Source organism: Poecile atricapillus, chromosome 1, assembly GCF_030490865.1.
Source record: "Poecile atricapillus isolate bPoeAtr1 chromosome 1, bPoeAtr1.hap1, whole genome shotgun sequence".
NCBI lineage: Eukaryota > Metazoa > Chordata > Aves > Passeriformes > Paridae > Poecile > Poecile atricapillus.
This window is the reverse complement of record NC_081249.1, coordinates 92,292,043-93,389,908: the sequence shown is the minus strand read 5'-3', so window position 1 is coordinate 93,389,908 and position 1,097,866 is coordinate 92,292,043. Positions and strand designations below refer to the sequence as shown.

The following is a 1,097,866-nucleotide window of genomic DNA, read 5'->3' as shown; positions in this document are numbered from 1 at the left end:
CTATCTGCAACAGGGCTTCGCAAAGTCTGCATGAAATGTGCCAGGGCTTATTTTTAGCCAGTCACAGAGATTTAAGTCTCTAAAAAGTGTTTGCAAGAGGTAGCTGTACCCCAAAACACACCATAACAGGGGGGTTCAGCTGGGTCTGCTTCCTTTTTCTGTGAAGATTTCACTTTGCATTTGACTCAGACTTTTGTGACAGCTATTTCATGACATATTCACTGTGCGATCGTCCCTGGTATTTCATGCATTAATGTGAAATCCCATCCTTTTTCTCTGGACTTTGGAGATTGGCTTCTTTCCCCCACCACCATTAGTCTGACGAGCGAAGGTTAAATCAAGAAGGACAAAAATCTTCCAAAAATACATCCAGGCCGTGTTCCCTGCCGCCTTTTACCCAGCAGCTGAGTGGGAAAAAGCCAAGTCAAGAGGCTGCCATCTGTGGGAGGAACGAGGGAGGACAGCAGAGTCTCCAGCCCTGCCAGCACCTGAGGGGAGTTGGGCAATGTTGGGCTAATTGTTGGTGTAAATGACATCAGCACTTGGCCTAGGATCAGTAGTTTCTCTCCGAATAATTTAGTAAGTACAAATATTAAAAATATTTGAAGTTAGACATTAACCAGATGAAATGTTTAGACAGCAATAGTAAAATGCATTTGATCAAGCTTTATGGACTGAAACTCAAACAGAGTTTTATTTAGCAAAAATAATGGGGATGCTGATGCAATTCCTACTTAATCGAAAAGGAAAAATTCCGAAGAAGCTGTCTTTTGAAATTAAAAATGTAATTTCCAGGACAGCTTTGGACTTGTTCACAAGAGATTTCCTAATCCACAAATCCATTCTGATGGCTCTTTTCCCACAGGCATTCTCTCTAAGCACCAAGGCCACTGATATTTTCTTCTTCTTCTGTTCATTTTGAAGCCATGGAGCAGGATACTCTGCAGCAGGGTTTCTGCTCTGTCTTGCCTGCTTGGCCCTGCACTGACTCAGTTGTCTGCTACACTGAATATGAGAGACTCAGATCCAGCATTAGCAGGAAAAGTCTGGATTACATAGGCCCCAAAAGATGCCTACACTGAATAGGATGCATTCAGGGATCCTCTAGATTGTCAGCCTTACGTCCATATGTTTTCCAATTATCTAATTGGAGCATAGTTAAACCAACATTATTGGCATAAACCTTCCCCTCACCTGCTTTCTTCCAAGAAGTATGGTGTTTAGGCAAAGTGCAGGGACACCAGGACAGTCAGCCTGCCTGTTGGGTGATAGCCTGGGTGCAGGAATCCTGCAGTAAGCTGGAGGAAGGGTGAGACCTTCAAGAAGCCACAGTGGATTTTAGGTGCTGGAGCCTTCCATGAGGCCTGCAGCCCTGGTCATCTCCAAGAGCATGGAACTCCAGCCCAAAGCTGCTTGCTGGTGTCTAAGGAGTGGGTCACATCTGGCTTGAATTTAGCATTTGCTCTTTGTTAGCGCTCTAAAGGCTGTTTAATTTATGCTCAGGCTGTGTGTGTGTGCATGTGTGTATGTATGTATTAAGCAAGAGACAGCTGGTCCTACACAGGCAAGGTTGACTGTTACCCCTGAGGCAAGAGGCCCATGGAAAGCAGGGTGGCCAGTGTTTTATTATTGCCCTCTACTATTCTTTGACCTCCACTTGATATATTTTTCCATAACCCTAGGCAGCGAGCTCTCGGTGGGTGGGAACTATCCATTTGTTATTGTCTGCTAAATGAGGACCTCACTGTGGAATACAGCTTCTGAACACAGACAAATGTTACCAACAGGCAGTGTGGCCAGCATCTGTACTAACTGGTCCATCACCACAGGCAAGGTGGGTATCACCTGAGCCAGGGGAAGCCTGCAATGAGAGTAAAATGCCGTTCCCTTACAATTGTGCCAACCGGTGAAATATGAAAGCCATGTTACACATGAAAGCATGAATGATGCACATCTCAAGAAGCAATAACTAGATAGCAGCATGCAAAGGTGACCTGCAAACCTCTTGAGAAGGACAGTGGGGAAACAAGAGCAATTACAGTCAAAAGTTACAGTGTGAGAAAATGGTGCTTCCAGGCATACCAGAGGCACAAACTAGGCACTGGTGTTGCCCTTCAGTTGCATTTGTTGCTGAAAAGTGAGTGATGTCAGCACATCAAGGGAACTTCCAGGAGACTTGTAGGTGCATTTCTGACCCTCTAATATTCCTTTGTCATGCAGAACAAAGGACATTTTGCCTTGCCTATGGTATCTGATATGTGACAATGCTCACAGGATATTGAAGGAGCCACAGTTAGAGTGGTTGCAATTGCACCATTAGGGATAAATGAAACAAAGCTGTACCAAAATGAAGTTGAGAGGCCATTAGCTCAAAGTAAACATAACCTGAAGGGCCCAGGGTATTCCCTGGGAATAGCATCCATCATTTTGCCATGAAACTGCTTCAGAATGCAAGTCTTTCTGAGGGAAGCACTGACAGCATGAGCTGAACATACCTGATGCAGTATTGCCTAACTGTGTCAGTGGCCTTGGAGGCTTTAGCTTGGGGGGAATTACAAGCGTTCAGTTCCTCTCCAGGGGACATTAACTCTGGAACATAATGCTAAGCATTAAATTACAAAGCATATAATCATTGCACTGCTAATCAATTCATGTTCATACTAGAAATCTTACTTATCCCTTACACCTTCCCAGATCCCACAAGCTCGTGTTGCTTTCTACTCAACTGTCCAGTTTGGGCTGGCAACACATGAACCCTGTCTGAGTGGTGTCAGGACAAAAATTTTTGGCATTCTGAAAACTGAAAGTAAAGAGATTAAACAAACCTGACTGTAAAAATACACTACATGACCTAGTGACCTCAAGATTGTATTTATTTTCACATGTAATTTTGGTAAAAATGTATCTTTAAGATTAAAGTCAACACAATCAATGTCTAGTCTGCTGCACTGTCAAGATAAAAATCCAAGAGGCTTTTTAAAGAGACTGTGTCTAGCTGTCTGTGAATTTCATGGTGATGGAGGGCCCTGATAGTGCAGAACATTGTTCAAGAGGCTGGGAACCAGAATTGCTTGTCCAGAATCCAGGTACTGCTTGTTTGTGCTATGTACTTGCTCAGGGTTTTTGGACAAATTATTTATTTGTTGTGTCTTTCACACACACCTCCACCCCCAAGAGAAAGTAGTAATAACAATATTCCTAATTTCTACACAAAAAATTATAAAGGAAGAAGGGCAGAGTTATTACTCATAATATCTACTATCATTATTCTAGGATATTAAGTACAATTAGTGATATAGTGGACATTACTGTACTAGCAGTAATAGAGTGAGACTGTAATGTGTTAAGGTTAGAAATCTATAAAAATGTTAACTTTCTTACAGCCTCCAAAAATAAGCTTGTCTCTCTCTGCACTGCTGACAGCACTTGCTGTATCTAGTGACAATGCTGAAATGACAAGTCTCAACCCTGGCTTGCTCCCTCATTTCTGTTCACATTAGGTTAGGACCTGGAGGGTTGCAGGACACCCTGTTGCCTGATCTCTGAATGATGTCATCCCCAATCACTTATGTATCATGTTTCTGGGGCACTGAATCATTTCCCCTTTTGTGCTCTTTCTGATGAAGAGGAACTGGACCTAAACACTTTTGCCTTTCATAGCCCCTGGCTAGTGGGAGCCAGTTATATTGAGCAGGCTGTGCTGGAACTTCACATTTCAACCAGAAATGTTTAGAAATTATGGTGCTTGCATCCCATCTAGTGGAGGGATCAGATGAATTCATCAGCTGCTTGCTGCTAAGTAAGCACATACTTCTGCTGTGAGTGTAGGAGCAGAGCTATCAGCCTCGTCAGGATGTAAGCAGTTCACACAGCACGCTCACAGTGGTGATTCACCCCACACAGAATGAATTGGGTGCATTTCCTGACATAAAATTAAGTCTGAAAGTTTACCCTGGTGTCAGGCATTTGCACTAGGAAGGAACAACTGGCTACCTTTAACTGCGGGCAACAGCTTTGCTGCTTCAGGGCATCAGCATGAGAGCCAGCTGTAATTTCTGAGTTGCTGCCAATGATTAAAACTAATTAGCCATTTTGAAGATAACAAACACTTTGCAATTCCCTCTGAATCCCCCTACAGCCTCATAAGGATCATGATCCAACTTGAAAGAACTTTCATCTACTTCATAGAATGGAGAATGAGATATCCTTTCTTCCTCCATGGAAGAGGCTGCAGAGCCAAAACCTGTTCAGTTGTCCTTACCTGAAAGAAGGCAGTGTTCACCAACAGATCAGGTGAGCAGGGCATGTCACAAATGACCCTAGTGACAGTAAACTGAGCCATCTGTACAGATTTGTACAGATTATTTTCACTTGCACTGAAGTAATTGGGGGGTTGTTTCTGATAGGTTTGAAAATGAGCTTGAGTGGCTCCTTCTTGAGAGGAGTTCATTCTGCCAGCCCCTGAGCCTCATTCCCCACTGGCCCCCTGCAGCTGCACAGTGCAGAGCTCAGCTGTCTGCCACCAGGCAGACATCTGCTGTTGGTGCCACATGCAGGCATTTCCTACCCTGCATTTCAGCATCTGGGAATCTCAAAGGCAAAAGATTATTCCCAAAGAGGGGAAGGGCTGCCACTTTCTGCTCTGCTACTGTTTTAATAGAGCCTATCAGGCCACCTCTCATAAAAAAAAAACAAACCAAAACTAAACAAAACAAAAACCAACCAGTGATCCAGTTTTACAACCAGCAGTTTCTTACAACCATGAGTCTTGCTGGTACACAGAGAAAGCCTTTGGACATGGAACAGTCTGGGTGCAAGTGAGCACACAAGATGAGTGGGCATGCCACCCTCCTGACACATTACCCACTGCCAGCTGGTGAAAGCTTATTTCATAGATCATAGCATAGATTTCAGCTAAAAGAATTACTTATGCATAATGTGAGTATTAGAAGGGGGTTGTTCATTCCTTCTCATCTTCATACTTAGTGACCACCTGTAAGTTAAAATGTTTTTTTCTCTATACAACAAAAATACAATGCCTTATCTTGCCTGGCAGTACCTCCTGCCTTTGCACAAACAGATGCAAATCATTTTATAGTATGAAAATTCTCTGATCGAAGTGCACTAGATGGCAGTGTTCCTTTTGAATCAATGCAGAGCCATGGCTCCACCATGATCACCTCATTCAGAAAGCAAGGCCATAACAAGTGTTGACATTGTCATTCTCAAGGTATTCTTCCAAATTTTGGGTTCCAAACTTGGTGTCTTTCCAAGGTGAAAAACTGCATCCTGTCTCTTTGAGTCCCTTCTGCCATTGGCTCTTACAACATTTTTATGTTCAGTTGTGCACTGTTGCTTCTTTCTGTTGAGCCCTCAGAGCTCGCACTGGACCCAAAGGGTAGTTGTGTTCCTGCACACAAGAGCTATAGCTCATATATTCCTTAATCTCATCCAGACTCATTTTAAACAGTAAGTTTTGCAGCAATTTCCCAGTACAAACTTTGATCTGTTGTTTGTATTGCTCTTTGGATTCTTTACAAGAGAAGGTGCTTTGTTGATGTATTAATACGAATTTGAAACTTTCGTGTAACACATGGCTTTCCAATGTGAAGCCAAGGAGATATTAACTCTGGGAGATGCTGGGAATGCTTTGAATCAGTACACCTTACCAAGGGAAAACTACACATAAATTCAGACTGGGAGAGGAGTAAGTAATTTTGGCAGCCTTGTGTTTAAGATTGCTCACAAGTGGACAAGAAATACATTAGGATTGCTCCCATCTAGTGATAAATTTAACTTCAGCCAACTCTCTCAACTATGCTGGTCTGTCCCCTTTTGTCCTCAAAGCAAGGTTCTAACTGATTTAGCAACTGTGCTTTTGCAGAGAAAGCAACTGTAAAGGGAGCTGGACTCTTCAGCTGAGGCTGAAGGGATGGTGAGGGTTGAGAGCAGCTCAGACAGAGAAAAGAGGTGAAAAGCAAAGTATTGCTCAGACTCTGTTAGTTGACTTCTAACTCCTCGTAATGCAGGAATGCAAGAAGGCATTTAGAAGGAAAGTCTGATTGTAGGGTTAAACAAATCCCAAATGGCCGAAGAACAGAAATCCTGTCATCATAGACTGCTGTAAAGTGGAAGGTAGAGCAGCTTCCCGGGTGGTGAATCCCTGGGAAGCCCCAGCACTGCGCTGGTATGCATGGCAGAGCGACATCTCCCATTCAGTGCCTGCACTCGGCCCCTTGCACTGGAGGAAGACAAAGGAAATTAACCCAGTCCTCATCCCTGAACACCCAGTCTGTGGAGACAACGCAAGCATTTCCTTTCTGGTAGACCTGAGCTGAATCTCAGACCCTTTCACCTATAGGAGGAAAACTGATCTGGTGTAGCTTTCACCCTGGCTCTAGGCTCAGAGTTCAGTCCAGGAAATTATGTGTAAGTGGAGGTTATGAAGACTTATTTTTTTGTTAAGAAATAAAAATAGTGTTTTCTATTTAAATGCAGCTCCACTGACCACTTAGATGGAAACCCACCAAAGCTTTTTGGGTACCATACCCTGCCACCAACTGTGTACAACACATCAGATGACCTGCCTGGACTGCAACACTTGGGAGCTTGTAATCTACATCCTGATGCCACACCTTGGCAGCAAGATATGGTGTCCTTCTGGTGGCAGAAACACCAGCCCCTGTGGGGTAGTTTGGTGGCAAACATGGCTTTGTGTCCAAGAGAGGGCAGCATTCTTCCTCTGCTGGGAAGGCACGGGAGGTGGGAGCTGCCTGACCACACGTCTCTTTCTAGGAAAAGACATGCTTTGTCAGATGGCATTTCAGAACAGACTTTCAGTTTAAGACTTCGTGCATCTGTTTAGGGAGATAACAACTGATTTTACACCTTGGAGTTGCTAGGGACAATTTATCACACGCACCTGTAAGTAAAATCCAAGCCAATTCTTGGTGTGCCATCCTCAGCTGCCATTCCTGCCTCTATTCCAGCAAGAAGGCGTGGCAGTCTCCTGGTAACTAGCATCCATCCACAGGTGCTAGCACAGTGGGAAAAGCAACCGTATCTCTATTTCAGAACATACAGCTTTATACTGCAAGGTGGTAGTGGAGGAGGGCAGGCAAAAGAGAGGAACAAATAGGCATCTGCCTACACTTTTGTTACTGCTTTATATTCAGGTTTTATATTTAGGTTATACTAAAACTGGACCTCAGAAAGAGCAGCCAGTAAACATAACAGGAGACTCCAGCACTTATCAGTAGCTTGCATCCCAAATGGGGCCCTCTGTTTCTTAGAGCTGCATCTCCTCCAATTACCCACATACTCCACCCAGGTGGATGCCTGTGTAAGCCCACACTGATGCTCGTACTGTCTGTATATCTGGCAAGTGCTCAGCTCCTGATGATCTCAGTGGCGTTGTGGTGCAGCTAAGAAAAATCCAGCCTGTGCTGCAGCAAGGGAGAAAAATACACAAAAGCCTTTCCTTTCCCGGCTTCCTTCTGCAACAGGTTAGAAGAAAAGAGAAAATGTAAGTAGCTACACTGCTGCACCACTCCCTGAAGTAAAGGGGACTGATCACAGAAGGGTTCTCCATCACTGGCATACTTGGGAAAAGAAATGTTCCACCAGCATTTAATTTCAGAGCTGCGTTTCAGAGCTCCTGTGGTATGCTTCTTATTGGCCTAATTAACAAGCTTGAAAGACTAGGAGTCACAAGGTTCATATGTAAAACAGATGGAAGACAGGACATCAATAAAGCTCTTTTAGATAATGCTGGAAAAAAAAAAGCAGAAGCTTTTCCTTGAAATAGTTTCAAGGAAATGGAATTTGATTTACAACCCTAATATGGCATATTATTTATACTGTTGCAAACCTTTATGAATGCGAGCTTCTCAGTGAAGATGAGTTTAACGGCAGCAGTGGATGAGGGTGGCTTGGATGTAGTGCTTAGAACATTGAGTCAAGAGAAGAAAGTCTTACTGCAATCTCTGCTATTGACCTGACACGCAGCACTTCACCCCACCCTGCTGCCAGCCTTATTTTAAAAATAGGAATACCTCATTTATATTATGATTTGAGATACTTTTAAGCTACACATGATTAATTATCCTAACAGAAGAAAATGGAGGGTTGTTAGAAGTTCAAATCCTTCAGTTTCTGAGTACTGCTATATTTAAGTTGGCAAGTGTTTTCCCTTCCATTTTGATTAGAATAATTTCAAAGAAAAGGCAGGATGAGCCATTCTGCACCAATGCACTCAAACACTGCACAGTTCACAAAATCATCTCTGACTCAGTCCAATCATTCCATGGAGCCACATGGAAGGACTTAAGCCCTGAATATACACGAGAGCCAACAAAATTGTCATTTTTCAGACTGTACTGAGCACATACAGTTCCCAGTACAATCCTACAATTCAGTTCATAAATTTAAGGTTAGCAGAACTCATACCACCATGCCATAAATAGAAGGAGGGATCCAAAGAGCAATGAAAATATATGATTATGGATAAAAATGCCCTAGCCATTAGACTGTGCCCAAAGGCCAGGCACCAGTTTGTTCCATCTACTAGCTCTTACTGTCACATCTCCACCACAACCAGACATTTACACTCCCAACAGCAGGCAAGTACTAGGATGTGAGCATGTGCTACACTTCCACTTTTATTTACTGGAACAGGCATGGCTCTCAGCTTCACTGTCACTGTGACATTGGATGCTGGATTCAAGCACGAAGAGGAAATCTCTCTGGGACAACTGCAGTCACTGTATAACAAAGCCAGTGTGGAAACCATGAAATGTGAGTTTAGCAAAAGCTCGGTCTGATCTACTGACCAGGCCTATTGAAGGAACAACTGATAGTTGAAAAGCAACCAGGAGCATTCAGAGCCTGGTCTCATGAAAAACTCAGTTTGAGCAAAATAGTGCTCTTTCTGCAGCCTGTGCATGCTGGGGTCGCAGAGGATGCTGGATGTGCTCTCTGTTCTGGGGGAGGAAAAGATCCCACAGTCACCTGTCTGTCTACCTGAAGCCCTGACCCTGACTGATTTTCAAGGAAAGATGAAAGAAGCACACCACACGCAATAATTAATTTTTGTACCAGTTGTGCCAATGGTCAGGACAGAGGTCATCTGATATGCTTGTCTCCTGTGAAACATTGAGATGTGAGGATTTGCAGCTCTCAGACCTGTTTCAGTGGGAAGCAAAGATGTCTGGTCGCTGAAAGCAAATGGGATCAGTTGTTTTCCTGTATTTCTTAAATGTGCTAAAGGGACCCAGCTCGTTCAAGCCACAGGAAGGCCCATTAAGCTTTTGGCAGAATACAGAGCAGCAGTGAAACACTTGCCAGAAGGATTGAAATGCAGACTTGGGACTAAGCAGATTCAGTAATAGGCTGGAGCACCTATAATGGCAATTAGACAGAAGTGCATGGATCTAAAGACTCGATTCAATACCCATAATCTCCTTTCCCACCCCACACACACCCTCCCCCATTCACCAAGACTGTAGGTCTCTTCACATCCCTCCTAGGGATCACTAGATCCCTTTAGCCTGGAGGATGTTCACAAAGCTACAAAGTTCACAAAGGCTTGATAAACCCCTCCACAGACAAGTCCATCCTACTGCTTTCTTCACAGAGGGAATGAACAATGGGAACACATCTACATTCCTGTGTAGGTGACACCTGCACATCATGGATTCCCAAACTTAGTTTTGCTTCTCTGTGTGCCTGATGGGAGTACCTCTGTGCTGAGCTCCTACCTCTCCCTGACTGGAGCTGAGGTAGTAGATACAAACCACTTAAACCTGGATTCCCCCACATCACGCACAACTACTGACCATGGTCCTGTTCTAGAGAGGCTCCCATTGGATGCATTAAGGGACAAGAGTTGCTTGCTTATTCCTTTGACAGGCACAGCAATACACACCTGCAAACAGCAGAGGATCCGAGAGCTATGCACATGTAAGATGGGCCCTGCCCTCTGCCATGACTTACTTGTCTCTCAGAAAAACAGAGGGATTGCCTTCTTTGGGGCCATGGAGGAACTGTTTGCATCTCTCTTAAACTCTTCCCTACCCTTGTCTTTTTGTTTCCTGACATGAGACAAACCAGTCCAACTCTTAAACCAAAGCACCTGCAGAAGCTCCACACTCAGTACTGAGGGAGCAGCAAGCTCCACAACACAGTATTCCTGCTGTTACTCCCACACAGTCAAATCCTACTCTCAGAGCAGCAAGTCCTAGACAAGCAGATGGGCCTCACTGTGTGCAATGACTGTGTGGGCAGGGACAAGGACTTGCTCAGCCCAGAACTTCCCAGTTGCCTGGGTTTTGCCAGTTGCCAGCTGACCCTGAGCTATGCCCTTGCTTAATGAGCAGCTTTCTGCAGGTCTCTTTCTGTGCCATTTATCTTCCCCCAGACCCTGCGCAGGGAGCCTAAGCCAGGAGCCTGGGCTCCAAGGACCACAACAGCTAAGCACTGCAGCACCCACATCCTTATGGGATGTCATGGGCAGAATGGAAGCTTCAGAGAAAATTTACCAGGGAGACCATTCTGTTGAATCATGGGCTTCAAAAAAGATCCTCTTTCTTTCCAAACTCCTTCTCAGGGATGAGTCTATGATGCAGCTGAATACAATCTTAGTCCAAGGCTTGGTCAACATTTTCTCTCTAAAGCATTAGGGAGGTGTAATTGATCCTGTCTATGACTTTGTCCTGCAGAAATAAGGACAGCAACCCAAATATATTTACAGAAATAAAATTAATTATTGATTTAAATTCATTATAATGACTAGATCAAAAGATAGTAATCAGAATTATTTGCTACAAAGTATAGAACAGCTAAAACTGTAGTATAGTGCACTATTTCTGGAAGCAAAATAATTATTAGAGATTGATGTCACTCACCCATACCAATGACAGTGGGAAAATCTCATCGAGGAGTGACCTTGAGCTCCATGTAATGCAGGAACCCCCACATGCACTCCAAGAAGGGATATATTAGAAGACTCTACTGTTAAAAAGTGGGACTGAGCTTTTATAGTGCAAAGTGATTATCAGTTATGTCTTCAGGCCAGCTATGGTGCTATGTCAGCTCAACAGTTTTCGATAAATTATCAATACTATCAATACTTGAGCAAGTTTGCCGTACTCTCACCAGAGCCAGTGCCAGTTCCTGTCAAAAAACGTTGTTCTCCCTTCAGAGTGTTTAACTTTGGGATTGATGAGCCAGGCTGGTATCAGCATTCTTCAACACTAAAAGCAGCATGAACCCCATTCTCCCTGTACAGCTAACTTTTGCAAATAGGGTAAACTTGGAGCTGTTTTACCCACACCTAGGCAGAGCATCCTCCTACACAGGATCCAGATCTGCTCAGTGGTGAGCCACATGGTCTGGCGACTAAAGCACAGACTCAGGCATCAGTTTTGCCTGCCAGTTCCAATATTGACATCTTGTGTTGTTAGCTAATACTTCCAGACAAAAAGGACATCGATGGCTTATTGCTCGAGCATGCATAGCACTTAGGGGAAGGCTATTCTCTCTCTGGGTACTCCCAGCCTCTAACATATCAGCCCAGGCAGTTCCTGGTTTAGTAACTTTTCTTCACATGTTTTCACTTCCACTCACCTTTCATTATAATTACAGAAGTTTTTCTTAAAATAAGGTCTCTGGTTTAGTGGCGGTTCATCAGTTGTAAGTAGCAGTACCCCTTCTATTCCTCAGAAGATATTTGTAGCACCTAATTCTTGTCTCGGGAATGCCATCTTTCCCCAGTCCAAAATTCTTCATGAGGTTCTGTAGGAAGCCATGTTGCTCACCTTGCAGCATGGGTACTTCCAAAGCAGAACTCTTACTCAACAGTTTTAACACTATAAAACTTCAGATAAAAGCTGACAAATAACTTCATAACAGATTGAAGTGAAAGGAAAGGTGTGGATTTATAGTGCCAGTGCTTTATAGGAGTCCTACAGGAATCAATGACTGTACATGGTCAGAAACTCCATTTTAGGTTTCATGCAAGAGATGGCACTGTTAGCACCAGCAATTTATTTAGAATCAAGAGGAAGTGTATGTGGGAGGGCACTGATGTATTTTTAAAGGTAGATTACAAACACTAATATTAGAGAGATATTTTTGTTTCTGTTTTGATTAACAGAAGGTTATTAATTTTTCTCTGAAGAAAGACTCATGCATTCCATGGCAAGCATATTGATATTTCACTAAGACATAGGAAACAGAAAAAAGAGTGAGCTAGAAAAGAAAACCTAGAAATCCAATGCCAACCAAGCTAGCTATGTTTCTTGTTTAATTAAGATTTTATTTTTCTCTCACCCAATGCACAAGATCTATGCATACATGCATGCCAAAACTAGAATTATAAAATTGTAATAGGTGAGGAATTTAGATCTTTCTTGGCATGCATCATATTAATCTTCAGTTGCTAGATCTGCACATATTAGCAAAACATGTATAGATTTAAAAAACAAAAGTAGAATTAAATAATCAAAAGAATCTCAGCAGAACAAGCAGACTATCAACACCTAGACACACTATTCACAGCCTACAGAGGTTTCTCACTAACCTTACACTCACCATAGTTGTGGAGGTATCAGTAAAACATCAAACCTCTGCTGTTCACTACAGCACCTCAAAGCCAATGGGTTTCTCAGTGCCTTCCAAACCTTGTCCCTGTAATGGCACTGCAGGTGATCAAGAAGAGCTGCCTCCTTGGTGGGGCCTGACCTGGCAGGGGTGCCTAAATCACACAGGGGTATCACAGCACAGCTGAATGAGGCCATACCTGTGCTCTCATAGACAGATGTACCCAATACTTAAGATATTCAGTATGATGTGAGGCATGCAGACTCCCTTTTCAGGTAAGAAACACAGCAGAGGCTACTCTTGAGATATGCTTTTAATCATTTGATAAAAGCCCTCTTTTCTTCCTTCTGCTTTCGTGCTAAAGCCCAGTAAAAAGCCTTTAATCACAGCATTTTCTATTAGTCCTTTGGGAGGTTTTCTGCAGCATTTCCTATTAGTTCCTTTGAGTGGTTTCCTGTCAGGTGTCCTAATTGGTGAAGCTGACCAAAGTAGAGTCTGGAAGCCTTTCCTCCCTTCACTAGCACCCCGGCAGCATGTTTCAGTTCCTGCTCTGTGCCAATGCAAGCACCTAAACAGCCAGCTTTTGTGTCTGGTCAGGTTGATTTTCAGCTGGGTCAGCCCTGTGATCCAGTTTCCTTATGCCCCATAAACACATGTACAGAACAAGGGATGGGGTTGGGGAAAAAAATAAATAAGGTTAAGGCTGCTCTTTTCGTCAGCAGCTTGCCTGTGAGGCAACTGAAACCAAGACAGCGCTCCTGTGTTGCCTTCTCTAAAAGGCTCTGAATGCACCTTGCCACAGAGAGTCTGAACTATCTCAGCATTTATTTCAGTTCTTTAGAACAAAATGCTGCTGGAGTCTCTGTCAATGTGTCCTAAGCAGTGAATGTATTCATTGTACAAGGAGGAGAATACTTCATGAGAGAAATACAAGCAGACCTTGTTGACCAATTAAGTTATTGGAAAGTGGTAGTTTCAGCAGTCTGATGATGCCTCAGTGTTTGGAAGCCAGAAAAGTACAGTAAGAATATTGGTATGTGATGTACATTTAGATCACTTACTTGTAATGAAGGAAGTAAGGAGAGTTTGAAGTTTCCTGCTCCTAGCCCAGCAGAAGATACTTTCATTGCTGAAATCCAGATGAGTCCAGATCTGCCATAAAGCAGCTTTCCTTGGGATGTTGGGCAATTTCCTAGAGTAAGAGATCCCATAACTAGGATAGTACTAGATAACTCAAAGTACACACTGTAAGGCACTTGAAACATCTTTCAGGTAAGAACCCCTAAAACTGATATAGGTGAAGTCACAGCAGGTTGATATTGTGCTTTTTCAGCCAGGGAACAAGAGGACAGGGAAAACATTTAGTGCCTGGAGGTTTCCTCCAATGCCATCCACAGACTGGGGAGTGGAACCATGACGCTTGCATGCGTACCAGAACCACAAAGTTCCCCAAATCTCTGGGGAGAATGGGAGTATTGCACATGACTTAGAAAAAGCAAAATCAGATGCTGATGGGATGCTGGCCAACCTGAACAGACAGCCTGAGGGCCTGCATTTGTCCAGAGATGCTTTCGGGAAGTGATAAGGCAAGCTTGTTCCCACCAAAGATGGGATAGCTGTGCTAGAAGGACTCAATGTTGTGAGTGTAAGGTAACTGAGAATCTGCTCAGATATGAAAGAGTAAGGCTCTGTGCTAAACTTGTGGACAGAGGCAAGTTAAATGCTGATTATTTGGCTGAAAAAAGTTATGTGAGGATTGTGGTGCATCCCCATTACAGAAGCTCGATTAAATAAGCAGTGCAAAGTTGTTGGCTCAGTGTGCTAAGATGGACAAATTTCTGCAGACAGTAACGCCAAGGGACATATTTGTCTAGTATTAGACCTGCCTGCTTTAAAAATGCATTCTGAATGTTGAGGTACTTTACTATTGGGTGTGTGGGCATGACACTACCCTGGAGAAAGAGTCAAACATTGTCTGTGGGAGCAGGAAACTCAAATGACTGCCATCACACCTCTAAGGGACTCGGTGTTTGTCAAAGGCACAAATGTGTGATAGATCCTAATGGACTACTTCACTCTGTGAGCTGTCCACAACACAGAAGGGATAAATAGGGATGCCTTGGCATCCTGTTCTATCATCTCTTTCCAAGGTTCCTATAGTTCTGAAGTCATCACAATTCAGGTAGAAGGCTTTGCACCGATCCTTCAGACAAGTTGAGCGAGACCTTTGGGTTGAGGTGCTGCATATCAAGCATTTTTCACCCATGTGAAAACCCTTACTTCACTAAAGAATGGAGACACAGTCTTTCCACTTCCATATGCTCAGGTCAGCTGTGTAGGAAAACACTGCCTTTTCCATGCCAAAGCAATGCTCTTTGCAATATTCTTTGCTTCTTCACTAGAGCATTTCCAAAAGGACTGGAGAAGAATTGGAAGGCAACCAGAGCTTGATGCTGTGACTTATTAAACAGAAAAAAAAAAAGGTTGACTGGATAGCCAAATGTTTCTCCCAAAAAAAAGCCATCATTTTTTGCTTCCCCAGCACAGGACCCAGATGGGACCAAAATAACAATCTTCCTGCTTTGCTTCTGGTACATGTCATTAATTTAACACAAGGGATGTTGTTGATAGACACCAGTTTCTCAGCCTTCCAATGTTATTAGCGACATGGAATCTGCTGCGGAGTCTGGTACAATGCCTTGTTTGTAGTAGCTTTGCTGCATGAGAAGAGAAAGTCCAGCCACCACAGTTACAGGGATGTATGAATGCTTGTTCTTTAGCATGATTCTTAACACAGAGCATGTGTTCACAGGTTAAGATATATCTTTATTATGAAGCAACATTTATTCAGCATAGTGGGTTTTGCGCAGCAGAAAATCTTCACAATCTTCAATGTTCGGTGTTTTGCTGGTGATCTCTCCTGCTTTTGAGGGTGTAGAACATCCATGTAGTTTAAATATGTAAGTCATCCACCATCAAAATGCTAAAATAAATCTGGGACCTTCTTCCTGTGAGCCTGGTTTGAGGCAGTGACAGAAAAAAACCACATCATTTCTTCTCTGGCTGTGGATGTAAAAGCAGATCTCAAACCTAGCATGAAAGAATTTTTCTTTCACCAATGAATAATGGACCTCCCCTGTTTTCTGAGACTAAAACTCTGGTACTATACTTGATTCTGACTCCCTGTATGTCTCATGCCCTACCTGGCAGGCAGCAACCTGACACTGCACCATGGACAGGCTTCAGCAGCAGCCTTACCATGCCCATGTGTCAGACTTCACTGCTCCCCACCTCCTGTTTGCCTCCCAAAGCGATATAAATGGATTGCTATCGCTCGGTGCCGATGCCCTTTCTGCTAATGTTTGTTTCATGCATGCTAATGAGAAGACTGGTAAGAACAGATTTATGTTTGGCTCAGCCCAGAGGTAACACGCATGAAAACGCTGACACAAATGCTGAATAAAAGGGATTTGAAAATCAACATCCCCTACTGTTACCAGCTACAGTGTAATCCTTTTCTAGGCCTGTTGGGAAATGTCCTCGGAGAAGCTCTGACATCAGTGCAGCTGCTTCTCTCCTCAGCAGTTCAAGCTGGTTTTCACATCTTTGACTGAGGCAAAAAAGAAATAGCAGGGAGTGAACACATGAGAGAGGAAGATATTATCTTCACTTCTTAAACTTAGTTGTGGCGATAACCTTCTTTGTATTTCTGGGGATTGAATGGGCAACTGAAGAGGATAGTGGATGGAAGTAGCTAACTCCTAGGTACTGCTTTTGCCTTTTTGCATGCTAAACCCTTCACCACTGAACCTTTTGTCTAATCTGGTGTGGTTGTTGGTACAGTTATTCACACAGTCACAGCTCTGCTTTATTGTAGTCAAGCCTCTCAGTCTTTCAGGCCACGTGCAGAAACACAGCTGGAAAGATACGAGGATATGCATGATCATAAATTCTTTTTCCCACTGTGTCTGCTTTTAATCCCCTTAGGTATCTACTTACTGCACCTAGCACATGGCTCCATGACACATGGCTCCAGCCTTCCCCTTGAGCAAAGAAGGAAAATCTGGGAATGTCAGTGCTGGCCTTCAGCCGAGGAAGGCAGTGCAGCTCCGTGTGAGTCTGAGCAGCTTCACATTTGCACTCTCTCTCAAAGTGGCAGCCCATGGGATTAGATGAGCACAGGCTAAAAGCATTCAAAAATGTGGAGAGGACTGGAAGAATGTGCAAAAGCCCAGTTCCAGGGCTGCAGTCCTTTGTCTAAATCAGCCCAACTTGCACATTGTCTGAAGTGAGACAGGGAAGCCTGGGAGTTTTAGTATCTCTGGATAAATTCCATCCCAGTAACTCATCCCCAGCATGTAGATATTTGGAGGCCTTGTGTATTGTAGTTCTTCTGCATTTGTCTTTGCTAAGAATATCACTTAGACTGGGATATAAATGATCAAATCTTTCCTAAAAAACCTGAGGGGAAAATAAATGAGGTGTCCAGGCTTTCCTTGCAGTCAACAGAAGGAGATGGGAGGGCATTGCATCTCCATGTCATCCCCTCAGCCCCAAATAATTTAACCTGTTTCTCCTCAGATGGCTCTAATCTCAGAAGATGCTTTGTTCACCTCTTTTGACTGTAGCAGGCACCTAGGGGGTAGCTTAGACTTATCTTGCTTTCAGGTTGCATTCCCCTCCAAATGGAAAGGGTGCAATTGTTGTAAGAAGCACTGTGCCTTCGTTACAGTGATGGCCAGTGGGAGCCTGGATGCTTGGAAGACCCTGGCTACAGTCAGATTTATTCCTTTGCCCCACTGGAAGTCTCACTAACTGTACACACAGCAAGTATGTTTTGGACACTGAAAAATAAGTGTTAGGTAATAACTCTTAGCAGATTGCTTAAAATTTATAAGTGGTGATAAATAATGAATGATTATTATTCACTTCAGCTTTTAAAGCTCTCTATGCACTTTGAAATTTAAAGCTTCCATTCAACAAATGTGTTTGTTTAGTTTTGGAGAATTGCACCCCCCCCTTTTTTTTTTTAACAGATAAGCTATTTAAAAATGAATGAATATTTTAGGAGCTGTAACAGCCCTACAATTACATTGGAAACCTGACTCTCTACTACTGCACCTGAAGTTGTTCTTGCTGTCTGTCACTATGACATTGGTGATCAATCCTGCCACTCTTGCCAACAGGAGGATAAGGAGGCATTTGTGCCCATGGAGAAGGCCTCTCTTGTCCATTCAGATGATACACATGTGATAATACATGTGATTCAGATGACCTTGGAAAAGTCACCTGAAAAACAAATAAATTACTCTCTGCATGTCATAGTGGATCTAGAGCCCAAATCTGTAAGATACCTCTGGAGATACTGACTACTATCATGTCAATGAGAACTGAAGGTACTCAGAATTAGTTGAAACTTCATAGAATTGATCCTGTGGGTCTTGCTTGAAAGCCCATTAAAGCCCAGTGGAAGGTCTGACCATCTTCACTGGACTCTTGATCACTTTGCTTGAAAGGAGCCCGTAGATACAGGATAACAAAACCAGCCAAAGAAAGGACCTTAACACAGCTTTGTCATTGTCAAAGTCCTGTGCAGTAATTTCTCTACATGCCAGTGTGAAAAAAGATCCCAAAAGGAACTACCCATCCCAACCATGTCTCTTGCTTGTGCAGCCTTTTTCTGCATGTCTTTAGGGATTGCACTTCAAACTGGAAATAGTCTGTACCTAAGGCGTCTGTACCAGTCCCCAATGCCTGGGGATTTGATGTAATTCAGAACTGACTTGTGCAAGCTGAGCCTGCATGATCTCTTCCTGGGATCAGCTGGGGTTCAGAACCACTCACATTATGCTAGTGAGCCATAGCCTGAGATCAACACCCACACAGACTGAGAAAGAATGAGGATGTGTTTATACATAGTATGTTATTGCTAGCGTGTTTTGAGGTAAATATTGACTCACTCTACTAAGTTGGATATTAGGGATTAGTTTCTTTTCTATTTCTTTTGTTTTCCTTGTTTGAAGTTTTTTGGTTTACTTTGGTTTCTCTCTCCCCTTTTTTTTTTTTTTTTTTAAGGAACTTTCTGGATTCTCTAATTTGCAAAAGAATTACTGAAGTAAAAATGAATTCATTAAGTTATCCTTAACTAGCTGTAATTTTCACTCCCTGTCTGGCTTGCTTTGCACAATAAAGGATGTTCAGAAGTTGTGAAGGATTTTTTTTAGACCTGTAAATAATGCTGTTACATAATTGTCTCCTTCCCTCCATCTCCATCGGTGTCCTTAAGCAGAGGGACTGGCACCACTTACATAACCCACTCCCATTTCCCTCTCCCTTCTGGCTGCAGTCTTAGGACACAGCCTCTTCCTTCTACCCTTCCTATTTCTCCAGCCCTGGCCATGTCCTAGCAGAGGTAACCCTTCCCTTGGGGCTTGCTACCAGCTGTGGCCTGGTGGATGAAGGCTTTGGCATGTGTTTTGGGGTGGCAGGAGAGACTGGGGCTCTTCCTGCTTTGGCAAGTGCAGTGCATTGTCCTGGACCTGATCAGGGATGGGTCATCTATCCAACTCCACCTGGAGCCCATGTCTTGTCCAGCTTGGGCATCACTGCCATGCTAGTTCAGGAGGGCTGGTCTGCCTCCTGGGGCCAACACTGAAATCCATGGAATTTGGATTCCATGAACCCAGTGGTGGATCTGCCCCAGCTCCAATGGTACAGGTCTTAAGGTAAAGCCCAGCTCCTATGGACAATAACCTTATGGTAAAGATAAGGGCTGCCCTATGCTGAAAGCCTGAGATATCACATGTTGGCTGCTCTTTCCTTGGAGCAAAAATACAAACCACCATTTTCTTCCAGATCTTTTTTGATGTTAAGCTCCACTAAGGAAGACACCTTGGTTTGTAGCATTTTATGTAAACAGCTTGGATGGCTCCTGGTGTATGTCTTAACAGGTGTGGTGGCGATTGGGTGGGATCTGCAGGACCCCTGATCCCAGTGGGATCCCAGACCCCAAGGATCTGGGCAGGAAGCATGGAGCTTGTGCTGCCACACTCAGTCCTGGCTCAGGGGAGGTTCTGGCAGGCATCCTCCAGGCTCTGCTCCTCTGAAAGGGAAGTCAGACATCTAGAGGGAATACAACCACAGGATATTACAAGCCACTCACACAGGCTCTGGTAGAAGCAGAGTATTGTAGTAAAATGATCCTTTATGGTCTCAAAGGTATTAAAAAAAATCTGTCAGGGAGAGTATTTTGACAAATACCTCATTAAAACCCCCAGAATCTCACACTGCACCAGTTTATGTAAATCCCAAGGACAAAGGAATATTTAACTTTTCACGTACCATAAATAAACCTGTTAAACTAATACATCTCCAAGGAATAATAAAATAGGCAAATACAGTAAATACATTAGTTCTGCTCCACTTTTATGTGAGAGGTGCTTTCCTTTGTTTGCCAGAGAGGCAATTCTTCCTGGAGAAGAAAAAATGAAAATTGTTATTGATGAAAGGTGGCAGCTTGTTTGAATCTCAGGAAGCAAAGTCACAGCCTTCAACTGAAGGAATGACCAGAGCAGGCAGAATACTTGGGAGATAATGGGAAAATCAAAGGAAAAGGAGGGAATTCTAGTGGTGGAAAAGAGGCATGAGGTGGATGCCAAATATAGCTCCAGGACTGGCAGTTGTGATTGTTTAGAAGAAATTGCAAAGTTAGGGTACACTGCCTCTCTTCTCAGCTAACGGGGGAAAAGACTTGGACTTTGTAGTTTTAAAACTATCTATTTCTTCTGCATTTCTGGTTATAGCTGTCTTAGTTATCACAGAAGAAGGTTTTGAGATGTCACAAATGGCAGGATGTGGATGGATGTGAGAAGGGTGTCTGTACTCCCAGAAATACACCTGGGGAAGAATCACCATGCCTTAGAGGTCTGGTTCAGGAGATTTTACAAAACATTTTATAGAACACTTTAAGGCAAATTTGGATGGGGGTCTGAGCAACCCAGTCTAGTGGAAGATTTCCCTGCCCATGGAGGGGGGTTGGAATGAGATAATCTTAAAGTTTCCTTCCAACCCAGCCCATTCTAGGATTCTGTGATTCTGTAATTCTATTATCTGCTCTGCTCACAACAATCACATGAATCCCTATACCCTTACAATAAACTCACAGTCTATTATAAGATAAAAATCACAGTAAAATATTCCATGGAAGAGGATGGAGAGACAGGTCACCACCATTAATATGTTAGATTGCTGATACAGTAAGGTATTTATTAAAAACCAAATAACCTCTTAACCAAAACAAGAACATGGAAAGAAAACTTATGGGGTAACAACCAAATGCCCCACACCAGGTGGTTCTAAGTAGTCTGACCAGTGGAATACATCCCCTCTTCCTGAATCCAGAGATCAGTTTAACCTTGAGTATGTGTGTGGAAAACACACCAGCCAGGTAACAGAAAATTTAGTGCAGGTAGGCATGACAACATGTCCTGCCTGCATTGTGCCACTGGTTACAGGTGGTGGTAATTCTTCTCTCACTCTATACACAATTAAGGTATGAAAAGTGGAGAGAGAATTCCTGTATTTTGCCCAGACAGGCCACCAGAGGAAGACAGACGCGTGAAATTAATACAATGCAAATATGATGCAAACGCTATTGATCCAGTCTCCCTTCAGCCCCTCCAAAGTACTAAAACATGGGACACCCAAGGGTTTTATCACAGGCTGGCTTTCCCAGCTGCAGGGATTCTTCTATCGAGCTGTAGATTTGTTTCCATAGGCGTCCAGGTCTCAGTTTCTCCTATGGAGCTGTAACTAAGATTGGTCCAACTAAAAACATGTGCTTTTCTGTGATATGGATGCTTATCCTCTTCCTTTCCAGCAAAAACAAGCTTCATTTTTTTTTTTTATTTTTTTTTTTTGGGGGGGGTGGGTTTCTTTTGTTTTTAAAGTCTTGTGGAGGTGGATAGTGATGGCTGCAAGGTCTTGCTCGGTGCTGCTTGTTTATGTCTTTTCCTGTATGAGCCGTATCTCAAGCAATATTTTGGTTTCTTCATACTGCCTTGCATTGTATGAGGTGGCCATTCACTTCACCTTCTTTTTTGCTTCTGAAAAGGGTGCCTTTAACTCCTTCAGGCTCTTTCTCACATACTGCCTGAGGCAGGGAAAGGTGCTGGTGTCCCTTTAGGAGGCCCATATATGACAGAGGAATATAAGAGCAACAGTACTGGCTTAGAGCAATGTTGTCCAAAAGCAGATAGCTGAATAAACATGTCAGAATAGAGAAAGTATGTCTAGATCTACCTCTTGACTATACCTTCAGCTCTGTTTGCAACTCAGGGACTTCCCGAACAAAGTCTCATTTCTGTCCACATGAATTTTATTATCCACCAGTTTGTCCAGTCACTCTCCAGATGTTGACCACAGTCACTGCAGACCTTGTGGTAAGGAGTTCCCTAGTTCAATTGTGTGTTTGAAGGGAAGTACCTCCTTTGGAATTGTTTTATTTGAACCATCTACTTACCAGCTTAATTTGGTGTTCAAGGTTCTTGTTTCAAAAAGACAGGTCACAGTTAGTGTGTTCTACCATCTTCATGCCACTTGCTGCTCTACAGTCCTATCAGATGTCTCATTTCTAGGCTAAAGATGACTTAGTCATCCCTTATATGTAAGCTTTTCCATACAAACTTGCTGTCTCTGAACCCCTTCCTGCTCTGCTATGTCCCCTCCTGAGACGGGTAAGGCCAGAGCAGCAGATAGTCTCCAACATGGGAACAAAATGTGGATTTCTACAATAGACTGCAGATAGTCTGTACTTTCTGCTTAGTTCATCTCTAGGAAGTGCTAACATTTTCAGCCACTGCAGGCTGCCATTCTTTGAAGGAAAACTTTCAGAAGAAACATACACTAATAGATCAACTTTGGAAAGCAAGGACCATGTGTAAATATTTGATCCAATGTGTTCACTGACTTTTGTCTTGAGTCTTGCTGTAAGGATCACTTGGCCACAGCTGCTAGCTGATATGATAAACAGCTTGCAAATGAAGGCAATGTGGTGATCCAGAAAGGTTAACAGGTACAAAAGCAGATAAAAATTTGTGGATTTCCTAGAGAAAGTCTCAGGTAGGTGGTGGCCAGAAAGCACAGGGTCTTTAGACAATGCCAAAGCATTCCACGGTCTTGGTATCAGAGCTCCCCTTCCTATTTTAGCCCCATAAGACCAAAGCAAGATAATCACTCAGTAGAAAGCACAAGCCTGCTGCTTTAATACTTTTTTCATTTCACCATTGGAACACTTCTTTTTCAGCCATCCCATGATCCCAGACAATTCGAGGACTTTTCTCTCTCTATGCTTTCTGAACAAGCTCTTTCATTCCTGGTTTCTCAAAGAGGGAGCAGGTGCAGTCCTGCTATCCACCTGAGCCACAGGGACACTGTCCAAAGGTGTTAATCCAAAAAAGATGTGGTAAACCATCAGAAATTAATCTTCAGAGGCCAGGCTCCATTGCCCACAAGCCGGAGTTTTTGTTTTCTTGGAAAGATTGATCAGTGTAAGTGCAGGTCAAAAGAGGCTTTGGTGATGGCCTTTAAATGTTAATCAGTCACATTTGATTAGAAGTTTAGAGGGATTGATCGTGTGTGTATGTCAGTGTGTGTGTGTGGAGCAGGTGGACAGTAAAATCTGGCCATGTCAGATCAGGCAGCAAGGTGGGCTGTCCTGCTGCTGCACAGTAGAATTTCAGTGCCACAGCAAAGCAAAATGGTGCTTTTTAGACTTACACAGAGCAGAGACAGCAGAGCCCTGTGGGACAGCTGAGAAACAAAGCCTAGCTGTGCATTTGAGCTCTGTGGTTATGCACTGACTACCTCCATGGCTGGTAGCAGGAGGGTCAAAGTTAGGACAGGGGGATATGCCTTGAAGCACATGCCAGCACATGGTGAGTCTGCTGCAGTCACCTCCACTTGCACTGCTAGCCTCCACCTACCCCAGGGGCCTGGGATGACATCAAATGACTGACCTTTTAAGTAAAGAAAGAGAGTGAGATGCTTCCCTGCAGGCCTCCGATATCATGGCCAGCTCAGGTCCATGGTGCTTATCACCAAAATGTGAACAAGAGGTCCCAGGCTGTGTGGGAGGGCTTTTGGGAGCACCTCAGAGACTCAGCCATACAGATGTGGCCAGTGTTTTCTATCCCAGTACTGGGCAGGTAGGACATGGAGCAGCTCTCAAAGGCTTTGTTTCTCTTAACTGAGCTACAAACTCTATAGCCGGGAACGTGATAAAAGGCAATCCAGATTTAAAATGTCTGTAAGAGATTTGGAAACCAGGACTACAAAAGGTTATTTTCCTGGTTGTCATATTCCCTGCTACTCCCTGAGAGGCGATGCCTGACTGTTCACTATGTTTTGAAGCCGCTGAGTAAATGGGGCTGGGTATCAGACAGCCACTTGCTCACTCCCTGTTCCCCTGAAATGGGATGGGGACAAGAATAAAAAAAAAAGTAAAACTCGTGGGCTAAGAGCATTTTAATAATTTAAACAAAGTAAAATATAAAACTACTACTAATGATGATAATAATAATGGTAATTAAAAGGAGGGGGTGGGAAATAAAACCCAAAAGAAACAAGTGAAGCACAATGCATTTTCTCACCACCTGCTCACCACTGCCCAGGCTATCCCTGACCAGCCATCAGTTCCTCCTGACCAACACCCCCTAGTTTATATTCTGAGAATGATGTTGCATGGTGTGGAATATCCCTTTGTCCAGTTTGGATCATTTGTCCCAGCAATGCTCCCTCACAGACTCCAGAAGCACAGGATCACAGAATCAAACACAGAGTCAGTAAGGTTGGAAAAGACATCTGAAATTGAGTCCAACCTATGACCAAACACTACCATGTCAACTAGGCCCTGGCACTGAAAGCCACATCCAGTCTTTCCTTAAACACCTCCAGGGACGGTGACTCCACCACCCTGGGCAGCCCATTCCAACATCTAACCACCCTTTCTGTGATGAATTTATTCCTAATGTCCAACCTAAACCTTCTCTAGCACAGCCTGGGTTCTCTCATCCTGTCACTGGTTGCCTGGGAGAAGGGGCCAACCCCCACCTGGCTACACCCTTCTTTCAGGGAGTCAGAGTGAGAAGGTCCCCCTGAGCCTCTTCTTCTCCTGGCCAAACACCCACTGTTCCCTCAACTACTCCTTGTAGGAAATGCACTCCAGACCCTTCACCAGCTCCACTGCACTTCTCTGGACTTACTCCAGCACCTCAGTGTCCTTCTTGCAGTGAGGGGCCCAGAACTGGACACAGGATTCAAGGTGCGGCCAGGGGGATATCAAGTGTGATACAGGGGGACAGGGGGGACAGTCACTGACCTTGGTGGTCCTGCTGGCCACACTCTTTCTGACACAGGACAGGATGCCATTGACCTTGGCCATCTGGGCACATGCTGGATCGTGTTCAGCAGCTGTTGGCCAGCACCACCAGGTCCTTTTCCACCCATCAGTTTTCCAGCCACTCTGCTCCAAGTCCATAATGTTCCGTGGGGCTGTTGTGGCCAAAAATGCAGGACCCAGAACTGGGTCTTGTTGAACCTCGTACTGTTGGTCCTGTCCCATCAATTCAGCCTGTCCAGATGCCTCTGCAGAGCCTTCCTGCTCCCCAGATCTACAGATCATCACATCAACACTCTCACCCAAACTGGTGTTGGTGTTGTCTCTGAGTTTACTAAGAGTAGACTCAACCCCTTCATCCAGATCATCAATAAAGATCTCAGCGTGGATCCCTGGGGAACACCACTAGTGACCAGATGGCCAACTGGATGCAGCACCATTTCCCACTACTCTCTGGGCCTGGCCATCCAAACACTTTTTAATTCAGTGCAGAGTGCACCTGTCCAAGTCATGGGTGCCAGCTTTTCCAGAAGAGTGCTATGGGAGATGATGTCAAAGGCTTTGCTGAAATCCAGGCAGACAAAACCCACAGCCTTTCACTCATCAACCAGGTGGGTCACCTGATCACAAAAGGAGATCAGGTGGGTCAAGCAGGACCTGCCTTCTAAGCCCACTATGGCTGGGGCTTTGGTTTTCCTGTATGTGCTCTGTGATCACACTTAAAATTCTTGTGCACCTGCTCGCTGGCAGAGCAAGGGAAACTGAAAAGTCCTTGACTTAGGGTAAGCACTGCTTAGCAACAGCTGAAACATCCATGTGTTATTAACATTATTCTCATACCTAATCCAAATCACAGCGCTGTACCAGCTACTAGGAGGAAAATTAACTCTATGCCAGGCAAAACCAGGACAGGCTGTAAGATGCATCAACTAAATGTGCTCAGTATTAAGGGATGGGGCAGATTTTGTAGCTCCCAAATGCCTCTGCTGATCAATGCCAGAGTGAAAGCTGAAGCAGAAACAGATGAATCAAAGCAGCATTTTAGGAGGTAGAAATCTGAGGAAGTAGGTACATGATAGCTTGAACAAAGTGATAGAAGATAGAAACCCAGGAGAGGCAGAGAAGAAGGCAGAGTATAAATCCAGGGCCCCAGAGAGGGACTGTGGATTTGAAGAAAAATTCTGGAGTATATATAAAAGAGGCCTTTTACTGGGACTTCCAGTGACATCTGGAACAATGAATGTCCGAACCGAACAGAGATAAAAATCTCTAGAATGAAAAGTATGCATCCTTCCCTCTATTGAGATGTAAAAGCCATCTTGGAAACCTGTGTTGAACTGTTGTTCTCCTGTAACAGCACAGAAAAATTATCACTGGGAAAGGGCAAGGCTCTATTTCAGGATTATATTTCCCAAAGAAAACGAGAGTGAAATATAACTCTGGATGTAATTTTACTGCCTTATGCAAGAAGTCAGACATATGCTCATGATTATTTTAATTGTAAAAGGATGGCTGTCTTTCTTGTGTTGAGGAGAAAGGAAATTCCTCTTTCTCCTGATTGTTTGCAAGTCTGGGTCTATGTCAGTAAAGGTTCTTAGGACTTCCAAAAATTAGATTATATGTTCTGTGTTGGGCAGCTGGCTTGGCCACCAATTTCCCTAAAAGCTGGAGTGACAGCTCTGGTTGAAGGGCACACTCATGCTCCCAGGAAGCCTCTTCCAGGAGCTTTAGCTGCCACTACAAAAGGCTCATACCTTAGATCTGGCTTCTCCTGGAGATCAGCCTTAAGCTGGCAGCTGTCAGAGCACAGTACAGGGATCAAATCTGAAGGAAAACATCTTCCAAGTTAGGGAAAACCACCACGCCTTCATTTGTCATATTCTTAAGATAATTCTAGCTGCCTGCTGTAGAAACTGTGCTGGATATGTGCAGTATCTGTGCATACTGCTGACAGCTCTAATCAAACCATCTTTCCTGTCTTTGATAACACCTGTAAGCAGCTCTGGATACTATGATGGTTGGTATTTTGTGTGCCCAACAAAGAAGGAAAACAAATTGCGGGATAATAAGGGTGAACAATACCTTCTTGATTACTTTCAAAATAATGTGCAGTTTGTCCCATGGGATATTTCAGTGGGCATCAGGACCCAGAAGCCTCTGAGATTTCCTGAGCCTTTTTTTTTTCACTCTGTAGCCTTGTTTTAAGCCACAAATGTGGCCAAGTTTAATTATTATCACTGAATGTTCCTAAACTGTACAGGCTCACCTGAAACTGAAGTTCACAGAGAGACCTAGAGATGCAAAACTTTGCAGAACTAACAGGTGCAACATGCTTGCTCATCCTCTTCACTGAATTGAAGAATGGTTTTGACTCTCAAATAGGGTGCTGGACCATGTTGTCCCATTCCTTTCCAATATTCTCTCTATACTTGTTATGCAGCCTTGGGGAAAATGCTGATTATCTCTATGCCTTTAGTTTCCGAAAACATTAATTAAAATAAGGGTTAGCCACATTGTGGTGAGGTCCTGACTCTTCATCCATTAACGTTTTTAAAGTACTTTGGGATCCTGCATAGAAAGCATTAGAGGACACCACTGTGGTTGTTTATATGCAGGTAAAAGAGTCTGATTTAGCCAAGATGGGAGGTGTAGGTGGAATAAGGCCAGATGCAGATGAAATGACTCAGACCCTTAGAACTGAAAAGTCATTTGTCTATCTGAGGACCTGATATCAACTGATAAATGCCTTGGCTGTGTCCTTATAAAGACCATCTCTCTGATAAAGACAAGATTCATCAACTGACCCTAAAATGGGGCTCCCGCTAGGTTGGAGCACTCAGAAGCCCAGGATGCCATCAAGATATCAGTGTGTCACAGGCAGGTGGCTGGATTTCATGAGCTGAGGTTCAGGCATGCTGCCCATCGCAGTGTTTGAATCCTGCACACCAAAGAGCAGATGTAAGCAATGCAGGGATCTAACACAGAACAGCTTGGGTGACTTCAGAGCGACTGTGTGCTTCTGATGGGAAATGGTAGTATCAGGGCAGAGCAGGTGTGAGTCATCTCCCAGGAGAGAGAGGCAGGAAAAGGGAGATGGGGAGGGGAGGAGGAAAGCAAGAGAAACAGATTAGCTCATACAGATATATTCCCCTTGCCTAGCTGCCCCACCCTTTGTGCACCCCCCTCTCCCCCCACAACACGCATACATAAGCACGGAGACTTGGCTGTTGCGGCTCCACTCCAAAGCCCTGTCAGATAGATCATTTGCTGCTTTGTTTTCTTGCCTTGCCCATCTCTGCCCCAAATTCAAGATCATTTAATATGTGGCTAGATACAACTTGAGCAGTTCTTCAATAAGCATTTACTTTCTGCTGTGCATTAGTCCAGTTCAATACTTCCCGTGGCAGGGACTCAAATAAAAGCGGGATGGGCATCGAGACAGCGTTGGCTGCAGAATGATTGCTGCATTTCTTGTATGATCAGCTTTCACCACAGCCCCAGTGTGCGCCAAGTGCCTGGCTCTAATGACTTAAATATGCAAGGCCATGATCAGGGCAGGAGGTGCCTCGAGTTTATTAGCTGGGTATGACAGATGAGCAGTGCAGGAGGTGAATGGGTAGGAGGAAGAGTCTGTGTGTTATCAAGACAGGGGAAAGGACACCCCAGTGCAAAACGACTGATGTTGCAAATGTTTCTCACCTCCATTAAGCCCACAAAGAGCTGGACGTGCTCTCTCTAACAGGCAAGAAATGCAGCTTGCAAATGAAAGCACAGTCCCACTCACCAGCACTACAAGTTCTTCTGAGGCTGTAGCACAAATAATTAGGGCAATGAAGAAAATCATCTATCCAGAAAAGGAATGGTACTCAAAATATTTGTTAGATTAAAAGCTAAAATGGCAAAAGAGATCCTGGGAGGAATAGATTAATAACAGACAAGACAGCCACAGATCCCCATGGATTCCCTGCTTTACCAAATGACCTCACCCCTGTGCAGTGTGCCAACTTCTGCCAGATTGTTACCAAATACAGAATCAGTGATCTTAGACTGCATTTAGAGATGACAACTGTGCACCCAGAGTAACAATGGGGAAAATAAATAGGGTGACACTTTCTCATTCAAGTCCCAAAAGGCCAGAGAAGGGAGATGAGTATTTCTTTTAATTATGAGGAGAAACACAAAATGTTTTATTAAAGACAATAATGGAAAAGCACCTAATAGTAAAGAAAGAGGCACTACAGAGTAAGCAGTGTATGAGTGAATATATAGAAGAGATCAAACTCTAAATACACTGGAAAGCCTTGATCAGAGAAGATGCTTAATGTGTTAATGTACATACCCATAACAAATCCCAAAGGCTTTTCTCCTGCTCTATCTTAACAACATTTTCTCATCTGTAACACAAGTAGAAAATTTTATGTTTAAGTGCAAGTTTGTGTGTATGTATGGCAGGGAGTAAGAATTAATAAATCAAATGAGAAGCCTGGGGAAATACGACCATTCTCCACAGTCCTGAGAGCCCCTTTTTTTTCTGCAAGCATTGAATGCATTCCTTCCTTTCACACCATCTGAAATGATGGGGTGAAGCAATTAAGACAAAAATAAAGAGAATCAAACCACTGAGGAAGTCTTACAATGCCAAAGGTTTAGTGTTCCATAACCGACCAGGATGACTCATATCTGTAAGGACTCTGAAATCCTCCTACATGTTGACACAACTCCATTGTCCTGCTGTGCACTGTCTGTATTCCAGTTGTCACAGAAAATGAAAGGACAACAGTTATTGTTATGTTGCAGCTGGGTATTGTGACTGATTCATAGTTTCCCTTTTGGGGAGGAACACAAGCTTGCATGTTCCCAGGCATTTGCAGCACACACATGCAATTCTCACATATCTGAAATGGTGAATACTAGATCCCACTTGCTGCTAATAAACCGTCATTAGTGAATAGCTGATATAAGCTGTTACAGAAGTGGTATGAATGTTTCAAGGTGTGAGGTGAGGTTTTTAGGTGGGAAAGTCTCTTTTATTAGATGAACTGACATGTTTGAAGGGGAATAACCCACAGCAGAAAAGCTTTTGGGAATCCAAAACCTTCTCCAAGCTGAATGTTTTCCAGCAGAACCTGAAAAAAGAGCTTTGTTGCCAAATGAATTTTTTTTTTAATACAAGTTTTCATTTGTTGTTCAAACCAAACCAAAACAAAACCACACAAACAAAAAAACCCCAAAAAACAACAAACAAAAAAACCTCAAACCAAACCAAAACAAAAAGCTTGTCTGGTTTTTCATGTCAGGAAGCCCTAATATTTCAAAACAAACATGAAACCTGTCTGTGGAGAAAACAATCCTTTCTAACATTGGAGAGCATGCGCTCTCTCATTTACATAAATACATCTTTTGTTAAAATCTCAGTACAGGACAAATTAATCATGTAAGACATTAAGCAGCTGATAAGTAAACAAGTTGGATCCTTCATTGGCATAACTCAGCAGACCCACCTGAGTTTAATGGGTCTCCATCAGTTTATATCTTCTTGAGTTCAGACATGGGTAGGAACACAGGACATGTACTAACCAATTCTCCACTTTGTTTTCCCCAGTTGTAGATGACAGACAGCAGAAAATAAGAGGGAGTGAGCTCATGCACAGAGGCAATGCATGTGAGACTGTGTACATTAACAATCTCTTTTATTAAGCCACTAATAAACACGGATACAAATCAAAGACAGGCACCTGGGCTGAAAGACAGACAACCATAGATGCTGCTCCTCTGACTTCCTCTCTCATTGTTTCATCTGTGTTTGCTCGGGTGGCAGCCACATGGTTGCCTTTCAATAATTCAGGATCTGGTTTGCTCGCATGGCCAGTCCTGCTTGTCGCATTTTTTTTCACCTGATCACGAGTTCATCTCTCTGTGAATGAAGCAAGGCGTGTAAGGAGTTGCAATATCTTTTATTAGACTGGCTGATACTGCGGGCAGGAGAAGGGATGACAATACAAAGAGTTTGTGTGCCTGAAAGCTCTATCATTTTCTTAATTGTATCAACTGCTCTAAGAAAATATATTACTTTCCCTAACAGCTTGTCTTGCTGATTTCCTTAGATTGTTGTAACCATCTTTTCTGTTGCTTCAATAGTCCTGTATTAAATTTGTGTGGACCAAGAGCTGCATTCCTTCTAAGTGCACACCTCCACTGACACCCCTTTTAACTACCTCTCATGCACACCACATTTCATAAGGATAAGAGAACAAACAAGATTTATTAACATTTGAGTAAAGACAGTTTAAATAATTTCTGGTCACTTCATCATTCAAACCATCGATTTGACCTTTTATACATGAAGATGTTAGTGCTAGAACTATTAAAAAGTAAAAATGAACTGAATAGTAAAATAACTCAGTCTGAGTCTCAAGCACATTTTTCTAGTGTAATATGCAATGCACCACTAATGGCCACTGTTCTTTGCAGTTTGAAGTAGGAGAGCTTGCACTAGGAAGCTCAATAGCTGCATCACTTTTAATCTGCTTTTGTTTAAAAATTATTATCCTTTGCTTTTTCGTATGCCACTCTTTAAATGAGAATTTCAACAATTTCACAATCAGCAAAGTTGAGGTATTATCTTTGCCAATGTGGTTGTAGGATTGGCATGGAAGTGAATATAATGCATATAGAAGCTTCTGAAGAGTGATCTGAACTCACACATAGGTACAAGCTACTACCGATCTTCTGGGTAGTATGACTCCCTTTGGGGATTGTAGATTGCTGTGTAGAAGAGACTGAAAAGAGCCAAAACAAATATTAAGGTTGTTGTAAATGTCACAGTCACCTGTATTTAACAAGACAAAGGTCTCTTTCCCCTGTCTCTCACCTGCGTCTTCTCCTTTTCTCCTTACCTGGTCTAAGTGCTGTGCAGAAGGAAGTGTCCCTGTTCCCACATCCAAGCACCTCTTTCTAAATTCTAAGTACTCACAAAACAAGAGACTGTGACTGTCCCCACAGAGATCAGTCCTCAGAGTTTAAGCTTATAGTGTATTTTGAAATAACAAGGTTTGAGTTCATTTCACTTGCCCTTAGGGTGCAACTGCTTTGTGTTTCCAAATTTTAATCTGCAAACATGAAGAACAAATGCTTTTTCAATTTTTTTTTTATTAAAAAAAAAAAAGAAACATGAGGGTCTCCTCTAATGTCTCAGTAGTTTAAGCAGTGTGAGGCAGCAGAGACATCTCTGATTTCTGATGTCTTGGCTCCCACTCCTTGCTTTACTCATTACACTGATGTTCAGCAGAAGCTAAGATGCCAGTACAAATTTACCTGTCTCTCCCATTAGCAACACCAAGACATCTCTTGGGTTGTCCTTTAGGTCTGTTAAGACCTATTCTTTTGTTCCAATCCCATCTCTTATTATGTATGAATATTTATACATATATTTAATCTGTTTTGCTCTCCTGTCTTGCCTTGGGTTATATTTTTTTGCCTGGTGCTTTCCATTTTGATTGAGGTGGTGAGTAGATGGGCTCATCTTCCTCTTGGTTTAAAAAACAATTCATTATTTGCCCATGTCTGGTGAATGAATGCCTCTGTATGATATGTTGGGAGACAGGGATAAACATCCCTCGTGGCTGATTGATAGTCTTATTAAAGATTGCAGTGGGTGAAATAATCCCCTGTAGCTCCATACGGGTAAGTTCCCTTTCTCTTTTCCCTTCAGACTGGCTTTAGGGCATGCTTGGGACTTGGCATATGCTCTGTCCAATCTTAGAGCATAATTTAATTAGCCTTTATTGAAAGCCATTAGCATTGATCAATGGTAGCATACTTTTTTTTTTTTTTACTGAGAAAGATGACCAAGGTGTTTATCCACTAAAAACTTGCAAATAGAAGTTGAGTTTGATAATTTGTTCCTATCCTTGCTGTTGTTTTATAGTAAGCTTAATCAATACACAAAGATTTTTAGCTTTGAGTTGTTAGCTGCAACATGCAGGAGGAGGAAGAAACAGCAATGGTAGCTTGATTCCCCAGTTATGTATTCCTTGAGTTTTGCATTTTGCTTCTGTATTGATCTTCTCTTAAGGGTCTTCTTTGCACATTTTCCCACCCTGTGGTCCATTGCAGGTTGCATCCTTGGCACTGTCAATGCATTCAGCCTTGTCCTCTCCTTCCTTCCAGCCCTCTTACCCTCTCCCACACCACCCTGACTACAGGAGACAACCTCCTGGACTCTATCCCTCTCATTCCATAAATCCATTCTTGCTCGTTTTTCCCAGACAGCTCTCAGGGACATTTCTCATCCAGTCCCCTCCCTGACTGAATGACCTTTCTAAATTAATAATTAGAGAGAAAAAAAAAAAGTGTATATAGCCTGCAATAAGTTCAGCTATTGTAGGCTGCTGATCCAAAGCATGTGAAAATCAGTGTGGACCCCTCCCTTCTTGATCAGGGTTTGATGCTACATTCCTGATCTTTCCTATAAAATGAACGTTTTTTTTTTTTTCTTGTAGTGTGCTGCTTCAATCCATATAATAAATTAGATTATATCCCCTCATGGGCAAGGACCTGTCTTTTTGATATGCCTGTGCATTGTTGATCTCACAGCGCATACATGTCTTTGCACATTCTCACCTCCCACTTTTATCCAGCACACCAGGATATCAGAATGAAACGAGAATAGAAGTGGACAATATTTTTCTAATTATTAGCATGCAGATAAGCCACTTTAATTAAAGAAATTATATACTCTGTAAAAAAGAAAGCTTCTCTGTCAGACCGGAGTCTCGTAATGGCTTTGTGTTTGTGCAATTAGGACCAAATCTTGAAGCCACCGAAGCCAACAGTGGCCCTTAATGGGATTAAATCTTCATTTGCGGGGTGATGGGCTAGATGATCTAAGAGGCCTTTTGCGTCTTGCGCTTCTCTAATCTCTCTCGGGGTGAATGACATATAATGGAGAAGACAGCTTGTTTTGAATAAACTGCATTAAGTGTCCACATATATTTCCTAATGCAGGTTAAAAAAAGCCCCACCCCTGTGTCTGTGCTGCTGTGCGTGCCCCTGCTACAGAGCAGGTCTCTCCGGTGCTGCAGACAGCGTAGGAGCTCGTCGATACCCTGCAGCTTTCTCCGGGGTATGTATCTCTGTGCTTCCCGAGATCCTCTGGGAAAACTCCCCAGCCAGCGCTAATCAAATCGAACCACTGTCAAGACTTCCTGCAAAGCTTCGAGGAAACATTGCTGAATATTAGAGGTGCAGAAGAGGACAGTAGAGGTTGGGGGAGGGAGGCAGGACAGTTTTAGAGCTTAAGTGGATTACATAGCTGCATAACCCAGTTATGGGTCCGTGGACTCAAGTGTGCTGGTTTTGCCCCTCCTCTGGCTGTCTGCCTGTCAGATAGTTCCCCTGACATGCAGGCTTTATTAACCTCCCCCAGCTGGCTCTCTCAGCATTTCTTATTTTCCAGTGTCTGCATCCCCTAGCAGCTCCTCTCAGCCCTTCTTGTATCTCTCAGCTCCCCAGGGTCCTTCCTTTAGCTGCACCAGCTGTCGGCACCCATTGAAGTGTCCTCACCAGCCTGCTCCACCAACATCTACCAAACCTGGTGGCATGTCTCTGCCCACACAAACCCCAGGCAGACAGCAATGGGTGCGTGATTTGCCTCAGATCAGGAGACCTTGAAAAGTAACCTGCTCCCTGGCTGTCTTATATTTTAAATTGCTGAAAGGGCCGTGTTAAAAATAAACACTGTTGGCTGGTATGAAGGAGCAGCAAGTGCCTGGTACATCTGGATGCATTCATGTTTCCCCACTTTGCAGGAAAGTTGGGTGTTGATGAGTTAACATGAGCCTGGTTGTTCAGCCCCAGCCCTGAAATGTCCCCACAAGACTGAGTGTGAGCCTGACATCTGCTGGGGACAGCACTGCTGCTACAGAAAACACCAGGCTGTGCTTCCTCAGGGGTGCTTTGTCAGGAGAGGTTGCTGCCCGAGGGACTCTGGATGGGATACATCCAGCTGGAAGGAGGCAACATAGACAAAGGACAGGGTGACCCAACTACAACCCAGTAGGAGGCAAGAGCTGAAATCCCAGTTTATGCTGAAGGGCTCCAGTCCCCCTCTCTTACAGATGTAAGAGAGAAGCTAGCCAGCATGTGTATTCAGGGTTTCAAATGTCTGCATGGGTGTCCACAGCCTCATGAGAGACAGAGCCCCATGTCTGACGGCAAGCTGAAATCTGCTTTCCCTCTTTCCTTTTGAGGCATTCACCACTGTCACTATGTTTTTGTTTTGCTGGCACAGCTGGTGGCTTGTCTGAGTTTTATTCAGCCCTCTGGACTTTGCAGCTAAAAATGCTGCAGGTAAACTCAAAAAGTCACTACTTGGTGTCCACCATCTGTGTGTCTCTGCTGTTCCTATCTGTCCTCAGCTACAGCCTCCTTCCCTTCCCTCCCTGCCCCTATGATGCATCTGTATGGGACTTGTGTCCACTCTTACAGGAAAGGATGGTTTCCAGGGCTGGTTGTAAGAAAGTCACATTTGAGTAGCTCAAGGCCACGAGGAGTGATGGAGAGCAGAGGCAAGTGCCGCTTGATCTGATTAAATACCCATCTGATGCCTTGAATCTGTGTTGCTGTAGTGGCTCTGGCGAGGGGTGCCACAAAGGAGGGTGCTTGGCTGCTGGTGGCGAGGCAGCATCCCTGGGCATTGCTTTGTCAGTGAGGGGCTTTGAGCAGTCCTGGAAGGGCTGTGGGAGGTGCCCCTTCCCACAGCAGAGAAGCAGCGTTGCCCATAGCAACATCCCTGCTCATGGCAGGGAGGTTGGAACTACGTGATCTTTAAGGTCCTTTCCAACCCAAGGCATTCTGTGATTCTGCCATGAGAGGCTGTGCTGCTTCTGGGTCTGGACACAGCTCACCCAGTACCAACATAGGCACTTCAGGCTCTGATCCTTTGGGTCTATTAAAAAGAGGGATCCTAAGCAGTGTGCAAACAATATGGTAACTTGGAGATTTGCTGATAGCAGGGCTACCAGCAGCGTCTTTGGGCTCTCTGCCAGCACCTAAATAATTGGAAGTGTTACTTTCTTCTAGAAGTAAACCTGGCCTTTGTGCTGCTTTGTCACAGCATTGTATTTTTTGCTGTCAGACATGAGCAGATAAAACATATATTTTAAACCCTTGAAGAGAAGAAAGAGGTTGGCAGTTCTCATGGCTTTAGCAGGATTCTTATGACAATATATGTTGCTTTTTTTTCACAAAGATCATCTTTTAGCAAAAAGTGACTCTGAGGATCTCAGAGGGTTTATTAATATTTTTTCAGTGTTCTTAGAGCTTCAGACATGGAAGAACACAAAGAACTTGATGCCAGTTTAACCTAATGATTCAGAAACCATAATTCAAATAATAATAAGCTAACACATCTATTTTTAAACTCATGATTTAAGCCACTGTCATGATTTTGATAGGGCCTGACATGATATTCCAGCATTGGGACTGGTAATAAAGCTTTTGTGTACTGATTTGAATGGAAAAGCCTTTGAAAATCCTCCAGCTTGCTTGCCTTAGTCAATACTTAACAAGGACTCAGCCACAACAGCAAAAATATCCACCAATCAGTACTTTTATTTGACCCTCTCTTTCTCTTCCCTCCTAGAAAAAATCTGACATCTGACAAGAGTCATGATTCATTGTAGTCCCAGAGTCCATTCTGAGAAACTGTGGTGCAGGGATCCTTGTACATGGGGATCCTGGAGCCAACAATAGGAGTCTGAACGGAGGGCAAGAGCATCCCATGTCAGAGTTTTCCATAGGGCTAAGCCTGGACTGAAGAGAGAAGAGGGTCAGATCTACACAGATGGCTTGTGCTCATGCTACAATTATTCCATGTCCCTGTAACATCCTTCTGGGATGAACAGGAATCAAAGGCAGGGTGAGCTTCAAAGATGCAGAGAGGGCCAGGCCATGGCACAGAGCCTCTGTGCAGCCTCCTTCAGTCCTGGCGTGGGCACATGAAATAAATTGCTTGTCTAGTGGCTGTGTCCATGGAGGAGTGGGAGAATGCCAGCTGGTCCCTGTGGTATTTAATTTCTTCTCAGGAGCTGAGTGAGGCAAACATTTTTGGGATGAAGCAGATGAAAGCAGGAAAGACAAAGTACCATGCCTACTGCCCCCAGCCCTCTGTGTTGTTGTAAGCTGGATCCAGATACCAAACTGGTGGGAGACAGCTGCACTGCTTTTTTATACCCCTAGATGTTTCACGGTGTTTTCCAGCTCATCAAAGGTATCTGGGAACAACTGAAGGAGCAGCCAGACCCATCTCAGTGCTATTTTGAGGCACTTGGCTTTCTGGCCAATGGGTATGCTGTTATTCCTCCAATACAAGAAAACAAACATGTGGGGATATATACATGAAAAAGAAGGTGACTCATAAGTGAGAATAGCCTCATTTTGTCATTAGAGGAGAATAATTTGCCACATATTTGTATCAATATTGCAAAATGTCTGCACAAAGCTACACTGCCCCGTGACACACTTCGGCCTGCATGTGTGGCCACAGCCACCTGCAGCAGGGGAACAGGAGAGGTGCTACACTCAGTTGCTGTTTGAACCTGATTTCTTTTTCTTGTCTGAAGAGTGGAAGAAGCCTGCTGCTTGGCTTTGAATCTCCCAGGAAGTGATCTGACACTTTGAGTAGAGCTTGGCCTTTTCTTTTTCGCATTAAAATGGAAGAAGATGATGTTTTATAGGTCTGTTACGTCAGCATGTATGCACCGATCTGCAGAGAATGATGTGAATAGCTTTTTGTATTACTGCTGGACACAGAACTGTCAGGAAAAAGATTACCTGAAATGGAATCTCAGACAAAAAGTGAATGGCCTTGGATCAACTAAATAGGTGTGTTGACTCTCAGGATTAATGGTAACACAAGTAATTGTATTGAGTTTGTGTAGCAAGGTTTTGTAAGAGGGTCTGCAGGAGTGGCTTCTGTGAGAAGATGGTAGAAGCTTCCTCTGTGTCCACTGGAGCCAATGCCAGCCAGCACCAAGATGGACCCACCACCTGTCAAAGCTGAGCTCAAAAATGATGGTGGTCAAAGCTCTGGGATAACATCTTTAAGTGGGGGAAAACTGCTGTGCAATAGCAGCTGTGAAGGAGTGAGAAGATGTGAGAGAAACAACTCTGTGAGAGAGACACCAGGATGAGTAAAGGAGATGGGGGAGGAGGTGCTGCAGGTGCTGGAACAGAGACTCCCCTGAGGCCCATGGACATCCCTGGTGGAGCAGATATTCACCTGCAGCCCTGGAGGACCCGGCAGTGGAGCAGGTGGGTGCCCAGAGGAGGCTGTGACCTCATGGGGAGCCCACGCTGGAGCAGGTTTTCTGGCTGGAATTGTGATGCCATGGGAACTCAGACTGGAGCTGCCTGTTCCTGAAGGACTGCACCCCGTGGGCAGGGACCCACACTGGAGCAGTTCATGAAGAACTCCAGCCCATGGGAGGGACTCCACACTCAGGGGATGAGAGTGTGACGGGTCCTCCCCGTGAGCAGGAAGGAGCAACAGAGACAACGTGTGACAAACCGACTGGAAACCCTATTCCTGTGCCCCTGCACCACTGTGAGGAGGAGGGAGAAAAAATTGGGAGTGAACTTAAGGTGTTTTAAGGTTCTAAGGTTTTATTACCCGCTCCCCTACTCTGATTTGTTAGGTAATAAATTAAATTCATTTTCTCCAAGCTGAGCCTGTTTTGCCTGTGACAGTAATTAGTGAGTGACCTCTCCTTGTCCTTAACCCGTGAGCCTTTTGGTGTATTTTTCTCCTCCTGTCCAGCTGAGGAAGGGTGTGACACAGCAGCTTTGGTGGGTGTCAGCTGTTCAGCCAAGGTCAACTCACCACACTGTTAAAAGAAAAAGAAAAATCTTTCTTACCCTGAAAACGTCTTTCACCTCTGCCCTACTGAAGGAAAAGTGATTTGTGATGAAATAAAATTTCCTTCAGTGACTTAGGAGCCTCAGATCCATTTGTTAAATCTCCTGACCTATTTACTTAGAAAAATCTCATCATAAGGCTATATTTTATCTTGGCTTTTTGAGGCAGAGATTTTGGTGGGGGCTTTTTTAAAAACAGAACTAAAGCCAACTATCTTCACATATCTGGAACTCATCAGCTCTAGTGCCAGTGATGTGCACACCATCTATTAACGACAAAATTAATGAATTAATGTGAAAAAGCTGGATGAAGAAGGACTGTAAACTCCGGATCCAAGCCTAGAGCACTGCCAGGATGATTACAGAAATAGAAGGGATGGCGCAGTTCCCTGCTCATTCCCTGGCAGTGCTGCTGGGGGCAAAACCAGGGCATTACCTTTCCATTAGGACTCTTCTTCCCTTCTCATAAGAGAAAAAGAAACACCAGTCACACACACACAAAAAAAAAAAAACAAAACAAAAAACCAACCAACTTCATGAAAAATCAGAAAATGTGAAGGAGTGGGAGCTAAGCATCTCTTTGGAGACAGCAGAGCAAGGCAAGATTTACACTGGCATTTCTTTCCCAGAACAAATTCCCATTATTTCAGGGAAGAGCAGTTGGCAGCTCGGTCTGGCTCATAGCACTGAAGAAACAAGCAGACAAACCGTGTTGAAGATGGGAATCCCCTGGTGCCCTTGCTAGCCCCACCCCCACCTTGCCTCCTCCCGTATCTTGTTTTGAGGAAAGCAGGTGGCAGTCGTTCAAGGACCTTTAAGATCCGCTTCATTTCAGGTGCCAACTGTGAGATCAACTGCTCCCTGCTCACCCATTTGCAAAGTCCCAAGTGGAAGAAGAGTCTTTGCTGCAGGAGAGTGTTTGCTACTGATTCTTCCTACCAGTGCTCTGATCTACAGCAGCTATGGCTTTGCCAGTGTCCTGTTAATTTAGTTACCACAGTAGGAAAATATCTCAAAAGATAGCTCGCTCTAATTGCAATAGCTGCAGGCAAGAGGGCTGCCAGCAGGGAGCTGCCTTACAACTGGGCTTGAAAGAGCTCAAAGGTAAAGGCAGGTTCAATAGTGACAAACAGGGAGCAACAAGCGCCTCACTCTGCCTCCTGTTTCCTGGAACATAATGTTTTCACAAGGAAAAAAGAAAAAAAGGTACCTTTCTATTGGAGCAGGTGTGTCTCGGCCTGTTAGGGCTCAGTGGTGTGCCAGAGCAACCGGCAGGGTAGTACACCAAAACTCAGAGAGGTAGGATGATGCAAGGAGGAGGAAGTGGGACAGTACTGCCTGCTCTTTTCTGGCAGCAGCAGATGATTCAATGATCTCTTCATTGAATCAGCCAGAGCTGTGAAGACATGGGAAACACTGACAGCAGGAGTGCCAGGGTCACAAAACCTGGTCCTGAAAGAAGCAGCATTCTATGTCCTGTGCTGTGTTTGTCCCCCCTAGCTCAGAACAGAGTGAGAGATGACTGGGCACTGTCACAGCTGTTAGGCACCCACTGCCACATCTGGCTCTGACACATCTGGTTTCCAAAGGATGCAGGCTGATCTTCAGCAGACCTTATCAATAGACATCTGTCATCGACACAGGCTAGAGGGAATGTGCAGGCATTCCTACCGGCCTAATGGTCCAGTAGGAGACCCCATACCCCTGGGGAGCTCTTGTCATGTAAAACTGTGCCTTCTCTGCCTTCTTGTTGGTCTATTCCAAAAAGAGCACATTTTACAAAAGGCGTGTGTGGGGTTTGTGGGGAGGGTAGAGCAGAGACTGAGCATTGAGAAAGAAAGGCAGAGCAGGAAAAGCCCAGATACTTGAATGTGCTTAATGCCTTGCATGGCCTACGAAACGAGATTTTCATGTCTTATCTGTCAGAGCTGTGTTGCCAGCATCTCAGATGGCCTTACAGAGTGGTGAGAACCTCTTTGGGCACAGTAAGGAAGAGAACTGCTCATGAACCGTCTCGGGAATACTTCCTTTTCTTATCTGCAGGCCAGAGAGTCTGTGCTCCTCTCACCTAACTTCTCACAGGGATTCACGGCGGTGCTAAAAGCTCTGCGTGCATTTCCAGGGTACCATTCTCAGGGTAGCAGCCGGTGCAGCAGTGCCAGCCCGGCCATCCATCCTCGGCTCTCCGCAGCCCTGCCCAGCGCACGGCGCCTGCCTTCAGACAGCGCACAGGCAGCGCCCGCTCCCTCCCCTCCGAGCAGGAGAGAAAGGAGCAGTTTCAGGCTCTGCAGTGAGTGGATGACTAGTGCACATATTGGTAATAGCACCGTGCCGGGGTCTCGCTGTGATCTTCCTGTTGCTCATTTGCTGGCAAGTGTGAAATGCAAATCCCTCCGGGCTTCTGTCTCCGCTCAATATTCACAGGAGCATGAAGGCTCCTGCGCGAAGGGGAGGGTGAGAGCCGGCAGACAGCAGCAGGGAGCTTTGTTCCCTCCTTTGTCTGGAGTTTACGGGTTAAAAAATCTGCTTATCCGCGAGGCTTTGCAGGGGATGTCAGCTCGCCGCACCCGCCCCGAGCCCTGTGTCTGCCTTATCTTGGGGGCTGGCGTGGGGCAGGACAGCAGCAGGTTCCGATCTGAGCGCAGAGGCCGCTGCGGCAGCGCTGTGGCTCCACCGAACACGGCCATGGCGGGGCAGGGGTCTCGGCATGTAGGAGGGAGGTGCCCCCGAGCTCGGAGCAATCACCCTCGCCCAGGACCCGCCGGGCGATGGCTCCCACCCTGGCCCTCTCCTGTGGTGTGATGGTTCCAGTCCAAACCCAGACAGACCTCTGGAAATGGCAACTGAGACACTTGTTGCCATGGTGATCCTTAATAGTTCTGACTCAGATGTAGCGTTGCTACGGCAACCGCATCCGCAGCCCTTGGGAGGCAATGCCTGCACATTTTTTCTCTCGTAGCGGAAAAGGGCTCCGAATCCCCATTTTTCTCACCCCTTGCTGCAGTACAGTGACGAAACTTTGGGCTGTTTTATTATTCCCCTAATGAACGACGATCCTGATCCTTCACCAAAGGATCTGCTTCTATTCTGATGGGTAAAAGTTCACTGGACCGCCTCAGCACGGGCACGGTGTCTGCACCATAAGGCGACCCGAGCCTCTGCCCTTCCGTGGCTCATCCGAAAAGATAAACAAAAACAAACCAAACAAACAAACAAACAAAATTGAAATTTATTTTTTTTAAAAGGAGCAGTAAGCTTTCTTTGTAGGTAGGATAAGCTCCTTTCATCTCGGGAGCTGGAGAGCTGCTGGGGGGTGGGGGCGGTGGAGTGGGGTGTGGTAGTTGTGAGATGAAGAGCGGCTGTGGCGGTGAAAGGCAAGACAAAGGCAGAGCGCCTGTGAGGCGGTGGGTGTGCCCGAGAGGGGAGGAGAGGAGAGCATCCCTGCGCAGGGAGCGTGTCCGTGGGCATGGCTACCAGTGGGAATGGGAAAGGGAATGGGAATGGGAGAGGAGCCGCGGAGCGGAGCGTGGGTGTGCCCGCTCTGGGACGAGAGAGGGGATGCTCGGCTGCCCGAGCTTTTGTTTCCCAGAGAGCTCCTGCACAGGCACGGGCAGAGCAGGTTCACATCATGCAGAGCTGCGTGAAGACACTTGCTCACATTCTGTCCTGTCATCTGTGCAAAGACAGCCGGTGACAGACGTAATACCTCAGAGGCACTGGCGTCCCAAAGGGGTGGATAAATGTAGGGAAGGGGGAGTGTATATTAAGTTTGCCGTTGCAAACCTGGGAGAAAGGACTTCTGCAGCACTAAATCCAGCCAAAGTCATTTCATGGTATCCTTTTCTGGTAGGAGCAGGTGGGAATGAGGAGGCATGCAAATTCTACATGTGGGTACCTTTGGACCGGCTGAGCCAAGTCCCTGTACTGAGATACCTGGGCATGGATCCCAAGGGAATTGGTCAGTGCTTTTCCTGAGTCAAATGTCTGACTGCTCAGTAAAGCAGGAGGGGTCACGGGAGAGATGCTAAAAGCTCCCAAGGCTTCTTAGGGGTTTCATAAACTTTCCCTGTGGTTTTTCCCACTTGTCAGAGAACCCCACCAGACTTTCTCCTGACAGACTTTCCTGTTATTCTAGACACCATTTGCACTGGTAGGACATGGTTCTGTGTCCTGGAGAAGACCTTCAGAGAAACTGGAATGATTGAAGGAAGGAAAAACTTACAAATTCCCCATGAAGATGGGTGATAATTTTAGTGCAAGTAACAGTGGAGCTGGGAAGGACTTTAAAGTAGCAAATGCAAAGGACAAAGGATGTTGCTAAAGAAATTGGCCACATTCTGCAATGGGAGAGTGTCCAGGGTGACTCTTGTGTGTCTGGCTTAGACGAGGTGAGGACAGAAGCATTATTGACAAGGGTAAGTTAGTAACAGAAGACGTGGAGAAAATTTTGGCATGGAGCGTGATGAATATAAACCAACCTTAAAGAGCTGGTGGGGGATACAGACATGAAAATAAAAACTTTGGAGAGATTCAGAATGGAGGAAGATATCTCAAAGTCCCTAAAGTATAAGCATGAAAGTCTCCTGCAGGTTAAGTTAAAAGGGAATAAAAGAGCTGAATTAAGGTAAAAGCTGTGAGGGCTGCAGCAGAGAGAGGCTCTCAGAAAGTGGATGAACCTGTGCTATCTGCAAAGTTTCAGGAAAAGAAGTCTTGGGACTTGGTAAATAGCAAGTGCAGGGTTTCTGCATGAGCAGTTTGTGAGGCTGGAAAGTGCTAAAAGCCAGATGAAGGGGCTCCAGGAACAAGTCTGAGACTCTTCAGAGGTTAATATGGCCCATCCAAGGAGTTTAGGGAGATGGGGAGTTGTGAAGAGACTTAACTGAAGAGACTAAGTCAAAGGAAACTTTTAAATACGTACAATGACTTGCTTGGCATGCAGAGAGAAACTCATCCCTGGATTAAGTCTAATGAAGTCATTAGCTTTGGCTTTAGCTGTGTCTGTTAATTCCTCTTGGTGGAGGCAGAATGAGGGGAAGTGGCCCTTTTGCCTGCCTCCCTAGAAGGAATTGCCCATCTTTGGGGTGATGCTTATCAGAGGCCACAGCTGTGCCTGCGCTGTCACACATGGACCTTTGTCACCTGTGATGGGCAGAGCAGTACCTGTGCCATGCCACTGGTTCAGAGGTGGGGCACTGCGTGGTAACTTGCCTCCATCTTGCAGCCATCCCCGAGGAACAAACTGGACCTGGATTTGAGTTCTTCACCCCACTGGGAAATCACAGGTCCCTCCTTCCCCGTGCAACTGGTGCTCATTGCAGTGACCATGTCAGGGTAGCACCTTTTGACTATGACACCTGCTGGCATCGAAGTGAGAGGAGGACCACACCAGGGGCAGCAAAGGCTGTTGGAAGGGTCCCTTGGATCTAAGACTAAATGAAGCATAGGACTAAATACTGTAAAATTTTCATCTCTATTTTTGGCATGATCATTACAGAATTTCCTGGATGTGATTTATTGCCTGGAACCTGTAATGAAGCATAAAAATAGGGCTGAATTACTGCTTGGAGTTTTGTTTGTTTATTTGGTTATTTTGTTTGTTTGGTTTTTTTTAACAGGAAAACTGGAGAGGACAATGCAAGTAATTTCTTGTTTATTTATCCAGACAGAATCTAACCTGCTAGCCCTTGCTCTCTTTGCTCACACCTAAAAGAAAGTGATGAAGCCTTTGTAAGGATATCGGTGGCAGTAAATACTTGCCTTTCTTGTATGTCTTTGGGACAGCTCAGTCTCACAGAGCAGCAATTTTAATAAACAAGAGTTAGTGTAAAGCATGGAAAAACAAGATAATTATTGTTGAGCTATTAGTCTCAGGATCCAGCAATTACCAGGTGCATCAAGATTGTTTCGAAGAGGAAATCATGCCTGCACAGGGAGAGGGTTTAGGGGCTGGTTGGGAAAGAAAGGAGAATGGGCTGAAATACCGCAGCTGTCTTCTTTGTTGTGTCTTGTTCCTAAAAGCAATAAGTTGTTGCTCAGATGTGCAGGTTCAGCCTGACCTGAGCTGCAGACCTTTTAGTAGGATTTGAAATAACCACCTAGGAAAAATAGCTGATGGTGGCTGAGGCATGGTATTGGGGAGACACATGTGCTGGGGCAGCGGAAGGAATGAGGGGCTCGTAAGGCAAGGAGGAATGGAGTGAGGGCTGCAAAGAACAAAAGAGGATGGTCTGGTGGCTTGGATGCTTAATAGGGTTTTGGGATGATGTCTACTTGCTCTTGTTGATGGAGATTTTGTTTAACAGAACTCCTGTCTACACAATAAATCTCCCTTAGAGCAAACGATAAAAAAAGAAACATAAACAGGCAGTCAGAAAACTTGATGCCTCCCATCCCACATACATTTTGAATCACACTGTAGCGAGGGTCAAAGCACAAGAGCCATGAAAATTTTGTTATTTTTTCTTCCTGTGCTTCTTAAGCAGTGATGTCCATGAGATTAGTGCTTACCTTGATTTAATGTCTCATCAGAAGCATGACTTCCCCAGCAGCCCTGCTGCAGTGCTACTAAATGAAGCATGCCCTGTTTTCTCAGCTGGGACTTAAACCTCTGCCCTTAGAGACCTGAGGGGTGAGGAAGAAAGATGGGGACAGAGTGATAGATATTGACCCACCTATCATGTCTGCTAAATTAAATAACCAGGCTTTATTTTTTAACCTATTTAAAACAGTTACTGTTCTCGGCACAATTGATGTTTGTGGAGGTTGCCAACGTAGCAGCACCACAGCATGAGCCTCCCTTGCTCCCTCCCTCTGTACCTTCCCCCTGACTCACATTCTGTGGGTGACCTTCAAGTGTTAAGGACAGGCACTGTCTTCAGGAAATAGGAGGGAGCAGGGGAGAGAGAGAACATTTTCTCTGCCAGTTAATTGAATTCAGGCCTTCCCTTCAAGTTACATTGGAAAAGCCTTATTGCGCTTTCACGGTGAGGAAACGTTTGCTCATGGGGGAGCAGAACAGATGAAACTCTCCAAAGCCCCTTCGCTGAAGATGTCAAACTAAATTTGGATTACATCTGCTCTTAAACCAGAACTGACCACGGTCTATAGGAGAACATCACTGATTTTAGTGCTGCTTTACAGTAGGCAGAAATACAGCTCAGTGAATTATCCAGCTTGATGACCAATTTCTCAGTGTATCCTACGTTTTCCTTTTTCCTTTTCTCCTCAGCAAATCTGCCCCATACTGAGTCCCTAAGAAATCCCACTCATTAAAAAGCCGCTCCTTTGAGGGCCTGTTGTGACAGCCCTTTGAACTTCTGTGCTGGGAGAGCACAATGCAGAGGACATAGAACTACAGGCAGCTAAATTGCCTCATTAAGAGAATATTAGGTCCTATTTGGTCTTTTTCTATCAAGCACTTTTGAATACTTTATCCAAGCCAGTTTTATGTCACAGGATCCCTGCCATTTCCCCTGAGAGATTTTGCTTTACTCTGTTCTCTTGCATCTGAGTCCTGACAGGGGCTGAATGTGACGTGTGACATGGAGAGGGAGCAACATCACAGCCATTCACAGTGCTCCCAAGAAGGGTGTCTGGGGAGGACACTCTCCTTTCTGCACTAGTACATTTACTACCTGCACATCACAGAAAACATCTCCACTTTGTAGCTAAAGTTGCCTTTTTTTTTTTTTTTTAAATCCCACAAGGGTGTGTGCATTCCCCCTCCCTGGCCCCACTTGGGTGCTGAGTTTGGTTTAGCACTACACCTCCAGCGAGGAACCACAGGAACTCCATAACCCCACTCATTTGTCCTTTGCTGCAGGGATTTACCACACTGAAAACTTTCTTCTTTCTTACCTGACGATTGCACATTTCTGTTTCACAGAGTCCCAAACATGTGGACTTCCTAGGCACAACATGCTAACACTTTACTCATATCCTGACATCTTCTCTCATTTCCTAATAATCTTTGTCACAGTTCAGAATTGCTCCTGTAATTTCAAGAGCCTTTGCCATTATATTTCTGTCTTTTTCTGTCTCTGGCCTCTTCCTTGGCCCTTACTCATGGCTTTCTACAGCTGGCAGTGCCATACAAGCACCTGCTGCTTCATCCACTGCTCTGTCCTTTGCTGTCTCCTGTGTGCTGCTTTGCCTTTTAACATTACTGTAACCTGTAGAAGAGCAGCTTACCCCAGATCAGCAATCTATGTGTGCTTGTGTGCTTCTGACTGCTTTCTAATTAGGAAGACCTTAATTTACAACCTCCCATGTTCCCTGCAGTGTGCCCTGCAGTACTGTTTATCATCTCTCTGCCACAGCCAGGCTCTGTGCTGGCTTGCCCTCACTGAGGGAGCTGCCTGCTGTGCTGGTTGGAAAGGTGCCTCAGCTGCTGGTGCTGGGCTGGGAGATGGGGGATGTTTTACACATGAGGTTACACAGGCTTTGCTTTTCCCCCTGTTTCTCACAGCACATGGAAATGCTACTTCCTGGATTAGTCTCTGCTGCTTCCCTCCATCCAAAGAGCCATGTTTGATGCCTGGCCAACTTGAAAAATGATGCTTTTGTGCTATATGCTGAAACACCTGAAGTAACTGATGGCCAGGATAAGAGTCAGATGCTCAACAAGGGTAAATTGCCATGGCTTCAGTCAAGGCAGTAAAGCTAATCCATTTTCTTCCAGCTGAGATTCAGGGAGCATAGATTAACTGTGCTGTCTGGAATCAGCCTTGATTGCAAACCCAGACATAACGAAAGATGTGGCTTCAGTGACCCCCTTGTCCTGCAACACCTGGAGCTTCTCCTCTGCATGGAGGGGCTCACTGGCTCCTGTCCCCTGCCTTCCTGCAGTTGTAGGAGAACAACTCATTCACAACGAGGATGAGTGATGAAAGGGGAAGGAACTTGCTGTTCTTGTGCTGAGATGCATGGCAAGGCAGCCTGGGTCCACAGAGACTCTGATTGATGTGACAGGGAGGGAGTGACAAGCCTGCTGATGTGCTAACAGCATTTTACTCCAGCAGTTCTTGCCAAAAAAAATAAAACACCTGTGACAAAAACTAAACCAGCTCACTTGCTCAGGGGGTAGATGTACAGGACCTGAGAGCCACCACCTGATGTGAGTTATGAAGCCAGGCCTTTCTCCAGGAAGATGAGTGTGATAACACTTGACAGGTCAGGCTCAGGGTGCTCTGTGCTCTGGTTTAATGCAGCTTGGCTTGGCCTGTCTCTGAAGGGCTGCCACCCCTGACTGCCACCCGTGACTTTTAATTCAGTCTTTACTGCAGGTCAGGAGAGGAGGAGTATGCACGTGAGCCTGCACATATAAAAATATAACACAAAGCAGCAGGGATTGGGGTTTTCCTCAGGAAATACTAATTTTCATTGTCACTCTTATCAAAAAAGCACTTTACATGGACTGGGGGGTCACACTGAATTTTGGTAGAAGGCTGCAGAAGCTGAAAGGAGGCCAGAGCATTTGCTCAGCTGTAAGAGGAATATAAATGTGTAATATCTAATTGCTTGCGATGTCCATCACCCTTTTTCAGCAACAGCCCACCTCATCAGGGCTCCTGGTGTGAGGGGACATTGTCTTCTTTTTTTATACCTGCCTGCTGGACCGTACACTTTTCTGTCATCATGTTTCCTGGATTCCTATAACTTTTCCTTATAATTCCCATGGTTAAACTTCATTTTCTGAGAGGTGAAACAGCAATACGTCTTCCCCCATATCTTTGGTAGAATCTTATCTTTATCTTCTGTCATCTTTTTTCCCCTGTTCCTGTTTGTGATGACACAGGTCTCTGGGCAGTTGGGTTAGGGAGCACATTGAAAAAAATCTGTGGGGCTTTAAAAACACAGCTTATGTTCTGGCAGGGAATTTTTAAGCAAAGTCTCTCCTTCCCTGCCCTGGTTCACAGTGTGATGGTGCAAGTACAAGTGCCAGCTGTGAGAAAGCAAGAATACTTAATGTTCTCATTGCTGCTGAGGACTTTGTCACATGAGGGCCAAGTGACAAAAATGTTTCTTTTTCTCCTCCTCTGCGTGTCAGTGCAAAGTGGGACAGCCTCTACCAGAAGGACCAGCAGTAGCCTAATTCAGGGCAGCTCAGCCTGGTGACTCAGCCCTTCTCTTTGGGAGTGGAAGCAATGGGGGTTCAAGCTGGAGGTTGTGCCAGTGCCAAGAGGGTGCTGGTGGGGAAGGAGGGTGGCTGGCTGTTCCTGCCATAGCACTTCAGTGCATCTGGGCTTTCCTTACTGTCCCATTTAGGAGTTGAGCTTACAAGTGAAAACTGGAAACTCATCCCCCTACTGACACGGCCTCTTTCCCCCCAGTCTTATTTCAGGTGAAATTAGTCAGAAAATTCAGCTTGAATTTGCTGATCATTTTGGCATCCCAGAAAATGCGCCTCACAGGAAATAAATGATTCAGCAAAAACAAAGAAAAAAATTCACCTGTCTTCTTGCTGTCACATTTGCTCTACTCAGCTGCTGATGTATCAGTAGCAAATTCTTCTTGTCTGTGACAAGGTTAGACATAACACAAAAGCTGCCATCTGCCTTAGGAGGTTTTCTGTCTTGTGAGGCAATTTTCTTTGGGTTTTCCCTAATTCTTCCAAAGTCAGAAGAGGGATTCTTGCTCATGTCTTGGGGCTACAGATAAGTCTCCTTCCTTACCATGACACCCCAAAAAACTTATTGCATGAACTCCCCATCAGCTGGGCTGAAGACATAGTAGGGAGGTCTTTCTGTTGAAATACACATAATCTGTACATTTTCTTCTTTGAAAACAGGAATGGTAGACCCAAGAGAAAATGATCCAGCCCTAATTGCCCCAGTGACCTTTCCTTTCCTGTCCACTGACTCGTTATTTTGTCCAGTCTGGCTTCAAATGCTCTGAATGGTAAAGTTTCTGTCACCTTTTCTGGATATTATCCACTGACTAGAAAATCCTACTCTCACAGGTTACTCTGAAGTGTTATTTTCATTAATTTCATGTCAATGCATTCTCTTATGACCATCTGCTTGCTGTCCTTTAATACTCTAAATCATTGCATTGCTCATGTTTCCATCTTTAAGGCTTGTGTAAGCCTTTAATCCTCTCCTGAAATTATCACTTGATTAAATTATAGGGAATGACTTTCTTTTTAATTTTTCTCTCTTAACCATTTTTATTGTTCATTAATGAGCTTCTCTCTAATGTTGTCAATCTCTCCCTGGTTTTCAGCATCCAAAATACAATGCAGTGTTTAAAACACCACACAATGTTTTCTATTTATGCCAGAAAATTGTACAAGGAGATAATTATTTCCTGAGATCAAGAAATAAATCTCCAAGCTCTGTCTTTCTTTCTACTTGGTCTTTATACTTTGTCACCTCTTCCTCTTAAAATATGAAGCATTTATCCCATCCAGTAAGATCTGAAGATCCTTATGAATATTCTGTAAATGCCATAATGCAAAAAAAAAAAAAAAAAGGGCAGACACCAGACATCATTTCAGGCTATAAAAAAGAGACCATGGTCTGCTCTGTGGTGGTACAGCCTTACTAAAGCACTGGAAAGCCAGCATGCAAAGACACAGGTTATTTGGTGGGAACAGCAGAGGAGAGGAATAAAAATGGTCTGAGGTCTAGAAAACACAACCTGTGAGGGAAGACACAAAAGATTTGTGGTTGTTTGGGCTAAAGAAGATTGCCTTCAGAGGGAAGCAGTAGGAAAGCAAGTCTTTAAATATATAGGAAATTGCTACTAAGACAAAGGAAATTAAATAGGCTTTTTTTCCACTGAGGGTATAAAAAGGAATATTGAGTTTAAATTGCAGTAGACTTAGGCTAAACACCAGGACAAGATTTTAGGCTAATGAAAATGTATGTGAGGTCAGGAATATATGGCCTAGGAACTTCCAGCATCAGAGATTTTTCAGACTAGTCAGACAATCATTAGTGAAAGTTTGTGCAAACACTGACCCTGCTCTGGGGCAGGGGGAGCACTCAATGAACTTTTTTTTCATATGGTCCTGAGGGCAGAAAATGAGTACAGATTGCTGACCTTTTCACAGTGCTCCCTCCTTTTAAGCAGATGCTCTGTGTGTGTATGTGTGTGTGTGGATGCAGCTGATATTTGTGTGAGAGAATGCTATCTTTTCCCCATTTTCAACAATTGCCTTATCCTGACTTTAATTTACCCTTAGGTCAATGGGGCAGAAGTGGCATCAGGAAGAATAAGACGAGCTTCATAGGCTAAGATTTGTTCTGCTTCTACAGCACGTCTGATTATAACTCCTTCCTACACCACACCTGAAATTAGGCTTTGAATTGTTCCAGAACTGTAGGTACTGGATCCTCTTGTGCTGATCTGTGAATAGAGATGGGGAGAGAGAGGGGTTCACTGCTCAGCCCTCACCTCAGTTTACTCAGCCTTGGAGCCAGCTGAAGCATTTGCACCACCCTTCTCTTTATTTACTAACATGAGATGTGTCCTTCTTCCGCTTTGTTTTCCACTAACACGCCTGCCTGGTGCATCCTCCCACCAGGCTCTGAGTGAATATCCTTCAGCACAAACAAAGAGCGTGCTGGAGCTGATAGGAGACAAGGGACAAGGCAAATATATTTGGGGCCTTTGATTTTGAAGCATATGATGGAGTTTAAGGCACATTTGTAACCTCATAGGGTATCACAGACAGTGGCTGGCACCAGGATCCCTTGTGGTAATGGGCTTGGGCCCTGGGATGCTGCCAGGTTTGGGCAGGGTGTCAAAGGGGGTTAAAGAGGCAGTGTCAGTCCACAAGGATGGTCAAGAATTGCCATGAGCTATTCCAGCAGTCAGGACTCAGATATGCTGACTCTATCCTTTCATCATGTCCACACCTCTTGGACTTGGATGTGACTCAGAATTTAAGCAAGCTCCTGTTTTTAGGATATGTGTGGATGGTTTAGAGGCTTTCTGTACCTACTGGAGAGCTGCGCCCAGAGGTGAGCCAGGGCCCTTTCTGTGTTCTTACTAATGGCATGGAGAATTGTTGCTCACTGGTGGGAGAAGCAGGGACACTGAATTAAACTAACAGCTGAAACAGAGCCATGAAAATGATGTGATTCTTTGAATATGTGGTTCATGTGTGAAAATCTTTGCTGCAAGTGTTGTAGGTGCTAGATGTTTGCTCATGTAGGCTTCAGAAGGTTCTGGACTCTGAGATTTATGGAAGGAAAACCCACGGAGTTATGAAAACATCAACAATGGGTCATAAAAATCCAGTTGCAGTGTGTTGGAGGGAATTTTAGAGGTTTTCTGGATATTTCAGATATACATTTTATATTTGGTCTCTTAAGAGCAAGCACCTTCTTCCCTTCATTGGTGGACTAAAGGGTCCTGGCTAGATGGACCTTTGATGTAACTAAGGATAGCTGACCCTAAGTTCTTATGTCAGCTTGATCTTTAATTATCACATCAGAATTGTTGGCATGAGCTGATCTTTAGCGCAAAAAAAATGACACTGTTGGGTTTATCTGGGTGAAAGCTCCAACTGCCATTTCTGAATAGGGACCACAAAAATCTGCTCCAAATATAAAATCACACCTTTAAAATGCATTAAAATTCTGAGCCAGAACTCAGCTTGTCTTTGGTGATTTTCACTGTTTCACAGCTATTGCAGGCAGCAGTTTATAAAAGGGGCCTTCACATGACATTGTAAATCCCACAGTGAGCTATTGCAAGAGTGGGGGAAAAAATACGTTAATCCGTAGTAGTAAATTCTGGATCACACAACGAGCACATGCTTCCTTCTTGGGGCTGCCAGTTGTACATGGAGCTGCAAGTGACTCACTGTGAGCCATTTTGCACTCTGCATTGCTTCCTCCCTTGGCTGATGGTGTTGTTAAAGACCTTTGCACTTGCTAGTGACAGTCACGTGTGAACAGAACTGACAGAGCACTTGGGTTGTGCCTGACCCTCCTCTCAAGTGTGATTAGACAAAATGCAGCCAAAATGCATAATTTTTCATATCTATAGGGAAGATTAATCTGCTTTTGAACTCTCAAAAGTGCCTTAGAGAGCTATGTAAAAATATCTAGCTCTCTTAAAATTTGAGCCTGACATATGAGTTTTCATATGTCTTTGCTACCACTTAAGGGAAATGGTCTGCAAACCCTCATGCTCCACACAAAGTTGTGTGCTGTATGAAGCAGGTATGACTTGTCTTCATAGGAGGAATGTCTGTGGATTGGGATTTACCCTCTTTGGAAGGTTCTTTTCACACACAGTTTTGTTACCTTAGGTAAATAGGTAGTGCTGTGTTGTTTGTCACAAGCTGAGAATCAAGCTGTCACCTTTGTGATCTCTTCAGCTATTCCTGGACAAGTCAAGGATGACTGCTCCCATTAGCAGTTTTTCAAACGTTAGGTCCATGCTGTGCAATAATGCTGCAGATTGATTGAGGCTTTTCTTTCTCTGCTGCTCAATTTTTTTATTATTATTTAATTTTGATTTGCTATTATTTGCTTCTTTTCTTTGTATTTGATCGCCTGTACTTTATAAATGCAGGTAATCAAAGTTAGGTTAGAGCACAGATTTATGGCGTGTGATCCTAAGGCATGCTCCTGTAGACAAAGGCATTTTGCTGTTAATCTTGCACAGAGCACTTCTGGGAACTGAAGGAGTACAGGCTGCTCCTTAGCTGATCTGATTGTTTGCTATTCTGCAGGAACACTGGAGAGCTGTAATAACCTGTTTATTGTGCTAGAAGATCAAGGATCTCTTAGGGTGATGGAGGCTGCCAGCGTGATTTTCTGTAGTGGCCAAGGCCACAATATAGCTAAGGACACCTGATTACCAAGCTCCTTTGTTTGTGGTGTGACACTAGCTACCTTTAGGATTTTTTAATTTTTTTTTTTCACTTTTATGAGAAGAACACATAAAATTCCCAGTCATAATTGAAGTGTCTGACTGAGAGGGGTATCTGCATTTATCTCTATGTGTTGTAGTCCAAAATCTTGCTCTCCTTGAACCTTTTTAAAGGCAACACAGGTTCCCAAAATAGTTCTTACATTCACAAGTCAACGACTTTAAAAATCAAAGATATGTGTACCAAGTTCAAGATCAGAATGAAATCTGAATGTCCCAATAGATATGTCAAGTGAGATAGTTTATTTGAAAATGGGATAAGTGGCTCGACATGGGGAAAGAATGTACACATGGGGCCATTGCACCGGAGTGGGTGATGCTCTCCTCAGGATCAAACCATAGCTTTTTTTGGGCTAACTTCTCTGTGTGCTGGTACTCACAGGTACCAGGGGTAGGATAGTTCAGTATGGATGATTAGAAATCTATGGAAAAAATACAGAAATGGAGGGAAAAATTAATGTCCTTACAAACAACGCAGTCATCTCTGAAGAGGGAGGACCAGGGAGTTATATGGGGACAGCACTGAGTGAAACCACTGTTGTCTTGGAAACTCAATGGGAAAAATTAGCATACAGAAGAGTTTTAGAGTGTTTTTCAGAGACACTCCACACACACACACACACACACACACACACACACACACACATGATAGATAGATAGATAGATAGATAGATAGATAGATAGATAGATAGATAGATAGATAGATAGTCACACTCCGCTGCTTCTTTGCTGATGACTTTCTTGCCCAAAGCCAGTCATTATAGGAATTCTTTGTCTGATTTTAAAAGTGAGAATAGGAATGAACCCCTACATTTTTTCTTTGGTATAATGAGAACTGATCTTGTGTTAGCAATTCAAAGATACAGCTGTTACTGAATTAAAGAACATATAGGGATAAAAGAACAGATCAGCTTTCTGATCCACCCCAAAGAAGCAAGGGAGGAGACCTGTCTTAGATTATGAAGAAGGAGAGCTGTGGGCATAGCTTAAAGGCTCCTTCATGCATCTCACTGAAATCTGAAACAGCCAAGACCACTCAAGTGCCTCAGGTAGCTGTGATCACAGGAACCTGAGGCATTAAATGATGAAGAAGGCTTGCAAGCATAGCTATTCCTACAGAGTACTTCCTGGCCAGTAAAGCAATTTTCCATGTGCTGGAGGTGGAATGGCAGGAGGGACATGCAGAAGATTGGCATCCTCTGACACACACTGAGAGCGCAGCCCTTGCCAGGAGGGACGGGCTTGTGGCCTCCTGAGGCTGGGGGTGGTGACAGCATGTTTGTGTGTCTACCTGTGCATGCACAGAGTGCGAGATACCACTCAACTTCTGTGGCTGAAGGCAGCTCCAGCTCAGATACCTCCTGTTCCTCTCTTGCACAGATGAAATGAGGTGCTATCAAGAAGAAGCAGTGGAGCATTTGGTCCCTCAGCTCCGATGAGGCTCTAAACCTCAGCATGACAGAGGCAGGCATTGGCAGTGAAAGGAAGAAGAGACTCTGTCCAAGGGAGAAGACTGCTGTCTTTCCTGGTTCTGTGGCTTACTGAACAGGTAGAAAAAGCTTGCTGGACTTTCCCTTCTGAGGAAAAAATTGTTTCCCTTTCCAGAATCTCAGGGAAATAGATTTTGTCGTTTCCCTCTTGCTGTGTTGTGCATTGGTTTAGGAAAGCAGCCAGCAGCACAGATCCAGGCTCTGATATATGCATACACTCTGGCATGGGCAATGAACTCCTTTAATATGGATTTATTTTACTCCTCCCCATGACACCAAAGGCCCATGGTGATATAGTACCACAGTGCCCATGACATCTAGCTCCTTAATACTCTGCAATTACTACAGCTGTTATTAATGGCCTGGAGTTTGCTCCCCCATCTTTAATGTGCCCATCACCTCTTCCAATATCAGCAAGAAGCTTTGGTTTTAAGGCTGAATTAAGTCTTTTAATATCCTGCACTGTACTCTGTGTGGGCCTGCATCTGCCTTGGTCTATACCAGCCTTGGTCTGTTAGGTCTGTGACAGTCCACTGCAGCTCCAGAGCTTGGCATACCATTTAGCTGGAATCCCCTGGCTGAGTCCACAGAAAGCTCTTGTTGTCTTTTCAGAGACATAGATTTTCTCAAACTGCAGGCCTTATAAAAGGTCTTGGCTTGCTGGCTGAAGCAACTCCCAGCATTATGTCTCCTTCTGCTCTCCAAGCTTTCGATTGTGGTTTGCTCTCCTGAGTGGCCTGGCTGTGGGAGATGACTGACACAGACAGCTTGAGACCAGGTAGCCTGTTATCAGAGGCCAACATGCAGTCCACTTGGAGTCTAATCTACCCTTAGAAAGTTGTCTGATGGACATGATAGGTTTGCTTGTAAGGAGACTATACACTGCGTGTGTCATGAGAACTACAGTCCTTGTGGCTGCCTCACACCAGCTCATGGGAACAGAGGCTGTCCTGCTATTAATTCAGAACAGCAGCATCCAGCTACCCCTAAACAACTGCTGATATCTTTCTGACACTGTCCTTATCTTGGGAGAAAGGTGCTGATGAAGGCCACGTTAGTCAGCCATCAAACAGAACAGTCCTGGCCATCAAACAGAACCATCACTGTCAGCCAAAGCCAAAGCCTGACCTCCTCGTGGTGGTTTATGAAGGTGCATTGGCTGCACTGTGTGACCACAGTGCTTCTAGTAGCACTTTGGGCATGGCTCATCCCTTCCAGGAAAGGTGCCTAAACACATGTTCTGTGCCTCGCCTGGGGTGGTGCTGCCCTAAGGCATCCCATCAGTTGGGTAGCAGGGCTGACCCCCCAAACTACTGCTCCTTCCCTCCAGCTGCTGCTTCTTGAACAGCTTAAGGAACAGCCTTCAGTGCCCTCCACAGTGTCAAGTGTGTGTAAATTAAACAACACATTTCATAGCTTACCTAATGCCACACTTGGCCATGCTCTCTCCCAGTGTAAAACTGGGACAGAGACATTGGACCCATGGTACTAAGTCAGCTTCTGCTGTCAAGTGCCTTGCCTGTGCCTTCTGCCTGATCCATGTCAGCAAGTGGATCTTGTAGTCTTTACCCTGGGAAGAGGGAGCTGCATGGCAGAGGAAAAACCCCAAGAGGAACCCAAGAGAAAGCAGAGCTTGGGGCTGACACATGATTTCTGCTGTGTGCTGGGTTTACTGAGTTTCCTACGATGCATGTATGGTAAGGTGAGTCAGAGTATTAACTCATCCCCTGTGCTTTGCCATGGATGGCAAAGTGCTCAGCCCAGGCACTCATGTAAAACTTGTGTTTGTTTACCTGAGGATCCTTTCCTATGTGACCTCCCTTCTGGGTGCACCAGGGGAAGGAGGGGCTCTCACTTCAACCACAATAAGACCCAACCCATTCTCACAGAGCATCCCTGGGGACTGCAGCTGGGCAGGGTTCCTGGAAACCGGCTTGGAGTCCCTCCTCAAATGTGATGGTTTGAGCCTACGTTCCAGATGTAACCTTTGTGTAAGGGACAAAAGAAGGTCTCCTTTGTAAATCTAATGGCATCCCTTATCCAGCCTGCATATTTCCAGAGTTCAGAGATAGATCTTTGTGCATCAAGAAACAGAGAGCTATGCTTTCTTCCTGTGCTTTTTTCTATTTTGTACCTTTTTATCCCCGACTATTTTATATCAAGGGCTGTTCATCATAAAGACTACAAAATGAATCCTCACAGGAGACAGAGAAATGTCTTGGCATCAACAGTTTAGTAATGGGTTAGACAGCCTTTTCATGTGGAGTTTGCCAATATGAATCCAGCCCCCACGCCAGCAGGGACTGCAAATTTCTATCACGTGCTGACTGGCTGTCAGCCGATAGGAAATGAACTTAGTCCCAGTCCAGTTCCTACTTCATCAGTGCACGTCAGAAATACCATCACTGCTGGAAACTGTCTCCCTCTTTCACTGGCAAGCCTGGCAGAGAGGCTAGAAAGTGAAAGCAAGTCTCTCATCTCTGGGAATAATATTGGAGACACATTAGCATCAGAATCTGTAAGGAAAAAGCTTGTTCAAGCAGTGCTAGTACTCAGCCTGCTCTGTGTTGAGGCCTTTTGCTGTTAATATAAAACTTTTCATCAGCTTGGCATTTAACACAAGCAGAAAGTGATTCTCAGGAAGAAATAAAAAATTGCAGGTGGTGCCTTGACTGTAAAGGCACTAAATAAGTAATCTAGACAGACTTTTAACAGGTGAATGTGCCTTCACACAAGAGCTTGAAGATATCCCAAGTGCAACAGTTTTGCATTCTGAAGCTGTGCCAGGGGGAGGCAGAACTGCTCATAGGTCAGAGCCACGCCTGCTTGGGAATTCTCCAGATGCACTGATTTTATTGAAAAAAAATTGGCAGGTTGCTAAAATCTAAAACTTCTCTGTAGTTTACATTCAGTTGGGAGCTTTGTCCTCCAGATTAATGATTGAATTCCGACCAAGTATGACTTTCTGTCTTGCCCTGAATGGAGACCACTAGCCGAATGCCTTCTGGTGCTAGACAGAAGCATCTTCACATCAAAGAAATTCACCCAGGGACCTGCAGCGGAAAAGGAGAAAAAAGAGCCAGATGAAGGTGTTGACACCATGCCACCCCACTGGTACAAAGAAGGTTTGCTTCTCTTCACACCTGCACCACTGCAACAGCCCTAACACAATCATCTTTCATGTGCCTTTTCTCACCACATCCCAGACTATAGGAACAGGTATGGGAGAGACATCCAAAGTTGTCACGTTGTTTGAACTTCTGTGTTGGGAACTCTTCAAAACAAGGCAGAACAAAGCGTGTCTCTGTGGAGGCACGGAGCACGTGTGCCACTGTGTGCCTGCCTGTACAAAAGTGTGTGTGCACCATCTGCCACTGGGATTCTGCTCTCAACACCACAAGCACAGGATGCTCTCACCTGTGGTTTTGGTACGTGCTCAGGGCTCTTTTTTTCCCCCCCCCCAAAAGAACTTCTCATTGTATTCATTGTTTTGTTGAGTGGAAATGGCAAGAAAGGTGCTGGATTCGTCACTTGAGATTGCATTTATGGCACATAATGCTTCAGAGGCTTGGTAAGCATCACCACATCAGTCCTGTGGCTGAGGGAGCCAGGAGCCAAGGTCCTGCCTGCAGCCATCAGAGACAGTAGCAGAACCAGGACCAGATTCAGACCTGGTACCTGTCTCCCTGTGCTGACTGCTCAAATGCTGCTTACTCACCGTGCTTACAGCCAGGATCCTGCTTTCATTGCTGCTTTCACATTCTTGTTGATCTGAGCTCTCCCTTTAGCTATGCCTTTCAAGTCTTAGAAGCTGCAATGAATATGTATCAACATTTCAAAGCCATAGATTCTGTGGTGGGGAAACAGAAAGGGGACGGGAGAGACAGACACACATACAGTCTAATTCATTTTTAAATGTCTGTAATTCATCCAAGAGCATTATCAATAATTACTAGAAGAAAGCAGTAACTCACATCACGAGAAATCAGCGCTTTGACAAAAAGTTGGCAGCAGGCCTTACAGATATCTCACACAGGCAAAACCTTCCTGGAGCATGATAATCAGCTGGGGGGCGGTGTGGGGGGAGACCTTTCTGTCTGTTCACAGCTCCAGTGGCCTCACCAGGGAACCCTGCTGTTCTGTCATCCCTGTGCCTGCATCAGGCATACTGTAGCTCTTGCAGGCAAACTCAGTGGGTGCATGCTAGATCTCATCCCTGCAGGAGGTGTGGGTTTTCAGAGGAGGTTTATGGGAGCTGGATGCATTGTAATCTTAAGCATCCCTTGAAAAATCCAGCCTGGATGCTCACTAAATATCCTCTCAGGGTCTCAGCACTGCCTTCCCTCCGCTGTGGCCATTGCTGTCCTGTGCTCATGGCAGGGCATCTCCAATTATCTCTGTTACAACAACTTCAAACTCTTTCCTCTTAAAACTCTGACTACAACATAGATGGTGGCCTGGGATGTAGGATTAGGAACAGATCCTGAACTTCCAGTCTGGAGTACCCAGCAGCTACCTCCCAGCTACAGACCAGAACCCCCACCATAAACAAAACCAAGGCAAGACAGAGAGGGGAAAGGGAAAGAGGGCCTCAGAGGAGGGAGGCTGTTTGTGTTAAAACTTGGATATTTTTTTCACCTGAAGTCAGTCCTGGCTGCTCATTTTCAGGACATGAAGCTACAAGGTCTGTAGCATTTAGATCCACTGACAGTCACTCAGTCATTCACTTTTGTGGGCTGCCAAGACCTGTGTCAAATGTATGGTCCTGGCAGGGCTGGGGATGAGATGTGGGGATGCTTTGTCATCTTTCAGACTTTTGTGTTAGTTTGTGGGGTATGAGTGATCTTCCTTCTCCTTTTCCCCACCACAATATAACCCATGTGTTGCACCCCTGATTTTGGGTCTGGTGCAGCTGGGAGCTGTGACCTTTGCTGCTGCCACACACTGCCAGTCATGCTGCTTTCTTGGCTGCTTCTCCCTGGGTTTACCAGCACCGTGGGAGCAGAGACACTGGCACAAGTACCATGGAGCATCTCTGCTGTCATGTCAGACCTCAGGCAGAAACACAGCTGGGACCACAGCATCCTGAATCCAATGGCTAGATCTGCTGGGACTCATCAGTCTGAGACTTGAGCCTCCTCTACAGCTAAAGCTGACCAAAATCTCATTGCAGCACAGAGAGTCACAGCATTTGGGTCACTCCTGGTACAGTTCTCTGTGCTGGGCTACAAGTGAGGAACATTTGGCAGTTTCAGGTAATACAACAGCAGCTGCTGCCTCTGTGGTGTGTGTCTCATGAAACTGCCAAACACCTGTACTCTCCAGTTGGCATCTAGTTAATTAACGGATAAAATTCAAGAGATTAGCTTCCTGCACAAAGGAATATATGCTTTAAATCCTGCAGGTGCAGCTGGCACTTTAACAGCTACAGAGAAGGCCTGGAACCACCTGTCCCAGTGGCCTGAGGGGGCAAGGACAACCCATGGTCCACAGATCGACAAGCAGCCTTCAAAGGATGCCTAGAGAAGCTGGAGTTCTTTTTCTTTTGCCAAATGTTGCTGCTGAAATCTTGTTTGAAACCCGCCAGTGTGTTAGAAGATGGACTTCTTATATACTTGGCACAATTTCTTATTTTTATATGCACCTCACTGGCTTGATAAACACATTTTATTTAATCTCATAAATCAAATGTTTCTGGTGGCCCTTGCTGTTTCCCATGGAATGTCTGCTGCTCTGTGTTATAAATGGGCCATGCTGCACTGGCCTGTAGCTTAGGAGGCCATACACCATAAAGACACTCAAAGCAGGAGCATTTCCTCATTGAATAATACCCATGTTTCCTATGGAGAACCAAATTGGGACATTTTCTGGGTCTTTTAGGGTTTTTTTATTCCTTTAAATCAGGCCTAGTTTAGAACTTCAGCACTTTACCAGCCCATGCCACAGCCTGATGTTTGCTGCTCAGAGCACCTGGTCTTGTGATGTCCTCACTGTGCTGGCTAACAGGAGGTGACAACACCTGTGGGGCAAGTCTGGCTCCCAGGACAGGGACCAGAAAGGGCCCAATGCTTTGCAGATGTGCAGCTGCTTGGACAGACTGGACATGAAGCTCTACCCTGATGCACTGGACAGGAAATTGGAAATCGAGCATTTGTTATTCCATCCCTCCCTGAAACTGTGGCACCAATGCCACAATGAAGGCAGTGAAATGCTGTGTGGAAATTTAACACTGTCTAACTTTGTTATTACAGCTCAGTGAAAAAGCCAGGCCAGAGCTGTGCTTTGTGAGTAATGATCTGAGCTATAGATTAACAAGAAAATGAATCCTCAACTGGTATACAATGATACTGTCATTTCTGAATTCATTCCACACAGCAGCATATGTAAAGCCATAATACTGACTGCATAATCAGTGGGTGGTGTTGCTATTTTTTCCCTTAAGCATATGATGGACAAACAGCTTCTCCACTGTACATTTAAACCACTTCCATCATTTCTATTCATCAGTCCAGGATAAATTATATAGGAAAAAATGTGTAGGTGATGAAATTGCCCTCCATTTTTATCTGCTGGTTTTTGTTTTTTTTTAAACTGACAAAGGAGAGACAACCGACAAAGTGCATGTTGAGAGGTGGGTGGAAATCACAAATAACTTGTGTCTTCAGAAACAAACCCTCGAAGCCAGATTGACTGTTTGGGGAATAGGGCTAGGGGCAGTCTGTGTGATAAGGTGTTGGCGTTCTTGCCTTCTTAAAGATTTCTATCTAGCTCTGCGATCTCTCAGCTATTTTTTTGTGGGTTTCTTAAAACAAAAACAAACTAGGATCCCATTTCATAGGGATTAGAGTTTCCATGGAGAGTTGTAGCCCTTGGCGCCTGTGGTAGGTTGTGGCGTGGCTGTAATGACAGTCCCAGCCCGGTCCCACCAGTCCTGAGACATTAAGTGTACGCACGAATGCGCACATGGAGAAACACACGCACTTCATCTCTAATGGGGCTTTAATTCTGTGTGTGTGGGGAGCACCAGATAACCACCCTGGAAGCAGAAGCTGATTGATCACAGAACTGGTATGGGATCTGGGTAGCACCAACAAGGCGCTTGTGACGTCTCAGTCTCAAGAAAATGACCTTTGAGAACCAACAGCAGCCGTGGTTTTTCTGATGTGGAGGTTGACCACTGAAACTAGAAAACCACCCTCTTCCAGCTTCCTGGTGTTTCTTGCCTTTCTGTGTCCTAGTCTCCAAGGCTTCTGGCCAAAATCAGCCTGTAGCCGAAGGGTCAGCAGCTAAATGAAATTGTGAAGCTTTTAGAGAGCCCATCTGCCTGGGCAAAGGCTTAGTTTGAAGGAGAAGTGGAACAAATGGGGTAGAGATGAAGAGATGGATCTCTCAGTTTGCATGGAACTGGGAGCTGGCAGAGGAGAGGAGGGAAAGGGGAGGCTGAGGTCAGGCCAGCAGGAAGGAGTGAGGATGGAAACACAGGAGGGGTTCATGCTGAAGCTCAGTATTGGGTCTGAGGCACCAGAAAGGTGCCACAGGAGGGAATCTGCTCTTTGCTCTTCGCTAACCCTGGTTCATCACACACAGGAGGTGCACAGGGTTCAGAGAAAACCGCCTCCAAGTCAAATATCAGCTGGGCAGCCTTTGCTAGGTTTGGCAGCACATACCTGCTAGAATATCATGTGTGGTTATGTGCTTACCTATGATTGTATGCACAGGCTGGGCTCTGCCATGCAGCCTGCCAAGCACACCTTGCTGCCTGTGCAAGCTTCACTGGTGGTGAACACCCAGGGCTGTCAGCAGCTGGATTCTGCTGCAGCAGCAGTGTTGCCTGCTCACATGAGAAGGCACTAGAGTGAGAGGAAAGCTTCCCTGCATTATTGTGCCAGCCCTATTGCTCTAGCACGTTTCAAGGCTCAGAAAAATACTCCAAGTCTGGAAATCAATTTCTGTTTTCTTAAGTCACACTGGCTGCACTCCTTGGAGGGAGGGAGCCTGTGTGAGCAGCTGCGGATCAGGAGCTCTGCTGTGCTGGGGCAGCTGGAGGGGATGTTAAAGGGAGAGGGTTGCAACCTTCTACATATCAAGGCAGGGTGTCCAAAACCAGAACATGGAAACATGCCTGGGGAGGGAAGAAAAACATGATTTTACCCAGCCTAAGCTGAAATGGAAGTCTGTGAGACCAAGTGACTGAACCCATAAATAACTTACTAGTGACCAAAATAGATGGTCTGGGCTATGCTGTGCCATGCTATGCTACTCATTCCTTCTTTTCTCAGCATTGGACTTTCACAGCTGCCCCGTTGCTTAATTTATTAATTTTAGAAGATGTACTTGCTAACAGCAGAACACCTGTAGTCCACAGCCCTGCTGCATTTTCTTTCTGCACACAGGAATACCTAGCTCCTGGTAGGAGGCAATGAGGACTCTGGCAGAAGGCACCAAAGTCAACCTGAGGTTCATTCCAATGAGTATCAGGGACCATTATTTGCAGCACAATACTACATAATTCTTCCAGTGTAGCTTGGCACACATGCTTGGTGGCTGGAGCAGCAGGAGAACTAAGACTTGATCTGTGTTTGTTGAAAGCAAAGAGGATTTTTGTAATTTACTTCAGACAGACCGGGATTGGGACCCAAGAACAGAATCAGTTTGCCAGTTTGTTGCTTGCCTGCTGATGTCATGCCAATATTGTCTGCGTTGGTGCAGGGGAACGCAAATGCCTGCTCATGGGCGGGGGGGAATAATTAGCAGCGCTTATTAAAAGCTGTGGTGATTATTCATTACAGCTGCTGTAGGCCACCCTGCTTCAACAGCACGGGCTCTAGTGTCAGAGGCAGGGGGAGGAGGAGGAAGGACAAGCAAATGGGGGCCTCCTTCACTCTGGTGTTGCAGTGGCCGTCTCTTTTCCAGAAGACGGATGTTGTGCTCTAAGTACCTCTCCAGAGAGCTAATGGCCGACATGGCATTATTACCAGCCTGCGATCAGCTCTATCTTTTTTTTTTTATGATAGTAATTTGTTACACTGGTTTGCCACATGCCCGCTGCTTCCTTGTTAATCCAATAATCTATATGAGAAAAGCAATTTGACATTCCTCCTTCCCATCTGCCACCCATCACCCAATCTATATCTTAACTATCAGTGATTTATTAATGGTGTCTGCATTAAGTACATCTCCGCTTCATTGGCGCCCTCCATTCCCTCTCTCCTGGAGACACTCTCTGGATACATTTAGAGAGCAGAGTCAGCACAAAGAGGAAAAGCAACAGTAAAAGCAACCAAGTTGGGTTGGGATTTTAGGTGCTTTGGTCAGATACTCCACACATACAACAGCCTGAAGCCCACTCAGCTGAGACTCAAGTGCGTGCTCGGCCCCTGTGATCCTTGCAAAACATAATGCACTTACAATGCAGGGCTTTACCAAGTTTGTGCCTGTAGTCCCTTTGCCAGCATCACTTTGCATCCAGCGTGGGCCAGTGTTCAGTGGCTCCTAGGAGGGGCTTTTGATGGAGCTTAATCCAGTGTTTGTTGGGTAATGCTTCAAGGGAAAACAACCAGATTCATGATCTGTGGGAATAATGAAGTGCAGTATCCAGTATCCTGGATTTCTTGAAGTCTGGAAAGAGTGGGTCTGTTAGCCTTTCTGTCAGTGGCAGAATGAACAGCACAGCCTTTATGCAATCACCTATTTTCAGGATTCTTGTAAGAATACTGTACCTTCAATAGCTTCAGCAAAGTTGGTTTGAAATCAGCCAAGGAGCTCAAAAGCTTTTGGAGGTGAAGGGCATCCAAGAAGCTCGCATACATTCACACACACACAGGCACACACTCCTGTGTGCTTACAAAGGCCTTGTTTCCTTAGAAACCAAGCTAAAAATCTACTGGCAGTATTTCAGCCTGCTTGCCAGTATCAGGGAAGAGCTCGGGGACTACTTGAGTCCTGCAAAATGAAATTCTCTTTTCCTTTTGAAGGAATTCGCTGTTTGAAATTAGATTTGGGAAGCACTGATCCTTGCACAGCTCAAAGCTCGCACTGTTCCACCCACACAGGTCACAGGCATTCCTGGTCATTCACCTTTCCTTCTCAAAACTGGGGCAGTGTCCTTGCACGTGCCACGTGCTGGCCAGGCACTGCAAATGGGTTTCATTGATTCAATTACTCCCCACACAGCCATTGCATACTGCACTGGCAATATAGCTCAGCACCCTGCTGCATTTGTGTGTATGCTGAAACACAGCTTAACGACTTTTAGTTTAACTCACATGGGGAAAGCAAAAAAGGGCATCTGACTTTACATTAAAGTTCATTACACACATCTTTCCTGTCACACTCCTGGGGATCTAAGGATTCAGAGTGCAGAAAAATCCCATGGATTACATCATTTGACATGGCCAGATTCAGTCATGTTAAAGTCCCTTCTATACAGAAAGCTAATACTGCAGGTTGGCTAAAATACCTTTAGAAAGCACGGGGTGTGGACAGCAAGGCAAATGATATTTTTATTTCATTTTCACAACAGCTCTTTTTAAAGGGCCTTCATTTATTTAGAATAGCCTAACGGAACCTTTCCTGTAATTACTGGTTTTTTTAAGATCTAGAAAGAAGTCATTAAAGAACAAAGTGCAGTGAGACAAACCAGATTCCCAGGAAACAGGGACAATGTGGAAATGAAACAGTTACAAGCGAAACTGCAATGATTTCATTGCTTTTTGAAGTCCAGTGCAAAGAATGGTCACACAGCATGCACATCTCTAGATGTGCAGGGGCAGAGGATGATCTGTGCCAGGGGTGGGGGAGCACACTGTTGGTGCTGCTGAAGTGCCTTCTGAGATAGTTGGCACTGCCTGGACAGCTCCCACCCGGCTTTTTTCCTGGTACAGCAAGGGTAGCTGGAGAACATTTGGATTCACCAGGGTCTGTGGTGACTGACTTGGTGGTCTCACAAAGTGGTTCTCACATAGCCTTGCAGTCTTGCTACACTGAGCAGTGCTTGGTTTCCTTCTGAATTTTTGCCTCTTGGTGCTGGTGAGCTGTGGTTGAGATGCTGCTCTTGCCAGTGCTTGGCTCCCCAGCCATTTTCAGTGCCTCAGGATGCCAGTCTTGATATTGTTTAAGGCTCCAAAGGTGATCTTTTATTGATGTTGGCTGAGATTTTCATTTGAGAATATTAGTTAACCCACATTTATCAAAGGTTGGTATCATTTAGATTAATAACTCTTCTATGCATAATGAAAAAATCTTGGGATAAACAGACTGGGAAGAATGTAGATATAGAGTCATCATTAGGAACTAAGTGATTAGTTTTGGGCAGAGAAATGTGAAGATGTACTTTAAATTACACGTGAACCTCTTATAGCAGAGGAGGTAGACCTGAAATGGATAAACATGAATATTTCACAGTCCCATCAGATGGAGGAAGCTGCCCCTCTGTGCTCTGTGTTTTTTAACACTTCTCTGCTGAATAAAGCAGTGTCTGCCTTCAGTCTTTTATTCCCATTGTTTGTTTCTGTTAAACTTACTGAAAATGGAAAGGGAGCATTCCTTTTGAATTGAATGACATGTTTTCTCGGAGCCAAAATAGGGGAAAAAAAAGAGTTTGTTTATTTGTTTGTTCACTGATTTGGCAAGGAAAGTCCCCCAAGCATTTGAATTTTGGCTGAGATCAGGACTACTACAACATTTTGTCTTTCTTCTTTTTCATGCTTATCTGCCAAAGAGCAACAATAGCTCCCTACGCAGTCCTGCTGGAAATGAGATGCAGAGGCACAGAGTACCAAATGACTGGGTAAGGGAGGGTGTGACTGCATGATAGGACAGTTCTGACCATGCAGATCGGGGGGTGTGGCACAGTGATGGCACTTCAGCTGGACAGAGGAAGGCTGAGGTGTGTGGAAACAAAGTGTAGGAGAAAAGCCACTGCTCTCCCTCCTTCTCCTCAGAGACAGTGCTTGTAGTCCCCCCACACGCCCTTCTGACTGCCTGATGCCAGCTTCTCCAGCTGACTTACTCCTCATGAAAAGGACAAAACCCCAGAAAAAAACAAACCAAAACAAAACAGGAATAATGCTGGCAGCTGTTTCCATAAAGCACTGTATAGGCAAAGATGGGAAGCACGTCTTTGGTATATGATACTGCAAAACTGTGAGAAGAACCTGTATATTTGCTCTGGGCATTCCCTTAGGCTCCTGTGTTTTAATAGCATAATCTTAAATCAAGCTAATGTTAGAGGTAGAGCAGAGAATAGGGAGTGAAGGCAGGAAACTCTGGCTGAAGCTAGATCCTAATTTCATGTATTCCCTCCTAATCCACATAACACATTTGCTTGACCAATAACCATGGCAAGTTGTGGCATTTGATAAGCCAGTCTTCTGGGACCTGGGGTTTCCCAAGATTTTCTGTTTCACAGGATAGCTCTTTTGCAAATAGTCCAGAGGAACTGATTCAATATTTATATCATTACCTGTATCTATAGCCTTACATTAGGAAAAATGTAAAAGTCAGCATTTTGTATTGTAAAACTGCCTGGTGCTCATGATATCAAGAGCTGCAGATGGGCACACTGATGGATTATTTGCCCTGTCTGCTGTGTATAGAAGAGCTCATTTGGGGGTTTAGTAGAGACAAATTTCATGAATGACTGCAGAAGACAGAAGTGAAAGCTGGGAATTATTTGGAGTGGAGGAAAAGAACAGAAGGAAGAATGGTAATTTCTCATTTGTAGTTTTGGAGATCTCTGCAATTACCTTTTGAGATATGAAGTTATTTCACCCTAATAATTTGCTCATGGTGTGGTTTTTCTCCCAAGGAATATGATGGATGTGTAAAATTCTTACAATCAAATGTGAGATACCAGTGCTGGAAAGATAATGATTTGACGGCAGCCAAGCTGTCCCAGGCTGCCACCACCTTGCATATTACTCCATGAGGTGTCTGAATTTTTCTCCATGCAAGATTCAATGGAAGTTGTAATTACAATTATATAATTAATATTTTCCTTTGTATTTTCTTAAAAGAAAAAAAAAAAAGAAAAATCTTAAAAGGTATTTTTCCTGTTTGTAGTGAAAACACTTTTGTGTTTGATGAAAGCTCTTTTTTCTTTTTTTTTTATAGCATGCCTCTAGGGAAGAAAACCAAACCCAAACCCTAGCAATTCATATTGTAAAATTTTTTTCCAGAGAAAAATACAATTGCTTCTGACTAGCTTTAGTTATCATGTTTTTTTTATTAAAATCTCCATCTCTTTGCATTCCTGCTGCTTATTTGACAGTCTCTGCTTGTCTTTCTTATACTCGCTTGCCACCATTTCACAATCTCTCTTTGTACTCCACACTTCCTATTTTTAATTGGAATTTTCTTCTTTCCAATTCCTTCGCCTTTTCTGTAGCAGACCTCTTAGGTAGTAGATGATCCTAATAATATCTGAGTTGGAGCTGAACTTCAGACCCACAGTATATCTGAGCTGTTTTGAAGTAGCTAAAAAGTATTAGAAAGAAAAAAAGGTACACATGAGACACTGCTGAATATTTTTAACAGATTTGTATAAGTGGAAAGGGGATGCAACACCACCAGCTAAAATAGAGCTCACATTCTCTTCTCTAATAAGGAGCAGAGGTTATTATATACATATATACCCACATATATATGTGAGTAGATGTTGTTATATGTTATATCTATTTTTAATACATTTATATATATTTATATGTTTATAATGAGTAATTTGCATTCCACTTCTATTTTTTCTGCCCAAAAATGTGCTGGTGAAACAAGCTGAAAGATCACTGAATGGGAGAATAAAGGATGTTCCAATTGATCTCTGGAGGTCTTTAGACCCACATCCACAGCAAGGCAGGGCCAGGCAGAGCAGGACGCTCAGCACCTCATCCAGGCAAGCTGTCAGTATGTCCCTGGTCAAAGATCACACCACATCTTTTTGGGCACCTACAGCAGCCTGTTGGGACAGAGTGGAACCCAGCTTGGTTTGCACATGGGGTCTGGACAGGAGGACTGAATCACAGAATGGCTTGGGTGCAAAGGATCCTTAAAGATACCCTAGTTCTGACCCCACTGCCATGGACAGGGACACCTTCCACTAGACCAGGGTGCTCAAAACCATGTCCAACCTTGCCATGAACACTTCCATGAAAGGGGCACTGGCCATGAAGCTGTGCTGGGCTAAGCCTTGGCCTTCCATCCCTCATCTTGAAGCATATCAGAGAAGCATTACTGATTTCTACCTCTATATCATGTCATTCTGGTTTAAACTAAACAGATGCAGCTCACATGACCCCATGCAATACTCTTCAGAAAGAAAGGAGATGAAGAAAAACCCTAGCTGATCCTGTCAAGGTGGTGTAAGGTGAAGTAGAAACAGGGAAGGAAAGCAGCCTTGGGGCTTTTGTTGCTTTCTCTAGGTCAGGCAGAAGGACAGCACCCAGGAAGGGTGGATGCTTAGAACCCTACTGGCATCGGGCAACCACTGGCCTCTCACAGTGTGATTGCTAGTCTCCCATTTAGGTGGTCACAGAAAAATGAGGTCAGACTCTCCTATCACCCATTCAGGCAGAGCTCTGTAGCTCCACAGGCTCTCAGAGGGTGGACGTGCTGCTGCCCAAAAAGCAGCACATTTTCTGCATGGGGCAGAAGACGTGAGAAGCAGTGAGGACAAGGTCTCGCCCTTCAGGTGGCCCTAGCTCTTGTGGACACCTACAGCAACCTGCATGAAGCCACGGGCCCTCCATTCAGGGTGGCTGAAACAGATCTACCATGTGGACATCTGTGACTTTACATCCAACTGAAAGAACCTCAGCACACTGTGGAAAAAAATGGACTTGTCAAAGTTCAGTATCAGAGGAGAGATTTATTGGTCTGGCCACCTTCTTCTCTTCAGATATAATTTATATCTACTCTCCAAATCAGGAGTAATAACCAAATTATATATGTTGAAAATGATAAGGTTTAGAAATGCATAAAACATCTGAAATGAAACCTGAAATGGAGGAAATTTGACTAGTTTCAGCTGTCGGTACAAGCCTAAAACTCAGGTAGGGCTCATTAGGAAGTTCATCTGACCTTTCTGACTGAACCCAAGGCTGATTTTATGTCTGATCCATAGAGAATATCTTTTTTATTTCTTTTCTTCCTTTTCTTTTCGCCTACATGAAATCTCACTGATTATGACTGGAAGCTCCTAAGTTTGTTCAAATCCAAAGCTCAAAGCGAGTTCAAAGTACAGGAAGCATGTAGCCATGAAAATGGAAATAGTTGAGGTTTAAATCCATGAGAGCAGAGCAGCTGGAATTTGCACTTTGCTGAAACTGCCTGAGCCAGAATGCTCTGAAAAGATGAGAGTTAAATCCTGATGAATAGAAAAGAATGAAGGAGGCCCTGGTTTTGCCCTTGATCTTTGGTGAAGGTATCCATCTTTCCTAAATGGTTTTCCAATACAGATGAAACTCACCCACTAAATATTTGGGTAGAGCCTGCCATGCAATACACTAGAAATAGATAAATCTGTGCATACTAGAAGAGAAATAACATCTTGCCTTTCTGGCCTTTAAGAAGTGTGGTAGGTCTAGGAGAGGTCTAGCTCCATGGAATTAGGTTACTCAGTAATCGTTTTCTCAGTAGAAGTCTAAGCAACAGTTTACAATCTGCTGTATGAAGGAGGCTCACTAAGGAGTGGTGAAGAAATCAAGCCTTGCTAAGCTCTGAAGATAAAAGCAGAAAAAATACACCAGTTTTGCTAGAGGAAGTGAGTAAAACAGCCATGTGTTTGGGTGTAAGACTGCTTCTGTTTGGGGAAATTATAAGTACAAACAACAGGAGAAAGACAAGTCTTATGATTCCTTTTCCTCCTTTCCTGAGATAATTTTGTGTTTATACATGATCTAGGAGTGAGAAAGAAATGGAGAAATGGACGTGGGGAAGATACAGCTTTGAAGGACAGAAAGATCCATCTGTATCATCTTGCCTGAAGTCAATCCCAATATCAGGCATGGAGCCACATCCACCAACTACCCTGCATCATCCAGAGTCACATAGCTGAACAAAACTGCAGGATTTTGGAAGTCCTCATCATGCAGTTTAGCACAGGCTTGGAGCTGATTACCTTCAGCCATAGCTTTGTCATCACAGATACGGAACAGGACTGTAAGAGCTCATGTGACAGACTGCATTAGATTGCCTTGACTTCTTGGGACTAGTGCCATCAGAACTTCAGTGAAAATGACAAATCAAAACTGCAGGAGGAGACCTTTCTTACTAAAAATTTTGTACATTTTGGTGGTTAAATCAGGGTGTTTAATCCACAAGTTTCTCAGGCCCTCTTCTGCCTGACTGGATTGCTCTCATCATAATGTAATTCATGCAAGCAATTAGGCAGTGCTGCCTACAGCAATACCTCATCCTCTCAAGGGATTAGAGGCAAAGAGGAAGTCACCATGGTCTCCTAGCACGCTTCAGTATATATTTCTGTGTCTCTGCAGGTCTCTCCAGCCCCTTGCAACTCATACAGAAATCAACAGCCTCTCATGCTTTGATGTAACACACTTGCTTTGTATTTGGCTGTAACATGGAAAGCTTTGGGTGCTTTGAGGATTGTACAACAGAGATATGAACACAAGTGAAAGAAAAGTTGTTTTCAGTATCCCTGGGGCAAAGGTTTGCTGACTGTAAGGTGGTGTTACTGCCAGTGTGAGCAACATGTATGTCTGCTAAATGGTATGGGTGTCAGCCATCCAGCATTTCCTTATTTTTCTAGTCCTGCTGGTAATTCAATCAGAGGTGTGCTCTTTCTTCTGCCCCAGGAGCAGAGCATTCACTCTGGAATGAAGAAGAATAATGTTGGCTCTTCTGCTGCTTGTACCCTGCCTCCATTCCTTTCCTGCTGCTTCTGAACCCCCTGACCCTTTCAAAGGCAACTCAGCAGCCTGCTCCATCTTCTTTTGAATTGAATTGCAAATCTGGAGACGCTGCAGTAGGAGCAAGCCATCCATTTCAATTCTGTGCCCCTGTTGTCTCTCCCATGGGACCAGGGCAGATCCTGAGGAAATGCAGTCTGCATTTGTTGATTGAGCCTTCTGATGAGATTAACTTCTGGTTTAGCAAGAAGTCAGTCATATGATCCCAGCTGTGTTTGAGCCAGCCCAGCTAAGTCACAAGACTGAACAAAATTTCTCGAGCTCATGGACAGTGACTCTCCCTTCCAGCAGCACTGGAGAAGCAAACTTGCAAAGCTGAGTTGCCCATTAGGAAAAGTGAGGCAAGAGCAGGCAGCCAGTTTTGGACAACTTACCTACTTACCTACCCACCCACCTCCACATGACAAGAACTCTTTTGACAGGAGCACCCTTCACCAAACTGGCTTTCAGCTGAGGAACCGTGGAAGATGGATGGCCAATGGGAAGAGCACCATGTGCTGCAGCATGTGCTGCAGGGGATTACAGTGCCCTGATCCTAAGGAAACCAACATGGATCAGACCCATGGTCTGTGTCCTTACTTGGAGTGACTAATTTTCCACTGACTGCCAGAGGTGAGGGGTCAGAGGGAGAGGTCAGAGTGGGTCACAGATCAGTGGAGACAATACAAATCAAAAAGGAACTCTTGGCCTTTCACGTTAGTTTGTATTAGCAGTTGTATCTATCTTTTTTTAGCTCCAGCCCTGCTTATCCTTTGGAGTAAACTGCTTTCCCTCGAGCACCTACAGAAAAACAGGTCAGAAGATGGCAGACACACTCACAAGGTTTATGTCTGACATCCCTCTGTGTTGACCCTGTAACAACAGGATTTCACTGCTGTGTCTCCCCAGAGCTGTTCTCATTCCTAGTGACTTCAATAACAAAAGTTTTAGCCTTTTTAAGCCATGCAAGATGTGCAATAAATTGCAACATGTTATTATGTTGGGTATCTCTGGCAGAGCTCTGCTCTGTGGTGTGCTGGGTGGCACATCAGTCCTGGTGTGGAGACTGATGTCTGCTGGGCACCACACATTCACCTTGTGTGAGCCACCAATGCCCCCTTCAGCACACTTTGGTTACAGTGTCACTTGAAAACATTCCCTTTCACTGTTGCTGCATCCCAAGGGTGCTTGTTGCTGACTCTCAAGGACTAGGTGTGGAGAATACAGGGAAAAGGACTTCTCACTGTCAGCTCTGGTGTGCATATGTGCGTTTACGTCTCTCTCTCTTTCAGTGAAGCTTAACCAACTCACAGTCCCGTTCCAAAATTAAGAGTTACATGGTTACTTCTGTGCCATGCCTGCAGCCCTCATAGTGGCTGTCTTGAAAGCAATAGCTCAGATTTGCAGTCTTTAAAATTAGGTTTGATTCCAAAACTGAGAAACAAAAAAAAGTCTTCTGGCTATTTCTTGTGAGAGTGTTTTAGTCTCCAGCTGACCACTAGCTCAGTGAGACTAGCATGTCCTGATGGCATGGGAATATCCAGGAATGCAGAGCGTGACCCTGAGCCCACTTCTTTGTGTGGGTGGCTGCTCCTTGTCATGGCACTCGTGACATGCTCTGTTTGGAAGCTGCAGGAAGGCAATGTGCTTCCTTGCTTTCCTTTTCTGGTTAGTGGTTCTTTCTGAGGAGATGGTAGCTCTTACTCCCATTCCATTCTTTCTGAGGAGATTGTAGCTCTTTGTCCCCTTCCCTCCTTTCTGATGTGCTTGATTTGGGATTTCCGTAAGTGCTGTTTGCTGTTTTCAAGTCCCTTGGCCAAAGATCTCTAGCCTCAGGAACAAAATTGTCACAGGGCTGAACATTCAGGGACTTTGATAGGGACCAGAAGTTGCAAGGTTTGGCTTAGTGGGGGAATGTGTTCTAGCTGTGGAGAAGATAATTGGTTGTAAAAAACATATGGCACATCTCTGTGTGAGCAAGGCAGTTGTTATGTTGACAAACTCAGCCTTGCTGACAGAGCAGCTATGGAGCCTTTTACTGTACAGTGAATTCTTTATCATGTTGTATGTTTCCCTATAGCTACTATTAGAAGTTATCATCTTCAATATCCCTCTTGTCTCACATCTGGTGAGAAATAGTAAGGTCAATATTGCACAAGCCATCAATGCCTCAGCAAGCCCACTCTCTTTCTTTTTTTCTTTTTTTTGTCTTGGCAACAACCAATAAATCTCAGAATGCTTCCTTGAAATACAGGAGACAAGAATCTGGTTATAATCTGTATGCTGTTACTTAGATTATTCATAGACTCATGGAATAGTTTAGGTTGAAAGGGACCTTTAAAGGTCATCTAGTCCAAGCCTCTTGCAATGAGCAGAGACCTCTTCAACCAGATCAGGTTGCTCAGAGTCCTGTCAAACCAGCCCTTAAAGGTTTCCAGAAATGGGGCATCTGCCACAGCTCTGGGCAACCTGTTCCAGTGTTTCACCACTAATACCTGGTTTTTTTTGTTAGAATAACTGCTTCTACTTGAGCTGGAAAAAACCCAGAGTGTCCCAGGAAAAGGTGGCCTTGTGCCCAGGAATGTGATGGTTTCCATGGCAATAGATTAAGATGGGCTGTCCAAGGCCAAATCAGATCTCAGCAAGCTCGGAGAAAATCTGGGGTGTTGGTGCCCATTACAGTCTGCAAGCACAGCACCATGGTTTCTGAGTCCCTTTGATGAGATGTGAAATAGAAATGGACTCTGAAGCTTCCTAGTGATTTACATTCAAAAGGTCCTGCAGCACTGACTGATTTTGTTAATATTGCTGGAAAAAAGAGTAAACCAGTGGTGAATTTACTGCTCAGAGTTGTGCTTTCACAAGGAAAAGTAGGGTAGAACTAGTCCTTGACAGCTCCTCTCTGTCCTCTCTTTATAGTCTGGTCATGACCCTCAGCATGGGAATGTGGGAAAAGGAGTTTTGGGATTATTTAGTCCCATATGCTTTGATACAGGGATTGAAAATTTAATCCTCTTACTGCATGTAGTTTTCTGCATGAGACTTAACAGAAACTTGAGACAGAGGCATCAGTTTGGGAATGTCAGTCTGTTTGCTTTAGACTTCTCTGCTTTGGCCATCTGCAAATTGAAGTGGCTCCAATAATGGGCAGCTTCCAGCAAAATATCTGTGTGTTTTTTTGAGGAGCCTAACAGTAGGAATTGCTTATTTGGAGATATTTTAGCATGCTTGATGTAACCTATCTTCTTTTCTGACTGTAGGTTGTTGAGAGGAGTGATTCTCTGCATAGAAAGAGAACTATTTTTTGAGAAGAAATCTGGTTCTAGCTTGACTACATAATTCAGTATCTAAGTGGGTATTTCTTTCTTATTTGCACAGCTTCCATCAGAAAAAGGTAACAAATCTGCTGCAATCTCTGGTGTAAGTCTTTCTTACTCATGACTTTACTAATGAAAGTATGAGCTTAGAATCCCTTCCTAGACAGGCTGTTTCAGTTGTTGCCCAGAAAGTCACTCCAAACTATGTATTAGCAGCTTGGACTATTTTTGAACAACAACAACATCTTTTTTTATATTAATAATTTATGTGCCTAAAAATTTCTCTGTCATTCTTCCCCTCAGAATTGGTTGGTTTTTGGGTTTTTTTTATTAGCTCCCTGTTGAGCAGACTATGTTTTGATTTGGGGAGAAATGATAGTTACTGCTTGATGACAGTTGAGACAGACAGTATTGGGAACATCCCTGCATGTCTTACCAGCAGTTGGATATATTTGGCTGAGCTGATGCTGGATGACATTTTCACTCCAGTGTAAGACAGTCCATGTGGCTGAGTGCTGGTATCCTGCTGTGTGGCAGGACATAACCTAAAATCTGACGCCTCAACATTGGTAAGATTGCCTTGTCCATTTTTGCGTTTTTAGCACAGCCAGTTAAAAGCAGTAAGCAAGCAGCGAGCAATCTTTTCTACATCTACCTTCCAAAGTCTCAACCATTAGCAGATAAGGAAATTTAAAAGCCAAAGAAAAAAAAAAAAAGATAAAGTTGCATTGTTACCAGCAGTGAAACTCTCAGAATCCTTTCTGAATGCATTTCTACTTTTTACCTGAACAACTGATTCTAAGATATAAATGTATTTAAACACTACATGAAAGAACTACTTCTACCTAACCCTGTCAGTTCTGATGATTCTCTATTGGTGAAGTAACAACTAATTGTTCCTTCAGTACCCCTGGCTTGTAAAGTTTGTTGATAGTCATATTGTTTAATCTTTAATTACTTAATTCATAAGCTATTATTCAGGCTTTTGGTTAAAACTGTGCTCTTTTCACAGACTTGTTGATGGTCCCAGTTTAGCAGAGCCAGTATTTGCAAACTCACCCCTCAGTGGATCTGTGTGTAAGTCTCAAGCTTGACATCCTCTCAAGGATCTTTCCATGCCTCTTGCTACCAGTGTGTATCTGCACCTGTCTTTTCCATTTGCTTTTCTTTTTGTGAGGAAGCAGGAGGCTGTCTCATTTCCCTGAAGAGCCTAGCACCCCTGTCAGCCTCCATTACTCATGGTGACTGTGGCACACAGCTGCGACGGCGATGGAATCTCTCGGATTGACACCGCTGTGTCTCATGGGATAGGAAGCCCTCCTGAGGACCCCAGGAGATAACATGAAATAGGAGCATAACACATTTCATATTGTTATTCCCATAAACCACTTCAAGCTCAAAAATAGAATAAATTCTAATTCAGAATTATTATTTTATTGCCAATTAGACCATTTTGCATAAAATTGTTTGGTTTGCAATAATCAGTAAGGAAACTCAAAGTTTTTCACTGAAACTTTTGATGATATTATTCTTCCATTTTTCTCTTTCCATTGAGATCGTCTATTCAAACACCTGACAGTAAATTTCTGATGTTGCTAAACAGAATCTCCAAGCAGGTGCTTCCACCTTCCCAGATCAGTTTCTTGGGTATTGAATCAAAACTTTTGGGCAACTTCAGTGATAATGTTTTTATTTGTTTCCTTACCTCACTGTCTGTCACAGCTGAAAATAAAATACAGGTTAACAATGTCCAAAGCAGCCAAGTGCCTCTGCCTAAGCTTTGTCAAGGCCAGCATGATTAGTGCCAGCTTTAAGCACAGCTAATGCAGGCAGTTGCCCAGGGCAGCAGACTGATGGTGGCAGCAGAGCAGTCACAGCTCCTCTGCCTTCTTTTCTGTGTCAGAGCCACTGAGACGGGGCTGCTGCCAGGCACATGGGCCGAGGTGTGCGAGCCAGTGGCTGTGCCTGGGTGTGCTCTGTCTCCCTGGGAGCAGTGACTGCTGCCCATCTTCCTCCTACTCCCATGGCATCACCCTGAGGGTGGAGCTCTCCCAGCTCCAGTTCTGCCCTCTGCTTGCCATCCCCAGGCAGAGAGAGCCCGTCCGTGCCGCTTCTCCATGAGGTGGCAAAGTTGAACTTCATTTACACCAACAAAGGGCTTTGAACTGACATTGCAAGATGTTCTGAATTATATTTGTAAATGAGGATCAGGTTCTTCAGTCTCTCATATTCTTTGGAAAACATTATTACACAAAATATTCCTACCACTGGGTTTTCTGTATCGACACATAAGTAATTTGAATGGTTGTCAGGCATAGCCTTGGTACCTTCAGGAAACAGTTATTTGCCTCTGCACTTTTTTTCCACTTGGATCCACGTGCACATTTGAGTGCTGTGTGTGTGGCTGATGGGAGGAATATATATTGTACACATGTATTTGTGCGTGAGCGTGATTTTGACCAAGTCTGTGCTGATTTAATTGAGTCTGATGATGGCTTACATAGAAAGTTTAAAACATAGATGCTGGGTATATATTCTGAAGTTTATGAATAGACACATCTGTGTAGACAAAGGAGAGGAGGAGGCTCAGGAGTGACATTATCACTCTCTCCAACTGCCTGAAAAGAGGTTGGCACCAGGTGGGAGTTTCCCTATTCTAAGAAGCCACTAGTGACAGGATGAGAGGACATATTCAGGGGAAGTTCAGTCTGGACATTAGGAGGAATTTCTCCACAAAAGGGGTTATTGGACATTAGAATGGACTACCCAGGGAAGTGGTGGAGTCACCATCCCTGGAGGCATTTAAGGAAAGACTAGAGATGGCCATGGTCCCCATGGCATGGTGGTGTTCAGTGATAGGCTGGACTTGAGGATCTCAGAGGTGTTTTTCTACCAAACTGATTGTGTGATTTTGTAGCTGAGTTTTGCTTAGTTCAGAGAACTGAGGTGCAACTCTGGGTCCTGTGTTGCCTGGTCCCACCTAACAGAGATGCACCTCCAGTTCCTGACAAGGGCTGTGAGGTATCACACGCCAGGTGAAGAGGTGTCCACTATGGTCAAACACTGCAGTACCTCTGGTGCATTGTCTGAGCTGGTTCTAATAGAGATTATGCTGGTATATGATGCAGCTACAAAGTGTTCTCCAGACAAAGAGCCTCCCTCTTCCAAGAGACACTTGAGGTGGACATTTCTAGCCAGAGTAATAATACTGTCATGGTGGGCAGTGGCTGCAGAAGTGGTGTGTGCAGTCACACATCATGAGCTCTGTTCAGTGGCTGTGAATGACAAGTGATGCTGCAGCTCAGTGGCAGCATTTCAGTGCTGCACAAAAGATGCTCTCATGCTTCTGTGCTGCACTAGTGAGGACCATGACTGTGGATGTGATGGGCAGAACATGCGTGGGGAGAAACACAGGGCAGCTTTTTATTTTGGTTTCTTTGTGGGGCAGGCCATACTCTGTGTGCATGCTGATATGGCTCCTGCAAGTTGCTAATCTGGGCAGTAAGAGGGTTACATGTTTGGTGTTGTTTGGGTGGCAGGCACTGTTCTGTGTGTTGGACCTCCACAAAGGACAATAGGAAATCTAATGGAAATGCAGTTGTTGTGGACACAGCACAAAGCAGGGCTGCATCTTTGCTTAGTCCTTCATGTTTTTCCCCGTGGCTTTTTCCCTTTCATCATTTTCAGGGCAGGGAGATCTTCACTTTATCTGTGGAGTGACCTTCCCATCCCCTGCCTGCAGCACTGGAAAGAGATTAGCACAGATGAGAAAACACAGAAGAAACCTGCTGGAGCCAGTATGGGAAAACCTGTGACAGGAGGAGTGAGCAGCAAGGTGTCTGAGCATGGCCGGGTTGTCTCTAGGGGACACAGACACAGGATGGTTTCAGGCCCTGGTGCCACTGTTCCAGTGGGGAATAGCAACCACTTTAATAGGAGCTACCTTTAGCATTTCCCCAGAGCAGCAGGAGAGGGGGAGATGAGAAGTCCCTGGAGAGGAGAGGCAACGAACACAAACTAGAACAGATTTTCTAAAGGAGGTACCAGACACCTGGAGATCTTCAAGGAGGGCATCAAGAAAAAAATAGGAGTGGTTGCAATTAATCCAGAGAAAAGCTGGTGGGGAAAGATTTTCTTGCTCCAAATATTAGGAATTCCCAAGTCTGTGTATCTTCACGTGCTTACAGTGCAGTGCCTGAGAAACTGCTCAAGGCCCAACTTGATCTAGTGTCAGGCTGAGGTAAAAAGCAGAGCTGGGGGTTGGGGAAGCCAGCATGTTATCAACACAAGCAATGAGAGGCTGGCTGTGAGGATTAGGAACACACTTTCTAGGCTTGCAGAATATAACAGCAGGTGTGGGGAGCAGCAAACAGGAGGGCTGGGTAAGCAGACAAAGAGAGATCTCAGGCAGAATGGGCAGGATATGACTAACCTTCTCTCTGCAGCCAAATCTCGTCTTCCTATGGCTGGACATAACTTGCATGGAAATGGCAATTCCCTGGGCCCTAGCTAATATAGGAAGGGTTAATGCATTGCACAGTGGCAATAAATTTTGCATGTATGACAGAGAAGTGGGCCGGAAATGTTTGCTGAGGAGAAGCTGCTGTCAGCATTGTGCCTTTTATTAGTCTGTACTTTTCTTCCTTCCCTCTAATGAAATGCCTGTTGACATTTATGGTCTTGTCACCTGGTGAGAAAGCCATTGTCACCTCCACTGACACTTCTCCCATCACAGCGGGTCCCATTCCAACTCTTCAAAGTAATTTTCATCTTCTTTTTCATGGACAAACCTCTCCTGGATGGATTTACCTGCCCATTGAACTGGCAAAGATTACTTTAAGACAGCAGCAGAGTGGACCTCTATGGCTTTGGCTGTCTGTGAACTGCACCTGCACTCTTCTAGGGACACCTGAGGAGCTTGTGTCACAGGCAGTCTGCAGTTTACACCCTTCAGCCAAACACACCCTGCTCTCCAGTGACTTATTCTTAGCTGTTCTTGCTCCTGTCTTTGCCTTGCTGTATCTTTCAGATAGCTCTTGGTCCCATTGGCTCTTTCATGGGGATGGCAGGTCTCAAAGACAAACTCTGTTCACTTTGTTCACTCAAAGACCATCTCGGTGCCTCAACAAGGTAAGGACAACAATGGGAGCTGAACCCTTATTAGCCATCAGAAGCTCTACACTAGAGAGAGCCCTGAAATGCATTCAAGATGTGAAAAAAATTCTTAGTTTCCATGAGATACAGGATTAAGATGGCTAGGAATCTGTGCTTCAGTAGTAGCAGAATTTATGGAGCTACTTGCTTTACTGCAAAACAACAGTTATTTTACTGTGAAGGTGCATGGCTGCACTGACAAACAGCTACACATTCCTTCATAACATGTCTTGGTCAGGCATGCACTCAAAAGGGATTTTAAGATAAAATCTACCCACATACTACCTGCCAGGAAAAGGTAAATAATTAGTCTTTGCTCAGCTGTCTTTGGTGTCTTTCATGCTCTTTTTTGTTTGTTTGTTTGTTTGTTTTCACTTGTTTTGTTGGAGTTTGATTTTTATTTTTTTTTTTTGGTGAGGGAGGATCTTGGCTTTTTCTTCAATGCTTTTTTCAACATTGTAAAACCCCTTAGCAGAACTGGCTATCTACTTCCACAGCTGGTAGGGTGAGATCACAGAAAACTTTAGTGGTCTCTCAGAGGAACTCCCAGGTTGTTGGGAGAAGTCTGTGAGCAAAGAAGAAGGCTTGATGCCAGTACCATCCTCTCCTGCATGCACAGCTCTAAGCATCAAATTTTTTCACAGTCATGGGGGAAGATGTTTGATTCTTAGGTCCACGTGTACTTTCCAGGCAGCTGTTTCCTACCTCCTCAGAGGAGACACAGTGGGCTTGAAGAAAGGATGGTTCTGGTCTTCATACTTCCAGCTGGACCTCCCTGGTATGGTGTTGGCATCTGGACAAAGTGCAATTCCTGTATGTTTTCTTCTGATGGTTAATTTCTGAGTATGAAAACAAGCAAGAACAACTCCTAAGTCTCGAGGTGCACAGGTCTTACGACATCACATGGGAACTGGAAAAAAAAAAAAAAAAAAAAAAAAATCTTTACTCCTTCATATCACAGAATCAGACTGGGTGGGTTGCAAGGAACCACAGCGGGTCATCTGCTCCAACCTCACTGCTCAAGCAGGGTCATCCCAGAAAACATGACACAGGAGTGTGTCCAGGTGGTCTGGAATATCTCCAGTGAGGGACACTCCACAGCTTGTCTGGGCAGCCTGTTCCAGTGCTTGGTCACCTCCACAGTAAAGAAGTTGTTTCTCATGTTCAGGTGGAACTTCCTGTGCATCAGTTTCTGCCCCTTGTCTCTTGTCCTATTGCTCAGCACCACCGAGAAGAGCCTGGGAACATCTCCTGACACGTTGCCTTCAGATACTGACAGACATTGATGAGATCCCCTCTCAGTCACCTCTTCTGGAGATTGATCCAGCCCAGCTCCCTCAGCCTTTCCTAAGAGGGATGCTCCAGCCCCCTAATCATCTTTGTCATTCTCTGCTGCACTGGCTCCAGGATTCTATATCCCTCCTGTACTAAAGAGCCCAGAGCTGGACAGAGCACTGCAGATGTGCCTCACTAGGGCTGAGCAGAGGGGCAGGATCACCTCCCTTGACCTGCTGGAAATGCTCTTCCTAATGCACCCTAGGACACCACTGGCCTTCTTGTCCCCCAGGGCACTGCTGGCCCACAGACAGCTTGTTGTCCACCAGCACCCCCAGATCCTGCTCCACAGAGCTCTTTCCAGCAGGTCAGGCCCCAGCCTGTGCTGGTGCAGGGGGGTTATTGTTCCACACGTGCAGGACCCTGCATTTGCCTTTGCTGAATTTCAGGAGATTCCTCTCTCCTCATCTCTCCACCATGTCGAGCTCCTTCTGAAGGGCTGCACAGACCTCTGGGGAATTGGCCACTCCTCCCAGCTTTGTGTCATCAGTGAACTTGCTGAGGAGGCCTCTGCCCCTTCACCCAAGTCATTGATGAAAAGTAAAACACAACTCTTACACTAAACAATATTACTCCCTGCATCAAAGGCGAGAACTTTCCTGTGAATTAAAAGGCATAATATGCAAGAGAGTTGCTTCATCTTGACACATGAATATCAACATGAATATGCTGCACTTATGAAAACTGTCTTTTTTTTATTTAATCTTCCAGCAGATAATTTTTATTATAAAATAGTCATAGTGGTTATATAAAATATAATATATATATATTATATAAAATAGTTATAAAATAGTTATATTTATTATGAAACAGTTATAAAACTGTTTTCTGGAAAGGACTGTTCCTCATCACTATCGTGAATCTGGCTTGAAGAGTGACATATTCACACACATCTTCCTTAGGCCAGTAAAATGGAGAATAATATTTTTTTTTTTTCCCAGTAACTCAGGCATTTTCCCCTCTCTGAACCTTTGTCTTATAACAGCTGAACCATAGGTCATCATTATTTTTCTTTCAGCCTTTTCTAGGTATGCCTCTATCCCCTTTGACTCCTTCTTTTCCTCCTCTTTCTCTCTTTTATTATTTCATAACCTACTGTCTGGTCTAGACATAAAATCCTAGGAGACACATATTGTTTATTTACTCTATAGAATTTTTTTCTCTCAGCTCTTTTGATAAATCCTATCCAAGTAAATAAAAATTAATCTGTAAAATAGTTGTTTAAAAATAATGTAGTCAAAGTTTTCTCTAGGGTCAATAGCAGCAGAAACTTGTGAGACAGTACAATTAAAAACGACTACTGAAAGACCATCCTTACGTGTTTGTTACTGGCCTCTCTGAAGGACTTCCACAAAACTTGATGTTAGTCAATCTAATGCTAGGAGAAAAGCAGGCAGTGTACAGCTGAATTTACTTGAAGAATAGTTGGAAATTTCTCAGAACAACAATGGAGAGCTGCTGGCAGAGGCATTTTTAACCTCACCGTTCTGAAGTTCAAGGCATAATTCCCATTGGCCAAAATGTTACCCATACTATACAGTCAGGCCATAGGTAAAATACCATATTCCCTACAACACCATTTCATACAAGGGTTATTTGATTTTGTGTTTGGTTGGGGTTTTTTGTTTGGTTTTTGTTTTTCAATATGTCTTTACAGTCAAACAATAAAGGACATCTTTTACATTTACAGGATTAAGTAAAGATTTCTTCACTCACACCCTTACAGTTTAAGGGACAGAAGGGAATAACATACTATCATCTAATCTGACACATGCCAGACATTTATCCAGCTGTTTCAGTAATGAGTCCAATAACTTGTGTGTGCTTAAAATAATGTATCATCCAGTAAGGCATCTGATCTTGATTTGAGGATTCAAAAAATGTGCCAAAGTCAGCCTACTTTTGTACTCCATTCTTAGATTTGTTAAAAAAAAAACAACAAAAAACCTCAACAAAACGAACAGGTCTCATTTCTTGTCTGAATTTGTCTGTGTCTAGCTTAATGCTAAGATTTGTTGGTTCATTTTTCTGTGCCATACTAAGGACCCCATAAGCAATGGACAATTCTCCTGAAGTGCTTACAAAAAGTTAGTCATCTCTTGGTCCCCTCCTTGATAAGGTGAGGAGGCTGAACTATCGATACATTAATCTCCTCATCTTTGAGATGTGTGAACTGCCCTCTGTCATGTTCTCTTCTGAGTCCAGTTTTCACCCCATAGCTGTGAACAGAAACAATTGAGCAACATGGAGCCTCTGTGCTTTGCTGATGCCATCTTTGGTGCCTGTGCTTTCTCCAGCTGGTACAGAGCCTCCTGTCTTACCCATAAGATGTGCTCTCTGGAGCTGTTTAATTTTGGCTCTTGTTCACAGCTTTTTTGGGGGAATTCCGTCATACAACTGAGCCCAGCAATCTCTGTATGTTCCTATTTCCTTATGTGAACAATCTGCAACTTTTTCTTAGAGGAGGATTCTACACAGCAGCAAATTCTGGAAAGCTCTTTCATTCAGCTATAAATCTGAAGAGATTTCTTTTATTTTTTTGAATCCCCAAACTTTGAAAACAGCTGTTGTCTCCATTTGAAAGAACACAGCATAAATAAGCCATCTATGAAGCTGCATAAGTGTGAGAAATTGAATAATGTTTCCAGACATTAAGAAACAGACGTTTGGACTGGGCTTGGTGTGAAGTTCTTTGAGGGATGAGAAGCTTGTTTATTTTGTTTAGACCAAAGTCAGTTCAAAAATACTGCCATCAGCTTATCCAGTTTCAGAGGACATTCCTCTGGAGAGGAATGTAGCCTTCCTCTGTATTGCAACTGAAGACTATTTGACGCTGATCATGGATTCTGTTCCATTTGGAGGACTTTCACAACCTTTAATCTATTGACATCTCTAAAACCCTCTCCTCTTTGCAAGTCCTAGTCTGCAATCTCCTTCTGTGATTCACCTCATAGGAATTCCTGAATAAGTTTAGTCTTCAGTTTTACCAATAAGTGATGCTCTTTGTGATCCCCTGTGGAGCTGTGAAGCTCAGGGTAGGTATTTGCTAGAGAAATACAGGAGCAAAGGATATTGGGAAGAGGGCCAAAGCAATTCAGATGTGATGCATTTGTTATTATGGGGCTGTAGGAAAAGCCCTCTTTCCTTTACCCATCCCAATTTTCTTTTTCATTAGCCTCCTGACGCTAACCGCTGAATAACTTCTAAAGTAAACCACCCATAAATATTGCACGAGTCTCCAATACTAAAAGCTGATAAAGTTTATAGCACTTATAAAATAAATAGAAGGAAATGCTTTTCAGTTTCCTATTTATAGGTCTCAGGAGAGATCTCAGGTATGATTTATCACTTCAATTTTAACTGTATTAGTCTCCCCCTATCACATACACACAACTCTTTTCCTTGGTCATTCTTTTTTTTCTCACACACAGCTGCTTCCTCTTTTCCCTGTAGACGTGCTCACACCCACACAGCCATTTGCCCTCCACATCCTTTGCTAACAGGCAGGAGACTGTGCTCTTTTAGAGTGTTGAGTGCCATCAGTTTTCACCAGAGTCAGCAGGCGTTGAGGGTTTTCAGCATTTAGTGAGGGTCTCTCAACCACACATAATTCAAATGAAAAAGCTACTTTTTTCAAGTGAACGTGGCACGCGGCCAAAGAAGGATTAAAAAAGAGGGAGGCAACATTTGGACGTGGGTGGATCATTAAAGCACAGAGAGTATAGTTAACATAGGGTATGTTTCTTTTTAGGGCATTCCTATATGCTTTCCAAGTGTTAATGTTTCTAAGCATGCAGCATTCATCCTCAATTGCCAGTACATTGCACTTGAGCAGATAAATGGACTGTGGCTAATAATACCCTTTTTCTCAGAGGAAATGAACATCACTCCTTCTGTTTTATAAAAGTGGAGGCACACTTCTGGCCACGTATCGTGAGTCTGAATTAGCATTTTATTTTACTGCAAAGGTGCACTTCTGAAGTAAATATCCTCATTGACCCCATTTAGTTTATTTTCCCATTTAAATGGAAACTCTTGCTCTGGAAATACATCTGCTAACAGGCATTCAACCCATGAGGCCAGACTACAGCTAAACAAACTTAAACTCCCCAGAACATGTAAATGTGGACATCAGATTGTCAGTGCCAGCTGTTTTGCTTTAGAGTTCCATTCCTATTACACTGCAGCACTAGCTAATGTGTCAAGCCACATCACTACCACAGCATTTGACACCACTGCATCCTAACTGCATTTTCCTATTCTGGTTCTACATTAAAAACCAACCAAACAAGAATGCCTTTCATGATTGAAATAAATACATGTATGGTTGAATTCCCACAGACTTTACTTCCAGGGTTTTCCTTCCCAAAACCTTTGATTGATACTGGAATACGAAGAACAGCAAAAAAGAGACCACAAAAGCCAGAAGTCCTCAAAACTGAAGTCTATTTTGCTCCAAGTAAATAAAGGAATAAAAACTGCTGCTTGTGATACTGCTGATGTTAAGCTTTCCATCTACTCATCACAGGAGGGAAACTGAAGTTTAGATGATGTGAACCTGCTTGCTAGAAGAACCCATGTTAAATGGATAGGTAAGGGGGTACAGGTAATGGAAGAAAAGTTCAACACAGGAGAAAAAAAAAAATGACAGCTGAAAATATCTGCATGCAGTGAAAGGGGAATCCTTTAAAAGCAAGTGCTTCTCTTACTAAAAACAAATCCAAGCAAACTGATGTGGGGGAAAGTGTACTGTGTAGACATACAGAATTCCTCTTCCTGGGTGTCAAGAAGTAGCATTTCTGTTTGAAATTTGCAAAGCCCTGCTTACAATTTCTTCATATATCCTCTGATATCAGTCTCTGCACATGAAAGGCCACCGAGAAAATGTTACTTCCAATGAATTATGCTCAATTGTTTGGCTGAGGCTCTGCCTCGCTGATCCTCCCTGTCACAAAATATTGCCTTGTCAGCACTGGCATTCTGGAGGGCCTGTCCAGTTCCTCTCCAGTTGGCATTGCTTTGGCTAAGGCTTAGCTCTTATTGATGCAGGAACTCTCACCTCTACAACATCTGATCAAAACATTGCCCTTTTGTTATTCTGTCTGTTAGGTAGCACAAAAAAAATGTTTCACCATTTACTACTTTATACCCCCCTGACCATGCTGTTGTCTCATATTGACAGCAACCCCAGCTGCACTCTTCCACCTCAGGACAAAGACAACTGGTCAATTAGTTTCAACTCTGTGTCTTTCCACTTCAAAGCTTACTCAATCTCTGTGGTCAAAGAGAACCACTTCTGGACACAAAAAGAAGTGTTGTAGTTTAGTTCATCATTTATCATATCTGACAAAATTGACCTGCTGGCTAATACTGGGATCTGTTCATTATCTTCAGGAAACATTGAAACTGTAAGAAGAAAACTGTAACTTCAAATTACTTATAATTCCATCATTTTACCCCTCTGTTGTTATCTTGAGACCATCAAGCACAAGGTTTGTTTCAGCTGAGTTCAGCCACCTAAAACCCAGACATGTAAGTGCGAAGTCAGAGTCCCTCTATAATCACTGGGGAGACACAAGTCTCACAAGTCATCACAAACATGTGATGTTGCTTCCATCTAATAGACACCTCTTAGGATGAGATGAATGCTTCCTAGGTTAGGAAACCTGTTCGTCCACGTGGCCTGTATTGTTAATAAAATGAGAAGACTCATTCAGAGCGGTGATTCAAAGACAGATTTTGCTGCTTTGTGATGCAGGAAGAGGCTGGAGAATGCACAGAGAAGGCCAGTGTGTAGTCAAGGGATGCAGCTACCTCCATGAAAATGCTTCTCCTTCTAAAAGGTACCACTGGAAGTCAGAAGGGTGGTTGTCTTTTGGCTGTCATCCAGCCCCTGGTGAATAAGTTATTGAGGATTTTCATAGCAGAAAGGGAATTCCCGAGCTTCTCACACAGTAGCTCCCCAGCAATTCCTCCTTCTCAGCCTTCTCACCATGTCTCACCCCGTGTCTTTGCAAGGCCTTTCTGCAGTGCATATGTCCTATGGCAGCAAAGAGGTTAATGAACAAGCCACCCACCACAGTCTGCTTAGGAAAACAACAGACTCAGGTGCTGCACTGCCTGGCAGATACTGCAAGGCCAAGTGCCAGTGAATATAGGAGAAAAGCAGAAGTGCCTGGTTGCTGAGGGAAATGAACAAGGCCTGGAGATGGCTAGGGGAAGCATCCTGACCAACATCCATCCAAAACCAGGTGGATTTATCAGCCTGCCAAGAAGCAGCTTGGTGAAAGCAATATGTAAAACATAAATGTCAGTAAGCAAGATGAGCTATGGAGCTCTGTGAATAGCCTCTAAAGACCAAGCCTGATGTGCCAAAGCCTTTATTTGCAGAAATCAGTTCTCTCACCTGTCACTGAGTAGGGAGGATGGACTGAGCTTTCCAAGTGCAGAAAATGACATGGTTCCTATCAAACCATTTTATTCTGCTCATCCTTAAGGTAGATTGTGCCTCTCAAGAGCGTACCACTGGTCACAAAGAACTGCAAGCACCACAGAAGAGCCCAGTCAATGTCCTTTGGTCCTGCTGAGAAGATTGATAAGGATCACAACAAACAGAATTTTTCTTCCTGAAGCCTGAAAAATTTGGAACAAGATACCAAGCACTAATGTAGGGCTTAAATACTCCCTGGTTCCTGTCCTGGAAGAATGGGTTTTTGCAAGCTCAGTAATCTTCCTTTATCACTCTTGGTCCAAAAACTGAAAGAATTCCCTTGCTCTGACAAATAGATAGGAACAGCAGGCCACTGAGCCCTATATTTTCCTTACTATGCCTCAGTACAGGACTGGCAGAAAAGAAATATCAGCATGGAGACTGCTCCATGCTCCATTCAGCCGTGAGCCTCTCTCTCCACTGAGATTGCCAATGAGAGTGAATGTAACAAGCTCCAAAGAGCTGTGGTTTTAGTGGTATGGGCACCTGTCCACTAGGAAGTGCGCTGAAACCTCCGACGCATTTCACAGGTTCCACCAGAGACCCATCAAACACTAATAACATTCAATCACTGCTAACCAAGGCTGATTTTGGACCAAATGCTTGGAAGTGAAATACTACCTATCCCACCACCCACCCCTGCCATAAGTCAATTATACATTGCAGTATTTGAAATCAATAAAACTGAGCTTTTCACTATATGTCATGGCTTTCTTTGGAAGATATTGTAACCACAGTTGAGTTTGGAAACTCTGCACATAGCTTATTCTATTTTCTTTAATGACTTTATCCATATATATCTTGTTACCTACCGTTTTATCCCCATGATGTTGCTAACTTTTTTTTTTAATTGCAAAGAATATTTTGTTTCCTTGTTTCAGTTTGGCAATGAACTATATAATCTTGTTTCTTATTTAGATGCATTTATTCAGACAGCTTTCATACTGCCCACAATTAGAATCCACCCTAATTCAAACACCATCACTTATCACATTCCAACCCACTCAATACAGTGCAGTGGCAGAGACATCGAGGCATCTCTTGAGAGGACCTAATGCCAGCGTCTGAGCTGTGGTTTGGTCCCATGCAGAGACACTCTAGTGGTGTCCAGTCACTTCAGTGGGCAGTCAAATGCCATCAGATGCAGATTTCTTACATATGACCTATGAGTCAGCAGGGATTTTGTAGTGATATTGCCTTATCCAAGGTTAGTTTCACATGGGGACAACCTTCTGCTGGGTTCAGCTGGCTTTGAAAGAGGCCCTTAGATAAATAAGGCAGATCTTAACTGGAGGATAGGTAGCTCTGTGTGGTGAATAACTTTATAACCCTGATGTTTCCCAGAGAGAGAACATCTGTCAGCACCCTATTAACTCCAGGAAGAAGGAAAATTTCAAGACAAAAGATGAAAACTGTTGTTTTAGTTTCAGCTCCATTTATCAGATGAGGTCTATCTACAATTTCAATGCTTCAGAGGAAAAGAGCAACAGTCCTTAAAAGTGAAAGAAAGCAAAAATAAGAGTGGAAATTTTTTTATTAAAAGAGGAAAGGGATGAAGAGTGAGGTGATTATTAAGTATACAGAACAGTATCATGTGAAAGCACCCTAAATAAAAAGATACTCTATCTCTGTCCTAGAAATCTTAAAAACTAACACACAAACACACAAACACAAAAACAAACACACAAACAAAATCAAGGCAAGCTATTTAGTGATTATAAGAAAACACAGTCCTTGAGGGACAGGGAATTGCTTCTCTGTAGCACGATGAGGACCAATTCCCACTCCAGACTCTTCAGTCCTTCCTTTTTCTTGACCCTCTCGCCTCCCTTCCCCCTTCACCTCCCCCTTCACCAGCTGCGGCCTGCCATCCCTCTGCTGCTGCTCTCCCCTCATCCTTTGCTGTCTTTTTGACTTTTCGCAGTTCCCTAGCAACAGCTGTTTGCAGCTGACAGGAAGAGCTGTGGACATTTTGCAGGCAGAGCGATGGGCAGGGCTTGGCCTCAGCTCATGGGTGATGGCTGACCCCAGGATCAGGGGACATGCAGCAGCCCCAGGGCAACAATTTCTGCACCAATATCTGGTTATGACCTGAAACAGGGGGGCATCACTTAATTCTTAAGCTTCAATTGTTCTTCTTACTGGTTAACAAAAGGTTACTCATTCTGCTTCACTGGAAACACTAATTTCCCCTTGCCAAACACTGGGCTTTGCCCAATGGAAAAGCCTGTCAGACATCATCAGTGTGGCGATCCTAGGTAGGGACATACGTATTCAAACATGGCACAGGCATGCTTATTCCTCTCATTAAAAACAACAGCTCTGATTTTCATGTGCTGGGCACTGCCCTGACAGCCCTGCTGTCCAGCCCACCTTGCTGCTGGAGGCTGTTGCCTCTGGAGCAGCACTGGAAAATGTGTGCTAAAGCTCAGCTCTGCATGTGTCAGCCAGAGCCACCATGGGCTGCATGTGGGGACAGACAAGCACCCGGACACTCATCTCCTTCCGCTGGCTCTGCTTCTGTGACAGCAAGGCTCTGTCACAGGGAGGATGGGCAGCTGAGGGCAGCAGCATCACTGCAGTAGTTAATTGGAACTCAGCTAAAAGAGTGCTACCCTATCATTATTATTGATGATGTTGTTACTATTATTATTGCTATTATTGTTGTAATCCTCTTATAATTTGCCCCAAAGAAATCAAACTGGTGTTACTTTATATAGCAGCCGTTCCTCACCACTCACATCTCCTGTCAGAAGTGCTGGAGGTACTCTGGAAAGTATGATGCAAGTTTTTAAACCACTTCATAAGGGCTTTTGAAAACTGGATTCCAAGTCATTACACTGCAATAATTTAGTTACTCTGGAATGAACAAGTACACCAGCTGAATTTGTAAGGTGGGCACATACATCAGCTTATAATGCCAAGTGATCAAGACATCTGAAAGATCACACAGAGAAGTTATTTCAGTTTAAAGCAGAAGAAGAAAAGATAAGAGACAAGGTTTTCTCCATTACCCAACAAAACAAGTGGCAATATTTTTATCAGGCAGCCGTGGATGTTTGAATTCTGTGATAGTGCCTTGATCACAGGTTTTTTTCCTCATGGTTATTTACAAGATTTTAACTATCATGCTGAATAAAGGTTCAGAACCATCTTGCATGATGGAAATTATATGTCTGGCTATTGTGAATCAAACCTCATTCTCAGCCTAGTTTTCTTCCAGAGTGGTGCTTTGTCTGTGCCTTGTTCATCCCTGGATGGGCAGGGGCTTGGCAGCCCTGCCAGCTGGTGCACCTTATCCATGAGACACACCGGTCTCTACCACCTGGCACAGTGTCCATGTCTCTTACTTTCCCTGTTCAGTAGCCCTTGCCATGTCCCTCTCTGGCACCTGTCTGCCAGCTGTGTCTGGGGTTGGAGGTCCCATGGCAGGAGGGAGGCTGCAGCCTCCACAGCTGCTACAGGATATGTGACTTCCAATGTCCACGTGTGTTTTGGATAGGAGCAGACCTGCCCTTGACCATCCCCAACTGACTTGGCACACTACAGCCACTTTAACCGCTCTAAGACATGCAGCAGTATCAAGACTAAGCTTCATAAAAGATAACCAGGTGCCTTTTCTCTCCAAGCTGGAGAGGCCCAATCTGCACACTGCCTTTCTTGCCTTCTACATCAACAGCAATCATCATCTGTACTTGGATCATCTTCTCCTTCCTCTACCATTTCCACCTTCCTAGCTCTGCCCCTGTGCCTCCATTTCTAATGACAGCAATCTCTGCTGCCTGGAGGAGCTGTTTTGAAGAGTGGGATAGAATACAGCTGGATGATAGATGGGACGGAGGACGTATGTGTAGGCAGAAGACTGCTCAGGTAGAGAGAAGGGATTGTGGGGTTTAGAGAAGGTAGCAAATTGGAAATGGAGTGCACGTACTCCAGGGAGTAAGAAAGGAATGAAGGGCATCAGGGGAGAAGTGGCAAGAGAAATGGAGGAAAGGTGACAGACCCTATCACCTATCTGTCATCTCTTATAAATCTGAAAATCTCACTGCCAACCTCTCCTGTTCACACACCTCCTGAAATCTACTATCCTTTCCATCAGACTGATGACACCCAGAGTGCCAATGATCCTTCACACTCTCCCCCACTTTTCAGCCTTTGGAACTGCCTTTCTTGCTTTTTTTCCACTGCTGCAGAAAATTACTTTTCTTATCCAAAATGTGCTGGCAGAAGGAAAATTCTCTGAGGCTGAAAAACCCTGAGATGTTGGGGTTGTGACCTGATGCTTGAGAGCTTACCTCCCAGCTTTTCATTTCTTTTTACACCAACCTCACAAGAGCTGAGCTGTACCTGCTCTCACACCTCTGCAAACAGCACCTTCCTCTTTGGTCCTACCACCAGCCATAGCTGAGACCTTTATGTTGGGGTGAAAACAAACCCATGTCCTATGCACATTTTTGCTTTTTTTTTCTCCTACTGGTCCCTGTTCTTCTGTAAAGCTCTGCTCTTTTTGTTCTTTAAGCTTCTTTTTTATTTTCTTTTTCTTTTTTGGCATTAATTTTTTGTCTTATCTTTAGTCGTAAGCCTGTCTCTGTCAATTATCCTGGTTTAGCAGCAAACTAGTTAAGTCTAAGTGCCCTCATTAGATTTGAAATTAGATTCTTGGTAGAGGACAGGAGTTTGCACTTCTCAAGTAACTTTTTAGGCTATACCTTGTCTCAGGTAAAGAAAACTGCTTTATTTATACAAGCTCATATTTTATAGCTTCTCCCCCAAGTCAGAGGGAAAACTACTTTTGTTTCCAAATAAGTTCTTATATTCTTAGAATTTGAATATGCCATTTGGGCCACATAAATGTATGTTGGCCAGATGTTTAATATCCTTGTTTCAATGTGTTTTGCTGACAATAAAAGAATAATGAATGTTCCTTCAGGACAGCTTGATGTAGATTAGGATACAACAAATGCATTTTGATTTTTGAAAGTGCAGAAACAGCAGACATGAAAAAATGAATGAACTGTTAATTCTGTTCTTATTTTTCCTCTGTGAACTTCATATTTTATCCATAGATTTGAGTACAACATGCATTATGAGTTGACCAGCCATATACTGTAAAAACAAGGCAAATATACACCTCAAGCCCAGTCATAATGAATGTCACATAAATCATCCCATATAATGGGTTTATGAAATCTGCCCCTCCTATCCATACTCCGTGGATATCTTCAGCTGCCTTGCAGCAAGGCTGAATTTGGTGAGGTAAGTGACAATCTCAAGTGTTTATGTGTTCCACCTATTGAAAAGATGAGAGTTAAAAAAATACTGACACTACAAGGGATCAAATTTTGCCGTAATTTATATATCTTAAAATTCTCCAGGAGTTACTGGATGTGTGTTGGTGTACCTGAAAGCAGCATTAAGCCTACAATTTATGGAAGCAGTTTAGTACAGTGATAAGCCTATCACAGATTAACACACACACACAGTTTCTGCATTTTGTAAACTGCCATCAATCCCCCATACTGCCACCAGAGCAGATAATATCTTCTTGTCTGCAATAAAATACACTCTTTCTAAATCTGGTAACAGAGATATTTATTCCTTGCACAGCTCAACCATATGAATAAAGAAGTCAGAATGACTAGATCAAGTCCAACACAAATCTGTTGGTATGCTGCGTATTTTATGTCATACGGCGTTATTCAAGTTCCATGCTCAAATATGACACGAGACAACATATTGGGAAGTTGGAATATGAAATCCTGCTAAAATCATGGTGGTCTACTCGTGTCACTGCTTCCAACAGAGTTTGTGTCTGGGCAAGCCTCAGTTGTATCAGTGCTGGTACCCTTTTACAGAGCATGGACTACAGGTGAAACTGGGAGGTGAACATCGGTGTACTTGAAATGTATTGTGCTGATCCCTAATGGTGTATTATCCTCTAACTATTCTCCTCCTTCAGACCTTAATGGCATTGCAGAAGGGAAGAAAATGGTCACAGTAATACAGAGCAATAACCCCCACCAAAAGCCGAGCTGTTGTTCTGTGTCAGACAGCACTGCTTTTCACCAGAGGAAAGGGCACTCAGCTATAAAATCAGGAAGCACTTTTAAATAAAATAGAAAAAAACAGCATTCTGAGGTAGGGCTTAAAATGAGCCTGGGACTGAACTAAGTGGCATGATATGTGAGGTTTGTGTGACATCATTTGGGAGTTGAGAGATGTGAACGGATTTTTTAGCAGTTCTAATGGGACCAACTTTTCCTCAACTTGTGCTCCCTCTCTGTTTTGTTGTGCTTTGCTTCTGTTTATCTTCTTTTATTTTGGCAACTTCTGAAGTTCTTCTGAAGAACAACTCCTCTTTTTTTCTAATAAGATACTGTAGTATACATTATAATGAAGACCTGATCTCTGGTATGACACAAAGATCATCCAGCAAATCATATAAAGGATAAATGGGTGAAGATGGAAGTCCTGTCTCTGGAATGAGATATAGGGATCCAGTGTCATTAAAAGCTGATGTCATTAACAGTCTCTTTAGGAAAAGCCTCTGTTTCCTGAAGGTGGGATTTCTCTGTGTGGAAGTATGTAAACCTAGAAGACTCTAGTCACCTCCTGCATTAAATGAGATTATGTAAAACCAGCAACAGCAGATGCATCCATTCTGTGTAGCCCAGAATCCTCTCTCTGACAGTGGCCAACAGTGGTACAGAGTAGAGAACAGGGCCAGCACATAGCAACCCCTGCCCTGTATATTCTTCCAGTCTCCAGCAAGTTTTGGCTTAAGAACTCCCTGTACAATACAGCAGCAGAGCTGCATCAGGTAGCTTCTTACGTTTGCTTCCTCCAGGATTGTACTGGATTAGTTCTGAAGCTCACATGAAGTTTCAGCATGCATTAAACCCTGAGAAAAGGTACTCTAGAGCTTAACTGTGCATTACATTAAGGAGCTGTTTCTTCACTCCACTTTGAACCTGCCACCTGCCTGCCTTGAACATGTGCTGTGTGATTCCAACACAGTATTTCTGGGCTCTCCTGCAAGCTGAGGCAGAGGAAAATGTGTTTGCAGACTCAACAGTGTTAGGTAGCACACAGCAGCATCAGAGAGCCACATAGGAGATGCTGTTATTTTCATACCACTCCTCTTGGGCTTTCAAGAATTCAAAGATTCCTGGGTCTTCTGGTCCACCTTATTGTCTGGATCTGGCTTTCTGGGCTTTGTGGATGGATATACATGATGGCAAACCTTCCTGGCAAAAGGAATGGCCTGGCTATCCAAAAGAAATTAGAAGAGTCTGTAAGTATTTTCTTCTTTCCTCTGATGCACAGTCATGTTTCATTTCACCAGCAAGAAGCCCTGATGTGACACAGGAGGTTATTCAAGGCCATCCCATGGCAGTGCAGCTGAGTAAAAAGTATGGTTTACAACCCCACTAGCAGCTGAGCATGTTAAATACACAACACTCTTGCCAGCATGAAGAAAGCATGTGGCTCCAACAGTGATTTCACTGTAACGATGGAATAGATTTTCCAAGCTGTGCACAAAACTGTGCAGTACAACCCCCTTCCTCCCTCTGAATTGCTCTGCAATGGGTGTAAACTAATGCAACAAGCACATTTAGAGCCATGTTAAAGCCCTTCTGATTTTATGATAAAAGTTGTTGGTATAAAACCTCCCACCCATTACATGCTTTTTCAGCCAAGTACTTGTATTGCACAAGGGCAAATGCAAGCTTAGGTGCCAACACTGTGCCAGGCTTAAGAAGATGAGAACCTTGGGTTGTGCCCTCCCATGTCCTCTCATGCTCTTTTCCCCACTACAGGCAGTCTCCTGCAGGGAAAAAACATCAGGCAACAGAAATACCAGCAAAAACTGTGTATCCATATAGCATTATACTCTTACTGGGCTTTGTTGACTCTCTCCCAAAACAATCTCTGTTCCTCTCTGAGAGAAATGAGGTCTCTTCCCTTTTTCTTCCTAAACATCACCAAAAGGGGAAAAGCATGCGTGGTAGTAAAAAAGTGTTGCTAAAGCAGACCAGAGGTTCTAATTGTTCTGGAATATTGGGGAAATGTGTGAATATAGAACTAAAAATGACATTCTACAGGTTTCAAATATCACACACAGGATTGCTGCACAGAGAATGATTAAGAAAGGGTTGTATATTTGATGGCTGAAATACTGCCAGTCTCTCCCCTGCCACGAAATATGTTCATGATGCCTAGACATAAAGTTCAGTGTTTCATTCCATCTCAATAGGGATTTTATGACTAAAGTGTCGAGGATAAGAAAAGACCAATTTGTAGTTTTATTGATCAGGCTAAAGGTCAGGGGCAGACGTGTAGGTCACAGTGCTTCCTCTGAATAGACACAGGACCAAGCGCCTACCTTCTGAAAGCTTAAGAATGAGGCAGGGAGGGGGAACTTACACTGATGAAACATCTCAGCTGAGATGTCAATCATGACCAAATTGGACAGGCTGAGAGATGGGAGGTCTCACAACAACCGCAGCTTTGCCCCCATGCCTGCATGTTCTGGCAGAGGGGCCTGTATGTGTGTTTGCTGAGCTGTGATGTGGTGTATGGGCAAGCACCAGGATGCCATTTAATATAATAAAAACATAATTCATGCTGACAAAGTTTATGAGATCAGGTTTCCCAGTCCTAGCTGAACCACATAAAGCATATACTGTCACTACAGGCATTTTGTCTGAAACAGTAGGGGCTTCTGCTTCACAGAGATAGCCTGGAAGGGATTTGTCACCATGGCCCACTCTGGGCTGGCTGCAATAGTAGAATGACACCAAACTACATTGATTCATTGTCTGGAATTTAGTTTAGACTTAAAATGCCATGAAGTGAAATGGTTTCCACAGCAATGTCAGTTTTTCTCCCCTACTTACATTAATTTTGTCCTCGTTTGCCCCTGTGAATCACCACTGAAAGTGAGACTTGGTCTCTGTAGTATGTGCTGTTTCTGGTCTCTGTGTGTTATGCTTGCAGTGTAAAGCTGCTTATGGCTGAGACTGTGCTTACTGTGCACAGCTTTCATTAAAGATGGTTTAAGCTGACTTTTGTTCCTTCTGCTTCTGAACCATGCCAAGAAGTCATCTTCATGCCTCTGGAATGTCCCATGCCTGTCCTCCCTGTGTACCCCACCAAGAGTAGTAAAACAAGGAGGCTGTCATACTTTCCTACCATTTAGGATAGACATATGTACGGCAGGCCAGCATTATCGTAAGTGGCTTCATTTAGGTGTTGCTTTTCCTGACCTTATTTCTTCAGGTGTAGTCGGTACAAGGCAAAAAACGGGGTTTGTTTTATGGCAAATCCAATCTTTATGTACAAAGAAGAAGGATTCCTAAGTCACAAGTGACAGGCTAACATAGCTAAGCTCTTTGAAGAGAAAACCGAGAGCTAACACCTTCCCTTTTGCTTCTTTTCCCCACATTACATTGAAGGTAAACTAAGGCTGAAAATGGGCAATGGTACAAGTCCCTGGAGATGGTTTATCATCGCATGTTCAAAACATCTCTTAGATGTTGGTCCCATCATCCAGACCATAAGATGCCTAGATTAATATCTCTACTATCACTACTTCACTACATTTGTAATGAAGGAAATAGTAGTGGTCATTTCTTGGTATCTGATCAGTCTTGTGGTAGGGAAGGTAGGTTACAGTTTGTCTGTGTACTAGTATCCATTTGAGCCCTGTTTTCTCTGAATTTGGAATTAACAGAGCCAGTTAAAGACCCTGAGAAGTATAAATTTAGGAATTTTGGTGTGTCAGGAACTAAGATGGTCTAGCATACACACGTGCACATGCTGAACTGGAGAAAAGACTCACTTTCATTCATTCTTATTCCAGATCTCAAATTAGCTGATTTTTTCTCTGCCTATATCATCTTCATCCTGTTGGTTTTTGAACTCCAGACAGAATCTGGCTTTATCACACATACACCTTCTAATTCCTCACCCTTCTTTTCATGCTATTTTTCTCTCTTCTACCTGTTGATCAGCTGAGTAATGAAGTTCCATCATAGGTTCTGGCTATTTTGAGACCTGAGTTCTCCTGTCTTGAGGCAGACATCAGCATAACTAGTTCCATACATAACTGCTACACAGCTTTGTGGCTTCTAGGTGTCTGCTGCACTATCAGTCAGTCGGAGCTTCTTCTGGCCACAGCGATTTCATGACTGTGGTCAGCTGCAAGAGTCATAAAAACATGGATGTCTTATCTAAGAGCTCATTCTAAAGAAAAAGGTGCAGTAATGTGATAACACAGAATCAAATAGTAGTTACCAATACCTCAGTTGCAATCTTTATGCCTGGTAGACTTAAGAATCTGATGTAACTCTTAGCACTCATCTCCCCCAGTCCATACCTCTTCTCTGGACTACAGAGCTGGAGAACTTGTCTACCCTCCCATAACAAGGATTGAATAGCCCAGGCTCTGTGTGCATTCAAATTATAGCCTCACTGCTCCATTAGTGTGCATTTCTATCACTTTCACTACTTACATATTTGAATGTCTGCTAAATAGGTTGTTCTAGGAAAAAAGAAGAAAGGGTCATATTTACTTAGTGTAATAAGAAAATAGAAGAGGACCAGAAAATTGAGAGCTGCCAGCAAGTCTACCCAGTATTTTACAGCTGAGAGGGTTTGCATTTAACAGCCAAGGCTATTAGACCACATCAGATCTTCTAATTTGCCAACAACAGTTGGGGAGAGACGTTCCCTGGGTGAAGCCAAACAGCAGCTACAGTGTCTGTGCTGTTTCATATCAGGGAGTGACCCATCAATGTGAGGGTTTGGGAGGACAATATCAAAGAAGGAGATCCTACACTGCAAATTGTTCAGACTATGGAGGAGATTGAGTAAGAGTCAAAGATCATTAGAGGAAAAACATGAGGAAGGAAAGCTGGGGGGCAACGGATATCTGTTTGATTTAGAAGAGCAGGGACAATAAAGTACACAGGCAAAATTTTAGTCTCAGAAGCATCTCATTGGTATGAAGAAAGGCTCCTTTTGATCTCTGATGTATAATTGCTGGTTAAAGACACAATGAAATATTACAGAGAAATTGAGCAGAAAGATTTCAGCAGCCACATAATGAGGGACACAAGATCAGGATGAGATTTGGGAAAGTTGAAGATGAGGGCAGAAGATAGTTTTGGAGCTAGAAGAAAAGAGCATTAGAAAAGAGAGTCAAATTCTAAATTGGGGCCCTACTTTGACCTTATAGACAGAAGAAGTGTAAAGAGTGTCTCAGAGCTGAAAATGGAGATAATATTCTGCTAGCCAGGACAGTGCACTTGAGATAAGGGTGGTGAAAAAAAGGACATGTATCCCTACAGAAAATCAGTCAACACAGCTGAATTTCCTGTTTTCAACCTACTTTTAGGACATCCTTTGGCATATGTTTCCAGCACCAGGCCAACTCTCCAAGCTGGCACACAGATGAAAGCAAAGCCTAACCTGTTCCCACAGGATCTGCAATGTCACCTGCTCTGTCACCTGTGCATTTTGCCAGGGCTTCTGGAGCCTTTCCCTACTCTTGCTGAACAGTTCAACTCTTCCCCAGGAAGCTGTGAACAAATTTGCCTGTGTGGGCACACATGGGAACAGTGCAAAAGGATCTTCAGTGCAAAGAGGCTTGGCTGGGCTAGTGACAACTTTTGCCACAGAGAGGATGCATTACAACCTCAAGTGAAAAAAACTTTCATATTTTGGTCTGTATCTCGGGGTAGGAAAGTGCCATCTCATATAAAAAAAGAAAACCCAATCAACAAATATGTGTAGAATATTTTTTTTTTCAGTGGATGTAGGACAATTTTGTCACCTGAGGACAAGCCTGGTTCATCTCCCCAGAGAAGTCCTCACCAGAACATAAACCTAGGTAGGGGAGCCAGGGAGCCATAAGGGTTGTCAATTATTGCCAAGTGTTTGTTGCAGGGGCTATGGTAGCAATGTGTTACATTTCTGGTGCATTTTACATCTGAGAATCAACTTGGAGGTGAACAGAGAGAAGAAGAAAGCCCTGACCTCAGCTCAGGGCCAGCAGATGACTCACCTACACCTCTATTTTAAAATTATAGAATTCTTAGTGTTGGAAAAGACCTTCAAGATCATCAAGTTCAACCATTAGCCCAGCACCACCACGGTCCATGTTCCCCACTAAAACATGTTCCCAAGTGCCACATCCACACATTTTTTTAACACTTGCAGAGATGGTCACTCAACCACTTCCCTCAGCAGTTGCACTCTTCACAGTTCCAATATCTGTCCCTCCTTTCAGTCAATTTTTTTCCTAATATCCAATCTAGACCTCCCCTAGTGTAACTTGAGGCCATTTCCTTTTCTACCACTGGTTGCCAGGGAGAACAGGACATCCCACACCTGGCTGCAGCCTCCTTTCAGGGAGTTGTGGAGAGTGATACGGTCCCCCGAGCCCCCTCTTCTCCAGGCTCAACACCCCCAGTTCCCTCAGCCACTCCTCATAGCACTCACTGTCTAGACAGTTCCCCAGTTCTGTTGCCCTTCTCTGGACAAGTTCCAGCACCTCCATGTCCTTGCTGTCCTGAGGGGCCCACAGCTGGACACGGGACTCGAGGTGCGGCACCACCAGTACAGGGGGTACCATCACTGCCCGAGTCCCGCTGGCCACGCTATTGCTGATCCAGGCCAGGATATCGCTGGCCTTCGTAGCCACCTGAGCAATTTCAGGGCATGTCCCGGCCACTGCTCCCCCCTGCAGCGGCGGGACGCGCCCGCTTCCCGAGGAAGCACAAGGGCTCCCGGGGCCGGGCCGCGGCCGCCTCAGCCGCCGCCTTTCCCGGCAGCTGCAGGGCCGGTTTCCATGGAGACCGCGGGGGAGCCCTGGCGGAGGGGCCATGTCTGCGGGGACTGCGGGGGGAGCCATGGCGGCGAGGGGCGGCGGCCTTAACCCTTCGCTCGGGAGCCTGAGGCTTCCCCGCGGGCCCCGCGGGCGGCGGAGGGAGCCCGGGGCGCTGGGGCGGCTCCGGATCCGGCTCCGTCCGGCACAGGTCGGCGGGACGCAGCCCCTAAGGCAGGGCAGTGACACGGCGTGCAGGGGAGAAAGGGGAGGATGAGGAGCGAGTGGGGGAACTGCTGTGCCCGGCTGTCACTTCCATGGACGCCTGGCCGGGTGACTGCTCAACACAACCATCCTCCGCGGAGATCTCCCGCAGCAGGTTTAGGGAAGGCACCGGCCAGTCTCTCCCTTAAATATTTAGCAGTTTAACCCAGCTGCATCCTCCGGTGGGAGTGCCGGTGGCGCCTGTGGTCATGCTCCAGTGTTGGAATACCGGGTGGCGGGGCTTGGAGTAGTGAGCAAAGCCCCAGCAGGGCTGCGCAGGCAAAGGGAACTGCCCGTGTGTGAGTACACGGGCCGGGCTTCACACAGGAGAGAGGTGCACAGGTAACAGGTGGTTACCTACGGAAAAGTGCTTGTCACCATGGTGACCAAGCAATGCCGCATCTTCCTGGGAGTGGAAAGCAACAGCCCCAGAGCTTTGCTGTGTGAGACCAGTGGGTTAAATGCAGCTGGCTTCACCTTTTGAAGCCAGGGATCACATTTGGGTTCCATTTGTGTATATGCCTGTGATACAAATTGTTTGGAATCAGCCTGACTGGTCACCAAGCCAGTGACTATATATATACAAGAAGGACGCCAGGAACGTCCTGCTGCAAGGCTGTGTCTTCCTAAAAGAACCCTACAAAACTCTTTGCAGCAGCTGGGAGTGCACCAGGGCATGAGGGTGGAGGTGGCAAAGCTATTGTCTGTCTCGTACTTTAAATAGTAAAGCTTTATCTGAAGATTAAGATGTGTTGGTGTCATTGGGGCTGGGACTCACCAAGTTTTAGCTAAAGGCCTTCAGGACTACAAAATGTTCAAATTTATGGTTTTGGTAGTTATGAATAAATCAGTGTATATTTACATATTGTTTTAATGTAAATCTGTTGAATGTTAAGCCAAAAGTATCTGATGAAACTTTTTTGGTTGGATGTCAGGTTTTTTTAATTTGTTTGGTGATGCATTCAAGTTACACTTCTAGCTGTCCATCTTCAGGTATACCAAGAGCTTTCCTGGTATTTTGGAACTTGGGGATTGTTTTTTTGTTTGTTTGGTGGTTTTGTTTGTTTTTTGTTGTTAGGATTTCTTGGTTTTGTTTGTTTTAGTGTTGGGTTTTTTTGTTTGTTTGGGGTTTTTTGTAGAGTTTTTAATTGTTGTTTGGGGTTTTCGGGTGGGTTTTTTTTATTTCTTTGTTTGTTTTTTATTTTTTTAGTTTTGCTACCAGCATCCCATAATTTGATAAGAAGTTATTACTGCTCCATGCAAACTTTGATCCTTTTCAGGAAGTCCTAAATATTCATTCCAAAAGAAAAGTCTCTAAAAGCCCTCATCATTGGTGGCTTTCAGGAAGATTTACAGCAAACTCCCCTGACCCTCTTGCATGTCTCTCTAAGAAGAGGACAGCTCCTAAACATAATCCAAGAGACTTGTCTGGTTATTTACTGGTTCTCATATGTGGGAACTCAAAGGCTTTTAACCAGAAGGAGGGAAACAAAAGAAAACAAGCAAAAAGATCCAAGAAAGGAAGGAGAGAAGGAGGGAAGGAAGGAGGGCGGGTGGAATGGACTTATCTGAGTCTCCTTAGGATCATGGAGGATGAAGTTTGGCTGACGGAAGTAGTAGCAGCATTCAGGGAGAATTCTGTTGCAGGTGAGAAAGAGTTCTGAGTCCAAGAACTGCTTGCACTTCAGAAGAAAATGCCCATTAGGGAGGTGAAAAACACCACTCCCGTATGAACTCCTCACAGTGTGTCCAGCTGCGTGAGGCAGTGCTCACACAACAAGTGAGCACCTGAGCATGCCCCAGATGTGCTGGGGTATCTGTGCATATCCAGGCAGAGGCATGATCCCCAGAAGGAAATTAGCCATATTAGCATAGGGTGACATGGAGCATAGGGTGACACTGAGGTTAATCTCCCCCATTTCTGAGCAGAATTTGCTAGGTCTCCAAGCACATGTGGTTATATTGTTTCAAGCTCTGTAGTTATTTGGGACACAACTGCCCATGACCACCTCCAGAAAAGTAGGCAGTAGCTGCATGAGGTACTGAAGCACTACCAACCCTGCTGTCAGCTCTGCCAAAGCTGGGTTGGCAACACCCCTTAGAGCAGGGCTGAGTTGGGTACAACATCTGTGGCTGAGAATGGTCTCTCAGAAACATCCTTGTTGCTGCTATTTCCTTACTTCTGGATTCTTGAGAGATACAATTCCAGTTCCTTTCTGCCTCCTTTCCTTTCCCAGGCCTTTTTCTTTCTTTCTCTCTATTCTTGCACAGGAATAGTGGAGCAGAAATCTCCACATCAAAACTGAATTTTGCCTACACTGCTCAGAATCCACTGGCTGCCTCTGGCACTGCCTTGGGGGAATCTCTGCTTGATCCTTTGAGACCACCCAGCTCAGGTATGTTCGCTGTAGCTAAACCTGGCAGAAAGCCCTACTCCCTGTCACCCTTCCTCCCTTCCCCTTCCCAGTACACTGAGGGAATGGCAGCTGCAGCAGAATTACCTGGCTGCTTTTCAGAGGAATGTATCCCAGAGCAAAGTGAGGCAGTGGCCTCAGCCACTCAGTATAATTAAACTCAAGCATCATTTTTGTGTAGCCTGTGCCGTGGCAACCGCAGCAGTTATTCCCATTCAGCTGGAAGGTTTAGAAGGCAGAGCCATGGTATTTCACAAAAGATCCTCCTTGCAGGCAGGGCCTTAAACCATTTCATTGAAAGAAATATGCTCAAGAAGTGATGTGTTCCAGAAGGGGGAAAAATACACAGGGTAGGATCACACTATTTCTGGCTGTAGTTCAATAACAGTTCTTGAGGCAGCACCTGATATACTGTTAGGGTGAAAAAGGCTTTTTATACCTAGTGCTTTGGCATCCTGATAGCATCTCTGTTTTTTCTCTCATTCTCTCTTGGGTTCTCTGGAGAGACAATATATTGTCTTCCCTCTGTTTAAGGTGAGTAGGGGCTAATTGCATAGACAGGTCACTCTGTTTCTGCTGAAGGTGAAAAGCAAAGGGCTTGCTAATTCATGCACACAGACAGGAGGATATAGCAGTGTACTGTCAGCCATTCCAGGTGCCATCACTAAGGCAGGGTGAAGCAGCTTGGCACAGTGCATGCAGCACTTGCCAGAGGAAACCTCTGGGGCAGGGCAGCAGAAAAAGTAATGCTGATAAAGAAACCCAGTCAGAAAGGAAAGGAAAATCAGAATAAAAGACAGGGTCAGATTGCTTACTTGTGGTATATGACCCTAAATTCTTCTAGCACCATTATGAGGAAAGAAATTGTATGGCCACAATACTTTTGTATCCCAGCTATTCTGGACTCACGATACACACACTCAATATACAAACCAGGTAGTGAAATTGCCAAGAGCAGAGCAGCAAGAGCAATCTGGGATGTGCCAAAGGAACTATGAGATCCTTTGCTACTCAGGATGGGCTCTATCTATTTTATGTTGGAGGTCCTGAGACAGGCAGCCAGAGCCTGGGTCATGATTTGCTGAAGGGATCAGCAGAATTGGAGAGCTTAGAGTTGGAGCTCCTGCAGTGCAGGCTTGGACTTCTATAAGGGCTTACGGTTTGAGTACTGCTGCCAGTGAATGCAAAGGAAATTTGACGATCACCCTCAACTAGTGCAGAAGACTAATATCATGTGAGTCTGACACAGTGCTTTCCAACAAGAGACCTCATATCTGTGTCATTACTGATAGTTTTTTGTCTTAGGAAACAGATATGTGGAGAAGGCAAGTGAAGTTGTCCAAAATTGCCTGGTAAACTGGTGGCAAAACAAATAGGAAACCTGCTGCCTCACACTGCCAAACTGAGCTCACTTGTCACACACAAGGGAACAAAACATAAGGCTGCTGTCTTCCTCTCAGTCCTTCTGAGCTAAAGGAGAAAGCTCTGTCTGAGGCTATGGATACTGAGGTGTCCTATGCCAGGATGGCAGATGCCTGCACTGTGTGGGTCCCATGCCCTGTGAGGATCATTGTCCAGACAGCATGTCTCACTTTGCAACTGGTCTGCAGTATTCTTTCCTCACATGGAATGGCAAATAGTGGGGAGGTAACTAGATTGATCTCCCTTGTAGGCCTTTCCCTGGGACTTGGTACACAGGTTCCAGATGGTACAAAGCCCCTGCTGCTTGGATCTGCACAAAAACCTGTGTCTTCTTCAACCTATTTCACAACAGATTTGGCTCACTCTTGGTCGATTGCTATTTGTACAAATCAAGCTGAGCTGCCAGGAACGTTTGCAAACAGTGAAAAGCAAAGTGGGATGTACAAAACAAGTCAAAATAGGTCTCAAATCTGGCAAAATGCCTGCAGGTGCTTATAACATTTGACTTACTCTAGCCCATGTATTACCCTCCCACACACTCATTCATCCAGCTTTCTCCTGCCCCCACACCCACACACACTCACCCTTCACAGATTCATTCACCTTCTTTTCTCCCCATATTTTCTCTTCCAAACACAGTCATTCCCACACACAAATATACCCCAGACACACTCTTTTGTTCCCCACATACAAGGACACACACATTTTTGAGTGCTGAGTGCAGTGACTGTAGGTGGTGTGTAGCAGACGGTGCTGTAATCTTATACCTATGCTGTGAAAAAGCCTTTGGGATTAGTGAGCTGAGAGCTCTGATTCTTCTCACTTTCACATAAAATACAACTAATCCAGTTTATGGGGCTGTTTCTATCCTTCCCTGAACTCTGCCATTGTTTTCCAGGGGTTCTCTCTTTCTGCTTGTCTTCCTTCTTTGCTCCACTTTGCCTCTTTCTCCCTATGCTTTCCCTTTTCTACATTGCTGCCCTAGACCACAGTGTTTCAGAGAGCTTGGCCATCCCTGAATCTCTCCATGACCTAACACTGGCCTTGATTACCTCACTGAGAGGATGAGCAGGGATGAGCAATGAGCCTGACATGCAGTGTGGGGCACAGGGCAAGAAATCCTGCAAGCTATGGTGAGATCAGAGGCAGAGACGGTAAATGGTGGGGTGGATCTTGCTGCCATCCGAGCAGCGCTGAGTCTGCCTGGCATTGAGCCTGCTTCTAATGGAATGTGACCCACCGCTGGGAATGAGCTCATCTGTAATCCACTTAATTGAGTTTTATGAGCAGGATTCTCACATCAGGGAGCCAGCCTGCCTTCTTCCTAGCACTCACCCTCCTTTGCTTGCTGCCTGGGGAGAAGGGGAGCGGGGGGTTTGTGCACTACTCCACTGAGCTGGTGATAGTCTGGCTTCTGCCTGCCGTGGAGAACGTGCAGGGAGCTGGACAGACATGCTCTTCAAGACACCCACTGCCTCATGGTGTAATGTTGTTTGCTTCTGCTGCAGGATGCTCAAATTTCCATGTGACTATTGGTAATGCTGTCAGGACTGCAGAGCCTTAAGTTTTCCCAGCATTTTGGTCTCTGTGCAAGTGCTGGGTACTCAGAGGAGATGCTCTTATGTATGCATGAACCATCTTACCAGTGAGTCCAAGTGTGATGGACAGAGTCACTCTGAACTCACTCCTACTTTCAGTGTGCTGTGATTTAAATGGTCGAGCTGTCAGGATCCCGTAAGAGCCTTTGTTTACACTGTAATGTCTTGCCATCTTTAGCATTTGCATCATCATTTGTTTGTACTATGTGAATTGGTCACATAAGAATCAGCTAACAGAGAAATCTGGCTGCTGTCTGCCAAGGGATTTGCAGGCTTGATTCTGTCCGGTGAAAGATGCAGCCTTTTCTCTTGGTGAAGAACAAAGGGAGAAAGAGAAAGTGAGGGAGGGAGGCTTCTACCCAAGGGACTGTTACTTTCTGGGGAAAAGGCTAGTAGAGACCCTCTGGCATGCAAAATTTGGGATATATTCCCTTCAGTGCTGGCATAAATGTCTATATTTGAAATAAGTACTGTCTGTCACTTCTGGTCTACTTTGTAGAGGAAAACTTTTCATGGTTTCAGATCAAATGTTGCATACACATTGCAGAGCAGTAGCTCAGCAGTTCCACAAATCCATAACTTTAAGGAAAGTTCATGGCATATGGAAAGGGAAGTGTACTGACATGTTAACACAAAGTCTGTAACAGACCTGTGCTGGGAACAGCAGGGTCACCACTCTGTATTGAATGATTCCTCAGGGGTTTCTTAAAATCCCCAGACACTGGATTCATGTAAATACATTATAACAAAAGATCTCATTTTTGTAAATGTGTGCTTTTTGTCTTCACAGTTGCAGATAATACTGAAAAATTGGACAAGAGGAAATCTGAGGATTCAAAACCCAGAGAAGAAATAAAATGAATCTATATGGATTCTTACATATATGGGAGTTTTTGGGTTGGTTGGTTTTATTAGGGTTGGTTTTGTTTTTATTTTTTTTTTAATGACGTGTATTTTTAACCATTCTGAACACAGAGGTGAAATGACTTTCTATTGACATCCCAATGCTGAGCTACTATAATGACTGTTCAGGATGGTTCATTGTAACTGTACTGCAGATGAAGTGCCTGTTCTCTTCTGCTTTCTAAATTCAGGACTACCTCAATTATAAAATCATAGAATTATAGAATAGTTTATGTTGGAAGGGACCTTTAAAGGTTGTCTAGTGCAATGAGAAGGGACCTCTTCAACTGGATCAATCTATTCAGAACCCAGTTCACCCTGAACTTGAGTGTGAGTTCACCCTAAGCTCACCCTGAACCTTGGATATTTCCAAGGATGATGCATCTATCACCTTTCTGGGCAACCTGTTCCACTATTTTACCACCCTCATGGTTAAAAATCTCTTCCTTGTATCTAGTCTAGGATCTTGTAGTTTATATCCAATACCCCTTGTCCTGTCACAACAGGGCCTGCTAAAAATTCTGTTCCATTTTCTTTCTTTTCTTTCTTCTTTCTATAAGTACCTCTTCAGGTACTGAAAAGTCTCATTAAAATCTTCCTTCAGCCATCTCTTCTCCAGACTGAACAGCTCCAACTCTCTGAGTGTTTCCTTACAGGAGAAGTGTTTCAGCTCTTGGATTGTTTTTTTGACCATCATCTGGATCTGCTCCATCAGTCCATGTTTTTCCTATGCCTTGGACCCCATAGCTGGGTGCAGTGCTCCAGGTGGAGTCTCATGAAAGCAGATCAGGGCAGTAGAATCGCCTCCCTTGATTTGCTGGTCATGCTGCTTTTGAAGCAGCCCAGGATGTTCGTGGCTCTCTGGGCTGAAAGCACACAGTTCTGGCTCAGGTCCAGCCTCTGATTCACTACTACCTCCTTCTCAGCAGGGTTGCTCTCAATCCCTTCATTGCCCAACCTGTATTGATACTGGGTTGTCCCGCCCTAGGTGCTGGATGATGTACAGGTCTTTGTTGAACCTCCAGAGGTTCACATGGGCCCACTTCTCAAGCTAATCCAGGTCCTCTGGATGGGCATCCCATCCTTCAGGCATGGCAACCACACCACTGGGCTTGCAGTCATCAGTATACTTGCTGAGAGTGTGCTTGATTCCCTGGTTGCATTGATGAGGACATTATACAGTGCCAGTCCCAGTACAGACCCCTGAGGGACACCACTTGTCACTGGTCTCCGTCTGGATAATGTGCTTGTGTTATCTGACTGCTACCCTCTGGATGGGATTGCCCAACCAGTTCCTCATCAGCTGTTTTTCAAAGAAGGTCTTTTTGTCTCACAGTCACCTACAGTGTGAATCCAGCTGGGTCAGCAATTCCAGTGTCTTTCTTTTTTTTTTTTCCAGACTTTGCAAAATAAGCATTGCAGGAATGAAATATTCTTCCAATACCCAGCATCTCACTCACACATTTCCCCTCTGTCCCAGCTCCACGTACACATATGTGTGAGGAAGGGCTTTACTCACACACAAGGACTCTACTACTCTACTGCTACCAACGCAACAGATAAATTTGTTGCAAATCTCTGAAAGACTGGTATTCAGTTGGACAAACTTAGACAGAGACTGCCTTGGAGTCAACAAAGATACTTTTTTTTTTCTTTCACACCATTTACTTTAAAATCTGCAAACAGTCATCCCAGCATTACATGAAGTCCCCAAATGGCCATGCAATCTGGATAGAGGTAACACTGTTCCAATGAATCCAATCCTGGAAATATATTGTCCCACTTAAATACATTCTTCTGCCATGTCCTTTCATGGTGAAACTCTTGATGTGATGTTTAATGCTATTTTATCCCTTGAGTAACGCTTAGCTTCAAAAATGGGAGAAGACCCTTGGTATTGCCTCCGACTCTCTCTGTTTGTAGGATCTGCACAAAACATATGGTACATGGAGAAAGGAAGAGCTGTTAAAAGGATGAAAGCTGTTCCAGTAAATGTGGTTGTTAGGAGCCAGTGCAATATCTGTCATCGATTAAAGCAAAATATTTTAGGGTATTTGTACTTTATGGCACACACATTTTTTTAGAGAAGTTTGGTAAAAATAATTTTTTTGCGAAGTACACTGTCCAGGAAATTTCTGCTGTCATGTTTTGTACCACTAGAAATGTCAAAGTTTTTGCAAAGATCTGCACAGTGTTTCACTCCACTTCCAATTCAATCCCAAAGAGAAATTTGTGTATCATTTCTTACCTGTCCATAATAGCTGGCCTAAGAGAAGACCCTCTCCACAGAATTTGCCTCATGTTTAGATGTTCAGGCAACAGCAGGAGATACCTTGTTTATCTAGGACAGAAGCAATCTTGAAGTAGCTGAGACTGAAATAATTGCTGCTCTTTCCTCTTTCTTCTCCCAGTAAATATCTCCTTTCCATGGTGATTTCCCAGATTTGCTGGTGTGGCTGAGCTAAAAGCAGGAGACAAAGTGCTGGCAGAGGCTGTGCTGTGGATATCCATAACGCATCAGCTGTGGAAGGTCATGCATCTCTCCACTCTCCATAATAAATACACAGCTTGGCTCCTCAGCCTCATCCTCCCACAGTGAGCTCTGCACATACCTCTACAAAACACCCACTGGCATGTATGCCTGTAAACAAGCAAACAAATAATGCCACCTAAAAAAAACTAATTGAACAATTCCTTCTACAGCCTGGGAAGGAAAAGAAGACAAGACTATGCTGTTTGCTTTTATTTCTGAAATATTGAAGAGCTACTTATCTACTACTGTGACAGAAAGGTAGATAACTAAGTTGAGTACACAGTAAGGAAGGGGATACTGTGGAAGACAGAGAGAGAAAGAAGCTTTGTGTTGTGTCTCTGCCAGCTTGATTAGTGGCTTTCTCCTGAATCCTCAGTGGAGTGGCCTTCATGGGTCAATCTCATTAGAGATAAAAATGAAAGAGCTGCAGGAGTCCACACTGAGCTTTACCTAGAAAGTCTGACAGCAGGACCACTGCTCAGGCTTGGAGGAACAAGGCTGAGGTGGAGTTGGCTGTGACAGAGCAGCAACCACTGACCGAGTGACCTGTGGAAACTTATTTGTTCAGGAAGGCACCAAAACCCTAGACCCAAAAGGTCTGTATCCTACAACAAATTAGTGGCAAGACACCATGACAAGTAGATGCTGAGCAGACAATTTTCCACATTAGCTGACTAACCCACGGGTGACATTTTCCTACAGGTTCTTGGAGAGTGCATCAAAGGTGATTCTAAGAAATGAATCTGTTTCACAACCAGCAAGTAAGGTTTTAAGGTCAGCAGCCCTCATGGGGCAGCATGAGGCCTACAAAATTTTCTCAAGGAAAGACATCTAAATAGCATTCAAAATCATCAGGATCATTAATGTCACGGTATTTGATATCTAAAAGAAATTGTCAAGAAGGAGGAAGAAGTGTGGAGTTCCTGAGGGGAGCTGAACTAGTATCCCAATCTGTTTTCTAGGGAATATTTTCGATGCAGAAGATTACCAGGTGGCTATCACAGATATCAGGAAAGGAGTCAGGAAACTCATGTGGTGTATTCAGTCTGCAGTTGCTACGTGCTACTGCCCTGGGTTTCTCACTGTAGAAGGGGGCTGAGTGATACTTTCCTACCTCAGGGCTAGAGTGACATTGGGTCCTGCTTGTGAAATGCTCTTCCATCCTCCAGTGCAACACAGCATGCCAGTGCTGTGAACAGGGTTACAGATGGAGTTGTGAACACTTTGCTTCTGTTCCAGGGGGCAAGAGGGGAAGAGGCACATGGGGGTATGTGGTGTGTGGGAGAAGTTTGTAGTGGATCTGCTCCTGCTCTATCAATCCTGTGGAGAGAAAGAATAGGACATTGACTTTTACTGCATGGATTTTGCAAGGTCTGTGTTGATATGAGCTTCCTGCAGTAGATTAGGGTCAATTTCTGTACTGTCAGAAGTGGCCATGTGCTTTGGTTTAGGTATTTTTGTGGTAGCTGAAGGCTGGTTGGCAGTGTCAGAAAGCCACTGCTACACACTTCCAGTGGGATTATAACTTAAAAAGGGACAAAACACTGCAGGGCATGGGAGTTTCCCATGACTTCTTCAGTGCTGCTTACAATACACCTGTTCTATCTATAGCTGTCATAGCCAGGGGTACCACACTTCCACCCTCAAACCCACTGAGACACTCCTGAAATGGGATCCTGTGTCTATCCTGTTCTTTGCCTGCATCCCACCTCTCCAGTTGCCTGTGATCCCAATTGGTTTTGGCTCAGCAGTCCTTTTGTTTGGAGCTGTGTGGCCCTGTGCTAATACAGGCAGTCAGACAATGTTCTCAAAGCAAGGTATGGTTAATCAAAGCAGTATTGTAGGCCATTAAAGGAAAACCTTTCTTTTAGTCCCTTCTGGTAGTAGGACAGCTGCTCTTGTTTTTCCAGTCCTTCAGTGGATCAGGTTTTTTAGTGGGTTTGGGCTCCACAAAAGTATTTGCTTTCTCCCGTCTCCAAGGAAATTGTCGTAAAGCCATATAGATGCTTTGGTCTAAATTCTTAGGCAAAATTCCCCTTGGGATGTAGAAGTAACATTTTTCCAGGAATTACATCAAGTTACTCTCTGTTAGGGACCCTAGTTGTGTTAAGGTGCTTATTTAGTGCTAAGACAATACTCTGAAGTTGGTTTTCTAGTATTTTTTTTTAATAACTCTTTCCTCTGCAGTTTTTCTTTAAAGCTTGCTCTATGGAGGTAATAAAAACCCTTGCAGTCCATCAAGACCCTGTGAAAAAATTCCTGTTTACGTGCTCTATAATATCACTGATCAACTCCAGATCCTTCATTACATATTCATTTTAATATTTAGTTCTGTTATGAGGTAATCTGGAGAAATCAAATGAGGATATGAAATTTAATTTTACAGAGGTCCCCCCAAAATTGCCAGGCAATTACCCTGGGTCTGAATCAATGGCATGCAAGAGAAGTGCTCTGTGTTGCATCCTCTAATTCTCACTGTAGGCAATCTCCATTGTGCAGAGAAGCTCACAGAGGCAGACATTCATTTTAATATTCCCATTAGAACAATCCTGCTAATACAAGTGATTTAAGCACAGACTTTTGTTGTAGAAATAATAGCTTAAGTGGAGGTGGAACCTCCTCTATACATCTTTTTTTTTTTTTCTTTTGAAATCTCAGGGCCTACAGCATATTATATGTCACAGGAAATATCGGTGTAACTGCATATTGTAATTTGCTTGCAGCACGTATTGTGGAACGTATCAATGAAGTGTTTGACAATGATAGCAATACAGGAAAAATCTTTTTTATGATCTAGCATATTTTTTTATCAGGCTGTTTAAGTCTCTTACTATTTGTTGGTGGTATAATATCATAACAACAGCACTGTGTAACTAACACTGCATCCGAAGTGAAAACATTGCTTATAATGTCTCCTGGCTTGTAAAATAAAATCTTGCCAGGAAAGGCCTCTTTACCTAAGAGACAGGCATTTACGTGATCAAGGACTTCCCTCCACATCCTCCCATCTCTGCCACCAATTGTGTAGTTGTGAATGATGGAGTCTACAAATGGAAATGTCAGGCAGAAAGTGTTTATGCAATTTTGAAAATAATGTAGATACTGTAGTTGAATCTCAGAGAGATAAGATTACACTGTATGTGTCTGTTTTTGTGTCTGTGTGTATGAAAGAAAGAGCAAGAGGGAGATTACATTGCGTTAGAAAAAAGGAATGACAGTGTCTATAAGAGAGAGATAAAATTGTGTTTTCAGGGCCTCTGCATCAGAAAGATTTCATTGTGCAGGTGTGTGTGTAGCTGTCCGTATGCTAAAGAGAAGGTCTGTATGTGTTTAGAGGGAGAGATGGTGGTGTATTTGCATTGAAGGCATGCAGTGTGTTAGAGAATGTATGCATGTGTGTGCATGCATGTGAGTAAGGAAAGAGCCTATACTGTGCATGAAGCATTTAGGAAACTCATACCATGTAACTCTGTTGCAGTTTTGTTTACAAAGGAAACTACTGTCAGAGTTTTAGAAACATTTTTCTGAAATTCTGGATTTCCTAGAGCATCTTATACTTTTTCATTCAAAGCAAATTTAGTAGTTCCTATTAAACTATTTGTTGAAGAGGCAAAGCTGTATCTAGGGAAATATGAATTATAAATTTCTGCCTGAAAAAAAAGCCAGTTGGAATAAATGTTCATTTCATTGATGAACAGCACTTGGAGTAAACAGAAAAAGCCAAAATTATCAGAACTTGCATTTTGCCCAGAGCAAATTTTAATGTCACTTGTTGGGTATTTCATGATAAATTCATTCAAAAGAGTAAGCTACCAAAAAACATCTTTCCTTCCAGGAAACGTGAGCATTTAGTGGTGATTCAGAAGCTGGGAGTTGTGATATATACCTACACTTTTAAACAGAATGCATTATATCCTTTTTCACAAGTAATTTGTAAATCTAAACTACCTGATAAATGCACTTCTTTTTTTCAATACAGAAAGTAGTCATGTGAATGGTGCATTCATCTTCATTGAGAAGAGGTAACATTTTGCATAGGCTAGAAAAAAAGTATGGCCGAGACATATGATGGGGAATTAAGATGTGCGTAAAGAGGATATGGACTTCTTCCCTCTTCTACTTTACTTGGACTTCCCCTGCATCCTGACAGCAATGCCTCTGCTCCCCTGTGTCTGAATCATGGGCAGCTCTCAGCACCAGACACTCTATCTGTACAGCTCTGCTGGGGCACATGGCCCCTTTGGATGTGCCCACACTGTGTTCTGCTTCCATGGACACAGGCTGAGTCTGTGAGGCACTGTGGCACTGGGACACACAAAGCTGAGCCCACTTTCTGTGGCCTGCAGTTTAGGCACTTTAGCTATTTTCACCTTACTCAGGAATAAAGTTGAAGTGGACCACTGCTAAATGCTTAAAATGCTTTAATCTGACCTTGGCTTTGTCTTTTAGCTGATTTAGGCTGCTTGGATTGCTGTGGTTTTCCTGCTTACAATCCCCACGGGAACTGGATACTCCAAACTACCTCACATAGTAAGTAGGGGAAAGCTGAGTGGTCAGAACTTGCTTCTGCTGATCTGAATGCAGCATCTGCATGTAGGCTGGTGTTCTTCACAACTGTGATTCATGTGCCCATCACTTCCATGTCATGGAAACCTTAGAAAAAGCTGTTGGACTGCCAGGACTGTCACCACACAGGTTTTTAGACAAGCAATTGGCATCCTTTGCATCTCCTTCTAACAAGAGGAAGAAAATCTGCCTTGGAAGTGTATAGAGACCTTTCAGCCCTGCAAAGACCTTTACGAAAAGCAGGAGGAAGGTGCTAGAGGGCACAAAGGGATATTTGTGTTCAGTCACCAGTGGTTCCTTGTCTCCCTGGGATGGAGTCCAAACCTTACTGCCAGCAGCCTTTTACTATCAATAGCCATAAATCCATGAACTCCTTGTCATTCTGTAGGACCCTTATCGCAATTCACCAATGGTTAACTTCTGTCTGTAAGTTTTCCTTCTTGGTCTACAGCAATCTCACTTCTGGCTGCAAGTTTGATGGCAGGGTAAAGGCATGAAGAAGGGTGAGACTGAATATTGAAGAGAAGGATGCAAAGACAGAGACCTTTCATGTGTTTCAGCACTAACCCAAGTGGAAACCATCCTGCAGCCATGCAGGTTAGCCATTAAACATCTGCACCACTATGTGCTATCACATGTTGAAACTTTCCCTATCTCTCATGCTCAAGTAAGATGATATGCAGACATCTACTCAAACAGTTAACCCTCTCTGTGCTCCTTCCCCAAGAGAACTAGGCTGTCTAACTCGGGACCGTGCAGGTTTCAGTGGTTGTGGAATGTGGCTTTGCTATGCTAAGACAACACCTGCACATCTTCTCTTGGTGGCCGTGTGTCTCTGCACAGTAACACCCAACACATCCTCCCCTTCACACTGTCATACACTTTGCTGGCTTTCTTGTGTGCTCTCGTGTTCATGTGCACTGCCAGGTTTGCCACCTGTCAGCACTTCTTGTGATTCTTCTTACATTTTCTCCTTTTTTGCAAAGCCACAGCTCCTAGTCACGTGGTTGCATGAAAGTTCTGGCTGTCATTTAAAAAGAGGTGCGGATTTGTAGCTTTCTTGGTTGTGGAAAAAGCTTGTAAATGTAGTGTAATAATGGATTAAAAGAAACAAAATGAAAAGACACTCTTTCATGTTTAGTTGCTTGATTTCTATGTCAACTTAATGTCAACTTTTTGGGGGGTGCACAGCTCAGGTTTTTATTTATGCAATGTAGATTTTAGTACACCTTTGTATGCATGTGTATTTTCTCAGCTGTATATATAAAAATACACATGCATTTGGTGTAGATATACATGTGTACACCCACACCTGCCAACTGCACATATTCCCTTCTCACAGAAACCTTCTCTCCTACTCTGCCTTTCTTCCACACATTTCCCTTTCTGCAGCTTATGTCCACCACCTTCCTCTGAGTTATGGAATCTCCACTATTGCTTGTACCGAGTAACCTTCTCCCCCACTCTCCCTCCCTCCTCTCCTTCACTCCAGGAAAGCTCTTTCTGATTCTCTTTTCACTGGTGTCTGGCATTCATACCTCCGTAGACAGAGAATGGCAAGAAGACAGTGACGTGAGCAGACAGAATAACCGGGGAATAAAAAGGAGTTGGTTGAGAATCTGTAATTAGAAGCCCAATTTCCATTTCCTTCTCAGGCACTTTAGAATCCCTTTCAGGGGTTTCTTGACTGTCTCAAAATTGAATGTCATTGAGATTTTTCTTTTTATTATTCTTTTAATTTTTTTTTTTTTTATTTTGCATCCTCCTGTTTCCTTGGCAACAAGTTGGTGATGCAGGAGCTAGAAATGTGCTATGTCTCCGTGGAGATGTTGGCGTGGGTGTGCCATGGTGACATCTACGATGGACGCACAGCTCTGCCAGTCCTACCCCACCCCTTGTAATAAGCACCATGGGCCCAACCTCAGAGGTGACTCTTTTATTTTTAGCTTCATAGGTGTTAATCTGCTCTCTTTTCATGACTTTGGGTCCAGACGTCTCATTAGTTACATCAGCACAAATTGACTGACTTGAAGAGGGCTGTTAGGGCCAAGACTTTAGGTTTCTTTTCAGGAACTTAACTCAGAAGAAATTACACTCCTGTCATGGACTGTACCCATTGCAATGATTTGAATCCTTTTCATTCTCTTGGGGAAGAAAGTTACCAGTCATTAATGAATAGGACTGTGAATCAGAGCTCCTATGTTTTATTTTATTGTAAATGATGTTGTTTCACTCTTTCATACCTCAAGGGCTGCTCATTTGGAATGCAAGGAAGCTGCTGTCACTCTTGGCCTGGGACATGGGAGATTAAATTTCACTGAGATGTTTAGTTGGGAGGTTCCAAAGCAACTTACTTGTATACTTCCATAAGACAAAACTGTATCATCCGAAGAGTCTGTTGTTCAGATGGCTTAGCCCTCGTCTGGGTGTGCCCGAATGACTCACTATGATGTTCTCGCCCCCTCTGGTCCAGCACACTCAACATCTTTACAATATATTTTATACTGTGTGTGTAGCCTGTTCAATCTTCTTGTTCTGCATTTTGTCTTCATCAATGCTCTGGCTGCAAGCCAAGACCCAAACTCTCCTTTGACATAACTTTTGATAACGTACAGTAGTGGAGTAAGGGCTAGCCTCAATCTCATCAAATATCCAGAGGTTCTGCTGCTTTTTTTGCCTTGTTTCGTTTTCTAGGAGGCTTTATGACATCACACAAAGACTGTGATGTCAACAAGGAACCCTCTGGATAGGCTTTTGAGAGGTTGCTATGGATCTCCTTACTGCCAAATGACTGTAACTTTATCCCAATGGGATTTGCAACAGGGCTCATCCATGCAGCAATAAAGCCAAGTATCGAATTCTTCTTGCCAGAAAGACCAATTAAAGGATTAAATGTGAAAAGCTAAAACCCATAACAACCACAGTGACAGGGGTTTCTTTTCCTTTTTAGACTGTAATCATCTTTGCAGCATATTGTTCTGGGGTCAGCATCCTCAGGGATACATTGGTGTAGCAAATGACAGAAAGAAGCTGGAGAGGAACACCAAAGTGAATCCAGCCAAGGCAAGATAAGCTTCTCTTCCAGCCATGCTGGCAGATTTCTTTTGCCTTCTTTCCTACACTTCTTATATGTTTCGAGCACAGGCTGAGTTTATTCAGCTTCCAAGATGTGTTCTTGTTCAAAAGGTGTTTTATTGTGTGGAGCCAGAGGAAACATGAGGAGCAACCAGGCACCAATGGCACATTAAGAAGATGTGTCATTGACACAACATATCAATGAGAAGTAAATCCAGATTCTGTTTTTAAGGACATTATGTTTGAAGAGATGTACATAAATCTGACTAAAATGGATTAATTGGATCTGAATCTAGCATTTAGTCCTGACTGCCATTGAAATCCAGGTCAGATTTGTCTTTTTATTTGCACTTGTGTTAACAGATGAGAGGAGCTGACACATCTGTCTCACACCAGCATTGCATCTGATGTTGTCTAAAGGAGGTCTCCTGCCTCAAGGAACCAGCAGCCCTTAGGTGTGATCTGATAAGATGCAGCACACTGTAATGGAGACATTTCCACTAAGTTTGGTGGGGGAAAAGGCTGCATGCTTGCCGGCATGTTTGCTGGGAATGGAAGTGATATGGCAGTGCCCACAGCCTAAAACCTATTATGTGAGGAATTACCTGGAATAAACAGTAAAGGTAGTGGAAGCTGCTGTCGGAATACTCGGTAGAGGGGCTGTGTCTAAATCATATGACTAAAACTAAATAGAGAGAAAGATGAGCTCAAAAACCTAGGCAGAACTGTCCTGTGGGACTTCCTTTTTTATTTAGTCTTTTTTTTTTTTTCCTAAATTCACTAGCAGAAAGTATCTGAAGTCTGCAGAAAAATTTAAATAAAACACTGTAATGTTTATGTTTCCAGTCCAATAACTGTTACTGATTTTGCAGGAACAATCAGGTTTTTCCCCAAAGTAAAAGCCCTGTTCTTCCTCCCCATTTCCCATCTCTGGAGCTGGAAATGAACTCTACACTTACCAGGAACACTGCAAGGAAGATACTGCCAGCTAAGATTCTTTTCCATTTTGAGTAGTTACAGGGAAATTTCAGAGTAGTTTTACCAGCAAGAGATTCCCCATGTCTTTTGAAAAGAGGGTATGACATTAAATAAAGTTCAGTCCAGATTCTTCTGACACCTTTTTTTCCTGTGTCCTTTTTACACTTGTTAGCACCCCTTAGTGCTAGGGACTGTGTGCACAGAATACATGAGAGACCTCACCCTATCTCTTGTCCCCCAGAGATTAGACAAGTATGCACCAAGTATGGGATCACTTTTGATTTCTCTGCTGTTCCCCTTCTTCCCCTGACTTGAGATTCAGCTGCTTCTGCAATGTGACAAGCTCCTGTCAGCTGTCAGGGCATTAAAATAAAGCTTTATCTTGTCTCCACAGCCCTGAATGACAGGGCTGGCAATAGGTGCACTTCAGCCAGGCAGCCACTCCTGCCATATGCTCTTCCAACCTCACTGCATGCTAACACAGCAATCTGTAGCCTGGCAGATTTGCTGTTTTTCCTTGCAAAGACCTACAAAAGGAAGCAACCCTGGTTCTGATCTCTTCCCATTGCAGTATCTTACTATGTTGGTTTGCAATCCTATTTTTTTACCTTCTTCCTCCAGCATTGGGTGAGAGTCAGAATCAGACTACCAGTCTAACACTGGAGAATGAGAATCCTGCTAATGCTTTTAACTAGAATTGACTGAAAAAATGGCCTTGGGGCACACATCGTAAATTGAGTTGAAGCCATGCACCATGAAGTTGGAGGGGAAAAAAACCCAACCTATCTTCCTTTAGGGAGGGAGGACATTAGGTATTCACACTTCAAGCATGCCAACTAATCCTCCTTATTCCACAAGACTAATTTCAAAATAACATTTATATGGCATGGTTTGCTGGGGAGGGCACTGATGAATCAGTTAGCTGCCCTTTATAATAAGCACAACTGCTTCCTAGACTGCTCTTTTCTACTGACTTGTCTGCCAGTCATCTTTGTGCCACATGCTCCTTATTCAAAGGGCACCTGTTGAATAACCATGAAGCAAAGTGACAGAGCAGGGGCAATAAAAAAGGTGAAGCACAAATACATAGTGCAGTTTTAACCACTATATTTCTGTGGTATTGCTGTAGGGAAATGGGGTTCTGCTGAATGACTGTGCTGATGCTTGAATGAGGAATGATAAGCCTGTAATTTACTTGCGTGGCTGTGTGACTGCTTCCTGCTGAGTAGGAAAGCCTAGATGGGTGTTTTGAGCCCTAACAGTGCTGCAGCTCAGAGCAGTTCTTTGCTACCACAGGCATCACAACATCATTGTCTGAATGAGCCCTACACCACAGGTTTGGGTTAAATATCTCTGCCCAGTAACAGCTGGGAAGTCCAGAAATTGCAGAAGGAATATGTTTGCAGACAGCTGCCGTGGGAGTAGCTTCTGATGGGTCTGAAATGCTATTCATTGATTTGGAAACTCATCCGTGGAGAAACTTATATTAAAAGTGCACTACATTAGCAAAGAAACCTACCCAACATGCTGGTGATTGTGCTGACTCAGAGTGTCAGTCTGTCCCTGTCATGAGGAAACCTCAATCACTATCTCATCCCACCCATGTCTGACAAGAAGACAGCAGTCACAAAGATAGCTCACCCTCCAAGAGTTTCATAAATATAATCTCTGGGTAGATAGCAGAGAAAGATTCAAATTAGTGAGGGAGAGGTAGGGAAAATGTAGTATTACTCACACTCTTTAGCAGCTTGAGAATAACCATCTCTGAGTAGACCAAAGGTCCATCTACTTCACTGTCTTTATTCAGGAGCCAAAACTAGGGATGGAGAGAAGCAACAAAAGAAACAGCAAAGATGATTCTCCCAGACACTCTTCCAGCCTGTAAGAGTTTTCATCTCTGATACTTTCTGGGGTAAAGAATGTCTGACCAATCAGCAGGCAATTCTGAAACAGCAATAGCAAGTTCTGTTTCTTCCCAATGGATAGGCCAAAAGAAGTTATTTGGGGTTACATGAGTCAAATGAGGGAACCATGCAGGTTCAAGGAAATGGCTGTGTCAGGGAGAGTTTATGGAAAGTACAGTAGAGGGGGAATATTAAGAGCATGGGGTAGATGGGGGATACTGTGTACCATAGGGTCGGCAAATAAGAGTTTTTCCACATATGATTTCAAAAGAATCAGATTTGAGACATTTCAAAAAGTGTCTTCATCACATGCAGTAATGTTAATTACCTTAACCGTGGATATGTTTGTCAGACTACTACAAAGATGAACTATGATATATTTCAAAGGGACTTAAAGATCAGTGAGGATTTTGTTTTCTCTTTTAGGAATGTGGTAATTGAGAAACTGAAGTAAATTTATCAAAGTCCCAAAGCATGTTAGGAGCAGTAAATACATTGCTGCTGTGAAAAACAGATATGGAGCTATTTGAAATTTTAAAAGAAAGGAGTGTGTCCTTTCTAAACACTGCAGTGAAAGTATATAGCTTTTAAATAATATGAACTCTGGGCTAAACATTAGAAAAATAGATAGTGCTGTTGCCAAGGCATAAATGTGCATACACTGAGAAAAGGTTGTTGTTGCTCAGCTTTATACATGTTCCTGTTAAAGAATTGTAACTTGAAGGCTATGAAAATGTCTATTTGTTTCAGGAGATAATGTTGATTTACTTTAAGCTTCACTTAAGAGCAACAGACCATCAGGACCAGAAGAAGGCAGTAGAGTCTATTAGGTCCTTGACTGGACCTAATAGAGAGGAGAGAACAAAGTGTGGCTGAAGTCAGCGATAGTGTAACTGAATTGGGTTCATTTGGATATTGCAAAGAAATTTGAAAAACTGAAAGCAAGTGGTTCTGTATCCAAATTTGAAATCCACTTATAAACTAACATTTATCAAGGCATATTTTGGACTGTCTGAGGACCTCTAACTTTGATACTTCTATGGATTTACCTCCTAGAAAGAAGATACAAGGATCTTAGAAAGATAGAATCCACATCAGATCAAAAAATTTCCAGTGAATCAAAACAAACAAACAAATAAACCCAAACCAAAGCAAGCAAAAAAAGCCACAACAAAACAAAGCAAACAAAACCCTCATGGGTTTTTGATTGGAATGCTTGGATGGATTTTACAGAAATGCACGATTGCATTGGATATAATGAGAGAATTTTAAATCTTCAGTACTGTTACTGAATTTTGCTTTTGGGGGTTGAAAAGTGGAGTGTGACTACCAAGTGGAATTTCTGTCTATACTTAATAGTATTTCAGGAGAGGGTAGAAAGATTTACCATCTCCATTTGTAGAAACTGTGGTGAAATTCTCAGTATTAGGTGAAATTACATGTCCAGCACAAACAACTATGATATGTAGATTATCTCACTGCTACAAGAAAGACAGAAAGTATTATAGAATAGAATGTTGGAGGAAGTGAAAGTAAAATAGGATTTAAGATCAGTTTTAAATCAATGGAGATAAAACAAATGCTTCCTAAATTTGTTGTGTGTAGAGGAATAGGGCTTTAATGCTGAGCATGACATAATTTTTCGAAGTACAAAATTGTCCTTTAGTTTTCCTGGGATGTAATACCTGTGTACTTACACAGACAGGATCTGTTGATGTCCCAGGAAATAATGAGACAAAATTTGGGCCAGTGAGGTTGCACTGTGTGTGAAGAAGGTCTAATAAGAGCCTGCAGGAGTTTGATGAGATGGTAAAAAGGGAGATCCAGCAAATTCCCATTTTCAGTGGGCACAGTATAATCAAAATTAAGTCAGACCTAGTAGCTCAGCATCCTTTGGGAGACCATTTTGACTTCTTGGATGACTAAACATACAAAGGATGCAGCTTTTGCCAAAGATCTAAGAATTAATAACCTTCACTGGCTTCCAAACAACAATATTAAATGAGCTTTGTGTTTCAGCAGCTTTACTCTCCCTGTTGGACTGGTTTAGCCTATTAGGTCCCAAGGGTTTCAGGAAATGCTGGAAAATCTTGAGGGAATTACCATGCCTGAAGCCATGGCTTGGTAACTACTGAGCTTAATGCAAGAATGAAAATGGCCATGCTGTCATTTAAACATTTAACATTTTAATATTCTTGTTAATGGCTGACAGCTAAGCAGGGAAGGGCCTGGCCTGTGTCATGTGCAACATGGAGAATATCTGACACTGTCGGGTTTTTACGTTTTTGTGTTTCATGTTGCCTGAGGACTGAGTGTTTTGTTTTCTCTGATTTATTCTGCTTTTAATCTTTTAGCTTTAAGAGGAAATGAATGACATATAAAGTTTTAGGCAGAGTTCAGTGCTGTTCTTGAACAGAATCATAGATTGGTTTGGATTGGAAGGGATCTTAAAGATCGTCTAGTTCCAAATCCCTGGCATGGGCAGAGGCACCTTCTACTAGACCAGGTTGCTCCAAGATCCATCCAACCTGCCACTGAACACTTCCAGGGCTGGAATGTCCCAAAATGTCTTTGGCCAATATCTTCCAGTGCCTCACCACCCACACAGTAAAGAATTTCTTCCTAGTACCCAAGATAAACCTACTCTCAATTTGAAGCCATTCCCCCTTGTCCTGATATTATTTCATGCCCTTGTTGAAAGTCCCTCTCCATCTTTCTTGCAGGCTCCCTTCAGGTACTAGAAGGCCACAATTAGGTCACCCTGAAGTATTTTCTCTTCCTGGCTGAGCAATCCCAACTCTCTCAGCCTGCCTTGTACAAGAGGTGTTTTGTTGCTCCAGCAATCTTGGTGACCCTCTCTGGGCTTGTTCCAACAGGCCAATGTCCCTCCTGTGCTGGGGACCCCAGAGCTGGGGGCAGCACTGCAGCTGGGCTCTAACAGAGAGACAGAATCCCCTCCCTTGCCCTGCTTTGGATACAACCCAGGCAGTGCCAGCGTTATTTCTGAACTGTGACTAACTTTGAGAAAGCTGGACATATATAATTTGCTTTTCTAACTTTATAAAGACCTAACACAGATCCCTGACTTGAAAAGAACTCTGAAATGAGAAAGCTCAGTATTACACTTCCTGAAGCAGATAAAATTGTATTCTCTTGTAGGTATTCTTAACAATAGAACCTTTCAATATATGATGATATGATACAGATAAGATTGTCAAACTCTCCATCATTTACTGTGGAACATTGTTCATATTTGAGCTTAGCTTTCATAACAAACAGAGAATGAACTTCTTTTTCCTCCTCTCTAGCAGAATAGATTAGGGCAACACAGAAGTATTACCCTTCAAATTTTATAGCGCATGTTAATAAAATAAATTTAAACTTGACCCCACTGGGATGAACACACATGAGAAGACCATCAAGTTCAGCATGCTTGTCCTCTCTGATGTAGGTGGTAAACGAATGCCTTTTTCCTCCTTTCTCCCTCAAGCTGAAGGAGACCTTTCCTCCTCCACTGAGCCCTGCATCTTCTGTGTCATTACCAGAGCAGGCATAAAGGTCTCTGTGCTTGACGTTGGGTCCTCATCACCTCCCTTGCTGCCTCCTGCTGCCTTCTTCAGGCTCAGAAACCCTCTCTGACCTCTACTTGTATCAGGTTGTGCCTCAGATACTGGACAGAGGGGACTGGCAGTTCTGGGTGGCAGCTACACCAGGGACAAGCAGAGTGAATAGTGCATGCAGGTTGTAGGGAAAAGAAAGGGGTGCAGCAGGTGGGAAACAGGAGTGGCAGCATGTCACATGCTTCTCTAGCATGTCACAGTGCCAGGCATACATGGGATGTGGCACTTTGTTGTACAGAACAGTTCTGTCAGGCAGTGAGTAGGACTGCTTTGAGAAATTAGGCTGCCCCTCTCCACAAAGTTTCTTGTTCCCTTTTTCACCAGAATTGCTTGGGGAAGGAGCTAATCCCTCAGATTTACACAGAAAATTCACCATTATGCTTGGAGTAGCTCCTAAACCTCCAGAAAATCACAGTCCAGAAACATAGCTCGGTATCCTGTAGAGCAGAGCTAAAATAGGGCCTTTTGTGGTAATGCAGTTTTCCATGCACGGGGCAGCAGATTTGGATTCCCGCCTGCACGGACCTGGACTCTTAATAAAATTCCATCTGTGTTTCCTGCCCTCTGGGGTGAATTCTTTTGGCTAGCAGTGAAGTCTTGGAAAAGAAATAATAGTCACTGTACCAGGGCACTCTTAAGAAGGTTGGTTATGGTGTGGATCTGGTAATGTAGAACTCTTTTAATGCATGCACACAAAGCACAGCTCTGATACTGCTAGATGATAATCCACAGGAATTTTAGCTATGAATTTCCATTCTCCACTATTGGTGTTTTTATGGATTAAATGGAGCACTTTAATTTAAATGGAGCAAGTGTTTCAGTCCCAGCCTGAAATTCTTATAGGTTTGATACAGAATTGCATCAAAATCACTATGGGTGTATCTTCCACTTCTAGCAGCAGTCTATTTAAATGGAATTGTAACAAAAATTTATCTGCGGTGAGACTGAAATGTGACCAAGCCCTGTGCTCTGCTTTTTGGATTGGGGAGCTCTTCCACTTTAATCATATGCAGTGAGTTTTGCGTTGAGGTTCCTACTGCAAGGGAACAATACTCTGCATATACCATGTCTTCCTGGCAGACTGAGAGTTCTGGACTTCCCTCTCAGTGGGTATCTTGTGGCTAAACTAAATGAAGTCAAGGCAAGGAGAGAGTCTTTTTAGAGCCTTAAAGGCAAGTGTATTTTTACAGTTTTCCTGCTTATTTACTTCTTGGTAGATCTTTGCTGTTCTAACTCCCCCATGTACAGCTGTGGGTAAGTGAAAGGGTCCTGTCAGCTCACTCTATTACTTCACCAATACAAATACTTCCTACATCCATTAATAATCTGTATTTTGGAGTGTGCTTCTATCTCCTATCATTGATCCTGATCAATATGTGGCCTGGTCACCATGTGCCTGTGAGTGAAGCATGACCATGGTTAGAATTTCTTAATCTTTTTCCTGAAAGGCTGAAGGCTAAGGCAGATTTGGCCTGTTGGGTGTCCTTCATCTCTGGAAACATCACTCCACAGCTGATACTGTTGCCAGTGCCTGTTAAGGGCCAGTTAAGGGCATAGGAAGGTCTTCAGTTGTTTTTTCTCTCATTCATTTCTTGTTTGGGTACAGGGTACCCCATGTACCTTCCCTCATGCAGGCTGCTTCAGCTGAAGTCAGCTCTTGTGCTGGAGAGAAGGAGTCTGGTCAGCTGAGGGCACTGCATAGGAGGATGAACCTGTCTCTGCCCACTCTTCCTCCCAGTGCTGAAGCATCCAGGTCATCATCCCCACTCAGGCATCAATGGGGGCCACTGTGAGCATGTGCAGTGCAGGACCAGGTGCTCCAAAGAAGGCTCAGAAACTGTGCCTCACACCATAATACTGTCGTGTCATCATACTGGTATCACTGGGCAGCTCACCTATTCAGCACTGCAGTACCAGGGGAATGGCAATATATCACCAGAGGAAGCCAGGAGTGGAGTAAAACAGAACTGAGGGTGGACTTTTCTACTCCAGTCGTGTGTGGGACTCACAGCGTTTGTCTCCATCTCAGCCCCATCACACCCCGCAGCACGGAACAGCGCAGACATCCCACGTGGCACTGTGAGCTGTGAGCCTGGATACTGACAGCAACTTGTCATGGCACTGCAGGACTTAGCATGAAGCGTGGAGCCAGCCTGAGAAGCAGGGTAAATTGGCCCATGCTGAGCTCCTGGCTGATACTGATTCTCGTTCAAAGCTTGCTTTTCTGAGCCTGTGCTACAGCAGGAGGGACTGTGTACAACAACACATATTGGAGGGTCCCTGGAGAAGAAGAAAGGGGCTTCCTGGGTCATCCTGTCTCACATTTGGTTTGGCTTGTAAAGTATCACATTCCCCCATGGCAAACTACAACTGCACTGAGAATAATAGCTGATAGGTTGACTGCTTTCTGTGATGACATTTTTCTTTTTGACAGACAAGCAGATGAGATTTCATTTTATTGAAGAGTTAGAGTTTCAGCAGTAAGCTGTGTTGGGATTGAACTGTTATGTTTGCATTTTTGATGATTCTGAAGCTCAATAATAATAAACATTGACCCAGGGGTTGTACAGATCATTCTTTGTGTGTGTTAAAATTACTCTACCCTTGCTTTTACCCAGGTATTCCAGTTTGTATATATCACACAATTTAGAGAAAACACATTTTTTTTCCTAAAATGATGAAAACAGGGAAATTATTGAGACCATTTCTTATCATGTATGATATTGTAAAGTTAGGTGTCTTCAGTGCTCTGGGCCCAGCTGTGCAGGCATGGGAAAAAAAATGGAAATCACAGGGAATAAATGCAGAGCACCTGTGCACATCTTTGTGACTAGCTTGATGGCAACAGGTACAAATGTCATGTGAGTTGAGTATGGTGCAGGATAAGTAACTCAGCAGTCATTAAAGACACTGAATGAATAGGAGCATTCCTGGACTGCAAGAATAAGTGGCATTGTGGCTTTTGAAAATCACGGCTTTAATAGCCACTCTTATTTCAGTCTTAGGTCAAAATAAGCTAGGCACCCCTTTTCTAATATTAATAATTCAGGATTAACTGAAATCCAACATAAATTGACATAAGTGATCCTTATACTGAAAAATGGGTGCTCCTCCAAGGAGATTCATGATTATGTCTAAATCATTTAGAAAAGGAGTTTGGTTGTAGTGTTGCACTGCACTGTTTTGTGTCACTAAGACACAGATGACTTAAAGTGAGGCCAAATGAGACCATAGCTGCAAAGCTACTGAGGAGCTACTGAGGGAAATTGCAAGTGGTCCCACAGTGGGATTTTCAGGAATACCTATTCAAATGAGGATACAAAAATTCTTTATAAAATTGGCTTTTTTCCCTCAAGCATGAAAGTTGGCTAACAAAAGGCGAGGCTACCACTATATGTGGAACATATGAATAGAGAGAAAACCCAGTCTATCTCCCAATGAAAGCAAGTCACTCATTTCAGAGCTGTTTTTACTGAAGCTTTAAATATCCCTAGTAACGGGACTTTCACAGTACTTCTCTCAAAGAGACGCCTCTTCAGTTTAGTATGGTTACGACTGGGACAGCTCTTACAGGCAAACTGTTTTCTTCTTGGTTTCATTTAGTTTTGTTTTGCCAGGGAATCAACCTGATTACAGTCCCAGGAGCAGGTTGGAACTATGAGCTTCTTCAAAATTAAACTGAATCTGATACCTTGCTATTGAACCTAGATTAGCAGCTGGACTGAAGATGCTTTTTCTTCCAGTGTATAGGGACCTCAAGCTGCTGGGGTAACCTTGCAGCAGAACTGAACAGGCTTTAAAAGCACCGTTTTGTGTCTCTTACTCCACCCACCTTATTTTGTAATAACCACTAATATGTCTTGCTACTTTGAAATGATCTTTGTCCTTTTAAATTAAAGATATGACTTTGAATTAAAGGACTCACCACAATCATTACTTTTTATGAACCATATCCGCCTTCATGGTGAAGCAACTTGCAGCATACACCAAACAGTGGACATATATCACTCCAAATTATTCCCTTTTAGATGCATATACCTTTTGAAAATATCACACTTCTCCACCTCATTAGCTGTCATTCAGTCAAGTCTCACAGATGAAGCTTTTAAGATCTATGGTCATTGTTCACCCCCTTCTTCTAGCTCACTTCCCTGGTCCCCCTTCCCAACCATGTTATTCTTTGGAACTGCTCTTCCTTTTAGCTGTGTAGATTCAAAAGCCAAGGCCAAAGGGACCTTTCAGGGCATGTCTACACTGCGTGATGCAGTGTTACCCTGTGACTCCAAAGGAGTGCTGAATGAGCCAGAATGAGCTGTGCTCTGGAGACACAAAGATGTCATTTGGATGAAAGCATCCCATCTTGACTTGGGCACTTAAAGAGAGGGAGATTCACCTGTGCTTCCTCCCTTGGTTTTTGCTTCTGATTTTCATTAACTCCGTGGCTGAAGTTCGTGCCTTTATTTCCCTCTCATTCTCTTTGGCCTTTTCATTGCTGTGGACTTTTCCTTTCTTCCTACTGTGTTATGAAGTAATTTACTTTACAGTTTGAAGTGAAAACAGCCAAAATGGCAAGGCAAGGGATGCTGGGATGTGATTTCCAGAACCATATAATTCGCTGAGGAATTTCAGGTCCGACTTTTAAATATACTTAAAAGGTCTTGATTTGAAAGATAGTGGTTTAGGAACTGACATGCCCTGAAAATTTGGGTTTCAACAAATGGCTCTTCTCTGTAATGAGATTAATGCAGAGGAAACACGGATGTGGCCACTCACCACTAAGTCTGTATGTTTGGGGAACATATTAAGGAGGTTTTGTCTATGTGCCAAAAGTTACTTGCAATAAACTGGAGCGTACAGTGCTCACGGGGGTGGGCATGAAGAGACCTGGCTCTGCCTTTGGCTGTGACTGATGGGGGTGAGCAACTGCTGTGGGTGAGCACAGGAAAATGGCCTGACCTTCCCTGACTGCACCAGCACAGTTGTGCTGCCAGCCTGCTCCCCCTCCACGTGGGTGTCTGAGAAAGGTGGAGGCTGGGAAGGCTTTCCTCGTCAGGGCTCCCTAGCACAGGGAGGTTCCCTAAAAAGGCCTTGTCAGTGGGAAGAAAATAAGCTTCAAAAACACTTCTGAAGCATGATTTGTCTGACCTAGTTTAGGCTCCTGCTTTAAGATGATCTGAGTTACACCCTCCAGGTTCCCGTTTCTCTTCATTGTCACCAAAGGGAGACCCGGTTGAAGTTCTCAGATGTGTTTAACCAGGGGACTCCCATCTCCCAAGGGCACAGGAAACAGCCGTGTGGGTTGGCAAACTGCCCACAAGCTCATAACACTCTCTCTTCATCATGGACATGAGCCCCCAGCAACTCCAGAGGCCAGGGCAGAGGCCATGAGTCCCACAGGTGTAATCCAAAATGCCACTGCACTGCTCCTCAGTGCCTTGGCATGGTGTCACCAGCAGTGACGTACATCACAGAGATCTCCTCCTCAAAGGTGATGTCCACTGCTTTCTACTACTCCAGTTCTTAGCTGTCTTCTTTTGTGATTGCACTTCTGTTGTGATTCTTTTTCTCTGAATGCATTTTATGAAGCTGAATCTGATTTTTGTTACTTAATCCTTTGGTCTACTTCTGTGTCAGCAGGTACTTGCAACTCTTCCCAGTTTAGTATCTTCTCTGAATGTCATTACCATATCATTATTTTCTTTTTCTAGTCTGTAACCCAGGACTAACGCTGATACCTTCTTGACCCCAAAGGACACTTTATTAAATTGCATACAGATGTAGATAGCTAGCTAGATTTTCTTTGAAATGCTGTTTGCTTTTCTTAAAATAAATGGTGTACTGGGAACTGCAATGATATCATAGCAACAGGATATGATTATGTAGGAGTCTGTACTGAGGGGTATTCCAGAAACTATATCTAGATACGTGTGCATTTATTTGTATAAGCGTGCACGCATGCGTGAATATTTGTGTTAATAATGTATTTAGATGTAATTAAAGAGCAAAGACCTTTGTAATAACCTAAGACTTTTTTTTTTCTCTTTTGCAGGCAGTTTTATATTAAAAATAAACTAGAAGTAACTCCATTGTGTGGCAGAGAAGTTGATGTAGTGACATTAGTGCTAAATAGAGAACAGCATCTGACTGTGACTCCCAGACTCAATAAGTGAAATAAGCAAAATTTGAATTTTGGTAGATGAAATCCTAAAAATCCAGCAATTAAAAAAATATATATATATATTTTTTAACATGCTCAACATTGTCACACTCCGGTTTAACTGTTGTCTGGGATATTTTTTCACAATGACAGATAGAGCTATCCAGCTCATGTATATTCTGAAGAAACACGACGCTATAACTTTCCAGACGTGTGCTTGGGAGCGAGTGCATGTGCGCATTAATGTTCTCTGGGGCTCCTGCATCGCCATGATCTCCTGTGCATGCAGACCCATGCACTCCTGCTTCCCACACGTGCATGGGGGGTGCCTCCGTGTGTGAACATGCACATCTGCCTCGCAATAGTTCACAGCAATTTGCAGGCAGAGATCAATAGGTGTAGAAATGACTCCGGCACGGAAATTAATTGAGCTCTATAGGGAAGGAAAAGGGATGATTTCTGTGGGTTCACAAGCTATTCCGTTAAAAAAAAAAAAAAAAAAAAAAAAAAAAAAGGAAGTACTGAGGGAGTATCGTTTTCTGTACCTGCAGAAGATCTGTGGGATGGACTGAGGGAACAAGGGAGAAAGTTGTCCCGTTCAGTGGTGCAGGACATCATTATTCAGGGTTTATGCCTGCACATACGGAGAAGGCAGCACGTATATATATGTTCGCGAGTGTGCTGGGGAGAGGGATTTTTAACAGCCATTTTAACATATTTTCCCGTTCCCGTTTAGCTCGCAGCTCCCACCTACGGTACATCACCTGTGCATGGCACATAGTGCCTGCCGTGGCCGTACCTCCATTCCCTCTTCTCCCCTCCGTGCTCACCCCACCCCACCCAAGCAAAGATTTATGCTTTCTTCACGCACAAATGCCACTCCTGGCCGTGGCTCCGGTGGGAGCAGGGCTGGGGGCTCCCCAGCCGCCCGGTCCCCTCCTCGCCCGGTTCCTCCCAGACACACCCCAGCCCACCCCACCCCTCCGCAGCCCGCAGTGTCCCCTCTCCCCTGTCGCCTCTGTACAGTGGGAAAGTCGTTGGGTAATTGGGTCCAGATTGAAGATTTTAATTATTCATGAGGCTGGCGAGGGACTGGGGGGGGGTGGGGGGGTGGGGGTGGCTGCCGGGTGGGGGTGGGGTGGGGAGGTGACGAGTCGGGGAGAGCTGGTGAACAATTCTGGGAAGGGTAGGGAGGGAGGCAGGGAGAGGCAGCGTGTGCATGTGTGATGAGCAATAGCTGTGGACCTTCCAGTTGCTGCTAACTGCCCTGGTGTGTGTGTGTGTGCGCGTGTGCTCGTGTGTGTATGTGTGTGTGAGCGAGAGAGAGAGGGAGAGAGAGAGGGAGGGAGGGAGGGAGGGAGTGGAGAGGGTGGGGGGGAGAGATAAGAGAGAGAAGAGGAAAAGGAGAGAGGAGAAGGAAGGAAGAAGAAGGAAGGAAGGGGACAATACGATCATGCTGTGCTGTATGAGAAGAACAAAACAGGTAGAGCTTGAGATTTTTATATTTCTTTCTGTTGAGAAATCTCCCAGGCTGCTGGATGTCCGTGGGGTGCGTGTCAGCCTGAGTGTGTGAGGGGCTGGGGTAGGGGTTGGGGTAAGGGGGGAGGAAATTTCAGCTGCTTTCAGCAGACGTCTATTTTGCAATTCTTTAGCATCTTGCGAGTGAAGGTTCTTTTCACACCCTGCAACGTGACTGTTTTGCCTTTCCGGGGCTGGTGATGTGGGGAAGGGGGGTGGCCTACATCCACATTTGGGGGACCTACCAGAATCCCCCCCTATTTTTTTTTTTTTTTTTTTTTTTTTTTTTTTTTTAATAGGGGCAGTTATATTGCCTAGGATTTTCTGTCTGTGGTTCTGAGGGTGTGGATGGGGCGGGGGGGGGGAGGTGGAGGGGAGTGTTGCGGCTGGCAGGAAACGTGATGAGATCTGGCTCTACCTTGGAGATAAAGGAAGCAATTCTTCATCCTATGCCAAAAAAGAACGGATGCCCAGTGAGCCTTGATCCCTGGTCAGAACACTCTCAATTGCTCCTGTTTCTGATGAATGGGAGATGCTTTATGTGCCTGTGCTCTGAGGTGGCGCGGAAGACAGGTGTATTCATTTTTTTTGTGTTACAACAATCTGAGCAAGAATTAACCCGAAGGAATTTTTTATTTTTTTGTAACCTATGCTATAATGAAAAATCCAATTAAATAATAACAAAAGCATTAGCCTAAGGAGGGGGAGAGTCACCCTCTTTGCAGTATCCTTCATAGTACAACCAGTTAGACAACTGTGCACCAGCTGGTGAAGAGACAGAGGACCACGCCTCTGTCAGCTCTGAACTCGGGTGGGATAAGAGAAGCTCGTGGTGTGAACCTGTTGGAAACCCTCTCATTTTCTTTCCTGGTACTGCCTGGCTTTTGCTATAAGGGAATTGAGATGATGAGAAGGTTTGGGTGGGGACTAGTTTTCAGTGTCAAAATTTTTGTGTTCAAAATGATAATGAAATTAGGGGAAAAAAAAAGCACTACTTAGATCATTTCCCCCTCACCCTTCCCCCTTTTATTTTGTGTGAAAGCCCAAACCTGCTCTTGATTAAGAGAGCCTTTTTGGCTGAGCCTCTTGGATTTCCTTGAGAGGATGCTGGATTTATGCAGTTGGAACTTTGAGGCAGGAACTGACCCTAGATATCTTTGCAAGGCATTTTAGAAACTTACAAGAATTACGAATTTGTGGGTAGTGACAAAGAGCTTTGGTCCTCGTTCTGAGCACAAAACTCAACTCAGGCACAGCACCATACTGGTTACTTTCTTTATATATGCGTAAAATTCAGTGTCTCTTACAGTGTAGAACTGCAGTATTCTGTTCACACACTGATGTGAGTAACTACAGTTCCTGTGAACAGCACAGTGGTGAAAGAAGATTCAGGTTAAAGTGTGTCTCTGAATGGAGGTGTGTGTGTTAGCAAACGAAGGAGAAATTTGTAGAATAATGGGGAGGGGCAAGTGATTGGGATAGAAAGAGACCCTGCGTCATCCCGTGTTTTTCCTCATGCAGGTTTCTCAAATGCTTTGCAATTAATGATATGCTCACTAAAATCTGGAAGGAGGGGGTGAAGGCTGATTGGGGCGGGGGGGGGAACATGTTGCAGTCAGCCAGCAGAGCACGTTCTGATGGCAAATACGGGATGAAAAGAGCAGAGGAGGAGAAGGAAGGCAGACAGGGAGGCAAAGTGACAGAGCAGTGGGCGGAGGTGCACGGCAAATTTTAAAATAAAGTGGGAGCTCTGGGGCTCTTTGGAGCCAGAAGAGAGCTACAGGGGAATAGGGATCATTCTGCCCATACCATGGCAGCTTGGGCACTAAAGCTCCCCGAACGACACTCTGTCGCACCTGTTCCTTACACCTCCCCGGGCTCAGCCCTGCCTTTGGGTGTTTCCGTGGCGTTTCTGGGCGCGCAGGTGCCGCGCTCGCCCCGCACGAAGGCGCCGCATGGCGCCCGCCCCTTTGCGCGTACCCGGGCAGAGCTCGGCCCCGCTCTGCGAGCGCTCGCCCAGCTACTACGGCACAGGCACACTCGCCACATGCTCCTGTGCTGAGCCTCACGCAGCCACGCCGCACGGCTGTGGCCGCCTGAGCGTGCTGCTGGATGGCGGTGGGCTCGGAGCCCGGCTGCCGCTCCTCCACCTGAGCGCACACCGCGAAATGTGGCAGCTCGCTCGGGAAAGCTGATGGTACGCTGATGGAGAAAGCTCTGGCTGGGAGGAGAAAAAGACCTCGGTTTTCTCAGCGTGTGCTCTTCCTCTGTCCCCACCCAGACCTTTCACTGAGAGAAAAAGATGGAATGGGTTCTTCAGCACGGGCAGGAGTTTCCTTCCCAAAATAAAGATAGCTCTCCTCAAATTATTTTTCAGGGGAAGTCCCTGGTGTCCCGCCTTTTTGGCAGCTAAAGAGCAAAACGTTGAAATTACAGGCTTGGGCGTGGAAGAAATCTCTTCACGTTTGTGTCTAGGTGTGCCTGTGTGTGTCTGTCCTCCCACCCCTCAGAGACAAATATGTTCACACGCTCATACCTTGCAGATTATTCTTTCTTGTGGGTGCAATGCCAGTGTGAAGAGTGAAGTATTTGACTGACTGACTGACTGTGCCCGCCCATGAGAGATGTAGATAGCTAAGTGTTGTCATTTCTGCCTACAGTTGACTGCAGCTCTGAATCTGAGCCCACAAAATATTCAGCTGAGAGGTAGCATAGCTGAAAGGCTGGGTCGAGCTATAGCTGAAAACCTGAACTCAACCTTTCCTGCCAGCGAGAGATGCAGTCAGTAACACGCAGGGCTGGGCAGTGAGATAGCTGGCTAGAAATGCAAGTGTTGCATGCACTGCATGCTAGAACAGATGGACATGATGGGGGTATGTGCTCAGTATTGGATTGCATGAGTGATTAAACAATAACCCGCAAGCAGGTTTCCCACTTGTGGGTGAGATGAGTCTCATTCATCACCAGCCACAGACGACGGCTTCCCTCCCGTTCCATCCTCTCCTCCTCACCCCAGCGCCAGAGAGCCAGCGGCTGCAAAGGTTTAAACCTGCCACACCCATCAAATCAAAGGAGGGAGAGGGGAGAAGAGGCAGTCTGCGTTTCTTCCCCCCTCCACACGAGCAGCATGAATAAACAGGGCTGTACCTCTAAAGATGCAGTTTAATGCAATTGGAGAAGGCAAAAGCATTAGGGAACAGTTCCAGCAATTACAGCCAGCCGGTGAGGTGGCTTGTCATTCCAGGAACTGCAGAGGTGTACAAGAAGGAGGAAATGGAGAAAGAGAGAGAGGAAGATGCCCGCAGAGTTGAGGTTTCCTTGCCTCAGGATATTAAAATGTCTCAGGCTTCATTTAGGATAACTTAATTATACTGCACGATCCAGATGCTTAAAAACTTTCAAGGTGTGGTCTTACCTTTAAACACCACTGTGGACAGAGGAAAAGGGGTATTTTAAAGGAAAGATATCTATCCACACCCCTCCTCCCACCATTTGCCAGCATGGTGTAAATCACCACAGACTGCTGACTTCAGGGCAGAGGCACTTCATCTGCACCTTGGGAAGAGTCTAGCCACTGCCTCTGCCTTTCTGAGAGACACTGAGAAGCTTCTGTGCTTCTTCCAGTAAACAATTGTTCCATGGAAGTTTAATTATGCCAGGTCCTTGCTATTTCTCTTCCTGGGGCAATACCTCTGGGAATTCTTCTGAGAAAGGTGTCTCCAGAGAAACAGCCCTCCCATCACCCTCTCCTCCACTGCCTTTGCTGACTATTAAAGACATTGATTTCTCCTAGATCATGTAATGTAACTGTTCTTAATGGCACAGACAAGCCCCCTCCTAGGGAACTAATTGCGGGCAGAGATTCCAGTGGGAGAAGGACAGTGGTAGTGCTTAGTGGGAAAAACCAATCTGCAGATCCGAATTGTCTTTGGCCACTTGCTCCTGAATCGGAGTCCCAGCAAAAGCCAGTCAGGCAGTACCCACTGCTATGCAGAGGCATCCCTGCCTAGAGGGCTGCACTGAACCTTCTATGTGACCATGCCAGGCTGGGGACATGTGTTCAGCCCAAGGAACCATTGTGTATTATCTGAGGACTTGTCCTGGCCTAATGCTGGGGTTGCCCGAGTGATCTCAGAGCTGCTCCTGCCTCAGGATAAGAAAATGAGCTGTAGCTCCAGGCTCTGTCCATGCCATGCTGAGAGGGTGGGCAACACTTGGATGTGAGGATGAGAGGGATCCCTCCTTCAGTCATGTGGCTTTGACTGACTAGAAGGAGAAAGTGCAAAGAATTTTCACCTCAAATCCACTCTCACTTCAGGCCAGCTGTGCTGGACCCTGAGATTAGCTCAGTTGGTTAGAGCATGGCGCTGTTAACAAGGCTGTGAGATCAACCCCTGGGTGGGCCATTCACTTAAGTGCTGGACTTGATGATCCTTGTGGATCCCTTTGAACTCAGAATATGATCTGTTTTGGATTCTGCGATGCCATCCCAGGATCATCCTGCATAGATATTTTATTTCCCTCTCCCCATTTCCCAGAGAGCAGGAATTTCTCACTACTGGCAGCTGCCAAGTTGCAATACCTTCTTGTGCTAGTGGGAAGGTGTCGTGGTTTTAACGAGGCCCGTTGGCTCTTGCAAGATGAAGGCAGGCTGACAGTCTTGAATGGTGCAAATAAAGGATACGTATTCCTGCTTGGATTTGCAGTGCTTGTGCTGTGAGGCAGGCGCTCCCCATAGTGACTCGTGTGCTCCATGCGCTGTCCATGGTAGAGGACATGGGGCAGAGGTAGGTTCTGCCTAATCTCTACCAAGCAGGCAGGTATCTGCTGAGGGATTGGTGTGTTGGCAAGTAAAACAGCAGCTCTAGCATGAGGGTTGCTTCTGCTTTTGGCTGAGATAATTTGAAGGAAGAGCACCAGAATCACAGAATATTCTGAAATGGATGGGACCCACAAAGATCACTGAGTACAGCTTTTAAGTGAAGAGTCCATATGGGACGAAACCCACAACCTTGGTGTAATTAGCACCATGCTGTAAAAGCTGAAGCATCCGCATGCTTGTGGAAGGCTGGTGGTGCCTTGCTGGCTGTAATTTGCTCAGTGCATGCACTGCTGGCCCATGCATCCTTCCTTCTGTACAACCCTCCCGTTGTCCTCTTCCTGAACATAAACGACTTGTGATTGCTTAGCTTTGGGCTTCCTCCTTACACAAAGAGGGCCATCTTTTGATTTGAGAATGAACAATATCTCTGGTGATAGTGCTCTAAAGACACCTGAGGATGAGAAGCCTTTTGATGGCTGCTCTCTGTTTTGATGCCCTTTGGCAGTCACTGTAACAGGAATCCCCTGTTTGCTGTGAGTCTGACAGGTATCAGGGGAAGGTTTGGCAGCAGTCCTTACCTGTCTGCATCTAAGTTTTGAAATCCCAGTGTTCAGTGTTGTAAAGAAACAACTGCAGCCCAGTAGCTCTACACAGAGGAATGTTGGGCTGATAAGAAGAGGTTGGTCATCCAGAAAGGCATGGTGGAAGGTGCAAATGCTTGCTGGTAGAGTATCTTGCTGTGGGAGTACCAGAGCAGGTACCCAGATGAAATACCTTTCAACATCTGAAGTCCAAAATCAAAGTCAGGAATCCATCCACATTCATTTAATCTATAATTCCAAGATCCTCCTGAGCACACCGGGAGGTGATATGTAACCTCAGAGCTCTGATGGCCTCATGTGGAGAAGGTGTTTATATTTCCTTAGGGCTCTTTCTATCACCTGCTGAGTGTGTGTGTAAAACTCAATGGCTTTTCATGGTTGTGAGCACCACAGGCCAGTAGAGAGGAATTGGTTTAGGGAGAGCTGGTTTCTCTTTCTGGCAGTGCTATTAACCTGCTTTCTTGATCTAAGCATACATTCTCTGACTGTGATAGCCATCTCTGCAAGATGCTTCTTTAATTTCGAAGCTAAACAATTAGAGTGGGGAAAAAAGAAAAAGGGATTCAGAAGCCCTCAAGTGAGAGATACTTTAGACAGGCAAAGCTCTGCTTTATCCATCTTCAGTCACTCCTGCAGTGCTAGGATGCTTATTTAGTCCCTTGAGTTCCTCTAACACAAACCATTGATTTTCTTCTCAGACCCAGGCTTTATTACAATGGACCAGAGCCTGAGAGTAGGGCTAGAACTTAGTTTTCTCCCTGCTATTCGCCACAGTGGTAGCTCCTCCCTGACCACCAGTGATCCAGCCTACAGTATGTGTATGGGGTGAAGGAATAGTGTAATGAAAATAGTGATTTGTTTTTAATACAGCAAAAGGAATTTGTTCTTTTGGAGTTACACTGCTCCTGCTGTCTCCGCCTGTTACTCATTCTGTCTCCTCTCCCCATCTGTTCTGCTCCTTGCCTTCTCCCTGCTCCCTTGACCATGCAGTCCTCCTGCTGCTCCTTCTCTCCCCTAGCTGGGTCCCAGCCCTGCATAAAGCTGTGCTTCTTGGGAGCTCCTGCTGGCAGCATCAGCCACTACTGCCAGGGTCTGGCTCCCTTCACCTTTCCTGGCACCAGCATCCAAAGGAAAATTGGGTTCCTTCTTTGTGCTCCAGCTGCTATTGTATGTGCCCCGGTTCTCCACTTGGGCAGAGTTGCAGCTGACACAAATGAGCATCCCTAGACAGAGGCAGAAAAGTGGTGCATCTTCAGTTCTCACCTTGCTGTTGGCTTAGATACAAGGTTGCCCAGCCACAGCAGTGGCTGGGAAAGGTATGGCTGCAAGAGGGGCAATGCATGCAGTACAAACTAATGCCAGCTTTCCTGATGGTTCCTGCTCCTTCCAGGCTTGTCCCTTGGCTTCTAATGCTACTGTTGGGTGGCAGGCTGTGCTACAGCTCTCTTGTTGGCCCAAGACAGGATGTCCTGAACCTGCCAACCAGGGATGGTTGCCATTTACGTCCCAAAAGGGAAGCCAGGATGTACTTACAGTCTCTTAAATTATGACCAATAAGTGTCAGTCCCCTTCATTACTCATCTTGCATCTGAAATTTCTTGAATTAATTCCAGCCATAATCACAGTATATCTCTATTTATAGAAAGCTGGGACATCTCACAGTATTTAGGCATTCTCTCTGGAGAATACACCTTTCTGTAAGAGCTGGTAATTAGTAAAGCTAAAAGGCTCCAAAAGAATCTCACTTACTTGGTTTGAATGCCCCTGAAATTCAGGGGTTCAGGGGAGTGTGCTTGGATCTGAACCCCACTCAGCAGGTAGTTTTATTCCACCCTTCCCATAATTGCCTAGGAGTCCTACTGTGCTTTCAGGAACTTCAGGGTATTTTATGAATTGGGATGATTTATAATAATTGGTAATAAACAAAATAATTTACAGTTCTGATTATTCTTATAACTTAAGACATCAATTAGCATTCAGTTCATCAGTCTGTTGAGTGGAGTCTAATCCATTTATTTTATTAACAGCATCCAATGACCTTATAAATCTGCAATGTTAAGTACTCCAGGGTGTGCAGGTTGGGCACCATGGTATTATGCTATGCTCTTTTGCAGAAGAGGCCAGTCATTTATATTAATTCAGATTGAAACCAGCAGGATGTAAATCACAATGGTTTTGAGCTGACCATTGTTCTCCTTGTATCATTCCACCTTCTGTCTGCTTACAGCTGTAAGAGTAAGGCATTCAGTGGTGGATTTATAAATAATTTAACAAAAAATCATCTAGGTTTGAAAGGGTAGACATAAAGAAACAGGTGTCAGTTGCTGATTTGCTGACAGTAAAATTGCAGCCCTTTGGTTTCATGTAAGAGTGAAATCCACTGCTGGAAATCAGCCCCTGAGCAAATGCAAGGAGGGCATCGCCTGCTCAGCTGTGCCTGAGAAGCTGGGAGACAGTACTGGAATGATGGGGAACTGAAGCAAAGGGGCTTTTAGAAGCTGAACCAAAAGTTTACCCCCAGCAGGGACACTTCACTGTGTTCCTTATAACTGTGAACTTTCACTTTACCTAGCGCTAACATTTTAATTCTTAGCTTGTTATGTTGGGGAATTCAGACTGGCAGCTTGCAACAATCTGGATTGCACAGGCTGAGATGATTCTGTCAGAATGGAGACTTTGCCTGATCAAAGATGAAACACTGTGGGTTTAACCCTTCCTGCTATTTTCATTTCCCATTTAAAACCCAAGAGAATTTGAAGTCCTACATAGAGTTCTGAGGACTGACAACTCCAACAGAAAATTGATGTTTAATGTTGACTGTTAAAATTGCAGTCAGAACTGTGATAGGGATGTGACCAGTCCTGCCTAAAGCACAGCACTGGAAAATGGTCTTTCCCTTGTATCCTAAATTCCACTCAGAATATCAGCTAGAAGAGATAAAACCCTAAGGAAAGGACAAATGGAGCAAGGAAAAAAAGATCTTCCCCCAAAATAACTTTAAAACTGAAGCCAGCTGAAATCTCCATGAAGTAAACAGAAGTTGGGTAACTTCCAGATAATAGTTAGCAAAGACAATACATGAAACAATACTTGAAGCTCACTCTTTTATGATAAAGCTGGATATGCAGCAAAAAGAACCATCCATTATGATGATGCCAGTGTACAAAACTCTGTAGGAGATGAAAAAAAAACCAACAAAACACAAATTAGTGAAAAATTACCCCAATGGCTCATAGGAGCTCTTATCAAATCTTCTTCTAAAGTTCAGTTAATTCTTACCTATGTTCATTGTTTTGTTACTTTGAGTGGTATGATTCCACAAATCAGGAAGAGATACCATGAGACAATGTCTTATCTTGTAGAATTTAATTACTTTTTAATCAGGGTGTGACTGTCAAGAGGAGTCTGAAACATCTCACAGTATTTTACCATTGTTCTGAACTGAGAAATAAGGGATTGTTCTAAACTGAAGTATGTTCTTAGAGGTATCTGTCATAGGCTGTAGAACTTTAGAGCTTCCTTCCTTTCTAAGTGTGGAGGCGCCTAAAGCCCTCAGACAATTACACTTGGAGCTGTAAAGTTCCCCTAACATTCATAGGCATGTTTACTGACATGCCTAGATGATCCTCAGTTCAATACACAGACAAAATAATAATTGAGCCAGAGCAAGACAGTGAAATAATATCATGCTGACTCTCTCTGTTTATGGTACTCATGGAGAGGAGGGGAGAGCTGTGGTTGAAGCTTTACATCAAGCATTGTCAATAAGGCCAAAGGATTTTATGCCCATTTTGCATATCATCAATAATGTGATCAGCTGCAAGTTGATGGCTAAAAGAAGTAAGAGGAGCCACAAAGGATCAAGATCAGGATCTAGGAAAAGAGCAGAACAAATCAGGATGTACTGATGTAAGATGATTCTTTCAAGTCATCCTAACTCATTTACAAAGGTGAGGGAAGCAATCTCTGAACCATAAGCTTTGGATGCTTTGAAGACTCATGAGGGCTGGATGAGGTGTCAGAAGGCTGAAAACAAGCAGAAGATAAGAAATTGCAGACTACTCAGTTTAACTTCATTCCTGCAGAAAAAAAAAATGGTGGAAATAATCAAATAAAGGAGATTATTAGGAGCCAGCACAGATCTGTCAAGAACAGATCACGTCAAGCTAATTTAGCTTTCTTCTGTAACAAGCCTTGTGGATACAGAGGAAGCAGTTGTCATACCTTGTCATTTGTAAGGATCTTGACATTATCTCACAGTCTTTTATCATAAATGAAGCAAAGAAACATGTTCCAAAGGAAGGCATTACAGCAGGGATGCAGAATTGGTGTAGATAATTTTACTCAATGAGCAATTCTCACTGATTTCCTGTTGAAACGGAAGACTATTGAGCTGGCTGCCACAAGCTTGTGGCCTGCTAGTGCCTCATATTTTCTTTAAACAGATTGTACTTTATATTATAATTTTAACCTGGATAACTGTCTAGAGGAAGTGTTTTATAAAATCTGCAGATGGTATAAACCAGCTGTGGTGAGCTGGGGGAAACCGCTGTAATTCAAGAAAAGCTTGTCAAACCAGGGACCTGGTTTGAACAGCCTCAGAGTGAGTATGAAGTGCTCTACACGGGAATGATTAATGAATTGCAGCCACTTCTGCATGGGAGACCACAGGCTGTCCTCCAGGAGGGGAGACAGGGTCTCTAGAGGACCACAACTTCAGTGTTGGGCTAGAACATCATCCTGTTGCCAAGAGGGGGAACACCATTTTACCAGGCTGTGCAAGTGGGAGCACAGGCTGTCAGACACATCTCATGAGCCTTCAGCTCTGATGTGTTCAGCTGAAATGTCCTGCCTTAGTTTTGTACTGCACTCTGAGGAGGTGTGGTCCAGTCAGAGGATGTAGACTGGGATACTGAGAATTGCTTGAGGTCAAAGGAGAAAAGTGTGAAATAATTAGAGTTCTTTAACCTAAAAGGAATAAGGCCAAGAGTAGTCCAGATGCTAGTCTGGCAAGTGAAAGAAAATAGGAGTAATCTGTTCCTGCTGCCCATGATGTACAAAACTAGGAGTAATGGTCTTTAGTGGGATGTCCAAAAGGACTGTGATGCACTGTGATATATTGAGTAAACTATGGCAGCTTCAATCACTGGAGGGCTGCAGGAAGTATCTCTGGACCAGAGGATGGACTAAATGGTCTCTTGTGCTCCTTAAACACTATTACATATGATTATTATCATATTCACTGAAGCAGAAACTGGACCCAGTCTGTCCACTTGCAGGACTGTGCTTAACCAGTAGGATATAAAGTGATATTTACTTCTGGATGCTCTCTGTCTCTGGCCTGATGATTATTTAATTCTTCCATGGAAAAAGCTAAGGAGCTTAAGCAGGAAAAGATAGGAGCAACTTGCTTTTGTAAGTCTTTTGTAAGAGGGAGGTAAGACTTGAGGTCTTTTCACATACAGTAGAGATCGAATCAACATCTTCCATAATTTAGGGAAGCTCGTGTGTCCACTGAGATACTGAATAAATACCTATTTACTACATGCTGTCAGAGAGGAACTAGAGTTGTTCCTTTCAGTGCAGGGGTTCAGGGCTTGGATCCAAACCAGAAGATGCCTCCCCAATAAGATCCCAGAGCAAGATGCCTAAACCCAGACTGTTTAGATGTCACTTTGTCTTCAGTATTTGTTACAGGCAGGTTCAAAAGGCATTCACTTGGTGTTTTATGGTACCGAGGTGCCCAGTTTTACCCATATTTTCTAGTGGGCTTAAGGCTATGGTTTCAGCAAGACATCTCACCTTCTTCCTAGACTTAGCTCCAACATCTGTTTCCTGAACACAAACATCTGCTGGAACTACACACCGAGGTTCCCTGTTCATCATCTTCACAGGAGAATTATTACAAGAGATTTATCAATTGGTGGCTTCTTCTACCTGCCTGACATGAATTGTCTCAAAGCATTTGTATGGCAGTCACTCAGAAATTCCCAACCAGAGTGCTGCACTCCTACCAGAAGTCACCTTCAGTGCTTAATCCCCTCTGCTGCCATTATGATGTGTCCTAGTGGCTGCTGGGAATACAGAATAAAACATACTGAGATATAATTCACCTTCTCTGGATGTATTCTCATGCAGCAGAAGGTGTATTCTCATGCTGCATGGGAATATAGAAGAACTGAAGCTGATCTGTGATATCTTCCAGTATCTCATGCTAACTCCATATAACCCTTAGGAGGATATCCTTTGTTTATTCCTGAATCTTTTCATAGCACAAGAGGGGGAACAAGACACCCTGCCTATAGTCAGGATTACCCAGCTTCTGGAAGATGAGATAAATTGCAATAGTCAAAGACAATCTTTTCATCTACATCAAACTTTGGTGGGCTTTTCCTGTTTGGACAAGAATTTTCTTGGTAGGGGTCTTCTTCAAATAGACACTGTGGTTTTCTAAATGTGTTTGTCTGTTGAGATTAGAGGAATAAAGCTTTGAAAGTGCAAAGAATTTTTCAACCATTTAATTACAGTAACAGTTAACACCTTTAGTAACAGTTGCACCTTTATAATACAAAGGAGGAGAATGTTATGATTTCAAATGATGAAATTTCCTATTTTCTCCCTTTTTAGTTTACATTTAAAAGAAAAGATTAAACACCTTTATTAAGCACACATTTAGTTTTCAAAGTCAAACACTTAGAATACAGAAAGTTAATTAAAAGGGTTGCCTATCCATCTTTAATTTGTCTTCTCTCATGAATAGACTTAAAAATGTGGTTCTTAATTATGCGATCAAACACTGGTACCTTTTTTTTTTCAATAGGATCCCTGTCTCATTCAGTGCACAGAATGGAATATACTTAGAGGCTGAATGAGTTTTGCCATAAACGAAGTTGATTTCTATAGGTCTCCTGTTTCCTTTACTGCCAATGATGAAGGTTATGTATTGAACTGGGCAGGGAGCTGTTCAAAAACAGAAGAATGGTCTCATATTTTGACAATTGAATACTGCCCTGAAGAATTAGGCTTTTTCCTGCCTTTTGTCACGAGTTCCTATGTGATATGAAAAGGCCACGTAAATGAGGTTTTCCATGGGTGGCCACTAATTGGTGTGTTCTCATTTTCTGGGTTCTCAGCTTGAGACACCTGGGGTCTGACTTGCAGAAGTGCAGAGCTGGCATTGTATGGAGGTTTGCTGTCAACACACACAGAGCTGGGGAAATACTAATCTGAGCCATCACAAATTGGGGACCCTAAATTTGTCGTTGCTCTGGCCATTTTGACCTTAGCCTCTTTTTGTTTGATTTTAGTGTCTGTAAAATAGAGATAACAACCCCACCTGTCTCCCTGGGAGAATAGCCATTAAGGTTCATGAAGCAATGAGATATCATGGCAAAATAGCAACATGGAAAAAGACCATGAAGAAATCAGCATTCTGAATTCAGTGATGGGTTTGAATGGTGTGTGGTAAATAAGGCACTTTGCTGTGCTTGAAATTAGGATAACAGGAAAATACTGAATTGCTATCCACTCTGTGAGCTCTGTCCTTTGTAGTAGCTGAGGTGGGGGACACTTGCAAGGAAAAAAAGGATACAATAAGAACTATTAAAAGGCATCTGCAGGAGGAAGTCAAAGTGAGTTTTAGAGGTAGTCTCCATTTTAGATTTTCTGTTTCCAACTTTAACATGTGCCCAGAAAGATGCCTGTAAGACAGGCTTTCTATGTAGTACATGAGTCACATTGCTTTTAACTTGTGCCTGTGAATGATAGGTTGCAAAATGATTGGGGAAAAAATGGGCCAAAGCTGTTATCACTGAAACTAGTACTACACTTTTCATTGATATTGGAGGGTTTCAGCTTGGATCCTTAACAAATCAATCCTGGAACACTCTTGTTATTACTCCATTTGTATGTGAGGATACTGAGGCACAGAAGAAAGTGGAATAATCTGCTGCAGTAACTTTGTCTTTTTTCCCTGTATGCAACCAGTAGCTTTTAAACTAGCATTCACATTCCTTCTGAATGAATTAATCTAGAAAGAACAGAAAAAGGAAAGGTTTGTTCCTCTCTTCTTCCCCTCCCTTCTCCTCACCTGGAATAAACCGAGTAGTGAAAATAATTTGTTTGCTTTATTTGCCAGTAGTGGTTTTTTTTGTCTGTGGGGTGGAACGTGTATCTGCCTAGGGGACTCCATGGGAGGACCTCATAAGGAAGAACTGACCCTGAAGTACTGGAAACAAGCAGGTCCATGCCGTTGTAGGTCCTGTATTCTGAGCTTGTGGTGTGTTCATGAAGCTCTGGGTTGTTGCCCCAGAGGATCTCCAGGTGGGGAGGGTCTGGATCATAAGCTCCACACCAGGGTGTGCTTAAGAATGAGATCAGAGCCTTCAAACTGCACTTAGCAGGGAGCCTGAGAAGAGACAAGAACCTTGGTGGTACACTGTCATACACTTTTATTGATGAGAGCCGTCTCCAAATCTGAATATGCTGTTGCTGAGACCAGGAATATTTGTATTGCCTTTCTCAAATCTCTGGTGTATAAGATGAGACACAATTTTCTGGTCAGGCAGCAGTGGGGAATTTTTCCTACTGTGGCTACATATGCTAGCTGCTGCTGAACTGTTGTTTTGCCTCCTAAGCCTCTGTGTCCATAAATTATCTCCAGAAGAAAGTTACTTCTCCAAGGGGTGCACAAAGCCCTGGTGCAGAGCTGACAGTCAAGCCAGAGATCAGAAGAGATTATTTCATGGAAGCAATGTAGCTGGCCAAAACAGAAGGTGTCGTTCTCAGGTCTGGAGGAAGGACACTGTCCCTCTGCCACTTAAGAATGGAAGTGGAGAGGCTGTCAGTATAGGGAAGAAATAGACCTTGTTGCTGAGTGAAAGTGTGGCTGTCTCTCTGGGCCAAACCTGATGCATGTGTGCCAGGAAGGCAGTGGAAATGTAGAGCTTGTGTTAGCTTTTGGGAGATGGTGGGGATTTTATAGTCCCTACTATTCCCAAAGCAGATGGGATTTTAAGATAATCTTGCTGCAGCTCTTGTGGAAAAGCGCACTGCTACAGCACAGAAATGGAGGGGTGGCAGAAAAGGCAGCAGACTACATCAGGAGAATTTTATTGGAAGTATCTGTGATTGTGGGACTTCACTGGCTTCTTATCCCTCTAGAAGGAGAAGCACTGGCTACAGCAGATATTACTGTAACTTGTACGTTCAGCCTAGGGCTGAAGGGGCCTTCCAAAGCTAAGGTCAGCCTTCCCATCTCACAAAGTGCAGTAAGTGGCCCCACTGGCAGGGCTTGCTTGCTTCTCTTCCAGGTTCTGAAGTATCCCTGCAGAGAGCAAAATGTGCTTCTTGTTACTCTGCCTCATTATATCCACCCAGTTCCATCTTTCACATATGATTCATTTTCTCTCAGCTTCATGCTCTGTGGTTTCATCCATGCTGATATCCCCAACCTGTAATTTTTTGACTTCTCTTGGGTACTTGCTTCTAAACTCTTCTTGCTGTCAGGTGCAGAAGACAGCAGAGGATGCTGAGTTCCTCTGAGGGGTACCATACAAAGCAGTTCTGCTGTTTGGAAATCCATTTGTGAAAGCTGAGCAGCACAGAAATGACTGGAGAAGTTAATCAGAATTGGAGATAAGCAAAGTTTTTTAACAAACCACAAATTCAAGTACTGTGGTATAAACAGGAGGTCCTTTTACAGCCAGTGGCAGTGAAATAGTGCTCAGTTATACAGAGCATGGAAAGTGCTAAACAGGATTTCTGCCATTCCTTTGCTCCACTTTTATCAATGCCCTGTGCTTCTGCCCTGCAGCAGCCCTGCTATTTGAGCTCTGATATTCCAGGGTAGCTACAGAGCTGACAAAACTAGGCAAGGGTATAGCTGATCCTTTGAACAAAGTAATTCTCTGTTCAGTAGCTTTTTTGCACATATTAAAAGATTAAATCTTTAGGGGGCTTTTCCCTGATGCAGTAATTGTGCATTCATTAAATTGCCAGATAAGATGTACTTTCTATTAATTTTTTTTTTTTTTTTTTTTTTTTTTTTTTTTTTTTTTTTTTTTTTTTTTTTTTTTTTTGCTAAGAAACACACTTCATTTTCCACTGATAATTCTGCCTCACCTAATTCAAAGATGGAAAACTTGTGGCTTTGGAGCCAGAGGCAGATACTGAGTGATTGACGTGTAACTCCCACAATGGAATCACAGAATCATTTAGGTTGGAAAAGACCTTTAAGATCATTGAGTTCAACCTTTGTCCGATCAGCACCTTGTCAACTACCCCATGGCACTGAGTGCCACATCCAGTCACTTCCTGAATGCATCCAGGGGTGGTGACTCCACCACCTCTCTCGACTACCCAGTCCAATGCATGGCATTTTTTTCTGTGAAGAAACTCCTCCTCCTGTCAAACCTGGACCTTCCCTGGTGCAGCTTGGGGTTAGGGAGAGATGTTGTATTACGGCCAGCACATTGCTGATGTTATGAGCGCTTTTTTATCTGTATCTCCATGTGGGAGGAAGCTCCCAGGGGCTCCTGTGGCCACCTGGGAAGTGAGTCCTACAAGCTTTGGGAAGCAGCTGGGCACCCAGCCTTGTCTCCCATCCCACACTGGATGCTGGCACCCTGGCGATCCATTGCTTGTTTCTGCCTGGGAGCTGCTTGTTGAAAAATCCCACACCTTGCCCAAGTATACTGGATAGGGGCTTGACACCTCTTGGACATTGAAAGTTGCTTTGGGTTTTTGTAAGATGCTGATGAAACCGAGAGGTTTGAGCTCCCATGATGTATTTACTTGCATTTTAGAAATCTGGGTAAAAGTTGAATTATACCACATTATTGGGAGTGGAAATGGATTTAGACTTCAGGTGCAATATGAACTAATATATGTGTGGTGAAGACCACAGAGAAACTATGTTAGAAGAAAGTTATTAAAGATGCTAAGGCAAATATAAAAAAAATAAGACAACACTGGGAATGTAGTTGTCTGTGCAACCTCCGTATGGTCTCCTCCTGTGAATGCATTTCAGTACACTTCTGATAACAGGAACACATTTTTCTTTTCAGGGATTCTGACCTCATTCAGGTCACAGAATGGACAGTGCTCACTTAATGAGCAGTTAGTCAGTATTTTGAATGATCATAAGTCAGTCTGTGACCCCCCACAACTTTGCTTAATAGTATTCAAACCTTGCTCTGAAATCAGAAATACTCATTTTCTCCTTAGCTGTCTTGTGATTCTGAGCACATCCCTAATATCACTTAGTAAATCTTTGCAAAACCCGTGTGAGATAACTGAGTATTTTTACTCCATTTTTGCAGGTGGACAGCTGAGGCACAAAGAGTTTGGTCAGCAGGATGCCCTAGTTCTATGTCCTGAATTTCAGAAACAGAGGGCCTGACCTTTATTCATAGTTTTTGTTTTCAGTTGCTCATATCTGAAAACATCTCCCATTACTGTCAGCTGCAGCTCTGAGTGCTCGGCACTGCTCCAAGTGAGACTCAAGGTGTCTGAAGTCAGCTACTCAGAGATGCAGAACTTGTCACTTGGAATGACCCCATGAAAAGCACGGGCCACGATAACAGAGGAATCAGCAGCCAAGGTGGGGCAGGGGTGTAGGACAGCCATCTGTCAGCTGCCTTAACACTGGAAACCTCTGTTCTCCTATGCCAAACTTTTCCCTCCTGCATTTTAACTTTTAACTTCCAACTGCAAAAACTGGGACCAAGATTTTAGTGTAATCCCTTTATACCCCTGAGTTTCCTGAGCTCCAAATATCCAGATTTCCTACTAGCGCTTTAAGTCTTCTTTAAGCTACTTTGTTTTACTTTGCAATCTTGCAGCAGATATTTACAAGCCTTTTTCCAAACACTGGCAGGGTGGTATTAGGTAATTTATAGAACTGCCCTAACAAATAAGATTTATATAGGCAAGAGCCTAGCAGGATTTTCAGAGAGCCTTGGTGCCTAATTCGCACTGGTTTCAATAGGATTAAGGCAATGAGACATTTGTTAAGATCCTACCATTCATTCCTTAAAACCTGGCCCTTTAATTCTTCTTTGAGTCAAGTTTATAAGGAACCACTAGAGCTAAAACATAGGAATGTATACTAAAATGTTAATAATTCATGGTAAAGTCCTGTGAGAGTACAATCTGTAATACAGGTGTCTTGGGGGAATGTGTTATATTTTCTTCAGGCTTCAAAAGAATTGCTTCTGCAGCCAAAAGAAATTACATGCCAAAACTTTTTTTCTCTGCTTTGCACTGAAATCAAAATGTTAGTCACCTGAAAGCCGCAGCAGGTGCAATTCTACATGAGTATCCTCAGATATTCTAAGGATCAGGCAGATTCTGAAAATTTAGTGGATGGTTTGAGAGAGTAGAGAAAGTGTTTGTACATTGATAACTCATTCTTTCTTGAAAGGATCAAATGAGTCTTGTTGAATTTAATCTGTTGAAAAGTATTCTCTATCTAGGGTTAATTTCTGATGTAATTTCAATAGTGAATTTTAGTGAATTCATTATGCAAACTGACTTCAGGCAGTGTATTCCTTGCAATTTGTTCACTTACTCCACTATGTTTATACATATGTGTGTGTTTGTGACATGCAGTTGGTGATAGTTGTACAATATGGTTTCTTCTCCCAGTATGATTTCTTCTCCCTGACTGGGAAGGATGGAAAAGAGTTACCAAAAAAGGAAAAAAAAAAAAAAAAAAAGGAAAGGAAAGGAAAAAAAGAAACCACCACACTCCTGGGCTAAAATTTTAGATAGATAATAATTCACTGTGATGGAGATTGCATGATTCATGTATTGTTTCTATTTTCCTGACAGAAGGACCAGTTAATATGAAAAGTATAGTACAATAAGTGACATGACCTGACCACATAATGTAGACATTTGCATACCATAATCTGGGTTGTTTGAGGAGACCTATGGTTTGCTTGACTCCAAAGATGTGTCTTACGAACAATTTGATATTTTTATTGTTAATGGGTCAATAAATTGATCTGGCACGAACCAACCTTGTCCTGTGACTTCCTGAAGAAGCAGAATCATGACTTTCTACCAAAAAATAACACTATATTTAGATGGTGCTAGGGGAAAACAAGCTGGCTGCTGCAGTATCTGAATTGCTTTTCCTTTGTAAACCAGTGTGCTCCCTATGCCCTTTCAACACACTCCCATTATCTTGTCTCCCATTGCTTGTTTCTTTGCTTCCTTTCTGACACCACAAAGGAGACCTGGCCAAAGGATGTAGAAATAATAATGGTTGTCAGTGTTAAAAATCCTTATACATTTGGTTTTTTCTTAGAGTGAGCACCTCTTCCTTCATCTGGAAGGAAGGACGATAGGAGCCCTGATGGAAACTCTTGGAATACTGCTGATGAGGGTTTGACTTTCTTCTATTTTTTCTTACTTTTCTTGGCTGCTCCAGCTGCTTGACATCCTCAGAAAACTCCTAAATGTGATGAATAGTATTTGAGGGGAACTGACAGGAAATGGAGCAGTCAGACTCAGGACAGTGTTAGCAATCTAACCTGTGTGGATTGCTAATTATCTATAGGACATGGTCATTCATAAGTTCCTTTAAGCATTTTTCCCCTTTCTTTATCCCCAAGTGCTTAGCTATTTTCGGCTCCACCTATTTTAATGGCTGCAGCTTTTCCTCCTGCCTTTGGGAGTCTGATCCACACATTGATTTATTTCGAGCTATATTGCTAATTACTATTTTTGTAAGTATAGTGTTTCATTATTCATTAAAGCTGGGGAGACATTTTAGTAATTTCTCAGTAGAACAAATGTAAATTCAGTAATCAAGTAAGATCTCTGGTTAGGGTTTAAGAGGACTAGGAGGAGCAATCTGACAAAGAAGCTGGTATGAAAACTGAGAGCTATCGATATATGAAGGAGTGTTACTAAGAAAGCAGAAACAAACTAATGTCAGCATGGACAAGATGCAGGGGCCAGCTGAAATGCTGGAAGGAATTCTTTAGTTCACCAAGGGAATAAATTGCCATAGGAACTCAGAGAGTCAGTTTTTGGGGCAAATGTCCAGAGACTGGTACAAACCACTCCTGCAGAATGGATGAAAAAAATCAGCCATGCTGCACTGTGCAGGGAAGGTCTAGCAGACCCTGGAGATTTTCCATTGTATCCTCTTTACTGTGTGACAAAGCTGCTCAGTGTGAACTGGCCCTTACTAAGAGAAGTGGAAACACTGTCCATTTTCTGTTGTTAGATCAACTGTGCAAGCTTCACAATGCTTTCTGTTTGGCTTTGCATGGGTTCCTGAGAGAGGAAGGTTCCTATTCCAGAAACCCATAAGTCCTTCTCAGGATGAAATCCCTATTTCCATAACATCAGAGTAGAAAGAAGTGGAAGTAGCTTTGTGCACTCAGCCACCCTAGGAGTCCTTACCAGGGTCCCTTTTCCCTCAGCTTCTCTGCCAGGGGGCCTCTGAGTAAAGCCCCCCACACAGGGGTTTCTGGATGTAGAGTACAGTTCTGCTACAGGTGCACCAGTTGCAGTGTCATCTAAACTGTGTGCCCGGGAAAAAACATTGCAATATGCAGTGCTTTGAGGCTACTCATATGCTTCCTGGCTGAAGGATGGAAAAAAAACTAGAAGACTTTATGAACAAGATACTAAATACTTATTGAAGCCCTTTTTTAGTAACAGCTTTAAAATGGGAAGACTGGGTGGTGAAAAATTGAAATAAGTAACAGTTTTTCTGCAGCAGGAAGACTGGGAGAAGATCTGGATGACTATTTAAATGTGGCTGTGATACACTAGCCATTAGAAGTGGAGGATCCAAAGACCTGTGGCTTTTTCCCTATCTCATCTATTCGACATGTTCCCTTTGGCCAGGGGTCTTTATAGCACTAAAATAACAGTGTTCACAAAGGGGTTTTTGCAGCAGGCACTGCAGGATTGCCTCCCCTTCCCCCCTTTTCAATAGGGTTGAATACAGTAAAGGAGCTAAGGAGGAAACAAAATGATGTGGCTCAAAGCCACATGTGCATTTCCCATAGCTCAGTGCCAGACTCTAGGAAAAGGGATTAATCCCTGGGGTTACTGAGTCTGGTGTTCAGGATCTTCCCAGTCAAAACCATGCCCTTACTCTGGTGATGATCCACCTGAAGAGGGAAGAGGGGAGAGGGGAATGGCACAACATTATGCCCTCGGGACTGTGCTGCTCAAGAGTGACAGCTGCAATCACAGGCCTCAATGATCAGTTTTATAGACCTTGGGAAGCATTGGAGGTACATCAGCCAGGCATGGTCTCAGGCAGTCAAGCACAGCTTCTTGGGTGAAAGAAGCTGTGTCATACATGTCCCCTCTGGAGACCTTTTCAGGTTCTGTCAGACACTTAAGCCCCCTTTTAGGATGTCCTTGTCCTGCAGTGACAGGAGGAAGAATATAAGAGCATGGCATAAATATTGCACAGTGCTTTGCTGAGCTACAGCCTGCACATTTGAGGTTCTTGCAGCACTACAAATACTAATTTAATTATGTTCAGAGTCCTTCTGGAACTTAATAGTGTCTCCATTTGTAAGTTTGGAGCAGTGGACAACAGAAGTCTTGTTAAAATTATCCCTAGCAAAATGTCATTGGAATCAATGAAATGAAGCTCCACTTTCTTCATATGACATTGCTTTTGGCACTGGACTTCTGTGGTGGTTTCAGGTTTGTGTTGACCTACAACTCTGGTTTTTTGGGTTTTGCTAAGAGCAGCTCTGATGACTTGAAAGACTGTATGGTGCTCCTCGGGGAATGGGGAAGCTGTTGGCTAAAGGTGATGCTTGGGGCTAGGCTCTCTTTCAAGACTGGAAAAACAAAAGACAGAGGTCTGACCAGTAGGTTAATGGAACAGTAAGAAAGGCAGTGCTTACTTTACTGGCCTTGTCAGATCCCAATCAAAAATCCTGGTTTCTGCTTTCTTCAGCTCACCCTGTTAATTTCAGCTGGGATACACACCTTTGTCCCTCCTGAAGTTTAATTGCTGTGTATGACTGAAGGCACAGGTGACAGCCACTGGGTTTCACCCCAGCTACAGCTGTAGTTTGGGAGAAGAAACACCTTTTCTCCTTTGTGCAGGTGCTAGGTATAAAGCAGTGGTGGTGCCACAAAGGGCAAGTCCCGCCTGACTAACCTAGTGGTTTTCTGTGATGGAGTGACCACTCCAGTGAACAGGGGAAGGGCTACAGATGTCACCATTTGGACTTCTGCAAGGCCTTTAACATGGTCCCCAGTGGCATCCTTCTCTAAACTGGAGAGATAGATTTGATGGGAGGATTCTTTGGAGGGTGAGGAATTTGTTGGACAGTTACTTCCAGAGGATAGCGGTCAACAACTTGGAGCCCCTGTAGACACTGATGACAAGTGGTGGCCTTTAGGGATCCATATGGGGACCAGTGCTATTTAATGACTTCCTCAGTGACAGTGACATCAGCATTTTTGCAGAGAACACCAATCTGAGTGCTGTTGACAGGCCTGAAGGATGGGATGCCCTGTATTTCCATGGAGGGAATGGGGTAGGAGAGGGACATAAGGTTCTGCTTCCTGTGGAATTCTTTCTGGAGACCCTGCATAAGCCTGGACTCCGGGGAATCTCAGCAGCTGTCTGCTCAAGATCCCAGGGGAGCAAGTGTGAGCAGGAAATTAGCCTCTGTGCCCTGGGTGCAGCTAGATCAGAAGCAAATTTGTCCAGCTCTCATGAGGGCAGGCACTCTGAGCCACCAGAGGTTAATAACAATTCCCTAAAAAATTTTGTGGAGTCCAAACCTGAGCAAATAACAATTCCCTGAAAAATTCTGTGGACTCCAAAACTAAGCAAGCAAGGAAAAAAAAAGAGACTGGTAAAGAAAAGGTAGGAAGAGAGCGTCATTGATAATTCTGGGTTTCATTACCTGCTCATGGTCAGCAGACCATGGATTCAGTCTGAAGGTGTTAATTTGAAAAAGTACACACAGCAGCAACCATCCTTGCCCAAACTGCCCCAAACACAGCCAAGAAAATCACATAGTTTGAGCTTAAGAAGACAAAATTTCTCTTTAGTCCAGTGACTTCCAAGCTTGCATTTCTATCTAAGCATATCTGAGTAAAAAAATCACCCATTCTTTGAATGGACTTTTCTAATCAAAGCATAGTTCAAGTGAAATTTTTCACCTGGTCCTTTTGCTGGATTTCTTCAATATGGGCTATTTAGGGAGTAGATTTACACTGTCAGTTTGGATACCTTCCTGCTTCCTTTCTAGGCTTTGATCCCTTGATTTGAATGCCTGCTGACTGGTTCCTTCTGGAGTGACACAAGTATTTCCCTCCCAAAAGGAGACTAGACACAACTGACAGTACAGTACGCACCAGGATCCAGCCTCAAGCAAGAGCATAGATGTTGATTGTGCCAAACACTCAAGAGCTTTGACACAGTCCCCACAGTCCTTGTTCCCTGGAGCACCCTCATACACTTAGGCCACAGCCCAGGGTATACACACACCCTTGGCATGAGCTATAAAAGCACTACCTTCTCAAGTTCCAACCCAGTCCTGTCTCTGAGACTCTGGGAGCTTTGTATTGAAATATGAGTGAGTCCAGCCTGTGCCCCAGAACCACCAAAGTGCTCCACAGAGCCCAGACCAGACCCAAGTCAAGTGTTTTCCCCTGCGAGCTTCTGTGCTCCAGAAACATGAACATCATCCTGAACATCATCCACTTTGTGTCCCCTTCAGGGAACTCACTTCAGGCTCTACTTTCTGTCACCCAGCCTGCAAAGGCAACATAAGCAGTAGTGAGTGCCTTTTTCCATTTAACTGCTGGAGCTGCTGGAGCTTCAGGGTGGTAGAGGACATTGTGGTTGACCACCAGATTAAGAGAAACAAGGTGACAAACAGAAGGGAGAATCACAAAACAGGTGAGGAGAGTATGGATTTACTAAGAAGGCTCACTAGAAGTATCTACATAGTCCTAGCTTAGATTGTCTTCTACCTCTCTTTGCAGCCACTGTACACGAGTGAGTAACATTCATCCATCTGCCTGAGTGTCATCTTATTTTAATCTAGGCACCATAAAATAGAGGGAAATTTTCCTACATATGAGAGGCTCTTGTAGAAGAAAGGGTGGAAGCTCTGTTGTTAGAGGATTTGAAACTGGAGAGCTGAAACCCTGCTAGTTATACCCTGGGGAACAATCCTGCACAGGCCTTCAGAGGGATGAATTAACCTTTTCTTTCTCGAGGGTGTTTTACCCACCATCACCATAGTCATCCTGGGAAAATAAAGGAACTCTGTTTCCTCGCCTTGAAGACAGGTTGTGCTGACAGGTGCCATCCTCTAGCCAGGTGTCTTCACACCATTTAACTGGGTTAAAAAAAGCTGTTCTGTGTGCTAAATTGCTTCCTCACTTCCCAAAGCGTGAAAGCCTTTTCTCTCTTTTCACGTGTCCGTGCTTCACTCCTTCTGGGGAGGCAGCTGGTCTTTTTTTTTAATACATTCTGCTCCTTAAATGCTGCCTCTGAGACAAATCAGGTCGTGTGGAGCCAGGCCCATGAAAAACACTGAGGTAACTCTATCCTGGGAAATCACTGGGAGTTGGATGCCTAAATTTCCTTGTGAGTCTAGGCCCAAGTAGCCTTGAGTAACATCAGTAAGAACATACATTGTGTTCTAGTCAAGAACAGAGCATGGGCTGAGATGCATCTTAACCCCACAAATAGCACAGTTGTTTGGGTGATTCAACACTAGTTCACCTAAATATCGGAAGGAAAGGTTTCCACACATACTTTTGCGCAGGTGTTTTGAGAGAGGAATGACTTTGGGTCCATATTTCTTTGCATGAGGAACACAGTTGTTTGTTTTGTGTTTTTTTTCCCCAATAACAATAATATATCATATTCCCCTTGAGTGAAATGGGTGGGTTTTTGATAAGTGTCAATGGTTCTATGGATGTTCAGGCTCTGGCCAGTATTGATGCCTTTTCTGGAGAAAGGTGTATAAGTCCTAAATCTGGGCTCCCAGCACGCAGTTTCCAGAATACTGGGAGATGGCCATGTGCATCAAAGGGCTCTGGGATTTGGTGTCATGTTTAAGAAGAGCTCATAACTAAGGATAGAAAAGAGCAGGATACCAGGGTGATGGCTAAGCATATAGCATGGCTATAGAATACAGCAGCCCGTTCCTAGGATGAACATTGAGGAATTTGATCCATGCTATATATTGGAGGGCAGAGAAACACCAGGAAAAGGAGAGCTAGAGAGAGAAGCAGAGTGAGCTGTGTAATATTCAAACACCTTTCAGTGAAACAGTAAGTTCTTTCTTGGTCTCTCCACCCCAGCATTCAGAACACAGAACAATGTGATTATTTTTCCAAGGAAAGGCAATGAGATACAGCATGAGAGACAAGTGGACTAACAGCAAGCAAAGACCAAAGCACTCAGCTCTCTCCTTTCTTTGCCTATATGTGGCTGCAAACACATGGAACATCTAGAAAACACCTAGGTTCTCCATTTCTCCTTTCCTGAAATACCAGCACAGGAGACATTTAAAGGTTATAGTAATACTTCCTTAATGTTTTGACATAATTTAACCCCCTCCCTCCCCCACCCCATAAGCTGTGAGTTTGGAGATGGAAGGTGTAAAAGCGGCCCAGAATTAGAAATCTTCTAGTCATGGCTCCAGGAAATTTCTACATTCCTGGTACCTAAGAACTAACCTCTGCCCTATCTGTGATTTAACATTAATTTATTATCTCCTGCTCTCTCAGCTACGTGATAGCAAGATGATTCTCACTTCCAGGAACAGTCTGCCTGGGAAGGGATGTCCTAGAAACCTGGAGGTGTGGCAGACAAGCAGATGGGGATGGTGAGAGGATCAGCCCTCTAGGACTGGAAAAATGCTGTGGGCTGTGTAGGTAGGGACGTAAATGTGTGTTTTAAAGAGGCAGAGATTTGCATACTGGCTTCATTGGGTATGTGAGAATGGTCTGAATAAAAAAATGGACATTTTTGACTATGTCCTTTTATAGATGTTTGGTTCTTCATCCACCTGCCTCAGTGGATGACCTTTTTGACATTACAGGATCCACAATTTGTTTAAAACTAAATGAAACAGAGGACATTTTCTCTGTGTAAATGGCAATACATTGCATGTACCCCAACAGTATCATGAGTAAGTCAGTATTAAGTATTAGTGTGAGTTTACCTTACACATAAATATGTAAATGAAGGGGAGGAGGGTGATGGAATACTAATATCTGAAACCTATCCCTACCAGAGCTGATTTCTGGCTGGGAACTCTAGATTCCATGCAAACACTAGTAATAATAGTCACTTTATTCTAGCCACAATACTACAGCCAAGATGTCATGAACGCTTGAGAGATAAAGACAGACAGATTTCTTGTTTTCCACTGAGATGGTTTTGAATGCATCCTGGCAGGGCTGACTCACCCTTTTAGTTTTCCAAGGAAGACAAATTGCTTTCCAGGAGCTTCTGCTGTATACAGGTTATTTTTGAGCACTTCTTTAATTAAGGTTTATCTGCTGTTCACATAATCCACAGATGAAAAGCCCTTGGGGCTTTTTTTTGTGTGAACAGAAGTTTTCCCCTGAACAGCCTGTTTCTCGCCCAACCCATTGTTATACAACATGGCACAAATACTTTACGGATACCGTGTCCTACCCCAGAAGTAGCTGCAGGCCAGTAGCCTGAAAATAAAGTAATTTCAAATGCCTGGGATGCTTTACGGGGAAGGAACTGAATAGAAACAGAATTCCTGAGGGCCACAGTTGGCACAGACAAACTATTAGCACATTTCTTTCATCCACAATCTTGAATTCCACCTCTGCCCCCGGTCACGTTTCTTATCTTTTGTATCTGAAATTATGCTGAAAGCACCCTACTGGAAATACATTTTGCAGTTGCACAACTTGGGATCTGGCAAGGACTCAAATGGATGTCATCCCAACTGGGAGAAGAGAACAATGATGTCACTGGAATAGAAAAGGAGCCTTTTAGCTCTGCTATGCTGTAGGTGCAGGTGAGAGGTTTTGTTCTGACCTCCCTGGGGAGAAGCGCTCTCCCATGCCCTGCCAGGTCAGGGGCTGACAGGGACACAGGGCCAACCCTGTGGCTCACTGTGCCCAGGGCTCTGGCTAGCAGGGGAAGGAGATAAACCTTTTCAGAGCTGCATAGCCTGGGTAACAGGTCAGCTCTGGAGTCAGAGTCAGGCATGCAGCCGTCCACGACCTGTAATAGCTGTCTTGGCTGGTGTAGGAAGTATGTGGGATGTGAGAGCAGCAAGGCCAGTGGAAAGAGGGATCTCCCTTCAGTCAAGGTTTTTCTTGTTTGTCCAGGGATTAACAATTTTGTCACATTCACTAATGGTTTTGCAGGAATCAGGCATGGTGACTGGACCCTTAAGGGCTTGTAGTTATGTCTAAATTCTCTTTCCCATCTCCCAGTCTTGCTGCTGTTTGAGACTAGCCTCAGTCCTTGGGGAGAAGGAGTCAAAGCTACAGCATCTAAGTGTTATATAGTTCTCTGAAGGAGTACCAGTCTATTTTCATGTTGCTGGGGCTACGGTGTAATGCTGGCATATCCAAGCTCTCCTTAAACCAGCTAGTTCAGGTATTAGCAGTCAGGTTGCCACAGCAACACAGGACTTACTGCATGCTGCAAAACTTGTCTAAGGAACAGGATGGATGAGCCTGTGGGGAGCTCTGCACTATCTGGCTAGTTTAAACGTACTTCCAATTTGTTTCCACCTCCTTGTGCTGAAGTAGGCTGAAAAGCTTACCCAGAATCTGAATAACAGTGTTGAGCTAGCTATGCAAGGCACATGAGTGGTTGCAGGCTGCTGGTGCCTGTATCATCTTTGCACACAACCATCACCTGCTCTCTGACAAGCTGAGACAAACACAAAAAGCCCACTTTCCATACTGTGTCATTTAATGCACTTGGTGATGTGTAGACATAATGCTCACCCTGTGATTAGTGCACCAACCATTTTGTCCCTGGGCATGGTCAGGAGCACAAAAACTTCTTGTGCAGAATTCTGTCTATTAATTCCATTTACATATTAATTCACAGCCTTTTTCTCCCCCTGCATAAGCATCCTGTGCCCTTCCTATCGCACTTCCTGCTGTATCCAGACCCATCCACATCCCTGCACAGCTGTGGGTGGAGTGGCTCTTTTCCTTGGTGATTTGGGGCTGCTCACTCCTTGGCCACCATACCCACTTAAGGAGAGATGGGCACCAATGCTAGGGTGAGGCATCTGTGCTCACTGGGGACCCAGTGGGACATAGGGGGTACCACCTCTGGCATGGCAGTGGACACCAGATTTGTTCCCTGGCTGAGCATCACTCCCACATGTGCTTCACCTTGTCCTGTGCTGTGGAAATGATCGCTTCCAGTCTTTTCCCAGGAATTGCTGCTGCTGTGGCCACTCTTCTCTCCCCTTCTCCACAGGCATGATGTTTCCAGTGGCACATCTGCAGTGGCTTCTTCTCCCTTCTTCCTGCCTCACTTTTATTGAACGTGTTTGTAGGTTGTCCCCTCTCTCTGCTCTTCTGGTCCAGAGCCTTTCCCCAGATGACACATCCCAGTTCCAGTGGCCAAAGGAGTGGTTCCCTCTTCCCATGCAGGAGTAAATGCTCCTATCTTTCCCAGTCAGCTTGTTTTCTTTGTTTTGTGGCCTGAGCCAGTGATGGAAACCAGGTGCAGACAGCAAAGAGACCAGTGGCTCTGCTATTAATTCCATTGGGGAATTAATAGTTCCCCAATGGGATTATTAATAGAACAGTGTCCTTTCATCAATATGCAGCTGAGCTGCTACTTGCCCAAGGGCTGCTAAATTATTGGGGTGAAGCGTGGTCTGTCCTGTAGATTCAGTGAAGGTTTATAAGCTGAGCATTATCTCTCTGCAGCAGACCAGCGTGAGGCACAGGCTCTGTCCTGGTCCCATTTAAGACTTTAATGCACGATTTAAGCCTAAAAAAACGCGGGGAATGCCTGTTCTTTGTTGTAAGGCTGAATTCCCCCCAATAGTCAGAGAAATAATAATAGTCAGCTGAAATTGGAAAGAGTGATATTAATCTGCCTATTAATCCTTCAGTGAAACCATAGTGGAGAGCTAAGGCAAAGCGCTTGGAGCGCTCTCAGGCAGGGTGATTGTGAGGAGCACACCCTCCTCACAATATCTGTGTGTGTCTGACAGCACGGAACTGCGGCGGGGAGGGCAGCAATCCTATCCTCTGTTGGCAATCCAGAGCTAAAAAGCTATAAAAGACAAAGCACTTGCTGTCATTAGAGTCACACACCTGTGAAACAAGGTGTCATTAAAAAGAAACACCGACTTGAAAGCAGAGGTGGATTTGGAAGGGCTGTGAAAATCTCCCTCAGGAGGGTGTTTTGAGAATGAGTAGGGGAAAAAAATTGGTATATTTCAAAATGAATGGAAAAATAAATCATGGGAATAGAGACAACCCAGCTGCTGAAAGCCTTTCCACACAGCCAAGATGCTCTCAGCATTGCTGACAGAGATGATGAGGTGTTTTAAATTTCTTTTACAAATCTCTGGCTGGAGGTTTGGCTGGAGATGTAAGTCTGTCCAGCCTCAGGATGAAATTAGGGCCACCTGCCTCCAAACCCATACCAAATGGAAAGGCTGTTTTGAAACTTTTCACTCGTTAGCAGGAGGGGAAAGTGGGATATTCTCAATAAAATTAGAACATCTGCTACACCTGGAGAAGTCTTAACTTATCTCCCTCTTTTCTCCTCTGCCTTTCTCCCTTGTTCGTCTTCAAAGGTTGAAAAAAATGAGGACGGAGACCAAAAGATCGAGCAAGATGGCATCAAACCAGAAGATAAAGCTCATAAGGCAGCCACCAAAATCCAGGCCAGCTTCCGCGGACACATAACAAGGAAAAAGCTCAAGGGGGAGAAGAAGGGAGATGCTCCAGCATCTGAGACTGATGTCGCCGACAAGAAGGAGGAAGGCCCTGCCGGCGGAGCGGCCGAGAACAAAGAAAGCGAGGCTCCTGCTGCCACAGAAGCGGCCGCCGCTGACAGTGCCCAGCAGGAGGAGGGCAGCAAAGACAGCAGCGCTCCAGCGGAGGAGAAAAAGGGAGACGGAGCCGCCGACACGGGCTCAGAGCAGCCAGCCCCACAGGCTGCCACTCCTGCCGCCTCCTCGGAGGAAAAGCCCGCTGCTGCCGCTGCCCCCGAAAGGGAAAGTGCCACTAAAGCTTCCACTGATAACTCGCCGTCCTTGAAGGCTGACGAAGCCCAAGACAAAGAGGAGCCTAAACAAGCCGACGTGCCTGCTGCTGACACCACTGCCACCACCACCCCTGCCGCAGAGGATGCTACTGCCAAGGCAACAGCGCAACCCCAAATGGAGACAGTGGAGAGCAGCCAAACCGAAGAGAAGACAGGTGAGTGAGTGCCTCCCCAGGGAACTGGCCTCTCCAGAAATGGATACCACCCTCGGTCTCCTGGGAGCGACAGCTGGTGTGGGGATCAGCTCGAGTTAACAAGGGAATCCCCTTGCCGGTTTTTATTGGTGGGGGAGATTAATTTCTTGCTGCTTGCAATCAGCTTTTGGAAATACTGCAGCTCCTGCTGAGGTTCCTGTTCCTCTAGATGGAGGCACTGTCAGCCCTTTTTCCATGGTGGCAGGAGAGTGTCTGCCAGCTGGGAAGCTTGGAGGGAGAGCTCCCCAAGCTCTGTGTGTGCTAAAGAGAGCGATGAACCTTCTCAATCATACTAGCACAGGCAGCTCCAGTGGGGCAACCTGGCCAGGTCACTGGAAGCATTCAGCTTTAGTTGAGAATCTCACAAAACAAAAACTCTCTCATACTGCAGGAGACCTTGCTGGTGGGATGGTCCTGGAGACAAAAGTGTCCTTCTTCCATCTGCTTGCGTATGGATGAGATTCTTAGTACAACCACATCCTAGTCAGGAACATTTTATTATCAGCAGTGCTTATAGTTTCATCCATACCCACAGTTGTATGGTCTCTACTTGGAGTACCCCATTCCAGGCAAGCTTGCATGAAGCTTTTAGGTGTGTCAGCTAATTCAGACTGAGAATCAGATAGGGGGAGGAATGATTAAAGGCCCTGGGAGCTCTGACTGAGGACAGAAGAGAGGGTTGAATACCAAAAATCACTCTAGGAGGTGGTTTCAATTCCTCACTGTTGACCGAGTGCAGGTCTGCTTAACCAGTTCCCTTGGAAGGGGTGAAGAGTTTTGAGAGGCAAAAGTGGACATTTTTTGACAAACATATAATGTTTACAAACCATAAAGAAGAGTTGATTATAAATTCTGACACTGAGCTGACTAGAAGATGCATCAAAGATCTGAGGATATTTTTCTCCCTTGTTCTTGACCTTTCTTACTTTATCAAAGAAATAGAACATAAACAAAAAAGGAAAAGGTAACATAAGGAGGTAGGCTCCACATGAAACTCAATTAAGAGGCAGTACCAAGCAAAACAGGTACTCCACATTCATGAAATACTCTCTTGTACAGGGCAGCCTGCTTTCATTAGCTTGTTGGGGGAAAATGTTGCATATCACCTTGATGTTCATAAACAGCCTGATGTAAATTTTAGAGTGCCTCAGCACTCAGTCTTGTACTTAGAGATGTTTCTCCATGATTTCATTTTGCCCACTACTTCTCCTCCACAAATTGCAGCTCCCACTCTCCAATTAGGCTTCCTAGCTAACTTGGGCCTTCAGGCAGCTAACTCTATTCCTGCTCAACAGAAGGGGACAGACAGGGAAGAGCAGATATCCAAAAGGACAGATTAAATACTGGGAGAGGAACTCATGCAGGAAATTTGTGATTTAAGGGATGAGCAAGGGGAGCAGCCTTCAAGACTGTGAGTCTGAACTGATTGTAGACAACTATTTCTGCTTATTTAGAAGTGTCTAGAAATAAGCCTTGAAATTGAATTGTTCATGTTTGCTTTTTGTTGTCCAGGTCTCCAGCCATTTGTTCTTACTTTATATGATGAGTTAAACTTAAATGTTTTGTGGCAAGTGAAATATTATTTACTATGTTGCATACTGTACTTGTGTTGGTTTTATACTTGGGCAAAGGTATAAGCATCAATGGCAAGAATAGGGCAGGGTGAATCTGTGTTTTGGGGTCCTCTGTACACAGGATAATGAATGCTAATTCCCTATTATTTAAGACCTGGGATGCCTTATTCCTGAGCAAGAATGATTCTGCTTTGACTTGACATTCCATTTTTATTCAGATTAATCTGCTCTAATGGATAGAGGTAAGACATTTATAGTTGCAAGCTATTTGATTTTAATTTTAATTTATTTTTCCTGTTTTGAGTTGTAACTCATGAAAAAATGGTTTATTTCTACACAATATTCTGAATAATTTTCAGATATCCTCTCCATGCTCTTGTTGGTTTTAACATCATTTGAAGTGGCCAACCATACATGGACACATCATTTGAAGTGGCCATTTAAAATGCACCATTTAATATGCATTTGCACATGATACTATTACTTACGTAAACATCTAGCCAACAGAGGAAGCTGGAAAATCTACAATCAAATACATATTTAGAAATGAGTTCTCAGTGATCAAGTGTTCAAGACCAATATGTGCATCCATTTATACCTACTCAGTATGCATGCAGTGACACTCAAGCTTAGCAATGTTTGCAAAAAGCAAACATGGAAGGTGCGTGGCCAGAGTCAAGCTGATAGCCTCTTTAAAATGTTAATGAATATAGATTTTTCTTTAATTCCTATTCCACTATGATATCAGCCTTCCAGTCACAAACCTGAACAGCTGGCTAAGTGACCCCAGTGTCAACCAAGAAAGAAATGCAAAAAAGATTAAATAGGTCTCCTTGTACATCTCTCTGAGGATTCCAGGCTGTGCTCTGCAATACACTCTGTAGCACAGTGTCCACAACAGTAGGAAGCTGCTTCCTTCTTAAAGAATATTGTTCTGAAGAGCATCATTACACTACAAAAGTACCCACAGACAGGAAATATTTCCTGACAAAAAGCCCCTGTTTTCTTTTTACCATCTTCATCCTATTACTCTCTCATATCTTTAAACCTCTCTGTCTCTCTTGTTACTTACTCTTTCCATAGACCTAAACACATTTGCCAGGTCTCCTCCTTTCTACCAGTCTTCCCCCAGCAAACACAGCACTGGTGGTTGCTGGTGTGACTGTGATGGTCATTCATGTAAGTGGGGACATCTGCCACTTCAGTGCTCCTCCAGCCCAGGGACAGATCCTCTTTCAGCTTCATCTGTCCCCTTGGCCTCCAAAGGTCACCTCTTATCGTTTCTGTGATCGAAGACTGGCACAGTACTGTGCAGTGTCAGGCTGCCAAAAATAAATCAAACTGGCTCCTGGCCAGTGTCATTGGTTGGCTGGTTGCCATGGCATGCTTGGCTGCTACTACCCTGAGGCGTGCCGACCGTGCTGCTTCGGGGTGGTGGTGTTCATCTGCCTTGAATTTCACTACAATGGCTCTATCTTGCTATCTGCAGATACCTTCCCTGGTGCAAGCACAAGCAAAAGGCATTTAATTCATACCCAGGAGAGATTTTTGCCTTTATCAATGGGCAGGACAGAAAAAAGGTAGAGTGTGGGGAAAGGAATAACTAACCAGATAAAGAAAAGTGCATAGTTTTAAATGGTCAGTATTTCTGGAGTGGGGAACAGAGTGTTTTTTTTGTACCAGTCAGTAGTTCCCCTGACAGCCCTCACCTCTCTCCTTGTTACTCAGTTCTACATACTCTGTCTTTTGGTAGTGGCCTAGGAAACAGCTTCAAACAACTGTCCTGTACCCAATAGTAGTTGGTCTGGAACGCCAGGCATTCCCAGTTGTACAGCAGGACAGCTCCTAAGCAATCCTCAGTGTATCTAAAAGTAAAAAGGAGATGGATTCCAACCTGCGTAAGGCATGAAATGAGTCAGTGGGCTTTGTTCAGTGGCAATGAAGGATTGATGTAAGAAGGACAGTCTCTCAAACCTCTTCATGTCTTTTGGTGGATGACGGGAATGCCAAGAAGTTGTCTTGCCATCTGAGCATCCTTGTCAAGACTTAGGTTTATAGGTTTTCTTCTTATGATCCAGCTTTTGGCTCTCTAGTGTTAGTATTATGCTTAGAAAGACTCCCTTAGATGTCAACCTACTCAACAGAACAAAATCCAAAAGTGATGGGGAAAATTTATACATTACATATGGATGAGGAAGTGAGACTTGTTCTAATCATGGTTGCATTGGCTTAAATCCAAGGAATCTCCATGAAGGTTACTGAAAAGAGTCTGGTAGCACAACTTTGAAATGAGATCAGCATCCAGCACAGCAGACTATGGAAGAAGATGGGCTATGATGCCCTTCTTGGGAGGAGAGGAGGTGAATGTCACACAGTGTTAGATTCGATTTCTGCTTTCACAAGTTTTTAAAGTCTCACCTCCAAATTTGGTTGGCTCTCACATCAAAGCACTCTCAGATTATCAGGTAAGAATACAAAGCCCAGAAATGTGAAAGAGTAAATTGTGCCCAAGGAAACAAATGGATCTTCTTTTGCTGGGAAACGAAGAATGCTTTTCCTGCTTCATGAAATAGCTTTGACAATGGAGCAGCTTCACAGCTGAAATGAAAAAATCAGCCAGGTGACAAGTGCTTTGGATGTAAGTGGGCTAGAAGTTCCCCCAGGACCCTGTATCCTGCAAGCAAGGAGCACTGGGAGGCACCATCTTCCCTCCACTTCCTCAGAGGGAACAAATCCCTGTGGATCCTTTTTCATGGTTTACAGTTGAATCAGTTCTTTGTTTTCAGTTCAGTCCCCCTAGTGATGGAAGGACAATGCTTGCTGCACTTTGGGAGCACTGGCTGTATAAAGATTTGGAAAGGGAGACTTGTCTATTGTCTTGTGCCAGCCAGAACGTGCAGCCTGCACTATGCAAGAGGATTGCAGCTGTGTGACTTGGAATTTCAGTCTTGGCCCACGAGTAGCTGGCATGAGGCAGAACAACCTCACTGCCATTCCTGTTTCAAGGGAGCTTATCTCTGCTGCTACACCTGGCAGCCACGGAAAGCAAGGCAAACAGAGTAGTCTTCCCATGGCTGCCCCAGAGGGAACAACTCTAAGCAAGCATGGCAGCATTTTCTTGTCTGCAGAACTACTCCAGCAACAAAGACTACATAAATGCAGTTTAGGTTTCCTGACACATTCTGATGTATGAAGTCTAGTTCTCAGTTACTCTGAAATTTTAATCTTTGAATTGTGTCTACATGGGTATAAATTGCCTATTTCAGAGCTGGGCTCACATTGGTACAAATAACCTTGTGAGGAGCAGGGTGAGAAAAGTGGAATGTCACAATTTTCCTACACACAACCTGGAACAGCTGCAGGATTTCCTCCTCTATTGCAGTGCAATACTCTTGTCTCTTGTCCCACAGTGTGCCTCAGGTCTGCTGTTTCCTAATGAGATACAGCTTGCCTTCAGGAGTGGAAACTGCACTAGGGGTTGATGGAGAAGCAGTATGTCGTGGTTTTAAACTAGTAACAAAAAATTACAGAGCCTGGCTACCTTCTCAAAGCCGGAAACCAAAAAGAGAGCAAGAGAACTCTGTCTGTACTTCTTAAGGAGGTGTTTACAAGTTGAATTCACTTTTTAATGGTCAGAACGGCTGTCAATTCTTGGAAATGACTGATAATTGGTCTGGAGGAAAAACTCCCATCAGCCACCAGAAGCTTCAACTTCCCCTCTTTCCAATATGTCTTAAAGGTGAAGCTACCCCATGACACAGTGCTTCTCCATCTCTCTTTTAATAAAATCATAGGTGACATTAAACATATTTGCTGATGAAAAGGTGTGGGCCAGTTCTGGAAAAGGCCTCTTGAGGAGAGCAGGGTAACCACTCCTTCGTACCTAAGAGGTACCAATTCTTCTGGAACCTCAGTAAGAAATGCATGGACACTCCAGGCTGGTTGCCTGACTTATTTTGTGAAGGCTGCAAATTATAGGAAAGGTGGCAGCAATCTTTCACCCCTTCTGGTGTTGGCAACTACAGCTCTTGCTCTTCCAAACCACATGTACGGGTGACATTGTCTAGGGCAGTGCCTGCCAGTGTCACAGTGTGTGTCACGTTGTACAGTAGTTGCTCACGCTAACACACAGCTCTCTACAGCCAAGACCTGTGGTTGAACTCCTCCTATATTTTGCTCTAAATCACTCTCATTACAGTGTTTTCCACAGTGGCCCGCTGCATCTGCATTCAGATCATATTCAGAAAATGCTCCCTGGGAGGAAGACTTTCTGTCATAGACGATAAACAGAATTTCTGCTGAGAAGGGCTCAAATAACAGATGTGTGGACAGTCTGGACAGACAGACAATGAAATTTAAGTGATGGCTGTTTGCTGTAGCTGCCAGAAGTGCTCTGCACCACTGCCAGTGTCAGTTCTTTACACTAGGATCAAGTAGACTGGACTTTTCAGATAGATATGAGCTTGCAGAGTATCAGCTGGGATTTACAGTTCCAGGAAGCTGAAATTCAAAAGTAGAAATACTGATTCTGTGGTACAGATGACTGCCACATGCGGTGGAAAAGGATTTGGAAAGTTCACTAGGTCAGCACAGTCAGATTAGTTAGACATTCCTCAAGAGCTATTTAATAGGTGCATTAATACTGGATTATCAATGTCAGTGCAGTGATCACTTCCAATCTCTGTGGAAATTTCATGGACTCTGGCAAGGTGAAGTTGCACTCACAAGGATCCATACAAATAACTAGTAGAGGAACACAGAAATTGCCAAGCTAGATCAGAACTAATATCCATGTATTGTACTTCTCACTGTGGCTAGCACAAAGCATTGCTATGGGCAGATCTAGGGTAAATGCTTCTCTGCTAATGGTACTTATCCCTCTCTTCTACTGCCTAAGATTTGGTTTAACAGGTAAAGCATGATGTATTCTCTCTTTTGATGCTAATATAACTGTGGTGTTATATGGCACATGCGTATATATGTGTGTGTGTGTATGCACACAAAATATCTAAGTATCAACAGCTTTCCCAACTTCAACCAACTGCACAATGGCCATAAAGTTTGGTGATAAATTTGCCACCATTGCTTTCAATATCTTTCTGTACTTGTGCTATGTCACAGAAACAGCAAAATCTTGTGATAGCCCTACTTCATGCCTTTGATTATGGTATATAGCATCATACAGTATGCATTTATGCACAGAGGGCATAGTATCATAGCCCTTGCTGTTCATCTCCTTCCTGAAAATAACACAAGCTATGCTTTCAACTGCTTTTTATATGAAATTATTCCCATGCTTCTTAGGAACTCTCTTGCTTTTCTCTGCACTCCCTTCAAATCTGCAAATCTATTTTATGAGATGGAATGACAGATACTCTTCACATTAGTCCAAAAAAAGCTGTAACTTCTTACATGTTTCCAGAAAGGCATTATTTCTTCTGTTTTGCTCCTCATCCCAGTCCTTATGCACACCAATCTCTTTCCTTTCTGCAGACAGCTACTGAATGAGCACTGATGACTGCAATGACTCTTTTTCTAAAGACACTATAGAAATATTTTATTTAGCCTTATAATGATCTGTGAGACTGGGCAGTGGCCAAGGGAACCAAGGGAAATATAAGCAGTGACAGAAGGCTTACAAGTCAAGCCATTGGCATCAGCTCTGTGGGAGAGTTTCCACCTCCAGTTCTGGACCTCCAATAGACCTGTGAAAAACCATATTACACAAGCTCAATTTGATCACGTTTCTAGGCACAATATTTCTCAATAAATTAATTCTGCAAGCTCGATTCAAAGGAGGGCTTCCTCATTTCCTAGCTTCCATCTCTGGGTATCTTTCAGGCAGATAATAGACAACATATTAGAAATAATATGTGTAGGAAACCCAAATAATGGGTTTCCTAAGTATTTCCCAACTACTGCTATTGTGTGCTTTGTTGCCCTTTGAAGAAGAGTCTGGTCTGGTTTTGCAGGTTACTAGAACTGTGACTTCTTTCCTACATCTGTATTCCCTGCCAAAGCTTCCCTTTACATATCCTTCAGTTCTAATGGCCTGTATCACGTAAAGAGCCTGGGTTATATCATCAGCAAATGTGAATTTGATCTGTGCAAATATTTCTTTTTTATTTTCTGCATCCTTAGCTACATCAATGTCAGCATGGGACACTGGAACAGAGTGGAAAATCTCAGCTGAAGTCCTGGCAGTCACCAGGTCCACCTTGGACACCTGCCCTTTGCTAGGCTGTAGTGTAGTCAGGAAAAGAACTATGGAAAGATGGACAGGGTCCAGGGATGTAAAGGAAAATGCTGTTCCCCTAATGACCAGAAAAGTGAGACTCAAAGCTTCATGCAAATAAGTCTTAGATAAAGGTCATAAGGTCCCAATTATCTGGTGTTCAAAGAACGACAGGCTTCCCAGCTGTACCTTGAGGCAATAGCAAATGAGTCCTCTTTTCATTATGAAGGAAAGCAGAAGCTGGAAGACACTATTCAACCTTTCCATCTTCCTTCAGCAAAACACAGTAATTGGTAATGGTAGTAATGATAACCGGACATTACCTGTAACCTACAGGGCTTAATGAAGAAGAAAATCTCTCTGACATTTGGAAGAGCATTTAAATCCCAGTGCTGAAGTGGGTGCAGTGGTACAGAACCATAGCTGATAATGCATTGCAGGTACAGGGAAAGGGATAGGAGAGCAGGAACAGCTGTGACCATTATGCAGGAGCATTCTCCAGTGCAGTTGACTTTGACAAAACTGTCTTATCAGCTGAAAAATGTTTCAAAGACTTTACTTGATAACCACTTGAAGAGGTGGAAGTAAAAATAATTTAATGTTGCGGTAGTGACAAGTACTTTTAAAAACATCTTTGATGTTCTTAAAAGCTTGGGGCACACATTGATTTGGAAATGACACAAGCCTATAACAGGGAGGTGTGAATGCAAGCTTGTGTGGACTAAGTCCATAACTGTCTAGTTTTCAAATGAATATGGCACTCCATTCCCTTACTGGGTGTGGGCTTAGGGGGGAAAACCAAAAAATAGAGTATGTTTTCCAGTTTAGACATCCCATGCTACCTATCCTGCTTATATACAGCTAGGATTTCACCCATGATTTCAGCCTCAGTGTCACAAGCAGTTCAGAATAGCCTCCAGTCGCTGGTGATGAAACAAGGGATATGTCACAGAGGACCAAACCCTGGGACTGGGTTTACCCTCCTTCAGAAATATTTGTGAGTTGAAATAGTCTATCTTAATCTTACACCTGCCCACAAATGGTCTCTATGTTTCTTCCTCTGGAAGGCACTCATTGAAATCTTTTAACAATGGTCCTCTGCTTTCCCTTGTTGTCAGAAGGGATGAAAATCCCCTACATTCATGGGATCTGATCAGAGGGCTACTGTGAGTTTAACTTTGGTAGGGCTGCTACAGTTCATAGGAGCAGCAATTCTGTCTGGGCCTTTGTCTGCCTTCACAGTCCCTTACTCAACTGGTACACCAGGGATCCAGGTGGTGAAAGGAGGTAGCCTCTTTATTGCCAAACAGTGAAGAGGCATGAGTGTCCCCTTGATCTTGCAACTCTGTTCAAACACTGCAAACAGATTTGGCACATGCCGAACTTAAACACAAGGGTAAGCTTATCTTTGGGGTTGAAGATACATTTCCACAAAGCTATCCCAGTCCTATTGCCAAGTCTTTGTTGGGAGACTGTTTGCCTAACAGGCAAACTAAACCTGAGTTTGTCCATGACACAACCTGTCCCAAACACAGCTGAGGCCCACCAGGAAGGAACAGGGAAGAAATGCACAGCAGTGCTGCTGAGCAGAAGATTTTGGTCTCCAGAGACACTAAGCCAGCACTGTTCACTGCACGTAATACAGAACATGAGAAAGAAAATGATTTTTTGTGCCTCAAGATAGAAAACTTTCTCATTGCTGAAGGCACATGGCTACGAGAAAGATGGATAGAGTCACTGATTTTTACATCAGGCAAGAAGAAGAAAATTCCAGATGCTCCTAACTGATGTAGCATGCAACTACTTCTGGGCCTCATTTATAGCAAAACACATAGATAGGGTTCTACCAAACAGAGGAGTTAAGCCTGATGGCAGCTCAAACCACAGCCATGCAGGGCATCTGAGTCCTGACGGACTGGAAATATTCTGTGATAATTTTTTTTCATTAAAAAAGATATATTTTTTTTTATTATTATTTTTTTTTACAAACCCAAACATAATATATACCATTGCCAGGAATGATGGGGTTTGTAGAATAAAATAGTAAGAAAATCTTTGCCTGCTTTTAGAGTAGCTGGCATGTGAGGGTCAGGTCCCCCCTGAATGGGACAGAAGACAGGGTGGGCCTCATGCTAGGAAGCTGAAATACAGTGAGCTTTGCAAGCATTGGGATGCTGGACACATTTTCCCCTGATCCCTCCTGCTGGAGCTATTCCACTTTGTATAAATTATTTATTGTTTGCTGGAGCCAGGATGTGGCATTTGGTCTCCCCTATTCCAGATGAGTGCCCCCACCACTGGTCTACAGAGTCAATGTTTTCCTCTGGCCCAATAAATATTTAATGGTTTATGGAATTGGAACAGCTCCAGCAGGAGAGGAAGAGTAAGAGAGACGTGTTCATTCACATGGATACCTCACAACATCGCTCTGTGACCAGCAGGCAAGACCCGAGCCAAGGACCTTTATAGCAAATAAAATCAGCAGGAGGAGACAATAAGAGCACAAAATGGTGGGGTGCCACTTCCTGTGCCTCAGTGCAATTTCAGAGCAGTGTCAGAGCAGCTCAGGCCTGATGAGTCCATGCCTCATATCAGGCCCTCTTCTTGTGACCATCGATGTCAAAAAGACGGTGCTCAAAACAATACTGTGGGCTGCTCCACCTTGGCCAAAAGCGTACAAACTGTGCACGGGAAGCTGTGGTAACTGGCAGCATTGCTGGACCTGTGCAGAGCTGGGCTTCGTGGCAGACTCTGGCTGCACAGGAGGTGGTGGAGGAGCAGCTACTGCTTGGTCCCACAGCTGAGTCAGGGCCAAAGAAAATGTCCTTTGATGGAGAAGAGAAGCCTTGTCGTTGCAGACCAGCTCAGCAAAGGGCTGTGCTAGCTCCCTGTAAGGGTGCTTTTTTCCACCATAGTGGACGGTACTGAGGAGCTGTTGACCACCCAAACATTCCTGCTGCTCCAGAGAGATGGTGCAACCTGGCTATGGCACAGCTGGCTGTGCACAGGGCATGGGGCTGCCTGGCTGTGCCCCTAGGTGGTCTCCCCAGCATTTGCAGCTGTCCCACTGAGTGCCCTCATGTCACGGCCGAATTCATTATCTGCCTGATGGAATTGTTGTTGTGAAAAGCCAATTAAACCGAGATGGCTACTGTGGGACAGCTGCATCGGTTCGCTTGGCACAGCACTCAGTTCAGAGACTCGATAGTCCCTCTCCAACTGGGAGAAATGGCTCTCAGAACTGGTCAAAAAATAAAATAAAACAGAGCTTGCCAAATTTGAATTAAAATCAGAATTACTGATGCAAGCTGCTGCCACCTTCACAGAGAAGGCTGATGCTGGCAATAAAAGCACTGATGAGAGGTTTTCCAGGCAGCTCCTTCCTTCCTTCCTTCCTGCTGTACAGCTTGGCTCTTTGCAAATAGCCAGTGCCAGCTCAGGGCTGCCCTACACCTCCTTTGCTCTGGAGCTGGCCACTTACTGGGCAAGCATCACACGCCTCTGGTCACAGAGACTCCTTGGGGCAGAAGGGATGACTACACAGCCCAGCCTCTCACCTTAAGTCAAACCAGGAGGGTCTGGCCTTTATATGATCTGGGGAAAGTGTCCAGCTGCCCACCCAGTTTTGCAGAACAGATGCTGTGACTCCTGATCTTTCCATCCTTTGGAAAGCAGTTGTTAAGCAGTCCCAGACAAGGGATTTTAAGAAGAGGGGAGAATTGCTCTGCATCAGCAATGCCGCTGTGATGTCTAGAAATGGGGTTTTTCCCACAAGTGTTTGTAGTTCAAAATGCCTCTCCCTGTTTCTGGGCTCTCAAGCCTCCTCCTGATGAAATGAGAAGCAAAGACTCCCAGGAGTTTCCCTGGGTAGAACAGGAAGCCTAAACTGCCTTCTGGAGAGCAGTGCCTGTGTTGCATCCTGCACAAAACATTCTATGGATTCTATGGGTGTGCACCAGCCGTGCATTTGGGAAATATTAGCAATTTCTTTGATGCAAAGAGCTGGTGATGTTGATGTTGCAGCTACTGGAGACAGTTATCAAGAAGATGTCTGTGGAAAGCCTGACAACAGGCATTTAATTAATTTTAGCATCCAATTTGCAGAGCCTTGGTGTACGATGATGGACGGAAACAAACTAATGATCTCTAAATGAAATTTCTCCTTCATTTATACTCGAAATGGGAGGATGGCAAAGGGAAGAAAAAGAGACATTTTACATCCTCCCCTTGATTGTAATTCTCTGCCTTCAGCTAGATCAATATCATTTCTGCTGGAGATGGAGGCTGCCTCTGGTTTCCATGGCAATGTGGTTGTTGGAGGCTTGCAGGCTCCATGAATCCCCAATTTATCAGTCTTCTAGGCTTTAATAATGGAGACCAGCAGCCAGGCAGCTTATGAATGGCACATGTCTTTTGGGCTGGGGGAAGGGAGGCGGGAGCATGGTTTGTAGTAAGGGCTGCAGCAATTTGTTTTCCTGCCACCGACAGCTGAAGGGGGAGGAGTACAAGGGGAGGAGCAGCACATTAATTCTGGATGCACTGAAGGAATTTCTAGACCGTTTTGCTGCAATTACAGAAGATTTCCTCCCTTAGTTTCTTTTCCCTAGCCAGTTTCACCAGAGAAGGGGAGGAGAAGAGCTTCACAGTCAGTCCTGTGTGGGGAGGTGGGAGCTGTAGATGGAGGACCCAAAGGCTCTACCACTCTGCATGTTTCCTTCCTCTTCTTAACCCTCTTTATTTCAGGATCAGCAGTGTGTGAATGCCAGCAGTCTGCCACAGTTTCAGGTTAATTTTTTTCCCCCTGCTGATCCTACCACCATTGCCAGGCTGCTCAGCAGAGCTGTGAGATGGGCAGACCTCTGAGGACCTGATCTGTCTGTCAAACTTCTGTCACTTGCTGTGCTATTCTCTGTGCATCTGCTTGGCCTCTCCAAATTCCAACCTTCATCCCCAAAGTGCTGTAAGCTTCATTCCCTGAATTAATTACTTTGCTAGGAATGTCCTGGCTGTAGAACAATCACTGTCTCACTTCAATAAGGTTCAAATGGCCTTTATCTATTTAGGGTGTTTCCATTTCTTCTTATCTTTCCTCTGATTTCTCCCCCATAATCTCATAGGGCAGCTGCTCTAAAGAAGCTGAAGAATAAATGGAAGTGTCTTAGAAAGACCTTGTTCTTCTGTCCCCTCACTTGCCCTCTCTTTCTAAACCATCCTCCAGAACTTAAACCAGCAAGGGAGGAAAGATGGGTCAGATCCTGTTTCCCAATACATGTGCCAAGAGCAGCTGTCAACTGCTATATTCAAGCTCTTTGAATCATAAGGTATTTAAGGAATTAAAGAGTACCCTTTCTGGTCTGCAGGACCTGTGTGAAATCAACAGGGGCAGGGGAAAAGAGGAGTAAAGAACAACTTATGGGTAATTTTTTCTAAAGTTTTCCTCAGGTGAAGTAATGAACACAGGAGATAGAGGGGCTGGTAGCTTGGAACCACTCCTGGAGGGAGCCCTTCTGGTTCATCAGGACAGCTGAGCACCTGATTGTTCATCAGATCAACTCTGATCCCAGCTGGTGGCTGGGGACACCCTGCACAAGTCAATTCCTATTTCTCCCCACAAGCATGGCTGTGAAGACCATGGACCCTTGGTAGAGGTCTGTTGAGGTGACAGCACCTTTGGTGCTGTTTGGTAGGAGGCCACTCAATGCCAGTGTAAAAAACCTGCCTCCAGGGCACTCTCATCCTGAAAGAGTTCTTTTACCTTGCCTTTGGCCACTGTACTACGCAGCCTCCCACACGCCCACCACTTTCTGGTGTGACAGAACATCCCCACAGAAGCACCGTGACAGATGACACTGCTGCCAGGAGGGAGCACCCTGTCCTCCCTGGAGCTGCCTTTGCTTGTGACAGTGGCCAAGGGACTGGCCTTGCTAAAGGAGTTCTTACTGTCTGAAAACCTAACCACTCTGGTAGGGCTTCTTCCAGTTGTAGCTGAATTGAAATTACCCAGGTATGGATACAGTGGGCAGGAAGTTTGGGACAAAAGTGCTGGTAATAGGCAGCAATAAATGAACAGTCAGCAGCAGGCATGTCGTTTATCTCAGCTTCCATGTCTGGCTGCATCCATGGATGTGGGAAAGAAACAGCAGTGGAAGAAAGAAAGAGAGCTGCTTCTTTCCTGCTCTCCGGGATGGAAGAATATTTGCAAACGTAGCTGTAACAGGGTTAACACCTCACATTCACAAGGAACATCCTCCCTTTTCTCTCCCCACCCTCTTCCTCCATCACTCCCATTTCTCTGGAGACCTCAATGCTCCCTCTCTCAGCCAAAGTTGGGGAGTTTCCGTGGCAACCTGGCAGCTGGTGTCTAGACACTGTGAAAGATGCTTTGCAGTGGAGCTGTGAGCCTGACTCCCCTCAGCACCCCCTCCCCACTGCCGCACACCCTGAGCATCTCTCCCACCATTCCCTCCCTTTCCATCTACTGCGCACATGGATGCCAATGCAGGCTTGGATTTCCATGGTGGTGCTGGAGGAAGAAAGACATGGGGTGGGATGAGAAGGAGTGGAAATCCCTAAGCCACTGGCTCTTCAGCCTGACAAAGCGCAAAGGCAGCTGGGGTGACAGAACTGTGTCTGGCTATCCTCTGAGGATTTAGCACAATCAGAAAAAGAGGCAGCTGTCCAAGCTTGGACTGAAGTTGCCAGCCATAGGACTTGCAGAAGTTGTGGCTTTTGGGTTTTTTTTTCTCACTGCTGGGGCAACTGAACCATTTTTACATGTCATGAGGTGGTACAGGAATAGGAGGCCCAAGCTACCACGTATTGGGGCCATATTAACATTTTTGCTTCAGCCTTAACAGGCTGACTTGCTTGCTTCTTTCCAGTAATTACTGGGTGACTTCCCTGGACCTCCTGCCTGCTACTTGCACTGGGGACATTCCTCCCCAGCACCTTGTTGCACCAAGGGCTTGCAGATCTCCCAGGTGTCATGTGCTCACCAGGACCCCCAGGGCTCACAGGAATCAGTGCCATGGGTCTGTGTCTACTGAGTGAGGGATTCACCAGGGATTTGGGAGATATCATACAACTCAATACCCTGAACCAGACATTTACCTGAAGTACCCAATTCCTTCATTTCTCAGTGTTTAGCTGGTGCAGCATAAGTCTACCAGTTTTCAGAAGCAGCAAGTCGGGAGAGTGGAGGATTTTAGCTCTGCATATGATGCATCAAAGGGCTGACTGCAATGGGCTAACATGGATCAGAAAGAGAGCTGTATAAGCAACAGCTCTGAACCTGAAGTGTGTCTTGTTTCAGCAGTCTCAGACCTACCATCGTCTGCCTGGAATAGACTTCTGGCTGGCTAGAAGGACAGATGGATCGGGACAGATGAATCAAGCTGTGAAGCCTGGATCCAAATCTGGATCCAAATGTCATTAAAACTAGGAGATGCTCAGAGCAGGGATTTTAAATGAGGCTTTCCAGTACTCCTTAGCCTCAAAAAAAAAAAAAAAAAAAAAAAAAAAAATTAAGTAGAGTTATTCCTGGGTCATGTGAGATCTGCTTATAAAAGGACAGGAAAGCCCAGTTTAATATTTGGGAGCAGAGTGACGACCGGATGAGGAACAGGTTTTCAGTTCCATCTCTGCCCAAGCCGTAGCTGGCAAAGGACAGAGAAAGGAGGAAGCACAACAAATGCTAGAGAGAGCAGTGTCTGAGTAGATTTGGGCAGTACTTCAGCGTGAATGCACAGGAGAGTTCTAGCTGCACAATCAATATCAGCAATAATTATGCAAACACTGAGAAAGCAGCAAAAGCAAAATCTCTGCATCTGTGTTAGAATCCCAGAGTGTTGTACAATTTCTCATCTCTTGGCGTTGGCTGTGGTAATTTAAAGATCTGCAGTGGAACAGAGACAAAAAGGAAAACAAAACCCAAGCCACCAGTCACAAAAGAAATGATCATCAGAGAGGTTGCTGCTACTGTGGTCATAAGCTGATGTCTGCTCTGATTTAATTAATCTTGGCAAGTCAGACGGGAGCTGGGCAGGTCCCAAGAGACAGTGTTTTACCCGGAAATCCACTCAACCTAATTTCACTAATGTAGGGCAGTGGAGAGACTTGGAGAGGAGCCTGCATGCTCAGCCATTAGAGCACAGCATCAGCAAAGGCAGCTGGAAGCACCACCATCCAGCAGAACTGCTGCTTGCGTGCCTGCCTCAGCTTCACAGCAACCAGAGCTGCATATGTTACAGCGTTTGCTCCCCAGCAGGGCTCGCAGACATGACTCTCACCCTTTCCAGGAAATAAGTGGAGTGCTGAGGAGCAGCAGCTCTTTAAGACCCTTTTGCAGCAAGGCTCTGTATCTCACTCCCATCTTGTTACTCTCCCACGAGTAACGTTGTTCCCCAGCAGGTGCTGGTTGGAGCTGCAGGTATGAAGCCTCTCTTTGACACAGGCCCTTCAGCTTGTGGGAAGCAAACACACATCAGCCTCTCCCACCGTGCAGCTCTACCTTTAAACAATTCTGCAGTAACGGCTTAAGGTTTGTCCAAGGCTGCCCAAAAGGTTTCTCAACTTGACTTCACCATCCAGAGTGCTAAATGGAAGTGAGAACAGTGGCAGCTCAGCTCACAGATGAGCAAAATTTCTCTTTGGCAAAATTATCCTGTGCTATAAGATGATCTGGACTGCAGCATAGATTTTCAAAAATTGAAATAAAAATCAAAAGTCTCAAAGCTAGAAGGGTGGGACCACAGGACTAGAGTAACCACGAACAGTGCAAGTGATGACTGATGTGCATTAAGAGAACTGGAAGGGTGGTGATTGCAAGCACAAACTAGGTCGGTTTTGTTGTTAGTTTGAAGTGATTTTTTTTAGCTTTCTGACCAAGCTATTCTTGCTTTTCCCTTCAGGACTGAATTTGCTTTTTTCCATCCCTCAAGTTTGGCTTTTTTTTTTGTTTTTCTTTATATTACAGTTCTGTCTCACCTCCTTCTCTCTCTCCTCTGCTCTCATTTTGTGCATTTGGGTCTTTCTTTTTGCTTTGTAGCTGGGGTGCTCTAGAACAAATGTGAATATCTCCACCTTGGCTTGCTGTGGGTGTAGATATTCCCAGGCTTCAACTTGTCCTAAAGTAGGCCTCCAAATAAGACAGGTTAATAGAGTCTTAGAAATGTCCTATTTATTTCCACTATTTAGAAAGGAAGGAGGGGATGAGAAGATCATCTGCAGATGTCTCTCTGTAGATGTCTGGAGTTAGGTGAGATGTCCATCCACTCCAACTTCAGCTTTCTCATTTCATGATGTCACCATGTGCACATTGATGCTCCCCCAGTCCAGGCCCACCTGAAGAAAGGGCTCATTGCTTCCTTCTTGTTCTGTCCCTTGCAAAGTGGACACAGGGGGCTCTGATTGTGCAGGCAGGAGGAGATCTCACGGTGCTGGCATGTTCAGAAGGGAGACAACTTTAGACAGGTGGAAGTTTGGCTACCCAGGCTTTTGTTCCTCAAGCAGGGGATGGCCTGAATTCTCAACCACCTTTTTGTCACCTTTGCAACAAAGGGCAAAGTGAATGAAAAATACCCAAACTGTGCAGCTCTGGCTGCATAATGGTATTTATCCACTGCAAACCCACAGGTATGATATCCCAGAGTTCAAAAAAGTGGAAAATCAAGACTAGTATTCGGTAAAAGGCAGTGTAAGAGCTATCCTCTCTGATGTATGGAATTCCCAGGACAGCTATCTACTAATCTCCCTGGGGATACCTTGTCCCCCTTTGCTGGGGCACTGAAAACAAGGCTGGAGAAAGCCCAGAAAACATACTGCAGAAATAGCCTGCATCAAACAAACTGGTGAGTCAGATAAACTGTCTCACCTCTCCTTGTGAATCAGAAACTGCTGTTAACTGGCCCTGATGTCACTGGGGTTGTGATGCATTGCTCCCATTGTGCGGAGCGAATCCTTTTCTTTTTACGGCTGTGGCTTAGCAGTGCCACAGCTTGAAATTTTCTTGTATATTTTTGTGCTGAATTTTTTTTTTCCTTCATGATATTTCTCCTTGCTAAAAGTTCATTAGTACATAATAACACCAGGTTGCTTCTTTTCCCTCATCCCAAAGATCAATGAAGCGCTGGTAAGGCTGGTAGGAAATAAGACATAGCTTAGCAGGGTGTAGCAGTACACAGAGTGTTTCCCCTTACTGCTTCAGTATCATGCAAGAGAAAAGACAGTGATTCACAGAATTTTATGCAATAATTCTTATTGAAAAATCCAGAGTTCTTGTTTATATTTGGGATATGCACAGTCCGGCATTTGAATTGTATGACCCCTCTCTGTTGACCTGAATGTGTGATGAAGTGACCTTAAATTGTACCTGCTGCTCCATGATCCCAGTTAGTCCAGTCTATTTCATCCATGGCAGAAATCAGTGCAGTCTCTGGCCTTCTTCAGCAGAGAGTCATCAGCCTGTCACTATCTACTCTCCAGAGAACATTAATGGGGACAGTGAGGCACCTCTGTGCGGTTCCTCTGCCAGCCAGGGATCTCTAGGCGCCATGGGCACTCTCTGGAAATTAGATTTGCCACTGTGGTGAGCTAACAGGGAATAGAACATGGCAGAAAATTGTGTTTCAACTTGCCTGCTCATCCTAAGAGCAAGCACAGCATGGGAGCACTGTGAGCTAACCAACATCACTGCCAGCTCCTCCACCTTGAGTGTGAGCAGGTTTCCTGTCCATCCCTTCTGTCAAGAGCCCACCACTGTAGGAGCTGGACTCCACTTTCAGCTGCTGATTAACAGGGCATCTGCGTAACTTGGTAGCACAGCAGATGTGTATGACCCTCCCCAGTGTCTGTCTGTCCCTGTGCTTGCTGTTGTGCTGTCTGTTGTGCTGTCCTGAAGAGGCTGTGGGACTGCTGGCTAAAACCTGTGCATATTTTTGGTAGGAAGACACAAAATGTTTTAAGCACAATGAAAAGCAGTGTCAGCACTTGTGCTTCTGAAGCCACGTTACATCTTTTGTTGCTCTTTCACTCATCATCCATTTATGTGAGGAGAAAACTCCAGAAGTTCTGCCTTACTAGGATCTCTCAGAGCCTTGTAAGAAATCAGACTTTGCTGCTGGCTAACAATAGTCTTTTTTGCTCAGATTTAGGGGTAGATGGTTGCACACTGGGATTCTACTCTCAGCTTCGTAATTCAATGTGTCTCCTGCTATGAATGCCCTGAAGAGCAGCTTTAAAGAGACTCTCCTCCCTCACAGTGATCAAGTCATTCAGGAAAATTAAAAAAGTAGGCCAGGCTTTACCTCCCAATGATACTTGTTATGATCCTATTTTAATCAGTAGCCTAGTTTGTCTTTGGTCTGTGGTGGTAGCTGTACCAGATATAGATGGAGTCCTTGAATAGCATCCTGCTTATCTGTCCTGTATCAAGGGAAGGAAAGTCCACAGTTGTTTTTGCTGACAGGGGGTTTGCAGATGCAGTGGCTGAGGCCATGGGGATGTTCCCACAGAAATTTTTCCTTCTGGAAAATCAGCAGTCAGAATTTACCAAGATAAAAAGTATTTGAAGGTCCAGAAGCAGAGCCTTTAATGAAGATGATTCAGAATGGAAAGTTGCACACAACTTAAAGGTGATTCATAAGGAAGTGGTGCTTAGTAATATGTTTAAAACCTAGGCTAAAAGAGCTGAAGGGAAGAGGGAAGCAGGAATGTAGCACCTACTGCCAGGATTGGAAGCAAATACAAGTCTGCCATCTGATGGCATCAAATGGACCAGGCCAAAATGCGTGAATGGTGTCAGTAAAGAAAGTTTTACATCCCAGTTAGCATTCTCATGAAACATGGGTATGAGTATGCCAATCCTCACAAACTAAACACTGGCAGCTGAATATCCTCATTGTTAGGCTGACAGCACAGGCCCTGGTGTGATTTTTGTGTACATCAAGTAGCTTTGCATCAGTCAGGTGCCAGACACAGCTATCCTGTTCTGCAGAACAAGAGAGTTTAGCCATATGGACATAAGTTGTGCGGTGCCAGTTGGCCTCAGGGCCAGGGAGCAGCCCCTGGCCCATTTTATTTACTGGTACAATTTAGTTTGATAGCACATCAGAGAAGCCAGAACTGTGCAGGGAACCCACAGTGCTCTCTGAATAAGATGGGTACAGGTATGTGTCATTGCAATGACATGTAGTCTGTCCCACACCACCCAGTCCTTCAGTGCTTGTTTCTTTTCCCAGTTCTTTTTATCCCAAGTATTTATTTTCCCTGTTCTTTATCCCAGTTCTGGACTTCTGCTTGCTTGACCTCTCCATTGACTGTGTATGTGTGGGACTGGTACCCAGTGAGGAAAAGGGACAGATGGCAATGGACCAGTCACTACAGTGCTCTAAGACCCTTGTTCATTACGCTCTCTGACAGCCCTGCAGCCCTGGGTCCACCCCCACTTTGTCCTGTAAAAAGCAATCCACACAGTACATGCACTGTTTCTGAACAAGGCTGGGAACGTGTTAGTGTACCCTGATGAGAGCTGGGCAGTAGAAACTCTGAGACAATTAAATTTATCCTGCTGCAAGGAAGGAGGCTTGGGCTAGATGAACCCAGGAGTGAGCTTACTCCAGCTTGAGGGGCATTCCTTTCATTTGTCTTGTTCCTCCTGGCTGCCTCTGTCTTCCCCTGGGTTCTTATCCTCTGTCTAGTTCATTGTGGGATAGCTCCTAGCACTAGTTTTAACTTCTCATGTGAATGGTGCGCCAGAATAAGGTGTCTGACTGACAGGCAGACCCAACTTCCAGTTATACTCACTGCTTCCCTCCAGGGCAGCTTTGCTTTTGAAAGGAGAGACCAGAAAACTGGAGAGATGTGGCAACCTCTGGATGAAGGCTCAAATTCTTGAAGGCTAGAGACATTTCTCTAGATCTCTATTCAGTGTGAGAGAAGTCTGAGTTACAGGGCATAAAATTCTCCCCTCTAGGTCTCGCAGGCTTCAGGTGTGTATAGAATTTTTTCTTTGAGACTCTCTTTAAGTCTTGGCTGGGAGTATGCATATTGTAACTGGGAGACAATGGTTCAACAGTGGTTGGCACAGCCAGTGGGTTCTGTGAAAGGGTGTGTGATCTAGCTGATAAGCCAGGAGTCTAACCAGTGCCCCTAATGAAATGAACAGTGGCTGTATGTCACATCAGCAGCAAGCAAGGCAGCTCCTTCCAGTGGCACATGCTTTCTGGCTGAAGGTGGTTTGTGAGAGTTACATATTTGCCTGCTGGGCTGAACCTTGGCATGTTCTGTCCATGCTGCAGGAATTCCAGGGACTTTGAGACCTGGGTGACTTTGGAGACAGAGAAGCCTGGAGCCATGCAGTCCATCAGGCTGTGTGCATATGCAGGATGCTCTAGATCATGGCTGACTAACACTGGACCATCTCTTTCTCCACTAGATGCTGTAGAAGAAACCAAACCTACTGAAAGTGCCCAGCAGGAAGAGGTGAAAGAAGAAGAGAGCAAGGCGGACCAAGAAAATGCCTGAACATTAAGAAATGACTCCCCATTGCCCCTCCCTCCCTCCCCCTATCCTCTATCCTTCCTTCCCACCCCAATCTCGATTTCCCCCCTTCCTGCTCGCATCTGTGAGCCTGTCTGTCCCTCTCCCATTACCACTTAAACCCTTTTTCTCTCTGTGTGGCAAACATTTAAAGAAAAAAAAAAAAAGCAGGAAAAATCCCAGTCAAACAGTGTGGCTTAAACATTTCTTTGTTTCTTGGTGTTGTTATGGCAAGTTTTTGGTAATGATGATCCAATCATTTTGGGAAAATTCTTGCACTGTATCAGAGTTCTTTGACCTGGCGCGTGCGTGTGTCTGTCTGCCCACTGCGAGCGCGCTCTCTCTCTCTCTCTCTCCTCTCTCTCTTCTCCAAGTGTGTGTGTGTGCAATGTTACGTTCATCTGAGGAGTCCAGACTTACCGAGTGAGTTAAAAACAAAAGAGGGGGGGAAAAAAAAGGTTCTTTTCTTCCTTTTTCAATGTGATGGAATGAACGAAAGAAAAAACAAACAAAAGACCAAATGCAACAAACAAATGAACAAAAAAAACTACTAAACCCCAGTTTGTTTTCAGAACTAAAACAACAACTAGAAAATGTGCCAATTAGCATAATGCTTGGCTCCAGGCTCCTTTTTCAAACTGAACAATAATTATAATAAATGAGAATAATTATCATTAACACCACCGTGTCGCATTTCTATGCTGCCGTACATCCTGCTGGCCCGTGATCTTTGGTGGGCCACTTGTTGCATGGCCCAGCTGTGCTCCTTGGCCACCAGTCAGTGACTGACTGCTCTCCCTGGCACTACTGAGGGGATTTTTAAGGGGAGCAGGCTCGGATTTTGAGCAAGGTGTTAGCACTGACTAACATAAATAATGAAAGTAGAAAAATCAGTTTTAGGAAAGATCATTGAAAGCGTCCCTCTAGGAGACCTCTAGGCCCTGATTTGGAGAACTGTGGTGGCCTTGGAGGTATGAGCCTGCAGAGGGACCAGCTTTGAGCCACACCCAAGGTCTAACCCCTGCCAAGGGCTGTGAGGTGACAGAGCCCTAGGATCTGAGCTTCTCGCCACAGTAGGATGATGCTCATCCCACTGGGCTGGAGTTGAAGTCCCTGAGTAGCATAGCATGCCCCCCAAATATGTTCAGTTTGGCAAAACAAATTGGGCCAATTACTATTCAATATTTATTGAATAAATAAATGGGCAGGACGAGGCCTGGTGGCCTAGGAGCCAGTTGGTGGCACTTGGAGAAGTACCTCATTCCTGCTCCTGCCAAACCTAGGGTGCTTCACCCAGATCTAATGAGGGCAAGGTTTTCAGCTGTCATTTATGGCTGTGGGCAGAGCCCCACCTCCTAAATCTCCATCACTGCTTCCCACAGGTTGCAGCCTGTTCCTGGTGCCACCCAGCCTGTCCTGGCAGAGGACAGACAGACACCAAACCCTGAGCCTGTACAGCCATCTGGGTCTGCTGCTGTCTTTATGAGCTATGAGAGCAAACAGTTAAAATGCATTTAGTAGTATCTGGGCTTTCATAAAAGCTAATTACTGCTCTTTCACTGCCCTGATTAATTTCATGTGCTTTCCCAGCAGCTCCTGCATGGTTTCCTGGCCTCGCTGGCAATGACAGCCAGAGTACCCTGCAGCATAACTGTGTGATGCTGCAGGACCAGGATAAAATTGTCCTCACAGCAGGAAGACCAAAGGATGGGAATGTTGACAGCTCCAGCATCCTTTGATGGCCGATGCTTCTTGGAGTGGCAGCCCCATGGCCTTTGGAGGGATGGCTGGCACTTCTTGCCCTACTCCTTTGTTCTTCTCCATCTCTTTGTTGGAAATAGGGAGAAAAGATGAACGGTGTCTCCTCAGAAATGATCGCTTTGAACGTAGACCGCTCACTGGAAGTGCCATCAAAACATGTCGGGATTCATTTCCATGTGCTTCCTGGCATTCTGTAGAAATAAGAGAGAGAGAGACAGGGAGGGTTTTTTTTCTAAAGAGAGGGAAAGAGAGAGTGGGAGATAGATTGGACAAAGATTTTTAAAAACAGGGATTAGAGAGATGAGGGGGGGAAAGATTTTTGAGTGGATAGATGGATGATAGGGAGAGAGAGGGGAGTATAGCTAGAGAAAGAAAGATTAGAGTGCAAAAGATGAGAGAGAGACAGGAAGAAATTAGATAATACGGAGCAATAGATGATTGATAGAGATAGTGAAACGTAGATAGCTAAAGTAGATTAGACAGACTAAATAGGTAGAAAGATGGGCTGACTGACAGATAGGTATTGTGTCATACTTCATAAATGATATATATGCTAATATTCCCATGTCATGATGGGTGGTAAACCCTGAGACACCTTCCAGCCTGACCTCAATTCAGCAAATGTAGCGCAGACATCAGGCATTGCTTGGACCGTATGTCAGGTCTCACCACCCCGCCCGTGTCTGCCATGGGAGCAGCGGGGTGTGGGTGGTGTTTGGGAGGGAGAGCGCTCTGAGGGACACGGGGGCTGAGGCGTAGGGAGGAGAGGTGTACAGTATGTTTGCTGTTTGTAGCACACAAGGGGCCCAGCCCAGCGCAGACACTGCAGACACCCCGTGTCTCTAGCACCAAGTTGAGAGAACTGAGGTTCAGCTCTCCGGATTTGTGGGAGAGGTGTTTGGGAGGGGCAGGAAGGAGGGACCATGGTTTTTGTTTGGCCTTATCTCCTGTCATGACCATTTTAAAAGGTTTTCTGTCTTGCCTGTTTCTGCAAAGACCATATGGTTTCCCTGCTCTTCTGATTTCAGACCCCAAAGTTTTCATCTTGCCTCCACTTTGCTATTACTATTTTTAACTTTATAAGGAAAAGAAAACCGCTTCTCATGTCTTCCTGGACGTAGGCCTTCCTCCCTCCTCAAAAAATGAAACAGCTTTCCTTCCCCAGGGACCTTTGTATTTCGCATGTTGCCTCCCCCTTGGCTGATGGTTGGGGCATTGCGCGTGTTTTGTCACCGTTTGTAAGAACATACTTTGCCATGTTGCTTAGAGAACAAAGGGTTGGGTTTTGTGTTTTGGTTTTTTTCCCCCCACAAAGAGAACGGGATATGTGGTTACCAACTGCAAACCTAAATAATTTAAATACCAATTCCTCTCCCTTGGTTCCAGTTTAAAACTACTGGCTGTAACCAAGCACCCCCTATCTTTATTATTGTACCGTGTCCTGATCCTGCCAGAGAATCAGGGCAAAGAGAGCGTGAGAGAGAGCACAGAGACAAACCCTGCCTTGAGCAGGCAGTGGTTTAATGTGTAATACACAAGATTTGTATAGGAAGCTGGGCTGTCTTCAGGGTACAGGAAGAGAGCAGAGAAAAGCATTTGGATTTCCTTGAGTTGCCTCTTCAGCCAGATTTTCAAAGGCTAAAAGGAAACACTATAAAGGATGTAGCATGGGACGGAAACTGGAAAGAGAACAAGGGTATTTGAGGAATGATTTTTCTAGCGAGACATCAAGTGAGCTGAAAGCAGCAGAAGAGGCAGGAGGTCCCAGAAGTAAAGAGTGGGGCAAAGAGTCATCAGCAGAGTAGTTGAAGCTTTTCTCCTACTCCCACTGCAACAACCAACAGGAATTCCCTAGGGAGTATGTATCTAATTCTCTCTCCCTCAAGAGGGTAGAGGTTTTCCTGGGGGTGCTCTGTGGTTGTTATTTTATGTAAAAAAAGGGCAGGGCATGCTGGAGTGACTCACACTGGGAATATGATGCCTGACCTCACCATGCAGTGCTGTGGAAATTCAGGGTCCTAGAGGGGCTTTTTCCATGCCCCTGTTGTAAGATATGCTAGTGACCCACAGCTATCCTGAATGCTCGAACCAGCTGTAGGCCAGCTCTTGACATTTCACTACTACATTTCACTAGACTAAGCCTTGAAAAAGTGAAAAAAAAATCCGACATAAACTCCATCAATGCAGTAGATTGTAAGCATGAATTTGGTCTGACTTGCAATGCTTGTGGCATTCTGACTGTCTGCACTGATAGCAGATGAAACCCCACAACCCTTGCAGTAGTTGCATCAGCCAAGGAGCTTTTCCGTGAGCCACATTCCAAAGGGAGGGGAAGGGCATCTTGCTGAGATCCCTTCAGACACAGTGTTTTCCAATCCTAAACCCTAATGCAGCCCAATGAGAGGCTTTAGCCAGAAGGAACTCACCTGTGGTGACCACATAAACACTATTGCTTGGGAAACATGTTACTCCAGATTAAAGAAATACCCATGACTGATGGAGAGGAGTTTAGAAAAAATGGAAAGGAGAAAGAAAGGAAGGGGGAATTCACACCGAACTCCCCACAGGAGTTATTTCTTTTTTTCCTGTGGTCTCCAAACAGCAAACTAGCACTTGTGACTCTTCATACTGAGGATTTGCTGTTTGTCATAGGTGTCTTAGGAAGGAAATGGAGTGGCTGTGGTTTGCAGAGGTGGAGGGAAGGGTTTGAATGAATGTTTTTGTGGTTCCTCTTGGCTAAAAAATCTGCTTGGTGGTCACCTGCAGCTCAGCGGCACCAGAGGTGACTTTGGGGGTCCTCTTCCAGGCCTGTGCTCAGATTCCCTGCTTTTCTGCATTGCCACATTAGCACTTTCACTGGATATTTAGAGCACCTCAGGACTGGTTCTCCTCTCGCTCACACTGGGATAACTCAGGAGTCACTCCACTGGAACCAGTGGTGTTAATCTGGTGTGAAAATAATGCGAGAGGAGGATTCAACTCCTCGGGGAGGGGGTGGGGATTTTCCAGGTCCCCGAGGGGGAAAAAAAAATCAATGGGAGTTACATGTCTAACTGCCTCTTGTGCCTGTGAAAGTCTGCCCCTTATCTACCTATATGTATATAGGGTACAGTTTTCAGAATAACCTAAGTGACATGGGCACTTGAGAGCACACATTTCACTGGCTTTCAAAGAGACGCAAGTTCCTAAGGCCCAGATGCTGAAGGATGTCCAAACTCCTCTCTGCAGCGCATTTGGGAGGTCTCAGGCCTGAAATTCTCCAGTCATTTTCCAAAATGGAACTGAAGATCATGAGTCATTTAGGTGGTCCTGAAAGCGCTACCCTCTATCCATTTTTCAGGGTGTTGATCTCAGGTCATGTGCGAGCCTGCATTCTTACCTACAATGCTTTATTACTACATTCTTCTGTTGAGCAATACTTGGAAGAAGAGGTGAAGGTCGAGATTTGCAGAACAGGCTAGAGACCCCAGTGGCTCACATCTGGAGTGCCCAACTTGAGAGACACCTCACTGGGGTCCGAGCCACAGGTCCCCTGTATGCTCTGAACATCAAGATTCATGTATTACACACCCAGAACCACTGGTCACTTCTAAAAAAAGAAATCCCAGCCTGAGACCTAGACTACTCTCACAAAAGAAAATCCCAGGTGAACTGTTCACCCAATAGCTTGGTTTTTCTGCTCATGCCTGTTCCCAATGAATAAAACAAATCCCTGTGCATCACCTAAGCCCTATTTTGAGGAGTTCCACTGGCATACAGCTGAAGTAACACAGTAATAAATCGGGGCCTGAAGAAGGTGGCTACAGCCTAGAGAGTATCAAGAACTGTGACGTGTCTGGAAGCTAAAAAGAGCAGAACTTGACAATTAGAGCGGCCCATTTCCGATGCTCTTGTGTGAGGATCTGGAAAGAGTCTCTCACTCATTGTACTTGTGCATTATGAATGTGTCCATCTGCAGAGATCTAATGTACACATATGTCCTGAATATTGTCCTAAGGTTGCAAGCTTCAAAAATGAGCAGAAAACATTCCCGAGAAGTGAGAATAATACAGATGTCTGTATTTGAAAAATTGGTTCAAATAAAGTCTCTCACTTATAGATACGTGTAGTTGTGTGCAATTATTTGCTCCTGGCATAGAAATTTCTCCCTTGTGTAGGACTTGGATTCTATTGCAAAAAAAATCTCATTTCATTCTCCCTTGACCTTCTCAGTCAAGTCCTTCTAGTGTGAAAAAAAACCTTTGTACTGATTCTGTCTGGGTAAAAAGCTATGTTAAATTGAAATGATGAACTAAAAGGCCATAGAGGCCAGCATGTTTTTATTGTGCTTAATATCCATTGAGGTAGAATATCTAACTGCCCTGATGGAAGATGTGGCCTCCTGTGCAAAAGTCCTGGGTTTTTATATATTATGACACAGACATCCCCATGGATGCTCTGACCCAGGAAAGGCCTGTGGCTGTCTGGGAACTGCCTGGAAACTGCCTGGAAAAGGCTGAACTGAGAAACAATGTGCTTGGACACCACAAAGCTGCAAAATGTCCATGGCCATATCTGGGCTTGGGATGTCCTGAGTCAGGGAATCTACTTGGATGTAGAAATAAGAATGGGGGTCACCAGCAAGTAATGATGGTTGGACCTCTGGAGATCATCCAGTCCAACCCTTCTACCAAGCCAGGGTCACCTAGGGCAGGTGACACAGATGCCAGATTGTCTCCAGAGAGGGAGAGTTCAGGGACAGACTTCCCTGGTCAGCTGTTCCTGTCCTCTGCCACCCTCAATGGAAAGGAGTTAGGCAACCCTGTGCAAGCTTATCTAAAGACATCAAATTCCTCATTGGATTTAAATCTTCAGTATCTCACTAGGAAACCCCAGAAGTTGTTGAGATAGAAATATATATTTCAGTAGCTAAGAAGCCCCACCAATTATTTCCCTCAGTATCAAGTTTGTGCCAAGTGCAATGATATATGAACAGAGCAGGAATTGCTGCCTGGGCTGTGCTAGGCTTCTGACTTAATCCTGAGCTGTATCTGACAGCAGCTCAAGAGCAGAGCTGAAATCAAGCATTTTTGTCACATCTATTCATCCCAGGAAGCTTTGCAACCACTGTTTAGAAATCACTTGCAACTCATCTATGAAATACAGCAGCTGGCTTAGCAAGGGCCCAGAAAATTCCTGATGAGGCTCCAAGGAGCTGCCTGGGAAACAGAGCAGACCTCAGCACCTCACATGGGATCCGGACAAAGTGCCAATTTACAAATGACACAATTAGATGTCTGTATTCTTGTATGTAATCATCAGTTGCCTCGTGGCTTCTCCAAAAAAGGCGTGGACTACATCTTGTGTGCAAACAAATATTAAGCATGCAAAATCAAGTGGTTTCAATTAGCCACATCACTGGATTGCAGGGATCAGCCCTGGCAGATTGGCTTTGCTTCCATGGGGCAAAACACCTCTAAAAAGACACTCAAGGACCTCTCTCCAAGTCAATGGCTGTCTTGAGGTAGCAAGACTGCCTTGCACTCTTTTATCTGCAGCACAGCAGAGGAGGAGGGCAGGAGTTGGCCCAGGGCATGTGTGTCAGCTGAAGCTCAGTCTAATGTAAACCTCCACCTGAGACTTCATGCATGGCAAACTTTTTGTGCCTTCTTATAATTTCCAGAGTTGCATTCTAGCCACTGCAAGAAGAAATAAAATTTCTGCCTGAATTGCAGAAAATGACCCATGGCTCACCTTAGGTTTTCAACCTCCCCCAGTTGCCCAGGTGAACTTCCTTTGGATGTCTTGCCACATCTATGGACTACACCAGTAAACTTTCCCCAGTTTCTGAGTGAGCAAAGTGTTTCCCATTCCTTTGGTGGCCCCTTGGCTTAGCCCACCCTGGGCTGGGGAAGACCTCCTTTCCTTAGGGAAACTGCAACAGGAACTTCAGGTTTCCTGGTTTTTGACAATGCCAACAGCTTCACAGCACACTTGCCACCCTCATTGCTCTACTGAGTTCACAGGCAAAAGACTATTGTTTCTCACAGAATCGAATTTCTAAGTCTGCTTTCCTTTATCCAGCAGGGAATATGAAGCACATATGAAGCACTCTGTAATAGACATCTACAGTCTCCCAGTCTGCAACACTTTGTCCTTTTTTACCAGTATACAGAGCTGGCATCAAGTTTGAACCGGGCTACTCCCTTGCTAAAGATAAGTGAAAAAGTGAGAGGAAATTATGCACTTCTGTACCTAACATCACTTTTGTTTATTGAAAATGAAATTATTTTTCTCCATGTAGAGCCACTTTTATATATTAAAGAGGAAATAATTTTTCCTCTAGCTTGGCATGAATCTCTGAACATTAATAATAAGAGAAGCAAGGAAGTGAAAGCCCATTTCTCTCAGAGGAACACCACTGTGACTGAGAGGCAGGGTTTGCAGAGAGGTGATAGCTTGTACAAGACAGACTGGGGTACTTGTATCCCATGTCTGTATCAGCCTACAACCCAAACTACAAGCTGTGTATAGGTAGAAAGGCATTGCTTAATGTAATTATGGCAGCTGATTAAGCAAATTATGACTAAAATGTAATTAGCACTTCAGGAGCAATGGGTGGATGCTTAGCCAAGAGAGAGAGAGAAGAGTCATTATCTGTGGTGAGAGAGAGGAAGGGTGGTACAGGTCATTGGTGGCTGGATAACAAGGAAGAGTTAATTGGGGTGAACTGAAAAATGCTGGTGAGGGCTCTCCCTGCTGAGCCCATAATTATGCTTTTCTTACCTTGATACAGTCATCTTCTGAAGGGTTTTGTGGCCCTCCTTAGGACCCTGAGCCACAGAGGCAAAAAACAGTTTCTCGTATTGGAGGTGAGAGGTAATGAAGAGGGTTCCATTTCCCCCTCTACTCTGGGTGTCCCCATCCTTGGCCATTTATCTGTGTACAGTCTGTAGCTTAAATGTCAATTTAAAGCCTCATTCAACACCTGTCTGTGCAGCAGCTCACGGTTTAAGCGTGGAGATGATTTCACTGTGGAAGTGAAAAGCAGAGGCTCCTTCCTTGTGCTTCATCAGGTCCCGAGTCTTTCCTTCTTGGGTCTCTTTCCTTCTGAGGCAGACCTGAATGATTTAAGACAAACAGCGAAAGCTAAGAAACTGCCACACTTCCTGGTGGCCTAAGGGGGTGCTGGTGTCTAACGGCAGAGACACCTTGAGCTTTTGGATGTGGAAGACCAATGTTCCTGGAAACTATGGAGAAGTTGTCTCTGAGGGGCAGTTCTGTGAGTGAAGACAGGTCACCTTCTTTAGAAGTCACTTAAAGACCAGAAGACAAATCCTGTTTGAATGCCAGCATCCAGCAAAAGGGTGAGCAGTTCCTGCACGCTGGCACTTTGGCTTCCTTGACCCCGCTGCTTCTCAGTAACAAAAAGAGAGAAGACCTACAGCTGGGGGCTGTCTCCCCCACACTTCTTCTCCATGCATAACAGCCAAGCCTGGTGCCAGACACTCCACAGGGCACGTTTGGCAGTCAGGGCTGGAAGAACAGGGTACAAGGCAGGGTGCATGGTCTGGAAAGACCTCACACACTGACTGGTCTCTAGGAAAAAGCCAAAGGCCAATCACCATCCCATCTCTCATGTCAGGGAAGGGTTCTGCTTGGCCCAGGGCATGGGCTGGGGCAGGATGCTGGTGGCTGGAGAGGGCTGGCTCTGCCTGGCCGTGGCCTCTGGGCTGTTGCCACGCGCTGCTTGCGGCCCCTCGCCGGCGACAGACCATTAATAAGACTTTCCAGCCTGTCACTTCCACGCTGAATCCTTTGAAAGCCGCGCTCCTCTGGGCCCATTAGAGGGAGGAACTGTCTCTGTTGAAACATATGGGGCTGTCAGGCTCTGTCTGTTGCTCTGAAAGCTGCCGCCGCTCTCGCTGCTTGCTGATGGGGGGGCAGCAGCTGCCTGGAGGAGGCTGTGATCAGCATGGGGACGTGGGAAGGGGCTGGGGGAAGATAGAGGGTGAGCTGGGAAGATGCTGACAAACAGTGTGCTGGTAGCTGGTGGGCTGCTGCAGGACACTGGGATGCTGGGTCCCAAGGGGAAGTCCCTCATGCTATGAGTGGGAGAGGGGGAAGAGGTACATCTGAGGGCAACTGGGTGGTGAATATGGGTACATAGGGACAGGCTGAGGCAGCAGGAGACATGGCTGACAGCAGAGATGCTGGACTTGTCTGGGAAAGGAGAGGATGGCAGCAGTGTTGGGTGACTATGGGAACGTTGCAAAAGGGGGACTTTGGAAAGCATCATGCGGGCACATGGCGCTAGGGTTTCTCATTAAGCGGCACACCCGCCCCCCAGCTCCATTTGCAGAGACAGAATAGGATTTAATGGAGTCCCTTGACTTTTTCTTCTGAAATATTCATAGGTTTTAGCAGTCCATTTCATGCTCACCTCCTTCTCCATTAACGAGCATCAAAGAGGGACTGGTGGAAAGTAGGCTGCTGTGGAGCCAGGGAGACAGAAAAAGGGACCTGTGCCTCTGCCCAGGGACTGCTGGGAAGCAATCCATTCCTGGGCTGCTCCATGGCCCTCTCACTAGGCCTGCAAAATGACTGGAAATGAGCCCTGGGCAGCATGCAGAGGGAGGTGATTAATACAGTGGAAAAGGAAGGAAACCAATTAAGCAGAGCGCTGTCTGGAGCTGCTGCCCCCACCCCTGTCACACAGATATACCCACGTCTGTCTCCCTGCCTGTCTTCTTAATGTGCAAGGCCAAGAGCTCTGTAAGAATTGTACAGGCTGACAAAAATGCCTGGAGGCAATTAGTTCCCTCCTTGCCTTAGCACTAACGCTGTGCCGGGATACAGGGAAAGTCCAGAGCTTGCATGAGACAGCACAGAAGCGCAGAAGTTGGATTATGGATGCCCCATGTAGTCAGCAGTACTTGGCACAGCAAGGATCACGCTGGGAAGTTTGGAGAAACGGTGTAATAAATAATGCAATTGCACTCTGGTGTATGAAATGTCCCAGAAGATCGGGGCAGGTGGGATCTCAGAGCATTTTCCAGATCTGTTAGGTACTAAACCCAGGCTCTAATAGTCTAACTGATATATCCCCACCAAAGTCTACAATGAAGTATCTCTAGAATTCTAGAGAACGGTGTCCCTGCTCATGGCAGGGGGGTTGGAACTAGATGGTCTTTAAAGACCTTTCCAACCCAAAACATTCTATGATTCTATGATTTTGGGGGTGGGGAGAGGTGCAACTCTCACAACTTTGCTCCAGAGTCAAACCTTTTTTGCAGTAGTCACACTCCTAAACCAGGCAGCTTAAAGTCCTGAGAAAAATTTTATCAAGGACTCCATGGACAACAGTAGAACCTTGATAGTGCTCTAGGAAAACAAGGTGGTCCTCCACCTGTGCTATTCCTGCAGAAAGTACAAGAGATGCTCAACAATGGGCTTCCAAGTTCACTTGGCTTCTCTCTGCGTTATTGCTTTGATGAACAAAAAGAGCAAAATTTGCATGCTAATGAGTTGTTCACTCTGGCTGACTGAGACAGAAAGCAGGATTAAAAATGTACCATTTCCTGTGGTTCCTCCCCGCTGGATTAAAAACCAAAACAATGTCACAGATGCAACAGCACCTATTTATTCTTGCTCTCAAAACACTCAGGCTGCTTCCCCTTGCCTCCCATACACCCGCGTGCTTGCGTGTGTCCTGGGAATCAGATGTTTATGCAAGTATTTGCAGGATGTTCCACATCTCCCTGAAATGATAATCAGCATGCCCAGAATCAGCTTAATTACTAAACATTCAGCAAACGCCCACAGGCTCTTCCAGGGCAGCATCTCGGTGAATGAGTCTGCATCTTTTTCCTCCACTGCCACACACTGCTCCTGATCAAGAGCTCAGGCCCTCACATCTGCGCTGCTTGGTTTTCTGGTTGTCTGTTTCCAGGAAAGAAGACAGATATTTCATTTACAGACATTACATGCTGTAAAGCAGCAGCAGGCCATGAGCACACACAGAGTGTCTCAGGGTGAGACTCGGCTACCTCTGATTTTTTGCAGCAGTCTCTCCATGCAGGATAGAGATGTGAACAATCTCAGATTTAACTGGGCCAGATCAAAGATTTAAGCATTCCTGGTCCGTAGTCTGGCAATTAACTCTCTCTGTAGAAAAGACAAAACCCAAGAATCTGAGCATCAAAAACTGTGGAACTGTGAAGTTTTGCCACCCATGGGCTGCAGTCTGGCACATCTGGGTGCTCAGCAAACAGGCACCTTCTGAAGAAATGAAGGATTTGGTTTAGCTGAGGTACTTGGAAAACACACTGCTGAGGTAAGAAAAGAAAGCACTTTCTGAGGCAGCAAAGTGCACTTCCTGTAAGAAAGAGCACCAATCATGGCTCTTCAAAACTTTTCTGAAGGATCTCCTGGACTGAGGCTGTGGGCACCTGCAAAGATCATGGTCGTGTCTTGGCTTTTAGTGAGTGAACTTTTTATCAGTCCCTCAGGAAACAATCCCCAGTGGGTCCTCTCAGGTGATTTAGCTGAGGTGCTAAGCACAGGCAGAAGAAAGATTCAGGCTTCCCCTCATCACTCTGTAGTTACCATCTGTGAGTCTACCAAGGTTTGGACTCTTCAGACAACTGTAGCTGACTTAATTTCCTTCCCTGTGGTGCTGCTATAGCAAAACCCACATGATGATCCCATCACATTGTTGCACACACTTGGGAGCATTTAGGGCTATTAAGGTCACACTTTACTAATTTACTGCCTTTTTGTGGAGTTTGGGCACCACAAAGCCCAGAACCAGGGAATTCTTTTCTATCTCTACTCTGTTATCAAATGGCAATAAATCTCCATTTAAATACAAATCCTGGTGTCAGAGAGACATAATCAAACCAGAATTTTGATCTGAAGCAAGGGGTGAGTTCACAAACACAGGTCCACTTCTCCACTCAGGCATGTTTACACAAGGAGATGTGACTTTTCCCCTTCATTCATAAAGCAGAATTTTAACCTTTTTTCTGAATCTTCCACATCCTAATTCATGAGCTATTCAAGACCCTGTGTGTGTTAGGCCTTTGCTCACACAGATCCTTGGCTGTTGGTTGCCATCACAAGTAAAGAAGATGGTCCAGCAGCATTTGGGTGCCTGGGCAGCTCTTGCCGTTGGTATTGCATAAAGACTGTCTTGTGTCGCTGGTGATGTTTGCAGACCTCAGAAGTCTGCCAGCCTCAGCATCACAGCATTTCCATCACCCTGCACCCGGGAGCTGTCACCACTCTTATCAGCGTTATCTGTACAACCCCTGGAGCACCATAGGAAGGATAACTATGACAAGAGAGGGCCGTGAAAGCTTAGACCCTCCGGACATTTCGTGGCACCTTCCTCCTGGTTGGGCCGCAGGGCTCTGCCGCTTGCCCAGGGTGTGGGAAGAGGCTGTGACAGAGCACATAACTGAGATAATCTCTCAGGATCTCGGGCAGATCAGATCAGTAACTGCTCTGCCCCGAAGTATTTATTCTGCAGGGAAAGGGATGGGAATAACACATACCTTTAAGACTTGTTAAAAATACATGCCATGAAGACAGCTCTCCTCTCAGACTAAAACTGTCTCCAGGGACGATCTCTGGGGAATGCCTGTGTAAGCAAAACACCCACCAGGGAAGAGGTTTCTCAAGGGGGAGCGTGTCTGTAGGTGAGCACTCGGCTTGGAGGAATGCCTAGGGAGGGCATGTTCCCGCATGATGCGCTGCCTGCCTCTGCCTTTCCCTAAATAGCGCATCCTGTCCTTGCGGCGCGGAATATGCAAAGCCCGCACGTGTAGGGTAGGACTTTCTTTTAGTTCATCCCTAGTCAGCTTGTAAGATCAAATTTTAAACTAGAAACACCTTTTGAGCTCACTCAGCTGCTCGTCAGTAGCTGCTCTGTGCCAGCTGAGCTGTGCCCAGAGCCTTGGCGCTGCACATGGGCACAGCCAGTCACCCCTTATGCTTCTGTTAATATCCAGGTTTAAATGCCACTGCCATTCAACCCACAGTAGTCACACAGCCACACAGTCACACAGCCTTAGCCACGTGGGGACACAGTAGCTGGTGTAACAGGGAAGGAAAATGAGGAGTTTAGGAGGCCTTGCCATAGGGAAGGCAAAGCACTACTGCATCAGTGACTGGGGGTGCATGCCCTGCTCCCTTCTGGGGAATAGGGGAGTCAGGGACACAGCAGGTTTTGGAGATGGGGCAGTCAGGGAGTCCTGCAGCCTGCACAGCAGCCACAGCAAAGCATCCCTACACTGCTCAGAACAGTTCAGCCCTGATTTCTGCTGCTGCTGAGACTGCTGGAGGGGAAAATTTGATTTGCTTTTTGCTCAGCCAGCCTCACGGAAAGCCTCGCTCTGTGGCTGGGTGGAGAGCAGAACCTGCTCATGGTGTCTGCACTTGGGTATTGGCTCAGTTGAGAGGGACCCCAAGAGCTGAGCCTCCCCCCTCACAGCTGTCTCTGAGAGCTCATACTGGGATAGAGACACTGTGTCCCTACCACAGAGACAGCAGCCTCCCTCAATAGGGCCTGCTGCTCTGCTTGTGGTGGAGAAAGCTATAAAGGATGGTGGAGCTCCCTGGGACCAGTGCTTTGCTAAATGAGGCTCAGGACCCATGGTGCATGTGTGTGCTCACTTGGCTGACTGCAGATGCCTCCCAGATACACCCTGCCCTTGTCCCATTTTCATCCCACCAGAGAATATCATGGCACATCCTGACAACAGGCAGCTAAAGAAGGGGGCAGAGTGCCCTCCTCCTTTCCTTACATTACCCATACTCTCTTCTGGCTGGTCACCCCAAAGGCAGCTCTTGTAGCATTTTCTGTCTGAAGGGCGTTGATGCTGGAGCAGCATTTAAATTTATGTTCCCATAAAATATTTTTTCCATAAAACATTTTTTTCATAAGCCATGGGACAGATTGGAATCTGACACATTCAGCTGTCGCTGGATGAAGGGAAGAGCAGAAGTGACAGGAAATTTTTAGGAGAACTATATTAAACTCTGTGTAAGATTGTGATTTAGTAGTAACAGTAAAATGAAATTTCAGCTGATATTCCATTATGCTGTTTGCAGTGCACTCTAATAGCATCTCCATTCATAAAAAAGTTCAGCTCCTGTCCTTTGGTTTTGATCTATTTGTTTTGCTCTAGAGCAGTTTCCAAAACACAACGAATTTGCTTTCCTGCATATTTATGTATACAGGAAAGGGACAACACCTTTCCAGGCTGCCAGCCTTGTATTTGCATGTTGGATCCTGAGAATGGATCTTCCCAACAGCACATTTCACATGGGTGACCCTCTGCAAATGTCTTTGTGAACTTGTGGCCAGATGTATTTCTTCCCCATCTTCCCGACTAGGGGAGTGCACTGTGAGCAGATTGGCAACGAAAAGAGAGAAAACACAAAGAGCTGGGCTAGGAAAGGGTGGGGGCTGAGGAGGCAAACACATTTTCTGTTTCCACCTGACCACGTCCCAGTGACCCATTACAAGTGCGTGACTTGCCTGGTTTTGCAGAAATCACGGTAGGCAGTCTCACCGGAGGGCTGCAACGCCTCTCCCACTAAGCCTGGCTTGAACTGGAAATCTTTTGTTCTTTTTGGCTCTGCCCTCACTCACAGAAGTCAGGCTGTACATCTGGCACCCATGCAACTGTGAGGCATCTGTGGATACAAAAGCAGAGGTGCCATGTTCTCTTCACACTCAATCCTGAACATATCATCCCTTCTTTTTGGAATTTATAATACTGGGCTTCACTTTTTACTTTATAATTTCTTAGGAACTCGGCAAGGTGAACACAAAACACTATAAAATCCCAAAGGTATCATTTTACCCCTACTTTCTGGTGGCATTATAGATAAATCACCCTTTAGAGTGGGTTCAGCCCTATTTGTCTCCCTTCTCCATGTCCTTCCTATCAGATACTGAAACGCTGCAGCCTCCTTCCCTGTCTCCCAGCTCCTGAAAGACGTGCAGCTTCTTGCAGGCAGCCTCTCTACACCAGTGTTAAGTAACTAAGCAGCTGAGATAAAAGGTTCCCACCTTCATAAATAATCAATGTGGGGCAAATGGCTTGTGCTTGCTCGACAAACTCATGCATGAGAAATAGAAAGGGAAGAGACAAAGACTAACCCAGCAAGGAAAATAACCACCCCTCATGCCAATAAAGGTGGAAAGGAGATTTGGAAAACAGAGAAGCAAGACAGCAAGAGTAGAAAAGAAGGGAGCTGAGCACCCACCAAATACTTCTTTAGTCCTTATTCACAAAGTATCTGGAGGATGGTTTTGATTTAGCTAATTTACTCATTAAAAGGAAGTTACTAGAGCAGCCTGGTACCTGCCAGTCCCTGGTGAGACTCAGCCACTGCCCACTCCTGTGATGGGTTTGCCCATGGTCATTTGCTGGCATTGGAGAGATGTAGATGTGCCACTAGTGCCATAGGGACCAGAGCCCAGCATCAGAGTCCCACTGCAAATACAGGGTGTGTACAGCTCAGTGACAGCCCAGACAGCCTTTCTCAAGGGCTGCTCTACAAAGGGCAGCTCAGCTAAATGGGCTGTCCTGTAAATTAATTTTCTGAGGTAAGATTGCCATTTTAGAACAGAGGGACTTCAAGTTTCGAGTGTAAATGTCACACCTGTCCTTTGCCTCTGTGGCACATGTCAAACACAGTGGCCCATTTACCCTCATGGGTGAATCCCTTCTGTTTGACAAGTTCTGTGTCTAATAACTCTGCCATGGGAGAGGAACTCACTAGCCAGCCCAGCAGCTCATTGGTGTTGGTACATCAGTGCTGATTTTCACCACATGGGTGCCTGGTCCTTAAAGGTGTCTGCTGAGAATCAAAATTGCACAGTAATGACAGAAACCTTTTCACATGACAGAGCTGATGGTGGGCACAAATAGTGTCCCTGTGCTCTTCCTCTTAGGATCCACAGAGATCGGTAATGTGCACATAAGGCAAAAGCAAAACAAAACAAAAACATTTGTGCTTGATTCACCACTGAGTAACCTCTCACTCCAAGCTGGTGCCAGACTTTTAAAGTGAGGCCTAATCCAGGGCAATGACTCAGGTCTGGCACAGTTAACTCAGGAGGTGTCAGTAAGGACTTTAGGCAGGTATGAGTCTACCTCTGGTACGAATCCTTATTGTCTGTAAGCCCTGGACAGAAACTGCTGTCCAGAGTGAGAGTCCCAGGCTGCAGACCTTCTGCTCCCTAAATTACTGCATTGCTTTGACTGAACACAGGACCCTGGCCTGGCTGTCAAGCCTTGCTTCTTGTTCACAGGTGAGCCTGGAGTTGGTACCAGATGCAGAATGATTCAAAGAACAGTGCAAGGGCTCCCTCCTCATCACATGCACCTCTTCCCATCCTTGACAAGCTTTTATCTCTTAGGGCAAGAGGATACATGGCTGCCAAACAACCACATGTCACAGACACAAAGCAAAATAATGCAATGGCATCACCAGTGATTTGGAAATGAACAGAGTTCAGCATTTCATTAATTTAATGAAATTAATTAATGAAATCAATTAATGAAATTAATTAAATTAATTAACTATTATGAATATGCTAATACATTATATATAATACAGTATATTTTAATATATTAATATATTATAATATATTAGATATTACTATTTTTAATTATTAATTAATTAATTAATGTTTTATTTTAATTGCCCAAGCGACTGAGGAAGAGGACTGTTCCCTCTGGTATACAAGCAAAAGCCACCTTACACAGCCATTCTCCTTGTGACCCAGGCCAAACCTCCCTGACCTTAGCTGTGATCAGACCTTCCCAGTTTCTCAGACTGCTGTGAGAAGCTGAACACAAAAGATTTTTGCTACTGGAGGAGTGATGAGTTCCTGCTCCTGTTCACCTTTGATGCAGTAAAAACCTGCTGCAGATGCAAATTAAAAAAGGTGGGAGGGAGGATACCACCAAAGCAAATTCACACTCCTGCTCTGAATAACTGTTTTCTCAGCTCTAGTATTTATATAAGAGCAAGGGGGAACACTATAAGGGCATGAAGGGAGAGCTCCCAGAGTACAGACAGTGAGCAAGGGAGTGAGTGAGAGCACTGGCTTCCTTGGGAGATAAAGTTTCATTGCTATGCAATCAATCTTCTGAGCTCCTCTTTGCAATTTTGTCTCATTTGGTGCCTCCTGAAATGAGTTTCCATTTGTCTGTCTGGTGCTAATTTTCCCTCATTTGCCACATCAAAGCCATCATTAGAGGCACAAAGTGCCTCCAGTGCCTTTTTTTCCCCTTTTCTTCAGTCATTCTCCTTAATAGCTCTTGGTTTGTTAACTCAGCTATCACTCAGTGGCAATCAGATGCTGTTAGTCTGATCTAGCTGCCTCTGGATTCCCCATCCCTCCTGCTCCTAAGGACACATTTCTGCCAGGGGTGGTTGCCTAGGGCAGGGACCAAGGAGGTGCTTTAGAACAATTGTGGCGAACCTTTATCTGCAAGTGTTACAGCCTCTTGCGAGAGATGTTTGATATCTTTCTCTATTTCCATTTCAATTAGCTAATGGGGATAACAAATAGAAGAGGAAGGGTTTGGACAACACTGAAAATGTTCTCTGAGCTTCTTGAGATCTTTGCCCTCAAGCTGATTCAGGTTTGCTTGGAGTCAGGAGCTGGCTCCCAGCTGCCGGTGCTCTCCTCAGCCCGCAGGAAGTGGATCCATCTCTGCAGCCAGCAGCAGAAATCCTCACATCTTTTCCACAGCCCTCTGGGTCCTGGAGCACTCCAAGACGTGCATCTCCCTAGGGAGATGTCCCACTATATCATCCTCAAGCAGACAGCAGCCCCAGACCGTGCTTGCACAGCCTCTCCTCCCGCTCACTGCCCGGTCAGTCAGCAGTAAAAGGCCTGGCAGGGCTCTGGTGCACGATCTGCCCCACTAAGAGCGCTCACACTGTGGCATGTGGTGGGTACCGCAGCTGGGGCAGCTGCAGCCCCATCCTGCAGCGTGGGAGCCTTGCCACGATGCCTGTCAGCAGCTCTGCTGTGCCAACAGCTGCCCCAGAAAAGCCTTGCAGAAGGGCCCTGCACCACTAGCAGCAAGAGCAGATCGATGCAGAGCGTGGCACTGTGCTCATCCCCGCTGTGCGCTGTGCGTGGGAACGGCAGCACCGCTCCTGCCCTGCCTCAGCCACAGCCAGAGAGCCCAGGCTGCAGCAGGGGCTCGCACCAGGAGCTGCCTTCACCAGTGAACCTCTGCACACCTTCTCCTCTGTGCCACGGGGAAGAGTTTTGGTCAAAGGCAGGAGGATGTGCTGAAGGTGTGCGAGGCTCTGTGCTGAAAGGAGTTCCAGGCTGGGTAAAGCACTGTCCGTGGAAATATGTGGAGAGCCCATCCCTCCCTTCACTAGACCGACAACCAAGACACAAGTTGCTGGGAAGGGACCTGTCTTGGCTTTGTCACTCAAACCAATAAAGTCAGCAGGCAGTGAGATGATCTGGGAGAGGTTTTGCATGCCTGGAAGTTCTCGGGCCACTCTACAATAGGCGGTGGACCCAGAGGCAGGCAAGGCAGCCTTTGAACAGGCTTCCCAAACCACATTTCAAAGAGGATGCATACTCTTAGCTCAAGCTTGCCAGCAGATTATGGGTGCTCTGGATGACTGCTCAGTGCCTGTTTTCCACAACTTGTGCCCAACTGAAGCCACATCAAGTGAACAATGAACATTCCCACAGGAATGGAGGACCAGGTGCACTGAGAAGCACTGAAGCTCTGCTGGATTCCTGCACTTGTGTTAAGTACCTTGTGCATCCTCACTGACCCTCTGTCTGTGTTGCATCGAGAGGCTCAGGTCCAGGAGGGATTTCTCCATCTGGGAGGACTGGGTTGCAATATGTGTTTCAAGTTAAGGAAAGAGCCTGTGAGGCTGGGCTCCAAGAGATGGAAAACCCAGATTAATGTGCTGTGCTGGCAGAAAAAGGTGGGATAATCCAGTTCTACCAGTGACTTCCAAAACTCTCCCACTGCTAGTACTGCATCCTGTCAACTCAGGTATCAGAGGACTGCAACCCTAGAATCCTGGGCACAGACCTGGATAAAAACATCAGCACCCAAAATGGGGCAGCAGCAGATCAATGCTGAGGTGTGATTACCAAACCAAGCCTTGCTGCCCTCCAGCCACGTAAAATTTTTGGAGAAGCTTCCTACTGGCAGAGTAAAATTATTCCTGGTCAGCATTTTGTAATTATTTGTAGCATTTTAAAAGACCTAAAATCAGATTTATCATCGAAGTTATTGGAATGTGTGACAACTGTATTATGCATTTCAATTAGCCTTCCTCTTTGTGATAATGTTTCAACCATTCATTCCTCTTGTTTCCTGGTCAATGCACCATTTTTAAGCTGAACTGGGAAGGTGACACTTTTGAAGAGGAAGCAGTGAATGTTCTACAAACCGTATACTCTGAAAGTATTAAGCATAAGAAAGCACTGTGTAAAGCTCATAGACTCCAAAGTGTTCTCAAGTTTTTACAGATACCACACCTGCCATGTGTGGACAGGGTTCATAACACAGACAGCAGACCAATAAAAAGGTGTTTCTCTGGAAATTAATGCAATTTCCAGCTTTCAGATGAAAGCTCAGCTTGCTCTCAGTCAGTTTGCAGGTGACACTGAGTGTGGCAGTGTTGGTCTGCTGGAGAGTAGAAAGCTCTGCAGAAGGATTCTGGTCAGGCTGGATTGATGGGCTGAGACCAATGGTACGAGATTCAGTGAGGCAAAGTGCTGAGTCCTGCCCTTGAGTCACAAGAACCCCGTGCAGTGAGACTGGCCTGGGGGAAGAGTGGCTAGAAAGCTGTTCAGCAGAGAAGGACCAGGGGGTGCTGGTTGACAGTGGCTGGACATGAGTCATCTTGTTCCCCTACGGCCAGGAAGGCCAATGACATCCTGGCCTGGGTCAGAAATAGTGTGGCCAGCAGGACCAGGGCAGTGATTGTGCCCCTGTACTGGGTACTGGTGAGGCTGCACCTTAAGTTCTCATATTTTATCCATCACAGTTTATCTCTCTAAATCCAGCTCTTTGCCCATTCTGAGAATGTCTGCTTTGAATAGAAAAAGCCAGTCTTGGCTGAATTTCAAGATATTTTTATGGACACACATTTTCCCACAGCCTTTGAGGACCATAACCCTTAACTATTTTCTAATTGCAATTTAGCAGTGCTTGAACACAGTTCAAGTTCCTCAGTGAGGAAAGATGAAGAACACAGTCCCCAGAACATCTCATCACTTTTCTTACTCTTCTGGAATTTTTGAGTTATGGTAAGTGCTAAGAATTCAGGTCCTCATTTACTGGTAGGTCTGCATCACTGCTAATAATTTCCTATGTAAATTTTGCAGGGAGAATGGGGTACATCTAATAATTGCTCTTACAGATACAAAAAGCTCTTCATGGTGGTAAAAGCAGGAATTAATGTTAATGAGTCTGCTGTTAGCAAGGAGTACTATTGGTGTTATGCTCACGCCTCACCAAATGCAAAGCTTGTTTGTTAAGCAGATGCCAGTTTTAACGGCCAAATTCTCTTCCCATGGATAACTTAGTGTTAGTTAAATGTACCATTAAAAATAACCATTTAAAATGTTAATGAAAAGAGGAGTTGTTCTCGCCAGGGTTTATCTTGTCTTCTTTTTAGCCTCAGCTTTAAGGTAGTGGAAGTAAAAAGGCAAAGAGCTTTTCCAGGTGTGTTCAGAGCACACACACTGAGGTGAAGCCCTGGTAGTGTTGGTGTCATTCACAGCACCACAAACCTGGCCAGCTTCCACCTCAGTGACCAGCCAGTAAAGCTCAGTACTCACCTTAACATCCATAGAGCACAGTGGTACCCCCTGGCCTGGCACCCTCCCCAGCAGCTCTGCTGTGATCCTCCACACTGCACTTCCTGGCTCTCCCAGCACCATGGAAGGGAATGATGGTGATGGAGAAGGGTTCATGACCCCATCGCTTTGCTTTGGTCTCAAACAGGAAACGTGTGGTAAGTGCTACTCATGTTCATGTTCGCCATCCTGCTTGCACCTCATGCTCAGTGATGTACCTCTGCTTAGCTCACTGTTTGTGCTGAGCTTCTGGCAGCTCTGGTTTTATTTAATTTTGTTCGATTTAAGAAAAGTCTGTACTCTACTAGCAACCAGGCTTACACTGTTCTATGTGTTATGTTCCAGAAACAAAATTAGCTATAACTTTTCATAGAATATACCCCTGTTTTGTACACAGGTCTCAAGATTCTGCCCCAGTGGACTGTAAACAGCCAACAGGGGAGACAGGGGAAGGTGACACAGAGGCAGTGAAGGCAACACATAGGTGTGGGCAGAGCAGACCCAGAAATAAGAAGCCCTGTTTTTTCATGCTCCAGCAGTGAGCAAGGATGAGACCACCTCCCTTTCAGAGCTGCAGCCATGTGCAGCCTTGTGCTGCTGCCCTGGTGGTGGGTGCAGGAACATGCTGCCTGTGCAGCAGCACAATTAGTTGTGTCTTTGGGGGCCACCAGGAAATAGAGATTCTCCCACTGGGTAAAGGACAGTGATGCCAGGCTGTGGCAGTCGGGTGGCATTTACATGACACATCCCCATTATAGTAATTTGGCTGTAGATGTCCTGGGTTCTCCAACACTCACATTTAAATTGCCCAGGTGTTGCTTTTCTCCTTTGACCAGGTTTTTCCTGCTTCTTGGTTTCTTCATCCCTTTGGCTGTGTTTGCTTGTAAACTTGCCCAGGCTACTCTGCTGCCCTCTTCCTCCTTCTCCCTTCTAACCTATTCATTTTATGCCTGCTTGTGCCTGTGGTACAAGACTCCTGCCCCTCTTCCCCTTGTCCTGGCTGCCCTCATTTCAAGCCCCATGCCCTCCCCATTCCCCTGCTTCCCCACTCCTTCCTTGTCAGAAAATCCAGCCTCTCCAGTGGCCCATCCTGCTGTTTTCTGGCCAGCATTTCCTGCCTCCTTCCCCACCATTCCACTTCTCTCTCTCCACCATCTCCACCATCATGCTCTGTCTTTTGGTGTTCCTGTCCTGTGCTCACCTCAGCACATTCCTTCCATCAGCTTCCTTGTTCTTCCTCTCCTGGGACTGCAGCCTTGATCCCACCCTCTATCTGCTCACACACACACAATCATGCAATTTAACTGATTAAAAAAAAACCAAATCAAACAATAAGCTGAAGGCAAGGGCTGACTTCAGGGGTGTGCCCTGCAGTTTTTCCTATGGCATCTCCTCCTGGCAGCACCATCTCACATCTGTTTCCAGCCAGCTTGCTCTCTTCATCGCCAGGCACTGCACTGAAGGGGTCAGACTGCTTGGGGTGACACAGCACCCTCAGCCCCAGGCCACTGGCCCTGCCCCACTTGCAGCCCTGGACCACCTTACCCCCCTCCAAGGAAAGTGAGGCAAGGGGTAGCTTGGCTCACATTCCCCTGTGGGCTGGAAAGTCATCACTGGACGTGATCAGAGAGGAGACGAGACAGATTATGCAAGGAAGGGAGGGGAAATGAAGAAACATTACCTCCTTTTCACGTTTATTTAATTTTTGTATTTTTTTGTATTTTTTTTTAAGATCACAGAAGAGCAGAGCATTCATACATGTAAAGAAACAGAAACGAGATAACAGAAGTTAAATACATTGAGAAAAGAAAAAATAAAAAGCTTCTTTTTTTTTTATTCCATCACTGGGTTTTGTTCATTGTTTGTTGGGTTGTTTAAATTTTTTTTTTGATTGGTTCTTTTACACACACACTTGCGCTTTTAAAACTTTCTTTCACAGAGCTAGTTTCAAAACCAAAACAATGGCAAAAAATAAAATGGCCATTTTCTCGTTTCATTAAAGAGAAGTTCAGCTCATGTCTACAGTGCTGGGGAAAAATATATATAAAGATATAGATATATATATATATTTATATGTATATAACACTGTTAATGAGGAGAGTTCTAACCACCCCACCATGTAGCAAGAAGAAGGGACTGGCCTTCATTCTCAAGGTCTAGAGGATGAATCTTGGCTCCAGCTGGGAAGGTTGAATGATTTTGGGAGGCGAGGGTGGCACCGTGGAGGCAGGTTCCCGCTCCATGCCCCCTCCTCCCTTTCCTGGCACACACGTGTGCTCCCGCAGGCACAGGCACAGGCCTTCTCCCGGTTCCTCAGGAGCTCACAACGTAGCTGTGTGTGGCAGACAGAACCACCGCCCGCAGCAGGTGGCCGAGCGCCTGCCTGGCTGTGCGTGATGGAGAGCGTGGGGAAGGAGAGCGCCCTGGGAGCGCTCCTGTAGCAGGTGCGCGGTGGAGCTGGTGGGTGTGTGCGTATGCACCTGTGCGTGGCTGAATGGGGAGCAAATGTCACAATTCTGGAGAAGGGCAGCCCTGCCTGGGACGTGCTCTCCTCACTGGCTCCTCGGTAGGCCTTGCTCGTGACCCCTCTGTTGCGTACAGAAACATTCACACCCCTTTCCTCAGGACGCGGCTGGATTCACCGTGGTGTCACACTGCTTTACTCACTGAGGCCCATTTTGCTGCATGGTGAGCATGCCCTGGGAGGCCGGGAGGGAGCTCCTGATGCACCGTGAGGACAGCCAGGGAAAGCAGGGCTCTCCTGGGATGCAATCTCTGCCCCTTCACCAGCTGCACTGTCCAAGGAGCCCTGCTGCTCATGCAGCCCCCACCACCTGTGCTGCAGTCATGTCCCCCTGTCACTGCCCACTCCTTCTTCACTGCCTGGGCTCTTCTACAAGGCTTGCAGTGCAGTCTGAGTTGCTGTGGCACCAGCTAACTCTAGCCTGCAGCAAGTGAAGGACCCTTTGCTTCCCACCTGCCTGGGCTAGTTAGGAGCGCTGCTCCTCTCACCCAAGGCCTGGCTGGGCAGGTCTCCTCACCTCACTCCGTCACCGTGACCCACAGAGGTAGAGGACCACACCGACGTGCTCTCACCAAGATGAGCTCTGCTCCCCTGTCACAGCAAGTGAACCAACAAGCAAGCACCATATGCTGCCCTAATGGGAGCCAACCATTAGGCAAAATTTTGGGGGCTGTGGGAGCTGCCCGATCACTGTTCTAGCAAGTTACAAGAAGGAAAAGTGAAAGAGGTTTTAGTGGTGTGACACAGCTCTTAGTCAGCAGAGTCATGCAATTAAAAAAAAATCATCTTCTGGGCATCCCACTGGAAATGAAGCCACTCTAAGATTAGCATTGAGAGGCCACGGTCTCCTCGCTGGTGAACCTGAGAGTTCTGTGCATGGATGATGGACAGCACTCATCCCTACTCTTTTCCACCGGCATCACATTGTGGAAATTACCATCCAGCTTCTCCATCACTTCCCTGCCTCAAGTTTTGCTCCTCCCATAGGACAGTTTGGTCCTGGCATCCCTAACTCAAGAAGTTTTGTGTCCTTGAGTCAGAGAAGCATTAAGATTGTGCACCATCAGGAGAGAGATAGAGAGAGAGAGAGAGAGAGAGAGAGAGAATTGCTCGCCCCCCTGGCACCTCCTCTGTCATACTGCCTTGGTCAGCCATCCCCCATGTCAGTTGCTACATCACATCAAGCACCATGATGATTTGGGCTGCAGGTCAGTGTGCTTGGAGGAGAGGAAGCAGAGGTGTGAGGGGTTGGAAGGAGAAGAGCTGTGAGCTGTTTCCCTGTAGATTCCCATACCAGGAAGATTCCCACACCAGGGAATGGTGAAGTGATGAAACACTGCATAAAAATTGAGCTGAAATACCATCTGCTGATGGGGCTGGGAAGGATTCTAGCATAACTCCTCCGACTTCCCAGATCCTCTTGTTTCATCAGGGCTTTCTGCTGCTCCCCCAAATTCCTTCCAGGTGTGTAGCTTCCACTCAGCCTGGAGACCGCATGGCTTTTGATAGTGGCTTTGTCCATGCTGCATGCTTGGACTTTCAGAGAGGGGTTGCCTGGTGGCCCGGGGGCATGGTCTGGATGCACCTGGAGCTAAGAAGAGCTGGTGAGGCTTGGATGTTCTTTGACCAACAGTGGGGCAAGCAGCAGTGCACGAGCGATCTGCCCAAGTGGTGAACAGTCAGTGGTGTGAGAAAGATGTGCAGACAAAGACTAACTCTTGACACAATGCATGTCACCAATGAAATCTCCATGAATGGCACATTCACATGCACTCAGGGCTAGCATGGGGCGACACAACTTCACTGGTGAAGAAAGCGGGTACGGGGGAGGAGGAGAGGGTGCATCACTGAGCAAGGAGCCCGCGAGTGTGGGGCTGCAAAGAAACAGAAATGAACACAACTGCCAAGATACAGGTGTCGGCTGGAGCATCCCACGTCGCCCTTCCCAGCCGTTCAGAGACAGGCGTTTGCTTCGTTTTCCATCTGACCAGGCACACGCTCCAAGCAACATGCTACAATCATGCGTGGAGTTCATGTGGCTCGGGGTGGCTGCGTTCCCCCTGTCCAGTTCCTTTCAGAAAGACTTGCCTTCACCCCTCCTCTCGGTCATCTGAAAAGGGTTAGAAATCTGCTAGCAATTATGGGGCCATATATGAAATCTAAGTTTTTTGTTCCTCTGCTTGGACATTACCAGACATCTCATGTAACTCTTGTAATATTTACAAACCAGTAGAAGAAATACAATTTTTTTTTCCATTTTGTTCGTATCTTTTTATAACACTAAATGTTAAATCTCCATCAATCAAACACAATTACACTGACAAGCTCGAGGAACTGGTGTCCCATTCCAAACTCCCATCTTCCCTGGTCCTAAACCAGCTGAGAGGCAGCAGGAAGCAAGAACACAGCTTTTTGGGAGGCGATGGGAAATATAGCAACATAAATGGAGAAAAGAGATGATGAGGAGAAGCAGTTTCAGAGAGAAGGGCCTGAGACATGAGAAAAGCCATTGCAACATCTCCATCAGAGGATGGCAGGGAGAAAGAATGGGAAAAGGCATTAGACCTTGCCTGGGTTTCCTATATTCATCTGGGCTCACCTCTTGACAGGTGCTTCAAGCAGTTCCTCAAAGTTCAGGAGGGCCTGAGTTCAGCTTGAGTTCAGGAGAAAGAGAGGGGGTTTTACAGCACCCTGTGAGGCACACACCAACTCACAGGATTAGATTATTGGAGAAAATCAAACTCCAACCTACCCACCATTCCCCCAGCCCTGTTAGGAACAGACATTGCCAGGAATGGGGTTCCCTGCACTTCTGCAGACAACAGGCATACTTGGTGGTGGTGGCTTTTCTCAGAGAGGTCTGCAATTAACTGGCTTTCACCCTACTTCGCAGCCATACAACAGAGGAAAAGATCTGCCCAGAGCCTGGAGAAAAGACCAGATCCCAGCACCAGGGCTGGGGCTGTTTCCCCAGATGGCTTAAAAAATGGATGCACTGCTTTTGGTGAGATATTTCCCTTTTAACTATACACCTCTGTGCCTTGACATCATAAAAAAAACAAAAACCCTCAAAATTCTTTTGAACCAAAACAGATGTGAGATAATGAGGTGCTGGGACATGATGAGCGCCACCACACTGTAGGGGACTGATGTGTGTGACCCCAGTGCCCAGGAGTGACCCCACGGTGACAAAAACACATGCGGAGAACACATGGGACAGGCGCTACCATAGCAACTGGGTTGACATCAAAGAACCTGAAGTGGGCTGGACTCAGCCATTAGGAGCAGCCTGACACAGCAAGACACTACAGGCTGCCACCCTTTTTCAACAAGCCTGTGCCAATAAATCCAGCCCCGAGAAAGAGCAGTGTGGTGTTTCCCTCATGCCAGTGTGCAGGAAAGGGTGCAGCTCCCAGACCTGGCTTCTGGGACCAGGATCAGCTCACCGCTGTACCAGAGGAAAGAGGAGGCCTGCTGCAGCAGAAAATCTGGACCTGTTACTAAGACTCTGAATTAGATGGCCCTCCTGAAGGTTAGGCATGAGGACTGGGATGTCTGAATGCTCTGAAGGATGCAGGGCATTTTTTTGTGGGCTGACACGTACCAAAGGACATGCCCAAATCCCATCAATGACTGCCCTATTTTGGAGGGAGGGAGCCATCCCTGGATGTTTTGGATGGATTTCAAGCACCAGTTGCCCACTTGCTACTTGCACCCTCTTGCAGGTATGGCTCTGGGGTCTGGAGGAACATAAATTATCACCATCCAATCCCACAGCAGATCTACACCAACTCTCGTAACGCTCAAACTTCAGCCTCTCGTGTCTCTTTAATAAATATCCTCGCACTTCTGGCTGCCTGGGAGGAGGCTGTGACTGCCTGCTTAATTTCGTGCCTGCTGCTTCTTGGAACAGCTGAGCTCAGCAGCGAGGGGGCAGCGCCGGCAGCGCCGCAGCGCAAGGCGAAAGCGCCGCAGCAGCCTCACCGCGCTGTGCCCACCCTCGCAAAGGTGGGGACGGGCTCGCAGGCAGCAATTCCCACTTTCCTTCCTGGCAGGGGAACACCTGGTAGGTATTCCCTCCGCACACTTCGAGGCCAAGCTGTTTCCCCCTTGCCCGCATGTGAGCTGCCAAGCGTGCTGCCCCTGTGCCAGTGCCCGGGGCAAAGACAGCAGCAAACGGGCTGCTGCTTGAAAGCTGAGGGTCTGAGTGCCTGTAAAACACTGTGCTGTCGTGGGGTGGTCACTCGACTTCAGTGGGCTAAATCAAGCTCTCCCCTGCACATCCCTCTCTCCAAAAAAGGCCTCCCAGGGGACACAAGAGTCCTCTCCCCTCTGCCCCGACCCACTCACAGGCACTGCAGCCCCTGCTCATTCTGGCTCCTGCAGCAGACCTTGTGTTGGTGTGGCAAATTCCAGCCACCACCCAGCATTTTCTCAGTCCGGCTTCCAACAGCTGTTTCTCACCTCCTCACTTGGGAACCACCAAAGTCTCTCTTGTTGGAACCTCTGTATGTGATTCTGCCATGGGAAGTGTGGGGCACTCTCCAGCAAGACAACACCCTTCAGGTAAGAGAAGAGCAGGGGAAATTGTGCTGCATGCTTCTTTGCTGCATCATTTTAAGCTCCTTCTTTGTGAGCCCAGGGTTTTTGGACCTGACATTTGTTTTATTTCTTACATTCAGAGGTCCTGGCCATTTTCTGGACCAATTTCTTTCAAATGTGGAATTTGCTGTGAGTTTTGCAATAGCAGCAGTGTATAGCACACGCACACACACACACACACACACTCACCCTTATACAGCCTACATTTCCTTTTATACGGGAGGGGGGACAGGAAGAACAAAAACAACAAAAGCAACAAAAAAAGGGTATTGGCTCTATTTTTGCATGTCTACCAAAATGGTTAGGAATGACCAGATTGTGGTTTTCAAGCTGAGGTATCGTTCCTATGCCCACTATACCTAAAAGGAATGGCTGCTTGGTGGCGTCCAAGATCTCATCACTCGCATCGCACCGGCCCAGCCTCCCATCCCCAGGAGGAATGGTGGCTGCACTCTTCAGTCCATAGTGTTGTAGGCCAGTCCTGGTTTCTTCTGCTTGCTTGGACAATTGCACATGAGTGCACACCCCATGCGTGTGTGCAAGCACTCATGCATAGCACGGGCTGCTATGCTGGTACTACTATGCTGGAGGCTGAGAGCCAAACAGGTTGGAGGTGGGAGAGGAAAAAAAGCCTAGACAAGGGTGCAGACTGACTCTTGCAAGCAAGGTATCCAGAAAATAAAAAAAACAGTGAGGACACAGGAGAGGGGGGACACAATGTGAACCTGTGTTGCAGCTGCCCCACTCTCTCCTCACCCTTCTTCTCTGTCAAAGTGATCTCTCTGCATCTTGTCTCACACTTACAAGGCAGGACATTATCTACAACAGGATGAGCATATGTACACATGGACTGTTCGTTTTGCATGCTTAGAGAGAGCAAGAGAAAGAGAGAGAGAGAGAGAAAAGGCAGAGCAAGAGCCACACATGCATGCACGCACGCACACAGGCATACACAGGAAAAAGACACCTGGTTGAATTGAGAGAGGGGGAAGGAAGAGGATTTGAAAAGAAAAAAGAGAAAAGTAGGCTTTCAGTAGAGTTGACACAGCTTTAGTTCAGGCCTGTGGGGGTGATGTTGCATGAAGGAGGTGTGACAGGAAAGACGGTGTTTAGCAAGGGCTGGGTGCACATGAGCGCAGGGTGAAGTGAAGAGAGGAAGGGGTTCTTCATAGGACACCAGTGTGCAGAGAGCTTCAGGTGACTTGCTCTGGTTTGTGGCTTTTTTTTGTTTTCTTTTCTTTTTTTTTCTCTTTTTTTTTTTTTTTTTTTTAATTTGTTTTTAAAAGTATGAACTGGCTGAGCATTAGCTCACAAAAATGACCCAGGGCATCCAAAAAGTTAAATGGCTATAGACACCGAAGCAAAGACCTCTTTCTGCAAAAGAAAGAAAGAGGAGGAAGGAAGGAAAGTGAGGGAGTATGGAAAAGAGGAAGGAGGAGAGAAAAGAAAAGGGATCTTCTGTTTGATTGGCTTTGCAGGTTTTGTTGGATTGTTTACATTGCAGCATCCTCCGGCGACACGATCCTTGCTGGTGCCCCATTCTCTCCCTCGCTTCGTGTTGCCACCTAGGCAGTCGATGACTTGACAGCCGGCTTTTCAGGTTTTGGATTAAATGTTGCTGAGTCTTCTTTGCTGTAATTTTTCCTCTCCCCCCTCTTCACTCCTGAACACACAAAAGTTGTGAAAGAAACAGTCGTCTCTCTCTCTCCCCCCCTCTTTTTTCTCTCTCCCCTCTCTTCGCTCTGTCTCCTGTATAACGCGTTTTGTTTTGTGTGTTGTTGTTGTTGTTGTCGTGTTGTTTTTTTAATTATTATTAATATTATTATTTTAATTCTGATTTGTATTAACATTTGCTGAGTAGGCAGAGCAGGGACGCTGCCAGAAGCCACAGTGGGACGGCCAAACTCATGGAGCCGTTGTCTACTCTCCCTGTGCCGGGTCCTGCAGGGTGCGAGAAGGGAGAGAAAAGAAGACAAGATTACGCGAGGCTGGGTGAGATGGGGGTGACACAGGAGCACAGCACTTCAGTCCCAGGCTGCTCCTGCACTGGTGGGTTTGGGCTGCAGGGCACAGCCGCCTTCCCACCTTGGTGAGCCTCCCTCCAGCACGGCTACAGGCTGCTGCCTGCCAGCTCATCAGCATCCTCCTTCCCTCAGCCCAACACTCCTGTGGCACGTGGCTCTCCCTAAACAACACCCATGCTGGAGGAATAGGGCCTGGAGCAAGCAGAAAGGCTCAACGCTGGCTGCTGACCACATCCCAACCCTTGCTGTGCCTCCAGCTGGGAGCCACTGGCCTTCCAGTGGAGGGATGTGGGTCACACCTTTGCAGATGCTGTCCCTGGACACCACCCCCACACCTGCTCACTCCACCGCCTTCCCAGTGGTGGCCCTGAGATCCAGGACTGGTTGTAATTCTGCGCAGTGGCCAGTACCTGTCTGCAGGCAGACACCGGCTCCACAGGAGCTGATTCATCACAGTGGTGCGATCAATAAAACATGGGCCCAGCCAGCAGACACCTCCCCTCCCTCCCGGGGCTGCACTGTAATTATTTTCTGAATCGGGGTGGAGGAAGGCTTCTCCGTGGCACTTACAGCCCTGTGGCACGACACCTAAGGGGTGAGGGTGCAGGGAATGCCAGGGAGGTTGATTTTTCAAGAGGGTGGGAAATGAAGTTGCACATGTGTGCATGCGCATCCGCAGGCTCCGTCAGAGGGGGCAGGGAGGAGCGCGCTGCTGCAGCAACAAATAATGCAGCCTCGCTCCGGGAATATTAAGAGCTAACATTCCTGACATCTTCTCATTCATCCTCTCATTTATGGGTTCCCTTTTCTGGATGGCTTCAACAGCAGTGATGCTGTTTTAAATTCACCCTGCAATCCCTAGCCTCGGCAGCCTTTTCTTTAGAATTGGTCAGGGAGGTGCACATGGCTGTGGGTCTGTAAATGCAGGCTCACCATGGCTCTGTGCACAGAAAGTGCTCATGTATCTATGCATGCATGCACATGTACGTGTACGTTTATGCGTATATATGTGCCTGCAAGATGCTGAAGTGTGGAGATGGAGCTGAGGTTTTATGTTATCCTGCTGTGAGGAAAGAAGTCATGCTTATTACCAAGAAAAGCTGTTTCTGATGGCAGAGAGGAGCCAAAAAAAAAGAAATAAAAAAGTCCCTGTTCAGGAGAGCTCTGTGATACTGAAGTACAACTGCTCCCTCACAACCTGCAGAGGTGAAGAGCTCTCCTGAGTGGAGCACTGGTGCCACGGACTTGCTCAGCAGCACAGACACTATTAAACTCAAGCTGGTGACTAAAAGGCAGCAAATCCAAGAGGGATTTGCTCTGGAGTCCCTCAAATCCGGTTACACTTTCATTTGTCTGATTTCTTTCTAAAGAAATTTCTAAAGAAATGTAGCTGACTAGAGTAGCTGTTTGTGCCTCAGTTCTATTCTTTCATTATTAAGTATGTGCTGATTTGTGTGGACATTTATGTTCCATGTATGGCTTCTTTTTTTCAGCTAGTCCATGTGCATCTTTTGTGGCTTGTCACATGAATCCTACAACACTGTTGTTTTCACTCATTTTATTTCCTCCCCTAAACTCAGGAACAAGTTTTAGTTCAGCTACTATCCCTACCTAACCTATGTTTCAGAAAAAGCATCTCTTCCACTCAAATAATGGTGGGGAGGCTGTTTAGGACCATTTGCATCCTTTTTTGTCACAAAACATGACTCCTCTGGCTCAGCAAATAAACAAGAACACACCGGGCAGGGTGTGCTGCCCACAAAAGAATTTCAGCCACTACATTTTTAGTATCTGGCTTAAATACTGTTTAATACATGCATGGACATGTGGATAACATACTCGTGACAACCATGCCTCCTCTTTGCCACTTTTCTAGTGTGCCCATGCAACCAGAGCAAGGGCATTTGCACCAATGGTGGCTGTAATGCACAGCAGCACAGCAGAGGCAAGGGGATGTTTGGCCTTGGCTGGATACTGCTGCCTTAATGCATCTAAATGCACGGATCAGAGTTTGTGAGCTTGGTGGGGACTGGGGGCGGAGGCATGGCATGGTGTGGTAGCGGTGTGGTGTGGTCACGAGATAAGCCTCTGCAATATCTAGGTATAAGAGAGGACACACAAAGAACTATGGTGTGATGGAGGACTTGGGAGAGGGTCCCACCAGCTTCTGTTCTGCTTGAGCTTGTGTGCCTAAGTTTGAGGGCACCTGAAAAGATGAAACTCCCATCTCCAGAGATGAAAAATGATATAAGTTCTCATGGCTCCCTGTGTGACCCACTCAGATGGTGGAGCTGGCTGCAGAAACCTCTCCATGCGCAGTCCTGATCATCCTCTGTGCCACACCACAGGCTAAGACCAGCAGCTGCTCTCAGCAGCAGGCCATGCAGTGCTGGGCAGTGTGTCAGGCTGACTGGGAGGACTGGGATCCAGTGTGGCCCCTGCACATAACCCTGGGGGCCACATGGAATCTCTGGGTTTCACAGCACAGCTAGCTAGAGTACATGCCATGGGTGCTACAGTTGCTGCCACAAGTACTGTAAAAATGTGGGAAGGTTATAATTCTGTTGCAAAATAATGTTTTGGGAGAAAACAGCTGCTCAAGTGTAATATGAAAGAGAGAAAAAAATGCTGGAAGAAAATAAAATGCTTCTCTTTGAGCAAGATTTTCTGCAGGAAATAGCATCTGTTTTCAATTCATTCTATCACTGTCACCCTTCCTTCCCAGCCACACCTCAGGCTGTGCCAGCCCATGTTTGCATGATGACTTCTCCACGTGTGTACATGAGCAGCTGCTGCCGTGGGCTGTACATGCCACTGCCGTGGGCACCGAGGCAGCCACAGGGCCACGGGTGAGCGCCCACGCTGGGGGGACAGTGCCAGCCCCCACACTGCGGGATGTGCACAGGGGGACAGGCACGCGTGGGCACGGCTCCCCAGGAGTGCACACACACAGCAGCCCCCGAGCCTCCGAGCGAACAGACCCCCCACAATCCCCCATCCCCGCAGCCACCAGCACACAGACCCCTCGCAAACTCCCCGCCCTGTAGCCTCCCTCTCCATCGCGCACATCCCCTCTCCATCCTTGAATATCCTCTTTCCATGCCTGTACATCCCCTCTCCATCCCGCACATCCCCTCTCCATCCCGCACATCCCCTCTCCATTCCTGAATATCCCCTCTCCATCCCTGTCCATCCCCTCTCCATGCCTGTACATCCCCTCTCCATCCCGCACATCCCCTCTCCATCCGTGAACATTCCAAGTCCATCCCTGAACATTCCCAGTCCATCCGTGAACATTCCCAGTCCATCCCTGAACATTCCCAGTCCATCCCTGAACATTCCCAGTCTATCCCGGTCCCGCGGCAGCACCGGCCGAGCCCGCGGTCTCTGGCTCCCTCTGGCGGCCGCCGCGCGGAGCCGCCCCCACCCGCTGGAGACCCCCAGCAAGCCCCCCTGGAACTCCCCTTCTGCCCACCCCTGATCCCTCTCCGCTGGCACCGGGATCTTCGGGGCTATCCCTGCGGTCTCCCGCTTCGGTAACCTTGAGCCTGTGCTCTGGGGATTTGGTCTAATATCATGGGCTATTCATCCCCCAACCCTGCCCCGGCAATTGGGCAGCCCTGCCAAGTCCGTGACCATGCAACAGCTTTGAAGGGGAGGAAATTTGGTTTCTGAAGCCGACGAGATAATATGAATATCTGGCAGCATTTTACAGCTAAACCCCCAAGGGAGCCCAGACCCTAAACGCTGACCGAGTCAGATCTCATTAAGCAAATCAAGAAGGAGCTGACCGAAAACTGTCAAGGGCAGAACAACTGCACTGCTCTTCCTTGCTCCAAATGTGAGACATTTGGATACCTGGTGCAGAGGCAGGTGGAGCCCGGCCATGGTTCCTAATTGTGCTGCAACAGCCTCATGGGACACTGCATCCTGTGTTTCCAAGGCTTTATCGGTGCCACACGTTCAGCCTGGGTGATTTGCATTGGTGTCACACCACAAAGTAGCTTTGGCCAAGATTTAGAGAGCTGTCACTCTCATATGACCGAAGGGGACCATGTGCAGCCCCCATCCCACCACTCTCCCCAAGACAGCGTAACCCTAGCTGCATCCTTAAATTTAGTGATGGGAAAAACAGAGACATGCCACGGTGACCTCACTGCTCCTGCCCACCTGCCTGTGGGCAACAGCCCAGAATAACAGCCTGGCATGGAGAGGCTCCAAGAGTCCTCCCTTTCGCTTCTGGAAGAACTTCCACATACTTCTGAGTGAAGATGCAGAAGGGGTGGCAAGACCCTTCCATTTGGGACATCAGCAATTTCACCTAACACTCCTGCCGGCAAACCCTTCCACGCAGAATGAGGCAGAAGAGTTGCTGCATGCTCTCAAGTGCAGAGGGCTGGCTGCAAGGCAGCCTAGCCAAGGTTTCACTGGAGAGGATGTGGCGATGTGTTGACCCTGTATCAGACTTGGTATAGCTATAATGCTTGTGTGTGTGATGGTTCCAAAACTGCTCCTCGTCCCATGAAGAGTGTAGGAAAAGACACGGTGAGAAGGATGGGGGAACTTGGATTAGATGGCAGAGGAAGATGGGAAAAGCAGGGTGCTGCTTACATTCAGAGCAAACCACAGCCAGATTTACACTCAGAGCAAAGCCAAGAGCTGCTCACATCTTCAACAACAGCTTGAGGAACACACTGCGAGGAAAGACCTTTGCTGGGTCTTGTCTAACCTTCAGTCCTGTCCTCAGTGGGTTCTGGGTGGGGGCCAGCCAGGAGCACATGGCCAGCATGCATCATACTGGTCTACCTCAGCTGCTTCAGATTCATTATGAGCCAGCAGAAGCTGCACCCCTTTAAGATTAATTTCTTCTTCCATTAACTTGTCTGGTCACTTCTGGACTGTGTGGAGACTTCCATATCCACAGCCTCCCTCAGTTTTTTAAGAAGCACAGCAGCAGTCAGCTGCCAGCAGTGACATTGTGGTCCCACATTAAATTTGGGTGCTATGTTCTCCTGTGACTTTAGCACCTTGGCATTAACAGGTGGCCTGGCACTCCACCTGCTATTAATTGCTACCTGAACCAGCTAGATTAAAACTGTCTCAGTCACTCTTTGCTCTGCAGCCTCCTCTGCTGACTATGGGAGAGCCAGGCTAAGGAAACTGCTCAGTGTGGGAAGAATTAGCTGCAGTGTTCAGCTCCTCCCAGGAAAGGGAGAGATGAGGCTTTTTGTCACAAAAACTTGCAACACACCCAGCTCCTGCAGCAGTGTCTGAGGTCAGAAGGCTAGCTCTGCACAGGCCCTACCTCATGACTTGTGTTGGCCTCTTAAAGCTTACAGTGCCCACTGGGGGCTGCATGAGGAGCTGAAAAATACCTAAGTGCATCTGGGCAGAGGCACAGGAAAAGGCTGCTATGATGGGGGTAATGTGGGCTGAGGTGACAGGATGAGCCTTGCACTTGTACCAGTGCTGGGCTACAGCACAGGAAATGATACCAGGGAAGATTTTCAACTGAAATGGCAATATAGGAATGTTCAGCTCAGGAAATGGAGGAGGGCAAGGGGAGGAGATGTCAGCCAGGGTGAGGATGGTGAAACGGAAGACATTACATAAGCTAAGTAATGAGAACAGGTCCCGGGAAAAGGGGAGATAAAGAGAGGAAATTAAGCCCTGACCAGGCACAGGAAAGCAGGGATGAGCGAGACAGGTAGGGGGAAGTGATGGTGCTTATGGGAAGAGGGCATTAATACCAGGACTGCAAAGGCAGGCAGCCAGTACCAGGCAGCCCGGGCTCAGGGGGAAACGTGGTGTTTCCAGCAGAGCTGTTTAGCTGTGGATGAACACACCTGAAGCTCAGACGCCAACAAGCAGGTGCGAAAAAGGGCACGAGCAGCAGCAAGCCGTGTGTGCCACCCGGGCTGTGCCCCGAGGCAGGGGAGCAGCGCTCGTACACCTCATGCTTGTCACCCAGCCCTGGCCGGGCGCTCGCTGCGCTGCCCCCGTCCCTCCGTCCCCGCCGAAGCGCCGCTCTTTCCCCGCGAGGTGGCAGCCGAAGGACACCCAACCCACCTCGCCATGCAGGCGGCCTCCGGGCTGGGCACGGCACGGGAAAGGCTGGGAATAGCAGCCCGGGAAAAGCCCGTGTCCCGCACGGCACGGGGGAAGGGAGCGCCCCGAGCCACCACCGCCGGGCCAGCCACGGACGGGCACAGCGGTGCGGCACGGAAGGCGGGCCCCGCCGGCCTGCATCTTAACACAAGCACTACATCTGCCTCCTCGGCAAAACCTCCTCGGGACAGATGGAACACAGGACATCTACCCACTGCGGCAGCAGAAACCGAGGGTGCGGGGGGTGCTGGTGAAGTTTGTAACCCACTCTACTTATTCTTGTGGTGGGCCCCCAGCATGAAAATGGACCTGTTGCTGTGAGTGCACAGAAGGGCCATGAAAATTCTCAGAAGGCTGGAGCGCCTCTCCCGTGAAAATTCTCAGAGGGCTAGAGCACCTCTGCTATGAAGACAGGCTGGGAGAGTCAGAGTTGTTCAGCCTTGAGAAGAGAAGGCTCCATGAGACCTCCCTGTGGTCCTCCTAAAAGGGGCTGACAAGAGCTGGAGAAAGGTTTTTTGTAAGGGTGTGTAGTGATAGCACAAGGGGAGTGGTCATGCATTGAAAGAGGGTAGAATTGCATTGTATATAAGGAAGAAAATCTTCACTATGAGAGTAGTGAGGCATTCACAGAAACTGTGGATATCCCATCCCTGGGAATGTTCAATGCCAGATTGGGCAGGATTTCAGCACCCTGGTCTAATGGAAGGTGCACTTCCCATAGCAAGGGATTTGAAACTAGATGGTCTTTAAGATCCCTTCCAACCCAAGCCATCCTATTATGCTACTTCCTCCACACAGATATTCTCCCTTCCATCTCTTCACTGCCTCTAGCTCCTTTTTGTAACATCAACAGCACCCTTGAAGGGGCCCATTAGAAAGGGAGATGGAGACTGTGCCATGACACATCAGCCTTGTTCGAGAGGCAAATGAGACCAGATGTGTAAATAAAGCCACAAGTTCACCAGAAGCATGCCTCCAAATGTGTGCACCGTGATCATCACCAGCAGAAACTGAACCCGTTACTTTCGAGATTCCCAACACAGACCTTTAAAAATAATCATTTGAGATGCAAGCAGAGAGCAGATACATTCCAGAGGGAAAAGAATCATCCACCCATCTACATGTTTCACATCCACATTTGCCAATCTCATCATCTGAGTATGCCAAAATGAAGGCAGGAGAAGAGACAGCGGCTGCCAGTTTTTCTCTTATTTACATTAACAAGACCCCAGGGTTTGACATATCTGCAGTTTGCTGATGGAAGACAGCCCACAGAGAAGGTTCAAAGAGCATCAGAGAGCTCCTGGCTGTTGATTTGCTTTGGGGAATTTGTCCTTGGGATCCTGCCAGGGAGTGCAAGGTAAAATCTGGTGTTAGAGGGCAGTTAGTCCCCATGAGTTTCTGAATGGAAGAGAAGCCAGAAAGCAGCATGGGATGGGCTGGGAGAACTTGTCTGTGATGGAAGAGAAGGAGTGATGATAAACCAAGTATAGCTAGCCTGATGTTTTTCCAGGTGCTGTCCACTCTGAGCAGCTCCAGGCTCCATGTTGTTGATAGGCTGACTGCTTACAGTGAAGGCTGGAGTTCTCCCTCTGGAGCAAAAAATAAGACCAAAAATGAGGGGGGAAGAAGAAAAAAAGCCCACCTCTAAAGCAGAAGGCACAAGGGAAAGAGGATGTGCATCATGCAGGTGTCTCTATCATCTCATTCCCTGGGGCCTGCTGGTGTCTTAGGGTTTACACTTGCCAGCTGCTCTGCAGGAAGCAATTTTCCCTAGTCTGTTGACTCTCTTGCCAGGGCTTCAGAAGATGAAATCTTTATTATCATGAAGGCTTAAAAGGGAGGAATACTGTTAATTCCATTTTCAAGGTCATACTTTGAAAGTTATTAATTTCTTTCTTCCAGGGCTTTGCACTCTACTCTGAGGCTTTAGGGATTACCAGCTTCTACTTACTAGGGTTCATTTGGGGCTTTTTTTCTTACTTCTTTCCTTTTCCTCCCCCCTCCTCTTAGAAGAAGACACTTTTTTTTTCTTCCCTGTTCTCAGTGTTGAAGCTATTTTGCTTATTGCCTGCTCATTCCCCATTGTCACTACCAGTTCTGCTCCTGTAATTAAAACTTGACTGTGACTGCAGTGGCAATAGGCTGGCTTTCCTAGAGGTGCAAGTGCCACTGTGTTAGCTGGGGAGGATGCCCTCCAGCAACTCTCCAACAAGATTAAGGAACTGTCTTGGGTGTCTTTCAATCTTTGCACTCGGTTTAATGTATTTCAGAATTTGCTTATGCTTTTTTAGCATTGAACATTTCTTCCCCATGTTTTGGAGCTCATTCATGGTGTACTAAGTACTCATCTATCATACCTCACGTCTTAGAGGAATGAAGATTCATTCTGTAATGCAGCTCACCCATCCTTCCCTAAGGTCTGAAGAATATCCCTGAAATTGTATTTTCCAGTGTCTTTCTGAGAAGGTCGTGTGTTCAAGAGCTGTCTGCTTACACCATTTATCCTGGAGCTGGTTTACAGTAATCCTAGTCTAAAACTGAGCTGTTATCCTGACCAGTGAGGTTTGTGGTAGCTAGAAGACAACCTTTGTTTCAAGGTTACACAGATCTTTCATCATCAGATCTGTCCTGTGTGTATAAAAAGTTTCAATGTTTCCTCATAGTTGAAGAAATTTTTCTCCCATCCATTTCATTTCCCTAGCAACTGAAGGTTTATTAAAAAAAAAAACAACACCCTCCCCAAACCCCACCTTCCCCAGCAACTGATACAAAATAAGATACTTAAAACTGCATTGTCTTTCAACCACACATTAAAGACTCTCATTCTACAAGGAAAGCATAAAAAAACCCAAAAAACAACAGAACAAAACCAACTAAACAAAACCCAACAAAACAAAACAACAACAACAAAAACCCCGCCACCACAAAAAAACCCCAAAAAACCAAAAAACCAAAAAAACACATAGCACAGACTTTTTCAGGAGTCATTTTGGGAACATTGGAGTTTTTCACTTTCCTAGGATAAAGCAATCCCTTTCCTGATCATCTCTGAAGTGCATGTGTAGGGCACTGCAGACCAAAGGTGATGCCAGCACATAACCCCGTGTCTCAATAGAGGACAAACATCATAGCTTCCCTCAGCCAGAGCACACACAGCCCTAGGAAGCAGGTTTGTTAATTGGAGGCTCTGAAACCTCTTGAAAAATTAATACTTTCATCAATTTCATGTCTGTCTGTTTACTCACTTCATCCCTGCTATGGTTTTCTACAAGCTTTACTGGATATATGGCATGGGAAAGATTTGAGAGGCTGTGGCCAGAAATGAAGAGGCAGGGGACATACACAGGGGTGACTGGAGCAGAAAAAGAACTAAATTGGGGTGGAGAGTGACCAGGGTGCTTGATGTTACTCTGGTACTGAAATCCAGTCCTACTGCAGCCTTTGCCCTCCCAATCTTTCTCTAGTATCTGCAGAGAAGTCCCCTTCCAGCCTGTCCTTGAGGTCATCTTAGGGTTATCACTCTCAGTATCTCAGTGAATTAGAGATGTCATGACAGTCAAGCTGGGCCCATGCACTAGTGTAGGTCTTTAAAGTGTGGGGTCTAAGAAAATATTACTTTGTGTTCCCTGTAGTTCTCATCAAAATAGGGAAGAATCCATGTATGCAATTCCACAGTGAGACTCCTGGTCACTGTAACACCCTAACAGTGCAAGCATGGCTTTAATACCTGGATCAGGCCTGGGAAAAGCCAGAACAGAAAGCCATCGTGGTTTCACACAGCCCATTCCCAGACTGCTATTAAAAAGGGAAAGTTAACACAGCTTACACAGGCTGCTGAGCAGGCCTTTAGCTGGATGAGTTGGAGCAATGGGAAAGATGTAGGAATTCCTGTTCCTCCTTAGATGTTCTAGGGTGCTTGGAGATTGCTCAGTGCCTGTGGGCTGTGCCTCTGAGCACAGGGTGTGTACATTGATGTGTTTGGGCAGTGTCACCATGGGTCAGTGTGCCTGTGTAGCTTCAACACCTGCCCTAGGGGCTGCCTGACCAGACCCTGCTGAAGCCATGCTGGCCAGAGCACATCCTTCTCCAGGGCCTGATCCCATGCTCCCAGCCATGCATCCGCTCCCCAGGCTGCAGAGGGACATGCAGGTGATGCTAGGGAAGGACCACATGCATTGCTCCTTGCTCACCTTGCCACGAGGCCTCTCCCTTTTGCCAGGGAGCTCTGCTGACAGATCTGCTCGCCCATGGGAGGGGAGGCCTTCCAGGAGCGCTCTGCTTTTTGTGCAAGCCTGATTTCTTTGGAACGGTTGGGTTTTTTCCCCATGCACACCCTCCCTCCCTCCCTCCCTCCCAAATCCCACACCTCCCTTCTCCTTTCTGGTTGTTTTTGTTTTTAGAGAGAGCGCTTAGACAGCTGTATTAATCATGCAAGCCCAGCCATGTGTAATGTGCTTTATCAACAGCAGAGCAGACACTGAATGGCAACCGGTTCGCAAGCGGGCCCAGTGCACTGCCTGAGCTGGGAAGATAAACCTGCTGCTTCCCAAACCAACTTACCGTCATGGGTTAGTGAATGGAGAGGCTGTTCACTTGGGACAATAACCAGAGGGGAGGCCAGCTTGTTAGGCAAATTCTTGAGTGGTTTACACTGGAAATGGAAGGGCGAAGAGGAGGAGGAGGAGGAAGGTAGAAATTATTCTTTGGCCATTTTCTCATGGGGGTTGGAGGAGTTTTTGTGTGTGTGTAAGGATTAAATCCAGACAACACTGGCAGTTCTTCATCCTCCTCCTTGCTGCCCTCCACAGTTCCAGTCAGCCAGTCAACACAAGAAAAAAGGAGAACAAGAGGGAGAGCAAGGATTTAAATGCACCTGCTGTGCAGTGGGGATAGGTTGTCTTCGACATCTCTAAAAGAGGAAAAGTTCATTTGATGACTTCAGAAGCTCATCTAATATACAGATGGTATCAGGCTATGAGTGTTCTCCAGGCTGGGGATATGTGGCTCAGGATGGTTGGAGCCTGCCCCAGCTCTGTTCTGCAGGGTACTCTGTCCATGCTACACTGCTAATACTATCACTGTGCCTATTGGACAACTGATTTTCCACAGCAGTTGCTCTTCCATGGGCTTGTTTCTAATCTCTGCAGTGCAGTTATGTGTTTTTTCCCCCAGTGGATCCATCCAGGCTCCACTCTCCCACCTGACTGCTGTGCCCTGACCTCTGTTCTGCAGGGCTGTTCTGCATGCATGCAAAGCCACACCAGTGACTGCAGAGACCTTGAAACATCATCCTTATCCACTGCAAGGGCTCAGCTTGGAGGAATATCTTTCTGGGACTTCCAGTCTCAATTCCCACCCTCTGCTACTGATCTTCATTCACTGGATCCTCCACAGCACTGTACTATGCAAATATATACAACCCAAGGTACATTTTGGAATAAATCAATCTAAATTAAAATAATGAACAAAAACTACAGAAACAGATCAGGCAGTAAAGCCATTTCTCTTTCTTTTCTCCTGTATCTCTCTTTTTTCTCCAAGAAAGCTTGCTTCTTTTCTCTACACTTCCTTTTTCTTGGGGGGAAAGATAGGAAGAAGCAGATTGGCTTTTAATTTTTTTAAGCAATCTCAACAAACAGAAGCTGTCTGTTGCTATTCAACAAAACCCACCAAGCAATGTTAGTAGCTTGGCATCAACTCTTGTCATGTCTCTTTTCCCTAAGATGCTGTTTTTGTCTACATCCATATGATCTCCTTTTAGAAGACAGTATCATCACCTCTGGCTTTGGTATTACTCACTTTAAACCACACAGCCAAAATAAGATACAGTGCCATTGCTTGCCTTGTATCTATGAAATAGCAAGAAGCAATTACTGTGATGTTGGCTGCCTGCCCTCACCCTGCCTTGTCCTCCCTGTTCCCTTGGCCTGAAGGCCCCACAGGCTTGGCACCCAGTTCTGTGCCAGCCCTCAGTGCCTGCAGCCTTGGCAGGGACTGACACTGACCCTGAGCAACAAGAGAAGCTTGGTCTTTCTGAGCATCCACCCTGCAGGGCCAATCCCTTCTGCACTCAACAAATGGACACTGAGCTCTTTGGAAAATCTGGGTGGATACCAGATGGGAAGCAAGGAGAGCCGTGACTTGTGCTTCCCACCCAGGGCCATGGGTGTGATCAGCTGCCAGTGCCCGGGGCTCAGGCAGCTTTCAGGGAAGTGAGGCATGCCCTGAGCAGTCAGCCACACATCACTGTGGAGTGACCAGGACACCTGAACAATGTCCCTCCAATACCTTTGGATTTATGGAAATACCAGACTTGACATAGTTCCGAATACACCCTCTTGTGCTTGGTCCCTATGGCCATTATGTTTCTCTGCTCACTATTTTTTCTCTGTTTCTCTGTTGGGATCACAGAAAGATAATATTGTCTATTTTGGCCTGTCTCTGCTATGGCTTTTCTAGCTGTGCCAACCAGTTTGTTTCAAGGACCTGAAGGCTTGGATTTTCACTGACCCTTTTCTGGAGCCCAAATGAGAGAGCACCCTCAGGCATCACTGAAGAGGACTCCAGAGGTGGATAGGTCTTCCAGCTGGTCACATCATACTGGCAAGGCTGGCTGCCTAGTCAGCAAACCTCCATAAAATATTAACCCTCCACAGCCTGTGGTCTCTGCTGGAATCCCCCTGGATTCTCTCCTTAGCTTTGATGGACTCCGATGTCCACCCTTTTGCCAAAACAGACCCTGCTGACATGAGAGCAGCTGGCTTAGCAGAACTAGCAGGGCCATGCACTAGAGAAAGCGAAAGGGGAGCAGAGATGGGTGGGAGGTGACACTGCAACAGAGGAGCTCTCTTCTGCACAGCTGGGACACCCAGAGAGAGGAAAGAGGACTGAGAGGGTATTAGAAAGAAAGCTGCTCTCTGTTTCCCACTCTGGCCATCAGACCCAAACGAACATCTCTTTTCTCCCTTGCCCCAGCTCCCACCCACCTGATGAAGGCATTAGTGACAGTACAGGCTACACAGGCTACAGCTAAATGGAGACTATCTACGATCTACAGTCACACAGGGTCATTCTCCGATCAGTGCACGTTTTGGCAGAAAGGCAGGACTCCTCATTCTCCTCTTCCCTCCCACTCTGCTAATTGCTAACACACTGCTGCTATAAATCTTGTGTCAACCTACTGACAGCCATGACTTTGTCTGATCGGGCCCCAAAGACTGACACACTTGTTGCCCTGTGGGTGGCTCTGGATGTGCTGCTTTCTGAAACACCACATCCCCCTTGCAGAGCTGCCAGGGCATCAAGCTAACGACGCTGAGAAAGCCCCTACTTAGCCTCTGGCAAGCCCTCATCACAAAACTCCTGTGATGAAGGCTCACAGGTTTTGAAGCCCATCAGTCTGGCTGAGCCATTCTGATGTGGACACTAGGTACTAATCAAAGGGAAGGAGTTCATGTTCAAAGGGCTCAGGATGAGGGACAATGAAAGACAAAGATGGAGCTAGTGCCATAATTGTGACAGGTCCCTTTGAGGTTCAACAGTGGCCACACTTGCCCTTCCATTGGCAGATGTGGTGTGGAATGAACAGATTCTCTTTTTCCAGAAGAAAAATCCTTTTGAAAAGGCACCTGATGATGCAGTAAGGTCCCTGCTTGGTGACAGCCAGGTCTTGTGTCAGCCCATTATAACATGGTGTTACAATGCAGACAGAAAGATGTGATGATGTGGCCACATCCCAGAAGACATTTTAAGGCATTTTGAGTGCCTGGCTGCAAATCAGGAGGGCTGGAAAATTTATCAAGGACAACTCAGTTGAGAGCTGAATCAGCTGGGCTCCACCAGCATTTTAGGAAAGTGTCTCATCAAATTCAAGTCCCATTTGTTTAGTTGAATGGGCTGCTTCTGAGTCTCCAGCCTGCCTAAAAGCAAGATGTTTCCACAGCAGCTAGCTAATGATAGCAATGCTTAGCAGGACTACAGAGCTCTTTGTCTCAAATCACCTTCCTTTTAAATTAATGCTCAAAACCCCACAGGGCAGGGAAGTATTACTGAGGATTAACAGAAATGAAAATTGAGGGAGAAAGAGGAAGAAGGCTGTGATTCTGGTCATTGAGGAACGGCTTAATTGAGGGCTGAGGACTACATTTCAGAACATCAGCTCATAGGAAGAAAAAAGTCTAACAAAATTTTATGCCCCAGGTTTCTTTGAAGGTGAGCAGCAAAGTAAAATCACATGTGAAAAGCACCAGCATCTGTGCTGAAGGCCCACAATGGAGGAGCTGGTAAGGGCTTTCAGAAAACAAGTGAGGCCCAGAGTATTTAAACTCTGCTTTCCCCCTCTGCCAAATCCTCTTGGTGTGTCCTGGATCACTGGAGATATGCCAGCATTTGGCACCACAAATTCCTGGAGACTCCTCAAAGGAGTGATGGCACACCAGGATGTCCTTCAACATGATCTCAGGAGACTGGGGAGCAGTAAAAACATAACAGCTTCAGAGATGGAGGGGAAAGTGTTTTAAAGGATCAACTAAAGCCATGCAGGATGGCCTTGGCAAGTTGATTAGGAGGTGTATTTGTAATGGGAATCCTGGCCTTGCTCACTCGCAGATTTTGCTTTATCATTTAGCTTAATGGGCTCCTAATTCAAAACCAGCTGTAAACAGGGCTGGCTATGAAAAAAATTAACACTGCCTGCCTGTGGAATTTAAGGATATATAATAAAAATAATCATAAAACCAAAGAGCCCTGGGTTTTTCATCAGGCAAAAATATTTGTCATTGAAAATTCTGCTTAAAGAAAAGAACACCTAAAATAGTTAAACTCTTCAAAACCCTACATCCAAAACAGCCTCAGCAACTTTAATTTCATATCCAAGCACAGGTTTCATTTGCAATACATAAGATAATGGTGTTTAATTGGATTTATTTTTCCACAGTAGGTTCCCAATGGCCTACTTTACTCCTTTCTCAGCTCCTTGAATGTTATTTACAAATCACTCTCTGGGATTTAATTTTAATGGTAGCTTGATTTCTACCTCCCCCCTTCCTTTTTTTTTTTTTTTTTAGGTACTTTTCTTTAATTGTATTTGTGGATTTGCCTTTTAAATAGGCAATTGTGACTACATCCTGAGCCTGAATAAGTTGCCAAGAGCAGAGCTTGATTTGAAAACAGCAGAGTAGTTAAACGGAGCATGTGTAACACCCAGCATTTATTGTTCTTTTCATGGGAGTACCTGCAGGTGCTTTGTTCGAGCAGGTGCTCTTTTGCAAAACAACACGGGTTCCTAATAACACTCTATCCCAAAGCTCTGTGCAGACATTAACAATTTAGGTCTCTGAGCAACCCATAAGTTGAGTGCATCCTCCTCATATGGCACTAAAACAAAGATACCAAGGAGCTGTAGGCCAAGATTTTTTCAGTGACTTGCTGCCTGATTGTTGATTTATTTTCAAACACCACTTCCAAATGCTGTAGCCTGCTTTCCAGATGCATCTCGTCTCTGTGCTTTCTCAGAATGAAAAGGTCACAACCAAGGCCCAAATCTCATATGGATGTTGGGACCATGCTGTCTGCACCCGAGGCAGGAGTGGACAACACAGAGACATAAAGAAGCACCCAGACCTTGTTTTGCCTTCATACCTTCTTCCCTTTTGGAATAAAGCAGACAGTAACATCTCACCGTGTGCCTCTTTTCATGCTCTCTGCCTCAGATGCAAGACAGTGTGACAGGAAGACTCGGAGACATGGGACAAAAGCATGAGAAAACAAAGTGTTTCACTGTGCATGATAAGATGCTCAACTAGAGTGGAAAAACCTTCAGGCAGTGTTTTAATTTTTAGTTTTCAACTTGTCCTTTCTACTGTCTCTGCAAAATTTGAGGTCTGTTTATGCTTTTGATCCAAATCTGAACCAGTGGGCAAAGAGAGCTTAGGATGAGAATGTGTTTTAGAAGTAGTTCTGCAGGGAGATTGAACCTCACTAAAGACTGTCCACACCTGGGTGACAGCTCAGTGCCGTGGCCCAAAGCTTGGTTAAAGGTTGTTGCTGTACAGTTGATTGTTTTTTTAAGAGGGAGGGGGGAAAGAGAAGGATGAGGATGGTGAGAAGAAATGACAAAATGACATGTAAATGAGAAGGGAAAGCCCTTATTTTCCTGAATTTCTGAGCTGTTTTGCCCATGCCTAGCTCTGAGCATTTGTCAGAATGACGGAGAATGACCCGGCTAAAGAGCTACTTCAACATAAAACATATACTGACCTGGAAAAGGATTGGGGAGTGTGGGTAAAACTCGTTCTAAGGGGGGAAAAAAAACCAATAAGCAACATGCAGGAGAAAAGGACAAGCCACTTTTCACACCAAGCAAGCAGCAGATACAAACCTGATGGAGTTGTCCATCTCCAAATTAAATGAAGAGTAGGTTTCATATAAAGAGCATTTTGCTAGCAACATGCCTAATACATATCAGCATCCCCTGGGACTGGGAGTCAGAGAGAAGTGATTTGAAAAACTAAACAAATAATAGCCAAACAGCAAGAGGGATTAAGCACCTGCAGTGAAGGTAATTGGAGTTGATGGTCCATATCTTCCCTCTGACTTTCAAGACCACTCATGTCATCACTCTACAGCTCCTCTTAGCTACACCTCTGTCTGGAAGCTAGTCTTGGCAGAGAGGTGAGTTGTGGAAGTCGTCCATGGGTTGCCTCCCCAGAACCTTCTCCACAATTGATTTTTTGCCAATGGCAGCTCCCTTGAGGGACTGTGCATGGGAGCAGTCACCCTGGCAAATCCTCAAGGGCACTCTGCTTCTTTAGAGTTTTTGTCCTCTGAGAGGGACAGATTTTTTGCAGTCATTATCTTCCAGTTGTACCCAGAGCCTGCTGTCCTGTTTACAGGATTTTATAATGTGTCCTCGTTATACGTCACAGCAGGACTTTGATACACGTCACTGCTGGCTTCATGGTTTGCTTCTTCCACAAAGGATCCCAAAAGAATTGCACAGACACTGAGGGAAACCAGTATCAGAGACCTCAGTCTGAGGCTAGCAGTAGTGTTAATTCTGCTTCACAGATGCTGCAGGTGATGCACAGAGCAAGGGAAGCAATTTGCCCAAGGTCAAATGCTGAACAGTTGGCAGAGCCAGACACAAACCCAAGAATGCAAGGTCCCCAGACTTGACTATTACCACTGGGTCTCCTTTCTTTGCCTTCAGAGCTTGCTGGATGCCTTGTACTTACTGAGACAAGTTCCTACCCATGGACTGATCCATAGGTAGACATTTAGCTGCAACAGCTGGTTGGCCTGGGGCAATGAGTGATCTCCTGGCTTACCTGCTAAGATCACTGCTGATGGACACAGACTTTGGCAGGATAAATCAGTAGCCCACTGTTATTCTCTGACCACCTAGGCCCAGCTGTTTGGAGGCCAATGCTCTTTCTGCAGTATTCTTGGTGCAAAGAGTGAGTTTCTGTCTCACTGGAGCTCATGAGGATTGAGCAGGTCAGGCCCATCCCTATGACACTGGCAGGACTCCTGCCCTCACAGTGGTAATGGAGTTGTTTGAATCCACAGCAGGCACAGGGGAGATCAAATACAAGTCTAGCCTGGATCTCTGTGTTTGTGTAGCAACAGGGGACTATTGTTCTGCGAAAGCAGGCTGTTTGTGCTGACAAGACTTCCTTGTTATTTAGTTTGGTTAAATAACTCAACTCCCCTTTACCTTCTTCCTGCACAGCAGGCTGCAGGCTGCACAGCATAAGCACTTAAAGCAAAGCACTACGGGCTCATTATCATGCTGCTTTCTATTCAAGGACTCTGTCTCTGTTCCCCTCTCCCACTGTGTGCTGCTTTTATTGCTCCACCCTGGCTCATTAGCAGTGTCTCAGCCTTGCCCCCTCTGACTGTCAGCCCAAACCACTTTCCTCCCTTCTGAGTCTCCCCGTTATTGACAGCCTTGAGGAAAACAGGGGATGTGCACTAAGAGCTACTAAGAAGGATTTTGGCCACAGTTAAGGTTCCAAACCCAGCAGCCAGCACTGTAACCAAATGCTCAGGTGCTACAAAGCATGGGCAGAGTGGACGGAGGGGTGTCAGCGTGTGCACACTTGTGGCAGGATGCTAACAAATAACAAGTTAGAGGCTAATGCCAGCCTTTAGGAACGTGCCTTGCTGCAACCAAAACTGCTGAGCTCCACCTGAAGCTCCTTGATTTAGCTTGCCAGTTTCTGCTTCATCTCCGCGTTTGCCAGCTCCCCAAAGGGTGCAGAGGATGCAGCAGGGGACCTGATGATGTGGCAGTCTCATCTAACTGAGCCAATTGAATCAGCAGGACTGCATCAGGATGTGCAGCACTGTGCTGCTGTCTCCTGTTTCAGCCTATGGGATGGGCTAGCTTGGCTAGAGGGAGAAGGCAACTAATTTGGAAAAGCTTTTCTTTCTTTCCTCTGCTTTACTAGAATGTGCCAGGTGCTGCACCTGCCTGTGTGTGCCTGTGGAGGGGTGCGGGGGTTTGCTTCTACATCACAGAGGTGCATGCCTATGTATACATACTCACCTACACATAAACCTTTGTATCTGTGCTCCTCCAGCAAATGTGTATCTGCTAAGTATATCTATCTATATATATAGATGTATGTATATATGTATGTATGTATACACACTTCTGTGTAGCATGTGTTAAGATACTTATTGTGGCTTTCACTCCTAATGCTTTTCCTAGTACTGCTAGGTGAGTAAAACAAAAAGGAAACATGTTCCCTACCTCCTAACACTTGGAGGAAGAACCCTTTTGCTTCAGTTGTGTCGTTGCTTTTCACCTCTGTTGCTCTGTGATGACAGCCCTGGCTTTGCCTCTCTGTCAGGTAATTTTAACAGAGATGTGTATTACTGCCCCTCTTGTTGTGCTTAGGGGTTACAAACCTTGCTCTCAGGCTCTGCAGAGCTGAATCAACATGGTCCTGCCTCCCAGCTCCTCATATCCACACATGTGTGAGAGAGATGCTTCTCCTGCATGGGCTTTGGTGCCTGTTGAGCCCAGCCATGAACTAGTTCAGCTCAGTACGACAAAAGAAAACATTTGGGGCATTTTAGGGAGATGAGCAGTAAAGCTCATTTACCTACTCACTGGTTTAGCAGATTGGACAGACTCAGTGGGATGTCCACTGAGTGGCAGAATAAGAGAAACAACAAAACCATGTGCAGAGAGTCGGATGAGCAAAAGGGCTGGGGAGCAAGGAAGGTCAGCAAGTTATTAGATCAGTTGTATCATCAAACTGTACCTGAGTACCCTCTCTACAAAGATACTCCATATTTGCTGTTGGAGACAGTTTTGTGAGTAAGTTAAACCTTTGGTAGGGCCATATTTATGTTGTTGTAAACTCAGTCTCCAAGAGTCAGGGGTATAAATCTCTCCACCTACAGCAGGCAATCTTGCTGCTACATCCTTTAAGAAAAATCACTAGCTATCTATTCATACAGCTCAAGGAAGCTGCTTTTGTATTTTAATGCATCTTCTATCCATGACATTGACATCTAAAGCACTCAGTCTCTCAGAGTTTTTCAGTGCTGACTGAGATTTCATGAAATGGTAGCCACCAATTCTTCTCTATTGCTAAACTGTTCTTTCACATCATTTTGCTTACTCCCTGTCTGCCCTCTACCTCAGGCAAAGCTGCCAGTACCTCATTATTAACTCTCTGGTTGTTTCTTCACTTCTTGCTGCCATTCTTTTTTGTGCTGCAGTGGGACACTGAGGAACCCTCGCTGTACTTACCTCCCCAGTGGGATGTTGCTCTACTGTAAGCTTGTTCTCTGTTTAAAAAGGAAATAAGATCTCTGATTCCAGGGATGAAAAACACCCCCAAGTATTTGAGTATCTGCTGTACCTTGCAAGAGCTTGGCACTGTTTTATTTTTCTGTCTGGGTGTGTGGCTGGGAATATGCATTACCTGTTATTTCAGCTACTGTGTGATTATTACAGCATTACTACTACAGCATTTCTTTCATCTGGGCTTGTAGGGTTTTTTCAGCAGCTTTCTTTATCTTTATGAAGCTGGATTCCCTTCACTCATTTCCCTCCTGATTTCTTAACCTTCAAAATACCAACTATAGTCTCCCTGAACTTATGTTTTTCTCTCTTTTTCTTTCTTCCACACTAACTAGAAGAACAGAGATTTCCTGAAACAATATGAAACAATTGCACAGTGAAAAAGTAGGGTTTAACCAAGCAACAAAAACAAGTTAGAAAGACTTCACTGAAAATCATCAAATCTCTCTCAGCTCCTGCACCTCCATTCTCCTGGCTCTTGTGAAGTTCTCGAGTGTCCTCCAGTATAAACAGGCCTTGAATTTCTAAAAAATTATAAACAAAATCCAACAATTTGAAGGAAATAAAGTGTTCTTCATCCACGTCAAAAGGGGCCTAAAATAGGATCCTCACTGTTGCAAATCATCTTTAAGAGCTGCCACATTTTCTTCCTGGAACAGTTAACAGCAACTTTGCAAGGTTTCCCTGGGTCTTTCACAGGTTCTGCCACTCATTTTATGACCATGGGTAAACCACTTCTTCGCTCTGTACCTTAACTTCCTCCTGCAAAATGGTGCTAACAACACTCACCCATTTCTAAATGACTTGCGATATTAAAATATTCATTGCTAGCAAATCCTTTGAGATCCTTTGAGGTGAAGTTCTGAACTCATGCAAAATGCTTCTCTAGCAAAACTTAACCCCCCCCAGCTAAAATCATATGTGCATATATACATTTGATTGAATTTCATCTTATATTTTGTTTCAGTGATGCATTTCAGTTCATCTGTGTAACAGGAACCAACAGAGAGGGCCAAATTTAGAATTCAGTCACAAATAATGGATTCTAAACTTAGAATTATATTAATATCAGCAAGAACAAATCTGGAGTATTTGAAAATTGTGTTCCAGATTGCTGCCTGAGGATTTTTTTTTTTTAATCTCATGACAGTCACAAGACCAGGGCGAAAAGACTTTCAAAGTAGAAATTTGCTTTGTGTGCTGCAATGCTACAGAAAATCAAATGTATGTTCTTTTATGCTAATATCTGTTCTTTAGAAAATAACTGCCACAAAATGCACCCAAATTTGCAAAAATTCAAACTGCCATGAAATAAATCCAAAGGTGGTAAACAAAGAATGCCCATGGATTAATCCTTTTGCACTTCACCTGTTAAAAATAACCAAACCATAACTGTTTTTTGTTTTTTTTGTGTGAGCAGAAACTAGACTAAACTGCATCCCATACTGACTGCTTTACACAGGTTGGGGTTTTTTTTTCTGTTTAAAAGGACATGTAGGTCATGACATAAGAGTTTTAATTCAATTTGGGACCATCACAGGAACACTGCCATCAGTCACTTTTGTGCCTACGTGTTCATTTGTGTGAGTGGGTCATTTTGCTGCAGTGTATCTCTGATGCCAATAACATGTGGGCCCAGTTTTAGACCTGGAATTGGGAACTGCATTTTAAATACACCACAATTTGTATGTGCATGTGGATACTAGGTGCAGGGAAGGGGCTCTGTTTAGGGTCAGGTTTGAATCAGCTGCAAAATTCAGAACCAGCAGGTAACTCTGCTCTAGAGCTTGGTCTATTTCCAGCTTCTGTCTGTTTATAATTGCTAAGACAAACTCAGTAATTGAAAGGTAGCAGAATGAGATCCAAGGAACCTTATTCCATATTTCATCTGTTGATTACCTTTTCCCCTATGGTACCTATGCTATATCCCTTTAAAATCATTCTGTCTTTTCCCATTTCTGTCCTTTCCAGTTTCAAACCAATTTCTCTTTTCCTTGACTCTGTCTTGTTCTCCTCAGGCTCGGTGGCTAGTTCTCTCCATCTCTCTGAATTACTTGTCATTTCTCAGCTGTCATGGATCCTCCGAGCCCTGGCCTTCTGTCTACTTATTAAAGGGGCTGTCATTCTAAAGGGTTTTTTGTTTCCAGCTTTAAAACAAACACATTTTTATTATTTTAACAAAATCTGTCTTCAGCAAAGCCAGTCAATCAAAGGGCTTGACTGTAAACCTTTTGATTTGGCTGTGTTTGTGTTTTGAGGCAAATATGAACACGTAGGTATTTGAAGCAGAGTGCTGAAAGCCAGGTCATGGCTGGAGGTCTGATGGGACTGGGTTGTCAAGCAGATGCCTTCCTGAGTTTTGGCCACCATGTGCTTCCTTCACAGCTGTGTGTTCGTGAGAGCCTCCCTTCACCCTCTCCCGTACTTACTGTAAAGGTATAGGCTGGCATTTGTGACCCCCAGCTTGTTGGCAGCCACACAGGTGTAGTTCCCGTAGTGTTCCTCAGTGACATTGGCCACCATCAGCAGAGACTGACTCCCCGTGCTCTTTATCTCCAGACCATTGGCGCTGTTTATCCTGGGGAGACAGGAGGAGAGGTGTATAGTGCATTGGCAGCTGTGTACTGGGAAGGAAATCCCTCCCCAGCAGGCAGGAAACCAAAGTCATTCAGCTCAGCTGGCAGGTGAGGATAGAGGGAAGCAGGGAGGGGATGTGAGAGGAAAAAGACCAAAGAAGGCATGGATAGAAAATAGCAGGAGGTAATGCAAGGAAGGTGGTAGTTCAATGGGTAAAGCAGTGGAGAACTAAGGAAAGACAAGGGAAAGGAAGGAAGCATTAACCTAGCGCCAAGTCACTCTTGAACACACCGTGGCCAACTGAAGGCTAATCTGCACTTGAACAAAATATTCCAAGTGAAACACACTGATTCACAGTATGTGCATATGCTGAGTCACCCCTGAACCTGGGCACCCTGGTCGGGTCTGGCTACCTTAAAATGTAGAGTAATAACCTTCTTAATGCCAGGTAAATGCTCAGGTAGAAAGACCAGATCCTTTCTCTCTTCTCATTTATTCTCATATGCAAGTCTGAGAGGCTCAGGTTGCACAGGTGGGGGAATCTTGTACGGCAGCATTCCTCTAGAAGAATGCACCTGGAGAAGCATTACCTAACTGAAAACTTATGCTATCTACTTTTTGGTCTGTGTCATGGGCTGCTTAACACATGAACATTGTATTAATTAGGTATTGGCCCATAGTTGACTTCAAGGCAAGAGCTCCATCCTCTGTGCTTTCTTCAGCATCTCTGGTGCAGAGAGGAATCGCCTCCTCCAGCCATGACCATGCTGGCTCTGCTGAGTCTGACTGGACTCAAACAGATTGTAAGGAGCAATTTGCTTGAGAGGAGCTGGGGAAGATGACAGGAACTTCTACTCAATGGGCTGCAAAAGAGAGGAGGGAAGAGGAGAGCTAAGGGCCTTACCTGGTATCATCTCTGTACCACTCGAAATCAGGCGTGGGCACTGCCGATGCCTCGCAGCGCAGTAAGGCTTGTCGTCCCGTGGCCGCTTCGTTGCTCTTGGACTCTGTGATGGTGGGAGGGTCTGCAGGAAGGAAACCATGGTCAGTCCATACACTTCCAGGTGGAACAAAACAGTGAAACTATGTCAGGGCTACCTGCCTCAAGCAAACTGCTCGGGCTACTGGAAGCCCACGGCAGCTGTTTGCTGTGGCCCTTGTTCCTCCCTGCTCCTCTGCAGAACACTGCACTTTGAAGTCTCCCTGATATACAACATTAGCAGCACTCCTTACACGTGCTTCTCTTCAGCACTGCTGAATAAAGTTCTGTCATAAATGCATAAGCATACACATACAAAGTTAAGGTTAATGATGGACTTCTGCAATTTGTGAATATTTACCTATGGATCTGTAGATCACATGGGCTATCAGAGAGAAGAAGATGAGAGAAAGACTTCATCAAGGGTAAAGTAAGACAGTAAAAGTAAAGGAATAAAGAAGGAATTTAATGCTAGCATGAAAATTATATTCCATACAAACTCTTTGCCTAACGCCAAAACTATAATAAGAAAGGACTGAGGCAACATGTATGAAACAGAAATACATTAATGGCTTAAAAGAGAAGAACTTTAGCAGGAGCTATGGGTGCAATTCTGAGAGCCAGTGTTGAGACACTTCCCTTAGGTGTCCCAGGTTACAAATCCTGATCAAACCTTCCTGGACATCGTGCTTTGTGACAAGCTCCAGAAGGGCTTGCGTGTGACTGCTCTGCCTGAAGTTTGCCCTCAGCCCAGCACAGTGCTCCCACCTCTGCTTACTTTGAAGTCTGAGTGTTGTGCCATGGGCAAACCGAACTTGGAAAACATATTGGTGCGCTCTGCTGGAGCTTGGTCTCAGTACTGGCTGGATACCAGGTAGGGCAGGCACCAGCATCTTCAATCCCAGCCCCATGTTCAAAATATTAAGTGATAAGCTTTACATGTTAAAAGGCAGAATTATTTCCACCTGGCTGCTGAGAGGGATCAAGGAATAAGTGCCTTGTCTCTCATCACTAATACTTGCATACCCTGAGATTACAGGGCTGCAACTCAGACAGATACTTTGCTGAGATTCAAGTTACCATGAAACACTCTCTGCCATCTGTATCTGTCTCAGAACTGAAAGGCCAAAAAATAAAAAAAAAAAAAAAAAAGAAGCAAAACGGATTGTGTCAGTCAAAGAAAAAAAATAATTCTGTCTGTAGAATGTAGGGAAGGAAATTTGTTTGTGAACACATTAGCCATCTCAATATGATCCCTTCCCTGACCTTAATCGGGATTTTATGCAGGGCTTTAGGGATACTGCAGTGCACCCTCTAACATCATAAATATTAATAAGTTTACATAAATAGGATCCTACATTCAAAGGCTGTGAGTCCATGTAAATATTTTAATTTGAAAAGGAGGAGGCATAATAAAAGGATAGCAAAGGTGATTTTTGAACCATTCTTTGATTTTTTTGGTTTGAGCAGTATATTTTCTTGCTGTCTACAGTAAGACAAACCTTTCCATTTCATGAATCTGGTACAAGAGGTGAGTCACAGAATGAATAGTCACCTTTCCATAGGTGCCTAGAAAATGATTCCAGCAAGTGTCTGCTTCCCAGCCTGCTGCCAGGGAGCCCAGCCCTTTGCTCTTGAGCAGCCCCCACATTCACCACTTTAAGAAGGTGGTGCAGTGCTCTCCCGGGAGAAGGGGCAGCTGGCAGTCCCAGACAAACCAGCCTAGTGCACCCAGAAAGCAGCTGCTCTGTGTGTAGCCATTTGCTGCCTGGGAAGCCAGGAGTGGGTTCCCTTTAGCTGTTCCACTCTCACTTCCTCCAGGCCTCAGTTTCCCTGTCTGTGATGTGCAAGGGCAATTACTTGGGAAGCCTGAAGGTGGTAGTGTGAGACCAAAGCAAAGAGAGATGCTTTCTCCTGCAGTCGGAGCTGACAGTGCTCCATAGCAGATGATAAGAGATGGCCAGGAAGCTCCTGAGGTTGGACAGGCCCCATTTTTCAAACTTACTGTGGTTTTCCCACTTTCTGCTGCTTGCGGTGTGGTTCAACAAAGCAGGATAAATAAAGATGTATGCAAATATCTACTTTTCATTCCTCTAATAGGACTGATTTATTTTCCTGTATGGTCCTCATAGTCTCTTAGATTTATTTCCCTTTCTTTCAAAAGAAAAAAGCTATTCTTAAGGATTTTTAAGTTGCTTACATTACAAATTACATCACATATTAACATAACTTTTTCATATTTTCCAACAGTTAAAATGTTTAAGATCTTACCGTGGCATAGTTATTATGTGTTGAAACTAAATCAAAATCAAACATTCTGACTTTATACAAACAATCTGTTTCAAACACATTAAAGCACCATTGAAATTATGTTTCACAGAAATGTCTGAAAGTATTAATTGGTTCTCATGGAAAGTCTCCAGTTTATAAACTCAGCTGTTTTTGACACTTCAATACTTTCAGTGCAGAAAATCTGCTACTACAGTTCACATTAATGCCAAATTTGGCCCATGAGGCAGCTGATATTAAACCACTGCCACCCAATTTCTAAGGGAACAATAAAAAGTTCCCAGGAGAAGATGCTGCAGCCTGTAACCTCGACTTCTAAGCTGGACAGAAAAGTTGATGTGATGTGATAGCCAGTACGGGACCAAGGGAAAGAAATCAAGAGCAAGAATGGTATTAAAAGGTGCTGTAATCACCTACAGTCAAATTAAGACTGGTACTGCCTGAAACACTTGATGCCATCAGCTCTCTGCCCTAACCTATTCCCTAACAGTTCCACCTGTGAATCAAGGCATGAATATGCACCAAGAAATATATCTGTAGCCATCTCCAATTCCAGTTTAAGTTAGTGTTCTGGTTTAAGTCTCAATTTAAACTGAAGAAGGTCAGGAGAGGATTTGCCTCCCATTCATCCATCCTTGCTGCAAAGTTATTAGCCTTCAAGCAAGGAAACGAAGCATGGGGATAGCTCACTTTACATCACTCAAGTGCCAAATACAAGCCACACAAGTTTGGAGGATGGACATACACATGTATACGATTAGAATAACATCAGTTTGAAATATCTTGTGTTATTGTGAGAGGAGCATGCCAGAGTGAAGTGGGCATCTGTCTAAGGACATATGGGGTGGGATCCATGCCCCAAGCCATAGGTGTGGAAGTGAGCCACAGCTTACTGTGCCTCTCGGTGCTTTTAGGGGATTGTTGTATCCTTCGGCCAAACCCCTTTTCTGTATTACACTGGTGCATGAAGGGTCTTTTAGACAGAGCTGTAAACTAATGACCTGAAAACAGCATAAAAGTTAAGTTTTTGCACCCTGTCATTAACACGTGCCTCTGCCCCGTGTCCCCTGGCTGTGACAGCGGTGAGATGGCTGGGTGCAGGCAGGCATGTGTTTGCTCTGAGCCAGCTGAGCCCTCCCTTATCTCTCCTTGCTGCCTTGGTGAAGCTTCTCTTCACGCTGCTGTTCACCCGAATATCAATGAGTGAAAACAAGGCATTGCCAGCGTTTCGGAGGGGAGAGACGGGGACAACTCACAGCTCTTCTTTCTCTCTCTCCCTCTCTGTCTGTCTCTCTGCACCACACCTCCCCCAGCCTTTTCTTATATATTACCAGGTTTAAAGCACAAACTGTACCCTGTGGCAAGTGTCTGATTGCAGATAGTTTTCTCAGCGCCCTCCCCTTCACATTGTATAATCCAAACCCAGAAAGGCTTCTCTGTTTATCCTGAAGTAACCCTCGCCTGTGGGCAAAGCTCTCCCCGTTGCCCTGCCCCAGCTGATGTACTCACAGTTCACAGTGACCCGGACTTGCTTGACGTCTGCTGAGGCAACTTCGTTGGCAGCTTTGCACTCGTACTTGCCCGACTGCTCTCGTGTGATCCCCAGGATCTCCAGGTACTCCTCCTCACCTTCGAACTCTCTGCCTGGTAGGACAGAAAAATACAAACGGTGGTTCTTGTTAGGCTTCCCGACTGAGGAAATTGCTATGGAGGAACAATGACAACATGGAGTCTGCAAACAAGCAACAGTCATGAGCCCTTTAAAAGTTTTGTCAGAAGCTGCATCAGCAAGGTACCAGTATTTAATTTAATTATGGAAAACTGAAAATCTGGAAGGCAGCATTCAGGTGGAATGATACAGAGCATCTCAGAGGCTGGCCAGACTGAGAAGCAAATTCTCCACCACACAAGATCAGACCAAGTTCACCAGTGTGATGGCTGAGTACCACCAGAGGATAGTTGTGCTGTGGGTGATGTGCTGGCTCAGGGCTAGCTGGGTCCTCAGATGTGTTGTCAGCACCCTTTTGTCCACTGCAAAACTGTGAAAAATGTCTTTCTGTTTCTCAGAGCAACCACCACCCTGAAGTGCCATCGATCAGATCAAGCTACCGTTAAACACAGCAAAACTGAGAGAAACAAACTGTAATTTGATCTGCAGAGACCAATAATCATCACGCATCCCTGAGCTACTGTATATATGAAATGACACATTTAAACTGTGCTGCCTCACTTACTCACTTTGGAAAACAGTGACTTGGGTGTCAGTCGGGGTTATGGATGAGGGCAGGAATTGGGGGAGGTCTGTGGCCTTGCTTTTAACTCACTGTGTGACCTTGAGTGAGTCACTCCTTTGCTCTCCCTCTGTAAACTGCAGCAAATAGCTCCCCCTCTCCCATCACCTCCTGGTGAGAGCAGGGCAGTGAGGTTAACCCATGTAAAACACATTAAATTCATTGCATGAAAGTTGCCAGGGAAGCATGAAATATTAGCATTGGTATATCTACCCTATTCCTTCAGAAAGCAAGGTAAGGCATCTCCTGTAAAGAATCTGAGCCACATTTCCTCCTCTCAGAGGGCTGTAAGCACTGCTCTGCAGCACTGGAAACTGCAAGCCCCAATTGTGTGCCTGTGTCTGTTTAGAGAAATCAGCTCCCAACCCTAAAAGGGTAAAAGACAGATTTGGAAAAAAAAAAAAAAAAAAAAGTTACATCACAAGAGTTCCCATTCAGGTTCCTCAGAGAGTGGTCAGATTTTCCAAAAAACTGCCCAGAAGATATTTTCTGCTCTACAGGTACCGAGCACTTCCGAAACCCTGCCCACTTCACAAAAGTGCTTACAATTTTTGAGGGAGTTCAAATAGTGCTTACTGCTCCCCTTGGTTTATGGCACTGCATGAAAGCAGTGGGTAAGTCTGGTCTCTGGAGCTGAACTTCTCATGGAGCCACCTGCAACAAATCCCACCCCAGAGGCACAGACCTGCTGCAGTGTCTTGGCCAGGTCAGCCTGGCCACACACACTGGTGATGCCAGCTGTGTGCAATTCCCCTCAGCATTGGAGAGCGACTTCAGAAACCTCAAAATCTGCTCAGAACTCTGTCCCTTACATAATTATTTTTGCCTTTTTTTTTTTTTTTTTTTTCTTTTTCACAGGCAATTTTCAGAATCATTCTAGGGGAAAACCACCCTTCGTCACAGAGACTCGGCATGAAAACAGCAGAGTACCTATTAAACTCATGTAAAGAGAAGGACTCCCCCTCTCTTTCAGCAGGACTAATCAGCAGTCCCTTTCTCCAGATCCTACCAGATGTTCAGGTAGTGGAAATCTCATTGCTGTGTCTAAAATTCACAGCTTCTTTGGTTTTTGCATCCCCTAACAGTCTGCTGCAGGATCTTCCTGCATGGCAGGAGTGTTTTGCACAAGGGAAGGAGGCAAAGTTGGCTCCTGCTGCCAAGACATGGCTCTCAGTCCTCTGCTCTGCACAGGGGCTGATGCTGTGGAGAGCCAGTGGAGAAGAAAGCAGCATAAATATGAGATTTTCACAGGTGTTTTTTATTGCTGGAATTCATGAATATGTTAGGGAATCAGCCCCTGTAGGACCAGAGTTAGGTGAGTCACAGCACTGTGGGAAGGGGCTTCAGGCACCATCTAAGCCATTCCCCAGTCTCAAGGCAGGACTCGAGTCATGTCAGGGACACAGCCATCCTCTGCCCTCCAGCGGCAGAGATTCTGCAGCCACTCCTGACAATCTGTTCCTGTGCTTTGCTGTCCTTATCACTTGAGCAGTTTCCTCAAGTTTGACCTGAGTCTCCCTTGCTGCAATTTAAAGCTATTACTTTTGTCTTAGCCACTACAGACAAAAAGAACAAATCATTCCCTCCTTCCCTGCAATAGCCTTTTATCAACTTTTAAATCACTTATGTTCCTCCCTCAGTTGTCATCTTTTTTTTCTTTTCTTTTGGCTGAACATTGCCAGGGTCTTTCAACCTTCCTCTGTAGGTGAGGCTTTTTCAGGCTCTTGATCATTCTTGTTCTTTGCTTTTAGACCTCTCTGACAAGTTCACATTTTTCTGCATGTGCGATACCCCAAACTGAACACAGCATTTCAGATGAGGTGTTACCATGGCTGAACACAGATGAAGGATTGCACTGCAACTACTGCACCGTGCTGCTGTCTGTAGACACAGCACATTGCTTCTGGTTTTGCTACAGCAGGGATCATTTCTGTTTGGGAACTCTCTTAATTTCTAGATTTTCTTATGGCATATTGCTCATATTGCTACCTGCTAATAAACCACTTTAAAAATCCCACCCCCAAACTGAGCTGACAAGCAACACTCCCCTCCTTTCACAGCAGCACTCCCAGTTGGTAGGTCAGTCAGTTGACTGGAAAGTTAATCAGACATCAGGGAAAGACTCACAAAGAAAAGGTTAAAACATAATTTGCCTCTGTTTTGCAACTCATTTGCTCTGCAATTCTGGCTTGTTTATACACAGGGTTCATTCCAAGTGGGACTTGCTTCTCCTGCAATTTGCCCTTGTCACAAGACTGTCACCATAATGAAAACAGGGTTGAGGGTGACTTAACCAGCTCTAATGGAGTGGCACCCTCATTACAGGTGCTGTTAAGTCTGTCTGTTAGAGAACCACATCAGTGGAGCTCCAAAGTAACCTACAAGGGTAGATACTTTCCCAAGGGAAGATGTTTTTGAGCTTCTCCCCTGCATACATACATGCACTTGAAGTGTACCGTGCACCATGTCCAGCAGGAGAGCTTTCACAGCTAAGCAGAACCCCTCCCAAGACATGATGAGCTGCTGGCTTGCCCAGTGGAGTGCCCTGGAAGTTAAGTGAAAGGCAGGACTTCTTCCCTAAAGAGCATGTCAAAGACATCAATAATCCTATTCAACTCCTCATTCCCCTGCTCTAGGACACTCATATAAGCATAAGACTTCAGGGAAAGTTTCTGTGACAGTCTCTTGCTGAATAAGTGGCAGCACTGTTCTTGTCTCTGCACTGGTGACCCTGGAGCATCAACATTTTGCTACAAGAACTGAGCTGCTCTCACTTTCAAGACAGACCCTTTTGCATGCTGCCTTGTCCCCTCTAAGATCACATTAACCATTTCTAACAAAAAGCATTTATATAAAATTGAGGTGTTGCACTACAGATCAGGGAGAGGAAAGATGTATCACAGTGTGTTAGAGAAATGTCAGGTTGTGATATCTTGCAGAGAGCTGTAGAGATGTTTTCACTAATTCACTTTGGCAGCCAGATTAGGTGAGTCATATTAACTCTAACCTCTAAGGCAAACAGGGGGTGTGGGGAGCAGGAACAGAGCTTTATACATTGAGTGAATTTACAAATGTTTCTGCACAGGAGCCAGCTTTGGTAGAGAACTGATGGTTGTCACTATGCAGTTTATCAAAGCAGGGAGGGAGAAGGCTTGGACAATGCTCTTTGGTACCGATAACAATGAACATATTCTATTAGGTGAAAGAGGGACTGCCAGCTCCTGGCAAGCGAGCCACTCCATTCCCATTTAGAGAAGACATTTGCCTTGAGCAGATTATCAAGGTATGAAATTCTGACCGTACTGCCAAAGCTTCCTTGCTGACAAGGGTCGTCTCCTGGCTGTTCTGCCTGCTTCAGTGCAGCCCTTTCCCAGTGAGGGTCCTTTCAGGTTCCCCTAGGCAGATGACTTCTCACTCAGTGCAGCTCTTCTCATCCCAAACCATCCCCTCGCATGACTTCAAGCGACCTGCTTCCCTGCTGGTTTTTTGTCTTTCACATGTTCACAGTTAGCTTGGTTTGTTGCTACAGCCCCATTAAACACTGCCTTGCCAAGCTTTAGCTCCTTGACTCTGTCCCAGTAATTCAGAAAGAGGAGCTTTCTGCTCTGGAGGCTGGAGATAGAGAGAGCAGGAGCCCGGGAGGCTTGACAATCAAACCAAGAGGGAACGACCCCGAGCAGCGTGAGCCAGGCGGCTGCTGCTGCTGCTCGGAGCTGGCAGAGCCTTTTCTGCAGAGGGATCTGCGGCAGCAGCTTTGATGTGTGCAGGAGGAAGGCTTTGAAGGCCTGCTTGCCTCAGCCACATTTCCTATCCCCTGGCTTCCTAATTGGACCCAGTAAATAATGAAGCTGAAGAGCAAATCTGCTTGGCTATGCTAGCCTGCTGGCAAGCAGCCCTCCTTTCCCCTTACCCTCTGGAAATAGCCTTGTACAACCCCACTGGCTCTGCATATTGTCCTTGCTGGTATGCACACCTACCTGTGCTCTCATATAGATATGATATATATGTATATATATGCTATATTCTGTATTTTATATACTATGTATTTTATTTGGTTTTACATTTGTAATTCTACCTGTGTATAGAGAAAAACAGACTGACATGTTTCCCAGGCATTTATGGGACCTTCTCACCTCCACCCAAATGGCCCCTTGCACTGCCACACACCATCACTCTTGAAGGCTAAATGCTTCCTTTCTACAAATGACAGACCCAGACAAAATCCCACCTGTACTGTGTGCAGACAGCTCTTCCAGGTAGTCAGGGCAGCAATGCATTCAGTCACATGCTCTACCAGAGAGGCCTTTCCCTTCATGCCCTAGTTTCTTATATCTCCAAAGAGGAAGCTGATCTCCAGAGGTGGCAGCTGCATATTGTTTCATCTCCTCCCCTGTCCGTGCATCCAACACTGGGCTTCTTCTTGCACAGAGATTACTTTAGTTCTTTTATTTATTTTTTTTTTTTAAACACTGATGTGGTCTTAAACTGAAATTTAGATCTGCTGAAAGTATCTGTTTGCTTTTTGGCATGTGGAGAAAGAGATCAGCCACCCTGCTCCTATGTTTGTTTTCCCTCTAAGCATCTTTCTAGTTGTGAAGAGGGGAGCAGAATGGGTTATGCATCTTTGTTGGGCCTAAAACAAGATGCAAGGAGATAAAAAAGATTGGAAATCAATGGATGCCATTTGAAGTTTTTTTGTGTGTAGCAACTTCTATTGCTGAACTGCAGGTTTTGTTGTCTCTGCACTCTCCATTTAGTGTTTGAGGTTTTGCTCACCTAACTTTCCTCCTTCCCTCTGCACCTTCTATTCCCTAGGAACAGGCTTCTGAAAGACAAAAATAGCTAAGGGAGCCTTTGACATGATTTTTTTTTGTTTTACCTCCAGCTGAGGGTTTTCTTTCTTTAATTCAAAACTTTGAAGTTTTCGTTTATCAGTCTGTCTCCTCAGCCATCACAGATTCCAATGAGCTTGGCAATTTTTCCCATCCCTTAGTTGAAGAGGCTTGTTTTTAGCAAAGAGATCAGTAGAGAGAAGCAGATGGTGGATAAGCAAAGGGACAGCTAGTGCTACAATGCTACAGTGAGGAAGGCAGGCAGAAAACCTAGAGTAGCATTGGAAGTGGTAAAAACGGAGTAAGCTTGAGAGAAGACAAAAATAGACGGGAGAAAAAACAGAGGGAGAGTGAAGAGAGGGAGTGGCTGGGAGAGAGAAATGCAAAAAAAAAAGTGAGATTCTTCAGTGACTGAGAAAAAGGGAAAATGGTACTCAGCTACTGACAAAGAGAAGCACTGAGACAGAGCGAGTGAGAAAGATGGGAGGTGAGACAGTGGCAGACAGAGAGATGTACAGCTGGGAGAGGCAGAGCCATCCCTTGTGTAAAGGGAGCCATGGAATAACAACTGCCAGAGGGACAGGAACAGAGGGGTCACATGTAGTAAGGCAGTAATTACTCTGTTTAAGCAGCAAGGCACAGCAGGGTATTTATTGTTTAAGCTGGCCTCATGCCTCCCATGCCCTCAGGTCTATAGCTATTACACATAAACCAAAAAACTAGAGCAGTGCCAGGGAGGGCTCTGGATTGGCTCTGGCTTCATGAATGAGAATGAGTCAGACCGGGAGGAAACACTCTGCCATGGTTTCCCCTGGCGTTCACCAGTGTTGCCGCTGAAGATGAATAGATCACACAGACACAGGTCGAGGTGTGGTGAAAAGAAGAGAGAGTTTATTTTTCCCTCCAGGATTTATAGGCTCCTGACCACAGCCAGGGATTGGATGGTCAGGATAACACTTTCTCACTGCACTGGCCATGAGAGATGTCCATCACAAGACGTGTAACAGAAAGAATGTACACATATCTATGTTTACAGTTACTGTCCTGGGAAAGTCTTTAGAAAACTATGTTAGCAAGCTCAGAAGCTGAGTTTTCAGGGCGACACACCAGTACTTTGCTTATCAGCAAATCAATTTGTACCTTATGTGCAAAGCTGCCTTCCCTGCCTCCCAAGCCAAGGACAGCACCCAAGGAGCTCCCTGGCTGGGGGAACACGAGCACCCGCTGCCACGACCAGGGTTAAGAGAGCCTGTGATTTTCATGGGCTCTTTCTTCTCAAACTCCACATATCCAGCATGAAAACAAATCTCTCCAGGCTGAGAGCAGCTTCACCACACTGAACAACGCCTCTGTGCTCTCTCTCTCTTGGGACAGTACTGACCAAACCACTTGGGATGACCTACCCATTGCTGCCGGCTCTGCCCAGGAGCTGGAAGCCAAAATCTGACAGCTCAGATGCAGTTTGCATCCCAGCTGTGGGTGTGTGTCAGTGGGGGTCATCTGCCTGAGGCAGCCTCAGCAGATGGGATGTATTTCTGAATTTCCACTCCCTCTTTTCTATAAAGGACCACTAAGGGTCATCGCAGTCTCTCACACAGGGCCCTGAGTCTGGGCATGGAGCAGGTGCATAATACACTTCTTCATCTCAGCAGCTGATTAGATTTGCCGTTCAAAATCCACATGTGAACACCAGAAAGAAAGGGAACCATCCCCTGAAAAAAAATCCAGATCCACTTTGGGTCATAGCCTTCTGTTTGACCAGTGGTTTTCTTCTTCTATTTGCTGAACCAGAAGAAGGAATTAATGTTCTGCCTCAACTTGAGATATAATTTAAATCAGATGATTTCATGTTGAAGAAGATCCCTTTTTTTTTCCAAAATTACTTACTGAATTTAGCCCAAATTTGTTAACACTTTTTTAATGAACACAAACAGCATTTTTTGGATAGATTAATTACTCTTGAAAAGAACTTGGCTGTGAAGCCAATGTATAAAGTAAATTATGAACCATAAGATAAATTAAGTCATGTAATGTCACAACTACAATATTATACTCCCTAAGTGTTGCATACTGCAATGCAAGTTGTCATGACTATGCTACCAAACACCAAGCCTTAATTTTACTGCCAAGAAAATGACATATAAACATGAACAAACCAATAGTTGCACCATTTCTGCATCACAAAATTTTTGCCTGCTGCCTTTTGAAGGGTACTTTGAAACAACCTGAGGTAGGAGTCATCATCAGCTAGATGAATCAATGAGGTGTCACCACATCTTTGAGAGCCTTAGGAAGGCAGGAGTTGGTAACTCATCAGGGCTGCGAGGACAGTGCTGGAGCAGCTAATGAAATGGAGGTTGGAAACAGAAGGTCAGACAAAGAATCACAGCTGAGGTGCAGGAGTTGTTTGATGTGCACATGCGGATGGCAGTGCACCAATCTCCCTCCCAGAGTGTGGTCAGCACTGCGGGGTCCTGTGCCCTCTTCCTCCACCACCTACAAGAAGAGAATGGGCCAGCACTTGCCCCTGGCAAGAGGAACACCAGGGTGTGTTTGCAGGGGGCTGTGGGTGTGTAATCAATAGGTCTTTGTTTCCCACTGTGCTAAGCACAAGATGGTAATGCAAGCTGAGAGCTGATGCAGGGGACTGAGTTCTCTTGCATGTCATGGACACTTATAAAAGGCATAAAATACAAGAGCAAGCAGTCAACTGTTACAGTCTCTGGTGACTCTGTTAGATGGTTTCCTTTCATTTGGCCTCATGTACTCCTTTTCCTACAAGTTTTCTTATTTTGGACAATGCACTGAGCTATCATTGTTGTACCGTTTGAAGACAAGTTCCTCCTCACAAACACAAGACCAATGGAAAGACTGACAGCAACAAGTCCCTTCTGGGGCAAGAAGCCTGACTGAACTGTATAATTTCTGTCCTGCCAGTGAAGAGCAATGATGGACTGCAATGCAGTCCCTAGTTTAATTCCACAAATCATTATGTCAACCCCAGACTTTAGGGAAACCTTGTGCGATGGCACTCACTGGTACCAACAGTGTCAGTCTCTCAATCTAGGAACTATAGGGGTTGGTCTGTGTTTGGCAGCATCTTCAAAAATCCTTGTTATGTTCTTTACAAAGTCTCTTGTGTCCTGTGTAGCACAAGACATGTTCAATATACTATTGTGCAAGAATCAAGTGGCTCACTGTTGTAGGCATCCACCGGAATGTTTCCCTGTTTTTAAATATAAAGTGTTTGTTCCCTTCTGTTCTATACCCACTTGTACTTCTTGGGATGAGAGAGCAAGGATGAAACCAGAACTTCAAGCTGACTTAAAATTTTTTTAAAAATTTGACAAACCCCTCCTCCTCAATGATTCAACTTAGCCCACAGAATTCCATTCTTATATGTTTGAAACTTAGAAGAAGTCTTGAGAAATTACGAATTGGCACAAATTTACTTGAAATGGGAAAGAGCATTAACTCAGAGGCTTAGGCATTGCTGTGGCTCTTTCTCTGCAAGCTGGAGCCAAACATTTCATGACCAGCTAACACAGCCCCTGAATCTCCTGTCTGTTTGCAAGATGGCAATTCCTGTAGTTCATCCCTGTTTTCAGGGAGGCTACTCTGAACACCAGCTTCACAAACAAAACCTAAAGACTGGGATTTCTGTATCAGCCTGGATCTAGCCACTGAGCTTTTAAATTGCTGTAGTTTTCAACTGAAGAAATGAGGTCAAAGAGTTAAGCCACCCCTTAGCAAGATTTACCCTTTCAAAAACACGCCAGAGTGTTGTGATGCCTGGCGCCAATATTTGTATAGGTGGATTAGCTTCCTGAGAAATCGTCTTGTTTGTTTTTCTGTTGACCCCTCTCCTAACTGCAATGTTTCTCAATTAGATCCAGCATAGTAATTTCCTGACACCATCCTCCATATCTGCTCCTGGTGGAAGCAGAAAAGGGAATACTTTGTGGGGAGCACAACAAGGGATCAGAAGATGAGACTAACTAGCTGAATTTAGGATTCAGCAGACATCAAATATTTCCAGGTATCGAGGTGAGAATCACAGAGGTTTGAGGCAGGGTGGGAAGAGATGGTTTGGGCTCACACACTGCAGAGACTTTTGATCAATTGGGCTGGCTCCTGTGATATTATCGTCTGAAGTGTCTGCTGTTGATTCATAGTGATAGCAATCCAGATAAATGATTGCTTTGGTCCAGGATATTTAATTTTTATGCATTTAGCCACTCCCTTGCTTTCCAAAGAATAAAGAGTGTCTCTCTCTCCCTCAAACTTGCAAGGCAGTGGCTGCGAAGGAGAAGGAAGGTATTTGCTCTGTGCCTAATATTGCATCTTGCACAGTCCTACAAGGAAGGCATGCAGAGAGGAAGTACAGACCCTGATTTTTAGGTCTTGTAGCTCCCTGATGCAGCTACTCCCATTGCTAGTGCAGCTGTTGGGACCATCAGCACACCTGAAAATCCTGGCTGTGAAGCAGGATTTCTCTCCCAAGGATATGGGAAAAAGAAGAGTGTCACCAGGGAGGGAGAAAGCAGAAAATTGTAAATAGAAGAAATAGTATCAAAACAACTCCTTTATGCCTTCTTATAGATTGTCTTGTAAGTTTAGGAAGGGGTCTGAAGACAAACCTAAAAGATATTTCATTGCCTTCATACCAACTCCTCAATACTTGTTCTGATGATTACATAAAATTTCCAACAACTGTAACAGCGCTGGCATGAGAAGACCATGGCCAATCATGTCAATCAAAATGTGTCTCACTGGGCTTCTCCTCTCTGAATCCCCCTATTACCATCATGGTCAGGAATCCATTTATTTCACTTCTCTCAACTCCCCAAATGTATTTGATTCTGGTGGGAAGAAAAACATCTTGCTCCAACAGGAGCCCAGTCAGCCAAAAAGATCCAAGAAAGCATGAAAAACCTTCAGTTTTATGTTGAGGACTCTTTGGCTCCTTTCCACCAAGCTCCTGGAGAGGCAGGGGTCTCATTAGAGTGCCTTTGCAACTGCACACCTGTGAGAATTTCACTGGAACTGAAACAGCAGTTGCTCTAATTAAACAGCACAGAGCAGGCCACCTTAATCACTGGCATGATTTCATCTTCCTTGAGGAGAGAGGGGAAGAGGCATCAAAACTGATAAGAGAGAGGGAAGAAGGTGAAATGTACTGAATCCCTGGTTCCTCAATTTAAAGCACTAAGGGATGTCTCTCATCTCTGTAAAGATTAATGTGAGCTTCTGATGGCATGTTTTATTAAATGGTTATATAATAATTGATACTTGAAAGCAGGGTTTCCAAAAGCCACTCAAGGCTCTAACAGGACAAGACCCATTGGCTTTCAATGGCATTTGTGACTGGAAGTCACTCAGGTGCACTGGAAAACTTCACCTCTACCCTTTTATTCAAATCAGTGCCTCATTTACTCCATCAGTGTGACCTTGCCACTCTGTGTGGCAGAAACCAGGGGCAGGGGTGAAAACCATAAGCCCTCTAAGGAGAGGGTCTGTGTTTCCTCAACCTTGGGTGGAAGTAGGAGGTGCCAGCAGCACACAGCCTGAGCGAGAAATCCATCAGCTGAGGAGCAAGTACCCAGACACCAAGGACACCTAGGAAATAACAGCATGATAATTCCTGCCCTGACTCTCCCGAAGCCTGTAACGGGGAGGCACATCTGTCCCTGAGACAAGGCACACAGGCAGGCCAGGTAGAAATGCTGCTGGCAAGCTAGAGGGCCAGTGGGCCAAAGCTTAATAGGAAAACAGCAGTGATTTGTCTCCACCACTATTTATGTTTCAAGCACATGACAGGTTGTCAGTGGAAGTGAGTGCTGCTAAATTTACTGCCACAGTTGCATACTTGACAAGTCACTCCATTTGAAGGGCTAGGTGCTGGGCTGGACTTTCCTCCCCTGTGCTCTCCTTCAATGAAAACCACAAACAGATTTCTTTACACCACAGACTGATCCCCCTGGGGGCTATGATATCAGGGTGTGAGTTTAGAGAAGAAGGGCGTTGCCAGCACATTCATTTTAAACCCTGATACATGCTGGTCTTGTTCTGGGCTGCTTGAGTGCAGATGTGTGTCTGACAGGACACGCACATGACTGAACTGAACAAGTAACAGCTCGGTTGCAGCACGGGGCATTTGGAGACAGAGAACATGAGAGCCTGGTGAGCAGGAGAGAGCACCAGCTGGGTGTGTGGGCAAGAGCTGCTGAGCATCGTAAGGAAAGCAGTGCCAAAGACTGGGGGGATGCAAGAGGAAATGCAGAAGGGTGAAAGGGTGCCTGGGGATTAGACTGCACATATGTGTGCATGTGTACTGCTGGTGGAAAAAACACATGGAATAATGGGAGTGGGATTGGAAGTACGACAGTGCATTGGGAGTGCATGTGCAGGCAGGAAGGCTGGCAGGTAGGGTGAGAGGATGAGCATAGGGTGTGTCTGTGGTCCTGCATGTGGAGGGCTGAAGTATGGAGTATCACTTGACTCCCAAGTGTTGCATGGTCCCTGCATCCACGCAGCCTCGTGCACATCTGTGACACAACACATTTGGCAGGTGGGAGACAATTCATGGCTGAAAATCTGTAAAATCTGTTGAAACCTGATTTCAAACTCTCCTGGAAAGCAAAAGGGGAGTGAGGCTGCCATTTGATGATGGGGGCCATAAGAAGCCCAAAGCTTCCCTTTTTTCTCCCTAACTTGTCCTCACTGCACTACAGAATCCTTGCTGAAGGGCTCTCTGATCATAGCTGCTTGGAAGCTGCTCCCTGCTTGATGCAGCTGTGCTTCTGCATGGCACATCTTCTCAAATGCTCTGACTCCTTTTGGCTGCAGATATCAAGACAAAGCTGTCAGGAATACGGTGTTATGAAAGACAGCCATATGTGACAGGGCACATCCTCCTAGCCCCAACCACTCCCTTCATTTCTTCTACATCCTTTGTGCTTTCTCCCATGTGTATCTTGCTATCATGCACAAGGTCCTTTCATTTGGTTCCCTCATGAGCCCTCAGTAAATTACATGTGTGCATGGACATATCTTGCAGAGACTGTCATGCAAAAGCAGGACACATCCTTTTTTTTTTCTGTCACAAGGGTTCAGGACCATTGTAATTTTCCACCACCCCTTTAGGAATCTGCTCTGTTTCCTTTTCCAGTGGTGTAGGCCAGAGGCCCTTGTTCTGCAACTGTGCCCCACAGTTTATATGATTAAATGTAGCATCTGCAGCTATATTAGCTGGGCTATTAGTGACAAGTGCTATCAATCCTCATACTTCAGTGAATAAACTGATCACCAGCTGGGGACAGAAATCTCCCCTTGTCTCTCATCACCATAACATACAAACTGCTTTATTTCAGAGGGAGGTTTCAGAGGAAGGGAAACAAAATGAGGTGGAGTTAAGAGGCTGACAAATAGTTTGAGGTATCTTCTATTCTTTCTTTGGTTTTCTGCTTTCCGAAAAACACAACAGATTTCTTTTTTTTTTTTTAATGGGTGGTTTCTCCAAGGCTGCTCTAAGTTTTAGTGGGGGTGGGGGAAAAACACAACAATTATGCCCTCCCACCCAGCCTCCAAGGACTAAGAATTCATCCACAGTAATCATCTATGCCTCTTGGATTGAGGCCCTCTGACACTTTTACTGGATAATAGCGTTTCTTAATAACCAGCATTTCAATCAAATTCCTTTCTATCACCTTTCCAGCACCAATACTCTGTCTGAGTAATCTGTATAGGCTAGGACTCAGTAGGGAAAAAAAGTCCTGCAACTTTGACCATAAGCTATTGGAATAATATTAAAAAATAGATTTTCAAACACCCTCTCTTTAAACACTTATTTCTCAACTGCTCTCAAAACTGCTGTCCTTGTATTTCTAAGTCCAGCATTCCAAAAGGGATGCTGGGTTTGATTAAAACAACTTCCTGGCTTGTAGGTTGTGTCAATATCCTGGCGGGAGTTTATGCCACTAATCTCAGCAGTCTGCAGTTGCAGAACAGTTGAAGGAGGGGAGGAATGTTAACTATATTAAAATGGCAAATTCACCTGCAGACTGTATTTTCTCACTACTTCATGAGTAGAAGGGCTTGAGATAATTTTCAAGCAGTATGAGCTTGCATATACAGGGGGATGCAAGGAAGGAGAGGGGAGAAAAGAGAAGAAAGAAGAATGGAGAACAGGGAAAGAACTGCCAAGACAACAAATAATTTAAAAAGTAGCATAGAGAAAATAGTTTGTCTTCAAAGTCTTCAGCAGAAGGACTGAAAAGAAAATAAAGAAAGAGACACAGAGCATGAGATGGAGATGAAAGTTTGATTAAAAAGAAGCAAGGGGATGCAGAGGGTTATGGCAAACAAGCAGAGCTCTGAGCAAGGTGAATTGCCATGGGAAAGCAGTGGGGAATGCAGTCAATGTTGGCTGGGAATACAACATAAAAGGGGTAACTGAGGCCAGAGTCTTCCAGATGTATTACTGTTATATTGATCTGTGGTAAACAATTTCACTGCTCACAGGCAATTCATGGCTGTTGGCAGTATCACTGAGGACCTTGGACACTTACGTGCTGTGTATACATGCAGGGGCCTACAAGGAGAAAAAAGGTAAGTTCCCATGACCTTTGGTGGTGAGGGCTTGGGATGGAGTGGGAATGTGTGGTGCTGGCTCCCCCTCCTTACTTTCTTCCAGCTTCATCTCATTAAAAGCAGATAAAATACACCACATGAACAGCCATCCCAACTCTAGACAAACAAGTGCTCTTATTGCTACCTTCTCAAATACAGAGAGCTCCTCTGAAAAGTCTGCAATTCATGGAACAAAAAGACAAAGAAGAAACCATAGTTGTCCCTCCTCATTCCAGCATTTCAGGAGACACAGAAGATAATCTCCAGCACTTTCCATGTAGCCCTGGAAGAGCCTCTATGAATTTCTTTTGCTCTTCATCCCCTAGGCTCTTGCTGTGAACTCACTGCAGTTTTCCTGGAGGCCAGTGTGGTTCCCAAGAGGCTCATGAAGGAAAAAACCAGAGAACCTCTCCAGTCACCGGGCTGATTTGAGGCTTTGGTGCCCTCACTTACAAATCTGTTCTGAGGGGCAAAGGACCACATGTCCCAGCTCCACCAGCAGAGCTGATGTCACACAGCGGAGCTGGGCCTCTGGATGCAGGCAGGGGAGGGGGTCCATGGGCTGGAATGCAGCAGGAAGCTGCTGCTGCAAGAGGAGATGAGGATGAAACCGAACCTGCTGGGGAACACAGGTCTGGATTCTTACCCAACAGGATAAATGGCTTTGCTGCTCTTGATCTCCTGAATGTGCAGCTTGCCCTAAAAGGCCCTCATCTGCTGTATACAATGAGAAGGCTGAGGTCTGCTATGAGGGAAGAGAGTTCTGCACTCGGCTCTGATGAATTCTGTCTTTCCTACACCCTTTACCTCTTCCAGCTGGAGGCACTTGTAGGAAGCCATGGGAGAGAGATGGAGAAATGAAAAACTGAGATACTGAGATATGTATTTGGGTATTTCTTTACTGAATCCCAAAGCCTTCCTGAGCTCTTTCCAAACAGAAATTGGCTGAAGGTGACATATAGCCCTCTGAATTTGAACCTCCTCGGGACATTTGTGCACACTGGTCCTGTCAGCATAACTCATATATCACTTGTTTGATGATTTAGGGATTTCACCACTTTTACTTGGGAGCAGATAGTGAATTGAAAGCAGGAAGGTTTGATTCCCTGTCTGTGTTTCTGTACACTCAGTCATCCTCAAAAGTGCTTGATATCTGCACAAGACTAAAGGCAATCTTGGCTCTTTAAATTAAAAAAAAAAAAAAAAAAAAAAAAAAAAAAAAAAAAAAAAAGACATTTAGGAGTCCTCAGAGAGACAGAGATGGTTTGATGCTGGCAGAGAATAACCAGCACTGCTTAGAATCAGAAGGAGGAAAATGGTCTTGTTCCCTTTTCCAGGCAGGGAAGCTTCTTCCCACCTGCACTGTGTCCTGTGCCCATCAGCATCAGCATCCCTATGCAGGAAGCAATGCCTTAAGAGAGGAGGCAGGAATACAGGCTGTCAAGATCCTCACCTATATTCTTTGCTCTGCTTTCTGCATGGTAGCCATGGAGGTATAAGCAGCTTTTACAGGTCCAAGACCAGAGCTTGGTCTAGGTGATAGATTAAATCTCAGCTTAGTCTTTCTAGGGAATGAGGCTGCAGAAATTCTTACTGAGTTTTCTCAGGAGAAATGCAGTCTATGTTAGATTCAGACTAATAGCTTAACACTTGTTCCTCTCTAATAGCAGAAAATGCCCAAGGCATTTTTCTTGTGCTTGTGCAAAGACACTGATCACAAACCTGTATACAGCACCACACTCTGGGTCCCTTCTGCAGAGAAAAAATCATTAAGCAAAATCATACGCATACACCCAGCAAAAAAGGCAGAAGATGAAAAAAAATTGTGTGCAGAGGGAACAGTCACAGCTGTTTCAATTTATGAGACAAGAAATTGTATTTCAAAGAGAATACAGAAGTTTTCCCCTTTGAGAAAGTTATTAACCAGAATTTGCAATAAACCCCACTCCATTTGTATGCCTCTAAACTGAATGGCCCTGATAGAGATTATATTGCATTCTGCAGGGCTCTGCTCTGCCAAGTAGAGCTCCCAGCCTCAGACCTTGCCATCCCAGAGGTCTGAATCCCCTCTCCTGCTTTTGTACCCATCACAGCCTCACTTCAAGTTTCTCACCCTTTTTTCTCCCTCTTTAGTTCACACACACCTTTTGTCTTTTCAGTTTTTCCTCTTACTCTGTCTCCCTCCTCCCCTTCCTCTATTAGTCTCCTTTTTATCTTTGAACCCTTTTTTCCTTCCACCTGTATATATGTCCACAAGACTGAAAACTAATTGTAACTCAGTTGAGCTTCTGCAATGACAAAGAACATTCATGAAGGAATAGTGTATTGGTGAAACATCTAGGAGAAGAGTTCTCATACTTGCAGCTTTGTTTTGCTTTTATAGATCTCTGTTACACAGCAATTGCTTTAAGGGGGATGATGCCATATTGCACCACATGGCAGGGAAAGACTCCATCCTTTTACTTCAAAGCTGTAAAGAACTGAATCAGGGGGTGGGGAGCAGAGAAGGCAAAAAAATACACTACAGCTGAAGAAATGTGCTACAGCTAAAGAGAAATCACTTGGAGGTGTTGGCAGCAAAGAACTTCACTTACAGAAGCTGGGCTGCTGGAGATTTTCTTGTATGTGACCCATTGAAGATGTGTTTGATTTGAACTGGTAAAGGCCTGTGCCTGTTTGTACTTGAGGACCCTAGTAGGATGCTCAAGGCTAATTAAATTTTTTTGCATGTAGTAGCTTTGATGCTTAGCACATAAACAAGAAAACAAGATATACCATAGTGATATAAAAGAGGGACTCACGCACAAAGTGAGAGGGTCAGTCCAGCAATCCCATGCATACTGGCTCCCAGAAATTGAAAATTTAGTGTGGCCCATATATCCATGCTTCACTCTTACTTGTTAACAATTAAGTAATTAACTTAGCGAGGTGATAGATTATCCATGAAGGAAAAACAATGAATCAATCAGTTCTATAAATCAAGGTCCCTCACAATTCTCTCATTGCTGGAAGACAGACAGTGACCTGGGTGGACCACTGCCCTTTCTTCTGGTAAGGCTGCTCTTAGACAAGTCCTTTGTGTCCCGCTTCTTTCCACTTCTATCTCACAGTGTCTCAACATACACTTTTCCATACATCTGTTTGTGTGTGGTCCACTTTATATAGAAGAATTTGTGTGCAGCAGCCTGGAATGAAAGCATAACAAGCACTGCAAAATTGATATTCTCCTCATTTAAAAAAGAAAAATCCTCCCTTACCAAGTCTGACCTGGTAACTATATCTCCCTCTTGGACAATATTTACTGTGCCGTTCATACAATTGAAGCAATAAATAAGCCATCACATAAAACAAGAAATGTCTTTCTAATAGGGCTTTGAGTGTTTGGCATACACTCATTGATTTAAACATCAGCCAAACAGGTAATGATGAAAAGATGAGAAAATGCCTGGTCTCATTCAAGAGCCATCAACACCTTACAGAAATCTTCCATGTTTTTACACAAAAGCTCTCTGGATAACACCTGCTGAGGAGTGTCTAAGGCACTCGGGTAAGAAGTATTTGACCCTGCTGCCCAAAACCTCTCTTTTCAGAAAACAAAAGGCTTCAGTTTCCAGTATTTGGAGTTGTGGAGCTTCGCTAGCGTGTGAGTATGGTATGTGTTAGGCGAGAGCTCAGTCTTCTACAGCCAACAGTGGTCAGTACCCACTCTAACCAGTAAAGGGAGGGTCTAGTCCAGGATGGGAGCAACAGCTGCTATCTAGTACTATAAAAACAGCCTTTCCCTGTTTCCACTGAGTGCTCCTGCCTCTGCTGGCCAGCGAAGCCTCCTTTGTATCCAGAGATACCCACTCACGTTTCTAAGCCTCTCTGTAGCCCAACCTGAAACCCAGTGTCAAACAGGCTTATGCTGAACCACTAAGGGTTTTGAAGTCGAACAAAAACAAATTGGAAAAAATACAGCATACTGAGACAGTCTTTACAGTGAGCATTCTATGAGGCTGGCAGGGAAATGACTGAGCATCTTACTGATTTGTGCAATACTGCTTCTCTTTCAATTCACCTGCTTTTAAACAACACACTGAACTGTCTCAGGAGACTCCCTGGTTAGGGGCTCATCTCTGCACAGCTCTTCCTGTCCATCTCCTTTTAGCAACCAGCCTTTCTTTTCCAGTTCTCTCAGTATGAATACCTCTGCAGGGAAAAGCTGTTTTTCTGTGCAATCCCCAATTTAATACTCTGACATGGCATCAACATCTTGCTGCTGTTTCTTCCTGTTAGTAAAGTTCTATCCCTGTCTTTTATGCCCCTTCTCCTTAAGGCATTCCATTTTCCTCTTCTCTCTGCCCTGCTTCACCCTTCTTGGTGGGGTTTGTATTTTTTCCCTTTCCTCCTCTCCTGGAAATGTGCCAGCAATACAGCAGAAGGGAGCACATTGAGAAAGGTTAGGCAAACACAACATTATGATCAGAATCAGCAACATATTGCTCATTAAACATTTAAAATCAACAGTTGCTGGCTTGATCTGCCAATATTGTGAGAAACGCCAGTTTTAGCTCAAGGTGCCTCCTGTTTCCAAAATGGCTTTATTTATGATGTGGGAGCTGGTGTCTGTGAGAACAAAACCCTACCTCCAGCGGCCAACAACACCCAAGCTACAGGCAGCTCCATGGAAAGTTCCCCAGTGAGCACCAATCGCTTCTGCCTCCCCAACACCCCCGCTGCTTTCCAGAAACAAATGGATGTGTAAGAGCACAGAAATGTGTTTGCAGGAGATAAATTATTTATCTGAAATTTACTGTTGTGAAGTCAGCGTAATTCTCAAATCCGCAGACATATTTTATGCACTGATAGGACATTTCAAACAGGGGCATTTGGACTCATTTCTTCCCTCCTCCTGGAAGTATTAACACAATAATGCCTCACCTGGAAAAGAAAAGAGCTGGTGCTGGAGCTGGAAAAGCAGTAGGATAATAGGCTTGTAGTTTCGTATTGTGTCTCAGGAAAGTTCTGTTTCTTGATAAACAAACCAGCATAACACTCCTTTCCCTCCTCCCTCCAACCTCTGTGATATTTGCATTTATATTTTTTCTGCCTAGTCTACAAAGTTGATTCCTTTGGTAGTTGGAAAATAAATCTTTATACCATATGAGGTACAAGCTTGACTACTGTGGGCAAATCCCAGTGCCCTCCAGCTCTGTCAATGTCCTCACTCCTGCTCTGCAGCAGTCCCTGCTCTCCCAAACCATGCCAGGGACAGGTCACTCCTACACCCATGCACATGTCTACTGCATATGTACCACTACATGGACATTGTCCTCTCTTATGCTGGCTGCTGGGACATTCCTGCATCAATCAAAGGCCCATAAAATTTCCATTATTTCAGGAGCCCCTTGGTTAGCGCAGTGTATCTCAAACCGTGCCACCGATCCAAACCGAGATTCTTTCTTTACAGAAAATGAATTTTGGGATTTTTTGCCAATTATACTAAAGGGAACTGAGCTGGATCCTAGGTGATCTATCCACTCTCAATTGCACTTGTTTTAAGCATGAAAAAAAAGATTCTTCTCTGGTAATTCAGGAGTAAAATGGGCAGTTATAAAGCACACAGTTCACACAATAGATAACCAGCCCAAAATTTCTTGTCCACTGAGCAGTAACAAGTCCTGCAGATGTTCACAGGAACCCTTCACTTTAGGTTGGTCAAAATGGAAATAGATATGGCCTGTCCATGCCTTTCTCCCTTTGTTCTGCACAGGTGTATTTAAACAAGAGCTCAAAGAGAGGTCAATGGCTTGCTCGAGGCTCTGGTAAATCCAAAAGGCAGCAGTAAAGACTGCAGTTTTTTCAGAATGTCATAATTTTTGAGAAATCTGATGGAATGCTTCCAACAAGCCAGAGTTCCTGCAGAGAGCTCCCAAAAGCTCCTCACTTTAACAATAATTCTGTAAGTAGATGCACTCCCTTGCCTGCCACTTAAGAAACCTAATCACACACCAGATCCTCCATTAGAGTTGGCCACTCCACAGCACAGGAAAAGTGGGAAGTAATTTTCACTGAAACGTGGTCTAACCAACTTGAAATGCTGCCAATAGTTTTCAGAAGAAAAAGCAAAAATAAGACTCCTTTTGATATAAAACCAGTTACTCACTCTCCTTGCACCTGGCATCCCTTTTGCTTGTCAGTCCAAACAGACACCTGACATTTGGTCAGATAAAATATGCTGGATTTTCACTGATTGGAGCAAGTCTTCACTGTGGCTCTTCAACTGGATATTTTTGTATGCTGTTTGATATTCAGCTGGAAAGACGGAGCCCTTCTTTCCACCCTTTCCTAGCTAATTACCAACCACTGCTGTCAACAGGACTGCAGGGCCCTACTCAGGTCAACCCCAAAGACTGTGCTCTTACACTTACATTCTGTGGCAGCAACTGATGATGAAAAACTGCTGCTGCACCAACCCAGACACCACCCAGGCAGCCATGGAGGTCTCACATTACTGCCCTGTTATGGCACCATGGATCTGAACAGACCTGGGCCACACCTGGCAAGTGGCCCTCAAAGGGTGAGGCAGGCTGTGGCACACCTACTCACCTTAAATAGATATGAAACTGTCAGTGTTAACTGAGGTAAAGAAGTAGCTCTGGGTCACCCTCCAGTTTTCTGAGCCAGAACTGAATCAGAACAGCCCTCTTATTTCATCAGAGGCATCCAAAGAGACAAAGCAGCAGCACGTTCTGGTAAACAATCAGTGATTTGACTGACCAAGGACTGTAAAGGAACATACATGTAATCTCCTAGAAGAATGTATGACTTGAAAAAAGCTACCAAAACCTGAAAGAATCCCTGCTGTAATGAAGCAGAGATGATGTAAGCTCTAGGTATACCAGATAATTTAAACAGAAACAAAGCAAGTCCAAATTTCTACACATACAGGTACCATGACCTGAGGACTGAAGAGAGGGCAGCCTCACAAAGCAGCATTATGATTTTTCTAGAAACCAAACAGTGTCCAAATGGTTTGCTCAACTTGCAGCAGAGTTGCACATTTCGGCAGTCTATTATTTAATCATGTAATTGTCTGGAATTATAGTCCTAAAATGAGTGCTCAATTAATCTGCCCCTTTATTAGGCCAGGAAGCTCCCTGAGTCCCCAGGGGTACATCGGGTTGGAAGTGATGCTGCACTGCAGAACCGTATCAGTGCCAGAAACATCTCACCACCTCCTCCCAAGAGGGTTTGCTGAGGACTTGATCCTTCAGGCCACAGGTCTCTGTAATTGCCTTCTTTATCTGAACAAGGAGAAATAGCTGTGAAGGGATAACTTTTTATCGATTTAGTTAAAGTGATGTTACCTGTCCTCTGGTCAGCATTCTCCTATCATTTCCAGAGTATAGTGTTTCTTCCAGAACAGGCAGATTCAAACTAAAGTAAAAATCATAATAAGCCAGTCATGTGCACCTCTATAACAGGGTCAATTTTAAAATTACACCTTTGGTTAAATGGATGCAACTTGCTCTTGTAGCCAAGCTCCGAGCTCCATTTTTAAGAATAGGTAGCGCACCAAAAGCTATTTTCTTATGAGAAACCCTAGAAATAAGTTTCAAGCCTCAGAGAGAAGGATTAATTTGCTAGTAATGAAAGTGACACACAGGGAAAATGTAAAATCAATCTTGTGTTTAAAGGCAGAACAACACTGGCTCCACTTCCTTTTTTTTTTTCTTTCTCCCTCATTTTCCTCCCCTCTCCCCATAGTGGCTTGTTACCACTGAGCATGCATTATGCACATTACCCACAAGCCTCTGCTCTGTTTAAATTAAAAAGAGAAACAGCGTTTTTAATCAATCTATTTGCACTCTTCTGCCACAACTCACAAAAGCAGTTTGATTTCTTTTCATTGCTCTCAAGAGAGCTGAACACAGATGACTAAAAAAACCACTGCAAACTAGTAATAATAGCAGTAGTAGCAATAATAATGGTGACACCCCTCCCAAAATAAAAATAAAAATAAAAATAATAAAAAAAGAATAGAAAGAAGAGGCACTTTTCTAGCCTTGATGGAAAACAGCTCAAAACACAGACTATGCTAACATATAACAGATCAAACTTGAGCAAAACTCAGTGATCTGGCTTGTTCTGACCTTGGACATCCCTCCCTCACACCACCAACATGTAGGATCAACTGCAAAACAACAGAGGGACTCTTCAGTCCTGTAAAAGTCAGATTGTCTGTCTGCACTTTTTCTCCAATTCCTGGAAATTCTGCTACATGCATGTTTGGAAATTAAGTTATTCCTAGGAATTCAGACCCTGTCTTGTGTTTCACATAGACCACGATTCAAACACAGAATTAAAAATAGCAGAGAAATGGTTAGCTGGTTTTGCTCGTAGTGAATCGCAGCCAGAATTCTACTGTTCAGGTCTGGGGATTGCTAATTCTTTTCTTCTTTCTCCATTAAGACAACAGGAGGAAAAAGAGACCATTGCTTAGCAAGGCTATATCATGCTGAGAACTCCTGCTCAGTTTTCTATCCGTAAACAATTTTACACAGTGAAAACCTTTTGCTTCCTCTTTCTTCAGCTGATGAGAAAAGAAAAACAACCTTCCCAAGAAGAAACCTTGAAACAGAGCCAGGATCTCTTCATTGCTGGACCCCTGATGGGGGGAGACCTTGTAGCCACAGGAACTGGCTCCTCCTCATTGCAGATGCTCTTCTGCCTCCTCTACCACCCTAAGGCAGCACCCGTTCTACATCTGAAACACTTCACATGATCTATACACCAGCATGGGGCAGCTACTGCTAGATGTATGAACATACTTTATTTCTTCTGACTTAAATATACTCCAAGTCTCACATGTTTTAGATTCCTGGACTTAGTGTTCCAGCAGTAAAGATCCTGCCAACACGGTGATATGTCTCTCTGCTCCAACCCCGATACATAACTTGTCCCTTTTGGCCATATGAAAGACATCCACGGTACATTAATGCTAAATTATATTCACGGTTTAAACTGTGAAAAAGATTTACTGTTCAAAGAAGCAAAGCCAGGAACCATATCCAAGATACAAACCTAGATGCTAGTTCAAAATGCAAGCATTTTGGGTTGTCAACACCTTAGGGTCTGGTTTATACTTATCTCCAACCAAAATATTGCCATTTGCCCCTTCAGCTTAAAATGTGGAAGAGAATGAAGGGTACTGATCATCTTCCTAACTGCTTCTTTGTAGCAACCACCTGCATAGGAAATAATACTGGCATTTGTCATGGGTTTTAAGAGTATTATTAGATGCTCTGTATGCACAGAAAGTCACTGGCTCTGGATGACTAACTCTGTAGAGCCACAGAATGGTTGGAGTTGGAAGAGAGATTAAAGAACATCTAGTTCCAACCCTCTGCCATGGACAGTGACAACTTCCACTAGACCAGATTGCTTTAAGCCCCATCTGGGTTGGCCTTGAATATTTCCGGAGATGGGACATCCACAACTTCTCTCGGCAACCTGTTCCAGTGCCTCAAACGCTCCTACAGTAAAGAATTTCTTCCTTACACCTGATCTAAATGTACCTTCTTTCAGTTTAAAGCCATTCCCCCTTCTCCTAAATGCCCTTGTAAAAATTCCCTCTCCAACTCTCTTCTTAGCTCCCTTTAGGTACTGGAAGGGGCTCTAAGGTCTCCCTGGAGTCTTCTCTTCTTCCGACTGAGCAAGCCAAACACTCTAGACCATCCTCATAGGTCCTTTTAGGACCTTTTTGATTAAAGCTTCTAAACAGGGGGAATGATGACTTAAGTTTTAGCTTTCATATTTTCCAGATTCTGTACTGCATTAATATATAACTCTGAACTTTACATAAAGTGTTAGCGAGTTCTCTTCACAGACAAAACAATTTTTGTCAGGCAAAACAATTAATTTCCAGCCCAAGAACCAAGGACACCATTGCAGCTTCAGGCCCAAAAAATATAAACAACAGTGAATTGAGGAAAGCAATCTGAGAGGATGTGACTTCATTACCTGAAGCTGTAACTGGACAATTAACCCCCATATGTAAATGGATCAAAACTTATAAAAGTGTGAAAACTCGTGACCAGTTGTCCATCTTGGGCGTAGGCATGGCTGGGCTCTTGTAGTGCCCAAGGTATATCCTTTGAAGGCCTTTTAAATAAATGCCTGCTTTATTCCTCTAACACTGTCTGGCCTCTGTTCCAGGTAGCCTCTCAAGGCATCACTTACACCCAGGCTAGAGAGTTCATGGCAACTACCAATACTCCACTGTGCCAAGTGCAAAAAGAAACCTTGCCACCTCTTCCTATGTCCACTAAAATCAGATTGCTTTCCAAAATCCTTTTCTGATTATTCTTTGATCTCCATGTTCAAAAATGTGTTAGAGCAGAGATTCCAATCATCCTCTGCCCCAGGAACTTCATTCCTTTCCCTTTTAAAATGCTGATTATAGGTATAACACAGGTTGTAAAAATGAGACAATAGAAGAAATTCCCACTGGTTCAGTGATTTTTCAATGTAAAGGATGCTCTTCTCAAATGCCAGAAACACAGGAGTTTCATCAGAGGAGGGAGACTCCATCTGCCTCATCCACCATTCCCAGCAAAACAATCCCCTCACTGGAAATAGGTATTTTTTTCACTGCTGATGCACAAGGTGCAAGGAAATCTCATTCACTTTTTGTTCCACCGGGTCTGTGAGGCTGAGAGAAATAGGCAGTCATTTACATCTGCACAGTAAGAAGATGGGACACAAATACAGGGGATACAATGCTGCTTCGTGAGTGTGTGCTCACATAGTAAAACAGGGATTAATGGATAAAAATCAGACCAGCTACTATTAGAATTTCCAATAAAGCAGAAATCCTTTAGGATCTCCTGAGGAGAGACAGAGCTCCCACCTCCCACGCAATGTCAGTTTATCACTGACTCACTGCGCTGCAGGACAACCACAGGCCAGCAGACCCCTGTTTCAGCAGCCTTAATCCACTCCAGCACGCACAATAGGGTGCAGAGGTAGTCAGCAGTTTGCCTGCTCTCCTAGGAGCAGCAAGCAGCCTGGATGCTCCTCTTATCTAGCTCCTGGAAGCTTTGGAAGAAAGGCTTCAGCAGCAAAGAGCTTCAGCTGTCTCCTCAAGATTTTTGAACAGCAGGTAGTTCAAACACACTGCTCAAGTCTGAAGCATCTCTGGTGTCAGGGTTGAACAGGAGAAAGAGAAGAAATGCTCTTTAGTGCTTGGGCATATGAAGACTTTTGAAATCTACACAGTATTTTCTCCCCTGCTGAGTTTCATTTCTTAGCGAAGAGCAATCATTATATATATATATAAAAAATACCAGCTCACATTTTCACCATCATTCATGATTTTAAATCCCCATGCCTACTGCGCAAATGCTTTCTGGGGGGAGATTTCCCTCCTGAAGTTTTGCTATCTGATCATCTTCATAAACAGACTGAAGAATGTTCTTTTGATACACAATGCACAGAATGGGCAAAACCCTGCCCAGATGTCACCATTAACCTCTGCTACAGCCCCATTGATGCAGTGCAGCTGATGGAGCCATGCTGACATGCTCTGGAAGGGCAGACAAGAATTAGGTTTAGGGACAGGAGCCAAAATCTGGAGAGGTTCAGTGTGGAGCTTTCTGATGCTCCTGAATCTCTTCTGAGATTGCTGCAAAAGAGCTGTGTGTGCATGTATTTACATATACACGCCTGTGTGCTTTTGCCTGTGATGGAGGACTTGGCTCTACATGAAGAAGGTGACAAATGTGACCTCCTTTCCTTCCTTCTCCACTCAGAACATTTTTATTTTATTTTGCATTTCTTCTTGGTTTCCTTGGTTTGTGAAGCCCACAGGGCAAGATCCAGAGCTCCTGAGAGGAGCAAGGCCGATGGCACTGGGCAGAATGGCTTGGATGGCTGGTACATCACACACAATACAGCTCAAGTCTCCAACTGCATCAGCCTTCATTATCTCAATCTTCAGCTTCATACTGGTTTGGCTGTTCTCCTCCTCCTTCTATTTACATCTTTGTTCTTCAAGCTATATCAAAGAACGTGGGGCTTCACCCTGTTCCCTGTGCACCCTTGCTCCCAGCTCTGCCAAGAGCCCTAGCAAGCACTAAGGAGACAGAGAATGGAGAAAACCTTGATTTCCTTTTCTTTTTTTTCTCCTTCTTTGCCTTTCAGGATCGTCTCCTGGATGAGTGGCTAACTGCTTAGAGTAGCTTTAATTCCTCTATGGCAACACACTACACTGCCAAGCATAATTCACAGAGGACAGAAACAGGATGGGGCAAATGTGGAGGGAAGGCAAGCGGAGAAAACTGAAAAAGAGTGAGCAAATGATTGCAAACCAATGGGTGTCAGCAGACAGGAGGGGAGGGAAGGAACAGGGAGGCTGAGGTGTTTATCCCTTAGTGCAGTCACAGTTACCATGCAACTGGGATCAGCAGAATGATGAGGGGGGTGCTCTCCCCCAGGGAAGCTGCGAGCAGCACTCAGCCAAGCTGCTTCCAAGACACCACACTGCCACCACCATCTCCCAGGGCAGCCCAGCCCACCCCTGCACTTGCCCAGGCACTGGGATGCACTGATTTCTCCTGAGCTGGTGGGGCACACATTTGCCGAGGCCCTGCAGAGCTGCTCAGTGCTTGGGCAGGGAAGCAAAGCTGCTTTTGCAGCTCTAAGTGGTGCAGCACTTTTGTACGTGGTACTGTTTGTAGCACCCCAGAGACAGGAAGAAACCAGCAACTAGGATAGAGGCAGGGGACTGGTTTGGTGCTTCTCTCAGACAATAATGTGCTGCAGCACTGCAGAGGGAGCAGGCTCTGATATTGATATTATAGAAAAAACGTCTGCCATGTGCTGGAGGATGATGAGTGCATCTCAGTGAGGCGAGCTGATGGGATGCAGAGCTTCTGTCTGGGGGCATAAGCTGCACAATGCTGGGCTCCTCCAGCCTAGCATCTGGGTCTAGGAGCCCAGGGTGAAGGGAAATTCCCACAGTACAATGGGGTCAGCTAAGCAACACCATTTGTAGAGATGGGGCTGAAGAAACGGCTCCCTCTGGCCTGACACAGGCCAACCTCACAGGTCAAAACCACAGGAACAGGATGACTGGAGAGGCTAAGCCTGCAGGACTGCTGTAAAAGCCCTTCCCCATGTTAGTGAGGCAGGTTGACATCACCTCCAGTTTACAGGTGTCCCATGGGGTGGGATGACTTGCCCCGCATCCCTTCTGCCATACAGTCTATCAGGTTTGCCCCAGAATCTCTCTGACACTGGATATTGCATTCAAAGCCCCTTTCCCTTTGTGGGATGGGCTTCCAGCTTCCAGTCTGCCTGGGAGATGAGGCAGGAGAGGGGGATTCCAGTGGTATCACACTCAGGCTCCTGACAGCTCTGTAAGGCTGCCCAGAGCCCCTGGGCTCACTGGCGCCATGGGGCACGTGCCTCTCCTGGTGCTCCGGGCTCCCCCACCCTGGGGCTGGCAGGCAGTGCCAAGCCTGAGAGGTGCTCCAGCTGAAAATATCTAGGGCACAGTGGGGGACTGACAGGCAGGCAGAAGAAGAAGCAGATGTGGAGCCGATGTGGCGTGAGGACTGTGTTTGACCTGCAATATAGCTAACATCAAAATCAATCTACCCACTGTAGCTGGTCCTCCAGCCCTTGGCTACCACCCCCCTTGACCACCTACAACAACATATTATTCCTTCCACCCTCTGCCAAACTCATCTGTCTTTTTGTTGTATCTGCTTTCACATCCTGTTCATTCCTCACTCAAATCTCTCTCCTCCCTTCATTTTTTCCAGTGTCTTTGTTTCCCCATTGTGCTTTCTATTTTCACCATTTTATTTCTTGCATCCCCACACACCCCCTTATCTTTCAGCTGCTTCTGCTGTCCATCCTTTCCTTCACCATACTGGCTTAGCATTTTAAGCCAGCTAAATATCTACCCATCCTCCCAGCCCTTTCATTGTGACATGTATCTGTGTGGCAAATCTATTTATTAATTTCCTATATAGAAAATACCAGCAGGGTTGTTTTTTTGGTTTTTATTTTGCTTGTTTCTCTCTCCCTCTCCTCATCATTATGAGAAAATAATGAGCTGTTTGGTCTGTTTTACTGGTTGGGGGGAGGAAGGGAGAGAATGGAAGGGCATGTGGGAGTAGCAAGCCAGGTGCCCTGGATTGTTTGCCTGGAAAATTCTTTCCTCCTTTTTCCTTGCCCACTGTGGCCTCATTTATCTAAGGATGTAGCAGCTTTTACTGTACATTATGAAAAAGCCTAAGAAAGCAATCATTCTGTAGAAGAGGAGGCAAGAGAAGCATTTAGGAACACAGGGGCTCTCTGCTAATCATTACCTGAGACTTGCCCAGGGCTGGCAGCTTGCAAGCAGGTTTATGATTGTCTCCCATGGCCCACACATGGAGTCCTACATGAGGATTTTTCAAATGCTTCCCTGATTCTGGATGTTCATACGGAAATACATATTAAACTGAGCTGAAGTAGGACATAAAAATGAGAGGACCACTACCACCTCTTCCAGCCTTGTAGTCCCACTGCATCAGTCGCTGTTTATTACTGCTGCCATCTGCTTGGAATCCTTGCTTATAGCCTCAGACCCTCCTCTGCAGGTAGGTACCACTGCTGTCTCCTGCACAGTCACAGACCTTGTCCTCGATCACATAACCTTTTCCTTTAGACTTTTGTGGGTCTGCTGCATTCCTAAGCACATTCCCAAAGTAATGGCTATCACAGTAGACACCAAGAGTCCACTTCAAGCTCACCCATGCCATCTGTGCTGTGACAGTCTCTTTTAACCCTCTGCAAGTGCTGGTGAGCACCTGCCAAGTGAACAACACACCTTAACACTCAGCAGTTAACTTGAAGTTGACCAGGCAAAAACTTAAGATGTTAAGCAAAGTATTTTTTATTCCCTTCCCTTACAATTGGCCTGAAATATCATGACAAGCATTATTTATCTTATTAAGTACACTACATTAACCTTGCAAATATGCTAATGAACAAAAGGCGCTGCCTTAGCAGCTTTTCAGAATAGAAAATTAAACTTGTTCATCAGAAAGCTTTTAATTATTATTATTTCTTAAACACTGCTGTAATGCAACAGTTCTCCTTCTTCCAGGGGCATCAGAGGAGAAGGATGAGGTTTATACGCCTCCACCCTCAGAGCTGCCCCCAAAATTCCATGTAGGTATTCCTACCTGACTTACAGATTAAGGACCTGCTCTGTCCTGCAGCTGCACTCTTGGCCCAGGGAAGGGAAGAGGTGAAAGGTCAGGCAGGCAGAGAAGGGAAGACTAAACTGAGTTTCTTTGCTGAGGAATTGCTTTAGCACTGAAAAGGATGGGGGTACAAGTGCTGTATGCTGGAGAAGGACTGCAGACAGAGGGAAAGGACCATGTCCTTTGCAGCTTCCCAAATGTGTGATACAAACCCTGATCTAGGAGAGCATGGAGAGCCTGATAGCTGTCTCACTTGGCACTGGCTTTTGAAAACAACATGTTTGGTTTGAGCAAGGTGTCTCATCTCCTTGTCCCCTTTTGCAGGCAGTGGAGAGGAAGAAGTGCCCAGGGATCAGTGTGAAGCCAGTACAATGGCTCCCATCTCCCAGTGCCTTGGGCAAACAGCCCAGCTTAGACACAGAGCAGGGGCAGGGCCTGAATGGCTGAAACAGCCCCCATGGTGGTCAGGGTGAAGGCACAAGGAACCCCTGCACCCTCTTAGCTGCTGGCAGAGGTTTGAGCTGGTTCCATCACAGCTTCTTATCCCAAGAACACAGCACTACCACAGGCCAAGTCTGGCACAGCCCAAGCACATCTCCTGTCTGTCTAACAGCCCTGAGTTGTGGGCTGTGACAGCTCTCAGGGAGTGTGGAAAAGCAATGGAGAGTGCCACCACTGAAGTGTGTCAGTGTGTCTATACACTGCTGATTCACAGCTCTTTCCCAGGCCTTGCCCTCAGCATGGTCCTGGTGGTTCCCTTTCCCATGGTGAGACACACTCTGATCCCTTGGCTGCTACATCTCTTTCCTGGTGAGAAGCAGAGAGAACACTTGCAAGTGTGGCTTGACAAAACCTGCTCCCACCAGGAAGAAAGCTGTGATTCTCTCAGCTTGTTCTGCTCAGGGTCTGATCCACAGTGACTCTCCACCACACCTGGCTGTGTCACTTCTCCACCACCCCTACAGCCCTTGCCAATGAGTTTCCACTGCTCCCCTTACCATCATTGCTGTCATTGTTCCTGTGGCTCCTCACAGGGCATGGTCAGCTCAGCTAGCACAGGCAGTACAGTCACAAAGGCAATTTCTGGTTATTTCTGGGGTTTTTAATGGTGGTGTTACTGTTGCAGGCTGAGGGCAGCTGCTTTCACAGGTGCTGCAGCTTGCTAGTGCACTGCAGTCAGCATCACCCAGGAGATAAGGCCAAGGAGCACAGCCCTGCACTGCCTACTATCTATCCAAGCTTTTTTCAAGCTTTTATGTTGTTTTTTTTTTCTAAGTAAAATCTTAAGAGGGCATATTTAGCCCAGTATCCAATGTCTTTCTGGAGTGTGCTCTGATAAAGGAAAAAAATCATCCCTCAAGCAGCGTAGAGGTGAGGAAGCTTATCCCATACCTCTGCATGGGAACTGTCACAGCAGGATAAACCAGGGGAAATCAAAAGCTCAGAGATTTACCCAGACGCAGAGAAAAGGATGATATTATCCAACATGACATTACATGTTCTTTCTCTAACAGAAATCAGCTTCCATCGGTCAAATGCTGCTCTCCTCTGACATGATAGTCTTCCAGAACAGACTGCAGTGCTGCAGGAGCTCTGAGCAGATTTTTCAGTTTGTTTGTTTTCCCCTTATAATTATTTTCTCTGTAGTCATCACTCCAAGGCTGTCTTTCTGGGAGAGGCTGAGGCAGCACTAGCTGGGTGCAGACCCACAGATGGCTCCCCGATAGTGCCTTTCACTGGCATATGGCAAAAAAGGAGTTGTGTGCCCTATTCTCAGGCAGCAACAACGAGCTGCTCCCTGCTGTGTTTTTTGATGGGCAATGCTTGGACAGCACAGCTTTGCTGGCCTTCTCAAAGCTGCTGTCTGTGTGCTGCCTCCTCCTGAACTGGATCTGTGTTAGAGCAAGTATCTCGTCGGCTTGGGCTACCTTGAAACACAGCTCCAGTGTCTCCTGTGATGGAAAGTTTTAGAGGACAGCTATTGCAACAGTCCCCGATGTGCTGTTTGATGTCTGCTCAGTCCTGGGGTCTCAAAGACAAAAACCAAACCAGCAACTGGGAACAACCCCAACTGAGGTAAAGGAAGCCTGGAATCCATCCCATCCCATGCTGATTTTTCACTCACTGTCCTTTGCACACCTGGCCTTTCTCATGCCCTTGGACCCCTCTGTCAGCAACCTTGCTGCTCCACAGCCATGGTCAGCAGGAGCAGAAGGAGTGACAGCTTCTGAGCTCTCCCGTGTTTCTGCTGGGGAGCTCCAATGTGACCCCCTGCACCCACACAGGTGTGTGCACACACTCCTGGAACTATGTGAATTACACCTTCAAGGCAATCATTTCCTCAGTGCCCAGTCACACCTGTGCCCCAGGACACTGGGTTATTTGGGCCCAAATTGCATTTGGTTCCACTGTGCAGACCACAGTGTTGGAGAGGAGCAGTTGCACCACCAGGGCTGAGACATGGATATGTGAGAGGGAACACATATCCATGTGGGAAGGAGAGATTTGCATGATGGAGAATGGAGAGACAGAAACTGGAGACACACACATAAGATGAAAATTTCTTGCTTACAAAGGAAGCACAAAAGATGGTGGCAAGGCCCTCTTTGCCCATGGCAGCATATTGTCATCCTCTTGGAAACCTTGCAGGAATTGCCATCATGGGAGAGAGTGAGGGGTGCTGGAGATTGAACTGCTGGCATATCCCCTTTCTGGACATGGCACAGGTCACTCTAGGGAGTGGATCTGATCTCTGGCATTTCAAGGAGACTGAGTCACAAATCACAGCTGTATGCTTTTCAATATGCTCAGCTGATGCTACAGAATGGAGCATCAGGGAAACGTGGAATAGGTTTAAGGAGGGATGGAGGGAGAAGAGAGGAAGGCATCTGTGTGTGTGGGAAGGAAGGGGCTGTGGCTGCAGAATATAGTAATTTGCTGAGAAGAATGCAGCAATTTATTCTGAGCTACTACAACTGACCAGTGCATTCCCTTTCATCTCTGACTTATCTCTTCCTTTCTAGTACAAACCTTGGGCAGCCAGGGCCTGCCTCCCTGCTTCCCTGTGGATAGTGCTGACTTGGGAGGCTAGAAGAGGCCACTGTTATCAGCAGAACAGAGCTGCCTCCACCTCAGTTCCTTTTTCCCCTGATGACTCCAGCAGCATCCCAAGTTGCCAGTGGAGAGAGCACAATGCAAACCTTGAATTTATAGCCAAGCTTTCAGTGGGAGCTGTTAGGTAAGGAGGTCTCCCTTTTTCTCTTTGGGCTCTTTAGCAACAGTTCCCTTCCACTCCAGTCTGTGAACAGTAAGCAGATGGTTTAGTGACCTCAGATTTTAGTGACCTCCATTTTAGTGACCTCAGATTTTTTGATTCTTTTCCCTCTTTTTTTGCTAAGATTCCTGGCACTCCTGGTTGGTACTGCAAGGCCATACTTGCTAGTAACTTTGCAGTGCCATGTACCCTCGTGGTTATGTATCCCCTGTTCAGAAAACTGCTCTAGAGGTGAACACCAGCAGCACTAAAGGAAATGAAAGAAGGAAATGAATGACTGAACAGAATTGGCTCAGCCCCCTAGTCCTTTACTTAATAGTCTCTCTGCTTGCTCTGGAGGACCGCTCTGGTTGCAGGCCAGAAAGCAGAAAGGCTGCAGAGAGGTTGTGGGAACCCCTTCAGTTTTGATTTTTCTACTGCACAGTGAAAAGAATGGTCATAAATTTTTTTAAAGTTTACCTGTTCAGGGTAGACTAGCAAAGACCATGACAGGAACTGAATAGCAATATTGGAAAAGCAAAAAAAGCAAAAATAAAAGAATAGAATTTTGATAAATAAAAGATTATACAATTCATTTTTTATGCAGGAGCACAGAATGCACTGGCCTACTCTTTCCTGATAGTATAGCCTCTCAGCTGGCTTGGCTCCCAGGGCCTGCTGTGTGTGCAGCACACAACTTTTCTGCACGCAGGAGCCACTTGGCTGAAGACCCAGGTGTACACTGGCAGTCCTGCTCTCACACACCCTCCTCATCTCACTGTCATGACCCCAGGCCACAAAGGCACAACTCACAACACAGGCAAGGATTACCCTCCTCAGAATACTCAGGACTATCCCTGGGATGGCCAGGTGGAGCACAGGTTGACTGCACCTTGCTATCCCGTGCATTGCAGCTGCACAGTGACAACCAGCAGACTTTGCTCTGAGCTGTGGGACTGTTTCAGTTGCCTCTGCTTCTCAGTCCCTGAGACCACCTGCTTTGGGGGCCGGAGCATGGAGAAGGAGGTTTTGAACAGCACAGCTCATGCAGGAGGGTACCTTCCCAAGAGTAGCCCACACACAGTGTGCGCTGGGCTCAGGCCAGAAGGTCAATAAGGGCAGCACACATTGGGCAAGAAAAATTATTTCTTCCTTTGGAGCCTGACAGGAGGAGAGTCTCTGGAAGTGCTGAGCCCCAGTACCTGAGCTCTTTTTAGAAAATTAGTTCAGCCTGACTGGCTTCTACTGGATTTCAATCCAAGTCCCAAGAAGGAGCTTATATGGTACCACTAATTTGCTGTATTGATGAAATCTTAAAAAACAAACAAACAAACAAAAAAACCTCCAAAAGCTAAATTTTCATTTAGTCTATTTATTTATTTTTAAATTGCATGTCAGTGTCTGTGCCAAATGCCAACAGTCAATACAGGACTTAGATGATAATAAATGTAATGTTAATTACATACTTATTGTTATTCATTTTTTAATAGCTCTTTACATGCAACCAAGTAATAAAGCAAACTGAGGCTCTTTGTGAAGCATACTATTCCCAAGGAAGCACACAAGAAGCCAGAAAAGTCTCCAGAGGGCTCCAGACCTCCGATGAGGTTCCTAACACTGATCCCCAGGTGTTCTGACAGCACAGCCACAGTAGCTAACCTGGTAGCCTGGCAAAGGAAACTGGCAAAGAGCAGAGCTATATATAAAGACACCCAGAATCTCTCCATCCATGATACCCCAGCCCCATGCTCACATGGGGGCATTCACAAACCAGTAGGGAGAGGCAAAGCAGCTATCTAGAGAAATATCTCTTTGCCTTCCCACCAAAACCCCCTTGCTCATAGCAGAATTTCCAGTTCTCAGCACTTAAATTTTTATGCTGCAGTTTTTCACTTCTTGGTAGGAACAGAAGTCTTACTCACTAGGAAAAAAAAGAATGCCTGTTCCTCAGTTTGTACTAGCCTTGGAAGAATGTAAGCTAAAATATATTTAAAAAAAAAAAGTGATGATTTTATATGCAGGAGAATGATGCTATTTTTAAGGATTTCTTCAGCCCTGTAAAGCTTGACTTTGGGTTAGTAAGGCACCTGGATTTGTTGCTGAAGGCATGCAGACAATGCGACTGGTACAGTGAGCTACAATGTCCTAAACCATTTCCAAAACATTTCATAGTGCCAGACACAATCATATCTTTAATAGTAACACACAACAGCATAAAGGATTTACCAACACAAATTGCAATATGTTCCCTTACTCCTGCATGACAGGGTTACTATATGGAGCTTGTCCCCCTCAACAGAGCTGACAAAGCCAGATGCCATCCCTGCCAGCACACATCGTATATCTGGGGCAACTTAAGGACCTTCTGATGGAAGGAAATCCTCCTCCTACCAAACACAGACTGGCAGCAAAAATGTTTCATGGCCGTTTTTTCAGTCTTAATGACTGTAACAGCTTCTGCAATCTTTGTAAGGGAAGCGGCCAAAAAGGGGCAGGAGATTGATTGTCACTCAGCTCTTGCCATATTACAAAAGGAACTGAGCAGTGAGAGATGCACAGGAAGCCTCAGGGAAGGAAGATAAGGGAACAGAGGAGAAGAACACAGCCTTAAGAGATACACTCCCCACCCAAGCCTGCCTATGGGAATCTGATTAATGTGGATCTTTCTTAATATGCCTGAGTGTTAGAAAAGTTTGGCTTTCTGTCTGAGACTTGCAACATGAATCCAGTCCAGGCAGTAATCATAACCAAGTCCCTTTTTCTGGGCTGAAACTGGCTGCCTGTCCAGTTTAAGGACCTGACCCAAGGGTCTCATGTGCATAATACTTCTGGAGAAGCATTAGTGCAGTCTGTAGAGTTGCCTATCAGGAGCAGAATGCTGCTTGGGGAAGGAGACACAACATCTGTCCTACACTTCACTTACATAGGGCTTCTCTCCTCTGTCTTCCATCTGCCATATTTTAAAACATTTATTTGATATTTACCTCCAAGCCAGAGCCTTCATGCTCTGCAAACACAGGCACACAAAATGACTGAAACAGTTTTGGAACAGGACATCCAGAATATAATAAGCAGGGGTGAGAAAAAAATTAAAGGGAAGAAAAAATCAGCCAGCCCAGCAAACAGCATTTAAATCTCTCTCTTCTTCTCTTATTCCCTTATTCAGTCATTTCTGTCTTGCTTTGAGTGTGCTGTTTTTATCTTCTTCACTCTCATATAAAAGCCCAGCTCCCCTAGTGAGTGTGCAGATGATGATTTGGCATTGTCCAGGACTATTATGCTGTCAGCTCTCAAAGAAAAAAAGGCTTGTAAAAATCCTGTAGTCAGACAAAGGCAGAGCATGTGGCTCAGGACAGTTTGTACTGCTGTCTGCTAATAACCTTTCTGAACAATAGCTTACATGGAAAGATCTTTCACTGAACATGAAATTCCCCTTTCAGCTTCACCTTCACTTACTCCTAATTACTGCTCCACTCTCAGTTATACTCATGCTACATATGCAAATCCTCTTTCAAACTCTTTTGTGCAGAATCAGAGGTGCATCTCACTCCCCCTGGTCCTGTTCTAGTGCAATCTTACACTATCCTTGCACAATCCACCACACACTCACTACTACTCCCAGTTCAGCTCTAGCTACATGCAAATTCAATCACATACGTGGTCTTCACCATTCCCAGCATTTTGGCCCCTGCTCTGCTCTCAGGTATATGGAGCTCAGCTTCACAAAGGCCATTTTTCTTTCTTCATTTCTTCAGGAACAGAAAATTGATAGAAAATGAAGAAGCTCAGAAAAGACATTTCTGTTAAAGACCTAAGGTAGAATCTACATATTTTTTCAGAACATAGGACATCAGCAGGTGTTCTCAAGGCAACTTGAAGAGGTTAAGAATTGACAGGTGAAACAGTTGTGTGATCACATAATTGAACCAGCATCTCCTTGAGCCCCGGCAGTGCCAGGTTCATTGCAGCCCAAGCTACATAGGCTGGTCCCTCTGCTTGGCTTGTAGAGACTTGGGCCCTGGCAGAAGAACTGAGGTGACCTATTTCAGACAATTTACAACATTGTGCTCTCCAGTACATGCCCTGATGCAGATTAACAGCTTCCTGATAGTGCCAGGAATATGCACATTATGTGCCCGTGCATCAACTGTCCCTGTTTACAGCACTGGAGCGCTGCTGATTGTGGGCTTGGGCTAAGATCCTGGATTCTGGAAGTAAGCTGGAGTGTGATCTTTCTGTCAACTCTGCTCTAGGGACAGTCCCTCACTCCCACAGTCAGCTACCAGCACCACTGTTTTTCTGCCAGAGGAGCCTGCAACCACACACAGTTCTGGGACGACCTAGTTTACAGGAAAGATTGAAATGGTTAAATCTGATGAGTGCAAGCTGCTGTCACTTTGAGATAATCCTCAAATGACTGCAAGGATTTGGCAATATGAAATGAATCCTTGAAGCTAGTACATGCACAAAACAGCACAGCAGAACCTGGAAAGGAGACTGGAAATGGAATTTCCATTCCTTGCTGTGTATGCACCTAAGTCCAAGTCAACGCATGGTAACCCCAAACACAAAGCTCTGATCTCTGCCACGAATGCCTAATGCCAGGTGGACACTGCTGTCATGGATGGTGTTAACTCCACACTTACACCAGCTCAGACAGGCCAGCATGAGGCTCAGTGTGTTTACAGGGAGCAGGAGCAAGCTGTGGGTGTGCAGGTTTTTGGTGGTGGATTTGTGAGCTGGGCTGAGTTACTCTTCTCTGCCACGCACCCAAAGCTGGGGACAGGAAAGCTGTGTGGAATCCAAGTGTTTGTAATTAACTGAAGAACAGCAATGTGCACTAGGGATGAGCTAGGGGTGAGATACATCCTGAGAATGAGGGCTGCAAGGAGAAGCAGCCTTCTTTAAGCTCTGAGCTCTTTTCTGAGCAGGGCCATGTCCTGCTGTTATCAGGATGCCTATTCCAAATAATGCTGCATTTATTTTAGCTGACAAAAATTGCCTAAGCTAGTGACATAAAGGTTTGTGCCTACTGAGACAAGAACCTAATTCAGGCAACCAAGTAAGATCCAGTTAGTGGACATATCAGACTCAAAATAGCTGGAAAAAGACCACATGAACTGAAAACCTGAGTGAGTAGGATGAGTTAGATATTTTCTGAGTGCACTGGCTGAATCTAACTTAAATTTGGCACACTTCTCCATCCCCTTTATCACTGTTAACATTTAACCAGCCCCACAAAACACCCTGAGTGCATGAAGTGCTCACAGGGAATGAATGTGGTGTCAGCCACCTTCACAACCTGCTCACTGGAAGGTAGAATGGAAAGGGACAGGGCAAAGGCTCTCAGGCTCGAGCTGGTTACAGGGGCTAACAATCTTTTTGGGATGCTCTAGTGTGTGTCAGCATCAAGGACAGGTGGCCAAAATCCACAAGAAGGAGACTTAGCCCAATGGCAGAGAGGGGCAGGGAATTGAGAAGCTCTGGGGAACTGCTGTAGCTGATGTTATTTTGCTTTTTCCACTACAACTTCCTGTGACCCATTCCTGCTGGCTTCAAAGTTAAGGTTCACTCATCATGCACCCCCCTGAGTCCTGTCCCACTGAAACAACACCTCATCACTTCCTGAGCACTCACACACAGGACCAACACTGTGTATATAGCTTCTGGCTTATATTTTCTCCTTACTCACGTTTTTCTTTTTCTCTCTCTTTTTTTTATCTTCTTGTGTTAAGGGATCATGATCAGAATGAAATCCTCACATGCTTTCAAACCCAAGATAGCTAGTGGTTTTACACTCCGTAGATAAATCATCACACACTTCTTTGGAAAACATGAATGTGTTTCCCTGTGGTTCATGACATCTGAAGTATCCTGTCATTATTATTAAGTGAAGAAAAGCCTTCAAAGGCACTGGTGCTGTCCCTAGGTGCTTCAGTGCAGTGTTAGGGGCAGGGCCTAGGTCAGGAAAATGTTTCACTCACTCTTAATGCCAGACATTCAGGTCTCTAATTTCCAGCACAGCAGAACCTACTTGAAGAAGTTCATCATCTTACCCAGGAGTGTAAGAAATGGGTTCTTTATGGAGTATGAAATCCATTTTCTCTAGTCCTCCATTTGGATTGTGCTTTATGACATGAGAAGATGCAGTAAGTGAATAAAGCACTACATTGTTGCTGACTGATGGACAGATGATCCCAGAAGCCTGTATCTGTATCTCCACTTTCCCACTGCAGTGTATTTGCTGGGCTGTGAGTCTTAAATCCAAAATGACTTGGGAACCTGAACTTTTCTGACATTCTTCCCCCTGCTCATTCCAGAGAAAGAACTGGAAGTTAACACAGGACTGGGGGCAAGTAGAGAGGGAGATACCATACCAGATTTGGCACCTGTAAAGCTTAGATAAGAGGAAAAGAGATGAATGAGGAGCTTGGACTCAGCTGAACTGTAAATGCAGCACTGCAGCCAATGCAGAGTGGCTGCAAGAGAGCATTAACTTCACAGCAATACCAGACCGTAGGAGTGGGAAAGTGCTTACTAAATACCTTCTCTTGACATCCAGGAAGGTGGAAAAATGGGAAACGAGGCAAGCAGGGACTAAGGTCACTTGCCAGGACCAGAGAGAACAAAGAATAAGACCATACTAAAGATGTTCCCTTCGTCTCCTGCCCCTAAGAAGAACATCAAGGTTTGCTTCATTCAGGAGGGAAACAATAATGTAGGAGATAGAAAACCCGTGAGCTGCTCAGTTTCTGGAGCTATGACAAGCAATTCTGGAAACAGCTGCATTTTCCCCCTTCTCTCAAAATAGAAGTTAAAACAAAGGCACTTTTTTCTCTATTTTTCTTTTTTTTTTAACAAGGGGAATCATCTGCTGCAAGGGAGAGGAAGATCATCTGTTCAGAGCACCACTGTTTCAGAGAAAGTCTAAGAAGGTCAAGGAAATCCTTATGATTTGGAGATAACCTTCCTCTCACGGTCACTTTCACAGCTGGCATTTTGAAGGCAGCCAGAGCAATTCACACGGGCTGGGAATGTCACCTACTGTGTTAATGGCTTTCCCTGGAGATGCTGTTTGGTGTGTGGCCCCCTAGCTCAGCTGCTCTGCTCTGCCCAACATGGGATCCTAACAGCATAGAAATTCCCTCAGCGCTTAGCTGAGACTCCTGCTCTGCCCCAGCATCCTGGCTAATTCTGCAGACCCATTTGGATTCATATGCACTCTCTGTACCTCAGCCATCAGCTGAAAAGAGCTGCTTACACCTTCTAGTCTCTCATCTGTCTGAACTGCCTGCTTGCGCTCCAGCTTCCCAGCCACCTCTCTCTCCAAAGGCTCACACCCTTTGCCTCCAGCCCCAGCTTCTCTCAGTTGCTTTCACCCTTCAGCTTTCCTGTACTGAACTGTGAAATTCCACTGATGGGAAGAAATAAGCCTGCCAGACCCTCTTGCTAGGTAGGCAATGAAAGCTTTTTTCTTCTCTCCCCAACACACAATAATGGCCAATTCTCCAACAGCATCATACATGGATTCAAACAGTCAATACTTCCCTGAAAGAAAAGCAAGAAAGAAGGATGAAACACAAGAGGAAAGAAAAGAAATCAGGGCTGCAAAAGGCTTCTTTTAAAAGCAGAGTCCCCAGTCTAGTATCTCAAATGCAATTAATATCAGGCTAAAATGAGTAACAGCAGGGAAAACGGTATAAAAAATCCACTCTCTTTCCAGAAACTATAGACAATATTAGGCCAAAGTTTGGGGGTAGGTGCAAAGGGAGTGGGAGAACAAGAGTGTCCATGTGAACAAATACCAGGTAGTTTGTCAGACCTTGAGTCTTTTTTGCCTGCTCAGCCTTCACTGTGCAGACACACTGACTGGGGTGGAATGATTCAACATGAGCACTGTGTGAAGCTCAGGGAGCAGGGCCTGATCCACCCCTGGTGTGACTGTGCCAAAGTGCACAGGAATTGATGGGATATCCTGAGTTCAGTGCAGCTGTCTGAGGGGGAACGTGGGAGTTCAGGCCACGTGTGAAGGTTATTACAACTCCATCTGTTCTCCCATGGGAGAGAGCATGTGGAAGTAAGATTTTAATTTCCCCCTCTTCTTGTTTCATCAAGAATATCCCTGAAATAGATGGAGGATTTTGGGTTTTTTTAATGGAAAGAGCAGGACTGGGCTTGACATAAATTGTTATAATGTTCTTCCAACAATCCCTACACCCTGGTCCCCTGCTCAGCTTGGGGGGCACCTTCTAAGTAGCAGCAATAACAAACTATTGGTGAAACAGCATTTGGAGCACCACCCAGGTAAAACTAGGGCACCAGACAAATAATTGTTCCCATTTCAAGCGATCTTGTTTCAGACTTGTGGCTCAGCTGTCGAGTAGCAGCCAGGAATGACTTCCATAGTTGCTGAAGATGATGGGGGCAGATGGGAATTGCACTGGCAGTAGCACAAATCCATCTGTGCCCTGGCCAAAAGACAGACAGCTGGTTCCAAACATGTATCTCTCCTACAGCTGAGAACAAGTGGCTGCCAGGCCAGTTGCAGGTTCAGGTCTCACAATGGGAAATCAGCAGACAATCAGCTGACGTCTGTAGATTTGTGCCTTCCCGTATTTGCATTACCTACAAGCAGGCTGAATTGCAGTCAACAAACTGACAGTGTATTTATCTAACAAACTGGAAATCCACTGGAAAGGCCAGAGCAGTACAAGTATGGAGGAACAAGGACAAGAAGGATGTGAACAAACTGAGAGGTCCAGAAAAGAGCAGGAGGATGATCTGATATTTAGGATAGATGAGCTACAAAGAAAGGAAAAACCACTGGGACCTTCACAGCTTAAAAAGACTGAAGCAGGACGTAATAAAAGTGATGAAATCATGGACAAGATTCCTACAAAAGAAAGAAAGCAACAGATAATTGCAGGTTGCATATTTCACAACAGACAAGAAGCTATGGTCACAAACTGCAATGGAGAAATTTCAGTCAAAACTTGGAAGAACATAAAGTATAATGATGCACAAGCATGAATTGTCCTGTGTGTTGTATTGAGGGTGTGAAGTCATTGCAAACAAGGTAGAGAGACAGTTATCAGGAATGACTGGGGAAGAGCTGACCCTGCCATTAGGCAGGGATATGGACTAGGTAACTTGTGAGGTCCTTTGCAGGCCTTTTTTCTATGAGATGAGATGAGTACTGTGTAGCCATGACATATTGACGACAGCAGAACCCAGCCAGTAGCTGTCAGTAGCCAGTGTTTCTCTGATGGTGAGGGCAAAACAGGGAGGAGGAAAGGAAGGGAACAGCATACAGGAGTTCTTACTGGTAAAACTGTTAGGATACATCAATACACTCGATCAATTTAACTTCCACGTGAAGGATTTCCTGGCATTCACGCAAAGTCACTATGAAACTAAACTGGCATTTTCCTCCCCATGGCTCCTCAGCCCTAGCCTAGCCAGGTGGGAGCTGTGATGGAGTGCCATGGGAGTGCCTGCAGCAGCAGCTGCACTGAGTCACAGGACATCACCCCAGCTGGCCAGACACTGCAAATACGTGGAAGCCCTCCTTTCCACACGGAATTTTACAGGCAGGGAAGAGGAGGAATGACACCATTTGCAGTAGCTGGGGTTGTACATGATACCTCCAGCTAAAAGGGGAACAGAATATTACCAAGAATCTTACCAAGGAAAATGCATCTTACCAGGATGCACCCTCTCTGTTTTGCCCAGGAACTTACTGTCAGTTTGTCAGGTGCCACAGGTCACAGTCTTCTCTTGGGTCCCAGCTAAGCAGACATACACATTTTCACCCACATTATGACATGAACTTGATAACCTTTTTTTTAAGAGACAGCTCAAGGCTTCTTGTTCTTCAACATGGCATTAAACAGTGAAGCTGCTGTCTTTGAGGTGAAAAACTGCATTTTCTGATCACCTGCAAATAAAGGTCACTGCAATCCAAGTCCTTTCTTGTAAAAGCAAAGGGGTTTTAACTGCAAAATGATGGCCAAGTTCCCAGGTAAGGGTGTAGTTACTTTCTGACTCTCTTAAATTTACCTCAACAGTTTAAGATGGGGCCCAGCACACATCACTGAGGACAAATGGCTGCTGTGTCAAGCTGATGAAATGGGTAAAGCAAGCCCTACAGAAATAGCTTCTTTAGTGCCCTGCCACAGAGTCTGCCAGATGCCAGGGCCTAGATTGGAAATTATGAGTCAGGTCCCCAAATGGAGTGAAATGACTGTGCTCCAAGTCAGCACTGATTTATACCAACCAAAATCTGGCCTGCTGATCTCAAACTGGATCAAACTGTTGGAGTTTCTGGCCTCTCTAACACACACCCTGATCTGTATATGGGAATGAGAAATGGCATGGTCACAAATATGTCAGTTCATGGATACACACAGATTGTAGGGACATCTGGCTGACGGAAACTTTAGGAGATGTAGAACTTATGGCAATGGGAAGAAATCCATTATTTAATTAAAAGATTAAATAATGTAGGTGGAAAAGTGCTTACAACGAGCCTGTTGAATAGAGACCTCCATAGGGTGAGTGAAACAGCATTTTCACCATTAGCCAGTTTCTGTTAATCAGTTTTGATATAATTCTCCCTGAGTGTATCTAATTCTTGCCACCGCAGCTTGAGCCATGCATAACATGAACAGGTGCCATGAAAGCTTCTCTGAAGTCTCTGCTAACATTGGACCCTCCTGCCTTGCAGCCCCCTGGCTCCCTACACAGCTCTGCCCCTCAGTTACTCCATCACTACCTAACCACCCATGGCTTTAAGGCGTTAGGTGCCCTCCTTGCAGCTGTCACACCTACACCAAATCAAGGACCTGTTTTTGGAGCCACAGAGAAGCTGTATCCAACTCCAGTGGCCTAAACTTTCCCAAGGGATTCTTCACTTTACATAGTTATCAACTTTTCAGCTGACCTGACTGTCAGTTGGTGTGTATAAGCAAGCTGCTGATGAAAAAGAAGGAGTTAAGAATCATTTACACCATTAGGTTTTCATCAGATCTCATTCTGCTGCTGGAGAGCACTAGAAGCATCTGTTAATAAAGGGTGAGGGGAATAAACCCCCACTCCCTCATGTGAAGATATCTTTTTCTATCCAGCTGCACCCAGAATGAAAGAGCTATCAAAGAAAGCTCCTCCATTAGCCATCAATTCAGAGCAACTTCAATCAGTCAGTTCTGCTGGAGCCTGTGGGAATATCTCCCCAGCAGCCTCCTACATGCTGCACTTGAGTGCTCAGAAAGAGCCACATTAAACCTGCCTACCATCAATCCAGGGGCCTCCTTCTCTGTAACTTAATGAGGTGAGCCAGTTGGCATCAGTGACAGGGAGCTGAGGAGTTAAAATGAAAGTGTGAGTACAAGCCTTTCCTGCCTGGGAAGGTGTGCACACACAGGGGAAGCCATCAGCCCTTCTTTAAGGGGCTCTCTGCAGGATTGAGGGCTGTTTCTGAGCTGCAGCAGACCCAAGGGAGGCTCAGAGGGATGGCAACAGCCCTCCTTACCATGTAAGCCATGCCAGTTGATGTGGCCTGGCATCCCTACCCATGTCTGGTCAGTCAGGGTGGGGAGAGATGACATTCTCTCTCATCCACATGGTGTGACCTCCTCTCAAGCCCAGCCATTTCACCCTGGACAGGTGGCATGCCTGGTGTCAGGCCTGGCATGGAGAGGCCATCCCCATTATCTGCTGCTCTAACATGGGGACAGGTGGCTGTCCCTTCACATGCTACTTCTCCAGCTGGCACAAACCCTTCCTATTTATTGCAGCTGGAGGATGGCTCAGCCATAAAAAAACGAATGGTGAAACTGTGTCTTTCCCAGCCATTCTTAAAGACCAGAAAAATGCACGGCTTGAGACTCAAGGCTTCTCTCAGGCCTTGTCTCCAACCAGACTGAGAGGGACAAAAACAAAGGTTCCTTTCAAACACACCCATTACCCAACTATTATTTGCTTTAGGTCCAGTTTATGGATTTGACCTGGCCATCACCCACCCTGGTGACTCCTAAGGCACCTTGATCAGATGTTCCTGCCAATAGCTGGCTCCTCAAGAGTAACTTTACTGCTGAGATAGTTTTTTCTTATTTTCTTTGCCATTTGCTAAGACAATTGTATTTCTTCTTACTGAAGAGGAGTCGCTATTGCTCAAGAGAGCTTTCCCAAGACAAAAGTACCTCCCCTTTTGAATCCTACTTGAAAATTGCTCTTCCCATGTACCAGAGACTGTACTATCAAGTGTGAGGAGTGTTCTGATGTGAAGATGGTATTTACAGATTAAATATTGACCAAGAAGTTGCTGAGACCTGCTTTGTGGAGCAGATCTACTGCTTAAAAAACCCAGAAAAAAACCCATAAATTATTAGCAAGCCACAAAACAAAATTTAATGCAGTATTATCTTCATTGCTTGGATGTAAAATTTTCACTTTCAGGGTAAGTTGTTCAAAGTAAGAAGCTGTGTATGGTCAGCTCTACAAGCATAGCAGCATATTTCCTTAGTGCTTTTGTGATCTGAGTGCTCAAGAGGAGTCAGCAGTTCAGCGTGACCAGCAGGAGAGTGTCTGCTTTGAGGGCTGGTAGTCAGACACTTTAAACTGATGGTGAGATAGGTTGTATAGTGGTTATGCCCCTCCTGTCACAAACACTTCATCATCTCTGTGCTTGGTTGGAAGCAGAACCCCTTTTTCAATCTCCCTCTTACCTCCAGGCAGGAGAACATCATGGTGAGGCTGCCAGAGACTGCCTCAGTGGGGAAGGCTGTGCAGAACTGAACCATGTCAATGTGTTATTGGCAAAGCAGCACATTGTGTCTCACATCTCTCTGTGCTCTGGACTTGTCTGTGCACAGAATGGTGCAAAAGGGAGGGAACAATACCGACTCTGCCCTCTGTCCAGCAAACATGACCAGAGCCACCTTCTCTTGCTGGGTCCTCCATGGTGCTGAAAGAATTCTGCCATCAATACATACCAACATATCAGGGAGCACCAGCATGGAGCCTTGACCTTCATTCGTGCCTAGAAACAGGTGACCATCAAGATTACACCTTGGCCATGCAGTGTCCTAAGGCTGACCATGCAGGGTACACACTATGGAAGAGGATAAGCTCTGCTGTGCTGAGCTCACTGCTCACCTTCCTCTAGGCACTCACTCTGGAAGGTCACAGTGGCAGTACGAGATATTTAATAAAGGAGCAGATCAAAAGCTGATGAAATCCAAGGTCTTCTGCTCCAGGCATTGACAAGATGCTCTACTCTTTCATCTCACACCTTCTTCAGGTGGGGCAGGAATAAAGTTCAGCTCTTCCCTCCCAAACCAAGCTGGGGAAAATGCAGCTGGACTGCTTCATGCATTGGCGGGAAGATGCAGCTGAATATTGGTCCTTTCCCCACCCAGAAAGGAAGGATACTCCATAAGGTGCATGAAGGCCCTTTCAAGAAGGTACTATTTGTAGCCATACTCCCAAGCAGGCCAGTATGGCTAGCACATAAACAGTTTGGTGTCCCAGAGGTGACTGACTGTGGATACAGCAATAAGGGAGAGCTTAGGGTACTTGTGCAGAACCTGCTTTGTTCTTCAGCTGGCTCCTACCTTAGCAAAGTGCTCTCAGACTCTTGTTTCAGACATTCCCTTGACTTCACATTCCACATCTCTTCTCACAATGCCTATCCAGGGATTGCAAGGGGTCTATCAACCATATGCACACTGCTGTACTTGCCCTGCGCCCACTGTATCCCTGCAGGGGACAGACCGAAAAGCGACAAAAAAATTAACCAGGAGCAATTTGCAGGGAGGCTCAGTGCACAAGTGCAAACATGTTTGTTTGTAAATGGTACATTCTACAAAAGACATTTTCTCTCATCCCTGGTGGCAGTTTCACCTTGATGTTTGCTCAAAGGATTTTATCACTGAAAATGTATCAGATGAATAAGAAGAAATGGTTAAAAAGTAATTTCACCACTGCCAAAGTCCACAAAACAAAAATAAAATATAACAGCTTTCCCCTTTCTCTAAGCATCTTTCACTGTCTATGGGATCTTTAAGGTCTTTTACTGATGAAAATGATTATACCACTGCTACTACCAACAATGCCTGGCTGGTACAATTCCCTTGGCATGCATGTGGATGCTTGTCAGGGGAATATCTCCATGCTCACACATTCATTTACATGCAACAGTCTGTTTTGATCGCAGTTCAAGTGCCCATTTGTGCACAGGCCATTCAGCGTGCATAGCTTTCTGTTCAGGATGTACAATACATCCCTCTCAAATGTGCAATAACAGACAGCTTACACTACTGTCAGGCTGGATAGAAATAGCCATTGATTTCTGGATCAGTTGCATTGCTTAGCTTGCATTGAAATGAATCTATTAGGGGTATTAGGCCTGGTCTACAACTAATTTGGGTATCCATTTAGCAAGAGTCTGATTAAGATGGGGAGGCTGTGGTCAGCGCTCACTGCAGGCCTAACATCTGAAGATATCATCCCTTCCCCACGTTTCCTGTTACTTCTTGGTTAGAGATTATTGCTCCTGCTGATCATGCCAGCACCTCTTGTGCAACCTCAGGCAAAAAGCCAACAGCAACCTCAGCAATCTCAGCCGATGTTAAACTAAAGCAGATGAGAGAAGTAGGATGCTATTCCTTCCTCTGCCCATACAGAACTGCAATCTTCAGCAGGGAGAAGGTTAAGAAAGAACACAGGTGAAAGAGGGGGAAATACTCCTGCATCTGATGTTCATAAAGTTAATGTTTTGAATATATACATGTATATACTGGGATAGCCTTCCTGTTCCTGTTTGGCTGGGCTACTTCAGTACAACATTCATTAGGTGGTGAGGCACTGCTTGAACTACAGCTATGCAGTTATACTTGATGTGTTCTTAAGGCCTCAGCTAATCAGGGCATTAATGACAGCTGTAAACTTGGTCCATACTGCTTTCTCTCTCCATAGCAACTTTAATTCCAGGATCTCAAAGCACAAGTGAAACGCCACAAATAAACCTTCCCAACATGCACCAAAGCACGTGAGGTATTAGAGCTGGTTTAATTTTCACAGCAAAGATCTTACATGAATAATGAATCCTTTTATTATGCTCATGAATTATCTGTGAGCAGGCTGTGAGCTTTATGAACATGTCTGTTGCTCCAAAGTTTTTAATGAACAGCCAACATTAACAAATGTCACTGTACTAGATTAGAATGGAACTCTTTACCCCTGCAGTTTGAGGTCTGTGACTGGTGCCCTGGGTCACAGGACACCATTTAGCCTCCCTGATGGAAAAATGGGAACCTCATTAATAAGGATGACTATGAATGGACCATATTTGTGTCACACCTGCACCCTGGCTTCCAATCTCATTTGGACAGGTGAACAAAGAGCAATCATACACCAGCCTTAAGGTGAGAAAAGCCTTATATGCTGTAAGTGCTGAGAAGAGGGAATGAAAAAGGTCACAAAGAGAAGTAGTTAGGTGTTTCAGACACTCAACTGTCTTTGGACACCTGTCCAACCCTAATCTTTAATAAGCATTTTTATCTGTGTTTTACAGATGGAGGAAATGGCACACAGGGTACAGGAGTAACCTCCCAGGGTCACCTGTTCAGACAAACAATATAACTCCTTATCTCCTCTGTACCATGTCTCCCCCCAAAAGGTGAAGGGCCTCAGCTTGCAGAATGGAGGTAGACATCTCAGTTGAATGTTCTTCCTTGAGATGGTGAAGAAATAGCTTAAGGTTGTCTGTTTCCTTCCCCTCAGGCACTTCCTTCCCCTGTTGAATCTGAAATCAAGAAGCATCTAAAGAAAGGCAAGCAAAAGGGAGTGATTGTTTTAAAAGAAACTAGCTCCCAAGCTTTAAAATCTAGAAGATTTGTTTTTCAAATCACCATGTGTGTCCAAGTTCTGAGTCAGTCAAGTATGTCCACATCTGACTGATGTGGACATACTGATGAACCTCACTGTGTCAAAGGTAGCGATTAAATATATTGGCCTACTGAAACCCAGGAAGAGGAAAAAAACAACCCTATGATTCTAATGCAATACTAAGGTCAGGAATAACAAGACAGCTCTCCTGAAAGCTGGATTTTACCTTGGACAGACAATAGCTGTATGGCTGCAGATGTGCTCACTGAAAAGGAGGAAGAGGGCCAACAGAACAGAGCTAATTGGAACCATTTGGTAGAATGGACTGGACTAATTTTCTTCAAATCTAGGTCCTTATCTTTCTTCACTTCCTTATGCAATGCCTTTTTTCGGTACATCCATTGTTAAACCAATCCGCCTCCTCCTGCTCCGCTCCAATGCAATTAGAGCCGAACATTTCCTTTGAATTAGCACATCAACAGTCCCCTGTCCCAGCTGAAAACAGTTTTGCCTCAGGCCACTGAGGAATCTTCACTGGCAGCAGCAGGCTCTGCCGTAGGCTTTACCTTGCTGTTTCATCCTCATCACACAGCTCCATTTAGTTTTCCCAGGGCAGTAGGTAGGCGACAGAAACCAGAGCTGTTCCTTACCAGGGAAGCCCTCCTTTCCAGAGATTTGGGGGCAGGCTTCCTATGCAAAGTCAGCCTTATACGGAGACAGAAAATGAGAGACTATGCCACTTACCCTTTGTTCTTTGGTCCCTCATGTCCAGTTTTCAGTCTTTGCTCACACTGAGAACATAAATCATGCCAAAGGCTCATTCATGTAAACAATCCATGCTGCACTTTTCTCAAAACTCCACTTTCTTAGAGTCTCCATACAGAGCTGCAGGGCTATGCTGAACCTTGGCACTCCTCCACCATACCAGATTGCTGGTGGGAACCCATATGGATGTATGGATTTTACCACAGGGTAAAATTTCCACCATAAGAGATCCTGCTGCTAGCATTAACCAACGCAGCTTAGGACTGTACCTTGTCTGCAGTTTCTTAATTTTTGACTCAGTCGATCAAGTCATGTTGAATTTTTTTAAAAAGTAACCAATCCACAAAATCAAATGGAAGTGAAAACAGTAATTCAAACTGTTATAAATCTGTATTGTGATATTGGCTTTCGCAAGTATTAAGATGAATATTATACATTAAATACTTTTTGGCTATATGTACTTTTTTTTCTTGCTAACAAGTTTTAAGCTTAAAGGAATTTTGTAGTACAAAGCAAGGAAACCCCAGAGGGCAAAGACAGTGGGGCCCAAGCTGTTATCAGCGGAAGAACAATGGAGACCAGGCTGTTATCAGCAGCCAGGACCAGGCCGTTGGCAATGAAAGGACCGAAGGACGGACATGAAGCCCAGCTGTCACCCAGCTGTCACCAGTGGCAGAGGGAAGGGACCCAGACTGTTATCAACATTGACCATTTGCAGAAGAAAGGAAACCAAACTCAAAAATAATGATGATCAGCAAAAATAATGATGATCAGCAAAAATAAAAACCATACAGAGCATGTTCTAACTAGGTGGAACCAGGGAGGGGGACATGCTAAATACTTCTTGAAAAAGTTTGAATATGCATTAAACACTCACAGCAGGATAGGATAAAAAGGGTGTTCTCAAGATACCAGGTGTGTTCCTGGCAAGGCGCCAGGGCACCCGGACGTTTTAACCCTTTGCTTTATTTCCTTTGTCTCCTAATTGTCTTTTTGTTTATATTAAACTTTTTATAATTTATTAAGTGAATCTCGTTTTTCACAAAACAACTCGCCAACCCCAAGGACAGAAGCAAGTCCCAAAAATCTGATTACATGATTATGCTACAGCTCTGGGCATTTCTAAGACTGGCCAGGTGCTTTCTGCCTGTAAATAATCTGACAGTGTGTTTTAATATGGATCAGACTTAGACAGGGGAACCAAAAGATAGCTCTGCCTAATACTTAACACGGGACTACCTCCTTAATTCAAAGGAAATGTTCTTTATAGTATTTCATCCAAATGCATACCCTCAGTCTTGCTACCTCATCTGTCCTTGGATAACATTGAAATTGCTATTTCCCAAATCAAGCTCTGATTGAACTTCCAGGTCTCCAAGCTTTCATCCTCACTAAATGATCACATTCTCTAATGGAGCAACAGCTTGAGTAACTTTCCTTCAACACTGAGACTAAGCATATGGAAAATTAATCTCTTCTGTTCCTTAGTAAATTAATCACAGGATCTTTTATTTTCCAGTCTCACCATTTACTCCGCAAGGGATAACTCAAACCCCTTGCGTTCAGCAGCTAGGCAAGTCTATTAGGAACCCAGTTTGACTCAGCACATAGTTATTCCAATGTCAGAATATTGTTATTCTGGCATCAGGACTCCTGGTGAGTCCTGTAAGTAATTCAGAAATGAAAGGATACCTGCTCCTCTGCTTCCTATGCCCTGCCGTCTCTAAGCAATTACTTACATGCCATCATCATTGCGAAGCTGTGCTTTAGTAACCTGTGAAAAGCACTTGAAGTTATGCAGCAACTTAAACATAGAAACACTTATTAATACTTACAGTGAAGGAACTCAGGTCTGCTTTGTTGAAGTGATGAGATCATTTGCAGAGCCTTCTAGTCAATGTAAACCTGACTGACAGGTCACTTAGGCTTTCAATTCATCCCAGCAGACTACTGATGGGTATAAACTGTTCCTCCGACAAGCAAAAAGGCAATAACTAACACTTTACTGCTGTCTTTGTAAGGCTGGATGATATGGAGATAAGGCCTTCTCCCTAAGCTCCTGCCAGCTGAAGGCATGAGTTATGCTGGACTTTGGAGAAGATCTGTGAGAAATGTTTAACATAGTTCTAGTTACCCCCACTAAACAAACTGCAATAGCAAGCTTACCCTTTGAAACAAGTTGGGCAAACTCTTCCTTGAGCACATGAATAAATATTTTCAGTGTCTTATTGACCCATCTCATATGCTTGAGTAATTCTTTTCCAGTTGTGTGGGAACACAATATCAAACTTTGTTTCACAATAAAGAGGTGCTTTAATAAAATTTTGCACAAAAAGAATGGAGTCAAAAAAAGGATTAAAAACTATATTCTGTTCAGCCACCAGGACAGCTGATGAGGACTTGAGGGTGTGCCGGGCAAATCCATGCTCAGAAAAGTAGTGAGCAAACCAGAAATCCTCTCCTCCAGGGCTGTCATGCCTGGCTCTCTCCATAGTAAATGGAAAATTCTGCTGCCAATAGCACACAGAAAGCCAGAGTGTGCTGCATGTGTGATTTAACAACACTCAGCCAGAGGAATGGATCAAGTGAGTTCATTTTTGAGAAGACGTGGATTTCCTAACAGGTAAAAGTTTCCTCATAATGTGAAATACCATTCCAAGTTAGTACAATGCTTTCAAAAGTGTTTTATTTTAATATTGACAGTGTCCTGTTTTGAAAAGCCTTATATGTGCTGGGGAAGAGTGACTTAGAAGCTGTTGGAACACAGCTGAGCCCAGTGTATTTGTCCCTTTCCCTCCACAGTAAGTGGTCAGTTAACACCCCATCGCAATAAGCGCAGTTGGGGTTATCTGATGATGGATATGCTATCATCAGGGCTCTTGGAGCAATTGGTTAAAGATTCAGAAGGATCTCTCAGAAGTGTGAACTTGTAATGGCTGCAATACAGCTCAGCAGCGATGTAAAATCAATGCAGATGCAAGCTTTAATACAAAGGTAATGGGGAGGCAAAGACATAAATAAGGAAAACTAGGAGTGAAGAAAGGGCTGGTAATAGAGGAAAGCGCAAAGCGAACACGAGTTGCTGTCATTTATGATAAATAATTCTTAGGTAGCTCTTGCACAGGCCTTTTCAGACATGCAGCCCAAAGTGCTCTAAAGATGAACTAGTATTTTTTTATGGTTGAGGAAACTGAGGCACAAAGAAGGGGTTCTGTTTATAAGGGGTCATGCATTCCATGCCAGATGCAAAAGCAAATGTCAGGATTCTGACCTTCCTATTTCAAGCCCCACCATGCTATGCTAAAATGATTTGTTCTGCCATTTCTGCAGTCTTTCTCCCAATATACTTTGCTGGTTAACAATAAACTCAGCTTGCTGCTGAGGTGTGGGTTTCCCTAGTCAGGAAGGCTATGTCTGTATTGATGCACTCTTTTTCCACGCTCCGCTTTCTCTTTATTTTCAACATTTGCACAGGTACAATAAGGTTTGCTACCTAGTTCAATACCAGGTACCTTTGCATAGAGCACTTGTCACAGCTGAATGCACATTGGAAGGGCTTAGATACGTATTCCAAAGAAGGAATGTGTAGAAGTAAAGCATAATGTCTATTTCTGTCCTTTAACATCTTTAAAGCCATTTTGTTCCTGGAATTACTGCAGCCTCTCAGGCCACACACAGTGCTTCATTGCCCTTGTTGTCCTCTACAGCCAGACAAAATTCTCCAGCTGAAGGGTACTCCTGAAAAACCTGATTTTCCACAGCTTATGTACTATTTGCTTGTATGATCTTTTTTCCACAAGAAAAAACTATTTTGTTTGAAAACTTTGTTACAATTTCAAAAGTATTCTTAAAAATACTAATTTAAAAAATGAGTTTCATTCTTGTATTTATCTTTTGCCCTTTGTCCACCTTCCCATTCTATTTGATGCTGAATCCATACATATCTATTTATTCACATTTGCTTTTTCCTGCAACTCAAATTTTTTGGTTTTAGCTTTCTTAAAACCAAAAAGTTTTAGAAGTTTGAAGGAGATTCTTCTAACCTTCTTAACTTCTGAAGTTATTGTATAATGAACAGTTTTTAGCTCCTTCGGAAATGGAGATGTTGCCAAAAATTAAGGAGCGGAAAGTGTAAATATATACAAATACAGAACACACATATACTGCCATTTTACCACATTAAATGATGAGGGAAATTAAAAGATATATAAGAAAATATATTCTTCAAAGTTCCTTTTAAAAGTATTATAAAATCAAAGAATCTACTCCATGTTTAATTTTTCAAACCTGAAATAGCTTTCAAGAAAAGAAATTAATCCTCTTAAAATAAAACAAAAACAAATCATAAAACCCCCCAGCACAACGAAATACCTCTCCTGTGTCTCTTAGCCTAAAATAAATATAAGCACCACTTATTTGTCATCAAGCATTGCTTCTGTTTTCAGCTTGCTGACAACCTTCTACAAGTCCCTTTTGATTCCCTTTTGGGATTTTGCTTTGCTCTCAAAGCTAGGTAAGTGTTACCCTCCTGCTTCTCTTGGTACCTAATCCAATATTTCTGGACTGAAGGTTTTACACTTTTTTCTCAATACCTGTCAAAAGCATTTCCTTCTACAAAACCACCATCCTCTCTTTTCCAATTAATCACTTTCACTCATTACCTAATCATTCAGCAAATGGTGATTTCTTTCCTGGGGAGGCAGTGGTAGAAGTCCAGCTGTTTAGATAAAAAGGAATCTATTGGATGTAAAGTTCCATACCAAATACTAAAACCCATATTTGCCCAGACTCTCTAAGGCTCGATCTTGAATAAAAACCAGTTTTCCAGGGATGGTGCTGAGAATTCTCAGTTTCTCACCTACCCACAGCTTTAGAAAGTTACTGTTGGTACCTGAAGGGAAGGTGACTGTTTGCAAGAAATGTTCTGCTTCAAAGACACAAAGGAAAGGTCTTTCTAACGCTTTTCCAACTTCTAGTGCCATGGTTAGCTTTTGATTGATTACTCACTTATCTAATTCTCACATGGTAACTCTGCTAACACTGAGAATCCCTTCAAATCATCAATTTCTTCCACGGTTCTTGGGACAGACACCTACAGTATGCTCCTGAGCAGTCTAAATGCTTGTGGCAAAGGACTTGTAGGTCTGTTCAAAATGCTCTTGGAATACCTGTGGTCACACAGCAGGGGAAAAGTCCTCATGTGGGAATAGTGGCACAAATTGTTAAGCATTCTCCGTCCCTACTCAGTTACAGAAAACTATTTGCAGGACAGCGATTGTAAATCTCAGTTCCACAAATATTACTCTAATCAGGGAATACGTCTCAGCTATTTCTGCCCTTTTTATGTGAATGGTATAGTAAGATTATCTGTGGTCCACAAATAATATATCATATTTCTTACCACTCAGACATCTCCCTCAAAGTCAGAAGAAGATATGGGAGACAGGGAATATACGCATTCAACACCGGCTCTCTGGGTTGTTGGTATGGTAACATGCATCTCTCCTTGAAGATCCTTTTCTACTTCTGACTTTCAAGATAATTTGTCTAACTTGTGACAAGCCTATCCTAAATCCCAAATTTTAATAAGCTTGGAATCTTCAAAATACATTAATTCCCAAATTTGCTAATCCCCCCAAAAATTCCAAATTAGCTAACAGCTTTGTATTAAGTCTCTCCACTAAATTGCATTATCACACAGTAAGACAAATTACAGTATAAAACCTGAGATGTGAACCTGCTTAAGGCAACACGGCTTATGTATTAAATGTGCCCACGTACAGCTGGGCTAATCTAGATACATTTGCTCCAGTGTCTTCACTGTTCTCCCAATCAGGCTTAAACTGCTCACATAAACTCCAGCCCTGCTCCTTCCCATGAGGTCCACAGCACTTCCAGAATCCAGGGAATGACTGTAAGCACTAATGTGACTCCATGCTGGCTATGGGGAGACCATTCACATGCTCCAAGTAGAGCTGCCCCTTTGGAGCATCTCAGGTTACAAAGGGTAGCCTTCAATCCTTTGTTGTTTAAAAGAGATAACAATATTTCCTTGCAGTTGTTCATACTGCTTCCAAGGCAGTAGGATGTAGCTATGAAGAATACACAGAATAAGTGGGATTTCTAAAAAATCACAGCTTCTTCTTGCTCTATACCAGCTGTGCTAGGTAGTAGGAGCATGGCCTGTCCAAGGGGTCAGCTCTAGACAGATGCAAGGGAAAAGTCCCTGCTTCCAGAGGCAGTAACAGGGGGAGAAACTTGTTGGACAGACACTCCAAATTTGGGTAGAGTTGGATTTAGAATCAGAAATAACTGGCTCTCTGTCTCATGGATTAACACCCAGACAGCAAATTATTGTAAACCACTCTGAGATCCCTGGATGATAAATAAATAGGTAGGCACAAAATAGTAGCAGTAAACTGTGGTAATAGCAATTTCCACCCTGTGACATTGTAGAAATCCAGTCAAGGGATTTTCTCTGCCTTCTAGTGGTGTCCAACCCAAGAATTCAGAAGAAAGCTGCAAAGATTTTCAGAAGTCAGTATACTTCACAGTTTCAAAGAAGTGTTCCCTTTTACAGATTACTCTGAGACAGGGAGATCCATGACACCTTTGTGTACAGGAGAGGATGCACCTCTCCACTGTCCCACAAAAAAAAACGAACAACCCTGGCTCATAGAGGGAAAACGGCCGGGCAGCTCTGACAGATAAAGCTAAGAATGACAACCTAGAGCCATCTTTCCAGCATCAAATACTTTCCAGTTGTTCCATTTTTTAAAGCAAGTTGGAGCAGGTATCAATTGTCTGGTTGCACATAAATGAACATTTTTCCCCACAATCTATTAAGATATTAAATTTACCTCCAACTTATGCAAAGCCTTCCTGCCTGTCCCCTTCTTGGTGGAGTTCTTGATTTTTTTCTGTTTGATCCATTTTCCTGCGCATTGTTTGATCCCTGGCTCTTCAGGACATAGCACACAGCCAGTTGCACTTTCTTTTTCAATTTCTATTTTATTGTTCACACCAGATCCTACTGCTTCAAAGTTAGGATACATGAAGAAACAAAGTCAGACTCTCAAAAAATGCACACATCTAAATGCAGTGAAGCAGCCCAAACCACAACCAGATGCTGCCTTCAGAATGTTCCCTTTCCAACTCCATTTAATGTTCACTTAAAACACCCTCTGTAACTTGAGAACATTACACAAAATCTTTTGCTGGCTACATGGGACTCTCCTCAGGGCTAGGATTTCCTGTCCTCACCTATTTGCAGGACTTTGTCGACTCTCTCCAGAGTTACACCTGAAATGGTAAAAATGAACAGCTTCCATGCTGGAGTGTTTGCAGTGGGACAGAAAGTCGTGTATTCCCAGGAACCACCTGCTCATTTTCCCCCTCCTTGTCCACACTCTAAAACTCAAAGTGTTTCCCTGAACAGGCAAAGTGCAAGAGGGTGCTTGGCTCCCCTTGGAGACCATGGAGAGGAAGCTGTCTGCACTTTAGCAGTCTCTGAATGCAAATGCTTTCCTCGGGTGAAGTGGCTCCTCCCCCATCCTTCAATTTGACAATGATGTCCTAAGTGCACTGAAGTTGTTGTGCTTCTCTCACCTAAGGCGTTCAAATCATGAACATTTCAGTGTGGGAAAGGTGAGCCAGCTCGAGCCAGTTTGGAAGACAAATGACAGTCCATCCCCAGAACCTGCTCGGAGCAGCTTGGGAGTGTGAAGGAGTGCTATGATTATATTTTACCTCATTTGTTTTCACTCCCTTGCTCCTCCATACACCTCACAGGCTGCGTGAAGCTCTCCCTGGAAAAAAAACTTGGTTTGGAAGGGCTGAAGGCCATGCCCTTGGGATACCAGGATTAGTGGAGTCTCTTGAGAGGGGACACAGTGCTCAGGCACTGTTGGGGCATGCACAGGCCACAGAGAAGGGCCACAGTGGTGCCACATACGCCCTTGTGAAAGATGGGCTGTGCTTCCCATGTATGTTATGGACTTGATACAGAAATTACCATGCCAGATCCTCCTGGACTGTGCTACATGTGAAACTAAACTAGATGATCCTTTCTTGCCTTAAAATTTAGCTACAGCAAAATCTTATCAGATTTCCTTTTTTCCCCTCAATGGAAGGAGTATTTCTTCACAAAGCCCAGCCACATCTTTTTTTCAGTTCAAGAGATCCATTTTTTGTTTCCCTGAGAAAATTCAGAGGTCATTTCTCTGCTCTGAGGTTTACTTCTTTTTGTTACTTGCTCTTTGAGCTGTGAGAAAAGAAAGTGTCTGTCTTAAAAGCCACTCTCACTGACTGCAGCTCAAGCTATTCTGGGCGCCTTGTGATAATGGCTCCCAGCTTTTTTTGGGCATCTGCGTCCATTTACAAACCAGAAACCTTCTGTCTGTGTCTGTTGTTGCCTCCCCCTTTTTGAACCTGGTGGTTTGACTTGAGCAGCCTGAACAATGGTACGGGTGAGATCACACAGATGATCTTTGAGACAGGTTGGCATCATAGGCTATTCTTCACACCGGAGTTCAGAAGAAGCAGTGCAAATGCCTGAGAACCCATTTTAATAGGTAGATGTTGATGATTTATAGCATTACCACAGCTGTAGTCTCTCTGGAGAAAACAGCTGAGTGTGTTTTGCTAAAACTTTAATCAGCACAACTTGATCCAGTTGTAATAACAGTCTCCATTCTCATCCTCCTATACGTGAAGGAGTCAGGTCATCCAGTCAAAGGTCAAGTAAAGGCTGACTGCTGAGAAAAGGCAAAGGTGATTTGACTCGAACCTTTGGCAGACTGGTAAGGATGTAAATGCCCAGCACAAAACCTTCCCTAGGCATGCTAGTGAAAGGAACCAGGACTGACAGACAGACTGGCAGCCTTGCCTTCACCCCTGCGACTCCAGACACAGTGACTGCCAACAGGAGAGTATCTTGAGATCTCAGTGATTGTGACACCACAATCTCAAAGGGCTAAGAAAAACAGTGGGAATGGACCCCCCAATTCCTCTACGCCCCAAACAGTGAAGAGGCCAGAACTTTTCTCTCATTTCATATATGCAAACACAAACCAGATCAAATATGAACAATGGTCTACACAGTCAGTAGTTTCACTGAGAGCCAGCCAGCTGGTCAGCTGAGGAGAGGTGGGAACCATGTTACATAATATCTATTTATTTGATGTACTTATTTATTCATTTTATACTGAGGACACTGTAATCTTTAAAAAAAAAAAAAAAAAAAAAATCATCTTCCCAGAAGCTGCAAAATACATTTTCCAGTCCTGTTGACCCTTTGGCTTTGTGGAATCACAATCTGATGTATCACCTGATAATGGTATTACATACCTGAAGGCTGCCTTTCATCCATTGCCTGCTGCGGGTTGGTTATGAGTCACACGAAATGAATACCGATAGGGTGGCATTTGCACGCCAGGCATCCTCACTGGCTACACAGCGAGAGCATGAAGGTCACCCACTGAATTGGTTTGTGCTTCAGTCAATATTGTCCCATGTGCTCCAGCAGCCCTGTTTTCAGAGAGCATTATCTAATTGAAAACCAAATCTCTGCATCTGAATGCCAGCCAGGAGGCTCACCCAGGTTCCTCCTTTTCTCTGTGCCATGACCACTTGTATTTGATACTAACGAGTCTCATCTTTTCCAGAAAAGAAAAAAAAAATAATGAGAGCTTATTTGAGCATTCTGCATGAGAGAGGTGGAAGCTGAAATGGCAAAGATGGGAGGGGTAAGAGTGGTTTCTAAGGAGTTGGAAAAAAAAGCTGTGAAAAAGGGTAGCAACGAAAAATAGTTCCATGAATATTGATGCAGGGCTTTAAAAATACTTTTTTTTTTTCCTGTTTGTACTGTTTTTCTTGTTGCTTTTCAGACATGCTCTTGTGCCTCAATTTGACAAATGGAAGATCTGAAGTAAGCAAATTTTGTATTTTTACATGCATTTGCACCTGTAACCCCAAACTAAACCATTGCTTTCAGTTTTGGGCCCCTCCCTTTAAAAAGGACATTGAGGTGCTGGAGCATGTCCAGTGAAGGCCAAGAACACTTGTGAAAGGTTTAGAAGACATTCTATGAGGAGCAGCTGAGGGAGCTGGGTTTGCTTAGTCTTGAGAAGAGGCTCAGGGGGCACCCTATCACTCTCTACAACTGCCTGAAAGGAGGCTGTAGCTAGGTGGGGGCTGGTCTCTTCTGCCTTGCCTGCAGTATGAGGGCCAGAAGCAACAGCTTTAAACTGAGAAAGGGGAGGTTCAGATGAGATATTAGAAAAAAAAAAAAAATAAAAAAAATCACTGTTAGGGTGGTCAGATATTGGAAAAGGTTGCCTAGGGAGGCGGTGGAGTCACCATCCCTGAAGGTGCCTGGATCTGGCACTGGGTGATATGGTTTATGGGTTTAAGGATGGATGGCTGTGCTTAATTATCTTAAAAGGTCTCTTCCAACCTTGATGATTCTATGATTCTATTTTTTGTGCTCACTATAAACCCGTATCTGTTCCATCCCATAAAAAAAACCAAAACATAAGTGCCTAAGAAATGCATTAAATCTAAAATTCTCATGACTGATGGAGACATTTCTTTTGGGGAAAAGAAGGGAGTGCACATAAAGATCCTTGGATTATGCAGTGTTACACAGGAGGGCAGGGATAGCCGTGAGCACAGAGCCCAGGACACGAGTGCCAGTGTTTCATTGAAGGACCATGGAGAATTGCTTGCAAAACTGCCTTCAGATACTGAGCATGTGAGCAGCTAAGAAAAGTGGTGAACCCTGCCAAAGATCTGCCCACACACTTCTGCCTGAGCAGCCACAGCTCACCCCTGTGCTTTGGCTAACCTCCCTGCAGCACAGCAAAACCTGTGCTGTTCCAACAACTGCCACTCAGCTTCCTCCCAGCCACAGCTGAGGGACAGAAATTATGGAGAGGAAATTTAACCATCTTCTCTGATTTCCTCTGTGTGGGGGTAAAAAAAATTGTGAGCCAGGAAACACAGCTAAACACATAATTGGTTATTGATAAGTGCCAAGGGCAGCAGCAACTGTTTGCACATCAGAGCAATATCTCTGACAGTGCATGATGTCGGCACTGATCTGCTTTACCAACAGAAGGAAACATTCTTCTGCCACAGCATCAGGCACTAGGGACAATTACCCAGCAAACATGGAGCAAGGAAGTGGGTGATCTGCCCAACTAAGAGCTGCCTGCTGCTTTCCTTGCTGGGGTCATTGCATTGCTATGGTAATACCCACAAAAATCTGCCTGCTGTCTGCCATGGGTGGAGGGGCTGCAGTGCAGGGCCAAAAGCTTTTCCATCAAAATCAAACTCTGCTTACTCAGAAATGAAATGCACTTCCCTGGAGCTGGGATCCCAAGCAGCTGATGGGGACTCATGAAGCCTAGCAAAATCAGGTGCTATCAGGTTTCCAAACCCTGTTCTTTGTACCTCTGGTGAACTTTATTGGCACAGACCTGGGGCTCTTCAACTTGCTCTTTAACTCTTTCCTCCCTCTTTTTAAGCCCAAATACCTTGTTTTCTCTCCTTTCTCATCCCTGGTTCAGTGCCCTTCTGCTTTTCTTCCTCTGCCAATGCATGAGCATCTTCACTCTCTTCCCCTCCATGCTCCCCCACCTCCTGTTCTGTGCCCATTTTCTTTCTATTTCTTTCTTTCTGCTATATGGTCCATATAGCCATCCGCTCCACTTTTCTGTTTCGCTCCCTACATCCACATCTTCCTTCCTCCATGTTCTTTCTCTGTCTTTCATCCTCTTTCTTTGCCACCTGCCAATTCCAAGTCTGTCTGTGCATTCCAGTTCTTTTCTTCCCTGATGCCATTTCAATTATTGGCTGATTCTCTGCTTGCTTTCCTCTCTCTCTCTCTCTTTTTTTCCCCTCTTCTCTCCCTTAGGGACTCAAGCTTGTCTCTCCCCATTTGTTTCAGGGATGCCATCGCTGTGGATTTTTAGACGTTTGCAGGTTTGTTTGTTTTTATCATCATACCCCCTCTCTTGCTGTTTAGCTGCTTGTCACTTCACTTTCCTCTTTCTGCCTACCCTCAGCCAGAGCATCATTATGTCCTTTCCCTGTCTCAGCCCATCATTTCCCACAGAGGCCATTATTATTAACCATGCCGGGAGATGTATGAGCAGCGGTCAGCAGGGTCAGCAGGGCTCTGTTTCAAATTGATGGGAATCAGAAATGGAAGTGGCACAGCAGGCAAGGGGACGCGCCATGTGGAAAGGAAGCAATGGCACCTGGCAGGCTGAGCTGCAGAGGCAGAGCTGGCAGCCGAGCCAGAGGGGTCTCCAGCACCCACACCCTGACAGACGCACCTTAATTAACGCCCCCCGGCCTCGAAAAGCCGGATGAAGCCAGCGAGTGTGAAGGATTCTCACTGATCCAGACGCTGCCTGTTGCACTGTAGATCAAGCCTCATTTTATAGAAACACGTCTCCGTCAGCCTCCTGACATCTTCAGGCCAGACAGAAATTCCTTTCAATTAAAGAGCTTGCAGGAGGATCCCATTACTGCAGCAGGTATCTCAAGTGCAGGAAGGGGGTGAGAGAACAGCTGCCAGCACTGAGCGGGGGAAAGGATGTAAGAGGCTATGAATATTGGTTTCTGATGTTGATATGAGGAGAAAAGACAAGTGCCAGAGCAGTGCTTATTTAGTGACCTAAGGAAGCAGAAGCAGAGGGAGCCTCATTCTTGGTGCCCTTGAGGATACTGATTGTAAATCACCATGTGTGGGGTTCCTCCTTGAGACAGGCATCCTGTAGCAAAGCCTTCTTTCCCCCAGGAGCATCTGCTCCAAGCTCTTTGACAATTATCGCTCCTTCACTCTCATAGCCCCAAAACTTCCAGCTCCTGGCAAGAGAAGAGGTTCCAGCTACATTCCTGTCCCGAGCACCACATTTATAGGACAAATGCTTTGGAGACTGCCAGACCCATTTAGGAAACAGCATCTTGAGGCAGCAAATGTTCTTATCTTCCTGTGCAACACCTCAGTACAAGCTGCACTCTCTTTCAGATACTTAAGGGGGCTGCATGGTTTTAATAATCCTGCTTCTTCACACTCTTGCGAGTCCAGGAATTTAAAGTAAAGTTACCTTTTAAAATGGCCTTCAGAACACTGAAAAATGCTGAAAGGATGGCTTAAAACTGCTCAACCAGGCCTGTCTCTGTTGCCTTTCCCCACAGGCATCATTTAGTTATTGCCTGCATATAAATGAGGCAGGCTTTGATGGAAGAGCTATCGACAAGGGTACCTCTCTTCATTTTCTTTTCCTGACATGGGGAATTCTGGAGGGGAGAGAGCCTACATTACAAAGGGTCAGAAAGGGAAGAGTCAAGAAATAGAGGGATAATTTTGGTATTCCTCTGCTAGGTTGATGTCTATTAAACAAGAACTACTTGGGGGTCTTTGAGTTTGCAGGCTAGCTAGCTAAATGAATAGCCTTTGCTGTCATTAGTATTTTGATGGTACTTTTATATTTAAAGTCACTTTCAAAAAGTCTCTTCTGGACAGCTCTCCAGAACAAAGCTTGTGAAGCTATTTCCAGCATCATAAAGACACCAATGCACACCATTTGCCATAGCAGTGTGAAAGCAAGTCCAAGTGGATTCTATTTACAACCTGAAAATTGAATTTCCAAGCTAGGGTTTGACAGGTGGAAACAGGAATTTGCAACATTCCCGCCTAGATTTATTGACATTGTATAACCACTAGGTTAAAACAGGAATTGCAAAATGGAGTGACATGATAAAGATCAGCAAAACAACAGCAAATACCAGTAAGACCACAGTCAAAGGGAAATGTTTGCCAATAGTATATTAATTTTGGGGCTGAAAACATGCAGCTTCCCTGATTAGATACAAATCCCGGTACAATTTCCAGACACTGAAATCCTGACCATGAAGGCTGTAAACTTTGGGGAGGTTTTGAGGCCTTTCCAAATGATATGAAAATCATTTTTGTTAAAAGCCTGAGGTTCCCACACACACACTTTTTGTCATCCAAGCCATCCTTGTCAAGAGTAACTGACAAGTTGGGACTTACAGACCAAATTATAAGATGAAATATGCTGGGAAAAGGTTCTGCATGTGAAATCCAGATCAGTTTTTAACTCATTCTCTCCTGCAAGCTCTCTAGTACATAACTTTGTAAAAAAACCCAAACATTCCCTGAACACAAATTAAGGCCTTTAGGACATCTGGGCTATTTTTTTATTTTTTTTTTGCAGAGAAATGTTTCTAGTGAGACAGCTTAATCCTCAAGTGAGACAGGTCCTGATTCAAACACCCACAGCATCAAATTCATAGACAATAACAACCACAACCCTATTATTATTTATAATAATAAACAGAAGCTAGTCCAACATTATGGGAAATTTAGACAAGTTTATTCATGATTTCAGAAAAATTTAAATGTAGACATTTTAAGAAAAGCCTTCAAACTACTCTGTGAGAAAAGAGCTTCATAGTGGTCACTGTGTTTTCCGAAAGAGAGCTACAATAATGAAATACTATTGCATTCCCATAAACAGAATTCATGAAAATATTCACCCTTACAGAGAATAATTTTTTCCTGTACAACTCTGGATTTAAACCAGCAACTATGTATAAATTGCAAGAAGCTGTGAAAAAAATTAGAAAAAAATTTAAAGCCTCTAAGGATTGAAATCAAATCATTTTCACAACCTGCCCTCTAATCAGCACCTCAAGAGTGGTCTGAAACTTTTCCGGATGCATCTCACTCTGTTTAAATTAACACAAGTAGTTTTTCAGACAGGTAAAATTTGGCTGAGTAGCACTAGGTTTGGAGGCACAAGTAGGTGCCAAGAGGTGTGTTACAACTCTATCTCAGTGAAGAATGCAGCCCCTTCAAAAGGCAGAGATAGCTGGTTTTCCATTTAAGACACTGTCAAGTCAAATTTTATTTTGACTATGGCAGCCACAGGAGTACTGAGGAAAACACAACTTTATATGGCAAATCAGCAGACTAGTGGCTCGCACAATCTCACACTGATATGCAGATGACATTACTTGTCTTCTGGGATATGAATAATGCCATAAATGACACACAGAGTATTTTCTTAAAAGCAACTATCGCTTTAAATGACACGCTCTGACGCCAAGCAAAGTCTGATCATTTTTTAAAAGCATTTCATCTACAAACAAATCAAGTTCCTGAAAGATACTCAACATCAGCTGTCACACGAGGAAAGAAGGTGAGCAGAGACAGACAGATGAGGGAGATGAATGGTCAGCAGAGTTTTGGGTAGGATCTCCTAGTACACTGCATATTTCGTACAGGAATAATGGAATGTAAATACCAGCACATCCCCAGTGACCACTTAGTTTTGACAATAGAAACAAGGACTTGGCTCGGTGGCTCAGCAACCACACACCTAGTGAGAAGCAGCAGCCCAAGGAGAACAGAGGGCCCCAGGGGCTGTACATAACTCAACATCACTATTACTCTTTCTAAAGAGGCTATAAAACTCTTGTAGGGCTGGGGTGGCACTAAAGAGGGAGAGAACTAAAAAGAAAGTAAAATGAATAAATAATCTATTCCTGCTGAAGGTCTGTGCAAACCAGGAACACCAGACCTTTAGGAAATCTGGGTAGGCTGAGCTGTGCCAGAGAACCCCTGTGCTTACATTCTACTCTGTGCCTGGTGCTATTCCAGCTTTTTAATTGGAGAACAACATCTGAGGGGTGCTCTGAAGCACCACTATGCTCACAATATGAACACCCTATGCTCAACAATGCAGGAGAAGAGCCATGGAGAACAGTTGAGGGTTTCCCAGGACATGAAGATATACCTGTGTCTGTACTGGCAGCACTGCCTGAGCCTGACACTTTGAGAATTTAAATCCCTCCCTCCCAGAAAGGGTAAGAGTGCATGATGTGCCAGGGTGAGAAAGGGAAGTTGTACACTGGACCTCACCTTAGCAGAGAGAGAGGAAAGACTGCACAATGAAACACAACCTCATGTAGAGAGGGGAACTTGGGACATTCAGTCTCCAGCTTTTATATCAGCCTAGGGACTCGGAAAAACACCTTCACTTCCAAACACATTCCTAATTTTCAGAATGTCAGGAGAAAACCGGACAAGGGGAAACCCTTGGATGCTTTTAAAACATTTCTACATTGATTCCTTCTTGAGATACAAAGCAGTGAGTGAGCTGAAATCTCCTCTTACTCAAACCTTATTTTTCATAATTATGCATCTTTAGTGTTTCATAACGACCAATTTAATCACTTTTGCCGTTTAGAGGGCTACAACAGCCAATCGTGGTAATGGGCTTGGTATTTGGTAGGAACCATTTAACGCCCAAGAGCCCTTGTTCTGGGCCACTTGATGCCACTTAAGTTTGACAGACAGACTCTCATTAGCACAAGTTGCAAAACCTCTCAGATGAAGCTCATTTCTTTTAAACAAACTCTGCTCAGTGATCCCCAAAGTCTCTGAGCGAGAAATTTTTAGCTCACTTCATATCTGTGCAGGTCTGTGGAAATTAATCAGCACATTTCACCATACTATGGGTTTTCTATGAAATTCCCTACCTTTCCTCTTCTCAGTTGCTCTCTCATGCTTTGTACATGAGATCTGTTCCTCCCACAGCCACCCAGCCTGTCTCCTGGAGGGCCACCTGGGCTTTTGTGACCTTTCCTTTTCACACATAACACTCTTGATGAGCTTCTGCTTCATTCTGACCAGCCTGCACCTGCCTCTAAGGGACAGCTCTCACAACTCAATTGTGTCTTGCTGAGGACAGACAAAACACATTTGGAAACCTTTAAAAATAGCTACAGATCTCAAACTGCTGCTAAAACTGCTGCCCTTGCCATTCCTGTTACCCCATCTGTTCTTTATATAGTGATCCAAAATGCAAAAAATAAAGCTCAGGGCATCTGAACTGCTTTAAATGCTCTCAAACTCGCATGCAAGTTTGCAGCCCAGCTCACATGACTGTGAGCCCAACAGATTTGCAAAAACTCATAGTCAAACAATGTTGAATATTTTCTCCAAACACAACCAAAGCAGGCCTCCCTGCACAGCTGCAAGGATGAGCAGTAGGATAGCAGTGGGATAGCAGTGGGATAACAGGAGTGCTGCACATAATGTTTGCCCAATGCACAGACGGTGGCTTCTGAGAAATCTCAGGCCACTGCAGTAAGGGTACGCAGGGAAGGATAGAGGTTTTTACTCAAGGACTTACGCAGCAGAAGGGATGGCTTCTCCTCAATGAACTTTGTGTTCAGTGGGCAGACTAACAACTCAGCATTACTGTTAAGGAATGTACTCGTTAGATGTACGATATCTGGTTTTAAACCACCGGATCCATTCACTTCTGTAATGCTCCTCCAAGAACAGATTCGCCCTTTACATTTTATCTTTTTCCCATTATATCACAACCTTAGTACATGCAATGAGACTCAGAGTTGTAAATGTAGGAATGTTAAATGGAAAACACGCTGATATATGAACAGTTACCTCCTCGGTGACAGACAAAAGGCATTATTTTGTGGCACAGTCTGATGTGCCATCTTGCCCTCTGAACAGTCTGAATGCTTTAGAAAGGCAAAACCCCCACAATATGTTGAGCTAAAGGAGCAGAAATCAGTCCTTAGAAAGGAAAGCACCGTTTTCAACACAACTTGCCCCTAATGTCAACATCTTCCATGACTTTCTGACATGTGAAGAGTTGACCCAAGAAAATGGGTGGTGGATTGCCCTGTATCTGAACAGTCTAAATGGACCTCATGTTTTAAACCACCAAGCTTTGTTCCAGTACAACTAATGCAGTATGCTCAGTGCCACAAATAAAAGGGACTCTGTTTCATCAGGCACACACAGACAAAGCCACAATATTATGAGACACTGTGTGCACCTGTCCAAAGCCAAAGAGAGCATTAACCGATGTTATATTACTTGAGCAATAGCCCAATGCCCCTTAATTAGAGGCTGCCTGCTAAGGTACACTCAGCAGGAGAAGAGTTAAGGTTGCATCTGTAACCTTAAATCTCACCTTACCTGGCTTGTGAGTGCTTAAACGTGCAACTTTAATGCATTCTTATCAGAGCATTTTTATTGAGCCATTATTAACATTGGTTAGATACAATCTAGTGTTTCCCAGATCCCCCTCATCCCCAGCCATTACCTGAGCCACACAGAACATGAGATTCAAAGGAAGCATTTAAGTCAACCTCTGCTATCGTTCTCCAGACACCCAGTGCTGCTAATTTTTTAGCAGCTCCCTTAAATGGGACTTGAGTTTTAGTTGCTATCTTGCATGCCCTCGGCCAGGCTGCACACTGAAGGAAATCCTCTACTGATAATTAATAAGTTCCCCTGACACTGGCTGCTCATTAATCTATTATTTTAGTCCTCTAATTACTTTTGTCTGTTCAATTTAACAGTCTCCTTCCCTCATCTTCCCCGGGTCTCATGCAGGAGATGCTGCATGGCAAATGTGACTTTTCTTTGTTCCCAGGTCCCTTACAGGCTCTGCTCTGTGCATGGACTCCAAGACCCATCCCAGCCTCTCATAACTCAAATTATGGTACACACAGCTCCAGGCATCCCAGGTGAAATCTGCTGAAGAAATATGTAGGGAATCCAGGTTGCCCTGTGTAGTGCCCTGGAAAGCTCCCAAGAGCCACCAGGAATCCTCCTCATAGCAATCAAATGGCTGCAGATCTCCCCACAGGAAATGGGGTCACTTAGAATTTCACAGCGCAAGAACCATCTACCTATATGTACCCCGAGTTCCTCCTGTCACTGCAGCCTGTCCCCTGTAGTGGGTTTGGCTGTGCTGGAGTTTATTTCCCCCACAGCAGACCTCAGAGTGCTGTGCTTCACACTGGGAGCTAGGAAGGTGTTGGTAACACACTGGTATTTTCTACTGCTGAGGGGTGCTGGCACAGCATCAAGGCTGTCTCAACAACATCTTCCCCTCTTCAGCTAGCTGAGGATGAGTGGGACCCTTGAAGGGGACACAGCCAGGACATCTGACCCAAACTGACCAAAGGAATGTTCCATACTGTTAGGCATTTGCCCAGCAATAAAAGGCAAGAGAAAGGGGTGGGGGTATTCATTACTATCATGTTTGTCTTTTGAAGAAACCACTACGTGTACTAAAGCCCAGATTCCTGAGAAGCAGCTGAAGATTGCCTGCTGGTGACAATTAGAGGGTAAAAATAAATATTTTGTTTTCCTTTGCTTCTGTAAGTGGCCTTTGCTTTTGCTATCTCAAACTGCTTTTATCTTGACCCACAAGTTTGTTTTTTTTTTCATCTTATTTTCTCCCTGTGCCCCATCCTGCTGAGGAGGTAGAGCAATAGAGCGGCTTGGTGGACGTCTGGCATCCAGCCAAGGTCAACCCACCACATACCCAAAGCCCAACACTCAGCACAAATTAACTTTAAGTCCCTTGGGCAGAAGGGGAGACAGAAGCAGGATCCAATTATTTATTTGCTTGGAAGATGCCCAAGTACAGCAGAGATAAATGCAGTAGATAAAAGCGAGCATGTCAGAGAGAGGCTAGAGTTGAAGAGTTTGGAGTTTGACTTGAGCTGCTGCAGTTTTTGGAATTCCTGAAATTTTGTCTACTATCATGATTGACTCGAAAAATACTAAATCTTTGTCCCTGTCATGCAGCTGTAGTTTAGCATGTACAGCCAGGGTTTGGACAGGTGTACAGAACTATGACATGCTCTTACTTTTTATGCATACTGCTATGTTTCACAATTACCTTAAAGGAAATGCAAGCCTTGGAGGCTGGTGGATAAGTCAGGTAAATATCAAAAAGCTTACCTGTGCAGCAAACTGCATGGACAGACACCAGCATGGTGAACACACAAATAAACACACAGTCAAGTGCTCACAAATAATGCATGCAGCAGTGTGCACCTGCATACTCATGCAGCTTTTACAAATCCACAGGCTGCACAGAAGGTAAGGAGGGTGTCAGTGACATATGGCAACCATTACAGTGCTCGTAATTAGGATGATCCTGCCATCAGTTCTCAGCCAGGCACAATGCAACAGGGCAGTGACCCACAGGCACCCTTATGTGGAGCCTAAGGAGCCCCTGGGAGACTGCATTACTCCTGCCTTTGCCTTTCCCACACTGCAGCAATCTCATCTCCCACTGGCGGCTTTCCTGGCATACAAGCCCAGACAAGCAGTGGGCTCTTTGAATGTGCTCTGCAGTGCCATAGATATGGTCCTGTCCTCATTCCATGGCCCTTCCAATCTGCCACCGCCCTCAGTCAATACAACTTAAATCTCCCACGATCAGTGCCTTTTCCAGACCACCAACACCTGCATTACACCTTTCTACCTTGCAGACTGTACTGATCCTTTGGCAGGACACGCTTATCTTTCCAACGGCTCAAGTCACTCCAAACGGGGCGTGAAATTCAAAGGCTGCATCAGAGCACAGCTCTCGCTTCCCTGGATGGGCCTGCCAGCCCCTCTGCTTTGCTCCTCTGCTGCAGTAGCACTGCGGTGGGCACTCACTGGGAGTTTATGAGAAAGGATGATTTGTTCAGCCAGTGCATGAAAAAATACAGAGTACATCGGAAGAATCATATTTATCAGGTGCTGTTCCGAAAGAAAAGAGTATCTGAAGAAGAAATAAGAACAATGCTTTTGTACATGCACCTCCTAAGAAAAAATAACCCCCTGAATCATGTTTAGAGTCTCTCACACTTTTCTTCAGACAGGAAAGGGAGGGATGTTCTGAAGACATATTTCTGAAAGGCTCAGAAAGGAGGCTGATGAAGCAAACAGAGCACAAGTGTTCACAACACCAGGGTCTATCTCAGCCTGGCATTACCAAAATAGCTCAGTGCCTTCAGCTGGGAGACTCCCACTTCCACTACAACTGTATTCAGGCCTGGGAGAAATGCTCCACACTGCAGGAGGCTGAGTGACATCTGACCTTGCTGAAGCAGTTTCAGGATGTCTCGCCCCTAAAGCTGGCTTTCTCTTTGCCCTAGGTTATCTACACATACAGGAGACTCTTGCAAATAATCTGCTTCTCCCTACACTCCTCTCTTCTCTCTCTCACTATTTTCCATCTTTTATTTGCTATCTCTAGAGCTGGAATATATAAGCAGGTTCATGATTGGGATTGGTGTGGAGCCAGAGGCAAGAGACAGTAGATATTGTGCAAGAGATGCTTGAAGGGATGAAGGCTTTGGGGCTGTACAGGAAACTCCCTCCAGACATCCTGTCCTGGTAGGACCTCTGTGCTGCAGTAGATGCTGTCATCTATGCTCACTGGGGTCATAAGATGAGACAGTAGGTCTGGCTCCAGTGAAGAATATATCAGGCACTGAAGTCAGTGCAGCCACTGAGATCAGCTGTAGTCACATAACAGCATAATAACAAAATGGTGGTCTCTCCCTTTAAATGAAATAAATAAATAAATAAATAAAGTCATGGACCAAGCATAAGCTACTGCCTTAACTTTCCCTTTTTATTAGTGTGTCTCTCTCCTACTGTGAAGAGAGAATGAGAAATATGCTTGCCTTAAGTGAAACTACTTATAGATTAAAACTACAAGGGGAAAAAATGCAGCCTCCCCATTTTCTTCTTAAGGCTAGCTTTCTTAAGGATGTTTGAATTGAAACCATTCAATTTAACATGATATGAAATTTTTTCTCTCTTTAATTCACAAGCAACCTCTCTGTACAAGCACATTTAAATTTTCAGATGTGAACTGCAGCTGCAAACACGGAGCTGCCAATGGGGAATATGACCTCCAAAAGGCAGGGGGAATGGGACCCAGTTCTAAAATATCCACCCTTTACTCCAGTGAATCCAGGGAAGCTCTGTCACCAGACCAGCAGCTCCAAGCACCAAGGACCCAAAGCAGACTTGTGAGTTCAGATCACTAGAGGGAGACACAGCAACACACACATCCACACCTCACCAGTGTCCTGCACTCAGTAACCTTCTCTTCAGACACTGTTTTACTGTTGTTGTAGTTGACTACAGTGCTGAATGTGTGTTTGGAGAACAAGAAAGGCACGTAGGGAAGGCAAGCCCGATGGACTGCATTTACCATTCTCAGCAGGGCAGGGCTAGCAGACCTCTCCTCTTTTTGTCCTAGTCAGGACAAAAAAGTCCCTTGGTTTCAATGGGTCTGTGGAATGGGTAGGAATGATGGAGAATTGGAAAGTTCATTAAGCTGCTCTTGCAATTCTGCTTGTGAAAGCACTTGGTGATTCCTTTTCCTGTCATCATTAATTCTGGGAGATTTTGAATACTCATCTTCTGGGGTGCTCAGTTTTCACTCTCACATCTAGCCCTCTGGGATCCTTCAAGACTGGCTCATGGAGGTCAGGGAGGGAAAGCAGCTAGCTATTCCTGGCTGCCCCAGCTAAACAGGAGTTTCCCCACTGAGTATCACTAAACTTGAGGGGAGAGGAACAGCACTGCAAAGACAGTAATATTACAGCAGTGAACTAGAAAAATGCTGCTTTTCTGTAGGTGGAGGAAAGTTTTCATATGGACACAATCCAGCTCAGCCTTTAAAATGCCATGGAAAAGACTTTAGCAGCATGACCGACTAGAATTGGTACCCATCTGGGAGAAGATATAAAGGAAGCAACTCTACCAGAATCCAACTTGCTGCAAGGAGCAACATTTTTATGTGGCAAGAAGGCAACTAACTTGGTATAGAACTGCCACATCTTGCCAGCAGCAGCACAGACAATCTTTCCAGAGGTGGAGCAGACAAGCACTGACCACAAGACTCCACATGTTCCCCTCCAACCACTGCTGAAGGCAGCAGAGTAAATTTCCTCCTCACAGTAACTCTATTTGTCTGTTTCCCCAGAAATGCCAAATTACTCAGGAGGCCTTGCTCTCCCTCTCTGGCCTGGGACAGTGCAGAGAAAGCAAAGCTGTTAAAAAAATGAATGTCTCATGCATAAACAGTGTTTATACTGAAATGGGGAAGCATTGCAAGATGATTACAAGAGGAAGGATCCCTGTGCAGTGGATGTGTTTCTGGGCAAAGAAGGAAGAAGGTAAAGTGTGCTGGGCAGAGAGCACCATCACGACTTAAGTTTCTTAGAGGTGAGGAAGGAGGCAATGGGGATCTAGACTGTGGGCCCTAGGAAAAACACACCTCTAAAAATATAAGAAATGTGGAGCAAGTGTTAGTGGGAAGCAAATAGAGGTTGAAACCACTTTAGAAGCCTTCTGGAGAAGACCTGAAAAAGTTGAAAGTTTGGCTTGTTTCCCAGGCTCTTTATGAGCCAGCATCCTCTTCTCCCCCCCCTTTTTTTTTTTTCCCCCTACATATTGGGTAAGATGAAGACTAGATCAAGAGAAAAAGACATCTCAGAAAGTGTGCTAAAACAAACTGGGAGTGTATAAGAGGCAAAGTGAAAGGTCTCTGTGGAAGACTTTTTTTAACAGAAAGTATTTTGAAGATGAAAGAAGGAAAAAAAAAGAGGAAAAGGAGACCTATTAAAAAAATCATCAGTTGCCTCAGTTGTTTTGTTAAAGAAATATCTTGTAAACCTCAAGTTTCCACAGGGAGAAGGTTGTGAAATAAGAAGAGCTGGTACAGTAATGCCACAAAACCCCCAACAAACAAAAAACCCCTACCCCATGCCTCCCAAAACAAAGCTGCTTTTCTCTACAACTGTTTTACTAAGGTTTTAGGAGAGCAGCAGAAAGATGGGCTAAATCTAAATGCTTTAGATAACCAGAAAATCTGCTTCCTATCACTACCTACTGACCACAGGGCTGATTTGTGGTGACTCTGGCTGAAGGTTTTCTGCTTGATATTTTTCTTGGGCATAAACTGGGTTTCCCTGTGCAACACAAAGTGAAGCAACAAGGCTTTGGACTTAGGCAGCAATGAGAAGGAAGCAAACAGAGGACATAATGATCAGAGTTGCCCATTGTGACCAATATGGCCTTCTTAACTCATGCCTTCAGAAAGCTCTCTGTCTCTGCTTGCTTCAGTGCTCAGCTCTACAAGGAGGCTGGCATGCACTGAAGGAAAACACACAAGTGAGCGGGGGTGTGAGATAATCTGTCTCTTTCACTTTAGGTCTTATCCTGATCTCTGAGCCCCAAAGCATGAAGTTTAACATCCTTTTCAATATTTTTATTGTGAATAACAGGAATATCCAGATTTGTTCACATTATCCTCAGGAATACACAAGCTGGCTGAGTCCTGCCAAGTTCTCGTCTTTAAATAACTTTCCATGGCAATGAGTTCTACAGCTGTTTATAAATATATTATATGTATACCATCTCAATTACACAGGGCATGCAGGCACATTTCTGTATTCTCTATATCCCTCCTAAACTTCCCAGGCTACGGTAAATTCCCTAAGACTCAATGTGAATTTCTAGCACCCTTTAGGGAGAATCAGACTGGCATATTTGACAAGCCTTCTCCTTTCATTTTATGCTGTGACATGAAACTTGGGTGTTGCAATCAATACTTATCTGCTTTGCACTAGAATGGTTCTTATGCTGTGATTACCACTGTAATAACTAAGCTCTTTTTCTGAGCCAAAGTGGGTTTCTTTAGACTGTCAGGGAGAATTTGGAAGAATCCAGAGCGTTTTCTTCTCCATCAAGTGGCCTTGCTTGCCTGAGGCCAAGGAAGTTGGATCCAGAATGGGATACCTAGTGGTTTTATACTCTGTAGCTTCTCTAGGAAAAGGGAATTGCTTGTTCCTCAGCTGGTTATGCATAACCAGTAAAAGACTCAATCCCTCATCTTTGGTGAATGTAGCTTTGTCTCCCTATCACCAGCTCTCGGGCTGCCATCAACACAGGTACTAAAGACATTTGCCAGAGAACCCATGAGCAAGACTCTTGGGAAGGTTTCAGTCACTGATCCTTTGTGGCAAAGAAGCAGAGCTACTGCTCTTGTGAGCTCGAGTACAAGCTTCTCAGCACAGGAGATGGCTTTTTCTTCTGCATTTTCCCACCCATGCACAACAAAAGGATTGGCAGTGAGATATCTGGTAATTCAAAGACCTTGCAACAACTGTCCATGTTCATATTGCTGCAAACATGATTCACAAGAGGCCACTCTTTAGGGTTTCCCTTGAGAGTTTACAGGTAAGAATATGAATGAACATTAATTTTTCTTCTCCCTATAAAGCTCTTTTTCAGTGAACCAGGCACCTAGTTTGGCTCTGAATAAGACATAGAGATGAGAAATGATAAATTACACTCTGGACTGTGATCTCAGAAGCTTACAGGTAGGGAGAAGACACATTAGCCTGAATAAACATAAGTCAGTAGAGACCTGAAGTAAAACAAAAACGGGCTTGAAAGCAGGCATTGGCTACCACCTCTGAACTATTTTACTGGAATATTTTCTTGGCTGTGTTAGCTGTTATCCTGGTACAATGTATAGGGAAAACAGAACTCCTAACATGACTACCCACAGATGGGTAGGCTGCCTGTGGTATCCTTCACAGACTATCAGTGTGATAAGTGACAAATGGTCCTGTGTCAGGGCCTCATCCAGGATGTGGTGCAGCTACGGCACATTTGAGGTTATTGCATTCAGTGACAAAAAATAACCTACATCTTTGTGGGGCATGGATTAAGCAGGTTATGAGATTAAATTAAGGAGAATAAAACAATAGGGTACCACCCACTCTTGGTACAAAGAATCTGGGTTTTGTGCCTTTCAAGAAATGAGACTACAGAGTGTTGCCTAGTGAAGTATTCCTAATGCTGACAACTGCTAATTCATGCACACTGCATAGGATATCATCAATACTCACCCTCACTCTAACTGAACATGTCACAATTTCCTGATCACAAATCCACTTCAGATCTTTGGTTTTACGGTCTTTACCATGGCTTACCATCACAAACCAGGGTGCCAAAAGTGTCCTGCAGCTGTCTCCTGGTCACAGGAAAGGGATCACACTATGTGCAGGGAGGGATGTGCTGGCCTGCTGCTGGAAGCTGCAGGTCAGTGATCCCAGAAAAGAGCTCTGCTAGCTGGAGGAGAAGAGCTAATGAAGCTGTTTGTGCTCCCAGACAATGCCTGTTCAATTATCCACAACTACTCAGACCAGGTTGGCAATGTCCTACAGAACAATGGCCTGTCAGGTGAGAAAGAAAACGGTCTGGGTGACTCTCCACCTGCTCTGTCAAAATACAATCTGCCAATCATTGGAAGAGGAATATAAGAGGAGAGCAGGGACTTGCATCCAAACAATGTCATTCCTGCTTTCATCAAATTAAAGCTGATCTGTATTGTCATTTGCCATTGAATTATTAGAGTATTTTTCCCCTTACCTGCCTTCCTCCCAGGTGTCAGTGCTACAGTCATCAACCTCAGTCACATTTTAGCTTTCTCACAGGGTTAGGAGGATTTTTTTTTCCTGTGGGCTGCTTGAGGATATCAGGACTTACAGTTGAAGTGAGAAAAATATCTGGTTCAACTGCTCACTGAAGAATCATTTGAGGAAGCAACATAGCAGTTTATAAATCAATTTTTTTAACTTCCCAGATAGGCAGATAAGTATGCTATGATTGCAGCATTAAATGAACTACCACATGCATCCCTACCTTCTCTGCCTAAGTACCAACACTGCTTTCCCCTTGCATTTGTATCTTCCACTTCCCAGCCAATAAGAATTAAATAATTTCTGTGGTCCTAGCTCAGGTAATTAGCTAACAAACACTATTGATGAAGTCAATGAATGAAAGAAAAAGCAGACAAAGTTGCTAATGAACTCCTTGAGGAGAGTGCACAAGGAAAAAGTAATTTTCTTTGGCCCTCTTGCCCCCCAATACGGATTTAATTTCACTACCTGTCCATTCAAAACCTCCCACACAAGCTCAATAACACTCTTTCTTCCAGTTCTGCAGTCACAAGTTTAACCATGAAAAAAATTGAAGGAGAGAGATATATTTTAGAAACCTTTACAATGATCTAAAATAGCTCTTTGATGCATAGCAGATGTCTTCAAAACTCGCATAAATGGAGCCAAAATGCCTTACAGTTCTGGAAAAGGGCGATTCCAAGATAAGACACGTTTCCAATTGCAGCAGCTCTGGAAGAGATTTGGAATTTATATTAATTGTCAACCTCAAGGAAAACATTTAAAAGAAGCCCTTCTGCCTCCCATTTTGAGACAAGTGTCTTACTGGGCTTTATGCTGCTCAAAGAGCTGATGTCTGCCTGAAAGCAGTTCCTCTGTATCTGTAAAAGACAGCAGATGGGTTCAGATGGGGAAAAAGAAAGAACCACAATCAGTGACACATGGAGGTGACAGACTGAGGACTGCCTGCCCTTCATCATAACCTCTAGTTCGTTATGAAGGAGGTACTTGGCAGGCTTCACTGTAGGGAGGAGGACTGAGGAGGGATTGGAAAGGAGTCGGTGAGATGGTGCTGAGGGATGCTAACAAGGCAACACCTCTAAGACACAGCATGGGAGAAAAATTGTGAAAGGACTTGCTGGAAAACTGAACAACAGAGCCAAGAAAACTGTCCCCGTGGTCAAAGCAGGGATGGGATTCTTCAGTTCTGTTGCTAACCAGAGAGGATAGCCAGAGTGAGGATTTGTTCTGTGGAGACTTTTTAAAAAGGAAAAAAAATAAAATTCTCTGTCTATACAGTGAAGTAGGTGGTACAAATGAAAAGCCTCCCACAAAGCAGCAACAGCCAAAGTGATGAGTCAGGACAAGAATCTTCTCACTGCTCTGAAGAATGCATCTCATGTCTATCAGGCCTTACATTTCACAAAGATTTAGCGCCCTTAACTCAGTGTTAGGCTGTGCTCACAAAATAGCTAGGGAGTATATTTTACTTGGATACAAGAAAGAGTTAGAGAACTGAAAGACCAATGCAGCAGTAATATGGAAGATTTTATATGAACTAAACCTTAAGAACAGAAATACCAGAACTAGAAGATTCTATATACATATTTAAAAATGAAAAAAAAAAAAAAGTTATATTCTCTTATGAATGCAAATGGCACAGTCATAATTCTAAAAAAAACAGAAGAGAAAAGTCAGGTAGTGATGATAATACCACAGAGGAATAGTGTTCCCCTAATCAGCCCTGCTCTCACCTCTTCCTGGCAAGCTTTCCTCATCTTTTTTCTCTTGGCATTGCAAGAAATAGGCCAGAAATACAAACTGCATATCTGGCTCTCATATCATGAAAGCTCAGGAGAACTTTGATTTGGCTGAAGAGACAAGACAGGAAATCTAAGTAACCCCAATCTCAACCACAGGCTCCAAATCCAGGGGGTTCTGGATGTAGCCCTTAGATTAAGCTCTGTTCCAATGTGTCATTCTACCTTTCTCCAACTTTCTTTCTGCAACACTGCAGAACTGAACTGCAGTAGGAAGCTGGACTATCTGTAGCACATGCAGAATGTTTGCTGACTGCCTACTTCAAATCCTCTTTAACCCTTTACATATATGTGAGTATCACAGAAGATCATTCATATGGGGCTAATCAATGTTTTCCCCATGCATTTTAAATTAAAGAGTATCTGATAGGAAAAGAAATCAACTAAAGAATTTTTCTCTCCTCCAAGGAGGAGATATGGAGGGATAGAAACCTACCTCTTGTTCTGATCCTACTGTTAAATCTTTAGGGGTTGAAGGTTTCCTTGCAACCCAAGGTGCTAACCCCACAGAGTCTGGCTACTGAAAGGACATTCTCCTCCTAACCTGGTCATGTCCTTGAGCATGGAGGGCATAGTCAGATAGCAGAACAAAGATGGTGAGTTCTCCTTTATTTTGTGACCATCTTGCTCTTCACACACCTTGAAGATCAAATGCTTTCTTTACTCACCTCAGAAGACTTCTGACTTCTGGCTGTCTGCCAAAGTGGAGAGCAATATGAAATTAACTGGGCCACTGTTTCTCTCTCCCTTTTAAGGCAGATCAGTAGGAAGCAAATCCCATGGTTTTCAGAGAGAACCTCTTTTATGCAGTGTCTCAACAGAAAGCCTTTTCCCTCAGTTTAGCACCAGCAGCATTTCATCTCCACCACTGTGCTGTGCATTACCAGCAGTAGAGACTGGGAGAAGTAGATGAAGACCTAAGCTAAATAGAATTACATGTCCAACTCTGCAGAGGATATATTGAAGTAATTTCATTTGTTCAGTTGGAAAACCTGGTTATTGTGCCTGGGAATTCACACTGCAAAACAAGCTTGAAGTACATTTAAGATTCTTGCCAGTTTTCTATAGCTGCCTATATTGCTACTGAAATTTTCTTTGATGCTGGAAGAAAAGGAAACTACTGTGCAGTTCACAAATTTAATCCAGTTGGATTTCTTACCTGTAGGAGTGAGGTGCCTCCAGGTGATGACAGGCTCAGGACGCCCATTTGCCATGCAAACCAGGGTCACATTGCTGCCCTCATTCACGGTGATGTCCGAGGAGATCGTGGAGATCTTTGGTGGAACTGTGAAGACAAAAGAAAGTTTGACCTTGTTAGAAGCAGAATTATGAGGGCAGCTTGCCTGGCTTATTAATCTACCTACCTATCAACCAGAGCCAGCCACAAACTCATCTCACAGGCTGCACCCCCTCTCACTGCTACCTGGGCTTCTGAAATTACATCAGAGTAGTCTGTACTGGTGTGTAGTTTGTATTCCAAGAGTCTACAGGTAGAAATGGCCTGTGCTGCAACTGCAGTGCTTTGTGTTTGGACGAGTTTGGGGGTCTTCATAAAATGACCTCTCAGAACTTGCCTGCCTACCTCAAGGCTGCATAGAAAGGGTCAGCAGGCTCCAAGTATCATCCCAGCTAATTTTTACACTCCAGGGAGTCCCAGATGGAGTTCTACATCCTCCTGAAGGATGTCAGGCTTCAAGGCACTGACTCAGAGTGTGTATTAGTTATTGGTTTTTGTGACATCTTTCAGGCAAGAGAACACCCCCAGTGGGCTACCTGCAGTAGGCAGCTTCTGGATGACTGCACCACACATGGCAGAGCACCAAAGGCACAGCAGAGTCTCTAAGGTTCAAGATCAACCATGACTTGGGCATCCAAAATCCTTAAAAACTTTCCAGGCTGAGTTTGTGTCATGGCACCAGAGTGACCATGAATTTGGACCTGAACAGGCACTTCCAGGTGTGGAATGTGCCAGCTGTTTCAGTCTTTCCTCTCTCACGTCCATGTCTTGCTTCCATGCTTCACACCCCATGTCAGATGGTAAGGGATTTTCACTAAAAAGGAACCCTCTAAGTTATTTATTTATTTAATACATTTTCAGCTTCCAAATTTGTGTGTAGTGAGGAAAGAAACAACATCATTTTCTGCTTTGCTTACCACAGAGTAAACAGACAGAAGCTTTCCCTTCCCCCTCCCTGGCAGGAGTGGCTGATGGTCCTTTTGAGGCAAAACTGCCTATAAACTATGTGGGGAAGAGGAAATGAAGCCTGAAGAGGGAAATTCACTACTTCCAGCTGTGTTGCTGGATTCACAGGAGTGTTGTTTACAACCCACATTAGCCCCTCTCACGCCCCAAACTCATGGACAACGCTTGACTGCCTATGACCATGAGACCCCCTTGAAGGAAGAGGACCTGTCGAGCAAAGTGAGGCAGACATCTCTTTTCCAACAGGCTCACTCACACAGGCAAGGAGGGATTTAAGCCAGGCACACTGGGGCAGGATTGCCGTGATCTGTAGAGAAGTGACAGTGCAGAGGGCAGTGAGGGAGCAGCTGGGGGGCAACACAACAGGGAAGGCTTCTGCATGCCTTGTGAAAGCAGGACAGCTGTGGGGGGCCCACCTCAAATGCCTGTGCATCAGTGCAAATATCATGGTGGACAAACAAGAGGAATCAGATGTTCACACAGATTCATGGTGGCATGTGTGTGAAAAACCATTGGGATGATTAAGATGAAGCAATACTGCTTTAGACAGGTAGAATAAGCCTCACAATCACAGTCCATCATTAGGGACCAACCACCTCAATATTTTCTGGAAGGGGGAAAGTGCTAGGCTCAAGCAGTCCAGGACACATGGGGGTCCTTCAGGTTCAGCATGAGTTAGCAGTATGCCCTTGCAGCAAAGACCAAGCATCCTGGGTTGTATTAGCAGGAGTGTAACCCCCTAAGTGCAGGGAAGTGCCTTTAGGCACTTCCTTTACATGGTGCTTGTTAGACACTTGATCAGTGTCAGTCTCTAGTGTTAGATGCTAGATCGGTTTTGGGCTCCCCAGTACAAGGAGGCCATTGACACTCTGGAGCAAGCCAACTGGAAGGCTCCCAAGATGGTCAGAGGGCTGTAGCACATGGCTTCCCAGGAGAACCTAAGAGAGATGGGTCTGTTCAGTCTGAAGAAGAGAAGGCTGAGGGAGATGTTATTGCCCTCTACAAAAAGTGAGTGGGAATGTGCAGAAAAGACAGTCAGGCTTTTCTCAGAGGTGCACAGTAAACACTGAGAAGCAGCTAACATGAGCTGCAATGTAGGGAAAAATTTGGACTCAAAATGAGGAAAAAGCTTTTACTTTCAGAAAGAAAGGAAAGGGCTCCTCAGAGAGGGGATGGAAACTCACCTCCTTTCTTACCCAGTGGATGAGGGGAACACCCTGTCCCATGGTTCAGGACAGACCTGCACATTGTTCCAGCCAGCAGATCTGCAGGCTGGCAGAGCCCTGAAAGTTCTGGTGCTGAAATCCAAACTGCTACTCATACTTTCTGGAAACAAAGCAACTTGGAGGGCCAACTCAAACCTGATAGAAGACCAACATGCACAGGAGAGGACAGAGGGGCTTAGTTTGGGAAAGAACATCAGAAGCTCCTATTTCTGCAAGAGTTGTGGCCCAGGTGTTCTGTCAGGGGATGCAAGGACAGTGACTTTGGAGCATCCTCAGCAAAACATCTCCACAGTGCACTGGCAAACCTGGGTAAACAGCCCAGGAGTAAAACCAGTAGCTAGACTGCATTTTGGGAATATTACCATAACTCCAAGAGGTTAAAAGTTGCATGAGGAAAAAAAAAGCCATGCAGAAAACTGAGAAGGACTAAACTGAAGCAGGACTAGCAGGTGAAGCTGTGGGCCAGTGTGAAGCCCTATTAAAATGGTACAATGCCAGCCAAAATGCCTGAGGAGTGAGCAGCAAAAGCCACTACAGGGCAGCAGCAGAGCTCCAGCTGGGACATGTATAAACTGCCACTCTCCAAAGCCAGCAAGACATTTTACTTCACAGAGGATCAAGTCAACTCAGCCAGTACAAGCAGTTCTGACCATGCCTACTGAATGCCCAAGAGGAAGAGCATGTGTCCAGATGGTCATATCTGGCTTGCCACTTTTTCAGATGAGGGTGAAAAGGACATCCAAGGCTGAAATCCTGCTAGGAAAATAATGGCTGTTTCCTTTCAGCTGCCACCTTGGTCAGAAGGCAATGAAAGGCTCAGACAAGGGGGAATAGGGCAGGAAATAATTTCCCTCTAAACTTAAAACCTGGCTTGGCTTCATCTGCTTAGAATCCAAAGCCAGTGGACAATAATTTCACTCAGATAAAAAGTCAGAGACTTTTAATTTTCAGGGCATCAAGCCAGCATGTTAAAATGCCAAAACTGTCAGCAGCAGCAACAGTTAGCATTGCCTCCTTGGCACTTGTCATTACCTTGCACACACCTTTTTAGGACAGCCTTAAAATGAGAAGCTTTGACCTTATTATTTTACCCCATGTGTGGGTTGTATTATGTTTTCACAGGTCCCAGACTGCTGGAAGAAGGATTGCTGAGAACAAAACCTCCTGGGACCATAATCATCAGGGTGTCACAGCCTCCATTTTCCCAGCCATCTCCTGTTGACCCTCAAGTGGAAAATTCTTTTGTGTTTGGCCTTGTTGAACCATTAGCAGAGGCAAACCCACGAGCTGCAGCCCCACAGCAGGGCAAGTACTACAGCTAAACAGGGCTTCCAAACTCTTCATGTTCTGACTAACAGCTTTTCCCTTCAGGGGAAACCAGACTGCTCCTGGACCCTTCTGGCTCCAAGGACCATGGGAAAGCACTGCCTGGGTCTCTGGTACTGCTGAAAAAGATAAATTGGCCAGATTTTTTCAACTCTTTCAGTGTGAATCATACGGAGTATCCATGACAGCGTGCTTAGGATCCCCCTGGTTGGGGTGGGGAGCAGAGCCAGACATGAAAGGAAGCACAGTGTAATACCCCACCGCTCCATCCCCAGAGAGGGAGGATGCTCCACCCACAGCAGGCACTGATTCTGGAGAGATGGATAGGAATGAACACTGAGAAGAATGGCTTGAAACTCATATATTTGTTTCTTCTACACTTCACATCTACAGCACTAGGCTGATGCCAGCCCAGCATCTCATCTCCCATGTCACTGACAGTAAATAACAAATCCTAAAGTAACCAGTGGCCATTCTCCATGAGAGAAGCTCACATTGGAGGAGGAGGAGAGCTGCAAGGCAGGAGTGAGATGAGGGCAGAGATACTGTAGGGTGCCCTGGACTGGGAGAGCTGCAGGAGGGGTACAAGGTCAGAGCTGGTGTGGGAGATTTTAAGTCCCAAGAAAGATACAGTGATAGAGCTAGGTGGAACAGGATTGTGCAGAAACAGCTTGCAGCAAGCCTGTTCTGGTTAATTGCTGTCAATCCTTCACTTCATGACAACTGCAACTCACATTAATTTAAATAATAAGAAAGACTGAGACATGAAAAATAGATCATGCTCCCCCAGCACAATCACTGTTGCTCTCCAGATGAAAGCAGGTGATTTGTTTCCACAAAAACACCCACTATAGCAGTTATTACAGACCAGGGGCTGCATACGGGAGGCAGCAAGGAAACCACAAACAAGCAAACACACAAACATCTGCTGCTGTTATCCTTGCCTTTTATAACCAAAGCCCTTCAGAACTCAAAACTCCTCCTGAGATATTACCTGGGATGGTGTGGGTGGGCTGGATCAGTGTTCTGATTCAAGGCTATGGAAGGAGGCAAGGAGCAGTGCTCACCCCTAATGCCAGTAAATGAGTGAGCCCAAAGGTTAAGAGACACGAGTTCACACACAGGAGGCCATCTCCTTAGTATCTTTCCAGGAGTGCAATGGGGGATGGAACCAGAAAACATCAAGACCACCCTTGCTAAAGCACTGCTTCTAGAGATCTTTTCCCAATGTAGTTTATGCTGAGACTGAGCCATGCCACAGCTCCCAAACAGTTCAGATCCCTGCCTTTGGATCAGAGCACCTAGACTCAGCAGAGGCACAAAGTGGCAGGAGTGGGAAGTACTGCCTAGCAGAAAGTGGTACAAGGGGTACTAACAGGCTGGGGGGAGCAGGACCTGGCTCCTGCTCTGATGGCACTCTGCTCCCATGGTGCTTCACATGACACCTCAAAGCAGCAGGAGGATGGGTTTGTGAGAAAAGGGCAGGAAGCACAGGACTAGGAACTCAACTCAGGTATGACAGAGTCAAAAATGCAGAGGGACAGTGGACACCTATCTGGAAAACTCTGAGCTGTGTAAATGTACTCACATGAAATCCAGTCAGATGCCTGGACTCTTCCCTCTGGGTAAACAGTGCCCTGCATCTAAGACCCTTGGATGGAGCTTTCCACTGTGGGGCAGCTGCTTCTCAGTATTCAATTCCAAGACTGCTCAACAGTACAGTATTTTGTCAATAAGTCACAAAAATTATAAAAAATGACAGCTCTTATTCCCAGTCTACAGACCTATAATACAGCAAAAGCTATTTAATACCTCCAAGACACAGATGCAAACAGTATTGAAACTGCCTAAGAAAGCTCATAAGCTTCATTTAAGTGGTCTAACTGCTTGTCCGAAAAAGGGCACCTTGGATACAAATGGAAAAAGTCTCAATCCTTTCCATATATCCTCATTAGTTGCTTCCTCCAGCCTATTTCCTTCCTCTCTATCGGCAAGTAGGACCCCCATCTGTTGGATAAAATTAAGAGTCCCACCCACTACTGCACAGGAGTCACCAGTTCTCAGGGCAAAAAGAGAAAACATCAGGACTTCTCTCCAAAGTCAAAGGAACTTTGCAGCCACTAAAACCCTCCCCAGGTGCCTATCAATTAGCCTTGAGAGTTCTTATTTCCTTGTCCCCAGATCCCAATTAACAGCACTTTATAGCAAATGCTAATAAGCCCCAAGGCAGAGGTAGGGGGGATGCTGACCATCATATGGTCCTTCAGTGCTTTAGAACAGCCACCTTGCTCACCACAATTAGGGGTCCTTTCCTGGGGCAATTAATTGACAGCAAATTGGCCTCATTAGTCATTGTTTAGTTAAAGTGTTTAGTGGTGGAAAGAGAACCTGAAGAAGGGGCTGAGCTGCTAAACACAACCAAATGGTTTAATTTCCCTCTTATGTGTGCAGCAGGCTAATCACAGCTCTTTACAGCTGTAACAAGAAACAGCTTGTTGATGCTAAAGTCCGCAAAGGGAGCAAGCTGAGGGCTGGAAAGTAAAATCCAGACACCCTTTGGGATGCGGCATAGTAATGTTTCTGAGGCATTCTACAGAAGAAATGCGACATCAGGCCCAAGATGTGTTTTTTACGGTCTGATTCGCTCTGCAGCCTCAGCCAGAGGGAGACGAAGCTGTCAGCCGAGCGAGAGGGCAGAGAGGGAAGTTGTTGAACTTCATTAAAGAGAGTGGACTCCGAAAGAGCTTTCTGACCTTCCACTCTGCTAGACTTGTTTCACTCTGCCAACACCTCGCTCAGCATTAAAGCTTCTGTGAAGTAGAGGCAAATTCTGAAGGCTTGGTTTTGTTTTTTAATCCCCTGGGAACCAAAAACCTCACAAAATAAACTACAGAGCTTTCACAAGGTGTAAAAATTCCCTCTTTATGTTGTCTGAAAGGGAGTACCTCATCATGTGGCCTTTAGGGAAGAGTCTATGACAGCCAGAGCATGGAAACCACTTTAAAAGATCTGCAATTCCCAACCCATAGCGTGCTCCCCCACTGTTCTCCACTGCTGGGGCTGATCTCCATCAAGCATCACTGCTGATGCCAAGAGAGGCCAGGCAGAAGGAGGCACAGGGGCTGCTAGCTTGGGCCTTGCATCTTGGTGAGCTCCCCCCATCATGCAGCTGAGCCTCACCCGCTGAGACGCCAGGCAGGAAATTATATAAAATCCAGATGGGGACTGTGCATATTGCACTGCCTGGGAGCAGAGAAGCAGAGAGGATCCTGTAAATCAAAGCCATGTGCAAAGCTACCCATGAGCTGGGTACAAGTCAGCACTCTCCAGAGCACACCACACTGGAGAGTAAGAGCTTACAAGCCAAAACATTTTGTCTAAAGGAATGCTCTGCCTCATCCAACATATTGTTAAGTGTCTGGACTATTTTTCCACATAACAATGCATGGGAAGCCCTTCCAGTACATTCTTTCTTAGCAGAGAGCAACACAGAGTGTGAACGTGTTGTACTGTCCCATTCCTGAGTTGCTGGAAAAGTCAGCACAGAACTGGGCTCAATTCCTTACACTTGTTCTCAGTGATTTTACTTTTTATAAACTTGTCTCCATGAAATTTTCAGGAGAAAAATTATCTAGCTTCCACACTGAGAGAAACACAGAAAAGAACGTCTTAAATCTCAAGCCAGCCTTGTTTTCCAGTGCACTCAAGTGACAGTGTAGGTCAGGGTTAAAAGAAGTCTCACTCCTGTTCTTAGCCCAGCACCTCCACTTCAAAACTGGATGCTAGCCTTGCACTCTAAAGGAGTCCCAGCTCCGAGACTGAGCTCCAGCTTTTACCCAATCCTGATTGTATTTCACCCACGCTTGGCTTTTTGGTGTGCCCTCACCAAGCACAGGTTTGCAGAACCCACAGTTTTGGATCCTGCTGCAGTCCAGGAGAGCAGGTTCTCAGTTATGTGCTCAGCATGTAAATGAAAGCACAAAACACAAGCCAGGCATATGCCCAATATCTGTTTATCACCAGATTTGCACCTCTGCATATGAAGTTCTTTGCTACAAACCCTCCTTTTCTTTTCTATTAGCATACTGAATTTATGCCACTCATCTGCGGCTCCTGTCTTTAAAGCACTGCTCTGTGCATTTGCTGTTTGTGTTGCTACAGTTCTTTCTGCTTGTAAAACTGACTTCAAGAGCTTTATGGCTAACCCTCCTAGAGGAGCCTGCTGTGACAACACAGCCTTCCTCACAGGACATGTGTAAACAACAACAGAAGCGCTTGCCATGCTAATCCCCAGGGATTAACTCTTGGAATGCCACCTAATCCCAAACATTTTAAGGACTGCAGATGTACACAGCTTTTGGTCTTTGTTTCAAGTGTGTTTACATATTCCCTTAGACTGTTCTTTTTAAATCTGGTAAGTATTTACTTATGGGACTGAAACAATACAAAATCTTTCTGCAGACACAATCAGCCATGCTGGAAGAGAAATCCTGTGAGAAAAGTTGTCCTTAGTGTCCAGGTCCTCCAAAGGCATTTCTGAGAATTTTCTTAAGAAGAACTTTTTTGCAGAAACATTAAGCATGTTGGATGTATATGGCATGCAGCTGAGCCCTAATATGCAGCCTTTCTAGGACTTGATTCAGAGCCAAGGGAGCTTCTTCTTTGATGTTAATGACCTTTGGACAAGTCCTTATACAACAAGAATGGGTAATGGTTTCAAGGAAATGCTGCAGCCAGAACAGGGATGCTTTATTAGGCAGTTGAAGGAAAAAAACCCAAGATTGTGGGCTTCTAACTGAGTCCCAGCAGCCCTTGGCTCTTGCCTGTTAACTCCTTCTTTAGGACATAGACTAGGGAGCACTGGACAAGAATGAGGAGTAAAAAAAATAGCAGAGAAAAGCCTGTGTCATTCCAGGGCAAGAGGTACAGGTCCAGAGAAGGTCCTGATTTGGCAAGTGGGGGAATAAGTTAATTTCAGATAATATCCCACTCTGACTGGAGAAACAAGCCAAATTTTTTGTTCATTTGTTTTCAGATCTTGTGCTGTTGCTTATATTCAGCTCCGTAGGGACAGAATACCACCAACAGAACAACCATCATGAGAACTATTGATGAACATCCACATAGAAGCTGGGTGAAAAAGCCATCTCTCTCCAAAGGCTGCTCTCAGATTCCTTTGACTGCCCATGGTTTATCCCACATCCTCTCTGATAAGCCACAGGATGATAAATATGACTCTCAAAGTGTCTCGTGCATACCACATACCCAAGGATCTGGCTCAGTTGCAACTGAGGCAGCTTCTCAGTGACAAGCCTCTCACTCAAATCAAATGCACGTGGTACATATAGAATATCTTTTATTAGCAGGCTTTCCTTTCTTACACATTGAAGTGAACAAAATGGAGCAGGACAGCTTGCTGTAACCACCTTTCAAGATTGCTTTCAGGCTTCTGGAGGAGCAGAAAGCTACAGCAGCACTTTGGAAATGCTGGGTTTGCTTTCAGTCAAAAGTATAAAGAACAAAGATAATAATCCCATACTGGGACCTTTGCAGAGAATCACAGAATGTCTTGGGTTGGAAGGGATATTAAATCTAAAATCATCTAGTTCCAACTCCCCTGCTGTGGGCAGGGACATCTTTTACTAGATCTGGCTGTTCAAATCTTCATCTAACCTGGCCTTGAACACTTCCAGGGATGTGGCACCCACAGCTCTGGGCAACCTGTCCCAGTGCCTCACCACTCTCAGAGTGAAGAATTTCTTCCTAACACCTAATCTGAAACTGCCCTCTTTTAATTTGAAGCCATTTCCCTAGCCTGTCACTACATGCTTTTGTCAATATTCTCCTCTATCTTTCTCATAAGAGTCCTTCAGCTACTGGAAGGCACTGGAAATTAGGTCACCTCAAAGCCTTCAGTTCTCCAGGCTGAACAATCACAATTCTCTCAGCCTATCCTTGGAGAAGAGATGCTCTATCCCTCTAATCACCTTGGTATCCCTCCTCTGGACTGACTCCAACAAGTCCACGCCCATTCTGTGCTGGGAATCCCAGAGCTGGGTGCAGCACTCCAGGCGAGGGTCTCACAGAGCAAAGTAGAGGGTCAGAATCCCTTCTCCCACCCTGCTGGCCACGCTGCTTTGGAAGCAGCCCATGACACAACTGGATTTCTGGGCTACAAGAACACATTGCTGGATTGCATTGTCACTGTTTCTGGATCCAGATATGATGGCCTTTCCCACCACATGCAGTTATGAAATGCCAGCTGTGAGACTGTCACTTGCTAGCCAATGTTGAGCTTGGTGATAGCTGCAGCAGCCTAAAGGCCAGGGTGTTATTAACAGCCATCTGAGAAGGGAAAGCCAATGAGTTCAAGACAAAGAATCCCTCCTTTCAGAAATGCTCATTTACGCAAGTCAGATCCAGCAGAAAAGAGGAAAAAGCAAATGCAGTACTCCTGAAGTAAAGGCATCTTTGAACAAAGCAGGCAGCTGGCTACAGCTGAGATGTGATTGTGGTGATCTCCTTCTCACAAAGCAACCAAGAGCCAAGGTTTCCTGAGAGCGACAGTTTCTGCTATTGGACCTTCCCTGCCCAAAGAGAGTGCTCTGTTTTGGTTCAGCCATGTGCAAGAGCACCTTGATGTCTTGGGATTTTCCTATTTTCCCTTTTCAAGCTTTGCTGTGTAGTAAAGATGTGCTGCATACATGCAGACGATCTCAAAGGGAGGGAAGGGATGAATCCCAAGAGCTTTGCTCTGTAAACATATGACATTGAATTGGTGCCATTTCAATTAAAGGAGAGAGAATCTATCCCAGACTGCCAGGAATGAGGCTTATTCCTTGTAGTCTGTGGCTTTACTGGGACACATAAAAACACTGTCTTCTTCCCCCAGAGTGGTTCAAGGCTGCCCTCTTCAAAGTTAATGGTTTACTGGTCTCTTAGAGTTACAAATTGAGGGAATCACAGAATGGATAAGGTTGGAAGGGGTGGCAATGGGTCATCTGGTCCAACCTTCCTGTTCAAGTATCATCCTAGATTACATTTTCCATTCAGGAGGATGAGGTTACATCCAGAGGGGCTGCAGCACCTTTGTGTTTAGTGGGGCAACATCTTTACAGACAGCTTTCATCCTAGGTTCTGCAAGCAAATACTCACCACCCCAGAAATCCAGTGCTACTGGCTGCAGACCAGGAACAAGGTATCTCCTCTGATTTTCGAGAAAGAACACAAGCAAAAAAACTGCAAACACTTCCTCTGCAGAAGGGAAGCAAAAACTAAGTCCAATGAAAAACACAAGCCATGTACTGTGACAGTACATCCACATCTGAGCCTCTGTAAAAGCACAGTTATCATGGTAAGCAACACTACTTAGAAACTGAAGGAATCACTCAGGTGGTCTCGTACTCCACAATCAGTGATTGTTCTACACACTTGTGCTCCACCTTTCTAAGGCTCAGTTCTCATTCTCACTCTTAGGGAACTAGTGCATGCAAGATGTATGGCATCCCCAGAGACTGGTACCCTACTGGTGTTACAAGAGGTGATGCCTTATCCATCAACAGCTCAACAGGTGAGTAGGAGAGTAAGAGAAGAATATCTGCAAAGCCTCAGACTGTTCTGTGTAAGGAATTAACATGCTGCAAAGTTTCTTGGCAGAACAGAAAGGGCAAAGGCAAGGCAGATGAAACAGGCTTGATGCTTCACTGCTGGTATAAATTAAAAAGAACATGAAATACTCTTTTACACAAAAGGAAATGCAACGAAGGAGAGAATCAGCCCTGTGGTTCATAAACCCAAGGTAAAAAGCTGGCCCCTCAAAATACTGTGCAATCTGAACAGGAATAGAAACATAATCAATACAGTTAGGCATACTGATGAATGATAAGGATATACTCATACACTTTCTTTTCTGATGGTCACGATATACTAGAGTCTGCAAAAATTATTTACCCAAAGTAAAAAGAGTGATAAAAATACAAAGAAACTTTGCATCAGAACACAATTCTGAAAACTCTGCCAAAGCCTGAAGAAAAGCAGAGATACAGAGGAGATGGCATCACACGATGGATCAACCTGCCACTGAATTGGGCGCAGACACTCATGACAAATAGGCACAAGGGATGCTGCACAAATACAGTGTGACACTATATCCTGGGCATATGCTTGATGTATGGAGGATTAAATGCCACACACACACTGTCCTGGGTAGATTGTATCTAGTGCTGACAGATACCTGAGGGATCTGTCTCTTCCTTTATACACTTTGGCAATTGCCATGCCAACAAAGGATTATGGGACTGGGGGGGGGGGGGGGAGAGTGAGAAGAGAGATCATTTGCTACTCTGTTTAAAAGAGACTTTATCCTCTGGGGGGATTTTGTCAAGATGTTGGATTTCTTCTTAAATTATATTTCTACCTGCCTATACACATTTGAGGTTGATGGGCTTTTCTCCTTTCTTCTGTGCCTCTAGCACAACACCTCATTCTTCTCGAGTCCCAAACAACCTCAAAGCAAAGGTGGCTTCCTTAAGTCGGTTTGAGTTGCAGCCCTCAGCCCTTGCCTCCACGCAAGCTGCAAAGGCAAGAAAACAGCCAACATGCTGTAAAGACCAATTCCTCTCCCTCTGTGGTGAGCCCTCTGATTGACGTCTCTGTTCGTGGAGAGAGACAGACTGTCTTGAGTGTGAGATAGCTAACTATCACCTGGGGAGGTGATTACAGGGGGAAGGAGGGAGAGAGAGAGGGGACACAGCCAGACAGACAGAAAGGCAAAGACAGACAGAAAGGAGAGCTGAGAAGGGGGAAAGAGGAAAGGACTGACATTGTAGTGCAGATGAGAGAAAGACCGTAGTGCGTGATGAATTAAGTTGTCAACTTTGGCATCACCTGTGTACCTTGTCATGCCAATAAATTCATTGAAGCTGAACCTGCACCGTGAGTCAAGAGTGAGAGAGTGCTGATGGAAGGAAGAAATAACAGCCCATTTAAAGACTCAGAGCAATTTATGAGTTACCTCAGGAGGGAAGTAGTGACAGTGGGGAAGGAGAGGTGCTTCCCCATCATGCTGGGCAGGGAAGCTTGTTTTGGATTCAAGATGTCCACCCAGTCGTGCTGCAGACAGTAAAGGGATAGAGACAGAGACCTGGTTCAAGAAACAGAAAGGCAGTGGAGAGAGAGGCTTGCTAGGGTCCAAGGGGAACAGGGCAGGCACATGCCTTGGCACATGTGTCTCAGGCAATCCCTTGATGTGCTGAGGGAAGATGTCGAGAACAAGAGGCCAGGTTACCCCATTGTGAAAGGAGACAAAGGGCGTAGAGCACAGTCAGCACCACAGCACTGAGGGAACGTGAAGAAAAGCAGAGCACAGCTCTGGCACAGAGGGGTGGCTGTGCTGGAAAGCCAGAGGGACACAAAGTCCTCTGCTGACTGAAGTTGGAAGCAAGGCACTGAGATGTGAGCAGCTTTGATGGGCTGTAACAGGGAAGTACTGCACCAAGGTACTTTTCTGCACAGCTAAGGAGATTCTCACTAACTTCTTAAAGCATTCCACATGTATCTTAAAAGAGGAGCTCACAGGCTCCTTCCATCCTCCAGAACTCCCGTGAAGTCTGCTGGATGTGATTGAGGAATAGGAAAACCAATGATACAGTGCCCTCACCCAGTACATTTTTTCTCCTCCTGCAACTACAGCTTCCCAAACTGATTGTTTGTTCCCAATTGTTTGAGAAATGCATCTGCCCCTTTACTCCTTTCCTTTCTTCCATCCAACTCATCATGTCCCACACAGGAGCTGTTGCAACCCTTGTGCTCACAGACAATGGCCAGCTCCTAACAAAAACTCTTGTATCAGCCACAGGGACCAAGAGTGGCAGAGGCTGATTTCCAAAGCAACCTGAGACCCCCTGTGACCTCATCTGTAGCCATCCAAAGATGTTTACACTCATGTGACAAGACGTGTTCACTGACCCTTGCAACGAGCCGATCTCAACCCAAGCGCCAGGCACAGCACCAGGAAAGAGAAGGACACCACCTGCTCTGAGATTCATTCCTCCCATGGCCTCTGCTGCTGCATGCTCCACTGATGCCCCAAGCTTGCATGGAGGGAAGGGAAGGAAGGAGAAAGGAAAAAAACCTGGATTTGTCCCTCAGGAAGAAGTATTGGTGGTATTTCCTTCAAGCAGGGAGAAATTCTGATGCCGCCACACAAGTAGAAAAGTTAGTCTTTTCATCATGAGTGAAACACTGAAGATTTACAACTGTTCAGGGTATTTGGAAAGTTTGGATAGAAATGTGTGTGCACATGCATAACATTTCACAAATCCACGCAGAGGAAATAACGCATATGGCATAAAACTAACTTATGTGGATATCTGTGTACATACATATAAAAACATAAACATACTTAGACTGCGTATATGTTTATAGTTAGATACATATTGATATATGCACATACACAAATACTGCCATTTGCTCCTAAAACCCCCAGCCTCTTTGAGAGCTCCTGTTTGGCTGCTCTTTTGCAAGCAGCCACGACACAGCTATCGGGACTGGGGTCCCCTGAGCTGTGTGGTGCAGCTCTGCTGGCTGTGTTCAATTTGATATCAAATGAGAGCGGGGATCTCCCTGAGCCAAGCTCTGCTCTGATCTGACTGGTGCCCAGATCAGCTCAGCTGTAGTGCCCTCGGGCTGTGGCACTGTATTAAAGTTGAGGGCAGCTTTAATCTGCTCCACTGTTTGCGCAGTGGAAGCCGTGCTTGGCCTACTGGGAAATTATGAGCGTGTCCCTCCTTCAAGTAAAGTGGACATTTCTTTTCCAGGAGTTGTGATCTTTGTGTTCCTGTAACTTAGTTTAAATGATCTAAGCTGGTGGCTTCCAATCACTCTCGTTCTGAGGGCACCTTGCAATTTCCTGGGGAAGGTACATGTATCGTACAGGGAATGTAACTCTCATAACAATAGGTTTGGTTTTCATGAAGTTCAGACTTCCTGAGAGTTACAGACTGTTATGGTCTGATGGATTTTCACTTACTATAGGGAAGAAGGACGAAAGTCTCACAGTTCATAGCCTTCTTCTGCCAGGGGTATTGAGTTGATTATTGCCCCCTTTAGCAACAGGAATAGCAACACAGAGCTGCAGACATGGGAACCTTTTACCACATGTAGGGGCCTGTGGTACACTTAAATATCCCTGTCTCCTTGAAAGGTTACAGGGACGTCCTGCCCCACAAGAAATCACTTCTAACCACACACATGCCCTCATGGACATCGTTGCTCCTGAAAGCACCCCACTGACTCTCAGCATTGCCTAGACATCCCTCCCACCACAGGACAATGGGACACACATATAAATCCCTGGATGCCAGGATGTTAGAGTATGACAACACCTACACCATCAGTAGTGTCCTGGCACCTGAACACTGGCCCTGGTGACATTGATCACAGCTGTAGGAGATCTGTGTTACTTTTTCAGAAAATCTAATTTGTATACAGGAGACCATGCAGAAGAAACAGTATTAGCCAAGAACATTCCCTTCCTCAAAAAGCCATTTAAAACCAACCATGACCAACTTGGTCCTGGGACTGCTGATCCCAGGACACCTCAAAGGTTGCTTGCCTTTATCTGTCTCTAACCAAGCAACAGAAAGAAGTATGGTAAGGAAGTATTTAGATCATGCTAGAGGCTACAGAAAGGTAGAATGACTTCTATTTGGAAAGACTGTTCAATAGAAGAGATACCAATTAATGAATAAATGAAAATAGGTGACATTCATTATGACATTTAAATGACTAGATGCCAAGTGTTTTGTTAGAGTACCACGTGTCCTGGAGGAAGGCAATCAAAGAAAAAGGGCTTAGAAAAGCAGTGAGTAACAGTGACCCAATCCATTTAACTATTGACAAAACACAGGTGAGGAAATGTGCAGGAGAAAAAAAATCTCTACAAATCATCAGCTAATGGATTAAATGCATCTGAGTGTGAGATGGAAATTAACTGATCAATTCACTCAACAGCTGCTAATTATATGTGACAAGGCAGGCAGACTCCAGAAGTCTATGGAGCTCAAATGAAAACAGCGCTGGTAGAAAAATTTGAAGGCTGCCTCTTGCCACTATGGGGTGTGACATTTGCCCCGGTGAGAGAATGTCACTGTCACTGAATAACATTTAACTCTGTAAATGTTTGAAGTCTGTATTTCACAAGCATGGAAGGGGGGGAGTTCTTTCTCACTGCTTTATAACAATTTGCAATGTTAGGTATAAATATATGGTATCAAAATTAACATGCCAATCTAAACAAAATTAAATGTAATGCCACAATCAAATTGAAACCTTTTTGCCTCATTGCAGTTAAACATTTTGACATTAGTGAAATGAAACTAGAAAGTTAAAATGATTTGTTGTGACACTCATCTGTCCAGAACATTTTTTGCATCCCCCATGCTCCTGCAAAATGCTTTTATGCCAAAAGAACTGATCTTCTGATAGGAAGTAATCACACATTTTCTGATCACTACTTTCACAATTTTAGTTTGAATTTTCATTAACAGAAATACTTTCCTGACCACTTCCATTTTGGCTTACACCATTTAGGAAATGATCACAGAGATATTGACTACTTTTTCTCTCCCCTTAGGCTTACACTTTGCATATATTGATCCCTTGGGACTCCTTTAAAGTCATGTCTTTGGAGAGTCAGCAGATTGTAAGATATCTAGAAAATAAATAAATACTAATGATGTATTAATTGATCACCAGGGAAAGATTAGAACCAAAGTGTGATTTTTCCTTGAATGAGATCAGAATGGGAAACCTCAGTGGTGCAATTCTCACCCTGCACTGTAGCATCGAGTTTTGAATCTGCTTTTGGAGCAAGGATAAGTGCTAAACACATTCAATTAAATTATTAATTAACGGGAAAAAAAGCCAGTGTGGATTATAAACCTGGTGAAACTTCCAAATTAGGTATCTCAGGCCTGACATTACAACACAAGCAATGCCATTTGCTTGCCATGGAGATGATGAGACCTAAGCCAAGGCAGATTCATCAAGCTAATCTTATCGTCAAACCCCAACTCTGTAACTTGTGGGGGTCCAGCATAATCTATGCATGCCCTCTGATACTATTTTTAGACTGTTTTTAAAATTCATGGTTGAAGGGAATTCAGTGGATGCAATGTTTAATAAAAATTTAATTCAATCTGTCTTGGGTTAGGAGCGCTGTCACGGATTGGCAATTGCCTGAAGAACCATAAACAAGGGATAATGACAAGGGGCAGGTAAGAGCAAAGGTGTAAGCAGGTGTAAGTGAGGTGCTGTAGGAACCATGAGAGGTCTGTTTTCATTTAACATCTTCATTAGTGAGCCTGAAGAGTAGCTTGCTAATGAGTGGTGGATGATGCTCAACAGGGAGGCGTTGCAAGCATCCGTAAGGGCAGATAAACATAAAGGGGTACACAGGGATTAATCATAGGAGCAGAAAGAAAATAATGGAACAAATTCATTATCTCTACAGAAGAAAAAAAAACAACCAACCAAACAGTTCATAGCAAAGAAAGATCACAGGGTTTGAAGAGATCTGCACATCTGTTTAGACAGAATGAATGCACAACTTTGGAGGAAATTTCTCAAAGCACTGAAGAACATAAAACTGAGGGTTGTCTAAACTCAAGACAAGAATAAATGGTAAAGCATCCAGGCATTCTATTAGCTACATGGAAATGTCATCTAAGGCCCAATCTAAAATACTTCTGTACTGGGGATGGCACAACAGCCCATATCTATCTTCACAGATGGGTTAAAATATATCAATTATATAATGCTTCAAGTACAATGTTTTCCTCATTTAAGGGAAAATAAGCCACACTGAAGAAGAGGAAGGAGAACACTGAAATTTCTATATTTCAGTATGCTTAACAGTAATGTTGAAGATGCAAAAGGTGACAGAAAACTCACTAGGACCAAGACAAATGACATTGTAGAAAAAAAAGTTTCAGACAAAAAGATACCATGTGGTGGAAGAATGGTCCTCCTTAGCATTGCTAAGAACACATATTCAACAACATAAGTTATTCTGCTGCAGCACTCAAAAGATGTGGAAACAAGCAGGAGAGGCATTCCTTAGCTTGCTAAATCTGAATGGACAACACAGCAGCTCCTGCACAACATCTCACTGCAACATGAAAACCTGACTTGATCAAGGTTCATTTCGTGCTATTTCACAATTTGGCTCAGCTTTCATCTGAGGCTTATCTATACCACTTGCTGTTAGTCAGAGAAGAGTTTGGTATTTAACTCCCCAAGTAACCTGGAGCTGGAGTGTTCCCCCTGCACTCCTGAAAGCCTGGCCAGAATTTGCTGTCCTTGCTGTAAACGCAGAAGGTCACAGGACTGCTTTTGAAGACATTAACTGTTCCATGGCTGTGAGTCCTTGCAATTTTGCATTCCCATTACAAGACCATGACACTTAAAAGACTACCTTATCCTTTATGCAGCTGTGCTCCCTGACATTTAGTACTTGTATTTTCCAAGAAAATGTAAGGGAAGACAAACTAGAATGAGCAATCCAAAGAGAATAACTTATCAGGAATAAAAAGAAAGAAGTAATTTCATCTGTCCTTTCTTCCCATCACCTGTGGTCCATCTGTGCCTACTCCAGCTCCTTAATTTAAGGTCTTTAAAACTTAACTGGGCAAAAAAGAAGCAGAAAATGTATGTACGTTAAAAAATGTATGCTTATGTATGCTAAAAAATTCTGAATGAAGGGGGGTGTCAAGGGACAGAGAAGACAAGGAAGTTATCAAAAATAGAATATTCTACTGATTACAGCAGTTCAGAACCAGGCCCTGCCACTCATTTGCTCTTATTCTGGGCAAGCTTCCATGTGCCTCATCTCACTGGGAGTTGCAATCTTTTTTTGCACCACTCCCTTTTTATCACATCCATTTTAACTGTAGACTCTACAGAGCAGAGACTTTCTCTTAGGCTTTGTTTGCAACCTTATACAGACTTACTAGAACCTGTGGTCAGTACACTAATTGTAATTGGAATAAGCAAAATGAAATTATGTTCCTTAGTCTGCACCACAAAAATGCCGAATGCAAAGTTAAAAAAGGATTTTTTTCTTTTTAAGTAAGAGCTAAATAAGGAATCTGAAGTATTAGCTCACTTGTAAAAGTATGACTAACTCTGCATGGTGTTCATTTCAAAATGGCAAAATTACATATTAAACCCTCACCAAAAAAAAAAAAAAAAAAAATAAATGCAACTGGACTTCAATAAAATGTGTCAACTCAGCCTGAAATATATTTTTCCCTCAGAAAATTATAATCAGTATGCATAAAATAACATTATTTAAGGCAGGTTAGGATAGTTCCCTTTTTTAAAGTTGATGAGATGAAGAAAGAAGAAATGTAGCCCAGAGAATTTAAGAGCCTTGCTGAAAACCACAAAGGACATAAGTGCTTTTGTCAGGAGGCCTCATACTTTCAATTTTGGGCTCAGATCCCAGGGTCACAGAGTCTGAGAAGAAGTACTTTTTGCACATTGAAAGTGTGACGCTATGAACCGAGTGCTTTAACACTCACAGAGAAGATCCAGTAACAAATTCAGAGCGTAACCCAAGGGGCCAGATTTCGCGCACACAGGCACTCCACGGGGCACCCGGCTGCAGTAAGTGGACTTCTAATTTTGATACCTAAGGTTTTCTTCTTCTCAGGCTAGATTTCCAATTGAGCAGAACAGCTCTCCCTGTCCTGACAGGCAAACGTGCATTGTCCCCTTTTCTGCCGACAGCAGAGGAGAGGAGGAGGCACGAAAGGTTCAGATGACTTCCTGGACAAAGGAGGTTTGTAGCTGCAGCCTGATGAACATCGGAGATAAGAGCAGCAACAGCAAATTGGCCCCAGTGGGAACGGCAGCAGCAATCTCCTCACCTAAAGGCAAGCCAGCAATTACGCTTGCAGTGCCCAGCGTCTGTCTGTCTGCTCCCACCACTGCCCTCCCATTGCTGACCCCGTGCCCCCCACTCACAGACCAGGTGTACCCAAGGCTACTGCTCTGTTATGCACAGCTTGAAAAAAAATTCCAGCCCTTTCTCTCTCCTGCTCTGTCTGAAGCCAGAGCTCAGAGCCTTATTGCCCTGGATAACAAAATGGAAAAGACGGTTTGCATAGAGAGGCATAAGGAGTACAGCACATCAGCCATAGAGAACTGGGAGAGAGAAAGCTCAGATTCCCCATCCACAGCTGACTTGTAGACAAGCCATGGGCATTCCTGACATGCCGAGGAGCAGTTCAACCACTCAAGATTTCTGACAGCATAAATCCAGCAGCAGTATCTGGGGAGCACTGTCCTCTCAAGGCAGCAGGGCTGCAGAGTTTGTTGACAAAGGGCTCTGCCCCAGTAACCAGCAAGGCTGGCTGAATGCCTGTAGTGTCTCCCAGCACACAACAAGTTAATAACAAGATTCTCAAAATTCTCTGCATGCTGTGAACCTCCTCCCTGAGCTCCTTTTTTTGTCCCAGCTCCCTTCCTTATTTTCCTGAGTCAGCATGGCTCACAGCACTCAGCTACAGGAAAAGGGCTTAATAGGATGGCTGGACAAAATTAAAGGGGCGTTATTAATTTGACAGGTGCTGCTGCCTGGTGTCATGTCCCAAGTTTGTCCTATAGCTGTGCTGATTATTTTCTCTCCTTGGATCAGGGACATTTCATTTATTAGCGCTGAACTTCCCCCTCACTGCCTGCAGCCACTGCTGCTCTGATCTCCCCAATTCACTTTGCAATTAAATTTTGTCCTCTTGTGAAACAACAGTGCAGCAAAGGTCTTGTGTTTTGTTTTCTTTTTTTCCCTCTTTGACCAAGTTCTTCTTGGTCAAAACAGCCTCTGGAAATCCTAGCAGAGTTCCAAACAGAGTAAAACTAGCTTGGAACAGTGTAATATGAAAAGGAGTCTAGAAGCTATAGTTTTATACACCTAAAATGCTCATCTCAAAAGGGAAGAGGGAATGGGGGCACTGGAGACCACTAAGTCTTACCGTAGAGGTATAAATCTGATGGAACCATGGAGCTGCTGGAGATTTACATGAAGGTAGCTTGAAAGGAGACCCAAGAGCTTTCGTTTTAGAAAATCTTGAGATGAGGAGCATCAAAATCATCACATCATTCCTTTACAAACACTGGCAGTCAAACCAACTGGTGGGCAGGAAGACTGGGGAGTATGATTGCTCCCATTTAAGTGATTTACTTTATTGTCACTGCTGCTAACACTCTGTGGTTTGTTTGTTTTTTGTTTGTTTTTTTTTTTCTCCAGGAATCACATTAACAGCTATAAAACTGCAAATTTAAATGAACTCTGCTCAGGATCTGTTTTTTGCTCCATAAAGCTCCGCATGGCATTTTGTTTGTTTCCTCTCATCCCACTCCTCCTGTACATACAATTCCCCAGAAACCTTCATGTCATAAATGACTCCTTTGCTGTTTCCCCTTTTGAAGCCAAATCTTCAGACCTCCCTTCTTTTTGCCTTCTTTTCCCCAGAAACAAATACCACCTTTCTCTGGACTACTCATGCCAACCCCTTCATTCATTCATTCATTCCTTCCTAGGGCTACCTGCTAGCACAGATCAGTAAGACATTTCTGGTCTTGTGGAACTGGACAACCTTTCACAAGCCCTTGCTGTCTCATGAAATTTAATTAAATGCAAACACTTTTCTCTAGGCTTCCTTGCCATTCTCTAAGTTCCCATTCTCTTTCCCATCACTGAATATGTCAAAGGCTGAAGATAGTAGAAATGATATTACTCTTCCCTAGGAATGAATGCTTTTTCCCAGGACCGAGCTGGCCTGCACTGATGCCAATTACACCAGCATTTTTATGGCTTCATTTATGCTAGAGCCACTATAAAGCATAGCATTGAAAGGCTGGAGCAGCCTTTTTAATTGCACAGAGGTACCACTCATCGTGCCTTTATGTACTTGAGATGTTCTTTCTGATCCTCCACTTTCCCAAGCCAGGGACAGCTCCTCAGTCTAGGCAGAACAGAACGAGGAAAAACTTGGGTAAAGCAGCTGGCGTAAGTTGCCTCTCTCTGGAGATCTCCATGTGAGAAGCGCAGAGCACTTTGGGCTGTTTTAAGCATGACAGCTGGCCAAGCAGCAAAGGTCATGACAGCAAGGAAAAAAAAGGAGGAGCGAGCTCAGCATGAAGGATTTGTGTAGCATCACAGGATTTCTCTCCAGCACAGTGATCTGGCCATTCCCAAAAGGCAGGAGGTCAAACTTCGCTCTTAAACATAACAGCATGAACAGTGTTAAGCTCCCTGACTGCTGCGTGTCGCAATATTAAATAAGTGCTTGGGTGCTGCATTTGGAGACAAACCAAAGGAACAGAAGGGAAATGTGTAATGAATCAGTTGACCACTGTGGATCTCTTAACAAGGGTAGGTAAGAGAAAAAATCCAGGGTGCCTGACACCAGCTGCCTTGGAGAAGATGAGGACACCAAAGGGCTGAGAAGTTTCTCAGACTGGGGGGTGTCCCTAAGAATATGTGTCTTCCTGTGCTGGGAGGGTGCCTGGGAAGCAGCTGTCCCCTAGAAGCCATAGGAAATGATGCTGCTTCTTCAAGCCCCTGGGGCTGCTGTAGATGAGTGTGGCCAACCATAAGAGAGGTCTGTTATGTGAGATACTGGGACAGAAAGCAGTGTTGGGTGAACTCCCACTGGCTTGGGCAATTCTCAGTATTGCTATGAAGTTCAGCTCTCTCTCCCCCTTTCCTGTCTTCCCTATCTCCCTCCACTCAAGCTTGTCAGTGGGATAAGGCAAAGGGCTGTAGGAGTTCTAAATAAAGAGACTGACAAAGGAGTGAATGGCATGGGGCTATCTCGTAGCTCTTGCACCTTGTCTAACTAACCTTCCATATTTCCTTCTCATCCCCATCTTGAGTTCACCTCCAATTTTTGTCCCTCAGCCTTTAAAGCAAGAGGAGCACCAGCTTTCCCCCAGCTTTGAAGCAGAGGCTGTAGGGCAGGAAGAAGCCTTGGCACCAGAGGAGCACTCTACCAGCCCTGACACCAGGTCTGGGGGAAATAACTGGGGCACTTGACACAGATGTGTCCTGCTGCTAGTGTTCTGTGTCCCCTCTGCCAACAATTTAAGTTGCCTTATTAACTATTCCCAACAGCTCCACTTTCTGTGTGCGTGCTTGTTTGGGTAATTCTTGTTTCCTCCCATTTAGCGCATAGGAAAAAAAGCATTAGTGACAGTCTTGGTTTTAAATGAACCCTATTAATACTCAACTCTGCAAGGAACTGTGGGATAATTTTGATAAATGTGACTGGGAAGCCTGGCTGACAGAACCCAGTGCAATGCTAGTGCGTGTTCACAGCCCATCGCTGCACACACAGAAGGGGGCAAGAGGTGGGCACAGCATGGGGCTGGGGGTGAGCCAGGCAGGAGGGATAGCAGAGGCAGGGGGTCTGTTCAACAGGACAGCTACAGTGCTGTAGGATAGGATCCTCAAAACATCAAGAGACAAACAGGCTTAGTGAGATGTGAATGGTGAGAGAAAAAGAATAAAAAAAAAAGATGCAGTTTGAAAAAAAAAAAAACCAGACCTGAAAAACTAGAGAAATGTCATTTGAAACACAGACACTTAACAGTGGAGAGGGGAGAAGGAAGCCAGGAAACTGTGATAGCAAAATGGAGTTAAAGGTGACACAAAGCAGGAAATCAGACACAAGCTTGCAGACAAATGAAAAAGGCTTGAGTGAGACCAAATGTACCTAGGCCACAGTTCAGCAGAGCACACAAATTATTGGAAGGCACTTCCTTTGGTTGATGTACTTACTGACTTAAAGTAAATACTTCTGTGGTTCACTGATTGGCAACCTCATGCAGCAACTTCTTACAAGAAATGTATTGAAAAACGAGAGGTGGGAGCAAGCAGAAACACACTCGTGAGGTATCAGCAGCTGAGATGAAGAATTACCTGTCACAACTTCTGCTGTAGACTCCTAAAAACTATTTGGTCTCAAAAAGGAAGGTGCAGCTAAAGTAAAGTGGTTGAAACTAGAAAGGATTTTAGAAAGACTCTGTGAATATATTAAGTATGTGACTATTTTGGATGGTATATGCTTTTGGATATACCATCTTTGAAAAGGAATAGAGTCCACTGTTTATTTCTATAGGTGAGCACAAGTCATGTATTTCCACTTCACGCACAAGACAAATTCACCCAGAAAGAGACTGCTGGGCATCCTCAAAAATGCAGCTTAGCCTTCAGAAGCACGCAGTAACACCTTGAATATCCCACAGTCTTTAGAGAAGTGAAAGAATATACATACTGCTATTGAGATGCCTTCAAATGAATACAAAAAGGGATTTTTTTTGATTGGTTGGGTTTTTTTGTTGGTTTGTTGGTTTGTTTGTTTTAAATGCTGTGAAATTACAAGTTCATGCCCAGAACATTTAACTTTTATGGAAATTAGACTTCTTTGGCCAGGAATATGCATTATAGCTAGATCTGGTCTTCAAAATCAGTCCACCCAGGGCTGAATCATCAATAGCTACTAGGAAGATAGTCCAGATAGGACAGTGAATGCTGGGGAAGACCAATATATATCCCTACATATCCCTAAATTAATCTCTATAGCATCTCAGTATTTCACTGGCAAACAACATTGCTTATTTTGGGCCTGGGACTCTGAATTTCTTTGAAAAGCACCATGAGAAACATGTTTAATTAAAACCAAAGGCAAAACTTCTATGGGGCATCTGTAACTACCAGTCATGAGCTTTACTGAGAGGTCCTTGAAAAGACAGGCTTCTGTCCCAGCATACAATACTGCCACAAATGCCACTGCTGCATTAGCACCACATCTTCTGTTGCCCAAGAAGTGTGGGAACTACATTTAAGGATTCATATCCTCTGCTTCCCAGCCTCTCCAAGAACCTCTCCTACAGAGGGTGGATCCCAGCCGTTTCATGCACTTCTGAGCCAACACGCCTATGTGTGCCATGCCCTGTTTTGAGCTGCAAAACGCTGCTCCTCAAGTGGTTGATCCTGTAAAACTAATTTGCTTTTCCTGCAAAGCAGGCAAGCACATGAAAAACGCCAGGATCGTTTAGCTGCCTCTGACGTGCCGGCTGTAGCCATGCTGCGAGGTTCTGGAGAAGCGTGTACCTCTCCTTTCAGAAAGCAGCTGCTCTTCGCCTGCAGCTGGTGGAGCCAGCTCCATCTGGAGACCAGATCAGAACCCATTAAGCACAGAGGTAGGAGACTGCTTGGAAGTGGAGTTTGCAAAGCAGGGAGGCAAGGGCTTGGCTGCAGAATTTCACCTCTCATAAAGAAAGGAAAAGAAAGGGCAAAAAAAAGCAACCCACACAGCCTATTGAGCAATTGTTCCTGCATAGCCTCTCCAGTCTAATTGATTTGGACACCACAGCTAATTTTCGCCCAGACATCTGTTAGCACACATTAGTGCATGTCATTAGACAGGGAAGCACAGATCAGATGGAGGGGCAGAGCTCAAAGGCCCTGGTTTGGGATGCTAGAACAAGTGAGAGAAAGGACGAGAGGGAGAAGGTGTTTGTGCAGGGCTGAAACAGTTGGAAGGAGCTAGGAGTAAAGGGGAAGGACTCGGCTCGCCCAGAACATCCCCACCAAGGAGTCGCATATGCTCCACTCGCTTACCGTGCTTCAAGCACGCTTGTTTCATTTATAGGCACGCCTCACAGGGCCTGGTCCTCACCAGCACACAGGCAATAAAGCCAGAGCTCCCACGAGGAGCCCTAACGTGTATTCCTCCACATTTTTGCTGTTTGCAGGTTCTTTGGTTATGACTGGAGGTCTCAGACACAAGAGAAAGAGACAAGAGAAAATTACCTTTCTCACCTCACTCCTGTGTGGTGTCAGGTTGCTCTGGACGTGTTCTATATTTAAAGCTTTACAGATATGATGAGTCCTTCCAGTGGAGAAGCAGAACTATATATGAAAGGTACCGGCTAGAAGTATGGGACAGAAGGGAGATAGAAGCCCAACAACCTTCCCAACCTTCCTCAGGGCTGTCTGCAGCGGTTCCGTGGCTGCAGTTCATTTTAACTACCTGTAGCACTAACAGCTGGATGCACACCAAACCCACCACTTGATACAGCCTAACTTGTCCACTGGTAAGAAAACATCCTCCTACCCAACTGTTTTTTTTTTCAGGAACAATGTAAACCCTCTGCCTACTGTCACTGCAGCAATATGGAGGTCTGTGCTCAAATCCAAGTCCAGTAATAAGCAATTCCCCAGCTGAAGTGCCGCCCTGTTCCCATCAGGAGGGGCTGTGGCTGCAGTCATCCCAGGTTCTGCAGAGTACAAGGTACTGCGATTCTGCTGGCAGCACAGCCTGGCAACACCGGGGATCTGCATAACTGGGAAAGGAGTTATTTGGAGTTATATTTGTTCACGCACGTACATGGAAGCAAAGGTAAAGATGAAGAGCATAATGAAGTTTCTCTGGGCATCTTTCTGGTTTCCCACAGCTTTCCTGTGAAAGGTGGAGTGTTTCATATTGATTTGCTGATATCTGAAAAAGAGTTGAGCTCATTCTTTCATGTTTTTGCTCCATGAAGGTAATAAAAGAGGCTTTCTTTCCTTTTGGGTCATACTTTGCACAAAACGCATGGGAGCCCTAGTAGCCTTGAGGCTTTAACTCCTCCACCAATTGTGGTGGAAATTAGCCAACAGGCTTTTGGGTTCAGAGGACTGTCTGTCACCACGACCATGCAATATTAATTTTCTTTGAAACAACAAGCCAAAAGTTGATGAAACAGCCTTGTTTTTCTTGAACATGCTGCCTGGGAAGGAGGGAGAGGCAGGATTTGTCAACTGAAACTCCATTGATGGAGTGAAGAGGTCAACATCCATTATAGGGATGATACAGATGAAGGTAAGCCTGTCAGTCATAGGATGAAAAATGAAGCCTTCATCTCCCAGCTAGTGTACAGTACCTCTGCTTGCTCTCAGTGTGTCTCATCCTCCACTCTCTTGCACTGTTTTTGCTTTGGCATAGCTCAGCTGACATTAGCAGAGTTGCTCCCACACCTTCCCAGGCATCGTGCTCTGCCTGACTTTGACAGGCATGTCACTTCCACTTTGGAGAAGGACTGACACATTAACATCTGCACAGCCCTCTGCAAAACCACCCTTCTCATGCAAGCATCTGCCAGCTGAGAAACTCCATCCCACTAGACAAAGCACTGATCAGGGCGGCAAGAGGGGAAAAGAAAAGCTAATATTCCCACCCAGAAACAGTGACTGCCTGGAAAATACAAAGCAAACAACTCTCAGTCCAGAAAACTGCTGCAAAAGCACCCTGGTTTTGATTCTCTGATGAGACAGAAAACACATGGGAAGAGCTGCAAGAGGAACCATAAAACTCAGCAATTAGCCAGTGGCCCACTCAGATTTGCTTTGTTTGCTCAGCAGCTGCACAGTGCGCACAGCTTTCTGTCTGCACCACCAGGGTAAGCAGTGCTGGCATCTTGTCCTTGTTTTTGCTGTAAACCCTTCTTTGTCCCTAACAGTCAGGTTTTGGTTTTGGGGGAGGGCACCAGTGCCCTGGGTGAAACAGGTCACCCCACAGCAGTCCCGATTTGTCCCATCAGCTCTAGAACAGCCAGCACTGATCCACTGCACCCCAATTCCATGGCCAGTCAGGGTAGTCCCGGCCCTACTGCTCCAGCAGGGCTGGAGGAGGGTGGCACCACTGAGGCAGGGGCTCCAGAGGGGACACACAGGGAAGTGTGACAAGAGAAACAAGGGAGAAGGCGTGAGAATGCACACAAGAAGACAGAGGAGGGGACTGAGAAGCAGATGCTGAAGGATGCATGTGAAAGGGGATGTTGCTGTGGAGAGGGCTGGGAACAACTGTTAGATGCAGGCACGCTGTGCTGGGGGGTATTTGGAGATACTGTGCTTATGGGGACCCAGACTGGAGCAGTGACACTCCTGAAAGGAATGTAGCCCATGAAGAACCCAGACTGGAACAGGAAAAGGGTAAGAAGGAAGGAGCAGGAGAAAACAAGGGTAGGAAATCAGGACCAGGAACAAGAAACCATCACATACCAGCTCAGTCTCCTGCACCGGGTATTGTGTCATCCAAGGGACTTGCAGGGACTGAACATAATGAGGTCAAAGAGGGAAAGAGTGGTCTTGAGGTAGAGGGAGAGGTGTTGGTGTGAGGCTGAGTCTGGGGAAGCAGCTGGAAAGGAGTTTACACCAGTGTTTGTAGCATTGTTTCTCTTTTCTCAATAGCCAAACACTACTTTAAAAGTTTGTGTTAAGGGATATTAAATTAAATTAATTTACACACCAACCCCCAGGCCGGCTTCTGAGAGCCAGTTGGTACTGACAACAGGAAGCTTTATGTGGCTGCTCAAAGAACAGAAAGGTGAGGAAAAGTCTGGGGTTTGTTCCTCCCCCTTGCATTATCTACTTGGACACCATGGCTACCAAAGTCTGTGAAGTCCATCATGAAAGGGAACTGAAAATGGGGTTTGTTTTAGTCTGTGCCAGGGGCAGCCTTTATTCTACTGTGTGTCTTCCCACAGCCTGACTGCATGGGCTTCATTATCAGTGTTTATCAAGGACCTCAAAGCGTGCTCTTCAAGCCCTCTAATTCCTGCACTGGTGAAACACCTAATTATCATCCTAAATATATCCGTGGAGAAATTGAGGCATTAATGAGATAGGGTGGAAAAAAGTCTTACTGTGGGTAATAGGAATGACTGACACACTAGGAAGGGTACCCAGCAGCAAACCCCCCAGGCTTGTACTTCAGCAGAAGGTGAAAAAATAAAAAGGACAACAGGAAGTGAGAGAAGGAAAAGGAAGAAATAAATGCAAGATGAGAAGGAGAGAACACAAAGAGTGAGGAATGGGGAAAAAAGGCTGCTTCAGTGCATGACAAGCAAAAAATGGAAGTGACAGCCTGAGCTGCAGAGCGAGAATGCCCCAGACTAAATGGGAAATAGCCAGAGTGGCCTACCATGACTTCCACAATAGAAAACACTTTGTATTTGGGATGCCCGCAGAGGAGGCAGGAGTCCCTCTGACATTTGCATGCCTCAGGGCTTCCCTGAAGGTAATGTTTCCATTGGCAAGGAGAACAGTTGGGACAGTTGGATAAGATGCTGTGAGCAAGGCTTGCAGCATTTAACCTGCATTAGGAAGTAACAATTCACTCACTCGCTACCAGTTACCAGGCACCAGGGCTCAATTACAGGGGAGCCCTTAAAGGAAGGAGCATCCATACATTATCACAGCAAACAAGTCAGTGTGACTTCGTTCAAGGGTATCATCCACCCTGGAACCTATTTCACATCTCGTTGGCCAGCTGAGTGAGAACTGATTGCACATGCTCCCTTGTTTCTCTGTCTGTGTGTACAGTGGAGGAAGACCCCAATTCATTAAAGGAAACAGAGCGAGATAAAGAGCCAAGACTCTCCCTGTTAACCTCCTCTGGAAAAACAGATTCCTACACAGCCAAGAGTTTGTATCAGTAAGAGGGAAAAGCATTTTGTTTTTCCTCAATCTTTCCAGCATTATGGCATAGCAGTGACATCACAGGATAACCCCCCCTGCTGTTTAATTAAGATGTAAAATGCAGATATTTTCTCCACTGCCCTGCTGCACTCAAAGGGATTTTTTTGCTTCTTATCCCTGCATCCTCCCCATGACAGGGACTCTGGCTGGGTTTTCCAGGTGCACAAAGACTAGCTCCTCACCTCTTCCTTAGCTATACCACAGAATCATAGAATTTCTTAGGTTGGAAAAGGCCTCCAAGATCATCAAGTCTAACCATTAACCCAGCACTGCCAAGCCCACCACTAAACCATGTCCCTCAGCACCACATCTACAAAATTTTTAAATATCTTCAGGGATGGTGACTCAACCATTTCCCTGCGCAGTCTATTCCAGGTCTTGACAATTCTCATCAACCCAAACCTCCCCTGGTGCAACTTGAGGCCACTTCCTCTTGTCGTACCACTTGTTACCTGAGTGAAAAAATTGACCCCAACATCACTACAGCCTCCTTACAGATAGCTGTAAATAAGGTCCCACCTGAGCATCCTTTTTCCAGACTAAACAACCCCAGCTCCCTCAGCTTCTCCTCATCACACTTGTGCTTCACACCTTTCACCAGCTCCACTGCTCTTCTCTGGACATGATCCATCACCTCAATGTCTTTATGTTAGTGGGGGGTTCAAAACTGGACACGGAATTCAAGGTGCAGCCTCACCAGTGCCAAATACAGGGGAATAATCACTGCCCTGCTCACATCATCATATAGCCTCTGGTTCCCTGCCCCTGCCATCCAAATAACAGCCTGAGTGCCACTAGCACTTCTTCCCTGGGATATTCCTCCAATTTGAATCTTTCTAGAGGTAAAGAAAGTCAGGATAAAGCTGGGAGATAAAGATAGTCAGGAACAAGAGGGTGCTATTTAAGCTAAAATCAGGAGGAGGTTTGCCATCAAAGCCCTTTGTTTCGGCTGCAGCTTTCCAGTTAAAACAGAAACCACCACCTGTTTGTGCACTAGAGCTTTCTATGTTCATTACCTGTGATAACACAGGATCACTTCTGAGATCCTGACAGGTGCATGCCCCAACTCTGCAAGGTCTTCAAGCCTTCTTCATGCAGCCTTACAAGTAAAAAGTTGAGAGTCAAGAGAATTTACCACCAAAGCTATTTGGAAGCCTGATGCACGGCATAGGATTAGATCTAAGTTTCCCCAGTAGGTACCAAAAACCAGGTGTGACCTTCCTCTCTGCTCTAAAGGAGAGTAAAGTCTTCTTTCCTGCCTGCCTCCTTTGATCCACTTAGTTAGGCTGGCCTCAGCTTGCCCACTGCCTTGTACTCCCCACTGAGTATTTAGCAGGAGGAGTGCTGCCTGTTTGCCTCTCACAAACATTTTGTTTTCTCAGCTCCTGTACTCCCCTAGAGATGAGACAAAGCTCACCCACAGATGGCGTGGTGGGATGAGCCAGAGACAGCCTGGCTGACAGAGGAGCTCTGCCTCACCTTCATGAGGTGATGAGAACGCAGTGCCAGGTAATAGGATGACAATGGCAGCTGGAAGCCAGCTGTGTGCGCGGCTCTCCTGGCTAGCCTGGGTACCTCCTCTCCAAATCCCACTGCTCACAGCAGGAGGTGTGCAGCCATTATGAGACATGTTATATTGTGATGCCTTTAGGCAGAGAAACTCTGCCAACAACCAGCTACTTGCTCTGGAGGAACAGAGAGAATGCAACTTTTTTTTTTTTTTTTTTTTTTTTTCCTTTTATGCCCTGTGGATGAGGTGCAACCTATTTTTTTAACCTATTTAAAGACTTTGATTCTGCTGTCTGTCACAGTATTTGACTATCTTCCACAACAGTCAACATTAACATAGAAGTAAGTCCCCCAACAGTTTTCTTGGGGCCCTAGACAGGTCAAGGCAAGCCTAACATAAGAAGGTATTTACTTCATTCCCTTCTTTGCATTGGTTGTTGATCTTCAGCAGTTTTGGGAGGAAACACATTGGTTTTGAGTGTGTGCTGTTTGCACCTGAAACAAGGAAGAAGTCAAACCTCTCAGGCAGTCCAGGTCCAAAGGATAGCAAAAGAGGACTGAGAGCCTTGTATTGCCAAACACCAGAAGATCAGGTGTTACCAATCCCAAATCCCCTAAGGAAGTGGAAACTTGCTACCAGAGTTTCCCAGAGAGCTATCTCCCTGATCATTCCTGAGCCTTACTGATGACACTATAGTACTGTATGAAGAGAGCTCCAGTTAAGGGGCTGGAGATGTCTTTCTTCTTTTGGCTAGGAGCTGCCTAGCTCTATTAGCTCAAGAAAGGGGATGCTTCTTCTTCATAACTAAAGAGTCAAAACCCTTTTAAACTCAAGAGACAGAATTTACAATCCAAATTTCCACCCCGACCTTCAACACTGTAATGGTCAAACAGTGAATAAAATCCTGACAGCATTTGCTGTGCTGAATGTTCTGTGGGGAAACCCTTGAGGATGGACAGCAAGACAGAGAGAAATGCATCTAATAATTTCTTATAATACATGAAGCAAGCTGCACCAGTATGCAAGGTTCCCTCTGAAGCTTAAAACTGAACTGGAGTTTTTAGTGCCCAGCCAAAGAAAGACTGGGAGGCCCACAAGCACCTTATTAGTGATAGACAGTAATGTGAAAGAAGGTATTTTGTCTCAGGTTACTCAAAACCTTTAATGCTGATCCAGCTCTCCTCCTGCTTACACAAACATAACCCTATTTGCTTTTCCAGAGATAATCAGAATCAGGCTGTCAGTAGAGGCATAAACACAATTTTCTTAAGAAAACAAACTACAGTAGAATTTACACATCAATTTTAAGCTGTAAGGGTGGTGGTTCAGTTAATTTACTCTCCCAAAATAAAACATTTAATGTAAGCATTCCTTGAAGTGTTTGAAGCCAGGCTGGATGGGGTTTTGAGCAACCTGGTCTAGTGGAAGGTGTCCCTGCCTATGGCATGGGGGTTGGAACTATATGATCTTGAAGGTTCCTTCCAATCCAAAATATTTGTATTCTATGATTTTATTATTTTTAACCTAACCCCACAGTCACTAAATAGAGAGTGATTTTGAGAGGCTGATCTATTCCAAAGGTTTCAAGATATCCTCAGGTTAGACACCTATTAGAAGGATACGGCTCAGTGAGGTAAGTCCCACCCACAAAATTTTCACAGACACATAGATTGCACTGGCAGTGTGTTGGGGATGACCACGGCCGTGTTCTCACCAGTTCAGCATAGTCCCCTAGGACAGGAAGAGCGTGGGCACAGCCAGATGCTGGTGTCATGATTCATCAACAGCCCCAGACCCAGTGCCCATGCAGGAAAGTGGGGCCAGGGATAAAGTTAGAGACATGGTACTTAGAGCCCAGGTCCAAGGTCCATCCAAGAGGTGGCACCAGAGACCCAGCTGAAGACAGGGACGCCTAATATGCTGATCCAGACCTGAGCTTACATGGAGGCCCTGGACACAGGGTAGGTGGATACCGCTGCAGAGACCAGTCATGGTCCAGTTAGTGCACTCAGGGTCCTGGCAGACAAGGTATTTCCTGAAGAAGTAAAAATGGTTCTCCATGGAAGGAAGATGTTGCCCCTGTCCAGAAAACCAAACAAGGCACATAACATCTCCATTGCTAGCCCAACATCAACTTGTAGAAATGAAAATATCCAGTGGGGATGTATTTAGTTATACAAATGTCTTTCCTCTCTAAAAGTATAGTCACTGCAAGCACTTTATATGCAGAATGACTAATTGGAATGAGCTGTGCAATTTTCAGCTTAAACCAGCTCCTTTATGCTCAACATCCGCCCAACATCTAATGACACAGTTTATATTTTCATTGAGGATTCAGCATCCGGGCGAAACAGAGAAAGCTTTACGAGTCTTCACTCTAAGTCAATTAGAATTTAAATGTAGGTTGAATGCTAGGCAGAAGAATGGGACCTGCAGCAATTCAGATCTCAGATGTTCATGTACTCTAGAGACAGAGGAATCATTTGCACACTTATTCTATCTTCCAGGGCTGGGGGCATTCGGAAAGGCAGGTTTGTTCTCTGCTGCATATCTAATAGTGTTTTGGTCAACTAGTCTTTAAACTTTCTGGGAAATGACTCTTCTACCTTTGCCCTTGGGAGGCTATTTCACAGCTGAATACATCCCATTCCTGATTTGCTCTTGCTAGTCCTACCTATGACCTCCAGAGGAATACACACCTTCTTTAAATACTTGGTGAGTCTGATAGATGTCTGAGGGTGTTTTTGCACCTAGGTCCAATCCAACACACCCCAGCACTGGTATGGAAAACATCAGGAGCAACTTCTGTGAAGTCAGTGAAATTGCACTGATACAAACCAGATCTCAACTGCCACATGGACATTTACATGCACACATGTATGTCTGTCACCCACCACCAGAAGTATCACTTCTAATCTAAACTACTTTCTTCTTTTTCCCTTCTCCACTCCCTCTGCTGCTCATTAAAACTTCTCTCTTCCACCTACAATGGTGAAGAGTCAGCAGGCTGCCCAGGTAGCATTAGCTAATGGGAACTGACAGCCTGCCACCCTTTTCTGAAGGCTTATGTTTTGATACCTGTCTGTCTTCCAGCCTGACTAATTCTGTGGAAGACTTTTATCACAGGGAGATTGACCTCAGGCAGGAGACATTTTGTGTCACTGTGAACAACTGAAATGAAGACACGATGGGGATGGCAAGAACTCACTAGCAGCAAAAGGCAAGGAGAAGAAAACTGATATATGACAAGAATACCTGCTTTGCCATTGGCAGTGATTGGTCCTCTAATGAACAAATTCACTGAAGAACCTGCACTGTGGCATATTTTGAGACCCTGTAAGAGGAAACATTAACTGATGATAAACTAAAATACCAGTCAAGTCATGAGAAGTATTTTCCCACTGATGTACAACAGTCTGGGATCCAATTAGAGAGTTCTGCCAACTAGTGCCCTGGAGGTTCATGTGCTGCCTCACAATGGCTTATGGGGACACAGTCTGTAATACCTCTGGTACTTCGGTTTTGGCACAGTAATTTTTACTACCTTTTACTGTAGAGATGTAGAAGCAAAAAAAAAAGTTAAAATGTTCACAGCATGGACATCTGTTCATACCTAAAGAAAGTAAACAATTCTGTTTGTACTTCCCTGCTGAGGTGCTGTATCCCACATGAGCCTTAGTCTGGAGGACTCACTATTCTCTTGATTTCCCAAGTTCAACATTCCTGGCTGAACTATCTTCTTAAAGATATACTTCAGTCTCCACTTCAACTGAAAGGCACATCTTTCTCAAGAATCACAATTTGTTCCCATTTCAGGTTTCTGAGGCTGCCATGAAAGGAAAAGGTATTTATCAAAAAAAAAAAAAAAAAAAAAAAAGACATTCCTTCACTCCCTGCATGGTGTCAAGTGTGCCCCAGATATGCCTTCAAAAAAATCAGGTCAGCTCTGCTGTTAGCTCTATAGTACTGGGTTGGAAAGCTCCTGAGAAGGCATGACTGTACACCTACTAAGAACTCAGGACACCTCTTTCTATCTGTGGTCTGAGCTTCCCCTTCCAGAACAGGCCAATGGCTGTTTCTTCAATCCCAGATCAAGGAGGAACAGAAATTACAAAAAGCTGGGAGATATAGCATCCAAGACAATTTTCTATTTCATGTGTTCACATCAGACACTGTCCATGCATTTTGCCTGAGTGCTCTCTAGATCCTTAAGAAGTCTTCCTGCACGTAAAACTTACATGTAGTCAAGCAAATGCCCCTTGTGGGGAGCTCCAGATCAAAAATTTCAGTGAGAACTGATATAAAGCTTTTATCTCCACAGACTTCTCCCCAGACTGATGAATGCTATTGCCACTTCTCTCCAAACTGAATGTGCCTACATTGTACTTAACCCTTCTTTTTGGAGATCCTTCTCTACATCAATTATTCTGCTTTGGCTTATCTGCTGGATTTACTATGTTCCCTAGGAGACACGATGCCTCTTAGACGGTTTCCTGGCAGATACGTTCAATAAATTTACCCTTACAGATTCTCTTCCTCAAACTGGGTGGCACAATATCAGTAGTCTCAGTTTGCCCTCAGTAGTTTCAAATGAGTTTGCAGCTTCTGACCAAGAATATGTGCTCGCTGTTTCATTAGCAGGACAGTGGACACTTAGCAACATAAATAGTGCATCAAGCTTGGGGATTTGCTTCCCTCAAGATGGATATCACTCAGAATGAGCTGTAACAATCTCTGAAGAGGCCAAGTGCCCTGTAGTGGCAATGAAAAAGGAATAACCAAGTAGCTGGACAGAGCTGCAAAACCACAATTCAAATTCATACAATGCTGAGGGAGGCCTATCTCTGGGATGGTGGTTTAAGCTCATCTTGAGATATGGGAATTAGTACTAGCACAGAAGAGAAATTGCAATTTTTGTGTATCACCCAACACTGCTCACTCATCCCTACAATCATCCAACATGCCCTAATTGCTTCAGTATGTTCCTGCAAAACAGAAACCGAGAGTGACTTGGTCAGAGACAAAGACACAGATCTAAGATGTACGCAGAAGCAGTCGTCCGATAATGATGACCAGCTGTCACAGGCAGCAGAAACCTCCTGGCACTTGGCACCGGCGAATTTTCAAATACCCGCTGGTTGCTGCTACCCCATTAATTGTGGGCACTTTTCCCAGTCTACATTCCTGAACAGCTTTTTTCTTCTCTTCCCCTTCTCTCTTCCTCACAGACTTCTAACACAGTTAATAAAAAATTTATCGGGGCAATGAAATAAACACCAATTTGATTTGATCTGGGAGCCAAAGAGAGGAGTTTCTGCTGTTCAGGTGCAGACTTGAGAGTTTCTGCGATTGCTGTCAGAAACATACCCACAAACTCAGCATGATTACAAAAATGGAGATGGAGATGTGTTTTTTGGTTTTTTGGGGGTGATTTTTTGGAAGGTGGAAGGTTTGTTTGTTGGGTTTTGTAAGGGAGTGGAATGGGCTGGGAGACCAGACCACAGTGTGTCCTGGACCATGAGGAAGAAGAGGACTACACAGTGAAATCCATAGAATGTAATGGACTTTGAAGCACCAGAGATGGACACATGGCAGCACCCAGCACTGATATGCAACAGGCACTGCAGCTCCTGAGAACTACGTGTGCAAGTCAGCAAATACCTGGAGTTTCTTTTTTAAATCTTACATACTTTTACCTTCAGGGAAAAAGAAGAAGACAGTAAGAAGCACTTGGGTTTTACACTAGTGACGTCTCAAAGGAGTTCAAGGACTAGAGAGATGGGGCAGCAGGAAATCTGGGAGAAAAATTAAGTACCCTGGCACACTTTGGGCTAGAGTAGCAATACTCATCTTGTGAAATATTTAGCCTGTGCCTCAGGCTGTGCTGGGCTGGTGGCAGAAAGTGCAGAAATCTTTTCTCTTACCCTCTGGCTCAGTGGGAGACAGCAGGCAGGAGTATCTAATCAAGGGGATTGCAGCCCTTCACTGGAAGAACTTATATGAATTTATGTCAGGCTTATAGCAAGAGATTTGGAGGGGAATGCAACTGCCCTTTGCAAGGACAGGTAAATATGTCAGGGATTAAAGCTGAAAACATTGTCCAGTAAAGAAGAGATTATAGACTAAAACAAAAGGTATTGTTATACTATTTAATGCCACACAGTGCATAGGAAGAGGAATAGTCAAGACCTGTCAATGCAGCTGAGAACATAGACTGTGGGGAATGACAGAGTCCCCAAAGTTAGTCTTTCACGTGGTTTCATCTTTCCTGCATAGACATACAAGGTGGATTCATACCACCAAATTTTGGACATTGAAAAATTTGCTGTGTAAATCTAAATGAGTCATTTACATTCCTCTTGTAGTCCAAAGTAAAAGGGACTTCTGAGGGATGACCTATCACATTATCTCAAGGCAGAACAGCAAAAAGAATAAGATGCCAGCTTCTCACAACAGACTACAGATGAGGGCCAGATGACTAGTTTAGATTTGTGCTACTAGCACTTAGATGTCTAAGATATAGTGTGATGAATCTCAGCTGCAGTGCACCACTTCTGTTTGCAAGACTAAGCGCCCATACAGACAAGAGATGCAACACCTTCAGAGTCACACTTAAAATACTAAGTGACAGATGTTTACCTCTGGGCTTGGGTTTTAGTCCTGTCTCTGGTAGAGTCCCTGTGCAATTTATTTTGCAGAACCACACAATCCCTTGGATTTGTTAAGAAGAGATAAACCTTTTATGACCTTGAATGGCAAAGCCTATACTAACAATGTGGTTTGCTCTCTTTAGCTCCAGAGAGCAAGCCACAGCCTCTTGTTTTTGCTCCAGTCCTTTGGACAACTATGGATACAACCATGAGATCAGTCTCAGGCTCTTTCCCAGAATGAACAAGTGCATCCCCTCTTAGAGCAGGAGCAGGCACAGCTGATATGGACAGCAGACTCCAAACATGCAGATGATGCCAAGTTCAGCTTCCTCAACCAGTGAAAGTCCTCCAACACCAAGCCCACAGACCCTGGGCTTTCAAATTCCTCCACACGTTCTTGTGCCATGGAACACACACTCTGGCATCACGTTATTAAAGCACCAGTCCGCCAGACTGTGTCCCAGCCCTTGCTTTTTTTTAGCAACTTCTAACCAAAAAATATAACAAATTAAGCAACCAAAAAAGAAGCATGTCTCAGGACCACAGGATGACCACAGGAAATACAGAGGAGACCAGCCCTCCCCACTGGTCCCCAATGTAGTGGGGACATGTTCTATCCATTCCAAAAGGTAGTGCCATCAAGTAGCACAACCATAAGCCAGTCTATACCATCTAGCTTGGAGTCCAGGGCTTCCCCTGATACTACCCACACAGGATGTACAGGCAAAACCAAGGTGTCTACCTGAATTATGAAGGAGGTCCACAGGCTTTACACGCCTATAAATATTCTTCTGGAAACCAACATGCCATGAATTATGTGAAATATAGTCACAATAGTTAAAAACACAGTAGGAGAAGCATTCACTGCCACTCTGTTAACACTCCCTTCAAACAGGATCATGAGGGGTGATATCCCTATGAACTTTGGTTCTTAACCTCGTTCTGTAGGTCAACAAGTGGATTAATCTTTCAAGTAAAATTGTGAATTGAGAGCTCTATGCAGACATAATCCCTAAAATCATAGCTGGATTTGTATAGTCAAGGTCATAAGGCTTCTACCTTGCACAATCTGTTCTGTAGCTATTTGGGGAGATTTATCATACTTATTCCCAAAGACTTGTTCTTTTTTTTTTGTTCTTTTTTTTTTTTTTTTTGCATTCAAAACAGGAACATACCCAAAAGTCACATTCCCATCAGTCTAACAAGGGGACAATCATTTTGAAGAGACTCTTCAGAATCCAGCAGCTGCTGCTGCAGCACCTGCGTGAGGGCCATGAGGAATTGAGGCTTAGGATCTTGCCTCTTGGCTTCTCTCCCTGCGAAAGGCTCCTTACTCTTTTAGTTTGCCTATCTACACTTAACACAGTAATGACATACTTGCTCTGTACCAAAGCTGAGAGCTGATCCTCCCAGTTAAAAAAACCTGACAAGATGTCCCAGTCACTCACCGACTCAGAGCACAGTTTACAGTACTCTACAGTACTCTAGCCCTAACAGAGAACATCTTCTGGTGACATAGCTCTGATCTCCTTGCTGGGAATTTTCTCAAAGCACCAGGCAGCGCTACCAGCCTCTCTCATGACCAAGCCAGCCATGGCCAGACGCCCCAGGCCCACCACATCACCTGCACCCCATGTGGAGCTGAGTATCCCCATGCCCGGACAGTGTGAAAACAAACTCACTGGTCCTGCAGCCTGAGTGTCTCACAAGTTGAGGGCACCTAAAGGTGAGATGCCATTATGTTCAAACCCTTGCACCATGACAGTCCTTTCTCCACACATTCAAAGGGAGTGTCTCCTTACCTTATTAAAGGCTTTTCTTATACTGCTGATAGAGAAGAGACAGAAAGGAATAAAGAAGATAATAAATAGGCTGCCAGAGGCCAAATTTATGCACCCCCAAATTAATGAATCATTCCAATTAAACTATTTGCCCTAAATTAAAACTTATCACCAAAATCCAATTCTCGTTTCATTAAAGAAGACCTCCCTAGCTATCTTTCTTTTTTTTTTTCCTCCACAGATTTTTTTTAAAGGTAACCTTCATGGAATGGGGGAAAAAAATGCAGTTGTCGTCTACTTTTCTGTTTGAGGAGCACCAAAAGCTTTATTTTTGAAGAACTGTTCCTCATTCTTATATGTGTCCACATAATAAAGACATTCCTAGAACATTCCTAGAAGAAAGACTGTTGATGCACAAGATCACACAATCAAATAGTAAATGTTAGAGAAATTTGATACATGAATATGGAGGGAAATTTAAAAGCAGCACTGCTGAAGCCTCAGGAGACTCTGGCTTTTGACATCAGAACTGAGAAAGCTGAAAACCCTCATGTGGGGATTTTGAAAGGCCCTTCCAGGAAAAGGGGGGCAGACAAATGATGGCACTCCCAATGCCTTTTTGAGAAACAATGGGAACTTTCAGACTTTCACACACCACTGTGACTTCTCAAGTAGGGCTTGGTTCCTGCCACCAGGAAACCACTGATAGCCTGAGCTGTGACAGGTAGAGACCCAGAACTGCCAGCAAGAGTGGCCACGTGCTTGTGCACCCTCAGACAGCTAACACCAACCTTTGTTCCCTTCCCAGGATCAACCTTTCTTCCTATTTTCTGCTGGAGATTAACACTTTTTTTCCTGATATTTGTTTTTTTAAAAAAGACATTTTCAAAAACTGTGGTTGGGTTTTGAGAAAGTGCTCTCTGTCTGAATAATCTGTAAAGGGAAGCCATATGTCTAAGTATCTCTTTCCTTTTTGTCTATTTTGTTGTATGCACATTTGGCAAGTTATTTTTCCCCTCTAACTATCACATCGCAGGCTTTGTTAAATGAAACTGCTATTCTGTTATTTTGTTGGTGTTTTTCTTATTCCCAAGCAGCCAACTACTGACATTTTAGCAGCTATACAGGAAATGTGATATTAAGTAATTATTTTCTCAGAGTATTTCTTCACTTTCTGGTGAGTAAGGAGCTGGTACTGGGGTAGCAATTTCAATGTTTCTTAAGATAAAAACAAGAGCTGAAGCTCTTAAAAAAACATCAAAATCCAAACCCTGAAAATCTATTACCTAATACGATTTATCATTCGTTGTTTTTGTGGAAGGCAGTGGGAGGCTTATCCTGCCAGGCATAGCCTGCACACACTCCAGAAGGACAGACTACAGATCCATTCAGGAGTGATGAGGGCCAGCACTCGATAGAGATAAATGGCAGGAGAACACAGTTACCATGGGTCAGCTGGGGTCAAGCTGCACCACGCAGACACAAGGATGTGCTAGAAGGCACAGCACAGAGACCGTGCCCACTTGCTTTTCCCCACTCTCATTTTAGAAACATCATCTCCATATTCCCTCCCCCCGAACCGACAATTTCTTTATTTACATAATTAATTCATATTAAAGAATAAAATTGAAAGTTTTTAAGGTAGGAAAGAAATGCGCTTCTTTCTATAAGTCTTGATGTTGTTTTTGAACTGCTGGCTCGATTTAGGTTTATTTTACAATCTGTTTCTAGCCAATTCCAATTTCAAATGAAATCTTGGCTCCAATGAAGCAAAATTCCCTTTAATTTCAGTGGAATCAAGACTTTGATCCAGGTTCTCATCCACTAACAAACAGCTATGATGACTGTAGATGGTAAACACAGCAGCCAAAACCAAAGAACATGAGCTGGTGGACCCCAGGAATCTGGAATTTCATCCCATGTGGAGTTTTGAGCATGGCAGATTTGCAGCATTGACTCAACTGGAAACAATGAAATAAGAAAAACAGGGAAAAGGAACACATTGTTCCACAAATGCTGGAATTGTAAGGCCTGGGTTACCACAGCTGTATGTCCTAGGTCCTGCTGCATCCTACCTTCAGACCTCTTAACTGCTTTTAGTCAAGAGGCACTCGTGGACAGCAAAGCTACAGAAAAAGTTGACCTGAGTCAGAGAAATATGGAATATGACTGACCTTAGCTGTCACCCACATTGCAAGTAAAGACACAAACTGACCCTAAAGCTTCTAATGGAGACTAGCTATATATCTTTTTTCATTTTTTTGTGTTAGAAATCCAAAGCTTCAGATCAGATCTTTTTGAGAATAAAAAAAAAAAAAAAAAAAAAAGATATTTTTGACAATTTTCAAGCAGCTACAGGCCTGCCATATAAAATGAATAAGATATTTATTCCTGATTATACCAACGATTATTTTCTGCAAAGAATTCTCAAGAGGATGCGGCAAAAAAAAAAGTAAAAAAAAATAAATTTATTCACTCACTACTAACAAGACACTGGCCATCATGGAGGGAACAGGCAATGGGAATCTATGACTTAGGATATCCAAAGGAACATATCTTGCTGTGCACCAACTGGGCCAAATATCAAGGCTTGCAACAAGTCAAGGCAACTGTTGTGCCACCACAGCCTGTTTTTTTTTAAAGCAGTGGGAGCAGGAACACACTTGGCTTTAAAATGAATTGATATGTGCAGTCTCGCAGCTAATGGTTATTTGTGCTCTCTCAAGGCTTAGCAGACTTGGTGGTGGGACTAAGTTCTGGCTGTATTAGAAGCCGAGAAATAACAAGGCAAAATGTTTTAAAGCACTGGTGTGAATCTAGAATCAGCTGATGAGACAAAATCACACAATATCAGCTGATACCACTCTGAAGAGTCCACTCAAGCTAAGCTGATTTATATCACTAAGGACTTGGATTATCATATCAAGATCCTTCCTCCCAGCCACAGGGAAGTATTCCATGCATTTTGTGCTATACTTCTTTCTCCAAAATGAGTAAGCATTTTTTGAAGTATTCTGTTTTTGTCTCCTGCCTGCACCTGCAAAGCAAGCACCAAAATATTTCCAGAAAGACCTCCTGATTTATGCACTAAGAAGTGCTAAGCTCCAACCAATATAACAGAGAGAAAGCCTAAGCTGCATCGTTCCAACCACGCCTGGAGATAGGAAAACAGAAATTAAGAGGCATCAGGAAACCATGGGGATGCGATAAAAATACTAGATGGGGAGTGAAAGGAAATTCCTTGGTAACTTAATGAAACACCAGGTGCATTTTCCTGAACTTTATGAATTTGCCAAAACAAAGCAGCAAAGAAAACCGAGAAAAAACTGCCACCAATACTACTGTGTGCCTGATATTCTGGAATGATTTTTCTGGTAGAAATGTATGGTCCGTGGTAATAGCAAAAGTGGTGCACCAAAATCTAACATGCTTCAGTTTCCCAAGACTATTCCTTGCTCTCTCAGCTTATTTTTCCCACCAAACTGCTGTCACTCCCTTTCAAGTGTACTGGACTTCTCTCTTCCAGTCCCTGTAATAACCTGAATTTATCTCCTCCCTTCAATATTTTTTTTCTCCTCCCCCACCATTCCCAGTAAAATGATCTTTCTTCCTTCCTCCAAGAAAATTCGTATTCCCATGTTATCTCATTATTCTTTGCAACAGCATGCCAAATACACTGTCATTTTCCCATTGGTGCCATGTCCCGAAAAAGACAAAGTGGTCTGTGCTAGCTCTTACCTACTGCACGCTCCCTGGAATGAAAAACGCGACAGTGTTAGTGCTCAGAAAGATCCCTCCGATTTCTGGGCTCTGCGCCCACAAAGCAGGGAAGCCAACATTTCTCAGAGAACAGCATCTGACTCCAACATCCTTGCTGTCTAGCTAGCAAAGGAAAAATGGCTTCAGCTCTCTTCAAACTGCTCTGCTTCCAGCGCTGGCCAAAGAGGTGGGAAGGCCAGGAATGCCATGAGAAGGTGGGCTCCCACCACAGATCTGCTGAGCTCAAGACCAGCCCATCTGCAGTCTCTCAGCAATCCACCACAAGCAATGACAGCCACCAATGCTGTATTCCAGCAGGAATAAACACCAGTGAGGATTGACAGAAAGAGGTGTGGAAAGGCTAAAAGGATGCATGGCTCCAAAAGAACTGCACAGACTGGGCTCCTCCCTACAGCCAGGGGAGAGACAATGACATTTCCACTGGTCAATCTGTCTGCTGAATTTTGGATGGCTACTTAAGGATGAACTGGACAGTGCCTGACAAAAGTCTTGTCTCCTCACTTATGACAAAGGGAGTCCAAGACAACCCACATCAATAGTAACATCTATATTTGGTCAGAAGAACATCATTCTGTCTCAGGTGCCAAGATGGTGACTGCCAGAAATTACCTCCACTTGATATCCGACTTCAGCCTCCCAGAAAGCATACTCTTGTGCCTTGCATCAGTTCTGCTTAGAAATCTTTCTCACAGTCCCAAAGTCCAAAGCATCACCTTTCCCTTTTGCTGTGCTCAGAAATGAGGGCAAGGGCTGGGCAGATCACAGAACCACTGAGGTTGCTAAGGTTTGAAAAGCCCTCTAAGATCATCAAGGTAAGCCAGCACTCCCAAGTCTGCCACTAAACCATGTCCCTAAGTGCCACATCTACACATCTTTCAAATTCCTCCAGGGATGGTGGACAACACCCTCCCACATCAGCCCTAGACCCAGCTCTAACCAAGAGTCTTGCTGGCAAAGCAGCTTGTGTTGGGGAAGCCAGACTGGCCTCAGCTGCCTCTCTGGGTAAAGGACCTCTCTGTGCTGTACCAGTCACCAGCACAAAGTCTAATTCCAGGAGAGTGGACTGAGAGGGTGCACAGCTAATCTACTCATAGAGTTAATAATAAACTCTCTATGGTTAAATCCCAGCAATAACAAATACATCTTTATATCACATTGAAACAATGACCACTGAGCCTGAGTCTTTGCAAGAAAGAAGCACTACAAGGACAATTCATAAAGGAGAAATGCTATGCTCTGTACTTCTTTTCACACAGTGATGCCTATCAGCCAGGAAGAAAATTGTAGGATTTGGCCTTAGCTGCTATGCACTTGACTTTGGGTTTGTGATTAGGGCTGGCCAGTAAACAATCACTCCTCTTTGTGAACACTTGCTGCTGATATTTCCAAATCTGTTTGGGTTTTTTTTTTGCCAAAATGACAAAGCCCTTAATTTTTTTTATTTTTTTTTCCATTAAATAAACATTAAGCCAAGGGAGAGCCCACAATCTTTACAATCAATAACTGGGAATCACAAGAAATGTTATTGAGTAGGCAGGAATCCCAAGCTGTGTGTAAAAATGTGAATGTGAAGCTCTTCATATCTCAGATGAGTATGGTTAGGTTTTAGATAGGCTGTGGTAATGCTGTACCTTTTTTCCTTCATAATTTTGACCCAAAAAAGCACCCTGGACCTGTAAAACCTTTCTGATTAAATTTTAATCAAGGTCAAAAACAATGGAATGTTTTTATTTCACTGAAAAGTTACAACTACCTCCATTCACAATGATACCTATATGTAAAGGCTCTGGACAACAACAATTGGCTTCCTCCTTGTAGAGTTATTCTTCCAGATTGACTTTATTGCAGAAATTTTTAAACCCCATGCATGCCAAGCTCTCTGTGCTCTTGTGCCTGTCATCATGATGAGACAAATAAGGACCCTAGGAATTTTTCCACTGTTTAATGCCTGAGAAGGGCTTGAGGATGTCATGCTAAAAGAACAAGAACCCAAGGTAATGCTGGGAAAGGGGCAGCCACTGTGTACCTGTTATGACTCAATTCTCCTGGAACATGTCACTCAACATACTGGAACAAATGATTAAACATCCCATTTATGAGCACCAAGAGGATAATAATGGAGTAAAGGGTAAAAAAAAAAGCAATGCACTTTTGGCAAACACATATCATGCCACCCCAGCCTCATTTCCTTTTTTTTGTAGGATAGCTGGCATAACAGATAATGCAGAAGCAGTATGTGTGATTATGTGATAGAGCTTGACTTCAGAAGACCTGACAGTCTTCAACAAGCTAAGAGAATACGGTGGATGTTAAATCTCCATCAGGATGCTTCAAAGAGCTGCAATCAACAGATTGCTCTCCACCAGAGACGGAGGGTTTAGTGGGCTGCTGCCACAATTTGCTTTTGTGTCCTGATCTCTTCAATACTTTAATTAACACCTTCATGATGGAACAGAAACAAGGCACCTGACTTTTGTCGATGATACTAAGTTGAGGGCAGTTGCAAGTGCTTTGCAGCCCAGGATCGTAGCTAAACTGAAGTGGTCTCCATGGAGAGACCAACTAGATGGCATCCAACAGCAGTGAGCACAAAGCAGTATTCTCAGGAAGGGGGGGAAACCAATTATCGTTCAAATACAAAAGTGAAGAATGAGCTGCAGACCAGTAAGAGAGGATTAGAATGGCAGAAAGACTAAATAAGTGAAAGCAGTGAGGCACTCATATAAAAAAGGTAAACCTCATTTTATTCTGGGGTTAGGTAAGTGAAGTGTGATATGCAAAACATGGCTGGTACTTGTATCTGCATGATTGAATCCTAAACTGAAACTCTTGTTTTGGTTTTGGACAGTACATTTTAGGAAAACATGTAGACAAATCAAACAGTAGTGAAATATATATGCCACAGGGGTTGAAAAAATATGACCTCTGGAAAGCAGTGAGCATATTAAGCTGCACCAGACATATCTGAGACACAGGAACTGAGGAGTTTCAGGCAGATAAAAGGTAGTTTTGAGAAAGAGGAGAAATAATGTGTCTTGGAAGGACCAGAAATAATTGGCAGCAAAATCAATTTGGATCATATGTTAATAAAAGCTTTCCAAATGCAAGGAGAGTGAAATAATGGACATGCACCAGCTATGCAGGTACTGAGCATCTTCAAAAAATACATGTATGGGGCAGCCACTGTAGAGCTGATCTTGTCTCACTGCATGGGGAAAGACCAGACCATCTCTTGAAAGTCCTTTCAAGTGTTAACTCTTTTGATCAGACACCAGCAGAAATAACTGGCAGAGTAAACAGAAAGCTTTGCAACTGCCCATTACACCCAAACTGAAGCAGCACAAAATTCTTTGAGTGAGGTGGTGGCTCAGAGCAATCTCTTGGTGCATTCAACCCAGTGGAGAGAGCACCTGGCAGAAACTGAGCTGGGCAGCCAGCCACCTCCAGTCTAGTGGACTGCAAGCAGTTCTAACCCCACCTGGGTCAGGAAGATGGAAGAGATGGCTGCAGTTGTACTAATGAATCTTTTGGCAGCACATGCCTACTTCTACTAGCAGAGTTGGCTTTATGTTTCAAAAGCTGGAAAGACTTATGAGGACAACTTTTTCTACTTTTAGCTGTCCGTGAAGTTCTGATATTTTTCTGAAGTGTCATTTCATGGCACCCCCTTTAGACCTCCGCAATATGCCCAGTTGAGAGGGATCTTATCCATGGACAGACACACTTAAGAGAGGAAAGGAACAGACAGGAAGGTTTTTGCAGAGGTTGGTGCTGGCTGACAAAGCAGAACTGGCTCTTCCCATGGAAATAATAAAGGACTTGGGCACATACATTAGAGAGGTGATGTCCCTTCTTCTGTGATACACTTCTGCAGCTCTGGCCAGCAGAGTTCAGCAAGCAGAGCTCACCCCAGGGAAAGCTGATTCTCTCAAGGCTGTAAAGGACCTCATCCTAGAATGCAACTCCATTAGACTGCAGTGATATAAATTCAGGAAACACTCAGGATACACTGGAGTCTGACTACTTCAGCTGGCATTGTGGACATGGCGCGGTCTCAAGTTTTAAGGGCTCCAACAGCACTCTAGGATCTGCCTACCCACTTATTAGTCTCTGATATAATTATCCCATTTGTGTCTAGGGGTAACAGAAGTTGTGTTCTCACAGGGGCTTGACAGATGAGGGAGTTGAACTGGGAGGGATTAAGGATTTGTCTTTGGTAGTGGGGAGCAGAAATATCTGTGGCAACACTGAATGAATGGAACAGGAAGCCTGGACATAGCCCTAAAGTAACCCATTGTCTCCAGAGTAGGAGCAGCTGCCATTGCAGTATCTTTCACTGGCAAATCCAACATCAACCATGTGCACAAAGCTAGCAATGAGCCTCTGATCCTGGTTGGTTTTTGTTTCCCTGAGCTTGTTCAAAGGAGACCACTGACCATCATTCCAGAAACTCTCCTCCCAGATTGCCAGGAAGACCAATTGACCACTCTGTCATTTAATGTTCTAGGAGCTGTATTTTCATTTATTATTTATTTTTACATTTTTACATTTGAAGCACAGAGCTTCAAATAGTCTATGTTTTGAAATGTATGAGCATAAAAACAAGAGAAGTAAATAAACTACATAAAATAAATAAAACTGAATAGTTTAGCATGACTCAGTATCCAAACTCCTTTAATTTGTACTAGTAGCAGACTATTTTTCAGGCAGACAACCTGCAAATCTTAGAAAAATGATAATGAATATAAGAAAATAATACTCTGAGACTACAGGGATTATTTTTCTAACATAAATTATTTTGTATTGAATTAGTTTTATTAGTTAAGATTATTTTTAAAACATGTTTAGAGTAAGACTAACTCTTCCAAATTGTAAAGGATTTTGTATTAATAGTTTCCTTCACTTTTTTCTCCAGATTAAATTTAGTTTTAGAATAATTAAAGCTATGAGTTCACCTAATTACAGGATTACAGTAAGCACAATATATCAATGGGTCTTTTATGAAATCTGTGGCAGGTATTAGAACAAAGATTACCCACAGATATCTTATTTACAGGCATCTAGAGTTTAGGAGTGTCAAAACCTAAATTTTCTCATTCTCAGAAAGGTGGCAGTAGTTCAGAGCCAGATACCCATGTATTTAAGTGAAAGCTAAGCTAGAGAACTCAATTTTGCTGCTTAGGCCCATATCTAATGGGCACAAATAAAATTAATAATACATATGCACGGCTCTAGAATTCATTTGTCCCTATATTTTTCTTGACAGGTAAATGGAAATTGTGTGCTGTGAGATTTCACCAGCAATAAACCACCTACAGAGGGCTGGCTCTGCTCTGCTGTAGCGAGGCAGGGCGCACCTCCAGGGCTGGGAAATGCATTTCACACAGCAAGCACCCAGCCAAGCCAGGAGAGCTGCTCTGTGTGTGGGTGTGGACCACTCTCCATGCTGCTGGGGGAGCATTCTGGACAAGAAAATCAACCAGGAGCCTTCTGGCTCACTACACCTGCGTGTAAAGCATCACCTTTGACCACATGTCCAGACTTCACCTTGCAGAGAAACACATGGGATGCTACTTAACCCCCCCAAGTTTGCCAAGTAATACCAGCAAGAGGAAAAGTCCCTTCTTGCATGCTTTTGTAATCAGAGCGATTCAGAAGCTTGCTGAGGGAAATAAAATCTGCAGCCTTATGGATTACTAGACAAATCAGGAGAAATAACAAATTCCTGCCTGAAGGATAATATAGAAGTTGAATATATCTGTAATATGTGTCAAACACATATCTATCACCTAAGCTGCTTTGTAAATATTTTAGATAAATAGGCAGATAGACAAAATGGCACGAAGAATAAAAGCAAAACTAAACAAAACCAGGTAAACTCACTTGTTTAGTGTTCTAGTCTGGACAGGATGGAACAAGTAAACTCACTAATGACCTTACCAATTACTGGTGAACTCTTTAATTTGTTTACTCTCTGTTATGCCATAAATACAGGCAGATGGATAGGACAATGCTGGTTTGCCAAGTTTCCTGTCCCTTATAACACACACAGGAGAAGGGTAGCTAAAAAAGGAGAGGGCAACATAAGGTATGTGGCAGGTCCCTCAGGTACCAGGTTTCACACATGCCTAGTGATGGGACACCCTGCAAACCAATGACCCAGCATGGAAGAACTCACAGGAAAATTAATTCTTTAGCCTGGCAAAGAGTTGACTATGGAAGACCAAAAAACACAGCACAGTAGCTTGTTGACACAAGAAAAAAGAAAGGAAACCTGAGGAAGGAGGAGGCGAAGAAACCAGAGGGCTCTCTGGGAAGAGATGAGGCACAATGTTCTAAGAAGTGTCATTATGAATAAATGCTTTCCCATCACTGCCAAACAACCAGAGCCAAGAGCCAGGTTTGCTTTATACTAGAATATGGCTTGGCATCACTGGTGTCCCCCTCCTCTGTCACCACTTTTAAAAGGACAAACTGACAGCAGAGTAAAACCACGCTATGCCACAGAGGAAGGGAAGAGTCCAGCTGGCTCCTGTGTAAACATAAGGGACACACAGGCTACTGACTCTGGAGCTTCTCTTAGGAAAATACAGATCCTTCCTCTCACTGTGTCTTTTGCTCTTTGCTCTCCTAGCAGGCATGTTGCTTACCTTGCACGATCAAGTAAACCTGGGCAGTCTTGGGATGATGCTGTGTCTGCACTGAGCACGTATAGGACCCCTCATCGTAGACATCCACTTTCTGGATCCTCAGGCTGTATTCCAGGGGGTTTCTCTTCTCCAGCTCTACTCGAGGGTCCAGGGACCACTTGTCCTCTCCAGCAAAAATGATGCCGGAACGGTTTAACCAGGCCACCTTGGAGCTTCTGTCTTCTACATAACACCTGTAGAGGATGACAGGTAAAGCAGAGATTAACAACCCTCTCCATCATCTCCCTTTCGTCCCTTCTCTTTACTGCTTTGCTTAGAAACTTCACAACACACTCCTGCCTTGACAGTGAACCACAGAATCTTCTCATCATTGCTGTCCCATGGACAAGTATTTAACTATTTAACTCTTTTGAAGAATTTCACAGACCTTCGGATCATAAACCCTTAGGATTTGAGGCAGACATATCTCTTGCACTTTCTTCCTTTTGCCTGTGGCGTACACATGCACCAAACATTAATTTGGGAGGCCACAAGAGATCTTGATAACCAAATCCCTTCCAACCCTGCCAATGAGCAAGATTGGAAGTAGTTCTTCCCATGCCTCTACCTCATCTTCCAAAGTCAAGTATACAACAATTGAATTCCCAGACCCCTTCCAGCCTGGATGGCAAAGGTTCAGAACTCCAGCTTTGTTAACTTAGGGCACAGCTTCTCCACCGCTCCACTTCAGCAGCACAAGGGGAGGAAATTGTAGTGCATCTCCCATCTATATCCCTCTAACAAAAAATAACTTTGTGGAAAGAGGGATTCACTGATCAAACATCACCCTTCTAACACACACACACTTGCTGATGCACATCTGCCTGTTTGTGCAGGCAAGTGTAGATCTCAGGCTGAAAATGAGGCCGTGGGAGTGTCACTGCCATCCCTGTGACACACACAGCATGTCCTGTGAACATCTCAGGTGGACAGGAGAGGAGGAATGACAGCTAGGTGTGGCAAGCAGAGGAGCAGCAGGAGGACCAGCAACTTCCACAGCCCTGAGTGCCAACCTTCACAAGTCAGAGGACAAACTAACCCAGTTGCAACTGTAACTTGACAAGTATTTTGTTTCATGATGTAGATCAGAGTAGGTGCTATGAAGACAAATGCATTTTTGGCAAAGGCACCTGCTCTGTACCACTTCCCACCACCAGAAGGAGACTTGCACAGAAAAGACGAGGAGCTCCCAGTGAGGAGACACGTCCTGCTCACTCTCAGCTTTGTCTTATTCAAGAGGACCAGGGCTGAAGAAGACAGGCAGACATAACTCCTCTTTCACCCTGGCAGCTGTACCCCCCAGGGCTGAGCTCAGACAGGCTGAGAGCAGGTTTGTCCTGCTGCATCTCACATCACATTTGCTCTGCAGATAAACAGGGAAGCTCAATCTCCAGAGCTGTTGCTCCTTCACCTCTCAGAGCTCTGCCCACAGTGTTCCAGCATCCAAACAACCCAGCACCTCTTGCCACTGCTGCTACAGAATCACAGAATAGGTAAGGTTGGAAAGGACCACAGTGAGGTCATATGGTCAAACCTCCCTGCTCCAGCAGGGTCATCCTAGATCACGTTGCACAGGATTGTGTCCTATTCACTATTCATGCATGTGTTGTATTTGAAGGAAGAAAGAGAGAGGATAAAGATTATTGCTTTAAGATAAGACAAATATTTGACAGTAGGCTTTCATACAGCCTTTTAGCATGGGTCAGACATTTTCCAAGTTCCTCTATTTCAATGCATTTCATTCATGCTGTGCTGCAGCTGCCTTCCCTTGTGATGTGACCCCACCATTATGGCCGGCACCTCACACCCACTCCCTTTTGGTATGCCTGTGGATGCTGTCCAAGTTGTTCTGGGGTTACTTGTGGGCAGGAGGAAAGCCAAGCTGCGTGGGCATCCATGGGAGCCATGCCATGCTGCTGGCCAAGCTGTAAGCAGCTCTGTCTGATCTGACAAACATTTGCTTTAGAGAGCAGTCCAACAGATCCTGTCCTTTACTGACACTGTCCAGCTGAAGAAGGGGAGTAAGAATTTGGCCCTCAGGCCAGAGCCCATTCTCCTAGCCAGGCAGGCCCTTGTCCCTGAGGCGAACTCTCAGGTGTGATCTGAGTTGCTTTCCAAAAGCTACTTTTTGTCAAAAAGAAAGATGCAGAGGAACCTGTGAGCAGTCACTTACGTGTAGAAACCAGAACCACTATGATGAAGCATTGCTCCAGTTCCATTGGCTATCCCAATGCTGGGAGGTGAAAGCCAGGACCAAGGGAGGGCAGTGTGCTCCAGGGCTGGGAGCAGTGGCCCTGTAGGAACACCCAGACTGCATCCAGAGCTGGATGCCTTAGGGTCAAGAGCCCTCTCCTAAATGCAAGAGTCGTAACAGCGCCAAGAATCAGGGGTCAGGTATTTTGGTAGTAAAAAGCTAAGCAGATTACCAGTAGAAACTGAAGTCAGTGGGAGCTGAAGTTTCTCAGTCACTTCTGTCCCTCCCCCTGAACAGCTATCAGTGCTGCTGGACTCCAGCAGATCCGTGGCACCGCTCCATCACCACCAGGCTGCTTTCCCATCCCCACCAGGCTACAGTGAGTGCTTGGCAGCTCTGCCCTGCCCTCAATCATTATAACTCTATTTGGGGTAGTAAATATGCCCCTGTGTGGTGTCTTGTCAGTAAAAGCTCAGGTGTGGTCTGAACAAAGCCTTGTCCTTTTGCTTCTGTGGTAGGCACAACCAGGGACCTGCCCTCCCTTCTCCACCTGGATGAGAAAATGTGTCATAACCTGTCTTACGTGCATCCAGGTCAGCCCTAGGACAGTGGCCAATAGCTAGAGTCAGGCAACTTTTCAACTGCCCCTGAAACAAGTTAGCAGGTGCTACCAAAATAAAGAAAGGAAAGAGGACAAAGAAAAGAGGAAAATGGGAAGAGTAAGTGAAATGGATTTGAGCTCTCTGTTCGCCATACCTGTTCCTCTCAAGCTGACAGGGAAAATCAATGTACAAATGTGGAAATTCCAAGTCCTGGCATGCTCTGGACATGTATCCACGTGGATGATGCATCTCAGTATAACTGTCTGCACACACACACACCCTTTTAGTCTGCCAGAGATGCCACCCAGCTGTATGCATCACGCTTTAATAAGGATTTATGGTGATGATTTTCACAGTGTAATAAGTGCTAATTCAATACTAATAGAATATTAAATGGCATGTTAACTGACATTTTAACTGCAAAGCAATAGGAGCATGGCATCAGCCAGATATCAATGGACTCTTATCATTCACTAATAATCGATAATCAAGTTCACAGAGACAGTCAAATGCTTTTCATTAGACTTATTGGAAGCATTACCATCAGCCTCAGTGAAAGCTGATAAATGATTTGTGATCCATGCATTATTCTTTTCCTTATGGTTGCAGATTTAATTCCTTGACATCTCTGATGTGGCTAACGAGAGCACCAGTGAATAGCACATGGTTGACGGGCATGCCTTGCATGGTCAGTGTAAGAACCTGGGAACTGTTGATCTTGCACCATTTCAAACCACAGACACAGAAGGACAAAAGATCTTGCTGCCGTGCCCCATTAGCCCTCCTTGCCTCCTTGTAAACAAACACAGCCCAGTTTGGCACCTGAAGTTTTTAGCAAGATGGATGTGGAGAAAGAAACCCAGGTCATCCTTGCACTCCTCCCCCAGTCTCATTTTCCCCACATGCAAATGCAGACAATGGGGCTGAGCTGTGCTACAGGAGGGAGAGGATGGGGTGATGCTTTTCTTCAGGAGAATGACTTTGGACCTTCAGCAGGAACCATTGCCTTGAATGGGATAGAGGGCTGCCCACCATCGTTCCTAGTCCCTGGATTTCATGATGGGCTGGGACATCTGGCAGCATGCAGGCAGGGGGAGGGCAGGAGTAAGTCCTGCTGCTTGTCCTCTCTCCTCCGTGCCAGTCTAACACGCAGCGCTGGGCCAAAGCAGCGCTCCTGCAAACCCGCCCTTGTAAGCTCCGAGGAACACTCCATTTGGAGACAGATGTACTTTTTTCTCCCCTTCTTCAAAGTGTTTGGGCTTGTTCCTGTTGATGGGTGGGAAAGTAAGTGAAGAAAAGGAGAGTGAGGCTTAGGCAGCCACATCTCCTACCCTGGCGATGGAAGTCGAGATTTCACTGCCCGTTCTGCCTCACTCAGGCCTCAGAGCTTTGGCTCCCAGCACCTGTGACTCCTGCTCCTCCTCCCGTCGAGGCAGCGCCTCAGTGCGCTGATTTCCCGGCGTGTTGCTGTAACACTCATCGCAGTTTATGTTGTGCCTGTCACTCCGGCAGCTCTCGGCCCTAAGCTTTCCGCCCTCTCTCCGCCGGCGAACAGACGGGCCCTGCTGCTGAGAGGCGGCATTTGCCTGGGAAGCCCCAGCACGGCATCCCCAGGCTGTCTGCAGCCACCTGCACGGGGTGAGGAGGAGGAGGAGGATGCACCAGAGCTGGGATCTCAACAATGGGCTTCCCATTCTGCCTCAGAGAAAGCAGCACAGCAGCTACGGCCTAGGCTGTGGAGAGGGAGTGGGGTTATTTCATCCGTTTGGGGAGGGGTGGATGATATTTAGAGCCCAGAGTGATAAAAAGGCAAGAAGGAAGCCCTTTAGGGCCTGGTGAAGCTGTTGTTTAAATGATTACTTTAACATGGAGATATTACAGCATTATCAATGATGTGCTGGGTTGTACTGAAGCTGGGATAATTATTTTGAGTTCTTTAATTGTTGTTGTAATTCCAAATAATTATTATTACTTTTTAAAGCAGACCCAAACTCACAGTTCTCTGCCAGAGCCCCACTAGTGAGAAGAAGCAAGCTGCTGGGATTAATGAGATATGCTGTGCTGCTTTGCCAGCAAGCCACAGCTCTTACCTCATTTTGGGGAAAAATAAACAAGTAGTGAGTTTATGGACTGCATTTTCTGCCCTCTTTCTCCAAAGCATGTTGTGGTGACAGCTCTGTGCCACAATTCCCACACTCCTCTTTAATCATCTTTTCTCCGTTAACCCTTTGATCATCTCTTCTGAAAGACAATCTCTGTGCATCAGGCCAAAACTCAGCAGCCTGCTGCACACACAATTAAGCACTGAAACCCCACCCCACTGCACTCACTGAGGGATGTGCTGCCCTTTTGCCAGAGGATGCCACAACCCGCCCTGCATCAGATCTCCTGCCTTTGCCTCAGCTCTGTGATGAGCCCGCTCTAATCTTCTCACTTCACACACTCTTACAAGATCCAGCTAACAACTTCCCCCACTGCCCTCTACCCCCAGCAGCAAAATGGCAAGAGGGGAAAGAGAGAGGGATCAAACACTGCTCATTCGGCAGAAAACCACGTCAGCTCCCGGCTGCCAGCTCCAAACATGCAAGACAAATTCTCTGTTGTGTTGCATAGTATGATCCTGGAAAGCTAATGTGGTTGTTAAACACAGCCTTGCTTCCAGCCTGGGGAGGAAAGTTCAAGAGCAAGTCATACTCATGCTGTTTCATCTTGTCTCCTCAAGCTCTGCACTCCTTCTCTGCCTGGCAAGCAAGGACTCGGACACAGCCATGGTCAGCCAGGGTGGCAGTGGGAGTCCAGCCTCTCCACTATGTCCTGGCAGGGATATGGGCAGCAAAGGCTAAGGACAGACCACAGCCATGTCAGCCCTGACCTCCCAGGCAGGGTTTTCAGAAAAGAGTCCAGCCAGGCTCCACAATGCCACCACAGTGCTGGATCCTGCCAACATCTCAAGAGCAATGCAGCGCTGCCATTGCAGTCTCCACCACAGGAGTACAGTGGCAGAGCACACAGGAGCACAGAGTTTGGAGGAGCAATAGAGGAGCTGTTGGCCCTGGATGGTTCCCACTGCTCTGGATCAGGCTCCCTTCAGCAGGAAACACTACAGAGAACACCCACAGCTGAATGCATCTCCACCTCTGTGAAGGCAAGGGCCCCTTGAGTGGATGGCACTACCATGGGAGATCATATCAAACAAGCGTCTGAAACCTCCTTTCAGCCAAGCACCAAAAGCCTCATTTTGCTGAATTTGAAAGCACATGGGCATCAATTATTGCTCAAAATTCTCCTCCCCACTACCGCTGCTCCTCTCTTTCCCCTGCCTGGTACAGCTGCGGCTTCTTTCCTTATGTGCCATGACACACAGCAGGGCCACTGTTTGAGAGTGAAAGCTGTGCCACAGTGGGATGGATTTCCAAAATGTGGCATAAATAGCTCCTGAGTAACCACTGCCAGCATGATAACACAGGCCCTCAGAGGGATTTAGAAAACTACTGCTTAAACCCAATCCTGTTGTGGAAAACTGGCAGGAGGGGGAACTGCTGCATCTGTTCAGCCCATGCTTTCTCTTGGCTTTATTACACTGTGACCTTGGTCGTCACACCTGTCTGCATCTCCCTGGGTATTTCAGCACTCAGGTGACAATTTTGGCAATCCACCTATTGGGAGGGTGCATGGCTGATAGGATGCCTGAACTTCTGTTCATCCTCTTTAGCAAACTGCTGCTTTAGGAGTGTGAGGCTAGGATGGGCTTACCAGTTTATGAAGCCCCAACCTCTGCTGGCACAGCCAGCTCTACTTTATCATCTTTTTCAGAGATGTACCTCATTCCTACTTTAGCCTAGCGTGTTTGATGGGGGAGTACCCTCCCCCTGCTTTGCAGGTCAGACTGCTCTAAGTCTTTCTGTTCTGCTGATTAAAACCTTTTTTTCTAAGTCTAGATTTATTCATATCTGGCTTATATCCATTTCCTCTCATACCAACACCACCTTTTAGTTTAAAGAGCTCTTCAGGTGTTTATCTTTCCGTGTGTTCAGAGAGAGCAATCACATTCCCTCTTAGCCTTCATTTTGCTGGATTCAACAAGCCAAACTCTCCTGGTTTCTTCTTGTATGATAGACCCTCTATTGCCCTAAACATACCAGCAGCCCCTCTCAGCACCTGCTCCAGCCTGAATTCCTCTTTCGTGAGCAGCATTGGTACCCAGTTTTCTAGAAGAGGAGTCCCCAGTGCCTTGTATAGAAACATTTCTGTCTCACTGTCTCTCCCATCAACTCTTTCTAATGAAAGAAAAAAGAACTGCAACCAGAAAATATGAGCATCAGTGCAGAACTGCTCATGTGCTGTAAACATCCTTGTCTCTCAGTCCATGTGGTATGCATGGAAAACGAAACCCAAGGGAATTTACAAAAAATACACTGGCCTAAAAAGACAGCTAGCTGCACTGGCTCTCACTAGCGGACACACAGCTGGTCTCACATGGGCTTTCTTTCTGTTAAAATGACTGTTTAAGAGTAGAGGTTCCTGTTTGTGTAGGAAAAAAAAAACAAATTCACAACAGAAATCAAGCCCAAAATTACAGCGATTTTTTATGCCAGTACTCTCAAAGGGTGGATGTAACTATATCAGAATAAGAGAACTTATACTGGCATGATTTATTGCTCTTCCCATCTGTTGGGGATTGTTATACCTGCATAAACAACTCCAGTCCACATCCACACCAGCAGAGCAACCTTCTTAAAAATATCAATATGAGCTGTTATGAGCTTAGCTCCATCCCAGCCATATCCCAGCACCGTTTAAAATTTCAAAATACAGAAAAACCTCAGAGCGAGACCTATCACCACAGTACCATCTCTTCTTATAACCCACCATGCCTAGGAAATGCCCTCCATTTCTTTACAGCAAAGTCAAGAAATCCTTGGACAGGTCTTTTCCCATTCCAAGACATGTTTCTAGAATGACTGACTCCAGTCCCAGGCCTCCTGCCAGAGGAGACATGCTCCCCACGTGTGCTCTCTGGCTGATGCTTGCAGAAATGCCAAATGCTCTGACAGCTTGCATCAGGGTCTTGCACTAAAATCAGTCAGGAGGTTCAGGCTGCTGAGGAAACAGATCCTGGGCTCCCTCTTTCCTTTCAGGTTAGCTGAGGACTTGCCAGTGTTCCTTTTCAGTCCAGCCAGAAACCTGGCTTTGGTCTTGATCCAGAATCATTAGGCAATGCTCATCAGCTATTGATCACTTGGTCTTAGTGAAATATCCACTAGGAATGTATGCCTTACTCTGCCATAGCTCTGCCTTGATCTGTCCATAGCTTCCCATAGCATCCCAGGGCTCCTGCACTATCAAAAGGGGAAGCCATGGAATAGCAGAGCTGATCCAAAATGGCAATGGGGAGCACTGCCTGATGACTTGCCTTTTTGTTGCTCTGCACTTACACTAAGGATCCTGTGCTTTTGTGGTCACTAAGACACAAGCTGATATTTATTTAAAAAGTATCTGGGATCACTCAGGAATAAAAGTTCATCAAAAACCAATGATAATTAGTCACTTATGTGAACTGGGTATTGGCTGTTATGCCAAATTTGTAAAAGAACTGGAAACTAAACTTCTGGCAGGCCTCTGCACCATTATGACTTTTTTCTGTTTTGGAGATACACCAAAAATGAGAATAGGAGCATTAATAAGGCACCCATACAGACTATAAGTCCCTTTATTTTCCTTCACAAACTTCAGTTGTGGAAATCACCTGTTTATTTTACCTGAACCCCCAGTGCCTTGTAGGTAACTTCTGTGTGATCACCACTAGGTAACTCCAGAAAAGCTAACCCAAATTTTTCCCTTGAACTTCTTCTAATAAAAATATAATAATGAAAACACCACAAAAAAGAGGAAAATGAGTTTCAGAGATGTGATCTCCTTCTCTGACAGGAGGGGAGGGAAGGTTTTGCTGGGAAGTCCACGTGACTCTGTATCTGGTAATTATCCAGCCACAGAGGGAAACTGAAACGTTCTGTGCTGTTGCAGAGAATGACAGCACCTGGAGCTCCAGCACCCAGATAAAAAGCAGAGAGACAATCAGGCAGATGGAGAAAGGCAATGCTACATCATGGGCTGGCAAGCGGAGGGAAGAGAAAAAATGGGGAGAAGCAAAAGCTGGCAAGAAACATTAAGGCAGCCGGCACAGCTACTGGAGAATGAGATAATGCCACAGATTAGCAATGCACAGACACAGAGAAAGAATGAGTGTAAGGGCAGGTCAGGGGAGAGTGGGTACAGAAAAGGGACAGTGCAAACACAAGAGGGAATAGGAGACTGATGCCAGAGGGAGCTTCAAAGCATTTTGTGTGGTCCAGGGTCACTTTCACCCACCCCAGTCACAGGCTAAAAATGCAGGAGGTATCACCACAGGCTGTCACAAAACAAGGGGGAGATTTGAAAAGCAGCTGAAGAGAGATGTGGCACTGCAAATAACACCTTCCAGCTTGTGGATTCCAGTGGTTTGCTCAGGGAAGGGGACTACAAAGCTTAAGATCCAAATAATTAAAACTGGAGCTTTGGAGCATCACGTCACATGTTTTGTATGGCAGAGAGGCAAGAGGGAGGTTCCCTCCCTGACTCTCCCTTTCACAGTTGCACACACCAAGACACATGTAAGCCTCCAAACAACCCACATGATTACTGCCATGGTTCTATGGCTTAGTTCCAAAAGCAAGGCACCACAGGTGCCCTCCCACACTGCAACGTGACAGGGCCAGCTCTCGGGGCTCTTAGGAGAAACAGGCATGCCCACAGGACTGGCAGCAGCCTCCAGTGGGTCAGGAAGAGCTGACTGCCAGATGTCAAAACCATACATCACCTCTAGGAATGCTCCTAAGTGAAAAAATACAGCCAAGCAGACAACCGGGTCAGGGCCATCAGCTTGTCAGGGGCTAATGGTGGCCACCAGTCCCAACAGCTATTGGGGTAAGTGACCAAAGGAGATCTGTAATGGCTTAGTATCTCCAAGGACAAAAGAAGAGCTAAACGCTCAGATGTTCCCACCTGAACCTTTGGGGAAAGAAATGGAAACAGTATCAATGTCTGAGCATTGGGCCACACAGTTCAGTGACCAACCCTCCCATGCGCAGTGACAGACATTTCAAAGAAAGGTAGAACACCTCCTAAAGTGACAATGTAAATCACCTTCTACATAGGTTCGTAACATTTTCTAGCTATAAAACCCTATAAATCTAGCACCAAGAAAATCACAGAATGGCTTGGGCTAGAAGGGATGTTAAAGATCATCTAGTCCCACATTCCTGCCATGGGCAGGGACAGCTGCTACCGGATAAGGTTGTTCAAAGCCACATCCAGCCTGGTTTTGAACACTGCCAGAGATGGGGCATCGCTCCTTCTCTAGATAACCTGTTCCAGTGTCTTCCTACCCTCAAAGTAAGGAATTTCTTCCTAATATCTAATCTAAATCTAGCCTCTGTGTAAATTAGCTTCCACTCTGAGTGACAGCTTGCAATCCACCTTGTAAGTTTGTACGCTGGCTTTCTTATCCCCAGGCATTTCTCAACCCCCTGCCCCTTTTTCTTTTTTTAAACTCATTAACATCTTCATCGTGGTGATACTTTCTGGCTGAGAATTTCATCAGTTAACCATTAATTGGTACAAGTCTGTGAAAGAAAATGAGATTTAAATGTTGTGTGAAACTGGCAGGTATGTCCTGTGTTTTGTACTATATGAAAGAGTACCAATACCTGAGAAGCATGCTACTTGAGACATAGTAATGCACTTTCTATTATCTGGATCCTAATGTTCATGTCATCTCATCTCATCCTGCCTCTTCTTCATCAAGGGAAAGGGAATGTTGCTCCTGAAGCATTAGGACTTGTCCTGGGCAGGTGGGACAGGAAGATCCACACCAAGGAGAAATCAGTCTTAACATTCTTTGAGGCAGATCAGAAAGGGAATGGGAGCAACAGCAGGGAAAATAAGTCTTAACCTTTGCTTCTTTTCTGAGGTCATGAGAGTATCAGAGATGTCCTAACCAAGTTACCATCCCCACTTCCAAGCGCTGTCCTCAGGTAGCCAGCAGCAGACTGTGAAGGGTGGTATTTCAAGATGAATGAGAAACTGGGTGCACCCTGCCTGCTCACTTCCAGCTGCTGCATTTCAATGAAGGACACCTTCTTGATGTGCAAACACTCCAGTTATTATTTACAGCTGACCTTTTCCTTCTCCAGCTCCCGCTGCCGTGGCACCGCTGGCGGAGTTGGGGCTTGTAGAGATCGTGGAGACGATACGTAGCGGAACATGTTAGATTCCCTGCCTGTGCCAGAGCTGTCATTAGTGCCACTGTGGATTGAGCTACACCCGTGCAAGCAACACTGGGAAATGTGAAGGAAAAAAGCCTAATGTAGACAAAGCCTTTGAGGAGCTTAACCCCTCTTCCCCTTTTCCATCGCTCTCCCACTTGAAAGCAGAGAACAGCTTCTGAGCAAGACACACGCTCTCATTTCCATATCTAAAGCCAGTCCCGAAATACCATGGTGAAATAATGCTCTCAGAGAGGAGACCACGAAGCAGATTCCCTTTGAGAGACTGTGCTGCTTCTTTTTTTAATTCCATCCAAAAACAACTGCCACCAAATACCGAATGCACCTGGACTGGAACAGTCAGTATTAGGCACCTTGTTTTCAGATAGATATAGGGGAATTGGAGGGAATTCAGAGGAAAGAAACAACAAAATTCATCAAGGGCTGGAAAGGGATCAGCATCTAAGGGAAGCTTAAAAACATTAAATATGTATAACTTGACTAAGAGAGGACTTAAAAGCGACATGTTGACAAGCTATACCTCTTTGAAAGCTGAAAGTACCGAGGGAAGAGAGGAATTATTTAGCAAGATGCACAGGGGTCTGTGAAGGAGTAACAGGTCAGAAAAAAAAGAGAAATAAGTCTGTTCAAAGTTGAAGAAAAACTTCTTGTCATCTACATGCACTGGTCTTGTAAGAAGTCTCCCAAGGAAAGCAAGGAAGTTCCTATTCTTTCAGATGTTTGAAAAAAAAGATGGGCTGAGGACCAGAGGATCAGCCTCACAGGGGCTGCAGGGAGAACAAACTACAGTGACCTGGTCTTATAATTTTACCACCTACCTCGGAGTTTAGCAATGCATCAGGAGAAGACAACACCTCTTACAAATTTCTTTCAGATGAAGCAATGTTTTTTTAGGTTTTTTTACTTCACATACAGCTAAATATTTCTTGTCAAGTCCTTAGACCTCTATATATCACACTAGAGTTACCTGGCACAGGTTTGGATTTGTTTCCAAAACTGGATCTTTTAGCAATCATGCATGGAGAGGTTAAAAACTACTGATACAAACAATAACAGTCTCATTAGTTCCAAAAGCCATTGGCATATGGTTGCACTCCAAAATATGCTGTGAGTAAAGTTGTCCAGCACTTAAAAGTCACAAGTGAGATTTGACTTTTTTAAGTGCTTAGCATTGAAATTTAAACCAGATTTTTCAAAGTGTTTTTGGGCCTACCAGCTGCCAAACTAACACACAAGGACCAAATTTTCAAAACAGCATGTGGCACAGTGGGCTTCTTCACCAATATATCCAGTTTTCTTGCTGACTAAAGTGACATACTTTTGAAAATCCATCCCATGGGTGTGTTGCAATCACAGAATAAAAAGCTGCAAACTTCAAACTCCCATGCTGTATTTATCCTGTGCTGAAGAACTCCTTTATGTGGAAACCACAGCAAAGCTGTTACAGTAAGGCAATGCTCAACTCCACTTTCTTTCCTTTGTTTAGAGCTTTACTGAATTTTGCCTTTCCCTAATGCCTCACTTTCGTCCACCATCAGGTCTTGAGAAAGAAGGCATTTGAAAGACTTACAGGGAAGGTAGAGAAGATGCAGTGAGGGAGAACTCCCAAGAGCTTTGATCTCAGCTTACCTTCATCCCTACATGCACAATATGCCTTGCAGAGGAGGACATGTTTATGAATAAATAAATAAAGGGGGAAGAGTGGGAAAGAAAAAAAGTCAAGATATATCTGATGGAATTTCTGCTGTTGTCATGAAAGCCAGGAGCTCATTTAAAACACTGTGGTCAAAAACAGAATGGGAAGAAGGTACAGCTCCTTGAGAAAGGGGAAGGAATAATTCCCACAGCTAGATCTTCTTGCCATCTTACTAATCATACTAATATCTGGCACTCTTTTTCTTCTGAGACCCTTGCAGGGCTTTGGTTTGCAAGGCAATTCAGCATGTGCTGAACAGCACACAGTGTTTTTATCAAAGGAAGTAAGCACTGTGGAACTAAAATTCTTACCTTTGTAGAGGAGAAGTGTTGTGATGCGTGTTTTATACATACAGGGAGCCAGTGGAGACGGAAAGAAGCAGGTTGTGCAAAGTCATACAATGAAACTATTTTATTGTCAAAACCAAAATATAACAGACCTGATCTGTCTCATACAAAACTTGGTTTGGTGTGTGCCAGTTGCATGAGGATAGCAAGGGAGGGGTAGTGCTGATGACTGCAAAATAGCCTTCACAACCCCAGAAGCCACCTCCAGTCACATATATCTTAGCATTACTGCAAAAGACCATGCTTTTCTTTCTAATTGGGATCTGCCCAGGGATATGCAACCACAGCAGAGAGGTCTGGCTGAAGCACAAGATCCTCCCCATGGTTTGAAGGCAACAGGCTTGGGTCATTTGGGTCTGTGCTCTGGAGCCTGAACTCCAGCCTGATTACTGACTGAAGGCATAACTACAGGGACTGCTCTGACAACTTCTGCACCTCCTCACCTGCAGTCTTCTGGCACTGGCAAAACAAGCTGCACAGATTGGCTGGAACACAGAACATAAACCCTTTTAATTTCTTAGTGAAGACAATGTTACATAATCCTACTGGAAGCATTTACCCAGGGATATCTTATCTGGATCCACTGACATCCCTGCCTCTTCTCCCAAGAGCCTGCTGTGAAAGGCAGCCTCTCCCCCATGCACAGCTTATCCGCAGTACAGATAAACCATTTCCCCATGGAGCTCCCTTCTGTACAGCTTCTTACTGCGAGTTTCTTACACAGCAGGGTCTAAGGCTGTGCACTTGGGCTTTGGCTGGTCTGAGGCTGGGTTCCTATTTCTGTTCTTCTGACAAGTCACTTGCTTCAAATAATTTCCAGAATTCCAGTACTGTTCAGAGAGATGCCAAACTGTGGCTTCAGCTGGCATAAATCACGGGCCAACAAGGCACAATTGCAGTAAACGGGGAAGCCTAGATTTACACTAAATAAGGATCAGTCCTGCTTCCTTCCACCAGACTCTAAATGAATTCATTAAATACAGCACTTCAGTCTGCTCAGCTAAAAGCAGCTCCAGCTGGCAGGAGGTTTCACATCCAGGGAATGTTTTAAAGATAAGGATTTTCAGGCTGCCCTGACTTTACGCTTGGCTAAAGGTAGGTTCTCATCGGCTATGCAGAGGGGATGACATCATGTCCACCTGATGTGTATCTCTGCATCCCCAACATCTATGCACAGCATGACATTAACACAGGACCTCATAGCCTTGGGGGGACAACCTAGGCTCAAATCCTGTCCTGAAGATGCTCTGTTCAAAGTGCTATAGGGCAGCAGAAGGGAGGTCCTTCAGTACCTCCACTACATTGAAGGGCTTATTTTTGTTTATCAATTCTTTTAAGTTTTTACTGGGGGAGGTGGAGTGTATGTCTGCACTGATTTTGAATCTTGCATTAGGGCAAGCAATAGCACTGGGGCAGGAAGAACAGTTTGGAATTTTTGAGACAGGAGTAAAACGGTAGCTAATTTTGGCATTAAACCGTAAATGAAGGGATATTAAAGTTATTCTTAGCTTCCAAAAAAATAAGATGTACTGTCATGCTCTGACCTGTTCTCATGTATTGTACAGATCCCATGATTCCTGCAGTTTAATCTCTTATCCACTCACTAAAACAGATGGTATTGCAGGCTCTTTGCAGACTCTGACAAATAGGACTGCATTTGGAGCACTGTTCGTATATGCACACTTGCTGTACAACCCTCAGGTCAAGATACGCTGGCTTTAGACCTGAGTTCACATCCAAAGCAAAATCTGCAGCAAAGAACAGAAGCAAGTCTCCTACAGCATTGTTGCTGAGACCTCTAATATGCACAGTCACACACAAAATATCTTCCTACAGAGAGATATAAAGGTCCAATCAAAAACCTTTGTCTGAGATCCCAGTCAAGTTTTCTTTCTTTGGCCAGGACCAAGGTGCACATTGTTTTTCCTCAAAGAAACAGTTCTGCCCACTGAACAGCAATGATACAATGATATTCCAATAACCTGGAAAATACGAGGGCTCTAACAAAAGTGGACCTGACACCAACCCCTCTCTGACTTCACACTTGCTGTTTCTTCCTTAGGCTGAGAAAAGAGGTTTTATCCTTGACAGCCACAGAGAAGCAGGGAAAGCACCCAAAATTACTTGTTTATGCTAGACTATTATGAGTGCTCTTTCTACCTTGTGTGTGTGTGTGTGTGATCAGCCAGTACTCGGAAAGACAAGTGAGGTTAACCGAGCTACATGCATTGCTCCCACTAGAGCAGTATATAACCACAACTGGAACCACTCTGCAGCAAGTATCTGGCCAGAGGTGGAGCATGAGGTTACAGCAGCAGCTCCACTCCTCTGTCCCCTCTGCCTGATGGATCCTTGGTAATAAACCACCCTTCAGGCTTTCCTGTCTTAAACCAAAGCTGCTGGGATTCAGGGGAGATAAAGATTTCAACTACCTTTCAGAAGAGCCTTCACAAGAAAGTCTCTGTTGGCATAATGTAATGGGCTTTCTCTGTCCCTGAAAGTAGTTTAGCACCGCAGGAAAGCGCAGCCCTTTTAGCTCTCTTCTTTATTTAACTAGAGTCGTTAAAATAAACTGATTTCCCAGCCAATTAATTATCAAATATCTGTAACAGCTTTCAAGCCCTGCCATTACTCAGTCTCAGAGGCCCCCACAGGCAGTGCTAAGCTACACTCACCTTACCTGAGTAACCACTGCGCCTCCAAGTCTGCTCCGTCTCCCTGGCTGATAGCAGAAAAGCAGCACAGGGGCTGGCAAAACCCTGGAGCAGAGCTGTAAACCCTTTCTCCACTTTAACAGCAACTCCAGCCACGCACGTGCCAGGAGTCAGGGAGCTTGACCACGACTCAGTTCCCAGCTCTCAGTCAGCTGTGCTCAGACCCCAGCCCCACTGCAGGAGCAGATTCGCCCTGTCAAGACCCCTGATGCTGCCAGTGAGATCGGCAGGCACCCAACAGCAGATGCTGCCAGCTGAACTGAACTGTGGCTGCCAAGGACCACAAGCTCAGCCCAGTGTGGGGCATAAGCTTCAGTTTGAAGCATGTGCCAGGAACCAGCTTCTCATCCAGACGTGGACAGGGACAGCTCCTGCCATAGCCATGTTCTGAAAAAACAATCTCTGGTACCTCTCTGGTTACTGGAAGGTTGCACTTACCATAGTTACATTAGCAACGGCCCTACCATCTATTTTATAAGCATTAAACTACACTCATATGTGGTTTCAATTAGGAGATTTCAAATGAGATCGAAGATAATGCATCCCACAATTACTCACCCTTCTTCTTTCTAGAAACTCAAGCAGAATCATTTCCAGGCCAAAATGCGGTCTCTCTTGATTGATGATGCTAATAAAATGGCTTTATTGTGATATAAATAGCCTTAAAAACGTCCTGGAGAGTCAATATCAGTGGTTGATGGCCTTATGCAAGCAAGGTCCTTATCTTACAGTGTTCTAAAGCTTAACGAGTTATGCTTCTGAGAAGTCTGACATTGGATTTGGGCACTTGTTTGGGGAACTACAGAAGGGTAGGTCCTGAATTAGACATGCAAAGTGGGAACTGTTTAAACACCTTTCCTCTTCCTTGCGCTCCCTATTAATAATCTCTTCGCTTCCTAGCTTTCCTGGTGCCAGTTCAAACACAAACACCGGCTGAGCCCAGCAGGAGCCATGGGAACACTGTGCTCCAGCGCCTCTTTGCTGGAAGGTTACCAGCCACTGCTACAGTAATTGGAAAGCCTGAAATTTCTTCCAAATTGTGCACACTTTGAGATTCTCACAGCCCCTGCAGAGGCGTGTGGCCATTTCCTGAGCAAAGAGCCTACACTGACTTTCTCTGAAGCACATCCATGGCCCCCATCGTGGCAGATGATATATTTTTGTTACTCCCTTGTCAGGAGAGGCCAACCCCACCATGCAGCTGGGAGTGAAGCACTCAAGTGCCTCAGGCTTCACTGGAAGCTCAGGGGTTCTAGAAAATTGAAGTAATTTTTGAAATTAGTGCCCTCCATGCAGTAGCCCACTCCAGGAGGCTGAATGCAGAGACTGCCTCAGAGGATGAGGGAGATCTCGGGAATTCACAAGAGCATTGCCCAGAGTGTTCCTCCTTTTTCTGAACAGCAGTGAACCTCACTCTTCATAAAGAGAAAACACTAGTTTTAGGGCCTTATTTGAGAGAGGAATCCCTTGAAAACGTGCAGTTTTCTATCAGGATTGTGTCTTCTGCACACAGCAATATGAGATACCGCTGACCATGCTTTCCAGTAGTGCTGCCCTGGCTCAGATCCGGCAGCAGGCTGGGTGTTAAAGAGCTTCACTGGGAGTGACAGAAGCATATACACCTGTCAGAAAATGCTGATATCATAGCAACTGTGACAGTGATGTGATCAGGACCTGACAGACAGTCAAAAAAGAGAGGGAAGGATGCACGAGAAAGGGCGACTGAGAAACTTTCAGGGAGAGCAGCCAGGGTCTGTGCATGAGAGGAGGTGAGTAAGTGACGCTTGCTGCTTGTCTGTGCATGGCAGATGGGATGAGGACTCTGGGGACATGTTCCCCCCTCCACCTGAGAAGTGCTTTGTGTCTCTGAAGAGTGAAGGGACTGCACAGTTTCCCAGCCTCGCTCCCGTCTCTCCCCATCTCTGCCATAGTTACATCCAGTTTCATATATTTGAGAGCAATTTTCCCTGCAATAATAAAGCCTTTGCAAGCGTGTGGGTGGCCGTGCGTGTGTGCTTATGTCGCCTGTGGGAGTGCGCATGTGCCAGGGTGTGCTGAGATGAGAAGGTGGCTTTGTGTACGCGACAGAGCAGGAGTGAGGATGAGACTATCAAATGTGTGTGTGAGGATTATGAGAGAAAACGCGCTTCGCACAGAATCAGACATCGAGTGAAAATGAGAAGGTGCTCATATTTGACGATGTGCATGTCAGAGAGGAAGAAAAAGGTCTTATTCACAGCCTTCCTGGATGTGTTTGATGAGTATCACAAGTTTTAACCAAGAAAAATATGTATGTATTCAAATCAAACACAAAACACCCCTTTTGCCTGGAGCGCTCCTGCCTCGCTTGTTTGTTCTGTTGCAAGCTGCTTGTTAGAGGAACACAGGAAACAAGAAGATGGGAAAAAAAACACAGGTTGACATATTTAAACACAGCCAGGTACTAAAGCAGTAACAAACAGCAAGCAGAAAAGCAGGTAGGATAGTTGGAGAGATGTTGTGATGATGCTGGAATGAGAGATGCCTGTGAGAGTTTCTGAACACCATTCCTCAAGTGGATTATGATCAATTTTACTGTACACATACTGTGTTGATTCTGCAGCTAGCTACAAGAAAACACACTCAAAAGCCTATTGCTTACAGCCATTTTGCAATAAAGAGTCAAATGCAAGGAGTGCTGGTGTTCTGTCTCAATCCCCTGAAAAGATTTCTACACTGAGTCTGGACACCTCTTGTCAAAATTGGAATGGAGGGACTTGAACTGAATTTATGAACAGGAGGAAAAACAGTAACAACAGATTCAGTCCCAAACCTACTGGGGCTAAAGGCCTTTCTAGAACTGCATGTCAGATAAACATGAATACAGAGACAGGGATGAATTTGTTTTTCCCTATTTTGTTACACTTTGGTTTTGCTGGTATATTTAAACACCTTTACAAGTTTAAGGCTCTTCAACGTCATCATAATCCACGGGCCTACGCTGCCCACAGGCAAAATTCACCAATACCCACGTCCAGTCAGACTTGCTAAGTAGCTTAAGATGCCACAGGCAATGCATGGGAAGATAGGAGCGTGCCAAGAACTGACTGTAGGAGTGGCAAAGATACCAGACCGAAGGCATTGTGCTGAAGAGATCCAGGAAAAGGGTCAGAAGTGCAGATGAGGCTCTATCCTGAGGCAATTCACCCAAGCTTCACCCAGATCATGGGAAGATTCCTCCAGGATAAAGGCAGCTATGGGCTTTCTGTCCCTCCCTCACCCATTTAAAATCAGAGTCAACAGCACTGCTTTATAGCTGAAAAATGAAACTCTCATTACACCAAGGGAAGGGAACCAAGTACCTTGTCCCTGGTGCTACTGAACTGGTGCAGGAAAACAAGAAGTGTCACACTTGGTTGCTTGAACTTGGGTGCAGCTCCTTCACCAGCACCCCTTCAGCATCTGACCAAACAAACCCTTATTTGGCTATGGAGACCAAAGCAACCCAGGTCAGGCTGGCTCCTGTTTTGGGCAGGCCTTGTGCTATGCAGAGTGGGTCCTCCTGATGGGGGTTCCTGGGGTGCTACTGCATCCTCAGTAATAACAGTTATTAGTCTTCCAAAAATTACCCAAGAACTTGACAAGTCCTTCTGCAGTGTTTGACTCTCTGACCTCAGGAGGCAGTGTGGATTTCACAGACTGACTACCTGCTGTGTGAAAAAGTGTCTCCTTTCATGTGATCTAAATTAAGCTACCATTAGCATCTCTGAGTGACCTCTTGTTCTAGTATTACAGGAGGACAGAAAAAGGAGGGACTGATCAGTTTTCACCACACTCTTCATTAGTGTAAATAACTCAATTTTAAGCCTTTAGTGTGTCTCTTCAGGGAGGCTGTGGATGGCCGGTGCTTGCCATCTCCCATTGGAGCGGGCTGGGATTGAATGGAGTCAGTCTGAGCTCAGGGACGGTAGAGGGCACGATGGCAAGAAGGAAGATGGGAAAACTACTGGGAGGGAGAAATGGCATTTTTGCCAGCTTGCTGCACAGAAAAAGAAAACCCTGTTCAGTCCAACTGACTGACTACTTGTAGGTAAATCTCGCAAGACTACTAACCATGCTTCATGGTCCTCTGGTAATTCTACACACTTTCATAAATGAGGGTGTAGCCAGTGTTCAAGATAATGTCATTTTTTATAACATATTCCCTATTGTTTCCCTGTCCCTTAAAGGCAACCAAGCATCTTCCACGTTTTTGGAATTGACGCAACCCACTGAAGAAGCTTTTATCGAGTTACTTACCGTGACTCCCAATCTCTTCCCTCCAAGGAGCCTGGGAACTCAGCGCTCATCACTGTACAGCTGAAGTGGAGACTATTTTTGCATTCTGCATTACCATACGCTCATCCATGTTATAGCTCATCCATCATCCTGCTGCTCTGTCCCCGTGCCACCTTTAAATCCTGCTGACTCATGGAGTTGGCAGCCTGTGCTTATTCTTGGTCGGTAAGATGGTGAGGGGCACTAGGGGAGGACCCAGCTCCTGGCAGGACACCCCAGAGCAGCCAGGCCAAGCCCTGGGAGTGGGTCCCATTGGATCTCCACAGCCCAGGCAGCAAGCCTGCAGGGGATGCAATGGGGTGGGCCTGCTCTTAACACCTCTTATGGCTTTTGGCAACTCTGCTGCATTTCTTACCAGCCAAACAAGGAGTCATCATCAAAGCACCAACATGCCAGCCATGGCACACAGGGCAGACTAAACACTTCCATGGTTTGTACTGACTCCCACTATTAACTTGCCTCCACGCAGAAGAGAAACTATTCTTTGTTAACTAACAATCCACTGGGTTTTAAACCATGACAAGACTTTGTCACTTTGCCCATGGTTATTTATTTCCCTTCATAATTTTGTGTGGAAGGCCTTATCAAAGGCTTTATGAAAACCAAAGTACATTATGTCTGCTGGGGATCACCTTTATCTTATTTTATTAAACTTAAAAAAAAAACCCAAAACAACAAAACCCACTTGCAGCTCAAAAAGGCCCAATTTTCTTTACCAGAAGCCATACTGGATTGACCCTGTCATGTTATACTTACCCGAACATTGTACTAGTCTGTCTTTAATTAGCTTCACAATCAGTTTGGCTGGAACTGAAAGAAAGCTCATAGATCTATAATTCCCTGGATGTCTTTTGATTATTAAAAAAATAATAGTACTTAGCATGCCTGAAGCACTCCCTCTCTGAACATCTCAGAGCACTCCACACCAGGGTGAAGGCAGAGCAGGCTAAAGACAGCCTTCCAGCACCTTCACCTTGCAAGAGGGAAGGAGAAGGGAGAGCAACTTGCCCATGAAGTCCACATCACAGCTGGATGTGGAGCTGCCACCCCATTCCTGACCCTCTCAACTGTCCTTAAAGTCACTTCTTTGATTCTCAGGGGTAAATAAAGGAGGGTATTTGCCCATCTGCATCATCTTGCCTGAGCACAGAGATTTCAGCATTTTTCCCCCAAATCCAGCCCTGCAATATTAGCAGCTCTGCATTCGTTAGAGAGATGCTGTTTATAAAGATCCATCAGACACTGCTGTCAGTATATTTCATGCATTATTTACTTCAGGGCCCTGAGACTAATGCTACCTCAGTCCCAGTGATTTACTGCATTTGAGTTTCTCAAGCTGATCCATAACTTTGGGTAATAATAACAATAGCAAAATACTTTGTATTCATGTATCACACTCATCAGTAAAAACCCACACAGAGATGAGCATATGACGCCAGAAGAGCTTCCACTCCCAGGTACTGGAGCATCAGCCATTTGGCAGTACAGCTCCCTCCTCACAAAGGTGAGACTGCCACCCCCCTGTTTTAGAACACTTTGTCTCAAGTCCAGTACATGTGAACCCTTCAAAGTCCAAGTCCACATCCAGGGGCTTTCCCCCTTTCCAGGGAAAGTTCAGCAATCCCTGTACAACACCCCCTGGCATGGACAGGCCTACTCAGGCAGAGGAACCTCATGAGCCTGTCCCAGCCCACAGATAGGGCCCCTCTGCCTTGGTGAATTAAAAATCCCAGAGGGATGCTCAGCACCTGGGACGGGGACTGTGCAAACAGCTCTGCACAAGCCGGAGATTCAGCCTGTTGGCTTCGGCTCAGCTCTTTAATTGCATTCCCCACCTGTGGCTCCCCTCATCCTGCTCCTGGCATTGCACAGCCGCAGCACCCTGGCCATTCCTCTCACTCCCCTCAGCTTCCTTCTCATTTACACCTTGCCTGCTGTTTCATTTGACTCCTGGCTGTTTGGCCATTCATTAAAAGGTGCTTGATGAACCCTAAAAAAAGCCCAGTCTGTGCCATGCAGCTGCAGTTCCTTTCTGTCATCTTTCCACAGCGTCCTCCTACGCCCTCCTTGCACACCAAGCAGTGATGACCTCCAAGGCAATCCTTTTAAGGATTGTTTTTCTCGTTTGCTTTAATTTATTTTGCCTTTCAGCCTTGCTTTTGTTGTCATCCTCCCCAAGCTTTCCTGCTGCCCTGTCTGAGGCTCACCTATCCTGCACATGCCATGTGGGGGGCACACTTAACGAGGAACCAACACCCCTGTCCTTGCTGACATGATGCTGACAAGTCCTCGGCACTCACACCTCTGAGACATGCTGCTACTGCCTACGCACCCCACCTGCTCCCTGATGTCTCCCTTGACATGGCTGAAGCCTCAAGAAGGAGTGCTGTGTCCTGGCAGGCTCCAAATATGCTGCAGGCTCTATAATAATAATAATAGTAATGAAACCCACTGAGAGATGTCTGCTCGCCCAGACAAGGCTCTAGAGTGGAGGCCAGTTCCTACCACTGCGCTGACACAAAATCACTCAGATCAATGAAAACATCAACTAAGTGCTGCGAAGGACAGTCTTCTCCCTTGCCTTTCACATTTCACCCCTGCAAAAACAGGGGTTTCTTTCTAGAAGCGGAGGTAATCCTTCCTGGTGGTTTGACAGCTTTGGCCTGATCTGAGCTGCGGCCCTCATGCTGCCAGGGTGGGAGAGAGAGGGCTGCAGGGCTGCGTGGCTGCCTTTGAGAGGCACCAGCCTCAGCATGTGGCACTGAAGCAGAGGCTTCTCCTGGTGCTTCCCAGGGTGTGGACACCACACACCAGCGGTGGCAGGGGCTGTAAGAGACCACACAGGGACTGGAAAGAAAGCGGACGCTGTGCAGGACTGCGTGCGTGCCCTGTGTCTCATAACACACGTGCTCACAGCAGCCCAGCTGGCTGTTCTCTGCCAGGAGGGACACCCCAGGAGTCCCACCTGGAGAGTAAGTACTGCTGAACACAGCCCTAAATCAGGAGTTACGTCTTCCCACATAGGCACCACGACAAGCTGCTCGAAAAAGCCGTCATTTATGGTGTCAATAAATCGCCTCTCCAAATCATGCCCAGATGTGCACTTTAGGGCCCAGTCACCTTGCCTTTTTATTCTCGCCTGCAAAGTCTCTGCTCTCCTACAGTACTCTTTGCCTAATAAATCATGCCAAAATACATTAAAATAACCCATTATTGTTATTAATTACTATTATTGCATCAGCAGATTTTACTGCTTCCTTAATCTCTCTAACAGCTGAAACCCTGTGCTCACCCAGGAGGGAAGTAAGTGGGTTGGGGTTCTGCCTCCTGGGCAGCTCTCAGCCTTGGGACATGCCATGCACTGACTCACACAACCCCTCCAAAGAGCAGCATTGACAGTGGCTGACAAATCTCCATCCCAGATCTTTCTCTGACACAAGTATTTAGGACTAGCACTTTCTGGGTACAAAAAAACAGGTGAAGGGAGGGAGAGAAAAGCAAGCTCTCTATCTGCAGGCTGGATAATATTATAGCATGGTTAGTTGGGCAGCCCACGGCATGTTCACGATGTTTCCCTAATACTCAGCAAACACAGTTCTACTCTCAGCACTGAAACTGCATGAAATATCAACTCAAGCAGGTCAAAACATCCTCATGTCTCAATTTTTCCCCTGCCCTTTCTCAGCTGTGTCTATTTAATTTGCATCTTCTTCAAGACAGAAGGATTATCATACTTTTTGGTACCTCACAGGCTGGATAGGACATCTCACTTTCCACACTGAAAATCACAGTAACAGAAGCATCCTAAAGTTCTCAGTTTCTTCTGCACAATCAGAAAGAAGGGTGCACCCAATCATCAGTAATCTGCATGATGGTACAGAAGGTATCAATAACTTCAGGAAAGAAACCAAATACAGGGGAGTGGCTGATTCACTGGAGAGCAGAGCTGCCATTCAAAGGCCCTCAAGGACATGGAGAAATGGGATGACAGAACTTAATGAAGTTCAACAAAGTGCAGTCTTCCACCTGTTGAAATGATCTCTGTGCAACACTGAAGGACAAGGACTTGCTGGCTGGGGAGTAGCTCTGAAGAAGACCAAAGGTGAAAGTGAGCAAAAGTTGAAAATGAGTGTGGCAGCATGCCCTTGCAGCAAGGAGGGCTAAATGCATACCTGGCTGCGATGATGAGAGTGTAGATAGCAGGCCAAAGTAAATTATTATTCCCTTCAACTCAGCACTTCTGAGGCTGTATGTGGAGCAATTTTGGGCTCCCAGAATATTTGGTTGAACATAAAAGAAAAACATTTTCATAATGAGGGTGGATCAGCACTGGAACAAGTGCCAAGACAGGTTGAAGTATCATTTTCTTGGGAGATTTCCAAATTTTGACTGAGCAAGATGATTTAATGTTGAAGTTAGCCCTGCTTTGAGGAGGGACTTGGATAAGAGACCTCCAAATCTCCTCTTCCCTGAAACTTTTCACTGTTTCAAGGAGGATGCTGTAGTTCTTTTGTGTGGGACAGCTGTGGCTTGAAAGCTGAATTTGGAAGGGTCTGATGGGAGATTTGTCCCACATCAGTCCCTTAAGGCCTCTTGTCAGAACTCTGTGAATGCAGGGGCCAATACACAGCATAAGAAGAGCTGGTTTGTTCACCCTGCTTCTTACCTTCCTCTCTGCCACACTCTCCCCAGGGAACCTGTTGTGAATGGGCTGGAAATTCCCAGGCACACATCTGCTTATGCAACCAGAGGATTTCTGTGCACCTCTGAAAGTACATGTTGTTCACAAAATGTGGAAGGATGCCTCTTTAAAAGGCAGGAAATTTTCCTGGGAAGGAACTGGGATGGGCATATGGAACCTGTGTACCAATATCCAAACCCAGATAGTTTTATGTCATGGTTGTTTCACTTAGCACAGAAAAGGAGTCACTCCTGGGTTAGATCACAGCAGTCACATAATGCATTACAGTTCAGAAAGTGAGAACCTAAAGCCACCAGAACAGGACTGACAAGTAGGTCAGCCTGCAATTAGCCACTCTGAATGTAGTCCTGACTCCTGGGAGAACAATCTGAGATTTTAAACAAACTCAGAGAGATGTTTAATAGCTGAGAGAGGTGAGATTGTTGATTTTATGTCTCCTTTAAAACACAGCTGTCTGTTATTTCTTCCTTCAGGTCATCACTGTCCTTTTATTGCCTTTTTACTCTACTCACAAACCTGAACTCTTCCTCTCTCCTCAGTTTCCTCTGTACTGTCCCTTCTTGCAGCTGATTTCCACAGGTTGCTTCCTTATTGCTTAATCCTTTGCAAACTTTTTGGCTCTACCCCACATCTCAGAAATGCCTGCAAACAACCATGAAGCTGCTTGCAGAGAGATTAGGGGGACTGCTTGACAGGAGCAGGGCCAGCAGTTTCCCCTGGCTGCAGCAGGGACATGTGGCTGGACTCTCTAATGTGATAATAACATACGAAGTGTGCAGTGATGGCCATATGTTGCACTAATTCCTACGTACACAATGCCCTCTGCAGAACAAACAGCCAGGATGGAGGGCACTGACAGAGGCACAGGACCATGGAGGGGCACCTACCCTTCAGAGATAGATGTAGAGAGGGAGGAAGGCTAAAATCAGCTCCTGGAAGTGAGCTACAATCATCTCTGCTTAGGTCAGACTGCAGCTGTATATGTCTAATTAAACAAACAAAGAAACAAACAAACAAAAAAAAACCAACAAAAAAACCCCAAACCAAAACAAAAAAATCCCCAAACAACCCAAAAAGCAAAAACCAAAACAATTTCCAGGGAACATCCATGGATAGGGGCAGATAGAAAAAAACAAGTGACCCTTCAATACCCCTGAACAACAACATAACATGACATTTCAAGGGCTCTTGAAAGGTCCCAGGCCTGTGCCCACATTTTGGCTCAAGTGCTGTGAGTGACAATTGCCTTTGCTGCTATTGACTTGTGAATGACTGGCAGGGACCCAAAATTCTCCTGAGTCACCTTCCCCAGCAATTCAACAAGGCAAGGACCAGAATAAGCACTTGATGTAGCTGGGATTTCTCTGGTGACAGCAGGCAAGGAGAGGAAAATAGAGATTCTAAGCAGATTTCCCAGGCTGGACCAGCTCCAGTTCTGCTTGGAAGTGAAGGGTATTAGGGTACATTTTCTGTGCTGTACAGAAGAGAAGAGTCAGCACTTCCATCCAGATGCTCAGACCCATGGGCTAGGCAGAAAGAAGACAGCTGCTCTGCTTCATTCTTGGGCTTGCACAGAATAAAGAGAAAGGTAGAAAAAGCCCTTGCTGAAGAACAGGCAAGGAAGGAGAGGAAGATGTGTCATATGAAAAAGTAGATACAGACTAATGACACCATAGCTTAGTTGTCTCATGTTAGAGCCTTAAATGGCCCTCAGTGGGAGGAAAGTCACTTTAACATCTCAACATGGCACATAAAACTACTGTTTAAAGAAAAAAAAAATCCCTAAATATTGTTGAAGAAATGATGGAAATGAGATTGTTTCACAGCTGGCTGTACCAAGCTAGGGGTTGGAACTAGATGATCTTTAAAGTCACTTTTTAACCAAATCATTCCATATTCTATGATTCTAAGTTGAGGTCTTCTGACCAGAGGTAGGTAGGAACCCCCATATAAGCTGACATACTGGGGTGGGGACTGATGAAAAGCACCCACCACTGTAGCCTGAATGCTTCATCAAGGATTGAAAACTCTTATCTTCTGTGGGGAGAAGAAATAGGAGTGCAAGCCTTAATGTGAGCATTAGCCACCTCCTGAAGAGGTACTGGAAGGCAGCAGAATGTATGGAGCCCACATAGATGGGTTTTACTTGATCAGATGGGTTTTGATGGCCTTAGGAAACACACAGTGTCAAGGAAGAAGGGAGAATGGAGATGGCAAGTTCTCACAGAAACAATAAAACAGGAATGGAAGGGACTGTAGGCCACCATTAAACACAACTCTACAGCAGAATCAACTACGCATAAATGATCCCAGGTGACAGCTTTTCCTCATATATTCTTAAACATCACCACTAAGGGAAACACCACACCCTCTAAATGAAACTCCTCACCCACAAGTGTACCATACTCCCACTTTGTGACCCAGTGTGTGAAGAGCTGATGTGCACACTTCATGACGTCTGGGGTAGGTGAAGCTGCTGTGGCAGTGAGTAATTTTAATAAGATGTTACAAAGTCTTTGAGACCATTCTGAAAATGTACAGGAGAGACTGTGCAAATAAAGCTGTCCTCAGTTTTTAACATGTTTTGTGCCTTCTCATTTTATGTGCTTGAAAGAATTCTGTGGTGAGCTGGCAACTAGCAGATAAAGTTATTGACAACAAAGCCTTTGGCTCAAAATTAAAGCTAATTCTGTAGTTGTAAAAAAAAAGAAAAAAGAAAAATACAAAGATGGCAGGTTACTTGTGATAACATCATTAAATTCGTCTCCAGTCCTCAAAACACATCATAGTTATTTAGAGACAAGTGATCTGGGGACTCAGAAATGCAAGTGATTATGGCATTTCACCTCTTGGGGTCTATTTTGCAGTGAGATACAAATAAACTGAGTTTGGCAGTCAGAAATACTCTCTGACAAAATATTCTCCTACATCCTCAAGCTGATTAAAGGAATGAGCTGGAAGAGGGAGGTCAGTGGGTAGTCACATAGATAAGCAAGAGATAAGATGAGAGGAGACAGTGCTTGAGTCTATGTAGTCAATATCCCGGAGCTCATAAAAGTTTGTTACTGCACACAGCTTTCTCTGGCTTTTCTCATCAGATCTTAGCAGCCACTGCTTATCTGTGCCCACTTGTTAGATTAGGTCCCATTGCAGGTAGCATGCAGAATCTTGCATCTAAATCTCCATGGAGACCCAGTCAGATTCCCTACTGCTCTGAGAAGGCAGAGATTGGCAAGGAAAGACTTCTCCACCCAGATCTTTCCACCTTTCTGGCAGCTGTCAGAGAGCAATGATGAAGTTTCTGGTGTTGAAAAGCGACAAATTCCATGTGCTGTCTGGACAACGCACAGGTTTTATCCCTGGTCAGCAACCATATTGGACTTGCCAAGATATACCTTAAACAAAGTGGTCCTCAGAAAAGGATGGGAAGAGGCAAATGGTATATTTTATTACAGGCCTTGACCCTCTCATATCTGGGGATAGAAGCAGCACACCTACGCTAATATTACCAGTTGCTCCTGACAATAGATTTCAACAGTGACTGCATGTCTACTCCAATTAACCGATAATGAGAACTGGCTGACAGCACAGGAGGGACTAAATTCTTCTCTAACATCGTTAAACATGGAATAGATGACGAGTCACCAAGCACTGAGTTCACATTTGGCCCCATGCCTGCTCCTGCCATTCAAACCATTCCCGGCAGCAGCGGAGGGGCACGGTGTGGGTCCGCTGGTGACAGCCATTACCCAGGTAGGACATTTCTCCTGTGTGAATACACTGTATGTCCCTCCCTGGCTTCCTACAGCATCAGTGTTTCCAGCCTAGTTGAGATGGTATGAAAAGGGAAGAGGGCACACAGCCAAATGCTGTGCTTTAGCAATTTGCCAGTTGCTAGGGCTCACTCTAACTGTGCACTACAAAGGCACTCTGGTTTGGTGAAGTTTCCAGCCATTAGCTCGTCTCTTCAGCGCTGCATACAGGGTAAGCACCATCACCAAGCTGAATGGGCTAAATGGTACCCAGAATCCTTTCCTTCCCTTGTTCCCTTGCTCCATGTATGGGAAGAAAGAACAATTCTTCCTACAAGGAGATCGCAACACGGCGAAGTAGGAGGCTTAACAGGGGCAAAATGCCATGTCCAGCATGGTGAAGGAAGCTTAGGCCGAGGTGGAGTGGTGTGCAAAGCATCTGAATGTGTCACTTCTGTACTCCCTAAAATGGGCAGGGAAAGTTGAGTGCAGACAACGTGTGGAATAAGGAAAGGCAGGTTCTGAAAGGGGTCCCTTCCACAGAATATAGTGGCGCCAAATGAAGATATTTAACATCCAGAAGCAAGAAGACATAATCCCCCTGAAATAATCCCCCCATGGACCTACCAAACAAACTCTACCTAATCTCTCTCTTTCCATTGCCCTGATTGTCCCCAGCCACTCTTTTCCAGAAAACCACACAGGGACTGGCAGCAAACACCCCTGGCAGAACACAAGGAGAACAATGCAACATAGCCAATATGCTGGCTCTACTGCTGCTTCCCCTCTTGGTTTAAATCAATAGTTTATGACATCTACAAGGGGAAACTGTAAATTTAATTTTGTCCCCTGCAGTGCGAATCATATCTTGTTTGCTGGTAACATAATGAATGTGTTTGCCCTCTAGACCCCCTGCCCAGTAGACCAATTTAAGTATAAAGGGAGAGAAAATAGCCAAGTACAATTAGGGAGGTCGATTAATGCTGGATTAACCAATAGCTCAGCTAAAGATAGCTTTACAACACATATACATAAGGGGCAAGGGAGAGAGGGAGATAGAAGCCCACAGAACAAATAGAGAACTGGATCATTTTTCTTAGGAATAAAAAACTTACAGGTGACTCGAAGGCCCACACTGCTTCCTAACAGCCTGAAGCCACAAAACTGCAGATGCTCTGCCCTACTTGGTGCTCATCAGGTGTGATCTAGAATATAGCCCAAACTGACCTTAGGACACAGGTTAAACCTTTCTGAAACTCGTAGGTGTAATTGCTCTGCAAAAGCTACTTGAGGTTGTCACCATAGTAGTTCAAGTGTGCATGAGCCTGGAATTGCTCAGAAACCTTGCTGGAAATGCAAATGGCAACGGAACAGTGAGGGTTGAGAACGAGACAGCACTCCAGAGCTAAGGGAGAGGAGAGCAACAGAGATGACCCAGCAGATGGAATCCAGGGAGAAGGTTTCTCGCATCAGGGTGCTCTCTGCAAACCAGTTGTAGCAGTGGATGAAGAAACAGCTCTGATTCTGTGTACCCTGCTGTACAACAGAAAGCAAGACTTGATACATTCTTGTGAACAAACAGACCTTGCCAGAGAAACCTGACTTCACTGCCAATTTCTTTTTCCAGCTGGAATAACCAACAAAACTCCAAATTAGTTTGGCTAGGTAGATAGGGAAAAAGAAATAATAATATTTTTGGCCAAAATCTAGAGCCAAACTTTGCAGCTAGGTCTTAGCTTTACAAAGAGACGAAGCATGAAACCCCCACAAAATCCCAAGGAAACCAGAAAAAGGGCAAACCCATTAACCCGCAAACAGGAGATCAAATGCCAAGGGATTTGGATCTGTAAAGGCATGGTCTAGAGCTTTCAGTTCGTGTCTCTCTACTTTGTGGTTACAAAAGAGTTGCTAATACAGCATGTCTAGCAATACTTCAGTGCTTCTGCTCTTTGAATTAAAACGAAGCAGTGCAAAACTATATGGAAATTAAAAGAAAAATAAACTCTCCTCTCTCAGAGAAGGCTTAGGTGAGGGGCTAAGGATAACCTTGCTGTTTCTGAATTGATCTGCCCCTCTCTACTTTAAAACAGTGTATTTTCCTGCTTTAGCTGCCTTTTTAAAACACTATCTTACATTCAGCTTCAGAGACAGCTCCCTATAGACAAGCATTTTTAGATGGATACAGTGTGATCTTTACCAGTTGCTGCAAATTGGCTCTGAGGGCACCTTTATGTGTCAGTTCTGCCTATTTTCTCTACAAACAGAGAGACAGGGATGGAGAGGATGAGGGGAAAGGGCTTTACAAATAGAACAAACAATAGGAGAGCAAAAAACAAAGTCATAGCAGAGTCAGACATTCTGACCTGAAACCAGGGTTCCTGATCCCAGCACCGTAACAATCTCCCTGACATCAATTGCAGAAGCTGACCAGACACACATGCGGGGAGCTGCATTCATACGCAAATGTGCAGTTTACACTGCTTGGGAGGGACCAGTTTGGGACACTCCCCTCAGATCATAAGTGATAGCCAACAAGCTGTGGGGAGGCAGCAGGTAGCTGAGGATGCAAGAAACGTGGGCATCACTCCGGTTTAGCTGCATCTAAACCAGCCACGGGCAAAGGATATCAAATTCAACCCCTTTCCCATTCAGTTCACCCTGGTAATCTCAAATTCACCAGACTTTTAAGACTTTTGATAAAATGGGGTAGAACGATACAAAATCACATCAATATTTGGACCCCATAACAGCACAATATTCTGGGCACAGGTATCTTAATCTGCTCTGCTCTACTGTTTAAGGGAAAGACTGAATGAAACGAGGTTATGACCAGAGAGAGCAGAGATGTAAAAACCTTATACGCATGTAGAGTTCATAATGGCAAAACACAGCTCATCACTACAGAGATACTGTTTGGTTTCAGTCCACTGAAAATACTGGGCAACCTACTAGATAGCAGATGCAATCACTGTCCCTGGGCCTGGAGCAAACATTACTGTCCAATATGCTGCTACAGTAAAGCTTGGATGAATGATACAGCTGCAATCTGTGCAGGGGTACTGCTGGGTTCACAAAGCAGCCTAGGTTGGAAAAGACCTCCAAGATCATGGAGTCCAACCATTAACCTAACACTGCCAAACCCCCACCAAGCCATGTTCCCAAATGCCCCATCTACATGTCTTTTAAATACCTCCAGGGATGGTGAATCCACCACTGCCCTGGACAGCTATTCCAATGCTTGGAAACCTTGCTGGTGATTTTTTTTTTCCTAGTATCCTTTTTAAACTTCCTCTGGCAGAACTTGAGACCACTTCCTCTTGGCCTGTTATGTGGACGAAGAGGCCAACCCACACCTGGTTACACCCCCCTTTCAGGCAGTTGTAGAGAGTGATAAGGTCACCCCTGAGCCCCTGAGTGGTTCCAGGCTAAACCACTCCAACTCTCTCAGCCTGTCCTCACAGGACTCGTGTTCCAGACCCTTCACCAGCTTTACTGACCTTCCCTGGGCACATTCCATCACCTCATTGTGCGTCTTGTAGAATGTGTAGTGATGTCAGGGACAACAGCGACAACAACCAACAACAACAACAACAACAAAGTGAAGGCCCAGGATTCTGTGTTCCATAAGAATGCAGGGTCAGGGTGTCTATCAGAGCTATGGTGGTCTGTGTGATGTTTAACAGTGAGGTGCCACTGCTGCCTGGGTTGGTGTTTGCATCTTTCCTTGTCTACACAAGGCAACCTGTGATTGCATTTACAGCACCAGTGCCACGTGGTCAACATTGCCTGAAGTGACAGCTTCTGCTCTGTCCCTGAACATACAGGTACAGTTTAAGGCCAGTAGTGTGGAAAGGATTTAGGGAGAGTAAGACTTCTCTCCTGCATTACTAAATGGAAAAAGCAAAAAAATTCTTTCCTCTGCTGGCCTCCATCTTTCCAGCTCCTGTCCCTCATATACACACCTTCCTATGTCTTTACACTGCAATTATGTTTTGTAGAGTTTTTTCCTTCCAGGACAATGTTTCCTGCCCATTTTGAGAGCCTAACATACTGATTAAACACTTCTTGGTCTTCACAGTCTCATACTTTTTAGTACTGACAGTTTAATTTCCAGGCTCCAAGTTTTTCTGATTCAAAAAATGCCAGATTGTGCATTGTCATGGTTAAAATCAAATTGTTCCCATTTATTTTCCAGAGTTGGACAGCTGTCTGAAGACTTTTTTTTTAAGACCCGAAAGATTATTTCTTAGTATCTGAGACTGCAGTTTGTAACTACAATTGGCATCAAGCATAGATTCTCCACAATTAGTCATTAAAAAAAAATATTTTTTTTTTTTATTTTTTTCTGTTAAGAAGCATTCAAAATTACTTCCAAACGTATCCATCTTATCTATGATAAACTGCACGTAATTTTCAACAAAAGAACCAATGGTGATTCAGGTTGAGAACCAAAAGCACCAAAGAGAAGACACATAAAAGCAAGAGACCCATTACTCTGACATCATCATCCTTTTTGTGAGGTTCCTGAGGTCTGGTAACAGCTGCAGTTGGCAAGGCCTCCTATTTTGCTTCTGTATCAGTGGATAATACTGTATTTGCTAGTCTTAGGTGAACAGAGGAGTAAAAGGAATTGGTTAACATCTACAGAAACAAAAGAGCTGAGTTTGAATAGCTGTGGTTCATGTTCTCATGACACTTGTTAGTTGTGAGCATTTGTCAACTTGCTGTGTGTCACATGAAAATTTGTTAACTGCTAAGGCTGTTTCTTACCAGACGGCAAGCTATTTATTATTCACAGGACTGGCCAAAATAATTAAAGTAAATTAAATCCAGTGCATGATAAATTTTGAAGTTCTGTAATCTGTTCCCATGTTTTATTACAGCCTTTTAATTTTTTTCTTTTTTTCTTTTTTTTCCTTCAAGAAAGAGGCACTTCTGAGCAGATAACAGTCTTGTCATTAAGTTGTTTGGTACATGCAAGATACGGGTACAAGTCTCTGCCTGATTGCTATAAAAATTCTTGGCTGGAGTTTTCTACATCTCACACAAGATTCCTACTCATTAACTTGCTGGCCATTTCAACCCTGTCTATGTCTCATCTTTTCACTAGAAATTTAAATGTGGGGTCTGAAAAACTGAAGATCACTGCATATAAACCCCACATGTTTCTATGAAATGTTTCCATTTGGACATGTCAGTATTTAAACTAGAAAAAAAATCTCAACAAATTGACTGAAAAATAAAAGACCATTATTTTAGTCACTCAGTTGAGAAAGACAACAATTAGCATGATATTCTGCTAACCAGTAAAAGAGTTCAAATACTAAGCAAGTAATGATTCACTGAAGCAAACAGGTTGTAAAGAACAACTGGACGCCTAAAAATGACTCCTTTTTAGTGACCACTTACTAAGTCCTAAAGAAATGGAAGAAAATTTGAAGCTGCTTACAAACAAATGGCTTATGACACAGTGACAATGCTTTAACACTCCTCTGCTTTTCTCATATCCTTATTCTTCCCACCACCGCCTCCGAGTGAGAACTTCCCCTGTATCGGGTGCCGCACGCTGTAAAAACAGCAGAACCTGGCCCTGACAAGTCAGATTTGTAACTAATATTTCAGGCTTCTCTAACACTGGGTGAGAGGGTCAGCAGTAGCTTGTAGGGACACAGTGATGCTACTGAATCAATCCTCGCGTTACCCTGACTCCAGCCATCAAGTCTCACAAGTAACATCACTCCCGTTGGAGTCTGGCACAACAAATGCCCCCAGTCTTTGAAGAGAAGGAGACAAAGTGGTGCACAGTAAAATGAAGCTGCCAGCCAGCCTGTGGGCATGGGCAAAGGGATTTTGTCATGCTGCTGAGAAAAGACTATTATCACAGGCCCTGCTTGCAAAGCTGGGAGGTCTCAGAGCATGCACTAAAAGATCACACCTTATACCATAACCCACTCACCCCAAGCCACACTACTCTGCCCATTAAATGCCAATTGTATAAAGTAAAACTGAACCGTGGATAATTAATGCTTGTGAAACACATTGGAAAGACATGAAATGTCCTTGCTGCTCCAGGGTGCCAAAGCAAAGAGGCTGTGCTCAGTCCCCTACTGCCTGCAAGCACCAGGCTTCACTATTTGCTGCTTCATCCCAGCTGAAGGGACAGAGGTCACTTGTTATCTATGGCTAGCAAAGCTTGATTCTTGGTCAGAGGAAAGACAAGGTTATCCCCAGAGCACCAGGAGAAGGCCTGAGTGAAACACCTAATTCTCTGTGATGACTGTGTAGAAAGTCAGGGTCTGGTATAAATCCTTCCTTGGCTAAGCATGCCTCAGATGTCTGGGCAGATGGACATCTGAGCAAGACTCCAGCTCGTGCAGGATGCTTGTAAGAGCATGGAAATGAATGCAGATATCCCAGGCCTCAGGCTACCAGGATAATCACCACCCTTGAGGACTTCTCAAGAATGTTCCCTCTGTACCGCAAGGCACAAACCAGGTTTTGGGACACATCACCTGCTTTCAAACTTCAAAAACTGCTGTGGAAGCTCAGTCTTCATACAGCTTTAGCTGGACAATTGCCTTCTACCAAGAGGCTAAATCACCCTTAAGGCAGCAAGTATACAAATTCTAGTTCTCCAGATAAAAATTACAGTGGTCTAAATCCTGGATGGCTGAGACTCCAGTGATTGTGTGAGACCTACTGACTTGGAGCAAACAGCCTCTGAGGATGAGCCAGTTCCTAGATGGGTAAGTGCCCATCCTGAAGACCCAGCAGTCTGCTAGATAGTGGTTGCAGTGGGGAAATCAGTAGGCAGACAGGCTGTAGACTCTTGACCCTCTTCTCATGTCAAAGCAGAATAGTTTAGGTTGAGAGCAGCATAGGGAAGATGCTTTCTGGCTGCTGAGGAAAATGAAATGAGCTCCATCTTTGGCACTGCTGATCTATTTTTGGTCAGAGTGAAATACATTTAAATGTGATGTGGGGATTGCTGAGCAAGCCACTTGGAGTTATATGTGCCACTGCTGCCTCAGACTGCTGCTTCATCTCCTATTCATGCAGAGGGTTGAGTAACAAATGATACATGCTCAGGAGCCGACCTCCAACAGCAGGGGAAATGAGAAGGACCACAATCCTCAGTGCAGAAGCTGCAGGAAGACAACAGTTCATTGTGCTTCCACAGCCAGAAGAATTCATGAGGAGAATCTCATTCTTATGTTTGCCTGTGGTTCCTCCTTGAGTTGGTGATTTACAGTGCTCTGTCAGCACATCTGTCTTACTTTTTATTCTTCTGTTGCTTTCCTGGTGTTTCATTGCTGCTTCTCTTGCATTGGAGGCTATTAAGCATCACCTGCTCTGGTCAACAAATGAGCCAGCAGCACATCTCTGCACTTTCATAGCTAGTGACTGAATTCCAAAGATTTTATGGGCCAGTTTTGTGAAAAGAAATACAGTGTGGGAGAGGGAGAAGACTGCACTTAGGTCCACAAGAAGAACAAAATGCTGTTTAAGGTGGTAATCCTGGGGTAGCAAGGACATCAGATGTGTTCCACTTGCTGTGGGTTCATCGCAAGTGGTGTCAAACACAAGAACAACTGGTGGCCTTCTTCTAGAACCTTCCTCCTTGTGTCCTGTGGTCCCAGCCAGCTGGATGATCATCCCCACTGTGTGAATAAGCCAGGATGGGAGCTGGCTGTGTTTAATCTCTGAGACTCCAAATCTAAGCTCTTGCCCAGAATCTCCAGCATTGGAGTGGACCAGCAAGTTTGACATGTTAACAAAAGCTCTGCCTGGGCAGCAGACCTCTCCTGTTTCCCACACCATATTGTCTGCAAATGCCTCACAGCTCTATGTGCCTCCTCAGGGGACTTTTCAGAAAGGTGACAAAAAGGAGATCAGAACCACCTCCCTCTGCAATTGCTGCCATGCAGAACCTTGTAGGAATAGCTCATATTAATAGCTGCAGGTTAATATTTGTCATATCCTCTTTAATTTGCCTGTGATCACTGCAAAGACAAATATAGAAGCAAATCCCCAGAGATGGCCATCTTGTGTGCACAGAAATAAATACCAGGGAAGGGGAGAGGACAGTGCTCATGACTGTGTGAGGCAGAGCACTTGCAAGCCAGTGCAGGTGGGGCATGGGGGAATGACAGCAATATGAGCATGCTGAGTGTGTGCAGCAGGGTGTGCTCACAACTGGGAAGATGCACATCCAGAGGATCAGTAAATTCAGGTAAGGGCATTCCCATTCCCATGGCTGGCAGCAGGAATGAGAATAGGTGAGGGTAACGTGGAGGGTGGTGGTTGGGTGGGACAAGTTGCACAGAGTGAGGCAGACCAAGTGCTTGTGGTGGTGTGAGAGAGGAAACCATGAGCATGCAGAAGAATTTATTTCTGAACCTTTCCCCATAAAATGATGCAGAGAAGCACAGGTTAACCTGTTCGCTTGGAGCCTTAAGTACTGAAAATGTCCTTTCCCTTGAATATTTCCAGCACATATAATCTGATTTTTTAGCCTGTGTGGGGTGGAAGAGAAAAGAGGATGGAGAGTCACAGAGATCCAAAATGTGCAAATTCTGGAAGCAGTACAGAACACCTGAACGAAACTCTTATTTGCAGAGCGGTACCCAGAATGCTTTCTGCCACTTTGCTCTTAAATGCTACACTTCTAGAGGTCACCCTAACCTAATTAAGTCTCTGTATCTGGTTAAAGTAACAGCTGCACAGTACACACGAGTTCAGGGGCAGCTGAAACCAAGAGACATGTTCTACATTTGCTTCTCTAGTCATGGCTGAGCTGCCCATGGGGAGATGCAGTTTGGACAATTGCTAGGAAAACAGATTTGTGTTTTGGTACAGCTGTGCAGCCAGTGTGGCTGGGAACACGATGTTTGCTGTTAACTCGCAGCATGCCAGATGGAACTGTAGGCCTTCTGGCTGTAAAGAGCAACACATGGTAGAGAGCCACAGACAGCCTCACTGCATCATTCAGTTCTGGCCCTTCATGAGGTCATCTTGAATGTATTGAGTTCCACAGCCTTGGAGCCCCTTCCATGTCAACACACTCACTGACAAAAGAGGTTCTGACAAGAGGAATTACATTGTCCTGCAAAGAGGAGGACTGAGCACACAATCAGAGTTTACTGTAAAACATTGTGTGCTGGGCTTAGCATTTGTAGGATACTCACAGAGCCTTTTGCACAAAGGTCCCATCAGCAAGTCCCACATGTCTTATTTACTCAGGTTAGTTTGGGGAGGATCTTGAATGCCTTTTGTTTCATCTGTTGCTGCCTTCTGCCCAGGACAAACACATAACTACCAGTACTATAACACAGGGGTTTAGGTTAGGAGGAAGCTTTAGAAACTCAGCAACATTGCAGATTAATGCTGAAAAAACAATGCTGTGACCACAGCCAGAAGAGACTTTGCATTAGGATGTAGCAACATTTTCCTGTCTGAAACATACAGATGATGCACTGAACCATACTGGAGAAAGCAAAGGAAAGGAATGGACAATTTCAAGTAATCATCTTCCTTGCAGCAGTTGCCTTCTCCTTATTTATAGCCACTCAATGATTCAGTCAGGCTGGAACTGTCAGTGCAAACACATTTTCTTTGCTCCTGGCTCTCCTTGGACTTCATTTGCACAGCAAAGCACCACCCAGTGCCAGAGATTTATGATATGTTCAAAGCCCAAACAAGGCTGGATCTGAACAGCCACATATACTCCAAATTTCATGGTGGGAAACGTGCCTCTAGTGGGCTCCCAAGTAGCTCGTGTCAGGTTCACTGATCCTCACTGCAGCTGTGCAAGAGGAAGGGCAACTCAGTCTGCTCCACAGTAGCAGAGACTCAACAAACTTGAGCTCAGCTTCAAACCTAGGAAAAGCTCCTGGATGGACCTAACCTTTTGTCAGCAAAACTCCTGGGCCTGGAGACTTACAAACTGACATAGACTCAGATCCAGTGCCAAATTCTGTAAATCAGCTCTTCATGCTTCATGTTGCAAGTTTTATGCTTATAAGAGTGGGTTGCACCAAAAAAAACACAGTGGCCATGTGTCTCCTCCTGAAAGCTTGTGAAATACTCTCTGGGACTCAACACTTTACAGCTGAGCTTTCTCTTCATCAGGATGGCCCTAATCTTCACTGTTTCTATGTGGGAGCACCCTCTAAGCTTCAATGAGGACCGTGAAGTTGTTGTCCTGGGGCTTGTATAAACTCCCAGCAAAAACACATTTCCTGTCCAGAATTAGACTTAGTGCTACCTGGCTCTAAGCTCACAATCATTCACAGCTCCCTATACTACAGACACAAGCCTCTCATTCTTCAACCTCTCCCCACACCTATCACATCCCACAAGTGATAAAAGAATTTATATGATGAGGAGTCTGTCGTCTGTCCATTGCTTTTTTTCAAAGCTGGAGAAAAAAAGTAATGATCTTGTTCTGGAAGAAAATCAAAGGCTGCCAACAACAGCATGATATGTCAGCTCTTTTAATTTCATTTATTTATTTATTTTACCCAGTTGCTTTAATCCTTGGAGTTTAAAGGCAAAGAATGAATGCAACGTGCTGGAAAATGAAGAGCATGTGACAGTATCAAAGAGCGAAACCAAAGGAAAGGGGGTGTGTGTGTTGGGAAGCCTTGTTAGGAGACACATTAAGGCAATCCAGCTGATAGATGAAGCCTTTTATAAGTGAAGAGTAAAGTCTTCATGTCACTCTTTATCCTTCTTTTTTTTTGTTTTAACCATTGTCTCTCTTTCACCTCCCCTTGCATTTGTATCCAGCCTCTCCTCTTATGGTCTTCTGTCATAGGTCCCACTTTATATTTGAACAGTAGGGCTGCTGTGGCCACAGAATTATAAAGTCTCCCTCTGCTGAGGATAGCAGAATCTGTGCCTCAGCAGGCCGTGGTGGTACCTGCCACTGCAAGACCCTTCAAAGAGACTAAAATGTACTTTATTCCTGTCAGGCTGGGATGCAGGTTCTTCTCGGTCTTGTGGAGCTATAAACAAGGCATGGCAATCAATCACAGGCAGTGGGAGCCTGGTCTCCAGGGGATTTTGGCACAGAGGTGGGATACATGCATCACAGAAAAGCTGCTGTGCTTTGTATGTAGAAGTTGCAGTAGGGAGGTAGGTAGAGGGAAAGCAACCCAGAAATGCCTTTTATCCTTAATAGAAGAGCAGAAAGACAAGGAAACAGAATCACCACATTCTTCTTTTTCAGTCATAGTTTTGACATCCCTGGAAAAGAACTCCAGTGGAAAAATTGCTGTTGGGTACTGTTTATGATGAGATTCAGCAGGAGTGATTCAGTTCTCATTGTCTCACACACACACACGCACATCTTATTTTCTGTGATCTTTCTACATAGTGGATGTAAATTCCAGGTCTGCCTCCTTTGAAGCTTCCTGAGCTTGGTCAAGAAGGAGAGTTTTACACAGACCCTGTTTCCCCAACTGCCTTCATGTCTCCCCTGTGGCTCTCTCCCAGCAGAGGCTACACAGCCTCATACACCAGCACAAACGTCTGGTGCTGGTGGTATCCAAACCAGGTGTCACACCCACCAGAGACCAAGCCATGACATCTCACTACTGGCAAGCAGAGTTGGAGAGGAATTATCTGCTCTCCCCGTTCCAGAGACTGGCCCTTCAAAATCACAAGACAGAGTCTAAATGGTACTCTCTTCCAGCCTGAGACATCCTTGATCCCTGTCCCTAGAAACATTTATTACGGTTTAACCCCAGCCATGAGCTAAGCCCCAGGCAGTTGTTTGTTCACTGCCCCACCAGTGGGATCAGGGAGAGAACTGGAAGGGTAAAAGCTGGAAAACTCATGAGCTGAGATAAAGACTTTTTAACCAGGAAAACAAGAGCTGTGCACACAAGCCAGGCAAAGCAAAGAAGTAAATCACCATTCTCATGGGCCGGCAGGTGTTCAGTCATCCCCAGGAGAGCAGGGCTCCATCATGTGTAACAGCTGGGAAGACAAACGCCATCATTCCAAACGTCCTTCCCTTCCTCCTTCATCTTTATACACTGAACATGGTGTCATAAGGAATGGAATATCCTTCTGGTCAGTTTGGGTCACCTGTCCTGACTGTCTCCGCCCAGTTTCCCAGGAACACCTGACTTCCTGCCAGCATGGAAGTACAAGAAGCAGCAAAGGCCTTAGCTCTGTGTAAGCTCTGCTCAGCAGTAAGGAAAATATCTCTATGTGATCAACCCGGTGTTCAGCACAAATCCAAAGCACAGCTCCTTGCCAGGCACTGGGAATACAATGTAAGTGTACTCCAGTCAAAACCAGTGAAATGTCCCTCTGAGGTGCCAAGGCCACAGACCTATGGTCTGCAGAGTGACTGAGTGGGGACGTGATGTGTGGCTGGCAGTGGCTGTTATGAACATGCTGCAACAAGACCCATGGGCAACCTCAGCTCTTCCCTATCCAGAGGAGCTCCGGTGGTGGTGACTGGCAAAGGATAAAGTGGTTAGCACACACAAGACAGGCACTTTAAGCTCTGTCAACAGCTGGCCTCTGGGTGAAACACTTCAAACTACACCTCTGTCTCTCTGATGGCGTGGGATGTGTGACTCTGGGAGCACAGGAGGGAATGACAGGTGGATTAGCAGATTCTGTGCTGAGGCCACTGCACTCTGACCAGTCTCTCTGTTTTTGTAGTTCCTGGAGTGTGTTGCTTAGGATCTGTATGCAAGGTGTCACAGTCTCAAAGTAGATTAAGTAGACTTCAAAGAGACTGCTAATTTCATACAACGATAATAAAACTGGTCAGTCTCACAGAGGGGCAGCAGGCTTTATATTATTAATTCTTGCAAGATGCAGGTGATCTGAGATCTTTGCAAGAAAGGCAGTGTAAGAAAGGCCCAAAAAACTAATTTCTCCAAGGTGCAATTTGCTTTTTTCTCCAGTCCTAAAGGAACAAGAAAAAAGAAAGAGGAGAGACCCAAAGATAAATGCCACAGTGCAGGCAGAAGGCAGGCTGAATTTCAGATGACAGAAAAGGCCAGGGGAAGCAGAACAGAGGAGGCACTCATTCCCCTAACACTGGTGTGAAATTCAGCATGCACCAGAGTCATGTAAATGCATGCCAGCAGGATCTGTGCACAGGTCCTGGAGCACAGGTCACTCCAAGGTGCAGAGGGACACACAGGACAGACACCATTTAAGACAGATGTTTTTTATCTTTTCAATACCAAAAAATAAGGAGACAATTTTCAAAATGCAGTGACTGTCAAGCAGGAGTCTGGAACAGCTAAATGTGATACTTAATTAAACATCTATACTTCCATGGAATGCAGGATTTGCCTCCTTTCTCCTTTTTAGTACAGCAAGCCCAGAGATAAAACCTTCAAGTTATGAGCAACTATACCCTGCTCACAAAAGTGATGGAGTGCTGTGCTCCAGAGAACTTAACCAGGCCCCAGAAAATATGGAGTTGACACCAAGGAGGTTTTCTTATTATTATTGTCGCTGTTGTTATTATGATTATTATTACTATTTTTCCTGACACTAAAACTCTTCCCGTCATGTTCCCAGAGGGAGACAAACAGTGTGTACCTGCATGTTAATGGGAATCAATGGGGCCACTCTACTTTCCTGATGCACGGGGTTCACATGCTGGAGGAGCTGCTGAAAGCAGGCATACTGTAGTGAATGCTGGGAAAGGCTGTAGGGCTCATGGATTTTGCACAGGAGAGAAACAAAAATACAGGCTTTGGGGATGCATGATCAGAGCTCAGCTCTGCTACTGACTTGAGCAGCTTGGTCAGGTTACTTAGGGTCCTGTGCTCTGGCTGCTTCCTTGCAAAACAGTTCAGGAGTAATAGGATGATGACCCGTGCTATTCCAGGGACATGGTAAGAACAAGGGCCTAAACGTCTCTGGCGTGGTGATAAAATGGATCAGAGAGTGATATAAATACAACATACAAGGTGAGAAATGGCCTAGAGGGGAGATTTCCTACATTGGCTGATTAGATGAAGCTGCAGAGATTAGGTGCAAAAATCAGAGGTGAGGAACCAAAATCTGAAGTCTTTCAGTTTGAATCATCATTTACTGTGGCCAAATGAAAAAGCCACCAAAAGAGGATGTAAGAAGTTCTCACTTGTAAGATTTCCTCATCTGTATTTTACTGCCTTAATGTGAATAAACGACAGTATGTGGAATGGGATACCAAAGTGAAAAAACATGTCAGGCATAGAGCAGGTTGCAGGAGAGTCAAAACTCAGGCTGTGAATCTGAAGTGTCAGTGGTTCAAAATGTGATTGGATACTACTTTCAACTTGGGGTAAAAAAAAAAAAAAGAAGGCATTGACGACTTCCCCATTGATGTGAACAGCAATCAAAGATCCATTTGCTTCCCAGGGGGCCATGGAGACAAAGCCTGACATAGCACAGAAGAGAAAAGCTGTTGTACAGGTTAAACAAATAATCTGTGTAGCTTTGTGTTTTGCCTCCCACAGTGACCAAAAGCTCGTGCCAAGGGATGCCTAGAGAAGTAAAGAAGCATAGATGATAGTTTCCTTGCGTATTCACCCAGAGCACTTCTCTCATGTTTTTAGTACCATCTTCTTTACTGAAGATGTCTCTTGTAGCTTACCTGACTTCCCTTTTCCAACACACAGGACAGCAAAACACCTTAGACAAGAAAAAACACCTTAGACAAGAAATGCCTCTGTACATACATCTTATCTTCACCCAGAACTCATGCACCTGTGAATTCTCTGAAAGCTCTGCCATACTAAAAAGGCAGAGGATAAACTTGGTAGGCTTTGTTTCCCTCCTCCCCTCAGCTGCTTCATTTCCTGTCACTTTGAAAGCTGTGGCACCCATAAGCCATAAGTTCAGTTGTGGGACTTGAGGCATGGGGTGAAGGAGAAAACACAGTCTCTCCTTCTGGACTGCAGTACATCCTGATCATTCTCTGCTCTCTGTAAGTCAGAGGGGTCAATTAACCTTGCCAGGACAGTAGTGGTACTTGGGAGCACTGCCTGATAGTGCCTTCTCCTATGGCTCTTTGCTGGAGTGCACACTTTGCCCACATTCACCTCTCATCCTACCTACTGACTTCAACTGTTGTGAAAAGAGACCTCTCTCCTTCTTCCTGGAGACCTGCTTCACTGCCAGGACTTAAGCCAATCTCATCCTCAGGGCACCTTAGCATATCTTCTTTTGGTAATGACACCTCACACCTTAAAATTACACAGCCTAGAACCAGTCCCCCCAAAAAAACCCTCATGTCCTTCATGGTGTTCACCCTTTGAATGCTTCCAGTCCAGTGAAAAGCACAGCATGCAGATGTCTGCCAGGCATAAAGAAAATGGAAGATGCTTTTCAGGAGAAGTAAAACACTCTATTTTATTTATTTTTTTTTTTTTTTAAATATATTAATAAGGGAGGGGGAACACCCTAGTGAACCAGCAGAAAAAACAAGACTTCCAGGACGACAACTGTAGTCATGTTCTTCCTAGCATGCTTGTCTAAGCTTTGCTGATGTTAGTCCAAAACACAAAGAAGGCACAATCCTCAGTGGTGCTGAGCAGACCCCAAAGAACACAAAAGGTACTCGGCCTTTAATAGAAATGGCTCATAATGAGTGAGCCTCCCAAGTACATAAGCTGCTCTGAGGGGAGGCAAAGCCATTTTCTTGCTGAGTTTGAAACTAAGAGCTCTGTTTGGCAGCTGCCATTCAAGTCACGATCAGATCTGGCCTTTCATGAAAATGCAAGCTCATTAAAACATCCGGAGAAAGGGAAGGGAATGTCGTGCAACCCTCAGCTAAAGGGATAAAAAGATCAACTGCAGTCAAAACCGAGGCTTGGTAGTTACAGGCAAGCAAAGCAAAGGGATGAAGGGGACCAAGGCTAGGTACCCACAAAATATTTCCTCTGACTGTCCTGAATGAAAGAAGAAATAGGCATTTACCTTTAGCTGTTGTGGGTTGTTTTTTTCCCTCTCTTTTTGTTTTTTTTTTGCCTGCCTCCACAAACACAGCTTGGCTGCTGAACTACACAGCAAGTAAATGAGGTAGAGGCGGTGGGAACTTGTGGCCTTATTTAAACAAAGGCTAGATAGAGTTATCTGGATCGATTGAGCCAATGCTTCCTTGAGTACTAATTCAGGCCAAACAACTGCTACTGAGAATAAGCTCAGCTGACCTCCCTTGGATATGACCAGGCAAGATGGAGATGTAAAGAGCAGCTTTTGACACGGGTGCCGATTGGGACAACTTTGCTTCCACGTGAATGCTATTTATGTAAGCAAAGAGTGGTCTCAGACTGTCTGAATTATCTCATTACACCCCTACCTAGCAACTTAGCTTAAGATGAGCCCTGCTGGCTTGAACAAGGGCCTTTATAATCCTTTTTCCTGAAAGTGGGCAGTGAAGTATGCTTAAAGTAAAGGGGTTATCCATCCCCACAACATGCTCTCAGCTTCCAGTAATCTGCCCTGAGTGGGCCTGCTTTCATTTAGCTCATATAACTTGGGAAGAGGTTTCAAAGTGAGCCAAATCCTCCCACGCACTACTATAGATCAGTGTATGTGACCATTCTGTTACACAATCACGCAATTATCTCTATCTGGTAATGATTCCCTGTGTGCCTGTGTGAGCTGGGGAATACACCCCATTAAGCCACACACTTTCTTAACTCTCTTTCAGTCATTAGTGCCACTTGGGACTAGGCTTGCCACTTCTGCTGACTATTTAGAGCACTGGAGCCTGAGTCACTGCCTCTGATTCATCTCATATGCTGGAGTGACTATGGGTCTAATGGAGCAGTGGTGAATCAGGCCCTATGTATCTCAACTGGGAACAAATCAGTAACTCCCCATTCCCTGCTCCTTTCCCTCCTGAGACCTGTAGGAAAGGCACAAAATGCTAACCTTCTGCCAACAGCTAAGCAGGTTCAAAGCATGGGTGACCAATCACATCCCAAGGAAAGAAAGCACAGCTGGGGATAAGGGTGAAGCTTGTTTCAAATGATGCTGTTTTGCAGAATCTTACATTTGTATCCCTGAGTCTGATCCTTAGCACAGTTACTGGTTCAAAGCGAATTTTACATCTTATCAACAGTGTTAAAAGGCACTAACTTATCTGCTAAACAGAGGGAAGGTGCAGAGGCAGCAGGACCATGACTCTCCATGGGTCAGACTAGCTTCCCAGCACCTTGGCTTCCAGGACAATTGAGACTTGCAGCCTCAGTTTAGCCCGTCTTTGACTGTGCTGCAAAAATCACCAGCAAAACAGTTCAACAGCATAACCCTCTCCTTTTCCACAAACTCACTGCGAATCTAAACAAAGGAAGGTTGGAAGGTCTCTTTTAGAACAAGAGGAATGGGAAGAATTCAAACAAGATGCTGGCTAAGTTGCAAAGTCAGAAACCTCCTCACAGAGTGCGGCTCTGAACCTTTGTCTCCAAGCAGCTGACAGCAACCTTCCCCCACCTCATCCCCACACACCAACCTTGCATAGCTGTGAAAGTGCAATCCATGAGTCAGTGACAAAAGCCCTTGCTCTGAAGCATGAAGTATGGGGTTGAGCTAGACCTTTAACATCTGTTTAAGATCCAATTTCGTTACAGATTGCGGCAGACCCTTCCTTTGAGTCCTCTGTGCCGAGTGTGCAAGTGAGCAGCCCCTCTAAGGACCCAAGACCTCAATGGTGTTATGGGATAAGTAAGAGGGAAGGATGCACAGGGAGGGAAGGGTGGCTTGGTCACGAAGCTGGTGTGTACGTGTGTACCATTGTCCATTTCTTTCTTCCCTTTGTTTTTAGGTAAATATGCAACAAAAAGCTTGTCTGAAAAGTAGTTCTTCTGCCTTGTCAAACTCTTCAAGAGAAACATTATTGCCTTAATTGCTTAATTCCAACTCACATAATACGGTGCTCTGACAACTGCAAAAACAGGGATGCAAAAGGAAGATTAAGAGCGACGTATGCATGCTGTCAGCCTTTTGCAATCAGGAAAATGAAGTTGAGAACCAGAGGTAGGATGGCCAGCCCTGCAGGCTCCCAGCTCCTGACTCACTCACTTCCCAGGAGCCTTTCTCACCCCTGCAGCACCCAGATCCCTGCACTCACAGGGTTTTCACTGTGCTCTGGTGGGATTCCCAACTGTAATGTTCCACCCAGATTTTTTACCCATGGACTATGTAGTCTAGAACCTTTCAGAGGGTCCTGGTGGCTTGAGCTGCCCCTCAAAACCTGAGACAGCAAAATGCTGCAGGCCTTGTGCATGGAGACTTGTCCTTTGCATTGCATTGCAAACAAATGAGGGCAGAGCATGGCAAAATCTAAGTCTAGACAAACCAATTCCTCTTGGATCTCCTATTCTACTGACCAGTCCTGATATTTGAGAGATTTGACTAATTTTTTACTTCACGTCTGTGCCTTTCCAAGTTCATGAATATTAGATGTTGGACTTCCTAGATAGTCTCAAGAAAGCCTGTTCTCCCAATGCTTCTTGCTTGACTGGCAGATGTAGATGTATATTAGAAGACCTCCAGAACCATGAGATTCCCATAATTACAAGCACAGGACATCTCTCATGAGCCAAACTCATTCCCACTTCTGAAATAACACAACTGCTTCACTTGCAGAAGCCAATGGAACCATTTTCCTGCTTTAAAAAGCCAACAGCCCTAAACTTCCATACCCAACTGTGGTGAACACACAGCAGATCAACAGGGAGATACAAGCTTTCAGCATAAATTCTGGCCATTTCCTATTTTATCTGCATCAGCTTCACACCATGTTCGAAAAGAGAGCACAATCTTACAGAAGTTCTGTGCATATCATGAGCTGTGTTTTGTGTGTCTTGGTTCTATTATTCCCTCTTTCCCCATACATCAGGCCTGAAGATTTGTGGTGGAGATGAAGCTGAAGATTTATGTCAGAGTTAACACAGACCCCACTGATTTAATGAAAAGGAAATGTGGGATTGATGCCTCTGAAGATACAAATGAGATAAAAATCCTAAATTGGATTTTGGCTGCACGTGAGCATGCCTGTACCAGAGAATTGCACAGCACTCATGTTTACATACTAACTTTGGCACCACTAAAGCAGCTTTGAATGGTATGGAACAACCCTCAAATGCAGGCACACAGATACTCCTACAAAAGTATTTGTTGCTTATCCCTCATCTATTTATATAGTTGTAGTGGTACAAACTAATCAAGGAAGACAAGTCCATAGGACACAGATATCCCTGAATTTCTGATCTGAATTTGCAGTTTGTGCCTGTCTATACGTAATTGAGACACTAAACGAGATTGTAACAATACAGAATAAAACCAAGAAAGGGAACATGTTCCCGGAGGCAGGATTTTGCTGCTTCTTGACACAGTTTGTTGAAAAGCTGTGTAACAGCCAGAGGCTATTCCTGGTCTGGGGCACCTGGGAAAAATGAGCCTTGTATCCTGACTGATAAATTGGGCTCAAAGTTAGGGAAACATCTCTAGTAAGAGTCACCAGTGGTGTGACCTCTCGACTGAAATAAAACAAGCAGCACACAGGCAGAAGTAAGAAAAATCGGAAGCCTGCTGGCTTTTCTGTTTGTAATGAAAAGCTACACTGTTTTAGTTGGACTACAAAGGAATTTGCAGCAGCAAAGCAGAAGATGCTTGTGGAAGAGGTGCAAACAGTGCTCATTTAGCAGCTGGGTATGAAAAAATCAATGAATGAGATGTGAACCAAGCAGATAAGTCAAGATATACAGAGCAGGTAAGAAGAGGAGTTTTAACAACAGCCAGTCTCAGAGGAAGGAAGAGGATCAGGAAACAGCTGAGAATGAGCAGAACGGGAGGGAGATAATGAAAAGACCAAGGAGATAAATGTGAATGTCAGATGGCAGCAATCACTCTGCATCACAGCAAGAGGACTTCTTTTCTCTCCTTCACTCTAAAAGGCATGGGAAATAGAAGGGCAAATTGGACCCTTAATATGTGTGGGCAGAAGGGGAGAGCTACAGTTGGTGGGTTATAAAAGCTTCAGCATCAATCCCTGCTATACCAGAGTAGGAAGCAGCTGTTGTCCTTGCCATTAAACCCTTTCCAAGAGAGATTTTTGAGAACTCAGACAGTGCATGGACGAGTCAGAATCAGGAGCTATTTAATATGGAAGCTTTTCCAAATGTGATTCAAAACACTTATAAGGTAGCCCTCAGTGCCCTCCTCCCCTATTCCAGCCAAGACCCAGAAGGGCAGGAACAGCACCAAAATGGTGCTTCCCACAGTCAATGCAATGTGGATACCAACAAAACAGGAAAAGGAGTGCTTGGGACTTGCTTCAGCTTGGTGAGAGGACTCCCTGCAGCAGGCAGCAATGGCCCTAAGGAAGAGCTGCTAGGAACAGGCCTTTCAGTGACTGCAGAGGGACAGACCCACGCCTCATAGAATATCACAGGTTTAAAAATTAAATTCACGAGGTGTCCATGGGGTCTGAGTAATGAAGAGACCTTGGCAGCCTGGAACCAAGGTAGGGCACAAGTGGGGATGTGGTCTTTCAATGGCTGTGCTTAATTAAAAGAACAGGCTGCCAAAAAATGATTCCCATGTTGGAATGAGAGCAGAATGGAGAAGATGCACTAGAAAAGCTCTGCTTGTAAGTGAGGCCACATAATATACACATTCTCACCCTTGGCACACAAATCTATTGCTGGCCCTTATGCTGTCATAGTGGGTCAATGGGAAGGATGGGGTTTAAACTTGAAGGTCCTGTGCTTGGCCTAAGGGAGTCCTATTGTTTTAGGAAGCTGCTACATGGCCCTGTGAACACCCAGGGGTCAATCAGAAACGGGACCTAGCCAGACCACTGCTGTCCAAACATGCCTGTAAGGCTGGGGGACTTCCACCACCCCCCCTCAGAACTTGCATTCACCCTCAAATCTTTAATAAGCTGAAGCAACTTCAGTTTAACTCCACAGCCCAACAACCTCGCCTTCTCCTGCGCACACATACATTACAGCAATGGCTTTGATCAAGCTCGGAACTGGTGATTGCAGATCCTGCATAAAGTATGAGACTCATTCATTTCTCTCTCCCTTCCCTACCATCAAGCATTCTAGGAGTCCTGTCCTTTCTCAGGGCATGGCAGATGTACAGATACAAACCAGAAGGTGGTGGCTGTTCCCGACTCCTCTCTATCTTTCCTGACTGTTGCTTTTTTTCCCAGCTCTCATCTGCAAGGTGCCCTCTTCATATTGCTCTTCAGAGTAAAATGCTTTTCTCCCTGCCTCTCTCCTGATGCAAAAACGTCTGAAATCCTGTTGCAGACCTCATATACAATGCCTGCTTGGCTGTAACTCACAGTGAAAAATACCCCCTCACCAGCAAGAGTCTCCCAGAGCCTTTTACCAATCTCAATATGCTACATCTCCACCACCCCCTCCCTGCTTTCATTTTCAATTGCATGTAATCAGTTTCCAGCTCTTTAACCTTATTCTGAGTGCTCTCTTTTTTAAGAATTTGCTATTCCACCCTAAAGCACTCGAAGGGAAAAAACCACGCACATTTTAATTAAATTTCTCTCAGTTTTTTCCCTTTCATTTGCATATTTATTTTTATTTTTTTCCCAATTTCCAACCCCAGGGAAGATAAATAAATAAATAAATAAATAAATGCAAAAGGGAGAAGGATGTGGAACAATATGTGGAAGGTGACTGGGATGCAGATCACATGCATGGGCTGGAGGTGGAGGGGAGGACAGCTGAAGGGGAGAGAGGGGAGGTACAATCCTGCAACTAAGCTGAAAGTAAGGTCAGGTATGGCAGAAATCCAATGATGCTCATGAAAATGCTTTCAGGAAAGGAAGAAAGGAAGAGGTAGAGAAGACAGATTGTTTCAAAGTGTCATAGTATGTTGATGAACATGAATCAATTCTCCAAACTCTAATCTTCAGTGGATTCCTGACCAGTTTCTGCTCCTCCATTGGATTTGCAACTTGTACACACAGTGATGTGCACTTTGGGATGCTGGGCAGAAGCCATGCTAGGTTCCTGTGCTACAGGACAGAGCAATGCCCCTCATTTTGGAAATGACAAGAGAAAAAACAAATCAGCCCAAAGTCTAATGTGAGTGATAAAAAAAGGGTGTTTCATAGAGGGCAGAATACCAGAACTGAATAAGAGTACAGATGAAGACTTGATCATTAACAAAAAACCCCAAACAAAACAAAACAAAAAAACCCCAAACAACCAAACACCCAAACAAACAAACAGCCCCCCACAAAAAAACAAGATGAAACAAAAAAACAGAAAGCAAACAAAACAAACCCAAACATTTTATGCCATGGTGTAATATTTTCTTCTTTTCCTTTTTTCCTTTTTTTTTTTAATATATGTGAATAGGACCATGAAATTTGGCATTTGACTGCACTTGTTCCTATTTCCTTTTTGTTTCCAGGTTTTGATTTTAATTTGGGAACATGATATGACCTCCTACGAACCTATTAAGGGATTTCATTTTGTAGCAGTCTACCTGCTGGTTGTATAGGTTCACATTTCATACCTGCTCTTTTCAGGTTGCTTCTTCCCCCAGAATCTATGGTGGTATTGGGGTGATGATCAGGGAATACAAATTTTTCTGTGGAGGATTGCAAGTCAAAATTGAGATCTGCCAACATGGAGTTCCTTTGCAATAACCTGGAGATCTTTTACAGCCCCATTTTGCACACAGTTTCATTATTACTCACACATCACCCAAGGACAGTGTCATCATTTTTTCTCTGCAAAATGCATGCTGGGGTATTCAGGGTTCTCTTCTCCCCTCTACTAATGACCAAGGCTTTTCTGCAATCTCTATTCATCCTGATTACCTCTTTAACTGACTCTCCCTGGGGCTGCCTACTCTTGGTATGTAAAGAATTTATTATTGCTTGTGTTATCTTTGGCTATTTGTTCCTCAAATTTTTTCTTAATCTGTATTTTACATCTCAGTGCTCCATTTTATGTTCCATTCTATTAGCATCACTCGGATGGAATATCCAATTTTTAAAGTATTCTTTATCTGACTTGAATAAACCAACATAACTTGGTATTTAAGTGCATGAGTTTCTCTTACCTTTTTGCTTCCAGGTTTTTATTTTGTTTTTCATGTGGGGGTATGGTGCTACCTTCTGTGACTCTAATGAGAGACTTTTTTAAAGCACTTTCCCTGCTGATTCTTTGGGTTTCAATTTCATAATTTTCGCCTTCAGGTTGTTCCTGAATAAGCTTTTTTTTTTTCTTTTTTTTTTTTTTTTTCCCTTTTTTTTTTTTTTTAATATGTTCTATGCTACAGAATTTCTGGTTAGAATAAGAAAATGATAGACATCATTTTATTAGGGTAATTTCCACTCCTTATATCTGTCCTTTCACAGTCAGGCTCTGACTGAAAGGCAAGGCCATAGAAAGAGATTTCTTCCAACACTTTCAGAGAGGGTTAGAATGAGACTTCTTTTACAACTCAGCAAAGAGGTTTTGCTGTGGCAGGAGCAGAAAAGGATTGAGCCAGAAACAGGCCAAAGCAAAATGTGGCTCAGGAAGCAGGTATAGGAACTTAAAATTTGGGGCCTGGCTCACCCTACTCAGAACTTGCTGGTTTATCCCTAACTTAATGGGAATAACAAAGTAGCAGAAGCAACTCTCACACTGCACCGTTTCTGTTTGTCCCATCTGACTGCAGAGGTGCCTTTCCTGTACCGTGCTTCCCTTCCTCCAAAGGTCACCCATTGCCTGGCAAAGGCAAAGCCACCTCCGTGTTCCAAGCACCAGTGAAACATGGGCACGTTCAAGCTTTTTCCTCTCAACTGATTCTACACCTTCCCCTTCAAGAAAATAAAAGGAAACAGACAAGATGTCTCTTAATAGCTCAAGATGGAGAGCCAAGAGCCCTTCTCCTACCACTGCCAATGCTCTTGACACCTCTTTCTTTAAGCCCAGTTCTCTCAGAAAGTGGATTCCTGATGTGCCTCCTCTGTACCACCATGAATGTCAGAATAAAGTGCAATCCCTGTGCCAAATCCCTTCTTTTTAACACAAAGTACTTCGGTTTTTATGCTTTTTGGTCATTCCTCAGAGTCCATTCAGAGCTGAAGCAAAGGGTCATTTTCATCTTCTGGAGATGGGTTCATGTGCCATGGCTGGACAGAGCCCACAGTCAGCTCCATATAGTCATCTCCACTTGCCCAGATCATCAAAGCTCTGCAAATATTTCACCTACAAGAATCCATTTAGGAAACAAGGGTGACACTTGGATGAACTACCACACCGATTGGACTTAGACTCCCTGTGAATGCTGAGCTGTAACAAACATCCATCAAGACTGAAACAGGTCTAATGGTTTCTGTTTTGGGACAAAGATCTTCTCCTGTGCCTTCCAGCCCTATAGTTTAAGAATTCCCCATTTCATCCCTTCCAGATGCCATATCCCAGTGGGTGGCTGGAGTTGATTTGTGGTTTAAAAAATCTCAGGCTGTTTTTTTTTTCCCCAAAGTAAGGCTCTACTGTGGTGAGGCTGTCAGAAGAAAAAAAGAAAAAATCCCACCAAACCCTTTGCAGCTGTCACAGACGCTCACTGCCTCAATGCCTCCAAACGCCACTTGGCTCCCATGCGTTGATGCATTTACTGTACTGGTAATTAATGCCGTTAGCTTTGTAATTAAAAAAAACAACTTTTTGCCTTTATACTTGGGGTGATAACGCTGCAAGTAAAAATTAATTAAAATGAGATGAATTGCCTTCAGTTAAACGAAACGGAAAGACAGGGAGAGGAGGGGGCCTGGAAGGGAGGGGGTCATAGTGGTAGCGAAGAGAGAAGGAGGCACGCCAGAGCCCTGCTAATGAAGCAAAATGATGCTGTCGGCATTTTTAAAGATTTTCCCCTTGGCTATGGTACCTTCTGTTGGGTTCTGGGTTAATGGAGCCTAAAGCAATACGTCTGGCAGGGAAACTCTGTGAGCCACCCTCACCCCATCTCTTTCATAAGGTCCACAAACACACCCGCCCATGTTGCTTCAAGTCCCTCCTCCTCCTCACCTTCCTACCCCCCCACCTGGCTATGAGGGGTAATGGGCTGTGAAATTGGCTTTTCTATTATTATTAATTAGATCTGATGTCAGGCGTTTTGTTTTGGTTTGTGTCTGGGGTTTTATTCCTTTCTCCAAGTAAGGAAAGTACCTAGATGCCTAAAAGAGGGGGCAGACTTCTTACAAAGTTGATGCTGGGAGCCAGTCCTAGCAACTGCAGCACAGTTTTTTGTAGAGGATCAGAGTCCCTCTCCCTGATTTTAGATGACTTCTCTGTTCACTGCTTAACTCTTTCTGTCCCTCATCAGCATCTCATCTCTAGTCAGACCGGAGAGGGAGCTGTTACCAGAGAGAATAAGAAGTAACCTATATAAGAGCTAATGGAAGCTCCTGGCAGCAGAGGAAGCAGACAGCCTTGCTGAATGCAAGGGAAGAGAAACTGCACAAGGCAGAAGAAAGAGACGCATTTTCTTAAGTCTTACATGAGAGTGAAGAGCTTTGTTGAACAGACCCGAATGGTTCAGGTCTAATTGAAATTAATCTTTGGAAATTACTTTGAATTTTATCACTGTTATGACTATCTCATTTCCTTATTCCTAATATGTAGGAATTTAGCAAATGAAGAAAGAAGAAATGAACAATCTGTCCCAAACCAAGTGATAAAAAGCACCTACCACCTACCCACCCAACTATTCTGTAGCACCCATTACTTTTCAATCCCTTCAGTCTGGGAACTTGTCAAGTTTCCCCTGTACAAACTACCTCACTGCGGAGAGCAACCTACTTTTCCATCCATCACAGCTCCCTAAGATTAATACATGGATGACCATGGGGACTGCTGACTCTAGATATAAAATAATAAATATCCTTCTCTAGATGAGCTATCTATCTAGAAATACTTGTCCATTCTAGAGTTAATATTAGAATATTTAAGTACCCTGGGTCAGGAGGAAATACTGTTACTATGAGAAAGAGCAGCAGTTCAGGCAGAGTTCTCATAAGACTTAAAACTACTGAAACCCTATGGCCTGAGTTTAAAACATCTGACTTGTAAAAAAATCTCTGCAGCTTTTCAGCATTGCCTGTCCATTCTCCCATTTTCCCTTCAGAGCACCATGTCACCATAATGGCCAGTTTCAGATGTGTGCAAACCCACTAGGAACCAAGTCCTTAGGTCCAACGCGCTTGCTCAGCCCCTGTAAGATCAAAGAAACACAGTTTGACAGCAAAAACAAGTCAAATCCTGTGGCAACACTGAAGAGCAAAGTCCTGACTGTTTGCCCTAAAGCCTCTGCTGTCTTCAGGTTGAAATTCAGCTTGATTTCGAGCAGACAGACCCACGTACACCCTGAAGCAGGGAAATTTACTGTTCTCAGGATTGTACCCACAAGACCTACCATGAAGATACTACTGATTCTGCCATGGCTGATGTGAACAGGGTGCTTGGCATGCCTGTTTCTGACAGCAATCTACTCTCTTAAACCAGTACCCACTGCTGCCCCACACATGGGGCATAGATGGGAGATATGTTGTCCCCACTTTTGAGAAGGACACTAGAGTTGCCATTCAGGGAGAGCTGCTGGGACTGGGGAAGAGCAAGACCAGATCTTTTCCATTAAAGTTTTCCCTCCTGTTTTATGTTCTCTTAGCTGTGTGATGTGACCACTGCATGATGAAAAAGGATGGAGAGGTGACATGACCCTCCTAAAGGATTTCAGAGCTAGGGCGTACTCCTAGGCCTGCTGGGTCTGGCTCCTGGAGGCATCAGGGCAGCTCTGGAAGACACACTGTGCTGGCCCTGGCAACTCCCTCCCAATCCAGTGGCTCCCAGTCCATGGCTTGATTTTTACAGCTACAAAATTAAGATAATGACACTCATTCTACTTTTGCAGGACACCAGGAGTTTTGCTGGTGAAAAGCAACATATCAGAGCAAGTCTGACATCCTGGAGAGCTCAATGCAAACTCTTGTGCCCCTCTGGACTTTCCACCTCAATTTTCCTGCCTATGGAAGCAGGACAGTAGCATGCATCTGGCTTTGCAAAGGTGAGGCTGGATTATTGACAAGGTAGAGCCACTACCTTAAACCAAAGTCTTCCTGGTGTAATGTTGAAGCAACTGAGTGAAACTGGGAGTGACTTTGGCCCTTCACCAGAGCCAAGGAATTGTCCTGACCTTTGCAGCTATTCAGGCTGTTCACTTCAGGCTACTTCAGAATTTCAGGTGAGACCTTAGCCTGGCTGACAGCTTTGAAAAGACAGTCAAACAAGCAGAAGAGGTACATAGAAGGGTGAAAAGTGAGTGCTAAGAACATTGCTCCTGACCTTTTAAATGGGATTTTACAGTCATGGTTTGGCTGAACCTGGGGCCTGACTGCTGCAGTGCCACAAACTTCTGTCAAGTTATTTCTGAAGTGCCATGGTATAAGCAAGAGACATCATCCACTCCCAGTATGTACAATTGAACAGGGGATTTACAGACTGGTGTGAGGAAGCAGGGAAGGAGGATGTTGGAGGGAAGGGTGGGGTGTGGAGTATAAAGAGTCTGTGCAAAAGGGCAGCTTTTTTTACTGGAATAAGTCTCTCACGTGACTGTGGAATTCTCCACTTCAGATGGGTTTCACTTTTCAGTTCTAAAGGAAATAAATAAACTGAGGGTGATGCTTTCCTGACTGTCATGGTAAATCAGGCATCATTTCATTACAATCAATGGACTTCCACCAGCAGAGAGTTGATGTGAAAGAGATGACCATTAACCCCAGAGTATCTAACCTCCCCGCCATCCCCAATCCCTTCTCGATCTGAAAAATCAGCTGTTCTTTTTTTGGCTCTTAGAGGAACCCCAGGAAGAAAGAGCCTGCAGTCAGACTATAGCTGCTGAGGCATGACGCAAATTAGACGCCAGTCTCACTTCTCCACAGCAGTGTCAGCTCCTGCAGGGCTAAGCATAAGACACTGAAAAAGCATGGGGAGAAGGGATATTGAGCCAAACCTGGCCACAGCTCCTATCCAATCCAGCCTGAGCAAGGATAGAATGAAAACAAGGACTAGGAAAATGTCTGCTGTCTTCTGGTATTCCCATGATGGGTTACAGGTCCTTGGCCAGCCAGGCCTGAGTTTGCTTCGACAAAAATTTATGTCCAAGCCGCTCTCACAAGCAGAGTCTTTAAGCCCCTTCTCTTTAGTGGCACCAAGTGACACTTGACTGTAGCTGAGGAAGGACCTCCTGAAATGAAGATAACAGATTTTTGCTGACGGTAGTAATCTGTTGAATTTCACAGGTGAACCACAGAAATTCTTCTTAGGGAAGAAAATGGGAGTATTTCAAGGTCTGCCATAATTCCATATAATGGAAAGATAAAAACAGTGAATAGACTTCTAAACAACACTGTCTGGAGAAATCTCCTCCTTCCACACATGCTGGTGAGCTGGGTCCATACATGCCAGCAAGTTCCCCTCATTCTGAATGTTTGCAGAGGACCAGCAAGCAACCCATCCATCCCACAGATGTGAATTCCTACTGATCAAGCTGGCTGGAGTGCCAGACTGCTTTGGGACAGCTTAAATACCATTCTTGCCTCAGTTATTTAATAGCTAGCATTTAGAATGTGTGGAGCATCATTTGCAGGGCCTTCCAGTTCTGCTGCAGATTTCCAGAGCCCCTCTGGGTGACAACAGACCTCAGTGGCCTCAAAAATGCTGTCACCTCAGGGCTAAAGATGGCAGCTGCTTAGAAACGGGCAACACTGAGGGGATTAATGAGGGAGGTTGCTTTATTTAATTCAGGACTACTAGGGAACACCATGGAAAACAGAAAACAGTTCTTTGCGCTAAAATTTTCTGAAGTACTGGGGCTAGATTTAGATATTTAGAGCCATCATGTGGCTCTGTGGTGGGGTCCTCTGTAGCTCATCATAATGCTGCCTTCCCCACAACACAGAAGCAGCTGAGCCCTCACTGGGACCTTGGCTTAGTGCTGAATGAGAGAGAAATCAACACCTGCTGCACAGCCACCAGCACCCCTGGATTTGCATTACAGATCTGCCATCCAAACATGCCACCAGCCTAATGCTGTTTAGACTGGAGGAGGTCACTGCCCTGGGAGGTGCATCTCCAAGAACCTGGGAGCCAACATGCTGCTGCTCTGCTGCCAAGCCAGCAGCAATAAACAGAAGATGATGCTTTAAGGAACAGCATATTCATTCTAGTTTTCATCTGGTACTAAATACCTAAGCCTCCACCTGCCTGAATCCTCCTCCACCCTTGCCAGAAATCTGCTGGAGAGGAAACTAAAAAAAGGAAGATGAGGCAAAATAAAGCAAACTGCCAGGGAAAAATGTCCAAAAAGCTAGCCCAGAGGACAGGGGAGAATCGAGGTCTCCACAGATGAGTGCTTTTAATTAGGAAGAGGGCTGAACAGCAAGGAGCTTATGCTAATGAGTAGTCTCTTTTAATCAGCTTATATTTTAAAAACAGCATTTTTTAACAGTCAAAATAGTTCTGAAAAATGGTAATTATCAGAAATGCATTAACATGGAGCAGGTGGGCTAGGAAGCTGAAATGATGGAGACTGGTGTCTGACAGAAGGGGACAGCACTGTCATGCAGGGCGATGCAGGGATGAGGTGGAAGAGCTTCTGGGGCTGTGGATACTGCCTCTGACATCCCTGCCCTGTGAATCTTCCTTTCCTCCCTGTTCTAATGAATCCTTTCTGTCCCCCACATGTTCACCAGTGTCCCTCTCTTTCTTTCCTCCCATTGGTGAGTACTCTCTCTGCACACAGAGATGACCTGGCTCTTTGCTTGTCTCTTTATCTCCTCACCTTTCTCCCACCTGTTCCTCCAAGTGCTACCCTGCAGATGCGTGGTGCAGGGGCCTCTTCCTGCTTGTGCTACAAACACTGCCATGTTGTAGTCTCTGCTGAATGTGGATGCTGACTGTCTGGAGAATATATTTACTGTGTACTGTGTGTACACTCCCAACAAGATAAATTGCACCTTTGCAGTCCATGCCTGAGGTGTCCAAACTAACTCCACAGCTGACCCCTTCCAGTGAGTCCTTTTACTCTTAGCCAGCCTTATTGGAGATGGGCACATATTTGCATGCAGTGGAGTACAGAGAAATTCCCCTCTATTTACAACTTCTTTCTTTCAGCACTCTGTCCTCTCCTCTGGGAAGGGACATGCTACCAGAAATGTGCAGGATTCCCATCACCTATACGCCCTCACTCTACCCTGCCCACGTGAGTCTTTGTAACAGCCTGCCTGCTTCCCCAAATGGTTCAACACCCACCAATATTTCAAGTGGATGTTACCAAGTGAAATGAACACCAGTTCGCAGTATCCTACTTTGTCTGAGGAAACAGATCCAGGCATGTGAAGCCATCTGCTCTTGTAGGGTTGCCATCCTCATATTTCTCTGTACTATGTGCAATAAAGAGCGTTACCAGACATCACTCTCAAGCTTACAACAACCTTGGGGCAGAAAACAGGAGGGGGAGGCAGCACATCCAACATGCCACATATGGTGGGGTGAAAGGAGAGAGACAGAGAAAATATACACCAAAGAATGGATAGAGTGATAGGCTGCCTGATGCTTTCACGTGCAGTGGAAGGTGCTGTGATTATCCTGTCTGAAGCTGGCTTAATCCTAAATGTTTTTCCAAGATTCCTGCAGTGAAGTAGAAAGTCAGTTCAGCCATGTCTTCTCACCAGCCTTGACACCAAAATACAGACTGTAGCCTGTACAGCTGTCACTGTCTCATTAAGGAAGAGCTGGCTTTGGTCCACCACGTACGACTGAGCAAGATCTTGGTGCCCTCGGGATCAGCTTATGTATAGCCCAGGCACGTGGCAAGTCCTGTTCTGACTGAGCAAATGCCACTTGGTAGCAGGGCAGCTTCAGCCCTGCTCATCTACACTACCAGGGGCTCTGCTCTCATCACCCTCTCCAGCTTCTCAGGTGCAAGCTCCCAGGTGATGGGACCTAAGGGCATCCAAGCGACCAACACAGCTGTGCCTCTCCGGGAATCAGGTTTATGGCTTACAAATTTCATGGCAGTGAAGGATCAGAATGGGCTTATAACTCTAGTTTTACAGGATGAGAAAACAATCAAGCACAGTTTTGACCCACTCAAAAAGACACTGCCTTTCCAAACTATCACTGTACCAACGTGCATGCATTAGCACAATAGCTTGGTGTAAAAGCCTGAGGCTGTCGATGTATGTTTGTGCATGGCATATCATCTTCCCATGTAATCCCCTGCTCTACTTTCTCATCCCTGTGTTTGAGGGCAGGCCTTTCTTTGGTGAAAGGAAGCAACTGTAAAGCTGATTATTTTACAGCTGCATCTGTAATTTATGGTGTCCTGGGCTAGCCAAGAAAAGGCAGCACCTTGGGACACGACCTGATCAGACCTCAAAGGCAAGTTCATACAGATCTGCAGTAACAACTCGAGTCAGGAGACATCCAAAGAAAATGACATTCTGTACCATTTGACTATCCTCCTCCACCGAGACCATGACATTGCTGATCCCCCTCCTGATTTGAGGAGCATGTGATTTAAGGACATGAAGACCTGCAGGAGTGAGGAAGATAACTGCAATGCAAAAGCAATACTATGATCCCTGAGACCATTAAAGATCCCGTATCATGCTGCATTTTTCTCCTTCACAACATTTTTAAACTCACATCAATTTTCCCTACCGTATTAGATGCATTAGTAGTAATGGCTATTTATAGAGCTGTAGTTTGGATCCGGCTGCTGTACAAGGAAAAAAAAAAAGAAGACTGTCATGCTTAAAAGCTACAGTTCAAACAGTGAACTAAATGCCAGGGCATATAAGGTTAAATATCCCAAATAGCTTCCTTCCATTGACAGGTGATGAGATTGTTACTAATTCAGTGTAGAGGTAGAAAGCGTTAAAATAAATGTTAAAATAAATTACATGGTAAAATAGATTACACAAACTGAGCACATTAATATGCACTAATCGAGATTGTTGCTATAACAGGATTCTTTGTTCTAGAGCAAAATGCCTCAGTATTATAGGCAGGCCAAAACAAAAGCCCCCTGCTGCTGTAGTGAAAGCTGGACTGGGATTATAAACAGGATTTTCAAAGCAAAGTTGTTCCTTTCCAACAGAATTGTGCTGCTGAGAACCAGTTGGACTGGTGTCCCAAGGCTGAGCTGCTCTCCACTTGGAATGCATGGGCAGAAGCATCATGTTGAGATACCCTCTCCTGCATCATCTGATGGGAGTGCATGCGCCTGCTGTCTGCCTCGGGCAGCCGTGCAGGCTGAGCGTAAAACAGCACCATCTGTTTTGGGCTGCTAGCCTGTGCCCCAGCACTGGAACAGGGGGTCTGCGTGCACCAGGGAGGGAAAGGCAGCCTCACTGCTTCCTTCAGTCTGGGAAATCAGCAGCTGTGCTCTGAGCCAGCAGCAAAGACAGAGTCCCCAAAAGGAAATTCAGCTGCGGCACTTGGTTGGCAGTGGGCAGCACACCCCCTCCCTGCAGCTGCCTCAGCTCTGGGTTCCAATCTGGACGGACCATACGCAGGGGCCACAGAGCACCCGGTGCCTGCGGGTCCATCTGGCCTTTGGCCTCTCTGCTCAGGCACTGGCAGGTGTCCCACCTGGGCTCCAGGTGGAGGAGTGCACCAGGAGAGGACAACTCCCACCAAGAGCTCAATCAAAAGACACCTATCAAGAGCCAAAAAGTGACATCAGGAAGGCTCCACCAGTGCTAGTGCTTAATGTCTAAGTCCAAGAGAGAAGTGAATCCAGCCTCCTACTACTTCATATTCCATGACCCTACAGAGAGGAAGAACTGTGAAAGCTAAATCTGATACTTCTTGTCGGCACCATAGAAACTGGTGCAGTGAATCAAGTGGAAGCACAGCAACATAATTGTGACCCCATAAAGTGATATTTTTGAACATTTAAAGTGTGTAAACATATTTATCTCTTTTTGCTTTCTTCTTTTAGAATGAAGAGAAGTGATCTTACATAAAATAAAACAAAGATGACACGGATGCAGGTAACCACACATCCCTGTAACTACAGGCAAATGTCTCCCAGTCTTCTCAGCCACCTCCTCTTCTTCTGACTCCCAATTAGCCAACCTTACAAGGTCTGATCTGTTCCCTAATCGTTCCCGTCTCATTACTCCACCCCACGTGCTTCTGTGAGATCTAAGAAGGGAACTAACAAGGTGCCTGCTGCAAAACAAGCAGGGATTCTGGCTACATTCCTGTATCACTGAGCAAATAGTTTCAGTGATAAATAAATAAAGCTATTCAAGGAGAATCTTCACTTCAGTTTAGCCGGGCTTTCACTGTGTCTACAAACCTGCCATTGTTCCAGATACTTGAAAACACAGCTATTAGCTTTCCTCCCTATTTCTCCATTTTGAGATAAGTAGGAAATGCCATTTATTTGTTAAAATTTTATAACTCAAAACTCATGTCTCCTTCTTCTGCCTTTAAAAGCACCGAGCCCTGGGTGAGAAATGACCAGCTGCAGGCAGCCCGAAAAGGCCAATGTTCATTAAATGTCTTATTCAACCCCAAACCTCATGAATTGTTTAATGTACAATGGAGACAAAAGCCTTATTTTTTTCATGTGTCAGCTCTTGTTAAGCGGCTCCCTGCCCATCTTGCTGCTGGCTATAAACAGGATTAACAATCCCCGTAGTTAGAGGCAGGGAATGTGTGCACACTTCACACGCTGGCAAACGCGTGCAGAGGACAGGGTGGCACACCCCCCACCACAGCCCCACGCGTGTGTGCCAACCAGGCAGCCCCAGCGTGCCAGCCCTGCCAAGCACATTTACTCCCTGGGGAAGGCAGATGCACCAATCCAGGCATTCCAGCACGGAGAGCCTGCAGTGCCCGCACACCTCGGGTTACAAGCACATCCCTCCCAAGAGCTGCGTGTTGCTCATCTGCATGGATCGCTTCCCTCCAGCTTCTATATACAGGAAGGAAAAAGCAGCAGCTTTCCTGGAGAGGAGGATGTGCTGCCTGGTCTGCTTTTCCCAGCCCTCATGCTGCATGTCCGGTGTTAGAAGTCTTAAAGCTGGCTTCTTTGAGGAAGCCTACCAGGTGCTGGGCACCACATTGCCGAGGGAGGCCCTCAAGAGACAGCCCATGCATCTTCTCCAGAAACTTCTGGAAATACAGCCAGCACCTCCCACTCCTCTCCTCCATGCCTGAGCACATGTGCCAACCCTGTGAGCTCGCACATACACACACACACACAGGCAGAGGCAAGAGCATGGCATCTGGCTTCCTGCGAGATGCCTTCAGGGCCCACGCTCAGCCTGGAAGCATGAACCCCAAGCCACCAGCTTCAAGAACACCACAGTCACCTTGGCCAGCATCCCAGAAGGCTGCCAGCCACCCTGGCTGAAGGGAGGAAACGGGGAGGAAGGTTTGCCAGCTCCAGTGTGGCTGTACCAATGTCCAGCTTTTGGTGGGACTCCTGTGGTTTCCTCTCCATCCCCAGCAGCAGTGAGGACCATGAGTGTTTCCAACAGAAATGATGCTGTAGACTTCAGAATGCTGACCAGCTGTTGGGGTGATGTCAGGGCACCAGCCTGGCAGAAAACTGGTCAGCATGAAGAGGAGGAGGAGGAGGAGGAGGGGAGACAGTAGGATGTCCTTGGGCATGACAAATTGGCGAGGGACAGTGAAGAGGCAGCCTGTTGATGCGCAGCGCAGGAGGGGGATGTCCCTTTAATGCAGCTTGCTGCCAGGGAAAGGGGGATGCCAAGTTGTCCTTTCTCCCTGCCCATCCCCATGGATGCAGAAATTACATCCATGGTGAGTGGATGCCATCCTCTAGAAAATGCCATCTGGAGAACATTACTGGGTTTCCTGGACAGACATCACAGGACTCTGCAAAACCTGGAGCTAAACAGCACTTGAAACTCATGTCAAATGGTGCTTTAAGAGGTAATAGCTTGCAGGGCTATAGCTAGGGTTTTTTTCCTCACTGAAATCAGGAGGAAGCTGTGCTGCTGACCAAACCCACTTATGAGCTACAAAGTGAGCGAGAAAATAAAAGCGTCTGATGAAAGCTAGCATTTTTGTGATAGCAAAGGAAATATCCGTCTCTCATGCTTATTTGATATTTGGGATTATTGATGTATTTTCTGGCAGCAAATAATCTTTTCCTCACACATTAAACATATTGTGAATATTGCAGTCATCTGTAAAATCCACCATTCCCTCCTACATACCACCGGACTGTAACATCTGCATCACTAACAAAATCAGCACAACACAAATCACGTGTACAACGGAAACACAGGAAAATGTGCAAGCCTGAGTGTGAATTGAGGATGAGCTTATGTGAGGGGCTGTGGAAAGCAGACCAGGAGCACCAGTGCTTCTCAGCAAAGCTCATGGCCTGCCTGATGCACTGAGGCACAGGAAGTGACCCAGTCAGACAGACATGGTACATATTTGTGGGTGGGCCACTCAAGGATTTTGGTAGGTAAATTAGTGTGTGATTTATGCAACTTGACTCAGCTAATTAAGGGCCAGCAAAAAACAGAACCTATGACTCAGACAATAGTTGGCAGCACAAAATGCAAATTTCCTCGTCCAACAGACCATTTCAAATTCACTTTTGACAGAAATACTCATAATAGCAATATCCTCTTTGTGAGTATTTGCTCTACCCAAGCTACCGTGCTTGCAGAGAGGGACAGCAGAAGGGCTGCAAACATCATCAGTTTAAGATTTGCTTTTGAATTGGAACAAAATAATTATGAATATCCCTCTGCCTCATTTTGGTGGTGCCTCATCCACCTTAGAAACCATCAGACATGGTCTTGGCACTGCTCACAGCTGGGGGACCTTCCCCCACATCCCCTCCTCCACCCATCATGCGCATTTCATCAACTCCAATACATCTGATGATCTTTTTGGCATCCTCCCTGCCCAAACAGCCACAATCCCATGCCATTTTTGCCTTTATCTAGCCATCAACATACTCCAGCAGCGTGCAAAACGAACAGCAATACCCCCTCCCAAGTGGCACCAACCACATCCCTGTGATAAGGGCAATTCCCAGGGCGTTCCCAGGGCTGTATGCATGCCCCTCATGCTCTGCAGTGATGTTGCAGATCCATCCATTTCCACTGCTCCTCAGGACTGTCTCACAAAGCCTTGCTCACGCAAGTAATCCCATTAAACCCGATGGGCTAGTTGCCTAAGCACCGATTTACGGGATCATGCTCTTAAAGGCTAAGCTCTTCAGTGAAGGGACCCGAGGAGTCCCCTGTAAATTGCCCACAAAGCCCTACAGCCACTGCTGGCCTGCTGAAACCTGGTGTTATTTGCAGGAGATCAAAGTCCTGTCAGGTCATGTTGACTTCTATTAATGGAAGCTGAGATGCTCAGCTGCACTTCTAGGTGTCAGGCCTGTAAATGATGAACTCTTACAGACGTGTTTCACCTGGTGGGTTTTTCAGGGAGCTGTCAATTGGCACGGAGTGGAATTCAAAAGAAAGTCTGATTCTCCCAACAACCTGAAGACAACAAGTTTCCCTGTTTTGCCCAGCTACAACTGCAGTGTCAGCACAGTCCTGAGTTCTCAGGATGAAGGTCTTTTGGGTGCACCGGGGTGGGACAAGTATGTTGGAAGGGGCCTGCCTGGATATGCTGCTTCCTTCTCTTTTAAAAAATTTTTGCCCTGGCAGAGGCCTAATCAGGTGACAGAAAGACATGAGGAAATGGGAACAAAATGTGCACACTGTTCATATTAAAGAAGAGCCAGTATAACAGCATAACTAATAAACCTTCACAGACCTCTATTAATAGCTGCTGGAACCTGAGCAAGGAACACAGTGGTGGTTTTGCCAGGGCTCATTCTGCAAGGGTGAAAATCTTTTGCTTACTGTTTTCACATTTGTCATTGCCATGCTCCATCAGGCTTAGCAGTAAAGGCAGTAAAGGAAAGCAGGGGACCAGGGGAGAAAGGAGACAGGGAAATCCTGGCCTGTGGCTGAGCACGTTTTGACGGCTTTACAAGCACAGAGGCTGGATGAAGTCATGTTGCAAAATTACTTGTCCATTCATGCATAGGGCTGAGGAAGAATCCTATACAACTAAATTAAATTTAAATTATCATATGCCAAATTGACATTAATATTCAGGGCAAAGGATCATTTTTTTCAGGCAGTGCATTGATTTAGTTTTAAATACTAATAAATTCCTCCTGCCTCACTGGACATTGATGGCATATTCCCCCCTGAGCTCCTACCTTGTGTAATGCTAGCCTTACACCCGAAAGAGAGGGCTTGGCTTTGCAAGCCAAGAGTAAGCACCTCAGAAAGGGCAGACAGAGCCTCAAAAGCAACAGAGACCCCTCAGCCAGAAGGCTTATTGAGGTAAATGTATTTCTGCCTCTCCCCATTTTTCCAGACATGTCTTCCCTAAAACTCACCTGCCTGCCAAGAAGGTCCTTGGGGCTGTGCAGGGACCCAGACCTGCAACACATGGCTGTGCAGTGCTTGGGGAGGGTGGGCTGGGAGCCTGCCACCAGTCTCCTGGTCCTCTTGGTTCAGCCCCCCTCCCCAGCAATCCCCACAAGTTTCGTTGCTCAATGCCTCAGCCCCTAGAGTATCACAGTAATTTGGCACTGATGCCTTAGTCACTTAATTATTCTTTTCAAAGGAGCCTTTGAATTTCTTTTTCCCAACCTTGCCTTCTTCCCTCTCCCTCCCTTTTCCCTTTACACATTTTGACTCAATAGTTTTCCTTGAAATTGTATAAACTTGTTGTTTATTTCTTGCCATCTAGCATGCTGTGATCTATCTTTCATTGTTAATATTTTTTTTTCTCAGCAGCGTCCCTGTTGCCTGTCTCTGAGTTCATTCTCTTCCCTCTTTCAGCAGCACTATATTTTTCTTCTCAGTATTTTTGCTTAGCTCTATTAACTTTTATTTATTTTTCTTTCACTCCTTCATCATGTTTCTTTTCTTAGTTGCTGTGCACCATCTGTATATCTGTTTCTGCCTCTTTCGTGCTCCCACAACTAGATTACTCTCTGCCTGCCTTTGATTACCACAGCCCCTTGTCTCCCCTCCCCACATACTCCCCTCCCTAATAAGAGATATCTAAAACCAGCCATGCTCCTTCATGGGCTCCCCCTCTGGTTCCCAGCTGTTGCCTGTGAAAAATACCTGTGTAGGAGTGTTGACATCATGAGCTCTGGCAAGCCAGAGAGCATCTAAGTCAAGAAGACTCAAGATGCAGTAAGAGATGATGAGCTCAATGTATGATTTCTCCAAAGCATGCATATTTCTAATACTGCATTTTCTGACAGAGAGGGAAAAAAAAAAATAAAAAAAAATCCCTCCTGCTCTTGACATGTCTTATCTGCTTTTGAACATCTCACTATGCAAACAAATTAGTTTCTCCTAATAAAGGCTGGAAAGCGAAAAATAAGCCTGAGAATGGAAATCTAAACTTAGCCATAACTGAAGAATTATGATTGATGCCTTCAAAGTAAAGGAGGTGCACCAAGAAGAAGAAGAAGAGCTGTGTGCACCAAGGAAGCATAAATGACCTCCCTGTTCCCCAGCACCTCAGCTGCCTCCCTACACCTCTGCACCTCTTGCAACTCTAACAGAGCTCCCAGATACTGTCTTTGCAAAGCTCTATAAAAATAGATGTCAGGAGAGCATCCTGTGACTGCTGCTCCAGAGCTCTGGCCACCAGCTGCAGACTGCGTGTGAAGGACAGAGTGACGCAGCTGCAGGGGATGTGCCTGGAGATGCCACGGTACTGGGGGCTGCTGGGGAGTAAAAATGGCCAAGAACCAGGCTGGAGCAGGCTTCTTCTTAAAAACAAGCAACTGTAGCTGTGTGGGCAGGTCACCGTCTGACTGCCTGTGGGAGGTCTTTTCCTGGGCAGTCTGGACACAGCTATCCCTGCCTGCCCTCCCTCTCCTGAGGCTGTGCCTAGACTCACTGGGAAATAAAGGGAGGGCTCAATCTGGCCTGAAGCATCTCTGGGCTTTGCTGCCCACTCTGTGTGCCCCCGCCCTGCAGATGGAGCCTGTGGGGAGGAAGCAGGAGCTGCCCCAGGGCACACAAACAACCTGGTCCAATCATATCTTGGAGAAAAAGCTTACCAGCTGACAGAGATGGTTACAGGCACCCACATTTATCCAGCCCACGAACAGAAAACGAAGCTGAAGTGAGAAATGAAGTTCATTTTCTTCTCCTTGCCTTTTCCAGAATCAGACTAAAACTCATCAGGGTCACAACTATATGGATTACAGCCAAGGAGAAAGGTTATTGATGTACCTCTAAGAAATAAAAACAAAGTTGAGGAAAAAAACAACCCAGCACACAGGCAGCAAAGCTGGAATTGAGAAGATATGCCATTCATGCATTCCAGGTTAACAGGAATGAACTGAAATCTTCCAAATGTCAGCAAGGTTCAAAACAACCCAGAGTGAAAACTGCATCTCAAACCCAGACACTCACTAATTCAATTCTGAATCATAATATCCTTAAATCTCATCATGCGCAGGCAGAACGGTAGGTAAAACTGACATGCCATTTTGGTTTCTGATCTCCCCTATTTTTTTAGACCACCTTCAATAAACTAGGAATGGTTTCTGAATTTTACACCAGGGAATTTGAGAGCATATTTGTATCTACATGCATAGGCATGTGTGTGCATGTATGCAGGCATGCTGATGTACACGTGCATCTACATCTATGCAGAGACAGACATTTAAAACCCAGGGGCTCTCTTGCCAAGTGTACACACTACAGTACTGGGCTTCCCCTTGTCCCAGTCTGTTCATTTGTGCCACACAGACTTCACTCTGCACCTCATAGCGTGCTCAGATATCCCATATTCTCATTATCCTCAGACTCACCGAGCCTGGCTGTCTCCCCTGGAGGCCGTTCAGCACAGAAATTTGTGCTTAGCTGAATTTTCACCATAGCTCTGCAATTCACCTTTACAAAAATAAACTCTCCTACGTGGAACTTTTGCAATCAGCACAGAGACCAGAACAAACAAACAGGAAAACAGTCCTGTCAGCGATTTTCCAGCCACGTAAACTGCTCACTCGGAGCTGCTGAAAAAAATGGCCACCATCCCAACCGTGGGCCCTGCGCTGATGCTCCTCTCCTGCTCAGCCGGCGCTCCCCTGTTTATCCGATCTAATGCAATAAAATGCGTAATTAATTTCTAAACGCTTCCGTTGAACGGTGCAATTTGTCAAGTCGAGTTGTTAATAGAATTAAGCTTTTTATCAGCGATTAGCAAAAGAAGGTAAAAAAAAATTAATTACGGAATTGTATGCCTCCCTGCTTCAAAGCCAGGTTTGGGATTAAATGTTTGATAAAGGTTCCCTGGCACGTTATAAAACATTTAGCAAAAGCTGCTTTCCCCATGGTGTTTTCTGCAAAACAGCCTTTGTGCAAGAGGGGGGAGGCAGAGGGAGGAGGGTGCAGGCAGTACAGTTGATCACATGGAGAAGGGGGGCTGGCTTCAAATTGTGCAGAACTTATTGTATGGGAACACACCCCCATATTGTATTCTGCTGGCACTACATCCTGCCTGCCTTGACCTCTCAAGCATCTCTCTGTTGTTTGTATAGATAACCAACAGTGACAGGGAATTACAGGCAATATTGGTTATTTCTGCCTGTGTGTCAAGAGGTGTCCCAGGCCCTGGACTCAGTGGAAGAACTGTACAGCACCATGAAATGAGGCAGCACATACAATTTGTGCTGGTTATGTGGCAGGAGGTCCTCTGTAGAGCTCTTCTCATTCTGGTAAATCCATATACCTTGTGGAGGGCAGACTATGAGGACTATAGATATGCCACAAGGTCAAGCCACCACTGCCCTCTGCAGTGTAGCGAGTGCTGGATCATCACTAAATCCACGTGCCTTGACCGAGGAGAGGCGAGCAGAGCAGAGCCAGGGCTGAAGAAGCCCCACCTCCACAGGATCACAAAGGATGACATGCAGCCTCATCCTTTCCAGGGAGCCTGCCTGCACAGACAGGGGCTGAGGGCTAGGGACCCAAATGTACTGCAAGGAACACCGCATCCTCTGGGCCTTGTGCCACCCATTACTGAGGATAGAAACACAGCAATCTCCCTCCTCCCTGCAAATCATACTGTCTGTTTACACCTGACTTCCACAGACACGAGTGAAACCTGTGCCTGAGGGACCTTGTTTAGGAACGCAGTCTAGCCCAGGTGTTTCCCTGCCAAGGCCCAACTCTGGCATTTTTCCAAAATATATATATTCAGTTTCTCCATGGAACAATCTCAGGTTTACCAGCAACAAAACAAGGGACCCTTCCAAGAGACAGCATGTCATCCTTGTAGGGGCAGGCTGGGAAGTAGCATTGTGGGACATGTTAAGCAAGAGGGGAGCAGAGAACCCAGAGGACGTGCTAGGGGCTTTTTTTGGGAAGCTCACGTACACAGGGTAGGGGATGAAATGCAGCAGTAGTGGGGAGCAAGGGCATGGGTAGGGCTGTCAAGAGAAGTGCTGGGTGAGGAGATCTGGGAGGCTGCAGGGCAGGAGGAGAGAGCTGCATCAACAGAGCTTTAAGGTACGATACAGAATTAAACCCTGACAACAGTTATGTTTCCGTGCACACCAGCTTAATTAGCAGCACGAAGCTTTCTGACACCTCCATTTCACGCTGTCTTTAGACTAAGTTTCTCAACATGCAGAATTTCTGGCAGCTCAGCACATGCTCTGTGCAATGGCCATGCAACTTGCAGGAAGGAAATGATGAGGAGGTGAAATCTTTAATCTGATTCCTGATCCTACTGGCAAGTTAAAGGTACAAAGCTAACGACACATTTAAATACTTCAGATCCCCACAATGAGACAGGATGGGGACATGAGGCTCTCTTGAGCAGCCTCCCTACCCCACATCAGCAGGTCAGCTCCTGTTTTCTACTCTTCATAGATCTGGCCTCAGCGAGGACAGAGTGGCCAGCACTGACTTCTCACTCTAACCCCTGCATGTGTTAGCAGCCATGCTCTGAGGAGGAGCAATTATTGACAGACATAGCAAGGGCTGGAGTACTGATGGACTACAGCCAAGACATAGGAGAATACTCAGGCACAGGGCTCAGCTCACACTGCACACATCTCTGTAAAATGCAACTCAGTTCGTTGTCTATTATTTTGTTTTAGTTATACATCAGCTGTCTAGGATTTTGATCTGGATTTTTTCTTCTTTTGCTATTTGACCAAAATTATTGCATGCTCAGTCAGTTACTGGTCACCCCTTGAACCAGACTTGTCAATTCCTCCCTTTTCTTTCTCTCTCCCAGCTGTTCAAATATTTCAGAAGCTGGTAGATTGTTATCATTCATGTCCCGTCTTAAGTTGCTACTTAGCCAACCTCGACATATTTAGTTCCTTTAATCTTCTTCCCTAATAAGTCAATCCTTCAGCCCTTTAATCATGCTAGCTGTGCTTCTGCAGGTTCTCTCTGATTTGTCTGCACCTTCCTGGAGCTGGAGTGCCTAGAAAGCACAGCAGGCTTGTGAGCTGTGCTGAACAAGCCACTTCCTGTGGGCAGAAGGGCACAAGGCCACATCCCAAATTCTGCAGAGTTTGCTTCTTCTTCCCTCACTGCTGTGCCCATTGCATCATTCCAAAGACCCTCAAGGAAAGCTCTCCTTGACATAGCTTCAGTTATGACTGAAGTATGACTTTAACGCTATCAAAGCTGTTAAAGTTTTTCCTTCATCTGCTCCACACTGCTCTCAGTGGGTTGCAGTTGATTTTCCCTATTTACCATAAGAAAACCAGCCAGCAAGCCATTTCTGGCCCTGCATCTTTTCACTTGGAGGAGATCCATCAAGGGCTGCAAAAGGGTTCTGCAAGGAAAAAAGCAGACCCATCATTCTCCCTTCTAAATCCTTGTGCTCTCTTCTCATATGGCGTGAGTGTCATGCTGGAATGTCATCAGTTTGGGGTCTTGATATGGAAACTCATGAGTACTGTAAAAATGAGGAGTCAGAAAAAGAATTGGGAGCCTCAAGCTGGACGCCAGTCTTTTCAGTCAGCTTGTGAAAATCCTTTCCTTCCTCTGCAGTTCTGTTCCATGGAAGTAGAGTGGCACTTACTTCCTTTCCCATTCAAACACTCAAAGAAATCAAGCATTGAGAAATTTATTCAGGTTTTTCTTAATAGCTACAAATACCAGAATAATTTGATTCACAGATTTCTGCCAAATGTAGCCAGCATTTTGATTCAAAGCCTCTAAGTGGTATTATTTCATTTCTGCTTCCATCAAAAGAATCCTACAACCAAGTTCAAGTATACTCAACAATCCTGAGTTCCCTTACTTAAACTGACATTGTTCTCAAGGAGATATCCTAGACAATACCCTATTTTGCTTTCCTTTAAGTCTCTATCTAAATTCTTTCACAGCAGTAAACACAAGTTGCAAGTGCCTCTACATAAAAGCTTATTATTCTCATTAGTAAAAGAAAAAGTGCTTGCAGAGGCAATAGACAATTTGGGAAGTGAATGCAAAAGTGTGTTCCCTCAAGGCAAGTTTCATTGTCAGACCCCTGGAGCCCTCTCTGCCAAGAAGAGGATATACCAGCCTGTACACATAACAAGGACAGAACTATATTTTGGTGTTGATTTATACTGGAAAACATACCAGTGTGTGTCACATTGATTTAAACTAAATTATCAAAGAAGAGCATAAATAAATAAATAAATGCTACCCTGACAGCTCTGTGTGGGAGGTCTCTGCCCACTGTCATTTAAACTTGGTAGTACTCTCACATAGGTGCACAGCTTAGCAGAACGTGACTAACATTCACATCGGTTGGATGCTACTCAGCCCGGAGCTCTCCCTCTAGAGGGGACAGGGCAAGACAGGGCAACCTGTGTGGGGTTCAATTCCCTGTTCTCCTAATGACCTCCTCTAGGGGACAGGGAAATTCTCATTGCCCCACTACAGCATGCCTGAAAGGCCAGTGGAGTCACTCCCCATGGAAGTGTTGCCATGGCAGGAACAAGCTGCTACGTCGATGTCACGGTGATGTGCCATGTGAAGGCACCAGCCTTGTCTCATGAGCGTGGAACTGTGCTCGAGCTGCTGACTGCTGTGTCTCAGCTCTCAAGGGCCCGTGTGACATCACCATGGGGCTTCCCAAAGAGACACAAGGGCAGCCAGGTTCCAACTCAGAAACCAGCTGCCTTCTGTCCCAGGGATGCCAGGATGTGGGATACAAAAATCCTCGATTTGCTCAAATGCCTGTGGCAGTAGCCAGATGAAAACCAAAATAAAGAAAAAGAATTTTCTTCTTCAGCAAATAATCTTGTGGCAATTCTGTCCTTTTATTTCAGGCAAGTAACTTTTATGCCTTGGCTATTGAACACTCAGTCATTTTGCAAAGCAGCTCTAGTAGCCAGTTTCAGGACTACAAAAAAAGATGTGGGTGTTCAATTCATGTCACTTCAAATATTTAGGACACGATTTCAGCTCAAATCACGTAAGGTTTGTTCACACAAAAGCCCTTTCCCTAGCAGCTGAGGAGGGCCAAGGGTAGCTGAAAGAAGCTCTAATCAAATGTTTCAAGAGAAGCTGGCTGATAGGCACTGTGGTACAATTTATAGCTAGCTGGATGCAGGTACTGTAGTTTTGCAATCATGCCAGCTATCAATCAAGCTCTATTCTATCGGTCTTTTATGTCTTGTACTCCAGATTCCAAGCTGAGCTTCGTCAATGAAAAAAGTATTTTGGTAATTGCAGATGATTTTCCCGTTGGATACTTTCATGTAACACATTTAGACAGGAGTGATAGTTCTTGGGGTAAAATGGGTCTGGGACTAGGAAAGTGGGGCAGGAGTGAGGAGTACTGGCCCACCTGGGAGGTAGGTCTGGGTGAACAGGAAGGGTGCAAAGTGCTGGTCTCACCCTCAGAGTTTCCCAGCAACAGGATAGTGAGCTGCTATCAAGGCAAAGCCTTCCCATTTTTCACCAGCAGAACTTTCCAACCCTTTTCTCCAACTCCATTACAACACCCTGTGCCCAACAATGCATAACAGCTCTGCAACTCTTTGCTCAACTCCCTTGCCTATCTGTGGAGAATTTAATGGACACTCAGTGTCCTCTGCCCCCTTGGACACACTGCCCAAATGCCAGTGACAAGAAACTGCCTCCTAGAAGGCCTCTCTCCGTGGCATGAGATGAGCCTTCTGGAGCAGCTGTTGGCCACTGCCCTGCACAGACAGCTTTGCCCTGTGGCAACAAAAACACAGTGGTCTAAACAGTGTCACACAAACAGTTAAACAGTTACCACAAACTCTCATTTTGAGCTGCCCTGGAGAAGAAATCCCTACTCCAGGAACAGACTGGAGTGAAAATGAGAAGTTTAGCAATACTCAGCGTTAGAGCACACATTGCTGTCCACTGAAAGGTTTCCTACAAGGAGAAAATGTACCTGTGCCTCAGCACTTCTTGAGCTTGAAATTCTGAGAACAGAAATCCCTCCCTCCCAGATAAGGCAGGAGTGCCAGGGAAAGGAAGGAAAGTCATGTGGTGGACGTCACCTTAGCAGATGAAAACCATAGGTCATGGTTTGGCAGTGATCTCGTAGACCTAGAAGAGATTTATGTTGCCTTGTTGGTGTGACAACCACTGGATAATTGTCCAAAGGTTTTCCCATAGCTCATTTAAAAGATGTATTCCAGTCTTTGCTTCTGCCTAGCTTAAGAGCAGATAAAGCCACCAGACTTTAGGGTTCGTTTTCATTTGAGTTTCCTGTTGGGAAGTGGGGAGATGTTTAATGGAGATAATTCCAAACTGATTAAGGGATGGCATAGCTGCCAAGTTCATTATGAAATTGTATTTTATTTCATATCCCAACAAACTTGCATCTGCCTCTTCCATGATGCAGTAACTCTTTGAATTTACACATGTGCCAGGATGTGCAGGGCTCGCAGAATTACCATCTGTTTCCCTGTCATAAGCAGCCCAAGAGCGTGCATGCTGCTGAAACAACAGGCCGCTTTGGTAATAGGCTTTATTTTATTTCTTTGCCCGCTTTGCATGGATCAATTATACCTGTTCTGCTCTCCAGTAAGAAATTCCCAGGTGAGAAGGCCACACTTGCCCTGCTGCAGCTGGGCACAGGGCCTCGCTGCTCCTGACAGTAGGAAAGCTGTTTTTCCTGACCACACATGCTGCAGCACCAAAATGATACAAACTTCATGGTATAGGACTTCCCCTCTCCTGGCTCTGGGCTCCCAACACCCTGCTCTGCCATGTCACCATGAAATACTTTACAATTATTCCAGTTTTTCTCTGTGTACAGATCCCAGGAAATCAGCCTGCAATTCTTCTATCAGGAGCTTTCTTCCTCAGCTTCTTCCCCACTTCCTAACAGCTGTCAATCTAGGCCGGAGGATAGCTCTTTGTCAGCCCACCAGGATCTGAAGGTGCATACATTGACATGGAGAGGAGGGTGCTCCAGAGGATGTGTTATTATCCACTGAGCACTTTGCTGAAGGAAGGAGGGTAGGCCAGTGCCAGAGGGAATGGGAGGAGGGACGGCATGGGGCTTCCACAGCTCTCCCAGGGAGAGTTCACATTTTGCTGCTTCTTCTCCTTGGGGTTGCAATTACTTGCAACGTTAAAACAACCTCAACTCCCATCCCCAACAGACACCATCCCCCTCCCCTCTGCTCCACACAAGAGGAAAATTGTGGAGAAATACTACTTAATTATCACACCACGTAACTAATTAAAAGCTGAATGCTTGCGTGTGGTATGCTAATGGGGCATTAGAGAGCCAGCCTGCTTTGGTAAAGAGACATGAGCTCCCTCTTTCCCCCTTCACCTTACCGCTGGAGCTCCAGGCTGACAGGCACCTGGGATGAGGTGGGAATTTATTATGCTGCCTTCAAGTTTGCAGCTTTACAGAGGGCACCAAGGTCAAGCAACTTGATCAGTACGGAGGGAGAAATCACCTGTGCAGGCTCCAGGAGCAAGCTACATCGTGTGGGTGGCTTGCTATGGAAATTACATACACAGTGAGGCTTCACATGTATCCTAAAGCCTATTCTTTTTCTCTATGGGGTTGGTAGGAAACAAGAGAGTCTCTGAAAGAGAATGTTTATTGCATTCTCTCTTCATTGCAGGGGGGTTAAACTAGATGACCTTAAAAGATCCCATCCCACCCAAACTATTCTGTGATTCTAAGATGTCTAAATTGAGTATAGACTAGCACACTCCAACTCCCCTTCTCCTGCTATGCCATTACACCATCTGGTGCCAACTGCCAGCCCTCTCCTTTCAGCTGCTGTACTTGAAGTCCATGTCTGCTTGTCCACTCACAGCCAGGACCACTGAACATGTTAATTAAGGAGAGAGACTATTCAGCTTCGTTGAGTTTTATTAATCACCACGATAGCTGCACATACACCCAGAGATTGGTCCTGGCTCCCATGTGCTCTAGGAAGAGCCTGTGTGATCTGGAGTGGCCAGTCAGCCATCCCACCATGGTTTGGGGACGGTCAGGGACCCTACAGGGTAGCTGCAGCAGCACACTGGATGAGTTCACCCAATGAACTGTGAGGCTCATTCGGCCTTGGAGAGCACTGGGGCTGAGCTGAGATCTTTGCATGCCCAGCTACGTATGCTGGGCCTGCTGGGGGTGTTTCCCTGGTACCCTGTGCCAGATAGAGCTAATGCCAGTCCAACCTTCACCCACAGAAAGCAGGTATCCTGGGGATATGTAGGATTTTCTACAGCTTTTTCTTCCTTGGAAGACACTGTGTGTAGACAAAGAAAAAAACTAAAGCCCGAGAGGAAAAAAAAAGTATTGTCAATGTCAGCAAAGAGAGGCAGGAGTTTATCTTAGGTTAAGGGGATTTTTGTCTTCCTGGTACCACTGCCTGCTAGAGTGTACATGTGCCTCTTTGTGACATGTCCCATGAGCTGCAGACCGCACTGTGAGGGTCACGACTTCTCGAGGCACAGGCAGAAGTGCCACAGCCCAGCATGCAGCCAGCACTGCCAATGTTACCTGAGGCCCATCAGTCAGCACAGTCCCACTGTGGAAAGGCTTTTATCCCATCTGCCCCACTTCCCAGAGCCAGAGGGGAACAGATGGGGCCGGCTGGCTGGAGAAGGCCAGCAAGTGATCATGCACTGCCTGTGAACCTCAGAGCTGACACTGTCTGTTTTTCTCCTGCAGGCTTCCTGTTGCCCACTTGTCCTCTGAGTGCCTGCCAGCTGTGTTTGCCAAGTCCAGGGGTGCCCAGATGCTCCCCTTCACAACTCTTGGGATTTGTGTGATGAGCCAGGCTCCTCCACCAGATGCATCCCAGTCCACTGTTTACCACAACTCCTCTGCTGAGCAACCACAAATAATTTCTTTCTAGTGATAATGTGATCTCAAACTCAGATTCTCATCCTTTCCTATCTCCATCTGGAAGAGGCTTCTAGAACTTTCTTTTTCAATCACTAGCTCATCACCCTATCCCAGGCTGATGTCTCACTGTGTCAAGTGCCCACATCCCCAACATGGCAGGAGGGTGCTCCTGCCTTGTGTGTTGATTCTGCTGCTGGCACATCAACACTAAAGCCATGTGGACACCCTGTCCCAGCAGAAAGAAGGAACAGGCAGTGATGGTAAGGAAGGCAAGAACTCAGCCATGGTGCTCAAACATGAAGGAGCTTAGGCTGAGTACATTCCACCAAACTCATGCCAGAGAATGACAAGGATGAAGAGGCCAACACCTCTTAAGGAAGATACTGCTCTTCACTGCTCTGAGATTTACGTTCATGGCAAAGTACTTCTTGCTGCCCTGTGCTCTGAAGATGAGCGCAACATTCCTTATGACTGGCCTATCCATGCCCATTAGCTCCTCTCCAGCAAAAAAATCTTCTCCCCAACTCTGCTTGGTCCCAGCAGCTCCTTTTGGCTAGCTCCCTCCAACCACCTGCACTCTCACTGAGCACAGCATGGGGTGATGTTCTCATTCCCTCACTGTTGTGCTGTCATCTCTGTCATTTCAGAGCTGATTCGTGACCATTCAGGTTTGGCAGAGCATGCTCACAATGTGTCTGAGCTGATGCTTGACCCTCTCTCCTATTTCCGCCCAATTTGGTCCCAAACTATCAGCCTTACTTTATGGATCACCCCAAAGCCCCAGACTGTCAGAACAACTTCAATTACAGCAGCGATGGGCCCTGTGCCACCAGCAGCATCCGCGGCCTTCCAGCGGCTGACAAGGACTAATTAGGAAATGAAACATTAGTTAAGTCGCTCTCAATTAGGGCCAGGATAACGTTTTCCTGGCAGCACTGGGGCGCTTTAACTGCTGGTCCCATGATGACTGTGAGCACATCAGACTTGCTGAAGGAGCTTTAATGTTGAACATATGTTGGAGGATTACAGAAACCCTCTCAGCTGTGACATTTCGGTGTGCTCCCTGCTTTTTCTTTCCCCTGTAGCAAACAGGGAACAGTGAATGCCAGCACAGGAAAGCAAGAAAGGGGCTCAGAGCAATTAGCAGCAAGACATATACAAATGCACACATCTACATATGTGCACAAATCAAATACGTGCCTCTGAATGTACACATTCCACATTTTAATTAAACAACACCACACAGCATCCTTTTTCTTCCCTGCCTCGAAAAACACACCAGAGAGGACAGACCATTGCCCCCTGTCAAAAGGCACATTAGAAGCCCAAGGGATCCCTGGCTACAAAAAACACCACAAACCAAACAAAACCAACCAAACAAAATCCCACAACACACACGAGAAAAGAGAACCCAGTGAGGCCAGGAGAGAGGGAAGCTTGGATATTCTTCAAATGAAAGCCAGGTGCAGCTAAGTCTTGTATGGGAGCCTCAGAGGGACAGAAGGCAATAAACAGAAATGTAATCTACCAAAACAAAATGAAAACCTCAAATTAGAAAGATTCAAGTTCCCTTGGAGGCAGGCATGGAAGGAGGAGGGGACTGTGAGAGGGTATTAAAGTAAGGAAAATTTTATATTAAGAAAGTACACAGTATATCCTCATATTTTGTGCATAGTCATTTTACGTGGTGCAGCAATCCATGGGGACCAGCTGCAGTATGCACAGCTTTGCTGGGAGTAAGGAACAGGACTGGGCTCTCACGTGCTGTCTCCTGGGGGGAGATGTAGGGCAGAGAGCTGGGAAGCCAACTGCAACTGTAGATGAGTATGTGCCACAATCTTTGGATTTGAGAAAGAATGGATCTGCATCTGCTTGGAAATTGGCTTTTGAAACACTTTTTAAATGGAAATTTCAGTTTCTAAATGAATTAAGAATCTGTTTGGGTTTTTTTTTTTTTTCCTCAAAAGAAAAGGAAAAGACTTTTCATATAGAAGAATTTCTTCTGGCTAAAAAGATGGAGAACCTTTTGACTCTTTGAAATCTGCTAAGAAAACTTCTGCAAGATCATCACTTTGCCATTTGGGGAAAAATATCCACTTTTCCAACTGGTTTGAATGTAGCCCTTTCTGTGAGCACATCTCTTCAAAGCCCACGGGGAAACTTTCCATTGAATTTGCTAGGCCAGAGCTCTGCTGCCCAGCAAAAATACCAAGTGCAGAAACAGAATATCAGAGTATCTGACACCTCTTCTGGCCCATGTAACTGGGATCCTGGACTGCACCAAACACAACTATCTGTTGAGACTTCTGCATGACTGTTTGATGAAATACACCCTTGGCAAGGCAGCTCAATCCAGAACTCACCATATGCTCCTAATGCATCATAATTTCAGCACACACAGGCACATGCAAAAAGCCTGAGAAGAATTTAAACAGACCTGTGTCTAATATGGTTGCACCAAAACATTGATTGTGAACCAGAATGAGATATTACTAATGTGCCACAAGAAACTGCTCCCTCCAATGCGCTCCACACACACCCTGCTCCAAACCCATGCCTGTGTCAGCATGCAAGGCCCCTCCAGGAGAAGAGCACAGTGGCACACTCAGAATTGTCAGCAGCTATTTTCACATCAGCCTTACACCAGTGATGCTAAGACCATAACCTGGCTTTTTGGCTTGCTTGAGGTCTTGGTTCTCCACCGGCCTTTACCATGTGCTGTCATTTACGGCTTTGCTGAACAAAAGCTTCCAAGGAATCACCATGGCAGGGCTGCTGCTGCTGTTCGTGTGCCCACACATGAGTGATGACACACATTGCTCAGCCACACCGAATCTCATTCAGCAGGCAGGCCGTGGGAGGCCCTTCCAGAAGGCAACTTACACCTCCCTCATCAGGCTACTACCAGATTTTGCCTAATTTGGTTGTTGTAGCTACTTTCATGCTGTTTACACAAAGCCTGCTTAGACAGCCCAGTACAATAAAAAGGAAATGCTGCAAATGTGCTCTTTTTTGATCCTATAAAATCAAATTTGTGTTTTTACTGATTCTCTCTTTTTTGAGGTGTTAATACCTGAATGTAAACCCACTTCCCACTGTGCTCCTGTTCTGGCTGAAATCCATGACCCCAGGGGGTGATTCTTAGAGGCAACTATAAAGATACCTACATGCTATAGCTGATCTATATCCACAGAGGCTTTGAAGGCACATGGCTCATTGTTTCATGCAATACCTAAATCCTTCCAGTTTTGCACACACTCTCGACCATTATGTCAGCCAAAATGGTGGGTACTTCTAGGAGCCTCCTCTCATGCAAGAGTACCATACAGTTGGAAATCAAATTAAAAAGTTTGGGTTTTTTTTTTACTTTGTAAGAATGTTGGCAGGTACTACAAAGTATTACTGAGGAGGAGTTAAGAATGGACTGACAGCAGGAATGAAGGAGGCAAAGGCCACATCCAGCACAGCCATCTTCATTCTTTCTTGGTATCATGATAAAAGTCTTTCACATCAGTCAAATGTGAGGTTGTCATTTTGATACAGTCCTCCACGAGAATTTTCAGCACCTGCTACAAGACTATTTAGAGCGCAGAAAATTAACTAGGTGCCTAAGTGTCTGTATGATTGAGGCTTATGTGTCATTTGCTATGTGGAACTTGCCTTTCTTACAATGACAACAATCTCAACTATTAGTCTGCTTGAAAAATTATGGGCAAGCAATTCAGAAGTGTGACCCAAACTTTGCCCAGAGCCTGACATTGCCTTAGGCAAGCATCCATCTAGTCATCCATCTATCTAAGCTCATTTGTGTTGACAAAGGAAAAAAAGCCAGAGAGATGTGAAAACTATGGTATTTGATACCCACAGGAAGATTCAGCAGCTCTACCAGGCAGTTTTCCTTGGAAACAAATTTAAGACCCCCAAAACCTTGAGGTAGTCTTTTCATGTGCAAATATTTAACTGAGTTTGTTCTATAATAAAATTTCTAGGGGACAACCTTGCCACCCGTGCCAGCTGAGGAATACATTACCTGGTGGGGTTAACAGGGTTCCCTGCTGCAGAAATAAATACATTAGGAGATGAGACACAAAAGGTTTCACAGCTCCTGATTTTCCTTTAATAATATTCCATTAAAAATGACTGAAAGGCAACTCTCCTCCTATAAATCAGGTACCTCACTGATGCCTTTTAGTCCTGAAACGGGCCTTCTTTGGTTTTAATAGCTTTGCTACCTTCCCTCTCTGTCTGTCTGTCTCCAGATATGGCTGATTTACCTGGACTAGCAGAGACATTGGCTCCATATTCTTCAAAAAGTGCTGATCAGGCTGAGCTGGCAAAAGATTAAAAGTCACACAAATTGCTTCTATCACTGAAGGAGTCTAATTGATTTTGGGGAAAAGTCTAAATCATGATTTGCTCTCTGCTGGTTGGAGCCTATCTAGGGGAGGGGCACTGTTTTTTGATGGGCAGGAAGAAAAGCGTCCCCCCGCAGTCCATCAGTTCCTTGTCACTGCACTGACAGAGGCATCTCTCCTTTCCTTCTTATACTTCACTTTCTGTATATCCTGCTTGGTGATCACTGTAAGGAAAGTGGGTCCTGCTGAACTGAGGACAGAACTGTCAGAAGAACTTGTAAAGTCTGGTCCTGATAGAAATTCTCCCTCGGTTTCTCTGCCTGAAAAGGGGGAAGGGGGTGGGGTCAGGGATTTACTGCTCACACAGTTTTTTGGTAGGTATTAAGAGAACATCACAAGGCAATAATGCAGCAATTTCCCTCCCTGGTCATGAAGCAGAGAGAGAAAGAGGCTGAAGATGCTCTAAAAAGCAGGAGAGCAGAGTTATCCCTGACAGTAAAGGCTCTTGCTTTTAGGACCAGTGAGTTCAACTTCAGCTCAACACACTCCTGGTGTGAAAAACAAAGCATGGGATGTGTTCCCACCTGAGGATTGATATTTGTAAAAGCACTTAGAAAAGTACCAACTAAGTGCTAGCTTGGATTTTGTCCTAGTAAGGAGATGACTAAACATTCCTCTAACACTTAGGTCAGATTTCAACCACAGCCATGTATTCAAATACTTTAATTGTTTTTTAGACCAAGCTTGCCTGACGGGAATTGTAAATGTGTGCTCTACAGCATCCCCAAGCCCTGCCAGATGGGAGACTGGGGAATGAAGGGAACACACCCTCACAAAACTGTGTGTCATTGTGCAGAGAAATCACAGCTGCAGTGCAAAACAAAGGGATGTATGTATTTGTGGCTCATGCACAGCATATTGCAGAGCTGACATCTAGGTGAGGTGGTGTTGTCAAGATTTCAGGTGTGCAGTTGAGCCTTTCATCTCCCTACTCTACTAAAAGGAGTGAATTCTGTGCAAGTTTCACATAAGGGAAAAAAAAAAATCAAACAATTGTGTTTTTTTTTTTTCCTGAAAAACAAGACCACTATTTCCTAGTCTATTCCCAAGTCATGAATTACAACACAGGATCTGGATTTGAATCAGCACTTGACAGAAGACATGCATACCAAGGAACTGCTGTGGTCTGAGACCAATGCAGACAGGAAAGGCAAGGCACTGCTGCAGGCACAGGAACACTTTGGGTATGGATGGTAGAAGTCATTATCACCATCAGTTTGAGGGAGGAAGGATATTGGCATGTAGGGGCTAGCAAAAATAGAGTGGGCAGAAGAAGCCATCACATTTTTCATGTGTGTTTTAATAATGTCTTGCAAAGGAAATCCTGACTCATGAGCAGGGTTTTGGACGCTACAGACATGGCCATATGACCACAGGGTGCCAGGGGAAAGGGGAATTTGTGCCTGGGTGGAGGAGATGAAATTGCCTTTTTCAAGGGCCAGCCACATGTGAAATAGTGCAGGAATATCATGACACTGCAGCCTATCATATTGCCAGGGTTTTTCACTGAACAGGTATCAACAGCACCACACTTCATCTCAGCACATTCAAGCAACTCACAAACAGGAGTCACATTGATCAATCCTCAGAAGCCTCCTAAACAACGCTGTGTTGGGGCAGCTTATGTTCAGATAGGTAAATTGAAGTAGAAGGGAGAATGTAAAACACCCAAAAAAGGGTCAGTGGCAGAATCAGAACTGGAAGACAGCTGCCTTTTTGCCAAACTGTTCAAATACCATAATTCAGAAAATAGATACCATGACACTTGTATCTTCCACACTCCATCCTGGCAAAAGGTTTCTATAGAGGAAAGCTTCCAAAATGTCCAGTACTGGCCACACGTGCAAAAATGTAGTGCAAAGAAAGATTGCCTTTTACTCTCAAGACACTTAATGATTTTTGTTACACCAGAATAAGAAGATGCAAGACCCCCTGCATCCTCATATCTTAGGTTAATACCTCCTATTTCATATCTTCATGTCTTCCCTATTTCACCTATAAATCTTACCAGTATCCAAGCAGGAGTTGGGTTTGAATCTTATTGAGCTCTTACTAAATTTCTGATTTTATCTGGTAGCAACAAGTTCCATATGTTAATTAGGCACTTTGTAAAAGAGTATTTCCTCTTTGGGGGTTTAAAGTAGTTTGATTTGATTTTTTTTTTTTTTTTAATGTAATTGCTTCCCCCGTTGTTCTTCTAATAAAATGAAAAGTAAATAGGAACAGCTGACTGCACTTCTTTTTTTGTGGTGACTTTTTCTACACCTTTGCCACAATGCTTCTTATTTGTCTTTTCTCAAGAAAACAGTGTTGCTCTTTTTAATCATTGTTTATGAAGAAGCTATTAAAAGACTCCAGACATTTTGGTTCCCTTTTTCTGGTCATTCTTCTGTTTCTGTTATTTTCCTTTGAGAGACAGGGTGAGCAAAGTGAATAGAGTGTACAAGGAGAGCACGTACCATCAATTTATATAATGGTACTGTATTATTTTATCTATTATTCTCTACCCTTTTCTTAATGCACTCTCTCATCTTGCATGCTTTTATTTCACCATCACTACAGACTGAACAAATGTTTTCACTGAGTTGCTCAGCTGTGTCTTTTTTTTTTCCTCATTTTTTTCTTCTGAGTAGTTACAATTATTTTAGAACCCAGAAACAAGCATGACTAATTCTAATGTGTTGTTTCCTGAGTGCATCACCTTGCCTTTGCCATATTGCATTTCATTTACTCTTATGACGCTTGCAAATTGCCTCTGCGAGCTCATTGTCAGACCTCCTCAGAGTCTTTTATAGGCTTGGGTAACCTCAACATTGCTGTATTATCTACACATTTTTCCTTCTATGTATTCTTCCCATTTTTGGGTTATTAATCCATATTAAACACCAGACATAATACTGCTCAGTGACACATCCACTGAGCTGCAGCATCTTTTCATGCTGAGAACCAGCTATATATTCCTGCTCTATTTATTCAGTAAATTTTGCTTTTCTTCTTACTTTATTTATGATACGGCTTTATCTCATATCCAATGACAAGTTTGTTCCTTAATAATCTCCTAAAAGAGACTGAGTAAAGAAACAAATCCAACAAGCATTTGGAAAAGTTTGCTTACATGAAATTTACTCCTTTCCTGTTATCTCATCTGTTTCAGACCAGAGTAATTTTAGCAGAGTGAAAAAAAGGCACCCAGCTTACATGGAAGTCAGATTGGTTTGGCTGTGTCGAATCACAGAAATTGCAGCAAGGTGGAACCAGAAAGTACCTCAAGAACATCATTTGGTCCAGCCCACTGCACCAAGACAGGCTCAAATATTCCTTCAGATCCATTCCTGTAGAATATCTGCCTACACTGTTTGAAGAAGCTCTAATGAAAGAAGCTCCACATCCTCCCACCTACGCTAACCCCTTCCAGTACACTCCTAGTCCTATACTTAGGAAGTCTTCTTAGTATTTAACCTGTTACTTCTCATCTTGGGGATTTGCAGCACAACAGATCAATACCACTTTTAAAAGAACAATTTATAGGAACAAAGGCTCTTACGTTTCTCTTTGCCTTCCTATTTAGAGCAAGTAAATTTTTATGGCTCTAGCTCTTTTAACCTTCCTGTGCAGGTCCTGTTTGCTCAGCCTCTTGGAAAGCCTGCTGCTCCCCTCTGGGCTCTGTCCTGCTTGTTTATATCTTCCTGAAAACGTGTTACCCCAAACTGTAGGCTGCAGGTCAGCAGATCCTGCACCTGGTACACAACACTCCTGACAATGTTGCTCAGAATCGAGGGACTCTACTGTTCATCTTCCGCTCCATGTTTCCAGAAGTATTGGTGGGTTTTTAAACACTGCCAGTTAATATTTCATTCCATTTGCCCAGAGCAAAAAAGAGAAAGGTCTTTCATTTCCAAAATATGACCTCGCATCATTGTAATTTTACAAAACTCTTAAACTCAGTTTGAATGATTGTCTACAAATATTTGTCATCAACTGTTCAGCTCCTTCAAAACACCTTGGACATCCTGGTGACATACAGCAATCAAGGGGTCTGGCTCTACTCGAGTGTAAATCTGCTCAATCTGACTGAAAATTATCAGACCTTTTTTTCCTGCTCACTCAAAAAGGCACAGAGGGTTGAGAGCCATTTGCTCAGACAGAGATAACCAGTAAGGGAAGATTTAAATTAGTGCTTTTGTGACCTGTTTGTTCTAACACCTTTGCTCTTGACACTGCTTGAAAAGTGTCAAAGAAGCTGGGACAGGTGAGGCACGCCCCAAACATCCAGTGTAGCAATGATAAATGGAGCGGAGTTGCTTAGCCTTCCCTCCATGCCCTTAACCTTCTGTCATCTATATCCATATTTATGATTAATCTATGGAGCAAGGTAGATACAAGTTCGCAGTCAGGAGCCAGAGATACACAGATATATTTAGAAAGAGGAGAAGGAGAAAAAGGCAGGATTATCAATCTAGCATTTAGTTTATCAAATTAAGAGCGACAGTCTGGTGTGTATTACATGGGTCAAAGCTGCTTAGTGTAGGACACAAGATTCTTTGACCTGCCCCACTTACAAGATGACCCTCTTATATAAAAAGATGCATTCCCCAAGCATGAGTCCTAATTTACTGTACACAAACCTGAACATCAAACAAAAGATATGGAGAGCATGCTAAGGACTCCTCTTGCCACTTGCTCTGCATGTGTGCCCACATGCTATTATGAAGAGAAAGCTTCCAGGTCGCAGCAGGGATGTTTATTTCTGAGTCTCTGTGTGGGTGTACAAAGGATATCTGGCACTATCAGCCTGCTCAGCTTAGTGCTCTAACATTTTCCAAAGACAAAGAGAGAGAGAGAGCAAAAAGGAGATGCGTTTGAAATGGAGCAATACATAAATGATACTTTCAGACAGCAGCAGTACACAGAGAGCACGGGAGCTTTCAGAGCAAAGGGGCTTGTGTGTGTGTGTGTGGCTTCCCTTAATAGTTTCATCTTGAACAGAAGGAGAGCTCACAGCAAGAAGTCCTATCATCCTCACACTTCTGTGAAAATGAAAAAGCATTCCCAGGCTTTTTCTTTGTTATACTCTCGCGTTATTCCAAAAGTCAGTTTCCACATGACTCTTACAGTTGTTGTCCACATGCTGACGGTGTTTTTGAAATACAGGAAAAAAAAGTCAGGAAATGTTGCAATTTTTCAACCCAAAAGGAATTCCCTCCTTTCTCCAGCTAGTCTTGATTAGTCTCTTGGGGACAATAGGGGAGTTAAAGTCAAAGGGAACTTTCATAGTGGCATATAATCCAAATTGAGGCTTACGGAAATCATCCTAAGCTCATTTGGCCCCTGCACCTCAAGTCTTTCACCTTGAGCTTAGAAAACACTTATGACTGGTCTGCTGTGGTTTTAACTCCAGCCCTTCCAGCAGAGTCTCTCAAAGTGGCCTGATCTGTGGACAAAGGACATTTAATTTACAGCCTAGTGTTAAATCTCTGCAGGTCAGTAGCAAGGCAAAGCACTGTCAAAAAATAAAACAAAAAAATAAAAAAATAAAAAGGGGTCCCTAGTCCTCAGTGAGAGCAGAGATATCTCCTGCCATAGCAAAATAGAGAGCAGGTCTCAGTGTCCCAAACTTTCACAGCTCCAGGGAGGAAAACAGCAGGAAGAGTTTGTACAGGCTGAGAAAATATGAGGATGAAAGTACATTGCTCATCTGGAGTTCATCCTTTCTGTCACTGGGGACTTTTTCAACAGCAGAAATACATCCCCATCATGTGTTTTATGGAGACCAAGATAATCCATTACAAGGATAAGAATGACACAAAAGACAGTACAAGATGCTGGTCAAGGAAACCAGTAAATAATCTTTTAAATTATGTATTTAGCTCACTCAAACCATGTCCCTTTCTGGGCATATTCCACTGAATATGTTCACTGGCCAGAACATTTACAGAAACAGTTGCTGTTAAGGGAACAGTAGAGACTATTTGCTGAAAGCACCTTCTAAACCTGGAAACTAGGATAGGTGCCCTGGAAAACCACCTCTGAATTTGTAACTGTACATTAAGATGTCCCTGTGCTGCTCTGCTAATCTCCTAGATGAAAACTGCATTGAAACAGGCAATGTACAGCAGGCTTTCCTCAAAGTGAATGTGCCTTTACATGTCCAGAGATTTGCAGGCCTGCTATGGGAGATGTAGTCAGAGAGCCATTTAGCAGCAGTTTGCTTGGAAACAGCACAACCTATTGATCCTAGGTCACAAGAAAAAACCAGACAGCCCAGACATTATATGGACTTCTGAGAACAGCTCTGGGAGCTGGGAAGCAGCATCTCTGGTATCCCAAAATGCTGAACACAGGGCAAGAGCAGTCAGCAAAAGACAGCAACAAAACCCCAAGCCAAGTTACCGTGATCGCAGCTCCTGCCTACCCCTGATAGGAATGATACTGAATCCAAAGGCCTCATAAGGGAGAAATACCTCATCAATTCTGGAACAAATATACAAAATAATACTTCAGGTGGCAGTGCTAAAGTTTGAGATGAAAGGATACAGGACCAAGTCTGGGATTTTCGGCCTGTACCAGGACACTGCAGAGCCCACCTTGCCAGAAGCGTGGAAGGCAAGTAGATCACATTAGATTTAATAACTTTTCCTTCAGGATTTTTGACGCCAAGCAGCTCCATCTCTGCTATATTCATTAACCCTACAAGGAGAGGTGACCCCAGAACACCAGCACACAACCAACATTTGTGGAGGGGACATGTCTGTTTGCAGGGCAGGCTGCAGAAGCTGTGCTAATCCCCAGTTCTTTTTGGGAAATGAAAGTCCTTGACTCAAGCATGAATGATACTGGCAAAGATCCCATTACTGTAAAGCTCTCTGCCAGCCAGCCACCTCTCCCCCTCCCCCTTTTTATATCTCTAAGGTCACTAAACTGCAATTTAGTCATCATTCTTTATAGAGCATGAGCAGATATGAAACATCTGGAAACTGTTGTAGTCACACTTTGAGATACACATCCCGAAGGAATTTAACTGCATAGGAATGGCATGAAGTACTTTTGTACCTCGAGGTCACTGCAGCTGGAATGCATCCTCAGTACCTAATTACTGGGCACTAACACCTCTTAGAAAACCACCTATGAAATGAGCTTGAAGGTATCAGTACAATTACCACTGAGATGAAAACTTCAACCCAAAGATCATCTCAAAAAGTCCACTAAACATCCTCCTTTCTGGCAGTATCAGTGAGGAAAAGTGGGCCATAAAAATTTCACTCCTTGTTTAATTCCAAATGTGGTCCCTCTAGAGATGAACTGTGGCCTGCTGATAGGAAAGAAATTTGCCCTGCTGCTACTTTTGCTTCATAAGTAGGTAACAGCAGTCCCCAAACACATAAAGAAATATTCCCAACCTGATAGAAAAATGTATTTATGTAAAAAAGGGAGCAGAAGATTTTTTTTAAACTCTTGCAGAAGCCAGCACCAGCATCAGTCAATTACAAGAGAAAGAATTTTCTTGCCTGACCCACACTATAGAAAGTTAATTTAAACTTTATCTTCATTAATCTCACTTCTTTCTATTTACTTCATTCAGAGGGGAGAGGGTTAAACACGAGGTATTTTTGAATAATTAAATGAAGGAGGAAGCACTATGTTACTGACAAAGCTCCTAATCTTCCTTATTTATTAATAGTAGCTGTGTTAAGACTGCCTGTCCTTAATCCCGGCTCTCACCATGCAAATTCAGAGCATCAGAAATAGAAGAGGCTAATTGAGGCACTAATGCCAGGAAGAGAGACCATGTCAGTGTCAAAAGCTGAAAAGGGCCAGATCCAATCAGCTCCTGGATGTGGAGCTGCCAAGGGAAGCCTTGCTGGCTTGGGAGGGAGACCACCAATTTGGGATCCAAAGGGGATTCAGACAAGCCCCAGGGGATTCAGACAAGCCCCATTCAGCTGTTCTGGTGCCCGAGATGCTGCGTTTGGCACCAGACTACATTCAGGGGCAGGTGTTTCGTTCAGCTTTCAGGAGTTTCAGTTCACCCTTTGAAGCACTCACTGCCAGACCCTGCAGCCACTCTTTGGCACTGAATGACTTACTGCCTCTGCCAGGGGCAGGGATGGACTTCCCAGAAGTCCACATCCATTCCACATCCCACTGTGAGGGGGCCTGAGCATCCTGGCAGCTTGTTCACCTGCCAGCTTTGTGCACAGGCCCTGGCTGCCTGGCAAATCCAGCTGCAGGTACGGGTGAGTCGAGCCTCTGCGAGCACAGAGCCTAAGCTCTTCCCTCCTCCCCAACACCCTCCCCAAAGGCCCGGCCGCCTAATCAAATTCTCTGGCTCAGCTTATGAGCTCTGACAAGATCACAGCCCAAGGAGGCTGGAGTACAGACTCAGCAATCCTGACTACATCCAACCCAATTTAGCCTTGCTCTCGGAGCATCACGCGCGCGGTAAAGACCTAATCTAAAGGTAATCATTAATTCGTTACTGCCACAAGGATACGGCAATCAGCGAGAGGATGCTGATTGTTTGGAGGATCAAGTAATGGATTTCTTCCTTTTTTTAAACAATAACCATTCTTCCCAGTTGTAACCACTTTATAGGCATACTGTAGAGCTAATGACAGAAGTGCTCACAAATTCTTTTTGTCCAAAGACTTTTTTCACCTTTATGTAAAGTGAACTTTTAGAAGTTACTGTTGTTTAAAAAAAAAAAAAAAAATGTTGTTGCATTTATAGCAACAACAGAGTCATCATCTATGTTTGATAAAGGATTGTAAATCTTCATGCTGGCAAGCATTAGATGGTCATTAACATCATTCAGTCAGAAATAAAATGTCTCCTGTGAACAGGTAATTCCGGTGCCGTGCAGTACAGGCTTTCTTGCAACTTTCTGAATTATTTGGCAATTACTGGAGCCCAGATATTACATCTGTCTAAACCACACCAGCAACTCTGATGTTCCTGTGTCCAGCTAATCACAGAGAAGTTGAACCAATAATGGAGTAGTGCCAAAGGCACTACTACCCACCACTATCTCTGCTGAATTTTGGGTGTGTAGCCCTGCCCATACTCCCTCCCAACCAGTTCATATGCAGAAACTCACCGTTTCTGTGAGTACAGAATGGGGATAGGAGAAATAAATCTACATTAAACTGGCCTTCTGCATTCTGTCCTGATTCACAGAAATGTAAACTGCAGAGTTTACTCTGAGGATTAGCACAGTTTAGCCTCTGCAGAAGATGATCTCAAAAAACAAAGCTATTGAAGATGGAGAGCAGGGAAGGTCAGGTACTGGTCCTTTCTCTTCACCACCATATTAAAAAAGAAGAACAAACTGGTAACGCCTCTTTTTGTAACAAACTTTCCTCTTTTCTTCTCTCAGGCTAGCATTTCATGTGCATCTGCATTTTCCCTCAAAGTATCTCATCCAGCCTTTCTCCAGTGTATGTAGCAGCCAGATACATCCGAGAGAAATGCCACTTCATGAAATAGAAATTGTATGTGCGAGAAATTTTACCACAGTTGCAGCACCCTTTTCAGCTACCCCTCACATAATGTCAGCTCCTCTGGGAAGTCAGTGTAATGCAAAACAGGAGTCCCCAGACTATTCCCTCCATTTCTCAGCTCCTTTTGTACAGGATTTGGTCACCACAATAAAAAGGATATAAAGCTATTAGAGAACATCCAAAGGAGGGCAATGAGGATGGTGAAGGGAAAGGGGAAGCTGTATGATGAGCACCTGAGGTCACTTGGTCTGTTCATCCTGGAGAAGAGGAGACTGAGGGGAAACCTCACTGCAGTTACAACTTCCTTGTGAGAGGAAGAGGAGGGGCAGGCACTGATCTCTTCTCTGTGCTGACCTGTGCCAGGACTCGAGGGAATGGCCTGAAGTTGTGTCAGGGGAGGTTTAGGCTGGGTATTAGAAGAAGGTTCTTCACCCAGAAGGTGTTTGGGCACTGGAACAGGCTCCTCAGGGAAGTGGTCACAGCACCAAGCCTGGCAGAATTCAGGAAGTGTTTGGACAGTGCTCTCAGGCACGTGGTGTGACTCTTGGGGGTGGTCCTGTGCAGGGCCAGGAGTTGGACTCCATGATTCTTTTGGGTCTTCTCTAACTCAGCATATTCTGTGACAAAGTATTCTCTCAGTTTTAACCAGCTCCTCCCCAGGGCTAACTGGTTAAACCCAGTAATTCCCTCTGGCAGCTGATCTACACTCCTAGGATGGGTGGCCATCACAAGCATCACAGGTTGCATTTTGGAAAAGTGCTGAAAATAATGTACATTTCATTGAGGACTATCTCTAACTTCAAACTGGTGATATTGATCTGTAAATTCTTAGGAGATTTTGTTTCCTTCTGGGTTGGAAATATCCTCAGAGAAGATGATTTTTTCAGATGATCCATCAACAGAGTTATGATGCGGAGGATGGGCAGGGCAGACTACACATGTGATGTTCCCCCTTTTTAGTCCAATGCAAGAGACAAGCAGGTACCTGCAGAGCCAAAGCCATCAGCAGTGAGACTTTAAGACAGAGTAAGGAATTCCCATGGAAGGCTGCAGCAGGCTTGGATCCCTGTGGCTCAGGCACAATGCAGGATCAATGAGACCTATTTGCCACTAGGCTCTCTAAAATCACTGACAGATGAGAGGGACAGCAGCCCAAGCTCACACCTCAGGCATCACTGCCTCTCCAGATATGCAAGCAGTGAAGAGAGAGATGAAAGTTGGGCAGAAGGGAGTGTCTTGGGGAGGGGGGATCAGCTACATTACCTCCCTGCTGACCTCCAATACGTTCACTGGCAGGGTAGGGTAAGAGCACAATTTGGATCTCACTATTTTTTTCCAGGCAGGGATCCCTGAGGGCTGTTATGGATATGGTCGCTCTCACTCCCCCCTCAGCCCTGCACCACCTCACCCACCAGCCAAATACAGCAGTGCAAAGCCAGCAGGCTGCTGCAGTCACAGCCTCCTCTCTCCAGTGAGAGCTGGGGCCTGACAGCCCAGCAAAATGACCCACTTCTTGCCGACTCAGACAAAAAAGCTCCACTTAGGCCCCAGGAAAGTGTCTCTAATAAGGCCATCCGTTAGCTGTGTCGCCCAGACCCCTCTCAGCTATCCTTCATCCCTGCCCTCCCTCCCTGCACCCGCCATTAATGCAGTCAGCACGCAGGAGAATGAAGCCGTCGGGCTCAGTAAATATTACTGAGCTCCACACAGGGAGCACGAGGCCATTACTTAGACTCCCAGGTCCTGGGTATGTTTTGATCACACCAATTTAGCAAAGAGAGGTAAAAGAAAACAACTGGCTAGTGGCTGTCTGCCACACCTATGTGTGTCTTGGTTTGTGAAATCCCAAATTCCCCTGAACTGGCCAAACCATTGCATGTCTGGGAGTGTTGATGGCAAACCCTGGAATGAGTGGTCCAGTGGGGGGGAGCATTAGATCTGTCCCCACCTAAGGGTACCTGAAATACAGCAGGTCAAAACTCATCCCTGCTCAACCAAAGAAGGGAGCTGCTCCAAAGCTTTGTGTCTTGCAACTGTGGGAAGGAAATGTCTTTCCTTCCTCTTAAACTTTCCCTCACATGTATCTGTATGGGTCTACTTATGTCTCTTCCTATCAGAAATCATACAGAGCTGCTGTTCTGCAGCTTGAGCTGTTCAAACAACCCCTACTCCATAACAATGTGTACTTCTCAAAACCACCCATTCCCTGAATTTAAGTCTTCCCTGTATTAGTTCCAGAGGAGCTCCCCACCATCTTCTGTTGCCCTTGCCTGACACCAAGCTTCTCTTTCTCCCTCTACAGAATGACATGTCTTTGCCTAGGACCCCTCAGCTCCCACTGTGTACAACAGCCCTGCTGCCAGCTCAGCCATATCTACTGCTTCCCAATTCAGCTCAGACCTCATCCTTTCCCTAGCTCCAGGCTGTTCATGGCCCCCTCTCCTCCCTGTTTTGTTTTTGTCCCTTTGACTGGAGGCTCTAATATACTCATTTACCCACTGTGGTGAATTGTTCTGCTCTGTAAGCACTTGAGGTACAGTTTGTGGGGAAAAATAATCCTCAAGAAAATAAAGTTGTGCTGCATGTTATTTTGAAGGAAAAAGAGGAAAGCAGGTCTCATGAGAACTGGGTATGAACTTACCTTGCCCATTCCCACAGGCACAAGGCACAGAAAAGTGCAGGCTGATAAATCCCTTTTATTACCTGCACCGGTATCTGAAGGCAGGAGGATTTTTTAAAGTCTGGCCAGTCCCCAAAGTGTCAGATCCAAGGGCGACATTTGAAATCCCATGGTGACAGAGTAAGACAGAGACAGACAAGAGTGACCATGTGTTATCAGCCCAGAATATGTGCCAAAGCCAGAGAGACAACACATCAAAATAGTTCATGGAGCTCCTGATATAATTAAAGAGTCAGTAATATCTCATGGAGCACTCAGGAAAAAAAATAAATAAATAAGGGAAAAAAACCTGCTCGGCACAAATGGATGGCACAAATGCTGAGGCAGCAGCATGCAAGCTTAGTTCCTTCCACACCAAGCAAAACTCTGCATCCTCAAAATGCAGCTCTACTCAGAAAAGTGACTATGCAAGAATGCTGGGTTTTCTGCACATTCAATCTCTCCCCTGGGCTGCTCAAGGAGAGTACTCTTCACTTGCTTGACTAAAATAAACATATGCTACTTTTTTCTCCTGAAGGAGCTGGGACAGCTCTAGAAGTGGGACTGTTTTGCCAGCAGGAAAGCTCCACCTAACTACAGCTTAGGTAGGCTGCAGCACCACTGCTGAGAGCCACCCTGCCCCTCAGATTAATAATTTCCCCATGTGGCTTTGGTTGGGAGAAGATGCTGAAAGTAAGATTGGATGGAGGCAGAACCAAAAACCAGGCACATCCCTCAGAGAGGTCTCTAGAGATGAAGAAACCATGCATGAGGTACATGCATTTCTTTGAACACATCACACGGGCTGCTGTCACTGTCCCTTAGCTGGCAATCTTTCAACCCGACTTCAGCACCCTCCCCATCACTCATTCTTCTCACTAATGTGTTGATCCCACAAGGTGCTGAGAAGAATTTGCATCTTTTCAAAGCAGCCTTCCCCCAGGGCCAATGCAGTGACTGAACAGCATACCTTAGCCTGACTCCTGAGTTGTGCTATTGGGCTGTGCTCTCATGCCATGGTGAAAGGGTTGGGACATAGCCCCTCTCCTCCTCACTAGGGCAAGCAGCACCTTCTTTTCTATTGCCCTACTGTCTATCCCACTGCCTCCTCTTTGAGGATTACCTGTCTCCTTGGCTAGGAACACAGATTTTCCTTTTATCAGCCAGCAGACCCGAAGAAAAAGGGCAGCTGGGAAAGAGCATTTAATTTAACCCTCTGATAAGGGAAAAGAAAATCCTTGGTCCATCTAGAAGCACCTGATCTTTCCTCAGATGCACTGGTAACAACATCTGAAGGTCAAACTGTAAATCATGTAAAACATCTTTATCTCCTCAAACTGGTCCTTCTCCCTGTTTCTTTTCCTCTTTCATTTTTAGAAGCCAGCATATCTGAGGACATCCAATGCCTGCATTGCAAATTTCCTCCCTTAATGGGGAGATGTTTCTCCTAGTCAGGTGAAACAGTGTCCCCATACTTCAGGAAGGGCAGCAGGCTTGGTACTTGCAGGAGCATGCAAGTGTACCAGACTATCTGAGACTAAAGGCCTGCAGGTCCTCTTTCCTGGGGAGGTGATTTGATTGTCAGAGCAGTACTGGAGGACTTGTGTAAAACATGTATGGTGTGAGAATGGAGGACTAAGGAAATAGTTTATGCCAACATATCACAACTTTATTTTATAAAACTGATTCCCAGTCTGACTCAGCTTTGCAACCCTTCGTCATGCCATCAGCCAGATGCTTTTCTACCTTAGCTGAATTACTGAAGTGGCCCCTGAGTTCCAGCAGTGGAAAGTCTTGCAGTATTTCTGTAGTCTTAGCAACCCTGAAATCAAGTACCTGCACCAAAACCAGAGCTCACCATGCACCATCCTGTCTTTGCAGTAAGCTGCTAGGGAAAAACAGTAGGAATTGCTTCCAAAGAAGCAAAGCTGAAGACTTTTTTTCAGCTAATTTAAACTGCCATAGCCATGAGATCAGAGAAACCCTGTGTTCAAAAGGATTCAGGAGTGCTTACACACATCATATTGGCACACTGATGTCTACCTATGCTCTGATATCCTCCTATAGATAGGAAAAATCCCTCAAAACACTTCTGATGTCTCGCCCTAGGACAAGACCTAGCAGGAATTTGCCTGAAGTGGCCCAGTTTTATTTGCTGTTGTTAGTTGGCATTTGAGGTAGCAGGATGAGAAACTGTCAATAGACTCTGTTGATGACCTGCCGAAAGCCCCTCCGCTGCTCTCATCCGACATGGTTTAATTTTTAATTCAGCAGAGCAGTGACAAGGACGGAGGCTGCCAAGGCCAGTCAGCAGCGCAAATTGGGCAGGACAGGCTGAATTGATCTACAAGGAGGAAATGAAGACGCAGCAGAAACTTTGGGCTTTAGGTAGCAGTGGGGCAGCCTGTGGAGGGGGAAGAGAGAGAAGCATGGTGAGGGAATCACACAGATAGAAACAGAGCAAGGACAGCACTGCGGGAGGGAAATTATTGGCGTTTGGACAGCCATAGGAGCGTAGTGCTTCTAGCCCAAGGAAACCGTCTGGCTCAGGCTGTATGGTACATGGACCATATGGATCTCATTGCTGGCGTGGAACATCTATCATCCCTGTGCCAGAAGCTGCAGCACGGTAACACAGGAGGCTGCCCAAAGATAGCCTGGCACTGCACTATAGGCACTCCACAGAGACTAGCAGGGGATGATCAACTCCAAGCATCCGGCTGTTTTAGCCACAGGTAGAAATGTCACCACCCATTCAACTCCCCAGCAAATTCTGTCCTTCCCAAGCCACACCTGAGAAGTAAAAGTACAGCTATGTTACTCACTCTCAACTACAAGTAAAAGCAGGATGATCACCAAGATTAGTGTTAGCTATCGCTGCTGGCATTAGTGTTTATTATCACTAGGCTAAACATCTAAAATTGAGAGGAAATTACAAAAGTGGCCTCAGCCTAACTGAATGCCTTGTTCACACACGTAGGCCATGAGAGCATGCTTGCCCCAGTGACAAAAGCTGATTTTCCACAGTGACAGTACAGATCTTGTAAAAAAAGCCGCATGAACAAGCACAAAAAATGCTCAAACACCTAACACAACCACTTGGGCCAGCTGTTGAGAACACTTAATGAGTATGCTGTCTGACATTTTAATTATTCCACTACTAGTACACTACTTAATTGGCATTTTTCAGTGGTAGCTGTAAATATAGCCCTTCCTGCCAGTTCATGTCAGACAGACAAGAAACCTCAATGATGCTCTACAAAGTGGTGAAACATTTCAAAATTTGCCAAATCATTTCTAGCAAATCACTCTGGAGAATACTGAAAGTTTCCAAAACTGCAGAAATAAAATATTTAAATATGGATACTTTGCCAAGTTTGATTCTCATTTTGACCAGTCTTTTCTAGCATCAAGGATTGGCAGAACTTTGTTACTGCCATGTTTAATGCTTGCAGCAAAAAATAAAGAGGCAAAACCAAGCATAAGCTGACTGTATTTAGTCATCCGTCTGTCACTGGGCTAAAACTCTGCTCAGATTCATTAGGTGGCTTTCACAAATTTTGAGTGAATCTGATCCTGTTAGAAGCAGAATGGTATCAATAATGCCTCTGTGTTGTGACTTGATGAAAATGCTTGTACATTATCTGAGAATCGGAATATAAACATGTAATAAGCAGAATGAAATCCCTGAAAATAAATGCTGTCAAGAAAAATGGAAGCCACACTATTTAGGAACAACAAAACAGTATTAGTAATACAGTGGTAAGACTGGAATAGTTCAGAAAAAGTGCTCTTGAAATGCCCTTTTCTCTGTATTTTGTGACAATAAACAATAGTGCTCTGAAGGCAAAGCAGCAGAATCCATGGTATTCTCCATGCCCAGAAGTGAATGGAGGCAGCAGTTATTGTACTCTATGCTATAAGAAATAATTCATTTTACCATGTGTGCTGCTCTTAACAAAGAGAGGAAGCTTCCATTTGGAAAGTGAAGCATGAACTCTTATTGAGCATTAGCAATATCAAAGCTCACATTCACCACAATAAATAAACCCTCTCATCTGTACAAATATACAAGACCATAATTATAAGGCACCTTGCTATGTTTGGTCTCCAGATTTTCTTGCTTCCCTTGCAGCATTCAAGTGTCCATACAAGCAGGGCATACACACCAAGGCTGAAGACAGCACTACAATTTATCTGACATGGCCACAAAGGTATTAAAGTAGCTGGGGTCACTGACAACAGCAGCACTAAAGCACATTGATGCAGACTTCAAAGAAAATTAGCCATTCTGGATACTCCACAGTCTCATTCACAGCCCATGCCAACAACTTCTGTGCTGACATCTCACTTCTATCAGTAGTTCTGAGGTTCAAGTTAGGTCAGGTAGGACTACCCAGGCTTCAGTCACACGTGATTCCGCTATAGACAAAACCTTCTCAACGACTTAGATGCTTTTGACAATTCCATTCCACCCACCATATATAATAGACCCGATGTAGTCGGCTTTTGATATGCAAAACTAGTATGGAAGAAAACTTTGCAGGGGTGGAAACAAATGGGTAGAAACGTCAGCAAAACATGAGCAACATCAGCAGAATTTGCCCTCGCTATAATGGAAGCAAGAACACAGTTTAGTCACAAGATAATACAAACTTCACTTGTAGTCTAGAAGAAACTGAAAGCCTTAGATTAGTTGTGGGAGGCCTTGCTTACTGCTCTCTCGTAACAGGAAATACATGGAACACCACAAATACATTGAGGGTAACAAAACACGGCATAAAGGCTCTAACATCATGTTTGGTTATCCCAGCTGGTGAAGTTACATAAAATGGGTGTAGTGGAAGCTGAGTTACATGGAAAGGGAGCCCATTCTCCAGTTCCTGTCCAGTTCTGCTGTCCTCCACACATCCCGGTGTTGTGCTGTGTGGGGATGTCACCTGTGAGGCAACAGCCCCTTTCCATGCCCACTCTGACATCCTCAGGAAGAGAGGCCGATCTGAGCAACAGGGTCTTGCATTATGTTTTGCTCCTAGAAGAGCTGTTTAAATATTTTCATTAGAGGCAGAGTATTTTTGGATGATAAAGATAATTAAGTGCTGAAAGCATAGTGATCCATTTGACACTGAGAATAAGAGATATGAAGTATTTCTAATAAAAACAGAACACCCGGTGGGATTTGAACTCACTCTGTGCCATTACAATTTGAGGCAAGTGCTGCATCCATGATGAGACTAACACAGTCTCTGCCGGGTCTGCAATTTACTGGTCTTATATTGCCTTCATTGGGTCTCCCCTGTTGTTCTCCAAATGCAAAAATTATATACTACTGATCACTGCATGCAAACTGAAATTGAGTTGCTTAAATGAACGCAAGAGTTATAAAGTTTGGGAAAACCTGTTTTCTTGTTGATGCCAACATCTATAACCTGTTTCTTCATTCATTATTCCCACTCTCAATTTCCTGTGGGTTTTGTTTCATCAGGGGGTTAAAAAAACACAGCTAGACAATCACTATGGTGTTGGTGGTGAAGAAAGCAGTGCCTGCTCTTTAGATGTCTGCTCCCCCATACATAATGTCAGAATGATTAGAGTGTCTCATGTGATGAGAGTGATTAGATCTGTGCAAACACACACAGAGGAGGGAAGAGGTTGGCTTTGACAAAGCACTTAATTACCTAGGTTCTCCCACCATGTCTGGTCCTCTCACAATAGAAACAAAACTCCCTCTGTTCTCCTGGGAGGGAATCACAGCCGTGCCTTTCCACACCACCACTGTAAATCATGCCATATAGTTCTGTGCCACCCAGCTATAATTTGATAAATACCAGAATGAGTCAAGGCAATAAATCTGTTGGGTTTTAATTATAAGTGTGCTTCTCTAAGTGTGGGGCTGGGGCTGGGCTGTTTTTCAGCTTCTGCCAATACAAATAATGTACATCTGCTCCTTCGGCCCCACCAGCATTATTCTTTCTTGGGAAATCCTCCATTACTGCCTTTCTACCCTGGCACATTGATAGCTGTCTCAGGAGCACAAATATCCAGTGAAAAGGGAAAAGCTGTGTCCTTCTTCCTACTGCTGGGTCAGGAAACCCTGCCCTGAGCAGCATCAGAAAACACTATGTCAGTATTGAGTCACCTCTCCTGTAATCTTGATTTCCACTGATATTGCCTATGTCTGCAATTTTATCAGTGCTCTGTGGCTACATGGGTAGGGCTTTACCCAAAAGTCCCAGCTTCTAAAGTCGGATGATCACCCAGAAGCCTTCCAAGCTTTTCTTTCAAGTACCAACATTAAGTTTCTAGCTGTTTTGGTTTCTTTCAAATGAAAGCCTGTAAATGCACACTAACAAAGCAGGAAACAAAAAGTCAGAACTCAGATATATTCTGCCTTTCAATATCTTAAACAACACTTTTGCAGATCCTGTTCTTTCGTCTGAATAGTTGAGCACAACCCTATGGATGGTATTAAGAGAATACTTAATGTGAGAAAAGGAGGTGGAGGTTTGGGTGTGTAACATGGCAGGAAGAAAAAATAATGCAACAGGCACTCGGGCATCTTCATAGGGGATCATCCAGGAAAAACCATGAGTGTGAGAGCTTACAGCAACACAAGCATGTATAATGCATCTTTGCATGCATAGGGAGCAGTGCGGGTATCAGCAAAAGGAGCAGGCAACAGAGAGACACCGAGGGAATCTCTGCGTGTGAACACGCCTGCACTCCCAAAGGTCAGCCTGCTCTCCTCAGATTTAATTCCCTTTCTCACTGCTACTGTTCAGAAGTAAATGTTCGCTTTTTATTAAAAATCAAAAGCAGAGGCGCTCATAATCCCCCTGACTTCAGTTTTTCTCATATAAATGAAAAGTTTAGGTTAGAGCAATAGCAGGTAAAATCAGACTGAAAGCAGAAGCTAATTCTCAGGAGATATGGAAAAGCTAAACAGCATTTGAGGATAATTTTGTTTGTATGTCTACATTTCTCATTAGCTAAATTCTTATTATTATTCATTTTTAAATGAAGAATTCAGTAAATCCTCACACATTGCAGTACATTTTTAGAAATAATTTTCCAGTGATATCGGAAACCAGCTCTTTTCTCCCCTTGCAAAGCTAATTCTGTTCTAATCACTGCAAAGAGATGGCACTGCACTAATTTCACAGATCTCGCTTATTTAATATGTTCCCTCTTTACTTGGAATCCCCATATAGCCCTCTCTCCTCCTCATTCTCACTGCTAATACTGAAAATCTTCCCTTTGAAGCGCCACCCTGGTTTTAATGATATTTCCCTTATTTAGTGTAACCTTCAGAGCGAGGACCATGTTAAAAATGTTATCAGCAATACTGCCAGCTTAAACTACCAAAAATATAATTGCAGAAGGTGGGAAGAAGGAGGAGAAAGAAACAAAGGTTTCTAAGAATTTCAGTTATTTTGGGTGATACTTCTAAGTTTCCTCCTGCAAACACAGGCAACAGAAAGTTAAAGAATATGGAGATTCCTTTCTAAGAACATAATTGCCATGCTCAGGCTTCAATTAAAACACCAAATAAACTCCAGTGTAATACTGACACTGCACTGCTCTCCCTTATTCCTTTCCCCCCTTTTCCTTCCCTGCCCACGCGAGCTACAGCAGATTGAGAGCTGCCCCAAATTTCCACACCAGCCAAACCACTAATGCAGGCTGGATGGCATAATGAAACAATGATCAACCTGTCTTGAAGTTTCAGGGTTTTTTGAGATCAAAAGAGGAAGAAGCATGCAAAGAGAGTACATCCAAAGTTATGAAAGATCCAGGTGTGAGACTGGAGTGGTAGCTGGCTGCCCCACCCCTGTATCACAGATCTCTTGCTCCTGCTAGCCAAGTCCTCACTGTAAAGAAGTTAGGAGGGCAAAACTGGGAGCAGGTTGGTAGTTCTTATCAGAGGGTTCCATGTATGGAAGGTTAACATACGTGTTTACTTCCACATCTGTCAGAGTTTTGGTGAACACAGCACCAGAACAGGGAACAAATTTTATAAGTGCCTTGCATAAAAGTTCTGGCATCCTGTGGTTTTCAAGCAAACCTTCTGGCCATTCAGATTTGGTCCCATTTCACCAGTTCCCATTCAGACTGGCCTGTTCCACCAATTTAAGAGGGCACAGGGCAGCTCTTTCCTTGGTTCTTCATGAGCATTGGGCAGATCAGATTTCCTACTCTGAAAATACCACTTTCTTTAAGTGGTACAATTCACAGTGTGGATCATGCAACACTATAACCAGAGTTGTGGCAAGGACTTAACATTACCTCTGCAGCTTTACAGAGCTTGAAACACAGACAAACCTATCCATGCTATACCTTGACTTCCACAGGTATAGGCCAGAACCCTCCTTGCTTGCAACCAAGTAATTTTCTTGATGCTACACCATCCGCCTCCTTAGCTATCCAGTCCAGACATTCATGGTTCTCTGCTCCCCTTCAGATGCCCTTTTACCCCTGCTGTACAGAAGCTCCTTCCTCTTGCTTGTCTGTGTCCCAGGTACCTGTAGGTTTTGTGTGAATAAGCCCTGAAAGACAAGCTGAGCTGAACTCGTTCGCTTTGCAGCTGCCTGTACTCTCCATGAGCCAGCCTGTGAACAGTAACAGGCCTTGGCATTATCTATACAATTTAGGATTTTACACTCAATTAAATCCCTTCTCAACAACTTCTCCTTCTTTGTCATCTTCTTCATAGTCTATAAAGACCTCACTTTTATTTTTAGCCAGTTCCATTAGCTCAGACTCTCATGTTAAATTTTCAGCCTTCTTCTCTACACCTTTTTGAGTTCTCTGATGCTGAGGGAACCAAGGAGATAGAGTGGACAGAATGATAATCAGCTGGTGTAGAAGCTTTGCTGTAGTGTCCCTGTCACTGATCTGCCTCAACTGTCAACCATTAAAATTACAAATTGCTTCACCACTTTTCCCAGAGCCTCCTAAACTGTAACCTACCCTTGCTACCTGCTGATTTACCCGTCTGAGCAGAGTCAGCCCTTGGACATGATCTCCTCAGAAGGAGCTCTGCAGTAGTAACTGCATTTTGAATCTGGGACAGGATGCTGCAGAGGTGTTAATGAAGGAAATGGAAGAATTACATAAAGAGGAACACTGACTGTATCAATCTGGCAAATGCTGAGTGTCTCTTTGACTAAATAGTTAGGAAAATAAATCTGCTCTCTTCTGGAACAACTGTAGTTTTCATAGAAAAAAAAAAAAAAGAAAAAAGTATGAAGAAAGAAGTGATTGCTAACAACCTCCTTTTCATATTATAGCCCAACAGCTCAGAAACTCATCAAGGAGGTAGGTCTAATTCTGTTTGTTTTCTGAGAAGGTTCAGTTCATCCTTTTCCACTTCCCAGAGGAATGTCCATAATCTTCATGAGTGTTCAAAAGATACTAGTCTCTTCCTGTTGAAGCTGCCATGCACTAATAAAAAATTAACTGGGCCAGAGAAAGGAAGAACTATGCACAGCCTGTTGATCAACACACTCCCACCTCTGCCCCCAGACTCTGCTCTAACCCTGAGTGGCTTAGTTGCTCAGTTTTAGTAGGACTGGGATTCTTCTGGGCTTGGACAGAAATACTACTGCAAGTACGCGGTTATAAATGCTGGTAAACACTAGAAATGTATATTATTTCTCTACATAGAAATGGGCATCAATGAAGAAGTAGACTTGGATTTAAGAGCCAAAAGTAGCAGTTGGGCAAGGCTTTGGTACCTATTATCCTTCTGAGGGTTTAACCATCAATTTCCCTGTTCCCCATCTGTGAAATAGAGTAATTTTACTTCCTTGCACGCCTGAGGTGCTCTGACAATGCATTAAAAAGATTGAGAGGTACTCATATACTAGGGCAATGAAGGCCACACATCTGCTTAAGACAGCTCACTGACTAACAACTATCAGAAAAGAGATCCCTACAACCAATGTATGAGAGCACCAGCCTCACATCAACTTCCTTGCAAAGTACAGATGGGGAAAAGGCCCTTTGGATTTTCCCCACCAGGTAATATGTCTTCCTCCTCTAAGTATGGGTTCATCTGACACTAGTTCAAGATGAAAATCACTCTGCCTAAGGAGGAGATTTTTAACAAGCTACGGTGCTGGTTTCTCTACTCAACACAGTGCAGCTGTTGGAATAGAGCTGGGTAATACCATCCCATGTTTCTTGCTTTGGGGAAGCAAATCAAGAGGTCTTCATGGCAAAAGTGCAGAAATCCTAGCTCACTGATGAGTGGCTAATGTTCCACCAGCAAGATGCCAACATCCATGGTCAGGGTAGCCAAGAACTAACTGGCATTGTATCAGGTCACTCTCTATTGACAAACATGCACATAAACCATAAAAAACTGAGGTTAAGACTTTAGAATCTTCCAAAAGAAGTAAATAATGTAATAATGAATTCATACTAATGGACAGAGGCATCACTTCACTTCTAGCTTTCAACACCAGGACCATTTCCTCATCGAGTCTTTTCAGAGCTAGGTCCCCAAGGCAGGTTACCACAAACTATGAGAATATCACTAATTTTCTATATGTGAATAAGCAGTGCTCAGCAGTTTGCTAGCCAGAGAGATGGTGAGAATTAAATCTTATTCACCTGCTCTTCACAAGAGTCAACCCACTGCATGCCACGACAGGATTCAATCACTGGCCTTTCTGGCAAAAGCCCGTCAGTTCCTTCTTACAACTCTCGGCAGTCATAATGGCAACGCTCACCAGCCCCAACCACCTGTCTGCCTTTACTGATGTTTATGACAAATCTCAGGTTTTGCCTGTCTGCCACTGCATATGGAAACCTGATGGATTTAAGCAAGGACTAGATCTAATAAGATCAATGTGCTGTCCAGCAGGTGCAGAAACACAGCAGTCAGTTCTATGGATGAATGCTAAGCACAAAGGCCTGACCACTTCTTGTCACTAAAGGTCCTGCAAGAATTTTGCAAGAGATGATGCCTCAGAGCTGCTTGTACTCGGCAGCCTCCTGCAGTACAGCTGTGCTCTGCTGCCAGAAGCTCACTCCTGCAGTGCTACAGGGAAGTAGTTGTGTAAATGCTTCTCCATTGTAAGGTAATTGTCTGTTGTGGAACAGCTGTCCCTTTCTGCTCCAGCTGTGAGTCTGGACATTTTGTCAATCCTTGCATTCTCTTTAAAAAGTGGGGGTTTAGTACACATTTATCTGGCAATCAGTGATACACAATTTCTTACAGGAAGAAGGATTCTGTCCACCCACTCCACCAGCTAATTTAGTTTAGCGCCGGCTTAATAGCATTTGTGCAGTATATTTCCTGTATGTGTAAGCAAGAAAGGTGTCACTTAAGGGTGCTGAGGGATTCAATTATGTATAACAAGACAGCTTTCTCTCAGTTTCACTCACTGTTACTCAGAGGCTTGTCTTTGTCAGTGGCTTCCTTCCTAAGGTATTCCTACAGACAGGATCTGTGTTCCTCTGTTGTGCCAAGAGCTTTCCACAAAGGTATCAACACTTGATTTGAAGGGACAGCTACTGAAAGGAGAGGAGTGTGTGGCTGTGTGCATACATCCATGTGAGCGTGTGTTTAAGGGAGACAAGGCAGAGCAGGAATGCAAAACTGGGGAAAGCAAAAAGGGAGATGGCTTTCCATCTCATTCAAAAATCTCATCTCCAGGAAGATGTATTTCCAGGTTTCTACCAAGACTGCAGTGCGTGGACTGCACAAGGATGATGGGGGTGGAATAGAGCACAAGAGTAATGCAAGCCAGAGGGCTGCCTCATTCCACATCCCCAAAAATTCCCTTGTCTCCATCTGTTCTAACTGATGTACAGTATCTGGCTACGTCCTGCTAAGAGCTGCTACTCAGGCTCATGCATGACTTTGGAAAATACATTTTGTTCTTCTGGAGCCCTCAAGGACAATAATAAATAGAATGAAAACAAAACCATCCCGACAGCACTTTAGCGGGTGTCCTTCACAGGCGTACCAGTGTCAGCTGCCCTGGGATTTCACCTTCACCTGAAGGGAGGCCTGTTTAATCATGCGACACTAAAGGAGAAGAAATAAAAAATGTTTCTTGAAGGAACAAAGGAAGGCTAACTTGCCCCCATGCTCACAGTTTTGCCAAGCTTGATCACAAATAACATGCAGCTTGAAATCTGCCGTATGCTAAAACATCACTGTGACAACAAGCCTTGAGGTCTGGCATTACTGTAAAACAGGAAATGATAATAATTCTCCTTGTCCTTTGCTGCAGAGATGCTCATTATTATGGTCCTTTTTTGGCAACAGGAAAGTCAGTGGGTCATCTGGAGTATGTGAGGCTCAGCTAAGGGCATTGCAGAAGAGCTGCCGGGGTTGTCCTGTTTTGGTTTTGCAGTATTTGCCACAGGGGTTGTTAGAGGTACTTACGCTCCAACTGAGCCCCATCTGTAACACTTCTGCGTACAACTGGTTTCTTTTCATTCTTTTCTGTATGTTTTTCATTTCTAAGGTATATCTTCCAGCATAAGATGGGCACCCATGGAAATTTTTATAAATTGCTTTTTAAGAAGTCTTTGACCAAGTATTTAATAAAAAAGCCTGTTACAAAATCAAAAGACTCCTGGGTTGGAAATGTAAAGTCTTCTCACGGAGAACAAGTCTCTACAAGAGAAAAAGCAGAAATGAAAGAATAATGGATCTTCTCTTAATATGGTGAAAATTGTCGAGGTGTTTGCTGTGACCTGCATAAGCAGAGCATCAGCTAATGCACTGAGAAGGAGAATGAAATTGTGAGAGACCAGTATCTACTGACAGAACAAAATTATCAGATCTGGACTATGAGGGTCAGAGGATTCTCAGATTTCTAAGGCAATACACAGCAGCCCAACAGACCACAGAAAGAGTGCAGCCTTGACACAGTCAATATGTATTGGGAAAAATAAACTATACTCCTCAGGTATCTTACTGGGTCATAAAATTAAGTATGGTCAGACAAGAAGAAACCTATACTTACTGTAGGCAGATCAATAACAACTTTTCTCTGAGGTACCTCAATAGCAGGCCAAAAAGTAAATGGAACATTAAGATGTAAAAATAATACTTGGTGAAAAATCACTCCTGTGTAGAGGCTCAGTGCGAGGCCAAAGCTCCAGCAAAATCACATCTAAGCCAACAAAATACAGCTTACGTTGGATTTAAGTGATGCCTGTATCTTGAGTGAGTCATTTCTCTCAGGGGTGGGTGAATCTCACCCACTGAGAAAAGTATTAATGCCACTGCATACATCAAGTCATACTTTCAGCTGGAATACTGTGGCTGGTCAGCTCTGGAGCTTTTCTAAAAAATAAGAGCAAGTAAAGCACACACAGACCATGAAAATGTTTAGCGTCCTGAAGAAACTTTGAGGTGGGAAACATTTTAGAAAATAGAAACTGTTTAAAGAAGGAACAGGTTACAAAGCACTTGAAGAACACTAATGAGTGGAAACAACATACCTTGGCTTTCTCTGTATATGCATATGGAAAAGGGGTACCTGTGTATATTCTCTGGTGGCTAATAAAGCATTACACTAAAGGATATGAATCAGATGTGCCATTCTTAGAAGAATTTCAGACATTAATTGATACTATAATTCTCGTTTTACAGACTGGAAATTGACTTGTAAACAAGACAATGACTTGGACAAGGCTAAGCACCATCCTACTACTGAGTTTGAACCCCAGAACTATGCCTTGCTCACAAAACACATCCATTTAATCAGCTTGGGGAAAATCAAGTGTGACAACAGAGGAGAGGATGAGCCTTGCTCTCTGCAACCTGACCCAGCCATCTGCTGAGGTCACCAGAAGCAAATGTGCTATTACGGTCGTGTCTTCTAGCGACTTTAGAAGACCTTGAAAATCTGGTTCTGGTAGCTGTGGCCTGTGAGCAGAAGTTCGACACTGTAACCCTGCAAAAAGTAACTCCAGTTCATGCTGAGCCCCTTACTGATTCTTGTACTATGGTTACTCAGTGAAACCTTCTCCAGAACATTCACAATTCCGTAACTGCCCATTACAGCCCTCATTTTACTGTCTTTTTGAAAGGCAGGGAGTTTAGCCTATTCCAGCTCTCCCTGTTATCCTGACACACAAGTAAAGGAAGCAGCACATCAAACTTGTATGCACACATGGATAGGAGCAGGTAAATTATGGGAGGGGCTGAGGAGCAAGGAGAAGTGACTTTTATAATCTCCCATCCAAAAGAATGCCTGCAAGGCCTATAATTGGAAACTCATTTCTGAGGGGAAAGCTGTGCTGATCCCCATGCTGGCCATTATGTCTGAATGGGTACAGGAGGGAGCACGAGATGGGGAAATAGGAGACTGATCAGTAAAGAGATGAGACATACAGCTATGCCCTCTGGGTTATGCATTTCAGTACTAAATCTAAGCAGTCTAATCTTGTACCAGAGTATTTTTCTGTTTGTTGTGCTTTCTTTTTTTTCTTATTGTTATTTAAGCCACTCACACAGTAGGAATGCGGATACTTGTTTTCCTTCACTCTGGTAACATGGAAGGGAACACAGCTCAGTAAGCAAACAAGCTCTAAAAGGGTTAGAACAAAACACAGAGGGATTCAGAGTGGTGAAACAAAACCTCCATCTTTTGCAATGACTCTTTCCTGGAAAAAAAAGAAAAATGGACAAAATGTGTCCCTGGGCCACATTCAAGTTCACAAACTTGAACTGAGTGATATCAAAATAAATGTGAGTCACCTCTGGGTCACTTACAGGAGGAACGCCTCTTAGAAACAGATATGCTGATTATTGCCATGATACGTTCAGGCAGGATTTATCCAAATCTCAGTAGATTTACATTCTGCATTTGCTTCCAAAGTACAAAAGCATCTACACTTTACAAAAGTGATAGAGCAAGTAAACATGAAGAAGGCTAAAGATCAGAGCAAGTCATTCTCAAGAGCCAGACTGGGTCAGAGGAGAGGAAAACAAATCACAGCTACTAAAGTTAAGCCGTAGCGACACCTTCTCTAAGTCTCTAGGGGATAGCAAAGTTGTTCTGGGAGCAAATGGAAATAACTGGCAATGCTATCACTCAGAACAGGAGCTATGATGCTAGGAATTCTCCTACATCCTCATTAGAAGCAGACAATTGCTTTGGGTTTTCCCAGTGGCAAAGAAGCTGAGAATTGACTCTTTGTAACCTTTTAAGAGAGCATACAGTTGTGGGAGTAGTGTTTTTCAGGCTGGATGTAGACAAGGCTGAATCTCCTCAATCCTTAAGAAATCCTAGAGAAGTCCTCAAGCATTGGCAATGCTTGCCTAAGCATGGTATTGGCTGCAGCCTTAGCCTGCCGAGCTGAGGTCCAGGGTGCCCTGCTACAGAAAGGATTTTCAAACCCTGTCCTAAACATTCACTGTACAGGAATTCCGCTACTAGAATGGTGACTTTGTTCCACCTCGGAGTTGGCCGTGTTTCAGCAGTGAGCTAAGTGGTTTTGGGATCTTCCTGGATGACACTAAGGAGCGCTATAGAAATGTCAGCTATGAGTGAAAGGCTTCTCTATAACTGTACTGCCATTCTATAGCCATATGTTTCTCCTGAGGGTTGCCAGTGACGGGGTTTCCCCTTTTGAAAAGCCATGTAAACACATGCAAAACCAGGCCTTTACATAATACAATGGGGCGTATCGTTCATTAATGTGCAAATAGGTCGCTCTCCACTTGCCCTCCCACTCGCTTCCTTTCCAGCTAGCTGCAAGCTTATGTAGAAAGAGCTTAAATGTAAGTCACCAATATTCCTGATTTAGCACAGCAGGGAAAAGACATGACTTTCAAAGGCAAGAGGGATGAGCAGAGCACACCGTGTTCTTTCCTCTCTCTAAGCTTCATCCCATTATGTTAAGGAAAAACACAGCCCAAAGTCAACAACCCATGGGCAAGTAAAACAGGATCAACGGTCCAACATCACCCATTAACTGCAGGGAATTTTGGGAGTGATGTACATCCACAGGATTTACACGAACCCCGGAAAAGGCTCCATGCTGTCTGCAGCACGTTAGGCCTGAATTATGCATCGAGAAGCTCAAATTAATGCAGAGTGGATTTACATGCACCAAGCAGTGGTAGATTGCAACGGGGTATCAGACCAAAGTCAGGGACAGAGGAAAGCATGTGCAATGGGATCACGTCAAGGATAAAGAAAGTGGGGGGTAGTTGCATCGTGGATTCTCAACTGTGACCTCACCTGCGTTCTTTGACATCACAGAACACAACTGGTCCTCAGACACATCAGAAAAGCAAGAAAAAAAAAAAAGACAGATGCAAAGGAGGAATAACAAAGAGGACAGAATTAGCACTTTGTATGTTCAAAGTGTTGTACAAACATTAGCTAATCAATCAACTAATTGCCTAATTAAAAGAGTGACCAGAAAAAGGTGATAGCAGAAGAAAAGCAGGAAGATGTGGACAGAACAGCAGAGTTCTGGGACATGGGAAGCAATACATGCTTCTATTCACCCAGGCCACATTATCCGGGGCAAACTTGTGCCAAATTGCCATGACAATAATTAGCCAGAGTTCCCTGACAGATCATTATGAGAACATTAACAGAGCATTAGCAAGAATTACCCATTTTTCACACATTGATTAGGTGCCATTGCTGGTTCATTAGAGTATTGGCTTTTAATAGCCCCACTCCAACTATCGGCAGCCCTTCCTTCTCTCCCCTGATCACTCGGCAGAGATCCAAACCTCTTTAACTCCAGCTAGGCAGCTGACCTGGTCCCGTGCTGAATCTCACAAGCACATGGCCATATGCTGCATAGAGAGAGCACCTCATTAATCTGCCCAGGTTAGGGAGAGGAAAGCAGTGGCTCTGCACCATAGGCAGTCGTTAATCTTCCTCTGGAATCTATACTGCTAATGGAGGCTGGCACAGGGAATAGGCCACTCCCTGAACAGAAGCATCATTCCCTGATACCAAAAGGGTCTCTTCCTCCCCTCTAGGTGCTCCTCAAGCCCCACACTAGGAGGGATGTTTCTGTGTCACTCCCAAGACCTTTCTGTCATACCTGCTGACGGCTCTCTTCCAACCCTGCTTCCTCTCACCCCACATTTTGATCACTTCTACTGATAAGCAAGGATGTGTTACAGGGAAAGTGCTGCAAAAATTCTCCATAGGAGCCACAGAGGAGGATCAGGTCAAGAGGACTGTTTCTGCCGCAGCAGGCAGGTTCTGTACTGTGTTTCTGGCAACAAGAACAAGACCAAACCAAAAAGAAAAAAAAGAAAATAAAGGAGATGTGACAGAGGAATGTGTCTCCTCCTTTTCCTCCTAGGTCATATCACCTGTCCACCTACATCCAAAAAAACACTTCAGTTGAGTCATGCTTGGGAAGATACAGCAATCCTCTTAGTGCTATTACACAACTGATTAAGTCTCCCTAATCCATCCATATCCAACATGGATACCCCACCTAGACCCAGGGCACTCCTCCCACACAGATCCCCCACCTTCTTTCTGAGGCTACTTGCCAAAACAAGGCACGTTGCAGTGTGCAAGATGGGCTCCTGAGATGACAACAGCTAAAATTTCTGCAGGGATGGTTGGATTATAGGACAGCTGAGTGGGTGTATAAGTCACCAAGCCCAGCCCTGCAAAGCTGAGGACAAAGCTAGTATGCTTCAATGCTCGAAGAAATGGATGAGGTAAGGCACGAAGAAGGCAGGAAGGTTCACTCATTTGACACTGAGAAAGCAAAGGAAAAAGTAAACACTTTAGAGAGTTAGGAAAGAAGGAGACAATACAGAAGAAGAAGATCAGCCTTAGAAGGGGGTTGCATTGCTAGAAATATCTGAAAAATACGTGTGGGAGACGAACAGGACAATGCAGTTTACAAAAAGGTAGAGAACTGGAGGGGATTTGAAAGCTGGATTAGAAACATCATGTTTAAAGTCATGAAGGGAAGAACAAGGAAGTTCAAAGGGAATCTGACAAAGCAATGCAAACAGAAAAAAGGCAATGTGTTCCGCATGGCAGAGGAAAAGGGGCAGTTTTAGTATGCCACAGGAAGCAAGCTGGTGTTCAAGCAAGAGAGGCAGAAGAGGTTACAAAAATCAAGACTGAGGAAGGCTAAGGCATGAACAAAGGGTCTCAGTCTTGAGAAACAGGAGATGGATTTTCTATACCTGGTAGAGGAAGACACATGTTGGGAAGAATACAACGGAGAAAATAACTAGCCTCCATATTTCACAAGTACGTGACTGGGAGGATTTTTTCATCATTTGGAGTCACAAAAAGACTGAAGTGAAGAGAATTCAAAGGAAAAGACAAGCAGCTTTTCAACACTATTCAGCCTGAGTTGTGAGCACTTGTTGATGGAGAATTGCAGAGACAGTGTGAGACAGGTCAGAGTACAGTATGTCTAGAAGCTGCTTTAGGTGGTTGAACCTGGATATGGCAGTGCGATCATCTACAAAGCAGACATCAAGGACAAAGCCCTTTGAGAACCACTGTACTCATAAGGATGGGGTGCTGGCAGACAGAACACTGTGTGTGATACAAGGTTGGAAGTAGAAAGCCGAACAAGGGACTGCACTACAAAAAAAGGGAGCACCAGTAGACTCCTGCCACCTCCTGCAAAGAAGCTGATTGAGGCACTGCACTGCCCATAAAAAACAGAGGGCACATTAAAGAGGGTTTGAGTTAGAACAAGAGAAGAATCAAACAGCATCTGACTACACAATCAGTTCAGAAGCAAAAGGAAGGGGCAAATCGATGCACCGGCTGCCCGTTTAGTCTCAAGCACAGCCCCATGGTTCATGTGAATCCTTGTTGCCAGACTCGGGGAGTCAGGAGGAAACTGAGTCTGAGGGAAAGGCGGCATGCTAAACATGAGTAGCATGACTGGGGAGTCCTAAACTCTCTCAATGGGACAGCTAGACAGTCTGACTTAGGTCACAGACCCACTGAGCAAGGGACTGCAAGTTGTCCTGAATCCAAGGGTAAACCTGCCAGCTGCCCTGTTTCTCTCCTCTGATTAATATTAATCAGGAATTCACCTGCTATTTATGAGAACCCTGTGGATACTGCTCAACTCTGGTGAACAAAACCACTGCCTTCATTTTTTCATATAGGATATGTCTGTGCTTGTGGACAACAGCAGTGCAGTACCACTGCAATCCTCTGCTACTGCCACTTAGGCAAGATGCAGGATGAAGGGATTGACATGCTAACTCCCAGCACCTCCTCATCATCTCTTGCAGTGAGTTAACACCAGAACAGTTGGCAGAGCAGGATCCAAGTGTCCCTCAGAAGTCCCCAAAGCAATATGGAAAGAAGGGTTCCTCAGAGCAGGGCTGATGAATGCAGAGGCTGGTGTGCAGACAGGTCTGAGCAGTGTTGCTGAAGGCAAAGAAAGGCTGAGCCAGTACTTTTACCTTTACACTGAGCCAGATGGAGGCCACAGAGGAGGAAAAAGGACAGGAGGATGGGTGGGAGGGAGAGGGTGAGCATGGTGTAAGAGGAAAGAGCCTGCCCACCCCTCCACCATAGCAGGTGGGAGTTTCAGGGAATGCAGCAGAGAGGCAGTGAGCTCTGCATTGAGTGTAAATTCATGGGAGAGAGGCAGGGCACCAGGGCTGCTATCCTGACCTTGGGCCAAGGCAATCTGCTTTTTAACTGGCGCAACTGTAATCCAGTCCGCGAACAGATGGTACGGAGAGGAAAATACACAGGATACTAACGTAGGCTTCACAGTATCTGCTCCAAACCCAGCCAACCTTCAGCAGGAAGGTGATTAAAGAGCAAAAAAGTAAGGAAAATCCTCTGTTCAGCATGACTGGTAAAGCTGGATGCCAGAGACCTGTCCCAAAGAGCTCAATGGCTTGGCATTCTTCAGCTGAAATTTAGAAGCCATCTCTCAGTCAGCCACTGTTTCAAAGGGTTGACAGGAGGGTTTGTTTGCTATTCTGGCCAATCCTCAGTTCCTGTACTTCTGTCCTGAAAACTTTCACTCACACTGCTGTTTCCTGTTCTAGGGCACTGTCAAGAGTCTTTTGCTGTAACAGGCCCACACATAAAGATGTCAAATAGCAGGGAAGTGACATGAACCCTTAGTGTGCACAACAAAACTTGCAAGGTACCAGCATACTCTCAGCAGCAACAGACCTGAGAAATCCTGAGTTCAAACACTCAGAAATGTGCCAGGAAATTTCAGACCTGGCAGTGAATTTTGCTGTGAACCTGCTAGGGGATGAATTCACAAAAATCTTTTGGGTGCTGCCTTCTCAGCATAAATCTGTGCTGTTATCAGGTCACTGCACCCTGCTTACTGGCCTGGGTCATGGATCCACTGGTCACTAGATTGAGACAAAGTTGCTGTAACTCAAACTACTTCATAGTTTCATGGGTTTGGCTCAAATTTCTATCCTGGAACCCATAGTTTCCACAGTCTGAAATGTATTTCAGAAGCAGATAATCAAGTAATAAAAGATGCATGTGAACTACTCTAGTTGCTGGTATTAAAACACTGACCCTGGTATACATTTGGGGACCATTATCAAGTACCAAAATAGGGACTCAGCAGGAAATTTATAAAATCCACCTACTAAAAACAGTTTGTACATCATCAGTACCCAGCAGCAGTGTAATAAGTGAAGCCTCAAAACCACAGTTATTTAAAACACTAAACAATGGTTCTAATGAGTTTACCTGATATCTTTCCACATCCATTGCAGAGAGTCATCCTTGCTGAAATGCCCAAATGCTCTGCAAGCTCATGCTGACAGACCATGGACTCTTAAGCAAGGTATGTTTTTTTGTAACTTTCTAAATTTTTGATGCATTCCTTTACTTAGAGGAGGCTTGCTTTTCAATCATAACAATTCACTCCCTGCTCTTGTCTCCAGTCGTACCTCCACTGGAAGTAGCACTGCTTAAAGTACAGAGATATGTTTGAAAAATAACACTTTGCTTTTCTGTTTTTCTTTTGTTACAGTGATCTTCACGAACATGCATGCCTATGAATGATCCTTTCTGTGAAACAGAGAAACCCTGCTGCCTCTATACTACTGTGGGGGAAACTCAAGCGGGGAGAAAACACATGGCCATTTAACTGTGAATTTGGAGGACAGCACTGACAGCTAACTGCTGGCCAGCAAATCTGTGGATGCCCCATCCCTGGAAGTGTTCAGTGCCAGACTGGATGGTGCTTTGAGCAACCTGGTCAAGTGGAAGGTGTCCCCACCCATGGCAGGGATGCTGGAACTAGATGATCTTTAAGGTCTCCTCCAATTAAATTGATTTTATGATGGTCCTGTAAGTCCTCTGAACTGAGAAATGAATGCAAACCCTGTCAGGAACAAAAGCAGACCTGTCTTTGCTCAGAGAGACCTATCTCCAAACTGTGCTCTAGACATGGCAGAGTGGGTGCTACCGTCTCAGACTGGGAAACAAAGCAGAATTTACATCTCCCCTAAAGGAAAAATGAAAGGGGATATGGATGCTTAGGAACAATAATGACACAAGCGAGCGAAAGGATGTGGTATGCTAGAACGTAATCCTGCCAGTGGTGCTCTCCTACCCTGCAGCACACAGTCTCTCCTAGCTCTGTTTCCCCAACCCAGCTCTGCCAAAACCCCTTGCTCCTATCCTGTGGCTCCTAGGCATGCCTAACTTGCATTGCCACCAGAAAGCTCTGCCAGCAGAAGACTGGGCAATGCTCTGATAGTGTTCCCTCATGAAAAATGACACTTCCAAAACAAATGCTTCAGCTTAATGGATGTTAGGCTGCTGTAATTTCAAGTCATTAAACTTGCAACTCTGACAAACACTCTCAGTCTGTTCTTTCCAATTACCAGGACCAAGCAGATTTAGACAGCGGAAATACAGCAGGCTCTCACATTTCTTTACTATGGCCTGGTTTCTTGTTATTTTCTCTTTCCTCACTCCACTCTCACCCTTGCTCTGCTTATTTATTGCACTAGTGGTGCTGTTATGCCTTGCAAATCCTTTTGCAGAGAAACATCCCCTCTCAGCCAGAGTTTTCACAGAGAAATTCTTCCCCTATTCCTCATTGTTTCCCTGCTCATTAGCTTTTCTAAGCCCTTTTGGCTGTGAATGTACAGCAGCATTTACGCTGACTGACAGTGACCGAGCAAGAGGACATTGACATTACTGCCTCTCAACTTGCTGGAATCTGTTGTTATCCAGTGGTCTGTCTGTCTTAATTCCCTCTGACTTCATTGCAGCCTTTTTTTTCCATTTGTGTCTCTCCTCCTTATCTGTATTTCCTTCCTCTCTTTTATTTTCTTCTCTCCATCCCCTGTCCCTCACCCCTCTTGAGCCTTGTCCTCCAAACTCTCTGAAAATACCCCCTTGAAGAAGCTGTTGTTTGACAACTGGCTCTGCTGGTGAGCTGATGGAAAAGTACATGCACTGGAAGATTGCTGGAGCAAAGATCAACCCCCATCCTCCCTGCAGAGTGCCCACCTTCATCAGATCACACGAGACCCCTCCCCAAAACACAGGAGCAGACAAATCACTGATAGCAACACATCCAGATGTGTGTGATAACAAGCAACAACATGGCAACGTAGAGTGCAGAACAGTCCCTGTCCTAAAGAAAGAAAAGAAAATATATACAATTAACCATTAGGCTATTCTGCTTTTCTGCCCCACTTACTCCTCATTCTATCTCATTTCCAACTTGCTTTTTATTTTAATATCTTTCTTCTCTTTTTTCTTTTCTTCATCCTCTTTCTTCTCCTCTTGCTTTGTTCTCTTGCTCTTGGAATCTACCTTTCTCCCCCTTGGCCAAGCATACATTGAATATCAATGTCAAAAAATAAAATAAAGACCTCAAGGGTTATGAATTATCTGTCCTATTTTAATAATTAAAGATGAATACACAGGGCCAAGGCAGCTTAGGCGTTTCTCTGAACAATCACATTATATCAGAAATGTCTTGCATTGCCCCTAGTGAAATACATCAAAGAAGCTCCTACCCCTGTATATACAGCAGTTGTCCTAGTCCTGCCCTGAGACCATTTGGCAGCCAGTCAACCTGGGTTTGATTGGGGACTATATATTTAGTTTCAATGGATAGGATTTGATGGGTTTTGATAATTTGCAACTTCCAGCTAAAGAAAAGCAGCTTATTATTAAATGCAAATAAAATGAAGTCCAGCTGTCTGGATGCAGATAGCAATTACAAAAAGCTCATGAGGCCCTCTGGACATCTTAACTCGTCCAAAGAACATGGTCAGAGACCAAAACCCATGCTTCAGATGAGCTGCAGCCAGCAGAATCTCACAAGAGTGGCACAGGTGACTTCAGAAAGCACAGGCTAAAAAGAAGACTGGGAGAACTGAGCGATAGAGAGAAAGGGATAACAAAAGGCTTGTTACTTGAAGAAAAGGGCTGCCTAGCTTTTAAGAGCACCCCAACTTCATTTAAAACAAGAACCATGCCCTGTTGCACTGGGTTAAATCAGAGAATGAGGAGAGTGACAGGACTTGCCACCTCCAACTTCTCAAAGTGTGAGTGTAACAGAAAGAAAGGAAGGAAAATACTTACTGTATGAACTTTCACTCCCTTAGGGAAGAGACAGAAGCAGTGACAACATGCCCTGGCAGGAGCAGAAGTTGTTTCAGGAAAAAGAAGAAATACAAAAGGAAGAATACTTCTAACCTCTCAATTACACATGGGCCAGCCAGAATCTTTTACCCACAGAGAGGGCCACAGGCGACCTTCAAAACTCTGCTCTTTGGCTGGAGATAAATGCCACATGTCCCAGTGGTGTCAGGCAATGTTGTATCTAATAACTTGACAGCAAGGGCTACAGACTGCAACCAATAGTGAAAGGCACTGAGTCTAAAGCGAAGAAAGTGGTGTGCTCCTTTTTTTCCTAATCCTTCCCTCCAGAAAGGCATTCATTTGCCTCCTACAAAACTCATGCTAACCCAGCAGCAGAGCCTATGACACAGATGATGGACCAGGCCTTATGGGCTGCTTGGAAAGCATGAGGGGTTGCAAGTCATGCTCAGCTCTTCCCTTGCTTACCTCTGTCTCCCTCTCTGACATGAGATCAGAAGCCATTTCACAGCCTCTGCACCTTTTTGTTACGTGACATGTAATAAGAAGAGGAATGGTTGTTTCACTAGCATTGCCAGAGGTGAAGAATACTTTGGATGTAAAATTCAGTTCACGCTGAGCAAGGGAGACTTTCATTTTGCCCTAACTCCAACAGCTTTGTTACCAAGCCCTGATGCTGTATTTGTGTTAGCTTTTCTTGTGTCATTATTTTTTAGAGGAGAAGCAGCAGATCAGGCATCTGACTTGTTTGGTTTAATTCATCCAAATACCTTAAATGTGTGCAGTGGTCTGGGTCATTTCCTTCTCAGTCCAAACAAGCTTTATCCATTATTTCCTTCTGATTACACAAACCAAAAGCGGGACTGAAACTGCCCTGATGTTCAAAGCCCCAAATCCGAACCTGCTACACAAGCTGTTCCCTCAACTCCACGCAGAGGAGTTCAAGGAAACAAGTGCTTGTACCTTCTTCTGTTTTTCTGTCACTCTCAGCAGGAGACAGTAGAAAAGTAGGACACAGACCAGTGGGACCCCAGGGGAGTGGGTGAGGTTGTCAGAGCTCAGCAGCAACTTTCCCAATTTCAGATCCTCCAGCTGTGTGGCTGTGGTGGCTCCTGCCCCCCTCCTGAAAGGCTCAGCTGCAGCAGAGTCCTGACAGCCACACAGATTCCCACCCACTGCACCTTCCCATCCGAGCAGGGCTGCTGGGGTAATGGAGTGTTTGTGCATCTGGTTCAGCCCTTGCAGACCCCATCCCTAGCAATGATGAAGTGAAAAAAAAAAAAAAGTTTTCATGGGGTGACATAAAACAAATGAATTTTTCTTCAATAAATCATTTTAGAGAGACTATTGACTCTAGGACCTTTGAATGCATCGACCCATTCATAAAAATCTCATCTTCTCTCGGTACCTTGTACACTTTCCTTCCTTTCCCCTGTCACAACCACTACACTTCATTTTCTTTTCCTTTCTTTTGCTGTTTTATTCCTCTCCTTTTTTTTCCATTTTGACCCCGTAATCCTATCTTAACCTTCTAATCCTCTCTGCAGTTCCCTCTTCTTCCCTGATCTCAGCTCCATATCATTCACAGGCTGCCACACTGACAGGAGAGAAAGAACAGCAGATATTTACTGAAGTATTACCATAAAGATTAAAGCTAGCAAATACCAGGACTCACTCCTTCCCTCCAGCCCTTGGCCTAATGAAAACACTCTGCACTCTTTCCCTTTTCTTGGAAACAAAATGACAAAGCCCTATAATCTCTAAGGTGAAAGAAAAAAGAAGGCCCAAAAAGTGATTAAAAGGATAGAAAAGCTAGCAGAAAGGGAAATAGAAGTGGGAATAATATTATTTGGCAGTTCTATAGGACCTGACTGACGATATTATGTCGACCTGCAGCATTTTCTGCTTTCCATGTGTTCCCTTTCTGCCTGTATTCACCTCTTACCCCCAATGCTTGGAGCATAAGCCCCCTGAAGGAGGATTCTCCTTTTTGTTCTGTGTGCTCAGGACCCAGCAAAAAGCGATACAGATGCACAGCCCTGGCTTGCACGGCCACAGCAGGAATCAGCAGAGCTCAAGGCACTTCACAAGGGACATAGCTATCAACCCCAGGCTGCCAGGAGCACAACAAAAGCCCAGCAAGATGGGGTGACTCATGCATGGTTAGGGAAGGGGCACTACCTGGAGGAAAACTCGGACTATCTGAGTGCTGTCTGTGCCCCAGCCTTGCTGCATCCAGGACATCAACACAGGAGGATGAGGGGAGACCACCAGAATGAGAGAGGGAAAGTAAATGAGGATGCTGGATAAATGAGGAGAGAAAAATGAAAGATGAATGAAAAAGGATAGGTTAAAAAAAACCCAAAAAAAATAAAAAGAACTAAAACCAAAGAAAACTGAGAATGAAAGGGAAAAAAAAAAAAAAAAAAAAAAAAGTAGAAAAGAAGGAGCTGAGATGCATAGGGCCAGAGAGTGAGGAAGAACTTGTCCAAACATGGAAACAGACAGCTTGGAGCAGGAGGAGGGAAAGATATTTGTGACAGCAGGGATACAATGTCTTGTCCTCTTTGAGGATCAGCCTTTTAAAAATAAACTGGAATACTGTGGCACTATAAACCAGGTAACTATGTCTAGGCAGGACAGGCATATGCATGAAGATCAGCTCTCTCCCTCACTTTGACATATTCATCTTCCTCTTGTTTCCCCATCAATCCAGACACAAGTGCAGAAACGAGGGGCACCATGCTGTGGTACCAGGAGGTACCACGCATGAGGTACCATGCAATAAACCATGCACAGGATGTACTGGCAGAACAAATGCACCTGAGTCCTGCTATGCACAGAGCTTTATTAGAGAAGTAAAATGACAAGAACTGCACAGAAGATAAACCTGTACACAGAAGCTCAGCTCTGACCAATTCAAAGCAACTGGTCCTGACCAGTTTGGAAAAAGTCTTTTCTGTGCAACAACAAAGAAGCAAACCCCACTTAAAAAAACAACCAACCAACCAAACAGCAGCAAACAAAACCAAAATCCCAAACCTGACCTGCCTATCTTTTCACAGGTCTAGCCAACTCAAACAATTAGAAAGAGAAGCTTGACATAACATTGTCTTTCCTCACATGTAAAGTTCATAACAGTGTTATTGCTGCTGGACTCCACTGTCCAAAGAAAGGACCTATCTATTCATGGCAGACTGATGAGTAAACAGGTGCATGTCACCCTCTCACTGTGCAGTGAGAACCATGCACTTGCCCAGACTGCTTCCATCAAAAAATCCCAAAGCACTTGATGAATAGTCCATTAAAACCTGGCAGCACCTTTGGGAGATGGAGAAGGAACAATGAGCGATCACTTCAGTCATCACAGAAGGGCATCTCCCTTTAGACATGAAAAGCAGAGCTTGTTAGCAGTGCACAGATGCACCACAAGACAATTTAAGGAAGCAGGAATACCTCTTGCAGTTAAAAGTACAGAGGCAATTAAGTAGCTAACCTAAAGTAAAATTTGGCCATAAGACAATAAAGCGACCCTTCTTTTACCAAGCATTACTTAACACCTCTCATTAACAGAGGTCAAAGCTCTATTTGAAGGTGTTAGGTATTTTTATCCCAATCATATAGTTAGTAGATAAAGGAAGGGAATACAAGGAAGGGGAAATGGTGTGCCAAAGCCCACACACAGTAAGAAGCAGAGTAGAGAACTAACCCTGAGTTTTCCAGGCTTGCTATCCTATCTGGTATGCCATCTCCCACATTACTTCTGTGCACACTGCATCTGGACACAGCTGCATTTAAAACTTTTCTACTGATGAGGTGAGACTCTATGCATCTAGCTAGCCAATAACCATTCCAGGTTACAAGTCCACAGGCCAAGCTTTCAGTGTGTTCTCACTGCAAACCACAGGTTGCCCAGCAATCCTCACCTTCCATTGTGTCACAGGCACAGCATATGCTTAACAAACGCCTGTGACCACCACACCACCGCTTCCAAACCTGTTGGCTGAAGAGTACTGTAAGGAGCAGAACCTGACCCAAGCACTGATCAGGCTTTGCTCTCCATGATGCTCCAATGCAAATTGCTTTAGTGCTCACAGGCAGCAGCACAAACCAACTTCCTCAGCTTAAAATGCTTTGCTTTCTGGGAACAAGGTGGGAGCACTGCTAGGAGGACCTGTCATCCTCCTAGGATGTCATTTCCGAGATGAGGAGGATCCCAACTAGTTTTGTGTCTCAATGGCAGTGGCACAGAAGGGATCCTGCTACCGCAGTCTCTTGGACAAAGCTGGAGTGCATTTGTGAGTAATCAAAATTTGTTGGCCCATTATGTCCATGCCAGATAGTCAGATAAAAAAGGACTGCCTGACAGAGCTGCACTTTGTGTCAGACAGACTTTGTTGGGCAGGCTCCAAGGTGCTTCTCCTCCCTACTGTTTAATTACTGTGAACAGAGGTTTTAGCAGAGAGAGATGCTATTTGAGACAAGGCTGGTTAGAGAGATAGCCAGGTCCTTGGAGTTAGTAATTAATTACCAGCATTCTCAGTCTTACGACATTAACTGCTTACCCTTTTAAATAGTAGTAAATTGGAGATACGTGTCTAATTAGAGTTGTAAAATGCTTTAGAGGATTCAACAGAGAGAGAGAACTTACAGAGATGGAGTGGGAGGCAAAGTGCTCTCTTGGAGGAAAGGAGATGTGGGAAGGAGATGATATGAAAGGCTGTTTTAGTTTGTAATGTACCGAAGTCCTGGTTATCTGAAGGGACTACCAGCTCTGCCAGGCTCCACAGGTGCATGTTCCCAGAAGAGGGGAAGCAGACAGAGTACTGGATGTGCACAGGGTTGATTTTTTTCCTAGAAAGTCTCAAACAGATCTTGAACTCTGCCTCTACTATCAATCTAGTAGTTACTGTATTTCACATCCTAAGTGCAGTCATACCCTCATCCACTCCAAAGATTTCAGCAAGTACATACCAACAGGCTGTAATGAACACACACTAGGTTGATATGACTTTCAGGAGATCAAAAACTCTAGGGGCTTTCACTAAAGAGACAGGTCTGGATTTACTGTTCTTCAGAAATACACACTTAGAATATCAACTGCCTCCACCTGCCCCTTAATTTAAATAGGGGAAAAATAATAGAAAGTAAGCTATTCACTGCTGGATTTCTGTTGAGTATCATGTGATCTCAGTCTCTGCTACCAGCAACTTATTAGAGTGTATTTCAGGTCAAAACCACACCAAGCAGTGTATTTTGTGCAAATGCTTTTCACTCGCACATTTGTACTCTCCAGCAGACTCTCCTGGGAGCTGAGGTCAGTCACATGGTTCAAGAAGTTTGTTACAAAGCAGAAGGATTTCTTCTTTCATAGGAAATAACATAGCTCAAATAAAGTACAACTGAAATACTCATGGTGGTCTAGTATGTATGTAGTCAAGTAACAAGCATGTGCAAAAGAGTTGGCTTTAATGTATTAAACATTCCCCCTTTTCTAGCACTGATTTTTAAAGTTACATCTCCATTCACCAGCATCCATGCCTATTTCTCCCCCCCCAAATACTTTTCCCCCCTACTTCCTCACATGTAAAAAATAATCTAATGACCTTTGGAGGATGCTGGCGAGAGTTTTATTCCAATGGTGTGCAGAGTGGCAGACTTCTGGGGATGTTTTGTGCTTTGGTGCAGCAGGAGGATTGGTTTCACAATGGCTTTTGCCAGATGGCTTTGGGTTGCCTCTACTCAAAGACACTACTTAGTGTCTTCCATCTTCATGGGACTAACTATTGGAGACAACAGATTCCTTGGGAAAAATCTTTTGTATTAGAAGATTATAGACAAAAAGATGAGATATAATCAAAGCTTGACACTTTTCAAAGGCACGAAGTGCAATGACTGTCTCAATGTCTGAATTCTGATCAGTTTAATTACAATCTGCCTTCCAAAACAGTCCCTGCAGTTCAAACTGGATGCTTTCTTCTTCTTTTCTTGTCTTGAACCCACTGTCATTTGCTGTTTAATACTTACAGGGTTCCACCTCAGAAGAGATTGTGCTTGACTGATGAGCACAGCACAGCAACCTCTCCACAGGAGCATTCTTACACCATTACCAGAGGTGACACCTCACCTCAAAGATTCCAGGGAAGGCAATAAGACTGCTTAAAGAAACAGTTAATTTTAAAGAAAAAAAATAAAAACAAAGCTGGAGAGCTCCATAAAACAAGAGCTCAAATGAGCAGTGCATCAACTCAGTTTACAAACAAGTGAGAGAAAGGCATTCTGCTGGGCTATACCCTGTCTCAAGCAGAAGCACTGACCAAGCACACAATGTCAGGTGATGCACATTCTGGAAGGAATTATCTGAGTTACCTTGTTGGCTTCTAAATTAACCACAGTCATTCAGAAATTAAGATTAATGCATGGCAAACTCATAAAAACCCTCTGTTCATAATGGACAAGAACCCTAACAGAATGCACTGAGACAAAGAGAAAAAATGAGGCTAAGTGCAGTACTCTACTGCAATACAAGGTCCCATATCACGTCATCTTATCTGCAAAAGATGCAATAGAAATAAAAAGGGTTCAGGGACAGGTGACAGCAATGACTTAGAGACCTCACAAAATATCTGCAAGAGGGGAGATTGAAAACACTGGAGCTTTTTGCCTCAAAGAGGAAACAAAGCAGGCTGGATAGTGAAGGATATATAAAATAATGAAGAATACAGCAGAGGAAAACACAGTGATAAAGGTAGGGAGCATCCCTTACAACAAACACTACCCATGTAAGGCTGGATAGGATTTGCTGCTTTCCTATTAAATGCAATAATATGTGTATTTCATTGCCACAAGGTAACTAACACCCAGGTCAAACTCTATCCCAAAAAGCAGTACATTACAGGATACCAATGGTCACTTGATACATGACGGGAAAATTCCTGCTCATGACCCCCTCCCACCAACCCCAGTGATATCAATCATCTTTCTTCAGACTACAAGCAGGAAACAATCTGTCCAGGACACAGAAATTTCTCCTATCAGCAGGCTATTTCTATGATTCTGCATATTTGCCCACTTAGGAGGTTTTTGTATTTTCTTATATAATGCAAATTTATAAATGCAAGAAACTGATGTAAAAAGGTTCTGCTATCATCTGCTGTTTCTTAAATTCTTTTGTTTGTGAGGAAATTCATACATACTAAACAAGAGTCTGTTTGAAAGGCACTCTCTCTTAAGGACTTTTAAGTGTTCAAGCAAGAGAGGAAAAATGTTCATCCTACGTTTTAATGAGTTTATGGAGGACCTGAAAAGAAACTTCCCTTTCAGATGGCTTGTGTCCCAGCAGCTGAAAATCCCCCCCTTTATCATGTCACCCCTAGTGACTCTGTGATCTCCACAAAATGCTGCATCTGGCATTCCCTGACCAATCAAGGAGAGCACTTTCTCAGTAAACTTCTAGGGAATAGACAGCTTGTTTCAATAGATTTATAGTATCAGCCCCTGAAAGGACCTGCCACCTACGTAGCTCCAAGATTTACAGGCCTGTCATTTCCTATGACCCCATCTAGATCTTCCCAGCAGAGCTGTGTGAGCTGTTACACACTTTGTAACCACCTTTTTAGATACCCTGCTTTGCTCCTTGCCAAAAAAAAGTGAATAAGCACATCAAAACCCAACAAAACACTTTGCACTGCTATGTGTAGGTGTCTCCTCTCAATTTCCTCCCTTCCTTTACAAAAATGCATGAAAGTTGCTTCCTGCTTTACAAAGATGCTCATTCTCTGGACCAAGCTCTCCATTTTACTGAGGAGAACACTCAGATAGCAAACACCAGTCACAGATTTCCTTGGGAACACAAAAGAAGTAGAGTTTTCCCTCCCACAGCTTGATTTCCACTAAACTGGAACTGCCAAGATCTGGCCTTTCTGACCACAACTGAGGAAAGATTATCTCCTGCTTTTGTATTATATTAGGAGACATTAAGGTGATATTCTAGTCCAGCAGCCAGTTAGGTAGCACAGCTGTGAACAGGACCTAAAAACTGGGGTTCCAGCCAGAAAATATTTTGGTCACCTAAGTCTGGCCACTAATTTGCTGAGACAAATCTCCTTTTCAAGCCTCAGTTTCCCACACTACAAAATGGGGACAAATAGTCGCTTGTCTCAAAGGGGAAATCAATTAAAATACTCTGAGATTCAGAAATGGCAGGGGCTAGTGAGCTAAATAATCTCAAAGTACTCATATGCCCTGGCACAGATCTCACAACAACTTTTTTAAGCATGTTTTTAATAGAGGTTAACATTTTCATTTTCTCTGAGCATATTTTAGTCTCTATCACATAAAGGCAAGGTCTGTGTAAGACACCAACAAGCAGAATGCACAATCATTAATTTCTGCAAAGCAGCCTTGGTGTCTGTGAAAACACTCCAGGTAACTCAATAAATTAGAATAGTAAACACAAAGAGAACCAGGGAACAAGCAAGGACAGGGCAGAAATCACAAACAGAGACCGACAGCATAATATATGGTACAACAGCAGTCCAAGCTGGGCCTCCATGAGGCACTGGGGAGCCTCTGGGAAGCACATGTGAGGTGAAGGCTCCATTGGTACCATTCCTTATGGTATTCCTATTCCCTGAATGTCCTAGGAAGAATTTTAATTTAAATATCAGTGTGCACACGCTGCCAGGGCCTCTCCCCACAATGCCCACAAGGAGAACTCCAGCTGGGGAGCACAGCACAGCCCCTGCAGCCACAAACCCACAGCGAAGGAACTTTTGCTGATGCAAACACGAGCCTCAGCAGCAGCAAGCAGTGCCTAAGGCTGAAATGGTGCTGCAGTGGGGGATGTCCGGCTGCTGTGAGGAGGACAGAGCCTGGTATCAGCTCAGAGATGGAAAGGGCTTCAGCTGCCCAGAGGTGTTAAGCAATACCCTCTGCCGGGGGGCAGGGAGCAGAGGAGAGGGAGGATGAACAAGCCTGCTTCTAAACAGGTTACTTGTGGCTCCTTATGCAACTTGCACTCCTACAGAAGCAAATCAACCCCCGAGGGGAGCAGAGGGAATCTGCAGTGCTGGAAAAGCATAATACTTTATTGCAGGGAAGTTTTCTTGCTCTTAGCACCCCTTTCTGGTGTTGTACTGGCAGTATCCCCAACAGAGTTCTCCTGAACTGGGGCTTCCCACACCAGCTCTGTCCTGGCATCCCTATATCCCTTATGGCTGCTCCAGACCTATTTCTTTCCTCAACACATCAGGTTTATACATGTTAAGTGCTCCTTTCTGCAGCTGCTCCTATTTCAGTCCATGTCTCTTCTGAACAGAAACTGCCGTTCACATAAAAACGACGAGGACAGGCAGAAAGAATTAGATTGTGAGGAAAGATTCAGCAAACTCGTTCCATTTTCTGCCTGGATCAAGCCCTGAACCCACAGGAAGCCTCCAGAGGTACTCTCTGCTGCAAACGTTCTGTGACATTTCAGAGACCTCCCAGTGAGTCCTGGGAGCAGAGCGATGGACTTCTAGGGGAAAGTTCTGTCTCTGCCACGCAAGGAACTGATGCTATTTATAACATCTCCTGCTGTCCCCAACTGGGCATGAAGACAATCAGCATCTGTCCACACCCTGGGGGAAAGTGCAGAACCAGGGATGTGGTACATGTATCTGTGCAGTGCCTGCTGCTCCAGCATGAAAACAGCAGGGTGGGCAGAGAGGAGCTGTGAAGGGCTCAGCCAGGGCTGGGGAGATGAGGGGTTGGGGAAGGGGGCTGGGGGAAGGGGATGGTACCAAAGGGGATGGGCTTTGCATGCAAGTGTCTGTTACTTGAGATTATACAGATGGTTTCTCTTTAGCTGTGGTTTTGAAAAACCCCCTGCCTACTCTGCTGGAGGCCCTTTCCTGCCAAAGCCAAACCTGGAGCTCCCAGACATAGGAGGAGAGCTCAAAGGTCTCTGAAAACAGAGAGTGCATTATGCTGGGGAGCTGGGAACTGGAACTCTATACAGGTACTCTTGCATGCTTTGTCTGCTTGTTCTGACAGAGCAAAGCCCAGGAGCAGCACTCTGACCTGGTCCTCCTGCCTGGCAACTGGTTTCCCCACAGCCTGCCTCCACCACCCCCCCCCTCTCTGCCAGCAGCTCCCTTCCTCCCACCCCATCCTGCACAGCAATTTTCTGACTGTAATTCCTCTGGCTTGAAGAGGGGCCCTGCCTGTTTCCTCCCATTCCTGCTGCTCACATGGAAGCTTCCTCTCCCTTACTTTCCTCTCTGACACATCCAGATTCCCTGCAAGGAAAAACCCCCATGTTGCAAAGCCTTTCTGGGGCATGGGTCTCCTGTTCCTCTCCCCTACGCCAGCAGCAGCACACATATTTGTTTCCTTGCTCCATTAAGCCAGTAAATGAGGCTGGCTTAGCTCAGCACCATGAGCTGGTGCTCTGAGCCCAGGATGTGTCTCAGCACAAGAAATAACACTGATGAGCACAAAGGAGGGATTTGTGAGTTTGGCACCACGCTGTTCCACCCCCTGACACTGAGGAGAACAGCTTCTGGAGACCAAATCAAGCAAGCTAATGCAGCCTGCAAATGTTTTGGGAGTTGGCCAGGTGACCATGCTGCCTTCTTTGGGGCCATCCACCCTGCTCCAGGAGAAGATAAATCAATGCAAGGCAACATCTGCCAAGATATTGACTTTGGCTCTGCTCACGGACTGCCTGCACTTCAGAGATGGGTAATATTCAGCTTGATTATCTCTCACCGCCAAGAGGAAGTTTCTCTCTATGCTTAAAATCACTGGGATGAGCCAAGGAAGAATCGATCTGTGGGAGAGAAATGCTGACAAGAAAACACAAGTCAGAGACAGGATGAGAGTGGACAATGGGTGAGCAATGGAGACAGCCTCTGGCAGCTTGCCTGGCCAGGTTAGCAACAGCCTGGGCCACTACAGCCAGAGAAAGATTAACACCAAGCACATTACTCCAAACTTTACAGCAGGCCCCTTTATGCTCTTCCCCTCCTTCCCTGAATAGCTTTTCCTCTCTTAAATTGCTCCTCAACCTCTTAAAACATCCTTTCTCTACTCATCCCTAGATCCTCACTGCACTGGAGTTTTCTCATTGCTTCATGTGCACCCAGCTCACTGTTAAAGGCATGATGCTCAGTTGTTGCAAGGCTTGCCACCTGCACCACTTTGGGCCTTATGTCACATGCCACCTCCCTAGCGGTGAAAAGCCCCAGGAGTACACATAAATTGCACCACATCCACCCTTCAGGTAGACTCAAATCCTCACGGGCTCATATACCAATGCACAAAGTGATTTCATACCGATAAAAGGTGACATTTCATTAACAGAACATGCTGACAAAGCCTCATGAAGTGAGCATTCAGCAACATCATCAAACTTTCTCAGGATAAAACACTGAGCCTTCGACTTGTTTTCCCTACCATGCTTACGGTAAAACATCCTGTAGGTCCTGTGGCCCCCCAAGGGCAGCAGATGAGAAAAAAAAATCTGAGTCCTTGCAGAAGAAAATCAATTTTAGGGATAGTTTTGACACTGATTCTTACTTCTGTTTTCCAGATAGGTTAAGTGTCACGTGCTTGGACTGGAGTGGCACTGATGACATTCTCCTTGGAGCACATCATGCTCCTGAGATGGAAGGGAGAAGGTCAGCCACAGCTAAAGAAATGGATAAGGACCTCCTGGCCAGGCTCACTCAGCATCTCACTGAGGCACTTCCCTGAACCTTTCAGCTGTGTTTCTGCCTATGCTCCTGCTGTTCTGTGAGCCTGAAGGCAGCACAGAATCAAGCAGCAGAGGTAGAAGAGACCCAAAGGAACCATCTAGTCTGTTCTACTCTGTGAAAGACAGATCAGTTCTACTTTGTCATTTGTGGCATCTGTCACTCCTCGTACATGTCTAGTCTGCCCTTAAAACCCTCCAGTGATGGAGTTACACAGCCTCACAAGGAAATTTGATTCAGTATTTTGCTATCTTTACTGTTGCAGAGCTTTCTACATTAAGCCTGTCTCTCTTGTTACAATCTTAAACTTCTCCCCATCTTCTTCTGCAGAAGACATAATTCCTTTCTTTTGCATCCTATGTACCTGCATGCTGTTATGCATATCTCATGTTTAGTCCTCTCTTCTTTAGCCCAAACAGCCCCATTTCCATCCATCTCTCCCCATGAGTATGCTGTCTAGACTTCTGATCATTCCCACTTCCTTCTTCTGGAGTCCATCCAACTGGACCACATCTCTTTAGAAACACAGAGCACTCCAAAGAGACACAGGACCGTACTGCAGTGATCAGAAAGCAGCCAGCACTACCACTCAAGCAGGGATGCAGCCACAGCACAACACAATAATGCTGTAAAATCTAATGCGTGCCCTTCCTTCTCTCTGCTCTGGGAGCTGGATGCTGCTCCCACTTTGAGCTTCCCGTGGGGAAAAAAAAGACATTTCAACTTATCTGACCATGTCCAAAGTCCTTGACCCACCTGGCCTGCATTTAAGTGCTACTTCCCGAGTCAGGGAAGAACAAAGCTGCACGTGTTCCTCCACCTTGGGACACACTTCTCAGATTGATAGACCTGCATGCCTCTGACTCATTGCCAGTACTGGAGACCAGCCAGGAGAATAGGAAGGGAAGAAATGCCACTCTAAAGGCCAATGAATACGCATGAAGCATGTTACGCAAGAACCCCCATGGACCCCCTTACCCAGGTAGAAGTCCTACAGATGGCCCATCCCTAACCACAGTTGATGCAGTGGGGAGGATGTGTGGGTGGACAGATAATTTGATATTTAACTGAAAAAACTAAAATGGGTTTAATGCAGTGCAAGGAAGACAGATTGCCTGCAGCACCTTCTGCTCCTGATTATGGATGCCAATCTCAGGTTTCCCTTAAGTGTAAAAGCAGCCAAGATGTGTGGGTTTTCACCAAAGTTTCAGAGACACAGTCCTACAAAACAAAGTGCCATAGGAGGTTAATAAAGAGTGACCAGAGGAACATCCCTGTTACAGCACCAGCAGCTGGCTTTAGTTTTCTGTAGCATCTCATGGTCTCATGCCAAATGGGGGGAAAATGTGGGGTTGTCTCCAAAGTTTCTATAGCTTCTACAATGGACAAATCTGGCTGAAATGATCATAACTCACCAGCTAAAGTCCTGATGCTTCAAGGTTAGAGGTCTGGCAATTTGAACACTGAGAACTTTCCCTAACACTGAACCACCATTTTCTTTTAAATGCATCTGTCTTCTTTGCTACTTGCACAAGAAAATCTCAGATCTGCACCCCAGTGCTGATGTGTCACCCCATGTGAGTGTAACGCAAGAGTGTCAAGCTTCCCACCCAAGAAAGAGCTACAACAGAGGGAGAAAAAGCCCCCACTTGTTTCCTTCTGAGTTCCAGGAGTAGAATCACAGCACACCAAGAATGCACTGCAGTGTGTTCCTCTGCTGACAGCAGCAAGGTGGCTTTCACACCAGCCTGCAGCCTGAGCTTTTGCCTGTCAATCACCTCCTAAATGAATGGGATCTCCTACCACTCCATTTCCAACTTGGATCACAACTGAAAGCAGGAGAAACACATCACTGGGATGCAAAAGGCATTCAGCTATATTTCTGCTAGGAAGAGGAAGAGCTTTACTGGTGACACAGCCCCACTTCTTACTAGCCCTCCTACACACACCCTTTCTGTGAGCTCAGAGAACATATATGCACCAGGCATTCTGTGTAGGAAGAGAAAATAAATACACTGTGGGGCCAGTCTGACAGGATGGAGAACAGGGGACAGGACCTGCCTGAGAAATGTCAGGGGGCTGTGGAAGGACCACCCCTATTTAACCAGCATGCCAAAGGCTAAGGGGGAAGCAAATGTGAAAAGGGGGAAGGGCAGGCTGCAATAGCCCCTCTCCATCTTCTTCCAACAGCTTAAAACCTTCCCTGTCCTTTGACTCCAGAGGACTGCTAACAAAACTGCCTGCACTGAAAAGACAAACATGGTCCATCCACTAAATCACAGCCCACACATGTCTCTGCTCATAGGAGGAAGCAGGTTCAAATGTCCCTTCCCCTGTGAAGCCCCAAAAACAACTGCCTCAGCTGGTGCAGGCTCCCTGCTCTGTTGCTGCAGGGACAGAGACTACGGATCATGTTACATCATATTTGGCAGAGAGGGGACAGTCGTTTTTCAGGAGAGATTCACTCCTGGAATCTCACTTTTCTCCAAGCTCAGAGGACACCCTGGAACAGATTGGGGTTTCCTAGCTTACCTGTGCTATCTGCAACACTCAATAATTGCTACCTTGCAGTGGTAATGTTTTCATCCCCTCTGGAGCATTTTCCAATTCCAACATGCTTATTTGTGCCTGGTCCTCTCTGTCACATGCTTTCCTTTATATTCTCTGACCAGATGAGCACTGGGTCTGACCATGGACAAATTCCTGCTGACTCCAGTCAGGAATCTGGACTGGGGGTGAGAATCACTACAAAGGAACTGGTGTGAAGGAGTCAGCTAGGCTTTGTCACTGTGGTTCTTCTCCTCCAAAGGAAGAGAAAGAGATAATGATGTTGGAACATTTTAACCTTTCTTTTTCTGAGCTTGATAGGCTTGGCCTGAGGCACCTTTTTGAGCAAAAACAGGCTGCTGCAAGATTGATTGGTTGGGTGCAGAGTTTAAAGGTAATTTTCTCTTGTCACATGCACATAAATTATTGTGGCTCAAGCTGTGATCAGCTCTACATCTCACTTATTCAACTGCTTTTATGCCTGGGCTCCTATGAAGGGTTGCAAGAACCATGTCCAGTGCTCCCTAAGCAGCATCCAACATTAACATATATCAAGAGCACCACAAGCATACACACAAAATTAGTGTCTGGATTTAAGGTGAGGAAGGGGTACATGCCTGAAAATCTGTACAGACAGGGTTTCCAGCTGCAGAAGTTGCTGCTAGAGCCTTGTTTTGCTCATCTATGGACCTTTTAAAAATGTTCTGTCCGTGAACGCCAGGGCAAGGAAAACTCATCCACTCAGATTATTCACAAGGGGGAGAGAAAAGAAGATGCACATGCACACACACAAAGGAAGCACAGCTGCAGCCAAAGTGAATTCATTTTTAACATTCATGAAAATATTCACAGAACACTTCAGTGCTATTTGCCTAAATTTTGCTGTTTGGAGTAAACACTTGAGCCAGCGCAGGCTGTATGTTCTAGGCGCAGTACCGCATCAGGGATTAGAGGTGGCTCCTGGATCCAAGTCACAGATTCACACCACGTCCCCAAGTACATGTGACTCCCTCACTTTAAGGCACAGATTCACAATCTGCCACCACATAGTTCCTGACTTTTGATCCTTGCAAAAGGACTTTGCAAGTACCCACAGCCACCGCATTCCCCATCCATCGCAACCTTATGCAACAAAGGCGTGTGCACTCTGCCAAATTTAAACACAAAAGCAGTGCCAAACAATAACAGCTCTGGTGTGCCCCTGGTCTGGGGGAGCAGACCTCTTTCTCCACCTCTATTCCCCCATCCCTCTTCTCAACTAAACCCCTTCAGTGGTTTCTTTCCCTGTGTATTCTGAGCAGGGGAAATGCTACAGCACACAAGGGAGACTCAGCTGAAGCCCTGAAGACAAGAGCTGTGTGCGTTGTCTCTTCCTCCTTCATAAATACAGCTGAGACGACGACTGGATAATTGGCTAAGTGCCTGTCAGCTTAATAACAGAGAGAGAGAGAGACAGAGAGGCAAAAGGAGAGATTTGTATTTACTATTCAAAGTCATGGATACTGCCTGCCAATGGATTTCAACACGGGTTTTGTTTGCAGAGGAAAGCATGAAAGGTGATTGGATGTGCAGCTCCAAATCATGGTCTCCTGTGAGGGTGGACAACCAGCTTGGGAAGGAGTGAGGAAGCAGAGCACTGAAGTAGCTGCCATACAGACACTATTGTGTTCCTGGTTAAAGTATCTGTGGTTTCCTGGTTTCCTATACTGGAAAAGCATCACCACCACCACACCTGGTAGGGCGCTGTTCTCACTGATACACTAAGGCATATCATGTTAGGGACAGTGACAGTGGTGCATCTCCAACATGGTCATCCTGCTGACCCTGAGAGGAGAGGATGCAGTGGCACCATGAGTGGCAGCTGCACAGTGGTGTGGCCATTCCCCTTTTGTTTTGCAAGTGCACAGCACAGAGGTTGGCACGGGGGGGAGGAGCTGGAGCCCTCTTGGCATTTCCCTTTCCTTCACAAATCTGGTGCATTTCTAGGAACCCATCTAAGGAGAGCACCTGTGGTGAGAAGCCATTCAGACGTGTCTGGGCTCTTACAGGAGAGCAGAAGGGTGTGTGCAGGAGAGAAGCCTCCCTGCTCTTTTTGAAGTTTTCACTACTTCCCTCTGATATGGAAATGAAAATTGGTGAGAATGGTTCAAGTTGCTACTGAAAAGGGACAGTATTGGCCAGATCTACAAGGGTGCTAATCACTGAGCCTCAGAAGAGGAAGATGGTATGTTCTGCTATATATATTCTATATACTTGCTGCTTTTTTTTCCTTAACAGCTGCAGCAAGCGAAACAGAAGGACACTTCCAGCATTATTGAGGATTACTGTAGTCCAGGAGTTGGAAAAAGCCACAGAGACCTCCAAATAAGCAGACCCTTATCCCATCCATCTGGCAGTGCTGCCTCCCAGTTGCAAGTGTGGCAACTTTACAAAGTATATGAACATTTGTCCAACCACACACAAGAAAACACTTTTCACTTTTAAATGGAGGCAAATATAGGGAAACACACTCTTGCACACAGGCACACACAAGCACACACCTCCCAAACTTTGTACAGATGTGCTATTGCAAAGTATCTGCTGAATGCCAGCCCAATGTGAGTGGGCTCATTTCCATCGAGTTATCTGGGGCCAAGGAAGCCCAACCCCAATGAAATCAATAGAGCTGCAGCTGTGCTATTTCTCCTCTCTTTGCACGGGGCTGAGCACAGTGGGAGAACTCTAGGATCATAGCCGGCCTCTTCCACACAACCAAGTTGCTCCTAATAAAAATCTGCAGAAATACATTAGCACAGAGGAGACTGGCAGTTCAGATTATTTTGAAATAGCTGTTTTCTAGGCAGAGGTGAAACTCATCATTATTAGTTCCCATTACTTACCATAAAACCAGGCACGTTAGATGTGCTCAAAGCCTGAAGCAAATGCTTTGGTGTCAGATTCAGCTAAAAATCACATTCGTTTTTTCTTCAGCAAGAGAACAGTAAAAGAAAACTCAGTAAATTCCTGACTTCACCTCCGTGCCCTCCATTGCACTTACTCCAGCAGAGCACAAGTTCACACAAACCAGAGTGAATTTTGATGGACAACAAAACTAGGTAACTTCAATGAAAATGGCTATATTCAGCCTCACAGTGAGCCTGTTGAAGCCCTGCCGCTGCATCAGCAGCAAGCTGTGGCCCCGTAGATCTGTCAGAATCAGATGCCTGTGGGTCTGGATATAAAGGGTAGGTATGTGTAACATATATTTTGAAAACTTGCAGTTATGAGATGGCAAATTCCAGTAAGTATGAGCTTTTTTAAGAATAGGTCTTTCCTCGTGACCTGCTGGGGAGGGGAGTGGAAGAGGTACCGACTCCGAGACACTTCAGGTAGCACATAATACTATATAAATTATAATGCCAACTGAGTAGGAAAACATATGGTACTTAGTTGCAAACTGAAGTGTGTGTGCAGACTCAGGGGAGGAGGTTAAAGCCATACAGTTCAATATTGTCTCTCCATCTTTCTGAATGAAAAAATATACGTACAGTGTTATCAAACATACATCATTTCACCAAAGAAAGTCTTTCCTTTTCTAATTTCCATTCCACTTTTCCTTGTGATGGGTTAGTCCCACCTTGCAGGAAACACTTTCTCACAAAGGGCCCCCTTACCTCTAGGCACACCATATAAAAATAATGCATGTGTATAAGGAGACAAGATGATTGCCAGCCTTTGACCATACACATATTGCAACTTTCTTTATCATATGCACACGCACTCACATATGTATGGATTCATGTGTGCATTCATATAAATAGCACCATGTGCTGCCAGAGCTGGAAGTTTTGCCACATCATCTGTTACTACATTTATGCATTTTTATTTTTCCTTTGAAGGAAAGAATCAGCACAGATCCTGACTTACCCTGTCTCGACACATGGACGCTAGAACTGATAATGAAGGTTTTGTACAGACCAGAGAGAGAGGAAAGCATTTGGGACTTTCAGTCAACACCAGTGTGGATGAGGACGTACTAGGGAATCCTCATTTGTCACATTTGCTGGGTTGTTGTGTGGCTGAGCCAAAAGGCAACCCAGGCTAATGGATAGGTCACTAGGCTGGGTGTGCCTGAACCCTGCCAGCAACCCTGGGCGAGTCCCCTCACCTCCTGCCCACCCCCAGCCTGGCTCCATCCCAGCTAATAGCCTGCCTGCCCTGCAGAGGAGGGCAGCTCTCACTCTCTGCTCACGTGCCACTTAACACAAAGGGTGCCTCAACTTAGTGGTGGCCTCTACGTGCCACAACAATACCACTAATAATCAAGGTTACAATTTTACTGCCAAGACTGTATTATTATGTGGCATTATATGTTTGAACATGCCTATTCTCATTTCTAGCAAAGGGCTCAGCTCAGTGCTCCCTGTTATAAATTGTATGCTAATTATAAGTAAAATCTGAAAAGTGTTTACTTTTCTTTTAAAATGACGGTGTAGGGCATAAACTTTGTTGTGACGTTGTGTTGCTATTTTGCCTGAGGTGCCTTTGTCCTCTAGCACAGCTCCACGTGTAACATACCAGCAAAATACTGGGAGGCCAAGAACAGAGTTTGCATAAATTGCTTATATTGCAGGATTATGCCAGCAGCACTGTCATTACTCCTGGTAATTTGATTCCAGCCCATCCTTTGACACATGCAACTTGAAGAAACTAAGTACCCATTAGGATGGATGTTCCTAAATGTGCTATCAGCCTGAAACTTCACATTATTTTAAAATACCTGGTAAAAATGAAAAATGCACACTCAGTCAAATGTTGGTTTTCATCTGTATGTCAGCATCAGATTGTTTTAATTCTTGATGAAAAGTTGATGCTTGGAAAAACTCAGGAGCAATGAGTCAAATTCAGGCCTTGGCGAGATCCCAGTTCTCCAAAGGCTGAACATCATCTGAGCAGTGCTCAGAAGCTTATGCCCTGTATGAGTCACTTGTACCTCTTTATTACCAGTCCCTGGGAATGTGCCCCAAAGACAAATGGAATATTTCTGGCTCTGCCCTTGGGCTTTAGTGGATTTGTGCTGGTATAACGGAACAGATTGGAATGGAGATGTGACCCATTTTGGTTCCAGCTGGTGATGAGTTCCATTTCAGGAGTTCTTAAAGGCTGAATCTGCACTTGTGCCAGGACTTTGCAAGTCCTGCTGACACCCACAGATGAGTTCTTTGAAGCCACTTTGAGGTGAGCTGCTGTGGTGGTGCCTGAGGCAGCTGATCTTTCCCCAACATGCTGTACAGGGACCTGATCCTACAGCATGGACTCCCTACTGCCATTTTTGCTTTTAGACCATCCAGAGGGACAAACACAACAGAGAGCCACAGCTCACTTCCTTCAGCTTGCAGCAGCTCCCCTTCATTACTGCACATGCCCCAGCTTAGCCAACTTAGCATCCTCGTATTCCTCATCCCCTCCTCAGGCTCAAAGTGTGTTACAGAGCACTGGGTGTTTTGTACTCCCTTTGTTCACCCAGCATGTGGAGAGCAAATGAGGTAGGAAAGGATGCTGAAGGCAGGTAAACAGCAAGAAGATCTGGGGTTGGGGATTGTTTTCCTTTTCCTATTCTAATTAGTTTGGGGGATATGTTTTGCATTTCTTCTTTGTATATTTTTTTCTTCTTTTCCTAACACCAAGCAGGGAAGTTGCATACAAAACCTGACAACCTCATGATTGTAATCCTGAAAGCAAGACATCAGCAGGAACTGTAGCCAAAATTCCCTCTCAATACTCAAAATAAGGATCGGTGTCCTTCTTCACTTGCTGAAGACAGAGTTAAAAAAATGAAACCTTAAGCTTCATTTTAAGTTCATTCTAAGTTAAACCTGACAGGCTCACCAATACACAGTGTCATCTTTGAAACATCCTACTCTCTTTCTTTGCAGCTGGACAAACACCAGCAACTCTGCTCAGCCCTTTTCACCTGTTGCAGCTCTCAGACCCCTCCTCTCTTTTCTGCCTTGCTCTAAGGAGCAGACCATTACCCTTTTCCTTGCAGATAGTCTACCATGAGCTATTTTTATTCTCTCTGCAATTCCCTAACTTTCCCATGCCAAATACTTGCTAAGAGTCATCAACCTTCAGCAAGGCCAAGAAATGAATCAAATCTGCTGCCAGATCATTTAGGAGATGAGCCAGTTTAGAGTTAGGGACATTTTTTAATAGTCCCATACTGAGGGAATATTTTAAATGCTATAGCTTTAAAAAATCATCTCCAAACTTTTCAGAATAATTCTATTCTGAGTAACAAGCTGCAGATGAAGCTTCAGAGGACTGGCTTCCTTTAGGAACATTAGGGCTTATAATAAACTATTTTTCTTCACTTTGTAGATCAATCCACCCACTCATTCTTCCACCTACAAGTGTAACCCTATATACAAATGTAGAAGGCCCCAAAGAGAAGGACTCATTTAGAATATCCTGTCCCTGCTGATTTGCATCACAATTTACAGGAACAACATGTTTTCAGTTATCTTATCACTATGTATACTGCTTTTATTTTTCTCCAACTGCATATAATTTTTTCTCCCTCCTACATTTTCATTTCCCTTCAAGCTACAGGAACTGCTGGGCACTGGTAAACTGATGCTGCACACCCCTTCTGAAGCAGATGTTTAGCAAAGATAGGTGATATGATCCATGTGTAGAAAACTCTTACCTATCTCTCTGTGGACATAAAGTTCTGCTTTGAACATCATTAGTATAGATCATCTAATGGAGTTGTTTTGGTTTTTATCCCATCTAGCTCTTTTCCTTCTGTTGTCATAGTGGATCTATAGACAGGGAGAGTGAGGCACTGGGAGTTTTTCAAAACAAGGCTGTCTTAAAGTGAGTTATGTTTTGGAGGGTCGACAAAACGGCGAGGGGGAAGCTAGCAAACAAACCTTTGCTTTATAACTGAGGACATGAAATGTTACCCTGCAGCACCTAAAGTCCATGGGACACAGGGAAATCTCACACCTTCCAGCTTCATGTGGCAGTCTGTCTCCCAGTATAGCCTGGTTTCTGCTTCTTGTCTGAAGCAGGAACTGAAATATCCCAGAAACCTGGGTCTGGTCCCAGGGAAAGGGAGAAGAGACAGCTGCCCTTCCTAGGAAACGTGAAAAGCATACAGCTGGCCAGACCTGCTCAAAGAGCTTCTGAAGGCAGCTGAAGGAAAAAGATGCAGCGTGTGCAGTGGCCACAGTCACTTCTGACAGAAATGCAGCCTGCCAGGAACACAGTATTGCCCGGGGCAAGCATTTACATGGCCGGGTGGTGTGCTGCTCCTGCAGACTGTGTCACTTGGCACACATCTGGCTGACACAGCTGGATCACTTCACTCAGGTGTTTTATTTTAGTGCCTGACATAACACTGGCAAGCCACACGCAATCACTGAAACCACTCTCCCAGGCAGCCCCGTGGAGCTTGCTGATGAGGGAATGCTTTACACGCTGCACTTGCAGGCACCATCTCCACCATCCGCTTAGCCCTCTCGGCTGCAAATGCAGCTTTAGCACACAGCATCTAGATAAACTGAAAAGCTCCAGGGTTAAGTGGGAAATAGAAATCTAGTGACCCCTGTCTGGGCAAGTGAGCTTAATGACTTGTCTGCTGCTGCATGTACCAAACATATGCTGGCAAACATCTGTCTGAGAAGCCCCTCCAAAATAAATGATTGATGGAAGCAATTTGCCTTTAAAAATGAGATAAGTCAGCTAGGAGTCCTGCTAGAAAAGGGTTAATGGGATATATGAATTGGTAGTGAGTGGAAGAGAGAGTAGAGAAGCTGGAGTCAGAGGCAACACCCCTTGTTAGGTGTTTACCATGTCAAATCTAAACCGCTTCCACTGCATATGCAAGGCAGATGAATTACTCTGTAAATCCTATTACTCTGTGTGGATAAATCTTACATTCAAGTTAACAAGTCTGGAGAGCTGGGGAATGGAAGCTGCTGAATGGATATTCCAGGATCAAAACAACCGAGGACATGGGAGGCGACCGAAGCGATATGCGTACGCGCGCGCACACACACACACACACACACACACACATCCCTCTTCCAGCATCCTTCTTCCCTCTATCATTAAATGGGAGGGATGCAGGACACAGGGGATGGCATAGCAGAGCGTTTGGTGACATCCAGCAGGATTTATTTCACAGAAAGAGAAAGAAAACTTTGCTGCTGCTGTTAGCTTACTAGGGCATTGCTCCCTTGATGCTTCAGGGTTTGTGCACTATCAGCTCCTGATACATATCACAGACTTATTTTAAATGACACCCAGTAGTTTTACAGCCATAACACACAGTGTTCACACTCACACATGCAGAATTTTCCTTCAGTAGGGGAGTTACTGCAGGTAAGTTGAGTGAGGCAGAATTTGAAATAAAGAAATGTACAGGAAAAAGACTACTGCAGTTTAGCTATTTGGGACGCTCCTAACTGAAAGCCCAAGTAGTATCAGAAGTACCTTTGGAAAAAATACACAATGAAACCAGAAATGTAACCCTCAATACTGCCAGTAAGCAAGGTTTCATGTGCAGACATCCTCATCACAACCAGGCACACAGGCACAGCATACACCCATTTATTTAGCCCTGCAAAACAGCCAACACACCAAGATATAATCTTCATAAATGTCAGAGCTGCTACACCATTTTTTCAATAGCCTTTTCAGCTATTGTATCCATATTCCCTCCTGACAGGGCAGAAAAATAAATAAATAAAATTAAAAGACAAGAGTTTCCCAAAAGAACTTGCCTGAGAGTTCTGGCAGCACCAGGGGTAAAGTTTTTGCATATGTACAAAAAGAAGCATGGGAAGATCAATGGAACATCTGGCAAGCACAGCTGGATCCCTTTTCGATGCCTCTATTGATACTGCAGGGCTGGTGGAAAGTGTACGCTCACAAGAGCTCGCTAACACAAACAGATCTTTCCCCACTGAAATTCTTTCGATCCAGAGCACTACACAGAGGATAGTGTGGCAAGAAGTGTTCAAAAGCTTTGCAATTTTTTCACATTAAAGCACAAACACAAACGCAGAGCCTGTTTGTAGCAGCTGCTGCTACTGCAGTTTGAGAGGTAAAATAACACACACTCTCACAGAGACATACACACACAAATCTGTATCACGTCACACGAACACGTTGCATATATGGCAATATAGATGCACACATAGAAGAGAAAAAGTTGGCAAAATGCCCTACCTGAGGATGGCTGTGTCCCCTTGCCTCACGGTGATGTTATCGGTACCTCGGGTAAAATCCACGCTGCGGACTGGCAGCCCTGTAGGGAGAAGGCAAAGCAATCTCAGTAGGACCAGCGGTAATTGTTTCCGATCAGGCTGAGCCCTTGCTACCATGGCTGGTCTCGTCGAGTTTCACTGTCAGTACTTGTCTCTTTCTCTGCCTGTGTATGTGGACAGATAGACGTAGAAAGAAAAACAATAATAATAATGTACAACTCTCGCTCTGATCGACAGCCTGAGAAAGGGGAGGTGATTTCACAGTCCTTCTCAGCTGCCACTTTCTCTTGCTCTTTTCAGTCTCTTGCTGGCTTCTTTCCCTTCCTTGCCTTTATTTTTTCCTTTAAGGCTTTAAAAAAAAAAAAAAAAAAAAAAAAGTCTTAGCAGAGCTTTCAAATAAAAAAGAAAAAAAGAAGCAAGATGTAAAAGTCAGGTAGCAAAATAACTACGAAATAATAACAATTAAATCGACCCGTTTAGAGTGATGAAGAGAGGTGGGGAAAAAAAAAAAAAAGGGAAAAGGAACAAGAGGAATCCTGTGTCGCCGGGATGCGGGAGGGGATAGTCCTGTGGTTGTGCAGCCTCCAGCCCCGCGCTCCCTCCTAACCCACTTTCCCAGGCGGAGCGAGGGAGGGAGGAGGAGGAGGAGGAGGAGAGAGGGAGAGAGGGAGGAGGGAGCCTTACTCGTGAGACGGCAGCTCGGCACCACAGCGGCGGCGGCGGGCGCGGAGGAGCCGCGGGCCGTGCTCCCCATCCCTCCCCATCCCTCCCCATCCCTCTCGGAGGGCGCAGCCGCCCGGGGACCCCGCGCCGGGGACCGGGGCTGCCCGGGGACACACGGAACGGCGGCCGGGGACGGGAGCGGGGCACTGCAGCAGCGAGAGGGGGCTTGGAAAGGCAGGAGGGCTGCAAGGCAGAGGGGGGAAGCCCTGAAGGAGAGGGGAGGAGGGAGAGGCAGAGAGGGAAGAGGATGGGAGAGGAAGAGGGGGCTGGGGAAAGGAGGAGAAGGGGAGCGGGGAACTGGAGCGGGAAGCGGAGAGCAGGCAGGAGCAGCCGGGAGCTGCTGAGCGGGAGGGAGGCACAGGGAGTAGGGCACAGAGGACGGAGGAAGGTACGGCCAATATTCTCAAGATGAAATAGTGAGGAAAGAGGGTCTGTGGCCAAAAGTGCAAACAACTTGGCTTAGCGGCCTGAAGCCGCACGCTAGCTGATTTACAGAGCAGCATCCTTGGCAACTGCCTCTGCAGCCTCAAACCTCGCTTCTTCCCCTCTCAGACTTTCCTCTCGCCAGATAACCAGTTGTACATCCCTCCCTCCCACCTCTCTCCACTCAGCCCTTCCCGCCCCCCACCTCCTTTCCCAGCCTAGAGCGACGGAGCGGAGACAATGCCGGCATTGAGCTGCCCGCGGTGTGAATGCTCGGCCTGTGCTGCCAGAGCCCGCAGCTGAGCCCCGCGCCCGCCGGCAGCAGCGCTGCCCACCGGGAACGCTCCCGCAGCCCACCGCCGCCGCAAAGAGAAGGGAGATTAAATTAATGGAAGGGAATAAGCCGTATGTTTTATTGCTGATGCCTGCCTGCCATTCCACCAGCCCGATGTCTGCCTGCGGGAGGGATCAGAACTGCTCCTAGGGATGCTTCGCTAATGTAACCCTTCTGCGACCAAAGCACGGCGGGGCTGGGACTGGGAAGCAAAGAGGGAAGAGGAGGTTTAAGAGGGGTCCAGAGAATCAGGTGCAAGAAAAGCCATGGGGTTACTCGGCCGAGAATTGCTGTCCTGTGTGGTCACAGCGCTGGTACATGTGTGTGCAGTAAAGGAAAAACAGGTCTTGTACGTAGCCTGCTTCAACTCTGCTCCTGCAGCCTTGTGGGATACAGTGCGCTCAAACTAGAGAGACATAAGGATTGTCACTGTCATAGAAATGGCCATGTGGGACCAGATCAAAGGACCCTCTAACCCTTCCTCTTGTCTCCAAGCAGCCTAAAGCCAATGCCTGGTGAAGCTCTCAAGCACAAGGCAAGCATGCAGTGGTACTGCCCCAGGGCACTTATCTATTTCTAGTGATTTATGGCTAAGGCATGTCCCCAGCCAGTGGCACTGCCTTTGTAGCTAATGGTACTTGAATGATTTTCTTCTTCCAGGAATACATCCAGTTGCTTTCTGAACTCTTAGAAACTGGCCCCTGCAGCCTTGGTATGGAAAGACCGCACTGTCTGAGTACTTAAACAATCCCTGCAAGTGTTAAAAGCCCACAAATTAGGGACTAAGGTCATGACACTGCTGCTCCAGTGCCACGCATGCAGCAGCAAGAAGATATGACTGCTTTGTATTCGAGCCAAGGAGTGAGGCGAGTCAGACATTTCCTCTGCAGTAGACTTGGCATGGATAGGACCAGAGGGGGAGAGGAATGAGGAGCTAAAGGGGTTAATCCACATGCTGGATGTACCCAAACTACTGCAGAGAGAGATGCCACTCCACAAGGATATTGCTCTGGAGAAGACCACGCTGCTGACACCCGATTGCTGATTAGTAACCATCACTCTAGGATGGAGAGTGCAAAGCACAGAGATGCATCAGGTTGCTGGCATGCCAGGAGAAGGGCATCACCAAGGGGAAACCTCTGCACTCCCCAGACAGACCTAGAGTACAGCTAAAAGACCCAGTCTCATATGAAGTTACCAATGAAAGAAAAGCACCCCTCTCGCAAGGCAGTGTTGCATGGATCCTTTCTACAAGGGTCTCCCAAATACGTTTCATCTACATTTAATAAGAGCTATTGTATGTTAATTAAATGCCCATGGAGTAAGGAAAACATATTTGTTGAAGATTAACTATTATGCAATGCAAGAAGCATCTGCCACCCAACTGCTAGAGCTCACTAAATATTTCCTTATCTCAGAGTATTTACTTAGGAGGCAATAACTATCCAGTTAAATCTAAATTTAATGCTTAGTTAAATATAGTTCATAGAAAGTGGCACCAATATGTTTTATACAGAGAATGACAGAGGGGGTTTCAGAGAGGGAGAAGGAAGGAATCCTGTCTGGAGGCTCCAGTAAGATCCTGATTCCAGGTGGGAGTGCATGTGGCCATGCCTCCCTACCAGGAGAGGTGCATCACAGAGGACTCAGAGGCCCCTCTCTGCTGATGTAGCAGTACATGGGATGATTTCATCTTCTTACACATTTATACAATCCTCATTAGAACTACTGTGGCATAACTATTTAATAATAATAATAATAATAAACACAGAGATGAGAAAGAAATTCCCTTGAGAGTCTTGTGAACCTTGTGAAAACTAAAACAAAAAAACCCCTAAAGCTAATAGGCCTTATTTGCTTTTAGAAGTCTACAGAAGCAAAAGGAAGGGGTTGCATAGGTGTGAAAAGGCCAAACAAGCAGGAATAACACAAATCCTAGGAGAGCATCTCATGAGTAAAATAAATAATGTTGTTTTTTTATGTGTTCCCAGAAGAAATAACTCTCTAGACCCATCTCCCCCTGCTGGAAGAAGATAATGAAACAGCAGGTCTGGCTCCCAACTTTCCTACCTTCTGAGAACTTGAGGAAAAATTCAGGTAAACAGTCAGAGCATGGACACCGCAAATCCACACCGCAGCCTTTTAATGCCATTTATCAGTACTCTTGGTAGGGGCAGGACTGGCAGGAAGAGCCTGACTGACCAGATTTTGTCGCTACGCAGTTCAGGAATGGACAGAGCAGCATGAGCCCAGCCCCACAGGTACATCACTCCCCTCCAATGCAAAACACTTAAACCCTGTTTAAAGGGAACAGGACCCAGAGCAAAACACTTTAATGAGCACAGACTGTAAGGCCCAGACAGAGACAGAAATGTTTGGATGGCAGGTTCAGGAACGTATCTGTGTTTCCTCACTATGGATGTGGGATTCGTTTGTGAACCAAGCTGGAAGGAAAACAGCATGAGCTGAGGCAGCCTGGCTATTCGTGCTTTCCTGTCTTTGAGGGGAATGGGCTGAAGACATCACAATGTGGACACCAAGGCTGGCTAAAGGAGAGAGCCTCCACACTGGTCCTGGATGTGCAGGAGATATGTTCAGACATGCCATGCTGAGCTGCCCTGGGTACTCAGGTCACCTCTGCCTACCTGTGGCAGCTCAGATTTTCAGATACTCAGGGACTGACACTGTGAAAGCCTCAAGTGCCATCTGCTTTTCATGGAGAGCCAAGAGACACTGAAAGCATGGACTCTGTCCACAAATAGGAGTGGGATTTTTTCTGCATTTGAGGTGGCTAAATGCAAAGAGCGATCCACGCACTTTGCTCAATGCCAACTGCGACAACCATCTGTATGATGTGGATGGCTGCCCTCTAGGACTGAAGTGAGGCTCGTCAGCTCATGCTACAAACAGCCACAAAATGGAACTGTTCTCACTTGACTTTCTTTCACTATCAGCCACACCAAAACTGGTGACTTGATCCCAAATATTGCTGAAATCAGGGAAAAGGCATTTCTGAAAAATACCAAAAAAAGCAAACTGCTTACACAAGTCTCCAGACCATATCATGACTGACACAATAATTTTAAGGGGACTCTGCAATGGCTGTGCCAGCAGAGTCCAGGCACATAGGGACTTTATTTGGGATATCTGCAACAGTGAGCGAAAACGTATGATGTTTTGTGAGCTATAGCGCATTTAGTCAAGATACACTGCTGCACAATGCAGCAGAGCCTGCTCAAAGCTTCTCAGCCATGAAGAGAAAATGCAATTTTGTCTCATTGGCAGAGGAGTTATGGACAGGAACGAGGAAGAGCCAAAGGGGTTTCACAACATGGTGAGGAAGATTAAGGGACCATGGAAAGACAGCCGTGATCTCTCTGTCCTCTCTTCGTTCCCATACCTACAGCTCCTACATGCACACATTTCTGCTCTGATGTGCAAGGGCATGCATAATTCCCACTGCAATTAAGCAGTTATGTTCCATTCTCCTTTGGTCCCTGAGATACAGGGAGACATAGAAGAAAGGGAGAAAAAGCAGGGATAGGAGAGAGCTGGGAAATCAAACTTATGAAGCACTTACTATAGGGAAAAATTCTGCAGTTTGAGAAAAATACATATATGGTTCCTATGAATACTTTGCAAGTCTAAAAATTAAACTGGCTTTTGATGCTGAAAAAAAGAGCCAGTTTAGAGCCAAGGCTAACATCCAGACATGTACTGCAACAAGACCAAGCTTTGTCTGAAGTTAGGACCTCATTAGGTAGAAGAATTAACTGCATGGAGAGCACTCAGCTTGGCCATAACTGCGAATGATAACATGCATGCACAGTACCTCTCTCTAAGCGTGGTCACTGAGCTGTAACAGAACTCTCTCCTGTACAAGAACAAGAGCTGATTTTCACCAATTTGTAACCTTGCTACTATGCAATTGATCTGGTTTCACAATTGATCCCCTTGGTGTGGGCAATTTAGAGGTCAGGGACCAGGTTCTCAATTGCTGTAAGCTGACATATCACCACCACTGTCAGAAGAGCTATGCTGACCTGCACCAGCTTAAAACAAGTTGTGAAGTTCATCTTCTTCTGTGCTGCATGGGTAGAGAACTGTGTTATCACTTTTGAAAGAAAAAAAAAAGCTTGTTTGACTGGATGAAGAGATTTTGTGCTCAGACTTTTCAGAAATTTTCGCCTTTTATAGACTAAATCCGAAGGCTGGACAGGAGGAAAATAGTAGTCTAAAAATGCTTCTTTTTTTTAATCAGTATGACCAAGCAGAATAAAAGAATTAGTAATGCAGATGGTTTGTATCCTTAATTACTGGTTGCTATCACAGCAAGTGCTTGTAGAACTACAGACTCATTTGTAGAAAGATCCTTCCAGCTTGAGAGGGTCAAGACAAAAAGAGTGCTTCTTTCTTTGCTTAAAACAAAAGTTGCCCTTTCAGTCTTATATAAATACAAGAAAAAAAGTCATCCAAAGTGTCAAGAGCATCACACTGCCTTTCCCCTGAAAGATCACATACCATTAGTGGCTTCCTTGCCAACACCTCACAACTGGACTCTGCAGCTGTTTCTTGCCAGGGGGTGTCAGATCATTTTGAAGCCACTGGAGGCCAGGCTGCTCAGCCAGTGCTGCTGTGTGGCATGGAGACAAGCTGCCTGCCACCCCCCAGCCCAGGCAGCAGTCCCAGTGGGAGACTGTGGGACCTGTCCCCACAAGAAAGGCTGGCTCATGGCTTCATCAGCAGGGGAATAGCTGATCCCAGTTCTGCCATTCCTCATGGGAACAAGGTAGTTAAAAAGCACAGCCTGTGTTTTTAAAATGTGACTATAGGCATTAGGCATGCAAATCTAGACAAGCAGCCCATACCTCCCACTGAGGACAGCTTCAAATTCTCTTTATATTTGGCAGTAAATGGTTGCTTCACCAATGTCACATAACACTTGATGACTCAGGCAGAGACAGAGTTCAACCCTACAGGTCCTTAAATAAGTCACTTCCCCATAGGAAGGCAGTAGTTCAATCTGCTTACTCCTAGTAGTATCTCCCAAAAAGTTTCCTCCCAGTGCTGGTGAATATTTACTGCTCTCAGCAAAAGTAATTAGGATTGACTTCACAAGTGATTACAGTGGTTAACAATCCCTCCCAACACAGAAGCAGAGAGATGAACCAAAGGTTGGGAAGTTCTAGGAGGACAGTCCAAATTCCTCAGTGAATTTGGGTAAATTACTTAATGAAGCAGTCACAGAGGCACAAAAAGTTAATTTCCCTAGACTCCCTCTGCCCTCAGAGAAGTAATCTTGTCTTGAGGGCACTCAGAGCAGATGCCTAATTTAACCATTTTAAATTGTCCTGTCTCTCAGGGCGTGTCAAAGTTTACAGCTCCATTGCAGAGATCCTCACACAAGCTTCCAATCGGACACACAGAGCGAAGCCCTGAAGCCTGCAGGGTGATCTGACACCATCTGACATTACCCTACAGAAAGCCCCTGCAAGACTCAATCTACAGAACATACCAGGCGTGACCTATTTCCAGCCTCCTCCTTTACAGGCCCCAAAACAACTGCCTGGCAGTTGCAAGGGACGTAGATCGCTGCAGACAGGAATTCTATACAGCTGGTGGTCAAACCCATCCTGAGGAGCCCTGATGCATATTGGATAGCCTGCTCTGGCATGGAGTTCTCGACACAATGCTAATGGATGAGCATAATTGCTCTGACAGCAATGATTCTGAAGAGAGCTCCAAAGTCTTGCTGAATTGATGCATTCTGTACATCCATCATTACCAGAGAATTAATTTTATTGTGAAGAATAGAGTGCAGCAGGCTGTTGGGTCATGCATTTTCTTGTCCATGAAAACAGCTCCAGCATCATTTTTATGAAACTTAAACTGAGGCCTGCAGCAAGACAAGAAAAATTCTCAAGTTTTGTAGTGCTATCAGGACATAAGACAGTGTCAGAAAGTCTCACCTGCAAGAGAAATTTGTATGCAAAAATTTGGAGAAAATTTCCTTTGAAACTATTGTCTGCCTGAATTCAAGCTTCTGAAAACACTTCCACTCATTTCACTGTGTTCAGATCTGAAAATAAGGAAAATATATCTTTAACATGTCCGATCTTCAAGATGAAGAGCCAGGTCAGTCCCTGAGACGCAAGCTCAGCCTTACAGGCTACAGGTCAGGAATGTCTCTGTTTCAGCATTTAGAATTAGTGCATGCCTAGTCTTTCAACATAAACTTTTTTATGTTTCAGTTTTTCTTCTCATCTTTCTGCTCCTCTCCTCTAAACTTCTCACCCTGACATTTTCCAGTTTCTCTCCCTTTCCTGTGTTGCTCTCATGCCCCATTTCTGTCAGGCCACGTCATATTCATACATTTTAAAGCTGGAAGGGACTTTTCAGATCATCCTATACAGCTGCCTGCCTCAAGCCACAGAAACTCACCTACTTCTTGGGTTCAATGATTAATTACCACATCAGATTAAGAATTTTTCTTGTTGTTTTAAACACAAACGTTATTTCCTTTATCATCCAGCCACTGAACTGAATCATGCTTTTGTCTGCTTAAATGGCTGCCAAATATTAAATACTATCTCCTTGAAATATTATGTTGTACCTGTTTGAGTCTTACATCACACCACTTTTGTTCCTAGTTCAATACTTAGCCACAAATGCCAAACACCTGGTGCCAGAGAGGAAAACAGGGTGCTTTCAGCAGCCTCTAAGAGAGCTGGCAGATGCAAGATCAGTATCACTGTCCTTGATATGGGCCAGACAGAAAAGAAATAAGTTCAAGTCTAAGCATGGGAAAGGGAGAAATAGGAGCAGGGGTGGAACAACAGAGGACCTGTCCACCAAGAGGTGCAGAAATTGGGTAACTTCTCAGAGACAAGAAGGCATTTTGCTGGAGGTGATTCCAGCAGCTCATTCTGTCAGACAGTTCAGAGGAACCTCCAGCTCTATGCTCAGATGCAGTGGCCCTGCAGCTGTATGGCCTGAGGGCTTCACCACTTGCAGCAGCAGCATCTCCTCATCTCAGAGCCACCCCGATTCCATTTCCTCCCAACTCATGGTTAAATCAATATGGATGGGGCAAAACAAACCCAAGTGTGGGAAAACTTGCAAATAGCTCAGATGAAGCAATACCTCTCAGTAAAAACAATACCTTTCAAGGGATAGAATTCTTCCCTAAACCACTGCTTATGACTCTGCTAAGGCTGGGCTGGATGAGGGATGCACACATCCTGAAACAGCTCCCTAAAACAGAAGTCTGGGGAGTCCATTTATAAAAGCCTTCCAGGCAAGAGTGAAAATAAGTAGATGTTCTCTTGAAGGGGCATAAAATCCATGTGGGGACTTGACCTGGTTCAGGCCCTGAGGTGCCAGCAAATGCTCACACACACACACACACACACAATTTACTCAGCTCCAGCAACCTGTTAGATCCAGCAGATGGCAGGGCTTTGTGAAACAAAGAGCCCACAACCCACACAGGAAGGGAAGCTTTGCTTCCTGTGAAACCCCTGTGGGTTGTGCATAGTCCTGGCCTTCAGCGACACTTTATTACTTTCTTAATTTATACAACACACCAGTATTTTTTTCAATATTGTAATGAGCATGCTAGCTTCTTCCAGCACGCAGAGATCAGGGAAGGACAAAGAGCAGGTTGGTCAGAGCACCATAGCAGCTGGCTGAACAAAAGCAAGTGATGTGAAAAAAAAAATCACTAAAGTTGGATCAGAATAGAGCAAGATAATAAGAAAAGGCCCAAAGAAAAACTTTGATGAAGAGATGGAGCTCTGAATAGGGCACTTACATGCTTCATTACTTGCCCTCTGATAGAGGAATGGACTGGAAGATGAACTCCAAATACCACACCTATCGCATGTGTGGGTGAGGCTACCTCAAGTGTCCTCCAGGAAAATCTATTTTTTAACCAAAGTCATTGTCCATAACACCTTTTCACCTTATTCTTTCAGTCTGCAAGGAGTCATCCTGTGCTTGCCAGATATCAGTGGGAATCAAGGGGAGGCCTGAATTTGTGAAATGGAGGGCTCCAAGTCACTCAAATGTCTGCTTCTGAGCTTTTGGTAAGACAACCACTTTCACATCTACTTTTGAGAAAAAATGTACTTTCACCAGAGCCACTTTTCATCTGGTGAGAGTACAGCACAAAGGAGCTGGCAGGAAAACTTTCTACAGGCTTGGGATGATAAAACCTTACTGCCAAATGCAAGGGGTTACCTACTGATGTGATGAGGATTCTGAGGAAGAAGGCTCCTAATTTAAGTTGTCTATCAGTGTCTGAGATGTCAAAGGCAGCCTTGACAGGTAGCAGCCTTTTGGATGAATCAGGGGGATATAATCAAGTGGACCTCTGCAACTGATCTCTGTGAGGCTATGATTTCACTTCTTGAAGTCTGCCTCTCGCTCTCATTCCCTGTAAACTGCTCTTGGCTGGAGAATGAGTGCAACACAAAGAACAAAGCAAACACAGAAATTAAGGCACACCTTCAGATTCATGTCAATTTAACTTAAATACAACAATTTTCCAGTAAGCTCATTGCTCATTAAAGTGAATCTGGATGGCTTCAGATAGACATAGCATAAGCAAATTAAGTGCAAATTTCTCCTGCACCCAGCTCATTCAGGACACCCCTGTTCTGTCCATCAACATGCCCTGGTATTCCTGCCCACTCTCACCATCTGCTGATGTAGCTAAGTCCTGAAAAGAAGAAGCTGCTATTGCCCATGAACTTTTAATGTAGCAAGGAAAAGGCTTCAGGAAGAAGAATTTTTGGTGGCATTTACTCCCTGTGATCAAAGCCATTTCATGTCTCCTGTGTGATATTATTAGAACATAATATGAAGTGAAAGCAGCATTCAGACTGGGGTCCTGTATTCAAGAAACAGTTTCTGCAGAGGAAAATGCAAGAGCCAATGCCAGCAGGAAGCACATATTCTTACAGCCTCTCTCTGCCCATGTGTATCTGCATCACATGACAGAAAGAGCCAAGCAGGTACCTTAACTCCATTTCCCTCTATCACAAGCACAATGTTCAAAGGGACACCTCCACTCACCTGTGAAAGCTTTCCAACACCCAAAAGCACTTGTATGGTCAGCAGTAAGAGACCCCAGTCGAGAGATAGCATGCCACAGAAGGAGCTGTGTTTTAGGTCTCTGCTGTCACTGGCATTTGTTAGATAAAGTACTGACCATGTGCTTGTACATATTCAGCAACCACCCAAGAGAACACAATACCATACAGAGAGCTGATATGTCCTGCCACGAGCTGAGCCAATCCTCCAGAGCCAAGAGGCAGATGAAGACCATACAGAAAAACCTGTTACGCAGTCAGTGAGCAGAAAGGGAATTTTTAGCTATTGAGAAAGGGGTACAGGGGTTCAGACAGATTTGGCTCTCAAGAGTTATGGATTAATTCCAGACCTTCCCTTTCCTCTACTAAAGGACATAACACAACACATACTATAGTAAGTTTTTTGAAAAGTTTCTTCCTTTGACCTCAGAGGAACATGGATGCACAAGAATATTTCCCTGAGAAATATCTGCACTAGCTGAATATGTTGTAATTACAAATTGCCAGTCTTATCGCCATTGTTCAATTGACAATAAAACTCAGGCACACAGAGAGGCCACACTGATCAAACTCCTAGCCACAAGCAATGTATCCCATACAGATCACATTCTGTTGTTTGAGACCTTCTGAAGCAAATCTGTCCACTGCTGGTAAGTGTTTGACGAGCGCTTCATGAAAAGCTGACGCCTTGTTCACAATATACCTCTGATGGCACTGAGGATGCATTGTTCACACCAGCTGAAATTTCCAGCCTCTATTCCATGGCTTAAAGACTGAGATATCTGTAAGTGACGGTCAAGGTTCAAAATGCAGCAGGGATACCTGTGCAAAAATATTTTCCCACTGAGTCCCACTGCTGATACGAGACTCTTGACTGCTCACTGTAAACCATCATAGGAATGCATCTGCACTAATACCACACAAGTAAAGACAGGGAACCACAAGTGAAGCTGAAGTGAAATTTAAGTGTTTTGGTAAACATAATGTCTGTGAATGAATGCTGAGAGCTGTCATGCAGATGTTTACAGAGGTAACAGAAAACCTGTGGATGGCCCTTAATGCTTTTACAGTCTTCAGAGCTGGACTACAAGAAAGCTGAAGAAGGACTTCTAGCGAGGGCACATAGTGATTGGACAAGAGGGAATTGCTTCAAACTGAAAGAGAGTAGGGTTGGCTCACATACTAGGAAGAAATTCTTTACTGTGAGGGTGGAAAGGCACTGGACAAGTATCCCAGAGAAGCTGTAGATGCCCCATCCCTGGAAGCAGTCAAGACTAAGTTGGGTGGGGCTTTGAGAAACCTGTTCTAGTGGAAAGTGTCCCTGGCCATGGCAGTGGCGTTGGAAGTAGATGATCTTTAAGTTTCTTCAAACCCAAGCCATTCTATGATTTGTTGACTCTGGTAAGGGCTCTGTACTGGACAGCTCTTTCTATGCCACTGTGCAAATCAAGCACAGTTGAATTGCAGCAGAGAAAGGGCTACAAAAGCTCAAACATATCCAAAGAAAACTGCAAGAAATCAACACTATATAGAATGTGCCTGCACGCCCCTAAAGCTCTGCATTGAGAAAGCCCCATGAGGGAGAAGTTCTGTTCATATACAGGAAAGCAGCAATGTGTCATTGCTTAAATCTTTGGACTGGAAGCTGGTTTGCTCTTACTGCCACAGAGAATTGCACAAAGGATTTAGGTTTCATACAAGGTGAACCCTTCCCACTTCACCTACACAGCACAACAGAGCTGTGGGGGATGTTCCAGGCACTGCAAGTCCATGAGGAAAGAAACTGGTGAAGGAGGGTCAGGGTGCAGTCCTTTGTGGAAAGAGGCCTGTGACACCATCATGCTCTGTCTGTGCATGAGTATGAGCAAGGTGAGACTGGTGTACGTGATATTCCAACTTACTGGGATGACCAAGTAGGACAAATACTAAGTTTTAAGCTCTGTGTTTTTCTTGTCAGGAAGCAATGCTTACAAAAAGAAAATAAACCAAACCAGCTCAGACAGAAAGAGCAAAAAACCCCTATTTCACCTGGAAATCAAGTCTTCCTTATAATTTCCATTATGGTTCTTCAGCTTTCTAAGATGGAGCTTTCAGGAAGCCAGTCTTAAAACACCGTGTTTGAACACATTGGCCACGATAGAGACTATGTCTTGATGACTGGGGAATATGCAATATACTTCTAGTTTGCTAGATGTATTCAAGTCCCTACAGAAGGATTCAAGATATCATCAGTGCTGGACAGATGACCCTTAGCTCTGCAGTCAAGAGCTTTTAAAATGTCAACGTAGTGTCCATTGGTTTTAGTTCCTGTAGTATCTTTCCATAAAGCTGACAAGTGTTTGGATAGCTGCAAGTAAGATGGATGGGGTTGAGGCATAGAGAAACATTTTGCGATTAGAATATGATTATCGAGCTAATGAAGCTTTCATGGCAAACCCTAAAAGGATGAACAAGCTGCTCAACTTTGCCTGATTCCCTGAATCCAGCAGCTCAAGACAATTTTTCCCATCATCCTAAAGCTCTAGTCTTCCTCAATGTCCTGATTTTGGATGGAGTAATTTTTTTCTCAGGAACGGGAACAGTGCTGTGTTTTGAGTTCAGTGTGAGAATAACGTTGATAACACACTGATATTTTGGTTGTTGCTAATTAGTGCCCCCCATAAGTCAAAGACCTCTCCATTTTCCATGCTTTGCCAGTGAAAAGCACAAAAAACTGTTAGGAGCATAGCCAAAACAGGTGACTCCTACTTGCCAAAGGGATATTTCATATCATAGAACATCATGCTCACTTTACACAACTCTGGGAGTCACCCAGAAGAGAGGATGATTGCAGTTTGGGGACGGGTTTGGCATCAGTCAGTGAGCGGTGAGCAAATTAGACGTGGTTCACTTGTTTTTCTTGGGTTTTTATATCTCTCTTCTTTTTACTACGATATTGTTATGTTTTATTTTGTTTCAGTTGTTGTACTGTTCTCATCTCAACCCATGAGTTTTGCTTTTTTCCCCTGATTCTCCCTGCCATCCACTGGGGTGAGGGGGAGGTGGGAAAGTGGCAGATGGTGCTTGGTTGCTGCCTGGGGTTAAACCACAACGCTTGATTATTTCACCAGAGTGGAAGAGATTGCCAAATTCTAACATCCCTCTGGAAGATACAAAGCTGTTTTGATGACTCATCTGGCAAATACAGAAACTGCTTCCAATTAATACTAAGTCAGAATACAAACTTTGGAAAATTAAGGCAAAGGGAAATAGTGTTTAAGACTAGGAAGTGTTTCAAAAAAAGCCGCAAAGCATTCAGTATGATTTGTAGATTCTCCTTTTGTCTTAGACCAGCCAGAGAGATGATTAATGCTTTCTCATTATTTCTTAACAACATTTGGAATATAAGCAATAAGAAGTAAAGAAGAAAAACCAATGTAGAAACGTTTCTTCTTATTCCCTCATCAGACATCCTCAAAAGAAAATACAGAATGACCACAGTAAAATTTATATTAATAAAAAAAAAAAAAACAAAAAAAAAACAAACAACCTGGAAAATTCCAATCAGTGCCTGCATTTAGGATTTTAACTTGGTATATATGTTCTTTTAAAAAAAATGTTCTTACTTGCTCTGTTCATACTGGGATTAAAGAAGCGCAAAGAACATGTATTTAACTAGCTAATGTGTATTAACAGCTTAGCACAAATAAGGCAGCACGCTTCCATGATATATTAAAAATCGGTTAGTTAAACCTCAAGCTCCTTCTTGCCATTATGCTTAACATATGTTAAAATCATACTGCCTAGTTTTCATTAGGCTGGTAATACATGTCCCTAAAGTCAGCTTCACCTTAAAGCTCCCGTGAGAACAACCCAAAGGTTTAGCTATGTTGGCAAAGCCATCCTAAGTTGACATTCTGCTGATGTGGCGGTAAGGAATTTCCTATCTCTTCGTTACTCCAGTAAACACTCTTGGCAAAGGCTTACAAGGCCAGGGAGCAGCAGCTGCACTTTGGCTCTTGTAGTGTCACATTCAGCATCGCGTTTCCTCGTGCCTGTGGCCAGAGTAACAAAGGTTTATAGCATGGACCTGGTCCTGGGCACAAGGAGGTGCAGGCTGTTGTCAACTGCTGCATGTCAATTCCCACAGACAAACTGAGGCTCATCCTGAAATTGTCTTGCTTTGGTTCATGACTTCTTACTATAGGATAGGAAAGAAAATGCTACCTGTGCCTGTACCTGTGTGAATCCATCCTGATTTTTCTTTCCTAAATAATAGTGTTTTGTAAGAATTTCCCCAGGTCTACAAGCTACTTTTACAGTACTGCAATTTAGATTTTCAACATGAATTCCAAAAGAAAATTCCCTGCTTCTGAGGTACAACAGCACGTTAACTATACCAACAGCCCCTTCAGAGAAAGGGCTAGTCCCCATATATTCATCACTTCCTTTGTCCTGTTTCTCCACTCAAGTCTCCAAAGAAGTTGTTATTTTTTTATTCTGCTGTTTTACTTGCTCAGGCGGGACAGTCACCCAGATGTCACCAGGCCAGAGACCTAGCTGGTGAGGCACAGAGGTGCCTAGTCAGGCACCAAAAACCATCACAGAGTCTAAAAGAGGCTCTTAAGGCCCTAGTGGCACATTCACTGTTTGTGCTTTCACTGCTTTACAGCTGACTCACATGGAGAACCACCAGGCTCTCTCCAGAACAGGAAAAATAACTGCATATTATCTGTTTAAAAGCCTCATAATCCTCAGGCAACAACTGAGTAGTAACTGCAGTGACAGTCAAAATCTTTCTGCTTCATATTAATAAACCCCAACACAATATTATGGCTTGCTGCATCAAAGGCTGTTACATAAATGACCTTTTTTTAAATTTTTTTATTAACACTACAACAAAGAATACATGTGTGGAGGGAATTGTGTGTTTAAGGCTTTTCTTAGGTTTCCATTTGCTGCATCATGTTGGTTTTGAGGAGCTAGACTGCATCATTGGAAATAAACAAAAATTAAAGAGTGCAAATGGGGAAAAAGCAAATCATCTCTGTGTTTTAGTGGTCTGACATCTTGTTTGCCAGACCAGGGGGAAAGTCTCTTCCCCAAAGGAATATCACTGTTACTTTTTTCTGGACAGTTGTGAAGAGTCACTGTTTGATGACATAGGGACATACAAAGCCATGAGAGCAAGGGAGTGACATGCCAATGCCAGTTGTGTCTTCTGCAACTGCTTTTTCTCTACATTGGAATAATGCAATTATGAAATTATGAAGCTTTCTGCACATCTTCATCTTATTCCCATAAATTGCACAGACAGAAAGAGCCTCCTCCAAAATGTGGCACGCCCGAAGCTGAGTTTCCCACTCATGATGTCCTTACTAGGTGGCAACTTCTCCCCTGGGAACCGTGTAATATGAACAGATTTCAACCATTTCCACAGATGTCCTGGTTCTTATTTGGGCTGTAGCTCAGGGCAGTGACTGGCAGTCAGTCCCTGCACGGTTCCTTTCCCGCAGTGAAATCACGGCACTGATAGCTCCGCCGTGAGGACAGAGCACACCAGAAACGCTTTGCGCGTTTGTTTGCGTGGCCCCAAATCCTCCCTTATGCGCTAAACTCCAGACAGTACTGTCTCACTGGGTGCTGTGCCTTTGCTGAAGTACCTCAGAGAAACCACTCAGATTTTTGCTGGGTAGATTTGCAGGGATAAACACATTCCTCCAGTGTCGCCGTGGGGTTCCACTGACATGACACTGGCCTTGGATGAAGCAAGGGATGCCTTAGGGGGGTTGTAGCTCAGCCAGGAAGAATGGCTGAAAAGATAAGAGCACTGAGGCCTTTAAACTACAGCTCTCATGAGGGCTGGTGATACTGCTGCGTAAACAAAGTTTTTCTTCAAACCGGTTGAATTAAACAGTTCAGCTGAGTTGGTTTGAGCTGACTGGAAAGACAGTGCTTCCCAGAAAAAGAATAAAATGTACTTCAAATAAATAACAGGAACAGCAGTAATAAAAGAGGTGAAAATCACACCTTTCCCAAATTTTTGGGAAGCATATTTTCCACTTTAAATCATTGCAGACAGCAAATTTAAGAGCTTCTCACCCTTGCTAGCTCTTTCCACTGTTTTCTCTGCAATCTCTGACAACTGGAGCTTTCCCTCTCTCCTCTCTTCATTACCATCCTGATACTAATGTCCTGTAGAAATGCAGGCAGATTTGAACTTCCATCAGAGAACTGTAGCAGCTGCTGAGGAGGGAGAGGATTTTCTTTTTTTCCCTTTCTTTTACAACAATTAAAAAGAAGTATCTGACTGTTTCTGTGAAAAGTGTGGACTGGACAACATCTAGTAAAAAATATTGCTGGCTGAAAACTGGCAGTTGCTCTGTCAGTATGACAGAATAATTAAAACCAGTATGACAATAATTAGCACTTCTATGGTTCTTTTCATCCATGGATATCAAAGCACTTCACAGAAACAAGTGCAGCTACCTCAATTTTTAAAGCTGAGCTCAGAAAAAAAACAAATCAGAACTTTTTCCTTGTGGAAAATTCCAACAACTTCATCACAGGTATTCATCCTAAATTTAAGATAAGAGTTGAAATATTTTTTTCAAAAAAATTTCCCAAATCAAGAGTGCTTAAACAATGTGCCAGTATTGATTAGGAATGTTGCTGCTTTCAATGGAGCCAAACATTTTGCCATTCTGAATTTAGTGGATTTTGGTTTGAGTGTCTCAACAATACATCTGCCTGTGGGAAGGGAATGCCTCCTGGGAGCTGTAGTTCATGTTTCCCCACTGAACTTCATAACTCTATTAGTTAGGCACTGCCTGTCTCCATCCTTCCCTTAGGCTGGGCCTGCCTGTCCTGATGTTCTGCAGAAAAACGTCACCAAAACATTCCTCACTGCCTCTAGAATTGTCGGGGAAGAGCAGGGCAAGTCATGATTGCCACTTACAGGCGTCTCACCTCAAACAAAAGCTGCTACTATAATTTGCCAAAAGTTACAAACCCAGATGGTTATTGATAAGGCACCCGGCTACCACGTCAAGTACCACAAAAACCTTCCTTCCCTGTGAGGCTGGAAACGTGCATGGGAGCAGAAGGAGCTTGAACAAGCAGGTGCATTTCTGGGAAATGTTTGCATTTACTGTGTTTCACTCGTGCTCCCCTTACACACACAGAGCAACATTTTATCTTGGTGGTCCCAGCTACAAAGCTGCTGAAGGGGGGGCTTTGATGGCTGATCAAACAAGACTGAGCTGATTAAACTTCTGTTGTTTTCTCTGACTGTTCCTTTAATAATTTCAGAGCAACAAACCACAGGCAGACAGCAGGTTCATGACGGAGAAATCAACAGGAAGCAGTTAATATTTCTACCAATTTAGCTAATGTTACTAAAACCAAAGTAGATGTTTGCAGGCAAAGAGCAAGTGGCAACTGAACAGTATCAGGTTCAGCTGATTATTCATGATTACACACACAAACAACCCAGTTAACTCTTTAAACCTGACCTGGTAAATCAGGATGGCCAAGAATGATGATAATCAGGTCCAAAGTCTGCCCTTAACAAAAATATCTTTTACCTGGATTTTAGTGTACTTTACAGGTTTATTTTTTTTCCCCACAGATGCTTCTGATACCATGTTTGACTGTAAAACCTGACAGATATTATATGGTGCCCCATTCCCAAATGCTTGTTCTGTTAGCCATTCACATGTGTGTCAGGTCCACAGCAATACTTATTGACTCTACACCTGAGGTACACCTTACCCAGCTTGACCTCACTCGGTGAAACTGTCCAGAACCAATTTCAGCAAATGAGCAGAGAAATAAATAAAATAAAATAAAATAAAATAAAATAAAATAAAATAAAAGTTTCTGGGAAAAAGCCTATCTTGTAAAAAGCTTCTCAGGCCTCTATTTCTCTACTTGTGTATTTGCATAACTGAAGAAAGAAACAGGACTTTCCATCTCTACCTGCAAGCAACATAGTCCATCATGTGAAATTTGAGGTAGTTTGAAAATCTCCCTAATTTCTATGTATAACAAGTGAAGGATGCATGCCTCAGACCTTTAATTCCCAGTTAGGAAACAGGGAGCAGAAGCTGATGCTTAGGACCATCTTTTATGTGGAATGTATTAATTATACTCTCCTCTGTCAAAACATAAATAATGTACTGGGACAGTGTCACCTTGTGGTTGCTTGCTGGCATAGCGGCCGGCTGAGAGGGGATACTCCCTGTACCTCACCCCAAAAAGCCTTCATGCAGGAACGCCAACCTTGGGAATTTTTGAGGGGATTACACAGGACCTCCATGATCCACCTCTGTGTCATCCATGCAGGCCTTAGCAGCTCTTGCACTAAACGTGTCCTAAAACCCTCACAGAGACACAAAGACATTAAACACCTGGGACAGCTCCACGACTTGCACTGGCTACAAAAGTCCGGGAGGTGTATGAAGAAGGAAGCTGCCTGGTTCCTAAATAGGAGCTGTGACATTGGGCAATAAAATACCCCTTCTCCCTTTTTCAATCTCCTGCATTGCAAGGTAAGTTCCAAGGACTAGCACTGGATTTTGAAAACTGCTGTGTGTGAAGAGGAAAACATACAGCCCTAATTCAAAGTCAGTACTAAAGCAAGAAAATTCAGACACCAAACTGTGTTCTTAATGGAGAACTAATGGATGTTAATTAACCACCAATTGACAAATAGCATATTTACTGTAGTTTAACAGCTCTGCAAATAAGAACAAACTCATTTACACGTGTTTAAACCTTAATAAATACATTTGCAGTCATTGGCCACTTAAGTTGATTTTCAAACTGTCCCCTATAGTAAATCTAAAAGGATACATTTGGTTGCAAAAGTTATTGCACATTAATTAAACATTAGCTCATTGCAGAAAACTAAATAAGTTGATAGTAAATGACCTCTTTCATCAATACTGGTTTATTACACAGCTAGTGGAAGCCATACACAAAAATGAAAAAAAACCCACCATGAGATGAAGCTTTCTCTCTGCACCCTCACCCACACCTTTGCAAAGCTCTCCCTGCCAAGGGAGGGTTCCCAAGCCTCTGTGCAGAGGTGAGGAGGGACAGGGTGGCCTGCAGTGACATTACTGCAGGCACTGCTCCAAGCAGCAGGCTTCCAAGAGTGATTTCACTGCAGGTAAACATGCAACAGGATTTTAAAAAGTCTTTCTGAGCAGAAGGCATGGGATAGAAGAGTGGGTAGTGACACTTAGGAGGAAAGGTGGTGTGACAAATACTTGCATTTTGTGAATTTATTTCATTCAATCCTATGGGCCTTTCATTTGATTCCTTTTCCTGTCTTTCTCAGTTTGGACAATACTGTCTTCTCTTCTACTACTACATTTGCTTTCCATTCAAAGTGGTGCAAGAAACTTCTCTGGAGCTTTCAGCATAATCCCTCATTTCTCCTCTCATCCTGTTCCTTGGTACATCCCTTAAGGTTGCTTCTTAACTGGAGCCATATAGTTAGCCCTGAAAGTACTGTATTTGCTTCCCAAAGGTATGTGGTGAGGGTTAAGCCGTTAGTGCATGTCAAATGCTTTAAGATCCCATCACAGAAAATTCTGGACCTAAAGAAAAGAGAAACACCTCCTTCCCTTTTCTATAATTCTTACAGGAATGCACAGCAGTAAACCAAGTCCAGTGGTATCTATCCCAAGTTACTTCATTCTCCAATGCTGTTGCAGAAGCCTCCAGTGGAGGGAGCTTAAAATAACTTGAAAAAGCTTTACTTTCAAGAGACTGATTTAATTAAGTCATTGTTTCATATTTTATGCAAAACAGAGAAAAAAATTCAGGAAAGGAGAATAGGAAATAATCACCATTCATCAAATGGAAAAAGTCAAGATCAAATGGTAAAGAAGTGTTTTCAGACTATGAGAGAATACAAATAGTGTGAAATAGAAAGCACAAATTAAATTAAGAATCATAAAATTTTCTCTGTTTGCACAGCTCAGGCAACACTATCTGGATCCAATTTATTATCAGGCTGAACAACAAATAAGCTCACATGATTCCCAGGCTGGAATAACCTTTACTCATTTCACAATAAAACTACCATAGGGGTCTGGTAAGCAAAGATGAATTATAGCTGCCTGTCAGAAATAATGATGATAATCCTTCCCACTCCCACAACATCTGAGGAATACAACCACCTTTGCAGACAATACAGCAATATCAAATACACAATGCAGCGTAACAAGCGTGTGTCCTCAACAGGTTCACAGATGGAGAAACTGAGGCACGGGCAGAGGAAATGAATCACACCACAATCACAGCGTTACTCTGATCCCTGTTCCCACCTTGGCCTCAGTCCCATGAAAGTGGAAACAGATCCACTGGTTTCAGTGTATTTCTTTCATTTATGCGCTGCTGTCACCATCTCAACAGATGGATTGCAACAGCACTCGGCCTTTGTGATTATGGACTTGTGTCCTCTTGTGCTACACAAAACAAATTGAAAGATCTGAACAAAATGGGATTTCCCTGTCCCAGTGTTTGCATTGGAGATGCAATTGCATCCCTTTGGATGGTAATTGTGCCTGGAAAGGATGGATCTGTAACTACCTGGCAATCCTCACAGATTTGAGGATTGATCATCCATTGGTTGCTGGGTTGAGCCTTCTCTAATGTTGAGGGTCTATGTTGCATTCCAGTGAGTGAACTTGGGGAAGAGCACACAGGCTGTGCCCTCCTCCAAAATGTGCAATTTCCCCATTGGCATAAGGGGCCAGACCCATAGCTGTGAGAGTTGAAGGAAAAGTCTATTTTTAAGCCAATGTAGGCATGTGCATGGAGTGTTTTGCCTCTGGTAGAGCCTTAGCACAACAAAATCCTGGCTACTCCACGCTGAGCTCCCTCCAAGCATCCACAGGCTTGGCTGCAAACCCTTCACTTGGATAACCAGCATCCTCAACCCAAACCTTCCCTAACTGTGTCCCTATCTCACATCCAGATTTCCTGCTGAGGCTATAACGTTAATAACAAGAAGGAAGCCGAACAACAGCACTGTTTCCAGGAAATTGATACCTCTGCATCTGGTGTACTTTGAAGGCACCAGGCTGTTCTGCATTCACGAGGCACAACTCACATGATATCTGTCAGCCAAAGACATCCAAGTCAGTTGCACCAAGCTGCCTTTTTCTTCTCAGCTACAGACAACTGTGAAGTCCCCCTCTTTCCCCAGATGTTCTTGCATGCTTCATTGCAAAAAAATAAATGTCTGTCAAAACTGCCTGTGCCTCCTCCCAGGGAAACAGTAGCCAGGGGCAAGGTGTGTGGGTGGGGTGTCCTTTTTAGAATCTGCAGCCTCATTAAAGTAATTGGCATCTGGACATGATTTGGGAAGCTCAGTGCCAAAGGGGCTTATGGGGTAACTAATGCTGTGGAGTCAGAGCCAGAAACTTCATAGCAGGCATCTGAATGTGGTCTCTGGCAAGATCTATGCAATGTAATGACATTATGGCTTTGCCATACATTACATGCAAATTAGAAGAGGTTGGCAGCCATGCAACTGGCATAGCACAGCAGCAATCATCCTTACAGAATGTAGAAGGCAAGGCTATTCATCCTCAACCTGTGCACAGTGGTGGGAAAGGGAAGGACCATTTCCCACAGTACAGCTGCTTTGCCTTCTTTCCCCTTTGAGTGACCTGATGTGCTGGAAGTTGCTTCCCAGTGCCCAGTTCCTGGTGCTCCTACCTTATTTTTCAACTTTACCAGAAGGTGTGATTTTTTTTCTTCCTACATCTATCCAAAATTCCCTTCAAATGTCTTCTGCTCTCTGTCTCTGCTTCTCCCCAAGCATCCTCTTCTTAGTACCAAATAGCTGTAGGATATGCACAACAAAATGTCTGTGTGCAGGTGCTGAGCAGTGATGGATGCAGACAGCTGGCTGGCCAGCCGGGACTTCACCTGCTTTGCTGTTGATGAACTACTCCTTCTCTACATTACTTGTTTTTAACATTTCCCCCTATTTAGGCAGCCATCTCCTCCTCTTTAACCTTTCGTATTTTCTCTGAACTGTTTGGCCTACAAAATCTACAGCAAAACTCCACAAAATCACACAGCGTACTCTGATGACAGAGGACACGTGCCACCCTCCTGGTCCCCTATTTTCAAAGTGATGACTACCAATAATTTGGGGAGATGTTAATGCTATTGCTGCTATAATTTATTGTTCTTCTAGTATCCTTGTGACTGCAGAGACTCACAATTTCCATGACGCAGAGAGACAAACCAAGGCAAAAATACACAGAAACCTAAGTCAGAGCTCTTGCTACAAGATCACAACCAACTCACCCAAAGCCAAATGGCACTTTGATGTCAGCAATGAGGTAAGAGTGATGGTATTATTCATATCATGTACTCCCAGTATTGGAGAACCTTACCAGAGTGGCTCTTTCAAACAAAGTAGGTTCCATTAATTAAGGACTTTAATGTGGATATTGTAGGCTTGATAATTCCAAATGTCCAGCCTGCTACCCAGCAAATTTCCCCCAACACACCATTCCTCACACTGCAGGGCTTCACAAGGCAACAGCCCCAAATGGTTCCACAGGCTGATCACAGCCAGACACTATCACATCCTGGGACTCCAGTTCACATTTGCAAGACAACGGAGAGAAGACAGTAGTGAGCAGTCTAAAATTACTCTATTTTAGATATTCAACTTGAACATTACCTGGGTGTTGGATTTATGCACCTAATCTGTTGAATCAGATACAGCTATACTTTTTCAATTTTTTTCCCCACTGAGTTTGGTGTTGCTGACTACACTAGAAAGCAATATTTAAATCTAAACCAGATTTGGTCTTTAAAGTATCTCTGGATCAAGTCCAGGTCTTTGCCACTGCAAACAATTTCATCACAGTCATTTTCAAAACTTGTGATGGGTAGCAAACTGTAGGACTTGGAGGAGCTGAAGGAAACAAATTCTGCATCCTTCCTCATTTCTGTAGGCACACAGTTGCCTTCTGATGGAAAAGCTAATAGAATAGCGAGTTTGGGATGCTATTGCTCAGAAACAGCTTGTGTAGCAACAGCAAGAATACCATTCTGTGTCCTGGTCTGCTCTTCTCAACCTGTTCCCAACCTGAAGGATAGCTCGTTACAGTACCAGTGACAGTGACAGGGAAGCAAAGTGCCTCAGATAACCTCCTCCACTTCCAACAGTGTTTGCACCTAGACATCGGTGGAAGGAAAATGGTCCCTAAAAGGGAACAACAATCAAAGTAAGCATAAGTGATGAGTTATATTGCACGAGTGACATTGATAAAACCAGAGAGGAGGATAGCCCTTCACTAATTAAAAGCCATGTCTGTTTCCCAGGTGAGATATGTCTGTGCTGCAGAAGTCTATAAAAAGAAGGAAGAAGCACCTGAATTTGTATCTTGCAACATTCATATGGCTAGAGAAGGAACATCACGAAGACATGACAGACAAGGGCTGAAGCAGTTAAATCTCATTTAAAAACTGTCTGAGTAGCATTTAAAGACCAGGTAATATTGCAAGAATAAATACTTGTAAAGAGAGAATTTGAATCAGTTTATGAAGTTTTGTGCAAGAGTGATACCCATGTTGGAGTCAGGAAGGCCTTTATCCCACCTGGGGTAGGTATACACCTTATATTAGGTGTGAGTGTGGAAAGGTGGGCACTTTGACCATTCCAGGACCATGGCAGATGTGATGTTCTGGAGTCATGCAAAATTCAGTGACTATTATATTGATCCATGACAGATGTTACAGAAGCACGGAACATTCAAAGACTAGTGCATTAACTTTATAAATATTACATTAATCCTTATGGCTATTTTAGCAATTATAGCCTTGGTTCTATAGGTAAACCAAAGTAAGTTTTCTGCACATCATGAGACTCTGCAGGGGGCTTCACTTTCCCATAGAAAAAAAACTCAAACGAAATGAAAAGTAAAAAAAGTTGAACTTTTGACCAATATCAAACAAAACAACAATGCCAAAGTTATGAAACAATATGAGTTCCTGGCCAGACTCAAATATCTCTGACTTGAACGAACTCCTGGAGTCTCTTTGGGAACATAATCTCTACCTGTACTATGGAAATGTGTATTTCCCCAGGATTCAGGTGCATGATGCCCAAGTTGTGCCAAAATACCTATGACATTATATTTAATTCCTCTGTGTGATTTTTTAGCTCTTTTTTTTTTTTTTTTTTTCCCCAATGGAAAGAACAGCAGCTAGCAAATGGATAAGATCCATGGTGTACATGTGTCAAGCAAAGGGCTGCAAAATGCATGTGCCTTGAAATGTAAAATGTACTTTGACAACCACCAGCTGAGCTTTACAGATTAATATTATTTTAAATTAGGGAGCTGATAATGGTGGAGAAGGTAGTATGGAACTTCTGTACAGCATTGGTTTTGAAAGATTTTGGTGGCAGTCAAGGTCTTGCTGAGAGCTGAAGAGCCATTCCCATCAACTGCACCTAGGCCAGACTTACTGTCTCCCCTCCAACTGCCTGGCCATGGCTGAATCCACGGGTTCTGGCAGGGATTGGCAGTGGCATAGAAAATAAATACTCTGCTAGACTCAACCCTGCTCACAGCCTCCCCATGTGCCACACACTCTGTGGCACCTGAGTCATCATTTACAAGTGTTATCGTTTCCACAGGTTGCTGTTTTCCAGATGACCTCACCCTGACTTCCACTGCTGCACCAGATACCCATGCAAACAAAGGCTTTGTCAGCCACGCAGAATCTGCCTTCTTTATTGCCCATTTCACACTATAAATTGCACACTCACATAAGCTAAGGAGATGTAATTGCAGTTAAGTTCCTCCTCTTGATCCAAAGATTCTCCTGAAGTTCATTAACATTTGTACTGTAACTGCTCTTGAGCTTGCCACATTTCCAGTCAAGATTTCAAACCAAATGAGGTTACCAAATAATGTCTTAATAGAGAATGCAGGGTAATTTATATATTGAAATTAAAGATTAAAGCTTAATCTTAATTAAATCTCACAAAAGTTCAGTAAAGCTGCCCAAATTATAAAATATAAAAAGATGTATTGATTATTTGAGAAATGTAAATCACATTTAATAAATACAGGAACGAGCCATTAAGGGAATGGAGAGACCAGAAAAAGCACTAACTGGTGATTAAAAGAAGATAAATATTTATTAAATGTTGCTGTGATTTATTAAGCTGTGTTGGGCTAAACAAATGTAATTTGATATCTGAATCATATCTCATTCTGATACAGTCTTCATTAAATCTGAAGTCTTGGCTTTAAATGGATATCATATGTTCCCTTCAGTTCTTAATCTCTTTGAAATATCAGTTTGATGCTGTGGAAGACGTTGAAAGTCACAGGGACTGAAGTCTCCTGCGTATCAATGAGGTTGTTTTGCACTACAGGTGAGCAGTCACTTCCCATCCCACGGTACCTTCTTATCCAGAACCTGTTGCCACTTTGTGCTGTCCCTTGGTGACAGGCCAGCGTTTGGATTCTAAAGCCATTCTGTCAAAAGGCCAGACAGGAAGAGCACAGCTTCAAATTTCAATCACTCCTCCAACAACCAGTGTGGAGGTCTGAGACAGCACTCTCATCACTGGTTTTAAAGCAGGAAAGCTGACTGCCACGCTAAGGCAGCTGCTGCCTGGCAGAACACCAGTGCAGGCTGAGTATGAAAAAACATCGAACCCCTTGTCAATACAGTAATTAGTGGAGCAACAAATAGCTCTGTTGATGCAGCTTTCCAGCGGAAACGTTAATCATGCAGGAGCTGAAAAATTCATTCTGCCAAGGTTCAGAGAGCAACCTTATCTTGGGCCCCTCACAGAGGGAGGCAAGGGTCTGGTAGAGCATGGCACTGTACGCACATGAGGCGTTTGAATAAGAACGTTTCTCGGGGTTAGGCAGCAAGCTGTCTCTGTCTTAAATTCATTCTCACGCTCTCTTTTCAGCCGCTATTTAGAAGAAGAGTTCCTTGTTGAAATTTACTGGCATAAATGAATTGCTGCTGATAATTAAATTTGCATAGACTTAAAATTATGTTACAGTGCTCCTTCCCAGTGCTACAACACTGAGTTATAGACTGCAAGTGAGACTCATCGCCCTTCTACTGTGAACCTAAAAAAAGGTTGTGTGAAAAGCAGCAACAAACTTCCACAGGTTTGATTGAATCTGAATGTTTCAAGAACTCTAACTTCCTTTCCAATGTTCTTGCCCCCTCGCCAAAGGAAACAAACAAATCCCCAAAAAAAAAAGGAAAAAGAAAAAAAAGAGAGGAAGAAAGGATGTGAAGTCTCCACAAAAAACAAAAAAAAAAAAAAAAGGGAAAATGGTGATCACATACTATTCTTTTTGCTTTTTCAGGGGATGAGAAACAAAATCATACTGAACCGGGCTCTGCAACCACTCACGCTGAACTTGGAGTTCTACCTCTCTCATCTCTAACATCTTCTTTTCTACAGTAACATGTGGGACAGACAGGAGTAGAGAGGGGCAAAGCCACTTCAGATCTGAGAGAACTTGACATTTTAAAGGTAAAACCCAATCATTTCTTTCAGAAGTGGTTCTCTCTCTTTACTGATACAGGCACCCTGCTAAAAGCCAGGGTCTAGCCTGAAGGGCCAAGGGGATATATTAAGCCAGATTAAACATCTGATTTTATTGAAGAGCAGCTATGAGAGATGTCTTTGCATTATGTGCTGCTCTCCTGTAGGAATTTCATGATAGCAGACTTCTGGCACTTCCTCATGCAAGCAGGAGCTGATCTAGCACAAAGTAATTATTTTCAATGTGTTTAGCCAGAAAAAATAAATAAATAAATAAATAAATAAATAAATAAATAAATAAAAAGGCATGACTTCAAAATCCCACTACCAACACAGCCAAGCAGATTCCTCTTCTGGAACTTGCTTTTGGGTTGAAAATATGATCAAAAAGTTCAAGCCCCTGAAGCAATTGTCTCAGAAAGTTTTAAGCTACTGAAGATAGCGGGTTTAGGACCATAACTACAATAAACACAGCAAATGAATAAGAGTCTTCTGGCAAGAATAAGCCAGAATTGCAGAGGCGGATGTTGCCAGTGAAAAGAACAGGAAGGTAACCAAGTGAAGAAACAGCATGAGGGGGATTATCCTTATTTGGAAGCAATCCATTCCAGCAATAAATTAAGCCAGGGATCTCTGCATCGGAAAACAGCAGGGCAACCTATTAAACTAAAGGACAATCTGCTTTTTCTGTCACCTTTGAGCCCTGACTGAATGGTGGGAGAAACAAACACAGCAGAGATCAAAACGTATGTTATTTCAACAGCAGTAATGGTTGACTGCGTGTTACAGAGAGGGTAAAATTCTTTTCATGCACATTCCTAGCACAAATGCCTGATCTTCAACAACAATATTGCTGGACTGCAGTGGTCATAAAGATGAAATCACAGAAGAGAGCTTGGATGGAAGAAAAATGATAATTTGTGTTTTATGGCAAAAACATAGCTGCTTTCACCCCAGCTGCTGAGATGGGATGGGCTCAGGTGAAATACCCAATGCAGACAGGTGAAGCTTTTTTCACAGTGGTATTAGAAGACATAGTGGTAAAAGAAGAGAAGAAATACTATACAATTTTAGCTCAAAGAGGTCTCTGCATCTGCCAGCTGTAGTACATGACATTGTATATGTGCTGGTGTGTTCCAGGGCCACATTTACTGCAGGGAAACAACATCCACAATTAAGGGATTTCTGAGGGGTAAGCACAGGCTCTGTTTCACAAGGGTTTAAATTATAGAGATGCAGATACCTAAAATGTACAGAAATGCACTGTGCAGAACAGGCAGAATACAAGTGAAATACCAGCAAATCTTAAGCATATACTGGTTACGTGCATAATGTGATCAAAAAGAGAAAGATTATCTAGAATTTTGATGGTGTCCTTCCACACTTTCAGGTAGCTGCTATCAACAGAAAAACTTGCAATGCCTCTTACTGCCTTTCTGTCTTGCTGGTGAGTTTTTGTCTTTATCCCCACTAACAGATGCTCTCCTAGTCAAAAGGCCCCAAGAGCTTCCCTGATGGAACTCAGAGCTGACATGTTGGTCCCTCTGGTTTCCCAGTTCCAGACCTTCACAAAGAAAGGAGAGGTACCCAGTGATCCCAAACTGTGCTCCCTCCATTTGTTGATGAGCACAAAGATACTGACAAGATACTCAAGAATCTCCAGCTTCCTCAGGTTCCCACTGTGATACTCACACTGATGCAAGATTTATTTTAAAGCTCAAATTAGCTGACAAACACAAACAGACTGTGAAAAGGGCAGACTGTCAAAAAAGGTTCCTCTCTTTTAAGCAACAGTGATGAAACGAGTTAAGTAATTCCTTGTTGCAGAGTTCGCTCTAAAGTGAACTCTTGGTTATAGAGTACTCTGACATCTACTTTTCTCAGCTCCTTTCAAAGTCCAGCTGACACTAGCAAAGAATTCCAGAGATGTTTCTGGTTGTTTCTTCTCCTTTTGGTAAGAGGACCCCAGGCCCAGCTTGTGCTCTACTGTCCAGGGCAAAACACTTTGCTAGTCTACATTCATTGCCCACAGAATCTATTTTGAAGGGGAAATCCAGCACCAGGTGAATAAGTCATACATGATCCCTGGCTGTTATCAGACCTCTCATGGAATATTTTCTACCAATGATAAAATGTTATTGCTGCCATTATCAAGCAGTTGGTCTTTATCTGTCTATCTGTGACAGGCCTCGTTATTCAGACAGTTCTTGGGACAACTTCAAGGGGAGATCTTCCCATCCAATGTCAAATATACCAGCTTTCTAGACTTTTTTCCTTCATCCCCTCCTAAATTGATTTACAAAGCACAGGCATACAGCTCTCCTCCAACAAATCTCAGGGGAAGAGCTGAAGGAAACCTGCATCATGCCATGTTCCTGACCTTGGGCTACCACAGGATGCTTATTTCTTCAATCCAAATTTTACAGAGCAAAGGCAAGTCCCTGATCCTTCCACACTGGTCTTGAGAATTACACAGAAAAAGGAGACATTCCGTAGTTAAGGAGATGGGGCAAAACTGTAGAGCAAAATGGCTAAAGAAGCTGCCCTGAACTGAGACTTTTACAGCACAACCACATTCACATTATTTCCAATCAGCACACCAGAATAACTTAAGGGGATAAGGGGAGATGTTGAATCTGGAGATGAGCCTGGGGAAAGGGAGGAAAGGGTTTTCTCCTTGCATTTTTGTTGTTTCCTTTCTTTCCTTCCCCACACACAAACCAATAATTAATCTATGTTAACTGGAAATAAACGTTAGCAAAATTTTCCAAGTGGAAATTGTTGTACCCATGACAATAGAGGTAAGGTAAAGCATTTTCCTTGAGTGCAGTAAAAGAGCCCAAGAAGAGACGGAGGCAGTTGCCAGTGATTGAAGGCAGCAATATTGTGGGAGCATGGTCTCCAGCAGCTCAGCTGTCTCATCTCTCAAGTTTAGTTCTAGCCAGAAGCTTTACTCCAAGTGCTGATTGCACAGAAAGATTTAAAGAATAGTTATGATGTTTCTTTCAGTGTGCAGAAAGATAAGCTGCAGTTGGTTTTTAAAATTCTCAATCAAGGAAAGTTCATCTAATTTCAATAGTTTGGAGGAGGGTGTACCTCATGAAACAAGGTGCACCTCATGAAACTCTTTCGATAAGAATTGTAGAGTAATATCTGTATTTTTTTCTCATGTTTGATACACATGGAGATGGTAGACCCCTTACTCTGGGTTTCTCCTAAGTATTGCTTTGTTTTGTTAGATGCAGTAGTCAAGCTATGACTCTGAAAGATCAAACGATGTAACCAACTCAAGTCCTTGCAGATCACAATATCACGCTTTTTAATGGCACCAGATCCCTGATAAGGGACCAATCTATCTCAAACCCAGAGAAGTGACTGGCCTTCTGGGAGAGAACTTCACTGTGGAACAGATGAGTGGCAAAATGCAGTCAAGTGGGGACCAAGTGGGGTGTAACAGAGATGTGGGGTGCAAGTGGGGTGCCCAGGAAGATGCTTCTATTACATGCACTTACACTACTAATCTACAAGCTGTGGGTCACAAAGATACCTGATCCTTTCAACTCCATTCTAGAAAAGCCCACTGACATTCTTCCCCCCCATTACACCTATCTTAACAGCAGCTACCCTAAATAAAACAGAAAATGGGCTGGTAATTAAATAAGATTTCTTGTCTTCCTTCTGAAAACTTCTAAGAGGTTGTCAGCATTGGAAGGTCTATAATATTTGTCTGAATAACGGATGTTTGGCACCAGCGCTTGCAAAAATTTAAGTGTGAGATAAGGGAACTCTATTAATCAATTTAGGATGAAAACAAGAAGATCACTTGAGGAATCTGAGTGGTATTCTGAGAGATATTCAGTATAATAAGCATTCTTTACTTCAGTATCCAGTCTTCCTTCCACATCTGCCAGCATCACATCTTTAAGATTCTTAGTATGCCAATCCCTGCTCTAGGTAAGCTTAGGCTTTGTTATTATACTCACTTTACAAGTGGAGAAATGGAGGCAGTGATAGATGGAACGAACCATAGCTATTAAGAGAGAAGAAGAATCCAGAGTAGAGGCAAATCCCTGCCATGTTACCTGCTGAACTCTACCAGAACTAACTGGTACAAATGTCTCCACTGGACTGAGAGACCCTCTCAAAACCAGGGAGTCTTAGATTAGGTTAGCAGTGTCTTGAGAGTTACAGTGACAAAGACAGCTGTAGGGAAGAAATAAAAGTGACCTTACCCTAGAGACATCCCTCATGGCTGAAAAATAAAAGAACAGCTATACCATGCAAGGATCAGAAATATGCAGAGAAAGGGAAGCTGTTAAAAGTCAAGACCTAACTGGGGAAGGGACAGATCTGGGCAATATAACAGCTAGGTTTGTCAGCAGAGACTGAGATGCTGGATTTAACTAATACACTCCTACCAGCATGGGCTGTGGTTTCAAGGAAGGTGCCTCTCAGACTACTTGGGCCACACCAGGTTACTCAGCTGCTGCTGGAAACAGGACATCTTTCTCCATACCCCACTGCCTGAATCAGGGAGGAGCAAGTCTAATCCTCACCGATGCCAAAGGGGGACCTACCAACAAAACATTTTTCAGACACTTTTCAAAGAACCATATTATAAATAACACATTAATTTTCTTTATACATGTCAGTAATTATTCTCCTCTCATAAATCTCTTAATCTCTCCTTTATACCAGATTTATTGCCATAAATCTCATAAATCTCTGGCACATGTTATTGGCATTGCCGATGCATTTAAGTGTATGATTGCCCTTGATCATCTTTTCTTTCTACCTTTTTTTAATATAAATATAACCCATAAGACATGGTTTGGGGTTTTGAAAACATTTAAAATTTGTATGTGGGCTGACTATTCCATTCTTCATGTCACCTCTTTTATAGCCACACAGTTTCATGTTCTCACTTTCATTCACAGAGAAAATACTTTGCAGATACTTGATAGCAGCCTGTTAACACACTTTCGAGCCTTAGCTGTTCAAAACATACCAGATTTGGGACAGGAACTGTATTTCACCTCTAGGCGTTATCCTAACACTATAAATAAAATACAAAGCATTGTAAGGATTTCATTATCCTTACATTTCCCTCTAGACTCTTAAAACTATCATCCAAGTTTTTAATAATCTACTTACTTGAAGTTTTGTGTCATGTCACTCTTCAAGTGATTCCCCTGGGAAGACAACAGACTTGGTCTATTCGAGTCACTTATAATGACTGAGCCACAATAAACAACACTGGTTAGAAAAAAGCTCTGTTGGAAAAACTCTATAAAAAATGCAAGTTTGTGGAAATAAAATAACTCTGCAGGTATGCGTTAATCTCATCAAAGCTTTGCATGGCAGCATACTCAATTTGCTTAGATATTTTCCTAGAAATTAATTTCCTGTCATCTGTTTGTTCTTGCCTTTCCAACCTTCCATCCTTGTTTGTGACTAATTTTTATTTTTATACTTGAAAGAAAAAACAGCAACAAAAAACCCTAACAAAACAAAAAAATACTCCAACCAGACACAATATTCTGTTTCAGAACTATATCCAGAGTGCCTAAAATGGGAGCCAGTACTACTTATTGTGCATTCAAGAAATTAGCTGCTACAAACATTTGCTTGAGCCTGATAAACTGTTTCTCCAACCCATATGCCGCTGCTATGTGTGTTCAATTTCAGTTTGGATAATTCTGAGTAATCCTATTATAGAAAGGCACAAATCACGAAGTTCTGTTCCAGATGACATGTCAAAGTTCAGCAGCACTTGCTATCAGGGCTTCTAACTTTGGTCCAATTCTGAGTTAGCATTGATTTCCGTTCTTTCCTAAAGTATCAAAAGCATGGCTGTGTCTCCTCACTGTGGTGTTTTGGAGACTGACAAACACAAACAGTTAACATGCTTATGTCTTTGAGACCTGAAATTTTTCTCACTAAAGGCTCTATCAGAACTGGTATTTTGATAGAGCCCACACAAATCTATGATGACTGCTTGTCTGGGAGCTTACAACACTTTTCCCCACACAGAGACAGAATTTATGATATCCCACTGATTTTCCCCAATCCATTTTGATTCAGAATTGCCATTTACACTGTTGCATATTTATCTCTTTTCTCCCCAGTTCTGACTTGCTTATTTCTTTAAAGAATACTTGGCCCTGGGAGCATATCCTATCAGTCTCAATAGAAAGAAGAAAAAAATAAAGATTTCTTCTGCTGTGATTTAGTATGGGAATAACAAGAATACCAGGGCTCATTGGTAGATACACAAATAGGCTGAGCAAATACAATCATGTTGGGTAAGGAAGCATATTGTTATCCATATATTATATTTTCATGAATATTACTACAGCCCCCTGGCTCCCCACTCTACAGTTTAACAGAAGGACAGATAAAATCAGTGTAAACTAATGCAGAAGAAATAAACCCTCAGAATCCAGTTTTCTGAGCCTCCTTAGCTTGGCTGTCTTTTTCAGTACTACTGTCACTCATGTTTTGCAGGTTTCTGTCAACTTATTTGCAGCAGCACTTTTAAAAGGCAGTGTGTAATTTGAGACAAGGGCAACACGTGTGGAAATGTGGTTTTACCCTACAAGGCCTGACCAGATTTACCTACATTGATACGTACGAAGGTTTTACTAGAACAGATCATTTCCATTCCTGCACAAAAGGAAGGCATTCCAATACAAACATACTCAGGTGACACACGTGCTCTCATGAAAGCTTGTAAGGCTTCAGCAGATTGTGTGTAGTCAAGGTGTTGTTTGGACTTCCCCAGGTGGTATCAAGTCACTGATAAAAGTTACTCATCATTTTATTTTGCTGAGATTCTGTTCCTGCTTTGAGCACTACTCTATGATTAGTCTTGTCTTTCCATGCTGTTGTCCTGTTTAGGTCCCCATACATTATTCCCGGCGATAAAGATTTCATTTTTAGTTTTGCTACCACCACTGGATTTTATCACTTGGTGTGAAGGCTCCTCAGAATTTACTAGCTTTCCCATGGCTCTACATCAGAATTTTTTTTTTCTTTTGCTTTTAACTGCATGTAAGTAGGAGTTCCATAGAAAACAACTCTCCTGCCTTCCTGCAGAAATTCTTTGCTATTCATTAAGCAGCAGTTGCAACCAGCTAGAAGAAGAAACTAGCCAAAATCTATGCACTACCTAGAGGGGATGTCTGCCAGGGACAGCCCATAACCTCCCATAATTTTTCATTGGTGTAACCAATAACCCTGCAGAATCCTGCAGTTTATACTAAAGAGGGGAGTGGAGGAATCCAGATCCCCAGCGTGAAATCCAGCTGTAAATACAATGAGGGCAGATGTGAGAGTGATTTCAGGCACATGTCAAGGCAGTTCCCTCTTGACAATGAGAGATTAAGTAGCTTTAGTGCCCTGGACACCAACCTAGGTAGAGGTTCCTTCATCACTAGAAAAGTTCCAGAGAAAGTCAGCCATTAAAAAATAAAGAAGACTTGACCCAGGAAAATATTCACCCAGCTTTAGCTTCACCACATCAGTATTTTATAACAGTTAGACATCTATCCAAACACCCACTGCTTTTTCCTCTAGTTGTTCATAGTGAGCATTAATCAGGCCCCTCTACATTTCTCTGTGAAGTCCCTGTGAGACCTGTCCTGTCATTGGTGTGGAAAAACGAGTTTTACTGCAGCTACCCCAGCCTAAATAAGCTTCCTTTGTCCTAATCCAGCCTAACAAAAAAAAAAAAAAAAAAAAAAGGAAAAATAAGGGAAGGGAAAAACAAGGAGGAATAAAGGAGGAAAGACTGAAAGATTCTGGAAATAGCTGGAATTGCTCATGCTGAGCCATCGGGCCCTGAGATTTGAATAATGCATGTTCCATAAATCTAAGTGTCCCTGCTTGCCACATTTTAGAACAGGGAACAAAAATAATAGCTACTGTCCACACTTATCACCAATAATAAATTACAGGGCTCCTGTGTGTGGCAGCGATTAATGCAAAACGCAACCCAAAACACATAACTAAATAAATAGATAGTTTGACTTTCCTGGGGGTTATCTCTTTCCTTTTCTGCACCCCTCTCAGAGTCTCCTTCCAGCCAAAAATTACACTGGGAAAGACCCATTCTTACAGTGTATCCCTACAGACAGACAGGCAGACTAACTCATGGTTATCTTCAGGATATACCCCAAGGCAGTCAGTGGAGTGTACACACCTACGAGATCAGGGGACTGCAATGCACTGCAAAGCTTTTAGTTCTTTTGCAAGACTACAATCTTCCCAAAGTATCATCTCCCACCTGAAACAGGGTATGGATGCACCACTCCAAACACAAAGTCCCGCACTGCTTCCCTGAGGCCACAGTCACATTTCCAGCTGATATGTGTATGTGTATATTTTTCTGGCAATAGTTCCTCTTCCTCAGACTGTTAGTAAGGGAGTTCTGGGCCATTCTTTAGCTATGAAGTAGAAGAATTGATAGCAGGGAAGTTACTGGAAAACAATGCAAGGATAGTGGCTTCTATAAGGGTCTACAGAAGGTCCCTTATAGAACTGATCTTTGCAGTGTAAGACTTCCCTGTAAGGATTCTACTGTGTCCTCATTTTCACCTGGATTGGGAATGACAAATTCAAGTAAAGCCTCACTCTTCATTACCCATATCCTCTAAATAATGATGGGTCACCTTCACAGGGATAAGGGGAAGAAAGAAAACTCAGGGGAGAATACAAAAATTTAAAAATATTGGTAATGCAAAGGGAGGGTGTGTACAACTACACGGGCTAAGCATTCACCTTAACTTTAGCAAAAAAAATCCCCAAAAAACCAAACCCCAGCCACTGAAGAAATATGTCTCAATTTTAAAAGGTTACATAATTGAGAAAATAGGAAGCTATTAGAAGCTCCTGAACACTTACACAGAACTGTAATCAGAGCTAGACCATGGATGGCAGTTCAGAGGTAAATAACTGTACCCTATTCTTTCTCCTAATCTTTTAATTCTGACACATACAATTTTAGTGAAAAGTTGTTTTTCCTTTTACATTAGCTGCCTTCTCTGCTTTCCCAGTCTATTCCCTCTGAGGGTATGGTGATCTGTCTCTTGAGAAATCTCTTTCAGCTGAGGCAATATTCCATTAGAGAAGCCATTCCTGTTTATTGTATGGGCTTCTGTGTAAAACTGCCCTTGGCATCTTCTCTTTTGCAACTGTGAAGCAAGAAACAGAGCTGGAAAGGTCACAAGAATCAGAATAAACCACAGGAGAGGGGTTACCAAAACATCTATAAAGGCAGCTCAGCTGAAGCTTGAGACTCAAGGTACAACGGTGTTATTTGACCTGACCGAACGTCAGTGGTACCTGTCATATGCCCTCTTCTTCCTGCTCTTCCCTGGCACATCAGTGTAAGTCTGCCTGCTACAATAGAGACACTTCAATTCACAAAAGCAAAATAAGAAAAGAAATTGTGTGCTCAAGCCACTGAGGGTGAGGTAACTCACACAAATGAGAGCAGGTGGAAAAAAAAAGCAGCTTACACACAAAGCAGATGCTATTACGCTATTATTATTATTACTATTAGCTATTCATTACTCATATGTTGGTATTATAGTAGGATCCAAAATCCTCATTCAGTATCAGGGCTCCATTGTGCTAGTCTCTATGCAAATACAAAGACAGCCAGGAAGAGCTCACAGTCTAATTTAAGACAAGACCCAGCAGGTGAATGTAACAGAAATTGGAGGAAGGGAGGGTAAAAAGACCGTGCGATTTCACAGGCTAATGGCACATTGCTGAATGCTCATTCCTGGAAGATCTAAAAGGTTATGGCTTAATAACCCTCAGGGATGCTTCTTATGGCTTTAAATCTCTGACCTCCTGGGTAAGGAGCAACAGCACAATAATATTTCCTTTAGTTAAGTGAATGTCTAAAACGTGCTTAATCAGTAGTCCATTAACTCTCCACTCACCTCATTAACATGTCTGTGCAGCAGGTAGCTCTGTCCCACCCCCACCACAGCATTTTTACATTCTGGTTTTGAACGTTGCCACGCAAGGCGTAATACCTTAGCGCGCCCTCCAGAAGCATTTTGCATCAGCAATCCATATGTTTTGAACATATGGCACTGTCCCACTGCAGGTTTTCTTGGAATTAAGAGGTCTCCTATGCTGTCTGTTTGAGCATTATACATTTATACATTAACAATTCCTTTTTTTTTTTTTTTTTAATGACTAACAACTTTTTTTTTTTTCTCCCCATTCATAAATGGTGCAAAGAAACCAATTACTGAACAAAATGCCAGGACTAGTGATATTGGCACATTAAGTCTTTACAGACCCCTCTTTAGAAATACCTATTTCATGGATCCCATTTGTACAGCCCCTAAGATTGGTTACATGCTGTTAATTAGAGTAAAAAAATCATGATCTTGGCAACCAGTAAAAGATAGCCTTTACATTCAACTCACCTGTGCTCTGTTTAAGATTTCAAGAATTCAAGAAAGATCTGTCCAACTATGCCGAACAGAAGGCTTACCTACTCCTCTCACCACTTTCAGCAAGCCTTGTCAGTCCTAATCTTCCTCAAATAAGAAGTGAGAACAATATTCACTCTTCTTTCATGGCCATTAAAAATTAATTGAAAGGTGCACATGAAGAAGTTTGAAACTGAAAAGCATTCGACATTCTTAAAGATGTCATGAAGTTCAAAGAAACTCTGATGAAAATAGTTTGTTACAGGTTTGGGTTTGTTTTTTTTTTTGATGGAATTTTGACCCTTGCATCAAAAAACTGTTTACCTTCTGTGTCTCTGGCAAACAGAGTGTATATAAGCACTCAATATCTAAAATGTAAATATGCTTTAGTTTAAAAGTATTCAGTGCTTGCTTTGTGCAGGCTTTTTACTCTTTCACTGGGAAAAATCAAAGCCACTTCCAGTAATAAGGCAATGATGTGACTAACATCTGTCATGGATCATTTTCTTTTCTTCACTTGTTCCCCTAGATCAAGTGCAGTACATTTGAGAGAGGAGAAGGAGGACTACATGTTTGGTTCTTGTTTGAGTTTTTTCTAGCAGATATTTTATATATTTTGATGATTGTATACATGCAAGTGACACTGGAGAGAAAATGTAGAGGAAGAGTATGATACTTGGAATTGACAGAATTGTGAGGGCCATTTATCCCATGGCTGCTGAAAAATTAATAGAAACCAACTATCTCATACCCCAGCCAACTCTAAACTCCCAAGAGAAGCCTCTACTCTGCCCAAGAATGAGCGGGGTGGGATGTGGCTTGTGCCTTGACAATATGGCAGGCGTACTGCTTCATCATCCAGGACAAACATCAAACCCTTGATTGTGTCTTGATATTATGCAGGAAAAGCAAAGCTAATTTGGTTGCCTCAGCCTTTTCAGCCCTAAGTAAACAGATGTAGCTTTGGTCCAGTGCTTTGTTCACCTTCAACTCCCAGCCAGCTGCTTTTGATTCTGCTGTCAGCTCAGCCAAGAGCTAAAAACTTGTGTCTCAATTGCAGGATAACTGACTGGAAGACTTGTCTTGAGTTCATTTAAGGAGATGCCAGAGATATTTACTCCTGTTCAAGTATCTCAGTGAGTCCTCCAGTTACATCTCTGAGCAGCCATTGGTACAGGGAGCCACGTGGACCAGGCATCCCTAAAAGACCTAGTGCAATCAACTATGATATTCAGATAACCTCGAGTAAACCAGAGCTCTACACACATCCTTTATGCTAATTTGAGAACACAGTTTCCCTACGAGACAATGGCATAGGGAATGCCTGCCATTTACACCCAGGTTTATCTCAGTTGAGCGGCACAAGAGAGTCTGGGCATCTTAGAAGATTCAAGAATGAAGACAGAATCTGACTGGCTGAAGGCTTAATCTGCCACTGTTACCATTAAACACACTTCCAAAGATCATTCTCTTAAATTGGATCCTTTAATTTTATTCTTGAGTTTTGCATAATATAGCTTATACCAAGTTTTAAGTTAGCTTCTGATGCATCTCTGAAGCTCAGATACAGCCTATGGTGGGGAGAAAGCCATGTTTTAACCCAGAGTTCAGGGCTTTGCTCACTATTTGATCTGAATAAAATAAAAAGCAGGCCATTTAATTTTTAACCTTTTAATTTTGTTTTAATTAACTTTTTAATTTTTTTTCTCTTCTTGATTTTTGACTAGCAAAACCTATCTGCCCACCTAGAACAACTGGCAGGACAGAGTTTTAAAATATTGTGTCTTCACAAGCATGCAGTAATGAATGTTTTCTCTTTGCTAGGCTCTTTCTCCACTATTTTCTTTGAAAGCCAGCCAGCCTCTTTAGTCCTTGGATTGGGTTTGCTAATTTGCAAGAGGCTGGAATAATTTCTCACATTAAGAAACTTAAGATAAACACACTGAGCTCTCTCTCCCTTTTTCTCTTTCTTGATGGTTTCTTTAATCTATAATAAATGCCATTTTGGACTGAAAGTCCTTGTTTTGAGTGCAGAGACATGGGAGGCCAGTGTGAAGAAATGAACTTGTGGAGTCCACACCTACTAGTCAGAGACGTGGCAATGAGCCTGGACCTGGCAGTCAACCCCCAGGAATTGGGCATTGAGGCATTCTGGGAAAGTGCACCTCTGTAACGGGAAGTTTCAAGCTTCCCTCAGCTCTGGGCAGGCTGCCTGATGCAACACAGATCACTGCAGTCCAGAGTGGCCTTTGGGAAGCCAAGTACTGCAGTTCTGTCATTCCCCTATGGCTTTTCTTCTCTTCCTCCTCACTTTTTATTCTAGCTTCTTCTTTTGTAGGGAAAGAGGAGAAACTAAATTTCATAGGGTTTTTTGGTTGGTATTTTTTTGGGTTTTTTTTGGTGTTTTTTTGTTTTGTTTTTTTTTTTTCACCTGGAGTAACCAAAGCCAACAAGGACTTGGATTTAAGCAACCTGGAAATACAGAAAGAGGCAAAGGCAAACTTTACACCCTGGCTCTTCAGGTCAGCTCCCAACATAAGGATCTTTCAGTATCTTTTGTCTTTGGAGGATACTGGCTTGTTTTTTTTTTTCCTCAGACTACTGCATTTCCAGCACTTTTCACTGTTTTCAAACAAGTGTCCTGGAGGACAGCCTGGATCTATGGTGTGCCTTGCACTACAGGCCTTCAGACTTCTGTGTCTGACTTGGGGAATTCACTAGGCATTAGAAAGAACTCAGAATTTTTATTTTTTTTATTTTTTTTACTTGCAAAAGGGCAAATGCCAGCTTGAAAGACACAGATTCCTATAAAAGTTCTATTGCTTCTGGATATACTACACCCTGGCTCCAGCAGTGCTAAAAAATAAAATAAAACAAAATAAATCAAACACATTAAACAGACTTCCTTGTCAGGAAACCAATAGCACAAAGCTAGTATTCCAGGAAAATGTGAAGTACTTTAATTATGTAGGTCTGTTTTAAGAGCATTTCAGTATTTCTCATGCACAACTCAATCTGCGGCTCAACTTCTACCTTCAGTGGTCTCCTTACACAGAGGTAGAGTTTGGTCTTCTGCACTGTGCTACAATTGCTCCATAGGAACAAAAAAAAACCAAAAACCCTTCAAGCACTTTTGCCAGTATCAGGCTGCTCAGAGCTGTTCCCAGGTAAACCAGCAAAGGAGTTATAGAGTTTATTGGAAAGATATTTCCTTTTCCTGTATGACAACTCATTTTATATTTTCAGGTAGTGTACTGTAAACAAGGCTTCCACTCAATAACACTACACAGGCAGGGAATAACAGCAACATAATACAGGAGCAGAGGAAGGCACAAACGGACACTGCAGCAGATTTCACACAAAAACACAAAAAGTTGCGTGCCAGGATCTAACATTTTGCATTGCAACAAGATAAAATGTGCAACAAAGGGGAAGAGTTGCAACAGGATTTAAAAAAGAACAAAAAGGAAAAAAGCAAAGGCAGGTAGGTTATATTTAAAACATACTCAACAATTAAACCATGAGATTATCAGGAAAATATTCTTAGAAAGCAGGAGAAGGGTCACACTGCATTAGCAGCTAACAATGCACTGGAGCACATCTTCTAGCAGGATCCAGCAGAGACTGTAAGACTCTTCAGCTCTCCACTTATCAAAGTGATAATCCTTGGTGTCAAACCACCTTTCTTAAATTTTTTTCTTTTTTTTTTTTTTTTTTTTTTTTGTTACACCCCAGTGCAGCTCAACCTTATTCCTTTGCAAAAGAACTGAAAGAGCTATGATAAATATCAGCTCCTCTCACAGGTCTCTGTGGGTACTGACTCTGAAGCCTAATTATGTCAATTTAAGTGTCAGTATTGTTAACTTGTTTGCAGCCATTCATTCCAACAAAAACGGCTGTCTTCCCTAGAATAATGGGCAGAGTTTCTGACTGAGGACAGAGCACAAATAGAATAATTGACAGTGTCATCCCACTCCTCCAACTCTGGGGAGAAGCCAATGTAGGTGGGAGCACGAATGAGAAAACCTAATGGTAAGCACATTGGTATGGAAACCTTTGATATTCAGTTGTCATGAAGCATTACAGACACTGTGCAATTGTTCTGCCAGTGTACCTGTGCAGCACACTGATGGCTGGGTCTCAAAGGAGCATGTGGTGCCCTGTCCCTACTAATATCTTCAAATGCCTTCCTGCTTGCCCAGGTACTGGAGGTCAGCCTTAGCAGTCCAAAGATCCCATGCATTTATTTGGATACTGCATGCTGGCTGGCAAGTTTGTTGACTAGACAGCAAACAGGTATTTAATAAATCCTATTATTTGCTTTGCCACTGTCTGAACTTGCTGCCAACTATCCTCACATGTTAAGCTCCAACACTCTCCTGAATCCAAGTATCTCAGTAATGCAAGACATGAGTAATGAAAACAGCCAGGCATCACTTCTAACATTCAAATGGGTCAGGCCTGAACACTCACTGACCTTTATGAAGGCCAAGCCATAGATTAGATCAGGCCAGTGTCCCACCCCAGAGAGGGGGAAAAAAATTATATATATATATATATAATAAAAAATAAAAAATAAAAAAAATAAAAATAAAATAAAATAATCAGTGCCACAGACTTTAAGAGAAACAGCCCTGAAGCTCTGCAAGATGATGAGCCACCTCCCTGGCACTGTGCCCACACACTACCTAGCACACAGTGGTCCTGGCATTTGCCTGTCCTACTCCCTGAAGTGGTAAGGCAAACATACAAGGTGCTACTAAGGGCCAAGTGATCCCATCAGCTGTGCTCTCCTACAGGGCATTGAATACAGAAAGCACATCAGACATGTTCTTTCTGTCTTTCACTAAGGCTCAGGTGTCAAGCAATGTACATCAGATAAGCCAAAATTACAGTGAAGGGAATGGTAACTACCACAGTCCTGATACATCAGAGCTCACCTCCCTTCCTTCCACCTCCCAGCACCAGTCCAGGTAATTAACAGGGTGACTGACACTAAGGCACTCCTCCCCACACAGATTTTGGATGTCTTTTAAGAGATTCTTATAGCCAAAGGTGCTGGCAATGTCATTCACAGTAGCTATTCTAGATATACTAGATTGGACAAATGGTGTGACTCTTGGGGATTGTTCTGTGCAGGGCAGGGAGCTGGACTCAATAATCCTTGTGGGTCTCTTCCAACTCAGTGTATTCTGTGATTCTGAAATTGGGGATTTGAGATGAAATTACCTCTCCAATCCAACGTGATGCCACAGCACCCCCACACCGTGTAGTTGACTTTGCAGTTCTGGGAGTGGCACAGTCCCAGTGTCTTATTTCTGAACAGCTCTGCTCTGTGTGCAGTTCTGACAGACAAAGAGGCTGAACTGCCATTCTATTTCACTTGGATTTGCTGTGTCCTAATTTTTTCTACAGGATACACAGGGTTTGTTTCAAACTAATTGCATCTGCAAAACACGTTCTTTAAGCTTGTAGATGTGATGGAAATAACTTTTGTGCGTCAACAGTTCTGTTAGGTGGAGTCATCCATTGTCAGTGACAGACAACTCTTGTATTAAATCAGAGTACACGATTTTACAGAGGACCAAGCAGAACAGAGATCAAGCACTTCCTTTACTGATTTATAAAAATGTACATTTTGGACTTGCAGAAAATAAAAATAAATCTTCCCTGAAATTCAAATAGAGATGATTTCTCAGGAGACAATAATATTTAAAGAGACAAAACCAACTAGACTGAGAACAAAAACAAGTATTTTCATTGTAGCATTGACTTGAAAAATCAATATCTCTCTCTAAAACTCTTCTTGAAAAATATTAAGCCATGCTGGCAGGGCAGTGAGTTGCCAAATGCCCTCAGCTGGAGGAGGCTACATTGTAGGGATGCTTTCAGCTGGTGCAGAGTTGAATCCAACATCAGTGAAATCCCTCTGCAATCCCAGGGTAAGGGGAGCACGGGAGGTGAGACAGGGTGCACTGTCACTCTGGGGCTTGTCATTAGGGGCCAGATGGTAGAGTTTAAAGGACCTCAAAGACTAATATTACCTCAAGCTGCTTTTAAATTCTCCATGGGGGTTTGCACAGGGTTGACTCCTAAGCCAAGGAGCCAACCCTAGTTCTTTGGTAACACCATCCTCAGCTGCAGATTCTGGTCAGAGTGGAAAATCTGCAACAGAGAGTGTATTTGTGCAGCATGCCTGTCTGTCAGGCTTGAACGGAAGGGAAAAATTCAAGTTCTCCTGACTTGACTGGTGTCCCTCACCAAGTCAGAAGCAGACTTGTGCCTCATTTTTCTTAATTCTCTTTTATATTTCCATCCATAGCATCTTTCCCTTACACAGCTTCTAAAGTCACTGCAACCAGCTGGAATACACCAAGACTTTTCAGAGCTGCAGTCACAGAAGGCTGAATTTTATTTCCTTTCCATCATGGAAAAATAGTCATGATCATCAGAACCAATTCCAAAAAGACAAAAAAGTGAGAGTCACCTTTGAAGTGAGGCAGTTTAGGTTTATTTGGCTTATTTTGAGGATTAGAGAAAGCAAATAATTTCCAGCTCAAACATGCTGCAGTTATTGCCACAGAATTTTAATGCTAATAACAACATGTCTTCTTAATTTTATTTCACTTTTTTTTAAAATGGGGCCCTGAATATAAAAACCTACCAAAGATGGGGAGTAATTGGACTTTTCATTCATTTTAGTAAACTAATAGATGCTTTAGCACTAAGGATACAGAAAGTGAGTTAAAGGAGGGGGCAAAGGTGTGAAAGGGAGTGAGAAAGCTGTGTCCCTTTTATCCCAAAGGACAATATTGTCTCCTGGGCTGGGATGCAGAAATACATGCCCATAAGTGGTTGGACAAATAGGGGAAGGGTTCTGGCCCCCACTACTTGGGCTGAAGAGTTAATGATGGCAGTGTGGGGTGTGAGTGAAATGGGAAGACACACTGTGGAACTGCTGTAAATGTGAACTTTACCTACAGAGCAAAGACAGGTCTCTCTTTCTTGGTGGGTGTGGAGACTCGAGTTGCCTTTTTGACCTAATGTATTAATATTCTTCATTGCCCCTCTATATTATCATGGTTCTGCTTAGAAGATGCAGAAAATCTAGAATCTATTTTCTTTGTGCCTGCTGAGGTATTGCCAGGGAGGGATCCATTTACCAGTGATTACAAGAAGTGAGACTGCATGGAATGGGTCCTTGGTGCAGCAGGAAGAAGTGCCAGGCTGTGCACACTGCCAGCAAGAAATTCTGGGTGGCCAGGTATGGGTAATCATGTTTGATTAAGGTCAGTCTGTGCTGGACCTGTAATAGCAATGTATAGGATCAGAGTACCCCAAACATAAGTTTTTGTTCTCTGTACAGCATATACACACATCCACAGGTTTCTTCTGCAAACAAATGAAAATCCTATGACTACCAGGCCACCTTAATATAGAGTCCCTTCTGCTTTCTGCTTGATCCCTTCTGTCACTGTGAAGATTTCAGCTAGCAGAGATGACATATTTGCCCTTACTTCCACACAGCAGCTTGGGAACACAGCTCATTCTCATCGCTGCATTAAATCAGAAGCAAACATGGGCACTGAGAACAAGTATCCTAGAAGTTAGAGAAGGAACTAACTCTCTCCATCAATGGAGAAAACATCTTGGTCAAATTTTCAGAGAGCTGTCTTTCTTTGGGCTCTCCTTCCCTGAAAGAAACAGGGAAGGGCAAAAGAAAGAAAAGGGGGTAGCAAAGGGAACTCAAGTCTCTTGGGAAATGAGAGCGGAGCCCTATGGACATAATCTCAAGGGAGAACAAATAACTAGAGGCAGAAGAAAGGAGACCTATAAAATATAATCCTCCCAAGTGGGACTCATGGGGGCCATTTATTCCACAGAGTGATATTTACTGCCTTCCCACAATGTTTGCACTAACTGGCAGCTCTGGCTAGCTAGACTGCTGTGTCAACATCTGCAGGTGTGAGCATGAGCCTGTGTGCAGGGAAAGGGAAACAGGAGAGAGAAAAATAAAATAAAAGGAAAAATGGTTTTGGTTTTTGCCTTTTTCTGTGTGGTATTTTTACCTTCTGCAGAATAGAAACCTTTCTGTGTTGATACCAGGAGGAGATTCCTAATGATTAATTGATTTTGCTGTCAAATGCAGCAAGTATGTGCACGAGTTGTGCATGTGCAAGGGGCATTGGCTATTTTTTCCCTAACAGTAAAACTTTTTTTTTTACTCCCCTGATTCCCAACAACTTGCAAACCCCACATGCATGAACAAGGAAGAGAAGCAAACAAAAAAAAAGTGTAAAAAACCGTAAGACATCAGGAACACAGCCTATCCCATAATTCTGGGAAAATACACAATTTGTCTTGACCTTTAGAGGTTTTCAGGCTTGAGTGAAATGCAAAAGCTGAGAGAAACTTGCAAAGCTTCACTGCTGCCCTATTACAGCTTCTCCTGTGCACTTTCTCTGCAGTGTTTCTCATCTCACACTGTCCCACACACATCCTTTCAGAAGCACAATATTTCGTCATCTGGTATTGCAGAAAACGCTTCAGGTTCAAATCCTACGTTTGCTACTTCAAACATGAACAACATTCTCTTCATCACATGAACTCAAATAGATTATTAAGACCAGCAACAGCCTACTGCAAAGAACAGGTTTTCTGCTCTGTTTTCCTTCAAAAAAATGAAGCTCCAGCTTCATCTTTGCAGACATCCCTGAGGAGCCAACCTCATCTCATTTTTGTTGGTGATCACACGCACCTTCAACCTCTGGTATCCCAGCTATCGTGTAATAATCCTCATGACATCTCTGGCAGGCAGAGTAGAGGTAAGTGATCATTGCTGGAAAGCCAGTTGCTAAATCCCTAAACAGACCTTGAACATGTAGGTGCTCGTAGCAGTCGTAAAACCTCCACCTGGCTTCTGCTCCAAAACCATTTGGCACCTAAGGTGATTCCATTGGTGATCTTTGTGCTCACACATTATTGAAACACGTATATTACTGCAACTAAGCACATGTATAACCATTTAAAACTGGCAGATGTTCAGAACTTCCTTCACAGACATGCTCTGGCTAAATCTGCATGCAGGAGACTCCCCCTGTGCTTCACCTTCTGCATGTTAGAGGCAGTGCTCTAAATCTTTCCATATTGCTCATTTAAGACCATCTCCTAGAGATCCCCATCCAGTGGCACCTTGACACACTTGAGAGGTGGGTCATGCAAACTTCATGAACTTCAAAAAGGCTGAGTGCAAGGTGCTGCAGCTAGGCTAGGAAAACCCCAAGCACAAATACAGGGTAGGCAGAGAATGTACTGAGAGCAGCCCTGAGCAGAAAGACTCAGTCCTGGTGGACAAGAAGCTCACCGTGACTGGCAATGTGCTTGTGCGGCCCAGAAATCCAACAGTAATGCGGGCTGCATCGAAAAGAACGTGGCCAGCTGGACCAGGGAGGGGATCCTCCTGCTCTGTCCCTCTAATACTCTCTCATGAGACCCAGCCTGGAAAACTGTCCAACTCTGAGGCCCCCAGCATAAAGAGGATATGAACCTGTTGAAGCGAATCTGGAGGAGGGAAACAAAAAAGGGTCAGAGGGCTGGAGCACCTCTCCTATGAAGGCAGGCTGAGAGAGTTGGGGCTGTTGAGCCTGGAGAGAAAAGGCTCCAGGGAGACCTTACAGCAGCTTGCCAGTACCTGAAGGGGGCCAGATTCGATGTTGGAAAGAAATTCTTTACTGTGAGGGTGGTGAGGCACTGGAACAGTTTTGGATGCCCCATTCCCCAAAGTGCTCAAGGCCGGGTTGGATGGGGCTTTGAGAAGCCTAGTCTAATGGAAGGTGTCCCTGCCCATGCCAGGGGATTGAAACAAGATGATCTTTGAGGTCTCCTTCCAGCCCAAACCATTCTGTGATCACTCTCCTGACCAGACAATCTGAGTGCTGAAAAGCATACTCACTTAAGGAATGCTATATGCATTAAGGAATTTATATGCATTCACATTTTAGTCCTTCATCCAATACTTAATATGAATAAAAATGGATCAACTCAAGAAGGTTGAATCTGTTTTATTCTACACAAGGACATTGCTATTTCCAAGGGTAGAAACAGGGATATAACAAAAGAGAAAGAAAAAAATTAGACCTTTTTCCCATTGAGAACTCTGGTTTCTACATTTAGATTTATCATTCCATAATGAAAAGGAAGCATTTCAAATGACATTTTTGTGATGTTAAATTTGTTAGAAGGAAAATTTTATAATAGAGCTAACCCTAAGTAGATGGGGTTTTGTCATAAAAATAAGAGGAATAAAAAAGGCTTGGGAAATTGTCCTATTTTTTCTAAGGGCACTAAAAAAAATCCTGATTCCTACAGACAGTAGCAGACAAAGTAGCAGACAAAGACTAAATAATCTCAGATCTGTTAAAAATCGACATATGCCAACTTCCTAAGTGTATCATAATTTTAGAGGATATTTATGTTTTTCTAGAAATTGGATGTCATGTTCCAGACTCATTTCAAATTCTTATGTGCAAGGTTTGGAGGAGTGTGACTCTAGAACAGAACTTGATCTGCAGTTATCTTCCAGCCCCTTCAAGCAGAACCTCACTGTCTCTTTTTACTGGTTTCATTTATATAGTCCCCAGCATCCTAGACTCAGTATCATTTATATGTTTGCAACACTTCTTCTGATTTAAGAGAATTTTACAAATCCCCATTTCACAAACAGCAAGATAAAGTTCCAAAAAAGTAAAGAAGTAATCCAAGAACTAACAACAACCATACAGACTCAGGTCTTCCAAATCTCAGTTTGTGCCCTAACCACCATATTATCCCACCCCACACTGTGCAAAGTCTTGTATAGGCACACCCTTATTCCACATGGGAAGTAATAGCAGCTCCCTAAATACTTAGTATTTCTTCTTTGATAAGAGGATGTTCATCCAAATATGAAGGAGTGGGGGAAGAAGAGGAGAATGAAGGTGAGAACCTCCTTCTCTTAAAATTCTTTATGTCAGTGCAGAGGCAATGGATCAGGCTAGAGAGAAACAAAAGGTTTTCACTGAAGAGAGAAGTCTAAAGACAGAAGTGCCTTGGGGTGTAGGGTTCAGACTTTTTGTCTCTTCCTGCAAATATACTGCCCAATAGAGACAGGTTTTCATTGTGGAAAAACTTTATGGAGCTCTCAGAGTGGATAATTGCACTTTGGGAAAAAAAGAGGGAGGAGAAGGAAAACAAGCCAGCTTCTCTGCTCTCAGCTGATGTTTCAGCTTCTAAGCATTTGCACTTGAAAGTCTTTGAGCACCTTTGAAGTTAGATGTGAGAGATTTTCAGACTGCTTTCTCTACCGATGCTCTGAAGACCCAAAATTTTACAAGGTGGTTTCTAAAGTAAATTTGTCTCCATAGCATCCTCAGCTCACCTCAGTGAAGTATGTAACCACCCAATCTCTATAATCCTTCCTGCAATAATCCTCTCCCAGAAACTCCTAGGTATCCAGCTTCCAGAATTCAGGTACTCTATGCAGAATGTCCTTTTCATCCTAGAAGTCCTTGGATGTAAGCATGCATTACCCTGCACTTCAGAAGTTTTGAATTTGGTCTTTGGGATAAATTTTACTCTAATGAGTTATGAAAACATATAGACTGTGATGTCTGGCTACAGAATGGTGGACACTTAAGAGCCCTGAAGGACACAGAATCAATGTGAGTGGTATTCAAGGAATAAAACTCAGTCATTAAGACCTAGAGCCGGTCACCTATATAGATAAATCTGATGCAGATTTAAAATGCCTCATGATAAGGAATACCTTTTCCATGGCCATGTGGCATTCAACACAGCGATTTACTGAACTGCCAGTTCCATGCACTGAGCAATCCCACAGCAGTCCGTGACTGTCGCTCCCTCACATGCACGCTCTTCCTTCCCTTCATCAGGGCAACACACTAGCCTGGTAATACACCACAAGCCTTCTATGTCTCCCTCCTTCAAGGCCTCCTACTCTATTTTGCACCACAGCCAAAGAGCAATGCAAACAAGCAAGCCAAGATGAGAGCACAGCTATAAAATTATCCCACAGCCTCGAAAATTTCAGCCGCTGTCTTTGTCTCCTGCAGCAGAGCAAATTCCGCCTGCCCTCCCAGCACTGCAGGGAGGAGTATTAACCTATTGGCAGGTATAGCCCACAGTTTCTTTTGCAGAACCCAGCTGTGCCGAATAAATAAATCACCTGCGGCCATTTATGTGCAAATAACCTGTGCCAAGGGGCCGTTTGGAAGAAAAGCTTCGATCTGTGTTCACAGCAGCACTGGCATAATGGGAGCAAATAAACACGCGTGCTGTCCTCCCCGCTCTCCCCGCTCCCACAGCGCTTTTGTAACACAGCACTTTCCCTTGCTGTGTTAAGGCTGAGAAGCAGCATTTTGCATTAAGTAGTCGGCTGTTACAGAAGAGAAAGAGCCACAAAGTGCACTTAACAAAACCCACCCTCTACTCCAGAGCTGGGATGTTAAAACCAGGGAAGAGCGAATGTGCCTCATTTCCCCATCTGTAACCAATTCCCTTGACAGGCCCCATTAAAAAGCCAACCAGTTCTGGCACTCCCACTCTCAGAGGAGCCCTGAGACAGAGTTATTAAATAAAGTACACTGGCTTTCATTGTGGATGGGGATTGCTTAACATAAGTGCAGCACTTAGAGATTGAGCAGGAGAGGAGACATGGAAGGTTTGAGCCACTGGATTCTTTCACGATGGGCACCCACTCTTCTCCACTGCTGAAACCAAAGTCCTTCACAGCTCCAGGCTTTTCTCATTTTCTTTCAAGTCTTGACTCTGAACAAGCTAAATTCAAAATAATTACGCCACCAATCTCAGGAATTTCCCTCCTTGCAAGTCTTGCAAGTATGCTCACTCTATCCACTTTAAACAGAGGGATCCTACCCACACATCCTCCCAAACAGGTTTTATTTTTCCCCAAAAGCTGACTGCACAGCAAAAAAAAAAACAATCCACTTTCCATAAATAATTTAAGTTTTAAAACCACTTGTGCTTTGGCTGTGCTCATGCCCCTGGCGTGACTGCTTTCCACAAATATTCTGGTGGGCAAACTCTCAACAAGTAAATTCCTGGAAACATGAATTACAAGAAGGTGTGCAAAGAAAGCTAATTGCAGAACCCATGGGTAGCTGCTCTGACCACTTACTCCCCCAGTTTTTTACTCTGCGAGAGGGATGGCATGAAAGGTAGCCTGAGATCTTTCATAGCCATACAGTAAATTTTTGTTATTGGACCAAGGGGTATGCACACATTGCCTAGGGAGTTTCAAGTCAAGAGAATCATCCCAGCAGATTTCAAGATGTTTTTGACTATTTCCAACTGACTATCTGTCAAGTTCAGTGATATCCACTGCCCTGACATGCACCAGACATTAACCACCCATGAGAAGTGCCAAATTCTTCTCATGGACCTGGACCCCTTCCTAAATGGAAGTTGTTCTTTGTGTTCTCCTGCTGAGGCCGTGCTGCTGAGCAAAGCATGGTCAAACTCCACCCTGCCTGAGCAGTGACCAGCAGCCCCTAACTTGGACTTCTGCTCATTCCTCACCCAGTGCAGACCAGCCACCTTCCTTCCCTTAACCCCCCACCAAATTACCTGGCTGCAGGGGGCAGAAAAAACAGGGGAAATAACTTCCTTTGCAGAAGCTGAAGGGTCTGCATCTTCCCTACCCTCAAACACAGCCTGCCAAACCAGAACACCAGCATCATGGCCTGCTCAAGTCTACAGATCCCCTGCAGCCCTAAGCACATATGTATGGGGCCAGGGCTCTCTCCACAGCACTACATTTAAACCTGGAAGGGGCCAGGCATTGTGAGACGTGTTTCTCTTCCTCCCTTCTCCAAGGAGCATACCCCACTCCACTTGCACTCATAACTTTATCAGGTAACTCAAACAACTGCAGGGTGAATGGGGAATAAGGACAATGGTATCTCTAAAGTAGTTTCCTCTGCTGATCCCATATCCCTACCGTTACTCCCCCACGCAGAAAGTTTTTCAGTGTAAAATACGTATGGTTAAAAAAAAAAAAACAGCACATAAAAGTAGAAAAATCTAGCTTTTAACAAAGTATTTTCAAACATGTCAGAGGTGATATTTATTACAAGCTTTTTTTATTCCTTTTTTTTTTATGCTTAACAACAAGTAAGTAGAGTAGACTGAAAAAACCCCAAAACTAGATGTCCCAAATCTGTATGGGATTAACTAGCAACAAACCCCTGGAGGGCAGCATGTGCTCCAGTTGGGCTCCACTGACTCACTCCCAGCCCAAGTAAGCATTACAGAAGCCACGGAAAATTGGGCTCTGCTCTCACAAAGGGAGCTGCATGACTTCCCCAGTTCCCAGGAGCTGCTAAAATTCTGCCAAGAGAGTGTCTTCCTAATTTGCATTATCTTGGCCATTTACAATTCATCCAAACAGAACTGGCAATTAGTGGTTGTTGGTAAACTCTGCAGTGAGCTCCAATCAGTGCTTTGCTGCTCTGGCGCTCTCTATTTACAAATTCTTGCAGTTATGGGCATATTAGAGAACCAGTTTTGACAGTTTCTGTCCCATGAAGTTATAGTTTTCCCCAATTACAGCAGATAATGAGAAGACCAAGTTCACTAAAACATACAGTCCTGTGACCTGAGGACTCCTATGCCCAATTTGTGGAAGAACAGTGAACATCACAATATGTATATTGAGAGAATAGGTGCAGAGCCGCCAAGCTGACTGAGCTGAGGCGACAAGGCAGTGTTTTTGAGGAAAACTAAACTGCCTCTTTACTACAGGTGGAAAAAACCCCATCTTGAAGCATCATGGGATTATCTAATCCTTACCAGGACTTGCCTATGACAGCTGGGGAGAATTATCAATAGCTTCTCCTCCCAGCCCTGAAGCCTGAGTAGCTGGGAGGTAGCAGCAGGACACAATGCAAGGTGAGGAGGGGGAGTGGGTGGGAGCCCGATGGGAACGACAGTTGTGAAGGGAGGGTTCTAATGCTTGTCAAGACATAAATGTAAATGGACAGCTCTTACATTATCTAACCACTGCTCTCCTTGCTGTGCAGCGTCCTGCATGGTAGCCCTTTCATTCCTTTCCTCTGAAAGCCTCTCCTCTGTGTGTCCTGCCTTTTGAACAGTCTTCTCGCATCTATCTGCCTCATTTACTCGCCTTCTCAGTTCAGTTCCTCTCCTGACAGCATCTCTTATTCTCCTTTGCCAACCGTCCTGCGGTTTTTCTCCTTTTGATCTCATTTCTCTCCATCGAGTATTTAAGATTCCCATTGGTAAGAGATGGGCAGCATCTCACTACAAAACAGCATTTTAGAGCCAGTTCAGATTTGCTAGTTCAGAGCACTACTGACTGAAGCACGAGGCCCTTGAAAAGGTCTTGCATACAGTTGCAGAGACATTTGCAGTCTTCTAGCTTGGATAAAATGAAGAAATTGCATTTCCATATTCCTTTACTTGAAAGAGTTTTTGAATTTTGTTGCCCCACAATATTGGTTAACATTGCTGTGTGCAAACCACCACCCCATCTATCCCAAGAAGTGACCAATTCTCCAAAATAACTGCATTTTCACAGTGTCTTTCAGATGTTGAAGACTTAAAAGAGAGTATTTAGATAAAAACTCGGTCTGGCTTTATTTTATTCATCCATGCTGAGTCTGAGACATGTCACATTTTGATCTGTGGCTACCTGCAAACAAAAAGGTTAAAAAAATCAGAGAAAGAAGCCAGTTTGTCAAACAGTGAGTCAAACTGGACACAGCTGAAATTACAGTTTTATACAGAAATCTGATGAGGAAACTGCACAAGGAACCATGTAAGCCAGAGCAGCTGCTGGCAAGAACATTACTTTCTTCACAGTCACAAATGGTTTGCAGGACCTCCAAGGCCATAATTCATTATTCAGTGAAATGTTTCATCTATTTTCACCATGCTATGAAACAAAAGGAGCAGAGAGGCATGGATCACAATGGAACCAGAACAGCAGATCCACAGAACAAAAAATTCCAAAAACTCCCAACCTCCCTTGGCCTGGCTTCCCCCATACAATGTACATCTTAAAGATGAGCCAACACAAGCACTACAGCTGAAGCCTGGAAAAAAAAGAAGACTTCTTACCTAAAATCCAATTCACCTAGAGCCACTGTTTATGCAGACACTGCCTAGAGGCCAGGCAATGCAGAAGCTGCCCTGGTTGTGCTGTTGTAGCCAGAAAACACAAGGCACATGGATATGATGATACTCTGCTGCTCACACTTTGCAACCCCCATGACCAGGACTTCAGACACAAGGCTTTTCAGTCATGAGAAGCACAGGGCACCTGGAATTGTTCCTGTCAACCAGTGCTAACTCTGGCTTTCTACTGGACCCATCTCCCCTAACCATTCCCCAGAAACCAGACCCAAAGCAGCAGGACACAATCCAGCAGCATTCAACCTCCCAGAGAAATCAGAAAGTTAAGGGCTTTCAGTCTCCTATGCTCAGCAGCAATTAATTTAAAGTCTGGAGGAAGATGAAAACTCCACCCTAATGGTCAACTGGTGCATGAGAGAGAAAATGAGCCATTTCATAGTCCCTGTGGTTATCATCTGCCACAAAGCATAAGATTTGATTACCCCTATCTTAACACATAATTACAAATGGTCATAAAATTATCTAGGCCCTTTTAAAAATCCTTTTATAATAATTGACTTGATGACCTCCTGGGGCAACAAAGGCTGCAAGCAGTAAAAGCTAAATTTATTCTACATTAACATACCTGTGCCTTATAACTATAATATCCTACAAATAAAGAATCTTCTAATGGTATCTTCAATGGAGAAACAGCAAGAAGGCATGGAAGAATCCCAAACAAGCTGCATAAAATCACCTGTGCACAAACTTAGTGGAAAGTAAGTCATGGCAGCAGCAGTGTATAGCAAGAATTGCTGGAAATGATCAGGCACATTCATTTCCACAAGAAAAGTGTCAGGCCAGACCTTTACAGCTTACCATCCTAACAGTGAAATAAAACTTCCATTTTGTCATCTAGAATATTAAGTGCACAGGCATTAAATAAATGTATTGTAAATCCTAAGATAAATTTTGTATTTCTGTCTAAGCTGCTGACTCTGATTCACATGTCCATTCCTTATCTCATCCATAAAACAGGGATTAGGGGAATTCCATTCCTCTGGAGCAGAGGTGTTAAACAACAGCCTAAAGACTAAGTGCTAGTGATAGAGCAGTTCATGCTGTACAGATGTGAAGTGATTTGAGCTCCAGCTGCAGGGATTTTTCCTGCATCTTGTAGTGTTTGTAACTAAAAAATCCATTTGTTTCTCCTGTGACCCCAAACCTACATGTTCCTATGCCTAAGCATTGCTTTCCATGCACATTCTGGAGATGGGATCAGAGTTCACAGAGAGCTAAGGCTGAGGTGCCCTTTGTGGGAAGACTGAGCAAGGATTTGATAGGCTTTTTTGTACTTGTCTCCTTCCTCACAGCTTCCCAAAGAAGCAAGAGGCATAATTTGCTTCCTTCGTCCACTAGCTCAAACTGGCCTCTCCCTTCTCATGAAGTGGCTACTCCCCATGTCAAGACACCAAACAGGGAGAATTCAACCAAAAGCAAAATTCTGAACGAACTTGGCAAGATAGGGCTGTCCTCAAGCTACTGCAGGTAAAAGGCATCAAGTCCAACCCTGCCCTATAGATCTACAGGCCTAAGTACAACAGCAGTACCTGCAGCTACAATTTCAAGGGGTTCTTTTCCCAGCCAAAAGACAGTGACACATTCTCAATAATTCAGCAGATCAGCAACAGCATATAGAGCTATGGGGAGGACATAAGAAAGTAAAAAACAGAAAAACAAACCTTGGAAGTTACACTGCAGTCACAAAAAGCTCTGGTCAGATCTGCTAGAAACCAAACATAACTCAGGTGCCTTCTTTCTGTCCCCTACCTGGCCCTCTCTCCCTCCATGGGATGTTGGTCTTACTAGGTTGCCAACAGCACTGCATAATGAAAGAAAGTAAGAAGCATCCCAGCATCACATGTTGAGTTAAGACCACAGGGGAAACAAAGCCCTCAAAGCCAGGCATGTGAAAGACACAAAGCAATTCCTGTGCAAGTGACCCAAGATGATCACACAAGTCTGTTTTGACCTGAATAAATTGGTGACTCCATGAAATTCTGAGGGATCTAGGGAAAAACCAGACTTCTCAGTTCCCAAGCCTTTGCTCAAAGCACAGGAGAGAAATTACAAGAGAGGAAATCTTCCCAGTGACGAATAGAAGAACCCACAGACAAGGCAGATTTGTCAATAAAGTAGCTAACTGGTCCCCAGTCCTACCAGAGAGTTAATTCACTTTGCCTTCCTTCCCCTTCAATTTGTGTTCCTAAGGAATCACCTATCACAGGGTGAGTACAAAGTGTCCTGGTTTCACCTGACACCAGGTTCTCTCAGTTAACCAAAGCCCTCCAAGTTATGAAACAGCCCAAAGCAGGTCACTGCATAACCAGTTCATGTAGCTGGATTGATCACGGACGTACTTGGGGAGGGGCCTTTGGGGTGGAGGGGGGAAAGGGGAAAACTTAAAGCAGGAAATGTAATTAAAGAAAGCCACTACCAGCTCATTAAAATGTCCCAGGTTACTTTGTGGGGTGTGCTGAATGCCGGCATAAGGTACTGAAGCAGAGGGAGGGTGCCCTACATGACTGCAGTGACTCCAGAGTGACTGGAGGTGAAAGGCAGAGCTTGTTTTCCCTTCCACAGAGTAGCAAGATAAGGAGAAGGAAAAAGTTTGACAATAATGATTTTCTACATTTATGAAGAACTGAGAAAGTTTGCCTACTCAACAGCCATTTTCTACTGAGCTGTCTCCCCACTGTGAGGTTTCTAACTCATGCCTGACTGACTCTCCTCTTGATTTCTAGTAATTAGAAGCCTTCCAGCCTACCCAGAAGGGTAGCTGTCTGTTCAGACAGAACCTATCTGTTCAAAGCAGCCTTCTTTTTAGGGACCAATTGGGTGCTATTATCCCACTGACTTTTAAAAACCTGTGGCTATACGTCAGAGCCCCAGCTGGTGTGTCCACACTGCTTGCTTGTCTAACCTCCATACATTTTCCCTTCAAATCCAGCCCTTGCAAGGAAACAGAACAGATAATAAAATCCAGAGGGAAACAGATAAATCAGAGCACTTCATTCAATTGCTGACACAGGATATTGCTCAAGGAGGAGGATTCACCCACCCTCAGTGATGGAGTGATGAGAATCACTACAAGCACCCCCAGGAAACCTCTGCCTTTAAAACAGTCTGTATTTTACCCGTGTGTGTCCATGTGCGCATGTAATAAAAATAATTGCTGCTTGTCATCAACAGAGATGAGCAAGGCAAAGCCTGTGCTTTTAATAAGCCAATATGGATTTCACGTTCTGCTTGCTGTCTGAGCAACAGCAATTGCTATTTCCTTTGGAGATTGATTTTGCCTTAGGCTTGGTCTTAAGAGGTTATCTGATGGATTTTGGTTATTTGGGAAAAGGGGACAAAGGGCAGGCCTCACTTGGAAGTGAAGATAAAAACATCTGCGTGCACATCCTTTTTGCAGTTTTTTTGGTTCATTTTTCCGTGTTCAAAACAGCAGTTTGAAAGGAAGAGAGAGCAGGTGGAAGGCAAGATGGGGTTACAAAAGTCACAAAAATACGGTTCTCTCTACTGCCCCTAGTCTCTGTTGGGTATTTGCGCTGGAAAAGAAGCAATGTTGTAAGAGATGAGGTCATCTTTGGGGGGCCAGTGTGAGGTGCCCTGGACAGTGAATTCTGAAAATCCAAGGCCTGCCACTCTCAAATGCTGAGCAGACCAAGGCATCCAAAATTATAGGCCACTTCAAATGCTCCCTCTTCTGCAATACTGTCTTTTCCCCTCATGGCCATAGTGATCTCCGGAAGCAAAGGTGACCACTCCCAGGGCTTTTCTTGGGGCAGGACAGTGCCCAGAATATTGATCCCACTGAAACTACCTACACTTTATAGCAGCATGTGGGAAAGTTGCTATGAGGAATAGCAGCCATAAGGTTGTTCCTTCTCATATGAAGACTTGCACTTAGCCTCAGTAGGGTCCAGAAATAATAGTTTCCAAGGTTTCTCATGTCTGAATTTCTTTTCCTCCTCAAAACCAACTCACGTTACTATTGGCTTCTACCTTCCCATACCATAATGAATCTCAAGTATTTTTATATCTCCCCTTGAATACATTCAACAGAGGAAATTAATGAGTATGAGGAAGAGAAGGAAGAAGAAAAAGGGTAGGGCTGGGAAAATGAAAGTTTAGGTGACAGTTTGTGTATTTTTTTTGTATGAGTAAGCGAGAGAAAGTACGTAAGCGTGACTGGAAAGTGTTGCAGAGGAAATATGTAAGAAAGGCAGACAGGTTATCTGTCATTCAGCCTGCCCTCCATTAGTTTCCAGCTCTCTCATCTTTCTCTCCTCCTTTTCACTAAACTATTCTATTTCTCTCCTGTCCAGAAAGACCAATGCAACAGGAAGAAGAGGAAGCAAATAAAGGAGAGGTGTGGGGAGAGTGGGGGGAGATGGAATAACCACACTCTCTTTTATCCGCTAGAGCAGAGAGGTGAGAAAAAAGCTCATAGCCTAAAGCTAAAACAAATGCAAAATAAACACATACTTCACCCATGAACTGCAGTGTCTGTGCCCAAAGAGTGCAAGTGTGAACCATTCTCAGGCACCTCAACCTCTCCTCTTAGCTGCAAAAGCAGAAGACAAAGTCCCCAGGCCAGTGGTCTGATTTTTCCCACACGCATGACACGTGCACCGGCTTTGGTGATGGAACTGATAACAAAGGCACTACAGATGACAAACACTGTGGCAGCTCAGGCTTCTGCAATGATGAATAATCCCCCTGCAGAGTTTCAGCTCATTTATTTTGCCAAATCCCGCTTGTAAGAACTGCTGCACATTTGGCTACACTGCGCAAGCTGAAAAATGGAAGACTTTAGAAGGTGACTGGATGAAGTGGCTGTGGGTGCTGGTGATTTTCTACAGCTTCTAAGAGCACCTTGTCCTGGAAGCAGCTGGGACGGGGAAGAGCTCTGCTGGATTTCAGGCAGAGGGAGACTACAAATGCAATAGTTATAAATAGTAAGCTTTGATCACTTCCCTAGTGACACAGCTTTTGTACTGTGGCATATGTGTTTCATCCGTCTGGGACCAGAGCATGCTACAGCTGCTGGTTCTGCCTGCTCCCTGCTGTAAGGAGCTATGAGTGAAGTAGTTGCGAGCTCCACACTGAAAAAATGCAAGTGGTGTGTTACATCCTGGATTCCATAAGAGACATTTTTAAAAAAAAAAAAAAAAGTTGCTCATAATTAGTCTGCATGTTTTTCAGACTGATACTGATGCAATGGCTTGTTTATGCAAAACAGCCAAGTGTACAAAAATTAAATGCATCCCTAACCTACCTCTCTTCCTCTTGCTGACAGCTGGTGTGGTTTAGGATTATCTCATCAGTAGTTTGCAGTGGACATGACACCCGTGTGATATAATTAATATAATATATTCAGAAATAATCTTTCACTTGCAGTTCAGCCAATGATAGCTTGCTTCTTCTGCAAGGCAACTTACCATATAAAAATAAAGCACCCAACGAGAAGGTGACATCTCCAGATACATTATTTAATTTGCAAAATTACTAAAGAACAGCAGAGCAAATTTTTAGTCTGAAAGCAATTAAGTGAAGCCAGTAAAAACAAACACCTGGGCTACTGCGCAACTGCACCAGAAGATGGACAGTGACCTTTAAGCTCTCATCTCAGCCTCTGTTCTCTGGTGAACTGGCTGCCATCAAGCCCTAGGAGCAGGGTAGCTACCCAGGTGAGTGACATGACTTAAAGAAACACGCCCCAGAGTCAGGCAAAGCTCCTTTGTGAAGGGGACAGCTGCTGAGGTTTATAGCACGCTTAAGATTTCACTCATGTTGTGTATATGAGAGCACTCCTGCTTGGAAAGGCTCATTTCACTCTTACTGCTTGGTGAAGGAAGTAAGAAAATAGGAAGAGAAAAGTTGAAAAGCCAAGAGGAAATGGCCCCAAGTTGTGTCAGGGGAGGTTCAGGTTGGACATCAGGAAGAATTTCTTCTCTGAAAGGGTAGTTAAACACTGAAACAGGCTGCCCAGGAAAGCAGTGGAATCACCATCCCTGAAGGCGTTCCAGGGAAAATCGGACACGGCACAGTGCTTGATTTGGTGGACAGTGGTCTTTAGTCAAAGGTTAGACTTGATGATCTTGGAGGTCTTTTCCAACCTTAATGATTCTACTCTATTCTCTTCCATTCTATGATCCTAAGTGTGGGAGTGGGAGGGGGAGCAAAGAAGAGATGACCTTTCTTGGTTTCCAGCCCCCAAGGGAACAAACTTCCCTCTAACAATGATGAAGTCAGCAGGAATCCTTGAGGAAACATGCATCCTTGAAACATTAATTTGTATTTAATACCTGAGTGTTTACAAAGAGAGGTGAAGGCCAGTATGCTGCAATGACGTTATTCGCTTAGCGTTGCGCTCTGCGTAATCCCCATGGAATTTCTGCCTCCCCCCACATGGCTTCTGGCACCTGTCCCATGGACAGAGGCAAAAGTACTGACACCACAGCAAGCAGAGAAGAGCAAGTCTACCACCTGAACAAGAGCTGACTGTGTCAGATAGAAAGACACCACACGCACGTGTGGGGTAGCGCTGGCGCGTGCAGGCAGCCCCAGCTCACTGGGAGCAAACCAAGCAGTGTTTCTGGAAGGGCCCAGATCTTCTCAGGGAAAATTAATAAATAAATAATAAGGAAAATCACCCTGTCCATCAGAAATTAGTTCAGTGACATCCCTGAGGAAAAGGCATCTCTTTGATGTTTATTTGGCTTAACTGAAGGAGGGGAAAAAAGTAGGCAGATGCCAGAAATAATGGCATGAATAAGCGTGCAGACGTGCCAGAACATTAGTGAATGTAAGAAGCTGCTGCACTGGCAAAGGACAAGAATACCACGTAGATTAGACAAGATGTCAAAAACACTCCTCTGTAAACACAACCACAAGTTTCTTCATTACCATACCTACTTCAGCAAATGCACTATGGTTTCTAAGGCTCACAATCAGGTCTCATGCTTTTATGAGCCACTGCTAATGAGCTTTCCCAGCACAGACCTGTCTGAATGCACTGGCAGCTGCCTGCTCCCAGTGAGGTGAGAAGCTCAGGAATCAGTCCTGATCTTTGCTGGGGCACAGAGGTAGAAATAAAGAACATTTCTAGAGGCCAGTGTGCTCCTAGAACTCAGGCAGCAGCATGATGCCCCCACAGAAATTTGTGCTGCAGGATATTCCCTGCACGCGTGTAGCCACTGTATAACAACACACTGCCTGTGTGAAAGCCACATCCCACCCCAGCAAATGCTGTGCAATCGTGAGATGATGGCAACTCTCAGCCCATGACAGAAAATACTAAGCTGTGTAGCAAATGGCCAGCAGTCATTAGCTTAGTCCAGAGGAAAACACAGGTCTCAAATGGGCTGCCTGGATTACACTTGGTCTCTAGAGAGGAGCCCAAGGCTCCAAAGAGTATCTTATTTTTCACAGTCCACACCAGAATCCTACATAGGAGGAAAAAAAAAATCAATGAAAATGGACATGTAGAAAAAGTATGCAAGATAAGGGGAAATCACCTCTGTTCCAGCACTGGTAGAAAACTCATTAAATCGAGATGCTAAGGCTATTTCATTATATTTCAAACTGGTATTTTACTTTGCATAAGAATGAAGGGAAACTGACTCCAAAACCCCAGTCAGAGAATCCCTCATTTGCATCTTAAAAGGGACAAGTCTGTCTGTTCTGCTTATTCTGTTCTTTAATTATCCTAACGAAAGCAAATGTGAATCCCCAAGGGTTTGGTCCTTTTCTGACAGATTGCTTTTAAACCCAGAGACAAGGGAGGCACATAGCCATCAAAACCCTTAGTTTTTAACTTGCACATCTGGGGAAGATTCCCCTGGTATCTCATGTGACGTGGACAATATGTTGTAGCAAGAAGAAAAGCTAAACAAGGGCTCCAATTTCCTGCCGTATAGAAAGCCCATGAAAAATCAGCTTAGGATCCAGAAACATTGAGAGGCTGCTGGTTTCAGGCAGCACAGCCCTCTTCAGATGCATGTTGTACTACAGAAAGACCATCCTTGCATCCAAACAGAGCACTGGTTGTTTGGTGTGTTTAAAGGTTCCCATTAAGAATCAGTTTAAATGAGAGACCTCACACAAAGCGAGAGCAATAGCTTTGTTTCATGTAGCTGTTTATGAGGGTCACCAGTTCAGTCAAGAAGCCAGGACTCAAGAGTGCCAGGTCCTTTCCCAAGTTCTGCAACTCATTTGCTACTTTCTTTGAACACACTCCTGCCTCTCAGGCAAAGTATTAGAATACAAACTTTCCTCCTACAAAGAATCTGTCTGACACCTAGCAGAAAGAGGCCGCTAGCTGTTAGTGTAATATAAATAATAAATGAGTGAAATAATAAATAGGAATAAGGCATTCTGTTGCAAACAAAGCCGACACATTAGTGAACGTGTTTTTTAAAGCATACCCAAACACCAGCCTAAGCTCCAGTGCTAAAACATGGTGTCTCTTTTTAAGCTCCAGAAAAAGCAACAAAAGTTTGTGAGCAGTTCTATTCAACCCTGAACCCTTCCAAGGGTTCATACAGATGAACAACTACAATTGTTCATGTAATGGTACAATATCATCCTTAATTGTTTTAAATTCCATTTCTGTTGCTTAGACCTAGGATGCCACAGCCTGCTCTCAGCATCACACATAAAAAACTCAGTGGCTGTCATTACAGCTGTGATGAATTCAACCAGCAGAATTTGCCTCATGCTGCTCTGAGCAACAGCACCACAAGCAGATAGTCTAGTTATTAACCATCCTGTCCAGAGCCATGGCATTAGTATCTGAGAGGAGGAGATAGAACAGCACTGCAAGGCTGATGCTGCTTGGGTTCTCCTACCATGGACCAACTGGAGAGATGCCGGAATAAGAACAACCTGATTTATTTCTTCATACCCTCATTCTCTCCCTGTTTACTCAGACAACCCCTTGCTGCATGTATATGGAACAGGAATTTTGCCTTGGTTGAATGCTCTGGGTGCTGCTGTGGTACATAATCACAGAAAAAAAAACACCAAACCAACAAAAACCAAACCAACAAAAAAATCCCAACCTCCCCCCCCCCAAAAAAAAGAGAAAAAAAAAACCAAACCAACCTCCCAGCAAACAACCTCTCCAAAACAAACAACAACAAAAACAACAAACAAATCAAAACCCCAAAACCAAACAGAAATCCTCCCAACATCCCTCATTCTGTTTAAGGCAACTGAATATAAGGTAACCTGCTTAAACCTTTGTGTACATGCTGCTGTCCCAAGTGATACCACAGAATTGTTCAGCGTTCTGACAATAACAATGAAAACACATTTTAACAGCACCTGGATGAAAAACAAGTATGAAAAATTCCTGCATTTATCCCCCTCCACTATGGCTGTATTGAGTCAGGATAAACCAGAAGCCATTTGAAGAAGCAACATGAATTTTACTTGCTGGAAAAGAGGGGACAAGAAGAATGATTTCTCAAGTGTAAGTAAGCCAAGGATGAGACTGAGGGAAGAAGACCAGTAGGATTTATTTGTAATGACAAGTGACAAGTGATCACCATAAAGATATTCTTGGAACAGAATCCTGCTAATCTCTGCTATAATTCTAGTCTCAAATGGTTTGGCTCTGGCAGTGCTTCTAGAAATGATATATGTGAAAGCATTGGGGATTGTCAAGAAAGGAGTTTTGCCTTGACAGTTACATTTTGGACTCAATGGATTTGTTTGTGCTTTCCCTGCCCTACCACACACCCCTGTCTGGTCTCATTTTTTTTTTAATTTTTTTTAAAGCTAAGGTCAGCTGCAATTAGTATTTAGAAAAGAAAATGTTTATAACCTCTTGCTTTTATCATCATTAATAATGCAACAAATGTATTGAATGTGGGCAGACTTTTCAGCAATCTGTAGTGTTCTCCCCCTCTGGCTCAGAAAATATGTACCTCTTGAGAGAAAATCTATTTCATTAGAGACCTGATAAAATGCCTAGAAATGACAACATAAATAAGCATTTAAGTGCTGCTCCTTCTTTCACTGTGAAGTCTTTTCCAGCTGAGAAAAGCAAGAAAGAAGCCGTAGTGGGATGGTGGGAGACCAAGTTGATGAATATTTGATCACAATTGTCTTAAATAAATGCTTTTCCCAGACATACCCTCTTGACATATCGACTGCACTGTTAGGCTCACCTCCCTCACACCACCTTAAAGGCAAGTCTGTGGCCAAGGCATTTTGAGTTGACAACAAATCAAACTGAATGCTTCCTCTCCTTTTGCTTCTCCCTTCTCTAGCATGTTCCTTACATTGCTGTCATTTCCTTTTCCTCTTTCCATCGCTCCTTCCACAAAAAAGGTTTGATAGATAAACTAGAGCCCCTTATTCAGAGCTATTGCCTGCTATGAAGGTGGTTTCAAATGTAGGTTTTTGAGTGGTCAGAGTACTTAATCTGGCCTGGCTGTGCTGAACTTCTTTATGAGAGTCTCAGAGAAGGAGATGTCAAGGGGGGAGTTGGAGAACAAGGGAAGCAGCAAACCAGCACATTGAGGTCCTTTACCTCAGATCTCCATGGTTCCCTTGCGCCTCAGCTCTGCCCTGTGATGGCTCACAGAGTACACGTAAATGTTAAGCAAAACCGGGCATCAACACAAGTTGCCTTTATCCTGCTGTTTGTTCACAAAGCTCTTCCCTCAGGATCAGCAGAACCAGCTTAAAAAAGAAAGTGGCTTTGCCCTGGGCTGAGATTCCTCTCACCTGTTGAAGAATGAAAACAGATGAAAAGACAACCTTTCCCACAACAACAAGCCAACCCAACCCTCACATGTACCTTTGCAGGGACAGGGAATCCCTGTAACACTCATCTGTGGAGTTCTCCTTGCCTCCTTCCGAGGCACCACACCAGCCCCACATCAACTCCACACGTGCACCTTTGCTGTGTCTTAGGGAAGCAGCTCACAGCTCAGTGCACAAGCCATGCAAAAAAAAGAGAATCATGAGGACCAAAAGCAAAATGCACCAAGCATTTTTCTAGTGACTAAGTGTCAGTAAAAGACTTGCAAAGGGTACAACCAGCTCCTTTGGGATTTCAAGTGTTCTTGAGAAGCCCATGCATATTTATTTTTTTTTAAGCTAAAGAATATATTAGTTTTTTTAAATGCCTTCTATGCATATGCACAAGTTGGCAGCCCTGATCCCTATGGATCTTGATTCATTAAGCAACCACCAAATTCCTTGTTACACCTCCCACTTGACTAAAGTCACACAAGAAATCTGTCTAAAGCAAAGGACCTTATACAAACTTTTAAATCCTAAACTGAACACCACAGAGGTTGGGGCACTTTTTTATTACAGCTGACTCACACTGTACACAAACACAATACCAGCTTTCCAAGCTGAAGAATTCAAATGAAAGAAGAGTGGCATCTAAAAAGAGCTGAGGCCAAGAAATAAAAGTTTTGTGCACAAGACATCTTTGAAGAAGGGAGTCCACATTGTATGTCAAGGCCACACCATTCCAAAAATCTCTTTGAAGGTGATAAATTTGGCCAGATTATTCAGCTCTTAATAGTGGGAACCCTGTGGGTAACAACAAGTTAGAGAGGTCATCTAGAAGGTTTCTGAGGTCTATCTGGCAAAGCTACACTGTGGAAATTAATCAGAGGGGTCATGATGGCACTGCAGAAGATATTCGGATGCAGTAGCAAAACAGGTAGGGTTTTTATACCAGTAAGACAGAGAAGTCTCCCAGTTAACAGCAGGCTATGCAAAGACCTCAGCTGTTATGCAGCACAGGGGAGTCACACCAGTCCATAGCAGAAAGCTGACAGGTAGAGACCAGGGGTTAACCCCAGCCAATAACTAAGTACCACACAGCCATTCTCTCACTGCCCTCTTCCCAGCAGCGAGGAGAATCAAGGGGGGAAATAAACTAAACCTTGTAGGTTGAGATAAGAACGGCTTAGTAACTGAAAGCAAGAAAAAGGTACTGTTACTATGAAAGCAATAGAGAGGAATAAACACCAGGAGAAACTAGTGATACCAAACATTTGCTCCTACTCCCTGACCAACCCCAGCCCATTCCAGGCACCTCCAATCAGTTTGTTTACTGAGCATGGCATTCCATGGTATGGAATATCCCTTTGGTCAGTTTGGAGTAGCTGTCCTGGCAATGATCCTTCACAGCTTCTTGTACACCCTCATGCTGGTAGAGCATGGAAAAGTGCAAAGTCCTTGATTTAGGGTAAGCAGTACTCAGCAACAACTGAACCATCTGTGTGTTATAAACATTATTCTCGTACTGAATTAAAAACACAGCACTGCACCAGCTACTAGAAAGAAAATTAACTATCCCAGCCAAAACCAGGACACCATCCAGAACAAGAACTGTAAGAAAAAGTTCAGATGGAGGTATTCAAACCCAAAAAGCATCCTGTTTGGAATGCTGATGTTAACCCAGCTCTCCTTGAAGCATGGAAACAAACAAGGAGCAAGAACTCAATAATGCTATTGACTACCTTCTCCTCTGAACTCTCAGCTCTCATCTCTACCTCATTTCTCAGACAGGCTTCTAACAAGTTTGGCCCTGACTATATCCTCTTTAAAGAGTGAAAAAAAATTCAGTAAAGTTTAATTTAAACATTTAAATTATATTAAGGAAGTTAAACCCCTATACATGGCACCACTTTCCAATACTTATCCCTGTATGAGTAATTTGAAGTCATTTATAGAAGGCAAGACATCGCTTTGTTTTTTACCATCACACTCAGATGCAATAGCTTCACATGCTCACCAAACTATTTAATCCACAGAAGGAAGTGAGAAAGGTTTGGAAGTTATTGCAGCAGCATTTGGTGGGGACTAGGATATTTCCACATCCCAGCCTGAGCCGAGATTGGCAAGTCAGAAGAATGGAAAGAGGCACAAGAACAGCTCCAAGAGGGAGCAGGCTCTGCCTGACACAGCCCTAGGACAAGCTTGTGTACCATGGACAAAAAGAGGTGGAGATGGGATGCCTTCCACTGACTTGGCAGAGATGCCACGTTTCTAAAATGCGTGCACACGTCACTTTCTATTCTGCTTTTCTTTTGTAGGAAGGTCTTTTCCAGGGACTCATACCAGAGTTTCCATGCCTGATCCTACCTTCCCATTTGCTTAGCAAAGCAAGTACTTACTAGTTCTAAAGCATGGGGAAATATCCTGGAACAAAGTGTAAAAAAACCCAGTGACTACTGTAAATCAAATTGGACTATGAATCATAGCTGGCCTGTGGTTAGCAAAAGAGAACCATTTTTTCTTCCTGAATGCTGGAAAACCTGTCAGTAATTTATTTGTGGGACAAAAAGTAGGCTTTTTTTTTTTCTTCTTCTTCCTCAAATAACTTCAGCTGTGCTTTTCTTGGAAGCAGTGCCACTAAACTCCTACACTGTTCACCCTCCCATCAAGAAAATCACTTAGAGCCAAAGGTGTCTGTGGTAAAACTCCAGTCATGTCAATGGATGAAAAGGCCCAAATGAACTTGGTCCATTAAATGCTTTAAAAGAGATACAGAGGCGAAAAGACAAGAGGAAAAAAAAACCCAAACCAAAGCAAAAATATCCTGGCACAAAGAACTTTATCCTAGGGGTCACAGCTGCACATTAACATTTCCACCTTAATAAAAGTCACAATCAAATCCTCAGTATTTAACACCTAGTTGCCACTTGGCACAAAAGTAAAAAGAAAAATGAAAAGAGAAGGTTAAAAGAGAAAAGTAAAAAGAAACAATATTTTCTTTATATAATCGGGAAAACTTTCCTCCAGCATATTCATGGGGATTTTGTCCTCTTCCCTGTAAGACATGATTAAGCAGTGCCACAGCATCTACTGTCAGTTTAAATTCCCTACCTCCCAGAATGAGTAGTCGTAATTAAAAGCTTAGCTCACCTTATCCCTCCAGTTCCCCAGGTGAAAAGTCAAGGCCTGCATTTAATTGCATATATATGTGTGCATGTTTAAAGCCACAGCTCTGAAGAGAAATGGAATTTGGGGGGAATAAGGGGAACAGGCACAAAGGTATTTGACACAGTTTCAAGCAGGGAAAAATGGGGAGGGAAGGAGAGCAGAAAATGAGAGTGCAAATTCTCCTCTCTCCCGTTAGTCCTCCTGTCCCCCACCTTCCCATCTCTTCTTTTTTTCCATTTTTTTTTTCTTTTTTTTTTCTGTAAGATAGAAGCTTTAATTTTACTTCTGACTTGTTCCATCACTTCCCTTGGGTTTCTCAATGGAACAAGTGATGCACAGAGAGGTTTGTCCTGTCTGTGCACAGACACTGTGTTTTATGACACGGTTTAGTTCATTGACTTGGCTGGCTGTGAGAAAGACTGAGTCAACTTTTGCTCATGCCATCATGGGAAGTGTAGACTGCAACCTACATACATCAAGTTCATCCCTAGCTGTTCTGGCTGCATAGGTGTTGTCAATGCCTGGTCCTGCTGCTTCGCCTTCAAGTCCTGGAGGGGAACCCCAGGCACCTCAGCTGGGCCAGGTGCTGCACCAGAAGGAACGCTGGGCAATGTTTTAAGCCAAGATACAATGGAATTGTAAACTCTAAAGGAAATAAAGGCATCTTCTCTGTAGTGGACATGGGCAGTGGACTAAAATCTTTAGAATTAAACTAGGAAGAAACACATTTTCTAAAGCTCCTAAGCAAACAGATTTGGCTCAAAAGTTACCACTGCACATGATACTTCCAGCATCTTGGAACCCCTGTACCTCATGCTGATCTTCCAGAGAATAAAGACAGCTGTTGAGGACACTTCTACATTCCTGAAGAGCCCTCTGCATTCTACCACACCATGAGGGCACTTCTTCCCTTAAAAAGTGCTGAAGCATTCCTAAAAATTTCACCAGAAGGCTATTCACAGAATTATACAGAGCAATTATAATATGACTACAATGGGCAATTGAGTTTGGAAAATAGTTTATACAAAGGAATTTTGTAAGAGAGCTGGCTAGGTTGTTACAGTGCAGGGTTTACACACTTGATTCAAGCTCCCAAGCTGAAAAGGAAGACATCTCTTGCAAAAGAATGCTTCTTCCAACCTTTTCAGACAACAGCAGGAGAAGTCTTTAATTCTATCATGCTACCAATCCAGTGCTTGACTGAGAAGTCTAATCTGGCCCACAACCATTAATGCCTTTCAATGAACTTGGAATGCTTCCAAATCATCCATAACAGCAGGACTTATTTTTAAAATGCATCCCATACCTGCATCAGCATAAGAGACACTACAGCTCATATTCCTGAGCATCTCAGTAGAGCAGCTTTCACCAGGTGATTGCAAAGAACACCGAGTTTGTACAGATCTGTGCAGCCAGAATGCTCCTTGGATCTCTGATAAGCACCATGGTCATGCCCCACACCGTGGCTTTAACAAGCAGGGACAAGTTCACAGCTGGTGCCTGCACTCGCTGCTCCCCCACAACTCTCACTCTTTGTTAGGCCAGGTTTCTAGGCAGAGCTACCTGCCTTAGGGCAGCCTCCAGCATGGTCCAGGCTGTGTAATCCCTCACCTGTGGTTATGTTCCTAGGGAGGTTTCTTCCTCTCTCTTGCACCTTTTTATCATCCCAGAACACTCAGCCTGTTGGTCAGTTTACCAAATGCTGTGTTCTGCAGAGCATAACTGGGCCTGGGGAAACCTCAGTGTCTTCTGTACCTTGAAGTCTATGAGTAACAAGATGCTCCCCAGTTTGCAGGGAGCCATCCTCATAGGACTTCTGAACCTGTCTCCTTTGCAGGTTTCTGCTGAGGAACAGAGTCTTGAAATAGTAACTAGCCTTCCCAACTACTGCTTTACTCTGCCTAGGGCAGCTCCTATCCCAGCTGTAGCTGGTTCTTCAGTAGTCCCCTACAGAGGGTCTTCCTTCAATTAACCCTTGCTTCCCTACAGTTATGTTTTTTAGAACTTAAGACATCACTAACCTCAGACCTTTCTTCTTTCATCTTTGCTTGCTGGCACCCTGAGAAATCATCAGTAGCAAGAGACTAAGCCCCCTACAAAGGGCTCCAAGTTTCTTCCTGAAGCCACTGGCAAGAGGCACAAGCATGCAGCACATGCCACTGTATCCCTGTGCTCACCTCAGTTTCTCAGTTTTTTCTCAGAGGAGAAACTGTGTTTTTTTGCACAGCTGGAGTGTATCTGTAAGTGTGCCCTGATAAGATGGACACCATAACCTAACTAAGCCAGCTTAAGAGGTGTTTCATTCCATCCCTCATCCACCTTCCTCACTATTTCCACATGACACAGTGCAAGGAAGTTAAATACTAATGAAACTGGGGATCTGGGCAAAGCCTTCTAAGCCCTGAGTGTGTAGCTGTACTGAGCACCTGTCTGCCCTGGGTACTGAGGTCTCTTCTGGGAGGTTTGGTGTGCACATTAATGAGCATCTATTCAGCCCAACACGGTTTCATACCTGACTTGGAAGCAATGAATCTTGATGCACCTCAATGCAACTGAACATAGAGGGGAAACAGAAGAGCGGGACTGAAACACTGGAAGTTAATTGCAGGGAAACTGCAAAGACTGATTGTAGTAGGTGAGGAACTATAGTGTTTACTATAAACAATATCAGCATATTTATTATATGTAATATGCTTGTCATTAAGACTGTTCTTCACACGGTACTGTATTTATAATATTGTCTCATCTTTCTTTGCATGCAGGCTGATAGAACTATTAGCATAACCATTGTATTATCACTATGTAATCACTATTAATTATTACTGCAGAACATCCTGTGGGAGTACAGACATGCTATTTAATAGTTAAGCAGCCAGGCACACAGCTACTGCTGCCAATATCTTACCACGTGTGACTGCTTCACAGATCCCACCTCCTTCTGACCACTTGTTGGATGTCTTTTGCCACTCTCATTCCTCACTCAGCAGCAGCAATTCAGAGGAAAGCCTGGAGGCTGTACTATAAATATACACTCAGCACAGGCAGCCACAACCCCTGACTACTCAGGATGCTCCAACCTCTGCTGCACCTCTGGTATCTTATGCTTCACGCAGAGACAGACAAACAACCCCAAATGTAATTGCATTGTGTCCAGGGAGAAAACTCTCACTGGAGGTGCTCCCCCCATCTCATTAGGGTGGGAGCAGGTGCTAGATGAGTTAATGAGCTTCAGCTGACAGGTGGCCACTGCTGTGGTTGCAGCAATTGCCCCTTCCCTGCTGCCTGCCACCTCAGCACAGCCCCCCTACAGCCCAGCAGAGAGCACAGGCTGGAGGGGCAGCTGGAACACAGGGCACATTTTAGTATTTATAAATCAATCAGATGTCCAAGGAACTATAGGGAAAGCAAGGTTAATTGCCTCGCTATTGCAATAAAAGCCAGTATGTCCTCTGCTTCTTTGATGCACTCAGCTGCCTCAGACTGACAAAATGTCAGCTTCCTCTCAGATTATTCCTTACTCTTCTGCGCTGTAAACAGGGTGATTCATTTAATATACAGATGTTTTTTCTTCCTTTGCAATTAAATATCTTAATTGGAATAGTTTTTACAATGATTATGCCTTGTCTCTTCAGCAAAATAATTTCTTGACAGAGTGCAGAAAGGCAGAAGCCTTTAGGGAGCTGGTAGGTCTGCAAGGAAGAACGAGGCCACTATGATGCAGTCTGGTCTCTGGAGTTTGGGGGCCACTTCTGTCTGTGCAAAGAATGAGAGACTGCAGGAAAGACAGGGGAGATAATGAACCTCCCAAGGAAAGGTACTTTCTGATTGAAGTCCCTCGGGATAAAAACAGCTCTGCAACAGAGCCAGCACCCAAGCCCTTCTCTTTTGTCCTGACAGCTGGGAGACATGCCTGGCCGCTCATTAATGCTTCACTTCCATGCAGTGCAACTTCTCACCAGCTTCTCTGACACACAGAGCATACACAATATACCCATTAGCATTCTTTTTACTCACTCTGAAATCCCATCATAGCACATCTATCCCACTTCATCCCTCCTTGCTGGATCGAGTTTCAATTTCTTCTCACATTCAAAAACCTACAGCACTCTGAGCCTGTGTTTCCTTTTCTTGACTTCACCTCCTGCCTGTTTCTTGGCCTCCTCTAGAGTGTGGGCTTATTTCCTAAATCTGGGCTGCCAGAGCCACTCCCTTCTTTTTCTTATACAGCTAAAATATGTGGAAAGACGAGCATGTTTAAAAAAACCCAGTGCCTGGAACTTTTTGATACTTCAGCTCCAAACTCCTAGTGACACACTGTAACCCTATAAAAACCTGCCCCCTGCACTACAAACACAGAGCCACCAACACTGGGTAACCCTCCTGGTTCTCCCAGTGTCCTGCAAGCCCACAGCCTTTCAAACTCATGATTGTACCTTCCATGGTAAAATGTAACTGAGCACATTATCTGTTCATAAAACAGAATACCAAATGATGGGCTGCTGCTTGAGCTGAGGGAAGCCACCATAGGCAAAACTACAGCAGGACTTTGGAAGCCAAGGATATTAGTCAGCTCCCTTCCTCAATGTTCAAGCTAGCTTTCATAACGCTTTCTCATGGGAAAGGGCTCATCATGATCATTTAAGAGATCTGAAGAAGCCTTTATTCAATAAGTCATCCTTTCTGACAAATGGAAGTGCTCCCCATCTCTCCAGCCGATGGCTGCAATACAGACCTGCTCCCCATGGCAAGCCTTGGGTTCCTGAGGATCTGTGTGGTGCAAGGTGGACCTGAGAAAACAGGGCTACCTGCCCCTTGAAATGTCCCCACATCAAACAGCCATGAACACAGAGAACATCAAGACTTCCCTGCTTTTAAAGGAGTTTAGATGTCCAATATAAATTCTCTTTGATACAAGAATAAAGTGCTTCAATCCCAGTGGCACATAGCATAGGGGGTCCCCAAGGCCTTCACAGCAAGTGACACTCCTGCAGCATGCTGTCCTCTGCCAAGTTTCAACAGCAAAAAAATGGCTAGTTTTTCCCTGTTTGCCTTCCTCTGGTGAAATTGGGTCCCCTGAGGGACATACTCCTGTTTGTAAGGTGGCAGTGGGGATGGTGGCTCCCAGGTTGATCCCTCTGCTGCCATGGTGACAGCCGGCAAAATGAAAGGGCTGCACGTCCCTCTGAAGTGACAGTCCTGTGTTTGTAGCGAGGGGAGAGCGGCTGCTCTGCCATATGCTGTGGGGAACTGGCTTTGCCGCCTTCAGTTTTCATGACCCTTCCAGGCTTTTTCAAGTAAGTTTAATTAAACATTTTTTCATGTTTAATTGATCACATTCCAGGTCTGGGAAAGCTCGGAAACCTCTCTTGCTCGTAACACCGTGATTGGAACTTCTCCCCAGCAAAATCCCAGGCTCCATGCTTGGTTGGTTTTGGGCTCACGTGCTCCAATAGTGGTGAGGCCCCAGAGTGGTGGGTCCTGTGCAGGCACCCAGGGGAACAGACTCCCATAGTTACTCAGAGACTCCCATCTGAACATGCAAGACAGCAAAGAGAGACAAGTGGATCTGTGTGAGCCCTTGAGGAACACACCTGCTCAACTGCCAGTATTAAAGAAAGGAAACAGCCTAATGTTTGCTCTGGACATGCAAACCCAAGAATGATTCATTTGCCTTTCTTGTCATCACACCCTGAACAGGACACTCCAGGCAGAAATCCTGTGAATGGTATATGAGGAAGGAAAAGAGCTATACCAGTGTACACCTCCCTTTTCTAGGTAAAAAAAAAAACAAACTAGTTAAAACAGTGAGGTCAGGAGCCGCTTTGGAAAGGCACTTTCACTCCATGGTTCCTTAGTGATGAAAGGCTATATCCCAGAAGGTCATATGCCATGTACATTATTCACTCAGGAAGAATAACTCCTGGTGTTCACTCTGCATTCATAGGGCTGTAGGAACCATGGGCTGGAAGAGAGCTCCCGAAGGCAGAACTGGGAAGGGAGCAAGAGTGACACATAGATAACTGACAGTGCATTTTACAGTCTCATTTTGCATAACTCCTGATTCCAATAGTGCAGCCCACTGGTTTAATTTTCACTTTAACAGAATAAACTAGATTTGTTCTCACTCGCAAAGCTTGCAGGGGAATAAATATGCCACTTAGATAAGTCATCAAAAACAAAGTGCTCTGTGGGAGCAGTGGATAACAATTAGTGAATAAACACTGAAGGGGACTATAGAGATTTGTATGGCAAATGCCAGCTATGTCCCTGAGACAGAAGACATTAAAGTGCTCCCTACAGTTTGGATGGTGTTTTATTGCTGAGCCTCACAGTGTTTTTGAGGAGTGGCAAACCTAGACATCAAGGCACAGGTATCACACTTACTTTTGTACCAAGAAAGCAAGGGGCAGATAAAAGGCAGAATCACACAGAAATGGGAGAGCCAAAGGCAACTTCAAAATGCTACAGCATAAAACTGCAAATGGATATACTGTGAGCTTTGTTTGGCACCACTGCAGAAGTCAGACTAGATTCTATCTCTTGGCAAAATAATTCTAGCACAAGCCGGGTTAAAGGTCCTCCCCTGCTCCATTTGTACCTTTCTCTGGATTCTCAGCAACATTTTGTTGGCGCTGTTGGAGAGCCCAGCTTTAGTGTCTATGAAAAGTAATCTAAGGACAACAGAGCTTTTTGGATCTGTGCAGCAATGCCAGTTTGTATTATTATGTGGTGCCTTCCAGTACAAGCCACATCAGTGATTAAACATAGCTAAATTTATTCATGATGTTACAGCTTCTCTCAGCTTCTTTCTTACTGTTAGGGGAAAATTGCAAACCGCTGTTGCATGACTGGATCCACCTCTTGAGAACTTGTACTGACCTTCTCTTTGATGCCAAGTTTCCTCATTTTGTGATGTTCTCCATCTTTATCTTACTTCACTTCTTCTATTTGAGTTCTTGCTTTTATTAATTTTTAGTTCTTATTTCCCTTATTTCTACTTTATCTGTATGCCAGATATTCCAGCAGGAAAGCCATGATGCACCCTTTCATTTGTGACATGGACTCTCCAGTCAGTTGGATGGCAGGGAGTGATGGACTGACTGGAAGAGTTTACCAAGCTTCCTAATTATGCAGAGACTTTCTCCCAGTAGTCTGCACACTCTGCACAGCAGGGTCTTTACATGAGAGAGTTTCTTGCCTTCTGCACGAAGTGATCCCCAGTGGCTGAAGCAGGTTTCACTCATTAGTCACAAAGCCTTAATGAATAAACTAATCTGGATTGACACTGGCTCTTCAACGTGCTACGTCATCTGCCTCTGGAACTGAGACTTGGATAGGCAGCCAAAGCTGCCCTTGGTGTTGGCAGAGCGGCAAGGATGTAGCAGCAGCCATGAGACAGGGAAAGTTGGGAGAAGAAGAAATTAACACATCAAGATCTAGCACTTTTGATCTTGACACACTGGCTCCTGAAAGGTGTCTGGCTTCAAGCAAGAGCTTGGTCTGGAGACCAGAGGCCCAACAAGCAGTCCCCTCCAGCCCACACTTCTGTGATTCTGCATGCAGCCATCAAACCTGCTCTTTCATGGCAGTGCCCATCCAGGACCTAAACTGGATTGCACAGATGGCTTGAATCTCTGCTACCAGGAGTTACCATCTCTGTTACCAATACCAGGAGGGTGACTGCAGCCAGCTACCTTCAATCTGGTTGTCCTATTTTCTAACAGCTCTAAAGCTGCAAGGGCATAAATTTTAGTTTCCAAAAGCACAGAACTCTGGATAGATGCATGTGGATAACACAGAAGTCTGGGCTGCTGCAGTTTCATTCCTCCTAGTAGTTGAGGTGGTTACAGCAACGATAGCATGGACACATGTGGCCAGTATTATAGGAACACCTTGAGATCAGAGCCAAGATGTGTTAGTGATCTTGCCTAACTTCAACATCTACAAATATGTGAATTCAGATAACAAATTCTCCAAACTTAAAGGTATTTTGAGGAGTCATTTTGGTCTGGGTCATCACGTATTTAAAACAAGCAAAGTGCTACCGTTTTCCATCACTTGTTGAAAGAGAACATCCCATTCTTCCTCCCACTGGGTAAGAAGCTGCTCTTCTGTACCATTTCCTAGCTAGGGCTGACTAATGGAAGCCAAGAGGGCTGGGATGCTGCAATTTGCAGTCTGCTAAAACCCAGAACATTTCTCAAGGGCCTGGAGACATCAGCTGTTTCTGGAATCAGTGCCTGGGGTTAAGTGCATTTTTGTGGGAAAAGTGCTTTTATCTTTGGCTTCTAGTCCAGTCTTTTTCCTGGACATCTGTGCCTGTGTCATGGGGTGTTGGAGGGAGGAGGAGGAGGAATGCAAATACTCAGCCTGTCCTTTTAAATGTAAAAGACATCTTTTTCATATTTCATAGAATCCTAGAGTGGCTTGTGTTGGAAGGAACATTAAAGATTATCTAGTTCCAACCTCCCTGATGTGGGCTGGTGTGCCTTCTATTAGACTAGATTGCTCAAAACTCCATCTAACCTCGTCATGAACGCCTCCAGGCATGGGGTGTCCCAAGTTTCTATGGGCAACCTGTTTCAGGACCTCACCACCCTCACAACAAAGAAATTCTTCCACATCTAACTAAGTTTGTCCTCTTTCAGTTTAAAAACAATTCCTTCTTATCCTATCACTATGGGTCCTTATAAAAAGTCTCTCTATAGCTCTCTTGTAGCCCTCATTAGGTACTGAAGAGTGCTCTAAGGTCTCCTTGGAGCCTTTTCTTCTCCAGGCTAAACAATCTCAACTCTCTCATCCTGCCTCCAGAGGTGAGATACTCAGGTTCTCTGAGCATCTCCATCACCTTCCCCTAGATTCATTCCAAGGGGTTCATGTCATTCTTATCCTGGGACTCCACAGCTGGACACGGCATTCCAGGTGAGGTCTCACAAGAGCAGAGCACAGGGGCAAAATTCCATCCCTTACCCTGCTGTCCATGCTGCTCCGGATGCAGCCCAGGATACATTTGGCTTTCGGGGCTGCAAGAGCATGGTGCTAGCTCGTGTCAGCCTTCTTGTCCACCAACATCCCCAGGTGCTCAGGGCTGCTCTCAACCCTGCCTGTGTTTGTGCTTGGGATTGCCTCAACTCACACGCAGGACCTTGCATTTGGCTTTGTTGAACTTCACGAGGTCCACATGGTCCCACTTCCCAAGTCTGCCAAGGTCCCTCTGAATGGCATCCTTGCCCTCCAGCATCTCAACTGCAACACACAGCTTCGTGTCTTTGGCAAACTTGCTGGCTATTTATCTGTCTTAACAGGGAAAAGCCTCTTTGCACCTAATCATCAGCAGCCACTGTGACTTTTATCAATAAGCCAATTTTCAGTTTGGTCTGTAAAAATACATAAATAAATAAATAAATAAATAAATAAATAAATGCAACTAGAGAGACAGAGAGAAGAGACACAGACGGTATAATTTTCAAAGAGATTTTTAAAAACACATTAAAGAGATTTTCTTCACTTTTTTTCCTTTCCCTCCCCCCCTTTTTTTTTTAATTTAGTGACAGTCTAAGAAGGAGGAGATGAAGATAAAGGAAAAAAAATAAAAAGAAGATTTAATGAGGATGAGAGAGAGGCTAAAAGGATGTTTCCTAATCTGAACAAGCAGTTAAGGAGAATCAGGACAGAGGGAAGGGATGAATCTGAGAGATAAGTATTAGGGATGGGTTGAAGCAGTAAGGGTAAGAGAAGAACAAATACAGGCCTACATTAAGAAATTAAGAAAAATCTGACAAAAAAAAAAGTTGGTACCTTCTGCTATCTCATCTCAGGCCAGGCCAGTGTTCCTTCCTGGAACTGGGGGCACTCAGTGTGGAATGTCAAGATACCACCAGAAATACAACTGCTCTCATCTTCCTTGGAAGCAATCTTCCTTAAAGCAGGAAGCAGTGGAAATCTCCTGAGAAAGACTGTTCCCTTGGTGCCTCTAAGCAAATCTGCAGTTTCTGATAAAGCCATTTAATTGAATCCATAACTGTACTGCCCAAATTTCATGCTGCTGGCCACAAGTGGAGAAAACTTGCTGCTACTTGCAGAAAGAACTGTTCTTCAGTCAAAGCAAGTGATGAAGATTCCCTCTGCCTGTCTTTAGTTGGCTGCATGAGCTGGACATATGACTTTGTCTTTTCATGTCCGAGTATTCCTGCCTCTAAAATACTGAGTATTTATAATGCATTCATATTTAATCCAGTTACCTTTACTAAAAGGGGTCAGAATTTTTCATCTCCTTCAAAGGCCATCTACTCCTAATATGAACTCTCCTCTCTACTTCCAACTGAAGTAGGTAGATGCTCATTTCCTGCAGCAGGAAGAAATAACTTTTATCCCTGCAGTGGCTGAGCAATTTCAACACCTGCACATGCTTCAAAAAGACCAGTTCTGACTGGAAGTCTTGGCACAGGTTTGTGACAAGACTTCCCAGCTTCATGGGGGACATGGTGACCCTAAATTTGTTCCTGTTCACAAAGTACATTGAGGTCCTTAGGTGGAAGGGGTTATAAACCCGCAAGAACTATTTGCTACCACTCAGTCCCTCCCCTGCTCCTCACCCTCACCTCAAAAGACATTCCAGACTTCTTCTTATTGTGAGCTCTATTTTATTTTTTAATTTCCAGACCCGCTGAATGAGATAAGGGCCTGGAGGGACTGATTTATGAAGGAAGATTAAAAATGCTAGATACGTACAGTTTAGTTAAATGATGGACATGATAACTCCTTACAGGAATCTAATTTTCTTTGGAGGGACACAAGGGGAGGAAAATAAGGAAGTGAATAGCTCTAAGCTTTATTTTATTTATAATTTGCTTTTATTTACACTCAGTAGGAGAGACACAATGGCTGCCACAAGGGTGACATAGGAACACAGCACAAACCTGCTGAAAGAGGTATGCCAGGTTAATACAAAACAGTTAGATTGCTCTATGAAGATACTTAGCTGGAGAGGGATTAACAAAGGCTCTAACATAGCTAATGACAGCGGAGAATGAAAATTTGGGGCTTGGATCCTGCAAAGTGGCCACACATAGTAATCTGCAAGATCCAGGATTTAAACAGAAAACCAATTAGGCTGACAACAGGATTAGGGAAATGTATTGTGGAAACAGCCGCAATACATCATAGATCAGTAGTTTACAAAAGAGGAATGGAGAGAGGAAACAACATCACATTAAATCCTGCAGAGACTAATGGAGAAATTCTATCAGGAGTCCTATGCACAGGAAAAAGAAACTGGTAAGTTTTCTTTCAGTGGTTTATTCCTACAAGAGCTCTGCTAAAGGGATCAGGGAAAAAAATGTAAGAACCCCAGATAATCTGAAGAGCAAACAGTATCACACAGAAACAGAGCTGATCTCTCTAGCTCTGGGCCCCCAGGACTGAAGAAGTGCTGAGGCTGCTGACCAGCCAAACCAGCAAAGGGCACAAAGGGGTTTTTTGGTAGTGGTCCCACACAAACCAGGTGAGAGGTTCAGACAGAAATCTGGTTTGGAGTGTCTAAGCAACAATGTGAAGTGCATCTGTAGAGCTCCTATGAGGAACACTGGAAAGAGGTAAAGTCTCCTAGAAAAGACACAGAATAGAATTACAGAATATCCTGAGATGGAAGTGGTACATCAGGATCATTGAGTCCAACTCCTGGCCCTATGCAGGACATGCCAGGAAGCATACCCTGTGCCTGAGAACATTATCCAATGGAAGATGATGCTGGACTTCAAGACACAGAGCTGGAAAGGGAGACTTGTGATCCCTGCAAGGAGTGCAAACTGTTAGATGTGTCCTTGGACTACTCCTCACACTGCAGCACCGTATTTAGTCCTGAGCATTCATCACTGCAGAGTGATAAAATCCTCGTATCCTCTCACACTTCTCCCACCATGCAGATCTGCTGCAATATGAGATCTGGTGCAGGGCATAGGGAATTCTTTCAAACATGCCCCCTAAACTTTGACACCTTCAGTAAGGAGACTGCCACCCACAAAATGAGAAGCCTGCCTAGAAGAGAGGTCAGTTTAATGAAGAGCAAAAAGGTAGTATCAGAAGGAAGAGGAACTAAGCAAGGAAAAGTCTAGATGTGGTCTCAGTTTTTTTCTGCACCATAACAGAGCACCAAGCTGGTGTCCTTGTCACAAAAGCACAGGAAGCAGCTCTGCATAAAAATGGAGTCTACACCACAGCCAAGCCTCTAGGGCCTGTGTTGTGAGAAACCCTACAGAAAGTCAAACATCCTTTTGCCTTGTCAGGCCCAGATGAAAGGGCTTGGCACTGGCAGCAGAACACTAGATTGAAGTCGAATCTCTAGTTCCTGCAGCTGTGGCCTTGCATATGCCCAGATCCCTGCCATTTCTGTAGTCACCTCCCATGGGATGACCTCCTCTGCTTGATAATCCCCTTTTGCTGGGGGATGCCCTTGAAACCTTTGAAGTACCCAAAAGCCATACCTTGTTCATTCTGCACACCAAAACGCCAGCCTGACAGCTGGCACAACCCAACATTGCAACAGCATCTATTTCTTTCCTGAGCAAAAGTAATGTCCATTGCGCACTGTGAATCGGCTCTTCTTCCAGAAGCCCCCCCACACAACCAATCCCATAACTGCATGAGCCTCCAAGGAACAGAGATGATTCCTGAAGAAGCAATAGGCAGCTGGCGGGTAGAAGTGATCACTGCGTGGCGGATGGGATTCCACAGCACACTGGAGATGGAAATATCACCTTAACAAGCATGGACAGCCCCCAATGGACTATAAAATTCATTTGAAGACTGAGATAATTCAAAGGAGCCAAGTGGCCCAGCAATAAAAGCCTGGACACATAAATTTAAATTCAGAGAGCTCTGCAGTGCCCTAGCAATAAGTGACAGAACAACCCTCCCCCCCGCCACCCCCACCACCACAGACTTATCCAGACCCATCTAAAAGTCTCAGTCCAAAGACCAGAGAAAGATGGACAGAAACTGCCTTTTATAAAAGGAGGAGGAGGGCCAAGGGAAGTAAATACAAGAAAAGTGCTTATACATTTGGCACATGTACAGAACATCTAAGTGTGCCATGGCAGCTGTGCTGGGTGGGTATTGTGTAGGCACCTTTTCATTAATCACATTACTCAATCACAAACCAGCATGTAGAAGAGGATAAATATTGTTTTCTATTATACCAGGGCAGACCCGTTCAAGACAACAATTTCACACTACCTGAGTGTAGCTGAGGGTGGATTATGGCAAACTGCCTTTATTCTACTTTTATGGACAACACAAATTCTCTTGTCCTTCCTCTCTTCTGTCCCCACTGGGATTCCTCCCCAAACTGCTCAGAGAGTGCTTCCCAAAGCACTTCCCTCCCAAGGAGTTAGTTTGCCACTCATAAGATGAACAGCCTAAAATTGTGATAATAAAAACTTTATAGCTCTCCATCATGTTCATTCATGCTAATGCTCTCTCTCACTGTGGATATAGCAAAAATTTCAATGCTGGAGAAGAAACGGGGAGTTTCAGATGGCATCACAGGCATGTTTTTCAATGCTGTAAAAACATGGCAGTTCAATATACTTTTACAGCAGAAGGTGTCCATCAAGGTCATTAATGACTGAGAGAGGGGAGGCAAGAGCAGAAAGTTGCTGATCGATGATGTGTCATAGTCTGGGGATGGAAACTGCGGTAGACATGATCCATACATCCCCATGTCCCCACAGGGAACTGTCCTAATCTAATAAGACAGGTGTCTTCATGAACAGGTCCCAAGGACAAAAAAAAGAGGTAGAGGTCTGGCAAGTGACATCAGTTGCAACTTGGAAAATCGGAGGGTCTGAGGATAGGGCTGATCTCCCTGTAGCGCCTCAGTGCAGAGGTGAGGACTCTTGAGGCTTGAGGCACCCACATAGTGCAGAATGCTAATTACCCTTGATGAGGGAGGAAAGGAACACTGGCTCGGATAGTAATTCATTATAGCTAGTCCACCAGTCAAGGTAGTCCTTTGTCAGGGTGAGGCAGCCGCTCTCACTGATATAACAGGCGCAAGCATTTTGATTTCCAGGCTCTGTGAGTGATGGCAGATACCACACCTGTCCCCAGAGCTTAAATGCTGGGATCTTCACCACCAGCAGAACAAGCCTTCATCCTAGAGGAGTCATTTCACTTTTTAACAAGTAGCAAGGGCAGGCACGGACAGAAGGTGACAACTTAAAGAGCGTACAGGAATGTCTAGGACTTGGGTTTAACAACCACTGTTCTTTCCCTCTCCTCCACAACTGGTCTTTCCAGAATCAGATCTGACTGTGATTTATTATTATCTCTATTTTTTTGTACAGAGGCAGCACATGGGAGCTGTATTTGCAGAACAGAAATTCACTAGGATAAGTATTACACACACAAAGACCAAAGATACAACCCCTGTTCCAAGCACATTACAAATCAAGCACAGATTAGAGACCAAGATAAATATTGCAGTGTGATACACCTGTATTTTTTTTTTTTTTAAACATGCCTTTATAAAGGCAGAGAAAACACTTGTGACAATAGGGTTAAATATATGTATAAGGAAACCTGATGCCTTTTAGGAGCAGCTGAAGCTGGTGTGGAAACAGCTGAAGACATCTTTTGTAGGCATTGTTCTGCCTTGTACTTTCTGCCTTTTTTTTTTCCTTACCTTCTTCCATCCTAATAAGGGCACTTGCAATGGGAACCAAGTTCTTTTTTGTTTCTGAGGTCATTTGCTCTCGCTGCTTATTTCCCTCCCTGCACATCATCAGCCAGTATGTGAACTAAAGGTGCTGTGAAGCAGAGAAAATGCCACCTCCCAGGAATGGAAATGGCACTGCATCACCATTCCTCTGCTTATGAAGTAGCCCTCTTCCATTATTTTATTTTTTTTTTAGCAGGGTTTGTCCTCTGTATATGACAGCTACCACTGAGATCAGACTTCAGTGTGTAGGTCAAGCTGGTCAACTCAATCTTTGAACAGGTCTGACTATTTGAGTTAGTGAAATCTTAACTGGACATTTCAATCAGAACAACTGTGAGACCTGTATTAGGTCCTTTTACCATTAAAGCTTAATTTTCTGAGCAGAACAAGCTGCACTGGGTAAAGGTGTCTTTATAGCAATAGCTATTACGGACCTGGGGGCTGCACCAGTTTAACCTTATGGAGTTCAGATAATATAACTGAAGCTTTAGGAAACTTGTGATCCTCCATGCACGTGTATGTCCCTGCTGCACCCCCTTCACTGGGATCAGTCCCAGCCCTACTCTGCCCCACAGCATGGAGTAAAGACAGCTATTTCATGCACAACCCGTACTCTTCCTCCCCTTTCAATGGTGGGGAATTGCATCAGAAGACACAACTGAAAGCAAATCCTCCTCAGCCTGCAGCTCCAGTGAGCCTCAGCAATCAATAGTCACTGGAGGGTTTTCCCAGGAGGAATGCCAGTTGCTGACACAGAGGGCTCCCCTAAGCTGCCTCCATGAAGGACTCTGGTACCCCCCTCAGATGGTGGCATAGCCCACTGCCATCAGCCTCACATGAAAATTCACCACTGCCAAAGCCAAGTGTTTCTGTCCAGTCCTCTACACAGCTCCTCTTGGAAAATATCCCTTATTACTTGCACAGGAGGATTTAGGGCTGAGCCAGCCCTGCAGTTTCCAGAGATAAGGCCACATCCCTGCCCTTGTGTATGAGTGAAACAAGCAGCTGAGGTGGCCGGTGAAGAGCAGACTCTTTTGTCCTCCTCATCAGTGTAATCATCCCCCCACCGTTCCCTCCGACAGGTAATTTTGATGGAGGTGTTTCTGCAGTACCCACTCTGGGACTGTGCATTATGACAAAGCTTAATGGGATTCCACAGTCAATTACTCCCTACCCATTTTTCTGCAACAACACCATCGCACAACCTCTAATAAGCGAATTACAGGAGAGAAAGGCCTTTGCTTTGTATATGCAGGAGATGTGTCATTTGGCTCTTCAAGTGTACGAGAAAAGAAAAGATTTAATTTTTTAGCCCCTCTCTTCCCTAGCTCTCCATCTTCCTTGAGATGAAATAAACAGAGGGAAGATGTGCTTTTTGCATAAATTTGGGATGTATGATTGATAATGTGTTATCTTGTCAGCTGGAGACACCTGCATGGCAGGTATTTATGCTATCAGAAGGGCTCTAACTGGTGAAATACAGTTTGGTGCCGATAAGGGGACCCAGGGACTCATGGCGCCAGCCCCATGAGGACAGGGGGATTAATGCTGATATTTTGCAGCCTGCTCTTATTAAATTCTGATTCCTTTTGTGAAGTGAAAAAAAGAAGAGGGGAAGAGTGATTGGTTTTAAGCAGATAAAAGACACGAGGGGTGGGGGTGGCTGGTAGAAACGGGGCTGATGAATGGCCAGGATATCTCTTGGGAATAAAAGCAAAAAGTATTAAACAATTTTCTGATTGACTAGATCTTGTCTGCCAAGCAGGGAATCAGAGTGGGGGGAATGGGTTTGGGGGGTTCCTGAGAGTACAAAGACACGGTTATATTAAAAGCAGAGCTTAATTATACAGGTGGCAGACGAGGAGAGAGCCAATTTCCTTCATTTGCTGGAATTTTTAAACATGTGGCACTACTAATGTTCAGGCACTCAGCTCCCAGCCCAGCCCACTGTCATCAGCTTCTGCTTAATGCCCGTGGCATTAAGGGCCTCCCGCTACACACAGTGACCAAGCTCCTCGAAATACTCATCTTTTGGATAAGGCTTCCTACAAGCAGGCAGCACACACCAGGTTATGGAAAAGTTATTTACAGAGGGTCCCCAGCTGCAGTACAAGGGGCAGGAGGGGGAACACTGGCAGAGCTGTGGGGGGAGCCTCAGGCTGGGAGCGCCAGCATGGTTTCCACTCCTGAGCATTTTCAGGATGAAACCCCTAGGTCTTTGCTTGTACCTTTATCTTAGAAAAGAATCATTTGCAACATTCATGAAAGAAAAGCCTTAACAGCTTCAGATAAGCTCAGGTAATACTTTGCATATTCTGTGGGAATTCCTCTAGGGCTGGAAAAGCAGTAAGAAAAAAACTGGGTAGGAATGATTCCATACACCACAAGCATCCGTGAAGATACATGCCACACTAAGCACATACACTGTGTGCAGAGGGGGTTTCTATCAGCTGCAACCAGAACCAAGCCATGCAAACACAAAAAGGAGCTGAGAATGTTACAGCAAGAAAGATACAGCAACACCCTTTTATAGGATGGGAAGGTTTGTGATGCAGACACAGATGGATCCTTTCGGTTATATGATTCTGTTTGTGGTTCTCTGGGCATGTATTATTAATATGCTACAGAGTTTTAATTAGAGCAGAGAGATTCATTCATTGTGAATAATTTATCTGATTAATTTTGCCTTGCTTCTGTTCATGAATTGTCCATAAGCAGTTTGTAATTTTCTCAAATTTATTTGTCATTTGCAATTATTTGCTGACTTGTCTCAGTAAATAATTCTCAGCATATTGTTTGTCCACAAACTGTCCCTGGATAGTCGATATTCAAAATCAAAGCTCGGTTAGATATGCTTTTGTTAAATATATGCAGTAAATCCCATTGGATGTTTCTGTTTTCTGACTAACCTTTAGGATCAGGCTTCCATAGAGAATATTACTTTTTATGAGTTCAAATTTTGCTTCCTGCAAATAGTCTCTAATATTTACATAAAATTCACTGTTCCCATGAACATTCCTGCCAGTCAATATATTCACTACAATACACACAGAAGAGACCACAAAAGGAGTGTTTTATACTTGAGGCAAATAGTTCTTTTGTTACACAGTGCCCCAGTCTGTTCCTGGGAGACCTGGCTGAACATTTGTTTAGTTTTGGGGTATTTTTTTTTTTCTGGTTTGTTTTGCTTTTCCAACTCTCCTGGTCAGGGGTTATGTTCTCCCTAAGTCACTCTCTCATGCAAACTGTGCTGCATACTAAATACATTGTCTTTGTGCACTGCCTTTGCCAGCCTGTCTCAGAAGTGTCCAGCGAGCACAGGGCACTGGGATATTCACCATCCAACCAGAAAGAGTGACCATCACTGCTGGGCATGCCAAGCCAGTCACTGCTTGCTCCCGCCTGTGCTGCCACAAAAGAACTTGAGGCAAAGAAAGTGTCCTACAGCCAGGCTCACTCACACGGATGACCCCCACTCCACTGTAACAGGGCAAGCTTGCCTTCTCCACATGGGATCTTTCCTTCAATGAAACAAAATATATTGTTTGGCAATGAAGAGAGAAGTCTCTCTGCTTGCAGTGCTCAAAAACCAGTGTGAATAGTAAAAGGCATCTTTGAATAATTACTAAATAGCCTCCACTTGGTAGTTTTGAATTATTGACTTGTGGCAGGGAACTATGGAGAAACATCACCGTCATCTGACAACATGCAGCAGGAGTTGCTTATTTTTAAATCAAGTTCAGCAATGAAGACTCACATATTTCAGCATTCCAGAGCAGCTGGAAAGTAAATATTGCTGTGACAATTCTGTGGATGCTCTTAGCCAGCATACACTCTTACAAGGGTTTGTAAGCATGTGCAATCATGACGTAATCAGGGATAGTACAGACAGAAGTGACCATTTGTGTCACCTAGTCCAGCACCAGTGGAGCCAGGACCATATCAATTCCTTCACTGTTTTTTCTTAGACCAGCCTAGTCCAGACTGGTTTTAACTATTGCTAGCTGTGAGATTCCTACTTAATCTTTTCAGGACTTCACATATTTCAGCTCTCAGTATCTAAGTTCTCCCAGGCAGTTCCCATCTTTTCTTTTCCTTTCCTTAAAATTGCACATTTCTCAGTGTAGTTTTATAGCTTTTATTTATTACATCCAGGGATGGAAACAACCTGGCATACCTGTGTTTTGCAGGTTGATTGAGGGTTTCATGCCACTTTCTATCTCAGCATACCAACACCTTCCATGTTTCCATTTGACCCATGTGTGCCCTTTAAATCCTCACACCCTCCAATCCACTGACTGAGGTCAGTGCCAAAAACTTCTGCTTCTTGGTGAGCGTCAAACACAACTTTTAATAGCCACAACTCGCATGTCTTAGACCTCAACCAAGCCAAGCACTGCTGTTTCTCTTGTCCCTCAAATCAATCTCTCAACCATCTGGCTGCTCCTGCTGCTCAAATCTGATATTTTTTCCTAGTCTTCCAACTATATTATTCTGCCTTGGAGACTAGAATGGACAGGGAATACCACTGCTGTGCTCTGGATTCACTATTTGAATTTTCTATGGTCTTGGCATCCTATAGAGCTTTGTGGGTACATGCAGTATGAACATCCTATAAGGTTTTGTAGACATTCTTTATTAACACACAATGGAATCTGTGTAGATGCATTATTAATACCCTCTTAGCTGGCAAGAGAATGGTGATATTTTCTTATGAGAAATGTAATTGTTTAATATCAAACAGTATTATTTCAAAGATTTAATTGTGTAATTGGGGTCAGTAATCGCTCGGTCGTCCTCAGAGCAAGAACTTGCAGGGTAAAAGATTTATTGTCCTGACAATTGAGAGCAAATTTTAATATTTCTGAAAAATTGAGAACTATTAATCCTGGCATGTGTTACTCCCAAACACAGTGAACTGATAAAACTTTGATCTAATTTTCTCTTTGAAGGGGCATGGGTGGGGTGTGGGGAAGACTGTTAACTGGATGTGGCCTTCCACTGGAAGCACGGCGGAGCACAAAGACGAGGCACATTCAGCTCCACAGGAGCCCTCGGATTGTGCACAAGACAGCTACTGAGAGAACAAACTGTTCCATTCCCACTGTGCTGCAAGGGGAGGGAAGACAGAAGTGGTTTCCATGACCACAGGCAGCTTGGTGGTCATCTCTCAAAGGGATGCTATTTGCATTTGCACCCAGTGTGCATACACGTGTCTGTTTCTGGGAGTTCCAAGCAATATTTGCAATACAGATCAAGTAATAGATGTGCCAGCGGAAAAGATGAGGTTTATACATGCCAGTTGCATCAAACATATGGATAATTTGTCTGTGTGAAGCTTGTGAACTCTGTTTGATACTGGGAGCTTGAGTATTAGTAGAAACTTCAAGCTTTGTTTTAATGAGAAGCTCTGAAACCTTCTCTGCTTTGTTTGGTTTTGGGTTTTTCTGTATCTAAGTTGAGCTAAAATTCGCAGAAGGTGGCAATGATGACAAAAAAAATAAAGCCCGTTAAATTTTCATGATGTCCTCTCAAATGGAGCACTAAAGCAATGCAAGAAAGAAATTGGTGAGGCAGCAATGGGGACATACTGCAGAGATGACCAATTATAAAAGCAAGAGTGTTTCCCTGGACATTCGGAGAGGAAAGCTTTCTGTGAGAACAGAAAGGCTGCACAACTTCTGTGATGGGCACAGGATCACAGTGCCCTTGGATGCCAGCAGGGAAAGGTAGTGGAGCATGTGTTATTTTGCAGTATGTAACGAATTATACAGCAGTGCTGGTAAAGGGAAAGAGTTTCTGGGATTTTTGAATGTTTAGAGTTGTGTATAACTTTGCTTTAAGTGATGAAGGTCCCTGAGGGAGGGGTCTGTAAACTTCCCCTCCCTTCAAAGCCAGAGTTCTGGTAAAGGGTGGAACAGTGAGGACTGGCTCCAGGACTTGCAGCAATCAAAGCATAAGGCCCAATTTCTGCAGAAAGAATAGAAAGTACACCACACAGGGCAATGCCAGGACAAATAAATGAGGCAAATTGCCTATGCAGGCCAAAAGAAGCTTATAAATGTATGAACTCAGGATGCCTGGACACAGCTTCAGCAGTCTGGCATGGAACCACCTAGAAACTATATCAAGGCTATACAACAGAGATGAAAGTTCAGATACCAGCTTGTAAATACAGATGGGCTGCTTAGCTTTTTGCAGATGTGGGCATTACATTTGCAGCTGAGCCCTGAGATCTGCTAATGAGAAAGACTATCTGAGAGGCTGAATATAATGAATTTATGGTAGTGATCCCTAGGCAGTATGTGGTTTCCAGACATTTAAAAAGAAAGAGTTGTCCCTGTTAACAATGTTTTAGTAACTCCTTGCTTTCAGAATATTCTCCAAACAAACACAAGAGCAGAAACAACTTCTTTCTCTTAGGCTAACCTTCCATTTCCCAGTTACTTTGGTCAGGTATGTGGGGATAGCCAAGATTTAGACCTGTCCCTGAATTGGTCCTGAGATCCAAAATTCAGTGACGAGATGCCAAGTTTGAACACACTCCGTTCTACCTAGATGCCTTTGCTAACCACTTCCAGATATGAAGTTTCTAAAGTTTTGAGCCAGCTATGGAGAAATACAAGATTTTAGGCAGAATTTAAGCTGTCTATATCTGCTAAATGTATCCAGCCACGCTGGCTAGATGTGACAGCCATATCTTATTCTGAAAGGCAGAAGTGCAGTTTTGCCCAGATTGAATGATAAAAACCAGTAGACTTTGCATACAAGACATTTTGATGTGAGGGAAGACGTCTGGGTCATATAAAAAAATATTTCTTTTCCCATTCTTTGTGTAATGTATATGACTCTTATTTTTGCTTCCCAAAGATTACAGGAAAAGAGATACAGGATATTTCATGAGAGAGAAACTAAAACTTGCAAAGCAGGTTTTTGGAGCCTAGAAAGACATGCTTACCAAGTCTGGCTCCATGATCCCAGAATCATGTTCTTCTGCATACAATCTGCCCTATGGCCCATTAAGTCAAAAGCTGAGGGTTGCTGCTAAAAGCCATCGGCTCCTGCAAAATGCTGTTCTGCCTGCTCAGCCTGGAGGTCTCACTGCTCTTTCTTCAAGCAATGATGCAATTTACAGCTTTCCCTGTGTACAATGACTGCCATTCTCTGCTTTACTGAAATAGCATCCTCTGGCCAATGCCAAAGAGAGTGTTATTAGACCAGTAACTCACTCCTGAACACAGTGATCCAGGTATGGCAATCCCCCAGCACCTGCTGAAAAAAAAAGAGCAGCAGTGAAACTCAAAAATTACTCCTCCCCTCATTCCTTTCCACATGGTGTGAATGCCAGATCCAAACCAAGGCCAAACAGAGAACATGGAGAAAATATCCCTTTGCTGTGTTATCTGAAAGGGAAACAACAACTAGCAAGGCATGCCAAGGCTACAAATTCACAGAGGAACCTGATGCTGTTAAAAACACACATTGCAGCAGGACAGATGGTGGATTTATGCAGTGGGTCCTGCACTGAGGAGAGAGGTTCATGGTGCAGCAGGGATTCCGCAGTGGGCTGAGGCTGACTTTGCCCCAGCAGAGCTCTGGTTTCAAGGAAATCTGTTTCACCATCATTGACAGCATGTGGCTGCCACCTCCCTTCTCTCCCTAGATGATATTGGCTCCACTAGCAGGAACAGGAGACGTGCTTTGTTCTTCATCTTATCTCTGTGTCTCCCATTAGGACCACATAATTCCCCTTGAGTGATTTCTCTCCACATTGCACATGTGTGTATTGTTTCTGTGTCCATGGTGTGTGCACCTGTGTATGAACCCACTGTGGGCCACCTGTACACAGACACACAATGTTTATAGCAAGTTAAGTCTCTTATTCTCTGGATTAAACGTGCAAACCCTAAGCAGAAAGATATCTCTGTTCTCTTGCCACATAGAGACTCCAACATCTCGAGGATAGATGGGACCTGAAATCAGAGATTTTTGAAGAGGCAGAAGAGGTTACAGGCCACTAGGTTTAAATATTTTCTCTAGAGCTCCAAACCATCACTACAGCCTCTTTTATGATTCTAGGAAAAAAAATATATTACAAATTGTTATCAATGTAAAGGTACCAGCATCTCCTGTACTTGAACTGTGGCGGATTCTTCCTGACACCTCCCTGGTCCCCAGCCATAAATACAGCATTCTTTCCCTTGCTCCCTGCTGGCCAGCATGAGGGCATTTCACCTTGCTCATAAGAGCTCAATAAGATGCAGAATACGACAAGCTGGTAGAAAAGAGAAATGGACACATATTTCATTACTGAAAGGGAAACAAAAAGAGGGCTGCAGCAAATCTGGATTATAAATAGATTTAAAATGCTTCTGTCTAGTGCTAGTGTTCCCTTTTATACCTACACAAGTTTCTCAGAATGAGGTGGGAAGTAAGGAGGAAAGGAAAAGCGACGTGCACACCCTGTGGAAGGACCAAATTTCCAGCATGGTGATTAACCACTCAGGCAACTCTGTTGACATAGCAGAAAAACAGGGAGAAAGAAAGAAATGGGGAGGGAGAGGAGGGGGAAAGTCAGGACTAATGGCAGTTTCGAAGCAGAACAGCGCAGAAAAGAGATGAGAAACATCACAGGAGAGAAATGACTAGCTGAGGAATAAATGTATTAAAAGAGTAGATTTATAGTCTAAGTGGTCACACACATCTCCTGCAGGCTTGATAGTAGAGTAAACCTGTCATGGATACAGACTGGTTCTATGGCAAGGCAATCCGTGGGAGAAAGCTTTCCTGATCCATCCAGGCGGTGCCCTGCGTGATCTCCAGGATGCTCTCCCCAGCACCAACCCACCACAAAGTACAGCAGAGGTCAGTGAGGACCCTGCTCGCCCTGCAGGAGCAATGATGCAGGGAAAGCTTCCTGGAGAGACACAGGGAGCATGTGTGTGCTGCCTTGCTCACCAGGCAGGGCTACATGTCCCTCTGAGTCGTGTGTGTGACACAGCTGGATGCAGCAGCCTGAATTCACAAAATGCCATCCAGTTTCCCTCCAAAATCTTTCCTCTTCTTGCTGGTGTGCTTTATTGCTGCTGCTCCCAACAACTGTGCACCAAACATTAAGAATTATGTGCCCACTTGCAGCCACTGCAATACAATTTATTCAGCTCGCCAGTAATCCTGAAGCTGGCCTAGCTTGTAGTTTGATTTGCACAAAGCCCAGGACATATAGTTCCCAGTAAATTCTTAATCCACAAACCAGTTTCAAACCCAGCAGGATAACTAATCAGGGCTGCCACCAGCCCTCCTTGCCTCCTCCCCAGAAACCCTGGAGTCAGCTGATACCCCCAAGTTAGTTTTAGTCTGGGCTATTTCCTCCCTGAACACAATGCATCAGCGTGCTCGCCGAAAGCCAGCACCTCAGGCATGGAAACCAATTCTCCATGCTATCTGCAGAGGTTTGGTCATGGGATAATGAAAGCTTGAATTCAAAACCCACTGAAGCTATTATAGCTATAAAGAGGGAAGGAGGGAGAGCTCGGGAGAAGAAGACACAGAGGTCTATTTCTGACTGCAGGTGCATAACAGGGAAGCAGTCTTAAATACTCTGATATCTGAGAAAGGAATACTGTCCCTCTCTATTGCTAAGCTTCTAGGGACATGCTATTTGTGCTTTGCCATTTCCACTTAAAAACGAGGACTACCTCTAGCACCTGAAGCGTGAATCACATGCGGCTGTCCATGACCCGAAATAGAAGAAACGAGGAAGCAACTCAATGTAGTTGCATTAATTGCACATGTACATCACAGTGTGCATACTTAGTAGCATGTGGAACTCACTGTTTCTTGAGAGAAGTAGAGCAAATATTGAAACTCTTTGCTTTCTGTGCTACTCTCATATGAGAATTTTCAAGATATGAATAAAACAAAAACTTACAGAAGTGACTGTTGGTGTGATAAAAGGACCAGGGAAATTCATCTTATTCTTCCCAAACTTTCCCTATCAGATCTCTGCATGCTAATAGGGATTTAAAATTCTCTATCCTGACCATCCAGCAGCACAACCAGTTTCTACCTTGCGGCATTGTCACAGCTTGCTCATCCCAAACGCAGACCAGAGGGTGCAATGATGATGGCACAATGTTTTTATGAGTGTACCTATTCTCATTTTGGATATGAAGACAGGTCTCTATATCACCTCATATTGGATCCACATTTATGTGACAGATTGGTCCTGTGATGCAGGACTTCAAAGGGAAAGGGGCAGGAGGTTCATACACGCATGCATGCAAGTGGCAGCACCACTGTAAGAAAGCACAGGGGACACAGGTGGAGAAAGCAGGGGACAGGCTGAGAGAACACTACATGTTCTCATCTCTCCATGACTCCAGCAGCCTCCTAAATCCTGAGAGAGCACCACATGGCCTTGAAATGTTCAGGGAGCTGCAGTACATCCCCAGCTGTGCCCACGTTGCTGTGATGAAGCAGCTGCTCCTGTCCAGAAGACGACTTTCCACTGACTTGCCCATCAGGCAGCCCCTCTCTTGCTGAGCTCACTGGGAGTCATGATGCAGAAGGTGTCACCAGAAGCAAGACGGGGCCAGCCAGCTGATAGGTTGTACTGTGTTTTCCAGCAAAGAAACATCACCTAAATCAGTGGGTGATTGCAGAAACTCAGCAGTAGTGGCAGCACTTGCTGAGATCATCAGAGCTCTGCGAACAGAGCTGTTTCCTCCAAAAGTAAGAGCATAGTTATCTCCACAATAAAAAAGTGGCATGGTGACATACCACCTCATTTCAGCTTCAAGCAGCAGTCTCACAATAAAAAAGTGTGAATTCCTTAACTCTGTGCATGTGCGTGCACAGAATTTGTGCTCCATTTCCCCCCTAAGGGGCACTTCACAAAGTAGTCTGAACTGTGTCCTGGCAGCAGGAGTAGAGGAATCCAAGCTCATTCACTTTTACCAGAGGAATTTCAGTGAATGATTATTTAAGAATGTGGTAACATCGAGGAACCAACAGAGAACAGTCTGTAATTTGCTAGGCACTGTCAAAGCACTGAGCAAGAAACAGCTCCTGTTTAAGTGCCCACACTTTAGTAGCTAGACCTGACACTGATGCAGTGAGTTATAGACATATTACATTTTAGGTACTTGTATTTTCTTGTGTCGTTTCTGTGATATCTCAGTGCCTTGTGGTAGAGTATTTGCATTCTTAATGCTACTGTAAGGCAGATGCCATTGCTGTATCTCAGTGGTGAACTTGGGCAGTAGAGAGGACTAAATGACCTATCCCACATCCCACAGGCTGTATCTGACAACAGGAAATTGAACCTTCATCTCTCAAATGCCAAACAGCCTCCTAATTGCCACCCCTTCGTTCTTTTACCTCTCCTCGAGTTTATACATAACAATCAGGTAGTTAATATCTTTTGTGAAAAGTGGAAGCTTTCCTCTTGCTATCTCCATTCTTACCAGTGCATACAGTATGTACCTTCAAGATCCAAGCCCCTTTGAACACACATACTCCTCATCTGATACCTGGACAACGTTGGAGCTCTGCTCTGATGCCTTTACTTTCTCTCGTCCGGATGAAAAAAAAAAGTGAAAATGGAGAGGTAAAAATGCACCTAAGCAATAGCCTTTATAGTAATCTTAGGAGAAGATTAGGTCCTGCAAAGAAGATTCTTCTTTCAGGGCTGCTCATAAAGCTGAGGGAATGGTTCCTTGTATTTGTAGTCACTTTGAACATATCCCCCTGTGCTTTTTTTTTTCTGCCTTCTGCTCACCCTGAGGCCTGAGCCTCTGCTGACTGCTGTGTGCTGCTTCCTGGGCTGGTGACCTCTGTAAAGGTGTGTTGGCATTTTTTGTTCCTAGGTTTGACCAATCAGCTTGTATGAGACGGAAAAAAGCCTTATCCCATGAGAGGAGACTGTCCAGTGCACATCCCACAAGAAGGTGAGACATCAGAAAGGCCACAACAGACCCACATAACTCTTTTTAAGCAAACAACCACCATCCTTCATAAAAGGCATTAGAGCTCAGCTTTCCCTCATGAATCACAGGAGAGTGAGGGGGAGTTATGCCATCGACCTCAGTTCTCAGTGAAATGGATTTACCCAGGCAGCTCAAGCCCTCTTCACATCTTTAATAAAGCCATTCCCATCTACCTGCCTGAATAAAATTCTTCCTAACAGTCTCTTTGGTCAAAGGTCCCAGCTGATGCCATTGGTTTTGTTTTCAATATGCACCTCACATGTATGGCTGCTTTGTGTTCCTTTGCACTGTGCAATGGAACAGTTCTTGATGAACAACAGTCTCCAGAACAATGCCCCCCTCCTTCCCTGTTGCTAAACCTCAGAGATGGAAAAAAACAAACCCTCAGGAGTCACTGGGATTGATGAGCCCTTAGCAGCACCCACATCTTTTCTCAATGCTACCTCCATCTCCTGCAGGACCAGGCTGCAGTGGGTGGGTACCCACTTACCCACATTTGCCCTAGCTCCCATAAGTATAGGCCTTTTTAGATTAACTCCTGGGCTCCAGGGGAGAAACACAGGATTTGTACAGCCTCTGTGTCCCTGCACAGGATCAAATTTACATTCCATGCCTGCATCACTCACACCTACTTCCCCACACAGCTGTCCAGTCCCACACCCTCGTATACCACCACATGCACGCATCCTCTCACAAATTCAGGTTTGCTGTCACATTGTCATAAACACATTTTGCTTTCTGGTTCTTCCTACATGAATGTCTCTCCTGCATTCCATTTCCAACAGGTCCCCAGGAGGCACACTAATACCATGCTGGCTGAAGACTCCAGCTCACCCTTGAGCCTGAACACTCCATTTACCATCCTCACCTTCAGGTGCCTTACAGTATTGCTCAGGCTTTGTCTGTGTTGTGCTGCTACTTAGAGAGAAGGAATCAGTCTTGGTTGAGAGAAGAGGGATGTTTCAAACCCAAACCCTGTCCAGACAGACCGAGATAGCTGATGGCCATGTCTGAGCTCATGCTGAGGCACAGAGCACAAAGACAAGGACTGATGGAATGAAAATATCTTGCTTGCACATCTCTTCCACACTGCTATACCTCCTTTGCTAATAAATATGAATTTACTGAGGCTTCTGCTGAATGTCACTTGTCTTTAAATGTCGCTTGAAAATACTCAATCTCCCATCTCTCATGGTTACGTAGGAGTGATGAACAAGGAGACACCTTGTAATCTCTGTTCCAGCCCCACAGTGTACTGCAAAAGGGAAACAGATGGTTTAATATATTCTCTGTCTTTGTCTTTTCATCAAATCCTGGAACTTGCAGAAACGTTAATCATCCAGAGCCCCAGGGGGTAATTTTTTGTCCTGCCCAGATAAACAGTTCCCATCCCATACTTTCTACTATCCTCACACTTTCCATCTTGATTCCCTCCCCTGAAGAGACCAATTTCAGAGAGTAAGGAGAAGAATAAGCTTCTGCTGCCATTTTTGTGTTTGGTTTTTCCAATGAACCAGTCAGGAAGTACGAGTCACCTTGCACAGGTCCATCCTGACTAACCAGAAACAGAAACAGGCAGACTCCCAAAATTGTCACATGTACCAGCTCTTCCCATGTGATGCTGCTCTACAACGCGCAGTCTGTCACAGCAAACAGCACTTGCTGACACAGTTCTTCCCAGCCAAACCCATGGAGCTACAGTGACAACAAAATTACAGAACAGCCTGGTCACTAAATTACCCAGCAGCTATGAGACAAGCCTTCTGAATTGCCTTGTTATTATTTCCCTAATACAGTCTGCTATAGCATCTGGCAGAGTGGTGTGTTTCAGGGATAAGCATGCAATAAAACTGTGTGATTAGATAGTTAACTGTCTTGTGATAACAAGGTAGGGATTTGCAACCAGCTAGAAAAGGAGAGATTCTTTCTAACAGGGCACAATCCAGCTAGGAATGCTCAGACTCTAGACTGGAACACACATGATTACCCCCTTTAATAGAAAATCCCCATGTGAGATTTCACTGGTGGGTGAGAAGGGAGGCATAAGGATTAAGTCTGTTTTTGTTTTTCTCTTTTCTTTTCCGATGTTAATTCCCCCATACTGTCTGGTCAGCGGAGAGCAGTGATTACCTCTGTCAGGGAGGAGAGGTTACTGTGGTTAGTCCTCCAGGGAGAATTGCAGGGGCCTGTGCAGCTCTAAACTGAACTCCTGGGGACCACAGCTGTTAGGGAGCCTCCTATTAGACTCCTGTGGTTGTGACATTACACATTAATCTTCTGGGGATGGGGCACAGGGTGGTTGAGAACAGACAAAAGCCCACCAGCCCCAGCTGCCTTCTCTACCCTGATCTACAGAGACATCCAACCCCTTCCAAGGGTGAAGTGGTGACACCCAGAGAAGAGCACAAGTCTCTTATTTGGAAATGGAAGTCCTGAGCTCAGGGTAAGAAAAAAGGGTGTGATCAGTCTCACATAAATTAACCTTTACAAAACTCTTTCAGATTCTAATTATCTGGCAGCATACAGGACCAGGTAACCATCATGTAGTTACAGTAAAGTTGCCATGTAATTTTCTGTGTAGGTGGATACTTGGGATACTTGTCAGGTAATTATTATGTGGGTGAAGTGGGGTGTTCCAAGGTTTACCATGGGTAAGTGATGATTTTTACAGAATGGAAGTAAGGAGCAACCTGACGTCTCATGCTCCTTCTGCCCTGCCAGGAGGCAAATACCATGTCCCCACAAACCTGCCATTCATGGCTCTTATTATTGGGCATAGCTGGAGAATGGGTTGCTTTTCTGCAACTGTCAGTGCAAACAAACTACAAAATGTTGGTTCCTACCCAGAGGAACAGCTCACACTTAATAGGTCAGGCTGTCTCACAGACAAATTCCTAAGGGCCAGATTCTCCACAGATGGGCCTCAACACAGTGTGATTTGAGACTGGATGAGGCATTAAAACCTTTTCACTCATAACCATCTCCAGTCAGCAGCTTGAGTACTCTTGCCTGGTATCTCTGTCCTAACAACTGTGGATTTTGGTTTTCACATTTTATTGAAGCAGCCCTTTGATTTCTCTCCCAGTCCCCTTCCCCGACACTGTTAACCAAGCAGGAAGGCAAAGCATATGCAGTCATTTGCAGTTATTCCATATGTACCTCTGGGACAGTTCCGACCTTTTTCTGTTTGTGTACAGCCTGTTTGCATGTGTCCAGAAAAATGCATTCCCTTGCACCTCATACACACACACAAACACTGTAGTTTTAACTTTGTTCTCCTTCTGCATCACCCTACAGTGACTTGTGAAACTGAACACATCCTTTGTATTAGGAGGGGTTTTGTAAACCTTGGTTGGCTGGACATGCAAGGAAGCTCTTAAATAGAAGTGCCCTTACACTTAAATGGAAATTGGTTTGAATTTTCTTCAAATCCAGTCATTTTCTTCAGCTCACATGTTCAGAACTCTCAGACCCTGTTACATCTGTGATAAGCTAAGTCCCAATCTTAGACACCCTGCTCCCTTGACATTGGGGTACCTTGGTGTTTTTATCTATTCCAAACAGCCCTGTTTCACATCCTTCCCAGAAGAGAGATGCTCGTGTCAGATCTCCACAGCAGACCTACCATGGGAGAGCTCAAAACAAGCAGTGGGCAGATTGCTCATTACATACAATTTATTTAGCAGATTCTGTCTTTTTTTTTTCCCCCTGCTGATAGATGGTCTATGAACAAACTTTTATGCATTTATTATTGTTTATTATTTATTTATGCAAAATTGTTCAATGAATATTTTACATGGGCAAATTTCAGTTTGGGTGTTTGTAATGAGCTTTCATTCGATTAGAGAGTTCTGAATATTCATAATGTCTAATTGGCCATCTCAGTCACATGGTATTTTTTTCTGTCCCCTTACTAGAAGACTTAACTTTTATTAACTACTTCCATCCCAAGGAAATTTCTTCTCTGGACTGAAAGGATGAGAGTGATTGGCCTGAAGGTGTCTTTCTGAAACAGTTTGTTGAAAAAGAGATGAGTTTGAGTCTATGTCTCTATGGCATAAAGCAGAGCTTTGCCAAGATCTGCAAGCCAGTTTTCATACCAGGAGCAGTGTTTTCATAGCAGAACACCCCAGCTATGCTCATGGAGGCTTTTTCCTCTCCACGGTTAAGTAGCCAAGCAATACACTAGCCTAGCATACAGTTAGGTTGTTTTAGTCTTGGCTGGATGTCTTCGCATATTACTGCTACTTACTTGTAGATACATTAGGGCTAAATTTGGTCATGTTTAATGCAGGAGGCTCCACTTCAGTTAGCCCACACTCCTAATGCTTCCTATGGACTTCCAAAGCCTGAGTATCATCGCCTTCTATTGTGGAAACATCAGATAAACCATTTCCTAATCCTGGCTATCTCTCCACTGACTGTAAAGAGCCCACAGCCAATGTGGCTATAGGCATTTGTGCTGTAAGTTGCTCATACTTAGTAATTGCAATTTCCCTCATTCTGAAGAAGAGGTGGACATTATCAAGCTGCCTGATGCTTAGGAGTAGGCACAGTAGAAGGAAAACATATTTGAACTGCAAGCAGCATGGCAAAATCTCATACCAGCATCTCACTGACTTTGTGATGTGCCTGGCGTATCAGAACACATCAAGAAGGAAGAAGAAGGGCAGAGAGACAGAACTAGGAGAATTTGTGGAATTATCCTACATGTGATTTGGTCACTTCAGCTTTTTCTTATGTACCCCTGTGCATTTGGAAGGGTCACATCAGAGAAGAAGGCTTGCCTAAGGTACTAAATCCCAGACCCTAAATCTATTTCTACCCTCAGGTTCCTGCTGCATGAGAGGATGGGTGTGCATGCCACTGTCACAGGCCACACACAGGCGCCTGGAAAACCGTATATGATGGGAAAAGCCTTAAAGTCTGTGGACTGTGGTGCCATTTGGAGCTGTTTTTCTTTTGTGAAAGCAAGCTCCAGTTCTACTGTTCTAATTCTTTAGTGTGGGGCTAGGAATCAAACTCATTTTGGTTGAACATGCAATTGAATGCAGGGACACAGACAATAAAATACTCCAACACTCTTTCCTCAATCAAAGAAATTACATGATATTAATGCAAGGTAGCTTGGTTTTACTTTACCTGCGTTAAAGCCAGGAAATTTAAAAAATGATGGTTCCCACAGCAACCTTAACTCACCCATGTTGCACATATCTAATAAGGCAGAGTTAACAGCATACACATGAATATAAAATACTACTCAAGCAAATCTCAGCCATCAAATTGCATTAATATTGATTTGTTTCTTTTAATAATAGATTGTCCCATCATTGCTTTCAAGAGAGCTTTTTATGAAACTATTTTTTAAAGTTAAGATTGAAAAAAGAAAAACCCAGCATATTTTATTCACGTTTGATATTTAAAAGAGGCGACATTGTTTCTCCATATGAGGAAACTGACAAATAGGCAGAATTCAGTCCTCATTTTTACTGTATTACAGTAATTTCAGCTATGGAGTTTTTAATTAAAAATTTGAAACCTAAGTGTGATGACAGCCAGAAGAGACATGATCAAATTTATTGAAAAAGATATGAGATATTAATCTTCTCCTTCACAGCCTGCGTTTCCTTTATTCCTATCTCTGAGCTGAACCCAGTGCTGGGGATAAGTCACCTCATTGATGGGTACCAGCCTAGGATACAGTTCATTCAGAGCTATATTAGACTCCTACTCAAATTAGCAGGATCATTAAAAAAAAAATAAAAAAAATTAAAAAATCATAAAATCAATGGAAAAAGGACCACAGGATCCTGATCCAACATCTGATTCAATAAAGGGATAACTGGTGCTAGTGCATGCTGTGTGGCATGTGTGTTGAAAGTGGTACAGACACATGAAGATCAGCTACTTGATGTCCTGAAAGGGACAAGTGCAAATGAATAGCAAAGCTGTGTGGGGATTCTAACCCTAAATTACTGGAGATGTTGTGATTCAACCTGAGAACATCGATGCTGCTATAAATGATTACCTTTCACAACGTGCCTTACAGAGGGTCTAAACTGAATGGAAGTTAAAGGAAGTTGTGCCCTGATATTAGGACTTGGCAGACAGATGTGGACAGCTGGGATTGCTCTGGTGCTGCTGCAGAGCAGCTTGGGCAGCATGTGGCAGGAGAGCAGTGGGGCTGCAGGGGAGCCCTGACTGAGCAGTGCAAAGCCAGGCAGTTTGCACAGCACCCTGGAAACTCTGGCAGCTCTTCCCAAAGGAGTGGCTGGCACCCTGTGACCCTGTGACCACCAATTTTAGCAGCTCTCTGGCTCAGGACTATAGTGCTCACAACCCTGTGGCCAGACCTCACCACACTCCCTGGCAGCACACTGGAGTCACTGCAGTGCACAGCTCAGTTCTTAAAAGACACCTTCAGGCACAAAGAAAAATGAATGAGCACCAGGAATTCAGCTGGTTCCTTGAGAGTCATTCAGTCACGGGAAAAATATAACCTCCTTTTTCTTAGACCCTGACACCTGACTCAGAAATGAATCATCAGAAAAAAAGAAATAAAATAAATAATCAAACCAAACAGCATCCTAGGCAACGTGTCTCAATTTGTTTTGGTTTTTAACATAAATACCCCCTCCCCCGATTCGATTCCAAAACCATTTCCCCCAGCCTCTTGTTTAAAGTTTCCAGCTCCCGGTTGAAATGAGCTTGCTGGATGCTGGAGTGGCTGGCTGCTTGGAGGCACTATCTGCTCCATCGGAGGGGCTGCTCACGTGGCAGCTCTCATTAGCGACAGGCAGGGACTCAGCTGCGCCGGCTTTGATAAGCCCGGCTCCACTCTCACAAGTACGCCGCAAAGCAATTAAAACAGCAAAGGGCCCTTTTTTCCCCCCTACCATCCTTCTTCTTCCTCCTCCAAAGCGGAATAAAAATGATTTGATAAATTATTCTTTTCAGAACTAAACACTCAGGCGAAGGAAGGGGGAGGAGGCAAAATGCACACAGGGGAGGCGAGTGGCTCCTGAGGATACTTTATTAGCCCGTGTCCCCAGCTCCTGGAGCTCGGGTGGGGCGCTGCCACAGCGATGCGATGCTCCATCCATCTCCCCCTGCTCCCAGAGCTCCGGGTGCGCTCCGTGTGGGCACATTTGTGTGCGGAATGGAAGCCGGTCGGGCAGGTGTTCAGGACAGTGTCAGCCCCGTGTTATTGTACTGCCTGCCTTCAGATGCAGTGCAGGCACAGCTCTATTCTCTCAGCATCGTCTGAATTTCTCTGATTTAAACTAGGGAAGAAAATCCTTAGGAGGCTGATAAAAACACACAGTTTGGAGGTGCCTGGCTATGCTACCATTGCCACCATAGCAGGAGCCAGAATTGTATGTTTGAAACAGCCCTGGGTGTACCAGCAGTGCCCTGTGCTTTTCTGGGACTCCCACACACCGAAATAACCCTCCTGATTACAGAGAAGTAGAAAAGATGGGTACCACCTAGATTAGATTAAGTGATGCACTGAAGTGCCTACTGATTAATGTGGAGCTAACACAAGACCTCCTGCAGGAAGCAGAAACAAAGATGGGACTCAGGGACTCAGGAAGAGAGGAAGGGTTGGCATGGCAATAACACAGCTCGCAGTCAGAGACCTGCTTCTGCAAACCGGGCTTGGCATCCACAGAAGGGAGCACCTGATGGCCAGGAATTGAATGGGAAGGCTTAATTGAGACTGCACTATCCAACAACAGACATACTAAAGCATTAGCCAGTATTCAGGCTCTATCTATGGTTTTCAAATGTATCTGTAAAATTACTTTCATTAAATGGGTTTCCGACAAGTGCTTGAATTTACAGTCTGCTCAGTAATCCAGTACCATCATGGGGATTGGCCAACCACCCCTGAAACTCTGTCTCTCCTTACTTAGTGTGTGATCATGATCTGGTTTGTGAGACAGGCTTTCCAGTCCTCATTGTGGGAATTATCTGTCATTTCCCACGGCATTAGCAACTGCAGTTTGTAGCAAGAAGAGAGATGCAAAGGAAAATGGCAATTTGGAAAAAAACTCAACAAAAACAAACCGACCCCAACAAAAGTACTGAACACAAAGGTTTCTAATCAGCAGCACATACCCACTACGATATAAAATAAAACAACTGTGAAGCTGCAAAATCCTGCTCCTTTTCCCCTATGTCACAAAACCACCTGAATTGCAGCAGGATGCAGTCTGAGTAAAGAAGGGTTAACATGCAAGATGTCCTATACAGTGTCTTCAGAGAAGAATTCTCTCTCTTGCTGTCACCTACAGAAATGCTAACGGTTCATCCATTTAGGTGACAACATCTCTGACTTAGAAAAGCAGTTTCAGAAGAGGGGAAGTATATCAGAACATCTGGGAAGTTAAGAGGGAGAGAAGCTGGGAACTGGGAGTTTCCTGGCAGCCTCAGGTGGATGCTACTGCAATGATGCATGATAAAGAGTCATGGAGAGAGAGGCAGAGGGTGTAGAGGACACAGTGCAGTTTCCAAGTGATCATCCATCACCAGTGGCTCTGCCTTCTCCTTTTCATGCCAACAGGTGATGGAGCCTCATCCATAAAACATTTCCTGGGTGTCACTAACAGGAAGACACATGGGAGGGTTACGTTCACTCTGCATAAGAAATAACTTCCCAGATGAAGGAGAGAGCTGCCACTTTTAAACTCTCCATGCTTTCCTCCTCCCCACCTGTCCCCACATGCTGCACCCAAGAAATCATCTGTCTCTCTCCACCCGCTTCTCCTCTCCTCAACAGCTGCTTCTGTGATCCATACCACAGGCTCCTCTTCCATTGTTACTTTTTATGTAAATATTTTGTATATTTTCTGTATTTCTTGGTTTCATTTTCTTGCAGTTTTTTGGGGGTTGTTTTGTTTTGTTTTTGTTTGTTCTGTTTTGTTTTTTTTTAAATACAGGCTACCCCACATATATAGTCCTGTAGAGTCTTCTCATAATCACAAGAGGAAAATCAGTTTGTAGCATATCCAACAGTCCCTCCAGGCTCCTGGCTCCTCTCAGCTCATTACTCCCTTCTCACATGCTCCTGAAACCATTCCTAATTCATACCCTGTACATTTCAACATTTCAACAAAAAGCTCCCAAACGCACACACAGTAAAACACAACAAAACTATAATGTCTTTGTTTAGCCTAGGTGATAGGACCCTAATGATAAGAGTCAGGACTACAAGATCTCTGAAGGTTCTGCTCCCAGAGTAATTAAAACAAAAATATGTAGGGGGAAAAAAAAAAAAAGTGTTCTAGCAGGCACAGCCACTAACCAAATGATTTTAATTTAAATTTACAAACAAAAAATGGCTGGATGATTCCTTAAGTACTTTGGATTCAGGATCTGAAATATGACTCAAGTCACACCTGATGGAATCAGCAGGTTTTCCTGTAACGTTCTGGAATTGAATGATCGTTTTGACAAACCTCTGCATGCATCAGCAACGTTGGCAGCCTCCACAAACAGGAATTAAGCCCTTAAGTAGCAGAGAGCAGAGGGGGCTGCAGGAAAGCCACAGAGCAGGGAGGGGCACTGCAAAGCTGGTGTGGGAAGCCCAAATTTGGGAGAGCTGGGGGATGGTGGCAATGGAAGGGGGGCAACTGCAGGGAGAGGGAGGCAGGGAGGGGCACTGGCAGAGCTGGGTGTAATGAGTGATGTGCAGCAACTGTTTGTGGCCAGCTCCCTCATGGCACATTTTTCACTAGAACTAGAATTCAACCATTCTTAATACCCACTCCTGTGCCATTTACTGCCTGACTTACCAAACCTAACTCACTTCTGCAATTGCATTCCTACATCAGCAAATTGATGGTTCTGACTGCCAACCTCAGCTGTCGGCCACCCAAGTGTTTCTAGAAATGTATTGCACTTGATGTTACGATGTTTATTTGTCTCCTGAATGAAACGTGGAGTATCTCTGGATAGTAGATGAATCTCACCTGTAATTAAATGCTTCTAAGAGATAAAGTGGCTACAGAATAAGGGTAAGTATATGTCTTGAAGATGGATATATGCTCTCTGAGTACTCTGCCTGTGTTTTGGAGGATTAAGCATCATAGAACCATGGGAAGCTGGGAATGCAAAAGGAAAGGATGATGCAAGAGAGAAAAAAACAGGAGAAAGAAGACCTAGAGACTGCAAAGAATGACGGTGAGACAGAGAAGACTGTCTAAAGAAAGAAAGAAAGATGGGTGGAATCACTGAACAAAGAAATAGGAGAAGGAAAGAAAAGCTCTATAGAGAGCCACTGAACACAGTACCCTGCCTTCAATCCCCTCCAGAGGAATAAATGCTGACCCTACTTCTTTCCTGGCTTGTCAGGGGCTGTTTGGCTGAATAAGTCCAGCCCAGCAGCCCTCTCTCGCTCTCTCAGCATTAATATATTAATTTCATTATTCAATTATTTAAAACATTTCTTATGTTCCTTCTACTTCACACAGATGGAGGTGGGGTGAGCTGCTCCCTCTCTCTTCAAAGCCTGTACTGCAGGAGCCTGGAGGAATGTAGGGCACAAAGTGCTCCTCAGCACTCCCTCCTCCACCAGCTCCAGCACCAGGTGCTCCCTTCCGTGCACCTCAGACATCTTGTTTGAAAGGACACGGTGTGAGTGACCGCTGTCACTGCAGTGTCCCCTGCGTGGCACAGGGTGCTCTGTGCCACCGTGGGCCCTGCTGGCTGCCAGAGGGAAGCAGAGGCTCTGGAAGCTGTTTTCCTGCCAAGCTCTGCTGGCCCCTGCAGACAAGCTGCTGCCTCACGATGTGTAAAATGTAAGGCTGCAGGTTACAGACAGCTTCTTCCTCTCCATTTGTCTATCAGCTTTCGAAGGGCTAATGAGCTTGTTAGTCATGACGTCTCTCTCAGGCTTCCAAACTACCATAAATCTCCTTCTTTCTTCCAGGGGAGCATTAACTTGGATTCTTGGATGGGAGACCTCCAAAGACAACTTAAGGTGCTGAAGGCAGCAGGGTTCTTGAGTGAGAGGCTGTCATTCCTCCTACATCATTAGCCCCGGTGTCCCAAAGCGATACTGACAAGGGCCATCTGTAAAACAGAGTCCTTGACCATTTGCAATTACAAGAGAGTCAATGGGTATTAAACAGCACTGTCCCACAAGGAACATTACTAGAATCTCATGGAGTGAAGTTGAAAGATCCCTGCTGAATCACCTAGCCAACCCCTGCTGCCCAAAAGCATCAGCCACAATAAAATCATTCCTGGAAGCTGTTTTTCCAACCTATTCTGAGCTCACAGCGGTGCAGGGTCCACGTCCCCCCAGACCCTGTCCTCCATTATGTCATAACAGTATCTGAAAATCACTTTGTTACCACATGGAACTTTTCCTCCTCTACCCCCATGCACACCCAGGAAACTGTTTACCAGCATTGCCCTATACTCTCAACTCATAATTTTGACTCCCATCAGACTTTGTGCTATGTCAGTCAGTTTTCAAGGGAGGCTACCTAATTAAAGGTATCTCACACATAAAGAGTGTGTGTTACTCTGTCCTCTATTTGACTAACAGTCCTTGTTTGCCACAGCTTACAAAACAGCCAGGCCTGCCTGCTGCTCTGCTGTGTCTCTGTACTGCCTGGCGTGGGCTGCTTGTTAAGTGGCACTGAGGAACAGGAAATTCAGCTGGTCTTGAGTGGTACCATCAGTGTGGGGTTTGCCTTGGGCTTCCTGCAGTTTGTCACTAGAACTGGTGGGTGTATCCACCCTCCAAAATCCTCATTTTAGGCAGAGCTGGGTAAGGATTTTCAGGGAATCAGCCAGATATTTTTAGTTTAGCTTAGCTATTTTTTTCCCCCTGCAAGAAAGAGTTAGCTATTTGACAAGGATTTTGCTGTACCTTTATTAGCAGCCCTTATTGTGTTCAACTCTTATGGGAGAATTCCCTCGGTGCAATTCCGTTCAGGTAATTCTGCTAGTAATCTGCACGGTTACCAACACTAAGGCATCGTAGCAGATAAGGAGAGAGCACCTGGGAAATTCAGCCTTTTGCTCAGCCATGAGGATTTCCTGCAGTGCATTCTCAGACTTTTGTCCAATTCTGTGATAAATGTTCTCAAATGATGGAGTGTTCAACTGCTCCCTTTATAGGAAGAGTTCCTGAGCCAAGAACAACTCACTGACACAAAGTGAATCTGGATAATCAGCCCCATTTGCATTCTTTCCCTCCTGATGCTAGCTAAAGCTGGGTAAACAATTCTGAATGAATCATTTATTAGCTTAATTCTACCTTCTCCAATTCATGAACTGTCCACTGGCGCTTCCCAGTTTTGTTTCCTCCAGCCTATTTTCTCTTCAGAATCATTTGGGTATGAACACAACACAATTCACTGAAGTCAGCAGGATTATTTCTTTGCATAAAAGTAAACTTGTGCTTTAAAGCTTTTGTTGAACAGGGCTTGTCTTGATGGATCTTGTTTGGTTTTTTTTCTTTAGAAACTAATTTTCAGCTTACTTGTTAGCAGTTGAAATTTTACAACTATCTTTCTTGAATACAAGAGTTATGTGGTACGTTTGCATAATCTTCAATGGATGAAAGCAACTCCTGGAGCACTTAGCTTCCTAGGAAACGTACACAATTCACAATGTGTTTTCTCAGTGCCACATTACCAATACTGCAGAAAAAAAAAAAGTCAGGAGTCAGGACCTCAAAGCTAAAAATCACGAGGTTTTGTGTTTTTTCCAAGTAATAAATGTTAGGTTCTTCTCATTAGTCCCCTTGCATTTTAATCTTTCCATTTTCTTCATCAAAAGCATAAGGGCCAAGAACATGCTGCTTCAATAAAAGAAAAAAATATCTTGACTTCAACAGCACGGCTTTCACAAACACAGTGAATACAACAAGCCTCACAACAAAACATGAGTGCTGGCAACAGCTAACTAAACAATTATGCACTAATAATACAAACTAAACATCATTTTGCAATGCTGAATTGATTTCCACATTTTCTACAGCAGTTCCAGCCAGGGGACTTCTTTCCTGAGATAATCACACAAATCAAACTCAAAAGGGGTAGAACAAAATCAGGTCCAAATTGCATGTTCAAGCCAGTGCTGAAGGAAGGATTTTGGCTTCTAAGCTCTATTTGCTCCCTATTCAGGGTTGCCCTCAACGCTAACTTTCTGTATGTGAGCACACTCCAGTATATGACCCACAGGTACTGGCCTCATCGCTGTGCCAGCTAGGCAAACACCCCATCTCCATTTGCAGGGTAGTCTCTTTGCTTGCTGTGACAATGCCATTCTTCTGTCACCTCAGACTAATATATGAGTGTCTAAGGCGTTGCTCAGGGACTAGATTTCTTTTTCCAGGAGTGTCTAACTCATCCCCTAAGCAGTGTCCTCTCCCTTCCTCATACCTCTTTGGAAAGAGCAGCAGCCAAGTCCCTCTCCAAGAGCGATGTGAGCACTCCCTCTGCTGTCACACACAGGCTCCAGGCAGCTGGACATTCCGTAGCCTTGTGCAGCTCCTGTCCTCCCACAACTAATAGCTATTTGGCTGGCATTTGTCTCACAGTGGAAGGGTTACTGCAACACATGCTGAGAATGTCTGGCCACAGGAAACTCAAGTGATGGAGATGATTCCAGCCCTCTTGCTCCCATCAGGCCTAGTGATTTCTAAACTGGGGGCATACATGCATTGTCTGCACTCTATGAAATTCAATTTATGCCAGTAGTCAAGAAGTCAAGTTCATGATCCCCAGAACAGGGGAGCAGATGGCTTTGTGCTTTTGATTTTTCCAAGTGAAACCATCTGGCTAATTCTCTGTGTCTTGTGTGTGTGTGTGTGTGTGTGTGTTAGCAGAGAGAGACACAGCCCGTTTCCCTGTCAAGGCTATGCCTGCAGTCACAAGGGAAGAATTTGTTACTTTGGAAGTGGATCCTGCCCATGCCAACCTTTACAGATAGGGAAGAGGTATCAGTATGGCTGCAATACCAGCAAATGAGGTGTGGCACAATAATGTATCAGCAAAGTTGTGGCCTTTCCTTATTTTCCCTCAAAACCGAAGCCTGCTAAGGCAATTCTCACGCATCCACCTGATAGGACACAAGTCAGGAGATCTGACTCCGTTTATCACAAAGGTTGAGAAAGAGTGTAGCACCCTCTGACCAGCATTCTCCCCCTTCCCTCCTTAAGCCTTTATGCCATGTTCCCCCACCTTTCAGTCACCCAGGTATCCAAGCACCCATTCTCCAACATTTTCATCCACACAACACTCCTGAAGAGCTCGGGCAGTGCTGGCACCCCTGTTTTACCAATGGGCTTGAAGCCGAGACAGACTCTGTCAGATGGGAAATACATGACAGAACAAAGCCTCATGCTACCTAGCTTAACTCCCTAATACAAGAGATGGCAAACATTTTCATAATCTGCTGCCAAGTTTGTTTAAAGCGAACCAACAAGCAAGCTTTTTATTATCACTGTTTCCAGCCCAAGTCTTAGTGAATGCTTGACTTGGCATTGCTAACAATGGTCTGCCAATGCTGCTATTCCCACTGGGCCAACGTTACCTCTGTGACAGAAAGTTCCTGAGCTGTCTTCTCACTTGAGGCAGAATGCTGCAGTGGTCGATACCCAGCCTCTCAAAGTCTCCTGTCAGTTCACCACACCAGGATATATTCCTGCATCAAGCACTTGCTCTAGCATAGCATTTCCACACCACAGCCACATCACCCTGCCAGCCCAGAAGGAAATGTGCAGATACTGCCGCAGGCAGGGCCTGTGTTTTCATCCCGTCAGACTGTCTTCTGGGATTCATCCTCCCACTATGTTTACATTCAGGTTTTATGGTCCTTGGGATCCTGCTTCCCATTGCAGACAGGTTCAGGCTCATCCTATCCATTGCTGTGCTGCTTGCGAAGCTTCCTGCCAGCAGAAGGGAAGCCTCTTGGCCGGCCTACTCATGGAATGCAGACAGCAGCATCCTCAGGGGCTACTCACAGCGTCACCAGCAAAATTAACCTGCCAGATGAGCCATATACCCTGCAACAACAGAAAAACGTCTCCTTCATCCCACCTTACTGATCCTGGAGCAGTCAAATTCCCTCTTGGAAGCAGAGCTTCCCTCAGCAAATAGGCAGTTGGCTTCCCATGCAGGACTCTTGTCTGGGAGACAACCATACCTGGGGCCAGCATGTGTCTCTGGCACAGAGGGGACAGTGGGTGCAGCACTTGGGACTCACTCTGGCACCCACAACCAAAAGCATGGCTGAAGAAATCAGTACTGGCTGGATAAGCAGTCACAGGGAAGCACTGGGCACTGGATCGGATTGAGGAGAGTGCATGATGTGCGTAGCTATGCTGCTCTCTGTTGGCTGCAGCACAGGGAATAGCTACAGCTTCAAATGCTGCTCTCACTTGAATTCAAGTGGATCCTTTAAAGAGCTTTACAGAACAAACCGGTATTTGGGAAATTTTTTTCAGCTTCCTACATTGTAATGTGAAGAGGTCAAGAGTGAAAGAGCATGAATTTTATCCTCTATGCTGGGCAATGAAAATTCAGCTATGGGTGACTATGAAACAATTCACAATCAAATGCAAACCAGGAAAAAGAAATCCAGACCACACGATTTCCAATCCCCTACCATAACCAGTCATTCTTCTTCATTCCTTTATCTTTCCTTTTCCATTTCCTCAGGCAATTTCCACATCCTTGCTCTTTGGCTTTCCTTGTCAGAGCTTACAGCAAAGCGTTTCTGCTTAGCAATGCTGTGCCTGAAGCAAGTGGGGAGCACTGGGGATGAGGAAGCTGATTGGGAATGTGCTGAAGTAATGATGGTCAGAGCCCAGGACAGAAAAAGTGGAAAAAAATGCAGTGCCTCCATGCTAAAACCTATAAAAAATGGTGGTTCAGTCTTTATCTCCAGCAGTTCTCACAAAGAAGCCCCTATCTCCCTCAGAGAACTCTTACCTATGGGGTACATGTACACGTAGCTGTGACTCACCAGTCCCAGATGCCGTCCCACACACATCCTGCCTTACTCTGCTCAGCTGAGTGTGGATGTTCCCTGATGTTTCTGGCTCCTTCTCCATGTCTTCACCTCCCAAACTCCTACTTACTTAGAGCTTTTTGTCCCAAGTTGCTTTATAAATAGAGATGCTGTACAGCTGGGTTGCTCTCTGCCCACTGGCTTGTGAAGGCCAGTGTGAAGGGATGGCTTTCAGCAGAAGAAAACACTCTTGGAGCTAGGTTCTAGTATAGTCTTGACTGGCTGGTGGTTAGGAATAGCCAGAAAGTAAGATTTCTTTATCAGATAAAGATGGAGTTTTTTGAGATGTGTTTTGAGGCTGTGTTGAAATAAAGCAAAGATTATCAGAAAAGACATGTATAAAAGAATATGAAAGAAAGAGATGAAAAGATGAGCAGAGACACAGATGATGCTTTTTGTTTTCAGGACACTGTTCAGCCTACTGTGGCATTGTCTTCTCTACAACAGAGGGAAGGAAAGTTTTCTCAGAAAATTTTCATGAAATTTTCATCAAATTGACACTGATGTTATTGGCAAGGAGTATTTTTCATGAAAATACACAGTTGTTCCTCTGCATTATTTCACCTCTCCCCCTCACCTCACCATGACTATTTCTGCAGCTGTAAAGTAATCCACATGCATCCCCTATGTGCCTCATGGACCCTACTTGTTTCTAGCTCAGGATCAAACACCTGCCTGCAGTGTAATCATCCATGGTCAAAGCAAAGAGCTTAGAGTTTATAAGAGAGGGGATGGAGATCTAGATGTCCTCAACTCTTGCTAACACCTGGATCAATTTAAGTAACAGTGCCTATGAGAAAAGACAGTTCAGAGTTATACTCCTGGCTGTTCCAAGCTGCTGTGTGCCATGCTGGGTGCTTCCCTTACCTCTGTTTCCCCTTCAAAGATAAAAATGAAGATTCACACCACACTGTGAGAAAGAACATCTAGAGTACCTTCATTTTTCTGGGGTTAGAAGAGCCAGGATTGATCCTTTCACACCTCCTGTACCTGCTGCAAGTCGGGAAAGGTCAGCACTGCTCCTGGAGCACTGCAAGGCAGCAGAGCACTGGTGCACTGCTCTTCTACAAGGGCAAAGGCAACTGACTGAAGCTGGGTGGGGAAAGCCTTTCATACAACACTGAATACACAGGTGTTATAGTGGATGAGACCTGCTCAGCTTGCTGAGGACAGGGATGTGTGTGAGCATTTCAGAGGGGGCTTTATTTCGCACACAACCCCGACTCTTTTGTGCAGAGGGTGGTACAGTCCCTCCTGCAATGTTTTGCATGAGGTTGCAAAGCTCATTATTCTGAATCATTGTAAAGCTACATCTTCTGTCCCACATGGATACTGTGGTGCCTGTGGCATCTCCAAGATGGACTTTTGGTATCCTGTGGAATAGCAGCAAATATGCCAATGTTAAGCCTGGGCTGCATCCCTCCCCCTGCTTGAGAAGCTGGGGCAATGAGACCTCTAATGCACAAGCAAGCCATCCACACTGGAAACTCCACATGCACACATCACCGACCAAAACACCCTGAGGAGGACACCTGTTCACAGCGTTTCACCTGTATTAAAGCTGGGAAAACAAAAAGGAAGAAGAAAAAACAAACAAATAAACCAGAAAAAAGAAAAACAAACAAACAAAACAACAAAAAAACAAAGCCAACCCCCCCCCCCCCCCCCAAAAAAAAACCAACAAAAAACAAACAAACAAACAAAAACCCAAAACCCCCAAAAACCCAACTCGGTAAAAGGCAACATCGCATTTTGCCAGCAGATGGCAATGGCACTCCACTTGTTCATCGTTTATCCCGTTCCTGGAAAAGGACACCGATGCCATCTGCAGAGCACTCCTGAGAAGCAGTCTTTAAAAAATGCTTCAGCTCTGCGCAACGAAAACACTTGAAAAATCGTGGGAGAGTAAATAAGGCTATTTCTTGTGCAGGCCCACCACCTAGAAGCCTGGATGTGATGGCAGATTTATGCTGCAAAGGACAAACTCTATGATTTTCTCATTCTCCCCTTTCATATTCCCTTCATAGAGATCCAGTCTAGAATATTAAAGGATCAGGGTTATTTATTTATTTATGCCTTTTCAACTTTCCTGAATAAAGAGACAGGGTGTTTTTTTCTCCCCTGCACATTCTGATCTGTGTGGATGGGAAGCAGTAGGAATCCAGCAAGGACCAGACCATCTCAACAGCAGTGTGATAGCAGCTCCTCCTTCTCCCACCTGTAAAGCCTTTCTCTTTCTCTCAGTTTTAAATGAGTCCTTGAAATACCCTTGAGCTACGGGGCCTAATAAACTAACATTTTTATGGACATGTGCTGAGCAGTTCATCACATCTGTGTGGAACCTTCAATTCTTCCCTGATAAAGGTATTCAATACAGCCCCTTCTTCTGCCCCATTGAAAGATAATGTACCCTCAAGCTGTGGGGCTGCTGACTTTCCACTGACGGATCTAGCCAAAGACAAATTTCCCAGGACTTCAAAATCTCCCAATGAACTTGAACTCAGCCCCACAAGTGTGGACCTCCACCAGAGAACTTGAGGCTGCTGCAGGCAGAAAGGCAAAGAGTCCTTGGCATGACACGAAGGACTACAGGTAAAAGCTTTAATGACAGCCAGCCTAGGGAAAATCCCACTAGCAAGGGATTGGGCCTGGCACCAGAGGAGAAAAGGTACTGGAACCTCCAAATAAGGGGGATGAAGGCATCCTCATTTGGATGGCCGAGCACAGCATCTCTGAAGTGAGTAATTATGCATGTCTGGACACTGCAGGTCCTCTAGCAGCCGTCACAGCACAGGGTCACTTTAAGATTAGGCTGTTTAATTAAAACAGGGTGTGCAGAAGATTCAGGGGAAGGGAAACTTGCCCAAAGACAGCATGGGCTGTGCAACACCTCTCTGGGAGAGCTGCTGATTAGAGAGTAGGAGGCATCTCTGCCGCAGGGAAGGGGACTCATCTCTGAAACTCTTCAAACAGCTACTTCATGGTCGCTTGTTAGCATCCATAGAAGTCCCATCACAGGGCTTGGCTGAACTGGACACATTTCAAGCTCCTCTCCAGCTGGCTAGGAGATTTTAAAGTGGGAGGAGAATGTCCTTGAGTTATGATTTCTCCTGCAGACATTTCCACCAGAGGCAGAAGGAAGTAAAAACACACCTACACACCACCCCTTTTCAGTAGGGTTGATAACCCACCCCCTCTACAGGTGCTCTCGGTAAACACAGGGCTCCAAGTGTTACATGTTGACAAGTTCAGGGCACCCTGAGGGAGGAGAGAGCAACAGAGACAGCCAGAGAGGAAAAAAACAACAAACTGGAGGTAAGACAGATTCCTCAACTGCAATTTGATGTCTACTTTGTCTGTGTCTGCAGGAAAAAACTGAGCAATCCTCTCTCACTCGCCTCCTGCTTCTGAGGATCACACAATGAGAGGATAAACATGGATATAGTGAATTATTGCCAAATGGTGAAGACCAGTGGTGTGGTTCAAAAGGGGAAAAGCCAATAGATCTGTAAATGCTAGAGGGTTGTGAGCCTTTCAGCCTTTACAGAAATGGTTATCTTAGACCATAAAATGGCCCATTTCCTGCATCACAGATAGGTCACTTGAGGCAGGCTGACCATGAGGGGGAAAGGGAGAGGGTTGATACCCAGACATATCTGAGCTTGCAGGGCTAACTTATTCACTGCTTTGTCTGTCAGCATGGTATTCTAACTGATATGGGAAAATTCAACTGTTCCATAAAGAACAAGATAACAACAAATTAAAAGGGCATTTTCCACAACAGCTTTTTTCTGTGCTTTCATGCAGTCCCCTGTTCCAGCTCTTCCAGCCCTGGGTTCCTCACCAGCTCTATCAGTGCCTTCCTTGGCTTTGCAGTCCCTTGGCTTTGCAGCCCTGAGAACCCCGCTAGTGCCCCAGGCATTAAAAACTGTTCTTGTTGTTCACTTTTCTTCATTGTCTCTTTAGCAGGGGAACTGATTTAGCTGTTGATTTTACTGAAGAACCCCAGTGTAAGGATGTTTTATGCAACCAAAGAGAAAGTAAAAAAAAATACATTTTTTTGGAAAGTGATCTCACTGAGGATTTCCTACTCAGCATCACAGGTAACAGGCATGACTCAAGCTATACACAAAATAGAGTGCCTGCCACCTTGCACAATGCTGTTTTTCATGCATTCAGCTCCAGATCTGTGCACCCAGAAGGAGAGCTTGTCATAGTAAACTGCAGCAGGAAAGCTAATCCCGTGTGACAGGTAGTCTACACCACACTGTGAGCCAGCAGTTGGCTGGCATCCTGTTCTTTTAGGGTGCTACTGTCACAGGGCAGGGAAGCCATGCTCATGTACGCACACAGACAGCACCGAGATGGCAGAGTGTGGAAGGGTAAAATCCTCAGAGCCTACTAAACACACATGGGCACACATTTGAGCAGATTACACATACACATTGTACATCCTTTGGCAAACACAACTGAACATTGCTGTGGGGCCGTTCACAAACAGGAAACCAAACGGTGCCAACAGCTAGACAGACAAACACTCAGAGACCTCAACTAACCCAGCTGAAAATCACAAAAGTGCTAAAAAAGTCCTTCATAAGGTACAAAAACTGTGAATTTACCCATGTGCTTTGTCAGACAGGAATGAAGGAGAATGCACACAGTCAGTGGCAGACAAATGCTAACACAGAGCCTCATACAGCCCCAGAAATGTACACTGCCATGCAGAGGGGTTCACACAAAAGCAACCTCTAACTAGAAGCATAGAAAGAAGTACTTAATGTGTTTGCCAGGCCTGAACACTCCTTTGAAGCAACAAGTCCAAGTAGAACCTAAATGCAGTGGGTATTGTGTAAACCAATACACAAACCTGTAAGCAGCTGTAAGGAACATATAGACATGTCTAGGTATGAAAGAGACAATAGGGCACTGGGGAGAAGGATGCACTCACAGCATCACAGAGCAGCATGGACAGAACCTGATCATTCTCAGCCACTTGCTGCACAGGTTTTACCCTTAATGGCAGAGAGGAGAAAAAAAGAGAATGCTCACTCTTTCCACTGTTTCAGAATGGAAGTGCCTCCTGCAGAGGCCTTTGAACCATCCAGTAGCACAGTGGCTGTTCTCAGTGTCTTGCAAATTATATTATCGCACTGTCAGCCTTCACAGAACTGATGGGAAAGGGCCATACAATCAGATGATGCAAATCAGTTTGGCTTTGCTGAAGCCATCAGAAAAATCCCAGTTCCCAGTACCTGATGCTCAGGCTATCCTGCCAGTAGTGAGTTCAGTAGTGGAGATCAGCTCACCTCCATAGTGACTCCTGCTCAATATTCTCTTTATTTTATGCAATTTATCATGTCAGCAGTTTTATGCAACTTATTGCTACACACAGCCCTGACACTACTCAGAGCACCATGTCATCCACACATCATGCAGTTTTCCTGCAAGAATATAAAGAAAAGACACTGATTTTCTCAGGACATTTTCACAGAAAAAAAATAAATATATTTTCAGGGAAAATTCTTTCGTAAGCCATGTAGGTTATTACCATAGCAAGCTTCTACCAAAACAAGTGAAAGCCGCAGCTGCTGCAGAGATAACACAAAAAAGTAGATGGATGGACACACCAGTGAGTGTGGGTATGCATAAATGAACCAAGACAGAGGAGAAACTCTGATCAGTGAAAAGGCTCCTGCACCATCAGAGTAAACAGGAGCTTTAATCTGCCAGTTAAATGGACACTGAGGCATCTCCACCAAAAGGAATGTGTCTGCAGCACAGCTGGGATTTGACCTTCAACTTCTCTCCTCTGTCTGCAGAGCACAGAAACTCTCGTTCCCTCATGCTCCTCCTACAGAACAAAAGGAGGGAGGAAGAAGGGGAAAAAAAAACGGACTGCCTGAGAGGCCCTAACTCATCTCTTACTCTTGGATAAGTGCAAATTTATGCCTCTGTCTGCCTTTGAGTCTTTATTATCTCCTTAAGTGGCTAGCTTTGTACACAATTTATTATAAAAGCCTGGAATCTACAGTCAAATTACAGATCAATTGAAAACTACACAGAAAACAATTAACATCTGGCAGTGGTTTCATCTATAAAGCTGTCAGAGACTTTGCCAACCCTGAATTCCCCTTCTGACACCCATATTTCCTCTCCCCAAACTCAGTCTCCTCTTTTGCATCTCCTGAGTCTGTGGGAGACTGAATATCCCCTCTGCATTCCTGTGGTGGCAAATAGCTGGCTCTGAACCAGCAGGCCTCTGTGTGCAGTATGAAAACTAGGCTAGTCACCTCTAGAGAGATGACTTCCATCAGGTGTTACAGGGGGAAACCAAAACTGGGGCTACCCCATTATTCTGGAGCTTCTCCCTCCTCCTTCCTGAGGTGGAAGGCAGGGAAAGGCCAGTAACCTTGGTCTGTTTTGTTGCCACTGCTGATGACCTGTCTGCTTCTCCAAGTTGTCAGAAGCCTACTAACTTCCCAGGCATCTCTGTCCAATTCCAGCAGCAGGCAGCCATGTGAAAACCATAGGAATGATCAACCATGATGAGAGGCAACACCGTTTGCCAAGGAGAAGCCTACCTTTCACAAGGTCTCTCAATGCTTCGCAGACAGCTCTCCCTTGCCCTCAGCTCTCCTTGTTTTGTGTCAGTGAGAGGAGGGCAATAAGAAATGGAGATGGCCACAGGCAGCTCTCCAGGCAGGTTTCTGTGAGACCTCTGGCCTTCTTTGGGGTCAGCGCTTTGGTGGCTGAAGGGTGGTCTGATGAGACCAAAAGTAGAAATCAAGTGGAAAAGCACTGTAACACTTGAAGATACCCTCTTCTTCTAAAAACTTTCCAGTCATTCATTCCTGAGGATAAAAGCTGTTTCTGACAGCAAGTGTCTCCAGCCTTGTGGCCAGCATGTCACCTCCTCCCCACACAGAGTTTCACTGCTCTTTGATTTAGTGGAGAATATGATGGAGTTGGGAGTTCAATGATCATGAAAACCCCTTTGTCCACTGTCCCATTCTCCATCTCTCCTTCTCCACAGACCTTCCACAGCTGATCTCCATCTCTCACCTGCACAGCACAAAGACTCTGCTAGTAGCAAGCACTTCCACGGGCAGTGAGGCAGGAACACTGGATCAGCAGGTAATGTTGGTTTCAACAAAGAACACCTGGCTTGGCTTTCCATCGTGTGATGTGATGGAAGTACAAGAGAAAAAGGTATCTACTGAGTTCATGCATGCTTCAGGTTGGAGAGCTACTATCTACTTTTGAGGTACAAGTTGATGCATCTCCTGCCCAATGCGCTGAACTCTGCTTGTAATGGGGTTAAAAAGAAGAAAGGTGAGGCCAGTGAAGGGCTGACCACAACATTCCCAGCCACTACATTTAAACAGTTCTGGCGTAGAAATAAATCATTTTTCTGATGTGCTATTTCTGATGTGCATTTTTCTGTGTTTCTGTTTTAGTTTTCATCCTGGCTGAAATCTAGAGTCGATAAATACAAAGAATACTGTAGTCTAAATAAATATGCGCTCATAATTTTTGAGACAGTGGGGAAAACCATACTTTGGACACTTCACCCGTCCTTGCCCTTCCACCACTCTCCAGATACGCATCCATCCTTAGCAAAATGCTGACAAATTGCTGCAGAAGTGAACTCCCTGTTTAGACAGCAGAAACACTGAACTGAGAGTGACAGCAATTGCTGCACAGGAGTAACTCTGGAGATGCTTGTCTCATGGAAAGCTGGGGAGAGGAAATGGATGAGTGGACTGTGCAAGAAAAGCCTCCGCCCTTCAGTGAGCTAAGAACAGCTGTTGTTGATGATGATTGCTTCCTAATTAGCTTGCTCTTGTATAAGCTTGATAATTTTATGTACCTCCAGAGGAGCAGATTAGCTCTGAATTCACATTGTATCCATTTGTGAAGAGTACCCTATAAATTATTTACCTAACTCTCAGAAATATTAGATCAAGAAAACTCTAAGTATGTCTAATTATATGGCAAGAATAACACAGAGTAGATAGAAAGGCTTGCTGCATTTACAAGTGCACAAAAATGATAAACTACTTTTACAAGTTGCTATACATATCCCATGATGCTACAACCTGCTACAGGTTTACAGCTGTGGTCTTAATATTTCCTCAAATCAGCTTTTGTAAGGCAGAAGCACACAGAAATCTAGCAACAGATTTGTCCTTCACGAGGGAAAAAAAATATATAAACCCAAAACAAAACTAAAAACCCAAGTCACTATCTTCAAACACATAAGGTTATCATGACCATAATGAAACAAAACGAATTTGAGTGTGTACTGGTAAATGGCTCTAAACTTCATAAAGACTCTAACAACCTCTCCCAAGTTGCTGGCTTTGAATCACTACTGGTTTAAGTAGAATAACACAGTGATGAATCAGCTATGCTATAATTTTCACTCCATTTTTTGCTATGCTAGTGCATTGTTACTTCATTACTATTGAACCGCTATATTTTCTCTGTGCTTTGCAACCAACATTCTGTTAACCCATGGTGAGCCTGTGGCCAGTGTAGAAGAGCTGATGTTGAGTTTTGTGGCAGTAGCACCCCAGGTCTTATTTGAAGATGAAAGCAGACATAGCACACTGTAGTATTTACAGGTCCATTTTCAGGTCCTTATTTCAGGGTGAAGACGACTTTCAGATGGGAGAAAACAGAACGGTACCAATTAATGCCAGCTTCAATTAGGAGAAAGAAAATGTAACACAACATGAAATTGCTATGGGAGAAAAGGATCTAGAGAGAAATGAGTCCACAGAGAAGGTACTGTGAAGTGCAATGGGGACATCTTTCCCCATTACTGATTGCAGCATACATTGACAGTGGGTGCTAGACCCTGTTTCAAATACATCTTGGTCACTTAGGCTTCTTTTCTCCCTTTTGGTAATAGAAAAATATTTTGGCTCTTGCTGGAGTCAGGCTACTGAATGCAACAGATCTTTTGTCTGGTTCAGTATCACATTAATGAGCAAAGGTGTAACTGAGAGCAGCCACAATTCAATCAGCAGCTCTAATCTTTGAATACACATGGAATGCTTATGACCCTGCTGAGTATCAATAAAGCTAAATGGCACTGTCAGGAGTAGACACAGGTGTGGGAACAACTTTGGTTAGGAACACAGGATGTGAAGAAAACCAACCAAGAAAACAGCAAGACTTTGCAGATGTAAGCAGAATACCCAAGGCATTTTGTTCACAGGTTCCAATTCTGCAAGAACAGTGCTGGGATCAGGCTCTGTGAGGCACAGTCCATAAAGTATGGAAAACTTGTCCCTTTCTCACCTCTTGAGTAACTTCAAATACAAATCCTCTGACTTTGCTCAGAATTTCCCATGTTGTTCATCTTGACTCTGCACTTTTGAGCCAGGACTAGTTACACCCCTGTTTGACAATGAAGTGACAATGAAATGCTTCCCTAAATCCCAAAGGATACACAATTGCCTATCTAACATGCTAATAGGTAGCATCTGTTTGTCCCATGCTAGGAAGAAAATCCAGACCTTAATAGAACCACTTCCAGATTAAGTCTGTCACAGACTGGTAACTTCTTTTTCCAGAGTCTGGGAAAAGGCATCAGGAGATTCCTGTTGAAATGGACTTAAGGATCTTTAAAAGACACGCAAGGGCAGCCGTAGAAAATTTAGAAGTCCAGTACCACTAATGGAGAAGTCTTTGCCTCATGTTTTGTAGCAGAGAGATTAAGAGGGCACACACGTTCCATAGTAAAGGAACATTTCATGGTTGAAAGGTTAATTCTTGATTTGATTTATTTCAGAAGTATTGGAGATTTGATGGAGGAGGGTGACGGGTCGGAGGATTAAGAGGACTCTGATCGAGGAAGAGAATGATTACTGAGATAGGCACTCATGTGCAGGGAGAATTGCATGATTCCTCCCAAAAATATATCTATTTGATTTTCTTGTAATGCTTTTCTGTTGCTGGCTCCAACCAGTAATCCTCACACGCCTAATACATGCAGCTTGGGGTTGTGTTGCCCCCTTTCCCCTGCACCCTTTCTGGGCTTCAAATCAGCTAAAGGCTGTGTAGATGGATTTGCTGTGGAGAGATGATAAAGAGGGGGCGGGGGAAAGGAGGAGGGAATTTAAGAGTGAGGGAGAGCAGTTGAAACCAAAATCCAGAAGCTGAATCCCTCGTGCTGAATGTTAACTTACAGAAAAGTAACCCAACAACCTTGAAATAGAGCAAAGCCCAATTTAAATTCATTACATTTAAATTAAATTTAAAGCCCATGTAAATGATTGACTTAGTTAAGAATATGTCATGTGGAAGAGAAGAAGTGCAGCAGCGACATGCCAGGCAGCTTTGGCTAATTTTACAATTCATAGCAAAATCTTTATACTCTGATTGCAATTAAAAAAAAATACGCATATAACTTATTAGCATCAATATTAGATCCAGAATTTATACTTCTTCCCAAGAATTCATTGAATGTTCTGAAAACTTCACACACTTCGTTTATTGAAATGGGTCTACTTTGCTGGGGTGGGACAGACAGGGACCTCCATAGCAAGTACAGAAGAGAAAAAGAAAAGAAAAAAGAACATAGAAAGGGTAAATGCAATTATTCCTGAGTGAAATTTTGTTTCTCTCTCAGGACACAGGCTCTGAAGTGGGTAAAAATGCTTCAGGATCCTTAACTACCATGACCTTAATTCCAATGCAAAAGAACATTTCACTTTTATTCAATTGAGAGAAGAGTTACTGCATTTTTCAATCTTTTTTTTACATACTTAATCTACTGACAGTTACCACCGACACCAGTGGGCACCAGGTCACAGTCTGAAGGATTATGTCATTGGAGCTTTATAGAACTACATGATTTGTAAGAATATTAATGATAACATTAAGAAATTAATTCAAAATATGCTCTGTGCGTATCTATGCCCTCTCTGCTACATCACAAAATTATTTTATTGGGTTGGTTTTGGTCTACTGCATGAAAATTGCTTTTGTTTATTTTTTATGAGAAAAATGGCCCTGTATACACATTTATAATCTTTGTTATATCCCAGCATGCTTGCTAAAACTTAGAAATACCAAAATTATGACACTGTGGAACCAATCTTTTAATCTGTTACTATGTGGTCAGAATAGGATGATTAAGAGGAGATGGAGTAGTCTTAAAGTAAGACTATTCAGGTCAGATAACTCTCTCTGATAGTTTTCACTTCAAAGGTAGGTAACTTTTATTTTCCTGCATGAAGTGCAGATGAGCACCATGGCTGAGTGAGGCATCCTACAGTTAGTTTGACCCCAATTTGATGAATAAGAATTTGCCCCGGTGAAGTGCCTCAAAGACATACTCTACCATAAAACTGAGTGCAGCCAGGGATGAGAAAATATAGGTGTTTGGAGGGAAATGGGTTAATACTTATACAGAAAGCAACTGTTTCTGCTGGGACTCATACTTTATTTTTTTTCAGCAGCCCCTCCAGAAGTGTTATTACCTGTGTATGGCTTTTTTGCTTTTCTTGCCATCGTTTTTTCCAGGATGAACAGAAGCTGAGTATATCTTGTAAATAGAACAGAGTAAAAAAGAACTGTACATGCTTCCCTCTAAATGCCATAAGAAGAGACATGCTTTATAAATACAATTGTTTTGCTTCATTTAATCTTCTTATTGGTGCTGGTTCCAAGCAAGTAGGACTTCAAGAGTTGGTCAATTTAATGCAAGAAGAATGAATGATGCAGAAGCTCATGAGCTCTGTTTCTAATTTAGGCTGTGCTGCTGGAAATCAGGAGTAACACAGCTGAAAGCAAAGGACAAGCCCTTGCATGAAAACAGCACAAATTCAGAAAGGGCCTCTCTAATTCCTGGTGTTAGTCCCTTCACAAGAAGCCAATCTGCCCCTGAGGCAAATGCTCCCAAGCAGTATTAAATAAACAAGAAGAGAAAAATAATTTACTTAGAAACCATGTGCCTTTTTCCAGGAATACAATGGCTTATTTTCCTTTCTTTTTTCTTTTTCTCTTTTTTTTCCATATAGCATGTAGTGAATCTGCTGCCATAGGAAGCTGCAGGGGCAGATTGTATTAGCAGGTCTAACAACAGGACAAATGCATGGACAACAAGGTCACAAAGAGATATGAAAGAAAATAGGAAGAAATGCATCTCGTAATGTCCCCAGTCCAATGACTGCCTGTGCTGGAGGATACAAGGGAAACTGCAGAAATTGTCCAGATTCTTTTCTGAAAAAGCTTTTTTTTTTTTTTTTTTGTACAGACTGCAGAAAAGGTACTGGCCTAGACTACTGTTCTCAACCTTGAGGGAATTGCTTGTACTCCTCAAAAGCAGACCTGCATCAGGCTGCTACAAGACAAGAGCCTAAGTCAGGGGCAGCCATCCTTCCTCACCCAGTGAGTGGCATTTGAAAGTCCTAGCAGCAAAACCATGCAAACTCTGTCTTTGGAAGTCGGTGGATGAAGGGGCTTGAGGAAGAGGCAATACATGGGAAACTGTCTCCCCTGAATCTTGATATCTACAGCACAGGGTGAGGCTGCAGCTGCAGCTCATTTCCAGTGTGACCCAACAATGACATAGCATCCAATGCTGAGTTGTTTCCTCCTGCAAACAGGAATCTGGATTATCCACCAGCAGCACTGTTTCTGCTTTAGTAATGCAGCCCTGGTCTAAATGTTTCACTTGAAGCACACCCAAGCAGTAGTCTCTTCATTAAGAGCAGATTCAGGCAAGCAAAGAGCACAGATCTCCCCTGTCTCTACCTTGAGGGGGTTTCTCCCATAAAGGTTCATGGCTGAGGTGCAGCACTGAGCCTCTTTAAAAGATGGCAGTGTCCTACCGCTGGAAGAATTGCTCTCAAAAGTAATCAAGCGTCTCACAGAAAGGGGTCTTGAAAGCTAGGCACACTAATTTAAAGATTTAGCTAGAAGATTTTGACAAAGCTCCTTTAAATGGAGCAGATATTTGTCTCAGTGAATGGAAAAATACAGTACGAATTAAGTCTGCAGAACGAGAACATTGGAGGAAGCGACCTGCATTGACTGGTAGCCAATACTGCACCCCTCATGATGTGTAACTAATAACAGCACACTAGACATTTGGCTTGCACATTAAATATTAATAACATTTTTCTTCTGACTCATCATTAAGCCAGAACCTTGCTGCACAGAGCAAACTGATTTACAGACCATCCGTGGCAGGCTCCAGTGCTGCCCATGGTGCTCAGCTAAACACCTGCTATCCCGAGGTTTGGTGAGGGACCAGCAAGCAAGCTAGGTCAGAAATGGGAGGCTTTGAAGTACAGGAAAACAACAATCCAGGCAGATAGACAGACAGACAGACAACCCACTCTTGTGACTGCATCCCTGTCCGCAGATAACAGCATGTGAAACAAATCTCTGCAAGGAGCTCAGATCTGACTGTTTGGCTCTGAGGATGCTGCAGGTGCAGTTGGTGTGCAGTGTTCCCCTGCCCATTTGCTTCCAAGATAAACCTGATGGCACCTCTAACTTTTTGGGGAAGCCTTCCACAAGCAAGAGAACACTCTCAGACCACAACTATGGTACTATTTTCATAGTGAGGAAGAGCACCTATTACTCTCTTGAAAAATTGCTCGTTTCAGCCTTGTTTATGCTAAAAGGGAGTCTGCTCCTTTGTACCTCTTCTCTTCACAGACAAGGTGGTTTCTACTTCAGAAGCTTATGCTGCCTGCAGCTAGAAAGAACTGTTTGCCTGATCTATGGAAAGCATTTTGCAGGGAGATTTAGACAAGCCATTTCTGAAACATGGGACTCAGCAAACTATAGGTGATGTAAAAAGAATTGGAAAATGCTTTCAGTGATTCTTAGCAACACCCTATCAAAAAAGCAGATTGTCTTAGAAGCTTCAAATGTAGTTTCTTTGAAAGAACCTGGTGAATTCAAGCAGTATGGAATCCATTTTGAAAAGGTGAAAAGAAAACTTGAAAAGTGAGTCAATGATGAATTAGAAACATCAGAAGAGGGTCAGATTTTTCAAGAAGGTGCCAGACATCTCCCAAAGAACTGTGCTTTCATTTAAAAGACTAAATAAAAAAGCAGTAATTCTCTAATCCTTTTTTCCTATGAAGTTTTCAAAATGTAGGTAGCTCACTAGAGTTTTTTTACACACAGTGTTTTTTTTTAGAGAAAGATATGTTGGCCTTTGGATGCAGGGGTTGAGGTGGGAGATAGAAATGTTTAAGAATGCCAGACAAACCCTTCTCACTTCCCCCATGATAGTCCGGAGTACTATTCCTTCATTTCCTGGTTTGCAGGGATCCTATATCAGCCACCAATATTTCTCAGAGGATACTGTGACAGTGCAGGATTCAAAAGGCCTATTCACCTCCTTGAATGATCTTTGACAAATGACTTGAGAACTAGTTGTGTCCAAATTTCTGAGTCTGTAAAACAGAAAGAACAAACTACACAGGCCTCCTTCCTCATCTCTCTGAGGTCTCTATAGAGTGACATAGGGTGACACAAGAACATGCTTGCATCCACCTGTATGAGTTTGTAGGTGTTAAGTGTACATCTTCACAGGCACTCAGACATAAACATTCATGATTGATCCCATTAAAGCCATCCTTTCTTTCTCCAAATCACAAATAACTGCACACCTGCACATCCTCCATCATTTTCTACAGCCCACATTTCCTTCCAAACTTATCGCTCTGTTCTGCTGCACAGAGCAGCTGCATCACTGATAAAAACTTCCAGTGTTCCTCCCTCACCTCTTTTTATCTGTAAAAGGCTCATTAATACCTTCTACATAAAGGCCCCTGCCTACAATAATATTTTTGTGCTGCTCAGCAAAGATTGATGTTTACAGGGGAGTGGTGCCATATTGTCAAAGGTTTATTACTCTTAAGAAATCTGCTCCAGAGAATTAGAAAGGTATAGACAACTAGCACCTTTTAAAGTAAGTGAATAAAATGCATGTTGTGATTCATCATCTTTGCTCTTTTTTGTTCATATTGTTATTATCATCTCTGTTTGCTAATTTGCAGGGTGTCACTGTCACACAAGAATTTGCCAGATTTTCTTGCATTTATCTTGTGTGTTGGCCTTTATTGCTCAGTTGTTTTGAGGCACAACAATGAGACAGCTCTCTATAAACTGGTACTTTTTAAATTGCTTTCTGCTCAGAAGCAGGGGGTAGGTCCTGTACCTGTTGGCACAATTGCTGAATCAAAGCCTGCCAGCTACAGAGCTGTCTCCAAAACTCTCATCCCCTATCGAAGCATCACGTGTTCATGTAAAAGCACTGCCAAGGTTTGGATCATTACCCAGAAACAATTGTCAATAAAATAGCATTAGAAACAAATCAAAGAACCAATAAAAGATATTCGTTTCCAGATGAGTTCTGTGTGCCAATTAAAATCTTTCAAGGTCTATGTAAGAAGAGATCATTTGACCATTCAAAGAACATAAAGAAGAAAACCAGGACAGAGGGGGAAAAAAAGAAAAGGCAGCATCAAGGGAAAACTGATCTCTGCATGGGATTGCTGTTCACAGGAACCAATTTGTGTTGATGAGTTGGACATTTAAGAGCTGATAGCGTGTTGTGCTGTCTAATATGACATCGGTGGCTATGGGATTTCTCCAGCAACAACTTTATTCACTAAGATCCAAGTATCAGATAATGAACTGCACAGATAGGTAACATTTCTCTGTGTCAGCGTTAGAGGCAGCAGGTTGTCAGCTGAGTTTTCTCTGTCCCAAGGCTGAGGGCTGGGAGGGAACCAAATTGGTTGGTTCTTTCAGGAACCTTCTATGCACTATGTATTCTTCTGGCAGATGCTGGGACTCAGAGAGCACCCAAGCCCTCATGGGCTTTTCCTCTGAGATACCTTGGCCTGTTAAAGGCATGATGAGTGATGTGCTAGGAGTCCCTGCTCCCCAGGAATCTACTGGAGCATCTCCTTACCTCCCCTGTGCAGTGCAGGGGAGTGACCACACCTTGCACTGCCCCTGTGCAAACTCTCTGCACTGTCCCAGTATAAAGGTGCAAGGTATGGAGCTGCTTCTTGTGACACATGGGCTGCCTCACAACTGCTTACTCTAAGCACACCCAAAAAACTGCCCAAAAAATCACATTAGGAACATGAAGGTGCTGTATCTTCCAGATGATTTTTTTTATTTTTTTTTTCTGATTACTCTCCTGCCCCCTCATCACTATTTTCTTGGATTTTGTTTATTTCACAGAGTTTGCTTACCTCTAATGGCTAAGCCAGAAGGGAAAAACACATAATCTTGCTAAATCATTTCAATCTATCTGCTTCCTACTCTTATGGTGTACAGCTAGCATTTCAGACTGCAAAAAAGGCTGAGAAAGTATAACCAATAATGCCAATTTCAGGAGAAGAAAGCTTCAAGAAATAAAAACTCAAACCCCAGCACATCAGGATGAAATAATTGAGCCATCTAATTGCCTGCACTGAATAAACTGTGAAGCAGGGCCGGTGGTGATAATTTCTAAAAGATTTAGTTTTAAAATATTAGTAATACTGATTAGGGATTAACACTAAGACTGTAGGTGACTAATCTTGACTGTGCCTTTTTTAACAACAGCGTTGCTACCCCCATCATAAAGGAAATTAGCAGTGATAATTAGATCAAATCCTTTATGTCAGTAATCCCACTTGAAGATATTTCAGAAGGTTGGAGGTTTAAGGCAATTTCCTGTGTGTGTCCGAGACTCATTAATTAATATTGATACTTAATGTATTCCAGGCTTACATTTATTTCTTGGTTATACTCAGAGCTGTGCCCAACTAACTCATTTGAGATAATAATTTAGTCACATTAGAAAATAACTGTCCATTCAGCATCAAAAATTATCAAGCAACAAATCAGAGAGCTATAAAATTGTCATACGTATCAAAGAATTTGGTTTCTCTGTATCTAAGAAACTTATGTTGTCTTTTTTTCCTTCCCCTGGAATTACCCTTAAAACCCTGCATTTAAAATTAAATTAATCTCATGTTGTGACAACATTTCCCCCAGTGACTGATAGTGCTTATGTCATTAAGACTTCTTTCCTAAAGATCAATCTCTACATTCCTGAAAGTAAGCATAGTGTTGTTACTTTATTTTTAATAATTTTAAACACCTTTATATAGAGAAGGGAAAAGGGAAAAAGGGAGGGAGGGAGAAAATATTTCAGATTCACAACATCCACACCGCCCCTAAAGCAAATAAAAGTGTAAGATTAAAAGTATATGAATTAAAAACTTTAGAACTATTGAAGTCAGCTGTATGATTCTGAGGGCTCAAACAACTATTCTGCCATGGCCCCTTCAATTATTTTTCCTAGTGGTTGAAGATCCATGAACAGTCTCTCCCCTTAGCTCCTTATTTCTGGGCACCTCCGTAAGGCTAGACTAAGCCACAAAAATTAAAGAAAATAAATTACTGCTTTGTTAAGTAGCAGTTTGCCTATCTCAAATCTCCTGCCAAGGTGCTGTACAAACTCAGATGAGGAAAATAGTTCAAGGTTCTTGGAAAGAAATCATACCACAAAAATGACCTTTGAGAGCTGCGCTTTGCTGATCATTCACCAGACTGACAAAAGCAGGAATGGCCACTTACCTGAAAATAAAAAGAGAAAGAAATATCCATGATTATTCATGTTTTAAAGGAAATTACACCTTCTACAAAGCGAGGAACAATAAAATAATTGTGGTGCACTGGCAGACTGCGTGTGGGATGGTCAGGGCTGCAAAGGCAGGGAATCAGCCTGAACATACAATGGAAGAACTGTTGGATAAAGCCAAGGCTGAAATATGGAAGGATAAGATTGGAAACCAGTAGCAAAATATGAGAGAAGTCACATTCTCTGAGGTTTCCTTCCTATTTTCTGCCTTTCACCCATTTCTGCTATGAAAATTTTCTTCGAATGTACAGGTTGAATTCTGCAGATTGAAGGATTTCATCTCTGCAATACATGTTAAATCCAGTGAAATAATTTATGAATCTTTCTATGACATTCCTCTCCTGCCCCCTCTCCATCAAGAAAATCAAACAAAAAAGTCAGAGGAACCTGCAAACAAATTCCTTTTTGTGCAACTTCTGTACAGTCCTATTAGCAGCAGCACAGCAGGCCATTGATTGGGGAGGGAAAAAAGGCTTTGTTTATGGCAATGGATTTTAATCCTCCTGGTGATAGTTTATTTCATTGGAATTTTTGCAGAGTTGGCTATTACACTGATGGAAACCCTCAGAATGGACTTATTTTAAAAGGGGTGGGGTGAAAACAAGTGGCAGTACTTATTTTTGAAAAATATTGTTATTAAATAATTTGAAACACATTGATAAAATGTGTCTGAGAGTTATGCTGCAGTAATTTATAATACAAATTAAATTTCTATTGACAAATGGCAATTTAATCCAGTGACTAACTTCAACAATGTGAATTCCTTTGCTGTTTCTCTTTCTTTTCTTTTTCTTTTCTTTTTTTTTTAAAGACATAATATATAGCACATGAAGCAGGATACGTGCTGGGATAACCAGATGCTGTGCTGTTGCTGGCCTCAGACTTATTTTTTGCCTAATCGTCCCAATGAATACACAACTGGGAGTAACCTAACCGACTCCCTTTTCATCTTTAAGTATGGATCAACCCTGGGAAGTATCCACAGGGAAGCCATTCTGCATAAATCCTTGGTTTCAAGTTAAGTAGTGTCTTTTGCATACCTGAAGTCACCCTGTCTACTCCCATCCCAAGAAAATCCCCACAGGGGACAAAACCCAACACAAATCCTCAACTCTCTTGAAATTAATTCACCTAGATGATTTAAAATAGAAACAAGATCACGATCTTGTCCTTGACATATCCTTAAGGAACAAACAAAGGACTGAGGGATGGAGCCACCCACTGTGCTGTCTATCCTTTTGCAAACACGTCCCGAGACAGATGTACCCATTGACTTAGAGATGCTGAGCCCTGGGCAGTAACACTGCAGAGCTCCCAGCTGTAATGGGATACTGCAAAATCAGATCATCCTACATTTAAACTGATTTCTATCACTGATACTCTTTGTAGTACAGAAGTAGCATTAAGTGCAATAACATGCTGCTGCATGGTCACTTAATTCTAGAAGTAAATTCAATATTTGCTGGCATCCCCTATCCAAAGATACAAAGTGTACACATGTATTGGAGCTGTTAGTTCGAATTACCTCTGCAATGCCTCCTGGGGAAAACCAGAACAGCTTAGGCATCTGTCTGGGAAGAAAGGGTTGTCATTCTCACCCTGTACAAAACTCTTTACAAATTGTTCTGTCTCTTGCTTTGTACTGCCATTATGGCCCAGTTGCTGCCTTGAGCTCTCTTGGGTTTTTCTACAAGAAATAAGAGGGGCCTATCCCCATTGCTTGCAATATTTTCAAAGAAGGAGCTGGGGTAGAACAACGGAAACAAACAAACTGTCTTTGTGACACCACTTGCATGTAGTTAGAAGGAGGTAAGGAACAATGCCGACGTTCTTCTGATATGTCCAGTGGAAAAAGGTTTCTTAGGAAAGCTGCCTCCCAAGTGCACTATCCAGAGCCCCATTAAGGACTCTTAAAGGAAAGTTCTTCCTTTGAGATATAATTTTATCAATTTATTTTGGAGCCTCTTTTTCTGGCTGAAGGAAGTATGGAGAGGAAAATATGAATACAAAAATACTGGAGACATATGAATTTGGTTTTAAACCTCTAAATGGGTTCAGTCAAAGTTCAATGGATATCAACAGCATAAATGTTGATAGAGATTGTCTGACAGGTGTTATCTTAAAAAGCAGACCTGAGCAACAGAATATCTGGGAGTTGTGTTCAGTGTTTGCATTGGCTAATTTTGTGACCCTAGCTCAGCTTGTGCCCTGTCCTGTTAAATGATATTCATCAGGACAGTTCCACCATTTGTTAAGTCTGTTAAGAGGTTTCAAAAGATGAAAGGTATTGTTCTCTATCACACAGGATGGCAAACTGGCAAAGCTTTAGTGCTGTATCTGGGCACAGTAGGGCCATGACAAAATCTACCTTCTGACTCAAAGTAAGAGCACAAACTTTGGTTGCATTTGTTGTGAGAAGGATCCCCCTCAATTTCTCCTAAGGAAGCTGTTCCACTTCAGTTGAACAAATATCACTTGCCCAGAGCAAGATTGAGTGTAACTCTATCGTAATTAAGGCTTCCAGTTCTGGTTTCAGGGAAACGAGCAGGATTTTACATCTTCAGTTATTCTCCCCACTCCTGTAATGAAAGTTTCCCTAATTCAATTCAAGCTTGCAAACATCTGCAGGGTAGGTGACACGAATAACATTGCATTTTGCAGCAGATACGCGTCTTGTCAAAAATACTTCCTCCAGCTCTTGTTCCAACACCATCTGTGGAAGAAACTTGACTGAGTTCACTGTGCCTCTACAGAAATAGCAGTGTCTGAGTGTGACGGTGGCTAGAGAGACAGTGACACAGACTGCACCCCAACACCCCTTCTGCTGGGGCCAGGCTCTCCCTGAGGTTTTCTCTCCACAAGCTGACCTATCCTTTCCCTTGCTTAGCTGGAGAATCTTGATGAGAAGAGAGCCCGCGGTGGGATGGCTGCAAATGTAATGCAATCAGAAGATAATGACTTCAGAAGGAGAGGGGAGGGAGGGGATAATCAGCAGAGGCAGATGAACTCCCAAGATATAAAAAAAAGACTCTGTTTTCATGCAGATGTCCCTAGTAATGAAGAATGAGAGAAGAGGAATACTGAAAAAGAGGTGAAATGGAAGCTGATTTGTTTCTAAATAGCACTATTTCAGAGTCTTCTGTGGGATGTAAGTTGCTTCTTAAACTAAGAGTGTCTGAAAATACCCTAGACAAATTCAGACCTCTTAGCCATCTCTCTCTCTCTCTCTCTCTCTCTCTATTATACTCATATCCATACCACAATTTAGAGTTCGCTTGGTGGGAATTGGGGACAGGAATATAAAATATTCAGGGAACATCCCTGTCTCCCTTCAGGCTCAGGTTGAGCGAGGTGTCTATGAAAATATTATGCAAATGTGACAGTGTTTTCTTTGGGCAAGCCATTTAACTGGAGCTTTCAACACCTCAGAAGCCTGGAGACAAAGGGTGTGGGTAATGATAAATGCAATTTATTTACAATGAGCATAAAAGAGAAGGTGTAGGCAGCTGCTCCTACAGGTGATCTCTCCCCTGCTCACCCTACACACTCAATCACAGACTTCAGCCTTTCCCTCATGATGCCTATATGTTTCCTGGGATGAGAGGTTTCCAGAGATCATTCTACTCAGAGAATGGTCTCTCCCAGTTCAGATTCTGCATTTTGTATTCAGGTGTGTGACTTCCACAGGCAAGGAGCTTTAACTTCAAAATCCAAAACAGTAAATGACCTGACCTTGGCAAGCTGCACACAAATTCTGACCCAAGGTTCAGATCTGGAAGAACCTAAGAAGATTTTCAACCCCTTTGATGAGAAACTAAGTATGCATGCAGTAATATATCGCTCTTCTACAAATCCTCTCTCACCTAATTGTTATCAATCCTTAATGGCAACAGCTCTAAACAGTACACCTGCACTGCTGGATGTGCAGCTACCGAATCTAATAACAGACTGCTGGGTACCACAGGGGGCTGCTGTGCAAAAAAACCACAAAGCCAGAAAGTCTGACTGACTGAAAGTCTTCCAGTGCACACTGCTAGAGCCCATGTTGTGGCTGATAAAATCAGAAGCCTTGACTTCTCAAGTGGTTCTTTACCTCTCCTTTCATCCTTCCATATACATGAGTGTAGGTGTTAGCACCAGCATCCTGAACAATTCCACCGCGCCTCTGTATGCTCTGGCTCTTTTCATTCTCTCAGCAGATGAAGTAGCTAAGCTATTCTCCTTTTCCTGCACTAAATGCCTGTTCTATTAGAGAGTTCTGGCACACTTGCATCAGCAAATTAAGCTGGGATGGCTGAGGGCATTATGGCCTGCAGCTCTCCATCAAACCTCTCTCCCAGAGATTGCAGATCCCACATAAGGGACAACCAAACAGCTCCTGGGTCAGCTGCTGCACTTTACAGCTCACTCGATTAGCATGAATCAAATTGATGTCAGCTAACTTTACCAGGCTAGCTGTAAAACTGTTCTAGGGAAGGGGCTGCTTCATGAGCCATTCAGCTGTCCCTGCTGTGGGGTGGCAACATCTGGCAGAAGCTCGATGCTGAAACCACTTGCCCCCCACAAACTTCATTAGTTGCTGAGCAAATGAAAAAAAAATCACAGCCTGTTCCATCCCAGAAATAGCTGCTGTATGGAAAGAATAGCAGGTGAGGTGACCTCTATAAAAACAGGTTTCCAAAGGATGATCAGATTTAGGAAAGGTTTAATAAAGTAAATTATTCTTTATTATTATTACCTCTGAGATCAAATACGCCCTTTAAAAAAAAAAAAAATTACTCTATTTTAATTTGTTCTAAGTAAAACCATTGCTTATAAGTACGACAGTGGCATTAGTAACTATGCAACAATTTTATGCCAAGTCACTATTAAAAATGGCTTCAAGTCTAAAGTAGGTCTAATAAATAGTTAATAAATCACTTGGCCTCAAAAATATTTAAAATTATAGTTTACTGAAAACCTCCCATTGCTTTTTATTAATGCCACATAAAGTAGTTGTGTAATTGGAAATTAACTCACAAGGTGACAGAATTTACTCGACCATGATGCACAGGATTCATATGGCACTTAGCATCCCCAAAAGATTCCAAAATACTGTGTCAAAAAAATGTACCAGGATCCAAGTGTTGCTACATTCAGCCCAGGACTTTAGCCAGCTCTGGGCTGGAAGCAGTTAAGCACTTATTACAGTACATCAGCACTCTTCAGGAATTTAAGAAGGAGCCTGAAGAACACAGCGCTTGACTCAAGGAGGGAGGCAAAAAAATATCATTCTTCAGAAATACAGTTGGGACACACGGGTTCATATTGTTTCATTCACAATAAATGATGATGGCACTTTTCCAAGGCTGAGGAGTATCATTACTTGCAGCCTGGGCCGTGCCAGCGATGTGACCTCTCCTCACGACACAGCTCCTCCCAGGGCAGGGTTTCTGCCTGTGGATTTCTTTGTGCAATTCCTTATGGCAGTGTGAGGTTCCTTGAAAAAGACATGTTTGACTGACTACACTCAATCTCATCTAGTTTACAGAGACTGATTAAATTAGAATCAGCAATAATGAAATTAGAAGTAAGACAGTTATGACTCCCATGGAAGGTGCACTTCCATCCTGTTACTGTACAGGAAAACTGATAGCATGAAAAAAATAATTCTCTAGGCTTTGGAGCCCCTTTCTTCCCTTTTACCTTGTAGTGCTTGAAGTGTGCATATTGTAGTTTATTAAGTCTATTTGATAAGTAAATTAAAAATCTCTACTTTGGCATCATCTTACAGAGGAAAAAGACACACAAAAATCAGTAAGTTTGGGACAGAACAGGCAAAAGCACCTCATCCTCATATGCATTTTAACACATAACTCATCTATCACACTTGGAAATAAGGAAATTTAGTGTGGATTAAAAATCTTCCTTGGGACAGAGCTCATCTTTAAAAGGGAACAAAACAGCCAGATCACTGAACACTACCCTGGACAAGTGTTGCCCACAGTGAAGAAACTGGTGTTAAGATTTGGCTGGAAGTTTCTGTGTCTGCATCACTAAAGGGCAGAATTAGTGATCTCTAGTGGATGCTACTAAAAAGAACTCACCCTACACACTCAGTGCTGCAAATGATGCCCCTGCCTGTGTTTGGAGGATCACAGGTCATGCCTAAACCACATCTGTAAGAAAGTGGGAAGAAGGCTTCAGTGGCTTGAGAAAAAAAAAAAATAAAAATTCAAGTACTTAGCCCTGTGATGAGGAACAGACTGAACAGATTTGCAGATGCAAATGCTACCATGATACTTTGGATTTTTTTTTAAAAAAACATTTCCATCCCTTTTTAAAGTCACTTTAGAAGAAAGAAACAAATATATGTCCTCAAATGTTCCTACTTACAAACTGGAACCAGATTCTGCAAGCTAGAATTGGTCCAGTTTGAAATTTATTTGCCTGCGGTTTCCCTCAGAAGTTTCAAATGCAGTGTTTAAGTGCAAGGGCCTCCCAGAGAGGTGTATATTGTAAAAGCTTGAACAGTTTGGATTCAACTCAAGAGTCACCTGCCATGTTTGTTTCCTCACTTGCCTGAATAAATCTTTAACTCCTCAAAGCAAATCTTGAGTGCAGGTATTGCCAAATGTGAATTCAAAATTTGTTGCCAGTGAGCTTTACCTGAAAGCTACTCTTTCTACAAACCTTCCTCGTCATAAATGTGCTCACTGGAATAATCACGGGATATGGATGCCAAGAGAGTGTCAATGCAATCAAGACAAATTGGTGAAGGAACTGAGAAAGCTACTTGACAGCACTTATCCAGCTTGGATAGACTACTTAAACATTCCCCCTGCTTTCCTGCACCACAGGAGGTCCCTTGGCACCAGAGTGCTTGTGCTCTGCCTCACACAGCGCCGTGCCCCCCACGCCTCCACCGCCGACCGCGTGAGGCTCGGCTACCTGAACTAAAACATCTGCTGGCTGGCTGCAGCTGGAGGCTTTTATCACAGCTGCACACCAGCCACGGCAGACGGATGTGGGACACGTTTATCCAAAATGTTACGTCTTTCCACCGTCATCTCAGCTGGGGAGTTCAGCTCCCCGATTCCACTCTGCAGTGACATCTACCATGGGACATCAGGGCAGATCGAACACAGGAAGCCTTCAGGAAGAGTTGAAAATTGTAATAAGGGCATTATCATGAATCAGCTTGGGATTGATTAAACACTGTCATTTTGGGATAGCTCAGCCTCTGGGCCGCAGACTGTCAAAATGAGAAATATGGACTAAAACACCTAAAAATGGTTTTAAGCTGAAGCTGAATATAGTTATGAATGAAACAAAATGATACAACAGCCAAAACCTGCAAGGGCTTCAGAGCAGACACCTAGGGCATTTTAAATCTTATAAAAGATGTCCTCAGGCACATGACAGATCTTTTACTGTACTTGTGAGCAAGCTAGGTTACAGTGTTAAGTCCTTCTATTGAAATTCTATCTTCTGTCCATTTTCACCACCCTAGACACTTTCCCTATCTCAAACACTGTGATGTCACTGCTGACATTTTAGGATCTTAGCGGAACCCAGCATTTCCTTGCCTATTTCTGACAGTAGCAGCTGCTAGTTATTTAGCAGCATCATTTTAAAATTATTTGGAAGAAGCTGACTGTTGCCAGTCTGGCAAGGCATAAAAGACCAATGGCTAAATAACGATCAAAATACTCAGGATGACTGTAGCCAAAGCTGCTGTGCAGAAAACCTACAATGCCGAGCCGTCAACATAAGAAAGTAGTCAAATAAATCCACTATGGTTTGGCAAATGATTACTGTGGTCATCATACCTACAGCAACAAGACCTCCTGGTCGTTCCTTATGAGATGAGCAGCAGAGGCAGAAGCCACACTCAGAATCTGCTGGCTAGCTTGTTTCAGTGCAATGCAGAGGTTTCAATAAATACAATTTATTTAACAATGAGGTAAGTTGAAAGGTCTACTGCTAGGGCCAAAGAATTTCAAGTAGAGTTGGTGGAACATTTCAAACATTTCACTTCTTATCTGGTCAAAATGTGATTCTTAGTGGAAGGCAAAACACTTCAAGTCTCGGGAAGACTGTCTGAGGGGTGTCAGAGAGACCCAAATCAAGTACTTAACATTTTCATTCCAAAAGCAGAGCAGATATTTTAACACAATTATGGTTCATTAGAATTCTTGAAGAGTTTTGGGTGAAATCCAACATGGATCAAAAGCAAAATTCAGAATCTCGGAAGTTGTTGTGATACAGAATTATCATTCTCCAGCCTGCCTGGGTTTTGCAAAGGCTGGGGAAGGGGAGGTGGGGGAGGGTAGTTGTTGCTTTTTAAGATCAGCATTAGAAATGAAGTGATGCCAGAGAAAGGAGATTCAAAATTTAAATGTGACAAAGTTCAGAGGTGTGTGGGCTCAAGTTTGTAGTCTGGGCTGTTAAAGCGATAACACACAGGCTTGAAGCCACTTCTAAAATTATCCCTATAAATCAGAATGTCTCCTTCAGAGAAAGGGTCCAAGTGTGATCTTTGCTGACAACAACTCTGAATCCAGCTACTTAGGGACCATCTCTATGGATTCCCAGATATGCTGATGAGCTGGCAGTTGACAATGTGTGTGTCAGGGATAACATTTTGTCATATGTATCAACGATGACATTTAATTTCTGCATGAAATTTCTGCATTTATTTTCTGGATGAAAACTGTCCAGTCCCCTAAAGAAATAAAATGCTTGTTAAAAGAAAGAGGCTGTTTGATCTTCCCTTTGTGGAATTTCAAGCCTCTGACTTGCAAATCTTGTTCAACTATCATCTTTGAACCACAGCACTAGCCTTCTGTTTGCACAGAGGCTTATGCTAAGTTGACAGATTCCAATGGCCCAAATAGGCTGCCTTCTCACTGAGGGCACTGTCTTAATGGTACAAGGAATGAGAATTAGATCTTTGAATTTCTAAGTGGCTTCACATTTAGAAAGAAGTTCTCAAGTCCTGAATAAGATGTGCAACACTGCCAGGAGGAAAGGTACATGCACTGATCTGACTTCCTGTCCCCAGCCCCCAACACTTGTCTGAGTGTCACCCATTTTGCAGTTGGTTTCACATTTAAGTACAGAAACATGCCCACTAGTACTCAGCTGTACTGGGTTTGTATGGCCAGGTTTTGGTAGTAGAGAACTACGGGGGGCACTTCCCTGAGGATCCACCAGAAGCTTCCCCTTTGACCAATGCCAGCTGGCTCCAAGACAAATTCACTGCTGGCCAAGGCTGAACCCATCAGTGATGGTGGCAGAGGCACTGGGATAACATATTTAAGAAGAGGAGAGGAAAAAGCTGCACAATAGCAATTGCAGTTGGAGAAAGGAGAGAGGACATGTGAGAGAAACAGCCCTGCAGACACCAAAGCCAGTTAAAAAGGAAAGGAAGGAGATGGAGGAGGTGCTCCAGGTACCAAAGCAGAGATTCCCCTGCAGTCCATGGTGCAGACCATGGTATGGCAACTGTGCCCCTGCAGAACATGTGGAGCATATATCCACAGTGGAGCAGAGATCCACCTGCAGCCCATGGAGAGTCCCATGTACTTCATGTGATCCATCATTTACTTTCACATCTTCAATTAGAGACTCTTGTCTCAGCAGCACTGGGGTAAAGATGCTTCCTATTCTTACTTCTCTGGTAAAAGTGACCAATAAGCCTGAGTAAACAAATTATTTCTCAAAATGGTTCCAGTCTCAGTCATTGAATCATCTCTTTCCTTTGTTTTTGGTTTTTTTTTTTTTGTTTTGTTTTTCTCAATCAACATTCATGGAGTAGGATAAGGAGAAGAGCAGCACTGAGACAGAGGAAGACAAATGGAAAGAAATTTCAGATCCATCTAACAATGTTGTTTGCCTCTCTTTGCTTGACATCTGTAACAGTGTCTGGACAACACACTTCTATGACAGAAATATGATGGCAGAAGAGAAATGCAAGGAATAAGCAAAGCATTCCAAGAGAGATGAGGTTTGGTAGATTTGTATGCTTTAAGGTCAGAACAGAGGATTAAACAATCCCTCCTGGCCTTCTATATGTCACAGGGATTTCATCTTCACCTAGCTATCCTTGTACTCAGCTCAGTGAATTTTCCCTATTAATTTATCTTTTTCTCTTTTTTTAGCAAGGTATCCAGTCTTGAGTTGAAGGTGATGAAGAGTTAGCATGTCCTATGGGATTTTGTTTCAGTGTTTGATCACCTTCATTTTTGAAAGGCTGAGCCTAATTTGAATTTGTCTGACATCAATTTCGGTGTCTTGGTCCTTGCTATGTCTTTCTCTACTAGATTAAAACATTCTGTAACACCCATTTTTTTTTTTCTAAATGAAGAAAATTATACTGTGTATTGATCAAGTCCCCCCCCACGCCCTTTAGTCTTTTCAGATAAATTTGAATGATCTTGAAGTCTCATGGCAAGTCATTTTCTCCAACCATCCAAGTCATGTTGCAGACTTTACCTGTATCCAATGCTGCATCATGCTGTGAAAATGTAGATACGAGGAAAAAACAATATTTGTAAACTGGATGCAACAATGCCATATGAGAGAGAAAACCAGTTCACATTACATTGTCTTAGTGTTGTGTTCATACATCTGTGGCCTTTAAGCCCCTTTTTACTATTGCACCACTTGGGAAATCTGAGCTCCACTTGTACAATAACTTTTATTTCCTTTCCAGATACAGTCCTGTCATCTGAAAGCAAGATCTGCTGCTCTAAATACCCAAAATCATTTTTGGTGTGCTACATATCTTTGTATGAAGGCACACAGCATTTCTGAGCAATCCATACATTAGTTTGTTACTGCCGTTACTTTTTGTATCCTTCTGCTAATCTTTGTGTATCCACCCTTTTTATCAGTGCATTTACTCCCAGATCATTGATGAAAACACTGAATAAAATGGGGCTTTGTACTGACTTCTCAGAATCCAGTCTGGAACACTCTCATTTGCTGACAATTCCCCATTGATACAGGCTTTTTGAGGCCTGTCATTTAGTTTTCTCTCAACTCATTTAATCTTTATTTTATTGTTATTTCATAGTGTTAACTCTTTATCAGAAAACCATGAGGTAGTGTTAGGATGTTAGGAAAGTCCAAATCTGAAGGCGTCTTTATGAACTAGACTTATAATTCCACATGGGAAAAAAAAAAAAAAAGCAGATTTGTTTGAAAAGCCTATTTTCCTTAAATCTGTGTTGACTAGTGCTAATGGTATTCTTAACGTCTTATTCTTTAGTCACTGGATTCTATATGAAATTTGCATTCTTTTATTCTGGAATGGTTTCAAAATAACTGCACTACTGTTGCTCGAGTCATCCTGTCTCTTTTGTCCTCAATCCAGCACAACATTAACATTTTTATAAAACTTCTGTTACTTTTCCACCAAGATTTAAAGTTAAGATCTGTGAGCTGAAGACCCCCTCAATTAACTCTTTGATATGAACTGCCAGGGACTATATATTTCAAATGTCTATCCTTAGTGAGTATTGCTCAATATCCATCACAGTCATTAACAAGCTCAAAAAGACCTCACCATCCTCCATAGTGGAGAAAGAGTTACCTTGTTCCAGCCTAAACCACCTGCAACTGGTTCCTAGAAACTCTTCTACATCTGGGTCTTCAGTGCACTCTACCAACTTCCCCTCCCACCTTGGAAACACTCCAGTAACTTCCCATCGCACCTTGTTAGTGCCACATATGGAACATCTAGAAAAGAGCTGGCATTACATGAACATGATGCAAGTTTTTTAGCACTTCCTCAAAAGAAATGCAAATGAATGCTTTGCTGAGCTGGAATCCAGTAGCAATGGTGCAACGTGGGCAGAAAGAAAGCTGCTCCTCTGAAACACTAAAATGCTTTTTGCCTTGCAGCAGACTGTACCTTCAGCCTGGCCAGTCATCCCTCTGACCTGTAACCCATGACCTATCTCCCATCCTTCTGAGTGCTCACATTTGGGCTCTGTATAAATCTCATAGACTTTTGCTAGAAACAATGCCTAAGGCATGAATTACTGATCCATTTTCACTACAGCCAAAACAGCTGCCCAGACATGTATCAGCTTACCCTTTCATTAACAACAATATCCTTTCCCTGGCCTTAACACTGCAAACTTGCCTGACTCAAATCAGTGCAAAAAAGACAAAGGTCACATTCCCTTCCTGTCATTTGGAGTATGTTGTACCTTTCTCTAAATGTTTCTTTTGGTTTCCCCTCCTCCACTTCATGAAACACAGGCTGGTTGTCTTTGCTGTCAAGACTTTTATCTCTTACCCTCCTCTGAGCATCACCTCTGAACACCTAGTGAAAGGTCAGCTCCCATGTCTGATGGACAGTGCTGACAGACACCACCAGATCTGAAATATTTTCAACAGCACCTTTGAGCTTTCTCTGCTAAACTTCTGCAAAGCTCCTTCCCTGCCTTCCTTGAAACTCTCTTTATACTAAAACTCTATTTCTCACAAAGGAATAACAATGACAGCTAGTCCTCAGCTTCTCAGGCATCTCTGTCTCTCAGGATGAGCAACAATATTACCTCTCTTTTTTCTCTTCACCCACTCATCTCTTCGTCTGAGCCTGCCTTTGTCTCCTGCTTTATATTTCATTAAAATACATAACCTGAGCTTTTTTTTCCCCTGAAATTATAATAATGATTGTATAAGATTTTCAGCCAATGTTCAACACTGATATCTTTCCCAATGCCTCAATTGCTTTGCATGCAGATAGGCATGTTGGGGAGTAATGTTGTCAGGTAGGATTGGCTGGGCTGTCAGGGTGCAACTATATTCCTAACTTAAACAGTGCCTGGAGGTGGTCCTGGGAATGGAGGAATAGTCAGCTGTACTGCTAAACAGTTCAGCCCAGCCCCAGCACAAGTGTGTAAGCACCCCATGGGAACGGCTACTCTGGGCCAGCTGTCTTCCCTATACAGGAGTGTTTCTTAGTAAGTTTAGTTCATTTCTCCAGCCATATTCTGACAGGTTGCCCTCCTCTTAGACTTCAACACTTGTCTGTTTCCACACATGACCCTGGAATTTTGATTTATCAATAACTGTGAAAGGCTAAAAGCAGCTTTATGCAAAGTACCATTCCAGCCCTATTATTCATTCTCTTGTTCCTTAATGACTAGTCACATTTTAAATGTTATAATCAAGTGCTTTATGCCACCAGGTTTTAATCAAGTCAGACATGCTGGAATTATTCTCATCAATGAGTATGTCCTGTGCCTCCTCCTCCCTGCTGATAGTCCTGTGGGAGTGGTGCTCATCAAAGCAAGAGATCATCTTCTCTGTGCATTATTTGCTGCATTAGTTCAATTTGTTTGAAGCATCCTGAACCTGAACTCATCTTGTGGCTGCCACCTTAGCAGTACAGTAACATCTCTGGCCACTCACAGGAGCTGCTCAGTACTGAAAGAAGCCACTGTTTGTTATTCCTGACTTTGGAAGGAGTTCTGTGCCAACTCCATTGTATGCCAGATCTACAACCCCAGAACTGCCTGGAGTTTTTCTATTTTGTACTGTGCTCTCCAGACTATTACATGGGAAGGATATGGCTGGATAAATGCACTCTAGATACATAATGGCTTAGTACATTGATAGCTGCATGAAATTGGTATTAAACCATTAAAATATCATCCTAGGCCAGTTACTCCTATAATTTATCTTTAAAAATACCTTGATGATGAGATGAGATTCCATAAGGGAAGGAGGAGCACAGCATCCCAGTGCAATTTACTACCACCTCTCAGTCAGATTACTGCTGGGGTAAAGTTGAGGAGGTTAAGAGGAAAGAGACAGAAAAACATGAGAGATGTGAGATATGATTAAAGCATGGTCTCATCCTAATCACACTAGCAATGCCAAATTTAACTAGTCAAAAACCTCCTTTGATGTGGCAAGAGCCCTCAGCAGGAGCAATTCTGCCATAAAGATGTTTCTGTTGAGACAAATTCCCATATTAAGATTTCAGGTCAAGGTGATCCACAGTATCTGACATCTCTAAAGGGCAATTTGTCGTCCCCTCTGCCAGAAAACCCTGAAATCACTAAATGCACCAAGCACACTGACAGCTCCACCTTGTCTCTTAACTATCACTTGTCTTAAAGAAGCTCTCATGGCCTGAACTGCAAAAATAAAAAGTCTTCTTTAACAGCCTCAAGCACACAAATAAAGCATAGTTTTGGCTCTGTCTCACAAGAAGCCCTGTTTTAAGAGTCCAGATCTGGGATTCCTTGAAGCAAGTGTGCTTTCAAAATGGAAATCTCTAGTCCAAGATCAACAGGGGAACGATCAGGAGACTGGCAATAAAATCAGCTCCTAGCCCAAAGAAAGTGCACTCCATGAAAGAGACTGACTGGATTTAATAGGGGGATGTGGGTATTGACAGCTTCCAAAACATCGCAGTTTCTGGTTTGAATGAAGGATGCTTTTGAACTTTGTTATGGTTACATTTGGCAACCCACTGATGTTATCTAGTTAGTCCTTTCCATGAATAGCAGTATCTGATAGATCAGCACCCTGCTTGGTCCAGAACAGTACTCAGGAAGAGAAAAAGACTTCTGAAAATGAGTCCTAGGTTTGACTATGTCTCAAGACAGCTCAGTCAGGGTAAATGGGGAAAGTTCATTGTACTGCTGAAAAATCTCAAACTTCCTTTCAAACAGTACTGCAAATATTTTTCGCGCAAAGAAAGTTTCTGTAAATCCACTGTATCTGACACATAGTGACAGGGCAGGCCCACGACAGGCACACTGTGAGTAAGGCCATAGAAATCATATCAGACAAATTTTTCAAAGTACTCCAAACCTCACCAGGGCAACCACAGACTGGTATTGTCATCATGTTTTCCATTCACTATCCTGCCTCAAGTGAAGCAATTGGATTCCCATCCTTCCTCCCATGTTGCTTCCAGAGAGTACTATCCCATGCAACCTTTTCCTATTGCAATCTGTAGGGTTTCACACAGTTCCTCCTACAGTTTACAACACTGAGATGCTGACATTAACTCCTGCAGCCTACACACACCTCTCCTTCTTACTGACAACCACTCTCGTCAGCATAGAAAACTGGGTGTAGAAATCTGTACTTACAACAGAGTGTGTGGTTCTTCTTGACAAAAACCAATAAAATAGCTAACAGGGGCTATGCATGACAGGTTGAGATGCCTGTCATGGGAGCTGTCCATGGAAAATAGAGATGTCAGCCCAGCTCTGAAAACCTGCATCTCTCACAGTCCACACCAGGTGTGGAGAATATGAAGATGGAGGGAGATTTAGAGAAGTAGCCACAGAGAGCTAAAGAGAGGAAAAGAAAAACCTTTACCTAAGAGCTAACCTCTCCTTCTGTGTAAAACAGAAAAAGCTGAGCTAGTGCTTTTGGGTTTTTGGTTGTTTTGGTTTTTTTCACCTTTAATTATGCATCATCAGTGACAAGCTCATGTGGAGCTAAAAGCTGGATCTGAGCATGAAGCTAATTTTTGGAGCTATTGGCTGTTCACTACCAGGAATAAAAATGATTCCTTGTCTTCCTAGATTTGGTTTAAGGAACAAAACCTCTTTGTCTCTCCCTCCATATTAGCTGCCTACAGACAGCTCCATTTTCCATTTGTGCATTTAATTATCCCTTCCTATGTGAGCTACTTTACATTTGTGCTTATTGAATCTCGGTTTATTGATTTCGGCGCCTTTCTTGAATTCATCATAGTCCGACTCAGGGCTAATCCTATTCTCCAATGCATTGGCAATTGCTTCCAGCTTTGTGTTGCATATGAATTTGATTAGCATACTCTCCATTCTGGTCTCCAGTGAAAATGTTAATGAAAACATTGAACAGTATCAGATCTAGAGCACATACACACAGGGCTCCATGTGCCACTGGCTAGCCTGACTAAACCTTTAATAATACCCAATTCTTCTGGGGTATGGATGGTCAGCTAAACAACACTTGGCTAAGTGATTTGCAGCATTTCAGCTGAGTTTATATGCTGCAGGAACAGCTAACAAACCTGGATCAAATGTAGGGGGGTGGGTCAAGAAAGTAGCATTTGAATTGGGAAGGTTTGGAAGTTGGACATTTACTCAGAGTTAGAGCTCAATCTAAGGATTCCATAAAATTTGAAATTTCAGCTTCAAAAAACAAAAACCTGAGAAGGCACACTTATATTTTTGGCAAGTTGACTGCTATCTCAAGCTTAATCTCACTGGTGTGGCTCTTCTCACATATTTTAAAATGATGCCAAATGGCAAAGTAGGCTGGTTCTAGTGTGAATCCAACTTTCCAGAAATAAAAGGATTTAGGATTTAAGGGTTAGCTCATCTCATTAATCAAATCATTCATTGTGGCCAAAATATATTGGAATGGACATGAACATAATTGCTTTCATATTCTAATTTACTGAAAATGAAACAGAATTTCCCATTTTTTTCAGCAAAATTATGATGTTTACCTCTATGACCATTTCTTAGCCATAAAGCTTAGGACTTTTTTTTCTTTTCCTTTTGGGGGTGAGGGGTGTGTGTGAAGACTACACATTATTTTACATCTTAGTTCCCTCTCCACGTGGGTTAGTTATTGAGCCAGGCATTCAACAGTGTTGAAGTTTCATATAGCAGTGCTATGTTCCCTCTTGTTTTCAGGTTTAGTTTTGCCACTCACTTCCCTCTGCTCTCTCTCTCCTGCCTTGGAAGATGAGGCATTACAATGTACTTTACTTAGCCTCCTCTTTTCCAACACAGTAGAATCTCAGCACCCATCAGAAGACTCCCAAACACTAAGCACTGGTGGCAGTAAGGAAGCAACATATACAGAGGGTAAAGTTATTCTGTTTATAATGAGATTAATCTTTCTGAAAACTACCAGACGTGCCCTGGAAGGGCTGACTTTTTCCTGGCTCAGAAAAGATGCATCCAAAGAGTGCAGTTTTGGCCTCTGGAACGCATCAGATGGCACAGTGTTTTTAAAAAGTTTCCTAACTCTTTTCCAATCCTGCCCTCATATTTCTGCGTTCACTGTTTCTTCCAGAACTGTGCTGATGCAGGACTTCATCACAATTACTGTGCCTCTTGCAGCAGCTCTTTGGACCATGCAGTAATGTTCAGAGAAGAATACTGAACATTTATGTCCAAAGCCAGGTTAATTTTCATTATCAGCAGTGTGTGCTTGGATCTGTGATACCATAACATGGCAACTCATTTCTGAGGGAGGCTCACAAGTGGCTCTAAGTAAGTATAAATAGAATGATGATGCCATAAGTTCTGTTCTACTTGAGCAAAGGGTCTTTCTGACCTAAAAAGTGAAAAGTTCTATTCCAGATTTGAAAAGTTGCCCTGGAAACCAGATGTAGATTGTGACACCAAGTATGATGCATCACTGCATCATTTTTCCTGTTCTTATCATTCTTTTTAGCTAAGATAGAACTGAAACCTGTTTCTGGCCTTCTCTTATTTGCCTTCACTCTCTGTTGAAAATTCTATATATTTTACTTATAAATATTTCATTAAATATTTAATCCATCTATATATAATTTATGAGAAATTATAGAATGTCTGCTAATAAAGAGCACTACTCAGATATCAACTCACACTCCTTTTTCAACTTCATGTGATGAAAATCTCTCATTTAGGAAACTCTACGGACAGTGGCAATGGCCTCTTTAGTCTGCAGAGGGCCACTGTGGCTAAAGCTGGTCTGATATCACTGTATTAGAGCAGAAGAAGGTTTTCTCAAACACCACCACATTTAGAAGGCCTGGGCAAAGTCAGCTGGTTCCTGCTCTTACCTGAAGTTGAAGCAAGGGAAAAATGCATTAAGTACTTGCATAAATTTAATGTCTCAATATATCCAGAAACAGCACCTGGGATGTCATTCACTCAAAAACCATCCAAGATGTGTTTAGCATCATGTTGAGTAGATGGAAACAGGTGTTAACCTGTACAGGCTCCATTTTCCAAAGGAACAGATGGCTTGGAATACGCTTGTCCTTTCTCATTTTTCAGTCATCTCATCGACTACTTCGCTCTTCCACTCTGCAAAACTCTTAAGCCCAGGAGGAAATTCTCTGAGCTGCTACAGAGAGGCTTTTATTGCACTTTCACTTAAGAGACTCTCTATGACCCTATTTATAACATACCCATGTTCTGAATAGGGTAGCAAGGGAAAGAAAAGCTATTGTCTGAATTGCAGAGTGGAAATGGAAGCACAGACAAAGCTCCTGAAAAGACTTAAATGATGCCTAATGATGGGGGTAATCACAAAGCACTATTCTCAAAGGCACATGCCTAACTAATCCTCATTGATTTAATTGAAAGGTGAGCAACCAATGGAGGGGTTTTAGCATTTCACTATGTATCTATCTGCATCATGAAATGCCTGAATACCTCTGGAAATCTGGCCCTTGGCCTCTATCCCATTTTAAGAAAGGGAAGTAAGCAACTAGAGAAGTAAATCTGAGGCGTTTGGATGCCTCAGTATACAAGTCTTGTCTGAAAAAACAAGTGCAAACTCTGTCTTTATTTAAAAATACTACCGTAAGTAGTTTATGTGGAAATTCCAGGACTATTAATTGATCTGCTTGACCTCATCACCCTGCTCATGAATTCATCCTTCTCATTCCCTGCAGACTCTTGAGCTGGGTACTATTTACACTGTTTAGATTAGGCTTTAATGAGTACCGAAAGCTTTGCATTTTCCTAATGAGAATTGAAGTAAATTTGAAAACTACAGGCTTTGTTTAAGCAAGAAAAATGTGAATCTGGGAGAATTCAAACCGAGCTATAACTGAAATACTGACCTATATAAAAGCCAAGGATGAAATATGAACATGACTGAAAAGCATTCCTTCAAGATACAACCAGCTTTAACCAAACAATCTCATGTAGAATCAGTAGCTATGCATGTGCAAGTATTATACACTTAGTAGTGCACAGAATTCACCTCTTACTGTCTTACAATAAGTAAAATAAATATCAATTTAAATTTGTAAAAAATAGATGTGAGGAAACCAGGCAATTTCACACAGGTGGAACCGTAGATAACTGAAAATTTAGACGTGTAACTCTTCAGTGGTCCTTCCATGAGGAAATGAGCCAGAGAAACAATAGAAGAGACTACAAAAAGGGACTAATTCATTGTTATGGAATTAAAATAATGCTCCCTGGCATCTTGTCAGCTGATCTGGAAAATCCAGGCAATCCTTCACCATTACTTGGCTTGTGTCCTTGACCTCTCCTATCTCTTTGTGCTGTTATAAGCTCTGCTGGACTTGTGTCTTCTAGTAGAACAAGCAAGTTGGTGAGAATGAGGGCAGAAAATTAGTTAGATACATTATAAAGCAAAACCTCCCAACATTTAAAAAAAAAAGTTTCCCTGCTTGCAAATTCTCAGTGTGGGCTCCACAGTGTGTGGACTGGTGAGTTTATGTCCCTTCTCTTCTAAAAACCCCCTCAGACTCCAGGGGAAAGGACACCACCATCTCCTTTCACAGCTTCCCATCATAGAATTTTTTTTGTAGTTATCCATTTCCACCTCTCCCAATCCATTTGCCTCTTCTGTCACAATCTATCTGTATACCAGCGTTATCCACAAGCCTCACAAGGTAACAGAACATAATCACTTTTATGTGCTTGCCTGCCTTAATCGCTGGAAGAGTTCCCTGCAATCACTCTCTGGGGAGTTCATTTGTTAGATCATTCCCCATTTGGAAGAGCTGTATTTAATGTTTATTCTATGGAAGAGATCACTGGCAGGTCTTTCCAAGTCCTGCTCCAGTTGTTGGAATCTGTGAAAAGGAGCTGACTGCAACCCTTTTGCTGGAAAAAAACCCAAAAAGCAGCATTGCTTTTTCAATAATTTCATTGTTGCTTTAACATGAAGAGAATAAACTAGGAAAAATGGGTCAATTTCAAGATTACTCCTCTATAGAGCGAAAGGTTTTAAACAGATCTGTTCTGGCGTCAAGTGACACGAGCAATTTTCAGGTTATTGATCTCTTCTCAGCATAATTTCTTTGTGATTATTTTACCTCTCCATTCTTGCATCATCGCTCCTCCATAAGGACCCTCCAAAGGAGTGGGGATCTATTCCTCTTTTCCATCATATGCACTCTAGTTTACCTTCCATAATTGCAGAAATGATGCTCAGTGAGCACCAGAAGTTTGGAGACAGAATTATGGAAGGAATAAAAGAAGTTTTTACGTGAACTGTTCATTTTCTACTTCCCCAGCCATAAGTGAAACTACCATCCCAAATTCATGCTGATAAAACTTTTAGATCCCACTATGAGCGAATTCGATAAAAGCCTGTGACATCAGCTTCACACAGTACCAATCTGTTCTAATCTTTCCCAACAACCGCACTAAAACACCAACAGCAGTCCCACCCTCACAAATTCTCACAGCAGTACTGCTCTGAAGATGTAGCTGCCCAATGCAGACAGAGCTGCCCTACGAAAAAATCACAGGCAAGGCAGGAAAAGATGACCTCACAAAGACCTAAAATAACCCTTCTGTAATTAAAAAAAATATTTCAGGGCGAGTCCTAAGGCTACATCTTCTACTAGGTTTAATCCCTGCTCACTACAGAAGAGACCAATGAGCTTATCTGGCTGTTCCCATGTTAGCTCACATAAAATGGTCTTGGAAAGTCCTCAAGTAGAAGACCTCACAAATCACAGGATATCTCTGCCATTGCTGAGCCACCCTTCCAGTGAAAAGTCTTTCCCAGTGTCGCATCTGAACTTCCCAAGCTTATGCTGGTGTTATACTGTCTACTGCTACATATAAAAAATTGGTTCTTAGAAATTATGCATGAAGTGCCATAGGCTTCTAGTCCACCTTTTAACACCCTCTTCTCTACACTAAATAAGCTAAGATTCTTTCAACCTGTTTTAACAGGACATATAATATAGGTCACAATTATCTTAGTAGTTGTCTCCACTAGCCCCTCCCCAGTTTTTCCATACACTTCCCGAATTGTTGAGGCTCAAACACAACACAGATTCCCTCTAGATCACTAAGGGAGATGAAGAGTTCTACAGGAGTCAGCTCTCATCCTGAAGACATCACTGGTGTAACTGGGCTACAACAGGAATAGCATGCCCAGCAGGTTAAGGGAAGTGCTTCCTTCCAACAACTATGTGAAACTGCACACAAGTGTGAACCTCTTTGTAAGATTCTGTGCTTGGTAGGGAACCTTTCCTGATGTCTGAGAGTTTCCTACTATGATGCACTTATCTTTTGAGCTTTATAACACTGGATCTTAAAGGGCAGCATCACTTTGCAAGTCGCTTGCTTTTGTCAGAGGTAAGGATGGGGTTCAAGCAAACTGAAGCAGAGGAAAGCCTGGAGCTTGGAGTTCCCATGTCCATGATAGATGTTATTTCCATTAGGCTTTTGAGCCAATGGAGAGAAAGCTGCCTTACCTACTCCCTTGAGTGATCTTCACTTGAAATGGATGTTGGATCAAGCAGTGCAAGGAAGACAGCTCACAGCTGTCAGTACAAGAGGAGCTGTGTGCATGCTGTTTCACTAGGAGGTCAAGCAGAGAAGACTCCACACCCTCACTATGAGAAATGAAGGATGGGGACGTGTTGCAAGTACAAGTTTCTGCTGCTGGCGTCTTGGGGACTTATTTTTCCCCTCCTGTATCCCATCCACTGGTAGAGAAAAAGATGGCCAGTACTATGTTGTAGCATGGGAAAATAAACACCTTCATGGATTTTGTGCAACATGATGGATTTGCAGTATGAGGGGCAGGCAAGCATATTGGGTAAGTTAATTTTCTTATAGCCTCCCTACCCCACTGGTTAAGTTGCTGTCAAATAGGAGCCTCTCTCCTGTTGCTGTAAAGAAACTATGAGAGATGCAGACGGTTTTGAAGTTCACACTGTGAACAGTAAAGCAGAATGAATGCACATGTTGCACATACTACTGCGGACATTAAAATCATTTTCTCGCTCCAAGATTGTCTGTTTATGAGGGCTGCCTTTCCCAGGAAAGACAATGAAGCCAGAGTACATTTTGGAAAGCTCTGCCTTAGACAAATGAACCTAATTTTGCAGACATGGGGCAGCATCTGAGAAAATATCTCCTACCCTTCAGGAAAAGACCAGTCCTAATTCTCCTACACTTCAGTGATCTATAAACCAAAAAAGAAGGGTTGTTTTAATACATAACACCCCATCCTCCATCCCCACATTAACCTTAATTACACACCTCTACAGTGCCTGGATATGCTGAGTTCAGGGGAAAAGCCTTCAACCTTTAAAGACAGCCTGAGAAGGGCTTCCAGCTTAGGATGGAAGATCAGTCAGAAAGCATATTTACATCATCCTGGGACCTGGTACTGCCAATTTCAAGAAGTCACACAAACTTTTAAATTTGCAATGATTAAGTAATGCTCCACACTTTTGTGGGATCTGAATGTACTGCGTCATTTGACATTTCTCCTCGAGGCAGATATATTGCCTGGCATTCTCTGCAATGCAAAATGAGTGGGCCACAGACTCACAAGATTTGGCTAAGATCATACCAGAGCCTTTTCATTTATTTTCAGGAAGTTCTTTTCTCAAGCATCTCTCATGACAGTATGCACAAAGCCTGCCGTAACAGGCTTCTGACCTACAGTAGGCTTTGCTGTCATTTTGGGCAACAAACACACAGAACAGAAAGTAAAGAGCAATTCTCCCTGTTCAAGATGAAAAGGGCCAAACCTGCCATTGCACAGATGTGGTAGAGAGTCAGTAGTGGTAAACATAAGGACAGATCCAGACCTGAGAGTACTTAGGAAATAATACAGACCACCTCACATTTTCCTGCACGTTACTGCACTGCACTCTCAGGTATTTCCAAAACCAAAAAGGACAACCAAGAAGGATGCTGGGCAAAAAACCTCAAGAGGATGCCTCCAAACAGAATTTCTATGATTCTGCAAAGTTCATGTTCAAAACCAGGAATGATAAGCAGGAACAGCTGAGTCCCTAGGAGGCTTTGGGTAAAGGCCATATTTCTTCACTTAGCGTTTCCTAGAAACTAATTCAGGTGGCTTTCCCTTCTGTATTCTGACTTTCCTGAGTCACATTTCTGTACATTTACCTTTTCCTGATGCTTTTAGAAGTGAGCCCTTACAGCACTGTGCATTGGGAAAGATTTTGCCTTATGTACCTCCACAGAAAAAAATTCATGTCTGCCATGGCTCATCAACAATATCAGGAACAACATAATTTATTTTAGTACTGTCCCTTTAAAACACAGACTCTGCACACATTTTTAAAACACATACTTGCTGCATACATTAAACACCAAGTATTTGGTGCTGCAAAGGCCACAGATGTTGAAAAGGATGGTGACAGGGAACCTTCCACCCCAGCAACCTCACTTACCCAGAGTGGCAATGATGGTGCCAGCAGCACTTTGCCAGGTCAGTCACTTAACTGTCAGATACAGCTGAAAGGATGGAGAGCAAAGAGGGTGAAGTAGAGTCAAGACACAAAGTTCAAGTCTCATTTTGTTCTTTACTAAAGTTTGGTGGGGAAGAATTGGCTAAGGGCCCATTTTCCATTCAAACCCCAAATTGCTTTGATAATTAGCAAGTCTATTGGAACATGTGCAGAGCCTAGGCATAAAAGACAAAGCAGATGATAGCATGTCAAGAAATCATATTTGATATAGATTAAAATTACTGAAATATAGGGAATTATGGAAAAACACCATCATTTTGCAATTAAGATTAGGACTAAAAAAAGGATTTGCATTCATTGTAACAAGCCAGACCAGTAACAACTAACAACCACCTACAGAGATGGAGCTATTAACATGCAAATGATCATTATTCTGACCGAGGTATTTCTACCGAAAATGTGCCATTTATGCAGATTTCAAAGAAGTTTTTTGAAGAAAGGTATGTATGGATAAAGAATCATGAGTGGGAACACTGTTTACTCAGGAAAACTGTTCTGCTTGACACAGAAGAAAACCAAGAAACTTAATTATTGAGCTGGGGCTGGAACAGACATGTTGTGGGATTCCAGCTAACCTCCCTGACAATATGATTACAATGAAAAGCGAGCTTTGGGGCCAGAACGCTAATGTAAGAAATGCAAACCTTTATTTAACAACTTAGAGGAGTAAAAAGCAGGGGAAAAAAAGAGGATGCTACTGACTTGAAGGCAGGAAATAGGAAGAGATAGGAAATTTTTGTAGAAATTGTAGAAATACCTGAGATCTTCAGATGTAATCCAATAGTTTATACCATGAGCACAACTCACAAGGAGAAAGCATTATCTGAAAGTACAGTAAATACAACTTTCTTTGTGATTACTGCCCTAACTTCAGTGGAGCTTTGTCTTCTTCATACTATATAGGTCTTAAGAAATTAGTTGAGGTTCATTTTTACAGGCAGAGGACGAGGACCACTGTGCTGTAGTGGGAGGCAAAAATTACTGAAGACCTCATTCAGAATACTCAACGAATGGCAGATAGCCCAGGACTCTATCTTGCCATGCGTTGTAAAGACCTTGGCAGAGGTCAGTAAAGAAGCAGGAGAGACAAGTATAGCAGGCACCAAAACTGAAGAGGAGGAGAGACATTCCATTACTGTGGGAAAATCCTACTTTTAAATAATATATAGGAGAATGTTCTTCTACAAAGCATGGCAGTGTGTTTGAGAAAGAGACATTGAATTTCTCTGCAGCTCCCTTTTACACTCGGAAATTCAGATCTGTGAGATTTCAAGTGTCAGGGAAAGTGGCCACTTTCTAGGAGTCAGGTTGACCAAATTTTTGAAGGTCCTGTAAGTCTCTTTTGAGACTTTGGTAGTGCTGCTGTATTTTAAAATTGCATTGTATGGCCTTATCAGAGAGCCTTTAAAAGATATGGGAATATATGGGCTTGATCTATGTGGTAGAAATGGGGTGAGGGTGACAGCCAGAAAGTGCAGGAGCTAGGGAAGTTACATCAATCTGGCTGCACTGCTCTTGCAGTCCTACGTAATCCAAAAGAGAGGCATTTTAAGAAGACCTGAGTTTGAAAATATCAAATAATAACTCCATATCTTGAAGTGCACAATGAGATCCTTTCAGCTCTGCACTGGGTGTTTTTCAAAAATTGGAAAGGCAAAACACATCTATGCTAGCAAAAGCCACCCACCTGCTGATGAGACAAAAATAAAATAAACAGGCTCAGTTGGTGGATCTAAAGTCTACTGTGCCAAAGCCAGTGAATGGACATTTATCACTATTCCTTTTTCACAGGGAAATCTGGTTGTTTCATTTATTTATTCCAGTGTCAACACCACCAGATAAATGCTGAATACCCTGAGCACTGTGCTCCTACAGGGAATGTGTAAGAGATAAGAATGACCAGTGCATTAGGGTTTTTTCCCCACAATGAACACATGAGCAGCTGATGGAAGAAGCCTTTTTAGCCTAATAAGTAGTAAGGCAGGATTCAAGTATTTCAGGGTCTCGAAAGTCTCCCAGATTCCCAGATTACGGAGTCATAGAATGGATTATCTTGTGGCCACAGTGGGTCATCTAGTCCAACCTCAGTACATCTACTTCTTGCTTTTCTGCAGTTGTCAGAAGTATCATACAATCCCTTCCAATGGCCAAGGCATAGGGGATCAGTGAATGGTTCATCTGGCCACCATCCATGCTGGTATTAGCTTGATTAAGGAAAGACACGGATCTTCTACCTCCTATTACTTTGTTAATTGGAGAACTGACTGTAAGAGAAACACGTCACGTACAGTTTAGAATAACCTGCCCATATGGGATGATTCCACAAACCCAGAAGCAAATTAAGGATAAAAACACAGTGCTTGGCTAACACAGCAATTATTTTAAATTTCTTTTTAACATCACCACTTCAACATTTTATTTTCAAAGTCAGGAAATTCTCTCATCTTCATTTTACAGATACAGAAAAGGGTAGTGAACTGTAATATGTAGAGCTGTACTGGCCCCTTGATTGCCCCAATCTGAGGGACCTGGCTGGTGTGCGCACAGCATCTTTCTCCTTCAGGCCATGAAAATAAGGCTCCTTCCCATCAAAACAAAGGACTGTAAAAGGAGAGAGGAGATAGTCATGTTCCCTTTGTTGCCCTTTGAATGTTCTCCCAGACTGTCAGTTGAGACATGGATACAGCAACTAAGGCTGTGCTGTCCTAGTAAATTTGAATGTGCACAGATGCAGTAATGTTAATAAACTGCATGCAAGTTCGCTGGCATAAGGCTTGGCCTGATAAAATATGCATTTCAATTCCAAGCCATGGATGATCCAGGGGTCATTCATAAGTAGAAAGCTGCATGAAGCTACACTATTTTGGGAATTATGAGCAGTTTACTACCACAGATATGATTCCATGCCAGGTGGCTTTACTGAAAATGCTGCAAGGTACATTTGATTTACTAGTACAGACATAACTTGCTGGAGATCACCCAGATAGTCTATGGCAGAGCTGTGACTACAGCCCAAGTTGCCTGAGTCCTGGTCTGGTTCATAATTACTCAGCCACTTTTGCAGTACCAGTGCTTCTCTTGTTCAACACAAGCTTTTCAATTTGCACAGCAGCAAGTCACTTGGACCACCAGTTGTCAGTTTGAGTGAGTCTGTGCTCCTACAACTTGTTTAGTAGTACACACAAACTTCTCAGCTCATGGATTCCAAAAGCTGTGAAAATCTAGACAGTAGATACAACATAAACTTAGCCTTCACAATATAAATATACTTCATGTTTCCTCATCTTATGTTTCCTCAGTTCTACAGCCAAAATCATGGTCAAGCTTAAATCACATATCCTTGAGTCTCAAGACAGTGACTCAAGCTCTTACAAGGTCCTTATAAGTGCAGGCATTTGGTCTTAAATTCAGAAAAGAGACCCGCCAACTGATCCTCGGTATGGATCTGTATGGAAACATATTGCATGCTCTTCTTGGCTAGCACACGATGGTACATTCACCCAGGAATATCACGCCACATGGGTGGAACATGAAAATCTAGGAGGACAGGCAGCAAAAGACTCTGCCTCCTTTTGCCTGGAAAAGTGCAATTTTATGGCAGCAGAAAACAAATCAGCCAATCTCTCTCTCTAGTTCTCTCTGCTATAGGACAGCTCAAATGAACAGGGCATGGTTACTACTGCAAGGAAAGTAGTAATTTTGGGGCACACAATCTTTTTAAGGTGGTTCCTGCCTTTCAGTCAGCTCTTATAACCAGATGAGGCCTTGAATCGTAAATCCCAGTTCTGTCAAATTCTGAGAATCTGACCAAGTGTTTTTATTTGGTCTAACTGGACATAGAATCCCAGAATTACTTAGCTTGAAAAACACCTTTTAAGGTCATTGAGTCAAACTGTTAACCCAGTTAACCACTGCCAAGCCCACTGCTAAATTATCTCCCTAAATGTCAAATCTTCACATCTTCAAAATACCTCCAGGGATGAAGACTCACACACTTCCCTGCACAGCCAGTTCCAGGGCTTGACCACCATTTCCATGATGGAATTTTTCCCAACATCCAATTTAAACCTGATGCAATTTGGGGTAATTTCCTCGTGAAGTACAAGTTGTTACTTGAAAGAAGAGACTGAAACTGATCTCTTCAATTAATTATTTCAATCAACTCTGTCTTGTGAGCCAGGTTTTTCTTCACTCTAGAAGACACTCAATCCTTCTCTAATGCATCTTTCCACCCTACAGAACAGCCTCTATATGTCTGAGTCTGCATGCTCACCTTCTGTCAGGTAAATAAACTGAAGTTCACATTGTGTGATCTAGGATACTTGACAACTTGTAACTTCTAACAAATACTTTTTTATAATTGCAAAAGACTGTGTGGTCCTAGTGACTACAGCTACATGTCAAACAAGTTATGATCAAATATGAATAAATATAATAAAACACCTTTTGAAATATGTCAGTATCGAAAGCAACCTATATGTAACTCATAGAGAACCAGGTGGGGAATGCTTAGGTGGAAGGACTAAATTTCAGAGTGAAAAGAAAAACAATCAAAGAAAAAAGGGCTATAAAAGCAACTTTCCTTCATATTACCTGCACATACATGCAACATATACTGCTGCAGAATTACATATTTGCTTTTGTAGAGTTTCTGAGCTGTTTAACAGTTTCCTACTCTCAAAGCTGAATTTAAGTAAAAATAGATTAAGAAGTAAACTATTCAGCAGAGCCAAGCAGTTCTGAAGACCTACCTAGCTGACAGTACATCCTTATGCCAAAGCTGAACATAACCCTAGGGAAGAATCCTGGGACACTAATATTTGAACAGTGGTGATGTAAGAGAGTGACACAAACTTTAATGCTCTTTGCACTCATTCTCCTAAAACTCATTTAGCCAAATTCTACATCTGTAAGGAACTGAACAGTCTAAAATTGCTGTTTATCCAGTCACTTTCAAATAATTTGGTGTTAAAAATGTTTTGAGCACTGGCCAAGGAAATGCCTGGTCTTGCTGAAATGGTTTGTTATAGATCAAACACAGACCAAGTCCTCTTAAAAGTTTATGGAGGTTTGGATGCAGCAACTCAGTTGTCCATCCACTGACCACTGGACAGAAATGTTGTACTCTAATGCAGGAAGCCTTATGCATGCACAGCCAGAAGTTCAATTTTCTGTGCACTGTTGCTAATTTTAATATAATCTATAATGTGGTTGGGAGACAAATGCCTGGAAAGCAGTATTACAATGATCTCTTTGATGAGCAGGGAGTTCACTTTCCAACTAAAGAGCTAAAGAAAAGAGAAGGGATCAGCTGTTTGCAGGACTGATCATGTCTTCTCTTAAAGCATACCAAATCCATAAGGTCGTGGTAGTCTCAAGAGGACTTCTTAGACTGCAGCAAATTCAAGTTCAACTGAAATGTTCAAAAACCCTTAGCTTGGGAATGAGTAATGGAAGCTGAAGATCTGGCTCCTTAAAGATAAAGGATGTTTCATATTGCTTTCCTAATTGTTCTGGGGGAAGAAAGCTGCAGCGTGCTCTGTTCAACCTTGGGACTAATGGGAGGCATGAAGGAGCCTTGTTAACAAACAAGAGGCTTTGGAGCTTTGTAAATGGAGAAATTCTGCCTACAAAGCTGAGTTTTATACTGGGTTGGTTATTTTAATCTTAACACAAGTGTGGGATAAACAGCGAGACCACTAAAAATACTAAAATATGCAAGTACTGTTTTTCCCTTCACATTATGAATATATGGTTTTTTTTAATGGCAAACCTCAAAAAAATTTCCCAAGAAAAGGTTTTCCATCACAGCAGGAACAAGAAGGGGCAAAAGCGTTTGGTAAGGTGGCAACAAATCAGCTGCAAAGCACTATTTTCCATCCACTCTTATATTAGAACTTTTCTGCAGGTGCTTGTAGGGTAAAAGGGAGACTATTCAAAGAGAGATTTAGAACTCACTCTTCCCCAGGAAATTGTGCAGAAACCTATATGTATTTTTGACAGAGGAAGACTACTCAAAAGATTCTGAAGGCTTTCTGTGCAGGTTCAGCTCTCCTAGCATTTCAGTTGCTTTTGGGGCTGAAACTCTGTTGCTAACTTTGTCCACCAATCCTTCCTACTAGCAAAAAAGCAATGTATCTCACAAATTCTATATGGCAATACAATTCTACCAAGAAATGGATTTTTTCTTTTCCCTCTGTTATGACCTAATTTCCAAAATCCTTGAAGCAATTTTCAGCCTGATAGTGGCAGATGCTGCACATTAGACAACCGTGTTTTGAAGTCAGGATTTTACCTGGATCATAGTATTTATGCTGTTCTCTAGTTGTCTGTTCAATATCCATCATCATGTTATTCAAGCACTCTTGGTATCACTGTGTTGGTATAAACAGGACTGATCACACTCATTACAGATTATAAACCACCATCACACCTTTTTGCAGAATGTGACAAAACATAAAGCAAGCAATAGTTCCTTCTCTAAGTCTCAAAATACAGTAGTTTAGCAGCACTAGGTTAGAATAAAGCAAATAATCTTGCCAGAAAATGGCAGACCTCTAGTAATCATGAAATGGGGTATTTCCATTGAGTATACCTCTTCTAAGGATCTTCTAGAGACAGTGACAGAAGGAGAAAGCCTCATTAACTGTGACATTATCTACAGCCCTTTGTCTTCCTCTGTAATTCTGACCTGGCAGATTGAGGTTCGGAGACAGCATCAATCCACAGCTGAGCCGTGGCTAGAGGTATAACTAACCTATGTCCAGGTGTGACAAGGATATGCCACACCTGTGCTGGGTGCTATGCTGGGTCCCTTTCCTCTCGCTCAACAAGGAAGGAAGTTGACTGTGGCCTTAGCCAAAATCATGTGAGAGGGGCAGCCTTTGTCTCAAACTACACAGAACATGTACAATCCCTGATTCTCTGGAGAGCTTTCTCAGGTTCTAAGGTGCTGAGGTGCCTTTTAAGCCGATGACACACCTACTGAGCAGAAGACCAGAGCCAACAGCATGGGCAACACCTGGAATGAGAGGGCAAGCAGGAAAGAGAAGTAGTTCTGTTCCAAAATGAAGACACGAGTCCCACTATACCAACTTTGTGTCCCCACTTTGATACACCACCAGCCACCATATGTGAGAAGCTTAATGCTGAGAGTGAGAATGGAGAGAAGGCTCATCAGCCTTTCATCTGTCCCCGTCCCAAGCACCATCCCTGCTGCTGTTTATGCTTCCCAACCCCAGGGACCAAAGCGCCTATTAGACTCATCATCCTCCCTCTGTGGATGTTTCCCCTGAGAGGTTCATTAGACCTTGCTGCCTGACAGCAGGCAGCCAGAAAACCAGGTGGCCACCTTCTTTTGCAATGCCAGTGTTATTTCTGAGGGGTTAGACTTCTGGGAAGAAGCTTTTAAATTCCCTGTTTCCCAAACGCAGGGAGGGCTCCATAAAACCCTCTCTGCACAGATGGATTGAAGAAAGACATTACACTTGGTACATTCTCTGCAGGAGTTCATTACCAGAGGGAAAAGACAAGTGTGATTCCCTTGGTGTCTCTGTCAACAAGCTTAGAAAAGCAGTTTGTTCCCATCCCATCCCAGGATCACAAGCACTTCACTTGCATGATTCCAATACACTCCAAAGCCATCACGTAACAGTGTGACAGTGCTGGAGATGGGGAAGTGAGGCTGGTGTCCATTCAACCTCAAAAGAGGCAGAGAAAAAAATGGAAGCTGGAAGGACTAGCTTTTATTGCTGCTACTCTTCCTGCTTCCAACTCACTTTGTATCTCTCAATGCAATATTACATTTATTTTCAAACTTCAAATCTATTTTATAACTGTAGTTGGGCTTTCTTGACGTGCTTGGATTTTTGGACACAGAATAGAAAGGAAAATTTCTGGCAGAAAAGATATCAACAGTTTAGGAAGAAATCTGAAGAGAAAGACTTCAACAGACACTTCAAGATGCAACTTAAAATAGTGAACCTACCCCCACTCAGTCCTACTTTATCCTGCTTACACACAGACACTGAGATTTCTTGCTGCAGGCACTTCCTCATGTGTCTGCTTCCATGTGTTAGAGGGGAGATATCTTTGTTAGGTATGGAAAAATTACCTTTCCACTCTGTATTTAAAGGAGGCTTCAAGAGCTCAGGGATTCCTCTCTGTACCTTCTTCTTTGTTACCAGTATGTTTAATTTGGCGTATGTAAGGTGCGTGCTCTTCCTTTCTAGACCATGAAGAGAGACTGGGAATGGGTAAGGTAGATGACATTTAAGGGGAGCTTCTCTGTGATGAATTAAAAGCACACAATAAGAAAAAAATAAATATATATATATATATATATATATATATATGATTATATAGTAGCGGTTTTCTAAAGTGCCATTTTCAATTGAAACTTTATTTATAGAGCAGCCATTTCAGAGAAGTGTGGGAGTCACAGCAGCATTTCAATTGCATGTCAGGAAGAACACTGGCCCTGTGGTTGAGATAAGTGACAAGAAGAGAAGAGCTGGATGTTAGGCTGAGAAACAAGATGACCTCGGGCAAGTCATTATACTTCCTTCTGCCTCACTTTCCCATTCTGTTATTCTGAGAGTTTAAACAATTACCTGGCCTGACAAGTGCAATCAGTACGTAAAGAGCCCCGAAGTGGACATGCACTCAGCTGATCTTCACACAACCAGGAGCACTGCTGGGAATAGGCAAGAGGGGGGCAGCAAGATTCAGCAGCAGCCTGTCTTCCACTGCAGACATTGGATATGCTTGGGAATTATATAGATTGTGTACTTAGACACACAGCTTGCTTATGCTCCCATTGGATCAGGACTGACATGATGATATGGCATGGCTAATTGCAGACAGGTGTAAAAAACAGAAAGATCCCAGTGCCAAAATCAGAAATAGAAAATCATGGCAACCACCTTTTAAATTAGAAATATTGGAGTTCAGAGGCATACAGCCTGGAAAAAATAGTCTGAGAATCCATTGCCTTTTTGGATGGGTTGGGTGCAAGACCACACCATATTAATAAGGGAGATTAAAAGTGCCCTTCAGCTTCTGCTATATGTTCATCTGGGCAACATGAACAGAGGAAGAGTGCAAATACCAAAAGTGCAGCACACATGCACAGTTCTGCAGCACATACAGCAGATATGACACATCAGTCAGGGCTTCCAGGGAGTTTTGGGGACAGTTTTGAGTGCAGGTGGGAGATTGAGAGCTTGTAGAAAAAAGTACTGTACCTGGGCACAGAGAAGACATACATACTTCAGAGAATCCTTCCTGCCCCCCTAGAAAATGTGCTATTGACATTACATATTCTCTTTGGAGCAGTCACCAGCTTTCTTTGAAGGACAATGGTACCAGGAGGGAATGTGGTCTGGTTGGTGGCTGCTGTTTGTCCCCTGAGGGTGCAAAAGGTCCTAGTATCATAGAATTATAGAATATACTTATTTGGAAGAAACCAATCAGGATCACTGAAGTCCAATTCTTGGCCCTGGACAGGACACCCCAAGAGTCACACCATGTGCCTGAGTGTTGTCCAAGCACTTCCTGAATTCTGTCAGGCTTGGTGCTGTGGCCACTTCCCTGGGAGCCTGTTCCAGTGCCCAGCCACCCTCTGGGTGAAACAACCTTTCTTGATATCCAGCCTAAACCTCCCCTAACTCAGCTTCATGCCATATCCTTGAGTATTGTAAGTGGTCATGAGAGCGAAGAGATCATTCCTGTGTCTACTCTTCCCCTCACTATACAGGAAATTGTAACTGCAATGAGATCTCCCCTCAGTCTCCTCTTGTCTGAACAGACCAAGTGACCTCAGCCACTCCTCACAAGGCTTCTCCTCCAGACCCTCACCATCCTTGTGGCCCTCTTTTGGATACTCTTAAATACCTTATTGTCTTTCTTGTATGTCTTTCTTAATGTATTTCTTATATTGTGGCACCCAAAACACAGTGTTCAAGGTGAGGCTGCCCCAGCTCAGAGCAGAGCAGGACAATCCCCTCCCCTGTGCTGTGCCTGATGCCCCTCAGGAAACAGATGCACTCCTGGCTGCCAGGGCACTGCTGACTATTATTCCACTTGCCATAGACCAGGACCCCCAGGTCCCTTTCCACACTGCTTCTCTCCAGCCTCCCATTCCCCAGTCTGTACACAGAAGGAGGGCAAAATCTGGCATTTCCCCTTGTTGAACTTCATATGGTTGGTAGTTGCCCATCTCTCTAAATTGTCTAGGTCTCATCAAAGGTGAGTTGTGAAGATCAGGAGGCAAGACATCAGGGATACAAGCACATAATGGAATGATTTGGCTGTAGCCTGCCTAGGTGACATACCATGGACTTGGGAATGGGTATGCTATAGACAGCTTGGGAGCAGGAATTTTAGAGGCATGAGCTGTAGGGCAGAACCCCAGGGAAAGGTTCTTTATAGCTATACTGGATAGATTACTTGGAGAGAAACATGCTCTGAATTCAAAGGAAACTGAGATAATATCAGTAACTCAAGGCCTACGCATGCAGAATTCAGTATAAAGTAAGTTTGTTTCATTATTTTCCTGCAGAAATAAATTTGCAGGCACTTCTGGTTGCTGAAAGAGACTTAAAAACACATGGATAAGATGAGGTACAACAGAACTGTGTCTATGATTGGAAAGACTGTGCAATCAACGTATAATTAACCTGTGAAACTTGTTGCCAGAGGATATTATAGAGGAAAACAGATTAGCAAGATTCAGAAAAGGATTAGACCTTACAAGAATAGCATCTGCAGCTAGGCTTTCTAAAATAAAAACCATATGGGTTATTAGCCTTCCCACTGCAGGATATAAAATGATGGCAAGTTGGGGTCAGAAAGCAATGTCTCCCTATTATTTAGCATTGTAAAACGGGCCACACCAGGGGGTTGTTACAAGCCTATCTAAAGCATCCACCACTGGCTGTGGTTAGGACAGAATACTGGACTGGATGGGCCATTAGTTTGATACAGACAAGCAATTTCTTATACCATTCTGCCCTCATTTCCTGGGAGAATTTCACTCCCCAAACTGATATGCACTCCAAGCAATTGAAATTCAAGTGTAAACATGTTATTGCTTGAGCAATTTGTGGGAATACAAAGGTACAGACTAGCAGTTAGACCCCAAATCGAAGCACCTTGTGGACTGAGAGATTTTTCTATTATAGCTTTGTGATCACCACCTACAGACCTCATGGTTGTCATTCAGCTGGTCAGCATCAGTACAAGTGCAACCAAAATCCCTCTTGAACAGGCTCTCAGTGTGAAAGCAGTAGACAAATCTCCTTATTGTAGGAGCCTTTACCTTTGCAGCTGCATAGTTCACCCACCCACCCTGTGGGATGAAGTAAAATGAGAAGAGCAATCGGGATGGAGCAGAAGCACAGAACAGCATTTCCTTTTTCCTGCTGTTGCTGGTTTTCCCTTTCTGTGTCCCACTGTGGATAGCTGCAGCACTCTTCCCCTGATACCTTGCTGCATAGCAGGTTGGGCAAGAGCGTCTCTCTGTCCTACTGACTCAGACAGGAGAGAGAAAGGTGAGAAGTGACAGATGTGGTGAGGCAAGGGCAGAAGGTATGCGGGGGCTGTAGGGTAGGTGTCAGCAGGTGAGCAAAGACCAGGACTGTGAACATGTGGCACAAGAGTGAGAAGCAGAGGGGGAGGTTGTTGGGGTGGGGTGTGCAGTGAAGGAAGCAGAAGGAGTTGTTACAGACACAGGGTGCAGGTGGATGATTGCATGATCATCCACAAGGACACACAGCACAGAAGCAAAGGCTTACATCCATAGGATACAGATGGACCGGCATGCAAACACAAGCAGAAGGGGAAGGTCCAGTGGGAAGGATGTAAAACACTGTTTATTCACTCTACTTCCTACTCAGAGCCACAGCCGAAAGCAAAGCAAAATGTCAGTGATGACAGAGGTGAAAATGTGTGATATATAGGTGTGAACAGTGTGCCAGTGATGCTGAGAAAGTGCATTGCTACAGGCACCTGCTTAGAAGTGTGTGGCATTGCTGTTCCACCACTTGGAATTTGGGCAGCATGGAGTGAGTACTTCACATTTAGCAGGACTGCAAGAGGCAGACAGGACATGAATCTCCTTAGGCCTTCTCTCTTTCCACAGGACAAGCCATTTCAGAATTAAAATGGCATTTAAGACCATCAGACTACGAACAAAGACAATTTTGGGTGATGCACTGTTCATACCATCCTAGACATATGCGCTGATGTATTATGTGTGCAAATTTTAATGGGACAGGCTCTGCCTTTCAGATGAACTAGTAACTTTTGAATTTCACTATCTAGTTATACTCACAGTCTCTTCAAATACTTTTGTGAAGAGCTTAGAGCCCTTCAATTTTTCTATCCTCTAACAGTGGGCATAGCATTTTACAGGAGAGACCATACTTTTGAGACACGTCTAGTACAATAGGGACTGGGCCCTTGCAGAAATAATTCAGTTTTCTGAAAAACTTGGTTCGATGTTTTCCACCTACACCACCAACATCTCTCAGTCCCTGGCTCGAAGGTCAAGTGTCCACTCTGCATCAGAGAGCCTGATCTTCAGAGACTGCATTTACTCTTATAAAGGTCAAACTAGTAGCACAGCTATTTCCCCTCAGAATTTTCTGTGATCCTGTGTTACCTCTGCAAATCCAGAAGTCACCTCTCTCTCTCTTCTGAACTCTGCCCTATCAGACTTGGCAGTTGTCTCATGACTTACGGGGATCAGCCCCCGAAAAGTTCCTCTCATTCCTGAAAAGGTCGGGTGCACATAAACCCGCACACAAACACGTGTCCACAGAAACACACGCAGATGCCAGGATTCACAGATGCACACACAGCTTCTCAGCTCCGCACTGCTGCTTTCAGCAAGGACCACTCAAAGTGTTTAGCCCGACATGCTGTGATGATGATGTAAACGGAAAAAGAAAAGCCCTTCACCTGTGAAACTAATTAATAGTCAACAAACTTGCTTCAAGGTAGGAGAGCTGGCAGTGGAGGCGAGAGGCTGTCCCGGGGAGGCAGCAGCCCGGCACAGCTGCTAGGTGGCAGCAGCCATTCGCCAGCGCAGGGCTGCGGCTCGCCCAGGTGCCTGCCGCCTTCAGCTCCCTCACGATTTGCTTCTCCTCAAAGTGAGCCACTCTTGCAGCCCCCACTACAGCCAAAGCGCCCAAGGATGCTGCTGCCGCTGCCCACGACAAGAGCATGTATAAAAATGAAAAGGAAGCCATCCTGGCTTTTAAGGCACGCCACAATTGGGGTTGCAGCTTTTTAAGGGGATGTAGCTGAACACACACCTTGTGATGATGCTGATGAAATCATGTCTTATCAGTAGGCAGGGAGGCTGCGACCTCCTCCACTGCTATTTCAGGCCCCTTTAGCACCCACTATCAAGGCGAATACTTATCTTCCAAGGGCTTTCCAAACATCACCTAATTAGTCTCCCCAAACCCATAAGCAAAGCAGGGGAGCCAGAGCCTTGTGTTCCGTGTAGCAAACGAGACTGAAACTCTGTGAAGGGCTCCAATTTAAAAGCAGCCTTCACTGCAGCACGTGGGAAGTGCTGCAGCAGATTTAGGGGCACTTTTAAGGATGCCAGTTGAATATTATAACCTCGTTATTCATATAATTAATACTGCAACTACTACTGAATCCCACGTGTTATTTATAGAAGCATTATATTCCAGTTATTTTCTGCAGCTCTCGTCTCTTTGACATGCAATAGATTTTCTTATGGAGTATAGCCCTGCATCACTGAGGATCCATGGGAAAGGCAGACTTTCAGCAGAATATGGTTAAATATTCTGGGGCATTTAACAATGAGGTGCTGTTGAACACAGCTTGAAAACTGAAGGACAGAGATTCAAACTACTCCATGTCAGAAAGCCTCCACAATATCCATTTGCTTGCTGCAAGCTACAATAGCCAGCAGTTACGGACAAGCCTTGACCCTTTGTGTTTTTTGCTGGCATGGAGAGCAGGGAAGCAGTAAAGAATATTGACATAAAAATCAAGTAATTAGGCTTCAGGGTTAAGATCACTCTCAACTGACTGGAGGCGTATCAATTCTCTCTCAGTGAAACTGGTTTGGGGAGATATTACGTTGAGTTGGCTTAGTTCATGCTTGTGAAGTTTTCTTTGCACTATAACAAGAAAAGGATGGGTTTTCAGGAAGAAATACTACTCTTTTTTTTTTTTTCTCTGCAGGTAGGGAAAAAGCACTCTTGGCCTCTGCGGGGAATTCAGCAAGCTCAGTATGAAGGTGGTGTAAGTGTTGTTTGTGTCTGCTCCACTTAACAAGAATGGTCATAGTTGTTCTGGGCTTTATGTCATCAAATAACCACACAAAGTGAAAAGAGGAAGGTTAGGTGCTGTCCTTCCCTGGTCCAGGAGCACAAAATGTTCCCACAGATGTTCACTTTAGCCCTTTGATGTAGGGAGAAAACTGGACCATAACCATGCCTCTTATTTCTAAAGAAAACCAGAGCAAAGACTGAAATCAAGCTCTGGGCCCTTCCTACCCACGGCATTTATTGGTTAACTCCTTCTCCCCAAGTTCTGCACCATCCAACTGGCACCTTCAAAACCCAGCTTCCCACAGAGGGGGCCAACCTGACAACTAAGTAGTGTGGATGGAATTTTGTCTGTGCCATGAGGCCTTACCCCTGGCTCTCTTCTATTTAGCAGGATAGGATACAAAGACTCCTCTCCTGAGCATTTGCTTTAATCACTACACAAGTGGAAACTGCCCCTGCCACTTCAAAGGCCCTGCAGAGAAAGGACCTTAAAGAAAAGACATTTTCTTTAGGAGAGTGTAACACTACAACAGGGGAACACACTTGCCAAGCTGCAAGACAGGAGTGAGTTTTAAGACTCTCTTATCCTTGTTGTTATCCGAGGCAGATGCTCCATGCACTCTTGCGGATGAATGACATTTTGGGCTTCTTAGCTTCCCCTCATACAACACACAGTAAAAACTGTATGTGGCTTCAGGCTTAAGCAGGATCAGGACGAGGTAGAACATTCATTCACAGATATTTGAGTTTTACACAGGAAATTCCTTTGCAAAAACCATCAGTTTGCTCCTTTGCAGTGGTGGAAATCACTCCCCGTCCCCATGCTCATTAAAGATATTGTGAGGTGAAATTCTTTGAGGACTGGCTGCTTGTCATTTCTAACTCACTACTTCCACGGAGGCTGCTCCCTTTGTTTTACTCCACTCACTGTCCTTCTACTACAGGATAAACTTAATATTCATTTAATGTGCCTGATCCTTTGTGCATCTGTTCTAGGCAAACAAAGCTCTTTCGCTCCCCACCTCCCCTCAAACTTTTCCCAAAACCAACATGCTGAGGTCTGCTGCCAATTCAAACATAGATGCCAGGTCGATGAATTATAAAAATGGCTAACACTGCAATGTGAAAGAGTATTCCTTCACTTAACTCCTGCCTAGTTAGCTAAATAGCACTTGATCCATGTAAATAGAGTTGCTGTCTCTTTCTAAGACCCACAGTTAGTTCCTAGTGAGCCTGCTGGTTAATTTTCTCCACCCAGTCTGGACTGTTTAATTAATAAATTATATTAAATAAAACTAAAATCCTGTTGGGGCTACTAATATATCATTCATTAAATATTATGTAAAACAGCAGAGATACATATTTTCTGTTAAGCCCAGACACGTTACTAACTCCCTGAAGAGATCATGTGTGATATCTCTGGATGCAGGCATGCTGCCTAGATTCCCCCTGAGGACAACTCATCCGTCCTCCCACCATCTGTCGGCATGCTGGGGTTCCTCCGTCACACCTAGGCAGCCAGCTCTGGGCTGTGGATTCTGCTCTGTGCCGCTGACACTCAGTGTTAAATGGGCCTTAGTGCCCTCCCTGACATGCTGCAGAGGAGCTTGCACACCCGGATCTCTAAGTTTCAGACTTCTTCATGCCACGGGCTTGGACGTGAAGTCCCTGGAGCGTCATTAAACCCTCACTCTGAACAGATTAGAGATGCATCAGCATTTGTCCTTCCCTGAGTTCCCCTGAAGGGTAAGGTTCATGAAAAGCCAGAAACTTTACAAAGTGCAGTGGAGCTCATCTCCATCTATTCCAAGTAACCTCTCCATCCAGTCAACCAACTCAGCTGTCATAAAGGAGCAAATGGAGCCATGCAGGACCATCGAGGAGCGGAGAAATAAAAGCACCTAAACTTTGGGCAGGAAGTTTCTGTTGTTATTCCTTAAGTGTGTTTAGCATGGAGACATATTGTACATTTAGCATAAGTCCCTGGGACCCTAATGAGCTCCTAATGTACCCCATACTTCAAGGGTTTTCCAAAGAGACCAGTAACTTAGCAACAGCAGCAAATCCTTGACAGACATCATCAGTATTTGTGCTGCAGCTTTAGGCTTCCCCTCTTCTCTCCCACTGAGTGGAAGGTGGTTTTGGCTGGGATTTCTTCTCTTCTTTGTCATTGTTCTTATTCTTCTTGGGGGTTTTTTCAGTGTATTTTTCCTTTATCCTTTGTTCAATAAAGCAAAAATTCACCACCAGCAGTTTGCAGAGTTTTTGGGGCCTGGAGCTACCAAGATTCTCCCATGAAAAATTCTATTGAAGAGGTGGCTCTCTGGGGATGCCATAGGCAAGCCAGGGCTGGTGAAAGCAGTGATTTTCACATGATAGCAAACTAGACAGTCACCAGGGCCAGTAGTGGATCCTCAGGGAGACCAGCTAGAAGGTGATGACCAGTGACAGTTCTTTGCTGCGCTCATGGCTCTCAGCCAGGGGAAACTGAATCACCAAACTCCAAAGACATTTGCTTAAAAGTACAAAGCAAATATTGACAGCTAAATACTTCCTGAGGGCATATGAGGCAGCAGGCTCCAGAGGAATATGAGGTCCTTCTAAGGCAGGCTCAGCACTCTTCCCCAGTGGCCACCATTTGGTGCCAACCCTGTACAAAGATTGTGTCTTCCCTGCCCACATCTCCTGCCTATATCCCCTGCCTTTCTACTAACTGTAGGAATAGCACTGGGTTTGAAAGGAGACTGCTTTACATCTCAAGCAAAGAACATGAATGACTGATTCACATTCACAAGACATTTGTGTGCATCAGAACATCAGTGTCTTAGGTGTTTAGGAGGACAACCCATTTTAGTAACACTGAGAAATCTCCAGAATGCTAACCTGATGTGCAAAAGTGGAATTAGTCATCAAGTATCACAGAAAGCCTGAGAGCAGCAGGCAACCTATTTTGAAATAATTTCTGTAATACCCTATTAACATTCCATAACAGCTACACTGTAAAAATACACAAGATGAACAACCAGATTTGAGCTAAAAATCACCAAACAGCTGTTCTGGACCTTGATTAGTACAGTTGCATCAACAAAAGGGACAAAACAACCAGTTCTGTAGGTCTAAGTTTAACTGGAATTTTACAGACACAGCATATCAATGTTAATTTTTCTCCCCAATGTTGAAAGAATGAAAGGTTGATAGTGGAAAAAAACATTTAACAAGGACTTCTCGACCATCAGTGGTCTTTGAAATAATTAAGAATGGCCAACTCAGTCTACGAAAGCCTGATATATAAAAAATAAAGCAACATATCCACATCACTTGCATTTATAGCAAGAGAAATGCACTAGACTTATACATTCACCTTGTGAATTTTAGAGAAGTCAGAGGAGTAAGTAAAATTTCAACCAGTTAGAGCCAACCAATCTTATTTAAAAAATATCAACAGACTGAGCATGGAAAATGAATGAAGAACTATTTGGCAGGAGGAGGAAAATACTTTCTTTTAGGTGGCTCTCCAGGCAGTAAATTGGAAGAATATTTTGGGCTAACTCAGCTGAAACACTCCTGAAAAAACCCTAAAAATTCCTCCACATGCAAAGCATGCTGACCATGCTGCAGCAAAGCACCCAGCCAGAGGTCCACAACCACACAGGTCCCCAGTACACAGACCTGGAACTCAGCACAGCATAGACAAACCAGTGGGCTGCAGCTCACAGCTAAGGGGATCTCCTGCACTGTGCTGTACAAACCTGTCCCAACTCCATGAAGTAACAAGACAGGTCCAAGGCAAGATACAAAAGGATTAAATCTGCCTAAGTCATTATTTCAATGACTCATCACAAACTCATAGACAAAGGAAGGACATGTAGAAACTCTTGACCCCTGTGAGAAACCTGCTGGAAACTATCACAGTGATTTGTCCATCCTTGGTTTTTATTACACATATGTCAAGGCAAGGCAAGTCCCTGACCCACCCAGGTTGTAACTTTGGCCTGCAGCATCAGGCAGTTAGGTCTCCGTGAAGCATGAGAGAATCATTAACAGTGTCACTTTCTCTCACAGTCAACCTGGTCTTACCCAACCAGAAATGTCTGCAGGAAAAATCTGAAAATACCATTAATGGGGATAATGATGCTTACCTCCTGTACAAAGTGCTTGGAGATTCATGGCATGGAAAATTCTGTTAGAGATAGGTATTTATTAAATCCTTCTAGTTTTTTGTATCGAAGATCCATACTACAGCCCCACACTTGGACATAATTCCCACTACCATTAAACAAGTCTATACCACATGGTTTAAAGTCTGTGGCTGTCGCATCTACCCTGCAGACCAGATGTAGATCTCCTCAATAGTCTGTGTCCACACCTTAACAAGCACCTTTTCTCTCCTGCCTTTCAAAATATGTCACTTCACATTACAGAATGAGACAAACACGTAGTTCTCAGGTGAAACCCAGGCTCCCTTGAAGTCAATGGTTATGTCTTTCCGATGTAAATAGGGACAGGATTTCATTTTCTGCCTGAAATTCTCCCTGATCTGAAAAAGTACAGTTTGGTTTGGGTTTTTATGTCTGACTTTAGGAGTTGAAGGGATCCTGAAGTCAAGTAATAAAACAATGCTAAGAAGTTGTGGGGCCATTGTTACCTGGGACAAGCTGCCCCAATTCTGGTAACTAGATAATCTGCTTATTTGACATTTCTGGAGTCTCTGTACAGTCTCTCATGATAGATTTCTTCCTCCTTCTTGAATAAAGCTCAGTAGAACATTTGACCTTTTCCAGCCTTTAGAGTTTCATTGTGTTTTGAAAAAAGGAAAGCAAAGCATGGAAAAACATCTGCTGAAGAAAAAATTCTCTCATTTGGAAAACACACTCTCATTTAGCATAAAGCAAACAGGCTCAGAGAGTCCCCACACCTATGATCTCCAATTCACAACAGAGTGCTGTAAAAATTCCTTCATTCCTACATGTTCAGGGCACCTCCCAAGGAAGACACTAAACTAGAAAGGGCCATCAGGGATCAGCTGGCAAATCATTATCTCATCTGGAAACTGAAGTTCCTTGTCCAGTTTCTATCATAAGTGACAAAGAATTCAGAAGATTTTTCCCTAGACCCTTCACAAAACCTGCTGTGTAGTTCAGCATAAATTTCAGTCACTAATCGGGGGCATATAAGCCTAAAATACTGAAAGGAAAGTTGAAATCACAATAGGAAAGCCAAGGAAGAACCGGTGAGGGGGAGAGGCAGAATTGTTGGAGTAGGAAGTGCCAGAGGGTGGGCGTCGAGGTGTGTTTAGCGAAGCTGTGTGTGCGTGGAACCTGCACTGTGCTTGCCTTTAGTCTGCAGTAGCTGTCGAGCTGTCTCACTTTTTACGAGCGCTAGAATTCACTAAGCCCAGAGAGATAAAAGTGGTGAATTAAAAAGCAGTTCTCTTTGTTTGGTTTTAAGGCAGGATATAAAACACGGGTCTTGCTGGAACTTCATGCCTCTTGCTGCTTGGGAGGCAGCCACCTTAGTCTCAGTGCCTCTCTGATATCTGCCATCAAACTAATTACCTGCCTAACGGGAACTGAAATAGATTTCCATTCTCTTGATGTGCAGGAAGACGAGGAAGTGTGTGCAGCATGGAGGAGGCTGTGGGGACTACATCAGATGGGAGAGTCCTACAAAAGGGCCCTAAATACAAGAACTTTTAGGGGCAGAATGAGAGGTCCAAACCCAAAATAGATACCTGATAATTTTGCTGGTTTGGCAGCAATTAAAGACCCAAGAGTAAGATGTGAAGTTATGCTTGAATTCTCAAGTATCATGCTGCCTGAATCCAAGAATTTGTTCAAGGACCATCTTTAGCGTTAATCCTGTAGTTAGATACATGACTGAAAAATTCCTTAGATGCTAATGCTCTTACAGTAGGATACTCCTGGAAACAGGAGTTATATCAATAAAATGGATCATTATTGCAATTAATTTCACGGAAATACAATTGAAACAGAATGTAACATCAAATCCCCATCTGCTCACCACAAACAGCTAAGCCATCCCTAAAAAAACCCTAAAAATAAATACCTGCTTATAGGCTGAGGCAGATTTTATTACAAAGAGCGTGAAGGGGAGGTGTGGAAAAAAAGAGAGTAGAAAATTCTCTTGAAATGCCATGAGCTTCTCTCTCCATCCCAGCTCGTTTGCCAAAGCATATTCTTGAGATGAGAAGGACTATTTTCTATTTTGTTGCTTCACGATTAAGTGGAACAAGTGCCTTTGCCCACATGTGCTTTTGCCCACATTGGTTAATTAAAATACCCTCTAAGTAGATGTATCTTTTTCCAGTCCCTTGCTTCTTAGCAAATAAAAATCTATTTTGGCTTCCTAGCACTGACCCATTAATTGAACTAATATGGGTTTTGTTGCTGTTCTTTGTTTTTAAATAAGCAATTTTGTACTTGCAAATTTTAATTTCCCACATGGCAAAACACTTCTGAATATTGCCAAATCCCAGGCATTATGGATTGAGAAAATATATCTCTGCTTTCCCACACCCAATTAAAAAAAAAAAAAAAAAAGGTTTCATCAAGCATCCCTGCTGACCAGCCCTTTGCTGTGACATTCTCTTGGCTTCACATGAGAGATCAGGTTGATGTGTTATGCTCAGCCTGTCATTAATTCCATTATTAAAGTTATGGTGACCTGAGATTATGAACCTGCTACCTGCAAAAAGTCCAGCTGATTTCTCTCTTTCTTCCTCTGTCCCCCTCCCCCCAAAATAGAGAAGAATCTTATTATTTGTACATAGGCTATTTTATAGTTGGCCTGCAGAATTCTGGGAGAATATTCCTTTACTGACAGAGTATCAGGTAGGGGATTTTTGACTGTGTATTATCTCCACCATCATGGTACAGAGGGAGAAATCTCTGAGACCTAAGTTGGCAATTTTTTTAATGACAGTTTTATGTGCTTATTACTCTTGTTTTTTTGCCAGGTTTGTTAGGCAGGGAGTAGGTAACAACTTGCAATCTTGTCCACTGGCATCTATACATGCATTAATGGGCCAGATGGAGCTGCAGTGATTTTAGCAGCTGAGGGTCTGGACTATTATGTTTATACAGGTCAGGGGAGAGAGGGAATACACAACTAATTTAATATAACTTTAGAGCCACAATCTTCACTAAATTGGACATAGGATTCAAAGTGAAGAAGAAAGAGAAAATCTGGCTCCTCTTGGCTCTGCCACTGATCTAGTGTGTAATTGTAAGCAATTCTATTTACCCCATCTGCAACATGATTGTAATGTTTCTCATAGCCTCTGTATAGAGATCTGAAAAGGAGATCCATAAATTATTTCTCAAATTTATCTGAAATTTATTTTCCTAAAACTTCAGATATGTAAGCTTCCCCTTCCATGTGTTTCTTTTTTATATTTGACAGTGTGCTTATTTTTTCCTCAGATAGGCTTGCTTGTACCAATTGACAGATTTTAAGATCATTACTTTAAGGCATGTATTACAATAATTTTGCCTGCACTGTGCATTATATTTTAAACAAAAGATTAAAATTTCCTTATTTTTCCCTAGATGTTTTTAAACTTCTGAATTGAAATTTATTACTATAAAAATTCACTAGCTATTTGCTAGAGTAACAGATGCAGAGAGCTGTATTAAACATGTATGTATGGTTTGTGGCATCTTGCCAACCTTTTTGTGCTGAAGCACAAACTAATTTGAAGCTTACATGTAACATGTTATCAAACTGTATCAATAAACTGTAGTTTCTATATCCATAAAATATAATATGTCCAAACCAAAGCAAATCAACACTATTTATTTTAAAATTCCTAGTAATATTCTGTTTCTTTGTGTCTCCTGGATCACAGTTCCAACCCTGCTGCTCAATACATATTGCCCAAGTCACCCACGTTCACAGCTTTCCAAAATCTCTTACCTTTCCCTTATTGCTACTTTCAACAAATCAATACAACTTCATCCAAAACTTGTCCTTGCTTCTATCTCTGATCCTCCTAACATTGAGGGGGTAGAAGGTGAGAGAGTGAGAGAAGGGGATGGCCCTTCTGTAATATGGGTTGCAACCACTAAGGCTATGACAAATTTGAAGTAGCCTGAAATAATTTGTGCTCATTGCATGAAAAACTGATTACCTTGATGAAAATTTTCTTAATGTGTATGTTGATTTAACACAAAGACTGCTGTTTCCAAGAAGGGAAAAGTAATACAGCAGATGAGGTGACTTAACATCAAATACTAAAGGATTATGGAACGAGCATTATGCTCCGTTCTGCCTGACCCTAACTCATTCCAGTCCTACTAAACTTCTTTAAGAATAATAAAATTTTTTGCACTGAAAGGTCCATCACAGCGAAAGCAAAATGCAGTTCATCAAAAAGCAGAAGGCGATTCTCGTGATAAAAGGAACAGACTCCAGAATCTGTCAGAAAACAGACCTTCTAAGTCCCCTTTATAAGACATGAGATTTCAGGTTAGACAGATACAGCTTAAGAATTACATGTGCAAATGCACAGAATTTTTGCCTGAAGAGGCTGTGACCTCATTAGGAACAGAAGGAAGTCCTGAAACCCCACAGATTTTACAAACAATCCTTACTAATACAAAGGATACTATAAAAACAAGGACTGGTTTAATATGGATAAGATCAGCAACTCTGTCAGTAAGAAGATGATTACATAAAATTTGAACCCAAACAAGTGCCAGAGAACATCAGAAAGAGAAGAGAAGCAAAAGTCTTAGAAATTGGTCAATCATTCCCAGTCTTTCAGCCTCTTGAACTGCAGTCCTCAGCCACAAAATGCTGTGTTAAGCCAGGGAAGCTAAATGTATTTTAATTGTATTAAATGTCAATAGCAAAATTACAGTGGAATACATATATGAAGAACAATGCCAAGTTACAGGGCCAGATTTTCATAAGCAAAGGCCAACAGCAGTATGGACAGCAACGGAAGCAAGACTTTACTTGTGTCTGCAATGAGCTCATTTTGCATTTATCTGCAACCCCCCATATGCATTAGCATATACACACTTTTGACTATAATGGACATTATAATATCTCTTAATCTATGATGCATTGTTCAGTTACTTTTTTTCAAAAACAACCTTCATTAAGCTCATTTGTCTGAAATAGCCGGAATACTGAACAGCTGCAAGATCCCACACATTTGTCAAAGCTCGTTGAAAAATATGAATGTCTTAACGTTGTGTTATTTGAGAATTGATATGTTATTATACTGTCTTTAAGGCTTTAGTATAATGCATGTGCTCAAGAAAGGAGAGTTAAAACTAAATAGTCATTCTTAATTTGGGGATTTCATTTAAGCTAAGCTGTAAAACACTAAGATGGGCAAATGCCGCCATCTCCTTCAGTGATCATTTAGGTGGAAGTAATTTATATACTTGGGTTTTTATGTGCATGAATGGTGGGCGACATGAGCTCTGTAGCAGGAAAACAAGAACAAATCTTGAGAAAGCTGTAAGGTTCAAAACAAAAACAAAAAACCAGTACCCTACTTAATTTTTTTTTTCTATCCTCTTGATACTTTTTTGGCTGCCTCCTTTGACTCTGCATTGTGCAGACTGCATTCATTCTGTGTTCTTATCAGATGCCAGATACATTATATTGCCACCTATAACTGTTTCCTGACCAAGTTAAAACAACATATCAGCCCTAAATGGGGTTTCAGCAAAAAATCTCATACAAACAAGTTATTCTGACCTACAGAGATGCCCTTGGAACTGCTAAACTTCTAGTCCTTGATACTATGTCACTCACACCTACACCCTGGAAAACAGAGGTGGGTTTTCTCATATTACTGTCAAACGGTGTGGCAGAAAGTATGAAGTGGAAAAGTCTTTTGCAGATCCAATGTTCTTAATAACCATAGCATTTGCCATTCTCCTTGCATTTCTCTTAGTATAGTTTGGGAGAAACAGATTCAGTTCACACCTCCCTTCTGAATCTTCAATATTTATTTTGATTCTTTATGTTAATAAATAAATAAAATCCAGAGCCTTAGTCGCAGTATAAAACAGCACAATTCACTGCTGGGGCATAGAATTGATATACTAGATATTTCTCATTTATTAGCTTCATTCCTTTGCCTAGTCTCCTGCAGTAATGTTATTATTTCCCATGAGGGTCACATGAGATTTTTTCCCCTTGCTTGCTTTGTACGTGTCTTTCTGTGTGTGCTTATTTATTTAATAGGCATTTTCCCCCTTTATCTGCTACTTATTTAAAGCTTTCACTATACCCATTTGATCTGAATACATTGGCTATGTACGGCCTGTGCAACCAGGTCTGCTCTTAATGGTGTATTTACACCAGGTTTTCACACAATACCAAAGAGATCCATAACTAAAGTGATTTAGAAGATGATTTCAATGTTCCTTTCCCCAGAACTGCTCTCCCTTTCTCAACAAGTAGGAAATGGCACTGAAGGGAAAGGATTTGCTTGCAACTCTGCTGTAAAAGCACTTTTCTCTCCTTCAAAGCAATCTCCCTGAGGGGCAAAAATTAAACCAGGTTCTCAGAACAGGTACTTATTTTAAGAGTAGGCCTTTCTGTCTCCTGTCAGAAACACAATGCTAGTTCATAGACTGTCTTCACGATGTACAGCTCCCTCCCTCACCTGGTCTGCTCAGGAAACACAGACACCTTGTGAGTAGCTGCAGACCTTTTCTCTCCTGGTTCTGTCTTGGTGGGCAATGGGGAAAGTTGAGCATGGCCAAATTCCAGCCATTACACCTCCCTGCTCTCACTGTGGGGAGTGGCACACAGCCCCAGTGCACAGCTTGACCAAAATTTGGCATTGTAGGTACTGTGATGCCACAAGCCCCTTCAAATCTGGCACTGAGAAGCAATTGTGGTGAGAGGAAATCACTGGAAAATCTGGCCAAGTGCTGAGAGGCAGCATTTCAAGGAGACCAAGTCAAGACTCCAGCGTTTTCTCTAACAGCAAAACTTCATCACCATCTGCCCCCTGTCACACCCCTGTTACGTGAGTGCAATGGACAATGCTGAAATTATTAAAAATTTGTTTGACAAAATGGCTTTGGGGAGGAAATGGGTTTATAGTTTTTAACAGAATTGAAACATCCTCACACAGTTTTGTAAACTGGCATATAAATGCGGTGAAGGCCTCTAAGGCTTCGTCAACTCAATTACCACAGCAAAACATGTGCTCAGATACCACTCTGCCTTACGTGGCTGAAGACTCAGGTTTTGACAAGACTCAAAGAAGTGTTGTCTGGAAAGCTTTTAAAGCAGAATCTTTGCTCCAACCATGTTTAAAAGGTCAAGTGCTTTTTCTTTACCTCCTTGCCTTTCAGAGGCACTCAGGCCTAAACCACAAAGATCTCCATTTTAAGTTTCTACTTGCCTCATTTAGTAACATCACGCCTTTTGTCAACTCAGGCAATTTTTTGGTTTTCAATAATGAAGGAAGACTTAAATACAAAAGCTAATCTCAGCCCTGAATGCAACCAAGATATCCTCAAGGGAGTCTTATATCCCTTTTAATCTAGGAGAAGAAATGAAAATAGCAAGCGTATGGAACAGAATTTAATGGAAATAACCAGTCTAAATAACATTTTGCCCTCTTTCCTACTTCACAGAAAACAGTCAGTTAGTCAAAAATAACATTTCATGTTTATGAACAATTCCAGCAAGATCTCCAAACTCACCCCCTCCTCCAGCTGAGAGCCACTAGCCAAAGCTGACTCCTCTAGGAAGAGCAGTTGGTCATCCCATTGCAGTTGGAAATGGCAGCAAACCTGCCCATGTGCAGCTGTTACCCACTCCCCACAGCTGTGCTCGGCACGTGGCAACCCAGGCTGGCTTCTTCTGGTTGCACTCTTCAAACTGTTGAAGAACGACCACCAGCCAGGCACTGTCTCCTCCCCCCACAGGTTGGGAGGAAGAGAAGTGCTCAGATTATAGAAAATATGTGGGCACCCAGGTCCTACTTAGGTGTAGCTTCAGGTTGTAGGAATCTATAGAACCTGCTTCTGAGGGACCTTACCAGTAACTGTCAATACAGTCTGAAAGGAAAATGAAGCTCTCTTCTGAGAGTCACCTCCAGCAATTTTTTCCCACTCCAGGTTTGAGCAAGTCACCTGCAGGAAAATCTAAGCAGTCTCCTGTGTCTCCTGACACACACAATTCTTTAACTGATGCTTTTTCCAGCAAGTTGTATTATAGGCTTTACATATCTGTAAGTCCTTTAGAAATAATAGAAAGGACAAGTTAGACCCATTTTGCTGGGCCTGTAGGAAAAGGTTTCCATCACTGCAATTCCTGTAATAAATTTTGTTTTCTGCAAGAACACTTCTGTTGAACACTATTTTTCACTGTGACCAGGGGCCTTCACTAATTACAAAGCTGCTCTTCGGCTCTTCAAAGCTCTTCCTTTACACCCCTAGGAAGAGATTATCAGCAATTCATGGAGAGAAGAAGAAGTTCTTCTTCCGTGTGTGTCCCCACTATTTACTGAGCATCACCAACCATTCACACATCAAACTTTATACATGATGTGCCAGATAACAGAGGCAAGCCAGAAGGGAAGAGCACACATAGCAGTTGCTAGCATGTTGTCTTCTATTTCCTTTAGCCAAAAAACTCATGAGGCAGCTGTATGGTGCATTAGAGAGAGCTTTACATAAACAGCCTTTCTTGCAGACAGGGTTTCTTTGAGCCTATCTTAGAGTTCACATTGCAGACCAGATCAAAAGATGTTTTCCTCCATTTTAATAGAGAAATCCGAGACAGATTGTATCAGGAAGGAAAGAAAATAAAAGAAAGACGGAGAGGTTACTTGGCAATTAGGCAATCTTGATTATTTCCTTCTTGTCTTGCTAAATCTTTCAGCTGGCTATTGGGTGGAAATGATTTTCTATTCTATTTGACACTGGCTTCACAGCTAATTTGGTTTCCATCTATCTGCCTAATCCATTTTATCTATCAGGTCTAATTCAGTCCTATCCCTGCTTTTATTTGCACGCTTCCCCTAAGCGTAAACAACAAGAAGTATATTTTCTTCTTATATGAAGGAAAACTTGTTTTTCAGGTGAAAGGCATATGAGCAAAAGAAATGAGCTTTTAGTTTACACTTTTACTCCCACAGGGAGGTCACACAAGGATACAGGCACCCTCTTAGACTGGGACAAGGATTTAGTACCCTTTTCTTCATTCACCAGAGAACTCCAATATACAGATCCAAGTCACTGGGAATGCTGTGTCATCTGTGTCACTCTATCTGATCAAGCACAGAATGCAGCTACACACAGAAGTGATGCAGCCTCACAGAGAAGTTAGCAGCTCTCCAAGGAATCTGAAGTCCAGATTGAAGCCTTTGAAATGGGCCATGCGTCCAAGGGAGAGATGGAGAAGACGGGGGCAGATAATGGCAATGTGTCCCTTGAGAGCTGTTTCCCTGAGCAGGTCTGCTGCCAAGTCCTCAGCCAATGGGCTCTTCTTCAGTTATGAGGGCTCATTTCCAGACAGGGAAACTCCAGTCCCCATGGTACACCTGTGACCAAGCCACAAATGTACAGGCAACTCAGGCACCTGCCAAGTATTTGTCAACATCACAAGAAAAATATTCTCATCAACACATCCACTGGACTTAGTGGCTTCCTTCACAGAAGTCATGTTCATACTCTCTTGCCCTATACATTAAAAGAAGCATAAAATCTCAGGGCAGAAAAATTTCAAAATATTCAAAACTCTGCTGTGACTAACAGTGTGTTTTTCCATGGCCTTGGAAACCCTGTGGCTCACAATGCACATGATAGCTAGGAGCACAAGACTCTTATTTCACATCTGCTATTGCTGCAGCACATCTGCCATTTACAACCAACTGTATATGAATCACTTCCTCCCTTTGGTGTGAGAAGCAACCTGAGGTCCTCAGTTTGAAAGCAGTAGAAGCACAAGGTATTACATTAAGCCTTTGATTCATAATTAAGTAAGCCTTGAGACTCATCTGGGAATTTTGCCAAACAACTTTACACACTAGAACAGGAACTTCAAGGAACTCATTTATGGTGTCACCCTGAAAACTAAAGGCATCTCCAGGATGCAATCTCCCAGAGCAGGAGCTTTCCTTATGTAGAATGACCTCTTCCTTATAATAGTAGCTAGCCACTGCTAGAGACATTCAGACAAATCAGATCACAGAAAAAGCAAGAAGATTAAATAATTCCGTCTATTGCCATATTGGCTTCAATGCATTCCTGGGGAAGGGAAATGCTGTGGCAATTCTTGCCCCATCCCTTGATAACTTGTTTTTTGAGATATCCTCCTTTCTTGTCCAGACCCCTAACCCCTTAAACACTCTCCCTCTGTTTTGCTGGGGCTGCTGCCTTCGTTAGAAAGATTTTCAGCTTTGATTAATTATTGAGCCTGTACTGCTGAGGGCTTTCTATTCTCCAGTTCTCATTACTGATGCCTTGCAGCTTATGTGCTTCACTGGTCCCATTGCAGGATTTGATGGATGCACCCGTGAAGTTTTCCTGCCTGCAAAGCCAGTCTTGCCTTTTGCTGATTTTGTTTGGTGGGCAGGGAATTTCGCCCTTGGCTACAGTGAGCAGTAAAGCATACGCACTGGGCAAAGTGTTATTGTTATTATTACTGTGGAAGCAGCATGAAATTCTTGCTTCTTTGCTTTCTGCATTTTCCCCCTTTAAATCTGTTTCAAAAATTCTCCCCAGCGGCCATTTTATCCTCAAAGTTGCTGCATCTTCTTACAGAAGATTCACCAATACATTGCTCTCTCATGGGAGACCAATATTCTTTCTGGTTGTTTGCTTTAATCTGGAATGAAAAGCTATGCATAGCAAAAATATGTTTTGTTTTGTTTATACTCCTTGTGCTTGGCTGCATAATCATGGCTAGTGTTGACCAAAACATTTTTCTTTATTTTGATGAAATAAAACTCTTATCTGTGATAACTCAGACTTAAGACAAAGGGTTGATTCTCTGTAAAAGAGGTAGCCTGATAGGAGTGCAGAGCCTGTGAAGATATGTGGGTTCTGTGTCACCGCTTCCATGAAGCCCTGGAGGAAGAATTTTTTTACAATATGGGTGATAAAACTGGAACAGTTGCCCAGAGAGATGGTGGATGCCTCATCCCTGGAAACCACCAAGGTCATGTTGGCTGGGACTCTGAGCAGCCTGATCTAGTTGAAGATGACTCTGCCTGTTGCAGGGGAGTTGAACTAGATGGTCTCTGCCAACCCCAAACTCTTCTATGTAATCAGACATTTATGAGGTTTTTTGTTCTGTTCCAGCATTAATGTGCATCTTATATTCTGATAGCTCTGTGTTCAGACACCATGAAGAAAATAGTGGTATTTAAATCCAGGATGTTTGAAAGCACACAGGGCCTGATACCCAGGGCCCTGGGACGGCCAGACAGGATCCTGGGAAGGTGACTGGGAAGGTGACTGCATCAGCCTGCAGGAAGGGCTCAGAATCAGTGCTGGTGAGAGTACCCAGGGTCCAACACCGCCCTGGGATGACTGGGCAAGGCCATGGTGAGGGAGCTGGGCTGCAGCCAGGCTGGGACATCAGCTGCAGGATGGAGGTCTACATTAACAGTGTGCACGGCCAGGCACAGCTCTGCCTGAACTAGACAGGCACGCTGTGTGATGTAGGTCAGGCAGCAGCTGAACTGTAAAGGCTCCGTTTAAAAGCAACTCCCACAGCAAAGGAGACTTGTCCTGTAGAAGCCTCTGAAAGTGTTTTCTGAGGCACTCAGTCCAAGGCCACCAAAAGAAGCAGGGCCATCCTCGCCTGCACAGTCTCAAAGCTGGCTCTGAGCCCCAGCAGCCAGACCTCTGTGAGGAGGGATGCTGTCAGCATCCCCTTCAATCTCCTTCTGCCTCTACCCTTTGTTAGAAAGGTCCTGGAGCAACTGTCTGTGGCCAGCTTGAAAAACTCATATGTCTTTCACTTTGCAGCAACAATGGAAACGATAAAAAGAGCTAGATGAAAGGCTAAAATAAATAGCTTTGACACAGATAATCAGTTGGCTGTGCTTCACGATCACCTGAAGTTGTGTAACTGCGTGGGCATGATCTCAGCAAATACAAAGGACTGAAGCCCAATTTAACTACCACTGTGGATCAAGTCACTACTCCAAGGGCAGGAAAACACACACAGACAAGCAGTGCTGGATGACTTTTTAAGCCACAGAAACTCATTACCCCAGGCAGATGACATACATACAGTCAGAGGTAAGAGTGGGCACTCGCATCCCCTCGCACAGACATGTAGGTATCCCACATGTACGTGGACTCCTTTCTTTCCTTACTACTTCCCAATTCAAGTATTCCCCCACCTTAATTGCCTTGGCTGCTTATAACCCATCCTGCACTCTGAAAACAGTTTATCAGAAACATCTGTCTTGAACCTAATGTAAAGCCAGAGAGGGTGGTTAGGTTGAGATTTGTTTCCAAGGCAGGAAAGGAGTATTATTAAAGCATTGCAGAGGCCAAAGATGGGGCTTAGATCCATCTGATACAGCACACCTCTAGTCTCCCTCACAGCGCTTGCTGTGACTTGACATGAGAAGAACAAGAAAACAAAGCAAACAGTAAATCCATGATCATTTAATCAAGGGACTGAGCCCTTTGCAATATTTGCACCAACACTAATTACTCCATCACTGCACCACGCTCAGCAAAAGCCTAGCACAACACACACACGGCATAGCTGCAAACACCAGAAATATGGGCTTGTGCTCTGCATGCTGGAAGCATGAGGAGAAGCACAGCTGCCAGAACACGTGGGGACAAGGTTGAGGAGGCAGGTCCCACAAGACAGAAAAATCCCTGTCAATCAAAGCAACAACCTTCATTTCCTCATTTGTACCTTGGTGGGTTCAGAGCAAGGCTGACCATTAAACCTGCACCTGACACTGCCCTTTGAACACGCTCACAGGTCTGCACACAAATGGCTCCTCTCTGCTCAAGGAGTGATTGGAGCCCTGAGGATTCCTGGCCAGAGTAAAAGGCTTGTAAATCCCCTGCCACCACCATTTCTGCACTAGAGCGGGATGACTGTGCCCTGCAACTGTGCACTGACAAGGCTCAGCATCTTTCTTTATTTTAAAGGCACATGGCAGCTTTCATCTGCAAGTCAATATTGGTGAGAAAGTCTTCTGGGATCCAAAATAAGTAGCATAGCTTTTCAGACACAGCAGCATTCTGATGGCATATTAAAAACCTATGTGAATCATAAATCCCATTTCTTTAGGAACTGAGTCCCATCAGGGCACAAGGCTGAGGGGAAAATGAGCTATTCTGCATATAGCTAGGAGATGATGATGATCTATGTAGGTAAGACACAGACATTTCATTGTGAATTTTTTGTGACTGTTGCTACTTTTAAATAAAAATTTAAAATAATGGCTTAGGCTTCCCTGTCACACACCAGAGACAAAATGCTGCTACTATTAATAAAGGTGCAAACAAAATTTTTGCAAGCTCTGCGTACAACTGCCTTACTGACTGAAGAATAAAAATGAACGACAAATTTCTTACACACGATAATCACACTGCTGAAGCAAACCTTGCCTCTCCTAAGGCTGTGAGCAAGCAAAAGGGTGGAGTACGTGAGTATGACAGAGACAGAGTTGCTGTGTGCTGAGCAGCAGGACAGAAGAATAGTTGATCTCATCCTCAGGAAGCGAGCTACAGAAGCTTGAGGGAGTCAGACTGCTGGCATGCAGGAGTAGGAACATTAATCCCAGAGTGCAGGCAGTGATGGACGGCAGGTGAGCAGATGGGAAGGCAGGTCTGGAGTGCAAAGACGGCGGCTTGGAACGAACCCTGTTCGAGCTCTGGGCAAGCACAGCTCTGCAGAATAAGGGCAGCAGTACCCAGGAAATCAATCTGCAATAGCTTACCCAGCTTACTTTCAAGGCAGCAAGTTAGCCAGCATTCCTGCATGCCAACAATCTCACCCCCTCGGTCTTGCAGCTTTGTCCTCTGCACTTCTCAAAACAAAAGGTTTCCAATTTTATGCATAAGCTAGGACATCTGATCAGCTCAGAAACCTGGACTTCATCCAGTTTGAAATCCACTGGGAGCAGGACAGCCCAGCTCCGAAGGTGCCTGGATGCCAAGATTCTCAGGCTGAAGTCCTCCTTATTTCCCTGAACACCATCCTCTCTCCCTCCTGCCTCACAGTTGGTTTGGAGAGAGTTATCTGCCCAGCTCTTGGACCCTGATCAGAAGCTGAGCTGGGGCCTAGCCTTTACCATCTGTCCAGGTGGCCCCTTTGCAGGAAGATACTGTCCCATGCGTCCTATATGCATCCATCAGATTCAGGCCTTTGCCAGCTTGGCTCTGGGAATGAATCACTGCACTCCCCTTATTTGAAAGGCAAGCTTGTGCCAAGCACTCCACCATCCTCTAGACACGTGCTCTCCCTGGGTACCTGGTACTTTCACAGTTGCCACAGCGTTTGCTGAGCTCTGCAATTGTCTGCCTAAGATCCACAGAACTCTATCCATCCTGGTTTCTGCTGCAGAATATTTTAGAGTAAAACACAGGAATGATACTTTCTCTAGACCACAACCTGTGTTTTTATCTCCCTGTCCTGGAATCCTCCACTGTGAAGTTTCAAGGGAATGACAGAAGAAGAAAAAAAGCTTCTGCTTTTCTGATACCTACAAATTAAGAAAAATCTCACCATTTTTAACCTGACAAAAACATACCACAAACTGGACTGGGGAAGCCCTTCTCTTTGAAAGAACCACACAGGCCAGTCCCCCTTACCTCATTGTATCTCAGAAAAGGAAAGAAAAAATGGAAAAACATCCTTTTTTCCTTGGCAAGGCTCTAGATGGGGACAACTTGCTGCATATTTTCCGTGAGGAGAAAGATAAAAATCTCAGCTATTTAAGTCTGTGTGCATTTGTCTTCCACACAAAGCTGATAGCACTTTAGCACACATGCCGCGTACAACTGTATCCGCAATTAATGAATACTTGCATCATAAGTACATTCAATAGGAAAAAGGGATCCTCTTCTCCAATTTTAGAGACTGGGGGAGGGGGTGCTGGTGCTGGGGGAGGGTGCAGGGAAGAAATCATGTAGCGTGCAACATTAACCAGTTTGCTTGAGGCTACCAGAACACTGGTAAGGTTTTAATTTGTGCTGTCCTGGTGCCCTCAGCCGACACCAGCCATGGTCCCTGCTAAGCACAAGTGGCCGGGAGGCTGCCAAAGCTCACTGAGCACCCTGGCCAGGGAGCAGGGCTGGATGCTTCCTTGGCTTTGTCTGTAAAAGACAGTGCCCCAGCAGACAAGTACCCTAGTCTGAAACAGCACAGCAGTGTGGAGAGGGAATTCAGCAGCTCTCACAGTTCCTCTGGCTGCACCTTTCCTCTCCGTGCCATCTCCTGCCTGCCTCGCACGCAGTTTGCTCATTCACTTGCTCACACTCGCTCCTTCCTTTCCTCCCTCCCTCCAGCAGTGTCAGGGAGACAAGTGAAGGTTACTGTTTGGCATGTTTGTTTTTGCATTATTTATCTTGTAGAGGACAGAGTCAGACATCTAGAGGACAGTCTTAGGTCACATGTGAATCCTACCAAATGGGACTTAATAGCACAACCAGCCAAGTAGAAAACAGACTTGGACAGCCTCATGGAGGGAGACAGCATTTGGAAAGGGATGTTGTGCTTCTATCTGGCCAAGGTACCTGGCAACACCACGGGTCTGCCTGTGACTCCACCTTCCTCATTTCTTCTCCTTCTTTCCCAAACACTTCTTAAAGTGGATTCAATCTTTTTTTTTTTTCTTTTTCTTTTCCTTTCTCCAGATTTAAGGGGTATTTCAATATTGTATGTGCTTCATATAAATAGGGCTGCAGGGAACTGGGATCTCCCCCTTCACCCCAATTCCCTTCAACAGTTCCTGAGAGAGCAGTTGTAGCCACACACATCTCAGAGTAGCCATAGGAATCTCCTAGGCAAAGTTCTCTTGCCTGTTCCCTCTGAGGCTGTCCTTTGGAAGGGCTGGTGCTGGAGTACCCCACAAGCAGTGCTCCTGTGGGTGTCCCTCAGCACTGCCAACTGGGGGGAGCCTGGCACTCACAGATTAAGAATCCTTTGCTCACACATCTTCCAACTTTGTTTCTCTCTGACTCCTCCAGTATTTAATAACAGATAGCTATGCCGTACTTCAACAGAACAGAGATTTTATGCTACTTATTTTCCCCATATTTTCCAGCACATCTAAGTCTCCCTCAATTTCTTATTGAAAATGAAATGGGGACAGTTCTGCTTATACAGCTGGAGATAGTGATCACCAGTATACAGAGACTGACTTATCAAGCAGATTCTTAATGCCATAAAATCAATGGGTTTAGAAATTCTATTATCTTGCCTCTGATAGAACACACCAACTAAAGAAACTTCTTGCCCTTTTTCTTTTTTTTTTTTTAAAGCATACTTAAATATAGCATTACCGCTGTCCAAAAAAAAGATTTGCCCATGGTCCTCTAGTGGAATATTACACCAGAGCAAAGGAACAGACAGGCTGCATGAAGAGACAGAAAGAGCAGCTTCTTCTGGGTTTTTCCAGCTATTCTGTGACAGTGATTTGAGGCTGCTGGATCTCCAGATTTGACAGCAATAATCATTTCATACTAGGTAGGGTACAGAACTCTTAAGAAAATTACTTTTCCAAGAACAAAACACAATAAAACCAAATATATGGCAAGTTCAAACCACAAAGAGCTGCCTGAAAGCAGGACACGAGCAGGTGAGTGAAGCAGGTTTGGTATGCATGTTCATAGATCCAAACATCCAAACAAAACAAGAGAGCATAGAAAGGTAGGTCTGTGTGTACAACATAGAAAAGAGAGGTCAGGACAATGGCAAATGATGGGAAATGGCTGATTCTCTGGTAAAAATCAAGCAGAACATAAGAAGTGAGGGGAAATCAAATAGGACACAAAGTAAACATTTGCAGCAGTAGGATGTTAAGGATGAATCAGATATGAAATAAAACAATATTTAGGTGAGGGCCATTCAGTGGGACTGTTGGGGGTTAGGTGTCCTTCCTTTAGTTCTGGCTCATCTATAGAATTTTTTACCCATTATCTGTGGGGAAAAACTGACTGCTGATACTTGGTGGATGCTTGAGAAACACAAAGAGTTCGGCTGGGCCCAGGGGGGAAGGGGGGGCAGGAAAAGGGGAGGGCGGGGGCAGCTGAGGGCTGGCTGGTTTCCTCAGCTTCAGAGAAGGACACTTTGCTGAGAGCAGTTGCGGTGGAGAGAAGGGAATTTGCCATCACCCAGACAGAGCTGCTGTTTCTTCTCCTTCTTCCCTCTTTGTTGGTGGCCTCACACCCCCTATCCTGCCGGGACGTGTGACAGTGCCAGGCACCGCCACGGAGCTGCTGATACACCTCATCCACCAGCCCAGGATCTCTGCTCATCCCTGCTGTTCCAGCTGAGTGTTCCTCAGAGCCCTGCAGGAGCACCGGGACTGCCCATCCGAGGGGTTTGTGAAGCAAAGCCTCTCCTCCATCCCGTCTCAGCCGAGAAAGCTGTCCCGGGGTCCCTGGTTCTGTTTTCTTGTTAATGCTGTAGTTAATTGTTGTTGTTTGTCGTGTTATACACTCTAGTAAAGAACTGTAATTCCTATCCCCAGATCTCTGCCTGAGAGCCCCTTTATTTCAGAATTATAATAATTCAGAGAGAGGGGGGTCTACATTTGCATTCCAAGGGAGGCTCCTACCCTCCCTAGCAGACACCTGTCTTCCAAAACCAAGACAGGGACACAAAGGACTTGATTTTTCCTTATTTTCAGCCTCCGACTATTGAGTATTTGTGCTAAGTCCTTTTAACTCCACAAAGTGTTGTAAACAGTACTTAATTGAACATTAAGTCTCTTCCTTCAGTCATCTTCTTACACCCCCCTTCCTATTTCCTCCACCTATCAAAAAATACATCAGAAAAGGTAGGTGGTGGCTTAGTACTTAGATATACAAATGTGCAAATCTGAAAATTATTTTTTCTAGTTTGGCAACATAAGGGAGAAAGAAACCTAAAGAAATTGTTTCCACTCAGTGTGACTCAGTATTGTCGTTTATAGCCTGGTGTTGCTGAGTCCCACCCATCTCCAAGGCTGAGTGAGATGTGGTGAAGGCGAGGTGCAGGGTAAGTGCTATCATCTTCCCTATCACCTCCATGTCCAAAGAAAATAGACTCCAAATAAGTTAGTGCTTTGCTCTGGGTTGTGTCAGTGGAGACCCATCATGCATGCTCTGAAGGAGTGTGATTTAATCATGGAATAAATCCAAAAGGGAGAGGTGTTTTGACCCGATTAGCCTATCACAGTAGCACACTGCTCTATAAATTGTTCTCAGGCAATAAACAGCGATGCCTTATATTGGAAACTTGGGCTACTTTTAGGCAACAACAGAGGTGTACAGGTTTAAAAACTGGCCTTCATGGAACAGCCAAGCAATTGTCTGAGAAAGAAGTATCAGACTGATCAAGATACATTTTCTGTAGCCTCACAATCAATACCTATAGAGGCAGTTTCTGCAGACAGCTTGTGAAGTACCACTTGTATGTTTTTTAGCTTTGATATGTCTTGTTGCATCTACATTAAAAATGCTTTGTGATCATGAGACCCGATTTCCACTTCTCATCCAGTCATGCAAATATTTATAAAAGAGAGCTGTCATTGCTGGATTGCACTACCTGATTTCATTCAGAGGAGAGGCAGTTTAGGTGGGAGTAGACTAAGACAGAAATCCATGAACAGTCAGAATAAAAATGAGACAGCCTCTTTAGACTTACGTTTGTTCAAGCAAACTGAACAAGCCAAAATTTGGATCTGGAAACCTTGCTGGCTTTGTAGAAACTCAGGCCCATGTCCTCTATGATTAAATCTACCCCCTACTCCTTCCTAGAGATATCTTCTGAGCTGAAATCTAAGGGAGAAGCCAGTCCCCTTGCATGAAAAACATACAAGTTAAAAAAGGTTCTTTGAAGAAGAGAATTTAAAGCAATGGACAACTTCTAAAGCAGAAGCAGTCAAACAGCAAGATCATTTGTTCTGGATATAATACCGCCTTGCCTTCCTCTCTGTTATCATCAAAAGCTTCTGTGTTTGTGGGAGCAAATCTCTCCCCCACCACCAGCTCAGTCCTTCCTGCCGTGAGGTCACAGCCCTGTCTTTGCGACACAGCTGTCTGTTGCTGGGGTAGTGTTTGTGCTTTCACAAAATCAGCACAGCAATGACTTCACAAGCAAGGTCATGGAGGAGCAGATGGGCTTGGGAAGAGGGAGGGAGACAGACCCCTTGTTTAAACACAAATAGCGGTGATAATTAATTAACCAAAGTAGCAGGGGAAATTATGAAAAACATGTGAAAGGTAAATGGATTTCTGTTTAGCTGTCTTTCCCAAGAGTCTAAATGTCTCAATTGCAGAAGGGAGATCTTTACAATGAACTAACGAAACAAGGACATTTTCCTCTGGTTTCTTCAAGTGGACGCTCCTGGAAAAAAATATGAACAGAGCCTACACTTTGCCATCCTTCTGTCTTGTCTTCTCATCACCACTTGTTGACCTCAACTAAAAGATCAATACTGTCTATCAGAACCTTGAGTCCCTCTATCTTTTCAGCATAAAAGTGCTGTGGTGGGAACAGACAATTATTGAGACAGGAAATTTATTGTTCTGCAGTGGCTTAACAGCAAACATGCTCTGTTGATAAAGGAAACTCTTACGCATTTATTCTCCTTCTGACTGCCAAAGCCAAAAACTTGTCTTTAGAGTTGACCAAGGTGGCCTTTTAGCTCCTTCAAACACATAAGGTTTGTATGATGAGGAATCTGCAGCTCAACTATGCCCTTACTTCCACTTATGCTTTTAGCTTTTGCCATAGCAGTGCTGGTTCTGCTTCCTCTGCTGTACAACTTCATGTTGATGGCAGAGTCATCAGATTTCATTCTAAAATATGAAAGAGCAGGTTACCCAGCTAAGATCAAGAGAATCAGCTCCATATGCAAGTAGGTCCATGGAATACCTCTGAAGAACTTGGACAGCATTAAGTGAAAAATTTCTTTCTTCATCATCCCTTCTCTGTACTGTATTTGTGTCACACACACAAGTCAATATACAGTCATTCATTTAAGATTTAAAGGGAAAGGCAGCATTTTGTATATATTCTCCTCTTTTTCCTTTTTTTTTTTTCTTTTCATTCTGTGGACACAATTCTGCCTTTGACATTTTCAGTGAGAGCAGAGACCCTTAAAAAAAAGAATAAAACATTTCTGTGCTTACAAGAGTAGGAAACCTTACCAGAAGATAAAGTGTTTTTTGTGTCTGGAAGTTCTTTCATGAAGTTTGGAAAAGCAAACAGCCAAGAAATACTATTTACACTTCAAAAGGAGTTCAAGGAAACTTCTACAAGAAATGTAAAGGTCTTGGTTGGTTTTCTTCCACCTACTGACCTCTGTCCATCCAGCAGCTCTATGTTTTCTACTTTTGAATGTGAACCTAACACAGACATTGTCATGTCAAAAATTAGTACCCAGATTCACTGAACAATTGTTGAGATTGAAAAGTACCACTGGAGATCATCTAGTCTGTCCCCTTTGGTCAGAGTGAGGTTAACTAAAATGAGCTGCTCATGGCCATGTCCAGTTTTTAATGTCTTCTCCAAGGATGAGGACTCCGTAACTCTCTAAGCAGCCTGTTCCAGTATTTGAGCACCCTTGCAGTAAGAAAAGGGGGTTTTCTTGCATTTAAATGGAATTTTCTGTATTGCAATTTGTGCCCACTGCCTTTTATACCTTCTCTGGCTGTCTCCAGTTTTCAATCCACTCTGCTGTCCACTTATCTAGTTTATGTCTCATCAGTTCATCAGTGTCTTCACAATGACATCAGTTATCTCCCTATTCATGCAAATTGTGTCCAGTTTGTTTAAATATTCTGGTACTACTCTACCAGGGGTAAGTTGTCATTGTGCCAGTTTTCCCACTGCTCTCAGTGACCTGAGATTTCTGAAGGGAAACCTCCCTAGTAAATACCAAGGTTATGGTGGCATTAAGTACCATGATTGTTTGCAAATCTTTTGACACCAAGTCCCTGCTCCATTCAGCACTGGCTCTGCATTTTCCTGCAGAGTTTTTATAGAAACTTTGCTGTCTGCAGGGTTAAATTAGCTGATACTGTTAATTGAAGAGGAGCCCCACCTTGTACATATCATGGTGAGCCATGCTGGTTACAGCTGTCTTTTTTATCAACGTTTCTAATAGATGGTCTGGGGGTAAGTTACTGCTGCCTCCTATCAGATAATTAGTCAGTAAATCATACCACCAACTACAAGGTATAGAGCAAGGACAATGTTTCCAATCCATATTATCATCAGACAGTTATACTGCACTTTATCACGAAGAGTTCAGAAGATTTACATATACCCTGTAGAATACTGGCCTTTTTTTTACACCTGCTGCTAAAGTGCAGCCCTTTTTCGAGGGGGTTTGCTGTGTTTTTTAAAGAGTCATATTATGGAATAAGCTTATGACAGGAAATTGTACAGAAGACTTTGGTATCTACTTGGCATTTTAAAAGAAGTTCAAGGAGAATAAATGGTCGAAGGCGGAATTTTGCAAGGAGACTGCAGCTAAAAAAGAGTCCTTTCAGTTATTAGTTACACCAGGTTACAGTAATATGACTTTTTACAGGGGTTTGCAATTATAGTGCTAGAAAATACAGTGTAAAAGAACAGTTCTGGAATTTCTTCATGTTTCAAACTGAGTTCTACTACATCTTTTTGACACATTGCCATCCAAGCACAACCAAACACCACCTCTAATTTAAGCCTGATAGGACAGCTCCTGTGAAAGCCACCAAGAAAGACTAAGAGAGCTGGAGTCCTTTTGTGGTCTCAGAAGAGAGACTGAGTCCCTCTTGTGTTCCTTCTATGTCTAGTTTTTGTCATAAAAGGAGATGAAGCATAATCATTGTGTGGCTCTGGTGCCCCACCCAGCTGGATTAAATTGTGTCATACTGGGGCTGCAGCTAGTGATGGAATACGAACCATATAAATATCTAATTCTTCCAAACAGACACCATCTATGACCAGATCCCACTTTTATGTAAAACACATGCCCTCTAATGTCACATTACTTTAAAATCACAGAATCAGAGAAGTATTTATGTTGGAAAAGACCTATACCATCATTCAGTCCAATCATAAACCTAACACTACCGAATTCCACTAAACCATGTCCCTAAGTGCCCTATCTACATATCTTTTAAATACCTCACAGATATATCACAGAATATTCTGAGTTAGATGGGAATTTTCTGAAGGGAAGATATCCCAGGATGTGAAGGAGCTCTGTCTCACCAACCTTCTAGGCTTGGTTCAGTTACCACATAGAAGTTATTTGGTTTGCCTTACTGCATGTGAGGTATCTGCATAAGGACAGCAAATATGACATCAGATCTATAGGAAATCTTCCCTATTCTGAAACAGACAGGCCATCCTCGGGCATCTCAAAAGGTAGCAGATGATTTCTGGTGCGTCAACATAAGTGTTTCAAGTTCACAGCATAAACATGTTAATGAAGTGAATTTCCAGGTTATCCCCACTCCCCGAGTCTCGGTTGTGGAGCTGTCTATAAGGCCACAGCCTGGATTTTTTCCGACTGAAAATAAGATACACATCATATGTACTCCACCTGCTAATGGACATTCAGTTCAAAGCTAGATCTAGTTCAAAGCAATCCCCCTTGAATTTTTTACATTCAGGTCCTTTGCCCTGATGTTTCAACTCTACAAATCTATTCTTACAGGTCTACACCATTCCTAATGCAGACCTAGGCAAATCAGTAGTGCAGCTCCTTAAGCAAACTATCCTAATTGCAAACTGGGATAACTGTTCTGGTCTAAATGTGGAATATTGTGTGGACAGGTAAATTCAAGAGTACAGGGTGCTCTGACACTGCTGGAAACAAAGATGTGCATGTGAAGAAAACAGGAACTGGAAGAATCATCATGTAAACAAATACAGTCAAATCAGAGATTCAGATTTCCATGTATGTCTGAACAGGTCCTTAACAAGGGCAAACATATTAGTAGTGGCAGTCCCACTGCTGACATCAGCATCATGACTGTGCTGCTCCCCATGCCCTCTCATGCTTCCAGTAATCTTTAATTGAAAATGACATTCTTGATGTTAAAAAGGACAATATGTATTGAGTGGAAGAGAGGTGCTTTTTACCTTCCACTTACCAAAAATGATGTCTCTGTCACTGATCCTTGCCTACTTTCCTCCTGAGATACAGCTACACACACACCCACTTCTTCCTCTTTGGAGAAAACCTGCTCTTCATTCAAGCTCTTTGTGAGCCTAAATTGAAGTTTTCCAAGCAGAATTAGTACCACCTACTTGCAGACCAGTCCCACTTCCCTTGTGCCACTATTATGTGGGAGGACTGAATGAAGAATGACCAACTAGATACGACTGCCAGAGAATCTTAGCTAAAGAGAAGCCCTTTCATTTGTCATCATCTTACTGTGTGTCTTTGTCCTCTTCCCTTCCTCCCTATCCTATGGCAATTCCACTGAACCACACCTTGGAATATCTATGTTTTAGTTTTCTGCTTATCACCTTTTAGGCCTAAAAAATGATGTTCGAGTACACTTCTAGGATAGTCTAGATCCATTTTTTTAAAAAAATTTACTATGAAATGATAAATATATTGGGGTGGAATCAGATACTTCCTGGAATAAAAAAAGAGCGGCAGAATCAGGGTTTCACAGCTGGGTGTACAGTATAGTACATACAAACCAATTTAGAAACAGTCAACAATGCTCACTCCCACTGTACACACCCTACTGGCAGAGGGCAGAGGTGATAGCAACCACAGAAAAAAAAAGCTTTTAAGAGATCCAGTCGAAGCTCTTTGGGAAATCTACATGAAAACAACACTCCAAAGACCTGAATTCCTTCCTCCATCAGAAATTACTTAGTGGAAAGGTTAAAAATCCTTTTTTGAGTCTGTTATCCCAGGAACAGATATTTCAGGTCTGTTGTGATTAAATGTTACCTTTTCTTAAAGAAGGAACAATTCTCAGAGATGCAATATAGTAGTTCCCATGTTTGGTGGAGTGTAAGAGTTCAACTTCCCCTATAGCCTGTGTTTTTTCCCACTCAAAAAATCCCAGGGTGACTTTTTGCAGGGGCTGGTGCCATGCAAAAGCAAAGGAAGCTGGTGTCAGCCAAGGCACCCCTGAAGTGAAATGAGTGATGCCAAAAAGTCTGCACTGAGCACCTAGCACTTGACTTCTCATTGCCAAAACTACCAAAAGACAGTCAGATGCTTTCACACATGTGCTGAACTTCCTACAGCCTCCTCAAAACATGCTAACATCAAGTAGTAATGGACTTGTGATGTAGTCACTGCTATAGCAGAGGCAGCTGAAAAATTCCCTTTATTACAGTTTCCTACAACCACACAAGTCAGTGCCTATGAGGTCAAGAATAAAACCCCTCAAAATTGTTGGCAAAGCAAATAATCTGGCACCAAAGCTTGAGACTATGAAACAGCATTGCTATAAAGCCCTGACATGTTCAAATCAGGAAGATACAGAACCTGGTCACAGTAGTAGCTATACGCACAGTTGCTCTCTCTGCTGTTAAAAAACGCAGGGAATAAAAACAAAAGGGAAAGGGAAAATGCATTTAGATAATTAGCCTTTGAATCCTCTCTGTTTGTGTGGTTTTTATTGCTGTTATAGTTCTGTCTCTGCATAAGCAAAGATATTGGCTATTAACGCTATAAAGGATTTTTCACTGCTGAGTACTCAGGTTTTGTTGAGATACAGTTCTAAACTATTATTCACCTTCCTGTGAATCAAGTAGTCTGTGATTCAGCTCCCTAAATATAGGCAGCTGATGCCATCTTAAGGACCACAGGATATCCTGCTTGGGTGTCCTGAATAGCACAGACCATGTATAATCTGTGCTGGCCTTCAGTGGTATCTCAAATACCCCAGAGTGTGTAAACCAGTAGTAGATACCTGCACATAGGTAACCCAGCCACCCGTGTCCTAACCCATCCGGTTCACAAGCTCCAGAATACAGAGTTTTTTCCCCCAATAGCCTACACTAATCATTCATCTCCTATGGAAAAGAGAGGAAAACAGTTACTGCTCAGCTTGGTATATCATGAGGATTTGGGCTTAGGGAGGGTCAAAAGAAGAAACCAGCAGGGCCAGGTGGGTTCAAATTGCTCTGTGCACAATTGCATATTTTTTCACACCACAGCTTAAAATTCAGATAACACACACTGGCTTAAAAGGCAGAACTCTTCAGCTAACACTGTACCCTCAAATAACCTAAAACCTTAAGTTACTAGAGTCCAAGGGTTACAGAAGAGCAAAATAGAAAGCTATGAAGCATTACAGAAAGGAAGTCTGCTTGGGCCACAAGAGGTGCAAGGGTCACCTCTCCAGTATATGCCCTTTATTGTTGCTAAATCTGTTTTCTGTTCTTGGGGTATTCTTTTTCTTTTTTAATGAGTAGCTCATAGAAAGTCCATGTGAAAATACAGTTTTCCTGGGAGTCTGGGATTTTCAGTTGCTTGAGGGTATCTATATGAATGCTTGCACAGCCACAACTGTCTGTATAGGCAATGGTTGCACGTACTGTGGTAGCTCTGAGATCCTCTAAATTCACTGCTTATGAACTTGTGAATGTTTGTGTGCAACCACACATGCCCTGCTCTCCCTCCTAGGATAGGCACATGCATTTATATTGGGAAAAATACCTCCCTCTTATCTACTAGAGTGCTGCACAATGCAAATGCAGCAGCAGCAGGATGCAGATTCCTCCTGCCTCTCCTCCTCATCCACTCTTTCCCTCCTGTCACTTCAGTGATAATGATCTGTGTTGTGAGCATTTGCTGGAAAGCTTAAACATAACCATTATTTTTTAGGTTGCTGGAATTGAGGTGGGCGTCAAGTATTCCACTGAATACAAATAAACTCTAATCCAAGAAAACTCCATTTTGTCTAATCTTCACTAAGCAGTAATCTGGGAGGCACCTTGCTTGCTCTCATTTTGTATGGAGAGCAAGCAGGCCACAGTGTCAGCACTGTTGAAGTCTGGATTGATGTCACCTGTTTGCATCCTGAGGTCTCCTAATTCTTCTCTACCTCAATAGCTATAATCTGTCCCAGGAAGTAATATTCACAATGAGACAATTCCTCCTACCCATTACTGGAGCAGCACAGGCAAAATTTTTTTCTTCCTTAACAAGTCCACAAACATGTACTCAGACACAAATCCAAGATGCAAGTCTGGAGATTTTGCTGGAAACTTCTCCAAATTTCAGATGCAGAGGCTGCATTTGAACCCATAGATTAAGCTTTCTTATTTAAATTCAGAAGTTTAGAGCCTCTTTTTAAAACACATGATCTGGAGGAAGTAAAATGGTGGTATTTTATTTTTTTCTAACACACTTGGATATTGACTGTGGAAACCTTGCATGTTCTCTCTCATCACATGATGACACCTTTAAATGATAGCACACAGTTCTTTTGCAGTTTCTGCATCCCAAGTAACACAAAAATCCCACAAAAATGATGTTTGTGTAATGGGAGGACCTATCAGGAACAGAAGAAGGACTTATGCAATGAGGAATTTATTCTCTTCATGGTCCAGAAGTGTGCAAATAAATATATACTTGTCAAAAGGAAAAATATGCAAACCCTGGAAATGAATACTTACAAAAAACAGTACAAATGTGACAGGACAAGTCGTCAAAAATAAGCAGAAATCCTATACAACGGGCATGATGTATAGATGTAACACAGTCTGTGCACAGATTAAAAAGGTAAATGAGAACTTGGCTTAATTTTTTAATAGCAGTGGTGATACTGAGTGTAGGACAAGGCAGTGTAACTAATGGGAATGAGAAAGTGGAAGCACACTCTGAGATAATACTGCACTCAGTATTATGGTGGAACACTCAGTAGGAGGTGGAACAAAAGAGCTTCCACCCCAGAATGTTTAAAGAACTGATAAGGGATATTGTACGATAAGCTGCAAGAATCTTAGTACACATGTCAATATAGAAGAATATTATACAATGGCAGAATACCTGATTTAAAATAAACAAGTAAGGGGAAAAAAAAGGGTGATCTCGGCAACTACAGATTTGGTTGTATGATCCTGGTGGTATGCAATGCTTTGCACAACATGCAGAAGCAATTAAAGACATAAAAGCAAGCAGAAAATAATATAAAATGCATTATGGATTTTCCAAAAGCTGACAAATACCCTGACTGCCTTTTCAGATAACTGATTTTTAAACAAAAGAAATGCAGTAAAGACTAATCTATCATGATTTAAGTAAAACATTGGATACAGTGTCTGATTATTAGTTAAGATGTAGATGATGGCATTAGTAAAGAATTTTTAGGCAAATAAGGAATTGATGAAAGATATTTCCACTGGTAGGCTGAAAGGGGACTTTATTAATAGAGCTCCTTAAGGAGTGAGAACAATTTTATTTAATACTTTCGTGATTGATCTTAACATAAAAGTAAGAGTCTACTTTTGAAGTGGACTGATGACACAGAAAACACTGTCAATGTAGGAAGAGGGAGATGAATAAACAAAGATCTGCCACACCTTGAGGACTGGTCAAACAGAAATGAGAAAAGCACAAAGTGCCATGACAGGCACTACAGCAAAAGTTTCTCATGTGAGTGGGGAGCTCGTTAGCTGGAAAGAACAGTGGAGCAGGCAGACCTGGGAGCAGTAACACCTCATGGGGTGACTGTGCAGTGACAAAGTAATGGAGGTGTCACTGCAAAAAGCACCGGTAGAGATTTCATCTGAAAGAGGGCATAATTCTGGTTACCCACTTTGAAGAGATCTTGCTCTAGTTTTGGTTTGAACTGCTCTGCTTGTATGAACCAAGGCAAAGAAATTTCAAGTTAGAAGGTCACTAAAAGAGCTGATTTTATTTTTCATCTTCTAAACTGTTCCCCAGATCAGGATGAGATGTTGCTGGGTCTGCAAAAATACTTAATTATACAGAGACTAACTGATCTCTCTTTTTCTCCATTTGTGTGAAAGCTTGCAACGGCAAGAAGCAATATGGAATCACAGCCTCCACTGGATCTGTACCAATTTATTCTGACCAGGAATTTGATCCTTCTGCCTTTTCTTCTGATGAGGAAATCTGATCCTTTCACCTTTTTACCCATACATGTAACTCAGGCCTTTCATTTAGCCTAGCACCTCAACCCTTGTGGCTAAGGATGAAGAGATAAATGCTGCAAAAGCAGCACTGGAATAGAAATCCTTGATAAACAAATCTTCTTGCATGAATAGAAGAACATGTAGCTCTCATAAAAATGGTAATTAGAGCCCAGCATGAGGAGGCTGATTTTTTTCATAGTAATAATAATAATAATTTTTTTTTAAAAAAAGCCTCCAAGAGCATTCATTGAGGAGGAAGTTATTTTTGCCAGCATTATTAGTATGATTATTGTATTACCACTAATAACGATGATAAGGCTCTTGCTAAGGGACAGGACCTTCTATGTAACTAAGTAAACAGCCCAAAAATGGGCTTCCCTTAGGGCATGTCTTCAAATAATAAAGACAACTGACAGATCTGCTTACAGTCCACTGCAAGCTACCAACTGATTGCTTCTCTGTAGTAACCATTTAATTTTCTTTTACCTTCCCAGTTACACTGGTGCCACGGAATGACAAAGTCGGCATTTGCGTCGGCAGACATTTTCTGGTCCAGCCCTAACTTCTCCCACAGCCTGTCTTCCTATCCCCATCTCCTCAGTCAAGTTATTTGTTCCTTCCTTCCCCTACCCCAGCATAATGTTTGTAGAAGGCACCGCTGTTAATTTAGCCAGGAAATGGTTTGCTGGTGATAGGGAAATAAATTGATCAAACCTTTTGAACAGCAGCCATGGGAAGAAAGAAACACCCCCAGCCATTTCACAGTGGCCTCTCCCTGTGCTTAAAGAAAACTCATAAGCTCTCAGCACGAATTAGCATGGCCTCATTATAAAAACAGAATTGGGGTCAGAAGAAACTAAGATGGGTAAGGGAAAAAAAAAAAGAAAATCCCATCAAAAGCAACATCTGAGACAGAAATGCCCTAAGAGGGGAGGGCAAAAATAATGAAAAAAGCAAAGCTTCAGAGGCATGGTAGAAGCTAAGAGACAGAAGAGAAGTAAACACAGCTTTCTTTAAAAAAAAAAAAAAACAAACAAAAAAAACCCCCCAAAAAACCCCAAAAAACAAAACAAAACAAAAAACAGAAAAGGCAAACCCCCCACAAAACCTTGATGTCACGCTGGACACTCCTGTGGAAAAGAGTTTACATATCTGCATCCTTCATGAATTGCCATTCCCAGGCCATCTGCAGTTGTTGCTGCCACAATGGCCTGGTCAAGCCATTGCTGTTTGATGGCCTGTGGAAAAGATGGCTGTCATGAAGACTTTAGCTGCACAGTCTGAATTCCAAGGGAAGAAAATGTGAATGGCAACTGCACTGCTGGCATTCAGTGCAGAAAAGACCTGTCTCTTCTACCTGAGCTGTATTTATTTTACAAGCATGACATCACACCGTAACAGAGGGGATCCCCAACTATGCTGGAACTCCTTTGTAATGACACAAAGCATCCCAGTGCTGGCATCAGTCACCAGCAACAAAACCAGCAACTAACTAAAAAAATGCATCTCATTATGCTGCCATTTCCACACACTTAGCTGCAAAAGGAAAGTACCAGAGGGTCCTGCTGTCAGTTCACTCTCCAGCTTGCCATGGAAAGAGAGTGACTCAGCTGAGGTCCCCAGCAAGGGGACCTGTGCAAGCACAGCTGCTGGCCTGGCAGCTCTCCCTGCCTTGAAGGAAGGTACTGGGGAAAGAAGCTCCTTCTTACTCTCCACACTCAGGAGCTTTACAACCCACCCTCAAAAAGGCAATGGCACTTTGACATTAATAACTATCCCAGCCACTCCCACAGCTGACACACTTGGGAGCAGATCATGGTGACTGTGTAGGCAGGAGGAGGAGGCACAATGTGCCTTACTCAGGGTCTCAGGCAAGCATGAAGGCAGCACCATTGTCTCCTCTGTGTCAGCTTAGAAGACTAGCTCTGATTTATTCACAGAAAAAGGTAATAACAGTAGCCGTGAAAGTTTCTGCCACAAGAAAAAAGCCCAGAATCAGTCTCACTCATTCAGCTTTATGAGAAAGAGACACTGTGGACAGGCTCTGACATTTTTTTTCTCATCCCTACTCAGACCTGCAAGCCACTCTCCCAAACCTCTTGGCCATCCAGCCTCTTTTTCCTTCCAGACAGAGACAGGCTGTGGCTTGCTGCCATCCAGATAGCACAGCTCTATTGGCACCGGGCTTTGTTGCTCTGCCTTTGCCCTGACAGGTGGCAGCAGGGATAGAAAGAAGCTGGCAAGGCAGAAAATGTTACAAACCAATTGAGTCAGGAGCCTAGAGGATCTGTCACTTCACTCTTTTCCCCTCTCTTTCAAATTATTTTATTTTATTAATTCTGCCCCGTGGGGAGGAGGAGGAGAGGAAAGGGAGAGAATGGGGGGTGAGGGAATATAGATTAAAAAAAAAAAAAAATACAAATTGGACCTTGAGTTTATTTACTCCAATACTATCCCTGATCATTCTGACCTGTAAATCACCCTGCTGCACAGCAGCAGGACCTTCCAACATCAATATTAATGCTCCTTCTTCATGGCAGTGGCTATTGGAGGTGGCATTTCATAATTCAGATGCAAAAATTAAAAGGCAAATTTGAGAGAGAAGGAGTAGAGCTGCTATATTTGTTCAGTCTGCTGATTAAAAACTCTCCAGTCAATTCTACAACTGTCTTCCATTAGCAAAGGATCAGAACTCAGGTGTGATTTGAGAATTACCTACCATACTGAGCAAGAGTACAGGCTTGAAAACTGAAAGTCATGTTAGTCAAATACCTGGAAAGCAGTGTCATCTAGTCTCAGCAAGGTCTAAATAGAACAATGTCCATGTTTTTGGTGTTGGTTTGCTATAGGATATTGGCCAGCACAGAAGAAATTGCTCTTGTGGGATATGATGGAACTGGCAGATCTACCTTGGAAAAACTGGCCTTAAAGATCAGAAAATAAAACCAAAACCAAACAACTTATCCACTTCCTCCAAATGCAGGATGCTTGCCTAAAAAAAGTGTTTTCTTTAAAAGAAAAACAACATTGTAATTTTTATTTTCTACTTCATTCCTTTTAATATAAATCTCCTGTTTACCCAGGACAACTAGAAACTTCCTTTAAAAAGAAAGTAACAGGAGGCTGGATTTTCATGTAATAGCATGTCACCAAGAGCTGTGACTTTAAGAAATGTACCAACTATAACAACACTCTTGAAAAAAAGCCCTAAAATTGGCAACATTACTAGGTCTCTGGGTCACAGGGGCAAGACACATCAAGCACCAACTCCAGCAGGTATTCCTGCACCTTGTCCCATGGAATCCCCCTTAACCCTTATTTGGAAGGGGATGTTAGACGGGTCCCAAAAGCAGCATAGCTGTGTTAGTCTGGCACTGCTCTAGAGACCAGCTGGGCAGTCCTGCAGGGCCCTGGGTTAGGACAGGTCTGGGGTTGCCCAGATAAGCACCAGCATGTGCAAGCCAAGGCAGAGCACCAGAGATGTCTGCAGCTCCACATCGAGGGGGGCTGGCAGAGAGAGAACAAGGGGGCAAGGACGCTGTGGGAGAGTATGGTAATGTCTCACAGAGGAGGTTCTGTAAAACATCATTTCACACGGAGTAATGTTTGGATACCTGAGTCTAATCATGGAGTTAACAGCCCTTATTTGCACAACCTCACATACACACACAGTGGTGCACAGGATACAAATCAAACCTCTGTCTACTTACAAACAGCATCCAGGCTATTAGGACACAGCAAGCAGCAGACCAGCCAGGATCATACAAAGGAAAACACTTCATCTTCCAGCTCTCTATACGGTACCAAGAGACATGTTTTGCACCAAAAGACTTGCTCCCTTTTCATCATTTTCTGTTTCTGCCCTTGCTGTCAGTGCAGAGTGGCCCAAGAGAAGGGATTTTTAGTACTTGCTGATGCTTTGTTGTTTAATCAGATGGCTGTTGGAATCAAGGTTTTCTGGTTGAAGAGGCAGCTGAGCAGGGACTTTCAGAGAGCAGAAATGTCAGCTGGCCTTTTGGGAGACAATCCCTAATCCATCTAGAGCTCCTTCAGACACTCTTAATTATTGGTTTGTATTTTAAATGGCATGGGGAAAATGGGGTGCCTTTAAAATAAATAAATAAGTGAAAGCATCTGAATGAGGTAAGTGTGTCTGTTAAGCTGCTGACAACCCATCTGTCTGAATTCCACCTAGAACTTAGCACACAGAAGAGCAAAGCAGGACTGTATTAAAATTTGGCACAGATGTGACTGAATAGATGCAGATACTGAGTAAGAAATAGCAGAGATCACTCCTTTTCCTTACCAGCCACATTTCCAGAAAGCATACAGTGCTCCTGACTTAATGAAATACACATTTCTTCTGACACTCAGTCATCCCCAACTGTTTCAGTGCACCTCTGCCTGGCTTCAGAGAATTCCTGTTATCTCAGTCCCTACTGAGCCTCTTCTGTCACATCTGGTGCAATGGTTGTGCAAAATGGGAGAAATCCTCACTAAAACCAAACACACACCTGAAAGTCTTCCAGGTGTGCCTTAGAACAATGTGAAATTAAGGTGAAATACAAGTCAATCTGACCTGAAGGATTTCCCACTAAAACTTTTGAGTTGAAATTTCAGTTGCATTGCAAGTGAAGAACGTAACAACTGATATTCCTGGAGCTAAACTCACTACTTTGATTTCTACAGTAGCAGAAGCCTATGCTGGAATCTCATTTGCTCAGGCCAGTAAATAAGGAGTGACGATAGTCATGCAATCTATGGCACTTTTCCTGTTAAATCAAGTCTGAGCTTAGATCTCTCTATACTTAAAATTTATACTTAAGAAATCCTACTTCTTTAATAATTAAGCTAATCATACAATTTTCAACACAATGTTTTCAGACCCCTTGAACCGTGCTTTCTAGCCATGGCTGATTTTACAAATGCAAGGAGCTTGCTTTTACAAAAGCAAGTGAATAGAAGGCTGGAAAAAAATTTCAGAGCAGCTCTGTGAGACAGAGAGGAACTATAACTCCTGTGCTGCAAATAGAAACCGAGGCAAAGGGGTTTCCTGATTTGCCAAGGGAATGTACAAAATCTCTATGGCCACACTAATTTTGTCATAGCCACTGGAATGGATGTCCCCTCCTCTTGGCATTGTGCTGGTATTGTGACACTGGACCTGTTCTTAATGAAACACAGGGGCAGAAGCCCCTACTTCCTCAGTTGTAACAGCTCGGACTACTTTCTCAAAGATTGGCACTGTAAGATGGATCTCATGACCTAGTTCTAACTCACTGCATTATACATTTACCTCTCTGCTTGCCTTGACCCTGCTCCCCTTCCCTGCTTGTGGGGAGATGCATTTTCAAAGTGACCTTTCTTGCTGCTGCTCGCTGACAAAGAAGAGCAGTGAAGAATACCACTTCACATGGGAGACAGGGCCGGGAGAAACACCATCCAAAATGGTACCCACCTGAAAGCACGGGTGGGAAGACTTAATTAAGAAGATGTGAATTCAGCCTTTTAGCTCTAACCAATGGGTATCAGGGATATTTTTTTCAGTGGAACAAAACTCCATGTCTACTTTTACATAGTGCTACCCTCTGCAAAATAGCAATCACAGGAAGAACTGGGTTCAATTGTGGTCCATGCAAAGAATCCTCCATGAACAGTCAGACTCTTGAAAAGCTTTGAGAAAGGATGGCCAGTGAGTTCATCTCTTTACAACCCAGTGGCTCAAAGAGACATCTTTGCCTTCAGTCAGCACTCAGATGTACCGCAAGGCTTCCCTTTGTGAAACAGAATAGACGTCTCCAACGACAGCGAGCATTGTCCATGCAGGCATAAAGCAATATTTGGACATGCTGAATGGCTTCCTAAGATGAGAAAAAGTGCTGAAGAAACACTAAATTATGACAGATGGGAGCCCTAGAAATGCAACTACCCCCAAACTGGAAAATGAAAAGCCGGCACAAAGGGCAGGCATAACAATAGAATTTAGGCATAACGAAATACACGCCATTTAATGCGGGGTGCACTGAAGCTTCGATGCATAAGTCAAAATCCTAGCCATTAAATAGCCTCATTTAAAAAGTTTTAAAGCAATTAAAATAAATTAGAAACTTCACAGGAGGACAAAATCACTGAAAAGGATAAGAAGCACTTTATGCCAGGCTCTGCTTCTGACAGTGTTGTGCCCATGAGGCCAGATTTTTATTTCAGAAGAGCTCGGGGGTAGATTTTCATGGGCTCTGCACCAATAATTAGGGACAGATTTTTCCAAACTGCTCAGCTTCCATTATCCAAACAAAGGCCAGATATACCAAAGTGCTCAGGGCCCAGCAATTTCTACTGTGACAGTTATAGTCACAACACGGCCAGATTTTTCAGAAACGTCACCATTTATTTCCTATCTGCTGAAGGAGGAAGCGGCCTATTTAAAGGCCATCTTCTAGGTTTTTCTTCACTGGCATGTTGGAAGTAGATGATTTTTCAGTCCCAGTAACAGTGAGAGGGCCCCAACTTTGCCAAGTCTGAGACAGCATGGTCTTGAAAGAGAAGTGGAATAAACCCTGCTGGCTTTTAGTCTATTTTCCCTAATTCCTGCTCAAGAGACATCTATCATTGACCTCCGTATGAAGCACTTCAGAGCTGACTGCAGAAGCAAACTTGTGAAATTATAATGCTGCTTCCAGCCATTTAGCAGAGCTAGATACATCATTTGTGGCACACCAGAATAGGAGCTTTTCTAAGAAAGAGAAAAATCCCTTAGCAATGCTGCTGATAGAGAAGAGAACACAACAGGACTTTTTCAGCTTTTAAGCTGGTAATAGCTCAACTTGGAAAAGAATCAAAGTGAGGTGACTCTACAGCCAGGCCACAGACCACCAGGCTTGAAAACTTCAGGGAGTTTGTTTCCTCTCAGATCATCCTGAAATGGATGTTGCAATTTTTCCAAGTTGCCAAAGTCATCTGGATCAGGGCTGCTGTACATACAGGAGGTGGTGCAGAGGAACTTAACCAAACTAAACTCTGTAACTCAGCAATGCCTATTTGCCCCCTTTTGGAAAGAAATTTTCTAAAGGAAAGGAGCTTTTGGAAATAAACTTTCTATAAAATCATGTGGGATTATTTCCCTTTAAAGCAATTACGGTTCTTTCCAGAAGAGCACACGGGGGAACTTCTCCAGTGCCTTACTTATCTGTCTCTGAGCACTATACCTGCTGATAGTTAGCACTGTACCTGCCCAAGGGAGTGAGTTAAATACCAGTGTCTCCAAACAGAACACTCCACAGCAATGACTTTTGTTAAAAGACCAAAAGTGAGGTTCTAGCTCTAAGGAAGTCCAGGATGCCTTTAAAACAGTGAGAGTACCCAACAGTCTGTTACCAAGCTCTTGAACCCTCAGTGGATTTGGAATGGGTGCAATGAGGTGTCTCAGTCTAGTTCCAACCAGGATTAAGCGGCAGCTGCAACACGCCACAGAGCACATGGAACAGGAGACTTTCAACTAGACCTGAGGTCCGATGTACCCAAAACAATAATGATGAGTCAGACACATCTAAGTTACTTAAATGCTGTCTGATATTTTAGATTTTCTCTTGCATCCATCTTCTAACGCTCATTTAAAACAACCAGAAAAAAAGGGATAGGGAGTAAAAAGTGCTCTATTTTCATTCCTGATACTTCTGCCTTCCATATTCATTTTTACCAATGGGAAATGAAAACCCACTGTCAGTAGAGCATAATCAAAACATCTCAAAGTTACAGTCAAAAGGGAAAATTGGGTAACTCAGGTCATGGGAGGACACCAGTGCTCCAAGGTCACCAGTGGTTCTGTGGTGGCTTGATATCTTTGCTTTCTAATCACACACTTGATAATATCTAACAGCTGGATTTGAGAGCAACCCATTCAGTGACTTATGGAGAGAAATACAGGGCGCTGAAGAAATTGCTGTCAAAAAAAACCTCAGAAAAGACAAGCTGAGTCTTTAAGTTTTGACTTGAAGAGCTGCCTCCAGATCTCGTCTTGAATAACTTCAAGTGGGGCAGTAAAGAGGAACATGCTCCTTTGCTGCTCATTGTTATACAAAATCTGAGAAGACATCCATGCCTGGAATTAAGTGTTAGCAATTGTATGCTATAGAGAATACTACAGCACAGTAAAGTACACCAGAGAGAAGCCTTGTGACACATTCCAATTGGACCTAGTTTGTCAAAAAAATTAAAAAAAAAAAAAAAAAAAAAAAAAGAAGAAGAAAAGGAAAAAAATTTAAAAAATTAAAAGGAATTAATTTGTGTTGTGCAGGCTTGGAAGGAAATCTTTTCTTCTGCAATGCCACCTTCACCCATTGTAACTGCACCAGAAATCCCTCATTTCCTTTGCTGCAGAGCAGCAAGCAGGTGCATAGCAGGATGTGTATTAGACCACACCATCCCTCCTTTATGCTGCCTGTTCCCTGTGGGGGCAAGATAATTACATCCACCCTAAGAAAACATCAATATTTTATTTTTAATGAGCTGGGCAGACCCAATTATCTCAGTAGGCTGTTAATAAGTGAAATTGTGAAGTATGGTTGCAGCTTTGATGGAAACAGAGTCATCTCTGAAATGGGAATTTCTGACACACAGAGTATTAAATAAGATGCCAGACTGCTGGAAGTTAGTCAGAGAAAAACTGCATAAGAAGGAAAATTTGCCTTACTAGCAACTCTCTTTATTAAAAGATAATAAGTCAAAACACAAAGAATCATCATATCAGCTTAAAAATCGCAACTCCTGAAATAATAATGTGTAGTGTTTTCCAGTGCCATTCTCATTACTGATGTTTTGTGTTTCCTATCACCAAGTTTCTTCTCCCCCCAAACAGTGATAAGAAATGCCTTTCCTTTTTTTTCTTTTCTTTTAGAGAAGTAAACAATCTTATGGAAACAACATAGAAAGTAAGTTTTAAGGTAAAAGAAAAAAGTATGAAAAGACTTGCCATCATTGTGTGGTGGACTGAACCACACATTGGCAGGGAAAGGACATTTTTCCACTTACTTTCACAAGAAGTTTGGCTCAAAAAGCACATTAATCTCTTGCTCTTCCCTTCCCTCTCTTGATGTGCCCTCAGAATATGCCCTTTTCACTCACATGTTGAAAATCAGATAGAATAGAAGCAAATCTCGAAAGATCAATGAATTAATTTTTTTGAATACGCTAAACTTACTAACCAAGTTGACAACAACAGAAACTGGAGAGATAATTCAAAATGTGATGAAAAAATACAAACATGCCTTCCCACTCAAGCTTTTGCATGCAACTGAACTCTATCAGAACAGAGAGCCTGGTACAGATTCATAATTCAAATTTTATTTTCCTATTTAAGATGAATTCCAGTTCCAAAATAGAGTGAAGATAATTTATTCTCTAAGCAATATAGTAGATATTAATCATCAAGTGAAATCCATAAGCATTTCATTTCCTGTTGAATCTCAACACATATTTTCTTTTCATAAACCAGAGTTACAAATCCAGTTTCAGCCTCAGATTACCATGAGATTACTTAGTTTATGAAATCTCAGACAATTAAGGATTTTTTATTTTTTTTGGAAGAGGATAATCATAAACATGCAAATAGTGCTGTGTTCTGCTCTCCAGTAAAGCCAAACTCCACCACTGCAAAATATCAAATTTAAGTATATTTGGCAAGTGTGCTGGTGAGCTCCACACAGTTTGTTGTCTAACCCATAAATGCAGACAATATAAATGTGGTTACAAGCACCAGTCAAGACACACGTGAGCCCTGAGCTCTTGTTTGTGTGAAGTGGTTCTTCCACCTATTCCAGTCACTTGACTAGGATCAGTGGTGCTGTTAGTGAAACAAAGCTAATGTCTGGGAATCAGGGTATTCAATCCAATCTCCAAAAGAACAGTTGATCCTAAGAGAAAGCCAGCCCCTGGTTCTACATCTGACATTCTAGCTCTTGATTTTATCATTCCTTTTTGCTTTTAATAATTCTGAAAAATGTCAAATGATTCTAAACCTGGTTCTATGGCCCTCATGGAATGAAATGCATGTACTAGTGCAATCATTTTCCTGACATTCCAGACACTCAGCCACATGACCTTGCAGTTAACTTTAAAGAGAAAGAGCAGAATTAGCATTCTCAGCTGACTCAGTGAAATAAACATAAACCATATAATAACAAAAGCAAAACAAAAAGGGAAAAAGAAAAAAGTTTGCAAACTTTGAACTCCCCTAATCAGCTGTGTTCCACTAAAAGCTGAGCTTCATAAGACTTCTTTCTGCCTTGACTGCCCATCCTAATCATAAAAAAATCAGACATTTAATTCCAGAAAGATGCAAAGGCACAATACACACTTTGATCCAAAGCTGTTTCTTCTTGTTGGACTCCAAAAACAGTTTTCAGGCTTCCAAAGGCTCTTTGCCAGCTCTGATTAGAAGCCACAGTGGCTGACACAGTAATTGCTCTATAATCATATCTTCAGTACCCTGACCTGGTTTATGCATACAATCTATATTCTAATAGCAGTCAACAGGTCACCAGTTAATAAAAATACCATTAACATCCCCCTGTGAGTAAGAAAGGGAGATATTCATCTCACTAGGCCAGTGGTGGGCCAATATAATTTCTGTGGCTGTTAGTGTAATTAACTCTGCCGACATGTGGATCTCCCTGGAGGACAATGCAAGCACGGAATGACCTTGCTCTGAGTCCTCACTGGTGGTACCGTGGTGGGCACAAAGATTTGCAGGGACTCAGGTCAGAGAAGAGTGGGTGCCTCCCACAGCCTGACATCTCAAAAAAAAAGAAAAGTTCATCATCTCTAGGATGGTGTAGAACACATCTGGCTTTGACTGTAAAACAAAGGCAGGGATGGCCACAGCATGGGCAGCCAGAACTGGCATCCTGTGTTCAGCAGTGTCTAAAGGGCAGGCCAATAGAGAGGAAGTGAGCAACAGGGTCAGGCAGGCAGGAAAGTTGTGGGGAAATTATTTTTTTGAATGGAGAGCCAGTATTTCCATTTGGCCTAAATGTCATTCATGTAAACACAGTTTGTATGGCACGTATTACAGCCATTATGTGTAGGTCAGAGGAGTACTGGAAAATTCCACAGGTTTCCTAGAAATAGTCTTAGAGGTCTGTGCTCCCATCTAAACCCTTAACTGAGACATTTATTGTATTCATGAGCAGAAAGCTATGTGTATACCGAGATGCCTAAAGTGAAGGCTTTTTAAAATAGGTTTGTGAGAAGAAATACTACCTCTAGAAATCAAAAGATCCTCTAGAATCCCAGAAACCAGTGTAAGGATCTATGCCAAAGAAACCAGGGGATGCAAGATATAAAAAATAAATTCTTGAGAGAAACTTGGGCTCGCGAGTAAATGAAGCAGATTACTGTCCCATACAGCAAGTTATGCATATCCTCAGTTTCTAGGTTTGTTCCCTAAATCTTTACATTTTCTCCCAGTTTTGCTATCTGACACAGTCTGAGTCCCAGGAAAATGCATCCCTAAGAGAGGGCCCAGGCTGACACTTGCAATGCAGGCTGCACTCCAATCTCATCCATCTCCTAATGCAGGAGTCGCTCAATTGGAGACAGACCAAGACCTAGCAAAATTCATTTCACTCACTAGTCCTGTTCCAAGATCAAAGTCAGGTCCCAGAAAATAAATGTCCTGCACTTAACTGCTGTAACACACCTCCTCCAAATCATCTCAGATCCAGATCACTGCACTGCCCGCACAGACATTTACATTCTGCTCCACCTACGCATGCTCACCTGGACCCAAGCCCAGGAGACAGGAATGACCGTTCCCCTCCTCAATTTAGCATCTTTCAAAGGTCCTCTTGTCCTCTGGTTCCTTTTCCTCCTTACTTGAACAGCACCACATCACACATTTGGAGACTTCAACAGTTGTTTTATCACCAGATGAAAGGACAGGACCAAGAGAGAGCTGCTCACTGGATTTTTCACCAGCTGACGCAGACTGATGCAGACAGGCACTTTAAAGACAGCATATCATTGTCAGATGAGACTTGCCAGATCTCAATCTCTGGGGGCCCATAAAAGCTGTGATGTTGTGCCACAGCCTGGGTTCTTTCTGACCAATGTTGAGCCCACTATATTGGTAATGTTGACAATGCTGGACAAAAGTGACTACTATGTAACAAGACACTCAAAACATTTTCTCCTTTCCTCCAGTGCTCTCTGTATGATCTGGGAGCATAGTGTATTAAACCCTATGCAAATCCACTGCTTGGTTCAAACAACAATTTGCAAGTATTAAGGATCCAGTTTGACTGTAACTGTTGAACGAAATTTGGAAGTGTTAAAAGAGGGCCCCCACTGCTGCAGTCTAGGGTGAAACAGCATCCTGCACTGGGTAATGAGTGCTTGGGTGCTACCCGCCAGTGCACAGGGTCCTTCATCCTCAGGAACACTGCACTCAGCTTAGTCACTTGATGAGGATCCACATGGTCAAATCCATACTGCAGTAGATTCAACTAAACTGATCCATGGAAGAAGAGCACCAAGAACCCAAAACTGACATTGGGAGAAAAGGCCCAGGAATTCTTGAGAAAAAGGAGCAACAAAAAAATCAACTGTATCAGGAGGATTTTTTTCACATCAGTTCCCACAATAACAGACAAAAAATGTAAATTGCATGCAGCATAGTTTATAACAGAATTATCCACTGACTGCATGCAATATGTCTTTATATACCAAATAGTTAACAAGATGAAGGAAGTGCAATCTACACAGCTGATAAATAGCTCAGGTAGAATCCACTTTCAAAGACAATCAGGCACTGGCTTTATTGTAGATTAAGAAAAATTGCAAACACACAAAAAGAAGTGTACGGGACAGAGAGGAATCGGCAATCAAGACAGGAGATCAGAAAGAGAACATAATGTGAAAACAAAGAAAGAAAGCCAGAGAATGAGAAGAAAAGCAAATTAATTGGCGGAGAATATGGGAAGCAAGGGAATGAGGAGGAAAAGCCTGCATGTTCTCATGTTTTTAGTAGCCAAATTTGGAAGCATTTTCCAACGCGGTTGCAGCCTTAGGGCCTTACTATGGTATATAAATGTTCACATTTTTCTGAGCTTTTTCATGACTTCTTATCTAACCTCTCAGCATGGCAATTAAAATCTGTTCTCACTACTGCTTTTTTAGTCCTGCCTCCCATTTGCTTTGCTTGCAAGGTGCATCATTAGAGGTAGGGATCACCATCCACGAGGCTCCCTAATGATGTTTGTTAAAGTGCATTTGGGAGAATCTGGCAGGTCTCTTCTGTAGCGTCAGAGAGAAGAGCCCAGAGGATTCGCAATCTGGAATGGTGCAGTGCAGAACTTGAAAGTGAAAAAAAGAAAATAAAACAAGAAACAGGATACATGGACATTGTATGTCAGCTCAGTTCACTAAAAAAGGTCACTATTAGAGGTAATGTCAGCTGACTGTCCTGTGTATGGATACAAATTCTTATACCAACATCCTTCCTGCTGGTTAAAGATGAGGATAAAGGGCTTCCTGAAGGCCCTAGGATTCCCTCAAAATCTGGTAATTATTTTTTTTTTTTTAGAAGTGAGTTGAGGAACAGTAAATTAAATCATAGATCCAATTAGGAAGGAGAACCACACAAGCAGGAAAAGGTCTGGATAAAAAAGGATAAAAATAAAGAAATAAAAATTGAGCCCCCATGGAAGGGTACTCAAGGTTTTCTAACCATTTCCCAGCAGAAGGATATTTTTAATAGGTTTCTATTAATAAGGGCAATCTAGCTCTATGGGAAGAAATGATGAAAAGCATTTCTTCCTGAGGAATTTCAGTTTCATGGTATGTTCATAAACATGGTCCAAGTGCAGGACACCATAGCTGCATTTTATCTGGCTAAGCCAGATAAGCCCAGCTGCAACCTGAGCTAAGACCTGCTGAAGCCTATCAGTGAGGCTGGAACAACAACAAAAAGCTAATATCCTAGAGAAATGATGGACACCAGGGAAGATTAAAAGTCTGGAAGCAAGAATATTTCCCTGAAGTATGTCAGGACAGGAAGTAGCAGACTTGCCAAGAAGGAAGGCCCTAAACCTCAAGATAAAATCTCTTCTGTTATTTGACATTATTATTTAATGAAAGCATCATTTTCCTTTAAAGAAGCACATACTGCCCCTAAAACACAGATGAGGGCTTGGCATTTACCACAGCCCTGCACCTCTCAGGTGACATATACAGGTACATATATCTGCTATTTTTTTAGGGAAAAGAAATCAAATTATAATCTCCTTTCTCTCCCAACAGTATCTTCCCTTCTCTTTCTTTACTAAAGGATGGGCTTTTCATATACAAGAATTTGCTTAATGATAGCCATGTGCTTGAATGCTTAATTGCTTTCCTGATCTTAAGGCACTAAAGATTTGACAAAGTAGCACCAAAATGTTTTCCCATCAGGGAAGCTGTTCCAGCTCAGGACGATAAAGAACAGACTTGGCCCGTATCTCCAGCTGTGTTGTCTCTACTCCAGTCCTTAAAAAAAGGGAGAGTGGTATCTCCCCCAGCAAGCACTGATAAGCCAGGATCTATTACATCAGATTCATACAAAACAAAGTGGTGATTTCTTTTCCTCCCGTGCAGCTTTGTAGCTGTCTTTGTAAAAATAAAAATGAAATTAAAAAAAACCCAAAACACAGAAAACACAAAACCAGTAAGGATGCAAATACACTTTTGGATTTGTTGTTGGCCTTCAGAAAGATGTTTGTTTTCCAGCAGAATCTCTTTACTTCAAAACCACTCTAAATAAAAGTAATAGATGAGAAATTTGTCATAAATATATTTAATGCATGTGCTTATATCACCTTGCTCCACTGGGAAATAAACATGCACCACATCAGCAGAAAAGCATTTCATTTAGTTCCATGCTTATAATGGACTGTACAGTATATACAGCAAAACTGAACTAGAGGTGAAGTCAACGATCCGAAGCTAATAAAACAATAAATTATAATAATAAATAAAAGCTGTCAGAGACGAGAAAGACCCACCGTCTCCACCAGTACGTCCATTTGCCAAGCACAGAACTGCTCCCTGCAATTTCTGACCTAGAGAGTTTTAAACATCACAAACAATAGCATTCCCAGCACTTCCCTTGAGTAGTTCAATTCATCCCACTGCCAAGGAGCTTTGCCCCAAGTGTTGTTCTGAATTTTCTTTTTGCTTGGTTGTCACTATGTTCTCAAAACAGTCCCTCACTGGTGAATCAGAAGTCAGCCAGAGGAAAAGGAATTTAGAAAACCTCGTCCAGGGAGCTCCCTGCACTTGATGAGGTAAGGTATGAAATGTGACTGGCTGGATTTCTGCAGTGCCCAAATATCCAACAATTTCTGAAGGCAGAAAGAGAAACAAAGGACACAGTACTTTTGGGCTGATATTTAAGCTGTTATTCTAGAAAATATCTACCAACCCTATAGAGAGGCCTGAAGAAGTTTGCTCCTGAAACAACAGGAGCAAAAGGTGGCAGATGCCAAGATGGAGGTCATGAGATGCAAGCTCTGCTATGGTGTCACAGGGACTGTTGTCACCTGGGACTGGGGGTGGAACCCCCAGGCTGAGGAAGACAGTGTGTGCATTCCTGACTGGCTATGGGTTATCATTAAATGCAGAAAACCAGATTTACAGACGGAAGTACAGAGGGACTGCTCAGTAATCACCAACATATCTACTTCACAGGTAATGGTGTTACCATTTCAGAGGGCGCTGTGTTTTCCTCCTCTTTGGAGAAGCAAGAGAGATCCCAGTATAACATCTGCCAGAGCTCCTTAGAACCATTCATAAGCACTTTATGCACTTACCTAGAAGAGAAGAAAATAACACACAAACATAAGCACATTTCAGCAGGCAGAGCTCCCACCCTCTGAGCTGCACCACCCTCGCTCAGCCCCCTACCTCCCTGTCTCCCTGTCACACCGCACGTTGGGAAGGACCCTTTGTGCTTTGGGTGGCAGCTGAGACAGGGCCATCCCTTCTGGGCTCTGCACAAGGCAGCTACACTGAATATTCAACGACTCATCTTCTCCCCTGAGGGTTTTGCTCTCTGTGGTTCACTGCCGAAGCAAGCTGAAGGCAAAGAAGAAATGACAGGTGCCTGAAATTCGCCTTTTCCTTCTGCTGCTCCCTCTTCCTTCCAGTCCTTTCTTTTTTGATCTTCTACCATTCACCATTTCCTCTCCCTATATCTATGGCTTCTTCATGGCGAGGTTTCATCCTGACACAATATTACACCTTTTCAGCAAATCCCATTTGGTCATAACTTTTAGCTCAATTTCCTTGGATGCTTCCTTAGAGCTTGGCATTCCTTTTTCAGCTGCCAGCACCCAACAACCTGTCCCTAATTGTGACTGGCAGCACCTCTGCAATAAAGCAGTGCTCCTCTCTGCCAATCTTTTTGGGACATTATGCCAAACAGCCTTTTCCAAAACTGGCTCCTAAGCTGACCAAACCCTTGCAGCCACCGAAAAGCTGTCTAGTAAGGAATCTCTGAAAACATTTTTAATTTCCCCATATCTAATTGCCAGCTACTCAGATCTGTTCCCCAGTCTTTCTCTCTGGATCTAGATTTCCAGTACAGACAGAATGCAGATGGTGGGAAATTAATCCAACACTTAAAGGTTTTCTTCTAGGTAATATTATGTCTCATGCTGCCAGCCACACAAGTGTTACAGCAACAGTTCCTCATGCCAGGAAAAAACACGGCCTAGCTCTCATTTCTCCTCCCTGCCGTCATAGACGCACACACGCCGCAGAGCTGGAAATGAGTTAATCAGATGATGCTCTGTAAAGTATGCCAGTTTCTGTATAAACAATATTAAATATGATAATTTCCTCCCATCTTCTTTTTAAGCTGTTGCGTTTGCATTCTCTCTCAGTCACATCAACTTTGGGAGGGAAAACAACTGCAAGAAATCTTGGATTATGTAGTTATGCTAATTTACTGAAAAATCTATAAAAGTCAAGAATACTCATGGATGTAGGAGCCCTGCAAATAATGTGCTTCATCTTCCTTTCCCAGATGCCCTATTCTTTGTTGATCAGAAAAAAAGTGACCTGCTGCCAAACTCCTTCTGAAAGCTAGAGCCAATCATATCTCTTATATATATAAAAGATTTGGGAATAAGATCGGCAAGTTCACTCTCCTGTTATTTGTGAAGCTCTTATTATTCATGAAAATGTTCACAAATCCCTAAAGCCTCATGCATTTTAGCACAGATCAAGTGTCTGAAGATTAGTTATGGAAAGTGCATAATTCACTTTCTATATTTTTAAAGTTCCTGCCTTCCCCTCACACATGGCCCTCTACTTAGGCAGTGACGGTCACGGCACAAAGGTAAGGAGTTGCAAAACACTCTGAGAAAGCAAAGGAATGGTCAAAGCTACAATGCCTCAAAACAGCCAGAAGAGAAAATGGGTTGAGAATTGAAGTTAGCATTACTAGCAGAAAAAAAATCTAGTGACAAAATGTTTGCTGAATAGAAAGCCAGGTTTTAGAGTGCCAGGTCTGCCCGTATAATTCAGTGTACATGGGTCAGTATTATGATTTATACCAGATAGGGGCTGAAACTTTCACTGCATTTTCAGCTTCACTAGGAATCTGCGTTTACATGAGATGCTGCTCATGTTTATCTGGATGCCAAGGCAAAGCACAAAACTGGACTGAAAGCCCCTAGGCTCTGCAAACCATGGTCAGCTTTGGGCTCCTGCCCTCCAACAACAAAACTAGTCATACAAATAATTTTGAGCATGTGGAGGACACATGTTCTCACCTCCACCTTGGTCTACCTGCAGCACAAAAGCAGTGTTATTGTACTACTGAGACTCAGGAGTCTCAGTAAGTACTCAGTAGGCTCAGTAGGCTGTGATCACTAGTGATGAACCACACAAGCCTCAACTCTGATGATAAACTAGAATTTTAGTGAAAATTATATCCATCTTCACTGAGTTAGCAAAACCAAGCTAGAAACCAGGTTTCCTTGTGAGATTTCCAGACCTGCTTGTTGGGCTAGAAATATGATGAGAAGGAAAACCTTGACTCACTCAAGCACGAACAGGATAAATCTTCTTAAATGCTTTTTCTGATACAGACCAGAATCTCCAAATGTTGAAAAGACTGGAATCATGACAGTTTGGGATTAAACATCCCTGCCATTTCCGTTTGAGTCATCTGCTTTTTCTTGGTGGCAGACACAAAAACATTTGAGAGGTTTGCTGCTCCCTCTGTTTCTTATCTGCACTCTTCTATCGGCCCAGGGAGCTGAGGAAACCCAGATACAGTACATAGAGACCCCCATGTCCCTATGACCTTGATCCACATCTACAGTAAGTCATATAAACATAAAGAATTGCCCCTCCATTTGTATAATTCATGTCTCCTTCTGTTTGTCATAGGGAAACAGATTTCTTCTCGGGCTTTAATAGACTTGCACTACAGGACCCTGTTCTGTCTAATGCCTACTGATGGAAGAAGTGCTGATGGAGAATTGCTCTTCAGGAAGCTTCAGACAGACACACAATGTCAATCACATGGGAATCATTCAGACACTGTGGAGCCATTGTGACTGCATTATTGCAAGTCAGCTCTCTATTATCTTGGATAATAGGGAGGGAAGATAACAGGGATGCCCTACAGGACAAGGAAAAAATGGATAATTTGAGTAAGTGGATCATCCTAGGGACTGTAGAGCAGACACACTCCAGTGCTTCCATAAAGAACCAAGTCCAAGTGAGCTTATTAACTAGGTGGCAAAGCCAGGTGTGCTACTGCATCTCATCCTTAGCGATTGCATGGTTCTCAGAGGTGCTCACCCAGCAGGGTGATTACATAAACCACTGTCTTTCGCTGTCCTCAGCTCACCATTCTTGCCCTGGCCTGTGCTGAAAAACCTTCCTCTGTAACAGCTGAAAAGGGGGAAATTATTTCCAATGTTATCTCACCTGGGAGGAACTAAATACAAATACACAGCCTAGTGGTTTGAGGCAACTGCAGTCAGCAGACTCACCACCCTTACTGCTACTACTCTGTAAGATCCTCCACCTTGTCCTCACTCTCCTGCTAATATGCACCACAGTTGTTCTTTCCCGGTCTTGCTACAGCAGGTCCAAGATGCAGGGAGAAGAAAATCCTTGTGAACTTTCAGGGGAAGGAAAGGTGGGAGCTCAAATGTCATTCTCCCAGCAAAGTTGAAAATTAGAGTGACCTACAGGGTTTTAGTCCAATCAGTCTGTAATGCACTGAGGAAGGAAAGAGTTAAAAGAAACAGAAAGGCAAACTGCACTGTGCATCAATTGAACACAGCATCCCAGCCCCTTGTAAAAACTTTAGTAATCTGGCCTGAAATTACAGCAGCTGTTTAGTTTTCAGCCTCCTGATTGGCAGAAAAGTCTCTCCTGGTCTAGTTAGTCGAGGCTGAGCAAAGAGCACAGATGCTTCCCTTCAGCCTCCTAGATCTGAAGAAGAAACTCCATCCCACAGGGACACGCCAGGATCTGAGGACTGAGAATGTAGTCCTTATTCTAACAGCTGGTTTAGCTGTTGCAATTAGCTTTTAGATCCTTCTGGAGGCTTATAGCAACAGCTGCAATAGTTTCCCAGATCAGTGGGTCTTGCCTGCGTATGGGGAGAATGAGTGGCAAACTATCAAAGTCATGGGAATGCTGTAAGAAGCCTTGGAACACGGGCTGGCTCTGCTGTATTCTCTCTCTAACAATACCCAGCCTCACAATATCTGCCGTGTGTGGTATCCAGTGTGCCGATTTCTCACAGCATCTCTCACACTCTGCATCTATGTGCTTTATTGCCTCACAATCTCCCCTCTAGTTCTGAGGGCAGGCTCCAAAAGACAGGCTGCTTATCACACCTCACTGCTCCACACACGAGATCACACAGCCTTTCTCTGCTATCATCCTCTCACCTTCCCAGCAGCACCCAATCTCTGCAGAGCTGATAACATGCTCTCCACCACCACAGGTCTCACCAGCTTACACAGTTGTGCGTGTGGTAACTCAGAGGCTCTCCATTAACACTCCCTCAATGAAGAAAAGCTGTGTACAATGCCACCCTTCTCTGCCTCTCCATGGCTTCCTATAGCAGTATTTCATTATGCTCCTTTCAAACACTTCCTGTAGCAGGCTAGGAAAGCACCAAAGAAGGCAGGGAACTTGCAGTGCTGGCACATGATCCATGGGCACTCTAAGTCTTGCCTCCTCCATGTATGATATAAAATTTATATCCCTCCATCATATAATCCTCACATGGGTAAAATAACCTCAGTGTATTGTAAGCTGTCTACCTCAGCAAGAACTGAAGAATCAGGGCCAATTATTGTGAGATGATCCATTACCTGCTTAACTTACTCTTGCTTTTCTTTCAAGCTGACATGAAAGACAGACTAGCTGAACAGATTGAAATGACAAGAGTTACAAAACTCTTGTCAGAAGAGTTTTTAAAAAATGCAGATAATTTTAGAATAACTTCTTTTTGCAGGGGAACCTTCAAGCTCACTGACTAAAGAAATTCACAGAAATGCCATAATCCCAGGATGTTAGTCCAGCTGAAATTAATTTGACAGGTCTGATATAAACCAATTCCCAAATTTCCAAAGGGCACACCATCTACAGCCACAGCCAGATTTTGCTTGCCAGGCTGACAGTCTCAGGAAAGATGGAGAACCAAACAAGCCAGTGATACTGGCCTCACCTCCTGCTGGTGAGGCTCCCAGTGTGCCCACATGGCACTGCCAAGAGCTACTAGAGTGAAGGGTGTCTGTGTGAAACACACTTCACTTGGAGGAGGATTCATGACAGCAGGCATCTTTCCTGGATACACCAGCCCAGTCCACCTCTGAGGAGACTGAGGTGCTAAGGTGGAGAGGAGAATGGGGGTCTGTGGGCCCATGGAAAGAGATCGGGGGACAGGTTTCATGTCCTTTTAGTTTTTGGAAAAGAATAGACCCTGTTTCCCACTCCACATTTTCCCTTACCCCTCCCCTCCACCAACTAGAGTAATGAGCTCCAGGGGGACTTCTACACCTGCCTTTGAAGTAGCATGTTTCTCTGAACACATTTTGAATTTTGTTTTGTGTCTTGTTTGGGTTTGGTTGCTCTGCCTGTCTCTCTGCTGGGGGGGCTGACAGCTGTTAGTGAGGCTACTACCACAACTCAGTATCACAGAATATGGAAGGAACAAACAAACCAACCCTAAATCCCAAACCAAGAAAACCTTTGAAGGAAGAATGCATATTCCCCATGGAGAGAGCTTTCTCCTCCCAACCAGGCTTCACCAAAGCCACCATGTGCAGCTGTGGAGGAGCTGAAAAAATCTGCAGACAGGTGGTATAATTTAACTAAGAAACATAGAAAGGAGTTATGTTGGGCAACTTGATCTGGAGAGTAAAAGTCATACTGGGGACTTGAGTTGTGCTTAAGTCAAGGTTGTTCCTCATACAAGAGGAGATAAGATCCTTGAACTTCCTTAAAGCACAATTCTTTTAACTGCTCATTGCAGGAGCAAAAAGTTAAGGAGCTGTGGACCCAAAACCTCACTCTTCAACAGACCACGTCACAATGACTCAGGAAAAGTATGGTCAGTAAAGCACATCTCTACCCTTCCAACCCATACAAGCAGACCTTAAAGCACAACAGGCAATACTGAAATCAGAAGTTTGACTGGACTGAAAAGTGGAGGCGTTGTCTCCTCACTGTAATTCAGTCTGGGGGAAAAAGAAAAAAAATCAATTTTGGTTTCTCCTTAGTTTTACCAGTACTTAAAACAGAAATGAAGCATGAGTACAGCAGAGATAGCACAGCCTGGTTTTTATTTTTTCCCCTCACCTGAAAAGATTAGACATTCAGAGACATGGAGGCTCTGTGCTTCCCACAGCTTCTTTCCTGCTCCTTCCCTTTATCATTGCAACTCAAGGAGACAGAAGAGGAACTCAGATCTTATTGGGGCCACTGGAATGAGTCAGCTGCGGGAACTGAAATCGTGGTGAGCAAGGTGCAGGAATGATTATGCAGCCTCTGGGAAGACAGCACTGGAGAGCTGTCTTGCTCATTGGTAAAAGAGATAAAATGACTACTTAGGAGAATAAACAGGTTGCCTGTGTCTTCCTGAAATCACCTCCTTTCTGACTCTTCTGCCCTTGAGACTCTCAAGACAAAGAGGAGCAACAGCTGTAGCAAAAAGGATCTCCTAGATCCGTCCAGAGCTCCGCGGCCCTGGGACTCAGCACCAAAACACATTGGAAGGGAGAAGGGGCAGCTACTCCAGGCCTGTTTCTTTTTCCAGAAAGGAGAGGGCATAGGAGGGGAATCCATGAATCTGACACTCCCAGTTCCCCACCTCATCTCCATGGTGAAACTTTTCTGGTGAAAAACGTATGCTTTACAAATTGTCTTTTACTATAACTATCACAGAGTGATATCCATCTGATAATTTTAAATGAGGGGCTGGCCAAATAATTATTCTCTTAAAAAATAGAAAATAAAGAAATCTCTTTCTGATTTCCAGAAGTGGTTACGAGCACTAAATGAAGGTTTTAGACAGAACATGCCACAATACATTCTGAGCTTTATAGTCACTGGATTATATTAAGCACCACACTGTAAAAATGACATGCAGGGAGAGCAGAGGAACAGTATATAAATACACATATGTGTATGAAAGCAGCTCCCTGAAGTCAGGTGGCACAACCATAAAATACAAGGTTTTCTAATGTAATGAGCACTCATCACTTTTCACTGAAATCAATAGATAAAATTGTCAGGATTTAGCCACATTATAAAGAGTAGTAAAATCATTTCAGTAGTGATTTGATAGCAAAGGAGGTCATCGAGGTGATAATTAATTGCCTTTTACTGCAAAACCCATGAGCTGTGACGCTTTCTGTCTGCATCCCAGAAAGGGGATGAATGTCTTACCTTCTACAGAGTGCCTTTGAACCTTCTTTTACCTGAGGTAAGCTGATACCTGAGAAGCTGGAGGAATTTTGATCACAGGTCAGACACAAGGGTCGGCATTGCCTGCTGGCCTGTCACTGAGCAAGAGAACCTAAGCATCCCTGTCCATTAAATGGAAAGAAAAGTCTGTGCTATTCCTCTTGGGGTCATAAAATCAAAATTCCCTAGTGTTCCTTGAAAATCTGTAGTCCTCTTGCAGAGTGGCATGAGTTATCATTTGATATTTATCTTGGAGTAGTTCCTAGAGGTCTCAAATCAAGATAGGGACCCTGCTGTGCTAGCTGCTCTGCAAATATAAAATCAGACTCACTGCTTGTCCCTCAGAGCATAATTTTTGTCTTGACAGGCGATATATTTCTGCCCAGACACAGGGCTATTTCTTACAGCCCTAGAACATCTAATTATCAGGGGACTTAACTGGAAGCAGATTTAGGATCAAATATTAAGTATGTACACAATTTTAAATGATGAGCTTTAGGAACCTCAAAGCTATTTGTCATGCTAAATAAACACTAACCTTTTCACAGCAGAATCACCACCCAACACAAAAATGAAATTAAAAAAAAACTATTCTCAGACTTTTTGGGGCAATTTACACCTTTTGGCATGGTTGTGGATGTCACTTTCAAAAGGCAGTGATCTTAGCAGACTCCTCTCTACCTTTTTAAGCTCCTAACCCTTGACTCTGTGGAACTTCCAGGTACTGTACCCAAAAAAAGGCAAAATTGTGACAGGGGAGCACGTCTCACCCATGCTGCCAACTTTAAGCACCAGCTGCACTGTTCAGACAATGCTGAATCTAAAATATAATTTAGAAAAGTGGTACATTTAAAAGGTTTTACAGGTGATGTAGACTCATCAGAAAACTAGGCAGGCAGCACTGGAAATCCCACAGGATAACCTGTTCTCTTGAGACTTCCAGACCTATATTGCAGACTCAAGAGGTTCGGATTAGATTTGAACAATTAATCCAAATTTGTTGGTGCTTCATAGATGAATCAAACCTCCAGCCCTTTTAAGGTTCACCCTCAGTGCTAATAACCCTCTTTACTAAGCATTAGCATAGAGTAGAACAGTTTAATGATATAAGAAAATGCAAAAAGTAGATTTATTCTGTCAAAACTTCTGTAACTGAAAATATGATGGATTTTAATCAGCTGGATTGTTCTTAAAATGAAATATGCAGATTTAAATCAATCTTAAGTAGGTTATATTTTTATTTTTTTTTTGTGATTCCCACTACTATATTACAAAGGGTCTCTCCACTGAAGACAAAATAACAGTGTTACATGGGTGGGGACATATATTTGCAGTAATAAAGAAACTGCACCCTTCTGCATGTGCTATAGAATGAGTGACTTTGGCTTCAGATAAAATAAATTTTGCTTCACACCACAAGAAACGGAAGAGCTGACAGGTAGCAAAACCACCAAGAAGCCAGAGCTGCACCCATCTTGGGGTACCTGGCTGTGCAACTTGCAGTCTGCTTTTTGGTGCTGGTAACCTAACGTTGGCAGTAAGGAAAAGGAACCAGCTGAGTCATCCCCATGGAGTGTATAAAGACTGCAAAAGCAAAAGACAGGAACATAGAATCCAGGTTACTGGAGCTGGTCATGGCAATGGGGCTCTGCTGGCCAGCATGGGTTTGTAGCACTGTCAGCTGCAGAGGACAAGAGGCACAAGAGCAGAGCCAGTCTAGGCTGAAGCAGCTTCTTGAGAGGGAGTAAAATTGGCACAGAAACATATTCATGAAAATGAAAGAGATGTGCTGCAATCAGCAAGGAATGCTTGGAAGAGAGGATCACTTTGCACAAGGGTAGACCAGTCACAAAGCAAGAGGTGAGTCAGATTCAGACTGCTCAAGTCCCATGAACATCAAAGTGACTGATAGGTGTCATATAATTCTCAATAATTTGGTGGATATTGAATGTTAGTGCTGTAACATTTCTCAGGAGGTTCATAAGGTTCAAAGATATGTTAATATTTGCCCCTTGGCTATGCTTCCCAATCCCAGAACAATCTAAAAGCATGAATATTCTGTGGGTATGGACACCCTAAGCATTTAATTTAAATCTGTCTTAAAAAAGACATGATGTCCCAGTGCAGAAATATCAGAAGTTCAATAGTTCCACGAGTGCCACCACCACAACCCTCACCTCAGCTACTGCTGCATACATGCACAGAGCTGAACAGGAAAAATGGAACCAGGCAAGACTTCAACATTCATCTACAGGATTGTCATCCCCAAACAAAAATAATGTCAAAAATAATGAGCCAAGCCTAAGAAAAGAAATCCCAGGATGGGCTTAAAGACTGTGAGATTTGAAAACATGCATGTTTACGTTATAATTTGAAATTTAGTTTTTGAGCCTTTATGAATCATGCTTTCAAGTTATTTTTCACAGCTACAAGAAGAAAATGGATATTTTTCCATTCAAACACAAGAAACCTGTGATTATACCATAGTCACAGAATGTCTAAGTGAGGACTTTGAAGAATATCAGTTATTGTGAAAATTGGAAATTTATGAAATGCAGTAAAAGTACATTTAATATGTTGTATAAATAACACTTCTAAGGATGCTATTTTCTGGTATTGGATGAACTGAGCAATGTAAAACATTCTTATCAGCTGCACTGGTTTGTAAACTGCATAGAAGAAGACAAGGATTTATATTTCCCTTTGGATTTACTGGAAAGCATCATATGACCTTTGGATGAAGTGATCGTGGTCATCTACTCATCTCCTCAACCCACACTTCCTAATTTCATATTTGTACCTTGCATATGGCACCTCTTAAAATGAGTCAGAAGTAGTGTTTTTCTCCAGGGTAGCTTGAATGTAGCCCCTGTGCCTTTCTTGAGTTTGTGGCAGTAAACATCCAGTTGATTACAGAATGACTTGCAATATTCACCGGAGTCACATAGCACAGCTTCTGTCTCCTAACAGGCTGATCTAAAATATATTAAATACCACTCATTTTAAACCCTATTTCCTTGTGCAAGTAAATATTTTTACATTAATCAAAACCTGACAACAGCATGCAAATTGTTAACTTTAATCACCTGAATGCTCAGCAGCAGTCAAGAACATGGGGACCAAAGTGAAATTTTGACTTCTAATCAGGAGCATCTTACTTGCTTCCCTACAACTCTGTCATCTCGGGGTGTGAATTCTACAAAACACTGCAAATATTTATCCCCACAAACTTATTGCCCCATTTTATGGATGGAAGACTGAGGCAGGGAAAAATTAGCATGCATGTGAATTGCTATTAAAAAACCCCAACAACCATGTGCACCGGGGATTTGAACGCAGACAAGACATCACAAAGTTAAGCTGCTGCTCAGAATACTGGACTAGCTTTCCATGCCATCAACCGTGAACAGGTTTTTTTTTTTTTTATCTCTGCTTGAAAGGGTCCTGTATTTCCTTCAGATTACTAAATACCAGAGGACTGGTTTTAAAAAGCAAGATTACTGCAGTGGAATATAGATCATGGTCCTCAGGAGAATTCAGAACTTTGAAGACATATTTGGTGTTTGTGCTTAAAGGGCTTGACAGCATCCTCTTAAACAAAAGCTATAGCTGTAGCTTCTGTTTCAAGATGTTTTTTTCTCCTGCAGGAACTTGACATGAATGAAGGTGACTTAAGCATTTGCCTTGTAAGCCATCTAAAGCAAAGCCATGAGGGGACTTGCTCATCCTTCCAGAAAGAGTCTGGGGTAAGTTTCAGCACCAACAAATGAAAAATTTCTAGCACCCCATGAATGAGATGTTACCTAGCACCCCATGAATGAGATGTTACCACAGGGAAACTGAGCAAGCCTTGTTTAGCACCCAAGAGGCACAGCTTTCATTCTTCTTCAAGCTCATTTCTGTTTACCTGGGTGTCTATATCCAGTCTGTTGTCTACAAGGATGCTGACACATGTGGAGAGCTGGGATTAAGAAATTGAACCATCAGCTGTGAAACCATAGGCCCTTGCCAAATAAGCAAGCATTTGACAAGTGAGTATTCAGTTTGCTATTTCATATTTAATTGATGGAGTAGATTCTCACCTGCTCTGTGGGGTCAGCCACTAGTAAGTGCCATCATTTATTCATGTATGTCTACAACACTCATAACTGTGATACTGAGGGACTAGAGAGAGATACTTTAGTTTGATGAGCACTCACATTTTCTTTAATAAAATGTAGAATACCTCAAAAAGCAGGCTTGAAAAAAATTCAGAAATCTTTTTTTAATGTCTTTGGAGTTTCCAGGTGAGAAGATTCCAGCCAACCACCCTGTGCCATCAAGTAAAGAAAATCACCATCATCTACAGCATAATGATAAAAGATTCAAATTACAACCTTAATATAGGAAGCACACATGAGAAACTGTCTTCCTGACATCAGAAAAGTACTTCTATAGTCACTTTGCCTTTCCTAAATAACTGGTCAATCTGGAAATGGCTTGAAAGTATTTTTATGGCTGACACTTCAGTGCTTCAGGACCTGCAACATGAGGGACTAAAACTGAAAAGTTCACTGGAGCCATACTGGAATAAACCATGTGAAGATGCAGTCTACTGTTTCAGATCCTAAGCAAATTTAGATGTTCTCATTAGCCAAGATGGGGATAGATTTCAGCCATCTTCTCAAACTCTGACATAACTGGAATGAGCCAAAACATTGTGCATGGGGAACTTCTAGACAGAAACATGCATTTGACTTAAAACTTAATTTAGTCACATCTGTCTTGGCTGTATAAATGAAGATTATTTTCACAAGACCTACCTTTAATACTGAAGAAATAAAAATTATGAAAGAGTAAAGTCAGTTACCACAAAAGACAGCAGGAACAGGGAGCACATCTCTGAAATACCAGTGACCTCAAAATAAAAGGTATCTCTGAAACACCTCACAGCCCAACAAACTTCTAAAAAAAATTGAAGACCAGACTGACTGAAAGCTAAGTGGAAAAAATGGGGGGGTGCAACAGTTTTCTATGTACCTCAGAGTGGTTTTGGGGTCCAGGGAAGCAAATGCACACAGCTGTCTTACAGGTGATAGTGCTGCTCAAGGAATATCCTGGCATTGGAGCAAGTCTCACCACCTTTTAAGCTCTGTCAGTGTTGGTGTTGCAGAAGTAGTCAGCAGAGGGAGTGAAACTGCGGGAACATCTTCCTCAGGAATTCCACTGACTGCAGCAATGAGTGTTGCAGCAAATAGTGACACACCACCGAAAAGGTGTTGGCACAGTCTAACATGGGTGGGAAAGAACCTTTTTTGGAGGAAAACAGAACACCAACACAACTTCACTGTTAAATTGGAATGAAAAGCAGACTGATAAATGCAAATAATCTAATGGTATGTGTATATATATAGAGAGAGAGAGAGAAAGAGAAATAAAAATAAAACTATTTTAATCCACATCTAATTCCCATTTTTCTAACAATGTGATTTGCTCCTTGTCCCTTCAACCCATACAGAGTCTCTGTAGGCTTGATTTCACCCTATGCTGAGCCAGCCACATGAGGCCCTGAGTATATGGAGGCTGCCATCATCCACTCCTGAGAGTGCAGCAGCACAATGATCTTCCCAAGGGCAAAGAGTTAACTTAATGGGGATGACTGGATAAGTTATTCGTGCTTCCCCCATCAAAGTTTCAAAAAGTAATTTTCTCCTTAAGTCCAGGGGCTGTGTCCACATATGTGAGATTAGAGGAGTGGACAGTACGCTGCCTGCAGATACTTACAGCACGTTAACATTTAATTAGGAATGTTTGCTTTAATCATTTAAGGGATATTAAATGTAAATAGAGAGTGTGAGCGAGTGGAGCTGGCTCTGTAGCTGAAAGTGGCGACACAGTTCTACAATGTAGGTGCAGGAGGAAGCAGCAGGGAAGATGATGGCTGTTCCCAAGGACATACCAAACCCCAGAGGCTTGCTCTGGCTGCAGTCCTGCCGCTTGGCAGGATGGAATGAGATGAAATTTAGGAAAGGAAGGTGACAGATGACTCTAGCACAATCAACAAAGCAACGGGAACTGCACTTTAATAGTGAGAACAGCAGGGATTCCCCAGCCCACAGTCCTGCTGTGGTGTGAGGGGATGGACTTCAGCAAGCTCTGTCCAAAGGAAGGTCTGCTCTGCAGCAGCCACCTGAGCAAGCATGTGTTTGCTCGCTGCTCATGGGGAAATCCTGCAGTGCAGCACATGAGGAGCATTCTGCCTATCAAACATGAGATCAGCCGTTTGAGAAAATGGCTTATTTTGGGGAGTGGGAACACAGCCCTCCCAGATATGTTGCAAACCTGCTGCTATTATAATTTCACAGCATATTGCCAGTCCCAATCTGGCCATACATCACAGCTTTTGATGGCTCTCTAGACATGAGATCAGACACCACACGATAACAGTAGCAGAAGATACATACAATAAAATGCAGTATGAATTCACTATAATGCAGAACATTTGATCTTTGAACTGGCCACATACCAATTGTTTTTAAAAGGGCAGGTTTTAGGAAATCAGCTATATTCTGGGTATGGCAAATGTGTGGCCTGTTTTAGCTGAAGTATCGGTTATTTGGCTGAAATGATTAGCATGCTTAATCACTCCCAGAAGTTCCATAGACTTCTAAATACTTGACAACATCTCTGATCTATATACACCTGTATATGTAAGAACCATCAAAAGGGCTAGCCCACGCCATAGAGGAACACAGGACTTGGAAGGTGCCTTCCTTTGGCTTGTACGTCTCTCAGGCATCCTTTTGGTCACAGCTGTGCCCAAGAAAACTGTCTGAGGGCTTTACATTTTGGGATCAGCCAAATAAACAATTGCTGCCCCCCAGGTAAGGGCTAGACCCATGGAGAAAGAGCTTTTTTCCCCACAAACATGAAAGGGGTAGGGAGAGGACAGGAAAGCCAAGTGGTCACCCAGCTTTCTGTGTCTATTGGAGTAAATTTTTGCCCATCACTGTGTCCTGCATCCCGATTCCCTTCACCTAACGGTAGTGGGGTGCTGGCAGGATATGTATCCAGCCTGGCTTGTAGAGGCATCAAGAAAAGCTGGCAGGTGAATCACAGGAGGGCCACAACTGCCCTCCCATTCCTGCAGCCTACCACCCCCAGAACCTGCTTGTTTTGCCTAGAGCTGCTAGTTCCTAGCCTGGGAATAGCTCTTGCCTCCCTGATGATTTTTCACATGCCTCCTTCCTGGTCTGCATTATAAATCACATAAATACAGACTGATGGTGGAAATGCACAGAACATCCCATAATGAAAGTGACCCCTGCTACAGCGCAAGGAAGCAGATAGATTAAATAAGAAAGAAATAGGAGAGCAAAGATATGCAACAAGGAGGCTGTCGGAAAGAGGTGAGCACTGTGTGGAGAGCAGCACGGAGAGAGAACAGGGCACCCTCTCACTTAATGAATATTTATTGCAAACTGCCGCCTATTATCTTTCAAAGAATTTTTATACAGTTCCCATGTCTTTCATCTGTTTCATGTTATGGTTTATCTAACTGTGGAAATTGCACGCGTCAGGTAAACGTTGATTTACATGCAAATTGCCTTCGCTAAACTCGCCTTTAAGTAAAATAAGATTCGGAAATAATTTTTTCTCATTAATTTGCAGTTTCAAAGAAACTCAAAAACACAACAAATGCAAATAATCTAATTCATTTGTAAATATAAAACAATTTGTTGGGATTTAACTTTGCCATATTTTTTCTCTCTTCCATGTGCTTTAAATAAATTGCAGTGTTTATCAAAGACAAACACAAGAGAGATGCTGGGTTGTTCCAATTCAATACCTTCCTGCTCTTTTTCTTTTAAAGGGCCACTATCAGGATAAAAATCTCTTCGAGATTCACTCCTGGAATAACTGCTGAATGATATAGATTTATATCACACATTCAATTGGTTCCATAAATTTAAACCCAAATGTTGCTTCCCTAGATGACACTTTAAATTATTAGAAGTGAATTTTAAAAAAATGTAGGCCTGCATTTACTAAAGTAGCCAGTGATTTAGAGACTGCAGTTTTGAGGCCTCCTGCTAAAAGTGTTTTGAACTGCTAGTCAAAACATGCAAGTCCCTTAAGCTGTCACTTTGGAGCACCTCAAATGTCATTTATGCAACACCATGACTGTCTGCATTTTGCACTTTCTTGGCTTGAAAAATGATGCTATATTTGAAAATATCTAGATCTTAAAAAGGTTTTCCCTGCTTTAGTGTGTGATGCTGGTTAAATAACAGCCCTATTAGGTCCCTATTTTCCCATATATTCGCTGGAGACAAAAACAAAAGGGTATTCTTACTTTCTCTGATTTTGTGGGGCGGGGGTTCAATATTTGCAGAGTCGTAACAAGTGCAATTTCTTTCTCATTAGGTGCTCTCATTGATTTTCAGCATCAATACACTGCTCTTTTATTTGGGTTTTTGGACAGAGTTTAAGGCCACCTTTACAGCTGCTAGAATGCCTGAGGACAACTGATGTGCCAGACTCAAATCTTCCTCTGAAAGATGAACACAGACGGTTTCCAACAGGAAACATTGTTTTAGATCTGAGTATTGAGCTAAGATTCCCAAAAGATGGGCTAAGTTACCAGCTCCTCCAACAAGTCTTGGAGCAACTGTGGGCAAGACAGTCCTCCCACAAACAGGGAGGAAAACAATTATTTTTTGCCATCCTTTGTCTTGTCTAGGTATTGCAGTACAAGTGCTTTGGGCTGCTTAAACTTCTCTAGTCTCTGACCTGCAGGAGAACATCCCACTAACCCTACCTCACTGGTGTTAATAACAAAAATAACCCCTGCTTTTACTTTAAACCACAAAATATTTCTTTCCAGATTTAAGCTGATCAGGCTCTTTACCAGACATAATATGACTTGGAAGCTGCTCAACCATTTCACCTTTATAACACAGACGTTTAAATATGTTTCATTACTTGAAGAAATTTCTCCCAATTTTAATGGTCAATTTCCAGCACTTATTGTTCAGTCCTCTAATGCAATTCCTGCTGGCATCACCAAAAGTCATTTCTAACTTACATGTGAACTGCATAAAATGTCTTGATGTAATCTTGTTTTACTGCAGACAGGTATCCTCATTATTAAAACATTATTACTACTGCACTTGACTCTATATTCTCTGACAGTTTCTCAGTAGAGAGGCCAAGAGCTAAATAGGCCATAAAGAACAAAACTTCCTCCCAATCCAAAGGGTGATCCCTTTCTGCTAGTCTTCAGGGATATGGAAGGAACACTCCTCTGGTAAACTGGCAGAAAAATTTCAGCACTGTCAATCCAGAAGGAATGCTAAAGTTTCCTAGTCAAAGAAGAAGGAAAACCAGAGGCAGCCAGGGCTACCCAAGTCCTTCTTATCTCTCAGGGCTGGTGCAAGGAGCCAGGAGATGGAGCCCTTTAATTACCAAAGCCCTCGGTGAGGCCAGCAGGAGGCTGGCAGTGCTTGTCAAGAGTGCAGTACAACAGTGAGGAAGTAAACAAGGCAAAGCTACCTCTGCCTGCTTCCCTGGCAAGAAAGTGGTGGGGAGGGAATCAGTGTTTGCCATTGTAATATTTGCATGCAACAAGAAAAAAACATTCACAATTGTCAGAGAGAGAACTCCTTGCTCAGGCTGTTGAACAGAGACCAAAAAAGCATTGGTCTTTTGGATCTCCACTTAACACAGTCTGTAATGCTTGCCCCTACAAACCACATGACTTCTCCCCACATCCCCACTCTGTGACCACCGTGCTACCCAAGAGAGGGGATAAAACAAACGAGGAAAAAAATGTCCTTGTCAGATTACAAAGGAAACATTAACAGGCACTGAGTAGAGCAGAGATGAAGAATGATTTTGAAAAAAGATAATTGAACACGTTGTAATTTGCTCTCTTCTGTGTTTCAATTTTTATCTGCTTGTAGCTCATTTTGCCAGTCATGCAAGCAAGTGCAAAAGGGAGGGAGAATGCACACGGATGTGTGCATGTAGGGTGAGCATGCATGCATGCAAATAAATGAATAACCATCGTGAGCCCACAGCCTGGGCTGCCCTGTGAGGGAACTTCAGCCAGGAGCTGGCCACCACTGAGCTCAGCTCAGGGGAGATACACTGCAAGATAGTGGTTCAAGCTGATGGAAGGAGTGTGTTCTGCCTTGAAGGTTGCACTTGGCTCCACTGGCATACTCTGAAAGCAGCCCATTGGAGATGGGAACTACAGCTGTGGTCCGGGGAAGCCCCAGGCCAAGCAAAAGGAGTTTCTCTACTCTGATGTAATCAAAGGCATAGGTCTCACAGCCAGACTCTGTGAAATAGGAACCTTTGTGAAGTGTTAGCACCACTCTTATGCTAATGAATATTTATGCTGCTGACACTTTAAAGCCAGGGAAAAGAACAAACCCATGTTCACAGCCCTTTAACCAACACCACCGTGTTACACAAATCAATCAAGGTGAAGCCAGCAATCACTCACTCATTTACCTCTGCTGTCCACATTCCCTGCTGGGCTAATACTGAGTTATTCACAGCTGTCTTACATAGTGGGATTAAGATGGAGAATGGCATATTGGGGCCCCAAGTCACACAGAATCATGCCCCACTCTGAGTCATGTCCTTTTGACAAATTTGGCTCCCTGGTTCCCAGGAAACAGTCAACTACAGATTGCTGCTTTGAAAAGGGTAGACAGCTCTTTTTGACTTAGAAGAGATTTCACACACGTAGTTTGCCTTCCCTGTTACGTGCCCATAGTCTTGACCTTCTCCTGTGCACAGGCACACGTGTGTACCAAACAGATGGAGAGAAAGAATTCCTGTGCTCCATACTCTACTTTCCACCCCCTTTCCCAGTGTTTAGGTTAATAGCTTTGTGGCCCATGACAACTAATCAATTCACATTACAGTCTCCAGAAGATTACTGTATCTGGAGAGAAGCAGGAAGATCAGCTAAGGCACGTTCTTGAAAATACCCACTGGACTTACTGAGCCCGGCTGCACTTGGGATCAAATCAGGTTTCACTTAACCACAGACCAGAGCACTTGTGATTTGCATGAGTAATTAGAACTGATTAATAGAATGACTTGCTTAATTAAGTTTATCTCAAAAGGTGCCCCTTGAAGACTCATGAATCTGAAAATCCAGAGGCAATTTCTCTTCAAAATCCTTTTTGGGTTGGAAGACTTTCAGCTTGGAACACTGGATGTATGCGTTTCTGCATGTGTGTCTCTGGTCCCAGATTAATCAAAGCGATGGAATGGGTGCACAAAGGTCTCAGGCCTGAAGACAAACTGGTGATTCCTCAGCAAACTCAAAAGGAGCTCTCATCACCCTGAACGAAGAAAGGCTAGTTAATTTGCCAAAAACTAATAAGCAGCTCTGCCTGGTAATTTATGGCTCTGCTGAGCTTTGCTAAATTTATTTCTCAACCCTTCCTAATTTTGGTTGAGCACAGCTACAGTTGTCTGACATACTCACAGACCAATTCCCAGTGTTTTGCCTACACAAGAGATTTAGACAATACTTTGTTATAGGGGAAAATGGCACCCCAGTGTGCTGGTAAATCTCCCATTTCCACAACTAGCAGAGGTATGTGAACTATGGTGGAGTTTGGGGGAAATCCCAACAGACATGAGAATATCAGTTTTCCTAAAGTAGGTTAGAGACCTGGAGACCTTTCCTACTGAGAGCTTTTGGGTTTTTTCTTTCATTTTCCCCATACTGAAAGAAAGATTAAGATTTTATTTCATTCTAAGTCAGAACAAAGCCAAACAACTTTGATATTTTCTAGGAAATAAAATTTTAACACACATCCAAACACGTGGATTAGAGAATTGGAAACACTGTATTTAGATGAAACCAAGATGCTTTTACAATTTCTTGATTCAGAAATTACATAAAAACATTGTGAATTAACACTGCAAAATCAAAAAGCACTTTCAAATTAAAAAAAGTTAATTGGAAACAACTTTCCAATGGAAAATGTTTGCATTTTTCCAATGAAAAAATTCATCAGTGCTGGAAGGTGAGAGGGAACTGACTGCTGACAAGTGTTTTACATGTGAGTGGAGAATCCAGCATTGTCATATAGTCTCAAAAGCCAGAGAGCACTGCAATGTGAGGGACTCAGTGCTCTCACAGGTACATGAGAGCTTTATGGTCTCTCCTCCCTGGGATGGGAAAAGGGTGCTGGCCTTCATACATTGTGCTTCATCAAGGATAAGGATAGGTGGGGATCCTGCTGGTTCTACTTTGGTCAGAACCCAAAGAAAAGCACCTTCTGCACATCCAGGAGGTCAGCCTGGGAGGGGAGATGAGGAAAGTTCTGGCAGCAGAGCAGGGAGGCACATCTCCCTCACAGCAAGGTGGGGTGCAGAGCCCAGACTGAAAAACCCCGCTGGGTCTGGCTGCCACTGACCAAGTGAGGCACTGACCTGCCCTCCTTCTCAGGGCAGGCTTGGTTTCTGCAAGGAATACTGGGACAAGGCAGTCCATTGCCTTGCCCAGAAAGGACTATTTAATGAGAGTTTGAGGCTTTTTCCCCTGTATAAGGGTCTAGGGATATGCCAAGTCCCCAGAACAGACAGGCAGCACTTAAATATGTAGTGGCATCTGCAGAGGGAGAGGGTCATTCATAGATGAATTAAGTGCAAAAAAAAAACCCAAAACAAACCAAATCCAAACAAAAACAAAAACAAAAAAAAAAAAAAGAAGGCTGATGAGAAAGGAAAAAGTCAACCAGATCAATCAAGGAAACAGGCATCTGGAAGAAGCAGTTATTGATCCAGCTGTTAAAGAAACCTTCTGAACCAGATTGCCCAGCAGCCAGACTCCCTTCTCCCCAAGACACTTGCTGCAGTTAATCAAGAAAAGAGGTGACATGAGACAAAGGAATTAAACCCCATTTTTTCAGGCTGAGGTTTTGTTCCCCTAGAAATTCTCAAGAGGATGAAATGGTTGGACCTAAAATCATATAATCAGAACAAAACAGACAATACAAGATTTAAGTATTAATTATGTATTTGTGGAAATCTGTCAAAAAATGAAAGCAAGATCTCTCTGCCTTTCACTCTTTACTCATCTCAAGATTTTTATGGAATAGGGAATTAGCAAGGGAATATTTTCATGCTGTCCTAGTACTGTACTGTGAGCAGTCTTAGAAAGTTGTCAGGGGATGTTGAATCTAATTTTTCCTCTATTCAGCCTAGCATAGCTTTTTTTCTACTTTTTTTTTTTTTTTCTGCTTTGTTTTCTTTCTCTCTTTTCTTGACTTTGAGAGCTCCAGACTCTCAAGTACTCTCAAGTGTCACTCCCTTTTCTATTCCAGATTTTTTCCATTTGGGTACAGCGAGAAGATGCACCTGGTATCAAGAAAACAGTAGGTGATGATTTGGATTTCTTGTTGTTCTTTAAATGTCAAGCCTTGCATTTCTGAAATAAATTCTTTAAAAAATCTAATTTGTGCATCCTGAGTCACTGTTAGTTCTTTAAATGATAAAGTAAGGCCAAACCAAAGCTCCTGATTTCTAATATATGGTCAACTTTGTCACCAGATCCATAGGAAAGGGTAATGAGAGGAATTAATCAAAAAATACCTTTACTCTAATAAACGTAGAAAGATAAGAGCAACAGAATTGGGATACTGCAACAACAACCCACATGAGAATACTGAGAGTAATGTCCTGCAATCAAGCACCCATCAGAAACCTGGATCAGAAAACTCCACATGATTCCCTTCTTTGGGACAAAATAAGGCCATGAGCAAGGCATGTGACTTTGTTTGTGAAAGTGAAAGACATTCATAAATAAAGACTTAATCTTGCTTCCAATTCAAAAATATCCTGTGTACCTGTGTTTGCTGCTGCATGCTGTCACAGGATCTGTTGATTTTCTGGTCAGGCTCATAGGAAGTACCACGAGATTGATTTCTAAAGGAGTGGGTGACAGAAGCAGCATATAGCAGTAACTTCCTAAGAAAATCAGCTTTGAAAAGCCTAAATGAAAGAATCAAGTGGTCAGAGTTCAGACTCAAAGCATGCCCATTTTGGTGTTCTTTACTGAAGCTCCAAAGAATAAAAGAATTTGTGAATAAATGTTTCAGGTCCTATGTAACTTCTGGAAAGTCAAGAATACAGTTTTGCTATGGCAAAGAATCAAAATACGTGTTTTCCATTTCTCTAACCATTTCCCATTTAAACACAGTTGTCCCCTTCTATCCCTCTGCTTTTCTATTTTAGTCCAAGAGATATTCCTTCTTAGGTCACTGTTGAGTATTGCAAGAAGTAAAAGGGTAAATAAGACATGAGTTTTGCCTCACTGGAGGAAACAATACAGACAAAGAAAAACAGGCAGCAGATTGAAAAGGTTACCAAAAATACTTGGCACAGGACTCTTACAGCCTCTTGTGTCCTGGTTATGAATTATTCCCCCATGTGCAGAGCTTATCACAATCCTCAAAATCACCCTTCCTGTAGTGATCTGAAAGGGACATGCCATCCCATCCGTGTGCAGCAGAAAAGCACAGATGGAACATTAGGCAGAACTGCTGTGAAAATACTCAGAATTACCTCAAATCTATCCACACCTTCCTTTTTGTCTTCCATCCCCACACCCAAGCCCACCTGTTCCTGTAGCACCTTCAGTTTTATACGCTAATCAAGAGACTTTCAGAGCCTTGACATCTGTACCTGCTTACTCTCTCCTAAGCCTGTTAGCCCCCAGTCTGTAAGTATTAGCACACAATCCATGTGCCTGGCTTTAATCTGCACATGGAGACAAGGAAATATAAGGTTCATTTGAGCTATGGCTATAAAGAGATGATGTCAATTCTCCAACTGCATCATATATTTGCAACAGTTCCCATTTATCATGTGCACATTCCCTTGCACATGCTACGGCCGAGGCAATTGGAAAGCATTGCAAACACCAACATCAAAAAACAGGGGTGCCAGGACATGCAGCAAGCTTATGAACACCCCAGTTTTGCATACTCTGTCTTTCAGCTATCCCAAAAAACATTTGTGTTACAATGAACAGCGCTGAGGAACATTTCATGAGGCATTCTAATATGGACAGATACATTCTCACAGCCTTTTTTACAAAACAAGATGTTGATAACAACTGTTTTGGGGTATGCTAATTTAATTCTCCATCCTCTGTTGGCACATGTACACACACTGGAACTGACAGGGATGCTGTCAGCCAGGCATGATGCAAGCTGGCAGATTTAGACATAGGACAGAGGACTCTAACAGAGGCAGGAGATGGGTTTGCAGATCCAGACAAAGCTCATCCTAGCTTTTAAACAGTGATAGGCTCAAGTCAATAACACGAGGCCTTCACAAGCTTTCCAGATTTGCATGTACAAAGGATAAACAAGGAATCACAAGAAGTGATACAGGACAAATCCAGCAGTGTTGAGTAAGGAAAACCCAGGGCTGGAATAACAAGGAGTGCAGCAAGGCATAAGGAACTTTTTCAACACTAGAAAGCATTCGACTATGGAAAGCTTATCTTCCTTATTGACATAAACTCCGAGTGAACTATTTACTGCAACTAAAATAAATACATAAGAAAACAGAAAACAAATAAAATAAAAATTTCATCAAACCCATCCTGTAGTGTCATTTTAGAGCAAGTAAGTGCTCTGAACGCTATCGCTTAATGCTCTTTAAACAGCAGTTTAGGGAAAATATGATTAATATGCTTATGAAAATAAATGTGTCCTGCCAGTGCAAATCTCTGCTAACACTGACAAAGTCAATAGAGTTCCTTTACTTATATCAGTGAAATACTGAGAAATGTGGCCCATGGTCTCATCCAGAAAGGGTTGCACTTAGACTATCTAGAAAACTGAAAATGGAAAACCATAGATAAGAAACAGCATGGACTGTAAGCTCAGGAAGAGAGGGCTGGGAGTGGAAGCTGCATTTCAGGAAACACAATCTATGCAAGTTGAAGAGAAGAAGAAAGTGGAAACTGTGAAGTGAGGGAAAAAGAAAAGGTCAGAAAGGAATGTAGGAGACATCAAGTACTCAGTAAGTCAGACAGTAAAGCAGTGAGGGTCATGACAGGCAGAGACAGCCTGCAAAGATGGTCACCAACTACAGCAGATCACAAAAATTTGGACTAAGATGTCAGAGACAGAGGGAAAGAGCACAGGCAGTGAACATAAGGTCAAATAAGTGACCACTACAGGAAATGAAGGATTCATTTGAAAACTGAAGGTCAAATGAGGACATGAGGGGAAAAAGCTGAGTGACAGAGGGGAAGGATGAAGCTAGTAAGGATAAGCCTTGAAAGCACAGAGATCTAATAATGTCAAGACAGTATGATGCCATCCTGGACATTCAGAAGAGAGGACACAAGTTTCACAATAACAGAGGAAATTCAGAGCAAAAATTTTAACAATCTTTGCCTCCTCTGGAGTCTACTGTTCCATCATTTCCATTTTAAATGACAGAGAAATACTTCTAATAACCAGAGAAACACTTACAAAATTAAGAAACACTTGTTCCAGTTAATGTGTCTGAACAGTGTGAGCATGCACACACATGCACATGCAAAAATCACCCAAAAAAAGTTTCCCCCCGGGAGGTCATTATTATGCAAAAATTACCCTAATTAGGTCATGAATATATTAGTCCGTATTCAGTGCCAACAACAGCAGGGAGAAAAAGCAAGAGAGAGAATTGGAAATGTGACATGCATACACTCCCAGTGTGGTTAGGGGGACTGGATTCCAAAATGCCATTACGAGATAAAAAGGTCACCATGTAGGGAGGTAATTGGTACAGCACTCGAGCAGCTGATTAAAGGGACCTTTGCTTTTGGGGGTGGGAGGAGGAAGGGGGGGTTAATGTAGGATGTCCCCTGACAAAGTATATGATCTTGATCAAACATCTGCTTTTCGGACAATCACGAAGAGAACTGTCACCCTTGACATCCTATTGAAGCAGATGAATTTGTTTAATAACACCTTGACGTGCATGCTTTAAGACAACAGTAAAGGCAGAGGGTATTTTCCCTCATGCAGGTTTCTCTCTGCTCAAACACGTGAGCCTCCGTTTCCGTAACTCCCATCACAGCTACTGCTCAGACACTGCCCACGATGCATTAATAATAAGTAAATGCTTTTAATGAGTCAGTAATGGCTGGGGGAGCAGCACAGGGGAAAGCTGCTTCTTCACTCTCTCTCCTCTTCACCAAATGATGACAGGCTTTCACAGACTGAAGTAACACAACTCCTGGCTTGGCATGCAAGACAGAACAGCAGAAGGGCTCAGAAACGCCAATCGCACACACTCCCCACAGAGAAATTCAAGGAAGCTGGCTTGGAAGGATCATGAAACTTAGAAGTTATGTTAAATAAGAAGCCATTTAAGATCTAGAAATTATTGGTGGCACATGTAAATACTCACTCTTGTGTTTGCAAAGGCAAGCACTCTCACCCCTCATTTGGGGACCACAGACTAAACATGATGAGTAGGCAGGGGAAAAAAGGAGGAGGCAAGAGAGAGGCAGCACTGCTCCTGGGAGAGGACAGCGAGAGCATGGAGAAGGGTACACTGATTTTCAAGCTGGCTTGGGAACCAGTTCAGTTTTATAGCCTCTTCTGCTTCCCCAGACTGAAGTCCTCCTCATACTGTCCAACTGAGTCCTGCTCCAGTTTTGATGCTGATGGCCACTGGCCTTTCCCCTCACTTAGAACGACGAGCAATTACATGTTATGCTGAGTGCAAAAGCATTTCCAAACACCAGCACCTACGGGGCTGAGCCACTGGTAGCAAAAATGGGGGAATGCCTGGCAAAGAATGCCACTTGGACCAGCTTAGCATGGACCACCCTTCCCTGCCAGCAATGCCTAGGCAAAATTTAGAAACAGATCCTGATACAGTTTTGTCTGTGAAAAAGACACACAGTATGGGCTTGAGCTTTAAGGTGTTACCTAGAGGTGCTATGCTTGAAATGTCACTGGTTTATGTCCTGCTTTTGATTTACAGCTGACTAAGGAGATAACTGTTGGACAGACTTGCTTCCCTCACCACTCAGAAAAAGCAGTATATATTAAAAATAGCCCCAGAATGAGCAGTTTTGGTCTATGATACCTAAAGAAGAATTTTTCAACTACACTTTGAGTAACATTCCCATCCAGTGAGAAATATTGACATTTCAACCTTCATTCTGGTCCCCCAGCAAACTGGAAAGTTGAAATTAAACATGTATTGAACTGAGTCAAAATAAAACATTTGGCTCACTTCTGTAAAATTAAGTTTTATGATTTAGGTTTAACTGACAATAAAATGAAGTCTTTCGTTTTGATTTCCCAAAAGAAAGTTTCAATTTTCTAAAAAACCTTTTCCCAGAAAATCATTCCCATGGAACATTCACAAGCACCTGTAATTTTCAGTCATACGGAAAATAGCCACTGCAACTCCACACAACACAGTACTGATCACTAGAGTCCACATAACCCTTAGAATGCACACATTGTGACTAAAATACTAGATAAAAAGTAAGAAAAAGAAACCCCCTCATTCTCTAGACACTCCTGATGTCTAGGACCAGAACTTAGCAGCTTAAACTACTGCTGTAAGACACTGTAAACTTCTGCAAACAGAAGGGGTCATCAAAAGCAAGAGATTTAAGATACAACAACCAGTCACTGTTAAAGCTTTAGTTTCTTCTTTAAAAATAATCTTCTTTCATTTACCCTTGTAGAGTTCAACAGTAAACAAATCCAGTGAGTGATTTGTCAGTAGAATATGAAGAGCCTTTTAATTTCTCTCAAAATCAATGCAGACAAGTCACTTGTAAATTTAAGCTGTTTTAAAAGAAAGAAAGGAAAGCAGGTGGCATGTATCACTACATCACTGCTAATTTTTTTTCACACACTTTAATTACTATACATAATTTTAGATGCTTTTATAACTTATATACCTGTCATGGCATTATTTCTGCTTGCCAATATCTTATTTATATGTTGCCTTACAAAATCCTTAACAGAAGAGCTTTGCTATAACCCCATGTAGGCACGAACTACAGAAACAGTGACATGCATTATGGCCACTCTGAAAGTCTGTGCCCTACAGAGCATTCTTTTTTTCTTTCTTTTTCCTGAGAATAGAAATTAGGAGAAAATTTAAACAGACGCTATATTCCTAAACCCTTTGGAATGGGGATGTCTCCCTCAGCTGCTATGTGTTCCCTTAACATCTCCACAGAGGTTTCAGTCAACCACCTCCTCTTGTATCCTGCAAGCCAGAAGCACTTTGTGGGAAATGGAGGGTGTGCAAGCAGGCACAACAATTCTGAACAGGGATACAGGTGTTGTGGAGATGCTGACAGTGTTTCAGAGCCGAGGGACAGGCAGAAGGACGAAGTCATCCATGGCTAAAGCAGAAGAAATGGCATGGGCTCCTTTTCATGTGCTTACTTGGTTACTTGCCTGTTAACCTCTGAAGGAGCTACAGTGGAGGGTGAGAGAAACTCTCTTAAAAGGCAGGGTTTGTTTAAATACAAATTTAGACACTACTGATTTTTCTTCCAAATTTCCTTTGTAGCCAATATTTAACACACAAATTGTAAAAATATTTGGCAACCTGTTTTTCTAACTGAGAAGCTGGCCATACCATCCATCACTAGCAATGACTTCCTTCCATTTGAATAAAAATCTGAATCTACAGCACCTTGCTGTACCTGTTCCAAGAGCTGTATGTAGACCACAGGAGCAATAGAGAGGAAAGAGTCCTCTGTGTCTCTCTGATGAGAGAAACAAAACTGTCTGCAGAGGAAAGGCTGCTTACATGTGGTCTGCTGCCTTGTGTCCCAAAGGGTACTCAGCAACTCACAGTACCTGCTCTATGTAGGGAGAAACCAAATCCTGTGGGTACATGGTAAGCTCTGAAAGCAGCATCTCTAACACCAGTCAGCACAAAGGACAGGCAGGTCTGGAAGCTGCTCAGACATCCATGTGATGCAGTTCATGCAGCATTCCAATGTGTAGCTGGACAGCACTGTATCACAGAGCACTGATTTCCCCAAGTCTTTACAAAAACAGAACAAATAATGGCCCCTTTCTGCCAGAGCAATGAGACAGAATGAAGAACCCCCACTACATCCAGCATCCCTATGTTTCTTTCTTAAACAGTTATTTCTTGAGTAACGCAGGGCTCTGGGCCACTCAGCTGTTCTGGGACCACTACCTTGTGCTGCCTTGTCTGCTCTACCAGCTGCTGTTTCCTGACTTAGGCTGGATAGATGGCTCTGAGGCAGTGAATAGTTTTTGTACTCTCCTGTCCAAGCTTCTGCAAGAACTAAATATTGACAGCTTTTGAAAGCACACGTGCAAGACAGCATTTGTTCTCTATTAGTAATGTTGTTAGAAGAGTGCCTGTGCCATGCTACTCCCCTCCACTCGGGATTTCATATTACTGACATGTAATTTACATAATTAAAGTATACAAAGAACATAGATGCTCCAACTGTATTCAATACCCCAGCAGCTGACATTTTTGACTGAAATAATGAAAACTGGCAGGCTTTCTACAAAGACCTAAGAGATATATTCCATGCTAATTCCAAGCTAATAACTGAAAGAGTTGCCCCCTTCCCAGAAGTGAAACTCTGAATTGATGTGATCCCTATTTTTTTTCTATCTGTAACTGCAGAGTATGCAGTGCTAGCACGTTTCTACTGCTTATCTGAGGCTACAGAGGCTTTTGCAATTTACCTGCATGGGTGCTACACTTGATACTTGTCTCCATCTCTCTGATGGAGCAGTGTCAGGTAACTTGTGGGATATAGTCCACCTGTCCTAAAATCCATAACCCAAGTGAAACAGCTACAAAGCAGTGTGTTCATACAGCTCTTTTTTGCACAGCCTTCTGAGCAGCTTTTCAGAGTTTGAAAACAAAACACGACCTCAGAAGAGTATTAAATAATAAATGACAATAGAAGGGGAAAGACTAAGTGGCACAGGTAGGAAAGAATCAGAGGGATAATCTGAGATAAGACCTGAAATGAGACTCTAAGTCGACAAGTGGGAAAAGTATAAAATATCTACTCTAGATAAGATCAGGAGTGAATTTACAGTGGGCAGAGAGCTAAAGGGCCGAACTCCTTGGTCCTACACTGGCTAGAGCTGGAGAAGTGTAGTACAGCCTCCCACCTGAAGGCTGCAACTCCCCTGGGTGTTTTCTGAAAAGCAAAAAACTCTAGATAAAACAGTGAGCGCCGTTGTTTCAATTTCACTGCACTTAAAACTCTATATTTTGTGCACTCATGGACACTGAAAAGCCACACATGCAAAAAAATATATTTGAAATCCACAACAAACGACAAAGATTTTCTCCAGAAACTTCCAATTCTTTGCTTATATCTGATATTCCCTTAGTGTTCCCTTTACATGCTTAATGAAATCATATTTCACCACAAAAGTCAAAACAGATATAGATCATTACTGTACTTCTGCAAGAACTGGGCTCCAACATCATAAGCAGGGTTAGAGAAAACCATGGGGTGAAATGCAATTTCCAACCTATTAATCTAATTCTGAAAATACACGAAAACTTGCCATCAGGCTCGTGAATTGTATCTCTGCTGTTGACTTCACCCAGCCCATACACCCAGAAGTTATCTGGAACTCCAAAATCTGATTAAGTTATGCCCTCAGGACACTGTACCTCCAAAGTCCTCCTTCCATTACATAGATGACCATTTCAGCCTATTTCCTCCATTAAGAAGTCCTAATAGCATTCCCACCCCAGGCGTGAAGCAAAGAAAAAAGTCCCCCCTCGTAATGCCCTGAGAGCACATCCATCTTGTATAACTAACAGGGGTTACAATACTTTTAAGGATCAAGGTTGCAGCACATATTCATGTTCCGACACTGGATCAACTTACCATATGGTTTCCTCTATTTTGCAAGTGGGGAGCAATACATTTCACAACCATAACAACTAACCATTTTTTAGAAAGTATCACATATGCTATTTCTAGCAAAAATTGATTTGACATGTGCAAACACCTGTTTGGCTGCAGCATCCTCACATAAGTTTTCAAAGGGAACCAGGACTTTTTTTTCTGCAAATCTATGTCTCCCTAGCTCAAGGACAATTTTTTTCTGTGCTGCCAGCCTGGTCTCTTTTTAGTGCACTGACCTCTATTTCTGACACTTTGGTAGTTTCCTCAGTATCACTGTTCATTGGAGGAACACTAGAAAATATCTCTGACCTCTCTCAGAGTTTTCAATCCCTAAATGACCTTCATGTATCATTTTAATCATATTTCCCTGTAACACATTTCAGATCATCATCCTGGTGCCCTTAAACAAAATCCTTTGCAGTACTGAGAACTTCTTAATCCTGAAAGGGATCGGGGCACATAAACTTCTGGCCAATAGTTTCACTGATTTTTCTAAAAGGTCTAGTCCTTAATTATATTATCAGGACAACTCCATATTTTTTTGATAATAGAAAGGCTTTTGAGATATTTTTTTCTTTAATCGGATTGACATATCCTTGGTTGTTTGTATGCTTTCTCATAAATCTTTCTTACAAATGCTCAAGAGTTTAACTGCAGCCGCCAGACCTCTTCCTCTGCTATTCAGTTTGCAAGTCATACATTTGCAGCTGGTCAGAAAAAATAATCCCTCTATGCCTGGCAGGCGTCTGCTCAATGCTTCCTGGAAACCACAATGAATTGCTTGCAGTCAGTTTCAGCTAATACAGGCCTCCAACAAACACATCCTGGAAATTTTTCATCACCATGAGCTAAGCTAGGACATCCTTCTCAACTTGTGTATACTGAGATTCAGCTTTTGCTGCAGCTATGATACATAGCTCACTGGCCTTCAGTTTTGAGGACATTATATAGATAAATGCTCTCGTACCTGCTCTGGTAGCTTTGTATTTAACATTAACTACTACCTGTCTGTTAAGACCTTGGTCCTTAGTTGCCATTTATTTCTCTAACTCTTCATGAGAAGGTGCATCCTATCTCTCCTGGGCATCTCTAGATGAATCTGATCTGAGGTTGTTGATCAGGAGAGCCACACAAAGCCACCTGCTTCCCAACCTGCACGCTCCCTCACTTTGTTAGGGTAGGCATATCGCTGACAGCTGGAATCGTCTTCAGATCTGTCTGTACAATTTTCCAGTTACTGACTGCCCCACGGAATTTACATACTCCCTCGCTGTGGCAGGCATCCTTATTAGCTTCTCCAGCATCATCCCAAAATACAGTTTCTCTGTGGATGCCAAACACAACACAAATTGGTGCTATTTTTTCCAAAGTGCCAAGGAGATGGTTGATGGCAAGAGTACAAGCCAGAATTTTGCTGATGCCTTAATTATAGACAGATACTTGGAATTAGTCAATAACTCTTGTAAGGCAAAGGAAATTTTTGCTCTTTGCATATTGCTTTAATTGTGTGGGCCTTAGACACAGGTGTAAGGAACCATCTGCCTCTGTCAATTCTTTCAGTTCCTGCGTGACTCCCAGAGCCTGCTCAGCTCCCTCTTGATATCTGTTCTCTGAGGGATAAAAAATTCCTCTCAGAGGAGAGGCGAAAGCTACACGCCTTTGCCAACCCCATCAATGGGGGGCTTCTTCAGTTCCAAAGGGACATACACAAGCTTATTTTTATTCATATTCCTTCCACTATATCTATCATCTTGATGCAACCAATAGCCTGACAAAGCATCACTCAGCAACGATAATATGAGAAATTTTATCCTTTCCTCACTGTTATTTACCCAACGGGGATTGATATCCCTGTATTTTAAGTGTTGGCTGAGTGCATTAATTTCTTCTGTCTTCTTTTGTGTGTCTCAACTCAGTATGGAGCCCATGTAGTCAAAAGGAAGGTGTGGAACAGTTTTGTAGTGAAAAAATATGTTATGGGAATAATATAGAGTTCAGAGCCTGACAGTAAGATATAGGAAGTACATAACATCAAATGTATCATTTATATCTCCCAAATTATTCACAACAAGTGCAATGATTACAAGATTTTCTAAAGAACTCCTAATTTATAGGCTGATTGCATAACATTAACGAAATTTTGGTTTCTGACATGATGAGAACACAGTCAAGTCATTAGATCAGAGCCTTTTCCCATATTGCAGGGTGTGTGCTTTCTTGAGCTGAATATGCCGCTGGAACACTTTCTGAGAGGGTCAAGCCACTTGTTTTTGGAACTGGTACCTTTAATGGAAACCAAAGAACCTGCATCCTGAAGCATTGTTTAGCCTGCTGCCATAATTATTTGTTAATACTCAACTGTCTTAGTAATGAGGGGAAAATGGAACAGGACAATGAGAGTTTTCCCTCTCCTGAGGTGTCATTCTAGTGGCAAGGCCCATTACAGAGTGATTACAAACCCACCTCTTATTGTCATACAAACAAGTAAAAACGAATTATTCTTTTGCAAGTCAAGGTTTAAGTCACATTGACAACCAGAATTTATTCTCATATTTTTCAATACTTTAATCTCGTTTTTTCAGTTGAAAAAAATAAGAACAGCTTTTTTCCCCAAATTTTTGTGAAGTGTCTGATGTTTCTTTGTGTCTCTTTGTCAACCCAATGAAATCACATTATATCACAAAATCCAAAACTTAAGTAGATTTTACTGACTATCCTCCAGGCAGCTTCACTGTTCATTTTTAATCCATGTAGAGTGCTTAAATACCACAGTGATAAGTGTTTTATACAGGCATATAGATAGATTTTGACATTGGATCATGAAAGAGGCAGTCTTCAAGGGCAGAAATTGTAGAATTTCTTAGAAATTGCCATCTTTCAGGACACAAGAAATGATTGTCCATCATTGTAGCTGATAGAGAAAATAAAAACTTGGGGAATAAATATGTTCTGCGACAGCACCTGTCATTGGTGAATTCTTTTGCTCACTATGTCAAAGATAGTGGGTGATTTATGGAAGACAGTGGATTTCTGCTGACAGTTTTCCATGATTTCCAAGCTGCTGATAGAGTACAGATACTGTTTTTCAGTTCTCTCTAGCCTGGCCAACACTTTAATTTAGTATTGATATTTAATTTGTTCCTTTATTAGCAATCTGGTGACCCTTCAATCCCACTTACTAAGAATCTAACAAATTATGTCTTTACTTATTAATGGAAGAAGAAAAAGTAGATGTGAAATAAACTGGGAAGTTCTATAATCAAAAACTTTTGGTTTTTATTTTAGAGCTAGTTAAAATTGCTAAGAGATGTAAGTACCTCCTGTTCCCTTTGTTTACAACCAGCAAGAAGACTTGAAGTAAACAATTTAAGGTGCCATAAATTTTATACTACGCACAGTATAAGCTCTACATTATGCCAAGGAAAAAGAAATACATATTTAATCCCTGCAGAGTGAATTTAGCCACTGCTCACAACAAACACTGCTCGAGTGCAATGTCAAAAATACAACTAGAGACAGCCAAATCCATTCTTAGACTTTCTTGAAAAGGAAAGAAGGAAAGAAAGAAGGAAAGAATGAAGGAAAGAAAAAAGGAAAGAAAGAAGGAAGGAAAGAAAGAAGGAAAGAAAGTAGATATGGAAATACTAATTGCCATGTTAGGTTTTCCTGTAGGTCATGAGTCTTAAGACCTGGAACCCACACTTTAATTTCTAGCAAGTGTGTTTATAACCCTTCTATCTACCAAAAGAAAAAGTAAACAAAGTGCAGGCCGACCCAGTGAAGTTCTTCTGACCATCTGTTTCTCTATTTCCAAAAATAGCAAACATCTGTAATCTCAAAGATATGGTAAATACAAAAGTTAAGTATGATGATTTAAATGCCCCCTTTACCACCTGTTTCACTGTTTCACTTTAGTGGTGTCAGCTTCTTTGGAGTTCCAGAAAATCAGTTCAGAAATTGCACAGCAAAATAAACTACATTAGGAAAGACGCTGCCTATAATACATTAATTTTCTATCTAATTCATTAAAATTCTATTTAAATGAAGCTAAAGCATAGTTTCCTCTCTGTCAAAACAGATTTTCACAGCACAAATGGACCAGGACTGAGTCCTAGACAACCTACAATTGCTGTACAGAGACACTGTTATTTCTGCTTCCGAAGGCTCATTTTTCCAGAATAGCAGGCCTTTGGTTTGATAGCCATTTTGTATGTTGGCAACTTCAGCTTAAAAGGGTTTTGATTTTGTTTTTCTTTATATCAAAGTGAACAAATTCAACTGACAGAATGACAGAAATGCTTGTTGGAAGAGAACCCTGGAGATCACTTAGTCTAATCTCCCACTCATATGTAGATCAAGTCAGGTGGATTTGTCCAGCCAAATCTTAAAAAACCTCCAAGTACAGAGATGTTGCAACAATCTCTGTACCTTTTGTTGTGGAATACTTCTGTCCTAGGGATGAACATTTTCTTAACATTTCACCTGAACTCTGCATCTTGTATCTACTCTTTGATGTGGTTTAACCCCACTGACAGCTAAGCACTACACACCCCTTGTCACTTCCAACAAGCAGTGGGGAGGAGGATTGGAGAGAAAAGATAAACCTCATGAGTTAGGATAAGAACCATTTAATAATTGAAAACCAACAAAAATAAAGTATTAAAACTAATAATAAAAAATGTTATGAAAATAAGCAGGGAGGAGAGTGGGGGATTGAGAGTGAGAGAGAGAGAAATATTAACCCCAAGAGAAATAAGTGAAACACAATCCATCCACATACCAACCACTAACCAACGTCCAGGTGTTCCCTCTCAGACTACTCCCCCCAGTTTTTATACTGAGCATGACATTCTCAGGAATGGAATATCCCTTTGGCCAGTTTGGATCACTTGTCCTGGCTGTGTTCCCTCTCAGTTTCTCACACAGCTGCTCAGCAGCAAGAGCATGGAAAGCTGACAAGTCCCTGATTTTGAGGAAGCAGCACTCAACAATAACTAAAACGTCAGTGTGTTATCATTGTTATCCTCAGACTAAGTCCAGAGAACAGCACTGTAACAGCTACTAGGAAGAAAATTAACTCTTTGTCAGCCAAAGCCAGGATACCCTTGCTTTATCACTTGCCATTCCTGGCAAGAGCCTGTTAATTTTAATATATTAATTTTGCTACTCAACAAGCAATTAAGTTACTATTTCCTCACTATACTGCCTCTTTCCATCAGACTAAATTAATAGAATTCACTCAACTTTTCCCCATCATCTATGCCTTCTTGGTTCCTGAACATCTTAGAGGCCTTTCCTGGTTTCTCAATGCTCCTGTAGAACTAGCAAGTCTAAACTGTATATAATATCCTCACACAGGCTCAGCATGGCTGCACAAGAGAAAATGAGCATTCCCTGGTCTGTTAATCACACTTATATTGGGCTACAGGAAGATGATTGTCTTCTCCTGCTGGCTCATACTCAGCTCTCTCTTTAATACCTTAAATCACAGGTCCTTCCCTGATGGGCTGATACTCCAAGAGACAGTTCCTGACCCGCACTGACTATGGATTATTCTACCACAGATGCAGAATTTTTCCATGCTGAACTTCATGGCACCACTGTAAGTCCAGTCCTCAAGTTTCTCAGGGTCTCTCAATGGAACTTCTGACATCTCAAAAGCTTGCATTCGTGTGACCACTACCCTCAAAGGCATTACCTTCCAGTCAAAACTAGAAAATCCCTTCTTGCTCATTAGGAACCCAAATGGTAGAGCAGTACAAGGTGGAAGACAGATGAAACCACTGGAGAAGGAATCCCTGACAAAAATAAAATGGCAAGTTTAGACAAACACAGCTCTAGATGGACTCTCCTTATAAAAGGTGAAGCAATCAGGAGCACACCATTAAGAGCAATGCTTCCCTCCTCACTTTAATCACAGTATTTCCATGCTATAAAGGGCAGCTTCTAGAGGAGATGGAACTAGTTGATGTCACCTCAGTCTCCTGGGATGAACATGGTGTTACATGACACCTTAACCCCTTTGCTCTTTCTATCAGCTCCTTTCTAAGAAAGGGTTGTCACTTAGAAGATAAAATATATTTACAAATTAATTAACTTTGGCCAGTAACTGAAGAATTAGATTTCCACTAACAGAGATTCTGTCTGAATGATGGATACACAGAACACTGGAGGAATAAAATACTAGTCCTCCCTGCCTCCCAAATCCGAATGCTCAGCAATCACAGCACCTTTCCCTTCATCAGTCTTTTTTTGTTTCCCCTACACTGTCAACTCTTCTCTTCTCAAAGCCACTGGAATTTGTTTTAGTAGATGAAGGTACACGTGTACCAAAAACAGTATTTGATCTCTGAAAACAACTCTTCAACTCATTAAACAGAGGCCCATTACACAGAGAGCTGTGAAAGGCAAAGCAGAGTTTGGGGGAAGGATATAGGATTAGCTGAGAATAAGACTGAATAAAACAGTTTGTGGTTTCAGCACCTGAAGCAGGGACAAACCTGCACAGAAATGTTCAAGGCATAAGCTGTATATTATGTGGGCTGGAAGTTTCACTTTGTTCTATCTCATGTAAAGCACAAGCTGTTTGTCAGAGGGACTGTATTTGCCAGCTAGGGAGGTGTTAGAGAACACAGGCTTGCACACAACAGTGTGGGAAGAACAGGTGACTGTTCTGATGGTGCTAACAAATCTGAAAATAAATTATGGGTGTGATGCAGTGTTCACAGAGCAAGGGCTAGCATTTAATCCTGGAAACAAACAATGCTGCACAATTCAGACAGTCTCAACAGAAAGGCAGAGAGGGGCTCGTAGCCCATTTCTTAGTCACTCATGCAATAAAGCTTCAGGTGGCAAACAAGGTAAAGACACGCCTTCATCATACTGCTTGTTTTTCATACCCCCTCTCCAGAGTGGGAAGCCTTCATGAGCTTAATTTTGCTGTGAAACTCGTTAAAGTGGCAAAGCAGACCTCACAGATTAGTGACACTTCAAGGGTATAACAGATTACAAATAAAATAAGCTTACTTGCCTTAAAGACCAAAATATAATACAGAAAAATCCATATTCATTCATCAAAGAGAATGTTCATTATTTAGTGGAAAAAAAATTGTCTTCAAAATCATCAAGTATTGGTCCAACAGAACATCTGGTGTTTGTAAAGGTTTCTTGTGTCAGCTACAGAACTACCAAATTTTGAGACACTTTTGTGGTTGTTTGCCATAATATCCTTACAGACATAAATATCAATAATTAGGTTCTTCCCTCTGTGAAATCTCTTCAAGGTTTGAAATGGCAACAATTATTTTTCTTTATTTCCTGTTCTATATTGTCAGGTGAAACCAATACGTGTTATGAGATAGCTACTGCGTTCTACTTTAGAGCAACATAATGAAACCTCTTTTATCAAATACCTGTACTTTCTTATTTAGTGGAAGGTAGGTATGTGTTATTTTTTACATTTAGAAAGGTCATTAAAGCAGCAATTGGGTAGACAGCAGTTGACAAATAATAAAGCTGCATTGGAAGTGGGGTGGACAGAAAAACAGTCAATATCCAGCACACTGTAATGAGTGAAGCAGCACAGTGCAGTGGGTAAGGCTGACCTCAGAGATCCAGAGCTGATTATAGTTAGGAGAGTCTATTCCTGGGACACAAGGGTTATAAAAATGAACTTCCTCAAACGTAGTCACAGTTCGCCTCCCTTTGTCCATCCTTCCTCTCCTCTGGCAAAACCACCTGGGAGGAAGGGGTGAGTGCCACAGTGCTACATGCTCTTCAGCAGCCTTTGTCAATTTAAACAGCTGTGAAATTTTGCACTGCAGGCCACCAGATGTGCTCTGGGGCGAGACCCCTTTATCAGGGATGGGCAATATGGCATGCTGTATAAATGACATAAGGTCCAGCTAGAGCTTATTCCCAGGCATCTCACAATCACATACACAAACACAGCCTTTTTCTTCCTGTCAATTGAAAACAGGATGCATTAGCACTGAAGTCCAGCACAGTAAGAAAAAGCATGGAAAGAGCAGAGAGATTTTCTGCTGGTCATGTTGCCAGGACAGTAAAAACCTTGATGCTTTAAGTCCTTGCAGAGGCAAATTTTCAGCTGCTTCCAAACTGTTTTTAACACAATTTAGGAACTATAGTTACCTGTCATGAACTAGAAGCTGCTAGACTCTGTACCTTATCAACAATACTGCTGGCATGATTGAATTGATTTTATTGTTTGTAGGAATATTCTCCTACATTTCTCCAGAGTAGCAGAGGCCATACAGTAAGACTAACAGAAATGAGACTCTTTACCTGAAAAGTGTTAAAAATCTACAGAGAAACATGAAATCCAGTGCTAGGTCAGTGACAGAAGCAGAGATTTACCAATTTACCAGGCCTTTTCTGTACAGGCTAGTAAAGGTAGCTAATGTGTCAGTAGATGTGTTAAGAAGCAAACACAATTATACTTTCTAGAGTAATGCCAGGCAATAACAATTTCCATGGTGACAGACTAAGCCATCACTTGCAGAGGCTTTTTGTGGCAGGAGGGGAGGGAGAGGTGATAGTCTGATAAGCTGTCAATAGTATTTCATTATGTAATTTTGACCATCAGCCCCTTGTAGGGAGGGAAAAGCTGCCACCCAGCCAGGGCAGGTATATAATCTGATTGATGCTTCACATAAGTGGCTTTCAAAAACTTGACTGAGCATGAAATCTCATCATTAAAGTTTATGTCCTGAGTGAGTGGGGAAAAGAGAAAAAGAAGGAAAGAGACCAAACCAAAGGGAACTAAAGCTGACAGAACAATGGCAAATTTACAGCTAAACATCTACTTAAGCATGATTTCCAAAGCTAATCACCCAACACCAAAACAGGCTTCTGCCTCTGAAAGAAGTTAAAAATGAGGCTCGCCCTCTCTCCCTGTGCAGACACATAAAAGAAACCAAGAGCAGTAAAATCAAAACCCACGGGATTCCTGTAATGCAAGTGTCTGTTCTGTCTATTTTACCAAAGAGTGTTAAAGCACTGTAGAATAATCAGGCACAATAATCTAGGCTATCTATATCCATTTATTCCACATTTAACCCTCTGCTTTTCTCTGGTTGTTCAGAAAAAAAATAAACTATTTGAGTAGCATATTGAACTCTGCAATCCCTTCCTTCCTCCCTTCCTCCCTTCTTCCCTTCCTCCCTTCCTCCCTCCCTCCTTCGCAACAACAACAACAACAACAACAACTCTGCATCTATAAGGTCCTTCCTTCCAGAAACAGGAGTTGTTAAAGCTTCAGGAGTAAAAGGCCAAAATATTCTTACAAAGCCTAGTCTCAAAGGACTGGGGAAGAGTAGAATATTTCAGCAATATCCATTCTGATTTGAAAACAAATTGGTCTGCCTTGCTTTGCTCTCCCTTTTGCATTCTTTTTGTGCAATTATTTTAGCTAATGAGTTTACTGGCAGAAGTGTTCACAGAAACAGCAATTTTTAGTGGCCATTAGAGATTATTTGTGAGGAAATTTTTAATCATAAGCATTCACTGTGTAAATGTGCTTCAAAGACCTAGGCTCATCCCATCAGGGACTAACACTGCCCTAGGTAACCAATATGTGCAATCACAGCTAATCAGTCAGCTCTGATTTCAAATATTCTCAATAAGCAGATCATGGACAAGCTGCAACATAAAAATTACTCATAGATATTATTTGACAAATGATTGTCAATACTTAATAATTCAAGAAGATCCCACATTGTTCGTAGGCAATTCCCAGCGAGTAAGAAGGGTGAAAGTTGTTCTGTAAGTTCATGATGGATTCTTCCACTAGGGCTGCTCAGAACACTCTGGTGAATAACTCAGCCTCTCATATTCCTTCTGAAACATGAACGTTTGAATGGCCACATTTCAGGAGGTGGCACTGTTTTTTGGATGCTCTGTTTGCAACTAGACAAGTAAACGAGGATCTGTGAAGGACACCAGGTAGAATTAATGGCATTGCTATCTGTGCAAACAGTCTGTGACAACTAGCTGCTCCTCCATGATGCAGAGTAATTTCTGCTGATGTTTGGCTTTAGCAACTAGTTTGACAGAGACTGGAAAGATTATTCTATGTCTTTACTTCCTAATCTTCTGCTCCTGTGTTACTTATCCTTCCACAAAGGCGAAAAAATTTTCAGCTGCCCCACTCACTGTTAGTAAACATTCCCTGCTGAAAAGAAACTTGGTTGCTAGTCCTGAACAGCACAGCAATATTGTGGTTTGCTTTTTATTTATAAGTAAATGAAAAATAATCTGTCCAGGTAATACAGAGAAGCAGACTATATATTAAGATGTGATTCTAAGTTCTCTACTGTTTATCAATGATGTAATACCAGATTAATTAAGGATGACAAAAACTGCCATTTAATGTTTATTGTCATGTTATTTCTTTGAAAACATATCACCCCTAGCACCCCACCACAACTGTAGCCAAATCTCTGAGTGTCACCTATCCAGTACTGGCATCTGGACCAGAAGACTTGACTGAACAAGACTCATGAACACAGCACTGAGAAAAGTACAAAGTTCAAGAAATAGGATATTAGAATATAGAAGAAATGAAAAAAAAAAAAAAAAAAAAAAAAAAGTGGGGTGATAAAGGGAATAAAAAAAAGAAAAAAGAGCACAAAAATTAGTTGTTTAGTATAGGAAAATCTGAGGTATGACACGATAACAATTTCTCATTATGCAAAAAGCAGTGAAGACAACTGTGATCAATTGTTCTCCATGTCTGCTGAGGATAGAACAGGACATAATTAATTTGATTTGCAACTGAACAGAATAAGATTAGGTGTTCAAAAGAAACTCCTATCTGTAAGAGCAAGAACTAGAAATTCACTACCTCAGGCAGTTATAGAACCTCTCTACCAGATGTTTTTTCCTAGAACGGGTTTGACAAAGATCTGTCAGAATGGCAAAAGCAACTCAATCACTCCCTGAGCTGCAGGATGGACTAGAGAGCTTTTCAAGACCCAAATACTCTCATGTTCTCTTAAAACTCTGCTCTCATGAAAACCCTGACCTGCCTTACAGGAGACCCCCTGAAGTACCCAAAACTACACCTCCCCATAAGCACAAGGAGGGCTCCACAGGGTGTAGATAGGTTGGTGTTGTCACAACCCAAACCACAGTGTTTCAGTGGTCCCCCTCCCCAAACCACTTCTGTCTGCTTTGTGTTACTGTAAGAGCACAGTTTGCAGGTGTGATGCAATGGGTCACCTTGATGCCTAGAAAAGCTGCCTGCCATAAAATCTGAAGATGAATTAAATTTAGCTACAGGATGCTTTAAATGTAAATTTTGCATGAGTGGAAATAAAAGGATATTTTAAAGAAGCACCTATTCCTACTCCTTCCTAACCAAATCAATGAACACTAGTACTGTAGATCCCAGGAAGAAATAAAGATTTAGCTGCTGACACACACAAGAGACTGCAGGCTTCTGTAGCTACCAGTCAGAGTTTTACCATGCCTGCCTGCAGGGGACTGCTCCTCTGCAGAGCCATTCACTGACACTTTGGTTCTAGGGATGATTTTTCTCCAGACTTTTAAAAACCCTCCTTACCTCTAGCCGAACACAGAGCATCTCCATTTGCCAAGGTAGCATCATATGCTGCTTTTCTAGCAATGAAAACAACGTTTTTAAACATTTTTGCTTTTGCAAGTCTGGCTAACTCAATGCTCTCATGTCTGGAAGACCTAACAGAGCTGCAAGTTCTCAGGTTTTGCCTCTCCCATGCTCTGCTATTTTTGTACCCACTTGCAGATCCATGACGAAAAGCACCATATCTACCTGTCTTGCATCCTGAATATCCTGTTCCTCCAAGACACAACCAACTTTTTTTTTAATATAATCTAGACAATACAGCCCATGAGGATTTACTCATGATTGCAACTTTTCTGAATTTTGCTCGTATCTCAGCCTCTTAATTGTTATTTATGCACATGTATGTGGTTAATATTTCAGATTTTGAGGATGACAGCTCTAAGTCCACAGGGTTTGTTAAGGTAAAATAATGCAAAATAAACAAAAAACATGACATTGAAATGTTTATATTTAACAAAATAGAAAGTGTTTTCAGGCCTGGAATTCTATGCTATGCTGTAATCTTATATATATATATAATACATATATGTATAACATATAGTATATAAATATATATATATTACATATATACATATTTTATATAGATAATATATCATTCCTTCTTACAACCATCTATTCCTCTAGTTCTTGCTCATAATTTTTTAAATGTAAGAAAAGATGTGTCATCGCTTTCCCTTTCATAGGAGGTTCCCTGAAAATTTCCAGCCTCACATGCAAAGTCCTGATTTACAAAGTGTTAATAGCAGTATCTCCCAGCCTGTGTGGACTTGCAGATGAGCACTATGCTTCTGATCAGCTCAGTTTTGCCTTGTGTCATGAGTGTTCTGCCTCCATGTGAAACAGTTGCTCTTGCTGAATTCCCACTGATGAGAGCCCCTGCCTTGTTTCTCCACAAGTCAGATGCTGTTTCTGTAAAATGGGAGGTAGACATGCACAGAAATAACTCACTTGTTTTTCTCTGCCTCCCTTGTTGCACCCTCTGTCACCCCACTACCAGTTCCAAGTGGTGTATCAATCAAAAAAAATCCATAGGAGGCAAGTGGGAAGAAATAAGGCTGAAGAGATAGATCACCTCCACAAATCCAATTACTGTGTTCCTCAGGCTTTTAACTTTAGTTTTTAATTTTCAGACCTAGTTCAAGTCGGTTAGTTTTTATTTATCATATAAGCAAGAAGCTTATTAGACCAACTCTAGCATTCCCAGTCACTCACATACAATGCTGCTGACTACACGTTGGAAATCAAGTGTCCAACTCATAACAGGGCTAAGGATTTCACCCCGACCTTTTTACTTATATTTGTTGAAACCAATACTGCACTGTACTGTATGAAATAGTTGTAAAATCCAAGCCTGGATACCACGACCTTGTCTGCTCTGTTTCCCACCTGCATCAATATCAAGTTAAATTGAACTAGTGGCAGTTTTCTTGTAAAAGTTGACAGTGCTATAGAGCATCCTTCAGAGTGTTTCTGGGTCTAATGGGCAAAACGTTATTCTCCCTGCAATAATTATGGGTTCTACAGTACTTTGAGAAAAATTGCTGTGGACAATACATAAACACTTCAATGATGTGATCACTTGATGACTGGTGCAATGACTTTTGGGTGAAAAGGGTCAATGCCACAATAGTTATGGAATGGCTGATAAAATTTGCATGATTTTCTAGCAATCTCATACACTACTGTGATGTTATAAGAAACAGGATGGAAATAACTTTCCTAAAATAACTTTCATAACTAATTAATTGTGTTGCAGAACCAAAAGCCAGAAGCAGTCCTTCCCTGTGGCTGTGTTACTGTCCAAGTCTACAGACAAGCTGGCGTGTGGGGGAGACAGAGGAGGAAGGAGATAATGATTTATATGTAAGATTTTGGGAAAGTTTCAGTGATATTAACACTTGACAAGTACAGCACTTCTGCTCCTAAGCACGTCTGACAGGTATTCTGCAGCCAACTAAAATTCACCGGAATGTTCCTACCAGCAACATTCCAAAAGTCTTCAAATGGTCTCAAGCTGAGGGTTTAGGGAAAAAATGAAACTTTATAGGCAATGCAGGGGGAAATGCAAGTAACACACAGGGAATCTCAGTGGCTGGACTAGGACTCTGCTGAGCATGCCTCTGGTCAACCCCAGTGTAAGACTTGACCCATGCTGAACCCAGTAGAGACAGGATTTATTGAACTCCTTTTGCTCTAGCTTATTTCTATTTACTTTACACATAGCAGCAAGAGAAAGGAAAAGAAGAAAGTGCGAGTAAACTAGAATCATCTCTCTTTCCAGTTACTTCCCTTTGATTATTATGCAACATCATTCGTACCCTCTAAGGAATGAAAAGGAATCAAGAATTTTCTCAAGAGCTGTGATCACTTCTTCCATAGCTGACTGGGGTCCCCAAACTATGAATTGTTGCTTATTTTGCATACCCATCAGTGATCATACTAATACTAAATGTCTCACTGTGCTGTTTACATTCAAAGGGAAGGTCCTGCCACTCACAGAATAGGTCTGGCCGCTTGCATTTTAAACAGGTACCTGAAATTCATACTGATTTATAGATTCAGTCCTTGTTTGCTTGAGATGGAGTGACCCATCACATTTTCATTTTGAGATAACAGTACTAAGGCTCACAGAAGTTAGATGCTTCCTTAGTTCTCCTCTAAATTCTCATTTGCTTGCTCTACAAACACCCTCATACAAAGGAAATTGAAAATGTATTGTTGCAGACTAACATCAAAAAGGACCAATTTTACTACCACCTCACCCTGCTTTACAGACATAGAATTTCACTTATTTGAGTGGAACTATTCCAGATTGTCTGTGACAGTACCTCTATGAGTGCACATGAGAGAGGCAGAATATACATGCAGGATCAGCCCTTAGACCTTTCCAACTGCAGTTAATGCTGTACAAAACGTTCCACTCAGGTCTCATGTTTGGTGTCTTCTAGAGGTAAGCAAACCTTTCCTGCAGCACTGCCTTCCTCACCCTTCCATGAAGCACAGCTCCCTTAACTGTCAGGTCCTCTTATTTTAGGCACAATCCTCTCTTGATGAGAACAGATAAGCCCTAGGGCTGCTGGATAGCTGAAAGGTTAGTAATTACATTGGCCTCTCCTTTAGCATCTCCTCCTTTGTAACTGAGAGGGAGGTGTAGCTTCAACAAAACACAGAATTGCATGATCACCATGGAAATGAGGGATGAGCACCTCTTGTGATGAAGACAAATGACTGGTGAGAGGGTTCTGTCCCCTCTCTCCTTTATTGTTTTGCATTAAATATCTAAAACTTTTGGATCTGAAACAAGACAGGAATATTAAACAGGTGTAATAGCAACAGCTCAGAGCAATTACATAAAGAACAGCTGATGTCCCCTCACAAAAGGCATTCACAGGTACTTCCAAAATATCATCCTGGCTTAAAAAGGTATGGGATACTTCTGGTTCCCAGGACAGTCCAATGCTGGGAGAGCAGAGGGAGCTGCAGGACAGCAGTGCTTTTGATACATTTGAGCTGTTTCTGTTCCAAATGGAATTTTGTTCTCAGTACAGAGCAGCATAAGGTGCAAGCAGGTGCTCTCAACCCACACATTGGTAGGATATCTCATGTGGGAGTAGGCTGCACTGTCATGTTTCACTGGAAATTGAAACATGTCTTATCTAACAAATACTATTGGGAAATTGGAATGTCACTATGGCTTGTCTGGGTTTTGTGCCCTGATACTCCGAACATTTCCTCCCCTTCTCCCACCCGATAATGGGAATTTTCCACTTCTTCCTCATCAGAACCCATAGAAATGTTCAGTGGGCACACAGATCATCTTCAATTCTGACAACTGAAGCTGTGTTCTACAAATAATGTCTATTCCTGAATCCTGTCTGCAGGAAAGCATCCTACAGCTCAGCTTCTCTGAGCTTCCAGTATCAAATGACTTTGAATCTAACTTGCCTGGACACTTGGCCTCAGAGAATTTGCTTGGTACTTTCTCATCAAGATGTGCAGATCCCCCTGTGCATTAAAACTATTCTATTTAGCCTGTGATGGTTCCCCCTTCCCAAGTGTGGCTCTCAACTACATCGAGTTGGGATACCTGAGCAGCACCAATAACATTAACTTTCCAGGTTGCTTGAGAAAGTTGAGGAATAAATAACTCCAAGCTGACATTGGGACACATAAAATGCTATGCAAGCAACTTAAAATCCATCACTGTTATGGCACAGCAGGTAAGTAGCAGGTATATACAGAACACAAAGCTCACAGTGCCATAGGAACTGACCTGTTCTACATAGATATATTTATTACCAGAAGACAAACAACACCTAAGGTGAAATGAGGCCTTTGGTGGATATGTGTGAGTTGCTTCATTTTGATGCTTCAATGCTTCCAGAAGAATAAGGATATCTTGTTTTCATCACACAACATGATTGCTAATTTACTGATACTTATTTCTGCCTCTCAAAAGTCTGACACATCTGCAGTGATGGAAGGCAGGTTTTATTTCTTTGGAAACATATGCCTCTGCACTTGTACTGAACTATCAGCTCTAGTAACTCATAATGCTACCCAGTTTGGATGCTCAGCTCAGCAGCTTCTGTACACACACAAAGCCATGTAATTACAATATACTCCATAGATGCTTCAGACATGCAGAAAAGACATAACTTGCAGGGAAACTAATACATTTAAGTCATTACAGCAAAAATACTCCACAAATATGTGCATTTTGTATAGGATGACTTGTCTATTCACTTCCAGCACTCACCAGCTAGTGAATTTTCTGCCCAGAGTCTGTCTCTCTCTCTCTAGGAAGTTTATAATTCATTATAAACCATACAATATCCCTTGCAAAGAACAAGGTCACATGCCAACCTAGGACTGCAAACACAGCGAGCAGGTGTAATCAGAAACTTAGTGAACTGATGGAAAATACTCTATTAGTTAAATATTATTCAAAACCCAGAAATGGCTTTATGGATGGTAGCCAGCAAGTAACTCTGAATGACAACCAATTCTGAGGAAATCTTAAACTTGTCAAATCAATTCTCTTCTCCCAGTGGTTCACAAAATGGAACAGGCAACAATGACTGACACAGAGAGGTCATCATACAACCAGCCATCTCTTTCTAAAAGGCAGACACCCAAAAGCCTTCCCAGCCTTCTGAAATGAAGTAATAACAACAAAATCATATTTAGGAGCATATAGAAGGTTCACTGGAAGCTATCAGGATTTGTCTCAGCTTGAATAGGCTTAAAACACAGCTACTGATTAACTTTCAAACTGTCAGGAATCTACAACAACGAGGTATTTTCTTTGACATGTGTCTGAATCATCAGTATGGGAACAGCTTTTGCTAAACCACTGCTTAAACTGATTTAAATGTAATAGCATGGTATAGTGGTAGAAGGAGGAGCATAATAATCCAAGGAATAATTCCTGAAAGAGTAGCAGGGGCTTTGCCATACTTCATACTGCCATATTCTCCAAGTGGAAAGGAGAAAACAATCAACAAGAGAAGGACAATTTCATCCCAATCCTGTGAACTGTTTGCTGCTGATAACTTTATAATACCCTTCCATCTACGTTCTGGGACCTGCCTGTGCTGCTCTTAAGACACATGGACAGAGCTGTGCCAGAGCCCCAGAGCATTTCTACAAGAAAGCACATTGTACCTTTGTGTAGGAAGACTGCCCAAGCTCACATATTCAAGGCAATTACTCTAGGCAAACTCTTATCAGCTCTCAGAAAACAACACAATTACTAAAGCATTTGTGCCATTTCACTGATGCTCCAGTGTCAGTTGTGCTTGTGTTCATACATGAGTGGTGGAGGATCTAGTGTGATCCAGACAGCAAGGTCTGAACAAAACTCTTTTCCCTAAATTTTCTATTTAGGAGACTGTTGTGACCTCTCAGTTCTGAGAGACCTTGGGCTTCTCCACAGTTACCTATCCAGCAACACCAGAAGGATGGAATGTACCAAGGTGAAAAGATCTAGGTACTCCAGAAATTACTAATCCAAGAAATTTGTTTTTTTCCTGCTCTAACTGGCTGCATCTACTTCTGCTATAAAAGAACAATCGGTTTCACTACAAATGCCTATGTATTATTGTATCTTTCTTTTACCTTGGGGTAAAATACCCATTTTCTGTGGAAAGAGTCAGCAGTAATATTGCAGTATGCTCTCACTCTGGCAGTCATCACAGTGTTTGAACATGACTTTGTAGTAAGCTGAGTAGCAAGTCACAAAGCACTACAGTTTAACCAATATCCTCAGCTATCCATCTGAGAGCTTAGGCAGAGTGTGAAAAGCAGCTTGACAAATGGAGAAACTGATGCACAATCCAGGTCTCTTAGTGTTACCTTGGTTCTTCAACCACTGCAACGCTGAAGTCTGAACAATGCCACCAAGGCCTCTAAAGGACCCAAAAAATAGAAAGAGTAGGGATGGCAGAAAGTCCAAACCCACTTGACACTTAGCCCTGCTCAGCATGCTTGGAGCCTCGATGCTTTCTAGCTTCGATCACTTTTCTTCAGATGGAGAAAACATTCTTCTCTACTGCACACACCCTTCTTCCACATGAAGCAGCGAAAGCTGAGGTGGATGATAGCTGGGCCCTTTTCTCTCTGCCTGTGTTTGCCTGTGCATTGTTTTAATATGCACTAAGCAGCTGCTCTCTCTGCAATTAATTTTCCTGCTTGCTCCCAGCAATGCCCCATTGTTTGGAAACTTTGATGCACCAGTGTCTATGAACAGCTTGCCAGCAGCACCCACAAAAGACGAAATATTTCAAGACCTCAAAAGACTGACCTAGAGATGGTTTTTTTTTTCCTTAAAATTGACATTTTAACACAGCATCAGAAGCAGGAGTCCTGCTTGGAGTGCCTTATTTCCATCTTCTTGCACCTCCTGGATTTAAAGGGACAAGGGAACATTTAAAGCATCCTCTTACAGGCTAATGCCAACACATTTTCTGATTCTTATTTGCTAGCTCAGGTTGAGATGCTTCCATTTTTTCAGTCCTTCTTACTGGATTTCATTAAGCTGTGGAAATTATAAATAGCCAGAGTGCAGGATCAGTCCCATTAAAAATTAAAGTTCATTATAAAAAATCTGGACAAGTCATATTATTGCATGAAAATAATGAAATGTTTTTCTTTTTTAATGATAAAATATGCAGATTAAGCCACTTCGAAGTCTTCTTTTTCTGCAGCTTTGATTTTAATTTTCAAAACTAAAAAAAAACAAAAAAGTTTTGAAGCCAGGAAACTACACTACTGCCACCAAAAATGCTTTTTATTCCATTGTAAAAAGAGATGGCCTGAGAATTATTTCCCCCCAATCTCTTCATCACAGAAATAATGATCTTTTCTTGGATTTAAACATTACTTTCTAGCATTTTCAACCTACACAGCTCTCAGTTGTGTTACTGCATGAAGTCTCATAATAAGAGAAAAAATGGCTTGCTACAGTGAAGCAAATTAATCTACTTCTCCTACCCTATTTGAGTATCTTAACAAAAACTGTACTGACAGAACAGGTTTAGAAAAAACATAAGATTTCATTTCCCATAATGATCTTAGGGGACTAAGTACCGTAATCTGGGATTTATGTTTTGGAGCAACTCTATTGAATCTCCATTCATGTGACAAATTATTGTCAATTCAAAAAAAAAAAAAAAAACCAAAAAAAACCACCCCACACTAAAAACAACGCAACAAAAAACCCCATCCCCTAAAAATAATAAGTATTAATAATGTTAACATTTTTTTTTCTAATGTTCCCTCTGAAGTTTTAAATCTGTGCATAGCATTTCTAGAATTTTTTCTGCAACAATAACAGCAGAAAATTGTTTCCTATTTTGCATATGTAAAAAAAAAAATAAGATCAGAAGTTCTCACAAATACATTTCAGCTGTTGGGGTCTTTCAGGGCAGAAGGATGCTCACAAGGCTCATCATAAATTCATGTGTTGACAACACGATGCCAAGAGACAGCACGCTGCTTGACAGACACCACTTCCCAGGAAAATGGGGAACCATATCTGACACCATTGGAGATGCTTCCGAGACCTCCCTTAGGGTAGAAAACTGCCTCTGAGGGGGTGATGAAAATATAGGAGTCTGGACACTACATTTTTCTTGTTAAGCTATTTTTCACCCGCTAGGTCAGAGCCAATGAAGAAGGAGCAGCGCTTACACTGCCAGAGAACAGCAGGACCACATTTTGCCAGAAGCAAAAAACAATTCAGCAAGGAAGAAAATGATCCCCTCTCTTCCATCTTCCCCCAGGCTTCCTCACAATTTCTCCACTTAGTGAAACCAGGCTCCCAGGGACAGACGTACCCATATAATCCTCATCCCTTAAATGTAAAGACCATCTTCCCAAGTGTATGGGGAGAAAGCGTATTCCAGTCCAGCCATTTCAAGAGTTGGTGATAATTCTTGTTCCCAGGCCATTTGTAATGATGCCTCATTTTCTTCCAATGTCACAAAACTTCTCTATTATCTACTAGCATTACAGCTGTTGATTTCTTGTTTTCTCTGATGGGACTGTGCAGGGACTTTTTAAATCCAGCGCCTGGCAAGAGTTTCAGGGGAGACTGCCATAAAAAAGGCCATAGATTATTCTTAAATTGCTTCTTCTAAATCCTACCCAGTGGTTTTAACATAGCCATCAGTAAAGTATTAATGGTAATAGTAATAGGAGTGATATCTACAATTGGCCCTCTTGGACAAGCTATATGTAACATATTCCCCATAATAAGGAGCTGCTTTGAGCCAAGGCATCAACCTTAATAAGCTACGCTACTCCTACTGGTGCTGCTAAGAGGTTGTTCGGACAGTTCATTAAACACCATTTTTTCTGCGGTTGAAAACCTAGCAGCACTAAGTATATTTGCTGTGAAAATGGCAGGCTCAGCAGCACATCTGGGGAAAGATTGTTGGAGAAAGGATTTCATCTCATTAGAATTGGTGTGGTTTTTTGTTTTGTTTTTTTTTTTTTTATCAGATTATCATTTTTAATAGTGCATCTAGTTGGATAAAGCAGACCCCTCCTGTCAGAGCAGCCCACAAAACTACTTACTGCACAGTGCTACTGAAATGCAGTTGTTTCCACAGCAGAAACCAGTTAGGAGGGAAAGCACAGAGCAGTTTGGCTGAAGAGAGAAAAAGGAAGCTACAGGCAATGTAACAGAATCTACCACTATTGCCACATGGATTCCAATAGTGTGATTATTTCTCTGTCCATGCTGTGCAGACGGCTTTCAGGTCTTTTCAGAAAGAACAGCCTCAACCTGTACTGCAGGAGCCTGACAGCAGGCAGCTGGTACAGGGTGATGATACCTGTGCTAGATGGGACTGAAGCAGATGCCCTGCAGAGAACGTTTTAGTCTGCCTGAAAATGGTCCATGAACGATCTGTGAACTGCACATGACTGGGCTGAAATTACAGAAGAGTGAATATGCCCCTGGACAGAGACACTGGGCAGAAAACGGGTAGGAAGAGGGTAGATGGCAGGTACAGAAAGAAAGGAGGAGACCAGGCAGCGCTGATCTGGGCTTATACATGTCACCCCACAATACTGATTCTATGGAGGAAACACAGCCCACTATGTCATCCTCTCCAAATAACATTAACCCTTCAGAAAGAAAGAAAGAGGGAGCTAGATGATTCAGAAATTCTCACAATGTGTTTCAGGTTTTAAAGACAAGCAGATGCTATTTCCTTTCTCTCCTTGCTCATCTCCTTCCCTTTCAAAAACAAGGAGCCCTACAAAATCATTCTCTCCACGCAGAACAAATAGTTCATTAGTGTTTGCCTTTGTGAGAGTGGGCGAATAGATTCTGTACCTTGTCGGATCAACATTCGTGCCAATTTTTCAAGGCTGCCTTGCTGAAGCAGATGCAAGAACATTTTATTATATAATACAGAATCCAAAGGGATACTCAGCATACACTGAATTTGCATAGGCACAAATCGCCTGGCTGGTTGCACTGAATGCTGCACTGTCTCTGCCACAGCCCTTGCAATCTCCATAGTCAAGAAATTAACTCAAAGGGCTGAGAGAAGAGGGACAGTGTAGCCAAAGATGCAAATATATTATGTGCAGCTCAGATCCTGACAACTTCAGTTTCCTTTGATTTAGCTTCCCCACCACAAAGAGAGAATGGAAACATCAGCAAGAGCTCCTGGACTTCCATGGTAGTTTGCAATGGCAATGTACAGCTCCTCAGAGGGGAATGCTAGGGAAATGGTTGGGGCTATCTTGGTACGAGCTTTAAATAATCAACATACTGTGACTGTACAGACAGACTCTCAAATGTCTCCAGTGGGAAATGGATGGCAAGACTACAGAGAGAAAAGAAAGAGATGTTAAAAGGAGCAGATGAGAGGGACGTGAAGTAATGGGAAAACGAAAGCAAAAGTTTTGCAACATTGGTTGCACCAGCTCTTTGGGAGGGGTTCTGCGAACCCCGATGCACTGCTCAGCCTGGCCATTTCCAAAGATGGATTAGCAAATTAATGTAAGCAGAGCATAAAGTTGCTGACTGTGGTGGTGTTGAGTCACCTTGGGCCTCATCAGCATTGCTAAACATTGCCCGTAACCTTTCCATTATCACGGAGGGTCTGCACAGCACCAGGACCCAACTGCTCCAATAATTTCAATTACTTTCCCTGACAAATTTTATGTTTCATGTATTTTACTGGCCTGATAATTATGATTTCTCTCATTTCTCGCTATCGAGCTTAATGGGTTCCAGCACGAGTGTACGGTTTCAGAAATGAAGTTCCACTTGAATTCACAAGTTATTATCTACTTTCGCTAATGGAATTGGAAAAAAGAGAAAGAGTAGGAAAAGAGATAAAGGATGAGTAGAGAAGGGAAAGCACAGAGGATGAGACAGATGCATGCACAAAAAGAAAAAAATAAAAGTCTAAAGAAAAACACACTGACGAAGGGAAAAACAAGAGAGAAAGAACAGAGACTAAGTTAAGACAAAGATGAAGCACAAGGAGGACAAAACCCAAAAAGAATGCATGGGAGAATGAGATAAAGACTGAGACAGAGAGAGACAGACACAGAAAAATGGGTACACAAACAAATGAGAAAGAGCTGTGTAAGGATCAGCACAAATGAGAGTGGAAAAACCAGCAACATTAAGAGCATTAAAAATGCTTTCTTGCATCATGACTAAAGACTTGATAGGTTATCTCAAACCTTGGACAGGCAGCAGAGATCTCAGCTCTGCACCTTCTCCTGCTGACCGCAGAGAAAATGATTAATATCCCCAAAATAATCTTGCTGGCAGAGGTAGATGTCCCAATTAGAGTTAGCTGGAAATTAATATTTGAAAAAGTGTTAAAGATCATGGGGGAAAAAAAAAAAAAAAGAGCGTAAAAATGTGCTCCTTTTCCTATTGCAGACCTGTCCTTCAAGAAAATTTAATCAAATTTGTTGTCTCTGCTGACCGAAGTTGTCACAGCTTTTCCTTTTGATCATCCCTGAAGTGGTATACAGAGTGTGCTGAAGCTATCATTATTTGCACATAATAATCATCAGAGATGTTTAAAAGAAGGAATGAAAAAGCTAAAGTAGCAATTAAATACCAATCCCAGGCATGGCCTTTCAGCAGTAACTGGTGCCTTTTTTTTTCCATTTATGCCTCTGTAAACATCTACCTATATTCAAATTCCCACATTCCCTCCTTCCTATCACTACACAGACACTCAGTATGAAAACATTGCCCTAATGTCAGTGAAGAGAAAATTTACACCAGTGATGTTAGAGAGGTAAGAGCAGAATTTTTCTTTCCAGCTTTTTCTGTTGTCTAAAATGGCAAGTATATCTACCAGGAAGACCTTAGAAGCTGAAAACCAAAGAAAGATTTTCTGTAAGCTGAAAGAAGTTGCTAAAAGAAAACAATCAGCCCTTAATATTTCTATTTTGACAGCAAAACATTTTAAAAAACTAATGACCCGCTTTACCAGAGATGTTTATGTAGACAGTGTTCACCTCTCCTGCCCAAGCCCAAAGGCACAGGGACACAAATGTGCTGGTTTGGGATGCACTGCCCACTCAAGATGCAAACCATCTGCAACAGGGTTAATGCCACTGGAGCACTGAGAGCAAGAGCAGACATCCAGGATGCCATCATCTACTGACACTGTCATGGTTCACCGGTGGAAAGGTGCTGCTCTGAAAATCACTTACGAGCAAGCCCTGAATGTCATGAGCTTATACATGGCCTTGAGGAGGACAGAAGAGTGAATATAACAAGCAGAGCTATAACAGGTAATAGATATCGTAGTCTAAAGATTTATTTTTTTCAGATCTTCAGGTAGGTTTGCGAGTTAATAATCGAAACCAGAAAATCGATGCTCAAAATTTGTTCCTAAGCAAACATTCTAAAAATCCACTTTAGGTCAGTCTTCCTTTTTCTCCCCCAAGATTAACTCATTCAATAAATTTCTCAAGATAAAAAAGCATTCTAAACAAGAACAATCATTAAAACTGTATTCAAAGATATAAAAAGGGAATTCCCAATTATCCTTCTAAATCAATTTTACAGAAAAAAAAATCTAATTCAAGACGTTTTAAAGGAAGTTTTTATGACCATTTTGAATGTGGCTATGAATTAATTATTTATGTTCCATTGACAATACTTGAGCTGTTTTCAATAAACCTGTAGATTTTCCTCTATGTGTGATGGCATTTGGTCAAGCACTAGAAAAATACCCTTCCCTCCTAAAAGCCTCTAAAATGAGCAACCCCGAAATTTAAACCCAAGGCTAGCACTGTTAATGTGCTAAGTAAATGAAAATAAAATTATAAAGGATAAGGTCACTGCTGTTTGCAGCATTTTTTTCATTATTTCTGATATTAATCCCTTGAAGGGCTCAAACAAGGTTTGAATCAGAGCTGAATACCTAAATAGTGAAAAATACACCTGCATCTGAAGTGAAACTGTGTGGCCATTTCACATACATGGATCACATAATGCCAAGGAAGGGTATTTCCCTGGAATCTGCTTGGTTAGGACCAGTGACATGCCAAGTGATGTGTCAAGGACGGGTACCTCAGGGGGGATGTCCCACCAAAAGGAGATCATTCAGGTGATATCTCCACTTTCACACTTCTCTCTAAATGTAGTATCATCCTTCTTGCTGAAACAGCAATACTACTAGGCCTCCCTAGAAATTTAGGGAATACCACCTAAATTCTGGTTTTTAACTTTTCAATGGACCATCTTCTTACACAGAGCATTTTTAGGTCAATCCACAACCTTACATTTTCCAGCAGCAGAAAAGACTCAGTGATGCAACTTTTTTGTCGTTTTGTTCATCTGCACTTTGAAGCCCTGCAGAAAGGAACAGTCCCACCAAAACTGAGAATCTTGCATGATTTTTCTTTCACATTGAACACACTGATGCTGAATGGAGGCTGGAACAGTCAAGAGATAGTTCTTTCACCCTTTGTTTTCTTTGTCCTGATCTGTGTCCTTTCCTTCTTTGGCAGTTTAGGAATGAGCGTAGAGAGGGATTTTGGATAGGTAAGACTTCAAGTGTGGAAGAAGTTGTAGAGATTACACAAGAGTTTATGACACTGGAGACATGGTGAGGTCACCATATGTACTAGGAGTAAATCACACAGAATTTCTCATTCCACAATGAAGAGATTGAAGATAGGCAACTCCAAAGTTATGTAGCAACAGCTCAGCCAGAAGGACTTCGTAAATGCCCAAGAACAGGTTTGACAACGGTATCTTGAAGCTAAATCCTTCTGGACTAACACCCCTACCCACTGATGGCTTCACAGGAGAGGTGATGATTTAGTGAAAGTCAAACCAAATACCTTGGCACAGCCTACACAGTTTTCCAGGAACTCTGACCATCCCCAGTGAACAGAATAATTAGCTCCAACATCATAGGGAGAGCTAAAGGCTGCCATCCAATGGGTGACAACTGAGACCTTAGCATTCCTGCCCCAGGAAGGGGAAGAGATCCCCATAGGATCAGGCTTCCAACATCTGTGGGTAAAACAAGGAAGGCAGGGGCAACCCTGGGTCCCCTTGCCAAGGCAATCACCTGTGGTACAGCGAAATTCCTTTCAGCTCATGCCTTTGACTAGTGTCAGTAAACACATTCTGTCTGGGTAAGTACAGAGAGGGATGGAACCACTTCCTGGGGCTCACAGAGCCACACAACTGGGATTTTCCTGAGCTTGATTAATCACTGTTGTTTATCTTCCTCCACCACTAGCCAACATAGTGGTTAATTTAAGTTTCTAGCCCAACAGATTTACATAAGCAGGTGATTTTCCAAGATTGTCTACATAAGAGGAGAAAACTTTAAAATATTTACTGAGCTTGTCAGCAGCACCTGAAAAACCACTGTAAGGGAAGAACATTCTTTATTCCTCCCTTTCTCATCCCTATACCAAAACCTCTCTGTGCATTCCTGTGGAAGATACTTTTCTAGCACTGTAATAAGAGTTAGTAAATTTGGATTCTATTCCTTATTCTGTCAGAAGTTTTATGAGTGACTTCAGCACTCCCTGTTTCCCTGTCTGCAGAAGAGAATGATCTTTTTTAGTAAAGAAAAAAAAAAAATAATGTTATTGAGCTTTAACCTTTTGCTTCTGTATATTGGAGAAAAGAATTTCTACCCTTACCGCACATCTCCTTGTCAAGACTTGCCTAAATAATAAAATCATACCTTCCAGTGTCTCTGTTTTCCCACACTCCAGGATCTCACCTTGCTGCAACTGCTTAAGGTTCAAGTGTTCAAAAGAACTTAGCTATCTATTTTCCATCAACTTCAATGAGGACACATTATCTGTTGATTTATTTTAAGGGCTGAGTATCTAACCTCGGGCTCCGGAGTCCAGGCATGTTGTCCTTTGGATATATTTGTGAAGGACTTTGTTCTCACTACTTTAGTTCAGAAAAATCTGAGCACATATACATTTGCAAAAACTATCTTCATTCCTCCAGCCACTTCTAATGAAGTGGCACTTAAGAAATATAAAGCAAAAACATAATTTTAGAGGACAGGAAGCAGCTTCATCCCTGTAACTCTATGCTTGCACTTAATCTGAAAGATGAAGGCACCAGTTAGTGTTTGGCTCCTGGAATAAAGCCCTTCTCAGAGGACAGATGGACATTTGACAATCTTTTGCTACACAAATACTATCACAACATTGCAGCCTTTCTTAGTGTAGTCTCTAGAGACCAGAGTCCAATGCCTATAAGCAAAAATCACAGCCTCCTGAGTTTTTTACAGTAATTTCTAGCCCAAAAAATTAGGAAGAAGGGGCATGGATCTTTGCCTATATTTCTGTGTTAATAAGAGAAATACATACAAGCAAGGACAAATCCATGCACCTGAAGACAAGCAAACATTTGTATCAGCTAGCCAGGAAAACCTGAGGTGCTTCATAGTGAATGTTTTTATTTTAAAAATCTGACATTCAACAGCCAAAAAGAACTATTATCTGCAATCAGAGAGATGTTATGTAAAACATAAGGGTTAATTTTACACCCTCCAGCATAAATAATTTAAAGACTTGCACTTATTTCACTTCATCTTCTATTTTGAGAAGTCTTGGGGATTTTTGATGAAGCTACTTCATTTGCACCGGAAAACTGTTTCTTGGAGGGCCAGAAAGAGAAACCTTGTTTGTTGCAGTAATTTTCAGAGTCCTTCAGTACACATCAGCTACCTGGGGGAAGCCATTTAATTAGGGAGTTTGACTCTTCTCAGGATTCTTGCCTGACCTTGTCAAAAAGAAATTGATGATATGTGACCTGCAGATTTAAAAAGGGTATGTGACTTCTTCTGTCCCTGCTTCTCCAACTGGCCCTGACAGAGGGAGGCATAACTGAAAGAGTAAGAACACCAATGGGGGAACAACACACAGCTGCTCCTCCCAACCATGAGAAAATGTAAAAACAAGCCCTGTTGGAGAAGCTCTCACAGCCTCCTTCTTGTGGTCTCTAAGCATTAATCCAGAATTCTGTTTTCTAGATGAAGTCAGAAGGACACAGTTTTAGCCAAACAGATGCCTAAAGGAAAAGAGCAGATTATACTCCAGCAAGTTTCAGAAGCAGCAATGTCAGGAGCAGATTAATAATGTCACCAGGAGCATACATCATGTGAACACATGCATGAGACAGGATAAAATATTCTGATAGGCAGAGCAAGAGAATGAGTACTATCCTTCCCTTCCCTCCCTTCACCCTGATTAGGTGAGGAAAAAGAGATCATCTTCCAGTTAGTTGCAACCAGCTTCAAATACCAGGGAAGCATTTTGCTCATGTGCCAGGACTGGCACAACAACTTGCTGTACCTAACAGCCCCAAAGCAGAGAGGAGTAAGTAAGTGGGAACACTGTGCACAGAGTAATGAGGTGGGAGAAGGCAACAGCTCAGAAATTGCTCACCACTGACCAGCCAGAGACACAAGATGGAAAACAAGGCAGCAAAAACAAAGCTCTCGGCAAGTATTTCTGAAGACAAGCTTAACTTTCCACCAAAAACAAAGCCTTTACAAGATACCTGGCTGACAAAATTTTGTCTCATCAGCTCAGAGTTGTCCCCAAGAGCTCTCACATTAAGAGACTTGGTGTTTTCATACAGACTCTGTGATCATGAGCTGAAGAACAGGCATGAAGGCACTTGGGAGTTAGAAGACAGTACGATCATGCGCACATCTTGCATACTCTTGTGAAAAATGAGAAAAAAAAATAAATATGTAAAAACAAAGGACTACCAGCCCCTAGGGAATTCTGGGTGTTGGATCCTGAAACTTACTTTTTCTAGCTTCATCTTTTCCTGTCTCTGCCTGCATATAAAATAAGGACAGGAATGGAATCTTTTACCATCAAATCTTGATCTGGTGACAGTTTTCTCCACTTGATGGTTGAAAGTGCTTTTGAGTTTCAGGCTTCCTTTTATCTTGTTTGCAAACAGAATGACGTTTCTGTCATTTCAGCCATTTGCCCTCATCATCAAAATGGTGATGACAGCCATTTCCTGAAACTATGGGGCTAAGAGAAAGCAGGGGAATGACAAATTTTGGAAGATGGCTGTGTATGTAAAAGTTTAATCAATACAGAAACAAAGTGCTGCTATGTTCAAGAATGCTGCTCATCTCCTTAAAACATCCAAAGACAGGCAGAAGGGAGATTCTAGCTACCATAAGGCCTTTTCTGTGTCCTAGAAGCAGCAGCTGTAAGATGGTTTTGACCTGTACTTTTCTGCATAGATGTAATACACAACAATTATGTTTCTCTATACTGGATAGACCTATAGAGAGGCATTAATATATCTTTAATTAATTATCATTACTACAGATAGCTAAGAAAATGTCCTATAATTCAATTTAAGAAGTCTGCTTTAGGTAGCTGAAGGACAAGAGTATAATTTCAGTACTCATTTTCTGTCTGTATGAATGGGATTAATCAGATATGCTCAGAGTCAGAAACCAGTTCAGAGCAGTTTTTACGGCAGGGGGACCCGAGCCCTCACCGTGCAGAAAAAGAACAATGATGCATTAGAGCATGACCTTAGGTGAAGCACTTAACCTCTTTGTGCCTCATTTCCCCCCCATCTGTGGAAACAGAAATGGCATTTACCTAACTAGCAGGGGTACTGTGCTGCTTAATTCATTACTGCTTCACTGTGATTTTGAGAGTCTCAGATAAAAAGGTGCTAAGAATTAACAGAGGAAGGAATGATACACAGGAACATTACACATAGTCTGGTGCAACAAACTAATTGTCAATTCAGATACGCACTACTTACATAGATATTTATTATAAAGTGTATTTTTGTAGGTGGTTTTGTTTTGGGGTCTTTATTGGCTTTAATGTGCTGTATTACCACTCCCAGAAAATTCTCTATTAATCCACAGGACAGGAAACAACACTCTTTTTTTCATACCTTATTCCACAGACACATCCAAATGTTGACAGAGAGGGACTGCCTCCAAGCCAGAGATTAGACCTCAGGCTTGGCCCTTCTGTCAGGACTCTCTTGGAGAAAGAGTTTACAATTTGGGGATATGCAGTTTGCACGGTGCCCATGAGGTTAGACAAAGCCACAAAGTCAGTAAAATCAATGGAAGGATTTGTGTTTGTCTCAACATTCCTTGATTCAAGAACAAGAAACTGATGCAAAGCCTACATATTCTCCTGAGACACCACGATGAAGCAGCTAACAACATTTCCTAGGCTGCATTCACATCTGTGACACAGAAGTATTACTGGTAATACTCATATTACCAATCCCTAAAGCCACCTAGTTTCCCAGTTTCTATTCTAATTCCCAATGCCCTGCCTAGCACAAGCTGTGGGAAAGTTGGCTGATACCTGCAGTATCAGTTGCTAATATGCTACTTGCATGTTTTAGAAGTACAAATTAGAATGGTTTCATTTCTATATGACTCTAATCAGGGGCAAGAATTGTGGAGCTTGTATCACCCAGAGAAATCTAGCTACCAAACTGGACACATCTCAGCATTATAAAACTTGAGGCCATCATGGGGCTGATTTCCAACCTTTGCTGCTAAAACACTGCTCTAACTCCACAGGATCCAAAAGGACATGCTTGTGTCCTGCATTTGACATCAGTAAGAAGAGAAAGTGAGCCCCCTGACTTTTTAACCCCTCTCCCACTGTCTCTTCTTGCTTGTGAAAAAGACCTTCCACATTCGGGTGAGAGAATGCCACATGTGTGTGGCTAGTGAGAAAACAGCTCACTGCATTGCCCAAAATTCCAGCAGTAGTTCTTTATAAATCTAGAGATAGGCAGGGCAACATCTAAAAACACGCTCTTGCATTCCTTTATTTATCTGACAGGAATGGGAGGTCACAACAAGGCATGTTAGTAAAAGGTTCTGCAGAACAAAGTACTGTTTAACGTGTCAGAAACAACTGAGTGTTATGACCTCACTTTAGATAAACACATTTTATACCACAGACATTTAGGCAAATAATGTTTGGCTATATTAAGTAATGAATAATTATATTAAAAGTAAATTAAATGTAGAAGAGAGGCAAGAAGGAACTGAGATTTGAATATTTCATCCTCTTGCTATTTGTGCTATAAAGATGTGTCCTAAAGACAGTCATTATACCAAGTCTACTAATAAGCAACACCTTTTCTACTTCTAACTCACTGATTTCTAAAGCTGAGAAACACACCCCTAGCTTGTTTTTTGTTGTGTTTTTTTAAAAAAATTTGTTTTGTTGTTTGTTTTGGTTTTGTCTGTGGCTCTGTTTTTAAAGAAAAAAGAAGTATTTTTTCCAATTTTTTCAAAAGAAAGACAGCACAGACCAGTGCATTCTAATGTCTTATGAATCAAATAGACAAGGTTTCGGCTTACTGTGTTTTAAAACCACATGGTTTCAAAGCTCCTTATGCCCTGGTTCCTTGGATGCCCAGCTTTTCAACTGAACTTCTCACGCACACGCTTCTTTTCTGGATCATCCCTGCTATGGTCTGGATCTCGCAGAAGGACGGGATGGACATCTTGTTATTTAGCTATTTAGTTAATTTAGTTTTATCAACATAACTACTGCTAATAACTATTTATTTAGTTACTTAGTCTCCTTGCTTTTTTATTTGATAGGAAGACAAGGGAGATGCACTTGTGGAAAGTTAAGGATGTTTGCTTACCAGATACAGATTCTGAAAATGTTTGCACTTCTGTGTGCCTTGAAGGGCCTGTGTAGTGAAAGCAGCCTCCCTCATTTGCATGTGAAGAGCACATGAAGCTAAGCAGCATCTCTGGCTGTGCATTGCCAAGTGCTCTCCTCTCTCTTTACGGGATTATGAAGTGCTCTCATAAACTGTCAGACTGACACCTGCAGCGAGCAGCACTCGGGAGTGTCCAAGCAGCACGAGAGAGCACTTTACCATGCCAGAAAGAAGGGAAGGAAAGCAGGGGAGCCCTTAAAAATGAACGAAACCCATACTGGGATAGAGAGGTGCAATTAAGAGTGGCTGGCACTAAAGAAGAAGCTTTTTCTCCATTTTAATTTCTGAATTGCCAAGGAAGCATAAAAAGCCCCTGCATCTACATATCTGAAGCACAAGGTAGCATTTCCTTTTAGAGCAAAGGGGTGCCAGGGACTCTGGTGTGCCCTCTTGCTGCTCCTGCCATAGTGTGCTGTCTAGAGTTAAATTTTCAAACAGATTTCAATATTCAACAGGGAGAGCTCCTGCTATAACCTTTGTGATCCTAATGATAAGGCAGAACACTTTTTTCTCTCTTTTTTAAAATGTTTGCACAAAGAAGTACTGCTATGTCCTTGCTGCTTTCCACACACTTGGAAATACATGGTCCCTGCCTTATGGAACTTTTAAAGACTAAAATGCAACCAGAGGTTATCAGCGGAAGAATTCACACAGGAATTTTTTACACAAAGCTGTAAATCTCTCTGAGACTGATACAAGAGATTTACACTCCCAACATACAGTGATAAAGGGCATAAAGTTCCGTATTTCTAAATAACATTATACAAGCAAAAATAAAGATGCAAAGGGTCACATGGAGGGATCCACACTTCCCATAGTGTATGAACAACTCTTCTGGTATGTGGTGGAATTCTTGGCCTGAAGAAAACCAGTCCAGATGTGCCAGGCCTAAAGGAATATTGGATGGAGATTGTGAGTGTTGTGGTGATGCTACAGCTCCCAATGCTATATGACAGCACAAACTCCTCAGTGGGGAAGAAGCATTTAGATCCCTCCCATAGATCATTTATTCACTTTGAAAAATGACAGACTTAACTTCAGCCACTTGAGAAAAGCAAAGGAACAGTTGAAGACAATGGAAGAGGTGGTAAAAGTAACTGTCAAGCTCAAAGGCAGAAGACTAAGACTTATGTTCAGTTGTCAAGAAAGATAACAGGGAAAGTTAGCACCACAGGGTAAAAAATATTAGAAATGAGTCAATCTCTGGGGAAAAGAGCAAGTCAAAGTAGGAGTGCCAGTACTAAAGTAGCTCTTTGGAGATCTTTTTGAATGCATCTGAGTGACTGTTCTATTGAAAGTTAGGTGAAAACACAACTGTTTTAGGAAAAATAACAAAGGAAACTGAAAGGCAGAAAAAGTGGAAACTACAAAAAGCTGAGGAAAAAAACCAAACCTGTGTGTATTACTCTCTCAATTTATCAGATCAACTCATAAACACATATCTTCCCTCATCCTCTTAGAATCCTGTTTGCATGAGCTGGATTCAGGTTTACCATGGGAAGACATGAATCAGTGGACTCCAGAGCATAAAAGAGGACACACGTGAGAACAGAGAACTGTCTGTGGCCAAGTTCACGCGTGTGAAAGCTGGGACAGGTACCCACGTGTAAGTGGTAGCAAGTGACACATACATGATATTTCAAATGCTTCACTCCATAGGAAATGAACTCCATAATATTCCCCCTGAAACAGGTTGCTCCCGGGTGTTTAACGAATGGTTGGTCATTTAATGGCCCGAGGCAAAGCCGAGGAAGGTTAGTGCACTGACAAAGCAGACATTAACTGTGATAACAACAGTTTTCATGGAGGATCATTGCTATTATAAACCTTATTCAACACCATAATGCCAACAGTCATTCTCTGATCTTTCCTTCATCTTTCAAATAAAGTTAGTGTCTTCGTGATGCAGCAGAGCAAACAGTGCAGCCAAAATACAAGACCTTCAACTTTCAATAATTGTCCTTCTGTTTGTTCAGGTACCAACACTATTGGACTTTGGCTAGAAGATAAATCAGCACAAAGAAAGCTTCATTTAAACAGAACTCCGCAAGCACCTTTTATCCTGAAGTAAGCAAAGGGAGTGAATTGTCTCCACCAGGCAATTTGGAGGGCACAAAGAGTGCTACCATCCACAGAAACACTCAGGCAGGTTGGACAGGCCTCTGAGCAACCTGGTCTAGTGGAAGGTGTCCTTGCTCATTGCAGAATTGGACTAGATGCCTTTAAAAGTTTCTTCCAACCTAAGCCATGCTAGGATCTTATGACTGGGAGTTACATTGTGTTTGTTTTGCAGGAATCACCAAGGAATCCATGCAGAGGGGCTGCATTTCTGGGCTACCAGGCGCTATTCCCTTAAATATTACTTCACTAAGGAAACATGTAAAATATATTGCCTCAAGTAAAAGATATAAAGACTTCTTTACCCCCCAGTGTCTCATGATGTATAAGATATGCTTGACACTTTAAGCAGAAAGTTCTGCTAGGAAAAAGACCAACTGTGTGGTATTTGCTTTGGAAGGCACAGGAAAGCCTTCCAACCATAGAAGCCATTAAAGATGGAAACAAGCAGGCAAAAGCTACAGATGGTATTGAGGTGCCATCATGGAATCCCTTCATGGTGCTCAGAAATTAAACAAAAGAGATTAATTTTTTTAAAATATTTTTTTAGTAGCAAAGTTAAGGTATCATAAGTATTACCCCACAAAGATTGCAACTTGATCTCTCAGAAAGATTCAAGAGTCCTAGCAACAATTAGGCCATTGAGGGCTCAGAAGATGAACCTAATTAAAATCTTCAGTGCAGAGATCAGTGACCTGACAATATGACTTGATCTTGTCAGCTCTGCCATATCATCTTCCATCTATTGGTGAAGGACCAAAAGGCAAGAGCAATGGATGAGGCTGGCCAAAGGTTGTGGGAAGGGAAAAGACAATGTACAGTATCACCCACACACTGGAAAAGCAGCAATCAGTGGAATTTACAGAAACTAAATCTCAATTAGGCTTTGAAGTTTAAAAATGAAAATGACTGAGATCAGATGGCTGAAACATTTGTATCCAACCCATATGATAAATGTGTTTAATATTAGTTGTACTTTGAACTTTGCTATCTCTTTCCACTTTAAGATCTCAAAAGGTTTTGCAAGCTTTAGAAATAAAGCCTCATAATACCTCTGCAAGGTCAGCACTATTATTCTCATTTGTAAAAGTAAAATAACTTGGCCAAGGTCACATTCAGAGAGTCAGTGGCAGAGCCAGGAATAAAACCTATCTTTTTTGACTCTTGGCTACATATATTTAAGGTGATCTGCAAGGGAAAAATACTTGGGTATGTGCCTATTTTTTTCTTTTCATTTTTATGATGATGAATAAAGAAACTGTTAAGATTCTTTTTAAGAGTTCATATAAACTGGCCTGAAGGACAACAGTGGTACTTCGAACAGGAATCATGATACAGATTTAATTTTCAAGCACTTTGAAATCCGCTGGGGAAAGAAAAGTGCTAAATTAAATGCTGGTTAATAAATAACAACAATAATGATAATAATAATCTGCTGTAGCACTAGCAGAATAACTCCCTATATGAACACTGTATTTGAGAATAAAAGTAAGATGCCTCTGATACAATTACTTCCTCTCATTTATGGCTAGGCCACAGTGGTATAATTATAATTATTCCACTATAGTTCTACCAGTTCATTTCCCTGTGTAAAATAAGCCCTAAGGGATTCTTTTCCTGCTTCTATTCAACATTTTAAACTTACATTCTTTTTACTCAAGACAGACTCTGATGGAAAATTCAGAAAACTACTGCATACTAGGAAACCTGGGGGCACATCTACAGATAGCATTAGGTTATCATAACTCTGACTCTGTAGATCACCTGAGGATCTGGTTTTAAGAAAGTGAGAAGGAGGGATCTGCGACAACACTGAGCTGGTTTTGTTTTGAACCACACGGAACTGAGATGAATGGGAAGCCATCAACTCAACAGCTTTCCAGGAAACAAACAGGAAATCCTCAAACCCAAAACCCCTTTCCTGTCCCCTCCAATTGAGTGGAGTGTGTGAATGACAGATGTTCAATCTCTCTAAAAAGCCCAGGGTTAAGTACTCTTTGACATTCTGAAAGTATGGGTTCAGACTGTAACTAAAACAACAAAGCACCATAAACTCAGTAGTTTCCAGTACATTTATCTTTTCCACGTTAGATGAAAAGCCAAAGTACACCCATTTAAACAGGTGTCATATTTCATGTCAGACACCTAAATTGGAGCACCAGATTTAGCACTTATGAGGAAAATCCTGCCTTGCAAATCTGTGATGTCATTCACACAACAGCCACCTTTCCACTCAGAAATTTTTACTTACTGGAGTGCTCTGGCCATAGTCAGTACAGTAAATCTAACAAAGTTGTATGATATACCTCTATCCCTACCTTGGGCTCCTATTTCACTGCTTATCTTCCAGTGGTACACCTGGCCTTAGGTCAGTGTTATGAGATACAGCCACTGGATTGCACATGCCGTGGCTGCACTCCAACAGTGACAAAACCCTCCTCGACTGTGGCTTTATTTTTATGCAAGGGAAAATTGAATATTGGTGGGAAGGTATAAATAATATGTCTGGAAAAACAGTACAACTTAGATCTTTGTAGTTATAAGTTCAGACTTCAGCAGTCACACTACTGCTGTACATTTCTGCATCTGTAATTGCACACTGTGTCCTTTCGACATGATTTGAAGAGCTTTGCATTGCTAAGCTTACCTAATAATAGAAAAAGGCTACAAAATCCCCCAAGAAGCCTTATTATAGGAGCTTGCTGACTGCTAGCAAAACACTTCCCCTGAATTTTTGAGTCTAGACATACACATGTATATGCTTTATGAAATGAAGGCAAAGAAAGACTTGCTTATTTTGGATATCCATGTCATGCCAGCGATTTCCCCGACATTACTGCATTTTAAGCACATAGTAGAGGCCGCAGAACATAGCAAAAAAAGGCTGCCATATTTGCAACATAAGCAAGAAAGGGAAAGGCCTATCCAGTTTAGAGGTATTGCCTCAGAAAGGTCTCTGGCACCGTTAGAAGTTGTGTCCTGGAGGGTCGGACACCACCACCACAACAGCAGAACACACACAAAGACCTTTCATGGCAATGTATGAGGAAACTTGCAAAAGATGGAAAACGTTGCCAAGGTCTACTACATCTCCTTGAGGAGCTGGTAACTGGATCACTATTCTTCTATCATTATCTAAATCTCCAGCAGTAGAGAAAAAATTCCAGACTTTTGAAGGTAATTACATAGACATCTCTCTGATAATAGCAGAACTATTAACAATACCATGTTTGTCTTACTGAGATAAGTAGTACAGCATTATACACTCACTGTGCATTTTCCCAGCCCACTGCACACAGCAGATCTAGGACCAAGAATCAGACTGAAAATAGACTTGGGCCTTTTTCTGAAAGCTCATGCTGCTGCTGGGATCCACCACACATGCTCCAAAGCATGACCATTAATTTACCAGAAGAAGAAAGATCACCCATTTGACATGCATGAAGCACCTAGTGGTCATTAAAAAACAAACAAAAATAAACAAAAAAAACCAAACAATCCTCTTTGCCAAGACAGCAATTCCTTCTCAGGTGTTCATTTGATCTGGAAGGTCTCTGGATGATAAAGATGATTGTGTTACTAAACTAAAAGTAACAACACTCTGATTCCCCCTTGCTGGGGAGGTCAGGTGATGAATGGGAAGGAACACAGACAGAAACATCCTTGTAATGGAGGGAGTTCCCTAGACGTTTGATCTAGGTATCAAACAAGGGGAGAGGGAGGATAAGAGAGGTCCAGGCAAAACAGAACCAGTGTATTAACAACATTACTTTTCAGTACACCCCCTAAGAGAGATTTCTCTTAAAAGAAGGTGACACAAAAGATAACATTCAATGAACCAAATTATAACATCTACTTTAACAAAACCATCTGAGCACAACAGTTGTGCTTTACAGTTTGCAACACAATTCACTTTACAAAAAAACAAGGAAGGTGGAAACAGATACAAGCCAGTTCATTTCAGGAACAACCTGAGGTAAGAACCCAGAAGTATATTTTCTTGGCTGAGTGCTCTGTTGACTGGACAGGGTGATTCCACGGACTGAGTTCACTAGTGACTCAAAGGTTTGACATGGTATCTTTCTTCTAAATATCTCCTCTAAGGTGCAGCTTTCCCCAAAGTGGAAACATAGTCTTCAACCTCTACATCAGCACTAACAACATCCGGGGAACACTGGAGAACAATTTCCATGCAACTTGGATCCCAATGCAAAAACTGCCCCACCACATGTATTTTGTTCCTTTTAATTCTCCAGGGTCATAACTACTCCTCTTTTATGACAGAAAGAACAAGCTTTGTCAATATTCATCTAGGCTTTTATATGCTGGGCACCATCCCAGTGAAAACAATGGAGATGCACTGTGTGCTGCACTGAAATCAACACTCTCTAGTCTCAGTGTCTTTCTTCCAGTCTGGCAGCACAGGAATGTGGAGCTGTTACCTACAGCCAGTGTTTCCCAAGACAGAATGAGACATGCTAGGATCCATCCCTTCAACTAGAAATACTGATTTCAGATGGCAGGGAAGTAGAACTGTTTCACTCATTAGAAGAAGTTTCTACCAAAAGCTGCTGCAATATGCATGGTCTCACTAACCCCACAGGACCTTTTTTCAACTTTTTTTTTTTTTTTCAGGTAAAAAGGTATGAGATATTTAGAAAGTAGAAGAGGCAAGCAGAGATGAATAGAAAAAGCAGGTTAACTAGCATGGAGATATTTGTAACCAGCAGGAAAGGAAAGCGGTAAAGTTTGTCAGAAAATAAGAGTCAAATATTGCAATCCTGCAGCATCTGTAAACATGAATTTAATTTGGTCACGCAATTATATTCAATCTTTCCTGGAGAAAAGTAAACATCATGAGAGAGGGAGAAAAGAAATTTTTGCTTCTAAAACTGTGAAGGCTTTCTAATTTTCAAAAAGTGATTGCAGTGTAGGCAGAATTTTGACTCCATTGACTTGAGAATTGAATTCCTCCTTAAAGACAGTGAACAGTCATAGTAGAAACCTGCTCCCAGACGTTGACCCCAAAAACCCTGCTTACTCTCACATTTGAAGGAATTGCTTCTGGTACAATCAGTGCAGCAATGTGTCTTACTCTGTTCAGTCCATGCCTACTGGTCTTTAAACCAAGCAATGGTATTAAACCAATACCAAAAGCCAGAATTTTTTGAGATATATGGAAATTATTATAGCAATGTGGACAAAAGCTTAGCAAGACTTCTTTCACTTGCCTAACTAAACTCCAAAACTGGTGAAGAACATAAGTTGATGGGGGGAGTGTAAGGTTGTGTATATTTAGAGCATCCACTGCTCATGAAAAATCAGAGATATCACTATGATGTTGATGCTTTAACCTACATAATACCCAGCCCAACATAAACAAGGATTGTCACAGCAACATTGGCTTGAAGCACTTTTTTCCTCTCTTGTGTAATTTCTCACTGTGTGAATTATCCCAGCACACTTCAGAGCTTCTGGTTTCCACACATTTCCCTTGATTTCTTATCAGAGGATGGTGAGGCAGGGAGGCCTGACTTCAAGGAGCACAAGGCAGAACTGCCACATTTACTTCTATCTCCTCTTCCACTGCTGTAGGAGTAGGTTTGTGTGGATGTTTTTATGCTACTTGAAGGATCCCCCAGGGAAGACAACTTCTCAGCCAGATGCTGAAGCTGGTTTTCTGACAGCACAAACAGGAAGGAGCAAGGCAAGGGACCCAGCCCAGTAAGACAGCATGAGATACTATATGAAATCTATTTTATACTTATCACCTGGACAGACAGTCCATAGCAGTCACAGGCACCCCCCCCACAGAATCATCAGTGGATATACTGGCCTATTTTGGCCTTAGAAGCATGGAAAAGTGGAAACACAGTTATTGAATGAGCAGTTAGGGTTTATCCAGAGGCTGTGGAACAGGAAACTTGACAAAATTTTTTCTTTCTCTTAATGGTCTGTGATTTGACCAACACGGTATAACTGTGCAATATCTAAATTAAATTCTTATTGAGACAATCTTACTTCAAGCTAGACTTCTTCTCTCCCTTCGAATTTCCAGACCAGATAGAATGAACACTGATGATCAATGAAGTTCAACCAAAGTTCAGCACAGAGGCAGTTCCATGCAGACTAACTGAGCAAATCTAAAAGACCACGGTGTAACACACTTAGTCAGGAGATTGCCAAAAAGGCAGCTCTGGAGTTCAGCGTACAGGCTATTCCCTCAGTTAATGTAAACTCAAACTTACTTATCTGCTATGTTGTACCTTTTGCCCTTTCCAGATTAAAGTCAGGACAACATTCCCCTTTTTCTTGTCCTTCTCCCCATTTTCTGTTTCATAAAATGAATGAAACAAGGACTATAAAAAAATTAATTGTGAAGAAAAAACCAAACAAGCAGAACAGAACATGGCAGATTATGCAGTTAGATAGGAGAAGGTATAACAAAATCAGAGGACAGGATCTGCTTTTACCCACCAACTGCTCCTCATTTGCACAGGGAACCACAGTATATCATCATCATTCACCTCTATTCCACACAAATCACTGTGCTGTAACCATTTTATACCTTCATCTGAGTCTCTATCAATCCTCCTTTTGGGGACAGCTCCTGAAAGTCCTCCTTTTTTTCTGTTTCCCATTAGAGACATGCACAAACCCCTCAAAGGTACAGTTTCATCATGCTTCTTCCTGCACTAGATCTTACCAGAGTAAACTAAGGGGCAGGAAACCTCAACTGATTAGACAGAAACCTTATTGAGTTTGTGAAATATTTCACATATGTTCTGATGAGGATGGCATTTTGCTACAAGATCAGGACATACTCAAGGAGGAGAAGAAAAAAATAAGGTAATTGCAGCCAGAGAAGAATGGACTGAAAATATGTGAGAGGAAGAGCCCTGCAGACCCCAAGGTCAGTGTAGAAGGAGGGGGAGAAGGTGCTCCAGGTGCCAGAGCTGAGAATCCTCTGCAGCCCGTGGTGAGGCAGCTGTGCCCCTGCAGCCCATGGAGAACACAGAGATCCACGTGCAGCCCATGGAGGAGCCCCATGCTGGAATAGGTGGATGTTTGAGAGGAGGCTGTGAGCCCATGGGATACCAATGGATAAAGAAGCCCATGCTGGAGCAGCCTGTCCTTGAGGGACTGCACCCTGTGGAAGAGTGACCCATGTTGCAGCAGTCTGAGGGGTGCTGTCGCCTGTGGGAGATGGAGCCACATCAGAGGAGTTCATGGAGCACTGTATCCCACGGGAGAGACCCCAGAGTGCAGTAGGGGAAGGATTCCTCTCCCTGAGGAGCAGGAGAAGCCACGGGTGATGAACTGTCCATAACCCCCATTCTTGTCTCCTTGTGCCACTGGAGGAGGAGGTAGAGCCGGGAGGGAGGGAAGGGTGGGCAGAAGGTTTTTGAAGGTTCTATTTTGCTTCTCATTATCCTGCTATGATTTTGTTATTAATAAATTCATATCTCTCAGTTGAACCTGTTTTGCTTGTGATGGTATTTGGTGAGTGATCTCTCTTGGCCCTTATCTCAACTCCTGAACCCTTTGTTAAGTTTTCTCTCCCCTGTCCAGCTGCAGAGGAGAGTGAGAGAGATTTTGGTGGGTGCCTGGCACTCAGCCAGGGTCAACCCACTACACTGGGATGACACTGAACATACAGCTACACTGAGAGCAAACATGACTCAAAGATTGAAAAAACTTTTTTTTTTTTTTTTCCAGAAGCTGAAAGGGCTTCCATTTCAATCCTATGCTGCTCTGCAAAAGAAAAACAACAATCATGATGCTTCCTTCAGGAAATAAAAGACTCTATTTAGAGGAAAGCAAGGAAATTATTTTGGTAACAGTTCATGACTTGAAGCACTTGTAAAAAAGATGGAAGCATCCTCAAAGTTCATTAATTTCTGAAACAGTGTTCCAGCCCAGCTTTGCTAGTGAACCCCCCCCCCCCCCAGAGTAATGGGGAATGCTACAGGTTTGAGCATCCTACATTGTCCCCTTAGAACTGCAAGGAGCCCACCAGGTGCAAGCCCTGATTCCCTCTTTCAGAAAGGCTATGTTGTATAAGGAAATACCACTCTGGTCAGTCATGGTCAACAAGACCTTTTGTCTTTAGATCTCTTTTTTCCTTTCCTTCCATTTGAGGTTTTTTTCTCTCTTTCTTTTAATGAAGGCAATATTTACAGCCAAAGCAGTGCTGAGCAAGATGCAGTGATTATGGCTGATTTTATCACAGCCGTATTACTTAGCTGCAAGGTGAAGCGCTGTGCTAAAATGGATCATGAATCCCTGAAATTGACTATCCGTCACCTTTATAATCCTGATGGAAAGGCAGGTCAGATCAGGCCTGACAACTCCTCATGCAAACGAGACTACACCAGTGACGTCTGCTCGCCTCAAGGCATTTATTTGTCTGGAGAGGAAGGTGATGCCTTAGGGAACTGGACTAGAGAAAGAGGGAAAGGAGAAACCAACTACTCCAACTGCCCCTGCAGGAATCAAGTGAAAATACAGGAGCCAATTTTGTGCACAGAATGTCTGCTAGAAGTATTGAATGAAAGAATATTACAAGAAGCTAAGAATCAGGACTGTGGCGTGAATGCCTCCCCCCGGGTAGAAGAACAGATTTCAGTTTCAAAGTTAAAAAAATAAAATAGCACCACCCCACCACTGGGAATTTGTAGGAGCAGATGAAATCCATAAATGAGGGGAAAAAAAACCCTCTAAAATGTCTGAAAATTCTAGTCATAATTAGTTCCAGTTCAGTGTCACTTTCTTTCTCACAAAGTCAGATTTAAGGAGAGTCTGTAAATTTGGAGACCAAATCCTTCAGGGTGTAAGCAGTGGCCATTATGTGTGGCACCTATGCAAGAAAGCCCACAGAGTGATGGAAGTGTTGAATCTCACAGGAGGTGTTTATTTGGAGACAATCAGTTCACTTGATGAGAAAATCACTAAACTACTCCATTGAATCTTTTTAACTGGCATATGGCCATATTAAGGAAACTTCCAAATCTGACCGTTCACAAGACTCTCTAGCAGTCACACTCCCAAGGTCAGGACTTTGTCTGCTAGGACCAGAGTTCCTTTGCAACAAGTGGCTCCAGTGAGCCAACACTTGCCTTGCTTGACTCTCTACATACCCCAGTCACACACTTTTCCTAATCTAGACCAGATTTCCTTAGCAGTTTGACCCCAGGTTTCCCCTGGCAGAGTCTCAGATGTCTCATTCCATAAAGCAATTTATTAATGGTTCAGTAACACAGAAACAGCCCAAGCTGGCGCCTCTGAGGAAGAACCAGCAACAAAGCTCCCCCTTGGCTTTCATCCCCTCACAGTCCAAGCTCAAAAAACTCTTGCTCTTCCCTTTTGAGTCTTTAGCCCTTTGCAGTGTCTCCTGGTGCCCATCCATCTGCCCTGTCCACCAGTCTTTGTGCCCTTTATTTTGAAAAGGGTTGGCTGCTCACAGCCTCTTGTCTCCGGCTCCTGCCACCCAGAACCCAACCTGCAGAGCCCACTGCAGCTGCACCCAGAGCTGCTAGCACCAAAAGTATTCCTAAACAGCCACATGCAAGGGGGACACTCTAGGAGAAAAGGCTAACTAGCATGTTATTTACTGTTTCTAATGAGATTCATGCACTGCTTTAGGTAAACACCAGCCTCTTAAGGCAAGACTTGTTCTGAAGTAGGTTGTCTCATTCATACACCTCCCAGGTTTGGGCATATCTCAGTACCTCCGAGCAGAGTGCTTGCTCTTGGCTCCCATGTTCTCTTTCCAGCTTAGTTTCTTACAAATCAGGCACCCTTGCCATAGTCATGAACACTACTGTTCCTTATTCCTGCCCATGCTAAAAGAGGTTAATACTACGAATGCCACAGAGCTACTACACCCTTGTTAAAAGTGGGGTAGACTCTTTGAGATCCACAGTGAGATTATATTAAAGAAGGGCAAAGACTACTTACATCTTGCTCTTCTTACCTGTCCTTTCTTCCCCTTTCCTCTAGTGCCTCTCCTGGGTAAGTCACATCCCAGCTAAACCTCTTAGTGAGTGATTACATTAGAGATAGTGCTAATTACCAAGTGTCGTCTTCGTGGTACAATCTTATCAACACCCCACACTTTCTCCCCTGAGGTGAGGGGGCTTGATCCATTTCATAAAAGTATCCTAGTTATCTGCTCTAGCAAGCTCCATTCCCTCAGGCCTGAAGGTGGATGGCTTTGGTTTTGTTTGGGTTTTTTTTCACCCTAAGTACAGATTCAAAGCTTTTCTGACAGAACTTCTTGCAGGAAGGTGAGGTTACCCCAACAACAGGCTCGTGGTGCTATCCTGTGTGTACAAAAGGAGCCAGCCAGTTCCCAAGGTGCTGTGTTTCAGGTAACACACTCAAAGGCTCGTCTCCAGCAAGCCCTGCAGTTCTACTGCTCTCCACCAGGCACAGAAAGTCAATACCAGCCCCACAGCTGGGTACACCGACTTTGGAACATGGGGTAACAAAGGTAGAGCAGACGTAGCTGCAAGAAACTCCCATCAATGCTTTGGAAAGGCTACTGAATCACAATTTAGTATTGTCTGGTATTTTTTCTTTTCCTAGAATGTCCATTTGACCAAGCGCTGCCAGGGCCACGCTCTTCTGCCCTGCAGCACTCCCAACCCTGAGTTTGGGGCTCCCCACACATTTCTGACAATTTAATATGGGGTAGGCTCAGTGACCCTGTGGGTGTGGCTACAATACTGATAGTTACAAAGGCTTTAATCAAAGGTAATTTCATCTTGTATTTTAATCCAGACGACCATTTGCTTTCTTATTAGTGGATGCTTCAGCTGTACTCTTTCTGGGGGTTTAGTTATTTTTATGTTTGAAGGTTGTTAGTGCTTTGTTGGTTTGTTTTTTGTTTTCTTTTTTTTTTTTTTTTCCATATAATTTGTGTGCATATTACTCGCTGTCCCTGGAATTCATTTTGTTCCCTGCTAATGAAACCTCTGCGTCGCTAACAAAGCAGAAAATAAAAAAGGTAAATAGCACTCCCAGAAACAATTTGTTTCTTGTTCTGTAAATTTTTGCTGAACAGCATCTCAGGGAATTTTCACCCCAATAAGAGAAGAGAGAAGCAGGACATGATTGAGAAGGGGCTAGAAAAGCAGTCAGTTGATCTGGAAAGGAAATAATAACTATATGCACATTGTAGACAAATAGGTACCCAGACAGCTGCACCTGTGAAACTCCAGAAAGCACTTGAGCACCTAAGTAATTTGATTGAGTAGAAACCACTCATTGTAGAGACAATTGAAGGGGGAATTAGTTTTCTCATGTTTAACCGTTTGGATCTACACCAAGAGTCAGCTGCCCTTGCCAAACTCAGAGAAGAGAAGAGGACACACAAAATTAATGAGCAATTCTGTTCTGCTAAAATACCTCAGATAGGTATAGATTGTGTCCAGTGGAATTGGTGTCAAGGAATACAAAAGGAGATGAAAAAACTTAGGAAGAGGTAGTGCTGGTTTTTTCTAGTATGTCTGATGCTACTACCTGTTAAGGAAAGGTAAAAGACATTCTACTAAATGTAGGTTCTTTCTCACATAGGTGAGTCATCCTGTTCACTTTCAAAAAGGTGAATACAAGCCACAAGGCTGAAGTTTTAAAAAAAAAAATAAGACCACTGAAGAGAAAGTTCATATTGAAGATTCTAGATTAAAGGCTTGCAATTGAAAATGATCTGAATTTATAGCTGTTTCCACTGATTTTACTGTGTGACATTCAGATCCTAAACTCTCTAATCCAAGCAGGGAGGTAGAAAATAATGCCATAGGGCAGTAATGGATATGCTCTTACATCCTTTCCACCAATAATGAAGTAATATGTCATCTCTATGTCTTATGGCTTGGGAACTAAGAAATTAGTGCACTTCCTGGAAAAATCAACCAACCAACTTCAGATTCATCCATAGCAAAACACACTGAAAGCCAGGTTTTATTTCTGAGATTACTCCATTGGCTAAAGTAGCCAAGGGAATTAGATGGCCAAAAGCCATGTGGCCCTAAGTCCCTTAGCCACCTTTAAAACTGCATGCACAGCGCTCCACGCATGAGCACACCTTCGCCCTATCACTCACTGGATTACTGGACCAACCCTCATATGGAAGATTAAATACAAACTGCTCTACTGCTAAAGCATATTTATTGAGCTTTAAACACCATGTAATTTATACATCTCTCCTCACAGAGTTGGAAAAACTCCATCAACAATAATAACGGCAACATTCAATTTCAATTGGTGTGTTTTTAACCTACAATAAGCAACCTGTTATAACTATAAAGAGGTCTTTAGAAGTTATGCAAGGTATTAATTGAGCTGCTACGAGACCATGCAGGTTGGTTTTGTAGTAACTCTGCAGTGAAAAAGAATGCAGCAACCAGAAAAATCCTGGCAAGACAGCAGCACCATCTCAAGAGATGATTGCTTCAGCTGTACTAGTTATTTACATGAAGTCAATTCCAAGCGATTATTAAGAACATGAGGTTTATCGTTCAATATAAAAGGCCAGTTCATTACGTCCCCACAAGCTACAGCTTAAATGGCAAACCTCCATAATTTAGTTTTTCTAACAGCAGTTTGGAATTTAATCGCCGCACAATAACTGCATTAATTCTGAATTAATTTCTTAATGGAGATGTAATTGTCTTGAGTTTCATCTGAGGGGCCAAAATACACTCTCACCAGCATAAATCTAGTGGAACTTCATGTGAGAGAGTGGGATGATTTCAGCATAAGGAAATTTGAAATCAACAGGCAGCTGAGTTTTACACTGGCAACAGAGGAAACAGCATGGCCCAGACATCATTTGCACTGTTTCACTTTTGGTCCCATAGTTTTCCTGGGCAACATCCTTAACAAGTACTGAACACACATGAAATCACGTCTGTTTACTACCATGATTATAATAATACTTCCTCCCAAAAGGCTGCAAAGCATTTTGCTGCAGGGAAAACATCTCTATCAAGAACAAAATGCTTTTAGGTCTGGGGTGAAGACACCGGCTCATATAGATGGAGAAGTTAAAAAGGCAGACGGCCACATTTCCATTTGGCTTAGACATTCAAGCTGACACCTCCAAGTACTATAACAAGCCCTGTATGAACAATTTAAAGACAATGCCTTCAGAAGGCATTCACAAGAACTGCTATTGTGGCAGGCATGCTGGAAATCCTTAAGGTAGAACTGAAATCAATGTGAACAAAAAAAAGACCACTGCTACAGTCATAATAGGGATGAGAATAGTGATAGTAAGAAACTGATGCTGTAGGAGGAATGCCTAGATAGCATGAACAGGGACTGATAAAACATATTTTAGCTCTTCCAGTTGCCCATTTGAGTGGATGAACTCTTAGTGGCAAGAATAAAGTTGAGAACACAAAAAACAGCAAAGAAATAAACCATCTGGAACAATGAGTGTGACAGATGAAAGTTACAGTGACAAATCTGCAAGTCACATAGGAGATTTGAGTCTACTGAGTGCCCTAAAGCTGCAAGGAGCTTCTTAAGGCTCATCCCATTCCAGGCTATACCAAAGAACATACCAAGTGTGGCAGTAACACCTCTTAGAACCTGAGCCAGACAGGTAAGTTGCAAACTGAATCCATGATAATAAGTAAACCTGATTGAGAAAACACAAAGTAACATAGCCCACAATTCCCTTACTTCAGTTTAAGGCCTACCACCATATACAAATACAACTCTCTGATGCTGCAAGCAGGCAGAGAGAAGAGAAAATTTTCAGATGTTTGTGTTAAACATTTTCCTACTAGCACCACACCAACCTCATGTGAATTTTCCATCCATTTTACATCTGTTCACACCACTGGTGACACAGAACCCCTGACAGCCCCTCTAGTGTTCAATTTAATATTTATCAAATGAGAAGAGCAGTCACAAACAGTATGCTGCTAAAACATCACTCGCCTGCTCCTTGAGGACCTCCTCCACAAACACTGCCCTGACACAACCTTTGATAGAAGAAAGAGAGCAGCTTGTTTTGAGGTCTACTACTTATATATGAACACATGGATTCCTTTACACAAAAGACATATGTAAGCAAATAGATATTCACTACCTTTTTTGCCAAGGCAAAAAGTCATAAAGACTATTCCTCCTCCAGAGCCAGAAAGGCCTGAGTAGAAAGTGCTCATGATGTGAGCAAGGCAGTCGGCATCAGAAGTTGTGTTAAGAGATTAAGAGACCCTGGCTCTTTGCCTGAAAAGGATGCTGGCTTTCAGGTCAGTGAGTTGACTCTCCTTATCGATAGAGGTCATGATGAAATTTAGCAGATCAATCATCTAAACTGTTGGAGAGAAAGGAAAAAGACCCGCCAGAACAGTTTTGATTTAATTTTTTATCAAAATCCAGTCTCTCCATGGAAATTGTCAACTTCAATGAAATGTTTGATGGCTAAACATTCAAGAGTTTCATTGTGTTAATCTCAGAACATTTTGTACAGATCCATTTTTATTTTTTTTTAATGTCATGTTAATATTTAATTTATTCTATTGTTCTCTATCAGATGTGTGAATTATTATTTACTTATTAGTATAGTACAATAAAAAAGGAAAAGCAAATCAGAGGAAATAGTGAGAGTTTAAATAACAAAAATTCTTCTTCATTGAGAGAAAATTGAACTCTAAATTCAGAATTCATCTCAATTTATTGAGACAGGCTAAAATTCTAGCATGCACAATATATCTGCCCCAGCAATTTCGTCATTATAGGCTCTTCTGGCCATTGCATAATCTGTACCAGGCCAGCTAGGGAAGGAAATAAAGCTTAGAGAAAGAAAGGAAGATATAACTTACCTATACCTTAGAAAGAAACAGAATTTGCTATTGCCTCTGGCATTCTGTGGTATCACAGACATTTGGCCTGTGGTGTCCCGATTCTCTGACATGCAAGACACAGTGTAATTCACTTTAGGGGAGATTTTCCAAAAGCAGGTGACAGACCAAAGACTTACCTGTGGTACAGTATGTCACTGGATTAAGTAATTTTTATGTTTTCTTTAGGTCCTTTTATCACATCCATCACTACAGTACTGTAGCAGCCGGTGATGTTCATCAGAAACAAAATCAATAAGCAGTCACATTAAATGGTGGCCAAAACTGGATTCTTAATTCCACACTTTGGCAGAGAATAAATAGCATGATCCTTCACACTGAAGGACCAAATATGATTGTGAAAGCCCCAATGAGCCCCATGCTGAATCTCCACAATAACTTACAAAATGCACCTATACATTGCTACAAATCTAAGCCAAAGCACTGGGCTCAGACCCAGCAAAATTCTCCAGTCTCTGAAACTCTTGATGGTGGATCTGAAAGGTACAACAGCCTTTTCTGGACTCCAGACCTATGAATCTGTGAATTTACAAAAAACATAGTGCATACTTCAACCGAAATGACCCTGCATGTTTCAGACTGTAGCAATCTACAGACACATCCTACAATACCCACATTTGGGCAGCAGAACACTCCAAGCACTTCTGCACATTGAGGCAAAGGATAAAGTAGATGAACTTTCATGATCTCTGTAAACTATTTTTTCTGTGATCCTAGGAAACCTGCACAAACTAGGCAGCAGGGAGCTTTCATACAGCTCACCTGGAAGGACTAACCTGGACTAATCCAATGGAAAGTGCTACCATTCACAGAAAAACATTCTCTTAAAAAATGTTCTTTTTGCAAATATATATTACTAAAGGGAAGCTGGTACAGGACTCCTTGCTCTCTCCCAGCTTTGCACACAAGGAGTGCTGGGGTTATTACTGGCTCATCATATATTCCATTAAGACTGACAGCCTGAAAAGAGAAGTGCCATTTGCACAAGTTCTCACCAAGCTCCAGCAGCCATGTCAGTGTCACAGCTGGACTACGATTCTGTAGTGAGCAAAAATGAAGTCAGAACCTCTTTAATATATAATTAGCAATAAGAGGAGTGTGAGGGCATTTGAATAATACATCTCATGGTCAGATAAAGCCATGGGAGCTGAAAGAGAATGGGCATAACAAGTCAACAGGGCAAAAATCAGAGAAAAAATGAGACTAATGTACCCATGTGAAGTGAGAGGTCCAGTTTTAAGCTGATAGTAAAAGTAGTACCTTTGCATTTCAAAATGTCTTGCTTTCAAACACTTTTCTTTCAAAAATTTCCAAAACAGAGTCAAAGGCATGTGAGAACAGCTGTTCCCTTATACAGAGGAAACAGAAATCCATAGGGAGGCCGTGAAATTTCCAAAGCCACTTTCAGGTTGTCAGTGGCAGAGTGGAGAGTACAGACCATTCTCTAATGGCTAGAGGAACTGGCCTTTCCCATCCTATCCCTGACAGAGAGTGCCAAGAAGAGAGATAATGCTCAGCACTGCTGAGTTTTCCCATACACTGGATTAAAGAGTAGTGTTTGGTATTAGCATCAAGCTCACTGGTGCCAGGTTTGCCTAAGGCTACACTGGCAAACGTTATACTCTCAATGCCTGATAAATACAGAGAAAAAAGAGAATGGAAATTATTTGGTGCTAAACACCCCATTTTCAGCACCTCAAATACAGATGTGTTTTTCTCTTGTATTTTGGTTCATGTTCCTCATTTTAATCACTGTCTTGCTTTTTTAATTTTTTTTAATTTTCAGAAGTATGTAGAATTGCAGATCAGGCTTAATTTAGAGACATCACCTTAATAACTGCAGCACTTGAGAAAAAAAGAGCACAGCTATAACTTTTCATTGTTTGGCAGAGCAGCTCTTCTGACCTCGACACGTTTGTGGTCAATTTTAACTGAATGTACCATGCCTATCCACCAACTCCTGGGTCGTACCTGTTTTCCCTGGGCTTTCCCACCCTGATGCAGCAATCCTTTTTTGGTTCCTGCAGCTACTCTACCTGGAAAGGACCATGGTGCCGCACAGGAAATTTCCAGCTGAGAACCACCACAGAAAGAGCGAAAAACATCCTAGGCCAAGGAGGACTTAGAGCTGGAATTGAAGAGGGTGCTTTACTGCTCCCCCTAAAATAAAGCTTCACTACTAAATAAAGTAAAAAGATACGTACACAAAAATCCCTTCAGCTCCTCATTGAAAGGTAGAGCAGCAACAAAGCAGCATGGCCTGCAGCAGGGGCAGCAGACTAAGCTATGGACCTAAATGGGCAAAAAATCCTTAGAGATGGGATTGCCTTCTACATTAAGAGCACAAAACCTGAGGGAATGGTTTCATCTGACAGCTACTGAAAATGAAATTTTTATTATTTTTTTTTTTATGATACTTGCATGGGGTGCAGTACACAGCTGACTTCCTCAGCCAAGCTGGAAGCACCTTGGGGAATGTCTGTGTAAGAAAGGGTAGGAATAAGCTGGAGAGGAGGAAGGAGAAGGGTGAGAAACTGCAAAGGTAATACAGTAGTCTGAGAAGGGAGTAAGAAACAAACTACCAGTTCCCCACAACTCTAGGTAGACACACCTGAACCCCACACACAGAAAGCAAACAAACAACAACAAAATAGGCCCACAAAACTCACAGGAAAGGGTTAACAAGTTAGATGGCCAGTTTCTTAAAGTGATCTCTACATTTCTAACAACATCTATGACTTTCAGTACCTCACAGCCTTCAAAAGCAAAGGGTCACCACAGGGATGAGAGGACAAAGAGCAGACTCCCACCCCTGGAGAAAACCTCGACTCAGAGCAGTACTGCATCAGGCTAAAATGCAGCAGAAATCTGTTAAAGTGATGTTTTTAGTCATGGACTCTTCTTCCATTTGAAAAGGAATGTTACTCCAGGAATTTTCCAGCTGAAAGATGTAAAGAGGCTACAGTGCCAGCAGAATCTGAATCAGCTACAGCTGATGACTAAAGGAACCTACAAGGACTTTGCTTAGAAGGAGCAGGAGTGGTCTGGAAGCACATAGATCAATAGCAGATGAGAGGTTCTTGGTCACAACAAACACTTGCAACAGGGAACAGCTGGTCACGTGAGACCCTAAAAAATTATATTGATTATGCACTTAGTTCTCTACAACATGTTTCTTGGAAATATTTCACCATGTTAGCTTGCACAGTTGGAATTATAGTGACTCTGTAGAGAGGAAAAGTTCAAATAGAGAGGAAGGGTATAAATGCTATTGGGGATGCAGGGATTTCAGGTAAACACTCTGTGTGTGCAGAGAAGATGGGCTCAGGATGGGTTCCATCTTAACTACAGCAGACCCCGACTGTGCTACTGAAAATTAATAAAGTTTAGAAGAGATTTGCTTAAGTTCAGAGCTAAGGAAAGCTGGCAGGTGCTGAGGAGCGCTCAAGTCAGACAAAGACATCTGCTAGGGATGTCAGCAATAGAGAGATAACTGTTATCTGGGAGCAGAGGATAGGACAGAAACTTCAACTAGAGCAAAGCTAAGACACATCAAAATGCAGAAATAAATTCTGAAATATAACAGGGCTTCTCACACAGAATTTCAATAAAATTAGGCTCTGGGCCAAGACTGAAAACCACCCTGTGTATACATATCTTTGCATAGGCTTCTGAGCAATAATGAGTAAACAAGTACATTGGATAATGGAAGAAAACCTTGCTATAATAAAGACTAATGAAATGAGAAAGATCAATGAGAGAACATGATCTTTGGCTTCAAACTAGCACAAAGCATAGGAGACTTTAGAGGTGACTCTGTGCTCACAGAATCCAGAAAGGGAGTGTTTTGAGAAGTTCATATGCGAGCTCCAATACATAAGCCCAAAAGCCCTTAATATAAAAATATTCTTTACGCTAGCAAGGTTACATTATCATCCTCTTGATCAAGAGAACAAAAAAATACAAAATGCATAAACTTGATGAACATCAAAGCAGTAATCAGTCTAATAAAGCAGAAAAAAGTGGATGACTTTGGTTATCTGCTTACAGAAATGAGTCAGGTGTCATGTTGGGTGACAGTTTAGAAAAATAATTTCTTGATGTGTTAAATAAATTATCACTTAGAACAGCTGACTCCGGAGCTCACAGAGACGGGAGACTATTTTCAGTGCAATTGGACATGAAAGACAAAAGTCTGTTTGCAAAGCAACCGTTGTTGATGCACTGAAAAACAATGACCACAAACAGGCTCAGTGTCCTTCAGGGATTACATACACACAACAAAATAAAATAATAAAAAACCCCAAGCAACACATATGAGGTACTAAATTTTTTGAAAGGGATTTGTAGAACTACTGAGGAAGCTGGTGGGAAAAGAAGTAACATCAAAAATGATAAGGATTAAATCACTATCCTAAGGACAAGAGGAAAAAAACCATCCACCCAGGAATCAGAAAGGCATTATAAAATAAGATAAACATGAATCTAGGAAATGAAGTAAGGAAACCCTTAAAACAGAACAGTACATTTAAATGGACAGGCTGAAGAAATGATCTATTATTTATATCATGCTTCTGCTGGGGCAAGGTTTCCATTCCATTGAAATGAGTATCCTAGAGCCTCTAAAAATCTATTGGGCTAGCAAGGGACATATGTTAGGTCCAGTAATCAAAGCATCTGTGATGTTACCAAGATTTGAAAGCTAGCATTGTGAATTTAAAAAAAAAAAAAGGGAAAAAAAAAAATTAGTGAGATGAAGTACTAGATTAAATGGAGGCCAAGACTGAAGGGCATTTGGATGTGGATTTAGGGTATCCAGGTCTGGGACAGCAGACTTTGTTAAGTAAGACTTCAGGCCAAACACACTGCATTTCCTTATATTTCATGAGGAAACAACACATCAAAAATCCCATGGACTCCATGGATAAGGCAGAGCCATACCAAACCCTTCATAAGAAGGTAAGAATTTGTTGCTATTTCCCTCCCAAATATCATCATGAAATCTCACTGAGAATCCTAATAACATTTTCTTTATAAAATAAGAAATAAAAAAGACAGGAATAATAAAAAAATCCAAACCCTCAGGACTGAAACAGCAAGAGCAATGTTCAGAACTAAACTCACAGTATTTGATTCTTTACAGCTGCCCAACATATTCCACACAGATAGTATCAGAGGGAATTGGGGGATACAGATGCCTTTAGCCATGATGCACTGAATGAAGGGAAGAGGTGAGAGGAAAGCTCACTTTCTAAATACGAGCAGAACCGATAAATCACAGCCTGGCTGGCGTGGCAAACACCAGTCCCTCTGGCAGCTTTGTAATTACTCCCTAAATGTGGTCTCAACCCTCTTGATGTGGAGATAAATAACTTTATGTGCAAAGCAATTAAAGCCTCGGGCAACACTGCTGGCAAAGCGTGGCCACTATGTGTCACTATCCATTTGCCAGGGAGGTGTACAGGTGGTACTGAGTTTATTAAACAGAGCCAGAGCACTGGCTTCCACACATCAGCCTGCCAGAGGCCTTCTTTGGATGGCCCTCAAACAATTGTTTCTGCTCTCCAAAGCAATGAAACATCCTGGTCCAAAGGCTGAAGCTGAAGTGAGCTGAGACCCTCTGAGCACTGTGCTAGGCATTTTGTTCCTATCCACTCTCCCAGAAGAGAGTGGTTTTCTGCTCTGTAAGTCTGATACCTACTGGGGAACCTCTGAAGGTATTATCAATCATCGTGATTAGATTCCTCCTCTTCTCAGGAGAGATCATGCTCAGTTGAAACAAGAGCTATTGCTGAGATGGTAACAAATCACTCTGCAGCAGAGTCCTGCTTGCTGCATTCCTCTCCCCCATGTATGTGTGCATTTCTCTGCCCTTTTCCTGGATGGTCATGTTTTCACTAAATCTCCTGTCTATCCAGAGCAGAACATGCCTCAATGTTTTTCTCACACCTGCCACCTACTCATAGTGACAGCTCTGGAAAGCAAACTTAGGAAAGTGCCCCTGCAATCTCCTATGGCTGGGTGAAACAGCACTGCACTGTGACACCTGAATCCCGTCCTTCCCCAGGGAGCTGCTGGACTACTCAGCTCAGAAGCACTGCATACTGCGGCATCCACATTAAAAAAAAAAACATCCCAGGAAAGCACAGTGCTTTCCAATGCAAGCTGGAACATCAGCTATGCCACGACTGGCTTGCATGACCTCGTATGCCACGAGAATCACCTGGTGGGGATTCCAGTAGCCTGCAAGGAAGGTGTGGACTAGCTATATCTGTCACAGCAAGTTAAGCCATCTTTCTGCCTGACCCCTATCATAAGGTACCTGACTGGAGTGGCACAGCTATGGGCTGGGTCAGTCTCCAGCCTTCTGAGGCTGCACATCTACAAGTGATGTGAAAAAGCGGGATAGCTTCTGTTTTTAAGAAAAATTAACAAACCCGAAATATTTTCATTTTGTAAAAGCCTTTTTTTTTTTTTTTCCTCTTCTGGTTTTAAACTACCATCAAAAAAATATAAATCAGCACAACAGCCATTTCATTCCACGTTCCTCTTGCAGACAACATTATTAACTTTTTAACCTGGTTTGCAAAGACAAAACTTGCAACAGTATGGATGTTTTGAAAAGAAGCATAGCTTCTTTTCAGTAAGTTCTGATCAATATTCAAAGCTGCTACTAGGGGGCACTGTGACATTCACAGGAGGCACAGCTCTGCTTTCCACTGCCTATTCCTGCGTCCATGAAATCTTTCACAATTCTTTGGGTACAAATACAGCTAAAGTACACTTTGGGTCGTTTCACTACCTCTTAAACTTAAAAATGTGTACGATGCATCACTCCCCTCTCTGTGCCCCCTACATCTTTAGCACAAAAATGCTCAACAAATGCTGGCTGCTTTTTCAGATGTTACTGTGTTTTAGTGATCAAAGGAAATGAAACTTGTTTGTAAAACAATTTGGGATTGTTCAGGACAATCATGACAATGTAATGTAAGAGTTAAGAATTATAATAGTAATCATAATAATAATGATAATGAGTATTTCTCTTCCCACTGCAATGAACCCATCTGGAAGGCCTCAGTGTGAGGCTTCAGAAGTATCCAAAACTGTGATTAGAAAGAAATTCATTTCAGCAGGAAGGTGGAAGCTCAGAATGCCAAAGAAAGAAAAAAGGAAGAGAAAAATCCTTTCTAGTTTTGGCCAGCAGACCTAATCGGAAATTCTTTTGAAATGTTATTCTCTGGAAGAGAGCTCAGTTAGCAATATTCTGCAAATGCTCAGCCCACTTCATCCATCTGCCAAGCTGAGAATGAATATTCATAGCAAGTTATTTTAATCATTGTGTTTTTCTTGATGTGACATAATTCTATATAATTTTTCCCCCCGGAGGGGGAAGGAAAAAAAAAATAAAAAAAGCAGCCCTCTTTTTATGCTGTCAAGTCAGAAAGTTTTTTTCTCCATCTGCAAGGGAGAAAAAAGGGACACTGGGTGGCTCATGCATGGGTTGTAGTAACATCCTAATCAATGCTTCTCAAATCCCAGCAATAGCAACCTAGCTAATGACACTGGTGCAAACAGTACGTGCTGGCTTTTACCTATCCCTGTTGAACCCCAGGGACTAACACCTCTCACAAGTGATGGTTGGAGTGACAATACCAGACTTAGGTAGGCTGGGAATGGGATCCACTGGCAACAGGTACATCAGGGGAGCAAGGGAAACTGTGCAGGAAGAGCTGGGTTTGGGGAGCTCAGGGCTGGTAGAGCCTGGGTGCTGTAGTTGGAGGATGAGGGAAACAGGCAGAGAGTTACTGCAGGTGTGTTCAGGGAATGCTGCTTGTACTCACACACCTTCATAAGCACACACTACACAAAAATGCTTTTACAATTTTTGATTGCTTCTTAAAATAGTTTTCATTCAACACTTAACAAAAGTGCACACTTTTGGCAAAATTGTCCCAGCACAGACAGGTTATAAATATTTAAGAGTACACAGGCATACCTCAGGAATGATTTGGGTTCTCCCCTGATTCTAAATGGTGCTTCTAGTTCCCAGTACATCAGAAGGACATTTTATTATAGTTGAAAATCTTGAGGAAAACCTTGTTCCTGCAATAATCAAGAGTCTAAAATATTTAATACTTGACTGATGTAAGCAATTCCCAGGTGCCATACATTAGCTTCTGGGACAGGCAAGCTGGGTCACAGAGCTCAACTCAGTGGAAAAAAAAAACAAAACACAATCAGATTTCTTCAAAGCCAGGCATATGTTTTCCATACCATTCCTGCTTCTCTCTTGCTCTTTGCCTTTTGGTGGCCAAGCCTGCTCCTTGTTCTCAGGTCCACCACCCTGGAAGGACCTCCCAGAGATTTTGTGCATAATGACTTGTTAGTTACCTTCTGCCCCAGAGCATCCCAGATACCCCACAAGATGCTTCCTAAAGTGCTGAGCCCAGCGGATTTTTGGGTGGGATCAACATGAGGAGCTGCTCATTCAAAGGACAATTGTGGTTTATTTCCAGCTGCTACTCAAGTGCAGTCCATTTCCTTGGATTCAGTTCCTTGAGTAGCAGTGAATGCCATACAAAGGTGGGTTACAAGAACCTAAACAAGCTGACACCTCTTCCTTGCTGCTCCTACTTCATGTGCCCCAGACAGATGTGCATCTAGCTAAGAACACATGCAGTCGTTTAAAATCACTTCTAGTCATTGCAGCAATCCAAGTCTTTAAGTTTGGGGGGAAAAAAAAGAAAAAAAAAAAAAAAAGGAAAAACAGCAGGAAAGAAAGTAGAGATGGTGGTCTGCGTTTAGTTTTAATTAACTACTGGATGCTTTGAAAGACATAATATACACCACCAGCGGGCATATGAAAGCATCCAGAAATCCCTAATTGTGGCATGTTGCCTGATTGCTGCTTCTCTTACCGTCCTGACATGCTGGCTCCTCTCTTTGGCCACATTCTGCCAAGCACTTTGAAGAAAACCAGTGTTCTTCTCTTCCAGTACTGGAGGTTCCCGTTTCAAAATGCAGGACAGCTATAATGCTTATGGCTGACAGGAATAGGAAGAGATTGAAATCCCATTATCCCTATTTGCATTTGTCTGTTTCCACGCAGAGACTGGTAAGGAGGAGTTAGCTTCAATACTGGTGGGTGGCATGGGAGAAAGCACAGGAACAAACTCACAGATTCATCACCCCTGTAAACTGGCATAGCCTCAGTGATGCCTCTTAGAGATCACGAGAGCTTTGATGACCAGCATCAGCTTTGAATCTGACCTACCATGAACACAAAATGACTCATCTGGCTTACGGGAAGAAGACAACTCTGTCTCAGAAGACAGGTTACAACCTCGCTCTTTCAGGAAAACCCTTTAGACTACAATGGAGAAAACCTCAACAGGGCTCCACAAAAATTTAATAGGCTATCCACACAATGGCTTTCTAAAAATACAGGACTGGAAAAAGAAGAGATTCTCCTAGGATGGCTCGAATTCTCTATTAAATACTAAGCAAGATTCCATAAAAGCTCTCTAAATGTTAGCAATTTCCATTAGGGAAATCTTTAATGATGGAAGGCCATTACCAGCCAAAGGCCTAGCAATGAGTTCCTGGCACCCAATTCAAATCCTGGTGGACAAGTCTGTATGTACAGCTGAGCAACTAACTCATGCCAGATAAGACAGCCAACAAATTCAGCTTCTTTCCATGACCAGAGGGCCATTGCTTTGAATTTGGTTTTGTTTATTTTTGTTTCCCAATTATGTTTGTTAAATTGTTTGCACTTTTTTTCACAAATGGCTTCAACACACACTCTATATTCCAAATTCAAACGATACTGCTTAATTGCAATTGGTTAGATAAGTAATATTCTTACTGCCTGTGCACTGAACTGCTTCTGGAGTGCTATGATATGCTTGCAGTATGTAAATTAGTCAAGGGGAGTACAGGCAATACATTTGACTGTCCCCAAAATCTTCAAATGAGACCAAGAGAGAAAATGTATGTATATGTGGGTTTTCCAGGAGGAAAAGTGAGATAAAGGCAAAATCAGGGCTACCTTCTCATCCTGACATCACATTTTAAAATGTGCTTCTCTGCCATCTTCTTAGTACTTTGTTTTTTTTAGTCTAAATGCCAACTGTTTGAAATTCATGACAAATACCTCCCAGCCAATTCCCTATTCTGTTTCCAAAGACCATAATGTCTGATATTCTCAACAGTCTGGCAGGGGGGAACTTCTGGAAGGGGTGAATGCCTTTCAGATGAAATTTTTTTTTTTATTAACTTTTTCCATTCCAAACACATTGTGAAACTTTTTTGTCAAAATTTCCTCAAATAAATTGTTTTGATTAAAAAACACAAACAAAACAAGACAAACAAAAAACCACTGCCATGTAACAATAAAAATGATTTGCAAAAATTTTCAAAAATTTTCATTGTCACTTTTACCATGAATCACTTGCATGTTTAATTTTAGTCAGGTAAGAATATGTACCAGTTTGTGTTCCATTTTAAAAGCTGAAATATTTTGAGTCATTTAGAAGTTGAGATGATAAAGAAATGCAGTGTTTCAGAATCTCAGAAATGAAACATCTCTATGATGTCAAAAGAAAACCTTCCCATATGCCTAAATATTTCTCTCATAAAAAAATATAGGGATTTCATCTTTTTTTCCATCTGCTTTTCGGGGAGAAAAAAATAAAAAGTTTTAAGTCTTAACACTTCCAAGTGGGATGAAACTCTGTTTTGACAAACTCCTGAAAACAGGCCTATAAATGTAGTTCAGACATTCCCTCCTGTTGTGGCAATTACTGACAAGACTACTTCAAAGAATCTGTCTCACAGAAACATGTGTATAATCTGCTCCATCAAAGCACACTCCTCCTTAAGGTGCCACTGCACTGCTTTGTCTGAGCATCCAGCGGAACGGCGGGAGTCACACCTCAGCAGTGCGATGTCCAAATCATTGTCCTAAAGTTATTTGGAGACACAACAGCTTCACATCGGGAAGAGAGATGGCATAACCACGACCATTTTGCCTCAAGGAAGTGGAATGGAAAGACCTTATGGAAGATGGACTGGAGCTACACACAGGGAGAGGAGAAAAGTGGAGAAAAGAGGACAGCACAGGAAACAGTGCAGAGTATGTGCACGTATGGTAAGCTGAAAAATGGTTTTCAGCTTCCTTTTCCCCAGAAATCCTACACCGAACCAAAGATGATGAGACCCCACCTTTCCTGTTTATTACTGTGCTTAGTTTGAGTTCTTAAACTTTTTGATCTCTTTGACCAAGCTCCCTCACAAGGACTAAGGAATGAAATGGCCCTTTCTAGGCCCTCCACAAAATGCACCACACAGCAGATGATCTTTTGAGGCATCTGACATCCAGCCCTTGCTTTTCCTTCTGCAGGTGTGAAGTAGTTGCATCTATCCTTCTCCTTCCCATCCTCCCATTCCTGCTCTCTGTAGCTTAAGCTTCTGCATGACATTGCAGGGATGGCAAATGAAAACAGCTGCCAACCTTCTCTGCTGCTTCCCCGAGCTCTGCTTTGAGCAGAGTAACACACATGGCCAGCTGCCAGACACCCACAGCGGGGCACTGCTGGCAGGACCAACCTCACACTGAATCCAGGTGTTTTGGTCTGAGGGAAGTCTAAACCTAGCACAGAGCTCAGCAAGGCCCACTGGAAGAAAACAGTCATTTAATTCCCAGTGCATTCCTGCTGCTGTGGCCACCAAAATGCAAACACAGCAATTTAAACAGAGGCTGTGTGTCTCTGCATTGCGGCCATCACTGCTAGAAACATCAGTACAAGTAATCCCAAAGCTTTTGAGGGGGTCACATTTCTCTCAGCACCCTGTGCTCCATGGTCACAGAGATAACTACACTTGCAGGAAGTTTAAAAATGAGAGCATGACTGTCAGGAGACCCTAAAAACTAAATGGACAGTGCAGACCTAGCTGTCCTCCGTCACCAAGTGGAGATAGGTCAACAGCAATAGATCAGTACAACAGGCCTTATTATTTTTCTTCTCCACGAGAGAAGAGAGAATGTCATCTCCTAAACTGACAAGACAGTATTTTTGACCAGTGTGACCTTTTCAAGGAAAAGCCCAGAAAAGCCATGAGCTGGTCTGTGGGAGAGACAGGACATAAAATCATGGAAACCCATCAGGATGGGAGTCACACTTCAAAAATGATAGCAGAGTCTCGTCCTCCAGCCTCAGAGACTAGCAGTAACCTTGCAGGTGACCCAAGCCTGTGTGACAGAGCCCATCCACCCCAAGACCACCCTGTGGTGGGCAGTGCTCGTCACCTTACACCCTTGGGTAGGTGGTACACTCTGATAAGAGCCTCAGCTGCCAGAAAACCAACTGCAAGCGACAGATTGAACACACGACCATGCAAAAGCCTGTCTCAGGAGGGACAATTAAAAACACACAGAGAAAAATAAATGGCTTTTCTTTTTCAACCCCTTTTCCTCTTCAACAAGTAACAAGACAGGAGCGGGTTCCTGCATGCTAGAATGCCCAGAAAATCAGCAATTAACAAGCGTTCCGCTCTAGCCTGTCTGCGATTTCCTCCCTGCAACTGTGGCTAAATGTTTAAATACATCACTCCCCCTTTCCATGTGCTTGCTGTGGCTCTGGCTCACCTCAGCCCTTATGGCTTTCCACATCATGCAGTCTTCCCTTTCCCACGTGTTTATCTGAAGCCTCTTCTAAGACAAACACAGGGAGAGGGGCGCGGTGACCACCTCCAGGAGTGCACACATCAGATGAACTAACTGCCCCAAAATGCACACAAGCCAAAAGGCACTTAGCCCTGTGTGCCACAGAGGTGTTTTATAAGCCATCTAGTCAGCAGCATCCTGAAGAAAGACACATTACCATATCTAGCCAACAATAACATAATCCAGAGAATTCAAATGGGATTCTTCCCTAGGAAGCTAAGTGCTAACCACATTACCATGCAGATGCTCATTAGCAAGCCTGTATCAGACAAAAGCTGCAAAGGTATTTTTCTGAGGCATAAGCTTAAATAAAGGCTTTTGACTCAGGTTGGCACTCAGAGTTAAATAGATTGAAAAACAGAGTCTCTCATTAAATTCATACAACAATTCAAACATGAAGGCTTAAAGTAAGATCTATGCAAACAATCATGGGGAGTAAAACACTCCGGTAGAGTCAGTGGAACACGCAGCAACATGGATACCTGTGACCTACTGGACTTCTTGGACACTTCAAACCTCAAGTTTCAAAAAAACAACTCAGAAAAAGGTGCTGGCACTGCATGCTGATGTTCCTATCATGATTGGATGGTTTTCATTGTTCAATAAGTAGAAACTGATGATCAAACTTGGAAAAAATAAACCCAAACCATCAAAACAGAGTAAAATTCTGTTATAGAGAAGAGACACTGAACATCCTTTAAATTATATATAGGGAGGCCTCATAATTAATGAATGACTAGGCTTCAATTTAAAAATGAAAGCATGACATAAAGAATCCACTAGGTAAACACAACCCTGCAAAAAGAAAATCCTCCCCAAATACTTGCTAGCATAATCCTTCTTGGCCAACTATAGGAAAGCAAAGGCTAGGACCCAACTTTGACAGCTGAATGGAGTAATTATATTACAACTCCAACGTGGAAACCCCCTCATCTCAAGTTTTGCAAACAAATGGCAGACATGCAATAAGCTTCAGCAACAACAGCTGCAGAACAGAACTGGCCTGCTCTCCCTTGCCAATAGATCTACAGAAAACAGCAGTCAGTCCTGATGCCAGTTCAACCAGCCGAGAGAATACAAGCACCACCACATATTGCCAGAGGACCCAAAATTGAATCCATACGAAAACATGACCTATTTTTATACCTTCCCATCTATTCATTTTCTGTAGCTGCTCCTCACTGAGATTCCCTTTTCATGTAAGATCAACAGTGATAACAAAGTTCTGAGCTGGCCCTGCTAGGAAATCAAAGAGCACCTGGAAACATTCCTCAATGATGGAGCCACCAGCGTTGCTGAACTGGCAGAGGGTCTCCCGACACAGTTTTGGCCTGTGTCAACCAACACTATGCCAAACAGTTCCCTGTTACATCTATGGGTTAGGACATCCAACAGACCCATTCTCAACAGGCAAATCAGACACAGCCAATCTGCTCGGGAGAGTAAGAGATTTTAACAGACTCAGCATGGGCTATTCCATCACGGTTGGCCTCAGTACCAGGTTACAGGCCAACGCACATTTAGTTGTTATTACATATGTAGGTACAAAAGTGCTGGAATTTGTCCTTTCCTGAGTTCAGAATTCCTGTTGGGGCTGGTTGTCTTGCTTGGAAACTAGATGTTTCTTCAAACTAAGATTTCCCTGAAAATTGTGTGTGGTACTTGAGGGTCTTGCTACAGTGGTGTAGGAACAACGGGTACGAACAAACTAATGTCTTAGATTTGTTGATGGGTGACTTCATATTCAACAGCATGAAATTCAGGCTGGAATTTTCTTTTCTTTATTTGTTCTTGTTCAAATATGCAACTTTGGGGTTTATCCTCTCTGGGGGTCCTCCTTCAGGGAAGTTATGACCAACCCCAGGAGAGATCTGGACCGGCGCACAGGTGTTTCCTTCCTCCAGATTCTGAGTTTAGCAGTGGTGTTGTGAGCTTAGCAGCAGCAATTTTGTGATTGTCCGTAAGTATACAGTACTGACAAAATACAGCACTGAAAATAGAAGACAGTAGTGTAAGAAACTTTTCTTGTTTCACCAAGAGGTGCCTCACATTCTGTCAGGGCAGATGAAAGAGAGCTGAAAGAGCTTAAAGTACCACAGCTAATTAAATTTTGTGGAACATGCTTTTACATTTCTTTTTACACTTAATAAAGGAGGGAATCACCTGAAGAGAAAGGAGGACAGGTATTGAAAAAACCCCATGACCTTGTTATCCATGTCATCTGTGAAGCTCTTCACAACCGGAGGCTGCTAAAATGGCTCCAAAAACCTACATTTAGGCAACTGAATCACTGCCCTGATTCAGCAGTCTGGAGAACTGTTTTGCCAACCAAATGCAGATGTCTAATCTATCTTGGCAGCTGACTCAACTGAACACATAGGCAGAAAAGTAGGTTATGAGAGCACAGATACTTGGATAACATATAGATGTCTGCATTTAGTGGTTTACACTCTGAAGCTGAACTCCAATCTTGATTGTAGGCAAGTAGAACAAACCTGTGTTGAGAGGCCGGAGACATTCTTAAAAGCATGGATATGAGATCTAGTACATTCTACACTCCCCAAAAAAACACCTTCTTTAAAGGAAGTTCTGCAAATTAATATTTTTCATTTCAAAGCAAGCTGAAAGATGAAATTTTTAAAGTTCCTCTTCCCCACAGGCTGCTCGTATGTGGCCTCAATGCTTTGAATGGTAAGCGAATTTACCTCTGTGGAAGTAAGTGCCGCTGTGCCAGCTGGCTGCAAGGCATGCAATCCTTCCCTGGACTGTTCAATTCACAAGCACCACTGAAGGCATACAGAACCCTTTTGGAGAACTGCAGTTATCACTGTGATGTGAAAATACACAGTAAACTGCGGCCAAACCCAAGATCAATGAGTATAAACTCATATTCAAAACTTGGAGGTGGAAAATGTTAACATTTTCCATGGGGGAAATAAATCCTATTCTTCTGTTTAAAACAGAAGCAGGACGAGAAATACTTTTGGTCATTTATATAGAAAAGTTAAAAGATCTAAAAGAAAAAAAAAAAGGTGGAGAGAGGGGGAGTAAGACACTACTTAACAGTTGGGAAAATAGAGATTATAATGCCAGAAGGAAAAGTGAACTTCTTTGCCAACCTCTTGAATAACGCAGCTTATAGGACTACCCTAAATTAATTCATGCTTGGATAGAACATATGTTCTGAAGAAACAGCTAGTATTGATTTTAAAATTGCCAGTGATAGGGAATCCACCACATTCCCATGGTAAATTGTTCCAATGTTTAATTACTTTCACTGTTGAAAAAACTTGTGCCTCATTTCTAGTGTGAAATTGCCTGGCTTCAGGTTCCAGCCACTAGGTCTTTTTTTTATGTTGTTTGCTAGCTTGAAGTGCCCTCTTATTAAAGTTTGGTTCTCTAAGTAGGTATTTACAAACTGCAACCCCTCAGGCTTCCCACTGATAAACTAAAGAGGCTCTTCTCTGGGAACCTCAGCCTGTGGAGCATGGCCCCTTGCACTCCCATCACTTGCATGTCTGGTTTCTGAGACTCTTCAGCTTCACAATAACTTTCTTTAACTGAGGACACCAGTCACAGGAGCTGAGCACCTCTCAAGTTCAGACATCAAATATTACTTCCTAGGTCACACCTGAGATGCCCCAGTTAACTCTTCAACGCCTCCAAATTAGGTCTTCCAGCATAATTTTGAACAAGGCTTTACTTCCAGCCAACTACTAGCATGCTTTTTTTCAAAACTGCCGTTTCTCAGAAGATGATACTTTAGGTTAAAAATATGGATAACTACTAATATATTTTTGCATGTCCTCATATAGTGCTTCATAACTGACCATACTAAAACACACACAGCTTTCCTAAGCCAAGTTTAATAAGGAATCTGCAATTGCCTTGCATCTGTGACCTTGTCCTTTTTCACGGTTTGTCTGCGGAATTTTATCATTTGTGTCACCAATAAACTTTCCTTCAGGTGGTTTTACATCTTATTCCCCAGTATTGATAAAAATAATAAATATGACAAGGCGCAAGAAGCAGTGTGCACAGCATTCTGATATTACATGTTTGTGGTGATAATTCGCTGTTTGCCTCTGTATTTTCAGAGCGCCATTTAACCAGTTCTTAATCTAATACACAGATACTTATTTTGTATTATTCTTGATCAAGATCCTATGAGATATAACAACAAATGCTTTAAAAAGTCTAACCACATCTCCACTACTACCTTTAGCAACAAATTTTATAATCTCATCAAAAAGATATCAGATTTGTTTGACAGGATTTATTTCCCATAAATCAATTTTGATTGGCATTAATTATATTTCTGTTCTTTAATATTTTATTAATCTAATCCCATATCAGTTTTTCTATTATTTCACCTCAAAACAGTACCAGAATGACAGGACTATAATTATCTTAGGTTCTTCCCATACATACCTTTAAATTTGAAAACGTATTTAAACACAATCATTTTTTCCAGACTTCTGGCACTTCAAAACAAATGTCAGGCTGTGTGGAATGCGCCCAGGTCATGTCTGAAACTTTTGTAGATGTATTACCTACATTTTCTAACTGGCCTTAAGAATGTCTGTATCGATTCAGGAGCCATCTGTTTTGGCATCCTGCCTCCAGGATGCCATGGATGACATGGAGGAAAGAGTAAGAAGCCTGTACCCAAGGGTCCTTGCCCAACCTGCTCTCCCAGCCTGCGGTAATTTGTGGCTCTGGGAGCTCCTCTGACAGGCACTGCACCTGCATCCTTCTCTGTACAGCCTCAGGGTTTGTCCTTCTGTGATTCAGTCAAATTACTTGTTGAAAATGTTTTTATTTCTAATCACCTCACTGTTCTCTGGCAATAAATTCCCTGCAATAACTACACACTGCGTATCTCCTTATTTTAAACCTATTCCCTGAAAATATCCTTTGATGACCTGGTCTTACACTGTAAGCAGCAGGTAGAAGCTGCTCTGGGATCACTTTCTCCATTCCAGTGGTGATTTTGCAGACTAGGCCTTCTCTCAAGAGCCAAAGGCAACTCACTATCTTTTCCCAAGGAAGTCTGTCCATGCCTATCGGTGCCAGTGCCTTAGACACTTCTCATCTCTTTTAGATAGGCACCAATGATATTTGGTTTGTAAGGTGTAGACTGGTCACAGATTTGCAGTGACACAAACACCTTCCTTTGTGCCTAGTTGTCCTGTTTCCCAATTAATCATTAGTTCTTCATCTTTTGTACTTCCTCTGAATGCTCATCTGGCATCTCAACAGAGGTAGATATTCTTTCTCTCAATTAACTATGTTGGAAGCAGCTCTTTATCTTCCTGAGCTATTCCTGCACTGCATTGTTTAGCCGATTGTCACTACATCTGGACTGGGCACTGCCGCCAACTCAAATTACCGTCAGCGTGCTTAAGAAGTGACTCAAGACTTCAGACCCATTACCAGTCTCTTCCCTGGGCAAACCCTACCTGTCTCTAATACAGCCTCAAGATGAGCTGTGTTTATTCATTTCAGTCAACGCTGGTTAAACTTGCCATCACAACAAAAGCAAGAGTTGAACTAGAGCTGTGCACAGCTCCCCCACCATTTGGAATAGGTGTGTCTATGTGTGTTCCCTCTGTTTCTGGTGCAGCAGCATGTCCTAAAAGATGTGCATGGCCAGGACAACAGAGAAAAAAGCCATTCCAGTAAGAAAATTTCAACCAGACTGAGCACTCTTACTGGAACAGATGTTTTCATCTGCGCTCACAAACACTTCTGCCTATACAGCAGCCTTTCGGGGCTTGCATATACTATCTAGGGCCTTAACGCCCGGATGAGCGCAGAACTACCCATGTGCACAAATGATCTGTGTGCAGCTCTGTCCCTGTGGAGCCGTGGTATTGTTGTTCTGTTTGCCTATGCCTGTAACGCAGCAGAAAGGGTGACCGCCGCACTGACTTCACCGAGCTGATTTTAATGCCAAGCATTAAGCCGGAGGCCAGCAGCTGAGGAAGGTGAAAGCAGGATGAGAGGTAGATCTTAGCTGATCCCTTGGCTGCTCCCATCTATCACATTTGCTCCTACTAGAAAGGATATGAGCAGATCTTTCTTCATGAACAACTCTTTTTTAAATCTCTGGCAATTAAAGTGCATCAGGCAGTGGATGTGCTGTAATGGAGAGAGAAGAACCTTCTGTTTTTCTTTCTGTCTTAATTGCCTGTGTATTTATGGGCTTTGGTAATGTTGGTGAAAAACTTCCTGGCACTGTATGAATGCTTTTGCCTTCCTCCTCTCAATGACTGGTTTGTTCTTTCTATTCTGTTTCCTTCCTCTGTGAAGGCTCTTTGCTGTCTGTGAGCAGACAACTGCCCTCCCTTGCTGCACAACCTCTCACTGCCACCTGGAATGCCATTCTGCAGATGGTCAAAGGAAACAAGTCCTATTAGCTTTACATTTCCCTGCAGAAAACTATCTCTGAGGGAAGGGAAAGGATTTAGTTTTACTCCCTGAGGGAGTAGCTTGGCCTTGGGGGCAAACAGTACATGCCAAAGCAAAGGGAGTCCCATTAAAAAACATGGTACCACTCAAAGTCATCCCCATTTACAGCTGTTGCTGCCTCCAGCAGATTTCCCCAAGGGTCTTCATTTAGCTGCAGTTCATTGAGAGGGTCAGGCAGGGATGGCTGCCCAACTGGTGCAATGCCTCCTTGTTGGCCAGTCCTGCACTGTAATTAGACTCTGCACCAAAAGAGGCTAAAGAGAAGAAAACCTGGGAATGGTGCAAGGCAATACCAAGCTACATAAACTCTGGGCAGGGTCTGAGGAAGCCACTGGCAAAAAATCCCACTAACTCAAACACCACCAGGACTTGCCTCTTGGCCTTAGCCTCTTAACACATCAGGCTCCTAAGCACATTTGTTTGCAGTATAGTCAGAGGAACCCTTTCGTCCTGCTCAATAGGAAGCTTTGGTATTTGGAAAAATAGCCAAAGACTTGTACCAACTGATCCTTTAAATCCTTCCTGAGAAACAAAAGTAAAAGCAGCATCTCAATACTGCAGCAGTGACAAAAGCTCCAAAATCCAAAATAAGAGGTACTTTCCTGGACAGAATTCAATTACAGTCTTAACTCTGGTTTTTAATTACCTTAACCTGACTCCTCCATGGCACAGCAGGCCAGCACACTCAGCTGCAACTTGCTGCTCAAGGCACTCACCATAGAAGCAATTTTCTCTCTTCTTTGAGTGAATTTTGTATCAATTTAAACTATATCAAATATATAGTTTGCATCCCATGATACATCACTAGTCCCTAATAGCATCTATACTTCCTATCATGCAAACAGTTTCAAAGGCATAAGGAAGAAGTTTTTAGAAAGTTCTCCTGAAACTAGCCAGGAAATTATCAATAAAGCATTACTTTAATCTCTCTTATTTGAATGTTATTAAAGAGCGGTATCTGAATGAATTAAATACAGAGCGCAGGAAAATAATGGAGCAATCATAAACAAAAAATGTGGGTTTTTTTTCTACTAATCTGTTATTTTGTTAAGATGTGTTTTCTTTGGCACATAAAATCTTCAAAAGTCTTAATATTAAAATGGAATTTTTTCTGTCAACATCTCACTAAGAGCACGTATCATTGAAAAGCTATTAAAACTTCTGCTTTTTAAATTAAAATCTCAGTCAGTTTTAGGTGTAGAGATCTTCTAAGTTAAGTATTTCTTTCAGTGCAGCAAATAAGTATATTTAGGAACCAAAAGGCTGTCTCCTAATCTTCTGTTTCCAAAAAGAGAAGCCTTGGCTCAGTGCTACTTACCTTTTCAGGCCTATGGTCATACAACACGGATTTGTTTGCAAAAGGCAGCTTAGGGAAGATAACTTTATTCCCTTGCACTAAAGGTTTGAGTGAGATGCAGCACCTTAGCTGTAAACAGCATCTACTACAATTTGATTATTCACAGCCATCCCATCATTTGTAACCACTGCACCTCAGGAACCAGTTCAGTCACACACATCCTGCATATCACGGCTGTTTGTAGCCTCCCAAGTCCAAAATATGTGAAATAAAATGCACCCTCTTTTCAAAAAATCATTACAGACTTACCATCACCCCCTTTCCCTTGTTACCATTTCTGCCCTACTCCCTGAAATGAGCAGTTCTAGATGACTGTGCCATATTTCTATTCCTTGTGGGAAATAGAATGTTGGAGGGCTGTCTATCCCAGGAGGAGTTAAAAGCACTATTTAGGATGCTTGGAAGATTTCTAGGGATTACAAATAATGGTGAATAGAATGTTATGACTACTCTAACTTTTAGTTTCATTGCTTTTAAAGTTACATGTATTCTATTATAGGCATGCTACACTCAGCTGACAGACATTGGAGAAGTTCCCTGTATGAAATTCCTAGAAGGCCACAAGTATAACAATTGTGGGGTTTATAATCCAATAATGAGGAAATTGTTCAGCTTTTCTGAGATTTCTAAGGTTCTCTAAGATCCTGCGCTCCTTAAAAGAAGTCTTTGCTTTGTCTCTGGTTCCCTGGAACTAAAAAAGACGCATGCTGACAAGAAAAACAAAGCTTTTCTACTCCCTCTCCTCCCAACTCTGAGCTATCAAATTTAAACAAGGGAACATAAGTATTCAGAACTCATTTCTCTCCAGCAGCTCTCCATAATCTTAATGATCATTGCATAACTGAATATTAACTGTGTTTTCTTAATATCCCATAGTTGGGAACAAAAAATGGAAAAGATCGGTTTGATGATGTGTAGTCAAATTTTGTACTAATTACAAAAGATGCTTACCTCAATCCATCAGCATTTCTTAAAGGAACCTGAATTCAGTTTCATATGGCCAAAGTGTGTGAAGGCTTTTCCAACTGTGACAGCCACCACATTTGAGTCTCATGGAAATCAGCTGAGGTATCAGTCTCAGTGGTGCTGTGGCTGAACCAGCAACACAGGAGTCTGCACATGTAATTGTTCATTTAAGAACAAGAGTCTCATCAAGAGACAGTTCTGAATCACAGTGAGACTAGATTAACTTGGCAACATTACACTGACAACAGCAACAGAACAGGACTGTGCCAGGCTTCCTCCACAGGCTACCCAAAGAGGTAATGAGAGAGCAGGCTTTGGTTGGAATACCAGCCTAAGGCCATGAACATCACAACTCTTTTATGGAGGACGTGCTTCCAGCAATGAATGAACCACTGTCATAATGTTTAAGTTAAAGACCAAAATGGCTCCAGCCTCCCTAACACTGATCTGTCTCAAACGCCTCTAGAATGATGAATGGTGAACGCTGGACCCCTACAAGAAATCAGAGTTGATTTTCTTTTTTAATCAAAACAACCAGAAATGGCTTTTCAAGCCAATGTAAAACTGTCTCTCCCTCCAAAATAGTCATGTTTGATATCATCCTTTTAAAAACTGCCAAGGAACACAGCGACCAAGATGACCCTGGAGACTCACACAGAGGACAAAGATACTTTGTAAAGTTTTTAAATGAATTTCTGCACCGATGTCAGGAGGTTGGGTCATTTTCCAGATTTAGAGCTTGACTTCCCACTTTTGCCCCCTGTATAACAAAGACCCGATGACAGCCTCAGCCAAGCCTGCTACTCCAGCCTCAGTGGGGCCACACCCTCTGAGCTTTCCCCCCATGTAGGAACCCAAACACACGCAGTATCTCCCAAAGCCCTTCAAAATATGAAAGGAGCACAGAGGTCCGATTTCATAACCATAACTGACTTCCTTTGTAACACATGCCTTGAAGTCTCAAGGTACTTTTCATTCTTTGGGAGAGGAGAAACAGGCATAGAGGTATGGAAGCTAAGATTAGAGGTGACCTCTGACAGCTGTGACTCACCCAACATCCCTGAAAAAAATCTACCGGAAAGCTAATGATGTAAACAAGTTTCCAAGTGTTAGACTGCCCTGTTTCACTCATGAGGTCATGTTTTTTGAAGCTGAGCTGAAGAAAAGCAACTCTCTTTTTTCTTTCTCATGAATTTTACGAGCAAAGTAGTAAACAACTACTTCTGCCAGACCAGCTCACCTACACTCTTCCTAAAGCAGGTTTTCAGAAGCAGCTCTTCATGAGAAGCCCGCAACCTCTCTAAAAGGGCAAATTCAATGCATGTAAATCACTGCAGACTCCATGGCACAGGTAGCAGCAAATTCTTAAATATTTTGGGAGAGGTTCCCAAGAGGAAGCAAAATTTGGGTTGAACCAGAAATAAACCACAGCTTTAAATAAAGCCCTTAACTGCCAAGTCAAACATTAACCCCAGTATTAGTGACACAGCAGTGAGGGCTTATCATGGGCCCTAAATCCAGTCCACAGGCATATATTCTAAGCTGCATTAGGTATTTGTTAGCGCAGGAGGCCAGAAAAAAGCATTTTGAATGGGGGTGGGGGGAAGGAATCAGGTGTTGCTGGCTGAGCAGTGAGCAGGAGTACCAAAAGTGCCATGTAACCACGTGCAGAAGAGGTGAACCTTGCTGCTGGCTCTGCAAGCAGTGTTCTGCCTTAAAACTGCCCCCTTGGTCTCTAGGAGTGAGAGGCAGGGATGGTGTGTCCTCAGGAATGGCAAGGCCAAGTCTCGGGTAATAACAGGCATTACATGAGGCACAAGAAGGGCAACACCAATTCAGTGTCAGAGGTATGCCTATGCTTATTGCTCATCCCTTGTCTCATAGCCCAGGAAATTTCCTCAGGAATTAGGAAGATTTTGTGGCCCAGTGCTGTCTGGCTAACAAATCGATGAGCTAACTCTGCCACGTTCTGCTCTCCAGCTCCCCAAATTAAGTCTAACAATTTTCTCCATTTCTGATGTGTGACCATCTGTTTCCAACCTTGTGCTAGACCTCACGGAGGCCGTCCTAGAGATATGATTTTCAAAACCCACTTGTCTTTCCTCTCTGTTCGTTAAACAAGCAATTAAAAGTTTTTAAAGTATTTGTACCCCCTGAAAAAATGGCAAGAGGCTTATCTGGGTTACTTCCCACTCACAACTATCTTAAGTTACATCTTACACACTCTAATACATCAATTTGAAAATCTGTCTACGTACCACAGAGCAAATGACACGGCTTTTCCAGAGTCCGTCTCACTGACTAGAAAATTTCACACCCTGCCCATTGACCAGCCTTACTTCAGTCCCTCCATATAGGCATAAATATTAAAATAGAAGTAAACTGTAAAAAACACATTACTCAAAACACCTTATATGGCAAGTAAGTATGCTCTAGTCAAAACTTCCAAGACTTGAATTAACAGGTCAGCTCATTCTTGCGTCTTTATTTTCCATCAACATGCCAACAGCACACATTTAGCCTTAAAAACACAAGAGGTGTTATGAAATGAGAAGTAAATGCTGAGTGGGGAGTGAGATGTGCTTTTTGAGAGGATGAACTTCCCTGCTTGCCTGTGCAGCTTTGAGGACCACAGAATTATTTCATTTTCAAAAGGAACAAAAAATTGTCCTTTCTCCAAAAATGGTGAAGTTAAGTAAAACACCAAATGTTAAGAGAATTACAAATAATTCAGCAGTTGGTGAAACTGGATGGAGCACGACTGACACAGATGGAAGATTTAGTGGCCAAACTCTAACAAGTCTCTGCTGAGTATGTATGCACTGAGATTTTTCAGAAGCTTGTAATTTGGCCACATCTAGGTAGATATGAACTGAGGTGGCAAAAGGTAAATCCCTGACAACAAGGTTACTTTACCTGCCAGATTCTAACATCTTCTCCAAACCACATAAAGGCTGAATTTTCATTCAAAACAGAAACTTGAACTTTTTTATTTTTAATGAGCAAGACAACATATGTTTTCCTAATCTCTGGACTTTTTAGCTGAAATTTTCGCAAATATTCAGCCCTTGGCTAATACTCAGCACAAACTACTTCAAACCAAACAGATGCAGTTTGGCAAACTGATAAGCAATGTAAAATTACTTTGGGTAATGAAAAATGTTAGGCAGTTTAGTGATAAGCAACTGTATCAGCTTTGCATAGGACGCGTTTCTCTCCAGCTGTCTCTCTTCAGACCAAATTCAAACACACATAGACAGGTACAGTTCATCTGTAATTTTCTTTTTTTCCCAGTCATTTGCAGCAGATGGGAACACAACTTACTGTGTGTGTTGACTGCGTGTGTGCAGCATGCGCTGGTATTTTGCAGTAAATTCAGACAGAAAGCCAAAGCATTTATTCTTGCTGCTGCTGTCCCTGCCTTGTAAGCTGTGTTTTTGCAGAGGAGTGAAAGGTAGTGGGAAAGGTGCAGAACAGAGGGTTCCAAGGACTGAGCAGTGCAGTCTCCTGGCCTATTTTGGCTGCTTCTATTTTAGGTACTTGGTCATGGGAATTTCTCATCCTCCTCTGACAGACTGGCAGCAGAATCCCAGGCTCCTCACCTCATTCTGACAGTGTCTGCTGATGCTGTGACCCTCCTCCCAGGACACTGTCTGTGAGAGGGTGGTGCAGCAGGGAAAAGAAGATTTTCGGTAGACAGAGGTTATAATTTGGAAGTGAGGGAGACTGAGGCCAGTCTTCCTGAGGGGGACTGTGCTAAGTCCCTTACAGAAAGCAGTTTTGCCCAACATCTACCAGGGGGAATTAGAAGCTGGGAGACCTGGCTCCCCTTTCCTACTCAGCCAGTGATGTGCTGTGTGACAAATCATAACTTCATTGCTCTCAGATAAAACTGGGAATGGGAGCAAGCCCCAAAATGAGCATGTATGCATACAAGTGCAAGAGAGGACAAATCTGCTCAATACCTGTAAGTGTTCTCATTTCTTCCAAAAGGAATCTTCCAAAAAAGCAAAATTCTAACAGTATATTCTGTCTGCTTTACCCACTGCCCTGTAGAAAGTATATGATCAAACATTTTCCATGTTTCATACCCTTCACAGAGCATGTCCATTCACTGCAATCCCTCTGCTGGTCCCCACATGCCAGTCTCAGTCCCCGATTGCCCCTCTGCAATCCTCAGACTCAATTATTTACTCTCCTTGCCTCCTATACTGATCCAGGACCCTGCCTTTTATGCATGGCCAGTGTCACACTCCTACTTGTCATCTCTCCCCAGCACTCTCCATGTGCTGCAGTTTCTCTCCTTTCACACTGTGCTGCCCTTCCCCCCAGGTCCCAGTCACACATTCATACAAAGCCCCTTCTGCCTATTAAGCAGTTCTATTCTGCAAAACCTCACAATTAAAACTAATCCTTATCCTGCAAATAAGCTGAAAACGAAAGCAGTGCCTTAGAAAGCCTTCTATTTAATGAGCATCTTTGCTGTGGCCCTCGCCATTGCCCATCTTCTCTGAGCTTTTCTTCAAATGAAATACAGCCCCCCTGCAGCTCCTTACTGTAAACATTAATTCAGGAGGTCACTTAAATATTAATGCTGACCCTGTTTCTGTCACCTTTGCTGATACAGAGCAGTCCCATTAGCCCCAAGTGTTTTAAAAGAAGCTGATTCTTAATGTGGGTATGGGTGGTGGAAGCTGACCTCCATCATTTCTCCTCCCTTCCTCGCTTACTCTCTGAATGTGAACAGTGCTCATGAGTACCAAATTACTGCCTGACACGTGTGTGCCCAGCACACATTTCTGTTTGTTTTCTTCCCCATGCAAATGCATGCCTCTGGCCAAGGGAAGCGTTGTGCCCACACAAGTAGGAGCAGCCTCAGGATGCAGCAAATGCCTGACATCTGCTTTTTTTCACAACGCACTCAGGTATCAGAATCATGGAAAACAAAGCAAAACACCAGGCATACAGACCTCTTGCAAGAACACTTACAACACCCATGTACAAACAGACATTCCCAATCCCAGAGGGATACAAATCCACCCTTCTCCTGGCCCCATGCATTTTCTCAGCACTAGGCTGCATTTGCCTGTTTGAATGCTGCTGAGACTGACAAGTGGCCAGCAGCAGCCCTGTTCTTTTCCCTGCAGTGCCCCACCTGAGCCCTGACCACAACACTGCAGCAGACATTTCCTGAAGATGAGTCTGAAATGTCAACAGCCTTCGGTACCTAACACATCCCAGGGAAATTAATGGGAGTTCAGGACAGAGGGGAAAACTGCAAGCAGCAAGCTTGAAAAAAGAACACCTGGGAAAATCCATAGAGGATGCACTTTACCTGCAACCTAACCTCCTGCACTATCATCTTTAAAAATCTGGCAGCTGGAAAAGCAAAGCCTTTTCCCTCTGAGGAAAAGCACAGGGAAAGCTCACTTGAACATTAGCTACTCCACAACTCTCAGCTCACTTCTAAGAATTTAGGAAACACTTGCTCTTGTAACTAAGAGAACAAGACCTCTCACTACTGCCCACCTAATTGAATTTCCACATAGGCATGCACAACCGAGCTCCTGAAAAACATTCATGGGTTGTCCTTGGCCTTAATGGGGCAAAGCACCTGCAGAACTGGAATTGATAAGTGTTCCACCTGGGGCAGGTGGGACTCATCACTGGCCATGGCGAGGTCCTGTTAAATCAGTTTGTGGAGCAAGGTCAGAAGGCATGACTGCAGAGATTTATGCCAACACCCACATCTCTGGGCAGTTTACACTTGCCTTTTACTCTGAAAGGCTCATATTTGTTCTTCTTCCATTTCAGGCAAGAATTACCCAGAGAGGAGCTGGGAAGTTTTGTGCTTGTTCCATGAAAAACATAAGATCATGCAACCGAGGGTCATGGCAAAACACTTAACACAGGGAGTGGCACTACCTGGGCCCACGAAAGACACCTTTGATGTTTCCTTTAGAAAGGTTCCAGGCCAAGGAGAGGCTTTGCCTGCTGTCATCCAGGCTGTATAATTACCAGGGCTTTCACTTCAGGTTGAAGAATTCAGACTTGCTCATTAAATATACATATGCATACATTACATGGCAATGGGATTCTTTCTCAGATTTTATTTGGGGTTATAGAATAAAATGAGAATTAAACACAGAGCAGTCAAGACCATTACCTGCTTTACCTCCAAGCAAATCAGTTTACTCTCCAGTTCCTCTGACACCACGCCAAAGGAGCTAATTCTTCACACAGTATTACAAATCCCTGGCTAGTCACTGGCTCTTGCCCTGCAGCCCCCACACATCTTGGGGCTTCCATACCAGCTTTGCCCCACCTCTCAATTTTGTCCCATTATTTGTCCTAAGGAGCTCACAGAGCTCTGTCATCCTGTTACTATTGTCCCTTCAGCTTTTCCTCAATTAAGACAACCAGTCATGCCTAATTGTTCCTAGTTCTGTGATGGTTTAGTGATGTGAATAAATGTCCCCTCAGGACAACGTTGCAGACACTCAAATGATTCACTTGTGATCTAAATATAAAGGGCATCTAGGTCCTCTGATATGAAAGGCTGCGACATACAAGAGATAATTATATTTATCTGGAAAAAAGGCAGATTATTCAGTTTAGTAACACATTTGTAACGACAAATGTGCCAAAAACTCAGTGTTTTTTAACAGGGCCATGCATGCCCCTGTGTATCCCACACTCCCCACCAACCAGATGGATGCAGTTCAAACTGTGAATCCACTCAGAAAATTGAATAGTAGCAACTTGTATTAGTCATTCAGAAGCATTTTCACAGATTTACCTGGGATTTGGTCCCAGTCCTTGTACCTTCTTCCTCAGCATGCCAGAAGACCTGTCTGTGCAGAGCCTCTCCATCAGCAGAGGGGCATCCCCACTGTTCCTTTCCATCTGCCCCAAAAGCTCCCATTTCTCACACGCTGATAGCCTGACCCCATAGGAAGCAATCCAAGCTGTAGCCACCACAGCAGCAAGGGTTGCCTTCCCAAAGCAGGCTGGTGGGACTGTGCCACAGTGGAAGCACTCAGCTTTACCACCCGAGTCACGCTTGGGGCAGCAGCACCAAGCTGACCTTCCCGCTTGGCTGCTGAGCTCTGTGGAGCTCTGTGGGCACCCATGGCTCCATGCTCACCACCCACAACACCACCTTCTCCTTTTCTCTCTTTCCTTCACTTTCCAGTCACAGCAAAGACATTTGGGGGGCTTTACCTTTGTTCTCTGCCAAACCACTATCTCTAAATCACAAAGCAGTCTGTTTCTCCAGACTTTATCCCCATAGATTTATACCCTCTGTTGATTTTTGGCAACACAGGTACTAATTCCATTCTTCCACCCTTGATCTTCCTACACCTCCTACGCTACTGTACAATGTTTATAAAAAAATAGATAAATTCATTTTTCACCTTCCAAACTTGCGTGTGTGCGAGCCTGCAGAGAAGCAGGGTATGATGTTTTTTTTCTCTCTTCTCCCATCTTCCCTACCACCCAGTAGCCAGCAGGCATGAGTGGCATTCTGAGATTAAAAGTAGTAATGAGGCAACTTTGGCTTTCGTACACTGTGATCAATATTTACTGGAGCAATAAGAGAGTTCAGAAACTGCAGCGCTGGCATGATAGAGAAGCTGGAGAGCAGAAAACAGCATTTAATGTCTTCAGAGGGACATGACAACCAGCTAATGATTACTTAGGGACTATCAGATTTCCTTCTTCATTTATTTTGCCAAGTGATATAGTAGTTAAAACACAGAATAATGAGCTGGGCCTGGCGCTAGTCTGGGGAAGCAAGTGTTTGTAACAAACTTTTTTTTTTTTCAAGACGGGTTTGGAAGGAGAGAATTGCTTGTTGAGGTGAATAAGAGCACATCTCCCTATTCCCCAAGGTCCTCTGCTGATGTGGCATCCTGGGCAATGCACTTTTCCCTGCAGGGCTTCTACAAGTGAGCACTTTGTCACATACTCTCCTGATAAAAGAGTCTTGCTGCCAGTAATTTTTCTGCTTTCTCCATGTTTTTTCAAGTCAGTTCATCAGCAAGCAAGCTTCTGGTGTTGTCCTACAAATAGGGCAAACCTTGGGCTCTTTTGGACTCAGCCTTAGCCTGCAAGGCACAGCATCTCTGTTGCACTCCAGGCCTCTCCAAAGCACTGTGAGGGGCCTCCAGGCAAAGATGTTTCCTCTAGTGTAATCCAGACTTCAGCAGATAAAAATTCCAAACAGCAACAACAACGACACGCTAAGGTAGGACAATTTCTCAACAAACAACCTCATTTGTTATCTATTTTCAGATAACAATGAATTCTCATGCTATTTCTGAAAATAGAAGGACAGGTTTTGGGGTGTAAACAACAAAACAGACAAAATAGCTGAAGTCAATAGAAGAGAAGAAGGCAGAGGGGTAGAAGAGGCACAGTATTTGCATGGTCCTGCTCAGAAAATGCTCATAGTTCCTTATGGCGCATCACGATTCATTGCATCAGAGTACAGGATTAAGACTTGACATTTCCACATTTGTGGGATAACCTCAAAGTTCCCATGACACTTTAGCTCTTCAAAAACAACCCAAATGTGTTAAGGATCTTTGCAAGGTCCTTTGACTTACACATCATCTGCTTCCTCCTACATAAATTACACTGCTATTAGTATTGCTCAATGAAGAGCATGAAACAAATTGAGCCTCTAGCCACTTCCAGTAGACAAGGGTAGTTAACCCGTATATAAAGTGTGTGGATGTCTTTTGTGACGAAAATTAAATTCTTGGAACTCATCTGGAAGCCCGGGCCTTGCACTGATCACATTTTCACTCTCCCATCTGTCGACCTCCAGCTGAGGCCAGCCATTCCTGCAGGCAGTGGGGGAATCCTGGGTAAGAAGCTGGGCATGCAAAAATATTGTGAGGACTATTTAGAAGGGAGAAAGTCTCTTGACTTGATCTTTAGAGGCTAATCCACTGTCTTCTTTCCATAACTACAGGGGTACGAGGAATAGAAAAAGACCAGAAATGTCTACAGTGTCCATTCCTGTCATCTGAGTTCACAGTAGATCAAAGCTAACAACCAGCCTACTGGTTTGGGAGGGGAAATAGGGAATGAAAATCAGGTATTTGTAATCCAGGGTATTTTTAGAAGGGTGCTCTAAAAAGAAAAGTACTTTGACTAGGATGATCCAAGAAAGATGCTGCCAAGCAAGAAAGAACTGAGAGCTGCTGGTGGGAAAGACTCGGTAGTGAGAATGAAAAACAATTGGAGCGGAAGAAGAGACAGAGGCAACAAAAAGCTCTTACAGTAATCCCCCACTTCTCCCCTGTGTTCTCTGTCTGATCAAATCCCAGCACAGTGGCAAACAATAAAAAAAAAAAAAAAAAAAAAAAAAATGCAGCATAGATCTGCAGATATAGAAAAGAGCACACAGGCACTGGCTTCTCCAGTATTGTAAGAAACTCAGGCCGCACATAATCCCCCTACAGTTACAACACCCCCAGCACACACAGACACACCACATCCTCCCCCTTGCTGCACAAATGCCACCAGGGAACGTGACTGCAGTGCCCTTTTCCCCACCATGAGCTGCAGCTGCCCTGGGCTGGGTACCCCTGTTCCCACCCCACACCTCCTCCCATCTGCCACCCCCACTGCTTCTTCTGTTTCATTACACTGTTATCTTTGATCCTTTCCATGTATCCATCTCCTCTCACCGAATTTCCTGTTCTCTCCAGGGAAGCTCTCTCTGCTCCTCACAGGATCTGGTGCATGTGTGTCAGGTGCCATTGTGACTTCAAAAGACTGGATGGAATGGAGAAGTAGCAAAGGCAAGATCACTGTCTTGGAGAGATTAACCATTGGAATGATGTGGAAAAACAGCACTGATCAGGTTTGCTGCCAGGTATGGGGATTAGGACATGGGTTGCATGAGTTCCATCTTCCTCAGTGATTCTGAATCAATTGATTTTTGCCTCAGTTTCCCCATGTGCAAAAAGGAGAGATTAATAGTAGCTACACTAATGATAGAAAAGAAGATGGAAATGAGTGGAGTGCAGATATCCACAGAAATAGACAAAAAGAGGGATAATGGGAATTAGAAAGAAGTCAAAAGTTGACTGAAGAAAAATAGGTAGACAGACAGAAAGAAGGCAGGTTGCCTGGACTAATTGAAGTCACAATGAAGACATGACAGAAATCAACCACAACAATTTTTGCCATTTTTTGTGCTGTGGCTCTGGCTGGTTCAGTCTCAACGTACAAGCTCATTCCCCCTCCCTTTTAAACCCTGATTAACACCCATCCATGCAAAAAACCCAGTAGTGCCTTGTGACCATCACCAAATGCCAGATGGAAGGCAATGCTGCCCCAACCAATTCACAATCCCAGAACCTCTGAGAGCACATATCTAACCTAAACTCTAACACAGCAACTTCTCATAGCTGGTATCCTGAGCTCTCCAGCAAGGTCAGTGGCTGTGTCCTTGCAGCTCCACTCCATGCATCCCCCTGGCTCTCCTGTGCAAAAGCTGCCAGCAAAAGCCAGTGAGCAGAGGTGGCTGTAGGTTCCCAAGGGGCAAATGGTAATACCATGCTGAAGATAGTAGAAGGGGGAACTTGTATCCAAGTCAATTAGGATTAATGCAATGTGGGAAAGTATTAGTTCTGGAGCTGTAAGTTTCTCCATTAAAGATTGAAGGCAGATTGGAAAGGGGGGGAGGAAAGCAAAGACAAGCTAGTAAAGACTTTTCTTGGCTCTGCAGCCCTTTTCTTCCTTTCTACGTTTTTTTGGGAAGTGATGAGGTGTGGATCTAAGACATTACACTCTGGAGATTGTCAGTGGCTCCCAACCCCATTAAGGCAGCAGTTTTTTTGCTCTCGCTTCCATCTCCTTTGCTGAACGCTGTTACGCACTGATGGTGGCTTGGCCTACTATCAATGGAAAACCAAAGACATTCTCCAAAATGAAACCTCATGGCATCAAAACCTTTACATTCGACTTCTTTGGCCTGAGGAGAGCTCACTTTCAGTGGTTGGATGACAAGAACAACAGTGAGGTTAAGTGCCAGGTAACCCCCGGAGAAAGGCAAGCAAACAGGTAGGAGGGGCAGATAAACTGGATACATTAAGCATGCAGTGGGGATCTGCTCTCAGCTGTGTCCCCACCACACTATAACCAGCTTCCAGGCTCTCCAGAACTAGCATAGGTAGAGGAACTGGAGGCCACATGCACACCATCATCTTCTCTTCAAATTAATGCTATTCAAATGGTAGAGCTGAGCAAAGCATTCCTAAATCTGAGAAGGTCCCTGCTGTTCCTTTCAGTGCTGACCCCTAAGGGTGCAGAAGGAGATCCATCTTGCCTCTGATTGCTGGCTCATACACCTGTACTAAGAGGTTCCCAAATCCTTGTGTGGCTCCCTGAGGCAATGTCCCAGCTAGGTCAGTACATAATGGTGCTGCAGCACTGCAGGCCAGTATGAAATAGGTAAAACGGAGTGCTCAGCCTGCTGTAAAAAAGGACCTGTCAATATTATTTGCCTGTAAAGTTCCACACAAGCCAGAGGTGCTTTATAAATAAGTCAATAAACAAACAGCATCAAATTACAAAGAAGAATGAGTAATGAAGCCTCTTTCTTCTTCTTAAAAAATAATTAAGGGTAAGAAAAAGAAATTATACAGAGTTCAAAATTCACAAGGAACCTGGATTTTGACAATCTGGTGATGCAGAAGGAGTTTCAAAGCAACCCTCTCCCTCTGAGTAACAGGGGATAGCAGAGGACATTGAGGATGCTGGCAAATTAATGATTTTAAGTATCCAGCTATGCTAATTACTAAATCACCCAATTATGAACACATACATCTAATATGGTGGCAGATCCCTTCTCATTCAAACTTGAACTGCTGCAGCTGGCATTTCCCTCAGACCCTTTCCATACACTGTTGAAATTTAAGCATGACAGGTAGTCCTACAGAAAGGAGGACGATCTAAAACTAGATAGATATATGTACCACTGGATTGGTGCTTCAAAGAGAAACAAAAAAAAAATACAAATTCCAGAGCTCTGTATGGCTTTGTCAATGCCAGGAAGCGCAGCATGCTACTGTGCATCCCTGTCTTCTGAAATAAGGGCCAAATCCCCAAGCAAAACCAGGGTTGTCACAGGCTTTAAGTCTCTAACTAACATTGTTACTTCAACTCCACATTGAAGAAGACAAGGCAGAGAATGGGAAGATGTATCAGGGTTAGAAAATTCCCTGGATTCTTTTTTTGTTGTTGTTTTTATTGCAAAGGAAAAGGAATTGTTGTGGTTTGAAATCCATTATTTCCCTGCAGTGTTTGCAACTCTAATAGAGAAGTCACAGCTGTTCCCTTACTGCTTACACAGAAACTACAGGTGTGCCTGAACATAAACAAAACAGGAAGAGGATGGAAAGCTAAATAGCAGCAGGGAAAAAAATGGGGATAAGGAGCCTGCACACACCAGTCAGGGACTCTTGACATTTTCCAGCACTCAGCTCTGGCGATGAGCTGCCACAGCACCACCCTGGTGCAGCATCTGCAAAACGTGGGGTTGCAATGAGGTTCAGCCACCTGGTTAATCCAGGGAAGGCTCCTTTTCCAGCCCAGTTTGCCTCCCTGGTGAAGGCACCATGAGCATCTGGCCCACTTTTGGCACTGGCTCCTGGGAAGCAGGCATTTTCAGCACTGCTCTCTGTACTTGGTTCAGGAACTGCTGAGCTCTTTCTTTTAGATCTGCTTTGGGGGTCTAGGATATGCCATTATTTTTTTCCCCCTAAAAAGCTTTGAAAGAACCCAACTCAAGCAGAGTTGAGATTTCTTTGAGGGAAATCAGGATTTACTGCTGTTAAAACTGTCAGGAAACTCAGCCTGCTTGTGGAAAGGACCAGTCTTGGAATTAAGACAAGACCATCAGAGGTGCCAACAAGGGAAATACAGGAAGCATAGCACAGTACAGCCAGCTATAAAGCTTAAATGTGACATCCTGAATTCTGCTTCAAGGGAGTGAAAAGTGGAAGTACTGTGTCTTGCTTTATGGTGCACACCCTGCAAAATGCACATTGTAAACCTTCCCACCAAGAGCATTAACCAGAGAAAATACTGGGGATTTACACAGTACTTTTACTTGTAAAATCTAGGATGCCAGCAATAGACAAAGGAATCTTAAAATGTAAGTGTATAACATGGTGGTATACACAAAATCACAGTGGCCATGGAGGTGTGAGTGAATTCAGATTGCTAACAGCAGACCAGATAGCCTGCATTAACCAAAGGAAAATAACACTGTCTCTTCTCATACTATTATTCATGTACATGTTCGTGTAGTTAAATTGCAAAAGCCTTCCTTTAAGGAAAATGACACACTGAGGATGTTTACTCTGGTTTTGTTATTACTTTAAATGCATTTCTGTTTGATTTCATTATTCAATATATATTTCCTTTTCCCAGCTACACTTGGGGGACAGGTACAGCATGCACACATTTGTACTTTAGTGTTGTGACAACCAGCGCCACAGTTGTTGAAATATCCATTTCAAAACCTACCTTAGTGCAATCAATCAAATCTTTTGCTACAATATAGGGAAAATAAACAAGGCTATCGGACTGCAAACTCCTAGCCGGGCAAATGGAGTGCAAAGCATGGAAGACTAATGGAGAGGGAACAGAGAAAGAGGAATGCCAGAAAGAAAGATTATTTCAATGGCTCAAAGAGCTTAAAGAGTCTTAGAGGGGATTAAAGAATAAAACAATATATTAAAATTGCAAGGAAGCAAAATCAGAGGCTCAGCCATCTTGGTAGCCATAAGAATGCGTGGGCCATGTAGCATGAAAGCCTTAAGCGACGTACTTAGGAGAAAAGATAGAGACAGCAGGGAAACTGTGCTATATTACTGCATATTCCTTCTGACCCTGAGAAGATGGCATGCTCAGCCCCTTTATCTCTACCCCTCTGCTTTAGTTATAACATTGCCACCAATAAAAATGTTCGAGCTCACAGACCAGCCCCCTGCCCCTCTTTTTGGGATACATTTATTTCCAAAGGTTTCAAAATTGCGCAGAGGTCATTGTGCAGAGTCCTTGATTCCTACTCAGGTAGTAGAGGTGCTCCAAATGCTTGCTTTCAAGCCCTTGATTTTTCTAGTAACACATTTCCAGGCAGCTGCACCCTGTCCTGGCTTCCAAAGGCCCCTAGCTGAGAGGACGCATGTTTGTGTGAGTGTGTGCGCGCAACAGACGCATGAGCCGGGGGAACCCTGCTCTGCACATGCTGGCACCAACTGTATTCTTTAAAAGTGTCTGTATGCCTGATTAGCCAGAAACAGACCCCAAATCCCTCCAAGCAAGACTCAGTGAGAGCATATGTTCAGAAGCATACTGACAATTAAATGAGAATTTCATGTCATCTCAGTACAACAGAAGCAACTGAAAACTATTCGCCTGGTTCAAGCAAGGAAAAACTAGCACCACCAAAACTACATAAAACTCTATTGTTGAAATTCTGACAAAACTTCCCATTTACAGCAGCACTGTGCATGTGTATTTTATATACATGCTTCTTTACTTCAAGCATGGAAAATGTCAGCCCAGAGGGAACTGTCTGAGAAAGTTACAAGCAGGCATTGAGCTCGGTATTCACTGCTTACTGTGTTCAGATTTTTTTTTTATATATATATTTTTGATGGAAGTGTTGCAGCTTTTTGCTTTCATTTAGAAAGAAAATGTGTAGCAGACATATTTGACATAATAGAGTTTGAGTTTTCAAGGGAGACTGAAGCAATATCTAGAGACAAATCATTCTGTTCTACTGCTTCCTACTTGCCACCCCAACTCTTTCACCAACTCCTTTCCTGCTTTCATGTCTAAGGCTATTGCCTGTGCTGCTTATGAGAGCTGCTAGGAATTTTTTTCTCTCTCTTGCATTCCAGATCTCCTTACCTAGAGCTTACAGCTCTTGAAGTCACTGTAAACACCAGATCATAAGTGTCTTTAAGAAATTGTTGAAGAAAGAAAAAGGTTATGATGACTCTGGAGAAACCTGGAGAAAGGTGCTCACTGAGCAGGTGAGTTTTGGAATCCCTTCTAAGATAAGGGGTTCATGTGGTGCTGTCACAACAGAAGGACTAAGAAAGCTCTGTAGCACAACCACTGACCAAGCTACAGCCCCTGGCAATACAAATGCAGCCTGAAAGCAAAGTACTTCAGCACAGCATTTCAAACCCTGTTCAAAAAGCAACTTGTCTTACCATCTCTATCTCACACAAAATTCTGCAGTTCTGTAACCTTTTAAATGCATTTTCTACATTGCAAAATTAGGAGATAAAGACATGAAAAATATCTGTTTCTGCCTTCTCCTCTCCCTCATCTCTATTTTCCTTGCATTTTCTCTCTCTTTTTTTTTTTTTTTCCAAGTGAGCTGGTCACTAGAATTCTTGCCCTGGCATTCTCATCCAGAAGGTATCCAGGCAGCTGGGTGAGCTCATCCTTCCAAATGTTTGCTCATGGGGGTATAGTAACAACACTCCAATCTCCTTGCTGTGCCCTACAGCCCCCATACATTAGTGTAGAAAACAAGTTTACAAAGCAGAAGACAAGAGTCTGTCAATAACATTAAACAAGCTGTTATTTCTCCAGTTAGTGCCAAAAGAGGGTAGAGAGAAGGGTGGGCGAGAAGGAAGGGACAAATTGTTTTATGACTCAAACACAAACCCTCTGTCTAATGCCTGCATGTGTGTATTTGATTCCTTTTTTAATTTTCTTCCCTTCCTCCCTCCCATTTTTCTCTTTGTGGGTGTCAAATGTAAATCTGGGGTTTATCCTGCTTTGCTGCAGCATGAGACACATGCATAATCCTATTTTGTAGAGGACAGTATGTCCTCTATAAATCATACAAGAGGTGGTCCTCCAAGACTCACTGGTTGCCTGTCTGATGCCTTGGCTTGATGCTCCACTTTGGAATTATCTCCTGTCTCCTTAAATTCCCTCTGCAGAGCATTTAGCAAAGTTGTAGACACAAACACCCTGGGCGGGGGATGCTGGCTGAGGCTGAATTCAGTCTGAGACCAAATCTCTCACAGGTAAGTGCTGCATGAGCTAGCTTCCCAACACAGTTAATGAAGACTTGGTCCTTACAGGCAGTAAAGTCAAAAGGTTAATTCAGCTGATCAGGAGGTGTCTGCTCTAGGATGAGCTGAATTAAGTTCCTAGCCTCAACTGACTGCACTGAATCTCTATCAGCTATAATGGGTGTTTAGACACCAACTCACATCTACATACTTAAAAGAGGACTCCTAAATTTAGACATTTTAATCTGGAGCTGAATCTCATTCTAGAAGTCAAGAAAATCTTCTGCTTATTTCCAGCTTTCTTGCGAATATAAAGAAGAGATTTATGCCTCAGATTCTCTTTTTGTGAAACAGGACCGAGTTTTCATGTATTGTGTGCATCAAGAAATACACAACAGCACCGAAGAACTCTGCAAAAGTTGTGTCTAGATAACAGTGTGCTATGACAGAAAAGGGGGTATATCACACCTCGAAGGAGCAGCTGTCAAACCACGATACCTGGCAGAGCGATTCTCCTCCTTGCAGAGCACCAAGGACACACTCACAGTGACTGGTACAAATGGATTCCCAGCACCACCTGAGCAAATAGAATTAAGTTTGCACAGGTCTGTGCTCAAGCAAGCCTTGCTGCAAGGCCAAGTGTATCAGCTCATGGACAGGACCTTGCTATCCTCTGGTTTCCCAGACTGAGCAAGCCCTTCCCTGCATCTCTGTGTCATGTTGGACTACTGTGCAATAGAGCCACGTCTGCAAAATGCTGGTTGAGAAGGCTCACTAGATTTGGAGCTCCTCCTTCAGTCTTTGCATGAGGCTTTGATGGTCTTTTGTTCCTGCTTTTTTGCTGGTTTGGAGTTTTTTCAAACAAAATTAAGCTGTTAAAGGAAGCTATAGGCCGTGCTTAGATAATAGCCTGGGAATGTTTGTTATACTGAAAATAAACTACTCCCTCAGATCTGGAAATGCAGAGGACAAACTTTCTGAGCTCTTCTATCCCAGAGCCCAGATAGAACACTGAAGCTCAAAGGCACATTAAAATGAAATAACAACATACAAGACTTACCTCTTTTCCTCTCCAAACTACTTCACAAGCTTTTATTAAATTAAGTCTCATCACACCCTTGGGACATAGGTGCAGTAAATACCTTCATGATAGGTTGAGCGAGTAAGACACAGAAAACTCTCCACAAATACCCCTCTGACTGACTGTATGAATTGATTCATTTCAGTGGCACCCTTGTGCTGTCATTTCCCACAGAATTTCAAGCAATCAAATTTTACTGCCACAAAGGGCTTGCAGGAAATGAACTGCAAAGTTGTACACAAGAGAATTTGCTTATGCAAAGCACATGAGCAGATCCCAGCAAAGAACCAGAGCAGCCGCTCTATACAACTGCAACTCTCTGTGTTTGGGGTAATAATCCAAATATTAAGCTATTTGCTGTCAGCATGAGCCTGACTTATGCATTTCTAATCTATTTGTGTATTTTAATTAGGTAGCTAAATGAAGCAGGGAAACCTCTGGAAAGTAGGTCCATCCCCAGGGTGTAAGCCAGTTTGCTTTCCACCATGTAAGTAACCCCTTTCTGTGAGCATGCTGACCAGTGTCACAGAGGACACACCAAGTAAGGGATGGACTTGACATAAATCAGACAAAAGGATGCTGACAACTCACATATCAGTGTTTTCTGTTTGGTGTCAAAAGGACAATTCCTCTTCTGGCAGGAACAGTTATAGGGACAGGAATAAATATCATAGCACCTAATTTTAATTCAGAATGTCATAATGCAAAAATGTACAAAGCAGACATGTGACCATGTAAAAAGCCAGATGGAAGAAAAGTGTTGCTCCAAGGAACTGAAAACTACAGGTCTTGGAAAAAAATATCCACAATGGGGTGGGGCAGGGAGAAGCAAAAAACAATCAAAATCCCTAAAGTCAAAGCTCCACAGCAAACAACAGGAGCAGCATGAGGTTGTACCAGGGTTATATGGAGATCTACCTGAATTTTCCTCTTCCATAAATCCAGAAACTCAGAACATCGCAGAAGCAAACTTACAGCCCAAGAATTGTTTGAAGAAATAGCCCCAGTTTGATTCATTTGACTTGAATAACTACAAGTAGCAAATATATTCAAAAAATTCAAAATTCTCCTGGAGGTGTTTTACAACCAAATGAAGCTACAATTTTTAAATTAAATCTACAACCCAAATTATTCTACTGGTTTCAGTTAACAACTGTATTTTATAGACAGGAAAACTGTCTGTAAAAAAAAGGCAGAAAGAAGCTAAAGCAGTATTCTCTTCAACACATGAATATTTTTTCCAAGTTTTGGTTTAGATCTAAGGCATTTTTGTCTTCTTTCTACCTTCCATGTCCTGCAGCTCCCCAGGTCTGTTACTGGGTATGACATCAAAGTCCCTGTTAACTTAGAAGAACATCGTGCTTTGAGCTGAGTCAAAGGAAGCAAAGTTCTCAAACTCATCTGGTAATTTTCAAGATAAAAAAAAAAAAAAAAATCTTTCCCATTTGAAATTTATATTTATGGCTGCAAAATTCATCCTTTATCTGCTGCTTGTATTAAAACAGTTAAATTTTTAAAGGATTGCAGATAAAAAAAGTAGATGCAGTTTGTTGGGCTTTTTTTCCTTAAAACATATTTTGGTCAAAACTACATTTCAATTAAATTTTGAAATTGACTCATCAGATGTGTTCCACAGAAAATACTGGTATTTAAATTGAAAAATCAAGCACCTGGAAGTATGCAATCATACTCCAATTTACATAATCTACTGTACCATCTGTAAAAGGTAACTTCCATTCTTCACTTCCAAACAAAGTATTTTTGAAAAAGGCAGGTCCCTATTTTTGCTGAAAAGGAAAATCTAAACAAAAGATTTTAACCATGGGGAAAGAAAAAAGGGTGTTTTTTTAATTTGTTTGGGTTTCTTTTAGGTTTTGTTTTTGTTTGGGGTTTTTTGTTTGTTTGTGTATTTGGGGAGTTTTGAGTAACTCTTTAGAAAACAAAACAAATTAAAACCACTGAAGTTCATGAACAGTGACAAGAACAAAACCATCTTTGGTCAACTTCAGACAGTATATCTTTTGTATAGATGCAACTATCAGCAAACTCAGAGGGTGGTGCCTCTTGGAGTTTGGATCAGGTAGGCTCTTTTTTTTTTTTCAACCTGAGGTTTATTATTTTAACAAATGTAAGTCCATCATCAGGTCTCCTTTTTTCTAGAAAAGATTAAAAATCTTCAAAGTGCAGAGGAAAAAGGTGCAATTCCTAAGAACGCTGCAAGGTTACAGGGTACTGTGTGCTAATAAAGCGTGTTGGTTTGGTAACAAGCTGAAGCAGGGAGCAGCAGGGGCACTGCTTTGTGACTGCAGCTTTTTCAAAAGGGTCTGTTGAAAGTATTTCAGGAGGAGAGACATGTGAGTGAATTCTTTAAATGTGTCAACAGGGAGGCCAGACACTGAACTTCTGCCCACTCCAGAGTCAACACCATCCTTCAAAACAGAGGAGATTGACCTCTGCAGTTGAGAATCACTGAGTGGCAGCAGGGGGGTCCCTGCATTTTTTTTCTGAGCCACTTGCAACAGAGAAATAGGGAATAGGAATTTGAAAACATAAAATTATTTTTCCCTGGAAACTGGAATGGAGAAGGAGGGTAGTAGGATATTGATTAACAAAGTAGAACTCTGTCCTTACTGAAATGGAACAGTGCTTGGAAGAGGACAAGCACAGTACCATCTTCTCCTTTTTGAGGAGTGTAAGACCTGCCTTCCTGCTCGAGGGCAAAGCAATGGGTTCTGGCAAGTCTTGCAGCAGGTATTGGAAATCCAACACATCATGTGCCTCCTCTTCCTCAAGCCACATTTACCACGAGCACCATGTCCTGCTCCATTCCCTGAATCACTGTCTGCCATCCAGGTATAGAAATCATTACAATACAATTCAATAGAAATATTATATATACAATACTATACTCTTCCTCTCTTACCAGTTTTATTGCTGCAGCAATGAGACCTTCTAACAAAGAAATGAGAGAAGTCAGGATGTTTCAAACAGTGGGACTAAGTTTGAGATGCCCCTGTGTGGTTCACCAATGAGCCCAAACAAGCAGTCTTTCTGGGAAGCAAGCACCAGCCTCTCTCTTACTAATTTCCTCCTAAGGCAGACCCCTCGCTCTGTGCCTGATGCACAAGAGAAATCTCTCACTCCCACTGCTGCTGGACCAGCACCATACAGTCACACAGTCATCTCCAAGTGCAGCTAGCCCAGATGGAGATACGTGCTCTTCAAAGATAAAGTGTAGCCTCAGTTGCTTTGCTGGATCCAAATCTTAAAAGTGGGAAGACTGACCCCACAAAACTCATGTGCTCTATACTTTCCCAAATGGAAGGAAAAGCCTGGGCAAATGAAGGAAAACACAAAATTAAAGCAATTTCCAACCGCCACCGCATGACCTTGGACAGATTGCACATCTCGTGGTATTTTGTTCTTCCTTCTTTCCCCTCAGCACATTCCCACATCCACTGCTGTGAAACTCAGATTGTAATACCTATGTCAATGACTGCATGAGGGCTAATTTAATTGATGTTTGCCAAGTGTATACAAATCCTTGCATAGAAAAATACTTCATAAAGTAATGCAGCTGACCAGTAAGCTTTATATAAGTAAACACCATGCTATGATCATGGGGAAAAAGACCAAAAGACCACTGACAAGGAAGGGAGAAGAGAAACCCATGCCAAGTTTTCAGCAAGCATGTGTTAAAGAGGAGCCTGTGCCAGCATTTGAAAACCAAGCAGACAGCAGAGCAGAAGGCTAATAAAGAGATTCAGCTGATAACAGCTTAGCTAAAACACCTATAGATGAACCAGTTGGCACAGGAATCTCAGTGTATTCAAGTAGGGAAAGGCTTTGTTTTGTTCTTTCTTATGCTGTATTTAAAATTTCAAAATCTTCCCTAAGGCACTATGATAAAACAAAAGGAAAAAACTTATTTAGGCCAGTTTAAGTGTTCCATCTTCACTGATGAAAACAAACAACCAAGAATCTCCTCCTCTCTTGTGAAAATATCACAATTTTCCATTCTGTTTCAATCTGAATTTTATCAACATCAACTTGACTTCAAAAGTCATTGATTTTGCATACAATGTCTCCCAACAAGAAAAATATTCTATTGATATTTTCTCATCATCACCTCTAGTTTAGAGCTGAAGGTGAATGGAGAACTAGTGGGGTTGAATTTTTACTACTGAAAGGATTTACATCTTCTTTCTGAAACTGAAACATTTCCATGTGCACATTCAGAGTTTGCTGAGACACCCTTAACATGAGGTTTAAATCCACGACATGCTCTGTGCTGCTAACCTTAGAAAAGGACAGAGCTTGTGACTGTCTTTGGTGGATACAGGTACATACTCCATGATGCCCTCTGAATGATTTGGTCAGTATCTTGCAAATCCTTCCCCAAATATCTTCCATTCTGACAGCACTATACAGCTTGCTGTTCTTGTAAACTGCTGACATCCATCCATCTATCCCAGAGGAAGCAGTTTACCATCAGTGTTGTTTCAAGATTTGATTTTTATTTTTTTTTTTTTCTGGTGATTTATATAGAAAGAAAAGCTACAGAAATGAGAACCCCATGAATATTCCAACATTTTGTATTACTGTGTATTAATCACTCTCCTCTCCAGAGATGCCATTGCTGATTTAAAAGACTTTTTTTTTTTCTTTAAAGGTATTTCCAGACCATCTTAAAGAGCTGAGCAGACTTGGAGAGATAAGAAGGAAAATACGCCTCTAAAGATGCTTAATGCTCAATTCTGAGCGTGTAGAGATGCTCACGAACTCTAAGCTCCACAAAGGACTGAGAGCTTCTGCTCCATTCAGTGTGTATATATTTACCCTTATTCACAGCATTACAGAGTTTCCACTGCAGTCCTTCCAAAAGAGATATAATAAGTAGGAAAGCTTTCTGTGACAGAGTGCTCTGGCACATTCATCCAACAGTTTAGCAGAACAATGCAGAGATGGAGTCTGCAGCTAAAGAAAACAGAGCTGTCACTTAAAAGCTCTAATGTTAATAGCTGTTCTGCAAACTCCATCACAATGAAAAAGAAAAAAAAAAAAAAAAGAGAACACTGAGGAAAAAGGGAATAGGACAGTGTGAGTGCCAGAGACCTGGCTGAGATATTAAAACAATAGATGCAGTACTAGAAGACAATCAAGGGAGCATTAATTTGGGGTATTCCTGAGCAGCGAAGAGAGACATTGCAACCTGGATCTCAAGGAATGGCTGTGCAAATCTCCCCAAGAGCTGGCTGAGCTGCTGACCTCCTCACTATCCACCTTTGCTCTGACATCACTGCAGCAAAACCTGTGGGGCACTCAGATCTGCTGCAGCCACAGCTCTGCATGCAGGGCCACCAGAATCTCATTACCCATGGAAATGCAGTCTCAAGAGGGGCAGCCTGTGAATGAGGCAGAAGAGCCAATCTCCTCCTGGTCCCAAAGGAAAGAGGAAAACTGCAGGGGTACATCAACAGTTGGTAATAAATGCAGGTGCATGTAAGGAGGTTTACCAGCCCTGGATTTAATCTAGCAGAGATGCCACATTTACTCTACAGCCCATGCTGCTTTGCTCTACGGGTTGCTCGTTACCCATACTAACACCATACTAATTAACCCTGGCACTGCTGCAGGCACAGCCATCCCTCTCCTCCCAGGGAGAGCAGAGGAAACAGAATGAAGGATTCATAATGCTGAAGAGAAGAGCAGCTTGCAGTAGCCAAGCTGAAATGAAAGGAAATACTGGATGTGTTTCAGGCAAATGAAGGAGAAGAGACAAAGCTGCTTGCACCAGGTATGACTTAGATACATCATGTATAATGCGGTGGAAAGATCCCCTCCCTGTGTTACCCAACCAGATTTGACAAGAAAGCCAATAAAATTTTGGGACTGAGCCAATTGGAACATCAGGTTGGAATCTGCCAGCTGGTAGAAAATGCCTAACATATCCAGAAAAACTTTTAAACTTTTATTGTTTGGCACTTTTTTTGTTAAAGGCTGCCTTCTCCCCAAAAACCTAGGGTAAGCTCCTCATCTTCCCACTTAGTTATATTTTCAAGCATTTATCAAATATGACTAGCTACTAGCCTAATTTATTCTCCTCCTCTTTTTCTTTTTTTTGTCACTCCCAGCTCTGCACATGCCCAGCCACTGCTGGGATTGCTCCAACACAATCCATTTCTGTAAGCAGAGGGGCCAATACACCTCTCTAGAAAGCCTTAAGTGCATTACCCTTAAATCGATGCATCCCCTCAGCTGACAGCTTATGCAGAAAATGAGCAGGTAGTAATAGCAAATGTTTCTTCCAGCTTCCCAGGCGAATAGTGAGCTCTTGCAGGTGATACCCCATGGAGAAGACCACCTTTTTTCCCCCCCATCTCCAGCGCAGCGCTATGATCAGGATGCAGACCCAAACGCATTAGCCAGAGTCCCCGTGGGGTTGCTACCTTGCACCCAGGTAAATCGACTGCTGAGAGCACTTCCAGGATTACAGGGCAACAGACAATTGAAAAGGACTATCACAAACTAATGTTTACATTATGAACCCTACGTTCCCACCTTCCTAAGGCTCCCTACCATCTCTCTCTTTGTAAGCAGCCAGAATTTGGGTTTCTTTGAATTGAGCTAACAGAACTCATACATAGCCATTCCAGCAGCAGAATATATAACAAATACCATCAGCAAAAACAGGAGAACAAGCAAAGGAAACAATTGAATTAATGCCTGATATTTTTGTGTCCCTGTAATCTTCCTCACTCCTTCCCCACATGAGGCCTCTGAAGGGAGCTGACAGAGCCCTGACTGCAAGGGAGATGTTACACGGATGAGAAGCCACTTCAGAATGACACAAACCTGTTTTATCTGTCAGTCAGTATGGGGGATGAACAGTCGTTTAGCAACAGTGTCACTGAAATTATATTGCTTTTCTTTTGAAATACATAAATATTTGATTCTCCCTTCCTCAACTTTCTGCTTCTCCCCTTGTTTTAAAACAAAATCTCAGATTTTAAAATAGAACCATAGTTTTTTTGGTTTTTTTTTTCTCAGTTGTATTCAGCTGGTTTGAAAAATATCTGAGTGTCCCTGTGTATAAGAGAATTGGCATATATCCTGCCTATAGCTGATAAGAGGAAAAAAGGAAAAACAGGGATTTGCAGAGAGTATATTGCCACTTTAATATAGCAGGTTTCTGTCCCCTTTCAGCTGTGGATTTTTTCCTTTAAAATCTGATGAGACCAATTTCAGGGGAAGGTCTGCAAAAGCCCCAAAAGCTCTCACCGCTTGCCATAAACAAAAAGCCCTGTGTGACAGGAGATTGCAGGAGATGGGCCTGTTCTACCTGACCCATGGGTAGGTGCCCTGAACTGGAGTTTCAGCCATCTCTGAAGTACAAAGGCTGTTCCCAGCAAGAGCTCTACACCTTCAAAAGTCCCATGGGGTCAGTAAATCAGCCTGGTGAGGAAAATCACAATTATTTAATTCATATTAACTGAGGCAGGTGGACGTTTGCCACAGGAGGATGGACAAGTCCCTGAAAATTTGTCCCAACTGGAGCACTAAACCCCCATTTTGTTTGAAAGTCTTTCCTGGTTACATACAGGAAACACCACTGGGTATGTTTATCTGACTGAGACAAAGTTTTTTACACTGCACTCAGCTTTCCACCTTTTGGAGGCTGACTAAATACAAAATCAGTCTCTGTTTTGTCTAGTCCACGTGGCAGAGAGTAGCCTATAGCCCCTGCTGCTGCCTTAACTCAGGTGCTGGAGACAAATTCTTTTGCTACCAAGACTTGGGCAAGACTCCTGTCCCCAAACCAGTGAGTGGGAATGCATCATTACGCAGGTTATTTTTGTACAAGAGCAAATCCTGTCAGAGCCGTGTCCTTAGGGATAACATAACATTCTTGAGCTCCATTAGCAGAATCTCACACCTATGTAAAGGATTTGTAAATGTTAACCCAGGATTGTGAGGGAATTCTAAATAAATCAGATGCTAGATGGTATCCATGGTCACACTAACAGTGAACCAGGGTTTGTCACTTAAGAGTCTGCTCTCAAGAGCACACAACTATTAAAGGCTTTAGAGGTTTAAAAAACCCAACAAAACACATGAGCAGAGTCTTAACCAAAACAGAGGATTTCTGTTTGAGGGAATATCTACTTCAGGAAATTTTGCAGAAATTGCCCACTGAGGAATGTGGGGAATTTATTACCACGTAAGAAGGATGTGGAACATGAACACACAGCAAGGCCTCTTCAGGCTGCAGTTCCACTATATGTGTACCATTGCTGCAGCATTGCCTTTATTCCAGCTCTGGACAGACAGGCTTATCTGCTCCCCTCTCCAATCCATTCCTGAGCAGGAATGGGAATTGATTAGCTCTGGCTTACATCACTTAAAACTATTATGGAGCAGCATCTTCAGGGACCATGGTGATCCAAAAAATGTACTTCTGAACAGCTCACACCATGAGCTGGCTTCTGACAGCCCTTGTGTGGTAAAGGATCATAAGTCTGCTGAAACCAGTAAGTTTCTGCAAAGTGTTTTGATTTCAACAAAATGCTATTTGCTAATGAGAACCTGAATCAGTAGAAGAGTCCCAGCTGCTCCTCTCTCTAGCAAAAGAAAAAAAAAACCAAAATCAACAAAAAACTAAAAGAAAAACAATGCTTTTGTATGTAAAAAGATGTTTCTAGTAGAGGAAAAAAAAATTGTTTGTTCTTTTAACAGTAGAGACTTGGAGCAGAGAGGAACAAGGTAATTTCACATCTTCCTGTGAACAAGCTGCTGCAGACAGCTTCCCTAGATAATAAGTAGAAATGAGTGAGAAGAAATGGATAGGGGAAGATCTATAATAGTGCAAAGAAATGTGTGATCAGCTAGGGAATTCCTTTTAGGAGCCTTGTAGAGAATATTGTATTTGCCAGACCAGATCAGTCCACTGGGCCAATCAAGTGCAATTTAAGCATTAAGTGTAACAGCTTGATAAATCTAGGTCAATGCACCTACACGCAGGTACAAGTTTAATACCACTTCATTAGCAGGACTGCAGCACCTAACACTGAGCATATCTACAGGTCCTGGAAGAGAGAAACTATTGGCATTTATAAGATTACACAATTAAATCAATGAATTTCTCATAATGAGTGACCAGAGATTGGTCCCTCTTTACAGTTTCTAGTCAGCAGCAGCAGACGGTGCTGATGCTTCAAATATAAGTGGAAAACAGTACTGCAGTGCTTCTCTGGCCAGTGTGTAACACCCTGCAGGAGGCTGGAGAGTGAAGAACTCTGCCTTTTTGAGCCCATGCATTCAATCAGCCTTCACTGGAAAGGCATTATCTTAGCATGCAGCAGACCCACAATTACTGTTAAACTTTTGCAAAAACCAGTGCCGACCCGTTTATATCCATCTTGGCACCTTGGCTCAGCCACAAGCTGATACAAGGGGGATTTTATCTTTGCACTTGCTTCAGGTTACTACAGAGGGACTTCTGGGCTTGCTCAATAGCAGAGAAATCTCAGAATTTTTAGGTGTACTTCTAGTATCTCATCTCTGCAGGGGGGCCAAGGAAGACAGCAAAATTCTTGACTGCCCTCGCCAGCCAGTGGAATAGGGAGTGAGATGGCAGGGGAGGGCTCTGCTCCCCTGAGACTATGGAGAGATAAAAAGAATCTTTATTATTAAAGTATAAGATTGGCAGTAGTAGACCAACAGCATTAGATCCCATGTTCCTTCTCCCACAAATGGGAACTGTACAGTTTTCTTGTCCTCATTCCCTGACCACCCCTCACGACTCTGAAACTTGTCCAGGATCTCACTTGCATTAACCCCAGAGCCACTCAGCTATTTCACTAAAGAGCTTTCTCCCTACCACAACCTTCAGTGTCTGAGTAAAGCTGATAGCTATTGCAAGCCAGCTATGACTGTACTACACAGGCACCTCTCCCAGGACTGCAGTACAGTCATACAGCAGACCAGGACTCATAGCAGCCTGTTGGATACTTCCAGCACAAAAAGTTGTGCACCTCCATTCCAGGTGAGCCATCACACTCACAGAATTGCAGTACACTTCTACTTTGGCTGCCACCCAAGGCAAACAAGAGGACAGTAATACAGGTACACAGAAAGCACACCATGCTGTCAGATCCTTGCAAGGTCAGGGCAAAACCCAGCACTGAGCAAACTGATCTAGTGGGGGTGGTATCCCTGCCCATGGCAGGTGGGTTGGAATGAGATGATCTTTAAGGTTCCTTCCAGCCCAAGTCATTCTATGATCAGAGCCAAAATCTGCCTCTGCAGTAGCCCTGTGATAGATCTACCTGTTCTTAGAAACAGCTTTCAAGGACTGCTAATACAAACTAGACTTAATATAAGTGCAAAAAGCTCCATAGGCATGTAATATGTCTTTTGGAAATGAAATGTGGTCCAAGACATCTAATCAGTTGAAAGGCAATTCTTCACTGAGGCTGTCAGATGCAGATGAACTCTGCAGGGCTTGCTGGCTCCTGAAATGCCCATCTAACCTATCCAGCACTGCCAAAGTACCATCAGACCAGGCCTCCTGAAATCCTGGCTAGCAGCCCTTCCACCTATTCCTTAAGTGCTCTTTTCTGGGGATTTTGACGTGAGCATTATTATCCAAAACATGTCATTCACCTGAGTTTGCCCTTACAGCCCTTTGGAGACACTTTGTCTACACAGTTGTCCTTTTTTTGGACAACATCTGTCTATAGAATATGAGGTTCAAAAGCCTCCACGTGCTTTTCTCTAACATACATGACAATGTTCTGGAAATTCACCTGTGTTGGAAAAGTATCTGACTCCGACATAGAAACAGTTGATAAAAGGAGAGGATGCTTCCTACTTCTCCTGCAATAATAATAACAGCACTTAACCCCAGGAAACACTACACTAGAGAAAGATGGTCTTGGCAATAATCAGAACAACAATTTGGAGGCTAAAATTGCCACCTCTCACATACTTCTTCCAGGAAGAAGGACTGGAGGATTTTGCAGCATGACTATGACACACAAGTGGAGGTGAAAGAGCATGGAAGGAGCTGCAGCAGGAGTCACAGTAGGTATGGAAATACAGGCAAGGATGGAGTCCAAGCACAAGACTCTTGTTCTCAGCCCTGTCCCCCTAAACAGAATATCTCCACAGCACTTCCACCAGCCAGGTTCCTTACATAAATCAGATATCCTGGGGTCGGTGGCACGAAGGCTTTCACATGCACACGTGTGCGTGTTCATGCATGGGCTAGCAGTGAGACATGCTAAGAAGTGGCCAGAGACAGCACCAGGCTTTGGTTCCAAGGAGATGCTGCAAGAGCAGGACAGGATGGTGAGCATGAGTCTAGCACAAACTCACACAGCACAGGGGACCTGCAAGCAGGATGGGATGACACAAAATGGCCTAAAAGTAGTATTGGACACAGGGAGACATTTACAATTTGTTTAATTTAGCTTCACCCCCATCCTTTTTCTTTTCCCCTTTTTCTTACTGTTTTTTCTGCTTTGACCTTACATGTCTCCTCAAATGGCATGGTACACAGTGCTGCATCCCCACACCTGTGCCTCACTCCCTTGAATCAAAGCCACCTTCATCATAATGCCATGCTGATCCCAGACAAGCCCCAAAAGGCACAGATCGTTCAACTCTCATGTGGATGTCACCTAATGAAGACATCTATAAATATGGGCACATTAGAGCTCACCATCTGGCTGTGCCTCTTGGATGGCTCCGCTCCCCACAGATCAGTGGGCATGGAGATGGCTGCAGCCAACCAATTATTGCAGTAGCTCCTGCTCCAGCCCTGGCGGGCACGGATGCCCTCAGCGATGCCGCTGGCTGCGGAGAGCACAGCAGAGCAGGGCTGTTCCAAGCGGAGCAGTGAGCAGAGCCCCAGCTGCTGCCCCTCCCTGCACACCGCTCCCAGAGCTGGCAGCGTTCACCAGCCCCTTTTCTCCTGCAGGGACAGCTCCCATTCAGCACCCCAGCAGCTCTGCCAGGGCGACAAGCCTCCCCTCCTTCTCTCTGTGTCTGCCTAGCACCGGCTTCAGCCTTTCTGTCAATCTCAACCACATTTTTCTTCCTTCTCATCTGCCTCTGACACACCTTTTCTTCAGTGCTAGGCACAATTTTTCTGTCCGCTGGTCAAAATGATAAATTGAAAATCTTTCTTTCCGGGAAGACTCAAGACCTATCATTTAATTTTTGCTTGCTTGTTTGTTTTATTTTAGAAAACACTCTTTTCAGATTGGCTGAAACGTTTTACTTGACCTATATGGAAAAAAGAAAAAAAAAAAAAAAAAAGCCTTTTCCTTACAAATGTCTTTCTTTTTAATTACAGAAATTTTCCAAAATAAAACTCACTGGAAAATCAGAAATAAGAATGGTTCATCTTCTCCAAAAAATTTCTCCCTTTTTCACCTCCCCAAAAAATGATGCACAAAGAGCGCAAGCCCTCTCCAAACTGTGCTTAGGAAGGTAACATAGCACTCTTGCTGACATTTTTCTGCTTTCCTGCTCTTTTTCCATTTTTCCCTGCAATCATCTGCCTGTTCCCAAATGCCATCACAGTTGCCAGACCAAGCTCTCAGAGAGGAACATGTGCACAGAAAAGTTCACTGAACTGCCATGGCACATTTTGCTCCCTGAATATTCTGTAGTCACAGGACACCAAAGATGATTGTATTTTCTTTGAGGTACATAAATATTTGATATTCTCCCTCCCTTTCTTTCCCCTCATCTTAATTATTCTCTTATTTTGAAACACCAGCTTGCATGCAGTATTTAAATAAAGCTGTTTTCAGAGTCACTAGCAGCTTGAAACACTCAAGCCTCTCAAAATATATATTGCAAGCTATGTACATCCTCCTGTTACGTGCATAAGTGGCATAGATAAAGGCATAACCTGGGGATTCCATACAGGAGAGAGCATTAGAGGAGAAAACTTTCCTTTCTGAAAGCTCAAGTTCCCCTTCAGCAAAGAAATCTAGGCATGTGAGTTGAGACACAGGCTCAAGGCTGTTCCTATGCAAATCACTGAAAGCTCTGATGAGGCAAATTTTACTCAGGAAGGTGTCTGAAAATGCAAGTAATGCAGTGGGTCAAAAGTGAAGCAGGAAATGGGAGGAAAATATTGAAAGGTGCCATTTGGAAAAATATCTGCTGCCGGGGAAGAGAGAGAATGAAAACACAGAGAATCTGCTATAACTGTACGTATGGCTGTATTAGATAATTAAATACGTACAAAAAGGTTCAGGGGGTTTGGATGTCTCAGCAGCTCTACACCTTCAATGCCAGATCACACAGATCTTTACCAAGGCCCACAAACTGCAGGGATCTGGATTTGCTGGATTTTGAGAAGCCTGTTTCATGGGACATCTTTGAGAGGAGGCCCAGAAGCCCATTTGCTTTGAATCATGGCATTTTTACCAAAGCATCAGTTGATCCAATAAACCTCTGAACCCCCAGAGATCCAGGGAGCTAACTGCTGGTCAGGAGGTGGGATGCTCCATATCTCAAGCAAGTAGAAGTGCTGCTTCAGTTCACAGCTGACATGACACTCAGGGCTGGGCTGCTTTTCATCAGGTTGTTAAGGTTGGAAAAGACCTTCAAGATGGAGCCCAACTGTTTTGGACAGCTCTATCCCCACAAAGTTGTCTATTACAGGAAGGAATGGACATTAATGGAGACAGGCACTTGGACCAGGTGAGGGTGCTACAGACCTGGCAGCTGTTCCAGCTGCTTGAGTGATGTGTCCTGGCTTACATGGAGGTGTTTCCCTGAACAGCTGAGAGAAAAGGAAACGAAGCATGCCCCTGCACAGGTCAGAGGGGGCCACGCACCATAAATGTTTGTGCAGGTGGATGAAGAGCTGTGCCCACAGATGTTCACAAGCAGGGCAAGGAGTAAACATACATATTTGAAGACTCATCCATCTGTATTACAAAAATGAGTCATCTGATCCCAATACCCACTTTTTAACTTTGCAGAGGATTTTATCAGACACAGCAGGTAGCTTAGAGGTTGTAAAAGGACTGCCTGCAAATCTCAGGGCTGACTGCCCTGAGGTTTGACTGAGGCTTCCCAATTGAGGCAGCACTCTGCTGGGGATGTGCAGTAACAGGGGCATATAGCAACCTCCCAAATTTGCCTGTGGGAGAAAATCATGCTCCTCTGCTCTTAGCTGATGCTGCATCTCTGAAGCAGCCCTTTATTATCAATCATCTGCAGTAGATTTTGTGCTCTTATCTCAAAAAATCTCCCTGCACTGTCCACATCCCTTGCTTATAACACCCCAGAAATGGGGTGTAAGGAAGAAACTTTATCCTAATGGAGAGATGCTTTTAAAGAACTGAAAAAGTTATAAATCTCTCCCTGCTCTTGAACACATTTCCTGTTTTGCAATCAAGATTTCTAATACCATGTTCCTGATCCAATGCTGATCAGTCATGCTGGGGGACAAGACATAGAATGTTTATTGGGTCCTACACATCGGACAGGGAAGCACATTTTAAATGAACTCAAGGAGATGGACAAGTGCAAACCTTTCAAAGGCAAGAAGAAAGAGATGCTTAAACAAGTTCCATGTGCAGAAAACCCCACCCTACAAACACTGCAAGGACACATCACGCTCCTGTTGTCCCACAAGACAAAGGGATTGCAGGTTCCATACTTTCCCATTGTACAGCCAAGGTGGCCTTCTCCTCCCTCCTGTGCATGAGCCAAGAGACAGGACTAACATGATACACTTGCCAGCAGCTACAGAAAGCAAAGACTACAGCACCAGGAGCACTCTGACAGAAGCACAAAGCATGATATTTATTTACTGCCTGTCAATGTCTAGCCTGGATGTGCTGCTGCATCTCCATAGCCATTATAACTGCTCATTAGACATTAACAGGACGGGATTTTGTTGCAGTCAGGTCATCTGAGTTGATAGGAAAGGGGACAGCAAACAGCAGCAGAGAAATCCAAAGTGAAAGGGAAGGAACAACAATCATCTGCTGCAATGGTTACAGTCAGTAATGAGTTGGCTGGCTACTGTGTATCACTACTGCTTTCTAGTAAGTGGAATTAGGAGCAGAGCCATGTGTCAGGGGCTCCATACTGTCAGTTGTTAGCAGGGAGATTGATTTAACACAAGCTTTGTCAAAGGAGAAATTCCCCTCCTAGCTGCCAGGCAACCACAGCGTAAAAGAGTGGTACAAGTGACCAAACAGGCAGCATGGCTACTGACCCCTTGGCAAGACCCACACTGAAATGCAGCTTTGTTATTCATAACAGACTTAGGACCGTGGAAGATTCTGAAACCATCACATACATTATGCACGTGCAAAAACATTAAGAAATGATCCAGTAACAGTGAAGAGATGAAGCAGAGCATCCTGGACATAATGTAAACCCTGCCCAGGAACATGGGCAAGAACACAGGTCTAAATAACATGTGCACCCCTGTTTTATCTGGGGGAGTTTGCTAGAGGAAGGGAGCAGAGGAAAATAGGGAGTGGTCAGGTCCCTTCCCTAACAAACACGGTCTGTGGAAGAGAAAAGAGATCATCTGTTTGACAGACCAGAATGAGGATAGCAAAGAGAAAACCTTCAGGGAAAATTGCAGTGTTTCCTCCCAGAATGAGCCTGGACTCTGAAATCAGCACACAATACATGAGATTGAACATTTGCAGGCCTGGGCCTGTTATTGAAGTAATCTCGGGTAGAAGACAAAAACTATAGCGTGAACTTCTTGTTTACCTTAAGAAATAGATTACGGTCATTCTCCAACTTAGTTGACTGAAATTATATAGAGAAGTTCAGCCACAAAAGTCTTCTCTGAAAAGTGTAAAAGATGTAGAATATCTTCTGTCAAAGTTTGTTCTTCTCTGCATCCATCCTGTCTGCTCAGCAGATTAACATGACCACTCAATACATTTTAGCAAAGCTAAAAGACGCTCTGTTTTTTCAACTATGACCATTTTACTGTGTCTTCCATTTTGTGTACATGATTTACAAAGAAGGAAGTTTGGCTTCTAGATCCAAAGATAGACTGTTGATCTGGAAGTGAATGGGGAAGAAAAAGCCCTAAAAATTCCTCTATCTTCTAGATATGCAAAGTGACTTTTCTGGAGTAAGGTCCCAGCAACCAGTCCTGGGGGCTCTGCATATTTAGACTCTATGCAAAACTGACTTATATTTTAAAACATCTGCAACTATATTTTGTTTCTAGGAAACCTCTTGACCATCCTTGGGAACTGAAGCTGGACAGGTAAAGACTAGAATTATATATAGAGAGCATGACCAGAACATGACCAGCACTGGGGACAGAAAAAAAATTTCCCAAAAAGCGTCACTTTCTCTTATCTCCAGGAGAATGTCCCCTCAGATTTCCTCAGCTCAGAACACCAGCCTAATTCACACAGAGAAAGAGCAGAGCGGGAGGAATTCCAAGAAGCTGCTGCATGGTTGCGGAGGTAGGTGTTAAAACACATACAGCCATGCGGCAAACTCACATTCTGATCTTGCCAGACTTGTGTGGCACAAAACTCCCACAGAGGAGGGGGAAAAAACAGAAATCAAGACAGACACACTAGGCTCCTTACAGCATGTGCTTCTTCAGGGGTGATATTTCAGGCTCCTTTGCATCTCTCAATGAAGAAGATCTGGATTTTTTTCACATGGGCTGAGTTGGGAGGGAGTGCTGAGGCACATGCAGACACGCCTGTGCCTTTGTACAAGGTCTTGGAGAAGGGGGGCAGTAGCCAACTTATCCTTCTGCCTGTTGTCAAACAGTTAATTGTTCTAAAACAGCTGGGCCAGACAATAGCATCTTTAATGGCCCAGCTTAAGCACAGTCGTGACAGAAATCATAATATTTTTTAATCTCCCTTTCCCAGCCTTCCTGGAAATTCATTTTTAATGACTGCAGTTTGCTTTCATTTTTGCTCTTGTTTTTAATTCAGATAACTTCCTGAGTCATGTAACTTCTCTCTTCCACCCCAATACCCCCTGTAAATGAAAGGCTGCAATATTTTAAATGAAAAACTGATACCGGATGCTAACAGAACCAATAGGATAGCCTGGTTCACCAGTTCTTGCCACCTCATTCTGGAGCTGATGAAATATCCCAAATACCCAACAAGTAAGGACTATGGACAAGGTTTGTTCCACCCCTGAGGCACTTCATAACATAAATTTTTTTTCACAATCAAGACCCAAGCACACAGGTCTCCCCACTACCCTCCCCACATGGCCCATCTTCAAATGCTTTGAACCAAAGTAGCAAAATGAGATCATGGTAATCTTTGAGACTCATTGTTCACACATGGTATCACACCTCCGTGGTTATTGTCTGTTGCAGCATGTTTCAACAATTGTAAGAAAAATCAGTGTTTCAAAATTGCAAAAATTTATATTTTCTTTATTTTTTGGCAGTTCCCATGTAAGTGTTAGAAAATGTTTCTCACTGAAATGTTTGTGTTTTAAAATATTTACAGCTTTTCAAAAAAGCCTTACATATACAACAGAGCTTGCCCAACACTTCCCTCCACCCCATAGCATCCCATGATCTCCCAGTCTAGGGTTCTCCTTTACGCATGTCATTCCAGATTCTTATCCCAGACACATGACATAGTCATTATTACAGGTCTCTGATCTAAGCTTGTCCATTTTTAACACTCAGTTTTGTTTGCATCTATAACTTCACACCTCAATAATCTGCTTCATTTAGACAACAGAATAAAAATGCTATGAAGCTTTATTTATTTTCATTGTTCCATAGAAGGCTAAATTTGGCTCTTGGAGTCAATGTCTCTATTTTTTTTTGGTTATGAATTTCATATTGAAGAAAGAAAAATTCATACCTTCTCAATGAAATTTTCATGAACTATGCATTGCCTGGTGCTATATATTCAGCAATATTAACCGCTGAAGCTGTTTACATTCAGAAGGCTTTCCTCAGCCCCAGAAAGGGCAACATTTATTTTTATGTGCTAAAGGAATTTCAATTTCCAGAAAATGCCACGGTCACCTCAAAATATGACTCAGTAACCCAGATGGAGGTCATGATCCTAGAGCAGGAGGAACATATCCGTCATGCATGAATCAAGTGTGTCACTTGGCTCCTATGCAAGACAATATTTAAATTGAATAGAAACTTAACTCCTTGTTGTTAAGCACCTAACCTTAGAGATTCAGCTTAAATGCCTGACTGATGGTTTCTGGGGCCACTTGATGAAGGATCCTACCCTCACACATCCATTCAGTGCTCAGAATCCCAATGCGTGAGTGGGACTTTGCAACTCCATCTCCAGCATGAATTTGCTCAGAGGAAGAATGGCTGGGCAAGATGGAAGCAGCAAGGGTGAACTTAAAACACAGCTATGCTTTAAAACATGATGGGCTGGAGCCTTTGGTGCTGAGCACCATCCTATTCAGGATCCAAGATGGAGACAAATTAAAGGGATAATTCAGCAATAAAGGGTGGGGTGTATAAGCAGAGAATTGAGTTTCTGAAAAATAACTTGTGTTTATACTATTGGATTCACCTATCTAGCACCTAAAAATAGTCATATATTACAAAGCCTCCAATTTCAGTGGTTTATATCAGGTTTAGCAAGAGTTCAGGGCCATATCCATATATGCTTGATTTGGCTTAAATCTAAACAGTCCCACCTGAAAATGGGTAGCCTTAGCAAGACACTCCCTCTTAAAAACCTTTTTCTAAAGCTCGCATCATCCATATTATCATTTTGTCAGGAATCACAGGAAGAGAAAGTATAAAAAAATCCCAGAACACCCCACCCATTATGGGCACAATGCTATTGACTAGTCAGCGCAAATCATGGTTTAATAAAGAGGTCTCTTTCATCAAGTCACAAAAAAATAGACAAATGAAGCCAGGTTCAGTGAACCTTCAGAGAGGAGCATGGCTGATAGTTGATGCTCTTTAGTGAAGGTGGCTCTCCTTGGCACTGAAGTAGGCAATCCACTTTAAAATACACAACATATCTTCTGATGATCCACATCCTGGATATTAACTTGGATGTTGATTTTTTGTTGTTGTTGTTGTTTACAAAACCTCAGGGTGGAACTTTTATTACTCCTGAAGCATGGGGAACAAAATGTTTTGGTTTTTTTTCCTTATCTGTTGGTACCCAAGAGTCTCCTAGTAAGAGCTTCCTGTTGCACTTCCCTACATGTGGTCAGGTACAGACTGTCTGAAACATGAGTGGTGTAGATGGGCAAAGCTGCCCGGGAGTAGAAAAAGAATAAAACATAATTCCCTACTCTATAGACAGAAAAACAAGGCATGAAAAGATCACACTGGAAATTTGGGGCAGAACTCACAAAACCAGCAAATTCAGGGCCTGTGCTAGGATAGATGTCTGTGGCATTGAATGCCCAGGGTGCTGAGCAGGAAAAGAACACAAGGAAGGTGAGAATTTTGTGAAAGCAGCTCTTCCGAAAAGGCATAACTGTACTGATGCACAGAAATGCATGACATAGGGCAAGCTATGACCAACAGCAGCGCAGGCATCAAACTTGAGGGGACCAAGAGGTGATTAAATTAGAAAGCAGCTGATTTGGAGAAAAAAAGCTCTCCCCTCCCACTGTGATGGAGAACCTGTGGGATCCATATCCGCAGGAAGCTGTCAGCTCAGATACTGGGACTGGGTAATTTTATGAGAAATAACAACACTGAATGTTATGCTGGACAGATGTGAATGGGAATTCAGGGCATCAGGGCCTGGAAAGAGAAGCAAAGAATTGCTTTTCCTGTTCTTGTGTGGTGTTGTTACAATTGAGCATATGCACACATTCTCCTTTGACACACACAGGGTGGGCTGTACCATGCATTGCTGTGAGGGATAGATGGGCCAAAGAGATCTGATCTGAAAAGGGAAATCCTACTCTTTCCTCATCAAAACAATCAAGAAGGGAGGAAAAAGAAGGGGAAGAGCATAAGATAAAGAAAGAGCAAAGAGAAGGGAAAGGAGAGAGGAGAGGAAGGAAATTTTCACAAGGCAGAAGAGAAAGCTAGGATAATCAGAGGGAAAAGACCTATCATATCCTAAAGGATTTGATTTAAAAAAGTGTTTTTCTTCACTCAGCAGCAACACTGCAAAATGCGTGCCTGTTTCCAAATGCCTGAAAACAAACATCAGGTCATGCAGCAAATGCCTTTGCCTGTCAGGGGGGCACTGCCTGCCCCCTTGCCCACCCCAAACACAAGAGATGTCAGCTCTCCACCACCACTTGCCCTGTAGCGGGCAAGGCAGGAACTAGTGCTTGGTGCCACCAGTGGCCTCCCATCTGCCACCTCCTGCACCTCGGGGGCTCCAGCCCATCCATTACAGAGGCTCACTCTGCCCCCTGAGGCCCCTTGGCTGGCTGAAAGGGACCGTGGCATGAGGGGAAGACAGCGAGGAAAACAAAGTAAGAGTAAGCTGGTGTTTTCATAATGGATTTGTGGAGTGGATCCAAACCACTGCACACAGGCAGTAAGCAAAGTAAGGAAAGGAAAAGAGCAAGAGATTAAAGCAACCCAGATAAACACAAGTGAGCTGTTTGCATGGTTGAATGAAACAAAGAAGAATTAAGACCAGCTTTCCCAGTCCTAGAAGGCTGCACAGGCTTACACACAGGGAGAAGGCAGCGGCTGAATCCACCACAGTTCTGTCCTATGTTGCTCACAGAAAAGCTTGATTCCCCACTTTGCAGAAAGTCTGTTTTCAAAATATGGAAAAATGGGACCCACTTGACTCAAAGAGATGCAGAAACTCTCTTAACAGCACAGGAGAAGGGCTGGAAGGGAAGAGTGTCCTCCAGCAGAACGCAGAGGCAGAATTCAGCCCTGCACCATGAAAATTGAATTGCCTCGTTTAGACCTTGGAAAGCCTGGTAACTTCGAGTAACCTGTATTTACTGAAAGCTGAAATTTAAGGTTCTAAATGTGTCTGTGAGGGAAAATGGTCCCAACACCAATGAAATCCTTTTGCTACACAGGAATATCATTACAGGACTAGCTAAAAAGGAGAAGTACAACCTGCTGTATCACCACTTTTTTTGAGATTCTGTCTTTTCTTACCATTTTGCCTCTGCTGAGGTCCAACAGTGCTTGCACAGTGGAAAGCAATGGAATCACACAACAGAGTGAGATGCTTCTAAGCATCTCCCACAGCCAACCCTTTCCTTAAAGTAATTTCTGTTTAGAGATAGCAGATCTCTTTACAGTTCTGAAGCTCTCTTCCCTAGCAGGCCTTTCATGCACATGAAAAGAAATATCTGATCAAATATATTCCTCTATCATGGCTTTGGAAATATTAACAAGATTTAATTTATATATAATCATATCAGCAGAAGAGTTAATTGAAATATTGAATAACTACAATTTTAACAGGATTGGAACATAATGTTTCAGATGTACTAAGCAGATGATTTATCCACCATGCTATACAAATTTTAGTTAACAGTTGGGCAAAGACTTTAGAGCTATTATTTTTAGGAATAGAAGGGTATTCCCTAGGTTGTGCCAAGGCCTGTGTGCTGAGCAGCATTGTAAAAGTTCAGCTTATTGTGCGTTTTCTTCTCCTATGAGAAGAAAAGGAGACAAATGTGTCTGACATTGTTAATTGGGATCTTGTGATAATGCAGCAGTATGTGCACAGACAAATGAAATTTCAGTGCAAATTCACTGACCTTATCCAAGATATATCCAGGGAAGAAAATGGCTAAATGAATTGAATTCAGTGACATGAAGCATGTATTACATTCCCAGGTGTCATATTAATTGTGCACGTTACCAGCAGGACAGCTGTAAGATAGGTACAATATGCCTAAAACTACTGTTGAGGTTAACTACACAGCAAAGAGATTAGCCATGAAACAGCCCTGAGCTACAAGACACCATCTCCACCTTCAGACTTTGCAGAAACTTGTCTACAGACCTGAGTTCCGAATAAAGGTTTTCCTCCCTGCAGCCATGGGCCAAAGTCTCAAATGTCAATAAAAATCAAGGAAATTGTGGGGGAAAGTTGACTCTGACTACAATTACCCAGATGTGGACAGTCTCCAGTCAATCAAATCAGTGACTTTGCAGAGATGCACTTATGTTAAATCACTAGGCTGGCAGAGGCTGGTGTTTATCACCAGATTGCAAGTGGAAAACAAACTGATGAATCTCAGATGAGATCCCAGGGAGCAGGATTCATGTTATAAAATCAGCCACTCAGTAAGGCAGCATGCACTACCAAACTCGTGCTTCCTGCAGTTTTCTCTAGACACTGCTGTTAACTAATTCCCTTGGGACCTTGCATTAGTCACATAGATGCGTGGCATCTCTCTCCCCTTCTGTGAAATGGGAAGAGTAACACTGCCTTTCCACCAGGGACATATGCAGATAATCATCTCAACAGTTGTGATTAGACACAGTGATGATAGGGGCCAGAGTACTGGGGAGACTGAGGAAGACTGAACTACTCTCTGCAAAAGGAGAAAATTGATCTACTAAAAGTAAGTGATGTGCCAGGCCCTTTGTCCAGGAGCAGATTTCAAGCACTTGAAAAAGCAAGTATGAAATACTCTGCTGCAGAAAAACATGCAGAATTCATGTCCAGTGCTTACCATGTCTTCCATTTAAGTTTAGATACAGACATTTACTTTAAAATTACCACTAGCATGTGCAGGTACACAGAAATACAGAGTGAAACTGTCTGGTTACACTCACATCTCTATTTTCTATCTGCTCTCACAGTCAATTCTCTGGAATAATGGTGTCCCAGTAGAATAATGTGTGAAAATACCATTAAAATAAAGAGTGATCTAAAATTCTGAATAAATTGAACCTAGCACCTTCCATCCTGTATCTCTGGTATTAAGCAAAAAAGTTTCCAAAGGGCTGTTACTAAATTGGTATTTACTATTAGAAGCATTCTACCTCAGATGTGGAAAAGATACACAAGTATCCCACTACAGTCATTACATATGTTTTTTGGTTTTTTTGGGTTTTTTCCTAGCTCAAAATATCTGGTTGCAAAGTCTAGAGAAGCTTCTGTATTTTCCATGCTGATTTAAACCAGCCCTGCATGTTCTTGAAGGATTTTCAAGAAGTGGTTGAAGGTGTAAAATCACCCAAGTCTGTACAAAGTCCAGAAATGATAAGGCAGAGCTGTAGGATACCAGAATTTTTCCAAGTTATTGAAACTTCATCTTCTTTCCTTTGCCCTGAACAGACAGGCCAAAGCAAGCAAAAGACTATTCACATCTTTGAAGCTTTTCCTGGTATGTTTCCAAAAATGCAGCATGCCAAGGTTCTTGTCAGGGAAATCTCTGCAATGCCAGCTCATGAAATGATGCTTTGCTTTCCCAGTACACCTCCTGTGCCAGTGAAAATACTGACCCCACATCCCCACGCTACACACACAGGCAAGCCTTCAAGATGATGCACTCAAGAAAACAGTGCCCTCAAAAGTGTGTCCCAGTAGAAAAGACTACCTGCATGTGAGGAAGCGAGGCAGCACCTCAGATGGAAGATAATTTGATTTTAATGTCTAGATCCCATCTTTCCTAGCTGCAAACGCTGGGACAGGCAGCATGAGAGTACAGAGGGTGCAAAGAGCTGGAGCTTTCTCCAGATGGAAGCAGTGTAATAGTATAAGAAGAGTTGTATCAATAAATTCTATAAAATAATTGAATAATAACTACCTAACTATTAATCTCAGTTCCACGATGTATTGCCTTACTATTTATTAAAAGATAGCTGAATTTAAACAGAAGTGAATGGTCAGTGCCTCCCTTGGGCTATTGTTAAAGGCTGCTTTCATTTTGAGCTGTGGAGATTATTCATAAATATACCATCAAAGCCCCTACTGGAAGATGAAATATCTGTTATGGATCCAAATTTGCCCAGCTGATCCTGTGTGATGTCACCAGCAGTAGGAATGGAGAGAGGATGAGTCCCAGGGCAAGAATCCCTCCAGATACTGGGGCTCTTTTGCTAAATAGATGCAGAGTAGCCCCAGCCTTGGAGATGACTGAGCTTGCTCTGCTTGTGCAACCAGAAAAAAGCTACTGGCTTAGGGGTGGCCAGTCCCAGTGGCTTTTGCAGCTTTAGTAACAAAGCTGAGAACTAAAACCATTAATTTCACAACTGCAAGCAACACTGCAGCTTCTGCCAATGCTCCCAGCTTAGCCAGATCTCTCTACCTCTGCTGTGCTGGCACTAATATATTCATCACTCCCAGTAATTCTTCATGCCACTGATGACAATTTCTAGGGAGCAAACTGAAAGTCTTTTTCCCCGAGTCATGCAAAATGCAGCACATTTAGTAGAAAAGGAGCAACAAATCCTGAAACGAACACTACAGGACATCTGTATTCAGGATGGATGTACATATTCAGATCACTGAAGCCATCCTTTACTCTCTTGCCCTTAAACCCTGGAGGTTCATTAAGCCTAAGCCTGGCAGTATTTACATTTGGCGTGTCAATACTGCAAAGTCTTCGAGGGACAGAAGGGTAGGGATTTGGGGAGGCAAAATGGGAAGCCAACGTTCCTGCTTCATCAGATGAGATCCCAGGAAGCAGTCGTGCCCCTAGTTTTCTTTTATACCTTTCCTCCCACATGGCTGATCCCTTCTGCCAGGAAGGTCCTAGAAATCAGGTCTTGCAGCATCTGAAAACAACAGCTGCACCTTGTCATTAAAATGCCTTTAAAGCACTTCCACTCCCCCCAGATTATGATATGGAACTTCTCCCTGTCTCCCCACCCATAAATCACATATACAGGAGCTAGAGAAGCTGGCTCTGAGCGCTGAGCACAGATGCAGGCAGGGAAGAGGAGTTTTCAGACTCCACTCTCTGCGGGACAATAGCATCCAATCTAACCAATATGCCATCTCACACTTCACCACAGCACAGTCCCACTGGTCATATCAGAGACCCACAGTACTGCAGCAGGGTCTGTGAATGAGTCCTGGATTTAAGGTACCAAACAGTAGCTTCCTCTAAATTCTCAAGATTTTCACTACTAAAGATATTAGCCCATCAAATGAATCCCCACAACCTCTGCCCTGTCCTCATTTCCCATCCCAAGGAGAGCAACCTCCCTGCTCCCGCTCTTCTGGCAAAGGAGAAAGCCCCTGGGACTGAAATGTCACAGATTCTGAGGACATGATTAATTATTTAAATCGACAAAATTACATTCCACTGGTGACATTCAGCTCTACGTCTACTCTGCCTCTGCTTCTCCCCTTCCCTCTCTGCCAGCCCCCAGCAGTTCTTCCCCCTGTGGACATGTGCCAGCAAGGGATCTGTTCCTTTCACTCCACTCTCTGCTAAATGTTTTTTATTCTCAACCACCTGCCCCAGGCCCTCTCATCAATTATTAATCAAGTGATCCATGAATATGCAAATCAACCCACGCACTCATTTTATTAAATTAAATTTAAAAAAAAGGAGAGATGGCATGTACAGCAGCAGAATAGATGATGGGGTGGACTGCTCTGGGGAAGTGGGGATAGGTACTGTCTAACAGAAAAGGAAGGAGTAGGATGAGAGGGAAAATGCACTATACACAACTAGCAGGAGGATTACTTCTAGAGCCATTCATGTTTAAAGTGATGTTCTGCAGGAAGGTGGGGGCTGAAAGATGAATACAGGCAGATATAGGAGGGCTTTATCCTGCAGCAAATGAAAAGGCGAAGAATACATTTTCTTCCTAATAATCCAGGTCAACAGGGCCACTGTGGAGCAGGGCAGGCATGTATGAGACCGGGGTGGTCCAGCTGGCCATACACAAGGCATTTTTACCTGGCCCACAACATCCACTTCAGCAAAAATGCTGCTGGGTTGCATCCATGTGAACAGATAAGGGTAAGCCAAGGACACTGCCTCTAGATAGATCTTCTGAGTGGGAACCACTGCTGCCACCTCTCTGCAAAGAAGAGGGAGGGATTCCTTGAAAATTATAACTTCTCCCAGCTGATAACATGCTGACCTATTCTGTGTTAGGTACTGAAAATAACCCTCTCTCTTCCATCAAGTTTTCTATTTGTAAACCATCCTGTCTCACCTTCACTCTTCCCAACACTCTCTCCACACCTTTACACACCAACTGGTCTTTTTGGATTTCCTAAAATCTTTCTCTCTTCTCCAGGGTATGAGCTGGTCCATGGTGAGTACACCTGAATAGCTTTAGGATGACTCTCATTCCTAGTTCCTAACGCTTTTACACAAGCACCACCTTGGGTGGAGGTGAAACTGTCCCTGCCCCAGGAAGAGGCCATTCCACCATACTCCATTCCATCTAAACAGCTTGACTTTTTCCCATTCTGCTAGCTTCCTTTCAACTAGCTATATCACTGGTTGACTCATGTCAGGTATTGACCTTTCTGAGGGTTTGAGGGAGTTCAGAGCTGCCAGGCAGGAGTGGATACCCTTCTTAACCAGGAAGAAGGTGGTGCATGGGCAGCCACAGGGCATATATGCCTTCTCCAACAGAGACCAGTAGATTATCCTGACTTGATCTTAGCATTCCTACCAGATGTTGATATGTTGGGAAAACGTTTTTTCTTGTTCAGTAAATCAAGAAAGTGCTGGTGGCAAAGACCACACCATTCTTTCAAGGCAGCCAGCTTTTAACTCCTGAGACCATCACATCAAACTTCTCTGCAGAGGCTGGGACACGTGTCAGATCATGGCCACATAAGCCAAAATGGATGCTGGAGCTGGCAGCAGGCCCAATCATGTCCCAGGCAGAGCTTCAAAGAGGTGCTTTGTCATTGGATTGGGAGTCTCCCATGTAGCTTCTGCTCCCTGTAAGGTTGTGAGATTTAGGAGATGAGTTTTCTACCTCCTGACAGTGTCATGATTTTAAAAAGCAATTTGCAGAATCAGGAGAATCTGTTACCTCCTTGCAGCCATACACACTTTATGGAATGGCTGAAGAGAGGCCAGAGGAAAGGTGAATGCATCAGCAGCTGGAAATTATGTGCTCACATGATTCCTTGGCCACTGCTATACTTATGGGGGTACCAAGGTGGATGGGAGGGGAGGAACAGCTTTCTCACCCACTGATCCAAGACTGTTGCTTCATATTGAGGAGCAATTCTTGTTATAATCCTCCTTCTCCCTAAAACAGCTAACAATCCTGCTGGCAAAAACTCACGGCTTAAGAAGTACAAGGCCTAGCCTTAGTGGTATGGATGCTAACTCTGAAGCAGGCACCACAGTGCCTGTGGAATAGCAGGCCACATAACTTTCTCAGTCTTGCCTGAGAAAGTGGCCTGGGAAATCATAAGGAGGAATTAAAACAATCCTCAGAGATAGAAAACAGCCTTGCAGGTGCTGTTTGTCTGTTCCTTATTTTCTTGCAAGAGAAGGTCAAGGGGTGGTGAACCCCACTGACCAATGATGGTGATGTGTTAGTTTACTAACCAATAAGAGTTTTCCTTTCTGTACTTTCACATATCTGTCTATAAAAAAGACCTGAAGCAATAAACAGAGAGAAATTCTCCAGTTCGATTCCACAAGAGAGTCTGTGTCATTCTTCTCACCATTCCCAATAGAGCATCATAGTGGCACTAATTTCTTTGTAGTACCTATACTACAACAATGTGAAAAGATGCTGCAACATCAGAGTCACAATATCAGAACTGGTGCAAAATCTCCAGTATGTGGGGGTTTCAGTATTTCAGAGCAATGCCTGCACCCAAATGGAAATGCACGAGGATCAAGATGTCAGAAGTGAGTTCAAACACACCCCACACTCTTCACACGTGCAGCTGCATCTCCCCACAGGAGCACCCGTACTAGGATACCTGGCCTGCCAACATGCCCAGAGGGCCAGATTCTCTGTGCTAGCAACATGTTCCAAACCCATAGGACTCAGCACCCATAAAAGCCTTACAGGGATCAGTTTCTTCATTCCTTCAGGGCATCTCACACCCCCCCTCTGTATGTAGCATGCTCCCCTGATCCATTCAGGGAGCAGGAAGGATCCTGCTTTTTAACTTCTGAATGGGAGGGAAAAGGAGAAAAGAAAGAATTCCCTTAATGTCACCAGCTAAATGTTAATTTGGAATGTGATTTTTTTTGTTGTTTTCTAAATTGCTCTTAACTGTGTGCCAGCACACAGGTAAATTGTTCTTGGCTGAGAAAATGGCCTGTCTCTCTTCTCAGAGATTAACAGAGAAGACAGTGAATGGAGCAGCAAACAAGAAAACCATGCTCCTTTTACAAATCATTCAATGGTTTCCTGACTTCTTTTCTATATATTTTTCAGCTGTAAATGAGTTTCTACTGCTCACTCTAGCTGAAGGCCGTGCTTGCCATTGTTACTCTCCATTTTCTTTTTAAACAAGGTGGAGGAAGGAAGGAGAAGTAATTTGCTGCCATGGTGACTCCAAGTGAAATGAAATTGCTGTACTTCCCTCCTGGCCCTCCAAGAGCTTCCCCCAGCCACTTTCCCCAAGAGCCCTACTCATCTGGCATAGGAATGCCCATGCTTCTCTGACTCAAAGGGAGCCTGGCTCCTCAAATGGCAGGCCACCCTTTTTCTATTGTTGGGAAGAATTAAGGATATCTCACTTAGCTCTCTGTGTAGAAAAAAAGCTGGAAGCAGCCTACAAGGAGGTCTAATGGACCCATCCAAAACTTTGTAGAAGTAGTGCCAGAGCTGTAGCCAGGAAGAATGAACCTGTGTGCCACTACACTTTTGTCCATCAGTAGTTAATAACACTGGCAGCAGAGGTCAGAGGATGGATACTTGCACATTCTTCTGCAAAGCCATGCCAAGAAGAAAAAAAGAGTAGCTAGTCACTAGGACTACAAGCCTTGCTTCTCTCCCCAGACAGAAATATCACAAGCTACTGGTGTCTGTTTCTCATAAGGAGCAACAGCTTCCCTAAACCCATTACCTGCATCTCTCTCAGTAAACAAGTACATCCCACAAGTCTCCATTGTACGTCTGGGTTGCAGCTTTGAGCGGTGGTAACAGTTCCCAACAGTTGTGGCATTCACTTATATAACAAGCCTATTGCATTTTTCCTAAAGTTTCCTCTATTGCTTCTCTATCCTATTAAAGAATTTTCCCATTTCCTACTTAAAAAATCTGACTCAACTCTTCTTTGCTATAAGAATTTCCATACTATGGTGCCAAAAGGAAAAAGGAAATCCTAAATGTAATGCTATAGAAACAGTCCTCCATATACCAGTTAGATTCAAGGGCTTCCCTTTATCTCAACAATCACCATTAAGATCTTGTGCTTTTTGAAGCAGAAAACTCGTTTGCATTTTGAAGGTTATTCCTCATGCTGAAGGAGTGGGAACATGGTTTTTGCCTGGAATTAACACAACCTGTCATGTTCTCTTAAATATACAAAGACTTCACCTGCAGTGGAGGATAGTCTACTGATATAATTAATAATCATGTGACAGATGAAAATATCTATTTGCTTGATTCATGGATCTTGGGTGAATATGAGGAATGAGAGACTTATGCCTGCCTTCTTTGCACTGGAAGTTTAATTTACTGCCTGTGTAAAGAAGCCATTTCTCCCTCAACTCATTCCTCTCTCTCTCCAAGATTCTTGCTGATCATCTCAGAGGAGATGCACACAGTCCCTTGCTGGAGACTAATTCAAGTCTTGAAAACATGTGCGCTTTTCCAGATGCCCAACTTGAAAACAGAGCTTTATCCATAGGAAGCACAGCCAGAACTACCCAGAGGAAACATTGCTTTCTTAACTTTCAAGTGTGGGGCTCTAAAAATGGGGGTATCAATAACAACCAGCACTAGAAATCCCAGCCTTTAGTCCTTTGATCGTTTCCTCCACCCCCATGGGAATTATAGCTTATCCATATTCTTACAGCACAAGAGGATTGAATTTTAGATGAGTTAACGATATTGTCACTTGCATATTGGAACATCCAAAAGCCCAAAACAATACATTTGTAACTGATGTGTGCTCTGTTGTAGAAATCCCAGCAAAATGCATGGTTGTGGGAAACCCTTACATATAGATGCATCACTCCTGCACTGTAGCAACTCACATCTCCCTCATGAACAAGCTAAAAAAGGTGAAAAGCATTAATTCAGTAAACCTAGTCCCAAATAATCAATTTTCAAATTCAGCTAGATGGATAGGAATAGAGAAGTCATTAAGACCACCATCATTTAAGGCACTTGGGACAGATGGGGGAAGTCCCTGAATGAAGGGTCTCTGAACCACATGGGAACGTCTGCTGGAATGGGATGTGAGGAGATCTTGAACAGGGAGCAGAGCTTCTGGCTTTTCTGCGGTACCTATCCTTCACATCATACTGGCACATCAGGAACCTCAGGCTGGAAGGGAATATCTATATCCCTTTGGAATATAGACTTCAGAGGCAGAGCTTTCAAAGTAACCCCAGAACACATCCAAGGTAACAGATTTATTCACATATCCCTTTTCCATCTCTAATTTCGATATATGAGGAACCTGAATTGGACTTCTGTGTCCATGGAAAGGGTGTTACACATAAAGCTTTCCAGTAAAAAGATTAGTTCTTTTTTTTAATTTTAATTTTCACTTCTTTCAATCCTGAAAGTAATTAAATTTCAATGGCAGCTAATTATAAGCAAAGAGAAATCAGAGGCTGCATGGTTGTCTGTTCGGTGCAAGCTTGGCAAAGTGTTTTTTAATTGGTAACCCTTTGCTGTGTATATTTCAATCCATTTTGCACTGTGTTTATCGTTTCAGATTCATATTATATCCATGACCTTTCATCTAATGACAGAAGCTCACGCAGAGAAAGAATGATTATTTTAACAAACAGACATTAGAGCTATGAAAGAGAAGGCAAAAAACAGGCAAGAGGAGAAAACAGGAATGACACAAGACAAGAATGAGGCACATCATAAAATGATAGATGCTGATCTCTTTCTTCTTTTTCTTCTGATATGTGGCCTGTGCAGGAGCCCTCCAACTTAGTAAAGCTACAGCATTACTTGGCTGATGCCAGGTACTAAGGAATAGCAGCCACTGAAAGCCTTGGTATAACTTGCTATGCCCATGGTCTCTGTTGAGGGTTAGGTGGGAATTTTTACCCATTATGTGCTGGGACAACCTAACTACCGGTACTTAGGGGTGCTCACAAAGGACAAAGAGTGACCGGGCCCAGGGTGGTGGGGGAAGGGGGCAGAAAAAAGAGGGTGGGGACAGTTTTTAGCTGGCTTTTTCCTCGGCTTTGGGGAAGGACGTTCGTGCGCTGGGTCGCGGAGCTGCTTCTTCTCCTTCTCCCCTCTTTGTTGGTGGCCTCGCACCCCCTGTCCTGCCAGGCATTGCCGTGGAGCTGCTGATACACCTCATCCACCAGCCCAGGATCTCAGCTCATCCCTGCTGATCCACCTCATCCACCAGCCCAGGATCTCAGCTCGGCCCTGCTGTCCCAGCCGACTGTTTTCCTCGGAGCCTTGCAGGAGCACCGGGACTGACTGCCCGAGGGGTTTGTGAAAACAAAGCCTCTCCTCCATCCCGTCTCAGCCGAGAAAGCTGTCACGGGGTCCCTGGTTCTGTTTTCTTGTTATTGCTGTAGTTATTGTTTGTTTGTTTACCTGGTTATACTAGTAAAGAACTGTTATTCCTATCCCCAGATCTCTGCCTGAAAGCCCCCTTGATTTCAAAATTATAATAATTCGGAGGGACGGGGTCTACATTCTTTCATCCCAAGGGAGGCTCCTGCTCTCCCTAGCAGACACCTGTCTTCTAGAACCAAGACAGTCTCTTACTGGGAAGAGACAGAGGTCCATCCTGAACAAAGCTTTTATGTGCAGCTAGTGTCATGTTTGGAGTTGTGGGCCAAACTTTCTATGATTCTGAAATTTGCCTTGATTGCAAGTCAGAGTTTAGTACATCCTCCAAGGCACACTCAGGTGAGAGCTTAGCAATGTGAAACTGAGAATCTAATTAAAGACAATGCACAACTTGAACTGCAGGGTGTAAGTTGGAGAGAAATGTGAAAACATATCCTAATTCCATGCATGTAATGGTGTCATCCCAAATACATGCAAGTTCACCTTCCTGTACTCCAAGTGGAAGATGTAGAAATGTCAACAAAATCCTATTCCTTTTTGGGCAAAGCATTAGCCCCAGGATGAATCCTCAGCCACCTCTGACACTGCCTGTGTTTTCCTACTCACTACTGTGTGTAGCTGCCAAAACACCAGAGTCTGTGTCCTCAAGTGGCAACGAGATGTCTCTGAGTCCTCAGGCCCCTGTGGTGGTGGAACAACATCTCTATACAGACAGCAGCAGCGGTGGCTCTGTTGGGCCGGGGTGGTTGGTGGGTTGCACGTGATCCAATCTGAACTGGCACTTCCCGCTGTTAATGCACAGCTCTTGCCAAGTGCCCACCTGGCTTCTGCAGGAAACAGCTTAGCAGGCACTCAATGCTTGGCAAAAGACTCTGCAGATTAATCTCAGTAAATTTATATGATACACTGAGCACCGACTGCCTGATCCACGCTTACCAGCAGCAGGGATGATCCAGTAGCAAAGGGCCAGGGATATCCAGCAACTCACCCCAGAAATACCCTGATAACCAAACACCTAATATACATCTTTACTTCCACCCTTAAGGAAATTATCCAGCATGCAATCCCATGGTCTCCCATAAGGAAAACTCTAAGGTGTAATTCATCCAGCTGAGCAGATTATTGATTACTATCTCACACCATGACACTTTTGTCTAGGACTGTATCACTCCATAAACTTTCAGAAAGAGCATAGGTATTTTTTTTTCCTGAGTCCCTGTGCTGAAATTAATTTTTCTGCATGTTCAATCACTTTTCTATAGGTTCACACAACTTTGACAGAAAAGAGTATAAGAAACAGAATGGATGGATACTAGTACTATGTTTGAATACCATTATCATATATAAACTTAAGAAGGAAATAAAGACAGAATTAAAAAAAAAATAGTAAAATTTGTAAAATTTTTATTGCAAATAAAGCAATGAACAAATTTATTACAGGAGCCATTTGTTGATGGTCAGGAAATGGTTGCCTTGAGCCTTAGAAATAAAAGCGAGTATGCAAAACTCAGTGATATTTCCAGAAGTGTGACAGTGCCCAAGACACATGAAATTCAGTGAAACTCACACTACCTCAGGCCTTGCATAACACCTGTTTAGAAAGTTTCATTCAAAGATACAAAATAAACCAGAGCACGGATGCTCAAGATTCATGAGCTTTTTAAAGGCACAAGCAGGTACCAAGGCTTTGCATATTTTTTGGAATCCATCTTTGCATCACATGCCAACATATGGTCATAAAGTGACTAAAGGGCTCTGGACAGACATCTACAGAACCCCCCAAACAAAACTCACCCCTAAAAGGTTTACAGAGAACTTCTTTATGGGGGAGATTTCCAGAAGCTCAAATGGCCCTTAGGCACAACCCTTTCATCAACTTGCAAACCCTAAAATACTAAGCAGGTAATTTAGAAGCCAAAGTGGAAAAAATACATTTGCAGAGCAATCACTTATAACTATACATCCAGTCCCAGTGCCTCTTTGTGATTCATTAATAAAGAAAACTCACATACTAGCAGCTGTGTTCAAGAAACATTGCAGCAAAGTCCATCTGAGCACCAGCACTAAATATGCCATCAGATGTCACTGTGCAGATTTGGGAGCCCTCATATTGCTAGGTTGACATCCATCTGGCCACTTTAGCACTGTTGTAGCAGCACGGAGTTGCAGTTTTTATCACCCAGTTCTCCTATATAAACTTGATACAGCAGGCTGAGGTGAAGATTTGTTCAGCTGCATCATGGCTGCCTCAGACTTGTCAAGACAGTGTTGGCTCAGCTAATCTCCTGGAGTCCCTTCCCTGTTCCCTCTGTGAGCACGCAGGAAGTCAGAGGGAAAAAAGGTAGCAAGAGAGTGGAGGGGTATGCAATTAGAAACTATAAATTCATCAGATGGTTAAGCACCAGGGAGGAAAAAGAGCTCTTTAAACTAAGAGATCATGTTGACATAAGAACATATGGATGTTAACTGGCCATGAACACACTGAGATTGGAAATTAAAGAGGGGCTTTTAAAACTTCAGAGAAGTGAAATTAGACAGGGATCACCAGCTTCACTATTAGGGGAAAGCCACCCCAAACACACTGCAAATCTAGGAAGGAATATTTAACAAAAGCTGAATCAGATAATTCAGAGGTTTCTATGTATCCTGTGTTGTATTAGAACTATACCAGACACTTAAGTGTAAAAGTTACCCTTTACCAGTGTCTCAAAGCTTTTCCCTTGATTTATGGTTATGTACAAATACTAACAAACCACAGTACCCTGAACATCAGAACAACCACAACTCTTTTTTCTATGTCTGTTCAATATGTCCAGAATGACCTATTTTAAATGTGTTGGGTATGTTTTCAAAAGTAGCTTTCAAAAAAACAAGATCCATTTTCAAAAAAAAAGAGCTCAAATCCCTGAGTCCTTTGATTTTCAGGAAGACAAACTCATGAGAAGCTGCGGTACTTTTAAGGAGGTGTGTCCCTAGTCTTCAGTGCCATTTTAGGAACTCTGACTCTCTCCCTTCACTGTTACACAACATAGTTTTGTCCTATGCAATACTGGAAACAGTGTCTCTAACCTTTTGATTCTAATGAAGCTTGAAATTCTAAGATAGATGACAAACTTTGCTCAGTTTTATCTACTCCTTTCTCTAGACATTAGGACCATGGACCATGTAACAATGTAGAAAGATACAAATTAAAAAAAAAGAAAGACTAGCTCTTGACTTCAGCACCACACCAAACATGAATTACACACTTTATGAAAAACCCAAACTACAACATATTTGTGTACAGGATCTGAATAATCCACACTCCTACCTAATCTCTTCAAACACTAAATGAGATATCTACCTGAGTAAAAGGTTTTTTTATTGCAATAAGGCTTTTTCAAAAATTATTTTTAGGCCATACTCATGTTGTCAGATCATGCCTGACAACAAACGTCTCATCACTGCCAACATGCCACGTAACCAATCTTTAGAGGCAAGTTAGTAATTTGAATATCTAATCAGAAACCAGACACTTCAACTGATGCAACTGAAATCATTGTTGAGGGACAATATCCAGCAGAGCTGTTGATGTGAACACTAAACTGCTAATTCTTCAAATTTAACTTTGTTTAATCTGAGTATATCACTAATATTTTAAGCATATTCCATTTGTACATTTTATCACATAGGGCAGACATTCAGAGGCAGTCTATGAGGTTTACTTGTAAAACAAGAATTTTATCCCAAAAGCAGTAAGAATTTCTGAAAACACCCCACACTGGTTATTTCAGTCTGAACAAGGATCAAGACATGGACCAAAAGTTTCTTCTAAAGAAAAAGCCTGCTTATCCATCTCATACCACATATCTCAACAGCAGCAGAAATACCTGTGCCCTGCCTTCCATCACCCATTTGGGGTCAGTAGGCTGACCTGAGCATGGTGCACACTTGCCATCAAGTCCAGACTGAATGCTGGTCTTGTAATTTTACTCTGATTTATCAGACCTTCAGCAGAACTCAGTTGTCACAGAAAAGGACAGCTGCCATATGGAACATATTAAGCTTCTGACAAACAAAAAATCCCTGTGACTTCACTAATATCCTAGCCTATATGAACATATTATTTTCCTTGCCACCCAACAACAATTTCTGCATGTTTTGCAACGTATACATTCTATCAAAACCGTAACAAAAAGCACTGCCATGCCAGGATCTTATTAATACAACCCTTCCAGACAAATAACCACTCCTTCAGCTCCAGCACACATATTGCTTGCTGCCTTCTCTGGTAGTCATAGAAGCAGTAGCCAATACCATTTGGGTGACAGGATGTTCTGATACTTGGGCATAACTTGACAGATGCTAATTACAGTGAGATACTGGTATTTATCACAGCTATGCTCAACAGCATCAAGATGTTTAACAGTTACTAGGATTCAGAACGAGCTGTGCATGTCTGCTCATCTCTTTCCCTCCCAATTTTAGCACATGCAAGCACATGACACAGCAGTTTTGTTGCCAATCCAAATTACTTGGTGATGTTATTGCAAAAAGCACTCAAATTAAATAACTTACCATTACTTTAAAGACAATCAGGAGAGGATTAGAAAGCCCAAAAACTTACCTATGAAGAAACAAAAAGAAAAAGAAGCAAAATTATGGGCTGAGCAAAAGCAAGAACAGAACATCTTCCAACAATTTGAGCTTAGAAATATACAAAAATCTTGACAAAATACCAGGAAAAGCAGATCTAGCTCCTTGCAGGGACAGCCCTATTAATTAGAAAGGACCGACTTACCAGGGAACATAAAAAACAATGTCTATTTTAATCATAGGCAGGCTCAAAACAAAAGTATAATTTCCTACCCCAAGTAACTTACATTCTCATTCAAGAGCACATCAGAAAATGATCACCTGGGGAGCAGGAAAAAAATACTACTCTCCTATTTGGCTGAGAGAGCACCAGACAAGTCTTAAGGATTACAAGGAGTACTTGTGTTAGATGTCACAGGGGAGCAATTAAAAAATAAATATAATGAATTAGTTCTGAATTGGCTCTAAAATGTGAAGGTGGCTTATTTCCCAGGGTTATTTTGCATGCAGAAAAAAAAATAGCTGAAGTTTTGCAAGATTTTTCACTTCACAGAATCACAGAATGGGCAAGGTTGGATGGGACCACAATGGGTTACCTGGTCCAACCTCCCAAATCAAGCAGGGTCATCCTGTAACATATTGTACAGGATTGTGCCTAGATTATTCTGGAATATCTCCAGTGAGGGAGACTCCACAGCCTCTCTGGGCAACCTGTTCCAGTGCTTGGTTACCTGCACAGTAAAGCTCTCCCTCAGTTCAGGTGGAGCTTCCTGTGTTCCAGTTTCTACCCATTGCCTCTTGTCCCATTCGGTTCTCTCACCATTTACCCTGACTGGCAATATTGAAGAGAAAACCTTCTGTGCACCCAGATCCTTGACAAACATCCACAGAGCTCTGAAATTAAGCTTCAGGATTACCAATTTACCCTTGGTAGCATTATTGTCCATGTGAAAGACCAACAACCTTTCTATGAAATCTTTGATTTGAGCCCAAGGCAGCCAACAAACTTCTCTGGATAACCAGTCAGGGTGGCATATGGGTGCCTCTCTCCCCTGGAGTGGGGAGTTACCCATTTCACCTGCTCGCCACTTCACCCAGGAGATCCTGTGTGGCTCAGGTCTGGGGGACTCAGCTGCTTCACTCAAAACCTTACCCATCTCCCTCCTCAGCCTGGAGGGCACTAAACCTTTTTTTAAAGTCAACTCATCAGGAGGAACAGGAGTTCTATGGTGACTGCTTTCCAGTTTTCCTCTCTAACTGCCTTCTGACTTGTGAGATGCAGTGCAGAGCCCACCTGCATCTCCCGTGTCTGCAAAAATCTCTGAGATTATCATATTTCTTTTTTGTCAAAGTGCTGCACAACCTACTTATTTCCTTGTGTATCCCCTTGACCTGGTCACACAGCTCCTTGACAAGGACACACCTGCAGAGGAGATGACTCTCAGACCCAGAGAGGCTTTCTGGACCGGTGCTGGACAGTGTACAACCAGGGCCTGCAGAGCTACACCTGCTGTTGTGAGGTGTGTTTGGGTGGAACCCTGACATCACTAACGCAGCAGCTTCCACAGGCGCTGGGAAACGAGTTCTATAGCACCTAGTAACCGTAGTGCTGGGAGCTCAGACTACTAACACTGGGGAGAAGGGGCCTCTTCTTCAACATTAACTGCTGCTCCCTGTCTGCCACTTCATGGTTCTGCTCCATGTTGGCCCTCCTGCAGGCAGGAGCCCTTCCTGCTCTCTCCCTGCACACCCCCTTCTTGTGTTGCACGTGCTGCCATGCCCTGCTGAGCTGTCCCACTGCTCCCTGTGCTCCTGGGCACTCACACTTCCCCAGAACAGTTCAAACCTGCTGCAGGTTGCCCTGGCAATGCCCTCACCTAATCAGCGAGGGCTGCAGAATCCTGGCTGGTCTTTCAGTTGTTTCTTGGGCTTCCTTGTCTCTGGGAACCCTCTGCCCAACTTGCTGGACACAGCCCCCAGAACTTGCCATAGCTATATGACTGAGGCTTTCGGTTTCAGCATGTTTAAATCTCCTGTGGTCACCACTGGCAACACGTATCACCACTTCAACCTTATTAACCATCCAGCTCTTAATGGTACATAGGAACTGCTGCTATGAACCACAGATCCATGGTGCTAAGTACATACAGAAGACCAAAGACTGCTTTGTTTGAAGAAGCTGGGGTGTGTCCATCAATTTTTTTCTTGATTTTTCACCAGAAAATGGAGAAACTTGATGGTGAAGCTACAAACATCAGACATAGCTGAAAGTCTCATATTAATTGAGCTCCCCACACCCAGGCGTTCTCCCATCTTAACACTGCAACCCACTTTTTAATTTTCATGTAGTGAATTCCACTCCTTCCCCAAGCCTATCCTTCCATTCAATGAAATGCCACTGCTGTCCTTCAGACAATCATGCCTGTATGCCAGAAAGATCCATGCCAAGTAGGAGTTGCAGCTGCTGCACAGAAAGTTTACAAATGGTAACACAGATCTGTAAAGATGAGTATTTCACACAGTAACATTGCTTCACTGAGATTTCTGAACAGAATGTAGACAATAAAAACTCAATATGAGGAAGCTCTCATAATAAATTTATTTTGCTTAAAAAACCTTATTTGCAGGGGGCCGGATCTAAAGACTGTTGATGTTAATAACACAGAGTAGAAAGGATCGACATTACTAGGGAAAGAAAAATCACTTTTGGGAGATATATGAATCTACATCATCAAGCTTTGACCCTTGCTTGCAAATGACTGACTCAGCTTCCGACCATCTGAGCATGCTTGTGAACATGGGCCCTCCTGCCTACACAAGTCCCTGTTCACTTGCACAGGAACTGCACCACAACGCAGCAGCTTGGCTGTCTTGCCTACAGTTCCAGCTATGTGGATGTGATTGCCACTAGTTGGGCCAACAAGGTGGTTGTTCACAAGTAATATTCACCCAGGACTCTTGCATGCTTTGTGCTTTCTCCATTAGTCAGCAACACAACTTCATTTTACAGGGTGCCCTCTACAGAGTCAGCACCACACACCTCAATGGGATGAAACTCATTTAGTGGAGAGAAAAAAATCATGTTTCAATACGAAGGAGAAAGATCAGGTGGTTCCTTTCAAAAAGACAGGCTTAGAATCTTTTTTTTTTTTTCAGTGAATTGTATGCAAGATTGAAGAAAATTGTATGCAAAGACAGAAAGGATAGAGATGGTTATTTAGAGATGGAAAAGCAGATAACACTAAAGAAAGCTTGTGAACACCCTAAACCGAGTCATATCTCAATGCACACATTCTCTTCAGAAATGGCCTTGCAGATATCTGGAACAGTCCTCAGTGTGCAGTGCATACCAGAGTCATTGAATACTTACAGATAAATATTCATAGACAATTTGTGAACAGGCAAAAGGATAAAACCTCTTGTCGTGTGTTTAGACTCATTGATACAGGAATAGGAATAATGTCATAAAGCATCATTGATCCATCAAATGGCATGGGAAATTAGGAGTAGATACTCAGTTAAAAGACATTCTCAAATAAACCAGAGGCTAAAATTCAATCACACAAACTATCTAACAACTGAGAATAATGAACAAATTAGTATAAAATCAGTCTGCTCCCAGATAACTTAAACAGAGGGGTGAGAATATATTTTAATAACACAGCAGAGAAGAAAACATGAATGAGGATGGAAAAATACCAGCAAGAAAAGGAAATGAGGGAAAAAAATCCTTTCCCTGCACAAGCTCCTACATGCTTCATTCAGTCAGGTTACAGCAGATTTGGCCCTCATTGCATAAAATATAGCAGCACAACCACCTATGAAGAGCAACACTGGGTATAATGAACAAAAGCCCCACAGTACAATTTATATAACACTTTATATAACTTATAATATATATATGATTTATATAACAACTTTATATAACACTTTCTCCTCCTTGTCATAGGATACCTAACCCTCCTTCTTCCAACCACCTCTTGCTCCTGCTAAAATCTCCTGCCTTCCAGATAGCTCTACTCAACAGTCAATCAGGACACTTGGTCCAGCTTCTGTCTTAAGGACACTCAACAATAGGAAAATAGAAGAGCAGCTTAGCCAGCTCTGCACAGGAGATTATTCAAAAGGTTAATTACTGAATGAAACAGAAATAGGAAATGGAGGGGGCAATGGGAAAGGGGATAGAGGAGGGAGGGAGCAAATTACTTTCAGCTGCTAAATCCGGCTTCCCAAATCCTTAAAGTCCTTTACAATATAGGCTGAAGAAGGAGGAAACAGGATGGGGTTGGGCTATGTTGTTCACTTACACGTTCGATAAAACCTCAATAATGTTCCTCTCCTAATCCTGTGTCATTAGGAACAAAATGGTACATCAGGAGACTATTTAGATATGAACGTCTGCAACTTCACCATCTGACCTGCTGACTTCTCCTTTCTTCTTTCTGCTCTCTCTTTTTGTTGCTGAAGCCAATTATTTTTAGAGATGTGATTTTTTTTTTTTTGGCTAGGCACTTGGCCTTCAGCACCAGGGTTTCCAAAATGACCTAGCTGGAGACCCTTATGGCCATTTTTTGGGGTTTTTTTGTGTAAAGGTCATTATTACTATAATAGCTGGGAATTAATCTGTCTATTCAGAATTTTTTTAGAAGGAAAACAAAAACTCCAAAACAATACAAAGAGGCATTTTCTATGGTGCCTCCAATCCCTGTTCTCACTAGAGCAGGAGTCCAGCTGCTGGCTTCAATGGGAGAGGAAAACTGCTCAATAGGTGAAATTTACAATATTAAAACAAAAAGCCTCAGAGAGCAACCAAAATAATTAAAAAATAAAACGGGTATCTCTTTGCTGCTAGCAGGAAACAGAACTAAAAGGAGCAACTGTCTGTATAATCTTCCCCTCATCCTTAGCCTTATATCAAACCCAGCCCTGGCCCTGAGCACATTCAGATGCAATGGAAAATCTTGTGTCAGGAACAAGCAATACCATATGGAAAAGCCTAGCATGGAGGACAAAGGCCAGTGGCATTGTGCCACCTCTTTGTTACCCTAAATCCATACCTGTGACAGAAGTTCACCAGAGACAGCTGTATATCAATGACATGAAACAACCCATACATCATTTTTATGGCTTAAGAGATCAATACAGGTAGCTCTTCTCATTATACTGTAAAGCACAAGGAATGCAGTCACTACCCTTAAGTCACTTGCCAGTACATGACATAATGAGCCCCGCTTTTTGTCCTCTGGTCACTATTGTACAAAGGCACTATGAGATTTCACAGGCAATCAGCTTGGTATTTCTATTAGAAAAGAAGCACCAAAGTGAAGGAGGCAAATGCTTTCTCAGCTCTTGCCTAGCATTAGCTCTGCAGGCTGGTTTTGATACCATTGGGGGAAAAAAATAATAATCAGAGCATGTTTGGAGCTTCTACAACTTTCCAGAGAGTCATAATGTTATAGAGCCTTCTGAAACTGAATAACCTACCTCATTGCTTATTAAAACTTAGGCAAATCATGAGGTGACAGGGATAATAAATAACCCTAGGGGAGAAACACTTGACAAAAGTAAGTTCAAAAATGTCATGGGCAAAAGAGTCTTGACTTTGGGAATTTCACTTAATTTGATTTATTGCCAATTAACATAAACTTTTATTTACTGTTTCAGGCATTGGGAAACAGAGATGACAAATAATTAAACAGACACTTAGGTAAACCTCTTTCTTTGCAGTTCCCTGGGGTCCACTGCAGTATAACACATCTTCCCACATACAAGCCAGCCAGTCCCCCATTTCCCTTACCATGGGCACACATTACACTTATTCACAGCAAGCCCCTTGGGAGAGGTGATGGACAGCTCAGGAGACTGGGTTGGTAGATGATACTTTCTTGCTGTAGTTTCCTATTTCTTACTGTTTTCTTTCTCCCTTCCTTTTTGCTTGTTTCCTCTTTTCCTGCCCAGGTCCTCCACAAGCTGGATACCTCCTTTTGGGTATCCCTGTTCCAGTGTGGGCTACCCATGGGATGCAACACCTTCTCTGACAATGTTCTCTCCCACATGCCTGCTTCTCCATCTGCTTACATATCCCTTTCTCACTCATCCTCATATCCCCTCCTGTGTCTAGATTGTTTTCCCCTCTCATCTCCACACATGATCCCTCAAGAGGTTGGGACAGCTCTGAGTGGCCACTTTCCAACTGAGGAAAAGCTTCCACCAATGATTATATGCTGGCATGGGCAGAAGGTTCACTCTCCAGCTACCCAAGCAGTCTATCTGCACAAAGCTATCCACCACTCGAGGACCTTGCATTGGTACAAAATGCCATGTTAGAAAGAGCAAAACCAGAGACATGCTTCATTTTGAGTGACCATCAGGCCCAGCTAACCAGATCCTTGCCATACCACCTTCCAACCGAGGTTCTTCAGCCACTGGAGCTATTCATGCTGAGACAGTGGAAAAAATATTTTTACAGACTGGGTGATGCTCAATCTTTCTTCCTTGTTTATCTCCCTCCCTTCCATTCCCTCCAAAAATTCAGGCTGCAGCTGAAGTAGTAGATGGCCCTATCCCTCAAGCACGGCTTCCTTGAGTTAGAGGTCTGCCTCCACAAACTGAAGCTCTTTTAATAGCACTGTCAATGAGAGATTGCATATCTTGTTAAGTGCTATTCAGATGCACCCACAGACGCTCACTGCTTCAGAAACACATCTCTTCCTAATAATATAGTTGGCTACATTATCTTATTTGACACTAAAAACTTGAGATGATTGATGGTAGCTTAAATTCTGAATAGACAAAAATTATAGAGCAGCTTTATAATCTTATGCATTAGTGCCCTGGGGAAATGGCTGAAGTCTTTATCACATTCAAAGGACAGCATGACTGATGCTAAACCTCTACCCTTCCAGCCAGACCAGCCTTCCATGAAGGTCTCAGGCAGCTTGGTCTGGAGTCTGCTTATAAGAATGGCTCTGAGGGCCCAGCATTTGATCAATAGGTGCCACACTTTTCATCATCCCTAGCTACTGCTTTGCAGTATTCCTAACATACATGCAGCTAAGTCGGGATCAAGGAACAAAGAGAGAGGAAGGATGATGAAGGGAAAAGAACAGAGCAAGAAACTTCTCTTTACCTTGGGTATAAACAGTAATCCTGCTGAGAAGTAAATAGTGTTTGCTTCCTGGACACATGAATAGCAAATAAAGATCTGAGGGATTCTAACAGCTACGGAAGCGTGATTCAAGAATCTTCGCCAAGAGAAAGAGCAAATATACCGGAAGCCATAAAGCGTAGGTTTGGGAAGGAGTGTGCTTTTACAACATCCCTGGAAAGAATGAAGTTCATTACTTAGAGAATCATCAATATTAAAATAGAGTAGAAATCTATTTGATCCTAAATCTCTTTTCCCAGTTTGAAAAAGCAGTCCAAACTAAAGTTCTCTTTCTTAAAAGAAAAAAAAAAGAAGTGAAGCAAAAGGAGCGTCTCATCAAGAGAAGGGCCAGTGAAGGCTCAAACCCCCCTGAAGCAGCTCATGCAGTTTTTATAATAACATGGATAACCATACAGAGCCCATGTGAGCATGAGAGACACACAGGAACAGTGATGGTCACCAAACTGCAAGCTTCCATAAGTTTTTTGCCAGAGGATACTTTCCCCACTGTTCCTTTTACTCAATTGATGATGTTTTATCCAAAATCACCATTTTTGTCTCAGCCCTCAAATCTCAATTTTTTATGGCCATAAGCAACTCCACAGAAAACTCTCCTTTTTCTCCCTGAAGACTTTTAACACACAACAGCTAGTGAGGAAAGAAGATCTCGGAAGCAATGCTCCCTTCAGTCAATGAATATCACATTTGCACCAACTCTGTTTCCTGTCCTCCCTTGCTTTGTATCAAGCCTACTTCTATTAACCCACACACCAGTTTTTTTAGACTGGGTTTCTATTGACAAAGAGAAGGTAACTGCTCCAGTCTTTTTTGAGCATTACAAGCTTCCTGGCTAGGTCCAAGCCCATCCCAGGACAGAGAGACCAAGAAAATTCTCCATAATAAAAGCTAGGCTTCATGCTAAAATCACTAGATGACCTAGGAATTCACATTAAAATTTCACAACAGTTCACTTGAATCTGTCCAGATAAACCTCAGTGTCCCATGTTTCACCAGAAAAGGAGCTGCCCCATGACTTCACATTACTGCTGCAGCCCTGGGGCCAGAGCATGCCACACAAAGTAAACAAGCTCTGATTTGCATGAAATATCAAAAATTATTAGTAAGGTGATGTTGAAATGAAAATGCAGGAATCCATTCTTTATTGGAACTGCTGAACTCTGGTGCAACCACACAGTTTCTCCAGCTCAGCAGAGCAGTAGCTGATGGCTTTAAGTGAGGTCACTACACATGATGTCCCTACCTCACAGCCTGGACAATGCTGCCACAAGAGAAACTACAGATCAATAATTTAGTCAGTTTTCTGAGAAAAAGAACAGCTTGAGGAGTAAATATTAAAAAAAACCAGCTTCCTTATAACCTGCTAGCCAGAGAGCACTGGAGAAAGAGTAAAGCATGGCCTCACTACTGGTGCAGGTCACATGAAATAATGCTGTTCAGTGACATCACCAACAGCAAAGGCAATACAAAATGCACTACCCTGCCTACATAGTTTTCAGCAAGCTTAACAGGGCACAGAACATTTTTCCTCCTACATCCAGAGGAAAATATCTCCTTGTCTGTCTTTATTCATCTGGTATCTTGCCTTTTAATTAGCTTACAAATGTTTTGGAAGGGGGAGCCATCATTCTGATTCTGCACTGGTGCAGAGCAGAGGGCGTTGGTTAATAGCAAGGCCACTGTAATGTTGCTGAGAGCTGTCTCCAGCCAGTCTCAGTTTAACATTTGCCATTATGTGGTTTTGCTGGATTGCAGCTCCTTTGCCTTTGCAGTCAGCTTGTGTGGCTTCCATGTGCATTCTCCACATGTGCTGGGGCTTGAAGAGTGCATGCACTGCAGCATCCTTCCCCATCCAACTGGCTGCTCTCCTGCACCAGTGCACATCTCTTCCCCCTGCTATTCCACTAGTTGCTTACTTCTGATTAAGTCCGTTTTAACAAATGACTCCCATTAAACTGCATTTCTCTGTCACTGTGAGAGACATAAAATTAAAAACTGACTGCCTTTAATCACACTAGGCTGCATCTCCGTCTCTCAGGCTCCACTTATCAATAATTAATATAAGAAAGACTGAAATCCATTTCAATTTCAAAGACTCAAATGTTACAATTTTTACTTAAAAAAAGAAAGAAAAGAAAGAAGCCACCATCACTCTAACAGAAACAGCTAGAGTCACACAGAGGAGAAGAGAATGGCAGCACTGCAGCAGCCTCCAAGAGGAGAGAAGGGGTTTGAATATGACAATCGGCTCTCCTTGTCGCTTTGTAACTGGAGATTTTTCCTCTCAAATACTCCCACACAGAGGAAGAACCCCAGTGGTCCCAGGGACTACAGAGACCTGCAGTGTAGCTCATGGCCTTATTTTATTTATTTTGGTTTTACCAAGTCCCCAGAGCAATGACAAACAGCATACTGCACTACCCAGCCTGGTATCTTCTTTAAAAGAACTTCCAGATCTCAGATGCTCCAAGGGAAAGTCACAAGCAGCACTTTCCTATAAACACAGTGGCAGTACAAGGCAGAACTAACTGGTATGAGCGAGGATGTAGGGCAAGTCAGCAGCCTGGTTCTCACTACATTGCTTTATACAGGACTAAAATTAACATAAAACCTCTTTATTCAAATCGTGCTGCTCCTTACTCAGGCTTTTTCCCACTACACCATACCCAGCCTTTTAGCCAATTCTACTTCTCCTGCACAGAAAGTACTATTTTTTCATAAAAATATTGGAAAACAACATTTTTCTTCAACTGGCTTTCACCCCAGAGCAGCTCAGGACTCACTGTCCAGCATGAAGGCCTGGCTGCAGCTAGCTTTAGACCAGACCTGGGTATATCTCTGAGTACTACTACACAGTAAGGTCCTCTGCCAGCAGCCCACCCTGAGGAAAGCCCCCTGTGACCATGGTGATGCTGTGCCTGAAGTTACACACCCCACAGGGGCTGTCTAAGCTCAGCTCAGACTGGGCTGGAGACACCGCTTTCAGTCAGTTCAGAGCGTGAGTAGGCAAACTGACATCTTCAAGAAAAACGAGATGCACGACTGTCATGCAGTACCTGACAAGGGCTCAACTCACATCTTATGGACACACCACCTTAGCAGACTGGACAGCTTTGCCAGCCACAGACCTGTCAGCCACTACACAGGTAAATATGTGAGTGAAAGTGAAACAGAACACAAAACATAGGAACTGTCCTTTCAGGGAAATCTTGCACATGAACAAAACAACCCATTCCTAACCTGAGCTGCTGGTCAACACCCAAATGACACTGAACAGAGAAACACACAGCATGGCACTAGAAAAATACATGACCCTCCAAGCTGAGTGTTAGCCTATGTAATTCCCAAAACAGGCAATTTCCAGCATACTCACCAGGCGAATACCTAGCCCAACACCTCCCAAGCCTCAGCAGCTACCCAGAGTACCCGGTCCATGCGGATCTCAGCACAGCCACTTCCCTGCTGTCCAACCATAATTGCCATGGAACAGGGGAGTTGCACACAACTGAACCCTGCTGCTAGAGATAGCAACAATTGGGACATTACCCTCTGATTAACAGCCCAGTGCGGGGGAACACAATAAGCAGCCTGGCATAACACAGTCACACCATAAGTCATTACTCAGTAATTACTGTGCAACTACTCAGGGACACAAAGGCACAACTCCCCCCTCAGAGTTACAGTGAAGAAATATCATTCAGTAGCCTTTAATTACTGCAGAACCACGCAGCAACAAATGATGACCTGCCCACTGGTATAAAGTGGACCTATCACTCAGAACTCATTCCCTGGTAGTTACTAAGGGAACTTTTTGGTAATCCCACAGCAACTGTGGCACATTGTTGCTGTGGGGATTTTTATCCCAGCATATGGCCCATTTTCAAGGTTTTGGAAGGGGAGCCAATATGGAGGAATGACAAAGAAACATTTGCTGAACTGCTGTTATCTCCCCAATAAGCTCCCTGTTCCACACAACTGAATTGTGGCAACATTGTGGTAATGCTTTCACTGACGTAGACGTGAGGGGTGTAATTGCATCTTTGTCCTGCAGATCTTGTGGTACTTGTAATTATATCCCATTACCAAGGAACACAACAATTTCAAACCTATTACCCACAGGTATCATTTATTTCAGAGTTAAATTTATTACTTCAGTGCCAGCCTCGTTCATAGCTCTCCTTTATGCATTCAAGCTTCCCTAGTGAACAAACATTGAAAACAGAGTGAACTGAAAAAAATGGGATACAGGGATAATAGATGGGAGCAGAAGATGCAGGGGCCTTTCTAGCCCTTGCTCTATTCTGTGTGCTGCTTTTCACTAAGCCCATGGGGGTTTTCTTAAGAACAAGGAGGCATTAGTGCAAAAGGGGAGCAAACCCTCTTGCAAAAGCCCAGAGAAGCTGCAAAATGCAGCTGCTTCCAGAGCCACTGTCATCTGTGATGGGGCTGCAGTGCTGGCAGTTGTCACAGGCATCCGTGATTTCCAGGCTGCTGTGTTCTGTAAACCTTCCCTCCAAGAGCCTCTGTGTCTTGTAACAACTTTCTGTCTGAAAAATTTAGAAAATCAGAGGTATGCTCTAGCTCACAGCCAAAAGGACTGCCAACTGGTCTGCAGCTATATAACACACCAGAGAGAAAACTAAAGCCTGTTTACTTCTGACTATTCAATTCCCAACAAGAATGGAGTCACAGGAGGAAGGAAGAAATTGATGTTTTCCCCAAGCTATATCAAAATTTTAAAAGGAAGAAAGCAGCCAAGAATATGGATCTTTGCTGAATGCAGTGTGCCACTTCACCAGAAGCAGAAAGAAAAATATGTGCAGCCTTCCTGCAGGTTCCCTTTTCTCAGCTAGCAGAGATACTTATGTTCACCACCACCACTGGGCTCCTCTCAGGTTGTGTTCATTTCTTCACACAAACCAGTGTGGCCTCTAGACCACTGCAACCTCTCACAACTTTTAGTAAGTTTTTAAAGGAAATTCTGGCAACCAGGTACTGCACCCTTACAACTTCTGACACTCACCTGGCTCTGAAGGGCTGAAAGAAATGCAAGCACAGTACTCCTTACCTGCCTTGGGAATGCCTAGCTTGCCCAGAGGGGAATGATTTACTAGATTATACTGAAATGCATTGATTGATTCAGTCCCAACTCTACTGTGTTGAAGGGACTGAAAAGCAGGGAAGACAGGGCAGCAGGAGATAGTCAGGACCATGAGGGTCAGTTCCACACTCCAGGAAGCTGCAGTGAGAACATGGGAACTGTGAGCATCCCTCATGACACACATTTCAGCTAATGACAGCAGGTTTCCATTTTGGGGAGCTCAAACAATACCAAATAGTGAAAAGGCTAGGAAGAGTAGATGGAGACATTATAGCCGTGCGTCTCACTTCCTGCTTTATCTTTGTGATGAATAAGTCATCTCCTCAGGTAACAATAGGTGCTCCAGCTCCTGGAGAGGAACTTGCTGCCGTTCAAATGCATTGCACTGCTATGGTAAGTCAAGCTCTAGGAGCAACACAAAAAGATAATGCTGGAACACAAAGAGAAGACCTGAAGGAAGTTGTTATGGAAACCAGATTCTCACAAGCTCACACCACCAGATGAGGTTTCCCGACTTACATCTGTTTGTCAAAATGCCCAAGATGCACAGGAGTCCCTAATGACCACAGCTCCATTGCCCTACCTTGCATTCACTCCCAGTCATTGCTGTCATTCTCAGTTAATCTAACGTGGCCTAAGCACCTCCAGTGATGGACAAAGGCTCAGGACTCAAGCAAAGCCCTTTGGCATTCTTTGCTTGTAAGAGCTAGTGATGGTAGTATCAGGTTTTAATCAAAAGAAACAAGGCTCACTTCAATATGAACCACTTTTCTGTTAAAGTTTAAAACCAAATCAAAACAGCGCCAAAAGGGATAGTGGCACAACCATACACTAATAGGTTCAAGCCCATGTAAAGCACAGATGTACAGGATGGGGAATAGTTACTTCACTTGAGCTATGCAGTGCTGTTTCACACCCCCAGGTTCTCTTATCAGACTTCTGCTGGCCTTTCCAGCAGCACAAAGCTCTTCTATAGTTAACATTTGCCACTACTGCCACATGTTAATGAGACAGAAAAGGCAAATTCTTGTGTATGCTTATACGGAAACAAAAATTCTGCATGGCAGTGTAGTGGTAACAGTACTGAGTAAGGATCATTCTCTCACATAAACAAATCAGGGAGCTGGCTATTGGACACTGCTAGGCAGCAGAAACACTCTCTGTCCCATCACTCCTAAACTTTGGTTAGATCAGAAGAAGCTGGGATAGATCTGGTACTTCCTCCCAGAACCCTCTACTTCCTCTTGCCCTGTGCTAGCAGTCAAATTGTTTTTCCAGGGCTTCCTATGCAAGTTCTTATCCCTTAAACTCTGTCACAAGATAAAAAGAACTTCACCTAGGCTGTCAAAACACTTTAAGCTGATACTGCATGAATCTTTTACTGAGTATCAGTTCAGCCCTATCTTGTGCCTAGACCTCCTTCCATAAAGACTCCAATCTGTGTTTAAGGACTCACCAGTGCTCAGGAGCAGACACTTCCAGACCTGAGTCTTGGGACTTGGTTTGACACAGGGCCATCCTGACTCCCTGCTAATTCCCCCAAGCAATTTGTGTCCCTTCTACTCTCCAGCTCCCAACCAGAGCCACCAGGCCACAGCAGGTGTAGGGAGGTAAATACCTGCATGGGATGACATAAGAGTGCAAAGAAACATGCTTGGTGCCACACATAAACCAGCACCAGTGGGCAGAATTTAGAAAACACTCCTAACCTGTTCCTGAGGGGAAGAAAAAGAAGCAATAGGCATTAACAGGTCTCATGCCAGCACAGTGGCCCCTACTTTTTGAGCCTGCTGTCCAGCTTGCAGGGCAACAGCAGCAACATCTGCTACAGTTAAGAATGCAAATGAGTTTTCTCTGCTGATTTCAGTCAGTCATAAGTTGCCAAAATGTTCATCTTCAGAGCTGAATTTTCTGGGCTTGGCCAGTATCCAGCAGCGATTATTTTTTGAAAGAACATGGCAGAAGTGATTTAACCGCTACAGAGTGCTTAGAATGGCATTCATCGCTATTATTCAAAAGTCATGACAGACAGAATTAAGCAGCTTTAAAGTCCACAGTGTTTAGGTCTGAGAGTTAAAAAGACAGAAGCATCTGCCAGGGGATTTCAAACATGTCCCTTTAAGCAAGCATTTGTACAACATTTAGTGTGCAAGGGCTCTGAATTAGCACTAAACCTCAAGGATCCACTAAGATGTAGTTCAGGGAGGGAGAAAGGGCTAATGATTCTGTAACCAACTACTACCTCGTAAAAACATTATGCAGGGCATTTTGCCAACTCTCTGCTAAATTAAATTACACAGGCAGGTAGCTTTAGAACTTGGGGAAACTTTAACAAATGTGAGTACAAGTTTCAGTAATGGCTCTGTAAGACCTTTCCTCTGAAGGCATTATTTCCTGAGCAGCCAAGCAGATCCAACAGGTCTCTGAGCCCAAAGAGGGAATACTTGCTCCCCCAATTCTTTCCTCACCCATGTTCTTAGCTGTGTAACTCTCCCCCTTCCTTGAACCAGCTCAGTGCCCATTGAACCCACGTTTTACCCAAGGAATTTGGCTCACTAACCAACCTGAAAAACTAGATGCTTTTAAGTGCCAGGTTTGAAAGGACTTGGAGAGGGACCTACGGAGTGCCAAAATAGAAAGTAAGTAGCAGGAACATGCCCCTGAGAGAGGCACCCTGTGTCTACTGGTGGCAGAAAGCTATTATAGTGCTTCTGTCATCAGGAGCATCTTGACTCTTAATCTCCTCAAGCTGGAAATTTGTAAAGCACTCAAGCACCACTGCAAGGAAAATTCAGTCTTAAAACAGAAAAGTGCAAACCCCTTTCTAGTAACCAACATTAGAAGGACTTTTCTAGAAAATCTTTTCTTTGAGGGGTCTAACAGCATGTAAACACCTCTGCAACAAAATGATGATGTAATAGCACTAGAGAAAAAGTTGCACAGGCACATATAATGCTGTGGCATTTGGAGTCTGAAGTGAAGCTTCTAGTCGCCGAGATGTGAATACCAAACATCCTTGCATTCAATCAATGCTCAATGTCACACATTTGGCCACTTTGTCAGTGGCATTCTTTTGGTATCTGGAAGAGGAGGGACAAGAATAATTGGTTTTAATTAAGTCATAGGAAAAAATCAGTTTTTCATCCTGGAAGACAGAAGAGGTGGGAAAGGGATGTGTAATGAATGAAGTTCATGCAAATTTCCCCTACATAAGGTCACAAGCTCTACCCCCTCTGAAGCAAGCAATTTATTAATTCCAGACAACACGTTTGTGAGGTTACAGAAAGCACAGGATGGACAAGCAATGGCTACTGGTTAACTTTGTTCTTTCAAAGAGTTCTGACAATTCTACTCAGCTAAAACCACAAGAGAAAGCTCAACAGAGCTAATGAAGTTATAACACTTATCTATTTCTTTACTTAATCAAAACTTCTTTTTCCTTTGATTGTTAATCCCATTCTATAGTGATCAAAACATATTTGCAAAGGTAATGATCCCTGCACATCAGCACCAAGTTAGTCACCTTTCCCAGGTAATTTTGACAAATAGAGAAAGGGAAAAGGTCAGTACATGTGCTCTGTGTTATTGAGTATAACTCAACAGATAAGAGACTAGACAGAGGAAGGTGAGCTAGCTACACTCTCAAGGATATTTCTCTTACACTCTTGCAGTAACTCACAGATCTGCTTCTCCACCAGCCTGCCAGAAACATTATCCTAAAGCTTTAGGTTGGGATTCCAGTGTGCCCCAACTCTGTGTAGAGCAGCAATGCAAGATCAAGTAGCAAATACATCTTGCATATTACTGAAACACTGCCAAGTGCTCCCTTTCCTTCTGCAACCACATTATTGGGAAATGGTAGCATTGTGCACTGCAGCACAGAAGCCATCTGAAGTTTGTCATCTTGCTTTATATGACTGCTCTACAACACTTTTCAAAGGAATCCAGAAACCTAGTTCAGCTCTTGCAAAAGCTGTAAGTTTGGCAAATGGTTTTGAAGGCAGCTTATGATGCATGGAGTTTATTCCATGCTATTTGTTCTGTGTATACCAGTACTAGTGATCACATAGAGTCTTTCCTGACTTCCAGGGCTTTCCCACACCGGACAATTGGCCATGTTTTGCACAATGGCTTGATTCAGATAATCCCAAGAGGGTCATTTACATCAGTGGTAAAGTAAGGAATTTCAGAGTGAATTAATATTTTAAAAGTTAGATTTGCAGAGCGATGCAGTCAGAAAATGTCAATATAACACCTCCCTTCATACTCTTAACCACAGCTGCCTGTTCACTATTTTGCTATTTTGATTTAGCTTTATTATATCTTTTTGACAACATCTGCCCAGATCCTACCACATTTAGTCCATAGGATGGCTGGGAGTTGCTGAATATATGGCTCTTCAATCTTTTTCCTTTCATTATTCATTGTATGGCCTTACATCTTATTTATCATACATCGTGCCACTCATTGAACAAGGCAGAAATCCTGCAATAAGAACAGCCTGTGAGCATTTAAAGACTGTATTGTAATTCTGGTATTTCCTGACTCCTGTACATTTCATTTCACTGTTACTTCAATCCGTGTCTTTTGTGTTGAATTTCATTGCCTCTTTAAAAAAAGAACAGTGGATAAACAAAGAAATTCCTTCATGAGCAACACATTGACAGACAGCAATAAAGCCCTTGTCTCTTATAAATGGGCAATTTAGGGATGTGAAAATAACTGATTTTTTTTTTTTCCTAGCAAATCAAAATAAGGGGTTTTTTTTGTTGTTTTTTTTTTTCTGGGTCTTTTTTTTTTTTTTTTGGTAACTCTAAAAAGCATACAAAAATAAATCTAAGTTAACTCCATCAGATGAAGTCCTCAAACTAATTTGTTCGGATGAATTCAAGTTTTGCACTGGAAATAGATTACTCTCTTTTAGGATTTTTTATTTTCAAAAGAAGTTTTCATTCCTTTGATTTTTTTTAGATAACCCCCAAAGTTTTACTTTGATCTTTTTTCTATTTCTATGAAGTCTTTTCTTTAACTTTTCCATGCCCCATAGATGTCATCACAAGGTCAGCTTGAGTTTATGATTATATCAATTGATTTAAAGGTATATTTTTGTAAAAAGCTGTTCAGCAAAAGGGAGGAGGGAGGATTGTGTTGTCCACCTCCTGCTTTAAACCAATGGACAGCCAGACTCTCCTATTGCTTCTGCTCTGACCTTTGGAGCATGATTTATAAACTGAGTGCACAAGCCTGCCTACACCACACAAAGACTTAACAACCTAAAGACTGTGCCTTGCAATGGATTCATGTGGTAACAGAGTCGGGTAGGGCTGGGGCAGACCAGCAGCAAACCCTCAAGATGCAGCCCTGTGTGGCTGGTGCCTCTTGTGCAGAACCAGGGCCTGATCACACAGCTACTGAGCCAAGCAAGATATTGTTATTGAGGCTGCCATAACCCATTAGCTACAGTTAAGGTCCTGGTTGTGCCACCAACTCTGTGTGTATGAAATCCCTGCCTAAAAAGAGTCTGTGAGCAGTTCTGGGCAGAGCAAGGCTGAGATGGATTCAGCGGTATAGATGGTGCTTGTGTGCCCACCAAGACATAAAGCCCAGGTCCATGGCCCTCTATTCAATTCTTTGAGCTAACTTAAGCATGGAGGGAGATTTGACAGAACAGGAGAACACATCTTTGCCTTCTTGCATGCAAGAAGTACACACTGGAGCATCTCCCTTACAAGATATTCTGGTTTTGGCTGAGGTAGAGGCAATGTTCTTCACAATGGCTGGTATGGAGCTCTGTTTTGGATTTGTAGGGGAGAATATTTAAAGTTATGGAATTTGTCTTCCCAAGGAACCACTACATGTGATGGGACCCTGCTCCCCTGGATATGGCTGAACACCTGCCTGCCCATGAGAAACAGCAGAAGAATTCCTTGCTTTGCTTGCACAAAGGACTTTTGCTTTCCCTATTCAGCTATCTTTATGCCAATCCACAAGTTTTCTAGCTTCTACTCTACCCATTCTCTTCCCAGTCTTGCTGGTGGGAGGGTGAGAAAGCAGCTGTGTGGCACTTGTTTGATGGCTGAGGTTAAACCATGATACCAGGAAGAGTTGAGGCTGCTGGGCCTGTTCAGCCTCGAGAAGAGACAACTGAGAGAGGACCTCATCAGTCTATAAACATCTGAAGGGAGGGTGTCAAAAGAACAAAGCCTGGCTCTGCTCAGTGGTTTCAAGCAACAGGACGAGAGCCAACAGGCAGAAACATACACATGAAAGGTTCCACTTGAATATAAGGAAGAACTTTTCTACTGTGCACGTGACCAAGCATTGGAATAGGTTGCTCAGAGAAATTATGGAGTCTGCCACTCCGGAGATATTCCAGAACCATCTGGGTGCAACTCTGTGCAATGTGCTCTAGAATGACCCTGTTTATCAGAGATATTGGACCAGATAACACATTGTGATCCCTTCCAAACTCTCAGTTCTGTGATACAACCACTACAATTTTTTTTTCAGGTCTACTAACTAAAATGCTGAACAAACAGCTGCTTGGAGAAAGTACATTGCAACTCTGATAAGCTAGTGCCTGGGAATAACCACAGTTCTACTGTCATTACTGCAACAAAATTTACAAAGACTCATTTGATCCCAGCAGTGTAAGACACAGGCAAATTATAATTTCTGTGCATCTTTAAAAAGTTGGAAACTACATCCATTTGCAAAATAGTCAGCAAATCATGAGTTCTCATAGCTCTAATTGCTACTTTTCAATATGGGCTGGGGTGGAAGAGGGAAGTGCTTTTCAGTTTCCCCCAAAACCCTGTTCAGAAGCAGACAAGAATGCCGAATTTCCCTCCTAAAAATTGCCAACATCTTAAAACAGAAATGCATAAAAGCAACCAGTTCTCTACTGGGCATGGCACCAGGGAGCTACATCCTGGGAAGAAATCCACACCAACAGTGTAACTACTTCCACACCTATGTTGACATGTGTCATAACTCGGACTTTTCTGCAGGTTTTGTCTTCTGTCCCAGAAAGGTTTATTAACCGAGGCAGAGAGCTAAAAGGATGCCTGGAACCAGCTCAATCCTGGAGCCAGCCTAACTACATTCATATGGCATTGATGGCACTAAGCTCTGTCAAACCTAAGCCGATCTGTGCAGATCCCATGAGGCTTGCCCTCGCACCCAAGCAACCTGTTTTATCTACAGACTGTGTTGTCTGGGAATGAATTATTCAGCACTAATTGATTTATTTTTCTTTTTTTTTTCTCTTTGCCAAAGAGAAATATCTTTTATTTACAGTTTATCTGAAGCACTGAATTTTCTTGCCAAGATGTTCTACCAGATATCCACAACTGCCTTAATTCAATGTCATTTTATTCTTCTTCTTTCATTATTTTCTTAGAACAATTAAAAAATAAGATATTAATTAAAAAGTCAGAATATTTGGAGGAAAAATATTTATTTTCTCAAAAAAACTAAAGCAGAAAATTTTTCTTCTTCAATTTGTGGGAGAGGGGTGCAGCTAAACTACTTCAAAAATCACTTAGGTTAAAGAAACCATTTTTGCCAAATGAAGTACACAACCAAAAAAATGTTATACAGTTCCATTTGAAATTTATCATTTAGAGTGAAAAGGCATGTACAACTTCAGCTTTATGCATAGGTGCATGCTTCACCAACAATAAATTGAACAAAACAAGACACAAAGACACTGCACTAAAATGCCTACTGCAGCCTCCAATTTTGTACTTTCCAATATTTATGGGTATCTGCAGAATTGTGGGTGCACTCATTTATCACATGCAAATGGTCATTTGCACATCCAGATATGCTTGAAATATTAAAGACTTGTTTGAGCACTGACGAAACACAAAACTCCATGTACTAAATAAAAGCATTAAAGGCATAACAGCAAAGGGAAGGGGGAAAGGTAGAAGCATTACGGGAGACATTTAAAATATCTAAGCAAACAGCTGAAAGATGAAAATTAGCAAAAGCATCTCTCTATGGGTCTGGATTTTTTCCTTCTTTTTGAAGGATAGTCTCAGAAACAGACAAGACGATGTAACTCAGTTGAAAGTCTGTCTTTGGCTTCTCACATGACCTCTTAAGAGGAGGATGAACACATGTGGTTGATTGAGTGAAGACCCTTAAACACATTATACCTTCATATTAATGACACTTCCGAAAAACAAAACACTTGGAGGAAGCACTTCAAGTGCCCCAGCACACAAGCGGCCACCACCCCATGCTGCAGCCTGGTTTAAGGAAAGGGCAGTGGCCTCCACTCACTGTCAGGGAAGCTCCAAGATCTGTGTTTGCTGGATTTGATTTTGGCACCCCATCTCTTCTCTCATACCCTACAGGTTGTGAAGAAGCGAGTATCAGGCTCCATGAAACAGAGGCACTAGCATCCAAAAGAAGCAGGAAAAGCTCCCACTGCAGTTTTGTCAAGAAATGAAGGACCAGTGGAAATTTCAGGCCTCCTCCATTCCTGCTTCTTTCTCCAGCTCATTCACAACACACTCCCTCAAAATGCAAACACACGCTGCCAGCCTTAGTTCCTTCCATAGATGACATGACATCAAATTGACAGAGCTGTGACTGTTTGACATCCAAGCTGATAACACAACGGCACTTCTAAGCAACACTCAAACAATAGGCAAGAAATGTGGCTCCCATAAATGGGTGAATTTACAGCTTGCTGTTCAAGAAATAAATAAACCATTACCCACAAAGCATAGTTTCTCTTTGAAGTACGTCACCTGTCACTAAAGGTTAAATAACTGTCGACTGCTCATACAAGGCTGGTGGGGGTTGATTGTAGCTTTGCCACTTCTTTAGCTCTAATGGGGACTGTGCAGCTATAACCCTCCTGCTTTAAGGAACATGACATAAGTGACTGTCAGCAGTGGGAAATGGATCACCTACTACATGCCTGCTATCGATGCATTCTTATGATTTTATGGAGGAAACCGGTCAAAATACAGTGGGCAGCAATCAGCATGAAATAATGGGCCAACTGCTGTGACTGACAGGACAAAACACAAAAGACATGGGCTTCAGATCTGGGAGCCAGCTCATGGGAAAAGCAAAGATCTCTTCTCTCCAAGGTACAGTCATGCCATTCATCATGAACCAGGGACATCCACCCATCACTTTGGTGCCCAGGATACCTTAGGGAACTAGGAAGGAAGGTTCATCGCTCAGACAACCTGGTAAAGGGAGCCGGGGCAGGTGAGTGTAAGCATGAGGAGCACTAGAGAGATCACCAGTGAAGATTCAAACCCTTGACCACTCAAGATGGTATCTTGTCTCTTTTTTAATCCAGGTAATAAAAAACTTGTCCCTAAAGTTTCACATGAGGTCACTTTTCTGCCCTTCCTGCTAGGTCTGGAAATAAAAGATCAGCTTAAACCCCTGAACCACACACAAGATAGGACAGTAGGGCAGGAAGCTTACTGATGGAATGGTGGTCTTCAGAAAACACACCAGGCATCCAGACAGTGAGCTGAAGAAGTACATGCTTCTAGAAATAAGGCTTCATGTGAACTTGGTAACCTGCCATTTCCGAGTCTCATGAGGACAAAGAAGTTGGCAGAAATCACTTGTAAAGTCCCTCAGGCATTGGTGAGAAGTGATGGTAACCTTGTCAGACAGGTGATGCTGCTTGCCTCCTCCCTTCTAGAGGAATGAGATGTGGATTTTCAAATAAGAAAATATTTTTACATATGGAAAGATATTTTACATACTTGACATGGGCAGAGATTTGTGCCTAGACAGCCACACAAATCCCATGAGGCATGATTACACATGTCCTGTAGAAGTTCCCTCACCCTATAGTTAGTTCACTGGGCTCAGTCACCTGCCTCCCCCAAAATTCTCCCTGGAAATAAAAGACATCAGGGAGAGTTACAGCCTCATCTCTCAGCTGGATAATCATTAATCCTAAAAACTTGACAAAGCGGTCCATTACTGATTTTCTGTAATACCAGTGATATTACCCTCTCAGGCTGAGAAACAATCAGAAATTATTTTTCTGCCAAAGCTCAACACCATTCCGGTTTGTGTCTTAGCAAGAGCTCCCTTCCCTCTCTGAAGGATGGGTGCACATCCCAGAGAATTACTGGCCATTCTTCATAGCCACTTGAGAGGGAGTGACTGGAGCTGAGGGTCTGACCTGCAGATAACCACAGATTGTTAACTGAGCCCTAAGAACATTGAAAACTAGAACTCCTTTTCAAAATTCTTCACTCAGCTGTTTTTCAAATTCAAAGTGTCCATATGGCTAATCAGCACAAAGGGCTTGCTGTGAGAATAAAAGGATTGCCAGCATCCCAGAAGCAGACAGACATCAGTAAGAGGAATAGCACTGATAACTAACAAGTCCTGAATCCATTTACCTCTCAAAACTGTATCATCTTCTCCTCTCCACCAAAACTGGAAGTAGTAAAACTGTTCCTGATTATACCAGTGGAAGGAAAAGAGAATTTGTTCCAGTTTGCAAAAATCACATATGTATGTTGTTGCAGTTCAAGTTTCATGCTAGTTCTGAAAACTCCATGCTGTTCACAGCCCTGTGCCATTCTCCAGTAATCTAGGTTCAGTGAAGTTGAATGAAAGCTTTCAGGGAAGAGGAGCATGATGCAAGAGGAAGCATAGCTTGTACAAATACTACATGACCCTTTCTTAACAGGTAGAGCCAACCCTTGTCCTCAGGGTGGGTTTTCAACCTGCTAAGAGCCTGGCAGCAAGAACTGCAGACAAATGCTCTCACATAGCTTTGTTACCCTCTCCATTCCCTATTTTATCTAGGAATATTCCTAGCTGTAGACAGCTGCAGTGTCATACTATAAGGAGCAGCACTATGTGTCTCAGAAGTCTCCTGTTCTAAATAAAATAATTGGTAGTTAGTGTACCTTCCCCCATGGAGCCATCTATGAAGCTCTCACAGTACCAAGTAGAGGAACCTAATAGGAGAGGGAACACATAGACCAATTCCTTGTCATAAATGCTTTATCTAAGTTTGTAGTGCTCTCAAGTTCAGATAAATTTGGGGAGAACCTAAGTCATTTGCCCTTAAAGAGGAGAAATAATGAATTATTCAAGCCACAGACATCACCCAAATGCAGAGTTACAAGAATATTCTGTTCTCTATCAAATTTCACGGGCCAGTGGATATGGCAGCACAGAAGTGTGCATTTCAATGCAACAAGCTGTATTCCCATAGACATTTGTTCCCTTCCTTCACAAACCCTTCCAGTACCACCCAGCTAGACAGAAACATGCATGCAAGTATTTGGCACCTTTCCTCTCACTTGACAGCCAAGGGACAATCCAGAGGCCAGTTTCCCCAGTGCCCTGACAACCCTACAGGGATGGGATATTCATTTCCATTCCCATGCCAACGACAAGCAAGTTATAAATTGTGTTCAATCCTACCATCCCTTGTTTATCTACCATGACAGTCTTCTCTGGCTCTAGTGTGGCTAGGAGCCCAGAGGGCATGCATGACCTTTTTCAAGCTGTTCTAAGTTGTCATAAGCTCTTCTGCCCCCATTTTTATTTTCCATCATTTTATTCATGCCTTGCCCTTCTCCCTCTATCACTCCAACACTTCTTTATTGCAGTCCTCCTAGAACGTTATCTTCTCCTGTCTCCCTGTCCATGAATTACAGCCTCTCTTTCATCTCTTTTCCTCTTCTTGTTAGCTTTGATAGCATTTCTTATATTTCTGTCCTCCATTTGCTGAGCAGGACAAGCTTTTGCCCAGACATTCCATTAACCTACACCTCCTCTGACTTGCTACAGTGCTGAAAGCAGATGAAAACTGGGCTCTCTTCACTACGCCCTTTTTCTCCACTTTCATTTATCTTTGCTCCTCAGACTTTTTACCTGTTCCAATCTCTCTTTCCCCTTTCTTTTTTCAGGCACATCATTCTACCTTGCCCTCTTTTAATCTGTTGTTAGTTTTTGAGGTCCCTGTTTTACTCATCTTCCATTCTCCCATCAGCACTCTCTGAAAATTAAGGTCAGAGATTAGTCTTCTTCAGTTGCCCCATTGCTGAGTCAAACAAAACGTCACTTACATCAGAAATTTCTTTCAGGGACACCTGTCAGAGTAAACCAAGGCATCCTGCATTTCTTGCCAATGATCAAGTTTCTGAACCAGTAGAGACAGAATTATTTATAGAGACAGCTTATGGGGATGCTGTTAAGATGATAGCTCAACATTTCAGAGCCAGTCCTTCCAATATTCCAAGTGGAAATAAATAAAAAAATGTGAGGGAAACAGGAATAATGACAAATACTTTATCTGGGATTTGGTTTCAAACAACAAGATTTGGTTAATTTTCCCTCCTAAACAGATAAAGGAAAGGGATGTCAAAATCTTTCATCTCCAGAAATATAGGAAGCTGTACTTATGGCAAACATGAAACTCATCTGATTCTTTGACTTCCTAGTGTCAGAGCTGTTTTAACTTTATACAGTAATAGGCAACTCACCAGTGAGTGAGCTGGTTCTGAAAACTCCATGCCTGTTCCCAGCCCTGTGCCATTCCCCGATAATCTAGGTTCAATGAAGTTGAATGAAAGCTTTCAGGATGAAGTGAGAGTGACAAGACTTGTGGGCTTGTAGTTTCTCTCATTGCATATCAAGACAGAAGACTGAAATAATGCAAGGCACAGGAAGATTTGGGATTGCAGTGCCTCTGACTGTACAGCTAGAAGAACCATTTTACAAGCAGCAGTGTGCAGATGATAAAACAAAGAAAAAACATCACAAGAAATATAAATTACTGATTCCACAGGAGATGGTGTTGGTACTGAAAGGAGTTAGTTCTGCTTTTACACAAGCAACACCAACACCCAGCAGATGATACAGGAGGGGTTAGGGAGCCTATTGAAGCCACCTAATTTGAGGAAACACTGGAATGCTGTAGGCAGTCATGACAGACAAAAAATCTGGGACCTGTGGATGAAGAGAGAACACTTCCTCCTGCTGCAGAGATGTAATTTCTACCATTCTCTGTATAGGACGGAGAAGGTGAGCTTGATGGATTTCATTTCAAGAACAGGAACAGGATTTAAATTAATAACCTTACATCATGGGCAACACAACTGGCTCAAGCCCAGGTTCTTAAAAATCTGTTTGGTGCTGGATAAAAGTATTGACTGAAAGAAAGCTCTTACTAAGGTTGAGTCTTTTGCAAGAATTGTGGCACCCAAAAAACAGCTCACTTTGTAGCTTCTCTGTGGCATTGTTTCAAATAGATACCTCCTTAGATATTTCCTTCAAATAGAGGACAAAGCCTTTTACTCACCTAATTTTGACACTTCTGGTTGAAAACAGCTAATTCATTCAAACAGTGAATGAGGCACAATAAACAAGAATGGACACATCATAAAAAACGGTTTCCTAAGTTTTCTTTTGTTAAGTGTCTAAAAGGAACAGTGCCAAAAGTAAAACATACATAAGGCTAGATATTGCAACAAATTGAGAGGCTGCTCAGAATTCCTAGCAAAAGAATTGGATCATAACTCAACAGGCATTTCTAAAGGCAAAAATGCAGAGAAATGACAAAAAGGGAAATCAATGGGATATTGTATTACCTGGCTATAAAGTATTCAAGTAGGATAGATCAGGGACAAGTTTTCTAGAAAAACTCCAATGGCTTCAGTAGAGTCACAGCAATAAAGACACCAGTCCTCTGAGGCAGAGACTATTAGAGCAGCAACAGGCTTGGCTCCCATACTATTCAGTGACTTGACATCACTGCATGCACAGAGCCTTAGTTTAGCATGTCTTGACAAAAAAATATTACACTGTAAACATATTTACAAGTTACAATACCCACTTTGTCTTTAACAAAAGGTGTTTATTCCACATTGAAAGCAATCAAAGGGGAAAAGAAATCTAACATAAAAGCTACCTGATCAGCAAGTTGGAAGTTAATTTTAAGTGTTTCTTGAAACTGCCAGTTCTAGGGTACAAGGAGAATTGAAAAACATTTTTTCATTAATTCAGAAAAGTTAAAATAAAGACAATTATTGATGAACTAGTGAATACCAGTTACCAGAATATCACCCAGTTCACATTTTTAAAATGGCAATCAGAACAAAATCTAGGAGTCTTTTAGATGCACAAGGTGCTATCACTTAATCAGAAATCAGCAAGACAGTAAACACCAAACATCCCATTATGCCTGAAGTACAGCATAGTACGTGATAACTCAAGAGTACTTTTTCCTGTATGTGCTAACAATTTGTAAAAACAAGTAATAAGGTGAAAAAATTTCACAAGTAGAAAGACTTATCTATTTTAAACTGTAGAATGAGACAACTCTTCTAAGGTCTCTGATCAAGCTGAGTACACCTACAGCATAATAGATCAGTTCTGTTAACAAATAAAAGGTAACAAAGCAGAAAACTCAATTTGAACTGCCCCCAACTATATTTGCAGCCAGTATTAACTGTGACCCCTCAGGGAAAAGACCTGGGTACAGCTCAATGACAGCCTGATCAATATGCACAGGCAGTAGGAAAGGGTGAGGGGAAGCAAAGGAAATGCATGGTTGACAAATGTACCCGAGTACATTCTGGTACTGCCATATAAATTAGGGGTATGCTCTCATTTACAATGCTACATTCAGCTCCAGCCAACAATCCCCATCCCCCCCTGTGGCACCATACAGCTAAACCATCAGGGATAGAAGCAACAGACAAATATGATTACTGCCTGCATGGGGCCACAGATGCTCCCAAGGACAACGTTAACTTTCATTCTAGTGGGGCAGATGCCTCTGCTATGGAAGATGACTCAGGGACTCCCCGAGGGCTTGTCTTCAAGCTAAATCCTGAGTCATAACATCCCTAAAAAGTACAAAGTTACAACTCAAATATGATGAAATAGGTGAACTAAGTGATTTCAGCATTCATTAAAAGGGCTTCAAACACAAGTGAGCCACTGAGGTTACAAAATCTGCACTAATCCAGAAAACTGCTCCGGTGTCTCTGCAGATCGTAATTCCTATTTGGGACACCAAGTATACCTTTATATGAACCAGCCATATTAGAGATGGCTTCTTCCTTGTTCAGATTAACAGTCTGTGAGCCTCTGTCTTTGCCAAAGCAGATGACAGCAGTGTACTTTGGCCAGAGTGTGTGAAAAACACATGGGCACCTCCCACCCAGCCAACTGCCAGTGCTTGCCCCCATCTTTCAGTTTCATACACCAGAACCAGAGCATCACGAGCCTGCCAAGAGACACTATCCCTGAGCCTTGCTTACCAGCTCATCATTAAAATGAGCCTGAACACACCATGAAATAAAGCTCTTCCTGTTCTTCAGGTGTACAGTTACTCCTCTCCACTTGTCTCCGATAAGTTTGGAAAGAAAGGGATGAAAACATCCTCCTCAGGACTAAAAATTATCTTTTGATCTCCCGAGCATGACATTTGTTTTCAGCACAATCACATCATCCTTTTGCTTAGTGTTATTGTCAGAAGCCAGACTGTCACCATTAAAGAAATTCTTGCACCTGTAAATAGTGATGAACATTGACTATTCCTTACAATTGCTGGAAATCTTGTGCCACATCCATGACTGCACTCTAATTATCCAATTCAGAAGCAGGAATGACACATAGCTCAGTGTGTCCAGCCAGATCTTGTATATGTCACTCTAACCAAGTTGTTCACAAAGTAGTGAGATCAAAATTATTCACAGAATTTTTCTGAATAATCCCAAATAGCCAATCAATTGAGAGAGTGCAAGAAATGGTGATCTTCTTACCAGCAATTCTGAAACATGAACAGAAAGCTGAATTTGATACAGGTCTTTTAGAAGTTGTTTGAATCTTTACCATAAGAGTGCAAATTTGACTGAGCACTGCAGACTACCTTTGAAGTTGAATGAATAACATCAGGCTCAAAATATGGTCAAATTTAAATAAAGACAGAATTTTTTCAAAGCTGTCATGAAATTTTTCTCTCTCTCCATTACCTATAAATTGTTTACCCAATACTCCATGCATGTTATCATTGCTGACAATGTAGTCAAATGCATGATACAAAAAAAAGCAAATGGCTTGCTCAAGACAGACTGTGATTGCACACAACTTGGAAATGTTGAGTTTACTTTCTCTTCTTCCTCTAACAAATCCACTGACCTGTGTATTTCCTCAACCATTTTTTGTAAGCCTTTGATGTTTTTTGCTTTCCATTTTTGTCTAACATTTTCAAGCCATTTTTAAAAATACAGTGTTTTCAAGAAAGGACACTGAATATGCATTGAAGCCTTTGCGGTTTGGGGGGGGCTCTTATATTAGATAAGCATCTAAAAAGTTCTGTGACACTTTTAACTTTATGCACTCTTTTCACCAGTTTGTCAGGAATCTGTTCACAGTATTTCTCCCCACATCTTACTTCTGAAAACAAGAGAAAAAGTTATTTCTGAAGATACTACTTTTACTGGCAGGAGATCCAAGGAAAAACATTAATAAAATGCTGTTCCTCTTTTTCTGCGGTATGAGACAGACAAACAGAAGTTCATGACAAAGCCCTGTGATGACTAACTCCTTTGGTTGCAATAAATGCTGACAGTTCTCCACCCCCACACAGACACACACTTGATTTCATTAGGTACTGCTCAGATGTGTGTTCTGAGTGTTTCAGAAGATATGCATGTCCCCGCTGAAAGGCTGCATGGGAGAAGGCAGAGTATTTCATTGGCCACACACAACGGGAACAGCGTACATGATAGCATGACTGTTCCAAATACAATTTCCTTACCACTAATTACTTGGTCAGCTCCTACTGACTTCTAAAAAGTGTGTGGATAACCACTTTCCAATGTCCCATTCCTCTTTGTATACCTACCCAAACCCAGACTATGACAGTGCAGTCCCCACTTTATAGGCAAATGTCTCCCACAGAGGTACAAAACCATCTTGAACCTCAAAACACACACCTCACAAATCTTAGCATAGTGCTCATTCTAAACTAGTGATTAAAACACAGCCCACTATCCTCAATAGGTATGTAAATTTTATAGATGACCGGGTCATTTGAGAGTTGTCTCCTCTCTCTCTAGTCTCATATTTTCTAAAGTCTGCCTTGAAGCAAGTAAAAGGGATCTTATCTTTAAAGAATGAAGGCTCATCACCTTCTGACAATTAAGCTTTTTAAAGGGGTCTCAAAGTGGGCAAGCAGCCTCATGAAGTGGCCCATAATCACTAGCCACTGCAAAAAACCTTGCCTGTATTATATGATACATGAAATAGCTGGAGATACAAGGAATGCAACTAGGAATTCAACCCATAAAGCCTTCTTTGTGTGACTGAAAAGTCTCAGAAGTGCTTTGAAAAGCTTGAAGGAAGAGAAATTATTTTAACAAAAGAACAAAAAAAAAAAAAAGGAGAACTTGAAAGAGAACAGAAGTTCTGAAGTGTGTGGGGGTGGGAAGAAGTCTTCAGTGTTAGGAACACCAAAGAGATCTCTAACTCAAAGCTACCAGAATAGCTTAAATGAGCTGAGGTGGCTGTGGCTGGATATTCTTACTTTGGCAGTGACTGTAGTTTGTTGCTCGGGGGACTACACTGTGGCTCTAACTGGACTGTGGCTTAATTGGCAGAGGATTTAGAGGATGGCTACTCCCTGTATCCCAACATGAAGCAGTTCAGTTTCCAGGAGGCTACAGAGTTGTGCTTTCATGCCATAGCTTGCTGACAAGGAAGCCACATCCCACTGCCTGTGATTAGGCTGAGCACAGGCGAAGGGATGAAGAGAGGAGGAAGAGGGCCCATGTTTGCTATGCATGAGCTGCCCTCCTCTGCCAGCAGAGCAGCTCCCAGATGACCAGCGTGGGGCTGAGATGAGATGGGGCCTGCAGTCCCTCCACCGTGACAGCACCACAGCTTGAAATTCCAATTTCCTCACGCTCCCCTGGGGTAGTTTATGAGCCATTTTGGTTAGTGAACGTTGGCTCCTAAAATTAATGAGCGTGTCTGTTTTCAACATACGGTCAATTGCTGATTGTTCTGATGTGGTGAGCCAGGCTGATGAATACATACCACCCACAGATAAAGAAAGAGCTGGGCTTTCCTGCTGCGTGTTGAGGAAAGGGAAGAGGAGAAAAATAACAGCAAAAAACCCTAAATAAGCCAAGTGCCAAAGGTGCATCAGGGTAACTGCACCTAAAAATGCTCTTAGGGACCAGTGCCTATGAAAAGATGTATTCTGCTGCAGCTAGGGTTTTAGTGAACATTTATATCTGTTATTTTTTAATTTTTTTTTTTTTTTTTTTTTTTTGTGTAGCCAGCAACCACCCTGGAGTCCTATAGCCTCAGCCATAACTGAAGGTCAAATTACAGGAATGAAAAGACATCTCCTCCTCACTGCACTCACTCATCAGAATAGGTAGCAACACTAATTTCTCACACCTTGCTGAGCTTACCCTCTCCTACAGTAGCCCCCAGCATGAATTCCCCAAGGAGGGTCCCAGCACAGTTGGAGGCACGCATGCACATGGCCATTTCACAGTGACCACATGCACTACCTGCACAATCACATCAGAAAGCAGGTACAGCTAGTCAACTTAAAATGTCAAGTAATAAAAGTTCTGATTTAGAATAAAATAAAAAGGCCAAACGCCCCTCATCAGTCATAAGACATGCCACCCACTAGTAAATTAAAAATTTTATGCCACTGTATACATCACATGCACATGTGTTCACCTCATGAAAAATACATGAAGAGCCAAGTGGCAGTAACAGTGTTTATGAGCCCATCACCTGGGCAGACATTCCCTTTATGGTTCTAATGAAATAACACAGAAAAATAGACACACCTTGAGTCCATAACCTTCTTAAAAGAAAAAAACTTAGTCTTTATTACTGAACCTCCCAACCCAAATTCTTGATGTCTCAAAATGAAAAGAAAATAAATTTCACCAGAACCAACATACTAGATAGCCCCCTTCACTGAACACAAAAAAAAAAAAAAAGCACATCTGCCAACCTTGTTATGTATCTGTCATGTACAGATCAGGCTTGGCTCACAGGAGTGAGAGGATGAATGGGAACTGGGAGCAGGAGGTAGCTGGTAAAAGAGGAGGGGAGGGAAAGCAGACAGCACGTGAGGGTGGTGGAGCAGAGGAGAAACAGAAGAGATGGAAAGGCTGAAAGCAAGAGGGAAAGTTAAAGGGAGGTTAGGGATCGATTGCAGAGTCTGTATTAACTCAGTCACAAGGCCCTGACGATCTCTAAATGGACTGAGCTCTGCTCTCATGGTTTATGACACCAGCAGAACCACTTGATTGAATTACCGTTCTTCAATTGATCGCCCCATATCAGTAATATGACTTCTCTACTCACCAGCCAGCTCCTCTTACAAAGGGAAGCTTTGATGGCAAGGAATGCTTTCCTGACATTTTTTATCTGGAGCAAATCAGTGTAAGAGTTGAATTGCTTTCGTTGACATTTCACGGGGAGAGCAACACGGCAGGTACCACTGCCACTCCTTGATAGCAACAAAAAGGCAGAAAAGAAGGGACAAACACAGTTGGAGATACAACACTCAAACCCTTTGAACTAGGCAGAGATGAAGGCTAGTTCCAGATAAAACATGCCTGCATCCTCACACCATACATCCATTCTTTTCAAGCTGTCCACCTTTACCAAGTAAACACTGATGCTGCCAAATGCTGCTGCCTCTGTGCATTTAACTCATGGGCAGAGACATGCTGGCCTTGTGATTTGGTAAGGACAGGACAGAGTGCACCACGGAAAAGCCATCACAGGCAGAACCTCACTGTAAAAACAAAGGTAGAAGACAGACATGGGTGGTAAACTGCACAGAAAGAAAATGGACATTTTGAGCAGTTTGAGACACACTGGTCTGGATGAAATGTCAATCTAAACCAATCAAAAAAAAATAAAAAGCAATTAAACCTTACACTCATTCTCAAACAGGAATTAAATCTGAACTGTTACTTTAATGAGTTTTAAGATCAAAGATAAATATTTAACTTCCTTGCATTTCTGTCTAGCATACATGTTGCCTCACTTTTGAGTATTCAGGTTTGCTTTTGAAAGCACCACAATAGGAGAAAAAATCATAAGAGATTTGAAGAAAAAAAAAACCTGTCAACTCCACCCACATTTATAGGGAACTCAACTTCTTTCCAGAGGAGAGGATCAAAGCACAAAGAAAGATATTAAGTAGTTGTATATCAACACTGCAAATGCAGAATCAAACAAAATAGAGACTGCTTTACCTGCAGCAAGGACATCAAACTGTCTGAAGTCAGCATCTCTGAACTGACACAGTAGGGTCTGTGGAGAAGGTGAGAAGTGTACTAACCATCAGCAACTCTTCACCTTGCATAAAGACCCTTGATGGTTACCAGGTTGCAGAAGCTGGAACAATCTCACCATTTTTCTGATTCAATCTAAGCCAAGCTAACCCAGGCCTTTTCAACTTCTTTCGGCCCATTACCTTCCCATCCTTCCAAGCCGAATAGACATGACTTGTTAATCAGGCTGGAACACTGACCTTGCTGTATCTTTCTCCATTCCTAATAGCTGAAAAATGGGAAGACAGAAGGATTACTAAAAAAAAAACCCAAAACTCTGATGCTTATTATGACAATTCATAAAACCAGGGTCAGGGTCAAATTTTGAGCAATGCCATGTATCAGAGGGCAGTTCAGGCACAGGGCACTTCTTTAGACTTGGATCTATAACAAAGCAGCTGTACCCTGAAGCAAATACATTGTTTCACTAGAAGTCAGCAGCACCTCGAGAAAGCAACAGACACAGAGCTAATATATTTCTAACTTCAGTAACTATCTCTTTTTTGGAACTGCCAAGACAAGTGAGGCATCGATTTTCCTACAGCTCACCCTGCATGATTGGTATCAAGGCTGTGTAGGCGTCTGGTGAAGTGTTCACAAATTTCTCTGAAAAAGTCAAGACAAAGAAATCCACAACAATTCAAGATGCCGAGAACAGTACAGAAACTTCTCCTTCAGGCAGACTCATGCTATGCAGCCAGAATTGAAACCGAGACATTAGTGAAATCTTATTTGAAGACCTTTAAAGAAAGCACCTGCAATATCATCAGCACGTACTTAGAAAGTAACCTTTGCAGAGGTAGCAATGGCAGGGCAAGCAAAATTTGCATTTTAGAGCTAGACAGAGAAGCAGGCTGCAGAGACATGAAGAGGGAAAAGACATCTATAGGTGGCCATTGAGATCCTTGCTGCAGCATGGCACAGGTGTCACTTGGGAGGATCATCACTCACTGACATTTTCCATCAAAGCTTCAGGCTACAACTGCATTGGTTTGGGTGAACAACTGCTATCAGCCCCTGTCTTCCACACCACATCAGTGTTTTGCTCACTAGACTTGAAAACAGACATACCTGAGATATAGCTCTGAAGATACAGGCAAAAGACACAGGTATCCCACCATGGGCTGACATTTGGGTCCTGCTCCAATAGCTACCCCCCATTTCTCCCCTCTCTTCCCCAGGGACACCTTCCTCTTGTTTATAGAGTGAGCTGCCCAAGGGAGAACCCACAAATTCAGAAACTGCCACCCATAAATATTAACTAATTCACGTCCCAGAGGTACAACTACTCCCTGCAAGGCATTTGGCAAATGTCATTTCCACTGGAAAAAATCCAGGCCCAGGGGAACTGCTTACAACCACCAATCTTTAGATTCAGAATTCAAGTCCTCTATCTTCAAAATCAAGAGCTGTTTCTTCTACCTCACCAGCACAGCCTCCGAACATATTCCTCCTCCCCTCCAATGCCAAGATGTAGAGGTTTTATAGCTGGTGCAGATGCAGATTTTTTTTGCATATAAAGTTTATCATCTAATCACTCACAGAATAAAGTGCCAAGCAACATTTGAGTAATCAGACTGAATGCATAAATATCCTGTAGTTACACAGTTGTTACAGCATATCATTTCTTAGTTAGTTTTCTGCTTTTACAGCTATCATCAGTAGTGACTTCAATCCCCCCCTAAACATTAAATGATCTCTTCAGAAATGTTCTCAGGTGGGGAAGGAAGAGGGAAACGTTGTCTGTCCCACTGCAGACACCAGCAGGCACAAATGAAGATGATGAGCAACCATTACTTCCCTGGATGCTTTGGGATGCGAATTTCCCACAGCCTGCTCATGACCTCAAAGACACAGATCCCCCAGATCCTCTGGCACTCCCACAAGTGGCCTTCCTCCTTTTACTGTGGAAGGTATCAACACACTAAAGACAGGTCCCACAGCCAGCACCTGTGCTCCTCTCCACAGTGCAACAGCCCTTTGCAGAAGCCCCCTCTCAAGTCCTTGCTCCCCTGGCATGGGTAACATTTACAAAATGTATGAGTCTTGCCACTGGTAGGGCAAAGTTGCTGCCTTCAGCACGATCTGGTGCTGTCCTCGGTTTCTGCACACAGAAGCTCAGGGTGTAACAGCACACATGGAGAATTATTCTCTTTTTCACGCAAAACACCACTAGTCTAAGCCTACGCATGAATAAATAGCAAAGAATATTTCCCTAACAAATGCCAATATTTCAGTATCTACTTCCCTTTCAAAATTTGATGGAAATCCAGAAGTTGGACTTGTATAAAAGGGAACATTTTGAAAACTTTGAATCAGCACAATAAATTATTTAACACTTTCAAAAATTCAAGTTAAATGCTTACACCTTCTTGAATCAAGCATTTTGCTTCCAATTCTTGAACTGACTTTGATTTTCTACCCCAAAACAGCCATGCTTCAAGAAGGTACTGTTTTCTCAGGAGGAGTTAAATTTGTTTCACTTTCTCATCATCTTCTATATGCAAAACCCACTGGGTCCATATTGTATACCCTGATGTAACATAGTTATTTAACTATCAACGCATCATCATTTCAACCAGAAGAAATCATGGTGTGTCTTGGGAAACAAGATCCAGGAATCCTGCCTGCTTTGCAGGAGTGAGGGCAACAGGAACACATTTTCAGTGGAAATTTTCTAGATAGCTCAGCCAGCAATTCCATATATAGACACAAAATAAGATAAATACAAAGATAAAATAAGATAAATGCAAATGTTTGTTATCAAGAAACAATCCCTCATATGTGAGAAGTATATTGGCAACAGCTCCTTGACCAGTAGATATAAATTTAGCATAGTAAGATAACAACTGGAACTACAGATCCATTACTGGGGAGGTGTTCATACTGAAATGAACAGAGATGCTCTGAGCACTTTTATGTTCCAGAGGCATCTGGCTCAATTTTAACAAGGCATGTATTTCCAGTAATCTGATGGTATAGTGATCACACACTCCACTTTCCAGCTAGGACATCAGCCTCATAAATGCATATTCTGAATCAGCTTTTTGTTTGGTAAAGACCTTGTTAAACTCATCCTGTTTTCCTTGGTATTCAAAGTATCAATTAAGGGACAGATGAATGAGAAAGTGGAAAGGAATGATGCAGGAATGGCCTGAAGCTGTGTCAGGAGAAGTTGGATATTAGAAGATTCTTCACCCAGATCATGGTTGGGCACGGAAAAGGCTCCCCAGGGAAGCAGTCACAGCAGAAACCCTGACAGAGTTCAAGAAGCATTTGGACAACACTCTTGTGTACGTGGTGTGACTCTGTACATCTTCAGGTTTCCGATACTGAGAAACAAGCATATCACAAGGAGGCATGAACCAGGGGAGGTAGCAGCTTCAGAGTGTCCAGTGTACCCCCTTCTAGTAATCTCTCAGAGGTAGGCACACCTGGCATATCTAGCAGCTCTAGCAAGAGGCCCTGAAACAGCTATTAGCATCTGGCACCTACCACTGCAAGCACTTTCTCATGTGGAACAGAAGCAGCACTGCCAGCCAATTCCCACTGGGATTAGATATCATGCTGTCCCCAATGGGGAAAACACACACTGATAAATTGGCTAAAAACACTGAGATCTGCTGGTTCCATGGAAAACGCTGAAATATGAGCCACCTGCAAAATTTAAATAGGCCACATAAATAGGTCCTCATATCTCAGGCACAGCAGACACAAATAACTTACAGACCAAGCAGCCAGGCAGGGATGCTTGCTGCTGCTCTACTTTGCCTGTTGTCCAGCAGGGACACAGACTCAAGTGTGCATATTAAAACTCACAGCATTTCTGCAAAGCAGGCAGCAAAGGAGAGGGCAGCACACCTGAAGTACTCTTCACTCTCATCAGGCCATGCTGAAGTGGCCTGGGAGGAGCTGATTGCAATCACGGTCTCCTGCTGAGCCAGCTAGACGCTACAGAAGGCGGTATCCAGCTGGACTGGGCTAAGATGTAGTAACGGTGGCCACAAAGAATGAAGGCTTAGAAAAAAAAGGATTCATTTTGGGACAGCAGAGTGATGGATGGAACATGTATCTATGTTCAAATCAAAAATCAGACTACATCCCAGGACACTGTATTTATAAGTAGGTAGGCATAAGCAAACGTGCCTGCAGAACAGCTCTTTTATGAATAAGACACACCAATCAAGGGCTTCAGCTCAGGACTCACAAAAAACATTCTTATTTATTATTTTTTTAAAAATCAAAGCCCCTTCATCACCCATTCAATTCATATCAGGAGAGAAATACAACAATTCACCATCAATTTTAATTGTTAGCTCTACTGGAAGTACTCAATTTCTGTAATGAATGAATGTCTACTCAAGTATTTCAGGGCTCAGACCTCCAGTCACATTTAGCTGTAAGAAGAACTGCATTGACATTCCAAACTCAGATGAGGTCAAAATAAACCATGACTTTTTACAGAATACTTCCTTCCTGCTCCCGTAAGATGAAAAACCAAAATTAAACAAAAAAATAAAAAAAATCAACAAACAAATGAAACAACCCCAGTAAGAAAACACTGTCTCCTTATATCAGATAGGTTTTTAGGAACCAAGAATATTTCAGAAAAAAAACAAAAAGTAGCTATAGGTGGAAAATATACATAGTTCTAGCTTATTTCATATTCTGTGCAACTTCTATACAGGGTTTCATATGCAGAAATGGCTTTAAAATTCCTTACAGATACCCTGTTACTGCTTAGTATCTCCAAGGTCTGGCTGGCACAGTGCATTTCTTTGATTCATAAATGACTTGTTGTTGCTTCAGAGAGTGTCTGCAAAAAGCTGTTCAGGGTTTTTGACATTCCAAGTTACCAACCTGGCAAAACAACTCGCTGTCTTTTACAAAGCCCCTTCTTCATTTGACAGAGCCCTTGAAGCCAGCGGGCAAAGGCCTGAGCTAAGACACCTGCAGCCATCGTCTCCCTTCCGTCTGTTCTCCTTGTGCCTCCCCGAGAAGTTGGATCAAAGCATTCCCATGGGGACATCTCATTAAAAAGCAACTCCCTTCCTTGACCAGGTCACCAGCAGCATTACACAAGGTTGAAAGTTCTTGTCCATCAGACAATGCTTATAAATAGCACAGGGATAGTACTCTCCTTCCATTTTTAATAACAACTGCAGGAATCTCACAAAAGGACTCCAAAAGGATGAGAATGGAGAAAGGTTGTTCCTCTAACACACTTCTTTAGACACACCTGACCACATTAGGAAAAACAGCTCAAAGACATGCAATTTAACATTAAAGAAAAGACACCAACAAAACCCCAAGGGAGTGCCTCGAGCAGAAGACCTAATGAAGCCTCATTTTCTACACATTTGCATCTCACAATTGATGGACTTCAGTGCATAAGGAAGAGAAAGCCCCAGCTGAAACTTTGTCTGCCCTTTGGGCATTTCTAACAACTCACTCCTGTGGATCTTTTGCATGTATTAAGGCTTGAGTTTATGCTGTAGTCTCCTGCATTCGGGAATTCAGAAGACCCTAGGGGAAACATCTTTAGTCAGCTTAGCCTTTACTGCAAAGGGAGGCCATGCCAGTACAGCAGCAGAGACAAAAGGGTGCTATTAATTTGCTGACATGTGGCAACTTGAGAGAGCCTGAGTCCATAGACAACTTCATCTTGTCTGGGCTGGACTGAATTGGAGTCCAGAGAAAACTATAACTTTGTTTGTTCATGAGGCATGGAAACAGAAGCATTTATGACCAAATAGGTGTGTCAGATACCCATAGGCACCATTTACATGTCAGGTTTTGCCCAAGCATTTCCTAATGAAGTAGCATTTTACACTTGAGACCAAGCTCTGATAATCCCCACGCTTTCTTCACCACATGCTCAGAGCAGCCTGGGTGGTAGGAGAAGCATTAACTCCTCAAGTCCCCAAGCAGCATGGCTGCAAGAATGGAGACACCTCAAACTAGAGGCCCCATCAAGCTTCCAGAAGGAACCAGCAGCACAGGCTCCAGCAGAGTTGTAGCTGCTGCTTCTGACAAGCACGTGGAAGACTTCAAGTGCTGATCATTCATAACCACTGCAAGCACAACGCTGCTGGGACCGCACTGAGCGTCGGCAGCTCCACAGAATGTCAACGCTTCAGGCTGAGCCACCACTTCCTTGGCACACAGAAGTCCCGGGCGTTCTTTGTGCCTGAAGCAATTTTACATGAGACAGCGACAAAGTAATTAAACTTTGAATTCTCTAGAAGGCTGCACTTGTCTTTGCAGAGTCCCTCCTGCTAACAAGGAGCATCTTGATGATGAGCGACATCACCTGGGCTCAAGGTGACAAACCAGACTTTTCTCACAAATTAGTATCCTGCTGCACCACCCAGGAGGGAGGCTCCTTTTATCCTTTAAGCACCGTGCTTAAATATTAGATAGTTTTCTTACTCTGAATCTTAAACCAGCACTGCAGGTAGACAAGAGATGAGAAATGAGGTTTACATTGTAAAATCCCCAAACAATGCCACCAAACACTCTCAACCTATAAAAAGTTCAGCTGGGTAATCACAATATTGTCTGTAAAAAATAAGGTTTACAAGTCTGTCAAACCTTTCAAAATCCTGTCAGTCCTGCTTCTCAATTAAAACAATCCCATCTATTTAAATCCATTTCTGTCCTTTTCTTTTGGTATGACTGTCTCACACCTTTTATCAACCCATCAATCCCCCAAATTGTGAGGTTGCTCCACAGCACATTACAAAACCTATGAACATTTGTTTAAGCACAGCAGCAGACTTGACTGAGATAAGTGTGTGATTTTGTGCCCAGCTGTACAAATACACGGCAGACAATTCCTGCCCAGATCATGTAACCATATACATACACATGATAAGGGAACATGGTATTATATGCCTTCACAGAAAGTGAATGAGAAACATCCTGTGAACTATCCACAATCACTCAGGTAGTCTGTGAGACTACTTAGAATTGCTTTCTTCAGTTCCAGCTTAGTACCTGGAACTTTAATCCTTGCTTAACCAGCCCTCACAGTTCACAAAAGAGTACTTCTACTACTAAGAGTATCTGTATTACTACAGAGAGCATCTCTGTTACTACAGAGAGCATCTCTACTACCAAGCCAGCTGGTCAGCAATATCATCATTCTTTTCCATTTTATTGTCCAGACCCTTTTACATGCATGTGTAGTAACTTTCCATGAGAGATTTTCCTACTGCCAAATGTTATGTGCAATATGGAGATATGCAAAACAAATATTGTTTGTCCTTATACGAAAAGAGGTTGATAGGCAGCCCTCAGCAAAGCGAAAAAAGCTAAAGTAGAGTCACTACATTCTATAAGTGAAGAGTGAGACCAGGGTGTATAAAGCAGTCAGGAAAAAAAAAATCAATTAAATAATTCAGATCTTATGCCACAATTACTTATGCAAAAACAAACAGTAAAAGAATATGAGAATCAATATAGAGCATGTAAGAGAAGATGAATGTTAAGTGCTTGATATACACACATTCTTAAATCATAAATGTGAAATTAAACAAGTAGCTTTGAGAGCCATAGAGCTAATGAAAACCTTTTTCCTACAGCTGCAACTCTCATGGGTGGGCAGCTTCAGTGGCTAAGAAGGTGTGAACACTGCACAGAAAGCTTTACTTGGCACAGACAGTTCTGAGGGCTTCCTTTTGGCTGAATTGAGGTCTAACAGAGAGCTGGCCTCACACTGCAATTTCTCCCTCATGTCAAACCAAAGTGCCCCCACCGGCTGTACTTGGATACTTATTTCCAGAGACCCCTTTTTCTTAAAGGCCCCAGTGTCTGACAGGATCTAGAGCCACAATGGGCAGGGCAAGAATATAAAGGAACCTGCACAAAGACCACAACTGGTTTTGTTCCTCTCCTTCCTGTATTTCAGTAGCAACAAGCACAACTGCTGCAGGTGACACTCTAAGCCTTGCTTGCTTCCAATTACGCAAACAGGAGCACAGGAATCTGCATTTAGGTGCAGGCTTCATGCTCTCCAAGTTCCCAAGAAGGAGCAACAGCAGCTGGTCAGTTTAGCAGTCAGAAAGAGGCACTGGAAAGACCTGTGACTATTAGCTAGGCAGAGAAGAGCAGGCTGGGTTTGCTTCCTCCTATTCCCCAATCTGCCAGATTGCACAACTGTGTGATTAACCTTTAGTCCAGCGATCATCAGGTCTTTCAACATTAGAAAGAACAGAAAAACTGGCTTCCAGATGTTACTGTGCTAAGTGCAATGTGCACATACTGGGATTAAAGTCACGAAGAATAGTTGCTGCATTTCCTTTATTGTCTGCTTTGTAAGACATAAAAAGCAAAAATAAGATTCTATAGCCTTAAAAACTTCCATAAAGCAACACGCTTATGTCTCAGAATTGTCAGAAAGCCTTCAGCCCAGCAGGTTTCAGCAGAGGGGTTTGCCAGCCAGACCTTCTGCATAGGGGTGGGAGTATAACCCAGCAGATGCAGCCAGCACGGAGCATTCACAGGGTGCTACGCCCAATTCTTCTGTGAGCGCATTTAGCAAGTCATTTTACCTTTCTGTCTCAATTTCTTTATCTGTGAAATGGAAATGCTGATACTTAAGTAGAGGAATTCAAATGAAGGAGTACATAAAGGCAGGCTCTAAAGTGCAACAGTGCTGATTGTCAGAGACATGAGTAAGCCCAAAATAGCTGCGAGAATATTTCACCTATATTCTTATTAGACTCTAGTTATTCCCAGAGGTGAGAGACACTAACAACAGAGTCTCTTGCAGGTCGAGTCCTGTGTTAGAGGGGAATAATGTCTGACAAGGCTAGGCTGTCATCATCAGTGACCCAAGTCCTTTATCTTACAATTTAATATTCATTTTAAGAACTATTCAGAGCATTTACCCCAAACAATTTTAGCAGACATGCTTCTTCAAAAGTCCACCACTCAAACTAGTTGTAAGCTACTTCATCCCCCACTCTTCTTGTGCTAAGTTCTTCAGCTTAAATAGCCCTCTTCTCTTCCTGCTCTGTTTTGACTCAGTGTATTTACACAAATAAAGTCCATTCCTTCTGTGTCTTGACTTCAGCAGCCAAAGCACCATAGCCTCTGCTGAATGCCTGTACCTACCAAGGACTTTCTCTGAATCATGAGAGACAAAGCTATAGCAGAACTGACTCTGCTTTTCTGACATTATAATCCTGGTACTTATGAGGCTTTTTTTCTTTTCCCCTACTACCCTGATGTGGGATGGTGGATGCCTCGATTGTCAGAAAGAGTAAAGCAGCACATGAAACAGGTGACACAAGCACAGCATCTTTTATAGAGCATGCTACTGGGCATTACTATTTCCATTGCAAAAGAGACAGCCAGAACACAGAGAATATTCCTCCTTGCATAAAAACACCACAGTAGACAGGAGCTTCAAAACCCACCCAGGTCACGAGCTACAGTCTATGGAAAGAGAGGCAAGATTTGCAGCCCCCATGTTCAAACATTGGATTGGAAGCCTTCCATGAATTACCTTCACAGTTACCCCAAGTCCTTGAGATATATACATTTCATAGGACAGATACCCTTTAGACATTACAATAGGGAAGGTCAGGGCAGAAGAAAGAATAAACACTGAGTTTAGGAATTATATCATGGAGAAAAAGAGAGAAGACCTATGAAAGACACATTTGCCTTCTGCACATACCTGAAGGTACTACCATGCTTACAGCAAGGTTCAACTCCAAAGCCCTCAGCTGCAGACTTGTCCTCTCCCTCGTGGTTACAACAATCACATCCCACAACATCTGCCACTGTGCTAATGATGACAGGCACATCACATAATGAGCCCCTCACACCTGTGCAACCCTGGAAAGCAGCTGGCAAGTTCCTTCACCCACCCACAATCTCTACATCTGCATCCATCCATTTCTTCATCAAGGGCTGGCCTCAGCCACCACCCCTCCCGATTTTCAGCTCCTTCCTTCCACTCTCTTTAGAAGGGATTCGTGGTGAAGCACCCATTGCTTCCCTTCCCCCAAGGAATTCAACCTTCACTGCCAACCCCTCTCTGTAACAACTATGGTACACAGAAACTGCAAGACACAAGTACTTTCTTCACACAAGTTTTACCATAGCAGCTGATTCTCTCAGGTGGCTGGCTTCACTAGGGTATCAGAAAAGGATGTGTGAGCATCCCAGGCAGGCAATTATAGGATGACTAGTCCATGTTAAAAAAGTTTCTTCCTAATCCTGTCAGATACTGCTTGCCTTAAGCCCTGAAGCTCTAAGATATATTGATCACCATCTCCTTTTATCCTGCACAACAGAACTGCGTTTATTCTCAAATTCCTGGGCCATACCTAATCCTACTCACTTGACAACCTGCGAGATCTCTCATGGCACCAGGTTCTGCTGCCCCAGTTAGGAGGAGAGTGCATATGTATTTCTCCATTTCAGGCAACTACTAGCTTACCAGGGGAAAAATGGACTGAACATTTCATCCAGCAGCATTTGCTCCATGCCTGTGTGTGCACAAGACAGCAAACCCTGCAAAAGGTAAGGCTTTTCTGACCCTCAGAATTACTGGAAGAATCCTATTGAAGTTCCCTTAGGAATGCCAGATACTTCTGAAGGGAGTGGCAGGGGCAGCAGAGGGCTGCTTAACAAGCAGAGGCCAGATTACACTTCATTCACCATGATGCTAATGCCATTTTTCTTTAGGGAGCTCAGAGACATCATGTGGGAGGACCTCAGCTCATACCTTTCACAAGGGAAGGTTAGTTACCAATCAGAATACACTGCAAGCTACCACCCTGATCCTCACAGTTTCCATCCCCAGCATGGCACCCAAGCAAAAATAACATTTCTGAGCAAGAAAACACCACCCCAAGGCTCTTACTCTAACAACATAGACAAGCACGTTCAGGTTTCAATTTACAACTCCTTTTTCATTAAGCCAAACTAAGATAATTAATATCCCCCTGTACACGTAATTATTCATCCAGTACTGTTCTACACCAGTCACCATTTCTCTTACCTTTCATGTTTGCTTCCAATACAGCAGCACCAGGTTGGAATTGTACTGTTGGAAGTCTTTCCTTCAACTCCAGGGCTGCAGTTGCAGACTTTGGCACACCCAGCCCACTGCTGAATGCTCTTGCCTGACCCTCTCCATACTACAGGCAGCAGGATTTCAGGTAGTGCTCACTGAAGCAGCTCATAGTTTATCTGGGCATCTTTTAAAAAAGGCTAGTCTCAAAGTTTAAAATCCCACCTCAGCCTACTATAGCTTTCATAGGATGTAGCAATCAGTATTATTCCAGTCAAGTGCATATTATTGATTTATATGGTGGTATGATAAGATTGTCAATGATTTCTATTCCAATCTTCATGCATCCTCACACTTTTTAATTTTTTGAGAGGGAGAAGAAAGGAAAAAAAGCAAAAATCGCTGCTAGGTATTGAGCAGAGGGTTTCAGTACAAAGTCCTCTTCCCCCTTGCTGATTGCAGTTAATCAAGGAGCCAGCAGAGCGAGAGACCCATCCAAACTGTTTCTTCCAAGCTGTAACCTCACAGAAACCATGGCACATATTCCCCCCATTAGGGGCACATCACAATCAAGGCTCCTCAGTCCTGTGGATTCTCTGCTTGGCTCTCACAGGGAAGACCCAAGACCCTAAGTAGCACCTAGGGAGCTCCTCTTTCTTCGGAGAGGTTGAAAACTGGTGGTTTAACTCTAATCTTTGTGCTCTGACCTTCAAGCCAGCTCCAGATCTGCACGAACACTCTGCTGCCCACCTGAAAGCTGCCCTGTTCCCCTCATGAGCTGACACAAGGACTTTTGTCACTATGCTTTCTTCATGTCGTAGGAAATCCTTGCAAAGCCTCTTACTTTCTTTCAGCAGCTGTTGAGGCAGAAACCAATTCTCAGCCAAGGCCTGGTGGTTGAACGCAGGCCTCACAGGAAGCAGCACAGGTATAGAGCAGGCACGGGCAAAAAGGAGAAAGAAAAACAGGCCATGGCTTTATATAGCTACACTTGGAACACACCTGTTCCTTCCATTCCTTTGTTTTCCCCTGAGTGCCTCCACCTGCCTCCTCCTCCTAAGCAAGGGGGATGTCATCAGAGTACCAACACCGAGGCCCTGCCACTCTGCACTGGCTGTAGTGTGAATTAAGACAGCCTGAGCTTTTGGCACAGGCTAACCTAACCCACCTGAGGACTCACCAGTCCCTGGTGGGGGCAATCAGGTCTTCAGCTGTGAGCTCTCTTCCACAGCTGAAGACTGTCAAGGGGCAAAAGTGAAGAGAGTTGCTTTGCTCTGCTCCACTTTTATGACTGACACAGAAAAGATGAGGGTCCTCTTCAAAGTCCCTGTTGAGCACTTTATGAAGTAGGTTGCCTTGCTCTGCCGAGCAGATCTTCAGTTTCCCTAACTGCCCACCTTCCGCACCCATGGGGCAATCCCCCTTAGGCTGTACTGCCTCGCTGCTGTCTGCTTAGAACAAAGGCTCGGGAAAAGTCACCACTTGGTGCAGGAGCACACAGTGGATAACATAAAAGAGCCTTGATCACATCATGGCTGTGACTGGCAGCCAGAGCAGAGCACAGGCACAGCACCCTTGGCTGGATGTGTTTCAGAGCTGAGGGCTCCTGAGCACAATAGAGGACGATGAGGCTGCGAGAGGGAAGATGTATGCACCTGACTTATGATGTTCACCTCTTCGGAGTCAGCAGTGAGAAGTACCTCCAGAGAGCACCTGTCTCTCTGCATTGACTGTAACAGTGAATTAAGAAAGCCTGTCCTTTTGGCACAGGCTAACTCTGGTGCTTTGAATTAGGTGGTGTGAGTGGAGCTTCTTCTCTGGCTCCCTCAGTAATTTCCCAGTGTCACTTAAATGCTACAAAAATCACATGGAAAGTTGAGTAGAGAGAGTGCATTGGGGTCACTGCCATCTGCGCAAGTATACTGTGGGGGATATTAATAATAATTTTTCCTATTGAAGCTTGAGAGGAAAATATTTAAAAAGAAAAAAAAAAAAAGAAAAAAGCCCAAGTGTTTTGTAGCTTCCTGTTTGAATTAATCTCCTCTGACAACTGCTGATTTGGGTTTGTGATTCGATCCTCCATATGTCTAGCTCTATTGGTCAATTAAGTGCAGGGGGCAATTGGGAGAAGCAGTGATGCTCGGACTGATTATAAGAGGAAGCATCACACAGTAGTTAGGACATGCAAAGCTGGCTGGCGCACTTGGAGTTTGCAGAGCCGAGCTGAGCACAGGGAGCTACTGCTGCTGCTTTTCAGGTCAAGGAGACTCTCCCTGGCTCCTACCAGAGACAAGACACAGCTGCCTGACTGCTGACCATTAGTGAGCAAGGGGCACAGTTCCAGGGAAGTGAGCAAATGAGCACAAGGAATTGTGGGGAGCAGAGGATCAAAGGCTGAATAAAAGGCTACAGAAAAATGAATAACTTCTTCCATTACCCACTGCTGTAGAAAGACAAATACAACATAAGCCAAAATATTATGAGTAGGAACCAGCAGAGAAAATGAGAATCAGCTTATAATAACCCAGGTTTGTCCATATGAGGGAGAATAAATGGAAACTAGGATGTTAAAAGAGAAGTATATTTGAAAATTGGTAATGATCAAATAAGGGCTGTGGGTATAGTGGACAGCAAATTAAGTTACAGACCTGCAATGTCCTATAGCAGCAGCAGGGAAAAAAAAAGTTAACATAATGCTGTGCTTCATCTGCAGAGAAATCATGTTAAAAAATGAGGAGGTACTGGCCCTCTGTACAGATCTGGCAGGACAATACCTGGAATGATGCCCTCAATTCTGGGCAACACACATTTACAGAAGATGTTGATGAGCACAGGGAATTCAGAGAAGAGCGGCAGAAAAAAATGATTAAGGGTCTGAAAGTACTGACATATGAGAAGAGATTAAAATAATTAAATATGTATTGCTTGGCAAGGGCTAAGATTAACCATCTACAAGTGTGTAAATACAAAGGAAGTAGAGGAATTGTATTAAGGGATATAAATATAAGTGTAATAGAGCAAAAGTAAACATGGGCTCAATATTAAGAAAAAAAAGCATAAAAACAAAAAAACTCAACTTAGACCTGAGTTTTTTCAAACTCTCCTTGAGCAGGTGGGGCTTATTGCTTGCAGCAGCTGCAGTGGCATGAAGAGAACGGGGTTGCAGTCATGCCTCAGTGGCAAATCTCCACAGAAAGACCCAGAGAAGAAATCAAAATCTCGTGAGTCACCAGTGATAAGAAACAGCCCAAACTGGCCTGCAGACAGCTCAGCAGAAGCTGAGGCTGTGGCAGAGCTATGGACCAGCTGCTGTAGCAGAAGGCAGCATGGAAAGGGAATGGAGAATGATCTGTGTCTTCAAAGGTCACCCAAACCCCACTTCTCTTGGGTGCAGGAATCAGGCTTAGCTTCTCACCATCTTCTCTCTCTGTCATTACACCCACTTCTCCCACTGCCTCCACCTAAGCCAGGAATGTCCTGGGATGCCACCTCCCCAGCTGGATTTGTCCTGCCAGGACGTGTCCTGCCATGGCTCCTAGCACTGCTGGAGGCCAGAGGTGCAGTCCCATGTCATAGAGCCATCAGCAGGAGGTGCCTTCCGCGACACCGGGAGAAGAGCTGCTGGCACCGCTGCAGCACGCGCGCAGAAATTGGCCTTGTCACTTTAAATACATTAGACAATAAATCATCCCTCTGAGACATCCCCAGAGGAAAAACAGGGGGAAAAAATAGCACTTAAAAGCCCTTTTCTATTACAAAGCCTCTGGGGAGCTTTTAAACTTGGAGAGTTTTTTAAGTGAATTGTATGCTTTTTTCCCCTTTGCCTGCCTTTATTATCGGTTGCTAACATTAGCCTTGCCTTCCCGTGACCAAACTCTCATTCAGACTTCTTTTTTTTCTTTACTTCCTTTAGTTTTCTCCCCATTTTTTCTCTCTTCAACCTTACAAGCACACACATGAACACCCATAATGTCCATGTAACAGTCTCTTTCCCATTTAGCATCTTCTAAATTGAAATTACTCCTTGCCAGTATTCCTTTCCTCCATATCGCTTTCCCCTTCCCTGCTTTTCCCTTCACTTTTTCATTTTCCTCTGTATTTCCCGCTTTCATCTGTCATTCTTTGTGTCTGGTTTACTGAACAACTTGAACAAATTCAAAATGTTTTCCCTGCTTTTAGAAGGACTATGTAAATGTTGCACCTTGAACCTAATTTTATGAAGTGTTCTGATGGGTATCCTTTCTTACAGAGCATATTCCTTCACCCATGCCTTAGGAGTCATCAAGCACCACTGACCTAGAAGGGTGGTATTTCATCCCTCCATTACAGCTCTCCAGCACCAGCTTTTCCCAGCTCGACTAAGGAATAATGTTTCCCCCATTTTCCAGTGCTCAGGAAGTCAAGAGTGGCTATGCAACCAGATCCCCCATGCAATGCTTAAACTGTTCTCCTGCCTACTGCTTTTATTTGGCCTTAAATCTTTATCATTAAAACCTTGAGGAATAAGTCCAGTCTGATTGTATACCTTTGCAGAGCTGTGTGGGAGAAGTGGGTAGCATTTTCCAGCTAAGCACAAGGATTTTAATTCAGTCACATGGTAGATGTGTGTCAGAGAAGAAAGAGGGAATGTGAGGTAAGTGAGGGCAAATTTCAGGAAGCTGCAACTGTGAAATAACCTGATGATTTTCCATGGGCTAGGAATTACAATGCACCTGTCAGCATCCAGCTATCATAAAGCAACTTTTATGAGTCAGCTGACCCAGCAGAGTTCTGCACAGGTGCTATGAGTTTATTTTGTTGTGTTGTGCCCATGACTCACCTAATCCATTGGCCACCAAGCTGGCCTGCTACAACATGGGAGAGACCCCATCACAGGCCAGTGTACACTGGCAGGGGCAGCAGCAGCTATTCCAGCTGACTGTTCTTTGCTTCATTTTATTTCTGTTCCTGCAGGTGCAAGCCCAAGCTGACCTTGTGATCTTCAGTTCCTCACTGCTGCCACCTGAGTGCCAACATTACCATGGGACTTTTAGGAAAGCACAATAGATTCTTGCAGAAGACAGCAGGCTGACTAACAATGGAATTAACCTGCTTGGTCACTGGCAAACAATGTCCTGGCAAGCAAGTGGCTGCATGGTGCTGAGTTGCCAGCTGACGTTAAATCAAGACACCCAATAAGGCACTTCTCTAAAAAGTAAAAACATGGTATTTTTTTATCACTAGTGATAGTAAGACAGTCGAGGCAGAAAAAGCTAATACACTTGATAGCTCAGCCTTTGCATAGTGTTGGATTTGTCCTTTTTGGTGATGAATTAAAAAAGGAGCAGAAATCACAATACTTAGTTGGCCCCACATAATAAACTTAACAGGCTGAGGCATAGAGAAGAGGCAAAGAAAAATGAGGTGGAAAGAGAAGTAGAAACCAATACTCTGACACTCCTGCTCTCCTCAGGGGTCAATACTCATAAGCCAATGGGCAAACTGCTCGTTTCTAGCCCATGCCTCCCCCTCCTCCACAATCTCCTCACAGACCGAGTGACCAAATATCAGCCCCAGAATAGCCAGGGAAAGGGTGCGGAGCACACAGACATGGAGAACTACAGCCCACATGGAAAGAAATGCTGCATCCTGGGTGCTCGTCCAGGGAAGCAGGAGGTGGGGATGGAAATGAAAGCTCTATGTTCTCCCTAATCATTTCCGCCACAAAAAGGGAGAGAGTGCGACATACACCAGTGGATCGCAGCCGTTAGAAATGAACCGCTGGTGGCTGGCAAATTGTAAATTAGAGAGCCAGAGTGAGAAGAAAGAAAATCAAAGGGGGGACGAGGTCGTGTTTTATTTCACTTGTAGCGCTTTTCAAATTCAGCCCTAACCAAACCTGATTAAAGTAAATCCCTTTTTTACGGCCTGTGGAGTCTATAAGATTATGGTGTTAATGGAAGTGTGATTCGATCCGTCAGTAATGGTGCATGTCGGGGCCCAGGCGCCTCAGACAAGTCCATTTTTTCAGATGTATTTATTGTTTTTTTCCCCCCGTCTCCTTTCTGTTCTCTGCATTGCAGTGTTTAATTGAACAGTTTAAACTAATTCTTCTTCAAGGCCCATTAATTGATTTTATTTGTGTATTCTCCAGGGGTCAAGAGGAAAATATATAATAAAACATAAACTGCAGGTCTGAGTTTGTCACAGTTCCCACCTTTCCACAAACATAAAGCTCATTTTGTCTTCAGCATTTCTGATTTTTTTCTCTTCCCACTCTTATTTCCCTGCACTAGCATTCTGAGGTGTTAGTGTTTCTGTTCCATTTTTTCACTGTTTATCTCTAAAATTTGCCACCATTATTGAGAGCACAAGGCAGCAAACTCCGTGTCTGTCTTTTCCTGTTCAAAACACACCACATCAGTTTTACAATGCCCCTTTGCTTTTAGGTTTTCCAAATTATTTCCCTTGCCCCCAGCTGAGCAAAGGGGAGGGCACTGGGTTGCACGTATTTGTAACCCAGTGGTTCTTGAACACCTCCTGAGGAGTCTGCAGACTCTTTCAAACTGCACATGTGCCCCTGTGTGACAGCCAAAAGCTGCTTCTTTCTGACACTTGATCTGCAAGGGGACACTGTTTCCTTCCCAGCCTCCCCAACACTCAGCACAAGCATTGGCTGCTCCAAATATATATATATATTGGGCTGGCTTTATTTACTTCAGATACTGCAAAGCCATTTGTTTCCTTCAGCTCTCAGCTCCACTCCCTAAAGCTGGCCCCAAATACAATTTTTTTTCAGATTCCCCTTGCTGAAGCCCTTACTCTGCTTTCATGCTGTTCTTCTGCAGTAACTACATTTCTTTTAATAGAGTTTTCAGAACACAAGGGGTTTCTTTTTATTATTATTTTTAAATCACAAAATGTGCCAGGGAAGTTTTCATCCTCCCACTCACCTCACTCAGATCCATTCCACAAACTGCCTCTAGATTAATGCAAGGCAAAAGATGCTTTTCCTTTTCTCTCCCCACTCTGACTGACATGGTCTGGGTCAAACATCATTGCCACAGCTAGGGAAGTTCTCTGGGTGTGCAGCCTTACTGATCAGTTTCATGCAATCCTGAGTTTGTTTTAAAATTTGACATGGTGTCAAATGCTAGATGGGACCAAATCCAAGATAAACCTCTTACCAGTAGACCTCTTGTTCTGTCTCCTCCTGCCTGCATAAAAAAAAAAAAAAAAGAAAAAATCTGTTCTATACTACAGCTGATGGAGAAGTGATGGATGAAGAATGCAATTACCCAAGAGTGGAACTTTGCCTTATTCTGTTTTCTCTTACAACAAGTATTCTGGCCAGAACAAAACATGTGTACCTAGAGGTACACTCAGACCTAGGGCATTGCTCTCCATTGTCATTGGAGTGGAGTTTCCTGGACTGACAGCTTGTGGATTAGCAGGTACTTGCTCTTTTGACAAGACATGAGGACATTATTGGGAGGTGAATATGGTCACCTGGTTACTTCCTGGAAATATTTACCACCGTGTCATGCTCTTCTGCAGTTATCCTCATCTTCTGGCTCCAGTTTTTTGAGTGCATTTGGAACCACCACCTTGCCTTTTCCCAGTTATTTCACTCCCTGTTTTCTTGCTCTGCTGAGGTATCTCTAACATCTCTGCTGAGACATAACACCTCTGCCTGGTGATTAGCCTCTTCTGCAGCAAACAGGGCCATCTCACTTTCTTAAAGGAAGGCAGTATTCTTAGCAAGAAAGTATTGTAAAAGGGGCTTAATCTATCTGGAAGTATGATGATTTTTGGAATAAGGAAAAGAAGTTCTCTTGAGAAGTTTGATCTTCTGTGATTTAAACGTAACTCATTATCTATCATTTTTCTGTCTGCAGAGGCCTGTGTCCATGGTACAGAGCTCCATACTGTAGCTCTTGACCCTGGACAGTAATCTTCTTAACTTTCAGTTACAGACAGACTCTGTCAAACAAGATTAAAATAAAATTTCCTCTGTGCATACACATAGAAATATATAACACCATCCTCCCCACAGTCTCATGTCAAGATTGAACACCTCTACAAGTCCATTATCATCTGAATTCAAAGGATCCATCTCCTCCTCAAGAGCTTTCATCCTGATCCATCTTGGTGTCTTTTAGCAATGATTTTACTCTTTGTGTTTCAGCTATAATTTCATTTCAGCATAACCTTGACCTGCCTATGCTACCAGAGCAGATCTCCTTCATCTAATTGTTCTCCCTCCCCCATATACATATGAAACTCAGTGTCCTCCCTTAGCTAATATAATACAAAGGAATCAATCTGTCAGGCACACATACCCGCACAGCCTCAGCAAATTAACCTTGCAGAGTAATTAGGGCAAGCACCATGGTGTGGGTATCATGGCCTCATTTTGCTGCTCGAAGCATTAAAAAACTACCATGGCACAGCTACCAGGTAAAATCAATAGCCCACTGCATCAATGAGAATAAAGCTAACCAAGTGCTTCCTTGCGCCCATGGAGGCCCATAAGGGTGCACACAGGAATCTGGAGGTTCTGGAAGTCCCTCTTGTCACAGCTCTGATGGAAGCCAGACTCGAGGAATGGGTGCTCTTCAGTGGATGCCAGAGGTTCTCAGAGGCTGGGGCAGAGAACAGATTTACTGGAGAAGATCATAAGACGTTGCCAGTCTTTCCAGGCCTGTCATGGCCTAGGAGCAACAAAAGTCAGGCAGTTTCTATTTGCATTGCATAATTGGCGGAGCCTGTCACAACACTGCGAAAGCCAGCTGCTGCTTTCTGCTCAGAGCTAATTCCACCTGATTTATTTAATATTGTAATGAATATAATCCTTTCTTGCCAGCCCCCTCCCTACATGCTCAGCCAGCAGTTAGAGACAGCAGACGCTGCAGACAAACCTGCACTAGCAGGTGGTGTGGAATGCCCTGGCTCTTCCAGGGACTGAGCAGCTCAGCACTGTGCTCCAGAGGGAGCAGTGGGATGCCTGCTGGGGAAATGCAGCCATGCACGCTGTTTTCTCACACCTAGGAGGGGCTTTCAGATCTGCAGAGGTGGCAAATGTGTGGACAACTAGGTGTGACCACAAATAAAGGACATAGCATAGCACTGTAGGAAGCCAGACCAGGAGAGATTAAAAGAGATGTTGCAAGAGATTAGAGAGATGCAAGGGGGTAAAAGAGGAAGATACTCAAGAAGTAGGGTAAAATAAAGCCAACTTGCTTAAGTAAAGATGCCAGCAGAGACAGTGGGTTAGGACACAGCATCTGCTGGGAGGTATTTAACAACTTCTTCCCACTGGAAAAAATATAAAAGCCAAGTCCACTGTAATCTGACAGTGACCAAGGCGGGGGTAGCAATATCTGAAAAGCAAAAAGCTCTGGAAGGACAGCAACTTCTGATGAAATTTGTCAATCATTTAGCTCTGAATCTTCTGCCCTGCCAAAATGCAAGCAGGTAAAGCCAGTAAGAGAACGAGTTCTGCAGGACCTCAGTGGTAGCCTCAAGAGCTGGACCAAAGTTTGAGCTTTTGAGAGAATAAATCAGACTGTGGCTATGAGCAACATCAACAAACACAGCTATGGAAAGAAGCAAAAGAGAAAGGAATGGGAAATACTGCTCTCCTCCACACAGCACCTAGGGATTAAATCTAGAGGAAGGAAGGAAGCCAGCTACTCCTAGACTCTCTTTGCCAGGGAAAGACCAAAAGAAAACATGCAGCCTAGCCTTTAATTCAGCAGCAGAATCAATACTGGTTTCTAATTGGGCTTTATACCCATGTTCAGTGGGAACTCTGACAGGATGCTTAGAGAATGAGACAGCATTCAGGAGGACTGCTTTGGGGTCATAACTCTAGGGAACAGATAGAAGAGATGAGAAAGGAGTCTGGAAACTGCTGAGAGACAGGCATGTTTAACTAACAGAGGATGAGCCAGACTGAGAGAACCAAGAAGCCTTTGGATGTGGAGGAAGAATACTAGTCCACAGGAAACAAGTGTCAAAAATATTTGCTGGCTCTGGAAACATTTCATTTGCTGTTCCTGCCATGGAAATGGCTGGTTACCCCCAAACAATTTGAGCCCTTATATTTTATGCAAAATTCTGCTACTATCCTGATTTCAGAGCCCATGACAACCGAGTAAGTTGCAGAAGGCGGCTGCAGTTGGGCAGATTGTCTGTCACATTTATACACAACCATAATTTTCAGCTTGTAAATTGTTTAGGGAGATACCTCATGAAATGAACGTGCAAATGTAGAGGAATGGAGTTCTCTTTAGAGCGTCACATACTGTTAGAGTTGTTAGGTAGTTGGTTAAATCCAAACATTTCTCTTCCTGCCCACCTTAACTGTGTGTTTTCCAGAATTCAGAATAATTAATCTGCAACACATCCAACAGAAGCTGTGCATAGGAACTATCACTGATGCACGAGCCATGATACTGAAGGTACACTCTCATCCAGATGAGCTGCCACCTGGAGTGGACAGATGGAGATGAAGGGGAGGAGGGATAAAAGCCAGTTGAGTGAATGGTTTCATTAAGCTGCAATGAGGAAGGAGAGTGTGTAGAAACGAGAACCAAGAGTTTTTAGACACTAGCAACACGGCAGTGAGTTTGTATCACTCAGTGGAAACAAGGACCTTTGCCCTGTCCTGAGGAGAAGTTTTGCTGGCATCCTACCAAGAAAGAAATAGTGGTACAGTAACATTTTGACTTTACCTTTCTCCCTGATCCTTTCGAAGGGCCTAGGAAAAGTCATCCTTCTCCTCCCCACCCCTCCCTTACAACAGACACAGAGCACTCTGGGGCAGGTTTTCAGAGAATTAGCTAGTTTAGAACCCCAGCCAGGGTGGATTGGCTCAATAAAACTGCCAGTCTCTCATATTAATACCAGGTCTTTGAGTAATAATCCCAGGCTCTCAGTGACCTGGAACACCAGCTATGCTAACAACAAACTTAAAGTCACAAAGACGACTGAGTGTGAAACCAGATTTAAAGATTTAGTAGCTATTCTCAGCAGTCTCCTGTTCAGGCAAAATGCGTCAAAGGCATTTGGAAACTCTGAGAGGTGCCCTGAAATGGCAGCTGATTTCATGACTGACAATGGCAGGCAAAGCAAGGAGCTTATCTCTGAGACAGAAGTGAGCAGAAGGAAAATTGCCACCAGCTACAGGAAAGAGTGGATCAGATTTCCCGGTGAAAACACTGCTCCCTCTGCCAGGAGAACCTGCCCCCTCCTTCTCCAGAAAATGCATTTCAGAGGAAGGAGGGAAGGAATTTGAAGGGGTGAAAAAAGCCAAAGTGGAGGGCTGTCATTGGGAATCTCAATGTTTGCAGGATCTCTGGCCACACACCCTCTTCCCCTGCCCATTACAGCTCACAGACACTTCAATCTACTCAGGTAATGACTGGAGAAAGATTTCCTATCCTTGGATCTGCTGCCATTCCTGAGTTTGCAGCAGACATTTTGTAATCAGAGAGCCTGTCAAGAGAGACAAGAGCCTTTAGCAGAAAAGAAAAGTTAATTGCGGAACAAGGGATTTAAAATCTGTGCAAAGGGGGACAATAAAAGAAACAATTATGGAGTTTAACCACTGCTGCTGGCATGGTGCTGAATGTCATTTGTCCTTAGCTACACTGATACAGTTAAATGGTGCACTCAAGGCTGATGTTTCGGTTTACTAGTGATTTTGGAATATCAGCATAAGTTTTGTTTCAAACTAAACCAAATAATTTTTTCTATTTCTGGGATTTAATTAAAAATTATTAGAGGTTTTATTTTAAAGAGAAGTTACTTCAAATTGACAGAAACCCAGGAATGTTTTTTATTTTTTAATTTTTATTTTAAAGTGGGAAAATGGGACATTTTGATTTTAGTGGCATTTGGAGATACTACTTTGAGAGCTGTCAAAATAGACACAAAAGTGGCCATGTAGTCATCATTTATTATCCTGCTTCATTCTGTATACATTCAGATTCAAACCCAGCTGAGACCATAACAGTCCATTTTCACAAAGCAGATTTAGGGCTGGTGTTTATTTGCCTTTCATGCACATTTCTAAAGGCATATTTGCTAAGCAGAAGTGTGAGAAACTACTGCTTGACCTGAAGCATCTAGAGCTGGCTGGAGGAAGCAGAATTTCTCCTACTCTTGCTCCAAGCAATTACTAGTGGTTTGGCATTACCAGGATTAAATTGTAGCATTTCTGCTATAACCTGCTACAGAGAGCAACTCAGGGCCACTCTGCCTCCCCAGGTGGCATTAGGAAAACACAACCGGAGTACTGTGCCTTTCATAGAGGGAACTGGCAATCTCTTTTATGTATTGATGGATGGCAGAAACCATCTCAAGCAGTTTGGGACTCTGTCTACACACAGAGCTATAATTGCTTTGTCCCTTGGCAAAGGTCTGCAGAGGAAGGGCGGCAGAGATTTACTCATTGATTAAACTCCAACATGACACATACACATCTGACTATAACTTTCTTGTAGCTGTATTTTACTCCCCCAAAAGAGAAATTCAAGCAGAAATTATCTGGATTCCATTTGGTGAGATGGGTCTGTTCCTTGAGGTGCCTTGCAATCACTGTTCTCCAAGCTAAGTCTAAACAAAAAGGGCAGTTGTTTGGGAAGGGTTCATCTGAAATTAAGCTTGTAGTGGAGAGAGATGAATTTCAGAGGTGTTGAGTTCTCACAGCTACTGCCCCTTATAGTATCATTCAGTTGTAAATGCAATTGGAATAAAAAGGCAGGTGGAGGGATGTTAAAGCTTCACCAGCAGTTCGACAGAGAATATTGAAAATGAAAGATCCTATTCAGGGCCATCAAAGTAGGATGGGCTGGGTAGGTCAGATTTGCCCTGTGGCTCAGCTCCTCCTGGCCTGCCCCTGCCTGAGAAAGGGTGAACGATGGTGATGACAATGACAGCATGCTCCATACAAAAAGCTGAGCGGTGTTGGGCACAACCAAGCTCAGGCCACCATAAATCTCTCTTGCTCACACCTCCCTGCAATCTGAAAAGCAGGACCCGAAAGTGCCATCATACTCTGCACTCATCAGAGGCAGACACAGCCAGCAATGCAGACTGTCTCAGGGACAGAAAAACTTAACTGGGGAGTTCAGAGCTCATTTCTTACTGTGTAGTTTGGGGGCTGGTCTGCCAAAAGGAGGATATTAGACTAGACAGCTTCTGACTCAGACACATTCAGCAACACCTGTTTGTCAGGTTATGTTTGTCAGGGAAAAGTATCTTTTTGATACATTTGCTTTTGCCCCATTCTTCTCTGAAGAGGAACTGCACTTAAATTAAAATGCATCCCTTTCTGGCTGTCACTGTCCCAAGGTCTCCCTTCCATCAGTATTCTCCAAAAGGAAGCATGCTTCTTTCTCTCATAATGCACTAACTTTTTCATTGCTCCTTTATGCTCACTTCTCACCAATCTAAATAATGGATCAATTGAGGTTTTATTCTTTGCTTTAATTAGGTCTTGAATTTTGAGAGTATTTTACTGTAATTACTTCATTAAACGTGAACTGAAAAGCAAAAACCTTCCAAAACAAAGTAAGCTGTGTTTGTGATTTTCTATCATTTTTTTTTGTTTATTTTATGACACATAAAGGCAAACTCAAAACTCTAATAAGGTATGGAGTTTTTCTCTCAGCTCTGTGTCTGGGTAAATAGTGACAGCCTGTGCACACTGTTACAAACCAGCAGAGAGAAAGAAAGAGAGGCAGAAGGGCAAAATATGGCTATGGACCAACCCAGTCAGTCAGTCTTTGACTTACAGTGGCCTCAGCATACTAAAACAGTTTTTATTACACATCCACCTGACTCGTATGTGATTACCTATGCCCTTGGTGCTGTATTTCAGGACAAAATAACAGGTTATGGAGGTACCTAAGTTGCACCTTCCTTTTATTTGAGTGTGAACAAGACGGCAGAAAACCAGTATCACAACTTCCTACCAATTCACCATCACACCAGCATAATTCCTCTCTGACTCCACGGATTTTTGATTCCTTCTCCACCAGCTGGCAACTGTCTGACACACAAGGCAAGACAGAGCATCAAATCACAAAGTTTGTATTCACAGAGGGGCAGGTGGGAAAGAGAGAGTGCAGGGAGGCAGGCAATAGGCTGAAACTGGAGCAACAGCTTCTTCCAGTTTGGGAAGTCCATGGTGAAATGCTGGTTAAGTCAGGAGAAGTTTCAATATCAAATTAAGATGTCTCCAAATGGAAGAAATCTGGTTCCTCATACTATTTTTTTTTTTTTTCTTACTTTTGGGAGTGAGGGAAGGAGAAGGGGAAAGAGGACATGATGGAAAGGAAAGATTGAACCTGCCTTTCCATCACTAAAATTTGACTCAAATTCTGAAATGGAACACTTCAGAATCTTAATATTTCTAATGGTAGAAAATTAAGCAGGAACGTGCATTTTCAGGGCACTGTTATAACATATTCTGTATAAAAAAAGTCAAGAGCATGAGAAGGAAGAGGACTGCTATGCAGTGCATTTTAAAATCATAAAAATCCCCTTCACGATCAGTCCTTCTCCCTGTTCCCCCGAGACTTCTAACTTGGATAACAAACTGAGATGCAACCAGGAAAACATACATCTAATGCATCCAGATTGCTTCAGTTCTGGATTTGTACAGCCCTTAGCGCAAAAAGATTAATTCCCTTTAAGATTAATTGTTTTAAGCACTTATGCCAAACCAGAAGAAGCAAGAATAATTGCAGTCTGAAAAATCAAGAGGAACTGCAGAGAAGTCCAGGAAGACTCTACAATGCTGTAAATCTCAGAGTGCAGACCTTAAAGGTATATTGTGTAATAATCATAACAACAGAACAAGGTGTTTTATGTATAATTTGATAAAGCAAACCATCCCAAACTTATTATCACTAATCCAGTGGTGTCAGGTCAAGAGGTGCTGCTAGCTCCCAGGCCATGTCTGGCACTGGCCACAAGCAAATGCCCTGTGAAAGGGCTATAAGAAACCTGACAAAAATACAGCAATATTTCTCCCCAGTATATTCTCCCAGCATACAACAATGTAAAGCCTAGGGACTTCCTGAGCTAATGTTTACCTATATATTTGAGTCTAATAGCCCTTGATGGACTATTCCATGCACTCCCTAATCCTTTTTTGAACCCATTCTTACTTCTGGCCTCACAGACAACCCGTGGTGACAATTTCCCTACTTAATTGTATAGAGAATGTATAATACAATGTGAATATTGCAACTAAATGAAGGCTGAAGGGGAAAATGATAAGTCTGTGAGCGGGATGAGAGAGAGAAGGGGAGGAAATATTTTGCATGATTAAAGGGGATATGATAAGGAGTGACAGGCTGAAATTATATTCAGCTCAAAGAACAGAAAAGATCTCAGTCTGCTGGGTAGTTATGCATGCTCCCAGTGGATGTGTTGATAACTCCACCTTAAACTGGACAGCATAATTCACTCATCTGGCAGCAATACCTGGGGCTATCCTGTTCTGGAAGGAACAGAAAACAGCCTGGGTATGAAAGCAATTTTTCAAGCTTAGAAGAAATTTTTGCAAAGTCAAACACAAATTTTCAAAGGAGAAGAATTTTCTAAAACGAAGTCTTGAACAGAACTCCTACCTGCTACACTGGAGAAGGAAGAAAGAGGTTACATGTAATGTTGTGAAAGGGCTGCAGGCTGGGAAAGGCTGTCTCTGGCCTCACAGAGAGGAGGCGTGTGGTACAGATTGTTGTGGGATGACTGATGCCAGTGGCTCTTCGCAAGGCTGCATTCAATGCTGTTTTTCTTAATGTGTTCTCTCTGCTCTGCTGCTTGGTTGGTAAATTTTTGTTAGTCAAACTGGCCAAGAGGGAGCTGGATTAGTACAAAGGGAGGATTGATATGGCTACCATGGCTGAGACCAGAAACATGCGTATGCATATGTGAGCACTCACACAAATTTGAAGTGTAGGAATCCCTTAGGCATCCAGCCTATTAAGTAAGGAGAAGTAGAGAATAAGAAATTTTATATTTATGCTTATAGAAGGCTTCTTCATCTGTCTCTGGAAAATGTGAAGATATTTAGGGGGAAAAAAAAAAGAGGAACAGCTCTCAATTTTTCTGAAATCTCAGTATTAGAGCAAATGGACTCTTGAATTTTTTTCCCAGCTTCCGTATATTCTGAAAAGCATACCTATCCCACAGATAGTGTTAGGGGAAGATGTTCCCAAAGTTTTTACAATCTTTATGAATGTTTAACCTCATGATTAGCTTGTCTGGTTCTCTTGGATCCCATCTAGAGATTCTGTGGCCTAGAGGTCACAGGATAAGTTACTCTTAGTGTCCTGCTCAGCCCATAGCCCTTCTAAAGAGTTGGACAACAAAAGTGGGTCACTTTGAAATTATGGGTTCTCTGATTTGATTTCCTGTCCACCAGAACTGGATGGAAATGACCAACTCATTTTGTATCCCATAGGTTGCTGCATTATAGCAGCTTCCAAGTTTGCTGAGCTGGGCAGGATTCAAACTGGCAAGCTTTACTGCTACACAATGGCTTTCCATTTCACCTTCGAAGGAAAAATTATCTAAAGTGGTTCTGCCTAAATCAGAGCTCACTTCTACCCCCCTTCCTTCTCCACCATATTTCAGGACTGAGCATGACATCTGGCATGACACATGGGAAACCTGTAATCTAGATAACACATCCATCTTTATAAGTGAAAGACATCTATATATTTCAACAGAGAGTAGGAAAGGCTTGCAGCAAGAGAATCCAGCAACCTGGCCAGGCACTATGCATATTTTATGAATGTCAGCATCTATACTACCTCAGCCAGTGGAAAAACAGTGTTCATCAAAGTTGTCTTGAGGGCACTGACTTGGGCAGCAGAGACAAGTATTTCTGGGAGAGGAGACTATCACTGTGTTTCATTCTTCTGCTTTTACCCGTGCTTCCTGGCATCTCCACAGCTGCTGCAACTCAGTTCTGCCTTCATTTATGGAAGAAGGCAAACATTCATACACTGGGGCAAGGCAAGTCTCCAGCTACTGTGCTTCTCATGCTACCTTCCTGCAGCCCTTCTGCACATGTGGATGCACAGTGAAGCATGCCTTGATGCCCTCTGCAGCTCTTGGTGCTTATCTGTCTCATTCCCCATCTCTTTTTGTGATCCATGTTCCATATCCACCTGCAAAGTCAAGTCCTTGCTCTTCTGAGGACTCTTGTGACCTCCTTTGGACCTCATCACACTTGCTGTTGTTACAGACTGTTCCAGGCTGCTGTTTCAAAGCCATCTCTTCCTCTGTGGTTACACACAGCAGCTCTGAAGAGGACAGAGTACTTAAAGTCCAGGAAATCTGAAAACATTAGCATTGGTATGTTTTGCTGATGAACAAATAAGACACAAGGGCAAATATCACTATCTTCTTTGAAACATTTAGAAGTCTGACTAAGCATAAGAGCAAGACAAGCCAGCCTGTTTCCAGCTGACATCAACACACACGGCTTATGGTTCCAGAGAGCAGCTGTGGTGAATTCAGTCAAGGGAATTCTACTGCCTCCTTCTCCTTATATGCAAAACCAGAAAAATCAAGGGTCCATTCTCCAAATAAATTCTCTCTGGCCAACACCTGAGGAAGACAGGGTGAATTAATATCCCACTGGTCATTAAATTTGGAGGTGGTTTGTTTGCAAGGGGACACAATGTAAAGTTCCTCTGAAGCTCTTAAGATTCTGTGGATGTGGGAGTCATTTGGACAGGAGAGGAAACTATTTATGTAACACACACTCCAGGCTTGCTTCCAAAACGCTGGCCTTTGATCAGGAAAAGACATTATCCAAAGCCAACCCTACAAACACCAGCAAGAGTGCCAGAGTGGCCAGATGGTGCTCGGGTACCACTGCAGCCCCCTGGACCGATTCCCTTGCAAACACTGGCAACTGTGATGGGCAAGGACACACCCTCCCTCCCCATCGCTCCCTTCATAAATCCAGCAAGGTGTGCCAACTTTCCTCGGCAGCATCAGGCACTCCTGCAGCTCCCTACTGCTCCTCTCATAAGCACGTTGCCAGTGGGCCCTCACAGTGCCAAATATTGCTGCATCTTCCAAAGTGCCTCCCTGTCAAGCACTGGCAGAGGGGCTGCGACAGCGTCGCTACTGATCTGCTCCTCCTTACCCTTTCAATTGCAGGTACCAGTAGCAATGCCAAGGCACTCAAATTGTGCCAGACATAGATAAAGATGCTTTTTAATGATACCTTCTTGCAAAAAATGGCAAAAAGACCCAAGTATCCATATGGTGCTCTAATAACCTTCCCTTGCCCTTTATGGCTCACAAATACTTGCAAGGACACCAAGCTTCCCAGAATAACCCTACAAATCTTTGAGGGACTCCCTAATCAGAAGAAAAAGAATCCTTCAGTGCTGCTGGCAGGTTGCTTCACTTACTCATACGTAGTTCACAGCCATCTACAAGTTTATAAGCAACTGCTCTTACAATAACTACCATCTCTTCTGTCTTCACCAGCAGGAGAGCTGCCCTGAGGAAACCCCCAGATGTAAACAGGCAATATCCCTAAATGCTATGACACAAACCAGTGCTGCTAAATTGGGCTTCTTCACCTGACTGTTTAGTGTGACAGGCTCTGGTGGCACATTGTGTTTCAATGGCCCACTGGTAGACCATTAGTAGCAAATGCCTAAGATTTTGGCACATGTATAAAGAAGAAAAAAAAAAAACATGGCCCAAGTGATGTCTTAGAGAGCTGATGCTAATTAAAAACTTAGGCAGTTCCAATCTCTTCCTGCCACTGCTGTATATTTTTCACTGACCCACAAACCAAAACCGAGCTTTGGCAGGCTAAAAGGAGAGAAGCAGATTTTTTTTCTGATACTATCGCCTGAAAGCATGGTCCCTGCTTCCCTCCACCGATACCACTTGGCCTCTTTGGCCAGCTACAAACCCATGCTGCTTCCGCTTGCAAAGGAAAAAACTGACAGAAGATGAAAGGCTGCTTCTGTGCTCCAAATGCCTCATACTTTGATTAAAAATGTTTTTGTCAATTAGAGATTGATTTTTGCTGTTCATTAAAGTGATGGATGTCAGTGCTGATGGAGGTGATATTTTACCCTGCGGTGGCCTGCTGTATAAATGGGTAGGAGAAACCGGAGGCTTCAGTTTGCTGAAGTGGAGTTGATGACCAGGATTGGGATAAAATAGGCCAGTCAGAGGATGGAGAAATGAGTGCCACAGTGCTCAGGGAGGAGCAGGAGAAAGCTCTCATTGCAGTGTTGTAGTCAGTCCCTACCACTTTATCTTTCTGAAGGTGCTGTGGAAGCTGAAGATAGAGATAGAGATGTGGGGTGTTTTGGAGGGTTGCACGGTGGGGATGAGGACATGGATTGTATAAATGCCACAAGCTGGTAAGTTTTTATATGCCGGCCATGCAAAATTTCCCCAACCCAAGCTGAGCTTCTCCTCCAGGAGCTCACACCCTGACACTGCCATAGAAAGGACATTCCCTGAGAGGATTAAAGGGCTGTCCTTAAACTGCATGGGATAGGTTCAAGCTAAGATACAAGAAAAGCTGAGAGCTTCAAATACATAACCAACAACTGCATTGCAGTTTTCCCAAAATTAATCTACTTTTACCACTCACTTTTTGCAGGGCAGGGCCATACCTTACTTGTGTTGCTACCAGAGAGGGTAAGACAGGAAATTACCAGAAGCTACAGTATTTTCCAATGCTGTTGACATCGTGCTTTTGGCATTATTAGCCCTGGCCACATGAAGGAGAAAAATCAAGAGTCATACACATGAAATAGTGGAAACAGACCATCTAATAGAAGTGACAAAGAACACACAAATATGAAATCTCCCTGGGGCTGGTTCTCCTCAGAACTACCAGTACCTGTAGAAGAGAGTTTGCGTATCCATGATACATCCATGATACAGCCCCCTGAAAACCCAGATGGATTTTACAGAATTTTTCAACCTACTGCACACACATAAGTGCTTTTGCAGGCAAGGAAACAAAAAGAAATGTGCTCCTGCCCCAGAGGAGAGTCCTGATGCAGCAGGAATTCAAAGGCATAATTCAATGGCCTGACAACAGCCCCCATATAAAATGTCCCAGTCTCTGAGAAAGCCATTTGGGACTAGCAGCTACATCAGATGTTACAGCAGCTTCACTCTTTGCTGGGACAATAGCAGGAGGATTCAGGTGTGCACAATGTTATGATTACATTGAATGGGCTGAATAATGCCCTTCATGCCATGCCATCCTCCTGCCTTCAGCAGGGATGTAGAGCAGCCACATGGCAGTCACCAGTGCACAAGGAGGGGCAGAAACACAGCTCTGCAAAAATCCACCTGCTCCCTTTCACCATTGCAATATGTTATCTGTAGGTCCCCCATCTCCTTCAGGTTCCAGTTTTAGACACAAACTGTGTGTGCATATAAAAACACACGCGCACAGACACACATATATTTGTATGCTGATGAGATCGTTAAATTTATCAGCTCTCCAATTCATTTGAAGTTCGTTATGGAGCTGCAGTGCTGCTCCTTTCATCTGGAAATGGAAAGGGAACGGCCTTTACCCCTTTCTGGAAATTAAAGCGAAATGGGTACCATTTTATTTTAAGTGCCCATTAACTAAAGCGTAACTGAAACCAAGTTACAATGGGTGCCTCGGGGGAATGAACATAGGAGAGAGCACGCACACACACACACACACACACACACACACACACAACCACACCAACAGCAAATGGCAGCAGGCACAAAAATCAGGGGAATAAACATCAAAGCACTTCATAGAGCAGTGATAGTTAAAAGCCTATTTTACACCCAGAAATGGCGAGAGATGCAGGCCCAAGAGCTCTTCAGTGCCTTTGAAAGACCCATTTAAGTCTTATTAAAATATTACCTGCTTTTTTTTTTTTTTCTTTCTTTTTGTGCCTTTTACTAGATTTAAACTCCTAATTCATCTTCTGTAATTTTTTCTGCACTGGGCTATTGTAAGGGGGAAAAAGACTCAATACTGTTAGTAAAAGGATCTAATTGGTAACTTCTTTTCATCTCAGAAGCCCCCCCTCCCTCCCCCCCCCCATTCCTTACAGGTTGGGTCATAGCAGCTTTCTTAATCTTTGGAGATTATTCTTTTGTGATTTGATGAGACTTCACTAGACTCTTAAATCTTTTCACTTCACCTCATTTAAATATTTTGGCCAATTGCTGAAGTTAATGATGATGAATAGGATTAAGATTAAAGGCTTAAAAGGGTTAGGAGGAGGAAAAAATATATTTCATTTCCAACAATGCATACAGAAGTCTCTTTTCCTCAGTTTTGCATTACCTCTCTGTTAGGGCTCTAACTTGTAGTTCTTGGCAGGTCTCTGACATGGCTGCATCTGTCTGTCTCTCTGCAACCTCTCTTTTTGGCACCAAGTTCAGTAGAAAAGATCAGGACCTTTGCACTGTCTTTGCATATGCTCACTTGTTCTTTGTGCTGTCTGCCTCGGCTTGTGCTCTGTCTGTGCTTCACTGACTTATTCTAAACCCACGTATCTGAGTATAACCTTTCAAAGATGTCATTTAAAATAAAAAGACCCCGCACATTTATATAGACAAAATTATCCTTATCATTTTGCACAGCAATTTAGAAGACAACCAGCCTGAAACTCTTGTCTATGCACGGTACAAACCTTTCCCAAAGGAAAAAAAATCTTCTCCTTTATTATTCTTAAATTCCTTTCCATATACTGATTTCCTCTGGTACAAAGTTGAAAATTCATCCTCATAGTATGTGAAGCCACAGAAATTGGACCAAACTGGAAATCTAGCTGCAACTAAATAAGTCATATTTCCCCATCAGTGTTTTGCTTAAAAAAATAAATATAATCTCACAGAAATTGCAATTCTAGGAAGTCTTAGATCAGTTTGGACAGGCTTGAGTCCCTCTGGCTGCTGTTTCAAAATCAGTGGAGAAGAGAGCTCATCAAGTGGCTTGGGTGGATAATACAAGATGCCAAATGAAACTAGGCAATTCTCTGTCAAACCCAGCTTTGCCAGGTAAATTGTGAGCTGGTGGTACTGTACCTCAACAAAAATCTCTCCTCTGCTAGGTCTGAAGCAGCAAGGAAAAGGTGGGTGGATGGCAGCAGCCAGTTCCTGGAGCAGCACCAGGAACTTTTCGATGCCATACAAGACCCCTGCTCTGACAGGGCATTCTCCATGTTTACCTAAACACCTCTTTCATCCTCAGTGTTGTAAATGTAGATACTTCCCAGCACAATCTTTTTTAACAGGTGGGAGGAGACAATACATTTTCCAGGCTTCAGTGAAAAAGCTGCATGAGAGGGAACATAATTTATAATGTTAAGGATTAAAAATGGCTTACTGTGGGGAATAAAGTGAGCTATGGGTCTGCTGAAGATTTCTGGCATATTGAACAAACTGTACTGAAGCTCTAACCTAAAATATTTATAATATTTACCAGAGTTCATGTTAGACTTTGTTAGGGCAGAGCAGGTCCTTTAGCAAAGAAGAAATGTGCAAGTGCTGAAGTCTGAGCTTAATAAAAGATGAGCAAGGAGGTGAATGAGAGCTGAATGGAGGGAGCTGGAAGATCATTTGGTGTTGCCTTAGGCAAGCACCAAGTCCACAAGAGAAACAGTTCTGCTAAGATGAGTCCAAGGATCAAGTATGACTGATACCAAACTTCACAGGGAAAAGCTAATGGGATGTACAAGCATGGACAAGTACAAGGATTTGCCACTCCAGACTGAGGGAAATGTGTGTACACTGAGCAGGCCTATTTCAGATCATCCTTGTACAGCACTCTCACCAACTCAGTGCTTTGGCCAGCATGAGTAGAAGACCTGGGATGGAAGCCCCAGGTGTGTTCACAGCTCAGGACAATGCAGCACTAGCAACAGAAATCTTATTTCCTGGATGACAATTCAAGTAGCCTAAGCCATTTCCTAAGTAACAGGCGATATTTCCTCCCTGCTGAAATGAGAGACTTTTTTGGAAAATCCTAGACATTGCAGGCAGTGCATAGTCATTGTCCTGGCACAACAGAAAGGTGACTCTTCCAGTGGAGGTGGCTTACCTTAAATGTGTCCAGAAACGTGTTTGGTTCTTTACACTTCTTAAAGTCTCAGCAGTGCCTTCTCTAACTGCAGGGTAGAAAAATCCTAGTGTGCTCAACAAATTCAAAATCAAATGTTTTGACTGACACAGTGGGCTCGAACCAGAGACTTCCAGAGATAAAAGCATGAGGTAAGGAATCAAGTGGTTGCTCATCAGCAGACTTTGGAGCACTCTGATAGCTGTGCAGGATTTTGTGGATGCAGAGACAAATTTTGAGGGAAATAAGGACCAAGAGGATTTTTACTCTTTAAAACTACTTCTTGAAAGTTCTCTTCACTGCCAACCAGAGAGGTTGCTAGAAGAACATCTGTGATGGGTATGGGGAGTGTGCAATGGCCCATCACAGCCACATCCATTCCCAGTGCACATTTTCCGTCTTCATTTGCTGCCCTAAGCATTCGTGCAGATTGGTAGATATTACAGACACCATATTCTGTGGCAAAGTAGACAATCTCTTTTCAAAATGCATTCAGTTTTTAAAGGCTTCATCTGGAGTAATGCAAGAAAGAAAAAAAAAATGAAAACCTAGTTTCCATTTTTTCTTTTTCAAGATTGAAATTTTAAAAATTTTTTAACTGCATCCAATATCAGCATTTGGAAACTGTCAACAGAATCCATGTATTATTATTTAAAATAATAAAATTAGAAACAATTTTAAAAGATAAGAAAAGCAAGGTTGAACAAAGATCTAATAGATTTGTTTGATTTTTTTACTCCTTGTTTCTGGAAACCAAGCCTTGAAGACTATCAATTCAGTAAAAAAGCGAAAAGGACCTCAGGATATTGCTCAAGGATTCAGGACCTTCAAAAGAAAAATGTAAGGAAACATCAAAGGCAGGTGTGTGCATGCATGAGTGTGCTGCCCGTGTGTCTGTGCATGCCTCTCCTTGTTCTCAGGGGCACAGACACAGCTTGGCCCCTTGCCTCAACTGCATAATGAGTTGCTGTTCCCTCTGAGCTCTCTTTTCTTCAGCCTTGGAAAAACAATCGTGTCACTGAGGCTGGGGCTTCAGTCGCCCACAGCTGTAAACCTGTCCAGTTTTCTGAGAGCTCTTGGGTTACTCTTGACCTGGGCTGCTGTGCTACTTTCCCTGAGCTTTTTCTTTAATTATCACATATTGATTCAGCTTTTTAGCAAATAACTGTTCACAAAGAAATGTTAAAGTCACTGAAAAAAACCAAAACACACTAATATTCCTTTACATATGAAAAAAAAAAAAATAATAACCCACCTAAAATTCAAAACTATTTCATATCTAGAGAAACACATGGAACTCCAGAGAAAACTAAAAGGGGAAGCTGATTCCAGGACAAACAGATAGTTCTCATGCCTATCTGTGATGGGAAAGACAAATCTGCATCCCAAATATGACTACGGCAATACAGGATCTGAGCTGTATTTCCAAGACCTCCAGAAGCAAAAGCTAATGCCACAAGCTATTACCACATGCAGGTACTAGCTGCTTGATATGCAATATTCCCAAATTTTAAAATGAAAAATTTTCTAGCTGACAGTATGCTTACATAAATATGGCCTTGATTTTAATGAATTAGCATATCCCAACTAAATTGGACTGAACTAAATTAAACTAAACTGAAGAGTCACCAGCTAATCCATGTACTCCCAGGCAGTTCTTCCAACTAAAAATTCTGGTATTGCCCAGGCGTAACAATGGCCTAAACCCTCCTTTTAGTAACAACTAAAAAAGCCTGTCTGGGCAGAAGGTGCTGGTGGATCTGTGTCTGCCCATGGCCTTCTCCCTGAGTTATGCCTGCTTGTGACCTTTATTAGTTTTGGTGTTGGTTAATGAATAGCCATTCACCAGGCAAAGCTCACTTCAGCTGAGATTATTTTGACAGCCATTAAATTCTATGTATTTTTCACTTTCCCGTCATTTGCTACAGTGCTGTGCACACAGAATGGAGTGGCAGCTATGAATTCAGCAATCACCAAAGCTTGGCATTGATCAAGGTGAGTATTTTCATTCAAGCATTCTTAAGACTCTTGTCAGTACCCAGCTGCTTCCTCACGGGCTCCCAATGATCTCAGCGCGGTTTCTTTTGAATGAGATAAAAATAGCCTTTATTGATAAAGACTACTGAAAACAAAACAGTAGTTTTTGCCTACAGAACTGGGTCAATCCAATAGTCAGGTTTATAATATCAACATGGAGACTACTCCATGCCAGCCTGATGGAGCCATTACACATCAGAGAACACAAACGGACTGAGCAGAGAGGAAGACAATCAAGGGCAGAAATGGACAGATGAAGCAGAAAAGCAGCCCAGCTTTAAGCCATAAGCATACAGATTTACCAAAGAACAATAAAAAAAAAATAAATTTAAAATTGTTTCCATTAGCTGAGACAGTTTCCCAGCCCCAATATATCTATCCCATCATAGCAGCAAGGACACTGTAAGTAGACAAGTGTAAAGAATGAAGATGATGTTGAGCTCTGCATAAAGATGTAGGTGGGGGCCCACAATTAGAAATTCAGAGCTGTGCTACCATTTAGACTTGAAGTTCCAGTTGGATCATGTTAGAAGAAAAGGTCAACCCCAAAGACACATCTGGCTATAGAGCCAAAGAAACCCCAAGAGTTGATATGCTGAGTCCAAACACTAAAGTCAATGTTAGGAATGCAAATAAGAAGAGTGCTCCTAAAAGGCACATTTGGAGAACGGCCAAAACAAAAGAGTCTGATTCCCTCCATCCCACCATGTCATAAATCAGTCATGCTGCTGAAAAACGGCAGTACCAGTGGGATATGGGCCCCGTTTGCGTGACAGTGGTGATGTGCAGGATACTCTCAGCTATGCTCACATCCCTCCTTGCAGACCCAGAGTTTTAAAGGACAAAAATGATCACTAGCAGAAGTGGAAAGAATTTCACAGAAGTCAGTGTGGTGACACTCTCTGCACCTGTTCTGAAATTTTCCCGAGAAAAGGAAATTTGAGACTAATTTTGCTGTAGTTCATGGGATGAATATTGTCTCTTTCTTCTGTGTAGAAATTGTCTGGAAATGGTGGGTAGCTAGTTCAGTTTTATGAGCTCCTAAAACTATTATTTGAATAATAATTGGCCTGAAGTTCATCTGTTGAAGGAAGTTCAATATTCAGTATTCAGCTCAGGGCAACAGCACATTGGATCTGGAAGAGGAGGGCTTGGGAGGAATGACTCCCTCCAGAGTCACGGCCACACCACATGTGGCAAACCAAGTTTAAAATAGCTGCAGACAGAGAGGAGATCTGTCATTTGGAAATTACTTGTGCGCTGTTTGAAGCAGCCGTTAGCTGTGCAGCAAACAGACTCTGCAAATAGAATTGCTGTGTGCAACACAACCTGGGACTAATGTAACCTCCTGTTTCCGATTACCGGGACAAGCTCTGAAGCCTGCCATCCACAAAAACTAATACCAAGGACTAGGGAATGGGGAAAGTTTTATGGAACACAGGGCAACAGAAGCCAGTTTGCATGATTAAAATTAAATCTCCAAAAGGAATTGATTGTCTCTCCTTGATACAGAGAGCTAACTCTAATAAGATCTTTCATCATAAGGAGGCCTCCGCAAGGCTGGCATTGGAGGAGAAAGTAATGCTGTGAATTTCTAACCATGAGACTGTGAATTTAAATAAAAGTGGATATGCGTTTGCCTAGCTCTTGGGCAGTGACCAAAAAGAAGGGAAAATGAAATTTCCACTGATAATACAGCTTACTGAAATCGTTCCACACGGTAAGTTAAACCAGACAAAAACAATGCTGAGGTGCAACGAGTCTGTTTTTCTTTGATTTCTTTCTAAATTAGCCATTTGGTTCTATTAGAAGAGGAAATTTCAGCCTACGCTGGACAAATTCGCTCCTTGAGAACTGAGGCAGGATCTCAGTTCAGCCAAGTATATATTCCTTATAAGTAGATATTCTTATAAAAAGGTAGGACTGGCTAAAGGAGTCAGCTGTGGCACAAAACTCCATTTCCTGTTCCATAGGGAAGTCACTCTATCTCTCTTCCCCACAGACATACCAGTATTTCCTTGCACTTTAATTCCTATAACTCTCCCAAGGCTTGCAGCACTGGACTTGGTCTCTCTGGGTAGGCAGGATATTGGCAGCTCAGTCCACTGACAGCGAGGTGAATACCCTTAGGAGGTGGTGTTTTGCTGCTGGTTCTGCCTTTTACATTTGCAGCAATAAGAGCAACTCTGCAAAGCTGGCCTTCCCTGGCCTTTTCTCACAAGTTGCTGCTCTGAAAGGTTTTGCTTTTGGCCAAACAAAATAATTTGTGTCAAGTGAAATGATGTTTTCCATCTTTTTCTTTTTCTCCTCCTATATGAAAAAGAAGAGCAACTGAACAAGAGGCAAACCAACCAACACAAAGAGGATTTGGTTCAACACATGCCAGTTTTTCTGTCTCCAAATGTTTTGTTTCAGAAGCCAAAGAGAGCAATATTTGCACATCTTTAACCCCAACCAGAAGAGTTCATTATGGAACTGGTGGCAGTCTGCACACTGTATAGGCGCTAACTTAAACTACACACATTTTAATTTGAGCAATTATGTTCTCTGGGCCTAATTCCCACTAGTTTAATTTGGATATTTTCTGTCATCACTTGTTGTACCCAACAGTTGTAAAATGTAACCATGCACTATTAAACAGCTGCTGCCTTCCACAGGTGGCTGCCTTTCAGAATGAGGTGAGGATGTCTCCACTATTGCACAGAGGAGTTGTGAGGTTTAATTCATTCATGTTTGTGAACAGCTCTGAAAGCCTCATTTAAAACCTTCTGTATTCTTTGCAGGCTGCATTTCCCAAAGGACAAGAGTGTAAAGTAAAAATGGCAGCTTTCACAGACAGACACTGGACACATCTACATCTAGACTGATTCTAAAAAAAACAAACTCCCCTGCATTGCACTGGAAAGCCCTGCTACACTGCATATTGTGCATATGCATTTTCAATATCTACTATGCATCCTATACATGTATTTCAATAGAAACATACATCACATTGCAATAAATTCAGTATTAAGTCCAATAGTCTTGACCCATGTGCATTCTCAGCTTCACTACTGCTATTAGCACAAGAAAAAATGCAGTACTGGTCACCCAAGAAAATTTTATGTACAGTTAATATGAAATAAAGCTATGTGAGGCATTCTTTCAGGTCTTGGGCATGTCTTCTCCTTCTGCATTGTTCAATACCACTAAAACAATGAACAATTTCTATGCACACTTAATTGATATAACTGTGGTATTGAATCAACAGCCTATATCCTGACTGGGATTTACTGCTGTGTTGGAAGCTGAGCAGACATGAATACTTTTTCTACTGGGTCAAACCATTCAACCATGTCAATTGGATCAAATATTTTGCCCCCTTGCTTGAAAGTGTACAGCAGGGAAGATCTGGTTCCACTGGAACTTCACTCACAAACCAGAGCTACTGGGTACCAAGTCATTTCAGCACTCATGTCCATCTTCCTTCATATGCCATGTGAGACAATAAGCAATTTTATCCTACTCTTCCTCTGTGATGTGACTGAAGGATGGTAAGGACAAGCCTTGGGATCTTGGGATGGAGGGAAGAAGGCAGGGAGGGAGAGGAACTCAGAGAGGGAGAAAGGGAGGCATGGAGGCAGACAGGTCTCCGTTACTTATTTCTGGATCTTGATAACAGACCTTTTGCAGAAAGGGCACCTTGCATCTCCACAGTATAGTAACTGATCCCAACCTTTCTTACGAAGGTCCTCTCAGGAAGCTTCAAAGAGTATGAGCTGTTTACAGGAGAGTTAGTTTCCAGGGAACTATTATAAATGTTGATCCATTGCCACCATCCAGGGTAGTTCCCTTTTAGTCTGGATAGCATTTTCTAGCTACAAAGGTACATTAAAGCCCAACCATGCATCACAGTCTGTCTGCTTGTGCCCCCCAGGCACACAGAACTGAACTTGTGCCCCAGCTATCAATTCCAGCTGAGCTTGCCAGGCTGTTTCCAACCACTTGCATTAACACTTCATGTTACATTCCTGCTCTTTTGCCCCTGTTCACATGCAGAAAAATCTAGATAGTCCATTCAGGATCTTGCAACTCAGGTCCCAGACAACACTCACAATTGCCTTCTTTTCCTGTCCCAGGGAAGAAATGTAGCTATTTCACAGTTAGATTGGGCAACAAAAAAAAAGTAATTAGTTATGGACTTTGCATAAAACCAGCAGAGAAGTATGTCATACTATCCAGAGAGGGAAAATTTTATGAAGTTTAGGAGGCCTTTGTGCTGCACAGGAAGGAGACACACTGAGAAAAACAAGAGAAAAGTGGGAAGGGAGTCCAGGTGGAAGAAATGGAGAGCAGCTCGTTTAGGTGTTCCCTTCAGACAAAGTGGCAGGCAAATGAAAAAGCAGAGGGAAGAGCAAGACAGAAGGTAAGAGGAAGAGAAAGGGCGACTGAAAAATCAAGAGAGACATGGACAGTAGACAGGTACAGAAAGAGATCAGAACTGGGAGCAGGACGGAAAGAGCTGAAGACCAGAAAGGGTGTTTCCATTTGTATTTTCATCTGATCCAAAAATGTGCTCACTTATGAAAAAAAAAAAATTACCAGCTTAGAGAAAGAACAGCTCAGACAGCAAGGAAAGTGGTTTTGACAGAACAGCCAACTTAGGAAAGAGCTGTCTGCATAAGTGATCAGCTCAAACCACGCTGACAACTTGCACAGTCTAACCTTCCCTCTGATCCAGACTCTCTGGTCTTGGCTTCACTGACTGAAGTAACTGGGTCACTACCATGCCACAAGGATGGTTATTCTGATTTCTCAAACTCACAATGTCATTATGGGGCTACTCCAGCCTTCTCAGTGCAAATACAAGACTTTCTAACCTGCCTGGCATGGCAGTTTCCTTGATGGACATGGTCCAGATTTGTTTCAAGTTTTTGTTTTTTTTTTTTAACTTTAATAGCTTTACCCTTGAAGGATCAGAGAAGAAGAGGTGGTCTTAAATTGACAGAAGGGAGTCAATAAGCCTCCTTTCATTAGATAATGACTGCCTGCACTGTACTCAGATTTAACAGTAAGCCCCTTCCATAAAGTCAAATAGTTTGGTTTGGCTCTATGTGTGTGTACGTTAAGGAAAGAAATAGATCAAATTCAAGAAAGTGCTGAACACTCCTGCCCTTTGCTTTGTTGGTTATTTTTCCTCCCTGGCAACTGGCCTCCCTCCGAGAATGCTGGCTTGCGGATGAAATGAAATACAATACAACTGTATTTTGTATAGCATCTCTCAAGTAAACAGGATCACAATTGCTCTGCAGGCTAAGTGATAAAAAACAGCACAGAGAGAAGGAAATGAAGAGACAAAAATGATGGAAGAAAAACAGCTGCTTCTACAGGAAGGAAGCAGAGGTCCATGGCTAAGGCTCTGGGTTGGGAAATGGCAGGCACAGGCTTAGCTCTTAGAGCTGCCAGACTTCATGCTTTGACCTTGAAGAACCTGCTTGACCTTACCAGGGCTCAGTTTCCAGTGCAAGACTTTTGCTTGTTAACTCTTCCCTGCCTTGGGAAGTCAGAGATTACTGCATTAAAGTCCATGGGGTGCTCTGACAGTACTCAGGCAAGGACTTACGTGGCTGGGTGGGTAGAAGGTAGCGGCACACAGGGTGATTTGAATCTTTGAACCCAGTGAGATGGGAGGAGGTGGCAGCCATTCTATGCCTTATAAGCAGTTTCACTCTAGGGAAAGATATTAAAGAACGGAGTAGCTGCCAGTGACAGAACTGTCTGAGCATGTTAAATTTGGGTAGCATGTGGTACGGCGGTCATTTATAACCATGACGCTAACAGTACAAAACATATTGCTTATCACTATCAGAGGGTTGGGAAGGATGGCTAGAAAAATGCCTTGCAATCTGCTGCTGAGCAGCTCAAATACGGAAAAGCACGAGAAGTGATGACCCAAATGGCTAATGAACGTGTTTCATTACATGTTGACTGTGAACAGCAGGCTGACATAATACTTTTCAAAATAAGACATGATATTGAAAGCACTTTAATTTTTTTTTAATTTTTTTTTTTTTTTTTGAGCAACCTACTTGTCTGTTTCAGTGAACAGGGGTCTGGTGTGCTCTTCAGGCTGGCTGTGGAGTGGAGAAGCTGAGGCATACCCCACAAATACTGATTTCTTGAGATCCATCCATTTCCCTCTGTATTCAATACCCTTCACAAGTTCATTCTCCTGTTCTGCTTTGAGGTGCACAACTAAAAATGTATGGGCAGAAAAAGTGAAGGCACAAGCAGGTGTTGGCTGGGACATGTCCTTTTCAAAGGACAGATGGGGGAAAACCTAGATATTAGGATATTACAACATCTATATGGGACTTGAGTAGCTCTCCTCCCTAATTTTCCTTCCATTTCCATGTCCATTATCCTTTTCCCATCCAGTTAGTTCAGAGCAGAGCCATGAATTAGAGTGGTTAGGTGCTGAGAGAGGGCCTTGCAGAGAACAAAGGGGAAGCTGCTGGGCCAGGTTGCTGCTGTCCCTGGAAGCAATGGGCCAGGGGTTGAGCCACCCAGAGCCTCCAGCTGCAGGGAGGGCCGGCTCCCTGCTTTCCTCCCACATCCTTCCCACAGGACTCATATAACATACACAATGCTGAGTGGGACCTGACCCCAAATAGCACAGAGGGGGCTCCAAGGCACGGGACTGCTGAGAGTGCACACCTCCAGAGGACCTTGCTGTCCACCCCTGCCTACCTGCACTGTGGCAAGGCCCTGGAAAAGTCACAGGACCAGGCTGATAGGACACCTCACATAGGATACCTTTCCTCCTGTCCTCCCCAAGGCCCCAAGTCAGAGCCAACTCATGGAGCAGGATCACTGTTTTCCTCATCTTCCAGAAGTAGCGTGCATGAAGTCAGACACATCTCATGTGCATCTCCATAGCAACGAGATCAGGCCCAGTGTGGAAAATGAGGGGCAACAGGAAAAAATACAGGAGAGGGCTCTGCAGACAAAGGATACTTGCTTCTGCCTTGGCTGGTACCAGGCAGCAGAAACCAAGAGGAGCAGGTAGGAGTGACATCCACCTCTGTCACTGTTGGGGTGGAGAAAGGCCTGCATATTGAGCAATGTCTGCCCACCAGACATTAGAGTTTTTATTATTTAATTGCAAAACCACACTGGTCTGAGAGCCCAAATCACAGCTGCATAATCTTTACACTGGTATTTAAACCTTTGCCCTGGCTGCAACAGAGTCTGAGATCCATCCCCCTGGGACCCTCCTGTATCCCATTCCCATTTTTCAGAATGTGGTGAGAAATTCAGAGCTCCTGCTGTGCCTGAGAAGTAGCTTCCATTGTCTTCTCTTCAAGTGTCCCCAAAGTGGCTAGGTAGGAAAAATCATTAGAAAGCCAAAATACTGACACTTTGAGGAAAACCATCTTTCAGGGGGTACTATTGGGACCAGATCACATATCTTGTTCTAGTAGTACACATGACCCTGATTTTCAGGCTGACTCCTTCTGACCAAGGCTCTACAGAAATGATTAAGAAACTGCTACCTAAGTTGCTAAGGGGAAGGAGGTTCTTTATATGACAGCAGAAAGTTTTGGCATTGAGGCGAGTTCAAGTCTGATATAGCCCCTCCAGGTGACTGTAAATTATTTTTTTATGCATCTTTCACTACCTTATTTAGTGAACACTGTCAAATATTGTGGCCATCCTGCCTTCCTCCCTACCACCCTCCAGATGGGGCCATCTGTATAGTTTGCACGCTGGAAGAACCATGTCTTAGCAGATGATGTCTTTCTCCATGGTCTGGCTTTGAAATTCAGAATTTCAGCCTCTGTCAGCAACATCTGGACTTCATCCCTCCTTGGCTGTGCTCATGCCGCTGCTTCTTGCAGTAATGCAATCAGAGTTAAGCTTTTTTCCAGATTCCCCGCTTAACCTCAGGCAGACCTGTGCAGCTTTAAGTAGCATATTACAGTAATGAGGGGCCATGATTATTTCTAAGAATATGCCCTCCTTCCCATTAGTAACCCACCATGACAAGCAGCTCTATCTTCTCTGCTGCCACCAGTCACTAGCAGGCCATTGGGGCCGCAAAGCAGGACAGAGCAGCCTGTCATGAAGAAAAAGTGAGAGGAGAGCATAAACTGGGAGAGAGGGTGGGGGAAGGAATAAGCATTGACAGTCAAAATGTGAAAAAGATGAAATGCAATTTTTCTTCAAATGCCTGGAGACAAGACAGATCTCCTGGCTTCCTTCCCCTCCCTTGCCCTCCTGCCTGAAAAGAGAAGAGGTAGTTAACATAGGAAAACCCCTCAAATAAGCCCTGACAGCCACATATTCAGAAACTGATGGCATTTCCCTAAACACTGTTTGTAAAATGGTAATTATCCAGCAGGCAGTGACAGCTGGCACTTAGCACTGAGAGAGAACATGAGCGGACAAGAAGAAAGGGATCCTGCTGTAACTGAACAAAGGGTAAAGAAATATATAAAACATAATCAGAAAAATACAAAAATTGCTGGCTGTGCTAATAGGTCACCTCAGCTTCTTGGTTCATCTTGAAATGACTGAATTTGAATGTAGATTCAGACTGACATCCTTCAAATCATCACAAATCATCAAATCACTGGCAACAGCACCTCTGAGGCTAGCAGCAGCAGCAAAACCAAGGGGTTGAGCACAGGGGTACAAAACTGGTGGCCAGCTTTATCAACAAGTGTCTGAAGCACCTGTTTTCCAACTTGTGTCACAAGATCAGCTGTTGGGAATGAAAGTTTCTGGGTAAACATTTTCTCCCTACTTCAGACCAACTCAACCATGCCACAACATGGCAAAATGGAATCCTTCACTGGAAGCATCTAGACTGGACAAAGGACCAGGCAATGTGCTTGAGTTGGACAGGGACATGTCTAGGCAGATCTCCTTTGCTGTTAAACAAAAAAACCACTTCCAGGATTCTTTTTTAGTGCAATGGAGGAGCCTGTCAGCTCAGATATCAGGTCTGACATATCTCCTGTATGTGCTTGGGTAGGGCTCTCCTTCCTTTGCCTTGATTCTTTGTTTACAAAATGGATTATGTGTTGTTGTTGCTATGCCATACGTTCAAACCAAGGCCTTTTTCCAATTATGTCCTACCCAAAATTTATGAGGCCAGGGTCCTGGACTGGACTTGAGCCCTTAAACATGATCAATAATACACGTGAAGATATCTTCCCTCATATGAAAGTCACACTATCACAACAGTCAGAGAGAATAACTGAAGAAGAATGAAAATAAACTCATTAATGAGCAGGGTAGAATCTTGGAGCTTGGGGTTTCCAAACTCACATTCTGAGGCTGTTATATTTGCTTTCTCACTACTTTAATTAGGATGTTACTTCCCTCCAGCCTGCAGTTGTGAATGCTCTGACCCTTCCAGAGGGCTTTATGACTTACTTTTGCCCAGATCCTACCTGGAAAGGTTCCTGCCAGGGTCCAGCAGCATGTACCTTTGATCACAACCCATGAGAGGCCCCTGAGTCGCTGAGTGAGCAATGGGCTGGCAGTCCTAACAAATGATGCTCAGGTGAATGTGGTCACAAAAGGACACCTGATGGAGTATTGGAATACAGGATGGAGCTCTGCCTCTTCACCAGGAATCATCCTGGCACATAGATAGCCCATGCCTGGGATAACACAGAAATGGCACCCAAGTTTCGTGTCATCCCTTGCCATTTTTCTTTGTCATTGCTTCTCCTTTACCAAAATGCACTACCCTTGAGAAAGTTATAATTGTCCTAATTGACCCATACAATTTTAGGACCTGAGGGCAAAAGCTTCTGAATTTCTGCTAAGCACACCTTCTTCCTCTACCCTGTCTCAATTCTGTTTTACTAGATGTTGCTATTACTTGGTCCATCACAGCAAATGACCTCTAAGCTTCTTTTTATGCCATATTCTCCTTGGTGCCAGGTTTGTATGTTAATAATTTTCTCAGCACACATGCACATTTAAAATAAGATAGATTTTCTCTGCTGCAGACAGATACACCTCTTCACAGTAATTCATTATGCTACTATCTCCAAAGCTGTTTCTTTGAGAAATATATGTAGAGACTTGAATTAACAGTGTAGAGTTTTCATGATGATAACTGATGATTTGTTTGACTAGGTCTCTTACATATCAATCTAACTATTTTGTAGTTTGCCTGTGATTTATTTCTGATCGTCTTAATAAAGTTCCAATATTACTTTCAGTAATCAATCTGCTTTCTCTAAACTACTGTTAAATTCTTTTTTGAATTGAGTGAGAGTTTGAGTAAAGAATTTATCCCATAAAACTACTGATCTGAAAGTTATCAATATATTTCTAAATGTCCAAGTACAAGTAAATTGAAAAGTGAGATTTTTACCATCAGTTGGCATTTAAATATATGCATGTTTTCAAGTACAAAGTAATTACTTTAAGCAGTAATAGAGCATTTCTCATAAGATATATTAAAGAAACACCAACAATGAAATTGCTAATGTTGCAATTTAATTATAAACCCTTCTATATGCCAGCACATCTTCACTATTATTATTGTTGCCAGTCTTGATCTGTAGCATGCTGTCTGACGCAATTTACTATGCTTTTTTTTTGTGCAAATTGCTTTCATAGCTTCTGTTTATCTGCCATATATGGGAAAGCATGGATGCACAAAAGATGATACATAACAGTGATTAAGGCTGAAAAAAAAAAAATATAAGAGCAACACTGTGTTCTCTGAAAACCTCTATGGAGCCACACACTGAAAGGGTGGAATACATACCTGCAGGAGACCAGCAGCAAGAGCAATAGTTCAGCTGTAATTTTGGAAAGCAATTTTAGTGTAGCCATTATAAGGCAGGTCCAAATGATTTTGGAGTAAACATGAATATTCATTATCAATGTTAATGCATTTACCACAGACTCCTTTGTTTCCATGCAAGGTTTCACATACAATCTAGCTTGGCTATCCCCTGACTTAAGCACACTGAAATTTAACAGTTTCTTATTACAACATTTAGCTTCACTGTTATTAAAGATTAGAAAGGAAGAGCTTAGATCACCTAGGACTTCTCCCTGAGGAAAGCACTGAAACATTTCACCCATAAATTCCCCATTTCTGACTCAAAAACTTATGACTGAAGCAAAGAAAATATTTTAGAAAGACATCAATGATGATTTGAAAACTGCAAGTGATGTAGAGCTAAGCACATCCTTGGGTAATCTAATTTATTTTATGAAATGAATAAGAGCAATAAAGAGATTCCTGTACACACATGTGCACACACTCATACACCCAAAATAAAAGCACATTAATGATCCTCTCTGTCACAGTAACAGCTAGTACCAGTCACTAGCCTTGGTGACTGTCCAAGCATATTCACTGCTGAAGGAGGAAACCTTTCCTGGTTTTGCCCTCTAAAACACACCTGGCACTCAGCACAAGCACTTAACCCGTATTAATTTCATAAAGCACTCCTAATGCTGCTACAAGTTCAGGAAGATGCAGCACATCACCATCACCAAGGTTGCTGTCAGTGTCTGTGAGTTATTTCTGTTGTTGCTGTCAGATGGCCGTGATGCCTTATGTGGGACTTGCAGAGAAGTGGGTGCAAGGTAAGTCACGAGGAGAGGTGCAGGCCAACTAAAGCTTGCCCTGTGCTCAGCTCTAGACTATCAGATGTGAAGCAGATCTGTCACCCACACAGCAGAGTTGATGCTCCACCTCTTGTCAGGCATCATATACCCATGGGACCAGTGTATGTCCAAAATACGGACCTCTTTCAAACCCAAACTGGGTGATTCCCCACAGTTCTGTTACAGAAAGGAAAATCCTCCTCCTGCCTGCCCTTCTCCACCCACAGCTCTCACCAGAGGACAGGCAGGAGGAGAAAAGTGCAGTAAGCATGAAGAAGGGCACGTGTGCACATGCTCAGGCACAGGTGCAACAGCATGAAAGTGCACGCAAGTGTATGTGAAATGAAGACAAAAAGAGGCAAGAGAGCACACTGAAAAGGATCAGCAATTGGGAAGTAAATGTGGATATGTAAGAGAAATGGATCAAGAGGGAGTAAATTGGCAAGAAAGAGAGAGAAAGCATTTGGAGGACTGACAGTATGGACTAGGAGACATCCAAGCTCCAGGTACACATGGGAACATTAGGAATTGAGCACAAACACACATAAGCACAGCCCCACACACTGAAATAAGTACAACTGACAAATCACAGACTCATCTGGATGAGAAAAGACCTCTGGTGCATCATCCAGGCCATTGCTGCACATTGTGGCAGATCTGATTACACCTAAACCATCCCTGACAGATGGGTGACTCATTCCTGCCTTGAATATCTCCAGTGCTGGTGGCTCTATAGTGTGCCTTGGCAGTCTGCTCTGCCACCAAACTGTTCCTAGAGTTATAAAGATCTCCCTGATATTTTTTTACTAACTGTTCCCTGTTGTACCTTAGGACCGTTATGTCTTAGGCCTGTTTGTACCAACCACTGAGAAAAATGGATCCCTATCCTCTCAGTAGCATTTCTTTATGGATTTGCAGGCAGTGATTACATCTCCCTTCACACATCTTTCCTCCTCAATGAATATATGCCAGCCTCCCTTATCTTCTCATTTATGCTATACTTTCCAAACCTATCATTTTTGTCACTCTTCCTGGGGCTTCTTTCAACCCATTGTGGCTTTGGGGCTGAGTGGAGACAGCATTAATTCAGCTTCCTGCCTCTTACCTGTGCCATGTCCAGTCACAAAAGGTTGAGGACTGGCTTTATTTTCCCTCCTGAATTCCATTTTGCTTGCCTGAGTACCTCTGGCTTTATCCTCCTGAAAGATTCTGTTATGTACAGAGACAAACACACACACACGTGTGAGTGCAGACCTGCACACCTATTTTATATGTTTTTTATATTTTTTTATTTCATACATTATATACATTGATATAAGTTCCTTGCCTAGCAGAGGTTCCAACATTAAAAGCTGGCTTAAAAGATTAGCTGGTGATGAAGAGTACCTGAATTAGAGAATGAGGAAGATCACAATATAACATTACACCGTGGAACAAGCCCCATTTGATGGCATCCTGATGGGGGACTGAACATTGAATATTATTCAAAAAAGTGCAGACCGTATCCATTTCACAGTGCTCATTTATCTTCCAGACCCCTGCACACTGCATGCATCATTCTCCCCTCCTCCTTTAAAGCCTTCACTTACACAACTGGTTAGCCTAGTACTCAACAGGTCTGCCCCCCATTGTTAAAGTGATGTGCATGAATGGTTTCTACACAATGCAAAAATGCCTTTGGCACTATGATTTTAGTTGCAAATGGATAACCTACATGAGGAAAAAATCAAGAAAGGAAGGACTGAGTAGGTCATTTGAGATATTATGCAGCTGCCTCCAATTGCTCACTTCAGCTTCTGAAAAGCCTCTTGGGGATTGAATTAGAAGATGGACCTTTAAAAACATCTGGAGAGAATATCCACTCAAGCACCCAAGAATGCCATAGCATTTCCTTTATGGATTTCACAGAGAGAGCAAGCCCCAAGTAAAATGCATAACAAACACAACACATCAGGCCTTGGTGAAAAGACATTATGACAATAAGGTGACAATCCTTTCAAAGAGTCCCTTCTTTCCATCTACAATCAGCTACTCACAAAAGCATGCCATTTCTATACCTGACAGCCTGACCTGAAGGTCAGCACTGTGACACACTCTACCAAGGCACCACTTGTTTGCCCCTTCACACTTCAGAACTAGAGGGTGTGATGAACAGATAAGACTTTGGCTCTAGGGATTGTGAGACAGAAGTCAGGCTCTGAGACAGTCATCTGTAACCAGTTATAGCTTAGCCTTATTGCCAACGACAGCAAGTTATAGATGTGTCTGTGTGGCAGACTAATGGTCAATAATATTTCTTTTCAATACCCTACAGCAACATCAAGCCAAGCATGGTGTTTATTAAGTTTCATGGAATTTTCTGTCGGTTCTAGAATCTGTAAGGGTTTACCCAATTGCACCAGTCTTAAAAGAAAATGTGAAAAATCAGTTAAGAAATGGAGAAGCATCTCATTCCTCACAATGAAAAGAATATGAGATGTAAAATGTCACCGCTTTGATCTGCTGGCAAACTTCCTGGAATCAGTCAACCAAAGATAACTATGTTTATAAATATTTGAGATATGAAGATACTGTATATAGATTGCATTTTTATTATTATTATAAAAGTGTTTGGGCTTTTTAAAAAAAAAGCCATAAAGAAATAGCTCTGCAGTATATTCTAAATACATACATTAGAGTGTTTTGTGCTGTGCATAGCATGTTTTAATAAGGAAGAACCTGAATTCTACTTTCTTTCTACCCCTTGATCAGAGCAAAGTAACTATTCCCTTCTCAACTTCTCCCAGCAAGAAGTGCTAGAAGGCTGGTGGAACAGCACTGAAGTTGCCAGCAGCTCTGGCAGCACAGGTGAGCAGCACTATGAACATCCCTTTATCTTCAGGTTTTGTGCTGCTGACCCATAACCCTGGTATCTAGGAATCACCCATGTAAAATCAATAGCAATAAAAAAAATCCCTTGGAGAATTCATGGAGTCCCTCAGATGATATAGCCAGGACTGAGCGGGAGAAATAGCTGGGGATGACTACAGCTTGTTTCTGTTGCTTCTGACTGGTTTTATTCAGGCTCAGGACTTGCTGCTCCTAGAACTCCACAATCCAGATAATTGCTCTTCTATTCTTTTTACAACTGACATTTCATTCTTAAGACAGGAAAATTGCTGAAATGAAATAGAAGTGGCTCTCACAGCCGTGTGAATTCTGTTCCTGCCCAGCTGGCCTCCACGCTATGCCAGTCTGGGGCTTTTCACACCCAGCTCTGCCAACCACTCGGCAGCATTCCCTGCTTTTCCTGGCCTCAGGCAAGCTCATCTGCACCGGTCTGCCTGGGGATGAACCTCAGCTGCATCCTACAACCACACTCCATCCAAAGCCTGGCCCCTCTGCAGTCCCACTAATGCACCCTGATCATGAGCAAAAGCCCCTCCTGCAATTCCCATTCCTGTGTAAATCCATTCCAGTTTAATTGCTGGCTCTCCCATCTTGCGGCTTTATTGACACCTACATTTTCATTTGTCATCTTTTCGTGATTCCCAGCCTTTTTCCCATTATTCCCTGTAACAACAGACAGCATGCCACAACCAATTTCATTTCCCGTCAGCTTTCTGAACCTCATCTGAAAAGCAAGTATTACCCCACTAGAAAATCTACCTGAAATCTATTGAGCTGCCTGTCAACTGGCTCCATGAAACAGGGGTAAACATTTACAGCACAGTGTTTGCAATAATCACCCTGTGGAGCATTAACTCCCTGTCATTTGAATCCTGGATTAATGGTGCCAATTGGTGTCAGCCCTAGCTGGCACATCAGCCTGTTCCCACCCACCAGAAAGGTCTCTCCAAGCACAGGGAGGCTTTCTCTTGCCTCTCTTATCATGGCTTTTCACCCTCTGCTTCCTTGACAATTAGCCATTCACTCCACAGCCCAGGACTGCAGAGCCTGACCTGCATCCCAGTCAGCTACCAGCTTGTAGCAAATACCAGTGAATGCCAGCATGTAACACCATTCAGTGCAGATGTAAGACTCATTGGATATTTCACTAGGTAGTCAAACCCCCTCACGAAGTAAGGACATGGAGTCTACACAGAAACAGCTGGAGGGAGACCTTGCATCATTTCTCTGTTATTAAATATGACTTGCGTTGCATTCTTTAAGAGGATGAAGGAAATTTGTGCTCACATCTATATACATGCTTATTTGTGTTTGGGGGAATCAGGATTGCCAGCATTCAAGATCAATCAGCCCTCAACAGGGTTCAAGGTTTGGAGAATCATGCTTCATTTGCTTTCCCATTGTAAACGTTAACTAAACATAGCTCTGGGGAGAGGTGCCAGTTCAATAGCTCTGGAGATTACCCTGCCAAATTCTTTTTTCAGTCTCAGCTCTGTAAACTCAGAGCGATTCCAACCATCAGCAGAGCTAGTCCAGAATTGCAGTCAGGGTGGATTTTGGTACTGCAACTCTCTGTTCTCACCCACAGCAAAAAGATGACCCAGTTTAACCCCACAGCAGTGCTTCCAATGAACTCAGAAAGACTCACTTTTAATCCCACAACAGATATGTTGGAGTCTGAGATACAACACTGGCAGCAACAATGTTTGGTTTATCAAAGTGGAAGCAATAATATGTCCCCTGCACCACAAATGTGCCTCACATTTTACCACAATCCCTGCTGGAAAGACCAATCCTGCTTCACAGCTTGCATAAAACAAAGTCACAGTTAGCACCAAGGTGATGGACTTATGCCTAGTCACGCCCATTCAAACCAATAGATATCAATGGAAGGATAATTGCAGCAAAATCAAGTGCTCTAAACTAAGAACAGCAGAAAGAACTGGAGTATATGGATGTGGCCATGAGTGACCCTACACAGTTATCAACAATATAAGCCTGATGTGCACTAATCTGAAAAGGACTATGGCATTCTCTGCTTCTCCCAGTTCACTTCAGAGTTGCCTGAACTGATGCTGGAATCTCCTAAACCGCAGCTCTTGTGTAGGTTTTGACTGTCTCTGCTCAAGGCATCAGGATACCTGAAGAGTTCCAAGGTAGACCAGGTTTTCTACAGACTTCTCCGTGTCACAGCCAAGAGTCCATAACCCCAAAGGAACATATAGCCCTCGTTTCCCAGTTTTCCTTTTCATTGGAAACGCTGATATATAACCAGATCAGAGTCATCTACAGAGAGAAAAACTGACTCTCAGAATCTGTTTTGAAATGAAGGAGTGAACTAGTTCACTGAACAATTCATTCTCTTTCTCCATGCCTTCATCACTGTGGACTTTCTGCCCTGCACATGTGATGATTTATGACGTTGACATCATCATTAAGCTCTCTCCCTATTTCACAAAAAACCTTAAAAATGGAGTGTTTTGGCTCAGCAGTATTAGGTGAGGTTCAGTATTAAAGTAGCATGTGTTTGGAAGGGCTGCAGTCCATAAAAACCTCCTAACCTTTGGAGAGGCAGCCATCATTTAGGATAAAGGATGGGTGTATTTTGCCACCTTAGGTGTGGAGTGTAGGTGTTTCTAGACCATGGTGATCTAAAAGCTCACCACAGTGAAGAGTGGGACTTGAAAATTTCTACTAAAAGCAGATAACCGTATCAACTCTCTTTGCTCTCCCATCTTCTGTCCATAAGTTCCCAAAAACAGAGACTTTAATCACCATTGAACCTTTCCTCAGCCCCTTTTTTGTGTATGTAGAGTTGCCTGGAGGAGACAGGGAATCAGTTTTCTCTGTGTGGAGCTCTCATGTGAGCACATGCAGGACATTATCTTCACTCCTGAGCACCTCATTATGCAAAATATATTGACAAAAATGAACAAGAGCAGAGCAGAGCAACAAAACAGTCAGATAATTAGAGCAGTCAAAGAATGAAAGGGTCAAATATGCCTGTTGTGGCCGTGAATAGGAGACAGGATATCAATATGAATAAAACAAAGGGAAAAAAAGCAAACACAGACGAAACCTGAGACAACCTTCCTGATAGCAAGGTATGGCAGTAGGTTGTGGAACGTCTCCTAAAGAATGAAACGGGGTCCTTGCTGCTAGAAAACATTTCAGAGGAAACCCAGCTCAGCACCCAAGAGGCAGGCCAGCTACAGTTAGCACTCCTTGCACTTTCAAATGGATGCTCCCATCCGTGTTGCATGTCCCGAGCTCACAGGCAGCCTGCCACTGTGCAGATGTTTAGCAGATGTCATCTCCCTCCGGCGGTTAGAGTGATTTCAGGATGAGATGGTAATTAGTCCCTGAAAGGCTGTGTGCAGAATGCAGCAGGGTGCAGTATGTTGCACTCTGGTGCAACTGAGAGCCCAGGCTCATCCAGGTAAAATGTTAAGCCATGGTGATGAAGCAGGCTGCTTTCTCAATGCATTTATGCACACTCACTCCTTGAGTTGCTGCTGAGGAAGCTCAAGGAGAGGATCCACTGAGCAGCACTGTCAGTGGATCCTGACATCCAGTCCCTTATCCTGTGTGGGACAGCAATCAGCACCAGACACTTCAGGGAAGGTAAAAATGCACTGTGTGGACAAAACAGCTTGTCCCTCTATGCCAGCCTTTGTCCTGGGTTTTGAGACCTAGAGAAGCCTTAAACCTTGCTGACTGCGTATGGCTGGCTCTCCTTCCCAGAATGTACTCTTCTTGATTAGGACAACTCTGAATACTCTCAATGGATACAGGATCTTTTTTATTTTTGAGTCCTGCTGAAAGATGGCTATTGATGATGTTACAAGACAATGATTTCTCCAGCCAATCTGCCTATTACAGGAAAAAAAAATACTCCTACTTTTTCATCCTGTAGTGTCATCAAACATCTCCTTGCTCTTTCATCTGACAACTGAAGCACTCTCCTATGAACATACAGACTTTTACATATCCCTTCTTCTTAGCAACATACAAGCTCTGTGGGTCCCAGACTTTCAAAGAACTTTCTCTTTGCATGAGAATTCTCCCAGGCACATCATTATTCCCATCACTTGGCTCTCAGATATCTCTCGTCTGAGACATGGCCAGTCCTGCACACATTTTGTGCAAGTGAGGTGCCAGCACTGGCAGTTTGGGATCGATCCACCCACCACAATATTAACATGCTGCAAAGCTGTCCCACAGTCCCTGCTTCTTTCTGCTTTGAGAAGGAACACAGCAGTGCTCTGGCAGTCTCTGTCTTTCCTGTGGCCTTCTCAACCTTTGTAGTTTTCACTCAGGCCTTCCCTTCCTATGCCTCACTCTTGGTGCTAATGCGGTGTGCATTCAAGAAGTGCATAAACAAAGGATGTAATTACTGTGCCTCCATTTTGGGAGTGGATACATAAGTGAGTGGCCTTTTCAGGGCATTCCTGTAGAAAAAAAAATGTGTTGTGTCTTCACTAAAACCATTTATTAGTCTTTTCCATTATAATCAATAAATCAGTTCCCTTTTTATATGGTGATGTTGGCTCAGCTGTGATTTTCTGATGACAAAATTCATTACTCAATTGTCTCATCGCTTCCTTTCTAAGTTCAAAAACATCCATTAGCACCACTATGTGAAGCCCCATTAATCTGCTTTCATTATAATAATGTTCTTATTCTTTCTTAGCATCTTTATTGCATCCCACTCATCCTTGTTGTCTCATAGGAGCTTTTAATTAATGCACTAAGAACTGATATAAAGAACCAGCTTTTTAATTTTTTTTTTTTTTCTTAGATCTAGCATTTTTGGTTACTGGACAGAAATTAACCGTATTTATTCAGGTGACCCTATTATAGAATGGAGAGAGCTGGCACATGATGTAGTCTGGATGCTTCAGAGCTGACTGGATTTTGCAGGGGAAGGTACAGTCAAAATAACTTTTTACTGGCTCCAAGTATTCATTTGCTCTCATTCTACTACTGTCTCCTGAAAAGCCTTTTTCAGAATGGGAAGGATCTGTCACACCTATGCAATTCTGTGTCTGGACTTTGATTTGTTTCATAATGCAAATCAACAAATGTACCCTGCAGCAAAAGAAACTGCTGGAGGGCTTCAAACTAAGGTGACAATGATTCCTTAGTTACTGAAGGCATCAAAAATGATGTCTTACTCTCCTCCTTCGCCCAAAAACCTGAACCCTGACTTGTCACTTATACCCATTCCATGAGAAAAGAAAATATGGTGCAGAATTACACAGATTTAGTGCTCCTGTTCTATTTCCCACCCTCTTAGTTTCTTCCCACCTGCAAGACTTAAGAAAACAAACAAACACTTGCTGTTTCTACAGCAGACATACACAGTGACTCAGACAGGCTGTGGTTGTTGTAAGGCACCTGGGCCCTGAATCAAAAAAGGTATTTTTTAGTCCTACATCCAACAGCGCCTCTGGGGAAGCCCTTTCACTGGCCCCATTCTGTCTTCTGTTTGGGTCACCAGTGCCAGTGACGAGGGCTGTACCACAGTCCTGTCCCCTGCAGTGCCAACTGTGATGGGTCCCAGGTCACCACCAGGGTCTCTGGGTGTTAGGGCAGCACTGCTGAACTCAAAGACTCTTGAAAGCAGACTGCCGCTTTTGTCCTAAAGATTTCCCCTACAGGCAGAGGAAGCTTTGCTGCTTCATACAGAGCACACTGTGGTCTCCTCCAACGCTCCAAACAGCATTTGCATCAGTCCTCACAGGGCTCAGCTCTTTTTCCAAGGTGCTTGGCCCTTGTGTGAAGCTCAAGCAGCTGGGAAGGAATCTCCACACACAATTCCAAAGAGGCAAAAACAGTTTTCTTGGAGGCAAGGGCTTGGAACTGGTTTCTGGCAATTTGACTGTGTATATGCTACTTGAGAATTCCTTTCAGTGAAGGAAGATGGCATGCATTTGGGTGAGGGATTAAAACCAGATGAAAACTATTTGCCCTGTCCTTCCAGTGCGTGTTAGTGCAGGAGAGAAGAAACCACAAATAAGAAATATTACATTCCCTTCCTTTGCTCCTCACAAAGGGACAAACAAAATTAGTGAACAATGGTTTTCTGGACTTCTCTAATGAAATCACCCCTGCACCTTAAACATTGTTAGTCAATGGAAAATTGGCATGTTTACTTCCTTCTAGGAGACCAAATGTAGAACTGCCTAGAAAAACAGGCAAACAAAGGGATACATTGTGAGCTGATATCTCTGACAAGTCAGAGGGAAGAAAAAAAATTGTACACATATTATAAAATTTATCATTAAAAAATAGGAAATCCAAACCCAAGAACTTTGCATGATACTTCAAAAGAAAAGAAGGAAAGGGGAGGTGGAAGGGGAGAACAAAAGGAAAAGAAAATCTGTCAAGAATTTTCTCACTGCATCCAAAATGCCTCAGTGAGCCGAGATAGAGAAACAAGCTAATTACTGTCTTTCTTTTACTCTTACAGTTCTGAACTCCACACACAACATTTTTCGTGATTATTAATAAAGGAACACTTTCATCTCTGTCTTATTAAGAGTTCTGGGGGTAGGAGAACAGTATCTGACAGATACCATATGGGATAGGGTGGAAACAGGCGGGAACAAGAAAAAGGAAAATAGAAGCAAGGAGGTGACTTAGAAATAGCTCCATAGTTCCTAGGATGTATGTCCAAACTACTGGAGCTTTCTATATAATTGGATCAATTTCTGCTCTTCTATACTCTTCAATATTTATTTCCAAGGTTCTGAAGCTTAGGGTGGCAGGGAACAAGATGTGTCCTCTGCATGAATAAAGGGTCTCTGTGTCCATAAAAAGCCATGTCCAACCCTTGAGAAGTTAGGGAAGCTGTGGGACAAGACATGAAAAGCATGGGCAGAACCCAAGGCCGGGAATGCAGAGCTGCCACACTGGCAGAGATGGTAAGGGGAACCTCAGCTGGGAGCAGGAGGGGGCACTGGCAGACCTGTGTGGAGAGACCTGGTCTGGATGCCAATCAAAACAGAGATCCACTGGTTTGAAGGAGCTTCATATGGCTCCCAACCACACATGATCCAACCCCAGGCTTTGCTTTCAGGTCTTCACTTCCACAAAAATCACAATGCTGGAGTTTGAAAAATGGCAGAAATTCTTACAGTGCAGCCTATATCCCCTTTAGGGGACTGAATATTTTCCCAGTTTGGAAGAGCAGCCTAGAAGAGCTGCTTCTTTGAATAAGCCAGTGTAGATGTCAGGAACCAGAAGGCTCAGAGCAAGAGCACCAGCTCACTGAATTATGCCTGTACTGTGCACGACCAGTTTAAGCGCCTGCCTAACTCTTCACAAACACAAAATCATTCTCTGCTTTCACAGGGCCACTGTCTGTCTTGCATACAGCCTTTGCATCATATCTTACCAGCACTGCAGACCAAGCTAAGCAGGAGATAACAGACCCTTGGGTGCAGACCCCTAAACCTGCCTGACAGCTACTTGCTCATAGCAAAACAAACCTTTTTTCTTATCATCCATGAGACACTGGCCAAAGATTATGGTGGGGAGAGACACAGAAACTGTCAAGTATTTTTACCTGTGATTATTATGTCAATATTCAAACTCCCTCCAGGCTATAAATCCTCTTGAGCAAATGGAGATGCACAAAATATTGTATCATCTATTTCCCCAGACAACAGGAAATTTCTGCATGCACCACTCAGCAGACCAGAGCTCTGTACCTAAAAGTCACTATTTGTTCAAATCAAACCCTCATCTACTGGGGTTTCATCATTACACTTACCCAGAGGCAACAGCAGGTAATGCTCTGCCATTTACTACAACATCTTCCAAGAAATTCTTCATTACAGAGCAGAGCTTAATAAACACTGCTTTGCACAGAATGAAAAAAACCCTCACATTTTAAATAAAATCTGTCCTTCCTATGGAGCACTGTGGGCTTTTAAGACGTGTTTTGTAGTATGCATAAGGATCTTTGGATTAGTTGTTCATACCTTTTTTCTCCACAGACATTATAGATATTGCATGACTTTAAAAGACCAGCCTTGAAAGGCAGCTGGTCCCATCAAATCCATTGCAATCACTAAGATTCAGCTCTGGTCCTGGCAATTTGCTTTGCAGCTTCAGGAAAGCCACAAGGAGAACCTGTCCCAGGGCAGATACCTGGTAGAGATGCTCACTAATGCACTATATGTCTTCTATTCCTCGTGCTGCCAGAAAGATGTTGGCTGGATTTGGGAAAGGGCTAGTAAGTGTAAAAAAGGGAGTTGTCAGAGCATTTCATTGCCATGCCAATGTTGTGCTGCAGGATTGTTCATAAGAAGCCAGCCAGGAGGCTGCCATAATTTAAATATCCCTGGTCATCCCAAGAGGGGATGCTCAGACAACTCCTTAAAAGCACTACTCCAAAAACCTTGGTTGTTTTAAAGCACCTTCTACCTCCAACTAGATCAGTTTGTAGCTTATGTCACAAAACCAACAGCAAAGATAGGCAGGGAATTTTCAAGTCTTGAAGCTGTTTTCATTCGTAGAGAGCTGTGTAAGCAAATAAAATAAAAACCCCACACTCCAAATGTCAGTCACAATTATCCCTCTACCCACCCATACTCATGAACTTCCTCACATCGAGTCTTCAGTATTGAAAGTGAACACTAGCGTTTTTCAAAAGTGATGAAAAATTTGGGCTACTCTGCTGTCACCACCACTGATACAGCAAATACTCAGAGGAATCTGTGTAAAAGAAAACCTCCTGAAAAGCTTCCTGAAAAATGACTGTTTATATTCTCTTTGGGTTAGGAGGGGCTAATAGGTGGCAGAACACTTCTTTCCAGAGTACAGAGCAATCACTGCTCTTACATAAAACAAGAGTTAATGATTCTGCTGATTTACAACCTATTTTCCACTAATACATCCAGCAGTGTATTCTCAAGAGTCTTTCACCATACGCAAATCTGGAATACAGGACAGTGATAAAGCTATGTTTAGCTAGAAGATGAGAAAACAAATTATAGGTAGGAGCCAAAATTTCAAATCTAGGTTAACTTGTTAATGCCTTGTAACATTAAAAAAAAAAAAAAAAAAAAAAAAGGCAGTTTGACTAATTGTCTTCGAGCTATATGGAAAAAAATTCCCTCTTGCTTTCAAAGTAAACCCAATAGGGATCAAGGCACATCAATTTTGCTAATGGAACCCGGTTGCAGCCTTAATTATTATTATCTCTTTGTGATAGATTAGCCATTTACCCAGATTATATAGACATAGTGAGATTAGATTAGATAGCCTAGGCTCCATATGCTTTTTCTATCTCCCTGTACAATATAGCAGTCAACTAACTGAATCCCTGCTTGTGCTCCTGGTAATGAGATATCTTGCTGCATTTACTTTAAACTCTGTTTTCAATAAAAATTGATCAAGTTTCAGAAAGAAGAGGTAGTGAAAGAGGTATTCAGATTTGAGGGTTACCCTAATTTCAGAAGCCTAATAGTGATGGGATGTAGGACCATGCAGCAGTCTTCAAGGTCAGCTGTTATTTTCACAGCAAGTGAGCAGAAGTGGAAAGACCTACAAATGCAAAAGAGCCATTGCAGTCTCCTACAAAGGTGTATCTGCTGACAGGATCCTGCAAGGAAATGGGGACACTTTAGTTAGCAAGCTGTATGGGTTACAATTTCTGTGTAAGAACAAACCCTGGGATTAAAAGAGCAAGCTTGGATAAATCTTGTGGGATTCTGAATGTATTTAATGGGGTGCAGCCAAGTTTTCTTAACTGAAAGGGCAAAGAAGAAAACCTCTGTCCTTACTGAGCTTGCAAGGTTACCTCAATCCCCCAACAGGCTTTACCATCATGGGATGAGATAATAAGAGAAGAAAAGTTTTCTTCCTTTTTTAACATCTGAAGCTTGGAAAGCAAGGATGGAAATGTTGCACAGACTTGGAATGGATACCCCTAACAATGATTTGAGTCAGAATGTACAACACCCTTTTTTTTTTTACAAATAAATGTTTAATCTGATGTCTGAAAATATTAGAGTTTTCAAGATAATTTTAAAAGATAGGCCTTCTCCTCCAGAGCTTTTGTCCTACAGTATCCCTTCCTGCAGTATCCATTCCATATCGAACTGCAAACATGGATATAGCCTTGCACAGAGAAACCTGCATTCTGAATGCTCTCTTTTGGGAAAGGTTGTAAGGTAATTCAGCATCAAAGGCTGGAAAGAAATATAAATCCCTTCATGGCATTTGTAAGGTCTTGATTCTGCCCTGAGAATTCTTCTGAAAAAAAAAAATCAACAGTAGCAAACCATAAGGACAGCATATCACCTCCTTATTCCAAGAACACCTGACTTAACACTAAGAGCAACTTCACTCCAAATTCTTTTGTTCATTTTGCATATGAAAGCCACAAGAGTCTGGCCACGTGAAGCAGTTTTTATAGAGGAAAATGCTATCATATGCTTTATCCAGAAGTTTTTCAAGATTTTCTATTGAAAATTCTAGTTAACAAGTTTTGTCAAATGCATCCTGCTAGCTCTCATGGATTCTCCTGTTTGCCCCTTACACATGCTGTATTTTTCTTTAAGAAACCAAATTCTGTTCCCCAGGGACTTCTCAGATAGAAATAAACTTCAGCAGGTTATTCTCATGGGAAAAAGTGTCAAAAATTTGGATAAATGCTTAAAAACGGCATTTATTCAGCACAGGCCATCAGGATGCTCTGAAAAACCTAAGTACTAAGGACAGCTGGAGAAAGGTTATAAAATCAAGCTACATTGATATTGCTCTCTGGTTCATTCTTCCAGGAGTCCCATGCTTGATGTTACACTGCACTCTGTGTTTGAGTTGGCTCGTTCCCTTCCTCTGTCCTGCCTCATTCCACCGCTTGCACGTACACCTGTCAGCTTAATTCCTTCAAAGATGGAAAAGACCAACATTTTTCCTTCTCCCTGCCTTGTAATAATGAAAAATTGCATGGGAAGACAGAGCAATGCATAGAGGGAGCTCTCCTACCCCCCTTTCCGAATGGCTTCTGAGTGTGGAACTGGGGGCTGCCACCCACTCACTTGATTAAAGTGCTTCCTGCTTTTGAGATTGCCTTTTTCTTTTTCTTTTTTATTTATTTTATTTATTTTTTTTTTTATTTCCCAAGAGGTTGGGTGGGGCTCTGCTTTATTTCTTGCCTTCTTCGGGGCTTGATTGTTTATATTTTTCTGTTCTGAAAGCTGTGTGATTCACACTTTGATTTACAGTCTGTCCCAGGAGAGCCAGGAGACCCTAATGAAAGAGCAGGCTGCAGGGGTAATTAATACCTACCAGACATTCAACTGCACCATTAGCGAGCAATATGTGCCTCTGTGTGTGCGTGAGCCCTGGCAGCTGGAGATGCACAGGCAGGGATGGTCATACCCACTCGTACAGCCCCGAGCACCCACAGCCACTGACACCCGAGGGAAGGAGACACACCCAAATGAAATTTCCCTCACAGAGAGCAAAGCTGGAAGGGGGCCGGGGTCATGGTGAGATGACTGCAGGAAGCCAGGGAATGGGCTGCCACTGAGGGATACGGGAGGGAGGCTGGTGCAGAGCATTGATTGGGGATGCTGCGATGGAGAGAAGTCGGGAGGGTGATGGATCACTCTTGCTGAAAACAAACAAAAACCAGGCAGCTTGCCAGGAACGGCTTAGGCCAGTTTCATTAAAACTCTTCATTCATCATGCTGAAACGAGGCGGTATTTGTTATTGCAGCCGTGGTGTGCTGGTGCAGGAGCTATTACGAGAGTGGGTGGCAATACAAGGAGGGGGCAGTGGGAGGAGATGGGAGGGTAATGAAGGATGGAGGCGACTGGGAGGCGACAGGGCTCAAGTATCACTTACCATCCACTGAAGGGACAAAAATCACCCTCTATCTCCTGCATGGATCTGGGCTGATAAGGCGTCACATCCATCCAGACAAATTTCCAGGATGGGAGAGGATTCCCTGTTTCCAGGTGAATTTATTCCCATCATTAGACCAAATAATGGCACCAAAACATGCTGGGGCTTGCTGCGGTGTCAGGCTCAGCTGTGGTCATGAATCCACTTAATGTCACCTCAGGAAATCCTAACAGCATGATGCTCAAATAAAAGCACTACACCTGCCTGGAGAGGGACTGGATGGATCTCTTACACCTTTTCCATCTCTGCAATCCGCATTAGATTCTGCTCTCCCTGCCCATGCATCCAGGGAAAGCAGAAACCTGCAGAGGTGGAAACTGCCTTGCTATGTGGCTGAGACTCCCTCACCCCTGAGTTTACTCTCACTTTCCTCTTCATTGCATCTCCCAGGCACCTCTGAGGACACAAAGCACATCATCATCCCCCAGCAGGAGCTAGGGAGGGCATGGTGCCACCTGCAAGTGGCTTCGTGAGTGACCTTAATGCCAGCACCAAATCCCCTCCAAAGATATAATCTTCCTGCCCACCCACATCCAAATAAACCCCTCTCTGAACTTTTTCTTCAGGTTCCCAGGCAGTGACCCACACACCCTGCAGTTGCATGGCTGGCATTAAGGCCAGCCTTTGATTTTAAAGCCTGGTGACTGCAATTCGTCCAGAGAAATCAGGCTCCACATAAATGTACTTATTAAGTGACATCCACGCTGGCTCATGCTGGCTCATGCACAGGGACTGCAGCTGTGTAATGTCTGCGTGCTGGTGTGTGTGCTGGGGGGAAGAGAAGGTGAGTTGGGTTTGTTGTGATGTGTTTTACTGAGCAGCAAGAATCCCTGCTTGTACACTAATAATAGAAATTCAGGAACACAACCATAGAAGGATTGAGACGAAGGAAAATAAGGAAAAAAAAGATGTGTGTGACAGGGAACATTTACACTTATTTACTTATTATTTACTTACTTTCATGCGCACACAACAGAAGAAGCCTTGGGGTGTGCAGATCCATGTGTCACCAGCCTGGCTTGAAATCACAGGCCTTGAATTCCCCAGTCTCAGTTCATGCTTGGAGTAAGAGCTGGTATTTATTTCCATAGTACGTTACCCTTCCAAGAGAAATGCTTTATATGTCTGAGTGACCTCACAACCAACCTCAAAAGTAAGAAAGCTGTCTCTGAGGAGACATTTGAAACACTGAAATAGGTGCTCACAGGGCCCTCAGAGGAAACCTTAGCATCCCTCTGTGCCATGGTGCTGAAGTCAGGCTGGTAACGGTGCCTGTGCATTGTGGTGCTCACCCTCCTCACGCTCCAGCTATAGAAACAGGTATGGGCTCACCATCAGAGCAAGAGACAAGGCCACACAAGTTACACCTGCAACATCCCCAGTTCATCCCAGTCCCAACTTAGGTCTGGTTTTGCAGTGTTCTTTGGCATCACAAAGTACAGGCTACAAACCAGCATGCTAAGTGGCTGTGTTTGAAAGGATCTGCTGCAGGAACAGCAACTGCATAACGGTAATCAGCACTGGCCCAAGATTTTTGAAAGGAACATTTTCTGGGGGAAAATTCAAGCTGAATTGAAATGGCATATTTTGCAGGAAAATATCAATTGCGTTGAAATCTTCAAGGAAAAATTTCATTACAGCATCTCATTTGGAAAAGGCTAAAAAAAAAGTTGATACTGCATTATATGAATATAACACAAAGAGGAAGCTAAGTGCCTTGCTAAGTTTGAAGAAAAATATTTTTAGACTCTTTATGGATGTTTCCACTACTATAACTTTCCCCTCCATTTTTCCTCAGGTCATGTGACAAAAATTTTGAAATCTTAGATTTTTCAAAATATGAAAAACTGGTTTTCAATCACTTGGAATTTTCCAAGGGATATCTTATTTTGCATTTTTACCCATTTTCATCTAGTGAACAGAGGAACGAATGTCTTCTCTCCCTAGAAGCAGAGCACAAATAATCTCTCAGTGGAGACAAGCCCAAATCTGGGCACAGCTGTATCTGATCCAGCAGCTTTGCAAGCCAGTGGCCGAGCAGCTCCCAAAATTCATATTGTCCATGTCTTCACACATACATATTTGTTCTTTGGTAGCAGACCTATTTAGGCTGTAGATATCTCAGCTTTGCCTGCAGGGACTAAAAATGGTATCCCTCCACAGGACTGCTATGACTCAGTGTCAGAGGCAGGGACATAATTTAAGCCTTACACCAACATCCCACTTCCCTTTTCTTCCAGACACACAACACCCATTTGTTTCCCAAAGTGAAGGGATGATTTTCCAACACATGCCCTGCCTTAGCTGATTAATAACTCACCCACTACAAACTTTCTCTTAATGCTTGACCTAAATATTCTCTGCACTTTCCCTGTTGGCTAGTGAGAATAATTGGTCATATATATTTTTGCAACATATTCCTTCATATATCGGCAGACAGGCCTCATGTCTCCCTTCTGCCTTCCCTTCTGCCTTCCCTTCTGCCTTCCCTTCTCTAGACTTCAATGGCACCAGGGGTGAGGGTGTAATTTGGCCCATTCATACACAGCTCTTTCAGTCCTCCCTTCAGAGGGCTTCCAGCATGAAGAATTAGTCTGGTTTTCTCTGCTTTGATGGTACACAGGGGTGTTCTCCTTGTTTCTCCAACGTGTGCATGACACAGCTGTGCCTCAGGAAAGTGGATTTAAAGAGAATCATTGTCCTGGGGTGATTGTCCAGGACAATCATATTTGCCCATTTACACTGATTGTGGGACTGAAAGGTTCTAGCAAACCCTATCCTAAAATCAATTCTTTCTGACTTAAAGGGGCCCTTCTGCATTCCAGTAATGAGAATAAAATACTGCATTTCACCAAAATCCAATTATACTGTCATGAATACGCCATCACACTGTCAAAAACCAGGTGGTGGTGCTCTATGGTGTCTTCCTTATTGATGGGCAATCATCCTGCTTAAAGGTTCAGTTTAAGCAAGGTCTCAGGAAGCCTGGATCTTTTCCTGTGGTGCACTGAAGCCCTGTGGTTCCTCCTGAGCTGCAGACACTGCAGTGATCCCTGTCAGTGCAGATCCCCCCCCACACTGCACCAAGTGGGTAACTGAAGATCCTCATTATCTTTCAAGAGGTGCTCATCCACCTACAGGATGAGGCTCAGAAGAGAGAAGTGACATCCATGGCTGCTTTCCTGCAGATGCCACTGTGCATGTTCAGGACCCAGGACTGCAGCATTTCCTCTTAAGCACCAGATCTTTGGGTCATCTTGGTCCAATGTGTCATTTTGATCCATGTCCTCCATCTGGTAACTTTTACCAGCAGCCCCAGGAATCTGAGGAATTCTCATTTAATGGACACACAGGGATATGTCAGTCCTATCAGATATGCATATCCTTCCCTCCTTTCCATATTTCTGAAAGATCCCAAATCAAAGCTTAGACATTTCAGCTTGGCCAAAGAGAGAAGGGGGAAAAGCAGAAATAAAATCTGAATCAAAACTTCGGAAAACTTGAGGAGAATGAAAACTCTTGGGTCCAGATCCAGGAATAAATTTTACAGCTGGCACCTGTTTGCCTTCATTACAAATGAAATGTAAAGCTCTGATTACACCACAAGCTTCAAGGCATTTAAAAGCTAACTGCGGATCAAACTTTTTCCGACGAAGCCATGTTCCACCCAGTCAAATTAGTTCCTTTCTCCAGATGGTATCTCCCTTCACTTTTCTAAACTAAAATAAGTGTGTAAAGAAATCCTTCTGGGTTGTCTTCCCACTTTTCATTTCAAGGATACTGCTATTTCTTCCACTCCTCTCAGAAGAAATCAGGAAGGTAGGGCCCTGCAGCAGTATCTTCTGCAACAACTAAAGTGCCAGAAATTCCACCTAAATGTAGAAAAACATTTTTTAACTAGGAGAGTGATCAAACACGGGAACAGGTTTCCCAGACAGGTTGTGGAGTTTCCATCTGTGGAAATGCTCAAAAGCCACCAGGACATGGTCTTGGGCAGCATGCTCCAGCTGGTCCTGCCTGTGCAATGGGGTCAGACTAAATGGTCTCAAGAGGTCCCTTCCAAACCCAACAGTTCTGTAATTCATTCAACATCTCAGGGCTCTGCTTTGCTGAAATTTGGGTTATGCAGCGGTTTTCACGAAAAGTTATGGAACAGAGAAAGTCTTTGCTAAGAAAGGATCCACCCTTCAAAATTCATTTTAAAAGAAAAAGTAGGGGAAAAAACCCACCACTAAATGGATACACTGAAAGTGTGATAGCTGCACAAGTATGCTAATGCAAAGAAATGCTAGAACTACATGGCACATATTCCTTAAATAACAAGATATATTGTGTCACTCACTTCTCTTCATAACTTATGCAGCATACAGATGAGTCAGGCAAGATTTCTCAGCTCCATGACTTATCTGTGCCTTATCAAACCTTAATATTCTGCTAGCGTAGTTTGCTCTTTCTTTCCTTCTTTCTTTTTTTCTCTTTCTCATTTTCTTTTTTATTCCAATAATTTCTTTCTTTCTTCTCTTTCTTCCTTTCTCGTACTCACTTCCTTCTTTTTCTTTAAAAAAACCCAATAAAAATCCAAATAAAATGCTGATAAAAAGAATAAATTGACATTTTTGGAGCCTGTAGTTGAGATTTACAAGGCTGTCTGAGGGGTTTACATGTACAGCTCCCATTTATTTACTTAGTAATGCCAACAAAAAGCCCTCTGACTCTATGATCAGAACTAAGAGTGAATTTCCTTCCCCCTACCCACATAAAAGACATCTAGTCTTCTTTGGGAGAGTGATGCTCCAACCTGTCTTTATTGATATTTTCTTGTGTGTTGCAAGTATGATCTTTTCCGTGGTGAGAGATGACTGTGCTAAGACCACACCTAGTTTACAAAATGGGGAGGTGGATGTTATTTACAGAGCCATTTTGATATCTAAATAACAATCAGCAATTATCCCAGAAGGTAGTGCTAACTACCCCCACACTAATAAATACCTCCCCTCCCTAGCTACTCACAAGCACAGATTTCCAACTTTCCCCTGACAAAAAGGCTGTGCTTTCTGCTGAGATGTGCCACCCTGACAACACCAAGCATCCTGGGCCACACTCACAGACCTCCTGCAGGGCTTCCATGAATCCTTCAGCAGTGCCCAATGAAGGAAGGGAAGAAGAACCCACAGCTGCCATTTCTGACAGGTAACCAGAAACCTGAGAGCTGCTCCATAGAAAACTGGACTTTTCTGGGGACTGACTGCCAGACCCCACTCTTATCTGGCAGGCATGGTTGATTTGTTCTGTCCACTGCCATAGCATGGGATTCCCCCTGCTCTGTGGCCCCATCCTGCAGGCTCAGAGGGGTTGATGGACTAATTGTCAAGTTCATATGTAGTGGGTCTCATCCAGCATTGGCTGGAGCCAGGTGGGAAGAGGAGAGAGGCAGCAAGCAGTGTGCTGGTAACAGATAACCTGGCCTGACAGCTGGGCTGGCATCTCCTGCCCTCAGAGAGGAGATGAGCGTGTTATCTTCCAGCTGCACATGCCCAGCAGCCGCTCCCAGTGCTCCGAGGGAAGATTTAGGCACATGCATGCACACACAGAGTAGTTCCCATCTTCTCAGTATTTTAAAGCAAGTGAATTTATCTGTTCCCAAGAAGAGAAATAAAATGGGAGTTCACTGTGCTGCCACACATTCCTTAAAGGAGACGTCCTACCCGTGGTCAGGGTGCTTCACAGGGCTGTTCTCACATGGCTGTTCTTCAGCTGGGGAAGCAAATGCATTTTTCCAGGGGTCTTTCCCAAAAATCCAATGGAAGAGAGTGGGGATTCTTATTGAATATAAGACCCCCTATGAATCTACCCTGGGTACAAATATATGCTTGTCTTTCTTGAATTTTTTCATAGTTTTCAAACCCTGATAGGAAAATATTGGCTTCTTTGAGCATGAAGCATCATTACAAAATTCATAGACTCTTCTCTTGACTCCACCACAGATATGACACCCTCTAGAGTCCAGCACACTTCACACCTTACTGGCCCATGCTGTGTAGATCCAACTTAGAGCACTAAAACCTTTATTTCTTCCCCTCCTTCCCTCACTCCCTTCCTCTCTTTGTACCCTCCCTTTCACACATCATCCTCAACTGGACAGACACTCAGCCTCAGAAAGCATAAAAGCACAGAACATTTTGCTCAAATGCAGAGCCCTCACTCTACACCCCGTTCCTTCCCCAAAGCCTCACCTAAATAAAGCAGGAGATATCCCAGCTCCTCACTTCTCACTTCTTGCCCTCATTACTTCACAGCCTGCAAGGATATGGTTTCTAATATTGCGTACAACATCTGCTTTAAACTGAAAAAGCAGCAAGAAGCATCACGCATTGCTGGCTTTTAGACAGAACTTATCTGCAAATAAAACAGACAATGTGCCTGTGTGCCCAATTGGGGTCTTTTGTTTCACTGCTGATTATTTAATTTCAAGTGCCCTGAGTGTCTCAGGCATTTACCACAAATGAATGAAGATGCAGCTCCTGTGTGTCAGGAATATACAAGCTCAATTCAACAGAATACAATGAGTGAAGGTCATGAACGAGCAGGGGGATAAACAGAGGCACGAGTGCGTGGTTAAAGGCAGATCATTATTACTCAGCAAGGCCTGGACATAAAATAATGGCTTCTGTTCAGTCTGTTTTGGAGGAGCTTTATTACCTCTTTCTTTCCCCATAGGCAAAAGAGTGAGGATGAGTTCACCTGGCTGATCTGACAGATTTGGCAAGTGGTTTTCTGAACAAGCTTGGGGATGGTGCAGCAGGCAGTGAAGAGGGGACCCACAGATGATGAAAAGGTTAAGGAGAACATCCATGCCATCACACAGTTCCTTGAGGCATCCCAGGACCAAACTTAATTGCTCCTGACTCTGCATAGCACTCAGGGACAGAGAAAGGAAAAGTCAAAGCACAGACAGTCTAAGCCTCAACCCCAGTTGAAATCAGGGTGGTACACACAGAAGCAGATGGGGCAAAGGCTGTGGGATTTGCAGACTGAGGGTGAGAACCTGGAGCTGGAGTTGCTGAATTTGATTTGGTCTGGCTGCCAAAATCCATTCATAGCAATGGAAACACTTCCACCCTTTCCACAGGTGCTGAGGGAGCCCTCCATCAGTCCTGAAGCTCAGTCTGTATTTCCTTTATGGCCCAATCTTGCACAAGGCTCCAGCTGAATCAGTCATGTCCAGCTCATCTCTCATGGAGTGGCACAGCCATTGCTTTCTGAATAACCTGTAGTCTGCAACCACAGGCACTAGCTTAGCAAACAGGTTTCCTACTTCACCATGTTTACTTTTTCTGAATCTCTGAGGCTATTTTGCCATGAACGTTACAGCTTCCAACAGTACATTTTGGTCCTTATCAGATAAAAAAAGAAAAGAGAAAAAAGAAATAATTTTCAAACGATTTTTGTCTAAATTTGACTGCCAGTCACAATTCTCAACTCAAAATGCTCTGGCAAAGCACTAGAAAAGCTATAAGCTGCAGAGCTTCATTATTTCATTTTCTCAATCTCTAGATGCATTATTTAACTTCTTGGCAATAATGTCAGGGACATAATCCAATAGAAATGCAGAGAAACAAAAGAACCTAAAATTTCAGAACAGCTCAAAATGATTTTCAGTGCTTTGTATATAGAAAGTGGAAAGGAAAAAAAGGGAAAATGGAAAGGAGGCATAACATTATCAGTGTAGAGATGACACAGCAGGCACACACTTAGGGAGGCAAATCTAGAACTCCCTTCTAGGAGGAGGTCTTTATCTCCTGGAACCAACAGAAAACTCCCCCAACTACTGCCTGTCCTCTCCATGATTCAGCAACACTCACCCACTCACCTCCTTGCCAGGTTAAAAGCTACATTTCTCAAAGAGAAATTTATAGAGTGACCAATCTCATTTACATGCCCCACTACTCAGCTTCCCCAGGGCAGGATAAATTTCTTTTCACAGGTGTCCATGAGGCTGACTTACCCAGAATGCATGTCCCCATGGGTGAGATATCCTGAACATAAACCACTCATTCCCACCACACTCTCTGGTTGTGTTTGCCATCTGAATCCTGCTTGTATTTCGCCTCAGTTCTCTCTAGTATTTGTTTGTTCTTACTGCAAGATCATCAGGGTAGGAATGTTGCTCTATTTTATAGAGGTAAAATGCCCAAAAGGAATAACAAGAAGAAGGAGAATCAATGTTTATAGTTTACAAGGTGCCTTGAAATTTTGAGATTAAAGGTCCTTTTTGCTGTTGTTCTAAAGTATGCTCTTAAACAAATAACCTGCTGTTCTCAGCTACCAGGATGCATCCCTTTTCCTACATTATTATTATTACTCTAAAAATGTTAAATGGCCCTTCATTTTCTTCAAGGATCAAGAGTTTATGACAAATACCAATTTGTTCCTGACACTGAGGAGCAAGCTGATGAAACCAAGTATACACAAGTCCATGGCTGAGACACAAAAATAGATGTTCCTGATCCCATCTGTCCACACTGCCTTCTTTCTGAAATGCACTTTATCACTGCACTAAATGCACAAGCAGCATGCATTAAAGGTGGGGTGGAAAAGACTTTGGAAGTGCAAAGAGCAAGACTGATTGGAGAAGGGGTGAGAGGATTTGCTGCAAGAGTGAAACGTTACAGAGCAGATGATGCCAACAAGCGAAGATTTCTCGGACAGGCAGCATGTCTGCATTCTCCTAGCCATGCCAAAGGGGAGGGAGAACATTTCCTTGGCTGATGCTCAGTAGCTCAGAGGTTATATATTTACAACATTTTTTTATATTCTCAGACCTTTAAGTTCATAAAATATGTTCTGTATGGTACAGCATTACAGTTAGATGACTTTTAGGGTTTTAGAGGGAGGTGTTTAGGAATAAAATCCCCTCCCTACATACTAAGCAAGTCCATAGCAGCCTGTCTAGTCAACAAGAAAAGCTCTGCAAAATGCAGCACAGTCATTTGGTATCAGAAGAGTCAAAGAGGTACCAGAAAACCACATATAACTTTAGTATTAACAGTCACCAGCTTTTTATGAAGGTTTAAACAACTGCAGGGCTACAGGGCCATGCCTGTCCAACACAATCAGTGAGTCTCATGCAGTTATTTTGCCAGTTTGGGACTCCTCACATATTTGGTCCCAATATTACACATTAGTGTGGCACAGAGACCACTGCAAAGATGAAATTGTATTATAAAACTCAAACTGTCTAAAACCTTCATTGGATTAATTTTGGATACTAAATTGAATCTGGATTCACGGGGTTATCATTTGAATGCAGAAGCAGAGAGCTTCAAATGACAACTTTTTCACTGGTGCTGGTGGGATGGCAGAAGAGGATTTATTTGAACACTAGACAAAAATTCTTAGCAAAATCTTAGAGAGTTGACAAACAAGTCCTTTAGGATCCAAAAGTTTTAGCAGTCTGGTCTACTAGATTGCCCTCTAGACACCAGACCAGTCCAGCCCTGTGAACAATAAGTAGAAACAAATCCCAAGCCCTAAAATGTAGACACCAATCTACAGAGCTTTCCAGAGCATCTATGGAGGTCAAGACCAGCACTCCAATTCAAGCCTTCTGCCTGCAAGACGCCGTAAAAGCAGAAGAGGAAAAGGAGAGTGACAGAGCTGCTTGTTAGTTTGTAGCCTGCAGGCACGGAATGTACCTGGGGAGCTGCTGCCCACCAGGTACTGCAGGATGGTCCAGGCACTCATGCAGCATGGTGCCCCTCAACACAGGGGACTAGCCATAGGGGAGAAGGTCCCAGGAGGTCATGGAACTGCAGGAAACTGTAGGAAATTACACACAATCACAGCAGTCCTTTCTCCCTGGCAGCACAACAATCACCCACGCTTATTAACTAACTCATGGCTGAAGGGGAGGGACAGCAGCTGAAGCAAAATTGTCACCTGATGATGCCCAGAAGGGTATGGATTCGAGCCTCAGACCAGCTAGTGGTGCGTGCTATGTCAGGTGTGTGGGGTACCAGCCCCTAAAACTCAGGGAAGACTGCAGCAGGGAGCAGGAGCCTCAAATAGGGAACTGCCTTGGCCACAAGCCCATGAGCAAACTTCTTGAAGGGCAGGTTGGCAGAGAAAGCTGCATGTGGAGAGGGTGCTTTAAAACCTCCACCATACCTGCCTTGCCCTCCAGGAGCTCGCACAAGCATCTGAACAAGGACAGGGGGACTGTGGCAGTGCCAGGTCCTGGGGCACAGCTCCCAGGGCAGCTGGGCAGGCAGCAGCAGGTTCCCTCTGCCTGGCCCAGGGGAGGCGACAGGGCGCTGCTCCCGGCCCTCTCTTCGGCGACACAAATGCCACGGGAAGCGATGCCGCGCATCCCCATTTGTCACCGGGGCCGGCATTAACAGAATGTTTAAAAGTCATGATGTCATCGCTATTAATCAGGGCCCCGCTGGGCCACGCTCCAGTGCTGCATATTAATCACCAGCGGCCCCAGGACTCGCTTATCTGGAGAGGCTAAGTTTAGATCCATAAAACATGATTTATTTTTAAAAGTAGCATTATTAAAGATGAGCTACAGCCTTGTTCACACTCCCGCTGGAGTCTCCCTTAGGAAAAGATTGGTATTTTGGAGTTGGCACGGACACAGTCCTTATTATTTTGAGCTTGAGAAAGCTGTCAGGTGTGATAGTGGCCTTTGAATGTCTTGGACTTCTCCCGTACAAAGAGGAACCACCCAGTGTCCTCAATAGAGTCGCTCACAGGGAATCAACTTGCAGAAAAAAAGTCCCATTAGAGTCACTTTGGATTACATATGAGACAGGGCTAATGCCTGAGCAAGGAGAGTTGCTGATGTCGGAAGGCTGGTTAGATGCAGACCTGAGTGTCTCCACAGTGGCAACAATCAGCATTGTCCTACATCACATGCCTGGTAATGGCCTTTACCAATGGGTGAGCCCGGTGTATACTAGCCCATAATCAACATCTAGCATATTAAATTATTTTTTGTGTTTTTCAAAGTGCTCCTGTTGGATCAGCACTGATTGATCCACATGAATGAGTTCATAAAAGCCTGCCTGCACTCAAATTTATATGAGTTTAACTCTAGTGACTTTAACAATCACTTCATCTCTGGTTCAATGAACACACAGGAGCTGTGCAGGTTGAATAAAATCATTTTCTAAAATGGTCTGCTAAATTTGATTTGACTCCCTGCTCAACTACTCGTAATTTGGATTAAAGAGGTTCTGGTGCCAGTTTGGTGTGCACAGGTGACGTCAACATGAAGTTCCCCAACCCAAATCAAGAAACTCCACCAACCTGTTCCAGCAGGTAACTAATTGTTCCTAAGCCAATTCAGTTAAAACCAGTGCAAATCCTAAGTGCAGGGCTAATCCAAGAGATCTGACAGACAGAGCAGGAGAGTGGAAAGTGTCACTGGGACAAAGCAAAGGACATTCATTCCATTGGCAAGGAAAGACTTCCTGCTTTACTGCCCATAAGAACTGCCACCAATGATCACCAGACTGTTGCACAGGAGCCACAGGGTAATACCACATGGCTGCAGAAGCTGACTTGGAGCTGTGTCATCACCACAATGCCTGGCCCCAGTGGGCTAGCTCTCATCGAGGGAGAAGGTCCAAGACCAGCCCTACTCTTCTTGGTGACAGCTGTCTTAACCCTGATGTCCCACAGGCACTGCTCTGCTGTTCTCACCACCATGGCATTTGACATGGCATTTGAGTCATTTGACAACTTCACAGCTCCAAAGCAAGCAACAGCTTCTCAACCTGCCTCCTCAGCCACACAATCACCCTGGGCAGGGCTGCACAGTGAAGCTCATCCAAATGATCACAGAGCCTCTTACTCATATGCAGAGAAAGAGAGAGACATAACACAGCAATCAGTCATGTTGACAAGCCTTGGGATCCCATCTGACAGCAGCAGGGGATGCAGCAGACCACAATGGTCATCAAAGTGCTTAAATATGAAACTGCTTGCCTACTCAGTGTCATCTCAAAGGAGCCAAAGTTTGGCCTGCCAGTCTACAGTCAGTGGGAAAAGAACCTCTCATGGCTAAATTGCTCTTTCAACCTCTACCTCTCCCTTTGGGTCAGGCTTTTGATGAATGTGGACTCACAGACAGCTCTTTCCTATTTCTTGCCTCTGAATTGCCCAAGTCTGGAGACTTTGACTCCCCACATTGCATTTCAGAACATGCCCTCTGAAACCCAAGAGCCAGAGGCTCACATGATGCTACTGCAGAGAACCCCCACAGCCATGTGTGCTGATAAGCAGGGACAGAAAAAGGGATGAAGACTCATGGAGAATCCTAAATGAGAAGATTAAGTTGCAGTCACCTGTTACCTGTATCTAATGTAATGAATCTAGACCCTGCAGATAACAAACACAATTGCCATGGCATTTACCAGCACATCCCTCTGGGAGGCAGGACCATAACACCTCAGAATTTCTGAAGCTGAGCTCACCTTGAAGGGCTTGCCCTGACTGATACAGCTATGATTTTCTGCAGTCTTTACAAAGTTCAAACTAGGAAAGTACTAGGACATTAAATTTAAATAGGTGTGCTGAGCTTTTTGGGTTTTGCCTTTTTTCTTTTGGGTACATCATCTTTTGTGATACAAAGCAAAGGATGGAAAATACAGGGGGAAAATCTGCAAGGAAACAAAGTCCAAACCTTCAGAACTTTTATTTACCTTCAACTGGAAGTGGGATTGAATGTCCACCTGAGACAGGCTGGCCCTGTGACACAACCAGAAGCAACAGCAGCTCCAGAGATATTTCTCAGGCAAAAGAAGCAGGACCAGCACTTTCCTCACCAGGTTTGATTAGAGAGCTCTCAAATGGGGCAAGCATACGGCTTTGATTCAGCTTTCCCACCAGAAACCACCGAATCAACATCAATGCTTACATCCCTTTCCACGTGTTATTGGCACCAATGCCTTCCCTGGGGAGAGCTATATGAGGGAGTTATCCCAAAAGAAGGCACTCTTTCCACCATCCACTCCTGCACATCTCCTCTTTCCCATTCAAATTCCCTGGGAACCAAGCTATTTAAATCCCTATTTTACTGCAGTTGGCTCATCATGTTCCTCTGCTCATTAGGCTGGCAGCGCAAGCTCAGCAGCATTTGCACTTCAGCATGAGAATTTCTGCTGTGAGGTATGACTGTCATCCACTTGCCTGGACATGTAGTTCCTAAAAATAGCCTTTTCCCTGTTTTCTCTCTCTCTAAAATAACAGGCAGTCTCCCTACTTTCTGAACCTTGATCACCAAATTCCCTTCTCATATCCTCACAACCATTCCCTCAGTCTCCTTCCTCGTCTCCACAGAAATTATTACTCCTAAAATTCTTCCTTGGCAAGCCGGCAGCCCACCTCAAAGTTCCAATGAGTGGCTTCTTCCTCAGGTCCCTGAAGGTCAGAGGGTGAGCATCATTTACCCCACACCCATATTGGGTTTGCTGTGATGAACAGCTCAGCCACAGACTGTCACTGACATTGAATCTGAACCAGATGAGGACATTTAAGCTGGGTTCCATGATGGCCTAGCAGTACTCCCTTACTCATGACTAGAATGGGTCTACTAGGGAAAATCCCACCACTGACAGAGCAAAATACCTTATTTTGTCTGGAGCAGACTCATTCTGTAACTCAGAGGGAGAGGAAACAATTATAACAGCTGTACCCCTCCTCATATTCAGGGATCTCAACATAAGACATAGGCAACCTGGGGCTGTTTGTACACCTGTACCAACAGAGAAGCTGCGATAAACAATGCAGGACTGCAGCAGCGTGGATGTCACCCCCCTGCCCTCCTCATCTCATCCTTGTAGGCTCCACTGTGTCCCACACCCACAGTGCCTCAAACACATCTACCACACAGAAAAAGGTAGAAGCAGATGAGAGGCTCAGCATGGGGGAGAAGCTTTCTGAGCTCAAGATGCTACTGGCGGCTGTGCCCTACTGCCAGTTCCCTCCGTGTCTTGGGCAATCCAAGCAAAACAGAAAGATTGCATGAACTCACACTGCCATAAGGGGGAATTGGGTCTTCATTATCTTGTGCAATTGATGATGAAACACAGTATCTCTGCACATCCCAAGGCTCCTGAGCAGAGTACAAACCAAAGCCCTGCTGTTTATTATTAAGATCTAAAAATCCATTGTGTGCCTTTGTAACTTCTTTCCTCAGCTGATGAGAGGAGGGCCCCGAGGGAAGAGAAAACATTTCACAGGGAAGAAGCTTTTAACATCAGAAGGCAGGAAACCAAACAGTGCTCCTTGTGCCTCTGCCTTGAATGCCAGGTGCTGCATTTTCCTGTGCAAGTCTGGTGGAAAGAACACGGTGTCCAGCTTGCTCCAAGTGGGAAGGGAGAAAACAAGCTTTTTACTGAATGTTGGGCACTGCTTCTTATCACCTGGCATCCAGAACTGTAATTTCTAAATCTGGGCAAAGTAACCACCAAACAATCTCTTTCTGATTTGGTAATGATTTAAATACTTAATGCAAGCACAAATTGGCTACAGCTAGTGAAAGTGAACTGAAAATCTTTCTTGTGTAAACTCTTCAAGAAGAACAACTTGTAGCAGTCCCGAAAGCAGCTTCAGTTTACACATGCCCCTTTTTCTTTCCTTTCTCTAATGACATTTAACTTTTCTTAAAATCAAAAACATCAGGCCAAGCTTGTCTGTGCTGTACCAGAAAGTTTGACTATGATCATGTCACCATGCTTAGTCTCCTGCTGGCACCCACCATGGATCCAATGCTTCCATAGCTCCAGCACAGCACATCTGCACATCTTGCAGAATGGGCACAGAGCAATGCAGAAGTGCCAGCAAAGTTCTGCAAAGTGTGAAGGGATCTGAATGTATAATGTGTTGCACTGTGTTCTGATGCATTCTCCTGCTCAAATGGATGTAATTGTGTCTCTAGCTCAGCTTCAGGATGTGGACTCACATACTTCACGGTCTGTGCTGTCCAATGCCACCACACAGGGTTCCCTCAAGCTGTAATTAAGATTAAGCCACAAAGAAGTGCACTGCTATGCTGCAACGCCTTCCAGGTGAAAATACTCTTCAGTTCTATGACTATCAAATCAGGGTTGTTATGAAATATGAGACTGAATGATGGTAAAAGTGTGTATCTGCAATTCCTTTCTTGCTGAGAGACAAATCTGGGGAACATGGCTGTGACAGATCCAGCAGAAGGACCAGGTCAGGGCAGACCACAAGCACTAGAAGGATTCTTTCTGTATTGTCATCTCACTCCACAAGTGAAAGAAGTCAAATCTTTACTTTGAATATTTCCCTTTGGTTTCTGGTTACATTTCTTTAGAAAGCAGATCTAATGAAAACACAGGAGAGACTGTTCTTTGTGGCCACAAGGTTAATAAGAGTGGAACACAGGAGCAGCAGGAGCAGCAGGAAGAATAATTCCTTTTAAAGCTGGAGATAGGAAGCCTATAGGTGGTAAGTGTGACATTTCCGCACCGAGGAGTCCAGCTTAATTACCTACAATTCAAAGGTAGAAAGTTATACATTAAGGCAGCAAAAAGAAAGTAGTAGGAGAGGACAGACTTTGGCCGCTCATGAAGATTTAACATCGTTAACTCTCCGGCTTCCAAGAATGTTCCTGTATTTTCACTGGCCAAACACCAATACAGCTAATTGCATTTGTGTTACCTGCAGTTCAGTAAGAAATTGCCTCTTTCTTATTGCCTGCACTGTTGTATAGTACAGAAACACACAGCAATACCAAGCAGAGTGGCTCTGCCTCATTTGGAGGTAGGACAATTCCTGTGTGCATTAAGCTTGGCTCAGCAAGACAGGCTTACAACACCAAGGGGCCAGAGATGCTGTTACTCAGATGGCAGCCAGTTCTGGCATGGTGACTGGGACAGCATCCACAGGTGCTAAATGCCTGAAAGTTATTTGGCAGAGTCTGCATGGCTGGGCAGTGCTGGTGATCATAATATCTGGCCAATTGAATATGAGTCACCTATACACCTACTCAATATTTATATATGCTACCGACAGACATATGGTTTACAGCAAACTAGGGAACAGACACTGCTGCACACTCATTTCTTCATCTTTCCCAGCATTTGCTGATGTATTCTCAGTTGAGACTAACACAGGCCAAACTTCCTTTCCAATATACCACTAAAAAGGCTATATTCTGACAGCTGTTGTTATTGCCTTAATCTCTTCTCTGTTGCTCATTCCTAAAATGAGGAACTGGTGGCCAACTCTGAATTATCAAGCTCCCAAAGTCAGACATGCTGAGAGGACCAAGACTGGTTTGCCAGATACATTTTCTTGTGCTATGAAGTCAGCGTAAGAGCTTCCCATCACCCACCCTCTTGTCTGAGTGCTATTTGCATCTGTTCAGTTGCACCAATACAGGTGGACACCAGTACTCTGAGGACACACAAAATAAAATAGGTACAATCAGTTTAAAAAAAACTGTAAAAAAATAGCATCATTTCCCCAAACAGACTGATAGGAGCCCCTTCCTCAAGCACTGCTGCTCACACAGCAAAAAGGAGAGTAAGATCAGAAAAGCCTTTCCCTTGGGTCTGCTCTCAACCAGATGAGAGTGGGGAACCATTGCTCAGCCTGGGCTTAGTCCATAAACTATTTTTTTTCTTCTATTATAGGCAGAAAGAGAGAAAGGAAAGTGAGAGAATCAACATTCATATGTGGATGCCAGAAAAAGCAAAACATTACATGGAGTCACCTAATGCTTCCTTTGCAGGGCACTTGGCTGCTCTGAGGTGAGCAGGTGAGGGGAAACATGCCCAACCCTCCTGTTCTTCCTGCACTTCTCCTGCTGGACACGGGGAACCTGCAGGAAGAAACTATGCACACCCAGGATGTTCACTACTTACAGCTCCTCAGCTGCAACAGGACCAAGAGCCACCACCTGCAAGCTGCCAAGAGTCTGATGAACTGTTCAAACCCATTTCCTTAGCCCTGCAATGTTACAGTAAAGGCTGTTTCTGCCTGTGTCTGCTCTGAGTGCCTCCCTCCATCACCAATTCCCAGCTGCTGTGACACCTGGGCCAGGGGATCCCCTTGACCCTCCTAAGTCTCTGTATTTGCTGGCTGGTAAAACCACCTGTAACCAATGTGACCAGAAGGTCTCATGGACAAAGGAGCTGACATCTCTAAGGCAATTGAGAATGGACACCTCTGATTTCTGAACACCCTTTCTCACTTCAGTCTTCATGCATTGATTAAAGATGATTAAAGCGGCAAATCCTGGAAGGGCAGAAAACTTCAAGACTTGCCATTGTATTACAGAAGGGCTGGAGTCCCTTCAGAGCTGAAGTTGTAATCAGTTTCCACTCTCAGCTCTGACTTCAATAACTTCTCATATACATTCCTCTAACTTCAGCTGATAATTGCAGGGTTTTGTACTGATGGTAAAAAGACTGTTTTCCTCCCTTCTCTCCTCCTCACTGCAATTTGAAGAATTTGGACCTGTAATTCAAAGAGGTAGGCAATGCCAGACTGAACCTTTGTGAGACTTAAATGTTTCCTTAGCTTCTTTCACTTGAGAAAACAAAGCAAACCCCCCCACCAAAAAAAAAAAAAAACAACAAAAATACCCACACCAAAACAGGTTTTTTTTCCCATCTCTCTAAATTTCTCAGAATTCAAATCTCTTTGAAAACATGCACACAGGCAGCAGTTGAAGAAAACAAGGTGCAAGTCACAAATACAGTTAGGTGTAACAAACTAAGTATTTATGCAGTTGGCATTCTACTTGCCAGTGCTAGCTGGAAAACCTTCCAAAAGCTGAAATCACTTATCAAGGAGCTTTTCTAGTTTTAGACGAAATGAAAATCTCCTAAAACACAGAAGACACTTTTCAACTGAAGACATGGGAAATCATCAAAACACTTTCCACTTGCACTGGAAGTAGCAAATTGCTGCATACAAAACCCACAAGATTCATCCTGTGCTGTACTAAAGCAGATTAGACTTTCCATTACTTTTGCTCTGTTTTGTATTTCTAGAGGTTAAAATTTTGGCCCCAATTATATGCGGCACTTAGTATTTTTGCTATTAGCATAAACCTTGTGTTTGCACTGGATTCAATATAAAATACAATCCAAGCAGTCAGTTTGCTCCTACAGAAGTATCTCCACGAAAGTAAAAATTATCCATCTCTCCAAGCTGTAAGTCTTCTTTTTTATACTGATTGCTGTTTTCAAATTTCTGCAGGTGGCTAATTAATAAATTGTTTTTGAAAAATCAGTGAAAATACAGAAATTTTGCACTTGCTGTAGCAAAGAGCATCGTGAGGTAAAGAGTTGCTTATCTCTTGTCTGTCCCTGACAACAGGGGAACAAACAGGATCCTTAATCTGGTCACAAATTAGCCTGTACAGAGTACCAGCAGAAATATGGGCCCCACATAAAGAAATTAAACCTCGCACAGGATTCATTACCTTGAATTTAATGGTTACCATGACTTGCATCTGTAAATAGTTATGCACATACGTAACTTGAGTCACACTTAGATCTTCTGATGCCAGTAAGGATGCCAGTAAGGATTCAAACTTCATACAACTCACATATGTATATGGATACAGAAACCTCTGGATGCTGCACTTAAACTTCCCTTCTAGATATCTAACAGCCAATAAATATGTAAGGGAACAGGAAAGCCACTGTATCTTGTTGCATGAGGTCTGGCAAAGTAAAAACTGACATTAACATACTGGTGCATCTTCCAAAACACCCTAATTCTGCCCACCTGGTGGGCAACAACTGCCCATTTCTGCAAAATGCACTTCTAACAGCCACAACCAGGCACTCAAAAAAATCACTGTCTGCAGGAAAACAAATTCATCGAAGGCATGACGTTTTGACATCCTTCCCACCTCCGGACAATTTAATCTGGCAGTAAGTAATGTACTGGTCTGGTTTGATGAAATGGACACCCTGACCCTTTCTTACACTTGCAGATTGATTGATTGTTTGTACCTGAACAATTACGCCTCAGAAAACAGGCAAAAAACAAAACAAATCTTTTGGCCACAACATTTAATTTCTGCTAGCAACATTTCACAGCTGTTACTTCCCCATTTACTCAAAGGAACTTGCATTTTGCTTTGTAAAATGCCTTACGCTCCCATCCTCATTTCCATACTCTGCTGTAGGTAAAAACCTACTTCCTTTGAGTTCCTTAATTGAAATACATCTAATTCCACCGGCGTTATCCAAGATTTGTTTACAGCAGAAGTAGCCACTTAAAAAGCAACAATGTTTTTTAAAGGAACATATATGCCCTAATTCATATTTCAAACAACTACTCAGATTATTGTCAGGAGGAGTATTCTTAAATACATCTGTCTTTTTCCCTCCCCCTGATAGCTTTTTGTCCTCTCTCAGCCTGGACAATGAAAATCAATGCGGCAGCTTTCCTTTTTCTCTCCAGTGAATTTAAGTACCAGGTGACAAGGAAGCAGTTTTTAAGACAACCCTTTGCACTGGAACTTTTGCAAAAAATGAACTTCTTAATGGAAATTACTTGTTGGAAAATCTTGGCGCGTGTGGGGGAGAAAAACCAACAACCATCACCTTTTCTCCTTTTTTTTTCCCCCTCCTTTTTAAACAAAGCAAAAATTAATCAGCCAAATAGGAATTGACAGCATTCCTTTAAAAAGCAAAATAAAGCTTGCCCCAGCTGGGCACTCACCAGGCTGCTATATTTATTTGTGTCTCACGTGCTGGGCCCATGTGCAATTCAGCTTCCCTTGATGTGAGCAGGCTTGCTGTGCTCTGCCTTCCCAAGTCCCCCCGGCACACTTAAGCTTTTTCTCTGGCTCCCACTCCGTGTCACCCCTGTGCCCCAGTGGAGCACAGCTGATCCAAGCCCCCAGGAGCAGCCCAGACTCCAGTGCTGGCTCCAGCCCCAAACTCAGACAAAGCTCAAGCCCATCCGTATCCCAGACCTCCAGGGCTGCAAGCAGAGGCTGGAAATTGATACTCACCCTTCCAGAAACGCATCCTAGAGAAAACTCACAGGCCCTATTGAGGTTTCTCCAATCAATTGTTCTTTACTTTGGCTGGCATAAGAAGTTGAAAAATCTATAAAAATACTAAAAAGCACTTTCAGTAGTATTCTTTCTGACTCTTTTCCCTCAGCATTTTCTTGAGATGAGCCTGCTATGCAGCTAAGCATCCTAACTCATAATAAAGAAACACAACTTTATTTTTCTTTTGAGCAGTTAAAATTCCTCCCACTACCTGATTTCACAATTGAAACTGACCCCTCCACTGTCAAAACATGCATTCTTGCTCCTCCCTGTGACCAGGCTTCTTCTGGTTTTTTTGCTCTGGCTCAGGAGTAAGGATGACAGCCATCACATTGACCTAAAATGCCCTGCTTCTGTCCTAATGCAGAGAGACTTGAGATGCTCATAGGTGGCTCCTACAGCTCTGCACTTTGCAGCTTGGAATTTTAAGATGAATAGTCACAAATTTCAATGTGACTAAACCACCAGAAGACAAATTTTAATCACTGAGGGTCTGCTCCCTGAGAAGCTCAAGTATCCAGGGATGGGACAGACATGAGCTTTTAGGATGTGTGGCATGACTTGGTATTAAGACCTGACATGTTTTTTATACTGGGAGAAGTTATTTTTCTTTTCCTCTTCCTTCTCTGCAGAAGATATTCCTCAGCCATGTGTGTGGCTCTCCATCTGCCATCTTCTTCCCCTGTCTCAGGTTATTCCCATTTGAAGTCAACAGCCCAAAACTTAACGAGCTTCCCTTATTACACCGACCATTCGTAACAGCTTCTGAACACCAGCCACAATTTATGACTGCTTCTTCAAATCAGCACAGAGCATTTCCATTTTCCTTCTTACTATAGAAAACTTGTTTTAACAAATTCCAAAATTAACAATCACCTACAAGCTAAGGACATGTTTCTGAAAGAGAAAATGAAGCAGTGGGTCTCCTTGGTTTGTCTATATCAACACAGAGCTTTACTGAAAGACTTAATTCTTATCATTATCAGAAAATCAAGTCAGCACCAGTAAATTGTTCCTACCAAAAGCACTGTCCTGAACAAAGGGTGATACAATTTAAAGGGAAGAGAGAGAACCGATGGTAAAGTTGGGTTTTTTTTCCCCTTTCTCAGGGCTCAGTTCAGCTCCTCCTGAAGAGGGTTTTTGTTTGCTTGTGGCATTATCATATGTATGCAGGTCATCTCCGTGTTGCCAGGGGTTGGGAATTTCTGCTAAAAATCCTTTTTGACAATTGCTTTGTAGCTTCAGTATTTGCAAACTGCTAAACAAATTAAGAATAGAAACAGAAAAAAGAATTAAGTCTTCAGCAGTCATCTGACATCCTATTTTCAGCCTGTTTCTGATGACATGCCCTCTGACATTTTTTTATAATGTCAGTGACTTTTAAAATTAGAGTTCAATCAACTAATTTTCAGTGCTCTTGTGCATTAGATTCAACAAGATGAGTCTACTTGAGTAGTTTTAATCTCTGATTTGTTTTTGCATTGTTTGTTTTTTTGTTCTTGTGCCATACAGTGGCAAAGTGAATTAAAGGACATTTTTCCATCTAAAAAATTCTACCTTCAGGTAGCTATAGGCAGAAATCCAGTGAATACTGTTCATTTTTTAGTAAGTAAAAACTTCTTAGTCAGGGCTTCACATGGTCTGTCTTTTGGGGACGGTTTTATTCCTTTGTTTATCTACCTCATAAGGCAAACATCTGTTCAAAATCAGGTAAACTCTAGATGAAACTTTAACTACAGAAGAGCTACATTCATTTCAGAATAACTTCACTTAGTAGAATTCATTCATCAGAGTCCTTGCAAAAATTATTCAGCCTAGACAGAATACCACAAGCATAAAATTAAAAACCACAAATTTATTTTACAAAAGTAAACACTAGTTAAAATTTGCATTGCAACACAACTTTAAGATTGAAATGTAAAAAGAGTTTCCATATAAAACAATATGGAAGCAAAACCAGGTATTGGATATGTTTTGTGCTTTTATAATTTACTGTTTTGCACAGTTGTGGCAATGGAACTCGAGATTCAAAAGATAAAAAGCCAAACAAACAAAACAATCAAAAGAAAAATGTGAAAGGGAAGACACTTGAGAAGCCACTTCTGTTAGAGAAGATATCTAAATGTGGAATTGAATCATCTGTAGGAGTGACCAGATTTGACATGGTAATACAATCAGGTTATTTCTGGTACTGATAGGTAAACCAAAGCAGATCTGCAAGAAGTGGCTGTTCGACTTCAGTGAGCATTAAATGAGAAAAAAACAAACGCAAAGCATCCATGAAGTTCATGCAATGTGAGGCAAGCCCAAAGGAATTCAAAAGCCCAAGTAAACAAAACTGCTAACCAGTGACCCAGTGGGAGAAGGGCAGTTCTGCAGCAGCTCTGATCCTGTGCCTCTGCAGCTCAGCCACTGCTTACAAGCTTTGCTGTTCGACCTACATCAACTCGGGGACAGACAAGAAGGAGAAGGAACATGTGAGACGGAAACACCATCACCACAGCAAAAAACTCTGGAACAGAAAGAGCTGCAGTCCCAAAGACAGAATCTCTTTCATGACACAAGTTTGCTTAATAACTGGAACCAAGGTGAACTGGTGTGAGAGCAGAAGGCAACTTTGGTGAGAGTGAAGGAGCAATGATAGAGTTCAGAACCCATACAAAGAGTAAGAGGTAAAACAAGAACACAAAAGCAGGAACTTTAATGAAGCAGAGAATACACACCGAAAACAGGTAGGTAGGAAACAAGGAAAGTTGACAATTTCTCTAAGAAACAGCACTGACACACCCAGTGTCCTATTGCAGCACATAGGAAGGCAGCAGGACATGACTAAATCATGAGCACTTCCTTTGATCTTGTATGAAGGGAGCATAGACCCCAGGTCCAGCTACTGGGTGTGGGGAGTTTATAAATGATGTACAGATTCAATAAAAAAGCAACAAGCATCCCTTTTATTCACTATCAGAGAAGAGAAGAGAAGAGAAGAAAAAGAAAGTGTTAATGAAAAGGGACAGATGACAGTCTAAAGGCTGAATAATTTCTGGAGGACAGTTCATAAGTAGGTCAAGTGCAAGCATCTAACACTATGCTATTAAAGCCAATGGCATGAAAGCCAAGAAAAAAACCCAGAGGAATGTGTTTTCAAGCTGGCTGGTCCTGACAAACTTCTTCCTTTGAATACTTAAGAGAAGCGGCTGAAGCAATTCCAGTTCATGGAGAACATAAATCATAGAGAACAGAAAAGACTTAAGAAGTCTGGAAAGGAGAAACATGGTGGCTATCTCTAAAAAATTATCCCAGAGAATTACAGACCACTCAGTTTAACTTCCATCACAAGAAAAAATATTGAAACAAATAATCGAACTGTATGTAGAAAGCTAAAAGGATAAGTGCGAAGAGATGAGTAACAGACCCTGTTGAATTGTCAGAAAGAAATTGTGTCAAGCCAATTTAATTTCTTTGTGTGACAGGTAATGGGCCTTGGGCAAAGGTGACAAGCAGTAGATGCTATACATCTTGACTTTTAGTAGGATTTGTGACTGGTGCCTGTGATATTCTCTTCAGCAATCTCAGAAAAACATGGTCTAGTAACTACTCAAGGGTAGGAATAAGACCAGTGTCAGCCTGACTCAGAGGGCCACTCTCAGTGGTTTCTGTCAAGGGAAACTGCGCCAAGTGAGATGCTCAGGGGTCTCTCCCAGGACAAATATGCCAAACATATTATCCTCTACATGAACAGTGGTATGGAGTAGAGATCTGGTTCATAAATTATGTAGATGATACCTGACCGCTGAAAGCTAATGTAAGAATTGAAACAGATCTTTACAATGTGGAGAAGAACACTTAAACACTGAATGAATACAACAAAGTTCAATTAAAGCCTTTAACAGGGAGATGCAACCACATGGACAGAAGATAAAGGAACAATTAAACAGTCTAAAGTTCTTCAAAAAGAAAATAATCTGATGTGGGCAGAATGTAGCGATTTACCAGCTGGACTTATCTGAGCAGTATTATAACACTGAGAAAAAGACAAATATCATGTAGACAACAGGGATCTGGACACATGATATGATCTTTCCACTCTACCAAGCACTGAGTGGCTTCTGCTGGAATAGTGTGTCCTGTTTTGGGCATGACACTTTAAGAAAGATGTGGGCCATGGAAAAAAGCACAGAGAAGAGGAAACAAGAATAATTATGCTTCTAGAAAAGGCCTCTTTCAGGGCAAATTGAAAGTCAGCAGAATAGAAGACTGGGGGAGGTATGACAAGAATCTTCATTTATATAAAAGATTGTTTAAAAAGGGGAAAAATATTTGTTCTCCATGTCCACTGCAGACAGAGCAAGGAGTAACTGACTTAAATTTCAGAAAGAAGGACACATGCTAAGTAGCAAGCAGAATGAAAGCTCTATTAGTAAGCTTGGGAAAGTACTAGAAAGTCTGCTTGGGAAGGGCATAGTCTTTCTGGTACTGGACAGCTTTCAAATAAATCATATGCCAGGAATAACAGATGTACAGGTGACTGCATCAAGGTAGAGAGATTGGCTTGTGATGTTTTTAAGGACCCTTTGAGTTCCTATTTTAAGCCTCTTTGGAATTGTTCACTTTGAATGCCGGCATCAACCTTGCTTTCCCCTAAAAATGATGTTTGAGAGAAGCAATCAGAAAAAGAAATGCTTCAGGTGTATTTCCTAAAATGTGTTTTCTCTGTCACAGCTCTGCAGGATGAAATCACCAGCCCTCTGCCTTCTGAGCTCCAGTGAGAGACTGTGTCATAGCAAGGGTTACAATGGCATCAACTCAAAGATAGTATTTATTACAGAAAACTAAAACCTCTATTGTGACTCAAAGCCTGTTAACATGTGCTCTTATAAAGTCCCAAGCATCTGGGAAACATTTTCCTAGGGAGAAGGCATAAGCCAGTTTAGGTAAAACAAGAGACACCGTTGTGTTTAGATTGAATGTGGTATCTCGATTTCCATTGTGCAGACTGTCTTCAAATGTGTTGGTGGGTAAAGAGACATGTTGAGATCTTAAGGGAATACTTTTAAGCACAGTCTTGAAGAAATTGAATTTAATCACTCCTCCACACACACACCAAGTTTTTACAGAGAGAGCTAACAATAAATACACAAATATCTATATAAGGGCTTCATTAAGATCACTTACATTTGGAGTTATATTTTTTTTCACTCATCTCCAAATGCCACTGATTTTCTATAGCAAGCCTTTCCAACTTCTTGACAACCAGGACAGCAGATTCTGCTAAGACAGTTTATTTGGGAGGCTGAATGGTAAAAATACCTTACAGAACTACATACTGGCAGAAAAATTACCTTGGTGGATGTAGGAACTGTCCTTGTGACCACAGTGCAACCTGGAAGCTACCAAGAGAACAGCCCTGAGTTCAAAGACAGAGACATGGACTCCATCTTTAGGGATGGGGAACTGAAACAAAGACCCAGATTCCAAAACCTTTTCTGGGCTCTTCAGGACACACCTGGTTTTGTGGATCTGGTTTCATATGACTTTAGTGCAGTTACATGAGAAGGCAGAGCATAGCTGGACCTGCTGTCACCCACGATATCAAAGAAGAGACAGTTTCAATTAGCCCTGATAAAGAAACAGTCCCATCCATACAAATATCAGAAATGTAGCAAATAGGACAGAGGTCCAGTGAGGGCCTCCCCCTTCCAAAAATGAAAGGCTATGAGTTACCAGACATCAGGGAAGCCCCAAGGGTTGGTGTCATTACAACTGTCCTAGACAAATGGGACAATAGACCACACAACAGAGAGTGCATCTCATTCATTGCTCTAGGAATTATGTGTGATTTTAGCATGGTTAAAAACAAATTTAGGCAATTATTACTGCCATATTTGAAAATACTCTGTTTTCCAAAGGAAACTAAACCACTGCCAAGTGGTCTGAAAGCATAACAAGAGCCATGAGTGAGATCCATCCTGGATGTGAGGCTATTCCTCCCCTCAGCCCACTGGAAAAGGAACAAGGAAAGCAAGTGTCTTGGGTTTTGGTGTGGCCAGGTTTTGGTAGCGGAGGAGGGCTACAGGGGTGGATTCTGTAAGAAACTGCCAGAAGCTTTGCCCATGTCCAGCAGAGCCACTGCCAGCTGGCTCCAAGATGGAACTGCCACTGGCCAAGGCTAAGACAATCAGCAATACTGGCAATACCACTGTGATAACATTTTAAGAAGAAAAAAAAAGTTATTGTGCAGCTGTAATTGCAGCCAGAGAAGAGAGGAGTGACTCTTCTTCCTGAGGAGCAGCAGGAACTGACCACAGCCCCATTCCCTGTCTCCCTGAGCTACTGGAGGGGAGGAAGTAGAGCTTGGAAATGAGGGAGGGTTGAGGAAAAGGTGTTTTTAAGATTTATTTTACTTTTCATTATTCTGCTCCCATTTTGATTGGCAATAAATTCAGCTAATATCCCCCATTTGAGTCTGTTTTGCCCATGATGATATTTGATGACTGATTTGTCCTGGTCCTTATCTCAAGCCACGAACCCTTTGTTGGATTTTGTCTTCCCTGTCTGCTTGTGCAAGGGAGGGATAGAGTGGCTTTGATGGGCATCCAGCCTGGGTTAGACCTCTACAGCAAGGCAAGAAGGGAGAGGTCACTCTCCCCACAGCCCTCACACTATGACCTGCAAGGGCCAGGGCTGAGGCTGCTGGCTTGCAGGCATGGCTGGCAGCTGAGGTAGTGATTCAGTGGGAGGTGTTCTGAGCTTGTAGGGAGCAAAGCCCTGACCTGGCCTGTCCTGTGCAACCCTCCTGCGTTTCCTGAGAGCCCCTGTAGAAGAGGAAACACCAGAGATGGTATGCCCAACTCCTTCCTATGAGCATGAGCATCTCTGAGGGTTGCTCATACCTACTTACAAGCCTTTCTGAGTACCCAAAGGGCCACTGTTATCTGCTGATTCCCTCTGTTCCCTGGAACTCCAGAGTGCTTCCAGGATGTCTAACACCACTGTGTTAGGAGCATTTGATCAGGATGGACATGGAGGTCTTCAAGGTTTCACCAATAACAGGTCACAGTGATCTCAGTACCTACAGTGTGGCTGGTGGCAAAGAGCTACAGAGCATGGTACCTGCAACAACCACACCGCAGCACTGGAGACCAGGCCACAGAACAAACAGGGATTCAGAGACTTGCAGAACCCTGCAGGTCAAAAGGGGTCTCTCAAGGTCTCTAGTCCAAACCCCTGCTCAAGGCATGGCCAGATAAGACCAGTATTGACCCAGACTTGCCTCAGAAAGCCAAGATGTTTTCTGGCTTAAATCCTCTGCATCAGTGCATCTCTTCTGCTTGCTTGCAATGTGAGTGCTACTCTACCAGGACTGCTATCTGGCTTACATCAGTACTCCTCTGCTCTGAAATCTGTGAGAGCAGAGGATGCCTGAAATTCCATAGAAGGAAGAAGGTCCCATTTTCCTAGGATCCCTATACCAATTTAATTTCCTTATTCTGCCAGAGATTTCCTGCAGAGTCACAGACACCTCCCATGGATACCCACTGTACAGAGCAGGATTCATCTAGTCCAGCATCTAGTCTAACATCCTACCTTCCAGATGCATTTCTATCATAAGCTCCCTTTAAAGGCTACAGAGAAAGATCACAGGTCCAGACAACACTGCATCACAACTTAAACTGGGTATTTCATTTGGGTGGTTTGACCCATCTTTAGTCTCCCCCTTTCTAAGCCTCCCACAAGAAAGGAAAAGGTAACTCCTATTATTTCACAGGGGTATTAAATACAGTAAGTATGACCAAGCCTGCAAATACTAACCATAATCGAGAACATGGAAGAATCAGACACAAAAACTTTTGTTTTTTCTTATTCATCCTGATCACCAGAGCTGGACAAATTATTTTCAGCAAAAATTTGGCAATGTTTCTTCAAGAAATTTTGGCACAGACACTTTTGATTAATTTGTTCCTTATGCAAACGTACTCTAAACAAAATTGATGAGAACATATTTCAGCCCATGGACTAAACATAAAAATTTTCCCATGGCTAGAGCAAATTAAAAATTTCAGATGTGAAATGAAACGTATTTATTTTTAGCAAGGAAAGGGACAAAACAACAGCATCTTCACACATTTCTATTTGAATAAGTTGAAACACAACGTCCTATCATAACTCTTCCAAGAATTCATATGCTTTTCAAAAGCTGGCTAGTAAATCATTTGGTATGACAAAGCAAAGTCAAATAATACTGATAATTCTCCTTGGTTGGATGAGTTCAGGCTGACAGGACTTTTATAAGCACATACATTTTTTTGTTGCTTATTTCTGTGATTCCATAATTGTAAACAAAATTCATCCAAGAAACACTTCTGAAAGAAAAATAAGCAGAGTGTTGAAAATGAGACTTGCTGATATGCAGGGAGAGAGCCATTAAACCCCACACTAGAGTGAGAAGACCTCTCAAATGCTGCAAGCCAAGGGTGCTCAGGTGGGTTAGGAAAGCCAGAGACAACCGAAGGCAGCAATGGTGGCCTGTCAGGTTTATGAATGAGATTAGAGGCAGCATGATAAAGCCTGTACAAAGAAATACCTCCCTGCCTGCTGTAGCAAGAATTATTTGGGTTTACTACTCAGGTTTAATCTCAGGGCCCTGCAGAAGGTGCAGAAGTAAACCAGTTCTGAGCACCATCCTGCTGGGAGAGCTTGGTGCAAGGTCTGCAACCACCCTATTGCACTGCTGTTCCCGGGGAAACAAACATTAGCAAATGCTTTTTTTATGGAATTCATTTGCCACAGCACATCCTGAAGACAGGCTGCTGGGGAGCAGAGTTATGACATCCAGAAACTGACAACAAGAGCAATAAAACCTGACATATATCATGAAAGTCAAGCTATGGTACTACGTGTAATTAACAGAGAGTGTAATTATTCACCTTGAGAAAGACTTTGATGGATGCCTCATAGTTAATTCTTTTTTCCTGTGTTTCATCTTCTCTTGTTCGTGGCAGCTAGAAAGGCTACCTTACAACTTTCAGCTTTCTTCCCTGTTTCTCATCCAAAGAAGTTGTATCTTCATGGCTTGTAGCCAGACTTGGTTCAATCCCAGGCTGGATGCTCTGTCTAACCCTGGAGGTGTTTAGTTTCAGGCCTAGCTTTTGGAGCTGACAAGGCATTACATTAACACAGGATGGACTGTGATAATGGCATGTGCACTAAAATTCCAAGCACGCCCAGTATCACTCAGATGTCTCCAGGATCCCAAGTATACCCTTATGCAAAAGAGGATAATCTTCCTTTTCGTGACAACAGTGTCACTCTTCCTTAGTGCCCACTGAACCCTGACACACATTAGAGATGAGAGTGTTTATTTCCCCCAAATTCTCTGAATTGTCGAGAAATATGAACAGAAAAGAGAGCATCAGGAAGAGTTTGAACAGTTGCCCAGTCCCAATAAGCTGCAGAGGAGGCTCTTATAAAGCTTCAGTACCATACACACGGTGGACTCGGTGCTGTTTGTTGGCGTGCACTGCTTTTGCATGGGAGGAGAAGCAACTGGGGAGGATTTGGCTCAGGCTCTGAAAATCAGAGAGAGAAGCTGCTACTATACAAAATGTGATCATTTAAAAACATTGCAACCATGGGCAATTGATCTAGCTGATGCACTGGGGACTGGATAGAAATTTAAGCTCAGTCACATGAATTTGAAGAGCTCCACAAGCCTTAAATGAAAGAGAAATTTGTAGCCTTGGGACAAAATGACTGAAGCCTTATTTAAAACCTATTGAAGGCAACTAGGATGATTCCACAGGCTTTTGGGGGCATTGGATCAGACCCTAGATGGATGCAAACCTCTGAAGAAGAGGGTATATAATCTTCACACAGGAAGAGAGACACTTTAAAAGGCAGTGGAATGTACAGTTGGGCTCTGTGTGACTCAGTGATGAATGAGTGTCCATACTGCATCATTTCAGAAAGCCATAGATTAAGGGAATCCAAAAAAGAATCCAGAAGGGAAATAAAAGTTGCTCTGATAATCACAACCCCCTAGCCACAAACATATAAATATATAAATGCAAAGATGAAAAAAAAAAAAAAAATGGAGTTGCAGCAGATACATTAAAACCAGGAGAGTCTGCACATTTAGAGAACAGAGAAACAATGGCATTTATATTTCTGTAGACAGAGAGTGCAAAATAAATGGCTCAGACAGGCAAGTCCTGCTAAACATTAATGGCATGGTTGTATTATTTTAAATTGGGTAACTGCAATGTGTTCCAGAGAAAATACTGGGACTTCAAAATGACACAGTCCAAGTTAGTAAACAGTGATGTGTGTTATAAGCACTGCAGAATCCTAAACAGACCAGACAATCCTCACATCTCCAAACACCACTTTGATAAATTAATTGTTCCCATGTGATACTCATCTAGAAAAGGCACTGTTTGCCCTAATGAGCAGGAAAACTGAATTTAATCATAGGAAAAAAAACAAGCATTTATTGGTACAGAAGAACAATTTATAGTTTGAAAGAATTACATGGTTGTAACTGAGAAGTCAAATATGCTATGGATGTGTATCGATTCACATAACCGAAATGAAGCCATAAAGTCTCTATAGCATCTGATCAAAATCACTAAAGAAAGGACTGCTAAGATCTTAGTAGAAAAATAAAAATATTCTAAAGAATTGATGTAACACAGTCTTTTTTTTTTAAGGAAAAAAGTTAGCTTGGGCTCTAAGCTAGTGATTTTTAATACACCATTTGGATACTATACAGTGAATTTAAGCAAAGGCCATTTGGTAAAAGTTCTGATCCCAAGGTATTACAAAGAGTAATTGCACAGATCTTTGAGGGATTACGAGATGTCAGACTTTTAATGGATGATATTTTAATTTGGGTACAGGGAAGTTAATGCAAAGGAAGACTTTGGCAAGTATTGCAGGAAGCCAGAAAGAGATGCCGATCTAGTAAGTGAAGTACCCGGGGTCTAAAACATTGTGGCCAGGGTTTGGGCAAAGATGACTTAACTGGGGCTCCAGGTAAAACAAATGCAACAGCAGGATATCCACCTTACAATGTAAATTGGCTCTACAGAGATTAATGAATATGATAAACTGTATTCCATTATTCATTCCAATTCTAACCAGGGCCAATATGTCCTTAAGGAATTATTAGAAAATTAAGGTTCCTGGTATTGGGGAGATTAATACGATTAAAATGAACATGGAAATAAACAGTTAAAGAGGGTGACACTAATCCACCAGCTTAAAAATATCATAATGATATTTTCTGAGCAGCTGTAATAAGTGCTCATCTTACCTGTTTAGACAGAGATTTCTAAGCAGAACAGATAGAAACTATTGCCAGGTTGACAAAGGAGGGCTGGTAATTTTATTTGCTCCTCTAAACTTGCTTCGATCTAGATAAATATGAAAGATATGGAGAAAAGAGACTACAAAGCACTTCAAAGTGGTTGTAAAAAATCTTTTGCCTAATTTTCACAGATACTAAGCATTAGCTTGAGTTGGAGATGCAGACAGTAAGCACCTTGCAAAATCAGTCCATTTGTCTTTGGCATCATCTACAACTTCATAGATAAAGCAGATGATCTTTTACCAGGGAGAAAGAATTCAAGGGCACAAATTGCTGTTTGATGCTCAGTGTCTACTGCACAATGTTCCTAGCTTCAACTGTAAGTTGAAGGTTTAAAAATTTATTTTATTTTCATTTGGACTGTAATTGGATTAAAAAGTGCACAGCAAACATTGCTATCATGGCAGTGAAAAGTGGATAGCATTAACACACCAAACTGTGTTTTCTGATACATTCTAAACACATACAGTAAAGATCGTATCAGCAAAAACTGAAATGTGGCTGTGGTATGGAATGAAGCAACTGCTTTGAAGCACTGAAGTGGTCTGGAGAAGAAAAGGGGAAGAGATAGAAATTTTAATTGCAAAGAGAAGAAATTCAGAAAGTAGCATGTAATGACTTGCATTGGAATTCAGTGAAATTGATGTTAACATCCCTACTTTTATAGGAAATCTCACATGTTCTCTAATGGCAAAAAATGATCTGCACTCTACTTCTACATCCATTCAAAGGATTACTCCTCCATCAGCACTGGGATGCACAAGGTGCAGCTGATCAATCTTGGTTCAATTTTTTGAATTTGCCCTCATGGAGTTCCCATCTGGAGGTTCCCAAGCTTCTCATTTTTGGGCAGCTGACCCCATTTAACATTCTTTGTGTTGGAGAGATATATCATCATCTCCTTCTAGGGGATATGGCTTTGTGTCATAACATATTGTGCCCTTAGAGGTGGGTGAAGGGAAGCAGTAACCACGGTTCCAAGTTGTCAGTGTTCACAAGAAACATGAATTTAGCAGCTTTCAACAAATGTCCACATCACACAAGACAGAAAGCGTGATACCTGCTTGTCAGACTCACAGGACTGTGATAACAAGTTAAGATCCAGTGTATAAAGTACTCTCTGTGTGAAGCCCAGCACTAGTATGCCAGAAGATCTAATAGAATGGGGTAAAATTAGCAGGCCTATAGGAAATAAAGGGTATAAAGTTGTCAGGGTACATAAAGGGTACCAGTCATTAGTTCTGAAGTACACTTGAAAAGCTGGTGAAGGGAGACACAGGCTGGGAAAGTTGGAGGTGAAGGGTGCTGGGCAGAAGGAGACTCTGGCAGAGCTTTTCAGCATGTGCTTGTTTTTAATCATCTCTGTTCATCCTCTGGGTTCATAGGCTGTGCAGTTTGGGGACATCTAGAAGAGCAGAGAGAAGCCCTACAGCCCCAATTACTCTGCTTTGATATCTGTGGGGCCTTTATGGATGTCCCTTTAAGAAGCCATCTACGAGATTAATACACGAAGCCCTCTGAGCCACTTGGTGTGGCTGAGTGGCACTGAGGGGTAGCAAGCCCTGTGCCAAGGACAGAGGTGTGCAGATCCTGCTGCAAAAGCCGATGGCCCCCCACCTCTTGCTGCGACACTATCTTTTTGATATTTTGCCTTCTCTCACCCACTTATTCCCAGTCACAGGTTTCTGAGGCTTTTCCTGATCCTCATGGAAAAGGAATTGCAAGTGTGTGCAAGTTCAAACCCTCTGCTTTGTGGCCTTTTCACAGTTTTGTTTCACTTTCTGCACCCACCTCTCCATCCTTTTTCTTTCCTTCCCTTTCCCCATTATTGTGGTAAGAGAAGGAAAGGAAACACTTCAGAAATGAAAGATTAGTTTGCTGTATCATAAAGATGAGCTTAGTAATCACTTTCCTTTAAGCAAAGAATTAAAAGATAATAAAAGCCCTAATTAAGGACCTCGTTAGCTTAACTAGATTTTCATATGCAAAGTGATGTTCACCACGTGTTGCCGCCGTCTGAAAATGCTGCCTGGCACTACATGGCAAGCACCTGTGCCAACTCCCCAACTGCATTTCCCTTCTTCATTTCAGTTACCTTTCCATCTTTCCTCCTCCTTTCCCCTCTGTGACAGGGTTCGGCAGGATCAGGCTGATGTGGCACTGCCTTGCTCTGGGCGCATGCAAGACAGACTTGGCATTACCTTGTGAACCATGTGACAGAATGAGAGGCAGAGATGAGACCAAAGGGCAGGGAAAGATGAAGGAGAGCAGATAGGACTGATAAGGGCTGAGCACACATAGACCCAAGAGGAAGGCAGAGGGAATATGTAGGAAGCCCTCAGCCACACTGGTTTGATGACAGGTGGAGATTATCCAGGTGGAGGATCCATCTGAGTCAAGCTGAGCACAGGGATGCTTTGGGTGAGTCTGGATGCCACAGAGCAGAGCTGGAGGGAGGAGATGCTGGATGGGGCTGGCTCCCATCTTGGCTCCTGTACAGAACCTAGTTATGAGTTAGGCAAAGACTTATATTAAGGGTTTGGCTTTGACCTTTACCAGAAACAAAAATGGAATCCTTAGAGATACTGTCCAAGGAGCCTTCCAGGGCTCTGTTTTCAATCCCACATGGCTCCCAGTACAGTCTGGCAGGTGGACAGGTAGATGTTTAGGGATATGCTTAATAGAAGCAATTAGGAAATCATTATACCATAGTAATGTGAGCAGATGAGTGAACAAAATGACTGCTCGCTGCCGTGTGAGAAATCAGCGTGGCCTGGCTGAGCAGAGAGCTCTCGGCTCTCTGCAGCACAGCCAGCAGGCACTGCCCAGCAGAGGCCACGGCAGAGCCAGGAGCCGGAGTCCGCCCGGCTGGAACAATCTGATAAATTCCTACAGCTGGGAACTCAGCACGAGATGGGAATCAGGATTTTCATCCTCGTTAAAACTGTAATTGGAGCCTCATTCTACTTCATTTAGAGCCTGCTGTGAACGTGAGCAAAAGCTGCAGGGTGCTAAGCAGGGAGGTCACCCTGGGGCAGTGGTGAGCAGCCAGCCAGAAGCAGTGGGAGGCTGGAGGGCGCACACCGAGGCAGAGGCCAGGCTGGCCTGTGTGCATCTCCTGTAGGTATGGAAAGGCCTCTGTTGTGAGATTCCCAGCTTTCAAACGTTTGTTTTGTTTTCTTTTTTTTTTTTTTTTTTTAATTTAGAGAATAAGAAAGCAAACATGGCATTTATGAATAGAGATGGCTTTGAAATAGAACCTCAGGGCTCAGCCTTCAGCAGGGCACTTGGACCTGAAACCTAGTAGACCTCAGTCCCCCATCTGAACCACCCAGTGACACAATCTAATAGTCCCTACCTCAGCTCTGAGACCAGGGCAAGACTTAAGGAAATCTGATACAGCATTATTAGACTGGAGACTGTGTTGATCCATTTGTTAGCTGAGTATTTTCTTTGTTTAACAGAATGGATTCTTGTCTTTTCTCTACACAACATAGGACTGGCTCAATAAAGGGTATTCATTTCGTTTGCAAACAGAGATGAAGGGCTGTAAACCAATTCCAGATGTTTCATCCAGCACTCATACCAACTCCTGCTTGGGCCCATCTCCAATCATCGCATGTATTCATGCAGTAGAGGAAATGGCTGATGTGCCTTAAATATAGTTTAAAATAATCAGCAATAGTCAAATTACTTCTGCTACATTATCAGTTGCAAGTAGGGATATTCATTAGAAAGAGTCAGACAAACTACCTTAATTTGGCCTTCTCCCACTTTCCACCTCGTGGACCAACAAGTGTATCGTAACTATTAGAACAACTTCAGTGAATGTTACAATTACTCATGTCAAATGAAAATGTAATGCAGTTAACGCGCATGCTGGCTCCCCGCTGCTACTGCTGATGATTATTGCTATTAGAGCATGACCAAACAGTCATTCAAATATAAACAGCAGATTTGTTTTGATTGTGTTCGTGGCCCATTTTACTCGCTTTCTGCGAACATTAACACAAATGGCTTTGGTTTGCAAGACTGTCCCCAGGGAGAGAAACAAAGTCAGGAGCACCGTGGTGCTGACTTCGTGTATCAGCTAAACTACCTGCACTGGAAGATTTTGTGTGGCTCTCTGGAAAACTTGACAGCCGTCTCATCAGAGAGAAAAAGCAGAGCTAGGCAAGTCTGAGTGCTGGTTGGGTAAGATGAGCACACAGTACCTGAACAAAAAATCATGGCAGTCCACTGAACAGGCAGCACTCACATTCCTGCCAGTCATTCAGTAAGTGCTCAGGAATGGCAGTTACATCAAAATGGGGTACCCAACTCTTTGGCCATAGTTTCTGATCTAAAGCCTGCTAAAGGAAAAGGTGCTATTGACTTAAATGGTTTGTGTGTCATAGGACTAAATTCACTAAAAGCTCTGCTTGCTGTGAAAAGATTACCTGATTAAGAAGATTAATTATTATTATTATCGCTCACATTTTTGTGTCACCCTTTAGTGGAATTCCTTATCGCTAAATCAGTTTCCAAGACGGGAGCTCTTGCTCTCTCCATCTTGTCTGAGCTGCTTACTTGCCTTGTAAAGCCAAGAGCTAATCCCGATGGCCACTGATGTGATTATGTTGTGCAGCTGACTGCAGAACTTCTCCTTTGCAAAAGGACAGATGCGGAAGATGGCAATCCCAGGATGCCAGGGATCCAACTAATTACCTAACTGCATCAAGGCCATGACTCTCGCCAGATGCTTTGATTACAGCTCCCGTTTATCTCTTCTCCAGAAGCACATGCTCAGGAATATGCACACTGAGGAATGACTAAGAGTCTTGCACAGCACAGGACTGACCTTGAGGCCAGGCCAGAGACTCCCAGCTTGCATTAATTCTGACAGGTTTGTGAGGTATCAGCCTCCTCTGAGGAGCACAGTGCTCTGGGGCGGGGGGAGCTGCTGCTTGGTGCAGAGAGGACAGAAAAGGGCCAGAATGAGGAAAAATTAGTAAGAATGCAGAAATGCAGTCAACATATACTCTTCAAAAGCCATTTTAGTGGCAAGTTAGATAAGGGATAGCAAAATCTCTGGTATATAAAAGACCACAGAAGACTTCTGGTTTGGATGTGAATAGGGAGCTTTGAGGAGTTATTCACATATTGATTTCTAGTACCAGTTTGAAGGAAAAGTTACTGTCTGAAACATGCTAAGAGTTAAGGATGTTTGGAGTGCTTCCTCTTGATTATTCTTGTTTGTGTGTTTCTTCACACAGAAGAAGACAGGTTTCTTCAGGCTAGAGCTTGGATGATGGAGAAGAAATGTGACTTAGAAACACAAAATCATGAGCATCATACATCAAGTGAATAAGAAAGATCTTTCACTATGTCTTCCAGTGGGAGCAATGGAAACTCAATGAAGCAGACAGGTGATGATCAAATGCAAAATAGAGCAGGTAGAGCAGAGTTCAGCTGTGGAACTCATTGCCACAGGACATTGCTGTGAGGCAAATCCACAAGGAACTACTGAGCACAAAGTGATTACTACTCGCTCAGGAGGTCACTGGGCTGCAAATCACTGGAGGCTCAGGGAGTGTAACAGACAGGTATCATTAGTTACATCATATACTTACAGCACTCGTACATTTTCCTCTTGGCATCTACTATAGGTCACTGCTGGAGACATATGGGGGAAAGGCAGCTAGACAGATTCTTGGTTCTGCCTGGTATGGCAGTTCTTATGTTACTGACTAATTGGGTGAGCTGTATGGCTCAGATCCTTAAGCAGGAAGTTAGGCATGCCTGTGCTTAGAGAGCTATGAAATTATGTGTTTCTTTTTCTTTCTCTCTTTTTTTTTTTTTTTTTTTTTTTTCCCCCATTGCATTTACTATTCCATGTGCCCAAAGAGCATCCCAAAGAACAAGCAGGAGCTCCTGGAGAAGTCTGAGAAAAAGCAGTCTCACATCTACACATGACCAGGATGAGGTGTGATAAGGGGACATCATCATCGCCCACATCTACGCCCACTCATTGATTATCAGCAGGAGAGGTTGTGTGAGCAGCAATCCTGCTCTATATAAATTCAGGAGCTGAAAGTGTCAGCACAGCATGGCAAAGTACTCTGAGGATGATCTTCCTGTATGTCAGTGTGAGTGTAAGATAGTACAGGCATGCACAGCAAGTGCACGTGTGAGATAAAGATTTGGAGGTGCAGAGGTATCTACCAAAGGAAGAGAAGAGAGAGAGGAGTACGTTTGCAAACATTTTTTTTACAGTGCACGCATTTTAGTGTTTATCAGAATTCATCCATCCATGCACTCTACAGGAAAGTGCAGCCTGCAAGGCAGCAGTTTGTCTGAAATCAGGTGTGTGTGAGAGTATCTTCCAGGACTGGGCAAAGGTATATGCACACCAAAATACCAAATAAGCAAGCAGCAGAGAGCAGCAGAAGGGTAAATTTCATAGGGCTGGGGAGCAAGGTCACTCCCTGGGTGGAGCAGAGGAGTATCTAGGAAGCAATCCTCAAGGAGACTTTTCCTATACAGGCAGAGTGAAATTAATTGCAGTCATAGTGCTTCTGTGAGCAAAGTGAGGTATTCCAAGCACACAGAAGAGGAAGGCATCTGTCCCACTCAGAGAGCAAAGAGTTGAGCAGCTGAAAATACTTGTGTCAAATCCCCACTTAGGCATCTCTTCCCTTTCCAGCCCTTGTCCTCCCTCCCCTCCCTTTTCCATTCATTTCTCATTCTGCAGCTCTTCAACACTAGGCCCTTCTCTTGATTAACATTTCAAACCCATTGATAGTTTGTGCTGGCTTAGACAAACTAATCATCATTAGCACTCCAAAAACCTGTCCAGCTTTCCCTCCCAGAGTCACAGGTGCCACCCTCAGCTGCTTGGAGAAAAAGGAAAAAACCACCAGCCACAACACGCTCCTGGCAAGGCCATCAGGAGGTACCAGCTCACAGCAGTGGCAGTCAAGCAGATCGCAGTTCCCAGGCTCTGTGCTCCCATGGATCCAGGTTGCAGATAAAGCACTGGGCCATCTAGGAGGCAGGCAGAGGGCTGCAGACATCTTCTCCTCTCTAGGTCTTACAGCAATGTGCTTTTGCACACTGGAACCCGTGCTGGAAGCACGTCTCATTTCCCAGGGAAGAGCAGAGCCCATGTGCTAGATATGACTGTTTTCTTCCAGCCCGGCCAAGCTAGAGAGATATTCATAGCTGGGGTTTGAGTGGGATTTGCTGGGCCTGCTGTGGATACTGGATTCCAGAAGTCTAGGTGCTTTTCCCAGTGACCCATTGACCTGTATCTCTTCTGTTTACAAAGCACAAGGAGGCAGAAAGTAAATAGATAACCCAGGGGACCAGGAATGATGCAAGAACAGGTGTCTGATGAGCTGTCCGTGTCTGGCCTGAGCTGAAGCCAAGAGTACAAAGGCCACAGATAAATGCAGACTAGCAGAAGGAAAAGAGCGATGGGTTGGAAGATGCTCTCTGTGACAATTGCATACAAATCTACTACTGAACTGCCAGGAAGGCTTGCATGTGCTTCTTTTCCTATTTTCTGGAGGCACCTAAATCCTCCCCATCAGACAGGGTCATTCCACACAACAGTTGTTTTCAAAGAATGACATTGTGCCCTCTGCAGTGGGGACCAGGTGGCAGTAACACTGCCCTGGGGATGAAGGCTGTAACGGTGCTCACCTCAGCTAATGCCATCTGGGCCCTGGAGAGCACTCAGGACTGCTCCAGAGACAAAACTCTCTTGACAGCAGCTAAAAAGAAGCAGGTTTGCCCAGCAGACCTGTTTTTTAGCTGTGATGGAAGCACAGGGGTAAACATAACTTTCAAGCACACATCCTCTAAAGTCTGCCTTGGATTCAAAATTTCATTTCAGTCAGACTAACATTAAAATAATGACTGGGCAATCACTGGGAAATTCCACACCACTGGAATCATCGTCCCTTGGGCAGCTCTCTGGGCCCTCATATGAAATGTTTGTTGAGTACATATCCATGAGGAAGCTCTGAAATGCCACTAAGCCTGTGTGCATTGGAGTTGTGGAAAAGCCACCACCTCTCGTGCAGAGCCTGCAGAGGCCATACTGGAGAGAAAGGGATTATTTATAAGGCTACTATAACCTTCCTACATAAAGCCCAGAACTAATGCCAAACAGCAAAATAATAGAAGAAAAAGCTGTCCCATGCCTCTGGAACCAAGGCCTGTGGAAATGCAATTCCTCAAGCAAAAACCATCCAGGCAGACTGGTTGGGAGACAACACACCTGCAAAACTGCACAGCTACACATAGGACACAATGAGCATCCCTAAGGCACATCCCCTTCTCCCCCACCTGCCCTCCTGACATCCTCTCCAGCTAACACTCACTTTAGCAAATGCTAGCATAAGGCTCATCTCATAATTTTACATGCCCATTATGCCTATTATGCCAGCAATGACAAACTTTGCTGGCATGTCAGGTACAAGGGGTTAAGGTAAAACAGGTCAGTGCAATCTCAGATACTACTTTAGAGGCTCCACACTCTTCTGCTATGTACCAGGAGACTGGCCCTGCAAGTGCATCCTGCACTCGTGTTCCTGTGAGGCAAATACTCAGGCATTGACAACATTTAAGACAGCAGCAGATTTTCACAAGTGAATTTGTAGGCAAAAATATGTTGCCATCTTCCAAGGCCTGTTCAGGCACTGACAGTCACCCCTCAGCTATGTGACTCCCTAGTTTCTGCAAATATCCATTCCTCCCACACCCCCACCAGCTTCCCTGCCCCAGACCACTGTCTTCTGAGCTGAAAATAAAACACCCCTGTTTACGGCACATTCGCGTGGCTTTAAAGCTGAGCCCAGAGGCTTCTGTCATAATTCCTAGCCTCCGTGGCTGTAAGCAGCGAGAGGCCGGGGAGAGGCTGCCAGCGGCCGTGACAGCCCCTGCACAGGCACACGCACCCGGCTCGGCCGAGCAGCGCCGGCCGCAGGCAGCAGCGCCGGTCTGTTGCAGGATGCTGTCAGAAGGGGGCAAAATCCATCTGCAGTCGGTGCTTGCTCCCTGCTTTTGCTGCGCTTGCTTTCTCTCTCACCCTTGCGTCCCTTCAGCCCGGGGCCCTCCGGCACACCCCGGCCGGGCGGCTGGCCCTACGGAGGAGACACTGTCACGGCCCTCGGCAGCACAGGCTGCCAGGACGGGCTGCAGCCTGGCAGAAGAGTGTTTGGGGCCTGGGGTGCTCCCCGAGCCCCAGACAGCAGCCCAGGACAGCAGCAGCTCCCCCCATCCCGCCTGTGCTGGCAGTGCCCCAGGAGGAGAGGGCCGCAGGATGAGGGTTAGCAAGTGTGTGCTGTGGGCAAGGCCAGGCTGAGCCTGAGCGCCTTATTGCTGAGATAGACGGCTGCTGGTGCTGAGAGCAGCAGAAAAGCTGATGGGAATTGCAAGGAGGGTCCCCAGGAATGGGTGAGAAAAATGGAGCAACAGGGATGACAAACTCCCTTGTGTGGAATGGGGTCAGATCCTCCTTCGCCTTGTACATTCTGTAGCTCGAGAGACCGCAGATAGAAAGGTGTCAGAGGTGGGACGGCAGAGTGCCACTGACCCCGGTCCCGGGCAGGGGGCACAGAGGGCTCACCCACCCACAAGATTTGGGGCAGGAAACCACAAAAGGGGTTTGGAACTCAGGGAGCACAGAAGGCTTCCAAACAACAGCTTTAAATGCTTCTCCACACTACTTTTGGAGTAGGTTTTCACTTTTAGAAAAGCCTCAGTGCCAGGGACACCATCACGTCCCAGTGCACTGTGGCTTTCAAGTGCCTGTGAGCTAGTAATATAGGGATGGTTGTGGGGTGACTTCTACCGATTAAAGAAGTCTGGAAAAACAAGAACATGGAAGGAATAGGAAAGCAGACAATTCCTCTCAAATACTAGAAAACACACCACCACCCCCTTTTTTTTTTTTTTTTTTTTTCTGTGAGTAAGCAACATTTTTTCTCTCCTTAACTCCTCAGCTGGCCTGGTGAATTCTATTTCTGTATACATCAGTGAGTCCCTTCTCCTTACATCATCTGACATGCCTACAGCCAACTCCTGTGAATTTCCTGCAAGTCTTACTATAGCTGGCAGCTGCCCTTGAAGTCCCTCAGATAGCAGACTTGCAAAGTTCACTGCAAAAGAGCTTTCACTTCCCTCCCCCGGTCTTCTAAGCTTGGCATTTGAGGAGAGCATGGGAGGAAAGGAACAGAAATGGGGGCATCCCTAAGCCCCAGGCTGGCTTAACTATTTCTTCTACACCTGTGGCACAGCACAGAATGATAGATATTATCCTTATCTCCATTTTCTCATGTACAGCATGGCCCCAGAGTGACACAGGATATTTTGGGGCTACTACCATGCTGGCAGTGGGATCACTCTCCTTCACCTGCCAGCATGGTGCAGTGATCTCTGAGGAACCCTGGCAGCAGCCACACCATTGCTTAGGAAAGAAAGAACTGCTTGGTATTTAACAGAGACAGCAAAGGTGGGCAGGATGAACTGATAGCCACCGTACACCAGGATCATCACATGTAGGGTAGTAGACTTACTGTGGGATCTCAAGAGGGCATGGTCTCAGTTTCAAGATTTTCATCTTGCAGCAACCACCTGACATCAGCCCTGGGGACTAGCCAGACACAAATCCATGAGATAACCCATCTGGGATCTTTCCTTCTCTCTCAAGCAGCTCTAAGGCTCTGATCAGGATGACAGAGGACTTATTTTTACCTGTCCCTTGGGACAACCCCCTCCTGAAGTTCTCAGGCTGGTTAGGAGAGAGATTAGCAGAGATACTGCTAGATCAAAACACCAACAGAAAATTGGGAAGGCCTAGAAATCCCTAGCCATAAGGATGCCTGCTTCACAAGGCTGGGGCATGGCTGTGAGTCCCTCCATTCAGGTACCTTAGCAAGCCTGTACAGCAGAGCTGGAGAGAGGGAGGGAGTGAGGAGAGGGAGGCACAGAGCTGGGAATTACGGACTTTCACACCCAGACTCTGAGAGCACCCTCCTGACATAACACCCCGTATGCAGATGTGCGCAGTAGTGTGTGCAAGCTTAACAGATAAACAACCTGAGGTGTTTTTTGTTTCTTGCACATGGGATGTGCTGGAGCAGGGAGATTTTGCACACTTCGTTAATGTAATCTGCAGCCTATTTCTGGTGATCTGAAGTTTTCCTCTCTTTAAAACATTCCTCAAGCAGACAGCAGCCCCCATGTAAAACAACTGTTCACAGCAATTACAGCAGTCTGAGAAGGAAAAACATTTCATACCTTCAAAATGAAAAACCCTTTAGGGAAAGCTGTGTTTTTCCCTGAGCACACCAAAAGAGGGAAAAAGAGGTGCTGGCCTGTGGCAAGCAGAGGATGGAAAGGCTTGGCAATATTTTCTTAGCCCCACAAACCACCCTGCATACTGACAATATGTATATGGCAATATGTATATGGCAGTATGGCAGTATGTGACAAAACATCCTTGTCTGACTCTGTCCTTACTATGTAAGAATGCTTACATTGTAAAAACTTGGCAAGCATCTTGTTGGCCAAAATATTTAAGAACAATATCCTGAAGAAATTCCTTGCAAATAGTTACATACAACTGTGTTATCACACAGTATCTGAGTCCTAATGTGCCCCACTAAGTTGCTGGTCACTCTTTAGTCTTATTGTCAACTATGCAGATCTAAGAAAAGATATATGGATTAAGCTGTTGCTTTGGGGATTTCCCCCCCTCATTTCCAGGAACAGCCTAAATTTTTCATTTAGACTTTAGTTAGCTATCCTGCTGAGAAACTACAGGTCTCTCTCCTGGAGCTCTGTGGGAAACAGGAGAGAAATGGCAAAAAACATTTTTCCCATTTTTCCATCTGCAAGCGAGCAAAACTGACTTGGAGTCATAGAGAAATCAGAGCAACAGAGGAGGAAGAGGCTATTTTTATCAAGTCACTTTTTCTTTCTTTCTTTTTTTTTTTTCTTTTTTAGGCAGGAACCACATTTTAAGCTGATAGTCCCTATTTTTCTCTAAATTCTCTGAGGAACTGGCAACGGATGGCAGGGCCTGACCTGCAGAAGGAAGTAAGAGCAATTAAGAGGATAACAAATCCAGGGTCATCCAGGAATTTTGCAGCTGTCACTGTGCAGCACATCAAGGCCCCCACAGACCTCACAGTGGGGCTGAGGACAGGATTCTTGTTGCTCTCTTTGCAGCTCCCATGCTGCCTGACTGGAAGGAGGTACTCCACCAGCCACCACCTGTAGAGGAGCTGTAGAAGAGACTTGGCATTCCACAGCTGCATCCAGGGGAGAGGGAGAGAAAGATGAAGGATGTTAGGTGATGAAAGACTGGTTAAGTTAGGATGGCTGTCTAAAACATTTCAAAGAAATTAAAGAAAGGAGAAATTAAGCAAGATGTTGAATCGTAAGCCTAATTAGTGTAGCAGTGTAGTTATAGTCATGATAGCCTAAGGATACAATTAGACATGTCTAGAGAGGGAGGCCGATCTTGTTGTTAAACCGTAAAGGTAGGGGACAGGATAATACTGGTTGCAGTCTGGTGCTGACTCCTGGATGATTCTGATGTGTTGCAGGGACACCTTGTGACCCCAGCAAGAAACCTCCAGTCTCCTCATACCTTGGTTTCAATGCTTACAAGTGTTTCTAAACAAACAGGAGGAATTCCCAAGACCAAGCTGAGGCATTTTTATGGCATTCAACCACCAGGGTCTCTTTTTAGTACACCTTGGACTTGGAATTGGATATCTTAGGGCAGAAGCTGCTAAGAGAAAGCAAAGCTGGTTGCCAAAAAGAGTCAGGAGCAATAAAACACCAAAAGATGCCCTAAATTAGCATGACACACCCAAAACAGCTGTTTTCTAGTCTCAGGTAATCACATCTCATTTTTGTGGAAGAGATGCTGAAGGAGACACAGCCTTTCACTTTGATATTACAGAATGGCATTCCTTAAGTACACTGACTTTGCTGATGCTCAGTCTGAGCCTTGGTGAAACAAGCAGAGATGTCACGGTGTGCTGGCATCATTCACACCTCGGCTCTGAGGCCCCAACTGTTTGTCAGTCCCTCTCTAGCCAACGCTGCCACCCTCTTCACTCTGCATTCACGGGAAGGAGTTGTGACAGCGCGAACAGGAGGAGATAAATCGGAGATTGAGGCTGACACAAGCTACGTCTCTACAAACCTTAGCAGCCAGGCGCCAGGAGCTCAGCCCGCCCTGTGTGCAGCATTTGGGAGCGTGCAGGGCCAGCCCCGGGCCAGCAGCAGCCTCCTCCAGCAAGCCTCAGCAACCTGCCTCAGCCCCCACTTGGCATGGCTCTAACAGTGTCCTCCATGCCTCCACAGGCAACTGCCATGGGACACGAGGCTCTGTTCCCCCAAAACACAGTGGTGAAACTTTTCTAGCATATGGAAGTGAGAACTTGAGCAAGGGGAGATGCTGGCAGAGCCCTGTTGAAGAGAGCCAGGAGAGATGTCTGAGTCAGTGACACCTGACAGAAATGAAGTCCTGGCTTACATGGACATGAACCCAAGGCTTCTCAGGGATATACTCAGGCGCATCACAGACATCCTGACAGAAGATTTGCTGTGAAAGCAAATACCATCCAGTGACTCAGGCAGGTAAAAGGATGTGGATTGGTGCCATCCCCAGATACATGGGCACGGGCAGAAATGCTGCATGGGCCCTGGACTTTGATCCAGCCCTGAGGGGTCTCGGCAGGAGGCAATGTTTACCACACCACTTCAGTGCCAGCTCTACATTGTCCATGGCATGAAATGAGTGACATGCTGGCGCACAAAGGTAAAAAAGGACAGATTGATTTATTGATCAAGGAAAGACACAGTCTCCTTGACAGAGATGCTCTGTCAAATGATGGCAGGACGTGCTGCTAAAAGCCCTCCAGATTGATTACTTTACCTGCCACCTGATCCTTCATTGCCCTGGGCTCTGGCAGGTGAAGAGCAAGGGAAGATTTACACGTGGCTGGGAGTCAGAACAGGAAAACACGCAGGAATGAAAGCTCCAGGGGTCTGGCCAGGACACAGTGGCCCTCCCCTCCTCCACCTGCCACAGGGCTGGAAGGTCCCTCAGCCCATGGGCCAGCCAAGGTGGCAGGAAGACCAGCAAAACCTCATTGTGCAGCCAACCGAAAGTGGCACTGTGGCAGGTAACACCTGCACATCCTGAAATGCTGCCATTTCCCTTCCCCATCTGTTCCCTTCTCTAGGATTAAACCACTCCTGTCTGTACGATTATACGGCCTGTGCCTGCCCCGGGGATTGTGGAGAGTGCAGCCAGGCACTTGGCCTGGTACTGCTGTCAAACCCTGCAATGCAAACACTCAGCCCGCTGCAGGAGGTAATGCCACAGCCCACATCCCAGCATGGGACCTCAAGCTCTGCACCCATGGAAAATGGCCGCTTCATCAGCTGCAGCAGGTTGGTGCCAGTCCATGAGGGAGCTCTGTTCTGGGGCTGCACTCCTTTGTCGCTGCCTGTGAACCCTTGGGCATGTGGAGTGGCTCTCTCTTAGTGTGGGCTAATGACAATAAACCTAACCTAAGGAGAGAAGAACATTGGAAAAACCATTTTCTTTAACTTCTAGGGTCCAATTTACTATTTCTGCACTGGTTCCCTCTCCACTCTTGCTTGAACAGGATCCTCCCCTATGTGACAAGAAGTGTGACTGAGACTTTCTGTCAGTTTGCTCAGGAGACAGACCGAGCCACATTAGGGAAGAGGCAGGGCCTTATCACAGCAGCAATTCAAGGCAGCCTGCTTGTGACATGACATGGATGCACCACTCAGCACTACATCAAACCCTAAAGTTACTCGGGTGGCCAGGTCCCAACTTCACTGCACAAACATGTTGAACTAAGCATGTCACAAATGTGTAATGAGCTTGTTTAGAGAGATGTAGCATGAGGAAGGCAGTACAGGAGAGACATAACAAAGAGTATCCCTTAAATGATTCAGTGTTGGCAAATTTACCAGGAGCAGCATGTTGGGAAAATGCCACTCCAGAGCTGCTCCCATACCTGTTAAAGGGCTTGATATTCCCAATACATGGCAGCTCTATCTTAATTCTGTGGGCAATCTGACCAGCTTTGGCTGCCCACCAAATCCAGATGGCTCGCCACCTCTCTTGTGGAAAGTGTAAATAATACAGCAGACCAACCACAGGAAAAACAGTGATCCCAAAAAGGCAGAGATGTGAGAAGCTAATTTGACTTTTGAACAAGCATCTAAATTAACATCCTCCCAATAGCCTCTTTTTTGGACTGCAGCAAATGCCATGAATGATTGAAGAATGTCCAACCCAGACACACTGGGAAAGGCAGGAGTACAACAGGAGGTGGCGTGAGGTCCAGCTGCGCACTAGATAAGGCAGGATAACATTTTGACGGACACAGCTGATGTAATCTATCTTTACTTCTGTAATGCTTTTGACATGGTTCAGGCCAACATCCCTTTTGATAAATTGGAACAATATGGGTTTGATGGATAGAGTAGTAGATGGATAAGGAATAAGGATGGATGGAATAAGTTGCACTCAATGGATTAGCGGGCCAAATGGAGATGAGTAACAAATGATGCTCCCCAAGGGGCCATATCAGGCCTGGTACTGTTTGACACCTTTATTAATGACATAGAAAGGTTGAGTCCACCTCAGAGAGTTTGTATACGACAGGAAGCTGAGGGTCACTATCTGCAAGGACCTTGACAGGTTTGTGAAGTGGGCCTGTGAGAGTCCTATGATGTTCAACAACACCAAGTGTAAGGTCCTGCACCTGCATCGGGGCAATCCCTAGTATGAATACAGATTGGGGAATGAATTGATTGAGAGCAGCCCTGTGGAAAAGGACATGGGGATACTGGTGAAAAAAATACGAGGTATGAGCCAGTAATGTTCTTTACCAGCTCAGAAACCAAATTGCATCCTAAGCTGCATCAAAAAATGTGCCACCAGCAGGGCAGGGGAGGTGATTTCCCCCTTGACTCTATTCTCATGAGACTACAGCTGGAGTACTGCAGCCACCTTTGGGGTCCTTAGCACAGAAAGACATGAGCCTGTACCACTGAGGCCAGAGGATGGCCACAAGAAGGGCTGGAGCACCTCTCCTATGAAGAATGGCAGAGAGGCTTTGGTTTGTTTAGCCTGGAAAAGATAAGGCTCCAAAGACACCTTATTGTGGCTTTTCAATATATAAAGGGTGCCTATAAGAAAGATGAAGAGTGACCTTTTACCAGGGTCGGTAGTGGCAGGACAAGTGGCTGCAGTTTTAACCTAAATAATGGTCTCATCCAACACAAACCATTCTGTGACTCTGTGGAGTTCTCTAATCCATTATGCTGGAGTTCAGTTTGGCTCTGAGATGTGAGACCATCTCCCAGCCCTGGGATTGAGCAAAGCAGTGAAAAGGAATAGTATCAATAAGAGGGATCATAATTCTGTTTCTTCTTTCTCTGGCACTTCTATTCAAAGAACTTGAAATCTTTTTAAAGCAGTGTGAGATTAATCTCATTCATCACTTCATCTCATTCCCTCCACATGTCACAACCCAATTTCACCCTGAGCTCATACATATGTACAGCTGAGCAACAACCAATTTTATGGAAAGATGGTGATTTGAGTGTTTCTGGGTTTGGAGGTACCTGGCATCCCAAAGCTAGGGCACCATGTTTGCAATACAGCATCTCAGCATTTCATGGCAGAAAGAGGTACGACTTCCTGACTGGGCCAAAGAAACTGGACCAACAGCTTCTTTCTCAAAAATTTTCATAGTGAAATGTGTTTTGGATTCTGCATCTCTTTGACTCTAGAGCTGGAGAAAGAGGTAACAAAAGGAAGTCAACTAGAAATCTGCCTACATTCATGAGAGCAATAGAAGGGGAAAATAATATGGTAAAATTTCCCTGCAATAAAGCAATGTTTTGCCTGTGAAGGGATTTCCATTGATAATCTTAGAGATGGGAGAACAGGAACAGAGGGAGACATCTGTCATCATATTTAATGGTGCTCCTTGTTGTACAGTTTAAATAATTAAAGAAGATTCATCCAAGTAGAAAGAAAGATAGGATTAAGTAAAAAAAAAAATGGAAAATGGAGAAAAAGATCCTAGGCAGTTGTGTAACTATTTTCCCCCTGGGCCTGGGAAATGTCTCCACTAAGCAATCCAAGACACTGCTTAAGATTCAAACTATTGCTTGCTAGGGAAAGGGAGGGAGGGCAGAGGGAGAATACTGCAAAAACATTTGACTACATCTGCTACCCACTCATTATTGTAATAGAGAGAGGTAGGGATAAATCTGACTGCATGTGTGAGGGCAGCAATTGGTTGTTAGGTTTCAAAGATGCTATTACACCCTGGAGGAGCAGGGACATACACAGGTGACATTCACCAATTTCAGTGGGGCGGAGGGAAATCACACATTGGAATGAAGTTAATAAGCAATGCAGAGGGCAGGGTCCATGACTGCCAATCTGATTTCTATAATTGGTGTGATTACTACTATTGTAACTTAAACACAACAGCAAATCACTTGCTTAATTGAATTTTCTTTCTGTGTGTGGTTGGGATGGGGGAGGACACAGAGGAGGATGCAAATTTCTCCTACAGCTGCGTGTGTCTTCTCAGCCATGAAACAAGCAGAGGGGTCATGGGGTTGGGGGGCAGCCCCAGGGACAGAAGGGGGAGCTTAGAGGGGCCTAAGGCAAAGCAGGGCAGCTTTACATGCATGATTTTCATGGAGGAGGATGCTCTGTGTTTCTAAACAGTGCCAAAACCTTCACTGCACTGAAAGTGACAATTTTGCACAGGATTTAGTAAATGCCTCACAGCACACCACGAGATGATAAAGCTTCTCACTGAACTCCTGGGGGGTCAGGCAAATGGGCATGCTGCATCCAGTGCTCCCACTCTCCAATACATCCCCTTCTACCATCAGCAAAAGCCAGAAAGGAATATATTTTAGATCAGCCTGTGGGATCTGTTTATTCTCTGCAGCATTTTTTCCCTAAAAGACATTTGCAACAGCCAGAAGACTCTCGAGGAAAGAAAAAAACAAACCACCACATTGTCCTCTGAAATGCTAGAAAAAAAAAAAACATGGCCTAAAAATATATGTTATCCCTGTGTTGTGGCATTCCATCTCTGCTATATCTTACTTGGAGATTCACACAGGGATGACAGAAAAACACAGCTGCTCATACCCCCTAGATCTGGTCTGGAGGGGACACCTACTTGCCTCATTGACTGTTTTCAGATGATAACTCATCTGTTTTCAAGTGCTGTTTTGAATCTTTCATTACAGACAGATTCATCAGCACCTTCATACTTTGGCAGGCTGAAGAGTAGTGGGTTTTTAACTGGACCAAGCAGTATCCTGTATTTGCAGGTTTTGTGCAGGGTGTCCTGTTGAGGGACAGTGTAGATTCAAAGTGTGGATTCAAAACTTCTATGTCATCCTGTCTCCTCTGTAAGACTGCACAAAAATATCTGCTGAATTGATTAAATTCAGTGCACTTGAAGTATTCCTAATTCCCTGGATGAGAAACGCTCAGGTCTGCTCCAGAAAAAAGTAATAGAAACAAACACAACACAAATGAGCAGCAAATTTTGCTATGCCCAAGATGCCACGCCACAACGCTTTCCTTATGCATGTATTTTCATGCATGTATTTTACAGCATGCTACACAAATTGAGAAGCATTGCTTTTTGACAAGGATCCTGGGTCATGCACAGGTGCACCACCCAAAACTGCAGTCAGGGCTTTGAGCAGTGCACCATTCTTCTGACCATACCCAGACCTTGGACATCTGTATAACTTATTAAGAGCCAAACTTGATGTACCTGTCTCACAGGAGCCTTCTTCATGAGTATGTTGAGTAAGACAAGAAGGACTTGAGGCATAAATGAAACCTTGCAGAGGGTCTTTCCATGAGTGTTTGGGTGGAATTTTTGCAACTTCCACAACTCCAGCCCTAGAAGTCATTGTTTTGTTTTGTTTTTTTTCTCTTTAAACTTATCTTAATGTAGCACAGAAAACCAGGGAATCGGGAGGGACTCTGGAAAAACATGATCCCTGATCCCTTCAATAATGTATCTCTCCTACAGCTGCACAAAAATAAAATATTAATTTATCTGATTTGAAACAGAAAGAAGGACAGAGGGGGAAAAATTGACTGGAGCTATGCAATGTTTTCATCTTATATTTATGTTTATGTTCATACATAATGCTTCCATGTATCATCTGTTACCTTCCACTCCTGTATCTGCTTGTCACTCCACATTTCCTTCCTTGAGAAAGGAGACAACAAAAACTGTGTTGTGGCCAGGGCACTAGTGGTAAAAATTATTTTTCCCTCAGAGGCTTAGATTGTATTTTCATGGACTTCATCAGAGTTCTTACCTATTTGACTGTCACATCAAGCCTTCTTCATGCCCTGAGCTTCTAAGAGGACTGCGAGTGAGGATATATGAGACTTCTTTGTTACCTCGAGAAGGCATGATGACTTTTGGAAAATAAGCCACTTTCACACCATCCCAGCTCAAGGAAAAATGTTAATATGTCTTGATGGGATACTAAAGTCTTTATGATGGTATAAAAGCACTAGGAAGAGACATAAGTATGAAGCATGTCTTTCAGATCAGATTTGGGAAATGGGCCTCCAGTAATGTTAGCATTTCAGTTGGGAAATGTGCAAATACAGGCCATTTATCATCTTCAGGTTTTTCACTCTGTCCAAATAGATATCTGTCTAAAATAACATGTTCTAAACCCCAGCACTCTCCACTACACAGGAGAAAATCTCTGTCATTCTACAGAGTCAGCCCACTTTATCCCCAAGGTTATGGGGAAAAATACCTATTTTTTTTTTTTATTTATCTCAGTTTTCAAATAGGAAAAGAGCCCCAAGGAAGTCCCACTGTTAACAAATAGGGCAACAAAAAGGTAACAAAACTAATGCAAAAACATTTTTTTTCCCCCACAGACTCAGCGCTCCTGTATAAAAATTATCAGCCTGCCCATCTATTCCCATCGGAGAGAATCCCACTCCAGCTGCACTAGCACTCAACAAATGGCCTGTCAAACAGATGGGCTTTGCAACAAGCTCGTTAGGTCTTTCTTTTTAAAGACAGCCCTACTACATGGCTAAGTTTGGCTTCTGTTTCACCTAGTTTTCAGAAGGGCACATGCATGCAAATATATCTACAGTACAAAAAAACCTCAGCATTGCTAAAACATCGAGACTGAGAAATCAAGCTTAGAAGTCAAGCCATTCCATATGTTAAAGTTGCTCCTGCACCATTGATTCTAGGCCATTGTACATCCTATTTATCACACATTATATATGAAATTGTACATTTCACAGGTAAAATAAGAACAGAGAACCTATATATATTCTAGTGTGCAATGCAATCAAGTTAATGTTGCAGAAAAAACCCAAGCTCTTGGAATATTCTCAATTCTATCTTAGATTTATATTCTTAATATTACATTACATTGTAACCTTATGCTTCCACCTATATCTTTGTTGTATCTGTTTCTTATCTTTTCCCCATTTTATTCGTAGTGTCTGCAAAGCCTTACACAGGCACTGAATTTGTATGCACTGTAAGAAATCCAACAGAGGGTCACTGCTCAACATTTTGACTGTAAACTTGCTGGTTCTGGAACACTCCTTATTGTGTATTATTAGAGGGCTCTCTAACCTGGGTTCCTGACTGATATTTGGGAACTGTAATTTCCACAACAGCAATTTTAATCAGTTCTAATTGAAACACACTGCTAAGCAGATTCTTAATGCTTTGTAGGATCTGGACTTTAGATCACAAGCTTTCTGGGGACAGGAACAGTTCTTTGATATATTTTTGTACACTGCTAATAGTGGCACCAAGGCTTCTAAGTATCATTACAAGACACACAGTAAGTTAGTGTTTCAGCTAGAGACAGATGACAGACTGTATTTAGATTCTACTTTTCTTCTTTTTAATGACAAGAAAAAAGGAGTCAAAACAATATTGCTGTTTCCGTAACCTGAGGCCTTCAGCAGCAGAAGAGCTTTAAAACTGTACAGTGTTTACCACAATTTTCTATCCCAGTTACTCCAACCTCTTGATTATCTAAGTGTCAAGGGTGATGCTCAAGTTAAGAGTGAAGGTCAGGCCCTGTAGTGTGTCCAAGATCTCCAAGAGTGGAGCAGCTGCGCACTTTGGCCTTGAGAACCTGTGACTCTCATCAAGCACAGATAATTGCCTTTAGCTTCCAGGGTGTATCAGCTGTATACAGAGCAATTTAGTCTCTGTAGGTAACCAGTCCTGGTAGGTTCTGCAGTATAATTCTCCACCTGACTGCATGGCTAAAATGGCCTGGCAGTTAAAATGCCAAGATATTCACCTGTACATTGTTTTGATGTCCAAGTCAGCCACTTTTCCACTCTTTTAATACTTCTGAATAATGAAAACGCCAACATCTTTCTTAATCACAAGTAAGATGTTTGAATTGGGAAGCTGTGCAAGTCAGGATTCTGACATGCTGCTGGTACTGTGTGTAATTGCAGAAGTGAGCTGTCCTATGCCATCAGGAAGCAGTGACACACTGCAAGTCATGCCTGGATCTTCCAGCAGCAAGGCTAAATATCTCAACCAGCCTCACTTTTATTTTACATTCAAGGAACACTGCAGAGAGAAAGAAGAAAAGAAAAACAATCTCCATGAAAGAGAGCCAGCAAGTCTCTACCTGAACTGAGACACAAGAGAGCAAATGCCCATAACAGAGAGGGAATTTTCTGTCAGAAAAGATGCAGAACGCAGAGAGCAGGTGGCAAGGAAGACAGATGCTGAAAGCCAACGGTGAATGGGTGCCTTAAGAAATGTAATGCTGATGGATGGGTAGACAGATGCTAAATATGTAATCTCCTTGCAGATGGACAGTAACATGCAACAGAAATGCTATCAAGAGGGAAATGCTGCATGTTTGAGCAGATATCTGTAAGCACAGGGAATCAATGAGCGGCTGTATCTTTGGCTTTTTCCATTTGTGTCATGTTTAGCCTGAAACAGAGACCTGAGTCAAGTTACTCAGTTCATGCTCTCTTTCAGTCATTCCTTTACCACAGACCTTCCTGTTCATGTCTGATAGTAAGTGCCAAAGAGCATGGATCTGTAGACATTTCCAGATTACCAGGGTGATTCAGGTGAAAAAAAGAACCAACCATCCATGAATCTTCTTGGTCCAAACAAGAGGCAAATCCAAACCCGATTACTTCTACCTTTCATGACTTCCATATACTCATTCTAAAACACTTCTGTAGTTTTAAGCCACATAGAGAAGTTGCTTTCTGACTAATACTAATGGAAAGTTCCTGGGAGAGTGTGTTCTCTTCTGATTTCCAGATCCAAGAGATGTCTTGATAAATGCTGAAAACTCCCTGATATTTGGCAGTGTTTCAGCCAACCTCTGAACTTTGAGGGCAGATGGCAATCACCATGATATTCCTTCAGCCACAGAGAGCCCAGACAAACGTGTGCAAACCATCAAGACTCTCTAACACATCTTTTGAAAAGATGGCAGATGCTACCAATCCAGTATGCAGCACTTCCTCAGAGCTTTTCCTCTGACACACACAGAAACTAGATGAATGGCAGAGGAAAAGCATGTGCAGCAGCCAGCCTAGCAGAAAGATAAACCAAACAGCAGCTGCAGGACCATTTGTACTTCTGGGAGTTAAAATGTGTGGCTCATTGCTATCCACAAGAAAAACTCATCAATGCCATTAGCAAGCACAGCTCTGCTCAGTCAGATTGTGCTCATTCCAGCGAATTTTTCAGTCACTTTTCTTGTACACAGTTATGTGGCCAGCAGACCCTAAACTTCCCACCATACGTGGCTTTGTCTTGCCATGAAACTTTGTCTGTACATTCTGTGGAGATGGGAGCTCAGGACGAGAGCAGCTGTGTTCTTTTCCTGTTTTCAAGTTAATGACAGATATCAGCCACTGCCTGTACCAGCTGGTGAATGCCCATGTGTCAGCAGAGCTGAGTGTGCTGGAGCTGCAATGATTTTTAAGAAGAGATGGTTTCTAGACAGAGCCCCTGCAGTGGTGGTGCCAGTGTCCTGCAGGACATGATACAACTGCCCAGTATGGACCAAGCCATCAAGTGTCACAGGCCTGGGAAAAAGCATTTCAAAACAGCCAGGGAACTACTAGTTTTCCCATGTAACCCCTCTTTCCCTAATGGGTAGTCCTCTCCAAAGGACCCCCTGAGAGCAGGCACTTAAAACTATGCAGCTGATGAAAGCAGAGGCTGCTATCAGTTTTCCCAGCACCATGATACCAAACTGTAAGGGAAACAGATGCAGAAGGATCTGGAATTTTAGTTCAGATCTCTCTGCCTTTTTCTCCTGGGACATCCCCTGACATGGCTTAAGAAAGAGAAGGTGGGTGGGCATGGTCTACAGTGGTTGTCCGTGTGTCATGGAAATGGAAGAAACCTCTTGTAGCCCTTCCCATCTCAGGACTCAGAAAGAGATTGAAAAAAGAACCTCCTGAAGACATAAGACAATGACTAAGGAAAATATTAGTTACAGGGGAAAAAAAATAAAAATAGTGGAGAAATGCAGGAGAAAACTAAGGACCAGAAAATGCAGAGCTAGCTGTGTGACAAGAATATTGGCAGACACAACGGTAAAGACAACACTTGTTTTTCAAGGTATTTTAAAAGCTGCAGACTTTAGTGTGTGGGCTTAATAAGTCTTTCAAACAATCTTAAACCATTTATCTTCCTTATTTTCCTGCCTCTTTCTCTATCCCTTTCCTCCTTCTGTTGGTTTTGGGGCCTTTTTAAATTTAATTTTTATTTCTGGGTTTTTTAGTGAATCTTTACCTTCCTCCTCTTCCCTTATACAACACTTTCCCTCTTTTTTTCCAAGCACATGCTGCTCATTGTCTCACCCTCCCTGCCCATCAGAGGGATATTTGTAGGAAGGCAGGGGAACACGTCTGATCTGAACTTGTCAGAGGAAATTTGATAAATGTCACGAGAATGAAAGACTATAGAAATTTAAGAAGTTTCTCCTTCCCTCCTTTCAGTAACTGTGCCTGAGGAGCCATAGCCCCCCACTGCCGAGCTGACAAGCTAAACAGAGCTGAGAAACGAACTGTCACTGTTTGGATGGGAGAAACTGCAAATAACAGTGTTAGTGACTCAAAAAGTCAGCACTGCTGCCACAGAATTCTAAGAGGGACATGCTGGGTGCAGCTTTGAAGGAAGGGTTCCCTCCATGAGCTACCAACCCTTACGCTATGTTTTTTAAAAAGTGACAGGCAATTGAAAAAACCTTCATTTTGCTGAGCGGGTCTTTGGGTTTGCCTGCATGGGAAAATTCTACCACTCACATGTAAGGTGAGATTTTGAGAAGATATCCCTGCGCCCACTAACCCCACCAAGTAACTCACCCTCCCTCACGAGCAGCCTCATTCACCTGAGCTCCTCCTGAGCAGCTTTCCCAACAGGCTGGGTAACCCCAATCCATCACCACGACAGCCACCAAAATCCTCATCTCTCACTACAACTGCACGACCTGCCCACACAGACTAACCCTTAGGCTCTAAGGTCACCCTCAGCACCAATCCAAACAAAGAAATTTGCCAGTGTCATGGATGTGCTGTAATCCCTCTGCTGTACGTTGTATTTGTGCACAACCTACCCAGCCATTCCTGGTGGAGGCAGAGGCAGCTGTATGTTGGTTTAGCTGATGTGGTGGGAGGAAATTCTCACTCTGTTAAACACCTGTTATATTCTGTCGCAAAGGAGGCTGCACTTTGGTACTGGTACAAATATCACGCACGTCTGCTGTAAGGAACTTTGGGATCAATGAAATGAAATGAGCTACTGAAATATATGCTAATATTCCAACTAGATACATAAACCAGAAGACTGGGTGGTTTGAAATGTGGTTTATGAATATGCAACACTCAATTTAAAATAATTGTGCAGTTCAACAAATACAAAAAGGGGAAATTTGGGGACAGACTCTGTTTGGTAGTCTTGTTTAATTGGCTATAATTTCTACTTCACAGCAGTATGGATTTTAAAATGTGTCATAACCAGAGTTGGGAAAGTTATAGAATCTGTATTACTGGAGAATTTTCCCCAGTTAAAACATGGTTTCTCTCACTATCAAAACCCCCTCTCTTTTGCATTTGCTTTCTGCACTCATGTTCAGCAGTTGGGAGCTGTTCCCATTAAACGCTGGCACAAAGCCATTTCCAGCTTGCCAACCCACGTAACGGTAAAGGGCAGAGAACAAAGAAGAAACTCAAACATATGCACACATTCGCATCGGAAGTTGTACTTTATATTGCACCAGACACTGCTGGCCACAGCAAAAACAAAGAGCTCCCAAAATCTCCCGCTGCAGCTCTGGTTCCAAAGCAATCAGAGAAGTCAGTTGCATACATCTAACTGTGTAAAATGTTTGTGTGCACAGATGTAACTGGGCACGCACAGGTAACCTCTAAACTCCCACACAGACAAAGACATGCTCAAATTTCCTAGGAGTGACACTTGGGCACAAGCCTGGGGAAAGGAAAAAAACCTTTAAACAAGTTCCAAACATAGTTCTTTTGTGTTCTATTTTCATAAATTGATTCCTCTTCCAGAGAGAATGAAAGCCACTGGTTTCTTCATAACACCTTCTGGCTACAGGAAATGTCCTCAGCAAATCATGAGAACAAGGGAAGAGATCTACCAGCAAAGGTAGATTCAATAGCAACCTCTGATACTTGCTGTTCAACTGACTTAAAAAGAAACATAAAAAAGAGGGGGGAAAATAGGGAGAAAGAAAGAAGAGGGAAAAAAAAAAAGCAAAAATACATAAAGAGCCATACAAGTAAGCAAACAATCATTCCTTGAGTAAAGTCAAGCCAACTGCCCTCAGCTCACAGACATTTGTAGTAGACGATGCAAAACTGCAGAGCCAGTGAATCTCTGTGAATTATTCTTCCAGGTCTAACCACCAACGTGATGCTTTCCAAGGAAACAGAGACCACCTTGTTTACAAGAAAATAGTATGAGGCAAGTGAGGGACAGAAGGGAGCAGGCAAAGGGAGGAGAAGAGGTGATGATAGACAGATTACTTTCAATGCCTAAGAATTAGGCTTTCATTTGTGCTGCCTCAGAGGACTTGGACAGGTGAATGCAGTGTTCTGTTGCCAATGGAGAAGCAGGCCCTGCAGCATCTGGGGTGTTTTTACAGAATGTTGGTTTGATAGGCTGCCTTCTGCCTCATTCTTCCACTTGTTTAGCTCCCTTTTTCCTTGATGCCACAGGTGTGCTAATGGCATCGGGGTTCTCCAGAGCTGGCACAAAACTAGATAGGGAGCAAGGAGAAGAGCTGGAGCCCTTAATGCAGCTCAGAGTCACCACACCTCTTCCATAAGTCTTTGTCACCTATCTGGGCCCTTAATTGTCTGGCTATAACAGACTTAGGGCCAGACTCCACAGATGCTAGGGAGGCAGGTCAGGAAGTAATGCTAAGTGTCCTGGCTGCTGCAGGAGAAAGGGAAAAGAGGAGGATAATTAAATAAATATACCCCTGCTTCAGTTTAGCACCTTCTGACTTCACATTTCACAGTAATTCCAGCGTGTTCTTCCACAGAATTGATCTTCAACCCATTCCTTGGCCCATATATACATACTTCATTATCCCTGACAAAGTGCAGCTCTTTGCACATGCTCTCCCTGAATTCCAGACACAACTTTTTCAGGCAATTTAAGCATTTTGTTCAAGCCCATTCCACTAGCATGTCTACAATCCCATAAACATTAAAAATAAGAGCTTCTTTGCTATCCCTATCATCGAACTCGGGAAAGAAAATACTGAGCAGTGACTGCTGTAGGACTGAGCCCTGCCACTCCACACACTTTCCAGTTTGACAGAGAACTGTTGGTAACTCCTCTCTGAGCACAAGAGATGTTGCAACTACCCTTTGGTATTTCAACTGACCTTCTCTGACTCGCTTATTGGGATGCCACAACAGTGTCAAAAGCCTTATTAAAGTGAAAGCATATCAGATATTTGGATGGTTAGAATGGCATCAGTTCAGCCAGCTCTGCCTTAGGGCACAAGGATGCACTCTTCTTGATGTCACTTCCACCCTCTGAGCTGACCCTGCAGCACAAAGATCTCAGGGTGGCAGTGCCTCAATGCAGCATTGTACCAGATAGCATGGACAGGTTTGCCTGAGGCACGGCAGCTTGGTGAGGAAGGGGTGCCTTTGACATGCAGGGAGAGCCAGGAGACCCGTGAGGGGAATGTTGCAATGATGTTTGTGAAACAGTCAACTGCCATGAATTTGAGATTTCCAGAATGATTCAAAGTGCTAAAAGTGCAAGTTCTCACTGTACATATTATTTTCTGGGAAAAAACTCTGCATTGCCATTAACACCAAAGTCTTCTGCCATCACATATCAGTAACTAGAGAGGCATTTGCTGAATATGTCTCTCTCCCTGCCTACCTACCTGTCCTTCTCTTTGGAGGATCCTGCTTTTGTCTGGCTTACATACCGAAGTCTGTTTACTTGAGAAGGAGAATGAGGCTGGAGATGAAATTCCTATCTATTGCTGCGCTGTTAAGAGCATCAGTGAATATGTGCTATTAGTCTATTTTAACCTAATTTATTGTTGAACATACAATAACTGTCAGAATAAATCATCTGTAAAGGCCAACAAAACTCCCCTTTATCTTAGAGAACAAAGTTGCTGAAAAACACTGGCAGCCTTATGCATTGCTGGCATTAATTTTAAGCCTACTCCCCAAAAATCCCAAAGCAAAAGGAATTCACCCTTGCAAATGCATCTACTTCTGAAGATGATTTTGGATGTCAAAATCATCTGTGTCCCCTAGTTTACACAGCCTGTTTCTGATCTGAAACACTTATGAAGTGCAGAAGGATTTTCAAGGGTTTCAGCTGCTTCACCACATCACTTTCTGCTTAAACAACCTTCTCTGCACCAACATCTCCAGCTCCTGCAACAATCCCTAATATCAAGTAGCCCCTTGATCTGGACTACGCTCCAGGCAACCTCTCACAGGGGAGACATCAGTCCCTGTAAAGTACAGGTGGGCATCGATCCTGTTTCCCACACAGTGAGCAGTGCCTGTTCCCTGGGGCTCACTCGCTGATTCTCCTGTTACCCTGCCAACACTTGGACAGTTCCACAGCTCTGCCCAGGAAAACCAGTGACAGAGCACCGGGCACAGGAACATCAGGGCAGGGACAGGGAACAAGGAAACCAAAACTGCCAGAGTGGAGGAGGAATGTTTGGACTGAAGCCAAGCAAAGCAGATGATGGAGAAAAACTTTTTCTAAGGAGGGGAAATATCTCCCTAATCTTTCATTTGCTCAGCTTTTTGGTTTGTGTTATTTTATTTTTTTCTCTTGTTTTTAATCTTGTGTATTTTCAATTTCAATCTCTCTTTCACTCCTTCTCTCCTTTTTCTCAATATATATATTTGCATTAGTGCCACAAGAAGCAGTAGAGATCTCTAGCAGAGTAAACTGTTCAGCACAGCAACCTGATAGCTGAGGACATCAGCAGATGGGAAATGCCACTGCTTTGAATATTCTAACCTTAGTTCCCAAAATCTGGGCCACAGTTTTAAAAAGCTGGCATACATTCAAAACTGGAATATTGCTTTATCAGTAAGAATTCTTACCTCTTATCCTGGTGCAATTTGACATAGCAGCATTTTTGGCCACAGCTTAATGGTGGGACATTTTGTGCTAATGATTTAATTGCAGGCACAAAATGGATTACCAGGCAGGCACTGATCAAGGGGTATAAAAGTTGTAAGAACTGCATCTAAAGGCAAGGCCTTTTTTTTTTTTTTTTTATATTTTTAAACATGGAAGAACTAGGAATTTTGAAGTGCAGAGCATGCGCCCAAATGAGAACTTCTGCCTCCCCCACTTCTAGGAATGTATCAGTGAATAACATAGTTTCATTATTGGGTAAAGGCAACAGGGCCCTCTGCTACATAAAGCTAGAACTGAACATCTCATGTGATGCAAATTAACAAATCCTGCCCTGGGATGCCAAGATCAGCACCTGCAAAGGGATGTTTGCACACCATAGTGCTGCTGCTGGTCTCCAAAGGCAGCAGTAGCCAAAGGAGCCAGGCTGTGTGCATGGCAGTGTGCAAACATATGGAAAAATGTCCTGGTTTCCCCAAATGCTTCCAAGGCCAGGCACCTAACACCTTACATTGGAGGAGACTAAATCAATTTAAAGAGTGACTCATAGTGCACTTTTATTTCCTTCCATTTCCTAACCACTTATCTGACTGCCCTTTGGCTAATATTCAATTAGGCCTTAATTAGTTGTTAGCAGTAACTAAGTTGGGACACCAAAAAAAACCCCAAAAAACAAAAAAAGAAAAACACCACCTCCTTTACTGCTGTGCTTTCCAATAGAGCAAAAGGATGAGGGCCATGGATGGCCAGCTCTCACCTTGTTCCTCCTGCTAACTCCTCAGATCTAATCACATCACCTGGAGCTGTCCAGCTCTCCCAGTTCCCCAAACGTCCTTGCTCTGCAGAAGCTTGCAAACCAGAGAGAAGATTACAAACCACCATTGCCTTGGACTGCTCAGATCCTCACTGCAGTCCTACAGCACAACTGGAGCCACAAAAAGAGACCAAATCAGGCAGGAACTTGAGCCCAAGCACAAGACGGCTTCCCGTCAGATGAGGATGCTCCTAATCCTCCTATTCCCATATCACCTGCTCAAACTCTCTCTTCTCCCATTCTCTACTCCCCAGTTTGACAGGGCAAGTAAACCCTGACCTGCAGCCACACCAGTTTATTAAGCTCCTTTCCAGTAAAAATCAATCAGTTTTCTTCAGCTGTGGAGCAAACCCTGTCTGTGTCAGGTGGTGCCCTAATACAGATGTAACAGATACAGTGTTTCTTTCTGCATTTTTTATATTTGTGTTTCTAAAACAGTCTGGACACCTGCAACACCAACCATTTTATCAGACACGGTGGAAAGATGAGTTACAGACACGTGCTAGTCTCTCTTCTGAGAACTTTGCTTTTGTTCTTTCGTGTTCTGTTGCTTTTCTTTGATTAAATAAAGGCATCCAGAACAGAAGTGCAGGTCTGCTCTTTGTGCTTGAACACAGACAAACAGCAATGTTGCCATGGATTTTTTTAAACTCCAAATGAAAATAAACAAACATAACTTGGCAGTGTTTGGAATAGAAGCTAGTGAATAATTCACAATGAATAATTGATTTGTTGAATATAGCTTGGTGGGTTGGTTTTGTTTTTTTGGTGTTTTATTTTTTTTTCCTGCTGGTGGAATGCACTACCAGATGGTGAGTTCAATAAATGTATTTGTTTTTCCAATTTATTTGATGGATTCCCCCCCACCCAGTCTCCCTCCCCTTCTAAGGTGAAGTCTGAAATTCCAGATGGTTTGACTAGTGGCCAGATAAGTCACAATGTATTGTTTCAGCCTCCTCTTTAGAAAGGTGTCAAGAATGATAACAGGAGTGGGAAAAATGCATACAGGAAACAGGAATGAAAGGAGGGGGGGATGTTTGTGTCAAAGAGAAGATAAATAAGAGGAGGTGTGATAAAGTCTATGAGAAAGTGAATATTATGGAGAATGGAGGGGAAGAACTAGTTTTCTTTCTTTATAATGCAAGAAAAAATGAGCAGTTAATGAAGCTGAAAGGTGGTGATTACAAATTCACTAGTGATCTTTTTTAACAACACTGAACCTCGACAAGAGAACTCACTGGCAAATTACATTAAAGCCAAGAGTTTAGCAAAGTGATGCAAAGAATTGCATTTTTACCTGGAAAACCAAAACATCAAAATATAAACTACCAGTGCTGATGACATGGACTATATTACCTTATGCTTTAGGGAATAAACTAATCATTATTATTGATAAATATGTGATATTATCCACCAACTACAGTGGTTCTCTTTTCAATTGAAAATCTGATGCTGCTTATTTTGATAAGTCAAATCAGGGCTCAGGGGACTTCAAGACTGATTCTCTTTGACAATTGCTGAGGTTGGCCAAATGAACAAATCTTTCTATGTTGAATATTCTCTGTGGAATTTTTATGATTCAGTTTCTATGAATATTTCCACAATGCCAAACTTCATTTTTTTTCTTTTCTTTCTTTTTTTTTTTTTTTGGGTCATACAATTAAATTGGCCAAATATGTGTAGAAGGGGGATTTTAAAGTAGAACTAAGTGCAGCCAAAGCATAGTCACTGACAAATTTGATCTGATGTTCATAAAAAGTACAGTTTGCCTTATTTACCAGCAAGTGCTACATGCTGGGAAAAAGCAGTTAGCATTTTGCACAGGGTGAAATCTCACTAATTACATTGATATTCATAGTAGAAGGGTATTCTTTGACTTCAGAAAGAACTCCTTTGGGGGAATAAAACTTAATTTTGCAAATGTTTATACAGGAGAGTCTGTGGTGCACAGTTCAAACCTGCAGTAAGACATAAGCACCTGATGATCTGAAAGTGAGAGTTGTTTAGGAACTGTAAGTAAAGAAAAGGCAAAACAAAGAATTTATGCTAACTGCAAAAACACAAAAGCACAACAAGGCAGCAGTAGCAGAGAAAGGTACATAATAGTTTAAAGATGTGTTTGTTCACTTATGGACCTGAATCTGATCCATCTGAAATTCATGGAAACTTCCCTTCTACTATGACTGAACACAGCATCATATCTGAATCATTCCCAAAAGGAAAATCCTATCCCATCATGTACCAAAAGTATCTCAAGTATCATGCTGGAATTTAGCTAAAGTCTGCAAAGAAACAACTGAAGTGAACCATATTATTCATCTCCAGGAGTTCACAAATCTCTGATTTCAGAGCCAGTATCAAGGCCTCCATAAACTTCTGCTATCCTTCTGCTCTGCTTCTGCTGACTCAAGCTTCTCTACTTACTCTCCTGTGGGAGCTCCATTCACTCACATTTTTTTATATTTCATTCATATTAGAACACAGAAATACAGGCTTATAAAAAAAATATATTTCTTTTATTTTTATTTTTTTACCTCAGCAGTTTCTGTGTAAACTCAGAGTGATCTAATGGGCATGCAGTGTACAAACAGAATGGAGGAGGGAGATGGGGATATTGTTATATAGGCTCTATCAATCCCACCAAACAGTATTTGCTCCAAACCCAACTCCTCTATTACCTGTAAACAAGCTTGCTGTCTTCTCCCCTGAGGTCCTGCAGCACTCTGCCACTGCTGTCTTGCTTTCATCTTCATTTCCTACTCCAGTTTGTAAAAACTAACACCGCAGACCTGGCTGTGTGTGAGGGCACCAAAGATGGGACTGGTTTAGTGGAGATTTATTCCCTGCTGTTTTATGTGCCTTCAGCTCACACTTTAAGTGCCTCTCACAATGAGATCCTCACAATCCCAAACCTGGACTGTTTCAGTGCTCTGCTTAGCCCCACTCTAGGGACACTGCATCCAGGCATCTCTACACTAGAACTCAGGGGCTGCTTCCCATTGTACTGAGCCACCCTGTGCCACTTCTCTTCCAGAACTTGGAGACCTCTGGAAATGCACTACAGTTCCCTGCCTGTCAGAATTCTTCCCAAATAAATGGGTTAGAGCAAAGAAAAATGTGCATGCAGACCCCTCCTGGAGAGCTCGCTGAGGACCCAGCCTGGGGCACACAGCAGAAACCAGCCCTCCTAAGCACAAGACCTGCTTTTGAGCAGATGAGCCATAGACAATCTGAGTTAAACTTTCTCCTTGGGGACATCTGAGCTCCAGAAAATGCCCAGCTCACAGATGACATGAGTTTTCTTGGCTCAGTCATCTGGAAGGGTGCCGCTACAGGGCAGAATTAGGGAGCACAGCCAGAGACACACGTCCTGAGTTTGGAAATAAGAGATTGCTCCTTCTAGCTCCAGAAAGGCCAACAAGGTCCAGGCATCAAGGCCCTTGTTTTCCCAGCTCCTTCAAGCTGACACCACTCTCATGAGCTGCCAGACTACATTGCTGAGTTCCCACAGCAGTTTTACATGTCATCTCCTAAGAAAAAGCTGCTTGTGTGCTCTGCTGTCACCCCCCAGGTCCCCAAAGCACTTTGGCTGCCTTAGACAAAAATTAAATAAATAAGAGATGCATAGAAGAGAAGCCCTACAAAGACAGGCACGCAAGCAGCCAAGTTGTCAGGGGACTCCCTGTGCTGCCGCTCTCCCTCGCTTCCTCCTCCACCCTCTTTTATTTCCCTCAGCCAGCAAGGATGGCGTGGCGGGACTGGAAGAAACCTGGCAAGGTCACGCTGTTTGATTTCAGTGCCAGTTCCAATTTCATCCTGGCTTTTATAACCAAATCAAAAAAACAAAAAAGGGTAAGGCAAAAAAAAAAAAAAGGTGGGAGAGAGACAGGCGAGGCAGCAGCATCCAGCTGCAGGCTGGGAAATGACATTTCAATTTGTCCATTGATCATTGATCCTTTCCCCCGTGCCCTTTTTTTTTTTTTTCCCCTTTTCTCGTTTTACTCTGTAAATTAATTAGCCTGTTTATCATGTGGAAAGACTGCAAAGGGGGCAGCCCAGATATGGGCTGAGCTGGAAAAAAACCTTCTTTCTGCTTGCACATAGGCACCAAAGATGTGGCCACAAAGCACTGACAGCCAGGTGGAGGAAACGTCTTCATGTGCTGAATTCTTAGGTTTCAGGTTGTCCCAGAGAGATCACACATGCATTTTCCAGAGCACCTATGCACATGAAAAGTAAGTAGCTGCCTTTCTTCATCAGCTTAGACTTTTGTCCAAGCTTAGGAAATAAGGACTATAAAGGCATTCAGCTAAATGAAAAGCTGAATTCAAAGGTGCTGGAATACCTTTTTTCTGCATTTTTCCCCCTCTCCACATGTTACATTATTAGACTTTGGGACTGGAAGCTAAAGGAAATAATTGAAAGGAAGACTCTCACAGTATTCCAGAAGGGGCAGAAATGAGACACATCACAACATCCAGAATTGTGACAATAACTGACAGCATATTTTTGAAGATACATTAAAGCTGCAAAAAGTAAATCAACTCCTCACTCTCATTGTTAGGGTTGAGATTTACCATGGGATCAGATTACCCAAATGTCCCACCTTCCTCTTTTTCCCTGCTGTAACTCCTCCCAGCCATCATGACAGCTGGGTTTCTGAATCAAATAAGGATCAGATCCAACCCAAACCTCCATGTCAGACCTCCCAGCCTATGTACCACTAGCTGCAACATGGAAGAAGTTAAATGCTTTGAAGTCTTCTCAAGATCTTTTCAGCTTCTGGCAAAGTCTGCCAAGATAATCCTAGGTATGACTCAAAAATGCACGTACTGCTGTGAAGAGGAAGCTACATAGTCCAGCCTGAATCTTTGATTCTGGCCTGTGGCTCAGTTCCTCCAGAGCTGAGGATGACTGCAAAACTGAGAACTCAGGATTTCCAACCATTTGTCTGCAGCCCAGGAAATTTCATGATGACAGGCTTCTTCTCAGGGCTTCCTCAAATTTTAATTATCACAAGCAATGGGTGTTTACCAAAGTCTCTAGGAGAGTACTGCCCTACCATCACCCTGCTAAGCTCCACAGGATCTCTGCAGTAGTGACATACCTCTAGCACACTGAACACTAATTCTCTCCTCTCACACCCTAATGAGAAAGAACATCCTCAAATGAGACACCTGGGGAGTTAGACAAAATGTGTAATGTGATTTAAAAGCAAAACAAGAGGCTAAGAACAGTGTGGATGCAACTGAATACAATTCTGCTGAAGTCTAGACAGTTTTCTCAGGCATACATTCAGCTCCATACATTTTCAGGTATTCAGTATTCAAGCATTCTTCTCCCAATCTTCTCTTCTTTTTATCCATCTATATCTATGCAAATCTCATTTCTTCAATCCAGCTCACCACAATAAGTATCTCTCTCACACACATAAAGCCTAAATTTTATCAAGCATTTTATTTACTTCTGTCCCAGTGGAGAGGAGAAAAAAATTGAAATATAGAGAAAAAGAGAGAGGAGATTATGACTCCCTCTTTTTTTTTTTTTTTCATAATTGACAGGTACTAAGAATTTCCATTATTGGCACAAACAAATGAACAAACAAACAAAAAATCCACAGCGGATCAACCCAGCAGCAGCAGCTCCAGGTGTGGACTCCAGATGACAACACTAGCTATGGGCAGTGGTATGCAGCTGACAAAATGCAGCCTGCAGACTCAGCAGAAATGGAGGCAGAAACCATCATTATCCACTCAGATCCTAATAGGGGGCCAGGCCCTCACTGTGCTGTGCTGGGTATGCACATCAAGTTAAAGAAAGACCCCAAAGAACTCATCCACAGCATGCAAGGACGGACAAAACTGGCAGGGAAAGGAGGAGGGAAGGAGGAAAGGCAGAATGCCTGCCAGCTGTCTCACTGTGCTTCAGTGTTTGCTCTGCTGGGAAGCAGGAGAGGGGCAGGTTGGTACGAAGGACTGTGAAGGAGCTGTATTGTGGCCTGAGGAAAAAGTACAGACAGCAAAAAAAGCTCAACTGAATTTGAAATAGTCCCCACACACTTTCTAATTCTGTATTCATAGCATGGCTGGATACTTCATCTCTCCTGCTGGTCATAGCCTGGCAGTGGGGAGCTGTGAACCCCCTCTCCTTCCTCACACAGCCTTTGCACTGCAGTGATGGATGGGATGTTGTCACTTACCCTCCTGCATCCCACACACTCAAAAGCTGAGCATTGGGACTGCTAGCTCACTGAGACCAGTAGTGTGGTGCCCATCCTTGCAGCTACTCAGCTCTCCTATAGGCACACTTTTTTCCCCAAAAAAGCACAATACAAACACCCTCCTTCCTTCATTCTTCATTAAACATTGCCCAAGACAAGCAGTGTTTAAAACCTGTCCAGTGGAAATGAGGCCACCAGCGAGCTCAAGTTACAAATCCCCACTGGGAAGCTCAGTGATTCGGGGACTCATGCATGGCCAGCACACCAGGGCTCACTCCCAAAACTGCAGTTATCCCCAGCTACTGCAGAAGTGGTACTTTGTGCTCCCTGCCCTGCTGCTGCTGCACTGCACAGCCAGGTTTGTTACCCAGACGCATCCCGCAGGATGCTGCTGAGATGAGCTCAGGAAGGGTTATTACCAGCATGCTGTAGCCATAGGAAAGCAAGGTGGGAGCTGTTCCTTTCTCACATTGCATCCCAGTTACTCCCCTCAGACCTTGCCACCCCACACAGTCATTCCATGACTCATTTTCCCAGGAGTGCAATGCGGATGATGGTGTTTGTAGTCTCAGCTTGGGCTACAAGCCTCTTTGATCTGCTGCTCATAAGACTGATATACAAGGCAGTCTCTCTCCTCTTTCTTGCAACTGAAGTTTTGTACCCAACCCTGGAGTCATCCAGTGCTTTAAGAAAATACAGTGTGCTCCAAAGCTATCCCAAAGCAAGGTGGCAATAGTAAGCAATTCTCAATAAAACTGAAAATTAACATTTCTTTATCTTTGATTTGATAAAAAAACAACACATACTTAAATATTTTTCCCCCTAAAAACCTCTCACCAGAGATGTGAAATCCTTCTGAAAGAATTTTTTTTTCTGAAAGACCAAAAGAGGTTATTTAGCATAAAAAGATGTCTCTCTCCACCACTGAATACATACGCCATTTTACTGTGAACCTTTGTGTTTAATGCCAAAATGTATAGTTTGCTAAAGGTCAAAGTGACAAAAAATCTCCAACTAAATAAATACCCAAAATAAGGAGATGAACATTTAGACATACATTTGCTCAGAATGTACCTCTCATTGTGTGGACATGATTCTACACCTCAGTCCTGTTATATCTTTCAAAGACGAGGACAGAAAAGCCATAAGAGAAATGTTTTTCCTCTTCTTGCACCACATTAATGAACTAAAGGATGTTCCTGGCCCAAGCCATCTGATCTCACTGAGACATTTTCAAAGTTCCTTCTTGTCTCAGAGGACTCACTTGCAGGACTGATGAGCATTTAGAAGAGATTAACAGGAGGTGTCTAGTCTGAGCACCCACTGGACTTTGATCTTCTCTGTGTTTCAGTCCTCTGGTTTTTCAGCTCCTTCCTTCTCCTTCTCAGCTTCCTGGAGACAGGTAAGAAAACTGGAAGAACTGTTTAAAGTTCTAGATTCTCTAGAGCTGAATTCTGACACTTCTTCCCCAAAAGATTTTCCCCTCCTTTGGATGGAGGAGAAGAAAGGAGATTGAAATTGGATTTGAAAGGAAATTATCACAAAATATGCTGAATTGGAAGGGACCCATAAAGATCCCAAGAATCCAGCTCTGCCCTGCACAAGACCACCTCCAAGAATAATACCATGTGCCTGAGAGCATTGTCCAAACACTTCTTAAATTCTGTCAGGCTTGGGGCTGTGAACACTTCCCTGGGAATCTTATTCCAGTTCATTTTCTTGTGTCCTGTCACTGGTCACCTCAGAGGAGAGACCAGTGTGTGTCCTTCCTCTTCCCCTCATGACGATCTTGTACACTGCAGTGAGGTCTCCCTCAGTCTCCTCTTCTCTTCCAGGTGCTTCTCAGTACCTCCCAAAGTAATCTTCTCCATACCTTTATCAGGTACTGAGGTGAGACTAACAGGTCTGCAGTTACCTGGATCCTTCTTTTTGTCCTTCTTGAAAATCAGGACAATGTTTGCCACCTTCCAGCAAGCCAGGACCTCTCTGGATTACCAATATTGCTCAGAAACCATTGAGAGAGATTTTGTGATGACATCAGGAGCTCTTTGAGGATTCTTGGATGAATTCCATCAAGCCCCATAGATTTACAGAGATTCAGCTAGAGCAACAGATCCCACATGACTCCCAAAAGGATCCTTGTTGATCCTTTTGGTGCCACTCAATCTGAGAACATGGTGTTCTAAGAGGATCTTCATTATCCAACATAATGATGAAGCCATTTACTAAGTTTATACTCATTTCTTAACATGTGAGCACTGCCAGCATACACTCATTAATGCAAATGGAGAAGGGACAAGAGTTGTACAGGTGTCTCAGCTACATCTCTGAAAGTGACAGAAGCAGCACAGACCAGACACCACAGGATTACTGCACGCTTCACAGAATCGTTAAAAACCTTCTGGTGTCTATATGAACTTAAAAATCTTTGAGCTTTCACTCAAACCAGCAATAACAGACCTACCTAATACACTGACAAACATCAACAAGGCTCCTCAGCCCTTACATTTTTGCAATAAAAGAGAGTTCTTCTCTTTCTTCTTTCTTCTTAATTAAACTTTTGTCTTCTCTTATTACCCTGGGCTGTTGCTTTGTGTCGAAAGCAGTTCTGTTCTGGACCATGGAAACAATAAAAGAATACATACTCCATGCTCATGGAAGGCGTCTGAACTGTCAGAGGTCTGCTAATAAAAGGTAAAGACAAAAAAATCTATCAAGATTAGCCTGCTTCTACTTCAGACTTCAAGAGAGTCCACATAAATGGGGTGGAGAAGGAAAAACAGCTCAGAGCATAGGAGTAGCTTACCTGTCTACTGGAAACCTCAAAGCACTTTCTAATACTAATGAATGAATCTTTCTAGCTCCTTCTGAGATGACTCAGTACTGTTGTTTCTCCAGAAGGGATGAGGAAACTGAGGCATTTGAGAGGGATGCAATCCGTGCACAGCCTGACCATGGCACAGTGCAGAGCCTGAGACAATGGCCTGTCCTGAGCCACAGGCCACCCCTCTCCCCTAAAATGGACTTTCTGAAACCAGAAAAAATTTACTCCAAACTAAAACAGGCCAGCGCCACAGACAGTGAAGCAATCTATTGAACCAATTAACCTCTGTGCATGACCAGAGCCTCCAGGAAACAGGTTAATGTGGGAGAGCAGTGAAGGGAGGAAAACCACAATGCTGCTCAGAAGTCTTGAGTGGTCCAGTTTGTCTGTGGGTGCATGGCTAAATTTTTTCTCAGTCCATTGCTCATTGAATGGAAACCACATTCAACTTACTACTTCACCTCTGGAATTATGAAAGCATTCCTTTCCTCAGCCTGTTTCTTCAGGGATAACAGGAGTTATTAGGGCCAAGGGAATGTGAGGGATCTTTTGAGGACAAATGTTAATGAAAGGGTGACAAAGTTTGTTTTACAGCTCTTGGAGTACACTCTGTGCTAAGAATAAAAAATTACTCTTCCAAATGGTAGATTTGACCCTTTTCAGAGACATGATTTTAAGGAAAAAAAAAAAAAAAAAGGAGAAAAAAAAGCCCACAAAATATATGCATCAAATGGTCTACAGCAGAAGTCCTGGCTCCAGCACATAAAACATTTGTTCTGCCTCTGGACAAAGTGTAAATCCCATTCTTCTTACAAAAAAAAACAAAAAACCAAAAAGAAAAGATGAAAATCTCCTAAATGATTCAATATTTTATACACACTCTGTGTACTGCAGCCTTGAAAAGGATGCCTCAGCATGATGGGCTTTGGAGACTTTATCTTGCTGGAGCAACTGAAGAAGAGCAGTTTTAACACTGACATAATAGTCAGGCATGTGTTTGTTTGGTGGTTATCCACAGCCAGCATTAGGGTGCTGGGGAATGTGTTCTTGGCAGTTTTGCACATGCACAGGTTTCATTCCTAATGGGCTGTACTCCATGAACGCATATGTTCCAGGCTGTGCCTGGGTGAAATCCGCTCTCGCTGGCCCAATGGGGGGGCCAGAGCTGCGTGCATGCTTGTGGCATGTGGCTGTGAGCACACAGGCTGCCCATGGGCACACGTGTGTGCATGTGTGTGCACATGTGCTGGGCTCTGAGGTTCTGGTTCTAGATGCACACACAAGTGCACTGCGAGACCCTTGACTCGGCAGCGTTTGCTAGAGTGTGCTGTCATTCTTTTCTCAGCTGACCCCAGTGATAATCACCAAGACACAACTTCCACTCCTGCCCAACACTAAAGGATTCACCCTTTCTCCTGCCAGAAAGCTGCCATTTTATGAGACAGTGTCTCCTGCACCAGACAAAGATTGCCAACTACCCTGCACACACCAAGTGTGACTGGGTAGTTGACTGCCCCTCAAACAACACCAACCCAGACTTAACCTCAGTTAAGTCCCTCCTCAGGCCCAGTTCCAGAAACAACCACTTTCCTGGGCATGCCATGGACAGCAGCCCCTGCTCTTCATGCCCTCAGGCACTTGGGTACAGTTTTCCAGTGCTGTCTGGGAGAGACAGCACTGACCAAAGGATCACAAGGTGAATAATCAACCAAAGAGTCTGCCCTGGGTCATGCTGAACAAAGATGCTGTTAGTAAGAAACTGCCATAAGCTGTTTCTAGATGGCTCTGCTTCATGGACAGGACTTGACATCTACCATATTCCCACATCTCCCTACCACACCTTAAGGAGAGCCATGGGATCCCTTTGTCATGACTAGAAAGGTGAAGCTCCTGCCAAAGGAAACAGCCAGGAAACCTCGCTCAGGTTGTCAGCTCTGCCAGAACTGTAACTATAACTGCACAGTGGTACAAGCAACCGAAGTTTTGATATGATGGTATGAGATACAGCCTTGAGGCAGGCAAAATATTCGAACTGCAACATAAGCCATATAAAAGTAGTTTCTGATGTGCAACTCATACCTTCTTGGTTTTTTTTTCTTTCTTTTGTACCCCCTCCACTATTCCAAATCAGGTTATGACTTATGTATCGCAGTAGTTGTTAAACTGAACTGGGATCAGAGGAAATACCTCCCACTCCCAGTCATCCAGCAAATCCTACCAAATCCATCTTCTATATCACAACACAGAACAAAGGTCAGCATTAGGTACAGGAAAAAAAGGTGTGTTCTCCTATGCAGAAAAACAGTCTCTTGTAACATACTCTGGTTAGTTTATATGGCAAGGCTGAGAGGGAAGGGAGGCTGCAGAAGTGGCTTCTGTGAGAAGACAGCAAGACCTGCTCCCATGTTGGACTGAGCCTTGTTTAGCTGGCTCCAAAATGCCATTCCAAACCTGTCACAGTCCAAAGCTGAGTCAACCAGTGATGTAGGAAGTGCCTCTGTGATAACATAATTAAGAAAGAGTGAAAAATAACTATTCAGCATCTGCAAGGGAGGAGATAATGTTAAAAAAAAGCCCTGCACACACCAAGGTCAGTGAAGAGGGAGGGGAGAAGGTGCTCCAAATGCAGGAACCCATTCCTCTGCAGCCTCGGAAGGACACACAATGCAGGAGGCAGATGTGTCTTGGAGGAAGCTGCAGCCCTTGAAAAGCTGCTGCTGGAGCAGGCTCCCAACAGGAGCTGTGGCCATGGAGTGGAGCCCATAGAGGAACAAGCTTTCCATGACATGCTACTACCCATAAGGCAGTCCATTCCTGAAAATTGTTCCCCATGTGAGGAACCCACATTGAAGCAGCTCCTGAAGAACTGTCTCCTGTGGGAGGGACTGCATGCTGCAGCAGGGAAGAGCACATGGAAGAAGGAGCACCAGAGACAAAGTGTTATGGACAGACTGCAATACATATTCCCCTGTGTAGCACGTGGGGGAGGAAGAAGAGTTGGCAGTGAAGCTGAATCTGGGAAAAAGGGAGGGGTGGAGAAGATGTTTTTAGTTTAGTTCTTATTTCTCACTATCCTATTCTGTTATTAACTGGCAACAAATTAAAATCATTTTCTCAAGTCTAGTCTGTTGTGCCAGTGACAGTAGTTGTTAAGTTATCTTGCCTTGTCCTGCTGAGGAGGGGTGATAGAGCACCTTGGTGGGCATGCAGCAGCCAGACAAGGTCAGCCCATCCCCACCTCCAAATAAATAGTGCCAAGGGAAAAAACAGAGAGAAGCATCTTTAAGCAACTGGTAATACTGCTGCAGGTGAGGCACACAGAAACACTCCAGCTGTGTGTAGCTGCTCTGGCCAGTCCTGAGGGCATGGTTATAGGAAGGACAAAGAACCAGGTTTCAGGAAGATGAATACAATTGTTCCTAGGGACTTCAGACAGAGGAGGAGGTAGACTGCACTTCCAAAAAATCAAACCTTCGCTCCTCAGACAAATGAAAAATAGATCATGCTGTAATCAACAATAGTTCACTTAATAATTTGTGCTTCAACCAAAGTCTGGGATGCAAGAAGACACCTTCTTTTTGCCAGGACACAGAGCGAGGCAGTGGCTGGGACTCCCCTTCCAGAAGCATTCCCAGGCCTAAAGTGTCACCAGCAAAAAGAGTGATCCGATTTCTTGGCAGCACAAACTGCCACAGGCTCACGAGTCACTTCCTTCCCTAGAACATGATGCCATGGACGGCTCTACTCATGCTGCCTGCCAGTGTCTGCTGTCATGCCCACTCCTCCATAAGGCCCCCTCCTCCCTCTGCTACTCATTCCTTTGCTCAACGAGGCTGGCATTTAAGAAACACTTATTCCAATCCATTTCTACCCTTGTACAGCAATTGGGTGTCATTTAGTTTGATTTAGCCAATTTAGTCCTATGAATTAATTGGTTAATAAGCCATCTGTATGCATCAGGTGACAGAGTCGCGCTCTCGCACACAGGCACAGACAAGCTACTCACTTGTCCTTGTTTAATAACAGGCTGTAGGGAGTAGGAGCGGGAGAGGTGTGAGGGGTAATGTCATTCCCACAGGGAAGTGCCAACAGAGGGACGTGACCATCGCTGCACCGACCTTGACCTCTGAGCGGGGGAAGTGCCTGTTTAGGGTAATTCAGAAATAACCTGCACCGTAGTTGGAGAGGAGTGCCAGCTACAGAACAGCCGCGAGAACCACGGGTAGGCTTCGCATTGTGGGTGGGGGTTTTTTAACAGAGCCAGGAAAAGAGGTTTAGTTCATTCTTAACAGACAGTAGGAGATTCTCAGCTGCATTCCCAAACAGCTGAACTTTGTATGTGTGTAGGAGGGGGAGAGGGGTGGGAAGTAGGGGAATAGGAGGGAAGTGAGGTCTAAAGCATTTGATTTAGGTACGATCTCTAATTACAAGAAAAATGTCTCATCTATTTTGATTTCTTTTTAAATGCCAGGAAAAAAGCACCCCTTGCAGGCCCCAACCATTTCAGTGTTATATACAAGCCCCCAAGCTATTCAACAAACAACAATACAGCAAACCAAAATCAAATCCAGCAACATATCCCAACCCACACAACAGAAAAACATCAACTGTTCAGACAGAAAAACAACACTCCCTCCCCTGGCTGCCCATCCATCTCAGGCAGCCCTGAGTGCCCCAGAAAGCAGACAAGTTTCTCTGTAAACCCTGAAGATTGACAGAGGATTTTCAGACTCAGAGGGAGCTGAATTACAGGACTATGGGACCCTTGGGGGAAAGCCCTGCCAGTAGCTCCCTCTCTTTTATGCCCTGAGAACTAGCCTCCATCTCAGCCACTGCAACATCATTATATGGGGAAGGGGTCCCTTGCTGGCGTGGGAAGCTCCTGAATGATTTGGTACAGTAAATGCCAGCACCTGGGCCAGAACCTACAAACCCCAAGCCAAATGGCAGCATTTTGGTGTGACATGCTGGACAACACACTCCCATTAAAGAATTGTATCACAAGCTTGTGTACTGAGTGATTTCCAGTTGAAGGTGCAGACTTCTGTAGGATGCATGAGCCAGCTGTCCTAGAACAAACAATGGGCAGGAGAAAGAGGCCATGGCCAAGGCCACTGCAGGGAGAGAAGATGGGGGTTAGCCTCTTTTGTGTGGTGCGGAGCAGCATCCACAAGGGCTCCTCCAGGGCTTGCCTGGCTCCTGGCATTTTTCATTATCTGGGAGAGAAATGAGCATGCTGCAGACGGAGAGAGAGACACAGACTGAGCAGCGGGGATGTAGTTCTGAGGAGAAAGTGGTTTCCCCCCCCTCTCCCTAAGGAAAATGAAATTACAGTGGAGTTGGCTTTAAATGTATCCCATTAACACAACAGGCACCACAGGAAGAGTAACATCCTGCGTGTGCTTAAGTGAGGTGCTGGCAGGAGAAGAGAAGCAGGCTGAAACAGCCCCTTCCAGGGAGGAAAGGTGAGAGTGTGCCCTGCCAGCCCATACACAGCAGGCAGGGCAGAGCTTTTTCACTGCCTTTGTGGGGAGCCTTGGAGTGCCTCCCTGGGGGTTAATCCCTGAAAAAACAACCCATTAATTTGCTCTCACTAGCACGTGAGTGTGTGTTGCCAGACACTATAAAACTATCAAAACCTAGAGGAAGCTGCTCTGCTCGAACAACTGGATGCCCTGGCTAAGGCACCTCTGTTCCATCTGCAGCAGGAATGCCTGCGGGATCAATGAATGAACATACCAACCCGTCCATAACAAACAATTTCACTTGATCAGTGACCACAAAAACCAAAATGTCCTAGCCTGAACCGAGCAAGTGGTGATGCAGCTTTACAGCTTGTTTAATGGCTACATGGAGCATATGAATACGACTGCTACGCTTTCTTAGTTAGACAGCTCACATGCAAAAGGCAGTTACATTACACTTCACAAGAAGTATGATTTTTGCCAATTGCTAAGGACTCCAAGCCTCAAATGTATAAAACTACTTAGGAGATTCAAGGGTCAGAAAGATTTATTTTTTTTTTTTTCCTTTCTTAGAAATGTCTCACCAAACTGAATTCCTTACCATTCACTCATTTCAAAAAAAGAGACACCTACACTGCTTGGGAGGACTTGGAAATCTCACCAGCTGCCTCACAGCAGCTCTCAGCACTGAAACACCTTTTAATTTGTGTGGCATGCTGTTACCCAAATAACATTAGTCACAGAGCCAGCACTTCTCTCCCTGCAAGCCTCACACATCCAGATGGAGCTGTGCAAACACTGGTACCAGCAGAGCAAAGGGCAATGGGGCAGCAAGAGAGACCATCGCTGCTGGAGATGTGGGTGGCACAGGACACGGGTGTTAATCCCCAGGATACTGCCTAGGGAGAATGGCACACGTTGTGGGATGCAGGGCAAAAGTATTTGGGGATTGTACAGGACTTATAGGGATATTTTGGGGAAAGACCAAAGGAATGAAAAGAAAAGATGAAGGTGGTTTGCAGAGGAAAAAGCATGGCAAAATAGAAGGATCAAGGGACAAAAGAGACCAGTCATGTGTCAACAGGTTGCTGGTAAGTGCACTCATCTGGCCATGCCCTGTGCCCAATGGACACAGTTTGTCCTGCCCTCCCACTGAAATGCACTTCTGTTTCCAGGGTGAGAGGACTGCTCTGTATGCAAGCACAACAAAGCTGGAATACTAGTGATGAGGAGCCTAGAGAGCATGTCTCTCTTTGGGAAATACAAAACTGGAGTAGCTGTCTGTTGGAATAACCAGAGAGGCCAATTGCACATCAGGAGAACTGCTGGAAACACCAGACAAACCGAGCTCTCTTGGTTCTGCCTCTTGTTGTCCCCATCCTCCACATCCTTTCCAGCCTGGGAACCATCTCTCTTCGTTTCCTTCTTTCTTGCCCTCTTTTTTTAATCCTCCTGACAAAACCTTAAACGGTTTAAAAGCATCCCCAACGAGGACGAGTGAACGCAAATGTCTTAGCAAATGTGTATTTGAGCTCCACATGCTCCCAGGGATGGCATAGTAATAAAAACCAATTAGATAACGCTCAGCAGCTACAGTGAGAGGGAGTGGTACAATCTTACCACGACTAATAGGGTTTTTAATAATAGATAGGTGTCTCTGTGCAGTGCTGGAGAGGGGAAGCCAAAGTGGTTTCAGTTACATTGCATCTTTCTGCCCAGTGAATTTGTGCGGAGGATTAATATTCTGTGAATGTGGGGATTAACTCACCCTCTATGCTTACTGCTTGTACGGGTAGATCCGTGCAGGGTCAGCTCTGGGCTCCCTATGATGGTGCAGAATGGAGGAATTCCATGGAGAAGTAGGCTGGGCTCACTCCTGCATATCCTCACAAGAGGACACTGAGTCCTATAGGTACCAACTTTTGAGCAGCTCGGTAATGAAGAATCTGGAAAAGCACATGCCTTTGCTCTCTTGCTCTCCCTCACATCCCAGAAGAAGCCCAAAGCCAAAGTTGCAACCGACAGCTGAAGCAAGGCAGAAGAAAGCCCCACACACCAGAAGAAGCCACGTGTGCCTTAAGTGGGTCAGTATCATGGGCAGGGTGCCAAAAAGCCCCCTGCCTGCATCCCTTCCCACTGCCTTCTGTTTACAAACCTTCACTTCATGCCTCCTTGCTCAAAACACAAACAAAAGCCATGGAGGGCATTTTCTTGTTGCCATAGAAACAGTTATTATAATCTCAAACATACTTAATTCATCATTCTTCCCCCTCCAGTACCTTGCAACAGCTTGGTGTTTGATGGGGAGGCTACACTGTGAGAGAAGGAAAATGGCAGGCGAAAGAGCCTTGACAGCTTCATATCCTGCACATAAGACCAAGTACCTCTGCAGTTGCCCATAATCTCCTTTCTGTAAGCATAAAGATTCTTTCTTTCTTTTCTTCTCTTTTCTCCTTCTGTCTTGTTTTCTGTTCTTTGGAGTGCCACATAATTTACATTTATGAAAGAATTTTCCTGGGGGTGCAGAGATAGTTCAAATTGTCTGTGATCAGATCAACCTTGTGCATAATACATTTGTATGAAAATAAACTCCCTGGGGCCCACACTCGTGGCTGAAAGTCTCTGTAATGAAGTATTTTACTCTAATTTAGTTAAAGATGATGGAGATAGGAATGAGTGAATGCCTGCATGCATATAGAGGAGGGGAAGACAGGAAGGATACTACACACACACAAAAGCCAATAATTATAAGATTGCATGTTAGCTGGGAACACTACTGACGCACCTCGTTATTACAAGAACTTAACTTCTCAACTGTTTCTTCAGTCCTGCCCTATAGGACTTATTATGGACAAGATCTGGACAACCTGGCAGCCCCCAGAAGAGGAAGGCAGAAAACTAATCTTCTATCCCATACCACTTGTTAAGATGTCATTCCCATTCCACAACCAGACCAAGCCAAGACCACACTGGAATAATGACCTTCCCTGCTCCTCACTCTGTATCAAATGCAAAATAAGACCTCACTCCACTGTAACATTAGCCTTCTGTTTTCCAGCCTCTGCTCAGTTTGATTCAGAAGGATGTCTTCCCCATAGGACTCCTTCTCCAGTCCCAACAGAGAAATCTGGCTTTCAGGTTCCTGGCTACTTCTGTGTGACCTCTCTGGCTTGGTGAGGAGGCACTTAAACCTGGAAATGTGAAACTCTTCCTAGCAAAACCTTGCTGAAACGGTGACAATTCCACACAAGGTTTCAAATAACTGGTATTTTCTGGGAATAACGATTTTTCCTGCACACAAAAATATCAAATATCAAAAGATCTGACTTAACCAAGCTTGAATTATTCCAGTGAGCCTTGGGTCCAGTCAAGCACGCCTGCAGACAGTTAAGTTCCAGTACACTCTGCCACTGACTTGCTATGATGCTTTGCATAAACCTCTGCTCTGTTTTGTTTCCCCACCTGTTCCATGCAGGACAAACTTACCTCCTGCTCAAAAGTAAACCATGAGATTTCACAGAACAGTCTGCCAGGGTTCCAGCTGCAGACTGAGAATATGAAAGGACACCCTCAGATGCACCAGGTATGGTGAGGACAGGAAAGGGATATCAATTTGCCATTGCTTTCAGTTCCAGAGGATCATGTCCTCCAAGCTTCTTTACTACATTATTGCAGACCCAGTACTTCCCCATCTTTGAGGGATATGAGAAAAATGCAAATAAAAGCTATCAAAGGACAGGAGAGGGAAAGATGTGGAGACACAGAATGCTAGGAGTTCCTGACAAGGTGTGCAGGAAATGGCATGATTCAAGGTGAACAAGGAAAACCTGTCTGCAGAAGGCTGACTGCATTCCTAGCCAGGATTTGTTGTAACTGTACGTTTTCCTAAAAGCTTTTTTGAGAGGATCTACTTCAGATATTGCTGGTACTGTGCAGGAGTCTCACATGTTTAGATCAGGATGGCTACCCCACTTTTTTTTTTCCAAAGGCTACATCACATGGGAAGAAAAGGAAGAAAAACAACTTTCTAGGATGTGGATGCAGATCCATATGTACTATTGAAACATTAATTTTACCGGATTTTTTTTTTTTTCCTTCCCATTTCTATACCCTGCTAAAAAAAAAATAAAAAAATCACCTCCTCTTCCTAGACAGGCATGGAAAAAATTCACGTGTCCCAGTGAAGACTTGATCCTCCACCCAGTAAGAGACATGATCAGCTCTTCTGAAGCTACACAAAATACACCTTGAGAATGAAAGCAAAGGACTAAATCCATTCCTGGCAAGAAGAAGGTGCAACTCCCTTTGAAGCAAGAGAAATCAGTGCTGCTGAATTTGTCTGAGGGAGATAAATACTAATAACCAGTCCTTCCCAGAGGACAATCTGATAACACAGAAGTTGACACCCAGAAACGTCAAGCAGGATGTATTTTCTCCTGTGTGCCAGTATCTAAGCTTATCACCCTATTTGCTTCTTCTCTCCCAAGTCATTTCCCAGGGTCAAAGGCTATCATGGGGCTCTAATTAGAATGCCATCATAATGAGCTGACACTTAAATCAGCCTGCCAGTGGCTAAAGAAAATTAACCTTAGAGTCAAATGAGCTCCAGTCTGGGACTTCATGTCACGAGGGGGCAACAGACACTTGCAGAGCTGATGTGCATGGTGGAGAGATAGAGAGCTAAACCTTTCCTTTTTCCTTTGAACCAGGAGATCTACACTGGTAAAATCACCTATCCTAGCTGTCTCTGGTGCACAAATAAAAGAAAACAGTTTCCAGTGAGCTTTGTACCCTGTGCTCACTGTGCCAGGCCAAGGAGAAGTCAACAGGGAGAAGGTACCTGGGACAGAAGCTTCTTTTGGGCTCCTTGAGAAAGGATGCAACTTGAGCTCATACACACCTACAAACGTGTCACCATATCAGTTCCTATGAATATTTTGTCATTATGACTGTGATGATTATGTTGTTATTATGCAAGGGCTTAGACTGCAAACAAGGGCAGATGCTTCATCCAGCTCAGGCCCTGTAAAGCTTTGGGAACAAATAAACAGTATGAGGATATCCCTTGCTGGTTAATAAATAGGAGGAGGATTCACAAGGATGAATACACACAAGGGAATAACCTCACTCCTAAGCTTACACTTTCTCTTTACCACTGGTGCCCCTGCAATTGTACTGCCCCCTCCTACATGCTTTTTGCACCTATTTCTCCCTGCACCATCTTTTGGCACGACTCACAAAAATGCTGTACTACCAGTGAGTTTTGAGTATGTCCTGCATAGTCAGTGGTGTTTTTTTCCCCAGTGAACCCAGATATTCCCTTTAGTAACATTTTTCTTTGCATCCTGAAGGCACCCAGTAGCCTACAGAACAAATCCACTGTGTGTTACTCACAGGTACCAGAGAATCCATAAAGACTTACTGCCCTCCTTAGAGCTGAACTGCCAGTGCTATAATTTCCCACAACATCTCTTTTATGTCACTGCACTTGACAAATACCTTGTGCCTCTCCACAGGTATTTAGAAAATCCTGCCAATGCAGGCATAGAGAACATACAAATGGATGTAACATCTCCATCTATTCAAGACAAGAGCTGTGCAGCAAAACCAAGAGATTTTGCTAACCAAATCTGGCCACGGAGCTGCCCTCATATAGCAGATTCAGTCCTATCTTCCTTGCCACAAGAGGACACATTTTCCATTCATTAAGATCAATACACCTCAGAGCACAATTTAAACAACCCTCAAGTTATTCTCAGTATTTTTCTAGCACAACCGTAACTGACCTTTCTCTAAAGGGGAAGTATCCAGTTGAGAACCTTGGGAGAAGACTCTACCCTTACTACATCATAAAGTTTAAAATGGGACCTACTCTTCTAGAGTCAATGCAAGCAATAGTAAATTTACAAAAAGGATGCTAAACAGTAGAATTTGCTGCAGGACCATTTCCTAAAGGGAAAACAGAAGCCCCCTTCTTTTGCAAAAGTATGAAACATTTGCTTCCTCTGTGGCCAATGACACTTTCAGCTAACTGTTCCTGAAAGACTGTCCAACACCTCTGTTAATTCTTCTCCAGTTATGGTCTTTGTTTACTTTCAGGATTTGACTGCACTACAAAGGTCAACTCCTTCCTTCTTAAGAACAATCAAGGTCCAACGGGCTCAGTATTATAGTTTCCAATATAAAGTGCTAAGAATTTAAACATTTAAGCCCATCTTCCATCTCCTGTAAGGTCCTACAAGGTTTTCATGCCATAGGGGCTGTGATACACAAGGACAATAAACATCAGAGTAGAATAGCTATGGGAATTTCTAAACTTAACATTATTTGCACAAGGGTACTTTAAAAATTTGATAATTTTTAGTGTATGTTAAGATATAATTTCATTGTTTTGAAAGTATTCCTAAATTGCATGATTCAGATTCAAGTCATTCATTTTGTGATACCTGATTAAATGTTCTTGTACCATGAGGCTTCAAGAAGGTGTCAGGCGGGAGTTTTTTTAATTTAGTTGCTGGCTTTGGGTTTTTTTTGGGGGGGAGGGGGGGGTTGATTTTTTGGGGGGTTTTTGTTTGTTTGTTTTTGTTGTTGTTGTTTGTTTTGTTGTGGTTTTTTTTTAATTAATGTTACTAACCCCTGTGAGGGTTATAATGAAAAGTATGAAATTGTAACTTTTGCTATGACCCAAATGTGACCTGAACATAGAGGCAGGTAACAGTAAAGACAGGTATCTGGAAACTCTTCCTGTGGGGCATGGACTGGGGAAGACAGTGCTGGTTGTTTCTAAGAAACATGGTAATTTGTAAGGCAGTCTCATGTTTTGGGCCAGCAAGCCATGACACTGATATTGAGAAGGGACATCTCTGAATATCATCTTTGAAAGGAAGCCATTTTAAGGCCTTTTTTTTCCTTGTAGCCTTCTTCTCTCATCAAATGTTGTAATATATGGATCCAACAGATGGTGTGATCTCTTCTTCCGTCTCCCCTCAAGTCAAAAAGTAAAATAGTAAATACCACTACAAGCACTTAATGCACAAATAAACCATTGCAATACAAGAAAGAGGAGCTTGAGACACTTCAAAATTCAGGCACTTCAAAATAAAAAAGACGTAAGAAAAGACAGGTCCTCATCCAAGTCACAGTTCCACACAGAAAAGTGGCATCTCTGTCTTCTTTCTGAAAAGAAACAGTTCCCCCATACTCCCAAATAAACCTCAGGCTATTGGAACACCACTGACATTTTCTTTAAAGAGTTTTTAATTAAAGTAACAAAGTATGCCATGTTCAGTATTTGTCAGGCATTAGGAAAGGCTACTAAAATTACCGCTGAGGGGCCTATTAAATATCATCATATGCTCCCAGAGTAACCAATTACAGACATTGTGAAAGGTTCTCACTCACTCATCCTGAAAAATCCTTTAACTTTTATTTACTTGCATCAAATAACCAAATGTTAACAACATGCTAGCCAGCACCTGTCCTGCAGAACAGTCAGGCACTGCCCTACTGCTCCCGATGGAGCCAAACAGTTTGCTGGCATCTTGGAGCTGAGGAGCCAAGATTTCTGTTACTTTTTTGTTGTTGTTTATCCCCCTGCCTTCTATACCTGATGTTCCCTGTTTGCATCACTTCGACATTTGGGCAGAGGCCAGGGGAATACACTGAAGCTTGGAAATAAAACAGGTATTCAGCAATCCAAATCCAAAATCTTAAGGGATTTAGAAAACTGCAAGCCCTTTGAACTCCCAGGCTTCCTGATCTGCATTTTCACAGCACCTCAAAGAGCAGAATGATGCTGGGTAGCTGATGTAACTGCTGGCTACAGTGACTGCAGCAACCACTACTGAAAAGGACTTGGAAATGAAATTTTCTTTCAGTAGGGGGTAGTATTCCGAACAAAACCAGTGATGGTGGTTTGTTGGGTAGACAGGGTAGGAACAAGGCCTGTGCTACTCATCATGGACCTTTTCTTGAGAGCAAAAGGAAGCTACCTTCTCCCAGACCCATGTCTCATACCATATCACATCCAGGCACACAGAGTATGCCCAGAGGCACACTGTTGGGCTTGCTAACTGCAAGGTCAGATAGACTGGCCTTGAAGCCACCCAGAGGGTACTCAAAATTCAACAGAGACATACCCAGACACAAGTGATTGCTCCCCTCACTTTTCCATCATCCAGAGCAAGCTCCAGTGCATTGCTCATCAGTGCAGCCCAGGTGAGAGGGCTGACCATGAGCAGCACAGCCCATGTGCTGAATCAGTCCAAACAGGACCTTCCAGCAGGAATCTGGAGCAATCACAGTGAATGATGTTGCTGCTCACCTTATGCATGAGGTAGAGCAGTTTCCCCACCGACCTTTCCAGTGCTCAAAAGGAGGGCAAGCATTTCAGCACCTACACCACCTGCATATTTGGTCTGCCCTCAAGGATATAAAAAATTAGGTCAGAGGCTTTTTTCTTCCCCTTGCATTCCTGCAAAGCACTTTAGAGATCAAATCCTCAAGACAAAGCATTATTATTATTGTTGTTATTTTTTTATGGTGGAAAAAAATATTAATGTTACAAATAGCTGCCATTAGCATAAGCAGAGCTGCATATTAATATGCACATGGGTGTCTCCACTGTCAGGAAGCAGAGAGGCCCCAGAGGCCCTGCTTTCACTGGGGAAAATGATGATGGCATTAGCTCTAATGATAACGATAAGGAAGCTGCCATAAATGATTTCACTATTTCTTTTGTATTCCTGTTCGGGCAAAGACTTCTTCCTTACTCCCCTGTGTCCATAGAAGGATGCTGTTTGAACAAATGGCAGCTCAACTGATTTATTTAATTTCATCACAACTTTACGGTTTTCTTAAAACTGCTAGTTCTTTGGGTCATGTGACTGTGGAACTAATTAAAAGCCTTTCAGATAAATTCCTAATTGCCAAGATTTTGGAGAAACGGCTACTAAGTAAATGGAAACGCACATCTTTTTATGGTTTTTAAAACCTTGAGTCTTTTTGGACTAAGGATATTATTACATCAAAGGACAGCAGAAGCTATGAAGGAAAAAAAAAAAAAGGGATATGAAAAAGATAAGGGATATAAAAAAGTAAATAAAGTTGTCTCCGATGTAACACGTTCTCATCCCAATCACAGCCTGTCTCTCCCTTCACTTGCTCTTGTCCCTGTGTATACATCTAGGATGTGACAGCAGAACTTGGTGAGACTGTGCTGTGAATCAGATAAGAGAACCGATCTGGCTGAAGAGTAACAAAGCAAAAGAGAGCACTGAGGGGGATTTCCTACAGAGTGGCTTTGGATGTGCTCAACAGTACAGACCTGCATAGAGACATGCTGGCACAGCTGAGAGGGCAGAAATGCGTGGGCTAGGCTGCTCCTCTTACACAGAAAATGCGCACTGGACTGCAGAAAGAGATGCAGAGGGAAGATCTAGGTTCCTGGGGCCCATGTGTCAGACTCTGTCACACCCTGCTGTGATTGTTCCAGCTGAAATTCCTGGTTTTCTTTAGGCTGGAGGGAAAGCAGAAATTGCCATCCCCAGCTGTGGCATTGAGGCATTGGTTATGCAATAGGACTTGGCTGCAACAAACGCAAAAGCATTTATTCGGTGAACTCTGCATCTGAACATGGACAGAAGATGATTCTCTCTGGCTCTGTAGCTTCTGAACTAATTACACAGCTTTGTGACGATGTCACTGCACAAGGTGTCTGCCCTGGAATCGTCTGTCATGGCTACAACGTGCAACAGGGATCTGAATACATTAAAGTGTCAGGGAGGTGGGGATTCTAGGTTTTGGTCTGTCAGCTTCTGTGCTGAAAACCGTATTGAGTTCAGCTAATATACTACACTATCCGCTTTTCAGTTTCCACGTTTGTTCGTGTGATGTACATCCTGAAGCTCATCAGAGGGAAATGTCAGCTTTATACCAGCAATAACATTCTTTGCAGAAAATTCAATCCAAAGGGACGAGCCAAAGCCACAAAGAGCCCTACAGAAGGCTGCTCCAGATAAGATGGCCAGATGAAAATTCTTGATACAGGGACAAGTCCAAAGCTTGTCATGCACAGGCCAGTAATGCAGGTGTTACGGAAAGACAGCTTGTCCTACTAACACAGCCTTCAGGACACAGAACAGGCACAAGCCCTACAATCTGTTTCTCAGGTAATGTCTGCCCCAGATAATTCAACAGCAAAAAGAACCAACCTTGCAGTACAAAACAGCCGGATTAAAACTGCAAAACTGGTGGACTCTAGATGGAAAACATCAGGGTAGTACAAAACACAAATTCTATTTGTTCTTCTCTTCTGTTCCTTACTCTCTTTCCCTTAGACTTAGTTGGGTGGTTCAAGTCTGTATCTGAAACTCAGCCCCCACATAGCTTCTCAAACCCTGATTATTCCAACTGGTCTGCTCAGAAAAATGTTTTCTTATCCATTTCCTTGTTTTGAAACAGAACCTCAGTCATCCAACAGAATTCCTCTGCAGAGACAGCAGGAATATCCCAGCAGGAATGCTAAGTAATGATGCCCATGCTTGGGAAATGCCACATTATCATAAACCTCTGTTTTTGGACATAACCAGAACAAAGAGCAGTGCTTATTTTGCTAGCTAAACCCAGTAGCAAGAAGATAGCCCAGATAATCTGGAAAGCTTCTCTAAATAAACAGGAGCACAACATTGCAATTGTAAGCAGAAGCACATACACACCCTGTACAAATGATATAAATTAAAATCAGTTATTCAATACTGTCTCCTACTGTGAAAAGTTAAAAGCATTAAACCAATATATGAAGTCTATTTGATTTTCCCTTATGACTAGAATTTATACATATACACAAAAGTCTGTAGTTCACTCCTACTTGGATTTCCAAACATGTTATTTGCTGGTCTCCCACACCAGCATTATGTGGTCTACCACATAATGCCTGTGGGCTTAAAAAGAGGAGGAGCAACTCTGAATCATACACTGTTTGTAGAATCCTGGAAGCCAAATGCACAAACCCAAAGCTATTCCCTGGAGAGCTGTATGGGTTCAGTATGTAACAAGGTAGATGGTATAGAGGCAGCTGTAAGGAACTTGAAAAGCCAAAGAATGAACTGCAGCTTGCTGTATGCTAAGTCCATACAGACATAAATCTTGATTTCAAATGTTATCATCAGGACTTCAGTGCCAAGCGGAAATAGGAGTGATAAAAATATGTTTTCAAAAGTACTTTGGCAGGCTCAGGTCATGCAGCACAAGAACGTGGTGTCTGAAAGGGGAATCAGCCTGGCAGGCACCCTTGCTCCAGCCTGTTGTTCCCACACAACTTGCACTGCAGCTGTACAGGGGCACTCCAAGACCAGCACACCCTTCTGGCACCCATGCAAAAGAGAGAATGCATGGGTAATGCTCAATGATCTCATTATAAACCAGTCTGGGGGAGAGGAATGGTGACAAATAAAGATGAGATACGCTTTTGACTGCAGATGACATTCCATTAGCCCAGGCCAGGACAGCCAGGTACATATGTATGCTGCAAGCACCCAACAACGGCAATGACTTACTGACAAGGTATAAAGCAATGCAGCTTAACCATCCCAATCACTGGATCACACAGCCACAAGACATCTCTTTTCCCAACATTTTTTCTAGCAAAAACTTACGAGCAAACAGGAGAGCCATGAACACCTGAGGCTGGACACCCTTCACCATGGCCTTTGAGCCAAGGAACCTTCTCAGCCCATCAACTGGTACTCTATACATATGAAAATCAAAGCTTCACTTACCTAGAAGACAAAAAGAGAGAAAAAATATGGTTAGTGGATGTCCCTGAAACATACAGATGCTGTTTATCTTTATTTCCCGGGTGATTCCCACATCCTGGCACCTTGTTAGGAGATTCCTGACATATTAAGAAACAGGAGTGATCTATGATAGCTCTCTTAGCACGGCCACTCTCTCTCTTCCCTGCTCTAATTGGTCTGTGGTGCCATTTAATTTCATACAGATTATTCATTAAGAAAAGCAAAACTGAGCAGGTGTTTTCATCAACATCTTGTTCTATTAAAAAAAAAAAAAAAAAAAAAAAAAAAAAAGAAAGAAAGAAAGTGAGAAAGAAGCTCCATAACAACATTAACCACATGGACAGGCACAAATTATTCTGACTGTGAACAGCAGGGTACAGGTCTTGAAGTCTACCAAAAGAAACTGCGGCAAGAAAAGATCTTGTTAAGGGAAGGATGGATTGAGTCACTCTGCCTTGTGGTTCTCTCATGTACTGTCTTAACTACAGCTGCAATGAAAAGCCTTGGTAGTCTTGGTTTAGGCAAAGTAGGCTCTGCCAGGGGATGGAAGGAGGGAAGAGATGATATTGAGGTTGGTGCTGTCCCTGCATTTCAAGATCTTCCTGAAAACAAAGCATCTTGGTGTGGAACACAAGGACAAAAAGCAAAGATGTGTCCTGCAAAGATCACTTGAAGGAGGCAGAGGGAGGACATAAGGGATTGCTTTTAGGCAAGATAAGAGGAAGCTATATAGGCCTAAAGCATTATAATGCCTTTCTTTTGTAGCAGTTTCACAAACACTCGGAGTGCAGAAAGGATGTGCCACTTTCTTGAACACTGATTTATAGGTCTATAGCCAGGACCAGCAATCAGTTAACCAGGACTAAATCTTTGCAAGGAATAAGTAACAAAAAAAATATTATTTATTTATTCTCAAGAGTTAACCTGCCTCTGAGAGGTAACTCAGATTTCCAGAGAAGAGGGAAAACTGACCATAGGGTCATACCAAGGGTCAGGTCCTGAGAAAGTAAGAACCTTCTTTCACCAAGAAAGTCAAATCAGCATTTTCATGGTCCAAAACTGTGTGTCACATTTACTCCTGCTTGGTTCTACCAGTCCAGTATAGCACAGAGTGGTGCTTAAACATCCCACACAAGCTTCATCTACCACCATGGGCTGCATTATTGGAACTGTAATGGAATATAGCTGCTATTACAGAATTCCCTAGAGGAGATGCAGCCAGACTTGCACAGTATGGGGAAAGGAAGAATAGATTAATACACATTCATGGCACATTTGCAAAGAGATTACTTTGCTCATAGTGAGATTTGCACCTGTATAATTGTATCACTTTCAAATTAATCATAATCATACTCTCAACCAATATATGATCTACAGAGTAGGCCTCATCCTTGGACTCTCATAATCAGGATAAAAATATCTGGCTCTGAATGCACTGAGATTTCTGCTGGTATGTAGGAGACAGTAAATCCCAGCTGACCCACTAAGCCTTGGTATTTTGTTTCTGCAAAGCCCTGGCATGGCACACATCGTTGCATAAGTAAGACCTGGTCTGTGCGACAGCAGCACTGTAACATTTAGTGATACGTTCCTTTGCAGAACATGATGAAAGTAGCACAAGCCTTACTTTTCTGAGGAAAACTTAAGCTCAAAGAGTGGTTAAGTGATTTGCCAGCAGCTACATCGTGCCTCTGTCACGTGGAGAGACACGGGACCTGTAACTCTTGGCTTCCCTGACGTGCACGTTTAATTACTGGGTATCTCCGCACAGGAACAGCGACCCTCAAGCCCAGAGCAGCATCAGCCTGAAGCCTCCCTAGTGCCGTGTCTGCCCCTCCTCTGCCGTCCCCTCCAAATGGCTCCCAGCAAAAGGCGGATTTCTTAATTGTGTTATTAGCTGAATTATTAATTGATATGAAAACAGCATTTTACTGGGCATAAAAAGTCATTCGGAAACAAGATAAAATGTTCTCGGCACTGCCTGCCTCCGAGCAGAGCTGGAGCGAGGGCTCTGACAGCTTGATTATTATGCACATTAGTGCAATCTGGTGAGCTTCCAACACAGGGAGAGCGGAGTCCCCCAGTACTGTATCCATCAGGCCACATCCCTCTCCTTTTCTCTTTCTTCCCCCTGTCACTGCCTGCTTTGCATTTATGTGGGAGACCTCAGGGATAAGTTTTTTCTTTCTAATCCAGCTGTCATCACTGCAGAGCTACTAATTATAGCAGCAGTGGGCAAATAGTATTTTCCCTTCAGTCCTACACCAGGAAAGACACTCTTCGTGCCTTTTTCCCAAAACCTCCTGCACCCCAAAAGGGAAAAGATTGTTTCCCAAGACTCCCTGCTGGAAAAAAACTGCTTGCATATCTCTGTCTACAAGTCCCTTGTGTTCCACTGTGGAAATGGTGGTTTGCACATATACATATATATATATGTGTGTGTGTGTGTGTGTGTGTGTGTGTGTGTGTGTGTGTTTGTCTGTGTGTACATACCTTTTTCTACAAAATGTTCCAGTATTTCATGACAGAGTAGGGAACATGTGCATGTCTCAATGCCCTTTCAGCCTTTTGGACACAATACCACTCCAGACAGACCCTTCTCCCTGGTGCTGAGAGGGGACAGCTTAATGGATGCTCACAGTGTCATTTATTCCACTCCCTCGGTCTTCCCCCTCTCCCATCCCCTTGCCAGCCCCCCAAGGCCTCACAGAACGGCAGCAGGAGCAGAACTGCCTGGCAGATGGTATCAATTAATTCTGAACCTCTGTTAAACAGGAGCAATGTGCGTCCTTGTGCTGGAGAAGTGATAAACCTTCCACAGCCCCCTCCCCTACCTTTCTTGACCCCCTTCATTGTCACCCCATCGGTGGGAACCTACCCCCCCTCGACCCACATCTCTAACACACAGCCAGAAGAGCCGGCAGACACCAGTGATCAATCCTGTCTCTTACATGCAAACCTTGTAATTTAGCAATAACTACTCAACCACCATTGACCTGCTAATTAATCCATGGATTTTTTGTTGTGCCTTTAATTGTTGGCCCCGATATCTGAGTCACTTAGACTGCTCACTCTGCACAGAGCCTAACCAACTAAATGCTACTTCAGCTCTGTAGTAATAAAACACTGAAATATATTGACTGCCTGCCAGCTCCTGCGCTCACTCTCTGCCTCTCTGCTTGCTGGCTGAGTGCTGGCGTGTGAAGGGAATATAGAGAGGGGAAAGCATCAGCCATGAGAGATGAAGTTTGGGACACAGGTGAGAGAAAGCAGTAATCACTCACCAGTGACAGGCCACCAAGGACAGCATCTGATCCCTGCGACAGCCCTGCTCTGACAAACTCAAACACGCTGTTCCTCCATCCCAAGTGGACTTGATGGCTCTGAAAATTCACAGGCATACTGGATCCTGCCTCCTTTCTGCTTTCTGCCCCTTAATGAGAAAATCCTTTTCCTCATGACTGTCACTGTCACACTCACTATATATGTGTTTGACACAAAAAACCAGATGGTACAGGCAAAAAAATGACTCCATACAGGGGAGAGACACATCTGTATTTCCTTGCTACAACTGTCCTAGGATCTCTGTTCAAACATGGATGAATCACCAAAAATGCAGTTTTCTGAAGTGACTTGCACCATTTGGTGCCTTGCACTGATTGAAAATTTTGGGGGAAATGGCAGTTTGAAAGCCTAACATGGCAGGAGCTGCAGATGCTTGGCCTGCCTGGACAGTGGCTGATTGCAAGCCAAGACTTCACAACAGACATCTGGTAACATGGGTCACACTGGTGATGGGGCTGGGACAGATATGGAGGGACTAATGGGTGACAGTTTGGTGCTGAGAGCAGAGAACCAGGAGGGGGTTGTTACCCTGGTCAAGAAAATTCTCCATTAAAAAGTATTAATTTTCATTTGGTTCAAATCAAGATGGAAGCCCTGTCAGCAGCAGCTTATATTTACCCTCCCACATGAAAATAAAGTGGAAAGCAATAAGCTCTTACAACTCCTGCCATAGCTTGCTGCCTTCACTTTTGTTGTGGCTGATCTGTAGTCCCAAGCCATTCCCAGTGCCCAGTGCCTGCTGCAGGCAGGCACAGCACAGGACTGCCCTCCCAAAGAGCTCACAGGCTCCCTCCAGCTCAGCCCCAGGAGTAGGCCAGTGAGTGGTAGGAAAAACAGGAAATAGGGATGGAAGTCTGTTCTAGGGGACTGGTGAAGATGAAATAACTCCACAAACAAAGTCTCTGTGCCTCCCTGATGCTAGCACGTGGCACTGGCAAAACGGACAGTGGTGCCCTTGAAGAGCATGGAAAGCTGGAAAGACTCCAGTGGGATGGGGTTGCACTGGCCCTGTCACAAAAACCTACAGTGCCCCCTACACCGACAGTATATTGACACTGTGACCTCAATTCAGGAGCTCAAAAAGCATTCTGCTAGCACACCCGAGATGCTGTAACAAGGGGGCAATGGCAGGACAGAGGCACTTATTGTCAGAGAAGGCCATTGGGAAAGCAGCCATATGGTGGCCCTATACTTCCTGATCCTAACACTGCTGTTTCCATGTAAACAGCAAGTGTTCCCAAGCCCGCTGCATCCCCCCATTCTCTTCTGTTTGATTCTGCAAAGAGTGATGCCAGAGCATGTTTGGGGTACAAAGACTGGCCAGAACAAGGCCTCCCAGCAACAACAGGTCACTCTGGCAAGTCCAAGGGGGTTTGGCAGCAGCATTTCTGAAAGTTTCCTTGAGGACTTCCTGGGATCTTATTGTCCTGATCTGCCCTATTTTTTAATACTGTAAATAATGTTTTTGAAATGCAGGTTATTTGGGGTAATTTATGATGTCTTTCACTGCCAAGAGAGTCTATCAGCAGTGAATTTCCTGCTGGTCAACACTTCAGGACTTTGAACAAATAGGATTTTTTCTGTGTTTCCCCCAACAGTATAAAGACAGCATGGTTGTCTGGGAAAAATTTCTTGTTTGAGTGCCAGCACATACTGTGGAGATGCTGCACAGTCCATGCAAAATATCTCAGTGAAAGAATGTCATTTTCCTCAATAGCTTTGTCACTGAATTCCTTGATCAAAGATACCAAAATTAAATGAGTCGCCATAGGCGTGAGAAGAAACATTTTCTCTCAGTGACATCCTATCTCACTCTTCTACAGAGTAATTATGACTGAAAGAATAATTTCCATCTTTACAAAGAGATATGGACTACAAACCGCTCACCATTTTTAGGCAGGATGGACCCTAGACTTGTGCTTTAGTGGAGAACTGTTAACTGACTTCTGTTTGGAAACACACTGCTTTACCATCTTCTTCCTGCCAAGGATATGGGAACAGTCTAATGGATGGAAGATCAAGACCTCAGACTTCAAATCTTCTTGAAGGGAGTGTTTCAGACTGTTCTTACTAAGTCTCTTTGTGTGCAATCTAGTGATCTGCCCTGTACAAGACAGGAGGATGGAGCCCTCGTACCTGATGGCTACCTAAGATCTGGATGCCAGCCTCAGTCAAGACTATAAGGATCATTTAAAAATTCTGCAGCTTTTTTCCCCTCCCTATTCACATACATTCAGAAGTCAGGAGATGCTGTACTGCTGCATTCCCTGTCATCCCCATGTCCAAAACAAGTCCTTAACACCAGGAGACCGTGATTTATGTAAAGAGCCTCCACACTCATGTTTTGCTGATTAAAGTGCTACTTTAATGGAGCAGACCTCAATGGAGTGCTTTAATCCTTGGTTGTAAAACCAGACCTTTGTTTAAATTAAACCTCAGCTCTTCCCTCCACAAAGAGAAAAAGGAACCTGGACCCATGTTAGTTCAACTGCAAGAACATTGTGCTGGGGAACAGATACACCACATTGAACGAGCTAAACCATGGTGACGGGGCCAACTTATTTCCAAGTGAACACATTTTCACAGAGGAAGGTTGTATGGATGCAGGATTTAAAATAAATTCAGCCCCTAACAGCTTTCTGATAAATCTTTGTGGTTCATCCTATGGAAATACTCTTCACTCTGGAAGAGCACCTTCCTCTCAGTGCCTGACTGCTTTACAGCAGTCAAGCCCTTTGCATTTAGCATTAGGTTTTCCTTGGAAAAAGAAGAATTACAGAGTAAAAGAAACAGTAAATTGGTTCAGGACTGACACACAATGCTCAGCTTGATGTGTGATCTCCAATACTCCAACAGATCAATTAAGGCTGTTAAGAAAAATATCACTGCTTGGGACATACACAGGCAATAACAGCATGTAAGAAAGTACCTTGTAAGGAGAGGGAGCAGCCAAATGGGAGCTCAGAGTATTTTTACATCTGTGGTTTTTCCCCAGGAACTCTAGGCATTTAAATCCATCAGCAACATGCTACCTGGACACCTTGCATATGAATTTCTATTCACCAGCCTTCCTGACAGGCAAGAATGACTGTGCTCATTTGAAAGAGGAAAACAAGATTCAATGAATTCCTAAAAATCAAACTTGAAGCCTCTAGCAGAGATGAGAATCAAACACAGACTCTCCAAGTATGGCACACAGTTTGTATTGGAAAGTAAAACAAAAAGCTGGGGTTTTGTGCTTTTTGATTTGAGTCTCTACAGTCAATCCTACAGAACGGGTTGGACCCTTCCCATCTTAGCCAGACCCAGACAGCTGCCCTACCCGGTCCTCATACTTCAAAAAACCATAAAGCTCACATCATACTATGACACCACAATAGCACAACAGCATCACAAGAGCACTTCCCAAGCTTCCACCCATCTGCCTGTGAGAGGGAGCTTTCAGTATGGCTGGGGAAATCTAATCAAGATGATTTCAGCAGAAGGGATCTGCCCCACTTGAATTAAATCTCTGCCACCATTTCTGCTCAAGCAGGTCCCACCTTTCCAATGCCATATTGTCACCACAAGATCAGGATTAGTTTTGAAACTCCTGCTTCCTAAAGCAGCAGTAAGCTACCTGTAGCTTTCCCAGCTCTTTGACCACGCTCTTGCAGCACAGGAAAAAATTCATCTCAATTAAAAGACTAGTGTATAGGAAGTATAGTGGCATTTCCCAAGTGTCCTCCCCTCAACTCATCATGGCAGGAGGAGGGAATGGTCCTGTTCAGAGAGAAACAGACGAAATGACTGATTGCATCCATGCCACTGAAAGATGCTGATGAGAAAAACCCAGGCTCCTGCCTGTCATATTTTCAAAACCCCCAGACACTGGCTTAGAGCCTTTCCTGTCGCTTTCCTTAAGCCTCTGTTGAGAAGGCAGAGTGAAGATCTTGGAGACAGCATTTAGAGTCATAGACAGTTCGGCAAGAGACAATTTTTCACCCCGTTAAATCCCTCTGCAGAATATTATCTGCTGGTTTTCCCTCTTTTTTATGATTTTCTTATGATTATCTCCTGCTGTTTCTGTCCTCAGCAGCCAAATAAATAAATAGCAGTATAGCTGTCAGCAGCTTTAGCTGAATAAGAAGGCCCTGCAGAAAGCCTAGGTGGGTTGCCCCTCCTTGCCTTCAGCACTGCTGCCCTCCAGGTAGATTCAGGATTCTGAGACCTAATGGTAAGAGGGAATGGGAAGGGGCTAAGAGTGCAGACATTTGCTTCTCTGCCCACGTTTTGCTCTGAAGGCTGGGACACATCACTGTCTCACCTGTAAAAGATGATGATGATGATAATAATAACAGCAAGTTGATGGAGGAGAAGGGTTTTGAATATTTAACCTGTGCTCAGAGCATGTTTTTATCATAATCCAAAAGCACAAATAAAAAAAATAAAGTGCCAGAGAGAGGTGAAGGGACTTACATGGGGTCATAAAGCCAGTCTGTGGCAGAGGCAGGAATAAAACCCAGCCAATCTGGTAGCAAAACACTGGTGTCTTCCCCATAAAACAATTCTGCCCTTCAGAAATAGAAATGTGCTTCTTTCTCTTGTGCATGTGTCCTTTTTTCCTACATTCCCTACTGTACCTTCTCCTCTGCCTAGTTTATTTGTACAAGAGTTGCCCAGGTGTGCTGAGCACTTCCCACACAAAAGCAAAGACAAGACATCTATGTAGGGGGACCTGTGGGTCTGGCTGGTGTGTTCATTCGGAGCTCAGGAATTCTTCTGCAGATTCATTTTCCACATTGCCTAGGGATTCTGGCACCTCTGGGGCCATGTTTAATTCATCTCCTGTGACTATAAGATCTTTTGCAAGTACTGATTCTGTCTTTTTCACGAGCTTAGTGCTCAGATGCCAGGCTTTTTTCTTCCATGTATAGTTTTTTAATTCTTCCTACTTAGACAAAGCTCTTCCTCTACTCCCACTTCCATCTTTGGTCTTACTCTTTATCCCCTTTTACTCCTTCTTTGCTTTCAACACTATCTTCCTCATTTTTACTCTGAGAATTTCTTGTCTTTGTCTTGACACAACCTGTTCCCTTTCATAATAAGTGTCTTTACATCCTTCTTCAAATACCCTCCCCAGCTTCCACATCTATCTCTGTCCATGCCTCCTCTCCCACCCAACTTGTTATCATTGCTGGGTCTTATCAAACAGATACCTTTCTAGGGGCGCACTGTGTATCAATAACATGATTAACTTCTCACTGCATGTATAACAAATTGACTTATTTTTAACATAACTGTTAGAAGCTAAGTCTCAGGGCAGTGCCAGCAGCTGCAACAAACCAAGGCTGGCTAGTTTTGGACAATGTGAGATATCTTAAACCAGAAGTTGCTTATTTGATTAACATCCACTTTTCAAGGATAAAAAAAAAAAAATATTTCCTATTTCTGCCACCTCATATAACACATCACATAAAAAAGGCAGAGGAAGGGTTAGAGACCCATGTCTAGATATCTACTATTCCATGAACATGAAAAGGTCTCACACTTCCAGCCCTTCTCTCAGTATTTTCCAGACTTCAAACTAGATTGCTGATGGGAACAAAAGCAAATCTACTTGCCTGGGGAAGAAGAAATTTCTTACTCTTTTTTATATAGATGGTGTGATTTCAGTGAGCAAAGAAGTGCCAACCCACTCCCAACTGTCACAGGAGCTGGCTTTTTTTCCTGACAACACTTTGAGAACCCAAAGTTTTTGAAGATGTGAAAACAGGGGCTTTGTGCCTTATCTTGCTGTCTGATTGTGATCTCTTTCCTAGCACTGGAAAGAGCAAGGATCAAGTCAGTTCCTCTGCACCTATTTACACAAATTTCCAGGCGCTCCATCCACTTGATGCCATCTTTTTCAACTACTCCCCTCTATTAGACACCATACCCACTGTGAAGGATTTTGTTGAGCTTAGGTAAAAACTCAAGATGTGATCATCAGAAGACAAAACTAGCCCCCATCAAACGGGAGATCACAATCCTTTCAAACTTTCTACACCCACACAACAGGTCAGTGCAGCAACTTCACAGCTACTCTAAGTTGTGCCTAGATGGCCTGAACTGCTGCAATACAGGCAGGCAACTGGACGTGTGCAAATACCAACAATCCCAAACTTAGGCTTAAAAATAAACTTTAAACCCCATGTTTTTTGTAGTTGTTTACTTGTTTTTAAACACTTTTATCTCCCTTACCTATTGCTACTAAAATGATATATTATATACATAAAAAATATACTGCAATAACCACTGTCCCCAGACTGCAGGGCTGAGGTGATTTGTACCCTGCTGCAGGAACCATCACACTCCTAACCCTACAGAGTTCCCATCTATCTCTCCGAGCCTTCCACTGCTGCTTCTCCTGGCCCTACGCAGCTCAGCTCGGCTCCTCCCACACCTACAAGAGCTGGCACCCTGCCATCAGCAAGAGTCCAATTCAGGGAGGGGGGGCATTCTCTTCTCCAAAGCCGGAAGCCAACACAAGCCAGAGAGAAGACAAAAGCAAACAGGCTAGGGAGGCTGAGCTCTCTCTTTGTTGAGAATTTCTAGCTGCTTATTCTTCTTCCCAGCTGAAAAACTTCTCAAATATTGCCAAAACTCTTTGTGTGGATTCCATGGAGGAGTCTGTGGCTACTATTTGTGAAAATTCACCATCTCCAGGGAAGGCCACACCATTCTGGAGCTGCCTGGGAGGAGTCTGAAGCAGCCACCTTTCCTCAGCAACCACAAAGCTCCTCAGGTAGCCCCTCTACCAAAGCCTGAGGCTGTTGACTGGGAATTTGCCTGTTTTCAGAGAAAGCGGAAAGGCTCCAAGTGATGCCTCAGAGAAGTCCTGGAGAGCTACAGAGCATGGACCTGCCTTCAACATGAAGAAAAAACTCTTCAACTAACTAACTAGGAAAATTGTGTTGCTGCTACCTGGAACTTTAGTTTTCTGTGAAGAAAATCTGAATGCTCTTACAGATGTATGAAAAAGCCCTGAAGACAAAAAAAAAGGAGAGCATGAGCCCCAACAACATCCTGCACTGCTTCCCCATACGGCAGGCAAAGGCAAGGGCAGCCAAGTGGAGAGCTCTTTCCTCAGGGTATAACAAGCAGGAGCTGCTGCAGCTACAGATAGGCAGAAGTATTTTTGGCAGGGATTAAATCAAGAATACTTAGGAACAGCCTGGCTAGCTAGAGAAAAAGCAGCCATAATGGGTAGTTCAGCCCACCATACATTCCACCCCAAGGACAATCAAACCAAACTGATGACTGCCATCTCAGTAGCAGAGATCTGGGCAAACATTTTGGGATCCAAACCACAAAGCATATCCCCTCCCTATGGGAGTTCTGCAGCTTTTCGTCAGCTCTTTCTATGCTTTACAGCCTATTGATACTATTTCATGATGATGTTTTAGAGGCACCACATTCCTCCCCACCAAAAAAAAGAAAAAGTGATACCCTAGGTGAGCAAAGGGATATGAAAAAGGGGCAAGGCAGGAATACTTCTACGGGCATGGAGGCAGACTGGGAAGAAGGGAGTGTCAAGTTTGCTCTGCAGCATTACTGAGGATGCCCTGTTGTTACAAGGTCAGCCTCAAAACTCACCCTTGCTGCTCCAAGCTATAGTGGGGCTTGGGCTGAGAGGGAGGGGAGGACCCAATTTCAGAGCCTGCTGGAGAAGATTGGTTGGCCTAAACCCTTGTGATACTCTGGGTCACAGACTGACAGGGGCTCTCTACAGAGAGTTTGGCCAGCCCACAGGGGTGTCTGGGCATCAAACATGCCTGGGTGGGCAACATAGCACCAGGGAAAGCAGGAGGCAAGCCATCAGAGAGCTAAGGCTACTGAAATGTAGCCTTAGCTACATCTGAAATGTAGTAAAGCCAGAGCTACAGAACAGCAAGCCAAGGGGAAGCACAGATAGTGCCCAGCCACTGGCTGTGCCATGAAAGCATCCATGCCACAAGCCATAGAGCATGGCGAGACCTCCAGGAACAGTAGCCAGCACCAAACTTAAGAGCCCACCCACTGACACAAAGCTGGGAGAGCTGGGCAGAAGCCCAGGAAGCAGAGATGAGCCATGCTCTTGGGTGAATCAAGTGATGGAGGGGAAAAGGCAGCTGCTTCATGCAGCCTCCACTGTCCAGACCTTTTACACTCAGCTGTCCTCCATCCAGCCCTGGAGCTGGCACTCTAGCAGAATCTCCCCAGGCAGAAGACAGAGGACAGTGGGGTACAGCAGCAAGAGCATGCTGTTTGTGGTGAGCACAGATCTGCTGGGACATTGGGAGACATTGGGAGATATAGGAAATGGAGAATACACAGTAGGACCAAGAAGCCATTGTGTCCAAGCCCATGTGAAGACAGACCAAAACTGCAGACCCCGCTGCAGATGTTATACAAGGTACAAGGCAAGGGACAGTCACTGGACCCCAGAAAGGAAGGAAAATAGTCTTTAGGCTGGATCAAAGCTTCTGGCACTCTGGTGTAGAAGCAAAACCACCCCTCCCTTTTCTGCAGCAATCACCAGGCTTGTCTATTGTATTTGTGCATTGTTTTTCTCCATCCACATTTTCCAGTTACCAAGAAACTCAGTTTGGGAAGCTGTTGCACAAATCTGTTTCTTCTTACCCTGTTTCTGCCACGGATCAGCTCAGAAATGAGTTTTACCCCTGTGACCTCCAAGAAGCTTTCAAGCTAAAAGAGTACTGCCGAGCACCTGTCACTACAGGAAAACCAGCACTGAACCTCTGATGAAGAGCTCGACTGCGCCTTGTTCACATAATACCTTAACTGGCTTCCGTGAAAGCATTGCGGGAGTGCAGTGAGCAGCCTCCTTCCCTAGTGTAGAAATACAACTGCCACTCTCATGAAGCTACAGCTAGATGGGAATTGAGCTGTTCCCTTCCACTGCACTGTCGAATGTAATTTACTCCCTGGCATTGTGTGATCAAGCAAAGGACGGGCAATAACATACATAGCAGCTTATCCCAGAGAATGGCAACTTCACCTCTCCAGCTTTTAACTGAGTCTGACTGCAACTTCAGACATGTATCCATACCTCTACTGCGGTGCTCTCATCCCCAGCACTTGTGGTGCAGAGGCAAAGAAGGCGGCAAAGGTCTTTGGTTGAAACTGAGGAAATTAGCACAACTGTAAAGGCAAAATCCAAAGACTTTGCTCTAGAAGAGTACAAACTATTTAGAGCATTGTGTAAATTCATGGCAAGAATAAATAAAGGTGAATTTTATACATTCGCATTATTGCTTGTACATCTTTGCAATAATGTTTATTGACATGTTTGAATGGAGCACAAGCTGTAGTTCAGTTCAACTGCCTGTGAAAATGGGACATTTGTCAAGAAACAAACCTTACAGATCTTAGAAGCTCTTCTCTTCCCTGTTATTAGTTGGGAAATACTAGAAAAGGTCAGAAGCACCACGGAAAAGGTATCCACCAGGTTGCCCAGGGTGCCTGGGCTAGTAATCCCTAAGGTGCAGAGAGGCAAAGCTCAGCAAGTTAATGAGCAGTGTCTTCACTTTGCATTGACACTCACACACAGACTAAAAATAAGCATGCACATCAATTACAGAATCCCTATGAGGCACAATAAAGTTAACCTTGCATGGCCAGAGAAATAGACTACAAACCTGTCTCACTGAAGGCACCTGGCATGGCTTTAGCCAAGGTACCCTGTAAGAACTTGGCCATGACTTCCTTTGACACGCAGAAATGCCCTTGTTCCTCCTTTCCTCCAAGCCCTGTTCCATGAGGTGAAGAGCCTCTTCTAACTCCTCTGAATTTTAAAGACCCCTGAAGACATGCAGCACATTTAAAATTCATTAAATGCAAAAGACATTCCTTTCAGGAGCTACCATGTCAGAACTGAATGCCCCAAATTTTGACAAGGCTTGGACTCAGCTCCAAGTCTGGTTTGCTACGGATGCAGAAACAACATCAAGTCTTCCCACACCAAAACTTTTGTATTTGAATCCCTGTGCTGAGCTTTAAACAGCTGATGCTTCCAAATGTATCATGCTCCATGATTCTGCTTCAGGCACACTTCACCTCTCACCACCTTATTTACACTAAAAACCCTTGGTATGGGGCTACTTCTGTTCCAAAAAAGCATGGCTACCACACAGTTCATGCACTTTAGTCCCCTCTCTGTAGGCACCACTCTCTCACCTTGTCCCAGCAGCAGCTCTGCCAGTACTGCTCATTCCTGAGTAAGAATTATTCCAGTCATACACCCTCTCTGCATGTGGCACTCGTTACTGGACAAACCAGACCTGGTCCTGTGGTCCCCTCCCTCCCCATCCTGCAATGTCACTTTTCATTAAGCTTCATAAACCATTCAAGTGACAATTCTCTCTGCATTCATTGCTGCACCAGCCCAGGGAGTAGGAATGGCCTCTGGTTAACATCGCATCACTGCTGTGGCTTTGTTTTTGTGCATGTTGATCAGAAATTACCTGTCTTAGAGAAAGTAATTTAGTGATAAATGATTGCTCGTTCAGAGGTAGCTAGTTTCAGCCATAGCTGCCAGGTATTAATCTATTTGTCAATCCTTTCAGATCTTCTGCACTGATGAGCAGCTCCCAACTCTGGAAAGTGAAGCCCCCTCTTTAGAGGGCAGGGAAGAGGGCAAAGAACTTATTCCACACCTTTTCAGCTACATTTGCAAGGTGCTCTCAAAGCAAGGAGGACCAACTGGGAGGGATTAGTGAGGGCCATGGTTCCAGCTTTGACCTTCAAAGGGGTTTTTGAACAGACCTCAAAAGCAGGAAGAGCACAGGTTTAAGTTTCAAAAGTATCTGGAAATGTCTGGATGAAACACTAAGTGGGAACATGCCAGCTCATATGGAAAATTCAAAATTCTTCTACTGTTACCAGTTTTCACAGAATTTTCAGCAGAAGCATTTCCACGATGAAATTTTTTTGGACATAGAGAGAGCTAAAAGTTAAGTGAGTAGCTGGACTACCCATCCAGTACAAGCAGCTTTCAAGATCCAGTTCCTCTTCTGCAACAGGTATTCAAAGTTCAGGCCTCCTACCTCTTCTGAGCAGTGACACCTCTCTGGTACAAAAACTCTTTACAAAGAGTAGGAGCTTTACAGCACTTTTTATACCCACCAGTGATTTTCCCCAAGAGAAAGTAACCCAGAAAAACAACAACAGCATTCCAACACCAGGACAAAGAATGTAATCTCTGGTTTCTTTGGGATATGGCATAAAATCACAGTCAGTCACCCAAGCCTGCTTGTTTGCAGAATGCGCATGGCTTAAATAAGCTTAATAAATAAGCTCACAGATCACATGGCACCTCTCCAGGCAAGAGGAGCTCCCAGAAACCATGGGGATGAATCTGAACTTCACATGCAAATACTTCTGAAATTCTATGGTACAGCATTTGATATATGGATCTAATTTTCACATCTGTGGTTCCCAGATGTGGAAAAGTCACAACATTCACCAAAATTTTAAACTTGCAGGCTATTTTCATCATGCCAGTCAGAATTCAAACTCTGGAAAAAAATCATCACTCTTGTGCTGGATTTAGTATATCACTGTAGGACACTAAAAACACATGACTTTAAATAATTGTCTGATAAAGAAGTTTAAAGAGCAGACAGATATCCAGGCCACCATTATCAGAGTCCTGATAATGAACCACAGTCACACAGTGGTCTTCACACAAGCTCCTCTTGAAAAAAATTGCAATAGTTTGATGGTGTTTCCTGATGTACCATGCATAGGGTTTCTGGAGAAAACTGCTTCCCTTTTATGACAGGAAACTTCTCATTCTCATTGGAGCAAAATATCTGCACATTCCCTTTCCCTCCACTCCCTGCTGGGCTGCAGTCTTGTTTTCTTGAACCACTCAAGTTTGGAGACTCCAGCAGTGAGCCAGTGACAGATCAAGAACTGCCTTACAGCACCCTGCAGGTAACAGGGCAGAATGTGTGTGTTGTCTTGAAAGCAGATACACAAGGCAGGTGGGACCCCTCTATCAAACCTCACTTCTTTCCAGCCTACCCTGCTTCCTTCCATCCTCCCCTTTCTCTTCTTCCTTTCCCACAAGCCAGGGAGGGTCAGTATTTAGAAATAATTACCTCTGACTTGGCCCCTAACTTCCCTCTTCTTTATTGTGCTGGTTTTAGCTGGGGTAGCATTAATTCTCTTCATAGTAACTTGCATTGGGCTGTGTTTTAGGATTCGTACTGGAAACAGCGTTGACAAAATAAATGACTTAGCAACTATCAAGCAGAGCTTACACGGGGCCAAGGTCTTCCTGCTTCTCACAACACCCCACAAGTGAGAAAGCCGAGGGTGCACAAGAAGCTGGGAGGGGACACAGCTGAGACAGCTAATCCCAATTGACCAAAAGGAGATCCCACACCATAGGATGTCATGCCCAGCATAGAAAGGAGAGGGGAAATTGGCTGGGGGCTGCTGCTCAGGGACTGGCTGGGCATCGGTGTGTTAGTGTTGAGAAACTGTTTTCATCTGCATCAGTTGACTATCTTGGGTTTTATTTATCTTGTATATTAAACTTTTTTTATCTCAACCCACAAGTTTTCTCACTCTTACTCTTCCAATAATTTGTTTCCCGCATCCTGCTGGGGGAGAGTAAGTGAGCAGCTGTGTCACTCTCAGTTGCCGGCTGGGGTTAAACCGTAACACTTGTGACCATGTCTCAGGCAGAGCCTTAATGGCTGTTATATGAAATGGCCTGGGGAGGAGCAGGGCTGCCCCTCCAGTTGCAGCTGGGATGGCTTCTCCCTCCACTCAAATGAGGGATAATGATGAGGAGGGATCACCTGCACTGCCTCTGGACCTCAGCCGTGACAACTCGCCATGGGCACAGGCATCCTGCCCGGGGCTGGCCGGGACTCCTGCAGGTGCGAGGGCACTGGCGGAAGCTCAGGCGGATTCCCACGCCTCGGGAGTGCTGCCGAGAGCTGTTCCCCCTGCCTTTGAGCCGGCAGGTTTACAAGCCTCTAATTCCCAGCTACAAGCACTGCTCGCCGTGCCAAGGAAGCAGCGGCGCATGCTGTCATTCACGCGGCTGGATGGCCGCTCCTGCCAGCGTTTGTGGCCATCGGACCAGCTGCTCGGGGCTGGGAGCAGATGGCAGGATGGCACACCTGACAGGGAGCAGACCTTCCAAGGACGAAGGGGGAGGAAGAGTTTGTGTGCAGCATGGCCAGCCACAATTCCCAGCCATGCAAAGATGGAGCAAATGTACCCACCTCTCCCTCTCTGCCAGCCCCCAAGTTGTAAGAAGAGATTTTCACACTAGGGTAAACCTGGACAGGTGTCATTGATACTTCTACATTTGTACACATTTCCTGCCTCAGACAAAATGGCCTTTGTTTGAGCTAATTACCAAGCATATTGAGCTAATTATCAAGCAAAATCCCAGTTCAGCCTTTCCCTGTGATGTAAGAGAAGTTTTCGGGAGGTCTCAGCTACTTTAAGCCCACTCTAGCCCCAAAAACAACAGCGTTGGAAAAGCAAAAGCTCCAGTCAAGGGTGAGCATATTTTTTCTCCAGACTTAGTCCATTCTGAAAAGAGGTGAGGACAGAGCCCAGGCTACAGAAGTTAATCCCAGTTCCAGCTCCTCATCTTCCCATCTCTTCCAGATGAAGTTAACGAAATGAACAAATATGAAACATCACAGAACGCAAGAGATATAAAACAGTGATTATGTCGCATACAATCCATCCTGAAGGACTGATATGTGAGCACACATACATTTAAATATTTGAAAAGCATCTTTTACAATGAATATCAAAATGACTTACAATCCAAGTCAGAGAAAAATGCCCTTACTTCTCCCTATCTCCCTTTTCTCATTACAGAGATAAATCCCGGGTGCATCTCTCACTTGCAGAGGGAGACTGAAGAATATATATATAAAAACATATATATGTGTATGTATAAAATATACAACAGTAATAATCTCAATAATTTTAAGAGAAGCTTTCTGCATAATACAGGGAATCTGGGGGATGAGAAACTCTGGGTAATAGCTGGTCTCCCCCCTCCCACTGGCAAAATGGGAGGGAAAAGATACCAGGGAGCAAATGCATAGGCTTGTATAGTGTACCAGAAAGTGAAAGGATGGCAGGAAGAAAGGAGCTGGAAAGATGGCCACACACATGTGGCAATAGTTTGTGGGCCAGAAACCATGGACAGTCAGCACTGTCAACACCAAGGATGCGAGCCATTCCTATCCCAAGATTTTAAATCACACCAATTATAGAGTGGCCCTCTTTCCATTGCATTCTTGGTTTATAATAGAAACTGAAATGAATCCTGACTTCAGAAGCTCAGTCTTGTTTGTTTTTCATTCTGTTTTGTTTCTTTTCTGCCAAGCCCCCCCAGCTACTGTGGAACTCAATCAAGAATCTTGGCAGCACTGCTACGACTGCAACCATGCTGCTTCCACATATCACAGGGGATAATCTGACTTGGGGGGGTAATTCACACTCACACACACTGAGATGGAGAGATGTTGCTCTTTAATTAGAGGGCTACACATCTATTCCCAACTCTGGCCACACCTGAAAACATGCACCAGCACAACTATATCTCAATGTACTTGTGTCATTCTTCTCTGTGATTTCCAAGAAATTCACAGGTGATTTACTTGGACAGATTTTGTACCTGAACCTCTCAATTTTGAAGTGCTTTTCCCTATGTAAATACATATACATCTTTAGGTTTTGATCTGAATGCCTTCAGTGTCAACATGTGAACCCTACTGTACATGCACCCCTGCCTCAGCCCCCTGGTATCATGCAAAGGCCTGCAAGGCTGCAGCACCTTTCACTGGAGCAACACGGTGTCCTGCCTACTGGCTGGCTGAAGAATCCTGTCAGTACTCCAACAAACATTCACAACCCTGAATCACACCAATATCGTTAATCAGGGTTCTAGAAAACAGAAAGGATTTCCAAACAATAAGAAAAGTTCATTTCCCCCCTTCTTTTTGTCATTAACGAGCCTCAAGGGTGGTTGCAAGCCATATTTTCAAGCCTTGCTCTGTCACCAAAACCACAAAAGGTTGAGAACAATTTACTTTCAGAAGCAGAGGCATCTGGTAAAGCACAAATTATCATTGAGACACATGACAAAAAATTCCACAATTGGTGTGCTGCAGTTGCCTTCTGTATTGAAACCAGGATAAAAAGACAGTGCTGTGAAGTGGCTTCTCAAAGTGTCACAATAAATAAGGGGGACAGTGAGAAATGCAGCATAAATCTCCTGACTCACAAACATGCTTTTCCAACCAGACCATGCTGTCACCATAATATGCAGGACCTCAGGACCCTGTGCACCCAAAGGAATAGCTCTCTGTTTCATTTCTAACCATGCATGCAATGGATGACAGAATTCCATAGCTGCACTTGCCATGTACAGAGCACACAGTCACCTCCTCCTGCAGATGCACTTCTACATTTACACAGCTGTACACACCTTTCCATGAATGTATCCAGCAGCAAAGCACAGTGTCTGGGAAGTTATAAACACATGCCAAAGCTCCCACATGTGCAGGATGCCAGAGCCCAGCACATGTGTCCTGGATAAATGAACAGAGCCCTGTGCCTTGGCTATGTCTCTCACTCTTTGAGCTTTGTAAAAAGTGACAGACATGTGCACTTCTCCTCAGCTTTGCCTCCCGAGTATAGCAATGCTTGCCTGGACCCAGGTGTTGAACAAATGATCAGCCAGCTGTAATGTAACTTTAAATGCAAGTTTGTGTATTGGCTCTGGGAACAAGACTGAGAGATGCAGTTGAAAGGTACACAGTCACTCTGAGTACAGGATCTGCATAAATCACTGTCCAGTATATTCATTCCTATTGACAGATTAATTCCTTTCTCAGGTTTTGCTTAAAAGTGTACCACTGAATACTAATAACAGTTCCCAGAGCTGCAGTAATGTCACTCAAATCAGGGTGAAAGATGCCAGAGGGAATGATCTATGGCCTTCTTGACGGGGGAAGCTCCCAGCTGCTCCAGTTCCCTAAGCTGGCAGCTGGCAGCAGTGAGTGGAAGGAGCCACCTCCTCACCCTTGTGAGTGGATGGGATTACCGAAGTCTCTAATACTGGCAGCAGGTTGCTCTGTAAGGAAGAGCGCAGACACTCTCTTTCAGACCTGGAAGAAAACTTCTCAAGGTCTGTCAGAGTAAAACTGGAAATAGCAAAGCAAATGTTCACCTCCTCAGAAGACCAGCTGCATATGCAACACAGAAAAGCCACTGGCCTGAGAGGCTGGGCAGCTAGCAGAGCAGGGAATCTCTGTAATGTTTCCCAGCCCCAGATGATTTCTTAGGTGCATTTCATTCTCTGCACCTGAAAAAAAAAAAAAAAAAAAGAATGCAAAGATATTTTCACTTAATCAAGTCTCCCAACCGAGGTGTCAGGCACAGAGAAATCGCTTGTCACTCCACTGCTTCCCAGCATGCGCTCACTGCACCAAGGAACGGAGGGCAAAGGGATTACAGAATTAAGCGATACTGGCACAGCAGCCAGAGAGTGGCCAAGATTTACCTGTCACTCGGAAGAAAACTCCATTTCATTTTGTGATTTACTAAGAGTGAAAGTTAAAGTGGTGGGGCCTGGCCAAGTCCTGGGATCTATAAGCAGGCAATGTCAAACCGTCAGCCCGTGACAGCCCGGACCAGGAAACTTAACCTTTCTCTGGGCAAGGCAAGAGCAGCTGCACAGTAATCCCTTGGTTCAGGCTTAGGACAGACTCCTAGACTCCTTTCAGACTTCATCACTGCCTGCCAGTCAACTGAAGGACCAGCCTCTTACCTTCACAGAGGACCAGAAGCAGTGTTTTCTGGGAATTGGGATAATGGTATTAGCCCTGCAGGGCTGGAAAGATGGCTTCCCATCTTCATGGTGTTTAAATAAAGATGGCAAGTCTGAAGGGAAATGGTTGTTTAAGCTGTGAGCAGCCCACTGGATTTTTTGCTGATGATAGCACCAGGACCAGCCTGGCAAGGTCCATCATAGGTGAGGATGAAGTGACAGAGCAGAGAAAAAGGCCCAGTTAGCACACTTCCTCTGCTCTATCTCTCCCTTTCAAGGTGGCTGCTTGCACCAGGCTGTTTCCAGCAGCAGAAGTGTCAGGACTGTGGGAGTCATAGTGCTGCATCTGCCCCTGCTGATGACCAATGACCCTTAAGGTAAAATCTGTTTCAGCCCATATACTTTCCTCAGTGAAAACACTCTTTTTTCTCCCCCAAGAAAAGTTTTGACCTCTATCACTCCTAGCTCTCTACTCCACTTACTCATACAGAGATATGATCAAAAGCCCTTGGGACAAAGACCTCAAAAATAACATCTTGCTCTGCTATTTTTTAAGTGCATACCTCCATCTTATTTCACCTCATCAGACTTCCCTTCTCCTCCTAAGATCTCCTACCTGTCTCTGTCTGGGACTGTTTCTCTTCCTTCTCCAACTGTCCTTCCCATTCTACTCTGGCTGGATGGTCTAATCAGAATAAACACCCATTACACCTTCTTTGCAAATTATCGCAGGCTCTTTGCTACAGTTTCACTCTGATTTCTCCCCACGTTTTTGATCATGGTATTTCCATTCCACCAGAACTGAGAGCTCAGAAAGGCAAGTGATGAGCTCCTGCTAAAAGACACAGATCAACAATTTCACAGGTACTGAGAGGAGCACTTGGATGAAAACTGTAAGACTGCAGCTGCCTGGCTGTTTTTCTCTAGTTGGCTGAACCAAACTCCAGAGCTGGACAGCACTCAATTTGGAGAAAAACCCAGTTCACTTGACTCTATTTCAGGTTGTAAAAAGCGTAACTAGAACACTTTTAAAAGCCAGGTGTACCTGAAGGCAGATTAATCCCTAAGTGCCATGAATCAATGCAATGTGGTTTCATACTGCAAAGATAACCATTCTCAGGCTCTTCATCTGTCAGCCAGCTTTATTCCTATTGATTGCATCCCATCATAAACTCGACAGCACCTTAGTGCCAGCCAGGGCCTCTCCCCTACCCTGTTTCAGTGCCAAGGGCAAGCTGCCTTCCATCTCAGTGTAATGGTCCCAGCCTTGCACATCTCTGAGTCCACAAGCTTCTGCTTGCTGTCCTTATTATGGTAATTTTGATGCTCTGCTATGTCCCCATCTTTTCCCATTCCTCCCTTCCTTGTTAGATGCTGTGCTTTCTTCTATGTAGACTAAGTCCTTGAAATCCACCAATGAACAATTACCTTTGTTCTCTTTCTGCTTCTTCAGTTTCTTTCCTTGGCCTTTTTTCCTTCTCTTCCAGCTCCATTCACCTGTATCTCTGCTTGTACTCACACGATGCATTTTAATCCCTGATACTGCTCTCTCATGTCGTTCCCTGCTTTCAAGTTCTTCTATCAGTCTTTTGCTTTTCCACTTCTGTAATCTACTCTGAATTGTCTTGTCTCTGCTGTTTTTAAGCAAAATTGAGACTGCCCATGAACGTGTGAAAAGTATCTCCCTGGATTTTTTTTTTTAATCTTCCAAAACAAGTCTCAAGGCTCAAAGTCTATTTCCCTAAAAGCAGTTACACAAAAAGCCTCATGCCAGTTTCAGGTATAGTTAGTTTTACACACACACACACACAGACACAGACACACACACACACAGTTTGTTTGTTCTACTTTCTCTTCAAACATTGGCAATAAAATACTATTCAGATTCTCTTCCTTATCCTTCTGTGGGCCACTGCTAGGCAGAGCTGAAGGGTAAACACAGATTAACTGGTTTACAGCACTTCTGATTTGGCCAGCACAGAGCTTCTCCATGTACATTCACAGCTGTGATACACCAAACAACCCATAATTTACCTTATTTATGCTGCAGGTAAACTCTTAAGACTGCTCATTTTAGACACAGATTTGTGACATTGCTTCTGCAGAAGTGAGGCAAACCCACAGCGCTGGAGGGGGCTGATGATACAGCCAATCACCTTACTTGGGTGAAATATGTTCAATCAAGCATGCTTGGATTTGACATTTTTGCTTCAACATTCACCTGCAAACAGCTGGAAAACCAAGGGGCTAAGCCTGGCTCCACAAAAGCAAAAACATGGCCAAATATGGTACGTATCTTGATAAATGGGAAGACCAGGCGATTATAAAGCAGAGAACTTAGCTTTGGTTCCAAGAACAGACAGAAACAAATAACCAGATTACTTTCAAGCACCTGCAAGATAACAAGGAGATGAGTAACAGGCAACATGCACTTGTCAAGGAAAATCATGTCAAACCAATCTAATTTTCTTCCGTGGAAGGGTAATGGGTCTTGTGGACAGCAGAGAAACAGCTCAGTCATATATCCTGACCTTAGTAGGCTTTCTGGCACCTTTTCTCCAAACATCCCTACAGGCAAGCTCAGAAAATATGGTCTAGATGAATGCACTATGAAATGGCTATACAACTTGTTGGAAAACAGTACTCAGAAAGTAGTTACCAATGGCTCACTGTCAACATGCAAGGATACACCAGTGGGGTTTCTGCATGGATATGTTCGCAGTCTGGTGATATTCAATATTTTCATTAATGACCAAGACAAAATCTGTTGATTAAATTTGCAGATGGCAGCAAGCTGAGCCAGGAGCACATGTGGAAGATAGGTATGGATTTTAAAATTATCTCATTTACAACATGAGCTGATAAAAAGTATATGGGCATGTGCAAGAAATTATGCTTTGGCAGGAATAACTGTCTCCATTGACAGAGGATGAACAATCAGGCCATTAGCATCCTAGCAGAAAAGGGGCTTACAGGATAAAAGCCAAAAGCAGACCATAAGCTCAGCATGAATCACCACTGCCTTGCTAGAAAGGAAAAAGAAAATGCAATATACTTGTACAAGGATGCAATCTGCAAAACACAGAAACTATCTTTACCCAACGATCGTGGGAGTGGGCCAGAGTACTGTGTCCACCTTGGGAGACTATAGCCCCAAGGGAAGTGTGGCCCTGCTGGAGAGAAGGCAATGATAATAACCAGAAGCTGAGAAAACATAATTTCTATGGGAACTTGAGTGCAGTGGAGCTGTTTACAGATGACAAAGAAAAAGATGAGACATTAGACAGTTTTAAAAAACTTGAAAGGTTTCCGAGAAAAAAAAATAGAACAGATTGTTCTGCATACCCATGACAAATACAACAAGAAAAATGGGGGCTAAGTTGCAGAAAAGGAGATTAAGGTCAGAAGTCACCTCTCAGCTCTAGCAATAAAAGCATTAGGCACTGGAAAAAAATAGTTTTGTGTTGCAGAGACCCCACCAAAAGAAGGTGCTTCAGAGTCAACTAGATCAACATGTCAGGAAACAGCCAAATAAAGCTGATCTGGTTTTCAGCAGTGGGATGAATGAGATCCTCTCACCAGGTTACTTCTACTCATCTCATCGTAGTTTCTCTCTCACACAAAACATTAATCCGTGTACAATCCTTTCCACACCATCCTTGCTTGCAGACATGCAAGTTATGAGAAGTAAGGCGGCTGCTGGTCCATTTGCTGGAACACCACGATGCTTTGTGCGATGACAGTGGTGAGCCCACAGTGCATCTTCAGAACTGGACACAGGAGATGGCTTAAAACTTTTCTTTCCACCTGATTAAACAGATCAGCTTATGACACAACCCATAAGGGATTTATTTTTTGGCATCACTGGGGATGACCCCAGCAATGTAAGAAGTTAAGGCAGCAGATCCCAAAATAGGGGTCTTGACTCCAACAAAAAAACTCTGAAATCTTGCAGAAAAGATCACTGCCCCAGAAAATGGAGCATCAAGAAGAAAAGTTTCCAAAACTCCTGAGCTAAGGGTTTTTTCTCCAAGAATCCAACAACTTTCCCTCTTAACCGAAAGCTGTTTTACGACACAAATCCTATATCGAGGTAGTGGCCTTTGTAACTCTATATTCCTCTGCAGTATAAGGAGCAGCAGGACAAACACAAGCTCCTATAGCAGTGACCGGGTTATCAGGCAAGTCTGTGATTAGACCTGCTCAGAAAATGGAATTTTGTCCATGAGGAAACCACACTGTCCAATACTTTCCAAGCAAATGCACGTCTGACTGTACATTCCTATCCTCTTTGCCTGGAAGTGGTTTCAACAGGCACTATGGACTGGGGACCAATTACAGAGGCCAGCCCTAGCACCAATACTTACGTATTTCCCTCTTGCATGTCCCAGGCTTAGCTGTACGGGATCTAGGCAGTCTGGACTTGAAAGGTAAATCACAGGATAACAGCAGAACACCAAAGCATTTTTCATGACCTTTCTAATGAAGATATTCAGATCTCAAAATGTTACCAGCTGAAAGGACCGTCATGCCTTCTCTAACAGCTCTGTGGTGGGAATATGAATGACTTTGCACCACCACATAAAAGGTAGAAATGCCAAGGGGAGAGAAAAATGGCTTGGGTCAGTCCAAACGCATCTCATTATAGAAGAAATAACAGCAAGAAAAACAAGAAAATGAAGGGTTGGGGTGAAGGACTACTTAACTCAGAGCGTGACACCCCATATAATTCTCACCAACAAAACTCATGATGCCTTCTCTCGCATGCCTTTGCATGCGTGAAACATGCAAAACAACATCAAGATGAGATGCCTGCAATCATGCCTGCTTGTACAGATGCACACATGCATGCCTCCTAGTAAACAGAACTCCTGATTTGTGAGGCCATTTCCCTTTCTGTGCTTTTCTGAACCTCTGCTGATTTCCTCTAGTGGAGTTTCCAGATGGTGTCCTTATTGAAATGGTGGCTCAGTGTTCCCCTGGACCCTCACATGTTTAAGCACTTAGCTACTGCCACAATGTGTAACACCTTTTACAATTCAATTTGATCTTTCTCAAGGATTACTAGAAGCACTCACTCTCACTGTAGAGAAATCTTGGGCTGCAATAAATGATTTCACCGTAAGAGGTTTTAACTGTCGTAGGCATCAAAATGGCTTTGCAATGGCTACAAGTAGATTTAACTCAGAAGTCTGACAGTCCCATGTGCTCAACAGCACACTGAATGATTCAGTAATGACAGTGCATGTATCTTCCCTGGGGACCCCAGTGTGAAGATGCACAGAGCTTGCAGCCCCATCCCCAGAAACAAGGCATCTCACTCCCTTGGCTGCATTTGGGCAGGGAAACAGCTTTTCTTTCAGGTCACACTGAGCATCAGTGAGCAAAAGCACCGGGGATGATTACCCATCACTTCTGGATGTCCATGAAAAGTCTCCCCCTATTCATTCACCTCATGTTGCATTAATGGCATGCAAGGAGATTTTTATGCCATTTGCAAAACTGTGGCAGTAGAAATAAGCAGCAAGGTGTGGCAGGAAACATTATCAGAGGAAGATATACACAACCCACAGCTGATACCAGACTAGGGCACAAACTAGCTGTTTCATGACTGTGTTGCAAAAGGCAACACCTCTCCCCACAGCACAGTATTTGTAAAACTGGGGTGCTGGAATGGGTCCAGAAAGGAAAAGATGGATTTTCCAGCACACCACCCCACTCACATGATGCCTGGGGCATGGGAAAGGAACTGCCCCCCACTTTCCCAACCTGCTCTGTGCAAGATAAAAGGCTTATGTTGAAACAGGGCTACTCCAAGCTTGGTATCTGGAGCAGGTGCAGGCATTTGGCTGGCTTTCTCAGCAAGCGCAGCATTCACAACTGGAGACAGATTTTTTCAAATGAGCTGATATCTCATTTGGGAAACAAACCTAGCATCCAGGTTTTCAAAACAGAGCCCTCGTGCTGGGAGCAAGCATGGCTGAGAAACAGAACTTGTAATGACAGTCACTGGAATTCTTGCAAGACAGCACTACACGTGCTCAGCACCTGTTAAACATTCTTGTGTGTATCCTCCAAAATTCCTCTTGCCCTTTTTGAGACTGATGATTGATCCTCAGTCACTAAGACTGCTGACTCACCTATTCAAGCCTCATGATATGGAGACAAATATTTCTACATTTTAGAAACTAAAATTCAATTAAAATATTTTCTAGATAGACTCAAGGAGTATAGTGAGAAGTTTTAGAGGAGATTTTGGAAGCAAATACTTAAACTACAAATTTCTTGTCTCAAATAGATTTCAAAGAAACTTTTCACTTATAAACATAATTTTCTTCTGCATATGGACCTACGGCAAATCCCTCTGTCCTTCCCAAATGTCTTCCTCAAATTGCTAACATGAGGCAATCTGAAGTGCTCCAGCTGCTAGATTAATTATCTATATACTTACACAAGCCACACAACTCAATTTCACTTCTGAGACTGTGAAAAACACTGTTTCCTAAATAATTTTTCTGGTACAGCTTACAGAAACCACAACAAACATAGAGAACATACACACAGCCATATTAAGGTAAGAGATACCTGGGAATGTGCCTGTGCAATTAACTTCCTTCTTGATGAGGATATGCCCAGTGAAAGAAATCTGCAACAAGCACAGGGCTGATGCATTTCAGAAGACAACATGAATTTTGATAACTAAAAATCATTTCAAACACTAATACTAAAATGGATAGCTCCTGTAAAAATGCCAGCAAAAGAAGGAGATAGGTGTGAGCTCAGGGAAATCAGTTATAAAACAAAGGAGGTTCCAAACTCTGTTTGTATGACTCTGTGTTAAAGAATTCAGAGAAACAGTACCACTTCTGCCCTGGAAGATTATTTGTGCATAATGACGTCTGGTTTGAGTACAAAATACCAAAATATTTCTACTAGTGACAGCTAAAACTACTGACAGATGCAAAGTATGGCTGTATTTTTTTAATAACTGTGTTTCAAATTTTATAATAGGGAGTACAAAACTTTATCTTGACTAGAACAAAACACTTTACTTTCCTAGGAAACCAGTTTACCTTTCAAAGCTGTCTCTGTTAGAACTCACAAGTGCTTAAAACCAGAACACTTTAAAGCAGTGAACTTAAAATTCAGGAGTACAGGTGAACACATTGGATGACTGTAACACATGACAGGAGCACAAACATGCATCCTAGTAGATTGCAACAGTCAGTCTGACAGCTGATACTGCCTTCAGAACGACTGTACCTGCAACCTGCAACCAGCACTACAAGAGCTCTCCTGACAATATGCAGATTTCTCTTGAACAACTCCCAAGTGCAGAAAAAAAGTCCTGCTTTTCATGCCTTCCTAATTATTCCCAGTCATTATCAACATCTCATCCTTCATGTTGTCTTCCACCAAAAAAATCCCAGGATCTTTGGCAAAAACTGTTGCATCAGTGAGAGGATTTCCCTTAAATTTAAAGAGACCTTGATAAAACCATTTGTTAATGATTCCAGAAACTTGTAGGGACTGCAGAAACTCTGCAAAAAAGACATATGGAGGATAGAAAGACTCAAAATGAGTGCATGTTAAACATTTCCAAACCCTTCCAAGTTTTGGAATGCTAAAATATGTCGGAACGTTAAAACATTTCCAAAATGTTTTAACATTTTAATGCATACAGAAGCTTTAATCAGAATATGATAATCCAGGATCCAGAGGTGAATATTGCATGCCCCAGTAGGGGATTGCCAGCCTCCCTTTCCACATGAAAAAGTCTTCACGATTATTAGCTTCTAGTATGTGCTGGCACATCAGAAACAAATTTATCTCAGAACTAAATCTTCCTAGGAATCTTTTCAGGGAAAATACATATTAAGAAAGAGTACGCATTATATTGGCAGGGAAATCTGCCCTTGTTCTGCACATGTATGACTATTTGTGGCAGATCATGAGTTTGTAATTGGTATTTTTGATCCTGTCTACAAGGAAGAAAATGGACTCCTGAGAGCCCTTCCAACCTTCCATTTTTGCTATTCTAATATTGGATTGATTCCCAAGCAAATGAATTACTGGATGCAATGCAGGTTAGACACTCCAGGGTACATAACAAATGGGAGGTTTATTATTATTTATATATATATAATGTGTGCATGTGGCTTTGCAATTAGCTCATGGGTTTAACTTCCAGACGTGTGTGAGCAACAGGAAAGAGAACAAGCAATGCCTGTGTCTGTGTTCATAAATCCTTCCCATGTAAAATTTGTCTCCTCTTGCTCTGTCCTTGACCAAGTTTCTGCAGCCCATAGTCCCAGGAAGGTCCTGTTTATCTGGGGAATGACTCCTACCCTGGTGTGGAAAAACAAGTCTTGTTGCTGTGATTTGTGACAAGTGCTGAGGGGAAAAGAGAAAGCCAAAAACTCACAAGTCCTTCCCTGGTACACACCTGTAACATATACCTCTAATACTTCCATGAAAGCCCATCTCCAAAAAAGCTCCTCAAGGGCACATCCTACAGCGTATTTAAGCCGGCTTGCCAAGTGTGCTGGCACTCTGGCTCAGCCCAAAGTCTGCTTTCGAGGCACAATCCCCAAAGCACCTAACCCCCAAAAAAGTCATTCCACAGGAGCTGAAGAGGGCCATGGAAACCAGACACAGCACTTCTGACACAGCAGCAGCTGCTGCTCAGCCTGAGTAATTCCCCTTTATTTTCCCACTGGGAAACCTACTCTAAAGACAACATTCACAATGGGTCTGAGTAGAGGACTGGGAGTTGGTATTCCTCATCCCCCTCCAGCCTGGTGCTTCCACACAACACAAGAGCCCTCCTGAAATCCTAGTCTGTACCTTGTTCATCTAGCAGGGCATGTTCCCTCTGCAGATCCCTGGGAGGGCAGGCTGGGGGCACCTCCAGGCACACAGGATGCTGCCAGGAAAAGCACTTTTGCTAAGGTGCTCAGCCAGCTCTGCCTCCCACAGCCATCTCGTTCTGGGCACCAACAGAGCAGACTGTGCAGCATTGGCACGGGCTGTGGGGGCTTGGCACACCTGGCCTGGCATTCTGCTCCCAGCCAGTGATGGCTCTGATGTCACAGCGGAGTCCAGCAGCTCCCAAAAGGGCCAAGGGACAGGAGCGGGGGCTGCCATGCCCTGGCTCCCTGATGACTGCCAGGACCCTTCCAGGGCTCTGCCCCCGGTGATCCCACACAACTCCAGCCCTGGGAAGGGCTGCTGCCTTTGGAGAGGAAGCATTATTTAGGTGAGGGAAGCCATCACCTGAGTGTAACTGAGAGCAGTTTCTCTCCTTAGGATGGGCCATGAGGGGTGGCAGACAGAAGGGCTGTACCAGGTGCTGGCAGGCATAGTGCAGACAAGGGAAAAGCAAGAGGAAGGCTGGAGCCTGCAGAAGGCCCAAGGAAGGGAAGAATAGCTCAGGTGATGCTAATGCCAAGGCCAAGCAATGAAAATTGCTGGCAGCACTCCCGTAGAGGTGTAATTTTGGCATAGCTGACACTGCTGAGAGAACTCTGGATCCCTCCTTTCCTGCTTTTCCTCTTCCCTTAGAGGGAGCAGCATGCCTCTTTATGCTGCAATTCAAGCCTCTCCTCCCTAGCAGAATAAAGGTAGAGATTGTAGAATAATCAAATATCCTGAGTTGTAAGAGAACCCAAAGGATCACTGAGTCCAGCTCCTGGCCCTGCACAGGATAACCCCCCAAAAAATCACACTATGTGCCTGAGCGAGTTGTTCAAGCCCTGTGTGAGCTGGGGCAGGCTTGGTGTGGATAGGAAGAGAGAAGGAGCACTCTGGCTTTGTCTAGACTACTGCTTTAACTCACGTTAATTGCTCCCCAATTAGCCAGAGTTAGCTAACACATTTGTAAACACCAGTCTAGACACTGCACAAACATTTGTTCTAAGACACATATGTAAAATAGTTAAGTGGATGCTAAAGCAATTAGGTATAATCTTATTACTTCCCTTTCTCGCATCCCCTTTTCACCTTTAGCTGGAGCACAGACTGGAGCTCTGTACAGCAGGACCTTTTTTTCAAAAGGCACTACAAAGGTAAACCTTAGGGCTATCGCATGCAAAACCCTGATAAGGTGCTATTAGTTCCCAGCCAACTTTCAAAGACACAGTACCGTAGGGTTTTGCAGCAGCAGACATTTAATGCACACAGAACCCAATAAGTAGGTGTAAAAGCCTTCTGAGCTTCTCAATTTTGATTTATATTCTCTTTTAAAAAAAAAATCATTAGGCAGTAGATTTTGTGGTGTTCTTTATACAGACAGACCCCTCACCCCCTTTGTTACGGCCGTATATCAAAATGTAAGGTTTCAACATGACATTCACACTTCTGCTACTTTAGCACGCACAGCAACACGTTCCCCTCTGATTTTCTTTCAAAGATGTCTTATCACTCTTTATATATGATCATAATGTGGAGCATATATCAACATGATTCTTCAGAGCTGGAGAAGAATTGAAATCTCTGAGCACTTTCACAATCCCGTAAGCAAAAAAGCAGGTTAGGGGTTTCCAAATCTAGCTTCCAGCTCCCTGCTGCACACACACGCCTCCCTCCCCGCAGCTGTCAGAACTCTGCAGCTTGTATCCAAAGCAGAACAGAAACTGGCATCTGGATGGAAAACATCCATTTCTGCAATGTTCTTGGGATACAAAACAATACACGTTTCTTCTCATCCCAGGTCCAAACAGACAATGCAGCCTCTAAATTAACCTCTGTTTGCTCTTCTGCATGGGTTGCAAGCCAGGGGCAAGCAGGTTGCAAAGGGCTCACTGTCCATGTCCCAGGCTGTGCTTCCCTTAAGGCTCACGGCAACACCAACCCCCTTTTGCAAGCATGTTATTTGGCATGCTTTGGTTTGGATGGCCAAACTTCATCCTAGTAATTCATTTCCCTAACAAGTCAGCTCTCATGTGAATTCAAAATGACACAAATTTCACAGCTAACCCTCATGGCACAAGCAAATCTCAAAATTATTCACAGAAATTTTATAACATTTTCCTTCTGGGTCTGAAACAGAGAACGAATCTTCAAATTCATATCATCCAATGATTCAGTCTTATTTCTTGAAATGCCCCAAACTGCTCAATTTCAAGCTGTTTTAGCGTTAAGATGCATTTTCATTCTGTCTTATAAAAGTCTGAGAAAGGTTAAATGCTGCTGTTCTTTGCTACAGGCTGTGCTATGTAGATCCTATCTCTTGTGATTTACTTCTGCTTAGTCAGAAGGGAACCACCATTCGTGTACCATTTTGCTCTTTTCTTCAACTTCACCTGGCTAGAGAAGAGGGTGAAAATGACAACTCCCCTCAATTTAATGAAGGAAAACAAAGTTAGCTTCAGGATTTTGGAATTAATTAGATATCATGAAGCTATAGCATACTAAAAATTGATTTTGCTTGGGTCAAATTGCTTGACTCAAAATCCTCCATTTTCATTTTATTAATAACAGCATGGGGGGAAAAAAAGAGAAAAATGTTGAGAAATTGGCTGTGCACTAAAAATTCCAAACCTACTTTACTTTCAGCTGTCTCCAGGTGCTTGGCACCTGTGTTTTGAACGAATGATCTTTAGCTGAGATACACTTGGCTCCATACACCAGTTTTGGCCATCGGAAATCACCTTTTTCATTTGGTTATTTGTTGTTAAGGGAAGATGGCAGTCAGAGCACCTCGAAGAGGCCAGGCTTCTGCTTGCCACATGGCATGTAAGCTGTGGATGCTGGTAGTCAGCACTGCCCTGCCCTGCTGCTGCTGAGGATCTTGGGTACTAATACCAGTCATGATGGGACTCTGCTAAGCATGCACAGCATGCACAGTCAAGCAAATTAAAGTCATAGCCAGAGCCTACTGTCAAAAGTTGCTAAAAAAAAAAAAAACAACAAAAAAAAACCCACCAAAAAAACAAGAAAGGAAGGGGGAAAAAAAGTACATTTTTACCCTCATAGCAACTGTCAGACACTATCTCAAGTGGAAAAATATTGCACTGATAGCATACTTTGGTTTTACCACAAGATAAACTTGGTAATGTCAGCCTCAGGCTCAGCTAACTCAGACTGACCTGACCTAGATTATTTAAAATAAAAAAAAAAAAAAAAACCCACCTGATTTTTCTGTGGTTTTCTGCTTGTTAAACACATTACACTGAAATAAAAAAGACTAAAATGCACTAAAAGAACGTTTCACAAAGGTGACTAAATTCTTTTCAGATTCTAACAAACAACTCCTTTTCCACATCAGACTGAGGTCTGTATCTAAGAAGTCAGCCACTCCCCCCATCTACCCTCCTGCATTCTAGAAATGTTATGAAGCAATATATTACCTGGATCAAATCCACCAACACCAGGATCTAACCTGCTGGTTTCTCTGGGAGATCACCAGGATATGTGACAGCATCCTCAGCAAGCTGCAGGTGACATATACTGACCCCACATACACAGAAGGCCACGACAGAAGGCACAACAATCTACCCAGCGTGGATGTTTTAAGGAAGGAAGCATTTAGTCCTGTGACCTTAGAAAGTTCAGGGGCCAGCTGGTATGAAAGGGGAGTGGAAAGAGCAGTCTGCGTGTACCCTGAGACTCAGTGCCCTTGGCCCAGGCACTGGCTCCGGTGTGGGAAACTGAATGTTGCTTTTGGGAACGAGCAGCAGTTCTTCCATTTACATACATTAATCCTTGGAAGTACAGGAGGCATTATCATTTGCCAGACTTGTTTGCATAATGAGGAACTCTCAAGAGAAATTTCTTGGAGAAGTGTTGCCATTAACGTGCGGGTGTTACCACGACATTTCTATGCAGCTCCCAATCCCATTCTCCCCTCCCGCCTCACTTACTCTCACTCATTGAAAACGTGAAGTCCCTGCAAGAGCCCCTTGGAGCAGCACTGTTGGATGGAACTCAATGTGCCATGTTTGCGGAAGGTTTTCAGAGTGCCTGACTCTGTTCACATCCAGCCCTGCTCACTCAGCCCAAGGGGTTATGCTATGCCAATGATTTACTGCCTCCCTAAGCAGGCAGTGGGTCAGACAAGAATTTTTCCTGGCAAATTCATTCCCGGTAAATAGCTATCACCTTTTCAACCCTTTCTCAAAGAAGGGCATTGGGCCACATAGAGGTGAGGACTGGGTAAGTAAAGGGATTAAAAAAAGACTTTTTTGTAAATGAGGTGAGCAACACTCTCCTGCAGAAATACAGGGAAGGAAAGGGAAAGACAGAAAGCAAAAAGGTTTTTCAAAAAGCAGCGACTGTTTCTGAACTACCACTGGTGTCCCCTTGAACCTGAGCAGTGGCAACAGCAGCAGCAGGGGCAGCAGAGGAGCTGCAGTGCTGCCAAAGGGGAGGATCCTGGAATCACCCTGACTGGGGGAACCTTAGCTCTCCCCTCCTTCTGCAGGGATGCAGTGACCCAGACCCTCCAAGTCTCAACAGAGGGTGAGAGCCCATGTTGCCAGGTAGCCTAAATAATAGCCCCTGGTGGGTTCAGCAGTGTTTTAAGAACCTGAAAAATTACCCAGGAAGCTATCCACTCCTTCCTCCTCCCCTGTCACTGCCCCTTCCACTAACTCAGATGCATTATTGGGACTGGAAGTGCCAGCAAGCCCCTCCTCTCCCTCTTGGGGCTGGCAGCACCAGGGAAGGGAACCCCCGCCAGCCAGTCTCAACAGCTTCTTCATTTGTTTTCATTTTGTCACCAGACGTTTCTATTTAAGCTGCTTGGAAGGATACCTCAGTAACAGCCCTACTGGGCTCAAGGAGACAGAGGCTGACAGTGAATACGCCTTCCTCCTTTCTCCTGAACATCACCCTTATGTCAAAACATCCAGTCATACTGTGAGGGAGATGGGGAGAAGCAGGCACACCCAGGAGCTCTGTTTCCAACTTCCTACACCCCCTGTACCACCTCAGCCATTGATGGAAGCTGAGCTGTTTCTGAATCCCAGGTGCTACCTTGCAAACGAGCTCAGACAGCTCAGCAGTTATGGTGCTAAACCAGTGTCTTCAAGAACTGAAGAGATGGCCTACTCCACTCACATAGTTTAGACTGCAGAACAGAATCATTTACAGTCATGCACAGGTGCCCATGTGAAATGCCTTCAAGCTCATTGCTGCAGATCCTTTGGGGGGCTTCATGGTTTTAACACAGCGTCCATCCTTCTGCATACGGAAGAGAAGCCAGACTTTAGAATGAAACTTGTGTACCCACCCTCTTAAAAGCACATGCTAACAGGGTGTGGGCTACACCACATACTGCCCAAAGAGAATAGCTCAGGTATCATTCCTGCATGATGCTGCATTGCACACAGTGTAGGTGTTCCTGAGCTGACCTTACTGATGACCACTGCAAGTCCCAACCTGAGCTCCCACAGCCAAAGGTCAGAGATACAAATAAGTTGTTCTGTACCATTACACTTCCAAGGGAAAGTAATTCCAAGGATGTTACATAACTACAGTTAAGAGTGGGAAGTTTACCCTGCGGGAATTATGAATAGAAACTCAGGATCCCTACACACGAGATCCAGATTTTACTCTCAGCTCTGCTGCTGACAAACTGTGTAAATCTGGGCGCTTCATCTCTCCACTCCTCACTTTCTCTTGCATAAAATTGTGGATGTCTTTGCAAACCTGTCCTTGAGCAGAACGCAGCACACAAGTGCTTGTTATTGTCACTGGTGTCACACTGATGGCCCATGTGCAGTTTGCACAGCTGAGTACAGTCAGGCTGGATGGGGCTCACGGTTCCTCGCATCAGTGTTTGTGCCAGGCAGTGCCTGCTGGGCAGTGCCTGCTGGGCAATGCCTGCCTGCACCCCCTGGGGCAGCCTGTGCACAGCTGTGTGCAGCTGTCACATCATCTCTGGAGGAGACTGCATCTTCTGTCACATTCCCCTGCATGCTCAGCGATACATATTCACACTCTAGATGTGGATGACTGTAAGTGGGATGAATATTTAGACCTGACTATCTCTGAATGCCTCTCTGTGTACACATGCATACAAGAACTGGGTCAGGAGAATCTCTCCCCTTTCATGTAACTCATCACAAAATCCCTATACCCAATGTCACCTTTGTAAGTTGTTTTGCAAGGCCCTGATTAAAACATCTGCTTCTCTTCCTGCTTTGCTGAGTGAGGAGAACATCCACAAAAAGAAATGGAAGAAGCCATTAGCTTAGTCTCCAAGGGGGAACCCTTGAACAGCTCAGTAAAGCCTGTGCCAAGGGGAGGACATTGGAAAGCGAGAGCCAGCCAAGGAAAGAGACAGATGGAGCCAGCTCCATTCCAGTTCTCGTCTGCCTTTGCTGCACTGTGCACATAATATTCTTACAAGGTCTAATTTATAAACCCGGCTCATGTTTATAAACTCTCCTGTCCTAATGGAAATGAAAACATTAATACAACCCAAGGATTCTTCACTTTCCAGGTTTTAATTAAAATCATAGGTGTTAAGAAGCAAGAGTGTCTTCGTGGAATACAAGTCTAATGAAGTACTTCCTCACATAGCACAAATCTCTGTGTGCAGCCCCAGATCACTGGCACTGAGCGCCCAAAACACCAGCCCCCCTGGAACCAGGAATTCACTTCTTGAAAATTAGAAAAACGAATTATCCTGCAATTTGTCTCAAATAAATGTAGGTGCCAAGATGGAGTGGGAAAAATAATACTAAGTAGGTAAAAGAAACCCCAACAACATAGCACAGCCATAAAACTTGATCTCTTAATTGACTAACTGGAGGCAACTGTGATTTCCCTGCATACCAGTGAGAAGGGGCTGCATGACAAAAAGGAGAGGACTCCATGTAGGGGCAGTGCATGAAGGCACAGAAGAGGAGAGGCAATGAGGAGGAAGTAGCAAAGTGGGAAAAGGCAGCACAGAAGGTTGGAGCAAGGGCAGTTAAGGACACTGGGGAGGCAGGTAAAAAAGTAAACACATGAAAATTGCAAGACCAGATCACACGGACCTGTTCCCTTTGTCTCCCATGACATCAAAGGAAAAAGCAGGAAAGAAACCAGCACAGAGTGACATACATGTGTAGACACAGATGAGGGGACTGATCTTTGGCAGGTGTAAAGCTGGCTGGAGGTCAAAGCTGATGGCAGAACACCAGTTACTGCAAAATGAAGCCCAGCTGAAGCAATTTCCCTTCACCATCATCCTCCAGGGAAAAAAGGGTCTAGTCTGCCAACTCCAGGACAGCTTTCTATCCTACTGCATAATGGTACCTTCCTTGTCATAGGAGGCACACACAAAGAAGGGAGGAGACACTGAGAGACAAAGCCAGTGTGAAGGTATCAAAGCAGTGTAGAGGCGTGAGTTCTCAGTGGGGAGAGGGTGACTTTGCCTACAAGTTCGCCTCAAAGAGGAATGATGGCATTGTTGACATCTCTCAAACAGCTTAACAGCAGCTTTTTATGGATTTGTTTTCATTTTAAATGTCTCCATCTCATTCTAGGGGAGCTAGAGATGGGCTTCACTCAGAGTAGTGTGGGTGTATGGTGCCAGGCTCCAGTCTGGACTCTGGAAGTTTTCACCAGCCACACTTTGGTCTGAATCTTATTTCTAGAAGATTGCATCATAGCACAGCCAGTAGGTTGCTTGTCCCACATTCTTCCCAGCTTCAGGCAAGTCCACTTGCTTAACAGTTTCCTGTGATGCTCCTATGATGCTTGATTAATTCTGTATCATGGTGAGATTAAAAAGACAAAAAGCCTTTTTCCCCCCCTACTGTTCCTTTTCTTTTGTACTTGTCACCTTGGGAGACAATGGAAACGCAGAAACACGTTGGCCAGAAAAATATGACTCACAATTGAGGGAGCCACAGCAGTTGTGTCCTTGACCTTACATTCTGGGTTCACTGTGTGAGGCAGGAGCAGTGAAAAAGAGAAACATCATATCCTCAACTAACACTGCTCAAGACCTGCACATGCTTTCAAACCCAGATCTAGCCAAGAGAGCACATCTACTATCACCAAAGACATGTCTTGCTTCTGGCTCCCGTGATTCTAGAGGCAGAAACATTCATAGCTGGAAAATCACAAGATGATGCAGATGGGACCTTAAATAAATGGGAGGACTCTTGTCAGCCTCAGATGAAGTGGCAAGCAAGTGCCTTCACTGTCAGGAGGGAAGAAGTTCACTGAATGTCCCCCAACCAATACCTGTACTGTGAGATGCAATGCCTTCGGCTAAAAGAACCCTCTTGGCTCACCTGAACTTGTACAGGACACAAGAGGAGACAGGGCGTAGGTGCTTGGAAAGTGAGGGGAACAGAGGATTTGCTGTGTTTGAGAGGTAAACATGCTTTCTGACCCTTGTAGACAGCTGTATACTGTGCTAATGAGGCCAAAAAAGGGAACTGAAAGTACCACTGACCTTTACAAATTGCTTCCTAGTTACTGGCCTAGTATGGGCAACTTCCAGTTTTACTGGGCTATTCCTTTGGTCAAAGTCTGCTTGATTTGTATGAATTTTAACCTAACAGTAAAATGAAACTTTTAGCATCATTTAGAAGTGCAACACCACAGAATCAAATGGAAATGACCTTGCAGATCTAGGGGTTATAAATCAGCCAGTGGAAAAGAATGTTGTGCTGTACAAAGAGAAACAGGACAAAAATGTGCACTTAGATATTCTTGACTAATGGTTTGTACTTTATAGCACCTTCCCTTAGAAGATCTCAAAGAGCTTCACAGTAAACAGAAAAAAGAAACAGGAAAAAGACATAGTTTGAATGTCTTATCCTGAATTCACAAGCCCCACTCCCAGATGGTTACACCAATTGACACCATCTGGAGACCAGGATTGTCATTTCCCTGTGCCCAAAGCTGAGGTAAAGCACAAAGAAATGAAAAATCTCTGTCTATGATATCACACCCTTGAAGTGATACAAGGATCTGGTACTGGCTTTGTATAGACCCACTTGGGAAAACAGTGGAGAACCAGTCTCCACTTCCACAGTACTAATCTCTTATCCTACTT

At 43.6% G+C, this 1,097,866-nt stretch overlaps 2 protein-coding genes across 3 annotated transcripts; one reads left to right on the top strand and one right to left on the bottom strand.

Annotated features, from left to right (window-relative positions):
* The first annotated feature begins 132,144 nt into the window (after positions 1-132,144).
* Positions 132,145-184,195, top strand: GAP43 (growth associated protein 43). Its single transcript, XM_058854675.1, has 3 exons — positions 132,145-132,239; positions 161,506-162,133; positions 183,414-184,195. Exons 1-3 carry the CDS (start codon positions 132,210-132,212, stop codon positions 183,500-183,502), a joined length of 747 nt encoding a protein of 248 aa, XP_058710658.1. The 5' UTR covers positions 132,145-132,209; the 3' UTR covers positions 183,503-184,195.
* Positions 184,196-213,658: 29,463 nt separating this feature from the next.
* LSAMP (limbic system associated membrane protein) lies at positions 213,659-1,008,005 on the bottom strand. Of its 2 annotated transcripts, XM_058854971.1 has the most exons (8): positions 1,007,975-1,008,005; positions 510,655-510,733; positions 369,877-370,109; positions 320,319-320,444; positions 241,583-241,717; positions 237,710-237,830; positions 236,658-236,806; positions 213,659-214,212 (listed from the first exon to the last, which is right to left on the bottom strand). In XM_058854971.1, the coding sequence occupies exons 1-8, from the start codon at positions 1,007,988-1,007,990 to the stop codon at positions 214,115-214,117; spliced, it is 957 nt and encodes a 318-aa protein (XP_058710954.1). In that variant the 5' UTR covers positions 1,007,991-1,008,005; the 3' UTR covers positions 213,659-214,114. The 2 variants fall into 2 exon arrangements, with proteins under 2 accessions (XP_058710954.1, XP_058710944.1); XM_058854961.1 differs by lacking the exon at positions 1,007,975-1,008,005 and having other exon boundaries at positions 510,655-511,242.
* Positions 1,008,006-1,097,866: the final 89,861 nt, after the last annotated feature.

Excerpts from the sequence above, each read along its gene's own strand:
- GAP43 (XM_058854675.1), top strand. The coding sequence starts at position 132,210 with ATGCTGTGCTGTATGAGAAGAACAAAACAG. Across the intron at positions 132,240-161,505 it reads GTATGAGAAGAACAAAACAG|GTTGAAAAAAATGAGGACGG; the intron begins GTAGAGCTTGAG and ends TCGTCTTCAAAG. Across the intron at positions 162,134-183,413 it reads CCAAACCGAAGAGAAGACAG|ATGCTGTAGAAGAAACCAAA; the intron begins GTGAGTGAGTGC and ends TTTCTCCACTAG.
- LSAMP (XM_058854961.1), bottom strand. The coding sequence starts at position 510,809 with ATGGTAGCAAGGGCTCAGCCTGATCGGAAACAATTACCGCTGGTCCTA. Across the intron at positions 241,718-320,318 it reads GAGGCACCTCACTCCTACAG|GCAGAGAGTTCGAAGGTGAG; the intron begins GTAAGAAATCCA and ends CTGTCCTACCAG. Across the intron at positions 214,213-236,657 it reads TGCCAGCCTATACCTTTACA|GACCCGGCACAGGGAGAGTA; the intron begins GTAAGTACGGGA and ends CGCACCCTGCAG.